The sequence below is a fragment of the Sciurus carolinensis genome, chromosome 7 (genome assembly GCF_902686445.1).
Source record: "Sciurus carolinensis chromosome 7, mSciCar1.2, whole genome shotgun sequence".
In the NCBI taxonomy this organism is placed as follows: Eukaryota; Metazoa; Chordata; class Mammalia; order Rodentia; family Sciuridae; genus Sciurus; species Sciurus carolinensis.
Genome location: NC_062219.1, coordinates 34,895,104 through 36,048,536, shown reverse-complemented (window position 1 = coordinate 36,048,536; position 1,153,433 = coordinate 34,895,104). Strand labels below are relative to the sequence as shown.

The 1,153,433-nt window shown below is 35.9% G+C and overlaps 4 protein-coding genes, 3 long non-coding RNA genes, 2 other non-coding genes and 1 pseudogene across 22 annotated transcripts; 6 read left to right on the top strand and 4 right to left on the bottom strand.

Moving 5' to 3' along the window:
• Positions 1 to 15,464: 15,464 nt before the first annotated feature.
• On the top strand, positions 15,465 to 55,759 carry LOC124988120 (uncharacterized). 3 transcript variants are annotated; one of them, XR_007109361.1, is made up of 5 exons: positions 15,465 to 15,602; positions 15,753 to 15,892; positions 48,103 to 48,228; positions 49,682 to 49,763; positions 55,640 to 55,759. It is a non-coding gene; the product is annotated as an uncharacterized LOC124988120 (long non-coding RNA). The 3 variants fall into 3 exon arrangements; XR_007109360.1 differs by lacking the exon at positions 55,640 to 55,759 and having other exon boundaries at positions 49,682 to 49,842; XR_007109362.1 differs by lacking the exons at positions 15,753 to 15,892; positions 55,640 to 55,759 and having other exon boundaries at positions 15,483 to 15,602; positions 49,682 to 49,842.
• Positions 55,760 to 124,634: 68,875 nt separating this feature from the next.
• Positions 124,635 to 126,824, top strand: LOC124988964 (heat shock cognate 71 kDa protein). Its single transcript, XM_047558815.1, has one exon. The coding sequence runs from the start codon at positions 124,650 to 124,652 to the stop codon at positions 126,588 to 126,590; it is 1,941 nt and encodes a 646-aa protein (XP_047414771.1). The 5' UTR covers positions 124,635 to 124,649; the 3' UTR covers positions 126,591 to 126,824.
• Positions 126,825 to 204,090: 77,266 nt separating this feature from the next.
• Positions 204,091 to 786,288, top strand: Lama2 (laminin subunit alpha 2). Of its 7 annotated transcripts, none has more exons than XM_047557824.1 (67): positions 204,092 to 204,283; positions 346,496 to 346,666; positions 353,200 to 353,312; positions 382,953 to 383,195; positions 422,158 to 422,337; positions 425,252 to 425,341; positions 426,671 to 426,788; positions 431,773 to 431,951; positions 447,490 to 447,589; positions 451,789 to 451,949; positions 466,466 to 466,606; positions 468,254 to 468,427; positions 516,576 to 516,677; positions 518,019 to 518,230; positions 529,315 to 529,426; positions 535,209 to 535,262; positions 535,444 to 535,557; positions 539,667 to 539,794; positions 547,832 to 547,918; positions 554,947 to 555,158; positions 558,701 to 558,807; positions 559,567 to 559,830; positions 564,586 to 564,766; positions 567,528 to 567,664; positions 583,199 to 583,435; positions 584,683 to 584,826; positions 585,521 to 585,700; positions 585,806 to 585,994; positions 586,078 to 586,211; positions 589,981 to 590,098; positions 597,543 to 597,677; positions 610,070 to 610,194; positions 616,592 to 616,678; positions 620,582 to 620,637; positions 632,223 to 632,365; positions 636,327 to 636,425; positions 656,039 to 656,150; positions 661,647 to 661,809; positions 662,730 to 662,940; positions 670,332 to 670,448; positions 671,110 to 671,273; positions 672,599 to 672,737; positions 699,555 to 699,657; positions 713,735 to 713,851; positions 715,513 to 715,695; positions 717,273 to 717,278; positions 719,855 to 720,009; positions 725,666 to 725,809; positions 726,594 to 726,727; positions 728,599 to 728,758; positions 732,290 to 732,414; positions 737,441 to 737,603; positions 738,340 to 738,484; positions 747,089 to 747,227; positions 749,258 to 749,269; positions 752,149 to 752,269; positions 755,113 to 755,289; positions 759,808 to 759,956; positions 764,844 to 765,020; positions 765,234 to 765,402; positions 774,575 to 774,687; positions 775,005 to 775,194; positions 777,106 to 777,261; positions 778,881 to 779,034; positions 781,340 to 781,470; positions 783,521 to 783,743; positions 785,191 to 786,288. In XM_047557824.1, exons 1-67 carry the CDS (start codon positions 204,172 to 204,174, stop codon positions 785,346 to 785,348), a joined length of 9,549 nt encoding a protein of 3,182 aa, XP_047413780.1. In that variant the 5' UTR covers positions 204,092 to 204,171; the 3' UTR covers positions 785,349 to 786,288. The 7 variants fall into 7 exon arrangements, with proteins under 7 accessions (XP_047413778.1, XP_047413780.1, XP_047413777.1 ...); XM_047557821.1 differs by having other exon boundaries at positions 620,582 to 620,775; XM_047557822.1 differs by lacking the exon at positions 749,258 to 749,269 and having other exon boundaries at positions 204,091 to 204,283; positions 620,582 to 620,775.
• On the bottom strand, positions 274,593 to 274,665 carry Trnaa-cgc (transfer RNA alanine (anticodon CGC)). The gene has a single exon. It is a non-coding gene; the product is annotated as a tRNA-Ala (tRNA).
• LOC124988420 (40S ribosomal protein S14-like) lies at positions 387,557 to 387,994 on the bottom strand (annotated as a pseudogene).
• On the top strand, positions 613,069 to 613,141 carry Trnam-cau (transfer RNA methionine (anticodon CAU)). Its single transcript has one exon. It is a non-coding gene; the product is annotated as a tRNA-Met (tRNA).
• A 68,234-nt stretch (positions 786,289 to 854,522) lies between the features above and the next one.
• On the bottom strand, positions 854,523 to 1,028,724 carry Arhgap18 (Rho GTPase activating protein 18). 3 transcript variants are annotated; one of them, XM_047558357.1, is made up of 15 exons: positions 1,028,536 to 1,028,724; positions 912,506 to 912,705; positions 908,586 to 908,821; positions 904,797 to 904,860; positions 899,700 to 899,866; positions 890,580 to 890,745; positions 887,715 to 887,806; positions 883,358 to 883,435; positions 880,555 to 880,714; positions 878,905 to 878,987; positions 874,563 to 874,769; positions 872,727 to 872,867; positions 860,809 to 860,933; positions 857,300 to 857,361; positions 854,523 to 856,071 (listed from the first exon to the last, which is right to left on the bottom strand). In XM_047558357.1, exons 1-15 carry the CDS (start codon positions 1,028,577 to 1,028,579, stop codon positions 855,980 to 855,982), a joined length of 1,917 nt encoding a protein of 638 aa, XP_047414313.1. In that variant the 5' UTR covers positions 1,028,580 to 1,028,724; the 3' UTR covers positions 854,523 to 855,979. The 3 variants fall into 3 exon arrangements, with proteins under 3 accessions (XP_047414313.1, XP_047414312.1, XP_047414314.1); XM_047558356.1 differs by lacking the exon at positions 1,028,536 to 1,028,724 and adding an exon at positions 977,550 to 977,731; XM_047558358.1 differs by lacking the exon at positions 1,028,536 to 1,028,724 and adding an exon at positions 932,736 to 932,824.
• LOC124988677 (uncharacterized) lies at positions 977,843 to 1,021,990 on the top strand. The gene is made up of 4 exons (XR_007109471.1): positions 977,843 to 977,977; positions 984,545 to 984,696; positions 987,672 to 987,788; positions 1,021,648 to 1,021,990. It is a non-coding gene; the product is annotated as an uncharacterized LOC124988677 (long non-coding RNA).
• Positions 1,028,343 to 1,029,884, top strand: LOC124988676 (uncharacterized). Its single transcript, XR_007109470.1, has 2 exons — positions 1,028,343 to 1,029,140; positions 1,029,263 to 1,029,884. It is a non-coding gene; the product is annotated as an uncharacterized LOC124988676 (long non-coding RNA).
• A 63,319-nt stretch (positions 1,029,885 to 1,093,203) lies between these two features.
• Tmem244 (transmembrane protein 244) lies at positions 1,093,204 to 1,129,482 on the bottom strand. 4 transcript variants are annotated; one of them, XM_047557159.1, is made up of 6 exons: positions 1,129,349 to 1,129,482; positions 1,111,390 to 1,111,475; positions 1,107,161 to 1,107,234; positions 1,103,200 to 1,103,325; positions 1,101,625 to 1,101,669; positions 1,094,548 to 1,094,761 (listed from the first exon to the last, which is right to left on the bottom strand). In XM_047557159.1, the coding sequence occupies exons 1-6, from the start codon at positions 1,129,379 to 1,129,381 to the stop codon at positions 1,094,667 to 1,094,669; spliced, it is 459 nt and encodes a 152-aa protein (XP_047413115.1). In that variant the 5' UTR covers positions 1,129,382 to 1,129,482; the 3' UTR covers positions 1,094,548 to 1,094,666. The 4 variants fall into 4 exon arrangements, with proteins under 4 accessions (XP_047413119.1, XP_047413115.1, XP_047413117.1 ...); XM_047557163.1 differs by lacking the exons at positions 1,094,548 to 1,094,761; positions 1,101,625 to 1,101,669 and adding an exon at positions 1,093,204 to 1,093,274; XM_047557161.1 differs by lacking the exon at positions 1,101,625 to 1,101,669.
• Between the last annotated feature and the right edge of the window lie 23,951 nt (positions 1,129,483 to 1,153,433).

The following is a 1,153,433-nucleotide window of genomic DNA, read 5'->3' as shown; positions in this document are numbered from 1 at the left end:
GGCACAGCGCTTGGACTTGGAGCAACCACTGGGGCTCAGGGCGGCTGCCCAGAGGAGGAGCTGAGCAGCGAACTGTTTGGACTCAGAGCGACTGCTCCTGAACACCGGGGGCTGCCCGGAGGAGGAGGAGGAGGACCGCGGCGGGTCGCTTGGACTAGGAGTGATTGCATCAGAGCTCCAGGCGGCTGCTCAGAGGAGGACGCGAGTGGTGAGTTGTTTGGACTCAAAGTGACCGCTCCTGAACACCGGGGGGCTGCCCGGAGAAGGAGTGCGGTGGGTCGCTTGGACTCAGAGCGACCGGGCTGCCCGGAGGAGGAGGAGGAACGGGGCGGGTTACTTGCACTAGGAGTGACTGCCCAGGGATACGGGTGGTTGGCGGGAGGAGGCACACGGTGAGTTGCTTGGACTCCTAGTGACCGCACCGGAACACCAGGTGGCTGTCCAGAGGAAGAGGTGTGCGGCGGGTCGCTGGGACTCAGAGCGACTATACGGGGCTCCAAGTGGCTGCTCAGAGGAGGGGTCCCATAGCCAGGCGATTAGGTGCAGAGCAGGGACCCAGGACCTAGGAGGCTTCTTGGTGGAAGAGCCGCACAGAGACAAGATGAGGGGCGGAGTAAAGGTTCCAGGACTGCGGGCAGATTCTCTGAGGAGAGGCAGCCTAAGGAGACTCGTCTGCGAAGGGTGAGGCTCCCAGGCCCAGGAGGTAGGTCCGGGTTGCTGGGAATGTTGCAGAGGCAGGCAACCCAGCCCAGGTGGTAGTTGTAGATTGAGGGGAACCTCTAGGAGGGGAACTGACCAGACAGACCTCCTCACCAGGTGAGTCTTCCCTGCCGGGTGAGGTTTTCCTGCAAGGACGGTAAAACCAGAGACACAGGCACAAACAGGCCTTGCCTCAGCCCGCAGCCTAGTTCCCCTTTGGATGACCATTGGTCAACAAGTGGAGGCACCTCTGCCTACTAGCAGGGAATATACCACACCTGAAGGCAACCACCCCTAGAGAGGCAGCTTCTTTATGGAGCACCGCATTATCAACTTCTTCCAAGATTTCAGGCTACTGAAGGCTAAGAGGGGATATACTAGAAATCTTCAGGGACATTATAAGTCAATAGAGGGAATCTGCAATATCTTAGCGGTCCACTGATACCTGAACAGTATGAGAAAACAAGGGAAGAAAATGCCCCAAACAAATCTAGATGTTACATCAATAAAATCCAATAACAGCATGGCAGAAGAAATGACAGAAAGGGAGTTCAGAATGTACATAATTAAAATGATCAGAGAAGCAAATGATGAGATGAAAGAGCAAATGCAGGCATTGAATGATGAGATGAAAGAGCAAATGCAGGCATTGAATGATCGCACCAATAGACAGTTAAAAGAGCAAATACAGGAAGCAAAAGATCATTTCAATAAAGAGTTAGAGATATTGAAAAAAATACCAAACAGAAATCTTTGAAATGAAGGAAACAATAGATCAAATTAAGAACTCCATAGAAAGCACAACCAATAGGATAGAACACCTGGAAGACACAACCTCAGATATTGAAGACAAAATATTTAACCTGGAAAACAAAATTGAACAAACAGAGAAGATGGTAAGAAATCATGAACAGAATCTCCAAAAACTATGGGATATCATGAAAAGGTCAAATTTAAGAATTATTGGGATTGAGGAAGGCTTAGAGAAACAAACCAAAGGAATGAACAATCTATTCAATGAAATAATATCAGAAAATTTCCCAAATCTGAGGAATGAAATGGAAAATCAAGTTCAAGAGGTTTAGAGGACTCCAAATACACAAAATTACAACAGACCCACACCAAGGCACATTATAATGAAAATACCTAACATACAAAATAAAGACAGAATTTTAAAGGCTGTGAGAGAAAAGAACCAAATTACACTCAGGGGGAAACCAATATGGATATCAGCAGATTTTTCAATCCAGACCTTAAAAGCTAGAAGGGCCTGGAACAACGTTTTTCAAGCCCTGAAAGAAAATGGATGCCAACCAAGAATCTTATACCCAGCAAAACTTACCTTCAAATTTGACCATGAAATAAAATCCTTCCATGATAAAAAAAAAGCCAAAAGAATTTACAAAAAGAAAGCCAGCATTACAGAACATTCTCAGCAAAATATTTCATGAGGAAGAGATGAAAAACAAAGAAGCAAATCAGCAAAGGGAGGAACTATCCTAAAGAAATTGTCAAATAAAGGAGGAACCAAGTTGTGTCAAAAAAATAAATAAATAAATAAAATTTAAAAAAGGAACCAAATGACTGGGAATACAAATCATATCTCAATAATAACCCTGAATATTAATGACCTGAACTCATCAAGCAAAAGACATAGACTGGCAGATTGGATTAAAAAGAAAGATCTAACAATATGTTGCCTGCAAGAGACTCACCTCATAGAAAAAGATACCCATAGACTAAAGGTGAAAGGATGGGGAAAAACATACCATGCACTTGGACTCCGCAAAATGCTGGAGTATCCATCCTCATTTTAGATAATGTGGACTTCGAGCCAAAGTTAGTCAGAAGGGATAAAGAAGGACATTTCATACTGCTTAAGGGAAGCATAAATCAGCAAGACATAACAATCATAAACATCTATGCCCCAAACAGTGGCTCATCCATATATGTCAAACAAATCCTTCTCAATTTTAGAAACCAAATAGACCATAACACAATAATACTAGGTGATTTTAACACGCCTCTCTCACCACTGGACAGATCTTCCAAACAAAAATTGAACAAAGAAACCATAGATCTCAATAACACAATCAATAATTTAGACTTAACAGACATTTATAGAATATACCATCCAACCAAGAGCGAATACACTTTCTTCTCAGCAGCACATGGATCCTTCTCTAAAATAGACCATATATTATGCCACAAAGCCAATGTCAGCAAATACAAGAAGATAGAGACACTACCTTGTATTCTATCAGATCATAATGGATTGAAGTTAGAAATAAATGAAAGAGTAAAAAACAGAAAATACTCCAACACCTGGAGATTAAACAATATGCTATTATATGATGAATGGGTAACAGAAGATATTAGGAAGGAAATTAAAAAATTCTTAGAGGTAAACGAGAACAAAGAAACATCATATCAAAATCTCTGGCACATTATGAAAGCAGTGCTTAGAGGAAAATTTATTTCATGGAGCGCATTCAATAAAAGAAGTAAAACTCAAAAAATAAATGACCTAACACTACACCTCAAAGCCCTAGAAAAAGAAGAACAGAACAACACCAAAAAGTAGTAGAAGACAGGAAATAGTTAAACTCAGAACTGAAATCAATGAAATTGAAACAAAAGAAACAATACAAAAAAATGACAAAATAAATAGTTGGTTCTTCGAAAAAATAAACAAAATTGGTAAACCTTTAGCCACACTAACAAAGAGAAGACGAGAGAAAACCCAAATCACTAAAATTTGGAATGAACAAGGAAATATCACAACAGACACAATTGAAATACAAAACATAATTAGAAGCTATTTTGAAAATCTATACTTCAACAAAATAGAAAATTTCAAAGACATCAACAGGTTTTTAGAGACATATAAATTGCCTAAACTGAACGAGGAGAACATACACAATTTAAATAGACCAATTTCAAGTAATGAAATAGAAGAAGTCATCAAAAGCCTACCACCAAAGAAAAGTCCAGGACCTGATGGGTTCTCAGCCGAGTTCTACAAAACCTTTAAAGAAGAGCTCATTCCAATACTTCTCAAAGTATTCCATGAAATAGAAGAGGAGGGAAACCTCCCAAACTCATTCTATGAAGCCAATATCACCCTGATACCTAAACCAGACAGAGACACATCGAGGAAATAAAATTTCAGACCAATATCCTTAATGAACATCGACACAAAATTCTCAACAAAATTCTAGCAAATCGCATACAAAAACATATTAAAAAGATAGTGCACCATGATCAAGTGGGTTTTATCCCAGGGATGCAAGGTTGGTTCAACATCAGGAAATCAATAAATGTAATTCACCATATCAATAGACTTAAAGTCAAGAATCACATGATTATTTCAATTGATGTAGAAAAAACATTTGATAAAATACAGCACCCCTTCATGCTCAAAACACTAGAAAAAATAGGGATAGTGGGAACATTCCTTAACATTGTAAAGGCCATCTATGCTAAGCGCATGGCTAATATCATTCTAAATGGTGAAAAACTGAAAGCATTTCCCCTAAAAACTGGAACAAGGCAGGGATGCCCTCTTTCACCACTTCTATTCAATATCGTCCTTGAAACTCTAGCTAGAGCAATTACACAGACCAAAGGAATTAAAGGGATACAAGTAGGAAAAGAAGAACTCAACCTATCCCTATTTGCTGATGATATGATTATATACTTAGAGGAACCAGGAAATTCCACCAGAAAATTTTTAGAACTCATAAGTGAATTCAGTAAAGTAGCGGGATATAAGATCAATGCATATAAATCTAATGTATTTTTATACATAAGTGATGAATCTTTGGAAAGAATAATTAGGAGAACTACCCCCTTCACAGTAGCCTCAAAAAAAAAAAAATTCTTGGGAATCAATCTAACAAAAGAGGTGAAAGACCTCTACAATGAGAACTACAGAACACTAAAGAAAGAAATTAAAGAAAACCTTAGAGGATGGAAAGATCTTCCATGTTCTTGGATAGGAAGAATTAATATTGTCAAAATGGCCATACTACCAAAAGTGCTATACAGATTCAATGCAATTCCAATTAAAATCCCAATGACATACCTTACAGAAATAGAGCAAGCAATTATGAAATTCATCTGGAAAAATAAGAAACCCAGAATAGCTAAAGTAATCCTTAGCAGAAAGAGTGAAGCAAGGGGTATCGCAATACCAGATCTTCAACTCTACTACAAAGCAATAATAACAAAAACGGCATTGTATTGGTACCAAAATAGAAAGGTAGTTCAATGGTACAGAATAGAGGACATAGACACAAACCCAAATAAATACAATTTCCTCATACTAGACAAAGGTGCCAAAAATATGCAATGGAGAAAAGATAGCCTCTTCAACAAATGGTGCTGGGAGAATTGGAAATCCATATGCAACAGAATGAAACTAAACCCATATCGCTCACCATAAACTCAAAATGGATTAAGGATCTCGGAATCAGACCAGAGACCCTACAGATTTTCGAAGAAAAAGTAGGTCCAAATCTTGAACATGTTGGCTTAGGACCAGACTTCCTCAACAGGACTCCCAAGAAATAAAAGCAAGAATCAATAACTGGGATAGATTCAAACTAAAAAGCTTTCTCTCAGCAAAGGAAACTATCAGCAATGCGAAGAAAGAGCCTACAGAGTGGGAGAAAATCTTTGCCAATCATACTTCAGATAGAGCACTAATCTCCAGAATCTATAAAGAACTCAAAAAACTCTACACCAAGAATGCAAATAATCCAATCGACAAATGGGTGAAGGAAATGAATAGACACTTCACAGAAGAAGATCTACAAGCAATCAACAAACATATGGAAAAATGTTCAACATCTCTAGTAATAAGAGAAAGGCAAATCAGAACCACCCTAAGATTCCATCTCACCCCAATTAGAATGGCGATTATCAAGAATACAAGCAACAATAGGTGTTGGCGAGGGTGTGGAGAGAAAGGTACACTCATACATTCTTGGTGGGGCTGCAAATTAGTGCAGCCACTCTGGAAAGCAGTGTGGAGACTCCTTAGAAAACTTGGAATGGACCCACAATTTGACCCAGCTATCCCACTCCTTGGCCTATACCCAAAGTACTTAAAATCAGCATACTACAGAGATACAGCCACATCAATGTTCATAGCTGCTCAATTCACCATAGCCAGATTTTGGAACCAACCTAGATGTCCTTCAATTGATGAATGGATAAAGAAACTGTGGTATATATATACAATGGAATATTACTCAGCCATAAAGAATGATAAATTATGGCATTTACAGGCAAATGGATGAAATTGGAGAATATCATGCTAAGTGAAATAAGCCAATCTCATAAAACCAAAGGAGGAATGATATCACTAATAAGTGGATGATGACACATAATGGGGGGTGGGAGGGGTTAGTGTTAGGGTTAGAGTTAGGGTTAGGGAGGGGATCAAGAATGGAGGAAGGAAGGACTGTATAGAGGGAAAAGAGGGGTGGGAGGGGAAAAAAAAAAAAAAGAGGATAGTCAGTTAAGGAAAGACCTAGAAGTTGAAGTCTATAGGATTGGGAAAGTAAACAAGTAAGGGGCTAAAGCTTACCTAAGGTCAGCATAAGAAGAGTATCATTGCTATTATAAAAATTCATTCTGTAAGCATAAAGAGCTGGCCAATATTTTGAAGCAGAGGACTGGCAGGAATTAATGGGTTTTAATAATAGATTATAAAGTGTTACTATGGAGTTTGTACCAAATAGGAAAAGATGATAGCAGAACCAATTGTGCAGAAATGGTACTGGCCTAAGATATTTTTTCAGTAGAAAATGAAACCATTGGTTTTCTGGGAAGACTTAGAAGACCTTTCTTACTATGTCACTTCATAGCATTAGTTTTACTTTTAGATGCTATTTAAAGATTTTAAAATGCTCTATTTATCTAAATTTTGAAAATTTTACACTTAACAAAAAGCTTGTCATCCTCTGATGATTTTAGTACATCTTCATACTTTTTTTTCTTTTTCTTTTCTTTTCTTTTTTTTTTTTTTTGTGGTGTGGGAATTGAAATAGCCCTTGTACTTGTGAGCAAGCGCTCTACCAACTGAGCTATATCCCCAGTACCATCTTAATACTTTTTTAAGTCTTGTGGTTTTTTTGTGTCCAAGTTATTATCATATATGTTACTGAGATAATTCTATAAGGTTGGTGAATTAACTCTTATAATCCCAAAAATTGTTTTTAAAATTAAATATGTCTCTAACATTTTACAGCTATCTAAAAGCAAAAGTAATTTCTTTGTGTTTTGTTTCCTTTTCCTGACTCTTCCTCAAAAACAGACAAAATGTAAATTACTAGAACAATATCCAAATGGCAATTCGCTGAATGGAAAAAAAGAAGGTTCATAAACAAGGAAATAATAGAAGATATGTTAATTCTTACAAAATTTAAATCAGAAGATAAAATGTCATGAGCCTTGGAAAATAGAAAGCCTTGTTATGATAATTAGTATTACTGATATATACAGTATCTTTATTTTTTACTCTATTGTCTTATACTAGACAAAGTCCCTACTCTAATGAGTTATGAAACAGGGTATTCTCATGCATGGGATTATTTGTTCATGTCAAATATTATTTGATGGTTTTGACTTGATTTGACAGGTCAGGTCAATCAAAACAATCAAACAAGCCTCTATACCAATCTAGTCTAATTATACTGTCAAAACTTAGATGTTTTGTAATGATAAAGCATATCAATTGTTTGATGCAAAGAGTTTAGGATCCTTAGCTGCCCTCTAGCATTGAAAATGCTGTTCACTTTAGTGAATATGTAAAGGAATAGTTGGATTAAATTTTGAGCAAAGCAATTTATTTCCTTACTTAATGCAAGACTAGTACTAATGATTCTTGTAACAATTGTCATAAAGATGATTCATATTTTTCTATGTGGCTTTATAAATGCACCATCTAGCATAAGATAGAAGATTCTGGTTTAATTGCTACCATTTATCTTTTTGGGTCTCATTTTTCCCCTGGAGTAACATTTCTAGAAATGATAAAAAATAAATCATTACTTAAAAGATTGGGCTTTAAAAACAGAATTTGAGGTTATTACATAAATGTTTTATAGAGGGTAGTGCTAGAAGTATCCTGGCTTATGTAATAGTTTGTTTATTAGGGTCATAGATACAATTGAAAAGTTAATGGCTGTATCATCTTTTGGAGGTCAAAGCTTCAATTAAATCAGCACTTGTAATTTGTTGTGTTTTAAATGTAGGATGAGTATAAATTTGCTTTAATGTTATCCTTTTAGACAATACCTTATATGAGTAGCTTTCTTTGGTCATTCTTCTCTTGCCTTGTCTCCTCATCCATCCTCCATTACTTATTCCTTGATTCTTTTCCTTCCATTCATCTCCAGTAATAGAGATTTCAGAATGACTATTAAACATGCTAGCACAGTGGCAGATACATTCCTGTACAGTGATGACATCAAGGCAAAACCAGCTATTTAGGATCAAGTTCAAAAATCTAGTTAGATGGAGGGAGTCTTATAGGCAAGAGGTCATGTTCCAGCGAGCAGAGTGTGAGGTTCTACTAGATGATGACTCACGTAAGGAAATACTCAACAAATTACAGTTCTACATGATGTTTTAAGCATGATCTTACAAGGAAAAAATTTCCTGGTGCAGAAAAGAGTCATGGGAGGAGAAGGAAGAGGGAGGCATAACTGTGGTTTCAGCTGTCAGAGTAGGTGAACTTGGTAAGAAAAACCAAACCTCTTCAAATTCAACCATGGGCATTAGCTGGACCATAGTGTCCTGAACCAGAGTGGAACCTTGTCAAAAACATTAACTTAACGAGTCAGCAACCTCTTTGTATTTTGCTGAGTGCAAGAATATCATGGAATGAAAATGATCCTCCGCCCACAGGTTGAAGATTCAGGCCCACTTTTTGTTCTATTAGGTGTAGGGTCTCTGGTCTAATTCCTAGATCCTTGATCCATTTTGAGTTGAGTTTTGTGCAGGGTGAGAGATAGAGGTTTAATTTCATTTTACTGCAAATGGATTTCCAGTTTTCCTACCATCATTTGTTGAAGAGGCTATCTTTTCTTCATTGTACGTTTTTAGCACCTTTGTCTAGTATGAGGTAACTGTATTCATGTGAGTTTGTTTCTGTGTTTTCTGTTCTGTACCATTGATCTACCTGTCTATTTTGGTGCCATACCATGATGTTTTTGTTACTGTTGCTATGTGGTATATTTACACAATGGAATATTACTCAGTCTTAAAGAAGAATAAAATTATGGCATTTGCAGGTAAAGGGATGGAGTTAGAGAATATCATGCTAAGTGAAATAAGCCAATTCCATAAAACCAAAGGCTGAATGTTTTCTCTGATGGGTGAATGCTGATACATAGTGGTGGGGGGGGCATTAGTGAAGAATGGACGAATGTTGGATTGTGTAGAGGAAAGTGAGGGGAAGAAAGTGGGGGGAAGGAGAGATGGTGGAATGTGACAAATATGTAAGATTATATGAATGGTGTGACTCATATATATCCAAAGAAATTAAAAGCTGTGCCCCATTTGTGTACAATGAATCAAAATGTATCCTACCATCATGTATAACTAAATAGAACAATGAAAAGAAAAAGAAAAAAAAGAAAATGGTATCTAAGGAGGGTAATTTCAGAGAGCATCATAGTTAAAAAGATGCAGAATTTAAAATTCTAGTTTCACTGTTTACAAAGTATATGATTTGGCCAAATTGCTTTACCTCATTGTACCTCACTTTTATCTTTCAAATGGGAAAAATAATGATATACATATCATATGATTATTTTAAGAATTAACTAAAATAAAATATTTAAAGTACTTAAAATAACTTGACCAATAGTAAATGGTTGGTAACTATATAAAAAATAATTAAGGTCTGTATGCATGAATAGCTCTTGAAAGAAATGGTGAATATTTTTTTTAGGTGAAAAAAAAAATCCAATATGAAGTAGTTAAAGTTTGAACCAGAAATGTGGATTGTGGTATGTAAAAGAAGGAGTGGATGGAAAATTTATTTTCTCCGGTTTTACAAGGCCACTCCAGATCTTGCCCAAAAATGTCAGATTAGCCTAGATGTAACATTAGTGCAGTCAGATAAATAATGAAAAGAATCTTAAGAATTTGGATTCCTACTTAAAGGGGTAAAGGTGGCTGAGAACCCAAAATGCAAAATCAAATTAAATTTTTCTTTGCAGGAGTCTCAAGGATATTTGGAATGGGAAACCTTGGGACTTCTGTAAGCAACGCCACTCTAAATCACAAACTCTAGGCAAACATCCAAGCACAACAGTTGAAAGAACCTAGAGGTAGTTTAGAGGTGTTGCATTAGGTTGGACTCATTGATGATTATCCAGTCCTTGTAATTTGTGTAGTTTCTGAATAGCCCCTGGGACTTTTGAGCATTCGAACATCTCATTCAATCTGTGATGTATCCACATGGAGAATCTAAGGAATGTGATGATATTTTGCAGAAATTGGAGAATGTTGCAGGTTAAGAAATGATGAATTGTCGAGTTGAGAGGTTGGTTTCTAATCTCCATTATTCTAGGTGGAGAGTTCTATTGATGACAGAAATGTGAATTTCTCTCTGTGTCACTTTGTGTTCAGTCTGTGGGGAGTAGCAAAGAATTATTTTTTACAGTCTGTTTTCTAATGATTTGTCCAAACTAATTTTGTATTCGAGAGTCACATATCGCTCTTGGGTTTTTCTCCCCATATTTCCCCCCAGTGAATTATTTATACTTTTAATGAAATGATGAATGGTTCTTTGTATATCCTAAATGTGTTTATATCCTCTGGAGAATCTGAGTGAAACAAGTACATTCTTGCAGAAGAATCCTAATATGGTTACCTGTTCCTTTGAAATTGGCTTTATCTTTGATTCTGAGAATTCTCTACAAATTGAATGCTGTATATTAAAAAGCTACAATATTTCATATTTTTTAATAGGAGAGATAAAATTGTAGAAACAAGTTAAAATAGAGAAGGGATTTTGGTTTCTTCAAGAGAGGAGTATTTCATAACATAAAATAAATCCATTTAGGGATTTAAAAATGCTCTGTCTACATGTTACTATGAAACTTTTAAAGAATAAGTTATTTTTCTCTGAGATTCTTTCTCTCATTTCCTTCTCTACTGGCTTCTTCCTCTATTATTGGACTTTGGCTCTTAAACTTTTGACTATAATTTTGACTTAAAAATGTAAGTTAGTTTCTTTTAAGTTTTTGTTAGTGCTTTATAATTATATATAATGATGGGGTGCACTGTGACATATTCATGTGTGCACATAACATAATTTGCTCCATTTTATTCCCTAGTACTTTCCCTTTACCTCCTCTCCTCCCTTTGCTTGATCCCCCTCCTGTACTCTACTGGTATCACTGGTTTGTTTCTATACGGTAATATATAACATTTTATTTAACATTATGTATATATAAATAGTTGATTTTGGAGAAGAAGAAGTAAGGTGAAGTGCAGATACAGGGAAACTAAATCACAAAATTACCCACTGATTGCTTTTGATTTTTTTTTTTTTTGGTCTTCTTATATAGTCAAAGTATTATCAAAAATTATAGTTAAGTTTTAAAAAATTTCCTAAGTTGGAACAATTGCAAACATCCTTTGGAGATGTTTTTAAAATGTAGTTATGAATACAAGCATAATAATTATATAAAAGGTACTGTACATAGAAAATATATATAAGCTTAACTGTCATTGATCTTGATGAGAACTGCTTGTAAGACAGGCTTCAGTAAAGTACAGAATTTTAAGTTTTTAAAAACTTTAAGCTCTGATTAAGGTATTGTAGCATTCTCAGGGAATATAATATGTACATGGCATGGCATGGCCTCCAGGGATTTGCAATTCAGTTGAAGAGAAAAGAAGTAGATGCCATGAAGATATGAGTGGCACCAATTTCATGGTGGGTCAGGAGAAGAAAAGGTATTTTTGAGTCCTTGGGAGGATATTGGGAAGATGTGCATGCACATAGTTCTCTAAGAGAGGATCACATGTTCTATTGATTTCTCTCTAATCTCTGGAGGCACAGTTGCTCTCATTGTTTAGGGAGTTGTTGGAATAATCAAAGATGGTCTCTTGGAGAAAGTAAGATAAGCCTGGAAGAAAAATTTTGCATTAAAAAAAAAAAAGATGCTGGAGTGGAGACATCCAGAGACAAGGCGGAGCATTCTAGGAGGGGACAACAATGTGAATGGATGATAGAAGGCAGGAAAGTATTAAGTAATTTTTTCAGAAAATGTTGAGTAACTGCCAAGTTGAATTAGAGCTGCCAGTCAGGCCAAATTGCAGCAGACTTTGGCTTCCAGTTAAGCCTTTATCAGTATAACAAGATCTCTAAGCGTTTTTGAAAGTTGAAATTTGTGGTGTGTAAATTAGATTGGGAAATGGAAAAAGTTGAAGTTGATGCTATTTATAATTATTTTCATTTTTTACACAGCACATATAAAGTACATATAACATTTCATTAGCTGGAAGCAAAAGGAATAATAAGGATTAGAGAAAATAATAAGATTGAAGGCTTCCAACTACAGGTATAGTGACAGAAGGTATGAATTCTCTCATTCACTCCAGTGAAAAATGATTGAGTGTCTCTACTGTGAGCCAGGTGCACTTCTAGGGACTTGAAATACATTAGGGAACAAAGCAAAGCTACAGCTCCCGAGGTGTTTGCCTCCTCGAGGAATACTTCGTGAATGGGACAATTGTGGCAGCCCACGGGTTGATTGAGACAGGGAACCATTATGAAGTGGTGGAGCCATTTCTAGATGTGTGCATGAAATTCACTTGTTCAAGGTAGATATTGTCATAAATATCCCATTTGAACTAATAAGTAAAGCAACTCGAGAGTATTTATACTTGAAATTATTTCAAAATGATCATGCACTTCATCAATTTGAGTATTCTACAATGACCTGATAGGGAAAGAAAAGAAAAAGAAAAGGAGAGAGGAGATAGAAAAAGAAATGCAAAAACAAAAACAAAAACAAAAACAAAAAACAAAACCAAAACCAAAACAAAACAAAACAAAAAAAACAAAAACAAAAATCAAAATTGGAGGTGTTTTGGATAGTCAGGTAGCATATTGGATTGATTATGTAGTAAACATGATCTAAAACAAAAGAATTCAACATATTGAAGTTTTTAATGTGAGATTTAACTCTGAGAATATGCTTTCCTCTAAAATTTCTGTGCACTGAAGAAATTTAATCCTGAGAATGGATTACAAATAAAATACCACAATTGATCCAGGACACTAGTTCTCTAATATTAAAAATGCTCCCTACTTGTTGTATAGTTATGTGCAATTCAAAATTGTAATTAATGATTATTTATTGATTATTTTCTGTGTTAAAGTGACTATAAAAGGCAATGGAAACAAAGTTTTACAAGAATAAACAGAATCCATCTCCAAGAAATTTATCATCTAAGCAGGGAAACAAGCATGTTAAAAAAACAACCCAATCAATAAATAGGCTAAGGAACTGAGAGGACACTTCATAGAAGACATACAGTTGATCAATGAATATATGAAATACACGTTCAACATCTCTAGCAATTAAAGAAATGCAAATCAAAACCACTTTACTATTTCATCTCATCCAGTCAGAATGGCAATGATTAAGTATATAAGCAACAATAAATGTTGGTGAGGACTTGGGGAAAGAGGTACACTTATACATTGCTGGTGGAACTGCACATTGGTACAACCATTATGGAAAATAGTATGGAGAGTCCTCAGAAAACTTGGAATGGAATCACCATTTAACCCAGTTACCCACTCTTTGGTTTATACACAAAAGACTTAAAACCAGCATACTACAGTGACACAGCTACATCAATGTTTATAGCAGCTCACTCACAATAGCTAAACTATGGAACCAACCCAGGTATCCTTCAACAGATGCATGATTAAAGAAAATGTGATAGATATATATATGATGGAATATTACTCAGCTTTAAAGAAGAAAAATTATGGCATTTGCTGGTAAATGGATGGAGTTGGAGAATATCATGCTAAGTGAAATAAGCCAAACTCCAAAACCCAAAGACTGAATATTTTCTCTGATATGTGGATGCTAATTCACAATGGGAGTGTGGTGGCACTAGGGAAGAATAGAGTTACTTTATATTAGTAGAAGGGTATGAAGGGAGGAGAAAGGGTATGGGGATAGAAAGGATAGTAGAGTGAAACAGACATTATTACCTCATGTACATATAAGATTGCATGACCCATGTGAACCTACAATAGGTACAATCAGGAAATTTTGAAATTACACTCCATTTATGTATGATTTATCAAAATATATAAAAGCATTCTATTGTCATGTATAAATAATTGGAACAAATAAAAATAAAAAAACCCCAAAGCTATAATTAAATATGATTAAAAGAAACAAGGTGTCTAAACCTGCTTGGGGACTATCTAGAAAGCTTACCAAAAAATGACTCTAAAGATAATTTCAGAAGGTAGGTCAGGTCAGAAAGGGCATTGTATAGACAAATAAATGCACTAACGAGGCATAAGGGAGAGAAGGCTAAGCAAATTGCAAAAAAATTGAAGGAAGGGCTGCTGGTGGAGTTGTCAAAAGACATGACCCTGGAGTGTGGCCAAGAGCAGCTCATGAAGAGTCTTGCACACTAGCAGCCCATGTTAGAATATCCCGCAGTGGAATCTGTTGAGCTCTGAAATGTTAGAAGAAATAATGCTGTCATTATATTCCTCAAGCATAATATGTCAAATAATAACTCTGAATTGTTATATAAATAATCTCTGAAGTGTTTCAAAAATAGGACGATTCAATCTAACACAAAGCAGTGGTCATTTTTGCAGGAAGAATCCAGATTCCCTGGGGTAAAGGAGAGTAAAATCATAAATAGATACAGGCTTAATGAGTTTGCAAAAGGCAATACTCATTTATTCAGACCGTAGAGCCATGAAAAGAATAACACCAATTGATTAATTTATCCAATAAATATTAGCTGCCCATAATGTATCACTGTGAGAGATGAGTCTTGCTCCTAAGGAGTTTGTAAGGTACCACAAAACTCACAATCTTTGATTCAGAGGAACTAAAGCAATAGAATCAGCTGGACATGTTGTGGCTACTTCCTGCCTCCCAGGTATGTGAGTGAATTATATTGCTGATCTTCATAGAGTGGGAAGGTTAATGGACAATTATATTTCTTAATGTGCTTATAAGTGCTTCTTTTGTGCACTGAATGTTATTCTGTTTATAAGACATGCCACAAAGTGGTCTAGTGGGAACTCTTTAAACTGGTGCTACAAACTTGAGGTTGTGAAATATAAAACAAATAAGTCAGTACTTTCAGTATACTATAATGAGAATAGGAGAGAATAAGATGGATGAGCCCAACAAAGGGATAGCTTTACCAACTAAGGCATACAGTGTTGTATGGTGGCCTACAAGCATTCACTGATTTTGTCCATGTTTTGCCCAGGGACTTTGGGCATCAGGAGAGTTTGGCTTCCTCCCCAACTCCAGGGGTGAAGCTTGATTTGTCCAAGTCAATTATGGTAATTCTACACCCCTGCCAAGTGATTCAAGCTGGCATGGGCATTGACAGAATTTTGGCAAGATAGATATGAAGGGAAATCAGTTGGATAACTTCTGGGACATTTCTAGCCATGCTTATTTAGGGATACAAGGAGAAGAATATGCCCTCTCTGCATTCTGGCTTTTGGATATTGTTGTGGAAGGATGTGATATTTAAAGTTGCTGCAGCCATCTTGCTCTTAGTAAAGGACCAGCCTGAGGACATATGTCTACATTCTGATGATGGTAGTATGGAAGAGTTGGAAAGAGCCAAAGTTATTCAAGGTACAAGGGACTGATGAATTGATCTTAATCATTTAATTTAATTAATCAATTAATCATTCCTACCTTACCACAGCCCCAAACTCCTATACTGCATAGAAAATGTCCTTGCTAAATCCAGTTTCATTTTAATGACTTTTCTCTTTCTTGCAGCCAAAGGCATTGTTGGGGAGGAAATCATTTCCTGTACCCTTTTATATTCAGTATGTGGGATTCTACAAATTAAGCCAAAAAAAGATAGATTAATAGAAGAGAAGATAATGTTTCTTTTCTTTTCAAAAACACTTTTTGAGGTATGATTGATGTTCAAAAACTTACATATTTAATGTGTATAACTTGATGAGTTTGGAGATAAGTATATACTCAAGAAGTCATCATTATTATCTGTCATAAACCTGTCCAGAACCTATAAAATTTTCCTTTAACATCTATTTATTATTATTATTATTTGGTATGATGAGAACTCTTAACATAAGATCGACTTTCATAGTATAATTTTAAGTACACGATACCTCAGTTTTAACTACAGGCACTGTATTCTGCACTTGCATTGTAGGGCTTATTTATCTGGTAGAACCCAAACTTTGTGCTTTTTGATTAGTTCATCCCAATGTTCCCTATTCCCAGCCCCTCCAACCACCATTGTCCTCGCTACTTCTATGAGTTTGACTGTGTTAGCTTCATAATGTAAGTGGATTGATTTATCCTTCTGTACCTGGCTCACTTCACTAGGTTGTTCTCTAGGTTCATCCATGTTGTCACAAGTGGTCAGAGTTCCTTCCATCCTAAATCAAAACAATACTGCATTGTATGTATGTAGCACATTATCTTTTTCCACTTATCCTCTGTAAACATTCAATTACCTTCTGTGTCTTGGTCATTATGAACAACACGGCAATTAACATGTCCTAATTTCCATTTCTTTGATATATACCTAGAAGTAGGATTGCTACATCATAGGGTAGTTCTAGTTTTAATTTTTTTTGAGGAACTACCATACTGTTTTCCATAGTGGCAGCATCAGTTTAAATTTTTACAGTGTTCCTTTTTATCTGAATCCTTGTTAATACTTATTGTTTAATGAATACATACTAATCATTCCAACAGGTGAGTGGTAAATATCTTATTTTGCTTTTGATCTGCATTTCCCCGATGGGTAGTGACATTGAGTAACTTCTCATATATAAGTTGGCCATTTGTATGTCTTCACTGAAGAAATGACTTTTCAAATCTTTTGCTCCTTTTTAAAAATAGAGTTATTTGGTTTTTGCTATCAAATTGTAAGAGTTATTTATATATTTTAGATATTAACCCTTTGTAAGATACATAGTTTGCAAATGTTTTGCTCCATTCTGTAGATCGCCTTTTTATTTAGTTATTTCCTTTGCTGTGCAAAGTCATATTAATTTGAAATCATCCCATTTCTCTATTTTTGCTTTTATTGACAGTGTCTTTGGTGTTATACCCAAGAACTGTTGCCAAGATCAGTGTCAAGGAGCTTGTGTTTTCTTCTAGAAGTATCATGGTTTCAAGTCTTAAAGGGTTTGCATTTTAAATCAATTTTTTAATTTATCTTTTAATTTTTTACAGACTGCATTTCGATTCATTGTACACAAATGGGGTACATTATTTTATTTCTATTATTGTGCATGATGTAGATTCATAACATTCATGTAATCACACATGTACATAGGGTAATGATGTCTGTCTCATTCCACCATTTTTTATACCCCTCCCTCTCATTTCCTTCTACATAATCTAAAGTTCCCCCATTCTTCTCTCACTCCCCACCTCCTACCACCATTATATATCATTCTCCACTTATCAGGGAAAACATTTGGCCTTTGGTTTTTTTGGAATTGGCTTAATTTACTTAGCATGATATTCTCCAATTCCATCCATTTATTTGCAAATGCCATTATATTATTTTTCTTTATGGCTAAATAGTATTCCATTGTGTATATATACCAGAGTTTCTTTATCCATTCATCTATTGAAGGGCATCTAGGTTGGTTCTACAATCTAGTTATCGTGAACTGAGCTGCTATAAACATTGATGTGGCTGTGTTACTGTAGTTTGCTGATTTTAAGTCCTTTGGATTTTCATGTGTGACTTAAGTGCATATGGTAGTTTTCCCACCACCATTATTTGAAGATGCTGTCCTTTAAACATTGTATATTCTTGGCATCCTTGCCAAAGATCAGTTGACCATGTTAGTGTGAATTTATATGTTGTTTGTTCTGTTTGATTGGTCTGTATATCCATTTTTGGGGGGAGGGTACCAAAGATTAAAACTAGGGGTACTTTACCACTGAGTTACATCTCCAGCAATTTTTATTTTTTTATTTTGAGACAGGGTCTTTCTAAGTTGCTTGAAGCTTTGTTAAATTGGTAAAGTTAGCCTTGAACTTGAAGTCCTACTGCCTCAGCCACCTGAGTTGCTGGAATCACAGGCATATGCCATCAAACCCAGTTTATGTATCCACTTTTGTGAGAATACCACACTTGTTTTGATTGCTTACTTCATGATATATATTGAAATCAGAAGTGTGATGCCTCCAGCTTTGTTCTACTTTTTCTCAAAATTGCCTTGGCTATTTGGATTCTTTTGTGGCTCCATATGAATTTTAGATTTGTTATTTCTTTTTCTCTAAAATTAAATCCCTATCTCTCACCCTACACAAAACTGAACTCAAAGTGGATCAAAGACTTAGGCACAAAAACAGATACCCTGTGCCTAATAGAAGAAAAAGTATACCCAAATCTTCATCATGTCGACTTAGGACCTGACTTCCTTAATAAGACTTCTAAAGTGCAAGAAGTAAAATCAAAAATCAATAAATGAGATGGATTCAAACTAAAAAGCTTTTTCTCAGCAAAGGAAACAATAATGTGAAGAGAGAGCCTACAGAATGGGAGAAAATCTAGCACATACACCTCAGATAGAGCATTAATCTCCAGGATATATAAAGAACTCAAAAAATTTATCCCCCAAAATATAAATAACCCAATCAATAAATGGGCTAAGGAACTGAACAGACACTTCACAGAAGAAGATATACAATCAATCAACAAATATATGAAAAAATGTTCAATATCTTCAGCAAGTAGAGAAATGCAAATCAAAACTACTCTAAGATTTCATCTCACTCCAAGTAGAATGACAATTATTAAGAATATAAGCAACAATATATGTTGGTGAGGATGTGGGGAAAAAGGTACACTCATATGTTGCTGGTGGAACTGCAAATTGGTGCAACTATTATGGAAAGCAGTATGAAGATTCCTCAGAAAACTTGGAATGGATCCACCATTTGACCCAGCTATCCCACATCCCTAGTTTATATCTAAAGGACTTAAAATCAGCAGACTACAGTGATGCAGCCACATCAATGATTATAGCAGCTCAATTCACAATAGCCAAATACTGGAACCAACCTAGGTGCCCTTCAACAGATGAATGGATAAAGAAAATGTGCTATATATACACAATGGAATATTACTCATCCTTAAAGAAGAATAAAACTATGACATTTTCTGGTAAATGGATGGAGCTGGAAAATATCGTGTTAAACTAAATAAGCCAAACCCAAAAAACCAAAAGCTGAATGTACTTCCTGATATGTGGATGCTAATTCACAATAAGTGTGGGAGGTTAGGGAAAAATAGAGGTATTTTGCATTAGGCAGAGGGAAGTATAAGGAGAGGAGGGGGTATAGGGGTAAGAAGGATAGTAAATTGAATCAGACATTATTACCCTAAGTACATATATGATTACATGACTGGTGTGATTTTACATCATGTACAACCAGAAAAATGGGATGTTTTATGTTTGATCTATCAAATGTATAAATACACTCTACTGTCATGTACGACTAATTAGAACAAATAAAAAAAGAATGACATTGAATTTTTGATAAGGATTTCACTTACCTGTAAATCAGTTTGGGTTGTGTAGACATTTTAACAATATTAATAAGTTCTATGAACATGGGAATCAAACAATTTTCTAGTCTATTAATGTGAAATTTTTTTCCATTTATTTGTATCTACTTTAGTTCATCAGTTTTTTTTTAATAGTTTTAGTGAACATGTCTTTCACTTCTTTGGTTTAGTTATTTTATTAGATGCTATCATAGATGGAGTTATTTTTTTTTCTGTTTTTTTCCCTTCCCCCTACCCCTCCCACCCCTCTTATCCTTCTATACAGTCCCTCCTTCCTCTATTCTTGCCCCCCTCCCACCCCCGTTATGTGTCATCATCCGCTTAACAGCGAGATCATTCGTCCTTTGGTTTTTTTGAGATTGGCTTATCTCACTTAGCATAATAGTCTCCAATTTCATCCATTTGCCTGCAAATGCCATAGTTTTATTATTCTTTATGGCTGAGTAATATTCCATTGTATATATATACCACATTTTCTTTATCCATTCATCAATTGAAGGACATCTAGGTTGGTTCCAAAATCTGGCTATGGTGAATTGAGCAGCAATGAACATTGATATGACTGTATTTCTGTAGTATGCTGATTTTAAGTCCTTTGGGTATAGGCCGAGGAGTGGGATAGCTGGGTCAAATGGTGGTTCCATACCAAATTTTCTAAGGAGTCTCCACACTGCTTTCCAGAGTCGCTGCACTAATTTGCAACCCCACCAGCAATGTATGAGTGTACCTTTTTCGCCACATCCTCTCCAACACCTATTGTTGCTAGTATTCTTGATAATCACCACTCTAACCAGGAGTTCAAGTTATTTTTAAGTTATTTTTTTCATTTCCCTTTCAGATCATTTGTTTTTAGTGCATGGAAATCCATCTGATTTTTTAACACTGATTTTGTGTTTTCCAACTTTTTACATGCATTTATTTGTGTGTGTTTATGTGTGTGTGGTGTCTTTAGATTTTTCTCCATATAAGATCCTGTCATTCACAAACAGATAATTTCATTTTTCCTTTTCCAACTTGGTTACATTTTATTTCCTTTTCTTGTTTTATGTGGTGTACACAACTTCCAGAGCCATGTTGAATAGAAGTGGACAGAGAATCCTTGTCTTGTTCCATATCTTAAGTGAAAAGATGACCATGTTCATCATTGTGTTTTTAAGCTATGGGCTTTTCATATGGTGATCTTTATTATGTTGAGATAAGTTTATTCTATAATTTGTTGGGAATTTTCATCATGAAAGTGATTGAATTTTGACAGAATCCTTTTCTGCACCTGTTGGGATGGTCATGTGATTTTTATCCTTCTTATTAGTGTGTATCATGTTGATTGATTATTGTGTGTTGAATCATCCTTGCCTGCTCAGGATACATCCTGCTTAGTCATGTTCTATGCTCTTTCAATGTGCTGCTGAATTCAGTTTTCTAAAAATTTATGGAGTATTTTTGCATCTCTCTTCTTTGGGGATCTTGGCTTGTAGTTTTCCCTTTTTGTGTGCTCTTTTTCTGGCTTTGGTTCCATGGTGATGCTGTCCTCATAAAAAGAATTTGAAATGTTTCTTCTATTTTTTATTTAGAGAAGTTAATATTAATCCTTCTTAAAATGTTTGCAGTGGCTGTGAAGCCATTTGTTCCCAGGCTTTTCTTTGTTGGAAGGCCTTTGATTACTGATTCAATTTCCTTATTTATTATTGGTACACTTAGGCTTTCAATCTCTTCTTCATTCAGTCTCAGGTATGTGATTCTATGAATTTTCTTCTGGGCTGCTCCATTGTTGGTAAACAATGATTCATAAGAGTTCATTATGATCTTTTATAAATATGGCATCAATTTTAATGTCTGTTCTTTCATTTCTGATTTTATTTATTTGAATCGTATTTCTTTTTCTTTCTTTCTTTTTCTTTTTTTTTTTCTTTTGGTACCAGGAATTGAACCAAAGGGCACCTAACCACTGAGTAACATCCCCAGACCTTTGTATATTTTATTTAGAGACAGAGAAAGTTGCTGACACTGGCTTTGAACTTTTCATCTTCCTGCCTCTGCCTCCCAAGCCACTGGGATTACAAGTGTGTATCACCATGCCTGGTTTGAATCTTCTATTTCTTAATGTAGCAAAGTATTTATCTTTCAAAGAACTAGCTCTCAGTCTCACTGAATTTTTAAAATATTTCTATTTCATCCATTTATTTTTGCTATAATTGCCATTATTTCTTTCTTTTACTTACTTAGTTTGTTACAATTCTATTTCCTTGAGGTGTAATTGTAGTTAGTTCATAATCCTTTTGCTTTAATTTAGACAATTGATCACTATTATTTGTCACTATGAATTCCTCTGTGTTTTTGTTACATCCCATAAATTTTGATATATTGTGTTTTCATTTGAATTTGTTAGAAAACATTCTAATCTCCCTTTTGATTTCTTCTGTGACATAATGATTTTTAAGCATGTGTTTGTGTAATTTTTATGTATTTGTGAACTTTTCTATTTTCTTTTGTTATTGATTTCTAATTTCACCCCTTTCTGGTCAGAAAAAGACAATTGGAATGATTTCAGCCTCTTAATATTGTTTTATGACCTACCATGTGACCTATTTTGGACAATGGTCCATGTGTGCTTGAGAAAATTTCACATTCAACTGTGGGTTCAGTGTTCTACATATATCTGTTAAGTATTTCCATTTATAGTATTGTTTGCATCTGCTATTTCCTTGTTGATTTTCTATTTAGATGATCTGCTCATTATCCTAAGTGGTTTATTGAAATCACAATATTGTATTGTTACCTATTTCTCCTTTTTGATCTGTCAAGGTTTTCTTGATGTATTTAGTTCTCTGATGTTTGAGTATATAATACACATATATATTTTTATTGTTGAATCGATCCATTTATAATTATCTAATGAGCTTCTTTTATATTGTGAGAGTTTTTGAGTGAAAGTTTACTTTGCTTGATATAAGAATAGTAACCTATGCTCTGTTTTCATGGAATATTTTTTTCTATTCATTTACCTTCTGGATATGTTTGCCCTTATATATAAATTTGGTTTCATATCAATTGCATAAAGTTGTGTTCATTTGTTTCTAAATCCATCCAACCTATGTCTTTCAATTGTTAAATTTAATCCACTTATATTTGAAGTAAGTTTTTATAAGTCAGGAATTACCATTCCATTTTGTTGTTTTCTGTACGTTTTACAGTTCTTTTGTCCCCCACCCCTATGTTTTTCTTAATGTTTTGTTGTTTTTTGGGGGGTAACAATAGTGCTTTAGTTCTTTTCTCTTTTTATATTTTGTATCTGCTATAGACTTTTTCATTGTGCTTATCAGGAGGTTTGCATGGAACTTCCTATTTTGAGCCAATGATAACTAATGGTAACCACTAGTTCATTACTAGTGGTAATGAACTAAATTTTCGTTTGGGAAAGTCTTTACCTCTTTTTTAAGACAGATCCTGTCTGGTATTTTGTTTGGCAGATTTTGCCCTTCGTCACTGAATATATCATCTTTCTCTTTCATAACCTGCAAGATTTCTGCTGAAAAAATGTGATAGCTTCATGAGGTCCCTTCTATATTGTGATAAGTCTTATTTCTCTAGTTGCTCTCAAAATTCTGACTTTTGATGATTTAGTTATTGTAAATCATGAAATTATTTCAAACTGGCTCAAATTTGATATCAAATTTGATATCAAAATATCAAATTTAGTTATTATAAATCATCATATTATGTACCTCAGGGGAGACCTTTGAGGTTCCACCTACCTAAAGTTATGGTCTTCATGAATTCAGATGTTCATTTCCTTCTACAGATTTTGGAAATTTCCTCCATCCATTATTTCTTTAGCAAGTTCTTTATTACTTTCACTTTTTCTCCTATGTCTAGGATTCTCATCATGTGAATATTAGTTCATTTAATGGTACCCAAAAGTTCCCATAGTCTTTCTTCACTTTTTAATTTTTTTTAATTTTTTTTATTTAGAATTGTTTTGGTTCCTCTGGATAATTGCAAGTGATGTCTGTCTTTGACCTGATGGATTCATTCTTCTGCTTAATAAAGCACATTGTTGAAACACAGCTTTTTATTACAGTCATTGTTCAGATCCAAAATTTCTAGTTTGTTTGTTTTTTTTTTTTTTTTTTTCCCTTCATGACTTATATTGTGGAACTTCTGATTTAGTTCTTGCATTATTTCCTATTCTGCTCAGTTGTCTGTGTTTCTTTGCAGCATACTAGGCATATTTATTATTAAATCTTTAGCAGGCAGATTTCTATTTCCTTAGGGTCAGTTACTAGAACTATTTCGTGAGTGTCACTTTTCCCTGAATTTTGTGATCCTGTTGTCTTGTGTACATATTCACACTCTTGGAAGAAACCTCCCTTCTTTTAGTCATTACAGACTGGCTTTGTCAAGAAAAGGTATTCGATATTCAGACTAGTCTGGGTGTGCCGAAGGCCTGAAACTCGGGTTTCTAGGGGCATGTTACATGCTGATTTTTCACTGGGATGAGTCTGGTGCATGATCCATGATAAATTCAGATACCCACTCTACTCTCCCTTCTTCCAGAGGAGAATTTTTGGATCAATAGAATCTATTTGAGTGGCTCACTTAGTGTGTTTGGAGCAATGGATGTCTGTACAAAAGTACTGATTTTTCTACTTTATTATGTCTTTCCCGTTTTTGTGCTCTACTTGTGTGCTCTTGCTTCTGACCTGGATTTTAAATTTTTTTAAATTTAATTTTTACTTTCGTGGTGCTGGTAATCAAGCCCAAGCCCAGCACATGCTAGGCAAGTGCTCTACCATTGATGTTTGCCCAGAGGCCTCACCTGGATTTTGAAAATATCATAAAGGCATCAGTATTATTATTATTTTTTAATGGAAGATGGCCAGATCAGGGTTTCTGTAAAAGGATGGGGGCTATATATAGACCATATTGCTGATATTACATCCTCATATTATTTTATTGATGCTAATATGTTTATATGTATGGAGCTTCATAAATAAGAGACAATAATCTAAAGAGGTACTTAAACCAATGAGAATATACACCATTTTGTCAAGAGGCAATAAATTGTGAAGAAGTAATTAAACAATGGAAAAGGGGATTTGGACTCCTAGGGGCAGTAAGATATAGGAATATAACCAAAACATTTATAGTAGATAAAGGCTGTTTAGTATAGTTCGTTATACAGAGAAGAGGTATTTTTCTCTTCCTCATATAGGACAAGTAAACACCTTTGTAAATGCAGATTCATGTCACTCTTACAAGGCAAGTGCTCTACCATTGATGTATGCCCAGAGGCCTCACCTGGATTTTGAAAATACCATAAAGGCATCAGTATTGTTATTATTTTTTAATGGAAGATGGCCAAATCAGGGTTTCTGTAAAAGGATTGGGGCTATATTTAGACCATATTGCTGATATTACATCCTTGCTGATATTACATATTACACAAATTTCTTACAAGAAATTTATGCTCTGGCTTTAGGTGGAGAGAGGGACAGGAATGAAGTCTTTCTGCTGCTTTGTAGTGGTCTTCAGCTCAAAATAATCCTTATGTTAAAGTGTTTGGAGTGGCATGTGCTGATCCCCATCAGCATCCTGCCTGGTACAGTAGTTCTCCCACTCTCACATTCTCAGAGTTTGGGCTTGAGATTTTTGAACAGGATTGTGGGTGCATTTTATATAAATCTAAGGGACAAAGCAAATGGGGGGTTGTTTTCATGTTAGACTTATTTATAAATCGTAATTTAAATGTCTGTAGTAAAACCAACTCTTAAGCATTATTATAATAAAGCTGGAGGTGAGGGCTGGCAGTGTAGCTAATGGGTAGCATGCATATTTAGCATGTGCAAAACCCTGGGTTGAATCCTCAACACAAATAATGGTAATGGTGGCGGCAGTGGTGATGATGATGATGATGATGATGATGATGTAATAATAATAATAAATAATACAGCTGAAGTTGATAAATGAGCTTAGACTTTTTAAAAAGGAAGCATTTTTAAAATCCACATGCACTTTTTTAAACTGAGATATACTAGTTTCCAATTAAGGTACATTTTTTATTTTTATGACTTCTAAGAGTAAAAGTACAAAGAACTAAAGCAAGTGATCAAAAACTATCAAAACTATCAATGGATTGGGCAGACAGCTATTTTTTAGGTATAAAAATAAATGTGGTTTTGTCTGAAATTTAAAGGGAGTGAATGACCCTCAACTTTTCCTTAAAATAGACATTTAAGGGAGAAAAAGTTTAACCCTTAATAAATGAAGACTGGGAGTAAGAAAATTCATAAATTTGAATCATATGATCACAAAATTGTCTCTTTTTATATCACTGTTGCTATCATTTGTATAAGGATTTGAATGACATTTAAGAACCTCTTGGTTATATGAAATCTAATTTCAGTGAGACATGACTGTTATTTTGTAAAGTATCTGACTTAGCATTTTTTCTTTAGCAAGATATCATTTTAATTAGTGTATTTGAAGGTTGAGAAGATAGCTTTATCCTTTCTTAGTAGTGATTTTCTTCACTGACTAGTTCTATGTCATCTATTATTGACCTTTACAATATCTCTGAATTACTGTGATTTTCCCTTCTTTAATTGGGAGAGCTTTATTTGTGATTGAGAAGCAAGAACTGAAACTTGTCACTTCTCTTTTTGAGAAGTGGAGGAAATCTTTTGGAAGTGTTTGGACTTCTAGTTTCATGATATGCAACTTTATAGAATGTTAGGTCAAAATATTTACCAGGGGCGTTTCTCACTTTCAAGTGCCCAGCCTTGAAACCTATATAAATATATGCATCAGAACCCACCCCTACACACAAAAACTGCACTCGTTTCAGTGAATTCAGTACCAAGCTGAGTGCAGTTGCAGACAATATTAACATATTGACAACAAATATCAAGGTTCACTTGACCAGTCTGAGTGTTCACTTTTTCCTTTACTTGTTTTGTGATCCTAGGCTAAGAAATCTCTCTTTAGGAATGTTGTGATGTCATACAGATTGAAACATGAGACAGTTGTTCTCATCGTGTGTGTCATGGCTCCTGATTTACTCAGTTAAAAATATCTTAGATGTAGGATTTGATGTCCTGAAATTGGGTATGGGCTTACTGTGGGGGGGCAAATTGTCTTTATAAGTGACACTTCTAGAACTTTAAATATCATTATAATAGCGTCCTATGTTGTGTGGAGAAATTGTCACTTTCACAAATATTTAGTAGGTATACTATCACAGTACCTGAGCCTGTACTAGTAGGTTCTTGATGGTCATACATAGTTAAGAATCTACACTCTGGTATAAGGAAGGTCATGATATGGTGAGGTAGACTTAGCCGCTAGTGATACAGTTGAGGTACAATTATAATTGAATTATAAGGAACAAAGATTAGGTACATTTTGATGAAAAGAAAATCATCCGTCATTCATCTAACAACTATCCATCCAACATCAGGGGAGTTTTGATGATGAATAAAACAGACTTTTGGAGCTTATTCTTGGATGGTGATAAAGTAACTAGAATGTCTGTGTCACTAATATTTAATTATAAATCACATTAAGCATTGTGTTTGAAGTGTACAACTGGGTGGGAGTTGGGATATATACAGGTCAGAGTATTTAACTTTTATATTTTCTGAATGAACTGAGAACAAAGAAGTGTGTTCTATACTTAGATTTTGTTGTGTGATCATTTTGTGTTTCATTGTCTTCATCTTCCAAACCAGGAAGAGTCATATTTACCTTATTTCACAGAGAAAATTAACATAAATGAGGGAGGCTTGGACAATTAAAACATTATACAAATGGAAGTCAAATTTTGTTACAGGATGACAGTCAAAAGTACCGAAGCAATGACTACCTTTGTAGAACAGATTATTTGTCATCCAAATTAATTATGGTACATCCAGTAAATATAATTTTTCATTGCTACTATTTTGCAAAAACATTTTGCAGTAGGTTGTAGTTGACTTTTGAGGACAGTCAGTAGGATGCTAGATTGAGGAAACACGCTGTGGGGGTTTCAGGAGAAAATTGGTGGAAGGAGGAGACACAGGTGGGGCTAGAAGTGGAAATCTTCATTCAGTTGCTTTAGCAGAGACATACACTGGTGGTCAAAGCTTCTTTGTAAGTTCTGGTCAGTTTCTTTATGGAGAAGTTCTTTCCCCTTTATCTCCCCCACCATTTCCCCCCTACCCTTTTGGCTGGAATTATCACTTCTCTTTCGTGGGTAATTGTGACTTTTTTGTAAGGTAAACAGGTAAAAGATCCTCTAATGTTCTACACCTGGGTTCCTTATAGGTTTAGATTATAACTAAAGATGTCACTTATTATTCCTTTTGCAAACAGAGAACTCTATGTTGTTATCCATTCCTTTCCTTTTTTTAATAGTTCCTAATTTATATTGTCCACATGTTGTTCTTCTAAGAGTGAACATTTAAAGCTTAAATTGTGTAGTTTGTCAGATTTGATGGTGCATATTTTTAACTCCTCTGTATACTCATCAGAGGTATCCGATAGTAAACAAATAACCAATCAGAAGAATAGGTAGCCCATGACTTTTGTCATTTTCAAGTCACTTAAAGTTACAATCTATTTCAGGAAGGAAGAAACAAAAGTCCTGAAGCTCCCTATCATTCTTTATATCAGATGAGTACCTTCTCTGACATTGTAGCTTTTTAGGAACATATCAAATAGAATTGTTGCTTCTTTGGGTAGAATTTCCTGCTGTGATATTTATTTCACCGCTCCATATTTCTCTCAGTGTCAAAAATCATTGTATTGGGAACAACCACACAGGCTCTTTTATATATTTATTTTAACAGAATCACATCTCTTGTAAAACCACACTTTAATATATTCTGTGGACATAAGAATTATTTGGCATTGACATCTGTCAGTCCATTAACCACTAAGGAAGATTTGACTAAATTAGTTTCCTGGTTATTCTTTTTTACTGCTCTGCTTGTATCCTTTAGCAAGTTACAATCTTGGACAAATTCAAGATACCTTCCCAGGTAAGACTTTTCATCAAAGGTATGAAAATCAAGTACATAAGTGAAATAGTTAAGTCAGGTCTCTAAAATATAAAACAGCATCCTGCCTAAGATGAGCTTTATGGACACTTCTATAGAAGAACATTTCAAATTTATGAGCCTTTCTTCATACACTCAGGGACAGTTAGCTCTATGCCAGGCACTCTGTAAGGTGGGCTGGGTGTGGGGTGGTGGGGAGGTTAAGAATGTGAATGTGAACTTAGGTACAGACACACACGAAGAAGACATTTTTAGTCCTTTAATTTTGTAACATCCAAACATTAATAATTTAAAAAATCGGTGTATGGGGGGTAATCTTCTGCCAAATAAGGGAGGTCATTTTCTACTTTGTACTGGCAACAATTCATTCTGTAGCTCATATTATCCTTGTACTCCACGTGTTTCTTTCCTGTGAGCTTCCCCTCTGTGATAACCCTGGCTCTTTTCTGTTTTCATGACCATTTGTCTTTTCAGGGAAAATTGGAAGAAAGTAAAACAGGATAAGCCTGCATTACCTTGTGTTCTTTGTTATCTCTTATATTTTTTTTTCTGTCTCTTTTTTCCAATACTAAAAAAAAAAAAAAAAAAAACAATATCAAAGAAACCAAACTTCATTCATGCTTTTCTTCCGTTCTGCATACTTTTCATTTTTTCTCTTTTGTCTTTTCTTAGTTAACATTACAAGTTTTCTAAGGCAATTTTAAAAGAAGTTCCACCGTGTTTGTGTAAAGTTTCTCTTCCTTGCCTTTGCCATTTCATCTTTTATGTCTTTAATGTGTTCTGTGCCCAACAGATAGAATAAATATTGCCACTATTTCTGCACAGATTACACGGTAAGAACAGGACTCTCCTTGAACTTTCCATCTAAAATCTCTCCTTTGTATTTTGATTCAAGTTTAAGTGCCCACAAACTGACTTAGGACCCTGTCTCAGCCCTGGCACTTTATTTACACCAGTTCTTCTTTCTTTGAGTAGGGAACCCTTCCTGTGACTTCTGGCATACTGTGAATACCTTGGAACACTAATTATTCACATGTCTGTGGGAAAAAAAGAGATGACAAGTGTTGACATTTGGATTTCTGGAGAAGGCACTTTGTTTTATCAAAAGATGATGGTGCCAATTAGAATTTTGTACATGTTGCCTCATTTTCGCCAACCCAAAGTTCAAGGAAAGCTAAAAAAATAAAGGTGTTTGTGAAAATGATCAGATGATAAAACTTGGTACCTGTGGAAGAAGTGGGATAACCAAAATTTTTGAAAAAGAAAAAAAAAATAAGAAAAAGAAAGTTGAATTTAGTACAATAGTAGTACTCTTAGAAATTCTCACAGGGAATAGGGAAAATATAAAGAAGGGAAAATACCCTTAACCTACTCTAAATGGCCAATTTGAAAGTGCTGTATACTACATATTTACTAATCTCAATGAAAATCACAGTGCTGTGTTTACTTCAGCCCTATCAGTACTATCATCATTATTTTTCTTCATTAACATCATCAGTATTACCACTGAACACGCCCTCCATACAAAGTAACATGTCATGCATTTGTACTAGGAAAGAAATCGGACAATACCCCTGAGCAAAGGATTGCTGCAACTACAAGTCCAACATTCATAATAAGAAAATGCAAAGTGTGAAATGCTCCTGGGTCTGAAACTTTGAGCACTGATATGATGCCGCAATGGAAAATTCTTTGTCATGAAACTCTATTTAATGTACAAATTTAATTAAAATACTTTATAAATTGTCTTCAGGCTTTGTATGTAGGCGGCATGCATTAGCTTTTCATCACTATAACAAATACCTAAGATATTTGCTTAAAAAGAGAAAAGGTTTATTTTGGCTCATAGTTTTAGAAATTTCAGTCTATTTGTCCCATTGCTTTTGGTCTATAGTGATGCATCCTGGCAGGAATACACAGTAGAGCAAAACCATTTGCCTCATGGCCAGGAAGCAAAAGAGGAGGAAGAGGAAGGGACTAGGATCCCAGTATTCCCTTTAATAGCATGCCCCCAAAGACCCCAAAACTCCTACAAGACCCTATCTGTTAAAGGTTCCATGAACTCCCAGTAGTGAAACTCCAGAAAGCAAGCCTTCAGTGCATGGGCCTTTGAGGCATTTAAGATCTGTGCTATAGAGAGGCATGCACAAATTATGAATTATATTATTTATTTATAGTAAATAGTTCATTACTGACTATTAATTTCACATTTAGACTTGTCTTATTCCCAAGATTACTATGTCAGTATTCCAAAATCAGAAAAAAAAAAATTAAAACTGAAGTACTCTGTCTCAATTTCAGATAAGGAACACTCCCAGCTACACTAGTAGAGATAATAAACATACCTGTAGCAATGAAGGAATGTTTTTGTTTTTGTTTTCACTGTTTATTTATTTATTTATTTATTTATTTTATTGTCAACAAATGGGATACATGTTGTTTCTCTGTACATGGAGTCAAGGCATACCATCTGTGTAATCATAAATTTACATAGGGTAATGTTGTTTGATTCATTCTGTTATTTTTTCCCTCCCCTTCACCCCTCCCACCCCTCTTTTCCCTCTATATAGTCCTTCCTTGAAGGAATGTTTGATGGCATCTAGTTTGGGTATTATTACGCTGAAAGGATTCCTAGAACTTATTCTAAATGATTATGATTTTACATATGATTCTTCATACTTTGATTAACATTGGATTTTAATCTGAATTTGGTTCACGTAAAGAAAACTTGTCATTCCAAACATAATTTGTCCTCTTTGTAAAACTAATATGGTATGAGCAAATATTTGACTCTCTAGACAATATAGTATATCCTCAAATCATTCATGTCTGTTTTTATTAATCATGGTAACTGATACTATTGGAATAAGTAACACTAGAAAGCTCCTGGGCTTAACATGATGTCTTATATGGGTTTGGGTGGGGGCTTTCCTGGGTGACTCACCTCTAAGCAGTGATGAAGGTATTATGGTATGCTGGTTCAATTGTATGGCTGTATCATAATGGAATCTGTCACTTCCTGTCTTGGAGAGAGAAATAGTGAACTCTTGAGGGGGACTTTACATATCACTTCTATTATTGCTACACTGACCTGAATTTAGTCATGTAGTTTGACTTAAAAGCAAGGGTGACTGGGAAATGCACACTTCCTGTGTGCCCCCCCAGAAAAACAAAGTAAAAACAAACAAACAAAAAAAGCCCAACAACCAAATTTTTTTTTGTTTTGTTTTGTTTTTTTTAGTATACAGTATTCTCTCTATCATGGTGTAGAATATTCAAGTAGAGATAACCACATTTATTTGAAAATTCAGAAATTAGGAAAAAGGATTGAATGATAAATATTGATTTGGAAGACAAGGACAGTGATATAGGGTGGATTATTTAGATATTGGATAATAAAACCATCACTCAAAGAAAGAACACACCAAATGAATAAAAAGAGTACTTAAAAAATGGTTTTAAGAATGAGGGACAAGATGGAACTCTGGTGTGGTGTTGACTTTTAATTGCTCCTTAATACCCATTTTCCCTTCTTCCTTGTAATAAAACCCTGATCTTTGCCTCATTAAGAGACTATTTGAAACCTTCCTTACAGTTGAATGTAACCATGTGACTCATCTCTTTTCAATGATATACAAATGAGAATGTTAGGTGGGATCTATGCAAAATCTTTAAAAAGAGCGAGTGTGCTCTTTGTCTCTCTTTCCTCTCTTAGATTCATGAACTGACCTTCCATGGGAAGCACTGGAACAGTGACCCGGGTAGACAGAAGCCTGAGTCTCTGCCTGCCTTCCTCCAGAATTCTTTCTATGAGAGGAAATTACACTATTATTTGTTCAAGTCACCATTAATTTTTGTTTTCTGTCTCATGTAACTGATCCAGTTCCTAAATGGTATCAAACCTGGTTGTGATTCTTTATGTTTCTGGTTCTTTTCTGATAGACATCAGAATTTTGAGCTGGTGAAAGCACCAAAAATCAATAGAAGACATAACCTCTGATTTTTGGTTTTCCCTCAGCCACTCAAAAGTATAATATATTTCAGAAAGGAGAAACAACACAGAAAACCCCAAATACCTAGAGGTCCCTGTTATCTTCCTTTCTGTAAGATAAGAAATCCTTCTGACCTACTAGATTTTAAAGGAACCAATACCCTTAAAAATCACCATTCATTAAAACTTAGAAAAGGGATCTATTTTTAGGTCTTTATTGTTATTTGAAATAGAGACTATGGAAGGTGAAATAAAAAGGCTATGTGATCATAAAAATGTATACTTGGAAAATTTAGAGAGCTGTGGAATCTGAGAAATTAGCAACATAGTCTTATAGGAGAAATCTTGAAACTGATTCTATAGAGTTATAAAGTTTAAGAATAGGTGAAAGACAGTGTATGCAATATAAGATCCTAGGCTTTAATAAGCCATTCAAAGTAGCTGAGGAAATATGTGAACAATTAATTTGAATTGGCACTGTCACCGTAACTGAGAAGTGAGTGGCATTGAGTGAATTGGAAATTCTCTGATGGGCAATAAATACATGACAAGATTAATGGCATTTCTCTGAAATTTGGCAGAGCCATCCAGGTACAAGTCAGAACAATGAGGATCTTAGCTATCTCTCCTTTCTTCCTTCTCTCCTCTCTTCCTCTCTCTCCCTTGCTCCCTTCCTTCCCTTCCTATCTCTTTTTCATGCTTTCTTGGCATATTTTTATTAGTCTTCTGAAAAGATTGCATCACACACTATCCTAACCAGTTAATCAATACATCCATATTGGATGTTGGATTGTTTTGTTGACTGAGAATTTTGATTATGATTAACTTATTAGTCCATCACAAATTGGCTATTTTGTTTTAATTGAATGTTTTTTCTTTCATGAAGTTCCATTTCCTAGTTGTACTTGTTGCAAGGTTTTGTTGTTTTACACACTAGTAATCTATATTATCTTCCTTATTCTTAAAATCTTTTGGAGGTGGCATAATTTCTTCCTAAAATTTCTTTTCTTGCCGTTTTCTTCAGTGGACTCTTTTCACTGAACCATTGTTTCTTTCGTTCCAATGCTCTCATTAGTATAAATGGTTGTTGAGATTTAAAGATTATGAAGTAGAAAAAAGTAGGTTTGCTGAGTTAGATTTGGTTTATAATTATTAGTGAGTAATCATGGGTGGTTTAATACCACTGAGCATGATGTTTTAACTTATAAAACTGGCACACAAATATAGAGCTTATATCAGTCTAAGGAGTAAATGACAAAACACATACAAAAATAGTTAAAGGTGCATCTTTTTTTTTTTTTTTTTTTTTTTTAAAGGTGCATCTTAAAGGATAAATAGATGGTCATTAAAGTTTTTTTTCTTCATCTCTTCTTTCTTAAGTTCATTTATCTTTCCATTTCTCCTTTTTCATAATCCCTCTTAAACTGTATCCTGATATAAGATTTAACTTTTCTACTTCTCTTGAGTTGCATTTTGACAAATTTTTATTCTATCATTAGAAACTTGGATCACCTCTGTAAGAAATAAAATGGCAAACAGAATATTTCTGATGGCATTTTTATGTTGTTGCATTCAGTGTGAACATGGGGAAAATGTTAGTGTTGGCCATTTCCTGTATCATCTCAGGAGCATTTCCTCGGTTCACTCTCAGTTGCACTCGCCCACTCCATTCTGAAGAGGTCCTAGTGGTAGCAAGCATGTAGATTTCTGAAGGGATAGAGATAATAAGAGAGCAGCATTTGGAATTGACCATTTTTTGGGAGGTTAACCAAATCTCCCTCTGGCCAGATTTCATGACCTCAGTGACAGTTTCTAGTCAAGAGCAATTCCACTAGAGAGGAAATAACAACATTGAAAAGATTCTTCTCTGAATCTCCTTCTGCTTCCTCTTGTGCTGCGTCCTTTTCCCCAGCTTCCTTTCCACTGATTGGACGACTTTCATTGAAAACTTTGAGTAGTAACTCAGGTCCGAGCACCATCCACTCTCCGGTTCCTTCTTTTCTTCATAATACTCTGCTCTGCATGATGAGTTTATGTTCTTATGGATTGAAACTGGCATTGGTTGCCCTAGTGTGTAGAAATATATAGTGTTCAGTGGAAGGCAAGTTATGATTGTAGAAATTGCGTGTTCAGTGTGACGTTTCTGCTTTAAGTGACCACTTTGGAAGAGACACAAAAATGGTTGTTGTTCCCAAGAAGTCACAGATCTGTTCAGACTACATGTGCTGCTGCAGATGTCATTCTGAATATCCATATTATGAGTAAGGGGTGTAAATACAAAGACAAATCCATATTCTATGACAGTAAGGGGAAAGGAAATTTGTTTTCCTAAATCTGTGAACATACCCTATAATTCATCAGAAACAGCAAATTCACAAACACAAAATTGACAGAATATGCAAAATTTTGCCAACAGTTTACTTCTGAATACATTACAAAATATGACAGAACATAGTAAATTTCTTGTGATTTTATTTCCCAAGAGAAGTGCTAGGTTTGTAAATCCTAGAATACCATCAACTCTTTTGAACAGCTTTTTTTTTTTTCTGAGCTAGAATTTTAAAAGATTACATATATTCTACCAGAAAATGTTCATGCAGTTACTAATAATGATGCTGAAGGAATGAAAGTGTAATTCTAGAAATCATTTACCATTTTTTAAAGTTTTATAGTTTATGAACTGGAATACAGAAAATTGAAGTTTGATTTAATATTTGGTGGAAATAGGAGAGCTTATTATTTATAGTTCTGATATTAGAAATTACTTGAGGTTTCTGTTCCTTAACTTCATAAAATATATTTCATAAAAATGGTTCTTAAATCAGGTTATACAATGAAAAAAACAAACAGGTATGCTGAAGAGTATTAGATTTTAACATCATAGCTGACCTAAATAAATTGGAGAAAGTTCTTAAGCAATTTTGTTTAATTTTCCCATCAATAAATGGAGTGATAATAATACTTAATTATTTATTGCACAGGAGTCTTGCAATAATTAATTAATACTTTAAAACACTTTGAAGATGAAAACAGTTTTATAGGCCTCAGTATTAAAGGTAAATTTTTATGGTAAATATTAACCAGTTAAAATCATGCTTTTGGTCTCCTCAACTTATTTTTGAATGTTCTGTTTGGATGCCTGTGTTAATTGTGAATTTTAAGATAGTACTTCTGAAAAGAATGTGAAATCCTGCTTTAAATCTTGAAGATTTAGGCTGTGAAATCACCGGTAACTTATTTTTCAAATTTTAGTTGTTTCATGATTATAAACCTCTCTCATATCCCAGAAATTGAGAAAATAGTGATCTCAGTTCAGTATTACAAAAAGAGGCTCACTATGTTAGAAAGTCTTAAGATTTGTATTTTCTCTGAAGCCCTGTACTTAATAATTAGCAAAGAGAAAGAAGGAGTCACTATGATGGAAATTCGGAGCATGAAAACATAAGGTCCTTCATTTACTTAAACAAATATTTATTGAGCATATGCTATAGCCTATGAAAGATACATCACTGGGTACGTATGGGAATAGAATAATGTTCTCATTCTCATGAATTTTTTATCTAATGGAAGAATTCAAGCAATTAAATTCAAAAGTGCTATGTAGAACATTATTAGTATCACAAAGACAGAGCGAAAAGAGACAGTTCTGAGATGCTCACAATTTTTGCAAAGGTCACATGTTGATGTGCCTTTATATTTAACAGACAAAGAGGGAGGAGTGGTACTTTAGAATAGTAGTGCCCAACTGGAATCAATCATCCCCGTCGCTAAACTGGCACATTAGCATTGTCTAGAGATATTTTTGATTGTCATTCTTGGAAAGTGCTACTCACATCTAGAGAGACAGTACCGAGCATCCTCCAACACACAGGACTTCCTTCAAAGACCACAGGGTCAAGCCTATGAAATTCTGCTTTTGATGGTAACACAGGACTGACTATCAAGGCGCCATCTGGAGACAGTACTGCACATAAATTAAGAGTATTTTGGCAGGAGCAGGGAAACAGGGTAGGTAACATTGAGAATCTTTTTAGGAGAGCCTTGAGTATTATAATACAGATTGATTCATTTTTTTTCCTCACTCAATGACTCACTTATTCATTCAATAAACATTTATATCTCAGCTAATGGGGACAAAGGGATGAATGATATAGTACCTGCTCTCAAGTTTACAGTGAAGTTGGAGAGTCAGGTAAGTTAGTCACTGTATGTCTTAGGCATCTTTCACAAACATGATTTCTGTAAAACATCAATTCTTTAAAAAGATTTCTAATAAAAATAAAAAATGGTACATACTTTTGTTTTTTCTCCTACCTTGGAACTGTATGGGTACATGCATATAGTCACGGATACACACACACATACACACGAATAGACACACTCATGCACACACACACACACACACACACACACATGCTTGGCTGTCTTTCAGCCAGCATTTCTTTAGCCAAAATATGTTTCCTTTCTGTTCATGTAACAACTATGTACAACCCATGATCTGTTGAGTAGCTTTCATCATCGACCCTTCCAGATTCACTCTCCACCTGTCTCCATGCTGTTCCATGACCCAGGATGCTGATGTCATTCTTGAGTGTTTGGTTTCTGGCTGTGTTTGGTCCAATGAGACATTTTCAGGAAATGAGAGAATGAAAGAAGAAAGGGGTCAGGGCACTTATTTCCTTAGGTCCCTCTTTCAAGTAATCAGGCCACTCCAGATTTGCTGCATCTCTCAGCAGAACACCACAACCTCTTCTAGACGGCTGCCTCAGCTGCCTCTCTTACTACTGCTCCCTCTCCTTGCTCCTTCAGACCTAGACCTGACAATGCTCCTGTTGGGACCCTTATGCTGCTCTACTATCCCTCTTTACAAAGATGCTCACATATTTGTAAAATCCATTATTATGTGCTCCTCAGACTACTGATCCAGTAGTTTCTTTGTTGTAAATGGAGCAAATGACTTGGAAAATGCTCATATGGTAACTGCTTATGAACAGAGTTTTGCATAGGCAGAAGTCTAGAAAACTATAAATTTTATATTATGACCCATGAGAACCTATTAAATAATTTACCTGTTAGCTTATTTATTGGTATATTTATTTTTACTTGTAGCACACCTCAGGGGTTTAGCTGTTTCACAGACCCATTCTGATGTTCTCTATGTAATTCCACTTTTGGTATATTTGATTTCAGAGCACTTTATAGTTGGAAAAGTAAAGCAGCTTAAAAAGAACTGTGCTTTATTCTGGCAGAGGGAAGCAGGCAAGGAGGCAAGGAGACCCACTGAGATGAACATTCAATACTGAATAATTAATATTTTGTTCTACATGTTTTCCAATTCTAAAGAAATCAAGACAATGCTTTAAAGTCAAGATAATGACTTGTAAAGAGCTAGTATTGGCAGGAAAGCAAGAATGGAAAAGGGATATGTTAGTATGATTGACAGTGCTTGAAAGTTCATTGGAGGGCGGGAGTACAGAACAGAGAATGGTGATGTGAGATAAGAAGGGAAAGATGAAAATGAAAATGCAAAACACAATGCAGCCTCTTCCCCCCAGATTCCCTAACAGCTACCCATCATATCTATCTCACCTATGAATTTTAAATTTAGAGTTAATATTGAGGTTAGATTGGCATGTCAGGGGAGGGTTCACAATAAGTGGACAGAAGGTGATTTGAGGAAATGAATTGGAAAGGCAGACCCTAAATAGAATGAAGTAGGGACCACATTTCCCCTTTTTGACATCTAAAATATGGGTGTCATGAAGGACCTCTAGTGGTGGGCTCGTATTACACGGCAGTAGGACTGAGATTATGAAAAGAGACTTTGGGAAAATATCATCTTTGTTCTTTGAAGTACTGGGCTCCCATTTTGAATAAACTATGGCTATGCCCCAGAACAAAGGGAAAAATACATAAATACATATGTATATATGTCTTTTGTATATATAATAACATACACATATATATGTTAAAAACCAGTTTAGTATAATTAATGTTACTCTTTGTGGGGAGCTTTGTTGTTGCTGTTGAGCTAAGTTAATTTGTGCTTTCTAGGCATGATATTTCTAATCATTGTCCTCAATTCTGAAAATACATAAATGAATAAGGAATGGTCCTCGTGTTTCCTTTAATAACCTGTGAACTTTGCAACTGTGTCTCAACTGTGCAATGGGGAAAGAAGAAATAGATCATTTATCCAACTTGTGGTAATAGATAGAAATGCCATGGTTAGCATCGGGGTGGTAGCACTAATTGTGTAGGAAAATCTAGAATCCATGTGAACCTCAGAACCAGAGTGTTTTTTGATGTGATCCATCCATTTCTCCCCATCAGGAGATATGGGCCAAACTTGGAGAATCTCTCTTTTATTTGTTTTTTTTTTACCCATTAAGAAGAGTGGCATTTCCTTTTAATTAATGTTGAGATTTTCCTTGCCTGCCAAGGAATTATAACAATGGCCATATAGCAAAGTTAGTATCAGATCAGTGTCTTAATTGAAGAATTTCAAAAAAACATATCTTCAGTCTGAATTATACATTTTCAATATTAAAGTGTCTAATATTCAAATAATTTTTTGAAAAAATTAAAAGTAACAAAATTTTATAGTGTTTTATCCCATGCACCTGTTTTAATATTTGAGAAATTGGTATTATATAATACTTTAGTTTGGAAGATAGGCATTTGTAATCTCTAAGCACTTTTTCTTTTTTAACCCTCTTCCTTTCCATTCATCAGCCTCATTAAAATCCACCCCCATCCCTGTAACTTATGTATTCTATTTTAACAACTTTATTGAGATCTAATTTACATATAATTAAATTCCCCTTTTTAAGTGTATTATAGATGTAGCCTTTAATAAATTCATATAATTATGCACCCATCACCACAATTCAGTTTTATAACATTTCCAATACCAAAAAGGTTCTTTAGTGCACATTTGTTGTTAACTCCTGCTCCAGTCTGACAACAATCACCAATCTTTCTGGCTGTAATTTTTGAACTATTAAGTTGCATGTATACTACTTTGTTCCCATTGTCAGAGTAGTACTTCATATTTGATATGCCATATTTTATTTTATTTATCCATTTATCAGTTCATAGGGATTTGGATTATTTCCAGCTTTTACCTATTATGAATTTTTCTGAAGTGATTATAAATCATCATTATTTTGATGGAATTGCTTCTGTAATAGTTAAAAGTTACATGATGTGTACATGTATTAAATATCACGTGGTACCCCATAAATATGTATAAGTTTTATCTTTTTAGGTTACAATAAATTTAATTAAAAACAATTTGATGATGACATGGAAAATTTGAATATGGACTGATTTAGATGGTATAAAATTAATATTAATTTTTTCAGTTGTGATAGTATGATAGTAGTATTGTGCTTATGAAGAAGCATGTCCTTATTAGGATATACATGATGAAAGTTTATACTTTTAATTGCTGCTAAAGTCTTCCTGATGCAGAGTCAAAATCTTTTAAGTAATAATTATTGGTCCTCATTTTGCCATCTGGAGCTAAAAGCATGAGTTGATACTGTCACAAGAAAATTGTCTTTATTATAAACAAAATAATTAAAATAAAAAATATATATATGCAAGCAAGAAGATTACAAAAATTAAGTATTCTTATAAATTACTATATTAATTTTATGCCCCCATGGCAAATGCCTTTTAGAATGCATGATTTATTCTAATATAAATGTTTAGGCAGAAGTCAAGTATAAGTACGACTTCACTATTTTATTCCCTTCACTATTTTACACCCTTCTGTTTTATTAATAATGCTGATATTTTGCTATTTACCTCCTTGACACCTGCTTCTAGTCTCAAGTCTTTAGAACTTAATGAAAGAGAGAAGGTTTCACTTAGTACCTCCCCTCATCCCCTGACATTTAGCGATGCAGGAATATTATGTATTTTAAGCATGCTAATGGTTGTAGCCAAGAGGAACCCCAGAATAGTCCCATTTATTTGCATTAATTTTGACTACAGAATTGCTTGTTTTGGGTTGTTTTGTCCAATGCTGATTTAAATCACCTTCAAAAAAATATTGTTTCTTTCCTTTTATGATTTATCACCCCAAAATAGTAATACATGCCATTGCTTACTTTAGAGTCCATATTTTGTAGGTATAATTTTTGAGCAACTTGAAGGCTTAGGGGAAAGACTATGGAGGTCACAGAAGTAGTTGCATGGGGTATAGAGTTTGGTTTTAAATCCCAGCTTTACCTTGTATTAACTATGTGAACTATATAAAATTATTTAATCTCTCTGCACCTCATTTTCCTTATATGTAAAATAAGAATAACAATACCTATGCGTCATAGATTAAATGAGTTAAGACATTTACAGTGGTTACCACAGTGCCTGCCATATCTCAAAAATTAAGCTCTTATGCTTACATGGTTGATAAGTGAGCTAAGAATTAGGGGGACAAGCTGGCACTTCTTCTTTGCTAGAATTTGGTGAAAGATGATCCATTTGCAGGGATTGTGAAGAAAGATAAGAAGAGGCCTTTAACTGAAATAAGAGAGGCAATGACCAAGATCTATGTCCTAGAGAATCAAACATACATGAGAACTAGCTCCAGAGAAAGTAGATAAGGAAATCAAAGAGTCAAGAACAGAGTTCTGAGAGGGAAAGAAAGAGACAGAAAAATGATCAGTTTTGGGTGGGAGGAGAAACCTGAAGAGAAAAATGCCAAAAAAATTGACTAAAGAAATGTCGTCCGGTGAGGTGGCACAAGCCTGTAATCCCAGCGGCTCTGGAGGCTGAGACAGGAGGATCGTGGGTTCAAAACCAGAATCAGCAAAGGCAAGGCACTAAGCAACTCAGTGAGACCCTCTCTAAATAAAATACAAAATAGGGCTGGGGATGTGACTCATTGGTCCAGTGCCCCTCAGTTCAATCCCCAGTACCAAAAAAAAGAAATGTCAAAGTGATTACTATGAATAGATCTACTCATCAGCGGGCTAATCAAACAGGATCTGTAAGGTTGCAAGGTGGACTTAGGGACTCGTTCTGATCATTACCTGCACAGTAGATGCTTTCTCTACTTAATGTCAGCTACAAGAGGCAACAGGACTATATCATTCGTCAGCATGCCTAGTTCAATCATAGATTTGTCTGGAGAAAGCTTTATATACATAGCAATTAAATATTTTATCCTAGATACCAGACTGACAATGGATATAAGACACACATTGCGTTTTGGGGTTTGTAGTTTCCTATCTAATTTGTTTGGTTGGTATTTAGCAGCAGAGAAAAGGTGTGGTGAGAAAATCAGTAGCATTAACATATATTAAGATTCACCTGCTCTTTTATATGTAGAATGAATTCTGCTTTTGAATATATTCCTTTAGGTGTGATCTGTTTTTTCTGTTGTTTCATTAGCAGTATTTAAAAGTCTAAAGTCTAGTCTTGATGAATCATTTACACAAAAGAAAAGAACAATAAACACTGATTTCTAAGAAGCTAATAAGAAGTAGTTTACATAACAAATTATCTTCATTTTAGTTTAGAATTACCTAAAAATTTGGAAAGTTATATTTACTTATACATCACAATGTGTTTTTTTATTCAACATTTCTTGAATAACATGCTTATACTTAAAGGCTTACAGGATGCTACATACTTCATTCTGTTCAGTACACATAAAGGAATTGGTTTAATGTTGAAAGTTTTGACCATATCTTTTAGAATTCGGATTTTAACTTTTACTTTCCATTCCAAGACAACATTGAGATATGTGTGATAAATATAAGGTACCTGGTGAACTAGAATGCTTTGATGTGAAGGAAAATTTGATGAAAATATAATTGATTTGGAGATTTTTATTGAACAAATGAAACTATTTTTCCCCCCAACATCACACACTAATTGCATTTCATTCTGATTTCCTTGGAGACACATGTGGAATAAAGTGTAATAAATACTGTACTTGTGTGTTTACTTACCAGAATGTTCTCCTCAGAAAGAGTAATGATACCCTTTCATTGACATCATCCAAGTGATAATATACTTTTGTTTCTGTCATTGGAGTAATAATAACCTTTCAACCACATCACCGCACAGTGCTTCATTCTTTTATTGTACATAATGTATAAAAATAAAAAGACTATATTATTTCCTAAGAAATAAGATTGTTAAGTAAACTCACAGACATCAGAAAACTACAGTTCCTTGTTAAAGTGTACTAAAATTTCTATAGATACTTGTACCTTTGTGTAAAAATTTAATTTTAATAATCTTCCAGTTGTCACATTATATTTAACTACAAATCTCTGCTATTTCATATCTGAAAGATGTGACTTAAGCCAGTTACAGTTGCTTACACCACAATGCTAAGTAAGGCATTAATTTTTTTTTTTTGAAACATACTTCTCAGGCTAGGTTTCAAAATCTGGTTTATATAATATATACTAGTGGATCATTGTCAATAAAGGACAAACATTCAAGTATTTGTTCATGAGTGAATTTAATATAATTCAATAAAGGACTGACACTAGTCATAGTGAAAATTTAACCATTTTCTCTCAAAATATTTGAATAATATGGGTTAACTCACAACTTCAATGTAAAACATTAATATGTGTTTAATGTAAATCTTTCCTGAATTGCTTCCTATCATAATAAATAGAATACAATATAAATAACTTGTGACTTTTATTTTTTTACTTACTATCTAAGATATATTTGTTCTGTTTTTGTTCATTCATCATAAATTATAATAATATGATTTGAACTAGATTATGGAAAAATGTTATTCTAGTAAGAACAGTGAACCAGGTATTAAATACTCAAAGAACTCATCTTAAGCTAACCAGGTAGTTTCATCATATAGACATGAATTTCAGGAAAAAGACCTAGAGGAATTTTACAACAATTAATTACAAAATCTTACATAAGTTAAGTAAATGTTCATTAAATGTGTCTATTTCTGATCTTGTTTCATACTCCAAAGAGATTTATCTGAGCTGAATAATGTTGGTTTGAAGGTGGCCTTGCAGATGGAGGGCAGAAATGTTATCACCATTTCCAGGTTTCTACTATGGCAATAGTCTCTGAGTTAAAACCTGAGTTGCTGTTATTGGAAAAAGGGATGCCTAAATAAAAGCTTTTTCAATATATGTATATATATTTATTCAGTAGAATAAGAAAAATTAAACACTGAATTTTTAGTTACCGGGTGTTGAACTCAGGGGAACTCGACCACTGAGCTACATCTGGACCCTATTTTTTTAACTTTATTTACAGACAGAGTCTTACTGAGTTACTTAGCACCTCGCTTTTGCTAAGGCTGTCTTTTTGAACTGGTGATCCTCTTGCCTCAGCCTCCCAAGCCTCTGGGATTAGAGGTGTGCACCACGGCACGTGGTGAAATGCTAAATTTTATTCTTAATTCATCTTTTGGTTTTATTGTTGGAAAAAGAGGGATTTTTCACAAAATCACTGACAATGAGAGGTGAGATGACTTTGCTGTTTGGTTAGTGTCACTTAGACTGCCTGCCAGGCCCGTCTCTAGCAGTATTAAATGTAATGTGTTATTCCTAGTTAAGATTGTTCTAATAATTTTTTTTGGCAACAGACGTTTTTGAAATATAATTCATATTCCACACAATTCATTCATTTTAAGTATAAAATTTAGTCTTTTGTTTTAATACAGAAAGTCATGCAAGATTGCCTGAATCAGTTTTAGAACATTTTCACCACCCCAAGAAGAAATCCCATCTTCATTAGCAGTCACTCCTCATGTCCTAATAATGCCTAACCCTAACTCTCACCCACAGCCAACTACAGATGTACTTTCTGTCTTCATAGATTTGCCTGCATTTGGAAAGTTCATATAATAGGAATCATACAATTTGTGGTCTTCATTGACTAGCTTCTTTGACTTGGCATAATGTTTTCAAGGTCATCCATATCATAGCATTTGTCAGTATATCTTTGTTTTGTTGTTGGCAAATAGCATTCGATTGCATGAATATACCATTTACCACATTTTATTTAGTCACTTGTCAGTTGAAGGATATCGGATATTATACATAATGCTTTTGAAAACATTCTGCTACAGGGTTTTGAGTGGATGTGTTTCACTTCTCTTGGGTACCTGCCTAGGAATAGAATTTCTGGATCTTATGACAACTCTGTGATTAAGCATTTGGTTAATCACTGGACTGTTTTACAAAGAAATTGTGCCATTTTAGATTTCAACAGTGGCATTTGTGAATTCCGACTTCTAGTTATCCTTACCAACACTTGTTGTTATATATCTTTCTGATTGTATTCATTCAGCAGGTGTGAAGTGGTATGTCACTGTGGTTTTGATTTGTTGATGTTGACATCTTTCAGGTGCATTTTGGCCATTTATGTATCTTCTAGGAAAAATGTTCGTTCAGATTCTTTGCTCATTTAAGAGATAATGTTTTTATTATTGTCATGAGAACTCCTTATATATTGTTTTACCAGCGTTTCTTTGTGTAGTTTAGTAAGACAAAAATCTTAATTGTGTGTTACTAATAAATTTAATTATTAGCGAAAAATATCAATCAAACATAATTTTTGCTTGACTTGACATAGGGAAAACTAATTTGATTTAACTTTTCTTTCAATTGGTCTGGAATATGTTTGAATACCAAACCATGGATTTTAATGTTACCTAGTTCACAACTTTAAAGCACAATAGGATATATTTATTGATTGGAGATTACTGTAAGAAAAGCAATGTATTTTGTTATGTGCCATTAGAAATAGTACTCCTTTTGGAAAGATACAATATGAATGAAGAAATTAAAGGTAGGCTGGATTTTATTTTTTAGTAAGTTGTATTAATTGTGCATGTTAATGGAATCATTGCAATATTTCAACACATGAATACAGCATGAACTAATCAAATCCAGCCTATCTTCACCAACCCCACCAATCATTAGTAATTAATATTCTACATCCAAATTGATTGTTTCTTTTCTTTTTTAACTTCCATATGTGAGAGAGAGCATATGTGATACTTGTCTTTCTATGTTGGGCTTATTTCAGTCCATATGATATCTTCCAGTTCTATCCTTTTCGCAGTAAATTACAGAATTTCATTCTTTCTGGCTGAAATAATAGTTTATTGTACATATATACTACAGTTTCTCTTTTCATTCATCCATAGCTCAGCACCTAGGTTGATTCTATATCTTAGGTTCTGAGTGCTGCAATAATAACCATGGTCATGCAAATATCTCTGTATGTGATTTATTTCCTTTGGATAAGTACCCAGAAGTGGAATAGCTGGACCATATGGTAGATCTGTCTCTAGTTTCTTGAGGGACATCCATACTGTTCTGCTCAATGACTTTAATAAATCACATTCTCACCAACAATATATTAGTGTTCTTTTTTCTTCACATCCTTACTAGCATTTGCCATTTTTGTTGTTGTTGTTGTTGTTAACAGTCACTGTAACTAGGGTGAGAGGATATCTAATTGTAGTTCTGACTTATTTCCCTGATGGTTAATGATATTGAGCATTATTTTTTCCATGTATTTGTTGCCTATTTGTATTCTTTTGTGAAGTATCTATTCAGATCATTTGCCCATTTTACTTGTTTTTTTTATTAAGTTTTTATAGTTACTTATATCTTCTGGATGTGAATTTTTTTGTCAGATGAATTGTTGGCAAATGTTTTCTCCTATCCTTGTCTCTTGACTTTGTTGTTTCATTTGCTATGCAGAAGTCTTTCAGTTTGATGTAATCCCATTTGTGTGCTTTTACTTTTGTTTCCTGTGTCTTTGGGGTAATATCCAAAGACTTATTGCCTGTATCAATGGACTTACATTTTTTAAAGTGCCTGTAAATTTTTTAAGTTGGCATATAATAACTGTACATATTCGTAGTGTGATAACTCAGAACATGTATAGAATTTGTAATGTTCAAATTGGGGTGATTTGCATTTCCATCTCCTAAAACATTTATCATTTCTTTTTCTTAATTTTTTTAATTTAGCTTTTAATTTTTTACAGACTGCATTTTGATTCATTGTACACAAATGGGGTACATAATTTCATTTCTATGGTTGTACACAATGCAGATTCATACCATTCGTGTAATCATACATGTACATAGGGCAATGATGTCTGTCTCATTCCACCATTTTTCATACCCCCTCCCTCTCATTTTCTTCTACATATTCTAAAGTTTCCCCATTATTCTCTCATTCCCCACCGCCACCGCCATTATATATCATCCTCCACTTATCAGGGAAAACATTCGGCCTTTGGTTTTTTTGGGCTGGCTTATTTCACTTAGCATGATATTCTCCAATTCCATCCATTTATTTGCAAATGCCATAATATTATTCTTCTTTATGGCTGAATAGTATTCCATTGTGCATATATACCACAGTTTCTTTATCCATTCATCTATTGAAGGGCATCTAGGTTGGTTCTACAATCTTCTTTTTGTTAGAAGTTTTGCATTTAAAATTATTATTTTTTTTTTTTTCGCGGTGCTGGGGATTAAAATTATTTTTAAGGAAATATTTAAAATTTTAGAATTTGAGCATCCATCTTTCCTTCTTTTAAATTTTTCTCATACTCTTTTTCTTAAGCATATTAATTTTAGATTATAGATTAAACCTTAAATAACATAAGTGATTTTATATTTCAACAAAATTAATCATTTCTACTCCCCTGGTTAGCATGGAAGAGAAGAACAACCAAGTGTGTGGAGAGGAAATTAGTTGCCACTAAAATGTCAAAACGTTAAGTATTTCTGCACATTGGGCTAGAGGAAGTGGAGAAGACAGCAGAGTGTTCACAAAAAGGCACTTGGAAGAAACATGGCAGGTGGTGATGTCCCTTTTATTGGGGAGGAGTCTCTTTCCCTGGGTCAGGGACATAATAGGAAAGTTGTCAAAACACTGGCCAGAAAGAATATGCATATGCGCAGTTCAACACAAATACAACCTCCACTTTATGAAAGAAAAAGAAAAATCTTGGGAGGTATGACTAAAAATTATCATATCAATCTACAAATTCACTGAATAACATCTATTTATTAGAGGATTCCTAGTGTTTTTTGAATCATATAAAAAATCACCATGAAAACAAAAATAAATTGAATTAAAAAATGGAATAGGGTGGGATTAATTATAAATTTGAAAGTTGAACTACACATAGAACTAACTTTTAAAATATTATCCCTATTTAAGAACTCTTTGAAATAAAGCAAGTTATGAATTTATGGCATTGATTTAAAATAAAATAAGCTCATGTATATATAAAAGTACATATACAAATGTTTATAAATATAAATGTATACATATTTTTAAGTAGGTGTGATGCTTGTTCGTAAATCTCAGTGAAATCCTAAATATCAGCAAATTTCTACTGACAAGAATTTGTAAAATATATATCATGATCCAAACCGAGACATATAATAACTCTGGTGTCTGATTTGAGTAATAACTTCTTTCATTAGGTGTCCTCAGCATCATGCTCACTCTCATGCCTATTCTTTATTTTCACTCACAGACAAGCAATTGGAATTTTGTCATTTAAGAACCACGCTCTGTGGCAGGATAGTAAGTAAGACTTCATTAACATGAAAGTGGAAAAAAGCTTGTTACACCAGGATGGAAGAAAGTTTTTCACACAGAGGTAAGAAAGAAAACGAAAGTATGAGTGCAAGAAAGTGTAAGAGAAATAAAACCTTAAGGGTAGAATTTTCTACTTACTAATGTGCTTTCCTTTAGCACTCGTTTCTGCAAGTGGGTGACTGCATTTGGGGATCTAAATCATGGCTCCGTTGCCATGTTTTTAAAGCTATTAAATTAAGTTACCAACAGCCATTCCCAAAACTTATATGCATGGAAAGATGTAAAAATAACAAAAAACAATAAAGAAAATTTCCTATTTAAATTTTAATACTGATATGATTAAAAACATCTATCAACAGCACAAAGGCAATCAGACTTCCTAATCAAAGAGTAGACTTGTTACAATAAAAACGAGTTTTATTGTCATTTCTGGTATAGATTTAATTTTTTATTTTTTTAAGAGCTGAAAATGGTAGGAGGTGATTCATTTATTTAGATTGAAAACTACATCTGGTTCAGAGTTAATAGCCATCTCAAAGTGAAGTATCATTTAAGGAGATTTGGGGGTAGGCCGGAAGCTTTTTATTTTTACATCATTTGCTAATAAGAAAGTTATATGGAAGCTATTAAATTGGAATATTTGATTTTGCTGAGATTAAAAAGAAATATTAGACTCATAGTTAATATTTTGTGCAGAAAGCTTCTATTACATTCTCCAAACTTTTAAGAATCTAATGTAACAGCATGTTTTGTGTTTGGCTTTAGGAAATGTTTCTCTATTTGTTGTATATAAAATAAAATAAATATAAAAATTGAAATAAGATAATGTTCTGAGCTTCTATTTTACAAAGTTTCAAACTTTAGACTCATGCCTGGTTGAAAGAATTTCATGATTAATATGTATAGTGTGCTGTAGGAAATAACTGCTAAAAACCTGTATCTGAAGGATAATTAGCTATAGCAAATTTTTTTTCCTTTGACTCTAATGGGAGTATTGATATCGTACAGTCAAATGTGAGAATATTAGTGAAATATGCAGGAGTAAACTAAAATGGAGACTAAAATAATTAGAAGAAAATGTTATGACCTACATTGGACTTACCCATCAATGTATATTTGGCGAGTTTAAAAATTTTTTTACTGCATTTTTTTTCTTTTTCTGTGCCCTCTGATCCCGCAGTACTGGGGACACAACCCAGTAACACTCAACCACTAGCTAGTCTTTCTTGGTTTTGTTTGTTTGTTTTTATTTTTGAGTTTTTAAAAAAAAAAAAATTTTTTTTTTAAATTCTGACACCAGTTTTGCTAAGTTACCCAGGCTGACTTCCAACTTGTGATCCAACTGCCTCAGGTTCCCAAGTCTGGGATTACAGGTGTATGCCACAGAACCTGGCTAGACTGCAATTCTTCATATTTGACTTTTGCTTCATTTTTCCTCTTCCTATTTGTCCTTGCTTTTCTTTCTCACTCCTTTGTTTCTTTCTCATTCTTTTTTCTACCAAAATTATCTTTAGGTACAGACAACACATGGTTCTACTCTGAGGAGAATTTGAAAGAGAATGCTGACGTCTTTCTACTCAGGGAAGCAAGATCAAGGTGTGTATGTGTGTGTGTGTGTGTGTGTGTGTGTGTGTGTGTGTGTGTATAGTGTATCTACTATGGGAGAAGTTTTTATTCTGAGAAAATTAAAATATAGATATATTACCTTTCTTTCTGCCTAGCATTTTGTTAAAATTCTGCTTAGTTTTTAAAACAAATTGCAATTAACAGTTTCTATCCCCGCTATCACATTATTTTCTTAAACATTTTTACTAAAAATGTCTGTGTTGACTTGTTTTAACTGAAATAAAGTCACAGCATATCTTGACACATCATTTTCCCCTTGGTTTCAGCTAAGGAACTACAAATATGAAAACATCACAACTTATTTCTTCTACTACTTATTAAACAGACTTTAGTTACTGGTGAAGGGCAATTTCCTTGAAATGGGCAGTTATTAACTTATTGAAGGATGCTTTAAGATTTCACTGATACTTTTTGAAAATTTGGAAATAATTTCCCTATTGCAACAATATTAAAAGAATCCGACTTGATCCCAGAATGACCACAAAACTGACGTGTTTATTTCATAATAAAGGTAAAATGTAGAAATTTAGCATCTAATTTCAATACTTTGTTTCTAGCGGGGAGTAATGAATTGAAGCACTCTTATTTAGTTTTCTGATTTACTAGGGTTTTGAGTCTGACTCATCTCTGACTGCACAGTGCAACAGGGAGGGAAGTAGGAATTCTTGAGATCTGGTTCACCATAATGTCATGCTTATTGTAACTAAGTCCATACCAGAGCCCTTCTATTTTTATTTATCCCTTACTGGTTCTCAAACAAAAATAACCCAAAAAGTAGTTTCCATGGAAACTTTTTTACCTTTCCTCTTATCTGCCTGATTCTACAGTCCCTTGATCTTCAAGTTTCATCTTTATTTCTCATCAAATGATTAATCTTCCTATTTACTGAAATGATTTAGGTCACTTTCCCTCTTCCTCAGCTTGCCAATTTCTGATATATATATTTTTTAATTTTAGAAAAAGATTTGATTCTACTATAAAACCAGCCTCTTTGTCCTTGACCCAGCTCTTCCTGTTTCACAATGGATATTATTCTTGTGGATATTCTCTCCCTGTCTTCATACACACTCATATACCCTTCTAGCTCCTTTCCCCTTCTTTTTCTTTAAGGATAAGCATCTCATATGTCCCTTTCATCTCTGTTAGCCTGGAATTAAGTGCATTTAATTGTTTTCCTTTTCTTCTTTCCAATTAGAATTACCTTTTTAATATTGACATGTTATCAACTCAAATAGACACTTATTCACTTGAAATCTACTCAATTGTTTTTACACCTTAACATTTCTTTTCCCTTAAACTCTAGGATAGCACATTATATTCCCCCACAAGACTCAGATTCTTCTTTTCCTGCCTTCTAAATGCTCAATATTTTTCAAATATTCCTTTTTACTCCTTTGCTGTTTTCTGCGGGTCTGGGGATTCGAACCATGGTCCTCGTGCATGCTAGGTGAGTGCTCTCCAAGAGGAGCTATCTCTCGAGCTCTTCCTTTGCTGTTTTCTATACTAAATACTAAACTGCATCTCATCTCTCCCCAAATATTACATCCTTTCTGAGTGAAAAATTACAAAATAATCATTTTACATTTTCAAAGAAATGAAACCTGCAGGATTATATTTGATCTTCAATATGAATATGTGAGGTAGACATTTTTATCCTTATTTTACAGACTCCTAAATTCATATTTTCATTTTCCAACTATCTGTTCACTTTCCCAAATTCAGTTAAGTGTTTACTTATGTTTGCATCCAACATGACATAGTTGAGATTAAATTTATGAACCTTTTCTCTCTCATCCATTGTCTCTTAGCAATTTTCCTGTTGGGTTAACAATAGTCAAGCCTGTTAGTTCAAAATCTTGAATTAAGTTTGATTTCAAACACCTAAGATTTTCAAAGAGATTAATGTGGATGATCATCTCTTGATGGCCCCTTTCTATAACATGTCAACTCATTCTTTAATAGCTCACTCAAGTGAATAGTATGGACATTTGAACAACATCAATTCTTCCAATCCATGAACATGGGATATTTTCCCGTTTATTTGTGTTTCCTTTAATTTCTTTATCAAACTTCTTTAGTTTTCAGTGTACAGATAATTTTTTTACCTCCTTATTTAATTTTAACCCTAAATACTTTATTTTTATAGCTACTGTAAATGGGATTGTTCTTTTGATTTCTTTCCAACTAGTGTGTTGTTTGGTATAGAAATGTGTTTATTTTTGTGTATTGATTCTGTACCCTCAAATTAACTGTATTCATTTATTCTAACAGTTTTGAGTGGCATCTTTAGGGTTTTGTATAAATAATGTGTCATCAGTAGGTAGTGCTAATTCTACTTCTTTCTTTCTTATTTTGAATAGAAATGGTGAGAGTAGGTATCCTTGCATTGTTCTGATTTTTTTTTTTTTTTTTTTTGCGGTGCTGGGGACCGAACCCAGGGCCCTGTGCATGCAAGTCAAACACTCTACCGACTGAGCTATCTCCCCAGCCCCATTGTTCTGATTTTTAAATGCTAACTCCTTCACCAAGTTCACACTTGGTTCCAACACTCCTAGGAACCTTCTCAGAACTCATGTTTTTGTGAAACTTTTTTCCTCCAATCCCAATATTGCTAAATAATACACCATCAGAGTTCAGGTTTTGGATTAGACAGGTCTCGTACTCTATTATCTCTGCTGCCACTTATGAGCTAGATAACTAATTGCAAGTTATCTTTTTAAAGCTTTATATTTCCACATTGGAAAGCAGTGGTCATAGTAATAATGCCTAATTTGTGGGATGATTTAAAAAGATGAAGTAAGATGATAATACCTATAGATGGCTTATAATAAGTGCTCAAAAAATTGTTAATTATCACACCTCCTAATGTGAATGTATGCAGAACCTGGACTTTTAAAAATTCAGTTTTTAGTTTTGTGTTCCTTGTATTTACATTGATGTGATACCTAAACATAAGTACTTTTATCATCTCTATATGGTGTGATAAATTGCAGTTTAAATGAATATTTGTGGGAGGAGAAAATTTTTCTTTAAGAATGTTCATAAACTATAAGATTATGTAACTATGATTAAAATCAAGCACTTCAACAGAAGAATCAGATTTTGTATACCTTTGCATTTTGTATATTACATAAACTATCATTATATAGCTTATATGTATAAATTATGTGTTAATTGAATTTACTTTGATAGTGTATTAGTCAGCTTTCTGTCACTACAACAAAATGCTTGAGATAATTAACCTATAAATATATATGGTTTATTTTTGCTCATAGTTTTGGAGTGCTCAGTCCAAGATTGGGTGGATCTATTACTTTTAGACCTCTGGTTGGTGTGCCATCTGGTAATGCAGGGAGCACACGGCAGAGAAAACTGCTTATTCCATCATCCAGGAAATGAAACAGAAAGAGCCAGGGGCCAGAGTCCTACAAATACCTTTCAAAGGAACACTTCCAACAACCTAAGGAACTTCCACAAGGCTCCACCTGCCAAAGGTTCTACCACCTTCCAATAGCACCACCTTGAGAAATAAGTCTTAACGTGAGCTTTTGGAAAGCACTTAACATTCAAACTCTATCAATCCTTCATTCCATCAATCCATCAGGCCACAACCATTTTGAGCATGATTCTAAGTGACCCTATTTGGCCCTTTTGCCTCCAGGTTTTAACTCTACTAACTCATTTATGTCAATGATGTAGAATAATATTCCTTAAACTCACGTGATCATACCATTCTCTGTTCAAGAACTTTCAATGGTGGCTTGTTTTTCTCTAGCGCAAGAATGTTAAACTTCTTCCCTGAAATTTAAAATCTTCCATCTGTTTCTCCTCTTCCTATGTGATACTATTTTCTATTATTTCTTAACAAGCTTCCACTGCCCTACTGAGATAGGTATATTTCTTTTTGCTTCTAGTAAACTAGGGCCCAAAGATAAAAATTTGCATAAAATATTCAGTATCATGTTTCTTATTTCCCTCTCACCTTCTAAGCTTTTACACATACTGTTTAGCTTCCTGGAATGCCTTCATTTCTTCCATTACCTTACACAAATTTACCTAAACCCCTAACCCAAGAAATGTTTTTTTCACCACTATTCAACCTTTTTTTCCTGTTTTCATTAATTGTTCACCTTTCTTAGTATCATTACATGGCCTTCAAAGTAGTCTAAAATGGGCAATTTCCCATGAAATCAGATTCATTGGAACATATAAAGTCTTTGATTCTTAGCAACTCCCATATACCTCCTTCTTCCAGAAATGTTCTTTATAAAAACAGATGTTATTTATATTCTTCCCTCATTCCTCCCCCACCCTTTTAAATACAAATCATGGAAGGAGTGATGAAAGTGTCCCTAAAGAGTTCACATCTGAGCGGGAACCTGAATGAAATGATTGAGTATACCAGGTGAGAATCTGGGAAAAGAATTCTGGGCATTGCCAAGTCCTTTACATGGCAGCACTTTTTCCTCTAGGAAAAATAAGTTAGCCAGTGCTGTCTGCATGGGACAATGAGGGAGAAGGTTTGAATGGCCAAATCAAGGACAGGGATTTAAGCCATAGTACAGGGGTTTAGAATTGTTCTAAACTTGATGAAAATGTATTGTTCAAGTTTGAATAGAACATGCCATGAAATAATCATAATTTAAAATAACCATGTGGGTGCTCTGTTGAGATGTGACTGCAGGCAAGTATGATTGGTGAAGATGTTTAGGAGTCTTGGCAAAAGACAAAAATGTCCACAGGAAAGCTGTAGAAGCATTTTCCTAATTTGGTCTTGACACCTTGACATTACAAATCAACTGAAATGATAGATTACTTAGAATTGAAGACATTAAGATTACCGTTCATTAAAACCTACAGGATATAAGAGGAGTGGTACTGGGGAGAAATTCATAACAGTGGAAGTATCTATTTGACATATAGAAAGTAAACAAATTAACTTAAACTGGAAAAAATAGATGGTTTGACAAAGTAAGGTAAAATAACTTAGATGGAAGGATGAAGTCAGCTATACAGGGAAATTATATATAAGTAAAACCAAAAATTATAATTGGTAAGTTCGAACAAGAAAATAAGAGAGGACACATTACTAGATGTCATGGGTAACTTTTTCGAGGGTTCCCTGGTTAGAATTCTTTCTTTTCAAGAATGGGCCTCCATATAGAGACTGATGTTCAGTGATTCTGTGTCAGATGCGATCCTATTCCAAGAGTTATGACTGTTTGAGCATGGACCAGGAAAGTCACCCACACTGGACCAGTTATTTATTTTTTTTTCTAGAAATTCGACATTTAAAATGGTTAGGTAACATTGAGTGGTTAGAGAAACAGTGAGTGATTAGAGAACACATAAAGTGGTGTCACTGAGGGTGTTTGTGGATACTCCAAATGTTACTTGGATTCATAGTGAAATGGAAATGAAATCGGCCATGAGTAGCCATTCCTAAAGTCATCACTACAAGAACTGCAATAAAAAATATGCATTCCTCACCTTAATCTCACAGTAACCCTTTTCTCCTTTAAAAAGAAAGGCCCAGATCTGCCTCAGTCTTCTTCAGTATTCCAATGGCACATGGAATCAGTGAGGGACACCACTAGGGTGCCAAACAAAAGAAAACTGGGAATGTGGATGTTGGTGTGGAGGGAGCAAATGCCCAACGATCGGGTAACAAATTCTCTGGCAAATCAGGGGATTGCATTTTCATCGAATTAAGTAAAGCATAAAGAGAAACTAGTAGAAGTTCCTTTAATTAATCATTAAAAACAATAGTTGAACAAATTTCTGTCATACACTAATAATGAGTTTGAAGAATTGAGTAACATTTTCTGTTTTTAAACTCCTTCTAGGACCTCTTGTTAATCTATGTGAATAAGCTTCCTCAGCACCCAGTCTCTGAAAATGAAAATAGTGAAAACTGAATGTTACACACTGTCTCATTCAAGAATAATAGCATTTATTAATGAAAATATGAATAAAAATAACTGAGAAATCAGAAAAGCCTCATTCTTTTTTCTTTTTTTTTATCATTTTATTTGTTCTAATTAGTTGTACACAACAGTAGAATGCATTTATGCATTTTGATAAATCATACAAAAGTGGAATATGATCTCTCATTTTTCTGATTGTACATATTGTGGGATCACATGGGTCATGAAGTCATATATGTACATGAGGTAGTAATATCTGTTTCACTCTACTATCATTCCTACCCCCTATACCCCTTCCCCTCCCTTCACTCCCATCTATGTAATACAAAGTAACTCTATTCTTCCCTAGTGCCACCCCACTCCCATTGTGAATTAGCATCCACATATCAGAGAATACACTCAGCCTTTGGTTTTTTGGGTTTGGCTTAGTTCACTTAGTATGATATCAGCTTCATTAAGACATGCACTTTCCATTGAAGTTTACATTTCTAAGATTGAAAAATTTCAAACTTGTGAACTTTTTGTTTAAATTAACTGAGCACAACTAGATAATTATAATAATTTAATTCAGGAGAAAAAATAAATGAAAAGTTAGAACCTTATAGTCATAGGAACTTCAATATTAAATTTATATAGTTTTTTTATAGATATACATTAAAGAATAATCAATAAAAGATGCACAAACATAAAAATAAATATTAACTCATTATAAAGTTTTATGTGGTCAAGTGAAAGATAAATTAAAAAAACATAAAATTTTTATTTACAAAGAAAAGTTATAAAAAACCAGACTTTGCTTTCAAATTATTGTGGTATTCAGATTGAACTAGATACATTTTGAAATGACACAATAATTTTTAATTAATTAATTAATTTATTCATTTATTTATTTGTTTATTTTGGTACCAGGTATTGAACTCAGGAGCACTTAACCACTGAGTTACATCCCCAGCCCTTTTAAAAATATTTTATTTAGAGACATAGTCTTGCTAGGTTACTTAGGGCCTCACTAGGTTGCTGAGGCTGGCTTTGAACTTGAGATCCTTCTGCCTCATCCTCCTGAACCACTGCCATTACAGGGAATAATTTTATTTTTAAGGTGATATATTGACAAGAAACAAAAAGTTATCTTTTTGCAACAACTTAAATGAAAAATCTTATTATACACATTAAAACATAAAGCATAAAAACATAAACATAAAAACTCTTATGGAGATACATAAAAAAATGTTTGAAGACCTCTGTTCTAGAGAAAAGACCTACAGTGAAGCCTGTACAAGAGTCTCCTCAGGGATCTTCTTCCTTTGACAAGTAAGTTAGGATCATGTTAAGAATGGCCAGATATTTACATACATAGCCTACAGGTTGATAAAACAGGCTTTGAACATGAACCCTTGTTAGGCTATTTGCTCTTTGCATGATGTTGGACAGGAGAGGTTTTGATTCTTGCCTCAATTTCCTCATCTGAAAAATGGGGAAAAGGTGGCACTTACCTCATAAGAGTGCAAGAATTAAATTAATACAGTGCTCACAATAGAGCAGACACCTGAAATATTGGTACTGTTATTCTAAAAAATGAAATCTAATTAAAGATATGAAAAGCAGGGAAAATGTTAAAAATATTTTAAACAAGTGTTTGCTAAAATAATCGTGAAAATTCCATTAATTAAATTTATCTTTAAGAAAATATGAATTATGGATTTTAACTCATATAAAGAATAAAACCACCAAAAAGTGACATTACAGGTTGATGAAACTATTACCTAAAGAAAGGCCTGGGGATTAGATGACTTCATGGCCAAGTTCTTCTACCTTAAAGCAAGAAAAAATTTAGGACTGCTTCTTTAAAGAAGATAAGGTGGAGATCCTATTGCTACACTGATACTAGCTTGACACTAATAGGTAAAATTGTCACAGATAGGAATCATTTGCACACATATAGACACACACACAAACACACTCAGTAAACACCTCACTTGCACAATATTAAAAAGTCAAAATCTACTCCAGGAATACAACTATGTTTAAGTACTAGAAAAAATGTTATTATAATGGGATGAAAAACATTAACAGCAACAGCAACAACAACAACATACCACATCACATACATATTGCGAGTTACTGGCATAAGAAATGGAGATATCTAAGTTGTGCTTAGATGGGAAACATTAACATCCATGGTCATGTTATTAATCTATAAATTGAATGTTATCCAAATAAAATTTCAATAGAATATTGACTGATTTTCAGTCTGGTGCAGTGGCACATACCTGCAATTCCAGTAACTCAAGAGGCTGAGGCAGGAGGATCTTAAGTTCCGGTCAACCTCAGTAATTTAGTGAGACCTTGTAGGCTAGTTAGTTTTTCATCTCTGTGACCAAAATACCTGACAAGAACAACTCAAAAGAGTAAAAGTTTATTTTGTACTTATGTTTCCAGAGGTTTGGTTCCTGTGTTATCCCCACTGTCATGGGTCTGAGATAAGGCAGAACATCATGAAGGAATGGTTTGAAAGAGGATAACTGTTCAACTAATTGCAGCCAGGAAACAGGGAGCTGATAAGAAAGGATGAGATATAATACCCAGGACACATCCCAGTGACCTATTTCCTCCAGTTTTACCCCACCTGCCTGTAGTTACCACCCAGTACTCCTCTCAAATTATCAATCCACCAAATGAATTAGTCCTCTGATTAGGTTACAACTCTCAAAATCTGATCAATCTTTTTGCCTCTGAACACTCCTGCATTGCCATGTGAGCTTTTCTGGGGACATCTAATATCCAAACCGTAACATCCTGTCTCAAAGAAAAAAAGGGCTGGAGATGTAACTTAGTGGTATAGCACCCCTAAGTTCAATCCTTTGTACAAAGAACAGCAACAAAGATAACCAGATTGTTGATTTTTTCTGCTTGCCGCCGACCAGCGGGACAAACGACACGTACACTTCAGAGGTTCACAAAGCAGCTTCCTTTTTATTCAGATAACACCCTCAATATATAAGCAGTCTCATGCATATGCAACTGTAACCAGATATGTCCATCCAATCCTATTAAAGGTCAAGCGATCACGAGCTCCAGCATACATGTAAGATATATCTGTCCCCGCGCTAGGCGGCTGAACTAATTATCATACAGCCAATGGTAAACACTTCCTGTTTCTCTCAAGGCACATTCAGCACACCGTTTGGCTCTCTGCCAGTCACCATCTTTGGATGCATGTGGCGTAACCCTGGGCCCTGGGCCCCGCCCGCCACAATTTTCAATTTTATTTGAATTAATCATATTCATAAAGAAATGGACAGTCTCTGCCATGCTTTGTGGGAAAGTTTATTTGCTATAATATTTTGAGGGACTGACATGATATATATGTATATGAATAAAATACATATTCCTTGATTTAGTACTGAAGTACATACATATTTATCAGTGTATTAGTGAAGGAAGAAATTCAATTTAAAAATGTGAAATATAATATTATTTTGCTAAAAATTTAAATTTATGGCATTCAAATTATTAATCCAGAGGATTCAAAATGGCAGATTAGAGGAAGGCTGCATTTCCAGTTGCTCGGTGGCTCCAGATTCAAGCAGCAGGAATACTGCTTCTCAGTGAGGCAGATAAAACAGGGATTGCACTAAAATTCAATGCTGGATAGTTAGAGTATCTTAGGGACTCAGAAATTCAGGTACACAGAACTAAGAACAAGAAAGAATGCATGAGAGTCAAGCTGGTTTGGTCCATCACAGAGAGGAGGAATAGCACAGAAGCACAGTCAACAGATTTGACATGTAAAAACCTGCAGATCAGAAAAGCAACCTGAATTTAGCTGATTCAGAAGCTGCATTGTAAACTGGTGTTTGAAAATTGCTCTGTGTTTCTCAACTGGCCACGGGGAGCTGAGGTAGGAGCCATCTTGAGGTGGCCATGCTGCAGCTGCTGCTGTGGAGCCAGGAAATCAGAGCAAACACTGCCACACTGTCCCAACCAGTGCCTGCCATGTGGCCTGGGGTACTTATCAGAAGAGGAAACAGGCACAGAGAAGATTGTACTCAGGGGGATTCAAGTCAGAAAAGCAAAGGAGAGCCCAACTTGCCTATCCTTTGAGTCTGGCGACTCACCTGACCAGCTGGAGTGGGTCAGGAATATGCACAGTTGGATGTGAATATGCTCAGGGACTAAACCCAGAAAGGCTGTGTTTGCAGGTGGCAGAGTGTGTGAAGGATTGACTCCCTGCCCCAGGAATAGAATTCTGGGGAGGCTCCTGGAGATTCAGTCTTCTGGCAGATCAACATCTCCTGGATCCTCAGGATGTGTTTGACCTAATATCTCCAGAGCAGACACCACCCAGCAAAGCCCCTGAGGCCTGATTAGCCCTCAGCCCCACCTGAGGGAACTCATTCATAGAATTCTACAGCAGCCCCACCCTGGGAGTGTGATTGGGCCTGTGTGAACAAAACTTCAACTGATAGTACTTTCTGTTCCATACCTCATACTGGTGAGAAGGTAAGCTGAGAGCAATTTCAACAAGCTTTGGTCTTAGGCCACCCCAGAGGGGCAGCTCAGTGACCAACACAAAGAGGAAGGGGTTAAGAGTCCTCAGCACTTGCTCCCTTTCTCTCTCTCTCAGTACATAGCTCAAGAAGAAATGGAAAGAGGGATCATCATACTGCTTTCCATAGTGGTTGCACCAATTTACAGTCCCACCAGCAGTGTATGAGTGTACCTTTTCCCCGACATCCTCGACAACACTTATTGTTGCTTGTATTCTTGATAATTGCTATTCCGACTGGAGTGAGATGAAATCTTAGTTTTGATTTGCTAGAGATGATGAACATTTTTTCATATATTTGTTGATTGATTGTATTTCTTCTGTGATGTTTCTGTTCAGTTCCTTAGCCCATTTATTTATTGGGTTATTTTATTTTTGGTGTTAAGTTTTTTAAGTTCTTTATATATTCTGAAGATCAATGCTCTATCTGAGGTGCATGTGGTAAAGATTTTGTCCCATTCTGTAGGTTCTCTCTTTACATTATTGTTTCCTTTGCTGGGAAGCTTTTAGTCTGAATTCATCCCATTTATTGATTTTTTTTATTTTACTTCTTGTACTTAGGAGAAATGGCCATACTTCCTTCCTTGTTAAGGAAGTCAGATCCTAGGCTGACATAGTGAAGATTTGGGCCAACTTTTTCTTCTGTTAGGTGCAGGGTCTCTGTCCTAGTGCCTAAGTCTTTGATCTGTTTTGAGTTGAGAGATAGAGGTTCAATTTCATTTTATTACATATGGATTTCCAGTTTTCCCAGCACCATTTGTTGAATAGGCTATCTATTCTCCAGTGTATTTTTTGGCACCTTTGTCTAGTATGAGATAACTGTATTTATATGGGTTTGTCTCTGGTGTCTTCTATTTTGTAACATTGGTCTACATGTCTATCTTGGTACTAATACTATGCCATTTTTGTTATTATTGCTCTGTAGTATAGTTTAATGTCTGGTATTGTGATGCCCCCTGCTTCACTTTTCTTGCAAAGAATTGCTTAGGTTATTCTGGGTCTCTTGTTTTTCCAAATGGAATTTCATGATCGCTTTTTCCAGTTCTATGAAGAATGTCATTAGGATTTTAATAGGAATTGCATTAAATCTGTATAATGCTTTTGGTAGTATGACCATTTTGACAATATTAGTTCTGCCTATTCAAGAACATGGGAGATCTTTCCAACTTCTAAAGTTTTCTTCAATTTTTTTCTTTAGTATTCTGTAGTTTTTATTGCAGAGGTCATTCACCTCTTTTTTTTAGATCGATTCCCAAATATAGTACTTAAAATCAGTGTACTAGAATGACGCAGTCACATCAATGTTCATAGTAGCTCAATTCACAATAACTAAACTATGGAACCAACCTAGATGCCCTTCAACAGATGAATAGATAAAGAAAATGTGGCACATACACACAATGGAATATTAGTCAGCCTTAAAGAAGAATGAAATTATTGCATTTTCAGGTTGATGGATGGAACTAGAGAATATCACACTAAGTGAAATGAGTCTATCCCACAAAACCAAAGGTCAAATGTTTTCTGTGATAAGCAGATGCTGATCCACAGTGGTGGTGCGGGGGCATAGGGAAGAATGGAGGAACTTTGGATTGTGCAGAGAGGAGTAAGGGGAGGGGTGGGACAGAGGGGATAGGAAGGAGATAGTAGAATGAGACAGACATTATTACCCTATATACATGTACGATTACATTGCTGGTGTGACTCTGTACCACGTTCAGCCAGAGTAATGAGAAGTTGTGCTCCATTTTTGTACAAGGTGTCAAAATGCATTCTACTGTCATGGATAACTAATTAGAACAAGTTTTTAAAAGGGATTAGAATGAATCACAGTTTGATAAAAAAAATAGAAAAAAGAAATTGAAAGAGAGACAGTTGGGCATAGGTGACCATCCATTGTTGTAGACCTTTTTGACCATCTCAGTGGAGACAAATCTTTTATTTTTCATTAATTTTTTCTTCTTGCTGTACTTATTTGGCTTATGGATATATCCCCACATATGTATTTCTCTTTTTTTTTGTTTTAAATTTTTTTATTTTTTAATTATTTTCATTTTTACAGACTGCATTTTGATTCATTGTACACAAATGGTATACATCATTTTGTTTCCATGGTTGTACATGATGTAGATTTATACCATTCGTGTAATCATACATGTACATAGGGTAATGATGTCTGTCTCATTCCACCATTTTTCACACCCCCCCCATTTCCCTCTATGTAATCTAAAGTTCCTCCATTCTTCTCTCACCCCCATTCCATACCCCCATTATGTATCATCATTCACTTATCAGGGAAAACATTTGGCCTTTGGTGTTTTGGGATTGACTTATTTCACTTAGTATGATATTCTCCAATTCCATCTATTTATCTGCAAATGCCATGATATTATTCTTCTTTATGGCTGAATAATATAATTTTTAACATTTTTTACAATAGTTATTTCCCCTTACCTTACCTCTTCAGGCTAGGGTTTTTGGTTTGTTTATTTTGTTTTTGTTTGTTTCTATTTCCCTCCTATCTTCTCTTGCTAACAACCAAATTCTCTTGTTCTCTCTCTCCCTTTACTTTGCTGTTTTGCTCCTTCTTTATAACCATTACCTGCTACATATCTTCTGCATTCTCTCTGTTCACATTTTGAACTTTCTTTCTTCTGCCTTTAATCACATTTTCTTTTCTCTTAATGATCTGTATTTTTAACATCTTTAGAACTATGGGTTTATTTAACTTCTCCCCCCACCTTTCATGTTATTTGTAGTTATTAGTATTGTGGATGAAATTATTGATTCCTGCTTCATTTTAATGCTATTTATTTAATGCTAAATCTAGTTTATGGTTGGTTACTTATTGTTTTTGCTGCTGGCAACAGCTGATCCCACCATTCCTGTTTTTTTTCGATAATTAGTGTTGTAGATACCATAATAGGCACTGGTTATTTTAATGTCACATATTGTTTGCTTCAGTTGTTGCTATGATTGATTTCCCCCTTTTCTGTGAGCCACTGGGAATCTATAGGGACACTACAAGTTCACAGGGAGAGACTCTGCTTCTGAACTAAAAGACAAGAAATAGCACACCTTGCTACACACACACAAACACACTCAAACTTTCTCTATCCTTTAATACAAAGAAGAGACAAAAACCTAAACTAACCCCAGGGCCCCAAGTCAGAACAGCTAGGGTTAGGCCCTGGGTCCTGCTCACAGACATCCACTTCTACAGCAAAAACAGAGAATTAACACAAAGGCTGTGGGTATCACACCGATGAGGGGTTTTCAATGTAGATTACTTTAGCACTCTTTTGGCAAGAGAAGGCTGTGCCTTAAACAAAGCCCATACATATGAGTGGAAGAGAAATCCATCCAACAGATGCATAAAACCCAACACAGGAATATAAGAATTATAAAAAAGTAAGATAATACAACACCTCCTAATGTGCGTAATTCACCTGCAAATGACCCCAAAGATATTAAAGTGGATGAAATACCAGGTACAGAATTCAGAAGAATTATTATAAAAATGATCAATGAATTCCAAAACATTCAGGAAAACAACTGAATGAATTAAATAATTCAGTACAGGATATAAATGAGAAATTCAATAAGGAGCTAGAGATATTGAAAAAGAACCAAAAGACATTTTGGAAATGAAAGACACAATAAATCAAATAAATGTTGAGTTGAAAGTATTTCTAATAGAGTAGACGGTCCTGGAGACAGGATCTCAAGGCTAAAAGACAAAATGACCATCCTTGAACACTCAGCCATCATTCAAGAAAAGAATGTAAGTAACCAAGATGGGAATACACAGGAATGCTGGGATAGCATTAAGAGACAAAATTTAAGAATCATCGGAATTGAGGAGAATCGTGAGATGCAGGCCAATGAAGTGGATAATCTCTTCAGGGAAATTTCCAAAGAATGAGATGGACATTCAGACATAAGATGCATTCAGCATCTGAAATAGACAAGATTAGAAAGAGAACCTCTCTACAATAAATTATAATTAAAGTGCCTATTGTACAGAACAAGGATAGAATTTTAAATCTTCCAGAAAAAAATTTCAGGTCACATTTAGAGGTAAGACAATCAGAATTACTTCAATTTCTCAGCACAAACTCTAAAATTCCAAATTTAAGTATTTAGGTATATTTATACAAGAAACCAATCTTAAAACATGAACATTTGGATATTAACAGATGAGGCGTTTTTCCTATTTATTTACTATATAATGTTATTTTTTTTTAAATAACAAATTTTTATAATTAAAGTACAAGTCAAGTCTTAGGAAAAACCATAAAGTTGGCAGTAGCAATTGGAAAAATGTGTCTCTTAACCTAGAATTACAGTCTAAGAGACTTGCAGTTAAATGTTTAGACTTGCAATTTTTGGTCAACAAAAACAACACAGTTTCTTCTTAGTTTTATATCACCTGACATCTTTGTTATTGCTTAAACATGTTCATTGTATAGAATAAAAGGATATGAGTCTGAGTTTTTGTACCAAAAGTCCCCTTCTTTCAAGGATATAGATGTTGAATGAAAAATTGTGATTGTCTGCCATTTATCCCTGGGGTGTTCCCCGGTTCATCTCTTTCTTTTGGTTGCTCAGCCTTCCGGTCATGTCTTCCACTCTGAACCCACCCAGAAGCGCTGTTCCCACATTCTTCCTCAGTTTTCTCCTACTTTACTTTCCCTAAACAACCCTTAAATATAGTCCTTATCCTCCAACAAAGTGATCTCTCTCAATTTATCTATCTTTCTTTCATCTGTTTTTCTGTACATAGATGAGGTTTTCACATAGATATGGTAAATACACTTGCACTTTTATTTTGACAACTTTATATGTTACCCTTTCCAAAGGGTCTAAATACGAAAAGATAATTTGACCTCAAATGCTTCTATAGATTTATTCCTAATGGAGGAAAGACTTGAGAAAACTAGCATAAATCACTCCGGAAAACACTAAATGTCTATATTTAGTGTATATTCTAAATAGCTTTGAAGTTCTATGTTTTAACGCTATAAGCATTGTTGAGTTTTGCTTCACAATGTGTTTATTTAAATATAAACTTTTAAGTGTGAGATAAAACATATCATTTATTTCACAAATCTTTTATAAAAAAAATTGATTCTCCAAGATGTGTTCTCCCAAAGCATAGTATTTACTAGTTAACTTCCGTATACATTTGTGTTTAGGAATGTGTGCATGTGTGCATGTGCATGCATGTGTGTGTGTGTGTGTGTGTGTGTGTGTGTGTGTGTGTTTTGATAGGGCATTATTTGTCACCTTCCCTATGTTTCTTAGCCTGCTGTGCTTACTTGCAGGAATTATGTGAAAAAAAAATGATGTATTCAAAAGCTACTTCCTAGGATTTCTATGTACTTTGAAAGCTGAATTTCAAAGAGGCCATTTCGGTGTCTTAAGAAATTAGTCACTGGAAGGAATTGATGCAGCTTTTAAAAGAAATAGAAATTCCAAGAGAGTGCTAATGCTTTGCTAGAATGAGCATCAGTAGGCAGGTAAATCAGTCATAGAAAATGAAATTATGTATGCCACTATTAAAGATTACTTTCTTGCTAAACAAATGAAACATTTTATGATGGACATATTGCTTGTAATGGAAAGTCCTTGATTGCAAAGGGTATAATGACAGCAGGAACTCAATGCAACCTGTTTGAATAAATTCTTTTTATAAATATATTGAAAAGGCAGATTAGAAAAAAGGATTTTACTTTCTACCAAATGTTTGAATTCAGAATCATAAAAGAAGTAACATAAATGTTTAAGTGCTAAATAATCTTAAAGTGTGAAATCTTGTTTCTTGCTAGTATAAATGCAATTCTTTCAATGTATTTTTCAAAATGATTCAGCATGTGTGATTTAAGCAATTTACAATTACAAGTTAGATCACAGATGTTTGGTAGGAACCATTTATGTGAAACAGAAAAAGAATATTTTGCTTAATAAAAGTAAGGGTAAAATCAGAATGTAGAAGTTAAATTAAAAAAAAAAACAAAAAAACAAACAAAAAAAAACTCCATTTTGAACCAGATTTAGAGACTGGTAAGATTTTCAGGGTTTAAATGACTAACATTTTTTTTTTTTTTTTTGCTGTTATAACCAGCACTTAGAAAGTATGGGATGATGGGATGTGAACTTCCCAGGACTGTGAAGTTCTTACCAAGCAAAGGATTCTCTTTTTGCGGACGCATTAGAACAAAACAGAAAAAGGACTCCAGATCCTAAAGCTATGCGTGTTGTATGAGTGAGGGATGATGTGTCAGCAGTCACATCATTAAAACAGTCATTAATAACAGAAGTTCTGTTGTCCTTTAAGTTCTACCTACCTTATTAAACTGGTACTTTAATCACTATATTCAATTTCCTTCTCATTTTTAATTCCCCATCATTCCATACTTCTTCTTTTTATGCATATTTGGGTAAAAGGAAGTGCAGAGCTGTCCTCAGCACAAACTTTGCCTAAGCATCTCTTATGTCACTTTGGCACATGAAACTCAAAAGGAGAACACTAAATATCTAATTTTTGCTTAGCTCTGTGCTGGTACTAAGCCAGTTCCTGTCAAGATACTTAGTAAATAGTAGCTATAAAACTTAACAGGAAATAATACCAGAACATCTTACATGGTGCATTTTTTTTCTTCAGGAAGAATTTCCCTTTAAATATAAGGTTTCCTCAGCCCAGCATGTCCTCTTTTTGCCCGAGTCTGCTCTTGTTGAGTGACAATGAGTTCAAATGATGCAGTCAGTCACTTCTGACCTCTTGTTTCATTTCATTTTGTCACAAGTGACAGGTGTTTAAGCTGAACTATTTTCCTTTTCGGCAGGACTGGTGACCTTGAGCTTGTGAAGGTGAAGCATTTCAATGCAAAAACTAGTAAAGAAGTAAATGATTCTCTCAAGATTTTCTTGCTAATTATTACATGTAAGTCTACTGTTATGACTTAAGTGTAATTTCTTATCTTCAATGAAATGTGGAGTTAATTTTTTCCCTTGGCTAAGTTTTACTTTTGTTCATTCAAGCAAATTTTGTGCTTTTTCCTATTATTTTATCCTTTGTTGATTTGTACACTTGGTGGTTGAGTGAAAGAGTTTACGTGGGACGAACTGTTGTCATTTGAAAATTCTCTTAAAGCACTTTAATAATATCTTAAAATAGTTATTTATGTGTCTAAAGACAATTAAGGTAAATAAATTTGACATGTTGACTTCTTAGTAACATATGCTGAATTCTTCACTAATTCTTGGAACTTTGCATGAATTTGGTTTCTAAAGGCCAACACTAGGGGTCACCCTTCCTTATTTTAAAGTTTTAGTCATTGCCCAGATCCCACTGACAGTCCATTAATCTCAGAAAAAAGTAAGCAATTTTGTAAAGGGAAGCAAAAGACTTTTGGCTCTGACAGTGCTAGTAATTTTGGTTTTTGGCCTTGCCCTGTCGTAAAGCCCAAATTTGTAACAGAATGTTATGAATAAGGGAATGCTATTGAGTTTTTGGACAGAAAACTTTTCAGAAAAAAAAAAAAATTACTCAAGTTTGAAGCAGGGTTCTCAAGATAGTAAGCACTTAAGGGCATAATATATAGGGTAGTGCTTGTAATCATTAAATTTTAAAATGAGTTTTTCACTTAATAATTTGCTTTTAGACATTAATGTTGTCTTTTTCATTTTGATTTGTGAAATGGCACAAATATCTTCATAAAATAAAATGGGAGGAATGAGGTAATTAATGATTATGCATATTATTAACTATGTGTTTATAAAATCATCTTAGAATAAAACTTATATTAAAAAGTACATGCTCAGAACTGGGTTTGTAGCTCAGTGGTAGAGCACTTGCCTAGCATGTGTGAGGCACTGGGTTTGATCCTCAGCACCACATAAAAATAAATAAATGAAATAAAGATATTGTGTCCGTCTACAACTAAAAAAATTTTTTTAAAGTGCATGTGGAACCGTATAATGTTTGTCCAGTCTTCTTTTAAGAGTGTGTGCATATGTGTATGTGTGTTTCTAGTTGAAAGAATATTTCCATCCATAATAATGCAAAGAATCTGTAAAGTATCAATCACTATTCTTAGATTTGTCCTATAATTCAGTTTTTCAGTCTTAATAGTTTTATTAGAATGTTTATAACTCTGTCCCTATTTCTTCCCATTGTAATATTTCCAACATAATGTGGCTGTGTCTGTTAAATTGTCTTAAACTTTTTTTCTTTGAATAAATCTTACCTCTACTCTTTTCTCCTCTATAGTTTTTCCTTGTTTTGGATGTATTTCCATGAACTTTTCATGCATCCTAATGATAAAAGTACCAATCTCAGTATTAAGTGCTCATTATGTAACAAGTACTAAGTATTCACAACATTTTTCATTTTATAAAGGAAGACACTGAGGTACAGATAAGTAGAGTGCCAGAGGGCAGGTCTGATGCTCCAGTGGTGGAATCAAGTGCACATGTTCCTTTACTCCAGGCTAGACGGATTTACAAGTTGACCACAAAGTTGCCTATCAGTTCCACAGCGTACATGCCTGCATAAGCACCCCCAAAACATGTAGTTAAACATTAGGTCATAAATGTACAATTACCTGGAGCTTTCTGAAGACAGTGATGTAACTTCAAAAGAATCATTCTAATAGTGGAATTTTGGACACAGTAGTGGGATCATTAAAGCAGCAGAAGCCAGAGAGTATCAGAAAATGCCCTAAACCTTTCCCACCAAAGTGGCCCCACCAACTCCACTCCGGTACTTAGCAGAATCTGCAGCCTCCATTACAAACACTGGGTGAAGCACCATGCTCCTCAGTAACTGAGGATCCTGTGCATTGGGAAGACAGGAAGAGTCAAGTAGGAATTTAATATTTAACTGTTTATTGAATTTCCCCTGTCTTTAGGTTTTCTTAAACCCAAAAGAACAATGAATTTCTCCTTTGTCTGTGCTACTGTAGCAATTTGTATGTATATTATTACTGTAATCTCATTACCTCATAATTACATCTCTAGAACCTTGCACTGAATCTAAAAATTTGGTGAAGCTGAGACTATGTGTTATTCTTTTTTTATTTCTTTTTCCTTTTGTTTTTTTTGGTACAGGGGATTTATACCAGGGGTGTTTTACTACTGAGCTCCATCCAGCCCCCATCAACACCCCTTTCTTTTTTGAGATAGGATCCAACTAAGTTGCTTAGGGTCTCCCTAATTTGGTAAGACTGGTCTTAAATTTGCAATGCTCCGTCTCAACTTCCTGAGTCTTGAATTACAGACATGCACCACTGTGCCCAGGTAGGCTATGTGCTATTCTTTGTGGCATCCCCAATAATTATCACAGTGGCAAACATGAGAAATTGCAAAAGTAGTTATGAAGGAATACCTTTTCAATTTTAAGGGACTCTACCATATTTTTCCACAAGAGATTAATACATTGCTCAACACTAGTAAGGTGGGAATCAGGACTGGGTTGCATGGGGATGTTATGCTAGGCAGATGTAGCAGGCTGTGGGTGAGTAGGAGACAAAGGGACACAATGACAGCCCAAGGTGAATTTCCAGAAAGGGAAGGGAAGAAAAGGCAAGCGTCGAGGCTCACCCCATTCCTGGACCCAAGTGGTTGTCAGGTGGCAGCACTAGAAAGGTTAACATAAATTTCTGTCAAACTGAGTTTGGTATAGGCAATTAAATCTTCCCACTTTGTTTTCAGAGTTGACAGAAACTCAGTTTGGGGGCTGAAGAATCATCGTCTTGTGATGTGGATGGCTATTGAGGTGCCTGTCACTCCAATCCACACCTGCTGCTTCTGTTTATGCTCTATCAATGTAGTTATGAAATCTGCCAATTTCTGATGTTTGTCCACAACGTTTTCCCTCACACTGAATGTTTTTGGAGTTTAGAGATTCTCTTTGAGACTTTGAGTCCTGGAGAGCAGTCACATGCCCGCCTTTATGCTGGCTTCCCCCATCCTGGGGACTCCTCCTCTCTCTCTGCTCTTCTCAGAGTCTCTCCTCCTTGCCCCATGTAGCCCCGGAACAGCTGGTGAGGGAAAAAGAGAAAAGAGCAGGAAAGTTCTTACTTGACTGGTGCTTTTGTGCTAGCATTACACCCTTTAGAATTTGCTGTCACTTCAAGCTACCCTTTTCTCATAAGGTACTTTTATGGGTTCCTCACAGAACAACCCCCCCCCCCCCCCCCCCCCCACCCCCCCCCACACACACACACTTCCACCTCACATTGTGGATAGCCTCATACCTGCAGTTCTCTTGAGAGGAAAAATTTCTTCCCTGCTTGATATTTGGTCATACACTATTCTCTAAATGATTTCTTTTTAAAGTTATCTTTACTAGCACATATTGATTGTACAAAATACTGGGTTTCATTGTGAGAGTTTCATATATGCATGTATCATGTTTTCATCATAAATACCTTCCTACTCCTCCTGGTCTCCTTCCCTTCCCTTCTGACAGTTCTCCTATGAATTTCATGTTTTTTTTTCCCTAGCTTCCATTCCATGAGTGAAAACATGTGCTACTTATATTTTTTAATCTGACTTTTTTCATTTACTATAAGGATCTCCAGTTCCATCCATTTTCCTGCAAATGACATGGTTTCATTCTTTTTTATGGCTGAATAATCCTCCATGGTGTACATATACCACATGTTCTCTAAATGATTTCCTTGTTTGGTATTGAGATTAAAACAAAGAACCCCTAATTCTCTTTACTTTGGCAGGAGTATAGCATGTCATCTTTCAAAAATTTTTTCTACTAAATTTCTCCAATACTTTTATTCACTCAACATGAGTGAGGTATTTAGGACAACCAACACTAGTTTTCTCACCATTTTCTGCAACTTTCCTTGTTGGTCTTACACCTGAGTTTGATAGAAGTATTAGGATTTTAGCTAAAAATTGATTCAAGTTCTCTTAATCAAGTTACAACTTGTACCAATATGCTGAAAAAAGAACTAAACATCACATAGTTAAAATCTAGTATATGGTCGAATCTACTCTTCAAAAAAATTGTGATTATACACACATATACACACACACACACACATACACACACATACACACAAATACATAAAACATGAAAGTTACATTTTAACTCTTTCTAACTGTACAGTTCATTGGCATTAAGTCCTTTTACATTGTGCATTGCCTGCTTTAAACCAGTCTTGTTCCTCTAGGCCGTGTGTACATTGCTTGACTCCAGCAATTTTTATTCTGCTTTGTGATGCTAGATCGAGGTTTCATGAGAGGTATACCAGGTTCTTCAAATTCCCTCTACTTCTTTCTGTAATCCTTCTCTTAAACATAAGCAATGGGGTTTCTTCCATAAATATTTCGTTTTTAATTTCTGTATAAAACTTCCCTATTACATCATTCCTTAAGCTCCAGTTGCTGCATCCTACCCAGTTTTACCCATTCTGAGAATTTCCTTTTTCTCTTTCAACTCACAAATAGTAAAAAACAAACAAAACAAAGCCCCAAATTTTAAGCTATTTGTAAGAGTAAACGTAGGTAATATGAATTTACTAACTCTGATTCATAATTCCCCTCCTTTCTGAAAGTTTAACCATATCCTCGCCTCATAGTTAAGTAATTCAGGTAATAATTTAACACATAAAATTAATGATTTGGTATGATATTGTTCAGTAACTAATTTGTATAATGTTTGTAAGTACCTAAGTAAGAAATTAACCATAAAGAAAATGCATAACTTTACTATATACATTTGAAATACTGTTTCAAAAGACAGCATAATAAAGTTAACATCTCAATGACAAATGTAAAAAGTTTTTTCACTTAACTATGTCAGAACTGGTTAAAGCTTTTGACATTTGATGCTTTTCTTAATCCATTGTTATTTCCCCCTTTTTAGCAGGTCTCACATACCCTCTGCTTCTTTTTAAGAGTTACTCCTCCCCAAGTTTGATACTGAGTCCTTCTGGGTGCTTCCAGTCTCTGAACCCCTTGCCACACAGATGGACTTTTGACCCAGGCCTGACTGGACTAACACTCATTTCCTCCTGGCCACAAGGAGGGTAGTCATACAACCTGAGGCAGGGCCATCTGGGAGCCTCTGGAATCCTCCTCTATAGACGAGGGTGTGAGCTGGGTGTGGGGAAAGTGAAGCTGTGGAGCACAGTCTCACTCTGCTCTGAGATTGCTAATTCAGGATGATGTAATAATCTGAAATGTCCAGTGGGGACCTTTCTTTCCATCTCATCCTGTGAAGGAAACTCTTTGAAGTAAAATAGAATGCAAGCTGGGGTTATAGCTCAGTAGTAGAATACCTGCTTAGCACCCACAAGGCCTTGGGTTTGATCCTCAATGCTGCAGAAACACAAAACCAAAACCAAACCAAACCAAACAACACACAACAACAACAAAACAACAAAAGCCCAAGGACATTGATATGAAAGAACCTAACAACACAAGAAATATATTCAATGCTAGTGACATTGTTTGGATGCTAGAATTTAGTCATCATTGAAATAAATTTCTTCAGTGTCCTCAGAAGTTTTCCCCATTGTGAAACTTTCAGTTATCTCCCCCTTATTTATAAACTGAAGAGTCCTGACAAACAGTACTATTAACATGCAAGTATTTATTTTAATCAATAAGAAAAATGTAAGCAACCTAAAAGAAGTGGGCAAAAAATTATGAAATAGAAGAAATCAAACTGGTGAAAAAAACCTTAAAAGTGTAAGTTTCCTAGTTCATATTTGCCACCTAAAACTAAATATTGAGGTATACTAATGATTTAAATATGAGTAAGATGATCAAAACAAAAATGTAGAAGTATATATTTTTTAATCCTTGGTATTAATGACCTTTCTTATAATAAAAAAAATCATAGGAATCACAAGGAAAAAGTCAGACTTGATTTATATGCAAATTTAAATAAAACTAATGATAAGATGAGATGAATATTTGTATTATTTATATACTTATAAGTAAAATACTTTAAAACGAAATAATACAACAACATGAGAAAAAGTAGAATTTCTAGAATACTGCTAATTTCAGATGATAATTATAAAATCTAATCTTCGTAATAAGTTGATGTGAAGGAAATTGAGGTAGTCTCTTTTTTTATTCTTCAGACTTGTGATGACCTGATAACCTTGTATGACAAGTGTGAAACAAACAAGACTTCTTTTTATATTAGTGCTAAATTTCTGGAGGACAGAGTGAAATATTTTCTATACTCAATATTCATTGAATACTGTGTCAACTACTGTTGTAGGCACTATGGGTAAAGCAATGAATATAATAGACAAAAACATCTGACCTCAAGGAACTTCATTGTATTACTACTTGGTATGCACACCTTTTGACTCAATAATTGCACTTCTAGAAATTTCTCTTGCAGAAAAACTTGCAAAATTACAATGAGGTTTATATAAAATGATATTTGTTATACCACTGGTAGTTATATGAAAAATTAGAAACAAGCTAGAAGTTCCTCAGTATAGGACTGATTGGATAAATGATGGTATTCATTATGCAAAAAAAATTTCTTTGCAGCTATTAAAAGCAATGACATAGATTATATATATATGTTTAGGATTAAAATGGGTTTCTCTCTCTCTCTCTCTCTCTCTCTATATATATATATATATATATATATATATATTTGCATGGGAAAATTTGGCAACATGTACCAAAAATAAAATGTTTTCCTCTGAAGGTGAAATTATGAGGAACTTTGATTTCTTTGCGCATTTTTAAGTGGTTTAAAGGACTTTTTTCTCAGGGGCTTGTGTTGCTTGTTCAGTCAGAATTTTTTAAATGAAGTATATCAAGGGAACCTTCAAGATTAGAGGACTTTCCAGCAGGGATCTACAGAGTTGTTGGCATCTCCCTCTATTCCTCCAGCCCAGTATTTAAGGAGTAAAAAGGAGAGTAAGGCTGGAAAAACCTAAAGTCCCTCTTCATTTGTGTTATCATATTGCGTTTTCATTTGTCTTTACCAGCGGGGAGGCCAGTGACAGATCTGACCCTCACCCTAACTCCACTTCCAGAAATTCATCCTGAGAAAAAATACTTGGCAGAAACATAGATTTATGCATAAAAGTGAGTATTAAAGGTAGTAGAAATAATCTAAAGTCCAAATTAAGGGATTACTGAAATACATATATGACATCATGTAATTGGATACTTGGGAACTTTAAAAATAATCTTGAAAAATACTGCCAAGGATAAAGTTAAAATATTTCAAGTGAAAACATGAGGCTCTAAGCCATGCATACCCATTTTTGTTTGAAACAACAGATGTTTATTTTCTCATACTTCTAGAGAATGGAATTCCATGGTAGAGGTGCCAGCAAATTTAGCTTCTGGTGAGGGCTTGCTCTTGCTTATAGCAAGCCACCTTCTCACTGTGTCCTTATATGGCCTTTCCTTTGCTTGCATGTAGAGAGAACTTCAGCATCTCTTTCTCTTCTTATAAGAAGAAAAGCTTTATAGGATTTAGGCTTCATAGTTAATTAAGTCCTTAAGGAAATGACTAGGGACTTTTCACTCCTCTTCTACATTATTACTTGAGCTTGGCTTGGTGGTGCACAAGGTACTTAGGTACCCAGGAGGCTGAGGTAGTAGGGTCAAAAGTTCAAGGACAGCCCAGGGAAATTAGCAAGACCCTGTATCAAAATTAAAAATAAAAGGACTCAGTGGTGGAGAATTTGCCTAGCATAACTGAGGCCCTAGTTCAATCCTCAGTATTGCAAAAATAATTTAAAAACTTGACTTGTCATATATAGTTTCCCTTCACATTCCTATTGATTAGAAAGTCTCTATCCATATAAAGCTGCCAGGAGGGTGGGAGATGTAGTATTATAGCAGGCAATCATATACTGAGCTAAAACTATTAGCAGAAAGAGGGAAGAATGGGTATTGGACAGTGAGGTACTCTGTCGCAGAGAACACAGGAAATATTACATTGTGAGTGCCTAAAATCTTTCAAGATATTATTAAAAAAATGTTTTCTAAACTTATTATTTTTTGTTCTAATTAGTTATACATGACAGCAGAATGCATTTCAATTCATTGTACACGAATGGAGCATAACTTGTCATTTCTCTGGTTGTATATGACGTAGAGTTATACCATTTGTGCAATCATACATGTACCTTGGTAATGATGTCCATCTCATTCCACCATCTTTACCACCCCAGGCTTCCTTCCCTCCCCTCACTTCCCTCTGCAGAATCCAAAGTTCCTCTGTTCTTGCCCCTCACCCCATTATGGATCAGCATTCATATATCAGAGAAAAGATTTGACCTTTGACTTTTTGGGATTGGCTTATTTCGCTTAGCATGATATTCTCCAACTCCATCTGTTTACCTGAAAATGCCATAATTTTATTCGTCTTTAAGACTGAGTAATATTCCATTGTGTATATATATACCACAGTTTCTTTATCCATTTATCTATTGATGGGCACCTAGGTTGGTTCTACAGTTTAGCTATTGTGAATTAAGTTGCTATAAACACATTGATGTGACTGCATTATTGTAGTATGCTTATTTTAAGTCCTTTGGGTATAGGTCAAGGAGTGGGATAGCTGGGTCAAATGGCGGTTCCATTTCAAGTTTTCTGAGAAATGTCCATACTGTGCCAATTTGCAGTTCCACCAACAATGTATGAGTGTACATTTTTCTCTACATCCTCGCCAACATTTATTGTTACTTGTACTCTTGATAATTGCCCCTCTGACTAGAGTGAGATGAAATCTCACAGTAGTTTTAATTTGCATTTCCCTTATTGCTAGAGATGTTGAACATTTTTTTTATATATTTGTTGACTGATCATATTTCTTGTTCTATGAAGTGTCTGTTCAGTTCCTTTGCCCATTTATTTATTGGGTTGTTTTATTTATTTATTTATTTATTTATTTTTGGTGTTAAGTTTTTCTAGTTCTTTATATATCCTGGAGATTAGTGCTCTATCTGAGGTGCAGGTACAAAGATTTTTCTCCCATTCTGTAGATTCTCTCTTCACATTCTTGATTGTTTCCTTTGCTGTGAAGAAGCTTTTAAGTCTGATTCCATCCAATCTATTGATTCTTGATTTTACATCCCATGCTTTAGGAGTCTGGTTAAGGAAATCAGTTTCTAAGTCAACAAGATGGAGATTTGGGCCTACATTTTCTTCTATTGGTCACAAGGTCTCTGGTTCAATTCCTAGGTCCTTGATCCACTTTGAGTTTTGTGAAGGGTGAGAGATATGGATTTAATTTCATTTTGCTGCATAAGGATTTCCAGTTTTCTCAGCACTATTTGTTGTATAGGCAATCTTTTCTCCAATGTATGTTTTTGGCACATTTGTCTAGGATGAAATAATTGTATTTATGTGGGTTTGTCTCTGTGTCTAATATTTTGTACCATTGGTCTACCTATTTTGGTGCCAATACCATGCTGTTTTGGTTATTTTAGCTCTGAAGTATAGCTAACCTTATTGTTAACACAGTTTAATTGTACAAATTATGGGATTCACTGTGATATTCCCATACATATCTACATCATATATTGGTCATGTCCATCTTCCCTCCTTTTAACATATGAAAGAGAATATACAATACTTGTATTTCTGTGCCTTTTTAATTTTACCTAACATAATGTCCTATAGTCAACTCATTCTTCTTTATGGCAAGATAATATTCTGTTATGTATATATACTATATTGTTTTTATCCATTCATCCATCAAAAAGGAATCTAGTTCCATATTATACCCATTTTTTAGGAAATCTAAAAAGTATGTTTATAGTAATATGGTTAAAAAGATAGGTGTACCAATGTACTGGAACATTAACAGTGGTTATTTTGGATAGGAGTGATTTGTTTATGAGTGATATATTCCTCTTAAAACTTTTGTATGTTTCTAAATTTTTTAAATAATAAACATATATTGCCTTTAAGATTAGAAAATATTTAACCAAGAGAAGTATCTCTGCATAAATTATAGGTTTAATTAAAATTACCCTTCTTATGTAACTGTTCTCATAATAGTTTTTTATTGGCTTAATTTAAAAGTCAGTGAGTTTAACTAGGGCAAGTGCATACACCTGTAATCCCAGAGACTAGGGAGGCTGAAGTTCAAGGCCAGTCATGGCAACTTAGTGAGACCCTGTCTGTCTCAAAATGAAAAATTAGGAAAAGGACTGGGGATGCAACTCAGTGGTACAGCACTCCTGGTTTCAATATCCAGTTCCACAAATAAACAACTAAACTAAACAGAGTCAGTGAACTTACATTGCCTGACATGTATTTTTAAGATTGTCATCTTATTATTTAATAACAAATAGCATAATGATATAAAACATTTCATTTTTTAAACTAAAGAAAATGGTGTTTGTAGGCTAGAAATGTATCATCCTTTATAATGAAGGTAGAGATAATAACACTATGCCATAAGCTTCCTTTCTTCCTTTCTTTCTTCCTTCCTGTGCTGGAGAGGAAACCCAGGGCCTCATTCATGCCAGGCAAGCCCTCTACCACTAAGCTACATCCCCAGCCCTCTTTATCATTTTATTTTGATACAAGATCTCCCTAAGTTGACAAGGCTGGCTTTGAACTTTTGATCCTCCTGCCTTAGGCTCCCCATTAGCTGGGGATACAGGTGAGGGGCATACAGCCAGCTTCCCGTAAGCTCTCTGAAAAGGAAAAGAAATTGGTTCATGCAAAAAGTCTCATAAAGTGCCTAACTCACAGTAAATAGTGGGTATTTGTTACCTATTTTATCATCACTGGTAGCAGCAGTATATTGTTTCTTCCTTTGCTTTCACTGTTTAACTGGTCACATATGTTTGAGAGATGTGTCAGTTCAGTGTACCTCCAATTGGTTGGACAGATTCTGGAGAACAAACGACCCACTATTCAGCAGTTTTTATTCCCTATGTTTCTCAGAAAAAGTTCCTAAATCTTCAAGAACCAGCTTGATCTGATATGTGACCACAATCCATATGGCCACAACACTATTAAATTGTTTTGCCTTCATTTGTCTTCATTTTAATCAGCAGTAAAGGCAAGTGCCATCTTCTTGGGCAAACACTCTAAGGTCTGTTGATTTTTACTCTTTTATGAGCTTACTTCTTGCCATGATCAAACTGTACTCAAATTCATCAACGAAATAAACAAAGTGGAAAACAATTCTGTATTCTGCTCAGATCCACTCTGTACAGCATTGGTGAACAGATCAATTAAGGAAGTGATGGGCAAACACCAAAGGCAGAAACAACTACTTCATATTTATAGCAAACCTTTCCCACAAGCACACCCATATCCAGGAATTCAGAGGAAGGCTAGGATTTAACTGTAAACTATGTTACAATATTTCAACAAACAAGCACAATATTTTAAAATAGACATCTTGGAAAGATCCTTATCAATTCCTCAGTGACATCTTAGGTCACAGAATGGAGTTGAAAATAAAAAGAATCTTTATAGTCTTTCTTTTCTTTTGATGAATGAATTGAGATATATTATATTAGTTTGAAAAACAATTTTTTTGCTTTTGTATTTTGGTAATAATTTCAGATCAAATAAGACAATATGATTGTACAAATGTGCAAACTTAAATGAATTTATAAAAATTGAAAGCACATTCTTACATAACTATTAGCCTATTATACCATAGGTTAGAAACAATACATAATTTCTTTTCCTCTCTTGTTTTATTCCTAGTACTGGGAAATGAACTCAGGGTTATTTACTCTACCCCTGAGCTACACAGCCCTAAGTCTTTTTATTCTATTTTTTGATACAGGGCAGGTTTTTCAAACTGGTTTCTAACTTGAAATCCTTTTGCTTCAGTCTTCCAAATAGCTGGGATTGCAGGTATGTACCAATGTGCCTGGCCCATTTTGTCATTTTGACCAAGAATTTTGATTTCCCCACTTTAAAAAGACAAATTTATTATTTTAAAATGTAGTTAGAATTTACTAAGGGATTTTATCAAATTCAATGTTCATCATTTTTTCCTCCCATTTTCGTGTGTAATGATGAATTTTTTGCCTACTAGACTGGGTAAGAAGATGCCCAGAGAGCTAATCTGGATATGTCTGTGAGGGAGTTTCCAAAAGAGATTAGTCTTCAAATCAATGGAGGGAATCACTATCTGTCCTCACAGTGTGGGTGAACATCATCCAGTCTATTGAAGGTCCACTTTAAATGGGATGAAAATATAGAATGAGGAAGAATTCGAGTTCTCTCTTCTTGAGCTGGGACACCCACCTTCACTTTGTCATGTTGCTCCTGGTTCCCTTAGGACTCATTTGGGGTTTACAGGACAGGACAGTTTCCCCCTCCTCCCACCTCCATTGGTCTCAGACTGGGAGTTACACCATAAGTTTCACCTGTGCCCAGGTCTTTGGATTTGGACTGAATTAAACCACAGACTCTGGTTCTCCTGGCTCTTAAGCCTACAGATGGCATCTAATTCAATTGCTCAGTTTTTGTAATCATGTGAGAACATACCTATAATAAGTCTAAATCTGTGTGTGTGTGTGTGTGTGTGTGTGTGTGTGTGTAGAGAGATAGATATAATTCTCCTGTTGATTTTATTTCCCTGATAAACCCTAATACTTTGCTTACCTTCTTTTTCACTTTTCCTCTGATAACCTACATGGTCAAATTTTCTTTTAGAGACTGACTAGTGGGTAAATGATCTTAGATATTATATGTCTGAAAACATTTATATGTAGCTTTAACTCTTGAATAATAGTTAAGTATAAATGTTTTGTTGATAATTTTCTTTTTCCTTTTCCATTGGTCCTTAGATATTATTACTCCCAGAATTTAGAGTACATTACTGCAGATGGGAAGGACAGATACCTTCTGTCCTTTGCAAGTACTTATCTGTTTGCTCTGGTAGCTTTCATGTCTGTCATTTTATCTCTGATGCTGTAGAGTATCAGCATACTGTGTATATGTACGGGATTTACCAACACATCAAAGTATACTTTGACCTAATGGTTCAAGCTGGAGAATTCTGAGGCAGTTATTTCTTTAAACATTACATTTTTACTAGTCTCTCTTCTTAGATAATTTTTTTTTTTTTTATCTTTAGCTCCATCCTCTACATTTCTTAACTGCTTCTTTCCAGTATCTATTTTAACTTCTTTCTGGTATTTATTACAGCTTCTTTGAACTGTATTCTAGAAGAGTTTGTTCCTTATCTATCTTCCTGGTTATTCTGTATTAATTTCCATTTTTATGTTAATCACATAGATTGTATTTTATTTTAATGACATTTTTCACTTTTGGAATATGGAAGTGATTGTTTTATATTACCAATTTGTTTCTTAAGGTTTTCCAAGTTTTGTAACTGGCTAAATTTAAAGAGTGCTGTGCTTCCTTTATCTCCTGAACACTTTCAATGTATTTATTTAAAATCTCTTGCCCCTTCAGTACCCTAGATCTGCCCATACAAAACCCTATCCCAATTTCTATTTTAACAAACTGAAATTAATTAATGAATTTGCATTCCAATTGTTGATTTCTTGGCTGTGTTTTGGTACTGTATTTGTTAATGCTTTGCTTTCTTTCCTTTTCTCCAGCTCTCTCTCTGTCTCTTTCTGCTTCCTTCTCCTTCCCCTGTTCTGTCCACTGTCCCTCTTGCCTACTCAGCACTTGCATTTGCTTCTAACCAGCCCTCTGACTCTCCAACCCAGAACCAGGTCAGATAACCACCATCAGCAGTTACTGACTAATGGTGATTTGGGAACATCAAATCTATTCACAAAGCAAGCAGTTGGTTTGTTGCAGCCACTTGTCACACGATGCATATTGTCATGTTTGTTTTCTGGTCCTGAAGCATCTATGTCTTACAACATTTTTCATTTATAGTCCACTTCTGGTCACTGGAGTTTACTCTGAATTTGAGTCTGACTATATCATTTTGTTTTTCTATATTTTATTTGTCAGTGTTGTGAAACAGGGGAGTTTATCAAATATACTTTGTAATAATTTGACCTGCATATGTATTTCTTCACCTTGCTTTTTTTTAAAATAGGGTGCTGGGAATTGGATGCAGGGATGTTCTTCTACGGATATATGTCCCCAGCCCTTTATTTATTTATTTATTTAGAGCCAGGGTTATGCTAAATTGCCCAGCAGAACTTGAACTTGCCACCATCCTCCCATAGCCTACTAAAAAGCTGAGATTTTAGGTTCATGTCACTATCCCAGCTGTTTATTCATCTTAATGTTTACTTTTTTATCTTCCCGTGGGACCCATATTTTCTCCTTTTTGGTATTATGATAGTTTTGGGAAGTTGGCTTCATGTCTTTCGAGCCCCTTTTTAACTTGTTTAGTATCTGGCTATTGAATTCTAACCTTCGCCGCCCTTCCAAGAGTGGAATTATTATGATGGTCCTGTGACTGCACTACCCCTTGGGCCTCTGCACTTTATTCTATACCATAGTGTACTTTTCTATTAGGTTCTTCTGCAATGTTCTGCATTTTCTTACACGTGGATGTAGGGGAGAAAAACTAATATATTCTCACCCATTCCTAGGTTCATCATTGAGGCCCCAATAATGAAATGATTAACAAGAGGAAAGCATATATGTTTGCTTAATAGAGTTTTAATGTAACAGAGAGGGACCTTGAAAAATGATGACCCAGACAGACTTGGAAACCTACATGTCTACATGATTGGGTTTGCTGAAGAGTCAGCAGTTATGGGGAAGAATGAGGAAACAAAGTTTGGTCTAATGATAAGCTGGGCCACTTAGCAAGACCTGTTCAGATTCTTCTCTGGGACCCTGCATCTTCAGAAATAAGAATGTGCCTTTCCTCCAGGGATAGGGATGGCCTTTTTGGAACTGGGTCTAATGACCTATTTTAGAGGAAGGTCAGAGAATTCTTCCAATGTCTGCTTCAGGAGAGAAGGTCAGAGAGGTCTTTTTCTGCTCTTTCCATATCTTGGTGTAGCATGTGCTGCTCTGCTCCAGAGCCACTTTTCTTTTTCTATTGATCACAAGGATCGATCTTGTTTCAAGGACTCTCAATTTTGCCTTCCGACATACAGGGTCCTTGACTTTATAGGATGCATTCTTGCTAAGAATGACCAGATCTTATCTCAATTATTCTCTCTGGCTGTCTACGCCTTTGTGACCTCATTCATATCCTGTTGGCAGTCACTCTGAGGTTTATGTTTGCAAACACACATGACTCTCTCTCTCTGAGGGCGTTTTACAGGTGTACTAATTTGCTTGCCCCACTTGCCATACAAACCAAGTTCTGGAGTGTTAATGCCTCCAGAAATGATGGTTATAGTGTTTTGTGTTAGTATCACAAGTTCCACATCCCTCATTTGGAATAACTCCCAAGTGTATTTTACACCATTTCCCAGAGTTCTGTAGTGGAATTTGGTTCTATTTACTCACAGTTATAACTTACTCATAATGTGACTTTTATTGCCTTCCTTTCCTTCCTTTACTCTACTTTTTTTTTTTTTTTGGCGGTACTGGGGATCAGAACTCAGAGCCTTGTGCTTGTGAGGCAAGCACTCTACCAGCTGAGCTATCTTCCCAGCCCCATATCTCTACTTTTTTATAGGCATTTACCTGGATCACTTACCAAAATACCTGTATTCACAAACCTTTTCTCTGTGTTTGCTGCTGTTGGAATTCAAACTGCATTACAAACCATCTCATCTACCCACTTCGTTTTAAGTACAATTTGCCCATTCCTAATTGGTCTAATAATAATGGAATTTTCCCTGTCTCTTATGAATGTTTTAGTTTATTCTCTATACACATGGTAAAGTGAAATAAATTTGACCTAAATGGTCTCCATACTTGAGTGAGAAATTTTGACCCAAAGTAGACTCTATACATAGTGAACAGCACGCTCGTTGATGTTTAACGAATTATAACCTCCCTGATAGTATACCTCTGTAAGCAAGCAATTAAGTCTTAGACACTTACAGGCCTTAAATTGCAGCCAATCACAGCCTGCCAACTGATCACACCATGCTCATGAAAGCCAAAAGTCAATTATAGCTAATCAGGTGGTTTCTTTGTATCTCTCATTTTTTTATGTCTATAAATATAACCATATGTGTGATAGAGTGGAACATTCTGAACAGAATCATCTTTGTTCTGGAATACTGTTTGGTTCTAGAAACTTTTTCTTCCCTCAGTAAACTTTGGTTAAATTTATCTAGTCTCAGTTTTTCTTGAGGACACGTGTGCTTTTTTTTTTTTTTTTAATCTTTTTTATTTGTAGGACACATGTGCTTTTTGTATGTGCTGAGTTACATGCTCCTTACGAGAAGATTATTTCTGTAAATGGTGCTATTGTTGCAGAGCAAAACCAACCTGTGGAGCCAAAGAGACTATGGGTATTCTCAGTTGCAGGTGTTTTCTCAGTTACTGGTTTTTACAATCTCAAAAGGATTTTTAGGCAAGTTGCACATGGTAACAGGCAGAAGTTTATTAGAAGGGAAAGAGAGGGGAGAAAAGGACACTTCAAGGAAGAAAGGGTGATCGGGTCCTCTCAGAGAGGATGGGAACCCTCTAGTTTTATTGGGTATCCCAGGGAGGTTTCCAGATAGTCAGGCTCAGAACCAACTTCCAACTTTTGACTGACAGCAGAATTGCATCAGACTTCCAAGTCCATTACTCAGATGCCTAAGCAAAACCCATGGAATGGGTGCGTGGGCTTAAAGATTTTGGAGGGGAGTGGTTTACTAAGAATTGAACCCAGGAGGGTTTTATCACTGAGATATATCTGCAGTCCCTCCTTTATTTACATTTCAAGACAGGGGCTCACTAAGTTGTTCAGGATCTTGCCGAATTGCTGAGACTGGCTAGAACTTGAGATCCTTCTGTCTCAGCTTCCTGAGTTGCTGGAATTACAGGTGTGCGCCACAGTGATTGACATATAATAATGACATGTTAAAGATCCAAAGGCAGCTCTGGGTCACATTAGCCTCAAATTGTTCTTACAGATTTTATCCTGTCTTCCTGAGTTCTGGAATCTTTGGTCTGTATGCAAGTCAAAATTCCTCTCTGTACTCCTCTTACTGGCAGGAAAGAGTCTTAGGGCCTACGTTCCTCCCTTCCACAGACAATACGATGTGCACTGAGGAATATAGACTGTCCTGTTGATTTTGGCTAGGGAAGGACAAAGGTGGCTTCAGGTAAATTGCTTTTTTTGTAAAAAAAGCTTGTGAGTGTCAGCACAGTAGGCTCAATCTTTAGAATTATCCCCTTTACTTCATGTTCCCACTGCTCATGTCTGTCTGCTGTCAATACAATTCCAGGGATGCCATTTACATTCCCTTATCAACTCCTAGAGTCTGTTCTTTCACATTTTCTTGCATCTATTTTAAAGCATTATAAGTTGCTGAAAATAAAATTGCCAGATTTATAGTGTAGTCTTTGCCACTAGGCGTAGTTTGGAGCAGTCATAGGCAATTCTTTAACTTTCTCTTCCAACAATGAATACTGAGTTGGTTCATTTTGCATCAGTAAAGTTGTGATTATCCAGTATGTCTGCAAGGCTAGAACACTAACCCTGTTGGCTTGACATGAGGATTTAGGAGTAGAGTAGTAGAGTGCATACTTGAAAACTTAGTTTAAAGCCATCAATCAGATTCAGTGGTGTCTTATAGTACTGTTTTTCTTCCTCTTCCTCCTCTTTGTGCATAGTGGCAAAATATTCATTTAATGGGTGAAATGGTGAGTTCTTGTAAATATTTTCTGGACACACAACTTTTACAATCTACAACTTACCAACAGCTTTGTTGTTTCCTATTTGTCTCTGTTGTTTCCATTTTTTTCAGCAAGGAAACCACGTTAATTTCTGCTAAAAAAGGCTAAAAACTGCCGCAAACTGCTCTGTAACACAGTTTATTCTCAATGATCAACTAGCTGAATAGACATCATTCAGAGGCAAAGGCACCACCTTGCTAATTTAGGAGCGTTTAAACCCAACTTATTTTTAATCTCTCCCCAGTTGACAATAAGCAAATATTGATACTAAGTACTAAAATCAGTAAAGCAAAAGAGAATGATTTTCATGGCTATTGAAAAAAGCCACTGGAGTCACTTTGCCAGTTGTTGTTCCTTTTTATCTCTGAATTGGCTTATTGTTTCAGGTTTTGTCTCTTGCATTAGAGGCAATTTATACAGAAAAGGTTTTCATTTGCATATTCTGTGAAATTCAAAGCATGTTTCCTTGGAAACTTTGGTTGTCTGAAACAGTTATTTACATAAACAATGTTCTCATCAAAGCTAATGTTTCCAAAGGAGGGGGGATATTAATAGTTCATCTGAAATAAAACATGAATTAACACTAATATCCTGGATTCACTGGGATTAGTGAAACTTGATGATCTTCATAAAAAATGTGAAATAACTCAAAAAATAATTTTCATATTAATCTTTGCTTATATATTCTATATTCTAAAACAGTATCCCTCCTGCCTGATTCAAGACTGGTAGATGGAAAGGAGATAAAATGGTTATCTAAAGTGAGTTATCAGGAAGAAAAAGATAGATACAATTAAATAAAAATTGTTTCATGTCACTTGCTAAAGATAGTAAGGCACACTTTATACTCAAAGGGTCATGGAGATAGTCATAGGCACCCATGCAGTGGGGTCTTTTATGAGGTGGGATGTTGGATTCACCTTTGACTCCAACAAGGACAATGGGGATTATGACCAATGGATGGAAAAAGACTAAGAGGAAATGTAGCCACATGTCCAGTGTGGGTGAGAGAAAGGGTTTCTGTCAGAGGGATGAGCTGGCTGTAGATTAATCACTAAGAAACTTATTTCATAGAAGAACCACAGGAGACAATTATCTCTTTTGAATCCGAGGGGGTGTGATGGATTGAGTCATGCTAAAATCTGGCTCTAATGAGAAAATGGAGCCTGCCTTTCCTTTATTTATAGTTCTACAGGTAAAAGGGGGTCCAGGAGGAGCTGCTTCTATGAGAAACAGGATGGGGTAGAGTTCAGGAAGTCATTTTGCTCTAGCATGTGACACATCCAGGACACACAAACTTCAGTGTTGAACCTCTGCATGGTCCACACATTCTCTCAGGTGATTTGCAATGATCTCTTAATGATTGCCAATTCATGTGAGCCACATTTCTGAGTCTGATGGCTCCACCAGGCCTGACTATGCTAATCATAGATGGCTCCCCGCAAGGAAACATCAAGGATAGGAGTGTCTGAGTAAGTTGACTAGATTGGATAGTTATTGAAGACAGGAGAAACAATAAGGTAGTGAGGGTGGGCAGATACCAGAGGGGAGTCTTTGGTGAACTGACTTAATGGGAAATTTGTTCAAACTGGATTCTACATAGGCAGGGGAGCCCAATGCTGGGCCTACCCAAGCCAAGGACTCAAGATCTTGACTAAAGTTTTGGTCCAAGGAGAAAATTCAACATTTCATTTTAAGATGTATACTTATTTGCCAATCTTTGGATGGCGATCCAAAACTATTACTTTGATGTCTGCTGAGAACAGCTCTACAATTTTTCTTATATAAACACATCCATAATGTACTCTGTCATTTCCAGTTATAGTTTTCTTAAATTGAGTATGAGAGTTTGTGTACTTAAAAAAAAAAAGAGTATAAGTTCCTTATAATTTTTAAGTCCTCTGTCAATTTATTTAGTTTTATTTTTTATTCATTTCACACAACAGAGAATATATGTTAGTGACTCACATTTATGGAATCTTTCAAAGTATTTAACTTAGTTTACATAGCATTCCCATCATCAATTACATTTCATCGATTTGCATAACATTTAATTTAATTACATAATTGTAGTAAGAAGTACAACTGGCATAAACAGTTTAGGAAATTCAGCTGAATCTTGGTAAGCATACAACTCCCCTGGCAGGAACATAGTTACTAAAAAAGAAAAAAAAAATCTATTGAGTACTGAATTTTACCATTTTAAACTGAAACTGTGAAGAGCAATGAATCTCTGAAATACATGGTCAGCAGGTCTTGGGACAGGTTCCTGCCACTGCAGGTAACAAGGCTGTGTAGCATTTGGAAAATGTCTGTAGGACCAAGAGACTTTGTTTTTGTAAATTTTGAGGAAAGAGAACACTGTTACCTACATTGGCTATAAATAAGAGGGCAAAACGAAGCAGGCAAACTGGAGTTAAGAGGTCACACAGCTGGGCAACACATTATTAGCCTTTCACTAGCTTTGTTGTAGGTGTTACCACTGACTAGGGATTGTCATGCTAACAGGAACCTAGGTTACTCTTCACACCTGCTCTTCACCTGGGCCTACAGATGTCCCAGGGGTGACTAGAACAGGATGAATATGCTTTTCATCTCTGTTTTCATATTTTGTCTCCTTTGTTGCCTTAACTTTTGGGTCAGATTATACTCAGTACTGCACATAGACATGTTGGTCATTTGAGGAATTGTCCAAAACTACACTAAAGGATTAACCTGACCTAGACTTTCCTAGTTTCTCTCTCTCGTCACTTCAAGGCTGAAGTTACCTACCAGCCACCATGGCCAGAAACATCAATGAAAGGAGTGCAAAGAGGTGGCACTTGAATTCCTGAAACATCTCCAGTTTTTCCCAGAAAAGACATGTGTATTCCACCCCTTTATTAGCTTCACTTTCTCCCTCGTTATTCCTATCCTGTATCTGTAACCCCTGGATCCAGAGGAGTTGATAAGATTATTTGGAGTAAAGCTCCTCCTTCTACATTTTTTGGCTACTTAATAAAGTCTTTCTGTTTCCATAACACTGTCTCTTGGACAGTGCTTTTTATATGAGATGAGCTTCTAAATCTGGGTTCAGTAGCAGTATGTTAAATAATAATGGGCACTATGGGAAAGGAAACAGAGGAGAGTAGGAGTTTGAGAATCATAGGGGAATAGTGAGTTGGGGTAAGTACTGTTTGGAAAGTGGTATTTGGTCAAATGCCTAAAAGAAGAGAGTTAAGTTAGGTAGGAATAGTGAGGAGAGAAAATTGATTTAAGTTGTAATGAAGAAAAAAGTAAATTTACTTATACTCTTTTAATTTCTCTTCTGAGATCCCGGTAACAAAAGACAGATTAACAAGTGAAAAACAAATAAAAACTCATTAATAGGTATATTTTATATATATGAGAGAAAACTCAGGAAAGGTGTCATTCTCAAAGATGTGACTTAGAAGTCTATTTTAGCATCTTCAATAAAAACCAATACATTTTTAGAGAAATGATAAGACAAAGACAAAGTCTCTAAAGGTCTTTTCGTCCTTTTGGGTTGTTATAACAAAATACCATAAATTGGTATTTCCAAAAGCTTATGTATATAAAGATCAGCAGTTTGTTTCAAATGGTTTGGGATTCTGGGAAATTCAAGCTTATCATCTGTTTCAGTGTCTGGTGAGGCTCACTTTTTGGTACATAGATGATGTCTGCTAGCTGTGTCTTCATGGGGAAAGGAAAAACTCCAATCTCTTTAGAAATAGATAACGGAACCGGTGCTATTCACTAGAGCTCTATCCACATGATCCAATAATTTCCCAAATCCCAACCCTAAATACCATCAACCTGGGGATCAGCTTCCAACATTCCGGTTTCAAAAATTCACACTATAGAAAATCAGACTAAAGTCCTTGTTGGGTAACTAACTTTGGTCTTTCCTGGTACAGATATGTAAATTTACATCCTATTTTCAGGCAGATGGGGGGTGGCAGAGAGCTTTTTTCTGTAACGCTTCTTCTCAATTTCCTTCATCTTGAAATAGTCCTTATTTCAAAATAGCATATCTTGGGTGGCATATTCTGTTACCTGTCACAGTCTCTGAGGTAGAAGTATGCTGGGGGATATGGAGGATAGATAGCAAGGGGTCCAGGGGCAGGGACTTCAGAGCAAAAGAGAGGTGATCACAACATTCAATAAAGATTATTCTGGCCAAAAGAAGTAGAAAGGACAGTTGGGAAGCTATTGAAATAAACAGATTAGTATTGATAGAGTTACACAGAAATAAGGAATTAAAAGATTTAAAACAGGGATCTTGTGAAAATACAAGGGAGAACTGTGGACTAGAGGAAGTAGATCTGGGGGTGGGAGGAGGGTTGGGAAAGGAGAGAAAAGCAGAATGAAAATTACCAAACTCTGCTACATGAATGTATGTATACATCATGATGAATTCTACTTTTATGTAACTATAATGCACCAATTTTATGTAATTATAATGTAACTATAATGCGCCAATGGAAAAAAATTAATAGAAGGAAGGCCAATAGAGGAAAGGGATCATGGGGAGGAAGAAGTGGTGGAAAAGTAGGGATCGAAATGGAGCAAATTATGTTATATGCATTGATGAGTATGTCAGAATGAACTCCACAACTAGAATGCACTAATAAAAATTAAATTTAAAAAAATGAGGAATATATTTAAAAAAATAAAAAGCAATGATAGTGTTCCATACCCTGGATTTTACATAGTAGTATCATGGATATATTTTGAAGGCAGCATCTTTAAAATCTATATTATTGTACTTTTTAAAAATAGTAAAATAAAAAATAGTGTTTTGGCTCTGCGCACAGGATTGAAATAAAATATTGGAATCATATATTAGAAAGTTTCTATTACTGCTCTGCAATAATTCTAGATGCAATTTATTACTCCTCTTAGTGTTAGGAATTTTTGAAAATCTCTTTGGCTTATACTCATACACACACAAAATCACTATTTTAGAGAAGTGATAGATGCCTGGATGTAAGTTTCATGGGTAATGCTTGCATTAGTTTTAAGGTGATCTTAGTCTCTTGTGTACCTTAGTTTAGTCCCTTGAACATGAATGTCTACTAATTCTATAGATTCTTTACTTAATGCCCATTTTTAATTTTAAATTTATTTTTAAAGTAAACACTACAGTTAAGATTCAAAATATACAGCATATATTAATAAAGATGATATGCATATATATGTCTGGCACATATATTTCATTTTATAAAATGGATACTCCTAAATCAATAACTTTGCCTTTTCTTTTACTACCAAATTATTTCACACAAGGAAGATGACATCTGAAATCTTCTCAGATGTATCTTATAATTTCCCCCTTTTCTGTAAGTGCCAGTTCTGCTCAGAAATTGAAAAACAAATTAAGTCACCAACCTATTAAACCCTGTTGTCAAAATCATTCAGCTTCACATACAGCTGTTCTTTAGATCTTTGACTTCTAGTTATGACAAGGCAACTAGTGTATTGTTTTTCAGTCCTTTACCTTAATTTCTATTTGAGTAGCTTATTTTCTTTCCAAGAATTGAAAGTCATTCATAACTAATTTATTTTCTATCTACTGACATAAGTTATATTAAAATTTTTAGATTGTGAGAAGTGATGTGATAGTGAAAAAGACAGACTTGGAAAATTTTAAAGTGAGTAGAAGAATAGAGAGTAGATGTATCATAGCAGTAAAATTTAGTTATCTTCCCAAATGGAAATCTGAATATTCTGAACATCTTATGTCAGCCTGAAATTGGCAACTTAGATCTTACTGATGATTGCATAATATGTGTTGAAAGTTTCAAAATTTCTTCAGTTTGAGTATTGATAAGCTCACTTCTTCTGGAAAAAGTAATATTGACTTTATTAGAATTTAGGTAGTTATTGTAACTCCTCATGAATAAAAACCTCAAAACAATAATAAATGGATAGAAATGATCTTTCAATAAATATTGTTTGGTTCTAGCATTTTGGGGTTCTTCATATTCCATTTAGATCAGTTTCAGTTGTCAAATTAAAGACCATGCACAAATTTTACTCTCAAACCAGATCTGTTTGTGAATATTGGGCTCATCTATAAATCAGTGACTCAAAATTTAATTTCTAGTTTATTCCTTCTCACTACCCAAGCCTTCCCAAATATTGTGTAAGTCATCTCTATATTAGTAACACTTAATCTAAGTGCTATAGCCAAGAATTTGGTTCCATCCTTGATTCCTTTTCTTTTTTTTTAAAATCACATATCCAGTCATTAGTAAATACATTTTGCTGTATTTTCAAAGTATATGCAATATTCAGCCTTCTCTGTCTGAACCACCAGCTATAGACTAGATGATTGCAATAAGTTTCTCGATGGTCTTCCTCCCTTCTATGTTGCCTCTTTACAGTTTATTCACATTAAGGCAACCAAATGAACCATTTAATTTTCATATTATATCTCTGTTGAACACCATTATGAGGGCCCTATTTTAATTGGAAAAAAAAGAGAAGGTTTCATAATGGCCTACAAGACTGTATATGACCTGGGCTACTGTGATTTATTTTACAGAGGAATAGTTTTCAAGTAGAAATGATGTAAGCCAGAAATCAATAGAAAAGACTAGAGGAAGGAAAAACCTACATGAATTCTTTATCAATCAAAATAATGATAAATTAATGCCATTCTGAAATACAAAGTGACAAGTCCCCCTACCAGATCTAACTGAAATACTTCTAGCAGAAGTAAAATAAGTGAATAAAGAGATGGAAATCCAAACGATAAAGATAAATATGTGGGTAAACCCAAGCATATACTGTTCATTCAAAGCAACAATAATTGCAATGATTTGCAGTGTTCAAAATATGTGAAGAAGAAAAATACATGACAACACAAAACATGGGAGCGGATAATAACCAATGTACACTATTAACATTCTAAAATTTCCAAACTTCTTTCTCTAGAACTACAAGGTGGGTGACTTCCAGTGTAAGGATGTTGACAGTTTTAACTATTATTTTGCCATTGCACGATAAAGTCATTTATGTTTTCCATTTCCGATATCAGTTTCCTCATTGTCTGCTGCCTGGTCACTTAGCCGATGCAACATATGCAAGGTACTTCATAAAGGAAGTACTCTATTTCAAATTACCAAGAATTGCAAAAATATCAGATGCAATAAAATCAGCAAATCAAGCACAAACATAACAAAGTTTTGGTGGTTTATAAAACTGAAGATTATTTTTTGCTTAAGTTAAGTCCTATGCTGGTGCTATTGGCTGATGTGTATCCTCCATATCAGGTAGTTCGGGACCTCAAACTCCTTTCATTGTAAGTCTCCATCATCTTTTAGGGTCTTGAAGTCCTTTGCATTTAGTTGACAGATAGAAAAGAATGTGAACAAAACAGAGCTGTTTCTCAACCTGAGATGATGTAATCACTTTGACTCACATTATCTCACATTATGTTGATTTCTACCTATAGGCACAAAAATGTTGGAAATGCAGACTTTGGATAGACAGCTTCTTCCCAGCAGGAACTCTTATATTACTAAGACAAATCATGAATTTTTCTTGAACAGTTAGCCAAACTTTTTAAGTAGCTTATTTATTTAGCATTACAAATCAAAAAGAGGCTTAGAACAAGTGAAGATTTGAATAAATGTTAACTATTGTAGGACTTAATTTTTCTTTAAACAATTAAAAATTAAAACTTTAACAATATCAGCAGTAAACATAAGAAATTATCTTGATAAAACATCTTTGCTCTTTAAGCCACATCTTTGTAAACTGTTGGATCCTACTTATGCATTTTATTTATTTTTTATTTTAATTTTTTTACTTATGCTTATTAGTTATACATGACAGTAGAATTTATTTTGACATATTATACACATATAGTCTTCTGTGCATTTTTGTGATATGCAATAACATGTAAAATGCCTTAAAATATTAAATGTAAATTAAATACCTACTCTTGATTATCTATACTAACCATTTAAAATGGAACTTCTGGTTTTACATGATGTGGAATTACATTGTACAGATATGCACATAGGAAAGTAATGTCCAATTGATTCTACTATTTTTACTATTCCCAATCCCCCTCTTCCTTTCAGTCCCCTTTGTCTTCAGGGTGTTTTGAATGAAAAAAAAAATAACCAATAGTTTTAAGTTTGTAAGCAAATCTTTCTCCCATCACAATAACTTTATAACACTAATTTTGAACATTAAGTAGATTTGGTGAGGTAGCAAGGGTGTGGGAAGGAAATAATGTAATTTGGGACATTATGTAAAATGTAAAACCTTTTGGTTAAATCACTTATCTGGAAGTGCATAGTACAAAAATAACCAACACAAGTTGTAAAAAATCATATAATTACTCAATTATATGATATTTATGTTGAAAAGGGTATATTTTACTTGAGAGCAATGTTTACACTTTAACCTACCTATAACAGGTTTAACTTAATTATTTAAAGACATTAAAAATAATCAGAATGTTTTATTTTAGTGTTTCATAAATGTTGACTGAAGAGAGTTCTTTGAAAGGAGCTCTATTTACTGCTCTCTTTCCCCACACGTTTAGAGATTTACTATTTTATATAAATATATATTTATAAGTTCTTTGTATAAGTACTTTAATTTTGCTTTCAAGAGCAAGAGAATTATGAAGTTATACAAACTTTCAAGATTTAGTCTTTGAAAACTCACTGCTATTAAACATGGGAGGTGATTAAAAAATAAAAATGTGCATATTTAGAGGCATGTACTGAAATGTTTAATTTCTCAAAACTACTCATATTTCTACTCAGTGGAAGAAACAAAAGGTAATTATGGTCCTTTAATTTGTGATGTAAGCCCATATTTCCAGAGGATAGAGACAACTATTTTAACAATAGAAATTGAACTCATAGTTTATTTGGATATATTAGATACATGCTTCAGTATCTAACCCAATTTATTAGAGAATTTATTTTTGTGATATGCAATAACAACACATAAAATGTCTTATAATATTAAATGTAAATTAAATACCTACTCTTGATTATCTATACTAAGCATTTAAAATGGAAATGCTACTTTTAATGTTTTAATTTACAAATAACAACATTTAAAACAATTACATTCATCCATAGATGTATTTACTTGCAGTTCAGAATCAAATGAGATAGCTCTTTTGAAACTACTCAATTTGATGTACTGAGCTTATGCCTTCTATTAGTTTGTGCAACCCATTTAGTTTTAATGAAAACCTCTCAACAGTTATCTAATTTTTGATATCCTTATTAACTTAGTGGAGAAAAATTGTATCTGTTAAGCACTGGGTTCATTCTCTAGAGTTAAGTTACTATTAAAAGGCACCTTCCCATATGACACAATGAAGATGCCATTAAAAGTTTTAAAGATCTTAAATGCTAATTAGGTCTGGTTGAATATGTATATTAAATTTTTATTATAGTTAATTTTGTCCTTGACTTATTATTGAATACAGTGTTGCATTTTTAGTAGCAATTACTATTAGTAAATGAGATATTTTCAACTTTATAATAATCAGTAAAACTGAGAACAACCTGTTGATTTCCCTTTCGTTGACACAGAACGTACCTGAATTATACAATGAAAGTTTTTGGATACACAAAGTAGATAAAGACATAGATGGGCAATCTATCTTGCATTCATTGCCAACACTAAAAAATTGATATACTGTTCATTGCCAGAATCAAGTAAATTCTGATCATTTCAAAGATTGTAAATTACTTGGGGAAAGCAATTGTATCTTAGGTAATTTTTGTATCTAGACTTCAGCTACACACATTTCTCTTATGAAATTGTGCTAAATATTGTTGATTTTCCCCCTGTGTTTATAGAAATGAGGGTATATATCATTATGTTAATATGGTAGATTATATTGATGAAGTTTCAAATATTAAACAATCTTGCAAGCCCATTTTTAACCTAATGCAGTTAATACAGATTGTCTTTTACAATGTATTCCTGTATTATATTTGCTAGTAGTTTATTAAAATTTTTCACTTCTATATTCATGAATGGTTTTTCTGTAGTTTTCTTTGCTTTTAATACCCTTGTCAGATATGGCTCTGATTTTTGTCCTGATCTTACAAAATGAGTTAAAAATGTGTTCCTTTTCATCATTATTCTGAAGAAAAGTTTAAGTACATGCTGTGGTCTGAATATCCTCCTAAATTCATCTTTTCAAACATAATGTGGTTAGCATCAAGAGGACCTCTTGGCAAGTAATTGAGTCATGAAGGTTCTGCCCCCAATGAGAATGGATTAGTGCACTACAAAAGCACTGCATGGAGCTGGTGTAGACTTTGTTTTGTCCTTCCACTTTCTGCCATGTGAGGACATGACAAGAAAGTACTCTCCAGGACCCTATTGCTGATACCTTGATCTTGGACTTCTCAGCCTCTAGAACTGTGAGAAATAAATTTCCATGGTTTATAAATTACCCAGTCTGTGGTATTGTGTTATAGTAGCACAGATAGTCTAAATTGTTAAGAACTATTTTTTATTTAATTGTTGAATGGAATTCACCTTTGAAGCCACCTGAGCCTGAAATTTTCCTAGTGGGAAGAATAGTAATAAAATTTCCACACTTTAAATAAATTGAAAGTAATTAAGTTTTCCATTTATTGTGCCAATTTTGGCAAAATGAGTTTTCCAATAAATTTTTTGTTTCATCTGTAGTATGGAATTTAATAGCACAAAGTTTTTCATAATATTATTTACTAATAATATTATGAAATAATATTTTCATTTTGGATATTGGTAATAATGTTTTTCTCACTCTTTTGGGGAGTATTCTCACTAGAGAATTTTATTTTTTTCTGAACTTTTAGCTTTATGTATTAGACTTTCTTTTGTGTGACATAACACCCCAGGAAAATCAGCTCAAAGGAGGACATATTTATTTTTGTTCAGTTTTAGAGTTTTAGTTCATGTCTATTGGGCTTTTAACCTGTTCAGTCCATGATTCATTGCCTTTAAACCTGTGGGAAGGCAGAACATCATGGCCTCGAGGGCATGGCAGAGAAAAGCTACTCACCTCATGGCTATTAGGAAGCAAAGAGAAAGAGAGGCCCAGAGACAAAACATACCCTATGAGGACATGACTCCAGTGATCTACTTCCTCCAACTGGGCTTCACTTCCTAAAGTAACTGATTTCCAAACATTTAGACATTTTCTACTTGAAACATACCTTCTATGCTGTTGATCTTAATTTAATTTAGTTGAAGGTCAGAGAGCAAAATAATTACTATCATTTCAATTATTTGTAATTTTTCAAGACTCAAATGAGTCTGATGGCTCAGCTCATGGTCTATCTTGCTGAATTTTCCAGATGTACTTATTCAATATGTCCATTCTGCAGTTGTTGATGATAGTGTTTACAGATGTGTAGGATATCACGTTAGTTGCTACTGTTGTATTAATCTCCTTTAGTTTTACTAAATTTTTTGTCTATTTTTTTAAATTAACAAATGGGGAATGTTAAATTCTGCAATCATACCCCTGGATCTATTTCTTGCTTTAATACCATCAATTATTGCTTCACATATTTTTACATTGTGTTAAACACACACCTTCCTTATGAACTGATCTGTTTATCATTATGAAATACATTTTAAACATTTTATCAGTGTTTTTGTCTTAAAGTACACTCTATTTCATTTTGGTATTTCATTATGGCTTTATTATGATTATCTATTATATGGTATATATTTTTTAACCTGTACCAGCAATTTACCTGAATATTTTTCTCCCCATACACACACACACACACATACACACAATCTTTATAGTTACATATATGTGTGTATGCCTGTATACACACATACACACATAACTATCTTTTTTAAGAGCATACAGTTTAATTGTTTAAAAAATCCATTCTTATGATTTCTTCCTTTAACTGAAGTATTTAATCTATTTGTATTTCATGTAGTTATTAATGGAGTTGGATTTTAGACTGACCTCTTGCTTTTTTATTCAGTTTGTTCTTTGTCTCTATTTTCTTGCTCTCCTTTGGATTAATCTCCTTTATTAGATCTTTAATTATAATTCTTGATTTTATTTTTAGTTTTGGCAGTTTTCTAGAGAATATTCACCTCTAAATTTACTGTCTGTTTTATCATTTTTACTGCTTCATCACATGACAGATATATTTCCTATACTGAACCGTCCATTATGCTGTTCCTTTTATATAATATCTTTCTACACCTTGTAAAAAAGAGCACAATGCATCATTATTATTTTTGTATTAAATAATCAATTGAAATTTTAAAAAGTTTTATTTTTCTCACTTGTGTTTCACTTCTAATGAATTTTATTCTTTTCTGTATATACTCATTACTGTTTGATATTATTTCTCTGTAGGTGAATAAAATATTGCTTACAATTTCCTAAATTTCCGGTGTTGATAATAAATTCTTTAATCATTTTATTAAAAAACTTTTGATTATTTCATTTCTATTTTTGAAGGATATTTTCACTGGCCATAGCATTTTGGACTGACAACATTAAATATGTTATTCATCATCATTTTTATGATGAGAAGTCAGTAATTAATCTCATCAAAGACCTTTTATTATCTGGAGACTTTTAGGATTTTTCTTATTATCTTTGTTTTTCAGGTATTTTAGTACCTATGTGTGGTTAGCTTTATTTTTTTTACTACTTGTATACTAATTGTTGATATTCATACATCTACATGTGATGGTTTTTAGTTGAATTTGGCAAAAATTGTCCCATTAAACTTTACATTTGTTGTACCCTATTCTTTTATTTTGTTTGGGAAATCCAACATCACATATAATATCACTCCTTGATATTGTTCTAGAGGTCATAGTCTTTCAATATCCAATGTATTTTAGTTCAAAATAAATAATTTCTTAGATATTTTTTCGGTTTCATGGACTCTTCTGTGACTAATCTGCTTTTAAATTCATTGTGTTATGAACACATATATATTAAATTTCATGTATGTCATTTTTGATTTCTAAATTCTTATTTGTTTATTGTTTTGGGGTTTCCATTTCTTTCCTGAAATTATAATTATCTTCCATGTTATATTCATCTTTTCCTGCAAATCTTTTAAATGTTTACAATATTGGGTCAAGGCAATGTCTCCTGGTTAAAAAGTCTAAATCATCTGTGGACCTATGTCAATTGATTTTCATTCTTGAGCATCACATTTTTCTGTTTCTCAATATCTTTTTAACTTTACCTATTATGCTGCATCTCTGTTCAGGTCTAGTGGCTGGGTGTGAGGCTCCTCCTTCAAATTCCACTAGGGGTCACATTGAACTCTTTTGGGACAACTCCAAACAGTTTTGTTTTATTGTTGGATTAATTTACAGAGAGCTCTGGAAACCTTGCATCCCAAAAGGCATAAGACTGCATGAATTCTGTTTCATACTCTTCCATTGCTCTCAGGAAAATTTAGGAAGTTGTGGGAGAAACTGTCAGGCACATTGATTAATTTAGCATTTGGGGCTTTTCCAGATTTTAGTCCTCTCTGCCAGCCTACACTATTTTTAAAAGCTAGGCTGGTTTCTCCAAATTCCAGCAAAGTCTTTCTATAACAAACCACTCCCTGCCCACTTATATCCAGGCAAAGGATGTGCCTCTTGGCAGGGGAGCTGACTTGACTTTCTGCTCCTTGAGGCTGGAATGTAGCTCTTCAAGGCTTCCATGCATCCACCACCCTCAATAGTCCCTTAGGATACTAAGTCATGTTGCTATCGTAACATATGTCTTCCCCATCTCTACATCCTACTCAGTAGCAGAAATGTTTTCAATTGTCTTATATTGCATTTTCTTCTTGTGGATAAAAAGAATTATTTCTATTGTCTATATTTACTGACAAAACAGATTTTCTCCCACAAATCTCTAACTGATGGTACAGACTAAGGGCAGGTCCCAGCTGTTGCCTTTTGCTTTCCATCTGTGCCTTAAAATGTAAAACTCTCAGTCATTAATATCAATAAATACCTCATAAAGAGTCATGGATAGGTTTTAGCATACCAGGCAGATTGTCAGAAATTTCTTTTCTGTTTTTTTTTTTTTTTTTTTTTTTTTCCTTACTTGCTCTTTTAGCCACCATTAGGGAACTCTCTTATCCTCAAGTGAACATTTTATCCAGCACTCCAGGTGCTCTGTGGTGGGATTATATCTAAAGTGCCACAAAGACAAAAAACACAAGTCATTTCTTAAGCCTTCATGTAATTTTTAACCTGTAAACCACACGATCTGATAATATTGTTTTTCTTCCTTGGAAAACCTCCAGTACTTCAGTTCCTCATTAATGATGTTTTACATGTTCTTTACTATGTTATTGATAACTTGCCTGCTTGTCCTAGTTGTATTACATGAATGTAAGTTCAGAGCTGAGGGAGTAGCTTGATGAACAGTACATTTAGCACACGAGGCCCTGGTTCAATCCCCAGCACCGAGAAGAACAAAAAGAAAAAGAATGTTAAATTCAATAACCAATTGATTTTGAGTTACTTGTATTCTTTTTACAAAATTTTCTTTAATGATTCATAAAAACATAAAATTGTATGCATAGTCAGGTATCATATAACATTTTGATACATGTATACATTGCATAATGGTAAATAGATAAAACATTTATCTTCTGAAACATCTGTTATTTTTATAGTGAAATGTTCAAAATCCTTTCTTCTAAATTTTTGAAATGTACAATGCATTATTAAAAATGTTTGTAGTCACTCTGTTCTACAACAGCACACCAAAGCTTCTTGCTTTTAACTTCATCTTAGGACACAGTGATCAACCTTTTCCATCCCTCCTGCTCCCTACTTTCCCAAGTCTCTGGTAACCACTATTCTCCTCAATACTTTTATGAGATCAACATGTAAGATTTGACATAAAAATGAGATCGTGTGGTGCAGGACTTTCTGATTTGTTTCACTTAACCTAATGATCTTCAGTTCTTTACATACTGTTACAAATGACAGAATTTCATTCTTTTTTATAACCCCATAGTGTTCTTTTATGTATATGTACCACATTTTAAAATCTATCATCAGTTGACAGACACTGAGGTTGTTTCCATTTCTTGGTTATTGTGAATAGTACTGCAATGAATAAGGAGTGCAGCCATCTGTATGACATAATGATTTCATTTCCTTTAGATACTTACCCAGAAATGGAATTGCTGGATCATATGGAGTTTAATTTTGTTAAGGAAACTCCATGCTGGTTTTCATAATGGCTGTACTAATTCACATTTCCACCAACAGTCTGCAAGCATTCTCCTTCATCCACATCCTCACCAGCACTTGTTGTCTTTAGTCTTTTTGATGGTAGCCATCTTACTGGTGTGATGTGATATCTCATTATGATTTTGACTTCCATTTCCCTGATGATTAGTGATACAGTTTTTTGTTTCTGTTGGCCATTTGTATGTCATCTTTGGAGAAATGTCTATTTAGATCAGTTGCACTTTTTATTAAAAATCCTGTTATTTTTTTTTTTTTTTGGTTACTGAGTTTTTGGACTTCCTTATGCATTCTGGATATCTGTCCCTTGTCAGATATACAATTTACAAATATTTTATCCCTGTGTAACTACTATGAGAAAAAATTGAAAAAAATACTTTAATATATAGCTATAGGCAATAACTTTCTAAATGGGACTCCTATAGCTCAGGAAATAATATTCAAAATTGATCATTGTGATGGTATGAAATTAAAAAGCTTCTCAAGGAAAGGAAACAATTAATAAAGACAGCTTACAGAATGAGAGAGTATCTTCACCAGATATCTTTCCAACAGAGGATTGGTATACAGAATATATAAATTAAAAAAGAAAAACAAAACCAAAATAAACCAAATAACTCATTTAGTAAATGGGCAAATGAACCAAATAGATAATTCATAAAAGAAGTACAAATGGGCAACAGTTATATGAAAAAAAAATGTTCAACATCTTTAGCCATCAGGGAAATGCAATTTGAAACTTCCTTGAGATTCCATCTAATCCAGATAGAATGGAAATTGAGACTACAAATAATAATAAGTGCTGTGGGAATGTGATATGAGGATGTGGGGGAAAAGGGACTCTTATACACTATTCATGGGAATGAAAAGTGGTGCAGCTACTAGGGAAATAGTAGGGAGATTCCTCAAAAAAGTGAAAATAGAACTACCACTCCTTGGTATTTATAAAAAATAAATAGCCTACTTTAGAGATACATACATATCCATATTTATTGCAGTACAATTTATAGTTGTGAAGTTATGGGGTCATTCTAGGTGTTCATCATCAAATGACTAGACAAAAAACATGGCATGTGTACACAATGGAATTGTATTCAACCATAAAGAAGAATGAAATTATGTCATTGGCAGAAAAATGGATGGATCTGGAGGATATCAAGCTAAGTGAAATAGCCAGACTCAGAAAGACAAGTATTGAATGTTTTCTCTTGTATGTGAAAGCTAGGGGAAAACAAGAAAACAGAAGGAAGTCATGAAAGCAGAAGGGACACCATAGGGTAGAGAGAGAGAGAGAGAGGAAGCAGACCAGGGGAAGGGAAGGGTAAAGGGTGGTACTGGGAAGTGAGGCTGTTCAAATTATGCTTTATGCATGTACAACTATGTCATAATGAAACCCACTATTCTGGACAATTATTATGAACAAATAAAAATATTTTCTCACATTTTTTTAAGTTGCCTCTTTACTCTGTTACTTCCTTTGCTGTACAGAAGCTTTCTGTTTGATGTAATCCCTAATCCCTTTTTTGGTTTTATGCTTTTATGGTTTGCCCAAAAAATCCTTGTCCATTCTAATGTTCTGAAGAGCTTCCTTATGTTTCCTCCAGTCGTTTCATCGTTTCAGGTATTGCATTTAAGTATTTAATCAACTTTGAGTTGATTTCTGTTTCATGCGAGATAGAGTTCTCATTTCATTATTCTACATTTGGGTACCTATTTTCCAAGCACCATTTATTGAAGACTCTCCTTTCTCCAATGTACTTATTTAGCACCTTTGTAAAAAAATAAGTTGCTTTAAATATGTGGGTTGATTTCTAAATCTTTATTGTTTCATTGATCCATTTGTTTATTTTTATATAAGTACCATGCTGTTTTGATTATTAAAGCTTTGCAGTGTGTTTTGAAGTCTAGTAGTGCAATACTTCCTGTTATTCTTTCTGCTCAACATGGGTTTGACTACTAATATTTTCTTTGGAGTTTTATAAGAATTTTAGAGATTTTTTTTCTAGTTCAATGAGGAATGTAATTGGTATTTGATAAATATCACAGTGAACTTGCAACTCACTTTGGGTAAGTTTTACAATATTTAGTCTTCCAATCTATGAACATGGACAATACTATTTTTTAATGGCCTTTTCAATTTATTTCAACAATGTTTTATGGTTTTATTATAGAGCTCTTTCATTTATGAAATTTTAATTAAATTCATTTAATTTGATTAAATTTATTCCTGGGGATTTCTTTTCTTTTTCGGTAGTCATTGTAAATGGGATTGCTTTCTTCATCTTTTTTTCAGATAATTCACTATTGGCATTTACTGACACTACTGATTTTTCCATGCTGATTTTATACCCTGTGACTTTGCTTTATTCATTTATTTTACTATTTTTTTGATGGAGTCTTTGAATTTTTATATATAAGACTATGTCATCTGCAAACTGAAAAATTGATTTATTTTTTTCCAATTTGAATGTCTTCTATTTTTTTTCTGTTGTTTGATTAATTAGAGTAAGACATGTAGCATTAAGTTGAATAAAAGTAATGAATGTGGACATCCTTGTCTTATTCCAGATCTTAGAGAAAAAGTTTTCTGCTTTTCCTCACTCTGTGTATTGCTGTCTGGTGGATTACATAAATGCCTTTATTATGTTAAAGTACCTTCCTTTTATGCCTAATTTATTCAATGTTTTTATCGTGAAGGGATATTGAATTTTATCAAGTGAATTTTCTGCATCGAGATGATCATGTTTTTTAGCCTTTTTTCTTTTGATGTGGTGTTTCAGTTTATTTATTTGCATGTATTAAAACATTCTTGTATTCCTGGAATATATCCCACTTGATTATCATGAATATGTGCTATTAGATTTGGGGTTTTGTGTTTTATTGAGGACAGTTACATCTATGTTGATCAAGGATATTGGCTTGTACTTTCAATTTTTTTTGTTTTATCCTTAATTTCCTTATATTTCAATACTATCTTTAGTGCTTGGTGTAATACATTACTTATACCACACATTCCATGAAGGAATTGATGTATAAAGACTGTAATAATATCAGTGAATTTTTAAAAGGAAGTGAAAGCACTTCTGTGGCCAAGGTAAAATTTTAAAGTGTTTGATCTCTTTAGTTGTAGATGTAGAACATATTCCCAAAGACAAGAAATCAATGATAATTTTCTCACACTGCTTACCGTGAGGTTTTGTTGTCCTCACACTGAAGTTTCCATGCTACAGTTAGCAAATAATCAGAATAATGTAAAATACTGTCACATTTGAATTTCAGATAAATAATAATTTTTTACAATTTTTACAATGTAGACATGTAGGAGATTGCAGTTATTTATCTGAGGGATTCAAATTTAGCATGATGTCTTGCACTTTTTCTGTTAACCCTATTCAAATTATAATGACTATTCTCAGATCCCCACTACCAAAATGCTGAACTTTCGGGATCAGCTTTCTTGAACTGCACCTTATAACCAAGAACTTCTCTCTGAACTTCATTCCTTTCATGAGGATAATTTCTTTTTCTTCTCCTTCTAGTCTTCAATATGACAATTATCTAACTGGCATAACTAAACTGCATGGCATGTGGGAAAACCAGGGAATTTGTAACTGTTAAGTAAAATGTACACAATGTAATAGTCTTGGAGTCAATGGCATAATTTGAAGACATGATTCAGTGAATGAAATCTTGAATCAGAGACAAAGTGTCACTAAAAAACAAGAAAGAAACTTGTGATCTTTGAAACCAGTTTAGTAAGGTGTGTTCTGATGTCACCAGGTTTGAAGACGTACTCCCTGCCAGTTGGGATTCTTTTTCTAAAAAGTAGAATGCACTTTGATACATAATGCATAGAAGGAGTATAATTTCTCATTCATTTAGTTGTAAATGATGTGGAATCCCATTGATCATATAGTTATATATGGACATTGGATAATAATGTTCAATTCATTCCACTCTCCTTCCTACCCTCATGCTCCCTCCCCTCCCTTCACTCCCCTCTACCTAATATAAAGTAACTCTATTCTTCCTCAGTGCCCCCACTCATTGTGAATTAGCACCAGTGTATCAGGGAAAACATTCGACTTTTGGTTTTTTGGGATTGACTTATTTTGTTTAACATGACATTCTCCAGCTCCATTCATTTACCGGCAAAGGCCATATTTTCATTCTTTTTTAAGATTGAGTAATAGTCCATCAAATATATATACATAATTTTCTTGATCCATTCATCTGTTGAAGGGCATCTAGGTTGGTTCTACAATTTAGCTATTGTAAATTGAGCTGCTATAAACATTGATGTGGCTGCATCACTGTAATGTGCTGATTTTAAGTCCTTTGGGTATAAACCAAGGAGTGGGACAGCTGGGTCAAATGGTGGATCCATTCCAAGTTTTCTGAGGAATCTCGATACCACTTTCCAAAATGGTTGCACCTATTTGCAGTTCCACCAGCAATGTATGAGTATACCTTTTCCCCCACATCTTCACCAACATTTACTGTTGTTTATATTCTGGATAATTGCCATTCAGACTAGAGTGAGATGAAATCTTAGAGTAGTTTTGATTTGCATTTTTCTCATTGCTAGAGATGTTGAACATTTTTTCATATATTTGTTGATTGATTGTTTTTTCTTCTGAGAAATGTCTGTTCAGTTCCTTAGCTCATTTACTGATTGGGTTATTTGTCTTTTTGGTGTTACGTTTTTTAGTTCTTTATATATCCTGAAGATTAATGCTCTATCTGAGGTGCATGTGGTAAAGATTTTTCCCCACTCTGTAGGCTCTCTTTTCACATTATTGATTGTTTTCTTTGCTGAGAAGCAGTTTTTTAGTTTGACTCAATTCCATTTATTGATTCTTGATTTTACTTCTTGCACTTTAGGGGTCTTGTTAAGGAAGTCAGAGCCTATGCAAACAGAGTGAAGATTTGGGTCTACTTTTTCTTCTGTTAGGCACAGGATCTCTATCTTAGTGCTTAAGTGTTTGATCCACTTTGAGGGGTTGGAATTCTTAATATGGAGACTTGGTGATTATCAGCCATGTTGTCTTAACTTCAGTTGGAAAATATTTTTACATTATAGTATAAACATATTTTAAAGAATTTTTGTAGTATTTAAAAATTTTAACTGGCCATTTGCCACCTTAGATTCTAGAAAATCATAATAAATATCATACATCCAGTCATTAATAGTTTTTACAGACAAAATTATGTACTCCACCAATATTTCTTTTCAAATTAAATACAAGTTACTATACACTACCCTCCCACTATTAAGTAATCAGTAAATTAGGAAATCAAATTGAACATAATTTGAATTAAGAACACAAAAATTTGCTTTTGAAAGCATTCATTTAACTAACTTCTACTTCTTCATCTTCATCTTCCTTTTCTTTTTTTTTTTTTTTGCATTTTGGAACTAATGAGAATTCATTCATTAATTATTTTTTCTTGTTAATGGGTTTATTCATTGGAAAAAGAAGAAAAAATGTTGACAATGAGAATAACCAATTTGCAGGGAATTATAAAATTTTTTTCCTTCAATGTACAGAAAGTTTGAATTACAAACAATAATCTAAGTCAATCATTTCTAAACTCTGGAGAATCCATTCATTTATAAATTAAGATTTAATATTGGTTCTCTGAGAGAATATTATTATTAGGAAATGGGTTCATGAATTTTGAAATGTTTTAAAGTAAGAAGAATTTTAAGTATATATTTTACTTTATGGGACAATAGTGTTTTTAGATTATAGCAGAAACAATGGTTTTGTGGAATATAAGAGAGTACTTTTACCTAGCATGCATAACACAGGAAGGTAGCTGACTACTGTTGACGGTTTCCAGAGAACACTGAAAACTCTTGTGTGTTGTATTTCTTCTTGATAATTTTATATATTTTGAAGACTTCTTACATTTTATTTCTGTATGACAAACCAGTTTTGAGGCCTGACAAGGAATATTTTCCCTGTGTTCTCTAACTCACACTCAACACATTTGAGGGAATCTGCCAACTCCTATTGGTAACCAACCATCATAGTCATTCCCCAAAGGACAGAAGTTCAGAATCTTGATGGAGGACTGGGAGACTGGAGAGAGGCCTGAGTAGTTCTATAAAGTTCTCCAAATAATTCTGATATCCTTTTCCCCTCCTTAAGGAAACTGTATCTAATATAAACATTTTCTGTAAATGAAGCAATTGAGAGTCAGATTTGTCCCACATCATCCAGAAAATTGGGTAAGAAGATAGAATTGGTAACTGTCTCTCATTTACAAATGCAGTATTTTTTTTTCTGATGCATAATGTCTTACCATACTGCTCAAAAACTTGTATTTGTGTCAGCAATAATTTATCACTTCAGTTCATGAATGCACATGAATTCTTTGACCATTTTTTAAACTGATTTCCTTCTGTTGTGAAACAGAGGGTCTGTAGCAGAGAAATACTCAAATGTGAGTTGCTTGAGTTATTCTTAGTTAGATGCTTCCTGACAAACTCAGAGGAATCGATATAGTTTTACCAGTCTTTAAGCAGATTTTGTCTTCTCTTATTACTTTAACTTTGGGGACATATTGTTAGAATGTTTAGTAAAAGGATGAAAAATGTCAGCGCTCTTTTCCTAATGACTAATTCTGATTAAGTCATCCAACCTGTCCGGTTTATATTCCATTCTATGGTTAAACTAATTTTATAAGTTTGGACAGTAGGATAACTAGGAAGATAATCTTAGGGGACAGCAGTTAGTGATGGTGCACATTCTTCTCTGGTGCTAGGGACAAGTGTGTGAAAAGAAGTGTTGTTATGCAGCTGGAATCTGTCAGTGCTGTAGAGACTCATTCATTTATCAAAAATATATATTTATTGAATACCTGCTATAATACCCAGCCTGTCTTAGGTCATGACCCTTGAGCAGTGAATAAAACAAAGTCTTTACTTTTGTGGAATTTATAGTATGGTTGGAACTTAAAGCTTTATAGTCTGATTCATAAAGATTTTACATTTACCCATATATATCTAATCACATATATACATACATATATATCCATGCTTGCATAGATGTATACATATGTATATGTGTGTGTGTGTTTGATGGTAAGTTGTAATAAAAAACTAAGAGAGTAAAGGATAGAGAATTTTATAGGGTTCCTGAGGTAAGACATTCAATAGAGTCATAGGTCAAGTGAAGGAATGGACCAAGGACATAATGTAGGGAAGAACATTTGAGGCAAAGGGAGGGGCTTGCTTTGTGTTTTTGCAGAATTATGGAGAAGTAATGTGGGTGGAGCACCATAATAGAAGAGTGAGAGAAAGTGAGGTCTAGAAATTATCAGGAACCAGGTTAGGTTGGATTTTGTAGCCTATTAAGGAGTCTGGATTTTATTCTTTGTAAAATGGCCATACATTGGAAGAATTTGAGTTGAGGATGGGCATGATCTTGTTTGTGCTTTAAAAAAATACTACGTGTACAATGTAAGGCTCAGACTATAGCAGAACTAACATAGAGGAAGTCACACATTTGGGAAGCTAGGGCCAATAGTACAGGCAAGAAATGGTGATACTTGGTTTGATGTACTATCTTTTTTTTTTTTTTTTTTTTGTACTGGGGATTGAACCCAGGGGTGCTTTGTCACTGAGCTATATCCATGGTCTTTTGTATTTTTAAATTTTGAGACAGGGCATTGCTAAGTTACTTAGGGTCTCACTAAATTGCTGAACCTGACCTCTAACTTTCAATCCTCCTGTCTTATTCTCCTGAGTCACTGGGATTACATGAATGTAATCCCAGGCTGACACGCTGTCTTTAGAGGGGTCAGATTCTCAGTAAAATTTCAGAGATGGAGTTATTGGGATTTGCTGATGTTTTGGATATGTAACAAAGGGGAAAAAAGAGTTAAGATGACTTCCTGAATTTTGTCCTGAGAAATTGGAATAGAAGTTGTCCTTTGAGTGAGAAGGAGAAATAATATAAATCATGATTTCCAAAATCTTCTGTAGTAATGCAACAGTTCTCACTGGATATGAGTAAAAGCTCCTCCAAAAGATTGAACTGGTTCAGTACCTCTTTATTTTGCTTCTTGAACATTTTTCACACTTGTTAATGAAAGCTCAGGTTGGCAGCAGAGATAAAAATGATTGGTAGAGCTATTAGGGAAATACTCACAGAAGCTAACAACTATCTTGCTTGACAGGCAGGAACAATGACTACTTAAAAGGCTTTAGGGACTTGGAATGGCCCAAAAAAAACCCAGTTTAGGAGTGTCAGCCTTACCACAGCCACAGAGATTCCCTAACTTCACTATCTATTTGCCACTATATGAGTCCTAGGGGAGTTTTCCCCCTTTGGTTGACTTTTAAATCCACACTAAACACTTAAATGCTAAAAACTGAATTGGTTTAGTTTTCTCATTTTAATTAGTAAGATAAATCTGTTTTTTTTTTTTTTTTCTTCTGTACCAGGGAGTAGAAAGGAGAAATCTAGGACCATGTAGTATACTGATATTTTTCATACTGACAGAAAAATTATTACTAGACATAATAAAAATTATATACAAAGACAGGTAATAGAAATTCTTTAAAATAGTGAATAATTCTTAAAATTTGTATAACAGGGCCATTTTATCCTGGAAGCACACTTCTTTATTTTTATGTATAGATTTAATATAATCTAGGGTACTTCGTTGCTAGGTAAAATGGCATTTTTAAAAAGAGCACACTCAAGTTGCAATTTAGAAATTACAACAGTGTGCCTGCATTCAAACATTCTCAGCAATGACATGGTGTTTTATGTGCTATATTCATATCTTCTGTGCTGGTTCCTATAGCAATCTCCCTTTTTTCATCTAAAGAATGATGCTTTCATCTCGAATATTTCAAAGCAAATCCAATGGCTAAGATTTTTAAGTTTTTTTTAAATTTTAAATTAATTCCTGGAATATATCATTTTTTTTTTCTTGGATTGAGTATTTTCTCCAATCATTGCCTCTTATGAGGACACTGCTGGCGCTATCCCCCATGTTATCATCAGGTACTAGGATTGCTTTCTTGCATTTACAAAACATCACTCCTCTTACATCATGTAGAATAACTTGCCTTTTTAAAAATCTTGATCATGGCTCCAAGCTACCTTCTCATTTCTTCTAGGAACAGGTTTCTCTTTGTTTTCATTCCATTCATTAAAGACTTTATGACTCAGTTTTGCACTTCACACGTATTTCTGACATCCTTCTTGGTCACTGCAACAAAACATGGATGATTTTGGGGACATTCAGATTTTCAGTTTCCTGCACTCTTTTCTCTGTTGTTTTCATTCCCTCAGTCATGTCATCATGTTCTAGAAATTGTGACCTCTGAATGTTTGCTTCAACTTCCCAATTTCTGTCCACAATCCCTTCTTAGGCCAGCTGCTCACTTAGCTCCTCTCAGTTAGTCTTTTCTCTGTCCTAACTACAACTTCCAGCATTTGAAACCTCTGTTTCCTCATTCACCTGCCCCTGCCTTCTTATGCCTTATGTAGTGTAGAGATCCTGATTTACTTATTCACTCTCTTTCCAATATCTTATCTTCAATCTCACATCAAATTCTTCTGCTGGGAAAATAAGCCCATATCCATCAGGAATCCTCACTATAGATGTCAGAAGCTGCTTCAGCTTCATTGGAAAAGAAAGAAATTTATTAATAGACTACTGCTGTTTTAGTCAGCTTTCCCCCTGCTGTGACCAGAAGATCTGAAAAGAACAATTTTAAGAAGGAAAAGTTTATTTTGGAGATCAAGGTTTTAGAGGTCTCAGTTCATATATTGCCGACTCAGTTGCTCTGGGGCCAAAAGAGAGGCAGGGCATCATGATGGAAGGGTATGGCAGAGACAAGTAACTGGGGACATGGCACCTGGAAGCAGCAAAAGACTAAGCTCAGCTCACAAAATATATACTCCAAAGATGTGCCTCTGACTACCCATTTCCTCCAGCCACACCCTACATGCCTATAGTTACCACTGAGCTAATCCCTATCAGGGGATTAATGCACTGATTGGGTTGAGGCTCTCATAACTGAATTATTTAACCTCTAAACTTCTTGCATTGTCTCACACATGAGCTTTTGGGAGACACCGTATTTAGAAACCATGATAACTGACTGTTTCACAAAGTTGGTGAGTAGACAATAGAACCAAGCTCAGGAAATAGACTGCAAGGAAGGTTCTACACAGAGCCTGTGAGTATGTCAGGCCACAGGGACTTCTGGTTAGGATGCTGACCTTGAAGCCAGACACACTGACATGGCCCCTCTTTAGAGCACTACCGCAATATACCTGCTGCTGATACTGAGGATTATTAAGGCTGAACTGTTGGCACAAATAATTTCTAAGCTGTGCCTACATCTTTGCATTACTTTCTCAAGATTCAAAGTCTTAGGTAGGGGTGTGTGTTAGAGTGAGCCTGATTCAAATGTTAATCTTCTGGTTTTAAGGATGGAGTGTTCAGAAGTTCTCTCTCCTTTTTCCTTCTGTAGTTGCACGTAAGGCAGTGAATAAAGTCACCTCCACAAAATGAGATCTTTTTCCCAAATCAGAAAAGTGTTTGGGAACTAGTTGGCTAAAACATTGAGAAATGCCCAACATATCAAGACTATATTAATTCAGTTGACTTCCTCATTTATACATGGGCTGCTGAACACTGTTAGAGAAAATGATAAAGCTGTAAGTTTATGTTCTAGATAAAAATTATCCTAAACATCCCTTTTATTGGTAGCTGTTTCTCTCTGTGTTCTCCATAGCAATTATTTCCCATTTTTTACGCTTCCCTTATTTTTCTAAATCTTCCCTTTTTTCCCTTATTCTTTGTAGTTGCACTCATCACTTCTTTACAGAGAAAAATAGAACTTCCAAAAAGTCCTTCAATCTTGTGACACCATTCAGACTCATTTGACTACATTCATATTTTCTTCTAGCATTGTCTCAGTTATCAACTTTCCCATTTGTGCTCCATATCCTGCTTCTTTATACCCTTCTGGATTCTGTACTTGGTTGATTATTCCCCTTTATAACTTTGCAACTTTTCCCTTATGCCTATTTATATGTATTGGCATATAGACATTTAGAATTGCTAACAATTAGGTTTTCTTTGCCTATATTACTCAAGATACTATCCCATTACTATATTCAATAATGCTAGAAAGTTTTTATGATTTTCTTGAAAGAATGCCTTATTCATAGTAATAGCTATTTATGGAATAATTTTACTGAACATCAGAAAGAAAATTCCATTGATCAGTGTATTAATCAGTTTTCCATTATCATAACAAAATATCTGAAATAATCAACTTATAAAGAGGAAAGGTTTGTTTTGGCTCACAGCTTTGGACATTTCAGTCAATGACCAATTACCTCATTGCTTTGGGCCTGTGGGCACACAGTACATTATGACAGTAGCACATGACTAAGGATGCCTGTTCTCCTCATGGCACCCGGGTACAACAGAGAGAAAGAAATAGAGTCCCACAATTCATTTTTGGGGCACACTCATAATAACCGAAATCCCCTTACTGGGCTCCGCCTTGTAAAGGTTACCACCATCTTCCAGTAGTTAGTTTGAAGACCAATTCTTTAACACATAGGTCTTTGGGGGACATTCCAGATTCAAATGGAGCAAGCGATTTGTAATTGCAAGATATGAGAAATATATAGACTTTCCAAATCCCTGATTGGGAAAGAGTGTGACTTCAGACTTAGTTTACTTGAATGGAGATGAGATTGTTTTAGATGTTCCTTTGTCAACAAAAATTCTCTTGCTGGTTCAGAAGAGACTATGTTTCTCAATCTGGAGCCTCTTCTACTAGTCTCATCTAAGACAGTTGCTTGGTAATGGAATGCTTAATCTCTTCACCCCCTATTTATTTCCTCTTGCTCCCATAAAACACCACCTCAAATTTGTGGCTTAAAACAACACAAATATATTATCTTACCATTTTGCAGGTTAGAAGCTCAACTTTGGTCTCAATGGACTAACATTAGTGCCAGCAAGGCTGCATTCCCTTTAGGATACTCTAGGAGAGAATCCATTTCCTTGTCTTTTCCAGCTCATAGAGGCTGCTTGCCTTTCATTGAAGCTCAAGGTTCCCTTTCTTCAACTTCAAAACTAGTGAAGGGGGTCAAGTTCTTTTTCCATCATACTGCTTTGACTTTCCCTTCAACTTCCTGTTTCACTTTTAAGGATTACATTCAACTCACAGGAATAATCGAAAATAGCCATTTCAAGGTCCTTAACTGATCTATCAAGGTTTTTTTTTTTTTTTTTTTTGTGCCACTTAAGATACCTATTCATGGATTTGGGTAATGACATGATGGATATCCCTGGGGTGCCTACCAGGATTAGAAATCCTTTGTTGCCACTGGATCCATACCTACAGTCATTTTTTGCATGATCCAGAAAAGTCTGATCAGGAAGGAAATAGTTGACTTACAGAGAGAGTGGCAATATTTTTCTGAAGAATAGATACAGGAGTGTATTTAAAAGTAGTTAGGTCAAGGAGAGATTATGTACTGCACCAATTTTTTGAAATGATTACAATTACCAGATAGTTTAGAATTTATATGTTAACTTATGCAGATAGAAATAGTTTTAATAATTTATTTCGTCAGTGATTGAAACTTTGGTTGAAGGAAGTTGCTATTCTATAAATCCTTTAGCATAATGTGAAGGAAGAAGTCTAAAGAATTAAGGAAATGGGATGTTGGAAAATTTTTCATGTATGACTTGCACATTCCCCACCTATTGCATATCCCAAGGAGGCCTAGAGGATCCTCACAAAACTAACGTGTTAAGCTCCAGGACTTTCAAGAGCCCTGTACCATTGTCTCCTGTAAGTCAGTGATGACACTAGCTCATGCTGCCAGTGAAACAGGTTCTCTGATTTCAGTAGGGATAATGGGATCCAGGAGCAAGAGAAGCTAAGGGACTATTAAGACCAAAGAAGAGACTGGTACCTATACCATAAGAGGCAGTAGGAATGAGGTCGGAATCTAAATATATTAACTCACAGGAATCTATGGAGGAGACTACTGTGTTTAGAAAATACATGTGTACCAAAAGTGTATTTAACTCCTTAATGGTGGAGCAAACAGGGTGGTAAAAAAGATCTAAAAAACTCCATAGGAAAGAAATCTTTATAACCATGAAAAGAACAAATGCTTGATTAAGATTTCTAAATTTCATACAAAATATTTGAATGCCCCACAGGGGGATTTCATATTTCCATAGTATGAAAATTATTTGCATCTCTCCAGGATAAAATTAACACTGTCATAGAAACAGAATCACGTGCATGACTCTCAGTTTTCTATCATCTGTACTTACCGAGTTGTAAATTACTGTAATGAAGGGGACATCCTCCTAGTGTTGGATAATCCTTATTAGATCTTATTAGATCTGCCTCTTAGACAATATTCTAGGATGACATTAAGAGATATGCAATTCTCTGTTTTCCTGTCTGCAAGTTTTGGACATTTTTCTCCCTTAACAGTCTTTTCCTGGTACATGTAAGTAAATACTCTCTAACCTTGGCTACAGACAGCCACTGAAGTTTTATGTCACCATAAATTATGTTTATCATCTTAGAGATTCCAGAAATAGAAGCATGAAGAATGTACTTCTTTGAGCTTGAATATTCACTTAGGATAATATTGTTGGGCTGAATTATTTTGGTTTCTATCAGTAGCTCATTTTTTTGTTTGTTTTTGTGTATTTGTACTTTATTATATGGATATACCAAAGGTTTTTTCACTGATCAACTTTTTGGATCTTTTCAGTTTTTCATAACTTTCAAGTTTTTAGCTATTTTGAAGAAGCTAAGGATATACGTATGTATATATATTCATATAATGTGTGTTTACATAATATATATGTGTGTGTTCACATAATACTTGTTTTATATATATGAACATATATAGCTATATATATATATCTGTATATATACAGAGTATATAACAAGTATTATGTGAATACATGTTTTTTATTTCATCTGTGTAAGTAACTCAGAATGGAATTAATAATGGATATGAACATGTACCTTTATAGGAAATGGTGGATTCGTTTTTCCAATTGGTTACATTATCAACAATTTTTTCCCCCTTTGGAAGGGGGAGACCCCCAAAGTCAAATCATTTTCTGTTCTGTGTCTGTCAGAAAGCCAAAATCAAAGCCAAAACTGAGTGACAACAAGTGTCCAACAAGTGGAGAAGCAGGAACCTCACCCACAGACCAATTTCTCACTTTCGGTTGAGAGGTTGCAGAGATAGAGTCAGGGAATGAGAGAAGGCAATACGCTTACTGGGAAGAGGAATCTCTTCCTGATATTGGTGAGATTTCTTGGAACTCGAGGGCCACCTCTTTTTCGATCTAGCATTTCTGACCATGGCAGCTGGCAGGTGTGTCATGTAGCTTGGAAATTAGATTATAATGAAGTTAGAGGTGGTCGGGCAGTTACTCTGGCAGTCACCTTAGATCCAGCTAATTTTAACTAGCCTACCTAAAGAGAAACTTTGCTCTTCATACATCCTGTCCTCAAAGATAAATAAGATTAGGGTGGAGTAGAAGTTTAGCTGGGTCATGTAAGTACTATTCTTTCTTGATAATAGTTGTATCATTTTAGATTACAACTCTTCATCCTCACCAAGAGTTAACATTGCTAGTCTTCTTTATTTTAGCCACAATAATGAGTATGCAGTGATAGCTTACTGTGTTATTTTCATTTAATTGATTACTAATGACACTGAAAATTCGTTTATGTGTCCCTTCTTTTGTGAAACAAAGTCTTTTGCCTATTTTGGAGGGGATGAATTTCTTCTGAATATTTGTTTGTAAATATTCCTCATCTATTCTAGATGCATGTTGTTTTCCAAATATGTTGAGAACATTTCTGGCAGCCTGTAGATTACCATTCCATTTTCTTAATAGTGTCTTTTTTAAGGGCATGAATTTTAATTTGAAGGGATTCAGAACATGCCACCCCAAAATATGTTGCTTGGATATATTGTTTATTTTGAGCTGAATGTGCTGGCAAAATAGAGAATGCAGGAAAAGACTTCCTCTGAACACCCCAAGATGGATTCTCCAAACACAACTCGGTTGTCATAAAGCCTTTCCCCTGAAGTTTCACCAACCAGGGAAGACTGACTCTCATCATAGGAGAGGAGACTAGAAGTTAGCACTGCACCTAGACAAATTCTGTTACAAACAATAATATCTATCAGCTGTTCTATTAAGGCTCCATTCATCTTTCTTACAAGTAATTTACTCTCCCCTAAGTGGCCTGGGTTTTCACCTCTCTCCCCCATTAAAACTGTAAATATGCTTTGAAATCTCACAACTTTTCTAAGCATTCACTTTTTTTCTTGTGATGCTCTGTGCACATAATACTAAAAATTAATAAATTTGTATACCTTTTCTCATATTATTATATCTGGTGTCAGTTTATTTCACTGACTTATCTGTCAAACTTAAGAGTGTAGAGGCAAAGCCGTGCTCTGCAGAATTTTAATGAAGTTTCATTCACCCAGATATTTTTGTTTGGAGGAGGCTTTTTCTGTGGTATCTTTGCTTTGTCTAGTATCACAATGATTATGTCTGTTTTCTTGATATGTTGTATTTTTATATTTTATGTTCAGGTCTATAACATACTTTGAGCTAACTTTTTGTATGCTAAGGTAAAGGTAGAGATTACATTTCTCCATATTTATATCAAGTTCTAGTATCATTTGTTGAAAAATGACAACTTTCCTGTGAAATCACCTTAGTACCTCTGTGAAAGTAATTTAACTGCAAATGTATACATCTCCTCAGTCCCTTGTATTTTGTTTCTTTGATCCTTATTTCTTGATCTGTACATGAATGACAAATTATCTTCATTTCTTTAGCTTTATACCAAGTATTGAAATCAAATAATGCATGTTCTTTAACTTAGTTTTTCTTTTCAAAAATCATTTCTTGTCATTCTAGATCATTTCCTTATAGTTTTAGAATAAATTTAGTTTTCACAAAAAGACTGTGTTTTACTGGGAGCATGTTGAAAGTATAGATCAATTATGGAGAATTATCTTAATATGGAATCTATGAATTCATGATTATGGTATATTTCTCCATTTCTTTAGGTGTTTTAAAATATTCCCCAGTCATGTTTTGAAGTGCTTAATATTCAAATTTTCCATACACTGTAATACATTTATCCCTGTGTATTTCATGTTATTTGATGCTTTTGCATATTGTTGCATTTTCTTTTTTTTTTCTTCTATTTTAAAAAATATTTTTCTTAGTGAATTATAGTTCTATGTAATAGTGGGGTTTGTTTTGACATAATTATACATTTATGGATATAATTTTCTCCATGTCATTCCCCAGTACTTACTCTTTTCCTCTCCTTCCCTGTTTCTCGACTGCTGGTGTTCCTTCCATTTATTTTTTTTTAAATTGGTTCTTTACAGGTATACATAAAAGTGGACTTCACTGTGGTATATTCAGATATGTGCATAACATAATTTGGTTAATTTTATTCCAGATTCCTCCCTTTTGTTGTTACTCCTCCCTCTGCCTTAACCCCCTTATACTCCAGTGATCGCTCTTTAATTTTCATGAGATCCTCCCCTTCCTCACTCCCCGCCCCCCCTTTTTTTGCTCTAGTTTCTGCATTTGAGAGGAAACACTCAACCCTTGATTTTCTTAGACTGGCTGATTTCACTTAGCATATTTTCCAATTCTATTTATTTACCAGCAAATGCAATAATTTCATTCTTCTTTATGACTGAGCAAAACTCCTTTTTGTATATAGACCACATTTTCTTTATCCAGCCATCTGTTGACAGGCACTTGACTGGTTTCATTATCTGGTTATTGTGAATTTCACTGCTGTAAACATTGTTGTGGCTATAGCACTATGACACTTTGATTTTAGTACTTTTGAATAAATATCAAGGAGTAGGATACCTAGATCATATGGTGGTTGCATTCCTAGTCTTTTTGAAGAGTCTCTATACTACTTTCCAAAGTGTTTGTATTAGTGTGCAATCCCACACTAATGTAGGGGTATACCCTTTTTTGGATATCCTTGCCAGCATTTATTATTATTTGCATTCTTGATGATTGCCATTCTAACTGGAGTGAGATGAAATCTCAATATAGTTTGGATTTGCAATTTCCTGATTGCTAGGGTTGTTGAACTTTTTTTTTCATATATTTGCAGGCCATTTGTATTTCTTCTTTTGAAAAATGTCTGTTTGGTTTTTTTCTATTTATTGATGGGATTCTTTGTTTTGTTATTAAAATTCTTTGTTTTTGAGGTCTTTATATATTCTGAATATTAATAACCTGTAAGAGGAATTGCTAATAAGGATTTTATCCCATTCTATTCTTTTCCCTCTCTTAATCAGTTCCACTGCTATGCAGAAGCTTTTAAATTTGATGGCATACCACTTATTGGTTCTTAGTTTCATTTCTTAAACTTTCCCTAAAGCTCTTGTGAAGCTCTTATGAAGGAAGTTAGTGCCTATACCAAATTGTATGGACCCTATGTTTACTTCTACTAGTTTTAAAGTTTCTGGACTAATTCCACTTTGATCCATCTTGAGTTGAGTTTTATGCAGGGTGAGAGATAGGAATCTAGTTTCATTCTTCTACATATGAGTATCTAGTTTCCCCAGCACCATTTATTAAATTTTTTTTCCAGCATGTTTTGGCACCCTTATTGAGTATCACTTGTCTGTCTATATGGGTTTATCTTGTGTCATTTCTGCTTTCTCATGGTTCTATTTTCTTTGTATACATTGCTGGAATTGCTCTAACATCATTAACATATTCTGTTTTTCATCTATTTTCCAGAGGGCCATTAGCTTATAGTTTCTTCCCTCCTTGCTTCCTCTCTTCCTGCCTTCCTCCCTCACTTTAAATATCTTTAACTGTTTTTGTTTTTGTGGTAATTTGATGTCCTAAAATCATTTTGGCATTTTTCTTTCTAAAATATTTGATAGAATTCAATAATAAACTCTTTGATTCTGGACTTTTCCGTGTGGTAAAGTGAATTGAATATAAATTAGGTTTCTTCAGTAAGTTTAGGTCTTTTCCATTCTCTATTTCTTCTTGAGTAAACTTTGATTGCTTTTAGTTTGGGAGGAATTTTCCAATTTTATCAAAGTTGTCAAATTTATACCATAAAGTAGGTCATTACATGTTTTAGTGTCTCTTTAATGGGTGAATAATCTCCTATGATAACTTTTTATTTTTTTTCATTTTTAATATTCCCATATCAGCCATGAAAGTTGGGTCACACCATCAGTTAAGTCACTAAGATCTGCTGATAGCCTAGTTTGGAAAGAATTTAGAATGGACAATGGAGGGAGGAATGACTGAGTACCAATTGCAGTTCTGGCATCCACCAAATCATTGGGAGTCATTGTTCTCACTAACCTCCCGTTTCTAAATTTCTCCTTGGAATCTCACAAAATTCCTGGTGCTTGTGGTTTAAAATTCTGTATAGATCCAATTTTGTGGTGACATCTGCTTCTTCAAGGACCAAACTAATTTACTAAGGTAATTTTTCACCTCAGAACTTCTGGATAGTCTCTTTGTCTTTATATTCAGCCAAAGAATCAAGGGTATAACCATGCATGTTTCGGGAACTCTTTTCTTGTGTAAATCCCTCATTTCTAGAACTTTCCTTTGGAACTTCCAATTTCTTCAGTGTCCCTAAATCTCTGTCACTCAGTGAAACAATTGCATTCTCTTAGATCTTCTTCACAAGCAAAGGCCTAAACTGTGCACCAGACAGAAATCCAGGGCAATCAACATATGATTTCCTTGTTTGTTTCTTATCCTTCAGTTATTTCCTATTTTTCCCATCATGTTTGTGCTTATTTATGTGAAAGAGCTAGTTTGTATTGTTACTCCATCTTAGAAACAAAACTAAAAATTATTTTCATTATGGTATAAGTATTTAACTTCTTTTATTTCTCTATAGTAAATGAGTTGTAAAAGCACTGCTTAAAATCTTTATTCATTGACTTGAAATACCAAGTTTATCTTAAGAGGACTTAATTAAGTATTTCTGTACTTTATACATTTCCATTCATATGTTTGCTTATACCTGAGAAAGTTTTATTTTTTCTGAGAAAGTTTTTGATAGTTTAATTTGTCAAGGTCTTAAGCCCCCTTGCCCTTCTCGACCAGCAGCAAGGGAAGGGGACACTTCCCAACAAGGCCAGACCGGGATAGGTAGGGCTGACTGACCACCCTAATGCAGCCCTCCGGGCAGAGGACAATCAAACATGTCAGGGAGACCAGTCACAGCAGGAACTCGTTTATTGAGGAAATCACACAGCTTTTATGTAGAGTGGAGGCTAGGCGGGCATCAATCAGCTTAAAGGTCAACAAGGCATGGGAGGTTCACACAGGCGAGAGTTCCATAGGACTATATGGCAACCACAAGCTGATCACATTCACGGAACTGTTGTTAACCAATCCCTGGTGGTCAGATTTATCGTCATAACCTTTGAAACCGCCTTTGAGCCTTGATCTTGCTCACTCGCCAGGGAGTTAGTTTTTTAGAAGTTTTTCCAAGTAAACTATTTCTGTTAGTTTAATTTTCTGTATGTCATAGTGTAGAGGGATGGATGACATGATATCTGAGTTATTAGTGAGATTGGTATAAATTCAAAGTGCTATTAATAATTTTCAAGTCATAAATGTTAAATATAATCTGAAGTCCAAAAGTGAACAATTTACAGAAGCAATTGAGAATATGTTTTCATTTAATTTTGTAGCAACCAAAGTATGTTTTCAAAGATTAAGTAATGTATTAAGTATATTGAACTAAACAAAGTAAATAAAAAATTTCAATAGAAGTATGAATATTTGAAATTGAACATAATAATGCATTATACAAAGATATAACAAATTCATATATGGAAGTTATAGTTAAAACCAAATATATAGAAACAAATGAAAATATTAAAAGTCTTATGAAAAGCAGGAAGCAATATGAGAAAAGAAATTATCATTTGACTTTAGAAGTATTTTTTAACTTTGTTCATTCTTTAAATTATTCAATCTGCAAACATTTACTGAGATTAAAATCTATGGTATAGCATATTGCAATGCATTGATATATAGTTAAGTAACATTTCTTTAATTCAAAAAGATCAAAATTAATTTTGATGCAATGTTGAAAATGACAAGAAATGTGTAGTAGATATGCTGAATAAATAGGTAAGTTAATTCATTGTGAATTTTACAAAATCATACATTTTATAATGTTAATGATAACCATGCTTATATTATGAATTCTTTCCCTAACATTAACATTTACCATCTTTAAAAATAGTACTTTATTGTATTTGCATGTTTTATTTGCATAGAGCACAATTGAGCTCCTTGCTTTGAACAGCATCATTTACTGTTCTGGAGTCCTATAGCTTGTGACATTGGAGTTTTCATGATCACAAACAGCAAATTTTTTCCAAAAGTTTCTGTGGTCAGAGGTTATAAACTTGTGGGAGCCCGAATGCAGAGCTGAAAACATAGTGTAAATGTGGCATGATGAATTCAGCTGAGAGACTGGTTTCTAAGCATAACTGATACATTCCTGCATACTTCAGAAAAAATCTTGGTACATAAATGCAGGGAATCTTATTGCTTACTTAGGCATATAGGAAAGAGTGATGGCTCAAGATTAAATATTCCTCCATGTTTTGAACCACAAGCTTTAAGCCTTGTGAATACCAGAAATAATTATAATATATTCCTATCAACTAAGATAATATTATCAAGCCCCAAAGTTTCCTTCCAATCTAAAGAGGCTTATCTAATATAATTACATGGTACACTTCTTATAAGAAGTGAGTACAGACAACAGAATAGAGAGAATATTTTTGCCTACTACATTAATTTTGGGTTAGAAAAGATTGAAAGTGATGTTATGTTTATTTCTTGCCATTTCAAAACAGAAAAGTTTGCTATCAAAGAAAAACACAAAGAATCATGTATTAGAAATTTTACCATAGAAATTAATTCAATATAGTACAGAGAGGGCCCTTATATTCATTAGGCAATTTCTAACAATGGCAGCATCTGGTGCAGAATGCTCAATCCTTCCTCTAGGCTTTGAACATATAGTGAACAAGTATGATGACCACTTTCACCTTCTATTCTGAGTGGTAACAATTGATTAATTTTTCTCCTAATACTGAGTCATTTCCTCTTTTTTTGGATTTTTTTAAAAATTGGATGACAAACAATCTGATTTTTCTTGGTTCAGAGCAATATATTTTGCATTATTAGAAATATTCTTGAAATTTACTTATTTTTTTTGGTACAGGGGTTTGAACCCAGGTGTGATCTACCATTGAGCTACAGTCCCAATTCTTTTTAAATTTTGAAATAGGATCTCATTAAATTGCTCACGTTGGCCTCACATTTGTGATTTTCCTGTCTCAGCCTTCCAGGTAGTTGGGCTTGCATTCAACCTGACTTTTATTTTCAATGAACTTAAGTTACTTGACATTTTTGGGTCTTACTTTAATTTTGTTTATCAGTACAACAGCAGTATTTAATTTAGGCCTCATTTTATCTGCTGCTACTACTGGGCAAGACCTTTCTGAGTACTCTATATACATGAGATGAGTCTGAGATTTTCTAGTCCACAGACTGGTGGGAACACACACTATTTTATACTGGGTGAGTTGCAGACACTGGTCCCTCAAGTTGTTTTAAGTAGCTTTTTCTTTGGTTTTATGTAATTTCCTCATATTAGTACACCAAAGAATACTATTCTGCAGTCTACTGAGGAAAGTTCATAGTTCTCTGAGGTTCTCTCTTTGTGAAGTTTCTTCCCATTGGTAATGTTTTTATATGACTCTAGCCATCTTGGTTTTCCTAGGATTTCATGTCTGTTTTCTCCCATTTTCAAAAATGGAAAATTTCTGGAAATTCTTTCAAGTTTTGCTCTACAGGAGTCATAGGACTCCCTGTCTTTGTGTCCCATCTCTCAAGGATAATTCACCTCCATTTGATGAATTGAAAATTGTCATTTAATATATTTTGTCTATTTTTAAGCTTGTTTCAAGTAGAAGATTAAACTTGATTCCTGTATCTCCATTTAAGACTGATGTAAAAATCTTTCGCTATTCTGTTTTACCTGGACATTTTAAAAAATATTCCCTACATTTTCTTCCTCCTTCCATTTTCACTTCCTTCTAGTAAATTCGTTTTGTGGAAGTCAGAGTGGCTTGTCTAAGAGGAAAGTTGATCAAGAAGAACTCTGTATAAAAAATTTCGTGAATTTCTGTAGCATTAGCATTGAGAATAAAATCCAGTAAAGGCTTAGTATGATTTAGAAGCCTTACATCCAAATCTGATGTGAACTCTAATCCAAAACCTTCCAATTCATTTCTTTCATATCTTATTCTCCTGCCACACTGAACTTGGAGTTCTTTCAAAATAAAGCACTGTCTTGCATCTTTAGATATTCATATGTACTTTCCTTTTTTTCCTAGTTACTTCCAATTCATCTTTAATTATCTCCTATTTATCATCAAATAGTGGTCATTTAAACTATAATTTCCCCAAGCTTAACTCAGTACTAACCACACAGCAGGCAAATAATATATATTTTGCATGTTATTATTTGAGTATGAGGGGAGAAAATGGAGCTTAAGATTAAGAACTAATACTGAATATTTGTAAATTTTTGTTTTTAAAAATGAATGAGCTCTAAAACAATGATGCTGATATGCTTATCTTCTCAAGATTTTTTTTTTCGTATTTCAAACATAGTAGTTATGTTTGTTTTCAACAACTCAAAATTTCAGTAGTTTATCCACCTGCTCTCAGTTCTCATCGCTCCTACTGAGTCATCTGGATTTTCTCCAGGTCTATCCATTTAGTGCCAGTTTTCACCCAATTCAAGGTTGGCATAATTAGTCAAATTTAATCCAGGAAAGGCCCTTCTACTCTTTTCCCAGGCCAGCTGGCATCCTCTTGAAATCCTTTCCAACATTCACGGGCTGCCTTATGTTCCAGGTTCTTCTTGTCTTGGCTTTTTCTCATCACACCAGATTCTCTAATGAGGCAAAGGCTATCTGCCTGGACTATGGTGGGCAGACTTCCTAGTCCTATTACAAACCACCAAGCAGAAATTATTTAACTGATAAGACAGGATGTCACCTAAATCTTTTTAGAAAAATTAAGGCTAAAAAAAATGTCAAAATCTTATTTCTCCATATTAGACCAAGGTTCCCAATATTCTCACACAAAACTATGACATTTTTGATTATTAATATCCAACCATACTTCAGAATATGTTTCAAAAGAAATTTCATAAACTTGAAGTGATTTGAAAGTATAATAATATTTTTAAGTAATTATTTTTTCTGCCTTTAATTTTTGGAGATTTCTTGACTAGAGACTGTATATATAGGTATACACATATAAATATGACAAAAGTTCACTTTTCATAAAAGTGTTTGTCAAGTGTAGTGCTTGATTTGGGGGAACATCTATGGGTCAACAATGGGCATGCAATATCTGCCTCCCTGTACCTATAGATCACTAGAAGGCATGTTCTAGTTCCAAGAAAAGCTACAAAATTTCAGAGTCTTTCAACTGCCTCACCATATTATGTACTTATTATTTTCATGTACTTCGCAGAAAGTGACATATTAATTAAATGCATCTTCCTTTTTATTCTATTGTTGCTTTGTTGGTACCCAGCGGCAAAGAATTGGATTAATATTTTTCTTTGTTTTGTCATGTACTGTCATCAGTGGTTCTTTTGTACTTTGTTCATTAATGCATTTTTGCTTATAAGGGATAATGTAACAAATGCCAGTTAACCTGACACCTGGTTCAGAAACCAGAACATCAAATGATCTGGTTCCTTTTATTTCTGCTCCCTATGTTCTTTCTCACCACCTTCCTATGACTATTTTTTGGATCATATATGGACATTCTCTTGCCTTAAAAAATATGACACAGTCATATCTATTTATCCTTAAAATAGGTAGTTTTATTTTCATTATTTCAATTTTTATGAAAATATATTATGCAGTATTTTCAGTTTCCATGTAGGAGAGTTTTTTTAAAAAATGTTTTGGTCTTAATTTCAAAAGTGAACAAGATATTCTTTCTTCTAATTAAATAAAACTTCTTACCATGTCGTTTCTTACAGGCATATCAATTAACATGAGTACAATATTTATCTTTGCAGGGGACAGGCATTTCTCATGTTGAGCCAAAAAAAAAAAAAAAAAAAAGAATAGAAAAGAAAAAGAGGGTCTCATTGAACGCGGTGGCAGCTTTTTGAGGTTTGCGTGGTTTCTTCGCAAGTGGATTCCGGCCTACACATACGGAACCATGTCTAAGGGACCTGCAGTCGGCATTGATCTTGGCACCACCTATTCTTGTGTGGGTGTATTCCAACATGGAAAAGTGGAGATAATTGCCAATGATCAGGGGAACCGAACTACCCCAAGCTATGTCGCCTTCACCGACACCGAACGATTAATCGGTGATGCTGCAAAAAATCAGGTTGCAATGAACCCCACCAACACAGTTTTTGATGCCAAACGTCTGATAGGACGTAGATTTGATGATGCAGTTGTCCAGTCTGATATGAAGCACTGGCCCTTTATGGTGGTGAATGATGCAGGCAGGCCCAAAGTTCAAGTAGAATACAAGGGAGAGACAAAAAGTTTCTATCCAGAGGAGGTGTCTTCCATGGTTCTGACAAAAATGAAGGAAATTGCAGAGGCCTACCTTGGGAAGACTGTTACCAATGCTGTGGTCACGGTGCCAGCATATTTCAATGACTCTCAGCGTCAGGCAACCAAAGATGCCGGAACCATTGCTGGTCTCAATGTGCTTAGGATAATCAATGAGCCAACTGCCGCTGCTATTGCCTATGGTTTAGACAAAAAGGTTGGAGCTGAAAGAAATGTGCTGATTTTTGATTTAGGAGGTGGCACTTTCGATGTGTCAATCCTCACTATCGAGGATGGAATCTTTGAGGTCAAATCCACAGCTGGAGACACCCACTTGGGTGGAGAAGACTTTGACAACCGTATGGTCAATCATTTCATCGCTGAATTCAAGCGCAAGCATAAGAAGGACATCAGTGAGAACAAAAGAGCTGTCCGACGTCTCCGTACTGCATGTGAAAGAGCTAAGCGTACCCTCTCTTCCAGTACTCAGGCCAGTATTGAGATTGATTCTCTCTATGAAGGAATCGACTTCTATACCTCCATTACCCGGGCTCGATTTGAAGAGTTGAATGCTGACCTGTTCCGTGGCACCCTTGATCCTGTGGAAAAAGCTCTTAGAGATGCCAAACTAGACAAGTCACAGATTCATGATATTGTACTGGTGGGTGGTTCTACTCGTATCCCCAAGATTCAGAAGCTTCTGCAGGACTTCTTCAACGGAAAAGAACTGAATAAGAGCATCAACCCTGATGAGGCTGTTGCTTATGGTGCAGCTGTCCAGGCAGCCATTTTATCTGGAGATAAATCTGAAAATGTTCAAGATTTGCTGCTCTTGGATGTCACTCCTCTGTCCCTTGGTATTGAAACTGCTGGTGGAGTCATGACTGTACTCATCAAGCGTAATACCACCATTCCTACCAAGCAGACACAGACCTTCACAACCTACTCTGACAACCAGCCTGGTGTGCTCATTCAGGTATACGAAGGTGAGCGTGCCATGACCAAGGATAACAACCTGCTTGGCAAGTTTGAACTTACAGGCATACCTCCTGCACCCCGTGGTGTTCCTCAGATTGAAGTCACTTTTGATATTGATGCCAATGGCATCCTCAATGTCTCTGCTGTAGATAAGAGTACAGGAAAAGAGAACAAGATTACCATCACTAATGACAAAGGTCGTTTGAGCAAGGAAGACATTGAGCGCATGGTCCAGGAAGCTGAGAAGTACAAAGCTGAAGATGAAAAGCAGAGGGATAAGGTGTCATCTAAGAACTCACTTGAGTCCTATGCATTCAACATGAAAGCAACTGTTGAAGATGAGAAGCTGCAAGGCAAGATAAATGATGAGGACAAACAGAAGATTCTTGACAAATGTAATGAAATCATCAACTGGCTGGATAAGAATCAGACTGCAGAGAAAGAAGAATTTGAACATCAACAGAAAGAGCTGGAGAAAGTCTGCAACCCCATCATTACCAAGCTGTACCAGAGTGCAGGAGGCATGCCAGGAGGAATGCCTGGGGGCTTCCCTGGTGGGGGAGCTCCTCCCTCTGGTGGTGCTTCCTCTGGGCCCACCATTGAAGAGGTTGACTAAGCCAGCCCAATAATAGAAGTAGCATTGTTCCACAGTAAAATATGGAAGGGCCCAAATTTGTAGCAAATTCTGTGGCAGTTTTAAGGTTGCTGCTATAGTAAATTACTGGGCATTCTCAATACTTGAATATGGAACATGTACACAGGGAAAGGAAATAACATTGCACTTTATAAACACTGTATTGTAAGTGGAAAATGCAATGTCTTAAATAAAACTGTATTTAAAATTGAAAAAAAAAAAAAGAAAAAGAATAAAAAAGGAAAACAATAAGATGTAAACAGATTTGACATTGAGAGAAACTAGAAAGCATTGTCCAAATATCACTTTTCTCCTATGATGGAGCACAGAACTTACAATAAGGAATCTGGACAAAATTAATCTACTGATATCTGTTCAATATGTTCATATTATTCAACATTTCTTTCAATTGTCTCTTAACAACTTATTTTGAGATTGTCATTTTGTCTCAAATTCCCATTCATTTATGTTGTATCTCCATTTTTTGCAGAGCAAAACTCATACTGTTTTTCTGTGACCAGGCAAGGCAATGCTTGGTGCTTCCTGAAGGAATCAAACAGTGGACTCTTATTTGCTTCCCGTAGGCTGGCTTTATATGCTGATTTTTTTCCCCTTAAGGTTGCATTGTAATTTATTACTTTACCACAAGGGTGCACTAAGAAGCCCTCATAAACACAAAAAATCAGTTACTTAATTTGCTGTAACTCATTTATCCCGAGCAGTAAAATATTTTTATTGGATTCACTTGAAGGTGTTTATGCTCAAAGAACTTTCCTAGATTGTTAGAGACACTCTCCATAAGAGCACAAATATATGCTTCTCACAAATAAAAGACAAAAGAGTTTTTAAAAAATAAGTATTAAGTCTTAAAAAGTTGCAAAGATTGTCTTAGTCATGAAAATAAATTTAGTCAGGGATTTTTTTCTTTTACTTCTTTGGCACTTAAAAATAGTCTTTCTTTTGAAACAGTACTTTCAATTATTTGGAGGAATTAGTAATAGGATTTTAGCAGGTATTCTAATTATTAACTGTAAAACTTTACATATCGTTAGCATTATGTCAATTTTTTTTCATTCCTTTGATTGTTAAGTAAAATTGTGTATTGAGTTTTTTATGAACCTCATATAAATCAAGAGGCATTCCACATACTATGTATACCAATCTGGAATATTGGAGTCAGGAGATTACTTTTCACAAAACAAACAAGTAATCATAACAATATTATTGCCCCAAATGTAATTACATCTATATATTAGAAATGTATCACCTTTCTCATCTTATTTACAAAAAAAATCATTTTGCTTTTATATAAAGCTTTAGAATCCTTGACATGTAGAACTGCCTCATCTTGTATTCTCCACTGAGCACTTATTAATAGCCTACTGTATGTCAGGCACTGTGATAGATCCTGTAGAATCAAGGATTAATCACAACTGCAGTCTCTTTTCAGGTCTTCACTGTATACTGATAGCAGTAGAGATGGAATTGTCAAGAAAGGAGTTTGAAGGGTCAAAGTTTTCTTCAATATTCATTGGAGAGTTTGTATTTGATGACCGGACTTACTTGCATGGAACACTATCCCTTATTTTTTTAGGTTGGGTAGTGGAAAAAGTGCTAGGTCGGGAGGCCAAGTTTGGGGTTTTAATCTTAGCTCAGTTTTACTCTTACAAGAGTTAGAGTCAATGATCTTTTACTTTTCCTTGAACTTTAGCATGCTAGGATTCCACTATGTTAGTGCATAATTAAGAGATTTAGTCCACTAAAATGCAAAAGAAATTGGATTACAAACTGAACATATTTTAGGAACAGGACAATAAATATATTGTGGACTTTTGATTTTGAACATAAAGACATTATTCATTTTTACAGTTTAGTTCAGCAACAGGCCTCTTGCCAATACGATAGGCACAAAACGACCCCTTACATACAAAATAGTCCTTTGAATACCACAACATTCCAGTCCACAGCTATTCATGAATAAATTTCTTGATAGGGTAATTTACTTGATGATAGAAAAAAAAGTCCAAGACTATATTTAATATTAGAGATTAAATACTGTGGAATTTTACTGAGGAATTTCATATTTTCCTTCACACTTATCTTCACCTTTAGTTTGTATTTATTATATTTTAAAATTATGGAAAATATATAGCATATAAAAATGACAATGTATGTTATAATAAATCCTCATGGATTTATCATATAAATATCATTTGCCTTCCCTCCTCCCATGACCAGCAGTATGAGCTAAGGACTTGGCACTTGTTTAAGCATGATGTACAATATGGGATTCTGGGATGCCAGGTATCTTACTGATGTGCTTTAGTATGGTTTGGGCTTAATCATGAATACACCATTTCCATTTTATGATGGAATGATGCTGTATCTATCTGGTCTTGTGACTTAGTGGATGCTATAGAACATAATTCATGATAGGCAGTTCCAGATTCACGGTCAAATGTTATATTTTTACCAGGGTGCAGTAGTTCACAAGTTCTTTTTCAAAAGGCATGTAATTACCGAGTGCAGATGGCATGGTCTTGCTCCAGATTCCCAGATGCCTACATCGTGATTCGACTGTTAGGTGAAGTATCTTTGTCCATCACCAAGGCTTCCACTTGATCATGGGGTCTACTAACTTGGATAGCCTAAGCAGCAGGCTCCTTTCATCCTAGTCAGAACAAGTTTTGTATCCCCTATCTGCTCCAACTCTTGTCCAAGATAAAGCATTTCACGGCACCCGTGAACCAGAGCAGTATTACTGGTTAAGGAATGTGTTATCTTCAGACCTCTCAGGGACTTCAGTGACAGTGCATTTCCTATTTTGTAATTGGAGATACAAGAAACTGTAGTTTGTCTTTTAATTTGAAGGTGCCCTACCATGCCACTGGCCACTGTGTCTCCTGATATTTTGCTAATATGACAGTCCTCTGACTTGTTTACTTCATATAAATTCACTGGAACTCATGTGTCTCACCAGTGCTTCCAATGTGTTAACCTCCCTTTTGTTCCTCCTGCTTCATCAGCATGTATCTTTGAGGTAGTGGATCAATGTGATTTTCCGGAGGCCATACATATGATCTGGGTGTCTTTGAATTTCATCTTGATATGGAGCTCAAGATTGAGCCTCGACTTGAGGTAAATCTGTGATTATGTTTTGTTGGGTCTTCCATGTGAATGCAAACCCTTTATTTTCTTTATTCCTTACCGAGATAGAAACATACATGCATAGTCACACATATTATACTATGTATTTGAGACTTTATGAATGTGCTTGGGCAAAATCACCAAGTTTAGCAGGGAAATCGCAGTTGAACTTGTGGCAATTTACAGTCATTCCCTACAACACATCTGTTTTTTTAAGATTGATATATATGATAGGGACCATACCTCGCTGTCATTCACCATCCTCTACCCATCCTACTTCCAAAATTCCATTTTGTCTATGATTTTCTATCAGAGCTGGGCGGTGAGGGGGCTTGTGGACAGAATGTCAGGGACTTCCTTTTGGTTTTGCCCTCTATGATAGCTCTCATCCCACAGACCAATGCAAAGATTTTTCTATATGTCAAGAATATGTATCTGCATTGTCTATCCACTGAATTTCTATTCTCCCTTCCCCCATCACTGTGGGTTAGCTTCCATGTATCGGTGGAAACATTTGATCTTTGGTTTTTGGGGATTGGCTTTTTTCACTTAGCATGATACCATACGTTCAGGAACCAGGTAGATCTATTTATATTTAGTGAGACCATTCTAGAATGTAGCTAGAATTCCATTTATCTACAGACTCTCACCTCCCATTTGTCCCTTCTCTAAAAGGGAGTCCATGATGATTCTGTGGGTCTCTGGAGATCATTAAGAACCTGAATCCTTTTGGTATTCCTCCAAATATCTGATCATTCCTGTTGTATAGAGACACTAGACCTGAGAAAATGACCATAAATACTAACCCTCTCCTGGAGAAAGACTATGAAAGTCAATGCAGTACTTACTTGCCATGCTCCTGCAGAGTCTTCTCTCTGCTGAATTCATTAGGAATTGAATCTAGAAATTGAATTGCTGACTAAAATGATAAATGTATATGAAGATTGCCAATGTTTTCTATTGTCTCTCCATGAATGTTATATTACTTTCCTTCCACAGCAATGATTGTAAGCATCTATTTGTCTATAACTTCTTCAGAAATATGTGGCTGAATTTGAAATTTTTGATAATTTCATAGGTGAAAAATATCTTAGTATATTTTCGTTTGTATTTTTCTTATCACAAGTGACACTGAGTTTCTTTTTGTATGCTTAAGTGCAATTTGTATTTATTTTTCTGTAAATTCTACTTAATCCTAGGAAAGTTTTGTAGGAATTTTGTACTTTTTTTTCCTTCAGTTTTCAAGATATCTTATATATTTGTGATACCTGTTTTGTTTTTTTTTTAAACAGAGATTTGTCATTTTTCTCTCACTTCCCATTTGATTTTTAGTTGTCTTATGAGTTTTTTTTTTGTCCTGAGTGCTTCATAAAATAATAACTATCAATACTTTTCCTTTTTCTTTTTGGCATTTAGAATCTGAGTCCCAGAAGGCTATTCTCAGGTTATCCTGCAATATATCTATGGTTTGATTAACTTTTATTTATAAATTCATATTTTTAAATAAATCTTGACCCATTTAGAACTTAGTTGGGTTGGTCCATGAAACCTTTGATCTACTTAGACTTTATCATGGTAGATGATATGAAAAATGGGTCCTCTCTCTAGTTATGCCAATACCAATTAAAAAAAAAAAGTCTTTATCCATTCATCTGTTGAAGGGCATCTAGGTTGGTTCCACAATCTAGCTATTGTGAATTGATCTGCTATAAACATTGATATGGCTGCGTTACTGTAGTATGCTAATTTTAAGTCCATTAGATTCTGTAGAGGGAAATGAGAGGGAGGTGGGTATGAAAAATGGTGGAATGAGACAGACATCATTACCTTATGTACACGTATGATTACAGGAATGGTATGAATCTACATCATGCACAAACATAGAAACGAAATGATGTGCTGCATTTGTGTACAATGAATCAAAATGCAGTCTGTAAAAAAATTATTTATTTATTTATTTATTTATTTTATTATTGTATACAAATGGAATACATGTTGTTTCTCTATTTGTACATAGAGTCAAGGCATACCATTTGTGTAATCATACGTTTACATAGGGCAATGATGTTTGATTATTTTTTTCCCTTCCCCCCGCCCCTCCCACCCCTCTTTTCCCTCTATACAGTCCTTCTTTCCTTCATTCTTACCGCTCTTGTAAAAAATTAAAAAAATAAATTTTAAAAATCTTGATTTCTCTCTACTGATGTGATGTGCTAGTGCCTTTCTTGTACACTAAATTTACATAAGCAATTAAGATCTCACACACACATTTTAGCTCAGTGTTTTTGACCTGTATGCTTATTTGAGCAGGAACATTTTAATTATAGAGGCTTTATATTTTAATATATGGGAATGCTAGTCCTCTCAAACATTAATCTTTTCTTTCAGGGGTTTCCTGTCTATTCTTATTTGTTTTTTGAAGTGAACTTTATAATAATCTTACATAGCTCAAGAAAAATTCCTTAATGACATTTCTTTTTTTTATTTTTATTTTTTATTTTTTTATTGTAAACAAATGGGATATATGTTGTTTCTCTGTTTGTACATGGCGTAAAGGTAGTGTTAGGGTTAGAGTTAGGGTTAGGGAGGGGGGCAAGAATGGAGGAAGGAAGGACTGTATAGAGGGAAAAGAGGAGTGGGAGGGGTGGGGGAAGGGAAAAAATAACAGAATGTATCAAACAACATTACCCTTAATGACATTTCTATAGAGTTCACATTGAAGTTAGAAATTAAGTGAGAGAGTACCCATACTTTTATGGCATTGAATCTTTCTATTCAAATTTGCTTAAGTGTCTTAAGCAATTCCATTATGTAGATTTTGCATACTACTTGACTGGTTTACTTCTCACTATGTATAGGTATATTACTATATCTATGTATGTAATATTTATTTATAAATGTACATTTACCATCATAAGTGGGATTTTAACCATTTATTGTTTATATATGTCAAGGATTTTTTTAATTGATTTTAAAATATGTTCCTTCATCAAACTCTCTAATTGTAGTATACTATCTATTAATCCTTTGAAATTTCCAGATATACAATTATTTCATTTGTAAGTAAAACATGTTTACCTCCTCCTCTCCTAGTATTTGGCCTTAATTGAATTCTTTTGATTAGTTTATTTGGCTAATATCTCCAACAAGAATATTAAATACCAGTAGATTTAATGGAAAGTTTGTCTTGCCTCTAACTAAGGCAGGGATGCCTCTGATATTTTTTCATTATATAAGATATTGGGTTTTGAACTGAGGTGGATGCATTTTATTATTAAAGACATACCAGTGAATTGTGTTTACTCATTTATTTTTACAAGATAATGTGAGAATTTGTAAAGTGTTTTCTTGTGTATGAAAATGACCTTGTGATATATCTGCTGGGATTATCTGTAAGGATTTTCCTAATGTGCAACTTGAAATAGGCCTCACATGCTCATACTATATTATTTCTTAATGTGGTATTATAGTCTTTTTCCTATATTTTAGTTGGTTTTTGCTTCAATATTTATAGGATAGATTGAATTATTGTGCTTTTGTTTGTAACTTTTTTCATCAAATGAGTGTAGAAGATTTCTTTGTTTTTCTATCCTCTAGAATTCTTGCTTTGGAATAATCTGATCTTCTTAAAGGGCTGGGAAAATTACCTTGTGCCTTATGTGGTGATATTGTTTTAGTTTTGTTATTTCTTTTTTTGTTCTTTAATAATACAGATAAGTTAATTATTTTCTGTTTATTGGCAAATGACAAGCTTAAGCTTTCTATTTTGAAAGGTAGCCTTTTTGGAGGAGAAATATGCTTTTACTCTGGAAAAAAATTAGATAAAGTTGTTCAAAATAACGAATTACTTTTTAATACTCTGGTTTTCAAGAAATTCTCTCTTTTTCCCCCTTTGGTTATTGCAACTAATGTTGTTTCTATTTTGTTGACAAATTTAAGTCTGGGCTTTAGATGTATTAGATCTGTTTTTTTTTTTTTTTTGTCTTATTACTTATTTTTTTTTCTACAAAATCTGTATTCATTAATTCTTTTATTCTGCTTAATGTTGGTTTAATTTATGATTTTTCAACTACTTTATTTTTTGTTTATTTATTTCACTGATCATTTTTTACTAATAGAAAAGCATGATACCATTAATTGGTCTATGGTAACTGCTTTAACTACATCTTAGAGTATCCATATGTTTCACTACTTTTTTTTATGTTTTTCATTTATTTTTATTGTAAACAAATGGGATACATTTTGTTTCTCTGTTTGTACATGAAGTACAGGCATACCATTTGTGTAATCATACATTTACATAGGGTAATGGTGTTTGATTAATTCTGTTATTTTTTCCTTCCCCCCACCCCTCCCAACCCTCTTTTCCCTCTGTAGTCCCCTCCTTCCTCCATGCTTGCCTCCCTCCCACCCCCCACTATGTGTCATCATCTGCTTATCAGTGAGATCATTCCTCCTTTGGTTTTTGAGATTGGCTTATCTCACTTACATGATATTCTCCAACTGCATCCATTTGTCTGCAAATGCCATAATTTTATTAGTCTTTATGGCTGAGTAATATTCCATTGTATATATATTTATCACAGTTTCTTTATCCATTCATCAGTTGAAGGGCGTCTAGCTTGGTTCCACAATCTGGCTATTGTGAATTGAGCAGCTATGAACATTGATGTGGGTGCATCCCTGTAGTATGCTGATTTTAAGTCCTTTGGGTATAGGCCAAGGAATGGATAGCTGGGTCAAATGGTGGTTACATTTGTTGAAGAGGCTATCTTTTCTCCATTGCATATTTTTAGTCCCTTTGTCTAGTATGAGAAAATTGTATTTATTTGGGTTTGTGTCCATGTCCTCTATTCTGTACCATTGATCTACCTGTCTATTTTGGTACCAATACCATACCATTTTTGTACTATTGCTTTGTAGTAGAGTTGAAGGTCTGGTATTGTGATACCCCCTGCTTCACTCTTCCTGCTAAGGATTGCTTTAACTATTCTGGGTTTCTTATTCTTCCAGATGAATTTCTTGATTGCTTTCTCTATTTCTGTAAGGTACGTCATTGAGATTTAATTGGAATTTCATTGAATCTGTATAGCACTTTTGGTAGTATGGTCATTTTGACAATATTAATTCTTCCTATCCAAGAACATGGGAGATCTTTCCATCTTTTAAGGTTTTCTTTAATCTCTTTCTTTAGGGTTCTTTAGTTCTCTGTAGTTCTCATTTTCCTATTCATATCCCTTTAATTTCTTTGGTATGTTTAGTTGCTCTGACTAGAGTGTCAAGGACAATATTGAATAGAAGTGGTGAAATAGGACATCCCTGCCTTGTTCCAGTTTTTAAGGGGAATGCTTTCAGTTTTTCACCATTTAGAATAATATTGGCTATGGACTTAGCATAGATGGCCTTTACAATGTTAAGGAATGTTCCCACTATCCTTATTTTTTCTAGTGTTTTGAGCATGTATTTTATCAAATGCTTTCTCCACATCTATCGAAATAATCATGTGATTATTAACTTTAAGTATGTTGAAATGGTGAATTACATTTATTGATTTCCGGATGTTGAACCAACCTTGCATCCCTAGGATAAAACCCACTTGATTGTGGTGCACTATCTTTTTAATATATTTTTGTATGCGATTTGCTAAAATTTTGTTGAGAATTTTTGCATCAATGTTCATTAAGGATCTTGGTCTGAAATTTTCTTTCCTTGATGTGTCTCTGTCTGGTTTAGGTATCAGGGTGATATTGGCTTCATAGAATGAGTTTGGGAGGGTTCCCTCCTCTTCTATTTCATGAATACTTTGAGGAAGTATTGGAATGAGCCATTCTTTAAAGGTTTTGTAGAACTCAGCTGAGAACCCATCTGGTCCCGGACTTTTCTTTGTTGGTAGGTTTTTGATGACTTCTTCTATTTCATTACTTGAAATTGATCTATTTAAATTGTGTATGTCCTCCTCGTTCAGTTTAGGTAATTCATATGTCTCTAGAAACCTATTGATGTTTTCAAGATTTTCTATTTTGTTGGAGTATAGATTTTCAAAATAACTTCTAATTGTGTCTTATATTTCAATTGTGTCTGTCATGATATTTCCTTGTTCATTCCAAATTTTAGTAATTTGAGTTTTGTCTCTTCTCTTTTTAGTGTGGCTAAGGGTTTGTCAATTTTATTTATTTTTTCAAAGAACGAACTATTTATTTTGTGACTTTTTTTGATCATTTCTTTTGTTTCAATTTCATTGATTTCAGCTCTGATTTTAACTATTTCCTTTCTTCTACTACTTTTGGTGTTGCTCTGTTCTTCTTTTTCTAGGGCTTTGAGTTGTAGTGTTAGGTCGTTTATTTGTTGATTTTTTCTTCTTTTATTGAATGTGCTCCAAGAAATAAATTTTCCCTAAGAACTGCTTTCATAGTGTCCCAGAGATTTTGATATGATGTATCTTTGTTCTTGTTTACCTCTAAGAATTTTTTTATTCCCCCCCTGATGTCTTCTGTTATCCATTCATCATATAATAGCGTATTATTTAGTCTCCAGGTGTTGGAGTAGTTTCTGTTTTTTATTCTGTTATTTATTTCTAATTTCAATCCATTATGATCTGATAGAATACAAGGTAGTATCTCTATCTTCTTGTATTTGCTAACAGTAGCTTGTGGGATAATATATGGTCTATTTTAGAGAAGAATCCATGTGCTGTTGAGAAGAAAGTGTATTCACTCTTTGTTGGATGGTATATTCTATAAATGTCTGTTAAGTCTAAATTATTGATTGTGTTATTGAGATCTATAGTTTCTTTGTTCAGTTTTTGTTTGGAAGATCTGTCCAGTGGGAAAGAGAGGTGTGTTAAAGTCACCTAGTATTATTGTGTTGTGGTCTATTTGATTTCTGGAATTGAGAAGGATTTGTTTGACATACATGAATGAGCCACTGTTTGGGGCATAGATATTTATGATTGTTATGTCTTGCTGATTTATGCTTCCCTTAAGCATTAAATAATGTCCTTCTTTATCCCTTATGACTAACTTTGGCTTGAAGTTCACATTATCTGATATGAGGATGGATACTCTGGCTTTTTTGCTGGTATGTTTTTCCCCATCCCTTTCACCTTTAGTCTGTGGGTATCTCTTTCTATGAGATGAGTCTCTTGCAGGCTGCATATTGTTAGATCTTTCTTTTTAATCCAATCTCCCAGTCTATGTCTTTTGATTGATGAGTTCAGGCCATTAACATTCAGGGTTATTATTGAGATATGATTTGTATTCCCAGTCATTTGGCTCATTTTTGTTTTTTGACATGACTTGATTTCTCCTTTGAATGGATTTTCCTTTAAGGTAGTTCCTCCCTTTGCTGACCTACATTGTTGTTTTTCATCTCTTCCTCATGGAATATTTTGCCGAGAGTGTTCTGTAGTGCCGACTTTCTTTTTGTAAATTCTTTTAGCTTTTGTTTATCATGAAAGGATTTTATTTCGTCGTTAAATCTGAAGGTAAGTTTTTCTGGTATAAGATTCTTGGTTGGCATCCATTTTCTTTTAGAGCTTGAAAAATGTTGTTCTAGGCCCTTCTAGCTTTCAGGGTCTAGATTTAAAAATCTGCTGATATCCATATTGGTTTCCCCCTGAATATAATTTGATTCTTTTCTCTTGCAGACTTTAAAATTCTGTCTTTATTTTCACTACTATTTTCAAAAAATGTTTTTTATGTATTTGTCTTTGTTGAATGGTATGTATTTAATTTCTACTTAAGTAAAACTTCCAATTAAAAAATTAATATCTAGGCTACTTGCATTTTGATCAGAAAATAATTGTATTATTTCTATTTTATTGAATTAATTGAAAGTTTTTGTGGCCTATATAATTCTGTATACATAATTTTTATTTTGTCTTCTTGATTTAATAGGTAACTTTTAAAAATTCATACTCAGCTTTTTAAAATTTCTCTTAAATCTACTGTATTTTCTCTTAAGAAAGTTTTTCTTATGTAACTGTTTTCAGAAATATTTACTAAACTTACTTCATTATGAATTATAAATTTTAACTTTATAAATTGTCCTTGTAAATCTCCTTTACTGTATTTTTAGTTGGAATTCTTCCTTGTCAAACTAAAGATTGAGAAATTCCAAAAAAAAAAAAAAAACTTATGCTTCACCTCAAGCTGTTAGAATTGGAAGAACAAACTAGTTCCAAATCAGAACACAGGAAATAATAAAGATCAAAGCTGAAATTAGTGAAATTGAGAGCAACAACAACAACAAAATACACAGGATAAGTGCAACAAAGAATTCACTATTTGAAAAGATAAATAAGTTTGATAAACCCTTAGCCAAACTAACCAAAAGAGATAAGACCCAAATAAACATTTTAAAAGTAGGCACCCAATGCTATAAATTTCCCTCTTATTATTGCTTGAATACTGCCAGAGATTTTGATATGTGATGTCTCTGTTCTCATTTGTTTCATTTTTATTTCTTCTCTCATTTTTTCTATGACCCATTATTTAAAAGATTATCATTAAATATCCATATGTATAGGTAGAATCTATTATTTTTATTATTATTGAATTCTAGTTTTATTCCATTATGATCTGATAATACTCATAAGGTTAAATTTTATATTTATTTTTGTACTTAATACTTATTCTGTGTCCTAGAATAAGGTCTGTATTGGAAAAGGTTCCATGAGCTGTGCAATGAAGATAAATTCAGCTGTTTAGGGGTGAAATATTCTGTAGATGTCTATTCAGTTTCATTTTTAGTATTGTTTACATTGGTAATATATTTAATTTTATGTTTGAATGACCTATTTATTAGTGATAAGGGTGTGTTGAAGTCACCCAGTATTATTATATTGAGGTCCATCTAGGATTTCATGTCAAGAATGATTTTTTAATGTAATTGGGTTCACTGATATTTGAGACATATATATTTACTCTCATTACATTGTATTGGATTATTTTTCCTTTACCAGGAAATAGTAGCCTTATCTAGTTCTATTTTCTATGCATTCTAATCTATTGAAGATGCTTTCCAGTGCATTTTTAATTTGTTTCATTGTGTCTTTCATTTCTAGGAATTATGAATGGGTTCTTTTTAATATCTCTGGTTCATTCTTGAAATATCTCTCATCTCCTGTATTTGCATTCTTAGTTCATATCTTAGATCTGCTTTTAGTTCATTGGACATTTTAATAATCATTTTTTAATAATCTGGTATTTAATCTAATTCCATATATATGGGATCTTTTGTTGGGGGATTGCAAATTTTGGGGTGATATTTGTTTACCTATTTCCTCATGATTTCAGTGGTCTTGGACTTGCATATCAATTTAAATGGATTTCCCTTCCTCTGTTATGAATATTATTTTGTGCGTAGTTACTTTTATTTTTTAAATTTTTGTTCTGGGACTTCTCTGTTTTTGTTATATAAATAGAAGTCCAGGGATATGACCTGTGAGCTCCCTCTGGTTTTTCCCCCTTGGGGCCTGGTTGTTGGTCTGGAAGTTTTTTTCTTCTCAATTTTATGTGATAAAATGTGAAGAGCCATAACTTGAACCATGGTTTCTGATTGCCTCATGGCTGCATTTGCACTGGGAACTTCCTGTACAAAGTTACAGGTCAAGATAGCCAAGTTGCTAACAGTGGCCTGAGGAGACTCTATGCAAAACTACAGAGCTATGTAAGTCTGGACCTTGAGCCCATGTACCAACTCCCAGGGACAGAGAATTCTAAGCACAACAAGATAACTCTAATGTCTTGCCAGTCCTGTGTCCTTCAGGTTGCCTTCTTTGCTGAAACTTTCCCACAAATAATCTTTTCTGAAGCCTATATAATAAATGTGCTGTACTAGCTCTGAATCATTTACCCTCCATCAGGTGGTGATGATCCATTTGGCCCCAGCTTTTTCTCTCTCCCTGTGTGTCTGTTTGTCTTTTCTCAATCCCCCATTACCCCTTGCTGGTTTCTGCTGTGCTGGTCACAGCAATAAGGTAATGTTGAGGCTCAGGTGGAGCTAGATCTTTTGGGAGGTGAGATTTGCTGTTAGGTGACTGAATTATGGGAATTATTCTGCAATGGGATCTCCACTCTGTGAACTTGAAGTGTTCCAATCACTTTCCAGCCCCTCCTAGAGAAAAGGGGAGCCAGGAATAGCACCAATGTTTTCAATAGATGTACAACCATTGTAGATATTGTATTTCTCTTATAACCATCAATTAGGTTTATTTCTATAGGTAAATATCTACTGAAAGCTCATATTAGGCCTCACACTGATGATGGTTTATAGTTTTTCTTTCATTCTTTTTTTTTTTAGTTTATTGAAACTTGTTCTCCAATAGATTCTTTCAGACATCATCATGGAAGCAAAATTCTCTGTATTCTTATTTCTAATAGATTATTTTTATGTTTACATATAAAGTTTTTTGCATGTATGACATGCAGTCTGAATATAAAAATTATTGATTCACATTTTCTTTCCTTATGTTTTAAAAATTTATGTCTTCATTATCATCAGGCATAATGTGCTACTCTCACATAATGCAGTTCTTTCTTTTCTTTTAGAGTGCTTTGGTATATTTGCCTACATGCTCAAACTTCCCTCCCTTATTTTCTCTTACTTTTCTTAAAGTATAAGTTTTTATAAAATATGTCTGGATGTTTTCCCCTTTGGATTATCTGTCCCTGTGTATAGTGTACCTTATGATATAGAATTTCAAGTTATCTATTTTTGAAGAAAATTGTTTTGAATCGTATTTATACTATTTGTCCTGTTTCATGATCTTAGTTTTCATATGTTAGATCTGGTCTTTCAGTTAGATGAATCATATTCTATTGAATACCCTTTTTTCATAGTGTTCATCTTACTTTGACTAATAAACATTGGCTACTTTCCATATTTACTTTCTCTTAAGTCATTATTTGTGTGTTTGTGTGTCCCTCTAGTTCAGTATTAATTAAGAGATTTTTTTTCTTTTACTTATAACTTTCTAAATCTTGTCTTCTCTCTTTTTTTTTCTTCACTCAGTTATCTCATTTATTATAAGTTTGTATAATTCTTATTAAATCTGTTTTTAGATTTTAGCATTTCATTAATTGCTTTGTACTTATTTTTAATGATTAGTTAACTTTATTGTGTAAGTATTTTTCTATTGAATCTTCCTTGTCTATAGTGAGTGACATAAAATTTCTCCTGAATCTCAGTCTTATTTCAATAGCTTTATCTGTGATTTGATTGCGGTCCTTTTCTGTATTCTTCAGGAAAGAAAGGAGAATAAGATTTTATGCTGTAGGTTTATGATTCCAGAACTCCTTCTGTTAGTTTACTGAAGCATTGAAAAAATATGACCTTCTATTCTTTGAGAGCTTATGATATTTTCCCCCTCTTCCCTACATGAGATGATCTCTGTCTTTGCTCTAAAGCTCATATCTTGCTTAATTTGATTTTTCTTTGCAGCAGGTTTTAGAAGTAACTTTGCTTGACTTTATTTATTTATTTTTTGGTGTGTATTTTGTTTTTATGTTGGTTTGCTTAGTATCTTCTTTTTCTTACTGAGTTCAAAGTTCTTAAACTGTACCAACACCACATGACCTCACTGTTTTCCAAGATTGTACCCACAAATTGGAGTCTGTTTAGTTCTTACCAAATCAGTCACCATTTTTATGTTTCCTTTCCAGACTTTTCAGAGTATGGTGATTTGAGAGGTTTCTAGGTCTCATGACTCTTAAAGGTCTCTTGTGCATTTCCTCTGTTTCCTTCTGCACAGTCAGATCATTTAGTTCTTGTTCTTATAGTATTGATCCTCATAGTATTGATCCTTATAGTATTGATCCTATTAGCACTGTAAGGTTTTGTAAGGATAACTTGCCATCTAGAATTGATGCAGATTTTGTCCATGGTTGTGGATTTTGCTACTTTGAGTGTTTCATGCATTTTTTATGGGAATATTACAGAAGGTTAACAAGCTATATTAGTTTGCTAGGGTTGTCACAACAAAGTCCAAGAGAGTAGATGACTTAAACAACAAATTTGTTGTGAAACAGTTTTAGAGACTGGATGTTAAAATCAGGGTTGCAATGTGGTTGGTTCCTTCTGAGAGCAGTTTTAGGAATCTATCTTTGGCTTCTGTATGTTTATCTTCTCCTTTGGGGAGGACGCAATGCCTACTACGCGTCCAACCTTTATTTTCTTGTTAAAATTTCCTTATGAGCAATAAAATATCAATAAAGTCACCTTATTTAATGTATATTATGTGTTCATAATGTCTACAAAAGAAGATTTCTGACTTTAAGGAGTTTGCAAACAAATGAAAGGACAGTTATAAGACTAAAACACTGGAAACATTGAATAGTGCATATATACTTCAGGAGTTGAAACAAGAGAGCTCAGTGAAGGTTTATGAACTCAGGCAAGATTTTTTCTGAGCTTAGAGTTGACCATAATGTTGAAGAATTATGGTAAGAATCTGGGTAAATTGAAAAGAACATGTTTCAAAGTAATCAAAGACCAAAAATTGAGTGAATGTGCATGCCTGCCAATTGTCCAGGGAAGACTAAATTACCATGGTTCTCAGGAAGAATGGGTAAATGATTGGATAGGGATGGTATGAACAACTTTTTGTGACCTTGAATGTCAGACAGTGGAGTTAAATTGCTCAAGAAAAGAAACTCATCTGATCAGTATCAAGGCATATGGCTTGTTAAAGCTAGATTAGCCTATTAATAATGTTTTCCCTGGTAAGTGGATGATGATACATAATGAGGATGGGAGGGTGGGGAATGAGAGAATAATGGAGGACATTTAGATTATGTAGTAGGAAATGAGAAGGAGGAGGGGGCGGGGTAATGAAAGATGGTGGAATGAGACAGGCGACATTACCCTATGTTCATATATAATGACATGAATGGTATGAATCTACATCATGCATGACCATAGAAACAAATGTTGTACCCCATTTGTGTACAATGAATCAAAATGCAGTCTGTAAAAATAAAAAAAAATAATAAAAAATAAAAATATAATATGCTTGATGGATTCAAAGTAAATTTAAAATTAGAATATTATTTTTTCATTTATAAATCATGTTTACATCAATTTTCCCAATGCTGATGGAAGATATGAAATAAAGACTTATTTAGCTTTAATAATATTCTAGATTTGTACAATTGTTATTTACTCACCGCAAAATACCTTGATGTACATGTTAATGCTTCTCTTTATAGGTGATGAAATTAAACCCATAGAACTGAAGTAATTTCCTGAAAAAAGAAAAAATATATATGCATGCATTTAATACATGTTTCATTTAAAATCTGAATCCAGGTCTCTCTGGCTCTGAAGCTTACACTCTTTACACTATCCTCTACTGCCTCATAAAAGTTTACCAAGTTTTTGAGGTAGTACTAAATACTTTTAGAGATTTGGCAATGACACTAAGGAAGAAAGTCTCAGTATGAAAGATTTTTTGAAATGAGGATGAGTTAGTGAGTGATCATATATTTTTTGAGCCCAGAGATGATATCTAGCTCACTTTTGCATTTCTTTTTACTTATTTATTTATTTTTTTTGCAGTGCTGGGGATTGAACCCAGGGCTTTGAGCTTGCAAGGCAAGCACTCTACTGACTGAGCTATCTCCCTGGCCCTCTCTTTTGCATTTCTTACAACAAGCATATTGTGGAAACACATCAGTCTTTTTATAAATTTTGTTATAAAAATGCAGTGCTTAGCTTTATTCTCAGTAATATGCAAGTCAAATGGCATTCTGTAATTTTTTTCCTCCACTAGATAAAAATAGATGTAAAAAATTGTTAGTTGTCTAATAAATCATTTACAGATTTAATTGTCTAATATATTCAAGGTAACCTTTTTTCTTAAGCTAGTATTCAACTATCCTACTTATTGTGAATGTTATGGTCAGTTGTAGGTATTCACCGGGTTACTCAGATAGCTTTGCCAGCATTATTATCTGAGTACATTTGTGAGGGTGTGAAGTCTTTTCCAGAATAAATTGGCATTTAAATCCTAGATTGAGTAAGGAAGTTCAGTACTCACTCAATGGGGGAAGGCACCATCCAACCAATTGAGAGTCCAGATAGAACAAAAAGGCAGAGGAAAGATGAATTTGTTCTCTTTCTAGAGTTAGAACAATCATCGTATCCTGTCCTTGGACACCAGAAGTTCAGTTCTCTAGTCTTTGGACTCCAGGACTTACACCAGAGGCCCACAGATCCTCAGATCTTTGACCTCAGATGAAGAGTTACACCAGCAGCTCCTGCGGTTCTCAGGTCTTCAGAATTGGACTGAGCTACATCTCTGGTATCTCTGGTTGTAGATGACCCAACATGGAACCTCTTAGCCTTCATAGTCACTGGAGCCAATTCGCATAATAAATCCCCTCTCATATAACTTGTGGCTCTGTTTCTCTGGAGAATCTTGACTAAGATCATGGGTAATAGAGAAATCTAACAGTTGGAAGTACCTCAAAATTTTAAAAGGCAGGAAGAGCAAGAGGCCCTATAAAGCCTTTCTTTTGGGGGGACCTAATATTTAGCTTAGTTGCAAACCCATCATGTAGTTTGCCTCCTTCTTCCCCAAGTCCTTTCTGGTCCATTATGTTTCTATGTTCTGAATGAATTTTGGACCTCTATTAATAACATCAAGTTAGAGATAGTGTAAGGAGCTTATAGTGTGGGATAGACAAAATGAGGATAAGAAACAAGGAATACTAATTTAAAAGAAAACATGAACAGAGTGAGGAATTTCTTGCATTTAGTATTTTGAATTTTGTTTTCTATGACTTAAAATAAAGGAATGATGTTAAAACAGTATGTTAAAATATATTTTAAATCATGTTAAATTTAGAAAATTATTAAAAATTAAGAAATATAGATTTGGGCCTCATTAATACTTCTTGAATGCTGTTAAATGCTTTGGATTTATTATATTTTGACATTTAAAACTTTATAAAATTAAGCTTCAGTAATCAAATAATAATCTATGTATTAAATTTATCATCATAATAAATTAATACACAGGATCAGCAGGGAATGGCGTTATGAAACTTTTTCTCTCAAGCAGAAGAACATTGGTTAGAGTTATGATTCCAATAATTGTGAGTAACATTTTCTAAACTGACCCTCCTATTGATAACTATTATAACTTTGTATTTAAAAAAAAAACCAAAACCTTTAAAGAAAAGAAGTGCCCACTTGTATTTACTTAGATTTCTACCCGAGGCAATTTCCAGTTTCCTGAGGCATATAGGAAATAGAGCTCAAATAAAAATATGTGGTTTTACCAGCCTGAAAAGATAGAGCAGATGGAAATTGAGGAGAAAATTTCAGAAAGGAGAGAGCCATAGAGAAGGGATGTCCGTTTCCCAATTCTGCATACACAATTCTGCACATACATTTCTTTCAACTCCATCAGTGACTTCTGAAATATGCACATGAAAAACAAGACTTCAAAGAGCCAGGAGGAAAGCCGAAGCTGAGAGACCAAAGAAATGAGAACAGACTTCAATATCTTCCTCTTGCTCAGAAAAAAAAATGTCCTATTTAAATGATGCTAGGTTATAGTCCCCAGAATATGAGACAGTAAGTTTATACTGCTGGCACCAGCCAGGTTGTTAGTGTATTAAGGCAGCCCTTGAAAATCACACAATGGACAAATCACATGCAGCCACACGTAACAAACACAATAAATCATGACAAAGAGCTGTTTATTCTCTGAATGCAAGATTGATTTAGCATGTGAAATCAATCAATAGAACCTCAACACATTAATCAGGAAAAGGAGAAAAAATATGATCACCTCAACAGAGACAGAAAAATCATTTGATAATATTCAACACCGATTCGTGAATTAAAAAGAAAAAGTAGAAAGAAAGAAGAGAGAAAGGGAGAAAATCTAGCTAACTAAACATGTATATAAGGAAACACCTCTAACCTAATTGAAGATATTTGCAAAACATCTATCATTACTGAACTTATTCTCCCTCAAGTGGGAAATAAGAAACTTATTGCTCTCACCACTTTTCTTCAACTTGGAAATGAAAATTCTAGTCAGTAATTAAGCAAGAAGAAAAATAAGCAGGGGTTTTCAAATAAATGAGCAGAAAAATCATAGAAAATATTGAAAAAGATGCCCCTGAGAAAGAACTGTTATCTGAACCTGTATAGGTAGATGGATAGATGAATGAAGGGAGAGGTAGGGGCACAGGGTTCACATGACTGTGAGAGTGTGCAAGTCTATAGTTTGTAGGTCGGGCCTGGAAATTCTGGCAAGATGTTGTGGCTTTGAGTTTGGAAGCAATCTGGTGGCAGAATTTCTTCATGTTTGGGGGATCTTAGTCTTTCCACTTATGGTCTTATGGAAGGTGGTCTGCTTTACTTCAAGTCTACTGATTTAAATAATAATGACAACTCAAATAAAGTACCTTTACAATAACATCAAGTCTGGTGTTTGACAAAAGAACTGATCATCACAGGTTGGACCAGTAGACCCTTAAAATGAACCATAACAGAGGGAATGTCCTCAACTTGATAAAAAACATCTATGAAAACCTACAACTAACCTCATACTTGGTGGTGAAAGACTACTTACTGTCCCCCAAAGATGAAGAACAAAGCAAGGATACTGTGTTTCATCACTTCTCTGCCACAGTGTATTGCAACTTTTAAACAGTACAGGATGGCAAAGCAAAAAATAAAATAATAAAATAGAATAGAATAGAATAAAATAAAATAAAATAAAATAAAATAAAGGACTCCAGATTGGAAAGACAGTTTGCATTATTGCATATGAGATGAATTTAGGATATCCTATAGAAACTTCAATAAAGCCACTAAAACTACTGAGTGAGTATGGCACTGTTGCACGATACAAGATCAATATGTAAACATATATAATATTCCTACATACTAGCAATAAACAATAGGAAATGGAACAAAATAATACTGTTTATAATAGCATCAAAATATGAGATAGAGAGAAATCTGACTAAAAGGAGCAAGGTCTATATGCTCAAAACTATAAAATGCTGGTGAGTGGGGCATGGTGTCACATGCCTGTAATCCCAGCAGTTTGGGAGGGTAAGGCAGAAAGATTGCAAGTTCAAAGTCAGCCTCTTAGAAAGACCCTGTCTCTAAATAAAATTTTTAAAAGGTCTGGGGATATGGTTCCGTGTTATGCACCCTGGGCTCAAGCCCCAGTACCAAAAACAAAACAAAACAAAACCCAAACAAACAAAAAGCAGTGCTGAGAAAAATTAAAGAAGAACCAAATAAGTGAAGAGATAACAGTTTTCAAAGCATAGAAGACTACATATTGTTAAAATGTCATTTACACATTCAATGAATTGCATTCATTTATATACTGCACTGTCTACATTTGCTTTAGCACTGCTGAAGCCCTTTAGAGTAGTCACCCCAAGAGACTGTATAATCCTCAAACTATTTTTTTCCTGGCCCTTACAGAAAACCTTTGCTAACCCTGCACTATTTCACTATCCATTCTGGTCCTGGTTATTTTTCTGGCCGTTTCTCATGTCAACTCTTAACTCTTACACTCCACTTACATGTACTTCTAACAGATTAATATTCCATGCTATCTCTTGTGGTATCCTTCAAGCTTCAGTTTAAGACATTACTTTTTTTTAGAGAACTTTGCTGAGCCCTGAAATCTCAGAGAATCCACTGACCCTGTAGTCTTACGAAACTTCATAATCCATATTTTCTAGAGTAATAGTTAATGCACTATAAATAATTGTTTTTATTTTTTATAAAACATTGTAAACTTCGTGAAGAAGGAATGTGTCTCAATATTTTACCAGGAATGGCATATATTTTCTACTCAGTAAATAACTAATGAATGAATTAACATATAGACACAACCTGTGACCAAGATAGCTTTAGACCTAGACAGCATGATCAAAGAAATGCTTTTGTGAATATTATGCTTTTGTGAATATTATGCTGGCACTTACCAGTGTTTTCTTCTAGAAGAACTCAATGTTGTTTCACTTTCGTAGACTGTATTGTTACATCTGAGACACAGTTACATTTCTTTGACCCTAACATTTCATATATTATGAATCCACAATTTTTTTATGTTTGTGAAAATCTTTCCTCTGATATAGCATTGATGAATTTCTGCCTATGAAATTATCAAAATGAATTTTTTCAGTCCAATTTTATTTTATTATTATTTTTTTATTATTTTTTTAATTATTATTGTATACAAATGGGATACATGTTGTTTCTCTATTTGTACATGGAGTTAAGGCATACCATTTGTGTAATCATACGTTTACATAGGGCAATGATGTTTGATTCATTATTTTTTTCCCTTCCCTCCCACCCCTCCCACCCCTCTTTTCCCTCTATACAGTCCTTCTTTCCTTCATTCTTACCAAACTCCTTATCCCTAACCCTAAACCTAACCCTAAACCTAATGCTAACCCCTCCCACCCCCCAATATATGTCCTCATCCACTTATCAGCGGTATCATTCGTTCTTTAGTTTTTTGAGATTGGTTTATCTCACTTAGCATGATATTCTCCAATTTTATCCATTTGCCTGCAAATGCCATAATTTTATCATTCTTCATTGCGGAGTAATATTCCATTGTATATATATGCCACAGTTTCTTTATCCATTCATCAACTGATGGGCATCTAGGTTGGTTCCACAATCTGGCTATGGTGAATTGAGCAGCAATGAACATTGATGTGGCTGTATCTCTGTAGTATGCTGCTTTTAAGTCCTTTGGGTATAGGCCAAGGAGTGGGATAGCTGGGTCAAATGGTGTTTCCATTCCAGGCTTTCTGAGGAATCTCCATACTGCTTTCCAGAGTGGCTGCACTAATTTGCAACCCCACCAGCAATGTATGAGTGTTCCTTTTTCACCACATCCTCGCCAACACCTATTGTTGCTTGTGTTCTTGATAATCGCCATTCTAATTGGGGTGAGATGAAATCTTAGGGTAGTTTTGATTTGCATTTCCCTTATTACTAGAGATGGTGAACATTTTTTCATATATCTGTTGATTGCTTGTACATCTTCTTCTGTGAAGTGTCTGTTCATTTCCTTAGACCATTTGTTGATTGGATTATTTGTATTCTTGGTGTTGAGTTTTTTGAGTTTTTTATAGATTCTGGAAATTAGCGCTCTATCTGAAGTATGATTGGCAAAGATATTCTCCCACTCTGTAGGCTCTCTCTTCACATTACTGATAGTTTCCTTTGCTGAGAGAAAGCTTTTTAGTTTGAATCTATCCCAGTTGTTGATTGTTGCTTTTATTTCTTGTGCTATGGGAGTCCTGTTAAGGAAGTCTGATCCTAAGCCATCAAGTTGAAGATTTGGACCTACTTTTTCTTCTATAAGATGCAGGGTCTCTGGTCTGATTCCAAGGTCCTTGATCCATTTTGAGTTGAGTTTTGTGCAAGGTGAGAGATAGGGGTTTAATTTCATTCTGTTGCATATGGTTTTCCAGTTTTCCCAGCACCATTTGTTGAAGAGGCTATCTTTTCTCCATTGCATATTTTTGGCCCCTTTGTCTAGTATGAGAAAATTGTATTTATTTGGGTTTGTGTCCATGTCCTCTATTCTGTACCACTGATCTAACTGTCTATTTTGATCCCAATACCATGCTGTTTTTGTTACTATTGCTTTGTAGTAGAGTTGAAGATCTGGTATTGCAATACCCCTGCTTCATTTTTCCTGTGAAGGATTGCTTTAGCTATTCTAGGTTTTTTATTCTTCCAGATGAATTTCATAATTGCTTGCTCTATTTCTGCAAGGTACATCATTGGGATTTTAATTGGAATTGCATTGAATCTGTATAGCACTTTAGGTAGTATGGCCTTTTTGACAATATTAATTCTGCCTATCCAGGAACATGGGAGATCTTTCCATCTTCTAAGGTTTTCTTGAATTTCTTTCTTTAGTGTTCTGTAGTTCTCATTGTAGAGGTCTTTCACCTCTTTTGTGAGATTGATTCCCAAGTATTTTATTTTTTTCGATGCTATTGTGAATGGGGTAGTTTTCCTAACTTCTCTTTCTGAAGATTCATCACTTATGTACAAAAATGCATTGGATTTATGAGCATTGATCTTGTAACCTGCTACTTTACTGAATTCACTTATGAGTTCTAAAAGTTTTCTGGTGGAATTTCCAGGTTCCTCTAAATATATAATCATGTCGTCAGCAAACAGGGATAGTTTGAGTTCTTCTTTTCCAATTCCTATCCCTTTAATTTCTTTGGTTTGTCTAATTGCTCTGGCTAGAGTCTCAAGGACAATGTTGAATATAAGTGGTGAAAGAGGGCATCCCTGCCTTGTTCCAGTTTTTAGGGGGAATGCTTTCAGTTTTTCACCATTTAGAATGATATTGGCCATGGGCTTAGCGTAGATGGCCTTTATAATGTTAAGGAATGTTCCCACTACCCCAATTTTTTCTAGTGTTTTGAGCATGAAGGGGTGCTGTATTTTATTGAATGCTTTTTCTGCATCTATCTAAATAATCATGTGATTCTTGACTTTAAGTCTGTTGATATGGTGAATGACATTTATTGATTTCCGAATGTTGAACCAACCTCGCATCCCTGGGATAAAACCTACTTGATCGTGGTGCACTATCTTTTTAATATATATTTGTATGCGATTTGCTAAAATTTTGTTGAGAATTTTTGCGTCAATGTTCATTAAGGATATTGGTCTGAAATTTTCTTTCCTCGATGTGTCTCTGTCTGGTTTAGGTATCAGGGTGATATTGGCTTCATAGAATGAGTTTGGGAGGGTTCCCTCCTCTTCTATTTCATGAAATACTTTGAGGAGTATTGGAATGAGCTCTTCTTTAAAGGTTTTGTAGAACTCAGCTGAGAACCCATCTGGTCCCGGACTTTTCTTTGTTGGTAGGCTTTTGATGACCTCTTCTATTTCATTGCTTGAAATTGGTTTATTTAAGTTGTGTATGTCCTCCCTGTTCAGTTTAGGTAATTCATATGTCTCTAGAAATTTGTTGATGTCTTCGAGGTTTTCTGTTTTGTTGGAGTATAGATTTTCAAAATAGCTTCTAATTATGTTTTGTATTTCACTCGTGTCTGTTGTGATGTTTCCTTGTTCATTCCGAATTTTAGTAATTTGAGTTTTCTCCCTCTTTCTCTTTGTTAGTGTGGCTAAGGGTTTATCAATTTTGTTTATTTTTTCAAAGAACCAACTGTTTATTTTGTTAATTTTTCCAATTGTTTCTTTTGTTTCAATTTCGTTGATTTCGGCTCTGATTTTAACTATTTCCTGTCTTCTACTACTTTTGGTATTGGTCTGCTCTTCTTTTTCTAGGGCTTTGAGCTGTAGTGTTAAGACGTTTATTTGTTGATTTCTACTTCTTTTTTTGAATGCACCCCATGAAATAAATCTTCCTCTAAGTACTGCTTTCATAGTGTCCCAGAGATTTTGATATGATGTGTCTTTGTTCTCGTTTACTTCTAAGAATTTTTTTATTTCCCTCCTGATGTCTTCTGTTATCCATTCATCATATAATAGTGTATTATTTAATCTCCAGGTATTGGAGAAATTTCTGTTTTTTATTCTGTCATTTATTTCTAATTTCAATCCATTATGATCTGATAGAGTACAAGGTAGTATCTCTATCTTCTTGTATTTGCTAACAGTAGCTTTGTGGCATAAAATATGGTCTATTTTAGAGAAGGATCCATGTGCTGCTGAGAAGAAAGTGTATTCGTTCTTTGTTGGATGGTATATTCTATATATGTCTGTTAAGTCTAAATTGTTGATTGTGTTATTGAGATCTATGGTTTCTTTATTCAATTTTTGTTTGGACGATCTATCCAGTGGTGAGAGAGGTGTGTTAAAATCGCCTAGTATTATTGTGTTGTGGTCTATTTGATTTCTGGAATTGAGAAGGATTTGTTTGACGTACGTGGATGAGCCAATGTTCGGGGCATAGATATTTATGATTGTTATGTCTTGCTGATTTATGCTTCCCTTAAGCAGCATGTAATGCCCTTCTTTATCCCTTCTGACTAGTTTTGGCTTGAAGTCCACATTATCTGAAATGAGGATGGAAACTCCAGCTTTTTTGCTGTGTCCGTGTGCATGGTATGTTTTTCCCCATCCTTTCACCTTTAGTCTATGGGTATCTCTTTCTATGAGATGAGTCTCTTGCAGGCAGCATATTGTTGGATTTTTCTTTTTAATCCAATCTGCCAATCTATGTCTTTTGATTGATGAGTTCAGGCCATTAACATTCAGGGTTATTATTGTGATATGATTTGTATTCCCAGTCATTTGACTCATATTTGTTTTTTGACATGATTTGGTTTCTCCTTTATTTGGCTATTCCTTTAGGCTAGCGCCTCCTGTTGCTGATTTGCATCGTTGTTTTTCATCTCTTCCTCATGGAATATTTTGCTGAGAATGTTCTGTAATGCTGGCCTTTCTTTTGTAAATTCCTTTAGCTTTTGTTTATCATGGAAGGATCTTATTTCATCGTCAAATTTGAAGGTAAGTTTTGCTGGGTATAAGATTCTTGGTTGGCATCCATTTTCTTTCAGGGCTTGGTAAATGTTGTTCTAGGCCCTTCTAGCTTTTAGGGTCTGGATTGAAAAATCTGCTGATATTCTTATTGGTTTCCCTCTGAATGTAATTTGATTCTTTTCTCTCGCGGTCTTTAAAATTCTGTCTTTATTTTGTATGTTAGGTATCTTCATAATAATGTGCCTTGGTGTGGGTCTGTTGTAATTTTGTATATTTGGAGTTCTATAAGCCTCTTGTACTTGGCTTTCCATTTCATTCTTCAGATTTGGGAAATTTTCTGATATTATTTCATTGAATAGATTGTTCATTCCTTTGGTTTGTTTCTCTAAGCCTTCCTCAATCCCAATAATTCTCAAATTTGGCCTTTTCATGATATCCCATAATTCTTGTAGATTCTGTTCATGATTTCTTACCATCTTCTCTGTTTGGCCAACTTTGTTTTCAAGATTAAATATTTTGTCTTCAATGTCTGAGGTTCTGTCTTCCAAGTGTTCTACCCTATTGGTTATGCTTTCTATGGAGTTTTTAACTTGGTTTATTGTTTCCTTCATTTCAAGTATTTCAGTTTGTTTTTTTTTTCAGTATCTCTAACTCTTTATTGAAATGATCTCTTGCTTCCCGTATTTGGTCTTTTAACTGTTGATTGGTGCGATCATTTAATGCCTGCATTTGCTCTTTCATCTCCTCCTTCAATGCCTGCATTTGCTCTTTCATCTCCTCATTTTCTTCTCTGATTGTTTTAATTATGTACATTCTGAACTCCCTTTCAGACATTTCTTCTGTTGTGCTGTCATTGAGTTTTATTGATGTAGTATCTAGGTTTGTTTGGGACATTTTCTTCCCTTGTTTTCTCATAATGGTCAGATGTCAGTGGGAATCTGAGATATTGCAGATTTCCTCTATTGGCTTATAGTGTCCCGGTAGATTTCCAGTGTATCAACTCCCAGCCTTCAGTAGCCTGAAGTCTTGGAGGAACTTGATAATGCAGTGCTTCCGAAGAAAGCTGCCCCTAGCCCCTACTGGTTCCAGGGCTTGGAGCTGGCTCTGTGCGGAAAGGCTCTCACTGGGGGCCTGCACCGTGCAGCTGGCCGTCTTGGGGGAGCCCACCACCGGAGTGTGGAAGGCTACCTTGGGAAGACTCTAGCTGCCCTACCCTGCTATGATAAGCCACCCCTATCTGTGCCTGCCACCCAGGCCAAGTTTCGCCCAGTGGGGGAGACTCACCCCGTGACTCTATTTTTGTCCAAGTCTCTCAATGCCTCCCCTTCTTGAGTCCTGGGTTCTGGAGTGACTGGAGATGCAGTCACCCTCTAGGTCGCCATCTTGGATTGCTCCGTGGAAAGAGCCTGCAGCCGGAGTGGGCAGAGCCACCTGAAGAAGTCTCTGGCTGCCCTGCCCTGATCCCAGAGGCTGCTTGCGGATCGAAGCTCTCCGTTGGCTCGGGGACTTGTGGCTGTCTCTATGTAGAAAGGCTCTCACTGGGCGGTCTGTTCCGAGAAGCTAGCCTTGAAAGGTGCCTCCCACCGCAGGGTCCAGGCTGCTTGGGGAGGTCGCTGGTTGCCCTGTCCTGGTCCCTGAAGCCGCTTGCGGGCCCGAGTATGCCGCGCTGGCTCCGGGACTTGGAGCTTGTTCTGATCAGAAAGGCTCTCAGTAGGGGGCCTGCTCCAAGAACCTGGAGAAGCTGGCTGTGTGGGAGGGGCCCAGTGCCGGAGTGCGCAGGGCTGCCTGTGGAAGACTCTAGCTGCCCTGCCCTGCTCCGATAAGCCATCTCTATCTGGGCCTGCCACCCAGGCCAAGCTTTACCCAATGGGCAGACTCACCCGTGGCTCTATTTTGGTCCGAATCTCTCAATGCCTCCCCTTCTTAACTCCTGGGTTCTGGAGTGACTGGGGATGCAGTCCCCCTCTAATCCACCATCTTGTATCACCCCATGGAAAGAGCCTGCGGCCAGAGTGGGCAGAGCCGCCTGAAGAAGTCTCTGGCTGCCCTGCCCTGATCCCAGAGGCTGCTTGCAGATCGAAGCTCTCCGTTGGCTCGGGGACTTGTGGCTGGCTCTATGTAGAAAGGCTCTCACTGGGCAGTCTGTTCTGAGAAGCTAGCCTTGAATGGCACCTCCCACCGCAGGGGTCAGGCTGCTTGGGGAGGTCGCTGGCTGCCCTGTCCTGGTCCCTGAAGCCGCTTGCGGGCCCGAGTATGTCGCGCTGGCTCCAGGACTTGGAGCTTTCAGTCCAATTTTAAATGAAAATTTAAAAATTAACTATTGACTGATGCTAACACAGGAGACAAATTCCCTGGGTCCCTTTCCCAAACCTACTGTGGACTTATTGGTATGACAAGTGCACACTATTGTTAGTAACCCAACATCTTCCTATTTAAAGACAGGACACAATGGCTTTTCATATACTTGTTGAGAGGATCACCATTCCTGCAACATACTTAGAGTGAAACCTCAGGAAAGTCTCTGAATTTGACTTCAGGGTAGGAGGAAGAGTAAACACAGCTGCATTTGACTGGTAGAAAGGGTTGAGAGCATTTGGGTAAAGAAGAGGAGGGAAATAATTTACATTTTTCTAAATTTTGTGCCAAGAAAGACTATACTGATATACAAAATAAATAAATGGACTAATACGCTTTATGGTAAAAATAAAATTGGCAACTACTATGTGGTAGGGATCACATGTTATATTGACAAGTGAGATAGATTTGTGCAAGATTTAATAGTTCAAAGTTACAAATAGAATTTTGAATGCAAATTGTTGGTTCAAATAGCCAGTTACCTAGACTAACACAGTATGCAATGCAGTACAGCTACATTTTTGACTATAGAAGGTACAAGATGGTTGCTATACTAAATGTTTGCTAGTGTTGTGCTACACGTCACCCTAGGAAGTTGGAAGGTACTTGAGACATCTAAACAATGAAGGTGTGATATTTGAGAAGCAGTGCAGGTTCATTATTGAGATTTTTTTAAAGTTAAAAAAAATAAGACATAAGTGACTTTTTTAAGTTAAGATAAGTATTTATGTCATAATCATGTTTTAGGTTAAAAATTTTTTAAAAATTACAATATACAGATTCTTAGATAACTATAAAGAATACAAAGTGAGCAGTCATGTTGTCCTAGAAAAATAATGTCCTAAAATCTGTTTCTATTTTTTGGCATAGTGATTTTGGCCCCCACCTGTGTAGGAGGAAAGGTGCCAAGCAGAAGCTGCTATCATCTCTGTGGAACATCTTTAACTCAGTAGCTGAAAGTGACAGCTTAAGTTATAGAAAATTGGTGGAGGTACAATTGAATAAATAAAAGTCATTTTTTTTTCTTTTAGAAGTTAGAGCATATAAACTAAGAAATAGAAGTTTATAAAGTCAAAAGATTCAAACCTTAGAGAAGTAGGCATAAACTAGTCACAGAGACAAAAAAACAAAGAGAAAGTATGAATATATAATGGACTCACTGATGTTCTTTGTTCTCCCTGGGTCATTCCTAGTTTCAGAGACAAAGGAAGGATGTGTTTGAAACCAAACAAAATGATAGCAACAAATAAAAAACCAACAGCATTACCAGAGAACATCCTCTAAATGCAAATGAGTCATGTGCCGCAGGCTTCCTATGCATCAAGGATGACTGTACTTCAAAAGTGGTCACGTACAATTATAATGGTGCAGGTAAATTCCCATCACTTAGTAACATTGTAGCCATCACAATGTTGTAGAGCAACACACTAATCATGTGTTTGGGTGAAGTTTTTGTAAATAAATCAACAATGCTGCCAGTTGGATAAAAGTGGAGTGTGTATAATTATGTATAGTAAGTATAATCTTTGATTATGATAACAAATGCCTATGCTACCAGTTGATGTATCTAGTATACTGTACTTTTTATTGTTCTTTCAGAACATACTCCTTCTACTCATAGAAAAGAAAGTTTAGTGTAGAATAGTGTACCACATTATGTACATTCTCTTGATTGAACTGTTTTCTCTTGTGCTTCATTTAATCTGTGGTTGTTATGTTGTTCATGACCCTAAGAGCAAAAGACTGTAATTTATATATAGATTTTTATATGTAGGGATTGCCTCTGGCCATAGTGGGGCAGACTAGAAGACATGGTCCCCACTGAAGAACTCAAACTATTCAGTATGATAGTATAGTCCTTTATTGTTAGATAATTTTCTTCCATTATATACCATTTAGCCTAGGTGGGTAGCTGGCTATACTATCCAGGTGTGTGTATGTGTACTCCATGACATTCTCACAATGATGAACTTCCCAATGACTCATTTTTTAGATCATATCCTCAATGTTAAAGGATGCATGAGTGCATTTATGAAAAACAAGTACTTGAAGCACAGACTTGAAATCAATCAATTTATATGAACTAAGAAATAATTTATCAAAAGATTTATAGTTTTGTATTGAAGTTGTAAAGTATTCTCACAGGGAATATATCCTTAGAAGAAAAATAATAGACTCTTTAGACTTGGGTTTAAGTGGATGGTTTTTCATTCAAATTTAGAAAATAATAAGGAGCTATTCTTTAAAGAGGTATTATCATTAAGACAACAATAATAAAAACATTCAAAAGTCTGTTGATATAGGAAAAGTTCAATTTTATTAATGTAATTCCATCATCATTGACACATAATAGCATTATTGGTGGGTGTTCAATAGCAACTCAGAACTTAGCAATTGGCTGGATGCCAGAGACTTTCCAGTGATAGTCACAGTACCTGCTATTAAATTGCTAATATGAAACAGTTTGAACATCCCTAATCCCAATATCCAAATTCTGAAATGCTTCCAAATCCAAAACTTTTTAAGCATCAACATGGAACCGTCAGTGGCAAAAGTCATATATGACTTCATCTGACAGGTTGGAGTCAAAATGCAGGTGCATTAATGACCTTCAGACTATGTGTGTAAGGTGTATGTGAAACAAAGTAAATTTAAAGTGTAGGTTTAGGTCATATCCCAAAATATTTTATCATGTATTTGCACATATTCCAAACTTCAAAAAGATCTGATGTTTCACTTCTTTTTTTTATTTGTTTATTTTTTTATTGTAAACAAATGGGATACATGTTGTTTCTCTGTTTGTACATGGAGTAAAGGCATACCATTTGTATAATCATAAATTTACATAGGGTAATGTTGGTTGATTCATTCTGTTATTTTTTCCCTTCCCCCACCCCTCCCACCCCTCTTCCCTCTATACAGTCCTTCCTTCTTCCATTCTTGCCCCCCTCCCTAACCCTAACTCTAACCCTAAAACTAACTCCTCCCACGCCCCATTATGTGTCATCATCCACTTATCAGCGGGATCATTCTTCCTTTGGTTTTTTGAGATTGGCTTATCTCACTTAGCAAGATATTCCCCAATTTCATCCATTTGCCTGCAAATGCCATAATTTTATCATTCTTTATGGCTGAGTAATATTCCATTGTATATATTTACCTCAGTTTCTTTATCCATTCATCAATTGAAGGGCATCTAGGTTGGTTCCACACTCTGGCTATTGTGAATTGAGCAGCTATGAACATTGATGTGGCTGTATCTCTGTAGTATGCTGATTTTAAGTCCTTTGGGTATAGGCCAAGGAGTGGGATAGCTGGGTCAAATGGTGGTTCCATCTCCACACTGCTTTCCAGAGTAGCTGCACTAGTTTGCAGCCCCACCAGCAATGTATGAGTGTACCTTTTTCCCCACATCCTCGCCAACACCTGTTGTTGCTTGTATTCTTGATAATTGCCATTCTAATTGGGGTGAGATGGAATCTTAGGGTGGTTTTGATTTGCATTTCTCTTATTACTAGAGATGTTGAATATTTTTCCATATGTTTGTTGATTGCTTGTAGGTCTTCTTCTGTGAAGTGTCTTCATTTCCTTAGACCATATGTCGATTGGGTTATTTGTAATCTTGGTGTTGAGTTTTTCAAGTTCTTTATAGATTCTGGAGATTAGTGCTCTATCTGAAGTATGATTGGCAAAGATTTTCTCCCACTCTGTAGGCTCTTTCTTCACATTACTGAGAGTTTCCTTTGCTGAGAGAAAACTTTTTAGTTTGAATCTATCCCAGTTATTGATTCTAGCTTTTATTTCTTGTGCTATAGGAGTCCTGTTGAGGAAGTCTCGTCCTAAGCCGACATGTTGAAGCTCTGGACCTACTTTTTCTTCTATAATCTGCAGGGTCTCTGGTCTGATTTCGAGGTCCTTAATCCATTTTGAGTTTAGTTTCCTGCACAGTGAGAGATATGGGTTTAGTTTCATTCTGTTGCATATGGATTTCCAATTTTCCCAGCACCATTTGTTGAAGAGGCTATCTTTTCTCCATTGCATATTTTTGGAACCTTTGTCTAGTATGAGAAAATTATATTTATTTAGGTTTGTGTCCATGTCCTCTATTCTGTACCATTGATCTACCTGTCTACTTTGGTCCCAATACCATGCCGTTTTTGTTACTATTGCTTTGTAGTAGAGTTGAAGTTCTGGTATTGTGATACCCCCAGCTTCATTTTTCCTGCGAAGGATTGCTTTAGCTGTTCTGGGTTTTTTATTCTTCCAGATGAATTTCATAATTGCTTGTTCTATTTCTATAAGGAAAATCATTGGGATTTTAATTGGAATTGCATTGAATCTGTATAGCACTTTTGGTAGTATGGCCATTTTGACAATATTAATTCTGCCTATCCAAGAACATGGGAGATCGTTCCATCTTCTAAGGTTTTCTTTAATTTCTTTCTTTAGTGTTCTGTAGTTCTCATTGTAGAGGTCTTTCACCTCTTTTGTGAGATTGATTCCCAAGTATTTTATTTTTACTTTTTTCAAAGCTATTGTGAATGGGGTAGTTTTCCTAACTTCTCTTTCTGAAGATTCATCACTTATGTATAAAAATGCATTGGATTTATGAGCATTGATCTTGTAACCTGCTACTTTACTGAATTCACTTATGAGTTCTAAAAGTTTTCTGGTGGAATTTCCTGGTTCCTCTAAGTATATAATCATATCATCAGCAAATAGGGATAGTTTGAGTTCTTCTTTTCCAATTCCTATCCCTTTAATTTCTTTGGTCTGTCTAATTGCTCTGGCTAGAGTTTCAAGGATGATATTGAATAGAAGTGGTGAAAGAGGGCATCCCTGCCTTGTTCCAGTTTTTATGGGGAATGCTTTCAGTTTTTCACCATTTAGAATGATATTAGCCATAGGCTTAGCGTAGATGGCCTTTACAATGTTAAGGAATGTTCCCACTATCCCTATTTTTTCTAGTGTTTGAGCATGAAGGGGTGCTGTATTTTATCAAATGCTTTTTCTGCATCTATTGAAATAATCATGTGATTCTTGACTTTAAGTCTGTTGATATGGTGAATTACATTTATTCCCTTGTATTCTATCAGATCATAATGGATTGAAATTAGAAATAAATGAAAGAGTAAAAAACAGAAATTACTCCAACACCTGAAGATTAAACAATATGCTATTATGTGATGAATGGATAACAGAAGATATTAGGAAGGAAATTAAAAATTCTTAGAGGTAAATGAGGACAAAGAAACATCATATCAAAATCTCTGGGACACTATGAAAGTAGTACTTAGAGGAAAATTTATTTCATGGAGCGCATTCAACAAAAGAAGTAAAACTCAACAAATAAACGACCTAACACTATAGCTCAAAGCCCTAGAAAAAGAAGAACAGAACAACACCAAAAGTAGTAGAAGACGGGAAATAGTTAAACTCAGAGCTGAAATCAACGAAATTGAAACAAAAGAAACAATACAAAAAATTGACAAAATAAATAGTTGGTTCTTTGAAAAAATAAACAAAATTGATAAATCCTTGGCCACACTAACAAAGAGAAGACAAGAGAAAACCCAAATCACTAAAATTCGAAATGAACAAGGAAATATCACAACAGACACGATTGAAATACAAAACATAATTAGAAGCTATTTTGAAAATCTATACTCCAACAAAATAGAAAATTTCGAAGACATCAACAAGTTTCTAGAGACATATGAATTGCCTAAACTAAACGAGGAGGACATACACAATTTAAATAGACCAATTTCAAGTAATGAAATAGAAGAAGTCATCAAAAGCCTACCAACAAAGAAAAGTCCAGGACCAGATGGGTTCTCAGCCGAGTTCTACAAAACCTTTAAAGAAGAGCTCATTCCAATACTTCTCAAAGTATTCCATGAAATAGAAGAGGAGGGAACCCTCCCAAACTCATTCTATGAAGCCAATATCACCCTGATACCTAAACCAGACAGAGACACATCCAGGAAAGAAAATTTCAGACCAATATCCTTAATGAATATTGACGCAAAAATTCTCAACAAAATTTTAGCAAATCGCATACAAAAACATATTAAAATATAGTGCACCATGATCAAGTGGGTTTCATCCCAGGGATGCAAGTTTGGTTCAACATCAGGAAATCACTTCTTTTTCCAAGTATTTCAAATAAGGAGTACTCAGCCTTAGTAAGAAGGAGACATGAAAACATAGAAGTACACTCCCAAGTACTTTTGGAGAGGTTTGCATGATACACACATGACATATTGTTGAAAGAGCTCTTGTATTTCAAATTCTCAGAATGGATTGCCAATTTGCAGGAAAAAGAGTCATATTACTTGTTTTAGTCAATACTGTATTTCCAGTTCCTAGAATAATGACTGGCATAGAGGTGTACTAAGAATTTTTTAAAAGACTGAAAAACAATTAATCTTCCTTGGGGCATTAAGCTAAATTTCACAGTAGAGGTGATGCATAAACTGATTCTTCAGGAAAGACAGAAGCAGCACATCCATATACCCAATGGCACAGAAGGATAAAGCAGCTTGATTGTTGACAGGTCATAGGTCTGAGGGTTTGCCAGCCTTATCGGGAAAGCAGAGTACCTAGAGGCTGAAGATCCTGAAGAGGTGGGCAGGGGTCATACTTTAAAAAGTTCATAAGTGTGGAGGATATTGAAAATTCGATATGGAAGTTCACTGAGACAATGGGAGAAAAATTCCTTCATCTGAAATCTCCTTCCTAAAGGAAATGAATGTAAGCATCCTGATAAATCTGGTTTTAAACAGGAATTGAATGGACATCTCAGTTGGGGCAGATTAAGTTCTGACTGGAAATGTCAAGGGTATTTCTGATGCTGGAGTAGAGATTGCCTCTGGACATAGGGAGGTAGACCAGAAGACATGGTTCCTGTTGGAGAACTGGAACTCTCAGTAAGATAGTATAGTCATTTACTGTTAGATAATTTTCTTCCACTATCCCCTCATGGTGATGTTACCCAGTGGGAATCATGCTCAAAGTTATACAGCCTGGTCTTAATTGACTGTGAGATATGAAGATCATCCCTGGAGACGCTCTTGGTGATATCTACTTGGTGCCATGGAAGTTCTATGTAGTTGTCATTTGAATATGCCACTTAGCACATTGCTTGGGTGTAAGAAACACATATAAATATTAGTCGTCTTCATCTCTTTTGTCCTGTATCATGAACACACATCATCATGACTATTTATCTGTGTCTCACTAGTTCGGATCAGAAAGCATTTGATTTAGTGTCTGATTCATTTCACTTTCTTTGTAGACATCTTTTATCCCTCACCTTTCCATTCTAAAAATGCTTACCCATATCCTCTCCAATAAGCTGCGATAATCAATTTCATTACAATCTGAGGATTATCTCTATCAGTGTGCCTAACGTCAACTAATCCTATATGTTTATCTCTTATGCTAGAAACCACTTTTCCTTTTTCTCATCAAATTTTATCTAACCCTTACATCTTACCTCTCTCAGCTTTTGCCTAGTTCAAGAAAATACCTTCAGCTCTACTGAGTTTGTGTGGATTCAAATTAGATTAGTACCTCTCATTAGATCCTAATGATTTTTTGTGTTTGCAACGGTATTGCCAATAGATTGTAAGATCCTCCATCATCAGGTCCTCTGTGTATTTGTAGCCCTGACAGCACTAAATCCAAGGTTCAGCATGTGACAGATACTCATTAAATGTTTGCTGACTTAAAGAGAGTCCATGCATGCAAGGAAGAAGGATTCTTAAGTCTGCACAGTACCAGCAGTTGTATCTTTAATAACAGGGATATATTAGCTGATTAATCAGAATTTGGAGGTGTATCTTTCATTACCCTTCCCTGCCAGACATTATCATGACCTTTCTTTTGCTATTCCACTGTTTTCATTTGCCACTGGGCATTTGCTCAGCTGTGTATCTGTGGGGTCTTTATGAGTGTAATACAACATGAAGTAAGCATGGAAAGAATTTTTTGCATATCACTGAACAAGAAATGTTGCTTGTCCCAAGGTAACATGATATGGCAAGCCCCTAATCACTGAAATGTTCTGAGCATATTACTGAACACAACAAAAATGGAACAGTTACACACACAGTCATGCACATATGACTTTACAAATTTATTCTCAGAATTGGTGAAGTAGTGACCATAAATAGCTGCTTATTTTGCTGTGTTATATATAAACGCAACAACTAAGTATAATTCTATCTCCAGCGTCTGGATTAGTCAACTGGCTATCAGATATCTAAGGATATTTGTTGTTATAGAAATACAAAATGAAACAGTGCTTGGTTGATGTGCTATTTAATGCTCTATAAAGATAGAAACAATAAGCAAATATATTGGCACCCTTATGAACAAAATTAATGTGGCAAAAAAATTGGCATAGAAAGTTGTACTACTTATATAAAAAATTTTCCCTCTGAAAAATTCCATACCCTTATTTCAGAGCTTTTTGAATGTACAATTTTCTGTTACTCTAAATAGCAAAAGGAATCATGTACCCAATTAATTAGCAATCTAATTAGCTGAACTGCAGCAATGTTTATGTGATGGTAAGTTAAGTATTGGAAAAGGTAAGCTGATGTAACGTCTGCATTTGGTCTGCAGGCAGAGTTGTGTTGTTACTTCTACTGACCATAACAAAACTTTTCTCCCTGAGCTGTGACATAGAAGGGAAGACAGTCATTTTTCTCTAAGAATATCGGTGGTTGTTATTCCCAAGAGAAATGGCCTAAAGGACCTTGTCTCGAGTTATAAGCTTTTTCAAAGACAAAAAAAAATCTCTCAAAAGCTGTAGAGAACTGTGAGCAAACTAAACCTTTCCCTATGGGCTTTCCCACAGCACTTCAGGTCTAATGCTTCAGTTATACCCCTCAGTATCTTTCATTGGGTCCTGTTTTGAAATTGCATGGAGTTAGAAATCCTTAGTCTAGAAAGACTAGAAATACTTGATGAGATCACTTTAAGACAACTAGTGTGCAGTCATATGTTCTCTAATGCCATGTAAAGTTAAATATGATAAAGACGGACAGAACCCCAAAAGAAAAAAATATCTATACAACTATATACCTATAGTCTTGTTTTTCATTATTAGATTTTTACAGTGACAAATGACAATATGTGATAAGGTAAAAAAGTGCGGTTTATACGTACACTTTGTACATATGTGTTTACCTATGTTTTGTTACTTTTTAAAAAACAGTTAACTTCAACTAGTTACTGACCAATACTTTTCTTGGAATATAATCATATCAGCTTTCTAGTGACTGACCTCTTATTTATGCCTCTACTTGACAAAGTCAGAAAAAAAGTTGTTTTGAAATAAGGACAGTCTGTGAGAAACTTGCTGGTCCTGATAACTTATTGTTACTTCCTTTTCCTCTCTTTGTCTTTAGGCACTAGACATACCAGCCCTAAATACAAGTCAAGTATAGAGTTAGAGTTACAGAGGCTTTAGTTCCTCTGCCCCCATGAGGTCTGCTGCAGAAACCCCATACCACTCTACTAACTAATGGTTTTACCCATTCTCTGGGAGTCTAGGAAATTTTTTGCTGGGGCAGCTGCTTCTATTTCTATTGGGATGTTCCTATAGGACTGTTAGTGACCATCCATGGTGTCTACTTTTATGACAGTAAGATAAACTTGTTTTTCTTACCAGTCCTGACATTTTCCCTCATCTCCAAACATAGCTACATAATCTCATGAAGTACAAAGTAGGCAGAGACTTTGTTTTTAATCATTTCAGTATGAGTATCCAAAAATGTATAATTGTATTTCTCAACAATATTGCATTTTATCATCAGCTTTATACCTGAGGTTACAAATAAAAGAAGTAATAAAACAGAAGCATTTTCAAATCATCCCTGCTTAGGCAGTCATGGAGATGGGGTTTTTGAATCTCCCTTCCCAAAAGAACTTTCTAGTTAACTGCAATTCGTACATTAAGAGAGAGAGCCTGAGCACCTTCAGTATCTGTCCCAGTTTTTGATCCAAGTTCATGCTCTTCCCAAACAGCCTCTGGTCAGTGACTGAGTTTGGTATAGGTAGTAGTCCCTGCACCTCTGCCCAATACAGAGCTTTGCTGAAGGAAAATCCTTGCTGGAGAGTTCCCTGCTGGATTGTAAGCTTTTGTCAGATCTCTGTCACTGTTATAAGATCTCTCTGCCCCATCTGTTTTATAGTTCCTTTTTTCTTTCACACAAGTCAGATTTTTATAGTAATGTCAGGATTTTTTCTGGTAGATCCTAATTCTTCCAACTTTTATCTTGTACAGGCATTACCACTCAATAAAATTGTTGACCTCCTGTTTGTCTCAGAATCTGTTCCCCAGGGAACCCAACTAGTATTTTAACTGATTCGTTTGATGTTTTAAAATTTCACTGTGGGTCGTAATCTAATTTCCTTTTTAGTTCAGTAAGTTTCTCAAGAAGCAGAGCTCACAAGCACAAGGCCCTGGGTTCAATCCCCAGCACTGCAAAAAAAAAAAAAAAAAAAAAAAAGAAGCAGAGCTCAAGACTGGGGCTTAGGTCCATAAAGTTCATTTTGCTATGTCATACCAAGAGACAGGAGTGAACGCTGAACAGAGTCAATCATAAGCAGGGTTGATTGAGATGACCACTGTGTACCACTGGGCTAAGTTCCAGGAAACAGACCTTAAAGGGGTTGGTAAAATACCCTCAGATTGTCTGCTGAAAGAATGCAAAAGGAGAGTAATTTACATCAGCCTCCCATCACTTTTTGGCCAAGGGTTGCTGTTTACACCTTTTTATAGCTGGTTGCTATATTAATGGTTGGAATAAGAAGGAGAACCAAGAGGATGCCTGGTGTGCAGCAGCTTTAGAAGTTTCATTACCACTTATGATAACTTTGTCTGATTTTAAGAGCTTCTAGCAATTTTACATCTTCATGCACATACTCATTGAGGAAATTTTGAAATAAAATTATAAAAGTTGTAATATCCATTCCACTTTTAATAATTATTAATATTCTTCTATTTCTATTTCATTAATTGCTTCTGTATGTTGTTTCCTGAGGCATTTTTAAGCAAATCTAAGGTAAAATTATATTTTATCCACAAAAATTTCAGTTTATATCTATACTAAATAAGGATTTTTTTTTACCTAGTCACAATACCATCATTATTTTAGCAAATTTTAACAAAAGAAAAACCAAGTCTGTGTTCTTTGTTTTCCAGACTATACATACATACATGCATACATGCTCACACACACCTGTTTGTTGAAATAACTGGCTCATATGTGTCTTTTGGAATTTCCGTTTGAATGATAATTGCCTCATGGTATGGCATAAATATTCCTCCAAGCAGATTTCTGAATTTGGAGTGTTCCAGATCTACAACATTCAGATTTGGGGAGTTTGCTTACATAGATTGAAAAATGTAGGCATTTTTATGTTTACTAATCTAACAGAAATTTAGCGTTTCCTTCATGTTGAGCATAGCTAGAAAATTACAGAAGCATTAACATAACTACTATCTAGATTTTTTTCTATTTATAATAAATAGAAATGTTTATGTCCACATAACATTATAGCTGTAGATAACTTGAAAATGTCATTTAACTTCATCGTTATTTTGCTGATGATTTTACATCAAAAATTTACTGTGGCTGTTAGATACTCCACTATACTCCAAGTTATCACAGACTTCTTTTCCACAAACGTGGTTGGTCAACTAGGGATCAAACCTGGCCTAATATTTAGTGAAAACAGGGTGATTCATGCAGTCTCTTCAAAGATTCATGAGAATTCTTAACTCTTGGTTTATATTTCAAAAAGGCAACGATCTTTTGTATTATAAATGATTAAACAACAGCCACTCTGGAAAGCAGTATGGAGATTCCTCAGAAAACTTGGAATGGACCCACCATTTGACTACTTTATCCCACTCCTTGGCCTATACCCAAAGGACTTAAAATCAGCATCTGTAGTAATGCAGCACATCAATGTTCATAGCTGCTCAATTCACAATAGATAGATTGTGGAACCAACCTAGATGCCCTTCAATAGATGAATGGATAAAGAAACTGTGGTATATATACAAAGTGAAATATTATTCAACTATAAAGAAGAATAAAACTATGGCATTTTCAGGCAAATGGATGGAGTTGGAGAATGTCATGCTAAGTGAAATAAGCCAATCCCAAAAAACCAAAGGCTGAATGTTTTCTCTGATAAGTGAATGATGATGCATAATGGCAGTGGGGGTGGAGGTGGTAAGAGAAGAATGAAGAAACTTTGGATTGTGTAGAGGGAAATGAGGTGGGAGTGGGAGGGAGAAGGAAAGACAGTGGAATGAGACAGACATCATTACCCTATATATGTACATGTATGATTACATGAATGGCATGGATCTACATCATGTACAACCATAGAAATGAAAATTGTATTGTACCCCATTTGTGTACAATGAATCAAAATGCATTCTGTAAAAATAAAATAAAAAAAATAAAAAACTGCTCAGGCTGAGTGAGGACCAAACAAGTTCAAATGTATCTTATAATTGAGGTAAATAAAATATATGCTACCTAATGTAACAATAATTACCAAAAGCAAATTGTAAGCTTCCAGCTGCAAGTCTGTGAATAGAAGATACTCTTGTTTTTCTTTTTCTATTTTTTTTAGTATCCTTTGGATATTGACTGTATTTTAAAATAAAATATTCCCATACTGAAATATTGGCTGTGAAACTTGACTTCATGGAGCCTGTTCACATATATGGAAGCATTCTTAGAAGGTTATGTGTTGAAGTGGACTCTGTTATATTTCTTTAGACAGTTAAAACTCATTGCTCTCAGTCTTTGTCACCTAGAGAAGAAAATAATGACTTTTTTATTGAGAAAAATATTGTGTTTGTTGGAGATAATTTCTTTTTACTATTTTATTTGAAGATTTATAGAATTTTGAAAGTTGTTGAGAATCAGTGGAGTTACAGGCAGCAAGAAACCACCTGAGAATTGTGCTTAAGTCCTTCTTTCATTTAGTTACTAGTTTTTTTATTTTTATTTTTTATTTTTTCATGCAAGGTTTTGCTGTGTTGCCCAGACTAATCTTCCACTCCTGGACTCATACAGTCCTTCCACCTTAGCTTGTCCAATAGCTGTGACTGCAGGTGCACCCACCATTTTTCCCAGCCTGGGTTAAGTAATTATGAATGCACTAGCCCTTCTACCAATGTGTACAAGTGGCCTATTACCTAGTATACTCTTTGAAGACTACTTACTTTAAATGTTAATTGAAATTACAGTTCTAAGAAGTTATAATTTATTAATATATCATCATTATTTATATACTGTAATATTAATGAATTGCTATTTACAATAGGGTAAGATCCCAATGATAATTAATGATACAATTTCCAGTTTAATATTGACTGTTACTAAACCAATACCCAGAGGGAATCTTTCACTTTGTTTATGAGATAAGGGGCTCTTTCTCCCCACACTCTTTTTCAAAGTCATTCAATTAATGTTCTGATGCTTGGATTTGTAGTGGCTCTACAGCCATGTATGGCTCTCCAATTCTGTCCTGAATCGGCATCAGACAAGGGCAGTTAAACTCAGATTTCTGGGCCCAGAGTTTCTATTTCAGTAAATCTGGTGTTGTTTTTGAAAATAAGCCTTTTTAGGAAATATTTAGGTAATGTCAATATGGATGGTCCAGCAACCACAGTTTGAGGATTGCTACAGTAAAATATGAATTTATTTAGTCATCAACTCAAAACATTCTGTAAAAATATACAATGAGTACTTACTATGTGCTAAAACTGTGGAAAAATTGGGAAGTCCTGGTGTTTTTATTGGAAGTGATTATTTTGATGAAATATGTTTATATCTGAAAAAAATTGTCAGTGGTTCGCTTCTACCTGTAATTTCATGTTTCCACATAACTTTTATATTGCTTAAAATTTTTTCATGTTAAATGAACCATATTTTACTTATCAAATTAGACTTAAATGAAATGTGGAATATCCAATGTAAAGTCACCTCATGAAATCTGAAAAGGTAGGTCCGAGGACTTTGTTTATAAATAGTGATCTAGATATCATATCAGCTTTCTAGGGCTATCATAACAAAATGCAACACGCTGGGATCTTCCACAACACATAGTTAGTTTTTACAGTTTTGGAGGCAGAAAATGTAGGATGAAGGTGTGGGCAGAAGTGGGTTTTGGTAAGGCCACTATTCTTGGTTTGCAGCTGGCTGTCTTCCTGCTGTATCCTCATGTAGCCATTTCTCTGTGTCTGTGCATTCCTGGTGTATGTGTCTCTTCTACTAAAGGACATCAGTCATGTTGGATTGGGCACTCCCCTCCAGCTAACCTCATTTCAACTGAATCACTTCTTTGATAACCAAAAAGTAACAACAAGAAACAGTTCACTCTAGAAGCCAGGCACTAAGGGAGCTTGAGTGATATAGGACAACAGAATTAGCAGAGAAGGAAGGAAACTAGATGGGAGATCAGAGGACCAAGGAATAACAGAAGTTGCAGTTGGGCTTAGGTCTGTCAGAACAGCCACTCACACATTTTTTATGGGCAGAGCATTCCTATGTGAAGCATTGTTGTTTGTATTCTTTTGTCTCTGAAATCAAATCATGAAGAAGTCACACATGCAAAAAATCACAGAGTCAAAATGAATAGTAAATCACCAACTAACTCTGGCAGAGATACTAGAGGTCGTAAATTTATATTTAAGAAAAATAAGTTTGATCCTTTGACCAATTTATGTAATGATAGTTATTTTCCTGAGCTTATGGTCATTGTCGTGGTGAGTCCATGGCTGATAGAAGGCATTTTTCAAAGCCTATGGTAGATATGCCCTGCCGGAATCTATTTCTTTGAGAAGACTTTGACAGTAAAGTCTTGGCACTATTCCTGGGGTGACAAAGTTTTTCTATCTTGGGAAAGATTGTACAGTTTCAGAAACTGCTAAAGTATCTGGGTGGTGCTTGGATTCAATATAATTGGGTAGTATTTTCAGGACATTGTACAATCATGAACTATGTTTAATGCCAAGGTAAATGAGTCCTAGCACAACGTTAGGAAGTCAACAAATATTTATGTACAATAAACATCAAGAATTAAAATGAACTTTATAAAATATATTACGTGATTTATCAAAATAGTTGGAATAATTATAAATATGAAGAAATCCATCACTTGATTAATTTATTTCCATCACTGTATACCTTCTTGACCTTCTAAAATGCAACATATTGATTGGCAAGAAGATCTTTTTTGACAACTTCTAAAACTTTATGTTCTCTGACAAATATATTCAGGTCCAATCTACCTGAACACCAAAACTCTGTAATTCACTATCTCTTTACTGTAGAACTTACATAAATATATATCACTACTGGAGGTAATTAATTTGCTTACTTGCTAGATTTAATTCTATTTGTATAAATACTTTTTTGTCATATCTTCAAATATTTGTAGTAGTTATTTTATTTCAATTTTGTTTCACTAAATTTTAAATCAGAAAAAAAGACAGATTTGCCAGGAAGAATCGTGCAGTGATTTATCATGCAGGTTTGAAGTTGGATTCCATGGATATGAACCTTGACTTTCTCCTTTACCTTTTTTAGTTTTAAAGCTGTTTACTTTTAGAAAGTTAATGAGAGTCTACCGATTTCAATTTATTTGCCTTTAAAGTGAAAAATAATAACAGCATCTACCTGCAGAAATTCTTGTGAGGAATGGACAAATAGATATTCTTGTTTGGTCAGAGATTAAAATTTTAAATTATTATTACTATTGTTATTAATACATACAACTCACATACATGTCAAATAACTAATCAGTTATAATACTTATTATTTGTAATTGTCAAATTTCTTAATAGTAATATCATTAGATATTTTAAGTCATAAATAATACAATTGCAACAGTCTCTTCATAATATGAAGTGATAATTTAGTGGCTAATATTTTTGAGAATAACAGTAAATTAAAATTAAATACTTTAAAGACTTCTTATTTCTCTTCTGAAATTATTAATCTTTAAAAAGAATTTATTTTGACTTGTGAGAAATAAAGATTTTTAAAAATTTTTGTTCCAGAGATTGAACCCAGGGATGCTTAATCACTGAGCAACATTCCCGGTCCTTTTTAAAATATTTTAGTTAGCAACTGTGTCTCACTAAGTTGGTTAGAACCTCACTAAGTTTCTGAGGCTGGCTTTGGACTCACAATCCTCTTGCCTCATCCTCTTCGAGAAATAAGGTTTTAATATTCAATTGTTCACCTCTCAGAAAAAAAAAAACCCACATAATAGCCTAATAATTTATGTGAGATATTGGAGAAAAAAAATCCTTACGTGTTTGGAATTTTTTCTTGTCAAATTCTAAAGAATACTAAAATATTAACATTTCCATCTGTTCTTTCTATCATTAGTGAAACAGGTGGTATATACAATTTCCAATGAAGCAGAAATTATGTGGGCTTTCAAAAACTAATATAAGTTTATAAGAAATTATTACTATATCCATTTTGAGAAATATTTTAAGTGGAAGATAAATAATTACAGTGACAGATATTTTAATTTTCACTCATCACATAGCAGAAGATTAAAGTCATTTTTTTTGCCTAGTACCATATTTAAAAAGTAGAACACTCGGGGAAAGATTTTTAGAGCTCAGAAATTCATAAACACAGCTTATATACATTGGTTTTCCTACCACATTATACTGCATTTTTTAATGTTGCATATAAAAATCACTCAAGCAAAAGTACTTTAAACATTACAGAGGATTTCTAGGAGTTTATGAGTATATAAACATGAGGCCATGTTGAGTTCTGAGTTGGTTTTGATTTGGTAATTTAATGGTATCTTTCTGGGTTCAGATTTCTCCATGCTTTCATTCTTCCTTACATTGTCAACTTCGTCTCAGAGTTTTTCTCATGAGGCCAAAATATATGCAGCATTTCCAGGCTTTATAACCACTCTTCAGCCCCAAATAGGAGTGTTCTTTTCTCAGCACTTGGAGTAAGAGTTCTAAAATTCATTTTTAAAAATTCAACTTCTGGTTGGATCAGCCAATCATTATGCAAGGGAATGAAATATTCTGATTGACTTCAGTCTATCAGAAGCCTCACTCTTGAATTTAACTTCTTGTGGAACACATGTGCTGCAGAGTGGAACAGCAGGTAACTAAACCAAAATTCATAATGCTTTTAGGATGAAAAAAGGAACCAATTCATGCTGTCCACATAATCAAGAACAAATCCACACTGTACTTTTATCAAAGTCAGAAAAAATGAATTACAAAACACATGGAAAGTGATTTTAGAGATTTAAAAATATATGTATCTTAAACATATCCAGAAATAAAATCACATATACAGAACAGGTCTACAGATATGATAGTAATTAATTATTTTTTAACTTAAAATGAACCTATGTTCCCAAGGGTTATGAATTTTTACTGAAATATGGGAATCCAGAGATACAAATATTTTAAAAGGCTATGGGCAACTTGGTATTGGATGATATATTCCAATGGAGTATGTTACTTGTTATAGGAATTGTCTTCTGTTCAAAATATGTCTCTTTATAAATAAATACATAGATAAACCTCTTAAAGTATAGCTTCTAACAACATATGGAAGGCATTCCTCATGTGAATTCATCATACTCAGTTCAGGCAATCTTTCATCTAGAAACATGATAATATTGAATAGCTGGATCTGGTTGAATACTGGATTAAGAATTCTAGAGTATACTGTATATCAAAGTTGCAGATGATTGCGTGCCTTCCATTTTTCTGGTGCCAGCAGCAACTATACTTTCTATTTTAAATAGATCTCTAGGATGGACAGCAGTGTCTGAAGAAGGAAGAAGCTAATATTTGTCTCTGGCTGTTGGTTTTAGCACAGTTACTCTGGATGAACTGCAGCAGAACCTCAGTTAGAGTGAACTTCAGAATACTAAACCAGTACTCAATAGGTATTAGTCTAGATTCTTCAGATAAACAGAGACCATAGAATAGATAGATAGATAGATATAATTATAAGAAATTCCTTATGTGATCATGAAGGCCAAGTGCACAGAGATTTTACAACCTTACAAGTGGTAAGGTTCTCATCTTGTCCTAGGGTCTGAGAGCCAGCTGAGCCATGATATAGATAGTACAAAGGCTAGGAGGTCACCTGAGACTCAGGAAGAGGCAATACTTCAGTTTGAGTTGGAAGGCAAAAAAACAAAACAAAACAAACAAACAAAAAAAACACATCAGCTTGAAGGCATGAAATCAGACAGGTTCTCTCTTACTTAGGAGACAGTTTTTTTGTTCTCTTCAGGACTTCAACTGATTAGATGGGGCATATTCACATTAGGAAGGGCAATCTATTTTAATCAATCTTCCAATTCAAACATTAATCTCATTCAGACATTCTTTCACAGACACATGCAGAATGTTTGACCAACTCTGCCCAGACATGGACCATGGACCCAGTCAAGTTGACATAAAAAACTAGCTTTCACACAGTGCAAGTGCAGGATGATTTATCTTAAAAGTTGACAGATGACGAAAAAAAGGCAATTCTGTTTACAGTTCTCATGAACAAGATATAAAGTTTTCCTCCAAATCCTTTCAGGTTTTAGAGCCAAAATTCTTTAGATCCTTTCACATTTTATCCACATGTAATGGCCTCTACAGAACAAATAAACAAGGGTTTACATGTGACCACATTTGGAAGAAAGAATGAAAGGATTAAGAGTACAGGAAACATTATTTAGCCTAGAAGAGTTCCAGGAAGGATGCCTTGATGACATGTTCATCTTCAGATCAAATCGTAGTTAAAACTTTCCAGACAGATTATGGTACTGATCTTAAAATCCCCCCAAAGAGCAGGCTCAGACAACATTTTAATAGTCAGTGAATTGTATACTGAATGTAAAAGGTATGACTTCAGTCAGGCCATGCACTGGTTGGTCTGTGTGAAGGAGAAAGCGCTTGGAGGTGGTTTGTACTTGGCTGGGTAGGAGGGTGGAGAAGTGAGGAGAAAGACCTTAGGACCAAACCTGAGCCTCTGCATAGCCAGTAACTGAAACAGTCCTTTTTAGAAAGGACTCCAGAAAACAGGGGACACTTCAGCAATGTTGGTTCAGTGCTCCAGTTTGAAATGTGACAGAGAAAGAGGCACATTCCACTTGCTTATTTTCCTAAACAACACAGCATGATACAGACAAAGTGAAGAGTGAAGGAAATCCAGTGTCATTTCATTCCCTAGAGAGTTTGCAGCTTTGTAAGCAACACGAGAAGGCACCCTTATCTGGAAATAATAATGTTTTTATGGTGGACATAGCAGCAACGGAGTGAGGGCCACCCTCAGAGCCTTGATAGATAGAAAAACTTCAGTGAGATGCTAAGAATAGAGAATTGTTTGTAAAATTATATGACACAACAACAGAGGGTGGAAAACTGGGTGAGGGCACTGAGTATATAGACAGATGGATCATAATCCAGTGGTTTTGAATTGCTGCAGTTAATAAGATGATTTCATATTGGTAAGGGATGTAGACAGTAGCCCATTTCTTAGCTGTGATCATAAAATACTAAATAAATAAACTACTTCAAGAAGAGACAGTTAACTAATCTCAAGTCCTTGAATGGTTGATTACAATGCTATATTTCAATGAAAAGCTGTTTCTCTTTTACAATGTTTTCATAAGCTTTTTCACAGTTGTCACCAAAACACCTGAAAAGTACAATTTTAGAACAGGAAAAGTTCATTCTGTGGCTCATGGTTTCATAGGTCTCACTCCATGATTGGCTAACTGAGTTGCTCTGTACTGGAAGTGAGGCAGAGCATCAAGGTGTAAGAGTGTGGTGAAGAAAAGCAGCTCATGACATGGAACTAGGAAGTGGAGAGAGAGACAGCTCCATTCATCAGGGACAAAATATGAATCCCAAAGGCAAGTCCTCAGTGACTCACCTCCTCCAGCCATACCCTACCTGCCTACGGTTACCACCCAGTTAATCCCGATCAATGATTAGCTGATTAGGTTAAGGCTCTCATAAACCAATTATTTCACCTCTAAGCTTTCTCGCAGTGTCTTATATGTGAACTTTTAGGGGACACCTCATATCTAAATCACAACAGTTCGGGAGACTGAGAAGTCCAAAATCTGACAGCTTCATCTAGTAGGACCACATCCTACTTCAACTCATGGCAAAGGTGGAGGGGAGGTAAGTGAAGGTGGAAGAGGTAGAACAGGAGGAAAACTTGACTGCAGCAACCCACTTTCTTGGTAACTAATTCAGTCCAATGAGAGTGAGAACCAACTCACCAGGGAAAGGCATGAATCCATTTACCAGGACTCCCCGTCCCAAACCCAGACTCCTACCAGGCCCCACCCTCCAACACCACCACATTGAAGACCAAGCCTCAGTATAAGTTATGGTGGGTACAAACCATGTTCCAATCATAGAAGATGCAAATGTTTTCTTTCTTTCAAATTCCCTACTTCAATTAAACCATGGTATCCAAGTAAGAAAGTTTGGAATTGTCTTTAACTCTATGTTTTCCTATCCCATATTTAGTTGTTTATTAAGTTCTATTGTTTTCACTTCAAAGGTCTGTCTCATCTGTTTATCCCAACTCAAAATTCCTAGTCTAAGTATTCTACTTTTACTGATCATTTGATGTACCCTTTTATTGATTTCTATTGCTACTGAGTTTCCATTTATAATTTATCTTTCAAGTCACTTCCAAACAGCATGTGTGCAGTTAAACAGACTTGACTCTGCTATCAGATTACTTAGGTTCAAATTCTAGCTCTACTTTGGTAACCTGTTCTAGAGTGAGTTACTTAACTGTTTTGTGCTTCAGTTTCTAACTGAAGATAGTAGTACCTACTTGGTGGATTTGAGAAATAGGAGAGAAAATATATGTGAGTTACTTAGAAGAAAGAATTCCGTGGATGATGACTCTCATAAAATGTGTTTCTGATCTGGACGCAGTGGTGGTTCTCCTTTACCTAGTGAGTATCAACATTATGACATACAAAGCTTTTCCTACTGTGTCTCTATGCCCCATAAAACACCCTATATGTCTCAAATTGTATGTTATTTTGAAGATGCTTACTATATGTTGCAACTAGCATATCTTCTTATTTTCTCTCTGTGGAACGATCTTATGTTGTTTGTTGCTTGGAAAACACGTTTGTTTTTCAAACCACAGACAAAAACCTTTTGCTTGTACACTTTTCTGATATTTTCTAGATATCAATTGCTTCTTGCAGTGAACATGTTGTTGTTCTGCCCATATCTTTTTGATTCCTCTATCCTTTTCATGTATAGCATCCTGATTTTCAATGGCCATTTTCATCTAATGATAGTCCTTAGTCTGTTTAATCCAGTTTGTCATCTTGCTACTAAATCCATTTTACAAAATAAGAGTTGGGATAAAGAGATGAACAATAGGGTTTCACAGAAATTAACATCCACCTGGGAGCAGATCTTAATTTCTAGGTAGAATATTGAGTCAGGGGGGTGTTGCTCTTAGTGGAGAGCAAAATAATATCTTTTGCATCTGCTTTCCCATAGCTACTTGGTACATGCTCCCTTAGAAGATTTGGTTATAGAACTTTTATTGGTTTGCACCTGTTCTGGTCCCTCCTTGAGACTATGAAATGTTCCAGCAAAGCATTCATCTTTGCATTTCCATGATCTTGAGTTGAACTTAACCTATTATAATCCTTCAATAAACTGGCTACTGAAATGAACTACAATCATCTGGTATGTCACTTAAATCTCTCAATCACCCTTTTTAGTCTTTGGACTCCTCCAGGATAGTAGATGTTTGACATTTCCTTGACTTTAGGTATCTCCTTCAGGGACTAGACTCTTGTCCTTGAAATCCAAACTTGTGACTTTTACCTTCTAGTTGATGAGAGGTGCTTTTATGTTTTTTGTCTTCTACTTTTGCTTTCTTGGAAGATCTTTCCTGAAAAAAGGAGGGAATAAATAAAGAAAGAAGTGAAAGAAAAAAAAATGAAAGGGAGAAAGAGAGAGAAGGTAAAATTATACGGAAGGTCATGACACAGAAGAATGCTGACAGCACTTGTGAGGTGTTCTTTTTTTTTTTTTTCAGTAAAGTTGGAGAGGAAATCATTTGCTCAGAGAAATGGGCAAGATATGGATGGGCTTGAGTGGACTGGAAAAGGGTTGGGAGAACTGATAAGGTTAGTGTAGACAGATAACCAGTAAAGAGTCACAGAAAAGGTATTTCTTCAATCAGTAAACTATAACTGTGTATCATGTACTGTACTGAGCATGATTGAGTTCACTCGATAGGACAAATAATTCAAATCCACTAATTTCTCTTATTTGTTCCTTTTAGTTATACATGACAGTTGAATCTATTTAAATGTATTATACAAGCATGGAATATATCTTATATTAATTAGGACCCCAGTCTTGTGGATGTATATGGTGGTGCGATTCACTGTGGTGTGTTCATAATCTACATAGGAAAGTTGTGTCAGAGTCATTCCACTGTCTTTCGTATTCCTTTCCCCCATAACTTCCCTTCAAATTTCCTGGATATAAAAAGAACTCAAAAAGCTTAACACCAAAAAACCAACAAAAAATCCCAAATAACCAAATTGATCTCAATAGAAGAAACATGGTCAAGAAATACATGAAAAAAAATGTTTGACACTTCTAGCAATTAGAGAAATGCAAATTAAAACTGCCCTGAGATTTCACCTCACTCCAACCAGAGTGGCAATTATTAAGAATATGAGTGAGAGAGATTCCAAGATGGCGGACTAGAGGGCGGCTGCATTTCATGTTGCTCCAGGACTCAAGATTCAAAAGAGGAGATAGTGACTTGGGACCAACTCAAAGCCGCCGGGTGAGTTTCTCCCATAGGGGAGGCGTCCCGGATGGGGCAGTAGCCCCGGAACGCAGAGAACTTTGTGAAGTAGAGTTGCTCGGCGAGACGCCCCTCCCCCGCCGGAGTGGTAAACACGGACAGCGAAGCGGAGCGAAAAATGGCAGATTGAAGTTTCCAGGACTGCGGGCAGCTTCTCTAACCTAAGAAGACTCGTCTGCGAAGGGTGAGGCTCCCAAGCCCAGGAGGGAGGTCCTGGCCCCTGGGAACGTTGCCTGCGAAGGCTGCCCTGCCCAGGCGGCAAGACACACCTCCCCCACTGGAGCAGTGAATTCGGAAAGCGGGGAACTTTGCAAAGGAGGTTGCGCGACACACCACTTGGTTTTGAAGCGATCTGCCAGGGCTCCAGCTGCTGCCAGAGAAAGAGTGGGGCGGCGAGTTGTTTGGACCCAGCAACCGCCTGAGCAACGGGGAGGGGGCTGCCCAGAGGAGGTGGAGGTACGCAGTGAGTGGCTTGGTCTCCAAGCGCCCACACAGAGCACTGGGTGGCTGCCTGGAGGAAGAGACGAGCGACGGGTCACTGGGGCTTGGAGCATATGTATGAGGCTCCAAGTGACCGGTCAGAGGGTGGGTCGCATAGCCAGGCGATTAGGTGCATAGCACGGTCCGGTCCAGGGACCTAGGCACCTTTTCTTGAATGAACTACACAGAGACAAGCTGAGGGGCAAAGTGAAGGTTCCAAGACTGCGGGCAGCTTCTCTAAGAAGGGACAACCTAAGGAGACTCGTCTACGAAGGGTGAGGCTCCCAGGCCCAGGAGGTAGGTCTGGGTCCCTGGGAAGGCTGCCCTGCCCAGGCAGCAAGACACACCTCCCCCCGCTGGAACAGTGAGCTCGGAAAGTGGGGAACCTTGCAGAGGAGGCCGAGCAGCACACCGCTTGGTTTTTTGGTTTTTTGGAGCAATCTGCCAGGGCTCCGGGGGCTGCCAGAGAAAGAGTTGGGCGGCGAGCTATTTGGATTCAGCAACCGCCTGAACAATGGGGAGGGGGCTGTCCTGAGGAGGTGGAGGTGCGCAGTGAGTGGCACTGGGGCTTGGAGCATATGTACGAGGCTCCAAGTGACTGCTCAGAGGAGGGGCCGCATAGCCAGGCGATTAGGTGCAAAGCACGGTCCGAGCCGGGGATCTAAGCACTTTTTCTTGAAAGAGCTACAAAGAGACCAGCTGAGGGTTAGGGTTAGGGATGCAAGGTTGGTTCAACATCAGGAAATCAATAAATGTAATTCACCACATCAACAGACTTAAAGTCAAGAATCACATGATTATTTCAATAGATGCAGAAAAAGCATTTGATAAAATACAGCACCCCTTCATGCTCAAAACACTAGAAAAAATAGGGATAGTGGGAACGTTCCTTAACATTGTAAAGGCCATCTATGCTAAGCCCATGGCTAATATTATTCTTAATGGTGAAAAACTGAAAGCATTCCCCCTAAAATCTGGAACAAGGCAGGGATGCCCTCTCTCACCACTCCTATTCAATATCGTCCTTGAAACTCTAGCCAGAGCAATTAGACAGACCAAAGAAATTAAAGGGATACGAACTGGAAAAGAAGAACTCAAACTATCCCTATTTGCTGATGATATGATTATATACTTAGAGGAACCAGGAAATTCCACCAGAAAACTCTTAGAATTCATAAGTGAATTCAGTAAAGTAGCAGGATACAAGATCAATGCTCATAAATCCAATGCATTTTTATACATAAGTGATGAATCTTCAGAAAGAGAAGTTAGGAAAACTACTCCATTCACAATAGCCTCGAAAAAAATAAAATACTTGGGAATCAATCTCACAAAAGAGGTGAAAGACCTCTACAATGAGAACTACAGAACACTAAAGAAAGAAATTCAAGAAAACCTTAGAAGATGGAAAGATCTCCCATGTTCCTGGATAGGCAGAATTAATATTGTCAAAATGGCCATACTACCAAAAGTGCTATACAGATTCAATGCAATTCCAATTAAAATCCCAACGATGTACCTTACAGAAGTAGAACAAGCAATCATGAAATTCATCTGGAAGAATAAGAAACCCAGAATTGCTAAAGCAATCCTTCGCAGGAAAAATGAAGCAGGGGGTATTGCAATACCTGAACTTCAACTGTACTACAAAGCAATAGTAACAAAAACGGCATGGTATTGGTACCAAAATAGACAGGTAGATCAATGGTACAGAATAGAGGACATGGACACAAACCCAAATAAATATAATTTCCTCATACTAGACAAAGGGGCCAAAAATATGCAATGGAGAAAAGATAACCTCTTCAATAAATGGTGCTGGGAAAATTGGAAATCCATATGCAACAAAATGAAAATAAACCCATATCTCTCACCGTGCACAAAACTAAACTCAAAATGGATTAAGGACCTCGGAATCAGACCAGAGACCCTGCATCTTATAGAAGAAAAAGTAGGTCCAGATCTTCAACATGTCGGCTTAGGACCAGACTTTCTCAACAGGACTCCCATAGCACAAGAAATAAAAGCAAGAATCAACAACTGGGATAGATTCAAACTAAAAAGCTTTCTCTCAGCAAAGGAAACTATCAGCAATGTGAAGAAAGAGCCTACAGAGTGGGAGAAAATCTTTGCCAATCATACTTCAGATAGAGCACTAATCTCCAGAATCTATAAAGAACTCAAAAAACTCAACACCAAGACTACAAATAACCCAATCGACAAATGGTCTAAGGAAATGAACAGACACTTCACAGAAGAAGACCTACAAACAATCAACAAACATATGGAAAAATGTTCAACATCTCTAGTAATAAAAGAAATGCAAATCAAAACCACCCTAAGATTCCATCTCACCCCAATCAGTATGGCGATTATCAAGAACACAAGCAACAACAGGTGTTGGCGAGGATGTGGGGAAAAAGGTACACTCATATATTGCTGGTGGGGTTGCAAATTAGTGCAACCACTCTGGAAGGCAGTATGGAGATTCCTTAGAAAACTTGGAATGGAACTACCATTTGACCCATCTATCCCACTCCTTGGCCTATACCCAAAGGACTTAAAATCAGCATACTACAGAGATACAGCCACATCAATGTTCATTGCTGCTCAATTCACCATAGCCAGATTGTGGAACCAACCTAGATGCCCTTCAGTTGATGAATGGATAAAGAAACTGTGGCATATATATACAATGGAATATTACTCAGCCATAAAGAATGATAAAATTATGGCATTTGCAAGCAAATGGATGAAATTGGAGAATATCATGCTAAGTGAGATAAGCCAATCTCAAAAAACCAAAGGAAGAATGATCTTGCTGATAAGTGGATAATGATACATAATGGGGCGTGGGAGGGGTTAGTTTTAGGGTTAGAGTGAGGGTTAGGGAGGGGGCAAGAATGGGGGAAGGAAGGACTGTATAGAGGGAAAAGAGGGATGGGAGGGGTGGGGGGAAGGGGAAAAAATAACAGAATGAATCAACCAACATCACCCTATGTAAACGTATGATTACACAAATGGTATGCCTTTACTCTATGTACAGACAGAGAAAGAACATGTATCCCATTTGTTCACAATAAAAAAAAAAAAAGAATATAAGTAACAATAAATATTGGAGAGGATGTGGGGAAAAGGTTACACTCATGCATTGTTGGTGGAACTGCAAATTAGTACAAACACTCTGGAAAGCACTATGGAGATTCCTCAAAAAACTAGGAATGGAACCACCGTTTGGCCCAGTTATCCTACTCCTTAGTATATCCAAATGAGTTAAAATCAGTATACTAGAGTGATACAGCCCCATCAAAGTTTATAGCAGCACAATTCACAATTACTAAGCTAAGAAACCAACCTAGGTGCCTTTCAACAGATGAATGGATAAAGAAATTTTGGGATATATATACACAATGGAATAGTACTTAGTCATAAAGACGAATGACTTTATGACATTTGCCAATAAATGGATGCATCTGGAGACTATCATGCTAAGTGAAATAAGCCAATCCCCCAAATCCAAAGTTCAAATGTTTTCTCTGATATGTGAATGCTAACCCATAATAAAGGCAAGAGGTAAAGAACAGAAGTTCAGTGGATTAGACAAACCCACTACTTTCTAATAATATGTTTATTCATTATTTTTGATCAAGTTGTCTCAAAATACTTGTAAGTAACCTGAAATAAGAAAATGCTCATTAATAAAGCAAAAAAATCCATTAAATTTAAACTCTGAAAGTAAGCATTCCTCTATGACATATAATTTCAACCAATGTGAGAAACTATTATTTCAGTGTTTTGTTGTCAAGTAAAGAGAAAAGAACCTTTGGCAATACAACTTTCTTTATTACCTTTTTTTTTACCATTACCTGAAAAGCAGGATATTGAGTCATTTTCCCAGAGCAGAAAAGAAGTACCTGCTGAGGTCTGCTTAGTTTGTAATATATTCTAAGGTAATGTATAATTTTATAACTAGAATCTTTTGACCCAATTTTATAATTCTAAGAACTTTCAGGCCTATGGCAAAAGTCTTAATCTAATAATTCAGGTTTTAAACTCAATCATAGCATTCCATTCTTCCTTTTTCATATGACATTTCCTTAGCACTTATCAATTTTCCCCAAGGAACAAAGCAATTTTATATGTCAAAATTACTTATGCCCTTTGTTATGGTTTAGATGTGGTGTCCCCCAAAAGTTCACATGTGAGACAGTGCAAGAAGGTTTGGAGGAGACATGATTGGGCCATAGCCTTAATGTAATCAGTGAACTAATCCCTGGTGGATTAACTGGAGGCAGGTGGGGTGTACTATGGAGTATATATTTTGTGTCTGGAGAGTGGAATCTCTCTCTCTCTCTCTCTCTCTCTCTCTTCCTGCTCTCTGATCATCATGTGAGCATGTGAGCCTGTGAGCTGCCACACTCTTCAGCCATGATGTTCTGCCTCACCTCAGTCCCTGAGGAATGGAGCCAACTTCTATGGACTAAGACCTCTGAAACCCGAAGCCCTCAGACAAACTTTTCTTTCCTAAAATTGTTCTGATCAGATCTTTCAGTCACAGCAGCAAAACAGCTGACCAAAACACCCTTTGAATCTTGTGAATAGTAATTATGCAAATATGAACAAGGTAGGTAGTAGATAAGAGGGTGGAATTGTCATCTGGCAGATTTGAAAATCCTTTTCTTATCACTTATTAGTTGTGATCTCAGAGAAGCTATCTATCCTCATTATATTTTAGTTTCCACTCCAGAGTTGAAAAAATGGAGTAATGTAAGAAATAAATGAATAAATTGATAGAAAACTCATAAACCAGTGCCAGGCAATGGCAAGAACTTGATAAGTGATAATCACTTATATTGACCATTTACCTTTCTGTAAGTTCATTTTAAGGTATTCATTGTGTAGACCACTTTTCTATACATAGGGAATTCCTGACCAAAAAACTCTTGCTGAGAGGGAGAGTCGATTTTTTTATACGGAAGCTTAATTGCATGCAAGTGTTTATGATATTTACCTGTCTCACCTCCCTTGATTTAAGCATGTTTCCAAGTGCATGTAGCCTACACTTTGAATTATGAGATAATGCTGGAAGGAAACACATACAGAAACAGAAGTGAGTCTGGTTGACTACAAAGACACCTGTAATGGTGATAGCCACCTTCCAGGAGTCCAGCAGTGACTTTTTGAATTGCTGGTGTTACTTCCTGTGGTTCTGAACCTGTTTCAGCAGTGGCATGAAGAGTGGCAGGTTCACAGACTCTGATTTGGGCTGAGGCAGTGGGTCTTAGGAGACTAGTCCTCCGACTTCATTAGAATTTCTTTCAAAACATTCTTTTATCTTGAATCAGTCAGTGTCAGCCTTTGTGACTTTCAGTGAAGACTTCTGATTAATATAAAATTAGGACCAGAAATGTTTGCAAGCAATAAGCCTAAGGGGAAATTGAGGGTGAGTGGCACATGGAGGTGGAGAAGTCTGGGATTAGATAAGTGGCTTGAAGGGTGAAAAATTCCAGTGCTTATTAAAGGATAGAACGTTGATAGTTGATGGCATGTTGTATTTGAACGACTAATTAAATTATTCCCTGTGGCCATCTGCTATGAAATAACCATTCAAAGAAAGTCTGTGAGAGACCAGTGACTGGTATAGTGTAATATGAAAGGCAATTCAATAAGTATGAAAGGTTACTTTTCCCTAAATATATGGAGGATGGTATGCTCAAAGTCCAACATTTTTGGCCTAAGGCTAAAAATAAATAAGAGAATTTCTATGTCCATGTTAAAAAACAGAACAAACACCTCTCCTCTTTTGCTTCATAGAGCGTAGACACTAAAAACAAAATGTAGGTTTGAGTCTGTGGATTGCTGAATTATGTTGGGTGAATTCATTGCTTGCTGACTTTTTTCTTTACTTTTAAAATTGCTGTTGTTTCATGCCTTTATTAATGCATGAATTACAAATGCAAAACACCATTCAGATACAAAGGTAAATTATATAGGTTTTGCTTTTCAGTACAAAGAGACACAAATAACTTATACATAGTTGTTTAATCATCCGGATGCACCTACCTCTATTCATTAGGATTACATGAGTCTGTAAGTAACAAAATACAACCAGTGTGGTTTCAAAGGCAAGCACACTCATTGTGCTTGAACCAAGAAGTCTGGAGATGGTCAGTGGGTCCAACAGCTCTGCGTTGTCTGAGGCTACAGCTCTCTTTCTCTCTGCCATTCCCTCATGTCAAAGGAAGGACTCTGCTGTTCCTCTACATTCATGCTCAAGGCAGGGTTGAGTTATGGGAAAAGGCTAAAATCTTCACCCAGAGACAGACATGTACCAAGAAATGCCATTATTTTGTCAATTCTGCTAAAGTGCAATTGCTGGGACCAGCTCATGGGTTTGTTCGCTCTGACAAGATAGTAAAGAAAAAATCAGTGGAGGTTTGTCCTGGTGAATTCTCCTGGGCTGAACACATTGCTTCCTGAATTAAAGTGAGGACATTAGCAAGGATGAGGCTGGGAGCGAATGTTAGGTTGCCAACAAGTAAGGTCTTCCACATCGTCCCACACTTATTTTGCCAGTTCCTGAGTGTATGATTGGAATACATATATTTAGTAACAGGCATCACTTCCATTTACCCATACAAACCATGGAACAGAGGTTACCATGGGAGAGAGACACAGAGCTGTCCTTTCCTAATGAATTGAAACCAATATACTGTCCCTTGAAAAATTAAGACCGTCAACAAAGACATGAAGGAAATCAAGGAATCCCTTCAAGGACTGTGCTTCCCTTTTAGTGTTGAGAACTGTAAGATACACTAATTTGCCTTCTGCTTTGGAAGGGCAAGATCTACTGATATGACTCAGATCACTGACCTGATTCCCTCCAAATTTCACTCGTAATGTAGACCCTGGCATTTTCATAGAATAAATTTTCTATAAAGTTTGTTTGCCTCATCAAGACTTCCAATATTGCCATTCTTTTTTGCTTTATTCAGTCCATTTAGCTTGATATCATTGTTATACATAAGGGGACATTATTCTGTTTCATGGAGTGTCTAGTTGCTTCAGGTCCCTGCCATCGACACAATGAAAAGCATGAAAGAGAGAATTAACAGGGACAAGGGACAAGATTGTGTTTATGCCAAGAACAAGATGGGCTTCTATATCTGTTCCTTATGTTTGAGTGCATGATGAGCCACAGTCATGTGTGTGTCATGTATGTGTGTGTGCGCCCACGTGCATATGTGTGTTTGCAAGGACTATCCCAACATAGAAACTGATTTATTTCTTGTCGTCCTCGTAGTTGGTTATCTGGGCTTTGGCTTTTCATTCCTTAAGTTAAATATATCATATTTCTAATTAGGTTAGTTCCTAGACCAGTCCACATAGGCCAACTTAGTCCTATCAGACAATAAATTAGGTGTAGTATGATTGCACTAATGTGGATTTTGGGTCCCGTGGAAAGGAAGCCACGAAATAAAATACAAAGGGAGAAGAAAGAAGAGGCCTCTTTTTGTCATGACCTAAGGAAAAAGGAAAACAAATGAACCTTTCCCCGTTATTTGCTGTTTTCCCTTGCACATCCACTTCCTTGCCGTGTTCCTGAAGTGTGTCATGGACCCAACTTCATTGCAAGATCCCAAGAATCCATATTTCAAAATTGTAAATCCTTTTAAACTACTTTACACTAATAATTACACCACTCTTTGCATGTAAGTTTGGGAATGCTTTTATTGTGGGTTGGTTAGTTCTGCCTATAGTTCTGCTATCATGGTTGGTTCACCAAAGTTCTTCTCCTTTCTATAGCATATTCTTTCATTCATTTCTGAATCTGCAGATAATTTGAAAGATGTGAAGGCTCTTTGGGAGGAGGTTCCTTTGGTGGCACACAGATTGACTTGTGAGAATGGAGAAAGTTGGTAAAGATAAGTGGTTATATTTTAGGATTATCTGTAAATTGGGTTTTAGTGAAACAGAGACCTATTCAAATAAACAAAATCTTCTCATTGTTGATATTACTATAAAGAGTATCAGTTATTTTATTGAAGGATGCACCAGGTGTTCCCAGAGACAGTACTGGAACTACTGCATGAAAAAGAGGGTGAAGGGAGAGGGCTGCTTAGGGGCCAGGACTCCAGCTCCCTGTTCTCCTGAAACTCCTTCTCCATGCCTAGGTACATGTAGGCACTTTAACCTCACCTATTTTGAGAAATGGTTCCCTTTCTTAAAAACATTTGAGGAAGCACTAGATGAGATAATATTTAATATTCATTTAAATCTGAAACTAAATGGTTCAAAACAGACTTATCACTTATTAAATCTAACAAACATCTTAATATGTTACATATTTTATTTGTATAAAAATTTTGACGAATAAGAAATTAAATAAAATGTACTTTTATGTTTGACTATAAATAAAAATGTTAAAGTTCATAATAAAAGTGCATTAAATTTTAAGGCCTGCACAAAAAATTCTTTTTTTGACCCAAATGCTTGATATTTTAAAATAGCAATGAATCCCTATTCCACTATTTCCTAGCAATGTGAACTGGAAAATTGTCTTAAGCTTTTTATTCTTCAATTTTCTCATCTGTAAAATGGAGATAATAATAGCATGTATTTAGCAGTAATGAAAAAGTAGTAAGACATTAAAGCTTTAGGAAAATGACCAGAACCTAGTAAGTACTCAATATAAATGATAAGTTTTATTGTTACTTATTTTGAAATCATCAAATCTATATTACAAGTCTGACCACTGAAAATTTGAATAACTATTTTATGCAGTTGCAAACAAAGAAAAAAAAATAGGACATCTAGAATAGCTTGAAGTAGAAACTCAAAAAGGAAAACAGATGGGTAATATCCAGAAAGAAAATTTTGCTCAGGATTGCCCATCTGCTTCTTTCTGCCTGCCTGCTTTGCAGTAATATAAATTTTCAAACAGCCAAGTAATAGAATTCTCAATCTAGTTTAATTTGTGTTTGCACTTCATTGGCTACTGGCAAGGGAATGGTTAGACTCAGATTTTATGATAACGCCACACAGTCCTCATGTTTATCCCATGAGAGGCAAAGCTGTACAAAAGATTAAAATTAGTAGGAGGCAATTATTCTCTTTATTAATCAATTCTGGACACATTTGGCAGCTTTCTCTTGCAACAGAAGTACTATTCAAATCAAGGTGGTAGAGGGACTCTTTTCAAAAGCGTTATTTTAATTGAAAGCATCAAGTTCTCTTTAGTAGGCCATAACCTCCTTTGCCTAAGAATGTGTTAAGATTAGTGTTTTTCATTTGAAAATTACATAGTTTTCTAAAAGCACCATCATTATTCATTTTCTTATTAATTGAAAGCTTACTTATTCACAGTAAAAATAAATAGAAACTTATTTGATTCAGGAATTAAAGACTAATGCATTTTTCTCTTAATGGAAAAAAGTTAGCATTATTTTGATTTCTGTTAATAAATGGCCACTCATGTAGATCCAGATCAGAAATCAGATGATGGTTTTTTAATGGCAAGACTAAAAGCTTCTATATTTGGTAGGTGGTTTGGTTATTTTGCAGAATTATGATGGTTAGTGATTAAATCTATAAGTTACCTAGGTTAGATGGTCATTTTCCTGTGTTTAATAAGTCAATTCAATCAGGCCCTTAGCATTGAAAAATAAAAAAAAAGAGTACATTTTTATTTACTTTTCATCCAGAAGAGTAAAATTGACCAAAGACCTTGTGTTTTCTTTGTCCTGGATCATTCTTGATATCTGTAAGTCTCAGAATACTCTATTGCAATCAGTGATCTCAAACCCTTAATGTCTTATAATAGCAAATGTTTAAACCTCATTTACACTACAAATCAATTGGAATGGCTTGGGACCCAGGCCATGGTACTGCCTCCCTGGATCATTGTGAGCCCCGTGATGGAGTGGGAGGAAATTATGGTGAAGCGCATGGAAATGAAAAGTATCACATTTCTTCTTCATTGGCCAAAACTATAGCAAACTTGAGTTCAACATAGTGAAAAATTGAAATCTCCCACCCATAGGTAAGTGAATATCTTGCAACATTCATTACCAACACTTTCTAAACCCTCTGTAGAACTGTATCTGAAACATGCAAAGAGAGAAGAATTCTAGTGTGGGAAGAGAGAAAAAAGATCACATCAGCAGTAAAAAAATAAAAATTAAAAAAAAAAACAGTTAAAATTGATCTTTGCTCTGAGTATCATCTCTACCCATCCTCAAATCATTCTAAGAGTGTTATGAGACTATATGTCCTCACATGGACAGTGTACTTAATTTTTGTGAGGATAATTTTTTCACTGACTTAAAATTAAGAGAGTCTATCAAATTTTGTTCTTAATATCTCTTTTGATGTGTCTTTCAGTTGATTTCTATAGCACTATATGAGTTATGATGAATCTACAAGTGATTTGTAATTATTTCCATATTCCTTTTCATAATTTTTGCTTCCATGTAGATCATAGATACATTTTGATCCTGATGAAATTATGACATGATGTCAGGTAAAACAGACTGGTGAGATATTGGATTAATAGGAATATTATTTGATACTTAAAGTATAATTTCAACTCTAGTCTTCTTCAGAAAAGTACTAATTTAGGGAACTATGTTATATTCTTAAACCTCTAAGTCAAGGATAATGGATTCACTTTATATTTCACATAAGGATTTTCTGTTTATCTTCTGTAGAGTTATCGTAAAAAAAAATCTGAGAAGATCAAATTTCTTTAAAATGGTAGAAGCTGTTTTTCAGTATGTTTTATCAATTGTATTAATAACCATGAATTTATTCATCATTTTATGAAGTGTGCTCACTTCCTGATTGTAGATTTAAATGTCCACATTCTCTGCTAGTTCTCTCCTGCAGTGCACAGTCTCCTGACTGTCTTTCTCCATCAGGGGAGGAGTGAGTTATCTGGTTGATAAATTGGGCAGTCAGAATTAGGCATGTAAAGCTGTAGCTTGCTATTTTTGTTATTTGCTGCTTGCTCAGGTCCTCCATAAATAACTTTATTTGGGTGAGGCTCTAGGGAAGGGTGTGGCTGGTGCTTAGAGTTTCTTAGAATTGACTGCAAGTGTGAACGTAAGTGTCTAGCACTGAGATTTGGTACTGGCGATCTCTCCTGGCTTTTTCACAGTAAAGTCAAATTCTCCAACATTACTATAGTACAGACCAATCTAACTTTTTTTTTTCCTCTGCCTCACTTCACTTGTTTCTCAAGTCAGGAAAGGAAAAATTTCTTCTTCAAACCCTAATTATCCATTCCTTCTCTTACTAGCCCAAAACCTTGCTCATAGTTGCAGATTAACTGCTGAAGGGAACTGCTCTTCCATCCAGACTGAATGGAAATTGTTGGGTAGGGGCTTGGTATCTGTACTTTTAGAAAACTTCACATTTTTTTAAGTACTCCCAGATTAATGAAGATACTGACCTGTATCCGTTATATGTGTTACACATGTTTTTCAAGTTTGTGTTTACCTTTTCTTTTCATTTACAATTTTTAAATAATAAAGACTTAAAACTTGCTAACAAAAACTATTTGTCTTTATATTTTTTCATTTCTATCATCCTCTATTCTAAGAGCTGAATATTTTCTGGAAGATTTTAGAGCTTGAATTTAAAGTAAGTTATTTAAAAATCACTACATGAATACATGCATATTGTTTTTAAAAGTCTCAAATTGCATAGAAGTATGTTTATTAAAACATAAAAATTCCCCATTAGTTACACTTCCATCCTTTTATTATGTGACATCAGAAGCAATTTGCACATACAAATATAGTTACACAGTTCGGTTGTAATTTTGATATAAAATGCATGTTGTTTAGTAATTTTTACAAAATTTATATATCTTGGTAAAATTTCCATGCCTGGAGATCAACTTCTTTTTAGAATGGTATATCATTCTATAGAAAGGACAGATCATAAATTATTTAACCATTCCCAGTCGATGCACTCTTGGTTTCCAAATTCACCATCGCAAACACTCCTGCAACAATCATCCTTATGCTCTTATCTCTGTGCTCACTTTCGGAAGTACAGGCTCTTTCTTAGCTCCTGAGGAAAGAAAAAGTCTTATTTTTCAAAATAGGACAATTATGATAACAGGGCATTAATAGGCTTATAGAAGATCCCTGAACACCTGGACTACTTTGAAACTAGAGCACCAACAAAAACAGAAATTGGTACTTGAAGAGATTTAAAATGTGCACTGTCCATGCAAAAACCTCTGTGTTGGGAGGCTGTCACAGTGGATATTAGAAATATTTAAACTCACTACATGGAAATGCTGACAAAGAGTAGGACTGATAGTGCTGTAAGAGGGACAGTCTAAGTAGCACTGTGAGTCAGGCAGATGTCATTATGGTGGGCACAGGTATGGGTACAAGCTACAGTCAGACGAGAACTGCTAATGCTGAGGACAAGCCATCATGGGAGAAGCTGGATGCAGGCACTGATTCTTTTTTTAAAACTTTTTTTTTAGCTGTAGGTGGACATAATACCTTTGTTTTATATTTTTGGGGTGCTGAGAATGAAACCCAGGGCTTCATGCATGCCAGGCAAACGCTCTATCACTAAGCCACCCAGCCCAGGCACTGATTCTTATTGGTATCTTGATAATACTGCAGGAGCCCAGACTTGGGCTTTTTCTTTTACATGCTGAAGATTGTCTTTGTACTTTCACTTTTCTTGCTTTTCTTGCTTGGAGAAAGTCATGCATAAATCGACACAACTCTGTGATATTGGTGCTTATTCTGTGTATGAATCAAGTATGAGTTAGATACATATGAACTGAGGCAAAACTGACTGTGTTGAAGAAAAAAATGTTTCTACAAGTAAAGTAATGAAGTCAAAGGTGTTGCATGTTTAAAATTTGGCCTGAATGAGTTAAATTTGCATGTTGTCGATTCTGCCAAATTGTTCTCAAAAATGATGATGATCATTTACAACCAGAGGGTTTTAGAATGTCTGTTTATCTAGACGTTCATTAGCACTAGGTGGGGCTAACCTTTAAAAAATTTTTATTCCATGAACTTATTCTACCCCATAGAGTGAAAAGAAATACTTTAATATTGTTTTCATTTGCATTTCTGAGATAGTTGAACAATTTTTGTACCTTTTTTTTTCCAGGTGAATCTTTGCACTTGTGGATTATTTGTTGTTATTCTTTGCTTATTGTTATGTTTGTTTTTTTCTTTCTTCATAATGGTTGATTGAAACTTAAAAATAGTAAGTACATATAAATCATGTGTCCATTAATTATTGGAAGATTCCTAACAGTCTTTTGCCTGTAATTTAACTTTACATGTATTTTTTTTCCCCACAAGTAAATGTTAACATATTTATGTGGTCAGTTATGCTAATTTTCCCTTGGTGCTCACAACTTTGTGATTTGTTTAGAAACAGCTTTCTTGTCCCTCTATTACTAGTGCATTCTCTTATAGTTTTATTTGTACTCCTGTGGTGATACTATATTGACAAAATTTGAATTAAACTATTTTTAGGCTTCCGTGCAATAGCAATCTAATTTTATCTTTTCCTCAACTGATAGTCAAAAGTCATAACACTGCTAGGCAGTGGCATAGGCCAGTACCCCTAGTTAGTCAGAAATCTGAGGAAGGAGGCTCACAATTTTGAAGTCAGCCTGGGCAACTTAGACCCGCTCTCAAAATGACAAAAAGGCTGGGACGGAGCTCAGTAGTAGAGTGTTCCTGGGTTCACTTCCCAGTATAGCAAAAGAAAAAAATGTCACAGTGTCATCTTCTCTGTACTAATTTAAGAATGCTTATAAATCTAAATATATAGTATTCAGTTTATATTCAGACTGCTGAGGTGTTAATGTCTTCTCTAGTTGTTCTCTTTATTTTTTTAATCAAAATATTGTTTTGGTCACTTGTAAACACTTTCCCCGCTAAAAGAATATTTGAGGGACAGAGACTCTCTTTGACCTGACTTTGGTCATGTTCTTGTGAGTCTTCTTGATTGGGCTTAGACCAACCCTGGGTTTTCCTGGCTGTCTTTAAGGAGTCCAGTTTTAGTAAGATTCCTGCTAAGTCACTTTAAGAGAGAATCTCATCTTTATATCTGACCACTTTGTTCTGTCTTTAGCGAAAAGCCTGTCAAGTCTACCTAGTAATAATCCCATTTCCCTTGATGTTCCTTTTATTGTCTATCCACTGAACCCCCAACTTTGCCCCAAACTACTCTTGGCTATAAATCTCCACTTGTTCTTTTTGCATTCACAACTGACTCTGATTTCTCTTCCTTATTATAATTGACACAGAAAAGAAGCCCTGAATAAAATCTTCTTACCAATTTAACAGGTGCCAGAATGATTTTTTTTCTTTAGCGAGAGTCAGTTTGTCATATTTCATAAATAAATCTTGAATTTTAATCAGTATTGATTAATTTCGAGGATAACTGCACTACTTAATATTTGATCATACTTCAAGGAATGTGATCTGTATCTATTTTTATAGGCATTGAGGTCCTGTGTATTCTTTTCCTAATGCCTATTTGAAAGTTATTTTTATAGGTCTAGGATCAGTGCATATTAACACATAAGCATTTGAAGCTTTAATAACTTCATAAGTAGAAGTATTACAAACACACAAGGCACATAGTTTAACTATTTGCATTTCTTTACATTTATTTAGTTTTGAGAAATTGAATAATAAATTTTTAATTCTCTTTAGTCAATGTTGCCATCTTTAATCAGAAAGACTAAGGGAAAATTAAAAATTGATGATTTGTAAAGTCAAATATACATACAGGAATGTAAACAAACTTTCAAATGATTTTGGGGGTAGGTTTGTAGAATTTATAAATAAGGAAAACATTTCCGAGTAGAAAGGGGAAAACTATTCTTAAAGCCTTCCTCTTATTATTTCTTCATTTTCTCTTCCTTAATTGCTAACTGGATTAATTGCTAAGGGTCTGGCCTGTATCTTGTGTAGTTCCAAAATCTCTATCTTTGAATTTATGCACTGTTAGGGTTTTTCCATGACTTTCATCTTCATACTGTAATTGATTTGCTTTGTATTTTTATTATACTATTTAAAATAATTTCTAATAATCAATTGGAGACTGATTTAGTGTGCAGAGATAGATTTTTCACTTAAGTTTGAGAACTAATTTTAAAACTGGGTTTTGAAAATAGACAATTTTAGTGTTTTAATGACTCAAGGAAAACTCCTATTCTTCTCTAACCTAACAACTCTAGGGACTCAAAAAAAAAAAAAAAAACCTTTTACTCAAGTAATCATCATAACCTTTATCATGCAAATATCATTATTCTACATATTTTTAGTAAATTTTTTTTGTAAGTTGTGGGTTTTTCTGGTATATATGCTTCTTAGGTTTATTAATTTCTCTTTAGGTAGAAACAGAAGAGACTTCTAATTTTTCTGTTGCACAGTGATTTTTACAGATGTGAGACTATTTCTCTAGAATAGACATCAAGTGGACTTGCTAGGTTGAAATAATAGGTATTTTACATTTATGTTTATGTTATCAATTTGTGCACCTTGATGCATTAGCCAATTATGCACTTTCATATACACTAAATGAGCACCCCACATAATACTATGTCTAGTCCTTGAGTGTTTCAGTTCCCTATTTTTTTTTTTTTTTGCCAGCCTCAGGGAGGGAAACTGGCATTTAAATTGTTTTAATTTGTATTTTCCTCCTAAATGGCAAGGTTAAGGATCTTTTTTGTACATGTATTACTCTTTGCTTTTCCTTTTATGTTAATATCCTCAACATATTTTTTTGCTTATTTTTTTGTTATCTGCTTTTCTTTTATTCATTTATAAGAGTATTTTCATATAGTCATGGTACTCAACTTTTAACTTTTCTGTATGTTACACATATTTTCTACATGATGGTTGCTTATATGTCAATGTTATTCATTGTAATGTTGATATTATGGCTCTGAATTTTGGAATTTAAAGGATACTTCCTTATCTCTGATTATATTTTCTTCTAATGCTCTTATGATTTTATTTTTTAAGAGTGGATTAAAAGTTAGCTTCTTAATCCACTGGCATTCTTTTTTTGGTGTGGTACCAGGGATTGAACTCAGGGGCACTTGACCACTGAGCCACATCCCCAGCCCAATTTTGTATTTTATTTAGAGACAGGGTCTCACTGAGTTGCTTAGTACCTTGCCATTGCTGAGGCTGGCTTTGAACTCTCGATGGTCCTGCCTCAGCTTCCCAAGCCACTGGGATCACAAATGTGCACCATCACACTCGGCTCAGAAATTTGATTTTGTAAAAAGAGTGAAGCAAGGAAATCCTGTGGGCCCTACCTTGAATACATGTCTAGAATCTGCCATTTCCCCACCTGTACTCCTCCTCTCCTTCCAGCCACCAGTGCAATTTCTGGATTTCTGCAGCAGCCTAATAACTGGTCATATTGTGTCTGCACTTGTAACCTACAAGTTATTTCAACATGTAGCCAGACACATATCTTCAAAGTGTAAAATAGCAAAAGTTACCATTTTCCCCTAGAGTAAAACCAATGTCCCCAGAATGATTTACATAATCTGGTCCCTTACCTTTGGTCTCTTACCACTTTGTTCACTCCTTTCTCCATTCCTTATTGTCTCCATTAATACACTACTCCAGGTCTATGCACATGCCCTGCTTGGAGAGGCCCCAAGGATAGCTTACTTTGTTCCCACAGTCCTCCAGCCAGGGTGTCCCTATGACTGTTGGTACTGCTTTAGACTGATGGGCTTACCTACCTCTGTTCCTATTCCCTCTTGAATGTATCCATGAAACCTCTGCCTTGACTCCTGTTTTGGGATTGCTGTGTTGCCACTGAGTATTGAAACATATGCAGAATTTCTGCATTTTTGCAAAGAACCCAGGCAAGTGCAACTTATATTTTATAATAATTTACTGAATTATTGTGATGTTATTTTTTTCTGCCACATTTCCCCAGAATAAAGGCTTTAAGATTATATAGTGACAGAGACCTTTGTTTCTTCTGCTCACTGCTGTATTTCTCCAGCCTTGAGACCAATACCCTGCCTGTAGTAGGTTCTCAGTAAATACCAGTGGAATGAATTGAAAGAATGAGTTCTAGCACTAATGCTCCCAAGTGTCACCATGATTGCTACTGCAGTACTTTCCCTGCTTCTTGATATTGCAAATAGTATGTTAGAGGCTGCCTTGAGTAGGAACATCCAAGTGGCAATACTTAACCTCCTTACCTTCATTGGCTTATAAGAAATTTGTTCATCTTCCTCAATAGGCAACAAAGCCCTTCATCTTAGCAGTAATCACATTGCTGGATTCCCCAAATAAGGACAAGCCAAAAGAAGAAATTATTCCTTCAGGATTGCATTAGATATATAAATTAATTTCTAGAGACTTTATGATGTTGAATATTATCATCTAAGAATATAGAGTCACCCTCTGTTTAGGTTATATTTTATATTATTCAGATCTGAAGAACTACTGTAGTATATATTAGTATTATGGATTTGTTATGTTTATTTCTAGATAGCTTTTTTAACTTAGTATTTTTTAGTTAATCATTTCCTAATTGATTGTTTTTGGTGTATTCCACAAATATTATTTTTATGCATATAGTGAATATTCTCTTTCCTAAATTTATTTACTATTATTTTAAATGACTTGTGACTCATTACACTTAATCACTAAATTTATTTAGAATTTTATGTGATGATTAGTGAAGATAAAACTCAATTTTGTATTTTTCAGTTCTTCCAGCAATTGTCTAAGCCTCTACCATTGGTATTCCTTTTTTTTTATTCTCATTAATTTATGGTGCAAATGAGCATATACTAAATTGTTTTGTTTCTAGACTAGTTATGTTTTCTAGTTATTCCCTCCACACCTATTCCTCAACATCATGGAGAAATCTGTTCTCTTGACTGCGTTCTATTCATGAAATGACTATGAAATGCTTTCGTAAGAACTAAAAATAACCATCTAGATGTCTTCAATGGAAATTACCTTAATATATCTAGCTCACACAGGGCGGTCTTCCTGTATTTCCTCTGTTATTAACACTGCCAGCCAGCCAGTTGCTCCAGGCAGAAACTTTAGAATGATCTTTGAATCCCCATATCCGGTTGGTTAGCAAGTCTTGTGAATTCACTCTCTCAAACATTTCCAAAATATTCTGTCGTCTCTTCTGACACTGCATTCATTGGAATCCTGTCCTCTGTCAGATCTCAGCTTAAATGTCACCTACTTAGAGAGGGTTTCCTGACACACTATTTTAAGAAAACTTCACCTTATAGTTACTGATTAATCACCTTGTTTCTTTTGTAAACGGCATAACAATTGGTAATGACGCATTCACAACATTTTAATAATTTGTTGTTTGTGTTTTCACTAGATTGTAAATGCTGACAGCAGGGTCTTATTTATTTTGTTTTCAGTAGTAATCACAGTATCTAGTTTCTAGCTTATAGAAGGCATTCTACAATGTTATATGAATGGATGAATGAATAATATTTCGCCTTCTTGTTAGGTTTATTTGCTTTCATGGACTTCTTTTATTTTTAGATTTTAAAAAATTTAATTTGTTCTAATTTGTTGTACATGAGAGCAGAATGCATTTATAAATTTTGAGAGATCATACATAAATGGAGTATAATTTCTCATTTTTCTGATTATACATATTATAGGATCACAATAGTCATGCAGTCAAGGTATTTTTTGTATTACTCTTTTTCTACATTTTAGAACCTCAGTAATAAAACACTACCCTTTTGTGGTTAGATCTATAATGCTACTGAAAATATTTGCATTTTGTGATTAGCTTGTGGGGTTGTTTCTTTTATGCCTTTTACTATTCTGTAGGTCATAAACCTGAAGTATATGATAAACCTTTCCATGATAGGAGAATGTCCCTTGTTCACAAGTAGTTGGTGTTGCCATGAGTGGATTCTGAACACTTCAACAGTGGTTATCTGACTGAAGAACTAAATTATCATTTTTATTTCAGTTAAATTTGTTTAAATTTAAATGACCATGTGTGGCTAGATATTACTGCATTGGAGAATACAAGTCGAAACACTCCAATAAAAAAGGCAAAAATTATCAACCTGTTTGAAAAAGCAAGACTCAATCAAATGCTGACTATGAGAGACAAACCTTTATACATGAAAGGAGAGCATGGTAATGTAAGCAAGCTAATGTTAACTGTCAGAAATACAGGGTGAATATATGAATATCAGGCATATGGATTTTAGCAGATGAAAATTACCAGAGATGATGACATTTCATAATGATAAAAGAATCAATTTTGAAGATAACAAAAGCTACTAATGTGCATACACTGATAATAGAGCTTCGTCATTACTAAATATCTTGTGATGAGGAAATTGCAATCTAAGAATGAAGAAAAATCTTATAGGATTATGGTGGTTACAAAATATATCCACTTATTAACATACTTCTAATAAGTAGAATTTCATGGAAGCAATGGTGTGATTAGGTCATTTAATATATAGCATTACTTTTTCCTCTCATCATTTGCTCTAGGTAAGCAAGCTGCCAAGTCATAAAATTACTCAAGTAGTCCTATGGTGACACACGGTAAATTGCTAAAGTCTGTGCCAACAGCCGCCTTAGATAGGGATCCTGTAGCCCCTGTATAGCATTCAGATGGCTGTGACCCTGGCTCATGTCCTGACTGCAACCTCATGGGAACTCTTAAGTCAAAATGACCCAAGTAAATCCTTTTAGATTCCTGATCCACAGTAACTTTGAAATAATAAATACTTTGTATTTTAAGTTGTTAAGTTTTGGTGGCAATTTATTTTGAAGGACTAGGTAACTAATAAAAAGTCTGAAAGGTGAAATAGAAACAACCACAATTATAACTGGGATTTCAACATTTATCCTTAGCCATTGATAGGACAAGCAGCAAATGGATAGATATAAAGAAAATTATCCACCAATTTGACTTACTTAATTAACCTTTATACAATTTACCACCTAAGAATAGCAAAATACCATTGTTTCAAGTAAATATAGCTGGGAAAATAAGTTTCTGTAAGTTTAAAAGTATTAAAATCATACAGACTATGTTCTCTGACCATAGGGAATTATATTAGAAATTAATAATACTCTAGTGAAACCTCAAAAAATTTCATATTAAAATGTAATTTAAAAATAAAATATGTGTCAAAAAAGAAATAGAAAATAAAATTTTCTATTTTGAATTGAAAAAAATTGAAATTTCAAATTTAGAGGAAAATTAAGTGCTTTGCTATTTATTTAAGGGAAGAAGAAACATCTATAATCAATGATTAAGTTTCTACCATATGAAACTAAAAAGTAGAAGGAATTTTTTTTAATTTAACGAGAAATTGATAAAAATGAAAATGTACAAACAACAAAAGAAAAAATATCAACAAAGCCCAAAACTGATTCTTTGAAAAAAAAAAAAAAACAATAAAAATTATAAGCCTCTAATTGGACTTATATAAAAAAAGAGGAGACAAAAATTACCAATATCAGGAGAAGTATCATCATTATGGATCCTATAGACATCAAATAGATAACAAATGAATATTATGAATAACTTTTTGTCAACTTAAATTTGACAATTTAAACAAAATAGATGAATTCCTTAATACAAAACACCATAATTGGTATAAGAGGAATAAAAAATCTAAATCACTTCATATCTACTTAAAACATTAAATTTAAAAATTTTAATTAAATAAAAAGTTAAAAAGGAACCATGTAGGCCCATAGGTTTCTCTGGTGAGTTGTATCTATCATTGAGGTAAGAAATTATAAAAACCTACACGAACTATTTCAGGAATGTCCATACTCCAACTAACTTAATAAGGCAAATATCACTCTGAGACTAAATTCAGATGACAATTTATAGGAAAAATTACTATAAACTGATATCCTTCATTAATACAGGCACAAAAATGCTTAAACCTATAGTTAAATTGAGGTATAATTGATAGATAAACAACTCTACAAATTAAATATATACAACTTGATGAGTTTGTATGTATTGAAACCATTGCCTAAATCAAGGTAATAAACATGACATATCCCAGGCTGGGGATATAGCTCAGTTGGTAGAGTGCTTGCCTCGCATGCATAAGGCCCTGGGTTCAATCCCCAGCACCAAAAAAAAAAAAAAAAAAAAAAAAAAACCAAAAAACATGACATATCCATCACCTCCAAAGGTTTTCTTGTGTCCCTGTGTGTGTGTGTGTGTGTGTGTGTGTGTGTGTTCATAACAAGAGTTCTAAAATTCAGTGCATGTTACAGTAGTATTGACTATTGAACACAATATACTTATCAAAATAAAAGTAAATTTAAACCAGCAACATATAAAAGGATAATAAATCATGACCAGTTAGAATTTATTTGAGGGTTGAGAGTGTGATTTAATAACATTAAAAAATCAGGCAACATAGGCTTATCATGTTAATCAAACAAAGAAAACTAATTGTGTGTTTTTAAAATAGATGCAGAAAAAGCGTTTGCTAAATTTTAATACTCTTGTCACAAAAGTTCTTAGCAAAACTCTCAGCAAAAGAAGAAATTCCCTTAATTTCATATTGAGCACCTACTAAAAATCTATAGCCACTGGTGAATGTGAATGAATGACTGCTTTTCTTCTCTGATCAGAAATAAGGTAATAATGTCCACTCTCATTTCTTTTCATCTTTTTACTAGTGGTTATTGTAAGAGTCAAATGGCCAAAAAATAAACAAACAAAAAAAAAGTTAAAGGTAGACAGATTAAAAAGGCAGAAGTAAAATAATCTTTATTTGTATGTAGCTTGATCCAGCACATAAAAAGTTCTAAGGAGTTGTCATATAAACTACTTTAAGTGATTTTAATAACTTTTTAATGATCCATTGTGGATAGTTCAAAATTTCTATTAGAATAAAAATTAAAATTTAAAAGACTACAATAGCATTGAAAAACATGAAACATTTAGAGTTAAATTTTAGAAAATATGTTCAAGAAGTGACATATAAGCTTCCACAAGGGTTCATTGAGCACTACAAAGAACAACTTAGAATATTCAAGATGCAAATAGAATGGGACTTGCAATATTTGTAAAATGGAAAGTTCAATATTGCTATGATATTGATTCTCCCAAAATTAATCCATGGATTCAACCTAATTACAATCAAACTCCTTGTGACTATGACCATTTTTTTTCCTTTCAAAAATAGCAAAAGTTGACAAGCTGATTTTTCAAATTTTGTGTATTTAAAAACGTTTAGTTTAGATAATTTTCTTAACGTTATTCAGCAATTATGCCCCTGGCAATATATTTACCCAAAAGTGTTGAAAACATATCCATACAAATACCTGCTCAGAAATGTTCCTATCAGCTGTTTAAAAAAAGCAGCTCAATTCACAATAACTAAGTTATGGAACCAACCTAGATACCCTTCAATAGATGAATGGATCAATAAACTGTGGCATATATACATAATGGATATATTACTTAGCTTTAAAGGGGAATAAAATTATGGCATTTGCAGGTAAATGGATGGAATTGGAGAATATCATGCTAAGTGAAATAAGCCAATCCCAACAAAACAAAGGTCAAATGTTTTCTCTGATATGTGGATACTGATCCATAATGGGGGGTAGGGAGGGATGAATGGAGGAAATTTTGATTGGGCAGAGGGGAGTAAGGGGAAGGAAGGGGGCAGGGGAGTGGGAAAGATGGTGGAATGAGATTGACATCATTAACCTAGGTACTTGTATGATCACACAAATGGTATGGGCTCTATATCATGTACAACAAGAGAAATGAATAGTTGTGCTTCATTCATGTACAATGAGTTGAAATGCATTCTGCTGTCATCTATAACTAATTAGAACAAATAATAATTAAAATAAAAGAAATTGTCAAAATCCAGAAGTAACCAAGATGTCTGTCAGTAGTGAAGGGATAAATAAACTGGTACATCCAGAGAGCGGAATATTATCTAGGACTGTTATTCAGAAATGAGCTATCGGGCCATGAAAATATATAGAGGAAACTAAATATAATATGAAATGAAGGAAGTTAATCTGAAAAGGTTAAATACTACATGATTCCAAATGTATGAAGTTCTGAAAAAAGCATAAATCAGGAGGCAGTTAAAAAATCAGTGGCTACCAGAGGTTTTGGGGATTAGGGGTTGGGGATGGGGAGGAGAGTTGATTTGGTAGAGCACAGAGAAAACTCAGGGTGATTGATCTCTTCTGAATGATACTATTTGTCCAAATCCATAGAAGTAAAACGCCAAGACAGAACCTTAGTGTAAGCCATGGACGCTAGGTGGTGATGACCCGTCAGTAGGTTCACCACTGTAACAGCTGGACCTCTCTGAGAGGAGGCTGACAATGGGAGGGGCCGTATGCACTGGAAAGCTCTAGGGCTATATCCAAAACCTCCGTAACTTCTGCTCAGAGTTGTGTGAATCTAAAATGGTTCTAAATAAATAAATAAAATAGTTCTAGAATACAAAATCCATTAAAAAATTAAAATGTTTACTTTTATCAATAATGTCATTTTTATCTTAAAATTACATGGAAATACAGAAGACCTAGAAGAATTAAAAGAATTTTTTTAATATTTGAAAAATATGCAAAATGTACAAAGCGAGTACTTAAGATACTGACAATTCTTTTTCCTTTTTTTCCATTTTTTATTGGTTCTTCTTACTCACACATGATAGTAGAATCCATTATGATAAAGTTATATGAGCATGGAATCTATCTTATTCTAATTAGGACCCCATTCTTGTGGGTGGATATGATGGTGGGGTTCCCTTAGATATTTTCATATGTGTACATAGGAAATTTATGATAGATTAATTCTACTGTTTTTCCTATTTCTAATCCCTTTACTCCTCTCCATCTGCTCTACTGAACCTCTCCACCACCCCACTTATTGTGGTTTAGAATCTTTAGAGAGAATATATGACTTTTGGTTTTTGGGGATTGTCTTATTTCACTTAGCAAAATAGTCTCCAGATCCATCCATTTACTGGCAAACATCTTAAAATCATTCTTATTTATGGCTGAGTAATAGTCCATTGTGTATATATACAATACCACATTTTCTTTATCCATTTATCTGTTGATGGGTATCTAGGTTAGTTAATTGGATTTCACCAAAAGTTCTTAGTTAAGAGTTGTTTTTTCAAAGCAGATATCCATTGAAATGGTATTCAATACCATTTCAGAAAAACACATAAACAGTAATACTTCTGCTCATGGTATTTGAGTTCCCAGGATGAATCTATACCCATCAATTATACTGATGATTACATATGAATAGGACTCCTAAAATAGGATTTACATTACCTAACCTTGAGATTTACTATAAATCTATGATAATAAAGGCTGTGATAGTGGCATATCTTGATTAATGGCGAGTCAAAAAATATACCCATACATCATCAATTGATTTTTGAAAAAGAAACAAAGGTAATCAGATAAGGAAATATCTTTCTCAACAGCGTCAAAATCAATGATACATGCATGGAGAAAAAAAGAACCTTACCTTAGGCTTTCTTCACAGCCAACATAAAAATACACTTGGAATTTAGATTTGATTGTAGAAGCTAACAGTATAAAATCTCTAGGATGGATAATATTGAAGGATCCATCATGGTCAGTGATAAACCTATTAGGAACTCTATTTTCCTGAAATGGAATTCATAGATAATAGCATAACTTCAGTATGATATCTTTAAAAATCATTTATCTTAACTATGAAAATAAAAATGCCATTTATATAAAACATTTTAATATGGAAATGCTTAGGTAAATCTACCTTAGTACACTAAATAAAAGAGAAGGAAACACCTATTCCTATAGTCATTGTCAATTTAATTGAGGTGGCATTGATATCCTGGGAACTCAAATATGGTGAGCAGAGTTGTTAATGGTGATGTGATTTTCTGAAATGGTATACTGTTTCAATGGATATCTGCATGGTAAAATGAAAGCACTTATCTAAGAGCTTTTAGTGAAGTACAAAATGACAAAATACAATATTTCCTCGATTTATAGTATAGATGCATCCTGGAAAATAAAAACCACACAGCAAAGATTCATATGAAACAAATGTAAAATGGGTTTCAAATGTAACAAGTTTATTTTAATCTACATGAATATGCAGTGACTCATTGAGAAGTCCAAGAGGAATAATTTTTGGTGTAAGACTGTCCTGTCCATTGAGGGACAACTAGCTTCCTGACCCTACAGTATATTAATGCCAGTAGTGCCCACCCAATCCGCGAACAGAAAACAGAGATCCTGCAAGTTTCAGTAAACCCTTTAAGGGACTCTTATAAGAACCACTGATCTAGGCCATAGTAAACAAATAACAAAAAACTTGGAAGGAAAAATGCAGTTCTATTAAGGTAAAGGGTAGAAACTAGGATGGAAAGAGGTGAAACTTCCGGTCCAAAAGGAAATCTTTGCAAAACTTTTCTTTAAATAAATGTCTCCTGAATAAAGGGAAAGCTTTAATTTTAAGCATGATATTGATGAGAAGTTAGCAGAGCAAGGGGTCGTATTTTGCTTTGCCACCCCTCTGTTGCCTTGCCAGCGCTAGAGCATCCCCTGGCCCGATGTGCAGGGTTCCCAGGGGCCACTTGGGGAACTCTGGAAACTTGGGAGGGTCTTGGATTACCTGGATACACAACAGCTGCAGCTTTGCCAGGACTTTCTCAGGAGCCCAAGTCCCTAACTGTGCAGATTTGCCACAAATAATGTTTTCCATGTGTAGTGATTTCACAGATCCCAAAGTACTTTCGTGTCAACAACTTTCTTAATTTAAAAGAAGTTTAGGTAACGGATCGAGCTAAGGAATGATCCCATCTCAGAAGAAGGCACGCTGTGGGAGAGGTCTTTGCAAGAGGACCCTTTAAAGGCCTGTGCCTGGGCGTCTGTGGGGCCAAGCGCCTGGGAAGGGGGAGAGTGGAGGAGTGTCCTCTTTCTCCCCCCACCCTCAGGCGGCGGCTGAGCCAAAGCCAGGGAGGGCTGTCTCCTCCTCTTCCCCAGCAGCTGCTGCTCACTCAGCTATCAAGCCAGGGCCAGGGGACCAGGCAGAGCGACTCCTTCGGCTCCTGAGAAGTGGAATCGCTCCGGGCCACCACGATGCTGGGGGCCGCCGGGGTCCTCCTTCTCTTGCTGCTCACAGGGGGCCTCGGGAACGACCAGGCGCAGCGACTCCCACAACGGCGACAGCCACAGGCGCATCAGCAAAGAGGTACAGTCGAGGCAGGAGCTTTTGATCCGCATCCTCTCCAGGGGCGCGGCTCCTTAGGCGACCTCTCTTCTGAGAGTTGCTGGCTGGGACCGCTTTCTAGCTTTGCGCTCCGGGAGTGAGCTTTGGGTCAAGAGGGCCGAAGCGCGGAGCAAATTCACGTTCAACTCCCTGGGATTAGTGTAGGGGGAATTACCTCCTGCCAAAGCGACGGAGCGCTTTTCATTGTTCATTTGTTTCTGAGCGATCATGCTATCTCTATGCTTCATGTAAACTGATTTACAAACTTTTTCCAAGAGGCAAACTTTTCCAATTGGGGGGGAAAAAAAAGAAAAGAAAGTTTCCCCAAATCACATTCCATTCCTGCAGGGAAAGATTTACCCAAGACGTCGTAGTTCATCTTGGAACTTTATGTAGGGCAGCTGATGCTTTTCTTTAATTTTGAGGAACTTGTTTCCAATTATTTAAATGGGATTTGTAAAGTCATAAAGTGTGTGGATTTTTTTTTTCTTTCTTGGCAATATTTCCAGCCGCACCTTTTCCATTATCAAGTCCCCTCTCTGTAGCCTATTCTGTTGGTGAAGCTTCTTTTCTTGCTTAAATATAGAGGAACTTCTATGTGGTGTGTATTTTAAGACATAGCGACCAGATATGCACTTCAGGGGGTTTTAGAAAACAGTTATATTTAATGTAACTTAAATTATTCTTATCAGAGCGTCAATGTTTATATGCATATCTTTTCTGAAGCTCTTGGGAGTCTTTGAAGTGTTATTTTATCATGAATTTTAAAAGTAGCACATGTTTAGCATTTTAAAACAATTTGTAACATTATTTCAGAAAACATTTCTATCACTTGGAAACCTGAATCAAAGTAAAATATTATTTAAGAAATATATGTTTTGTTTTAAATATCAAAATATTTGCTGTGAGATGAGAAGCTTTGGAAAGTTTGGATGAGGCTGAATCTGCTGAAGTTTTGAAATATAGTCATCCCTTTTCTAAATAACTGGAATAAAGCCATGTCTAATAGTTTTGATAGTCGTTCTTGATATGATCTAGACATTTTAACAGTACTATTTTTTTAAAGATGTAAAAAGATACCCTAATCTCCTCACTTTAATAATTCACTGATTATATATTTTACAGAATAAAAATGACCTCGAGTTCACTATGTAACTTTTTTTTTCTTCTGTTTTTCTTCACTGAGAGGTTAAATGGGGTCATTGTGGCTCAAATAACAAAATTTTTGAGACAGGACTTTAAGAATATCTTTAAGGGCTGCTTTAAAAATACTATTTTATACTATTAACCTTTATTTAATTACATGATATGTTAATAATACACAGTATTTCAGTACTGGGAGAGAGGAGGGGCGAGTACACCAATCCTGTCCACTCAGAACAGGACAGAAACTCAAAGCGTGCAGAATGGTGGGCAAGTGAGTTCCTGAGAATTTCCCCCAGCACACACATGCACTCCTGCCTCTCCTCCCTCTTCCCCTTCACTCTCTTTCAGTAAAGGTAAAATTAACTGTGATTTCAGTAGTCCAGGGATAAGGGAGGTGAATGCAGAAGGGTTTGCAATGTCATTCTTTTGAGAGATCATTGAGATACTAGATAATGAGAAATCTTGGGGAAAATAACAATGATGTAGAGTCTACTGAAGACTGCAGTATTCTGTATTAGATCTATTATTATTATTATTATAGGCTATTTGCAGTATATTTAGATGTAGCTCCAGGATAAATGGTTGAAGTTCATTCATAATGAAATTTATGTATAAAATATATTTTGTGACACCTTAAATTTGTAGGACTTTATAATTTGAAATGTCTTGTATACATGATCTGTTTTCATCCTCAACTTATTCTACTAGGAATGATTTAAAACCTGAGGCTTTAAGTAGCTGTGATTTTTATATAACTGATAAGAATAACAATTTTCAATGACTAAAAGCACTTTCAGGTTTTTTTAATGCTAAAATTTCCCTTTTATGGTTTCAAGTTTTCTTTTTATCTTTCTCTCTCTCTCTCTCTCTCTCTCTCTCTCTCTCTCTCTCTCTTTTTTTTTTTTTGTCATGTTTCCTTTTCCTTTTCTGTGTTACGGTGTTTTATTTGGCTAAAGCAAGCTTTCAGTGAGGCTCTTTGGATATAAGTTGGACGAGTATATTCTCGACTATCATCAACTTTTTTCAATTACACATGCTAGCACTGACCTTCCTGACCAAACACTGTGTAGGAGTTCTGTCTTCCTTTATAGTGCCGTGCCAATTTCTTAAGGCTGTTGACAGGTAGCAACAATTTTTAGATGTTGTAATGGAGTTAGAAACTTCCACCAGGCTTTTTCTTTACTTTTTGTTCTTTTCTTTAAAATCTCATGTGGTTTCTATAAAATATGAATTAGAGAATGGATAACACTGATTTAGCAAGTGTGATAGTTCAAGGAAATTCTTTAACTAGATTTAAGATTAACAAAATATAAGCATGGAATGGCATTGTCAGTGTTTCTACCTTTCAGCACAGCAGTGGATAACTTCTTTTCTAATTTTCTTGTGAATAATACATGGAAATAGAAGCATAATGGTAGGTAAATTGAAAATGAGTGAAAAAGTTTCCAAAGAACATTGCAGGGTGGATCAGGGTCAATGTAGAGAGAAGTCTCAAGTAATGTGACAGAAATATTCTTATGTTCACTTGTCTTAGTAATGACTTGATGGCAAACATAAAATTCATGCTTATCATAACATCAACTTGTCCAAACACAATGCAAGTGGCAAGCTGGTGAATAGCAGGGTTAACCATTTTAGAGGTCTTCACAGCCTGGTCCATGAACTAAACTATATGGATCTGATTTTATTTTTCTCAACTGGAGTTAACTAATTCTATACATCCTCTTTAGAAAACTTATAGTGTCCTTTACATGTACAGAAGGATTACAAAGAGAGGATGAGAAAGTTCAGTCTGAGTTGTAGCAAATTTAATATGAATATATAGTGTGGCACAATAACAGAAAAGTTAACTCACTTTCATACAGAGCTCACCGATGCAGACAGATTTGGTCAATGCATTTAGGCACGTCATTCACAAATAGGAATAAATTCAGAGGAAGGCGAACAGAAGAGTCAAGGGTCTTAAAAGCTTTCCAGAGGAGGTATGCTCCAAGTAAAGCCTTTTGATCTGAAGAAGGATAGATTTAGGGGGAGAAATCCTCAGATTTTTAGAAGAATTGCTACATGACAGAAGGACTAAAATGTCCTTTCTGAAGGCTGAGCAGGGATCCATAGAAGAATGTGACAAAGAAGAAGATTTAAGTTCAATAAAATGAAATAAACTGCTTCCTCTTCCCCACCCTTCCAGTTTTCACCCTTCTCCACTTTGAACAACTTGCAATAACTGGGTCATCTTTGGGAACCTTGCCTCTGGAAATGTCCATACTCCAATCAGACGTGCGACTGGTCAGGAATGCTTTAGGAAGGAATACCTCTGCTGAGAAGTTGAGATGCATCAAGTCTAAGTCCTTTTTTGTATTCCAAGATTCTAGTATTGTAATCTATTGTTTTTGGATTGCATACTTGCATTTAAATTTCCAAATTGTTAAAAATGTCAAGCAAATGTTAAATGTATTAAAATGAGTGTTTAGATGCCTTCTAAATTTTAAAATAAAAAACATGTTTGAGACAAGTCCTCACACATTTTTGGCAAGAATGTTTAAACATTTAGGAAGAAATTTTCACATCACCACCAATTACATGATTCTAAAACATCCTGTGTTATGTGAGAACAGTGTATAAATTTCCCAAGAAATTTTCAAGGGGGTTGGTGGGGCCAAACCTAGAATTGTCATTTTTTATTCTTTCTTTTGCTACATAATAACTTGTTGACTTGTTTATTATATATTGACCTACTATTTTAGTAGAAATGATTCATAACAAATAACAAGTATGGCTGATAATAATATATTCAATATTGACTATTATAGATATGATAGCATCAATAAAATTCACATAAATTTTATATTGTATTTTATTTTACATATCAGTGGATACAGATTTCTATGATATTCTTAAGAATTTTCTATCATAGGATTTCATGCAAAGTAATGAACTGAATCTATCAAGAGTTGCTGGGTAATATGAAAAATATGCATACACTTTGCCAATTCTTCCTCAACTCACTTCAGTTACTCTAACCACTGAAATATGGGAAAATCATCACCTACTTATAATAAGTAAAGTTTTCACCTTCTGCAAATATAATCATTTAAAACTCTAAGTGGTATTTCAAGGGTTCTAGTTAGATATGACCATTATAAGAAAAAACTAATTCTGTATTTCATAGGAGATATTAAATAGGGAGAATAATTTCTGAATTAGTAGGATTTCGTGTACTTTTGTACATACTACAAAAATTATGACTCAGGAAAGTTTCCTTTTTTGTAAACTTCACATCTTAAAATTTCCTCAGTCCCCATTTATCTAAAGCAGAACATTATCACTATTGGTAAATTTATGCATTCACTCAATACTGATCATGCATTGACAATGACTAATGTACTAGACATTTCAACTTGGACCTCTGAGACTGAAGCAATGCTTCTTTCGGTCCACATAAATTTAGCAAGAACTATTAATGTTTAAACTTTATACTGGACTCAATCTTCTTTTGTAATATGTTGTAGGATTACAGAATCTGTTCACAATGACAAGTACGTGGAGGAAATGATACCTAATAAGATCTAGAATGGGGAAACTAACCTCAATTTAGCTTACATGTAGCAAAATTGGTTGGGGTGGCTACTGGTCTAAGTTAAAGCGTACAGAGGGTATGACAAATGTAAGCCTCATTCAAGTCAATATAGTTGTCCACCAGGATTCTACTTTGTGATTGGACCATGGCTGGAAGGATTTCCAAACAGAGGTTAAAAAAAATGGTGACTTCATGTTGCCTGTTCAGTCCAGTTTTCAGTATGTACTCTTTGAGTAGCTGGAAACTGTATAAAAATATCAGGAGGAAAGGATCAGTGGCCACACAGATTATTTAACTTCTAATTCAGAAGACTAGGGCTTAGGTTTTGTATGCTTTAAACTGGGTGAGTAAGCAGGCACTTAGGCCGAATTCCAGGTGCAGAGAATGAGAAAACAACATAGAGGTTAGAGAAAGACAAAGTGAACGGGCGTGTGGGTCTCAAGACCTGTGCCAAGCTTCGTATACATCAAATAGACTGAAAGAAGGCTAATTCTGGCCTTCACCTTTTGGAAACACTGAATTTAAAGATCAGGATTTGTGAATGAAATAGATGGGATTAGGTCTGTGTGCACTGGAATGTAGTTAATGAATGAATGTGTTCAGCAAGTAAAACACACATGCACACGCTTGCAGGGAGCTCTTGTGGAGCTTATATTTAGTTGTGATGATGATGGGGGAGTAGGTATATTGTGAACATATAATGAAGAAGTAATAATAAGTATATTATGTAGAATGAGTAAGTGATGAATGTTCTGGATAAACAAATACAGCAGAGTAAAAGGATCCAGGAGCTCTAGGAGAGGAGGGAGATTGCTTACTCTTTTAAATAGGCAGCTGAAGTTGGCCTCAGTGAGAAGTTCACACTTGAGCCAATGTTTGCCCAAGGGGTGAGAGTCATTCATACAGGCGTCAGGTGGAAGAGTAATCTCTGTGCAGAGAACAGATTTGTAAATTTAGAGTACAGTGAGGGGGGTCAGAGAAGTAATGGAGAGCTGGATTAAACAGCATGTTAAACATTGCAAAGATTTTGCCTTATAGTCCGAGTGAGATGGGAAGGTAATGGAAAATTTTGAGCAGGGTTAAATGAATGAATGAAATCATAGTTATGTACTTTCTCAAATCCACCTGAATCCCTTGGACTAGAGCAGTAGTTCAATGTAGGATTATGTTAGGTGCCTCTTGTCCCACATTTCCCATTCTTGGAGGATATTAAAGTGACTTCACATTTCAGAGTATTCTACTTAGGTATTTTCACTGTGAGGCTCAAATGTATCTTTGGATGCTTTTCTTCCTTTTGTCATCTAATAATACATCTCATGACACAAAGTGGGTCAATACCTCAGAAAGAGCATGGGTGTAAGCCCTTTTATTTTCCCCCAGTGTATCTAGAAACATGACATGGGTTTCTTAGAGTAATTTCAGCGAGTGTGTACTTTAAAACAGAAGTAAGTTACTTACAATCCCACATGGACCTATGTGTACCTTGAAGTTCCCTTTTTTATTATCCATTTCAATATCAAAGCTAAAGTTTAGACACTGCTGTTAAAAATGACACAGTGATGTATTGATCTGCTGACTTCTTTTATGAAATGAACTTTGAAATGTTACCCATTTTTACAATCAGAAGCTTATTCTATGCTCCATTTCGATTTTTGTAACTGCTTTAAGGATCACCGTAAGTCTTACAGCAACCTTTGGACTAAAGTAATGCAATTTTGGCATGATTTAATTCTGCCATTTAGAACAAAAGTTACATGAAGAAAATTGCTTGACTTTTCTGTTCTTTCCTTCCATCCTTCCTTCCTCCCTCTCTCCCTTACTTTTCCTTTAGTATCCCTCTTGCAAATAAAATATGGAAATTAAAAGAAATGAATTTAACAATTATAACTTTTAAGAAGATTTATATAGCAAAGCTTCACTTAAATCTTTCTTACTAAAGTCACCGAGACTTGCTCTCAAAAGATAGTTTTTAGACAATCCAAATTTACATGGTGAGTTAAACATAGAAAAAGACATTGTCAAAGATATACCAAAAGGATCAAAATTTTTTTTCTTCCTTACATCATCTTTAATGTAAATTTTAATATGGAAATCTTACATTATTTGGACACATGACATTTAGAGAAAGATCATGGAGTCTGTCAATTAGTGGTTTATTACTCCTAACCCCAGCCTTCTGTGACAAACTTCCTCTAGTTCAAATAGCAAGTTACTCTATGCAAATCTAATGATGAAAAACCGAGGAACTATTTAGTGTCTGGCTTTTAAGAAAGGCCCTTTCCTAGTCCTAGGATCTCAGTTGACCACTGAGCTGTGTACCTCCTCAAGTTTCCTCATTCAACTGATCTTGAGTACCAGATGTAGATTGGTATATTAATATTTGGTACATAGTGAGCAAGAATTAACACATTTACTTACATAACAGATTTTTAGTAGGTTGATATAATTAATCCTTTTATAGGAGTAAAATAAAGATATCTAGCAACTTGTCAAGGACAAATAAAATTTCCAATGCTAGTTTTAGATTTAGAAATTAAACAGCAATGAGGGAGGCTGAGGCAGGAGGATCACAAGTTTGAGGTCAGCCTCAGCTACTTGGTGTGGCCTTAAGCAATTTAGTGAGACCCTATCTCAAAATAAAATATTAAGGACGGAGAACGTAGCTCAGTTGTAAAGTACCCCTGGGTTCAAACTCTAAAACCAAAAGTAAAAAAATAAAAACCCAAATTATGTCCCTCCTCCTGATTTTATGGATCTTAAGCCTTCATCTTTTTAATAAAATACATTTAAAATAATATTTCCATCTCTGAGTTCAGTTAGTCTAATTTGAAATCAGAGATTCATTGAGTATTGTTGAAGAACAGGAAATATAATGAGGAATCTTCAGGGGATGCTTTTATTTAAACATACACTATTTAAAACTGTAGAAATATATGCACACATACATAATTATTTAAACATATTCATAAAGTAATCATCAAATTTTAGTCTTTAACTTCTTGGGACTTTGATTACTGGACTACAAGAAAGTATTAATTAGTTCTTTACTGGCTTTTCTGAAGTCACTTTATAGATGTTAATTCAGCAGGTTAGATACATGATGTTGTTTATTATGTGATGGCTTCTTTAAAAAGTAAACAATGTGTAAATGTCAGTGAAGAAAAAGATCAAGAATAAAACATATATTCCTAAGAACCAGAGTGGGGTTAATTTAAAAATTTCTTATCAAGACATCTAAAGCATTGACATTTTTAGAAAAAAGATTTAGACTTCCCTCTGAAGTGAACTCAGTTAAGAGAAAGTTTTGCAACCCTCTTAGATTCTGAGAGGGTGTGCATAAGGAGGTATGTAGAATATGTGAAGAGCACAGTGTGTGCATGCTATTTAAGACTTAGCACTCACAGTACCTGATTAGTATGTTTAGTGCATTGGTCATTAGCTTTCTATTTCCTGAAATCATTAGATTTTTCAATTGTACCAAAAAAAATAAATAGAAAATAAAGAAACCTAGGATAAGAGACTCTACGAATTATATTTCTGGGATTTCTAGTTGCCTTGGTCAATGATTATGGACCAAAGAATATATTCTAACTGGAATAATTCTTAGTCCAATAACTATGGTGTTAAAACGCTAAGATGCAGCTTGTATAATATAGAAGGTTCTATCCCAAGTGGATCTGGAGATAGTAGAGTTTTACACATCAGATATATGTTTCAAAAGCCTATGTAGCTGTCACAATTGTCTGACTTATTGCCTCTGTACATTTTCTAGTTACTGAAGCAGGCTGAAGGTGTGAAGGACAGCATGAATCTGTACAATTGTCATTTTGGGGCACTACCTTATCTCATTAATTTGTTGGGGGTTATGGAACATAGACTATAAAACACAACATTAATTAGGGTCTCAATAAATGTGGATTTTCAAGATGCCTACAAAAATGTAGTTTAAAAATTACTATAGTGTTGAGAAATTTTTTAGTTCAATGAAACACTTTTCTCCAAATATGTGACATATCAAATACAACTGGGGTTATTTATAAAAGAATTTGATTCTATTTTTAAAACAAAGATATATGAATTCATTTTTAATTAGAATTTCTATCATAGTGTTTATTCTGAACTTCATGGTATAACCTACAATCATTATACTTATTACCGTACACCTACTTATACTTTGAATTTCCACACTCATTTCTCTGTTTGGGAGGTAACTGAATACTAGAAAGTATGTGCATGGGAGATGGTAAGAAGTGGATTCACTGCCAAGTTACTACATAATGAAAAACATAGGTCTCAGTCAGTAGAGTTTATATTTCCTCTTAGTGAAATAGAATTAAGTTGGAAAATACATGTGAAAATACTTGGCAGCTAAACAGTACATATTACCTCTTTTCTTTCTCCCTTATTATTCAAACATAAAGCCCAACAATGATATTTGCAGTGCATATGACATACCCCTTTCCTTAAGATCAAAATATTCTAAAAGTTCTTTGGAGTACACCTTAAGAGATTATAAATGGCAAACTATCTCATTGTGGAGGGTTTGAAGAATTCTGCCAAGGTTAACCAAGTCAGTAACAGAGATAAGAAGAGACAGGTTCCTATATTTAGCTAATAGTTTTGTTAGTAGCTCATAGTGAGAAGTGATTTAAAACAGGTAACACAATGGAAATTTTAGCTATTCTTTGTGACTATTTATATTTCAACTGAGATCATTGGAATTTTTAGACTCATTAATAAGCATGCATTTATTAAGAGTGATAAACTCTAGTTTTAGAAGTACTTTAATGTACATAATGAGTTTTCCTTTAATATATGTAATCAATTTAGAAAAATATGTGGCACACAGTGTCCCATAGAGGTTAGTTATGAAGCACATGTCGTTATTGACAACGGCTTGGGTAGAGATGACAATTTAGCATATTTGACACACAATATTATTTTAGGATGATCTTCAATGGCAAGTCCAATTGGATTGTAGAAAAATTCTCAATGTAAAGAAATTATATCAGTATTCCTTAATTATTAAGATGAAAAAATGGTCTTGAAACTCATTAACTAATACCAACAATTTTTAGGGCATCAATCTGTGTATTGAATCTAATGAAAATTTCTGGGATATAAAAAGAAAAACTACCTCAGAAAATCATGCAATGCCTAACACATTTAGGGAAAATTTCTTTTGTAAATCAGGAATATTGAATTTTGAAAAATATTCAGATAAAACACTTTCTATAGGCCCTTTACCATCAAAAAAGTTTCATACATACTTAATATATAATATACAACTGTTCAATTTTTTAATGCTGATATATTAGAAAAATATCAATGGATTTGCAATTGGAACTTTAGAATACAGTTATTTATTTATTATAATAAATAACAGAGCTGACATTAGGCATTACTAAAGTGAGGTTTTGCTTCAATTTTCCTCCCCCCAGTAGTTTTTAATGTATTTAGTTCTATATTTTCAAGGGTATATGGCACATGGTTTTCAAACATGATGCAAATTATTTGTTTAGAAAACATAAATACCTTACTACAGAAAAAACAATACTGGTAACCAAAAAATGTGTATTAATTTTCTACAAATAAATATCAAATCTTAAATTTTTAGTGAAAATATAAAAATAGTAGTTCAGATATTCTCTTTTTGTGTCAAGGTTCCTTTATAGCTTTAAAAAATTTGAAACTAACTTTTATTTTATTGTGTTAGAAATTGGAGTTGGAAAATGAAAAAAATGTTCATTAATGAAGAATAACATTAATATAACAACTGCATGTTGACAAAAATAGCCTACCTTTATGAAAAATAATTTTAGATTTAAGAAAAATACCTGAATTAAAGTCTAGCTTAGTAGAAGAGAATTCAATTCTCATTTCTGCCTCTTCAAATTATTATATATTCATTTGGTTTAAGTATATAAAGAATTGTACAATTACATATCTAGGAATGATGCCAAAAATATCTAAAACTATATCAGTGATATTTGTGTACTCTGTTATATTAAAATTCACTGCTTTATCTTGCATTTAGAAATAATTTTATGCATGTATTGTAATATCTTTCACAGATTATTTGGAAAATATAGTTTCACTAACTTATGCAGATCACCTGGAAATTAACAAGTTTTATCTTAAAGTATTTTAAAATTACATTTGTTATATAATTACTGATCTCATCAGCAAAGTCTAAATATTAGAAAATATTTATCTCACAGTGGTAAGATTTTCAAGAGTTTTATTTTCATTGCAAGTTCAAATGTAATTATTGATCATTTAAAAAGTTCTTTTGAAATAGTTTGTTTATTTCCAAGTAAATATATACCAATTAATTAAGGATTAAAAAAATCATAATTTGTCAGACAATTTTTGGAGTAAAATAAATATTCCCTGAGAAAAGTAACTAGTTTCAATTGCAACTCAATTGTCCAAGTGAATTTCTTTTTTTTTCTTCCCTTTGCCCTTCCCCCTTTTCCTCCCATGCTCTCTCCCCTCTTTCAATCTCCTTTCTCTACTAGACTTCCTTTCACTCATCTGTTAATTTTTATTTGCTGTTTTATTTTTGTTTGTTTTGTGTTTTAGTTTGGTACTGGGGATTGAACCCAGGGACACTCAACCCCTGAGCCATATTCCCATCCCTTTTTGTATTTTATTTAGAGGCAGGGTCTTACTAAATTGCTTAGAGCTTTGCTAAATTGCTGAGGCTGACTTTGAACTCTCCTTCCTCCTGCCTCAGCCTCCCAAAATGCTGGGATTATGGGCATGTGCCACCAAGCCTGGCTTAATTGGTTCTTTATGTGATCTTATCCCTCCCTCCCTCTTACCTTTATTTTTCTCTAGCTTATGCATATGAAAGAAAATATTCAACCTTTGAGTTTCTCAGTTTGACTAGTTTCATTTAGCATGATAGTCTCCATTTCCATCCATTTTCCAGCAATTGCCATTATTTCATTCTTTTTAATGGCCAAGTAGAACTTCATTGTGTATGTGTATAATATATATATGTGTATATATATATATATATATATATATATATATATATATATATAACAATTTCTTAACCCATTCTATTGAAGGGCATCTGGGTGGATTCCAAAATTTAGCTATTGTGAATTATGCTGCTATAAACATCTATAAACATTGATGTGTCTGTGTCAATGTAGTGTGCCAATTTTAGATCTACTGGGAAGATACCCAGGAGTAGGATAGCAAGGTCACATGGTGGTTCCATCCCTAGTGTTTTGAGGAATCTCCATATGGTTCTCCAGATTGGTTGTCCTAGTCTGCACTCCCAACAACAATGTAAAGTGCATTTCTTTAAATAACCTTCATCCTTCAGTATACTATTCCAGTTAAAAAAGATGCACCCAAGGATAAAGATTTCATAAATTTATTCATTGTTCCTGCTTCTTCAGTGATATATCAGTATGCTCTGGGAAATGAGCTGAAATGAGCTGGATTTGCTGGTTTGTTTTGCCTCTGTGAGTGCCTAGTGATGGACAGCAAAATGATCACTAGTCAAGTTTGATATCTCTGCTTTGATTTGTACTAATGTGCCATTTACCCATCAATATTTTTGAACCGGTAGTGCTATGGTCAACATAATGAAAAGACATAAGTACTAAGTCATGTTATTAAAAGGACTTTGAACTTGTGTACCCACAGGTGAGTTCTTGAGGACTCACAGAGGTTCACAAACCATTCTTTGAGTTTTGTGAGGTTAGACTATATTTTTATTTGTTCTAATTATTCCTGACAGTAGAATGCATTTTGAACACATCGTATATAAATGGAGTATAACTTCTCATGCTTCTGGTTGTATAAGATGTAGTTACACTGGTCATGTAATCATATATACACAAAGTATAATAATGTCCAATTAATTCTGTCCTTCCTATCCCTACCCCCTCCCCCACTTACATTCTCTTTTTCCTAATCCAAAGTACCTCTATTCTTCTGTAGCCCTCCACCCTCCTTATGGTGAATTAGCATCCTCATATCAGAGAAAACATTCAGTCTTTGGTTCTTTGGGATTGGCTTATTTCACTTAGCATAATATTCTCCAGCTCCATCCATTAACCTGCAAATGCTATAATTTCATTCTTCTTTAGGGCTGAGTAATATTCCGTGTGTATTTATACCACATTTTCTTTATCCATTCATTTCTTGAAGGACAACTAGGTTAGTTGCATCATTTAGCTATTGTGAATTGCTAATAAACTGCTATAAACATTGCTATAAGCTGCTATAAATATTGATGTGGTTATACACTGTAATATGGATATAAACTGAGGAGCAATATAGCTGGGTCAAATGGTGGTTCCATTCCAAGTTTTCTGAGGAATCTCCATACTGCTTTCTATAATAGTTGCACCAGTTTGTAGTCCCACCAGCAACGTATGAGTGGACCTTTTTCCCTACATCTTCGCCAACATTTATTGTTGCTTGTATTCTTGATGATTGCCGTTCTGACTGGGGTGAGATGAGATCTTAGTGTAGTTTTGATTTGCAGTTCTCTAATTGCCTGAGATGATGAACATTTCTTCATATATTTGTTGACTGATTGTATTTCTTCTTCTGTGAAGTGTCTGTTTAGTTCCTTGAATTTTGTTCTTGAGTTCTTTATATATCCTGGAGATTAGTGCTGTATCTGAGGTGCAAGTGGCAAAGATTTTCTCCCATTATTTAGACTCTCTCTTCTCATTCTTGCTTTTTTCCTTTGCCATGAGGAAGCTTTTTAGTTTAAATCTATCCCATTTATTAATTCTTGATTTTACTTCTTGTGCTTTAGGAATCTTGTTAAGAAAGTAAGTTCCTAAACTGACATGGTGAAGATTTGGGCCTACTTTTTCTTCTATTAGGTGCAGGATTTCTGATCTAGTGTCTAAGTCCTTGATCCACTTTGAGATGATTTTTCCTCAGGGTGAGAGATAGGGATTTAATTTATTTTGCTACATATAGATTTCCAGTTTTCCTAGCATTATTTGTTGAAAAGGCTATCTTTTCTCCAATGTATGCTTTTGGCACCTTTGTCTAGTATGAGATAACTGCATTTATGTGAGTTTGTCTTTGTGTCTTCTCTTCTGTATCATTGGTGTAGGGATCTGTTTTGATGCCAATACCATGCCATTTTTGTTACTGTGGTTCTGCAGTATAATTTAAGGTCTGGTATTGTGATACCTCCTGCTTCACTTTTCTTGCTAAGAATTGCTTTGGCTATTCTGGGTCTCTTATCATTAGATTATTTTTAAGTTCTTTCCTGCTTACAGCTTTGCTAGTTCTTCAAGGGCTACAGACATAGTGAGGTAAAGTTTGGAATCAGAAAGAGCCAAAACCACTTTAGTTTCTACACCAGGTCTAGTTTAGACCAGAGACACCATTTCCTTCCAAGGTGACAGAAATTTAGAAAGAGCATGTCCTGTGGAAAAAGTAGGGAAAAGTTCAAACCACCCAGGCACACACATGGAGAGTCAAAATCTCTGCCATATCATCTGCCTTGCTTCCTTTCTTTTTACTTGCACAAACTAGAAATAGAAATAGTTCACTTGCCCGAACTTAGAAGTAGTACATTATCCCCAATGAATTTAAGGGTTTTTTTTTTAGTTTCAATTTTTTACAGTTCTGGAATCAAACCCCAAGTCTTAAACATGCTAGATGTGTGCATGACCACCGAGCTACATCCCCACCCCTGATGTGAGCAAATTTTAACATGAAGCATGGGAAGATTTGGGATCCTGAATATTAACAGAGGAGATATTTATTGAGTTCCCTTGTTGAGCTTCCGAATTCACATGAGAAAGGTTTCTCCTTGTTTTTCATGAAAAGAATCCCTGTTGAAAGTGCTTCATCTCCTGTTTCTAGGGAAACGGGTGTTCTTCATTTACTTCTAAATTTTGAAAGTTTTTCTGTTCTCAAAGCATTTGAAAGATTTTGTAATATTTGACCTAAAACATGACCCTTTCCTCAGTACCTGTCTCATCAAATACTACTGAGTGTGTGTCAAATGATGGATCTTGTTTCTTTCTTTTGATTTCTTATGAGATGATGCCCACAGACTCAAAGATCTATCCTTTGACCAAGTTTTTCACTGACCCTGAGCCTGACTCACTCTGATAGACCAGAAATTCAGATTTAAAGATCTAGCATATCAAACACTGATGAGTCTGGACATGAGTGATGGTAGACAAATCACCCACATGCCTTTCAGCATCAGAGTTTGAAATGACTAACTGTTGGGGAGTTCATGTGTTTCCAGTGTAATATACACATTTCTCTATCCCATAAATTTATGTCCTGCTAAACAGCATGTTCTTACCATCCTTCCATTCCATTTTATTGTGCTTTTTTTTTATTAATACATAGTCTAGAAACAGAAAAATTTCATTGGTGTAGAGGAAAATTTTTAAATTTTTAAATACCCCATCTTTATTGGTTTTGCAAATAGCCATAGATGTACTTTATATGTAGAAATATGTTTTAAAATTCTGCACAAACTATTTTTTATTGCCCATTCCTCTCTTCCTCAATCTTATATAAAATATTTTTCACTCAACTTTCAATGACTGATTTTATCTGATGGGTCCTGACATGGTGTTACCTGAGAGGTATTGAGGAGGTAATATTATTCCCAAGTATCTCACCTGAAATACTATCTTTACATATTAATTCCTTTGGAGAAAATATTACCTTCTCACTTATTCTTTCTAAAATATTTAATGTTATTTTTCATTTCAGTCTGTTGACCTGGCTTTCTAGCAGTCCAGGTCTGTTTTCAGTGATCAGATCTGCTAGGTGAGAAAAGTAAAGTGAAACAAAGCTAGTTAACATAAATGAATGTTTAACTATGGTCAAACAATGTTTAAAGCATTTCTCATACCTTAACTCATCAATGGTAGATAGTTTTAATCTCATTTAACAGAAGAGAAAATTGAAACACAAAATATTAAATAATTTATCAAAACTCTAGCTTCTCTAGTGAGGTAGTAGAGATTGACTCCACGGGTCATTCACTTAACCATGTCTGTGTATGACCTCAATACTGAAGCACAGCAGTGAGCAAAGGGGAGGAGGCCTTCCTGAGGAGGTGATTCTGCTTCTTTTTCTGTGTGGCTCCCTATGTAAAAATCACCCTGTAGTGAATAATCACTGTCTAGATTCAGGGCTATGTACTGATGTATCAGAAGGGTCTCTGAATGTTTTGTTTATTTTCAAGAATTATCAAGAAAGCAACTAATAACAAAAATTCTCAGCTGTGTCAGACCTGCCTTAAATGGGTAAGTCAGTAATAGTTTGTAGCACTTCTAGAATTCTTAACTTCATCTGTGTGTGCTTTCTTTCTCTTTATTCTTGTATGAAGTATTAAAGCAATAAAAATGATGGTCCAGGGATTTTTCTAGTCAATAAATGAATGTCTAATGATACCAAAAGGATAGCTGAAGTTATTAACTTAGTCAGCCATTACTTGGTCCAGGAGGGACCTAAGGCCAAAGTTGAAATGGAGCTACTACAGAAATGACTTTTATTTTTGTAACTTTCTTTACATAAAGAAATAAACAATCAAATATCTTTTTAAAATTTTGTTTTTGTTTTTTCATTGACATGTAATATTTGTACTTCTGAAAGCATTGAAATTCAGTTCATGTATACAATGTATAAAGATCAAATCAGTGTAATTAGCATTTCTAGCTCATTGAATATTGTTATTCCTATGTGTAGGAACCATCAAATTCTTATCATCTAGTTAATCTGAAATGTACAATTAATTTTTGTAGACTATAGTTTCTTTTTGCAACATATAACGTTAGAACCTCAACTGTGCTTTAGAACCCATTAGCTTTGATCTCTGACTACTCCCTTCTGTCTACGCCTCCTAGCATCCAGTGGCCTCTGTGACCAATGTGTTTTTGGCTTCTGGATAGTGTGTGTGCCTGGCTTACTGTACTTAATATAAAATGCTCCAATTCCATCCATGTTGCTGCAAATGTCAGGATCATACGTTAGTTCTATTTTCAGTTTTTGAGGAATGGTTATACTGTTTTCCATAATGGCTCTGCTAATTTGCATTCCCACCAACAGTATATGTGAGTTGCCTTTTCTCCACATCCTCTCCAAGATTATAATTTCCTTTTCTTTTTTGATAATAACCATTCTAACTAGAGTGAAATGATGTCACGTTGTGGTTTTGATTTGCATTTTCCAGATCATTAGTGATGAGCTTTTTTGATATACTTGTTGGCATTTGTATGACTTCTTTTGAGAAATGTCTGTTTAGGTCATCTGTCCATTTTATAATCAGATTATTTAATGTCTTGCTGTTGAGTTGTTTGACTTTCTTATATTTTCTGAATGTTAACCCTTTGTTGAATGACTAGTCAATAGTTTCTTCTATTCTGTAAATAGTCTTTTGTCTGTCAATTGTTTCCTTTGCTGTAAAGAAACTTCTTAATCAGATATAAATCCATGTATCTTGTCTTACTTTTGTTTCTGTGCTTTTGGGGTCTTATCAGAACATCTTCCCCTAACCCAATGTCTTGAAGCATTTTCCTTGTTTTTATTTAGTAGTTTCATAGTATCTGGTCTTGATACCTTAAAGTATCTTGCTCTTTTTTTAAAGATTTTTAATTTTAGTAGTAGATGTACACAGTACATTTATTTCATTTATTTATTTTTATGGTGTTGAGAATCAAGCCCAATGCCTCACACATGCCAGTTAAGCACTCTATCACTGAGCCACAATCCCAGCCCGTATCTTGCTTCTTGAGGTATGAATTTCTCTCTGTTCACTTTTGGTTTCCAGTTGCACAGAGGACCTTTTCCCAAACTAAAAGTGAAAACCTTTAGTCCATATACATCTTTGTTAGTGAAGACTCTTGTGGCAGTGCATTGGGTATTTGGGCAGTGCATTTTTTAGTCAGTTAATATCATTTGATTGGAGAATTTAATCCATTTATATTCAAAGTTATTACTGATAAGTAAGAATTTATCCCTACCATTTTGTTAATTGTTTTCTGATGTTTTGTTTATTATTTTTTTTACTTTTAAATTTGTTCTAATTAGTTATCCATGACAGTAGAATGCATTTTAACACATTGCATACAAATGGAGCACAACTTCTCATTCCTCTGGCTGTACATGGTGCAGAATCACACCGGTTGTGTAATCATGCATGTATATAGGGCAATAATGTCTGTCTCATTCCACCTCCCTTTGCATCCCCAAACCCCCTTCCTTCCCCTCACTCCCTTCTGGCCAATCCAAAGTTCCTTCATTCTTCTCTATCCCCCAACCCACCCCCAGTTATGAATCAGCATCTGCTTATCAGAGAAAACATTGTCTTTAGTTTTTGGGTTTGCCTTAATTCACTCAGCATAATTATCTCCATTTTCATCCTTTTACCTGCAAATGCCATAATTTCATTCTCCTTTAAGAATTGTGTATATATACCACTTTTTCTTTACCCATTCATCTGTTGAAGGTCACCTAAGTTAGTCCCATCATTTAGCTATTCTGAATTGAGCTGCTATAAATATTGAAGTGGTTGTATCACTTTAGTATACTGATTTTAACAAAATTCCTAAAGTGCAAGAAGTAAAATCAAGAATCAATAAATGGGATGGATTCGAACACAAAAACTTCTTCTCAGCAAAGGAAAAAAATAATAACCTGAAGAGAAAGTATACAAAATGGGAGAAAATCTTTACCACACACACCTCAGATAGAGCACTAATCTCCAGGATATATAAAGAATTCAAAAAACTTAACACCAAAAAAACAAATATCCCAGGCAGTAAATAGGCTAAGGAACTGAACAGATGCTTAACAGAAGAAGAAATACAATCGCTCAACAAACATGAAAATATGTTCATCATCTCTAGCAATTAGAGAAATATAAATCAAAATGGCACTGATATTTCATCTCACTCTAGTCAGAATATCAATTATAAAGAATACAAGCAATAATAATTGTTGGCGAGGATGTGGGGGAAAACGTACACTCATACATTGCTGGTGGGACTGCAAATTGGTGTTTTGTTTATTCTTATATGCATAGACATCTCTTACTATTTATTGTTGTGGTCTTATGGTTTATGTAGAGACAGTGTGACTTGTTCATTTTATGTCTTTACCATTGACTTTTACTTTTTGATGTGTTTTCATGATGTTGGTAGTTATTATCCTTTTGCTTTTATTGATAACTATTTATTTATTCTGACAGTGATAAATATTTAAAAAAATTTTTTTCATACATGTATATAGGATAATAATGTCTGTCTCATTTTACTATCCTTTCTATCCCTGTGGCTGCATCACTGTAGTATGCTGATTTTAAGTCCTTTGAGTATAAACTGAGGGGTGGGATAGCTGGGTCAAATGGTGGTTCCATTCTAAGTTTTCTTAGGGATCTCCATACTGCTTTCCAAAGTGGTTGCACCAATCTGCAATCCCACAAACAATCTGTGAGTGTACCTTTTTCCCCCACATCCTCTCCAACACTTATTATTGCTTGTATTCTTGATAATTGCCATTCTGACTAAAATGAGGTGAAATCTTAGATACTTTTGCTTTTAGATATAGAATACTCTTAAGAGGGCTGGTTTAGCAATAATGGATTTTCTGTGATTACTTGTCTTGAAAAGTATTCCTCCTTCATCTCTGAGGGATGACTATTTTTTAAATAATGTTCTTGGTTGACATAGTTGTTTTATTTTCACAGAACCTTTATAACTATATTATAGTGTATGCTTATAAATCTCAATTATAAGCATTTGAAGTACCATTCAGTTGGCCCCCTTTATGAGATTAATGGATCGCAATGGAAATCCTACTGGTTGGGTTGTTGGTTAGTAGATGCTAGAGTCCTAGTGTTGTGACTTTTTATCAGAAATACAGCTAAGTCCTAATCCCTTAGCTGACAAGGTTATTAGTGACTGAGCCCCATGAGAATTTCAGGGGGGAGGGCATTAAAGACATCCCTTTTGAAATTAGATTTCTGGGGTATGAGTCCTAGATTTACATCTTGCTGGCTGAATCACTCTGAATAATTTCTTTGAACATCATTATTTTTACATTATTACTATTATTATTATTATTATTATGCCTTTTTTAGACAATATAAGAGGAGTTAAGTGCTCAGTTTGTTTTCAGAGGAGAATCATCAAAGTTCAGTGGTGTTTTCAGCATGACAAGTCAGAACTTTGACGTAACCATCAAGAAACCAGCTTTGTTTGACCACAGTTTTAGAATGATTAGAGGCAGTCACAGTCTGGCCTATGTTGCCACTACCTGGTTTTGGAATAGTAATAGCACTGTCCATAATACTACTCCTCTCAAAGCTAACGCTTTGCAGCACTGAACACATGCACTTCATGTTCCTTCAGCTCTTCTCCCCTCAGCTCTCCCCAACTCGGAAAATGGTTCTGCCGTCTACCTACTGAATAAAATTAGACACCTGGACGTCAACGTTAACTGCTGGTTTTTCTTCACCTCCCACATCCAAATCACCAGCATGTTTGTCACGTATACCACCAAAGTTTATTCCACATATGTCCACATCTTTTGGGCTCCACTGCCTTTTAGACTAAGGCTCTGTCTTTTGTTGCCTATACAGCTACAACAGGCTCCCAGCTGCTCTTTCTGTTTTCCTTTTTCCCCATTTACAATCCATTTTCCATGCAACAACCAGAGTGAGCTCTGGAGAGAGTAATCATATTAGATCTGCCTCTCCTTAAAAGATTCATTGCATTCCAATTTCAAGAAGAATAGAGTCCAGATTCCTTAGCCTGTGAGGCTATTTGGGACTGAGCCCCATGTATTTTTCCCTTATTTCTCCGTTTTTCTATTATATTACAGGTACAGTGAGGACCTCTTTCCATTTCTGAAGCATGCCATGCTTATTTCCATTTCAGGGCTTTCTGTCCAGAATATTGTTTCCTCAGATCCCTGCATGGCCGTCTTCTCGGTATTACAACCATCTCCTAGAGAGACCTTTCCTGAATGTCAATTTAAAATAACTCCCATTGTATACTCATCTCCCTGCTGTGATTTTTTTTTAAATGAGTTAATGTTTATTTAGACTAATTTATTTATTTTTAACTTTGTTGTCTGTGTCTTTCACCATCAGAATATAAACTCTGTCATAGAAGGACTTTCATGTCCAGAGTATAGGGAACACTATGTGTCAATATTTCTTATTTTGAGTTAACACATGGCTGCATTCAGGTTCTTTCATATATAATTCCATGAGTTAGGTAAAAATTAGATTCATCTATGCAATGAATCTTTCTCATTTATGATTTTTAAGTTATGTAATGAGTTAGATGACCAATCCAATCATAATTTAGATTAAACTTCAGGAGTTATTACTCTTGCAGAAAGCTGGAAGGGTAGTAAATCAAATACTTCCTCTCTTAACAGCCTCAGTTCTTTAACAGAAATTAGTAAAGAAGTAAGTTTTATAAGGATATGATAGAATTTTTTGCCTTTATTTTTTCTATTGTTTTATCTCCAGCTTGTAGTCTGGTATATGTATGGTAAGCATACAAAAAAAAAAAACAACAAAACAAAGACACAAACAAAACCCAGATGCAGGAAGAAGACATTCTTTTTTGATAAACCAGAAAAGAGTTTCCTTTGAGAAAAATTTACATTTTTTCCCCTAATGAATGTCTTTATCTGGATGAGCTTCTTATAAAATACAAATTTCCACAAATACTGAAACACATTATAGATGTAGATATAGATACAGGGTATTGTTATCCATTCCACTTAGGTGATGAATAAACTATTTTAGAAAATGAGGCTTCCTTCAATTACCTTACTTTTTAAGATTTATTTTTTCCTTAGGACTTTCCAGTGAGGACTGAATAGCATTTAAGCTTTGGATAAGAAATGGATATTTTTTGGCTTATGTAGAACTTTTTTATATGTGAAGCCTTTTTTGTGGGAATTATGTTATATTAGATCAAAATGACCATTTAAGATGTATATTCTAGGGATAGAATATACATAATTCACATGACATTAATGGATTTGTTGATTGGCATCTGTTTTCATTTTTCTTTCATTTTTTTTTTCTATTTCAGATTTTTTTTTCCCCTTTAACTATTCACAGACCTCTGGAATCTGTCAAACAGCATGTACCATGTTCCTTTGATGTGGTCTCTTCCTTGGCATTAATAATAAAAATGTTGACAGAATTATTAAAAGAGATTTGTATTTTAAGAAACATGGCACCTATGTTTGTGTCCTTATTCAAAGAACACAGTTTTAATAAGAGGCAAGACAGAGATGGTCCTTCAGTAAATGAGAAATTTTTCTGATGGGTCAAGAGCTTTGTGAGCAGGACCAAGGTCCATTCTGCATCCTCTCTGCATTACACAGAGCCTGGCACCTAGGATAGTGACAAGAAGCACTGAGTGATAAAGTAGGGTGAAAGGAAGAGCTAACTTAAGAAGAAAAGTGTATTTCATACTTATAGGTATCAAAATAAACATAGTTAAGATTTATGATCACCTCTATTCAGTTTGGAAAAGAGAACCAAACAAAATTCCCCAGGACATGAAAGAAATCATGGACGGCTGGAACATGCTGTTCCCATTAAATATTTAAATTTAAGTAATGATACTGGAAGATTAACAGATACTTTAAACATCACAGAAACTTTTAGTCAAGACTGCCTGCAGGTTTCCTTACTAAGTCCTCCATATTTTCAATGGTCAGCCAGACTCAATTCCCTCTTTTTCCAAATAATCTTTTTCATCTACCTTTTTGCAAAAAATAAATTCCCCCATTTATGCCTTACTATTTAAACCATCAAAACAGTCTATTTTCTTTGTAACTCCTATAACACCCTACTTTTTCTTCTTCTACTTTTAAAATGGGGCTCAAAACTCATTTCCTTTAAGTTATTTTTAATTTAAAAAATTTTTTTAAAAATCTGTTCTAATTAGTTATACATGTCAATAGAATGCATTTATGCATTTTGATAAATCATACATAAATGGAATCTAATTTCTCATTTTTCTGATTTTACATATTGTAGGATTGCATTGGTCATGCAGTCATATATGTACATGAGGTAATTGATAAATCCACCTTTGTCTGATTACTTCTGTCCCTTTAGCTCAACCCATCACAATGCATAGTGTAAAATCTATCATTTTATGTATTTTAATTTTCTAATTTTTATTGCTTTATTAATTTGTTTCTGTATTAAAAGTATTATAGAGGTAGAATTTCTCTCAAAAGTATATGTGTTTTCTTCTTTTTTTAAAGTACTAATTGAAACACTTAGTGATTGAATTCTATATGAACTCTCTAGGCAAAGACAGCACTTTTGATTGGAAACATTTTAAAGGAATAGAGAAATGGTATTCTTCAGTAGCTTTTGTTCTCTTGAAACATATTCTTTATGAATAAAGAGCCAGTAAAGGAATTGAAATGGCAATATGAGTCAAATAATGAACAATTTCTGCAGCCAACATTAGGATTATTAACAGACTTGTAATTTTGTTTAAAATTAAATATTTTCCAAAGACTGAATTATTTTGTATAATTTTAAAATTTCTATTTCAGTTAGAGCCTGCTGCGTTTGGATGAACATCCTGAGAGGTCCTTGTGTAGGCCTTATTCCCCAGAGTGGTAGTACAGGGAAGGGTTGTGACCAGTAAGAGGTAGTACCTCATGGGAGGTCCTTAGGCTTTGGGAGTTTGCCTTCAGTGGGCATCGTTAGACCCTGGCTGGTCCTTTCTCCCTACTCTCTTTGCTTGAGATGTGAGCATTCACTCCAAAGCATGATTCCACCACAATGCGTCAACTTTACCAGGGGACCGTACCAATGGGTCAGCCTGTTCTGGGACTTGCACCTCCAGACAAAATAAACCTCTTACTTTATAAGTAGCTATGTAATGTATTCATTACAGGGACATAAAGCTGATTCATACAAGACCTATAAATTAAATGTCTAAATTTAGATAAGTTTATATAACATACCATGATTGCCATGGGGAGATAAAAGCAATCTATCTGATGATCTCAAATTCTCTCTTTACACCATGTTCCTATCATATTTACATTTGTGTTGCCTCTGTCATCAAGGGGTTTTATCTTTTCACCACCATTTCTATACCTCTTCACAAAACTTTCGAGTATTGTGTAGATAGCACTACACTACACCTTACAGGTGGAGTAAAGAGGGATCAATGCTAAAAATGAACTAGACTGATAAAAATAAGAAGGGATGGAATCCTGCATATCCCATATGCTGGTCATGCATTTGAGATCTCTATAATATTCTTCACTCCAATATGGAAAGTAGCAATTTTTTGAAAGAAGAAAGTCAATACAAAAATTGCAGCAGCGTAATATCATTTAAAAATGATAGGGTTAGGATTTTTGAGCATTGAATCTATAGATAACCTATAATTTTTTTAAAAAAACTTAGTTAAAAACTGCTGTTTTTTTCATGTTCTCAGAGAGACTATCTTTTCATCTTATTTAAGATAACCGTTACTCTTCATGTACTTATAACTGTTTGATTTTTACATTATGTTCATAAATATGAGTAGAAACTTATCTAAATTTAGAATACACACTATTATTTTATATTAACATATTTCTTACTTTCATGATAGATTTGAGTATTGTTTTATACACTAGAATATTGAATTTATTATAATTCACTTCATAAAATATTGATGTTAAAATCTGTGAGTTCTGTTTATTTGAAGGCTATGGGAGACTTACAGTGAAATCATCATCTTAAGATTTCTTTCAAATAATACATTCACTATTACTGGAATTGTATTTTGTGCATTACATTCCATTGACGTAATTTTAAACTTCTACTTCTCTATAAAAGGGACTTCATTATATCTGACACCACAATAAGTGGGTTCCAGAATTGTTGACATTTAGTAGAATTACATATCTTAGTGTCTTTGTATATTCTGCATTAAAATGCATTATGTGCACTTTCAATTCTGTTTTAAAGAAACTACCATTGATTTACATTGTTGTTATATAGAAGAGTTCTGCTTAACTCCATTGCTGGATTTAATGGTTGCTTTTCATTTATTTCTTTTTTCTTTCTGAAATCACTTAAAAAATATTTATTGGTGTATTTTCAGCTATTGGATAAAAATAAGATAAATTTATGGATTATAAATGTTTCTCTAAAGCCTTTATGAATCTTGAACCATCACTGTGGCAATCTCTTTCAACTCTTTCTTTTATTCTATACTTTTTAATAAAGGCTCTTGTAGAAAATTAAATATTTTACATAAAGCTTAGAATATTTTTCTCCTTTAATGAATAAAATTAAAATCCTTCTTTGTCTCAAAATAAAAGGAAAGAGGCTTAGTGATATTGGATCTTTTTCTAGATTACGTGTTTCTGGGATTTGCCATGGGGGTTGGGGAAGGAGGAATCTGGGCTAAAGGGGGAGACAAAGATGGTGGACTTTGATTCTAAGAGGCCTGATGCTGGGAACTTCTCATCCATCCCTAGAGGATCTCCCAAGTAGACATGCAGCACAGTGTTTTTCAGCTCAGAGTCCTGACACTCAGACCCAAGGGGATAGTTGCCCTGTAATCATGTAAAAGCCACCCAATTCTAGAATCACTATTTCCTCAGGGATCTGAGCCCCCAAGGACCAAAGCCTAAGACACATATATTCCTTCCACTTTTATGGGAGAAGAGCTTTAAATTCAGCCAGGTTAAGATCACCCACTTTCTCTGTCCTTAAACGTTGCTACATCTCTGCTTTCTCCCTCCTGTCTGGAGGGAAAAGGGTCACAGAGTTAGTAAACCATCTTGAAAGACAGTTTCCTGTTTCATCAGCATGCCCACCCACAGTCTTACATCGTCAGCTTGGTTTGAAGGCATCTTGTTCATAAGTTACAGCAACAAATTTGGCTGGAAATGCCCTTGACAACAGTTCTAATAAGGACTTCAATTTTACAATGAAGTGATACAGAGAATCACCATCCTCTGCCTTTGTCTCCCTAGGTAGGAGTATGAGGAGGTTGAATTTCCTGCCGAGTTGCTTAGTATGGTTGCTAGGTCAGAAACTAGCATATTAGCATGCAGCATGTTGTTCTGCATCTGGAAACCAGGATGTAATAAGCATTGTTAATTTAGTTAAAGAAAGACAGCTGTTTAAGATTAGTTTTCTTGTGTATGTGTGGGAGTTAAGAGAATAATGTCCCCTTTTCAAACTATTTATGGTTTTCTTTGGCTTGTATTCAAATTTTAATTGATTGGGATAAATAAACTAAATGAAATAATCGTCAATTTTGTGTACTTAGAAACTGGTTGATCAGTGCTCATATGAAGGATGGCATACAGTCCTATAAACAAGATAACTTCCAATTCTTTTCGTACTGTGTATTATATTTTGGATTACTTTCCAGTATATACTTTCCAGTATATAACTGCTAAGCCACGTAGAGCCACTGTGGTTTCAAAATCAACCTTTCTGGTAACTATTCTTTAGAGACCTGTCCTAATTACTAATTTGCAATAACCACTGTTGTTTTCCAATATGTACTTTGGTAATAATTTGAATAACCTGTATTTATGCAGATGAGTATAATGAGACTTCTTTGGAAAACACAGGTTAGTTGTTGAATTTAAACTTCTGCTCTCCTGGTAGCTTTCATAAACTTTATTTTTTTGTCCTGTCAGAGGGCAGTACTGATTATGTGTCCTGCATTTTATTTTCTTTGTTTCAACTCTTCTTGAGATCCCCTGAGAACTAAGACTACTGCAGTTATGATTCTATAACTGAGGAAAAGAGGTTTCCAGTATGACATAAAGGCAAAAACACTTTTTAAAAACAACCTCTTGATATATAATTTATATAAATAAAATGACACCTATACATACAGGTAGATAACTTTTGACAAATGCATGCACCCTGGTAACACTTTCCCAGACAATAACATCTTCCCTGTTCCAGAGAGCCTTGACGGCCCTTTGGTTCTCTTCCCACAACCCCCAAACCCTTACCCAGTCCGGTTCATCTGTCCTAGAATTTCCTTTACACAAACCAACAACTGTGTGCCTTTAGGGTCTGCCTTCTTTTATCTACTCAAATGTCTGTAGAATCATCCATATTTTTGCATTTATCAGTATTTATTCTTCTTAGTTGCCCAAAGTTTCCAATATATGAATGTCTCTCAGTGTTTGATTTGCCAGCCTGTTGGTGACATTTAAACTGTTTCTATTATGAATAAAGTTGACGTATGAAAATCATGTACAAGTCTTTTTTATGGACATATGTTTTTATTTCTCATGTTTATCTAAGACTGGAATTCATGGGTTTCATGGAAAATGTATATTTAATTTTATAAGAAATAGGCAAATTATTTTCTAAAACAAAGGTATGATTTTCGTCTAGTGTTTGCTTTTATCTGGCAACATGTATATTTGCTAAGCTAACTTTCTGGGTAATGGTTAATACCATAATTGATATTTTTACTTCCTCCCTCTGTTTTAGGTAATTAAAAAATAAATATAAAATGCTCACTCTGTATGAGATTTCTAGGAGACTGGCAAATTTAAAACTTCTGTAAAATTCTGCACAGGCATATAAAACAGAATAAATACAGTTTCATTTAATTTAAAGCAGGCAATTAATCACTTCTTCACTGTTTTACATATATTGTGCTCACGGGAAAGGCAATGAATGGTACGGAGGAAGAAAAGAAAAGTTCCATTTTGTTCATTAAACAAAATTCATTGAACATGTACTATAAGAAAAGATTTTCTGCACTATAGATACAAAGATGAGCGAGAAATATTTTTTTCCTGTGGAATTGTATGGGTAGAGAAAAAAGTAAATGTATTTATCTAGTAAGATTAATCACTATATGGAAAGGACTTTGTAAAGTTATTAAAATGTTTTTAGATTCTAAAGAAGTAAAAAATTTTCCATCTCATAGGAGTAGGAACAATGTAACAAAGAAGATGGAATTTGAGTCTAACAGAACAGAAGAATTTTGATGGGCAGGCCAGGGAAAAAGCAGATAAAAGGGAAAAATTTTTGTTTTGTGGGTTTGGTAATGAGAGAGGCAGGTGAGTTAAGACAGGATTGAAACGGGGAAGATGGAGAATTTAAAAACCCATATTTAAATTTAGTTTCATTATTAGTAAAGAAAAACATTAGCTTGTAATGAGAGAAGCTAAATATTAATTAATTTTATTTGATTTTTGATTGACATGTATTAATTGTATATATTATGGGATTCAGAATCATAGTTCAATGCATGCATGCTCTCAGACTCCCTGGCTCCACCCTCCTACTCCACCCCATTCTAACTTCTAGTAATCCCTGTTTCACATTTGAGGGTTTTTTGTTTGTTTGTTTTGTTTTGTTTTTTTAACATTAGTAGTACTTGTCTTTCTGGGTCTGGCCTATTTCACTGAACAGACTATGAAAGGTAAAGGTGGGGTCTACAATCATTGAAATGGAGTTCAGCGAGCGAGCAGTTACAGGCTTTAATGAAGTCTAGAAGCGTGGGAAAGGTTATCACTACTTTGGCAATTTTAGGTCATTGGAAACCTTTAAATTTTGAGTTCACATTTTCAGTAACTATTCAAATTCAATTAATGTAGCTAAAAAAGAGTTACCCTGTCATTGGTTATTATTATGATTATTGGACTAATGTGCTTTTTGTCTAAATGATGCATTTCTATGAAAAAAAGACCAGTTTCACTACCTAGGCCACTTGTTATGACTTATATCTGAGATAAACATCCATATGAATTTAAGCCATTTCTTTTCTCTACTGTTTAGATGACATGAATAATTTAATCTTACTTATTATCTAGAGATTCCTTCTTAAAAATTGTGTACTGTGGCTTATTGTAACACAGTAACTAAAGCTACTATATTTCTACTTCTAAAAATTTTTGATTTGTGTGCATTGTCTCCAGTATATTCACAACTACAGTAGTAAAGCAATCAGTATTAAGCTCTCAGAGCGAATTAGAGGGTCCTTATTAGCAATAAAATATAGTAAAAACATACCCAGCATAAACATATTTTTATATAATGGAATTATCTCAGAATGTAGTTAATCCAAATTAAATGAGTTTATAATTGAGGTCTATAGGCAAGGGAAAAGAAAATCCATATGCTATGTAGTGTGTATATATAAATGTATAATACATATATATATTTTTAATATCATGGCCAAAATCCTAGCTATCATTTTAAAGTACATGTGGGTGCCATTAAATGCAACTGTCTTACTTTGCTGTGGGTACAAGGATAAATGTAGGCAAAAATTAGGAAAAAAAAAGGGTGGGGATAAGGAAGTAAAAGATTACATGAGAAGACTAACTTCCTATTACTAACTTCCTATTTTCTTTCTACAAGCTTATTAGAAGAAATAATTCCCAACATAAATAGTTATGGAAAAGTAGAAAGATGTTTATTTTAAAAATAACTGTATATGTAAAGATTTTTTTGGGTGTTTTACTGTCACAACTTCCAAAAGTCACATGATTTAGGAATGTTCAATTAATTTGATACTTGAAACCTATGGATAAATGGTACTTAAACAGTATTTAGGTGCATTTGATTTTGCACTTCAGAAAATGTATGTCTGAATTAGAAAAGTGAATACTGAAATCAGCAAGCAAAATGTAAATGTAAAATGAGCAACAAAGAATACTACTTATGCTAAGTGCTGGCCTGTATAATTGAGGTCTGTAATCCTCTAAAATGTATGTATGTGATACTTGTTCAAGTTCAACGTAGCTCTGTGCCCACTAGTCTCAGTCCAGTTACAAGCATATTTAATTTTGAAATAGCTATGCTCTTTGCAAAGGAAAAAATTGCTGTGGTTTTATTTTATAGACTTTAGTTTTAAAGTTCTACCACTTAGGTCCGTCACAAAGGTAGCTTTCATGAGCATTTGTGTTTATAAGAGTCTTATGAGTAGTTTGAAAGAGAAATGACAAGTACCTGTACTAATCACATAATTCTTTTACTTAAACCTTAAGACAAAGATAGAAAATCCTTTAAAACAGACTGAAAATTGAACCTGAGTTAGCCATTCTTGAGTCCATTATTATTGAACCTACATAGGTTTTAGATTTGTAATGTCTGAATTGTGTTTTTACATCCAGGATATTCATATTCCTGGTACTTTTCAATTTTTTATTTTATTGTAACAAAAATCTTATTTCCCTCAGAAGTTTTTTTATACCTAATATACATTACTGTTTTTAAGCAAAAAGTCTAAACACTTAAAATAATTAGCTAGATCTGTTTCTGAATAGTTCTAATTAAAGCAGTTTGTACCTAGACCCTATTTGATGAAAAAGTTAAGGTTGAGATGGGAGAATAGCTAGCTGGCCTAATTAGAAATACTTTGGCTTCACATGGACCTTTGCTGAATGCCATTTGTGTGTATTCAATATTTGTCCAAGTGCTGAACATCAACATACATTTGCCTCTATCTAAACATTTTGCCTCAGTCTCTGTGTGTGTGGGGGGGTATGAGTGTGTGTGTGTGTGTGTGTGTGTGTGTGTGTGTGATTATATAATACACATAGTTCAAAATATCATGTTGTACATGATAAATACATGTTTTTTAATCTGTCAATTTTAAAAGAAAGGAAAAAACATTTTGTAAATATTTCACTCAGACACTTACATGAACAAAACAGAAAAGCTAAAGGAAAAAGATTACTTTTCTTAAAGTACACACTTATTTTCTTTTAATTGCTAACTGGATTTTTTGATTAGTCTGTGGTTGTTTTTGAAGAGTTTTGGGAGCACAGGGCAAGATCAAGGAAGGAATTTTACCCCAAGAATTCCTGATTCTTAGTGTTTTGTGGAACAGCGTGAGAGATGTCTTCCAATTGTGTAGGATAAGTGCGGCCCACTGAATAGTGCTTAACAGCAGTTTACCACAACCAGTTATAATGTCAAAAACATTGGAACCTTTTCTTTTCTTCTATATTTGAATAATGATAAATGCCTTCACGCTGGGTGAGAACTATTGAAGTGTGTTTCTCTGCAGGTAAACTTGGCAGAGTCTTATATAACTGCACTCAATGGGAGCAGTGCTTAAACAGTGTGAAACGCATTGTCTGACGAGAACTGTATCACAATTTGGAATGATGTTTATGCAAGTGGATAGTCTACCAGTTACTTTTTATCTTAAAAATGAACCTCTGAAGCCACAATATAAAAACCAAGTCTGAATTTGGATGTTTGTAGTGAAAACTATAATTGTTCCTTGTGGGAGAATAATAAATTCAGAAATTGAGACTGAGAATAAACTCTATCATTTGGCCCTAAGTCCATCAATTATGTATGATGAGAAATAATTTGCCACCTTTTAATTCTAAAATATGATATATAATATAATTAAGTAGTTGTTATTTTTTAAAAATCTAAGTATAATTTTTATTAAAATTCAGACATTTAATTGTACCTGCACCTGTTGCCTGATTGTTTACATGTTAGTTGATGTTGTCTTTTATCTAACTGCCGTATGGTGTTCATCACTACTAGATTGACTCCGCCTGTCCTTCATGGTGATAATCTTGCTTTTCATGGCAAATTTCAGTAGCGGTTTGTTGATCCAAAGAGGGCTGCATGGGAACCAGGTGACCCAAATGTCTATTTGGCTAGTTGGGATATTGGAATGAAGACCAGAAATTTTAGTCCTTGGTCAATTTTTGAAAAACTTCAAATATGTTCATTCATATTCCCATTCATTGGGTTTGTGGGCACTCCAAAATAAATGTAATAGAGAGAATGCTAAATGCAAATACCAGTTTTAGCAACTGAAACAATTGGTATTTGAATCACTGAGTTTCTGATATGTGACTATCTAAGTAATCATTGGTGACTTGTGAAATGAGATGTTCAGTGCTTTTATACTTGGGTATGTCATTTGAACACTCGATAAAATAAGTGACATTTTCAAATCTTCCCTCTCTTATAATTGTGTTGTCTTCATTCAATTATTGCATTTTATATTAGAATCTAATTGTGTAGAGCTCAAAGGTTCTATCCTGTAGGGTGGTGTTTCTCAAATAGTGTAGTCACAGAGAATCCAGGAGGCATACACAGCTTGAGAAGCTGTCAGGGCAGCATTAGCTGTGAAGTCAGACCAGGAATTTAGGGCCAGAGGTGAATCATAGTCTTCCTATTCAGCTTCTTTTACAGCTGAACATTCAGATAAAATTGGAAACCTGTTATCCTTCAGATCTGATCTTTGTTTTAATGGGAATGATTTGGGCAATGCAGATGGTAAGATTAGCTCTGATGGAGTACAGTGTGGGGAAATGGAAACATTTAAGCATTGGGTTTAAGAGAGGCAATAGTGCTGGCCTTTCTTCCCTGACATTGTCTTTATATCTGTGTTTACTTCCCTTTATCTACCTCAACACACCTGATTCTTATTTTTTTTTCTTTCATTTCCTATTAGTTTCTTTTTTTCCTCTCTCACATGGTATCTCATCACCTCTGTTTGTCCTTCCATCTTAGAAGACCCCTCTTTTAAAAAGTTAATGATAGAAGTAATAAGCATTTATTACTTATTATAGTTAGATAATATATATAAGCAAAAAAAGAAAAGCAAATGAGAAAAAGTTTCCATTAGCTCACACCTGAAATTGATCAAGTGTGTTGGAGTTTCATGGGATAGTTTAACTTATTTTCCTTAGCTATTTAAAAGTTTGACCTATGTTCTCAATTTAAAAAGTCACCTATCTTTTAATTTATTTTATTTTTAACTCCTTTTTTATCTCTCAGTCATGCGGAGTCTAATACAGGTCCAGGTCCATATGTGACTTGGGTCCCAGTTGTCCTCTTATGACACCATCAACACAGCAAAGGGCTCTCATGCTGGCTACAGCAGAAGAGAGGAGGCTGGAGCATCACTGTAGGTCTTCAGTGCTTTAGCTGGGAAGTCACTAGGATTTATAATTTAGAATGAGTCATGTGCCTCTGTTAACTGCAGGAGGGCTAAGGAGTGAAGGGCACACAGGGCACGGTTAGTGGGAACTACTATCTCCAATTACACATAATAGTGAAAGAAAATAGCCTTCCAAATCTATTAAAATTGCACTGTCTTCTCAAGTATATTGGGTACTTCATTAATTTGGTTTATTGCTATCCCAATAATTGTTTTCTCATAATATGTAAATAACTATTTTAGCTATTTCACAAGTCTTTTCATTAACATGATATTGTGTTTGTTATGGTTACGGACATGAAATTCTCCATCCAAAATCATGCCTATTTAAACATTTTCAATGTTAAATATTTTTTCTTTTTTTTGGCACTGGGGATTGAGCTCAGGAGTGCTTTACCACTTAGCTATATCCCCAGCCCTTTTTTATTTTGAGACAGAGTCTCCCTAAGTTGCTTAGGGCCTTGTTAGGGTGCTAAGGCTGGTTTTGACCTTGTGATCCTTTTGCCTCAGCCTCCCAAGTTGCTGGGATTACAAGCAAGCACCCTGTGCCTGACCTAATGTTCAGTTTTCAACAGAATTAAACTGCTTTTGCAAGAAGAGTTCTGGAGGTGGGTGGTGGTAGTGGTTGCACAGCATCTTCAAGGTATTTCTTCCTACTGAATTGCACACTTAAAACTGGTTAGGATGATAACTTTTATGTTATGCATATTTTGCCATAAATTAAAATGACTTAAAAATCGCATTCTTACTTAAAGTTCTATAATCAGAGAAAACTACTGGTTTTATTTCTTTATATTATCACATAGCAATGTATGGTTTATTCTCTGGTTAGTTTTGTTTTTCACATAGATGTGATGTTAACACACAGTTTGATCTGCATGACCAACAGCACGTAAGTCCTGGTATGAGAGATGTAACAGAGAAACTTCCTGGGCCCAAATAGAAATTGGCCTTTTGTTTCCTTTTCTGCCACATTCTTTCTGGTCTTATTCCCATTTGATGACTCCTCTCCACCAATGTGCCATTTTAGCAGAATTTTTCATGACCCCCAAGATCAAGGATTTCTATTCAGAACTTCTACCATTTTCATAATGTTTATCCTAAAGTTTCCTGATTCTCCTTGGAGATTGTGTGCATGTGTGTGCGCATGGGTGTTTGGCAATGTGTGGTCTCTATGGACATATGGACTGTGAAACTTCAAAGGTGCATTTTTCAGCTATTCACAACTCTTCAAGTTTTCTTAGCTTTCAGAGTGTTCTGAATTTTTTTAAAAAGCTCTTTGGTAGTGATGGGAATAGTAGTTCAAGTACAAATATTGACTCTCAGTCTTCTTTTCTGGATATGAGCAATTTACAGTTTCGAGGATCAGAACACACTGTGGCCCAAATTTATCATCCAAAGAGGTCACTTGGACATTTATTATTCTTCAATAATAATTTGATTTGTTCTCAATATCTAGGGTGAATCCAAGATGAAAAATTGGGAAGAAAATCTCAAGATTCTTTTTTTTTAAATTGGTTCTTTTTAGTTTTACATGACAGTAGAATCTATTTTGATATATTTATACAAGCATGGAATACATCTTATTAGGATTCTAGTTTTGTGGATGTACATAATGATGAGATTCATTATGATATATTCATATATGTACATAGGATAGTTATGTCAGATTCATTCTACTGTCTTTAAAGGTAGTGGAATCTCAAGACTCTTAAGACTAATAGGCTGCCAAACTACTGACAGCTTAACCTTTTTGTTTATTTATTCAACATAGAAAAATCCAAACTAACTGGTAAGATACTCAGCACCTACCCATTATTTATTAATAATTTTCTCTTGTTTAATAAATGATAGTTTAGGCCATATTTTGAACATTTATTGTACCTTCTTAATATTGATAATCATTTTGCTGTGATAAATTCAAGAAATTCAATCTTTCTCCTGAGTCCCTCTCTTCTTTTGAAATAAAGACCACTTTGTCAATTAGAAATATTTAGTGTAGTGTAAAACTCAGAGATGAAAAGGTGTTTTACTATTCATCAAATATAATATTGTAGTATTATCAGTAAGACTGCAAATCCCAGTGCACTTTAGTTTGGTTAACAAAGATGAAAGAGAGAATTAATAGATATATGATGAAACTGATTAAGGTTGACAATGAGTTTGAATACATTCATCCTCTAAGGTATAGTGTAAGGTATAAATCATCAGCCAAGTACAAAATGGTGAAATTGAGAACATCAGGACATGTATTAGTCAGCTTTATATAACTATAATGGAATATCTGACATAGGCTACTTATGAAGCAGAAGAGGTTTATTTTGGTTCATAGTTTTAGAGTCTAGAAGTTTGAACAGTAGTCCCAGAATCTAATGAGGGCCTGACTTTGCTACTTCACATTGAATAGGTAGGTCCTAATGACCTATTCTAATCTATTAACTTCCCTGAAGCCCCATCTTTAACACCACAGTGGAATGGAGTTTCTACCCTCTATTATTAACATAATGTTTTGGAGATTAAATTCTTGCATGAGTTTGTGAGCACAAAACTTATTTAAACCATAACAGGATACAATGGTCTGGTGGTGTTGCTCATGTGTGGCAATTGAAGTGCAGTGTAAAATGGGATCCATAAGTGGTATTTGTCTTTAATGAAATGGCTAAAGCATTCCCTGGTCAGCACACCAATTTCCATCCTCTAGCCTCCATTTTCTAGAACAGTGGCCTTCAAACTGTTTTTCAAACTCTTTTCTTTTTATAATTATGCATTTAAATTGTGACCATTTCTCTAACACACACAAACATAATGTGTCATGAATTATCTTGAAGAAATACTTGGAGTTATTATATTTAGTGTATTCCAATATTTCTATCCTACATTTTTTCTTAATACTTGTTTTGACCTACTAAATTGATTTTAAGATGTACTAACAGATGGTCATAACTTGGAAAATACTCCCCAGACTGTTTCATGTTATATATTTGACTTTATTATGAGAATAATTGAATGTGTGTTGAGTGAGTAATGAATCACTTCCAATTTACCTCTGTATATGGTGAAAATGTTTCTGTAAGTTGAAATCTTTCCTCAGGAAATTTGCTTGAAAATCTTCATAAAAGATTTTCCTCATTAGTTCTTTATTAAAAGTTCATGTTTGTACAAGCCAAGGCAAAGGAAAAGATAAGCTCTTAAAAAAATCACAGGGCTGTTATAACACCTTTCAGAGGATCATCATTAAGTATGTGCTTTCTAATTATCCCAGAGGAGATCAGCAATCTTCCCTTGTATTTACACGGTGACCTTCTGGGAGTAAAATATAAAAGTTGTAAGACTATATTAACAAAAGACCCCTGTAGTATTCAAAACCCACAGCTACCAACAATTTCAATCCTTAAAATTACAGTGTTCCTATTTCCTGAAAAACTTTCCAAATTCTTGCCTGCATTAGTTTATTTTTCTCCTGTTTTAGTCAACGTTTTCACTGATGCAACTGAAAGACCTGAACAGAACAATTGTAGAGGAGGAAAAGTTTATTTAGGGGCTCATGGTTTCATAGGTCTCAACCCATAGACAGCAGGCTCCATTCCGTGGGACTCGTAGTGAGGCAGGATATTATGGTGGAAGAGTATGGCAGAAGGAACCAGCTCACATATGATCAGGAAGCAGATAGAGATATCTCCACTTACCATATACCAAATATATTCCCCAAAGCCATGCCCTACCTCCTCCAGGCACACCCTACCACTTCAATTATCACTCATTTAATCTGTATCAGGGGATTAATTTCACTGATTGCGTTAAGGCTCTCACAACCCAATCATTTCCCTTTTTAACCTTCTTACATTGTTTCATGCATGAGCTTTTGGGAACACCTCACATCCAAACAGTAACATTTCCATAAACATGAAACAAGTAAAATAATATCAACTTTCTGTTGGCTCAAGAATGTGGTAAGATCCATCTAATGATAATAATTTTACATAGATTTAAGCATTAGTTCTGTCAATGATCCAAAATCCTTATTTCCATCATTGATCTCTTCTTGAGCTCCATCTCCTAATTTTCAATATAAAGTTACCAGCTGAACCTTCTTTTGGAAGTACCTCATTTTGTTCACAGATTCTGGCCCTGCATCAACTCTTTCTTCTCTTATTTCCAATTTTCTGCTAAGGGCACTGAAATAAGACAGAAGAGGCTAGACACCTGAGGAATTCTCAGGAAGCAAGTTTATTGGCTGCAGTTGGACAGTCCAGAGTGTGGCTCATGCCTGAAACATTCTCTGGGCAGAGATTTTGGAAATTCTTTGAACTTTTACTCAGTGTTGGGCAGGGGGGCCTTGGAGGTTCACATGAAAAGTACTCTCTGTTCTATCCCCTAGACCAGGCACAGGTTTCAAAAGTGTTTTTACTAAGAAAACAGATAATATCTTCTTGTCCAACAAGCTTGCAGACTCGACTCTGCCACAACTTTTGTGTGCAAACCTGGCTTTTACAAGGAAAAGGAAGTTTCAGACCACAATGCCTTCTACCAACATCCTGCCTGCTGATACTCTGTAAAAATCTTTCTGACAGGAGAAGCTTAATCATGGCTAGGGTCTTCTGGTGGGGGGATCTGTGGCCTGCTTCTTTTAGACATAAACCCTAGACACATCCCAGATCCTTTCCTTTTCCCCATATTATGTTGTGCAGGAAGACCTGAATTCTATTTTTGGAGTATTTCTCATACTTGCCTATTTCTTTCCTTTTCTACTGCTTATCCCCTTATTATCTTTAATCTGACCTATGACAATCACCTTTTAAGACAGTCGCTGGTGCAACTGGACATTTCCAGTTCTTTTGGGCACATAGCAAAATTGCATGTGCCCACTGGTTGTAGTCAGCCATAACCAATGAAATGTGAACAGGAATGATGTGTTATTCTTAGCCCTTTAAAAGCCAGTGCCAAGTCACCTTACTAAACAGAGAAATGATCTTCCAGATGCATGACTGAATAAAGAAGATATCAGTGCCCCCAACGTGGACACAAATGGCACATGGGGTAGGACCTTGAAATAAGGGTTAGTTATCTTTGTTATTTAATCTGAGACTTGAGAGTTTTCAGTCACATAGCATTCTTTCCTGTCCTGATTAATACAATCCCTTAATTGATTTCTCCAAAGTCTCTTACCCTTCCAACTATTCTGGATCACTATCATATTAGTGCTCCTAAAATATATAGTCTAATTATACAGATTTCTTTCTAAGATATTTTAATATTTCTCCTTTATATATTTACTGGCCTTCAAGGGAATCACGGTATGCATGTCAATTCCCTTTTCATATCTACACACACTGGACACTTTCTGCTTCTTTTGGTTTTCTGTCCCTATTATGATTCCAGAGGCCATTCTCTTCTAGTCGTTTCTGCTATTTGTTTTTAATGAACAACCCAAACGACACTGTCATGAGATTTTTTTCTGGACCCTTGTATGAAAGAGACAAGAGATATTTCTCTCATCTCCCCAAAGTCTTGGAATAATTGTTCTAGTTCTTTTCATACTTTGCAGTGGCCATTCTAAGTGGATTTTTACATATTTTCAAACAGAAAGTGGTTTTCTTTCACTTTCATATTGTTGTACATCCTCTTGCATAATGCAGAGTACATCTTAAAGTTGAATGAATGAATGAATGAATGAATGACATTAAGGCTACCTTTGATTATAAAACTGCAGCTTTGCTCTTTAGAAGTCATATGATTAGAGGTAGGTGCTGCCAATGCCATATTTAAGTTAAAAAATGTAAATGTCATAGTCATTTTCTTTCAAATGATCTTCTTTTAAATTATTTCATTAAATCCACTTTCAATTTTACTTTGGTCTCTGACATATTTTGACTTTGAAGAGTTTCTTAGTGACTTCAATTTTTAAACAATTTAAACAAATAATTATTACATTAGATAACTTACTTTCAAACTGTAACTTTCTACTTGGTCTGTTATTGCAAAATCTGATTCTATTTTCATTTTAGATGAATTTTGTTTAAAAACTGATTACTAATTACATTTTTCCACTAACTTCTTTAAATGCACCAGATATTCTTTTCTGGATAATACAAAAGTTTCAAATCAATGAATACTGTATTATCCTAACTTTGATAATTAAAAGGAAAGAAAAACTTAAAGCCTTTTTATTTTATAAAACCAATACTTAAACATGTCTTTGTCTTTTTAATTTATATTTGAACTGACACATGAAAACATAAAAATTGTACATATTAATGGGGTGCCATGAGATATTTTAATGCATACACATATCTATATTTCTTTCTTTTTTTTCTTTCTTTTCTTTTTGTGGTACTGATGATTGAATCCACGGCCTCATGCATACTAGGCAACCAAGCTATTACTTAGCTACATTCCCATCCCTTTTATTAGCAAAAATATATTTTGGGGACAGGGTCAGATTGACCTGGAACTTCTGATCCTCCTGCCTCACCCTGTCAAATAACTGGGCTTCCAGGTGTCTGCCACCACACCTGGCTATATTTCTTACTGTAAAATAATCTTAACAGCAGCTGACAAAAGAACAAGACTGGGTCATTCTCCATCACACATGTAACAGCTTTGCCTCTTTGGGGGTAGGCCTTGTATCGATATTCTCACAAGTGTTATTTATTTATTTTTTTTATTATTGTATACAAATGGGATACATGTTGTTTCTCTATTTGTGCATGGAGTCAAGGCATACCATTTGTGTAATCATACATTTACATAGGGCAATGATGTTTGATTCATTTTTTTTTCCCTTCTCCCCACCCCTCCCACACCTCTTTTCCCTCTATACAGTCCTTCTTTCCTTCATTCTTACCACACTTCTTATCCCTAACCCTAAACCTAACCCTAACCCTAATGCTAACACCTCCCACCCCCCATTATATGTCCTCATCCACTTATCAGCGAGATCATTCGTCCTTTAGTTTTTTGAGATTGGCTTATCTCACTTAGCATGATATTCTCCAATTTCATCCATTTTCCTGCAAATGCCATAATTTTATCATTCTTCATTGCAGAGTAATATTCCATTGTATATATATGCCACAGTTTCTTTATCCATTCATCAACTGAAGGGCATCTAGATTGGTTCCACAATCTGGCTATGGTGAATTGAGCAGCAATGAACATGGATGTGGCTGTATCTCTGTAGTATGCTGATTTTAAGTCCTTTGTGTATAGGCCAAGGAGTGGGATAGCTGGGTCAAAAAGAAGAGCAGACCAACACCAAAAGTAGTAGAAGACAGGAAATAGTTAAAATCAGAGCTGAAATCAACGAAATTGAAACAAAAGAAACAATTGGAAAAATTAACAAAATAAATAGTTGGTTCTTTGAAAAAATAAACAAAATTGATAAACCCTTAGCCACACTAACAAAGAGAAAGAGGGAGAAAACTCAAATTACTAAAATGCAGAATGAACAAGGAAATATCACAACAGACACGAGTGAAATACAAAACATAATTAGAAGCTATTTTGAAAATCTATACTCCAACAAAACAGAAAACCTGGAAGACATCAACAAATTTCTAGAGACATATGAATTACCTAAACTGAACAAGGGGGACATACACAACTTAAATAAATCAATTTCAAGCAATGAAATAGAAGAGGTCATCAGAAGCCTACCAACAAAGGAAAGTCTGGGACTTTTGCTTTTGTTGTCTGTTCTTTCAATGTCATATCAAAAAAAATCATTGCCAAGGTCAGTGTCAAGAAGCTTTTCTTTTATATTTTATGTAAGAAGTTCTGTGTCTTCAGGTTTTCCATGTAAGTTTTTAGTTAATTTATTTTTTGTATAAGGAGTAAAGATCCAGTTTCATTTTTTTGCCTGTGAATATCCAGTTTTTTCAGAGCAATTTATTGAGCAAATTGTTCCTCATTGTTTTCTTGGCAACTTTGTCAATAGTTAATTGATCATCTATACATATGTTTTTTTTTTCCTAGCTCTTTACTCTGTTCGCTTGATCTATGTATCTTTTTTTTTTTAAATGCCAGTATCATGGGAGAAAGTGCTAGCACAACATGAATATCATACTATTTTGATTACTCTGGCTTCAAAATATAGTTTGAAATCAGCAAGAGCTATGTCTGTCAAGTTCATCTTTCTCAAGATTATTTTGACTTTTCAAAGTCTTTTTTTGTAGTTCTATTCAAATTTTAGAATTATTTTTCCTATATCTGTGAAAAATGCCATTGACATTTTTATAATGCTGGCATTGAATCTGTAGGTAACTTTTGGTAGAATGTTCATCTAAGAATACTGATTCTTCTGAGTCTTGAACACATTTTTTTAAGATTTTTTTAATTTGTTCTAATTAGTTGTACATGACAGTAGAATGCATTTATATATTTTGATAAATTATACATAAATGAACTGTAATTTCTCTTTTTTCTAATTGTACATATATCTTTTTATTTATTTGTATTCTCTTCAATTTCTCCCATCAGTATTTTACAGGTTTCAGTGTACAGATCTTTCATTTCCTTGGATAAATATTCCTAAGTATTTTATTCTTTTGTTGCTATTATAAATGGTATTGTCTTCTTAATTATTTTTTGGATCATTTATTGCTATCTATAGGAGTACAATTGGCTTTCTTATGTTGATTTTTTTATCTTGAAACTTTACTGAAGTCACTCAATTTGTCAGAGTATTGTTCGTAGCAGTTTTTCAAAATTCTTTGAATGTTTTGTCAAATATCCCCTTTCGTTTACAACTTATTTAAAAGTTTGTCAATTTTGTTTCTTTCCAAAAAGAAATTCTTTGTCCCATTGATATTTTCTATTATCTGTTTTATTGTATTGCATTGATTTATGCTCTAATCTTTATTAGTTGTTTTCTTTTGCTCACTTTGAGCTTTGTTCTTCTTTTTCTGGTACCTTGAGATATAAAGTTAGGTTTTTGTTGGAGTTTTTTATTGTTTTCTTATTGAGGGTTTCATTCACTATAAACTTCCCTCATAGAACTGCTTTTCCTGCATACATATTTTAGTATGCTGTGTTTTATTTTTGTCAGTGTTTGATTTCCCTCAATTTCTTCTTTGACCCATTGATTGTTTGGGACTGTGCTATTTAATTTCCACATATTTGTGCTGATGTTAAGATTTCTGACTGTATGTCCAGTCTGTGATCATTATAAGTATGTCACTTGCAAGATATATGGCTTTAGGTAATTCACTTAAACTCTCAGTGCCTGTTCCCTTATCTTTACATCAGGGAATCTAGTGGTAATATTAGTAAGAGAACCTACTTTGTTGTCTGGTTGTGAGAGCTGACTGAAGCAGTAGTGGGAAGTAATTAGAGTAATTCATAGTATATGATAAGCGTGTATTATCATTTAGAGCTCATCTTTTATTAGACCTTGACACTGCTAGGCACTGTCTGCCTGGGTATTTTCATTTGACTTTCACCACAGTCTTACAAGTAAAATTTTATCATCCTGTGTTTTAGATGAAGATACTCTTTGTGGGGTTAACTGGAGCTGATTTCAGTCACCAGTTAGAATATAGAGAATCTGGTTTGCAAACAGAAGTTTCTCAAAAAACCGAGCACTTGAACACTCATCTGCTCCTCCAGAAAAGCAGGACTTCTATGCCTGGATACCATGGAAATGGGGAATGGTGAGAACATTAGACTTCAAAGTGTCCAACTCAAACTCTTCAGAGGATGACCTTCTCAGAAGTATTCTTCCTCCCACTTGTTTTTTTTTGTTTTGTTTTGTTTTGGTTGGTTTACACAGTTTGTAGACATCGGTTTGTGATTTCTTGTGTACCATGAAGAAGGAAGGGAAGTCTCGGGAGTACCAATTTAAGGATGAGCAAAAAAAGAGAAGCTAACACAAAGGAAAGAACTCTATCATCTTGATTCCCAAGCCCACTGCAGGTCTTCATCTCAAATAAGAACCACTGGAATTTGACCCCCAAAGCCCCAATAACCTCACTCATTTCTCTCCACTGCATAGCTCATTACCTCTTCGAAGTCTAGACCTCAATATTGTCCATGTGAACTTTTGCTATCTTCTTTTAATTTATCTTCTTGCTGTTACCCTCATATTTTGAGTAATTCTCTACCCTGTCCTAAGTCCAGAATTATTTTCCAACCAGAGGTTGTGAAACTATTATTTTTTTTTTTCCTAAATTCTCAGTCAAATTCTTCACCTAGTCTAGAAAGACCCCCCCAAATTCTTCTTGGTAAGGTCCCTTTAATTTGTTACCACTAAATGAACATATTGATTTTTACATGAAAATAGGTAATCTTTCAACCTCTTGATATTAATAGATTTTGTTCTTATCTCTGTAATAGTCCTTTCACAATGTATTCCTATTTGCCTCATCCAAATAAAGATAAAAAGCACAAGAAGACCATTTTTTTTAAAAAATTCCTGTATCCCTGTGCTTCCTACATGGTAGTCATTCAATGTGTATTTATTGAATATACATGAATCTCTCATATCTTTATCTTCACTCAGTTTTGAATTTTATAAAGGTTGCAAATTTTCCGATTAATCTACTTCTTTTGCATTTAGCAGAGTATCTGATAAAATGGTATAAAATTTTAAAAATGAGTACATAAAAGATTAAATTGATAGATATTTTAGAAAGAGGCAGAAAGGAAGATTTTGGTGTTCAGGAAGCTCCCCGAAAGATGGGAGACAGATGGGTAGCTAGAAGCAGAGGCCAAACTGTAAGGCAGAGAGGAATAGGAAGATCAGTAAGACAGAAATTATTAAAGGGACTAAGCAGAGACTGGAGTACCTATCCCTTCACAAGATCCCTTCTCATCTCCTCTGAGAAACACGTTATCTTCTGAGCAGATGAGTTGCCTTTCATGGTTCTCTTTCATGGTGGGACCCTGAGCAGGCCCATTCATTGCCTTCTAGAAAAATATCCCTTTTCCATTCTTTTCCACTCCAATCCTTTCTCTTTGCTGCATTAAGAAATGTTTATCACTCCTCTGTTTTAAAGTTGAAAAGGTCCTTATCTCTGAGCCTTCCTGCTGTCTTAAAAGATCACCGCTATCTAGCATGTTCAGATTTCAGACTTAAGTTCAAACGTCCCTCCTTAGGGAGGTCTCCTCAGACTGTCCATCCCACCCCAATTAGATCACCTCCTTATGAGGGGCTTCGTTGTTTTCTATGCTGAACTCTTTTAGCACTCATCATTGCTTGTAACTATTAACTTATTGAACGAGTCGATTATTGTCCCTGCCTTCTCTATTATAAGTTTTAAGGATTCAAGGACTCTTGTTTTCCTTACTATCTTTCTCACTTTAGTGCTGATAATGTCTGGCACATTGTAGAATACTAATAAATATTTGTTGAAAGGAATGAGTCTTGAGTGAGGAAATAAATGCATTTATGAGTGAGTAAATAATATATCACATTTTTGTGGTGAATAGATTGCTTACCTCCATGGCTAAACTAAAAGAACATCCTAACGTGAAATATACCTGGAAGCCATGGAATGAAAAATTCCATGTGCAGAATATTATTTTTAAATATGAATGAAGTATGCATAGTTTTTACAGAGGTACAGAACCATATAGTCCATAAAGGAAGAAATCAAGAGCAATGACCTGGAATAAGCTTTTAGGATAACTTACTTGAGCCGAAGGTTTTCTTTGAGCAGTAGTGGAAAATATAGCTTGATGGAGCAAGTGAGTGGAAAGCCTTTGGAGTCGGGAAGAGTAATTTAGACAAAATTAATTTATTTCCAACTGTCAACAAACATTGAATGTCTGCTAGTTACCAGCCACGTGGTATTAGGTGCTACAAAATTGGAGGGACCTAGAATGAGGTATAATCACTGAGACCTTTGGAAAGTCAAGTACATATTCAATATCTATGTTACAAAGAATCAGAGTACATGTGAAAGATGGTTCTGAGATAGGAAGTCTTTTGAATGAATGAGTGAATCAATCAAATTTAATTAATTAAACTGCTTTTAATGAATACTCTGAACATTCTCCATTTAATTTTGTTTTCCTTGTCTGTGAGATTTGACTTTAATGAATTATTTGGTTCTCTTCCACTGAGTTAAAGAAGTATTTAAAATACCATTTTAAAGTTTCAGAAACAAAAAAATAAATGATGTACTCTAAAAAAGGATGAGCTTAGATCTAAAAAGAAAAATGACAGAGATGGTAAATATGTAAGTGAGAAACACGATAATGAGTTTCATTAACAGGATGAGCTGTTAAATACGACCACATTCTCGTGCAGTAGATGGTAGTTTATTCTCTGTGCCCAGTGTGTTGTTACCTACCAACAGTGATTTTTCGGATGTGCTTTGTGGTTAGGGTCATCACATCAGCCGTGTACACCTCCATCACTGAGAAGTTCAGATGTAGAGGATGAAGGGAACAGCGTTGGCCTCCATTAATCTTTGCTTGAGCAGAGCATCTCTGGAGAACACAGTCTAAATTTAGCTATGTTCAAAATGCTCCACCTAAAAAGAACAGCAGAAAACAATCTCATTAAAACTAGCTTGGAAAACAATTCCATGATATATGATTAAAAGCAGACCAAACAATGGAAGCACAAATAGCGTGACCTTCTCTTGACTTCCGTTTTTATTACTGCACTTATTCAAGTTCTGTTTTGGACATTAAGCTTTGTTCATAGCCATAACTTCTGTGGCTATTCACCCATCTCATCTATTATTTTTCCCCTTCTAATTTTTATTGAGTTCTTGTAGGAGAAGGCTGAAAGAAAATCTTTATAAATAAAAGTTTTCACTCAAATGCTTTTAAAATAATTGTATACGTATAATAATTACTTAACAGTGTCTGTTCTATTGTCATTTAAGTTACTGTTCATTGAACTTTCACTGAACCTAGGGAAAACTTTTTCTTTCAGTTCAGCTTAAAGATAAAAGCCAAAAAGATGGGCAGTAGTCAGAAATGTTGACTAAATTAATATTCTTTTTATTTAATTTTTAAAACTCTGAATTAACTCATTTAAATGGGTTCCAAAATTTTTGTGTGTATGTCTGAATACCATTGTCATGGAGGAAAAAAAAGTTTTTTTTAGTTGTTCATACTGGGGATGGAAGATTTCTTCAATTAATGTTTCTGTAAAATAAAAAAAAAGTTTAGCTCAGAATTCAGGATTTAATGGAATTATTCATATGTAGTTTTAATTTGGATGATATGTTAAAATCACTCATATTTTTTACTTATATATTATGAAGCATAAGAACAATTACAATTCTGTTGGTAACTGCCTTGGTTAGAACTAAGCCTAAACACTTACCAAAGGAAACTCATTTGGGGTGATAAGGTGCACGGTAAGTTGTGGGAGATGAGGGGTTGTTGGAGAGATTGGGCTCTATGCTTTTTTATTTGTGCTCACAATCAGTACATTCCCCACGTGTACACTATAGAGTGCTCATTGTTATTCTGTTCAATATTCTCTAATATCATTTTTTTCTTTTTAACACAAACTATTTTTAAAGGCATATATGTTTTATTTCTCAGTAATCATAAACCTATGCTGAGAAATTTCTGCTGTTTTGGAACTAATTGTTGATTTTCTTTGTAGTCCTAGAGATCATGTATTTTTTCAAATGACCAAGAAACTGTGACTTTCTTAAGATTTTTTTCCTACTTTTTAGTTTATCAGAAGGAATTAGTGGAAATAATATTAAAAAGATATCACCCAATGCTACTCGTGGATAATGTAGAGGAAAACACAGTACATTTGTTCAGCATAGAAAAAGAAGTATCTCTTTTGTGTGCCTACCATTGTAGGTCAAACATGAGGCCCTTGTGAAGAAAGAACCACTGGCATTAATAAGATTTATAAAGAACATTTACCAAATGTATTTATGGCAGCAAACTATGTAGGTACATATATGTATGTAGGTACATTTATGGCAGCAAACTATGTAGGTACATATATGTATGACAAAATCAAGATTTTAACTGATCTTCAAAGATTACAGTAATAAAACTGTCATGATACAGTTAATACTGATATATCAAAGTTGTTATGATTTGTTTTCCAAAACTTAAGAGTCAAATAGTTCATAGAAACTCATATAAATAATCTTAGGGAGTCTAGTGGACAGGAAGTTCATTAGATATCAGTACTCTGATAAGATTAGAAAAAGCAACTGAGGTCTTAATAACTTTAATAGACACAATTTCTCATATAATGGCCAATCTTTCATCTGAGTACCAGCCCAGGTGTATTGAAAGTGAAAAATTAAGAAACCCTATCTAGATTAAATGAATTACTTAGAGTCTTTGGATTTGGGTCCTGTGATTTCTATTTCCCTCAACTTCTTATGTGTATACCAGAGTTTGCAAACTGCTCACCTAAAATATGAAAGGTGATCTCCTTGATCCATTTCTGTTTGCTAAGCAAAAATATGGAAAAATAAAAAAGCAAACCTTAGGTGTCACACTTCAGAGGGACCTAGGAAAGTAGGCTACTTTCAGAAGCAAGGGTGGATGGGACAATGACGGTTCGTAATAACATCATGTCATTTGTGATGGAAAATATCTATTCTTCATAAAAGCAGGAGCTGAAACAATATGCCAGTTTTCAAATATCTGAGGGAATATCAATACAAAGTTTATTTGTAGCTAAACCTCACTTGTCTGGGAGTTTTGATTAAAAATGCATTTTTGTAGATGTAATTACGCCTTGTTTCTCTGGTGACCATCTGTTAGAATTCTGAAAACCTACACCTATGAAAAAATTTGTGTCACTAAGATACATTTGTTATACCAAGTGTCTCAGTTGTGGACTTTTTAATCAGTGTAGTTGCCATCAGACTGACCAACCAGCTTGCCTGCTAATCCATCTGATCCCTGTCACACTAATACCGCAGGGAGAGGTGCACAGCTGCTGCTTTTATTTCATTCTCCTTCTGTCTGTCATGACATCCAGGTGCCAATAACTGGGGATAGACATTTTACCAAGAGCATTTGTTTATAGTAGCTTAAACTAAAATCTCAACTCATTTCCCACAAAATAAGAAAAAATGTTAATGTAAATTTCAACAGTGGATTAAATAGTTAGGCTCAACGACTGTTTAGTTTTGGTTGTGAAAAGGATTGGTCTGGCTGTTGGAAGACTTCCTGTATATACAGGTAATACCCCCGGGGTATTTAGTGTGGTAGGAAGAGTCTGAAGGGGCTCCCAGGATTCCCACCCCCTGGATTACATGTCCTGTATAATCACCTCTCAGTGAGTGTGTGTGGGACCTGTCAAGATGATGGGCTGTCATTCCCTTGATAGGTTACATTGTATAACAAAGTAGAAGATATATATTAGGTATAATTTTGATTCTGAATTAGCTTTCTTTGAGTGAATGAGATGGGAGATTGCTGCTGGTGGGTCTGATCTGGTCATGTGAGTTCTCAACAGAGAACCCAGAGGGCATCTACTGCTGACCTTGAAGCAGCAAGCAGCCCTGGGAGAGCTTGGAGCAAGAGCAGTGTGGGCTCTGAGTGGAGAGCAGCCCAGGTGATCATCAGGAAGGCAACTGAGCCGAGGCTGAGACCACAGCTCACTGCCACCTTGTGGGCGCTGAGTAGAGCCCCATCTAATCTGGTCCACAGAAACTGTGTGGTAATAAATACGTGTTTTAAGGCACTACGTTTATGGGGATTTCGTTATACAGCAATAGAAACCAAATATATCTAAAAACAACCCCTGGTTACTCAAACATTGAACTTTTTCTTTCCTTACTGATTTGAAAAATAAATTTATGATAACAAATTTGAAAAGTTTTACAATAATTCTAATTCTTCTTTTTTTTTCCCTTTGTTTTTTTTTAACCAACAAATCAGCATCCAGGTTTGAACATTGCCTAATTTTAGTTCTATGGTTGTAAATTGCTCAAAGTTGAGACTTTCTGGATAACACTTGTTTGTGTTTCACTGATTACTACAAATAAACTAAGAAGGTCCAGACATACACTCTTTATCAAGGCAGAAAAAAGATAAACAGGGTGATGATTTTTATTTTACCTGATTCATGGATGTTAAATATTAATGTAATAGTTTACATTTATGGTTTGTTAAATTGTTTGACATCTAGCTGGGAAGTAAAATGTCATATCACAGATAGCTTGTCCAATGTTTCCTGTTTAAAACAAAGTTCAAGGGTCAATTATTTTTCATGAAAGATAATTGCTCTTCTTTATGTCTCCCTTTATAAGAAAAGAGTTAAAAAAAATGGAATGTAATGGCATTGAAAATTGCTTTCGTGTCATGTTGTGCAGGAAAAGCCATATTGTTAATCTGTATATTCAGTGTGATCCCCATTTTATAATTTTACTCTCACTCCATATATCTAAATATAGCATATTAAAAAGGTGGAAGTACTTTGGGATTTAACAGTTTTTATCTCTGATGAGATTATGCATGATTTTTTTAAAAAAATCGTATTTATTCTATATAATAAGCATGTACTACTTTTATAAGCAGAAAGATAAATATTATTTTAAAAGAAGAGAGTGAATTGAAAGTGTCTAAGTGAAAGTGATTTGTGTGTGTGTGTGTGTGTGACTTGATCTTGAAGGGAAAGGGGGAGACAGGATTAAGGAAGGTTAGAATATTGTGGAGTGAGCCACTTTGATGTTACTATAATCTGAGCAGGAGGAAGCAGTTGCAGAGAGCAAGAGGGTGAAATGCAAGGGAGAAAATAAATAGCTCAGTTATATTTTTAGGGAAGCAGGAATGACTCAGATTTGAAATGTAGGTGCCTGGATTAGCCTTTAGGAGGATAAAGAAAACCTCTTCTAAGACTGTAGGTGAGAGCCAAGATAGCTATAAGAAATACAGAGAAGAGAGGGTAGAAAGTTCAAGGAATCCATGCATGCAGCCTAAATTCTGGCTTTGAATTAAGCCAGATCGTTAGCTGAAATTGGGAAAACTGGGGTGAGGGTAGTCCTGAGCTAGTCTCTCCTGGAAGAATCCAAGCAAAGCAGACAAGACAGGCACTTGATTCCAGACTGGTGCAGACATAAGAGGTTGGATTTGATAGCCACCGTGAGGCTACTGTACCTAAATATGTGTTAGGAACTCTGTAGGAAAGAATTCCTCTCTTCATGTGCAAAGATTTGGTTCTGATCCTGAATAGAGAATTAATGACTGCCCAGTTTATATACTTTATAGAAGATCTTCCTAAAGCATGTATTTCTTCAGTTTATTCCTTAACCTGATCCCAATCCACCTACTCTCATTCCAAGACATGCACTACCACTTCTAAGTGACTCCCTGCCACATACAGCACACACTGTGCTTGAGTCCCTCCAAATGACATGCCTTCCCCCAAGCATGGGTGTGAAACTAGGAAATTAGGGAAATGTGATATTTGGTATTTCCAAGTCTGTTAATGCCTATCCCCGCATCTGGGATCAATTTAGTATGAATATTTTAATGGTTTAAAGAGTTAATAATTAATCTCATTTTATCCTCAGAACAAACCAACGGGAATATATTTTATTTTAATACCACTAAAAAAGAGGAAGAAGTCAAGGCCAAGAGAGGGCTATTAACTTTTCAGGTCACGCCATCCCTGGTGTGAGAGCTGGATGTTCAGGCATGGCTTCCTCAGATGGACTTTGTGTTCCCACTGTGATATTAGCTGCAGATCATTCTTTTCTCTTCCCAGGGGACAAAGATTCTTTGAAGTGTGTCCACCTTTTTCCCCTTCTCTTAGGGAAGACCAGTTGCTCCTCATATCACTACTTACAGTATGCTGGAGGGAAGATTGACTGATTATCCTGTAGGTGTTAGGATCATGCCAGATAATCCATGGGTGGGGGTATACAAGTATCAACAACTAGAAAAAAACTTTTTTTTTTTTTTTTTTTTTTTTAAGAAAAAGGGAGGCAGGGAGAAGGGGCAAACAGAGAGAAAGGGAGAAAAGGAAGAAAGATGGGAAGGAAGAGAAATGTTTGATGAGCTTATGAAAGATATTTCTTTGCAACTGAATTGTGTGACTTTAGGTGCATTGACTTGAAAGGAAACAAGAAAATAACCCAACCAGTACATATATTCAGTACTTAAAACAGGGCAATTATTTCTGTCTTTATTTCATATGTCTTTGTCTCTCATACCTTCTTAGAGTTTTAAAAATGTTGAAGACAAATTAGAAATAGTCAATTTTCACTAAAAGTCATATTTTTACCCTTTGGAGCTTATACTTTATGTGACAACCTAAAATTTACCACCTAGTGTTAAATTTGAACTAGTTTTAATTTTAACCAGAAAATTGAAGGCTTTTTTGATGTCTTTAAAGATTTTAGACTACTAAAAGAAAACAAAATATGATCCTTTATTGTTTTGATTTTTACTAAAATATCTTGATCCCAAAGAAATATGTATAAATACTATGAGGAGAGTTTAGAAAATTAAAAGACTTAAGTAAAGTATTGTTTATGTACTTAGAATATACCAGGTATTATATAGATGCTAAAAGTAGCAAGACATAATATTGCTGACCTCAAGGGGCATAGTTTTTAGATAGAAGAGGAAACAAATTAAAATATAACATGATGTGTTTTTGTTCCACTTGTGAGTATGGAGTACTCTAAGAAAGGGGTGCTTGGGACAGTGGCAAGAGGGGGAAGCTCTGGGACTGGAGTTCTAGGAAACATACCTTCAAGGTAAGAGGAGAAAGGGCCCTGAGTATTCAGGGAAAGCGAACACTCTGGCAAGGATCACCATTTCTGAAGCAACTCATCAAAGAGGAGTCAGCAAAGAAGAAACAATATTTTGGTAGGGAGGATGACTGAGGAGCCAGGCAGAGCCAGGGGGTAGAAGGTGCTTATTAAAGTCAAGTGTTTCTCCATCTCATCTCTAGTAGTACTAGGAGTTGTACAGATGTTTTGTTTACTTTTTTTTTTAGCAGAAACCTCTTTGGTTTCCAAATACTGTCCATCTTAGTGACATGTGAAGAGCCACTGTCCAGAAATGGCTTAGGAGGTGCCAGAGCCACATAGCCTGGAGTTGAACCTCTACCTCTCAATTTTTAGTTGTGTGACATTAGTCAAGTTACATAACCCCTCGTGTCTCTTTTTTCTTGTCTACAAACTGGGGATAATAATAGTACCTACCTTTAGGATCATAGTGAGAGATATTTATTATATTATATTATATTATATTATTATATTATATTATATTATATTATATATACATGTAAGGTTCTTAGCAGAGTCCCTGGTACCACATAAACATTGAGTAAACATTAGATGTTATTATTTAGTTTGCCTGAAACAGTCAAATGGCACAATATGAAGGACATACAGAAATGACCTGTACCTCCACTATTGAAATTTTATCAGATTTTTTAATATCTAGAATACAGAATGAGAGGAAGTCTCTAATAGCCTAAAGTTTGAAATTAAGAGCAAATTGTTTCAATGATGATGTGATTGGATTTTTTTATGTTTTGGTCTGTGTGAGGTTTTCCTGATGGTCATTGTCATAGAGCCAATAAGCTCATCTGTTTTGGAATTAAGACAGATAAGAATTTGAATTGTAGTTTTTCCTTTTCCTAGGTGGTTGACCTGGTGCAAATGCCTTTAACTCTTTTTTTGTCTATCAAATCAGGATTTGTGTTCCTTGCAGGATGTGGTAAGAGAATTAAATGTGATAACAGTGACTGGTAGAGAGTCTGGCACACTAAGTGATCAGTAAGTGGTGGCTATTGTGGAAAGGAGGACCCTAGAGGAGAACAGGCCCCACTTCTGAATAACAATCCTCAGTTTTGTACTGGGAGTCACTTCCTTAGGGGAAATTTCCTCCCAGCACAGAGTCCAAACTTAAAACTTTCATATATTATGCATACTAAAAAAAGTTATTTTAAACTGGGTTGCTGATGAATCAAGCAAACCCACTGAGCTGGGGCTTGGAGTCTGAGTTACAAAGTTATCTGTGGTGATTCTGAGCAGAGATGCAGTCCCCAATGCAATGATCATAAGTGGCAGTGTGTGTTCAATCCAGGGTCATCCACATTAGTTTTCCTTTACAAAGAGAAAGTGGCTTGTTGTCCCAAAGCTATTGAAACTCAGTTTAACTCAGCATGACATGTAATTTCTATTTATCCTTTTGACTTTGCCATTTTAAAAATTCTTCATTCTTTTAATCTGCTTTTTAAAAATTATAGATATATAATATATAACATATTATATAATATATATTATATTATACACACACACACACACGCACACACACACACACACACATATATACCTACATATATCCTCCTGCCTCAGCCTCCTGAGCCACTGGGATTAGAGGCCTGTGCCACTGGACCTGGTTAAAATTATATTTTATAAAAAACACCTATCATCAAAACTAAAAACCACTTCAAAACCTAATACCTTCCTTTTTTGAATCAAAATAAAATGCTTTCTTCAAGTATATGGAAAGCATTTATCTTTTAAAAGACCTTGAATATTCAGTGAAATAGTTTAGTGCTTCTGGTAGTGTCAATGTTAGCCAACAGGAATGGAAATTAATACATACATTATCAACCACAAATAATTTTTGAGCCTCTACTATAAATAAGGCATAGCTTTAGAGATTGGATATCTAAAAGGGATGAGATATAATTTCATCTCTTAAGGATCTCGAATTTATTGAGAACAACAGACACTATTACAAATATATATTATTTAATTTAACATAATTAAATTTTGATTTATTCACAAGGCATCTGTGTCTCTGTTCACAGGTGTTGAATTTTACAATGCAAAATCTGGACACCTTTTTCACAAGAGAGTGAAATCTTTGCACAAGATTATTAATATTTATATTAATAGAAATAATTGCTAACATTGCTGAATGTCTTCAATGTACTGTCCTAGATACTTTATTTGATCCTAAAATGATATAATTTTTCTTTCTTTTTTTGGTTTAACCACTGAGCCACATCCCCCGCCATTTTTTTATATTTTATTTTGAGGCAGGGTCTTGCTAAGTTGTTTAGGGCCTCTGTAAGTTGCTGAGGCTCGCTTTGATCTCTGTCCTTCTAACTCAGCCTCCAGAATCACTGGGATTACAGGAATGTGCCACTATGCCCAGCTAAGATTGTTTTTCTTGTTAGTCTTCAGTTGCAAGTGATAGAAGTGCGAGTTTAGCTTCCCTTGACTCCTCCATTAATCTGTTCAGGGAAGATCTAGGGAGACCTGATTTAGTTGTCCATTGCCCAGGGATTGAATCACATCATCAGTACTCTTCCCCATCTCCTCTCATTTTTCCTTTTTCATTGTCTTTATTTTTATTAGACTTTTCTTTACAGGTGCCATTAGTAGACAGCCATCAGTAGCTACAAGATTACATGGTCCTTAGTACTTTAAATCTCATGAGGAGAAAAATCTCCTATTTCTGAAGTCCCCATTAATCTCTGATGGTTTTGTATTGTTATGTGCCCACAAGGGACAGGGTACCTTGTCCAGCCTGGGTTACATTTCCTGAATTTTAGAGGGGTGGCTTAGCATGATGTCTACTCCACAGCTAGGCAATGATATCTGGGGTTGGATCCATGCCTCTCCAGATGAGCCCCCTGCCTCCATTTGAAGTACTTTTCAGTTGAAACTGCTTCCTGGCTTGTTGTTTTAATTTTGTGTGAAAAATCAATTTTAAGTAAAAACAATAAAGAAGGCTCTCTAATACTTCTTGTAAAGAAACAGACTTTACCTATAGGAGATTTCATTAGTAGTATCTTTAAGGAATAAAATTACAGTTTGTGTAAAATAGTAGGATATCCTTTATTTTTTAATGTCTCCTGGATTCTAACATAATTGACAGCCTGTGTAATCCACTTGCCATCCTCCATATATGCACACTGTTAAAATACAAAATGAAAACCTGTATCTGGAGTCTTTGTGTGTGTGTGTGTGTGTGTGTGTGTGTGTGTGTGTTAGTGTATGCCTATGCATGCATGGTGTTTGATGCAAGGGAAGGAGAAGAAAAAATGAATTTGATATTACTTACCAATATACTATGGTAATTTTGTTGAATAGTATCTTTTGTTTCTTTCAAATTGACTGAAGTACAATATCGCTTGTGCTATATGAAGTAGATGGATGGTTTTCCTTATATTAACAGAAATTTTAAAAGGAGCTCATTTCTCAGATCGATGTAGTCAAAATGACAAACTTACAAAGTATAGTTGTATTATTCTAGATATATTTACTGGCAGTATTCTTTAAATGTTGAATCCCAGCTGATTTTTCTTTATCTTCAAAAAGTTCAATGAACAAATTATATCCTGCAGATTTTGTTGTTGTTGTGTTAAGGTTCATTTCATCTCTTTTGCTTCAATTCTACAGGGATGTTGGATCCAGATTGTTTGAAGGTAGACTTGAGTCCCAAAGTCTGTCTCCTTAACCAGTGGGTTATTTATCAATTTAAAAGAATGTAGCATGCATATTAAAGAAGATGTTTACTTTAAGAATCAGTGTGTTGTCATTATTAGGAGCAGAGCGCATCTTTCAAAGAAAGAAAATGTGAAGTCCATAATGATGCCTTCTAATATTCCTCTTGAAGATGGCTATCATTTTAGCTGTTATAAAACAGGAGGAAGCATCATGGAGCATTAAAATATAATACCTACAGTCACAGTAGCATGCTATTAAATAAAGTGAAGGCATGAATATTTAAATTAGAATTTGTTTTTCATACTCTATTAATGTCAGGGAGAAATTGCAAGCTCTGGAAATCCTTTGCATCTTATTGAAAGAAGATTTGGCTTTTTATGCATCTTTTAAAGAAATATCTGTATCAGCAGAAGATTGCTAACAGTCATCATATTTGATTTTATTTAACATTTTTTAAACACATAGTTGTTTGTATGCATGTATGGCATGTGGGCACTTTTATATTACTGACTCCTTGATTTAAATTTTATTCTTGCTGCTGACCTGCCATATGGAATAAATCTATACCACAGGAAAGCTCTGTTATGCTGAGTATGTAGCCAGATATAATACATTTGAGTGAAAACATTACAAAATCATAGAAGGAAATCTACTTAAGATTTTTTAAAATAATTCTTTGACGTTCTTCAGTTTGTCAGGACAAGACCATGATAAACGAAACCAAAGAGAAGACTGTGATAAACAAAAAAACAAAGAGAAGACCATGATAAACAAAAAATAAGACAAAAGTGAAGGCAAGGAAAATATTAAGAATAAGAGGTATTTTTCACAAGTAAATACTAAATAATAAAATTATTAATGTAAACTTCACACTTTTTTTCTGTCTTTAGAAAGACTTCAATCCAATAATTCTTGGAATCATTCTTCTAAACATCATAATGAGCCTTGGGTTTCTATGATTTAATTTAAGATCTGTGGGATAATGAAAACAAAGGCTTATATGATATTTATTGTGATTCAATAAATGTTTGGACTCTTTCTATATAATTCATTATCTTTCTCAAACTCTATGTGATAGGTACTATTACTATACCTATTTTATAGACAGTGACACAGATAAAAGAAGTTAAGTAACTTTCCCAAGGAGACACAACCAGCAAGTGGTAGAACCAGAACTTGGGCAGCTGTGGAAAGGTCCTAGGATGGTGTCTTTAGTCACTAATCCATATGGCACCAGCAAGTGTGTCTATAAAAACACAACAAATGTGAATTTTTTTTTTTTTTTTTTTTTTTGCAGTGCTGGGGATTTGAACACAGGGCCTTATACTTGCAAGGCAAGCACTTTACCAACTGAGCTATATCCCCAGCCCTGAATATTTTAAAATAGAACAAAGTTAATAGAAAAAGCACATTTAAGAGTTCCAACCTTACTACTCCAGTTATGGGCATTTAGATGTGATTTGGGATTCTAAAGTTGGTTTTATGAAAATGTCTTTTTTCTATTTGTTGTATATATTTTGGTTTGACAGTTTTTGAAGAACAAAAATAGAGTTGCTCATTCTAAGACCGAATATTTAAAAGTTTTAGCATTAAATGGAAGCATTGAGTAATCATTATGGGAACATTTTAAATGCCTTTGTCTGTTGATTTACAGCTACAAAGTGAGGCAGGACGACTGATCAGTGTGTTTAAAGAGAATACCAAGTGTAAAGAAATTCAGCAAAACATCTTTTGAGCAAAAAGAAAAGAACAGATTCAGTTGAACCAAACACATGTATTCATATGAGTCAATAATTCTTGTAATATTATAAATTTCTCACCATTTTTGTAGGAAAAATTCATACAATTCTCAGTGTGGGAAATAATTACCATCAAAGATACATAGTGATATGCATAGAGTGTATAAAACCACACATGAATATGGCAGACTTTCTTACACCATCAATTTTACTCAAGGGCAATTTTAAACAATGTCGTAATCTTAGAAATAAAACTTATTGTGCAAAAGAATAAGACATATTTGAATTTTTAAAATATCCACTCTGACTCTTCAAAGAAATTTCAGTTGTGGCAAAAAAGTTGTATCTATGCCACTAGACCCCAAGATATATCTATTTATTCTTTTTTGCCTTAGGGAAATTAAAAAAGAAAAGTTTGAGAATTTCTGAGGTAATTCAGCTTTCCATATTTATTCTACTTATAGATTGGTAGTAAGTTTTTGGCACATGTTATGAATCCAGGAGTGAAGTGGAAACTATTGTATATTTTATAAGCCTTACTGTGTGTCACTCTGTTAATCAAATTGGATAGATAGATCAATAATCATCATATTAGTTAAAGAAAATAAAGACTACTAGTATGTAATAAACACAAAATAAAGTTAATGATATATAACACAGCGTTAGACTAAAAATATGTACATCTGGAAATCTTTTCACCTTGGTGATTGTTGCTTTCTTTATAGGTTTTTACTATAGTTCTCTGTCTATAATGACACACTGCTGCCTGTGCTAATCATTATTATCTACTGCTTCTGTTTTGTCATGTTATATAAATTCATGTTCAGTTCTCAAGTAATACTGTTGCAGGAGGTCACAAAGAAGGTAAATTTTTTTTTTTTTAAAGATTACTGAAATTGAGTGAAGGCATGGATGGATTTTATGTGTGACTGAGCTTGTGTGAAGAGAAATTCACAATAAAATGCTCTGTGAGACACACTGTATAGAAATCCCAAGCAATAAAATTCTTCTATAAATTAAAGTTTATTCTCACATTCTATTTTGGTTCATTAAGAACATGATGATATTTTGAGAACCCCAATTCCTCAGACTTTTGATTTTGGCACAAAAAGGTCTACCAGGGAAATAAATGATTTAACTTCCTAGAGTCAATATTTTCAAGTTAGGAATATTTTTCCAAAATATTGACTGCTTTTATGAATGTTTGTTATGTGCAAGGAACCTGGTTAATTGCTGATTGAATATAAAGATATTTGAATTCTAGTACTGTTCTTTAGGTTATTTTTATTTACTTTTAGTCTCTGTCAGTTTATAAACCATTAAATATTGTGGTTTTAATATTTGAAATTCCTTTTTGTATTACTATTACTTACTGAATGCTTTATGGGATTATTTTATGTAGTCAGGGTTTGATATACTTTTAATATCTTCAATATTTGCATTATTCTATAGGTTTCAAAGGCATGGTTCCCTATTTTTTCCTTACAATTTTCTAGGCTAAAATATCATTGCTTGCTCCTTCCCCCTGCATCAATGTATTTAGCATCAACAGATGTTTGCAGAACAAAAATATTTGAAAGGGCCTGGGGTAGTGGCTCAGTGTTAGAGTGCTTGCCTAGAGCACACATGGCAGTGGGGTCAATCCTCAGCATCACATAAAAAGTAAATAAACAAATAAAGGTATTGTGTAGAGATCTTTCACCTCTTTGGTTAGATTGATTCCCAAGTATTTTATTTTTTTGAAGCTATGGTGAATGGAGTTGTTTTCCTCATTTCCTTTTCAGATGATTCATCACTTATGAATAAAAAGACTTTAGATTTATGCATGTTGATTTTATATCCTGCTGTTTTGCTGAATGCATTTATTAGGTCTAGAAGTTTTCTGGTGGAGTTTTTTGAATGCTCTAAATAGAGAATCATGTCATCGACACACAGTGACAGCTTGAGTTCTTCTTTTCCTTTTTGTACCACTTTAATTTCTTTGGTCTGTCTAATTGCTCTGGCTAGTATTTCAAGGACGATGTGGATTAGAAGTGATGAAAGAGAGCATCCCTGTCTTGTTCCAGTTTTTAAAGGAAATGCTTTTAGTTTTTCTCCATTAAGAATGATGTTGGCTGTGGGTTTAGCATAAATAGCCTTTACAATGTTGAAGTATGTTCCTACTATTCCTATTTTTTCTAGTGTTTTGAGCTTGAAGAGTTGTTGTATTTTGTCAAATGCTTTCTCTGCATCTATTGAAATAATCATATGATTCTTAATCTTAAATCTATTGTGTTCACCTACACCTAAAAAATATGTATTTAAAAAATTTGAAAAACAAACCTACATGTGTACTGAACATGTATATTTTTTCTATCATAATACCATAAACAATACAGTATAACAGCTATTTGCACAGCATTTATATTGTATTAGGTGTTATAAGTAATCTAGAGGTGATTTAAAGTATATGGGACAATGTGCATAGAGGTTATAGCCAAATATTTATGCCATTTTATATAAGGGACTTGAGCATCTACAGACTTGGGTACCCTATGAAGTGGGCGAGGCATGGTGTACTGGAGTTAATCTCATTGGTGAGACTGAGATGCAACCATATTTGCATTTGAAAAATCTATTCTCTGCCAACTGCTGACTGTATAGTTGCCTTCACCTTCCTTTGGACTGCCATCAGATTTTCTCAAAGATGTATTCACTAAAGATGTGTAAGGGGTACTTTTTTAAAATTTGGAAACAATGTAGAATCATAGTTTTAAACTATAAACAGTATACAATAATTTTTTTAATACCCTTCTGGATGGTGTCCAGCATTTCACACCTGTCCCTGGTTGTCTCAGTGACTCAGACCATTTGCGTTTAAGGAGCAGTTTACACTCAATAATGACTAGTCCTTGAAGTCTCTTAGTTTGTCATCAATAAGTATAATTTGGAGGATTTTCCCAACATGAAATAATCCATGCCCATTTTCTGCCTCTTGTTTTTAGAATTGTCCCTGAACTATTTTTCTCTCCATGTATTTGACTATCAAGAAGAGTTTCATCATCTGCCAGTTAGAGGTTTCACTTAAAAATCCTCTTAGCCCATCAGGAAATAATTCATCTCAGTAGGTTCTTTATATCCTATCCCTGTTTTCTAATCTCTGTATAACTTCAAAAAATTATCATATATTCATTTTCCTGGTTGAAAAATACTACATATTAATATCAAATTCTGGAAAATTCATACAGGCAGAAATAAGTAATTTTACCAGACAAAAGCAGTGTCTGTGAAAATTTAGCATACAATATAAATTTTAGCAAATAGACATTTTTACAAAACTTGGTTTCAACATTTATATGCCATTTTACCTATGCATGTATTTCTTTGTGCTTTTCAATTTCCTAGCTCCCTTTTTTTATTATGTGAATCTGATTTTATTCCAATATACCAAATGATCTGATAAAATCAGGTACGTTTTAAAACATCTTTGGAATACTTAATTTATCACTGTATCTTGGTTATAGTTTACATGTGGTGTCCTCCAAAAGCTCACATGTGAGACAATGCAAGGTTTTAAAGAAGAAATGATTGGGTTATAACTTTAACCTAATCAGAGGATTAATCCCTGATGGGATTAACTGAGTGGTAACTAGAGACAGGAGGGTTGTGGCTAGAGGAAGTGAATCATTGGGGGCATTGCTATTGGGTATATATTTTGTATCTGGAGAGTGGAGTCTCTCTCTCTGCTTTCTGATTATCATGTGAACTGCTTCCCTCTGCCTTACCCTCCAGCTGTGATGGAGCCAGCTGCATATGGACTGAGACCTCTGAAACCATAAACCCTTAAATAAACTTTTCCTCCTCTACAGTTGTACTCGTTGGTTCCTCTGTTTACAGTAGAGAAAAAACTGTCTAAAACAATCTTCTTCCAAAATTTACTGTAATTTTTTCTCATTACATAATTATTAGTAGGATTCAGAAATATGCTTTGGGGGATTTTTGTCTTGGTTATTTTCTTATTATTTTAAATAAGGAATTCAACTTGTTTCATGGCATATTTTTAAAGTGATTTATTTGTTATTAAAAAGTATGATTATCAAAGCAATGCTTTTTAATCATTACAATTATTCATGTATTTGAAATTAATGTTTCAGCAATTGATGTTCTTACTCTGTGGCATATTTTTCTTTGATTTCCAAATGATGTTACTAAAGTCTCAGGGCTTCTTAAAGCAAAATTCTTGAAACTGTCATATATATTTTAATATATTTTTGTCTTTTTGTACATTCATTTTAAATGCAGAAGAACAATATAACAGGCTCCTGGGTACCCATGGTGTTTAATATATTATTAAGAAATAAAATATTACATGTGCAGTCAAAGCCTTACAAGTACATCCCTCCTCTTCCCTTCAGAGGGATCTGGTTATGATTGGTAATTTGTGGTTGTGATGATTTGAACTAATTGTTATGGTATTTGTCTTTATTCTGCACTTTCACCCTCATCATTATCCTTGTAATAGACTTTATATTTTGAAAATAACAGATAATATTGATGTTTTCTGGATTTAATCATCACCTGCCTCTTTCCCTGGTAAGTTCTAAGATTTATTTTAAAGCAGTTTGTTTTAGTCAGCTTTTTCATCTCTGTGACCAAAGACCTGATGAGAACGATCTTAAAGAAGGAAAAGTTTATTTGGGGCTCACAGTTGCAGAGGTCTCAGTCCATAGATAGGTGGCTCCATTCTTTGGGACCCAAGGTAAGGAAAAACATCATGGCAGAGAGTTTGGTAGAGGAAAGTGGGTCAGGACATGGCCACCAAGAAGCAGAGAGAGACCAACCTCAGCTTACAAAATACATATGCAAAGGCATACCTCCAATAAAACTTCCTCTAGCCACACCCTACCTTCCTATAGTCACCACAGTGTTAATCCCTATCAGAGAATTCATTCACTGATTAGGCTAAGGCTCTCATAGCCCAGACATTTGACCTCTAAACCTTTTGCATTGTCTCATACATGAGCTTCTAAGGATACCTAATATCTAAACCATAACAGACATTATATGTGTTTTCATGAAACTAAATTGTATCTGAATAACACCAGTCAGAGTCAGGGAATACTGGAAAAGTCAAACCAAAAAGTGCAATTCCTGATTCCTCTTACACTCCAAGAGACATAACTGATCTATTTAATTGTTTCTTCTAGCATTTACCTCCAGATTTTTAAATAATGTATTTATATAGCTATTACTTGATTTTAAATTTTAGATATTATTACTTTCCTAGTATGGAAGCAAAGATTGAGTTCTCTTATCCAATTCTCATACACATTTTACAATTCATCCCTCAATATATTTCTATTTAAAATAAATATTTTATGAAAGATATCATAAATATCCTTATGATAAATATTTTATAATAAATATTTTATAAAGATATCACAGCTGAGCTCTGTGGTGTACTGCACATACCTTTTCTTTCTTGCTAGCACTAATAATTCCATTGTTTTTAAAAAGTATTCCTTGTTTGCATACATTTCTCTAGTTCTAACCATATCCCTAATTACATGTCACTAACTCTAAACTAGCGTCTTTGACAGAATTGTTCAGATCCCCCATATGTTCATCACAATTGGAACTCTATTAGTTTAAGTTTCGTTGTTATTGTTGTTGCTGTTTTTTGTTTTTAGTTGTGTGTTTGTTTTCAAGAACACTCCTGCAGAGTTCTTCATAGCCAAATTTCTGTAGTTCTCCTATGAAGATTGAGGGGTAAATGAAATTTCTAAATGTGTCTTAATTTTTTTCTCTTTTGAATGTCAACAGGTTATAATTTTAGTCTGAGAGCATTGTTTCTCATTATTTTGAAAGCCTTGCTTTCTGGGATTCTCCTCTTCATCCACAGAACTCCAGCAACCCTGCATCTTCACTTCTCTTGACTATGTGTAACATTCTGGGTTCAGGTGCTTTTGCACTGGCTGGTCTACTGCCTGGAATTCTTCCATACAAGATGTCTTCATGGCTTGTTCCCTGCTCTTTGTAGGAAACTATAAGAACGGACCATGTGCAGTGAATCTCCTTTCATTCCTTTCAGATTGATTTTTGCAAACTGACCTTGCCCCTGACATTTCTTTATCTTCCTAAACAAGTCCTAGTATTTCCTCTCTTCTCCTTTGTCTTTAGATGTGCTGTAGAGCACACTTACAAATGAGGTAAGCTTTTATTGCTTCTCTCTGTACCACCCACTCTGCTCCCTACTCCCTGAGAAAACATGGACTCCATGAGGACTTGGGTTTGGTCTGACTTTAGGTTTTCTTTTAAATATCCAAAGCAGGTGTATCCCTCAGCACTTAGAAAAGTGCCTGGAACATGTTAGGAATGTAAAAATATTTGTTAATGAAGGGTTTTCTGATTTTCCAAATGAAGTTGAAGAGTATTACCAATCTTCCTCATCCTATATATGTGAATAGATTTTTACCTCAATAATCTTTAGGGTCTTATTTTGACCTCTAGTATTCTACAGTTTGATTATGATAGGCCTTGTATAATGGATTTTTGACCCTGAAACTCATGGATTTAGTTTTTATTATTATTTAACAATGTATTATACATCATGGAAATCTTCTTAGTAGGATTTGAATTTCATGGTTTCATATTTTTGTCTTTTCTCAGATATCTTGGTATCTTTTTTCTTTTTATTCTATTGTTTTCCTGGAAGTCTTCTGTGTTAGTCAGCTTTTTCACTGCTGTGACTAAAAGACCTGCCAATAACAAGTTCAGAGTAGAGAAAGTTTATTTGGGGGCTCGCTGTTTTAGAGGTCTCAGTCCATAGATAGCTGACTCCATTCCTCAGGACTCAAGGTGAGGCAGAACATCATGGTGTAAGAATGTGACCAAGGGAAGCAGCTCACATGATTATCAGAAAACAGAGAGAGACTCCACTTGCTAAATACAAAATAGATACCCAAAAGTCATGCCCCCAATGACCCACTTCCTCCAGCCACACCCCTCCTGCCTTCAGTTACCACTCAGCTAATTTCATCTGGGGATTCATTCATTTGTTGGATTAAGGCTTTCATAACCCAAACATTTCTCCTCCAAACCTTGCATTGTTTCACACATGAGCTTTTGGGGAATACCTCACACCCAAACTGTAACATCTTCCTCATCTGATCTTAAAATAATTTGTTGTTATTATAATTTTATGTTTAAAACTCTCTCTTGTGCCTTGAATACTCTTTTAAAATTTAATATATCAGCTGGATATGGTAGCTCACATCTGTAAACCCAGTGACTCAGGAAGCTGAGGGAGGAGAATCTCAAGTCCCAGACCAACCTCAGCAAATTAGGCCCTAAGCAACTCAATAAGATCCTGTCTTAAAATGAAAAATTAAAAAGAAAAAGAAAAGGCTGGGGATGTTGCTCACTGTTAAGTACCTCTTGGTTTAATCCCTTGTAACATATACACACACAAATTACTTTATCATCCTATTCTTGCTTCATGCATATCATATATTTTGCTTGTTTTCTGAGTATTGATTAATTTTTAAAGTTTTATCTTTGTTTCTTCTGAGTGCCTTCTATTTCTCTGTTTTATTTTCTCCCTTTCATGGTAAATATAAAATTTATCAGGAAATTTGTCTGATTATATTTAGCTGAAACACTAAATTTGTTGAATCAATGGGTGTCAGAAATGTACATTGAGTGTGATCAAGCTATCATTTCACTGGGAGACTCCCAAACACTGTATCTGTAGACTATGGACAGGTACTTTCAAATCTTTTCTCTGCTAGCATTTTGTTTGGCATATTAAATAAGGGCTGGGGATTAAAATGATCACATTATTCAGTATGTGAATTATCTCTTTTTCTGTCTTTAATACAGAAGGCAAAATTATTACCATCTTCTGCTGCATGAACACTGGTTCAATTTCCCTGGAGAATAAAACCCCATTTCCTTCCTTATATGTTATTTGGCACCTCAAATTTCAGAGACTCTATGAGACTCTGCAGCTCAAACTAACCTTCTTGCTGTGGTTTGTTCCGATCCCCCTCCCCTTGCAGACACATGTTCCCCAGCTTTCTGGCTTTGGGCTGGTACCACTTGCTCTATCCATTTTCTTTCCATCCTCTATGAATTTGTTGACATTTTTATTGCTGTCTTCTTCCATCTAGTTACCTAGAGTCTGTATATATTTTTATTACCCAAATCTTACTTTAGAAGCTTTTAAATTAGGATTTAATGTGTTGTTCATGGCCATCTTTAACTGAAGTCCTAGGTAGGAATACTTTAATGTGAAGCACAAATAGAATATAATTTCATCTTCATCGCTCCACTTTTGAGGTTTAGTGATTCTGAGACATAGTTAAGCTATGCTTACATTACAGCCAATGGTATGGAACTTTGATTTTATGTGTATTACATTAATAAAGAGAATTATAGGGTGACTTAGAGTACTTCTTTTAGAGTTCATGATTATTGTGAGAAGGTTGCTTTTGAATTATTTTTCATTTTCCTAGGGACAAGAACAATAAAAATTGTTAATTTATTGTAAATACATTAAAAGTTTTGTTAGACATTAGGTAGCGTGTTTAATAATTAAACCATAAAGTAATACTATTTCTCTTCAATCATGTGTCTATAAAGACAGAGTCCTGAGTGATTTAGTCCAAGTTTTTGCCATCCATGTGATTAGGACCTCTGGGTGCTAAAGAGATTGGTAAATTCCAAATAGAGAAGGAATTAATTTTCTTAAAAATCGTATATACTTATTTAGCTAATGACAGGGTTAAAAATTAATTGAAAGTAACTTCAAATTAATGGCTTCATTTCTTTTTATTGGAAAACAGTAACTTCTGAAAAGACAAAGTAAAATCTTGCCATCTACATCACATGTTAATGAGATACCCATATTTCTCCTCCTTCTAAAAAAAAAAAACTACCTATGAGTGATTTTATGTATCTTTGCTGTCTTTTAAATATAACATTTTTGAGCAACTGCAGCAACAACAAAACCATGGTAGTGTTGGGAGAAGAATATTGACCTGAGTCCTAGATGGTCTGTTCTAGTGCATTCTTTCATTAACTGGTGGTTTTAATCTCTTAAATGTGATCATAGGTCACTCATCACAGGACTAGGTCCTCACCCTCTTTCCATGTTTTGCCTCTCCTTTTTGATGCTAAGACATGATTCTTGTTTTCAACTGGCTCACATTCTATGAGCGAAAGTGATGGTGCAAATTAGAGATAAACATACATGTATATACCAGGTCATCTTATGACTTCAGAGAAAATATATGTAGAGAATGCTGAGGCCATTTGGGCTATTTTCTAAGAAATCTCATTTCTTACCTAGTACAGAGTTAACACTTCCGATCATGGAAGCGTACTTGAAGTAGAGTCTCATACAACTGACTGAATTCTCTCCCATCTGGTTATCCTCAGGTCCTGTGTCATGTAAAACTCACTGGGTATTTTCCTCTGTGTGCTTTGTTTACTGTTATAAAATCTTAAATCAAAATGTTACATCAAAGGAGAATTTTCATCAAAAGAACCTCAGCAAAACCTCAAAATGACCACATATTCTACTCATCTATTTAAATCATTAGCAAAGGCAGCCCTGTTGTTGTCCCAGCTTCTGAGCTGACTAGACTCATCATTTTGTCCCTCTCTTGGATGCTTTTCCCATGGCTAAAATGCCTGTAAATTACTAATAAACACTGGCAAGGAGAGAGGTTAAAAACAGGCAAGTCATTGCCTTTTAGCTGACAAAACATTCATTGAAATGCTATCTGTGTGAAGCACTCAGAAATTCATCATCTGAATAGTCTAAATTATAGTACAGGAAGAATGCAGCCCACTTGGGGGACCACCTTCAGCATTCTTCTAGGTTAATTTAAACCAACATGCAGATGTTTTATATGCTTCCTGTGTGGTATCCCTGAAGGTTATATTTTTCCTTTTGAGCTTTGAATATGCCGATCGCTTTGTATAAACAGTAGCATTTCAATGCACTTGGAAAAAAAATAATCTTTATCTTTAGAGGTAAGTGGTGGGAAAGAGAAATCATTAGAGACTGGAGTGATTGTTGTTGATTGAAAGAGTATCAAGTGAGTTGAATGCCCTGTATTTTTTAAAAGTAGGAGTGATCTCTATTATTACTTTTAAAAAGTCTGCTTTTTATATGATACCTGACATGGGAAAGGGATGCTTAATGAGAAGCTAGTGATGTTGAACTTGCTGTATTTTCCAACTGACTTGTTTTTCTCATGAAGGCAGCATTTTAGTGAAATTGTGTTTGTTTTTCTTTCTGATAGGTTCTAATTGAAGTTTGAAGGTTCATTACACAGTGCCTGGGAATATGTTGTCAAATACAATTCACCTCTCCCATAGTGAATGTTGGCATAATTTTATAGGACAGGAGACTCTAGAGTGCTCAGCTGTCATAATATTTGGATCCAATTTTATTCATCATGGACAGAATATTTACAATGTTTTGAATTTCTATGTTCAAATATCAGTACACTGAAGTAAGTCATAAAGAATAGGTTTGAATGTAAGTAGACAAGCTTTGGCGTTCAAACAACATGTTACAGACCAAATCTTATGTCTCCTTCAATTATATTGAAATAATGCAACCTTACATGTATCACAGATGTATCATCTGAAACCCAAAAGCAAACTACTTCATCAAAGTCATCTTTATTTAAGTTTAATAAGAGAAAATAAAAATCTAAAGTGTTTTATTATATATATGCTTCTCATGTAGCAGGACATTTTTTATTTTATTTGGGAAATTGAATGTATGTCGGGTAAGTTTGGGTTCGCAGTAAATGAGTCTGCTTCAGTGTGAGGACAATTTTTATTAACAGATTTTATAAACTGACTTGGTAGTTTCAAGTTCTGTGGCAAGAACAATCTATCATCATAAACCTGTAACATAAATGTATAGTATACATTCTTGTTTCTAGAGTCTATAAGAAGAGTCCCCTCATGAACAATTTATATGAGAGGATCATAAAATGAAGTTCAGAGATAGCACAAGCAACTGCAGAGAGAATGGTGTGTGTTTAAGGTTCTTTAAATCATGAAAAAATATATATTTTCAAGAATTTATTAATCTTGCTCCAAATATATGGTAAATTGCAATTGGATGGAAGAGTTTATACTTTTTAGAAGTACTGTGCTGACCAGTATTTTAGAAAAGTACATAAAACAGGGCCATAATCTCTGTTCCAAGTGGAATATTTTTCTCTGACATCTGAGTACAATGGTAGCAGTACAGTGTCATTTTATTTTTCTTTTGTACAAGTTTGATTAAAATTTTAAAATATTAATATGTGTTTAAGAAACACAATCTGTATTATATTACAGTAGGAAGAAATTGATCTGAAGATGTGACTCAGTTTGGATAATATGGTCATCAAATTATTCTATTTATTTAATTACCCTAAAGATAAGTTGGTCATAAGTTTAAAAATGTTATGACTGAATTTATCTTCCATGTTCATGTAAATTTAGAGATTAAGCTCTTGTTCAAGAGCCTCGACTATTTGAGGTAAATCATTTTTAGTAAATACAAGTCTCTTCTATAATTTCTACCTCCTGTGAACAGCTCCTTGAGGTCTATCTATTGCTCTTGGTTAATGCACAGGTCCTTTAACTAAAGAGAGTAGAAAATAAAACAATACATGTGAATAAAGACCAGAAACCAAAAGAAAAATAATTTGAACTCAAGGGATTTTCCTGGGCAAGGTCTCAAAGCATTCCTGTTCTTAAGAAAGGTCCTTGTACAGTTAGCTAAATAGATTGAAAAATCCTTATTATTTTGATCAATGATTCAATTGTTTTCTCAATGCTAAATATTCATAAAAAGTATCTATTCATTCACATAATCCTTTTTAAAATGAGGTAAGTTAAGGAAAAAGTAGGTCAATGTGATGAGAAATGAGCTTTTTCTTTACCAAAAGGTTAATTTTATAATCTTTAAAAGAGCAAAGATCAGCTCAGCAAATAAGGGACTTGTAATAATGAAAGTCCTACACACAGAAAAACTGTTCTTTTGTTTTTAATCTATAATTGATTAATTAAATTTCATTGTATGTGTATGGCATAAAACACCTTTCAGAGGTGCAATTCTTCCTCATTATGCCACCAGCAAAGGTTTAAATTTCAATGAGGAACTCAAGCATAGGTGGGAAAAAGTGCCTGCAAACTTCATGCAGATGGTTATAAAACCTCATGAAAGATCATCACAAATAGGGAGCAGAAATGTGCCCAGGCTCTATTCATTACTGCTTCTGTGAAACTTTCAGGCCTAGACTTATGCTCTGAAAAAGAAAACAGCAACAGGGAAATTTCAGTTCCCACAAATATCCAGTTTGTCCAAAAGTTGCTGGACACAGGTAAATTCAAACTCTCTACCATTCCCAAAGACATAAAAAATCGAACATCAGTTTAAAAGAGAAATATGAATGAAGTAAATTTTTAAAAAAATTTTTAGGTTGCCATTTTTTAAATTCTAATAAGTTATACTTGAATGCACTTTGACACATCATAATATATGGAGTATAACTTCTCATTCTTCTGGTTGTATATGATGTAGAATCACTCTGGTCATTTAGTCATATATGCACATGGGGCAATAAATTTTAAAAGGAAGAGAAAACAAATTTTTTTCAGGTCCTAAAAAATACAAAGAATAGTTAATCTTGATTATTTAATTATATGTTCATTGAATAAAATAGTCATGGGCCAGGCATTTTTAGATTAGCCTCATGTGCTTTGCATGAGAACCCTGACACACTCCTGACCACTTGTCATGCTAGAAAGGATTTCTGTCTGATGTCATGCCTAAGGGGTGACCAGAATCTGTATTGACCAATACTTGATGAGTATATTTGCCAAACATTTTAAAATTATTCCTTCTACAAAGAAAGGGATCCCTGCTAATCAGGAGCATAAGGCTTGCATGGACTCCAGGGGAAAGGAGCCGAGCGAGAGCAATTTACCTATCAAGCACCCTAAGGACTCCATTCTCTCCCCAGGGGAGTACAGATTTTACTATTCAGTGTGTGGTGAAAAGCTGAGTCTGAGTGGTATATCTTGGTTTATTTCTGAGTTACTCCATCTCTAAGGAGCATGAGATTCCCAGCACAAGTTTCATCATTGCTCAAGGATAAGATCCTACTCCTTGTCCCTGCATATGTCCCTCCAGTCCAAACTGTGAGGCTAATTTTGCTCTTTAAGGGTTTATATTGAAAAGCAATTAATCTAAATTCTTTCTATAGAAGAAAATGTGTTTATTCAGTTAACCAAGAGGGTATGTATGTGAGGCAAAAATTAAGGAAGGGTTTTTCCTCCATTTGGTGAGCAGTAACTGTACTGGCTATATTCTGAGAGGACTTCACAATGACCAGATTGAAAGTTTAACAGTACTGATGGCCTGGACGTAGCTATGTTCTGGGTAACTTGGCTTCATGATCACAATGAAGTCTAAATCATATTCAATTTTTTCATTCATTTTTTTTGGGGGGGTACTGGGGATTGAACCCAGGGCCTTGTGCTTGCGAGGCAAGCACTCTACCAACTGAGCTACATCCCCAACCCCCAATTCATTTGTTTATTCATTGATTTATTCAGTAAAAACTTCTGAGCACCTTTTCCATAGCAGGCACTATTCTAAGCAATGGAAAAACAAGAGTCTCTGTACAAGTCTCTGTACTCATGATGCCTTTATTATGAAGGGTATGGTAACCAGGAGGGAAAGTAAATAAATAAGGAAAGAAATCAACAAAATAGTTTCATATTATAATAAGAGGTGGGAAGAAAACAATGGATGTTGTGATAGGTCATGACATTGAAGTCCTTTGGGTGCTTAGGAAAGACCATGCTAAAGAAGTGATTTGTTAGTTGAAGTCAGTTGAAGGGCTTCCCAGCTAGGGAGATGGACAGAAAAATGGAGAGGTCCTAAGATGGGAATGAAAGTCTCATGTGGGGATGAACTTCTCATATTTGAGGAACGGTGACAAAGCCATTAAGGATACTGTTGTGAGATGGGTTAAGGGTAGGATGAGGTAAAATTAGAAGACAAGGAGGGGCCTTGGTTATTCAGGACTTGGTTAACAATGCTGCTTTATTTGAATTTCATTCTAAATGTGTGGAAACCATTAGGTGATTTTGAAAGATAATACTTGCTTAATACTGTGTCACTCTGCTGACTATACGGAAAACATCACAGGTAGATAAAACTTGGAAGCAGGCATTGCTCCTGGTCAAAGAATCCACAGGACAATTGCCAAACCCAGTTGCTATAGTCCTTAGTCTCTGGAAGGGACCCCCAGGGCTTCTTCCACAGTTGTTCTTATTTGTGGTGGGCCCAAACACCTAAGATAAAATGTGTAACCAATTACACTGCTAATTCTGGCTGAAACCTAAGACATTGGAAAGAGTTAATATTACTGGAGAGAAGATGACAGAGGGAAAGCCATTTATTCACTTCTTTTTTGGTCTCCACAGGATGACAATAGCACTTTATAATAATCACATTTATGCAATTTCCCAGAAAATTTGAAATCTTAGATTACCACTGACATTCCAATTTCTAAAGCAGCTCACATGAATTCCCACAGCTCTGTAAGAATAGATTTTAGCTATTATATTACAACTTCCTGTGTAGTTTTTAAAACTTGGGTTGATATTTCCTTTGACTTTAAAGCAAATTAATTATGTATGCAGAAGCAATAATAACAACAATTGTTATCTGCACCAAACAAGGAAAATTAAAAGTACTCTACAAATGGAAGATATAACTTGCTTTACAAGTAACTGGCATCTACATGCTGGTAGACTCAGATCTAATGACGAATGAAGATTGACCCAGAGTACAATTATGGCTGGCATAGTTATTTTGAAGTCTTAAAAGAGATAATATATAAACATCTATAGTATAAAACAATCTGGTTAGAAATCAGAGAAAAAAACTTATTTCAGAATTAAATAGATTAAGTGAAATGAAGAATCTGATTTGTAGGGGAATAAACTTTTTCTTTAAATTTTATTAAAATTTATGTTATAAACTGCATAAATAGCTAATCTATTATGTTTATAAACAATAACATTATGTCTCTTTTTTATAAAAATAGAAATAATTTGCAGACCCTTAATCATATTTTAGACAAAGGACTTTTTATTTTGTTTATAATTTTTGAAAGAATACAAACTTATGGTGACTTTTATTATGCTACATGGTATTTTTCAAATTTTTGCTTGAATAAAAGATTATAGAGTCAAAATTAAAACATGAAAGTGGAATTAAAGTGTGAAGATCCTGCAAATGTTCTATCACTTTCAATAGTTTTTTTTTATTTCTATATTACATGATCTACCCATGTTCGCAGCCAGTGAGAATTTTTTCAGCTGCATTTGATTTTACTAATGTCCTATGGGCACAGTTAAGAAGGTGACTTATTCACAGTTTCATAACTGAAATTGGACAAGTTCAAAGGTTCATTACATATAAACATACTTTAATTAAAAATAAATGTATTTTTAAAACTCTCAAACATCATTCTTAAATTTTTTTCCTGAATAGCAACAAATGAAATTGCATTGCAAAATAGAAAATTCAGTTGTTGGGAATTGTATTTAATCCTATTCTAATAATTAATTTCTCTTGACTTGTTAGGAACCTCATCCTTAAATTGTATTCTATGATTTATGACAGAATGACCATCACTAAGTCCATCATTGCCCATTGTTTTGTCTAGATTAGCTGTGTTCTAAGGAAATGAATTCTAATTTAGAATAGGTATAGCTTACAACCATGAACACCGATGCTAAATATATGGATAGTGAGAGTTGGTAGCCTTCTTTTGCATGTCTCTTGAAGTATGGTTTATTTAAGGGAGGGCTGGTTTTTTTGTGACCATATGTAAAGGGAGGAAAAGCAGCCTAAGCTATTCTTTTTTGCAGTTGACAGTTATATCCTTTTTCCTGCACTATGACACTCTTCCATTTGACTCAGGAGTTTTTGTGAGCCCTCAGCTTTGAAAATCAAGAAGACCCTATCTCCTTCCTCCCCTGTGCCTGGCACTGAAAAGCATAGTGAAAAATGAAAGAAAAATATTCAATCTGTTAATGTGTTGAAAGCATTTCAAAGGATTTTATTATAATAGCTATAATTTAATGTGACACCTATATTGATCATTTAAAATTCACCATATTATCTGTAAATTAGTATTTGAAAATTAGTATTTTCTCAGAAAAAAGTAAAATATCCACATAGAGAAAATAGTCAAAGAGGTGATGTGGAAACATGGAGGAGAATGAGAATCATTGCCAGGTGAGTAATCTAAAAGAAGGGCATTTTCCAAAAGGTAGTATCTGTGCTGGGCTTCTGCTGGGATTAAATAAAGGAGAAATTTGGGAGAAGACAGATCTTTTATGAAAGAGTCTAGAAGTTGGGCCCACAGCAGGGATTTTAGTAGATGTAATTTATAAAGAGAATCTTCTCAGGAGACACCCATGAGAAGCAGAAGCACTAAAGGATAGGGAAAGAAACTGGAAAAAGATGCGATTTCAGGAGAAGCCACATCTCCATATGAGGCACACAGGGTGTCTCCTGGAGAAAGCATCGCACCACGGAAGGTGTTTCCCCCATAAGGAGTAGGACTCCAGGGCTTTGCATCACACATCAGTCACTTAGTGGCCCTAGGCTTAAGGACAAGTGATGTGACTCAAAAGGTGTTGCAGGGTGAGGTGGTTCTCAGACACTGTGTCTAGAGTGGTGCAGCTGCAAGCCATCAGCAGCCAGCCCTGCCACAGTTGAGAGGATGCTCAGGCCTGGGAGAGGATTCTGGGTAGCTTCCAGCAGAATTTCCTAGGGAAATACATGATAGGTACATAGAAGTTTAGGTGTGAGAGAGAACAGCCTGATGGGAAATATTTATTAACTTAGATTTATTAAGACTTTTAATTGGTAATACTTCATTAGCAATTAAATATTGACCCTTTGTTCATTTTGGAGCAATGACTCTGTTTTGAAAATCTTCTCTTGTTAAGGATCCATTCCATTTCCTTCCTTACAGTTAGGATCGTTTATTAATTAAGAGCACTGATTTTTAAATTTTTTTGGGGGGGCGTACCCGGGATTGAACTCAGGGGCACTTGAACACTGAGCCACATCCCCAGCCCTATTTTTTATTTTAATTAGAGACAGGGTCTCACTGAGTTGCTTAGCACCTTGCTATTGCTGAGGCTGGCTTTGAACTTGGGATACTCCTGCCTCAGCCTCCTGAGCTGCTAGGATATAGGCATGCACCATTGCAACTGACAAATATTTCTTTTAATATATATTTTACTAACTATATGATGTAAGATTTGGTTTAACTCTCCTTACACAATATTGCTTATTTGAGTTTGCTGTTTTTCTCATGGGAATTTGAAAGTAAAGCAGGAGGAAAGGGGAGGTAGATGAAGGACAAATATAAATCCTGTTTTGTTTTGTTTTTTAATCTCCCAAAGGGGCTGAAAACTGCCAGAAGAGTAGAAAGTTAGTGTCACAGAGACCAGGGGCCACTTGGTATAGGGTTAGCCCCCTTACTCTCCTGTCCCTGTGAATCAATAACCAAGGCTATTCACTACACAGAGTTGACCGCCGCGGGAGTGGGTGGGGTTCTTGTTTTTTCACCACTACTGCAGGACCTTGATGCCCACTTCTATAGGGAATCCTGGGAATCGCTTTCTAACACAAATGCAGACTTGCATTTCAAATAAATGCCTTTCCACCATTGCTTTCTAAGCTTTGCACATTAACACTGACCTTTTGCACCACTTAAAAGTCCTACATATATCACACAGTGGCTAGCCTATTCAAGGTAAGTAGCCAGAGGCCAGCATGCTCTGCACAGCAGGCCATATGGCCCTTTGTGTAGTTCAGGGTACTCCATTTATGCCCAGTTAACCAGGTGAACCACGAGTTGCTTTATCAAATACAGCCTAGGCTGTCAATGAGGTCACAATGGGGACAAAAAGCATCTCTGTATCCTACAAAAGAGTTGCTTGAAATCACAGAATACTTACTATTATTTTCCAACATTTCATTTCCACCTCTATGACTTGTGAGAAGAATTCTTAAGTTGGTAAGAATTAAAACTCAATACTCATAATTATTAGGGTGTCTAGGAGCATGCTAGGAGATAGTAAAACTACAAGATAAATATGATACCATTTTGTGGAATACAACATAATGGTTTAAGTGGGATGTGGATAAAAGCACTATTTTGCATTAAAATATATTCAGTCATATCGTAGGATGGAACCAAAAGTTTATACAGTTTTTAGATACACTCCCCCCCCCGAATTTTTATATTTCCTGGAGCGCTAATTCAAAAATTTCCACCAAAATATCAATCCTTTGGAAAAGTTTAAGAAGCGCTGATGTACACTTGAATGAATCTTTGGAGAAATATTGCAAAATAAATAAATCAGAAAAACTAGTGGATATGAGTGGATATGAGCCTGTGCAGTCCCTAATTTGTTCATTCATACAATGTATTTAAAGTCACTTTTATGCACCAGTTTTCTTTTCTTCTTTTTTTTTTTTTTCAAATAGGTATTGTGTCCGTCTTGGAACACAATCACAATCTAATGAAAATACATTTTAAATTAAAAACTAATAATATATGGTGAACCAAGCACAATGAATAATGATGTGATGACAACATATAATAGAAAATAACTGAATATTAGAAAAGTTAGGGAAGACTTCCTGAGGAAGCAAAACTACCCTGAAATTTTTAGGGGAAAGCAGTAGAAGTTCAGGCAAATAGAATTTGGAGTGGAGTTAGGAGACAGGTGGATGGAGTATGGAATTTTAGGCAAATAATGTAGTATTTCATCTAATGCTAATCCTAGGGGGGAGACTGTATATGACCTATTCCAAGAACTTAAATGAAATTTTTAATGCTTGGAATATAAAGTGTGGGGAGAAGGATGAAAGAGAAGGTGAAGCAAGAATCATAGGGAAAGAGCAAGAAAGGTGAGGTCAAATATTAATCAAGAACCAGATCATGAACCACTTTGTAAGCCCAATTAAACCATATCAGGGAAATGGTCTAAGGGCAGCACGGAAAGTGAATTGGTCAATAAAGGAAAATGCAGTAAGAATCCATCCACGTGACCCAAGAGATTTTTGAGGTCTGAGAGGGTTGTGCTGGGAATGGCAGCAGAGCCGGACTGATAGGACTTGTTAGTATTTTGACCGGATAGAACGGAGTAACTGAGTCGAGGCACAGTGTGAGGTGGGCCAGAGGGGAAGGCATGACACTCAGATTTCTAACTGGGTTAAAAGAAAAGCAGAAGGACAGGTTTGGAGAGGAAATAAGAATTCCCATTTGGGTTTGTTTTTTCTTCTCTAGCACTTGATAGACATCCACCTGCAGGTGTCTACGAGGCAATTAAAGGTTTACAGTGAGAGCTGAGGGGGAAGTCAGGCAGACGATAATGATTTGGGAAATCCCAGCCTGTAAATACTGGTTGGCACTCAGGGGACTGGCTAATATCACTCAGGACAGGTTTGTGGAGTAAAGAGACATTGCACAAGGAATTCTGGGAAAGACATCGGCCTGCCAAAGGAGATGCTTTGCTTGAGGGTATACCATGCTAAGTTTTCTCTTTGAGAGAAGCATCAGAACAACAGAAGAAACTCTCGATTTCATCCATGTGTCAGACTTTTTTTAGAGGGGTATCTCATTAATAAAGAGTACACGATGTGAATATTGTTGACATTCATGAAGAAAGTGTCTGGCGACCTTCAAATCTGTAACTATCATTTTAGTTCAAATGAATCCCAAGAAATTCTGTGAGGCTTAGGTACATGTTCTGTATTTCAAGGTATTTCAGAAATACGGCAGGATCAGAGCCCTGATGAAATTGGTATATACATAGCTTTGTGACCCAATGCCAAAATATGCGCCCAGATTCCTCTTCTTGTCCTTCAAAGTGGGATTCCCTGTGAAATAAAGCAAGACTACCATGTGCAACGAAATAGAGGGGGAAATTCACATTGGACTATCTTTTGCTCCTTAGATATGTTTGTAGATAACACTGTATTCTGCTGATGTTTATCTGTGGTCAGAAATCTGACTGTCTTGCCTTTTCTGGCCTTTCTCTTTAGGAGTACCTGTGGTTAGAAAGAGCCTCCCATGGCTGCCTGATCAATTTCAGCCTCTCCTCTTAAGGCTCTTCCTTCTTTCTTCCTATTTCTTTTTTAAAGAAAGAGATATTCTTAAACTATAAGAACTAAATTTTGTTTATGATAAATACTGGTTCATTAGCTTCAATATAGCGTTCAGCCTCTGTTGCTTCAGAGAAATGATTTTATATACTTTACATTTCACCTGAATTGGATTTTTGTTGAGACAAGTATTTTCTGAATATGTCCTCACTTCACAAAATTAATTTATTTTCATCTTGTCTCCAGTTTTACCACTGTTTTGAGAAATAGTCTTATAGAGACAGACTTGGTGAAACAATTTCATAGCCTTTTTATCTTGTTTGCCTCAGACAGTATGGTTGATTCATTCCCTCCCTATGTTGCAGTCATTGTGAAATCAACATTTTACTTTTAAATGAATCCAAAATGCATAAATTCTAGCTTAGTACCCTTGGAACTCTGAGTTGCCTTTCTTTTAAAGAGAAATATTTTTTTTAAAAAAGAAACCATTAAAAATGTCATTTTGTGATTTACCCTATATGATAAAATGATACAGAGTAGCAAACTTGAAATAAAATTAGTATCCTGGGTGTCACTGACCAATTTAACTGCTTCCATCTTACACACTAACCAAATAATTCTGATTCAAAGCAGGGCCTGAGGAGGATTAGCAATGAATATTTGTAACAAATCTTCGGGACTGCTTGTGAATAATTGAATATTAGGTCTGTGTGTGCCACAAATCCAATTATTCTTTCAACTTTTTTTTTTTTTTACCACCTCTCTGAGCCTTAAGCACAGGTATTGAACCAAAGCAGATCTGCCTGTTCTTTAAAGTCCATTGCAGTCTATAAGGGAGACAGACTGTAACCATATCATTGAGATAACATAAACATGATTTGATGCGAAAGAAGGGAAGGAATGGGACTCTTGACAGTGTATAATTAAAGAATATGATCTACAAGTCATATGGTAGAGAACTGCTTCCCTGAGGAAGTGACTCTGGGAAGAATTAGTAGGAGTTAGGTGGGCAAACTGGGCTGGGGAGGAGGATTGAGGGTGTTTAGAGGGAAAATTCCACAGGAATATAGTCCCTCTCCCAGTGTATTCTACAGACAACATGGAGCCTTAGAGAGCAAAAAATATCATTATGGCTGGAATACCAAGATGAAGGGCAAAGGCTTTCAACTGAGGAAGAGGCTCAACATGCATGACTTTAAAGATCATTTTAAGGAATAAAGATTATACTAATTAAATGAGACTGACTGACTAGAACAAGCTCAATAAACTTATTCTGTAAAGAGCCAGCTAGTAAATATCTTCAATACAGTAGGTGATATGGTCTCCCTTATAACTAAAAAGCTTTGTATTGCAAGGGAGAAGCGGTCATAAATAAGACGTATGGGAGTAAATGTGACTGGGTTTTGATAAAACTTTATTTACAAAACAAGTCATGAGCAGTATTTTGTACACTTCCTGATTAAGTCAAACCTAAATTTACTTCCTTCTTTCCAATGTCTCCATTTGAAATGGCTCAGGGATATTTAGAGGACTAGCAGTGCATAGTCAGCAAGAATCAATGTACTTCATACACTGAAAATTAGGTTAAGAAAAAAAGTTGGAATCCTTTGATTCTTTTTGAAATAATGTCACAAGAAGAAAGCAGCAGTTTAGTTCATCTGCCAAGAGGAAGAGCATAAAATGAAATGCCAGAAACTGCATATTAGAGGGAATGAGTGCTAAGAAAATGTTAAAAAGGTTTCTTGAAAAGCAAAGATCACTTGGGAGGTGAACTTGTTCAAAGCATGCATTTACTACCTCTTGCAAGAACAAACTCTATTATGAGACTGTGCTCCAGCTTGTCTCATATACAGCTCCTTTGGTCTCTGCAGACAACAGACTTTATACTGAAAAGCACTGAGTTTAGTGCTCAAGCTGTAGAGAATGATGTACTGTCATAAAAGTATTCAGATGAAATCTGGAAAAGATAAAAAAGACTTTATGGTGGGTTTTGCTCCCTATTTTAATCACAGTACAAACTGAGTAATTTCATAAAACAATTCTTTTCAAAATCACAGAGTATCTTTACCAATATTTTGGAATTATAACACTGGACACAAGTGGAAGATAGTATGTATCACCCAGTATGTGCTAGACTGCTACAGATATGAACAACCCTAAATCGTAGTTGCTATCAACAATAAAACACTTTGCCTCTCAAAATACATGTTCACCATGGTGTACTCTATTAATCACAGGGCTCTATTAATCATAGTCACTGATATAACTAATTTAATGGAGCAATCAGCTTTTCAGTGTTTAAAATGGAGATAGGTGAGAGAGCTCTTGAGTGATTTAATACTCGACTTGAAAATAACACATATTAAATTTTCTTATAATGCATGGGACAGAACTAGTCAAATGACCCACTTACACATATTGAACCAGGATATTCAGCCTCAACTTCCATGTACCCAGAAGCTGGAAAGTTGGGAATATGGCAAACAGTACTAGAGACTACCATGGAAAGTTTTATATTTGTGTGTATCTAATTATTTTATTGATAGCTATTTATTCAGTTTAGAGAAGAGTAACATAAAATCATGGACTGTGATTAATTTTGTTCACAATATCCTCTACCCAGCAAACCAAACAGTGCCTGCCCCAACAAGGGGCTCAAAAAAATTTGTTAAGTAGAAGAAACTGTCTATCTAGTCTAGCCCTTTGATGTAAGATCATGCAAGACAATGTGCCACTTTCTTTCTTTACGATCTTAAGAATGTGACTTACACATAATGTTATCATTGAAGTAGCTGTAAAATCAGTCAAAAACAATAGTCCCCCAAATTCTATCTTTAAAACTTTTGTACCATTTGGAAGAAGCTAAAGATATGTTTTTTAGTGGTCACCTTTTCCCCACCATAAGAGGAGAGACTTTTGAATTGCAAACATTTGACATTGGGGTTTATTCTCTTGGTTTATATTATTCAAGATTATTCCATGATCATAATGATCCCTAATATCTTGGTTGGCTAATACAACAGAGTTTGCCTTTTCTCATATTGTCCAACTGGGTTTATCAGGGAGAAGGAAATAGGAGGTCTGCTCATATATCCATTAACTGAAGCTAATGGATGCTTTGCAGTCCGGAAAATTAGTGGTCACTTTGAGGTCAAGAAAGCTGGAGCATATCACTCATCTCTTCCATACTTTGACCAGTAAAGTGATAAACACCACTTCTACCTATAGCTTATTTTCTAGAATCAGTTGCATGTCCTCACCTGATACAAGGGATCAGAGTGATGGAAGAAAACAGATGGGATGTTTGATGAGAACTACTTTTTGCCACATAATCTATATCAAATAATTCAAAGGTCAAAATGTTATACATAGATCTGTAACTGTATGGATTTTATTCTGAATAAAATTTTATTCACTAAAAAGAAAAAAAATGTTGAGAAAACATAACCAAGTCATGAATTACAGAAACTATCAATGTAACTGACTTAATGATTAAGTAATAGAAAAATATCAGAGGAGAGATTTGGATTTGTAGAGTCATGTCTGAGCCAAGTTGCAATCACAGTACAAAACAAAAAAGGATTTCTTAACCTACTGCTAGGAGAAATAGCTTATAAATTGATATCAATGATCATTTCTGTATTAAATATTAGCCAGTGAAGGATAAAAATGCTTGTTTTAATTTTCTTTATCAGTATCCCACACAATAACATTTTGTTTGTGTTTTGAAATATTTTTCTAGTTGCCCTATAAATACAACATTCGGTACTATGTACCTCTTGAAAGGAGAATTACTCCACAATATGAACCATCTGCTATAGTAACCCCCCAAACTGTAGATATTCACATTGAATGCTATTAACAGAATAAGTAGATTGAAACTTTTATGGTACACATGTTAACATTCACAGAAGGAGTTATTCTTTTTGAGATTTAATTTTCTGTGTGAAAAGAAATCCATTCTTTTTTTTGAGGAATATTTCTCATGGACTATTGGGTCATATTAGGTTAAGCTTGGGAAACTGATGTTTACTGAGCTGTCTACATATCTGCTAAAGAATCTATAAATAAATAAACTTATTTTTCCATGGTGCCAGAGAGATAATAAGACTTTTATATAAAAATATTTCAACCAGCTGAAATATCATGATTGTTATTCTGTTATTTCTGCCACAAATACTTAGTGATCTGTGTGTCTATTTTAGAAATTTGCAGTGGGTATTTTAATTTTTCTTGCTTCGTGAGCACTAGTTTCAACCACAGCAAAAATAGAGTTTATATTAATATGCACATCTTAAGATATCTTTTTAAATGCAAATTATTTATCTATTTGTTTGTTTTTGCAGTACTGGGGATTGAACCTAGGTCTCATGCCTGTTAGAAAAGCTATCACTAAGCTATATCCCCAGTCTCAATAAGTTGGACTAGCCTAAGATTTTTGCTTTAATTTATACTAAAATCACTTTAAGATAATATTTAGAAAGTCTTATTGTTTCTTTTCCCAGTTGCAATTGTGATTGTCACCTGCCCCAAACCAAGGGAACTGCTGCCTCTTTCCCATATGTCCTAACTTGGTGAAAGAAATCTTTATTGTCCAGATACCTATCTCAGAAACCCAGGAGGTGTCTTCTCCTACTTTCCGACCCACATAGTCACACGTGAATTGTTCTGTCGTTTGAGTTCCCTACATCCTTGCTAATTCCCTCCCTTTTGTCCTATTGCTTCTCTGCTAATTTAATAGTTACTTCTCAGCTAAGCTATTATAAGAGCAAACTTTTTAGCCTCCCAGCCATGATCTTTCTAGAATCTATACCTGATACTATCTTGCCAGGTAAAATTATGAAAAAATTATAATTATGAAAAATTAAATGGTCTTGGTTGATTCCCCTTCACCTGGGAGAGCTCAAACCCCTGAGGTTGGTTGCATTTATTTCAACCTCTCACTTGTCCAGCCTCAACTCTCACTCTTCTCCTGCACACCTTTGAACCTGTGACATTAAAAAGGAGTTCCAGTTCCTCCTAAGTATCATGTTTTCCCTTACTGGTTTTTGCTTGTGAAGGCCATTCTGACTGCCTTTCCCACAGAAACTCAGTGTCAGTGCTCTCAGCTCATCAACTCCTACTCACCTCTTTTTTTTTTTTCCTTTCCAACTTTTTCTCTCTATATAAACTATATATTATTTTTTATATGTGTAAATATTATAAAGGTTGTTATGGATATCAAATAAGATATTTAAATTATAGTCAAATTACTATGAAAATTAAGCTATGATTTATTGATATGTTATTATTAATTACAATAAGGTTTCAGACCACAGTGATATATACAGGTTACAAATTTTCTTATTGTCATAGTTAGATTACTCAAGTCTATTCCCTGACATGTATCTTCTCCATCTTTATGAGCCTGTGTCCTCAACACTAACCTGAATTTAATGATGGTTCTATTACCAACAATCTACTAGTCATCAGTTCCCTGTTCCACTCTACTACCTCATTACTTAGGTCACCACCATAAAGTCGTGGAATTTTAGGAGAGGAAATAAAATTCCCTAGTCCAACACAGTCATTACTTATGTTTTTTTTTTTCCTTGCATTTCTTTTTTTTTAAATTTTTATTGTAAACAAATGGGATACATGTTGTTTCTCTATTTGTACATGGAGTCAAGGCATACCATTTGTGTAATCATAAATTTACATAGGGTAATGTTGTTTGATTCATTCTGTTATTTTTTTCCCTTCCCTCCCACCTCTCCCACCCCTCTTTTCCCTCTATACAGTCCTTCCTTTCTCCATTCTTACCACCCTCCTTAACCCTAACCCTAAACCTAACCCAAACCCTAATGCTAATCCCTCCCACCCCCCATTATATGTCCTCATCCACTTATCAGCGAGATCATTCGTCCTTTAGTTTTTTGAGATTGGCTTATCTCACTTAGCATGATATTCTCCAATTTCGACCATTTGCCTGCAAATGCCATAATTTTATCATTCTTCATTGTGGAGTAATATTCCATTGTATATATGCCACAGTTTCTTTATCCATTCATCAACTGAAGGGCATCTAGGTTGGTTCCACAATCTGGCTATGGTGAATTGAGCAGCAATGAACATTGATGTGGCTGTATCTCTGTAATATGCTGATTTTAAGTCCTTTGTGTATAGGCCAAGGAGTGGGATAGCTGGGTCAAATGGTGGTTCCATTCCAAGCTTTCTGAGGAATCTCCATATTGCTTTCCAGAGTGGTTGCACTAATTTGCAACCCCACCAGCAATGTATGAGTGTACCTTTTTCCCCACATCCTCGCCAACACCTGTTGTTGCTTGTGTTCTTGATATTAGCCATTCTAATTGGGGTGAGATGGAATCTTAGGGTAGTTTTGATTTGCATTTCTCTTATTACTAGAGATGTTGAACATTTTTTCATATATCTGTTGATCGCTTGTACATCTTCTGTGAAGTGTCTGTTCATTTCCTTAGACCATTTGTTGATTGGATTATTTGTATTCTTGGTGTAGAGTTTTTTGAGTTCTTTATATATTCTGGAAATTAGCGCTCTATCTGAAGAAGTGGCAAAGATATTCTCCCACTCTGTAGGCTCTCTCTTCACATTACTGAGAGTTTCCTTTGCTGAGAGAAAGCTTTTTAGTTTGAATCTATCCCAGTTATTGATTCTAGCTTTTATTTCTTGTGCTATGGGAGTCCTGTTAAGGAAGTTTGATCCTAAGCCAACAAGTTGAAGATTTGGACCTACTTTTTCTTCTATAAGATGCAGGGTCTCTGGTCTGATTCCGAGGTCCTTGATCCATCTTGAGTTGAGTTTTGTGCAGGGTGAAAGATAGGGGTTTAATTTCATTCTGTTGCATATGGTTTTCCAGTTTTCCCAGCACCATTTGTTGAAGAGGCTATCTTTTCTCCATTGCATATTTTTGGCCCCTTTGTCTAGTATGAGAAAATCATATTTATTTGGGTTTGTGTCCATGTCCTCTATTATGTACCATTGATCTACCTGTCTATTTTGGTACCAATGCCATACTGTTTTTGTTACTATTGCTTTGTAATAGAGTTGAAGATCTGGTATTGCGATACCCTCTGCTTCGCTCTTTCTACTTAATTGCTATCCGAGTGGGACCCTGTCCTCCAGTTCCTCACCAGCCAGATACCCATCTTTTCTGTTGTCTTGGGCTCTTAGCACAGAGCCTGTTTCCTCAACATAGCATTAGTCCCTCACTCTTTACTGCATCTTTACTGCACTGCTCCTTACCTGTGGAAACAGTGTCATTTTTTAGTAGCTTTGTCAGCCTGAGAAAATTTAAAAAGCACAGGAAAAATAAAAAGGTATGATAAAATTTATCTTCATATTCTAACCTCTTCTAGCAACTTGACATTTTGTCATGTTTTCTTTTTCTTGCTAAACAAGTTAAACAAAATGCAACTAACTTTTACTTCTATCCTAACTTCCTTTCCTCCTTCCTTCCTTTCCTCCTTATCCTAACACTATCATAGTTTGTTTTTTTCCTTTCCATTTGAAAACTTTCAAACACACATTATGTATCTATAGCCAAAACATTGTGTGTTTATGTGTTTCTTTTCCCCAATTTTAGAAATGTTTTCATACCTTCCTTAACCTAGTATTCTGGAAAATTTATTTCAAAATTGTGCCAGTGTGCATAGATCTCAAGAATATAATTTTGAGAAAATGTGCCAAGAGATAGAATGTTACATGAAGTTTAATTTTTGTCAGTTATGTGTGAGAGTAGTATATCTCTGTTGATTTTATTTTCATTTTTGATTAATAATGAAATTGAACTTTTTCCCACTGATCATTTAGATATTCCGGACTGAATTTTTAGTAAATTCACAGTTTTCTACAGAAGAAAAGAGTGAATGTCCCATAGACTTGAGGAAATGGGAGCATTCTACTTGCATGGGTACGCTGTGTGGTATCTGCTTTATGGAGAGGCAGATAAAATGGGAAATGGGAAACATGAACCTAGGAGCTTGGATTTTATCTTCCAGTGGTGGAAATTTATTGATGAACTTTAAATGAGGTTGAAGTACATCGGGGTTTTGTTTTAAAGATCAGCCTCTGAACAATGCTTTGTAAGTCAAAACATCTGAAGAAGATCTGAAATAGAAAAATAATTTAGAAAAATATTGCAGTAGATTAGACAGAAAATTGTAATGATATGAAGTGAATAGAGGGAGTAGAAATGAAGCAAGTGGCTGTTTTGCAATTTATTTGATAAATTGAATTTTAGGAATTTGGATAGGATCAAGGTAAATGAGGCACATAATCTAAATTTTAATGATGAGGGTTATTTAATGTGTACTACTGATATTGTTTTTTCTTTACTCAACTTAAAATTAAGACAGTCAGAGTCTATTAACTATTTCCCTGTGTTTCCCATTGTATCCCCATTGCTAGCACATAAAAAGTATATAATGCTTAAACAGAATGGACATCTAAATACCACTATATCTATTTTGTTGATTTAGATTTTTCTTGCAAATACCACTCTTTCCCTTCCTATTTTTCAGTCACTCTCTTTCCCTATGCTCTTGATATAATTAAACCGCATCTTTTATTTCCTAATGTGATGCTAGGGCAACTTAGAATTACCAGCAAATTCTCATCTTTGGTCTAATGTGGTCTTTTCCTTCTCCTTAGCTGCTTATGTTCTTGCTGTGCTGAAGTTACTGTGTATAGCTCATTTGACTACAGTATCACACATGTTTGAAAACTTACCTCTCTCCATAATGACCCACTCATATACACTTAACCAAGAAGGTCAATAGAGATACTTACCTAGGTGTGAGTTTCCTCAGCTATGCTTCTTTTCCCTAAACTTCTCATTTTCCATGTTTAAAACACTGCCATTTTTCAATTTTCTCTAAAAAAAAAAATGTGTTATAAATTCTACAGGATCGAATGACAAGTTTCTCATACAAAAAGGAGGTTTTTTTTTTTCTATGAAAAAACAAAGCTTCCTCAGAAAGAACAGAAATTAAGTCCATGTTTTGCAATAGAAGGGAGAGATTTCCTCCTAATTTCACTGGTTTCCATCTTACTTTATGGCTTCATCTTGATAGTCCCTTGGATAGCAACAAACATGGTTTTGTTAAATTTCACTCCCTGCCTGGTTTTCCTGGGGGAGTACCTGCCATTGTGCTTGCATTATACAATATAAATTACATGTATACACTTGGGAGACACTTGACTACATTGAACTAGGATGGAAAATAAAGATTCATGATTATTTCACACTATGTAGAAACCATCACTTTCTGGCTCTTCTGTACAAATCTATAAATTAATTAGTAGGTTAAGATATATGATTTTTATTATTCATTCAAAGTCTATATTCCATCCTATTCCTTTGACATTGTATCTTGCAGATACAGCTTTTTAAGAACTCTATAGGCTGACTCATTCTTTTCAGACTCATGTCCATGACATGCATGGCCCTGAATGTGGAATGGGTCTCTGTGAAGAAAAGTGGGTCAGATGGCTGCTTGTGCAGATTGGGAAGAAATCTATAGCTTTCAGGGCTCTTTTGAAGGGCGCTATTTTAAAATACAGATTAGTCAAGGTTTACAGCACTCTTCCCAGCCTGAACACTTCAAACCACCATGCAATTTAAAACTATTCAGTGCTCATGGCAAAATTCTAGGTCTTTTGATGTTGGGGCAGGAGTAGATATTTTATTGGATGACAGTGAGGCAAAAGTAGAGATAAAAACACTGGAAGGTTTTTTAGGTAAAGTGGATTGACTTTAATAAGAAATGTTCACACCTTTAAGATCTAGAAATGCCAACAGAATGAGAAATAAAAACACAGCAAGACCACAGAAAAATTCAGTCTAGATCTACTTGTCTGATGTTCATCTTTCAATATTTAACAAAAACTTAGCATGAAAAATTCTAAACATGAAAAATGGAGACTACAATATAAGGAACCCTTCATTTGCTAATTATTCTAATAATTATCACTCATCTTTTAACTCTGCTGTCTTCCCTCTTTCCCCACTGGAATCTTTTGAATCAAATTCAAGATAACATAATCTGAAATATAATCTGTAATCTTCAAATATTTAGGCACGTATCTCTAAAAGACAAGGATACTTTTTAAGAACATAACTTCAATATAATTTCACACTATAAACTGACCAATTTTTACTTCATATCATTAGATAGTTACTGGCAATCTATCACTTTTTATATATTTGTTGGAATATTCATATAAATAAAAGTTGTGGATCATTATTCATTTGTTTACCTCCAGGTAGATGTTACCTCAGGAAAACAGATCAAATACTTGAGATCTTTCCCTTTATTTGCCAGTTTGGGGAAAAAAATGAGTTGGATCACTGGGTATCTACTAATTGTGACCAATTTGCTTTGTTTATCTTTGTGAACTCATAGATTTTTGCTGTATTTAATGTATTTCAATTCATTATTCTTTTCAAAGCTCAAATTGTCCCATCTTTAGCTGAGGGGGGGTATCTTCACCTTGGCTCCCTAGTCTTTTAACTCATATGGCTTGATCATGCCCATGCTTCCTGGTATATTAAATTTTTTTAGGATTGCCTTGTGCATTTCCTCCCTCAGTCATGGAAACTGTCATTTAACTAAGGAACACTGGTTCCTTATAGGAAGAAAAGGTACTTAGAGACCACAATTTAGGTCTATAGGGCTGTTAATTGGTATATATTGGTATATATCTTTTAAGGGAACCACTGAAGAAATAAGTATTTTCAATACATACATCACAGTTCACTTTGACATATCCATGTAGAATTATAGGGTTTATATTTAACTTCTTTAGTTTTATATTTCTATCACTTTTTTCATTCACTGAAAGTTTTGATTCCTCATACCTTATTTACTCTATTTTATGCTGTCTTAATATGTAGCTTCAGAATAATAATACTAATATTATCATACACAACATAGTTACTAAAGTGACTTGCCTAGCCCTAGCCATTATTTTGTATTTGTAATATATCCCACTAGGCATGTATAATCAAATGACCCTTTTTAAAAATTTACTTGAAAAATTTTTTTCCCTTTTGGTTAAGCTTCCAACTGTAATCATAGCTACATTTGTTTCATGTGAGTTTTTATTTTAAGGGATTTTTAATTTTTTGTAAAACCTTCATATAGTTCTATAGTCAGATCTATAAAATAAGGTATATACAAAGACTAGACTGTATCTTTGTTCCCATACTGTTTTCTCACTCCCCAATTTGTACCCATTTTCTTTAGTTTTAGATTAACTTTTTTGTGGGGGATATATATAGTGCAATTAGATATTCACTTAAAGTTTTTGTTATTTGCCTCTACAAATAATCTTGTAATCAATTGTAGTGTGTGTGTGACCTTTTTACATTTTATTTTTTTGGTCAGTGTATACTTAGAATAGATTCCTAAGTATATATATCCTCAGTCAAAGGATAAAAGTAGATGTACTTTTAACAGATATTTTCACATTCATCTTTTTGGGGTTGTGCCATTTTCCAGTTCTTAGGTCAATGTGCGACAATATTTCACCACATAGTCTTCAACAAATTATGTTGCTAAACTTTATGTTCCAGCCTTTGGTGGTGGTGGTGGTGGGATGTCTGTTGGTTGGGGAAGAGAAGGAAGGGGGGAAACTCAGCTTAAAGAAATAAAAAGAATTTGAAAACGCAGATTTAGTTCTCGAGCTCTCAGTGATACTTGTTGGACCTTAGGCAAGTTAGCCAGCATTTTTTTTGTTTTTTTTTGTTTTTTGTTTTTTGTTTTTGTGGTGCTGGAGATCAAACCCAGGGCCTTGTGCTTGCAAGGCAAGCACTCTACCAACTGAGCTATCTCCCCAGCCCATTAGCCAGCATTTCTGATCTGTTCCATGGGATTGTGATGAAGATTAAATGAAACAAGATCTGTAAAATATGACAGGATATCTTGCCATAGTAGTTACTAAGTATCTGTTTTTTAAAAGGTAAAGTGATAGACACTGGTAAAGAATTTGTAAATCCCCACTAGTCCTTTGATGAGCACACATGAGAGGATACAATCACTGTAGGTCCCGTGATGACCTCTAGTGCCATCTCCAAAGACCAAAAACCTGCAGGTGAAAAATAATTATAGTAATAGCCTGTAGGTCCTGCATTCAAAATGGCATGCTGAGTACTTTAACTGCATTATTACTCAGATAATTATATATTTCACAGGACACTGTAGTATAGGGGCTATTATGCTTATTTGATAAGTAAATAAACTAGGTTAAGAAAGGCTAGTGAGTTCCAAGGTCAAGGTCATACAGCTATGGTTGTGTCGATATTGGAATGTATGTATGTGGCATATATAACCATGAATATATCCATATTCTATGAGTGTGTGTGTGTGTGTGTGTGTATATGCATGCACGCACACTCACCAAATGTCTGGGCTTGAGGGCCTAACCACGACCAGTTCGGTGTCATTTTAAATGGTGTGACTAAATACCCTCATTTGCTCAGGACAGTGACAGTTTATACTTTATATCATCTATAATTGCTACTAGCACCAACCCTCATTCTCAGAAGTTGTCCTACTTTTGAACAAAAAGAGTCAATAAGCCTGTAGGCAATGTCTGAAGTGCTTTAATGTTATAGTTTCTCAAAGCGCTTTGTGGGAGATCCTTCCTCCCTAAATTAAAAGCAATTGAAAACACCACAATCCTTGTGTGTGGCCTGCGATCTTCTTTATAGTAGCTAAGGATTGCCTCAACCCGCAGCTGTGCCTAAACGTCCATGTAGATCTTGAGTCCCTGGTGGGGCTCAGCCTGAGGTTGTATAGAAGACAAAAAGCAGGCTGCTCTCCAGGCTGTCCTCCTATCCTGGGTTTAGCAGCCCAGTCAGTATGTTCCCAGGCCCTATATCAGGTCCTGCAACAAACTGAGCACTCGGTGGTGTCTTTGGTAAATATATGACTTTAACTGGTATGCTGCTTCTGTTAAAAAGCCAGCTTACTCAGGCTACAGAGTTGACCTGCATGTTTACATCCATATTATTTGATCTTGTTTTGGGGAAAAATCTTATCAACTTGAATGGAGACCACCTTTTCAAACTAGATCACTATGTATGTCTTTTTAAAGAAAAATCAGGGACCTAAGATAAATTGTGCATAGGCCTATGTTATAGCTTGGTTTTAATTTGTTTATTAATTTCAGAACTTTTTATTTGGGAGAGTGCTGCTGTGCATTTGATCTTACGATTGGCACCCAAAGTCTTAGTCTATTCAGAGAGAATACCGCAGAAGCACAAGGGAAGGGATTTTAAGAGTGGGCATGACTTGAGTGCAAATTTGATAGAAAAAGTGTTAACAAAATAGCCTTGCACCAGGTGTGGTGGCTCACGCCTGTAATCCCAGTGACTCAGGAGACTGAAGCAGGAGGATCACAAATTCAAAACCAGCCTCAGCAACTCAGTGAGACCCTGTCTCTGAATAAAATATAAAAAAGGACTAGGGATGTGACTCGGTGGTAAAGCACCCCTGGTTTAAATCCCTGATACAAAAAAAAAAAAGTCTTACAATTGCCAAACCAACATCCAGACTAAGACTACATAATTCTGAACAAATAATATTTTAATTTCTCTACCTAATGTGCTTCCAGATAAAGAACAAAATCAACAAGGTAAAAAAATATTTGCACGAGCTAATGTGTCACTATGGGGATTTTAGTTACTGTCTATTGAACAAAACCAGCTGGGCCAGGACAAGATTAAGACACTGGAACAATGGCAGCCTGGATGCCACTGTGGCCTGGAACGGGCTTGAGGGGAGGGAGCCCAGTCCTGCATTACCATTACCTGGAGAATTAAATGGTCAATTATTGAAACTGTCACTGGTTGCTAGAATTTAGACTAAATTAGCAATCTTTTCTACTTTAAGTCTTAGAAATCATATGATTGGGAGAAATTTAGTTCTTTACTTTTATTTTCTATGCTTGATGGAGATTAAATTTCATCAGAGTTTAGCCCAATATATTAAAATTGAAGCATTTAATTTAGAAAACTCAGAAATTTCTTCAGGCTAAAATTGTTAATTTAAACAAGTCTATTAGATTCACTTAAGATTAATAGGATACTGAATAAAAATGAGATTATCCATTCCTGGATAATTAAATGAAAAACGGGACAAAATCATTATTTTATAAGTAATATGCTTTGAGTTTATAGAATAGCAAAGGATTATTTGTCTTCAAGAAAACATTTTCTATATAACAGTAATGGTCATATGTGGATATAGGGAGCTTAAAATAATGATTAGGAATGTCATAATTATGTTTGAATCTAGCCTCTCTAATTCTATGATGTTTAAATGAACACACTTGTTAGTACTTTTAATGTTAACAATATTTTTAAAGTGGCTCCAAATGGAATTCCATTCTTAAAGATTCTAACAATAGTATTTATAGTAAAGAATACAACTGTAAACATTTGTTCTTAAGCATATCAAAATCTAATCTAACGTGAAGATAGAGTAATGCAGAGAAGATAAGTAGATGATTCTGAACCAAGTGAGTTTTACTTCCTTTGGAATAAGTGAAATCATGCATGATTCTCATATTTGTTCAATTTATAAAATATCAAGTTACAAAGTAGCATTTGAGTAACCTGCACACGCTTTACAAGCACTGAACCTTGAGTCTGCATTGAGGTTCTTGGTATACATTTTGTAGCTTAGTTGGTAGAAAGCACAATAGCTTCCCTCAGTGTCTCAGGTGTTCCACGTGTTAGATGAAGATCATATCTACTTTGCACAGTTGTCCCAAGGACAAGAGGTAATACATTCAAAGATACCAGCACATGGTAGGTGCTCACAAATTGTAACATTATTTTTCACTTCACTTGTCTTTATTGATATTTATAAAAGCCACTTTAGTAGATTATTGCTAATAGGATAGAGTAGTTATAAATATTGCCTTAGTCCATTCAGTTTACTATAACAAAATAATCATGAGCAGGGCAGTTTATAAACAGCAGAAATTTATTTCAAATAGTTCTGGAGACTGGCTGTCAAGATATAGCTGATGTCAGGTTCAGGTCTGGTGGAGGTCTGCTTTCTCCTTCACAGATGACATCTTTTTGCTGTAACCTCATACGGAGAGGGGAACAGGTGCCCTTTCACGCTCCTTATATAACAACGTTAATCCACTAATATGGGTGCTGCCCTCCTGTCCTAATGACCTTCCAAAAGGGGACTTGGGGATTAGGTTTCAACATGTGAGTTTGGGTGCGGGTGAGCATTAACATTCAGAATATTACAAATACACATATTATTTTAAAATGCTTTAGGATTCCTTATTGTGGCCACTGTTAAAAATCAAACACAAAACTGTAGTAGCAGCCAGGATATTTTACGTAGCTTTATTTCAAGGGACTGTTTCAGGCTTCCGCAGCTTAGAATATGCTGTTAGCTTTTTCTGTTTTTCAGGTCCTCTGCCTGTGCTACTTCAGAAAAAAATATTATTCTCTTCTGTATATCCTATTGGTTTCCTGAAAGAAGCAATTATTTTAATTATTGATTATTTATGGTTTAATGGGGAATCATTTTATTCTAACTCATAGGAATAAAACAACAGCAAATGGGATTGCATTTGAAACATCTCATAAATGCATATCCAGCAAAGAAAATATGCATCTTCAGATATGAATATGCATTTAGAGCTTGGCTTGCTGCCAAGCTACTAACAAGTTGTTCTGTGCTTCAACTTCCTGTTATCATGGATTCTGCAAATGGATGCTCTTGGTCCACAGCTAGGGGTAATAGCACCCTACAGAGTATTGTGTCTGGAAAAAAGTGGACTGTTTTGTGGTTAGGTAATTAAATATTTAGCACTTTGCCTTAAACCAAGTACACGGTAAAAGACTAGTTTGTATTTTTTGTTGTATTTTCAGGTGGACTACTTTTATTCTTATTTATCTTGCCTTAATCAGAGAGTTCATTGTTTATTAAAAAGATATAATCTGAAATACTTTCAATGTATTATGCATGTGTTACCTAAAACAAATGAGCTATCAATGTTTTTGAGCTTTAAGCAATGACTTGTTGGTACATAAATCCATAATATATTTCATGATATGCATAAAGAAGATATTTAATCAGTATGTGTTTTTGTATTTAAAAGTTAAAAGAAACCCTCTACAGAGCTTAGAATGCTTGTATTTGATTTTTTAAAAAAAGTAATAATTCCATTGTTATTTCTTTAGTGTCCTACAGAAGATTGTTATTCAATCGCAATCAATGATAAACACAGAGATGATTGGTTATTTAAGTTGGGTTTTGATTAAGTTGGAATTTGGGGTATTGCACAACCTGTTCCAAGCTGAAGGAAAAATCACTTGTGATTTTTGCTTACTTTTATCTTTTTTTCCCTAAGAATTACATCCTGTTGCAAAAACTTATTTTATTCTCCTGGATTTCCTTCCTTTTTTCCCCCTACTTGAGCATGGGGACTGCTTTACAAATAGAAATTTATATCAACAGACACAGTCCTTCCTTCTACTGTTGGTCTCAAAATGTTCTGTAGTCCTGAAATATGAAACACTATTGATATTTTTTGGTTCAGCTAATGCTCTCCAAAATGTAAATGGATGAAAGTGCTCCAATCTATTACAGAAGCAGAAACATCTTCATATCTGCTTTACAAATTTTTCCAAGTAAAATATAGTCAGGTTTGTAACATTGCATACAAACTCATTTTAGAATTCTTTGCAATAAATTGAAGAAGATAGAGCAATCTGCTTCTCATATTAAACAGTGAAGTAGAAAGCACAATTTTAAAGAACTCTTTCTGTTTTGTTAGTGTACAAAAGTCTGTGCTTATTGCTGACTTTTTAAAGAAACCCTATAGGTAGAACTTATGGTTGGCAAGAAATCTATTACAGGACAAAGTAAAATAAGATTGGAACTATATGTCTAATTAAATGATAAGGTATGTAGGCAAACTAGTCATTTAATTCGCATAAATACTTTCTATGCCATTTGACATCTGTACAAGTGTTTAATTTTCAATCAACTCAAAGCCCTGAAACTACTCATTTGAATATTAAGTTGGAAAATGCATTCATAGTTTAGCAATTTCTTTTTATATCCACATAATTCAGAATCAGAGCATAGATTTACCATTGTGATTTATAGTCAGAACATGTTTATTTGTGAATACCTTAACCCTAGAAATAATATAGAATATGGTATAAGACAAATGATATGATCAATTGTTAAACATTCTGATGTAATGATAAAGTCTTGGCATGCACAGATTTAGCAGTCACCATTACAGTTCTTGCAGTTTCAGATGTTTATGAGAAATCTCAAAGGTAGGTGATATGGTTTGAAATTTGTGAGCACAGTAATTTGTTTTCTGATTCCAGCCTTTGGTAACCAGCAAGCAAGCCCATCTTACATCCAGAACTAGCACTGCCATATGGTTGTCTATTCATGAGTGCCTTATATTGACTTGTATGTCATGATAACTACCTTATTTCAGAGCATGAACTATGCTAATTATGATTTCATCTCTGGGTTCTTTAGGTTTCTTATGTGTTAAATATTTTGAGATATATACCTCAAGAATGTCATGGTTTACTGAAGTTAAAGACACTTGTTATTCAGTAGTAAGATTATTTTAGTATTTCATATATAGTCTCACATTGAATGAATAATGTTCAAATTGGAAATGGTTTACAAATGGAAGATATTCAAATTACTGTCATTTGTGCCAAAATTTTCTTTTGAAATTTGTGGTAACTGGTACAGGTGCATTTAAAGAAAACTCCTATGCAGACATGTGCCATACTGTTGCACTTAAATGCAAATAAATTACCTATAATCTATAGTATCCAATGACTTTCATTGTGCAGTGGGGAAAATGAGGAGTTGAATTCCTGATTAACTGGGTCAGAGTAAAAAGACACCCGCTGTGCTCTTTATTTTGTGTGATGACATTTCATTTTTCCCACATGGTTTTGTCTTTTCTGACTTCAGTTTTTATTGATAGATTTGTTGTAGGTACTTCACATGCATTATCTCATTGCATAACTGATATGAAAAGAATGCTATAACTAAAGTAGGGAAAATGTTAAAGTCAAGTTCAATTTCTTAGTTATGTACAAGGGTATTCAAAAGAAAACATGGGGATTTCACTTAAAATAGCTGAATCTTCTAAGCAAAAATATTTTGGGTTATCATATGCCAAAAAGATCACTGGTGCTATTTAATTTCTCCGTCAGTAAGAACCATCTCTGAGAAGCACTGCAAAAACTTTCTATGAATGAAATCACTGAACTACAGCAACACCAGAGTTTATTTATGTTCAATTACCACAAACATAGTTCTATGTGTGTATGCCAAAATATTCTGACTGAAAAGCTCAAAAAATAATAAAACACTTTGGATAAATGAAGATATTACTGGCCAGCAGAAACTGGAAATACATCCACCAAGAATTTATATATAATATAGATAAATCCTAACTGAACAATGAGTGAACAGTAACTTCTAACAAATTTCAGTAACATTGTCTTGACAGTGGTTCATGGTGCCTCTGTGTTGCTAGGCAACCCAAGAGGGGATGGAGGATTCAAACTCAAATTTATTTATATATATTAGATTTTATGCATATTATATTGAGAGTGTATTACACATGTCATTACAGGCAGTTGTACATGTCTATTTTGTATTCTAAGCTTCCTCTCTCTATATATATGTTTATTTTTATGTACACATACATACATATGTATATGTATAGACACATATATATATGTATAGACACACACTGCCTGCATCATTACTCCCCATTTTAAAAAATTAGCATACTCCTAAAGTAAATGCATTGTTATGATTGATTATTTTGGCTACAAGAGAGAAAATATGTAGGCTTTATTGATGCAGAAAGAATATTTTTTTAAAAAATACAAGCTGTACAATGTGTGCCTTTGTGTATAAAAGAGAGACAGAGAGGCAGTGTTTTTGAAATAAGATCTCTATGAAAAAAAGGAATAGTCTCTTAGTTCCACCTGGTTCTTCTCATTTAATTACTATAATTAATAGATGTAGGAGAAAAAATTAACAGGATTCTTAAATCCAGGGAGATATTAAATGTCAGAAATGGAGATATTTGGATTAAAGAAGATTCAACTTGAACAATATACAATGATGTTTAAGATTCTGGTAGCACATTAATTTCAAGTGAGAGTCATATATTTGATAACTGGAGTAATTTTGTGAACCCAACTTTAAGAGTTAAATGTTATGTCAATGTCAAAGACCAGAGAATTAGCTATTAATAACAAAAGAGCTTTATGGAATAATGCATAATACATCATGAAGGTGAAAACTTCTGAAAATTGATGGTCTAAATCAAAAGAATGAATTAAAAATCTTCGTGGAATGATTACACACCTGCAGTTTCGTGAGGACAGGTGAGAAGAGCAAAGAATATCAGGGGCTTTATTTTAGGGACTCATCATTGTATTAGTTTAGTCAGTTTACAGTTAGTTAAATGGTCCACATTTATGAATGAGGATGTTTTTATTGTATCACACCAAGATCAAGGCACAATATATTGCTAGACAAATAGGTGGAGCTTAAAAATCTCCATGGTATTACTTAGAAATCCATGCAAAACGGTACATTTCAATTCTGATACACTTTGAACTTCTTATGGTATTTTGAATCAATATCTAGTTGTGTGCTTTTTATATGTTTATATTATTCCCATTAGGTTGAAATTGTATATATTTTCATTTGAAATTGAAGATTGAGCTGAATATAATCTTTACTATTTTATTGAGATTATTTTAGAAGAGAATTTATTATAAGAAACCTGACCATGTATCTAATACACTATTTCTACACTGCAGAAATTTAGAGATAATTAAAAATTATACTCATAGGTTTGGTTTTCTGGGCAGAGACTATTAGAATCAGTAAATATGTATCACATATCGTTGATAAAATTATTTTGTGGGTGCAAATTCTTCTAGATACTGTATGTCAAATAGCATAGCTATTAAACAATAAATATATCAAGCTTAGCATAATGCCAGATATACTTGGGTGATTCAAGGTTTCTGTAGGATGAAGTTGAGAAGTATTGATAAGTACCAGATATTTCATAAAAATAATCCCATGATTCTTTGGATTTGTGATTCTTCAGTGAAATGTTTAATTACCCAATGTTCTGTGAATCTGAATTCATTACAAATATTATGGTTTAGATTTCCTTATTTAATCATTTAATCCTGATTTTCCTACAGATGAATTATGGGACTAATGTTTTCCAGGCTACTTTAATTTTTTAAATTGAATTCAAATACATGTTGCTTATTTTATACTAATAATCATCCATTTTGACCAATTTGCTTTCTTTTAGTAAATTTTCATATCATTAAAAACATTTTTATGTAGATGATCATTTATATGACTTCGCTTCTTTTATTTAAGTAAAACTAAACAGGAGTATAATTAGTAAATAAAATCATACTGATATTTTTGGTATGGATTGCTAAATAATTAACCTTGTTTCTGTTTTGTAGATCATTGAGAGATTTGTCGTTAAACCTTGTTCTCATGTTACTTCCTATCTATTAATGTCTGCATGAATTCATTCCTCACTGATAACATAAAAGTGAACAAAATATATAAATAAGGACTTCGTCCTTTATAAATCAAATGCCATGACTGACTGAGGGAACTAAATGATGTAACTCTACCGTATGTCTGTAACTGATGTAAAGGGAGTTTAAAAAGCAATACAGTAGAAAGTGGTTGTGTTGGGTAGGGGTAGAGGAGATGGTCCGAGGAGGTTCTGCATGGGCTGGCACTGCCACTGAGGACACCGAGGAAGAGCTGGACAGTTCAGTTGAGGACATAAGCACGTCCAGCTGAGTGGGGGAAATGGGGAAGGCACATGGTGGAAGGGGTTTGGTGACCTGGAGAGGTAGATTGGCCAGTGTGATTGGGGTGCAGTGATGGAGGGGAGGAATAATGTCAGTCAAAGCTGGAACTGAAACCACAAGCTGACTATTGGAGGATTGTACCTATAAGAAGTTCAGATTTTCTGGTGTGTTTTAAATAAATGAGTGAAGCTGTTTTCTTCAGTGCAAAAAAGGACTCCAGGTTGTTATAGTGTGATTTTAATGATGGATCATGGAATCACTAGTAAGCCAGGTCAGAAAGACTGAAGGAAGGGAGACGAGTGATCATGGGGAGGAAGAACCCTGAGCTGGAGAGGAGTCTGGGAGACTTTGGCGAGGGTGGTGAGTGTCAGGTCTGCTGAGGAGCCAGGGCAGCTGGGACCTGAGGGAGGTGGAGAAGATCAAAGGCCTGAGCACTGGGTGAGACAAATGCACAGACTTTTCAGTTGTAAAGGAGGGGTGGGAAGTAAGATGAACCAGAAACCATCTTGAATAAATGACTACAAGGTGGTTTTTGTGGGATGTATTAGATGGTACAGCCCAATGATACAAGTTCCAAATAAGCTGAGATTTTTGGAGGGCAAAGGATAATTAATTTAGAAGTAGCAGTAGCAAAGAGAAACAAGGGTGACATACAACCTATCTCTAGGTTTTGAAGAGCTGTTTAAAAATTAGTTTCACAAGTTCTGTGTATGGTGAAGGTGGTCATTTCATTTAGAATTAAATCATGTCCCGTCTGTGTGCATTTCTGGGCAATTTAACAAGGATGCATTTCCATGAAGGCAGAGATAGTTTTTGTTTTGTGGATTGTTAAATCATCAGACCCTTTTCAGTAAATACATGTTGACTTAAATTAGTTACACTCAATTTCTTGTTTGGCTTAAATTAGTTACACACTCAATTTCTTGTTTTTCTTAACTTGATTTTAATTTGCAAATTAAGAAAAATGTACTTTTATTTTCTGTCTTTATTTCTAATTCTTCTTGCTATGTGCATTATGTTATAGCATGTATTTTGACACTTTCTAATTATTGCCAAATTACAAATAGTATTAATTAGTATCTTATTGACACCTCGTAATATTCTATTAACTGTCATTTAACACCTTTCCCACTAAACATATTTCAGGATATATTTATAGTTATTGCTTCTTGGTTCTATTTTATCCTCATTTCAGTTATGTCAACTAAATTTTCATGTAAAACCACATGGAATTATCAGATTCTTTAATAGCATTCAAAATTTATATGAAATATCTGCAGAGTTTCAGACACTTATTTTTGAAAAAAAATTACTTTGGAAAGAAAGAATTTACTTATTTAACATGTTTTATTTTGAATAAAGATGTCCATAGGTTATGAATTTACCATCCTTTTCTTGGAAAGAGGGGTGTTAAAGTTTCTTTCTCAAAATTTGTTGCTAGTTTTTAAACTGGTCAGTGAGGTGAGATTTGTATACGGTAGTGATTTAAATCCCCTTTCTTCATCCTCTTCCTCCCTTCTTTCCCTTCATTACTTCCTTCCTTTAATTTTAAATATACTTATCTTTTTTCCAAGAGGAATGTTTAATAATTGCTGCGTGTATGAACCACTCATATTTTGCCCTTGGAATGTTAAAAATGGTTGAGATTATCTATCTTATTTTATTATAGAGTAATCAAATAAAAACCATTTTTAACATTTTAATACTAGATTTTACCAAATTGATGCATACTGATAACTTGTGATTTCTCATTACTTTTAATTTTCATAAATTTAATAGTAATTTTACAATTTTATTTGAACTCTAGATCTATGCTGAATACACATAAACTAATGAATTGATGCTTAGGAAATAAGTTGCAATATTTTTATACTGGAAACATTTTCCAGTTATTATAAAGGACTGTAGATTACCCAAAGCTATCAAGGAAAAAAGTATGTGTGTGTGTGTGTGTGTGTGTGTGAGAGAGAGAGAGAGAAAGTATGTGTGTGTGTGTGTGTGTGTGAGAGAGAGAGAGAGAAAGTATGTGTGTGTGTGTGTGTGTGTGTGAGAGAGAGAGAGAGAGAGAGAGAGAGAAAGTATGTGTGTGTGTGTGTGTGTGTGTGTGTGAGTGTGAGAATATGTGTGTGTGAGTGTGAGAATATGTGTGTGTGTGTGTGTGTATACATACATGTGTATTTCTTAGTATATTTGCCTTATCATGGAAGGACAAGGTACTAAGCAATGATGTGGCACCACTCTTCCTCTTCTTCCTTCAACTGGACAGTGACTGTCTCTTTTGTGTTAACCAGGATTAAGGGAGAGCTGAGACAGTAGTCCTTTGGCCACCGAGGCTGCGAAGCTGGGTTGAACCTGGATACCACAACCCATTGAGACCAGTGGCAAGACCAAGGCCCATGCAGCTATGGTCTTCTAATGGAAAAGGTATACTTATGGCCTAATGGTATACTTATGGTATACTGAAGCCATCCAGAGATGATACTGGCAGCAATTTAAGTCTATCTCACTGGAGCTCCAGGTTGGGTATCTGGAAATGTGATAGACCCAGAACTTTGTCTGCCAGCACTAACCTGGGATAAGTGCTGTGGAAGCCTTCCTGGTGTTGAGTTTTTAAGGCATAGCACTGAGTTCCAAGGTGAAGTTCTGTGCATATTTCCCTGCCCTACTCCCCAGTGAATGGAATCTCTTTGCCTTATGGTGCCTGGGATTGGGGCGAGGGATGCTGGAAACACTCCCTTGGCTTCCAGCTTACTCCAGGTCCAGAAACTCTGGCTGTGAGCACTGACCCAAAGGCAGGGACTGTGTGGCTTTGCCCAGCACTATTTCATTGTGTCAGGCCTGGTACTGGGTTCCAAGTGTAAAACCCAGACTAATTTCCTCTCCCTCAGAAGTCGGAGGTAACTCCGGGTTTCTCTGCTTGGAGTTGGGAGATGGGTAACAAGGGCAAGTTTCCTTCCTGACTTCTTCAATGCATCTTTTCTTATTGTTGTACTAAAACAATGGATTATGACCACAGACCTCATTTCCTTAGTTTATATGAAGGTAATTTCATGCATGGATAACTGTTTAGGTAGATGTCTCTACGGGGAGAGGATCATTGGAAGGTATTACTCCTCTGCCACTTGTTCCAACTTTAGAAAAGAGTAAGTTTGACAGAATCGACCTTTTGGGGTTAAACAATAGCAATAAACCCCCAAATTAAAAAGTGTTCATCAGTCACTGTAAGTTTATTGAAAATGTTAATTTGGGTTCAATAAATTTACAATTGAATAATATGAGCAATAAATTTTACAGATTAAATAAGAACCAACTTGATAAGTCTTTGAAATGTAAACCTCTATAATTGGGACCAAGCAAAATTTGGTGTCTATTACCACATATATGAAGTGGTATCATTGTCTCCACAACAAGTTTTTAAATTTTTAATGTGAATCTTAAAGTGTTTGTTATATATTTAACTTGTGCCAATAGATTATATTTTTAGTAAGAAATAGGTGATATTCTTAATTTTAGTTGACCCAACTGATACATAACTAGCATGATTTTAGAGGTTGAGGACTAGGTAACAGGTAGCTGTCCCATCTCATCTCTTCCCCTATTTTCCTGATCTTAGTGAATCATGCCATCTATGGACACCACAGGCTATGCCTCTGACATCCTAAAATCCATCTGCTTTCCAATTTTCCAGTCAGTGCCTTCAACCAGAATCTCCTTGCCTTGATTCCTAAACTGCTTTTCACATTAGTCATCTGCAAACCTCTCCTAATTACTCTCATTCTCATATCACTCCTGCCTAATGCTCTCCTGGGGATTCCCACAGTCTCAAAGATAAAATTAGATTAAAACTTGTAATAAGATGTTCTTTAGTCAGCTTTGCATTGCTGTGACCAAAATACCAGACAAGAACAATGTAGAGAACAGAAGTTTTGTTTGGGCTTACAGTTTCAGAATTTCAGTCCATGGTTGACCAACTCCACATATCAGGGCCTGTGGTGAAGTAGAACATCATGGCAGAAGGGTGTGGCAGAGTGAAACAGCTCAGAACATGTCAACCAGGAAGCAGAGAGCTCTGCTCACCAGGAACAGAATATAAAAACCAAGGGCACAAGCCTAGTGACCTATTTCCTTTAGTCACACCTTCTTGCCTACAGTTACCACCCAGTTAATCCATGTCAGCAGATTATTTTCACTGATTAAGTCATAACTCTCATAAACTAATCATTTCACTTCCGAACATTCTTGCATTGTCTTACACATGAGCTATTGGACGCACCTCATATCTAAACCATAGTAAGGTGCATATTCTTTAAATAATCAGTCCTGCTGATCAGGTAGTCCTGTCAGGCTGGAGTGTGTGTGTATGCTATCTTGCAATTTGTCCCTTCTGCCTGTCTTGTCCTACATCTCACCTGTCATGTCCTCACTTTTTAAGTATTTGCTGAAACTTTCATGACATCTTGATATCTGAATAACCAACCCTTTGTGTTCATGGAAGTCTTTGTACTTATATAGTTTATCACACAATATTATTACTGGAGGTTTAATGTCTGTCTCCCATCAACCTCCTGAGTAGCTGTGCATAGGGGCAAGCAATCCAGTGGAAGGGGGCCAAAGAAACTTGTCTTTTAGCTACATTGGCAGAGCAATGTTTTACTTAGAGTATCCTTAATTGAGATAGATTTAGGTAGGTTTAGGGAGACTACTGGATAAAAGGGGTATATGAAAGACCCTAAGCATCTCTTGGCACCGCTGCTGCTGGTTCTTCCACTGTGGATTGAGCTCTTAGAAACCAGGGACTATGTCATCTGAATGTCCACTAAGCACCACATAGTGTTTGGCAAATAGATTGTATGACTGGCACTTAGTAGACTCTTAATAAATATTAAGTGAATGGGGGATTCTGGATGCTATTCATGTACTCATACTAAAATGCTTTCAAAACTAATTCCTTTGTAGCATTGAAATATACTTAAAATGTACTATTTTTTAAAAGTAGAATATCTGGTCAATGTGATTTGATTTAAATGCATGGGATCAAATGGGATTAAATCAAACCATTGTCACATATATGTAAATACTGCATGAGTCTAACATTCTAGTCACTGATGGAGATTTTGTAGAAGAAACCTCTTTGGCCAGAATTTTCTGATGGAGGAGTAAGTCAGAAATATTAAAAGCATACCTCCTCACTTTCAGGTTGACATTTTTTTTTTCTTAAGAGCTGTTATACATCAGGCATACCTAAATTGCCTTTCTGAAATACAGGGACACAGTGTATTGTCAGTAAAATGGTCTGTGTTGATTAGTTTTTCTTTGGGGTGTAGTTGATTCATCAGATGATGGAGATCCTGCTGGCATTTCATGCAACCTGCTATGGTATGTGGGCTTTATTGGCTTCCCAGCAGCAACACTGACACAAATTGTCAGATTTTATGGGCAGTTTTAAACCTAATGAAATACATCCTTGAGAAACTTCCTTCACCATTTTAGTAACTGTACAATTTGAAAGAAAAGAATCAATGCACACCACACAGGGTAGTTCAGGACTGATATCATGGAAGACAGTGACAACATGCTTATTTTGCTCTTGCACATGGTGTCATTAACTGCACTATGGGATACTGATGCCGCCTCAGGGGCTGGTATTAATCTTTGTGCCAATGCTTGCAGAAGCCCTGGGTGCACTCGCTGATGTAAGTGTTGCTGTCCATCTTTTTGATCCTAAGATTACTCCTTTGGGGTGAAGGTAATATAAGGCTGATGAACTTTAAAAAAAAAAAAAAATCCATTAGTGATGTTCATTTTCTTCCAGTACTGAGAAGTAAGAGTACAAAGTCACATTATTACATAAAAGAAAGTAGTCCTATCACTGCTAGGTAATTTATACAATTATCTAATTTAATCATAAACCAGAGACAGTGGAAATATTATCTCTCCTTTGCCACTGCGATACTAAGTGATTTGCTGGCATTTGATCTTAGTTCTTCATGAAATCAAAGATATATTCTTAATTAACTGTCTAAAGAGTTTGCAGTCAAAGCAGTTATTTTACTATTTTTTTCTTTTAAACTTAGTGATTCATCATCATCATAATAGTAACAATGATATTTTTATGAGTAAAAGAAAGTTGACAAAAATTTATGTTCAAGAGTATCTAATTTTTTTATATTCCCCCTACATTTGTATATATTCCTGAAATGGTGTTACAGTCAGGATCTGTATATTGCCAGGAACTTTGGCAAGAGGAGGGACTACTTTTCGGATAGAATCATTTGCAGGGATTTTCCAAATGATTCACAGAAAATCAGCTTAATCTTCTGGAAAACATTTTAGGGACCACGAATACATTCTGCACCCAGGGCACATGTAGTGTGGTCTATGATTTTTCTCTTACATATATGCAAAATCCAAATGCCTATGTAGAAATATCTGATTTTAGCAGGTCTAGCCGTAAAAAAAAAAACTACCCTACAGAAGGTCTGCATCCTTATTAAACATACCCAGCATCTTTAATAATAATAACTAATTGAGAAGGACATCCTGCCATTTGATCCTCATTTGCTAGTCATGGGGGAAATGGTCCTCTTCTCTGGGAATACTTTATAGATGTTAACATAGCCAAATTAAGGGTCATCAGATATAAAAAAGGTATATAAAATGCTGAACTACCTTGTAGAAATAAGTTAGCTGCCTTCCCAGCCAGATCAGAATCTCTTACATGAGTATTATAAATTCTCTTTTTTTGTTTCTAAGCACTTTGGAATTGTGGCTTAGATCCTTTAAAAACCTGAGTGTTATGATTGGTTTTTCAAAAATCTCAAAATTTTGACAAATGTTTTCCATTTTCTTCTAATTAGGATAATTATTTAAAAAGCTACGACATGCTTAATCCAAAAATCTAGGCTGAAAACAGAAATTAAAATGGGTCTGTAGAAAAGTGAAGACATCCTTTTTTGAAAAAGTTTGGAATCGTTAATTAAATATTTGACCTTTTGTGACTTTTCAAATGTCCATTTGCAGCAAGAGAGAAGCAGTTAGAAGGAAAAGACTATAAATGTAGATTCAGGGCCAGAGGACAAAAACAGTTTAAATTGCCTTGATATAGATTCATAGATTGCAAATGAGCACTTTTTAAAATTTAAACCCTCAAATATGATAGAATATGATATCTCAGGAAGAGAGTGAGTTTCATATATATATAAAACGTGATTCTTACTGCCTACCAGCTGTGTTCCGATTTCAGAAGATGACCTTCCCTATAAGTTTTATATCTAACCCATAAAATGTGCAGCTCTGGAGAACAATTATCATGACAGGGATTATACATTCCTGATGATACAGTGGGGTCTTGTTTCCCACCTCTGTTTTTGAAGAATAGTAAAGGTAAGATTAAAAATACTCTAGTTGTTCTTGCCTAATTATAACAGTGAAGGAGACAAAATTGATTCTATCTTGTGGCTTGGTGTTTCAATGTTTTTCTGTGGCACCTGTTGGCCAGCAGCTGTTGGGGATTATTGCAGGTTTCTTTGTCAGTAATGGTGTAGCAACTATAATAAATCAATCTTAAACTGGATACTGAAGGGGTTTGTTTAAAAGATTTAAAATTCGCTTTATAGACCAAGATGTTAATTCTAAGTACCAAACAAGAAGGAACCTGCTTATATCTTGAGATTGACTTGTATTTTCTGAATCTGGATAATGATCATCTATTCATTGAAGCAGGGACACTTTTCTCCCAGAAATATTCAACATCAAAAGATTCCTTACCAAACATGCATGAAAAGATAGCAAGTGTACAATATTTCTTTAATTGTTCCTCCTCTTTAATTCAAGGGAAATGTAGGAGACAGCTCTGATAACTAAAAATCATATGGCAAACACATACACAATGGATGTGAGGAAATAAATTTTCTCAAATCTAGAAATTTCTCAAGAGAAAAGAGCTTTAGGGACTTTTATGATATGTTTAAGTTCAACCTATCTTTCTCCTACTTTGAATTGGGAAAAATTCTCTCTAGGGTCAAAATATGAAATTGACTTTTCCCTTCTGTGTTAGTTAGCTTTTCATACCTGTGAGCAAAATACCCAACAAGAACAGCTTAGAGGAGGAAAGTTTATTGGAGCTTACTTTCAGAAGTATCAGCCCATAGATAGCCCACTCCATAGCTCTGGGCCCAAGTTGAGCACATCATGGTGGAAGGGTATGGTGAAGAACACTGCTTCTTTCATGGCAGCCAGGAAGCAGAGGTGGGGGAAGGGACCCACAGGAAAGATGCACCCCCTCCATCAATGCTTTCCCACAGTTATCATCTAGTTATAGTTAGTTTGTTCAAACTAGGATGAACTGCATTAACACAGGAGCTTTGAGAGATACTTCATATTCAAACCATACATCCTAATATATAATGATATTTCATAGTAAGTTAAATTAAGCAGGAACATTCACAGTGAATGGGGAGGACAGAAATGTTGTTTATGACTTTATTATGCCAATATATACCATATACAGTCCATCATTCCAGGTTGTCTAAATTTATGTTTTCTCTGAGATAAAATCTCAAAAACTTCAGCTATATTTGGGAATATTTGAGGGAGGTGAACGATCTAGAGTCAAAGCAAATGTCATGTGACATTTCATATATTTATTCCCCATATTTATATCTTTGCCTATGTTACAAATACTTGCATATCCACATGAATTTAAGGATTCATTTTTCATATTCAAATTTTATTCATGAGAAGAGCAGATTTATTCTTAATCCCATTTATCTATGTGGAGAATGGCTCACCTCGCTCATTTTACTTTGCAAACCCACTCACTCTTCTTCTCACCTCTCTCCATCTCTTTCTTTTTATCCTGTCACTAATAGAGCCTTCACTAATGGAGCCTTCAGCTACAAAGGCACACAGGACCGCTTTCGGAAGAGTAACTGAAATTAACCACATACATCATTTTAGTGGCAAACCCCACAGCCACCAGTCATTTATAGTGCCAAGTCTCAGCTCTTTGGGTAACAGTGGGAAGAAATCCTACACATGCTCCACACATGGAGGAGCTATCGCTGATTGTCCTCCTGTGTGGAACCGTGTGCCACACCCATCCCCTTTGCATATTTAGAAATTACTGTGATTCTCCTTTATGTTGTTTCAAACATTCATATAATTAGGTTAGGCTCTACCTAATGGAAGGGAATTGCTCCTATTCTGTGCACAGGTGACTCATCCATCACCAAGTCTTTTCAAGCATTGATGGCAGGGGCAGTGTGCTCAGCATCAAGGTTGTGCAAAGAAAAGAACTTCCCAGAGATTACTCTTAAAATCTTCCATTTTGAGAACACCTGTTTCTCCTACTGCTGTTTACTCTGGGACTTTCAGGGTCAGTAGGAAAGCATTTCAACAAATTTGGTTTCTTTTTGAAACTATTTTTGGCAGTTTTGTTACATGTGCCTGGTAATTCGTTTTAAGTGGTAAAGAGATGGAGATAAATGGTAGGTAGAATTCTAAGCATCTGAAGGCTTTTTTTTAGTCAACCTAAATTTTTTTCGCATGAATTTCATCTGTCAACATGCAAGAACAAAAAATTATAAAAGCAAGAACCAGTTTAATGTTGTTGAATATAGAACATTTACTAAGGGGACAGAGATGGCACTCAGCTCTTCTATTCTTTTTATTATTATTCTTCTTTTGCTCCTTCCTAATCAGTACCCAGTTGAAAACACTCAGGATTAATTTTTGTCATTTCAGGTCAATCTGTACTGTACCTTGTCTTTCTGCAAAGCAAAGATTATTGTATTTCAAAACTCAGCTGTCCACCATTCTTGAGGAATATGTTTTTATTATTTTCTCAGAAACATTTAAAATTTCTATAACTGCATTTTTCATTTACATGCATTCTTAAATATAATATAGATAATAAATTTACTTATTTTTGTGACTCTTTCATCATTATTATAGTTCTGATTTAAATATAGTTATACCACTATGCCCTATTAAATTATTTAGAACCATTTATTTCAATGGCAAATGACCCTAAACTTCTATATCATCTTTACCTTTAGTTTGTTTCTTTAAAACTGTTATAATTTTGAATAAAAATTACTAAAATGTTTTATGATTATTTCTAAAATAACAATTCTCTTATCAATTAAGTATACATTTACTTTGTCTATTTATAAGACTTTTGTTTGTTTGGGGCATACTTATTTTTCCTTAATTATTTATGGTAAATAACCAGTCACAATTTTTACATTAACCTTTTGAATTCATTGCAATTTTACTAGGAAAAATGTTTTTCCCCCCTAAATGAAATATGCTATGTAATAATGTTTGCTCACTGAAGGACAAGAATATACATTTTCCCCCCACTTTGGTTCATCAAGATGATGGTTCATAGAGAATAAATAAATGTTCCATTGACAAAGTTACTTATGTTTTGTGATACCCCCTGCTTCACTCTTCCTGCTAAGGATTTCTTTAGTTATTCTGGGTCTCTTATTCTCCCAAATGAATTTCATGATTGCTTGCTCTATTTCTATGAGGTACATCATTGGGATTTTAATAGGAATTGCATTGAATTTGTATAGCACTACCAGACCTTCAACTATACTACAGAGCAAGAGTAACAAAACCAGCATGGTATTGGCTCCAAAATAGACAGGTAGATCAACGGTACAGAATAGAGGACATGAACACAAACCCAATAAATACAGTTTTCTCATACTAGACAAAGGTGCCAAAAACATACAATGGAGAAAAGATAGCTTCTTCAACGAATGGTGCTGGGAAAACTGGAAATCCATATGCAGCAAAATGAAACTAAACCCCTATCTCACCCTGCACAAAACTCAACTCAAAATGGATCAAGGACCTCAGAATCAGACCAGAGATCCTGCACCTTATAGAAGAAAAAGTAGGTCCAAATCTTCATCATGTTGGCTTAGGATCAGACTTCCTTAACATAACTCCCGAAGCACAAGAAATAAAAACAAGAATCAATAACTGGGATAGATTCAAACTAAAAAGATTTTCTCAGCAAATGAAACTATCAACAATGTGAAGAGAGAGCCCACAGAGTAGGAGAAAATCTTTGCCACACACACTTTAGATAGAGCACAAATTTCTAGAATCTCTAAAGAACTCAAAAAACTTTACACCAAAAATACAAATAACCCAGTCATTAAATGGGCTTAGGAAATGAGCAGACACTTTACAGAAGAAGATCTACAAGCAATCAGGAGATATAGGAAAAAATGTTCAACATCTCTAATAAGAAGAGAAATGCAAATCAAAACTACCCTAAGATTCCATCTCGCCCCAATTAGAATGGCTAATATCAAGAACACAAGCAACAATAGGTGTTGGTGAGGATGTGGGGAAAAAGGTACACTCATACATTGCTGGTGGGGCTGCAAATTAGTACAGCCACTCTGAAAAGTAGTGTGGAGATTCCTCAGAAATCTTGGAATGGAACCACCATTTGATCCAGCTATCCCACTCCTTGGCCTATACTCAAAGGACTTAAAATCAGTATACTACAGTGATGCAGCCACATCAATGTTCATAGCTGCTCAATTCACAATAGCTAGATTGTGGAAACAACCTAGATGCCCTTCAATTGATGAATGGATAAAGAAACTGTGGTATATATACACACAATGAAATATTACTCAGACATAAAGAAGAATAAAATTATGGTATTTGCAGGTAAATGGATGGATGGAGAATATCATGCTAAGTGAGATAAGCCAATCCCAAAACAACCAAAGGCTGAATGATTTCTCTGATAAGCAGATGATGATATGTAATGGGGGATGGGAGGGAGGCAAGAATGGAGGAAGGATGGATTGTATAGAGGAAACAGAGGACTGGGGAGGGGGTGGGGGAAGGAAAAATAACAGAATGAGACAAACATCATTACCGTATGTACATGTATGATTACACAAATGGTGAGACTGTACTTTGTGTACTACTAGAGAAACAACAGTTGTACCCCATTTGTGTACAATGGATCCAAATAAGTAAATAAATAAATAAATAAATAAATAGATAGTATCTTTTCCCACAAAAAAGTTATTTATGTGTTTTAGTTTATTAAGTAAAAGAAAATGAAGACAAAATGATTTTCAAACATGCTATGGATGGCTCACACTAGCGTTTTGCCTATTGGATGTAAATTTTAGAGACCATGTTTATAATCAGTGATACATATTTCATTTTACATAATAAAATATAAAATGTCTCCCTTAAACAGAAAATGCTAAAAGTCCTCTTCCTCCTCTCAACACAATCATATTACTCCCATTCCTTAAAAAGCAGTTGAGTTCCCATCTCTTTTTTTGAAGTACTACCTGTGGACATCAGTCTGTTGTATGAAAACCATGGTTAAAACATATATAGAAAATGTCATTAATTATTGTGTCTAGGTGACAAGTATACAGGTGTTATTTGAACTAGTCTTTCAACTTTTCTTTATGATTGATATTTTCATAAAAATTTCTTGAGTAAATAGAATAATGAGATAGAAAATGACTAAGTAGATTTTAAGGTGGTCAAGAAAATCTAATAAAAGATACCAAGATAGCATGTTATAGGAACTGAAAGAATGCTGATGTGAAGCATAGAAGGTGTGGATATGAAGAACTGATTGTCTCTATTCTAAGAAGAAATGTCAGAAAGGTGGGCAGGGGCCAGAATATGTAGGGCTTTGTAAGCCAGGAGAGACATTTGCATTTTACTCAAGTAGATTTTAAGTAAAGACGTGGCTTGCTTCTGACATATATTTTAGGAGAAGTCTTTGGTTACCATATGGAAAATTTATTGTTGGGGTATAAGAGCTAAAGTAGGGAGCTACAATAGGAAGCTATAGGAACCCAGGTGCATAAAATAGTAGCTTAGATAGAGTGGATTTTACAGAAATGGGGGAAATCAGACATGTATGGGATATTTATGACAGGTAGAATCAATAGTAATGATTGATTGTAGGTAGGTAGTAAGGGAAAGAGAAAAACTTTAAGTAAGGCCATGAGGAAAGTAAAATCAAGGTTAGATCCTATGATTTAGCTGCCCATTATATGCATGTGATGTCATTGTTTGTGATGGAATTGATTTGGAGGGGAGCACAATTTTTCAAGAAAAGAAAGTCATGGAATAAAGAATTCTGCTTTAGCCATATTGAATTTGAGACACCTTTTAAACATGTAAGTAGAGCTAGTGTCTTGCTATTTGGATACATCTTATTTTCTAGGAAGAGAATTATCCAGTAGACATAAATATGGGAGTCTTTGGCATATAAATGGTATCTAAAACCATTTTAGATACCATTTAGATGGAGAAATGATATCACCAGGGAAGATTGAGCAGATGGAAAAAAGGAGAGTTCCCTTGCCAAGCTGTGGGCATTTCTACATTTAATTGCTAGTAAAGAAACAGGAAACAATAAATGAGGTGACGAAGGTGTAGCTATTTAGGTATAATTCCTGGAAGACAAGGAAAGAAATTTTATCAGCACCTAGTTAGTATTGTCAGATGTTCTTAAGAATTCAAATTAAACAGGAACTATGAAATGCCCATTGTGTTTGGGGAAAATGAAAGTCATTGATGCCTGGGAAGAATATTTTCTTTTGGGTTGGAAGGACTGGATGAGTTTAAGAGGGGAATGGGAGAGGAGGACAGTAGACAGTTTTAATAAGGTTTTCTCTGAAGGGTAAAAGAAAAATAGGGCAATAGGCAGGGAAGAGAGAAACTAAGGAAATTGTGTATTTATTTTTCTATTTTGATATTTATGATCGTATCTTATAAACATACAATGATCAAATGAATGATCAGAGAAAATAATGATTCAGGAAACAAAGGGAATAAGTGTAGGAGCAAAGTCCTTGAGGAAGATGAAGAGCTCTTAATTCAGACTTACCAAGCTACATGTGGAGAATTTGGTCTTTGAGAGGAATGGTCCCATTTCATCTCCAGCTAGAGGAGGGAGAACAAAGCCTGTGACACAGATACTGGTGGCCTGGTGGCATTATGAACACGATGGGATTTCTGTCTTATTGCTTCTAATTCCTCAAAAGGGTATGAGATGAGGTCAGCAGTGCAAAATAAGACAGGGAGAGGGGAATCTAGTACATTTAAAGAGCAAGGAGAAGGTTTGGTTGTCTCATCTATATACCTCCCTTCAGATTATCTTCCATTTGTATTCAAATCTCAGCTTTCCCACTAGCTAGATATTTAGCCATGGTGGAATCACTTAACTTGCATTCCTCAAAACAAAGAATTTAAACTCTAATAGTGCTGACATCATGATTATGATAAAATAGGGATATGCAGATTTGAAATATTAATAGTTCGATATCATTAGAATCTAATCTAGCATGAATATATCAGGTACTATATTCTAGCAGAGAAAATTATCTAGCCTTAGTGTCTTGAAATATAACTCATAAATTCATTCAAATAATAAATTAAAATAAGAATTTACTCCAAAATAACCAATTAATACTTTTCCAAAGTAATTGAGGATGCTTTGTCTGAAATGAAACTTAATGGAGCTCATTTATCAGTAAAAACATAAGCATATTACTTAAAGGATACAAACTTAAATGTTAAAAATGAGATGATTTTACTTGGAGGCATGAATCAAGGATGCATGTTCTGGTTAAGAAGTCATGGTTAATCATATGGAATCATATGGAATCTCCACCCACCCTACTCCCTTGAAAGCATTACAGTACAAGTTTGGGATGATTAGGATCATCAATGCTTTGCTCTGAGATGATCAAAGTCATGTGTCACTCTAAGAAGCATTGGTAGTGACAAATAAGAGTGTGGAAAGAAGGCCATCAAGAGCAGCCCCACTTAGAACCCCAAGGGATTATAGCCACTCTCCAGTCCTTGCTTCCCCTACAGTTTATCTGCATAACTGTTTCATCAGGAGGAGCGTTCAGCATTTTAATCATTTAAGATGAAATGCACTAGCACTGATGATTACCTTTATTCACCATCTTCTTGATAACTAAATTTTCTTCAGGAAACTTAATTCCCTAACACTCTAGAGTACTACATTTGTCCTTTTTCTGTTTGGGGTATGAAGGTCAAAAGGAGGTATTATTTTTAAGAATTAGAGTTAACTTCACTGTTCCTAATCAAAGAATTTCTTTTAATGTAGTCCTATACCAGAACTTGGCAAGGATGCACATAAACGATAACTTTTTAACCTGTAACATCGTTTTGCATTTTCATTTCACTTATGTGTGCACATTTAAAATTGCCATTTGTATTTTGAGCTCTTCTGACTTTTGCTATAGTGGAAATTTGGATTGCAGACAATGGGAACTGTGATGTACAATATATAAACTTGCATCCAACTGAGAAAAACCACCACTTCTGTCTGAGTTTCAGTCAGCAGGGGTTTCTCTTTTAGTTTGTTTAGAAGAACTGGAGTCTGTCATCTGCATGGCAAACCGTAGTTGACAGTGAAATTTTCTTTTGCCCTTTGTATCCTAACTAATGAATGCCACAGAAATTCCTGTCTAGCTGAAGAACCGTTTGAGGTAACGTCAACAATGTTAAGAATAAAACCCAATAATATTTTAGATTGTTATGTATAATAGGCCAAGGACCATTATCCAAATACCAAATGGAGCCAAAAATTCCTTTATGATTCAGATTACACATAGAAACATCTTAAAAAACAAGTATGTGGCATAAATCACTTTGGAAACTGTTTGACATTATCTGCACAGTCCATGATACTGCAGTTCAACTGGCAAGCAAAGACCAAAGAGAAATATGTTCACCAAGATGCAGACTCCAGAATTCACCTAGCAGCAATACTAGTAACAACCAAAGTCAGACATAAACAAATGGCATTGCTAATGAATGAATAGTGATTTTTATAGTACATTCATATAAGAAATACTATAATGTAGGAACAGTGAGAAAACAACTTCCACACCTCAAAGTGGGGATGAACCCTTCAACATACTTTCTTTTCAAAATTAGATGTAAAAGAATATGTACTGCCTGATTCCATTTACATGGCATTAAACAATAGACACACATCAACTTTCATGTTTAATGGATAGACAGTAAGATGGTATTTGTCTTTGAGAATAGTGGAGATAGTTATCAAGAAAGAGGATTCTTAATTCACAATAGCCAGATTGTGGAACCAACCTGGATGCCCTTCAATTGATGAATGGATAAAGAAACTGTGGAAGGATTGTATAGAGAGAAAAGAGGGGTGGGGTTGGGGGGGAAGGGGAAAAATAACAGAATGAATCAAACAACATTACCCTATGTAAATTTATGATTACACAAATGGTATGCCTTTACTCCATGTACGAACAGAGAAACAACATGTATCCCATTTGTTTACAATAAAAAATAAATAAATAAATAAATAAATAAAAAAGAGGATTCTTGACGTGGGTTAATATTCTCTCAGTCTGGATGATGGTTTTATAGGTTTATATTTGTGATAATACATTGATTTTAATATGATAATTAATTGGGATCTTTATGATGAAGCATTGGGACTATACGAAAATAATACATTTATACATTTTCTGTATGTATATGTTAGATATATTCAGCATAATATATATTAGTACTTATATGACTTTTAAAATGCTTTCACAGGAAGAAAAAAATCTCAGAAAATAAAATTTATCCCATTTCCCCTTCACTAGAGATAAATAAGTCTATCTACCTCTATGTAGGTAGTATATTATGGGTATATCAAAATAAGTGAGCAGGCAATTCAGCAGCTCCATCTGGTCTTTCTTATGAATCACAAAGCAGAATTAGGTTTAAATGTATTATATTGGCCACTTAAAGAATAAAATAAAGCATTGTTTCTGACTAAAATTCAAGTACATTAATCGTAAGTACATTTAATATGAGTCAATTATATTAAAGGTTTTTTGAAGCTCAGTTTGGATGTATCTTTGTTTTCATTGAGTTCAACAATTTACTTCAATTTTAAGTTAAAACATTGTTTTTGGCTTCTACTGTTTGCATTATAAATGTTCCAGATATAGCCTCCCAAAAATTTTGGTGATGAACGTACTATTGATTTTAGCAAGTGGAGACATGTAAATCCATAGATTATTTACCTACTGCAGGACTAGTATATCATGAAAGATAAAAGACTTTTGGGTACATCTTTGGCATCTGACAGATGAACTTTAATAATATAAAGGCTAGCAAAATCTTATTACTCAAAATTTTATTGTCAGATGCATATTACTTATTAATTTTTCCCATAATCCTTTGGGACACATTATCTAAGAGAATGACAAAGGTGATAATAAGAGCTGTCATTTTCTAGGCGTATGCCACTTGCCAAATGTAGTTCCATGACTGATGATGAATATGATTCCTGTGTTTCTGGAGAGCTAATTTAAACAAAGCAGTTTTTTCTACCTTAAAATTATGAAGCGTTTTCCTAAAACCATTACTTCATTTATCCTGTTATGGAGAAAATTAGCCATTTTAGAAGGAGAACACCATCCTTTGATGGCCATCACTCAAGATAGTTAAATGTTCTTTTAAAAAGTTACCATCAAGGGGAAATAAAAGTAAATGTAGTAATTTTACATTAGATCTTGTAGAGCTGTATACTGCACAGAAATGCCTAATGTCTCAAAACTAGCAGCTTTGGATCTGATGGAACCTCTTTCCATTATGTGGATTGATACTTTTAAGGGATATTTCTACTTTGCAAGAAAAAAATAGATTAAGAATATTTCTTTGTCAAATCTAGTCTTGAAATATTAATAAGAGAGAGAATATGTGTTGGGCATTATAAAATGTTTTACAATTTCAAGTTACAGTTGATTGTGAAATAATAGTTTCATACTGAATAAAAGACTTGTTTTTAAGAAACAAAAGTGAAGTATTTTAGAAGAAGCCATCAATATAGAGGACATGATGATCTTATATTTTGTTTTAAGAAGTACATGCAATAACTCTAAAGGGGTTGAAATGTCAGAAGATCGATCTGAAGGGGACCTGCATAAATGAGAAGAATGAGGAATGATTACTAGAGTCTTAAGTAAAAGGAAGAACTAATAGGGTATGGTAAAAGTGATATCAAAGTTAAGGGAAAACATTGGTATTTATTATGAAAATTTTATGTATTTTAATCAGAAACAAATTAAATAGTACTAAGAAACTTGAGATAAAACAAAATGCTTAACCCAACCCCCCCAACTTCCAAGTCATATTCCTCCTAGTTAACTAATGTTAATACTTCTTGAGGATTCCTTTTGATATGTCTAAATGATAGGACTTTACGCATATTTCTCAATTTATTGATTTTTTTTTTTTTTTGCTTATTTGGTATCCTCTTTTTTTTATTAGCTATTGTTACTTTATTGTTTTTATTTTTTTATTGTAAACAAATGGGATACATGTTGTTTCTCTGTACATGGCGTAAAGGCATACCATTTGTGTAATCATAAATTTACATAGGGTAATGTTGTTTGATTCATTCTGTTATTTTTTCCCTTCTCCCCACCCCTCCCACCCCTCTTTTCCCTCTATACAGTCCTTCCTTCCTCCATTCTTGCCCCCCTCCCTAAACCTAACTGTAACCCTAACACTAACCTCTCCCACCCCCCATTATGTGTCATCATCCACTTATTAGCGATATCATCCGTCCTTTGGTTTTTTGAGATTGGCTTATCTCACTTAGCATGATATTCTCCAATTTCATCCATTTGCCTGCAAATGCCATAATTTTATCATTCTTTATGGCTGAGTAATATTCCATTTTATATTATCAATTGACATTATCTTTTACAATTCTCCATTTGGCTTTTCTACACCCCATGTTCAGTGCTAGCACTTCCAACGTAATTAATATTTTACTTAACTAGTATATATGTTTTATGATGTAAGTGTTGACCAATATTAAAATACCTATTATTCCATGTTTATATGTCCTATTTTGAGTGGTTTTGTTTATTGGTTTATTTGTTTTTCTTGAGTTTCTAGTCCTTCTGGTACTATTTGCCATTATTGTCATCATCCTTCTCTCATAAGTATTTCAACTTATTATTCTAAAAAATAACCTTTAGAGCTTTTTTCTTGAAGCCTTCTATGTTATGCTTGAACTTCTCTGGGACTCCATACTTTTCTCTTTTCTGGTTTACTTTCTCATATTTCTGGAGCACATTTTCAAATAGTTTCTTAAGAAAGTTTGCATGTGCAATACATTTTTTGTCTTCATTTTATTCATGGTGTTTTTCAAAATGATAGTCCCTGCTACTATATACTTATTTCTTCAAGTTTAAGTAATTTTTCTTTTATTATTACTTAACTATAACTTAATTTATCTAGTGTCTTCATTCTACATTCATAAAGCTCCTACTAGTCAAATTTGGTATTTCTGTATTGATGATTGAGACCATTTTCCCCTCACACTTTAAATCTGTTTTCTTTTTCTTCTCTTTTGTGAGACAAATCCTCAACTTCTTCTTCCAAAATTTTTAATTAAACTTTATTTTGGAAATATTTGTAATTTCTTTTTTTTTTTCTTATTACCCTATATATATTTTTTTTCTCTTCTGGAATCTCTTCAACAATATTAGGGGTTTCTTCATTTTTTAAAAATAGATTGGTCAGTTCTTCGCATAACTTTTTGCCTTCCAGGTTTTTCTCTTATTTAATCTTAGTTCTCCTTTTCCTTGAGAGATACTTGACTCAAAAATCTGCATATTTTTCCTTCCCTCACTTAATCTTGAGATTCTGAAGTGACCTGATTTGAGTTGTTAGTTGATTTGATTGAGAGCCCTGTTCACTAGAGCAGTGCAGCATGTGGTTAGGTAAAGAGTGAGTTATTTTCTGGGGCAGAATCCCATGCAAGAATGCAAAGGGTTTGTTCTACCCTCTGGGATCATGTTGTTTCTCCAGAGAGGTAAGCTCCATGCTTAACTTTAAGGGGCAGGTAGTAATCAGTGTTCTGGGCCTCAGCTGTTCTTGGCTAATAGGGAAAGAAACATTCCCATGAACTTAAAAATTTCCACTTCTTATGTTAAATTTCATATAATCACATCTTTTAATATAGTCACATCTCATGAATAAGTTCTTATTTCATGTAACTGATTTGTTGAACCAAAGCAAACAAAAGAAACTTTACAATTTACATTCCCCAGTCACTCTTTGAAATTTCTCCTGTTCGGATTTTCATTTCAATATATCATGGACTTAAATGTCAGTGTTTGAGAAGGACCCAGTTTTCAGATCACAGTCCAACTCTTTATGGTTGAGTCTTGATGACTCAGTTGCAGTATCATACGTGCTAGGTATAATGTTGACTGCTTTAGCACGTTATATCACTTATTTATTCCAAAATATTTTATCTATGAATTGCTACTCCTCCATGTAGACATTTCCTTTTAGAAAAGTTAAAATAATTTTGAAAACACAGTTAATTGTGAATCTAAAATTAGATTTTCTTGATTTCAAACAAATTGTAGGTAGAATTAACCATATACTATATGTAATAAAGATTATTTCTTAAAATTATGCAGAAAGTGCATGTAATTCTGGAAATAAAAATGTTGAAGAGTTAAGAAGCTCTCTCCTGTTATTTGTTTTCCATTTGCTACAAACATAGTATAGTGCAGTTACTTTTCTAGCTACAAGAATTAGCAACAGCTTTGGAGAGAAAAAGTAGGAGAAAGAATGCCCTGAGCATCCCTTTGAATAGCTCAGCCAAGAACAGGTGTTATTATCCCAGGAGGAAACTGTAAGTGACTTTTGTGTAATTGGAAGTGTGTCCTGCCCTGATAAGAACTCATGGGTAAGGAAACAAGAGACTAGTAAATAGCCGAAGGGAAGAAAGCCAGAAAAGCATGCTGTGTTCCTCCACTTAAATATATGTCATTTCTTTAGGGTCTGCAGGTTTTACAAAGAAATGAGGACTAATTTGGAATGCTACTTACCTCTGTTTCCAAAAGAAAGACTTCTCTAAAATGTGGTTTTAAGTAGGCCGTGGACCAAAAATAGGCCATAAGGCATACCAGGCAGTTTTATGAACTTAAAGGTTCTAAGAAATTTCATCCATTGGTGAAATCCCCTGTGTTTTAAACAGTATGAGAGAGGAAACCCACAGTAAAAATCAGCTTTGGTAGTAACACTGTCTCCAACAAAGAGGTATTAATGGTAGAGCCTTAGGAGTGCTGCCGTTGTTGTTTTGGTTGGATGGTTAAAACCTTCTGTATATTGTTTGCTTCTTTGCTTGTTGATTTTTAGCATATAAATAAAACTCTTAAGGCCAATGACAAACAAAATCCAGTAATATTTCAGGAGGTTTTAAGATACCATCATCTGTTTTCAAGTTTTTTTTGAGGTTCTCTTTTGCTTGTTACAATGCTGCACAATTTTGTTATTCTACATTTTTGCTTACTCGTGAAACTCAGAAGACACTCTGTCCATTGACAGGCTCTCATTGTGCATTCATCACAACACCAAGCTCTCATTTACTCTAAAATTACGTGTTCAATGATATGCATATTATAAACTCATTCTCGGTTGCAAAATTTTCTTGGTGCTTAAGAAATTGTTCTTTAATCACATTTAGCCAAAAAGTTTAGCAAAAATAGTACTTTGACAAGCAACATCAGCTTTTTCCTAGATTTTGATAAATGTGGACAAAATCAATAGATAAATGCATGAGAAGTGCCCAAATAAAATCAACATACATCAAAAGAATTTCCTAACATAACTCACAGCTGTAGATTTTTCCTCTCAATAATAAGAGAAAACAGTTTTCATAACTAGAAATCACCTACCCAACTTTCTATTCAAAGAGGATTTCTTTGCAGAAGGCAGAATAGTAACTGAACAAAATAGAATGTGAAATTTCAATATACTGTTGTACGCAAAAATCATGTGAATCTAGAAATTATTTAGTATTTCCAGCTTTGGGTATTCGAGAACAGTATTTGCATCTCAATATAGACTGACTTTCCTCTTTCTTCACCTCATTCTCAGGATCCCACTCTGTCTCTTGTCTTTTAATTCTTTTAATCTTGTTTATAGTTTTATATTCCACCATTTTATTTTAGTTCTTTTGGTATTTCATGTTTCAGTCTTTTCCTTTTTAAAGATGAAACAAATGAAAATATCTGCACTACCCTATGTAACCACTTCCATACCTGTTACCATATTCTTTTACTCCTCAGTTGGTGACTGACTGCTTCTTTGTTTCTCTTTATATGTAACACTGTTCTCATTAAATCCTTCTGTAAAATATTATAAACCAATGTTCTAAATTCTATATTGTTCCTTGCTCCTTTCTTTTTTTTTTTTTTCTTATAAGAGACCCTACCTGTGGCTTGGTGAAAGTTTCCATGGTGTCTACTGAAAGTGTATATTGGGGACTCCAGGTTTAGACTTTCCCATTCAATCTGTTGCTGGTACCTGAATGTTGGCAAAGAAACCCAGAGATCACCCTTGAATCCTTTTTCTCCTGAGTTGCCAATATCATCAATTTTAACTTAATGTCTCTTACATTGTCTCCCCTTTCTCTGGACCTAGTGTCAGTACCCTTTACCTATGGTTATATTTTGCTTGCATTGATAGTATAGTACACAATTGGCTATCATGTCACTGCTCTGGCTTAGCCCAACCCTCTGATCTCTTTTCTTTCTTATATTTATCATATCACTTATCACTTTGTATCACATATTTTATTTATTCATTCACAATCACATTCTTTGTTAGCTCATTAGGTACCCATTCCTTATAAATATTATTTTTTATTTTGTTATTCCATTCATAGCACTTGTCATAAATGTTTAAATACATCCATATATGTGGCAGACAGATGAACAAGTGCAGATGGACTGGTTGTGGGTAAAATGAGTACTGGGGCATGGATGGGAATGGTCCCTGAAATTGAAAGGGTGTTTTAGCAGCTTTCTACCAATAGTCTGGAAGAAGTTCACTGTCTTCCTTACATTCATGGAACTTGATCTACATTAAAATAGGTTTGTTTGAAAAATTTTATAGAGAACTGAAATACAACCTCTGTGTTGGATCTACTTAAGTAATATGCTGCATATATATAAGATACATAAATCAAATATTATGAGGGAAAATGTAGAAAGCATGATAAAATTGTTTGTTGATTTCTAAACAGAGCTGTATATCTTCCTACGTGAATTCATACTGTGTTATGATAATAATGGTATGCCTAAATGACTTTCCGTTTTTGTTCAGACAGAAGTGTGCTTAAAAATCATAAATGGGGGAGCTGGGGATGTAGCTCAATTGGTAGTGCTTGCCTTGCATGTACAAGGCCCTGAGTTCAATTCCCAGCATCACACACACACACACACACTCACACACACACAAATCATAAATGGTCAAAGACCTTAATAAGTACTTTGTTTTCTCCTCAGAAAGCTTAAAAATTAATCTAGAGCTAAGTAGGTTTAGAATTCATATTGTGCATACATAAACTTTGCAACAGCAAAATTCCCCATAATACATAGAAAGTACATATACCAAATGAATTTGTTATGTCTAATTTAATTTGAATAATTGAGAAAAGAGACAGTTGTAATGTGAAATATTACATGAAATGTGTTCTTCTGCTGTTTTTATATAATGGGACATTTTACTTCTAATCCCCCCAAAAAGGGTGTTTTTATTCTCAATCCTGGGTTGCTTGTTATCTGTAATAAGTAAATTTATTTTTAAAAGTGCAAGTATTTATATACCTTATCTTATATTTTAAAGGAAAGAGTATGTGTTTGGACACATGCTACTATTTTAAAAAATAAAAACAAATCATGCTTTTTATTTGTTTTATAGATTTTTAAAAAATAGTTATTGTTTAATAAGGGTGGAGATACCACATTTTGCTTTAATACAGTTGTGGGCATCATTTTCATCAATAGCTTTGTTAGTAGGTCAAGGAGAAATCATACCTAAATAGAAGGATCCATGGAGAAAAGAGACCAACCATATCAGAATTAAAATGAAATTGAAAAAATTTAAATCAAGAAAACCATTTTTGCTTCTTTTAGTATGCTGTGCAAATTCATGCATTTTAAATGGGAAATGGGAAATTTCCTAGCCACTGAACAGCAGTGATGTGAGCTTTGTGGTCACAATCTACCCGTGGTTGCTTTTGCTCACTTAAGGAAATTACATTTGAAACATTCGGAATACATTATGGAGCCACAAGAAAATTCACAGAGATTTCTTTTTAGTGGAACAAAGTACTTGCTTTTTCTCAGCTCAAAATCATTTCCCAATCTTTCTGCACTTAAGAGGCAGCACACACCTGCCTACACACTCACACATGCAAAGTTTTATTGGCCATCCCTGTATTTCTTCATGTACTTCAAACGGCCATCAACTGGAATTTGTGTTTTACTTTGGATAGTAATTTACCTCATCAGAAAAATGCCCTTCACTTACTTTATATGCATGTAGACTGTTTTCCATAACACCTGTTGGCAATTTCATATTTAATCACTAAATATGGCCTAAATTGAAATTTTGCCTTATTAACATGATACAATTATCTTCCTATCATATAGAATGAAATAGATATTTTAAAAAGATAAAAAGGTATCTGTGGTAAAACATATATTCATAATATATCTACTAAATTTGTAGAATATTGATTTCTCTATTAAATTATGTATCATTTTAGTTAAATCAAATATATTGTCAATTTGTAAGTACAGTGGTAAGACTATTTTGCATGAAGGCAGTTGTATAAATGTGCACTAAAATTCAAGTCTAACTGCAAAGATGAATTCAGTAGCTACACATTTAGAAATCAGTGCTAAGAATAAATCTGTTTACAAGCAATTAGTATATATGTGCTTTGTTAGATGAAAGAGAATTTATTGTGAGATACATTAACTCTTTCAGACATAAGGATTCTAGCTCCCAAATAAACTCCATTCATGCAAGCAATACGCTTTTTTGTGAGAGTCAGATTTCAGCTTCCAGCTGTTTTCTAATGCTGAAAAGTGAATGCAAGGAGTTTGAAATGGTTCTGGGGACAGTCTTTCCTGTCAGAGATTTTAGCAGATGCAGATATAATTTAATATCCATAGAAGACAGGGCAAATATAGAATAGCATCAAATTGATTTTGCAGAATTTTCAAACCAGATGTCCCTTGGCATTTACATGGAAGAAATCTACTGTGTACCAAGTTGCATATTTTTGTGTGCAAGTTCTCAGCCATGGTATGTAGTCATTGGTGTTTTGACAGCCATCTGCTCAGACCTCACTTTCTCTATTCAGCCATAACTAAAATTGAACATCTTTCAAACTGGAAAATTCCAGGTAGTTTTAATTTTAAGACAGCAGAAAACCAAGACTGAGTATCAGAGCAAAAAAGCAATATCTATCTTTTGCTCAGACATAACTCTGGAATGGAAAGGGAATATCTTATAAATAGCTGTGAAAATAAGTAAACTCTTGGAGAATTGAAACCTCAATTGAATTGGTGTTAATCACGAGCAAGGTTGTCAACTAGGTGCTGAGGAAGTTACAGAATTGAGTAACTCCACTGTGTCTAATGTTGAACTGGTCCTGGACCTGACCAGCACCTCATAAATATTTGCTGAATAATACATAAATGAAGGAAAGTTAGGACCCACATATAATAATTTGCATGTATGTATTTTCACCCAGCACACACACACACACACACACACACACACACACATACACACACACACCTCTCTGTGTATATGTGTAAGACACTCATGTTTCTATATTGTAAGTGAAGCAATGTGTGTTTGATAAGAGCTCAACTGTGTACTTATTGATATGTTACACATTTTGGAGATTCAAAGTATATAACAATGTTTCTAATGTTGGGAGTATATCCACTTAAAGATGATCAAATAAAGCATATTAAATTATAAGTTATATAATATAGATTAATTGATAGCAGGAAAGGGTAGGGATTATTTTTTAAATTGAAGAGTCAAGTAAGAATTATTTGAGGTTCTGGATGGAGGTGAGAACATGGAAGAAGTGAACTTTTGAAGACCTTATTTAATAATGCACAGGAATCTAATAAATTATGATACTCTGTTTTTAATTAAGATAGGGACTTAGGCTGCATCAGTAATGATGGCAAATAATGTGAATTTATTTTGAAAAACAAGGATAAGGCCTCATGATTAGAAGACAAGAGAGAAAGATGTATGTCAATTCCAAATGAATGTGATTCTCTCTCTCTCTTTCTCTCTCTATTTTAAATTATAAATCATTTTTATTGTTCTCTACAGTATTTTTCTAATTAATATAGGAAACCAACCTTCCATGTTATGCTCATACATTAATTAATTTGAGCCCTTTCTTAGGTCGGTATTATATTAAACACATATATTATTTAAAAGATTTCAATTTGGTTCAGAGAAAGAGAGATGATAGATAAATATTATCATGAGTGTCTAGAAATCATAAGACTCCAAATCCATCTATGAGTTTCATAAGCATGATTTTCAAGCTTGACAAGGTAGCAAAATTTAGAGCTATGAAAAATAACACTTTACAGGGCATGTTTGTTGTTGCCAAGCAAATATATAGTATTCTGAAAATATTGCTTATATCTCTTGTTTCAACATGCTTGGGACAAGTTAATGTTTACAGTTTTGTGAGTGAATAAATCCATACACTGAAAACATGTTATTCAATAAGTTGACCTTGGGGTTTGAATAAAGTTTGGAGCCTGAGGGAATATGGTCCATAAGTTTAATCTTCCAGGTGTGTCTAAATTTAAGCTCTTAGATATAATTATCAATTTTTATTATTATTTTACTAATTTATTAAATTAATTAACTTTTAGAATATTTTAATCTGACCAGTTACTTCTGACCATCATTCATTCTAGTGTGAACCATGAAATTCCAATATTAATAAGGAAAAAAATGACCAAATTCTGATTGTCTTGACATCACCAAATTCACCAAGTGTATTTCCCTACCAAAATAACCTCAGAATATAACATGATGACACAGTTTTAGATTGATGCAGCAGATTGTTAAATTAGCCACTTAGTAAAAAAAAAATAGATAAAACATTACTAAAGGTATAAGGAGAAAGCATTAAGTGAGGGAAATAGGCAGAAAAATTCAGTTTCATGTAGAAAAGTGAACAGCAATTTACTCTGGAAGCAAAAATCTTATGACATTAAAACAAGATGATGAAGAAATTACTCTGTGCAAGTGTGGAGAAAAAATAGCTTGTGATACCAGAGTGATGTGAGAGTTCATTATCTATCAGCAATGAAGAGCTCTAACTACCATGCAATTAAAATACTGGAGAGTCTAAATAAGAGTGTAGCATGCATGACATATGTAAAACCTCAGAACTGGTGGAATTGAAATAGAGTGATGCTTTTGGAAAAGCAAACTGACTAGGGATATTTAATTAGTGAACAGTTGCATGGATACCTTCTATAACATCTTTCAAGTAACAACATCTCATTCGGGGTGTCTTACTTAGAGTAAGATTGATGCTCTGAAGACTCATCATTTCTGGACACTTACAGAGATGTTTTCTGTATCTCCAGTAGCATATTCCAGACTCCCACTTCCCTCTGTCAACTTGAGTGGCAAGCAGGATAGGGAAGGAAATAAGTTTCAATGTGGACAGCTCCTAGGTGTAAGAGTCATTTTCTTCCCCAAGTTGTAATATTTGTATCTTCTCTGTTTATATGCAATCTCATTGACACCCATGAAAATAAGCACTTTGGGGAGATCTGGAAATACTTAGTATAGTTTTTTATTTAGAGGAATTGGAAGAAAATCGAAAAATTTACATTTAAACTTATATTAAAATTTTATTTAACTACCGAAGTTAAGAGAGAACTGATGATGACTTTGTTCCTTAATGCCTGAAGATAATTGGAGAAAAAAGATGCTCCCAAATATATGAGCTGTGCAAAAAACTGAAGAAAATGCCCTCAAAAATCAGAGGGTCTGTGGAAGAGGTTTTAACTAACAGTGGTAAGTGAATTTGTATTGTATTTTGAAAGCAGTTTTCAAAAATTTTCTAATTTTGAAAACTATGTAGATTTTCAGGAATGTATGACCACTTCTTCCTCAGACTTCAGGGAAACCAGTAGTAGAAACTTATCAACCCACTCATAGTCTAAGATCTACTTCCATATTAAAGGCTACCTGTTATGGTTTATCTGTGAGGCATTCCTCCAAAGTCATGTTTGAGACAAGGCAAAAAAGTCTACGGGTAAAATAATTGGGTTATGAGAGTCTGAACCTAGTCAGTGCATTAATCCTGCTAGGGACTAACTGGTGACTATAGGCAGGTAGGTTGTGACAGGAAGTCTTGGATTGATGGGAGGGGTGTGTCCTTGGGGTTTATATTTTGTCCTTGAGCGGAACTTTCTCTGCTTCCTGGTGCCATGTCTCCAGCTGCTTTCCTCCACCACACACTTCTGCCATGATGCTCTGCCTCCCCTCAGGCCCTAAGGAGTGAAGTTGGCCATCTATGGTCTAAGACCTCTGAAACTCTGAGACTCCAAATAAACTTTTCCCCCTCTAAAACTGTACTTGTCAGGTCTTACGGTCACTGCAGCAGAAAAAACAAATAAAACAAACAAAAGCTGATTAAAACACTACCTCTGGCTCCCAGCTGGAATACAATGTTCCTACCTTCTGAAGCAGTGGACTCAGATTTAGATCCTTGCTTTAAGGTCCTTATCATTAATTTCTTCATCTCCACCCTAGGTTCCTAGGCTTTGCCTAGAATTTACAGTTAATATTAGCTGAATCTGTCTTCTCTGAACTCACGTCTACCCTTACCTTAGCTCACCCTCTGGGCTTGAGCGCTAGGCCATATTCACGCTAAGAATCCTTGAGATTCTCTCCTTACTGCCAGCCTCTACTTCTGGTTATTCATTTTCTTTTTCCAACATGGAAGTGTGCTTAATAAAATTTACAGAAAACTTCTACCATGTAATTTTTTTTTACAGTGGTTTGAAGCTTTTTGAAGACAAGGGGACTTGTCTGTGTTGTTTGTGATTGTGTAATTGCAGGTTAGTTGGGTATTTGGACAGCAGAAAAAATTCAGAGAAGATGAGTTGCATAAAGTTTATGAAGAACTGGGACTGGAAATAAAAACACATGTCCTGCATTTAAGAAACCATCTGTCATTTTTGATCTCCCATTATTTCATCCATAAAATTGAGCTAATGCCTACTCCATTTATGTTACGGATTTTTTGTTTTTGTTTTTGTTTTCTTGGGGGGGTGATGAGAATCAAGAGATAAGTGAAAATACAAAGTCTAGAGCTGTATGCTTATTATGGTAAATAAATTTCATAAACCAAACAAATGTTAACAGTTTATATCATGTGATGGAGAAAAGCTCATGGTTCAGGGACTTGCTTTTGCTCATTTTTTTTTAGAAGATCAGATAAACTAGAACAAATATACTTAATACAGATTTTTTTGAAAAGGTTAGAACTGATGTGATTAAATTGATTCACAGAATATGAGGCCATTCTTTAATTTTATAAATATTTACCGAGCATCTATTTGATGTCAATACTATAGTTGTCCCTGAGAATAAAAATATTAATAAGTCATGGCCTCTGCCTTCAAGAGACTTAGAGTTTAGTGGTCAGAGTATTGGCAAAAAGGCAAAAATAAAATTCTGATGAAAAACTAATTATGTCTGTGAGTTTGTATGTGCTTGGTAAATTAAAAGCATGATTAGCAACCCTTTGCTAATTGACTGTACAAGGCTTTTTCTTATTTCAAGTATTTATAAGAGGAAACTGAATATTTGTGAGTTTTCCTGCATATTTATGTGTGTGTTCAAACAGCTGCTGGAGAACAAAGTGTTTTGCTATAAACACTGTCAAATCTCACTTTGAAAAAAAATTTGTCTATAAAACAAATTATTTCCATAGATATACTGAAGCTGCATCGAATTTGCTTTTATAGCATAAAACAATTAGATGCTTGAGTCAGCTCTGAAGTGCTGTTTTCATACAGCCCTTTCTCTGTCTTCATCTTGTTCATTAAAGTCTGGTACAATTTGAAGGTGATCATGCCATATAATGTTCCATAAGGAATCTAGCAGTTAGTGTAATTTAACATTGTTTTATTAGATTAGAATGAGCACATTTATGCCTACCAATGTTTTTGAGGGAGGTGGGTCATAGACTGAGACTTTGGGAAATGTATCAATTAACAACCAAATTCCTGATTTATTATTCAAACCAACCTAATCCCAGAGAAAATTCAAAGTAACTCACAAAAACTCCACAAAATATGAGAAATTTTATTTATTCTCCAGCACAGAAGATGGAAATCTACCTAGAGGGTGGGGGTATGGGTTTACGATGACAACACAATAAATTGTAAGGAAATACTGGTTTTAGCCTTTGATACTATCATATCTATGCTGTCAAATAATAGAACAACAGCAACAAAATTGTGTCTTTTTTAAGTGTTATGTTTGTTGAGTTTTGTTTTAGTTCTTGCTTTATTCTTTTTATTTTTCAACAAAATTCTTCAGAATATGCATACAATTTATGTAATAAATTCTGATGTAATTTTCTCATTGGAGAAATATTTTATGCATCTTTATGTGTATAGCTCTGTGCTAGGCTCTGAGAATACAATGAAAAAGTGAAGAAGATACATGTGGTTTCTTCCATCATGAAGCTTGTGTTCCAACAAAGGAGATAGATGTGGGCTAAATAATCACTGTTTAAAATTACACATTGTCCTAAGTGCTACACCAGAAAAATAAGGCACAATTAGGGACTAAAGTGGAAGACCTGTTAATAGAAAGGTTAGAAAAGACCTCATAGTAGACATAAGACAAAAAACACCTTGGAAAAGCAGGAAGATAGGAGAATAGAGGAGAGTAAAGAAGCAAGTATTTCTAGATATAGTCCTGAGGAAGAAAAAACATAGCTTGTTGAGTAACCAATTCTAGATAGCATTCTTTGAAGGAGATGAAACCTTGTAATCCAGGATAATAATTTTGAATTTTAACCTAACTTCAGTTAGAATCTCTTGAAAGGGTTTATTTAAGAAGAGTGATGTGATTAGCTTATATCTTAATAAAATTTATTTTGCATATAAAGAGCAGAAGAAAGGCAAGAAATATTCAGAAATACACTTAAGAGGCTCTTGCAGAAATATCAGTGTTACAATGTACATAACTTGACCCCATGGTAGCCCATGATGCTGGAGAGAAGCAGATGGATTTGAAATTTATTTTGGAGTTAGAATAGTTATGTAGTGATAGAAGACATCAATGTTGACTCCCAGTTTTCTGTATGAGACACCAGATGGGTAAAGTGAAATGTGCCGAGCTAGAAAGAACTCAGGAGTAGCTAATTCATTGTGTGTTGGGGAGACGGTTGGAGCATTGGTAATCATAAGTTCTGCTTTGGGTAGATTAAATTTGGGATGTTTGTGAGACATCTAAGTGGAAGTTTCAGTCAGGCATTAAGATAAATAGGTCTAAAGCTTTAGAACGCTATCTGGCCTGCAGATATAACTTGGGTGTCAGCAATGCTACAAATCGCCTGCAAATGGCTTAGAAGTGGATGAAATTATCCAGGAAGAAGAATTTAGATAAGAAAAGAATCCAGGATCAGCCCCTGAAGAACTCTAATACTTACTGACAAAAACAAATGAAAAAGAGTGAAGTAAATGATTGCGACTTCCTTTCTATTCATCTAAGTCTTTTAAGCCAGGGTAAACATGACTGGGAACTGTGTTTTCATGTGTGTTTCATCACTAGAGATAAGAAATGGTGAGCAGTTCTTATAGAGCATGGGAACCACTTTTTCTCAGAGGCTGTGGTATTCATCAAAGCTTGCACAAATCCCTTCTGAGTTTTTTTGTTTGAGGGATATAAATATAAGCTTATGCTGCTAGCATAGAAACTAGTTTAGAGATCTGTCATATTTCACTTTTAATTTTTTGGTTAACAGCAGACATATTCACAAAGTTTTTGATCTGTCTCCTACGTTATAAACACCTTTGTTGTGGGGTAATTGCCAATTTAAGGTTCTAAATTTCATTTTTAGTGACTTAAAAGTGTTTTGTAGTTTTTCATCCTTTCCTTTTTTACTTCTTATTTTGAGTTTGCACACAGACCTGCCAAAGAGACATCAAGTTAATAGGCTTGGTTTTGGAAGACAGGCAGAAGAGGGTAGATACTGAACATATGTTTTGCTGATATTGATGAAGTGAGGTTGGAAAGAGTTTGGAAGTAGTGTATTTCTCCCCAGATGCCACCCCCTCAGTATATATTTTGAGTATCCTTATGCTAGAACATTCCAAATAATAATTTTGAAAACCACTGGGATGATTCAGGATTGTCCTACAAATGAAACATAATAAAAACAAACCAATTGGTGAATGCTAATTTAAAATGCTAGTAAATAAGATTTCTAAACCAGTTCCAAGGACTGGAAATGTGACCAGCATCTGCCAGATGGTGGAGTCTTTTTTTGTTGTTGTTAAGTTTTTCATTTTAGTTATACATGACAGTAGAATGTAGTTTGACATATATACATGGAATACAACTTCACATTCTTCTGGTTGTACAGGATGTGGAATTACATTGGTTGCGTATTCATATATGGTGGGTTCCGGATGAGTGGTGGAAGCAATGTGTGGTGGGGACCTGCTTTTTGGAACCTAGTTACAGTCTCTTCTTTCTAGTTCTGCAATGATGTCTTGCTAAATCTGATTTTTTTCTTTTCATTTCAGGAAGTATATTGATCACAGGCAGTGTGGTTATCTCCTATTTACCAATCATAGGGTGTTTAGAATTGGTTTCCAAATGCATTTACAGGAATTTGGGCAAGTTTAAAGTACGGATGCCTTATCCAAAGGTTGCAGTGTAATAGTCTTCCTGGTGTGTTAGATTCCTACAAAAAAATCTGGATTGTAACAGTGGTTATTTTCTTACATATGTCTATAATTCAGGTCATGGCAAATTCATGAGATAATCCTCTTAATTAGATGAATGATGTCCTTTGTGATGACTTAAATAAGCTCATGTATTAGCTAGGTCAAGCAACTAAGATGTTTGAATTCACACAGACTCTTAAATTAACTTAGGGTCTGCCACATAGAGTAAGCACTGATGTTGTGTAAGCCATCTTTAGGATAATGGTTATCTCTGGCTTATTTCATTCCTGATCATACTAAAATTACTTACATTTTTATCTTAATCTGTTTATTAAAAAGAAAGAGTAAACAATTTAAAAAGTTAATTCCAGAGAGGAACAGGAACAACTTTTCCTGCTTATAAAAAGAGGAAACAAGACCAAACCAATTCAGCAGGCTTTAAAATTATCCTTCCATTTGGGAGGCCGAAAAGGGCAGAATTAAGTCACAGTCCGAGATAAATGTTAGTGTCCTGGAAACAACTAGAATACGTGCTTTCCTTGGTTTTGTTTCTTTCTGGCCAATTGAATTCAGCCTTATTTTCTTCCTAGCTTGCAAGCATTGTATCTGGACAGCTATTAGTTCGAAATGGACTGATTTTGCAGTTCTATGAAACTCCTCATCTGCATTGTGGATCAAGCACATTAAGTTACTTCCTGTGGTGCACAGCTGGAAGGCATTCTCTTCAACATTTTGTTTTGTTCTGTTTTTGTTTTATACCAGTGTATCCTACACACCCACATAGTTCACGATTTCAACAGACAAGTATCTCTTTTACTTCCTTGACACGTCTGAGAACATTTGAAATTGGCATGTTCTCTTTTGTCTTTTAAATAGCGAGTCGCTGGCAAACAATTCTGTTTACTTGCATGAATATTTTTTAAAATGCTCTACAGACCTAGAAACTGAAATGGAAAGTTAGAAACATTCAAACCATTTCCTTTTATTCTCTTCAGAGGTGATAGTGCTTGGCATAAACTAGCAGAAGAAATACTGTATGCCAAAATAGATGACAGGAAAAGAGGGGAAGAGAGACAGAGAATTTGCCATGTGTTGTTGTCATCATATATGATTAATGTTCACAGTTATTAAGATGAACATACTGAAAACAATTGTTTTATTGATTTTCCCATGGAAAGTCTCCTACTACCATTGGTCATCGATTATATTAGTGGTGGTCTTTATAAGCTGGAGTGTAAATGTTAGCAGGAAGCATTATTTGAGAAATTAAAAAGATACATGTGTATCAATAGGTAAATGTGTATTAGTATTTCTGAATGTTGATTTAAAAATATAATAATATGCTAGGCACAAACAATGAAGACAAATAATCCATAGTATCTAATTAGCTTAATATTTATGCTGTTGGAACAACAACAATAATAGAAAACATGTTTGGATATATTCATTCTGGACACTATTAGAAAGATTTTCTTTACAGATGTATATTAGATAGTAGTCATTTTAAAATGATGATTTATCAAACTTTACACAAAGGTAGTGAAAATAAAGCTAGAAGAACTGGAAAGCTCTATAAAGAAAATAGAGTTACCTACTAACTGCAGACCTGAGCATATCTTGGAGAAATTTAGGCTTTTCCTAATCTTGTGCATTGTTTGGCTCAGTTCCTCTGTTTGAAGGAAATTGAAAAGACAGTTTCCCTTTGTAGCACCCAACAATCTTTTCCACATTTGAGTTAAGAAATGTCTATTGAAATTCTTAATGGTACTGATATTAAAATTTATGAAAGTCAATGAATAAGATAACTCTCATGTATGCATTATATTTCTATAGTATTTTCCACCAAAATTACGTGATGAAAATTTTGCTTCACGAAGAAAAGTTAAGAATGGTATAGTGAGCAGTTTTATAGTGAGCACAAGCTGGATTGTAAAACTAACATTTTCCTGTATTTGCTTTGTCACATATCTATTAATCTGTGTTATCTATCCATGAATTCATCTTATTGTGGGTGCCTTACAAACTTCATTCTTATATACATTATCATAAATAGCATTAACTGGAGTCAAAATTGGTATGTCTTTTTAAGGAAATATTTAAATCATCACTGAGTATAACATTCACTTGTTGAGGGTAACATTTGACAAGTTTGAACAAATGCATATACCTGTAGAATGCAAACTACTGTCAAGAATATTAACACCCCACAACTTTTCTTTATGCCTCCTCTCAGTCAGCCTTTGCCAAACCCTCAATATTTTTTCCTGTTTTATCAAAAGAATAGGTTTGCCTGTCCAAAAGGTCATATGAATGAATAATAAAATACATACTCTTTGTGTAAAGTTTATTTATCATAATGATTCTTAGCGTCATCTGTGTGGTTGAGTGTATTAATAATTTATTCCATTTTAATGTGAAATGGCATTCCATTATATAAATACATCACAGTTACTGTATCAGTTCTCTGACTGATGGAACCCAAGTTATTTCCAATTTGGGCTATTATGATAAAATCTTCTGTGAATGTTCTTTACAAATTTTTTGTACTGTCTTTTTCTCTTGATTATTTAGCTATGTGAGCAAATGTGGTATAAATGTGGTAGGTATAAGTTGAAATTTATTAAAAACTGCCTAACTGTTTTATACAGCTTTTATAGTAATTTACAGCCACAACAGCAATATAATAGAGTTCAAGTTGAGCTGCGAACTTTAACCTGTGCTGTTATTGATCTTTGTAATTTCATACCTCTTAACACAAAGCATATAGATTCCCTTACCATGATTCCACCATTCTCCAACCTTCGTTATGGGAGTCATATGTGTTATATCTATATTGTATCCTGCCCCAAGGCAACATTATAATGTTTGTGCTAAGTATTTATATCCATTTTAAAGACTTCAAGAGGAAAATACAGTTTATTGCTCGGTCTTCAGGTTTCTTACACTTTCTTCTGTCAGCTTCAATTTTCTATTATTCATATGTGGTGAATTAGTTAATTCCAGATAGTTCATATTTCAGTTTTAGAATCTATACTTCATGTGTGTACATTTCTCTGAAGAAATTTATCATTTCTCTTTCATTATAAGCAGTGTGTGTGTGTGTGTGTGTGTGTGTGTGTGTATGTGTGTGTGTGAGAGAGAGAGAAAGAGAAGCATAATTTAAAAACTCCTTTAACATTTTTGTTTGCCTCTTCCAATATCTGGTTGATCTCAATTCTCAGTTCTGGTCTCTATTGATCACTTCTTCTCTTAAGTATGGATTGTATTTCTTTTTCTCTTTTCTTTCTTTCTTTTTTAGTACTTTGTTTTTTATCTCTTCCTCATGAAATATTTTGCTGAGAATGTTCTGTAATGCTGGCTTTCTTTTTGTAAATTCTTTTAGCTTTTGTTTATCATGGAATGATCTTATTTCATTGTCAAATTTGAAGGTAAGTTTTGCTGGGTATAAGATTCTTGGTTGGCATCCATTTTCTTTCAGAGCTTGAAAAATGTTGTTCCAGGCCCTTCTAGCTTTTAGGGTCTGGATTGAAAAATCTGCTGATATCCGTATTGGTTTCCCCCTGAATGTAATTTGGTTCTTTTCTCTCACAGCCTTTAAAATTCTGTCTTTATTTTGTATGTTAGGTATTTTCATTATAATGTGCCTTGGTGTGGGTCTGTTGTAATTTTGTGTATTTGGAGTCCTATAAGCCTCTTGGACTTGATTTTCCATTTCATTCTTCAGATTTGGGAAATTTTCTGATATTATTTCTTCAAATAGATTGTTCATTCCTTTGGTTTGTTTCTCTAAACCTTCCTCAATCCCAATAATTCTCAAATTTGGCCTTTTCATGATATCTCATAGTTCTTGCAGATTCTGTTCATTATTTCTTACCATCTTCTCTGTTTGTTCAACTTTGTTTTCGAGGTTAAATATTTTGTCTTCAATATCTGAAGTTCTGTCTTCCAGGTGTTCTATCCTATTGGTTGTGCTTTCTATGGAGTTCTTAATTTGATTTATTGTTTCCTTCATTTCAAGGATTTCTGTTTGGTCTTTTCTCAATATCTCTAACTCTTTATTGAAATGGTCTTTTGCTTCCTGAATTTGCTCTGTTAACTGTCGATTGGTGCGATCATTCAATGCCTGCATTTGCTCTTTCATCTCATTGTTTGCTTCCCTAATCATTTTAATTATGTACATTCTGAACTCCCTTTCTGTCATTTCTTCTGCCATGCTGTCGTTGGATTTTATTGATGTAACATCTAGATTTGTTTGGGGCATTTTCTTCCCTTGTTTTCTCATATTGTTCAGGAATCAGTGGGTCATTAAGATATTGCAGATTTCCTCTATCAACTTATAATGTCCCTGAAGATTGCTAGTATATCCCCTCTTATCCTTCAGTAGCCTGAAGTCTTGGAGGAAGTTGATAATGAGGAGCTCCACGAAGAAGCTGTCTCTCTAGGGTGGTGACCCTCAGGTGGCGTATATTCCCTGCTAGTGGGCAGAGGTGCCTCCACTTGTTGACCAATGGTCATCCAACGGGGAACTAGGCTGCGGGCTGAGGCAAGGCCTGTTTGTGCCTGTGTCTCTGGTTTTACTGTCCCTGTGGGAAAACCTCTCCCTGTAGGGAAGACTCACCCGGTGGGGATGTCTTGCTCATCAGTTCCCCTCCTAGAGGTTCCCCTCAATCTACAACTACCGCATGGGCTGGGCTGTCTTCCTCTGCAACGTTCCCAGGGGCCTGGACCTACCTCCTGGGCCTGGGAGCCTCACCCTTCGCAGGCGAGTCTCCTTAGGCTGCCTCTCCCAGAGAATCTGCCCGCAGCCCTGGAAACTTCGCTCCACCCCTAGGCGTGTCTCTGTGCGGCTCTTCCAGTAAGAAGCCACCTAGCTCCTGGGACCCTGCTCTGCACCTAATCGCCTGGCTATGCGGCCCCTCCTCTGAGCCGCCACCTGGAGCCCCGTACAATAGCTCCGATACCCAGAGACCTGCCACACACCTCCTCCTCCGGACAGCGGCCGGGTTTCCGACGCAGTCACTAGGAGTCCAAGCAACTCACTTCGTGTCTCCTCCTCCCGCCAACCGCCTGTAGCCCTAGGCAGTCACTCTGAGTCCAAGTGACCCGCCCTGTTCCTCCTCCTCCTCCTTGGGGTAGCCCCCCGGGTGTTCAGGGGCGGTGGCTCCGAGACCAAGGGACCCACCGCGCTCCTCCTCCAGGCAGGCCACTGGTGTTCAGGAGCGGTCGCTTTTAGTCCAATCAACTCACCACTCGCCTCCTCCTCTGGCAACCACCTGTGGCTCTGATGCAGTCACTCCTAGACCAAGCAACCCGCCGCGCTTCTCCTCTTCCTCCGGGCAGCCCCCCGGTGTTCAGGAGCAGTCGTTCTGGGTCTAAACAGCTTGCCACGCAGCTCCTCCTCAGGCAGCTGCCGGGAGCCCCAGTGGTTGCTCCGAGTCCAAGCGCTATGCTGAGCCGCCTCCTCTACGATGATCCCAGTTGTCTGTGTTTACCGCTCCTGTGGGGGGCAGGGGGCGTCTCACCGAGCAACTCTGCTTCACAAAGTTCCCTGCATTCCGGGGCTACCGCCCCATCCGGGATGCCTCCCCAATGGGAGAGACTCATCCAGCGACTTTGAGTTGGTCCCAAGCCTCTCACTATCTCCTCTTTTGAATCCTGCATCCTGGAGCAACGTGAAATGCAGCCGCCCTCTAGTCTGCCATCTTGAAAACCCAATTTCTTTTTCTTTTAAAAAATTCTTTCTTGAATTTGTTTTATCCTCTACCCCCAAATTCTGGGGTCCAGAAGGGTTTGGGCCATCTCAGGGTCAGTGCGGCACCCTTTCTCAATTTTTTGTTTTTTGTTACTAAGACAGTGGGTCAACTTGCTGCACTCAAACTTCAAACTTGCTTTTTCTGTGGTCTTCAGTAGAGTTATTCTCTACTCAATAATTTTAGTCTCACTTGGAATCTGCCCAGGACTTACAAAGGTCTGGCATCCATGAGCAATTTGGGTATAGTTTGTATACCGATTTTCAGGCTCCCTTTCTGTGCCCCCGTCTGCTCCAGAACTTGACCCTTCATTTTTCAGGGGCTGTGAGTTGTGTCTGTTCTTGGTTTTGTTCTCTGGTTCTTTTAGCCAGTAAAACTGTGTTTTTCAGTTTGAGTTTTAGCCAACCCACATTGCACAGTTGAGCCTTATCCCGTGAGTTGGTCTCTTTTTCTTCTTCTATGCCTACACATTTCTCCTTACTTACTGTTTATGGTTGCTCTGATTCAGTAAAAGCTTAGATATCAACTGACTCTAGATATGGTGGGCTATCTATCAATAGATAGATAAATGGATAGATAGAGGAGAGGAGAACAGAGAGAGAAAGAGGCTGAGAGAGCCTGGAAGGAAAGAGGAAAGGACTTCAGAATTTGTAGTTTTTATCTCTGAGAACTTTGATCAAATAGGAGGTGCTTCACAATTTTTAAAAATAGAAATTCCATGGATAGATTTTAAAATGCTTCTACTGTTTGAAACTAAAATGTGGTATTTGAACAGTGCAGATGATCAAAGTCATGCCAACATGTATGAACATACTATGTTATTTGAACAAGCAAATGGAATATAAATATATTCAAGCAAAATCAGTAAAAATTTAGTGAATTTTCTAAATATTCACTATGTTGTAGCATAATTTCTGTTTTTCCCCAATTTGGACTTAGCCTTTTCCTAAATTTTCTATTTACCATATGTGCATATATATACTATATATATATACATATATATATATATAGAGTATATATATATTGGAGATATAGTGGACATATTCTGAGCTCTATATGTGGACATATTCTGAGCTCTATATGTAGCAGAAAGAATAAATGTTAATTTTTTCAGATATCGTTCTTCATAACCATAAATCAACTAAATTTATTTAGTTTAGATTCTATTCCAAAAAAATATTAATCATAGTTGTATGGGTAATGATCACTAGATTTCATGTCATTAACATTACAGAACCTCAAACTCATTGCAATGCATCAATACTCTATAAAGGTTAATCAGTTATCTATAGTTCATTTATACTCCTAATGTTTACATAATATTAACAAGTAACCCCTATTGAATATGGCAATAAATATTGGTCTGATGCTTTTGAATGGTAATAAATAGGTACAGCCAAATAGATTTCATATATAATGAAAATGGTTGCAATCTATAATATGACATGCTGAAGCTTCAATAAAAGTTGAGATATTGACTGACTCTTTAAATTGATCATTTTCAACTAATTGGGGACCTTCCCTGACCAATATACTTTATTGATTTTTAAAAACATAAACAGGAAAATAGTGATAAAATTTCATAAAGGAATTGTTCTCTGACCACAAAGTGAGGCAATTAAATTGTGAAAAGGTTAATTTTGAGCAAGTGATCAATAAGTATAATGGAAAAAAAAATCAATAGAAAGCAGTGAAAGCTACCAAATGTAAATTTTATTAATAACTTTAGTTTTATGGGTATAAATCTCAATGGAACAACAATGGAGTGGTGACTGGGTAATTTATTGTACTAAACATATACATTACTAAGCTTTGTAGAAGACCAGGTTTTGACTCATCATTGTGTCTAGAAAAATGTTTTCTGAACTTTTTAAAGAGTTGAGTTCAATTCATATTCTCAATCTGAATTTTATCCACATTATTTATCTTTTCTGGGCTACACTTTCTATAAAGTAGAATTAATAAGATTTACACAGTGGGATGATTGGTATATTAAATAATATGAGGAACATAAAGTAGCTTCTGAATCAATGTTATTTCAATATCTGTAATCCCTTTATAGTTGAATCATTTTGCTCTCATATTATTCATTTATTCTTGTGGGAAAATTGAGATGTAATCCAATTCTATATTTTCTGAACATACAATGCAAGTAAAATACTTTCTGCCAGTTATCTTCCATTTGGCTTGTTCTCATGACTGGTTAGATCTGGGAAAGCACACGTCTGGCTTGAGGTCCTAAAATTCAGGTCCTAAAGGACTGCACCAGAGCAGGTTATGGGGAATCTTATCCATTCCTGCATAAAAGGACCCAAGTTCATGGTAAAGGTCAGGATTTTCAGTGGTAAAGGAGGAGATCACAGAGTCAAACTGACCATGTCCTGGGGAAGTTGTAAAGATGTCCACAACTGCTGGAGATGGCTTTTGTGTGGGTAAGCTGGCTTTCTTTGAAGGTTCTAGACAGGGTTTGACTCCTTGAGCTCATTCTACTGGTCAGCAAGACAAGAGAAAGAGTTTTGTTCTCTTGAGAACAGAAGGCTCAACATCTCTTCCTTCCTTCTACCAATTTTTTCTATACTATAAATTAAATGTTTAAGGCACTGGAAAAAAATGGTGACTAAAAGAAATTGGTAATTTGACATATAAGCAGCAATTTGTATTGATATATGTGTGAACCATAGTTGTATTCTATGTGTAATCTATGTTTCTATATAGATAGTTATATAATCTTATATGTTAGAACAATTGCAAATTTAAGTACTCAGTATCCACACAAGATTTTAATGTAAACCCTTATACAAGGGCACATTTGTTTTCTCCCTTCTTTTTTTTTTTTTTTTTTTTTTAACCAGAATAAGCTTCTTTATCTTCGTCAAGATTTAACTCAACATCACCTCCCACAATAAGCCCATCTTAACAATTCCAAATCTCTCACTCTCTGGCATAATATGTTCTCAAATATAGTTGATGAAAGGATAATTATATAGTTAAATATAAAATGGTGATGAATGACAGAAGAGAGAGGTATATAGACAAATCTTATTTGTTTGATCATATATTATTTACTAACCTAGAGAAGAAAGTATATACAATAGAGAAATAATGTCCTGGAGACTATCTAATTATAAAAATGAGTTTAAATTTACAACCTGTCAAAATTCACAAAATTGTTAGAAAATTTTTCAGTAAGTCTTGTCTACATAGAAAAGGTAAAAATAAAATGGCTAATAAATAACTTTTGTGTAGTACTGTTAGTCAACTTTTAATCACTGTGACAAATACATGAGGAAATCAACTTAAAGAACAAAAGATTTATTTTGACTTAGTTTCTGACATTTCAGTCCATGGTTGACCTAACAGCTTTGAGGCCTGTGGTTGGGCAGAATATCATGGCAGCAGGAACATACTGTGGAGGAGACTGCTTACTTCATGGTAGCCAGGAAGCAAAAATAAGAGAAAGTACTGAGGTCCAAATATCCCCCTGACAGGCACATGCCCAATGACCTTACTCCCTTCCAGTAGGCCTCACCTCCTAAAGCTGCTGTCACCTTCCAATAGTGCCACAGGCTGGAGACCAGGCCTTAGCACATGGGTCTTTGGGTGACGTTTAAGATCCAAGCAGTTTACCTTTTATATAGCACTCTACATTTTATTATGAAACAAAAAAAAAAATGTTTTATGAATGGCTCTCATTTCTCTGACCAATGATCATATTAGTGAACCTCATGTAACATTGTAGTATGTCTCACTGTGTGGAGGTCAGAGAGCACAGAAATTGTGGGGAGGGATAAATTCATTAGGAAGAATGAATGAGACAGATACTGAGATCAAGTTAAAATATAAGTGCTGAATTCCTGGCAAACCAGGAAGAATTGGAAACCTCAAATAATTATTAGCTGGAGAAAAGCACAAAGCAGGAAGTCTAAGGAGGGTGATTGCTATCTTGGAGGGGAAAATCAGAGGGATTTTAGATCCTGGAAAGTATAGAGAGGGAGGGAAAATTTCTTGGGCATAGATGTTGGGAGGTCCTGAGGTGACTGAGAAGAGAACTAGGTGCCCCATGGTCTCGTGAATTCACTTATCTCTTAGACATTTTTTTAATGATTGTAATAAAGATTCAAGTTATTTAAAATTATTTTTTAAAATTTCTGCTACCATTGCTTTTGCTCTTCTGGTTGAAAGGAAGCTTTATTGATCAAATAAAAATACATCTACATCTAGTTGAATTTTATTAACACTGATTTCTTTTTTTAACTTTTCTTGTTTCTTTCAGTGCAATTCTAAGATCAATCAAGATCACCAGTTTTAATAAGCCCTAGATTTATGTAGGTTTCAGAGTATATTGAAGATACCATTCAGTGTAACGATTAGAGGACAGGCTCTAGAGCCAGACAGCTTAGCTTCAAATCACAACTCTGCTAGTAGTAATCCTGAGCAATTTACTTAATACCCTGTGCTTCCTTAATAAAATAGAAGTAAAAGTAAAATATAGTATAATATATTGCTCATATACTTATTATAAATAAGTATCATTAAGCATCATGATAGTCATCATAAGTCATTTATTCATTTCTTTTACAAATGCATTCAGTGCCAAGTCCTGGGGATAAGGCAGAAAACACTTAGAAACTTAAAACTTTAAGGGTGTCAGTAAAACATCAGGCCGTAGATTTAGTCAAGGACACTATTTGAATTGAACCGAGTAGACCTACTTGGCACGTGCATAGAACTTAGACAACCTAAGTGATCATTATGTTACTTACACAAACTGAGTCAAATTATCTTAATCCCCAATTGATTTTCTCCAAAAAGAGTTTTTCAGTTAAAGAGTGGCTTTTGATGAGTCACTTTACTGTGCTTTCATGAAAAAGAGGTCTATAAAATGCAAATACTAGACATGTGCAAAGCAGAATGACATTAAGGTATAGGAATTGAAGAACTTGAACTGGGTTCTCAGATAGAATAAAGGATCTCTCCAGCCCTATACTGAGTTGGCCCCTTGAGATCGTATTTATGTAAGACAAACACTTTTATTATATCTAAAAATATTTTCTGGTATATGATCAGTTATTACTATGACAACTTGTTTTTGGAAAGGTATTGTGTCACACAGAAATCAGCATAGGGACAGTTTTTCAATTATCTTTCATCATTGTCCATTTTTTCTAGTGTTGATAAAAAGAAGTTGTAACAACCATTTATACCAAATGATAATTGGAACATAAAGTGAGCAAGAGAACCACAGATGCATTATTGTGTTGAAGCTACATGTGATTGTGGTTTAATACTGGATATAAAATAACTGAAATCAAGGATGGAAGATTCAGATTTAATAAGATAGTTTATCAATCACATGAAAAGTATTTCTTAAAAGTGTCTGTGGCAAGACCTTCTTTATAATTAAATATTAGAGATTAAAAATTAAAAAGACAGCCTCAGAAAGGAAAAACTGTTCCTTTGACAGCATGTAGCATTTATTGTCAGGTATTTAATTATCACTAAATATTTCATCTTAGATTAATTTAATGCTCTGAAAAATACCCCATCTTAATTAAGCATTTTAAAATACAGCAAAGTCAAAACTGGCTCACACACTTTAACTTGTCCATCTTTTTCAGGTTTATTCCCTGCCGTCCTGAATCTTGCTTCTAATGCCCTCATCACAACCAATGCAACATGTGGAGAAAGAGGACCTGAAATGTATTGCAAATTGGTAGAGCATGTCCCGGGGCAGCCTGTGAGGAACCCCCAGTGTCGGTTCTGCAATCAAAACAGCAGCAACCCATACCGTATGTATTTCACGTGTATTTGTATTACACTTACACTCAGTAAGATATATTTTTGAGAGATTTTAAGACCAAGTTCCATGAAATTAAAAGGACTTATGATTCTAAGATTTCTTAAAATCTGTCTTTCAAATGTCAGCCTGTGTTCGGTCCCTTTCTGTCATTCGACAAACATTAAAGTTTTGGGGTCCTTTATAAATACCAAGCAAAGAGGCTGGAGAGAATTTTCTACCTACAGCAGTCATTGGGTTTCCTGGTTCCAGAATGGCATCAGAGGATGTGGTTTTTCAGGAAGGCTTTAGTCATTCATTGGTTGCTGGTGTGTCAGGTACTGTGCTTAAGTTCCAAGAGGAATAAGGTAGAGTCTTGGCTTCAACTAGCAAGACAGCGGGCAAGACAATGGCTACTGCTGTGCAGTGCAATAAGTACAAAGGAAAGAAGGAGCACGGAGCCCTGAGGAAGAGAGAAGAGGCTCACAAATCCAGTGCTGGTACAGGTGAAGGCTTGCCAGAGAGGATAACCACACTGGCAAAGAAGAGAAATGTGATCTGAGTAGATGAAGATGGAGAGAAGGGAAGAAAAAAAGTGATATTAGGAAAAGAAATCAGAATAAGACAAAAGAACTTTCTCGCTCAAGGAGCTGCCAGTAGTTAAGAATGACTGGAACTGAGAGTGTCAAAGGGCAGAGAGTAGAGATGAGTCTAGTATAAAAGAAGACACAGCTTACCAAGGATCTCACAAACAGGAGTGTTTTAAGGAGAGGTGCCATGCAAAGCCCACTTGCTCACCTCTATGAACTACACTGACACCTCAGATCATTTTGTGTTATTGTTCAACAAGCTTTTAAACACTACTTCTACCTATGTCTTATATAGGAGCATAATGCTCAATCATCTGTAGTCCTTGGTTTAGGTAACTTGGAGGGGAAACAGGAAAGGGAAATATAAATTGGGAAAATGTAAGTTATATGTAGATGCCAAGGTCATCGAAGGATTCCCAGGAGAGAGTGACCTGAGAAGGTACAAAGGTAGTAAGACTGAGAAAAAAGCATTAGAAAAGGAAAAGCATACAGAAATCTTGAAGGTATAAAACAGCAAGAAGTATTCAGAGAACTATAAATAATCTGTCTTAACAAGTAAAGAATTTAAAGGGAATAATAGTATGAGATAATTTTAGAGATGAAGGCTGATTAACAGATATGCATTAGAAAATCATATATATCATTTAACTATCTATATCAATTTATCCAGAAAGGGGGAAAACTAATAAACTAAATATTTATTACCAATTGATGAGTTATGATAAAACTTGGGATAAAGTTTCATGATTATATTATTTTTGAATTTGTTTAATGTTCTTTTTTACTTTCTTTCTTTTATAACCTTTATTTTTAGAACAGATTTAGATTTGTAGAAAAATTCCCATATTCCCCCTACCCTAATACATGCATGGTCTTCTCCATTATAAATATCCACCTCCAGAGTAATTTTTTATTTATGACATTGACATATCATTATCCCCCAGAGTTCAGAGTTTACATCAGGGCTCACTCTTATTGGTATACATTCTATGGGTTTGGGCAAATGTGTAATGAAATGTATTTATCATTATTATTCTAGTATCACACAGAGTAGTTCCATTGCCCTTTAAAAAGAAAACTTATCAAATGACTAAAGATTTCTCTCACAATTTGCATTTTTTCAATCTCAGAAAGGAAATTGGAAGGCATTGTGCCTTTTCAACACAGTTAAAGAGAAGAATGCATAATTCTCTCTGTTATAGTTAATTTAGAGATACAGAAATCATTAAATAATTTGAGACAATATTTATTAATATATTGATACGTTTATGATTAAAACTGGTGGTCTTATATACCATGAAATTTTTTAAAAAATATGACACCAAAGAGGGCAACTGCCAGAAATCTTTCTAGAAATTAACTTTGGTTAATTTCTAGGGTGTGTGTTATTATGGCATGGGGTCAGACTGCTGAGTGACAACACACTTCCCATGTTTTGGTATATTTCTTGTGTGGAATGATGAGAGCAAAAGACCTGTCAGAGCCCTGGGGAAACATGAAAGACTTGAGGAAATTGTAAAGTAGAATCCAGGAAGCGGGTGAAGATAAATAGAGTTCAAGGAAGGAAATCTGGAGAATAAGGCTTTGTGTATACTAGGAAGGAATTTTCAGGAAGAGTCATCTATAGTGCTAACTGCTTTCAAGATACTGAGCAAGGAAAAGTGTAGCAGGTTTGCCTAGGGTTTGACAACATGGGCAAACACTGTCATCTTGTTAAAGGAGCCAGTGGACTGATGGTGGCAAGAAGAACAAAAGGGGAGTGTAGGAATATTCTTTGAAGTATTCTTGATATAAAGAGAATAGAGGACTTGACAGAGGAGGTTATGGTGCTGCAAAGGTTTTCAAAGACCGGAAACAGGTGAGCAAGTTTTAAAGGTGACAGAGAAAGGCCAGGGAAGTTGTGGACAAAGTGGTGTAGAAGGTGATGTCTCTCAAGAATGAAAACAGATGATCATTAAGCATGGTAGAAAAGCTTAAATGGGGAAATATATATCGTTTTGACTCACCAAATCAGAAGGAAGGATTGATGGGTAGTGGTGGATAGAAGAGAATGTTTAGGAGAAAATTCTTACTAGATGATCTTGATTTCCTTATTAAAATGTGAGTCTGGGTGATCTGCTCAGGAATTATAAAGGTAAAGTATATTAAAATCACATGTGTATACATACATATGTATATAAATTTACCTTATAAATATATGTATTTAACTTATATATATGTAAATATATATATGTATTTCTACAAAGAAGGAGAGAAAGAAGGTAATACATACTCTCGGGATAAAGATGCAAAGATTGGACTGGTAAGTAAATGAGTGGAGACGCTTGGAAAACTAGATGAGATTCATTTGCCAAAATGAGTTTAAAACCTACTGTGTCACTTTTTCCTTCAAAGTTCAGTATTCAGTCTCTTGTGTCTCAGTGGAATATACCTGTATTTAGGCATTTTCACCCATGTTTTCAAATTAAAGCCAAAAGTGAATCAATGTTTTAGTAAAGCATAATTCACACCAGGTTTGCTTTATACCTTCCCAATTTTACTTATTTGTGATTTTTTATAACCAGTCACAGCCTGTATTTACATCATGTTATTTGTTTATAAATTACCACATTTACTACATTTCAAAATCATGTGTTAGTACTGGAAGTTGAGAAAGAATAAACCCCACAAGAATAAAAGTCTTGTAATAAACCACATGAGCATATTTTAGTAAAGCTGGAGCTAATAAAGGACAAAATTTCACAAAGTCAGTGAACTTCTAGAATAAATTTGGAAGGCCTGTACTTAATACCATATGAAAAAATGTGAAACTTAAACTCCTAACTATTACTAGCTCATGCTTCCCAATTAAAAATTAGCAGTCTGAGCAGTCTGTCTCATTGGATCCCCCAGTCAGTTTATAGATGCAGTTGACCTTTAGGTTGACTTGTATAGTTTTTTCCTATTGAGGATATTACACGTTTCTATCCCCTTATAAGGGAACTCTGCCAGCAATTAATCAGTATTTGCAAATTAATTATGATTAAATTTTTATAATAGGGATTATGGTTAATTGTTGATTCATCTCCCTGACTTCCTTTTCATGACTAATTCTCATATCAATTTGACCTGAGGTGGCAGATATCAAAATTTCCAATTAGACAACTTCTCTCGAAATTACCTATGAGTCACAAATTCTATTTGGTGCTGTGGTTGTGTGTATGTTTTTCTATGATGTATTAAGCCCACAATCTATAAAAGTGATTCAGAATGATGTTTGGGGAATGTTTGCTGTGATATTTGTTTTTCTTCACAGGCAATGCCAGCAATATTTCATTTGGGGTTCCGATTCCTGTGTGCCAACTTCAGCACCCACTCATACCACCAGGGGCATTTGTTTGATATTTAGTTATGCTTCTGGTATTTGCTTGTTGTTATTAAGATGGCACCTTCCTTAGATCAACAGAATTTAACTAGCACCAGTTATTAAATATACTCAGCAATTTTACTTTTCCTTAATGAGACAGGATGCCTCATCTCAGTGGATTGTTAATGACATAAGACCTGGTACAAAATAAAGTTCATCCAGTTGCTTAGTTGAATTAAATTTTTATGAATAAAACTGGAATGTTCTAATCCTGTCCTATAATCTCATATCAATATTTGGAATATGGATATCTATGTTTGAAAGGGGAATAGCATACCAAAGTAAGTCAAAGTCATAGCCTTTGAGTATTCAACTGATGATTATACCAGACTACTTAAATAAAATTAATGTATAATACAAATTTTCACAAATTTGAAAATGGCAAATTTAATGTGTTCAATTTTTAATAAATTTTTAAAAGATATTTTACTTTACTGTCAGATTTATACTGCATGGAGGACTTAGTTCTGCTTGATTTCTATTATTTTTAAATTTTTTATTAATTGCAATTTATCTCTTAGTTTCAGTAAAGTGTCCATTTTGAACAGATTCACAATTTGTTTTATTTATAGACACAATAATTATTAGATTATTGATAGTTGTAGAGTTCATTAGCAGCCCTATAGGTAAAGGATTTTGATCCAAAATGTTTTCACTGGTCAGTGGCATATAAAATAAATGAGTGTAGCACTCCATGTGTTTCATGATAACACAAAGAATTGTCCTTTATTTTGTAATTATCGTTTTTGAAAACTATTATTAGATTCTAAATGTCCTTTATTTTGTGAAATAAAAGCGATGGTATATTAAATGATAATAAAGTAGATCAGTCTTTATTAATGCTTGAAAAACTAAATTTGAACTCCTATATCAATGCTACAGATCTTGCACACATTTTTTTTTTTAATTTTACTTTTTGTCTGAAAGTTAAAAATCATGAAACCACTGCTGTGAGTGAAGTTTTGTTATCTCCCTATTTCAGCGATGACACACAGATTTAAGTACTAAATGGCAGTGCCAAGAGGAATAGCTAGTTTTTCATATGACAACTTTTCAAACACCAAATTTTGTACTCTTTCATCATTAGACTATATCATTATCATTAGAATATATGGCTGGATAACTTCATTATGTAGACAAATTGAGAGTCCATGATTGCTCCTTTCAGTGGTATAATTTGTTCATTATTTGAGGTAGTCTTTCAATTTAAAAAGGATTGTGTTTTAATCTGAAGGATTATTCATAGACCATTCATTTGAAACATTTCCCTCCAAAATTAGTTTTATACAAGTTCTCAAGAGTGACACCCCCAAGCATACTTAAACCATAATGAACAGAAGAAAACCAGGGAAGCTCACCTCTAGTTGGTTTCCATTTCTGAGGACGAATGTGCTGACTTCCACGTGAGGTGTGAGGAATGTAGATACCTTTACTAGAGTCCTAAAATAGAAATAGGAACATCAACACTCTCTACTCCTGCCATTCTCACCCATGTGTAGATTGGGCCCATTTAGATAAGGAAAAAAGAAACATAGCTTGTATTATTTGGAAAATGAGAAACAAAGATTTCAGACTGCGATCCAAAGGGTAATGAGGACTATGGAGCCCAGGGGTAGCTCTGCTGTGAAATATGTGAAGCTAATTTGGAAGAGATGAGCATCTCTGAGGTCCAAGGCTTGTAAGAACCAAGAGAGCCTTATCAAAGGACAGTAGGATTGGCCATGATTGTCCACATCTCATCTTCTATCTCCAGTCTCCCTTTTGATTCTCGCAACTGGTTGTCTTCTCCTCTGTGTAAATAAGGGTGAAGAAAGACCCATGTTTTATTGGTTGGATGAGGTTTCATACACATTATCTCTTTGTTTGCCATTATTGTCTAGATTCCTCTACTAGAGTTAGTGATTTATGGGACCAGGAAAATACTGGATGGGAGGCATGGGTATCTTCAATTTTATGTTTCAATGATGGTAGCAAAATGGCAATCTAAAGACTTATAAAAATTTTTATAGGATGAATATGATAGCAGTTTATATTAAAACCAGATAAATATTGAATTTATCCAATATTGGATTGTCCCAGTCCTGGTAGTAAAGAATTTGTCAGAAGAGCAAATGTTCAAGTACCTTTCAATTATAATTCAGGATTTTGTGTTTTTGTTAATCAAGTTGATGGTACACTAGAGTCGGCTCAAGCAGTACAGATTGTGCTTTTTTGAATGACTGACACATCAATTTAATTTCAATATTATTTCCTCATACGTAATTTCTGTAGTTATTGTCAAAGTTGTCCATTGCAGTTGATGACTGGGGTGTTGAGCTGCTGCTTCTTGTGTAGCCTGAGTTTTGGCCATTTCCTACTACATCGTACATAACTATGGAAAAGGTGTCACTGGATAAATTCTGTAGAAGATGTGGATTACTCTGTTTTTAATGTTTGATCTTTACAGGATTGTTTTACCTTAGTTTTACTTTTTTTCTTAAAAGAAACAGCTGCAGATTCATTACATGATTTTTTTTCTCCTTTTCTCACATGTTGCTGCTGACTCAATAGAGAGACACCCTATTACAAATGCTATTGACGGAAAGAACACTTGGTGGCAAAGTCCCAGTATTAAGAATGGAATCGAATACCATTATGTGACAATTACACTGGATTTACAGCAGGTATAGTGCCATTTTCTTATCATTTTCCACATTTGAAATTGCACCTTGCTTTGGCTGTTTGTGTAGTTGGTATTTTTTAGATGAAAGGATACACTTTCTTATCACCTGCCATTATTTTCTTGATACAATGGGCAAAGGGTTCTGTTCATTTGTTATATAGTCATTTACAAATATTTGGTACTAATTTCTAAAGCACAACTAAAATGGATCCATGTAAATGCTTTATTAATGAAAGGTGCTAAATCTGTGTTAACTAGGTAGAGTTGATGAAAACATGGATCAACAAAATTTTACATGAAGAAAGTATAATAGTGCCATTTTTAACTTTTAAAATAATACAGTTCTTCCACTCTGCTGATGTTGTATGTGCTCTTAAAGGCTCTTGGATAACAAGGCTCTTGAGTAAATTGCCTCTCATTACTGAGAGTTGTGCAAGCTGTGACAGTGATTCTCAAATTAAACTTGGGCCACTAAACGAGGTAACAAGCCTTGTAGTTATATAAAATTGATGTTGGAAGTCGTTACAGTGTGTGTTGCATAGGTCTGGGTGCCTTCTACGCTTAATTTCCTTCTTGTTTCTGTTCATGACATTCAGTTCATGATGAAGTTATGAATTAAAAATCACTATCACCAAAATTATTTAGGCTAGCAAATGGATTTAGGATGGAACTTGAGAAAAACATTCCCATATTTTGTTGTTATTCCAAATACAAAGTTTAATTTAATTGGTCCTAGACTGAAACCAGAAATGTTGAACTTAGATGACCTCTTCAATTTGGCCTATTTCTCTTTCACCCTCTGGCGTTAGCATAGGAAAAACACTCATTTGTTCTTTTCTGGGTCAGTGTTGGGATGGAGCAGCAAGAGATTTGAGGGCTGGTCCTGGGGGAATGGCCAAGATACTTAATGATAGATCAATACACTGTAGAGGTCATGGTTTTCAGAGTTTGCTAATGTATCGGGAAAACCATCCAGTGGACTTGATTGGCACCACACATAAAAGTTCAACGTCTGTTCTCCAGGATCTAGGCCCATTTTGGTGAGACATGCATACAATCAAGAGTTACAGTTAGCTGGATGGGGAGTGAGCAAGCTGGCAGGTCACATAGCAGATCCCCTTTCCTCTTATCTGGGGTTCCTCTGGACCTGAGCAACAGAGTGGCAGCAGGACTCATTGCTGCACCTAAATTGCCAACTTGCATGGATTTATTTCTACTTCTATTAGTGTATAGCAGCTGAATGTCAGGCCTGAGTTAGTGATATTTCCCAGGAAGTCTCTGTGCATTGTCTGGGAGTGGCCAGGCAATCTACCACACTGATCAATCTTGCTTTAGGTCAATTAATCCTGTGCATGAATTCCCTGGGGATCCTAGCCTCAAATTGGACTTTATCTTCTTCTGGATAAAGACAGCTTGGTCCTTTATTGATCACAGCAATTCTTCCCTTACGTGTGATCACTGAAACTCTGCCTTCCCAATCAAGAGTATGTCTGCTGTCCATTGACTCGGGTCATCTCCTGGGATAGGAAATCAATAAATAGTGATGGTTTATTGCTCTGGTTTACTCTCCACTTATTCTTTTAGATTGCACACAGAGCAAGAGAGTCAATTATTAATATAATTTGCACAAATCACTTAAACTACCCTTTGAGCTGTACCACAACATTATTTATCTGTTATCAAATATAGCAGCATTTTTCTTTCTAATTTACAGCTGGATGGTGGAATTACCAGTTTTTACTAAATAATTTCTGTCCAACTTGCTTGTCATTTATTTCATAAGCCAAAGAGTTCGCCCCAAAGCCCATTTTTTCATTGAAGGTAGTTATATTTCCCTAAATTTGCTTTGCATCACCAGTCATCCATTCCCACACATTAGCTGAGGAATCACGTAGTTTTGAACCAGGCCTGAAATGCTAACTACTCAGTAGGCTGAGGTAGGAGGATCACATGTTTGGGGACATACTGGGAAACTTAGTAGGACCCTGTCTCTAAAATAAAATAAAATAAAATAGGACTGGAGATGCAGCTCAATGACTAAGCACCTCTGTGTTCAATTCCAAGTACTAAAAAAAAAAGGAATTATGCAGATTTGTTTTTCTGTTTTTTCTTCTTCCCACATGGTATAAAGCCTAAAGGTAAGTGAATACTCAAGACATCTTTTAGAATTCAGTCATCCTAACAATCTTAACAAGTGGCAAAATTCTGTTTATAATCTAGGGCTACCAACTCCAAAGCCTGTATGTTACAAAGTAGAATTGGAATATATAGGCTTTCTACTCAAATGGTCTGATATTCCAGGATGGTGCCCACCCAAATCCTTTTATTTATGTCAGCCTTCTCTAACTTAGTGAAAATCAACCTACTATGTTTTTAAGAGGAGAACGTATGTAATCTATAAAATGAAATAAATGTTCCTTTAGTCAATTATTTAATGATGTGCATCAAGGAGGTTTTGTAAGCAGGCTTTATGTAATTCCATAGGCAAGAAGGGGCCTCATACTTCTCATTTGGCCTTATTATTTGGAATAACAAACTATGGCACATATTTATAATACTTACTTACCTAGGAAGCAAAACCATAGAAAGGCATATTTGAGTGCTTTGGTAACGGAGAAAATAAGGACATCTTTTATTATATTACTTACTCCTCCCAATAATCCCATAAGGCAACTAGCATTATTATCTCTATTTAATAATTGAAGAACACTGAGTCAGAAAAGTTAATTAACTTGGTCTTCTTTACAAAGCTTAACATAGAGAGTCTGGATTTTGACCGCAATTCTGACTCTGGAACCCAAACTATGCTAGTATTTCCTAACAGGGGTCTGAGGACCTCACGCTAGGAAGTGCTTGAGAATTTTTAGGATATATTTTCACGGGGTTCACATATACTCTAGGAACAAGGAATGCTGTATTCTGTTCTCCTGGCTTGTATATGAACAGAGAGACATCTGTTTTATCATAAGACATGGAACTAGATCTCTTATTTCTGGTGTGCCCTAATGTGCCTCTAAAATGGTGTAACAGCTGTCTTTTCCACTTAGAGGATGAAGGAATAATCGGTTACTCAGCATAATATAAGCTATTATCCAACTGGGAGTCAAGTGCGGTGATATTGTTAGGAGAGGTAAACATCAGAAAATGTGTGTTTTTCATTTATTTGGTAAGAAGTTTGATCACTTACTGGTTTTCCTTTTTGTTTTGAGATATATGAATTTTGGTAAGTACCAGTATTTTGTTGATATGTTCTTGACTCCTCTGTGAAATACTTTGAAAAAATTACTATGTTAAATACGAAAGGCAATCATTAGATTTTCTTGATTAAATCATTAACGACTATACTGGAAAATTTCCTTCACATTTCAATATTCAAGATAAGCACGAGAAAAATATAAAATTTATTGACAAGAAAGTAACTACCTATTTTATAAGCAGACTGTTTTTACATTTATTACTAAAGAATTATTAGCTTTTTCCAATTCTGTTTACTCACAGCATATCTTAAGCTAATGATTTAATCATGCTGTGCCTCAATGTCTAGATTAGCAGAATACATATTACAATAGGATAGCAAGACTTTTAAAATAATGATAATAGCATGTAGAAACTAAATTCCATCTGAAAATTATGTCAATTATTAGGACTTTGAATCAGCATAAACTTTAATAAAAGATGAAACATTCCAGTAATGTGTATACAAAAAACCAATATGAAAAACAAAAATATACAGCAACTTAAAAGACAATAAAGAGACATGAATGTTATATAGTTTTCAAACATTTAGATTCTGACAAGGTGTCATGAGAATGTGTCATGATATGTGATCTCATTTTATGACTTTTCAAATATGGTCATTTTCTTCCGTCCTATCCTTTGATTTCTTCAGAGAGAAGGGAGATTGGTGGTATAAAACACAGAAGAGCAGCAGATATAGATTATGTTAGCATATATTGAAATCATACTCATGTCTAGTAATCCAGGAGAGCAGGGAATTAGTTTTGCTAGTGTGTAGGAGTTCCCTTCAGCTTAATAAACAGTTCACTTCTATTTCATGTCTATTCCTTAGACTTAAAAAGGCATTTATAAATAAGATGATCTTAAAGTTACAGAGATCACACTACACATATTTTTAAACTAAATATCTTATTCATTGACTTCATAAAGACATGTTTAGTGGGACAGGCTAACAATATTAAATAGGAGTTATAATTTAGAAGGAATTAGAAATAATATTTCTATGTACCTATAACTATACTTTTAGAATCTATTTGAGTAGCACAGAAGAAACTTTTCTTAAAACCAGAACTATTATTGTAATGATTAAATCCTTATATGATAATAAAGCATGGAATACATTGAAATACATCATCTGTTTTAGTTTTTTTCATTTAAACATATGCATCATGATTGAATGTCTTGAAAGAAGGTCATTATTCTTTCACGTCAAATTATTATGCATATTCTTCTTACTGATTCCTATTTAAAAGGATCTGCTTTTCAAGGATGAATTTTTGAAAGTCTACATATACACAAAAATTTCACAGAATACGCCTGAGCAATGAATGGGTCAAAGAAGTTAAAAATGGGACAAATAAAAATTTACAGACATACTACTAAAATTGTACAGCATACTACAACCTAAAGATGCAGCAAAAGCAATTCCAAGAGGAAATCTAATAGTATCAAACACTGTATCAAAAAGAAATATCTCAAAGAAGCAACCTAATATTATTCCTCAAGGAAATACAAAATGAAACAAACTGATCCTTGGGTTAGTAGAAGGAAGGAATGAAGTAAGAAAGATCAGAGCAGAAATAATGAAATAAATGCTACAGAAACAATAAAGAAGTTAAAACTGAGGGTATATTTTGAAGATAAACAAAAACAGCAAACTGTTAGCTAGACTACCATCAATAAAACAAAAGACATAAAATAATAAATGTTTTAGTAAGTTTTTGCATCACTATGACCAATATACCTAGCAAGAGCAATAAAAAGGAAGCAGAGTTGATTTTGGCACTTGGTTTCAGAGGTCTCAGTCCATAGATAGTAGTTCTGGGTCCACGGTGAGTCAGAACATCATGGAGGAAGGGCATGTTGGAGGAAGACAAATCAGAATATGGCAACAGGGAAGCAGAGAGAGCCCTACTCACAAGGAACAAAATGTGTACCCCAAAGGCATGCCCCCAGTGACCTACTTTCCCTAACCACACTCTATCAGTCTACAGTTACCACCCAGTTAATTCACATTAGTGGATTAATCCACTGATTAGGTAATAACTCTCATAGTCTAATTTTTCTACTAATGAATTTTCTTGCATTGTCTCACAAGTGAGTTTTTAAGGGATACCACATTTCTGAACCATATCAATAAATTAAAAAAAGAAGACAAGATTATTGATATCCCAGAAATAATAAAGGATCAGAGAGTACTATGAACAATTTTATGCCAAGAAATTATATACCCTAGAAAAAAAGAAATATATTCCTGTACACATACTATATACTAAGTGAATTATGAAGAAATAGAAAACCTGAAACAGACCAGGAAAGACTAAGGGGACTGACTCATTTTTCTTTTCTCAAAAGAAAGCCCAGGACCTGATGGCTCTACTGCTGAATTATATCAAATATTTAAAGAATAATGAATTACAATTCTCTTTCAACTCTTCCAAAATGATTGAAGAGATGAGAATACTTTCAAATGCATTTTATGAGAAGAGCTTTATCTTGGTACCAAAGCCAGGCAAGACTGATAAGAAAAGAAAACTAAAGCCTGGTATCCTTGATGAACATCAATAAAACATTATCAAACTGAATTTAACAGCAAATTAAAAGGACCATTGCTTATTATCGAATGGGATTTATCTCTGGGATGCAAGGATGGTTCAGTATATGCAAATATATAAATGTGATATACCACATTAACAGAATGAAAGAAGAAATAATAGGATTAATTCAATAGATACTGAAAATCATTTCATACAATACATCATTTTATGTATATAGGGAGTATATCTCTATATAATAAAACCATGTATGACAAACCCACCACTAACATACTCAGTGGTAATAAGTTGAAAGTTTTTCCTTCTAACGTCAGGAACAAATGAAGATGCCCAGTACTACCACTCCTATTTAATATAGTAATAGAAATTCTAGTCAGAGTAATTAAGCAAGAAAAATAAATAAAATATGTCCAAATTAGAGAGGAGAAAGTAAATTTTCTAAGTTTGCAGATGACATTATATATAAAAAAACCTAAAGATGCCAACAAAAACTGTTATAAATAATTAGCAAATTTAGTAAAAATGCAGGTTGCAAAATCAGCATGCAAAATCAGCATACAAAAGCCAGTAGCATTTTTATATAATATCAATGAAATTTTGAAAAGAAGAAATCAAAAGAACAATACTATTCACAATCAGATCAAAAACAAAACAAAATAAAATGTTTGGGAAAAAATTTAAGTAAAAACATGAATGACTCTATGCACTAAAAATTATAAAATGTGGATGAAAGAAATTTAAGAAGACACTTATAAATGAATATCCTGTGATCATGGATTGGAAGAATTAATATTATTAAAATATTCATACTATCCCAAGTGATATAAATTAATGCAATTTCTCTTAAAATTTCAATGATACTTTTCACAGAAAGAAAATTCCTTCAGTTTCTATGGGAACACAAAAGATTAAATAGCCAAAGCAATTCTGAGCATAAGAACAAAGCATTATATTACCTGCCTTCAAAATATGACTACAGAGTATACTAGTCAGAAAAGTATGATAGTAGCATAAAAACAGACAAATAGACCAATGCAAAAGCCTAGAGAGTCAACACATCTACAGTCAATTGATTTTCAACAAAACTGCCATGAATATACGATGGGAAAGGATAGCTTCTTCAATATAGGTTATTGGGAAAACTGGATGTCCACATTCAGAAGAATGAAAGTAGACCCTATCTTGCAACATATACAAAAATCCACTCAAATAAATTGAAGACTTGAACCTAAAATGACAAGAAGAAACCACAGGGGAAAAACTTCCAGACACTGTTCTTGGTATTAATGTTTTATATAACCCCCAAAACACAGGTCACAAAATTGAAAAGTCACAAATGAGATTATATCAAACCAAAGCATGTTGGCTCAGTGAAGGAAACAATGAAATGAACAAGGCTTCTTTTGAAATCTCCGAATTTATTTTCTTGGTAGTATTTGAATCATTGCTAAATTGGGAATTCAAATCTAACTATAGAGATGATATGACCAGAACATCCTACATAGATATACCTTGTTTGGTGTAGCAGCAGGGTCTGTGGTTAATAGAAAATATGTTCTCCTCTAAATGAATTTGTATTGACTTTTTAGTCATTTATACAGGCCACAGCCAACTTCAGTGTCTATGTTATACAGAATATTCGTCTTGACAGGTTTCCACTCCTTTCCTCTTCAGTCTTCTCTCAATACAGCAGTCTCAGTAATCTTGGCACAAAAATCAGATCACATCACTCCCACTAAAACTCTCCAAGAACTTTCCATCACACTCGCTTTGAAAAACACGAAGACCCCTAAGTCCCTATGGACTGATTCTTCACCCCCTTTCACTTCTACGCTCATGTACTGATCTCCCCGTTTCAGCTGCCCCACTTGTTGCCTCTCTGTATCTTGAACACTGACATTTTGCACCCTCCTGCCTCAGGGCCCTCATATCTGCTGTTTCTTCTGCCTGTAATTATTTCCCCTATTTTCTACTCACCTTGTGTTCTCACCTCTTTGGGGTTTATATTTGGTGTTACCTTCTCAGCAAGAATCTCCCTGACAACTCTATTTAAAATGGCAATCATTTCCTAAACCACTTCCTTGCTTTATTTTTCTCTATATAATATGTGACTAACTTTTCATGTATGGATATTTTACTATTTATGGTGAATGCTATTTTTTTTTCACTTCTAGAAGCTAATTTCATGATGTTGGAAAATATTTTTTTTAATTTTTTGAATATAAATTAAGCATATTTTAACTGTTACATAAAATATGAAAATTTGCATATTAATGGTGTACCATGTGATATTTCAATTTTTTTAAAAAATTACTACATTATTAAGTGCTTAGAGCACTTAGAACAGTGTCCAGCACGTAAGGAGGATTCAATGTATTTTTATTAAGTGAATAAATGATTGAATGAATTAATAAGAAGAAACATCAACTCATAATTTAACAATCTTATTATGAGTATTAAATAAGAGATTAAGTCATTGGTTTCTTCGAATAAAATGTTGTTTGCGTTTTTCTAATTTGTGAAATTTCTATCAATTCTTAGGTTGAATAGTATGATCTTAGTCTGTTTGGGTTGCTATAACAGAATGCCATAGATTAGGTGGTTCATACACAGCATAAATTTATTTCTTGGGAATTCTGGAGGTTGGGAAGTCCAGAGTTAAGGCACTGGCAGATGGTGTGTCAGCTGAGGGCTTGCTTCCTGGTTCATAGATGGCCATGTTCTTGCTGTGCTTCAAATGGCAGAAGAAACAAATGAGCTCTTTGGAGCCTCTTTTATAAGGGCATTGATACCTTTCATAAGGGTCTATTTTCACAAACAAGTCACCACCCAAAGACCCCACCTGTTAATAGCATCACACAGGGGGTTAGGATTTCAACATAGGAATTTGGAGAGAAACATAGCATTTAGCATTTACAAAACATGGAATAAATTTTCTCACTAATTTTCCTTCTAAACATGTATTAAACTTCAGTGACTTGCCATTCCCTGTGTAGCTTCATCGCATTTATAGTTTTATTTGAGAAAGAAGGTTTTACTGTGATAGAGGAACAGGTTTTACATACTGGGTGGTAATAAAAGGCTCCATTTTAGCTGACATTTGAAATATCCATTAATCATTAACATTGAAATATTAAAGAGAATTGGATTTATCAAACTGAAGTTGAGGGGAGAGAATAGAAGTCATGATGTGAGTTGGATAACACTGGCAAGAGATTCTCATTAACAACTAAGCCCTTGTTTAAGACCACCCAGAAAGAAAGTAGAGAGTTAAAAGTAGTGCCTAAAATTGAATCCAAATTCAGAGGTGTAGATAAAATATATCAAAAACGGGGAAAGGTGACTGGGTATGGCAGCCCACACCTGTAATCCCAGCAGTTCAGGAGGCTGAGGCAGGAAGATCACAGTTCAAAGCCAGCCGCAGCAACTTAGGCCCTAAGCAAACTAGCGAGACCCTCTGAAAATAAAAAAAATAAAAAGGACTGGGGGTGTGGCTTAGTGGTTAAGTGCCCCTGGGTTCAAACCCTGGTACCAAAAAAATAAAATAAATAGGGTTTGTGGGAAGGAATGCTCAACTGTGTCAATGCAGATGCTGAGAAGGATGAGTCAAATCTCTCAGATCTTAGAAACACCAATATAAAAAAAAAAAAACTGAAATCAATGAGTAACATTTTTTTAAAACTTAGAGAATCTTTAATAAAATTCAAATGGCTTCAAAAAATAAGATTTGATCTGGAAGCATCCATCACACCACCTACCCGTATTTGTTTATTTAATTATACATATTTACTCTGCAAACTTTCAATTAAGGGAATAGCCAATAAAATTTTACAACAAAAAAAATAGAAATAGTGGATGATCACATCTTTTGCTTATTAGCCAGGATGTAGGCAAGTATTAAAAGTAATCTATTTCTGGCTGGGCCCAGTGGTGCACACTTATAATCCCAGTAACTCAGGAGGTTGAGGCAGGTGTGTTCCATGTTCAAGTCCAGCCTTGTAGACTCTGTCTCACAATAAAAAATAAAGACTGACAATGTAGCTCGGTGGTAGACACACCTGAGTTTAATTCCCAGTACCAGGTTAAAAAAAAAAAAAAAAAAAAAAAAGGAAAAGGAATATATCCTTTAGTCAAAATATCTCACTTTTGTTTGTTTGTAAAAATATTCAAATGCAGCCTTTCTGCCTAACTGGCTGTAGGAAGCTCATTTTAGATTAATCTCAAATTAACTGAAACAATGGACACAACTACAGGAAAGACAGCATATCCGAGGAAATCCGTCCCAAACACTAATGAGCCTTTGCCTTTCAGCATTGAGTCATTATCATTATACTGATGCAATAAGTCAGGTTCAGGTTAGGAAGCAAAAAGGAATAATCTTCAGGATACAGGGTAACAAGTTAATTAAACCATCTGCCTTCATAGGATTTTCTGTTTCCATACTAAAATCTTGTAGCAGTGGGATGAAATACAAGATTTTCTTAGTAATAATATGCGATAGAATGTCCATTTTTGCTCTATCATCATCCTCGTCAGCTTTCTTGATTTATTTCAGATGATAAGCTCTTACATTGATCAGCATGAAAAATAATCTATTTACTTAATGATTATGAAAATGTTGGAAGTTTTACAAAATGAAATACAGAATTTAAGAAATGAACTGAGAAAGTGAAAAAGGTTTTTCTCCACCTGTTTTAGGATATATTCAAGAAAACTATAAAACTATGAATAGAATAGAAATTAATCTATTGACGAGCTAGATTTAAATTATAAAGTAATTTATTAGTTATACAACTCACATAACAGGTTTTGTGAAAAGAAGATTATGAATGCCTCCCATCTCACTATTATTATTATGTACCCCAATCAGCATCTTGTTTTTTTTTTTTTTTTTTTTTTTTGGCGGTACTAGGGATTGAACTCAGGGCCTTGTGCTTGACGAGGCAAGCACTCTACCGGTTGAGCTATCTCCCCAGCCCGTATGTCTTGCATTTCAAGTGGTCTGGTACCATTTTACCTGGTACCATCTAGACAAATGAGTATGTTCTGAGACATAGCATAGAAGATGTGGAGGCACCTATATTCCATTTAACTTTGTGACATGGAAAGCTGTAAGCAATATATGGACCTTGTTTATCTTTTTCTTACAAAGGAAACTTCTAGGACTTCTGACTCCATCACTGAAACATTCCCTACCTCTTGAGATGTCAGATTCTTTTGGGGGAAGCTATTATTTTTCAGGCAGATCATTGTACAAATTTACAATCAATGACAAATTGTTTTCTTTTTGTTAAATAAATCAGGGTCTAGGAAGTGGAAGGGTAAAAAGCAGAGCACAGGTTTTTCTAGGGCAATGAAAATGCTCTGTGTGAAATTTGAAAGAAGGATATATGTTATTAGACATTTATCCTGATGCACTGATAGCACATCTAGGGTGAACCCTAGTTACACTGCAGACTTTGGGTATTATGATGTATCAATACAGTTTTGTCAATTGTAGGAAATATGTCACTCTGGAGGTGAGTGTTGATAATGGGAGAAGCTGTGTATGCATGGGGTCAGGGGGCGTATGAAAATCTGTATCATCTGTGAACCTAAAACCCCCCTTATCCTGCAAATAACAGCTTCAATAAGGAAAAAGAAAACCTAACTAACATTCTGCTGAAGATTATCTTTTTCTTCTTAATTCACTCTGTTTAATTCTTTAGACCACATTTTCTCTTATGGTCAACCTCTCATGATGTGCTACATCTTTTTTTTATTGGGATAATGCACAAGAACACACACAACATAAAAGTTACCCCCCCAAGTGTTTTGAGAACACAGTTTCATGGCATCAAATACATTCATATTGTTGTGTAGTCATCACCACCATCCAGCTTTAGAACCCTTTTCTTCTTTTAAAACATGACACATCAAGCCCATTAAACAATAACTCCCCATTTCACCCTCCCCTCATCCCCCAGCAACCATTTTTGTTCTTTTTTTCTCTGAATTTGACTACTTTAGATACCTGATATTAGTGGCATTTGTGACTGGCTTCTTTCACTTAGCACAATATTTTCAAGGTTCTCCCATATGGTAGCATATGTCAGAATTTTCTTCTTTTTAATTATGAGTAATAGCCGCTATATGTATATACCACATGTTGTTTCTCCATTCATCCATCAATGGATATTTAGGTTACTTCCACATTTGTACTGTTGTGCATAATGCTGCTGTGCACATGGGTATACAACTATCTGTTCAAATCTCTAGTTTCTTTTTTCCCAATTTTTTTTTTTTGTTCAAATACCTAGAAATTTTGCTGATCAATAATAATAATAATAATAATAATAATAATAATAATATAATGCCATTTTTAACATTTTGAGGAACCCCCATACCATTGTTCCACAATGGCTCTGCCATTTTAACATTCCCACCACCAGTACACAACTGTACAATTTCTCCACACCTTCTCCAACATTTGTTATTTTGTTTTTCTTTCTTTTTCTTTTTTGATGGTTTTCCTAGTGAGTTTGAGGTAGTAATAGTTCATATTTTCAGCCACATTTCTCTGGTCCTTCTTGATGTGATATTGGCACATTTTTAGAGAAATAAGTTTTGAACTATGTATGTTGGGAAGAATAGCAATGCCGAGTGCCTCTAATCTGGAAACATGATAGATAGAACACTGAGTTAGAGGAAGTTAAATCCTGGCCAGTTTTGCTCAGTTTGCTGAAATGGGTCATCAGTGAATGACTCATGCTGAGATCCAGGTAGTATGTGAGCTTTTTTATTATTTGCATAAACTATGGCTTTATTATATAAGAATAAAACACAGGTGCCCATGCTTAGAATTACAACAGAGGCATTTTTGTCACTAGGGAGTTACACAGGCACTCTTTGAATGCCTATTTTGCCCTACACTGGATAAAATATTCTACATGAATTGTCTAAGGGAATTTTTTTCAACTCTGTAAGAAAGGTGCTATTACAGAGGGAAATATTTTTCACCAGAGATTCAACATCTTGCTGATCATTTCACAATGGGAAAGCCATAGAGCCAGATCCCAGTTTTCTGATTTCAGAGCTTGCTTTCATTTCTCAAGATTTTAAATATTATAATTTAAGGATTCAGTTTCAACAAAACAGCACTTATTTCTCTATTGATTGTATAACATGGGAATTCTGCCTAGGAAGTGTAATTAAAGTAGATGATATTCTAACCAGTAACAAAATTAGACCAATTTATTTACAGTGTATTCTAAATTTGGTTGTATTATAAATTTCCTGAGAAAAATCTTATCTTGATACTGACATTTATGCAACTTACTAAGAATTAAGAGAATCAGGGTTTTAATGCCATATACAAAAGTTTATTTACTATTTATCATGATAATGTCACTAAAACCAAAAATAAATGAATACAAAAGTATAGTAACATTTTAAAATCCACTTCCAAGTGAAACTTGATATTTACCAAAAGTGCAAACATGTATGTTTGCACATATATGTATAGAAGTAACTTGACATTGTGAATTTAATGTTTAAATACCTGCATATGTTCTTGATTCTCTCAGAATGATTTGGAGAGACTCGTTGCATTATTAAATGCCAGTCATTGGTCAATTTAAAGACTCTTCTAAAAAGTCATGCAGAATTTGTGGGTCTTTGACAAAAATGCTTTGGGCAATTTAACTGCAATAGACTAAACACTGTGCAAGATTTGAGAAATGTCATTATTGATCCAATTTGGTCTAAAATATTTTCAGAAGTTTAAATTCTTATTTTATCATTTTTAGTGTGATTCATTGATTTTTCTCAGGAAGAGCATTTACTTTCTCTCCAGAAATCATAATAAAAACTTTCCTGAATGTTTACATATCAGCATAACCTTTAAAGTCTTTATTACCTATGGAAATTAAATAGAATTCTTATAAAAGAAGAATTTCTGATACATTGAAAATAAGAATAACTTATAAACAGTAAATTATGTTCTTTTTATATCATTATCAAATAGTTTAGTATGCTAAAACAGCTTCCTAGAAAAAAAAACTGGTTTAGTATATACTCATTTATCTTGTATATGTCAATATAGATTAATTGGGTTTTAAAATAATATAAAAACAGAATATTTCTAAAAATACATTGAGAACTTTAACAGAACATTTTTTTTTACATGAAAGGAAATTAGGGGACTCCTAATTAGGAATTAGGAGTTGTGGCTCAGTGGTAGAGTGCTTGTTACTGGGTGAAATTCTCAGCACCACATAAAAATAAATAAAATAAAGGTACATCAACAACTATATATATATATATATATATATATATTTAAAAGCCTGAAAAGAGAAAGGAAATTAGTACTAGATGTTTGGCTTAAAAGCTAGCACAAATTGTTCAATATGCTTCTAAACTGTAAAAAACAATGTGAGTTCTTGGTTATCTTTTTCCATAGTTTCACTACACTTCCCATCATCTATCTAAACACTGGTACCTAGCATGTAATGGTGCTCAGTAAATACTATTGCATTACTGTGCTGCTTTGCTGAATCTTTCCATTTCTGAGCTCTTCTGTTACTGATATTACTGTCTTATTTATATTCTTTCCCTCTTCTGTAAGAGATTATATAAATTATTCCCTGTTCATGAATAGTGTAAATTACTACTTTTCAATGTCTTACATATAACTTTCTCATGATTGAAATAGTTCATTACTTACTTATTTAATTGTTTTGTGGTGCTAGGGATCAAACCCAGGGCCTTATGTTTCCTGGGTAAGTTCTCTAATGCTGAGCCACACTCCAAACTCTATCTAAATATTTTAAACATTCAGTAAACCAAGGCTGTTATGAGCTTCTTTTGAAGTAAAAACGTACAATTTCAGCAAACAACTCTTATTTCCCTCTTGATTTAATGTGGAAACTCTGTTCTGGAAATGCATATGCCATAGATGGTATTATAAACAGTAACAAAGTAACACCAATGTATTTACTATCTTTTACAAATTTGGCCATATTGTAAATTTCCTGAGAAAAAGTTTATCTTTATAGCCTATCTGTATACTGTCTATATTGATTAGCTTTAATTTTCTTGATTTTTTTTGTGGAAACATAATTTTAAATGCATTAGTGAACTGCATGCCTGCATAAAAGTATATTTTACCAAATATACTTTTATTTATCTCTAAAATTATTATATGTTACCATTTCCAGTATGGTTGAAAATTAATAGTTTTAATTTTATTCCTTAAATATTTTGTTTTCCTATTAGTACTTTCCTGTTGATTATTTTTCCCATATACATCTTGAAATTTTTATCTGTGTTTCAGAACCACAAAGCAATGTTTATGGATTTGTCTCACAAATTGCCTTTTCAATATAGATTCTGTTTTTTTGTATTACGAAAACTAGTTAATAGCATTAACATGTAGGATTATTTCTGTTCTGTTCTCTTGCATTCGCATACACATCCACACATTTATACACACAAACACACACACATTTTACATTGTTAGCATACTGCAGATAAAGTCCATATCCTGTTTTGTTAGCTGGATATTGCAGTATGAGCATCTTCCCTCATATAACCACATAGTCTTTGAAAGTTAGTTGTATGAAAGTAGAATTACAGGCATAGATCATATAGACATTTTCCCATATCTTTGGGGTTGTGGACTTCCTGAAATACAAGGATAATATAAGTGAGTCAGCACAGCTAGCCAGACCTCAGGAAACACCATTAACTTCGTGATGCCTGCCAATACCATGGGAACCAGCAATATGACCTCTTCACCAAGTGATACGTTTCTATCAATAATTACATAAATTTTAAAATGTATTCTACCATTTTGTTTATAATCTCCCCTTCTTAATCTCTAGTCATTTCAATAATACAAACAAATAAGCCAACAAAAACTAATTCCAAAACAAATGACTGCTGGCAGGTGAATTATAAGGATAGATGGGAGAGAAATCCAGGTAGATTTTTCCCCATTTAGGAAATATTTATCCATGTACTTATTTCTCTCTTTGTCTCTTTCAGTTAAAAGTTTCAAAATACTGTGAATGTATATTTTCTTTCCAACTGATGTATTATTATTTTTCCCTTTAACCTTAAATATAAAGTATGTTAAGCTCCTGTGTATCAATTGGGAAACGGGTGAAAGCATCACCACTTACTACAATAACTAATATTTAATGGGGCTTAATATAAGCCCAATACTGCCAAATACATTTAACTTGTGTTACATTTTGTAATCATTCCAATTGTATAAACAAACATATTATTATTTCCATTGTCCAGTTGGGGAAAAAAATGAGGCACAGGAAAGTTCAGAAACTTGCCCAAGTGCCAAGCCCACTTAACACTGCATTGCATCCTATCTCTCAACCAGCAGCTCCACTTGGACGTCTAATGGAGCATCAATCTATAGCTCTGAGCAAAAATCTTGATTTCCTTCCTCAAAATACGTCTCTCAAGAAATGGCACCCTTCTTATCCAGTTGTTCAGGGAAATACACACAAACAAACAAAAAACATGGGGATAATCTGTGATGCTTCTTATTCAGGTCCTGCAAACTCCACCTACAAAATATATCCTGAATCTGTCTTGTGTCATCTGTACCACTGTCACCCTCTGATGTGAGTCACTGTCATCTTTGACCAGAACTGTTATATAGTCTCTGTATCAACATCCGCTTTCCAAAGGCCACTTATTGAAAAGTAACAAAAAGTATGTACGCTCCTCCGTACCAGCTCCGTGTGCTTCTCCAACATCACTGCTGACCAGTCTGTTGCTCCTGATTCTGGCCACATTGGTGTTCTTGGAAGGAACCATGTTTATATGTGCATCAAGCCCTTTATGCTTGCTGTTTCCTTTTTCCTAAACACTGTTCCCCAAGATGCTGACTGGCTTCATCCCTCACATGACTAAGGTCTCTGCCCAGACACCCCTGTCTCAGATAATCCTTCATAATCAACACCTAACATAGAAATCTCTACCTAAAATTACTTATTCATTTACCTCGTTTGTCATGAAAGTGGTATCCTGGCAAGCGTTTAGCAACTGACTCTTCAGGGGACACAAGAGCCCTGCTTTGTTAGCCAGTTTCCATGAGGGAAATACTCCCATTATGAGTGACTTCAAGTTACTAGTGCGATGTCATTGAATAATGTGCTGAGAAAAGATGCCCATGATTGGCTTCTGAAAGCCAGCGTTGACTGGCTCCATCACATTACTGGCATGTTGCTCATTTTTTCTAGAAAAGCACTCCTTGAGAGAGCAGCTTTCACCTCACTACTGTATTCCAATGCTTAGGTTAAACGCTATCATAGAAAACAATGTGTTGTTCAGCAATATTTGTAAAATAGATGAATGAGCTAATTAATATATCATTCTGTGGGTCTTTAAAATGCATGTGTAAGTGCAGAATGTTAGAATTCCTGTCATTGGAATCTTGGAAAACAAAGGTAAGGATAATACTAACCATGTGGATTTGACTTCAAGTACCAATGTCCTTCCTGTCCTTCTGAATTTTGGAGTCACTTCAATGCCTGTTTGAATGTTCTCTTGTAAATCTCTCTAAAATGATTACTGAGTATGTAGACATCTTAATGTATTCTTTTCCTATTTAAATAATTTCATTTTATGTTTAGACTGCAAAACTTTATTGAAAGTTATCCCCATTTATTGTATATTGTAGGCATTTGATGTATTTTGAAAATGTTCATGTCAAGAATATCTACAATTCAAATCTTGACCTTCTTTTGGTTTGTATTCTAATGTACTATTCCTGACCTAGACACAGAAAGGATTAAGTCAAGAATTTTAATAGTCATGCTGTTATTCTTCATTGCTATCCATGATGATACTTGAAAGCATAAAGTGCTGAACAGACCCACGAAGGAGGAGGCTCCCCCACACAGAATGTATGTGAGTTCTGCTTTCACACCTACTGTTGGTGGTCACTTTTCACAGTCCTCTTCTTCCACTCATTGCAGACAGGAAGCCTGGGCTAAGGGAAAGTTAAGTCTCCAGCCTTCACACTTCTTATGAGGCTTTGCTGACAGCTGCAGGTATTCTGCAACCATGCACCCTGTATTTATTTTTCTTGACTTTGTAATAGGAAATGTGGTATTAGACTTTCTGTGGTGTCTCTATTCTCCACATGACTCTCCACATGTGCTTTTTAAAACAATTTATTTTTGTTCTAATTAGTTGTACATGACAGTAGAATGCATTTATGCATTTTGATAGATCATAGATAAATGGAGTATAATTTCTCTTTTCTCTGATTGAACATATTGTAGGATCACATCAGTCATGCAGTCATATAGGTTCATGAGGTAATAATGTCTGTTTCACTCTACAATCCTTCCTGCCCCCAAACCCCTTTCCCTCCCTTCACTCCCCTTTACCTAATCTAAAGTAACGCTATACTTCCCTATCCCCCTCCCATTATTGTGAATTAGCATCCACATATCAGAAAAAACATTCGCCTATGGTTTTTGGTGTTTGGCTTATTTCACTTAGCATGATATTCTCCAGCTCCATCCATTTACCTGCAAATGCCATAATTTTATTCTTCTTTAAGGCTGAGTAATATTCCATCACATGTATATATACCACATTTTCTTTATCCATTCATCTGTTTTTTTCTTTATATGTGTTCTTCCTCTCGCTTGTCTGTTTCCCTGGATTCCCTTTCTTCCTTTTCTTCACCTCACAGCCAATCCGTGTTAGTTCCTCCTCCACTCTTCCTGTGGATTTTTGCTTCTGGCTTCCACATGTGCTTTTGGAAGAATTGCACAGTCATGCTGCTGTTGTGCTTTCTTTGCTCTGCCGGTATTCTCAGTTCTAGGTGTCAGGTGCCCCTGTAGCTGATCCTGCAGCTTTCCCATTTGATGAGAAGCAATTGTAGTCAGACTGCTCAAGAAGTCCCACAGTTATGTTTTACACGATGGGTTTCACAATGAGCAATACAATGATTTCATATTGGTGAACTACTACTTCCATTTCCCAAAGATACATCATTCTTTTAGATTTTTCTTTTTCTGGACTTTGGGACTAACTGTTTTACTGAAGAGTCATTTCAAAAATCAGAAATCAGAGGCAGCATTTTGCCCTACTTTAAAAGGAAATGTTTGTAGAATTATTCTAAAGAAAGCTTTTCCATAAATGAATACTATAAAGGGATGATTGAATGTTCATAACAAGCACTTGGAACCACAGAAAGTTTCCAAAGTTATTTGTTCATTTTTGGGACAATTATAACTATAACTGTAACTTGTGACACTGTCGAGTGGGAAAGATTTTAATATTAGAAAGTTGTTCTCACATCACTTTTAGGGATTTCTTTCACCCCTCCTGAATCATGAGTTCTAGTTTGATTAAATAAGGTACTCTTTAATTTTAACACAGAAAACAAAATAGCAAAAAATAGAGTATACTATGGTATAAACCAGTTAGGCCTACATGGACAACTTTGGAAAACACAAGCAAGAGAACTTTCTAACAGCCAAACTTCCTTATGAAGACGATGGATGTTCAGATGTTCTCCTGAATGTTGTGTGTGCTAGGGTTTACTCTGAGTTTCAGAAAACCAGCTCACAGCATAAATCATGTTTGACTTGACATCACCAAAGTTATGTTATAATTTGGAGAATTTTAGACTCAAGAAAAACCTTGAGATATCTAGGCAGAATACAGGGTGAAGAATTTGCAGAGTAATTCCTATAAGAAATTTGTCATATATCTTCTTACGATGGTACATTAAAAGAATTATTTTGTAAGCTTTTTGGCACACAGTCTTGAGAAAATATCCGTATAGTTCTGTGAGTCTCTTTTCCTATCCTTGTTTTTAAATCGCAGGCAGAATGACATAAGGCTCCGCAGCTTTCTCATTTTTCATTTCATTTATATTCTTCACACTTCATTGGCCAGTGAGGTCACCTCTTTAAAATTTGGGGTAAAGGCCAGCGGGACAGTGTTAGAATGCTCTCTTCTGCAATTTTTTCCCCTGAGGGAGAATATATGATTTAGAAATAGACCGTCATCTTGGTAGAGTGTGCCCTCCATCGATGAGAGGTATGTAATTTGTACTTACTAATTTTTGTGGTGGTTACATAAGTTCACCCTTTAGATACTTGTAGACAATCAAGGATTACCATCTCACTAGAGATTTTAATTAAATCATATCTTCAAAGTCCTTTTGTCAATTAAGGTTACATATTCATAGGTTCCAAAGATTAAGATATGGACAATTTGAGGGACCCTGATTCTGTTATGTAGGTTCACCCTTCAGATACTCATAGAAATCACCTCAGAGGTCCCTTGAATTATCTCAGAGGTGCATTCCATTTTTTAAATCATTTATTCAATGAAATTTTAAAACTAATTGACCATGATGAGTAATGCATTAATAGACATTTATAGGATAGGTGATAATATCTATTGCTAGTAACTTGCAATTCAGTTTTGGTGGCTAAAAATGGCGAAACTGCTTCACCACAAAACTAAATTATGTATCATAAGAGAAGTTATGTTCCTAGTTTGAAATATAAAATGGGTCTTGCAGGTATGGATAGGCTGTAAATTGAAATGTGTAAAATATCTCTATAATGGCATTAGTAAAATACTCATACACATGAAATATACTGTTATACAAAAAGATCTTGCTTTATAAGTTAATAGTAATGTGAAATAGAATTAATTAATGTCTTAGTTTTCTGTTGTTGCCATAACATATTACTAATAAACTTGGTGACTTAAAACAACATGAATTTTTTATCTTACAGTTTAGTACGTTAGAAGTCTGACAGGAATCTTACTGGCCTAAAATTAAGGTGTGGGTAGGTTTGCATTCTCTCCAGAAGTTCTAGTCAAGAAGCAACTTCTTGGTTCCAGCTTCCATAGGCCACCTGCATTCCTTGTCTTGTGATCCTATCCTTCCTTCTCTTCAAAGCTAGCAACAGGTTGAGTCCTGCTCATGTAGTTGTCATTCTGACCTCTGTGTGTGTGTGTGTGTGTGTGTGTGTGTGGTCTTGGAGATTGGACCCAAACTGGATCTCACTGAGTTGCTGAGGCTGGCCTTGAACTTGAAATTCTCCTGCCTCAGCTTCCTAAGTCATTGGGATTACAGGTATGTGCAACTTCACCTGCTGTGACCTCTTCTTTTGCCTCCCTTTTTTTTTACTTTCAAGGACCTTGTACACATTTGGCTTGCTTGGATAATCCACGGTAATCTTCATACCTTGACGTTTTTAATTAAATCATATCTTCAATGTCCTTTTGTCAAATAAGGTTACATATTCATATGTTCCAAAGATTAGTTATAGACAATTTGAGGGGCTCTGATTCTGTCTAATGTACCTATCCTTTCCTGTTTCAATTTTCTTATCTCTATGTCATAGAGGAAACTCAAAAAGAATCAGAACTAGCCATCAAGAGCTTAGAGGGAAATTCAGGCGAGTGCTGTCTTCACCCCTTCCTCTTGTGTTGTTTACTTTACATTTCAGGCAAATAATAAATATTAGGAAGATAAGTTTTTCTTTTAAAAAAGTCCATAAATTTTAAATAAATAATACTTTTCCAAAGAGAGAGGAAGTTTCAGAAAGCAAGAGAACAGCATTGTCAATAGCTGCAGATACTTCAAAGATGAAGAAGGGCAAAAGAATATGAATTTTCCAATAGGTCAGTGGTAACAGGGGATTCTAATAGGGTGAAAAGGTGATACGGGCTGCAGGGAATTAAAAAGAAAAAGGGTAGTAAATTAATAAACAACAGAAGGTACAATTATTCGTAAGGAAGTCCCTGGAGAAGGGCAAGAAATTGGAGCTATATATAAGCATGAAACTAACTAATGCTGTTTCATTTGTAATAGCCAAAATTGGATAAGTGTTAAGTGACTCTGATCTGTTTCTGATTCATGAACCAAGATCAGAAAGTTTCATTCTGTCTTTGATTTGTTATTCTACACTGTTAACATGATATTTCGAACTCTTCTCATCACTGTGAATCTCTATTATTCCCCAAAGACTTTGAACTAGAGTGATTCATTCTTGTCTGTAATGTCCTAAATTGGAGAATGCATAGGTTCTTCTTAACCTGTTAACTACAGAAGCATGAAAACAAAGGTAATGCTGGGTATTTCTCCAGGGCGAATAATTTGTTAGAAGGCAAGCTTTAAACTGTCACATTTTTGATTATCTGTGATTCACACCAATATTGTGCTCTGTGATGGTTTCATTGGAAGAACTGTCATGTTCTATGGGGTACTCAGCCTAGCTGCTCTTTTACCAGTAGCTGGTGTAAAAGCCATGCTGAGCCAATGACTTATTCACGGGAAGCAGGTCAATCTTTTGAAACCATAGATTGTTTCAAATGAGAGAGAAACGTGTGAAGAGAGAAGAGATGTCAAGGGCAGTGCTAAAGACAAGGAAAATGCTTGCCTGGGTTTTCCCTGCAGCTAACATTGTAAAAAACGATAGCGACTTAATGAAGCATGGAGAACTAAATGCATTAATAGACTGAGGGAGGGTCTTATTCATTCCAATTTGGACTCCATTCACTGATGTCACCAGTTTCCTTTAAAACTGGACTAGAATTTGAGATCTTGTGGGCCAACAAAGCCTTTTAGATTTGATAATTATTCATACATATTTCTTGATCTCAGAATGCAGTATAATCACAACAAGGAACAGAACTAACCATTCATCAAGATAATTAAGAAAATACATTAATTGCACTTTAAGAGCAAGCACTACATTATTGCTAGTGGATATATTGGTATGTGAAAGAGAATTATTTATTAAAATGAGATGTATTAGTAAGCTATTTTTTTTTAAATTGTGAAAATCTCCAAGCAAATACAAAAGTATAAAGAAGAATACCATGGGTTCAGATGTACCCAAACCCACCCAGATTTAGTTATTATTTAATTAGCTCATGGTTCCCTTTGCATCAGTCTAAACTTATCCACATCCCACTGCCACCTAGATTATGTGGAAGCAAACTTGACACATCAATTTCTATATGAATATTTCACTATATATCCATAAAGGATAAGGCTCAAATAAATAAAAACCTTTGTTGCAACTAAAAATTACCACTACTGCTTTTTAATATTAACAAATATTCAGTCAGTATTCAAATTCATTGTGCTTGCTTCCAATTTTTTAATGATTGGTTGATTGAAACAGGGTGCTCATGAAAACATATTGCATTTGTTTGGTTATATCTCTTAAATCTCTCTTAATCTATAACCATTATTTTTTTACTTCCTCACAATTTGCTTTTCTGAATAAACTATGTTGTTTGTCCAATAGAAGCTCCCAGATTTTGCAGTTTTCTAATTGTTCTCCTGTAGTGATATTTACATGCTCTTCTGCTGTTGCATTTTGTGAAAATTGATAGCTCAATTGGGACCAGCTTTGATTTAACTTCTCTCTTATTGGCATGGTCACTTTATACATGGTGCTGTGTGCCTCCAATACACTCCTGACAATGTCTGGCTATCTCTTCTGAGGATGTTAGTAGGCACAGATCCTTTTTTTTTTTTCAGTAGGGACCCCTTCACAGTGGTCAGAAGAAAGCTGACTACTCAATGTTGCTTTTCTTATTTAACAATGTTTACCTCCATTCATTGTTCTCAGGGCTTTTTGGTAGTTCTTGATTGTTCAAATTATTCCAAATGAGCTTCATCATCAACGTATCCAGTTCTAGAGGGGAATATCACCTAATATGTTTCATGAAAAAAATAGAATTGCATTATATTTATGTATTAGTATAGGGAGAGCTGGAAAAGTAACTCATTTTTCAGAGATAGACTTATGATTAACGTTCTTGCAGAATGAGGTAGAAAATTCTTTCAAATACTGTCTCTTGAAAAGTTAGACAAGGATTCAAACCCTTTAAAAATAATTTCAAAAAATAATTGCAGATTGTCTCTTCAAAGGACTATCATCCAGTTAGATTATTGTTTCTTAAGAAACAATAGGGTGATATATTAATTCATTTTCAACTGTATTAACTTCCTATGTCTTTAATGTGTGCATAAAAATTTTTGTTTTAATTAGAAGCAAAGTCTTTCTGTTTCTTTTATGACCTGGAAGGCACTTACCCTGAGGTAAAGTGGCACGTTTGCTTACCTGTAACTTCAGTAAGTTCATGCTCAGCAATTGTAATACATATTTGGTGGAGGAGGGTTAGATAAGTGGACTGCACATTATAATTGAGTGACAATTGCAAATCACTTTAGTATGTGAAATTATTCTAAATGTGTTTGTCTGAAGATAGAGAGAATGGGGGGAGCAGTCTCCTCCTGAGCTCCTTACCACAATCTTCTAGGTTTATTGAAGTAAGTGAATTTATAAGGGGACAAAGAACTTGCCTAGAAGCTAATAATTGGACACATTTTGAGATTAATATTTTTAAAGTTTAAAGCATCATTTTACGAAGTTCTGTATTGAACTTGATGTAAACTTAGTCTAGTAATAATATTATCAGAATTTATATAATTATCTCTTCAAAGAATTTTAAGATAATAGTGAGCAACTAATTTTCTGAGATTGCTCAGAAATTGTCACTGGACAGTAAGAGCCTGGTCACATGCAGCTTAAGTAGGAGTGGGGACTTGAGTTAGCCCTCTGTGGTACACAGACTCTCAATAAATTCGCTCTCTTTAGCCCACTTCACAGCAACACCTGCTTCTAACAGTCCTGCCTTGATATGGTCCACATGGTCCGGGGCTTTCACCTGGCTATAGTCACTGAGTTCTGTGGGCTCTGACCTCTGCTTTTCTTCATCACAACTCATACAAATCTTCCAGAAAAATGCTGAACTATCTTCATTCATTTCTCATTGCTGTTATTGGTCCCTATTTTGTTTTTTATTTTCTCTTTAGTGGACACAAGAGTAACAGCTGATAATCACATGCTATATCCATCAACTGAGATGAGGAGACATCAAAAGCACCCTACAAAGCTTTCCAGATTATTTCAATGGGGACTAAGCTTGACAATTCACCTTTTCTATCATCCATTCTGACTCTTACATTGTATAACTCTCGTCACTTTTTGTATATACAGATAAGAGAATTGACAAATATACTATTAAAGTAAGAATACAGATAAGCTTTCAAAATATATTAGAGATGACCTCACAACATAAGAAAAAATCCATAGCATGGGCAGGTAATACAATATTGTAGAACCTCCTTCAAAATTAAGCAATTTTATTTTGTGGACAACCATTTACGCTAAAGTTCACAGTCATTTGATGGTAGTGTGGGAGTGGTGTGGAGCTCAACATTGAGTAGAAATTAAATAGCCACACGCTGCTCTCCTGAGATTAGGAAAGGTGACACAGAAGAAAGCAAATCAGGTCCTATGAGAAGGCAGAAGTGCAGTCTTCCATAGACAGTGACTTTCATTAACATCTTCATGACTTTCATGGGGACAATCCCATAGGAAGAAGACCTATGCCTGGTTACATCATTAATGAGTTGGACCTTATCCTGGCTCTTTTAACTGTGTGCCAATGACACTCAAAAGTTGCAGTAAATGTCCTAAACACAATACTCTTTGGTAGTATTTTTCTAGCTCTGTGATTCATTGAAGGGAACGGGCTTGGGCCTGAGTCTTAGCAGAGAATGTTATTTTTAAAAAATGCATACCCAGTAATGTGTGTGCTAGAAATTGGTTCTGAATATTGGACTTATCTCCATGGATTATAGATGAGCTAAGGTATTCAACCCCAGGGCAGCATCCAGAGTGCTGAGAGCTTCCAGGTTACTTATTTCAGGCAGTGAGGGCTCCCTAATGCTGTGCAAATATAATTTTATCTTAGGAGTGATGTGAAAATTTTTGGAAACCATCAGTCTATGGATGGTTGTTGTTTGTTACTTTTACTTTGGGACTGAAATATTCTTTCAAAAGGCCTTATTCTCCAATTTCATATTCAACAAAATCAAATTCTTAATACTCAACATCTAATTCCATGCTACATCAGATGAAGTAATCACATGACAATTTGGTAGTGGCATGCAAATGATCAACAAATGGAATAGGAAATGGTGAGTATTCTTTGTTGCAATAAAATTTCAGATATCTAGTGTTAATTTTAGAGTTATTATGGATTTTTTTCAGGCACAAAGTTTATAAAAATGCCTTCTAACAAAAACATTTGTGTGTCACATTTGATAAGATAGGTTCATTGAAGCCTAGGAGAATTAGTATATCTTTTTTTTAAGCATTCTTTTTTTAACCTTTATTTTATTTACTTATTTATTTTTACATGCTGCTGAGGATCGAACCCAGTACCTCAAATGTACTAGGCAAGCACTCCACCACTGAGCTACAGCCCCAGCCCCTTAGTACACCTTTAATGGGGGTGTTTACTTTCCGTTTTATACACCAAATAGATTAAGGCTATATTCATTTGAAAATAAGGTATTAAAACTACTGATTTTGAAGAGTTTTATACTGAAAACACAAGAGATAGTTAATAAAAGTAGCATAGATAATATTAAAGAGCTATTCTATTTAGGATCATTGAAATTTTGGAGTACTTAGAAAACTGCTGTTAAAATTTTCACAGTCATTCTCTGAAGCCTTTAAAGAATACTTCTATTCATTGTGTTTTTCAATAATGCTATTTATGACACTTTAAAAAGTTTATTCATAATACTACTTGCCAACAAATTTAATTAATTTTGCATGGAATATGAAAGAATCCATTGAAAATAAATGAAAGAAGGACATTGTTTTGAAATAGGACTCCTTTAATATTTTCTAAGGCAGTGACTGCTTTTCCATGTCACTTAATGCTGGCTGCTATATTGAATTATGGAAGGCATCTGTGGGATTTCTTCTAGAACTTTTTTCATGGATTATTTTGCATCTATTATTCCAGAGCCAACGCAGAAATTCCAAAATTATAAATCCATATTGTAGCTCCAAAGAATTGTCATGGCCTTTCCCTATATTTGCTTGCTGAGCTGCTTTCTAAATCAAGTTCTTTATCTATAACCTCAGTGTATCCTTATTTTTCTTATTGAGTACCTGTGGTCTCCAATATGCTTTGTAATCTCTGTTGTTTTTCATCTTTTAAAAACATCTGTGTGAAGTTGTTTTTCTTCTAGAAGGAAAGATGCTAACTTAAAATATTTACCCAGATTCTGTTGTCCAAAGAACATGTAGTACATATCTCTTCTGTGGTTTGACACTAGAGGAGAGATACTAGGAAATAAAGAGTAAAAGAATTTAAGTAATTTTCGCAACTCATAGGCATATCATAAGATGAACACCAAAGAGAGGTACACCTTAGCTCCTGCAATTCACAAAATGTAACAGTGTTGACTGAGACATCAGTTCTGACAGAAATGGCCGGTCTAAGCTCGTAGCAGCAACATGGAAGTATGTTACCCTGATTTTAGTTATTCAGTGAAATCTAATTAATAGTGAGTTCCCAGCATTTCAAAAGAACTTTAATAAGGTTTGTACCACCTTAAAAAATGAAAATCTATGGCTCCTTATCTCTAAGCACTCAAAATTTAGTATTCATCTAATTTATTGTTTTAAAACCCTAATTTTGGATTACCAAAAATTAGGACCAGACTTTCATATTTTATACTAGAGGAAACCCTGTCAGTGCATTTGTAGGGTGAATCAGTTGGTATGCTCCTCAGTGAACTTCCTTTCAAGGAAGTTCCATGAGATGAGTTGTTTAATAAGAACTATCTAAAAGAAATCATTTCTCATGAACAATACCTTGAAAGTTTAAAAATAGTAAACAATTTGTTAATAGTTGATGGAGTATGTTCCATTTTATTCCTACTTTTGTCCTTTTTCTGATATTTTGTATTGCGATTTTTCTTTATTTTAAAATTACTCTTATTAAAAGACATTCGTGTTAATAAAAATAATGTAGCAGGTTATTGGGATAAAGTAAAATCCATCCACCACCTTTCCTTGACTCCTCCTTATGAATCTCCAGAAGTAGCAGCTTTAGTATGCTCATGTGTATCCTTGCCACAATATCTAAGTATTTTCAAGTATTTATATGTGCATATATAGCTATGTTTATTATGATATAAATATACATATATCTGCAATTATACTAATCTATGTAATATAAAAAGGTCAGTATTCACTGCCTGCCATGATAGTCAGTAATGTTCAAACTCCATACCAATGAGAATGGATATCTTGACTATTTCTTGCTCTTCTGGGAATAATCAGATGGTCTCAGGGAAGAGGAGGCATTTAGAAGATTGTACAGTGGTGATTTACCAACAAACACAGAAACATCTAGTTTTACCATAACTATACCTAAAAGTTAAATACCAGTTCTGCGTTCCATCATTTGAGGCTTGTGATTTTTCCCCTCACTTACACACAGTTTGTCCGCATTTACTAAAGATCTCAAGACTAGTATCAGAGCCAGCTGAACTGCCCCTTCTGTATCAACTTTCCTATTTTTAAATTCAATCTCTCTGAATATCCTAAATGTACTATATATGAATTTGTGAAGGCCTCATATCAAAACAATGAAGCAGATAGAGTTTTATTTCTAGAACATTCTTTTGAGAGTCTCTCTGAGGCACAGCAGGACATTTAACCACTTTATAGTGGGTTCGTCCTCTTAAGTACCCACCAGTGGCCCCAACTACCCAGAGCTTAGATATGTCAAGCTTCCCACATCTTACAGCCTTTACTAATCAAGAACATATCATATTGCTTTATTATTATTGAACTTTCCATGTCGTTATTACCTCATGTTTTCAACATATTTTTAAAATAGTTTGTATATTTCCTATCTTGAACATTGCATAAAATATCATTCAATAGTGTTTATATATTATACTTTTGGAATTACTGACTACATTCGTAAAGACACATGGATGTAATATCCTAAAACACCCAGAATATTTATTTTCAGATCTATTTTGCATCTTCTATGTGAATTTGAAAGTAGAGGATTACCATATTCCCTTCAATGATCACTCTGTTGACTTATAGTAATGTTGTTATTTCCTTTATTTCTCCATTTCTAACATTTTTTACCTTGTAAAGAGAAGGTATCAATATGTTTCATTTAATATATTTCAATTTCAATCATTTTGTCTGCATGTCACTAAAATTTCTTCTGAATTTTTTTCTCTTTGGGAATATAGAGGAATTGACATTGGTGGAGTATGACTGCTAAGTTCTTTGCCAGATACTTTACATACATTATCTCATTTAATCCAAACTGTCTCTCCATGATGTGCTTATTCTAGACTTTAATTCACAGAAAAGGAAGCTAAGAGTTGGAAATCTTCCCAGGTTCACATAATTGAAGGGACTGCAATTTGAGCACATAAGGATGTCTCCAAAGCTTGGTGTGGTTTTTTCTGTATCATCTAAGTCCATCTAAATGGTACTTTTTAAAGCGCTGAGTGGTATAAGCATGTTTCCTAAACTATCTACTACTAGTCACATACGGGATTTCTCACACATATTTTGTTGTGTCTAATATGTAGGGTGAGTAAATTGGTATGCCATACAAATTTTCATTGATAATGGTTGTTATGGAACTTTAAAGGTTAGGTGAAATGATGCCAATGAATTGTTAGACAACTAAAAATCTGATCTTAACCCATTGCTTTTAAAGTCATGGCCATCAAAAGGAAACATTTCTTCTTAGCAAACAGTTATTAAATATGAGCATGCAATAGTAAAATGAGTTCACAGAACATAATAGGGTTATAGAATAAAGTAAAATAAAATCTCCCATGGCATTCAGATGCATATTTGAGATTTAAAAAATAAAAGGGTGAAAAGACTTTGTGATTGAAAAGTTATCATGCTGTCACTCTTCCCCAGGTGTTCCAGATTGCTTATGTGATTGTGAAAGCAGCTAACTCCCCTCGGCCTGGGAACTGGATTTTGGAACGTTCACTCGATGACATTGAATACAAACCCTGGCAGTATCACGCTGTGACAGACGCAGAGTGCCTGACCCTCTACAATATTTACCCCCGCACTGGACCCCCATCCTATGCCAAAGACGACGAGGTCATCTGCACTTCATTTTATTCCAAGATACACCCTTTAGAAAATGGAGAGGTAAGATGAGAACACTCACCATTGAAGTACACTTTATGTGGCAAAATAAGCCTGTCAGAAAGACTTGAATATATCAGTAATTAATGTCAGAGAGATTTTAAATGGGATTTAGCAGAAGTACATTTAAATGAGTTATTAAATTAAAAAAAAGAAAAAAACCCAAGGTGATTAGAATGTTAACTACCTTCATGTGTCTCCTATCTCCAATAAAGATCAGAGAAGAGGAAATGGGTTTAAGCTGGAAAGTCAGTGATTAATTTTATATATAAAGAAACTTTCCTGACAGTGAGGATTGATAATGATTAGAGAAGGGCTGGAGATCTTAAAGAAAGCCTTACATTTGTGCATGCTCTGGTCTGAAGCTGGAGACAAAAGAGGAGAATTTGTGAATAAATGGAATCTACATGAAGGGCCCAAATAAAAGAAACCCCGAGTCGTGGATGTGTTTCTGCTATCACCACAGAGGGCTATGGTGGGGTTTCTTTCCTTTGGTTGGGTCACCCTGAATACTGATGTGCAGGGTTCTGAGATTCTCAATTACATGCAAGTAGGCTGATGCTTAATTCAAAAGCATTCTGCTAACCTGTAGTGTGTTTCATCCTGCAGCTAAGATTTCAGATTTATTCATTAATTTTAAACTATAGATTCAAACCATGACTTCCTTGTTATTAGCTTTGTGTTCTCCATCCAGCTGTTTAAATTATCTGTGCCTCAGTTTCATCTTCCATAAATTGGGAACAATAACAATAGCTATCATCATGCTATTGCCAATATGATTAAATGGATTATTACATAGAAATGGTACTGACATGTATACCCAGTGCGATAAGCATTAACTATTTAGTGCTATAAGCATTAACTATCTTTGTTGTTGCTGCTGCTGTTTTAATAATAATAATAGCAGTAGCTACCGTATTTATTAGTAGTAGTCTCTTCTCAAATATTCAAACCTTGATTTGGTGATTCTTGAATTCTCTAGTGCCTCTTTATTATTATGTTTTCCTGAACTGTCTCCCTTTAGTATGTATGGTTTACCTCCTCAACTAACCATAGGGTTGACATCCTGATAACCCATAAGTTGAAAATGTAACCCATAAGTAAAAAATGTACCTTATACATCTGATATCTGAACACCACAGCTTAGCTCACCTACCCTAAACATGCTCAGAACACTTACATTAGTCAACCATTGGGCAAAATTACCTAATACAAGGCCTATTTTATAATTCTGTGTTGAATTATCTCATGCAATTCATAGAATACTGCACGGAAACTGAAGAACAGAGTGGTAATTTGGGTACAGGAGACACTGATGAACATTGTGTAGACATAATGAGATGTGAAAACACAATGTCCAAAAGTGCTGACAACACAGCAGATTGTAAAGTATTGACTGTTCTCCCCTGTGATCCTGAGAGCTATAGCTCCTGATGCTGCCCAGCATCATGAGACAAGATGGTACCCCATATCGCTAGCCTGGGAAAAGATCCAAATTCCAAATTCAAAATTCAAATTACATTTCTACTAAATGAATGTCATTCTTTCACCATCCAAAAGTAAAAAAAAAAAAAAAAAAAAAATCATAAGTGAAAAATCCTAAGTCAGGGACCGTGTGTACTTGTGTCTGATATTCTCTCCTCCTAGGCCAACCTCAGAAGGCAATATCCACTACTACATTCACATACTTCAGAAAACCCACATTCATATTGTATCATGGCTACCCAGGCCAATCTAGGGTATCCCTAAATGCTTCTGGGGGACAGTTAGGTATCTGACATTTATCTATCAGATTCCCATGTGTCAATTTTATTCTAAAATGAGTATAAACTCTATTTCAAATTCCATGTTCAAAAATACCAGTTTTGGGGGAAAACATTCCAAATGGTGCTCTCAGCAGAGATCTCAATCTGCCAAATGACAAGGAGTCAAATGCAGTGAGTCAAACATCTGTTCAACCTGCTCCCTGCCCAGGGGCCGCCAAGTCCCAGCCAGTTTAGCCTGCAGACATGGCAGTAAGGAGTATAGAGAGAATACATGTGTGTGAACTGAATTTTTATTATTTTTCTCCTGGATCCAGGTTTTACCCAAGACTAATAATTATCTAATATTTTAAGCTACTTTTTTAAAAAATGACCCAATTCAGAAATTGGTTAAGTAAGATCAAAGAATATAAAATATATCGATGTGGCATGTAATTCACAAATCACAAGTATCCCTCACCCTATTCTCCCTACATTAGAGGTGGTCCTCCATTTAGACCACATCATCCTGCCAACATGGAACAAACTGACATGTCTGTTTCCTTCTTTATTTCTTTAATTGACTATATTCAAGTCTTAGAACAACATTCACTAAAAAATGCTCAGTGATGGGGACTATTAAGGGGTTGAAGTAAGGAATAGAAAAAAAATTTAGCATATTTGAAGTAGAATGGTAGGTTTTAATAACATGAATTACATTCAGACTTCTCCCAGATTTTCTACTCATTTTTGAAGAGTTTATTTTGTGGAATGTTTCTTTAAACAGACTCAGAGAAGGCAGGTGATATTAACCAACACATGTAGTTCCAGTAGTAGCAGAGCTGAAATAAGAATCCAGGTCTCCTGATAGAGAAGAAAAGGAAAAGGAAGATGGGGGCTGGATTGCATGAAAAGCAAAGGGAGGGTAGAGTAGAGGAAAGTGACTAGGGAAGCGACCAAATTATATGATTATACTGTGTGCATGTACTAATAAGTAACAACAAATCTCCCCATTAGGTACTACTATAATGGAACAATATAATATGTGGAAGGAAAAAAATAAAGAATCCAGATCTCCTACTCCCTGGTAAATGTTTCTAGCAAAAACTAGAAGTTGATTTAAAAATAAAAAAGTTGATAGTTCTTAAACTCAAAAATGATTTAGAGGAGTTGTACATACTGTTGCTGAAACCATGTACTTATGAAGAGTCATTTTTCTGAGATAACCTGGTATAGAAAAATATACATGGGAGTATAAGACCTAGGTTCTTATCTTGGTTCTGCTTCTTTATATCATGACTACTTTGTTTAAGAGAAATTGTACTTGAAAAAGTATATAAGTACGTGTAGAAATAATCGAGGGAGGAAGATATTATCTTCATCTTGTGAGGTTGTCCTGATCCTTCTGCTTTCCTGTGGCAATCTGGATCCTCTTAACGCAATTTAGAGATTCAAGTATCTGAGACACTCAGATGACTCCAAGCTGTGCTATAACCCAGTGACAGCTGCTTTAATTCCAGTTATCCTCATTCCTGGAATGCCTGTCTTTGGAGTCCAAGCCAACATGTGTGGGATTTATCAACCACCCTTCTTACTAGTCACAGAATCTAACTTTTGTCCTCCTAATACAACAGGACTGTCAGAAGCATGGCTTAGTCTCTCAGCCATGTCCTTTGGATAGGAAAATGCCAATGAGACCAAAGTCACAATAAAGTAATCATCTAACTAGACATCTTTCTTCTCCTCACTATTAATATTACTCTTCATCCACTAAATAGTTCTCAGGTGGCTTTAAGCAGATGTCTTTGTATATTTTATCCAATTTGTCTAGTTGCTATCATTGGGAATGTGGCCCTAGTCATATAACCTGATATAAACAGAAGCAAAGTCACATATGAATTTAAAAAACAACAAATCCTGATGAATTGACATAAACATAAGAATAATACAGGAAATCCTCATATCTCTTCACCCAGCTACCCCTAAGGATAATATCTTACACAATGCATATTTCCAAATGATGCTAACACTGATATATTACTGTTCACTAAACCACAGACTTTGCTAAGCTTTCATTAGTTTTACCATCACTGCTCTTTTTTCTCTTATAGTATCCAATTCAGGATACTCCATTGCATCTAGTGACTGTGTGTCCTTTGTTGCTTCTGATCTGTAATCATTTTAAGAGATATTTCAATAATTATTTGAGAGATATTTTGTAAACTATTGGTCAGTGTGGGCTTGTCTGATGTTTTCTTATAATTATATTGAGCTTATAGGTATGGGGTAATAGTATCATGGAGGAAAGACTTATTTACTTTTATATGCATAGCTCTTTTGTATATTTCTTTTGTATTGATGGATAAACATTATTATGCTTATATATAAATTTTTATTTTGGTGAAAGTATCTAAATATACACCATGATTTGTAGTGTGTGTGTGTGTGTGTGTGTGTGTGTGTATGTGTGTGTATCTTTTGGAACCAGGAATTGAGCCTAAGGGTACTGAGCCACCCCACTGAGGCAAATCATCAGCCCTTTTTACTTTTTGCATTTTTATTTTTATTTTTTAAATCGCTTACAAGACATTTATTGACAGAACATAATCTGAGGAGCCCTGTTCACAGCTGGCAGCCCCCCTTCCTGTGGGTGCTGTTGGAGGGGATAGGGATGACATTCTCAATCCGCCCAATCTTCATACAGCAAGGACTCTGAGAGCTGATTGGGTCCCAGATCCAAGGGTCTTGGTCCTGTTTCCTCCCGTGGCCCCGAGTTTGAGATGTAGGCAGTGATGCCTAACTCCTTGCACCTCTGGGTTACATGCTGGGCAGCCAACATGGCAGCATACAGAGAGGACTCATCTCTGTCAGCCTTCACCTTCATCCCACCATCACACAACAGATAGTTTCCTTGCCAGAAAGATCAGTGATGTGGACAAAGGCGTCACTGAAGGATGCAAAGGTGTGGCAGACACCAAATACAATCTCTCCTTCAGCCACCTGCGGCCCAAGGCTGATGACCTATTCTTCCTTCTTTTCCTTTCCCTTGCAAGGTGCCATTTGTGGTCTCCAGACTCCACCGCCAGAGAGTTTTACTTTTTATTTTGAGATTGGGTCTTACTAGGTTGCTTAGGGCTTTGTTAAGTTGCTGAGGCTGGCTTGAACTTCTGATCCTCCTGCCTCGGCCTCCTAAACCACTTGGATTACAGGCATGCGCCACCACACTTGGCTTGTAACATACATTTCTGACTACATGGACTCTTTCTTCCAGACCTCTACAATATCCTTTAAATACACATTTTGATCAGAAATAAGAAAAATTAAGACTTTTAAGGGCTACCCATAAAACAATATATTATGAAATTAGAGTGTCTTAATTATAACATGCTAAACAACAATGTTTATGTTTTAAGGATACACATTAATAGGAAATAGTGTTCAAATGAGAAATGCCAAACCTACTGGGTCTTTTACATTGTCACTTGTTTGGAGACTTTTGAGAAAATGTACTAAAACTTTTAGAACATTCTTCGATATTATATTCCAGGTGAAAAGATACTTCATGCCAGAGCCAAAAGATGCTTTAAGTAATTTTTTTTTTTTTTTTTTTTTTTTTTTTTTTGGTGAGGGGCAGTACTGGGGATGGAACTCAGGAGCCCTCAGTCACTGAGTCACATTCCCAGCCTTATATTGTATTCTATTTAGAGATAGGGTCTCACTAAGTTGCTTACTGCTTCACTTTTGCTGAGGCTGATTTTGAACTCAAGATCCTCCTGTCTTAGCCTCCCGAGCCGCTGGGATTATAAGTGTGCGCCACCACACCTGGCAAGGTAAATTCTTTATTGATCTAATAAAGGACATCCTGGCGTGGCTTCACCCTTGCATCTGAAGTTCAGTACTGCCTCTGCCCATACCATCACTGCAGGGCCCTGGCCCTTCCTCTGGCCTCCTTATTCTTAGCTGCACCAGCTCTGTTTATTTCCTGGACTTTGTTGCTCCTGTCACACCCACTCACTACTTTCCCTGTTTTTCCTCAGCTTCCTGCCTGCCCTCCAACTCTCATGGCTTTCTGGAGATCAACAATGTTAATCATGGAGATTTACCGGAAGGGTACTTTAGGCCATATACCCAGCTCCCAAGATAACAAGGTTCAACTACTTCCAAGAAACCGATTACCATACAGTCTAGCATTCTGGGTTTGCCCCCAAAAGGAGAAGTTCACCCTTAACTTTGAGATAATCATAGGATTTCAAATCTCAAGACTTGGTAGAGGAGGGATAATGGAGGACAGTGGAGGGATAAGCCTGTATATTCTTATTTAGACTGCGAACTGAGGGAAGCTTTGAGCAAAAACCTTACTAGAGTCTCATTTTAGAAGGGCAATTTTGTATCATCAATGCCAAGAGAAGGCTCAGCAGGGACCCACTTTTCCCTGTTTTGAGAGAGTGATATTGAACTCGCTAATAGGCATTGCAGGGTATAAAACAACAGACCCCAGGGGGCCCCCATTATTTTATGAGGCCAGCCACAGGGAAAGCTCTGGTGGGCACAGCTACATAGACCTGCCTCTCCAGCAGTGCCACAGGGAGCCTACACCATCAGAAGCCAGTATCACGGCCCATGTTAAACCAGTTGTTTCCAGTGCTACCAGGAACTCTGAACAAGAACACCACTTGGAGGCACGACTGAGAAGCTGGCTTCTACTAGAAATCACCTAGGAGCATTTGAAAGATAACTGTTTCTGGGACCAGTGCTTTTAACTCAGTAAATTTTGGGAAGGACCCAGGAAGCCTTCTGTATATTTTCAAAAGGTGCTCCTGGGGATTCTGATGTCTCAACTCTTGGCTTACCGTTCAGACATCTCCAACTTTGTCTAACTCTGGAGGAGAGCAGGGTACCATTTATTTAAGGAGAGAGGACTGGTCATAATAACTACTTACAACTGAGGAAAGAAACTAATATTTTTCTCTAAGGAAACTTCAGGGGTTTTGTGAACTGAAACTCTGGCTGGTTTTCAGTTGAGTGAATGAGCTTGGAGTTATAACAAGGTTACTGATGGTGGGAGAGGAGGCTGAGAGAGGAATTACATTAATGATAGTGAGGATGATGGGCAATGCTTTAGGTATCCTAGAATTAAAATTATAATCCATGTTTATCTGTTATATGAGTTTTTTCCCCTTTCTGTAACTGGGATTATTACTTTTAATTTACTTGAATTGTCACTAGAATCATAACTAAATATTCATGGTTACCATGGTGATGTTGACTCAATTTCCTCATACAGAGACCTTTAGGTTATTTGAATATGATTTTCTTTCCTTCTTACCATACCCTTCACTCTCTCCTGCACTAAACTCAATGGAACTTAGATTCACTTTGAGTTTGCTTTTGAAACATGGTAGTCTTGTACAAAAATCCCTGGAGAAGCCATCATTAATTCTTGAAGACAATTTTTTTTTTGGTAACTGTATGTAGAGCTTTGATATTATTTTGATTTCCTATGTGACAGAATTTTATATAAAGAGACAGAATATTTTTCTCTCTCTTTTCATCATCTGACATTATGGTGATCCTTAGAATTGCAAATACTGGAGAGAGAAGAAACAAAACCAACACTGTTTTAAAAAATGTTTCCAAGATTCTCCTTTGATATAATATTGTTAAGAGTATAGCAAGATTTCATGTGTGAGCTCTTGTGGAAAGGAGGGAATGGAAATGAGGAACTAGTCCTTCTCAATTACCCTTAAAATCTCTCCATTAGTGAGAAGCAGCAGGGTATTACTAATTAGTTTCTGTTATGAACAGAGATTTAGGTAAATAATTATTTGAGGTTTCAAATTTCCTTTCTATAAAAAAAATAATGCTTGTGTTGACCAACATTGGGTCAGTCAATACCCCATGAGCAAGAGTGTGACAGTGTCTCATTGCCATGAAGATTCTATGGAGTCCTCCAAGAAATGATAGGCTTCACCTCTGCTGGAATACACAGAGCACTTGAGATCTTGTTACAAAGCATTCCACATCCATAAAACCCATATTTCATTTAAAACATTTTCTTTTTCTTTTTAATATACAAATTATATTTAAAAATATAACTTTGTAATAAAAATACAAAATTAAGATTATATTTCTCTTTTCTTGGTATGGATTAATTTGTAGATTTTCCCCATGCACATGCAAAATATTGGATCTAGAAAGTGTCAACCAATCCATTAATATGGTATTGCTGATAAGCAAAGATGATGAGAGAAACAGTATGAGAATAGACTCTAGATGAGATAGCATCAATGTTTAAGAGACCCAGTTATCTCAGTATTATAGAATTAGATATACCAGGATCTACTAAAATAGAATAGCTCTTGTTAAACTAGGGTAGGAAGTCCATGGTTTGGGTAGAAGACACAAAAGAACTGTATGTTGTCTTTGGGAGCATTCACTAGATTTGGCTTTCAGATAATTCTGCCAATGATTAACAATGGGACTGGCACCATTTGTTGAAGAAGACAAGTAAACTATTATGTGGCCAGGCCAGTTCACAGAGCTATAGTGCAGATGAAATTAGATTATTTATGACAATGCCCTGTACAACCTATGTACTGTGATAGCAAGTTCCCTCAGTTCCTAGCTAACATCGACTTAAACCCACTCCTCACTATGGAAGGACTGAGCTGGCTTAGTCTGGATTGACAGCAGGGAGCATCATTGGAACAGAACCTTGTATACTGATGGGTGGAGTCATTCCTAGTTCAGACAGGGGCTCCTAAGCAAGACTGAATACATGAATGAGGCAAAGAACTGTAGCTTGCTGAAGTATAAATGACCAGGAAGAACAGGGAGGGCCTCAGGTACTGAAATGGGTTTAGTATAGAGCCAGGAAGACAATAACAAGAGTTAACAGTTATTACACATTAATTTTATGACAGGTATTATTGTAAGAGTTTTATCAGTATAAAGTCACATTAGTAATCCCTCTTTATCAGCAAGAGGGTGGGTCATTTCAAGATCCTCAGTGAATTCCTGAAACCGCAAAGTACTGAACCTCCATATATACTTTTTCCTATTAAACATGCCTACAATAAAGTTTAACAAAAATTAGGCATAATAGGAGATTTAACAACCATAGCTAATTATAAAATAGAGTAATTATATATGTATAATATAATATAATATATATATATATAATATACTATAATAAAATTGTCAGCATGCTATTTTTGTACTTTGGGGTCATTAAGTAAAAAAAGGATTTCCTTGAACACAAGCACTGGGAAACTACCACGGTCACTCTGATGACTGAGATAGTTATGAAGTAACAAATGGGCAGGTATACATTGAGGATACACCATACAAAGAATGATTCATGTCCCTCGTGGGATGCAGCAGGATGGAGCAGGATGGGGGAGTATCCATCGTGCTATATAAAACAGTACAAAATTTAAAGCTTATGAATTATTGCTGGAACTTTTGAGGTAATATTCTCATGCCATTTTTTCAGCTAGTTATGAAAAGCCAAACCCTGGGTAAAGAAGGACTTCTGTATTCTAATAATTGTTTCTCTTTACAGTTGAGGTTAAGGTGGTATAAACAGGTGACATGATTTTCCCAAGGTTGCATAGTTGGTCATTTTTCCAGCTGTATTTTAACTCAGTGTGTCCTCAGAACATCAGGAAAGTATAGGGTTAAATGTTTTCCTTTCCGTCTGGGGTTTTCTGGAAAAATAGCCTGGGTGCTGAATTGAAAGCCTAAGGGTCCCCACCTTTTATCAGGCCTTGCTTTCTTTGTGTGTGAAATTGCTTGTGCCCAGGTTTGAGTCACTACCTATTTTTACTTCTGCATTTTCACTCGTTTGGCAACATTTAAAATCAAGTCTAAATTCCTAAGCAAACGTGCCATGAAGGAATGGTATGTCATGCAGGATTGGATGAGTCTTATCAGTTTTATTCCATATTACCAAAGTAGTATCTAAGCCTTTTCAGTTAAAATGTGAACCCCAAGGAGGATTAGTAACTATTGGTTTTGTTACCAATAATATTGGCAGTAAGCTTTTAGTCTATGATTCTTTATGAGTCACAAAATACTTTGTCATATACTCTTTCATCTGATTCTCATGAAAGAAGACATTTGAAACCAAATTTTTTATTATTCTCACTTTATAGAAGGAAGCTTGTTTGAGATCATGCACAGCTAAATTTCACCATTAATATCTGGTCTAGATTTTGTGATTGGCAAATCTCGTAATCGCTCCACTTTATAAACTGAACCCTCAGGTGCAATCAGCCCTCTTCTAAATGGGACTTTTCCATCGGTCACAAGGACTTGCATGACACTGTGTGGATAACTAAGTGCCATCCACTGTCTCTACTGGGAAAACCTGAAGGTGTGTCTGTGCCAGTAAATCAGTTTCACAAAGGAAAGATAAGGTACTATTATCTTTATTACAGAAGTACACTTGAAAATACAACAAAGGATCTTGAAGCTATTAAAATAAGCTTCTGATCCTTAGGGAAACTATTTCAACACTCAAGCTATCATCAAAAGTCCTTGAGACAAGTAACCCAGGATTGGAAGGGTTTTGATTACACTTTACAAGCAAACTTAGAAAGATACCAGGAGATACTTTACCAGGTCCACTGTGAAGAAGAGAAAACTAGAGGAAAATCCAATGCAAGGAATACTAATCTGAGGATATGTACTATTGTACAACATGGAAGACTGACTTCTACCAAATATTGTCATTGAAAATATATAAATGAATAACTTGGCTGAAGTCTACTACCTGGGAAATACAGAAGACATACAATTTAAATTCCAATCATGGGTAGCAAAAATCCTATGATACTCATTTTACAAAGGAAAATGGCAACCCTGGCCAGATTACAAGTTAGAAAATTATATTTTTCTTGTGTAAATTTGCTCTTAAGCTTCATTCAGTAATAAGCATTATTTATTTTCCTATTCACTGATAAGTGTCTTCTAAAACCAAAGGTACTATTAGGTTGAGTCATATGAAATTGCCAATATTTGACTATTTTGAGTCAATAAAATGCATTTCCATATGTATGAAACTAATAAATGCCAAAGTAGGAATAGAAATACTTGCAGAAATTTAAGTTGTACTAAATGTAACCTTAGCTACACACAATATTTCAGCAAAAACATCAAACCCTTTCACTGAAACAATAAATTATAAGTATAGTAATTTATACTAGTTGTCTTATGGATGTCCTTATTCCTGAATTAATAATAAGGTCAATATCAAGCTAAAATGAGTCATGCTGTATTTGTTTCTGAATTTGGGGGAGAAAGAAGAGGGCAGCAAATAGTATTTTCATCTGAATATTTAGGCATTGTGTCAGGTTCCACATGGAAACTTAAGGGACATTGGTTACTGGTAATAAGTTTGGGAACAGTGTGGTTTGGGTTCACAGAAAATAAAGTGTGTTTGTATATATCTGTGTGCCCACAGAAATACATTTCCAGTTCCCTGATACTTAAGAACAGGAATGTTCCTCTATTCGATCACATGTATAAATGTTGGTTTTATCAGGAGTGACAGATGATACCTTTTTAGAGGCATTTCACATATTTTTAAACCTGACATCCACTTATAGCAGTTATCTACTACTCTTTTCAGGGTGAATTACCTTATTATAAGATTATTGGTGAAAACTCTTAAAGATGATGTCAAGGGATAAAAGAAACCATCTATTGCTTTTGAAGGGAAAAAAAATCGTAGAAATGATTTAATTTTGCCTTCTTCCTTATCTCCATGTTATTTTGGTACATGAAAAACATTTTGCTCTTCTTCTTACAATTTGTTATGTTGAATCCATTTATCTTAAGATAAACTTTTGTGTTAAATTAGCTACAGTAGAACCGCTGACACATTTATCACTACTAAGCAAAAGATAGGGTACCAAAAATATGGCTAGGATACAGTTTCAGTTCAACCAACAAATGACTTGATATTAAGAATAAATTTAATGAGTTTATGTAGTCAATGAATAGGGTTCAACAATTAACTTTTTTACCCATTAACAAATATGGAGAACCATCTGTGTGCCCAGCAGTGTCTCAGGGTGCAGGGAATAAAGTAAATTTAAGGCATTAGATACGACATGAAATAAGTCAGGAAAAACAGAATCTGGGAGAAAGTGGTAAAGACATTCTTAGCCCAGAAAAGGCATGGTTACAGAGAGGGACAGACAGAGGAAATGCCAGGGACCTACCTAGGGAACTGCCTTGTTGCCACATAGGGAATGTGGAAAGGATTAAATGGAGACAGGCTGTGTTCATAGCAACTGCTTTGACTCACCATGATTATTTCAGCTTCTGAATAACTGAATAAATTGAGTAGACAGTTTGTGTGTTCTGAGCTGTAAAACAGTTTCAGAATGAGAAAATTCCATTTTAAACTTAGGAAAAAAACACCTACCTTGCAGAAACATGTCGCAGAAGCAGATTTTAGGAGAGCAGAATTCTTTCCCTATTCAATAATTATGGTAAAGTCTTGTTAAAATAAAAATAAGTATGTTTAACAACATAAGAAATGAAAACATTTGGAGTTTTGCTTTAGTTTATGAAATGTATCTTGTTTTGCCAGTCTTTTTTGGTGGGCAGGGAAGTGTACTGGGGGTTGAACTCAGGGACACCTCAGCCACTGAGCACATCCACAGCCCTATTTTGTATTTTATTTAGAGATGGGGCCTCACTGAGTTGCTTAGCACCTCACTGTTGCTGAGGCTGGTTTTGAACCCATGATTCTCCTACCTCAGCCTCCCAAGCCTCTGGGATTCAAGGCGTGCGCCAGCGAGCCTGGTCTCTTCTGCCATTCTTTTCCCACAGTGCTTGCACAATGTGGGGCTCACTTGTTGGCCTGAGGGATGGTCCCTAAAGGGACAATGTTTTAACTTCCTATTTTCCACCAGTGTTTTGTTAAGTCTTTCCTTTTAATAATTCTCCATTTAATAATTCCCCAAACAATCCCAGGTAATATTTGACTTCTAAGTCAGTCCATTTGACTGAAGATGGGTATATTCTTTTTGCCAGGGTTCTGTGCTAAGAAAAGCATATATATTTATCTTGAAACAATGGCTAGTGCAAAGCAACAGAGAAAAGATGGAACAAAAATGCAGAGAGAAAAGCCCAAAGCAAAGCACCTGGCGTCTTCAGCATTACACTGAATTGTGTGTTGTGACCAAATCTCTACTAGTTTATCCCATTAACCACCTGATAGTAACAAGGTGGAGCTCCTTACCAGAGCCATTTAATTACAGTCATTTACTGAATGATGTTGTTTCAGTCAAGGACAGGCAGCATAAGCAATTGTGGGCCTATAATGCAGTGGAGCTGGGAGATTCCCATTGCCCAGTGACATTATAGTGATGATTTCATTCTCATATAGCACATTACTTAATGTGTGATTATGCTGGTGTAAACAAGCATCCTATGCTTCCAGTTGTAGGAGAGTAAAAAAGCTATGTAGAATGTATAATATTTGATAATGATAATAAGCAACTCTGGTTTATGTGTTTACTATATTTTTGATCATCATTTTAGGGAATATTTCTATTTATTTAAAAAATGTTAACTGAAACAGTATGACACGGTGCACTAGCAGCAGACTCACAGAACTCCTGTTTACCATGTTTCTTGATTGCATTATTTTCTCTTGTGCTTGATTTAATCTTGTGCTTTGTTCATGATGGCCCTAGAAGCAATAGGCTATACTGTACATGCACATGTGTGCTCACGTGTACACACACACACACACACCGTATAGCCTAGATGTGTAGAATCCTATACTATTTGGGTTTTGTGGAAGCACACTCTATGATGTTCACCCACAATGAAATCATGTCACAACACATTTTTGAGAACATGTTCCGTGTGAAGTATAGGCCAAACAACAAAACAACAAACAAAAACCCTCTCTGTGACTACACAAATGGCATCTGAACATGGACAGAGAACTGCAAATGGTGGTCTCAGGAAGATAAACCATTAAGACAGTAGCAAAATGAGGGGAAGTGGTGTCCTGGGCAGCACAAAGTGTTTTTGCATTTTTTCTTACACACAGAGCCACACTGATAAAATTTGCTAAGGCCTACTAGTGTCCTTGAGGCATCCCATAGAGAGAAGTCCAGAAATATCAGTCATTCTCAATTCTGCCTGGCTAAGGTCTTGCATAAGGGCTAAGAGGATAGATAGTTCAGGACATTTTATCCCTATCACTGGAAAAATAGCACAGCTGGTGCCTAACTTCCTTTCCTGAAAAATTGGCACAGGTAATTTTTTAGCCAAATAAGGTCTTTATTAAAAGAGGAAACAAAGGCAAAATAGGAAGAGGAGCAAATGTCAGTGCTTCCAATGATGCTAAGCTTGTTTAAACGTAATAAAAGAAACAGCATTTCCAGAGCCTTTAAAATTCCAAAATCAGAAGTAGACCAAATAACGACAAATAGAATATTCACATATTTAAAAAAAAATAAAATAAAAGGACTTGAATTGCAGAAGATCAATGTAAATTAGAATTGAAAAGATTTAAAATAATCAGTTCAAGAGTAATCAGTGAAATATATCCTGAACCAAATAATACTTTGATATTCTGGCCTGGAAAGAGAATTTGGGATTATTTTGAAAAATAACATCTCTATGACTCCATCCAGAACTCACAGCTGCAGAAACAGAAGTAAACAAGTCCTCCTGTTAGAGGACTACAAGGTTGAGGAACAGCTAGAGACTCAAAACTAAATGAATTCTTGTTAGTTCTCATTGATATGATTATAATTTATACAGTTCCCTAAAGGAAAACTACAAACGGATGTTTGTTGAGATAGGAATACAAATAGCTTTGGCTTGTTTGTTTTGTTTTAAATCAGATAATAAGAATGAATGTTTTCTGTATTTGCTTTTAAAAAAATATTTATTTCTATGCAGTCATTTAAGCTAAGATCTTCCCCAGTGTCTTTTCATGGATGATGAGGTTGAAAGTTGCTACTGTTTATTAGGTATTGCTGAAAGCAACTGAGTTCCATGAGGGAGTGGGACATGGCTTAATCCTTCTTGCTTTTCCCCACAGCTAGGTTTGCATGACAAGAACATATATGTAAGACCTTCCATGCAGACCTCCAAATCCAATAAATCTTGCCTTGAAGTAGAAAGTGGGACCTGACTTATTTAGCTTGACTATCATGATTGATAAACCAGTTAGCCTTCAAATATCTATTAAATCTGTGACAGGACAGCATATGTCATTTGTTTATGTGCTAAAGCTACACTCAAATCCCAGGAGAATCAAAAACAAAATGGTAAACTATGATCCTGAATTTAAATTTAAGCACAAAGTATGTGACTATAATTTTAATTTTGTGTATATTTCATTTCTTGGGTACTGAAGAGAACTTTACTTCCCTGCTCAATCTAAAACAACACATAAGCAAGATGTTATAGGGACCCCAGAGTGTTGTCATGAAAATGGCATTAATTACTCTAGCCAGGAAACAATGTCACAAACTTATTGTATCATTAAAGAGAGATTGTTCTATATGAGCACACTAAAAATGCAGAGAAATAATTCATCTTCTGTAACTTAGCAAAAAAACAAACTGGTATCTCCACTTTGATTTCTTTTTGGCAATCATTTTACATTTTTTTTCTTTTTTTTTTTTTGCTTCTGGTATTATGGATGATCAGTTTGTAGCATCTGGGTAATTTTACACTAACATCTGGAAATGGGATTTTTTTTATTTGTGTGATGCATATAGACTACTTCTTTAAGAAATGTATTTTTTCCAGCTGATGTTTATTCATTTCAAAAGGACATGGTTAAGTGAATATACAGCTTCTAAAAATCCTTAGGAGAACACAAACCATGTTCAGTCCTAAGTCGTCAGTTTATGTTCTACCCCATCATATTTTCCCATGGAAGAAATGGCTAAGATCTATACAGCAGGAAGAGGTTAGAATTGTAATGTGTGGTATCATTGAGTGTGCGATTCTTTGAAATCAAGACTGGTTTGGAGTCTGGTCTGGCTGTTAATGGCTGTATAACCTTGGGCAACTCTTCGAAGTTCAGTTTCCTTATCTCAACATGGAGAGTATAAATACATACCTTTCAACACTGATCATATTAAATGAGATGATTTGTACAAAATATCTGGTTCACTGTGTACATTTAATAATGCTAGGTTTTATTATCGTTTATTTCAGTGTATTATAGAATGCAACTCAGAATTTCTTCTTTTCTTCATCTCCTAGGATTTTATGCATGCAATTAGCAGTCAGGGATTTGCACAAGTTTTTGAGAGCTGCAACTGCATCTTATCTTCCAAAAGCTTGCTCACTGAGAGGGGAGGAGGAAGGAATTAAGCTGGCTAAAGACATGACAGAGGGAGCCAGAGAAGACTTGTTTTTCTAGCTTATATAGCACAGGCTATGAAGTGTGCTAGCAAAGGAACTTTTTTTGAGGCAATGCTTCAGAATTCATAGTAACATAAAGAGTCCTATACCCATTATAATGAATGTAATATTGTTCAAAATAATTTTGAAACTCTGCTTGGAGTTGGTTCAATCTTCTTGTCTAAAAATGACTTCTTTTATTTCCTCCCCCAAATTATTTTCCTTCAAACATGAAATTTTGTAACTTTGAGATAGGCAAAGGAATGTTCCAAAGGTTCTGAACATAGCTCTGAATAGTTCAGAAATCTTAGAGCAGTGTTGAATGTGTAGGACAAGGCGATCAGTCTAAGGCGGTTTTCATTCACTTAGTTGTATGACTTTTTATATTCTTGTTTAAAAATTAACTGCTTCATTTTATATTCACAGACTAAAAGAGAGTTTTAAGAGGAACATGAGTTAACAGGGTTTCAGAGAAATGATATTAATAACATGAATTTCACTTATTCTGAAAACTCAGTAATAATTCTCTTCAATATATTCTTTCCAATGCTTTTATGAGCATTTCCAGATAGTTTAGTTTTTCACTCTTATATTTAGCAGGGTTGGTGCTCAGTAATACTGGATGAACAAACTAATGAAGAGATGACAAAATTATACATTAAAGAGGAGTCCCTTTTTTACCTCTACTTGTTTCTAAGGAAAGCATCAAAGTGGCATACATAACAAAAGCAAAATTTAAAGGGAAAACAAAAATGAAAATTTAACTAAAAAAATTAAGAGGAAATAACCATTGACTGCTCATCTGGGAAATGTTAGTTATTTCAGTTCAACTCTTAATTTAATTCAGAATTTTCAGACAATTAAGGCAAAAAAGGAAAATGTTAAATTATATAATTCCTTGTCTGCCAAAGAAAAGAGTACTTCCAAATTTTCAAGACAAACATTTTTCTGGCAATGAATTCTCAGAGCAAGTTTTAGTGCGGTCCTTTTGTTAAGACTTCAGAGAGCAAAAAGTACAAGGTTTTCAAGGACAAATGGCACAAAGGAAAATATCATTTGCTTAATTCTACCACATGTGAAAGCTAAGGATATAAACTTAAAATTTCTCATTCAATAATGATATATGTGTGTCTGAGGAACTTGATAATATGATTCAATTGCATAATTTTCTGACAGTCTAACTTAACCCTCAGAGGAGCCTTAGGGATGGGTGGTTAGTATGCCATTTTGTTGTCAATCTGAAATGTCAAGTGTGCAGTTAAGTGCTCTGGGTCAGATTACTTGACAGGGATTTAAGCATCAATATTCTTCATTGCTGGGTGACTTTCTGTGTGATTAATATATAGAATGCACTCCTCCTATGCACTGCCAGATCACTGCCACAGAGAAATGCTTCTGTCTGAACAATGTATTTCCCCAATATACCCTCTGAACAATAATACTTAACATTTACTGATTGCTTGCCATGTACTAGGTACCATCCTAAGTGTTTTACAATTCTTATCTCATCAACCCTTCACAATACTTCCATATAGTGGACACTATTATTATTCTAATTTATGAATAAGTAAACTGATGGACAATATCACAGTGCCTAAGTATAAATTAGTAAATGGCAGAGCCAGGATTTGAACTCAGAGTGATGCCACTGCCTGTGTTTTTAATCAAATTGCCTATGAATTTGCATAGGCACACGCACTACAGGATGGATACTTTAGACTCTTTCAATATAGAAAGAATAATGAGGGAACATGACATGAACAAAATAATAAGAGAAGAGTAACTAAAATTTGCTTGCTTTAATCATGAAAGAACACCATGTGACTGTCTCTCACAATGAAGAGAACTGCCACATGATTAGCAGACAAAGATGAAGAAAATAAAAAAAAAATGTACCATAATAGCTGAATGGATGAATTAACATACTCCTTAGCATCAGGCTGGAAAAGAATGCTAGTCTTATAAAGGTGATCATGGACAAATGGAAAATGCACTAAATTTGAAGTAAAATTCATCAGGATTTAATTCCCAATTGTACCACTCAATTTCTGCAACCTCCAGTCCCTAGTTTCTCTGGCACCTTAGGGGTGCATTCATGAGTTAAATTTTTCCTATAAGATGGTTTAAGATTCCTTCTCCCTCTACCCTCCAGATTTGCTGTGTAGCAAATAACATACTGTATGTGCGTCTCCTTGCAGATTCTAAAGAAGTTAGGAAGTGCACAGTTTTCAAACATACTGATATAGGTGAAAGATAGGAACCCTATTAATGTACATGTGTACCAAGTTATTTTAGTTTCTTTGAAAAGACAAGTGACTCATAGGCCCATTCCTTTACATTTAGACTTGGAATTTCATCTGCTACAAATTTATCACTAATTGCTATGATCCTGTCCTTGAGGAAACTTAACTAAATTGGAATATATGCCAAGTAGAGAATCATTATCTCTGAGAAGCAAAGCAGATGAGAAACCTCTGAAAGCAAGAAAAGCGCTTGAATGTTTTTAACATCTTCCCTGAAGAATTGAAGAGCGAAGCTGGACCATGGAGATGCTGATGGACTGTCATTGGTCCTGACTGGTGATGTGTAAGAATGAGGAACCCAGCCTGAGAATGAAAAGTAGTACAGGGTACTTAAAGTTTTGTTTTGATATTTTTAATTTGTCAATTAAAAATAAATAGAACAAAATTACATAAAGCAATTTTGTATGGAGTACCATGTCACGATCCGCAGATAAAGATGAAGAAAGTCCTGTCTTCTTCCGGTCCTTTTTACTGCTAACAGCAGTTAGCTGTTTGGCATGGATTCTTCTGGATTGTATTTTCCATGCTTATATGATCACATAGGTATAACAACACATTATGTATTCCTTTCTTACACAAATGCAATTGTCCTTTACATGGTGTTAGGATTTGCTTTTTTCACTTATGATGTTGCACACACTTGTTTCCCCTTTCATTCTTGGTGGCTTTACTTTGTTTTTATCTCAAGGCAATGCTCCATTGAAATGGAGGGATCCTACAACTTATCTTATCACATCCCCACTGATGGTCTTTCAGGTTCTTTCCAATTTTTCATAATTATAAGCAATATGTGCAAATATGTTTATGTTCTTCCATGAATATTTCTGATATAAGCTTGATAATTTATTTGGTAATTTAAATTTGGAATTGTTTGGTAAAACTATGTAAGTATACACACACATGAACATAATACACACATATATTTTGTATATGTACTGACACAATTAAGTAAATAGCAACCAATAAATATGTTTAGGAGATATGGAAAGTTTTATTGTTTTAGTACAAAATGATCACTTGTATAAGTTGTAGTTAGATCTTGGTAATAGAACCAATTCAAGAAGCTTCAAATATAATTTCTAATATCTCTACACCAAAGTTAAAAAGAAAAATTCTATTTATAAACAGAACTTGTCAGATCTATAAAAGAAATTTATCAGGAACATTTTTAAAGTTGCTATAGCATAATTTAAGATGTATTCCAATCTAAGACCCTCAGATACATATTTTGGTACAGCAAAAATCTTCTAAAAAGTAAATAGAAATTATTTAAATATCCAAAATCTCATTTGCTATATATGAAAACACAGTAAGTTGGAAAATTGAGTTTTAAATATTTGGAATTTTCTGGAAGCATTTAGTGAAGAATCCCTAATATAAACATTTGCAGTTTTTAAATTTTGTAATTTAAATAAAAAAGGAAAAGTAAGAATGAAATAAGGTAAACTTTGTTCCATGGGATACCTTTGTCACTAATAAAAATGGACATGGTTGAACTCTAATAAAATTTTTGGACTTAACAGGGACTTATGAGTATCAGACTGGGCAAAATGTTTAATTATTTTGTAAATAAAAGTGTTTGGGGGATTTTAGATTTAAAAATCAAGTAATGTGAAATAATTTTATGGTTATAATATCATAAATATCTGGATTTTAGATGTCATTTCTATGATCATCTTAGAAGTCAGACCTTTCCCTTTTGATGATATCACTTTTTTCTCTGGAGATATTTTGTTTAAAGACATATTTATCCTCTGTCAAGTGATCTTTCTATGTCTGTTCACATTGAATTGAGAAATCTTCAAGGAAATTAGTAGCCTCTGGTCTCCACAGTCTTTTGCTCTTGCTTTTGCTGTGATTTAGAACACAGGCAAAAGTTATAGGAATATGTAGAAGTTAGCACTGTAGAAGAATCCAAATGGGTCTAATGTCTTCTCCTGCTACTTCCTTATTGCTTTTAGTAAAAAATAGCCTGTGAATTGCAAGGATGTTTTTAACCCACATGAATCAGTATGCCCCTTCAGTTCGACTTTTCAAGGAGACTTTTTTGAATGCTGAAATGATTAACAATATCTGGAGCTGGATTGCAGAATCATTTGCTGTGGTAGTAGTGGGTGGGAATACTTATTAGCCTACGGGCCCCTACAGAGCCCTAGACAAAGACGGCCAGCTCCCCAGTGTCTTTCACTGATGGTGGGCTGGGGATGTATTTTCAGAAATAATTATTTGCAGAGAACTTATAAAAACAAATGAATCACCCTCATCACTGTACTTTTTCCATTTTGAGATGTTTGTGTACAAAATTTTCTAAATTGGGAGTTCTAAAATTTTAATAAGAAAAACAGTTTTTATTTCTTTGAGGACCTCAGAGTCTTCTACAAAGACACTTTCCTTTTTTTTTTTTTTACAGACCCTTTTGATGCTGTTGCTTACCATTGCATTTTTATTTAATTTGAATATTTTTATTTAACATCAATCATTCCTGTGGGTTTACAACTTTCTATCCTAGCATATCTAGTCATATTATCTGTTTGTAATGACATGTCTTCTACTCTAAAGAGCTCCCTGAATTTAAGGCTTTAGAATTGACACAACTTTATGACCTGGAGTAAAACTAGAAACTCTGGAAATTGTGTTTAGAAAAATGAAATCATCCTAATAAAATTCTAGATTATACCTTCTAATATTATTACAATTGAGTTTAAAGAAGTTAATTATGATGAACTCTAAAAACTCTGGAAAAGGCTATGACAGTGAAATTATAAGGGATTTGCAAATTGCAAATAACATATTTTGAAATTATTATTAAAATTAACTAGAGTCAGTTTTATGAGGCATTGAGCTATTAAAGATTTATAAATTGCCTAAAATCAAATTTTTCAGAATGTAATCGCTTCAGTTGAGATAAAGGAAAGATATTATTTGCTACCTCACTGCTTGAACCAGCATGAAAAAATAATATTTGCAATTATTACTCATCATTATGAAGTCTATTGCTAAAATTATAGCTAACATTTAAAATTGCATGAAATCTCTAAACATTGTTTTTAGTCCTGCCTTAAAACCCATAAGCAAAACTTGGAAGTTTCCTGAACTGATTAATTTCTACTTCTGTATGTAGTTTAAAGTCCTGTGAAAACTTTAGGTTTAACTCTGTGTAAGTCTTCCATCATACAAGCTGCTAATTCATACATCTTTCACAAACTATTGATGGAAATGATTTTTTCCTAATCACATTTACACAGTTAACATGTATAATTCAGTTCTTGAAAAAATCTTAACCAATCGGAATTTCTTCCTTATACGCCACATGACCTTTTGTGGGTAGCAGTGGCATAGATTTTTATGTTCCCTACTGGACTGGATTTCATTCAAGGGAGCCCTAGGAGTATAAATGTGCTCAAGCAGTCCTAATAATACTTGTGATCCAAAGTAAATTTCAGAGAAATGTGACCCAGAAAGCCTCCTTGCTACTCTTTGCTTCATGACTTTGAAAATCTATTGGAGAAGATGTCTCACTAGACACACTAGGAAGGAAGCAAGATCATATGTGAAGATTGTCACATGATTCCTCTCTGATGGTGTTTATGCAAAGGTTTGTGACATATGCTTTTGTGGGGAGCAAGCAATCTCCAGGTTTGCTGGACAAAGGTTGTGGAGTGGTTACCTCTAACTGCTATCCTTCTCTCTTGGCATGCTCCACCGCACCCACACATCCCTACCACATGCAGTTACTACTGGATTTGAATCCCAGCTCTCAAACTTCCTAGCTGGTGTTCTTGGGAACCTCTCTGAGCTTGTTTCTTCATCCAAAAAAATAAGGAACACAGTAATACCTTCCTGATACTTAGAGTTAAATAAGATAAATTTAATGTATAAAACTAACCTAGAAGGAAAATAAATTGGTGTGACTAGTAATTAAAAGAATATTGAGTTTCTGCAAAATAATTAAGAGTAGAATAACCATATGATCTAGTCATCTTCCTTCTAGATATATATCTAAAGGAATTAAAATCAGGTTTTCAAAGAGATATCTACACTCTTACGTTCTTTATAGCATTACTCATAGTAACTAAGATATAGAAGCAACCTAAATATCCACTGATGGATAACTGGATAAAATGTGGTATATTCATACCTATGATGCAGTAGGATTCAGCCTTATAAAGAAGGAAATCCTGTCATTGGGAACAACATGGATGAACATGAAGAACATTATGTAATTGAAATAAGCCAGACACAGTGCAAATACTATATGACTTCGCTTACATGAGGAATCTAAAATAGTCAAAGCTCATAGAAACACAGGCTATCATGGTGATTACCAGGGTCTGAGAGAAGGGGACAATGGAAGGACCCATCAAAGGATACAAGTTCTAGAGATTTACAATTCAGCATAGTGCCTAGCATTAACGATACTGTATTTTGTACCACATTTTTTCTAACACCTTATATTTTACAGTGTGTGTTTCTACCACATAAGTATAATAATAAATAAAGAGAGTGAGAAGAAACTTTTGATAGTTACAGATATACTGATAGCATAGATCCTGGTGAGGGTTTTATTGATATACCCTTATCTGCAAACTCATCAAGTTGGATATATTGAATATGTACTACAATTTTTTGTATGTCAATTATATCCCTATAAAGTGTTTTTCTTAAAGAACCATATAAAAGCTTATTTTAAAAATTACTACCACTTAAAACCACTTAATTCTTGTGATATGTTCTCCAAATAATACATCTTGACTAAAACTGAAATCTAAAAGCTTAGGCCTACATTCAGACAGAAACCTTGGCAAATTGGCTATAACTTTGGAAACTGGGGAAGAGCGTTTTTGTGGCAGACTATCTTTTCAAGGATGTTTATGTAGCGTCTCTGTGAAGCAAAGGTCAGGTTTGTTTATAGCTGGGGTAGATATGGATGCTGTTTCCACCCAGATCAAGGGGCAAATATGCTCACCACCCAGAAGAGACAGCTAGAGCTCTTAAATCAGGATTCCTCCTCAGTTACATACGGGCTGTGAGTGCAGGCCCCAGTCCATCTTCTTTCTGTCTTTTACAAGCAGAACTTGGGGACTGGTATCAAATATGGTGATGTTCATGTGGCTTCCTGGACTTTGAGTAATAAAAGTCTTCTTCCCTGTTTAAAGTCCCATATGTTCTTCCAGCATCCATGAAACTGTATAGCCTGACTTGTCATCTTGCAAACATGATAAAAACTCAGACATTTGACAGTCCTCTTTTTTCTCCTCAAAGAGTCTTTGAAGATATATTTTATATACAACATAATTTACCAATTTAAAGCATGTGGTCCAGGAGTATTTAGTATGGTCACAGACTTGGGCAACCTGCACCTCAGTCCAATCTTAGATCATGTTCAACACTCCAAAAAGAACCCTTGATGGCATGATGTTCCCCTCCCCACGCCCCCTCACTCCCCTCACTCCAGCTGCTCTGGGTGAGTTTTAGAGGAGGGAAGGGGAAGCAGGAGAGCAGTGAAGAGACTTTTGCAGCACTTCAGAGGCTAAATTACAGTGACTTTTGAGTGTTAAAGCAGCAGCAAAGGTGTAAGGAGTTGCTGAATAGAAGTTATATTTTAAGTATAGAGTCAACAGGATTTCCTGACCAATTGGAACCTTCCAGAGGATGTGCCAATGATCTTACATGAGGTGGGAGTGAGTGAGATGAGGACAAGTCCATCGTTTTGCTTAAGCATCTAGAGGACTGAGTTACCATTAGGTGAATTGGGGAAGACTGTCGGTGTAGCAGATTTGACAGGGAGACACAGGACTTCAATTTTGTATATATTAAAAGGTCTATTGGACATTGTGGTGGTGTTGAATAGACAGGATGCAGTATTCCGGTGTTCAGATGAGAAATGCTGCTTAAAAATATAAATTTGGGGCTGGGTTGCAGCCCAGTGGTGGAGCACGTGCAAGGCCTGGATTCAATCCCCAGTACTGCAGGAAAAAATAAAAGTTGGGGGGATTTAAAACCATGTGAATTCATGAGATCACCAAGGAAGTCTGTGACCAACATGTTCTAGAAGTGAGTCCTGAAGAATGTTGACCTTTAGAGGTCAGAGAAGTGAGTAGAAACTGTAAGATCAAAGAGTGGACACACATAGTTTTGGACAGGGAGATTTCTCCCAAGAATGTTGCAAGTATTTCACATTCTTAGTTACAGGATGCGAAAATAATCTTTTGAGAAATGTTCACATTAAACTTGGTGTGATTTACAAGATAAACAATGAACAATTTGCTAATTCCATTTTATTCCCAAGAAAATGAAAATGTTATTAAATAAACAGTGTCCAGGGAAAGGGGGTCCAGACCCATATAGAAAAACTTGACCAGGCTTTTCCAGATTTGGTATATATTAAAGAAAAGTAAACCAACTAGTGTGTCTGTTTAATGCTCCTCAGGATCCACATTTTAAATTGTTAACTATTATATATTCAAGAATATGTCGTAATGGTACATTCTTGAAATAACATCTAAAGGATAAACTTGGAATTTAGGAACTTTTAAAACAATTTTATAAGATAAATCATATGCTCAGTGTCAGATATTCAAATTTAACACTGGATAGTCACAATTAGGTTTCATTTCTGGTTTTGGTTGGATTTGTAAAACATTGAAAGATACTTATGTTTATCTTGTTATTTATTTATTTGTTTATTCATTTTTACTTTTTACAGTTCTGCAGATTGAACCCAGGGCCTCACACATATAAGACAAGGGCTTTAACACTGAGCTACATCCCAGCCAAAGAAATTTATTTTTAAGTAAAATTTTATTTGTGATATTTACGAAGTCTTGTCAGTGGAATTGTATATATTGAGAAAAAAGTAAGGCATTGATCACTTTATTCATTTTGGTTTCTTCTCTGTTATTTTGAGTCCAACTCATGTTTTTTTTTTTTTGGTTTTTGTTTTTGACGTAAAACTAAGGTGGTGTCTTATGTGATGCCAAACATCTGGGTGGAACTAAAAAATATAGTTAGTCATCAATGTTTATTACTATCTGGATATTTGATGTCATGGCCATGATAAATCATAATTAGCATTTCAATTTGTCAAACAGATGTTCATTGGAAAACAAATGAGCTATCCTCCAAGCTGGAAGGACATGTCAGATAACCCACCTAAGCATAAAGGTTCTTTTTGTCTCAAAACTAAAAAAAATCCTGAATTCATCAAAATAATTCATTCAGTGATATGGAAAAATATGGTTTATTTATAAATATGAGAGTCTACATTAAAATAATCATGTGTTAAAATTTGATTTAACCTATTGTGTTTTAATGATCTTAAGGACTGAAAACAGAAGCTGGCAAAAGTATAATTTTAAATGAAATTTATAGCATATAATTTCAATATAATTTACAATACAGGTTTAAATGTAGGATTAAGCATATTACATAATTTTGCAACATGTACTTTCATTTTTAACTCTAAAACCTTTTTTAGTAAGTGATACTGATATAGTAATATCCTTTCCATGGTGAATAATAGTCTTAAATGGACTACAGTAATTTGATTTTATGATACAATAGTCTCCCTTAGCTGCTCAGATACATCCTAAATGTTGGAACCCAAGAACAGCTACAAACCCTATATAGACCATGTTGTTTTTTTTTTTTTTTATCCAGTACATACACACCTTTGATAAAGTTTAATCTATAAACTAGGTACAGGAAGAGATTAACAACAATAACTAACAAAATAGAACAATTATAACAACATACCATAAAAGTTATGCCAATGTGCTCTCTCTCTCTATCTTGAAAGAGTCAAGACAAATCTTAGTATTTCCGGACTGCGGTTGACCATCAGTTTCTGAGGCTGTGCAGAGCAAAACCACAGATAAGGGAAAACTATTGGAAGGGCAAAGATTTTTTTAAGTAAACTATCTTTGGTCACCAATTCTTTCCTGAAATCTTTAAAATTTCCCAGCAGGTCCTGGTGGTTGTTTCTTAAGGAGTACTGAAGCAGAAAAGAGCCCCGGAGCTCTGGGTGCTGAAGGGAATAGGTGGAAGACTCTGTTATCTGTACCTTCCTCCATTTTCAGCTTGAATTTTCTATTTCTATTCTGACTTTTAATTTTTGTGACATATATTCTTTTCCCCCAATATCCTTTGTTCTTGAAATACTTTTCCTCCTACCCCTTCAAAAAAAAATCGGAATAAAGAAAAATGCAGTAGTATTAAAATACTGGAAACAACTCAAGTCTTTTATGAATAGAGCACCCCAAAATAATTATTTTAAAAGGGCAACACTCATTGGATGCATAACTCTGGAATGCTATTTTTAAATTGTTCATGAGTTTCTTGACCTTACATTTTTACATAAGAAAGAAACAGGATTGTTGGTATTGTCTGTGTACTTCTCTACAAGCTATATAATTGATAACAATATTTGTGTCCTAAAAGAGTGTTTTCCTCTTTTATTGTCAAACCAGCAAAACTGTTTCTCACATATACTTCTGCTTGGGAAACAGGGATAGATACATACGAGAGAAGAAATCTAAGTCAAACACAAATGGGGCATGCCCTTAGAACTAAGAATAAGTTCTGTTTTAATTTTTTTTTTAAATGGCATAACTTCATAGACTCAGTAAAGGAGATTTAAAGAAGTAGGTGTGTAGACACAGCAGTTAGGAGGAAGGATTACTTCAGCTAAAGTAAATTATTAGAAGATCATGAGATATTTCAGTGAAAAGGCTTAATTATGATGAAGAAGAAAGGATTAGAAACAGAAAAGAAAGTCAATTATCAGAAATGAAGTCAAAGAAGGGATGGAATATTGATCAGATTTTCAGAAAAACGTATATACAAACCCCAGCCACTTCTAATACCAGTCTGAGACTTGAAATTTTTAAAAACCAGTCTCCCAGGGGTGCACTTAGGGTCACTGTGGATAAGAAAGGTCATGGAGAAAGACCACTGGGGTCTCTGGCCCTGTGCTGTGGAGTGTAATGATTGAGACGAGGAAGACGAGGCATCCTGTCTCCACAGAAGTAATAGAGCCCTTTGGGCTGCCTAGGAACAGGATTTCAGAGACTCTTCTTTCTATTTCTCAAAATATTGCCATGGCTAGTCAGCTAATAAGGAATGGCATCTGCTGGTAAGGAGTCTGTCCTCATTTGTGCCTTGTGACCAAGATTCTGGAAATGGCAGAGATGCTTTAGTAATGGGCCATGAGAGCCCAAGAGGAGAGCTACTGAGAAGCCTGAGAAAAGGTAATTGTTAGAAATTGGTTAGAAGTGTTGGTTCCTGGCATTGAATATTCACCAGACTTACAGTATATCTCTTTTTCAAGGAATGAATTTCACAGTCATTACAACACAAGAGAGAATCACAGCATATGCTTCTTTTAACTGCATATAGGTGTCCTTGTTATTAACTCTCTCAATAAGGAGTTTAAGGTTAACTTGTTTTGGAAGTAAGATAGTGAGAGTGGGGAATAAATGAAGGAATCTTATTGCCATTTCTCATTGAAGCCAGTTTAGAATAAAAACAAACACAAACAGGCCTCCAGCCCAACAGCAGCATTCATAACTATTTTCCTAATTTAACTCCTTTTCTTTTTTGCTAAGGAGAAACAGTTGTATTTTTGTCATTAATAGAAAAGGGAACAGTGCCTAAACAACCTATTATAAATTCTTCTGGGAAAGCATATTACAAATAATTGAAAACAAACCTGATTCCATGAACTTGGCAGCAAATGTATAACAGAAAGCAATTCAGCCTTGGCCCCTGGATGATTGATTAAATGTTTTATTCCCTTTACCTTTCATTCACGCTGTGTTTGTCAAGAGGAGAGAGAAAAGAAATGTTGTGAAACAAAGTCCACTTAAGACAAATAACTTACAGTAATGATCGATGACCTCTAATCAGATATTTATTCATTGTTCTCAAGTTTTAATGTTTCTAAATATTAGCTATTCTGCATGCGTTCCTGTAGGAAATGAGGGCCTGAGTTTCAGCATGTCCCAACCCCCGCCAGCTAACCAACAACACGAGCTGTTTCTGAGCCTCTTTGAGGGCATGGCCCCACAGCTTCCTGTGGTCAGTTATTAGTTGGAGTCCAGCAAAAGAACAAGAACACTGTGTACTTGGTAAATCTGCAGAAAACTTCATCTTCTGGCTGCGTGGGAGGAGAGGATCCTTTGTGCAGTCTGTTTCTTTGAAGGGACTAGAAATCTGCTGGTGCTGTGCAGATGCTGAGGTGCACAAAGACAGCATCCTGCAAACCTAGTAAATAAATGATTATGATTCACCTCCATACAGAATAAAAGGAGGATCCTAAACTTGTGTATCACAATTGTTGTTCTGCAGAGCATGTGAAATGAAGACTGAGCATCCTCAATGAAGCACTTTCTTAGAACCTTTGTCCTCTTTAATATTTAGCTATCTGTGCTCATTGCAGTATGAGATAGAAATGTGATGGCTCCAGCAAAATCTTAAGTATGAAGTCAGATTTACAGAGGATCCCTTTTTACATCAGATTCTTTTCCTTTGCATCTTTCTCCTCTTACAAACTACCACCTAGCTGGTGGTAATTCTAGTCTCTTCTTCCTGCAGGCTCTGTAATGGTATTACTCACTTCCTCTGATCTCAGCCTCCAAAGCATCATGTCAGGGGATGAGAATATAGGCCATCCCCAGGGCAAATGCCTCAGCATAGAAGTAGAGGAGGTTTGAGCCAAGAAGTCTTCTAATCTTTCATTTTCTTCATTGCTTGTGTGAAAAATGGACATGGATAAGAAGACAAAACACAAGAAGTTGTCTTTTTCTCCTTGACATGTGTTCTCCTATTGATATTCAAACACGTTAGCATTTTAGAATGGTCTCTCCATTGTGGGTGGGAAATCCGTTACTCCATCCTTGTTCTCTGAGGCTGACCAGGTTGGTAATGAGTAGCTACCCTAAAGAGTGGAACCCATCCTGCTTAGTGGAAAAAAGTAACTTGCACTATTTTTATTCTCACCAGAATAACACATAGCACTTAGATTTTCCTGTGTGATAGACATTATTCTAATCATTTAAAGTGGATTATTTCTTTTAATCCACCAAACAGCAGTGAGATAGCAATTATTGCTATTGTTTGCCATTTGCAGAAGAAACTGAGGCACAGAATGATTAAGTAAATTGCCTAATATACCTACATAGTAAGTAGCAGAGCCACAGTTTGAACATGGGCAAACTGTCTCCAATATGTGTGACAGCATGATTATCTCTTTGAACACACAAGTATACGTGTGCAGTTATACAAAATATCAAGCACACAGGAAAAACCAGTGTTAGAAAAGAATACAAACACCTTAAACTGTTACACACAGATCAATAAGCTTACTGAAAGGAAAAGCTCATCACTTATATAAATATAAAATCTTCTTTTGCAAAAAAAAATTTGATTTGCTTTTAATTTTTTATGCAATGAAAAATATCACAAAATTGGAGAGATAATGCCTGTGGTTTCCTTTTACAAAGCTGGGCTGGGTCCATATATTGAGTAATAGAACACATGATTTCATTGGTAAGCATAGAATTTGACCAGCCATGGATCTACAGCTTTGCTAATAATAATAAAAAAATTATCAGAGCAAAAGGAAAGAAGTAAGAGATGAATAGAGAATAAGTAAAGATATGGATGGAACTACCAAAAATTAATACTGTGTAAACAAAAGTAAAAGATGAAGAAAAGATGACAAAAGAGGGAAGTGTTTCAAGAACAAGGCTTTCCCTATTTTGAGGAAAGCAGACAGCTGGCATCAGGGAAGTGTCAGAGGTGGGGACAATGTGGGCAACCACTGGGGACTCTAGTTTGCAAATACATATTAGCCATGTTAGAAATATGACTAGCCTAGGGAAAATCATAGGTCTTAGGAAGCCTGTGTCTACATTCAAACTCTGTTCCGAGTATTAGCATGACTCTATAATTTAAAGGAGATCTTGAGATTACATCTTGAGATTAAGCCTTTTGGAACAGTAGATCTGTTGAGATGGCCAATGGCCATCGCAAGACGGCACAACTATACAAATGGGGAAAATCAAATTAATATATTTATACAACTTTTCACTTACATACAGATAAGAGACATATGCGCACACACACACACACACACACACACATACACACACACATAATTTCTCTCTGAGGATCCTCTGAATCAGAGAACAAGAATGAAAGAGTCTGAATTTCCCTTTCAAGTGCATGTCTAGGTTTTGTTCCAATTTGTGACACAGGATCTGGCAGTGTATTGAGACCTCCTGCTCCAAGATTTTATTTTAATTTTAAACAAGTGTTTCCACATGGGGACAAAAAACAAAACAGGAAAATGTTGCCTAAGTTTTCCTTTGTGCTGTTATTTATCTTTCAAGTGTTCTGATTGTTTTGTCTCACCAATGTAGGTCATTGTATTCTCACTTGCTTTTTTCTTGTTGAGAACTTTCTGATAGGTCTACCTTAAGGAAGACCATGTTAGTTTCACAGATATTTATTTTGAGTGTTAACATATTATCATTTTCTTCTTCCTCTAATTTGAGGCTTTTTATATACATCTACCATATATAATTTACATAAAGTAAAATTTTTGGCACACCAGGATGATTTCCACTTTAATAAAACACTTAGGTACTTAAACTGTCATAACCAATTTAATTTATTGTGATAGTAAGATTTTAGGAGTTGTTGGAACTTTTCTGGATAATAATGATTCTGCCTTCAACTCTTAGACATACGTGTTCTGTTCTGGTTTTGATCAGCATAGAAATTTGTTTCCATTTGCCAGGAGAATTTCTCTTGACGTGGAGCAGTGCTGGGAAGTATTATTGGTGCTGAACTATCCTTTGCTTAGTGATCTCTTATGCTTTTCTCTGCCTCACATGTGTTCCTTCACAGGAGACCTGGGCATCTCTAATCCAATGGTAGGTCCTGAGTAGTGACTAGGGCATGGTAAGCAGTCTACACCAGGAAGTCTAGAATAGATAGAATTAGGACAAATACTACACAAATTAATGAAGAAAATCAGGAGCTGGGGAAGTCAAGCAATAAAGATAATTCCAGAGAAACAAAAGCAGAACGTCAAAGAAGAAATAAAGTTAAAATAATAGGGTCTATCACAGCTGGAATCAGAAAGAAAGCTGGTCAGAGAAAGAATGGGCAGAGGGTGTATGGAATAGGCTCTCTTATTGTGGTGAGTCTCTGTTGCTACAATCCTTCAAATAGTGTCTACATGACCAGCGTTGTTATTCATCCAACAAATGCCTGGTGAGTCCCTGCTCTGTAAGGTAGTGCAGTGATATGATAAGATGCATATCTAATGAAGTCAGACTAGAACTGGAACATATCCTAACTATATTTGGTCATGCTTGTTAAAATTTTAATGTCTATTTTGTTTTTTTTAAAAAAAATAAAAAAGCCAATGATAGTACTTACCTCCTGAGGTTGGTTGTTGGGATCATTAAATGTGTCAATAGTACATACAGAGCACATATAAGTTTCTGGTATCCAGTAAATACACAATAATAACCACTATTGCTTCTCTATTCAAGGTCCTATGTATTGTAAAAAAATTTCTGATATAGTGAGGGAGGTGAAACAGCTGAGTACTATTCTGCTGATACTATTCTCTTAGGCTCTCTCTGGTTGGGGTACAACCAAAACAAAATTTAGAGCAGTGCAAATGTTTGAGGAAAGCAAGAAAACTTCATTTTGGAATTTTCCCTCATGACTTGTCCTCTTAGATTCTTTCCTGACTGTGAATTTCAGATGATGACTATATCCCTATATAGTCTTAGCTTGACAGCACAAGGATTTAGCAATGACATTTGCATTTGATAAAATGTAAATCAGAAAGTCCCAGAAGAGACTGAGAAAATCTATTTTGACTACTCTTCTTTTATCCATGCAAATATTATATAACAGGAGAAAGAAAAAAACAATGATAAATAAAATATTTTCAACTGGAAGTATTTTTTCAAAGCATTTTAGAATATATGTGAAATAAAGTCTTATATGTCAAAATCCTTTCAGAAAAAAAGTGGGAAAAAAGGAAGGAGTGAGATTTGCATTTAGAATATTTCCTCCTTTTGAAAATTTCAGAAACTTAGTGGTCAGTATTCTTCTTAAAAATCATGACCAGAGGGAATGATATGAAGATCTTCCATTTAATTATGATGGATTGCAGGTCACCTAACTCTGCATTTTTCAGCTGAAACTAACCTTAGCTCATCTTGAACAAGGGACTTACAAATAAATGCTCTCCTGAATTGCTTGCAGAAACCAAAAACATCACCAAAAGTTTTTTGAGAGGAAGATCTATACCAGTTTTGAGACTTTTGAGAAAATTATGATTCCTAAAGCAGCTCAGACTTGCTTCTGTTTTTGATTTTTTCTAAAAATTTAGATCTTCTGAGTATTCAGCAGTTCCATAGGAATTAGACGTCACTGTCACATGAAATCTGCTATTGGTACAGGAAGTTAAAAAAAAAAAAAAAGTTTGCAAGATTTGCAACAACTGATGCGAAATGGCGGTGGTGAATTGATTACTTTCTTATTTATTTATTTTTTTTGACCAGCAGAGCAGCTATGCAAACCTTTGGAGCATAATATTTTAAGCAGTTTTACTAGGAAAGAAGAAAAATAAAAACATAAGATGACAAATACACTGAAGAGACCTAATTTTCTTATTACGTTGCAATATATTAATGGCTATTGCTTTGACAGTGAAGAATCTCTTTAAATACTTCATGGAAGGCAAAGCTTTTATCCAGGAATGACAAATTCAAGAATTATAATTCTGAAGAACAAAGAAAAGCCATTTAAGTTTCAGGGCAATTAGGACCATGTAGGTATCTAACACAAAATGCCTTTTTATGGAAGTGTTAAGACTAAACTTAAGAGTAGAGTTGTCAACAATACAGTCATATTTGTTAAACAGTTCATTAAGCTGACATTTCCCTGTGTTCTTGGAATAGGTTAGTTAGTTAAAGTCATGCACAGTCTTTGACATTTTATTATTAGAGCATTACTTTTCAAGCAGCTTACTAGTCATCCACCATCAGAGAGCAGTTGTTTTAGTTGGGCCTGTGAACTTTAAATGTTTGTGGCATATTTAATAAAGATCTTCCATCTAATTTAGTGCACTATCAGCTGCATATAAAGAAGCCTTTCCAGTTCTGGTTACTGGCATACTGATGCACCTGAGGAATATAGTCATTTATCTGTATAGATCATTATTTTTCTCTTCAGAAATGATTTTACTTTAGTCTTTAATAATTTCTCATTAATTTGCCCTAACGTTGGGGCTAACCAGTGGATAAGATCTGTGCTCTGAATAGGCTGAATAGTTCTTAATTTCAAATACAATGTCTCATGCTTCAAAAAATACATTAATGTGTTATTGTCAGCTAAAAAATAGCCTATCAAAATGAAACTTTGTAATGCAGAATAAAGTTAACTAATATTTAACTAATGTTTAACTATATTAACTAATAAACTAAGATATAAAAACAATCATGGGCCAATACAACTAACTTTAACTTAAAATGCTCGAATAGAAAATTAAATAAAGGGTTAACAAGTTTTTAATTTTGTGGAAAGAGCATACTCAAAGATTTAGTTATATTAATAGTAGAAAAAATCTGATTACTCCATGAAATTGTTTTTTAAATATAAAGTTATTTTAATTTGTTAAATATTTAGTAATTACTAAATAATAGGAATTTTTATTCAATAATTTTTTAGCACTTAATTTTTACCAGATGTTATCCAGTGTCTGCTAGGAATCATATCGGTTAATAAAACAGAAACATCTAAGCTCTTGGGCTCATGTTCCAGTGGATAGAGAAACAAGCAACATTAGTGCCCCAGATGGAAGATGAGGAAAGCTTGAACTGAGATGGTTTTAGTGGAGGTGGTAAGAAGTGATTGGATGCTGGACATATTTTGAAAGTAGAACCAACAAGATTTGCAAATAAATTTGATATAGGGATAAGAAAACAAAGGAAGTCATAAATCTAAAGCCTTGGTCAGAAGTAGGTAAAAGGATGGGATGCTCTAGTAATGTTGGGAAAACCAGATGGTGTATATAAAGCAGGAACTCTTTTGGAATGAGCATAGGAGAGCCTAATAACTTCAGCAAGTGGGCAGTTGGTTGCTGCATTCTAAATTTCAAAGAGAGCAGGCCTGGAGATTTCTGTGTGAGACACACCAGGGGAGATGGTAATTGGAAGTCAGGTGCTTAGATGGGATGACTGAGTAAGTGTGGTCAGAGCTGAAGAAAAGGACTGTGTACTATGGTGCTTTTATATTAGAAAGTTAGGGAAGAGCTAAGGTACAGGTTGAGCATCCTTATTTCAAACATCCAAAAAATGAAATGCTCTAAAGTTTGAGCTGAACAGTACCATATGACCTCTGAACTAGAAAATTCTATTCCTTACCTCTCCTGATTGGTTTCAGTCAAAATACAAATGCATTAAAAGTATTATGTGAATTGCTTTTAGGCTATGTGTACAAGGTATATATGAAACATAAATGAATTTTGTGTTTGAAATTAGGTCCCATTCTGAAGATATCTCATTATAGATATCTAAATATTTCAAAATATAAAGATTCTAAAATACTTCAGGTCCAAAGCATTTTAGTTAAGGGGAAATCATCCTGTAGTAGTGACAGAGATTAAGAAGGGATAGCCAGGGAGGGAGGAGCTGAACGAGAACTGTGTGTCCTAGAAATCAGTGGAGTAATCAATCAGTTATTTCCCTTGCTGACTATGGTAAGAACTGATAATTGGTTATTTCACATAGTAAAAATGTGAAGAACATTGGTGACTTTCCCAAGAGCAGGGACAATAAAATGGAGGAAGCTCCAGAATACCAGGAGCACAGGAGAGGGTAGTCTAGAAAGCTCCCTATTTTCCAACTAGAGCAGAACCAGAGCCTTTGCCTTGTGCTGAGAACACAGTGACAAATTGTTGTACTTTCCCCCTTTTCTAAGTACTCTGTAGCTCACTTCCCTTCTTCAAACCCATTTGGTTTTTCACCGTCTTAAATAAAAGTGTTGAGACTCATTTTTAAAAGTTATCTTTATAATCTTACTCTCCTCCCTGAAATAACACAATGTTAAGAACGATTGGATTTAGGAAGTTCCCAGGTGTCTCAGCCACTCATTTTGTATGCAAATTCTTTGGCCACAAATATAAATAGCTAATCTCACCCAACATGTATGAACTCATTGTTTAAACTTCTGGGGTCTGTTTACTTTCAACTTGTTGTACCTATCTCATTGGCGCACTCAGCGATTGATAATAAAAAAGGATTTGGAAAAATGTACTTTTTTTTTATTATTGTAAACAAATGGGATACATGTTGTTTCTCTGTTTGTACATGGAGTCAAGGCATACCATTTGTGTAATCATAAATTTACATAGGGCAATGTTGTTTGATTCATTCTGTTATTTTTTTTCTCTTCCCCCCCACCTCTCCCACCCCTCCCACCCCTCTTTTCCCTCTATACAGTCCTTCCTTCCTCCATTCTTACCACCCTCCTTATCCCTAACCCTAAACCTAACCCTAACCCTAACGCTAACCCCTCCTACCCTCCATTATATGTCCTCATCCACTTATCAGCGAGATCATTCGTCCTTTAGTTTTTTGAGATTGGCTTATCTAAGAAAGCATATCACATTTCAGCTTCATCCACTTCCACTACTTATTTCAAGATTTCTGATACTTGCTAATGCTCTTTTAGCGATCTCCATTCCCTCAACAAACTTGTATCATTTGGGAAGGGTAAGGGGACCATAGCACTTCCAGCAATCTAAATCAGATACAGTCATATAATAAGGGGCAATTTTCCATACTATAAATTTCATTATTTAATATGTAAAATATTTTAAATGATATTCTAAAGCAAAAATGTCATAGAGACACAGAAGTCTTATCCATCTTTAATGGAAAGGTGATATGCAGTATGCTTAACTTTGTACAACCAGAATTATTTGGGTGAATAGTGTAATATTGATATAGTCATTTAGTAATAAAAAAAGGTATTCGGATGTGTTTTTCCCTTTAATTTTCTGAAAGCTTGTTTCAGGAACAAACAAGCAATTTTAAAAGCTAACAAGCCCAGTTGATAATCATAGTCGGATATTTTCAGTTGGAAAGAATTCCTGTGACAGCATGAACGTACACCCACCAACATGCCTGTAATAGAAATAATTTCAGAAGACACTAGACTGCCATGGATTTCCCAGGGCCTCACAGCAAGACAACTGTGGTCTTGGGGTCTGATACTTTCATCTTTCTTGAAGATAGACACTTTCCAGTTGTCACCCCATAGAGAATCAGGAAGTATGCTGAACTTGAAATTACACAACATTGTGCCAATGGAAATATCTTATCCAATATTATGATTTATTTTGAAGGAGAGTGGGGGAAAAAGGGATGAGGAAAAAAAAAAAAAAACGGTGTAAGGAAGCTGCACACACATGGCCAAACAGCTGGCTGGTTTTATATCCCAGAAACAGCTTGGGATGAGCCATATTCACAAGATCTCTTGGCAGAGTAGCTTGAGGAAAATACCAAAGCTGTGAGGAGAAGTGTTCTTTTGATGAATATTTCATGGAACTCTTATATGGGTTAGTAACCTAAATAAGAACATACACACCTAGTTTTTTTTTTTTTTTTTAAAGTCTTTGTATGTTTACGTGAGAAGTTTCTGACTCTTTAAGTAACACAAATGTGGTTCACTATATCATTAACACCAAAAATACCTTAATAACTTTTGAAAACTGTAATCTTAAACAAATATTGATTTTTTTTTTGTTTTGTTTTGTTTCAAATAGCATTTTAAGGAGAAATCCAGGGAGAACTTGAAAGAAATTTAAGCATGAATTCAAGGGCACTGGTGACTTTTTTAAATGCAAAAATTAACCTTTAAGAGAAACTAATTTTAATGACTGCATGCATTTGTTTGTTCATTCTTTTAACATTTAATTGATGTCTCTTTAAGTAGTGGAGAAAACCTAATTTCAAACATTTGTTGGCTCACCTGCTAGATTCCAGAATTGTGACATATACAAGATCTGCTTTACTCTTAGAATTTGCTCTGTTAGATGGTATTCAGTGGTTTAAGATTCAGTGTTTTAGGAGAACTTACATTTTATCATGCTCCAATTTTTTGATTATATGAATTTATTCTTCACTAAGTATTCAAGTTAAATTCAATTAGCTAGAACATCTCACATTCTGATCATGAGGCATTTTGAGTCTTCTTTGTGACATCAGAATTGGTTTCTCCTCTCAGAGTTTGCTATATTTCTCTAGTTACTCAAGTAGTTTATTGGCAAGTCAGTTTATAAAATGCTTACTGGGATTATATAAATGCAGAATGTTAGGAATAGAAATACACATCATTGCCTCTCCTGTCAAATAATATAATTAACACATGATATATGGTAGATGAAAATTCCATGGGGTGACCTCAAGTTACTGGTCCCCAAAGTGCACATAGATTGCCCTATACCAGAACATCTCCTACCCTGGCACAAATCTCCCAATTCTAGTGTTCCTGTCTCTTTAACCCTATGTCAATATATGCATTTTCAGTTCAAAACCTACCACTCAATTTCAAATTCCTTAAAAATTTTGATTAGATTAAATTTATTGCACAGGTAGGAATCCATTTATAGAGTGCAAAAAAGTGCAAGTATTCCTTTCTATCAGTATATTATGGATTCTTTATATCTTTTTTATTATTGCACATAATCCAGCATAACTTTGTTTAACTGGTCAAACATTAATAGATATCTGGTTGTTTCTAGTCTTTAGATATGACCCCGAAAATGCCAATTATTAAAATGTAAATAAATCACAATAACAAAGAAAAAAAACCAATCTATTGAAATCTGTAACCATGAGCATAAGTTTGTCTAGTTTTCATCATAATCTATCAATTTTTGCTCTCTATATTTTATGTATTATATATGTACACACACACACACACACACACACACACATACACAGAGAGATGGTTTCAAGTTCAGAATTAAGTTTCTGATGGGTTCCTGATTTTGTCAGATATTTTGTAACTCCCTTTCCTTTTTTCTTTTTTTTTTTTTTTGACTAAGTTTGATGTTTTCCCACTATATCATATTCTTAAATGACTTAGGGTACAATAGTTTTCAGAAAACGCTGATTTGAGAATTTATGGAAATCCTAGGAAGGGATGATGTTGCAATGCCCTGGAATAAAGTAATACAGGTAGTTGTAGTATAGTATAGAGAACATTTAAGATATAAGCAAATTAATTGTGTGCTTGCATATTAGAAAAACTATAAAGTACATTAATTACCTCACTGTGGTCTAGTGAGTAAACACGAGCCTGCATTTGCCTATGTGGGAGAACAGGGCCATAACTTTATTTTTCTAGGAAAAAAGAAACAAACAAAAACAGATGTCTAATTTTGATAAACTTGATTGCTCGATTATTCCCCATGTTACGCAGATTCACATTTCTCTGATCAATGGGAGACCAAGTGCTGATGATCCTTCTCCTGAACTGCTGGAATTCACCTCTGCTCGCTACATCCGCCTGAGATTCCAGAGAATCCGTACCTTGAATGCTGACTTGATGATGTTTGCTCACAAAGACCCGAGAGAGATTGACCCCATTGTTACAAGAAGAGTAAGTTATAATGACTCATATCAGAGCCTGTGAGTGACATTACACCCATCTTTTTAATTGTCTGCTAAGGAATTTTAACAGAAATCTTTCAGTGATTTGTACAAGCAGTTATCAAAGGTTTTAAAATTTGATAGACTTTCCTTTGTTCAAATTGAAGTCCGCAACTTATTAGGTGTGTAAAATTTATCAAAACTTTTTAACATTCTTAACCTTTAATTTCTACTTTTCTTAAATTAGTATCATAATGTCAAGTTCATAACCTTGTTTTTTAAGCTTGAGGACAGAATAGTTTTTGTCGCTTTAGGTAACCGGCACTATTATTATAATTGACTTTGCTGAGTTATTATTGAAAGTACAGGGACTTTGAAACACTTTTTGCCACAACCCACACTAAGAAATACACTTTTTATCATGACCTAGTATATGCACACAGAGATTAAAAGAGTGTAATTTATCTTAAACTTTAATGTGCACAGAATTAGCTGGTGTTCTTGTGGAAATGCAGATTTGGATTCAATAGGTCTGGGACAGGGCTGAGATTATGAAATTCTAGCAGTTCCCAGGTGATATCAATGATGCTAGCCTGTAGACTATTTTGTCTCACTAAAAGTTTATGTTTTATGCTTTAATAATGAATCATGAGCCATGGTTAAAAAACACTACTATGGGAGAAAATGGATACTACGTAGTGTCTGATTTTCTTTATGAAAAGAATATTACGAAAGAAAACAAAAAGTTAAAGCTTCTCTTCCACAACTCTTTGACCACAAGGCTGATAAGAAGTGCTGCTTTTCAATGTTAAACTACAATATGTTGGATTATGACGTAGATGACCATCTCAGATTGCTATGGGTGATAATTGTACTTCTGCCGGCCTACTTTGTGCCCCATTCACTGGTTTATGTCACTTCCCTTATAGACTACCACACAATCAAGACTTTATTATCAGGAAATTCAATTCAGGCATTAAGTCCATAAGGCAAATCCAGGCTACCAAGGAATCCACCATAAGACTAGAGGTATAGTAAGAAATAGGACAGTAGAGAGAAATTAACATTGTGGGAAAGCAATTAATTCTAGAAGTCTACCAAGATCAACCCTCTAACACCAGTCACCAAATTGCTTAACCACTAAGCTAAATACAACAGTTCCTGAACACTCCTCACATGTTTTCTCTCTTCATTACTTGATTTCCTCATGCCTACCCTTTCCATCATCACAAAATAACTTTAAAAGTTATAATAGCCCCACATAAGCTATTTCAGATGTTTTAGTGCCCTGTATTTTCTAAAACTGAAACCACTTTACCTCATATTATATTTCAACATATTGTCAATTGTGTTATGCAGAAGTAATCATTATCTTATAGCAATGTTTAGATTCTTTGCATGTTTCAAAAAATCACTTTTAATTCCCATTTTGGCATGACTTAAAATTATGCACCAAGAAAGACTGAATAATATTGAAATGAAATTTATTCTTTCTTGACAGTATATCTATCAGGGAAAAAAAATCAATGAAAATAAATTAGTGTTCCTTTTATCATCTTTTGCAGGAGTCAGAGTAGGAGTTGGGGTGCACATCCATTATTTATGACTGTGTTGTACATAAGCATTTAATATAGTGCAGTACAAGTCAACATATAAATGTTTTTTGAAAGTACTGAAGTTTAATAAACACAACATGCCAAATTAAATATATAAAAATAGGATATTGAATTGCAGCTTTTCATGATTCAAAAGCAAAGTATTATGCATTTACATTTAAAATCAATTTCCCAATTTTAAAAGCATCTCCAAATCCTACTGTACCAGCTTTTTGAGCAAATATCTCCATTCATATCAATATTATTAAGTAATAAAGTGAAAAGGAGATATTTATGTTATCCAAATTTCCTAGCAAGTTCCATTAGTTCAAGGTCTATCAAGCAAGATAACGTAATAAAATATTTTAAAAGACAGTATATGTAAATAACAGAAACAAAAGGAAGAAGAACGAGGGGACCATCAGGGAAGAGGAGGAAAAGAAGAGGAGGAGAAGGAGGAAAGTAAATGGATAAAAGGGATTTCAAGTCAGGGAATTCAAATTTGTGTCCACATATTTATTTTTACTAAATCTGGGATTTTTTAGGTATATATTTGAATAATAATGCTATCCTGCATTAAGAGTAATACTTGGATTCCATATGATAATATAAAGGGCTCTGACAATAATGAAATGTTATATGCATGTTAATTAAATTTTTAATATTAATCTAACCTTGCAATTATGAATAATCTTTTTAAAAATAGCTGGTAGATTAAAATAATTAGGATCATACCCCGGTATTAACTTCAAATAGAAAGGTAATTATATGGACATTTTAACATAATAATAAAAGATGTAAGTGTTCTGCACACCAAACTTTCAGTTCCTTTTTATATCCTTCAACGTTTGGGTAAGAAATACATTATTATCAGCACAACTTTCCCTAAATTTATTGTTTGTGTTCAAATCCACCGAGCAAAATAGCCTGCATGTGATTTGTGAATACAGTTTCCTATAATCACAATTAAAGAACTTTTCTTTCAATAAACCATGTAAAACTTTTATGAAGAATTACCATACTCAGTCCCAGATAAAAACTGCTTTTAGTGATGGGTACTTTAGCATGGTCTTTTTATTGTCTATGGGGAAAAAAATTCTAAAATGCCCACCTAACATAAATGAGAGGCCTTCTTTGTTTGGGCTATGATTACAAATCTAGAAGTTACTTCATCTGTTTTGTGAGCCCTCACTTGTCTTCAGTAAACAGAAGCATGCTTCAAACTAAGGATAAAAGCAAAAAATAAAGTTTCAAACTGAATGTTCCCTTTTGTTGCTTTCACCCTGCAGTCATCTTAACAGGATTTCTCTCTGGATTGCTTTTTTGCAGTATTACTACTCAGTCAAGGATATTTCGGTTGGAGGGATGTGCATCTGCTATGGTCATGCCAGGGCTTGTCCACTTGATCCAGCGACAAATGTATGTATATTTATAGGATGCTTAGGCAAAATGAAGTGCTGAACTGTAAAATGCTTCATGAGCCGCTTTGCAGGCAGGGAGCACTGTGAATGGGTGTCAGGTCCCCACTTAGATGGTGTAACAGAAAGCCATGCCAGGGTGAAATAGAGCTGGCAGTTAAGATGATAGACTTTGAAGTCAGCCATCACATTATCAGAAAACAGATTAGTTTTTTTTTTCAAAAATGTTCTAAACTGGTATCTATTTTGAAGCCTCTCTAGCTATGACAGCTTGCTGCATGATTTAGCTTTAGAGAATGCCTGCCATCAATCAACCTGTCCTTTTCTTTTAAAATGTTTAATCAAAAAAATTAATGCAAACAAATGAAAAATGTGCATGGGGGTAAATATATAAATGACCATGGAACAGACTGAGATAGGGCAAGGACAATAAGAAGTAAGGTCGGAGAGAGTATTCAAGAGAGTGTTGATATCACGAGGTCAGAAAATGCTGGAATGTTTTTGGGTGAAATTTTTCATTAATGACAATGTATTAGGTGAACATAACATAAAGACAAAGATGAGTGAGCATCTGTTTTTTTTCTTCTGTCATAAACGAACTGGTGAAATTCATAATTAACTACTATAAGGAAGAAATATATTGAGTAGTAAGATCAGTGAATATTGGTAGGGTTGTAGTTTCAACAAAAACTGTATGATAATTGACATTACACTCATATCTAGTTTTCTGATTAATGAAACATATAATGCTATCTCCTAGGAAGATTAAAAACCGTGGCTTGATTTTCTGGAAAAGGGTTAGTGTAGTTGGAAAGGTGCTCTCTGTCAGAGGTGTTTCCCAAGCTATGAGAGCCTTTGAAGGGCAGTGGCATGTGGCAAATGAGTCTACTCAGAGCACACACAGATAGGAGATCTAGATAGGGACACTAGACTATTGTTCCTCCAATGTCCCTAGATAAATAGTTGGGGGAAACAGCTCCCTTCTTTTGCCACATCCAAAAAATTTAAGGATGCTTTGAGTGAAGATTTGTACTAGACACATCTGACTCAGAAAATCTGTAGATATTAGAGAACTCAGTCTTCAAGATCATTCCCTATTGGAGCTCACTGCTTTCTTTCAAACCTAAGCCCTGTGATTTCAGAAGCAGCCTGGACCACCCTCAGCTGGTATTGATCAGATGTACCCACTGCTTCTGGCCCAGGCTGACCCAGTTTTACATTTTAGTACATAGCCTAGAAGTTTTCTCTCTTCTTCATATTACCTTTTAGAAGGAGTCTAAATAATGCTCAAAGTGTGTCCGTGTCCTCCCCCCCTCACCTTCGTGGCTAGAAATCCCGCTGCGAGTGTGAGCACAACACATGTGGTGAGAGCTGCGACCGGTGCTGCCCAGGATTCCATCAGAAACCTTGGAGAGCTGGGACCTTTCTGACGAAAACCGAGTGTGAAGGTACGTTCCTGAGAAGTCTGCAAGGTGTGCTCTTCTTCCTGTCCTGGGACTCAGGTAGCATAGACATGGGGTGATTTTAGGTACTGGGCTTATAGGTCCAATTTATACATTTTACCCAAGGCAAGAGCTGGTGAACTCTTTACCTTTCCATCTTAGTTCCTTAGTTGGTCAGGGTATTTGATTTGATTTGGGTTTTTTAATTTGACTTTTATGAATTTACCATTTTGGGAAGATGATGAGAAATATGAACAAGCATACTATACACATATCATCATAAGGATGAATCTGATTCTTTAATAATATTATATATATATTATAATGTTTTATATATATGTGGAAATGCAGATAAACATTAATTAAAACCTGGACTGCATAGAGGCTAGCCTTCCAAACATATACACTTAGGAAATTGTTCTGAACATGTATTAACCCCAGTCTTTCTAGTTGTTTCCTTGGCAGCCCCATGCTCTACCCCCACTTTCCTAGTCAATAGTTCTTAAATACTTATCAGTTGGTGAAGGGTGGAGAATCAAAGGTGAGAGATTATCCTCACATGTTAGAACCAGGTTATTATCAGAAAAAAATTCATTTATTAGAATTTGTTAATTATACTTACTAGAGGTACTGTTTGGGGCAGAATCCAGGAAGGGTACAAGGGTAAAAGGTGACAAAGAAGGCAGGAGATGAAATTTATGGGAAATGAATATTTTTTTTAATTGACACATAAAAATTTGTAGGGTACCTTGTGATCTTTCAATCCATGTGCACAATGTATAAAGTTCAAATATGGGTAGGCATATCTATATCGTCAAAAATTTATCATTTCTTTGTGGTGTAAATATTCAAAATCCCCTCTTCCAACTTCTTTGAAATATATAGTACATTATCATTTTCCATAGTTACTCTACTTTACAATAAAACAACAGAACTTATTTCTTTTGTCTAACTATAACTTAGTATTTGTGTTATTTAGCTTTCTGTTGTTGTGACAAAAATACCTGAGAAAAACAACTCAAAGGAGGAAAGATTTATTTTGGCTCACAGTTCCAGAAGTTTCCATCCATGGTTTTGGATCTGTGGTCAGGCAGAAACATGATGATAGAAGGGAGTGGTGGAAGAACACTGCTCACTTCACAGCAGCCAAGTTGGGGAGAGAGAGAGAAACAGAGAGAGAGAGAGAGAGAGAGAGAGAGAGAGAGAAAGAGAGAGAGAGAGAGAAGAAAGAAGGGATCTGGGACAGGGTATCCTTTCAGGTTACACCCCCAGTGACCTATTTTCTTCAATCTGACCCCAGTCAGTTCCCGATACCTCCCAATTGTTCATTCACTTTGGACCTGTTAATAGATTAATCCATTGGTGAGATCAGAATTCTCATGATCCAATCAGATCCCCAAAGCTTCATCTCTGAACATTGCTGCATTGGAAACCAAGCTTTCAACACATGAACCTGAGGAGAATGATCCAGATCCAAACTGTTACTGTATCCATTGACCAACCTTTCCCATCTATCCCTACTCCCTACTCTTCCCACCTCTGGGACCACCATTCCACGCTCAACTTTCATGAGAGCAACTTTTTTGATTTGACACATGAGATTGTACATTATTTGCCTTTCAGTGCCTGGCATATTTCACTTAACATAATGCCTTCTTGTGCCATCTTCTTGTGATCACAAAGGGAAGACACCATTCTTTCTATGGCTTGATGATTTTAAGTAAACGTTTTTTTCTACTTATGGAATATCAGCAATCACAAGTGGAAAGAGCATTTGAGGGTAGCAATTCTTCCTGATGCCTTTGACATTGTATCACACAGTTATAATTATGTAATGTTAAGCAGTTCTGCAAAATCCTTTACCACTCTTCACATGCGCACACACACTCACACACACATACACATACAACAAAAAGACTAGTTCAACTTGCCAGCAACAGAAATAGACTATAAAGCAAAGCAGATTTCCACTTGCTATTATATATATATGTATATTTGTATAGCTAAATAGATAGAGATATGAATTTAAAACCCAAAGATTATGCAACAATTTTTCTTTCTCTGTAGGGCAGAGAGCAGGTTATATTTTCAAAGTGAAGAATAAACATTTTAAACACCCAGAAATTAAAGATGGGCTTCTTAACCATAAAATCTTTTATGTAAACAACAGTCTTTGGGCAAATGTACACATTCCTAAAAGTTTATATTAAAAAACAAATTTCCAAGTTGAATTGCATTCCAATTGACTTAATATTTAGAAATTTCTTCTGTGACATGATAAATCCCTCTATTTAATGGATAATCGCCTTCTAAATCATTTAAGTTTAATTTGGATTTTCATCAGTCTAGCTTACTTAAGGCAAGATATATCTCTAAAGAGCAAATAATATTCATTACATTGCTAACCCTTTACTTACAGAATAGTTTTATAGCACATGTCTTAGACATTCTGGTAAACATCAAGCTGCTTATGACAGTAGAAAATGACTCTTTGTTAACAGGTGCTGTCTATATCTTTGGAGACTATGGACATGAAACTGGGCAGGGTGTTGATAGACAGCAACCAGGACTATAGGTTAAGTGTCCTGACGGCAGGGACTCTGAGAAGAACTATCCAGCCATCCATGTTACACCTGCAATAGCTCTTGGTTATAAATACACTCAGCAACACAAATTCTTATTAGCATAAGTTTGCATCACTCTTTATTTCCATCTATTTATACTAGCATCAGAAATCTTCACTATCTTTTGCAACATATGATAAAAGGGGGTACTTTAAGTATTCTTGTGTATTGTCCTAAAGACATAAAACTGTTTATAATGCATAGAGACTTGTATTATTACTATATGTTCACTAGAATGAAGTCTGAAATTTCATTACTGTAGCAAAAATAACTATATGTTAAATCTAAGGTCAACAAATTGGGGAAGGTATTTGAAAGAAACATGGAGGAGAAATCTTACATATCAATAAGAAAAAATTCAGTAAACCTGCTAAAAATGAGCAAAGGTCAAACAAGTATTTCTCTGAAAAAGCATCCTTTAAATTTCAAACAAAAGATGATCACATTTATGATGAAGTGCCAATTCAAACAATAAAGTATACATTTAACTTATTAAGAAACTCAACCATTCTTGAATACTTCCTGTGTCCCGAAATAGTTTCAAAAGGGTTGATATGACACAAAATTGGTAAGGTATTGGGTAACGATTTCATCATATCTATTGAGGGGAGAGAAATCTACCCTAGCATTTCTAGATGGAAAATTTTCAAGTTATTAAAATTTAAATTTTATGTACCTTTTGACTAGAAATTATGCATCTAAGAATTTAACCTACAGATGTTCTCATAGAGATTTACAGGGCATATTATCATGATCCTTATCATTATTATTCAAGTGCTACAACTACTGCTGCTAACTTTCATGAAATGAGTAGTTAGTAGTCTGGCATTCTTCTAAGTATTTTGCATTTGCAAAACAACTGTTTGAATACCAAAATGACACTAAGATTTGAATTTTCTCCTTAAAGTCACTTCACTGACAAAGGAAGCAAATTTACAATTACGGACCATACCCTGGTAACTCCCAATATGTATGTAATGTTATTTAATGGAGAAACCTGGGAACAGTGTAACTGTCCGTTAATAGGGACCTGAGGTATGCCTCCATTCAGGAAGCAACCAGGACTGTAGGTAGTGTCCTGACTGCAGAGATGTGTATGTTAGAAGATGTATATGTTAATAGGGGAAAAACAAGACACTTCACTGTTAGTAAAATTTAACAGTTCAGAACACTGTATAAATGACCCTGCATTCTTATATAAAAAGAAAATTGAGCTGTATACCTTTGTGCACACCTGTATACACACACACACACACACACACATACCAAGTTAAGGACAGATAAAAAAAACTCAACATCTGAGGTAGGAAGAAAGGAAGAATATTGTACAAATTATCTTTCTCCAGTTACCATCCTGATAGAAATTCCACATGATTTTTGAAGACTTAGTCCTTTCTGGGGAAAGTGATTTTTCACTCCTTTGATTTCCTATAATGTAACATGAGAAATACTAGGAGGACGAAGAGCAGGACAAATCAATTGAGAACTTATTTATAAGGCATTATGCTAATGATTTTACATGCATTATCTCACTCAATGCTTTTAAATATCCGTATCTGGTAATTACTATCGACCACCCCATTTTTATATGGAAACTGAGTCTTAGTGAAATTAAGAAGTTCCCCACGTCACATGACTAATAATTAGAGGAGAGGACACACAGATCTAGCACTGCTTGGTTCTCTCATTTTGTCCTGATTACTTGGCACCTACCTTGTATCTTATATCATTTGCCTGGTAGAATGTGAAGGGCTTATGGCCCTGGTGAGCAGTGTAGATTCTGGAACCTAACTTCAGAATTTGATTTCCAATACCACTTAAGTTAACTCTTATAGGTTACTATACTTATCTGTGACTTGGGTTCCTAATATATGAAAAGATTTATTTTGATTAAAATCCACTGTAATAAACATAAAACAATTAGAAAAGAATCTAGCATATTTAAAAGTAAGTTTTAGTTGTTACTAGTAGTAAAGGAAAGGAATGTTCTTTTTTACTCATAGGGTCTAACACTGAGATTCATATATGGTAATTATTCATTACAGATGACCTGGTTGTTAATCATTCAATGCTATCATTCAATAATTTATAATTTGTTATAATAGGAAATTGTAGGCTGAATTATATGAACCTGTTTCACTTTTGTAAATCAAGAGTCAGTAAAATATTAGAAGTTTCATATGATTCAGCTTATATTTTGATCATTTCATATTTCATTAAAACATGAACTTATTAATATATCCACTAAATCCAAACACTTTCTAAATATGTTTGTGTATGTATGATAAATGTACAACATAAAATACTTTTTAAATATGTCTGAAACCTGAAATTAATGTTTTCTAATTTATTGTTTTCTAATGTAGCATGCAATTGTCACGGAAAAGCTGAAGAGTGCTATTATGACGAAAATGTTGCCAGAAGAAATCTGAGTTTAAATATACATGGAAAATACATCGGAGGGGGTGTGTGCATTAATTGCACACAAAACACTGCTGGTATAAACTGTGAGACGTGTATTGATGGCTTCTTCAGACCCAAAGGGGTAAAGTATGCTTTTATGTCATAGAGTTTATATTTGCTTTTTCATATTAAGACATGTTATGCAGAAAAATAATTTTGATAGAATCTCAAAAAGATTGGACTTCAAATTTTAAAAGGTGAATCAAAACTTTTCATCATTGAAACTGATATAAATCTTTAATCACTCTAGAAAATTCCACTGTGCCTCATTCCAGTCAATACTTACCCACAGAAAACTCTATTCAAATTTTCATTTTTTAAGTAGTTTTCTTTTTTAATTAGTGTCTTGTGGATGTACATAATGGTGAGATTCGCTATGGTATATTCATGTACGTAAATGGAAAGTTAGTCAGTCATGCCACTGACTTCCCCTATCCCATCCCTTCTCCCTTCCTTTCATTCCCCTTTGTCTACTCCTCTGATCTTGTTTCTATTCCTTTTTAACTCCCCCTTATTTTGGATTAGCTTCTGTATATCAGAGTAAACTTTCAACCTTTGATTTTTGGGGGGCTGGCTTATTTCACTTCGGATGATAGTCTCCAATTTCATCCATTTACCAACAAATGCCATAAAAACATTATTCTATATATCTGGGTAATACTCCATTGTGTGTGCACATTTTAATATATATATCACATTTTATTTTTCCGTTCATCTGTTTGGGGAACTAAGTTGATTCCATAGCTTAGCTATTGTGAATTGTGCTGCTATAAACATTGATGTGGCTTCATCATTGTAGTATGCAGATTTGAAATTCTTTGGATATGTACTGAGGAAGATAACTGGGTCATATGATGGTTCCATTCCAAGTTTTCTGAGGAATCTCCTTATTGCTTTTCATAGAGGTTGCACCAATCTGCAGTATCATTTTCCCCACATCCTCACCAACATTTTTTGTTATTTGTATTCTTGAAAATTGACATTCTGACTGGAGCGACATGAAATTTCAGTGTAGTTTTAATATGCATTTCTCTAACTGCTAGAGCTGTTGAGCATTTTGTCATACAGTTGTTGACCCTTTGTATTTCTTCTTTTGAGATCTGTCTATTTAGTTCCTTTGCCCATTTGTTGATTGGGTTATTTTTTTTTCCTGCTAAGTTTTTTGAGCTTTTTGTATATCCTGGCTATTAATGGTCTATCTGAGGAGCAGGTGCTAAAGATTTTCTCCCATTCTGTAGGCTCTCTCTTCATGCTCTTGATTTTTTCCTTCGCTCTGAGGGAACTTTTTGATGCCATCCCATTTATTGATTTTCGATTTTACTTCTTGTGCTTTAGGAAGCTTGTTAAAAAAAGTCAGTTCCTGAGCTGACATGTTGGAGAGTTGGGCCTACATTTTCTTCTGGCATGTGCAGGGTTTCTGGTCTAATTCCCAGGCCTTTGATTCACTTTGAATTGAGTTTTGTGCAGGGTTAGTGATATGGGTTAGATATCATTCTACTTCATTTCTATTCATTCTATTCATTCTACTTTATTCTATTTCATTCTTATGACTCTCCAGTTTTCCCAGCACCATTTATTAAAAAGGTTAGGTTTTCTCCAATATATATTTTTGGTATGATGTTTCTTTGTTCTCATTTACCTCTAAGAATTTTTTAATTTCCTTCCTAATATCTTCTGTTATCCATTCATCATATAATAGCATATTGTTTAATCTCCAGGTGTTGGAGTAGTTTCTGTTTTTTACTCTGTCATTTATTTCTAACTTCAATCCATTATGATCTGATAGAATGCAAGGTAGTGTCTCTATCTTCTTGTGTTTGCTAACATTAGCTTTGTGGCTTAAGATATGGTCTATTTTAGAAAAGGATCCATGTGCTGCTGAGAAGAAAGTGTATTTGCTCTTGGTTGGATGGTATATTCTATAAATGTCTGTTAAGTCTAAATTATTGATTGTGTTATTGAGATCTATGGTTTCTTTGTTCAATTTTTGTTTGGAAGATCTGTCCAGTGGTGAGAGAGGTGTATTAAAATCACCTAGTATTATTTTGTTATGGTCTATTTGGTTTCTGAAATTGAGAAGGATTTGTTTGACATACATGGATGAGCCATTGTTTGGGGCATAGATGTTTATGATTGTTATGACTTGCTGATTTATGCTTCCCTTAAGCAGCATGTAATGTCCTTCTTTAACCCTTCTGACTAACTTTGGCTTGAAGTCCACATTATCTGAAATGAGGATGGATACTCCAGCTTTTTTGCTGAGTCCATGTGCATGGTATGTTTTTTCCCATCCTTTCACCTTTAGTCTATGGGTATCTTTTTCTATGAGGTGAGTCTCTTGCAGGCAACATACTGTTGAATCTTTCTTTTTAATCCAATCTGCCAGTCTATGTCTTTTGATTGATGAATTCAAGCCATTAACATTCAGGGTTATTACTGAGATATGATTTGTATTCCCGGTCATTTGGTTCATTTTTTAAATTTTATTTATTTATTTATTTATTTGACACGACTTGGTTCCTCCTTTATTTGACAATTCCTTTATGATAATTCCTCCTTTTGCTGATTTGCTTCTTTGTTTTTCATCTCTTCCTCATGGAATATTTTGCTGAGAATGTTCTGTAATGCTGGCTTTGTTTTTGTAAATTCTTTTAGCTTTTGTTTATCATGGAAGGATTTTATTTCATCGTCAAATTTGAGGGTAAGTTTTGCTGGGTATAAGATTCTTGGTTGGCATCCATTTTCTTTCAGGGCTTGAAAAATGTTTTTGAGTATGAGAGAACTGTATTTATGTGGGTTTTTCTCTGTGTGTTCTATTCTATTCCATTGGTCTTCATGCCTGTTTTTTGGTGCCAGTACCATGCTGTTTTTGTTTTAGCTCTGTAGTATAATTTGAGGTCTGGTATAAAATATTGGCAAACTGCATACAAAAACACATCAAAAAGATCGTGTACTATGATCAAGTGAAATTCATCCCAGGGACTCAAGTTTGGTTCAACATAAGGAAATCAATAAATGTAATGTACCACATAAATAGACTTAAAGACAAGAATCACATGATTATTTCAATAGATTCAAAGAAAGCATTTGACAAAGTACAACACCCATTCATGTTTAAACCACTAAAAACTAGGGATAGAAGGAACATACCTCACACTGTAAAGGAAATATATGACAAACCTAAGACTAATATTATTCTGAATGGAGAAAAACTAAAAGCATTTCCTGGGGGAAAAAAAAAAAAGGAAAAAGTCATGAATGCTCACTTTTACCACTTCTCTTCACATAGTCCTTGAAACTTTAGCCAGAACATAAGGCAAAAGAATGAAATTAAAGGATATGAATAGGAAAAGAAAAGTTCAAATTATCTGTTTTGCAAATACTTCATCCTATATTTAAAAGACCAAAAAAACTCCACCAGAAGACTTCTAGAGAGCTGGAGTTGTGGCTCAATGGTGCAGCACTTGCCTAGCACATGTGAGGCACTGGGTTCCATCCTCCACACCACATAAAAATAAACAAACAAAATTAAAAAATTAAAAAGAAATTTAAAAAACAACTTCTAGAGCTCATAAATGAATTTAGCAAGGTAACAGGATACTACAAAAGCAACACTCAAAAATCAATCATATTCCTATACTCTAACGATGAATCTGCTGAAAAAGAAATTAGGAAAATTATATAACTTTATTACAGAGTTTTTGTTTTGTAATAAAGAGTTATTGGATTTTATCAAATGCTTTTCTGTATCTATTGAAATAAATCTAATTTTTTTCTTCTTCTATGTGAATGTGGTCAATTTGCATTGATTTCTAAAATATTGAGCCAACTTTGTATTTGTAGGTTGAATCCCACCTGGTTATGAAATATAGTTTTTATATATGAGATGATTTTACTTAATTAGGAATTTTTGTATTTTTGTACAAGGCATATTGGCCTATAATTTTATGTTTTTTTAAAGCCTTTATCAGCTTTTTGAATTCTCACAAAATGTATTGGGAAATGCTTCCTCTTTCTATGATTTTGAAAATGACTTGTATAAGATTGAAATTAATTGTTTTAAAATGTTCCATATATTTTTAGAACAGAATTCCCTAGCAAAACTAAGCTGCTTGTTTTCTTTGTAGAAAAAAGTTTTGTGATGAAATTAATTTTTATTGGTGTAAAGCTACATAGATTTTGTATTTTTTCCATGGGTCAGTTTTTGATACATTGAATTTTTCCAAGTATTTATTAATTTTATATAAATAGTCAACTTTTGCCATAAAGTATTTTTTATTTCATATTCCCTTGTCCTTCTTAAATTCTAGAGTATGTATAGTGATACCACATTCTTAATTTCTAAAATTTTGAATTTTTAATTTTTCTCCTTTTGTACTGATGACTTATAGTAGGGGTTTATCAGTTTTCTTAATGTTTTCAAAAAAACATTTTACCTTTCTCTATATTTATTGATTTTTATTTTTACATTAATCATATTATACCTCTAACCTGTTTTAGATTTAAATATTTTATTATTTTACTACCTATCAATGAGAAAACTTAGATTATTTTTGAGCCTTTTTTTCATTATAATATACATATTTAGATATTAATTTCTTTCTATTAAGTACTTTAAGCTTCTTCCCATAATTTCAAAAATGCTTTATATTCATTATTATTTATTTAAAATAATTTCTAATTCTTTTTATGATTTCTTTTTAATTTAATTTCCAAACTAGTTGTTTGATTTCCAAATATTTAATCTTTCTGAGGTATCATATATTTATTGAGCTCTATACTGAATATCTTATTGTCTGAGAATGTAGTCACTAAGATGTCAAACTTTAGAAGTTTATTGACTCTTATTTGTAGTTCAATACATGGTTTCTTGTATTGCACCTGAGAAGGTTTGTTCTGACATTTTTTGACTGCCGCACATATAGATTTATCCAATTTATGCTTATGGAGTCCTGCCTTTCATCTTGTTACTATTTCTACATGTACTTTGAAGTACTGTTATTAGGTATATTCACATTCAAATTTTTTATATCTTTATATTTTATATCTTATAAGTAGACATTTTAATAATTACGAAAATTTCCAATTATTCAGGTAAAACTTTTGGTCATAAAATCAACTTTGTCTCCAATTACTGAAGCTACAACAGCTTTCTTATGCTTACTCTCTATTTATATGTTTTTGACTTTTTTACTTTCAACCTATTGGTATCTTTATTTAAAAGTAGATTGCTGTATAACTAAAAAGAACCAATAAAAAATGTGTTTCTGCTTACAAAAACAAAAGTAGCTTGCTTATAAATAATTATATAGGTGTGTATTTTTATCATGACAATTGCACTTTTTAAATTGTTTAGTCCATGTGTATAACATAATTAATATTATGGTTGGGTTTTGCTATGTGGTTTTTGTCTCACAAACTTCTTAACCCACCTTTTTCCTGTCTTCTTTTGTGTTAAACAACTATTTTTCGGTATTCTACTTTATTTCTTCTATCATCTTTTTTTTTCATGCTATAGTATTGCAATACATATACTCTTAAATTATCACTATCTGTTCAGAGTAACTAATATGATACTTCACATACAATTAGGAAACCTCTGCAATAGTATAGTACAATCTGTACCTCTCTTTGGGGCTCTTGTTTTCCTATATTGCTTGTAAACCCCAGTACGATGTTATAATTTTGGTTTCAGTTCACTTTTTAGAAAAGAAATGAAGAAAAAATAATTTTACAAATACACACACACACACACACTCACATGTACATATACATGTGCTATTTATAGTAACCTTCGATTCTACTCTGTCAATTTGCCCTTTGCCCCAGTAACTTCCTCTCTAGAACTACTTTTTTTTTTATTTATTTATTTTTTATTTTTTTACATTTACATAGGGTAATGATGTTTATTTTATTTTTCCCCTCCCACCCCTCTTTTCCCTCTACACAGTCCTTCTTTCCTTCATTCTTGCCGCTCTCCTTAGCCTAACTATCTAAACCTAACCCTAAACCTAATGCTAGCCCCTCCCACCCCCCATTATATGTCCTCATCCGCTTATCAGCGAGATCATTCGTCCTTTAGTTTTTTGAGATTGGCTTATCTCACTTAGCATGATATTCTCCAATTTCGACCATTTGCCTACAAATGCCATAATTTTATCATTCTTCATTGCGGAGTAATATTCCATTGTATAAATATGCCACAGTTTCTTTATCCATTCATCAACTGAAGGGCATCTAGGTTGGTTCCACACTCTGGCTATGGTGAATTGAGCAGCAATGAACATTGATGTGGCTGTATCTCTGTAGTATGCTGATTTTAAGTCCTTTGGGTATAGACCAAGGAGTGGGATAGCTGGGTCAAATGGTGTTTCCATTCCAGGCTTTCTGAGGAATCTCCATACTGCTTTCCAGAGTGGCTGCACTAATTTGCAACCCCACCAGCAATGTATGAGTGTTCCTTTTTCACCACATCCTCGCCAACACCTATTGTTGCTTGTATTCTTGATAATCGCCATTCTAATTGGGGTGAGATGAAATCTTAGGGTAGTTTTGATTTGCATTTCCCTTATTACTAGGGATGTTGAACATTTTTTCATATATCTGTTGATTACTTGTACATCTTCTTCTGTGAAGTGTCTGTTCATTTCCTTAGCCCATTTGTTGATTGGATTATTTGTATTCTTCGTGTAGAGTTTTTTGAGTTCTTTATAGATTCTGGAAATTAGCGCTCTATCTGAGGTATGGTTGGCAAAGATATTCTCCCACTCTGTAGGCTCTCTCTTCACGTTTCTGATAGTTTCCTTTGCTGAGAGAAAGCTTTTTAGTTTGAATCTATCCCAGTTGTTGATTGTTGCTTTTATTTCTTGTGCTATGGGAGTCCTGTTAAGGAAATCTGATCCTAAGCCAACAAGTTGAAGATTTGGACCTACTTTTTCTTCTATAAGATGCAGGGTCTCTGGTCTGATTCCAAGGTCCTTGATCCATTTTGAGTTGAGTTTCGTGCAGGGTGAGAGATAGGGGTTTAATTTCATTCTGTTGCATATGGTTTTCCAGTTTTCCCAGCACCATTTGTTGAAGAGGCTATCTTTTCTCCATTGCATATTTTTGGACCCTTTGTCTAGTATGAGAAAATTGTATTTATTTGGGTTCGTGTCCATGTCCTCTATTCTGTACCATTGATCTACCTGTCTATTTTGGTACCAATACCATGCCGTTTTTGTTACTATTGCTTTGTAGTAGAGTTGAAGATCTGGTATTGCAATACCCCCTGCTTCGCTCTTGCTACTGAGGATTGCTTTAGCTATTCTAGGTTTTTTATTCTTCCAGATGAATTTCATAATTGCTTGCTCTATTTCTGCAAGGTACATCATTGGGATTTTAATTGGAATTGCATTGAATCTGTTTAGCACTTTAGGTAGTATAGCCATTTTGACGATATTAATTCTGCCTATCCAGGAACATGGGAGATCTTTCCATCTTCTAAGGTTTTCTTGAATTTCTTTCTTTAGTGTTCTGTAGTTCTCATTGTAGAGGTCTTTCACCTCTTTTGTGAGATTGATTCCCAAGTATTTTATTTTTTTCGATGCTATTGTGAATGGGGTAGTTTTCCTAATTTCTCTTTCTGAAGATTCATCACTTATGTATAAAAATGCATTGGATTTATGAGCATTGATCTTGTAACCTGCTACTTTACTGAATTCACTTATGAGTTCTAAAAGTTTTCTGGTGGAATTTCCAGGTTCCTCTAAATATATAATCATGTCATCAGCGAACAGGGATAGTTTGAGTTCTTCTTTTCCTATTCGTATCCCTTTAATTTCTTTGGTTTGTCTGATTGCTCTGGCTAGAGTCTCAAGGACGATGTTGAATAGAAGCGGTGAAAGAGGGCATCCCTGCCTTGTTCCAGTTTTTAGGGGAAACGCTTTCAGTTTTTCACCATTTAGAATGATATTAGCCATGGGCTTAGCATAGATTGCCTTTATAATGTTTAGGAATGTTCCCACTACCCCAATTTTTTCTAGTGTTTTGAGCATGAAGCGATGCTGTATTTTATCAAATGCTTTTTCTGCATCTATTGAAATAATCATGTGATTCTTAACTTTAAGTCTGTTGATATGGTGAATGACATTTATTGATTTCCGAATGTTGAACCAACCTTGCATCCCTGGGATAAAACCCACTTGATCGTGGTGCACTATCTTTTTAATATATATTTGTATGCGATTTGCTAAAATTTTGTTGAGAATTTTTGCATCAATATTCATTAAGGATATTGGTCTGAAATTTTCTTTCCTCGATGTGTCTCTGTCTGGTTTAGGTATCAGGGTGATATTGGCTTCATAGAACGAGTTTGGTAGGGTTCCCTCCTCTTCTATTTCATGGAATAGTTTGAGAAGTATTGGAATGAGCTCTTCTTTAAAGGTTTTGTAGAACTCGGCTGAGAACCCATCTGGTCCTGGACTTTTCTTTGTTGGTAGGCTTTTGATGACCTCTTCTATTTCATTGCTTGAAATTGGTTTATTTAAGTTGTGTATGTCCTCCTCGTTCAGTTTAGGTAGTTCATATGTCTCTAGAAATTTGTTGATGTCTTCGAGGTTTTCTGTTTTGTTGGAGTATAGATTTTCAAAATAGCTTCTAATTATGTTTTGTATTTCACTCGTGTCTGTTGTGATGTTTCCTTGTTCATTCCGAATTTTAGTAATTTGAGTTTTCTCCCTCTTTCTCTTTGTTATTGTGGCTAAGGGTTTATCAATTTTATTTATTTTTTCAAAGAACCAACTATTTATTTTGTTAATTTTTCCAATTGTTTCTTTTGTTTCGATTTCGTTGATTTCGGCTCTGATTTTAACTATTTCCTGTCTTCTACTACTTTTGGTATTGGTCTGCTCTTCTTTTTCTAATGCTTTGAGCTGTAGTGTTAAGTCGTTTATTTGTTGATTTCTACTTCTTTTTTTGAATGCGCCCCATGAAATAAATCTTCCTCTAAGTACTGCTTTCATAGTGTCCCAGAGATTTTGATATGATGTGTCTTTGTTCTCGTTTACTTCTAAGAATTTTTTTATTTCCCTCCTGATGTCTTCTGTTATCCATTCATCATATAATAGTGTATTATTTAGTCTCCAGGTATTGGAGAAGTTTCTGTTTTTTATTCTGTCATTTATTTCTAATTTCAATCCATTATGATCTGATAGAGTACAAGGTAGTATCTCTATCTTCTTGTATTTGCTAACAGTAGCTTTGTGGCATAAAATATGGTCTATTTTAGAGAAGGATCCATGTGCTGCTGAGAAGAAAGTGTATTCGTTCTTTGTTGGATGGTATATTCTATATATGTCCGTTAAGTCTAAATTGCTGATTGTGTTGTTGAGATCTATAGTTTCTTTATTCAATTTTTGTTTGGACGATCTATCCAGTGGTGAGAGAGGTGTGTTAAAATCGCCTAGTATTATTGTGTTTGGTCTATATGAATTCTGGAATTGAGAAGGATTTGTTTGACGTACGTGGATGAGCCAATGTTCGGGGCATGGATATTTATGATTGTTATGTCTTGCTGATTTATGCTTCCCTTAAGCAGCATGTAATGTCCTTCTTTATCCCTTCTGACTAGTTTTGGTTTGAAGTCCACATTATCTGAGATGAGGATGGATACTCCAGCTTTTTTGCTGTGTCCGTGTGCATGGTATGTTTTTCCCCATCCTTTCACCTTTAGTCTATGGGTGTCTCTTTCTATGAGATGAGTCTCTTGCAGGCAGCATATTGTTGGATTTTTCTTTTTAATCCAATCTGCCAGTCTGTGTCTTTTGATTGATGAATTCAGGCCATTGAATTCAGGGTTATTATTGTGATATGATTTGTATTCCCAGTCAATTGACTCATATTTGTTTTTGACATGATTTGGTTTCTCCTTTATTTAGCTATTCCTTTAGGCTAGCGCCCCTGTTGCTGATTTGCATCGTTGTTTTTCATCTCTTCCTCATGGAATATTTTGCTGAGAATGTTCTGTAATGCTGGCTTTCTTTTTGTAAATTCCTTTAGCTTTTGTTTATCATGGAAGGATCTTATTTCATCGTCAAATTTGAAGGTAAGTTTTGCTGGGTATAAGATTCTTGGTTGGCATCCGTTTTCTTTCAGGGCTTGGTATATGTTGTTCCAGGCCCTTCTAGCTTTTAGGGTCTGGATTGAAAAATCTGCTGATATTCTTATTGGTTTCCCTCTGAATGTAATTTGATTCTTTTCTCTCACGGCCTTTAAAATTCTGTCTTTATTTTGTATGTTAGGTATTTTCATAATAATGTGCCTTGGTGTGGGTCTGTTGTAATTTTGTATGTTTGGAGTTCTATAAGCCTCTTGTACTTGGTTTTCCATTTCATTCTTCAGATTTGGGAAATTTTCTGTTATTATTTCATTGAATAGATTGTTCATTCCTTTGGTTTTCTCTAAGTCTTCCTCAATCCCAATAATTCTTAAATTTGGCCTTTTCATGATATCCCATAATTCTTGTAGATTCTGTTCATGATTTCTTACCATCTTTTCTGTTTGACCAACTTTGCTTTCAAGATTAAATAATTTGTCTTCAATGTCTGAGGTTCTGTCTTCCAGGTGTTCTATCCTATTGGTTATGCTTTCTATGGAGTTTTTAACTTGGTTTATTGTTTCCTTCATTTCAAGGATTTCAGTTTGGTTTTTTTTCAGTATCTCTAACTCTTTATTGAAATGATCTCTTGCTTCCCGTATTTGGTCTTTTAACTGTTGATTGGTGCGATCATTTAATGCCTGCATTTTGCTCTTTCATCTCCTCCTTCAATGCCTGCATTTGCTCTTTCATCTCCTCATTAGCTTCCCTGATCGTTTTAATTACGTACATTCTGAACTCCCTTTCTGACATTTCTTCTGCTGTGCTGTCATTGGGTTTTATTGATGTAGTATCTAGGTTTGTTTGGGACATTTTCTTCCCTTGTTTTCTCATATTGGTCAGTTGTCAGTGGAACCCTGAGATATTGCAGTTTTCCGCTACTGGTTTATAGTGTCCCGGTAGATTTCCAGTGTATCACCTCCCAGCCTTCAGTAGCCTGATGTCTTGGAGGAATCTGATAAAGCAGCTCATCCGAAGAAAACTGCCCCTAGCCCCCTACTGGTTCCACGGTTTGGAACTGGCTCTGTGCGGAAATGCTCTCACTGTGGGCCTGCGCCGTGCAGCTGGCCGTGTGGGAGGAGCCCACTGCCGGAGTGTGGAAGGCTACCTTGGGAAGACTCTAGCTGCCCTGCCCGGCTCCAATAAGCCCCCTTTATCTGGGCCTGCCACCCGGGCCGAGCTTTACCCAGTGGGCAGACTCACCTGTGGCTCTATTTCAGTTCGAGTCTCTCAATGCCTCCCCTTCTTAACTCCAGGGTTCTGGAGCGACTGGGGGTGCAGTCTCCCTCTAGGCCGCCATCTTGGATCGCCCCGTGAAGAGAGCCTGCAGCCGGAGTGGGCAGAGCCGCCTGAAGAGGTCTCTGGCTGCCCTGCCCTAATCCCAGAGGCTGCTTGCTGATCGCGGCTCTCTGCTGGTTCGTTGCCGGAGTACACTGCGCTGCAGGGGCTCCGGGACTCGGAGCTTGTTCTGGTCAGAAAGGCTCTCACTAGCGGGCCAGTTCCGTTCCAAGAACCTGGAGAAGCTGGCTGTGTGGGCGGGGCCCACCGCCGGAGTGCGCAGGGCTGCCTGTGAATGACTCTAGCTGCCCTGCCCAGCTCTGATAAGCCACCTCTATCTGGGCCTGCCACCCGGGCCGAGCTTTGCCCAGTGGACAGACTCACCCGTGGCTCTATTTCAGTCCGAGTCTCTCAATGCCTCCCCTTCTTAACTCCAGGGTTCTGGAGCGACTGGGGGTGCAGTCTCCCTCTAGGCCGCCATCTTGGATCGCCCCGTGAAGAGAGCCTACAGCCGGAGTGGGCAGAGCCGCCTGAAGAGGTCTCTGGCTGCCCTGCCCTCCTCTCTAGAACTACTAGTCATAAATTCTCTTTTTATTTTAAATCTGAAAATATCTTTACTTTCATCATCAGTATAGAAATGTTTTGTTTTTCAGAACTTTAATGGTAGTACCACTAATTTCTGGGTTTCACTGGGGTTTTTTTGATAATGCAGTCATCCTTTGTATCTTCGTTCTTCTACATATAATAATTCTTTAATGCACTAGCTGATTTCAAGATGTTCTTTTTTATATTTCTCTTTCAACAGTTTTGCCATGTATTTAAAAAACCTTGGCCTATAGACTAAATCTGGCCCATGGCCTATTTGTGTATGACCTGCAAGCAAATAATTGTTTTAAATTTATAAACGTTTGTTAGTAGAAAAGGAGGGGTCAGGAAAAAGATGAAGGCAAGGAAGAGGAGAAAGAAAGAACTTAAGTGGCTTATAAAACCTACATTTTGATGTCTGTCTCCTTGCAGCAAAAATTTTTCAACCTCACACTGTGATGTGCTCATGTTCAGATTTCTTTGTGCTTATGGCTTGGTTTATTGTGCTTATTGGAACTATAAAAATGAGATTTTTATTCCACATTTAGGATATTTTAGGTCATTAGTTCTTTAAAAAATAGACTTATTCTTTCTCTTTTACTTCTAGGACTCCATCTGCATACATTTGGGTTGCTTAATTGTATCCTATAGGTCACTGATGCCAATTTCTTAAAAAATTTATCTTTCCCTGTTCTTCAGATTTGATAGTTTGATATGTATGATGTTATGCCACTAGATTGTCCACTTTTCCTCCTGTCATTTCTAATTGTCATTAAGTATATCCAGTAAATTTTAAAATTGAGATATATACTTTTCAGCCATCTGGAATTTTTATTTTTCTTATAGTTTCTGTTTCTCTGCTAAAATATTCCGTGTATTCACTCATTGTAAACGTCATTTCTTTTATGTTGGATATATTTTCAGTACCTGTGTTGACTTCTTGCATGTTAATTTCAATACCTGGGTCATCTCAAGGTTCACTTTTACTAACTTTTTTTTCTTAAATAGTGATCATATTTTTGTTACTTTTCAGACTTAATAATTTATAGCACATTTTGGATCATACCATGTAAAGACCCTAGGCATTGTTATCTTCCTCTGAAGATTTTCAGTTGAATCCTAGTTGGTAGTCAATGCATCAAATGACACCTGGAAGTTGTGAGGCTTATTTTTACACTTTGGTGAGATTAATGGAATGCTCAAGGTGTTCATCTAACTGTGTTGATTTAAACTCCAGTTTCTGATTATTTTATGCTGTGCAGTACCTGAAAACTGGTCAGGTGATTCGGCTTTCCAGTCATTGCTTTCTACTAAATTTCTTGGCATTTCTTGCATCATCCTCAATGATGGATTAGTTTAAGCATTTGTGGGGTCTTGATATACAGATTTTAGTTCTGTCCCTCTGTTAACATGGGAGTTCAGCAGTTTTTTTTTTTTTTTCCTTTAAAACATCACACCTTCTAGTTTCTGCCTGTTTTTAATTATTCTCACAGATCGGCAAGATTCAAAACTGTCCTCTGATTGTGTGTTGTCCCATGTAAGACCCTGCCATAATTGGAACTAGAAGGTTGATCAAGCTTTTATTATAAATCAAGTGATGACTCTACCCCTAGAGTTTGGTACTTTGGTACCTATAAAAGTACTTACACTAAACTGAATTTTTGGAAGCATTTACTATTTGGGTAGAAACCTGTGAAGCTATGGAAAGAAAAGTTGGTGTATTGAAACTTACCAGTAATTTATCTCTGTGATCATCTTAAAATTGTCTTAAATTTGATTTTAGATTTATCTACTAAAATATATACATTTTATTTGTATTTCATATATTTTGCATATGAAATACAAATAAGAGTGTTAACTTAAAAGGCCAATTAGTAATCAGAATTATTACTTTAATAAAATTAAAAATCTGGGTAAAGTAGATATGTTTATAGATTCTCATAGGTTATATGATTTCCTGGACAATCTGATTCATGTATGTTTTCCAAATTTTCATAAGACATGATAATGAATTAGAAGGACTTAGTTTACTAAAGCTCATCATTGAGATCATAAATCATACTTATGAGTCTAAATTTTATCCAATAGAAATTTTTTGTAATAATACAATATAAAGGTGTGCTTTGTTTTGTTTCATTTTACTGTCCTGACAGTTCCTCTGGATAGAAAGCACTATCTCAAATTATTTACTCATGTACTCTTGTTCCAGCTCCAGTTTGAATGTCCCTTTTTTTTGGAAAACATTACTTGACTTTATTGTGTTATGTTACTATCTTCCTCTTTTCTCAATAAGGTTCTGTTTGTGAATCTTTTTTATCACTTAGTGTATTTTCTTTAGCCAGTGTCTTTCAGATCTGTAACTCCTGTAAGGTCCTTCCAGGCAGAGACCATGACTCTTGTCTGTGCTATGCAGTTCTTACTTCATAATGGGGGAATGAATGAATGAGTCTAGAGCAAACAATGATTTTGAAATTACTCTGTAATCTTAGCTGATTCATATTCAATCACATTAGTAAACAACTCTGATTTTAACATGCTGATTTATATTAGCAAATGAGTTTCCACTAATAAATTAAGCTTAGTTATAAATGTATAGGAAAGATATATTTTATTGGAGGAAAATATTTACATAGATGTATATATATTTAGTAGCATTTCCATATTTTCTTGACAACTAATTTAGGTATTTTTATTCTTTTCCTATTCCATCTGGAAAACAAATGTTTCTCATATTGTATATGAATGTGGTCTCGGTTTGTTTAATTAAAATATTCTAACAGGAAAAGCTAGTGGTTATATTAATCATTTAATGCATGCCAGATTCTTATGAGATGTTTTATATATTATTCCTTTTAATTTTGATTTATATAACATCACTGTAGTTGTTTTTATTACCCTCCTATTACAAGAAAGTAAATAAATTTCACAAGGTTTCACAGTCAGTAAGTGGTCACACTGGGATATAAGCTCAAGTTTTCCTAATTAAACAGTCTACATTGTTTCCTCTCAGGTTATGCAGTCTTCCAGAATTCCAAATTTTAAATTTAAATATTTAATACTGTCTTTTTTTAACACCAAATATAAATTTGGATTTAATTAATAATGCCATGATCATCATCAAAAAAAGTTCTTGAGATACAAGTTGTGGAAAAACCTTTACATTGCCAAATTTGAACTGTTGCAATTAAAAACAAAACAATCAAGAAGCCCTCATTATGGAATATATATTACAGTATACCCCATAAATGTCATTGTTATTTTTCTTTGTCATGATGATGATACTGTGGTGATAAAAGAGATGAATCCTTAAATGTCTAGCTTTTAAAGATTCTTTCTGGGATTTTTCTCTACAAAATTCAGTAAAGGATAAAAAGATGACATTTTATGGTAAAATGTTCATAACTGCTGAGTATAAGTAACAAATAAGTGTATTATATCTTCTTTACGGAAAGAGTTAGAAGAACTTAACTTTAGAAATGGCAAGTATACTAATTTCTTGTAATTTTTCTCAAAATAATTTATTCTGTATTATTGAAACTAATTTGTCCTTTAAAGTTGTTGAAATGAAAATTATTGGTATTTTTATTACACATGATGAAAAACATTTTAATTTTTTTGTTAGGTATCGCCAAATTATCCAAGACCATGCCAACCTTGTCATTGTGATCCTGTTGGTTCCCTGACGGAAGTTTGTGTCAAGGATGAAAAATACGCTCGCCGAGGTGAGAGCTGCAGAGAGCCACTGTTCTCAGGAAGGCACAGGAAAGGCCAGCCTCAATCATTTTCAGAATGGCTTGCAGTAAATTCAACTCACATGATGCACATTTTTCAATTTATCAATGAATCAGTTTTCCCTCCAGGGACCAGTTTTTTATCATCTCAAAAATTAGTTTTAATGTGTAATTATAATCCTTTAAAAGCAAGATGAGTTTAATCATTTATTTAAATATATATTTATATATGGACAAATATATTTATGTATATGTATGCACATATATTTGTGAATACACACACATGCAGAGTTATGTGTCCCTTAACAATGGGCATAAATTCTGAGAAACTTGGCATTAGGTGATTTTGTTGTTGTATAAAAGTCATAGAACTTACTTATACAAACTAAAACTTTATCAGACAATATAATATTATGGAACCACTAAATCAATAGTATGTGGTCTATCCTTGGCCAAAATGACATGCAGTGCATGACTCTGTGTGAGTGTGTGTTTGTGTGTGTGTGTGTGTGTGTGCTTCAATGTGAAGAAAATAAAGGATATCATATAGTGAAATGTAAGCAATAATACAGAACACAAGAAGTGTACATAAAGAGCTATAAAAGGTAGTAGTCATGAGTCAAAGGAAAGAGGCTGATACTCATTTAAGCCAAATACGTAGGGCAATAAAATTCACAATGAACTCCAAACATCAAGAAATCAAATGCCAACCTAACTCCTTAATATAAAATGTTTGGGAGCTACTTCTAGGGCAGTCATTTGCCAAGTTTAAGTGGCAAATTCATAAAATGTATCTGGAGACTGTTTCTTTATATCTCAAAGAGTGAATTCTTATCTTCTTTGGAGAGACTGAAATAAATCATGGATACAATGCAGGTTTTTTCCTCTAATGACTTTAGGGTAAAGAGACTTGCAGTGTTTCTCTGGTACAGTTTAGCCTACCTGCTTTCTTTATACAACTGCAAGTTTATCTAGTCAAGCATTATATAGGCAGTCTTAAATCTTCAAGGATTAAAAACTGATATGTTTTAATATTTAGATAACATTTATGAAGTTGGCAACAACTAAATCACAACATTATATTCAGCAATATCATTTAGAACCCCTTATCTTTTTATAAGTGTATCATTGTCATAAAATTATTTTTAAAAGTAGGAAAATAACAATACAATTGGTAATTCAGCAGAAATACTGGTATTAACATTGGGCATTGCTTTATCATAATGAATAGAGATTTTTTATAATGCTTCTTTTTACTTTACATGAGTTTTTTTTTTTCCCCCAATCACTAAAGCCTTCTCTGAAATCTGGTTTGAACACCTAAATAATGTATTAGAACATGGTTGTACCATAATTACTTACACACTCAACTTCATATAGACATTTTTTCCAATTAGTTTGTGTTATACTCAATGATTTAATGAATACCATTGTATATAACTAATTTGAAATCATTTAAGGACAATTTATGGTATAATAAGTGATTTAAAAGGAAAGGAATAAAATAACTGGCAATAGTGTCCTCATTGATCTCCTTACCTCCAATCTTCTTTCCAAATTTAACCATATTGAGTTTTTTCTCCTATTCAGTTCCTGTAAGTTAATTCCAGCATCTAAACAATATTCTTACAAGTACTTTTGTCAATATACCATATTCCATATTGATTCCATATGAAAATGCAATGAAATGTTTGTTATACCACCTCCCTCCTATCCACTATCCATATTTGTGTGTGTGTGTGTGCATGTGTGTGTGTTGCTGGGGATTGAACCCAGGGTCTTGTGCTTGCAAGGCAAGCACTCTACCAATTGAGCTATCTTCCCAGCGCCCCCTGCTATATATATTTATAACACATTTCTTCAAAGTAGCTCCATTATTTTAAATAGAAAGCTTAAATATGTCATAATCGGTTAAATTTTGACTCTTACCTTGAGGTCCTACAATGACAGATCAGAAAAGTACTATCCTTACACGCTGCCTGGCAAGGTCTGTCAGTTACATATTTATCCTTTCAAAGATTTTACCAAGTTGTATTTGACTTTAGACCAGTAATTAATTCTTTTTAAAATGTAAGTATAATCAAGATTGGTATTATTATCATCAGATGCGTATTATTCAATACAGACCTAAGTTGTAAAATTGGTCACATACTTGTAATATACTTCACCTTGGTCTGATTTCTTGATCTCTTTAGGAACAAGTCCAAGATGGACTCTAATGGTTTGAACTACTTTATCAAATTATGTTACCAGGCAGTAAAAGAAAATATATTACACTGTCTTATTGGCATTAACTTGACTACTAATAAAATACAAACGTTTCTTTTGTGAATTATCCCTTTCCTTTATTTTCTGTTAGTGTAAGGTAGTTTTTAAGATTTTTAAGAGTTCTTTAAATATTAAAAATAATATATCCTGTTATAAACAATTTCTGTATCTCATATTGTTAAGAATTTCTAACATAGAGTACTTAAATAATTTTTATATACACAGTTCTCAAAATTCAGATAATCTTCTTAGCTATAATAATGACACTGTGAGATTATGTTTTGGATGTTTTTCTATTGGATTTCTAACTAGTCTTTATAATTTTAAAGCTATTGTATTCCCACATTAGATGGATGTATTTATTTTCTTCATTTATCTGGTTTAATTTTCTAATACCTAATTTATTAATCTATCTGGAAATGATTCGGTAAATTTTATAAGAAAAGTTTCCATTCATATTGTTTTTGAATAATCTCTTTTATTTTCCTGATATTAATATTATCTCTCTAAACATATTCACTATCTTTACATTCTGTATATATGAGTAGTGCTCATTCTGCAGTTTGTTTTTTCTACTCACTCTTAATCATAGGAGTTTCATTTTCTAACACATTTCATAAGTACATGTGTGTTAGTGTTGTGACCTGTGTATGTGCATGCATGTGTATGTTTCCTAGTTTGCCCTCTCAGAAGCCTTGAATTTATGAGATTCTCTGATAAGCTGGGATTTTTTTTTTGTTATTGTTATTATTGCTTTTTTCCTCTCCTCCTTTTCTTTTTTTTTTGGCATGGACTATATTGTATTAATTTGCTCTTAACTTTTGTGAATTTTGAAGGTCTATTACTTGTACATATTTGTTTTGCATTTTTCTATTTTTCTAATCAAAGATGTGAACAGCAGGCAACATCACTGATGGTATTACTGAAGAAGTTTCTAAGGGCATTCATGGGGATAAAAATTATCTTTTCTTTTTCTCTGTATAAAAAAGGAATTTTATTTTATTTTTTTTTATTTTTTTTATTTTTTATTTATTTTTTTTATTTTTTTACGTTTACATAGGGTAATGATGTTTATTTTATATTTCCCCTCCCCCCACCCCTCCCACCCCTCCCACCCCTCTTTTCCCTCTACACAGTCCTTCTTTCCTTCATTCTTACCGCTCTCCTTAGCCTAACTCTAAACCTAACCCTAAACCTAATGCTAGCCCCTCCCACCCCCCATTATATGTCCTCATCCGCTTATCAGCGAGATCATTCGTCCTTTAGTTTTTTGAGATTGGCTTATCTCACTTAGCATGATATTCTCCAATTTCGACCATTTGCCTACAAATGCCATAATTTTATCATTCTTCATTGCGGAGTAATATTCCATTTATACTTATGTCCAAAATATCCATTTCCATGAATACTTCCATTCTTTTTTTCAATAATATGACCATGGTATTGTCCTTAGACCATCACTCTTAAATTGTTGTCTTAAGTACCATATTTTCATTGCCAAGGACTTTGCCCATCTTGTGTTTGTGTGACGGGGCAGGTTTTATGATACATCAGGATGCACAAGTTAGTGCTTGTCCTTCCCAATGTAGTTTCATTAGCTTTAGAATTTGTGGAAATTACTCCCTGATCATTGTTATAATTTTTCTGAAGCCTTGATAGATGGTTTATGTAGTAAATAGTTTGAGAGTTCATCTGTTTCTCATTCTTAATCTCTTGAAAGTTATCTAGAAGTTGCATATTATCATAAACATAGCAAACTTCCATTTAAACTCTGTACCCTTTAGCTATAACTTTATTGATGTACAGCAAGAATCTAATGTTTGTGTCAAAATCAGCTTCTAAAGATTACTATCAGTAAAACTTTGAGAATGAAATTATGCATTTGTTTTAAAAATATTGATATGTGGTGCCTCTTCCCTTAGGTCTGGCACCTGGATCCTGTCATTGCAAAACTGGCTTTGGAGGAGTGAGCTGTGATCGGTGTGCCAGGGGCTACATGGGCTACCCCAACTGCAAACCCTGTAACTGCAGTAGCTCAGGGAGCACAAATGAGGATCCTTGTTTTGGTCCCTGCAATTGCAAGGTACATAGATTATTCCAGTAATGTTCCACGGTCAAGACAGAGGTGATTTTCCTTGGCTTCTCTGTTACGTCTGCTGGCATTAAGCGATTGTAACAACTTCTCCTGTAAACATCCTACATCTATTCTATATGTGGTACTTCTGTAAGGTCCAAAATATCCATTTCCAGGTTTACTGCAGCAAGATATTTATAAGTCACCTGTCATTTGTCTGAAAACTAGAAATATACGTAGGATAAATCACCTTAACAGTCTGTGTCATTTTATAACAAAAGGCTTCCCCCATTACCCTTCTCTCTGATAATTTTAAAATACTCTACACAGCACTAGAAATAGCAGTCCTTTAAAACTACAATACACTCATATCTATATTTTTGCCTATAATTCTGAAACTATTTCTATCAAGGGTTTCATTCTGGATTTTTAAATAATCCTCTGAATTTTGAACCCAGATAGGTCTTTATATTCTCACCATATTCAGTTGTTCTGTTTAATTACCAAAAGTATAAGAAGACCTAGTGGAATTGATTAAAGACTCAATATTTTCTCTCAAGAGTACTTTTAGAAATGCAATTTTATTTGTTGTACATGCTCAGCTAATAGCTCATCATGTACACTCCAAGGGATACATTACACCTGCAGCTTATACCCATAGAAGAAACAGAGGGGCATGGTCAAATCTGAAATAAGACAGATTTACATTATCTATAATAATCAGCTTCATAATGTTCTGATCAGGGTATAGCTATGTTAGCTCAGAGAGTGAGCAATTCTTTTAAAAAGTTACCTTGACATAATGATACAAGAATGAAAATTATTTCTTTTTTCATTGTTTTCAATCATAGATGGAACCTTACTAAAAATCCATCTTTTACTAGTTTATTGGTCTTTTCTAGAAAACTGTAAAATATCACATGGTAATAGCTGGTAGATGTATATCCATGTATTTTATATATAAACATTAAGCCATAAAATACTAGAAGTACTAGACAGTGAGTGGTTGAAATATTAATTTTAATATTAATATTAGTAGCAAATATTCATTTTAATACTAGTATATATGTTTTGAAAAGCATATCTAAAATATAAAGCTAAAAATTATAATGGTTGTATAGAAAGTATCTATTTTATCTGGGGCAATTTAGGTGTCTATCTTGGGCTATTGAACTTAAGACCACTTGGATGATTTGCTGTCCACCCAAGTAAGCAGAAGTCCATGAGGCCATGGTAAAGAGTTGTCATGTACTGGAATATAGTAAATTTTCTAGATTTAGTACATTTCACTACAATGTTATCTGAAATGAAAAATTGCTCTCATAGACCAAGGTTGGATAGCAGCCTGTGAGTGATTGCTTGCTTAAGGACACTTCCCCTGTCCATCCTGAATGTTTTTGGGGGCCATCCTCCAGGCTTTTAGTGCCTCTTCACTGATACGTACCAAAACAAATTTTGTGTGTGCTTTATTTTATTTTTCCAAAACTTCACAGAAATCTCTAACCTTTACCACTTGCTCAAATAAATGACAGGTAAAGCTAAGCTTAAAATCGAAGAGAAATTTCGTAAATCTGTAGCATACAGGAAATTAAACAGGAAAAAGAAAATGGAAGCATTTTATACACCTGCAATTTACAGACTGATGGTCTGGGGTGCTCAAGGAAAGAGTCACAAAAGTGAGGGAGGCAGGCTGCATTTTGTTCATTTTCAATGAGAAATCCATCAGGCAGGCTGGAATAAGAGAGCTGCAGTGTTAGAGAGCTCCCAGGGAAAGCTCCTTGAACTGCATGTGCCAGCTCTCTGCCCGACTTAATGTTGTACTGAGAAGTGATTACCATCCTAATAAGAAAAATGCCTCCCACGAAGACACTTGAAGCTCTGTGCAGACAATTAAAATGCACAATAAATAGCAATTAAGAAATCATAAAAGAGATTGAAAAATTAAGTAAATGGCATCATTAAAAGAAATGTCTTTCAACCATATGATATTTTAAATAGGAGACTCTCAGTTCTTAAAAACAATTTTGGGGGCTAAAATCTTGTAGAAATCAAATTTTATAAAATATCTACATAATTATGTAGATCACAGACTATATGTTCTAGCAAATGAATTAGATCACAAAAATATAACAATTATACCACAATATATTATAATGAACTCTATCACAATGTACATGCAACATACTATAATTAAGGCCCTATAGCCCCTTCTTTACAGGAATAATAAAAAGCTAAGTATTTCAGCAAACTACACATACAATTTGAATACTGAAAGGAACTTATTAATGTAGAAAGGAAAATGATATTTCCTTCTGTTTCTTGAAAACATGATTTGTCACAGTGTGTCAACTGATCATTAAAACAGCATGGACCAAGAAGCTATTTAAGAAGCAAAATATTATTGGAGACATAAATTCAAATAAATTATAGATTTTTAACTGAATAAGAAGACTATATGTGTGTGTATTCATATGAATACACTATTGATATCAAAGTTAGTAATGTTGAATAAGTATTTATAAATAGAATAAAACTTACTTGTAAAATAATGTCTCCAAAAGTATCATCTCCAATGTGAATATTAACATTAAGAATATTAATATTAAGAAACATTTACACACTTATTTCCCTATACTATAATATAATGAGAATTTTTCATAATTTTCATTAGAAAGAAATATCTCACTAAAGTATGAAGATATTTTATGAAAATGCTTCTTTATGAAGTCTTGAGAATAAATGTTTTTTCTACTGTGAATTTTAATTAACTGACACTTTAAATGCCAGACTGAGTTTGCGTGAATGCCGCCCTTCCCATTTCTGCTATTTTAAACACATAGATATGCTCCATAAACGTAGCAAATAAATTTTAAAACATTTAGATTCATTAAAGAAAGGGACATTTCTAGGCATCAGACCAAGGAAGGAAATCGAAATTGAGCATAAGTTCAAGCAAAACTTAGCAATGAATGAGTGGGAGGTATGAGGTTAGTCTCGATAGTAAGATGGTAACTAAAGTTTGGGGGTTTAAAGCCCTCAATAGGACTTGACAGTAAGATTTGGACCCATAGATGGAAAATGGAACTGAATAAACATAAACAGGAACTCTGGCAATGCTCTCTGACACCGAAAAGGGGACCAGAAAACTCTGCCTGCAAACCCGGAGAGGCAGCTTTCTTTAGGATTCTGGGTGGTGAAAAATTAGTGCCTATCTCCAGACCTGAGTGCCACATGGGAATGGAGTCAATCTTATTCTCCCTTATACGACTGAATTCTCCAATAAATCAAGCAAGTGGTTTTCCCACAGGAAAAAGAAAACAGCTTCAACTAAAAATGAGTTCACCATAAAGCAGCACAGTGCACAAGAGGAAAATAACTACAAAGGGAAATTGGTAGCCACGAATAGCAGAATATTTGTACACTAAAATCTAGAAAGCATAGTATGAAAGAAATCATATAATCATAAAACATGTAACCCCATTTTGTCATGTAAATCATAAAACTAAAAATATGTTAAAATGTACCATCATGAAGATGTGATTTTAAGATTAAAGAATAAACAAATAAGGACTAGAAAAAAATAATATATAATAGGATCCTATCTTAAAATACAAGAATAAACTGGTTTAGAAAAAAATTTTAAAACTTATATACTCATTGAAAATGAAAATTCAGTCAATAGGTATTTTAATCAGCCTTTCTTTGCTGTGACTAAAATACCCAGTAAGAAAAACTTAGAGCAGGAAATATTTATTTTGGCTCAAACCTTATTTGGGTATCAGAGGTTCAGTCAATGGTCGGTAAAGTCTATGCGGGCCCAAGATGAGGCAGAACATCATGGCAGATAGGTGTGATGCAGGAATGCTGGGATGCTCATGGCAGCTGCCAGGAAGCAGAGGGAGAGAGAGCAGAGTGGGGAACAGGCTACAGTGGAGGTGAACCCTTCCAGGGCAGGCCCCAGTGACCTACCCCTTCCAGCCACACCCCACCTGCCTACAAAGTACCACCCAGTCAAAGTAGGTTAAACTGATCCAATCATTTTACCTCTGAGCATTCCTACATTAACACAGGAGTTTTTGGGTGGTACCCCATATCCAAACCATAGCAATAGTTTACGTAAAATATTAGGTACTACTAGATAGAGAGTAGGACATGTAGTCTGGAGGAAGTTGCCTACAAAGTAGTATAGAGAGGTAAAGAAATGATTGAAATGAAAGAAAAGATTGACAGGATGACAGAGTTCAACCTAATTTTAGCAGGGATTGCCAGAGAAAAGAGCAGATGATATTGAGTAGAAACAATATTCAAGAAATGATATTCAAGAAGCAATATTCAAGAAATAGCAAAGGAGAAAAGAGTAGTCAACAAAGAAAACCATACATCCTAAATTTGAAGAAATTAAACAAGAAACCCACCAGCAAGGCTCATAGAGAAAACCCAACAACCAGCAGGACAAAGAGGAAAATACTAAAATTAGACATGAATATATTGATTTGTGAATATTTACCACTAATATGCTTTCACTGAAAGAAATGCTAAATGAAATATGTACTTCAGTAAAAAGAATGTTAAACCCAGAAGGGTTCTATTAGATTGCAGGATACAGGTATCAACCTATAAAAAACTGTAGCATTTTCTTCACTGTAGTAACAAAAATATTTATAATAGCAATACAAGCTTTGTGATACCTAGAGATGTTTTAAAAATAGAGATAATTTTTAAAGTTCATTGAAGAATGTAAAATAAAATGTTAAATGTTAGAGATAGTTGATAGTACCAAATACCAGTGAAAATCTGGGGAAATAGAAATGTTTACCATTGCTAATGTTAAGGTGGATTATTACCACAATTTAGGAAAACAATGTGGCATTATCTAGGATCTTTGAGATGACAAAACCCTGTCATCCAGGACACCGCATTGAAACATTTACCCTTAACAAACCTCTTAAATATATGTTCAAATAAGTTTATAAAAGATGTTCAGTATAAACCTATTTGCTATAATAAAGAGAACAAAAATATCCAAATATCCAGATATAGCGAAAATAAGTTGTATAGATGACCCTTTGTATCCATGGGTTCCACATCCCCAGATTCAAACAACTGCATATTAAAAATATTTGAAAAATATTGTACTGAACATGTATAGATGTTTACTTGTAATTATCCCTAAACAATATAATTACTTCTATTGCATTACATTGTATTAGGATTTATAAGTAATTCAGAGGTTTATTATATATAGAAGATTGTGCATAGATTATATGCAAATGCTTCATGAGTTTATATAAGGTGTTTGAACATCACTAGATTGTGGTATCTTGTAATCAATCCCCTACAGATAAGAATGAACAATGAGTATTCATTTAATCTGATAAAAGAAACAGTTAAAGTGAATGAAATAAGTCTACATGTAAAAACATTGATGAATTTTAGAAACCTCAGATAAAGAAAACAAATGCCATGAAGTTATTATTTATGTAAAGTTGTAAAACAAAATAATTATACATTTTTGTGGACCCTAGAGAAAGAAAACATAACAGGACTTAGATGAGGTTCAACCTTCTACTTAAAAATATATCTGAAACATGCATGTAAAAAATGTAAACCTTGATTACCTTTAGGTTGTGGGTCATGGATATTATTTTACATGTAATTTTATAATACTTTAAAATAATTGATAATTTAAAATTTCTATAATTAAAGGTAAAAAGAATTCTAGATTTAAAAGGAGGTGAATGAAATTCTTAATACAACTAATATCAACCACACTATTATTTTAACACATAGGATTTCTTTTGTATCCTTGTTTGGACAATAATATGAAAGAACATTATCCTCATTTTATTTTCAAATATGAAAACAACAATAACTCAAGACAAAAATAATCTGTAAAGTTTTATACATTATTATAAACTTTGAAATTTCTGTCTCTTCTGAATTATAAGCCCATCTCAGACAGCTGAATCTACTGAATAGAAATGCTCTCTCACTCCGGTGTGTGTTTATTTTAAGTACCACCTGCTAGAAATTGGCTCTGTTTTAGTTTGGTGCTATATTATTCATTCAAAGTCAGTTGGGTCGCAGAATGTGATAAATAATACAAGCAGACCTTGATCTGTGTGGGAACATTGACTTTTATTTTTATTAAAGACTTAGTAACAGACTAGAAGTCAAAGCGTTATTTTCATCTTGTTTTGCTTTGTTTTTTGATAGTTCTTTTCATTTAGTCCCTCCTACCCCACAAGACTGTGTGATCTGGCCTTGACTGACTTCTCTAGGATGTTCTTGAGCCTCAAACATCATCTTCCAGTCTTGCTCAAATTCCTTGGGTCACCAAGTCTTTTGTAACTCTGCAATCTTACAGGCAGACTGCTTCCAGCAATCTCAGCTCTCCTCTTCCTTCACTTAGCCATGTGCAAGGCTTAGTTTTACCTTCACTTTCTCAGCAAAGCTCTCCCAAGTACATCAATAGAAATTAGTCTGCTGCCCAATCGCTTTCTCACTGTCCCCCTTTATGATCTTTTCACAATTTTCAATCCTATCTTATGTCTTTCTTACCTCTGGGGATGACAGGGGCCCTATATAATTTCTCCATCGTTACATAACAAGAAGGTAACATAGTGATTACACATGAGAAAAAAAGAAATCTTTAAAAAATTGTGCAGTTCGACAGTTCCATTTTAGTCTACTAAATGGTGTTACTGAATCTTTCCTAACTCTCCACAGATGTAACTATAACATTGAAGTTCTGTACAAACATAAATTATAACCATAAATACCTGCTGGATTACTTTTTGGTTGTTCATATCCCTTTTCTCAAGTACAGATAAGTTTTAATTATCCTTCCTTAGTAGGATTTTTATGGTGTGTTAACATCGTTTTTGGTTTGGAATTTTCCTCCTCTTTTTCATTTGTGTACAGGAATGGTCACATCATTTAACATGTTAGATTTAAACCCTAGGCATCTTTACCAAATACCTTAAATGTATGTATTTGATCCTGAATTTCAAATTGCGAACATAAAATTTTTAACATAAAGACTGCATTCAAGAATTTGTCTTGCAGCGGCTACAGTTCAAATATTAAAGTTATTTTGTTTTACATTGACAAAACTATCCTTGACCAAAATTAGGCCCCTCTGGGCCCTCTTATTAGACCTTATCTTTGGGCCTTGTTCTCAAGCCTAGCCCACTTTTAGCAAGAATCCTGCTAGTTTAGTGCATGGAGAATTTCCACTCTTAATATCTGAACACACTGATCTGTCTTCAACAAGAATTATGTTAGATTGATTTAACAAAAATGGTACCTACCTTTGATGTTTCCTCTCAGTAATTTTCTACCCACTAACCTTTCCTGCTTCTTGACTATAAATCCCCACTTATCTTTGCTGTATCAGGCATGAAGTTCAGTTCTATATTTAGCTCTCTCTTCCCCTATTGCAATAGTTTCTGAATAAAATGTGTTTTTATTATGTTAGATACTATATGGCTATGGGTCTTTTGGGTAACATTGAAAGCTCAGCTTGTGAAAAGTAAAAACTAATTTTCATTTATTTTCTTCTTTCCCTAACCCACCAACTATTTATTATCTAGCCTGGGAACACTGTGTTTAGAGTAAGCACTCAACAAATACTGCTAATTAACTAATTATCCTTCCATTTGTTAACTTCTTTTAATACTAGGAAGCATTAGAATGAAGGCCATAATGGAAGAAAACGTGTAATTGACTATACACCCCCAAAAAACCAAGTGGGGCTACAAAATTCCTGAAGCAATTATCATACACACAAAAATAAATCCTTAAATGTCACTGCAGATATTCCTGGTGACTTTGTCAATAGAATTCCCAGTTGATTAACGATCACAGATAAGAATGCATTGCAGAAGTTGGACTTCATTTATAACGAGGCAGCTTCCTGATAGAGAATACAGGAAACTACTGTGACTCTATTTCTCCAGAGAGAAACTGTACTGGGGAAACTATGGCAAAAAGAAATTGATGTTAGCTCAACAGAATTTGACTCTAAGAAATCAAAAATAAAAGAACTTAGTAAGTTTTTTCTAATGTAGTTTTCTTTTCAGGGGAAAGAATACCAAGGAAAGGAAAGCACTATAAATGTTTTGGTAGAATAGGCCATAACATATTTAATTAGACCCTCTGCTAAATATGTTCAATGCAAATATGTGTCTGCAGCACCCATTTCCCCCTAAGGGAATGAAAATTGGTTTTGGAGTGACGAAATATATTTGTTTTATGTAGAAGGCAAACATATTCACAAAATACATCTGTACATACAGTGTATCTATAGTATTAAAATTTCATGGGCAATTATTATAAAAATGAATAAACGGGCTTCTTAGGGACATGATAATGAAAAATTTGTTGAATAAACTGAGAATACTGGTCTCAATTAAAATGGTATTTTATTATCAAAATATATAGGAATAAAAATATTTATTATTTGGATTATTTACAATGAAAAAATGTATTATTATTGACTTATATTTAATTTTTAATGTAATCAATTAGAGTAATGCTCTAGAAACAGAACAAGTAGAATATTGGGAATATCAATCTCTATATTAGAATTCTGGAGCACTTGGAAATTGCCCTATTTTATAGGCTTCAGTGTGAGAACTGTCATTGAATCTGTACATCAGAAAGAGTAGTGAATTTGAAATAGGTACGATATTAAAATAAAATGACTAGAGCTACCCAGTGGAAATGTTAGTTTGAGTAGAGCCCACTTTGTTTAGATAAAGGGTTAAAATATGTTTTTAAAAATGTATTAAATTATGTTAATAACTCTTTTGAAAGTTGACCAGTACAAAGAAGTGACGGAATAGTTGTCAAAAGGAAGGATAAGTCTCATAATGATTAAAATAGCATCCAGACTGGAAGTTTTTAAGTCTCATTCTCCTTATCAGATAGATCAGTTATACTCCCACTTGAACTTCTGGGACTGAATGATGGACTCTGCCAACCTTTTAACATAAAAGGGTAAACAAATAACAAAAGTAGTGGTTTTACTGTTTTTGCATTTGTTTATTTATTCATTTCATAGCGGACTTTGGTAGGTACTCATGCTGGGAACGTTCTAGTGGATGAAGTTGCAGTAGCTCATTTTCACCTTGCCATGAAAACCTTGGGATACATGTTTGCTCAACTGGGTGGTTTTTCTGCCTTACTTTTCCTTCAGGGGCATAGAGGACTCTGGTGGCAGTCCAGAGCACATTCTCTGAACCCCTCTCAGAGCAGCGGGTTCACATCTGTGCACTGCTCTTAATTCCTCTGTTCTATTCCTCTTGAAGGAAATTTTGTTTTCCCTCTGATATCACCTACCAGATCACATAGAGTAGCTGTAATTTGATGAATGAATGAGTCATACAAAGAATAAACCAAGAAGAGAAATAATGTGTGGGTTGTTTATTAACAAATTGATATTGAAAGCAAACAAAATTCAATTGCCTAAAGAGCTCACCCATAAAGCAAATGGTTCACTCTCAAGCTAAGAATCAAAGCATCAGTCCTGAGTCATTCGTATCAAGAGGAATCTTCCAGGAAGGAATTAGGAATGCAATCAGGGCCTGAGTCACAGATGACAATGTTGATAAATCAGAGAAGTTTTGAAAAAGCAGTGGTACCCCTGGAGACCTATAGAAAGAATTGGAATCAGAATGCCAAGATCACATTGATAGCATAAAGGTGCTAATTACATACATAATTGTGAAAGACATTATAGAGGGGGTAAGAAACTTGTACCTCTATGAAGGTAAGCACAAATGGCTTGAAACACTATACTCCTGCCTTTTAATTGTGCTATTCTCTATTATATAAAAGTACAGTGAATATCACGCTGTAATGTTCTCTAGAAATCACCATTTAAGGAAAAAATACCTTATTTTTAAAAGAAAAATCCTGAAGCACAATCCTCTAAGTAAAAAATTATTTAGATATGCAACCAGATAGACAGTCTTTTGGGGGAGTTTGTTAAAGAAAGTAGAACTTGATAAGAATAGTTTTCTACATATGTATGTTGATATGTGTTTAGAAAGAAGACTTTCAGTGATTTCAAAGATTTTCTCCCTGATTCTCCATCTTCCTACAAACCTCAAATGGCCCTTTAAGTAGACCATGAGGAATGATATAAAAGCAGGTCTTATATACATCATATTTATTATTTAGTTGTAGTTCAGTATTTGCAGTAAAGTCTGAGAAAAATCAAAGTCTACCAGTTTTGGATAGTGAATCTACCTAAATCTTATTAGGAACATTAAAAAAAAATCTCTTGACAAAATAAATTTACTTAGTTTCTTTAAGCAAGAGTGGCACAGGAATCAGGCAATACTCAAAATCAGAAGAGATTCAGAGAACTCTGCACCCTGATGTGGTCAATAAATATTAGAGAGACAGAGAGAAAGAAGTATACAGAAACAACTTGATTGCTTATTTCTAGGCATTTGCCTTATTTGAACACTGTCTAAAGAGTTGGCAGCCTGTGATTGGCTTAAGCTCACCTGTTTGTGATTGGCTGAAACCCATTTGTTACAATGAATATACTCCTAAATCAGGTTTTCCACTTGTCAAAACATTAAGTTGCATTTTATTATGCAGGGACTCAAGGTACAGAGACAGCCCCAGACAAAATTTAATTTAGCAGAAACTATTACTCACTATAAAGAAAATATAAGGTATAGACTCAGGAATAAAAAGTGGGAGTATAGATTCTTAAAATTGTGGCATTAAATAATATGCAGTACAATCTTATGTAAGATTCTTGCAAATGCTGTAAAAGATGACAATCATTTGTAGAGGGGATTGAATTGAACTGGGTATGGAGAGAGCAGGATTAGCTTGAAGATTTGTACCAGGATTTAAAATATATCGTCCAAAGATTTTTCAAAATAAACAAGGTGACAAATAACCACTTGGCGACATGCTTTTATAGATGCAGATATCCTACCTACCATCACTAGCATGGTGTGTCAGGGACCCCAAGACCACCCTCAGTTTGAATGATTTGTCAGGGGAATTCACAGGCTCAGAAAGCTTTTATATTCGTATTATAGTTTACTACATGAAAGGTTACAGATTAAAATTGCCAATGACGAAAGATGCATAGGGAAGAGTCCAGGAGAGACCAAGCAGTTATCTTCTCCCAGTGGAGGCACACCAAGGGCTAAGTTCTTTGTGCAACAGTATCTAACAACACAAAAGAGTATTGCTAATTAGAGAAGTTCAACTAAGTCTTGGTGTCCTGGACTTTTACCAAGGGCTCAGTTATGTAATATATAACCACCCATATGACCAACCTGAAACTACCTAGTCTTCAGTACCTAGAGTTCAAAATGTACAGCACGACCTCAGGGCCTCCGAATGACCAAAGCCAGGCATTCTCCATAGTGTTCGCATAAAGTATTTGCTGTGACTCTAGAACCCAGGCATACAAAGGTTTATTGGTTATCTTTCCATGACATAACAATCATTATAATCTGCAGGGGTTGCATACCCTAGACCTGAGGTAACCCACTACTGCACCATATAGAGTGAAAGGTTTTGTTGTTCTAATGATTCACATTTCTTAGATATTTTACTCACTACTATTGACCTAAGTCCCACAAGTCTACTGCTATTGATTTATGTCCTGCTGAAAAGTCACAGATGACTTACCAAGGGGAAAGGTCATGTCCATGTACCTTAGGATTGCCTTTAGGATCCATTATCTAAGGGTAGAGACCCTGGATTGCAAGTACCAATAAAGCTTCTAGCATATCGGAAGTATTCAATGTATTTGTTTTGAAAGAATAAATAATGAATGAACCTTCTACCTTTTATACTAATTCTTGTTTCCAATCTTTGCTAACATGAGTCTCTTGTTCTATCTCTGCCAACAAGTTGAATTCTTTAACCAGACTTCAAGTTTAGGTGAAATTTCATGCAGCTTTAAAACCTCCTGAAGTCCTTGCAGCAGAAATTAGTGCTTTCTCATGTTATATCCATAATTTAGTTCACTTCTGAGATGCAGTGACCATATTCCACCTTGCATTAGAGTTGATTGCGAGTCTATTTTGGAAGTAAATGCTGGCTCTTTAAAAATGGAGGCCTTGACTCACTCATCTTTCCGGTACCTAGAATTTATCCCCTAATGTGTTGCTTCAGGTTATCAAATTAAACTGAATATGCAATTATTTAATCATATTTTCAAGGTCAGGCTACTAGGCTAAAATGAAGCTAAAGAAAATGCAACTAATGTCTAAAATTTTCTAATTGTTGAACTCACTCTGAATCTCAGAAAAGTGGTATTATTTTCTTTCAAATGAGAGTAAATGAAAAGTAGATTAGAGCAAGCACGGAAGAACACGGTGTTCAGAACAGCTGTCCTGTATCCTCAGCAGGAGAAGCAGAATTATAATTATAGCTATGTTTCATCCTTCTGCCTGCATACTCTTTTGAAGATGCCCTCAGCTTCCGTGCTTTGGGGACTTATTTGTCCCTTTAGGTCTGAAATTAGTTTAGTTACTTTTTCTGATATCACCTCAAAATATCTGAAACCTACCTTAAAAAATTAAAACTTGTAAGAATGTTAATGCATCACTTCATTTGGTGTGCATATCAGATTGTACAGTTTAACAGGAGGAGAGACACCCCCTTGCTGAGGTTTCCAGTGATGCAGAAATGGTTGATGTAAATGGACTCTAAATTCTGAGTCAGAAAGTTAATTTTAAACAGTTCTGTATATAAGAAAAAGCTCTTCCGAATTTTTCCTTATTTTTATGTGGTTTTTCCTCTTCTATTTCCCTTATAAATTCTCAGATTTTAGCATCTTCTTCCCAATCTTATCATATTAAAAATATTTTATTTTTCATTTACTGTGTTCAAATCACTTTTCTGTACATAGAAATCAATACCACTTGACAAAAAAATTTATGAAGCCTGCCCTGAATGTTGTACTAAGATCTCTTATTTTCTGGGATTGAAATGTAGTGGGAAATAAGGATCAGGACACCAGGATCTGGAAGCAGCACTTTATTAGTGATGCCACAGCCCAGAGGGATAATTCCCAAAGTCTGAGCCCTGAACACAGTGGGGCTTTTACTCTTATACATAAGGAAGTTTGGGGTACATCAAGACAAGGGAATTGGTGGAATTCTATTAAAGGATGCATTCTGTATTTCGTATATGGGTACAAACTTGTCAACAACTGAGGGACTCTTAGCTCATACACTTTAGGGACTTTTATTGCACTAAGCATAAAGGGGACAGTTAAAGGGAATTGTGTCCCCATTGCTTTGTTTCCTGCTTCTGCTACTGTGGTTATCTTTTATAGGGACCTGATGGTCACTACAGGCTCCATAGTTAAATGTCAGTAAGCAGAGCTGCTGTGTGTCAGCATGCAAAACCATAGCCAGTCAAATCTTAAACCGCTAAAGTTCCCATTTTGCTCTACCAAAATAAAGACAAGTAAGTAGGGTTTCTACCTCTGAATAGATTAAGGAACACATCCAGAGAAGCTAGACTTTTATTGTGGTTATCTAAAGGCAATGTATAAAAGGCTATCTGAACACAGTTGAGGGAGAAGTGAGTTTTCCAAGGAAAAGGAAAATTTCAAAAGGGAATTCAAGAAAGGAGAAATGTGGAGTAAATGCACCTTTAAGTAATATTGAAAGTCTGTTTTCTGGAAAGCAGAGAACCTTCATTTAGAAGAATTAGTCAAGATTAACCATCTCTTAAATGGAGATATCACACCTTTTCCAGTTTTTCATTATACAGTCAGCTTTCACTGGCCTGAGACTACATTTGAGGCTCACCTATCAACAAATAACTTTCAGTGCACTAGGAGCAGAATTAATGATACCAATCTGGAGTGCAGTCAGCAACAAGAATGAATTTTTCCCATAATATCACTATATCACTAACTGGCTGGACCAATGTGTTAAAGCGAACAATATAAAAAATTAACCAGGGAAAATTTTCTTCCTTTTCCACTTAGGTTGATCAGAAAAACAGACTATTTGGCCTAGTTCCTCTGTCTGTCAAGTTAGTGTGCTTGCCTCAAAGGCGTGCAGTTTTCATCTGCTGTATGAAAAGTATTTTACAATTAGTATACCATCAATGTTCCATTATGCATTCAGGTGAATGCATAATGTGAATGTTTGATTTTATCATATGTCATGTGCAAAGTTGTTCAGTAAAACAGGAAGTTGCTCAATAGAATAGAACCATGAACCCAAATGGCCCCATTTTAGTCAGGCTAACATATTCTTTTATTTTATCATAACATTTACTCAATACACTTAGGTTAAAAGGGAATTAGCATCCAATAATCTCTGACCCTCCATGTGGTTTGAATGGATATAAATTCACAAGCAGCATATGAGCAGATGTTTAAAAATGTTATTATAGTTTAAATGTTTGGAAGTGAAATAAATATGCAGTTAATATTTTCCTGACACAAATATAGGTATAACTCCCAGTTTTGAGGGGTACCTCTGTCTATTGCTAACACACCTCTCTATTTGCAGGAGAATGTTGAAGGAGGAGACTGCAGTCGCTGCAAATCTGGCTTCTTCAATTTGCAAGAGGATAACAGGAGGGGGTGTGATGAGTGTTTCTGTTCAGGGGTTTCAAACAGATGTCAGAGTTCCTACTGGACCTATGGCAATGTAAGAACTGCTGTTTAATTCTTTGTTCCATTCCAGGGTCTTTGTTGCTGCTGCTGCTGTGTGTGTGTGTGTGTGTGTGTGTGTGTGTACATATATACACATATACTTAATAAACGTCAGCCTTTAATTGCTATTTGTTGCTTCCTGGGTTCTTTCATTATTAAAAAGTACACTAAACTTGGACATAATCTTCATTTTTAGTTGATTTGAAAATTTTTGAATTATTACCTGTTTAATCATAACTGGGATTCTCTTCCTCTAACATAAATATGTTTACCTTTCTAACTCTACTGCCCAGAATACTTCATATTGATTTCCTATACAGAGATCAATTTTTCCCCCTATAGAAGAGTTGAGGAAAATAGGACCTTCGGAGAATTTCACAGAGCCTCATGTCTAAATTTGAGTCTATGTAGACATGATCATATGTATTGCTTTTGAAGCTGATTTCAAAGAATCAATATAAAATGGGCATTCAGTCTAACTTTCTCATTTGCTTATAGAGTCCCATCCCACTCTCCTAATGTCTCCACTGATTATCAAAACTTCATTGCTAGCCAACGGGCACATCTGGTGACACTCTAACTTTGGGGTCTTCAGAACCAAGACCCACTGAATCCCACTCAACTCCCATGGAAAGGGAAAAGGAGGAAGGAATTTATTACCTACTGTCTAGCTAGCCAATGAGTTTTTACCTTGTCTTTGTTTTCCTTTTGACCACAGAAGTCCCAAATCAAATAATCTGTACATGAAGAAATAACAAAATATTTTAGCAACACATTGTCACCATTACCATTCTGCAGTCCACCCTTCTCAATGCCAAGGAGGTCAAACAAGTCTCATAGGTCCCTGGTAATCAGTAGTCTGAAAACTCTGTTACAACTTCATCCTAACTAGGTAGGATGGTTAAAATTCAAAGTGTGGCTGCATGTCTGACCCTGGCTGGAATACAGCAATGAACAAACTGATCATCATGAACCCCTTTATTCTTCCTGCAAATCTCCTTCCTTTTCTGGGACAGGGATCTAAGATGTGGGTCTCCAGAGCACTTATGACCCTGTGGGAAAGAATACATACAGTATTATGAGATATTGTCATAGCAACAAGCTGGGGAATTCATATGCCCTTAAGTCTAAAAGGAAAAATTTTTAAATGTGGGAGGGGAAGAAATACTCAATGAAAAGTCACCTTTCAGGTACTTGCACATTTTATTTCTTTTCTCCCTCTGCTTTACAAATACATATGTAATTCTTTTGAAATATTTTGTTTCCTTAAGCAACAAGAAATTATTAATGGAATGAAAAATATGAAATTCAAACTCTAATTATTTTAACCATCATGCAACTCTGAATGAATCTCTATTTTCACAAATGCAGTACTTGGAACTTTTTTAAAATATAAGATCAATAAATACTGATTATCATATATTATCATCAAAACTCCTAGTAACATCAAGGAAAAATAAGTAATGGGCACTTATATGGGTGCATTAGTTTAGGGACATTAACTAATCTCATGTTCTTCTAAGTGTTAGTAGTTTATTTATTTTTTAATTTCCAAACATGTATACTACAAGGAATATGAAATAGAAAAGAAACTGATGGATATTTGTTTCTAATTATCAATGATTGTTTGTTTTCTCTTAAGATACAAGATATGAATGGCTGGTATCTGACTGACATCTCTGGCCACATTCAAGTGGCGCCCCAGCAGGACAACCTGGTCTCACCTCAGCAGATCAGCATCAGTAATGTGGAGGCCCTGCGAGTCCTGCCAGACAGCTACTACTGGCGTGCACCAGCTCCATATTTGGGAAACAAAGTAAGTCCATATGTTTGCATGCTTCTTGCTGCTCTGCTTTAACTGGCCAATAATGAGAGTAGGCTTTATTTAGCATTTTTTAAAGAAAGAAGAAATCAGATGCACAGTAAATTGTATTACCAGAACTGGTTAATCAGGTCAAGTTGGGCATTTCTCCTGTGCTGCATGAATAAAGTTTGTATAGAAGACTTCAAGGGGCCATGACATTCCTCGTTCTTAATATATAAATGGACTTCATTGTAAACTTCTTGAAGGAATGAATAAATTAATGAAAACTCTAGGACATTTTTATTACACATTATAGATATTTGAACAGTGTTATTTTTATTTGAAAATGGGTATTTTTTAGAGTGTTCCATGGTGGGATACTTAGTGAATTTTTCTTCATCTGTTTATATTTCATTTTCAAAACTGGTATATAAGAAAGCTACTTTTTCTTCTACCTGGTATGAATGCTAATTGAGAAAGAAATTTATGACATAACTAATTTAATGCTTGCTACGAGGCTTATGTAAACAGCATTTTTCCTGGAGTTCAGATAGAGAATTACCCCAAGTGTGCCAGACTGAAAGAACGTGTTTCTTTTAAGGTCTACTTACATGTATATCAAAACACACACTGATAAACATAGTCTTAAAATGCAAACTTATTTTTCCCTGTTGTTGATAAACTCTCTCCAGGTAAGTGTCATGGTGTTTAGAACTTATTTTATTTTTCCTAATAATGTGTTGGAAGCTTACTTTTGTGAATGCTACTTATTCTGTGAAAATCGATACCTTGTCAGTTGATAGTAAAATTTATTTATTAACCCAGAAGTGATGATGGAAAAACAAATCCCTTAGTGAATTGATACTATTTAAACCTAGTTCTCACCCATAAGAACATACTGTTACTTTTGAAGAAATCTTCATTAGATTCAACAAATAAAAGAGTATTTATAGATACTGGTTCTCTTGTATGGCATGTGAGTATAGAAATAGAAAAAAACTTAGTAGCTCATATGCTGCTCAGTGAATGGGAACTGGTAGTTTCAGCTGATTGAAAAATTTTAACTCACAACCAGGTTCTTATTTTTAACAGGCTTCTAAATGCTATTACAAAAATGTGTAAATGAATAAACAGGTTTTCAATGAACATGTATTTTAAAAGAGACAGCATATGTTGCATAAAATTCAATAGCTATAATAAAAATCTAATTAAACTTTTATTTGCAGAGCCCCTTACAATAAGAAGTCATTTTATCCTATTCTATTTAGGAACCTCCTGTATTCCCAACAAGGATAAAATAACACAAGATTTGAATTTCCACTGCTTAAAATTGCCAAAAAAAAAATACAAAAATAAACTCATTTTTTTTTTCTTTTCAATGTCTTATAGGACATCCAAGAAGAGATTTGGGTCAAAATTAGAAGAGTTTTGGAGGTTTATTTTTTATATGATGGCAAAATTTACTTAGAGATAGCTGATAATAGAAATTACCATATTTTCCATCATTTCTTCTTTGGTCATATGCCTTTTCTTTCTGTTGGCTGAAAATCAAACTGACAGAAGGAAAGCAAGCAAGTGGGATATTAAATAGCATCAGAGCAAAGAATTTGGACATCCTGTTCATAGTTGTTGGTTCCCAAAGATAACTTCCCTTATCCTGGCTGAACTGTTTCTTTTAACCACCCACAATGAAGCACTTCATTTTCCCCTGAAGATCATTTCCACATCAAAAAGCTGTGCTTGCCTGTGCTCTAGTTTCCATTCAGTGAACAAAATAATGGTAACCGGGTGTGCAAATTGTTTGAATATGGAAGACATTTTTTAATGTAATGTGGAAGCCCTCGGTGGTTTACTGTCAGACATCTCAGTATGAATGAAACAATTTGCCTTAATAACTGAACCATATAAATTTTTGATACTACAATAATACTGCAAGCTCTCAGAAATTACCACAGTACATCTTAGCTGTCATGTCACATCATGTAAATTATAGTCATGATGACATGCTTAGCTTGGTTGATTTAATATCTTGCTAAGGAAATGGAAAATTGCAGGGCCTTGTTTGTAAATTCAATAAAGCCACTTTCCTAAATAGTTGAGGCTAAATTCTTTAGCAGTAATTGCTATTTGAATCACAACCATTGCCAGAATCTGACAGAAAAAGTATACCAAGATATTTGTGCATCTGCTTAGATACTGAATTTCATTGACATCCATGACCAGAGGCTGTGGGTGCATAATCCCTCCTCTGCTTTTTTGTGTTAATTCCTAAAACCAAAAATATGTATGTATATATTTATGAGAACTATTAGCTCTTCCTAAATATTTATATGACTGCTTTTCAAACATTTTCCAAGTCACTTGGTCAGAAGGCCACTTACAACAGAAGGGAGAGATGCTGTGCTTATTCTCCTGGAATGGAGTTGCCACATGTCCTTCCTTTCTGAGAAACCTAACCCAACATAATAAAAGTGCTCCCACATGAGACACACTTTACTCACACAGAAGTCTGCACATTGTAATAAAACTCAAAAATGTGAGCCAATTTAGTATATACCTGTTATCCTCTGAAGCATGTTCATGTTTTTGCTCTCTATAATAAGAAGGTATGAGTGCATGATTATGAGTATGTATGGAAAGTGGATGAGAAACAGAAGAACCTCACACATTTTGTTCTGCCCATTGAAAATATTCCCATGATCTCAACTATGAATTAACTCCTTAATTGTAATCATGATTTTTTTTTCATATCTGGGTAAATATTTGGCACAATGGGCAACTCATTTTTATATAATTTTCCCATCTCATTCTACATAGTCAAAGAGAATTAAGTCATGCATGCACAGGGTTATCCTAGATAGCATTTTATTTTCAACATGCTTAGCAAATGTTAATGCCTAATGTTTTAAAGCATTTGTGTAAGCATGGAACCAGGCTAGAGGACAAAGAATCCTGCTGGTTTGCTATAGGCTACACCTATTCAGAAACACTTTGGGAATTTCAGAACTGGATAATTTACTGCTCTAATAAACTAAACACTACTGAAACACTGTAATAGTCATTTACTTAAGGTTACCCTAGTGGTCTGAAATAGTTAGTGCAACTTCCAAAAGCTATTCCCTGCATCTGCATAGTTCTCAGAGAATCTGGCTAGCCTGTCTGTTTCTCTTTCCACATTACCATTAAAGTGTGAAATTCTGTCTCTAAACATTATTGAATTAATCTTTTGTGATTTGTTCTTTACAAATTTATTTCTACTTACTACCATATTATGCTGCCTTTCTTATGCTAGCTTAGAAAAAAAATTAAATTGTGTCCTGTAGATGCCAATAATACCTGTAGCCTACCTTAAGATGTGCATTATGAGGGCCTTCCAACATAAGAGCCTCTGGCTTTCAAAAGTTGTATCTGATGAATTCCTTTTTTGCACTTGCTTGACTTTCAGTTCTACTTCGTAGAACCCAAATTACAGCTACTGTGGATTTGAAGAAAAGATTGATGTTCAAGATTCACAGGACAGGGTAGCCCTTATCACATAAAAGGAGCTCAACAAATACTCTGTGATCGATGCTTCCTGGTTAACATGAAGAACAAAATCCAAAGTATTGTTTTTATTAGGTTGCTCAGAAATGACCTTTGAGTTGAGATTTGTGTGTGAGTTGAACGATGATTTCAGTTTTGTTTCTAAGAAATTTAAAATCCTCTAAGAAGTATGATCCACTTTTTTTTAGTGTTATAATTTGCATTTGTGACTCCTTTGCTCCACATTCCTCAAGATTATTCAAAAGGGGAGTTCAAAACCCTCTCCTCCTCCATAAATTTCCTCTAATTTAAACCTTGAATTACAGGGGTTAATTAGGAAGATCATTTTGTGTGTGGAGAAGGGCATGGACATGAAAGCAAGTGAATAAATCAGCTGCAATTGACATTTTTATTCCATAAATCAAATCCTATCAGGAATTATTTGAAAATGAAGTAGGGTCATACGGAAGGTTTTCTTCCTAGAATAAGTCAAATGAATTGTTAGGGGTAGATGAGAAAATAATTATTAAAATGCAAAAGAAAAAAGAAAGGAATTATTTATTGTCTGTTACTATAGAATATACTTTCCAAAATTAGCCCGTGTATGATATATATATATATACCTATATATTATGTATGATATATATATATATTATATGTATATTATATATATTATGGGAATTTGTCCTATAAAAGGAGATTATGGGTATCAAAAAGGTAATTTTTTTCCACTGTTGCTTCCTAGTACAAGACCTCCATCCAGTTATCTCTTTAGCCCCTGGGCCAAATACAATGATTATTGAATAAATGATTGAACACAAACTTGAACTAGAACTTGAGTACTCCTTGCATAAAATTTTCTGTCTGAAGTTGAAAAAAAGGAAGCCTACACTATAACAAGAGCATTAATAAAGGTTTCCTTGACCATTTACCACTTGTTATCTGAAAACCGAAGAAAGCAAACCCAGCACCAATTTGAAAGTGTTTCCATCAATCTTTAAAGTAAGCTACATTTTTTCCTGTATCCTTTTCAGTAAGTTTTTAACACTCGTGTTCCATGAGCGGCTCAATGGAGAACTTTGGGGAACCAGTGGAGCGTTGCCCAAATCCGGAGGGGACAGTCCCTCAATATGCTACCCTCTTCTCCTTAGAATAGAATTGTTGTAAATTAGTGTGACAGTATTATGCCATTTCTAAATCTATCATGGCAAGTGTTATTTACATACTTATTTTTTTAATTGTTCTTTAAGTGTCGGTAGTAGAAGAAGAGCAATGTAGTAGGGAAGATTGACAGGTAGAGAGGGAAGATAATGTGAGGACATAGGGAGATGCCAATAATCAATAGGCCAAGGAGAGACACCTGAAACACATCCATTCCTCACAGGCCTCAGAAGGGACCCCCATGCTGACAGCTTGAGCTCAGGCTAGAGCTTCTTTCTCTTCGTTTTCATGAGAATTAACTGAAATCTAATATTCGTGTAAGAAAGTCATTTGGTTTTGTTCTATTTGTGGTTCCATTTGATTAGTGTTTGTGTTTGTGTGTGTCTCCCTGTGTGTGCATGCTAGGGATGGAAACCAGGGCATGTGCTAGGCAAGCACTCTGCCACTGAGCTACCCTCACAGACAATATTTTCTTTTTTATGGTTTTCACAGACCTGATCTAAATGCTACATCTCTTTTATTAACTTCATTACTTGTGCACATTCTTTCAGTCAGTTGAACTAGATATTCATTATCTGAAAAATGAGGATTCTAGTGCCCTGCAGAATCCTACAAAACCCTCAAAAGTGTCATTGGCACATAGAAGCTGTTCAATGAATGCACATTGTTTTGTGGATTTCTGTAGTTGTAAGCTATGGTAATTTATATTGGAAGTAATCTTCATAGTCTTAAAGAATTTCTTAAAGAACATGTTGTTCCCTGTCTACTCATTCCCTGACATAGCATCTGGTGGTAAGGGTTTCCTTACAAATAAAAATGGACAAGGAGTTTGTTTGAGTAAGGAGGGAGATGATATGACTTAAATGGCAGCTTCACAGAAAAGGAAATAATAAATAGACAACTGTTTGAAATACCTGGAGGACATTTTTTACTATATTTTGAAGGTTCCAAAATTGAGCTAACATGTATCACTTTATAGCTTCCTGAGCAAATGATCAGGGCCCACTCTCCCTGCTTCACTGAAAACCTGGCAGTGAACAGGATGTGTGTTTTCTGACCATCAGTAGCTGACTAAAGAAATAAATTTCACATCTGTAGTCAATGTCCTATGGCAATAATTTAGCAAGTGAGAATGAAATCATTAATATGCACCCAAGCCCAATACAACTGGGGTTCTTATGGAAAGGGGAAACTTGGAGACACACCCACAAAGAAAGAACATCTCGCAAATGTGAAGATGACCATTGCCAAGGCAAGGAAAGAGGCCTAGAACACATCCTCGCCTTGTAGCCATCTCAGCAACTGACCCTGCCAACACCTCAGTTTCAGACTTGTAGCCTCCAGAACTATGTAGCAATAAATTTTTGTTGTTTAAGTCACCCAGTCTGTGGTATTTTAGGATAGCAGCCCTAGGAAACCAATGCACATAGTAAAATGTTAATTCTTTTTAAGTCCTATAACTTCCCTTCTTGTTATATAGTGAAAAGAAAGCATACAAATTTGATAAGAGCAAAGTCAATAGTCCAACAGACATATGGACAACAGGGTAAATGAGCAGTACATAGAAAAGGAAATAAAATTGGGGAGGGGAGAAGGCAGGGGAAGGAAAGATAATGAACCGAGACAGACATCATTACCCTATGTACACATATGATTTCACAAGTGATGTTTATCTACATGGTGCACAACCATAGAAATGAAAAGTACCCCATTTGTGTACAATGAAACAAAATGCAGTCTGTAAAAATAAAAATAAATAATTTTTTTAAAAAGATTTTTATAATATAGTATGGGCTATGATAAAAAAGAAAAGGAAATAAAATTGAGTCTTAATTATATGAAACAATGTTCAACCTCTTTTGTAATATGATAATAACTATGCTGAGAAATCATTGTAATAAGTTATTAGGAAAGACAACAAAATGGATAACATACTCTATTTTTTCCTGAGGGTTTAAAGAGACAAAGATCTTCATAAATCCCTCCTTGGTATATACATCAATACAATCCAAGAAAACCAACCAGAAATCCTCACCAAAGTTACAAATGCATGTATTTACATACCTCTATTCTGGGAATTTGGTCTATGTGTGTGTGTGTGTGTGTGTGTGTGTGTACACATGTGCAAAATTATTCATTCCAGAAATGTGATAGCCACAAAAATGTCCATTAGTGAGAAACTGATTGAATGAATTTTGGTGTATCCATGCCATCAGACACTATAAAACTGTAAATAAATTAGAAAAAGAAGTTATTTATGTAATAATATGGAATGATCCAGGATATATTTTTAAATGATTAAAAATAGAAGTGGAATTGTGTGTATGTATGACTACCATTTGTCTTCTGAGGTGGAAAAGAAGAATATGTATTTGGAATTATAAAGTGACTTTGCTCTTTAGAGCAACATCAACCATTTGGATTGAGATGAGTTTGTCTCAAAGACTATGTTCTACTGCCTCACTCAAGAAGAGAATATTGTCAAATTTGTAAGATAAGGTCTTTGAACTAAAACATTCTTTATTTTTCTTTCTAATTTCATCTTTCACACTATTGCTTCTCTATTTTTTACTTCACTGTAACAATTGATGTTTTCATGTGATCCCTTAATAAGTATTAAGTGCTCAATCCCATCTGCTAAAGAGTGGTTGGCATGCTTAATTAATCATAAGGATTCCAATAGCGCTCTTATCTTTCCAGACTTCTTCAGGAAATTCTCTTATTGTCAGCAAGGTCTATTGGGGAAGGATAAAGCTGGCATTTGTATTCCTGATGTCTTCTCATCACTTCCAGCAGTAGCAGCTGAGTAAAAGCAGGTGCTCTCCTGCCTTACTTTTTCCAAATCTCTCCATTACCTGGGTCTGAAATTTCATACAGTTAAAAACCTAATGTTTGCCACATTGAAAAGGGAGCTACATGATAGGACCCCCTATCTGAAATGTGATGAATTATTAAACAGGTAGTTTGTTGGGTGATTGAAAATTACCTGCAAAAAAAGTGCTTATCTCCTTGAGGCACATCGAAAGCTGACGGAATTGAGCCAATTAGACTGACTGTCTCTTCAATGAGTTGTGACCTATCAATGGTAATAGCTTATTATGATGATAAATGAACCCATCTCTCAAACTGAAGCCTGAGTACACACTTCAGCAGTTTCTTTGAATCATGAGGCCATTACCTCTCAGCTTCAGATCGACAGCAGTGACATCCATGGGAGCAGAGAGCATGCATGACTAGACACAGATGATTGTTTTACTCAGATGAATATATTTACAGCTATTTCCAAAGAAACAGGTTTTCTTTGTGCCTGTGTGTTGATACCTGAAATATTTACCATATAATTCTTCTTTCATTAAGAAGAAATCCCCTCTCTGGCTATAACATTCTCAGATAGCAAGATTTGGGGATTTTAAAAACATTTCTGCTTGGTTTGCTGTTTATAGTGTTTGAATATCTCATTCTTAGTGGTCTTTTGGTTAAGTAAAATTCCAGAATAAAATAATTTTCTTACACTGAAGATACAAGTAATATAGGAATAAGTATATTTTTGAAAAACAAAATTTCACCCAGTTCATTTTTGATGTGAGTTGGAGAGACTACTCAGAGACTCCTTTTTCTGCTTTTTCAGAGAATTTTTATAAAGATCAATACTTTAAAAATCACACAAATATAAGAAAATTCAGTATGGGGGGTTTTATTTTAAAGAAATGTCAAAAGTTCTTGAAATAATTATAGATGTTTGATAATTTCCATGTGCTATTACAGCAATCTCTGGTTTTAGGAGAATTAGAAATGACTAATAACAAAATATAGTCTTCTGATTCTTATCAAGTATTCGACAGATGTCAGTTGCCAACTTTTTAAAAATATCCCTGAAAAATAAAATGTCAAGCAAAACTAAGTTCATGAGATTACTACAGGATGGGAGAACAGCACTTCCACATGGCTATAGTGGCAGCTCAGAAAGGGATGAGGGGTGATATTTATGGGTTTTAGGGAAAATAGGTCACTTCAAGGCAGCTCTTTCTTTGTGGGAAGCTCTGGGATTGGGTGGAATTTATGGTACAATAGCTTTGTATTTGTCAGTGGGGTAGGCAAGGGTCTTGAATCAAGTATTAAAGAATCTGTCATTTGTCTACAAGTAAGCTTGTTTAGATGGATCATAATCCAGGAACAAAGTTGCCTTAGAACTTATTCACAGTATTATTTTTACAATTGGAGTTGGAAGTTATGTTACACCTGGCCTTGTTTGATACAGTAACAAAGATTGGAGCTGACTTTAGCTTATATAACTAACAGCCATGTGATTGTACTATAGATTACTTGGTGTTTCTGTGCCACCTTTCCTTGTGCATAAAATGGAAATAATATTAATATCTACTTCGTAGAGTTTTTGTAAGGATTAAATGAACAAATGGATATCCAACCTTTGAGATGATACTTGAAAAGTAATAAGCTATTATTATTATTAACTCCAACTGGAACTTACTTGAGATCAGATTTTATTCCATTGAGATGTGAGAAAAGCTTACTTCACTGGGTTGGTGGTACAGGCCTGTGATCCAGGGACTCTTGACTCTGGAGGCTGAGTAGAATTGGAAGGTCCAGACCCAGGCTGAACAACTTATGAGACCCTGTTTCAAAACAAAAAATGGAAAGGGCTGGAGATGCAGCTCAGTGGTAAAGAGCCCTTGGCTTCAATCCCCAGTACCAAAAAATAAAAGAAAAAGAAAAACTCCTGCCCTTCCCACCTGCCACATATACACAATGAAAGTGAGGGGCTGGGGAGAGGGAAGGAGGGAGGGAGGGAAATAAAAAAGGAAAGGAAGGGAAGGGAAGGAGCAGGAGAGAGGGAAAGAGTGGAAAGGAGGAAGGGAAGAAAGGGAAAGAATGAAGAAACAAGAGCAGGAAAAGGAACAGGACAGGAAGAATCTGATGATATATAATTTGGGAGGGTATTTTGACTTACAAAGTAACTATCAGGGTCTCTCAAAGCCCAAATATATTAAGAAATGGTCTGGTTTGAGAGTAAATTACTTTTCTCTACAATTTCCATCTGGATCTGGATTCGAAGTGATCATCAGCCTCAGAGTTCCAGAAAATTCCTCTATAATGAAATGAACTGGAAATAACTCACAGGCATAAAGTTTCGCAGGCAATTGAAGGTCCTCTAGGTCATTTACTGCTTTACGCTTGTTTTTGCTCCTATCACAGGGGATGGAAATGAATAGGGTGTTTTTCTTCTAATATCAAATAATTTTGAATCAAGATGTGCTGGTTTTATTTAAAAATCAAAAATGCTCTATTTTGCTTTTTCCTTTAAAACAGGTATACATTTAAAATTTCTTGAAACTTCACCCAGAAAACAAAAGAGCAATTTAATGCATCTCTCTGTCAAACAGGTATTTGGAGGATGATGGGGAATGAATGAGTGTTTGAAATAAGTTGTACCAAGCTCTCAAACTTTCTGTCTGGTGAAAGACATTTAGGTGAATGAAATGGTAACTGTGCTGGAAATGAAACCCATAACGGCTTGATTCCATAAGCTCAGAGAACATATTTGATTCCATGTCCCTGACTCATGCAATACAGTATCTTTACTTAATGATGCCGATACTGATGAAGGGATTGAGCAAAGCCCTTGAGTTAATGCCTTCTTTTAACATCTAATTGTAGCTACAACAGCCTCTTGAGGGTAGTGCTCTTTCTGCTCTGCACCAGTCATCTGGAGTCCAATAAATATGGAGACCGTTGACCCTTATTTTGGATTCACTCAGAAGACCTGGGCAGATACAGGCAAATCTACATTTTTAACAACATCCCCAACTGTTGCTTCACCTATAAAATTTTGACAGCTACTCTTTATGATTACTTTGTAAAATGACTGATGATTAATTATCTGTAGATGGTTCTGGAAACCTAGGCTTTCCAAAGTTTAAAAAAAAAATGCCGTGACGTGCTCTAATCTGAATTCAGAGGTTGACTTTCTTATCTAATAGCTTAGCCTGTACAATGGAATCCTAAAATAACCCCTCCTGAACCACCTCCAAAGACTATGTAAATCCAAATCTATCATCAATCTCATTACAAAGAGAAGCTCGAGCTTGTGTGTGGGTGTGCACACACACACACACACACATGCACACACACACACACACACTCACACTCACATAGTAAGACATTTAGGCTTAGAAAACAGCTGTTTTGTAATAGGAAGTCTAAAATGCATTGCAGTTAATATTTGGAATGAGGAAAAAAAGGAAATTTGGCAGGACCAGAACATTATGTCTGGACTGGGAACAATTCCAGATCCTAGAAGAGTTTCCAGCTCTTCCTGAACATATTAATGGTTTTGCTGTTGGAATTCTTCTAATAGTCAAGTATCCGTGAAGTTAAGGGCAAGACCCTTAACTTCAGAGGGCCTAAATTCCTTAGAAATTGAGAGGTTATAATTTTTAGCAACAGAAACTGTTTCTCAAACAAACTTTTAATTAGAATACCCAAAGCCAGAAAAAAACTGTATGAAGTAGATATCAGGACCAGTGCTGATTATGGCAAAAGATACAGATGGTTCTGATTACATGGGAGATGGGATGGTGCTGGCGACTCGGGAGGAAGGGCTGGTGCTGTTTACAGCAAGCCACAGGCAGTGGCTGGTTATAGTATCTGAGAGTTATTTTGGTTCACGTGGGAGATAGTGTTGGTGGCTGTTATGGTGGTTGGAAGGACTGGTTTTAGTTATTGTGAGTGACAGAGATAGGAGCTCTACCTCCATTTATTTCCCCGTGGTTTCATCTGATGTTCCTACAAGAAACTTCAATTTTAGAGAAACGTCGTTTTAAAATATACAGATCAGGTGAATTGATAGGTCTTCTAAAGATTCAAAATTCTGTGATTCTAACACCAAATAGAATCATATACTCAGTTGACTACTAACAAGGAAATAATAACTCTGCAAAGTATGGTAAAGGGACTACGTGACAACAATTGAAAAGAAAAATATTTTACCCAGCTGAGCAGTTGTCCATATCCAGATGTGCTGATGAAACATAAGCCCAGCCGTAGAAAATGTGGGATGTGTCAGGGCAAAGCAACTAAAATGATTCAAGACACTGAGGCCACATCATTTCTTAGCTAGATTACAGCAAAAAGTCATTGAACTTTCTCTGCAACTCCAAACTCCCAACTCCTAAATATTATTCACATACCCAATGGAGGGAATCTTATCAAAGCTCAAATTTCATTATCTCTGTCCTCTTTTTAAAAATCTCACTGTTGAAAGCATGCAACAAAAGCTGAGAGCTCACTTCAGAGTTGTAGTTCCCTTGGAGGTCAAGAAGGAAACTGGGGATCAACCATTAAAATGCCTACGAACATCCAGTGACCACAGGCTTTCCTATGTCACAAATGCTTCTTTTTGTCTGGAATTCCCATCTACCATTTTCCTAATTGATTAACCTTTATGCAGTTCAAATATTAACTTGTCTAGTAAACTTTTCTGACTACATCTCCAAGCTCTGGGGGTGTTCAGCCTTTCCTGGAACCTCAGTATGAAGAAATATTCCTTTTTGACTCTTTTAATAAACTGTAAGTTCCTGGAGGGTTACAAATGAATTCTATTCACTGTCTCTCTAGATTCCATGATCCTCATTAAGTGAATAAATGGATGCACCATGTGACCAGCCCCCATTTGTTTCCATAGAAGATGAGCAAGAGAACATATAGGTAGAATACTTTTAAATTAAAAAAAAATTGAAAATGTAGTTAAACTACTTAATTGGAATTTCTTCAGAAATTCCTATCTAGGCTTTCTAATAATTAAAAAAAAATTCTGGGATCATTTAAGGCCATGTCTGTTCAGAACCAACCTAAATAGTCTGCCAAATTCTTTTCCAGCCTTCAAATTTTATGAGCCTGTGCAGCACTGTGGATGAAGAGGAAGTTAAGATGTTTTGTGTATTTACATACAAAGAATTTCAAGACTGGAAAGAACTTGAGCAGTACTCTTTAAATGGTTTTCATTTCACACTGTATTCTGTGTGAAATGATTTTCACATTGTGTTCTTTGTGGTCCTATGGTAGGAGGTAGGATGGAGCAGGTAGGAATTCCCCTTCCTTCTAAAGCCACAGTGTTTTTATCTGTTTTGCATATTAACAATACATGTCATGGAATGTGGAAACTGAGACCCCAAGAGATATGTCACTTGAACAAAATATATAGCATCTCCAGAAGCCAGGCAGAACATTAGATTTATGATTTCCTGTCATCTACTGCAGATCCCTTTCCATTTTTCTATGCAAAACGTAAAGGCTATTTACTTTGTGGATAAGGTAGGTTAAAAATCAAGACACTTGTTTTCAAACATTAATTTAGAGTTCATGCCATCAAATTTAAGGATTGGTTAGTAGAGTTTAATTTTCTTTTACTTAGGAAGCAGCTGCATTTCAAGATAATAAAATAAACAGATAAAATAATATTTGGTCAGCTGTGGCTTTTAATTTAAACTTTTGATTTAGTGTTGTTTAGTCTGCTGGATTCCAAAATTCTCTATGCAAGAGAAGAGTATGCATTTCAAATGTTTATTTTGATGTCCTAGATCTGGCTGCTGTTATTCTTCTGCATCCCCTGAGAAGACATGGCACTATTTTGGCAGCAAATATTTTCTAGTACCCATCTAATCTAATCTAAACACATATAACCATAATCTAAAATTTTTTGGAAGAAGTGACAAAATGTGATCAAGCACTGTCTTCCTTACTGTCTCCATAGTCATTTGGAATCATCAGGATATAACCTTTTCAGATTGGCAGTACCTTATCACTTGGATGCATTTAAGTGTCTCCAAGTCTTTTCATGGCTTGACAACTCCTTTATTTTTAGTTCTGAATAATATTTCATGGTTTGAATGCACCACAGTTTACTTGTCCATTCACTTACTGAAGGACATTGGTTTGCTTCCAAGTTTGGTAAGCATGAATAAAACTGCTATAAACACTTGTATGCTGGTTGGTGTGAGTGTAACTTTTCAACTTGCTTGGTTAAATTCTAAGGAGTATGCTTTATAAATTATGTGATAAGAATGTGTTCAGTTTTGTAAGAAACTGCCAAGTTGTCTTCCATTTGCTATACCACTTTGCATCCTCACCAGCAATGAGAGTCCCTGCTGCTGCACATCCTGATCAGCATTAGGTGCTGTTACTATTTTATACTTTGGGTCTTCTAACAAGTGTGTAGTGGTATCTTGATCTCATGCAATCCCCCAGTAACTGATGGTGTTGAATGTCTTTTAATGTGGTTATTCACCATCTGTGTATAATCTTTGGTGAGGTATCTTCATGATTTTGTCCATTTTTAATTGGGTTGTTAATTGTTTTATTGAGATTTAAGAGTTCATTTTATATTTTGGTAAAAGTTCTTTATCATCATCTTCGGGCACACATTTCCTCTTAGTTTGTGGAGTGCCTTCCCATTATCTTAGCAGTCTTTCACAGAATATGTGTCTTTTTTTAAATTTTTCTAATTTATTATACATGACAATAGAATGCATTTATACATTTTGATAGATAATACATAAATGGAGTGTAGTCTCTTGTTTTTCTGATTATACATATTGTAGAATCACATCAGTCATGGAGTCATATATGTAAATGAGATAATAATGTCTGTTTCACTCTACTATTCTTCCTACCCCCATACTCCTTCCCCTCCCTTCACTCCCCTCTAGATAATATAAAATAACTCTATTCTTCCCTATTTCCCTTCCACTTATTGTGAATTAGCATCCGTGTATCAGAGAAAACATTCAGTCTTTGGATTTGGGGGGTTTGGCTTATTTCACTTAGCATGATATTCTCCAAATCCATCCATTTACTAGCAAATGCCATAATTTCATTCTTCTTTAAAGCTGAATAATAGTCCATCATATATATATATATTAGGTATAATATATTAGGTATATATTTATAATATATATATTAGATATATATGTATATAATATATATATTAGGTATATATGTGTGTGTATATGTATATACACACACATAAATGTATATAAATGTATATACCACATTTTCTTTATGCATTCATGTGTTGAAGGGCATCTAGATTGGTTCCATATTTTAGCTATGGTGAATTGAGCTGCTATAAACATTGATATGGCTACGTCACAGTAGTATGTTGATTTTAAGTCCTTTGTGTATAAACTGAGGAGTGGGATAACTGGGTCAAAATGGTAGTTCTATTCTAAGTTTTCTGAGGAATCTCTATATTGCCTTCCATAATGCTTGCACCATTTTGCAGTTCCACCATCAATGCAGGAGTGTACCTATGCCCCCACATCCTTGCCAACATTTATTGTTGCTTGTATTCTTGATAATTGCCATTCTGACTGTAGTGAGATGAAATCTTAGGGTAGTTTTGATTTGCATTTCTTTAACTGCTAGAAATATTGAACATTTTTTCATGTATATATTGATTGATTGTTTATCTTCTGTGAAGTGTCTGTTCAGTTCCTTAGTCCATTTATTGATTGGGTTATTTGGGGTTTTTGGTGTTAAGTTTTTTGAGTTCTTTATGTATTCTAGAGATTAATGCTTTATCTGAGGTGCATGTGGCAAAGATTTTCTCCTAATCTGTAGGCTCTCTCTTCATATTATCGATTGTTTCTTTTGCTGAAGAGTTCATCCCGTTTATTGATTATTGATTTAACTTCTTGTGCTTTAGGGGTCTTGTTAAGGAAGTCAAATCCTGGGCCGACATGGTAAAGATTTGGGCCTACTTTTTCTTCTAGTAATCACAGGGTCTCTGTTCTAGTGCCTAAGTCTTTGATCCACTGTGAGTTGAGTTTGTGCAGGGTGAGAGATAAAGGTTTAATTTCATTTTGTTACATGTGGCTTTTCCCAGCACCATTTGTTGAAAAGGCTATCTTTTCTCCAATATGTTTTTGATACCTTTGTTTAGTATGAGATACCTGTATTTATGTCAGTTTGTCTCTGTGTCTTCTAGTCTGTACCATTGGTCTATGTGTCTGTTTTGGTGCCAATACCATGATGTTTTTATTACTATAGCTCTGTTGTATAGTTTGAGGTCTGGTATTGTAATGCCTCTTGCTTCACTTTTCTTGCTAAGAATTACTTTGGCTATTCTGGGTCTCTTATTTTTCCAAATAAATTTCATGATTTCTTTTTCTAGTTCTATGAAGAATGTCATTGGAATTTTAATAGGAATTTCATTAAATCTGTATAACACTTTTGGTAGTATTGCCATTTTGACAGTATTAATTCTACCTATCCAGGAGCATGGGAGGTCTTTCTATCTTCTAAGCGTCTTCTTCAATTTCTGTTTTTAGTGTTCTGTAGTTTTCATCGTAGAGGTCTTTCACCTCTTTTGTTTGATCGATTCCTAAGTATTTTATTTTTTTGGAGATGATTGTGAATGGTGTCGTGTTCTTTATTTCTCTTTCAGTGGATTCATCACTGATGTATAGAAATGTGTTTGATTTATAGGTATTGACTTTATATCCTGCTACTTTGCTGAATTCATTTATTAGCTCTAAAAGATTTTTGGTAGAATTTTTTTGATCTTCTAAATATAGAATCATATCATCAGCAAATAGTGATAGTTTGAGTTCTTCTTTACCTATTTGTATACCTTTATTTTCTTTCTTCTGTCTTAATTGCTCTAGCTAAACTTTCAAGGACAATGTTGAATAAAAGTGATGAAAGAGGGCATCCTTGTCTTGTTCCAGTTTTTAGAGGGAATGATTTCAATTTTTCTTCATTTAGAATTATGTTGGCCCTGGGTTTAGAAATAGAAAAGGAGGGAACCCTTCCAAACTCATTCTAATAAGGCTACTATCATCCTGATACCAAAACCAAACAAAGACACATCAAGGAAAAAAACTTCTGATTGATATCCCTCATGAACATCAATGCAAAAATTCTCAATAAAATTCTGGCAACTCCCTTACAAAAACATATTAAAAAGATAGTGTACCATGATCAAGTGGGGTTCATCCCAGGGATGCAGGGTTGGTTCAACATACAGAAATCAATAAATGTAATTCATAATATCAGTAGACTTAAAAACAAGAATCATATGATCATCTCAATAGATGCAGAAAAAGCATTTGACAAAAACAGTACCCCTTCATGTTCAAAATACTAGAAAAACTAGGGATAGTAGGAACACACCTCAACAATGTAAAAGTCATATATGCTAAACCCAAGATCAACATAATTCTAAATATATGTCTTTTGATTTTGACAGAATTCAACTTATCAATTTTTCTTCTATAGATCTTGACCCAAGGTCATTTAGATTTTCTTTTATGTTATCATTCAAGAGGTATTTGTAATTTTGAATTTTATATGATTCATTTTGGTTTTATGATCCATTTTATGTTCATTTTTTATGAGGAATATAATGACTGTGTCTAGCTTTATTATTTATTTTTGCACATTCATTTGTTCTAACAACATGTGTTGAAAAGATTTCCTTTTCTCTAGTGAATTACCTTTGATTCTTTGTTAAAGATCAAATAAGTATATTTGTGTGTGTCTATTTTCTGGGCTCTCGATTCTATTCTATGATCTTTTTCTCTTTTTTCACCATTACTACACTGTCTTGACAATGATAACTTTATAACAATTCTTAAAATTAGATAGTGTCAGTTCTCTAACTTTGTTCAATATCGTTCAATGTGGTTGTAGGTATTCTTGGTATTCACTGCTCCATAAAAACTTCAGAACCAGTGTGTTGATATCCACAAAATAATTTGTTTGAATTTTGATTGATATTACATGATTGATATTACACTGAGTTTATGTTTCAAGTTGGGAAGAACTGACATCTTAGCAATATTGAGTCTTCCTATCCATGAATATGGAATATTTCTTCACTTTCTTGATTTTTCTTTGAATTTCTTTCACCTGAGCTGTGTAGTTTTCCTTATACAAGTCTAATATGTATTTTGTTAGATTTATATTTAACTATTTTGGGGGGATAATGCTAACATAAATTATATTGTTTTTAATGTTTTTGCTCATATAAAAGAAACCAATTGACTTTGTACCATTTCTTTCATTTTAGATAAACAGAATCAGGTAACTTAGAAATTGATGGTTTTTCTCTAATTATGATGAATATCTTGAAAATTCTCAACTTCTTTCTGATGACTATGATCTTTACATCTCAGTGTTGTGGATGACATATTACCTCAAAAATCCATGTAAGGTATACGTTCTAAAAACCTAAGACCTCAAGAGATTTTTCAAAATCAGAAATTTTGGTTTCCAGCGGATTCATGAACAGTATGTGCAGTATGTTAGCAGCAACTCTGGTCCACTCTCAAAGCTTCTGAGTTGTAGCAGTTGCGCATATACAGGGTGGTTTTTTTCCCAAGCAAGAAGTAGCTTTCCCGTTCCAGACCCTAATAGTTCATTTTCTGGAGCATACCACAGAGGGATATATATTTCTTAAACTCAGTCAAAGAATGATGGGATCAGCAAGACATAATTTTGTTTATTAGTACTTAGTGAAATTCCTTCCACTAGTATCCTTTGTCACCTTATCTGTAAGATGGATAATGTATTACTTCATAGAGTTATCATGATGTTTTAATGTTATAACACAAGCACTTAGTATATAATAGGAAATGAAAATTATTAACCTTTTTGCTTCTGTTTGAGATTTTCAGAAAAATAAAACCTTGATTTGGAGTTCAAAATTCTCTGCCAGATCCCAGTGGAGTAGGTGAATCTTGGGGAAGAGATATTTGTCACATTTGCCTTCTTTGGTTATTATGGGTATAGTTTGGTTCTTGAACAGCTATTCAACCTTATATGTGGGGGGAGATGATTGCCAGAGGATCATATTTAGACTCTACCTTGCTTGGTATCCTCCTTCTTTGTTTTTTTAAAAGTACTGTAGTAGTGACTATACTACTATTACTGTCTACCAATTCATTATGGATAGAGACAATAATGGTTAACTATGCCTTACCATGTAAGGCAAAAGTGAGCTTAATATGTGATGTAAATCATGAATCAGAAAGTAAAATTTGCTTTACAAATGATCAATAACTACAAAGTAACTAGAAAACACAAAGTCTGATTATACAACTACAGTAACCTGCAGCTACATTCTAAAAAATAAACACCATTGTAGAGACAGAAACTTTATCATTTATATTTTATGAATACTATTCTTCTTTGTTTTCACGTCATTTAGAGGGTAGAGGAATATCCTTGAGGGCAAAATATGCTTTTCATACATTAGGGCTGCCCAGAGGATATTCTGGCACATTATATAAATACTAAGTAATCTTTATAATTAAAATGATGTTATTTGGAATGAAGATGGAGACACATGGTTATACGAATAGCCTTGAGCTAGTTTTTCAATAAGTAGATTTTTACTTTTCTAGAATATGTAATGAATCATGCTATGTTACAAGTAAATATTAATTAATAGTGAAAATACAAAGGACATTTTCTTGGGGATATGGATAATCTACTTTACAACAAAAGGTATTTGTCATAATAAATGCTAGTCAGTGGAGGCTATATCAGATACATTTTTATTTGTAAAGAAAATTGTTATTTATTTTTAATACAGCAAATGCTTACTTAAATAATAAAAGAATACTAGTATAATATTAAATTCTTAGTATTGCATATATAATGCATGATTTTTGTTGCACAATTAGAAAATACTTTTAAGTTATCAAGATATACTCAGAAGGGGTTGTAATTATCAGACATACATATTATACCCAAAGATGTATTAAGGTCTTTGAAAATTAGGTTTCATAACAAGAAAGTAGTCTGTTTAATTATGTTCTTAAAAATATAGGTAAATATAAGGAGTGTGTTTTAAACACAAAATATATATTTTTAGAATCTCAAGTTCATATTTTAGTTTTTTCACACAGAAATCCCAATATCTGGTTTTTATACAGTCCATGTATATAAGATTTATAATTATATTACTTATGTAAATGCACATGATTTAAATTGTTTTGTCAATCTTTCATTTTTTTTTAGCAATTACCTGCTCACTTTGTGTTGAATTTCCTTTAAATCAGAGAAATGAATGTCAACAGAGTACCTTCAGTACAATTACCAAAGATCCATGTATAACACTATCCAAAGGACATTTCTCCTGTAAACATTACCATGATGTTTTCCATGGAAATCATCTCTTACAAACTGTATCTTTTCCTTGATTGAAATACTCTGTTCATTTTAAATAAGAAACACTTCCTTCTTTGAAATAAGATCACTAGAAAATCTGGATGAGACCCTTTTGAATATTTTTAACAGAATATAATGAAAAAAATTCAGTATCAGAGTTTCTGGGAAACCCTAGTATATAATCTATTCTAGAATGTCATTCATGGACAGAGCTTCATACTTAAAAACTTGGAACAGTTTAGCCTCTATGACTTCAAGATACAATTCTGAAGTTTAGGTACAAATGGACTTTAAAGTTGCACAAATTTTCTTTCAAATTTGCTTGAGAAAAATAAGTCTGGGCCAATAGCCAATAGTTTGGATTTTCGTCTCCTGCTGTGAACCTGGTAAAGACTCTCTCCCTTGTTCCTTCAGGGTGCACAAAGGAGGAGACAGTGACCCCCTGTAGTACAACATACATCATCCTAAAGTCAAAAACTTTTTTCTTGCCTCACCTGAATTCTCTAGAATTCATTCATCTGTTTTCTCAAATACAGAAACATCAACTTTTCATTACCACTGCAGTTATCACATATTTTAATGCAAGTACAGAAGTGTGAGTAATGAATCAAAACTTGAAGCACTGACATTTAAAATATAAACTAGATTAAGACAGATAATACACCCAAATTCATTATTCCAGATGATGCTAAGAACAGTTATGCTACTACAACAGGCAACATCCCAATTAACTCAATATATCAAAAAATAGTGGACTAGAGTTGTGACTCAGTGACAGAGCTCTTGTCTGGCATGTGCGAGGCCCTGGGTTTGAGACTCAGCACCACATAAAAAAATAAAATAAAAAGATCCATTGGCGACTAAAAAAAAAATTAAAAACATAAACACATATATATTTTCAGTAATATACTAATGATATTCCAATTGAAATATTTTATTGTGAAAAAGATTGATTCGTTCAATGTTTTTAATCCTCTGGGTTTTAAAGTTCTTGATGGAAGGAATGATGTTTTGTTCACCTTTTGCTGACCTTCCTTCCCTCTGCATGCTTCCTTTAGACATAAGGGTATTCAATACTGTTTACTATAGTAAATAGAATTTTGTACATCTTGGTTTATAAAGTTTGATATGCATTCAGTAGAATCATGCAAAATATAAGGCCTTTCTGAAAACTGTCTAAATTATATTTAGTTGTTAAAATTCTGGGGAAATTGTATAAATTAGAGGTAAACTACTTCCCCAATATAAAAGAGCTATTGGCTCTAAGTTAAAATAATGGTTTTCCTCATTCTTCAATAACATTCATTAAACTTCTAATGTAATTCTGTACTTTCTGAAAATTATTATAATGAAGAGATCTCAGCTATTATAAAATTGTCATTTAGTCATAGGTAAAACAAATGAGAGAATTACAGTGAAAGCATTTTTATTAGAGGAAAGATGAAACTATTCTTTAAAAACATTTCAGTGTTGTTCATTTTCCATATTTTATGTCGAATCAAGTAATATGGACAGATAATGTTTACATTGGCAGATGTTTAAATATAGATAAATTTTAATACTTAGTTATTATATAGTACCTATCATTCATTATTAAATTTGTTAAATGATAAGTTGATATTATTAAATATTTGTATGTAAGACCTCAAACTTACATATCTCACACTTTAAGGGTATTATAGTGATAACAGTGCTTACTTAGCCATGATTTCCCAGTTTTATATCAGTTTTATATTACATCAGGAATTCCTGATATTTTACTGGTTTCCATAAGATTGGGTTAAAACACCATAAGAATGCCCTAAATGTTTGGCAAAATATATGTGTAAAAAAGACACTCTAAATCAACCATCTCCAAAGTCCAGAAAGTATGTTTGCCATATGAATACATGTAAAGGAATATTAGCTCTTTCACATGCTTACTTTATTCAATCCGAAAATGAGAAAAACACGAACTTCCACGATGCTTAATGTATATGTTAACGCTGGCCTACTAACTTGGTGGGGTCCCATGTTCAAGATACTCTGAGAGGAAAATTAGCATTGACTAAGTGGAGTGCTTATAGCAGCAACCTTTCTCATTCATTACTTTTGACATATGAGAGGTTATACTTCATTTTTGCCTGACTAATTTGGTTTATGACTTATACATCTAGACTTTTAAACAAGTGAAGTCTCACCAGAAATCACATAGGTTAATATACCCCTTCAAGGAACACACAGTACAGCACAGTGAACATATGAGCAAAGAACAAGATAAACATCACAATACATGGTAAGAGCTTTTCCCAGTAACAACATGAAGCAAAAATAATTACAACATGGGACCTGACAAAAGTTGATCAGTTAATGAGAAATAAACTGGCTCAAATTAATGTTGGTCTGCCAACCACAAATATTCTTTTGCATATTGGAACTAGAAAGTATGACTAACTTATTTTTAAAGTCTTCTGAACACATTTCAGTGAGCTTTGATCCTTTTGTTAAATATGTCAAAAGTCACACTTTGAAAATGATGTTCAAGTATTATCAATCCATACTAGGAGATGTATTAGCCAGATTTCAACCAAAACCTAAAGTAATTGGTGGAGAGAATTTTAAAATGAATATATTATTTTGGAAGCTCAGTCATTGTTATCACTCTTATAAAAGGACTTTTGTATTTCTTGTCTGTATGGTATCTTTTTTCATTTATAAAACACATTAATTATGAGTATTAAAACAAACTGAACTTGGATATAGACCTTCAAATGTCAATACTTTCTAATATTTCTAAACAATAAACCAAAATTTTCAAAAGTAGAAAAGCATATTTGATTTCAATAGTTACTCAAAATGATAGTGATATATTGAGAGTAAAAAAAAGAGTTTTACATCAATAATTAAATTAGACATGTAAAAGGACTAATTATTTCATTTCTCATACTTTTCAGTATTTATTTTCTTTTAATAAATCCATAGTATAGCAACATTAAAGCACATGTACTTAAGATATGTTTGCATATACATATCTATTCATATACATAGAGTATATATAACATATATTTATAGATAAACTCTGAAAGAATTCTTACTGATAATATGGTAAAACTGAAGTCTAGAGATCCAATTGTAGACAATTGAGTAACATAGTAAATCTAGCCACAAGAAAAATCTGTGAAATAGATATCATTTGTTTTAACGAACAATAACATCTTTCTTCACCTTGGCTCTTGGTCTCCTGGTGGTCATCTAGGATTCACTATTATTCCCAAGTAATCCATTATATGGTTTTAAGCGCTCAATATAAAAAAAGAAGGGAATAACTATTGCAAAAGTAATTTAAGAAGAATATTTGGTTGACTGATTTATGTATTCATTTATCCCAAATATGATGATTTGGTTGGTGGTTTGATCCTGGATATATTAATTTGCCGGGAACTTTCTAGTTTCTGAGCAGCAAACACAACAGACAAAAACACCAACTTCATGGAACATACATTCTAGTTAAAGGTGATAAAACTGATTAGCTAGGTACATCAAATATATATGCTAATATATATTTATAATATATATTTTGGTGCTAATAAATGCTAACAAAAAAATTAAGAACATGGAGGGGATAGGATGGTAATCTGATTTAAACCATTTGGCCAAAGAACTGAAAATGGCATAGGAACAAAATCACGTGGGCATCTGGGAGCAAGAGGATCTTAGTGCAAGAGGAAAGCCTGTTGTACAGGCCCTGAAAGATGAATGTGCATGGCCTATTCACAGAATAAGGGGTACAGGAAGAGAAGGATAGAAGGAAATTGGGACAGAACATATGTTTTAGGACTTTGGGCCATGTAATTAATATCTTTACATTTTTCTCACAGAGTGCTTTGAGCATGGAAGTATATGATCTGACTTGTGTCTTAACAGTGAAATGATTAGTCAACTGAGAATAGACTGAAAGGGGACAAGGGTAGAGAGGGAGATAAGTTAAGAGACTGTGTAATCAGCCAGTCCTTAGATATGGTAGCTTGAACCAGAGTTATGGCAGGGGAGGTGATGAAGAGTGTTTTTATTTTGGATGTATTTCAAGGGTAAAGTCAAAAGGAAGTACTGACAATTTGGCTGTGAAACGTGAAAGAATCAAAGATGATTTCAAGATTATGGGCCTGCACCACTGAAAGAATAGAGCCAATGACTTTGATGGGGAAGATTTTAGAAGAGCATATTATGGAAAAAAAAAAAAAAAGATCAGAGGCTCAGTTTGGCTAGTTATTTGAAGTTAGAAATGTCTACTAAACATGTAGTGGAGATGTTAAAATGATAGCATACAACTCTGAAATTCAGTGAGGAGGAGCTGAATTGAAAATTTTAAAATGTTATCATTAATACAGATGTCAGTGAAGTCAGAAAAATATATGAGATAACCAAAAAAGAAAAAAAAAAAAGTATGAATAAACACTGACAAGAGAAGAGATCTGAGGATTGAGCCAGTGGCAATCTACTATTTGAGAAAAAGGGGTTGAGAAGGAATCAGAAATGAGACTAAGAAGGAATGCTCAGAAAGGTAAAATGAAAACGAAGATACTGATGTTCTGAAAGTCAAAAGAGTTAATCGATAGTGGTCAACTCAGTCAAATACTATTGAGGGACCAAATAAGATGAGGAATGTGACATTGAGAAGTACACTTTCAGTCTGGTGGTGGGGGCAAATGCTTGACTGGAATGGACTGGTGAGAGAATAAGGAGAAAGGATATGGAGCCAGCAAGTATTGTTTCAAGAAAACAAACAACACAGCTGATTTTAAGTGGATTAAAGTAGTACTGGGATATGTGAAATGTTCTCTTCTGTTGATCTTTATATTTCTAGAAAAAAATAGAAAGTGAGCATGAAGATATGGGAGGAAGATTTTGAAGCTGCAAAAAGAAAGGGGAAGGAGTAAAGGAGTATCCAAGAACATAGGAGAGAAAATGAACTGTACAGGACTAAGGATCCATGTCAGTTTAGTAATCTTGGATGGAATATGAGGTCCAGTAGAAGGTAGTACATGTTTCATTAGATATTTCCAACTCAACAATTCCACGTGCAGAGAAGGTAGACTACTGAATTTAATTAAGATTGTGGATTACCCAAGAAGTACAGTAAAACTAAAGAAGGCCTGGGTGGTTGAGATCGATGCATTGGAGAGATCAGAATGATTGACCTAGGAATTCAATATGGTGGTGAAAAAGCCTCAGGCCATACCAATTTCCATATTCCCACCTTCCAAATGCTACTCGAATTTTAGACAAGACAAATCTTTGTTTTATGGGACTGTAAAAAGCATTAGAAAGTGTTTAGTATCCTGGCTCACTTCACCACAGATTAAAGGAACAATATGTAATCTTTGACAGCTTTTAAGTCCATTATGCTTTTTCTTCATTGAAATGAATTTTTCTATATGCCCCCAAAGCAAGAGTAGTCAATCTATATTAAAAGGCCTTGCAAACACAAAAATTAATCCAATTATCTACTTATTATATCTGGTATGAGGTAGGCCAATAAGGAAAAGTTAGGTTAACATTCTGAAATTATAATTTACTGGACACACAAGAATTTCTGTCACTGATCTAAATAAGTTCTGTTTGTTAGGTTAAGCTAATAATAGAAATAACTGAAATATATTGAGCATTTACATGTGTATCAGGAATATATTAAGTGTTCATTTGTATAACTGGCATAATGCTAATTGTCTTATATTATCTAGTTTGAACTTTTCAGTGTTCTGAAATATGCATTTTCATTATTTCCATTATATAGTAAACAGTTCAAAAATGAGCTTAGCACCTGCAGAAAGAACTGTGTGGTGTGGTTGCTCACTTTCATCCAGATGTGTTGACACTGGATGGTTCAGGCTGCTAAGGCAGCACTGTTGGGATCCACCTTTTTCTTAGACATAAAAACAATTTATTTTATTCTTTTGTGCTTTAGTTCCTCAAATCGTTTGCACACTTTCTTCTTCCTTTTTCTTTCTGAATCAATTACTAAAATTGAAAGCTTAGATTTTTTGAATATAAAACAAGCCAGGGGAACATATGCCCTCCAAAATGTTGTTTGGTGTTTATTATACATCAAATGACTTAAAAGCTTGAAAAAATTTTTCAACTTCTGAAATGGCATGTCGTTAGATATTGGCAACATTTGTTAATAAGTGAAGAGATGTATTTTGCCTCTATATAGTTACCAATAGTATATCCGTTGAATATATAAGTAGTGCTAAATACATTGTAAAAGTGATATTAATATACTAGTGGTCACTTATGTCCCCTTAATCAAAACTATATTATAAAATGTTATTTTCCTTCAGCTCAATAACCTAAAAATATAGCCCTTTAAAAAGACATTTTTCTCGTTTGGCAGAATAGCATCATCATATACTATGTGTATAATATGGTTCTAATTTGTGTGTATATGTGCTAAGCTTAGAAAAGTCACTTTAAGTCTTACTGAATTTATTTTGGAGTTTAACTCTTACTTCTGACATGATTTATATTCTAAGGAGATCTCAGTTTCTCCCTGCCTGAAACTCAGCAAATGACATTAGATAGAGAAAGGTATACGCTCTTATTATAGCAATGTCTGCTAGGGCTGCAGTGCTATTGCTAGAAACCTGTCAGAATTTTCAATGTGAACTTTCCTTCTCTAGGTGTTATGATTTAATCTGCTAACTTCTATGACTCCCCCAAAGCTGTGCAGCCATTCCATATCTCACAACAAATCAATATATGCACGTTCCTGTTTCCTTCTCTATATAGACCCCCTCCCAATTATAATTGTATTACTTCAAGATTGTCATCCCAGCAACTGATTCCAAACCAGAGTTCTGGGTCTATTTGCAGAACTGGTGGCTAGTGAACTCCTCATGTGAATTTATTTATATTAATTGATAGTTATATTGAATATATTGTTACTGACTGATGTACATGATAGGGTAAAAGATGTGCCCTAGGGAAAAAAAAATGCCCACATCCTAGTCCCTCAAACCTTTAAGTGTGTCATCTCATGTAGCAAAAGGGGCTTTGTGAATGTGATGAAGTTTGAAGACTTTGAGATAGAAAGATTCTCTTCGATTATCCAGGTGGATCAGTCTAATCACAGGAGGTGATCAAAGTGGAAAAGAAAGGCAAAAGTGTCTCAGAGTGATACGATATAGGAAAACAAGGAGATATTTTTCCTTTTTTAAAATTGATGCACTGTAATTATACATAAGAGTGGAAATTGTAGTTGCATATGCATACATGCATACAATAGAACATACAATAGAAAAACATAACTTGGTCACCTTAATTCCCCCATACCTTTTTTTATCTCTTCCCTTCTCCCTTCCCCCTAGTCCCCTTCTTTTACTCTATGGGTCTAGAAGTGGGTATTTAAAGCATGAAAGGGACTTGATCTGCCATTGCTGGTCTTAAAGATGGAGGAACCTATGGGCCAAGGAATACAGGCTACCTGTAGAGCTGGCAAGGAGCCAGAAAGGATATGATAACCTCAGGTCTGCAACCACAAGAACTTAAATCTGCCAACAACCTGAATGAGCAAGGGAATGGAGTTTCCCTAGAAGCTCCAGAAAGGAATGTATTCCTTCTGATACTGCGATTTTAGTAATTTTAACCAGAAATACCCATGTTCAAATTCTCATCTGTGGAACTGAAAAATAATATATTGGTGTTGCTTTCAGCTTCTAAGGTTGTTAAGCAGCAATAGAAAACTTTACATGGATAATTTATTAATACTATATGGATTCTAATACCATATGGATGCTTTCTTCTTTGAACAAAGGACGTGGGATGTGTGTTTCATGCACACAACTGGGAATCAAAACACCACAGAGATTTCATGGTTATCTGTCCCTTTTTTCTCTTTCCCCTTCACTGAGGGCTTTAAAAAACTGCTTTGAAACCTTACTCCAGGAGAGAAAAAGCAGAGAATTGGAAATGAAGAAGAGATATTTGGGGAGAAAATACCAGAAGACAAAGAGTAATACAGGGTGGAGAAAGGCCAGTTTTCTCCCACCTGTGATCAGGATGAGATTTGATACCCTGAAGGTGAAGGACAGCTTTGCCTGAAATGGTATTCTCACTGAAGACACCAGCAGCTGAGTAGTGGAGAGGTGTCTTGATGAGGGGCCAGAACAGATTTGTTTTGGGATTGAAGGGACCAAAGAACTGCCTTTATTGGACACCAGTGTTAGTGAGACTACATGTCTCTATAGAATTGTGAACTGTGAATATATGCATGTTATGTAAAAAGACAACATTTTTAATTTGAAAAGGCACAAATAATTAATGTCCAAATATTCTATTTAAATGATATCTACACAATGCTATGCATGCATATATAGTTGAAACTCAAAAAGTGAATCATTCATTGTAATAATTTCCCAAGTCTAGTTTGTGTGTTGTGTTGAAACCCATCAGAGGGCATTTCATTGTGTTAATTTGTGAGTTTTCCTTTTGGTTTTTGTTTGTTTGCTTGTTTTGTTTTTGGTATCAGGGATTGAATCCAGGAGCACATCCCTAGTGCTTTTAACAAAATTTTAATTTAGAGATAGGGTCTCACTAAAATGCTAAAGGGCCTCACTAAGTTGCTGAGTCTGGCTTTGAACTGAAGATTCTCCTGCCTCAGTCTCCCAAGCCCTTGGGATTACAGACACATGCCACCCTATCTGTGAGTTTTTTACTTTTATCACAGAGTTTAGATGATCAAAATATCACAGTAAAAATAGGAAATAAGTTTAAAAAGAATAATAATGGTATTTCTTCTCCCATAAGCCATATTGAGGCTCTTTTTTTGAATAAGGACTCCATTAACCTGGATTTAGTTTAGATTTCATAGATACATTTTTATTAAAACACAAAATGTGTATCTGAATGGGTATATTTTATGAATAGTTGCAAAATCAAAACTGCATTTTAAAAATAAGTCATGTCAATGAAGAATTGTCAAAGTTAATATGTTCATTGTTAATTGGGCAGGTTATTTTGTGCTATTTAGAAAATTCAGTTATAGAGAATGTGTTTCATTCAGTAGATTAACCACCATGTAATATACTAAGAGGCATAAAACTGATCATTGGCTCTATCTTTACGAAAATACATAAAGGAAAATCTGTCAATTACTTAGCTGAATTCATATCAATAACCTACTGTAAATTCAGGTTTGTGAGTTTGAGTGAATGAGAAGCAATAAATTGGGTTAATCTGATTTGATTCTATTTTAGGCATAGATGCATGATGCAATAGAGGTTGAAGTAAAATCTTGAACATATTTCTGAAATGTTTAAAAGATAATTACATATTTCAAACCCTTACAAAAACTTAGTTGAGTCATCTGTGTCTGTTTTGCATTCACTATTGTATGGCCATGTGAATATCAAGCAAGAAACTTCCAGAGACAAAGAAGCCTAGAACCAATTGAACTGGACTAAAATAAATAAATATTAGTAATTTCAGTGCTTAGAGTTTGTGGAGTAAAATAGGTTCTTACCAGTTATTATGCTGCTAGTTTAGTTTTGTCATGCTTTGCTTTCACCAACCTCAGTGAGGAGTAAATGAGTTCTAACAAGATGACTCAGACTTTTCAGGCTCTTGCTCTTTCTTCTGACTGTCCACAGTCAGCCCTCTCCAAAAGGTGCTACTTCACCCCACATTTGTCATTCATTGGCAGAGCTACCAGACTACTGTAATATAAAAAAAAGACATATTTTTGTGAATTGCACCAAAATAGAAACATGTCATTTCTTTTTGCTATCTCCATAGATTTATACTTACTCTGCACAAGACCAACCTTAAAGCCAAGCCATATATAAAAATATGCTTATTGAATTACCTAATAATAACTCAAATTATGAGAGAATTTTATTTGATCCAGAAAAATGATTGAATTTTCTTGAATGTCAGATATATAAAATAAGATATTAGAGTAGTTAATAATATGATATATGTTCTTGCCTAATGATTATGACATACATTAACATTTCTTCAGTTCTCATTAGCTAAATATAATGTAAGTTTTAAAATGTCTTTTATGGCATTAGTTTGCTGAAAATTTATTATTAACTTACCTTGCATAAATAATACTTTGCCTAGATGTTCTCTATCTCATTTTTAAACTTTTATTAAATGAATTTAAAATATATTGCCAAATTTTTTTCACTTTTTTAAAAAGAATGAAGTTCCTTATCTGTCTTCTGTTATTTATTTGCTTTGTAATATATTATTTTAAATAAATAAATTACATGATTATATAGAGAGGACTTTCTTTTAAAGAAATTTGACCACCAAAAATGTAATAGCACAAATACACTCTATTCTGTGCTCATAAAAATAATAAAAGAAAAAGTAAGAAAAATGATATGTTCTGTTGGGTGTGGTGGTTCCTATAATCTCAGTGGCTTGGGAAGCTGAAGTTTGAGGATCTGAAATTAGAGGCCAGCCTCAGCAACTTAGCAGGGCCCTGAACAATTTAGTGAAAGCCTGTCTCAAAATACAAAATAAAAAAGGGTTGGGGATGTGGCTCAGTGGCTAAGCACCCCTGGATTCAATCCCTGGTACAATGAATAGATGATAGATAGATAGATAGATAGATAGATAGATAGATAGAGTTCCAACAAATAAAGATAAAGAAAGCAAAGGTTAAGACAGCATCAATTTTACTCTTGGTAGCTAAACTTGTCAATCAAAATAGCGTACCCATTATCAATGGGTGAAAACTAGGAACTAGACTATTTCAGTCATCTATTGCTAACTGGAGTACCAAATCACTGCTAATCTGGCAGTTTAAAACAACTACTTAATATGCTCACAAATATTACTGCTAAGAATTTGGGCAAAACATTGCAAAGACGGCATGTCTTTGCTCCATGATATCTTGGTATCACTTGGGCAGACTCAATAGGTATGGGTGAGTGGAGGGTCTGGAGGGCCCCTTCACTCACATGTCTGGTACTTGGACTAAAATGACAAGGGTTGGTCTCTGCTGGGGTCGACAACCAGGTAGCCTGCACATAACTTAAATATGTGGTTTGGGCTTCCCCAAAACATGATGGCCTCAGATAAGTATACTTCCTTCATAGCATCCCATGACCCTAAAACAATATGTACACATAAAACAAGACAAAAGCTCAATGAACTTTATAACCATAATTCAGAAATTACAGAGCATCATTTCTGCAATATTCCTTTTGTTGAAGCAGTCACACACCCATCCCAACTCAAGACAAGGGGCAGAGACTCCAAGGAAAGTCTGGTGTGAGAAAGAATTTTTTAACATTTTAAAAACATTGTAAAAATAAAATAGAAAAGAAAACAACTTTTCCTAAACTATGAATAAATGTAGAGAAATAGGACTGAAAGCCAAGACCCAGGTTCTCTTTGACTTGGCACTTTATATATCTTCCCTAGGACCATTTTTTTTCTCAATGATAATGAGGGTTGAAACGGTATCTAAAATGTTTTGACAGATGAGGAAATAAAAATAATCCATAATATTTTCAGTCAACCTCTTAACGATTGAATATTGTCAGAAATAAAATTACTTTCAAAATGAAAGAGAAAGAGCTGCTCTTGTTCTCAAATATTGCTCACTTATTGAATACATGACTACCAAGGATTAGATGGAATATGTAAGTTCCTCTTAATCACTTTTAGTGAATTTCTAAGAAATTCCTGATTTTTTAAATTTATAACTCTCTCTTCTAAGAATTGTGTGAGTGGCTTAGATTAATTTGAGTTAGGAAAAAGATCAAGGTCAATATTTTTTTGCCTTCACAGTTTGGGTGGGGATTAGCTCAAAAAGGGGTTTTCTTTCTTCTTCCTTGGTAGAAGTTGCTGTTAAATGAACCAGTATACTCATTGAGCTTTGAATTAGAGAAATTTTTGCTATTGTCATTTCCAACCAACTATATGAGGTACTATGCACTTAATTAGAAATGTTTTATGTTAGTCAGTAGTGCCAAAGATAGCCTTCTGTTTTAACTGATAACATAAGTCCCATGCATTTGTACAAACCATGATATAAATAGGAGCTCACTGGGAAAAACTGATGAGGAGCCTGAAAACTAATGAGACATAAAAGCTTTTGACCATGACCTTGAGATGTGATTTGGTATTTATAATGTTAAATTACTTGTCTTCTTTAAACAGAGAAACATCTGTTCTATGTGGGAGGATGTTCAGTAATGATTGAGAAGAGAAAGAGAAACAAGAGAAAAATTAAATCCTTAGAAATTCTATATAAAATCGAGACATACTAATAATTCTAATGCAATAAGTTAAAGTTCATAGAATGTTCAAAGCTTGTCCCCCACCATGGTGTGAAAGTACATGAAGAAAATAAGTATCCAAAGCTGCATAAATATTTGTACCCCCATGAGAGTGTGAGAAAGTGTGTGTTTCATGTTATGATTGATAGGATGGCTTTCAAGACCCACTTTGAACTCTTAGCAGGAACTTTGGAGTGTCCTGAGGGTCTGTCTGCCTTTGTGTGCCAAGAACTCTGTTTTCTTAGAAAATAGTAAAGAACACTGTTTGTACTCCCTTTGTTCAAAAAGGGTATGTACACTTTATGGGAATTAAGGAACTTAGAAAAATTACAAACTTTCTTATATACTTATAGGAAATATTTGGCTTTATGTTGAAACATTGACCATTGTTTTTCTTTCCTTCTCGTTCTTGTTCTTCTTGTTCCCTTCCTCTACATCTCTCCTCATTCTCCATACCTCCTCCTCCTTCTCCTCTCCAGTCTGGGAAGGCTATAGTTTGACCTATTTATAATATATATATGATGATATATGCAGATTCTAGCAAGGCTATTTTATTCTAATGACAGGGTTTGTTTTTTGTTTTGTTTTGTTTTGTTTTTACAGAAAATAAGAAGGAATGAAGGCAAATCTAAAATACAGTATAATGTATTTGCCCCAAAAAATCAATAATTCTGGAGAATTTCCTTATTAAACAAGAAATCTTGATTATTCCACTCAAGTTGTATGATCTGAGAAGCATTACATTTCTGTTTAAGAAATTTTAAATTTTCCATAGCAGTCAGAAAATTTTAAGGTATCAGAAAATAAAGTATACCTACATGTAGTCTATGAGTTAAACCTTATACCATGTGAATCTCAAAATAGCTGTAAAATAAACAGGAACTTTTGTTGAAATCTGCAGTGGAGATGATGATCTTAAAGCTGTCTGAGTTAAGGAATTTTTCAAATCCATATTTCTGTGAAATACTCAAACTGAAGCATTGTTTTACCTTGTTTCACTTTTATGTTCCATATGTTGGTTTTGGTTTTGTTCTTAAGAAACAAGTGTTGTTAAATCAACATGTCTTACTAAGAAGCACTAACACTGAGGATTTCCTTTCACTATGATTTCTCAATGTCACTCTTCTAGAAATTCCTCTGAATATATTTTAAAGGCACTCTTCATAAAACATACTTCGTGTTTAGATACTGGTGACATTTCCAAGAGTTGAAATCAAATATTACACTTGCAATTCCAGGTAGCAATGCTGATTTTTTTCTTAACAGAGAGAAACTTCATCTGATAAAATTAACTGGAGAATAAATAATATTGAAATAGCTACTGTGCATTTGGCGGTTAACTCTTCTCTACTTCTGCACTTCTGTGTCTTAATAGATATACATACTCTCATGAATGTACGTGCACACATTTATACACTCACATACATAGAGGAGTATGCATAACTTTCCCCGTCATTTTACATAAATGCTAGCGTGCCATATCCATTATATAAGTACAGTATAATTTGCTTTTATTTCATATAATTTAAAACTAATTTTGTGTTAATACATAATTTCCCCATCAGTGAATATATAATTTGGGGGGGAGGGTAGTTTTATTCTGTTTCTTCAGTGCTCTAAGTAGAGGTTAAACATTGACCGTAGTGCTAGACTGTGAGGAATCAAATCCTGGTTTCACCAACAAGTGCCTTTGTAACCTTGAATGAGCTATGTTCATTTAATACTTCACTTTTCTAGCCTTTAAAATGAATGTAGCAATAATAATAATATGTCTGTCTCACAAAGTTCTGTATTAAACATTAAATGAATTAATACACACAAATATGAATATATGTTCAGAGAGGGTGGCACTTAGAACAACATGAGTGAGCTATCATGTCCTTCAATATCATTATTAAATATCTATTAGCTGTTGCTATTGATGAACATAAGGATGTTCTCAGTATTTTTCTACTACAAACATTGTTTCAATGAATCATCATGAACCCACTTATTATTCATCTATATGTGTCAGTATAAATGTTGAATAAATTACTATAAGTGGAATTTCTATATTGAAATATGTATTCATTTATAATTTTAACATGTATTGCCAAATTGATCCCATACATTTTATTTATCAGTATTCGTTTCCCTAAACCCCTCATTAGTAGAGTATGTTATCAAACTTTTAGGTCTTTGTCAATCCAGTGGGTGAAAAATAGCATAGTAGCAACATTTCACTTGAATAATTAAAGAAAATGGCATATTTTAATGTTAAGAGATAGTATATCTTTTTCTACATAGCACAAATTTACAAAGTCTATTTGGAACTTATTGAATTCTCAGAACAATTAGAAGAGAAAAAGAGGTCTATTTTAAACAATTCTGTATGCCTGGTATAAAACATGGAGAATAGGTTTATGTATGTTCCTCTCATGCATTGTTACTAAAATTTTTTTCAACGGGCATTTTCGTTCCCTCTTAGACATAAAATAATTTTTACTTCAGAGATACATTAATTTGCCCAAAGTCAAACAATAAATAAATAGACCAAGTTTAGAGAGTGGGTAGGTCTTTTTCTTTTGCACATATGTTTGCATGATTAATACATCATGTCCATCAAGAGTGTTAGAGTGTATTTGAGGGGTGTATACGTGTATGTTTGTGTTTGTGTGTGTGTGTGTGTGTGTGTGTGTGTGAGAGAGAGAGAGAGAGAGAGAGAGAGAGAGAGAGAGAGAGAAAGAGAGAGAGAGAAAGGCAGAGACAGTCTTGAGGGAGGTGTTTAAAAAGGTGAACATAAATCAAGGATACATTTCAAGATCACTAAAGTAACACTGTGACCTTGAACAATTTAACCTCTTAGAGCTTCAATTTCCACATCCAGTTGAATAATAATAAACCTATGCTACATTTGGAAATTAAATGAAATAATTGTGAAGTGTGCTTCAGAAATTCTGAAGTTGCACGCAAACGTTAGCTTTGATTATATATGGATCAATCATTTGATCTCATTTTTTTCCCCTAGTACTGAGGATTGAATGTGGGGGTTATAGGGAGGGTGCTCTGCCACTGAGTTACATGCCCAGCCCTTTTTGTTTCCCAACCTGGCTTGTCCTCACTAAATTGCCCAAGTTGGCCTTAAACTTGAGATCCTCCACCCTCAGCCTCCAAGGAGCTAGGATTACAAGTGCCACCATCCCTGCCTGGGTCTCCTTACTTATTGAGACCTACCTGTACTTTATATTATCTGTTTCTTGCTAAAATAAAACAGTAATTTTTTCATACTTTTTCAAATTTTCTTTTAAATTTAAAAACTCTGGCTCATACTGATTTGTTACAATGATGTATGTAGTTATCAGAGAACCTTTGTAGATGTATGTGATTGTCAGAATACCTTGCTTTGGAAAGTTACAAAATTATGTAGACATTTTCTACAGGCTAACAAGAACAAGAACAATGGTAACAGCTCACCTTTACTAAATGTTTGCAACACAGCAAGCACTATTCTAGACTATTCATTTGAATCCTTATAACAATCCTATGTGGTAGTTATCATTGTATCATCCCCATTTTCTTCTAGAAAAAGAGAGACCAAATAATTTGCTCAGGTCGCACACAGCTAACAAGGGGCACAGCTGATGTTTCACTGCAGGCAACCTAGCTCAAGAGCGGTGCTTTTTCTATTGGGCTTCCCTCTTTCTGGTGCTATCTGCACAAATAATTTTCTCTTAATGAAATGTGTTGCTCTGTCCTGTATATGGTTTCGTTCTAAAATCACAGAACCAGCAGCAGGGGTACACAAAGCTAATTACTATTCTGGTGTTCTAAAATAAAACTTGCAGAGGATTAACTCTAGTGTTTAAGTAACCTACTGTTAATAAATTAACTGTAAAACAACACGGTGGAATTACAAGTTGTGCAGAGGTCAGATCTAATCCAACCTCTTGGCAGATGTGGGAATTCCTTTCCCATCCTCCCAGACTGATGGATCTCTATTCATCTACCTTCAGGGATATGGATGCCCTACACAGGGTCTCTCTTCATTTTCAACAGCTCCAAATGTTATAAGTTAATTTTTATATTGGATAAAAATATGTGCCCTTCCATGACATTTTCTTCCATAGATTCTATTTCCACAGTACTTCCTATTATGCTTGATAAACCCTCAAACAGTTCAGGAAAAAAAAAAAATCCCGCTCTCGTTAAGTCTTCTCTTTTTGAGGTTAAATACTCACATTACCTTTCTAAACCTCGTGTTCAGCTCTTGGTGCCATCAGCATCCTAGTCACACCTCTTTGGATGAACTCTAATTTGTCAACTACTCTCTTAAATGGTGGTGTCAAGAATTGATCACAGCACCCTGGATGTGCTCTGCCTAGCTATGACTGCAGCTGGACCACTGCTTCTTCAAATCTGCACACTAGATTGCTTCTTTATACAGAGTATGTTCTTTGCCCATATATCACAACATCAAAAATGTATTTATGACTTATAAAATATATATTGGGTGCTGGAATTTACATTATTATCCTAGCATATAGAAGCTGGCAAAAAGGAATGCCATATAGTTGATTTATGTGTGTAAATGTCTAAATGACTTAGATATTGATTTTTCCCCCTTCAACTGCAGATCAAACTTTCCAAATGCTAAGTTCCTTATTTTAAAACAAATGCATTTGTGTTTTGCCGGACAGCAGAACAGAAAGCTCAAATCACCAAAATGCTTAAATAGATACATCAACTTGGGTGTGTTTGGGGGACTAATAAAGATAAGAATAGAGAAACTAATAAAGACATATTTTAATAATCACTGCCAGGTATCTCATGAGGTAATTCAAATTTATCCCAGTTTTTTTATGCTCTCTCTGTCTCTCTGAAATGGCATATGGTGATGAACCTGTTTAAAATTTAGCAGATATTTATGCAGGATCTACTATCTGTGAAATGCTTATGAAAAGTACCATAAGGGAGCGTTCAGACATGAATGAGATCTGAGTGCTGCCGTCACCATGCTCTCTCCCAGAAATCTTCAGGTTTTTAATGTGCATTTAGAATCATGAAATAAATATCATTGACATTAGTGTGAAATATTAGTGGTATATTAATTTTGAAAACTATACTTATTAAAACAGTATGACTGGCAACATTTATTCAGTACCTTCCATGTGCTAGGTGCCAGGTGAGGAACTTTATGTGTATTTTCTCATGTCATCCTCAAAACAGACTTCTGAGGTAGGTGTAATTCAGTTCATTTTAGTGAAAATTAACTGAGTCTCTGAAAGCATAAAAGGCTTTCCCAAGGACCAGAGAGCACTGAAAGGCAGAATCAGGATCAAAACCAGGACTTTAAAATCTCCAAGAATGAGCTTCATCTTTTCTGTGATTTATATATAACTCGTGTATTAATAGGCATGTCAGATAATAGCACAACTCCATCTGTGTATTCTGGAAGACACTGGGATATATTTGCTAGCCTGTTGATTCTACTCCAGAGTGTTACTTCTTCGTATCCACTGCACCTTTGGGAATCTTATCTTCTAAAATTCACAACCTGCTTCTGCTGTAATAAAGAACCACCTGCAGTTCATGAATGAGGAGGGAGAGAAAAGGAAATAGTGGTAGATCAATAACATTTAGCAGCAAATGCAAATAGTATTTCAAGTCTGATGTTCTGGCTTCTGCTTTTGTGGGAAATAAGTTAACTGTTCTTTCAAAGTGCCCTCCACCTGAACAATGGAAACTGAAATTAATTGAACTCATTTGAACCTACAGCACATCTGGCCATTTTCAGGGTTGTCAACAGTCTTAGCATTGAGAACTGTCTACAGGCAAGATGAGCACTGTTTCTGCAATCTTGTTTTTCCCTTTTCAATAAAGCGGGAAAGAGCTGTACAGTAGCCATATACCAAACAAGGTAATAAAATGTCCTTAAATGACAAAATTCTCAAGCTGTGAGAGAAAGGTTAACTAAAATTTACATTCCAAAAGAAAATAGCAATTCTAATCCCCCCCTCTTTTTTTTTTTTTTTTTTTTACAGCATTCCCATATGTTTTTCACAGGGATTATACATTTCGTGTTTACCCATTTGTCATTTATGTAAGAATAATAAGTCTGTTTCTCTTTACCCTAATGGAACTTGGGTTAAAATGTATTCTGCTATTTTAATCAGCATCAATATAGTATATCATGAGCATGCAGTTTTCCATTTTCTTGGCAGAGACCTTGAAAAAATTTTAAGCCTTAGTCAATAAGGAACCTGTGTGTAAGAAACCATAATTTATGGTTTATTTAATTAGATCAATGTTTAATTATGTATTACATGAATTTTTGGTACAGAATATTTACACATAAATTAATCTATCCCATAGCGAGAGTACCAATGGAATGTTCTATCCAAACATAAGTGAGTAAATGGAAAATAAACAGCTGTTGCAAAGACCCTGTTTTTGAGTCTGGGCCTGAGAACACAAAACAGTTTTGAGAATTTGGCTGCTACCCTTACTCAACATCTGTTGAGATTATACTGTTTCCACTCGAGATTTTATCAGGGCATGTCACAAATTAACAAGTAATTCTCTAAGTCAGGAAACTTAAAGAAAACATTAAATGTTATTTTATTGTAGGGGATGTTGGCATTTTAAGTACCGCATCATTTTTGTGTAATGTTTAGCAAATCTAATCACAGAGTCCTTACATTGTTAAAAGCCTCTAAACAGATCTGTTTGTAAAAGATAAGAGGGGAAAAAATAATATCCATTTGCTGTATTTTAAAAATTGGTTTGTCTATCAAATTTTGTTGGATTTCTTATTTTAGGAGAACCGCTCGTCTGGTTTTTCAATTGCAACCAAAAGTATTCTGATCTGATGAAATCCTCAAAATTCTATTTGCTTTGAGTTATAACTGAGTACATGGAAAGTATAACTTGGTCTTACTTTGTTACACAGGTGGTAGAAAATTTATGCTGAGGACAGTTCTGTCTTATTCAAGTGAAGAAACATTTTAATGAAAATTCACATGAGAAACACAATGGTCCCTCAGTTTCTCTACATACCTCTCTCACAATTACTCCATCCCTCAAGCCAATCAAAACATTATAGTGAATATCTCTTATCACTATCAACAAGAAACACTGCATGTTAATATTGACTAGCATGTAGTCAATATGAATTTGCAAAGTTAGGATGAATTGTGAGCAATGTGGTAAAAGTAAATATTACAGGTAATTCTATTGGCAACTGAAGGATGGAGCTATAAGGACACCATTCAGTCCATCTGTGCTGGTTATGCTGAGGGCGTGTCTCCACACATCTCTCCCAGAACTCTGTTCTTGGCCCTGTCATGCTTATAATTTTAATCACCACTTCCTACTTATGAAATTTAGATGATACCAAATACAGAGGAATGCACAATTATCAGGTTGGACTGATGATAGTGGTCAAGTCAAAGAATAGTTGCAAACTCAGAACCCCCACCCCAATCAATTCTAAGTATTGCACACGTAGGGAAACACACACACACACACACACACACGCACACACACACACACACCCTATAAAGCTGTGTAGTGGTTACCCTAAAAGAGAAGAAAGAAAAGGGGGAGGAAATGGGTAAAAGGAAGGAAAGAAGTCAGGAAAAGCAGACCAGCAGGAAGAAATGGAGGCAGGAAGGACTGTCCCCCAAGGGTTTCCTCTTTGTCCCCCCTAGACTCCATGACCTGATCTCTTGCCTTCTAAAGCAACTTTTCTGGAATGTACTGTCTCTGCATGACACCCACAACTTATAGTCCATTTTGTATGGACTAAAATGATGCAACTTTAAGACCTCTATATTAATTCTTTCCTTTCTGTAATTCTACTTCTTCTTGCCTTTGTTCTATTCTAAACATTATCAAGCTTTGAATGAAAAAAAAAATGCTCCTGTTTAAATGTTATGATTTTACACGATAAAACCTTGGAGCAGAATACTTTTTTCTGTTAAAAGAAATCTCCATGAATGTATGCATTAATATAGACTTTTATGGGAGGGATACCTTAAGACTCTGAGGCTTGCGAATCTAGAGAGAGGATTCACTTGCCCTGTTTGGGATACTAAGTGGAAACCAGCAGATATGTTTAATTTATCCTACTCAGTATTACAAAGCCTTTTCCTCATCTGACTTTAGTATAGGCCTCTTGAAATATTTGTTCTGGTAAGCAAAAGCAAATATTAGGTTTTAAACTCCATTTAGTGGGATAACAGTGATGATAATCTGACATCAGAGAACTGAATATCCCAGGCTTATTTTATGAAAAGAATTTCCTCTCCAGATACATTGTCCTCAGTAGGTTATCCCATCCTTCACCCCACAATTCATATTTCTGGAGACTGGGAGGAGGAAAAGAAGGTCGAACACAAGCAGCCTCATACAAAATACTTTGGTAAAGTTTAGGTTTATGAATTACCTTTAGCTCTTTCCACTCATGAGGGAAAACTTCCCTGCCTCATTAAATCTTTAATGCAGTGTGTGCCAGGCTCGCTCTATTGTTATGTGTGACATTAGGTTATATAGTGCATAGTAACTACAATGTTACTTGCAAACAAGCTGTTTCTTTCCCCTGAAGGTAAAATTAAAACAGGTACTCATGGGAAACAGCTATTTGTATTGTTCTTTTCTTAATGAGGTGAAGCTGAGGATCAGGAAAATGAAGGGTTTAACTCTGAATCATCTCCAGGAACACACGGGTGCTGCTCCTCTCCTTACAGTGGAAAATTCCTTCTCAATTTGATATCTGAATCTCTCTGAGGAGAATATCCCTTAGTACATATGGAGAAAGTGGTAAAAGGCTAAGTCTTGGCGAGTCCTTATGGAATGAATTATTCTCACTAAATTCACTTTCTCTTTGAAAAGGATACCTCCTTTCATCTCTGGTGAATATACTCCATTTCACTCGTAAACATAATAATTGCATTGAAGTAAACAAAACTGTACTTATTTCTACCTGTGGAAAATTGTGTTTCTCTAGCCAATAGAAAAATAACAGGTCAGTTTCTAAATAGCAAGAGGAAATGAAATGTTCTATAGTCTGCATGAACAATACTGAAAAATTACAGAAATCGATATTTTCCCCAAATTAACTAATTTGAAAGTCTCAAAATTTATAAACTGAGTCTACCAAGCCCCAAATTATGGAAAATTAGAGTTATGCAGTATCCACATGATTTACCAATCATGTTCTATTTTGCTAGAATTCCTCAGTGAACACTAATGAGGAGTGTGTGTATGTAGCGCTCTACCCATTCTAGAATCCTTTAGCCCCAGTGCTTGTAATTGCCAATTTCTTATCAGACTTTGAAAATATCACTTAAGAACCTTTCCCCTTCAGTCTTCTAACTAGTGAGACACCAACTGGCCAAACAGTTACAGGGATGAGAATTACAGCAGGAAAATTAGTCTAAGCAAACTTGAATGGATTGCCATAAAAAGAGACTAGATCAAACGTTCTGAAAGTTTCACAGTTTGTAATACTGTTAGTGTCTATAATTTTTTTTGTGATGCTTTTCTGGCCAATAGAAATATGATACAGTTCTTTTCTTTTTCAAGTAACTGGGGATAGAGAACTTGATAAATATTAATTTTTTTAAAAACTTAGTAATCATTTTTTAAAATAATGTATATAAATCCAAACACAATATTATAATTTATTTCCTTTGTAACTAACCACAGTTAAGCTACTAATAAAGTATTATATCTGTTATACAGTATAGCCATTCCTCTCTGTCCACTAGGGATTGATTTCAGGATCCTCAAGGATACTAAAATCCATGGAAACTCAAGTCTCATATAGAAAATGGTATAATATCTGTTTATATCCTACCCAATCCTCCTATATACTTTATATCATCTCTAGATTATATACACTGGCTAATACAGGGTAAATGCTATGTGAATAGTTATTAAATTTTTGTACTACAATTGTTTAGGAAATAGTGACAAGAAAAGAATCTGTACATGCTCAGTAGAGATGCAATTTTCTCTTTAATATTTTAAATTCAGAGTCAGTTGGATCAAGGAGATAAAGTCAGCATATTACAGTGACATGGCCACATCAATGTGTATAGCAGCTCAATTCTCAATAGCTAAGCTATAGAACCAACCTAGATGTTCTTCAACAGATGGATGGATAAACAAAATGTGGTATATATACATATTGGAATATTACTTAGCCATAAAAAAAGAATGAAATTATGGCATTTGTCGGTGAATGGATGGAACTGGAGACTATTGTGAAATAAGCCAATACCCACCCCCCAAAAAGCCAAATGTTCTCTCTGATATGCATATAGTAACACACAATAAGGAGTGGAGGAGGGAAGAATAGAAATTCATTAGATTAGACAAAGGGGAATGAAGGGAAGGGTGGGGGAATGGGAATAAGAAAGACAGTAGAATGAACTGGACATAACTTTCCTATGTTCATGTATGAATACACAATCAGTGTAACTTCACATCATGTTCAACAACAAACATGGGATCCTAATTACAATAAGTCATACTCCATGTATGATAATACACCAAAATACATTCTACTGTCATGTATATCTAAAAATAACAAAGAATTTGTTGAATCTGCAGATGCAGAACCTGAAAATACAGAGAGTCAATTGTATATAAATTCCCAAATCTAAGTATCAGATCATACAATGTTACACTTAGCTTCTAATCCCCATTGGTTTTGTGCAGTATTTGCTTTTGTATGTATGTTACTGGGGATTAAACCCAGGACTGCTCTGAGCTACATGCCTAACCCTTTTTATGTATTTTGAAGCAGGGTCTCACTTAGTTGCTGAGGCTGACTTCAAACTTGCAATTCTCCAGCCTCAACCTCCTAAGTCACCGGGAGGACGGGCATGCACCACCTGACGTGGCATCAGCTGAAAACCTTGCTTAGCAAGTATATGACATAATTTGTTCTCTGAACTCTCCAGCACTTTATGAAAACAAATTTCTGTTATTTAAGCTACTCAGTCTCTGATACTTTATTATAGTGACTTGAGCAAATTAACACAGAGGCAAAGCATAGGCCAAAAGATGCAGATTGAAGAACTAGGTTAGCTGGAGTTCAATCCATGAGAGGGGAGTTCACATGAAATGACAACCTAAGGAAAGTGAAAGAATCTTAGAGGTGCTTACTCACTGAGTACAGAATAATAATTTTAAAAATGTATCTAAGGCAGAGCTATGAGCAGCACAATGGAAATAAGATGAGGAAGTTCAGTGTAATGGAAGACAAAGGAGTAAAAAGAAAATCCTAAGAATTATTAAATGTCACAAAAATATTAAGAATAAAATTAAACAAAAGGATTATTACCTCGAAATATAGTATGCAACTGGAGTAACCAAAACAGCATGATACTGACATAAATATAGATCAATGTAACAGAATGGAAAAGACAGAGATAGGTTTACACTTACTGAAGATCAACCAAATGATTTTTGAATGGAGAGAGAAATGATAATGTCTTCAACAGCTGGTGCTAGGAAAACCAGATAGCCATGTGCGAAAGAATGAAATTAGGCCCCTCTGTCCTACCACACACAAAGAGCAACTCAAAATATATTAAATGATTAACTGGAAGACAAGAAATGGTAAAACCACTAGAAGAAAACTTAGGGAAAATGTTCTCTGTCATTGGTCAGGCAAGGATGTGTTTGGATAAGACCTCAAAGGTATAAACAACAAAAGCAAAAATTGACAAAGGAAATCAAACCCTGAAGTTCGTGTACAGGAAATGAAGCAATCAAGAGACAGCCTACAAAATGGCAGGAAACATTTGCAACTATGCATCTGCCAAAAGTGTATAAGAAACTCAAACAACTAATAGCATAAAACAAAACAAAAAGCCAACAAACAAAAACCCCAAATAATCCAGTTAAAATGGGCAAACGACCTGAGTAGATATTTCCTAAAAGAAGACATATGGACAAGTATGTGAAAAAATGTTCAACATCATTAATTGGCAGGGAAATACAAATGAAAAATCACAACTAGAATTGCTACTGTCATAAAAGACAAAAAAACAGCAAATACTGTAATGGATGCGAAATAAGAAAAACTCCCATGCACTGTTAGGGGAAATGTAAATTAGTGGAGATATTATGGAAAATAGTAAGAAGATTCTGCAAAGTCATTTAATATAAAACTACCATATGATGCAGCAATCCCAACATTGGGTATATAGCTAAAGGGAATGAAATCACACTGTTGAAAAGGTATCTGCACTCCTATGTTTACTGTAGCACTATCTACAATAGCCAAGATGTGGAATCAACCTTAGTGCCCATCAAAGATGAATGGGTAAAGAAAATGTGATGTATATACCCAATGGAATATAATTCAGTCTTTTATAAATATGAAATCCCACCATTTTCAGCCACATAGATGAACCTGAGGACATTTATGTTAAGTAAAATAAACCAGGCACAGAAAGATAAATAGCACATGATAGCATTTGTGGGGAATTTAAAGAATCTGATGTCATAGAATTAGAAAGTAGACTAGTACTTACCGGAGTCTGGGAGGAGTAGGAGGAAGAGAGAAACAGGGTGAAATTGACCAATGGGTATAAAGTCATCCATTGGAGTAAGCTCTTGTGTTCTGTTGCACAACAGACTGACTATAGTTAACAATACTCTTCTGATCATTTAAAAATAGCTAGGAGAGATAATTTGAATGTTCTTACCACAAAGAAATGATTGATGTATGAGGTAATGAATATGCTACATACCAGATTTGATTATTGCCTGACATGTACATGTATCCAAGCATCACACTGTATCCCACAAATATGCACAAGTATGATGTATCAATTACAAACAAAATTTTAAAAGAGATCATTAATGGTTGCTATATAGCTTATAAGTGGCATATCAAGAAACTTTCAATGGGGTGTTACTCCATTGAAATGGACAGCTGGATTTAGCAGATGAAATAAGAAAGAATGGATAGATAGAAATAAAGAAAATGAATACATATTCTGTGCCTCAAAGTTTGACAATGAAGTAATAAAAAAATATGGATAATAGCTAGGAGAGAAAATGAAGTTAATTGATGATTGGCAGTCTTGTGTACATTAGATTTGATGAAGAGAGTGAGGATTAGGATACAGGAAGGTTTATGGGAGATTGTGGAAGCTAGGGATAGGTGCATTCTAGCAAAGGTGACTTGGAATATGGAGGAATGGATCAGTGGAGAAAAGTCTTCATTCAAAGTTATAGGAAATGTTCTCAGAGCTTTCCCACCAAAACCAATGTTCTTCAGAAGAGAAGATGTTTTCTTAAAATTGGTTCTTTATAGTATGTGCTCTTTGAAGAGGGCAGATTCAGTAGAAACAACATTCGGAAATGCTTGAAGTCATATTTGTAAGAGTTTGCTTTATAGAGTTGTAGGAAAACTTGAAACAAAACAGTTTGAGAATAAATTGTTCCTAAGGGCACAATCCCTAAATTGCAGGACAATATCTTAAGCCATCCTTCCCCAAAATTACTGAAATTAGAACTTGGCCAAGTAGTTATGCAGATGTGATTATAAATATGCACCTTTAGAGTTAATGTAAAGGACAGTGAATCAAATACTCTACAAATTGATACTTTTGCCAGGGGGAGGAATATCTGGTAATATTATCATACTCAAGTTTAAAACAATCTGTTTTTCACACAATTCAGGAGGAAGTAAACTGAATTCACTTGTGAAAAAATGTTCTAATAATTTCAAAATAAGGGTATCAAAAGTGCCTGGAAGAATTTGGAAAACACTGGTTTATAAAGTATGAGTGAAAACACAATTTTTAATTATTATTAGAGTGAATAGAGTTTATATTTCTCAATTTGTATTTTACATTATCACTGACCTTTATAAGACACTTCTTTGTCTATCTATTTGGTTCTTTTCCCCATTTCTACCTCCCTTTCCTCTCTCATATTATATTATATGTTATGTGACTTTATAAGTATTACAAATAGGTATAGAAAGCACATTAAAAATCAAATAGCGTAAGTGAATATTTTTTCATTTTATATATAGTCTTAAAACCTTGAACGTTAAAATTATACACACTTTGGCTCTTTACTGGCAAAATAGAATATTACCTTTAAGTCAAAATTCTTTCTCTTTGGTTATCTGTGGTAGTGTCTTAGTTAATATGTTAATTTATTAATTTTAGATAAGCATATTCAATAAAAATAATGTTTGATAAGTGGTTGATACATAACGGGGGTGTGGGGAGTAAGAGAAGAATGGAGGAATTTTGGATTGTGCAGAGGGAAATGCAGTGGGGAGGGGGTGGGGGAAAGAAAGATAGTGGAATGAATCAAACATTACCCTATGTGCACGTATGATTACACAAATGGTGTGAATCAACATCATGTACAACCATAGAAATGAAAAGTTGTACTCCATTTGTGCACAGTGAGTCAAAATGCTGTCTGTAAAAAATTTAAAAAATAAGTGTAATACAAACTTTAAATAACTGAAATATGTTTGGAAACTTAAAAAAGTTTTGAAATGTTACAGATGTACATCCCAATGTTCTTCCCAAACAACGTCTACCTCTGACTGAAAAATTTCATTAATTTAGAAAATTCTAAGTAGTTCAGTTCTCTTTGAAAAATACAAAATGTTTTCTTTTTCTGCTGCCTTTTTAGAGTCCTCTTATTGAGAAAATGTCTAGCTGATTTGAACAAGCGTGCTATGTGAAATTTTGGATGCTTTCTTAATAGAACCCAAAACGTTTTGTATAGATTCACCCCTCATTACTCACAATAATGCCAAGTGCTATAGTCCTGGCAGATATTTATTATTTTATATGTGAAAAGACATTAGAGTAGGACCATTTCTCAGTGGAACAGGGGAATAAAAGTTCTCAGAATTTCTGTTTCTTCTAGAATACCATGTAATGAGCTCTTAGAAGACGCTGCAGAGCTACGATTTAAAATCCTGTTTAATCAGCCATAGCCAGCTATGTGCAGTCCCAATGGAATAACTCTGCAAGGACTCAGGGCTCCTCCTCCTCCATCCAGTGCATGGTCAGGAATTGCTTTTTGGTCAGAGTCTGCCATGAAAGGCCACAGAGAGCCGACGGCTGCAAAGCTGGGTCTCTGCATGTCAGCAAAGAGTGAACAGCAGAATACAAATCATCAACTTTGTTTTATGAATGTCTTTATTTACAAGACTAGAGTGGAATTTTTGAAATAAGAAGTGCAGCATTAGCATTGAATCTGTCACTCACAGCTCCAATTTTGATTCCTGTCCTATAAATGATATTGCATTCCCTTTTCTTTTTTTAAGTTTTTGCAAGGTTACTCTCAATGTCAGAAAATATAAACCTCCAGCATATATTGTAGGGGGCTTGGCATGCATGATAGAAGGAAGCAAATACGTTTAATGAAAAGGGGATAATAACTTCCTTTCAAACTAAGCTTATTTGTTTGCACAGGGATAAGTATACCTTCTTGGGCAGTTTTGATTGGATTTTAATATAAATTTTGGTGCTAATCTTTTATTTTCCTTTGACCAACAACATTTCCTTGCTTGGCTTTTGGTCTTTCTAAAACCCTTCAAATGGAGAGATATGCTTATTGGATGCATCAGACCCAAAGAAAGTGGATAGAAAATGGATAGAAATTTTCTAATTTTGACGATGATCCTTATTTGTTTGGGAATTGTAAAACTCATACTCCAGACTAAGAAGATGACTGGAAGAACTGTGTTTGGTTTCATGGAACTTAACCTGTTTCAGCAAGCCTGCCACACTGGGGGAAGTAGTACATGAATTTATATTTATGTCAAGCTTACAATTGATGGGTAAGGTTTGTTTAAAGGTTACTCCTAAAGAAATGTCTGTCAACCCCACTCTGTTCTCTGGTGATTTCTGCTTCTTCCAAATATTGCCCTCTAGAACAGTATAAGGATTTAAAAATAATAAGTAAAATATGATTTAATAGCCTATCTCCTGTGCTGTAATGATTGCGCATCTCCTTTCTTATAGCTCCCAGCCGTAGGAGGACAGTTGACATTTACCATCTCCTATGACCTTGAGGAAGAGGAGGAAGACACAGAATATGTTCTCCAGCTGATGGTCCTCTTAGAGGTAGTGTACTTAGCACATTGCTTTTTAACCCTAGGACACCATGTGTTATTTCAGGTTGCCCATGCTCTTTTTACCTGGTTGGTTTGACATTAATTTACTTCCTACTAAAGAAAAATGTATCTTAGGAATTTTTTTGGGGGTGCAATTCCTATGTTTCACTCCGAAGACATATCTAGAAAACTAAATATATTCACTGCATGCTAATAATAAAGAAAACCTTTAGAACAGATTTAAAAAATTAAATTTAAAGCATGATGATCATGTTTCCATGATTATAAGTATGAATGACAACATTTAGGTGAAAGCTGATTTATATAATTATATATAAATTTTCCACATAGATTGTACTATTTCCTTGTTTATATTAGTCATAAGTAAATGGAAAAAATGAACCCAGTTCATGTAGCCATAGGCTATAGTTAAATCTTAATTTTGAAATCCTGATTTAGGTAAGAAACATAGGAGAAAATGCTTTAAGGGTTTGGAGGATCATAGTGAATTCCCAAAGACTGGAAGCCTAAAGTTATCCTAGAAGTGCTTCCCTCTCCTTTCCTACATCCTTCCTTTTCAATTATGTCTACACACATAATGTGTAGTCCCACACACTCAAAGGTATACACATGCAAGCCCATTCATGATTCCAAGTGGGTAGGAGTCAGGTCAGCCCGTTAGTAAGCAACCTCTGTTATTCTTTCTCTTGCACATTTCACACATGGGAATCAATGACAGAATGATAGAATTCTTTCCTCAAAATGAATATTTTTTCAGAATTGGATGAAGTGGTCTGAATTTTAGATAGATATTAAGATAGATATCAAGAAGTTATGTATCATGGTATGAAGGAGCTAATACAAGGACAACCTAAATGTCCAAAGTCAATCTATATTTCTTATTATGATGCCAGTATCCTACTATAAACATTATATGCAGATCTTTTTCTTGTTTTTCCTCCATACATAGAAGTCCTTTAAAATAATCGCTTAATTATGTAAAGCTTCTTTTCCTATTGTCCTCACCATAAACTAGTATTTTTGAAATATTTAATGTTCGTGTTCTTGTGTAAAATCAGGGTGTCTCTAATCACATATATGCTTAGGCCTTGCCAGTGATCTGTTATTTTAGCTCATGGGGGAAGTGGGAAGTGGGACCAAGAAACTTACACTTTGCAGTGCATCTGGTGAAAGCTAATATTTAAATTCATGTATTCTGAAAATGTGTTGAACGTCAGGCAAAGCCAACCTGAAATTCAAAACCTACTGAGGATAATCAGATACAGATATGTCTTACCTTTTCGTGCCTAGTTTTCAGTTTTATCCTGATAATACTTTTCCCCTCCTTTAGGGAAATAACTTGAGAATCAGCACTGCCCAAGAAGAGGTGTATCTTCAACCATCTGAAGACCACGTCAGCGTGCTACCACTTAAAGAGGAGTCATTCACCATACATGGTACAAATTTCCCAGTCAGCAGAAAGGATTTCATGATGGTGCTTGTCAATTTGAAGAGCCTCCTCATACAAATCACATACAACTTTGGGATGGATGCCATCTTCAGGTAAAATTGGGAACTGCACCTTCCAAGTCCACACATTTACCTTGGGGTAAACATGAACATGCTAGAAAAGTGGATTTTAAAAACTCTAGGTTTGGCCTGCTGCTGTGGTGCATGCTTATAACCCCAGCGGCTTTGGAGGCTGAGCAGGAGGGTGGTAAGTTCAAAGCCTGCCTCGGCAACTTAGCAAGGCCCTAAGCAACTCAGTGAGACCTTGTCTCTAAATAAAATACAAAAATAAATAAATAAGGGCTGGAGTGTGACTCAGTGGTTAAGTGCCCCTTGGTTTGATCCTCAGTGGCAGGAAAAAAAAATCTCTAGTCTTGTTCTTTCACATAGAAGATAAGAATAAGCATTGTTTGTCTGAAAGGTGTTCCTATGAACCCTTTGAAATTGTAAATATCACAAATAATTTGTCTCAGCTCTTATGATCATTGATGTTTCCTTCATGATTCTGCCAGCGCATGTAATAAATAATGATTCCAGGGTTGAAATATGTTGTACTAGAAAATAAAGTCACCTTTATGATGGCCCAGAGAGTAGGAATTCAAAAAGATACAAGTCCAGGGTGCTCGTATTTAGAAAGTAGTCTGTAAAATGTTTTCTTCTATTCGTTAGTTAACTAGTTTCTGACTTAGTAGTATGTTGTTTGTAATAAGAAAGGAAAGCCTCTTTATTTAAATAACCACACATCCCTGTACAAACCAGCATAAGATTATAATGGGTAAAAGGAAAGAGTTTGGATTTTAGAGCCAAAGTGAGTAGCTTTTTTCAGCAAGCTCTATTGCTTGTCGTGCATATGAACTATGACAAGAGATTGGGGTTTGTAGAATCTCGATTTTAATTGTAGTGTGCAGATAATAATGCCTGTTTCCAGGGTTGCTGTGACAATAATACGTGATCATTATATAAAGTACACATTACCTAGAACATTTTCATATGTTAGCTCTTCTTGATAATTTTTTTCTTTAAAATGAAAACACCCTGACTGACTATAGGGTGCTGTATTTTCCCTTTCTAAAGTCATGACATTTTGTTAGACAGAATTTTAACTTCAACTATATGTGAATGAGTTCTTCCCCTTCTCCTTTTCTATGCAGATAATAAATAAAATAAGCTATCATGGCATCTTACTTTTGAATCAGATTCAGTTAGATGATCGAGTTCGACCCCACACTGACAACTGATATACCCTTAATCAAAGAAATGTCTCCAATATTAGGTATTTTATTGCAGATACCACCTCTCGCTATTTGCTTGTGCGGCCTAGTTTGTCTTTCACTTGTAACATTTCAACAAAGTATTATCATCATTACCATTTCCCAAAGGAGGGAACTGCAGATTCATAAACAAAACCATTGCCAAACAATGTACCTCTTTTGCATAGGCAATTCTGCTAGAAGCAGGGTTAAAGTGCCATAAAGATGAGAAGCTGCACTTAGGAATTAATTATGTTTTTCCCATTTAGTAAATAGAGATTGTCATGATGTTTAAACAGTACAAAGAGACGAGTCTTCTAACTTTCAAAATGAATGACAACCAAATTGACAAAAAGTGGCTAGGGGGCTTATTTATTTTTGTCAGCATTGTTTCTCAGGCTAGTTAATCCAAAGACACTTCTCCCTGATTTATGTCAAACAATTTCAGCATCTACCCTCCTCAAAATCATTGGTTTTATTTGAAGTTTTCTGAGGTCTCCCCATATACGCAGGATACGTTCACAGACGTGACTACGTGAATGGACATAGGAACAAATCCAAATAGGTGATGGCTTACCTCCACCTTTATGACTAAAGCATTGTGGTTCAAGAAGTAAAAGCCAATTTAGGTTTGAAATTCCTTTCCACTTCAGGTGAGCTGAAAGTCAGCATGAATCCTGAGTCAGTAAGCTTGTTATATTTTATTTATCTCTGATCTGCTAGTAGATTGAGTCATATTTGTAAAACATCACCTGAATTGATTTCAACTTGTCTTGCACAGTAGGCTTCTGCCGTGGTACACTGTTTGTGTGCAAGCATGAGTAAATTGAAGCTGTCACAACAAAAACTCATGTTTAGGCTTATGTAAGGAAGATTTACTTCCATGGTAGTTCTCTCAGCAAATGGGCTTAGGTCAGTCCAATTCTATAGTTGGGTAGAATTGTATAGTAGAAGTAAACCTGGGCTACAGGATTTTGACATTTTTTCAACTCAGTTATATAATAATTGTAAACATAAGAATGGCTTTGACCTCTTTGTACTTAACTTGCCTCCTTTTTTTTGTAACCAGGGATTGAAGCTAGGGGTACTCAACCACTGAGCCACACCCCAAGCCCTTTTAATTTTTTTTATTTTGAGACAGGGTTTAACTAAGTCACTGAGGCTTTTCTCAAACTTGTGATCCTCCTACCTCAGCCTCCCAAGTCACTGGGATTACAGGCATGCACCCCACACCCGGTTTAAATTGTTTTATTTCTGAAAGAAGGAGGAGGACAATTGCACTGTCAACTTCAACGCGTCACTTTGAAAAAGGAATTAGAGAGCTGCTGAAGTGGTTTGATAGTGGAAGATCAGCACACAGATATGAAGTATGTCTACCTGACCCACCTCATTCCAAGGGACAGCATTTTCTCCAAATACCATTAAGACTTGGAGACATACAGAATAAGATACACAATTATTTTAGTTCTTACTGTCATTCTTTTCCAGAATGCTGAAACCATCCAAAAAAATTGATTCCCTTATCACTGTCTTTCCTAGTAAGACAAAGAGAAAATTAGAAAAATTTCCATTTTTGTTTTAAGAGCATGAGAAAAATAAGACAAATCTAGTTTACACATCTTTCCCCTTTAAATTCTCCAAACCTTGGATTTAGTAGCCCCCTTGTTTTAGTCAGCTATTCTGCTGCTCTGACTATATAACCCAACCACACAACTATACAGGAGGAAGAGTTTATCTGAGGTTTACAGTTTCCAAGTTCTTAGTCCATAGAAGGCTGGCTCCATTCCTCTGGGGTAGAGGCAGGACTGAACATCATGGTGGGAGAGTGTGGCAGAGGGAAGCAGCTCACATGGTGATCAGAAAACAGAAAGAGAGACTCCACTGGCCAGATACAAATATATACCCCAAGCCACACCCCAATTCCCACCTCCCCCAGCCACACCCTACCACTTCAGTAGCCACTCAGTCCCTATCGGGGAATTAATTCGCTGATTGAGTTAATACTCTTACAATCCAATCATTTCTCCTCTGAACCTTCTTGCATTGTCTTACACATGAGATTTTGGGGGACACCACAACTAAACCATAACACCCCCTTATCTTTAACTCAAGAAAGGCTTTTCTTAAGCACCTATTAGTTATAGAACCCTGCACAACATGTGTTTCCCTTTCATCCTAAAGTACACATTGATACAGTTTACCATATTTACATTTTTAATCTTCTCCTATGGAGATACTGAGTTTCTGTAACCTTGAGGGTAGATATGTCCATTTGACTTGGTTTGCCCAATAGAATCTGAGCAAAAGTGATTATATAGATATACAGACATATATATATATACACACATATATATGTATATATATATATATATTTTTTTTTTTTTTCTAGAGGGAAAACATTGACTTGCCAGTGTAGGACTCTCTGGAGCTTATTCAGCAACCAGAAGATCAAACAACCTGAAATACTGATAGCACATGGAGGTCAGCAGCCCTGGTTGTTTTGATCTTATGGTTGCATAAGAATTTGTAGTTGTTACCACAGTGTAACGGATTCCATCATGACTTTATCATGATATGTCTCATGTGTCTTTATTGTTTAAAAATAAATACAGAATCTTTCAAAGGCAACATTTATTCACATAACTTTTAGAGTAAGTTTGGGGTCTTGTACTGAGAATGACTTGACAAAATTTAAATCATAAATATCTAGAACAATTCTTGTAAACCAAGACATCTTATTTATCGAAAAAGAATTGATAGATGCATAGTATGCTTCTACCTTTGAAAATAATAATCCAGGTAATCACGTTTTAAAGAAAGAATACTGATAAAGACTCTAGAACTTAAAAATATTTATGAGACTCACTTGGTATCGGGCAGTGGGTAAGAGGTGCAGCCAGGATTTGAACTCCTCTGTTTTCTCCTGTTATCATTGTTATCTCCCAATGCTACACTGTATTGGATTCAGTCGGTCTGCAAACATTTTTACAGAGCACTATGTATATTGACTTAAATCTCAGTTCTCACTTCAGTAAAATGGTAGAAATAATATCTAACTTTCAATATTGAAGATGAAGTGAGAACATAATGTGTGTAAAACACCTGACATACTTCTCAATCTGTGTTGGGAAACAAGGTAGGGCAACAAGGAGGCCCCTAGTTTTGGAGTCTCATTCAGGTTTGGATCTGGGCTGCACTGTTTATTGACTGTACATGTTGTAGAAGGTGCTTTACTCCTCTGAGCTTGTTTCTTCATTTGTAAATTTGGGAAAAAATGTGACTTTTACATTGAGTTTATTGATACTTAGCTGAAATGTCTTTCGAGCACCCATTATATCACACTGAAAATAGTGGACACACAGTTAAGTAATAATTATTAATATGTGCTTGTTCTAGACTAAGCTACAAGGATACAAAGATGAATAAATGATCATTGAGTTCAAAGAAGGTGTAGTCTAATAGGGAAGGCACAATGCACATTTATGATAATATAATAAATTGCAATAGAAGTGAATATAGTGCAGACTGAGGACTAAGGAGGAAGATATGAATTCATATATTAGCATTAATATATACTTGGTAGGTGGCTAGTAGTATCAGCTTTTATCATTTACTTCCCCTACTTGATATAGGATTGAAAATATTTGGAGAGCATATATGTCCATTTTACAGATGGCCAAATCAAACATTGACTGGAACATTGAATGATTCTGTTGCCTCTTTAGAAAGGCAAGAAAATTACTAAGCTCCTCTAATTGAGCAATACCTTGTGCAATTTCCATAACACAAAGACTAAAATAAATTCTGAATCAACATCTTAGGTTTTGATAAAACAAAACAGAACAACACTTTAATAACAATAAAATACTTAAGATGGTTACCCCAATGTAACACTGTTTTAAGTGGGATAAAATAGACGCCTTCAATGTAAAAAGGAAAATGGGAAGAAAAAAAAAAAGAATTATAAAACCAAAGGTCTTTCTGTTGTTTCAAAATATGATGTTTTCTGGTGGTGCTAGTTGTTTTAGCATAGTAAAGCATATCTAATTCTGGTGGGAAATGTAGTAAATCAAAAATATACTAAGGTGGGGGCCAGGACAACATTTCTGATATGATTTCATATTTTCCACAGCAGCTTATATAATTATGTCTTTTCTCTTCATCCATTGTCTTATCTGCATTTTCAAGTCCTAATAATAAGGAAAGATAGCTAAAGCATTTGACTTAGTTGACAAATCTTTGACAGCTCATGCATCTCCAAAATTTAGTACTTTATTACTGCCAACATTTCGTATTTAAATGAATGCAGCCTGGTAACAAGAAAATAAAATGACCATATTGAAGGGGAAAAAAATAAACTGCAGCCTTCTTCATGAGTAACACTTAAAACTGTTAAACGCATTAAAATCCCATTTAACAAATAGCAGAACCTAATGAACGCTGGGACTACTCAGTGAATACTAATGTGGAATATTACTGGAAAAGATGTTTGAGTGTTGAAATTTCTCATAGCTCAAAATGGCTATACAAATTAAAGAGAGGAACATCTGTTGTTCAAAAGACAAATGAAATTTGGCAGTTTGCAGAAAATATTTTTGTTTTTGTATCTTTATTTTTAAAAAATGTTCCTTAAAGTGGTCAATTGCTCATTCTTCTACTTTGAAACTTCCAGTGCCCTACCTTTAAGTTTCACATATCAATTTTATGTGGGAAATCCTGAGGTTTTATCTATATGCAGTAGATCAACCTGCCAATTAGTAAACTCTAACAATCTTTTGCTCGAAAACCAATTCCTATATTAACCTGCTCATGAATACTCATAGTAGCCAAAAAGTAGAAACAACAGAAATATCCACCAACAGACAAATGGACAAACAAAATATAGTACATACATGACAGGAATGTGAAAAAGGAAGAACTGAAACATGCTAAGATGGATTTAAAAACAGGCTGTGAAAGAAATCAGACATCAAGGTCACATATTGTTTAATTCTATTAATAGGAAATACCTAGAATTAGTAAATTCACAGTGACAGAAGCAGATTAGTAGCTGACAAAGGCTGGAGGAAGAGGGAAGAGACAGTGACTGCTTAATTTGTGTGAGGTTTACTTTGAGGCTGATGAAAATGTTTTGGATGTAGACAGAGGTGGTTGTTGCACAGCATTGTGAATGTACTAAATGATGCAGAGTTGTACACTTAAAAGAGTTCATTTGTGTGAATTTCACCTCAGATAATGATAGGAGGAAGAAATGCCTGTGACAATGCATACTATCATGCACAAGGCTGCTTGGTGAGGGGAAGATCATTTAGTGATTTTCAAATGACCCATGTAACATGAAAACTGTATGATGGTGATTTTTAATGCCTACCTGTCTCGGACCTTCTATCAGATGTCTAAGCTGTGCACCTAGAAAAGGTAGCATTCAAGAAATAATTCTGGATGAGTCTATCTGCAGTTAAAGATAATGTCCTGGTCTTTAGAAGGTGCTCGCTGTCACTCAGCATGGAGATTTCATCCAACTGCTGGTTTTCTAAGATTTCAGTTCACTTTCCTTTTCTACTTCTTGATCATAATGAACTCATACAAATTCCAAAGTTATATCCAGTGTCTAGGATTAGTAAAGTGGAACTAAAGCCATTTTAGAAACTTGTTGAAAAGTCTATAATGTTGTTAAAGATTGTCACTTTTGAAAATAACATTTAAACCTTGTAATGAGCCCTTTCTTAACTTTGCTCTCTGGATTGGCTACAGCATACATTCCCAAATCCAGCAAACTCTTTGTTTTACCTATAAATCCCTGATTAATAAAAATATCTTGAGTAAGAAATTCAGAATGCCCTAGCAAGAGCAGCTGAAATTTTCTTATGGATAAAGGATGTCATATTATGCCTTATGAAGATCTGTCAACCATTTTTAAAAACAAAATTTATTATGGTGAGTCAACACAGGTCATTTAGGGTTTTTCTGTTCATTTGGTTGAGTTTTTGTTTGTAAACATAGAAGTTTATTTGTCAGTGTTCTAGAAGTCTGAGATAAGGATGACAGCAGAGTTGGGCTCTCCTGAGAGCCCTCTTCCAGGTACCAAAATACCCTCTTTTTATTATGTCTTTACATGTTGAAAATGGGTCAAGGAATCCTGTTGGGGTCTCTTATAAAGGCACTAATGCCATTCATGTGGGCTCCGACCTCATGACTGAATTACCTCCCAAAAGTCCCACATGTTAATATCATTCTATTGGGGGTTAGGATTTCTTTTTTCACTGTTAATTTTTTAAATTTTTGTCTAACTTGTACTAATTATTTATATTGTGAGTTTCAGTGTGATATTTCAACATAAGCATACAGCATACCATGATGAAATACAGCCTCCTCTTATCCACCCCCTACCCTTACCTCTAATAATCACTATTCTACATTCAGGTCAATTTTTTTTTTAGCTTCCACATATGAGAGCGAATATGTGGTACCTGAATTTCTGTGTTCAGTTCATGTCACTTAATATAGTGTCCTTCCAATCTACCCATTTTACTAAAAATGAACGCTTTCACTTCTCTTTTGGCTAAATGATCTACCATTGTGTACATATACCACATTTTTAAAATTTGTTGATCCATACATGGACACCTAAATTGATTTCATATTTTAACCATTGTGAATAATGCCATACTAAACGTGGGGGTGCAGTATCTCTTTGGTATGCTGACTTCATTTCCTTTGTAATCAGAAATATGATCCAGAATAGAATAGTTGGATCATATGGTAGATTTATTTTTAGTCTTTTGAGGAACTTCCAAACTGTTCCCCATAATGTCTCTACTAATTTACATTCCTATGAATGGTATATGAGAGCTTTTTTCCTCCATATTCTTGCCATAACTCTTTTTTTTTTTTTTATAATAGCTATTCTGACTAGGACCATATGATATCTCATTGTAGTTTTAATTTGCATTTTCCTAATAGCTAATGACATGGAATATTTTGACCATATATTTGTTGGCCATTTGTGTTCATTCTTTTGAGAAATGTGTCTTAGATTACTTGCCCAGTTTAACTGGATTTCTTGTTTATTTATCATTAAGTTTTTGGGTTCCTTATATATTTTAGATACTAACCAGATGTACAGCTAGCAAATATTTTAGCCATTTTTGTAGGTTGTCTCTTCACTCAGTTGTTTCCTTTGCCGAGCAGGAATTTAGTTTGATGTGATTCTATTTGTCTACTTTTGCTTTAGTTTCCTTTGTGTTTGTGGTCATATATGAAAAAGTCATTGTAGATTCCACTATCTGTAACTATTTCCCCTGTTTTCTTCTAGTATTTTAATAGTTTCAGGACTTACACTTATATCTTTGATCTACTTGAGTTAATTTTTGTACAGGATGAGAAATAAGGCTCAAGTTTCAATCTTCTGCATGTGGATATCCAGTTTTCCCAGGACCACTTATTGAAGATGCTGTCCTTCCTTCAGTGGTCATTTTTATTTTAGGACCTTGGTCAACAGTCTGTTGGCTGGAGTGCATGCGTTTACTTCTGGAATCTCTTTGCTCTTCCACTGGTCTGTGTGTCTATTTTTATGCTAATAGTTTGGTTATTACAACTCTAGTATGTCTTGAAATCAGGTATTGTGATGCCTCCAGTTTTCTTCTTTTTGTTTAAAATTGCTTTTACTATTCACGGTGTTTGTACTTTCATTTGAATTTTAGGATTGTTTTTTCTCATTCCATGAAAAATGTTTTTGGTATTTTGATGGAAACTACATTGAATCTGTAAATTGCTTTGGGTGGAGTGTACGATGACAATATTAATTCTTCTAGTCAATGAATATTGGAGGTCTTTCCATTTTTTTGTGTCTTCTTCAGTTTTTTTCAATATCTTAAAATTTTCATTGCGAGATCTTTAACTTCCTTAGTTATGTGTATTCTTAGGGATTTTTTGAAGCTATCGTGAATGGGATTTCTTTCTCAACAATCTCATAATGATATATGAAAATGATACTGATTTTATGTTGATCTTCTATACTGAATTTATCATTTCTAATATAATATAGGTTTTTGGTGGAGTCTTTAGGTTTTTTATGCATAATATATTACCTGTAAACAGGGGTAATTAGACATCCACTCTTCCTATTTTTATGCATTCCGTTTCATTCTCTTGCCTAATTGCTCTAAGTAGTCATTAGTTTTGGACTCTTAGAGTTAATTTAAAATTTGCTAAGTGATTTGATTTTACAAATAGTTCAGGTAGTATTCCCAGTATTACTTATATAGTCATTTTTACCCTGTTTCAACAATCAATGAAAATATGTTTATAGCATGTCTAGTGTTTCATAATTACTTACTATAATACCAAGAACTTTGTACTTATTATTTCATTTAATCATTTAATCATGCTTATGGTGCATGGACTATTACATTATCCCCATTATATAGATGAGAATATTGAGGGCCTCAAGAGAAAAATTTTTCCTAGACCTCAAGGCTGTTCAATTTTAACAGGACATGAATCCTGGTTTGTTAGACTTCTGAGACTGTCTTTAATGATGAAGGCTTTTAATATTAATTTATTTAAAAAAATGTGGAAAAGCCAGTAAGAAACCAATAACATTTATTTCAATTGTGAATGCATATTAAAGAAGGAAATACATACTTTATTTGTATCACTTACGTAACTTTTTTTTTCAATTTTCGATTTGGACATTCCATTTTTTCTCTCAAATAATAAGTGATGCCAAGTCACTTGGCTAAGATCACCAAATAGTATAGAAGTGTCAGTAAAATAAAATCCATACATACAGAGAACAGTGGTTTAATTTGGACCAAAAATACTTTAAGCAAATTAATAGTGCTAACTACCTCTATTGAGAATTTGAGAAAGTTTCACTTATACCTAATACCGCATGGGTTTATCTCTGGGGAAAAAGAAACCAAAATTTCTTCTACATTTTTTTTTCCATTTAAAAGCTGAAATTTAAGGTTAATACTGTCTCCTGTCTTTCTACTTTTAATGTTAAATTAAGTCAAACAGTCATGGGAATGAATATTTTCTGTTTTAAAAATCCTTTCAGCTGTATGATTTTAAACTCTCTGTTATTTATCTCCACTAAAAGAAAATCAAAACATATGGCAGCCAGGCTATTACCCCAGTGTCTCAGGAAGCTGAGGCAAGAAGACTGTGAGTTCAAAACCAGCCTCAGTAAATTAGGCCCTGAGTAACTGAGTGAGACCTTGTCTCTAAATCAAAAGGAGCTGGGTTAAGTGCCACTGGGTCTAATTCTTGGTACCATTGGTACCACCCCCAGCAAAAAAAAAAAAAAAAAAAAAAAACACATAACTAAGAACCAATAAATGAGGAAGAACATTCTCGTATGTGTTCAGTATTTGATAGTTGTGATGATTGTCAGCATTTGTAGCTGAGCAGATCTTACCTAATAAAGCTGTTCCTCAGTATCCTCAGGTGATGGATTATACCAAAATCCCCATTTGCTCAGTCCCCATCCATATCAAATGGTGCAGTGTTTGCCTATGATCTCTCTTTATACACCTTAAATCATCACTTGATTATATATAATGCCTCATACAATGTAATTGCTATATGAATAGTTTTCTACTATATTGTTTAGGGATGACAAGGACAAAAGTCTGTACATGTTCAGTACAGATTCAGTTTTCCCAAATTTTTTTTAATCCACAGCTGGTTGAGCTCCACAGATGTGGAGCTCCTGGGTGGGGAAGGCCAACTATATAATGAATAATTGCTTCAAGTTATTGACATTCATTTGCTTTCTTGCCGTGGATAATTTGCTCATCTTTGGATCATAGTTGCTGTTCTTCTGGCTACATCATGCCTAAGAGCTTGTATATTTCCTTACCATCCCTTTCCTCTTCCCAGGTTGAGTTCTGTGAACCTTGAATCTGCTGTCCCCTATCCTACTGATGGAAGCATCGCGACTGCTGTGGAAGTCTGCCAGTGTCCACCAGGGTATAGTGGCTCCTCCTGTGAAGTAAGTTTGAGGAATATATCCTCTGTGCAATATAAGCTCCTTGAAATATGACCGTCGTTAAACTATTCTAAATTCAGGTGTTCTTTGCCAATTATTGCACAAATGCTTGTGTATTACTTAATGAAGAAACAAATGACTACCAAAAAGTCATGACTTTCCAATAGAGTACTAACCATATAATGTCATCATGAAATTGTTTCCTTTTGAGATATTTTTCTTTACTATAACTGAAAAAGCTGATGTTTCCATAAGTCTTTCCTGTTTAATCAGTTGCATGCTGGATGACAGCAGAGTAATATTTCTAAGTGTTTTCCTTTCATTTTTATTTCAGCAGTTATCCAGAACTTAGTACTCATTTCTTTTTATTTTTCCCATTTTTTAATCCTCTGTTTCCCCTTTACCTTCCTTTGTTCCTGGGAATACAACCAAGTCAAAACCATCTGAAGCATGCACCCTTCAGAATGTCAAGCACATAATTTATGAAACGAATACCTTGCTCTAGAATATTCCTTACCATTCTTTGATTTGTTTAGTATCTAAGTTTGAGATATTTCTTGTTATCTCAATATTCCAGATTTAAAGTAAGATTAATGTTTCTTACTTAATACCACAGTATGTCTTTTTAGGATAGCATTTACATTTACCTCTATGTATTTTTCTTAGGTAGTTTGAAAATTGATTTTACTTGAAACCTGGTCAAAAAATGTAAACATGACTTCCCTGCCAGAGGGAATGTCTTGAAGATAAATAAGAGCTTAAATTCTTTAAAATGGTACCTTTAAGGAATCATTCAGTGTACCAGGATGTTCCAGTTCAGAACACTACCCTATTATGCCATTTATAGAAATACTGTAGGCACTTCTTTGTTACTTCCCTTGTACTTGAAAATAATGTGTGCTTCCAGAGAGTGCTCAGACCTCAGAGTCATATTCATGACAAATGAGTTTTCTTTAACTGGGTAGATTTACCTATCTAGAAATAAAACTAAATGTAATTCATTGAAGTACTTGTTTTTCCAAAATTTTTAAAGAAAAGAAAAAAAAAAGTCATGGATATGAACTAGCTATGTCCAGTCAAATTTAGTTTTAGATATAAAATATAGGTTGTATTTGAAGAAACATTCTTTTATAATAAGTCTTTCAGCTTTTATTTCCAACCAGACAACTCCCTCTGAAAATTTAAGTTCCTCTTTCAATTATAATAATAAGTACCTTAATTCTCTTCTTGCTTTAATATGTACCCACATCATTCTAAGTTTACTTTATCATCTTCTATGCAAGTACCACATGCCCTTAGAATAAAAAATTGTCTGAATATTATAATGGTTTAATCAGCTATGTTTTATGTTACTTTTGTCCCTTTGAAAACATTCTGACAAACTGCACACATTTGATAAATTATGTATATTTTTCTGTAAAAAAAAATGTCAATAAGCATACAGCATAACCTCTGTTCTTAAAGAGCTAACAATCTGTCTGGGGAGGCAGAACAAATACCTATGAAAAATTTGATCATAGCACTAAGGGACCAATAAGAGGGAATCCTTCAAAGCGTGAGCTACTCCAATGAAAAGAAATGTCTTGGAAAGTATCCTGGAGATGCTAAATATTGATAACACATGGATTGGAAGAGAGAAGCATTCAAGCGTGGAAAAGAGAACAAAGCAGCAGAGAAAGGAAAATAAAGGTTCCCTGAACCTCTCACACAATAATTGATAAATAAAGTTACTTTGAGACACATAAAAGAACTTAGTTGAATCAAGGGACAATGAGTTTTGGAACTCTGAAGTTCCTCTCTGATTTTATGTCTTTTACTCTCTAAGAATCTCTTCAGTTCTTTATAAAAACTTCCTGTCCCTAGACTTGATATTACCCAGTCCTGTCCTTTCCTGAGGTTGTTTGCTTTTTTCATTGAGCTTAGTTCATAAGGTCAGTCATTCTAGGTTTGATATTACTAATATCCTGGGATCCCTTAAAAGCAGAGTAAACTACAAAGACCATCATACCTTAATTATAGCTTACTAAGAATCTCTAGCCAAAAACTTATTTGGGACTGCATTTGGGACTACATTGTTGATTCAGAAGTTTTTTCTTTCTTCTCATTTCTATTGACATCTTATGAATTGCTCTACAGTTAAATTTTCAAATATTTTCTTATTTTCCTAGTACCATCATCATTCATTTTACTCAATAGGCAAGGAAGTGAAAGCAAAGTAGGATACTAAAAAATAAAGTTTTAGAGCCGAATTTGTTTCCTCTTAATTTGATGGAATTAGTATGAACCCCTTTATACAAGCGTTTGTACTCTCATTTAACTACCAGTATTTCCTAAAGCATATATTTCAGGCAGTCAAGACCCTAGATATGTAGGATAAAGTGATAAGAGTGCAGATATGCTCTCTGAAAAACTAGGTAAAGTAACAGGAGGTCATGACAAAGATCTGGTGGAGAGAGAATAAAATTAGATAGGAAGAGAGAGGGTGCATGAAGATGGAGAGATGACTTTAATTTGCCATGAAAGGCTTTCTGAGGTGGTGACATGTTAAAGAATGAGAAGTAAAAAGAACCGATGAGGGCGTGGCATAGAACTGGGGGCGTGGCATAGAACTGGGGGGCGTGGCATAGAGCTGGGAGTCTGCAGGAACCTGAAAGACCGCAAGTTTGGCTGCAGTTTAGTAAGCAAGAGGGTGAGTGGCCCAAAATGTGAATGGGGGAGCCAGGCCATTCAGGGGTATTCATGCGTGGTAAGAGTTGAGATTTTATTCTGAGTGGCATGCAAAATCACTAGAGGTCCGTTGGGGTTTCAGCCACGTCCTTCATGGATCAGAAAAAGGTTAACTGCCAGAGGACGATGCTGGCTACAAATCAATCAATTACCCATAAACTTATCTAATCAATAAACACACAAGAACCAATACTCTTCAAATGAGAGGGGGCATGATGGATCAGGCCATACCAGATCTGGCCTCTAACAACATGGAGTAGCCCAAGTCTCTTTTATTTTGTAGCCACACAGGTAAAGGGGCCCGGACCAGGAGGGATTCTGTGATAGACAGGATAGGGTGGAGTTAGGGGAGCCATTTGCTCAGGGAAACTATCATATAACCAAACAATAAACCACTCTCACACAGGGCCACCTACTCCCTGGTGATCTGGAACATTCCGACATCACTGCCAGTTCCTGGGAGTCAGGCCTCAGTGTCCCATGGCTCAACCACGTCTGATTCTGCTAGATATGGGTCTTTAAGCAGGGCAGGGCCATGACTTGACTTATGTTTTTTTGAAAAAGTCATTATGAGGAGAGCATAACTGGTAGAAAGAAGAGCAGTTAATATGCTATTGCAGTGGAATACCGAAATTATAATTGTTTGTGTTTGTTTAATGGCATGGGATATAAAAATACAGGACATATCATATACATGTTTTGGTAGTATAATCAATAGGACTTACTGATGGAGATGAAAGAAATAGTTTAGATTACCAGCTTAAAAACTGTACAACTGGATGTGATGCCATTGATTGAGCTGGGAATGGCTACCCTGGAGGAATAATTGGGTTGGAGTGAAGAGAGAATCAACAGTCCATTTTAGAAATATTTGGTTTGGAAACCCTGTGAAGTATAGATGTCAATGTGTAGATAGAACATGAGGGTATTAGACTTAGCCTATCTGCCTGGTTGGAAGGCATTAAACTATGGAACTAAATAAATTACCCACAAAGAGAATCTGATTAAAAAGAGAGAAGCTACCCTAGGCTCTGAGGGGCTCCTGATCATGAGAAGTAGGGTCAAAGCAGAGAAGAATGCAAAGAGAAAGGAGAGAAATTGGAGGAACTTAATGTTGCAAAGGTTGGGAGAAGACGTTCAAGGGAGAAAGGAGTCAGCCAGGCCAAACAATGATGAAAGCCCAGATCAATTGCAGTTGCAGAGTTGTGCACTGTGTTTGGTCACCTGGAACTTGGTGGCAGGGAGAAGAACAGTTTTCACTGAGTGAGTATAAGACAGATGAGAATGGGATGAAGTGAGCAAGGAGACTAAGGAAGAAAAGATTTTGTAGAATAGTTTTACTGAAAAGAAAAAGAGGTGACAGGAAGTATTGTGTAAGGTTAAAGAGTGGTTTTGCCATTTTGTTTTTCTGTTAGTTAATTTTTGATGAGGCAGTGGGTGATATTTCTGAGATGATGGTAGTGATTCAGTAACAAAGACAGCTTTTCCTGACTCAGCAATGAGAGGGCATATTGAAAGGACAAAAGATCTTGGAATCAAGAAAACAACTGGAATAACATTTCCTTCAGAAGGGGAAGGATCCTCCCTCTGTTCTTGCAGAAGGGAAATTGGCAAAAATGTGTGAAGGCAAAGGCTCATTTTTTTTTTTTTATTGTTCGATTTATTTGTAAACAAATGGGGTCATTCTTGTTGGTTTAGGAATAGAAAGAGATTCTGATGGCTTTCATTTTTTCTGTGATTAATGGCGTAAATTCACTAAGAAAGAGGTGTAAGAAGTTGGGGCATTTAAAGAATGAAGTTGTTATACAAGTACTACATTTTGAAATATTAAAAATATAGATTAAGGAAATCTCATAAACATAAACATCTGCTCTAAAAACATCAAATCAATTCTGTCCTCTTCTCTATGTCCATAAGCTTTACCTCCTTCTGCAGAAGTAGCTTCACCAGTTTATAAACATATATATTATAAAAGAGCATCACTTCCATAATCAATTTATAGAGGCAAAAATTTTAACAGGAAGAAACTATTGGAAAGGACCCAAAAATCAACACTTTCTCTTTTATACTGCTCAAATGAAGAGGAAAGTAGATTTTATTTTCTTTTCAGATATGAAATATCTGCAGATCCTTTTTTTCACGTGTCTATTATTGATGTTCAAATCGAAGAGTCCTCATATCCTAAGGCAGAAGAACATTTCCAACAATGCACAACACAATTCTATATACTTTATTACTTCAGTGGTTTCTTTCATTTCTATTTTCAACTGGAAATAAAGATCTTTTGTGATATATGGTGTTGTATTTAACCATCCAGAAATACAGTATATAACCCACGAAAAGCAATTACAACATGGAGTCATAAGCTCCTAGAAGTCATCAATATTTACCTTACAGTGAATTTAGATCCCTTCCAGTTTGTAGAAATCCCCAGAGAATGAAAATTTAATTAAGAGCAACAGTGGATTTAGAACAGGTACTGATAAACAGGAAATCCAAGACCCAAATGTCCTGTTATAATCGGAATTTTGTTTTTATATCATAAAGTGTTTCACATTTTAAAAATCTACAATGAATATAAGCAAAATTATGGGAGAATAATGTCATAAAATAAACCAACAAGGGAATATATGGTAAATAAACCATAAGCTACTTTGGGTAAATCTGAAAAAGCATGATAAAATGAAACTTAGAATGAATCTGAAAAGCATAAGATGGAGGGAATTTAGAATGAAACATATAAATTACATATGTATTAAAACCAGATGTTCATGTTTTCAAATGGAAGAGGCAACTGCTATCTGTCTTGCAGATAATTTCAGTCTTTCTGAATGTGAAGGGGTTGAGGGTGGTGCATTTGTGGGAAAGGGAGCTATTCCCAAGTCAAATTGCTGGGGATGACGTTGGGTGCCCTCTTATGCTAAGATTCTCTGAGTTTTTTATTTTTGCTGCTTTTTTTTTTTCCAGTATTTTTCCTTCTGTTTTCCTGTCTGTGCTTTTTACTTCGAGACTGTCATGCTTCAATTCTTTATATCTGTGCTTTATTTTACCATTTCAGAAGAGACACCAAGTTAACGCTTCCTCTAATCTCATACCTGCCAATAACAGTAAGGTCAGTACAAAACCCCAATGTCAGGAATAATAGTGCTACAGCAATGTTTCAATAATGGCTGCCTTTGACAAACACATTTAGTGAGTGTGCTACCTAAGTTATCTTCTGTTATCAGAAAAAAAAAAAAAAATTTTTTTTTTTTTAAATACCAAGACTAATGGAAAATTTATCTTTCTTTCAGTCTTGTTGGCCTAGGCACAGAAGAGTTAATGGCACCATATTTGGTGGCATCTGTGAACCATGCCGATGCTTTGGTCATGCAGAATCCTGTGACGACATCACAGGAGAATGTCTGGTAAGTGCTCTCTCCACTGGGGATACTGATTGACAAGGCTGAAAACGACAGCAAACCTTGCAGTTCAGTTATTGCCTTTGGAACCTTAGGCACTTGAGTTAAGAAGTGATTTGACAAAGGTCTTTATATTGAACTGAGTTAGAAGCTGAGAATGCTCTTTCACATGTGATCTCTCTAATAAGCATTAGGAAGTGTTTATTCATGTTAGTCTAAAAATTGAATTGGGACTATGTCTTTATAGAGCATAACTAATAACTGGATACATATTGTACCATGAATATATATGATTTTGGTCCCTTCCAGAAATCTACCAAAATAGACTGTTCTAAAACAGGAAATTACTTATATCCCCATCATATGAAAAGTATAAAATATAACCTTTATAATACACATAATTCAGGGTTTTCTATAATTTGTCTTTTTCACATTGAAAATGAGGACGTGCATATTTTTATCTAAAAATTTCAGCATTTAACTATATGCAAATGTCATGCATATATTAAAAAATAATAAATATATGGAGTACATATTCACCAGAGTTGTTTCTCCTTCTACAATTAAGACTATACTTTTAACCAGAAAATAAGCTCTGCAAAGTGCAGAGCACTTTCTATCCTGCTAAGAAGCCTTAGGACTGGAGAATTACTCTGAATAGGCCGTTCTGATTAACTCAAGGGCATGTTAGTTTTATATTGTCTGACATGGCATGAAGCTTGAAACAACACTTCTCATTTCATTAGTCTTGCAGAAACACAATTTGAAACAGTGCCAATTTAGGAGGATATCATACTCTCATTTCCCTGCAGAATGTAAGACAGACTCTGTTATCAGTAATTCTTAAATGTTTTCTTTCTCTTGCTCATTTTCCCCCTTTTCTCTTCTACTTAAAAGCTTCTGGGAAAAATCCGAAATGAAAAATCAGGGCTTTTGTTTCAATGTAATTTGGCATTTAGGTTTATTGATGTACTTTCTGTTTTCTCTATATAAGATTTTGTTTAATTGCATTGCAGTATAAAGCATGATAGCCTTAATTTGTGGATCAGTAGATTTTCAAATGGCATTTTTACAAATAGAAAGACTAAGTGATTTTCATTTTAATTATACCACAGCCTTTTAAAATGTACCTTGGGAAAAGTATTGAATTACCTTTAAACACTTTATTAACATGCAGTAGGAAATATACAGCTCAAAAATAATGTGGATTTGCTTTACTTACCAGAAAAAGGCAAAAATAAATATGTCACAATACCAGACTCATAATGTTCCCTAAGGTAATATCCCAAGTCAAATTCATTACAATAAAATTGAATCATGCTCTTGGTCAATTTGGTGATATGATATTTTAAAGAATGAAAACCTTTTGTTTTAGAATAAAATAGTTTCTTTCAGCATAATTTTGAGAGAAATCAGGGAGGGAGCAGTGATAACTGAGACCTTCTAAGAAACCTAGTTTATTGACTATTCAATGGACAAAGAGATAGAAACCCATCTTCAAATAATAGTAGGATCTTGGAGATAGAATCTCCTGTTCCTAGGTAGGTAGCAAGTAAGTGATCATGTAGGATATATTCTGGAGACATTCAAGTGTCCTTTCTATGAAATGATATTGAAATCTAAGTGCCAATATCTTAATTTGAGTATATATCATCTACAAGGAGTAAGAATATTACTAGGATATTCTTACCTTTTATTGTTCAGTTGATCCTGTATTTCAGTTTCTTTTTTATTGTTCATGGGGAATTGTTTCTAGCATTAAAAGATAATTTATGAAATTTATACACTGATTTTAGTTTAACTTGTCTGATTATAAATTAACTGAAATACATTTTTGACATCAGAACCAAAATCCAGACATCTTATGTAATGTGAACATAGATATAAAAAGTCATTTTAGCTCTGAGTTTGAAGTGATCCAGGAAGCATTCAAAGCCACATGGGAAGATGGTATGCTTCTCATTGTTCTCGTGATATGTGATGGGAGCAACCATTTGAGAGGCGGCACTTTTATAAGACACAACTGAATAAAAACCAGCTTATCAGGGTGAAACTTTCATCTTTTTCAGTTTTGATTTATATTATATTGGTTGTATAGTGCTATTTTTAGTTTTAATTGCAAAAAATACTGTTTGAAGATTATCTTATTTCTATTTACTGAAACATAACATTACAAAGTATAAGAAACTCACTATATTTATTTTCCATTAAGTCAGTAGTTGAAGAAAAGCAGGGTCTCTGAGTTATGCAAGATTTTAAGTTGAATTGTACAATTATATTTTTCTATCTGGTTAAATCACAACTAAATTTATGATTAAATTTTTAAGTCTTTAAGTTTTTGATAGAATTTTCATTGTGTCAATGTGACAACATGCAAAGAATTTTTCAAAACAAAACAAAACAAAACAATTATTTGGTAATACCTAAGTTAAGATAAACTTGAAAAGTGAAGGAAATGATATGAAGAGTCAATCAAAAGTTTTCTTTTAACTGGTCCACGTTTTGCTTTTAACATCCTAATCTGTTAGACGACTCTAAAAAGCAAAGTTAATTAACAGTTACACTATCTTTTAAAAAGTTAAATACATTTGAGAAAATTTAAAATAGCTCAAAAGAAAACCTCTCTTCACTTATCACCAGTTACTGTAGAAATATATGTCACTTGTAGTTGACAGCAATGACATGGGGTTTCAGAGCTTGAAAACTTTCAGTTATCAACTTCTTTATTTCATCAAATGTAAATGGGAGGTTCAGAGTTAAAAAACTGGATTATAATTTTGATGATTTCACTTAATAAACAATACGATGTCCCCAAGGAACTATAATAAGCAATGTTCAAAGATGTATCTCACTAATTTGGTTGGTTTTTTGTTGTTGTTGTTGTTGTTGTTAAGTCTATTTGCTAACAAAATTGACATTCATCTTATTTCTAAACATATTGGAATGAAAAAACTTCGGAATTTTCATTAACTTAATATGACTATTCCAACAGTCATATAAATATATAAACTTTTACTCTATGCTCAAGATTAATTTGTATTTTTGCTATTTCCTTCACAAATTTGGGTACTGGTAATAAAAATAAAGGCTGCACATCCTTGAGTTCTGTTGAACTCTTGTCGACATGGGAAAAATTGTAACTATATATGCTTATTAAATTTAAAATAAACTTCAGTACTAATGAATCCATGCTTTATGTTTTGTGATAGGAATTTGATGACATTATGGTATCTTTGGAGACAAGACCTATGTCTACATGATACAATAAATATTTATCAAACTGTGCTATTGAAAAATTTAGAGACAATTCCACTGCTTGATTAGCTGAATTATTCACCTTTATGTCTTGATGAATTTTATGAACACAGCCTGAGATTAAGAATATATTTTAATTAGTATGAAGAAATTGAGAAATAAATTATTTTGATTTTGATTCTTGAAAGGGATGACTCTAAAAATAATAATTGATTGAAAGATGTAGTTTCAATTTGATTTTTAATATATCTGTGGAAAATTGCTATGTGCTTTGCAATTTCATCATATATTTATATTTAAGTTTTTTCAATTTTCTTAATGTTCAATTATGAATCAAACAAGCTCCTCACAGAAATAAGAAAGCGTTATGCAAACATCAGAGTCCACTAAGTTCAAAATTAATGCCTGAGCTAAGAGGGCATAGTCTTGAGGGATTTGTATGATTAGACACAGTTCTCATTAAATCAGCAGTTTTAAGCTACAATTGATTTTTACCTAGAATCAGCTACAATTTCCATTAGATTTATGTCATTAGGGCTCTCCAACTACATACACATAAACACACTATCACATACATTTTCTTAAGAAAAAAAAGAGGAAATAAAATTTGCATAATGAAAATAATTTATAAAGAATTTCAGTTATCATTTTGTAATTATGCATTATGTTAAACATAGTATGTCATTTATGAGCTAGATATTAACTTCCAATATTATTTCCCTTCTGTAAAATTGACCATTTAATGTGGAAAAATTTCTCTTTCTGGTTGGGAACAGACTAATGATTTTGTAGACCTATTTTCAACAACATGTTACTGCTTGAGACCAAAATATAAACTCTGATATGCTTTACTTCCTCAGAACTGTAAGGATCACACAGGTGGCCCTTATTGCAATGTATGTCTTCCTGGTTTCTATGGTGATCCTACTCAAGGAACTGCTGAAGACTGCAAGCCCTGTGCTTGTCCACTTAATATTCCATCCAATAAGTGAGTAACAAACTTTCCTTACTAATGAGTTTGGTTTCCAGTTCTTTAAGTGCATTTTTCATATCAAATGTATACTTTCTCTTCTTGTATGTACATAAATAATATGTACATGAATTTTTGGGGAAGGTGATATGAGTTTTAATGTAAAATATTTAAAATAATAACCATTTATTTCTAAAGCTTTTTAATATTTGGCCCTAGATTTTGGTGATTTAATAATTAAGAGATAAAACTCAAGTAGAATTTCTAAACTAGTTCCAAAGAACATAATTTATACAAACACATACATGTATATGTGTAGACACATATGTATACAAACATATCAGTGATAATAAATGCTGCTAATTTAAATCCTAGCTTAACTATTTGGTGTGTGTGTTTGGGAAAGTAGGTTTGGGCAAGTCACAAACTTCTCAAAAGTTAAAGTGAAGGAATTGATCCAGCTGATCTTCAAGTACCCATATTATCCCTGAATTTTCAAATAGCTTATCTAATACACATTATATACAGATAGCTAAATGTTTATTTATACATAGATATCCATCTTATTAAAATTGTTTTAATAGTACACATTATATCATGAATTTATGACTATTAAACTATGGGTGATAAATACTACATTATCTATCATAAACAATGTAGGTCTTAAAAGTTTAATGCAAATTTCATATAATTCATATCCAGCTTTTTTCCAGTTATTCACCTAGAATAATAATCTATTGGAAAATATTTTAGGAAAGAAGAAAGGAAGGAAGGAAGGAAGGAAGGAAGGAAGGAAGGAAGGAAGGAAGGAAGGAAGGAAGGAAGGAAGGGGAAAGAAAAGAAAGAAAAAAATTCACTTTGCTCTTCCCCTTACTGTTTAAGAGAATGCTCTATACCAGCTATAAAAATTTATAGTTACTACACTGTGTGACTGTGTTAGTCAACTTTTCGCCACTGTGACAAAATACCTGAGATAAACTAAGAAAAAATTATTTTTGCTCACAGTTTCAGGGTTTTCTGTTCATGGTCAGCTGACTCCATTGTTTTTAGAACTGTGGTGAGGGGGGAATGTCATGGTGGAAGGGTGTGGCTCAAGAAAGCTAATCACTTCATGGCAGCCAGAAAGGAAAAGAGAAAGAGAGAGGAAGGGGCCAGTGACAACACATAATTTCCAAAATCATCGTCTCAAGAACAGACTTCCTTTAACATGGTCCCACTTCCTATAGTTTCCAGCACTTCCCAATAGTCCATTCAAATTATGAGTCATTCAATTGATTAACCCATTGATGAGGTTAAAGCCCTCATGGTTCAACAATTTCCTAAAAGCCTCACCTCCGAACTTTCCTACATTGGGGGTAAAGCCTTCAATCCATGAGCCTTTGGGATAGCTGAGATCTAATCCATAATAGTGGCCATATCTGAATAAGTAGTCCTGAAGTCAAAATATTTTTTGACTGTGCATGCTATACTGAATAAAGACAAATGGTTCTTACTAGTAAATAATTGCAAACAACTATAATATTACTTATTTTATTATTTTGGTGCTGAGAATTAGACCCAGGGCCTTAAAATCTGCCACTGAGCTTCACCATCAGCCCGAACTACAATTTTAAATGAAAGGAATATTTTTGAGAACTCTTAAGGATAATCTTAGTGCCTAGGAAAGTTCTTATCATTTTATGTACTTTCCAGTTATTTCTATAAGCAGTGATAACACTTGTAGGGCAGAAATTTTAAATAATTTTTGAGTGAAATCTGTCAGCTCTGATCTTTTAATGTAAAGATTTGATCAAGGAGGTCATACCCCAAGGAGGTCATTCTCTTAGGTCTTACCCAAGATGTTCTTAACTGAGATGGTCTATTGTTAGTAGATTCAATGAATAATACAAGCTAAAGACTGAAAATAATTCTGTTGTGTAGATTGAAGTCTTCCTGAGAATGGTACTTTCTTGTATTCAGTTCACATGGAATCCTTATCCTCCTCTCCAACTCTGCTTCTCTTCAAATTTTCTACCTTACTCATTGTTTGGAAAAGAGCTAATATTTAATGAAAGCATCCTCCTATATTCTAGGCATAAATTTATGCACTGCATATGGTTATTTCACCTTCAAAAATAATCCAGTTTGGTACATAGACTAATAAGTGAAGGTTCTAAGTGGAAAAAGCATTATAATGTCAACTTTGGAGTAAAAATTCCTTAATTTAAATGGTGGATCCATTCTTTCCACGGGTACCACTTTGGGCAAGCTTCTTAAGCTACCTTAGTTCATTCAACATTAGTTGTGATAACTGAACCCTCTCATAGGGTTGTAAGAATTACATGATGAAAATATGTTAAGTACATAAAATAGTGAGTAGAAATGGTAAACTGTGGATTGATTGTTAAGAAACTCGCTTAGAGTCATAAAGCATCAGTATCAGAAAACAATTTTAACCTTAATATTCTTGTACTGGGGCTGGGATTGTGGCTCAGTAGGAGAGCACTTGCTGATCCTCAACTCCACATAAAAATAAATTAATAAATAAAATAAAGGTTTAAAAAACAAGTCTGCTTTTAAAAAAACAACCATTACAAAATACATCCTTGTACTTTCCAATGCTTATAGTCTATGTTGAGGACTCCTTTAAAAATAAGTAAATAAATATTGCAGGTTAACATAAAACCAAAAACAATCTATCCACCAGGCAAGTTAAGTTCCCTAGTAAGATCCTGAAAAAATGAGAAATTGATTTATCCCATATTAGGGATCAGAACTTTTCCAGAGCTTAGGGAATGAGCCTGGAAGTACATAAAACTGAAGAATCTTTGCCCACCAAAGGCATCAGAGAAGAGGAGGAAAACATACTGGAGAATAAGAATATAAGGGAATATAAATAAAGTCCTTCATAACTAATGGCTACCGCTCTCTACCTTGTACATAATGTGACACAAAATTTGCTATGTGTCGTACACATGAAGAATTAGATTACACAGTGCCTCACCGCCTCATTTTCTGGGGCTAAATGGCATTCTCCAGTTCATCATATACCATAAAACTTGCTGTTCAACATTGACCTTTGCTGAGGAAGGGAGAGAGTGCATCTGGAGATGCCCTCGCAACTCTCAACCAAAACACTTGTTATTAACATAGCTATCAACCTGGCTAAGCTGTCCATTCGTGAACCTTGTGAATCCTAGTCTGATACATTTTTAGGTTATGTAATTGATTGTCCATGGAGACCTTATTGATTTCCCCTCAAGTCTGACCAACATTGCTATAAATAAAGAGAAGTCATTAGGGAAGGAATTTTGCTTGGGTAAGTGTAGGCTTCCATGGCCAATTCTTGTCTCTATATTTGCTGTTTCTAGCTTGATAATGGACTCTAAATGTGTTGTTCCTCAACAAAAAAAAGCTCAACAAAAATTAAAGCACCATCTACCTGTACTAAAGGTTTTGGGTTTCCAGAGTCCAATGATGATATTTCCTAAAACATGTGTTTTGCAACTTGGTTTACTTTGTTGATATGGATTTTGTTCAAAAATCACATCATCATCATAATAATAATAATAATAATAATAATAATATCAGTAACATCAAATATTTAGAGATTATTCAATTTTAAGATGATTTTACTTATTGAAAATAATTATTAAATTATTTTTTAAATTTATTTTTAGTAGTATAATTCAGATTAAAATAGTAATTTATTTTAATTCTAGGTTTAATTGTAGTATTTTGATAAGCAGAAAAAGGAAAAAAGAACTTAGTTTTTAAATCTTAGCAGTTTTGTGGTAAAAGGTAAACAGCCTTTTAAATTTAAAATAATCTAGTAATTATCATAGTTTAGCTACATAATTATGATGGGAGAAATCCATTTTAATCTAATAACCTAAAATATTTCTTGAAAAATCACTGAACAATGAGGGCACTTAAAGAAATAGGGAAACCTCCCTTTAAAAAAAGATTTTTGTAAATTACTATTGTAATCTAATTTAGGAACTCTGGAGTATAAATTGAGGAGTTGCATATAATCCAGAAGATGGGATTTGAATTTTCATAGTTACATAGGAAAAAAAAAAAAAAGAAAAGTTAAAGGTTGCTGCAACCTTCCTCTGAAGTGTGGGGCTTAGTGATAGTTTTAACTTAGTGATTTATCTATTTAATCCCTGGTCATAAATCTTATAGATCACAAGCATTTTGGCTCCAAATTTCTTAGGTAATATTGCTAAATAAATCAAATGTGTTAGAAGATAGAGATAGATTGGTATAATTATTATGATATATGAATACAGACAAGCATATAATATTTAAATCATACATATACATCAACTTCATAACTATTTACAGTGTCCACTGTGTGTTTGGCCTTTTCACCTTGTTATGTTTATATTCTAGCTATAGATAAAACTAGCTAGTGAAATTTACCTCCAGAAAAGCAAATGAAAGTGTAAAATTTAAAATGTTTTGTATTCATTAATTTCCAATACCACATAGATTAAATATGAACATTTGCCATTGAATATTTAGTATGCATTTGAATAGGTAAACTTATATAAGTCAATATAGATTTTCATCAATTATGCTATAAAATTAGAGATATTCTTGACACAAGCCTGGACACAAAATAGCCCCTCAACAAACTCCATCTACTACTGCTGCTTTGTGTTCCTCAGGAATGCTTAAATTTACATTTGTAAAGGAATGGAACACTTGGGGAGCTGACTTTGGGGATCATTCAAAAGGACATATTGAGTTATTGCTGTTTAATTTAGTACTTATAATTGGGAAATACATTCCAAGACAAGAGATAATTTAAATTTCTTTTTGGAATAAAGCTAACTATTATCTGTATGTGTACAGTTCACATGCGTAGACACACATATATTTACATACATACTGGTATATAAACATATATGCATGTATGCACATATATACATGCTAATAAATGGATCATTATGAAATATGAAAATCTGCTTGCCATCAAGAGATCCATGTGTGAATCCAATTTATTCCAAGAGTAGCTTCTCTTCATCCCTATTTGTGGAAGCTGTGCCTGCTGCTCTTGGCTCTCCCGTGTCTTTAGTGCCATGGGCTGGTTAATCCAGGAAGCGGAACATTCTCTGCTGGTGTGCAGTTAGCCAACTAGAGTTAAGTGACATAATCTTGGAATCACTTTAAGTCAATGATGATCCCACAGTTCCCTCTTTGTGTCATGGAACAATTAGCTTCATGTTTTGGCCCAAATCACTGTCAAGTTGCTACCCTTGCCAATCCAAATTCTGGAGACATTTTTGGTTGTGCATGTTTATTTCTCATTCTAAATTTAATGTTGTTATTGAATGCCATCTTCTGCTGTTGCTGTAACTGCAATTACAGCAGTAAGGGTGTAACTCCTCAGTTTATGTTGCTGATAGAATTTCAAAGTACAAGTATATATTAAGAGGAGATTTTATTTGTATGCATCATGTCAAGTATTCATATTACTAAAACCTTAAACTCACTTAATTCTCACCAGCAGGTTGAATGACAGTTTATTATAGGGAGAAGAGAATATCAAATTAAGACTCTGAAATCCTGGATCCCATGCTCAGTTCTTCTGGAAATTAGAGTATGACCTTGGGAAAGAAAAAAATCATGCCTGCCCCAAACAGCTCATAGGATTCTGTGAAAAATGTGATAAAATTATTTGTAAAAGGACTCTGAACTCTAAGAACGAGTCAAAACTAATATATTGCTATCTCTTAATTTTTTTTTCCTGAGAAAGTATTGATTTTTGTCAGTGAGTACATTTTACTTTACTTCTGTTGGTTTTAACTGACATGTGAGTATTTTAAGAATTTGAAATCTATTTTATAAATAGTTTTAAAGTGTCAGAAGAGTTGTCAGCCACCTTTGACATGTCTTACAGTAAACTGATTTTAGGATTTTAAAAAATAATTGGTACAGTTTTTCTTTCCATCACTGTAGTCCCACAAGATTGGCAAACTCAGGGCTTGTAGTAAGAGTCCCTTACTCCACAGATGATATGATAATTAAAGAATCCCAGTTTTCAAAGAAGAATATATGCACTACAGAGATCTTTGAAACTCCAGTTCATTTTTAATTTTTATATCTACAAACAATAACAAATCACTGGGTAAGGATGGGGAAAATCCCGTCTGATTCTTTGACATGTGCCTTTTCTCTTCAGTATAAACACATTCCTGCTAAGATCATGCAGGATGAGGCCTTTGAGGGTAACTGTGGCAAGGTGTAGGCCCCACTTTAAAAGTAGATCCCTTCTCACAGAGAACAGGCTGGCTGCCCATGGTAGCCACAAGAACCCCTTAAATATGGAATATTTTTCCTGTACAATGTTCATAAACTCATGTTCCCCTAAATCAGGCTTTTTTCCACTTGACCCAGTAGATTCATTTGGACTTTCCATAGAGTGGAAAGGTCAAACATGGTGGATCTACTTGATTCTAGTAGCTTGGTACTACAAAAAAAAAATAAGAATTATTTCACCTTTACAGGAACACTATGAGTTAAACCAGAGTCATACTGCTTAAAAAACAGTACCCATGATCATCTACACCTCAAAGTTAAGAAAGTATTCCAAAGTCATGCAAGTGTCAAGAGCCGAATGAGATCAGGACTTGCGGTGTTTAATTGTTCTCATTTTAGTTCATTTAGCCATCAGGCAAGCCTCTACTGAATTGCCCTGCCATAGACAATAGAAAACAAACCTATTTAGGGAAAACATAATGGAAGAAAGATTAATTGAGGGCATTTCTCTTTGAAATAGTAGAATAGTATGAAATCTAAAGAACTGGATCATAGCGAGGTTGAGGGTGAAATGGTAGTTACCAGAGGCTGGACGAGTAGTGGGGAAGGTATGAGTTACAGCGAGATAGGAGCAAGAAGTTCTGGTGCCTAGTGTACCATAGGGTGACTCTGGATAACAACAGTGTATTGCACATTCCAAAAAGCTAGGAGAAAGGACTTTGAAAGTCTTTACCATGAAGAAATGATGTTTGAGGAGATGCATATGATTCATCTGATTTAAACATTGCACAATGTGACCATGTGTAATGAAATGTTACATACTACCCCATTAGTATGTACAGTTTCCATGTATCAGTTCAGTAATGATTTTTAAATGGTAGAGCAGCAGAACTCATGAAATGCAAAACGATCAAGGGCTCTTTTGAGAGCAGCAGATAGCTACACGACAATGTCCATGTTGGGGTAAGTGTGAATTCAAGAGAGATGTCTCTTTCCAGGGGGAAAAAAAATTTAAGCTGAACTGAACATGTTTTTTTTTTTTTTTTTGGAGGGGGTTATTTTTGTTTGTTTGTTTGTTTTTGAAAGCTATTGCTAGCATGTGATTGCTGTGCTGGTTCTTGACACAGTGTCCAACTCTGTTACTTCAGATCAAAGTTATAAATATGTTCAAAGGGAGAGAAATTTTGGAACATGCCAAAGGTGTAAAATGGCAAGGTTGTTGTAGTTTGTTTTGTTTTATGGTAAGTTGAAGTAGAATGCACTCAATTGCTTCTGGAAGCTTTCCTGAGTATGCCATCCATGTGACAGCGTGTCTGTGAGCATACATGTACAGCAGCTGGCACATACACCCCAGGCAGAAGCCCTGCAGGTAGAAACCCCTGCTGCCACCTCTACTGTATGCTGAGTTCCAAAATCCCTAAGATTTCTCAGTGGTGCTTCAGATTCCGAGGGACTTGGCTGGAGAGAAAGTGAGGCCATGTGTTGCTAGACATAGGGAATCCCTAAAAGCAGCTGTACATTGCCTCTTGTCACTGGTGATCACAGATCCAGAGCAGTCAAAAGTCAGTTAATAACGTGTCACAGGGATACTTCTCTCCACTGGGCTATAGTCATATCTGCACAAATAGCAATGTCATTTCATCCTCAATTGGCCAGACCCTGAGTTCTATCTGTGAGACAGGAATGACCAGCCTGTAGCCTTTTGTCACAGCAGTAGTGGAGAAAGAGAAATGAAAATATGCTACTAATGATTTCATGTGTGTGCTTCTTCCTTGTCCCTGTTGTTCCCCAACAACATCAACACAGCTTTAGCCCGACATGCCATTTAGACCAGAGTCTCGGCCTGATCTGTGATGAATGCCCTGTCGGGTATACAGGACCACGCTGTGAGAGGTAAGCACATACCACCCTGTATTGCAGAATGATTGCTACCTTGAGAGTTACAAAGCAATAGGCATTATCATCCTTCGCTCTACCCCAGAAAAGCTGCCACACTTGATGAGGTGGAATAAAGTTTCTTATCACACTTGTCAAACAAATGTATTATGTCTTTATAGTTTATTTATTCTCTAGAAATCGCTCTACCAATCTCCATTCACTCAGAAAGTATCTGATTAATGTTTTAATCTTAAAGGTTAAGCATCAACCTGCAATCTTTCTAAAAAAGTGTTGCTCAAGTGGAGAGTCATGCACTTTAAGATTTATCTTACTGTCTGCCATCAGCACCCTTTGTTTTTCATAATTAGCTTTTTGTCCTTAAAATGTGGCTTAACTTCATAGTTCATAGTTCAGTAAGTGGTCCATAATTTACTTTAACAATATTTGAAAATACAAACAAAATATAATTTATCATCATGATTTATACATTCTTTATAATCAGTCCTATACCCCTATTGTAATTCCTATTGACTTTGTTGGGTTGCTTTGCAGTGGAACTATGGGTATTATTTTATATAATCTGTACAATTATATTTCCTCCCAAAATAATTTTGAAGCAACGGTTCTTCTATATGTCAAGTTGCAGTATAAAAATGGCACAAACTTCTTACTTGATATTATTGCCAAACAGAACAACTTCCGCTGGTCTTAGCCCTGAAAACAGCTCCAATGCTACCATCACTAGGCCATGGGGACTGGGGGGAGGGATCATAATGGAAGTGACCTGCTTTCATCTTTGTCACCAATGCTAATTCCAAAGAAGGCCATTTTAGCCTGTCCTCTCCTGCCTTCCTGGCAGTCATCAGTCCTATTCCAACCAGGTTACATAAAGTTATTGAAGCAGGAGCCAGTCACCCAGAGAGAATGTAGCTAGCAACTAGCAATCTGTAGACAAAGTGCCAATGACAGTTTCCAGCAGCAATAAATACTATTTGTAAGAATGGCAGCATCTGTAAATTAGTTATGGAAGAAAAGAACTGAAATAAGGAGGATATATTTGTAATCGAGAAACTGGAGGTCTTTAATTGTGTTTTCTTTTAAAGGAAGCTATGTGTATATTACTTATTATAATAGGAGAGCATATCATTGCCAAGACAGATCTACATCAAATGCCTAACCACCTGCTGCCTCCCCCACAGCTCACTGCAGGCAACCTTTTTTAGCAACTAGAAAGTGGCAGCTGCTCTGTCATACAAGGCCATTAAGTTTGCTTACCTAGGTGAGCATAATCTCTGATGTATTTATATTGCTTTGCTTCATGCACTGTCCCTTCTATATATGTTAGATCATAGTTTCTGAACCATCTACAATTTAAACACTACATTTTATTTTACATATATCTGCTTAGTGGCTGCCATGTACTAAGCACAGGGCTGGACGTCAGATGGAAACAGATGCATTATGCCATCCTTGCCCTCAAGCAGTTCACAATTTTTTTAATGCATATGAGAATGGTCACATGTATTCTGGAGAGAAGCCTAATTGAATAATGAAATTCACCAAGGAAAGAAATAACTGACAGAAAGCATAATTTCCTACCTAAAATATATATTAATCTGATTCAAAAGAAGATTGTGAGATGCATATGCAGTGTAGCAAATGGTGTAGCTCATCTCCAATTACAGTTTTTTAACCAAAAATAATCTTCAACTATTTTTATACAGATGATGAGATATTAGCTTTTTCTAGGCGGAATTTGAATTAGAATTTTCCAGAAATATTAAGCGTATGCCATTCCAGTATATGTATGTGAGCTGAAAGCCCATTAGATGTATCAAAACTATAAGAAGAAAAATTTTGCAAGTGTATATGTTGAGTTGCAAGGGAGGAAAAAAGAAAGTTCAGAGAAAAGAGGAATCACTGGTTGCATTGAAAATGGTGTAATCAAAGCCATTCCGTAAGTGATGTGTGTGATCCCTGTATGCACATCAGCTACATAAAAATCAGCATTTGAAGTTAAAACAGTGTTTCCCAAACTGTAGCTTCTCCTAGAATAAAGAATGCTGTGATCACAAAGGTTTGGGAATCATCCATTAGCATGTTAAAATTTCTGCCCTGCCCTGAGGTGGAAAGTAGAAAAATCTGATGACTTAGTTTAGCTCAGCCTTTCCAAAATCTTCTGTTTTTATTATATAGCACGAATGTGTCTCAGTCTATAACTCTGGTGGACAAGAATCATCAATTGATATTCTTTATTTCAATTCGGTTTCTATTTTGAGACCTCATCCTATATATGTGAGAGCTGTGAGAGCTTAGAAAAGTGACCTCACATGATCTCAGCAAAGCTTGGATCAGATCTAACATGTTGACCTAGTTCCAAGGGGCTGTTTTGCATGAGTGGCGAGTAGGTTAGTGGGTGTGGGCATGCCTGTGCTGGGTAAAGGGACATGCCATGGGTTCATCCTGTCCTAATTCATCCCTGTGTGCCTCTGTCGACCTTTTCCTTTCCTGTCCTCCTAATATCCTTTCCTCTCAGGTCTTCAATTCTCTCCACTATTTCCCATTCCTGGGGAAACAAAAATCATTCAGCTTCTTTCCTTCCACACTGGGACCCACCACCGTCTCTACTAACATCACTTCTTCATCTATCTTTCCATCTCCATCCCCTTTGGGGGAAGGTGTACAGGTACCACATTTATAGAAATTCCAAAGTCTAGGAGTTCCCTATGTTTCTGCTTTCTTCCCTTTCAAAGACCATCATTCAGATGTGTTGTTCACCATGGTTTTGCTTCTTGAATTGAGGGAGTGAAGAGAAACTGTGAACAAGAAGATGATGAAAGTAGATGCAACACAATGCTGACTGATTCTTTCTCATGGAGAACATTAATCACTGCTTGGAAGCATGAAACGCTTGCTTGGGGCCAAGGCGCCTATCCCTTTGAGGTGTTACTATTTTACTGGGGAATATTTTAACAAAAGAAAAAGAAGAGAGTCAGGGAGTTAGGGGAGAAGGTATTCATTATGATAGTTGGCTAGGATTCTAGGCTTTTTATCATCTGGACAATAGGAAGACAAAAGCTCTAGAAAAACAGAGACGGCATCTAAAAGGGCAAAAAGGAATTAAGTTAGCTTTGGCGCATCAAGAGAAATTTTTTAAAAAAACGTAAAGCAAAAGGTGAGTTATATGCAGATGGCACTTGACCTACCAGATATCAGGGCGCTTTCAGAATAAGTCTGTAGCCCTAGCAATTTAGAATATGTCATAGAGAAGGACATTTCCAAGATTGTGGCAGGTTCACTCAACAGATTCTGTGGGACCACCTGGAAGTTAATGGGATACTTGACCCCTGCCTCCTCCCCAGGGGTAAATTCCTAGCAACTCCTCCCTAGGTGAGGAAAGAGGCCCAAAATCAAGACTGCTTTCACAGTTGCCTCTGAGAATGTAGAAGGCATTAGATTCTAGTTGCCTAACATTTTGAAAATTCACCTGTAATCTTCTCCATATGATTCATATTAGATATCAAATTTCCATTTTATTATTTAGTTCTAACTCCAAAATCCCAGTTAGGTATTCTCTACTTGAGAAATGTCTGGATCTGAATCAAGTCCCTCATATCATGATGCTGATAAGATTTTCTACTTGTGTCTGAATCTCTTCAAGTGTTGGGTCCTGACTACCAAAGGTGACATTAAATAGAAACAACAGAAGAGAGAAGTTTATTCCTTCTTGGTAGTACCGTAAACAAAATCGTGAAGTCAGCTGAGGTTTCAAGAGGTGGCTCTTGAAATGGAGCAGTTTGTGCACTGCATGAAAGCACTAAGGGAAGGGGCAAATGGGAGCTTGCAGCCAGCATGGGGGCTTGAGGGCAAAAAGAGCTTCTTCCCAATACAACTTCCGTGCTGGACTCAGCTGCACAAGTGGGTCTGCTCTCTCTACACTTCTAATTCGGAGAAAGGCACTGTATATATATGCAGGCAAAATTCCTGTCTAGTTGACTGGCAGATACCAGGTAGTAAGAACACAGTGTGGCAGCATAGCCGCACACTTTATATTCCAGCCACCTTCTTCTGCGCCTTCCTCCATCTGTCTTTCCTTCCTGGAACACTGCAACCCTTCCACTGCTCTCCCGGAGACTAACCTTGATGAACTCTTAATATTCTGCTTTGTCATTCTGAACAGGCCTTTGATTAATCCTAACCTGAGTAGGTGTCCCTTTTCTATGCTTTGTGGATAGCACTTCTATTACTCTGGTTGTTCTGTTGTCAAATCATGGAATGCATATTTGTTTTCCGTGCACTACAGGATTAAGACTGTACGTTATTTGTATGCATTGTGTGAAAGTACTCAGTGCAATTTATTTCTTTGAGGAAGGACGGAAGGATCAAGACATGGTGTGACTGTAGGCCTCAGATTTTAGTCCAAAGTTGCTGGAAAAAAATGAGGGAACAGAATGAGATTTAAAAAGTATCCTCTGTCCTGTTGCTTGCTTTTTCTCATTACTGTTTCTCTCCTTTCCTGTCATTCTTTTTCTCTTCCTCTCCCCTGACTCTGTCCTCTCTCTAATATTGTTCCTAAGTTATCAATAACAGCAACTCTCTTACATAACTGCGTGTGTTCTCTGGAATCTTATTTGCATTTAAGGGGGATCTTTTCTAAATACTGCAGTTTGATTTGAAAAAGTGAACAAATGTGGAATGGAGCAGGGACTTCATGTCAAGGTGCTCATCTTGAACAAGGAGTAGAATAAACTATCTTCTTTAAAAATGCCCTCATTCTGCCTCATCTGTGAAAGAAAGAGTGCTTAAGATTACAAATTACAATTAATTTTATTAGTGATAATTTAAGAAGATGAAAATGGTCAAAGGACTGTGATTTTTGTCTAATTTTAATTAGATAAATCTAAATATATCAGATTATAAAGTGGTAATATTAATAGCAAAAGTATATGATTAGTAGCATTGTATTTTTTGATCCTAGAATTATTTTTTAATTCCTGATGGAACATTTTATATGTCTCTTTGAAGACCATTCTATATATAAAAATGAAAATGCACATATACCAGTAATAAAGTGCAAATGTACTGCAGAAAATGGTCCTACTTTCAATAAAGTGGCATATGAATTTTCCTATACGTATATTCACAAATTTTTCTTACATGTCCTGCAATGAAAAAGACAGATGCTTCTTTGGTTATTCTATTTAATCACATTTTTTTTTCTCTATGGACTGAGTTTCTTTTAGGACTGAGTTTCTTTTATTATAGGAGAATTTTGTACTTATTAATTGGTATCTGTGTTAAGAGAAATTCCCAGATCTTGTTATATAATGCCATCTCTCCTGAGGGCAGTAAGTTATTTTGAGAAAAGTGAACTGAAAATAATAGGTCTTTGTTGGCTGTGATAATGATCACTGTACTTCTTTATTCTAAGTGGAGCAAAGTCACTCTCTTAGCAGTAAACAAAATGAGATGTGAATATATGTAGATGTGATCATAAGCTCTGAATATCAACTAAGGCAAGAATACCCCTGAAGGGATTGTGGGGGAATTTTATGCACTAAAATGTTATCTCATATTTCGTAATAGAGAATTAATAAATGTATTTTTGGGCAACAGTAACCTTATAAGCTGTTTATGCAACATTCATAATCATATTAACAATTTTGTAAAAATAATTAAAACTATTAATCTCATTTTTTAAAGTTCTGATAAAATATTAAATCCATAAGATTTTTATGGTACCCATAAATTTTCTGGAAAACTTAGAATAATTATTGATCAATGTATCTGTACTGAATTAATGACCGTGTCCCATAATTGCATTGTTATTAATGTGTCCTCAATATGATATACTGTATTTAAACCATTTCTAATCCAAATGACAGAGAACCTTGCTCTAAACAATGGCTTTCCCATCTGGGAGTAGAAGAGCATAACATAATATACTACGGAGGTGAAAACATTATATTTTTTTGTCCATTTTCAATTTTGACCCTTGCTACAAAAGACTACTTTGATAAGATGGCACAGGTAACTTAGTTGGCCTGTGCATAGACTGTGGATGCCCTGTTTCATTTCTCCTTTGTCAAGTGTGGCTTAATATGAAGCGTGAGAAAAGGTAATGACAGAGGAGAAGGTAAATAGGCATTGTTTTTTTTTTTTTTCTATTTTAGGCATTGTTTATAAAGATGCATCTGTGTGTCTATAAGGTGATTCTACATAAGACAATATTTAGATCAAGGAAATTTTGATGCTATATTTTTAAAATCTGTGATGCTTTATAAATAATGGGAAGTAACACGTAAAATAGTTTTTTGTTGATTAAAATAAAATGCCTGGGATTTGGTAATTTGAGTTGTGGGCATGGTTCATCACCACCTTACGGCTTATTGCCATGATTGGCAAGGATACCTATTTAGACTTTCCCTTGGTAAAGACTCTTTATTTAAAAACTACCTCTGAAACCATATTCAGATACATACACACCCATTATTAATTCAGAGCTACACCCCACCCAAATAAAAATCTTATGAGTTACAATTCTATTTAAGAAATTCTGAACTCTCACTACTAAAATTTCCTATAAACTGTTTCCTCCTAACAAGCTCTTGCTGCAAGAACAACAACAACAACAAAATGTGAACCTTACATATTTGTACAAAAAGCAACCAATTGGTGTAGAGATACATAATATGTTCTATTACAAAAGCTTTGCAACATGGACCTGGATTCTTTCAGAGTGCCAGCAGCAGATTTCTTATGCTTTGGTTTCATCTTCAGTGCCAGTGACAAGATTTTGTTTTGTTTTGTTTTTGTCTGGCTGAAATATAATTACTAGTGGGTCTGGCAGGATTCCGTCTTGTATCTAAGCTATGGTTATAGAAAAATATTTTTTAATCACCTTGCATTTGAAACAAGGAACACTGAAAAGGAAAAGCCATCATCCTGAGAGAGCAATAGTATGAAAAAATATGTAAACATTGCCCCAAGATGTGTTTCATGAGTTTCCCCCAAATACTTATGGATGCAATTTTTCACCTTAGGTGTGCGGAAGGCTATTTTGGACAACCTTCTGTACCTGGAGGATCATGTCAGCCATGTCAATGCAATGACAACCTTGACTTCTCCGTCCCTGGCAGCTGTGACAGCTTGTCTGGCTCCTGTCTGATATGTAAGCCAGGTACAACAGGCCGGTACTGTGAGCTCTGTGCTGATGGATATTTTGGAGACGCAGTTGATGCAAAGAACTGTCAGCGTAAGTCCTGAACTATTGATGCCCCTGACAGAATTGATGTATTATACCTCAAAGTAGCTGATGAGTTCTTGAGTGGGGATTGGAGACTAGGAAATTATCTATAATACATGGATGATAGATGCACAGCATAGACAGAGTCTGCATATTCCAGAATCTTTCTTTGTACTAACTAATAGCAAGAATACTTTGAAAATTGCTGCATTGCTGGAGTGGGGTTCTTTTTTTTCAAATGATACACATATTTCCTGTTTTAAAATGACCTCATATCCATAGTAAGAAAGAAGAATTTGAAAATTTAGTAGAACTTTTTTTTCATTGTATTGTGTTTTATTGTTTTGTTTATCTCAAGTCTAATCATTCATTTGTTGAAATAAAGTTATTGGCTCATACCACTCCATTAGTACCTGCCAGTAGGTGTTATTTAGTTAAAGTGTGAACTTTACAGTCTTGTATTTCTTTATAGGTGTAAAATTCTGCCAATATCTGTGTGCGCTGGCATTGTAATTATTGAGTGATTAACTTTCATCTTAGGACTCTTCATAGGATGCTACTTCTGTGTTTTCCTTCACAGAATTAGCTACTCTAGGGTTTCATCCATTTAGTGCAGTACATCCCCCTCGCCATCCTCGCCTTCTTCCCTGTACTATTCAGTGTTGCACAAAATTTACAAATGCTTTATAATAGTGGTAATATGATATGCAAAGGGAATCTGCCAGAAAAAGGCAAATGGGGTATGAGTCCACATTAGCACCCGAGTACTTTATGCAACCATTGTCAGCTTCATCTGCTGTCAAAATCTTTAGGAGGATCAGGACATTAAGAGCAGCCCAACAGTTTCTTAGAGCCAAGTGACTCCTGCAATCATTCAGAGGGGTCCCAGGACCTGCAGAATTACAGAAACCTCAGGAAATGAAGTCTGTGATCATCTCTGCTTTAAGCACTGAAAGACCCCCAAGGGTTCCCCATTTCACTAGAAAATGTGTCTCCTCATAAGTTGAGAAGATGAGTGTGAGCTTTGTGTCATACACATATGATAATGTGTTCAATCAAAAATCAATCACTCTGGACTAACCACTGTCTCTTAATATCACCTATAAAATGATTTTTCAGCAAAATTTTCAACAGGTTCAGAGTTAAACACCATAGATTTTTAGGCATTTGTGTAAAATTATCAGGAACTGAAGAAATTTCTGTTCAAAAAATCATCTGGGACCCATACTTTCTAGCTCTGTGAACCTGGGGCAGATATTTGACCTCAATAAGACCTAGTTTCATCATCTACAATAAGTTTGCTGTGGGGATTAAAGGACATAGTACATAGAGTATCCAGTGAGTCCTTGGGACCCAGATTTGCCCACACATGTTCTCTTGTTTGATAGTAGTGCCAGTAGTAGTCATGAATATCAGAGGTTCACTAATGCTAGGTTAATTTAATCTTTTAATGGCCTCCTTTTCTGCCTTCTAATAACCCCTTTATAAAGATGAAAATATTGTTCCAATCATTTATTCTGGCAAACTAATGATCTGTGGCATAAAGTCTTAAGAACAGAGAAGAATGTGGGAATAAAAACATTTGAACCATCTCCAATTTTTATACCACTTGCCATGAGATATAGATATATGATTATGATTTTTAATGCCCTCCAGGATGTAATTATGATTAAAAATGTAAAAACCCATTTATTATCTATTTTTACAATTTTTGGTACAATAGATCCTCTACACGTGATGTTAAACCCTCAAAATAGAAAGTTCATAAGAAAGCATCATTTAAGTTGCTTCTGGATTTGTTCATTAAAGGTTCACCACTACCAAAAAATATGTTTTACTTTTTGAATATATTTATTTAGTCTATGTCATACTTTTCCATTAAAATGCCCCTTTCACAAAATTCCATATTGTTTTTGTTATTTTTAAGATGACATTAATTAATCACCAGCATATTTATAGAAATTTAATTTTGTAGTCCTTACTTAAAAAAAAGGATTTCTGGATTCTAAGTAATTTAAGATTTTTAAAATTTACACTTAAGAAATTTACATAAAGAAATTAACTGTATGCACCACAGTTCTAGTATCCAAATGAAAGTGGGTATTCAAAAAGAACATTAGTTTTCAGTCCTTTTTTACACTCCCACCTACAGACTCTCCCCTTAGGCTATTGCCTGAGGAAAATGATTGGTTACTCGTTGGGCCAGTTTCCCAAAGGCCACCATACTAAAATCAGGTTAGCAGACACTGAAGACCAAACTTTGCTGGGAAAAAAAAAAAATCAAGCAATTTTTTAGAAAAGCAGTAAAAGGAAGTAGAATCTGGAGCCAAGCAAAAAGAATAATAATAGCATAGGGTGATAGAGTAGCCATTATAACATGTTCATAGGTTGTGTTTAATGTATTCGGAGATATTGTACCAAATTTACCAAAGCCATCTATGGAAGAATCTGAATTCCCATGTCATCTGCCCTCTCACAATTTCATTCTGGTATCAATGCCATTATATGCACCATGACAATTGCTTTTGTGGAATATAGAAGGGAGCCCTTAATTACTATTGTTTTTGTGAAGACCACTTAGGTTTTAGACTGATTTACTATGTTTCAGAATAACATCAGACAACTTCATAACATAAAAATGACAATAGGTTACTGAAACCAAATATGTTTTCTATCTTTGCAGATTATGTATAAATTGTAAGATTAAAAGGTGATTTTCAAAAGTTACGATGCTCTATTTCTAATAGACTTGAATCAATGTTTTCATCTTATATACTTTTATAATCTTAAAGTGGCATATATTTCTTTCACCTCAAACTCAATTTTTGAACTTAAAACAAAAACTGACACATAATAGATAATCATTATCTTGAAAAAATTAAGTGTTGCTTGATTAATAATGACATTAGTATTATGACATGCATGCAATCAATTTTAGTAATTTCTTAGAATTATTTTGGCCTTAGAGTCAGTATGTATTACAATGGAATTATAATATTTAAATGTTACCTAATATATCCATAATGAAATAACTCAGCACTGAACCTGGAATCAGGGGACTGCAAGTCTCACATGTGTTCTGGACCCAGCAGTATCTAACTGCCCTTGAATATCTCATGGCTTCTTTGGATTTGTATCTTCATTCTCAAGATTGGAATAACAATGATAACATTAATGCTTGTATAGCATGTGATGTCTCAAGAATTGTGCCAAAACCTTATATAAAGTCTCTATACAACTGATAGAGTTATTGTAGGGATGAAATGATAGAATTCTCGAGAGCATTTAACAAGTCAGAAAATATTCTATTACTGAATTTAGGTGTCAGTGTTATTACCTGGCCTATATTTTTATTTAAAAAACACATTAATACTAGAAGCATTTTGGATTTCAGATTTGCAGATTAGGGATGTTTAATAAAGTCTATGCAAATATTCTCAAATTCAGAAAACTCCAAAATCTGAAACATTTCTGGTCCGACACTTCAGATAAAGCATACTCAACCTGTATTAGGATTTTTCTTCCAACCACTGATGTCTTTCTCTCTTCAGCCTGTCGTTGTAATGTCAATGGCTCCTTCTCAGAGATTTGCCACTCTCGAACAGGACAGTGTGATTGCAGACCCAACGTGCAGGGTCGCCGGTGTGATGAATGTAAGGTAAGGAGAGCTCACCAGGGAATTACTTTCTTGAAAATTTCCACTGGCTTTCAATAATGTGTTTTAGACTCCTTAGTATATTGAAAAAAAATGGTTCAGGATTATCTAACCCCACAGAAAGAATGACTATGATCAGGAAAATATGTGCTCAAATACAGTAAAATTTGTTGTGTGTTGGAGTTGACCTGCAACCTACTTTTCTTTGGCAGCTAATTTGCATAATATTTCTTGTAATTCAAATGTTTCTGAAATAGCCATTGTAAATATAATCCTGGTCTTTTGGAGAGTAAAATACTCTTTACATTTTTGACAGAAAAATGTATGACTCCTTTTGCTTAGCAAGCACCTTCTTCTAGTTCTGTCATTTGAAAGCTAGCTCCAGTGAACACTCTACTTAACAAAAGTTTTAAGTAGGTAAGTTAATCATTATAATTTTTAGAGATATCATTTTGCTAAGATGAAACATTCAATTGCAATATGTTGTTCTCAGTCCCCGAACATACCAATTGCCTGCCTTCAACTAGGTGAGTGCCTTGAGAATCCTCCATGAGACTAGAAGGGTTTGCACTACCTCTTTCACGGAAATACATTCTATTGGTGATGAAGACTGTTAAGCAGAAGTCAAAAATTCTCAGATGTCCAAGTGACCTTTCAGTAGGAAGTTTGAAAATATCATCTGCTTCTGTCTCTTGAATAATGCCATATGCTTTTTTTTGTTCTTGTTTTGTTTTCATTTTATTTTTCTGTTGGCTCTTAAAGCCCAGTATGTGGTGGGATCCAGAGAAGCGATTCTGTGTGTCCTGTGACTGCGATCCCATGGGCTCTATGTCGCCGCAATGTGATATGACAGGAAGATGTATCTGTAAATCAGGCTTTATAGGGAAACAGTGCAACCTCGGCAGGCAGGTGCACCGACCGGAGGAGCAGCCACGGAGAGCGCAACGTGTGCTGGGGTCTCCCAGGAGGTGGGGTTCCAGCAGTTCCAGCGGGTGTCCTCGGGGAGCCTATCGGGCCCCAGCTCCGGTAATCCCAGAGACGCTGCATGGCTCCTGCCCCAGCATGTTGTGTTCCGTGTGCCGCAGCTGCAGTTCCCTGGTGGCATTTTACCAAATAACTGTTGCTAAGTGTGCGAATTGCAAACGCCAACATTATCCAATTCCTGATTGGAGCCTTGCCTGTTAAAAAATAACTATCCTTATGTTTTTAAAAATATATTCAAGTTTACAAGTTCAATAAAGTGTCAATTGGCCATGGTTGGGCAGAAATCAAATAAAAAATTATTTGTAGGAACCTCAGGTATGATTTGGAGAAAATTCACTTTATGAGTGAACACATGAGGACTATAACAAAGAAAGTGACTTGTCCAAGAAAATTCAGAGCTTCGATGTAACATTTGTCTGATATCTTATCATAATGAAGGGTTTTGCTAATTTTCACATCATAATTTTGCTCTCGTGTGCATCCAACACAAGAACACTATAAAAGCACGACATACACAAAATAAGGCAAGTTGTTTTCAGTTACAATTTGTTCCCCATCTCACTAGGCAAACAAAACAAATGCTACATAATAAGGGAGAGATGTAGGGAGGGAGGGCAGGAGGGAAAACTGCTTCTCACAGACTTGTTGCCGAGTAATAAGAGGCAAGATTTGCCATTCTTGATTCAGGGCCTGTGGGGAGTTGAGGGTAGGGGTTAGAAGGAGAGGGCAAAATAAATAGTAAAGGGGAAGAAAAAAATTATGATTTTACTCTTGGTTCAGTATTGTACATTTTAACAAAAGGTGTTCTCATATCAGACTATCTGCCCCAGATCAATCCCAGCCTCTTTGCTTCATGGCTGTTAAGTCCCGTGATTTATCTGTAATTTAACTACCTCATGTGTTTGTTATAAGACCCACTTCCTAAAGTTTGCATCTTCTTAGATCCTCAAAAGAGAAGATGCCCAAAGATGTTAGGGGAAAAAAACCTCTGAAGGACTAAAGGGAAAGAGCAGAGCATGCTGGGAGACTTCTGCTACACTGTCACTCTGACTCCTGGGATAAGAGAAAAGGAAAGATAGTTTAGGAAAGGCTTCATTCAGTGCATTCTTCCAAAATCCAAAATTTGACCAGATTGATAGGAAGTGTCCATTAGGGCAAAGAAAAATTTGTCCTCCAGTGGAATTCTGAATTTGGCAGGAAGGTTCTGGTGCCTATAATTAGTCACTGACTAGAAGAAGCCTCAAAAAGCATGGACTGAGTTTGACTTAGTTCATTCAGAAGGCTATATCAGAATGGTTTTAGAATGGGCAACTTATAAACAACAGAAATTAATTCCTTGGAGTTTTGGAGAAGATTCAGATCAAGGTGCCTAGCATATTTCCTGTCTGGTGATAGCCCACTTCCGCTAGATAACCATCTTCTCGGAATAACCTCACTTGGTAAAGAGATTTCCTTGTGGTCTCTTTTATAAGGGTACTGGCTCCACCCTCATAATCTAATCAACCCCCAAACCCCAACTTAACCATCACTGTTAAGATTAGGATTTCAACATGTGAAATTGGGGTTGGGGACATCAGCTTTCAGTCCATCATTGAGCTCTTCTGGTGGATCCAAAAGACTAGAAGCTGGAGGTTATCAGCCATCAACATTCCACACTGCAGATGCTCTTGCAGGGAGAGGCTGTTTGAAGGCAGTCATAAGAACAGCACATAAGGTACTAACATGGAGTAGCCAGATGGTCTGGTGCCTTACTAGTATACTGTTGCTACTCAATGAAGAAATCTTTAAAATAATTTTTTCAAAAACCAAAGGCTGAATGTTTTCCCTGATAAGTGGATGTTGATATAATGGGAGTGGGTGGACGGTGAGAGAAGAATAGAGGAACTTCAGATTACGTGAAGGGAAATGAGAGGAAGGAATTGGCGGGGGCATGAAAGATGGTGGAATGAGACAGACATCATTAACCTGTCTACATGTATGATTACACGAATGGTATGAATCTACATCATGCACAACCATAGAAATGAAAAGATGTATCCCATTTGTGTACAATGAATCAAAATACAGTCTGTAAAAATAAAAAAAGAATTTTAAAAAAATGAATCCATTTAAAATAAAAGACAGTGTAGTAAAGGATGAAAATGTCTCTAAAATAAAAATTCAGTAGAAAATCAACTCTCAGTCATGCACTTTCCTATATACCTCACAGTACTGACTTGTCTTGAGACTACTGTTCCTAAGGAAATATGTATGAGAATTAAGAACACAGACTCCAAAGCCAGGCTTCAGAGAAATTCCTTTGGTAGCTAATTTGGAACCCCAACTCCACAGTTGTCTAACAGGTGACCTTAGGCAATTTACTTAAACTTTCCAGGTCTTGGTTTTACTACTTTGTAAAAAAGTAATGATAGTGAGATTTGCCCTGTGGAGTAAACTAATTCATATTTGTAAAAGGTTTTAGAACAGTGCTTGGCACATAGAAAATAATGTGTAAGTGTTAGCTTTTATTATTTCCCCCAGTAAGAAGAATGTAGAGGAGCCCATCCAACTTGCTGCTGGGACTGGACAAACACTCTTTTCCATATTTTTTACTTTATTAAACTCAGTGATTGACTTGGAGTGTTTACTCCTTTAATCTCTTTACTGGAGAGGTTTGACTTAGCCTTTTGAAATCAATTTTTTAATCCCAAATTTATTAAAACTTTATTAGTGAAATGCCATAGTTTTATTTTGGTGTAAATTTGACTTAAAACAATATTGTTTAAATATTTTTAAAGTATTTTATATTTCTTCCTGTGTATTTACATTTCTTCCTGTATCTTTCCTTGAATAATCAACCTTAAAATTTTTAATAGTATGATTTAATAAATTCATTCAATATTTGATCAACTTACCCATTAAAAAGTATGGTCATATATATGCATAGGTACATACATATGTATGTCTAGGCTAAATGAAGAAAATTTAGGAAATAATGATGAATACACAATATCATCTTCAGTAAAGAAAATGTAAAGTGGAAGGAATTCTATAATTCAGTTATTTTATAGGACTGTTTTAATGTATTAGTTCTAGTCTCATTTTTTATGTATATATGTTTCTACGTGTGTTTCAGGTATATGTCATTATACGTATGTGATTGAAATCTTAAAGTCTGTATAATTCTGTATGCTGCATTTTAGAAATTTTCCTTAATGCTATCTAACAAGCATACTCATATCATTAAAACTGTTTCAAAACCAATTTTAATTATTGCATAGTATTTCATAACATGAATGTGTCATAATTTATTCAGCTTTTTCTCTAACATAGAACATTTAAGTGTCTCTGCAGTTACAAACCATGATAAAAAATATAGTAATAGACATGCTTGCATTTTAATCATTGTTCTAATATCTGATAATTTCTTTAGGTCAAGTATCTAGAATCTTACATTTAATTATTGCTTTTATGAATAAAAATATTACGTTTTAGTTTTTTTATATGGGTGAATTTCATTTTTAATATTGGGTCATTTGTTGGAATTGTTACTTACTTCCTTCTTTAATATAATGAAATCTAAATTATAACTATAAATAAAAGTAAAGCCAGCATCCTTATATTATAAAGATTAAAATTATTTTCAAACTCAGTCAACCCATTTCACATTTAAAGAATAAAACTATTCTTAGCTAGCCATTTTAAAAGTCTAATCATCGGTATGAATTTGTTCTCTAGAACTTAGTTTTAATACTGCTAATAATAGAAAAACATATAATGAAACATTCATTTCTTTTTGGGTGATTCACATTAAGTGGCAGAATTTATTTTTTACCAAGAAGTAATTATTAAGTCTAATTTTCCAAAATAGGAATTATTTTACAAAGAAGTAATTACTGACACTAATTTTCCAGATTCAAATATCATAATAATATGACATAGTTTATATTTAAAAAGACAACTGTGGCATACTTTAAGTAGGATATATGCTTTTCTTTTTTCTAGTAGGAGTGATTTTTCAGTCCATCAACATTTTCCCATGCAGACATTCTAGGCCTGATAACATGCATATCAAGAAAGTAGCCTGAAGGAAGTGCAGCCACAGATGAGTGATGAACATCTAACTCCTTACAGAATGAAGAGTTCCCTTGACTTTTTTAATATAGTACTTTAATATGTGTTCTCACACATCATTTTTAATTATTAGAATAAAACCCAAGCAACTAGATGTTTGTCAAACTGATTATTTGGTCAGTGTAGGTGTAACCTGTAAATTACATTTATAATGTGCATACTGTACTGATGGCTGGAAGTATTTATGGATGTATGACCAAAAAGTAGATCAAATACTGGTTGATACATACTATTTTAACTTTAAACTTCTGGTCAATAACGTTTAAAGCATTTTTATCAGGCAGAAGAAGTACATAAGATCTGAAAGTAATCAATTCAGAATATTAGGCATAAAGTGACTAACATTTTAAATTAAAACTAGAAATATAACCCACAGCTTACTTCACACTGCTACTAAAACCTTGAGAAGTATAAGGCAAGGCTGATGAAAATATGACAGGCAGAAGATAGTACCTCATTCAGCCATTAATTTTGAAGGTCCTTCAAAGTAACTGAACTTTCCCTTTGGATATCATTGAAAGCACCCACTCCATTAAATGACAACCCAGTCGTCACAACATCAGTGAGGAACCCTAGTAACCTAAAGGTTCTCTTTTCTTGCCTGATCCCTTGTTATTGTGTATACTGTTCTATTGTGAGTCAATTGAATGAAATTTCATTTTTCTCTTTCCTCCTTTATGGCAGCCTGAAACATTTGGCCTACAATCAGCCAGGGGGTGTGTTCCCTGCAACTGCAATTCTTTTGGGTCTAAGTCATTTGACTGTGAAGAGAGTGGACAGTGTTGGTGCCAGCCTGGTGTTGCAGGGAAGAAATGTGATCGTTGTGCCCAGGGTTATTTCAACTTCCAAGAAGGCGGCTGCACAGGTCTGTAGATAAGGCTGGAGTCCTGTGTTTTGGTGACTGGGCTTCTGTAACACTTTGTTCTTTAAAAGGAAATGCCTGTTGACAAAATTTGTGATACACAATTTTTATCCTAATGATAGTGTATTTTAAATTAGTTAATGAGTGAAATGCATTGCCATTTGAAATACTGTCCTATAAATAACTGTACTTGCAAACTGTTCAATAAAAATCCATCAGCAGATTCCAAATCTGGTATGTCCATCCCTGTCTGTGACCCTCATTTGGTCAGTTACTTGATGACCACAGCTGCTTGAAGTCAATTGTTCAACTTTTCTAGCGTCAAATGTTATTTTTCACCTTTCCCTTTTCCTATTGTAAGACTGATACAAGGATCAAGGAAGTGAATATTTTTTTTCTTGTACAAAAAATGTTTTTATCTACTTTTAGCAACTTGAAAACTTTGATGTTCTGGGAGAGAAACAGGTTAGCTCTAGATGTTTAGTTTATGGGGAAAAGGTGTCAAGTTTCTAACCATAATTCTCTGGAGTAGTGTTTTCCTATATCCAGTCAAAGTTTTCACACAAATCATGCACTAAGAAAATACCAATTAGCACACCAAAGATGAAAGAAAAGATTGAATATTAGCTTTTATTCTTGGGCCACTAATTTAGAATAGACCCTATTCCAACAATCATGAAGTGGAATCTTAGCTTTGCTTATGAAGTTCATTGATTGAACACTGATTGATATTACCATACTGTACTCTCAACACCATGGTAAGATTTGAAAACATTAAGGTTCTCATCACAAACTTATGTGAGAATCTGCAGGAATAATATTTAAAATTGTTTAAAGAACCAAATCTTTCAGACATTCTTCAGCACTTGAGATGCATGAGTTTTATCATAAACCAAGCTTATTATAAGTTATTTGGAATGTTATCATTGAAGATCTCAGAGTATGTGTGTATCTTTAGGCCAATATTTGCACATACTAAAAAATTATAAAGCTACATTTTAAAATATGCTCTGTTATTTAAATCCAATTTTCACTAACATTTTGACTTAATGGAAATTAATATGCTGATACTGTACATTCAAATATATCTAATAAGAGAAGATATAAGTGAAACCAAGAATAGTTTTTAATATTACAAAATGGTTATAGTATTTCAGGAATGCAGACCTAGTAACATTTTAAGTCAGAGAAATAGAATAGAAAAAAAAAAAAAGACACCAAACAGGCAGGATAACATTATGATTGAGAGCATGACTTGCACTGAACAGCCTGGATTTATCTCATGGTTCTATCAGTAACTAGTTTTGTGACCTTGACTATATTGTTTGGCTTTGCTTTCCCTCTGTAAAATTCATCCATTATATTAAGATTATAATAATATCTATATCATAGGGTTTGAGTGGGAATTAGTTGATTTAAGGCTATAAAATATTTATAGTAATGTCTGCCCTATAGATGCCATGTGTTTATCATCGTTATTATGATCTTTGTCAATATTATTAGTTAGGGTAAATATAGTGCTTTAAGCAGAAGAAAACTAGCTCATGGTCCAGATCTGCTTCCTACTCAGTGCTATGATTCCACTGAAGATCTACTTAGAAAATTTTTATTTGCAAGTAGTGATTTAAACTGTCCCAAAATGTTTTCAGCACATATATCTGAACAGAATATTGTTTTTCCTCTTAATGAAAGGCACATATAAAATAAATCCTTTGATTTAAAATTATCTCTAATAATAATAATAAAAATAATAAGGACTGATATTTATTTAGTGTTTATGTCAAATGTCGTGGTAAACTTTTTTCCCAGCTGGTTTGAAATGCTGTGAGCAATGACAGTGGGACTCCTTAAAAAGTGAACTTAATCAGATATCCTAAATGTATTCAGTTAAATGATTTAATCATCGTGTGACAAATTAAAGGGTTTTGCAACACATTATTCTCCCATTTGAATTCAAGTATTTTGTGTTTCTTTGAAATTAAGTGCTACACTGAAATATATTCTTAGCAGTTGGGTCAACTATAGATAATGAGTGGCACACCTTCTTTGTCTTACATGGCTTTGAAGATGGCCTCAACTTGTTTATTTGCATTCTTTCAAAAAGTACAACAGGTAGGATATTTACACTCTTTGTGTATCATCCATAGTGAAGAAAATGAAGAAATCTATTGAAAAGAAATAAAGAGGGTTGCAAATCAAAGTTGAAAGTATCTTTATATCTAGTCAGTGTTCATAATTTAACTGCCTTTAAATATTTGTGAAACTGAAATATTCTAATGTTTGCCATGTATAACCATATGCATGATGTATTGAATTTAAAAATCCTGGTTTTTATTGAAAATCAGAGTCATCAGCCAAAAGGAAAAATGAATCTTTCCAGCATAGAAAAAAATTATCAATAAATCTAAAATAAATATACCAACAAAATTTTAAACTCTATACGATCTGTAAATGACATTCTAGTTAATAGGGATTCAAAACACCAGTTCTTTCCTTTCTCAAACTGAACAGGAAATTCAAAAATGCTTTAACTTTTGAAATTATTAAATGAAATACAACATATATTGATTGAACAACTCCTCTGTGAAATACGCTATACTGTGATATTCAAGATGAATGAGGTAAATTTTTATTTCCAAGGATCCTTAAACAGTACAGAAAGTGGAAAATGCACAAATCAATACAACAAAAACTTGAATATTTTATATCAAATTTTTCCCTTTTTCTAAAACTCTTTTTTATTTCTCCTCTTTCCCCTGTGCAGCTTGTGACTGTTCCCATCTGGGTAATAATTGTGACCCAAAAACTGGTCAATGCATTTGCCCTCCTAATACCATTGGAGAAAAATGTTCCAAGTGTGCACCAAATACCTGGGGTCACAGTATTATCACTGGTTGTCAGGTGAGTAGATCAGTTTTTTCATCAGATAATTTTGTAGAGATTTTTGTTTTAGTATTGCACTATAATTGGACACTTCAAAATCCAATATGATGTCACAAAATAATACAGAAGTATCATAGAGCATATTGCAAATATTGGTCAGTATCTTCAGCTTTATTGGTAGGAAAGATTATGAAGTAAATACACATTTATGAAGTTGATTCCATGATATCTACAGAAATAGGGAAATGAGAAGGACAAAAGAAACCAAGAAATAGCTATAACATTTATAGGTAGATGTTGAAATATATCTGCAAGGTACATTTATAATAAAACCAAAAAATAGCTATAACATTCTAGCTAGAAGCTGAAATATATCTGCAAGGAACAAGGAAATTAAAAATTAGAAATTTGCCAAAAATCTATAGGGATTGCCCCCAAATTGACAAGATTTTTCTGTAAAGAAGTAGTAGAAAGCATTCGAAAAGTGTTATTAACAGTCTTTAGCTTGGAAAAAAATCTTCATTTTTAATTCTTGTGGGTTAATGATAGAAAATACCATGACCAGGCTCCTGTTTAGAGAAATCTATCTAGCATCAGGACACAGTAAGAATTTACAAGACCATGAAAGAAATATTAATAGAAGATGCCAAAAGCCTGAACCTAGTTAACAAGCCTCCACAAGGATTCAGGAGTGACGTGTCTTAAGCTGATATGAACTGATTGATTTGACAGAAGAGAAAGACGAGACTTAACGATAACTCCCACGTCTTCCTTTAGAACAAAATAGAGGATGTTATGTACCATTTATTACTAAAGGAATAAGAGGAGGATGAGCAAGTTCACAAAGATGACGAATACAGTGTTCTTATTAGCATATTATATTAAAGAAAATGTAATTCACCCATTTAAGGTCATGAACTTTGACCAACAATTAGACGCACGTAACCATCCCTTCTGTCTTTGGCAATCAACTCCAGCATTATCCTCTGTGCAACCACTGTTTGCTTCTAGCACTGTCTTTTGCCATTTCTACAATTTCATACACTTAGAATCATACTCTATATTGTTCTTTTGTTGATGCTGTTGCTTTGGTGAAGCAGGACTTGGTTTGGCTCACTTGGTGTAATGCTTTGGCAGTTCATCCATATTGTTGAGTCTATACGTAGTTTATTCCTTTCAAATGCTTTACAATATTCCCATAGTGTAGTCTTCTATAACTTGTCTATTTCCCATTTGCTAGGCATTTGAGTGCCTTCCAGTTTGGGGCTATTAGGAACAATTTTGCTAGGAACATTAGTGCACAAGTCAAAAGCCTATTTCTAGACCTTTGTTTTCATTTCTCTTCTTATGAAAACTCTGCATCTTTGCCAACACTTGAAATTCTGACCATTTTTAACTTTAAGCAGTCTTTTGGGAATCTTTTGCATTCTTTAATGACCAATGACATACGGAGCTTTTTTTTTTTTTTTTTTTGCCATTCATATGTTTCCTGTGAAGTTTTTACAAATATTTTGCTCATTTTTTTTTGAGTTTTTAAACAATGAATTTTAAGAACTCTTTATAAATTCAGGATATAAGTTCTTTAACATATATGTTTTGTAACTGTATTTCTCCTATAATATAGCTTTCTTTTCACTAAGAATATTTATTTCATTTTTATAAATGCTGGTTTATTATCTTTTCCTTTTACGGCTCATGCTTTTCATGTTCTAGGAAATATCTTTTCCCAAGTTAAAATCCAAAGACTTCTCTCCTGTATTTTCTTAATTTTTACATTTTTACCTCCTAAATTTAGGTTCATGTTCTATTTTGCATAGTAACATTTATATGGTATGAAGTAATGGTCAAAACCCACTTTTTTAGTGGATATCCAATTTTTTCAGTACCATTTGTTGAAAAGACTATCCTTTTTCTCATTGAATTACCTTGGTCTCTTTATCAAATCAGTTGATATATCTAAGTTCATGCATTTCTAAACTGGTTGGTCTGCCTATTTATTCTTATTTCTTGATTACTGTAGCTTTCCAGCAAGGAATGAAATCAGGTATTGTAAACTCTCCAACTTTGTTCTTCATTTCCAATATGTTTTGGGTACTTTAGATATTTTGCATTTCCATGTAAATTTTCAATTCCGCTTCCTAATTTCTTGACCAAAAAGCCTGCTAGAATTTCATTGGTGTTACATTGAATGTGTACATTAATTTGAAAAAAAAATAGACTTTTTAAGAACATTAGATCTTCCTGTGTATGAACATGGCATAGCTTTGCATTTATTTCAGTCTTTACAATTTTCCTCAGCAATATTTTATAGATTTTTGGTATACAAACCTTGCAAATACATTGTTAAATTTATTATTTTTTCATATTTTATACAAAGGTAAATGCTACTCTTTGTTCCACTTCAGTTTCTAATTATTTGTTGCTAGAATAGAAAAATAATTATTTTAATATATTCTCCTTCTGTTCTGTAATCTTCCAAAAGTATAATTCCAGGTAATTTTTGCTAGATTTATTGAGGTTTTTTATGTAGCTAATCATGTCATCTGCAAGTAAAATTTTACTTTTTCCTTTGCAGTCTCTTTTATTTCATTTTCTTTTTGTCAATAACTTTTGCATCTATGTTCATAAGCATATCAATAGAGTTTTTTAATAGTGTTATCTGATATTGGTACTGGAGTACTGCTAGCTTTATGAAATAGTTTGGAAAGTATTACTTTCTCACAATTTTTGAGTTTGTACTATCAGTGAAATAGACAATAGGACTACTTTAGAAGAAACCAAACACAGGTTCTTTATAAAGATCAATAAAGTAGGCATATTCTAGCAAAATGAATCAAAAAAAAGAAGGAATAAAATATGAAATAATCAATCACAAATGAAAAAGGGAACATCACTAAATATCCTATAAACATGAAAATAATAATATGGTAATAACATACACAATTTTACAAATAAATTCAGCAACTTGCATGAAATAAAATTTGCTTAATTTGAATTTAATTTTTTTAAGTTTTCCTAATTATGATAACATGCATTAAAATTATGTGTACTCTGGAATTCTTGGAAGAAATATTTTATTGAGGCAAATTATCCTTAATAATTTTCATTTCTACATGTTCCCCCAATTACCAAGAGTGTTGAACTGTTTTTCTGATTTAACTATTGCTTATTTCAGTTATCTCAGGTTTTGATTATGTATTTTATTTAGAGCAGTGACACATTTAGGATTCTTGTATTCTTCTGAGAAGGTGCACCCTTATGATAAAATGTCCTTTTTCAGTCCTGATGATATTTCTTCTTCTGAAATATTCTTTTTTCTGGTATTTATATAGCCAGTCCATCTTTGTTTTGCTTGGTATTTGCATGGTGTTCGATGTATATTTTTCCGCAAAATTGTCTATCTCATCTCTAATATTTCAATGTGTTTCATTTAGATAGTGTATATTTAAATCTTTGCTATTCATTCAGTCTTAATACTTTGGCCTTTTAATTAGTGTGTTTAAATCATTTCCATTTAATGTAATTGTTGGTGTGATTGGATTATGTATTCCCACCTCCTCCATACTGGGGGTTAAACTCAGAGACACCACTGAGCCACTGAGCCACATCCCTAACCCTTTTTATTTTTTTCTTATGAGATGGTCTCACTAAGTTGCTTAGGGTCTTGCTAAATTTCTGAGGCTAGCTTTCAATTTGTAATCCTCCTGCCTCAGTCTCCTAAACTGTGGGAATTACGAGTGGGCTACACCACACCAAGATATGTCTGCTTTTTCTGTTCACTTTTCGCTTACCTTACCTTGTCTTTTTTTCTTCTTTTCCCACCTTCTTTTGGATTATAAAACTTTTATAATGACAGTTTTTTTTTCACTTTTGAATTATTAGGTAACCCTGTTTGTTTTATGATTAGGTATTTTTTGAGAGGTATACATTTTAAACTTTTCAAAATGTACCTTATATGAACCACATTGCATGTAGCATACCAATCTTTATAGTGATAAATCTCCGTTTCCCTTTCCTAGCCTTTGTGCTATTATATTTTATGTCTTTATAGTATATATTATACAATATAATCAATGATTTTGATTTAAGTAGTCAATTATATTTTTCCAAGAAGAAAAATACATTTTTCTGTATTCCCTATATTCTATTTTCTATATATATATACACATATATATATATATTCTATATGGGTATATATATATATATATATATATATATATATGTTAATTCCAGTGATCTTAATTCCTTTGTACATATCCAGATTTTCATTTCATGCCAATTTTCTTCTTTCATTTACTACCATCCTAATTTTTATTTTTTTTTAATTTTACTTATTTTTTAGTATTTTGGTCTGCTAAAATTAGGATAATTTACTAATTCACTTATATAATTTTTCCTTGCCAATTACATTGAATATGTATTGATAATTTTTTGTTAAAAAATTATTTTTTCTTCATTTTTTTCAAAGATATATTTGGAGACTATATATATAGATGCTGATTTTCAGCTATTTAGTTTTACTGATTTTACATAACTTTATGTTTTTTCTCCATGGACTAGTTGAATCTGCTGATTCTGTAAGATGACCTTTTTTTTTTTTTCTCAAAATTGGAATATTTTTGAGCCATTACTTCTTTAAATAGTTCTCTCTTCTTTACCCCTAGTAACTCTTTCTTAGACTCATTAAAGTGTAAATTGGGCCACATGTTCATTATTCTTATTTTTTTCCACATCTCACTGAAGATTTTTTTAAAATTAATTTTTATTATAAACAAAGGGGATACATCTTCTGTCTCTGTTTGTACATGAAGTAGAGGCATACCATTTGTGTAATCATACATTTACCTAGGGTAATAGTTCTTGATTTATTCCGTTATTTTTTTCTCCCCCCACCCCTCCCATCCCTCTATAGAGTCCCTCCTTCCTCCACTCTTGCCCACTTCCCACCCCCTATATGTGTCATCATCCGCTTCTCAGTGAGATCATTCCTCCTTTGGTTTTTTGAGATTGGCTTTTCTCACTTAACATGATATTCTCCAATTTCATCCATTTGCCTGCAAATGCCATAATTTTATTATTCTTTGTGGTTGAGTAATATTCCATGGTACATATATACCACAGTTTCTTTATCCATTCATGAATTCAGGGGCATCTAGGTTGGTTCCACAATCTGGCTATTGTGAATTGAGCAGCTATGAACATTGATGTGGCTGGATCTCTGTAGTATGCTGATTTTAAGTCCTTTGGATATAGGTCGAAGAGTGGGATAGCTGGGTCAAATGGTGGTTCCATTCCAAGTTTTCTAAGGAATCTCCACATGCTTTCCAGAGTGGCTGCACTAATTTGCAACCCTACCAGCAATGTATGAGTGTACCTTTTTCCCCACATCCTCAACAACACCTATTGTTGCTTGTGTTCTTGATAATCGCCATTCTAATTGGGGCAAGATGGGTAGTTTTGATTTGCATTTCTCTTATTACTAAAGATGTTGAACATTTTTTCACATATCTGTTGATTGCTTGTAGATCTTCTTCTGTGAAGTGTCTGTTCATATCCTTAGCCCATTTGTTGATTGGGTTATTTGTATTCTTTGTGTAGACTTTTTTTGAGTTCTTTATAGATTCTGGAAATTAGTGCTCTATCTGAAGTATGAGTGGCAAAGATTTTCTCCCACTTTGTAGGCTCTCTCTTCACATTACTGATAGTTTCCTTTGCTGAGAGAAAGCTATTTAGTTTGAATCTATCCCAGTTGTTGATTCTTGCTTTTATTTCTTGTGCTATGGGAATACTGTTAAGGAAGTTTGATCCTAAGCCAACAAGTTGAAGATTTGGACCTACTTTTTCTTCTATAAGATGCAGGGTCTCTGTTCTGATTTCAAGGTCCTTGATCCATTTTGAGTTGAGTTTGTGCAGGGTGAGAGATAGGGGTTTAGTTTCATTCTGTTCCATATGGATTTCCAGTTTTCACAGCATCAATATTTGAAGAGGCTATCTTTTCTCCATTGCATATTTTTGGCATCTTTGTCTAGTATGACAAAATTGTATTTATTTGGGTTTGTGTCTGTGTCCTCTATTCTGTACCATTGATCTACCTCTCTATTTTGGTACCAATACCATGTCGTTTTTGTTACTATTGCTTTGTAGTAGAGTTGAAGGTCTGGTATTGCGATACCCCTTGCTTCACTCTTCCTGCTAAGGATTGCTTTAGCTATTCTGGGTTTCTTATTCTTCCAGATGAATTTCATGATTGCTTGCTCTATTTCTGTAAGGTACATCATTGGGATTTTAATTGGAATTGCATTGAATCTGTATAGCACTATTGGTAGAATGGTCATTTTGACAATATTAGTTCTGCCTGTCCAAGAACATGGGAGATCTTTCCATCTTCTAAGGTTTTCTTTAATTTCTTTCTTTAGTGTTCTGTAGTTCTCATTGTAGAGGTCTTTCACCTCTTTTGTTAGATCGATTCCCAAGTATTTTATTTTTTTCAAAGCTATTGTGAATGGGGTAGTTTTCCTAACTTCTCTTTCTGAAGATTAATCACTTATGTATAAAAATGCATTGGATTTATGAGCATTAATCTTATATCCTGCTACTTTACTGAATTCACTTATGAGTTCTAAATGTTTTCTGGTGGAATTTTCTGGTTCCTCTAAATATATAATCATGTCATCAGCAAATAGGGATAGTTTGAGTTCTTCTTTTCCTATTCGCATCTCTTTAATTTCCTTGGTCTGTCTAATTGCTCTGGCTAGAGTTTCGAGGACAGTGTTGAATAGAAGTGGTGAAAGAGGACATCCCTGCCTTGTTCCAGTTTTTAGGGGGAATGTTTTCAGTTTTTCACCATTTAGAATGATATTGGCCATGGACTTAGCGTAGATAGCCTTTACAATGTTAAGGAATGTTCCCACTATCCCTATTTTTTTCAGTGTTTTGAGCATGAAGGGTGCTGTATTTTATCAAATGCTTTTTCTGCATCTATCAAAATAATCATGTGATTCCTGACTTTAAGTCTATTGATATGGTGAGTTATATTTATTGATTTCTGGATGTTGAACCAACCTTGCATCCCTGGGATGAAACCCACTTGATTGAGGTGCACTATCTTTTTAATATATTTTTGTATGCAATTTGCTAAGATTTTGTTGAGAATTTTTGCATCGATGTTCATTAAGGATATTGGTCTGAAATTTTCTTTCCTCGATGTGTCTCTGTCTGGTTTAGGTATCAGGGTGATATTGGCTTCATAGAATGAGTTTGGGAGAGTTCCCTCCTCTTCTATTTCTTGGAATACTTTGAGGAGTATTGGAATGAGCTCTTCTTTAAAGGTTTTGTAGAACTCGGCTGAGAACCCATCTGGTCCCAGACTTTTCTTTGTTGGTAGGCTTTTGATGACTTCTTGTATTTCATTATTTGAAATTGATCTATTTAAATTGTGTATGTCCTCCTCGTTCAGTTTAGGTAATTCATATGTCTCTAGAAACCTGTTGATGTCTTCGAGATTTTTCTTTTTTGTTGGAGTATAGATTTTCAAAATAGCTTCTAATTATATTTTGTATTTCAGTCGTATCTGTTATGATATTTCCTTGTTCATTCCAAATTTTAGTAATTTGGGTTTTCTCTCTTCTTTTTGTTAGTGTGGCTAAGTGTTTATCAATTTTGTTTAATTTTTCAAAGAACCAACTATTTATTTTGTCAATTTTTTTTCATTGTTTTTTTTGTTTCAATTTCATTGATTTCAGCTGTGATTTTAACTATTTCCTGTCTTCTTCTACTTTTGGTGTTGCTCTGGTCTTCTTTTTCTAGGGCTTTGAGCCATAGTGTTAGGTGGTTTATTTGTTGGTTTTTTCTTCTTTTATTGAATGTGCTCCATTAAATAAATTGTCCTCTAAGAACTGCTTTCATAGTGTCCCAGAGATTTTAATATGTTGTTTCTTTGTTCTCATTTACCTATAAGAATTTTTAAATTTCCTTCCTGATATGTTCTATTATCCATTCATCATACAATAGCATATTATTTAATCTTCAGGTGTTGGAGTAGTTTCTGTTTTTTACTCTGTCATTTATTTCTAATTTCAATCCATTATGATCTGATTGAATACAAGGTTTACCTCTATCTTCTTGTATTTGCTAACAGTAGCTTTGTGGCATAAAATATGGTCTATTTTAGAGAAGGATCCATGTGCTGCTGAGAAGAAAGCGTATTTGCTCTTTGTTGGATGGTATATTCTATAAATGTCTGTTAAGTCTAAGTTATTGATTGTGTTTTTGAGATCTATGGTTTCTTTGTTCAATTTTTGTTTGGAGGATCTGTCCAGTGGTAAGAGAGGTGTGTTAAAATCACCTAGTATTATTGTGTTGTGGTCTATTTGATTTCTGGCATTGAGAAGAATTTGTTAACAATTAATTGTTAATGTATATGGATAAGCCACTGTTTGGGGCATAGATGTTTATGATTGTTATATCTTGCTGATTTATGCTTCCCTTCAGCAGTATGAAATGTCCTTCTTTATCCCTTCTGACTAACTTTGGCTTGAAGTCCGCATTATCTGATATGAGGATAGATACTTCATCTTTTTTGCTGCGTCTGTGTGCATGGTATATTTTTTCTCATCCTTTCACCTTTAGTCTGTGGATATCTCTTTCTATGAGATGAGTCTCTTGCAGGTAGCAAATTGTTGGATCTTTCTTTTTAATCCAATCTGCCAGTCTATGTCTTTTGATTGATGAGTTCAGGCCATTAACATTCAGGGTTATTTTGAGATATGATTTGTATTCCAGGTCATTTGGCTCATTTTTTTTTTTTTTTTTTTTTGACACGACTTGATTTCTCCTTTAATTGGTCATTCCTTTAGGGTAGTTCCTTCCTTTGCTGATTTACATCGTTGTTTTCCATCTCTTCCTCATGGACTATTTTGCTGAGAATATTCTGTAATGCCAGCTTTCTTTTTGTAAATTCTTTTAGCTTTTGTTTATCATGGAAGGATTTTATTTCATCGTCAATTCTGAAGGTAAGTTTTGCTGGGTATAAGATTCTTGGTTGGCATCCATTTTCTTTCAGAGCTTGAAAAATGTTGTTCCAGGCCCTTCTAGCTTTTAGGGTCTGGATTGAAAAAATCTGCTGATATTCTTATTGGTTTCCCCCTGAATGTATTTTGATTCTTTTCTCTTGCAGGCTTTAAAATTCTGTCTTTATTTTGTATGTTAGGTATTTTCATTATATTGTGCCTTGGTGTGGGTCTATTTTAATTTTGTGTATTTGGAGTCCTATAAGCCTCTTGTACTTGATTTTCCATTTCATTCTTCAGATTTGGGAAATTTTCTGATATTATTTCATTGAATAGATTGTTCATTCCTTTGGTTTGTTTCTCTAAGCCTTCCTCAATCCCAATAATTCTTAAATTTGGCCTTTTCATGATATCCCATAGTTCCTGTAGATTCTGTTCATGATTTCTTACCATCTTCTCTGTTTGTTCAACTTTGTTTTCAAGATTAAATATTTTTTCTTCAATATCTGAGGTTCTGTCTTCCGGGTGTTCTATTCTATTGGTTATGCTTTCTGTGGAGTTTCTAATTTGGTTTTTTGTTTCCTTCATTTCAAGGATTTCTGTTTGTTTATTTTTTTCAATATCTCTAACTCTTTATTGAAATGATCTTTTGCTTCCTGTATTTGCTCTTTAACTGTCAATTGGTGCGATCATTCAATGCCTGCATTTGCCCTTTCATCTCATCCTTCAATGCCTGCATTTGCTCTTTCATCTACTCATTTGCTTCCCTGATCATTTTGATTTTGTACATTCTGAACTCACTTTCTGACATTTCTTCTGCCATGCTGTCATTGGATTTTATTGCTATACCATCTAGGTTTGTTTGGGACATTTTCTTCCCTTGTTTTCTCATATTGTTCAGGTATCTACCCCTCTAGTAGTGAAACTCTGGGATATTGCAGATTTCCTCTATTGAGTAATATTGTCTCTCTAGATTTCCAATAACTCACCTCTTAGCCTTCAGTAGCCCGAAGTCTTGGAGGAACTTGATAATGCAGTGCTCCACTAGGAAGCTGGCTTTCTAAGGGTGGTGGCCTTCAGGTGGGGTATATTCCCTGGTGACTCTGAGTTGGTCCCGAGTCTCTCAATACCTCCTCTTCTTGGCTCCTGGGTCTTGTCAAAGGTCCTCTAGCCTCCTGTAGGTGTCTCAGGAAGGGAGTTGCCCTTCCAATGATGGTGACCACACTCTCAGGAGTAATTCAAAATGCCTGCACCATCCTATAAAGAAGCCTGGCTACCTCCGTGATGGCGACAAACCTCGTGGTGGTGGGGCGGGGTTGTTCAGTGATGGCGTCTGTCTTTGGCCTGGTGGTTGGGCAGGTTGGCTACCCGCCGCCCAACTCCGCAAGGCAGGTGGATTGGGTGCCTGCCTGCTATCCCTGCAAGCAGCCTGTCTCGCCCTCCACCTCACTCCTCAACTGCGACCAACCAGTGATGGCACCAACCTAGGTCTCACTGAAGCTTTGTCTATTTGAATTACCATTTCCCTACAGTTTTCATTTTTGAAAGTTTTTGTTAATTACACAAATTCACGGATTATTTTTCTGTGTTCTCTGTTGTCAATCCAGTTGAGTATGTTTTTTAAAAAAATGAAATATTATATCTTTCATCATTAAAAATATCTTTGGATCTTTTTATACTTTTTATTCCCCTATTTATTCACATTTTTTATTTATCTTTGAAAATATTTATAAATATTAGTAATTTTGAGATGATTGTTATTTCCATCATTTCTTTCAGAACTTTCCTATTGGTTTATTTGGTTGTGAGTTGTATTTTCTTGATTCTTTACATGCTTGATCATTTTTATTTGAGAGCTAAATATTGTACATTTTTCACTGTGGTAAATCAGATTTTTGTTGTATCCCCTTAAAGAGTGTTGGAATTTTATCTGGCAAACAATTTACTTACTAATCACTAGAATCTTTTTGATGCTTGCTTTTAAGTTCTGTTAGGGAAGACACAGCAAAATCTTAAATCCAGGGACCACTTAACTCAATTACTAAGGTGTGACCCTTCTGAGAACATTACCCAAAGCATTATACTGTGGATCTCCTGTCTTGCTGTTGCGAATGTAGATTACTCCAAGATCTCTGTGAGGTCTAGGGATTTTCTCAGCCCAGGTTTTTCAATGTTTTATTTCCCCCAAACAATAGAATTTGTTCTATATGTACATATCAGCTTTCAACCAGACTCCATGGGACCCTTGTGCAAATCTCTGGAATTCACTCTCATTTAAATGTCTTCCCTTTGAACATATATTATACTTGCTCTCATAAATTTTTGTTGCTTTGGCTTCTCTTAACTCCACCCTTTGTCCCTTAACTCAGCTATAGCGTGGGGTTTTATCTGACTTCCCTTCTCCATGTATTGCAGCCTAGAGACTGCACTCCACTCTCCATAGTCTCATTTGTTTTTATCTTGTTAAAATTACAGTTTTGTGATTTCTGTTATCCAATGTCTGATACAATTGTTTCTTGATTTTTATTTATTTATTGGCTTCTTAGTTTAACAGTCGAAACAGAGAGGAGGCAAACCCTCTATATGCCGTAAAAACTTAGAGTCTGTTCAAAAAGAAGTGCCAAATTTAACACTATGCCCAAGTAAGATTACAGATGAACCATGTCCATTAAATGTGAGAGCAATAAGTAAAGACATTTGTATGTTAGTGAGAGTTGTTCCAATCAATCAGATTGAGTTAAGAAATATTGAAATGTGATAAATGTGATAACCACATGTGGTTTTCTCTTTGGCCCCATGTTAGATCCCTCTCGAGAGGGAGACTAATTTTTTCACCCAGTTAGCCCTCATGCAATAGTAGACCCTAGCCATCAGTTTGTATGTGATAAAACAATGAACACCAGCCTAGAACACACTCAAGTAGGAGAGAATGGGGTACTGGTGATTGTTTGAGGAACTTGAGATACCTGACTTCAATTAAACATATGATCAGAGAAAATAAAAAATAGACAGGACACTAATTTTTCTATTGGCCATAACATTATTAGGTTTGAAGTTTTCTAGACCAGCATTCTGAGAAACAAAACTAAAATTTCTCAAGAATGTCAGAGATTTTATGAGTATAAATAATGCTTTAAATTTCTATGATTGACTTTTTGCATTTCCAAACTTCAAATCCAAGCATCTAAGGATTCCCTTCTATCCACAAAATCCTATGATATAGACAAACTCTAATGAAACTCTTAGAATTACAGTGACTAGTTAGTGTTCAGCATGTATATCAGAATAGAATACAATTTAAATCTCTACAAAAACATAGTTATTTTTAGGTACTATCACTTTTACTGGTCATTGGATAAACATTATGCTGATTGAAATTGATTTAAATTTTTTTATTACTTTGAACCATTGTTAAAAATCTAAACTTCAAAATTGCGAAGTTGTGAAGAATTGTAAAATAATTCATGCAGCCCTCACAAATAATTTATTTGCAAGCATACGTTCTAGTACTTAAAAAACTTGGATGAGTTTAATTTAAATGAGCAGTGACTTGAGGATTTAGCTTCTCTTCGTGTCATGGATAATTTCTCCGTACTGAGGCATGAGCACACACATCATTTGAGCTGCTATTGAAGTAGACTACAAAGCTTCCATTTTTTACTAGCAGGGGAATAGTGAATAAACCCTCAATTGCTAAACAAACATTACATCTAATTATGATTTAAGTTTGATGTTGGTGATCATGCTGTCTAAACATACGGTTAATGGCTTCATTTATTCCCCACTCTTAACTTCCCAAATAAACTTCCTGATTTGGACAGGTCGCTGTGTCTACTTTTACTATCAACTCTTCCTCAAGTATTGGTGCTATGGTTTTGTGCAATAAATTGGGTAGCAGACATTTCATATTTTTTTATTTAAAAAGATAAGGATGTCTCACAGGACTTTTAAAAATGTATCCCATAATCGTAGTTTTCCATACCACATTATTTTTTTGCTTCTAGTCATGGCCCATCTTGTTTAAGTGAATCAATACATATTCAATGTAATTGGCAAGGAAAAAATTATTTGAGTGAATTAGTAAGTCATCCTAATTTTAAAATTTCACTCTATATCTGATGTTCTATAAAGATGAGTTCCTCTGGGGTTATTACAGTGGATTAGGATCTATGCCCATGTTTGCAATATAACAAATAATTACATTTTGAATCTTTTGGCTTAAAACAACTTTAGTAGTAGTCCTTATTGCAGTCTTTTTCCTGGGTAGCAGTGAAGACATAGAAAAGTACTGTAAAACAATCAAAGTAAGGCCTGATTGTTTCAATATCAGAGTCTGGGAAGATTTTCACCAAACATTTGGGCAGGAAGAGGCCAACACAAGAGAAACTGATGATTGTATATCACATCCTACAAAGAATAGTCTTCTAAGTAAACTATTATTAGGAGGAACAGAAGCAGAGTTGTCTCCAGTGGCAATGCATATAAGAATTAAGCTGAGCAATGAAGTGGGAGCCAGACTTGGTTGTGATAAGAGACCTCAGAGCTGTAGATCTGAGAAGGATAATAGGAGAATACCAGGAAGAGTAAGGTCACAAAGCGTAAACACCATATGGCGCTAAAGTCAGACAGAGAGAGTGGTAAGTCTCACTTGAGTACCAAGCCAGGTCCCATTTGGGATAAAGAAACCACACAGTTTATGTAAACAGGGTAAATTGTATATGAAAAATAGCTAACTGTAAAAGGGTAGTTACTTATTTAAAAAGAATAAAAGCTATTCTTAACATAGCATGCAGAAAAGAGCAGCTCCCACCTGTCATCCAAGAGAGTGAACAACAAGGAACTGAGAGCTAGAAGAGGGGGCATGCCCCTCCCACTTGGGTCAGGCTGACATTCAGATGTCTTTGAGGAGGTTGTGGAAACCACAGGTACTAACAGCCTGCTTATCATAAAGCAGAAACAAAAGCAAATCACCAGAGTTAGAGGCAAGTGCTGGTATAGAAGCACTTCATTTCAGAGATGTATGAGGAGGACAAAAGCTTTTGAGAAAGGTGCCTATGGGGGAGAGTGACCTGAAGGCACAGCTGGGACACCTTCAGGGTCTCTGGGATCCTGTACTAAATAGTAAAATAATAATGATAACAATATTAATAATGAAACACAAGCAGACTGGAAATTTCTTGGACCTTTTTGGATCTTTTCAGGACCTTCTATTAAGAAAGCCTGACATTCTGCCACCCGGCCATAGAGACATTTCTAGACATTTCTACAGAGTCTCACTACAGTAAAGCAGGGTGGATTTGGAGCTGGAGCCTCTGGATTGATAACTGCCACAAATGGCCTCTGAAAATGATTTACTCCAAGATTCTAAATGACTTGTTAGGAATCCACTGGCACTTTCACTAAATGTCAAGAGATATGAGCTCTAAATCAAGAGCAGAAACCCTTCAAAGAAGAATGTATGACAAAAAGACAACTGGAAGCTCAAAAATTGAAAATGAGTGAAATGAAAGGAAATTATTCAGAAGAACTTAAAACTGCAGTAGCATAGTTAAAATATGCATTGATGCTGTAGACATACAGTAAAGTTCTCATTATATAAAATCAGAGCTGATAAATGGAAAACAAATATGAGATGTAAATACAGCAAAAAAGGTAAAGCAAGGAAGAGGATTAGAGAAGACATTAGGAGATTTAGATTTGACAGACAGATAAGAGTAATGTCCTGAAGAACAAAATTGATAAAATAGAATAGATACAAATATCAAACATAAATCAAAAGAAAAAAGATTCAAATCTGAATCAAAAACAACTATGCTCTCAAACTGAAGGAACTCACCATGTTCTAGTAAATTAATAAAAACACTCAAATTTTAAAAATTCTGAGCAAAACTTTGCATTACACAAACAAAGAGAAAATAATGTGTACAACTAATGTGAAGAACAAAGGTCACCAGCAAATCCCCTCAAATTTGGGTTTTGAAGCTAAACTTCAAAACCAATAAAGATATTTCTTCTCCAAGTTCTCCCTGGCTTCTCTGCATTTGGATTGCTTCTCCTCTTATGTTCTCATAGCATTTTCTACTGCACAGTGCTTATTTCATAGTGTTATATTTACATATTTTTTGTTCTCCCTCCACTGGACATAGATATACTCCCTAAGAACTTTATACTACAGTCTTGAACTAATGTGCAGTAAATATGAAATGAAATTACCTTTGATGAAGTATACTCTTTGAAACAAAAAGTATTTGAAGAAAACCCATATCTAACCCTTCCCCATCATGAAAAGACATAAATAAAACCATTTTTTCTCATTCATATAGCATTATGATTTCTAGACAGTCATATATTTTTTTCTAAATGGAAGGATCAATTTTAATGTTTAGGTTCACGATGTTTCCCAAAGAACTAAAGCAAATAGTACAAAGCATGTGACAGATACATGACTATTGTGTGCTTGATGGAAGCCTAGAAGCATTAAGATGAAAGTTGAAGGTTATTTCCTGTGAAACTGTATTAACAATCGCTGTCTTTCTCTGCATAGGCTTGTAACTGCAGCATGGTGGGCTCCTTGGATTTCCAGTGCAATGTGAACACAGGCCAATGTAACTGCCACCCAAAATTCACTGGTGCAAAATGTACAGAGTGTAATCGAGGCCACTGGAACTACCCTCAGTGCAATCTCTGTGACTGCTTCCTGCCAGGAACAGATGCTTCTACCTGTGACCCAGAGACTAGAAAATGCTCCTGTAGCGATCGAACTGGGCAGTGCACTTGTAAGGTAATATGCTGCTGAGATGCTCCAAGGGAAATCCTGGATTCTGATACCATCCTTCAGTTTTAATTTCATGAGGTGTTTGTTAATCCTGCTTCATTAATCTGTACCGATAAAAGAAAGAAAGAAAGAAAGAAAGAAAGAAAGAAAGAAAGAAAGAAAGAAAGAAAGAAAGAAAGAAAGAAAAGCTTATTGCCAAACGGAATTTCACTAATAGGTGTTCTGTAGCACTGATAAGTTATGCTTTTCAAGAACTTACTTTCAACCCAAGCACAACTTTTATTCTAGTTGGTAGAGATGATATATTTTCAATAGTAAAGTCGAATTAGTTTTCTTTATATAGTTCCATTGATTAAACCAGAATAATCTGTGGGGTGGGACAGAGAATACTTTCAAGCACCAGAGAAAAATCACAGCTAAACACTAAGACTTAAAAAAAACCATTTCTCCCAAAGTTAATATTTAATCACTGTATATTGGAAAATGTATTTACTGCTGAGGAAGTTCAGTAAAATTTCATCACTTATAAACACTGACATTACAAAGAATGACTGTGCAAATTTCAGCTCTCATTAATATTGTTAAATGATGTAGAAAAACAGACAATTATAAAGGATGAAGGATTTTTTTCCCCTTAAATATTTTTGAAAAATCAATCCAGGATTTATGCAGCTAAAACTGTGTCAGGGGGATCTTTTCAAGATAAAATCTGTGGAAACAGGGCCAGAGAAAACAGAAAGAGGAAATCTTGGGGTGGTTGTCAGTATAATCTTAAGAATTTAGGAAAATGATAACTTGTACCAACAAAGGAAGCAGTCAAAACTGAGTACAAGGTTGCATTATTACATATTACAGTTATGTTTATATATTGTATATAATATATGTTATATTATTTATATAGACATTATTTTCTAACTTGGAAATGTACATTTTTAACCTCTGCCTGTTTTTTACAACTTGGTATGGCACTGCTGTTTAAGAACCACTGCTTTAATTTTGCCTTTGAAATTCTCATGGGTGTTTCATATTGCTAACAGCAGAATTGTCGGAAATGTGCCACTTAAGTTTAAGTATATATATAACAAATTCCTAACAGTGAGTTAACTACATATGCCTTTATGATGTAAGTCTAATATTCAGTATTCTTTTGTTTTGTTTAATGAAAAACAAATATGTTCCTATTATTCACTGTTCAGTTGGTTTGCCCCTAACTTTGCTGTTAGGAACTCTGATTGCCTCTGTTCTTTCTTCAGGTGAATGTGGAAGGCGTCCACTGTGACAGGTGCCAGCCAGGGAAATTTGGACTTGATGCCAAGAACCCACTTGGCTGCAGCAGCTGCTATTGCTTCGGTGTTACTAGTAGGTGCTCTGAAGCAAAAGGACTGATCCGAACGTGGGTGAGTATGGAGCTGCTGAGCCGTGTAATGGCATAATGTTAGCTCCTGCTGGCTTCTTTTAGTGGGGGTAGCAGGAAATGGCAAAACATTTAAGTAATCTTTTCCCCTGTGCATGTTCAGGAACAATAAAGGGGCTATGTGCCATTAGGTAGTTGGAGTAAATGACTTTTAAAAAAATTCTTCCTTAAAGGTAGTTCATTTATTCTTGATAAGGAAATAGACATGAAGTGTAAAGAGTAAGCCTTGTCAGGTGGGCATTACACTCTCACATGGGAAGAAGCTCTGTCCTGAGGAATGAGAGCCCCAGAGCATGAATTTTGATATGTAGTAACGTGGCAATGAAAACCACCAGAACTTGTGGCATTTATTCTAGCCATCCTTAGGAAATTGTCAGTTTTTAATGTGAAAGCATGCTCATTTTACCTTAATTGTATTTTAACTCTACTTTTTAATTCTATTTTCATTAGTGTAAAATATTCCAGTTTTCAGATATTGTCGTTTTCACTATGCACAGTAGGTAAAAGGACTTATCCCCTGTCATGCTTACCCCTATGTGCTAGTCCTGTTCCTTGTGAGATCCCCTTATCAGAATGGGAATAGGCACTGCAGATAGATGCGTGGTCCATAACTTAGTTTTAAAGGGATGCCCCAAAGACTTCAGCTCAGCTTCCTGTTGTGTTTTGACCCGACTCAGGTAACTCTGAAGACTGAACAGACCATTCTGCCTTTGGTAGACGAGGCTCTGCAGCACACGACCACCAAAGGTATTGCTTTTCAACATCCTGAGATTGTAGCAGACATGGATCTGGTGAGACAAGACCTCCACTTGGAACCTTTTTATTGGAAACTCCCAGAACAATTTGAAGGAAAGAAGGTAAAAAGAACTCTGAGGTCACATAAGAACAAAGTAAAAAGTGTTTTTGGAATCACTCCATTTAGAATATTCCCTACATCATCTCTCTTCATTTTCTTTTGTCAGTTGATGGCCTACGGAGGCAAACTCAAGTACACGATCTATTTTGAGGCTCGGGAAGAGACAGGCTTCTCCACTTACAAACCTCAAGTTATCATTCGAGGTGGAACTCCTACTCATGCTAGGATTATCATCAGGCATGTGGCTGCACCTCTCATTGGCCAACTGACAAGGCATGAAATTGAAATGACAGAGGTAAAGCTATTGGTTGATTAGTACCCAACTATCAATGTCTTGGCATTCAGTGTTGTCAACGTGGTTTCTTTTCTTGCTAACAGAAAGAATGGAAATACTATGGTGATGATCCTCGAGTCAGTAGATCTGTGACCCGCGAAGACTTCTTGGATACACTATATGACATTCATTATATTCTTATCAAGGCTACTTATGGAAACATCATGCGACAAAGCAGGTAAACTGTGAAAGAAAATGTTCAAATTAAGGTCTGATTGTAGACTCTGCAGGACAGGTCGGTAAGACATCAGATAAGATTTAGAAGTGGTTGCTTTTGGAATGTGAAGATAAAAAACAACCCAAGGGTGGTATCACCAGATAAAAGTTACTACCAAAAAAAAGGAAAATAGCACAAAAAGCTAGGTAAATGAGGAAAAATATTGAATTCACCTTAGATGGGGTGAGTTAAAATGCCAGCCCCAAATTCAGGAAAATGTGTAATGGAGGTCACATATAATTAGTTGCTGTGCTGTAAATGTGTAATAAGATTACTGAGAAAGTGCACCCCTTCTTCTCTCAGGGGAACCAGGTAGGGTCCAATTAATCTGGTCTCTTCCAACCCCAAGCTTCCTCATCTTTTCACCCCAGTGAACCGTGTATTTACCCTATGCACCATTTACCTATGTATCGTGATGTGAAACAATTGGGTGTCAGATTGAAAAAACAAAACAAAACACAGAAGAACAGCATGAATGTGGTCATGGAAGTCAAGCCATGGGAATACTTCCAGGAAGTATTCAAAGTTAAAATGAGGCTTATTGGGACTGACACTTAAGACCCCACAGGTGATATTCTTAACATCAGCTTCACTGGAGTCCTGGATCTGAAAAATCTCAAAATTTTAAAGAATGAAGGGCACACATTGAACTGAACATTGTGAGCATGCACCACTATTTTCATGAACACAATTACCAAAGAGAAGAACAGCAGTGTCAAAAGTCAAGGGATGAATGTTTAATTTGAGACTAAAGTAATCATGTTAGTGACTATTGGGAAAGGATTAGTAGCAAGGAAAGGTTAAAAATAAGGATAAAGAGAGAATAATGGAGAAGCCAGGAGACTTTGATAACACAAGAGCACCTAATATTTTTCTTTAGTAGAGGAAACAATTTACTCAATAGATACAATGAGAAATCACTCAGATGTAGATAAGTCTCATACTATAGAGGCAGAAAGTTGAAATGAGTTCATATGATAGTCTCAATTTCTCTTTCATGTATTTTTCTCTTATGTTCTATAAGAATATGGAAGAAATATATGTTAGTAAAAGTAATCTTACATGATAAATTAGTAGACCAGGCCAGGAAAACAATACAAAATTATGAAGCCTCTCATTGTGAAATTAATGCATCTAAAAATCCCATATTTCAAATATTTATACTGTAATAAGTACATAATATAGCAAAATAACTTTTTTATTTCATGACCATCCATATTGCTTTTTTTGATGGATATAGGAACTTTGGGTAAAAAAGTAAATCAAAGACCAAAATTCACTTCCTAATCTGTATTCCTTTGGTTTCTTTGGCACATTCCTCTCTGTAACAGTTCATTTTATATGGAATAATAAAAACCATGTACTGAAAAAGTGCTGTCAGCTATATTGTTAATTATTTTAGACTATCAAATCTACATTAGGTGGTAGAAGCCAAAGCAGGTTTGCATGACATAGATATGCAAATCCATTATTTAACAAATTGTTCCAAGCTGCACCAAGAGTTGGGTAGGTCACAGAAAATTTTTTTTGTGGAACTGATGGAAACAATGTCGTCACTCATTTTTCAATATACTTCCTTTACCTTTCTCACCAATTTAGCCTTTCTGCAACGTGACACTGTGTCTTTTCCCCACAATATGCCTCTTTCTCTTATCATATTCTTTCACTTTAACAAATGAAATCCTTTGGTTTAAGTGACGATTTTATGAAACCTTAGAAAAGATTTTCCCTTTCTCTAAGCCCCATTAAAAATTAGCATCACAGTCTAGCAATGATAAGAACAAGGCAGATCATCAGCACCTGATCTTCTTAAGGCAGTGGAATCATGACAAATGTTGAAACACAGTTTAAATATTTCCCCCAAAATACTTAAGACACAACTCCACATCCTTATTATTACATAAATTTTAACAATCTCAAAGCAGAGAGTTTGAGTGATACATGTGGTTGGAGATTCAGACTTTACATATTTTTGTCAAGTTAGCATTTTCATTTTTCTTTGTTTTGGCCTTCTCTTACCTTTGTTTGAAGTAAACAACTTTAAAAAAAAACTTCCCATATTTTTATTGGTGCATTATAGTTGTACACAATAGCAGAATTCATTGTTACATATTCATTTATTCACATAATGTAACAATATGGTTTGGTCAATATCATTCCCCAGTAATTCCCCTTTCCCTCCCCTCTGTCCCTCCCCCCCTCCCTTTCCTGTACTCTACAGGAAATAACTTTTGCCATTCAGCATTCATTGAAATAGAAGCCATATCTCTGATGCAGATAAAACCATTGTTTTTCTCTCTCTCCCTCATATCCACTCTTCCACCTCCCTGGAACCCCCTTGAATCCCCGTAGAAAAAAATATTTGTATTGCAGAAGTATCTGTTGCTGCCACCATCCATGCATGCTTCATTTGATTTTTAAACGTTCGCCGGTCTGTCATGTGCCTCCATGTGCAAGGCAGAGAAGGTGAGAAGATAGATGCTAATAGTGTCTGTGGCTTTAAAATACTATGGAGCTGCCAGAGAGAGAGGGCTTCTCTACAAACTCCAAGTTACTTTCTTGCTCCCACAAAGAGCCTGGGCGGAATAGAAGGGTAGAATTTTCCTTACCAGAGGGGCGTGGTTTCTTGATAGCTCACTACCACTGTGTATGCTCTAAGGAGGGGAGAATGAAATCTGAATTTTAGCTGAACATATGTATCATAAAGACTGGTTCTCTTCAGAGTACAGATTACAATGCTAGTGAAGCCAGAATGTGCATTCATAACTCAATAAAACTTACCTATGCTCATTATAAAATTTATGATTCAAACTCCTTAGACTATTGGAGGTGACTTTTATTGAAGCAAAACTATTCATTGTCTCATTTGAAAGTTTATTTGCAGAACATTTTCATGTTACCAGTTAGTCAGTCATGAAATAGTCTAAGTTTATGGACTGTGTATATTTTTAATGTATAATTTCAAATTAATGAAAAGTGTATCAATATTTTCAAGGTGATTTTTCTTATCAATTATAAGGATTTCTTCACCAACAGGGTGAGTTAAGTCACTTGAAGGATTTATTTTAATAAAGTTAATAAAATATTAATTTGAAATGTTTTTTTCTTTATCCTCAGGAATTTATCAATATTACATCATACTAGATTGTTTTCTGGGTGGTTTTCTAAAGTTCTTGGAAGGACATTCAGAGACTCGAGAGGAAGAAATTTAAAAGCAATTTCACCAGTAACTATAGGAGATATTCTAAGAGAGAATGACCTTGGGTTGTCTGTTTTAAAAAATATAAATGTCTAATTAAATGTCCATGTCTACCTGAAGCAACTCACATTTTTAAAAGTAGGGGGAGGAATCTTTATTTTAACTTCTCAACAGGATATCAGATATCTAATTTACTAAATTTAGGATTTATATGGATTTTTTAGCTAATGTGAAATCTCAATCTTTGAGGAAGCAAAAAATGTAGAAGGAAAATGTGACACACGAGCCCTGGGAATTTTAGCAGCTTCAAAAGATTATATTTATTAGCTTAATCGACTCTTTCCACAATATGTACATATACCAAAATGTCACCTTTTCTTGATAAACATATACAAGTATCTGTTGATTGAAAAACAACAAAACACACTTGAGGTTGACAAATCTGAGAAGGGTTTTCTTGCAGGGTTGAGTATTTTGAGGTGACCTGAGCCGGCTGATGGGATCATCTAAGTATGTATTTGCTCTTTCCAGAATTTCAGAAATTGCCATGGAGGTAGCTGAACCAGGACGCATAACTGCAGAGACTCCTCTGGCTCACTTGATAGAAAAATGTGATTGTCCTGTGGGCTATTCTGGATTTTCCTGTGAGGTAACTGGCTGCTAGTGACCCCCTTAACCTCATCTCACTTCAGGAGCCAAGTGGAATACTCCTGCACTCCCTTAGCAGCAATCAGCTGGGCTTTCACACCCAGTCTTCACCTGTTTTATATGATCTTTCCCTCTCAGTGTGAGAAGCAGAGGCAAGATCATGGTGTTATTGTGACCAAGGAGTACGAATCACAGCCAAAGAGAAAGTTTGATGAAGAATTAAAAAATCTGTAAAAATCTGGAACATTTGGAAGAAAACAATGTTTTCAAAAAGCTTGTCTATTATAACTGATCTATTTTCTTGGCACTGTTTCTGAACAGTTAGAGGCATTTAAACTGCAGTCATTATGAGATATGATTGTTACCAGGTTTTGAAAGTGTGTTTATAGAGAGCATAACAAAATCTAAGCACAAAACAGCACGCTGTTCCCTTCAATGTGGCTTCTCAGAATGATATATATCATTTCAATTGTGCTGCTATCATTCAGTCACTGCATCTTCTTTTTTTATTTTCCTGTTTTTTTTTAATTTTATTTTTTTTTACTTTTAGTTACTGCATTTTCAAAACTATCTTTTTAAAAAAATTTTCTTAAACTTTCTGGGATCTTCTTTTGACTACCTTTAGAATTGGCAAATTTTGTAGGTCTTTATCTTCTGGAAGTCAATTCAATTTCTACAGATATCAAGCAATAGAGGCAATACTGGGGAAGTGGAATGCATGAGAAATTGGCCTGAGTTAGAACCTCAGCTTTGTCACGTACTAGGGCTGAGACCTTGCAACAGGTTACAAAAGCTCTTCCAGGGGAAGATGGTGCATACCCAAATCTCTGAATAACTGCCACCACATTTGGCCTTTCCTGTTGGTCCTAGTCCAATACCTGGCCTGAGAGGGGCCACTGGAACCTGCCTGGCAGTCAAGATTCTTTCTCATTAGTCACAAAGGTTGGTGCCCATGGCAGAGCAGTCAAATATTATTAATAACTCCATTTCCTACAGTCTATGAATCTTATGATGACAAAATAAGCTATGAACTTTAAGCCCTTGTTACCATCCCTGGCATGTAGTCAATACTAGTTATTGAGGTTAATATTATTATTAATGTCATAACTATATATCCATGTGTTGATTAAATAATTATTGATTATATAAATAATTTTATCTACCTTATTTTGTAAATAGATCTGGGAAGTTTTGTTAAGTATAGCACACAAGTCAGACGATGAAACCAGATCAAAACTAAAGTACAATTTAAAAATATTGAATATTCCTGAGAGGTGGCATGGCATAATGAAGAGAAAAAGGCGTTTGGTTTTGGTGAATCCTACCTAGGCTGGCTCCTGTGCCGAATGGGGCACCTGCTCTTGCTTGTTGCTGACCCTGGGGGAGTTTGCCTATGGAATTTTGATAAGGATTAACTTAAGTGAAAACATGTGGGAAAGCCCCATTGTAAATTGATGTTATCATCATATATATTTATACTGTGCAGAGAAATTTCATAGCACAACTCAGAAATCTTGTGAAGCATCCTCGAAATAATTCTATAGCCTTTTTTGTTACTGCTCTGAGGGCAATATACATTTGAATGTGTCTAGTTTGATTTAATAAATAATCAAATAATCTATCTCATTATTAAATCATAACTCCTACATACATCAATTTATACACTTGTATACCTATGAGTAAGTATATATACTGTATCCATCCATACATACAACTCATCCAAATATCACATTCATACACAGTATATAAGTTGTGAGTGAAAAATGAGACAGTGTACTCATATAAAACATGCTAACTCCCCAATGACAGACTAAAAGCTAGAGGACAGAAACAACTTGAGATTTTTCCAGACAAGAGATGAAATTTTATTTATTCCAGGAAGTGTGTGACTGTGCTGCTGACTCACTGTGTGACTTTGGTCAATTCCCTTAATTGTTATAGGCATTAGTTATATAGTTATCCAATCTATAAAATGATAGGTTGGGTTTTGAAGTTCTAAAATTCTCTGATTCTGCAATATTATTGTGCTATAGAATATATTCAGTAAGTACTCAAGGTTGACCTTTAGATATCTTGAAAGAAAGTTGTTACAACTCTATTTTCTCTGAATTTATTTAAAATAATACTGTTCACTTACCAACAAAACTGTTGATAGAATGAAAATTATTTTAATGCAGTTTACCTCCCATTACCAATTTCAATTGTCAAAATTCCTTCTTATCATGATCAATAGGGTTTCCAAATAATATTTTCTAAAACATGATTTCCTGTTAATTTTAGTAATTTTACATTGTATGAAGATATAAATTAGTACAAAGAAAGAAAATGATAAATAAAAGAAATCAAAAATAACTGGGAATATGTACAAACATTGCACTGGTGGCTTTGCCTATGTCCTGTGAATTCCATCTAAGCTTCTATTTACAGACAATAATTACAATAATATCTTAGTGGAGAGATTATGAAGATAAAGGCTTATCTCTCATAATAAGGTACCGGAGGTGTTTGCCACAACCCATTGCCTCTAATCCATTATACATCTTATTTATAATTCATCTTGATTCCAAAGTGTAATTACCAGGCATAAAATCTAATCATCAAAGCAAGAGCTAAGGACAGTTTTGAAACAGTACATCCCATTCCAGTAACATATGCTTTGGGTCATGAATACACAAAGCAATTCCTTCATGGTATTTTCACCAAATGTGTGATATTCTGGAGACATCTACATTTAAGGCTCTTGATTTCATGTTTTTTTTTTAACCTAAAATATGACTGCAGATAGACAAAAAACCAAGTATTGATTGCTACTCAAAATAAATCCAGTTTTAAAGATATTTACACTTTTCCTGTCACCTGTAGTGTTATAACTTGCATCTGTTTATTAACAATGTTAGTGCTAGAAGTGCCCCATTTTTAAAATTTATTATTACCTTTAGAAGTCAAATATAGGGCACTATTTCATTACTAGATTTGTTTTTGTTGGAGTCTTAGAGTTTACTTGTTCTTCAGGTTAGTTTAGGCTTAGGGTGTTGCCTAAACTGAAGCCAGTTTCGTATGTATGTAGTTATTCTTCATATTTGTGAAATTTTTTCTTAAAAATGGAAAATACTCTGAATATTGTTCTTTACAATTATATCATGGACATCAAAAATTCACTATTGATTTCTGGTCATGTTTTAATAGTTTCAGCCTCTTCCCCCCCACCTCCTATATGACTGCTGCCCATTGGTTCACCACTCATAATTGGTCACCGGTGGCAAACTGATTTTTTAAATCCACATTTTATAACTATAATAAAATCAAACAAAAGGCAGAATATGGAAGTAGACTTGTCCCCTACATATACCATATCTCACGGTCTCCTTTAGCACTTCAGTTGCACATAGGAGACCCCAAAACTCAGTTTTAAACTGTTTGATCATGTGCTGCTTAACAACAGGGACATGTTCTAAGAACTGTGTCATTAGCCTATTTCATCATTGTATGAACATCATAAAGTGTACTCACATAAACTAAGCCAGCTACAATGTCAATAGGCAATATAATTTTATGGGACCCCCACTGTATATTTAGTCTGTGGTTGACTGAAACCTCAAGTGGCTGTGCATGCAAATATTGAGAACATGGTATGAATAATGGAATACATTATAATTTTCCTTCCCAGTGCAGCTTAGAACAATCATAATTGCCTTTATCATCAGCATCTACATCGAAAATATACACAGGTTGGGACCTCTGTGTTGATTTATATTGTGTCAAGTTTTATGCCATTTAATCTTTAAAACAATGCTGTGCAAAAGCAAAACTTATTTATTGAATGCTTACTATTTCCTGAACAAGTTCAATCACCTTTCCTAATATACATATACCCATCATCAAGTATGATTTACTATCTCCATATAATGAATGAGGAAATTGAGGCTTAGGCAGGTTGAGGAACTTGTCCATGATGATCCCACAGCTAAGCAGAAGCAAAGATGCCATTTGAACCCCCATAAGTCTATTTATAAAATGTAGATAAACTTATAATCAGCTATTGTGTTGTATAAGATTGTTATATTCCAAGTGAGGAAACTGAAGTCTGCACTATATGAAATCTGCACAAAAATCACATGTAACAAGTGGTAGAACAAGAACTCAAGTTAACATTGCCTGATTGCAAAACCCATGTAGAGATATAAGACAGAATATTTTTATTGACTCCTGCACAAATATCTATTTTTATTTTTTAACTGTAAGGAAAGAAGGTGTTGCTGAACTCATGTTCATTTCTCACTACTTGAAATAGCTAAAGCTTTCCAATTTTTTTTGTAGGATCTCCTCCATTACAAAGGGAGGGTTTGGCACAGCTCAGAGCCTGGGACTTGCTGGCTTCACTCTCCTGTTTAATTCTCTTCTTTCTAGTTTTCCACATTTTGATACAAATTGAATTCTAATACTTTTAAGATACATTATATTATACAAGTAAAGATGGAAGGAAAGCAGAATAAGATAGAGCTATACATAATTTCAGTATGTGAGAAGAAAACTTTGGACAAGTTTGAGTTCATGAAAAACGATATAAAGTGAACTCAGTAAAGTTTCTATTTATTTGCTTTTCTTTAATTCTCCATTGTGTTCCAGAAAGAATTTTAGATGAGACTTTTTAAAGCAGGTTTTTTTTTCTATTTTTTTTTTTTTTTTTTGTGATGCTGAGAGTTGAACCCAGGGCCTTGTGCTTGTGAGGATAGCATTATACCAACTGAGCTATACCCCAGCCCCAAAGCAGGTGTTTTTAATCCCAATTCAAATGTGATTATTCTCACAAATAATCCTAGTTCACTTAGAGTCCTAGGAGGCATCAGATATTGAAAAACACCCCTAAAAAATTTAAATGTAAAGAATAAATACAAAAGGATACAGAAAAAGGAAGAAAATTAAAAGGATAAAAAAGGTCACATTGTTTCTTTAAAATTGTTTTAAGTTTCTAAGTTTTTGCATTGTGGAAGAGGTTTTTTCTTTGCTACTCATTATTAATCTATCAGGGCACACTAATAATCTAAAATGTTGGAAAAATTAGAAATCATCTGAGTTAACAGACCTACTTGCTTGTGGGATGAGGAAACTGCATATCAGAGCTAATTAATTTGCTTACATCCTGCAGAAAAAACTAACTTTACAACCATGGTTTCCACCAAATTCATTAGACCATAGTACCAAGGAGTGTTCATGCCCTTCTGAAAGCCAATAGGAGGGATTGGGTAGCATACTGGTCACTTGCAAACCCTACATGCTTATCATACTCTCCCAGGAGTCTTAAAACCAACCTTGGGATCTCTAGGGGTGGAGCCAAGTATCAGTATGTTTTAAAGTTCCCCTGATAACTGTGAGAACCACAGGGGAAAGTCTAGAAGGTTCTACATAGAACTCAACTTGTAGCTCAGGTTGCCGACACTCACTTCAGGTACTTTTCTACTGCACCACGCTAGCTCCAGGAAAGGGCCACAGGAAATGTGTTGTGCATTAATAGATTATTTAGAGGGAAATGAGAGGGAGAGGGGTATGAAAAAGGGTGGACTGAGACAGACATCATTACGCTATGTATGTGTATGCTTACACGAATGGTATGAATCTACATCATGCACAACACAAACGAAATGATGTGCCCCATTTGTGTACAGTGAATCAAAATGCAGCCTGTAAAAAGTAAATAAATAAATAATTTAAAATAAATAAATAAATAAAGATAAAAAAAATATTGCCTGAGTGCTCCTCTGCACGTCTGTAATACTGAGCCTCATATGGTTCCTCAATGAAGAACGTTTTTTTCTTAACTTGTTCTGCTAAGACTCGTTTTAAGCTTTTGATTGGATATGTGAAGCTAGGATCTCCTCTTAATTTGTGTCATTTTTACAGAGAGAGAGACAGATAGACCAAGACCAAGTACATATGCCAATAAAATAGCAATATAATAAAATAATAATAATATCTTAGGAAGATATTCAGGGATGAAATCCATGTAAATAAAATTCATCTTTATTCAATAGTTTGCACACTAACAAATTGGAACAACCTACACTGTGAACCACTTTTAAAAACACCTCAGATTGTTTCTTTGATTATTCTTAAATTAATTCCTCAAGTGTAATTTCCAGTTCTTATTCTATGGCAATGATGAAAATTGCTATAAAGTTATATTCCTAAAAAATTATAGGAATAACTGCTATAAAATAAATAATAGGGATAAACTTTATCAATATATATGATTATGCCCACTGTGATACAAACGAAATGCAGAATCTTTTGAATGCTCTTTTCAATTTTCTCTATCAGTTTTGCTTAAAGTGGAGGCATTATTAAATCTCATTAAAATTTATTATTGACTGATAAAAGCAGAGAGACTCTTAATTAAGTGCTTAATTGAGGTACACATTATCCAAATCAAAATAAACAGGAGGAAGGTGCTTAGTATTGATCTTTTTTTCTCTTTCTGAGCAACTCATGTGTATTCTAGTCTGGACTACTTAATGCCAGAGCCAAAGGGATGTGAGACATTAGGAAGTTCTTAATCCAATATTTTTTCCCTTGTGGGGAGCAAAATTTTTAAGTGAAAAAAAAAAATCTTACTTAGCCAAGGTGGTAAAACAGCCCCTTTATAATCAGTAGAATCTGAAAAACTGATCCCTACCTCTTAACCAGAAATGAAGCTATGTCTAATAAATGTGAGGGATCTGAGCCTGGAACTCAGACTGTCCTCTAGAGCCGGGACCTACCTTCCAGAAAGTCAGAGATGTTTTTAATATATTTATATGATAACTGAATAAAGATGAAAGTTTTGATTTTGTCAACTTCACTAGCAATTTTCTTTTGATTTGACTTTCAGATTTTCATTGTGAAATTTAAAAAAAAAAACATCAGGGAAAGATAATTTTTATTTACTGCCTAATAGTTTCAAGAGATAGATCGCTTTTATTATTTTGCATTTCTTCCTTTTATATTCTTTATATTGTATCAATATAAATAATGCATTCTTGACTTTATTCAATTTTTTGCTGAATTTCTTTGGACATTTGCTATTCATTAAGCATAGTAGAAAACAGATTTTAGGTTGTTAAGGATGTTGGAATTCTCTCGTTAGCCCATATGACAATGTTAATTAAAAATAAACCTTTTTATCAAGTGGGGGAAAAAGACCATTTAAAACTTTTTCAGACAAAGAGCTATAGATGAAAATGGAAGCTCTTTTTCTCACTGATATCTGTTTACATGAATGCACCTATGTCTGAGAGCAGAGGAGGGACCCAACGGAAATTTATATTAGGCATATCAACACTGGCACTTGAGTTTGTAAGTGGTGTTGCCCTACCACACATTGGGGGAAGAAGTCCATTTCATAACCAGAACTTGTATTTCTGAAGCAAGATTTCTACTTGACTGTCCTGATTGACTTTCTTTTCTTCCAGACATGCTCAGCAGGATTTTATCGACTGCGTTCTGAACCAGGTGTTCGCACCCCTGGTCCCACCCTGGGCACCTGTGTTCCATGTCAGTGCAATGGACACAGCAGCCTGTGTGACCCTGAAACATCCATATGCCAGGTAGGTACCTGATCCTTTCTCATACAAGGTCCATTGAGATACTTACTTTATGCAGAGACCAGCTGGTCTGCAGAGAGCATGATTGTGTGTGTGTGAATTAAAACATGTAGGGAAAAATGATATTCACCATATTCTACATTTTCAAAAGTAATGAAAAACGATAACAGGAAAAACCACTGTTTGTGTCAAGAAATAGAGAATGACAGCAGCTTAAAAGTCCGTTCTACCTTGGGACAATTAGAACTGTGTGTTTCATCCTTTGTATTTCACTTGAGAAATTCAGGTTTTCTATGTCCCTTCGTCCCCTAAACTAACTGCCACACAACTCTGTCTCTGCTGACCCCATCTCCAACCTCTTATCCTCTGGAGCCCTTCCACTGAGTCTTGCAGAACTCATGGTTAGATGTCAGCAAAATCCCCTACATAATTCCCCTCTTCCCATCATGTTCTCTTAGTCCTGCTTTCCTCGAAATGGCTTCCCCTTGCTGGCTGCTGTCCCCCAGCCCTCTTGAGTAGAAGCCCTTGTTTCCTGTCACTCTCTTCATTCCCCTGAGTCTGAAGGCAAGGCAGGGGTCTGGGTCCCTCACTGCCGCTCTCATATCCGGCTCCTTTTCTCTTCCACATGGCCCCCCCTGCTCTGAATCCCATGCCCCCATTTCTAGCCAACTACACTTGCTTGTTAAAGCTGCCTTCTAACCCCCAGATCACCTACGCTGTTCCTGAAGATTTCTCCTCTGTATCATTTTCATTGTCTTTAGCACTATCCTATCATAATCCTTGGTGATTTTTTCTTCCATACCCTTTCCTTGTGCCTCTGAAGTCTCCACTTTAAGTATCTTACTCTTTCCCAGCCATCAGTTCACTTCTTCTTACAGCAACATTTTAAAGCTCACCATCGACCCTCATATCCCATCTCTTGGGCTCCCACATTTTTAAGCAGCATAACCTTAGCATTGCTGCTTCACAGCGTTCACTTCTTGCTGCTCTTGCACTTGTATTCAGATCACCCCAATGCTGGTTGAATCCTACTCCCTACGCCAAATGTGGCTCCTACAACATATCTGCCCTTTAGTTTCAGCTTAAGTTCATGATCACGCTCTTCAAATGGACCTCTGTGCTACTCTGGTGGACATTCCAGGAAGACAATTTCATAGCTTCTCTTCCCTATTCAAGTCCAAATCTCTTCTCCCACCTCTTCCCAGCTTAATTCTTAGTTATCAGTGCTGCTTCTTATTTCAGAAATTAGAAGTAATCAGAATGGAGCGAACAGGTGCTCCTACCACCTCAGGCAGCCACCTCTCTGCATCCATGCATAGTTTGGATCAATTGTTCTTTCAAAGAAAAACAAAAACAAGCCTTGCACATACATTCAGTATATCACCTCTCTCCCACTCAAGGACATCAGTCCTGCCCATCTCCTCTCCAGCTTACATTGTCACCTAAAAACAAAATGCAAAACAAACTCTTTCGACTCTGCTTTCCTTCTAGCTACCACTTCCTTCTTCCCTTCCATCTCTGAAGAGTTGTCTCTGTCTACAATTTTTATCTGTCCATTCTCAATTACTAAAATCAGTCATTTTTCTTTACCACCATACCACTGTGGGGGACTAACACTCAACCACGGTGATCTTCATCTACTTGATCTGTTAGCAGTGTTTACCACTTGCAATCACCCCTTCTTCAAATTCTCTGGTTAGCTTCCGTGGCCATGACGTTCTGAGGGCTGTCAAATTCCAGAAGGCTCCTTCTTAGCCCTCTGTGCTTTTTCTCTCTGTGATTTCCTGAAATGAATCTACCTACCAAGATTCCAGGGACTCGGAATTGAGCAATTAGGCCTCTGTTACACACATTCTCGGGGTGATCTCATCCAGTGCTATGGCATCAATATGCACCTAGGAGCCTGTACTGTTTACCGTGATTTCTACAATTTGATACAGTACATTTACTATACATGATTCACTGTTTTACCCTTCTAAAACTTATTGTGGTGTAAGGAAGCACTCTCCAAGTATGCATTAGTTAGATCTTCCTTCTCTCCTTAATATCTCCTGGGATCTGGGTATATACACAAATTTAATTCATAATAAAATATATTTAAGAATTATCAAATCTGTTGTACTGTGTTTTATATATATAATGTTCTGCTTCACAACATCTCAGAGTTAAGTTATAATATACAGGAAATCAAGGCCCTTTTTTCGAATTGAGTTATGAGGCCCTTGTGAAGGATACCTCACTTCATCATTGAACGCCCTTCACCAGTCGTGAGTCTGTTCCAAGTTCTGGCTAAGGAGGCATCTGCCTAGCCCCTCAAAACCCTTTATCATTCTCTTTTTTTCTACTTTTATTAAATAATAATCATATATTTTTTCAACTACATTTTTCTTCACTGTTTCAATCCATGCTCTAAAAAAAGTTACTAGAATTTGATTGTAATTGCATTAAACCTATCCGTAAAGAATTGCTACATTTATATTGTTTAGTTATTCTCCCTCAACCCAGTAATATGATACTGTTCAAACATTTTATGTCTTACAGCGAACTTTAATATTGTCTATATAGATTTTACATTTTATATATTAAAGTTATTTGTATATGTCATACATTTTCTTTTCAATATTAACATTATATTTTTTGTTTCAATGTAGTACATTTACTAACTGGTCATTGTTGATACAATTTTTTTAACTTATGTTTGATATTCACCCACTTTTATTTTAGTTCTATAATCTTTTAATTGGTTACTTCAGTTATTTTTATAGTTATGATTATATTATGTTCCAATAATTATAATTATTATTTCTTACCAGAAACTGTATCAGTTATAATTTTATATTTTTAATGGACACATTCTTCTAGAAAATGTTAAATAGAAAAATAACCAACTTCTTATTTTATTCCTTATCTTAATGTGAATGACCTACATCTTGTACCATAAGGTATGATGCTGGTGATTCATTTAAGAAAAAATTCCTTGTCATGTAGAAAAGTATCTTCCTAACATGGTTTCTTTAAAATTTATTCTCTCAATCAGGGTAGGATATTGAAATTTAACACTTGCTTACTTGGGGAGGATGGGAAAGAAATGAAGATAAAGAGGTGATCCTCTGTAGTCTTTTCACTTTCAGCAAATGATTGACTAACTGAATAACTAATATTAGCTATCCTTGAATTCCTGAAATAATTACTATTTGGTTTTGGTATAATATTTTTCCCTATCTATCTGTCTATAAGATTCAGTAGACAATATGGGGGAAATGGGTTAACTTACACATTCATAAGGAATAATTAAATGCATAATTATCATGTAATTTTTGACCCTTTTACCTTAGAAACATTCACAAAGGATATAGCTTAATTTTATTTCTGCTAGAATAAAAGTTGCCATCTTTATACAGTCCTCTTTTGGCCACTTGGCTAACATTGCTATATTTGTTCCTTAGGAATCCTCAGTGCAGTTCTATTTTCTGAGGAATCCCTAGGTGAAGTACAAAATAAATAAATACTTCCATCAAACATACACAGCTAGTATAAATTGTTCTGCTCTGAATTTTTGTATTTTCCTTCAGGGAACTTACAACTTTTGAATTTAGATAACTTTATTTATCTTTGAAACAGGCCCATGAGGCAAATAGGAAATAGCTATTATAACTCCCACGCTGTAACTGAGGATACTGAAGCATGCTGATTTCTCTTTTGTGTGGAATATGGATTGCAGTTTAGTGTCATGTCCATTATATAATGCACCCTCTGCTTTGGCAGAGTGGCAAGCATGGACTCTGCAGTCAAACTGTCTTGACTTGAATCCTAGCTCCACCCCTTAAAGTCCAGTTGAGCCTAAAGTCAATTTCTTTAACTTAAGTGGGGTCTGAATTTTCCAATTTATAAAACAAAATAATAGCACTTATTCACAGAGTCTTTGTAAAGACTATGAAATACTTAATAAAATGCTTAGAATATTACTCAGCACATGGTAAACTCTGTAAAAATAGTGATGATGATGTCAGAAGCAACCTGTTGATAATCAAATAGAATGAAAAGCATTTTTTTATAATTTCTTTTTTTAAAGCATTTTTGTATCTAGCAGTATACTGGATTTTTTCTCACTGACTTAGATGTATCGGCTAACAAAATAGCATAAGCTGGGTATATATATATATTTATTTTTCACAGTTCTAGAGGCTAGGAAGTTCAAGATTGAGGTACTGGAAAATTTGATGTCTTCTAAAGGCCCATTTCTTGGTCACATGTGATGCTGACTTTCTTTGTTTTCAACATGGTGGAAGGAGCTAGCTCACTCTCTGGGGTCCCTTTGTAAGAGCACTAATCCCAACATGAGGGTTCTACCCCAAAGACCTAATCGCCTCTCAAGGTCCCACTTTCTGGTATTACCACATTTGGGGTTAGGATTACAGTGTAGGAATTTGGAAAGGTCACAAAAACATTCAGATACTATCAAGCACCAGTCTTCATATGATGATTTAGAGATGGGGCACTCACTATATTTATGTTTTTTTCCTTTATACCCTTCTTCAAAAACAGAGTGGAAAAGAACTATAACTATTGACAATTATATAGGTTAAATATTTCCCTGTGTAACTATGTTCTTCATAATGCCTGGTGACACTTGCAAGAAGTATGGTTACTCTCCCTAGACTTTAAAAAATTCTATACCTTCTACATTATTGTGTATTACTAATACCACAGTGACTGCTGCCCCAGGAGATTTTAAAAAATGGAATAGTAAAACCTGTGTGATGTTGAACCCCAAACAAGGGGAAGGGAAGAGGAAGAGGCAAGTGAGTTAACCCTAATCAGTACACGCACACACACACACAGACATGTGTATACCAGACAACTCAGAGTCACATGGATGGATGGATGGATATTCTCATTTAGTCATTACTACACCCCAGGGTCATGATTACTTCTGTTTTTCACATGGGAGTATTGATGCTTCAGCTAGCTCAAATAACATTTTTAAAGGTATAATTGCTTGTGAAAAATCTTATTTTCACTCTACATAATTCTTTTTTTGAAAAGAAAAGAAAAAATTTCCATCATTGATCTGTTCCATTGCCTGAAACATCATCGATATCTGTGGTTAAAATATTAGCCCTCTAATTAATTGGAACCTACTATGTTTAAGTCATATTGCAAACCTTTTACCATCTGCATAACAACTTTGTCAAAATAGATATTATTAGTGTCTTGTTTCAGCTCTGAAAATTAAGGCTCAGGAAATTTAAGCGACCTATAAGCCTTGGCCAAAAAGTATTGGAATCGGGTGTCAAATCTACTACAAAATACCATCTCCAAACTGAGAAGGAGAAAATGTACACTTAGTTAATTAAATGAGTTTGATTTCAAATGCCCAGGTGAATTATATCTTAGACTATGCAAAAGTCTAAGTCATATATGATTTAGGACCATATATGAAAAAATTTGAGAAATCATGAGTAAATGAAATTTATCACAAGATAAAACAATGATATCTCTTTTCCTTTATTGTATAAAGGAAAGGAAAATGTAGGAAACAGATTTACTTTGATCTCCAATGAAACAACTAAATAAGTGGTTTATTTATCAATTATTTAAAAATGAGCAAACTAAACAGAAATCAGAATAAATTCATTAAAAATAACATACTTCAACCTAATTTCTAGGGTTATAATATATATAAAATATCTGAGACTCTGGTCTCCTGAATCTCAGTACAATATCAGATTTCTCTGACAACGTGACTCATCACTTCTTAGATTCAGCAAAGCATTAATAGCTATACTACGTGTCCAACCCATGTATGTACCAGGACTAGGTATGATTGCTACCACAAATTTTCTCATTTATTCTTATAATATGGACAGGAACATTTCTTACTTCGTAGTTTATGAATTGGTGAGAGAATTTAAATAATTTGCTTAAGTCAAAAATAGTTAGGGCTACATCCACACTAGTTTTTAACCTTTGATGGAATGTTTCATGGTATCCTCATAAACAAGGCTGAAAGCATGGACTGGATGTCAACCAGTTAATGGGTTTATGGGCATGTAAGTTGCTAAAAAATGTGACCCAAAGTAAGCTCTAGAGATGTCCAACAATAAGGCATGGAATTTGCATTTAACTCTGTTGTGTTTAAATTGGATAAGAGCTATGAAATATTTAAATGACATAAAGCTAGAAGAGTTATCCAATGCATTGGATGTAGAAAAAGATCCTGACAGGTGGAACTATGACCCATAACTAACAACATGAAATTAATAGAAAAGGTTTTGAACTTAACTCATTTGTCCATTCATTCTTATGGCCTGTGTTCATACGTATTTCCAGCATACCTACCTTATGGTAGGTGCTGAAATATAAAAATATGAACTGTATAAGCCTTGCCTTCCAGTAGTGTATTTTCTAGGGTTTCAAAAACCAACCAAGGAAATAGCATATATTATCAATGCATGTGATATAGGAATTCTTATTAGATTGTGACTCTCTCAGAGTATTACTATTTGTACAGGATCCAAATCAAGGAAGGAAGCACACTCAATGTGTTTGCAAATCACAGCTAGAGACTTATAATCTACTATCTTTTAAAAGAAACTCTGAGTAGCTAGGATTGTTAAATGTTTAACTTAAAAAAAAAATAGATTTAAGAAGTAATAGTATTCTTAGATATTTGAGTACCTTTCCTGGGAAATGGGAATTAGATGTAATCTACATAGCTATAGAAGGCAGAATTTGGATCACTGACTGAAAATTAGAGTGAAACAAATTTCAGACAGCATAAAGTAAAACTTCATAGCTTACAATTTTGTAAGATAAAAGGGACTGCCTTATAAGAATTCATGCATTTAATAATATCTCAAGGAAAGTGTAGAATGTATTCCTTTAAGAAAAAAGATTAGATTAAGTGACTTCTTACCCTAGGTCTAAAATACTATATTAATGTTATATTCATTTGAAGTAGTAGAAGAAATATATACCACCAGATTTCCATGATGCAAAAATCTTACAAATCTTATATATTCTGATCTATCATTGAAAAGATTCTAACATATATCACTCTTGAGAATATAAGTAAATTTCTCATTAGATGTCCACAGTATAGAAATGTTTTCTAAAAGACTAATTTCTATATAAAAGAAAATATTGCAAACTCTATTTCAAAGCATATAGGAAAGTAATTTGAAAAGACTATGTCAAAAAGTTGCAAAAATAGTATCATGATTTATGAACTGTGTTGGTGGATCTAACCGGGACATTTGATTCACTTAACCAGGTATAGTATGTCAGCAATCCTGTGCAAGATTGACTGTCCAGAGGTTAAAATACTGGCTTTCTCTATAAATAAATTATATAAAGTTGCAATTATAAGTAAAATAATGATAGATTTTTGAATCTCTACATTTTTTAGTAGTGATCATTGTTTTTTAAGTATTTTAACCCAGTTATTAATGTTAGGTTACATAAAATAATTCATTATGAAACAATTTTATTACAAATATAAAATACTGAAAATTATTGTTAGAGATTTCATGTATTTGGGGCACACATTAATTCTTATAACTATAAAATGTGTTCTTAAATCACTCATTCATCTTCTGTCACCTTGCTCTGGATGATTTCAGACTGAAATTCATATAATTATTGTATCTAAGAGCCATTATCTCTCACAATGCTACTGTTAAATATAAAATGACTATTTTATCCTTAAAATATGGTGGTTCCTTTGGATGGTTGAAAAAGGATTATGGACTAAAATGAATATCAAAATATAGCAAATCATTTCATCATTCATTCATTTTTTTCTGTAGATATTAAAGTTAAAACCTGGTTTTTTCGATAAGTCTGACCAGTTTCCTGTATACTAACTAGAACATGGATTGAGTAATTCAGAAACTCAGAATAACCATTGAATGTCCATGCTGTTTCATTCACTGTGTTAAACCAGAAGGAGCAGTTAAGTCAGATGTATGACATCAGAGAATGTTTATCAGAGAAAAATGATGTTTATAGTGAGAGCTGGAATGAATAAATACTAGACTGGTGAGCAGAGAAAAAAACATTCCACAGTAAGGGATTTGCAAATCAGACATCTTATAAGTGAAAGAGAGCAGTGCATAATTTGAGAATTTCAGTTGGTCTCATACAGATAGTATAGTGGGCAAAGGGAACAGTAGCAAGAGGTAGGACTGGACAGCAAAGAGGACCAGATTATGAAGGTCTTCCTTGCAGTGTTTACAATTCATCCTGACAACAGTGAGGACCTTGCATAGGCTTTCAAGCATGAGATCGGCATGGTTTGAAATGTCATGTGGAAAAATCACTCTGCTTGCAGTATGGAAAAAAATCACCGGATGAGAACATTTAGAAACAGAATCTCTAGCAAAGCGTTTATTCTAATAATCCAGGTAAAAGACGACAGTAGCCAGATAAAAACAGTAACAGCAGGGAGATTGAGAAACAGGAAAATTAAATTATGAAACAGTAAACAAATAAGTATCTGAGAAAAGAGAAGACTCAAAGTTGTGGACCTGGGCAAATGAGAGGAGGACAGTGACCTCAACTGAAATATGAATCACAAGTTCACTGCAGGTGGAAAGAGAGAGAAACTTAATTACTGATGTTTCAAATTCCAGGTGCTTTTGTGTTGTGCAATGAGATTTATCCAAGAATCAATTAAAAAATATAAGTCGAGGGCAGGGGTGGAAGCTCAGTGGTAGAGCACTTGCCTAGCACGTGTGAGGCACTGGGTTCAATCCTTAGCACCATATATAAATAAGTAAAATAAAGGTCCATAGACAACTAAAGAATATTTTAAAAATATATATATAAGTTCAGCACTCATTGGAGATATCCATGATGAATACATGAAATATAGTTTTGGACATATAGATAACTGAAGTCATGATAATGGGTGAAATCACTAAGGTTGAATATATAGAAATAAAACAGATGAGAGCCAAAGTTAGAGTCAAAGAAATCAGTCTCACACAATAGAAAAGGAAGAATTCATGAAGGAGAATAATAAAGAATAGCCATAGAAGTAGGATAAAAAAACAACACTGTACTGTTTAAAGAGACCATGGAAGAGAAACTTTCCAAGGCAGAATGGCCAGAAATGTCAGCTGCTATAGAATTCATCTACCAGCAGTAATTATTGTCAGTAAATTTCAGTTTTGCAACAAAGATCTTAGGTAAGCCTGAAATTGTTTCAGTGGTAAGATGAGAAAGCTATTTTAGGGGTACCTGGGAGCACAATGAAGAAGTACGAATGAGGAGTGTAAACAATGTGTTTTTAAAAGCTTATCAAAGACAGAATGGAAGTTATCAAGGGATCTGGGAACCCACAGATCTTCTTTGTTTTAAGTTAGGAAAGTCATGACCAACTTCAAATGGGAATGGGAAAAAGCCAACTAAGGAGAAAACAAGGAAGCTGGAGAAAATGGGTGGAGGCAGGGCAAGGAAACCAGTTTCAGAGGAAAATAGCTTTAAGCAAACAACAGAACTCCACTTCCCTGCAGACAGAATCAATGTCAAAGAAATGGAAAACAGGCAGGCAAAACAGTGAACACTTTGGAAGGACACTGAGGGAGCACCAAATTGAACACTTTCTTTTCTCTGAAAATAGGAGGCTATCATCTCCTAAGGGTAAAGTGGAAACAGAACTGAGATTTCTTCCTGTCATATTGCACAACTGGGTCTGTTTTACATTAAGTTGTAAAATATATCTTCAAGTGACACAATATATTTTCAGCTATTACACTAGAAATGTAAAAGGCCAGTAGTGGTCTAAAATTAATGGTGGTAATGTCATGGTTTCACTGCAAAGAATAACAGAACATCTCAAAATGAGTATTAAAAGCTAAAATAATAATAATAATAAAATTCCATAGCAGTGCTTTTGGTGGAAATGACTTCAGTTATGATTTGTCATGAAAGACTACACATCATGTACCAAACATTGTTTGTCCTTAGAAGACTGATGAAAAATAAATACATTCTTCATGATTGATTGAAACAAAGAGCCCAGCAGACGGATGTCATCCAAGTTCAATATACAGCCTGCAGACAGCTCCGTGGCTCCAGCTGAGTTGATCAGGAGACCATGGACATCTATTTGGTTGCTGACTTTGTCGCTTCTCAACTTTTCTTTTTATAATGTTTATAAGAAATAAATCATTTCCAATCACTCCAAATCCTCTTACAAAATCAAGCTGAAATCCAACTCCAAATTCCCTTTCTTATTTTTTCTCAACTTCCAAAATCGAGTATCTTATTTTCACTCAACAACATACTGTATTACATTTTTGTTTCCATGTTTATTGTTTGCCCTGGTTTTTAAGCTCTTTTCCTAAAGTGAGTAGTATGTTCTTTTCTCTTTTTTTCCCTCACTTGATTCTCTTGATGCCTATTTCAGTGCCTTGAAAATAGCTTTTCCTGAGTACTTATTGTAGGAATGATTGTTCTGTGTTAAATGTACTTCTATTTTGGGAAGATTTTAATTTCAAAGCTATTTACACACTACTCTGAAACTTTTCTCATTTCCTTATAGAGGTGTCTTAAAGCATATCACCCCAATATCCCTTATTATGCAAGCATAAAAAGGAAAATATTGACCTAAGGTTATTGCTTTCAAATTGAATCCTTGAATCCTTTCTATTTATAAAGAACCACCAATGTTTGCTGAGTAATAGACAAATATTTTTTTTTTCTTTTACATTGGAGATTAATCCAGGGGCACTTTATCTCTGAACTACATCTCCAGCCCTTTTTTTTTTTTTAATTTTTTTTTATTTTGAGGCAGGGTCACACCTCAAAATATTTTGAGCCTGGCTAAGTTGCTGTATGTTGCTGAGGCTAGTCTTGGACTTACAATCCTCCTGCCTCAGCCTCCCAAGTCACGGGAACTACAGGCATGTGCTACTGCACCCAGTGACAGCATTGCTTTTTATCTTAGGTTGTTTTTTTTTTTTTTTTTTTTTTGGTTATTTTATTCTCGTGGTTGTACATGATGTGGAGTTTCACTGGTCATATTCCTTTATGAATGTGGGAAAGTTATGTTTGATTTATTCTACTGTCTTTCCTATTCCCATTTACCCCCTTCCAATCATTCTCCTTTATCTAATTCAATGAACTTCTATTCTCTCCTCCCAATTCCTCATTTTGGGTTAGCATCTGCATATCAAAGAGAACATTAGTCCTTTGGTTTTTTGGGATTGGCTTATTTCACCAAGCATGATAGTCTCCAGTTCCATCCATTTATCAGCAAATGCCATAATTCCATTCTTCTTTAAGTCTGAGTAATATTCCATTTCATATATATACCACACTTTTTTATCCATTCATCTTTTGAAGGGCATCAGGGTTGGTTCCATAGCTTAGCTATTGTGAATTGAGCTACTATAAACATTGATATGGCTGCGTCACTGTAGTATAGTATGCTGTTTTTAAGTTTTTTGGGTATAACTGAGGAGTGGGATAACTGGGTCAAATGGTGGTTCCATTCCAAGTATTCTGAGGAATCTCCATACTACTTTCCAGAGTGATTGTACCAATTTGCAGTCCCACCAGCAATGTATGAATGTACCTTTTCCCCCACATTCTTGCCAACATTTATTATTGCTTGTATTTTTGATAATTGCCATTCTGACTGGAAGGAGAATCTTAGAGTAGTTTTGATTTGCATTTCTCTAGTTGCTAGAGAGGTTGAACCTTTTTTCATATATTTGTTGATTGATGGACACTTCTGTGAAGTGTCTGTTCGGTTCCTTAGCCCATTTATTGACTGGGTTATTAGTGGTTTTGGTGTTAACTTTTTTGAGTTCTTTATATATCCTGGAGATTAATGCTCTGACTAAGTTACATGTGGTAAAGATTTTGTCCCAGTGACAACATTCTTAAATGCAGTTACAAAGCTGTTCTGTTTTTTCTTTTTCCTTGTTGTCTCTTGAAACATTTAGGCTTTCTACCATATTTTGGCTTCAAAATGCCCAATGATAGAATGTACCAAGGTCCCACTATTTTTAGTAAAATCTCCAGTACCTTGTAGAGCTAAAACCTAAGAAACTTAAATAACTAGGTGATAAAATAAATTTTAGAGATTTTTGAAGTTCCATATCCCAATTAAAAGTGAAAGAAAAATGTACACAAAAATTGATGTAGGAAAAAGAGAAATACTTATTGTCAGTTTAGCTATAATAACACAGTATTAGTTTCTCAACTTAAAGTTTCTTTAAAATATATCAATAACTGAATTTTCTAGTAATGATGGAATCTGTGTGTGTGTGTGTTAGTGTGTATGTTCACAGACACACACTCTTAGGAGTGGAACTGTAGGATAAATTACATTCTACTCTCATTAAATTAAAAAGAAATGTTTTCTCCCTTTATTACAGGATTGTCAGCATCACACTACTGGTGATTTCTGTGAACGATGTGCTCTTGGCTACTATGGCATTGTGAAGGGATCGCCAAATGACTGTCAGCCGTGTGCTTGCCCTCTGATTTCTCCCAGCAACAAGTAAGATTGAGAAATACAGCCATATTTCCCAATCCGTAACGCCATCTGTCTAGCACATGGGCTGTCTAAGATTTGACTATTTTTTCCATGTAGATAAAAATCTCAATTTAAGACAAAGGTTCTTAATCATATAAAATCATGAAAAAGGTTGGTATACGTACTCTATGGTTCGTTTGTCCTTTAAAACCCTGTTCCAAGTGTATAATGATTAATTAAAATGTAAGTACCCATATTAATATAAATTCTGCTTATAAAATAAATGGCATATATACAAATATGCATAGTTTTATAAATATACAGGTCTAGTGTTTGCCTATAGTTCTGCCATAAATTCGGCCATGAAGGATAGCGTGGCTGCATACTATATCAATTTTGTGGCTGTTTCCATTATTTGTATGTGTTAAATTTAAGATTGGGAAATAATTATCCAGGAAACAATTGAAAAATAGCACAATGAAAGCAGGGTGACTTATTGTTATGCTCCCAAAAAAGTCCGTATCTGCCAGAATCACAGCACCCCTTCTGTTAAGATGGTCTGAGCTTGGTACCATGGAAACACAGCTAAGGGGAAAGAAATGCTGGAATATCTTATTCCAATGCTGTCTGAACATGCTGCTCTGGTTTATATATTGATGAAAACCCTGGGTGTTTTCATTTACCTTTTTTGCTAAGCCAGTCTATACTGTTAAGTGATTTATAGACTTCAATATCTACTTCATAGTTTTTTTAAAAATAAAAAAAAAAAGTATAGCAGTTTGTTCAGAATTAGAATTCTGGACACTTGACCTTGAACATAAAAGAGCCAGAGTGATTCAGTGGTCATTCCACCTGTGCCTACTTCAGCTTTATGCACAATCTGAAAGCGTTTTTGTATAAATTGTCTCCATTTCCTCTGAAAACTTCTCTTCTTTGTTGGCCACAATTTCAAGCCTTTTTTTAATGAGGTTAAGTATAAACTTTTAGATCATTGGCTACTAATGATAATGCACATGATCTTATTTTCATGCAAGTACCAACAGGTAGATATATGAAACATAATATTCTTCTTCTCTCCCTTTTCCTAATCCCCTTCTGATTCTCATATTTAAACAAGAGAATGCTATTTGTTTCCTTGTTTATTAAAATGTGAACCATTCGGATTAGGAAAAAAATCAATAGTTAATTAATTTTCCCTGTTTGAATACACTGTAAGAAAAGCTACAGGAAACATAAAGGAGAAGCTACCATCTGTTGGGGAAGCTCCCTATACAACATGTGTCTTAAGAGACATCAACTTAAATGTTAAGAGAATTCAAAAGCATAAAACACTGTACTTATTTTGGGAAGTTTCAAGAACATATTAAAAGAAGTAGTCATTGTGTAAGAGATCGTCAATAGTAGATTGAAGGGTTTTTACTGTTGGGAATAGTAAGAAATTATATGAGCAGAAGCCTAGGAAACACAATAGGCAGGCATGTTTAAAAGCTAGCAAATAATAGAGTTTGAAGCATGAAATTTGGATAGAATTTCATAATTACAGATGAAAATGAATGAGAAAATGGAGACCATAATATAGAAATTCTCAAATACCAATGTAGAAATTGCTTTTAATTTTCTGTATCATAAAAATGTGCAAATTTTTATTTTTAAGAAAAGGTTAATATGGTCAGAGCCACATTTGAGGAAGACTATTATGATAGAATTGAGAATAATAAATTGAAACAGGCAAAAAAGAAAAACAGAGAGACCAATTAAAGGGCTAGTGCACTAACCTAGACAAGAGATCATTAGAATAGTAACAAGAGTGGAGACAAGGGATGAATATGAGAAAATTGTTAAACACAGCTCTGCAAAATTGTGAGGGATGAAGGTCTAGGAAAGAGTTGAAGGCTGAGGATTTTAGCCAGGTTGACCCCAAAATGGTGGAACTATGAATTGAAATAGGGAAATCAGGAGAGAGGTGCTACAGAAGAAAGGCAATTTATAGTTTAAATAGGTTTAAATTGATGTTAAGGGTCTGTCTGAATGGAAATATGCAAATAGCTACAGAAAATGGAAATCTGAAAATTGCAGAAGCAGATGAAGGAAGAAATATGTTAATAAATGAGTTAGTCAGATAAAATTGCCCTGCCTAATGTTATCCCTGGGGAACACATGGGAGGAAGCAAAGACAGGACTTCCTTTGTGGGGATCATGGAAAAAAACGAAGAGGCAAGGCAAGAACAGGTAGGCAGATGAGAACCCAGGCAGCTGTCACGGACAGCAAGGAGAAAGAAGTATCAGTCGACCACACCTAGTACTGCTCCTTCACGGGAGACAGTGGGGTATGGTGGCAGATAACTAGCAAGGGCACTGATAAAGTTCGTCAAATAAGAGTGGAAGCAGGCATTAAGGCACAAGGGCTTGGGTTTGAAGTTTAAGAAATTTCAAGTCATAATGAAAAAGAATATTACTTTGGTTGGTTAGCACAATCAATTAAATGGCACATTTTTGTTTCTCTTTCATTTTTGGTTTATAGGATTTATATAAGTTAAGTATATAGTCTTTATGCAAAGGACCCTGAGAGAATCATAAGACCAAGTGGAAGTGGCTTATTCAGTGCCTTTGAAACTTTATCAAATCACTGTGAGAAATACTTTTTGTATATATCATACCTAGTAAACAAAGACATGTGTGCAGATACCCAAAAAGATATGTTGTATGCCCAACTATTTATTATATTTTATTATCTCACCTTTTGGGAAAAAGTCACTCCACTGATTTCACGACCCATTAATACCACCACCTAAAGCCTGGGACATGTTAGTCGGATTTAAATATCTACATGTGATGAGAAAAGAAGGCTTAAAAGGCAAAAGACAGAAGTCAGCCAGGGCTATATCAGCTATATCAGCTGGGGATATAGCTCAGTTGGTAGAGTGCTTGCCTCATAAGCATAAGGTCCTGGGTTCAATCCCCAGCACTGCCAAAAAAGAAGGAAAGAAAGAAATCAGCCAGGGCAAAGAAGAGAGGCACTTCTTCCTCATATAGAGAAACCGATTCTAGGTACACATGGAGTAGGCTGAGATTTCTCACTTGAGTGCCTTCCATTCGTAGAGCTGTGTGAAACAAAGAGTAGGAAGGCGTGGAAAGTGGCCACTGACTCACCTTTCCAGGCTCAATGCCCTCTGCTCCCTTCCTCGTGATGCCAAGTCTGGAGTTTTCTGCTCCTTTCCAAACATGCTCAACAGTCCTTGTCCTTGTTGATCCCTGGGAAATCCAATCCATTATTAAAGACCCAGTTCAAGTGCCACCTCCACCACAGAACAGCAGGGCATGGCCTTTGTACTTTTGCTGACGACTAATGCATTTTACTAATATCTTTGCTTCCATCAAAAGTTCTTCCAGAAATTGAACACTAAGTAGTAAGTACTCCATCCTGACATCCTGAATAAGACAGAAACACATGTGTCCTATGGCGTATTTATATTTATTTGTCTCACATACATTTGTAACTTTCCTGAAGGTAAAGATACTATTGTATTTATACCTTTATTCCACAAATATTTGATGATGGTCCAACTCAATGTTAGGCATGGTTGGGAATTGATGGGTGAGCAGAATAGTCCAAGTTTCCTGCTCTCCCTGAACTTACAATATTCCTGAGAAAATAAAACAATAAATAAATAGATATATAATGTAATGTCAGGTGGTGACAAGCACTACCATGAAAAATAAAGCAGCCTCAGTGAATACAGAGTGGCCAAGTACAATTTTACATAGGTGGTCAATGACCTCCACAAAAAAGATAAGGCTTGTGCAGAGGCTCCAATGAAGCAATGAAGCAAGCCATTTGAAAATCTGCAGAAAGAGCATTCAGCCAGAGGGAAAGCAAATGCCCTGGCCCAGAGACAGATCCCTATGTGGCCTATGCATGGCGGACAGCAGAGGTCAGCAGAGCAGGAGTAGAGAAAATGAGACAGGGTGGTAATGATGAGGTCAGCAAGCTCCAATGGGGTAACTAAAGGTACTGAAGGCTAAAAAATCTTCCAATGACAAGGTCCAGGAAAATGCAGTGATGTTCTTGATTGTAGCATCAGTGACATTTACAGGTAAAATATATGTGGACAGTGAGAGAAATAAGAAGAAAAATTAGCTCCATGGTTTTTGGCCTAGCAAATAGAAGCACAGAATGACATTGACTAAGATGGAGGTAATTATAGAAAGATCAGGATATTTTTTGGAGGAGGAGAGACTCAGTTTTAAATCTGTCAATGTAAATACAATATTTAAAGGCCTTTAGAATATGTAGAAGAAAATGAGAGGGAGTGGGGTATGAAAAATGGTGGAATGAGACAAGCATCGTTACCCTGTACACATGTACGATTACACAAATGGTATGAATCTACATTGTGTACAATCATAGAAATGAAATCATGTACCCCATTTGTGTACAATGAATCAAAATGCAGTCTGTAAAAAATTAAAAGCTAAATAAAATAATAATAATTTTAAAAAGAATGGAAGAAATTATTTAGAGGAGAAAAGAGAGAGGAGAAGAAATCCTAAAACAGAACTTGGAAGCACATTAGGAGATCAAGGACGTGATGTAGATCCAACAAAGGAAATGAAAAGAAAAAACCAGTGAACTGGGATAAAAACTGTAAGGACATGATTTCTAGAGATCCAGTTCCTCTCTGTAGAGTCCACATAGAAAGACGCAGGGAGAAGACTCTGTAAATGTCAAAAATTCTGTTGAGGGGAGTTTGGAATTTGATACCACAGGGCAAGGTAAAGGGTGGTCTCCAAGAGAAAAACTCAAGGCTTACTAAGTGATCCTGTAGACAAAATGAGTATTGAGAGAAGACAAGGGAGGGTTGTGCAAAAAGAATCAAGTCTAACCTCAGGCAAGTTGTGATTCTTCCTTCTTCAGAAGTCCTTTCTGTGATATAAGGAAAAAGTACAATTCATCAGAGTACTATAATTCCAAAATTGTATTGACTCTTCAAGGAGATTTACTACACTCCTTTGTGGTACTTCATTCATTCCTACATAGTACATTAGTTATTTACTTTTTGAGTACTTTATTTTTGACACTATTATATTACTGTAAATGGATATAATTTAATCATGCTGGCTATCTAGAGTTGCACTTAAAATATCCAAAATCTGTTTCCTAAGGCCTATATATGTATATGAGTTTATATGTATGTGAGGACACAGATGCATTTGGCATCAAGTTTTAAAGAACTAAAAACTTGACAGACTGTGTCAATTATGAGTTTGTGGTTCTATTTTTTGTAAAGGCAAAAAAAATGTTTTTGAATAATGAGGTTGAGAGTAATGAATTCATTTGTTCACGTAGTTTTCAGAAGTTAGAGTTTATCATTCATTCTTATACTATTGATTTAATGTGTGAAAAGATAGTTGCAATAGGGTCCTAATGGCACCCAAAAATTGTGGCCTTTGTCTCTGTAATTCACTGCCTTTTCAGCATTAAGTGATTTTGTAGATCAATCAAAATGAAAAATGGTGCTTCCAGCTTTGTCACTTTGCAACAAACAAATTTTCTCTTCCTGAGTTTCCAATGAATCATACAGTTTTATCCAATGGGAATGTAGCACTTTCCTATTTGAAAAGTGTATAACAACTCAAAGCTACATCATAATATGGTTTTGCTTTCAAGTCTCATCAAGTCTTTCTATTATAGGGTAAGATAATCAGAAATCCTAGAGCAAAACAGACTGACTGTAGCCTTCCAGCAAAGTCATCAAAATAGGGCAAGTTGTAGAAGACCTAATTATTAAAAAATACTGTAAAATGATGAGTAAATATTTTTCATTTTCTTATGGAAAGTTTTCTTTTCTTCTTTGTTCATACTGATTAGCTTACTTAGTGTTTAATGTAAAATGCAGTTTGAAATCTGGATGTAAATTAGAAAAAGCACACGTACTGTAGATGAAATGTTTATTCACACTTTGTGTGTTGAAGTACCAGTGGTAATTTAGACTGAGTTTTCAGAAAAAAAATATAACTTGTATGCCCTCTTCTTTCCTTTAACCTAAAAGATATTCAGAAATACCTATTCGATCAGACAGATGTTCATAAATTCTAATCCAACTTATCTTTTGATTAGTGAGCGATGGAACTTATTTGCTAGGTGCTTAACATTTTCATGGCTGTTATATAATTATTAAAATTCCAAAGTATGGACATGCTCAGTGTAATTCTTCAAACTCCAACTAAGATTTATTTACTATTATTAGTAGCTTTTGTGACATCCTACCCTTAAAATAAGAACTTTACCAATCATTAAAATATGACCTTTATCACTACCTTAGAAATATATACCATCCACCTCCATAACAAATAAACACTTAATTTATAAAATGAATGAGTGAAAATATTTTTGTAATTTTTTTTTGTTTTTCTGATTCAGTTTCAGTCCTTCTTGTGTTATGCAAGGCGTTGACGATTACCGCTGCACCGCCTGTCCACGAGGATACGAAGGCCAGTACTGTGAAAGGTACTAGCAGTCACGATACGTGGAGGTTACATAGCTAAGGGTTACCACGGAGAAGTCCATATTTCAATAATGTTATTATTCTCATGTTCTCTAGTTGTTTAAATTGAATGCTTTCAAAACTCTTTTTATGTCTTTAGGCATTTTCTGAAGAAAGTTTACTTCTATCTACCTTTAGATTTTCTTAAAGATCCAAATCATTTCACAATAATCTAGTTTAAGTATTAATAAATATGTAGATAGATAAATGCATAAGTAGGCACAAATTTTTATAAGAGCAAATAAATCAATTTTCAAAAGCTTATCAGTAGTTACCAATAATAAAAAGCTGGCTGCATATTTCTCATTTTAGTTTATTGGAAACTACTTTCTAGCGATAACTACACATGTGTCATTGTTCTTAGCACTGTGACCCTACACTGGCAAGTGTATGGGTAACTCAGAATGTAAGCGGTATCAGCATTTTTAATTAGTACTACTACGCAAACAATGAAATGCTGTTCATTTCCCCTTTTCAACAGGCAATGTTATTTAAATACTACTTCTTACAGTTAGAATTTATAAGAATCTACTAAGGCAAGTGGGTAGCTATTAAATTAATTTCTAACTATAATACAAATGTTAAACTAAGAAATACAATTCTAAACTATCAAGTAAGATTATAATTAACATCTTCCAGATACATATGTTCTATAAGATTGTAATTAACATCTTCCAGATACATATGTTCTGTCCTATCTCTTCAAACTTGTCACCACCATTTTTAACATTTTTAACATAACAGAAAGTAATAAAATCGACCACTAAACTCATAATGATTGTAGCAGAATTGACAGCCTATAAGTTTTCTAGAGCTCTGTGAACTTAGCTTAGTTCCAACAACCTAGTTGGATTCCATTTTCCTCCTTTGTCATAGAAGAATAGCTGATGCTCTACTGTTACTGCCAATGTGACAGTGGTGTGTGTGACAGACATTGCTGGCACCTTGCCTAGGCATCCAGTTGGAAAACTCCTTTCCAGCAGAGGCACAAAAAGGCCAGAAAATTTATTCTGCCTTCACCTGGGAGCTCCAAAGTCAGTGACTAGCTAGTGAAGTAGTACAAGAGTCCTTTTCCTTTGTCTCAAAGCAGAATGGATTTTGAGATGTTATTTATAATCCAGAACTCTCTATGTAATCACTCTGACACAGGGACATCACTAAAATCACACCCTAGTTTGGATTTTTTCTTTTCCGTCTCCTGCTTTACCCACTCCTTAGATGGTTTCTCCTAGGAGCTCCTGAAATCAAGATTTTGAAAAGATAAGCTAGTATTAAAAAATATTTATCATCACTCACTTAAGAATCTTATTTTATATAACCAAAAATGGTTGTATTAATAATGACAACAGGAAAGAAATTAAACAATTAGACTTAAATTTTGTAAATTCCAATGCAGTTCGTATAAGCTCATAAGAAGAGTTCCAAAAAGAAATCTCTATGTGGTCACTCTAAGAACAGTATCCCATACTTGGCATATGTATAACAGTACATTGACAATTTCCATGCCAACAGAAATTAGCAACAATTAAATAACTTGTGGTATAGAATCCGAAAATATTTTTATTTATTTTGAAGATGCATACGTCATTTGTATGTAGACTATAGATGATAAAGGTATATATTTTCTCTGTTCGCCTGTGTGCTTTAGTATCGATGCTTAGGCTATTAGTTCATACCTTGTAAACACCAGCAGGATGGTGACTAAAAGTATCCCTGGACACCAACAGGACTATCTGCAGTAATTTATGAAAAAAATGTTATACAGCATAGCTACATGTATAAATTGGAATCACTACTATCTACAAAAGCATGTGTATAGAAAAGACTGGAAAGGTATACCATGATGACAAGTACTGCTTAAAGCAGAGTGATTACAGAAATCCATTTCTAATATCCATTAATATTTAATCAATAAGAGTTGACAGTTCATACAGCATATAGATGAGCAGGATCATACACTATCAAATGTGAATGGTTTGAATTGTTTTTGCAATTCTTGAATGTTGTTATAGCTTTGCATTTATCATCTCTAACATATAAATGATCAGTTATATTTCCCTGAAAAATTGCTTCTACTCAGCTAAATTAAACCAAAGGTCTTGGTTAAATTTTTATTGTAACCTTCCAAGTAAACTCATTCTACTTCTGAGAGCATCTTAAATCATTTAAATCACCTTACGGCCTGCTCAAACTCAGCTTAGCTCTAAAAGTGACTAAATTTCTTGAGTGTCCCTGTAATGTAGAAACTCCTCCCAAACTTTATCTTCATTACTCTTATCATTAATTCTATAAGATTTACTCAGTCTGAATCTGCTTAGAATACTATTATTTTACCTGCAAATGTTAGGAAATAATTTAAGTGGGCTTATTTAAGTAATATTTTTACTAAGCATTTGTAATCTTATATTGGAAAGAAAATAACAATCAAAAATATAAGTATCTAAAAGCCTATTGTTACAGTTTATGCTTCACCTTCTCTAACTAGCACAGGATGAATGAACTTTCAGAATCAGCCATTTAAATTTCCATAGACCCAAGCTGCTAAAGATGTCTAGAATTATCTAATCAGTCTTCAAAACTTTGGCTCCAACCCCCTATTATCTCTGAGCTTCTCATGCTTACATGTTGAACAAAAATTCTGACTTTTGAGTGAGACTCTCTCAAAATAAAATATAAAAAGGTCTGAGAATGTTGCTTAGGGGTTAGGTGCCCCTGGGTTCAGTATCTAGTACAAAAAAAAAAAAAGAAAAAGAAAAAAATTCTTACTGTTGATTATATTTACACTGATCATATATATAATTTATTGTCCCATCAGGGACACTCTAAAGAGGAACAGGAAATGTTTTTAATAATTTAGCCAGGACAAGAGGTAATCTGAGATTGTCCTGGGCAAAGCAGAAACTATGACCTTGCTAGCATCTTGTAAAGCTACAGTTTCACAGTGCATGGTGGTATATACTCCGGTGAATGGATGCTTCGATTGGGGGAAGAGCTGATGAATGGATGGCATTTGGGGTTTACCCTATCTGATTTCCTTTTTAATTTCTCATGTCAGTGCTATATGTTTTATTTACATAATATGAACCCACTTTCCCAGATACATAATAAATAATTCATCCTGAAAAAGGTGTGGTTAAAAAAAGAAACACCAATAGTATTAAATATAAAATCCAAGTTGTTTATTGCCTTTCAACTTGCCTCTTTTTCCTCATTAGTAAAATTAATGGATTGTATTGTTTGGTCATTTTGATATTTAAGATGCAGAAGAATGGTTAAGCCTTGAGTCAATACATAATTTTATTAATCTCTAATTTTAAAAAGAGACCTTTAAGAAAAGTTTATGAACTAGAGCTGTGGTAGGCAAAATACAGCCCTTGCCTGGTTCTGTATGACATTTAATCCAAGAACCATTGCCAGAGGTAAACATTTACAATCATCTAGTGATATAAAAGCACTAAATCCAAACTCCATTTAAGTAAAATTTAATACCTCAAAAACTTCTATTAATAATTATCTTCTCTTTAGTATATTGGTATTACAAAATAATTTCTACTCAATTATTATGGTTATTATCATGTTTTGAATTCTATCAACAATGACAAGAAACTTTAAAATTTTCTTTCTCATTTCATAAATTTGACTTCACCTCTTGGCTTATAGAGCATAAAATGTTCTATTGGCTCTCTATAGACTCTGATCTACAGACTCTTGATACCAATTTTACTCAATTTAAAAACAAAGCACATAGACAGACACACATACACACATACACTCACACACACACACACACACACACACACAACACATAAAGCAATTTAGAGATGTGACTTCCCATTAACCTTTGCTTTGTCACTGTTTAAATCCAGGTGTGCCCCTGGCTACACTGGCAGTCCAAGAAGCCCGGGAGGTTCCTGCCAAGAATGTGAGTGTGACCCCTATGGCTCACTGCCTGTCCCCTGTGACCCAGTCACAGGACTCTGCACATGTCGCCCTGGAGCCACGGGAAGGAAGTGTGACGGCTGCAAGCACTGGCATGCACGCGAGGGCACGGAGTGTGTTTGTACGTACACTAACTAAGTGTTTAGCAACGGGAGTCTGGCTTTCCCTTCTGTCTCATTTCCAATGAGAAAGACGGACTATTTTCCTGGTTTGCAATAGCAAGTGCTCCTCTCCATTCCTTCTGACACTGTCTATCCACCTTCTGCTTTGGGCCTGCTGGTTTTGTCTCCATCCTGCTGAGCCAAGAACAGCTGAGAAAATCCCTAGCATGCTTCATTCCTTTCATTGAAGACCCACAACACAGCTCCTGGAGGCAAATTTTGTTTATTTATTTATTTTTATTCATCTCGGGGTTTACAGTTTTTCCTAAAGTTGGCATTACCTTTGTGACAGATTAAAGATTTGAGTATATTAAATTTTTTAGAATCCTCCTGAATTTGTAATTGGTTAGGTATTTTAAGCCTTGAATTATAACTGATTTTTCTTTTCCCAGCTTTTACAGAAATCTGTAGGCATATTGCTTTGTAAGTTTGTCTTGAGCTACAAAACCTGGAAGCATGAACTCACGTATTTAAATATTTTTACTCATATATACAATAAATGGAGAGCAGTTTGCTTGCACGCTCTCTCTCTGTCTTTCTTCCCCTCTCTTTCTCCCACCTCCCCTTTCCTTCCTTAAACTGATTCTGGATTTAGTGGTGCCATATTGAAATACATTGAAATGAGCGGTTAAATATAGTTTCTTGGATTCTCTAAAAATTCAAATCTAAAATACATTATTTTAAAAATTTTAGAGGGGAACATTGTACTGTGATATACCTTTCCTTAAGGAAATTTGTTCCTACACATTTTATTTCAATATTTGCCTTTTTAAATTCATTTATGCATGCCAATATTTCTTGTTTTAACATCTTACATGTGTCTTTGTATTAATAACATTTTAATTAGAAAAATTTTTGTTTGTGTTCTGGTTTTATAAGAGTTACCTCAAAAGCTAAGGCTGGATTTAAAAATAAGCCAAAAATTTAAGACTAGTTGTGTTTAGGAAGATAAGCTTTTAAATATTTTCTTTGTATTTCAACTACTTTTAATGAAAATGCGTTACATTTCAAGTAAAAATTAATGTGAAAGTGGACAGGAGGGAAGAGATTAAATGTAGTATAATCATATGCATTAATATTATCATATCCAATTATTGGTATATACATATTCACTCTTTCCAAGTATAATGACATAGTCTAATTATAATTAAAAAGTGTACTACTAAATATTCTTTATTGTTTTCAGGTTGAATTATTAGTATGAATATAATTAACTAAATAATATGTAAGTACTCCTAAGATAAATATCACATTAAAATCTAGGAAAGATAAAATAATGGAATTATTTTTCTGAACATGTATTTGAAAGAGAATTGGCATTCTGCCTATCAACAATGACTTCAAGTTTTTTCTATTAATGATAGACACCTTATTTGCATTTTTAGTAAATTAATCCTAAAAAAACTTATTCCTATCACATGTGAATTTTCTAGTCTCCAGATGTCCCATTGGATATTAACAAAAGTGCCAATCTTCCAGTTACAAAGTTACACAGCCTTACAATGTTCGCCTGTGTTATTCTTATCCTACAGGGAAATCCATTTGCACCTGCTATACATGGTATGCACTTTAGTTGCCGTACCCTGGAAATTTTAATATTCTTCTGGAATATTAATTCTTCTTGATTAATTCATGATTTTTCTTCTACAAAAATGTTAAATTACAGGGTTGATTTTACATCAAACCCTTATCAACATTTATAATTATGCTATGTGGATGTTTCTTACACTACCGTCCTTAAGCTTTGGTGATTTCCACTGATTTGTAGAATGTTTCCTCTTCACTCATTAGGTGAACGCTAAGAGTTGAGTAACAGGATATCTTTAGACTGTTCTTCCCCATCTTTTAGAATTCTCCAGTTTTAGAAAAATGTACCATTGTTCTATTACCTTAGTCTTTCCCAGGACTCAGTTTCTACACTTACTTTTGAAATGACTTAACAAAACTAGGTACAAGTGAGGACAAAACTCTGACTTATTCTCAATTCTCTTTGTAAGATATTTTTACATCCTCAAGCTAAATTAGATCAAGGGACCAAAACACAGATTCTGCTGGCTTGTCGGATCTGCAGGGCCTATTTTATCACATGTGATCATCTTGGGATTATATGAGGCTCAGGGGTGTGAGCTGTGGGAGGGAGCCTGGTGAGGGCAACAGCAGAGATGTGTAGCAAGAGAAGTGATTGTGGGACTGGTTCTTAATGTTGAGCTGACCGTGGAAAATGAAATGCCTCTCCTAGTACAAAAACAAGCACTCACATAAGATGGTGTAGCATGTATTGTAGAAGACTTGAATTTGTTCTCTTTAGTTAATCCTCTAGGAAACACACTTTAAATTGACCCATACTAAGGTTCTGTGTGTTTTTTTAGGTGCACAATAAATGACCTAGGCATGTTCATTGCATTATGCATTATACATTATGACATTATTGCAGTATGCAAGCTGCATATTGGTGGAAAGAATCTGCATACTCACCATAAAGTTAGATTAAACTCTTATATAACAAAAGATATAAAATTCTGCTGAAGAGACTGAACAACACTGAACAAATACAAAAGTAATAGAAGAGCTTCCTTTGACCACCCGGCTTTCCCAGAGAGACTGATTACCACCAAGGCCAACTGGTCGTGAGCAAGCTAGGATTTTGCCAGATCCAACATGGAATTTCCTATGGGACATAAGCCTTTTTTGTGTGAGGTTTCCATTACTGTGATGAATTTACACAAATAGTCTCTGTCCATCTTGGAAAGTACTTAGACCTCAGTGTCTCACAGGTAGTGAGTCAAATCCAGTCATACCAAGGTGATCAGCTCCACCAAGCAGAGCAGCCCCTTGCCTTAACTAAATAATATCTACCTGCAGGTTCCAGGTATTCTCCAAAGAATCCCCTTTACCACACATAGGATCATCATAATCACAATTTTTTAAAGGCTCACTTTGACAGCTGACGTTTTGCCAGATGCCATATGAATCATGTCACATGCAGCTCTTTTAATTCTTGCAATATCTCTAGACCTTATTATCACCATTGTGGGATAAGAAAATTGAATTTAAGTTTGAGTTTAAGCCAGGTTATGGTTTTGGATAAGTGTTCCCCAAAGGTCAATGTGTTGAAGGATTGGTCCCCAGGGTGGCTCTGTTGAGAAGTAGTGGAACCTTAAGGAGACTGGGAACTTGCCCTCAAAGGAGGCTGTGGAACCCTAGCAAATTGCAAATCTTATTTTCTTTAACCACTCTGCTGGTTCCTGATGCAAAATTCAAAAAGTGAACATGGTTTACCCAATATAGTCAGCATTAATGAAGTCATTCTTTTATTCATTTATTTCTTCTCATCTTAGAACCCATTTTAGCTGAATAGAAAATAAAAATAAATCGGACTACAGATACATAATGAAAAATTCTAAATTTATCAAAGGCCAAGAATGTCATTTTTTTTTCTGTTAACCATTGGAAGTCTTTCCACTAAGTTATAAAAGACTACAAATTTATAGTAGATGCTTATTCATCAAAGGTTGTCAAGTAGACTCCTCATTGTAAGAGAAAAGGCACACTAGCCAGGTACCCAGACTAACTTCAGAGCCTTTTTTTTTTTAAGTAGGAATTACTTGGGGACAGTTCTACAAGGAGTTCTTCATGTACATATGTTAGTGAAATCTGAGTAGGTACTTGATTGGATTTCCCAAAATTGGATTTCTCCTTAGTAAATTAAGTTATAAAAATCCATCCTCCTCTTTTCAACCCTCATTCATAACTGACACATCATCTTCTAAGGTGAGAATAACTACCTGCCCTTCTGAAATTTGAGAATGAGCAAGAACGTCATTATTTATTCAGTAGTAAAGTTTTTGTCTTGGGAAACTTAAACTTGGACTTGTTCATGTCCTATTTTCTTCAGATGCATAGTTAACAGAATAACTCATGTGATTCTTAAAATAGATTATGAGTGGCATAGTAAAATAGATAAATCTCCCAGAAAACCAAAAATAAAATTAGTAGCTACTGGCAAGATGTTATTCCACAAAAAGTGCCCAAAATAGCATTTAATAAATATCAAATGGATACTTACTATTTTTAATCACTGCATATAAAGTATTTGGAATATATCAGATTTTATTATTTATACTCACAGTTTACTTAAAATATAGCATACAATAATGCTTTGCTTGCTAATCTAAAATCCATCATGAAGTGTCCTTGATACTGATCCTCAGAGACACTTATCAAGATTATCATTTTTAATAGCCAGTTGCCACCAAGGATATTATCATAATAATGCAGAAGCCCTTATTATCACTGAAGCATTGTTGATCCAATATAATCAAACATGATTAATATTGACAGTTATTGTTTTCTATGCAGAGAAGTAGGATCAAAAGAGTAGAATATTGTTACCATTGTAAAGAAAACAGGATTTTTTTTTTGTTTTAAAAGATGTGAAGAAAATCAATTGATCTCCAAAGGCAATTTATCAATTATGACTTTGCATGTGATTGCCCTCCTTATAGCTCTCTAAAGATCATCCCATCTCTACCCCACGTTAGTGCCCAAGTTCCTGTTCAAAGGTCAATGTTTCTACTAGAGCTTTTTAGAACTCTGAACCATGGCATGCTGTTCAAATTCAGATGTTGGTAATCTATTAAAATCATTTCTGTTTCCCTTTTTTTGTACGTTCTACTCATGTGTTTCATTAGTAAAAAATACTTGAATTTCTTGTCATCAACCTTCTTAGCACAGGTCCCAGGTACCAATGTGTGGAACAGTAACTGTCATTCTGATTCTGGATAAGAATCTAGTCATCAAGAGAAAGTCTCAGTGGTTTATATACCACACTGAGCAAACTGTTCTGTTACCAGATTAAGGAGTTGCATGTTGAATTGACATATAGAGAAGCATGATCACTATTGCTTTTTTTTTTTTTTTTTTTTTCAGTTAAGCTTTTAAGAATAAAGTGAATTCTTTATTGATTTCCATTCTGGCTAGGCCCAAAAGCTTTATTGACCTCAAAGAATATTACAATCACATGATTTTAAAGTTAGATATATTATAAGATAGTCTAATCTTCCTCTCTTCTGTGGCACACCCCCACCAACAAACAGACAATTCTCTATTGCAAGGAACTTTGCTGTTATAAAATGGCATAGAAATTTTGACTTCTCGCACATCCCATAAAAGATGTGTGACATCAAATTAGCTAACTGTTCTAAACCTCAATTTAACATCTGTAAAAAGAAATAGAATACTACATACAGGCCTATGAAATGTCTAAGCATCATAGATGTTTTATAAATCCATTGTTGTTATTTTGCGGCCATTTTTTGCAAAGACATGATGTTTTGTGTAGCTCATCTACTTCTGATCAATATTCTCCTTCATTTAGGCTGAATTCTGGTTTAATGTAATCATCTCTAATTCTGGGTTATTCAAGTCACAGAAAATCACTTTTTCTTACATTTCTCTTTTCTTTAAATTCTGTTCATGCATTATTTATAGATTCATTAAACACCCTAATTGTGACTACTTTTCTCATCTATAAAACAAGGATATTAATAGTACTTACTTCATAGAACTGCTATGAACATTAGATGAGATGGATAGCAAAACATGATACATTGCCTGTCATGTAGTAAATATTGTGTAGATAAAAGCTATTATCTCAATATTATTTATGGTACTTTCAAATTTCAAAATTTTCACTTGGTTTTTGAAAAGTTATACTATCCCTCGACTATGTTTGATTCATTTTTCATACTTTTATATAGAGAATTTGATTTAGGTTATATATTATATATATATATATATTTTACAATTTGGTATACAAACAGATTTATCTGTCTCAGCTAAAACCTACAGATTGCCTTTTTCTCTAGTCAAAGAACTAACAGATAAAAAATCTTCTTAATGAGTCTAAACCAAATTTTTATACATTTACTTATAAATAATATAAAATAACTGGATCCATTTTAATATACCCTAAATATATGTTGATCTAAAATTTTAGTCTTGAAGCAGTCAAGGAAAAGAGAGAAATACAGAATCCAAACCCAGGGAACTATCAATGTAATTCTAGGAGGATTAATTTAAAATATGCAAACTAACACACAAATTTTATCTTTTATCAAAAATGTATATTTACTCCATTATTCTTAGTTGACTAGAACAGATAATTTATACATCTTTATCTAAAATTGGTTAAGAGGTTTAGCCTTTTGTAGAATGCTCAATGTATTCATTTCAGCCTCAGCTTCTTTGGCATGAATGCATTTGTGAATTTTTTGTGACAGTAAGACAGTCATTATTATGCATGGGGGACTCTGGTAGAAATGCTATATTTTGTACTAATTGCTAACAGAAAGATCTGTAATATTGGCTGCATGATTTGCCCCTTACATGTGCCCAGCTATAACGATCTGAATTTAGTACTGCATTTGTTAATATTAGACACAAATTTATTCTGACACTTTTATAGGCAAAGCCTGGGAAACATTTAGTCATGTAAAATATAATCATAGTCTTGAAATATTTGCTTTTGCTCTCATGCATTTTAGGCAGGATCTCACTTTATAACCTTTCCATATTGCTGAATTAAGAACATTGTTTGTTGAGGTTATTTGGGGTCTTGATTATGGGACAGGTGTTAATTTACACTGTCCCCTTATCAAAGAGCAATTGTTTACAGAATGTGAATATTCCTCATCTCTGTACACTCTTCAGATCTTCCTATCATAGTGAGTTAAATTCATTTTTAAATTGCATCCCATTTCCAGTGTCTGTTGCCAGACACTTCAGACTTTTGAGGGCAAAGAAAAGTAACTCGTGGTATATGTGAAATATTTTGTGTCAGGATAAAACAGCAAACCATTATGCAAAGGGCATAATTCCTGGTGTGTTTATCTTATAACTGAATAAGCTAGACTTGTACAGAAGCCTTGAAAAAATCCCCATGGCTATCATTTTCATAATCTTTCTGCCCATTGAGATAGATGTTAGTATATTACTTGGAGCATACTATAAAATTTACCTTTCACTTATGAAAATGTGCTTGTACTTTGTTCCCCCAAAAGCAAACACAAAGACCATAGGACATGGGGATAATAATAGACCTTTGCACACAGAGACATGAAATGGAATGTATGAGTCCTTGAAAGAGCAATTAAATACATTTTCATTTCAGCAACTGAAGATGAGGAACAAAAACAGATGGGCAGGGGGTAGAATAAATGAGAGCAAAATCAGTATTCATCATGCCTCTTGGCATTCTAGCTCAGCCATTTACTCTATAGTATATCACAGTAAATCAGATCTAGTTTTCCATTCCAGTCCCTGGTTTATTCTTATATGAAATAAAAACTGAGAAAATTGTGGGTACTTTCCCTGGAAATTTCTAGAATCATCCAGTAAGGAGCCTGTAGCCATATCTTCATCAACAAGCCAACTCAATTCCTTCTTGGAAATAGATAAGTTATACATCATAAATAAATCAGAGACAGGACTACCACAGGATTCCTGAAGAACATTCCACCCTAAAAAGCATGGTGAGATATCATGTTATCAAATATCTTTCAGAATCTTGAAACTGAAAAGAGCAAATTACTTGCTTATATTCTGGGATTATCTTCCAAAACCACAGCCTCGTTAGTAATAAATAGAACTTGTTTGGGATCCATGGAAAGGAAAAATTCATATTCTTAATTATTCTTAATAATATGAAGCATTGTTACAAATGCTTGTTTTTAACTTGTGAATTGCAACTTAAAAGTCTCTCAGTTGGAATCCATGCTCTGAATCATAGTGGCAAAACTTAGGGGTGTGTATTGATATTGGAAATGTAATATTTCAACTATATACAGTATAGCCTCATGATTCTGTAGGTTGACAATTTGGGTTGGGGTCAGTAAGACAGGGCTGTTGTTGCCATGTCTGGTGGTGTCTGGATGGCCCTAATCACAGGGAGGGGACTCCGCTGGTGGCAAGTTGGGCATGCCCCTCTCTGTTTCCTTTTATCCTTACGGTTGCCTGGGGTTTTCCTCGAGGTAACAAGTTTCCAAGAGTATGAAAGCAAAAACCACTAACACCTTGAGACTAAGTCTCAAAAGTCAAAAACTATTCCTGTGTCTCATTCTGTTGATCAGAGTGTATTACAAAGCCAATGTAGATTTGAGGGAAGAGAAGTAAACTTACGTCTTCACAGGTGCAGCAGAAAGGATGTAATCATTTTTAACCTACTACAGAAATCAACATCCCCTTGATCCGGTCAGTGACCTAGCGGTGCTCTTTCTTTCCTGGTGGTGTTTTGGACCTATTTTTTCTTCTCTGTCCCTACATGCAGTATCTATTTCCTGGGTCATCACTGAATGATAATGCCCCAGTGCAGCCACCACAATAGTCACCCCTGATTTCAGGTGGTCTCTGGTCCTTAAATCACAACAGTTTTCTTTCTATGATGATTGTTTGAATATTGTTTCTCTGTCCCTTGCAATCGGCATGGTTTCCCATTTCCTATCAAACATGTCACTCTCACATTCAGAAGCCTCCTGTTCGACCAATAGCATTCCCCTCTCTGACTTGAACATTCTGCCCCTAATCTCACACTCTCATGAACTTGTGTACATGCCATCCTCAGCCATTCTTAGTTCCAAATATTTTCTTGCTCTTTATTCACAAAGATATTAATACACAAGTCTTTATTGAATGTTTACTGTGTTCAAGACACTTTCTTGGTACAGTGAACAAAGTGTTTAAGGTCCCTCGTAAGTGAGGGAGAAACAATATATAATATGCAAACAACAAAACTAAGATAACCAGTGCAAACATGAGGGCTAAAATAATAAAACAGGGAATTCAGAGGTGACTGGGGAGTAATTCAAGTAAAGGTAACTTCAAAGTCATCAGGACCTTCCCCCTGAGCAAGTAACACTTGAACATTTGACCTGTATACCCAAAAAACAAGTGGATGAGGTTGAAGTGCCCTAGGTAGAGGACACCACAAGAAAATGACCTTGTCCACATCCTTACCTACTTTAGCATTGAGCATCCCTACCATTTACCATCTGGCAGGCAGGGGAAGGACCCAGGATCTGTGTTTTTATAAATCCCCATGTGATTCTAATGTGCAGCCAAATCTGAGAACCACTGATCTCCAGCAGAGCTTTTCAGACTTTTTTTCACATGGAGTCTTTCTCAAATGCAGTCTGAGGTTTACAAGATCTGGGGTAGAGCCCAAGACTATGCATTTCTAAGGAGCTCCCAGGCAGTGCCAAGACTACTAGTCTGGTAGCTCCTCACAGCATGGTGCACAGACCAGCAGTATGTATTCTTGCCAGTTTGGGGCATGATCCAGAGCTGTTCCAGATCTCAGTATTTTTCATGTTAGGTATTTTCCTCTCCTCTAATGTGTATAGTTTTGGTATCTTCATCTGCAGAATCCATCACAGCATGGTGCACAGACCAGCAGTATAGATGTTCAGGAACTTGTTAGGAAAGCACAAGCTCAGTCCAAGAATCAGACACCAGGAAATACAGTCACCTCCTGAATCAGAAACCTGGGGCATTCCAAGTCCCATGGAATTTCAGAAAATCCTTTGGGTAACTCTAAGGCCTACTGAAGTTGGAGAACCAGACTGTGAATCTAGATGTTTAGGCATGGTCAGTTTGGCACTTCAGTGTCCTGTGTTGTGTTTCTATAATCATTTCATGATTAAGCTGTTGAAGCTTGCACTGAAGCCACAATGTTCTCTTCCTTTTGTTTAGCTTCCATAATGCGCAAATTCTTCCATTCTAGTTAGGGGGATGAGAGAGACACAGGTACTAGGAATGAAATTGATCAAATTATGTTGTTATACTGTGTGCATGTATACAAATATGTAGCATTGAATCCCACTATTATGTGTGCTTATAGTTGACCTATTAAAAAAAATTAGAAGAGACACAGCTCCATTTCCAGCCTTCTGTCCCCGTCCCCAAAGCCTTTGTTCACTCCACTTGTCAAGGATTGGGAGCTTGCAGAGCCCCTGCAGATGACACTCCATGGTTGCCGTGTCACCTGCAAGGAGCTGATTTATCAAAAGTCATGCTGGGGCAGTTTAATCCCTGTGAAAAGATATTGTAACTCACCTCTAACTGCTGTCCTATCAAAAAATCACCCTCTATACTACTTCTCTTTGTTTACAAGATTCTGCTAATGGTTTTCTCTCCATTAAGCCACTCAGGGGAGTGCTATTTAGAGAACTAATTGAATTCTTGCCAGTTTGGGGCATGATCCAGCACTGCTCCAGATCTCGGTATTTTCCACGTTAGGTATTTTCCTCTCCTCTAATGTGTTTAGTCTTGGTATCTCCATCTGCAGAATGGAAGTTAGAGATTGTAACTGTATACATGAATTTATCTATTTCATCAGCATGGTAATACATGTTTCTTTGCATGAAGAGATACCTCATTACTCTGCAAAGTAAAACTATAAAGTGGCAAGTGAAATATATATAATTGAAAATCCTCCCAAAATATCAATACATGTTAATTTTAGAAATTGTACTATATGTAATATTAATTTGATAATGAAGAGATTTAAAAATCCATTTTTCTCTCTACCCACTCTACCTCCAAATTTGAAGAGTTCCTCTTTCTGATCACTGAAAAGATTGTAAGTACAACATTAGCACTCTTGGCTACTTAAAAGATAACACTTTCCTGACCCTTAGCCATTATTTATCTACAAGACTGGATAAGGTTAATCATCAAGGTGAGGATTTATGGGTGTATCTAACCATGGATGAAAAAGTGTTGAGGTTAGCCACAGAGGAAGAGTTGGCAAACAAATAAGTAAATAAATAACTATCAAGACAAGGTAAAAACATTATAAAAAGAAGATTTCTTTTGACTTTAAAAATAATTCTGTTTAATATGTAATCAAATAATTTCCATAATTTTCAATATGTAATACATGAAGCACATGCAGTACAATTTGCCTGAGTGTAGCACTGCACATTTTTATACATAGAACAATTTGGATACACTGCAGTATGTTTTATTCACTAGCTACAGATTTCCTCTAGATTGTTCCTATGGGGTCTTTGGAGTGTTTTATAATTTTATATTCGGTGTTTCACCTTTTCTTTACTACTTTTGCAATATGTTTCTTTTCCCTAAAAGTCTATTCGGTCCTCCTTTTGGTCCCTATATGTAGTTCATCCTCTATATTTCTCGTTCTGGGTGGCAGGTGTATCTACTCCATTGTTATTATTCTCATCTTTTCTCAAAGGCCATTCATTCAATAGCACTAATTATCTGAGATAAGTACTACTTTTTTTCACAGAATTATGCTTGGACCATAAATTATTTCATTGCTGAAATCTTTGAACATCTGGTTGGCACGTTTAGCAGAAGTAAATATTCTTTGTTGTTTCCTTTTCAGTTTGTGGAGATGAATGCACAGGCCTGCTTCTCGGTGACCTGGCTCGCCTAGAGCAGATGGCCATGAGCATCAACCTTACGGGCCCACTGCCTGCTCCCTATAGAATTCTCTATGGCATTGAAAATACAACTCAGGAACTAAAGGTAGGTTGGTGCAGTAAAGCAAGAACCAGGGCCAAGGTGACAGAAGCATCCCAAGTGACATTGACCATAATTGGTAAATGCTCTTTCCACTGCCCCAAATCAAGGAGAGCAGCTGTTAGGGAAGCTTACATTTTTCTAAACCAGTCTTTTTCAAAATGGAAAACTGTAATATGCAGAGTGCCATTAAAGGAAAAAGAGTCTCATCTATACCCCCCCACTGTTTTTCCTAAATCAGTTTTATTATGTGACTTAAATATGTGTGAACATAAAATCAGGTATGTACTCCTTATACTTATAGCTCCATAAAATCAAAACAAATTAATTCTTACAGAAGTCTACAAAACCAATAAAATTCAAATTAAAAACATTAATCTAAAGTAATATAATTTTGGCTAAAAGTAAATTGCTACTTGGAACAAGACTATGATTCTGACTACCTCCACGTGGGTTTTTCCATCAGCAGGTGGTACGTGGTAGCTCAGTTGTCTTACCCTTCCACAGCTGAACTTCAGAGCCTTGCAAGGGGTCCTGTGTGACTTTTGGCATCACTTGACAAGTGCCTGTGACTTGTAGGCTCAAATTTGCCAAACATGTAAGATGTAGTCTCTGATATCAGGAGTTAGTGTACATCTTGGGTGCCTACTCTGGGATCCAGAGGAGCTTACATTAATAATTAAGGTTGGTGTTAAAATGAAAATCCAAGATTAATTTTTTGTTCTAAAGAACTAGTCGACCTTTGAACATACTTCTGCAAGTCCCAGTTTGAGAAACACTATTCTAAAACATTGTTAAAGCTTTTGGTCATTGATGGATAGGAAGAAATGTTAAGGAATCTGAGGTCATTTTAAAAAGATGAAAAGTATACAATTATATGCTATCAGTCAGTTACCAATTATTTATGAGAAACTATAGAATGCTCAGGGTTGCACTTGGTACTCTGGAGTATTTTTTGACTTCTGTAATATTGTCAATACCCTCGGGAATCTTAGATTCTATGTAACTTTAAAAAATCATTGAGTGATAATTCAATGATTAGCAAAAGTCATACTATGTGCTTTATCAAGATTGGAAGTACAATAGAGTACAAAGATTAGAAAAAAGCAGTAAGCTTCTGGATAACTGGATAATACACTCTTAATGAGAGTATAATTTGTGTTCAAAGTTAAAGGTAGATACCATTTTAACAAGCAGAGAAGTATTGGTGAGGGCGAGGAAGAAATTCAAAATTGACTTACTCAACCATGACATGTTCCCATCTGAGGAATATATTTTTAAACCTGACCATAGCCTTATTATTATGCCTACTTTACTGAAAATGTTACTAATGATGATAGCAAGAATAACTAAAATGTATTGGAAAACTAAGCAATTAACTGAAATCTTACATGAATAACCCATACATAACTCATATAGAAATTCCAAGAACTAAGAAAAGTGTTTTCGTGGATTGAATGCTTATGTTCCCCACAGAGTTCATATGTTGAAGGCTGTCTTAGTCTGTTTAGGCAGCTATAACAAAATGCTATAAACTGGGTAGCTTGTGAAGCACAGGAACTTATTCTTCACCACTCTAGAGATTGGAAAGTCCAAAATAAAGGCAGATTGTGTATCTGATGAAGGTCCCTTCCTCATAGATGGTACTTCTTGCTGTGTCCCCACATGGTAGAAGAGAATAGCTAGCTTTGTCAGATCTCTTTCCTAAGGGCACTAATCCCAATCATGAAGTCTGCACCTTTATGTCCTTATCACATTCCAAAAGCACTACTTCCTAATACATCACCTTAGAGACTAAAATTTTATAGGGAGACAAACATTCCATAACAATAATAAGCCCCAACCCGGTAATGTCATGGTGCCTGGAGAAAGGATCTCAGGAAGATAAATAGTTAGATTAGGGCATGAGGGTAAACACCTTAGGATGGAATTAGTGGCCTCATATGAAGAAGTGGTGGAATCTTCTTTCCCCACATCCCTTTCCTTCTCCCTCTCCCTACTGTTTGAGAATATAAGGAAAAACCAGCCATCTATCTGTATGTCTTTAGGCCCTCACCAGGAAACAAATTGTCTGGCACCTTGATCTTAAGGACTTCCTAACTTCCAGAACTGTGTTTTGCACAAACCACCAGTCTGTAATATTTCCTTTTATAAAAGTCTGGTCTTAGACAGATGCACTGTATTATCTTTGTTTTTCAAGTAGGGAAACTGAGGCACAAGAAGTTTTGTATAAGGCACCAAGTTTCAAAGCGATGGAGTGAAACTAGGATTTAAATAGAGGTAGTATAACTTTAAGGCTTATCAGAATGACTGTCTTTATAAAACTCAGCGAGATAAAGTAACATGCCAGGGAGGAGCCAGGGAGCCGGTGGTGCCATCTCCCTGACCCATAGCCCCTGCTTGCTCTTGCCATTGAGTCTTGCCAGATGAGCAGAGGGAGCGGTATGAAGGAGGCCTGTCTAGAGACATTACAAGTCAGGCCTGCTAGTGATTGATAAAGCGGGGGACTGAGTAGGCCAGGCTGATATGAGGGACAACCTTGAAAGCAGGCAGAGGAATCTGAGTTTACTTCATAGTCCTAATATTCAGGGATATGAAGTTTCCACAAAGAGGATGCTGACCAGTTATTTTCCAAGTGCATCGAGGGAATACAAAGAAAAGAAATTAAATTAGAAAAGCAAACATTCCAGTTGGATGTAAGTATTTTTAAAAAGTAATACTTAAGCGATGGACGATGAAGTGCTGAAGGGCCCTGTGGAAGAGGTCCCAATCGTCACCAGGCTAAGGACTTCAGTTGCCCACTCCCTTACGTCTGGGTGTTAATGAAAACGAGCTTGCTGTCCTTAAATTCCAAATTCTCTTTGTGTATTCTTATTACATAATTCATTAAGAAGTGGGATACTTAACATCCCATTTTGATATTTTAAAATCTTAAGCAAGTTATTTAACCTCTTTCCTCAGTTTCTTTCACTGTGGCAATGCTCCGTAGGTCCCAACCAAAGACCACAAGACCACACACATGATAGAGTGAAGTTGGGTTTATTAGCTCACTCAAGCTATGGACATGGAACGCCAGGGAGAAGAGTGGGCATCTCAATAAGAGGGTTTTAGGAAGAACATAGAGTATGTTGGGTGCTCGGTGGTTTGAGGGCAGATTCCAGAAAGCAGGGATTGATACTGAATTAGGTGTTATTAGGAAGTGGGGATAATTACACATTTGAATAGTCTAATGACATATCTAGGAAGAACAGAGGGAAACAAACTATGAGCGAGGGAACTGTGGTCCTTCATATTAGCCAGCAAATAGGATTTTTTGGTATTATCTAAGCACAGAGAAATACTATTGTCTGTGCTTAGATAAGATTATAGAATGGTCTCATTTTTTCTTTTATTCACCACTATCACAGAGTGACCCTATCTAATCTTGTGAAATTGTATATTCAATAGGAGAAGAAAGTGGCCTGGCGTTCACAGCTCTACCTATATCGAGTCCAGGTCAGTTAGTGCAAGGGTGTCTATGCCAAGTGCCACGCTTCTCTTTCTTCCCTGTAAACTCTGTTTCTGGTGATTGGAACCAGGAGTACTGTAGAGGTTCATCTTAATTCTACTTGATATTAGATTTTTAACTCTCTTTAAGCCACAGTTTTGCTCATCCACAAAATAGAATGGCATTTGCCAGGTAGGGCGCCTATAAGTGAAATAATAAATACAAACAAACAAACAAACAAACAAAACAAAAGCATATAGGAATTTCTCAATAAATTGCTGCAATTTTTGCTATTTGCTAGAGTATTTAGCATAATGCTCAGTATATAAGTGCCCACTTGAAACAGCGTTGTTTTTTTTTTTTTCTTTTTAAGGTGAAAAATCAAGTTCTTTGTATATATAGGAAAACTGTGTTCTGTTCAACCCTATGATTACTGCAAAACCACTTACTGAAGTGTGTATGGGATGAAATGTTTTTCAGCACCTGCTCTCACCCCAGCGGGCCCCTGAGAGGCTTATTCAGTTGGCAGAAGGCAATCTGAATACACTCGTGATGGAAATGAATGAGCTTCTGACCAGGGTAAGTTGGCAAAATTGTGACTCTTCTTAAAATAGATGGATACAAGAAATTAATTTCCATAGGAACTAAACTATGTCAAAGTTCAGAGACCCTAATCTTGTTCTTCCCAATTTGATGCTCATCTTGACTTGCTACTTCTGTTTGAAGTCAAATCTTAAAAGCCAGTAGTGGGTCCTCCCCACTCCAACAAAAAAAGATTGTGGTACTTGGGAATTAAGAACAAAGACCAAAAATATGAGAATGGCAATGTATTTTCAGAACTGTATTCAGTAGCCTTTATGCTAAAGTTTTTATCAATTCTAAATTTCAAAAGCACTGTCCTTGATTTGTGGGAAAAAAAAAAACAACAAGTGAAAATACTTGTAATCTCTTTGATCTCATGGGATTTTTCATTTGTATAGAAACACAGACTCAGTCAGTATTCTTACACACAAAAAGGGAAATCTTCTTTATTGTGAAAATCCCAAGCATTTAAGGCAACTTTTAGAGTCAGAATACAAAATCCATGTTGCATTTATCAGACTCTTTCAGGAATTGGTAATTTTAAATTTCCAAAATGCACTAGGGTTAAGTTTCTTTTTTGCTGGGAGAGAAGGAAGAAAACAACATAAAGCCCGCCATCTTGTGGCCAGAAAAATGCATGAACAAGAATCCAGCCTGCTCTGTGGGAATTCAGTTGATTATTCAAGTTTAAGCTTTAAATGACAAAGAATACTAGAGCTAGAAGGTTTTAGAGATGATCTACTCCATTTTGTATTTAAAGAAGAACTGCCTCAGGCTGTGATAGCGAAATGAATCAACAATGGCCATCAATTCACTACTCAAGGACCTAACCAGGAACAAACTCCAGATTCCCATTGGCCCAGGACATTTTCCACATAAACTACTGCTGGATTAGGAAAATTTCCACAGGGAAATCAAATGGCTTCTGAGCACATAATGCTAAACAATGGCTGTGATGTTACAAGTAGCATACTAAACACTTTTTCAGAATCTCAAACCAGCAATATAGAACATACATAGTTGCTTGCCAAATGTATTTAGACCCTGAATTAAATTCAGGAGTATATGAATCTCATATTAATTTGATATTTAATAATTTATCTATTACATGACTATTACTAAATAAGAGATTTTAAGTGAATCGTGGCAGAGTGAACTCAATTCAATTCAATTTATATGTTCACCCCATACACAGCCCAAGTGTTATCAGATGAAAAACATTAATGAGGCTTAATCTGTCTTCAGGCACCTTTCTGTAGTGTGTGTGTGTGTGTGTGTGTGTGTGTGTGTGTGTTTATGCATATGTGTATGTGCAATCATGTACGTGTGTGTGACATTTACATATATGAAGAATAGTATTAGTCAACTACATACAAATATATGTATACATATCTTGATATATATATATCTGTATGTAGTTTACTAATTTTCGATGGCCCTCCCATACCCACAGCCACCCTTACTATTCACCCCCCACACCAGAGTGGTTCTTGTGTTAGGATCAGTGAACCGATAGTGCTGTATTATTATCAACCAACATTAAAGTTTACCTTAGTGATTACTCTTGGAGTTATATATTCAATAGAAACACATCTTGGTGTTTATCCCTCATTATAGTGTCCTACAGAAAAGTACCACTACCCTAGAAATCTTTTGTGCTCCACCTCCTCATTATCCCTCCTCCCTAACCCATAGCAACTGCTAGTTTTCCCTGTCTCCATAGTTTGGTCTTTGTTGGAATGTCCTGTAATTGGAATCACATAGGTTGTAGCTTTTACAGATGAGCTTCTTTCCCTTCTTTATGCATCTAAAATTTATATCTTTTCATGGTTTAATAGCTTGTTTCTTTATAATGCTGAATAATATTATGTTGTCTGGATATATCAGTTTATACACTCGCTTACTGAAGGATATTGGTTGCTTCCAAGTTTGGCAATATGAATAAAGTGACTGAATATCTATATTCAAATTTTTGTGAGAACCTATTTTTGAGTCACTTGGGTACAAACCAAGCCAGTCTTGATTGCTGGAGTTTTTGTTTACTTTTATAAGAAATTGAGAAAATGTCTTCCCCTTTGTACCATTTTGTATTCCAACAGTAATAAATGAGAGTTGCTATGGCTCCACATCCTCACCAGATTTGGTGGTGTTAGTGATCTGGATTTGGGTCATTCTAGACGGTGTTCATGGTATCCCATTTGTTTCACTTGCAATCCTCTAATGATACATGATGTTGGGTGTTCTTCATCTATTTATTTGCCATCTATATATCTTCCTTGAGAAGGAATCTTTATCCCATTTTTAATTGGATTGTTTTCTTACTGTCAAATTTTAAGTGATTTTTTTGTGGATTTCATATAACAGTTCTGTATCACATATGTCGTTTGCAGATATCTCTCCCAACTCCTGCTTGCCATCTCATTCTTGTAAGAGTATATTTCACAGAGCGGAACTTTTTAATTTTAATGATATCCAGCTTATCAATTTTCTTTCATGTTTGTACCTTTGGTTTTGTAATTCAAAAATCACTGCCAATAAATCAATGTTGACATTCTTTTTTTATGCCTGAGGTGCAGTCCATAGGGTTGTCAAAATCTGTCCGCAGATGATTCTGATGTCACAGAATTGAAAACTACTATGATCCTAATCATCGACCTAATGGCTAAGACTCCCCTTCTATGGAAAGTGCTTTTGACTGGTCCTGACAATTTAATGATGCTCTTTCCCCACCCATCCCTGCTTTGACTAGCCATGTATTGCCACTTTAATTCTTTTGGATAAATAGCAAGGAGTAGTATAACTAGTGATTCCAGTCATAGTGTTTTCAGGAACCACCGTACAGATTTCCATAATATCTCTACTAATGTACAATCTCACCCAACAGTTGGTATTTTCTTTTTTCCCTCATCCTCAATAACATTTATTGCTATTTTCTCTCTTAACGACTGCTATTCTTACTGGAGTAAAATGAAATCTCATACTTCTGATTTGCATTTCCCTGATAGTGAAAGATTTTTTTAAAATATATATAATTGCTGCCTATTAGTACTTCTTTTGAGAAGTATCTGTTTAGTTCATTTGTCCATTTATTGATTGGGTTATTTGGTTTTTCTTTTCTTTCTTTTTCTGGTGTTAAGCATTTTAAGTTCTTTTTTTTTTCTTTTATTTATTTTTTTATTGCAAACAAATGAGGTACAACTTGTTTCTCTGTTTGTACATGAAGTAGAGGCATACCATTTGTGTAACCATACATTTACATAGGGTAATGGTGTTTGATTCATTCTGTTATTTTTGCCTTCTCCACCACCCCTCCCAACCCTCTTTTGCCTCTTTACAGTCCCTCCTTCCTCCATTCTTCCCTCCCTCCCATCCCGCATTTACGTATCATCATCCACTTATCAGGGAGAACATTCATCCTTTGGTTTTTTTGAGATTGGCTTATCTCACTTAACATGATATTCTCCAATTTCATCCATTTGCCTGCAAATGCCATAATTTTGTTATTCTTTATGACTAATATTCCATGGTATATATATACCACAGTTTCTTTATCCATTCATCAATTGAGGGGCATCCAGGTTGGTTCCACAATCTGGCTATTGTGAATTGAGCAGCTGTGAACGTTGACGTGGCTGCATCTCTGTAGTATGCTGATTTTAAGTCCTTTGGATATAGGTCGAAGAGTGGGATAGCTGGGTCAAATGGTGGTTCCATTCCAAGTTTTCTAAGGAATCTCCACACTGCTTTCCAGAGTGGCTGCACTAATTTGCAGCCCCACCAGCAATGTATGAGTGTACCTTTTTCCCCACATCCTCGCCAACACCTGTTGTTGCTTGTATTCTTGATAATCGCCATTCTAATTGGGGTGAGATGGAATCTTAGGGTGGTTTTGATTTGCATTTCTCTTATTACTAGAGATGTTGAACATTTTTTCACATATCTGTTGATTGCTTGTACATCTTCTTCTGTGAAGTGTCTGTTCATTTCCTTAGCCCATTTGTTGATTGGGTTATTTGTATTTTTCGTTTAGAGATTTTTGAGTTCTTTATATATTCTGGAAATTAGTGCTCTATCTGAAGTATGAGTGGCAAAGATTTTCTCCCACTCTGTAGGCTTTCTCTTCACATTGCTGATAGTATCCTTTGCTGAGAGAAAGCTTTTTAGTTTGAATCTGTCCCAGTTATTGATTCTTGCTTTTATTTCTTGTGCTATGGGAGTCCTGTTAAGGAAGTCTGATCCTAAGCTGACATGTTGAAGATTTGGACCTACTTTTTCTTCTATAAGATGCAGGATCTCTGGTCTGATTCCAAGGTCCTTGATCCATTTTGAGTTGAGTTTTGCGTAGGGTGAGAGATAGAGGTTTAGTTTAAATCTGCATATGGATTTCCAGTTTTCCCAGCACCATTTGTTGAAGAGGCTATCTTTTCTCCATTGTATGTTTTTGGCACCTTTTTCTAGTATGAGAAAACTGTATTTATTTGGGTTTGTGTCTGTGTCCTCTATTCTGTACCATCGATCTACCCATCTATTTTGGTGCCAATACCATGCTGTTTTTGTTACTATTGCTTTGTAGTATAGTTGAAGTTCTGGTATTGTGATACAGGTTATCTATGCTAAGCCATGGCTAATATCATTCTAAATGGTGAAAAACTGAAAGAATTCCCCCTAAAAACTGGAACAAGGCAGGGATGCCTTCTTTCACCACTTCTATTCAACATTGTCCTTGAAACTATAGCCTGAGCAATTAGACAGACCAAAGAAATTAAAGAGATACAAATAGGAAAAGAAGAACTTAAACTATCCCTATTTGCTGATGACATGATTATATATTTAGAGGAAGCAGGAAATTCCACCAGAAAACTTTTAGAACTCATAAGTGAATTCAGTGAAGTAGCAGGATATAAGATCAATACTCATAAATCCAAATGCATTTTTATACATAAGTGATGAATCCTCAGAAAGAGAAGTTAGGAAAACTGCCCCATTCACAATAGCCTCAAAAAAAAAAAAATACTTGGGACTCAATCTAACAAAAGAAGTAAAAGACCTCTACAATGAGAACTACAGAACATTAAAGAAAGAAATTAAAGAAAACCTTAGAAGATGGAAAGATCTCCCATGTTCTTGGATAGGCAGAATTAATATTGTCAAAATGACCATACTACCTAAAGTGCTATACAGATTCAATGCAATTCCAATTAAAATCCCAATGACGTATCTCACAGAAATAGAGCAAGCAATCATGAAATTCATCTGGAAGAATAAGAAACCCAGAATAGCTAAAGCAATCCTTAGCAGGAAGAGTGAAGCATTATAAGTTCTTACATGTTCTGGATATTAATCTTCTGTCAGAAGAGCAGCTGGCAAAGATTTTCTAAAATTTTATAGATTTTCTTTTTATGCTATTGTTTCCTTGCTACATGGAAGATTTTTAGTTTGATGGGCTCTCATTTATTGATAGTTGGTATTATTTCCTGAGGTATAGGGGTCCCATAGAAATTCACTGGAATTCTAGAGTGAATTTCTATGCCTGAAATTCAGTGAATTTCTATGCCTACATGCTAACGTGTTTCCCCTACATTTCTTTTCTAGAAGTAATAAAGTTACTGGTCTTATTCCTAGATAACTAATCTTTTTTTTTTTTTTTTTAACCTTCGTACCATGCATTGAACTCAGGGATACTGAACCACTGAACCACATCCCAACCCTATTTTGTATTTTATTTAGAGGCAGGTTCTCACTGAGTTTCTTAATGCCTTACTTTTGCTGAGGCTGGCTTTGAACTCACAACCCACTTGACCCAGCTGATCCCTTTTGAGTTGACTGAAGAATGAGACATGTGGGTCTAGTTTCAATCTTTTACATAATGGGTATTCAGTTTTCACAGTATTATTTGTTAAAAAGTTTGTTTTTTCTCTAATGAACATATTTGGTAACTCTGTTAAGAGTCAAATTACTATCTGTGTGAGTGTGTCTCTTTTCCGTTCTGTTCCATTGGTTCATGTGTTTATTTTGTACTAGTACCATGCTGTTTTTGTTACTGTAGCTCTGTAGTATAATTTTAAGTCAGTTGTGGTGATGCCTCCAACTTTACTCTTTTGTGCTCCACCTCCTCATTATCTCTCTATTTTAACTCTGTTTTCTGAGAATAGTTTTAGCTATTCTGAATCTTTTATTCTTCCATGTGAAATTTAGAATTGTTTTTCTAGTTCTGGGGAAAAATATCATAGGCATTATGATGGTGATTGCATTGAACCTGTATCACATTTGGAAGTATGACTACTTTAATAATCTTAATTCTGACTATCCATGAACATGAGATCTTTCCATCTTCTGGTGTCTTCTTCAATTTCTTGTTCAGTGTTCTGTGATTTTTATTGAATAGGTCTTTCATCTTTTTATTTAAATTTAATACTAAGCACTTTATTTATTTATTTTGAAGCTATGGTGAATAAAATTGCTTCTCTCTTTTTCAGTAGATTCATTATTTAATGTGTAGAAAAGTTATTGATTTTAGCATGTTGATTTTGTATCCTACGACTTTGCTGAATTTGTTATCATCTCCAGAAGTACTTGTAGACTTTTTAGCATCTTCTAAGTATAGGATCACATCATCTGCAAACAGTGATAATTTTACATCTTCCTTTCCTATTTGTATCCCCTTTTTTCCTTCTCTTGCCTAATTGGGTTAAAATTTCAAGTCCTATATTGAATGGGAGTGGTTAGAGCAAATGTCCTCATCTTTTTCTTGATTTAAAAGAAATGATTTCAGTTTTCCCCCTTCAGGATTATCTTGGCTTTGAATTTGTCATATATGATTATATGTCCTTTGTGAGGTTCAGGTAAGTTCCTTCTATCCCTAATTTCTTCAGGATTTTAATCATGAATAGCTGCTGAATTTTGTCAAAGACTTTGATAATCATGAATTTTTTTCTTGATTCTATTAGTGTAGTGTATTACATTTATTGAACCATCCTTGCATTCCTGGAATGAAACCAATTGATAATGGTGTAAAACATTTTAATGTGTTGTTGAATTCAATTTGCTAATATTTTATCAAGAATTTTTGCACCTATATTCATTAAAAATAATGGTCTGTATTTTTTTTTTTTTTTTTTGACATGCCCTTGTCGGATTTTGGTATCAGGGTGATACTGGCTTCATAGGAAGAGCTTAGAAATGTTCCCTCTCTATTTCATGACATAAGTTAAGGAGCATTGGTATTCCTTTTTCTTTAAAGTCTGAGAGAATTCAGCTGTGAATCCATCTGGTGCTTGGCTTTTCTTTGTAGAAGGCTTTTTATTACTGCTTTCATCTCATTTTTTATTACTGGTCTGTTTCAGTTTTCTGTATTCTCTTGGTTCAGTTTTGGTGGGTTGTGAATATCTAAAATTTATTTATTTCTAAAACTTATTTATTTCTTCTAGATTTTAAATTAATTGGAATTTAAGTTTTCAAAATAACCCCTAATGATCCTCTGAATTTCAGTGATGTCTATGATGATCATCCCCTTTTTCATTTTAAATTTTATTAATTTGGGTTTTCTCACTTTCTTTTGGTAAGTTTTTCTAAGGTCTAGCAATCTTGTTTATATTTAAAGAACCACATCCTGATTTTATTGATTCTTTGTATTGTTCTTTTATTCTATATTATTATTTCAGCTCTGATCATGTTAATTCCTTCCTTCTGCCAATTTTTAAAGTGGCTCATTATTTTTATTCTAATATTTGATGTATGTGTATGTATATCATTAGGTTATTTATTTGGGATCTTTTTCGTATTTTTAATGTTAGTGTTCATAATCTTTCCTTTTAGAACTACCTTTACTGTGTACCCGAGATTCTGGTGTGTTGTCTCTCTATTCTCATTTGATTCAAAGAATTTTTTAAATTCCTCCCCTGATTTCTACTATGACTCACTTAATCATTCAAAAGGGTGTTACAGTTCAATCTCCATGAATTTATATTTTCTGTAGTTCTTCTTGCCATTGTTGATTTTTAATTTGATTTTATTATAATCTGATAAGATGCAAGAAATTATTTCAACTTCTTTTGTATTTTTCAGGACTTATCTTCTGGCTTAAAATGTGATTTTTTTTTCTAGAGAAAGTTTCATGAGCAGATGAGAAGAGAGTGTATTCAACTGTTATTAGAGGAAATACTCTGTTTATGTCTGATAAGTCTGTTCAATCTATCGTACATTTTAACTCTGTAGTGACTTTGCTGATTTCATGTCTGATAACCTATTTACTAGTAATAGTGGGGTTTCAAAATTACCCAGTATAATTGTATTGGGTTCCATCTGAGCCTTTATGTTGAAACCACTCTTGGACATCAGTAATCGGTCCTCATTTCCCCAGTGTTGAAGATTAAACATCCGAGAAATGCCAAGGCAAGTGTAGAAAGCACGTTTTATTTAAGAAAGGGATAAGAAACAGACTTCTCCAGAGAGAATTAGGGCCCCGAGCTGGGTGCCCACAGAAGTGGGTGTGTCTTGCTCTTTTATAGATCCCAGAAGCCCCCACCTTCTCTTTCTTCTCCACCTAAGGGCAGGAAAGAGCAGGAACATTGGATAATCACTTGTATTGTGATCCCCAGAAGTGTTAGCCACCCATTGAGCTGGGTAGTGTGATCTCTGAGGTTAGCTGTTAGTAACCCAATGATAACCAACCATCATCCTCTCTGGACACCCATCATTCATCATCTACATTGACTGTCAGATCATCTACCCACTGCCTCAGTTTGTTGAGGAATGTAACATTTCCTTTCCCCTCAGGCCAGGTGGGGATGCAGGCAGATTGCTTTTTGTCAAAGAAAGTATGTAGGAAGTCAGTGCAGTGGGCTCATTAATAGAATTATTCTCTTAAACTTGTGTTCCTACCATCCTCATCTTTGTCCCCTTACAATGTTGAGTAATGTTTGTTTTATGTAATCAGGTGCACCAATGTTTGAGGCATAACTATTGACAATTGTTATATCTTCTTGTTGCATTGTTCTCTTTACTAATATGTAATGACCTTCTTTGTCTCTTCTGACTAATTTTGTCTTGAAGTCTCCTTTGTCTGGTATGAAAGTAGCTGCTCCTGCTTGCTTTCAGTTTCCATTGGTATGAAATATCATTTTACATTCTTTCACTTTCAGCCTGTGGATATCTTTGCTTAGAAAGGTGCTTCATGAAGGTAACATATAATTGGGTCTTGTTTTTTTAATCCAATCTGTCAGTCTTTGTCTTTTAATTGAAGAATTGAAACCATTTATAGTAATCAGTGTTACTATAGAGTTATATATTACTTATTGTCATTTTGTTTTGTTTCAAATGTTTTATTTGATCCTAATTCTCATTTTCTCATCTATTCTTTTAATGAAATTTGTTTTTCCTGAGCTTTCTTTGATGTTTTATCTTTTTCTCTGTGTAAGGTTGCTGTAAATATCTTCTTCAATGCAGGCTTAGGAGGCATGAAACTTTAATTTATGCTGATCTTGGAAGGTTTTTCTATGATTCTGAAGAATAGCTTTGATGGATATAGCAATTTTGGTTGGTAGTTATTTTCTTTCAGTACTTGAAATATGTCATTCCAAGTCCTCCTGGACTTTATGGCTTCCAATGAGATGTCTGCTCTTATTCTGACTGATTTTCTTCTATAGGTGACCTGGTGTTTCTCTCTTGCAGCTTTAAAAATTCTTTCTTTGTTCTGAATTTTGGGCATTTTATTTATAAGATGTTATGCAGAGATTCTTTTCTGGTCTCGATTATTTGGGTTCTAATGCATCCAGTAACTGAATGTCCATCTCATTTCCAAGGTTTGGAAATTTTTCTGTCATTTCAATGAGTAGGTTATCAGTGCAATAATAACCTGAATCTCTGCTCCTTCTTCAATATCAGTGAGTCTTAAATTAGGTTTCTTAATGTTGTTCCCAAGTTCTTCAATATTCTGGCCATACTTTCTTTATTTTATTTTCTTTAATGTTGTCTGAATGTTTTTTTGTGTACACCTTATCTTCAAGCTCTAAAATTGAAAGTGTCTTCATCTTGATCTAACCTATTAAAAAGATTTTCAACCAAGTTTTTGTTTTGTTTGTTTGTGTGTGTGTTTGTGTGTGTGTGTGTGTGTGTGTGTGTGTGCGCGCGCGCGCATTTCTGTGTCTTTCATTTCTAAGATTTCTATTTGGTTCATTTTCTTTATTTTAGTGCTTTTTCATATCCTGTATTTTATTTCCTAGTTCATTGCTTAGATCTTTTTATCCATTAATTATTTTAATAATCAACTTTTTTTAATTCTTTGTGTGATGTTCACCCATTTTGATTTCTGTGGATTCACTTATTGGGGATTATAAACTTTTGTAAATATCTTGTTAGCTTGTTTTGTCATGTTTTCTGAGGTCCTTTGTTGTTTATACATTTGTTATGTTGACTTCCTCTTCCTTTATTATGTAAAAGATTTTTAATGAGCAGTTATCTCCTTACAATAAGCCCTAGGCTATGGATATATCTTAGCAACAATACATCCAATCAGTGTATCAAAATGCTAAGTTTAAGCACCAGCCCTGCTTTGAAAGCAAAGAGCAATTGCCATTAACAGTGATAATTTAAGAGCAAACCATTTATCAACATACATTTAAAAACTTACTGTAATGATCTCTACAGCTAAACTAACCAATGAGTACATTGGGTGAGAAATAATGCAGAATAGGGTGGAATTTAAGCATTAATGATAGTATACTGAATACTAAATTATATTTCAAGAAGGAGAACAAACCAAAGAAGAAATAGGAGGGTAGGAAAAGGAGACAAAAGAAAATTGAGGGGAGAAAAAAGAAAGAAAAGGGTTGGAGATGATAAAGAGGAACCAGGTATTAAGAAAAAATCCAGTTAGAATAAAATTATTATAGTCATGAAAAAAACAAATAATGAGAAAATATACTACAAAATACTTATACTATACAAAAAACAGTTAATCTGACTACAGTCATAAAAAGTTTCCATTTTGGCCTTGCTGAAATATTTAAGAAGTAGATACCTCTTTTGTGCACTCTTGGACTTATAAAAACAGCTATGAGCTTATCTTTGTAGTTTTTGGTTTGTGGAGAATGGCAGCACAGAACAGAGGCATGAATTGGTCAGGTTGCTGAGGAGCAAGGTTGTGGGTGGCAGCTAAGGTGCAGAGGGGCAGCCAGGGTTTTTGTGAGAATGTGGTGGTGGCTGGTAGCAGAGGTGTGAGCTGCTTCCTAGGTACCACTTCCTAGCAGAAGCCTGTGATGAAGGTTCATTTCAGAGATGTGCTTGCTGCACCTCAGTACTACAGTGCATGACAATATCATGCACTCTTCTCTGCTCCACCCCACTCCTATTGCAATGCTAGAGGGAAGAGGGGCAGTTCAGCAGCCTTTCAGCTCAAACAGTGTAACTGCATAGATTATACTACTACCCCATTTCAAAGGTATTTTCCATGATACTATTAGCTGGTATCTCTAGGGGTGATCAATCTGTAAAGATTGAATTGTTTCCTGAACTATAAGCTTAGATGTGATCTCCATAAAATGACTGCCCATCACAGTTCTCTACAAAAAGTACTTATTCACTGGTGACTTCTCAGCTCCCATCCCAACTTACTCTGAATGTTTCTTTGCTGTTTCTGATGTAAGCTTGTCAGCTTTTCCTCTCCTTCATTCTCTCTTGTGACTCCTCCTTCCAGACCTGCCCAGATGCTGCAAGTGTTGATTCTGGGTTAATGAGTTCTTTCCTACTATCTATTCCAGTAACCAGAATTTCCAAGTCCTTCAAGTCTCTGATCTTCCAATATTGATAATCAGTGCATTCCTCTGCCACCTACCTCTTCAATCAGCTGTTCTCTCACTGCTGTGAATGGGTTGAGATAGGCAGCCTACCTTCCCTACACCATCTCGGATTCCTCTTCAGATGTTTTATATGACAACTGTATATTTATCTAGAGTTGCTAATGTTAGTTTTATCCTGCTTTAAGAGGCAATTTTTTAAAGAAAATTTTAGATATGTAGCTGCATTTATTTCTCACTCCTCTGCCATTTGAATTTCTACTAGAAGTTCACCATTGTTATAAGATAACCAATGACAAGGTGGTTGCCAAATCCAATGGTTACTTTACTAATTTACTTGAACTCCCTGTAGCAATTGCCAATTTTGATCTTTCTTTCCTTCTCAACATATTCTTCTCTTTGTTTTTCTCTTAATTCTCTGGTCTTACATTTGGAACCTGTTCCTCTGCCTATCCTTTAAATTTGTTGTTTTATATACTGTAGGTCTCAGTCCAGATTTCTTCTCTCTATAAACTCTTTCTGTGGGCTTCATTTACAAAGTATAAGCTGATGATACATCAATCTACATTTTCAAGAGAACTTCATTCTCATGCTTCAGTCCTATGTACCTAACTGCCAGATGGACACCTCAAACTGTTTGTCAGCTTTTTGTCACTATAACCAAAATACCTGACATGAATAACTTAAAAGATAAAAGATTTATTTTTGGCTCATGGTTTCAGAGATATAATTCCATTGTCTTCTAGCTCCATTTATTTGGTCCCGGTGGAGGAAAAATTGCTCATGACATCTGAATCAGAGTGGGGATGGGGGAGTGGAAAGATAAGAAATACCCTTCCAAGGCATGTCCCCAGGGACATCCTCTTTCAACTCTGCCCTTCCTCCTACAATACTACAGTACACTCCCAATAGTCCATTCACCTGTTGATAGATGAATCCCCTGATGATGCAAAAGCCCTTGTTAACTTCTCAAAAGTCCCACCTGTGGACATTACTATATCAGGGATACAGCCTTCAACATAAAACTGTTGGGAGGCATTCCAGATCCAAATCACAAAGTAAACTAAACTCATAATTTCCCTTTAAATTATACAGTGGCTTTTCACTTTGTACAGGACAACATACAATGTTCTCCCAGCATAATTTCACCTCCCCAGTTTAATCCCTTCCCTTCATTCACAGTGTGCATGTCTGGACCTCTAGGTATTGCGTGTATAAGCCAGAAACCTAGAATCCTCCTTGATTCCTCTTTTCTACTTTATGGTCCTCTTATTACCTCACTCATTTCCAAACCTCTACTTCTGTGTATATCTGCTATCTTCACTACCCCACCTCCTCTAATCTCATAATTCTAGTTTGAGATTCCCTTGTCAGCTTTCTACATGGTCTCTCTGTTTTTACTTATGCTCTTTCCTCATTCTGCTCTCTACAATGTAGTCTGAATGATCATTTGCTTTTCCAAATGTGAACACATCACTGCAATGCTTATCTCCCCCGGCTCATGTTTGGTCTTAGCATAAGGGCCAAAATTCCACCTCTGCCACTTCTCCCACCACCTGGGCCACTGCAGTGCTTTGCACACTCCAGCCATTTTCTTCCTGTCACTTTGCCACGCATTTTTTTTTCTGCTGCCTTGATGGTAAACTTCCCCCCTACTGCAAACATCTTGTTAATTTCTCTTAACTCTAGAAAATCACTTTTAAAATCTCAGCTCATGAAAGTCCTCCGAGACAGTCCACATGTGCTGAAATTCCGCCCATGGTTTTCATATACCACTATGCTTTTCTTCAGTTTGTTTTTGTAAATGTTTGGCATGATTATTTGACAAATAACTCTACCCTATCAGACTATAAGTTCCAAAAAGGACAAGAAATCCATTGTTTGGTGTGTGTGTGTGTGTGTGTGTGTGTGTATGTGTGTTCCCTACAGTATCTCCAACATAATATATACTAAATATATATGTATATATTTAGTGGGTATTGAGCCAATATTTATTTAATGAATTAATTGTGAATAATTTAATAATAGCATTTGAACAACAACATAAAAGCTAGACAAAACCAAAGGAAGCACTAATTTTGAGTTTCTCTAAAGTGCATTCAAATCAGACATATATTTGTAGTTATCTTAAAATTTGTATCTTCTTTGATAAATAACTCTTTAATTTTTATATTCTATGAGAATATGCTACATAATAGCTTATATTACATAAAATATTAGAGTTTAGTTTTATTTACATTTTTACTATCTATTGGAAATTAAATTTAATTAAGATGAAGAACTTCTAAAATTATGAAACTGGTTTTTGAATGCTTTAAGTGCCAACAATATTATATGTATACAATACCTTATTTGTATTTTTGAAGGTAAAATTTTGAACAATATCCTTTATTTCTGCTTGTGTTTTTTAAAAGAGAGATAGGGTGTAGTGATAAGTCATATCATTTGGATTGGATCTTTCAAATTTGACACCTGAGATATTTAGGTAGATACTCCACTTGAAACTGGCACCTTATCCCACAGGGTCAAATGACTGCTTCCAATCTCTCCTTGGATATTGTTGGTCTAGCCTTTGCCTGAGGATTGCTTCACTGCTGCTTAGATATACAGAACTGGTAGTGTTTGAAGATGACCCTTGAGAATATCATATAAATGATTAGATCTGAAATCTAATTTTAGCAGGAAACCATATGAATCTATAAATGCAAAGGTGGATGACATTTAAGCATTGTTGTCTATTGAGTAGTTAGATTTGCTCCATTAGCTGCTAGTTTTAACATAAAGAATCTAAAAAATAAAACACTAGTAATATCCAACCAAGAAAATGATGTGCAGATTTCAAGGGACACAGTGAGAACTGCTTGAACTAAAGCAAGAAAGTAGCAGCTCTATTGTTCAGGGTAAATTAATGTACACCTAACGGAGAAGCATGCTGCCCAGATACAAATACCTTAAAAACAAAAGCCAGAAAATAAAAGGAAGAGAAAAAAAAAAAAAAAAAAAGGCTTGAGTGAACTTGAATGTTAAAAAAATAAAGGTAATCCAAGGTAGAAAAGATACATGTAATACTGTGGAAGTCAGCGTTACAGAGGAACACTGGAAGGATGGGAGTACAGAGGCAAGGGGTATGACAATAAGAAAATCTAAGATAGAGAATGAAAGGAAACATGTACACCATATTAGGATAAATGAGATAATTGTCAAATACTCACAGAACAAGAAAACAGTGAATGAGAGAAGGAGGACTAAGGGATGGGGATGGTAATTTAATAAAACACAGGAAGAGTCAAGCTGAGTCCAACAGACAGCCCCTGCCGTGGATTAGTTAGCATTCATATGTGGCATTACTATAGCCTGTCCTAGGGAAACCTGAGTTCTGTGAATTTTGCTTTCACAATGATACACTAGCAATCGCTCCTATCTATAGGTAATAGAACATTGGTCATAGTCCTCCTTTTATGGTGTCTGTCATGGTTTGTTTTGACTAGAGTAACTCTTTACTTTCACTACTGTATAATGAGGTATGTTTTTGAAAATATATAGAGAGATGTTGTTCTATTATGGACTTTGTATTAATTGACTAAAGGCCAAAACTTCTGCATACAAATAATGTACTATATAAGCTATAGCGATTTTCTCCTCCCTCAGAATGCTCAGCTTTTTCATACTTGTTCCTAGTCCTTCTGGGTGTTAGTCAAATATAAATTAGTATTTGGTACAGTCAAATATACAAATATTGTACAAATCTGTCTTTTGTCCCCTGTTCCTGATGTATGAATTTAGGTAACCACTAAATCTTTCTGTTCCTTCACTTTCACCTGTGTGAAATTAAGGATCATGCTCTATGTATCTCTAAAGCCAGCAGGGGTGAATGAGACCTGCCAGAGTGATGTATAAACCCTTTGAAACATGCATATCAATCCGGGCTCGACTGAGTCTAACTAGGTAAACCATCTTGCCAGAGTGCTAATCCACATAAGTCAATGCTTTTGGTGCCAGGAAACGTACATCGCCGCTTCTCCTGGATTGTAGACAAGAAGGGCAGTTCTAGTATATGCAGAAAAAGGTTTTTTTGTTTTTTTTTAGTAAGCCCTATGGTGGTTCTGAAAACTTCTGCCCAACCCTCCCTCTACCCTGCCTTCACCAGCATGGAGCTTAGTGCATAATCACAGGCTCGGTTTTGAATTACTGTGAGGACAGTGGCTGGAATACAGTGTGGTTACAACTGGAGGTCCTCATGTCTGGCTCTGTTCCCAAGCCCTCAGCTGCAGCCCTTGAGCAACAGTTTCTGATGAGCTCTGAGAAATTCCCAGAAAACTGCTCAGACATCCACATTTGCTGGCAAGCATAGCACCAGGCATATGGTCAGTTTGAATGGCATTGGGAATCCTCCAACAAGCTTCAGAACTTGAAAGGGCTAGGTGGTTTGATTATCATTATATCAGCTAGTCACTCAACATTTTTGACCCCCTACAATTTACCAGGCATCATGCCTGACACTCTAAGGAATAAAAAGACGTAAGACTGAGTCCTAGCCTCCACAGATGGAGGTTAGCTATGACAAAGCACCTAGCAAAGTACCCATCACAGTCATGAACGGTGTTAATGATGGTTGAAAATCCAAGGAGAACATGTGCTGTAATAGGGAGGGATGCTCTTTCAGAGAATATGGGAATGGAACTGAACAATAAAGTTTGGATTTATTTTGGGTAAGTGGGGAGAAGTTAAGAATCAATAATATAAAAAAAAAAGAAGTTAGGGATTTTTTTTAATTAAAATCTTTTTTATTTTTATAAAAAAAATCAATAATATAAACAAAATCTTTTTTCCAAGAAAGAAAGATAAGTAAGAATATTAATGTGGCAATGAGGGTGACAAGATTCATTAGAAAAATTGTTTTTCAGTCATCTATTTAAGCACACTCAGAGAATATTAACTGTAAATTAGGCATCATACTAGAAGATGGATATAAAGTGATGAGCAAAATAGACCAAGTACTTGCCCTCTTAGAGCTTACCTTTTAGTTGGGAGGTAGTCAGTAAATAGTAAGTCAGTCAGTAATAGTAAATCAATTTCTTACTTATTAAAATGAAATAAGTAATTCTAAAATGCCTGATGCTAGGAAAGAAGCATCCTGCTGCAGGAGAAATGTACAGACCTGGCTAGGCACCTGGGAATGGCTAAGAAGAGTTGTTTAAATTGAAAACTGAGGGATGATAGAAGTCCCATCACTGAAAGAGTTAAAAAGAAGCATATTGCAGGCAAAGAAAAAAGGATACAAAAGTCCCTACCAAGGGGAAAGCTTGGCATAGTTAATATACTAAAAGGCAGCCAGGGAGGTTGATTGCATAGAGCCTTAGTGATCCCTGTTTTAACATGTTTTTATCCCAAGGCGTGTAGGATTCTTGACAGCTCAATGTTGCAGTACTCACACAATTGGTACTAAGAGTACAGTGCTTGTTAACGATGACTTTTCACATTACTACCTACTGCAACAGGCCAGCAGGAGAAGTGAAGACATGAATGTGATCTTGATCATGCAGAATGTAAGAAGCAGTGTGTTGATAGACATTGTTTTTTTAAAAATTAAATACTTTGAGTTATTCATAAGAATTGGTTAGCTTGATGGTGTGAATACTTAGATAAATTATGATCACTTAGTAATGTAATAAAGACACTGATAAAGCAAAAAATAAATTGTGGTAGTCCATTAATTCTTAAGATAATATATTGGATCATGACCATATTGCAGATTGAGTCCTTATTGTGGTTTTCCATTCATGTGAAAATGGAAGTGGTATCAGAGTACAGACAGGTTTAGACTAGAGAACTCTAGTTTCAGTGATATTAGCTGTTTTAAGCCTTTCTCAAATATCATCTACTACTCTTGATATTAAACTCATTAAATAAAAGAAAACAAGCCACGAGAGAAAAAGATGAATTTCTTTAGTATGTTTATTTTTAAATTTTTTTATTTATTCTTTTTATTTATATATGACAGTAGAATGCATTTTAACATATCATATATATAAGGAGTATAACTTTCCATTAGACATGATATAGAGTTACTCTGATCCTGTATTCATTCGTATATGAACATAGGAAAGTTATGTCTGATTCATTCTACTGTCTTTTCTATTCCCATCCTCCCTTCCCTTGATTCCCTTTTGTCTAATCCGGAGACATCTTAAGCAGTTGATTTTAGTGATTCAAAAGTAATACTTAAATAACTACGTATAAAGTGTGTGCGTATTTGTGTGTAAAAAGTGATTTGACCATCTGATCCCTGAGCAAACATATGCAAGGAAACCAAATTGAAAGAAATTACCAGGACATACTTGTAACACCTACCACAATAACAGGAACTTGAATAATTTAGGGATTTCATGCACAGTTTAGTTCCAAAAGGAATTTTTTTTAAATCCAAAAGTGAAAGTAATCCCATTATTAATACTTTAGAAGACTGAACCTAGAACATTAAATATATTAACATTCTAAAAATCTGTGTACATGTACAGCAAACTACAAAGAGAAGATTTTACATTTTTCCCATGAAGTGTTCACTCTTCATCATTTTGCGATGTTAATACTCACAAGCAAATTGAGAAATTGGATGATAATAGTTGGATTTTATATTCTATCTTTTATGCAAAACCTTGAAACCTTTCATAAATTAAACTTCTTGCTGCCCCTGGGAAATCACAAAATGTAGAGCAATTCTTGGAGCACTCTTGCCATGTTCTGTACAGGCCAGACATTTAGTTCTATTTAAAATCCATTTATGTGTAGAAAAAAATTAATCCTCTGGCCATGCTTAGAATGCAAGCATCGTGGTACAAGACTGTAGAGCATTAACACTCTGCCAACTTGGACCTCATTCACAATGATATTGAGGCAGTTTGTGATTCTGAGTCATTATCTGTTGTTAGATTACATCCTTTTAGTAAAACAGAAGTTCTTTTCATTCACATATGCATACACATAGAAAAATGCAGAGTAAACCTATGTCAAGGTGCTCTAAACCTTGTAATGCCTCTTAAAGAAATGTTTAGCATTATACAGACCTTTTGTATTAGGCTATACTCTGTCTTAACTATGAACACATCCATTGGATCAAATGGCATCTTCAGTCTGAATAGAGGTGAATATGTATGATATCCTTTTGGGGAGGTAGAGTTACTTAAGGGTTCTGTTTTGTTTTGTGTATAGTGTATGGTTCTGTGCCATATTTCTGACAATGTCACTTGGGAAAGTTAGTATTTATTCCCCCTTGATGTTTTACTGGCTTCTTTGAAGTGTTATAAAACAAGCGTTTACTACTGGATAACTAAGCACTTCCCCCCTTTGTTTCTTTAATTAACATATTGATCTAAACTGAATCTATAGGATCAAGCTCATTGAGACAGACTGACTATTCTTCCCTCAAGAGATCGTTGCTGGTCTCCACATGTTTTCAAATAAAAGGCGGACAAAACTGCAACATGTGGAGCCCAAAGATTCCATTAAAGACTTTGGCAAGAGCACCTTAAAGATATTTCGAAAATAATTGTGCTTTATCACTTCTTCTGTGTCATCACATATAATGAGCATGTTTAAAAGACTAAATCCAGCTCTCTGATTTTCATTTAATGGAAGAAGTAATAAAGTTTAATTGTATACTTGAACACAGGGCGTCATTTCCAGTCCTTCTGATCAATAATTCATCGATTGCTTTTGGCTCAAAGTAAAATTAGAAAGAAAATGTAGCCAGGGGGAGCTTATCTCACTGTAGCTTCATCATCTCTATTAATTATGTTTTTACCAAATTTGGATCATTAGGCTACCAAAGTGACAGCAGATGGCGAGCAAACGGGACAGGATGCTGAGAGGACCAACACAAGAGCAAAGTCCCTAGGAGAATTCATAGAAGAGCTTGCCCGGGATGCAGAAGGTATTCAAGAAACCACATTTTAATCATTATTTGTCCCAACAGAAAAGAGAGAAATAAATTACAAAATTCTCTTGTCAAGGTGATATTTCTAAATTCAAGGGTCATGCTTTAAAAAGTATTTTGTTAAAATATTCAAGAGCATTATCTACTGAGAACCCATGACCTACAGTGCTAAATACATGAAAGCAGCCAGTGAATTAATGATTGTAAGTGCAGAACAGTGGTAAATTCTTGAGGAATGAGTATTATGATTAAATTACTCATGGAAAACCTATGCTTTCCAATTTTTTTGTGTGTTCAAAACTATTTAAAATATTTTTTAATTTTTAAAAAGGCTCGTTTGATGATTCTATTTAGTACATGAAAGCAGCACTTTAATTTCTCAAAATGTCCTTTCAAATACTTGGTACAGATTTTTAATGAACATCTATTGCTTGGGATTTGGATGTGCTACTTCACCAGAAGCTCCCCTACATTTTGTCCACATTTCCCTAGGAGTTAGTTGTTGGCATCTGCCAGTATGATTGAGAGTTAAAGTGGAAACCATCTTTGGGCAAAAGCTCAGACTGCAACCTTATTGGTGAAAACAGATAATGCCCCCACCACACTAAAATAAAACTAGCTCTTAACTATCTACTAATGTGTGATAAGTATGCATGCATGCTAAGAAAGTTTTTTAAAAGTAGGGTTTTTTTCCCTCTAAAAATAAAACATTTTTATTGCTCCATAATATTATGCATATTAGATCATTTGCTTTGTAATACAGTTCAATAAATCAGGACAAGATCTAAACTTCAAGGCAGATTCTAACTGGTAATTCTTATATATCACAGACAGGAAGATTCCCCATACCAATAAGCAACAGTTTTAAACATGTCAGGATCTGAAACATAAGTTACTTCCACCAGAACAATCTCAGTGAACTAATGCAATTTATCCTGTGCTAGATGAGATTGTCATGCTTCCCCTGGGATTGTTTTCCATTAATGCTACTTGAAAATCCTCTTCCCCAAATAGCAACCACAAAAACAACAAATCCCAGGGCAGGAGTAGCAGTTTTCCTCCAGGTGGCTCCCCAAAGCTGCCAGTTGATGCTCCAGTATCTCTCCTTCCTTCTGTCTGAAATTTCAAACACTCAGCACCCAGCTGCTCATCCCAGAGACTCATTTTAAAAATTACTTCAATGAAATATTGGTACATCAGAATATGTGTTAACACATGCACTGATGGACAGCAGTGTCCTTACTGCTCACTTCCTCTTCCACATTGAGCCCTTCACCTGCCACCACACAGGAACACATATTTGTGGATTATTTTTACCACTTGCCTTAAGACCATTGTACAGTTTGTGCCCCATACCAAGGCACCAGTGGAGACAAACCAGAGATGATATTTAACATGGGCTTTGCTCAACGACCATAATCTCTGACTTATTACATTGGAGGAAAGGTCTATCACCAAAGGTGTCTTGTTTCCTAAATTGTGCATTGGTCAGGTGATCTATTGCGTCTCTCTACATGGGATGTCTTTTTCTAATTCATGTGAAGTGATGTGTGGGATTTCTGTTCCTGAGGAAAACAGGGACACTACTCACTTCTGCCAGCAGGCACTATTTGGCAGAATTGATGCAGCTGTTAAAATTGAATGAAAGCAAACATGAATATTCCAGAGCTTGACTAAATTTTTGCTGAGATGTAAATCGATTATGTAACATACTCATGCTCCCTGCACAAAGCTACAAGAATGGGGAGAATCATGAGTCATTTTGCATTTTATTAGTGGCAATATATTGCTATGGGAAAAGTGAATACTTCAGTCTGGCATTTGTCCATTTTGGTTTTATGTCTGGGTGGATGGAGTGAGCACTCACCCTCTCCTCGTAAGTCATGGCCTCTTTACAGATGATCAGCTTCTGTTCATGCAAGCTTTCCACCTTGTTCTAATTTTATAATATATTCTCTGCTATGACTCTTGATTAGACTGCAAATATTTTACTCCATGCATTATTAGAGTGAATGAGTGGACACAGGTGAACCCCATTAGTGTGGACATCCTGACTTATAATAGGATCTGAGACTAGACACCCTTCTATGCTGTTTCTCAGGTCAGAGTAGCAGATTTCATTCTTGATTACTTTACCTATCACAGGATTTTTTTTTTCAGGTTTATGTGCAAAAAAAACATCTTGGCATATCCTGAGGAACTGGCTTATTCTTATTTTAGGAATACTGTATACCTTTTAATAATTCTCTTCGTTTTCTCAACTTGGAAATAGATTTAGGATCCATTGTTTTGAACATTGTGGCACACCTTTTTGTCTAGTAAGACTTTTCCTGATTCACATTAATCTTTTCCCTTTACTCCTATGAGTAATGAGTCACCTTGTTTTAAAGATATTTTAATTCCTTTGAATTCCCCTTTGAGATAAGGTACAAATAAATGAGTAAATTCAAAAGATATATTTCTCTTACAAATATTTCTAATAACTGTGTAAAAGAAAATATATTGTAGTGACAGTGTATACCTTTGAGTAAGAGATTAAATAACACATTTCATTTTTAGTTTTAAAATGCTCAGAGAAGTTTTAACCTCACATATATATAAGCAGTAAAGCAAGCAAACCTCTTCTGTTAAAAGGCTTTCTTTCTTAACACAGCATTATTTTGCTAAAGTTATTTTTTGTGTACCCTATTAATTTCTTTAGTTCTTTACATAATATTTTAATTTAAAAGAAATGATATGCATTCCAAAAGATACAGCCATTTTTAACTTTTCTCTCTCTGATGTCATTCTTTCCCACCAAATTCTTTTCTGCATATGTTTATCTTTGAGAATAAACCACAAGAGAAACAGTGAAATTATATCCCACATTCTTCTTTCTGTAGTATGGCTTGGGCCCAGACCTGAATTGGATCAAAATTCAAAGAAATATCTTTTATCATTTATATACTCATTTAATAAAGGAAAAGCATGACTTTCACAGATCAAGAAATGGGATTTATCACTGTCATTTTTTAAAGAGTGAATACAAATGATTTCTGTGTCACTTACATGCCACAGTTGGTTTAAATCAAGTCTACCACCAGGCGTGTTCTCAGACTAAAGGATGCAGCTTGTCCCATAGGTATAGCCATATCTATGACAGAGAGTCCTGTTTTGAAATTTTAGAAGCAGAAAATGTCTCCCATTTAATCATTGGCACTATTATGGCAAGCTTCCTATATAGTCTACTGAACTAGAGAGCTTCCAATTAATCAGCCCATGGTCACTGTGACCCCTGGGTGGTATCTTACTACCATGTAATAGAATCTTGGGAGTGTTCTTTGACGTATTTCAGGATATGACAATTAGAAATGCCCACCCTCTCCAGGTGCTGTAATCCCAGTGGTTCAGGAGGCTGAGGCAAGAGGATCATGAGTTCAAAGCCAGCCTCAGCAAAAGGGAGGTGCTAAGTAACTCATTGAGAACCTGTCTCTAAATAAAATACAAAATAGGGCTAAGGATGTGGCTCAGTGGTCCAGTGCCCCTGAGTTCAATCCTCAGTACTCACCCCCTAAAACAGAAATGCCTACCCTCACTAACTTCTAGGAATACAGTTCCTAAGCAACAATTTCTACCACAGAGTTAGGGGTGGTTCCTATGAGTATTCTTTAAAACATATAATTCAAAATTTTCTGCAAATTAATTTATTGCTGTCTAAGTATGTTTGGACCATAAGAACAAAAATATCACAGGCTTATTGCCTTATAAGCAAAAGAAATCTGTTTCTCATCTTTTCAGGAAGTTGAGACATCCGAGATTAAGGCACTGGTGTAGCTCTGGCCTGGGAAGGAGCCCCTTCCTCGTTCACAGAGGGCAGTTTCTTATTGCACCTTACGTGGTGGAAGGGCCAAGGGAATCCTCTGCATCCCTCATATGAGGACACAACCTATTTCCTGCCCTCATGATCTAATCAATGCTCAAAGGTCACAACCTCTACCTACTGGGTTTAAACCTAACTATTTGAGAGGAACATAAACCTTATGTCATAGCAATGGCTATAGGAATAAGCTGTTGACTGCACAATTTTCTCACCAAAGACATTTATATGAAAAGAAAATTACAAAGATGCATTTTGGAAAGGGTAGATTAGAGAGATCGAAACTCCATTCCTTCTATTAACACAGCAAGTATTCTTCTATTCATGTTCCAGCAAGGTCAGAAGCTCCTTCAGGGCTTGTTAAAAACAGCAGATTATTGGTCCCCTACTCCCAGAATTTCTGTTTCAGTAGGTCTGTGGAGGCCTAAGAATCTGCATGTCTAATAAGTTCCAAAGCGAGGCTGCTGCTATTTAAAGGGGAGACCACATTTCAGAACCACTGTACTAACTACTGCACCATTTCACAACCCACACTGGCTGGTACACACTGTCCCTGGCTATGTGCATCTGCTCCAGGAGCTTTGACCAGTTTAAATCAGAAAAAAAAAAAAAAATCTCTCCAGAAATGAATGCTCAGGATTTATTATGTGTAAAGAGGTCTTCAGATACCCTTTTGGAAAAAAAAATATATATATATGTTAGCCAACCCAGACCCCCTCCCATTCTATGGCTTATCATATTAAAATATTATAGAAATAACCATTCAGCAGATAAAGAGTTTAGAAAATATCTCCCTTCAACTCACCAAATTAATGTTCAATAGAACATTTCAAGAAACTTTTAGTCTAAAACTAATGGTTAGAACTGTATAAATGTTTCAATTCACCAATTCTTTAAACTTTTATTTGACAAAGAATTCTTTTTCCAAATGAAATTTTGCCCAGAACACCAACTTATAAAACAGATTCCTGGCAGAGTAGACATCATTTGTAGCATACCTGAAGCACCTGGAGAATCCTAATATTCCAACAAGTGCAGCTTGAAGCCCCATTTAATGCATAATAAACACGGACTGCTAGGATGGATGTTCCTGCTGGAAGGCACCTTCAAGGTCTAATCTGTAACCCTTGTCCCAGGACCAGTACTTCTTCCCTCGCTCCTTGGTAACAATGAATACAAGAAAACTTGTGGAAATGCAAGAGCAAGTTCGTGTTCAGAGATCTCATTGCTGATAGTATTTCCATATTCAGTATTTTAAAATGGACTGCATATGACAGTCTTATCAGCACTGTGGAGGATCTCTTGTTTTCGCTTCCAAGTGCTATTCTGCACATCTCACGTTACATTTTTTACTGGAAGAGAATGTGACCCACTGCTTTAATTGTATTCCTTCCTTTTGAGTTTTGAAACCATGTCTTAATTCCTGGGTCCCCTAAAAGAAATCTAATGTGCAGAACTCTGTCACATTTCCCTCTTTGTTAGTGATTGTTACCAAACTGCCTCCCTATTTCCCAGCAGGAAGACCCCTGGCAAATTACATTCCACTCGGAGGTGGTGTGAAGAGCAGATGTTGAATGCCACTTTTGCTTGTGACATTTTTGTTTACTAATTTGCAAAATTTGTTTTACCTCCTGCAGCTGTAAATGAAAAAGCTATAAAACTCAATGAAACTCTAGGAACTCAAGACAAGGCCCCTGAGAGAAATTTACAAGAGCTTCAGAAAGAGATAGATCAGATGATGAAAGAACTGAGGAGGAAAAATCTGGATACACAAAAGGAAGTTGCCGAAGATGAGTTGGTGTGAGTAGATGTTCTGTTTCTTCATTTGATGAACTGAGCTTTCAAAATCATCTACAGTTTCTAAATTGCTATCTCACATGTAAGCAGAAGATAATTTTTATTCTGACCTGGAAATATTTGCTATTTATTTGTTTTTCATTTAGTTACTTAGGTTATACCTTACTTCACTCTAAAATGAATTAAAAGCATGTGTTTGCTTTTTATAAATAATCAAGTAAATGATATTTTTCTGGTGTTGTCCTTTCTATAATTAAGTTAATGGACTTGCTTTATTAATTGCTTATATTAGGGGCTTTTAAACTATCAATAAGTTTTTGTTCTAATAAGAATACTTTGGGATAAATGAAGTTGTGACTTGCCAGACCATCCAATATATTATTAGTTTAGGAAATACAGGTAAGTGAAACCCAAACAATTCCCAGATCACTTAGTTAATAGAAAAAGAAATGTAGGTTGAAATCATAACATTACATTGACATTGCAAAAATATAGAGTTCGGTTCACAGTTTCTAATCTTGAAAATCTAATATTGAAAATATATCAATATTCATTCAGTACATTCAGTTATGGAGAAAATGTCCCATTTTGGTGACATGGGTGTGTTTTTTGTTGTTGTTAGGTGAAGTAAATCATAGAACTCATTTCATCAGTCATGTTCTGTGAATTACATAAGACCCCTTTCAATGAAAATGATATCTTACTAATAAATTTTAAAGTTGGGATTTTTCTTTTTGTTTTAAATTATAAAGTATGTACTACTTTCAGGAACCAGATTTCAAATGGATTTGGTGCTTATGAAATCTGTTTCACGTGCTTATGTTTTTCGCTTTTCATATTAGCATCTCTTGGTAACACAATTTAATATCAATATGTCCTGAGGTAGTGACATTATTGTCTGTGCTTGGGCTGGGTGGTTGCAGAGCTGCAGAAGGCCTTTTGAAGAAAGTGAACAAGCTATTTGCAGAGTCCAGGGGCAAAAATGAACAAATGGAGAAAGAGCTCCGGGAGAAACTGGCTGACTACAAGAACAAAGTTGATGATGCTTGGGACCTGCTGAGAGAAGCCACAAATAAAACCAGAGAAGCAAATCGCTTATCTGCTGCCAATCAAAAAAACATGACTGCTTTAGAGGTGAGTGTTAGGCACTTTCAACAGACTCTCAGGGATGGCGTGTGTTGGAACATGGTGGAACAGTCAATTTGATACGTGTTTACAACAGTCAAGAATGACAACTCTGAACAGAGACTACTAGGGAGAATAGAGAATGATTGTGTGTGTGTGTGTGTGTGTGTGTGTGTGTGTGTGTGTGTGTGTTAGGGAGAGAGTCCTTAATGACCATTTCCCACTGAATCAAATAAAATTCGTATAACATAGGCTATGGAATACTTTTAAAGACAGTATTGTACAGTGAAGAAGATCTTTCCTGGGAATCAGGGAACTTCAATCTCAATAATAATTGTGCCACTAATTGTAGATACGGATTGTACCAGTCAGTGCATCAGTTCTCTGACTCTCCAGCGAGTGCATTATACTATAGCATATCTAGAGTATTTTCAAATCCTAATATTATATGGAACCCACAAATTTGATTCAGAGATCTGGCTGCCAAAAATTATAGAAGTTCCCACATTTTTTTATGAAATCTATGCACATGAGAAATAATGCATTGAGAAACCAGAACTGGGGAGAATCCTGGATTCCCTTTTTCTTTGCACTGCATTCCATATGAATGATGCTCTTCAAGGAATTGACGTGAATGGATCAAGGTTATTCCCCTACCTTTCTCTCAAAAAGATCAAGAAATTCTGGGCAGCCCCTTTGCAGAGGCTTTCTCCAGAATGCTTCTTGGTCTAGAACTAAAACAGAATCTTCCATTGTTCTCTTTCTTTTTTATTCTTTTCAATTTCTTCCTTCATCTTAACATGAATAATCACTTTCCCTACAACTAAATTCAACACATAGGATGGCACAAACCTGTGTTTGGTAAATAACTTTCGTCACAAAGACAAACCAACTTTTGCTGTTTTCTAAGTATTCAGCCCCCACAGATCTGAACTGCAGCAGCTCTCCCACCTCTTCTGCCATGGTATTCCACCTTCAAAGGTAAACCAACATTGGCGTAGCATGTGCTCTCAAAAAGTGCTTGTTGAATGCCAATGATGATTAAATTTAATGAGCCTGGATTTTTAGAAAATCTACTAATTTTCCTTTGTATTGAGAAGCAAAAGGATGATCTGAATTTTTCAAAAAGCAATTTCTGGGTCCCTCTTCTGGGATTTAGCCTTGTCATTCTGGTAGAAGACTGAGGAGGCTCACTTTTGTCATAGCTGATGTGTCTAATCTTAACCAATTTGGAGTCTACTGACAAGCTAGCAATATTCAAGAAAAAAACACCGACTGAAGAGGCTGGAGCCCAGGCCACCGTCCTGTCACGGACTCCAGCATGACTCATCCCGCTTAGTGAGGCCCAGCTTACCGGGAGGTGCACCTCTCCATTTTATGGCAAACAGTGGAAGAAATTAAAATTACCTGTGTGGAAAGCATAATAAGCATTTGAGAAGTATTTCAAGAAGAGTTATAGTGGCACAGTAAATGGTGCTTTCAGCTATTCCTCCCTTTTAGAGATGTTTAAAACTAAGAGCCATCATTCTTGGGTACCCCTAGAGACTCCCACAGAGTATGTAGTCAGCACTCAAGTTCTATGTCACCCTTTCTGTCTTTCGTTTTATATGCCACACTTAACTAAAGGCTTGTTTAAATATTATCAGATAAAATAGGTAAGTTAACTAAATTAACATGAATAATGTACAGATTATTTAAGAGTGCTTTATGTCTACCAAGGGGTATGCCAGGCAACCTAAATTCATCACCTGGAAAGTTTGTGAAACACAGAGAGTCCATAGGCTCCAATACAGAATCTGGTTAGGCTGTTCTCCTGTGTAGCCCAGTATCCATATCCTAAAATCCTCTGGGTTTGTTTGATGCCCATCCAGGTTTGAGAACATTGCATGCATTAGAATGAATAATGAGCCCTTTTAAAAATAAACCTCCATTGTATTAGTGTATTCAATGAAGATGACCTAATTAAAACTCAGCTTAATGGCTTTTGTTTATTTTAAGGTAGTAGGCATGCAGGTTTTATTATTAAAAATCTTTATCAATGGAAATTTGTACATGTATAAATGTACTACAATGAAACCTACCATTCTGTATAATTATTATGCACCAATTAAAAAAAAGTTTTATCAAGCCCCTTACTATATTTCGGAAGTGTGCTGAGCACAAAATTCATTGTATCAAGGTCCTGGTCATCCTGATGTGGTCCTCAGAGCAGCAGCATCAACATCAGCTAGAAACTGTTCAAATATGTGACTCCTCAGGCCCCTCCCCATGCTGTCAACTCAGAAATCGTGAGGAGGCGGGGCGATCAGCAAACTGTTTTAAAAAATCCTTCCAGTGAGTCAGATGCAGTCTTAAGTTTGAGAACCACTGATAGAAGGAATAAAGCACCATCTCTGATAACTTTAAGTAACTTGAGTCTAGTGGGACATATGCACAAGCAAACCACTTACACAACACAACAGTGATCATGGAGGTGAGCAAAGAGGGCCTCACGTCTCCCCTGGGTTCATGATGGGCTTCAGAGAGGCTCTGATACTTGTGCTAGAGCCTAGAGGAGAAGCACTAGTTAGTAGAAATAGAAAGGGGAAAACAGCATTCCAGAAATAGGGAAAAGCATGAGCAAAGGCATTAAGAAATAAAGGTCGGACATTTGAGAGGAAATTTGGTGGTTTGATGGAATTGGAATGAAGCCCGCCTGTGAGTGAGTGTGGAGACCCCTGCAAAAATAGGCAGCTGCCAGAGCTGGAGAGGCAGGAGTGTTGCATCATGAAACTAAGCCAAAGGGATGTGATTTTTATTCTGAAAACTGAAATATGGAGTCATGGATTAAAATTACACTTGGGAAAATTTGTGACAGCCTCGTGTAAACTGGAGAATTGGCTTTGTATTGGAATGGTGTGGCTTTAGCCTAGGAAAAGTAGGCTAGGTAGTACTGAAATGTCTGCCACGTAGAGCTGCCGTTGGTAACCAGGGTACTTGAGTACTTGAGTACAGGTTACTTGAGGTTGAATAGGAATGATTCCTGGCCTCATAGAACTTAGAAGCTCCTGAAATATCATACATTTTATTCTCTCACTATGCATAATATTGTGATTAATACTGACTGGGAGAGTCAGCAAAAGATCTACAAAAATTATGGCACCCTACAAGAAATTGAAAGAAAAGAGAGAATAGCATGAGTACAAGCTTGGAGCTCTGAAAATGTGAGGTGATCTTAGAAGTGTCAAGTGCAGCTCTCCAACTCATTCATAAGCCACATAAAAGTCTGCAGCAGAAGATGGGTCTGGAAATGGCATTTGGAACCTGAACATAGAAAACTTCGAATGCAGACTACTTGGGGGGGGGGGCGGGGAATAGGGTTAGAAGGGCCTTTCTGGTGATGGAAAGAAAACTGGGGGCCTGAGGGACAGAAGAGATGAGATGAGCAGTTCAGTGAAGCAAAGGAGTACTTATTGAACCATCTGTCATAACCTTGCTGAAGAAGAGATTGAAAAGAAAGAAAAGGGCAAGTTGTTGCCTAAAAGGTAAGACAGGAAGTTTTCAGAAACCATTTGTTGGTTCCTGAAAAATATACCCGCTACAACAACAGAAGAGAAAGAAGGGTGTTCAACTTGTAAAACTCTGGAAGGAATTAAGGTCGAACTAATAAGAAGTTAAAAGTAAGAATATAATCAACCTTGATATCCAAACAATGATTTAATAATCATGTTCACAGCATACTTCCGAAGAAAAATTCTCTCAGTTACATGGGACTTCTCTTTTGTTCCTTAAATACTCTGCTTCCTATCTTAAGTATTTTATATCCTACATCAATCTCTATCCATTTCTTCTTTTTGTTTATTTTTATGGCATCCATTTTATCATTACTTAAAAGGATCCATTAATTCACTCATTCATTTTCTCCTTCCTGTGTTAGTTAGCTTTCTACTGCTATGACAAAATACCTATAAGTTTTTCTTGGTTCAAAGTTTCAAAGCTTCAGTCCCAGGTTGGTGGGCTCTGTTGTTTTTAGGCTTATGATGAGGCAGAACATTACAACAGAGTGGATGATAGAAGAAGTCTATTCTTCATGGCAACCAGGAAGCGGAAAGACAGACAGAGACTGGGTCCCAATATCCGGGTCCAGAGCATACTTGCAGTGACCTCACTTCCTTCCTCTAGGCCCCACCTCCACAGTTTCTGGTCTCCCATTGGCTGGCACACAAGCCTTCAACACATAGTCTTTGGGAGTATTTAGGTTCCAAACTATAGCACTCCTCCAGATAAACCCAAGGAACATGTTTTCTTCCTGACTGTATCGCTGGAATCTAAAGCAGCTGCTGGCACTAAAACAAAACAGCCTTTTTTCCCAATGAGTAAAGAGTCATAAAGCAAAGAAAAATAAATGTTAATCTCTATTAACAATAGAGATTTAAGAGCTTCAAATCTTTCTTTGTTTCAAAGCTAGATTCTATCAGTGTCTAATTTAAAAATTAACCACCTCTAAAATCTCTTTAACCTCTAGAGGATCATTTCTGCCTTAGTAGGATAAAGAACATATTTGGATCTTCATGTGACAATTGGCTCTTGAAAGTCACTCAATGAGAGCTTTATAAAAGAAACTCACAATTTACTAAAGCCAAGATGAGTGCAGCTCTTCAACACACATATGGAAATATTCTCCTCCCTTCCACGACTCATTAATATAAACAAGCAATGTTGGAAAAAAAGATTCTTGACTTTCTGCAAATGATGGAACTTCACATCAGTTAAAAACTGAAAACTAAACTGACAGTTATGTAGCAAATGTCAGACCTTTAGAAGAAAAGATGAAGGGAAATCAGGGGTGTGAGGACTGCCCCCACATTTGTTGTCTGTGAAGAGGGAATGACAAATCAAAACTTACCCCGAATTCACCAGAGATGAGAGTAGTTAAACAAGCCAGTGTCGCTGGCACAAGTTTCAGGTCTCATTTTCATTTATTCAACTGAAACCATTTATGGAGGAAGTTCATCCAGGTAATAGAGATAGTGATGCATAAGATTTTGATAATGGGATTTTTGTTATAGTGAGGGAGATAGTCATTAAACCAATAAACAAACACATAATATGGCCGTAGAGTTGTGAAGTGTGGGATAACATGTAGTTCATGGTTTATGGATATATAACACATGAGTGATACTGCATGACACTTCCAACGTGTCATCCTTCATCCGCAACGTAGTCAGCAGGCTGTGCCTTCCCAAGAGTCCCTGCATTATCCGTGATACATTTCTATCTCTGACATCCATTAAATAACCTGTGCTTTTAGAAACCCCAGAAGAAGTCATCAAACTGGCTTATTCAGTATAAAAATAAGACAATCATCTATGGTTCTATAGTTTATGGTCACCCTATTATATATGGTTCAGCATAGTGAGCGCTAGGAAGAAGAACGAAATAAAGTAATTACTATAATAGTTAGCAGTTACATAGTGTCACCGTGTGAGGCACTACTTTAAGCCAGGTCTTCTCAGATTTTACCAGGTATGTCAGTCACTCAGGTTCTTATTAAAATGCAGGTTCTGAGTCAGTAGTTCCCCAGAAGGTATTGAGATTATGCATTTCTAACAAGCTTCCTGGTGATGCCCGGGTTAAGAGTAACCATACTTTGTGTAGCAGAGGACTACGTATTTTACCTGAGGCTTAAGATTTCATAGTGATAAGAACTAGGATTCCATTCTAGCAGGCTGTCACCTGAATTCATCTTTTAATCACTGTGCCTTAGTCTGTGTGGAATTATTTAAGGGAGATGCATGCTATTTTAGATAGGTGTTTGTGAAGTGATCATGAGCAGAACATGGAGGGAAGAAGTGTGCCAGAGAACTGGAAAACAGTACACAATAGAGGGAAGTGCAAGGCAAAGGCTCAGAGGCAACAAGATGTATGTACTGGGTGCCATATTGAAGTGTTGGGAAGATGCTAGGAAAAGAGGGTGTGAAATCAGCACTAACCCAGTGCAAATAAGAAATGTGGTTTCTGTCATAGGAGAGAGAGTTCTTTTAATGGCCATGACCCAGGATCCATCATTCAGTAGATCAGTATTCAAATTAGTTACACTATACTAACTGCATGACCCTGAGGTAAATCACTTAATGTCTTAGTCCACTTGGGATGCTATAACAAAACACCAAAACACAAGTGGTTTATAAACAAAAGAAATTTATTCTTTATAGTTCTGGAGGCTGGAAATCCAACACTGAGGTGCTGACAGATAAGTGTCGGTGAGGGCTTACTTTCTAGTTCAAAAACTGTCTTTTCATTGTGCTTTCACAGATGGAAGGGCAAACACACTCCCTTGGGTCTCTTCTATAAGGGCTTTGATGGCATTTTGGAGGTTTTTGCCTTAAGACCTAATCTCCCAAAAGCACCACCTCCTGATACTAACACCTTGGACATTAAGATTTTCACCTATGGATTTGGGGGCAACACAAATATTCAGACAATAGCACCTAACTTGTTCAATTTCCTACTCACTTAAAAGGTAAGTACAGGACCCACACAGTTGAAATTTAATGGGAAAGACTTGTAAACTGTCTGACACACACTGAGATCTCAGCACATATCAACTACTACTACTATTTATAGAAAAGCATAAATGGCCAAAGCTTACCATTTTAATTGATGCAGTTAAACCTAAAAGTAAAATGATAATTGGAAGAAAACAAATAGGTCAGAAGTATTTTTAAAAAATGAGAAGCAAAGGTATACTCCAGCTGGAGAAATGGCGGTATTTTTCTCTCATTGATTTTCCTCCTCTAAACCAGGAATGAGTTTCATGTAGTTCTGAGACAAGCTATAAGTTCCAAAGAAAAGTTGGAATCTGCTCTCTTCTTATGAAACAGTTCATTAGTTTTATCCTTCCAGGTGGTAGTTTCTCTTCTTGAAAAACATTGCCCCTAAGTTCCCTTAAAACGCTCCCTTCTTTGAATTTTACGGAATTCCATAGAATAAATCTGCTTATGCTTATGCTCACAAAGGACTCATGTGTACGAAGCTCTGGAATTCAGTGTCATTCCACTGTGATTTGGTGTACTGTCACATGTTCAGTAGTTCATATTCAGCACTTACAACATTGTTAAATATGGACATTCCATCTTGCTTTTAACATAATTTTAATTCCTCAGCTACTCTCACATTACCTTTCTTCGCTTGGATGCCTTTCTCAAATGGAAAGAAGAAATTACCTGTGGGGTCTAAATAGAGAGACTTTCAGAGGACTGGCTAGGTAGCTTGTATCATTCTCATCGGGGCACATTGTCAACGTGATGTGCCTTGTTCGTGAGGCTTTTGTTCAGACAACTCAGGAGAGACAGAGATGCAGAACTGGATGGGATTTTAGCCAAATGGTATTTTGATGTCTTGTTCTTCCCATACTATAGGAAAAGAAGGAGGCTGTTCAAAGTGGCAAACGGCAAATTGAGAACACTTTAAAAGAAGGCAATGACATACTCGATGAGGCCAGACGACTTGCAGGAGAAATCGGCTCAGTCATAGAAGTGAGTATTTGATAAAACCCAAAGTGAGAAGAGAGGTGATTATGGTGCGAGTGGAAAACAAGGAGATATCTCAATACTATAAGCAGATACTAGCATTTATTTTCTCAAGGAGGTAAAATTATTTTTGCATGGTTCTATTATGACCACACCACCTATTGATAACAATTAGAGCTTTATACTGTTCTAATAGATAAGGATGCTGATGCTATCACACAGTCTGTTTTCTATTTTTTCACAGTGATGTGGGGCATTCCTTGTTCCTAGGGCAGCACTTATAATCTGCTTCAGTATTATATAGCACTAGTGAAAAGAGAAAAGTAAATCTACAAACAGACTTTAACATACTGTCTAATGCATTACACAGTGATCTGTAATAATGAAAATGCAAATGGTCTAAAAAATCCTAATAACTGTCATTTATGCATTTGTTCCAATGAAATAACATATTTTAAAAGAGGTATTCTTCTTGGTATAAATGGGCAGTATAAAGGTTCTAATATTTTTATTAAATAGTAGTTTTTATTCTCTTTTGACTATGTTAGTAAATTTTAAAGTTTCTTAAAAAACAAAGTGTCTATAATTATGTTTCTGGGAAAACAGTAAATTTAAGGAGGCTTGGATTCATGTGATTAAAGTGCCTTCTCTTCTCTCTTCATGTCAGTATGTTGAAGACATTCAGACTAAATTGCCACCAATGTCTGAGGAACTTAAAGATAAAATTGACGATCTCTCCCAAGAAATAAAGGACAGGCAGCTTGCTGAGAAGGTATCCCAGGCGGAGAGCCATGCAGCTCAGTTGAATGACTCCTCTGCTGTCCTTGATGGGTATGTCATTTGTTGTTAGAAATGTCAATGTATCCTGACACTTATCCAAAAGTTTTGACAAGCAGAAATGATAGAGAATCATTTTCAAATCTTGATTTCTACAATTATAAACAAAAGAGCTACATGGCCTTTTCCAAGGAACATCCTAATTAGAAGAGTATAGGCAAAGTTCTACTGGAAAAGCATCAAAAGTCCAAGTTAAAAGTGGATTCATGCCTGGCTTATTAGGAAGTGAACATAGCCTTGGGCTACTCTTAGAATATTGTTTTTTGTTCTTTATTAGAAAGCACAGCAGTTGCTCTATTGGCATTTTAAATGATCATATATTAACACTTCCTGCTTCAAATTTTAGTTTTGTATTCATAAGGGAATCAAAACAATTTATTGTTAAAAGGTGCCTTTTGATAATGTGATCCTATACATAGCCTCTTTCTCACTCTTACAAATTCCAAGAAGATCCTACATATTACCCTGTGAAATAACAGCTTGCTATAAGGAGGACTGTTGCATGAATCAGGGAGAGAAGGGCAGGAGAAAAGAATGTGTTTAACTTGCAGACAACCTTCCAGGTGTAACTGACATGCTTCACCAACACTCTGATTGACACAATAAATAGAGGAGCTATTAGCTGCAAAAGTACTTTTCCCAAATAAATCTATATTTAATGTACACCATACTCAAGGGTATGTTTTCATACTTAGAACTTATTGATACAAAGGAAAATACTATTGTTGAAAACCCTGGGTATTACAATTTTATAAAAACTTTTTGCAAATTTTATAAAAATTTTTTGCCAATTTAGGGTAAAGGCTGGTAGATGGAATAGTGAACCAGGAGTCAGTTGACCCAAGTTCCAAGTCAATGTTCCTCATTAGGGATAAGTCTGTCATGTGACCTGAAGCAAGCCATTTGACCTTCTGAGATTCCTTTATCCTCCCCTGGAAATGTGTCTTCTCCAGAAAGATTTTTTGAAGTTCATTCCAGTGTTGGGGTGTAAGTGCTCTGAAACCTGTAGTTCAGTTCACAAATAACATGAAGGGTTGTCTCACTGCACACCTGCCTGGTGCACATGGTTGCAGAGGCTTTTGGAGGTCACTGCAGATGTTTGAGAATATTGGTTGTATTTCCTAGCTGAATTGTTTAGGAATATGAATATAAATTGAAAATTACACCACCATACTTTTTAAGTCGATATCTCACTATGATTCAGAATTATCATTATTACATTGGCCATGATCATTTAGATGCCATGGTTATTATAACCAGGATGTTCCTTGTTTGCATACTCACTGCTCTGATGTCATTTTTTGGGGTCATTCCAACAGAATCCTTGACGAGGCTAAAAACATCTCCTTCAATGCCACTGCAGCCTTCAATGCTTACAGTAATATTAAAAACTATATTGATGAAGCTGAGAAAGTTGCCAAAGAAGCCAAAGGTCTTGCACAAGAAGCTACAAGACTGGTAAGAAACAATCAAGACCATCATCCTTTTTGAATAAGTTATTTATTTTTTTCAAATTTAAGTGATCTCTAAAAGCCCTAGTAAATTTGATTCCTGTCTTGAATTATTTTTAAAGACTCCTTTTAAGTTTTCTTCAAAATAAATTCTCAGTGTGCAGAGATCTTTTCTCAGTCACCCACTACTTATCACTGTCAGGCCCTTGAAATTATTGCAAATGCCAAACAGATTTGTGCCACCAGTTCACAAAACAAAAACAAGCTAATAGAACACTCTAGACAGAGAAATCTATCTATTCCAAATTTTATCACTAAAAAAAGTGCCTTGAAAATTAATATCATTGTTTATAATAACATACAATACAGTTGCATGTGAAGTCTGAACACCAAGTATACTTTTTATAAAACACATTGGATCATATCCTTTTAACCTGTTTATAATGTTTTTATAAACCAAAAAGTCTTTAAGCTTTGGCTGTAGTCATTGTTCACAATACATTTACAACTAATATTTTAGAGTTCTGAGGTTCCAAATTATATCACATTGAGTATATTCAATAGGAACAAATCGTCATCCTTTATATGTAGAACCACATTTTCTAAATAAGTTATGAAATAAGCCTTGGTAATGCTATTTTAAATTAAAAAAAAAGACATTACTTAGGAAGCATGCAGTCAGCTAAAATTGTTCAGAACTATCATTCATACAAAATCTCCACATGTATCAGAAATGTGCTGGAGAGAGCCTGAGTGAATATTTGATTATGAATGAAATATGGTGTTATGAAATATCCTGGTGTTAAAAGAAATGGATCAACATTTAATATGGAACGAAAATATTTTCTCAAGTCTCAGAGATATTAGAGATAATTACCACAATCTTAGAGATGTTATTTTATGATCATAATGAAAACATACCACCATTTTTGTTTTCTCTGGAATAAACTCAACTAACGCCATATGTCCTATTTATTTCTTATTCATAATAGTGACACGCCTGTCAACTGATGATTTCCTCTTTCTTTGTTCCTTCTTTTTTGGGGGGTGGAGTAGCTGGGGGTTGAATCCATGGGTACTTTATCACTGAGTTACCTCCCCAGCCCTTTTTTATTTTTATTTTGAGGCAGAGTCTCACTAAGTTGCTTAGAGCCTTGCTAAGTTGCTGAGGCTGGACTTGACCTGTGGTCCTCCTGCCTTAGGATCCAGAGTCGCTGGAATTATAGACATGCACCAGCACGACTGGCTCCTTCTTCACCTCATGGCCACTATCATTGTCTGAAACTTCCTGTCTCTGTCTCTGTCTATTTCCATATGTCTTTCTCACACACACCCATCCATGGTGTTTCTTAATATCCTCTAGTCCTGAATTCCATTTTTCAACTCATCTCAGTGTTTAGCTAGATCTTTCCTGGGAACAAGTACAAGAAACTAAGAATTTATACTACCTGTGTTAGAGTCCTTCAGAGAACCATACCTGGTAAGAGATGATGATGATGATAGATAGACTGACAGATAGATAGATAGATAGATAGATAGATAGATAGATAGAGCAATTAGCTCGCATGATTCTGGACACTGAGAAGTCCCACACTTGGCCAGCTGGAGAGCCAGCAAAGTCAGGAGTATAATTCAGTTCTAATTCAAAGTCTTGAGAATCAAAGGAGCCAATGGTGTAAATCCCAGTCTGGGGGTTAGAGAAGATGAAGTGAGATGTTACAGTTCAGTCTACAATACAGGAAAGAAGGAACTGGATTCCTCCTTTCTCCAGGTTTTGTCCCATTGAAGGCTTCAGTGACTAGATGATATACAGTCACATCAGAAAGGGCCATTTGTTTTACTCTCATCCAGAAAGATCTTCATAGGCACACTCAGTACTGGAGTTTGATCTGTACACCACTGCAATTAACCACTACATGACTTCAAGCCTGGTGCAGAATGTGATCTTCCTATGTATTCCCCAAATTAAGATTTTCTCTCTTGTCACAATAACCCATATTTCTTGGGAGGCATGATTCTAAAAAAAAACAAAAACTTTGGGTAGGGTCTTTCCCAGGCATTTTGAAGAAGAAGAATATAAAACACCAAAGAAAAGGAGGGCAATTTGAAATAATATGTTTTGTCTTAGGCACAGTAATAGATAATACAGTGCAGCGTAAGCAAGATGTAAGCTTTAGATGAAGAGAGGAGAAGAAAACCTAGAAAAAAATATTATACAGAAAGAATACACCTAAAAGTTAAGTAAGTTTAAAGTGTTGACACTTGCATCCTCATAAATGTATGAACTGGTCGTAGGAAACTTCCCAGTGTTCATTTTCTAATATGAGTAAAACTCCATAGAAAACACAAAAGGGGTTTTTACATTTGTTTATTTTTCACTTCAGGATCAAGCGTCTAAGGAATAAAATGGATTTTTAAAAATTTACTCTTATGTGGCAGATCAGTGAGGGGAATGATAGGAAGTATTTAACTCCCACTAAATAAACTACCTTCACTGACCTGCCACAAAACACATTTCATTCACTGAACTACTACAAAATATACTGCAAAGGAAATGTCAACAAAACCAAAGAACATGGGGATTAAAGAGGAAAATGTGAACAAAAAATAGTACATGTATAAAAATTTAGGTCAGCATTGTTAAGATCATGGTGATAATTACTAATACATAAAATTAAAAAACAAAACAATTAAATTCAAAAGACTAATTACTTGGAAAATGAGGCAGGTGGCCAGTTAAAAGAGTTTAAGTTCATTCAGTTTGGGGGAGGAGAGTAAAAAGTTTGTGTTTATCAAATTATGTGTACTAGATGTTGAGGATTATTCTAGAAGAATGAAAATAATAAATAGTATTAGAGTTCCTTAGAAACAGAACTGGTGCCCACAGGCACGCATCTCTTAGCATTCTGAAAAGTGTGGTATTATGTAATTCCCTTGATTTGCAAGCATCATGGAGTATACTCATGTGGGCAAAGATGGCTATGACATTACTGCTGATGTAACCGTATGGGACAACCATTGTATATGCACTCTCCCCTTGACCAAAGTGTTGCTATGTGGCACATGGCTGGATATATACAAAGAAATGTACATTGAAAAGAATTGGCTCATGTAATTGTAGTTCCTAACAAAACTCCTCAGGCCAGGCTACCAGGCTAGAGACCTAGGAAAGAGTTAATGTTACAATTTCGAGGCCAAAGGCAGTCTGCAGACAGAATTTCTTTTTCCTCAGTGTTTTTTCTCAAGACCACCCTCACTGTGGAGAGTAAATCACTTATTTAAAACCTACTGACTTAAGTGTTCAACCCATTTTGTCCCATTGTCCCAGATACAGAGCATCTGTAAAAACTTATAGTATATGATATATAATATAATTATATAATACATGAAACTTGTAAGAAGAAAGCTGGTATAATTATATAATATATGAAATTATATAATAAAAAGTATATTATAATACAATATGTGTAATATGTATAAGCTCTAGATTATAATTTCCAACCTATTTAATACACCTGTGTCAATTTTATTGAAATATTTGCAGTATTGAAAACTTGGATTAATCACTTCTGAAAAATGCCTTCCTGGCAGCATCTAGCTTAGTAATGTTTGACCACAAACTGGGTATAATAGTCTAGACAAGAAGACACCTATAATTAATTTCATATAAGCAGAAAGAAGAACAATGTGTAAAGAGAAGGAACATTTTCAATCAATTCCATACAAGGCAAAAAATAGAAAAACAAACACATCATTATAAATATAAAATATGATAGAATTAAATCCAAATATAGAAGTCAAGATAATTCTCACTCATTACCACAAGAAATAACTCCTGAAATTTCAGAGGCTGGACACAATTTAAGTTTGTGTCTCACGTAACAACCCAAAGTGTGTCATACAACTCTTGTCTATCTTGTAGTCAGTTACAACACACTGCATAGCCTCCAAGATTGTCCTGGCAGAGAAAGGGAAAGAAGGAAGAGACATGCTGGCTATTAACATGTTGGCTTGTATGGCCTGGCCCACATCTGATCCCAGGCCATTGACCAGAGAAGCCATGTGCCCCCACATAACTGGAAGGGAGGCTGGGAGTGCTAGAAGGCACAGAGGATATTTGATGAGCTCCAACTGTCTCTGTTTCTGTTTGTCTTCCTGATAAAACACAAATAGACTAAAATTGCCAATTGGGTAGCCACAATTTTCATATTGGGTCATAAAATTTGACAAAGGTTATATATGACTTATACGAAATACCGCTGAGCTGTGACAGTACAGAAGGGTGGAAATTGAAGGGATGAGAAAAGATACACATCAGGGAAACTCATAAGAAGAAAGCTGGTATACCTCTATAAATAACAGTCAAGTGGGCTTTATATCTTTAAAAAGGAGATATTAGAAATAAAGAGAGTCATCATGACATAATAGAAAGAACTAGATATCAGGAAGATTTTAAAGTTGTAAAACTTCAAAGTCATAATAACAAGCCATAATAATAAACAAGACAAACACATCAGAATGAGAAAATGGATATATCTACAGTGAGAGATTTTCCTATATCTCTTACAAATTGATAGCACATAAAAAGATATAGATTTGAAGAATACCAAAAACCAGATGATTTCATGGCCTTACAGAATTCTATAACAATTAGATAACTAATTCTACATGCCCCAAAAGATAAACTTCTCCTCACATAAAAAACATAATAAAAAATACCAAAGGACCAGGAACTGGAACAGAAGGATCAGCAAAGGCTAAGGATCCAATGGCTCCGAGTCTATATTCTGTGATCACAACACAGTGGAATTAAAAACTCATGTAAAATAATGGCCAAAAATGAATTTTAAAATAAAAAACACTTAAAAGTGATTCAGGAGTAAATTTTAAAATGTTTAAATTACAGAATGAAAATATAATTTAATAAATGTATGGGTGGCAAATAAGGTGGCACCTCCAGGAAAATGTATAGTTTCAAATACAGATATTAGGAAAGGATAAGAACTGAAATTAGTTATGAAGGTTTCTGTTTCAGAAGTTTTAAACCAGGCATGGGGGTGCATTCCTGTAATCCCAGCAAGTTGGGAGGCTGAGGCAGGAGGATCACAAGTTTGAGGCCAATCTCCATAACAAAGTAAGACTCTGAACAACTTGGTGAGACCCTGACTCAAAATGAAAACTGAGAAGAGATGGGGATGTAGCTCAGTGGTAAAGTGTCTCTGGGTTCAGTTGCCCAGTACCAAAAAGAAAAAAAAAAGTGTAGAAGGAAGAAGAAAAGAAGGAGGAGGGGGAGGAAGTAGAGGAAGAGGACAAGAGAAGGAAGTTATTTTTAAAAAGTAAAGTTAAAAAGTATGACAGAAGAAATAAAATCAAAAATTAGTAGTGTAGAAAAAAGCATTAGAATTGACAAAACAGAAAGCTGATTTGTAGAATAAACAGGCAAATAAACAGAGAAGGCAAGAACAATAAAGCAAAGAGAGCTCACACATACAAACAGCACTAGGAATGAAAAAGGGACCACACCTGTAGGTACAGTGCAGATTTTTTAAAAATATGAATATGCTAGAGTATAGGAGCAACTTTATTCAAATGAATTTGCATAGTTAGATGCAGTGGACAATAAGTCTAGATTAAAATGGACTCAAAAAAAAAAATAGTAAGCCTAAGTAGAACTGCAATCATCAAATGAATCAAATCAGTAGTTAATAATTTGCCTACCAAAAATAAATCACAAAACCTACCAAAATGCCAAGGACTCATTATGCAAAACATTCCAAAGAACAGAAAACAAGGAAACAGTCCCCAGCTTGTTTTATGAGGCTAGTATATGATCTTGATGGTAAAATTCCATAGGGAATTGTATTGAAAAGAAAAACTGTGGACCAATCATTTAAATAACAATGCAGGATGGTAAGATACTATCAAATTAAATCCAAACATGCACATTTTTAAGGTCTAGACAAATACAGCAGAAAGTTGCTATTTATCAGATATGGAGGATGACAGTACAGGTGTCTGCAGTAATGTCTGTTCTTATGGGTATGCTTAACTTGTTTCCATGATAAACGTTTTGATTTAAATGAAAATAAGAAGAGATAGGAAATTAATTCTGCAAGATCAACCCAACCCTAAGGCAAAAAAAAAAAAAAAAAAAAATGAGGAAACTAGGTCTACAATGAGTCTGGAAAGGAAACAAGATCTTCATCCTCTATACCAATGAGTCCCTAAATTTCTTTCATTTTTAAATTCATGGTGCATGCGTGTTTTAGTTACTTACATATTTTAAAAAGAGACTGATGATTTCAATCAACAATCTCCTGAACTAACTTTTTTGCTTCTAAGGTCACGCACCCGAGAGCAACCATTTTGAAATCTTTCAAATATTTCTTTTCTTTCTCTCTTAGTAATATCATTATCATGCGTCATGGATTCGTTAATGTGGAGGGCTGTCTTTGCTATGGTGAATGAAAGGTTCACTTAGAGCTTGTCATATCACTCTGTTCTCCCAGCCATGTCCCAATAGATGGGCATCACCATCCTTCATGTTTCTTCTGAACTGATGTAAATACACTTGGAGTTTTATCTCTTGTTCCATAAATATGGATTTCACATATACAAGATGAAGTTACTTGTGTCCTCTTCTTTCCCTCTCACTCCCTTTCTTTCTTCCTCCCCTCAACTTCTACCCCTTTTATTTTCAGATTGTCCTAGTCAGTAATATTTACATTCCATCTGTAACTGTAATTGTCCCAAGGAACAATGAAGTCTTTTCTTAAACCATTCAATTTGCTAAAAAAAAGGTTTCCCATTTTTGTGTGTGTTTGTGTTTCAGCAGGGGAAGTTGATGTTTGGTTTTCTGTACCTCTGGGCAAGAAGAAGAGGATATTCTGTTCATAAAATAAATATCTATATTGGATTATGTGCTTTTCTTCTCTTGACTGATTCATCCTCAACCTTACCAGCTGTTTCTGAGGCCTGGCCTGCTCCAGAGTCTTTGTACCTCCTTCCTGCCTTCTACCCTACCATGCCACGTGTAGGCACAGTAACTGCAGTAGATTGAGGAGCAGTAAATATCTAAAGAGCCACATAGGTGTGATGAGGGAAGGGTGTCCACCTACAAAGGAAAGATTCCTCTATGGAGGTTGGACACTTCCTTTGATCTACTTCTTTTTATTGTGTAATAGTTGTCACTGGCTCCTTGTGGTGCCAAATCCACGGGTATTGAGGAAGAAAGGCTTTTCTTAGAGAGAGAGAGATAGAGAGAGAGAGAGAGAGAGACTTTGCATAAGAGAGAAAGAGAGACTTTGCTTAAGAGAGACTACACTTTCAGAGATCTATATCTTCTTAGTTCTGCGCTTCTTAAAGGTGCGTCCTGCATCCTGTGAACTAAGGGTGTGTCTGAGGTGCTTCTTAGTGATGCGTCCCACGTACTGCGATCTACCTATCTGTGATCTAGAGGTGTGTTCTCAATTCTCCACTCTGTGATCTGCTTTCCCCCGCTGCCTGCTGCTTCTGTCTGCAAGCTGCTTCTATCTGCTTGCTGCCTTTTCTTCTTCCTTTCTGCTAGTGGCTTCTCTTCGCTTCTTTCTGCTAGCTGCTGCTCTTATTGCTGCTCCTTACTGTGGCGCCCCCACCCACCACCCGCTTATATTCCCTCCAGGAGGCGGAGGGCGGGGCCACACCAATTGCGATCAGGCGAGGAGCCAACTGCCCTATCATGGCAAGAGTCAAAACGAGCAGGTCCAAGCAGGCCCGCTGGGGAACACCTGTGCAGCGTTGTGCTTGTGGACTTAACTGAATACGGCCAGTGATAAATCACCTAAGTGTGCTTATGTCAATCAACCTCCCCACCGCCGACGTGATCAGGTGTCGTTCTGGCTGGCACAGCCCCCAACAAACAGTTGTATTCCCCACTGATCTCTCCTGCAAAGTCACTACGCATTACCAAGTCTTTTGGTACTATCTGCTGAAAATGATGAGACCTTTGTTTAGAATTCATATTGTAGATTAAATAATCTTTATTTTCAAGGAACTCCTTGTTCTCTTAGTGTATAATTTACCTCCTCTGTGGGAAAAGTACGTTTGGGGGCTCTGATAGTCCATGCAATCATTGGGTGAGTTAGAAGAGGCATCTCTGTTTGGTAGCAGGTACCAGGCCACACAGCCTGGTGAGCAGCACCCTTAGCTCTATTTGCACTGCCTCGTGGCTGTGATGTTCCGTTAAGTTATTCTTCCCTTTTCCCAGAAGTGAATGTATCCAGAATTAAAATCTGAACTGACAATAGATTCTCCAGTCAAAAGAAGCATGAATAACCAAAAATGATCCTGAGTATTTCACTCATTCACTATTGTGCACATGGTGTTGGGTGATTTTCATATCACCTGGAATTCAATAAGTGATCACTAAATGCACAATGTACCCTCCTATCTCCAAACACTAATGCTAAACCTCTAGAATGGCTGATAATCCAAACTAACACAATTGATAAAATATTTACATCACCACAAGATAGAGAGAAGTTGAACAGTGAAGAAAATTTCAAAGAGAAAATAAAATTCCTGCCTTTCCTTATCTAATTTGAGATGGTGTCCGAACATCTGTTTCAAAGTAGATGTCATGTAGGATTTTTTAAAAATTAATCAGAATTAGGTTCAAGTAGTATGCTTGAATCTCCTCATCGAGTTGAGAGAAGCAGTTAACCAGTCAGAATTTAGGAATTAGGAGATCTGTCACCAAATTGAGCACATTTAAACAGGTAGTGAGCTGTCGGCTAACAGAGTACCTTCTCAAGGGACACTGTGCAGACTGTGCTGGTTCCTCCAGTGGCATAATTCCTATAGTAAATGCAGTTCTTAGAGTCTGGAACTTAATTTTAATTTATTCTTAATTGACAAAATTGTATATATTTATGGTATATAATGCATAGCATGTCTTTTGGATAACAGCAGTTCTAACAGGTGTGAGGTGGTATCACATGGTTTTGGTTTGCATTTCCTGATGATTAGTGATGTTGAGCATTTTTTCATGTCGCTGCTGGATATGAATATGCCCTCTTTTAAGAAATGTTTATTCAGGTCCTTTGCCCATTTTTCAAAATTTCTTATATATTTTGGATATTAACACTGCCCGTATTAGATGTATAGTTTGCAAGTATTTTCTGCCTCTTCATTGTGTTGATTGTTTCCTTTGCTCTACAGAAGTAAATGCCCAAGACTGAGTCATGTATAAAGAAAAGAGGTTTATTTAGCTCACAACTTTGGAGGCTGACGTCCAAGTTTGAGTTGTGTCATTGATTGTATTTCTGATCCTCATCAGACTGGCTTGGCTCCATCACATCAGGCTGACGGTGTCTTGGTAGGAGCACGTGTGAGAGGGAATTATCACACAGTGAAACAGGAAGCCAGAGGGGCTGATGAGGGACCAGCCTTATTCTTTTATGACAACGTTCTTGTAATACTTTACCAAGATCCCGTAAGAAATACATGAATTGCTTCTTCAGGTAGCATTATCAGTGATGTCATTACTTCCTAATAAGTCCCACCTCTTGAAGGTCCAGTCAACTCTTAACATCACTACGCTGAAGACCAAGCTTCTAAGACATGAACCTTTGGAGGACAAACTGCATCTGAGCCATAGCAAATCTATTTTGAATTGATTTTTATATGATGTGAGATAAAGCCTAATTTCACTGTTTTGCATATAGCTATTGAGTATGTCAACATCATTTACAAAAGAGTCTGTCCTTCCCTCATGGTGTGTTCTTGGCCCCTTTGTCAAAAATCCATTGACTGTAAGTTTTCCATTTTATTCCATTAGTCTGCATATCTGATTTTATGTCAGTGCCTTGCTTTATGATTACTACAGCTTCATAGTATACTTTGAGACCATGAAGTATAATGCACTGCTTTGTTGAGGATTTCTTTGGTCATTTGAGGTATTTTGTATTTCCATATGGATTTTAGAATTGTCTTTCCTACTTCTGTGAAAAGTGTCTTTGGAGTCTTGATAGGGAGTGCTTTGAATCAGTGAATTACTTTGTATGATATGGACATTTTTACAATATTAATTCTCCCAACCCATGAAGTCAGGATATCTTTCCATTTATTTGTGTTTTTCTTGATTTCTGTTATCAATGTTTTATATTTTTCAGCATTAGGTCTTTCCTTTATTAATTAAACTTATTGCTAAGTAGTTCTCATTCCTTTTGTCCCTAATATAAATTGGATTTATATTGATTTCTTTTTTATACATTTTGAGTTTGTTGTTAGTGTAGAGAAACACCAGTTTAAAAAATTTAATTGACAGATAACATACTGTTTTTATCACTACATAATTTCTTTTTTTATTTATTTTTATTATAAACAAATGGGATACATCTTGTTTCTCTGTACACAAAGTAGAGGCATACCATTTGTGTAATCATACATTTACATAGGGTAATACTGTTTGATTCATTCTGATATTTTTTCCTTCCCCCCCACCCCTCCCACCCCTCTTTTCCCTCTATACAGTCCCTCCTTCCTCCATTCTTGCCCCCTCCCACCCCCCATTATGTGTCATCATCCACTTATCAGCGAGATCATTTGTCCTTTGGTTGTTTGAGATTGGCTTATCTCACTTAGCATGATATTCTCCAATTTCATCCATTTGCCTGCAAATGCCATAATTTTATCATTCTTCATGGCAGAATAATATTCCATTGTATATATATACCACAGTTTCTTTATCCATTCATCTATTGAAGGGCATCTAGGTTGGTTCCACAATCTGGCTATTGTGAATTGAGCAGCTATGAACATTGACCTGGTTGCATCTTTGTAGTATGCTGATTTTAAGTCCTTTGAATATAGGCCAAGGAGTGGGATATCTGGGTCAAATGGTGGTTCCATTCCAAGTTTTCTAAGGAATCTCCACACTGTTTTCCAGAGCGGCTGCACTAATTTGCAACCCCACCAGCAATGTATGAGTGTACCTTTCTCCCCACATCCTCTCCAACACCTATTGTTGCTTGTGTTCTTGATAATCGCCATTCTAATTGGGGTGAGATGGAATCTTAGGGTAGTTTTGATTTGCATTTCTCTTATTACTAGAGATGTTGAACATTTTTTCCTGTATCTGTTGATTGCTTGTAGATCTTCTGTGAAGCGTCTGTTCATATCCTTAGTCCATTTGTTGATTGGGTTTTTTGTATTCTTCGTGTAGAGTTTTTTGAGTTCTTTATATATTCTGGGAATTAGTGCTCTATCTGAAGTATGAGTGGCAAAAATTTTCTCCCACTCTGTAGGCTCTCTCTTCACATTGCTGATAGTTTCCTTTGCTGAGAGAAAGCTTTTTAGTCTGAATCTATCCCAGTTATTGATTCTTGCTTTTATTTCTTGTGCTATGGGAGTACTGTTAAGGAAGTCTGATCCTAAGCCGACCTGTTGAAGATTTGGACCTACTTTTTCTTCTATAAGATGCAGGGTCTCTGGTCTGATTTCTTGAGGTATACATACAATGTGTAATGGTTAAATCTAGTTAAGTAATAGATGCATTACTTCACAGAGTTATCATTTTTGTGGTACAAGCACATAGCATCCACTCTCCACATTTTTTTCAAGAATACAGTGTATCCTCCTAAACTTCAGACACCTTGCTGTATCATGGATGGATTTATTCCCCATATATAACTGTAATTATAGGTCCTTGACCAACATCTCTCCAACCAACCCTCACCACCAACAGTGACTACCTTCACCTCTGGTAACCACCAGTCTACTCTCTACTTCTATGAGATCAACTCTTTAGATTGCACATACTGGGGAGATCATGCAGTATTTGTCTTTCTGTGTCTGACCTAACATAATATCCTTTGTGTTCATCCATGTTGTCATATATGGCAGGATTTCCTTATTTTTAATGGCTGGCTGGTATTCCATTGGAAAGAAACACTACTGGTTTCTGTATCCTGATTTTGTATCTTGCAACTTTAGAATTTAATTTTTATGTGACTTAACATTCAATCTCCAATTACATAATTTCTTACCTTTCATCAATGGAGTTTATGGTATATAATAGGTGCTTAAGAATTGCTTATTAATATGAGGTGTTAAACATGATCACATTTGCAATTTTCTCTTTAACTTTGTATCCATTATAATTAATGTGTCAATAGCATTATGAAATATACAGGGTAATGAGAGTTGGATAGAATTCTTTCCTATCCTCAGACTAGTAATAATCATTTATGTTTTTATTACTTGTCTTGATAATAAAAAGCAATGCTTTTCCTACTTTTATCTTTTATTTTGCATTATTTTCCCTTCCTATTTTTACTTTTTCCTTCATTATTTCCTTTAATATTATTCTTTTTCCTAATAATTTCTTCTTCTACTTTATTATTACTTTTTGAATATTTAGCAAGATTCTTTTGATGCCACTACTGTTGGTCAGTAAATCCTAAAGTAAAACACTGAATCTTATAATAGTACGACTGTACATTAAGGCATTTATAAAGAGCATTTGATTAAAAATATAGTCACATATTCTCTTCCATATATCTTATTTAAATTTGATTTTTATAAAAGTACTAGTAAAATTTGAGGGTTTTTTAATACAAAATACAGTGGAAATATTAGAAGGATACCTATTGCATTCAGAGTTCCCATAAACTATGGTGTCTGCCAATTTCTCTTACTCACATATACCTTGCATTTTATTCTGTCAACTATTACATAGCAGTTACTCACACAGTGATTTTAACTTCTAATTAATATCTGTAATTATTGGAATTAACATTGTACATCAGTGTGATGCTAATGGGAAAATGATATAAAGCCATAAGTGATATGACAGTCAAATCTGTCATCAAAACCGGTGAGCATTTTTCCTTCTTCATCAGCAAGTCATCTTTCTGAGAACTAAATGATTCCCATAATAGTAAATACAAAAAAATCAATCAGGATCTAACTTGTGCAGAAAAATAATGAATCAGTATGAAAATAGTACTCATTAAGCTTTCTGGACTTAAGTAATTTTCTTTGTACCTGCTGGACTCATTTAAGTCGATAATTAAATAACAATCTATTGAAAGTAGAGAACAAATTTTATTTTATGACCCAACATTAGATGTTAAACTTTAACATCAGATTAAACATTAGATTTAAACTTTCAGGGTTTAAAATGTTTAAAATCAAAAGGTTTTGTCATCAGTCAAAAACAATGGGATGATGCTTTAAAGCAACATTAAGTTTGAACTGATTTTCTTCAGAGCAGCAATGTTCTTGGTACTATTCTAACTACTAGTTAGGATTTCGCCAATAGATGGAATGATCAGGAGGTGAGATTGCTCATTCAGTTTGATACCGGGGAGAAAACTCTACTAACCTTCCTCGTGGTCCTTTTGCAAAATCAAGGCCCCTGGAGTATCCGGCCACCCATCTTCTAGTGTCCATTCGCCAGCCCAGTCCCTGTCTCCTTGCAACAGGTTAGTGGCCCCAAAGGTGCTGGTGTAGTTATAACTATTATACTGTAATTGGGAAAAACCATACATATTTTTAGATCTTACTTTGAATATTTTTCTTAGTTTTTACATCAAACCAAAAATTCAGTCACAAATTCACAAATTCCGAATTCTCATGAGTAGTTTCAGGGATTTCTTATTTTGTCTCTGAGTTTTCTTTGTGTGCTCAGTTGCTTTCAGTCTTCCACAGACTCATCTAATCCTTCTACAGGCCTAGGATGTACTATTTAATACCAGAATTCTATAGTGTTTCAAGAGATTTCTGGCCAAGGCCATCTCTTTGGGTGGTTTCTTGACTCCCTATTCTAGTTTAGTAACCCATAGAACTTAAATATATTTAGATTTTCTTAAAAAGCCATCAAAATTGATACAGTAATTTCCTAATTTTAAAACTCTATATGATCTTTACAATTATTTTACCAAAGAAGTTCGTGTCCATTACCTAAAAACAAGAAACACCGACAAGAGGAAGGAAATGTAAAATTGGGTGTAATCCCACAGATAATTACCATATCCCACATAGTCCCTCAAAATTATTTTTATAATATTATTGTTTTTCTGCATATTGTCCTATGCAAATAACTTTTGTACAAATGGGTAATTTTTGCATAACTATTTTGAAAAACTGAGTATATCAATTAGCATCACAAATACATTTTTAAAATATTGTCAAAAATTATCTTTTAAAATGCATATAGTACTAGACTTCACCCTGCCTTTGAGAATTTATTATAGTAAGAACATTCTTATGATTTTTAATAGTAGTCTATACACTAAAATGTAAATTTCCTCTAATACATACTTTACACAAACACATTGCAGCTAATCACCAACCTTACATATTTTGAAGTTCTCTTTATTGCAAAATCTAAATTTAAAGTCATTTAGTTAACATTATCTTGGTACATTAACCCACTCTGGAAATGTGTGGAAACTTGTCTTCTGAAATAAGTTATTTTATAAAGAGAGAATAACGGAATATGTAATAACCATGCCGATGAATTATCTGTTACTACTTTCCTTAAAAACAAAACATAAACGAATATTTTACATCTCTTCTTAAAGCTAACTCTTACAATGAACTTAGATAATTTATCTCTAATAAAGAAGTTATACAAGGAACATTATAAAAGTAGAAAGCAGTATAAACAACATTTAAACTTGCTTGTTTAGAAAGTAAGTCACTGGATGCAGGTATATCAGCCCACTAAACTGTAACTTACTTTCAATCCTCCACTGCACATCCCCATCTCATAATAGAATCTCTGAACAGCCAAACACTTTGAAATTTCTCTGCTCTCATACTGGTAATGGTCATTTTTCTTTGAAAATGACTTTTCCACTGGAGTTTCCACGCCACTCCAGTTCTCTCAGCGAAAGAATAGTCTTTCATTTTGAATACTCAAGAGTTTACTGTGGTGGTTGAAACATCTAAAAATTTCCATTGGGTAAATTAATAAATTTATTCATCAATTAATCAGTGATGTTATGCGTTAATAAGAGCCACTGTGAATATTGAACAAATAGTAGGAAGAAGAAAATTTACACATATCAAAATGCAATTGACAAACCCTCCATTAAATCTTTAGAGATTTTGTCATTTCATTTTTCCTCTTTTCCACTGTCTTAAATTATTTCACATTTTCCTACATAAGTATGAGCTAATGATACATACAGAAACTTACATACTATAATAATAAATTCTATTTTGCTTGACATAATAGATGTAAAATTTATATGTATACATATTTATGCATATATATACACACAGAGTACTAAAGACTTATTTATGAAACTATAACCTCTAAAAAACAAAAAAAAATATCTTGCAACTCTAAGAATCTCATTTATATTTCGCATATGCTGTAGACACAGCTCAGAAATTCAGATGTGATGTTTATGAATATGTATGAAGTATAATTAGTTTGGAAAATGCTGCTTCATCACCTGTCTTGATTCTGTTGATGTGCTTCAGTGACTTACTAAGCAATGTTGGAGGAAGGTCTCTCCAAATTCCAATGAGTCGAAACAGTTCTGTTCATCCATGAGATGTTAGTGTTTCCATCCCCTTATCCTATGAAAAGCCTGTCTTTTAAACCTGGATTATTGGCAGATTGCTTATAACTGACAGTTGTGTGCCATCAACAATTTATTTTAATATTTTGGAGTGTGCCTGGAAACATTAAGGACTGTCTCTCAAATCCAAACTTTTCAATTCCCCAGGTCTTGTCTGAGTTTATTGCTCTTGTCTTTCTGGCCTATGCTATTATAATAGCCAAATGAAGCCTCCTTCTTTCCCAGACACTTGCCCAATTCATCTTCTGGACTGGAACTTTGATTGTATTCTCCTACTCTGAAATTTTTAAGAGCTCTGAATTGTTCATTGCCCAGATTCCTTAGTCTGACATTCAAACCTTCTAGAAACTAGACCCACCTAATATCTTTATTTCTCCAAACTGTCCTCCCCATAAACTATAGCCCATCTACACATCAAAAAGTTCTGCCTCTTTGTCTTTTCTTAGAGTGTTTCTCCTCTATTACCTTTACTCCTAAATATGTCATCTGTTTCCTTGTATTTTAGCCAGGAATGGTTGACCCAAAGATACAGGAAAAAAATCACTGGCTTCCTAAAACGCAGGAAAGAGAAACTGCCTGGAAGCAAAAAGTAAGAAATATTCCAAAATTGAAAATAGTAGTGGGGATGTTTCTCAGTAAATAATCTTCAGTCAGGGATCAGTCTTGTCACCAGATGAAGAGGCAAGGGTGCAATGGAGGATCAATAAGTTGATAATTATCCAGACAGATTGATATCAGAAAACTCAGAACAGTTACCAAAGAGGAATCTCACAAAAGAAAGAGGTGAAATTATTAAAACCTCTGTAGCTAATAAAATATATTAAGAAAATATTGTACATAATTTTATGCCAATAATTCAACAATTTGAATAAAATGAACAAATTCTTTAAAAATCACAAACTACCAAACTCATCCACAAATAATCTAAATAGATATATATCTTTAGAGAATAAAATTTGTAGTTAAAAACTTTCTCTTTCCCTCTCTCCCTCTCTCTCTCTCTCTCTCTCTCTCTCTCTCTCTCACACACACACACACACACACACACACATGCACAATCAGTCCCAAACTACTTCATTTGAGAATTCCATGAAACATTCATCAAAGAAATACTAAATTCTTCCAGAAAATTAAAGAGGATAAAAAATGTTCTGCCCCATTCTATGATACCAATGCCAGGTAAGGCTATTACAAGAAAATTATAGACTAATAGCCTTCCTATGTAAAAATTTCTGCTAAAGTTATAACAAATCCAAAACATTTTTAAAGGACTTTACAGTATCTCTGGGACTAATCCCAGGAATGTAAGATGTGAATTTGCAAATCAATCTATATGATTTACCACATTAACAAAATAAAGAAGGAAATCATACAGTCACCTTAATAAATGCAGGGAAAATGACAAACTCCAACATCTCTGCATACTAAAATTTAAATTTAAAAGGAAACTTTTCTACCTGTTATCTGTGAAGTCAATTATTTAAAAAAATGACAATGAACATCATACCAATGATGAAAGGAAAAGGCAAGGATATCTGCTCTCATCATTTTCATTTAACATTGTACTGGAAATGCCAGCCAATTGCGATAGGCAAGAAAAAGGAAATAAAGGGCTTCCAGATTGAAAGCAAAGTACAACTGTTGTTATTCACAAGAGCTATGGCAATCAAAGCATAATAGCCAATGGTATCTATAAAATGTTACTAGAACTGAGAAGCAAGTTTACCAATATTATAGGCTATGAAATTTGATTATTTGCATAGGCTGTCAAAGAGAAACTTGAAGTTGAAAATTAATAGACTTTATAATAGCATAAAGAATATGAAATAGGAATAAATTTGATAAAAAATTACAAAGTACACCAAGAATATTACTGCAATAAAATGAAAAAGATCTAAATAAATCAAGAAATACATCATGTTCATGGATCAGAAGATTCAATATTATAATGTTAATTTTAAATAAATTGATATATACATTCAATATAACCTGAATGCAAATCCTAGAAACCTATGTAAAGAAATTTATAATTAATATGGAATAGAAAAGGAAAAAAATTGGAAAAGTTTTATTATCACGGTTTAATACTTTCTATAAGGCTGTGATAATTAAACAGTGTGGTGGCCACACAGCCAGCTTCTCCAGGTTCTCGGAACGGAACTGGCCCGCTAGTGAGAGCCTGTCTGAACAGAGCAGGCTCCGAGTCCCAGAGCCGCTGCAGTGCAGTGTACTCCTGCAAAGAACCAGCGGAGAGCCTCGATCTGCAATCAGCCTCAGGGATAAGGGCAGGGCAGCCGGAGACCTCTTCAGGCGGCTCTGCCCACTCCAGCTGCGGGCTCTCTTCAAGGGGCGATCCAAGATGGCGGCCTAGAGGAAGACTGCACCTCCAGTCGCTCCACAACCCAGGAGTTAAGAAGGGGAGGCATTGAGAGGCTCGGACTGAAGTGGAGCCACGGGTGAGTCTGCCCACTGGGTAAAGCTCGGCCCGGGTGGCAGGCCCAGATAGAGGTGGCTTAGCAGAGCCAGGCAGGGCAGCTTGAGTCTTCCCAAGGTAGTCTTCCACACTCCGGCAGTGGGCTCTTCCCATACGGCCAGCTGCACGGTGCAGGCCCACAGTGAGAGCATTTCCGCACAGAGCCAGTTCCAAAACGTGGAACCAGTAGGGGGCTAGGGGCAGTATTCTTCAAATGAGCTGCTTTATCAGATTCCTCCAAGACATCAGGCTACTGAAGGCTGGGAGGTGATACACTGGAAATCTACTGGGACACTATAAGCCAATAGTGGAAAACTGCAATATCTCAGGGTCCCACTGACAACTGACCATTATGAGAAAACAAGGGAAGAAAATGTCCCAAACAAACCTAGATACTACATCAATAAAACCCAATGACAGCACAGCAGAAGAAATGTCAGAAAGGGAGTTCAGAATGTACGTAATTAAAACGATCAGGGAAGCTAATGAGGAGATGAAAGAGCAAATGCAGGCGTTGAAGGAGGAGATGAAAGAGCAAATGCAGGCATTAAATGATCGCACCAATCAACAGTTAAAAGACCAAATACGGGAAGCAAGAGATCATTTCAATAAAGAGTTAGAGATACTGAAAAAAAACCAAACTGAAATCCTTGAAATGAAGGAAACAATAAACCAAGTTAAAAACTCCATAGAAAGCATAACCAATAGGATAGAACACCTGGAAGACAGAACCTCAGACATTGAAGACAAAATATTTAACCTTGAAAACAAAGTTGAACAAACAGAGAAGATGGTAAGAAATCATGAACAGAATCTCCAAGAACTATGGGATATCATGAAAAGGCCAAATTTGAGAATTATTGGGATTGAGGAAGGCTTAGAGAAACAAACCAAAGGAATGAACAATCTATTCAATGAAATAATAACAGAAAATTTCCCAAATCTGAAGAACGAAATGGAAAACCAAGTACAAGAGGCTTATAGAACTCCAAACATACAAAATTACAACAGACCCACACCAAGGCACATTATTATGAAAATACCTAACATACAAAATAAAGACAGAATTTTAAAGGCCGCGAGAGAAAAGAATCAAATTACATTCAGAGGGAAACCAATAAGAATATCAGCAGATTTTTCAATCCAGACCCTAAAAGCTAGAAGGGCCTGGAACAACATATACCAAGCCCTGAAAGAAAACGGATGCCAACCAAGAATCTTATACCCAGCAAAACTTACCTTCAAATTTGACGATGAAATAAGATCCTTCCATGATAAACAAAAGCTAAAGGAATTTACAAAAAGAAAGCCAGCATTACAGAACATTCTCAGCAAAATATTCCATGAGGAAGAGATGAAAAACAACGATGCAAATCAGCAACAGGAGGCGCTAGCCTAAAGGAATAGCCAAATAAAGGAGAAACCAAATCATGTCAAAAACAAATATGAGTCAATTGACTGGGAATACAAATCATATCACAATAATAACCCTGAATGTTAATGGCCTGAATTCATCAATCAAAAGACACAGACTGGCAGATTGGATTAAAAAGAAAAATCCAACAATATGCTGCCTGCAAGAGACTCATCTCATAGAAAGAGACACCCATAGACTAAAGGTGAAAGGATGGGGACAAACATACCATGCACACGGACACAGCAAAAAAGCTGGAGTATCCATCCTCATCTCAGATAATGTGGACTTCAAACCAAAACTAGTCAGAAGGGATAAAGAAGGACATTACATGCTGCTTAAGGGAAGCATAAATCAGCAAGACATAACAATCATAAATATCTATGCCCCGAACATTGGCTCATCCACGTACGTCAAACAAATCCTTCTCAATTCCAGAAATCAAATAGACCACAACACAATAATACTAGGCGATTTTAACACACCTCTCTCACCACTGGATAGATCGTCCAAACAAAAATTGAATAAAGAAACTATAGATCTCAACAACACAATCAGCAATTTAGACTTAACGGACATATATAGAATATACCATCCAACAAAGAATGAATACACTTTCTTCTCAGCAGCACATGGATCCTTCTCTAAAATAGACCATATTTTATGCCACAAAGCTACTGTTAGTAAATACAAGAAGATAGAGATACTACCTTGTACTCTATCAGATCATAATGGATTGAAACTAGAAATAAATGACAGAATAAAAAACAGAAACTTCTCCAATACCTGGAGACTAAATAATACACTATAATATGATGAATGGATAACAGAAGACATCAGGAGGGAAATAAAAAAATTCTTAGAAGTAAACGAGAACAAAGACACATCATATCAAAATCTCTGGGACACTATGAAAGCAGTACTTAGAGGAAGATTTATTTCATGGGGTGCATTCAAAAAAAGAAGTAGAAATCAACAAATAAACGAGTTAACACTACAGCTCAAAGCACTAGAAAAAGAAGAGCAGACCAATACCAAAAGTAGTAGAAGACAGGAAATAGTTAAAATCAGAGCCGAAATCAACGAAATCGAAACAAAAGAAACAATCGGAAAAATTAATAAAATAAATAGTTGGTTCTTTGAAAAAATAAATAAAATTGATAAACCCTTAGCCACACTAACAAAGAGAAAGAGGGAGAAAACTCAAATTACTAAAATTCGGAGTGAACAAGGAAACATCACAACAGACACGAGTGAAATACAAAACATAATTAGAAGCTATTTCGAAAATCTATACTCCAACAAAACAGAAAACCTCGAAGACATCAACAAATTTCTAGAGACATATGAACTACCTAAACTGAACGAGGAGGACATACACAACTTAAATAAACCAATTTCAAGCAATGAAATAGAAGAGGTCATCAAAAGCCTACCAACAAAGAAAAGTCCAGGACCAGATGGGTTCTCAGCCGAGTTCTACAAAACCTTTAAAGAAGAGCTCATTCCAATACTCCTCAAACTATTCCATGAAATAGAAGAGGAGGGAACCCTACCAAACTCGTTCTATGAAGCCAATATCACCCTGATACCTAAACCAGACAGAGACACATCGAGGAAAGAAAATTTCAGACCAATATCCTTAATGAACATCGATGCAAAAATTCTCAACAAAATTTTAGCAAATCGCATACAAATATATATTAAAAAGATAGTGCACCACGATCAAGTGGGTTTTATCCCAGGGATGCAAGGTTGGTTCAACATTCGGAAATCAATAAATGTCATTCACCATATCAACAGACTTAAAGTTCAGAATCACATGATTATTTCAATAGATGCAGAAAAAGCATTTGATAAAATACAGCATCCCTTCATGCTCAAAACACTAGAAAAAATTGGGGTAATGGGAACATTCCTAAACATTATAAAGGCCATCTACGCTAAGCCCATGGCTAATATCATTCTAAATGGTGAAAAACTGAAAGCGTTCCCCCTAAAAACTGGAACAAGGCAGGGATGCCCTCTTTCACCGCTTCTATTCAACATCGTCCTTGAGACTCTAGCCAGAGCAATCAGACAAACCAAAGAAATTAAAGGGATACGAATAGGAAAAGAAGAACTCAAACTATCCCTGTTCGCTGATGACATGATTATATATTTAGAGGAACCTGGAAATTCCACCAGAAAACTTTTAGAACTCATAAGTGAATTCAGTAAAGTAGCAGGTTACAAGATCAATGCTCATAAATCCAATGCATTTTTATACATAAGTGATGAATCTTCAGAAAGAGAAATTAGGAAAACTACCCCATTCACAATAGCATCGAAAAAAATAAAATACTTGGGAATCAATCTCACAAAAGAGGTGAAAGACCTCTACAATGAGAACTACAGAACACTAAAGAAAGAAATTCAAGAAAACCTTAGAAGATGGAAAGATCTCCCATGTTCCTGGATAGGCAGAATTAATATCGTCAAAATGGCTATACTACCTAAAGTTCTATACAGATTCAATGCAATTCCAATTAAAATCCCAATGATGTACCTCGCAGAAATAGAGCAAGCAATTATGAAATTCATCTGGAAGAATAAAAAACCTAGAATAGCTAAAGCAATCCTCAGTAGCAAGAGCGAAGCAGGGGGTATTGCAATACCAGATCTTCAACTCTACTACAAAGCAATAGTAACAAAAACGGCATGGTATTGGTACCAAAATAGACAGGTAGATCAATGGTACAGAATAGAGGACATGGACACAAACCCAAATAAATACAATTTTCTCATACTAGACAAAGGTTCCAACAATATGCAATGGAGAAAAGATAGCCTCTTCAACAAATGGTGCTGGGAAAACTGGAAAACTATATGCAATAGAATGAAATTAAACCCCTATCTCTCACCCTACACAAAACTCAACTCAAAATGGATCAAGGACCTCGGAATCAGACCAGAGACCCTGCATCTTATAGAAGAAAAAGTAGGTCCAAATCTTCAACTTGTTGGCTCAGGATCAGATTTCCTTAACAGGACTCCCATAGCACAAGAAATAAAAGCAAGAATAAACAACTGGGATAGATTCAAACTAAAAAGCTTTCTCTCAGCAAAGGAAACTATCAGAAATGCGAAGAGAGAGCCTACAGAGTGGGAGAATATCTTTGCCAACCATACCTCAGATAGAGCGCTAATTTCCAGAATCTATAAAGAACTCAAAAAACTCTACACGAAGAATACAAATAATCCAATCAACAAATGGGCTAAGGAAATGAACAGACACTTCACAGAAGAAGATGTACAAGTAATCACCAGATATATGAAAAAATGTTCAACATCCCTAGTAATAAGGGAAATGCAAATCAAAACTACCCTAAGATTTCATCTCACCCCAATTAGAATGGCGATTATCAAGAATACAAGCAACAATAGGTGTTGGCGAGGATGTGGTGAAAAAGGAACACTCATACATTGCTGGTGGGGTTGCAAATTAGTGCAACCACTCTGGAAAGCAGTGTGGAGATTCCTCAGAAAGCTTGGAATGGAAACACCATTTGACCCAGCTATCCCACTCCTTGGCCTATACCCAAAGGACTTAAAATCAGCATACTACAGAGATACAGCCACATCAATGTTCATTGCTGCTCAATTCACCATAGCCAGATTGTGGAACCAACCTAGATGCCCTTCAGTTGATGAATGGATAAAGAAACTGTGGCATATTTATACAATGGAATATTACTCCGCAATGAAGAATGATAAAATTATGGCATTTGTAGGCAAATGGTCGAAATTGGAGAATATCATGCTAAGTGAGATAAGCCAATCTCAAAAAACTAAAGGACGAATGATCTCGCTGATAAGCGGATGAGGACATATAATGGGGGGTGGGACGGGCTAGCATTAGGTTTAGGGTTAGGTTTAGAGTTAGGCTAAGGAGAGCAGTAAGAATGAAGGAAAGAAGGACTGTGTAGAGGGAAAAGAGGGGTGGGAGGGGTGGGAGGGGTGGGGGGGAGGGGAAAAATATAATAAACATCATTACCCTATGTAAACGTAAAAAAAAATAAATAAATAAAAAAAAAAAAAAAAAAACAGTGTGGTGTTGGTAGCAATGTTAAGTAATAATAGGTCATTAGAACAAAATAGAGTCTAGAAATAAATCCAGACATATACATCAAATGATTCCTGACAAAGATAAAAAAAACAATTCAATGTCTATTAACAAATGCTACTAGAGGAATTAGATAAACATGTGCAAAAACATGAACTATAATCCATATCTTATACCATTTTCCAAAACTAACTCTAAATAGATCATAGATCTAAATATAAAGCATAAAAATATAATATATCTAAAAGAAAATATAAAAAAAAATTGCCATCTTGGGCAAAGATTATTAGATATAACATAAAAGACTAAGCCTCAACTGGAAAAAAAATTGGTAAATTAGTCTTCATTAAAATTGAGTATTTCTGCCCTTCAAATCTACTTTTAAGAAAATAAAGACAAACTCCAAATTAGGAGATTATATTTTTGAATTAGATATCTGATAAAGGGCTTGTACTAATAATTAAAAAACAAGAATTGAACAGAAGATATTTTAACAGATACTTCACCAAAGAAAATAGCAAATGAGCACATGAAGAATGCTCAACATTATTAGTCAACAGAAAAGTGCAAATTAGAACCAAAATGAAAGTCAAATTTTAATCAATTTTCAAATTTTAAAAGATTGAGTGTGTTGAGTCTTGGTACAGATGAGGGCAAATGAAACTTCTGTACACTATGGAGGGGAATTTTAAATATTACAAACAATTTGGAAATCAGGTAGAAGTGTCTTAAAAATGTAAATATATATCAGCCATATGATACAGTCATTCTACTTCTCAATAGTCACTCCTAGAGAATGAAAGTCCATGTTCATACAAAGATTTGCACAAAAATGATTAGAAGTCCTATTTAGAATGGCCAAAGCTAAAGCAACACAAATGTCCATTAAGGAGTAAATGCATAAATGGATTGGGACACATCCATATGATGAAATGCACTTAAAAATACAAAAGGGATCAAATATTGACGTACGCACAACATGGATAAATGCTAAAACTATATAGAATGAAAGAAGCCAGACCAAAAAAACAGTACATTCCATAACATTCTATACACAAACTTACAGTGTTGAAATTAAGACTAGTGTTTGTTTAGGAATGTGGGGATAAGGAGGGATAGAAAGAAGGGATTAAAAGAAATGATATTGTGTCCTCTACTTTGTAGTAATGGTTTCATGGATGTATACATGTCAAAAAATTAAATTGTAAATTCTAAGTATGTGCAATTTATTTATCCAGTTATAACTTAATAAACTGCTGAAAAGTAGAAAAATTCATATTGGTCATGACTGATTATAGTTCATCAACAATTTCCACAGCTCGATTTAAGCCTGTCTTAGTGGTGATTGGCCCTTCTCCCTCTCTCTCTCTCTTTCTCTCTCTCTCTATCCACTCTCTCTCTCTCTCTCCCTCATCTGTTGCCTCTAATTTTCTTTTTCATAGCAAATCAACTCTGTTTCCCTTCGTTAATGCCATGCCTCATTTTGCACATCCAAGATTAGCTTTAAAATTATGGTTTTTAAATGCTTGCCAGATGATGTTCTTATAAAAAGGCATTCACACTCCAAGAATGTTAGAAAAGATGGTATTTTTTTCTGTTCTTTTTTTTTTTGTAAGTTTCATCTAACATTATAAATGACCCATATTATCTTGATTATTCAGGAACATTGTCAACATTCATTCTTTTATTACAATAATATTGTCATCTACTGAGAACTACTTACCATATACCCTTGACCCCTTTCCAAGTCAATTTGGATGCCTCCTAAGCTTTGATAATTTTCCTCTCTACTTTTTAGAGTTTTTTCTCTTTCTTCACTGTCAAACAGATTGTCAGCTGTCACTTCTGCTGTTTTTACTGCGCCTATTTAGAGAATCTTCACTCCTTTGTAATTTCCTATCTTTGATCTGTTTTGATTCAGAAAACTTATAACCCAAGGAGTAAAACTGATGTGTAAATTGGAGCATATATAGAACATGAGAGGGTAATCTGAAGCTTACTTTTTTGAGTAAAGTACATTGAATTTGTGCCATTAACTTTTACACTTTATTTTTTTCCCAGGAAAATGATACTTTGTGACATTACTGTGTCTAATCCCCAAGATAAGATTTGGAACTAAGAATTCCCATGTACTCAATGGGAGATACTGTCAATTTTACAAAGAATAATCTTCCAAGTTTATATTTTTCAAGTACTATGCACAGTGTCCCTTTTTATTTATGCAGATGTTTCTAATATGCCCTTTTGTAGATATCAAGTCTATCTTATGAGCAATATTTAAATGAAATCTGTTGGAATGACACACCAAAATAAAATTGACCATAGCAGAAACTGGTCTATTATCTTTTCCTCTTTTAATTCTCAAGTTACAGACTGATAAAAATGTTACTAAGGTACTGCAGATATCTTTGAAGAGCATTATGCCTGGGAGAACCTAAGTTCATAATTATAAATTTGACAGTAAACATTTAGTATTCTCCAGCCTTCTTGTATTCTGAAATAGTTTTCCAATTTAAAATTTACACATAGGACCCTATTTGATTTATCTCTTGGAATACACGTATTATGTAATGATTACAGAGGCGCAAACACTATTACAATGGATAACTAGACAGTCAAGTTAAATGATCCTTTTCCTGTTCTATTATCTCTGTGTCACCTCTATTAATCTAACCCTCAACAAATATATCTTTGCTGGATGATGGTGATTCTGAGATTGTCACTTTGAAGCCTGTATCCTGACGTGTACACTGAAATTTGTTTAAAAAGGAAGCAGTATTCCTTCCCATTTCAACACCTAGGGAATAAAGGAAATGTTTCCCACTCACCGCACATCTGGAGTGAAATGTGCTTAGGGATAAAGTGAATGGATGTTTTTAGTTCTTAATCTACTTGACTTCTGCAGCACTTGATATCGACCTTTTCTGTCCTTGTAACTCTGTCAGTCATCATGTGTCAGGGCACTTCCGTCTGTCTTATTTCCGTAATATTGCACTCCCTGAATTTCTCCTTTTCCTCTCGGAAACACCAGCCCCACTTCTCTACCTGCCACTTGAACATTTTAGTTCTGAAGATTTCCTTCTAGACCTTCCAATCTCCCAACAAGTAGTTCTCTAGTCAACCACATGTGCTGATAATTCACAGTTCTAAGTCTTCTTCCCAGTAGGTAAACTCTGTATACCAACCATCTTCTAGACATCTTGACATCATCATGCTAAGTTTTAGATATTCTAAACCTCTTTTTCTGTCCACAGGCAACAGGTCCTCAAGGTTCATTGAAGGAAGATGCCAAAGGCTCTCTTCAAAAGAGCTTCAGGATTCTTAATGAAGCCAAGAAATTAGCAAATGATGTCAAAGGTTAGTGTGCCCAATGTTGCTATTATATTCGAGTTAATTGCATTATCGTCAGTAGGATATTCTATCACCCTGTAGAATGAAATTGTTTCAGCATGATTTCATGAGTATTTTACAACCTGGATATAAAGCAAGTAAACTTTCTCATCAATCTTACATTTTCTTGTCCTAACATCTAATTTTTCACTGAATAATATTTCATAATTTTTAAAACTAATTTCTATAGAATTGCTTCAACTATATCTGAAGTGTAGTAACTTTTAACATAATTAATTTTTAAGGATGCCAAACTCCACTTGGTTATGGCTTCAAAAAGAAAGTTACAATGGAATAGGTTGGGCAGATGTGATGTAAATGTTTGTGAAACTTCCAGTTTTATTAGTGGGATCTGAAAATTTTTCAAATCATTGAAAAGTATTTTCATGTGTTTTATTCTTAATATGTAAATAAAAATGAAAAAATATCTACCCTGATATATTTTATATTTTGGGTTAAGAATATATTGTTCAACATGGCTATTGTCTATATAAGTTTTTACGCTTATTATTTTATTCAAGTACCACCTGTTTCTCAGTTGAATGCCCTCCTGTTTCTCTCACCAGTCTCATCCCTTACAATTTTCTGGCTTTCATCCATCTTCTAAACCTTCCTAAAGATTCAAAGTCCCTCCAAATCGTGCTACCATTTTGAGACTTCATGTTACAATATTCCTTCTCCTTGAAAGAATGCCTCAACCCCATCCCTCCTTATCTAACCACTTTCTCTCAGATCTTTAGGATTTAGTCCAGCCATCTTTCTCCAGGAAACCTAGCACCCTATCCATTCACCCCCTTCTGTGAATACTCTTCCTCCTAGACTAGCCAAACTACTACAGTTACGGACTTTATTCCGCCTTCTTCAGAAAAGGCATGCATGTTTTTAAAGATATTTTTTAATTTGTTCTAATTAGTTATACATGACAGTAGAATGCATTTTGACACATTGTACACAAATGGAGCACAACTTCTCCTTCCTTTGACTGAACATGGGGCAGAGTCACACTGGTACAATCAGACATGTATATAGGTTAATAATGTCCATCTCATTCTACTGTCCTTCCCATCCCCACACCCTGTCCTCTCACTCCCCTCTGCACAATCCAAATTTCCTTCATTCTTCCCTACCCACCTCCATTACAGATCAGCATCCACTTATCAGAGAAAACATTTGGCCTTTGGTTTTTAGGGTTTGGCTTATTTTACTAAGCTTGATATTTTCCAGCTCCATCCATTTACTGGCAAATATCATAATTTCATTCTTTAAGGTTGGGTAATATTCCATTGTGTATATAGACCACAGTTTCTTTATCCATTCATCTATTGAAGGGTTTCTAGGTTGGTTCCATAGTTGATCAAGCTACTGTGAAACCTTGATCTGGCTGTGTCACTGTAGTATGCTGATTTTAAGTCCTTTGGGTATAAAATGAGGAGTGGGATAACTGGGTCAAATAGTGGTTCTGGCATACAAATTTTAAACTTTGAATTTCTAGTGTATGTCTTACTGAAGAGTTCAAATTGGGAAGTAATTAAATATTTTAAATAAAGGACTGGTGTTGGTCTTTACTTACCCTAGAAAAAGAAGAAGTTTAATTTATATTTGGCATGCTTTCAACCAATAAAACTTGGTCTCATATAGTAGCTGATACAGAATTACAAGATCTATCTCCCTTAAAGATGACACTATGGTGCTAAAATGCTTTGGACTGTGTATTACAGGTAAAATAAAGCTCCCTATTTAAATAATTTAATATTTATTATTTAAATAATAATAGTGCAGGTGATAGCTATTATTGCAATGGGTGATTATAAAGAGCCATAGTCTATTTTCTTATTGGATAAATGGAGTCAGACCATTACTTTGTGTTCACTTCTTATCTTGTACTTTTTCCCGGACAAGTACAGGCGAGTGAGATAAGTCATGCAAGCACAGGACAGAGCCTTTCTTTATTCAAGATTTTAATATTTTGTTCATTGTGGATTCTTTCACATTCATTTTATTTGTTATATATTATATTATAATATTTCTGTCTTGACTATTGAGTTTTGGGGTGCTGCTTTAAATTTCATACCTGAGTTGAGTGCTGTTGTAGGGTCCAGTTGTTGACGCATAATGAGACCACCAGAAACTAAAGTAGGAAAAGAAGTTTATTTTGGGAAAAGAGAAAAAAAAGAAAAAGAAAACAGAATGACATGTCAGGACCGCTACTCCAAGTGGGGCAGTATAGTAGTGAGTGACTTCAGCATGCTCATTTTTAAAGTGAAAACCATTAAAAAAATCCTAGCAGGCTGACAATAAAGGGCCTTTTTCCTTTTTTTCCAAGGAGTGCAAGCAGCCAGCTCCAGCTTATCTTTCAGGCTGCACCTGGCGGGTTAGCAGGGCAAGCTAGCATGGGCAGCCAGACTACCCAGATCTGAAACTGGTAGCTTCTGGGGTCTCTGAAGGGATGGGTTGCTTCACAGAAATGGTTACAATGTCCTTAACTCATGGCCACATTATTTTATCTCAGGTACTGTCCTTGTATTTACCACAGTCAGCACAACGCAATGATTTTATTTGCACCCATTTTGGTTTGGTCAATCTTAACTAGATATATTTGTTTTATATCAGAGGGTGTCTAACTTTTTCTTTTTTGAAGGGGGTCTCTACTCTCTCACAGTGCCTTATACAACTGACCGTTCTCCCTGTCCTGCCCTGCCTTGATTTCCCCACAAACATTGGTGTTATAAAAATGTAGAAAGAATTCCATTTTTGGTGTTTCAAGAAGAAATCTAAGGATGGGGTAGAAGAAAGGATTTGGAGACAGAAATGTTCATTAGTTTAAATGTCGTTTTTTGTACTTCAGGTAGTACATTATTTAAAGTAATGAAAACCCACAAACTACTCAAGTAATAATTCCTCCAGAAAACCAAGCCAAGGCTATGACGGAGATGGGAATGTTTTCTTGCTACGTTATGACATTCCCCTGATTTGTGGCCAATTACACAGGTTATAAAATGGCCGTTAATCAGGGAAATGCCATATATTACCACTAGGAACTGCTGAAATAGGCCCTACAGAGCAAAACTCCTGACAGCAGCTATTAAAACAGAGATTTAGTCATTTCTCTCTCTATGGTGCCTGGAGTTAGAAGGAATAAAAATGGTGGGGCCAGTCTTCCCTCCGTATTTCTAATTTTTGCTTGGTTCAATTCAGTACAATTCGGTTATTTCCTGAGGTTTAGTCATGAATGACTTACTGCTGCTCCCTGCCATTTTTATGCTGTCCTTGCCTGGAGGGAGTCTGAACTTGCCAGGAGCAATTTGTTTTGCTTTTTTAATGTTTGAATATACATCTGTTAAAAGGAAATTTGCCCTTGTGTGTGTTTGAGCTTTGACGCCAGTCTACACTGCACTGATTGAATGTCTGCGGAGACAAAAACCATTTTGTTGATGGATATGAGGCTCGGTACAAACCGATGATTGAAAGAGAGGATGAGGGGCTGGGGTTGTGGCTCAGTGGTGGTAGAGCGCTTGCCTAGCATGTGTGAGGCACTGGGTTCGATCCTCAGCACCACATATAAATAAATGAAAGAGAGGATGAATTAATACCACCAGGTGAACCGATACTACTTTACTAATAAGCAAGAAGTATTGACAATAAAGTAGTTAGTTGAGGTTCTCATGGAATATGCACAGGTCAAGGAGTACCAGAAGGTGTATTAGGAATCTGAGAATACTACAATTTTAAGATTATGTACTTTGTCTTACACAGAGTAAATTTCACATTTTATTTACTTCCTAATTTTTGTCTTTGCCCGAGATAAATGAAATTATATAACTACTTGGGTAAAAAATAAATATTTATATAAAGTGAATAATACTCACATAAAATAAAATAAAAGGTCTATTCCCAAGCCCAGGAATAATGAAGCCATGAACTGTTTGTCCTGGGCTGCTGTCCAGCAGTTCCATGCGGCCCGCCAGTCATGAATGTTCGGCAAACCATCAACACTTTCCTTCTCACCATGGTCCTCGGCCACTCGGCCTTCCATCCAGCTATGTGCATCAGAAGATTCTGCAATCATGGATGCAACGCCCTTAAAATTATTTACTTATTGAGATTCTTTGTTATTTCATATTAGAAAAAGAATAAAAATCAATACCACAGGGTTCTTAAACCAAAGTACAGTATTGAAGTTAAATTTGGGGAAGGGAAAAAACAACAGAATGAATCAAACAACATTACCCTATGTAAATTTATGATTACACAGATGTATGCCTTTACTCCAGGTACAAACAGAGAAACAACATGTATCCCATTTGTTTACAATAAAAAAAAAGAAAAAAAATGTCATTCTTTCTGAATCCTCATGCTACCATTTGCCTGAGTCAGCCTTTCCATAGGTGGACATGTGAAAGAAACAAATCATTTGCCCCACAAATGACAATTTTACATGAAAAGGATGGCATCAAGCCTTGATCTCCTGGCATAACATACTTCATCCTTTCTCATTGAAATGACAGATCCCTTATGTATAATTTTGACTCCTTCTTTGGACTTCTCAGCAAAAGTCAAGAAAATTAAACCAGGATGGATTCAGGTTAGGAGGAAAAAATCAGAAAGTGGCAAAACAGGGATAAACATAGAGGAGCAGGAACAACTAGAAAGACCTTCTCTAAGGGTGAGACTTGGCTTTGTATCCCACCCCTGCCCCTGTGAGTGGAGTACCAGAAGCAAACCTTCAGAACCATCCTCTGTATCAACTGAGCAAGAGACAGACCAAGGCCTGTACGGTGAAAATCAGGGTCAGAGCTAAAACTCTCACCTGGGCTTTGTTGTGTATTCAGAATCAGAATCTGGACTTTTGGGGGAGCGGAGTTGTAAGCAAATTTGTCTGAACCCAGGGTAAAACAAATGCCTTCAAGGGCCTGACAGATAACAGGAGAAGTGCTTGGGCCTGTGTTAGACCAGAAAGTACTTTTTTTATTTAAAGACATTCAAATTCAAGTTTCTGACTCACCAAAACAAAACAAAAACCTGCAGGGCCACAATCAGGAGGCAAATGTACGTTACTGTGTCTGGTGGTTTAGTTTCTCATTCCATGGACTGCAGAGGGAATTCATTCCCTCTGCCCCTGCGTCCTAAATCTTTGGAGAGCATGCCACCAGAAAAGTACCCCTTCCCTCCATTCCTGAGGAGTCTGCCATATTCCTCTAATGGTAGGAAGAGCAGAGGCAGTCAGTCAGAGCTGCCAGTTTTAAGGACCTGTCAAGCATTGTGCTCATCTCAAACAAGACTTAATTCATACTCTCTGCTTCAATGAGCACCACGTAAATAACTTTAAAATATACAAATAGTAACATGTATTTATATACATGAATATATGGTAAGGTATATATGTATATTAATATTATTTAAGAGACCAAGATTTTATAAGAAACAAAAATAAATCCTTCAGGAAAAAAAAGCAAAAAACTGCATTAAGAGCCTGATAAGAAATTCATTTGACATTTTCTTCTTGGTTCAAGAAGCAAACTATCTTGTAAGAATGCTTAAGGAAGCAAAAGTTTCAATCTAATTCTCTTATAGAGATGCCATTAGAAGTCTTGCAACTGACTTCTCTAGCCAGGAGAACTGATTGGAAACTTAGCAAATATAAATTTTGAAAGTCCCATATATCTAAAAAATTATAGTCATATAATATATATAAAATTATATAATCATGTAATATATTCCTTTTTAATTTGCAAATTAATGTATTTTATATAGTATATTTTTATATATTTTGTGTTGGTATAAAGGGCTTGATCAGTATCAATGCTAGACAAACTCCTCAGTTGGCTAAGATCAATATGGTTCATGTCATTCTCTCTACTAAAATTACCTTCTAAGAAGCTAGATGAAAGAAAAGTTTTAAAACTTTAAATATGGGTTAGTTCATTAAGTAAAAGTATGGCTAACCTATGCAGACCATGTTGAAACTTTAGAGGAAGAACAGAATATTAAGGATTTTGTATTACCTTCCCTGGCCGCATTTCAATTTGGGATTTTAGATCATTGATAATTGTGTTTTTAAAAACCCTCAAAGAACAAAATTAAAAAGATACAACCAAATTTAATTATAGCACTCCCCTTAACTTGACAATGGACAATGTTTTTGTTACAATGACTTGAATAGTGACCGAAGGGCTGGGGTTCTGGCTCAGTGGTGGAGTGCTTGCCTAGCATACACAAGGCCCAGGGTTCAATCGCCAGCACTGCTAGAATAAACAAAAACCATTGAACAAGTGCAGGGTAGGATAGTTACATTCTCACCAAGTATAATATGAAGAGGTCAGTTATGTATTTAAACTTTCAATAAATTAAAATATCAACATATTTTATATAATTAAGATATATTCCAGCAGGAATAGCTACAAGGATTTAAGATGAATGCCTTTGAGGAGAGGGAGGTCTTAAAGACACTGAGATGCCAAATGACCACTTTTATTGGAAGGTCTTTGGTAAAATTTAGCTTTGAAACTTTATTAGTTGTTTCATAAACATTGCTTACTATTGAAACATGTAAATAAATAAAAGCAAAATACTCTCAGAGTTGGAAATTTTTGTTGCCTCTGATGCTTCAGTTACTCAAAAGTAGTCACTGAGGCAACTGAGGAGACAAATCTGGATTATGTAGATTTTTGCATAGAAAGGGTCCCCTAAATCTTTCCCCTAACAGCAAGACAAGAACCCTAAATAATTTCTGTGTGATAGCATATTTTTTCCTTCACAACTTCCATGATGCCTGTCACTCTCTGCCCCTCAGAAATGAAAAGAATGAGACAGAGTGGTTAAACAAACTGCCCTAAGTCCATGGGGGGGAGCATATTGTGGAAGCAGCATGTAGCACAAGGTTTCATGGCTCCAAAGCTGATGCTTTTAACCATTACTGTACCAAAACTCTGGACTTCTATCATGGTCTAGAAGATAGCCTGTTAACATGCATGGCCCTAACAGATGTTTAATGAATGAATGAGTGGGAGAATGCTTTGGAGCAGGAAGATTCACTCATTATCAGGAAGGGTTAAATCAAGGCCTTCTAGGTGACCTAATACAGAGCCCAGGCCTATCCTGAACTTTCTGCTTCAGAACTACAGGCAGAAACACTGCAGAGATTAAAAACCTATTCTCTAATTCAGTCAGGGCTTCTAGAACAAAAGATGAAGCACATTAAAAAAAAAAAAAAAAAAGAGGTTGTATGGATTAAGTTTCTTCTGCAAAGAAATCTTCAAGAGAGAATATTCTTTCATCTTCAGAAAAAAAGTGCTAATGAGTTTGCACAAATATTGTGGAAGGGAAAAAGCTCATTGTAAATGTCACCTAGTTGGCAATTGGGCAATGGACTCCATTTAGCCAGACTAATCAAAATTAATAGTGGTCTATGAATTTTATTCTTATGATTGGGCAATATCTCAGGATATTTATTTGTGCCCTGTACATATGAGTAGAAAATTAAAATTGTGTTTGAGGAACTTAACTAGATGGAGTTTAAATAGGCAAATTGAACAATTCCCCTAAAATACATGAAAATCAGTTGAAAAGAGACAGTGCATATTCTTAGGAAATGTAAACAAGTTCTGGATCAAGCAGTTTAAATAAAGAAAAAGTAAGCCATAAATCACATTACTAAAAGTTGACCAAACACACCAGACTTTTATCAAAATAATATGAATGCCTTGTCTTTCACTAACTACCTGGAATAAATCTAATACTTTCTCATGCACCCTTCAACTAATTCCTTATGTCAGTCATTGAGAGGGAAGCATTAACTTCATGCTGTACAGATAAAAAGGCACAGAGATGACATTTGAACCTACATCTTCCAAATCCAGTCCTATAATGTTTTCATTGCATCATACTACTTCTTAAATGATTGGCATCTAATAGAAGAAATCGTTAATGATCAAAGAAGTAATGTGTAACATTTTTTTAGATCTTTTTTAAAAATTTGTTCTGATTAGTTATAAATGACAATAGAATGCATTTTGAAACATCATTCATAAATGGAGTATAACTTCTTATTCCATGGTTGTACACGATGTAGACTTTCACTGTTCATGTAATCATATATGTACATAGGGTAATGTCTGGTTCATTTTACTATCGTTCCTACCCTCAAACCCTCTCCCCTCCTTTTACTCCCCTCTGTCTAATCCAAAGTACCTCTATTTTTCCCTAGCCACCTTGCCCCCGCCCCCTCTGCAGCATCTTACTGTGAATTAGCATTCACATATCAGAGAAAACATTGGGCCTTTGGTTCTTTAGGGTTGACTTACTTCACTTAGCATAATATTCTCCAATTCCATCCATTTACCAGCAAATGCCATAATGTCATTCTTCTTTAGGGCTGAGTAATATTCCATTGTGTATATGTACCACATTTTCTTTATCCATTCATCTGTGGAAGGGCATCTAGGTTGGTTCCATAGCTTAGCTATTGTGAATTGAGCTGCTGTAAACCTTGATGTGGCTGCATCACTGTAGTATGTTGATTTTAAGGAGTGAGATAGCTGGGTCAAATGGTGGGTCCATTCCAAGTTTTCTGAGTAATCTCCATACTCCTTTCCATAGTGGTTGCATCAATTTAACTTCCCACCAGCAGTGTCTGAGTGTGCCTTTTCCGGACATCCTTGCCAACTTTTACTGTTGCTTGTATTCTTGATCATTGCCATTCTGACTAGAGAGAAATGAAATCTTAGAGTAGTTTTGATTTTCATTTCTTTAATTGCTAGAGATGTTGAACATTTTTTCATGTTTCTTGATTGATTGTATTTCTTCTTCTGTGAAGTGTCTGTTCAGTTCCTTAGCCCAGTTATTGATTGGGTTATTTGTTTGTTTGGAGATCTAATATAGCATAGATCATTGTCACCAGTTCTAATTTAACTGCACTGTGATTCATATTACCACCATGCCAGGAACATGCGTATGGTCAGTGAAGGCAACTTTCAACTCTAATGATTTTCAGTAGGGACATGACTGCCTGATTGTACTCATGGGCATTGTGTGAGAGGGAAATCATGTCGTCAGACACGTTCACAGTCAATCCTGGCTGCTCTGCCTCATCCCCTCCCTTGCCTTATGAGCCGTTTCTTTGTCCTGCTCAACCTTTGTCTTCTACAGTGTGCTGAGAGGACCAGCACAGGACAGCGGGAACTAAAAAAGTATGTGTGTGTAGCCTTTGAGGTTTGGGGGATATTTGGGGATCTTTAGAGAGAAGATGGAATGGCAGAGTGACTACTATTGTTGTTTCAGCAAAATGTAGAGAGAGGAAATCCTACAAAATATAGCTGAGGATTGTAAATTGGATTCTTTTCTTGTTCTCCAAAAATTGAAAGCAAAAAAATTAGATTTTCTTTTAACTCTCAATAATTGTGTTGCTTCAGTCATGTTAAAATTCAAACCAACCACGAGCATTCTTCCTTACATTTTTGAGTTACGAATGTACTCTATCTTATGTCTTTTTACTTGAAACCAACATTGGAAGACTTCTTATTCCAGTTTTCTTTTTCTTTTGCTATAGTTTTATAAGTTTTCCATTTCAAAATCTGCAGTTCTTTTCTGTATACAACTTCTACTTACTCGCCAGTGCTATTGCCAAAGCTCAAAATGTTTAGACTTGGTTTGAGAAATTTTAGAAACTACTTAAGAAATAAATGATCAGTGTAAGAAAAGATAAATTAAGAAGGAACTGGAGGCAAAGAGCTAAAACACAGAAATCAGAATAGGGTCAGGACAAACTCATTTTAATTTTCCAGCACAGAAAGAAGATCAAAATTATTGCTTTGAAATTTGAAAGACAGCAGTAAAAATATTCTTCAGGTCATTCTCTCTTCTCAATAATTGTCCTGATTGTTCCACCAGCATTTGCTCTCTGAATGCAAAAAATAGTATAAACCTGGTGATGCCCTTTAAATTAATGATTTTTCCCCTGTACGTGAATATCTTGCTTGCCAGAGCATTTGAATACTTCATTATTTAAAAAATCAAATCCAATCAAGAAGCTGGGAATTGAAATTTCTACAGTTCTATGTCTGTAATTGATGAAGACTTCCAATTTAATATTAAAAGAGCAGCCTTGTATTCTCAAGGAATTTGTGTAGAAATCATAAGTCATAATCAGACTGCTTTATTTCCAAAAGTGTACTTTTGGTAATCTATCCAAAGATTTTATTTTAGTACAAGCAGGGAAAATAACAGAAGTCTTAAAAGAGAGATGAATTGTGATTGACAGAGGAGAAAATTAAATCACTTGGAAAACATATTTAGAGGGACTAGAATTGGAAATAATAATACATCTGTGACTGAAACAGGCATATTGATGTTTTAGAACCATATTTTGCCCTATTTTATGCTCTGTTTTTCCGCAATATCAGGTCTTTTGCTTGGAATCTAAAGGCAGGCATCTTAAACAACATTATGTACTTATATTAGTGTAATCTATAATATAATCATGGTTTTATGTGTGGTATGACAGTCGTTTAATCAGGCTGCCTCTAAAACCCTTTGTGTGAAGTGGGATGCATCTCTAATTAACAAGTTTCCTACTCTTTCACATTAAGAACAGCGATCGTTCAGAATCCTCTGTCTTCCTCTCCCTTTGCTATTCCTCCTAGAAGGTCAGTAAAGGCCAGGATTATTACCCAGCTGCAAGCGGCCTGCCTGCACAGCATCTCCGACGAACCAGATGCACTACTTCTGGAAGGGGTAGGCGCACAATCACATCAAGACAGTCCAGTGCTATTCTGGGGAACACATCCTTTCCTGGTCTGGTCACTCTGGGCGCCAGGAAAGTGATAAAAATAACAGTCCTGGCATTGGCAGTTATACCAAGAAGACAAATGGCATTCTTCCTCAGTTCAGGTCGCTTAAGTGTTTTTTTCTAAATAAAGCAAGAGAAATATATGCACAGAAAAAACCATTTGACTAATACCGCCAGTTATAAAATGGGTGTTGTAGAACACTATTACTCCCTCCACCTTTAAGTGTCTCTTTCCTTCATGGTTCCTGCACACTAAGTATAGTCAATGGTTTGGGGTACATTCGTCCCAACCCATCTCCCCGCAACCACCACCCTGCCCAATTTTTGTCTGTCAGTATAAGTATGGTGCACCTTGCTTATTTTCATGGAAAGGTGTTAAAGATCATTTTATAACCACACTTATTCCTCCAATTCTTGTTAAAGACTGCTTCATATATACCATTGTAGGATACTATACTAATATAGACAATATTCTAACACTGGGTATTTTTGTTACTTTATGTTGTTGCTATGACAAATAAAGATCTAATATACATCCCAGCAGATAAATGTTGATATGCCTTTACAATTATATCATAGGGTAAATTCCTGGCAGTGGAATTGCCATACCAAATACGTGTCTACTTAAAATTCTAATATATTTACTAAATTGCTCTTGAAAAAATGGCATCAATTCTCATTTCTCCCAACACTTATGAACACCCGATAATATCAGAAATTTAACTTTTCCCTATCTGGAGGATGATTAATGATATCTTGTTATTCATTTGCTTTACCATTCTTTAGCTATGATAATGTTGTGCTTTGTTTTATTTTGATAATTGCTTCTTTTTATGTGATTGTGAACTACCTATTCCTATATTTTACCCATTTTCCTCAAAAATTATGCAACTGCCTCTGTTGCCTATAACCTTTGCACATGGGCAATGCCTATGTGATTCTCCTGTGACTTCTCTGTGACCAATGTTTTCAGACAACAAAAAAGAAATGAGAGGGAGGGGAGAAGAGAAGAAAAAAGGTTGGGGGCATGAGTGGAGGTGGAAGGAGCATCATCCACTGATGTACTTGTTCAGCTAGTCTCTGGTTTTTGTTAAGTTATTAGTGTAAGGATGAAGTAAAACAATCCACAAAAACACACAAGCACACCATCTGGTCCATGACACTAGTAACTGCTGGCCATTACTATTACTAAATATTGGCGAGTCCTGTGCTGGAGAGACAGGCATAGCTTCTTGTCTTGTTTTTGTTTGTTTGTTTGTTTGTTTGTTCTTCAATGTCTCTCTTTACTTGGAGACTCTTATTTACATTTTTTTGCATTCTGTGGTGCTAATTTAAATAATTAGCATACATCACCCCAGGAAACAAATATTATGACATAATAAGTTACTAAAAATACCTTCAAGAAATGGTCTGCTTTATCCAGTCAGTGGAAGTAAATAATATTGTGAGAAGCATAATATTTTACACATTTTGTTTTCAATTCCATGGTTCACTAATAAGAGGAGGAGACAGATGATTCACTCCATTTCAGTCTTAAGATATCCTGACAGTCTGATGCATACCTAAGTAAGATTTCTAAACTTACATTTTATATGAACAAATTGAATCTATTTTTTCTTTCCCCCAAATGGTTTCATAGTTTTTAGTTTTTCTGTTTTTAACACTGAAATTCTAAACTGCTTTGTTACTATTACAATATAAACTAACTGTAAGTTCAGAAAATGTTAAAAACTAGCAGAAAGAAGCTGGAAGATTTATACTCATAATATTAAATTATCATTTATATATCATATTTTCAGTGCTAAAGCATACTAAAGTAGAAAACCTATATAAAGTCTATTTGAGGCAATCTTTTAAAATATAGCTTTCTCTATGAAAAATGACAGTCATATCAGGTATGTGTTGTTTTTCCCTTCCTTTGATTTTTATTTCTGTTTCAAATAAATACTAATAGTAATATTGACTGAAATAGGAGATTCTGTTTAACAATCATATATAACAGTTTGAAAAGCAAATCCATGATCCATTTGGGTAATAAAATTGTTTGAATAAGTGAAATTAAGAGGAATGATATCAAGAGGGTATCAGTACAAGTGCAACAAAAGACAGATTCTTAGAGGCTTCTATCTATAGGACCACATCAAATTAAATTAGATGGAGGTTGGGTATCAAGAAGAAAATATAATTGTTAAATATGCTAAAACATCAAGTGATCATAAATGCATGTATTTTATATTTGATTGGAAACATATTCATGGATAGATTGCCGGGTCCAGCCCTAGCAGGGGTCGTGGTGGTCACAGGTGAGGGAGTAGGCATCAGCGCAGTGGAGAACAAAGCAACACAAACTCAAGGAATGGATGCTATGTTCTAAATTTTATTTTTCCCAGCCAGCTTTTTAAACATTAAAAGGTAGGCAGTTACACATGCTTTTTTCAGAACAGAAAAGGTCACAAGGAGAAAAACAAAAATATTTTGTATGATCATAACTAGACTAGACAATGAAGTATTCTAATTATTCTAGTAATTGTTTACTTGTGATACCCTATAACTAAACAATAAGACATTAATATTTAACTAATCATAAAGTTTAAAGCAAGTTCAGCAGGGTTAAATAAACGTCACTCGTGTGACTATTGCTGTAGTTAATAAATGCTAGACATTTTAAGCTAGCAAATATGCCATATCATCTTATACTGTGTGAACTTAACATTGAGGAACCCTTTATTTCTTCTGTTCCTGTTATTCCTTCCTGAGGGGTTGGAATTATTTGCCTATGTGTTTCAGGTCATCTGAGAGTAGTCAACAGGGAATCGGCAGCTAGAATCTATTTTTGTATTTTCTCATAGCAATCTTGGTTATTCGGAGTTTCATACCAAATGAGTAAATCTGAAATCACTGTTCCATAAGAAGTCTGGTTTTTATGTTCTAACCCTGGTTCTGTTAAGACCCCTGTTTTCAGGGAAAACACATAAAATATTAATAGTAAACCTACGCATATTAAGCAAGCAAGGAAGGAAAGCCCACAACCCAAATTCCCAATGAGATGAGACTTTGCAAACATCTTTATTACTCAGTGGGATCCTTGTCAAGCACTAAAGGGAATTGCAGGTGGTGCAACAATAGATGACAATAAACTAATTACACCAAGGTTTTTCTTTTTATTTATTTTGTATTGAATAGCCTAAAATTGTACATCCAAGCATAAGTTCATAAGCAATTAAAATTGTTTTTTCCCTTTTTGTTTTTTCCTGTTCACAGCAAATAATGACCATCTAAATGATTTGACAACCAGGTTACAAAATGCTGAAGGCAGAAATGGTGATCTCCTGAGAGCTTTGAATGACACTTTGGGAAAGTTAGCCGCCATTCCAAATGGTATGCATTCAGGACGCTGCACAAGTGTCAGTTGACCTGAACTTTTGAAGAACATTGTTCATTTTCACCATTTTTCTAACATTTTGCTTGTACTAACGTCAGGAAATTAGATGCTGTCGTTCTTACCCTACAAATTGTTCCTTTTAAGAATAAGAAACAAAATCACATTTAACATTATGATGTTACTTATTCTTTATTGCCTTTATCTGGCATTAGAGGAATGTTACAAAAAGGAAGATATAGACACATTATTATTAAATTGTCTTCCATGTTTCAGCCCAAGACATCTTGTATTAGCGGGAAAGAATAAAATCATGCAGATACTGTTCTCTACTCTTGATGCACTATAACAAAGTCTCAGTTTATTACAGTACCTACCATCATAGGTAAGAATCTGTTGCCCTTCCATATATATCTGTGCTGGCAAAATTCAATTCCCTAGCTGTTCTGGCTTTCAAAAGCATTGGTGGTCAAACCATGCCCATATTATCTCTCTACTTTCAGAACCACTTGAAATTATTGCTAGGTATTATGAAGGCACATATTCTTTTAAGGATATTATATTTATGTTTTGAATCACATGATACCTTAATAATAAAGGTTATAAACATTTATTGAGTGTTTACTCAATATGCTTACATTAAGTGTATCTAATCCTTCATACTAATTCTACAATGTGAATAGCATTTATTATCGCACTCTTCAGCTGAGAAATTGAGACAAGGGATACTGAAGAACATTATTTAAGTAGCATGTATGATACTTGATCCTTGCTGTTCTTCTTCAGATCCTGTGGCCTTGAATGCTAACCTCCACTATATACATCTATGTGTTCAATATGTTTCATGGAACAAATTATGATCAGAAAATAAATACACTGTTATACAACACAGGAAATGTTAAAGTTTAAATGGTTTTTAATTTAACATAAAATACTATAGAGTAGCTTTTCAAAATTTCAGGTTGCCTCTGCAGTAGTAAGTACCTAGAAAACTTCCAGTGCTCAGAACAAGGCACAATGGCCTGTAATGACAGCAACGTGGGAGGTTGAAGCAGAAGGATTGTAAGTTTGAGGCCAGCCGGGGCAACTCAGCAGGACCCTGTCTCAAAAAAATAAAAAGGACTAGGGATTCAACTCAGGTAGCAAAGCACCTTTGGGTCAATCCTTAATTCACCAAAAAAAAAAAAAAAAAAAAAAATGTTTTTAATGCTGAAAACATAAAAACATACACAAATGCATGATTTTACATCCTGAAAAAGTCTCTCTACCCTAAAATTGAAACACATTCATTTTCCCCCTCTGGAAATACAGATTAAATCTTACACCTGGTTTTGATGAAGCTATATGACTCACGTGGATGAATTTCTCTTTTTAATATGTTCAGCAGCAAATCACAATATGCCCTTATACAATGAACACTTAGAATAATCACTTTACTATATTAAAGCTAATCAGGTATTCATAGCAAAGGTCCCTGAGAAAATTTAATTTAGCTAAAAAATTTGCTTCATTTGCTACAACCAAATGAGACAAAGTTCATCCTCTCCTCTTTATAAATGTGTCCCTGAGGTCAGTCAGCCGCAACCTCGCTTTGACAAGCATGGATTAAGCCACCAGCTCCAGACCCATTGTTTTACCTCATACCTTCTTCTGCTGACAGACACAGCCGCTAAACTGCAAGCTGTTAAGGACAAAGCCAGACAAGCCAATGACACCGCCAAAGATGTACTGGCACAGATTAAAGAACTCCACCAGAACCTTGATGGCCTGAAGCAAAATTACAATAAACTAGCAGACAGCGTGGCCAAAACAAATGCAGTAGTCAAAGATCCTTCCAAGAACAGTAAGCTCTCCTTTCTCACTGTGATAATGTTCTCTCTTTCTTCACACTATAAAAGTATCCTCAACTCAAATGGTAGAGATGGGAAAACTCTCAGGGTGCTACAGTCTGCCCTCTCCTTCTTAGTGCGGGCACAGGAAGTGGAGTGCCCTGCCATTCAAGAACCAGAATCCAACTCTCCCAACTCTGCCCTGATGCATTTTCATCTAGATTTTGTCCAATCAAGAGGAGATTAGTGCCTCTCAAGCACAAGGCGCTGGGTTCAATCCCCAGTACCGCCAAAAAAAAAAAAAAAAAAAAAGAGGAGATTAGGACTTCCCAAAGTCTGTGTGATATTTGATGTAGAGATGCCAAATACTTTTTAATCTGTCAGCATAATTGAAAATACAATTGTACTCAGGAAATTATCTGCTCAGAACTAGCCAAGTGTCATGGAACATAGAGTGTAAGGAACACACTCATTTCTTGGGCCTGCTAGAACAAAGAAGGAAAATGGTGTCAGCTTGAATTGTGTGGACATTTGAAAATTTTAATATTTTATTATTTAGATTCAATTATTGAGCATTTCCAGGAATGAAGAATGTATCCAGTTTCAATTATATTGTTAGTTAAATGCAGTCTGTAAACACTGGCACTGTCATGGATTTTTTTCCTTCCTATCAAGTGATCAGACAAAATCTTGGAGTACGTTTTTTACCAGGAGAGTTACTTAAACTTTTATGCTTTTCACTTCCAAAAGACTGGCCCCCTTGATGTACTAACATTTTCACAGAGTAGCAAGGCATTTGTGGAGTACAATGGCAAAGACACTTTGATTGACATTGTGTACCATAAAATCCAGATGCTGTTTGGATCAGGTGGGGGGCTGATTTCAGCACCTTCAGCTCAACTCAAATGCTAAGAATACCAAAATGTGCCTGTACTGTGAATGGGGGTCACAAGGAGACTCAGGACTCCATGATGAGCAAGGAGGAACACAGACACATGGTACAAGTCCCCATTCCTTGCTAGTCCTTCAAAGAAAAAAACAAAAAAAAAAAAAAAAAGGAGGATGGGGGGAATAGAAATGTTTTCAATTTTTTAAATGTAAATCCAAAGATAGCCTCTCCTATAGTTCAAAGATTCCATCTAAATAACTTCTGATGCATTCTACATAGCAATTCCCTCAAATGCATTTTAAGTAAATACTGCTATGTACTTATTGTATAATTTAAGATATTCACTTAATTTTAAATTGATTCTCAACTGATAGTGGCTTTTGATAATACATCTAACTTACTTTTACATTATCCACTAAGAGAAATAATAATCTGCAAATATTAGTTAAATTTTGTTTTCTATCTTATTAACACATTACGGGAACATTTCTTTTAATATGAACAAGTCTGCTAAGTGACATATTGTATACTATTATTTCATAATACTTGTTTAATATAAAATGGGGTGCATTTGTAATTAGTACCTGTTTTGGAAAACAACATTGTTTGTGATAGTCACTACTTTGTAATATCTATACAAAATATTTTCTCATGAATTTTCTAATTTCTTCTTGTTTTACTTCCATATGAAATTACCTGCAGAAATCAGTATGTATATGTTTACTTGTATCCCTTTTAGCAACTTTTATGCTTCACTGCCTATTGCAAAAAGCTTCAGCTTTGCATGTGACCATGTTTTGTGCTGTTTTGAACATTATATAACTATTCTTTCTAATTTCACTATATTAATGCTAGATAAACACACACACACACACACACACACACGAAATCTTCCTCTATATAAGGGTACTATGTATGTGTATTTGATTTAAAATGTTTTTAACAGCATTATAAAAAATGAGTGACATATCTATATGATATCTACACAAAATGGAAAATTGAATTTCTTCACAGATTGAACTCAGTTGCATTTCTAATAACACAAATTCAGCCACAGGAGCTCAAATGACTTACTTGCAGCAGATTAAAATACATTAAGTCTCTATTTTCGGTATCAAATATACCCTTGCCCCTGCCTTATGAGTAATTCTCAACTTCTAAAGAATTGTATTTGAAGAAACACACAGTAAAATTAGGTCTTAATAAATGAGCAACTACTAGGATATAAACATTCTCCTGTATATGAGATCATATTTTAAAGTCAAAAGTAAAACTGCAGAATACTAGAAAAATAATAGTAACAAAATAATAGTAACAAAATCCATTGTATCAAAATCTGAAGATTATGATCAAAACTGTCCTCAGTGCAAAATAAGAGCAATTGAAACAAGCATTGAAATGAACAATTTTAAGCAACCAACTCAATGGGTTAGAAAAAGCTAAAATTGACATAAAGAAAAGGTAAAAAAGATTAATGAATTAAATGACAGAAAATAATAGAACTGATACATCAAAGATAGATTTAAGAAGATAAAGTTTAAAAATTAAATGATAGATTTTCAAGAAAAGAAAATTACAAATAGGCAAAATTTTAACAGAGGTATAACAAGACCAGGGAGGAAATTTAATACATAAGAATAGTTGGCAAAACTCTAGGCTAATACAGTATAACCTAGATAGAACCTTCTAGAAAAACATCAACCTATCAAAATTTGTCTTCAGAAGTTAAAGTACATTTTCAAACACTACTATGCAAGAAAAAATCAGACTCAATATCATAGATGATTTATTTTTCAGACCTTCAGGAAGGTAGTTTTCCATATGACTTAAACTACTTTACGAGATAGAGGAGAATGGGGTAAAAGGAACCTCCAGATCCCATTTTGAAGCAGTTGATGTGAGCTTCTGGGAACTTCAGAAGAAAAGGATCTATTTTTTTTTAACCTCTGCTTAAGTAATCTCTGCTTAACAGATTCGTTCTGTTTCTTGTGAATCCAAATTTATATCACTTTTCCTCAATTCTAGAGTAACTTATAAAATCAGCGTAACATTGGAGAATTAAAAGAAGAGAAACAAATAATTTGTTAAAGTGCACAAAAACAAGGGGTAGCGAGGATATGTTGTCTACATAATTATCCCTCTTAAACCTGCAGTTCAGAAAGAAAATACTCAAGGCTTGATCTAGCAACTCTTGGAGTTGAAGCTAAGGGGAGACTTAAATGTTTTTAAACTCAATAACAATGTAACTCACATTTTTGAGCATGCGTCCAAAATACCTACTTCTAAACCTCGTTCAAAAATAATAATTTACTTCTATTTGACCACATTTGATTCAGTGCTGAGGGTTGGGTCTCAGTGGTCCAGTGTCAACCAGAGAGCAGATCATTCAGTCTACCAGACAGCCTTGGATCGTAATCAGTTTCGCTTTTTCAACAGGGTCACAATGGCAGAAAGTAGAACAATACATGCTCAATCAGATAATAACTGACATAGTTTGAATAAGACTGCCAGCATCCTAGAGATAGAATAATTCATTTTCCATTTGTTATATGCCCTCTATGAAAAGCACATACTCGAAGTCTATGGATCAGTGATAACCTTCAACTATTTTAGGATTCAAACTTTTGAAATTGCCAATATTCGATCTTTTTCTTTAACCTACAAAAACAGCAGTTTAATATGGTTCAACCTAATATATAGTGCAGGATAATCAACTATTCTTCAAAATGAAATCGAACCACAGCTTGAAAGATTTAATTAAAGTGTAACATAGCCCTCCAGTCTCAGCGTTGTTCAACATCAAAATGTTCTTCAAGCTACATTTATAGCTTCTCTGTTCAAGATGTGCAAAGAAAGACAGAGAGAAAAAGAAAAAAAAAAACCAATTTTGTGTGAGAAACCTGATTAAAAAGCATTTGGGTCTTGGACAGACTAGGTGACATTTTCAAGACACTTTAATTTTCCTTCTTCGATGACTGAAGTTCCATTCTTATAAAGGTTAGCTTTCTGGCTGAAGCTAAAAAATTAAGTATTGAAGTAAATTCATCATATTTCTATCTTCAATGCTAATTTTCAGCTTCATTTCAAAGCCAAAGACTTTAATACCTCCTCTGGCCTGCTTGAGCCTCAGCTAAAATATCCACGTTTGCCATCACACACTTTGCTGCCATTGCCTTGCTTTATCACATGGATAAATAAGATGAAACTGCTTAGTTAAACACACCGCCATGCTAACTTCTGTGTGTTTGTTTGTGTGCATGCACACACTAACTCATGCCGTACAGTTGCAGATGCAGATGCCACTGTGAAAAATCTAGAACAAGAAGCTGATCGGCTGATAGATAAACTCAAACCCATCAAGGAACTTGAGGATAACCTGAAGAAAAACATCTCTGAGATAAAGGAACTGATAAATCAAGCCCGGAAACAAGCCAATTCTGTAAGCTCTTTTTATTTTCAGAATCAGTAACTCACTGTGATTGTTATTATTATTCCCAAAGGGGACGTCTTCTCCCAATTTACCCTGCTGAATGATCTCTGATTCTTCCTCTAACTTGAAGCTAAAGAGAATGGAAAATGAAAGTTAGATGCTTTTCCATAAATGTCCAAAAGACATATCATGAGAATGATAATTTCTTACTATTTGAGAATTAGAGATTCTGGCATATTTTATTACTGTTTTAATAGATCAAACAAATAGCAACAATGAAGATCTTATTATTGACTACTAAGGAGACATTGATGAGATTGCCTTGCTCTTGATAAGCAAAAAAGTCAACCTGTGAGAATGTGCCCTGAATGAAGGAACAAGGTTATGTCTAGAAATAGCAGAGAGGAACCATGGTTTTATATACAGTGTATTATTTCATTAATGAATACCAGCAACAATAGTTATTTTTGTTAAAATATCCGTATTTTTTATTTCAAAGAAAGAATAGAAAATGTCTGATTTGTTTTAAAGTTTTGCTCTATATTTATCCAATGTGAAGACCATTAGGATAAAAGCACAACTTTCTAGAAAGTCTCATGCTAACAAATCAGGATATTAAGTGCCAATGTGAAACCTCACATAGCTGATGACTTAAGAAATAATTTTTAAACAGACAGATTTTATGTTATCAGGCTTCAACCTTTTAGATTCATAAGTCTTTCATCTCAAAAACCATTTTTTGAACAACTTCAGATCTAGGAGGATCAGAAAGAACTTTCTTAATCCATCAATTTATATAATTTTTAGTAGTGTCCAAAATATGATATCCGAGTGACAGTATATCCTTTTTCCTCATCATACATATCTAATCATTCTAAACAAGGCCACAGCAATAAGTTCAAGGTGAACCTTGAAAAGGAACTCATGACTGACTAAAGAAAAACTGAGAAAATGACAAAATGATTAATGAAGATGTTCCATAAGATGAGAATAAAGAAGGCAGAGATAGGATCTGAGAAGTCATCTATTCAACTGAAATAAGAAAACTAGTGTGGTTGGCAGGTGATCATTTTATATGTAAACCATGAAGTTACGAGATACTAGATTTTGCAGAGTTTAGTCTAATATTTAGCCAAAGCAGAAAGAGCATCTCTTACATTCAGTGCTACTTGTTGTGAGATATACCAAGATGAGTGGGGCAGTTCTTGCACTCACAAAGTTTATAGTGTAGAAGAAGAAATATGATGTGAATGCAAACAAGTCTTAAGACGATTCAAAATGTTGGGCCACATACATGAGCCATGGGAGAAGCTTTAACGGTTCTAAGGGAAAGGTCACTTCTGGGAGAAGAGTTCCCAAAGGGAAAGCCTTCAGCCTGGCCCCGAGGTGGGATAGTGCTAGGTGGGGGGGGGGGGGGGGGGGGCAGAGACGCAAGGGAGACTAGGGAATAGCTTCAGCCAAGACAGAGAGAGAAGCAAGCTTCAAGATCACTTTATGAAAGAGCATTCTACTTGGTCAAGAGGTATTGCATAATTGGCAAAGTGAACATTAAATTGGAAAAATCAGTGGAAACCAGGTCTTATGAGTCTTTAAATGATCAATAAGGCAGTATCTATAATTTGGCAACAGGTACATTTGGAATTACTCTCACTGGATAAACTGAATGTTTTTGAGAATGAAACAGTATTATCAGAACTATGCTTCTTGAATATGAATAAAGAAATAGTTTATGAGGGAGGTGAGAGAAACTAGAAAGAAGGACCCTCATATAGTAAGAGCAATAGGAGGAGTTTGATGGATCACTTCTATATGTCTTTTGCAATGTTATCTTGAAGAAAAAACTAATAGTAAATATTCTCTTACAAATTACACATTTACCCATTTTCTTAGTCACCAAGTAAAGAAATCTGAATATTTTTGTTATTTCTTCATTTTAAGAAACTTAAAAATATGCCCATATGTTTATCAGTTGTGAATGATTTGCCCTTTCCCCCCAAAAAAGTCAAAATTCTTGCACGTGAGTATATAAACTATGCCAAAGTCCAAAGTGAAAGAAAGGTACAAAGCAATGCTAGAAAAAGTAACATTATCCATGCCTTGTAAGAAAGTTTTTATTCACATTTGCAAGTTAAAGTTACAACAAAATGCCTTACTTTTTGTGAGATATTAGAAAAATGCAGACATCAAATATATTTCAAATGGGTTGTGTATGAACTGAAGATTATATTTTCTGATTTGTAAATAGATTTACAACTTGGCATGGATGTATGAATTTGACCCTAACCCATATTTGATCTTAAAATTAAGACAGACATTTCTTAATTAAGAAATTAAAGACATTATTTTAAAGCAGCTCTCTTTTCATTTGTCGAATTTGAGATAGAGCAGATGATACTCTTTTTAAATGAATGCCCTAGTTTCTAGATGAAAAATGCAATGAAAATCCAATAGATATAATAATGGGATAGTCAATAATGTTTAATTGAGTTCATAATGATTAACTGGTAAAGAATGTTATATCAAAAATGCCTTTGAAAGAGCTGATACTTAGTGATTTTTTTCAGAAGTGTTACTAAGGAAACACATTAGAAATATAATAGTTCATGGAGCCAAACATCCTAACACAATTATCATATTTCAGAAATTTCTCCCCTTTTCTATGAGATTCCTTCTAAAGAAATATATAGATATTGTAGTTTAATTTACTTGTTTGAAGTTAGTTAAAAGACATCCCTATAATTGATAATCAAAACACAAAGTATTTGCAAGGAGAAATTAGTAGTTATGGACAGGTTGCCAACAGTCTTCACTGCCTACATTTTTCAGTTACTGAGGTATATTCAAAACCAGAAACCAAAACAGAAAATTCAGAGGGTTTTCTATACGAATGTTTTATGTTATTAATGTTGAACCATAGGTCAGTTTACAAGATTAATTACTGGCCTATTGGGTATGGCAATGCAATTTTGTTCAGAGAACTACACTTTTAGATATGTAAAGTTTGCCACACGGTAGATTAATTTAAAATCCTAAAGACATTAAATATCTTTTGTTTTAAAATGACTGTGCTCTTGACTTGAACTCTCAGATGGAGTTTCAGAAATTGGGTTAGGTTTCAGTGTTAGTGTTCTGTCTTCTATCCTTTGGAACCCTCTTTACAATGTACCAAACATGTAATCTCATATTATTTCTACCAGGTATAAATAAGCAAGGCCTGAAACGCATCCTGTGATCACAGGAGTCACACATTCCACACATATTCAGTCTTTTCTTCCTTAAACAGTAACTGAGGAGTATCATTCAATTACGTTCTTCAAACCAGAATGACTTATGATTTCACTAGTCATAAGATGGCCCTATAGCCAAGCCTATAAAGCATTTATGAAGAAAAGGAAAAAAAAAAAAAAAACTACACGCAGTTACTTTTTGCTAATCTGTCCCTGCTGTGAATTTAGATATGATTTCCTGCCAGGCATAACTGTTTCTTTTCACTTCTACTCATGAATGGAAGTCAGATCTTGGTTTTCTTGTTCTCCTTAATCCTCTTATGGTATCACTGGCACTTAGAGCCTGCCTCAGACATTAAATTTGCTCAATGCCTAGGTCTTCTCTTACGATGGTTTTGGTTCATTTACTACAAATTCCTAAAAACTTGCTACATCCTACACCCTTTCCCGAACATCAAAAAATATCTGAGGACTGCATTTTCCCTACCAGCTCTCTACTACATGGTCTTTCTCTTGTGTTGCTCTATCCTTCTGATCTCTAACTCTGCATAGCTGCTCTCCTATCATATAATGTGTTCCGCCAATTTCCATTGCACATCTGCTTTACAGTACTGGCATCCAGAGTAAAAATTGTATATTTCCTGGTTAGGGTTTTCTGTTATTCATTTTGATTCACCTACTCAACTCTATACATAGAAGGGAAATTCCCTTGTGAAGCAAAGAACTAACTTCCGCACTGAAAACCACACTAACAAGAAACGATTTCTCCTGGGCACAGAGCAAACACCAGAAAGATCCCCTAGTCCTGAACTCCTCCACTGACAGGCTGACCCACACCCTGAGGGGAAGATGAGGACAGGACAGCAGTTGAAGTAGGCTTCCTAGATCTGTCCTGTTCCAACTATGGGCCATCACACGCAGGACTCCAGGAGTGAATTTCTTCCTAGTAGGAGAGGAAACAGCACCTGTTTTCTTTCATGACACAGTTTCCTCTATGTGCAATTTATTTAGCAGATCAGCTGAAGCAACAATATCATGCAATGACAGGTGGCTCATTCAGTGTCTACGGGAAAAGCAACACATCTGCTGTACTCTTACCCAGATGTTCTTGAATGTGTATGAATTTACCAGTTTGTCAAAACCAAAAATCCCTCCTCAGTGTTCCCTTTGAAATCTAGCCAGCTCAGCCCTGGTGTAGTCTTTCCTACCCTTTGAGGGAGGCCCCAGGGCTCTCTACCTTCATACCTTAATCAAACTCTTGTAGACGGTCATGCATCACCATAATGTGGAGACTGGCTTGGTGGCCTAGGCTATTTTGTTTATAGTCTGCACCAGCCTTCCATGAGGGTGACCACAGTGCTAGTCATTTTCTTCCAAGTATGCAAACTAAATGTGTAGCACAAAATGTCAGAAGAAAAGAGAAAACAGAAATTCACTACCAAGGAGGCCCAGAGGCTCCGAGACTGGGCATTTGAACCAATGGCAAAGAGGGTGTCTCCTTGCCCTCTCTCTGCCTCCTGCTGTGAGCACCATCAGTCAGCAAAGCTGCAGCTTCTCAGTCCAAGCAACTACATCGCTGTCCTAAAAGCACCCCTTCCATGGTGATTTTTGTACCTGACCCAAAGGAAATGAAACTGAATAATCAAGTACTGTTGTTTGTGATTGAAGGAAGGCTCTCTGAATGTAGATAAAAATTGGTACAAACAGTGTCATTCTGTTCTCATAGGATTTCCTTTCTTAGCAATTCATAGTAATTTTTAAAGTACTTTTCAAAAGAAAAAGGAGCTGTTAAATACATTAGTACTGATAGCCATTAGAAATTATTTCCATCTCATTTCCTGGCGACTTACTAAAAAAAAAAAAAGTATAATTTATTCTGAAATGTATGTTCTGAGGGGAATGATTAATATCCTTCTTATTGTTATAACATCTAGAACAAAATCTACTTGGCCTTTTTCAACTGTAAGAGCATGGGAGGGTTGGTAATTTCCTCCTGAAAACTAAGAAAAAAAACGGCTTTCTACTTTAATTGATGCCAAAATTGCTGAAACTCGAATTGCAAAATTTCATTAAGCAAACTTAATGAAGATTGTTCCCATTAGCTCCTTGTAAAACCCCCTTTTGAAAATGTCTTATATTCATAAAGGAGACAGGTATGAAGGGAAGAATTTGTTAGTTGCATGCTTCAAAAACTAGAAGCATGCTAACAAGCCAGGGGACTGTGAACAGCTCATTGTCAAAGTGTAAGTGGGGGGCTGCTCTTCTGTGCCCTCACTAGTGAGCCTAATCGTGTCTGCATAGAGCATTTAATGACACTATCTGATGATTGAAAAATAACTTCAAAGAAAAAGTGGTGATGGCTTTGTGGTTGTTTGGGAGCTACTTTAAACTTTCTGAGAGATGTAGTCTAAGGTCTTTGTACCTTGTTTTTCTTGAAGATCAAAGTATCTGTGTCTTCGGGAGGTGACTGCATTCGAACATACAAGCCAGAAATCAAGAAAGGAAGCTACAATAATATTATTATCAATGTCAAGACAGCTGTTGCTGACAATCTCCTTTTTTATCTTGGAAGTGCCAAATTTGTAAGTCTAATATTCAGCTTTTTTTAAGACTACTGTGTACAAGTAGAGTCAGAGAGTAATCCTGGTGCTGGGGGAAATGCACAGAGTTTATAACATGGTCCCCAAATTGTCTAAGATAGCCTTTCAGATTTGAAAACCTCAGAATCTCACCACACAAAGTTCTGAAGTGTCACCTGAAGTTAAGAAGGTAAATAAGCAGAGAATTCTTTACCGTATTTCAGCATTTTTGCTTTCATTTGTCAGTATGCCAGCATTAACTTTGAATTTGTTTTCAGATCTAACTATTTAAATAGAAAAGCTAGTAAGTTTAAAGCTATTTTTTTACTCTCTTCAAAATGACAAATTACAAGGAAAGTTCATATTAATAAAAGGAAAATAGAAATTTCTTACCAGTGAAAATCTCCTAACCCATGTTGACTTTATGACTCAAACTGAAGTGGCATAAGTTGAATCTACAAGAACTTACACATAGGGTTCTAATTCTTTCCATTTGAACCATTCGAGTTTGCATGTGTGGGATTTTCTAAAATGAATAAGACTACCAGACCAATTTTGAAATAAGTTAATATTTGCCCTTCAGATGAAGAGCTCTGGATCACTTTGGGTAAAAAAAAAAAAAATCATAGCTGCACCTCAGAAATGTTAGTGTCTTGGTGAAAATAATAAATTCTGAATTCAATTATTTCACATGTCTGTAAATAGCACCTGTAAAAAATACTCTTGAGGACCTCCTCTTAAGGGCTTTACATCTAATATCTGCTATTTTCATATTTCTCTGAACCAGATTGACTTTCTGGCTATAGAAATGCGTAAAGGCAAAGTAAGTTTCCTCTGGGATGTTGGATCTGGAGTTGGGCGTGTAGAGTATCCAGATTTGACTATTGATGACTCACATTGGTACCGTATTGAAGCATCAAGGTAAATAATAAAGATTAAGATGACTAAGTAACAGAATTTTGAAGTAGTTTTCCAGTTTCTGAGAAAATTCCTATTTCTATCTTAATAAGATCCTGTGTGACTGTATACATGTTATAAATTTACATATTACTAGTATGTGCATAAAGCTGAGTATACATATATTGGTATACCTGTTAAAAATGCGGCACCTTCAAGGTATTGACCAGACTGATCAATCTACTTTTGACCTCTTCATCTGTTATCTGGTAGGAATTTGGGAGGTTAGTCATTTTAAGGCATTCTATTTTGTTTGAGGGGGGAAAAAATCACTGACATTCTTATTAAACAAAGGCCAGAGCCTAAGAACTGCTGTTATTGCTCATCGTTTGTGTACTCAACTCCTCTTCTCGCCTAGGTAGAAACTGTCTTCGGGCAGATGCAAAAAAAAAAAAAAAAAAAGGCAGCATCCATATGTATTATGTCAATCCTTTCTGCTGAGAATGGGAAGTAATAGGAAATTGAATCAGCAATTCTATCTCCAAAGCTTTAATCCAATTATCAACATTGAGCAGCATGTGGATTTATACAACCATTCCTGTCCCAGGAACTTCCCCCTTATTTTCTCCTCTTTTCCCAATTCTTAATTCCCTATTAAACTCAAAGCATCTAACAGTTGAGTGGTGTGGCTAAGGGCTGGAGCTATAGATGAAGTTCATCAAGTGCAGAAGACTTGAACTAGCACACTCATTGAATACAGATAAGGGGTACACAGAGTTTCATTCTGTTTATACATATTTAATTTTTTCTAAAATAAAAAGTTTAAAAGAAAATTTGGTGGAAAGCAATTGTTTTAGTTCAGCAAAGGTGTGTGTGTTTGTGTGTGTGTGTGAGAGAAAGGGAGAGAGGGATAAGAAAAAAACAGAATATGCTAAATTATGTGGTGGTAGTGGGGGGATTAAATATTTTACCAAGTTTCACAACATTTATTCTCACACAGTATGGGTCTATCAGAAGAGATGCATTCAGTTAAAGAAGAACCTTAACTGATAAATTCACTCTTATTGCCGTGTATTTCACTTAAAGCTGGCCCTTAAAGATAAAAAGATTGCCAAAATGAGACAGCACGGAGAGAAGAACGACACTGAAGTTTTGTTATGACTGCTTGTCTCAGAAAAGAGACCAGATTTTCATATTTAACAATGCATGGAAATCAAGCACTTGAAAAAGAAAATGAGATAAAATGCTAATAGCTTTCAAAATTCTGTTAATTGAATTTAAGAGAACTCCCATACAATTTGTATACACAACTCTGAAGACTAGATATTCTACTCTACACATTAAGATGGTGCACCAAACAATAAAAGACAATTTCAGGAAGACAACTTCAGCAAATTTGTACTCAAGATATCATAAGGAATTTTAGGAAAAAATTGTGTATCTTATATTGCAGAAGGGTGGCTCATTTGGGGTTCACTTGCCAAATTAAATTAGACAAAATGCTAAATGAATGAATGAAAACTTTTTGAATGTGTCAGAAAACACTAAATTATTATGCAAAACAATAGAAAAAAGTTTCCACTTGACTCAATAATTTCATAAGCTACTTAATGCTGTGTCATTTCCTATCAGTGGACACTCACAGAATCCAGATAGGTTGCTCTCTAGTCCTGGTTCAATCTGACTGTAAATATCCATCAAAGATCAGACTCTGGGTGTTAATTTGAGATTTAATGAGTTTGGAATATTTGAAGCTAGCTACCTATTTTAATATGAAAATTTTCCACAAGAGCACTCTATATTTTATGTCATTTAAATCTGAAGTTGACAGAGATCTGTTATGTATTTCATTTTCTTTATTTTCTTCCCATTTATTTTAAAATGTACCCTTGAAGAACGGGGAGAAATGGATCTATTTCTGTGAGAGCCCTGGATGGACCCAAAGCCAGCATTGTGCCTAGCACCTACCACTCGGTGTCCCCTCCAGGGTATACCATCCTAGATGTGGATGCAAATGCAATGCTGTTTGTTGGTGGCTTGACTGGAAAATTAAAGGTAATGTGCTCTTCCCCACCCTCTTTATTTCATCTTTATAGACAACTCCTTGCCTGATTCCTTTGGAAGAAAGCATGATGAAGCTCTGCAAAAACTTGGCCACTTTTTACCTGATGTATGTTTATAAAACCATGAATTTATTTTGAGTAAGAAGTTTTTTCTTTGAGTGGTGAAAACTCAATCTGAAAACCCTGTTTTTATAACCTATGTGTATTTAACTAAATAGTTGTTCTTTTGCCCTTATCAGTGGCATTAGTTTTATTTTCTTGTTTTAGTTGCCTCAAGAGCAAAGTGTTTTTAAAACATACATCATTTTCTGAACCAATTTGTGATTTATAGATATGAAGTGCTATAAAGTTCATATTCACATCTAATTAAAAGTTTATGAATACCTTGGGAAATATCAAAGGGGCTATAAGCTTTCAAATCATGATCTGGTTTTAAAAGTTTTCGAGTTGCTCTTCTCATTCTTAGAGTAATGCACTTAATATTCATAATTGCTTCATGACAGGTCCTCGTGCATTTCAAATTGCAAAGTGCTTGCATTTTAAAGAAGCTTATGTTGATTAAATGGAATTAGGTGTTGAAAAACAACCTGTGGGTGAGATGCAAGCGTACAACCAAATATAATGTATAATCCTGGACTTGTCATAATCACCCTGGGATGAGATTAGTCAGAAAATGTGAAAAGTCAGGGTGACCCCAAATTTATGAGAATTCAACCTGCATAGAGATCAAGGATGCTTATTTGCTTTGTGTACGAGTTGCGACTCTAAAATGTGGGAATTGATTCCACAAATACAGACTAAAATCATCCTCATTTCCTAGAATTACATATAAATATATATGGTACATAATAACATGTAGTCATATTGCCAAGTCTCTCTGCTTCCTAGAAAGATAAATATAGGGGTAGCACACAGTAGTACAAAAGCCATGAATTTTGAAATCAAATCCAGGTTGGAATCCCTCCTCTACCACTTACTAAAATATGACCTTAGGCAAGTCACTTAACCCCTTGAGCTTCAATTTTCTCAACTAGAAAAGGGTGATAAAAATATCTACCTTGTTTTTTTTCTTATTGTAGAAACAATAATCTCCTTTTATAACGTTTCTAAATACTATGCACTAAGTACTATTCTAAGTAATTTACATGAATTAATTCATTTAATTTTCATAAAAATTCCAAAAGGTAGGTCTTAGTCTATGTGGGCTGCTATAACAAAATTACCATAAAATTGGGTAGCAGAAAATGACTGAAGTCTAAGATCAAGATGCCAGCAGATTTGATGTCTAATGAGTGCCCATTACACATGGAAGGAAACTTCTTGCCATGTCCGCATAGTAAAAGGCAGGTTGGGTATTTTCCCTTATGCCTGTTTCATATGGACACTAATCCCATTCATGAAGGCACTACTCTTGTGATCTCATCACCTGCAAAGGCCCTGCCTCCTAATGCCATTGCCTTGGGAGTCAGGATTTCAACACAAGAACTGGGCAATGAGGTAGGGAGGACATAGATGTTAAGCAGATATTGAGCAGGTAGATATTAATATCCTCCTTATTTCATAGTTAAGGAGTCTAAGAGAGAAGTGAATGTCCTCAAGGTCACAGTACTTCATGGCAGAGCTGGCATCTGAATACAGATGAACAGGCCCACTAATAATCACCATGCTCCTAATAATAATCACCATGCTCCACCGTCGCGATGAGTAGAGAGAGCATGTATACCAAACATGTGACCAACACAAGGTAGTCGCACCTTAAACTGCACCTTAAATAAGTCTTACTATGCAGTTGTAACTGGCACAAAGCAACTTTATGTCAGTCTCCGGAAAAAAGGAAACGTAGACAAATGAAATCTATAGCAAATCTTAAGAAACTATTTTGGCCAAGAGTTTGAAGGTTCCTGTCACATGAGAATATGAGTCAAAGCTACAAAAAAAAAAGTAACTAAATGAATTTGCTGATGAAAATTCAAATGAGCAGGAAAATTTCTCCAGTTTAGCTTTTTAGGATGCAATGAGACACAAAAAGCAAGTAGAATCCACAAGTAGGATAATCAACCTCTGCGAATGTTCCGGTAGAACATTCCAAGGACCACTCCGACTTGTAATATCAGTGGCTCTGATCAATATTATTTTCATACTGGGCACATTGATAGGAATTCATGAGATGGGTTTAAATTAAATAGTTATAACTAAAAAAATTTAACCGTTCATTGACCATCTTTTTACATTCATTCTAAAACTCAAACATCAATCTACCCTTCTTTCCAGACAATTCAAGTAAATGTGGATTAGCTTTCGCAGAGTTCCTAAAGTTATAGGCACCAGAATCTAGAATTTGTCTGTAATACATCAAGTCTTAAACAAATGTTAAGTTGTTTAAACTGCATCATTTCTCTAAAGTGACCCGGGTCATTTCCTCCTTTGCATAGTGGTGTGTGTGAAGCATACAACTTTCCCTGTGAAAGCATCAGGATTAGCATTCAGCAGATATTTATTCAGCCCCTATTAGACCCCAGGGCCTGTGCTGGAGACACCAGCAAGCAATACACACATGGCCCTTTTTTACAAATTTACCTTCTTTTTCTTCATTGTCTTAAACTGGAGACCTACTACCTGGTTATGAATAGAAATGAAAAGTGAAAGGCATCCCTACCGTAAGATAACAAGAATATATGCATTTTTTCTTTCCCTTCTCCCTGTGTTATCACCCTTTCTTAGGCTCTCAAGAGAGAAATCTTCTTAGTGTATTTGAGTCCAGATTTGCCCAAAGAAAATCATGTAGGTGCACTAATGCTTATTAAACACCTGTTCTGTACCAGGCACTGAGCTTGGTACCATAAAGAAATTATCTAATTGAATTCTCACAATAAGCCCATGTTGTAGACAAAAGAATAAAAATGTAGAGAACTTCAGCAGAAACAGAAAAGTGTTTATAAGTCTACCCTCAGTGTCCATGGGGTTCCCCATCCTAAGATTCAACCAACCAAGGATTAATAATATTTGAAAACATAAAGTTGCATCTGTACTAAACATGTCCAGATTCAGATTTTTGTTATTATTGTTCTCTAAACTATGCAGTATAACAACTATTTCCACAGTATTTATGTTATATTTGGCTTTATAAGTAATCTAGAAATGATTTGAAGTATATGGGAGGATGTGCCCAGTTTATATGTAAATACTACTCTGTTTTGTACAAGGGACTTGAGTCTCTAAGGACTGTGGTATCCATGGTGGTCTTAGAACCAATCTTGGTGAATACCAAGGGACAATTGCATTAATTAATGAGGATAAAGTGGTATAACAAAAAGTAGTCAGCATCCATTGATGAAATATTTGAGCTTTCCTCATCCCTTTATTTTTGACTCATCTTGAGGCAAGAAGAGTCGATGCAAAATCAAGAATATCAGAAAGAATGGGTAATAACTAGTCTAGCTTCTATTGTTAGTAACTCTTGAAGATACTGCAAGATCATTTGTGAAATTCTTAATTCTAACAAGGACCATAACTTTCTCTGCAGAAGGCTGATGCTGTCCGTGTGATCACATTCACTGGCTGTATGGGAGAAACACACTTTGATGGCAAACCTATAGGTTTATGGAATTTCCGAGAAAAAGAAGGGGACTGCAAAGGATGTACTGTCAGGTTAGTTGAGACGAGAACTCTCCTAAGAATGGTTCTGTGTGTCACAAAAGTTTTTATTTTATTGTGCAAAATTCTATTATCACATAATAGAATAATATGGAGCTGTTTTGAAAAGATTATGCACAGAGGTGGATTTACCACAAAGCTAATGCAACTTCTAGTTCTTGCTCCCAACTTGTGCAGATATTTTTAAGGTCCTGGGAGGTGCCCTAGCAGTACTTTTACATGATCTTATATTTTTATAAAATTTGCAAAGGTAAGATATTTCCACCAAAGTCAATTAAGACTACTGTCTTTTCTACCTCAGTGTCCCTTCATGTTCATAGAGTTTTGCTTATCTGAGGTTTTTCTATAGTCAGAATTATTATTTCATAAAAATAGTCCTCCCCAAACTGATTAAGCATAAATTTAGAAGCCTAGCCCAGGTTTTATATCCTATAGGACTTTTCAAATTGACACATCAGTTCCTACAAGTGCTTTCAGTGGAAAACACAGGATTTCAAAATTCTGTTTATAGGAGAAGAATATGGGGTCTAGACAGGCCAGAAGAAGTACCACCATGCAAATCATCCACTATAAGGAAGAGGCTGGAATGAATAGGAATTTGAAAATATTATGCATACAAAGAATGTATAGAGAATAATTTTTTTTTTGAACTGGTTATTGAACTCAGAGATACTTTACCACTGAGCCACATTCCTAATCCTTTTTATTTTTTATTTTGAGACAGGGTTTCCCTCACTTGATGAAGGTGTCACTAAATTGCTGAGTCTGGTTTTGAACTTGCAATCTTCCTTCTTCAGCCTCCCAATTCACTGGGATTGCAGATGGTGTTCCACCTCTGTTCCTGGCAAGAATAAATATTTTTACATAAACTGGAAGACAGGATGTAAAATAATTAGCTAGAAGAAGAGAATTTCTCAGCATAAAAAATTAGAGCCCCCTAGTTACCCAAGACTAAAATATTTTCATTATAATAAGTTAAAGCTATAAAATACGAATTAATTATCTGGAAGCTTAATGTGATATACATAGCAATTCAAAAGTGCTAAGGAGTTTGTGTTTTTTACTTCTAATTTAAAGGGCACATGCATACTTCCAAAACCCAAGTCACCCATTAAAATGGCAGAATACACTCCACATTTTCTTCTCAACATTGTTAGAGTTGCATAGAAGATAGCTCCAAAGTAGTTCCTTATGAAAGTTAAACTTTCAACTTTCTTTCTTTTTGGTATCTTGAACTTATCAACATAGCATGAGGATATTTTGAAAGCCTGACTTTAAAATAATATTTGTTCAATAATCTTCAATAAAATGTAATATGGAAGGTTATCTATAAAATTCTTTAACTACAACAGTGATCAGATCTGCATTAAAGTTCTATTACTCACAACTTACAAAGATACGCCAACTTTTTTCTACATTTATCTTTGGTAAATTTCTAAGTAGAATTTTCAAAAGTCTTTTACCAACAAAATATCTAAACTATTTAATATGTATTCAGGAGTGTATATCAGGTAAGAATATAACACCACTAATTATTAATTCTGCAAAGATCTTGCACTTCCAGCCTATAATGTATTATTTTAATTGTTATAATAATAATAGAATTCCTATATATCCATAGGGGATTTGCAGGTTACAAAGATTCATGCATACAACTACCTAGTACTAAGATGAGGCCAATCTTGTCCCAGGCATCAAGACATTTATCACTAGGAAGGAAGAAAAGACAAATATTAAAATATAAGATATACTAAAAAATCCCTTTAAAAAAGTGCCAAGTACCCCAAGATTGTTCACATCAGGTTGAAGGCATCAAGATCTGTTTAGTGGAGGAGGCAACATTTGGGGTAGACCTCGGCATGGGGTAAAAGTCCAACAAGAGGAGATAGCAGGTGGAATGTGGAATATGGAGAACATTCTGGTCCCAGTGATCAGAGAGAGCAAGTGTGGGGAGTCTGGAAAGCCAGTCTACAGTTTGTAGAAAAGTTGAACAAGTATGAACTTGCTCCACAGGATTGGTTAGTGGGAGAAAAATACAGGTAACATACAGAGGTCACATGGGTTTGTACCCAGTTCTTCCCAGCACATTAATGTTTTTGCACGTCAAGTAAGGGTAGCTGAATACAAAGACCCAACAAACTGCACACACCACGCTCAGGGTACACAGCCCACAATGCAGCCTGCACACAAAGCTATTTCAGTCGCACACTTGACCTCAGCTGGCTTTGGCCAAGCACTCCAGCTTAGAAATGTTCTCCTCTATCACAGTCCATTTTGAGCACATCTGTGTCACCTGGCAGGGTCAACCCTTCCTTACACTCCATATTGTCAAACTATCTTCACCTTTTCCTTTTGAGGTGAAATTCTGTTTTTGAAATAATTTTGTATTTTTAGATTTTTTTCATGTATCTTTTCCAACTGTGCAAATATTTTGATTAGGACTGTCATTGTTTTTTGTGAGTGCTCTTATTATGTAGTCGCATAAATTTTGAGTGATCTGCTCCAAACTATTTTCTCATAAATATTGGTATGCTTTGTCAGAGTAATTTTTATAAAACTCCAGGTATTGTTTTTGTTGTTTTCTTTTCAGGAAAACTTGGATCACATTTTAACGTAATGACCAATCATTCCAGTTAAAGGCAAAAGTGAATTTATAGAAAAGATGTAAAACATTAAGCTGAAAGAAGAAGATTGAAAAATTTTGTAGAAGACCTAGAATGTCAGCTTTAGAAATTTGCATTTATTCAGTAGTCAATAGAAGAGTTATAATTATTGTTATACTTTGGAAAGATTACTCTGTCAGGGGTGTATTAAAAAATATATCTCATTTTTCTTAAACTGCCAAAAATCATATTAAGATTAAAACACAGAAAAACTGCTGAAAGTAAAGTATATTTAACTAAACATTAAAATAATGATGAAATTTTAAATACTAAAACCCAACATACGTAACAGCTTTTTAACTACAATATAAAATGGCTGTTTCAAAATAACATAGTTAATCCTTAGTAACTTGACCAGACATCCAGGTTCTACAGAGAAAAATAAGGGAAGTTAAGATGCTTTGCAGTTATTAGTAGATTAGTTACTTTTCCTGGTAAATGTGCTCAAAATGAATAGGAAAAAAATCTACTGTAATGTTAGATGTTGAATTATTACAGAGTATACCTGGAAGAACTCATTTTTCCCTCATCCCAAAGTCACCAGACTAGACTTCTTTTTTGGCTAGTATCAGCCAATGAATTAAGTACATCTGTATGTATGCCACTCATTATAACACAAAACTTTTTTCCTTAGTTTGTCTTTTGCTTGAATAGGAGAATCTCCTCAGTGTTAGAGTTGAAGGACCTTAGAAGTCCTAAGTGATCTAACCTTTGATACTTAGGCATGAAGCATTGTAGCAAGGTCTTCATAGAGATTCCATAGTAGACTCTAGGGTAACTGCCATCTAATCCATTATTTTTTTTCTATTATGTATTGAGCAAGTTTGTAGATTAGAGACATAAGGATACCAGGGTACAAGTGTTCAAAGTTTTTATATATGAAAAATAAAATGCGATATTTTTGTTTTGACTCTACAACCTATGCTCACACTGTATAGTAAAATTTCCATGTTTTTGATTTGGATATTTTTTAAACTTATAAGTAACACTGTATTGGGCCAACACATCAAGAAAACAGTCAATAGGGACTCTCACAACACTTTCCTGGGTTTCATTGGTACCCTAGCAGTAAATAATGAAAAATTCTAGTAATTGAGAACTTCAGGGAACTTCTGGGTAGACTTTCGACAACATTTTCCCATCACTAATGCATTGCTCCAGAAAGTAATGTATTCATTATCATCATGAAGGAAGGCCACATAATAGCCAATTTATTCACTATCAGTTATACTCGTAAGAGGCTGATTTGGTTACTCAGTCTTCCAGTTAGCATTTCTCATGAGTATTGAAAAAGCATCTTTTACTTTGTCTTTAGTGCTTTTTTTCTCTCTAGTCAGGAACAAATTGCCAACTTGTCCAAATAATGTAACAGCTCTTCCTACACAAGCCTATTAACTTTTGTTATATATTTTCTCATTAACCATGATTTCATAAAAATGGTATTTTAGATTCCTGTTATTTTATGACAATACCATAACATTTCTCAATCTCTCCTCTAATCCTCAAGCTAATACAACACTCTAATTTCAGAGATTAAGTATATCCTAACATGCAGAAACTGTAAGTTTAAAACAATATCCCCACAATATCAGATAAATAGTGATTGAATAGATAATACAGGTAGATATATAACATCATATTTTTATAAATTTAATTGTATCACAAGACTTAGGTATAATTGTTCAACCAATTCTGATTAATCATGTATACTCTATGAAGCACTTATCTATACTAAAATCTCCTTTGTCCCAGAAATGGATACTGGGCTCTATGAGCCAAATTCTACCTAGATGCTGAGTGTGTGCCTCACGTGGAGACAGGCCTGTAAATTCTAGATGCTTTCAGAGAGCTTCACTAGAAGTGAAGGGGACAGATAAAAAAAAAAAATACATAGTGAAATACAGGCATCCTTCATTGTTGAAATCTAATCTGTTCTAAGAAAACCTACAGGATGGTGAGTAGTAAGAGATTAGGGGTCCATTAGTCCATTATGTTATGCATAGGGGAAGTGCAGCAAAATACTCCCAACCTATCCCCAAACTCCACCAACTTTCACAAATAGCAATAAGACAAGTTTAGACACCAATATAACTATTTACCAATTGCATCTTCTAAATATAAAATATTTGAAATACCTATTACCTAGTTTTGAGCACCTAATGAAGTCCAGGTGAAAGATGGTTAGTTTTTGGTATGAAATGATAGTAGTGGAGGTGGTGAGAAGCAGAAGAATAGAAGATGTATTGAGCATGGTTCCTGCCCTACAACAGCTTACAATCTAGTCCCAGAGGGTAGTTTCATACATTGAATAATGATGGGCCAAGTAGGTCTAATTCATGTGCGCTGTCTCCTTTCAGTCCTCAGGTGGAAGACAGTGAGGGGACTATTCAATTTGATGGAGAAGGTTATGCCTTGGTCAGCCGCCCCATTCGCTGGTACCCCAACATCTCCACTGTCATGTTCAAGTTCCGGACATTTTCGTCAAGTGCTCTCCTCATGTACCTTGCCACAAGAGACCTGGTAAAGATAACATGCACAACAGAGCTTCCATGATTGATAATGCGTTTGCTTCTTTTTTGTAGAATTCCAGTACGGTTATCATTTATTTGTAAAAATTGTCAGTTATTGCTCAGAGTCTGGAATGACTATATGGTAGCCAAAAGTGGGTGCTGCAGATGATGCTTAGGTATTTTCATTGATAACTTCAATCATGGATACAATTCAATTGTCACTTATTTTCAATATAAATGCTTATATAATAATCCTTAAATATATAATCCTTAACATATAATAATACTTATATATAATCCTTTAAGAGAAGCAGGCAGTAAAAATTTTCCCAGTTTAAAATTATACAGGAGAAAAACTATTATTTTTTTTCCAGAGAACTAAGTTGAAAGATGATTCTAAATATTTTTTTGCCCTTATTTTTTTTAGATCAGTATTTCTTAGCAAACTTTTTCAGGGAACATATCTTTTGGTTTGCTTTACATGTTTTCAAAAGAACCCACTTTGTAATACTATAAATGATAGAATATGTCCTAGCAATTTGTTTGGGATCATTTGCACCATAACATCACATCCATGAAAATTCACAAAATACTAACAGGAATTCTATTTCCAAGGGGTATTTCTGTTACCAAGCAACACATTGGGCAGTTTAGCACAAGGCCCTATTATAAACCCCATAAAAACGTGAATACTCATATGTTTCTCTGTGTATCTAATCATTGGTGTATTTTTATTCTATTAATAGAAAGATTTCATGAGCGTAGAGCTCAGTGATGGGCACATCAAAGTCAGCTATGATCTGGGGTCAGGAATAGCTTCCGTTGTCAGCAATCAAAACCATAATGACGGGAGATGGAAATCATTCACCCTGTCAAGAATTCAAAAACAAGGTGAGTTTTTACAGTAATAACGTAGTATGGGCCTTAATCATGCCATCCAAAGCACCCATGAACCTAATCAGGAGAAAGACCCTGGGAGTAATTTCAGCTACTCAAATTCTGAGAAAAATTGATACAGTCATTTCTTGGCTTCGTTATGGGTAGTTCGGATTAGACAAGACTGATTGAAGAGCCAAATGGTTCTCTGTCATTTTCTTTCGAAACTGAGAGCTTAATTTGAAAGCATAAAACCGTCTTACCACTTGTAAAATTATATCCCATAATAGGTTTGAAAAATGTTGTGTGCTTTTCTTTTATTTCTATTTTTCCAAGATGCTTCCTTTAAAGAATCCTACAGTGAAACAGGTAGGGGTGGAAGAGCATAGCTACCAGTTCTTTGCTTTTTAAAAATATCAAAAAATCTGTATGTGTTCCAGTTAATGATTGATTAACAATAAAATGATATTTTTATGGTTCTGGAACTTTTATAAACACTTCCACAAACATTATTTCATTTGATAACATAGAGATGTATTTTGTTCTATTGTTGGAGGGAAATACACAAACAATATGTGGTTGCAGACCTGTGTATATAAGATCCCACAACCAAGAGAGGAAGCCAGGTCGATTCATTCTTAACATGGTGCTATTGTTATTTAGGTTTAATTCCCTTAATTCTGTGTACTATGGTGTTATCAATAACTGCAAATGAAGCATTGATTGTTTGCTAATATAGACTTTATTAATGTTGATGATGCCAATGGTGACATTGCACAAAAATTTAGATTTAACTTTGTATTATTGTTAATTCTTGCAATTACAAATTTCTGCTAATCACCAACTATATACAAAAGCATATACAACCAACTATATACAAAAGGCAAAGCATGACTTTGCCTTCGAGGAGCTTGTAATCTACTGGGTGAGTTAATAAGCCTCAGAGGTCAGAGGCTGATTGCTGATAGAGATGCATATAGCAAGCGAGTAGTCACAAGAAGATGTGGATGTTTAAGGGAAGGGAAGACATTGGTGTTTAAGGGAAAATAGAGGTCAGCTCCTGGTAGTGGCCCTAAAACGCAAGCAGCAGCTGAAGAGTTAACTGGTTGAAAGGTACGTGGGGTCATTTCAGAGTGATCAGAAAGTCATAGGAAGGCCTGCAACCATCAGAGAGCAGAATAGATCATTTCCCAGCTACATTTCCTTGCAGCATGAAACCCTTGAAAAACTCCTCAATTAAGACAAAGAAACTAATTTTGAGCTTCTTTTGGAGTTCTGACAAATACATTGCTCCTGTGTGTGATTGATGCATGATAGACGTGTGTGTTCCAGTCTTGGCTTAGTTGTTCAGTAAGAATGTTTAACTCATCTTATCAAGTTTTTCCCAAACTCATTTAACCACAGAAATACTTCCATTCCTGCACTGCTAGCATTTTGTGAAACACTTTGGCAAACAAATTGGTAACTGTAAGTGAATCCTTAGGCTCAGTGGATGAATGTTGGCAGAAAATTATCAGATAAGGCTGGGGTAACAGAGTTAGTATGTAAAGGGTCTCGTAAGCTAAGTGAATGAGTTTGCTGTCCAGAACTACAGGGGTCTTAGGGTTTGACATCATCAGATTTGCATTTTAGTGACAGTTTAGGATGCTCCTGCAGTATGCAGTAAACCAGGTAAAAAGTGAGAAGAAAAATAAGTCAATATCCATGAGAATGGAGAAGAAAAAATGGAGTTGAACGATATGAAGCATCTTAAAATTGAGGAATTTTTGTGACGGACTCCATGTGGAGGCTAAATTTTAAAAAAAGGAGGTATAGAATGATTTCTTTTTTGTTTTTTGTTGGTTTTTTTTTAGATAATGTGATTATGTCGGTGCTATTCAAGCAGCTTTTAAATACAGGGAAAATAACAGGTTTTCTGGGAAAGATGCTGAGTTCTATTTTGTACATGTTGTATGCAAGGTACTTTTAGTAACTATGTATCTGAGGATCACGGAGTTCTATGAGAGAGAGAGAAAAAACTAGGAATCATCATTAAATTCTCAATAGTTGCATGTAATAGTGATGAGAAAATTCAAATAGCTATATCTAGAATAAGATAATCCAAAACTCTGGAGAACACAAATATTGAAAAGATTTTCATCATCACTGGAGGCTTTGGAAAGAATGGTGGAGTAGTCACTGTGAAGTCAAGAGCAGAGTATTATGTCATAAAGTACCATGGGAAAGCAGACCCAGTGAGTGCAGACTGATTCTGATACCCAGAAGAAGGGTAGTAGCAAAGAAAGGGGATATGGAATTTGAGGGCAAGGGGTCACAAAGTGAGAAACGTGTTGGTTTTCTCCATCAGTTCCTAGTACATAGTAATACTCAATAAATGTTTGATGAGTGGATGAATGGATGATTCTCGATCATGTCTGTAGGCTCTGGAGGATATAATTGGAGAAAGAGGCAGCAATTAGAGGAGGAAGAAGCAATTGGAAATACAAATGAAAGGAATAATAATGGATACAGCATGGGCCTTTAGAAAGCCTGAGAGCACGGCACCCATATGGTGCCATTCTGAGACAGAAAGAAACCCTTGCTCCGCAAGACAAGACAAAAGGAGAAGTGAAGTGAGAGATAAGTTTCTAGCTGTGGGATGGGATTTTCAGATAATTCTCTCTAGATGCCCTAATTTTTAATTGGAGATAAAAGTAGAAAATAAATGGAGACTAGAAAAAGATAAGAGGTAGTAGAATAATAGGTTTGAAGAAAGAAGGAAAAGATCAATATACATTGTGGGAAAGGTAAAGGAAAGAAAATCACAGGAGTACTAGGATGAAGGGCTTAGTGCTATAAACTCTAAAGATAATAATGTGTTAAAATAAATCTGCAGTGCGAAAAATGAGGATCGAATGATTTGACTCCCTAGCAGAATAATTTCTGTAAATTATCACCTTGGAAATATTGGTTTCCACAATCAGTCAAGTATATAGACCCTTCTGTCCAATAAAAGGAGTAATCAAAAGACCTGTAGTCTTAAATAATGTTAGTCAAAGGTCAAATTACAGTACCGTACAAACTTGGAAGAAGTTAAATATGTTTCCCGTTAATTGTAACTGAAGCATTCCGTCAATGTCAAAAGTTTTTTCCACCATTGGTGCAGCTTTTCCAGATTTTATTAGACCTACATTTTTTCTGCTCTCTGGTCCAAAAATCTGAAGAACTTTGCCTTTTCTTTTCCAAATAGTATCTTCTGCTTCAGCCTGTTCTCTAGCTTGATCCCTTTTGCCGGAACTGATTGACACCTTCTCTTTCAAATATCTCCATCCTGTTCTTCACATTAACTCTAGATTGACAATTGCTGTATGCATTCTTGAATATGATCAAGCACACCAAGAAATCATTCTCATTCTCTAAGACCCATTCTTCATTTTGAGTCTTAATGACATGAGTTATCCTACAACCTTTTCTTGTATGTCTCTGTAGTATCACCATTAGAAAATACCACATTAAATCCTACAAGGTTTTATTGTTTATAACTTGAATTGTCAAATTAGGTTGGGAACTTCTGGTTTCTCCTGTTTTGGGTTGTTCCTCATTTTGATAATGCTTTTAAAGCATTTTATTATTCTAGCAGCTCAGTTAACATAATTTTTTTTTATTAAACATAGAAGCCTTAAGGTCAAAACAGAAAAAGAAGCAAAAGTTATAAGGAAATAGTTCACAAAACAAAAACCAAGACTAGGTGTAGTTGGGAATTGCGATCTCAATAAAATATAAGAATGTAATTATTTCCTTCAATATCAATAGTCACGATCCCACTTAAAGCAGTGATATAAGAGTTGCAGTAGATCAGCAATGCGAAGAAAGAGCCTACAGAATGGGAGAAAATCTTTGCCAATCCTACTTCAGATAGAGCACTAATCTCCAGAATCTATAAAGAACTCAAAAAACTCTACACCAAGAATGCAAATAACCCAATCGACAAATGGGCTAAGGAAATGAACAGACACTCCACAGAAGAAGATCTACAAGCAATCAACAAACATATGGAAAAATGTTCAACATCTCTAGTAATAAGAGAAATGCAAATCAAAACTACCCTAAGATTCCATCTCACCCCAATTAGAATGGCAATTATCAAGAATACAAGCAACAACAGGTGTTGGCAAGGATGTGGGGAGAAAGGTACACCCATACATTGCTGGTGGGGCTGCAAATTAGTGCAGCCACCCTGGAAAGCAGTGTGGAGATTCCTTAGAAAACTTGGACTGGAACAACCATTTGACCTAGCTATCCCACTCCTTGGCCTATACCCAAAGGACTTAAAATCAGCATACTACAGAGATACAGCCACATCAATGTTCATTGCTGCTCAATTCACAATAGCCAGATTGTGGAACCAACCTGGATGCCCTTCAATTGATGAATGGATAAAGAAACTGTGGTTTATATATATAAGGGAATATTACTCAGTCATAAAGAATGATAAAATTATGGCATTTGCAGGCAAATGGATGAAATTGGAGAATATCATGCTAAGTGAGATAAGCCAATCTCAAAAAACCAAATGTCGAATGATCTCTCTGATAAGTGAATGATGACACATAATGGGGGGTGGGAGGGGTTAGTGTAAGGGTTAGAGTTAGAGTTAGGGAGGGAGGCAAAAATGGAGGAAAGAAGGACTGTATAGAGGGAAAAGAGGGGTTGGAGGGGTGGGGGGAAGGGAAAAAATAACAGAATGAAACAAACAACATTATCCTATGTAAATTTATGATTACACAAATGGTATGCCTTTACTCCATGTACAAACAGAGAAACAACATGTATCCCATTTGTTTACAATAAAAAAAAAGAGTTGCAGTAGGATTCAAATGCAGAATGCAAATAGGGAAAATGCAAAATAAATCCAAAATGTGATATCACTACACAGTTATTAAAATGTCTAAAATTTAAAAGACAGATCATAAGTAGTGCTGGCAAAGATGTGGATTAACTAAAGCTCTCCTACACTGCTGATGAACATATAAAATGGCACAGTAATATTGGCAAGCAGGTTGGCATGTTCACCTACCCTACGAAATAGCCTTTCTACACCCAGGGATTCACCTAAGACACCTGAAACCATATATCCATACAAAGACTTATAGCATGATATTCACATCACCTTTATTTGTTATGGCCAATGACTGAAAAGAAACCAAATAACCATCAACAGGTAAATGGAAATACATGGATTTTTATATACCATGCAATGGAATGCTACTTGTTCATAAAAATATGAATGTACATACAAAATGGTTGAATATAAAAATAATTATTGAGTGAAATTAGGCAAGCAAAAACCACATTTATATAAAATTATATGGACAGTGAAAACTGACCTACAGTCACAGAAAGCAAATAGAGGCTACCTGTGGACAGGGCACGCAGGGAGGGATGGGCAGGAGGGTTACAACACGACAAAAATGTTTGGGTTTGTGGACATGTTCACTTTCTTGATTGTGGTGATAGGGTCCATAGGTACAAAGAATTTTAAAACTTGTTAGCTTGTGTACTTTAAACATAGGCAAAGTATAAGGTGCCAATTATACGTCAGTAAAAATGTTTCTCAAAATAGTACAAATGTCCATTTAGAAGGAGAAATCAGTAAGGATGTTGATGGATGAGATGTGAATGGTGAGGAAGATGACTTTCCAGTTTAGGAAACTGAAGGCGAGTCATATTGCCACCAAGTAAAATAGGTAATAGGTATTTTGGAGTAAAAATAGCTTCATTTTGACTTAGAATATGTTTAGTACTGAAGGAAAACACAAACAATACTACTTCACCTGTTGAAAGTGGATTTAAAGGAAAAAAAGCAGGTAATATTCTTGAATTATCAACATATTGTAAGTAGATAAATTTGAGTTTACACAGATGGCTAAAACTGAGAAGTGGGCAAAGGAAGAGGCATTAGGGAGTATCAACATTTCAGAAATGTTCAAATAAATAGGGAAGGAGATGGAGAAATGAAAAGCCAGAGAGTGTAACATGCTGGGAGACCAAAGAGGTTTCTAAAAGGAAGGGAATGCTAGTAGCATCAAATATTGGATAAAGATTGTGATGAGAACCAAAAGTACACCACTGGGTCTAGAAAAGGGGGTGCGGGGTGTCAGGAAATGGGCTGGTCTCAAGGATTTTAGCAAGATCAGAGTCTCCAGCATAGTAGGATAGATAGGACTGAAATAAGGCCTCAGCAAAATGGATTATTGCTTCTTTTCAGTGACCAGATTAGTTGTTTTATATTAATTATTCTCAACTAATTTACAAAACTATCGCCCCTTGGAAGTCAAATACACTCCGTTAGGGGGCATTCCCCATCTTCCTGAGAGTGAGTCAGTAGAACCACAGTGGCCAGTAAGTGTGGCATATCCCCCGTGTGCATTGATAGAGAAGCAAAGCTCAAAACAATTTTATTTAGGTTTCCAAAAGATTAAGAGAAAGAAGAAAAGAATTACCAAAGTAAAATTAATTAGTTTATAATAACTCAGCACTGATCATATAATTACTTGTGAAGCCCCTAGTCTGTATCTGTAATTTAATAAAAAAAAAAACTTATTTCTCTACTTCCCTATAAAAATGATGACTGAACTCATCAACTCTGAAATTTGGTGTTAGTAGCTTACTTTTCTATCCTGTAAGGGAAAGAAATAGGACGAGAAGTAAAAGCCAGTGTTAGTATTTCCTGGCTGAATCCACTTTGGTCGCTATCACTTGTGAAGGATGGGGTAAAAAGTCCTCCCCTAAGTTAGCAAAAATACGCCTTCCTGCACCTCTCTGTCAGAGTGACCGCCTGGGCCAGTGAGTTTCAATTGAATTGTGTTGCTGCTCTTTAATCAATTTTCCTTAGAATGATTTCTAAAAATGCATATATTCACTCAAGGATAAGGAAGAAAACCACCTCCAGTCTCTGGCTTGCCAGCGATAGAGGCAGAATCTCATTTCACGGACACCATTAAAATATCCACCAAGTCTGCAGAAAGAGACGATTTTCATGTTCCAGTCAATAGCACCACATAAAAACTTCTTTGTGATCTAGATAAAAAGGAATATGTATGAAGAAATCTAGGAAACAGTTTTATAAATCTATTTTCTTTTACCCACTAGTCTAATAAAAGAGGTGTACGCATGAAAAGCTAATTATATGTATTAAAGTAATTAAATGGGTACAAAATTAAAGTTTATGAAAGTAATTTAATTGTAAAATCTTAACTTGCTAAACATTTTTAACAGGATAATTGTTCTTTTTAGTGGTTTTTGTTTGTCTTTATAAAAGTCTGCTTTGAGGATTTGAGGCACTAATAAGTCTGAGAATTTGATTCGGGTCATTTTTTTATGTGGCAATTGTTCTTGATTTCACTGAAGATACATCTCTTTGGAATAGTAGCATTATCAGGTACAATAGAATTTAGAATTTAATATTTTTCTGTTTACAAAGATACAAATTCTAGAAGATGATAAGTGGAGAGAAAAGAAGATCCAAATACTTCTTGGTCTGTGTACCTCTTCTGAAGTATTGCATTGCACAATAGTATGCTGAAATAGCTGTAAAGTTAAGATACATGTTTAACTTTGTTTAATCCAGTATTATCTGATTTATTTGAACCAGGAACATCCAAGAAACTACAATCCAAAGGATTAAAATTCAGAAATTCCATTATAACCAGTTGGTTAAAATGCCCATGTTCAACCTTGGGGAAATTTCGATTCTGCATCAGGCATAGATAGACAAGTGGAATCTGTCATGTTAAGGAACTGATATCTCAGTGTACATCAAGGATCCAGACTAGGTGAAGTGGTTGAAGTAAATGGTGGGGTGAGAAAGCACATAATTCAGAAAGAGCCTAGCTTGACTCTTACAAATGAGGAAGGAAAATCAATGACAAAGAATTTCCATCTGCTGAACAATGCAGTATAAGCAGAGGAGTGATTCTTCTTCCGTTTTTCTTATTTCTGAATTCTTGTCCTTATCACATGAGAAATACCTTGAGAGACCTAAGAGAAAGGCGGTAAGACCTGAGAGCTAGTCCTCACTCACCACACTCAGTTTCCAAGTCTAAAACGAGATTTACCATGGACGTGAGTCTCACTGTCTTGCAGGATCAAAGATCCCCATCTCAACACTGCCATGTACAACCATTTCATATGAGAGCATAAGGCTTTGCAGATGATTCTAAATCTCAGTAGTTTTTAGAACACTGAAATTCACAGAAAGAGCCACAGATTCAAGCATATTCAATTATCCAATTCCCAATTAGACATTCATCTTAGCATTTAACTGTCTTAATTTATTATCTGACTACTGACCTACACTGTGGAAAACTATATTAAGTGGTTCTTTGTTGTCCATCCAAACTTCTTTCCTTTGTCTTCACTGGTTTGCCTTCCTACTGTTCAAAGTCATTATGTGTGGGTAGTTCAGTGATTTTTGTATTGGTGTTATTATTGTGTCTTCAATTATTAATTGGTTAAATATAGTACAAGTGATTGATAATGTCAATGTTAATTTGAGAAGTAAACTAAATTTACCTTGAAGTATCAGTGATGATATGGATGTGATTGATTTGCTTATTAAACTTCCTATCTCCTTTACAGCCAACATATCAATCGTAGACATAGATACTAACCAGGAGGAGAACATAGCAACTTCGTCTTCTGGAAACAACTTTGGTCTTGACCTGAAAGCAGATGACAAAATATATTTTGGTGGCCTGCCAACCCTGAGAAACTTGAGGTAACTTAGCGTATATTTAAAATGAAGGATTAAGTTTTAATTAAATGGTCATTATGTTCACTAGAGTTCTGAAGTTTAATTACAATAGGAATTGCCATATAACCTTCAGCAGCAGAAAAGGCCTAATTAAAAAAAAAAAAAAAAATCATGTTGCATGTTAGAACACCACCAGGGTTTAGAAATCAAAGGATTAGTTTGACATCTTTGTTGAGGAGATGGATTAGAATCACTATTTCCTGTCTATGCACCTGCTGAAAAGAATTATGAAAGTAATTAAAGGTAGAAGCCAGAGTGGAATGTGGATCTTGTAATTGCTGTTCTTCTTGCACATTCACTGGAGGTAATGGCACTCTGACATTGCTCAGTGTTCTGCAAATGAGTCAGTGTTCCAGGAGACTGTGAGTGTAACCTGTTTTATTGCTGAGCACTAGCATCATAATGGCTTATTGGAGCTTTCCCATATGCCTAATGCTAGACTGCATTAGTTTTTCTCATGCCCAGGCCAACACTTTCATCACGTTTTACACATGCTTTTTAGTGGACAGAATGAGGAAACATCTGTAGCTCACAGTTTAGTTCAAAAAATGTCAGAAATCTGTGCCATATTATCAATGCAGTGCTTATTATAAAACATGAGAAATATAAAGTGTTTGGCCCTTCATAAATGTGAAATGAATTAGATTAGAATGGAACGAGTTCATTCGGTTAAATCATTAGAGTTTACTACATACAGAGTACTTAGTTTGATAGTTTTTAATGGGTGTATAATATTTCTATCTAGGTGCTTCTCATTCACAAAGACAGATTACATTTAGAGAAATCGCATAAAACTATCATGGAAAAGTGTGGTGTCAGTTATCTTCTTATTTCCTAATAGAGCAGTGGTACCTGGGTCTCATTTTTTTATATCAGCAGCATGCAAGCTGAAAGGTTCCTTCTCTCCCCTGAATCTAAACTCATAGACGAGGACATTATCTAATTATCAGTCTTTCAAGGGTTTGAGTTGATAAACTTCTTGGTGCAAATCAACTAGTTTTTCATCCATCTACATTATAAAGTACTTCTTTGTGTTGGTAATATAGATTTAAAGCCTCAAGTTAGAAAAATCAATGTAAATCAAATGCATTTAAATAGAGACACAGTTATACTTGGACATCCAATTTGGAATCAAGCATGCAACACATGTTAGTTGAGCATCTACTACGTGATAGCCACCTTACTAAATACCAAGGATTCAACAGTTGTTCAAATCTAAGATTTACTTTGCAAATTCATTAGCCATATTCTCCTGAATGTATTCAAAATAAGGCTATCTAAATCTAGCTTCATTTATTCTAGTGGTGATTTTAATTATCATAAAGTGATTTTTAGGAATTACCTACAAACATGGACATGTAATTTCATTGAGAAGGGTTTATGTCTTAGTGGTTTTGGAGACTACATGTCCAGGGAATCTGCATTGCTGAGGTTTTTTTTAGCTCTCTCATTATAGCATTCACAATTACAATATTGCTGTAGTATGGTACATTATCTCAAAATAATATTTAGATGCATATTTGTGATTGATAAAGGAACCAAGCATTCATAGTTACCAGTTCTTTTGTACACAGATAGATCTCAACATGATAAAGTGCAGACTATATGGTTGACATACATTATTTTTACATGTATTGTTAAGCTGAAGCTTATTGAGAGCTCTATTTATAAGCTTCTCAGAAACCTACGTTTGTACATTTTCTCATTTATTATATTGATAAAATAAGTACTTTAAATTTCATATTCCAAAATAAAAATTATTCAAGAGAAAAGTGTGGAAAATGGTCATCTCTGAATTCTAATTTTACTTCAATCAAGGGCACATGTCTGTTTTCTGTTCGGTCAGTATTTAAATTCCTTCTCCACGAGATGATTTTTTTTTAAAAGAAGATTTATGGTTAAAGTTTATTGTTTTTCTAAATGAAAATGCAATTATAAGTAAATTGGTTTTTTTTTCTCTCTCTCTCTCTCTCTCTCTCTTCCCTTTGACTTAGTATGAAAGCCAGGTAAAATTTAAATTTATGCATGCCTCCTTCAAGTGCATGGGTTGGGTAAATATGGCTTCTTAGATAAAGCAGTGGTGCAGAAGCAGAGTGACACCTGCGCAGCTTTATTCATAGTACATTTCATGAGCAAATAATGCATTCCGAGAGAGTTCTCACGCTGCCCTTCGCTTACAAAGATGCTGCTGCTTACCCACCATCATTGAGCTGCAATTTGAGTTATTTCACCAGCGGTGACAGATTTGCTCTGCTTACTTGTTCAACCAACTGTGCATAGTGCTCCGCTCCTGACCAGTAGCACATGCTCCAAGCACAGCTGCTCAAGTGTATGGGCACAATCTAGTTCTGGGGGACAGAGCAAAGAGGTCTCTTGACTCTCCAGACTCTGGCCTCCCTGGTACCAGGCTGTCTGCTGAACAGTCTATCTGTGTTCTCAGATGCTTATCACTGCCTCGTTGCTTTTTATGGGCCTGCAATATGCAAATATTCACGGGGCCTTTGCACCTCTTATCAAAGCTGCTTATATAGTTGCAGTGGGTTTTTTTAGAATTATTGTGGAGCCAGATGAAAGGAATCTGTGGAAATACTGTTTAAAACAACTGCTTGAATTACCAGTGAAGAAGTTTGCAAATGGTCCCCCTACCTTCTCAAGAGCATTAATTCTTACTTGCAGACAGGCATTAGCAGGAATTAGCAGCCTTTGTAGATGGCCAATCAACCCCAGAGATGAGCAGGGCTGGCACACTCTGGCTAGAACTCATGCGTGGTGTTTCAGCATTTAAGAGCCTAACTATGCCAGATTTCTGGATAGGAGATAATGAAGTCGAACTGATCCAAGAAATATTTAAAGCAAAGACCAGACTTATCAGAAAGTGGGGAAAAATAAAACAAGTTGTTTTATCATGATACTGTTATGAGACTAGTCATTCTATGTTTGCTGAGACATCTAAAAGGCAAAGTCTGACTTTCAATTGAAATATATGTTAATAAAACTCTGGGATGGCACTGTGCAGCGTTGTAATTTGACCTTGAGTGGTGACCCTGAGGAAACAGAGGTCTGTGGTTATCATTAAGAATCTGATCTCCATGTGTCATCACTAGCCCCTTGTGATTTTCCAAACATTGAGCTTGCTAAATCATTGTATTTGGAAATGGTTCTTTGTATTTCCACGAAACAATGAACTTGTAGGAGCAATGTACTTTATTGACAAGACTTCTGAGAAATCAGAATCTTTCTTCCCCTAAAGGAAAATTTGGAAGCAAATGAACACTGCAAATGAAATTCACACATCCCCCTGCTTCTTACAAGAATCTAAGCACGATCCCCACCCTCCAGTTGGGCATGTTCTTCACAATTACTAACTGAAAGAACAGGAGGAAAAGACCTTGAGAGGAAGGGGAAATGATCAAAGAAAAAGTTCCAGAGAGAGAAGGCTGGGGGTGGGGAACAGCATAAAGACCTGACATGAAGTAAATCACCTAATACACACTGCCAGGGTCTAATTTGCTTTCCCACCTGTTTTTCCTGGTGCCATGTGTGTTTTATTAAGATGAAAAAGAAAAACTTGGCATCAGGGGACAGGAAGGAGAAAATTAATCATTACCCTATCAAGTGCAATATTGGTATGGACTGGACAATTTTCCAGATACTTATTAACACTACATAAGGAAAAAGTGCATGTTTACCGCTATATACCTTCCCTGTTCAACAGAACTGTCACTAGCCATAATAGCTATTTAACTTTCATTCAAAAGCAAATAACAATCAATATTCAGTTCCTCATTCGCACAGCTACCTTCCAAGTCCCAGTAGCCACAGGTAGCTAGTAACTCTTGACTTAGTGCAGAACAAAATGCGTCCATCATCACAGAAAGTTCTGTTGGACAGCACTGTTATAGACTCAAGAGGAGCCATCACCATGGACATACGCTGACTTATGTTTATTGATGTATCCAGACCTCACAATGTGATAATGTAGATAGTGCCATTATCATTGTCATGCCCACTTTATATCTAAGTGCACTCAGTCCTAGAGAAGTCAGATCACTTATATACCATTACGTAGTAAATCAGAGCAACATGCTAGACTCAAAGGCAAAGTGTTCATTTTCCATTTTGCTGGAGGGTTTGTTTTGTTTTAAGAAGCAATAAGCAAAAAGTAAACATTCAAGTCTAGTTTGAGTATAGAAGCCACTTCTCAACCTATTGGAAAAATTAACATACATTTTTTACATTTAGTTGCTTTTTTTGGTTATTGTTCCAATATAGAATATAAACCTTGAGGTCAATGTCTAAACCTAATTTTTAGATATCGTTTTTTTTAGGTTACATAACCCAGAAGAATGTTTCTTGGTTTTGTTTTACATAAAAGCTTCTTTTAAATGCACATTGTTCTTTAACTGACTTCTTCCACAAGTCTCAATAAGAAAAGTTTTTTTTTTTTTCAAAATAAATATTTCCAGATATTTTCCCTAAATTTGAAGTACATTTTTAAAAATGTTTTTGTATGTAGTTTGATTATTCTGCCCACAAAATTTTCGGCTCCTCCACGGAAAAAAGAAACACTTACTTCATTATGCACATGAAGGTAGTCAATCAGTAAATTTCTGTACTTTGCACTGAATACTATGAGAAATTATTTTAAAGAGAATAAGAACTATACCAAAACTTCTTCTGCAGGGTGGTGTTAACATCCACTTAATCCAACCAGCAGATGCCAGAAAGCATGGTGAGCTGGGTCCATGCGTGTGCATGTGCAGTTTGATAGACACGATCTGAGCCATGTGCCAGTTTGCTCCATAGGACCTCCTTCCCATTGTCAGAGACTTCACTGCCCTACCCTAATGCCTTTGCTTTTGTTTTCCATTTGACTATTCAATAGGCCAGAAGTAAATGTGAGGAAATATTCCGGCTGCCTGAAAGATATTGAAATTTCAAGAACTCCATACAACATACTCAGTAGTCCTGATTATGTGGGCGTTACCAAAGGATGTTCGCTGGAGGTTAGTCTGCATTTTAAAGCCTCCGTAAACATTTTTCATTTACTTAGTTTGGGTGCTTTTGTGAATATATTTCTACAGATCCTGGTCTTAGCCATATATAAGTGGAAAAGCACGATTGAAGCATTCTATAAATTACTATAATGGAAATGGTGTTATAAAGACTCATAATTGTGCTCCATTTTCCCAAATATAGAGTATTCCATAGCTGTATCTTTAATATTAATATCTCTCTGGTTTTCCCTTCCTTTTCAACACTACTTTTCCTCATTTTCTGTCATCTATTTTTAATTTGTTTTATCTCTCTGCATTATATGGAACTCTATTAGCAACATTAATTTTTTTTTCTAGAATGTATTGGGAGATTAAACAAATAAAAAGTAGTAATTTTACCCATTCAGGCATAGCCCCTTGTTCGCAGCCCTTGTCTTTGAAGAAACATAGATGGGGACTTGTGACATCCTACGTTGCAAAGACTTCCAAACATTATGGAAAGGTCTTTTGTCAGCCAAAATCTTCAGAATCTGTTTTGTTTTGTTTTGTTGTTTTTTCTTTTTTTTTTTTTTTTTTTTTTTTTTTTTTGTAAGACAGCTAGAGGCCCCTGATCCCTCTTGACTATTCTGCAGACTCTTCAATTGGGATTGATTCACATGTGAGAAAGATCCAGGACACAGTTCTGCTCTCTTGAAATATAAGCAAGAACCAATTGTCAATAGCAAATATTAATAATAATTTTATGGGCATTCAATAGTGATTAGCTTTTATAAAAAAGAAAATGTTAACTAGATCACACAAAATTTTAATTTCCCTGATATGATACAACTGTTCATTTTGACTGCTTCTTTTGATTGAAATCCCTTTAAAGCACTCCAGTAGAGTTCAAGGAAATGAAGAGAAGACAGGGAAAAAGAAAAAGTAAATCTGCCTTCTGAGCAATGAGGTTTAAAGACTGGAACAGAACTGTCAGGTCCGCATTGTTCATAGCCTCGGGCTCCAATTTAGAATTGGTCATAGACATCCACCCTGAGCTTAGGAAAAGGGAAATGGAAATATATAAAGAATTAAAACTCTAAGGATCCGTACTTGCTTCTTAAAGAAAATGTTACTGAGAGTTTTAATCTTCAAAGCCTAACTCTCATCCACATTCAAAAGATATATACATGAAGATGGAAAAACTGTCCAGAAAATGAGTAGTCTGTATGCATGGAAATGATGATTCTGTGAAGGCACTTGCAGTAACCAGGAATTATTTTACAACAAAAATATGAGGTAGAAATTTGATTTGGATAAATATTGAAATATCTGCACAGTAGTTTTATCTGAACTATCTAAAACTCCATGATTTGAAAATTGAAATAGAAAGTAGATTACACATTTTACCCGCTCTTGTATCATTTAACTGGGCTTGAAACACTGTGGAGGGAAAAGACAGCCCACATGAAAGGATTCCTTGCTTTTACTCCAGCAAAATTGGGAACTTCAAAAATGAATATTTTAAGCATTTTAAATGCCCAATGACATACACTTGCTTAAATAAATGCAAGCACATTGATAGTAGGGAAAAGTCCCCTAGCAATTAAAAGTGATGGCGGTCTGTATTTACTGACAGAGAGACATCCCCAACAAACTTCAGAGAAAAAAAGGCTAAAAATAAATATGCCCAGCATGATTCAGTTTAAATATAGGGAGGATGAGAGAGAAAAGGGTCAAGGTTGTGAAAGGTAAAATGAATGAATGGATAAATTATACAAAGACTCAGTTTCCATACAGTTTTGGGATTAGGAGATAATTTTCTCCCTTTTGCACTTGATTACTGTCTAAAACATATCTTATTAGCTTTATTTTATATTTTATTTTTTGGTGCCAAGGATTGAACCCGGGGGCACTTAACCACTGAGCTACAATCCCTAACCCTTTTTTTTTTTTTTTTTTACTTTTTTATTTTGAGGCAGGGTCTTACTAAGTTGTTTAGGACCTCACTAAGTGGCTAAGGCTGGCTTTGAACTTGTGATCCTTCTGCCTCAGCCTCCCAAGCCACTGGAACTACAGGCATGAACCACCACATCAGATTTAATTTTATAATCAGGAAGAACAATGGTATAATTTTCATTTTGAGAAAAAAGTATTTTTAAAGCTTTGGTTTTAGGGTTCTGATTTTTAAAGAATTTTTCTAGAAAATACTTACATATTTGATAGCAATGAACATCTTTCTTGTGGACTCATCGTGAAGAAGAATGAGATATAGACCACGCTCTACTCATCTTTAAAACAAAAAAATAATTGATAGAGTATACTCAAGGGATTGACTCTAGTATTTTCAGGGAGATTTTACATGGTAGTCAGGTGTTTGGGGTTTTTTTTGTTGTTTTGGGTTTTTTTTTTTTTTTGGTTTTTTTTTTTGGTTTTTTTTTTTTTCTGGAGACAGGTTTCTCAATGTTGCGCAGGCTGGTCTCCAACTCCTATGCTTGAGTGATTCTCCCACCTGGGCCTCCCAAGTAGCTAAAATTGTAGGTGCAAGCTGCCACACCTGTCTAGCAAGGTAGATTTAAAATGAAAGAAAATGTTATCTATCAATAGTGAGTTATCTCTGGTTTTAACCAGAAGTATTTGCCTGAAAGTGGAGGCCATCATTTTGATTTTAACCCAAAATTCTCAGAATATTCAAAGTTCTAACTGGAAATAATATTTCTTCAACAGCATTTAAGCTTTCCACATCACGGTGGGTGTTCATGCTTTCTAAACCACAGTGTATTTCATAACCCCGTGGCATGGGTTGAGAGAGGCAACTGGGATGGAGAAATTAAAATTTTATTTCTAATGATTTCTTCTCCTCTTCTTGTACCCAGAATGTTTACACAGTTAGCTTCCCCAAGCCTGGTTTCGTGGAGCTTGTTCCTGTGTCTATTGATGTAGGAACAGAAATCAATCTGTCCTTCAGCACCAGGAATGAGTCTGGGATCATCCTCTTGGGAAGCGGAGGAATAACACCACCACCTCGGAGGAAACGGAGGCAGATTGGACAGGTACGCTCACACCTGTCCACAGTGCGTTCTCCCTCGTGCTTAAATTGCTTTTATATTTTTATATATGCATCATTGATTTCAACTCCCCTTTTAGCTAACTATTTCATTTATCTTATTCTCCTATTTCTCTCACATCATCTTCTTAGGGCAATTGACTTCTCTAGATTTTCACATGGTCAATTCCAGGTGCTGAGTCATACCTATATTTGTACCAAAATTTCACATGGTCCTTACCATATTCACATGTAAAGTGATAAGCTTACAATATATTCAAATGATATTAATTTTCTTTAAGGCTAACACTTTATCAGATCTATGGAGATTCAACTAGGGTTTCTTCAATTTCAATTTCAATTTCTTTTAGAAGCAGCTTCCCCGTTGTACTAGCTGAGGCAATGCAGTCTGTTAGAGCTTGACCAGTCCAGTCTCTCTGAACACAGAGAAGGACCTGGTGTAGGAGAGGCAAATTGCACCCAATCAACAGAGGCACGGCTACCGTAGCCCAATCTCACTCAAGGATGTTAAAAGAAAGCCTAAAGATGGTCTACTTAGTAAGGTTGCAAACTTGAGTATTTATATCCCCTAATCATTTGATTCTTTTAAAAGTAATTCATCAACTACCCAGATTTAGTCATCAGAACTCTTATTTCTTTTGGTACTCCTTAATACTGTCCAGTGTAATTTTTAATTATATATTTTCCATTTAATCTATTTTTCTCAATGAAAGGGTTCATAGAAATTACCTAGCCTGCCATTATCAGAAGAGTGGAATGCTTTACAAATGTGCCCTTGAATGTACACACACCTTTTTAAATCATATGTGATTTTTTAGAATTTTTTGTGTATTTTTAAATTAATCTTAGAATTTAACAGTCAATAATATTATGTGATAAAATCTTAACTTATTTCTTGCCCTAAAAAAATAATAAAGCCTACACAAAACATTAGCAAATAGAATTAAAAAAATATGTAAGCCATGAGTAATTTGGGTTATCTCAAGAATGCAGGGATCATTTAATATTAGAAAATCTAAATATCATATAACCATCTCAGTACATACAAAAAAATACATTAGGTGAAACTCAATACCCATTCATGATTTTTAAAAAAAAATTATTACTGCACTGATCTTAACCACTACAATAAAAAAGTACAAGTAAACACAGTACAAGAATAAGTATATAATTTAAGAATAAATATAACAAATTAGACCTAGATGGAGAAAATTATAAAAGTGTATCGAAAGGCATTAAAGCAGTCCTCAATAAATCTATGTATTCAACATATTAATGAAAAGACTGAATATTAAAAATATGTCAATTCTCCCCAATATGATTCAATTTCAATTAAAAAAAATACCACCTTATCTTTTTGTCAGTCATGACAAGCTATTTCTTAAATTTATAACAAAAAAAAAAGGGGAGACCTATAGAGGAAAGGAAGGGGAACTGAAGTAAAGAGGAGGGAAAAAGGGAGGTACTGGGGATTTAAATTGACCAAATTATATATATATATATATATATATATATATATATATATATATATATTTGTACATGCAAACAATATATAATGTATAATATATACATATTAAATATAATTATAATGCATCAATAAAAATTTCCATCAAAGACCAAAACCTCTCTAACTCCTGAAATTGAAGAATAAGATGGTATGCCTAGACTATCAGATATCAGTGCATTCAAAGGTAGAGTTTTGGATTGTAGTGCTGTGATACTCATTCATGGAAAATTCTGTCCTGGTGAAACAGAAGAGAGAATGCTGAATTTCCCAAGTATAGATGGAAATGACATTTGACACTAAGTGGCATTGCAAATCATCAAGAAAATAGTGAACCCATTCAGTGAATGATTTCAGGGCAGTTGGTGATCTATATGAATAAAATGAAACTGAATTTCTACTTCAGACCAAACCAAAAAATAAACTGCAAGTGAATTAAAGGTCTTAAATGTGGAAAGAAAAATTCCATGTTTGGAATTAAATATGGAAGGATAACTTTTGATTTTAAGGAAGTGAAGCATTTATTGAACAAAAAAGATTAGAAGCAAAAAAAATCATTAATATTAGAATTCTTTGGACACACACACACACACACACACACACACACACACATCCCATTCTGAAAAGTTACTAAATATATAACCTTCAAAAATCTGGTAACCAGCATATAAAAGTAACTCTTACAAACCAAGAAGGAAAAGAAACAGACAACAATGAAGATTTGAGTAGACATTCAGAGAAGAGAATACATGATTGATTCAAAAACATATTTTCAAATGTTCAACCTTAGCGTAATGGGGCAAGAACATCTGCAGGTCACACTAGATTTTTAGACCCCTAGAATGGGAAAACATTGGGGAATATGATCATATCAAGTACTGGAAAGACCTTGGTCAAAGGGAACTTTCAATGATAGCTGGAAGAAAAGAGGAAATGGCTACAGTCTCTTTGGAAAGTGATTTTGCACTATCTTATAAAGTTGAATTTTCCACTCCCAAGTGTACACCCAAACTCTTTCACAGCTGCATAATGAGACATGTACAAGAATGTTCACAGAAACACTTCTTATCATAGCAGACAAAGTAGAAACCACCCCATGTTCATCAGCCAGAGAACAAATAAACAAACCAGCATTTTTGCATAATAGGATATTAAGCAGTAGCCACAAAGGATAAATTATAACTAAAGAAGACAACATGGATGAATAGAAACTATATGGAAATGAAAAATGACACCACTTTATAGACTTTTAATACAAGAAGCAGTAAATAACTTCATTTACAGATATATATGTATCTATGAATTTTTAAAAATAACCTTTTAAAAACATGGAAATAATGAAGGTATAATCTGCATTAGTGGTTACCTCTGACATGCGGTTACCTCTGGAAGGAGGGAGATGGGAATCAAGAAACTCATAGGAGATATAACAATAGTTTCTTAAATTAAGTGGTAGATTTACAGGCAGATTTTACTGCACAGTGTGAACACAGCTTCATCATTTATATGTATATCGCACTATGAGGAATGTATCAAACAGTCATAATAAAACATGTTTTGAAGAGTAGAGGGAGAAAAGCATTATTTCATTTCTCACTGCACATAATAATTGCTGAATAAATATAAAACACAAAAGCTCCCTTAAATCCTTTATCCTTTAATCCTGAAAAATAAAATTATTTTCTCACTATTACAAATGATAAACTAGTTATACTAGGAGGACCAGACCAAACATTCTGAAATACATTTCCACTACCCAATATTTGTTTCCTTGGTCATCACAGAATAATGATGTATTACCTACTGGCTCCGAATTGCTCTTCATCAGGACTAATTAAATGGGCTGAGTCACCAGTTTTCAGGATAGTTCTTTAAATAGAGCATGTTCCTATTAAAACAATTAAAATAAGAAAACATTAAGTACTATAATACAATGTAAACTAGAAATGAAATTTTAATGTCCCAGAATTTTAATGATAATGACTAAGATCTAGTTTTTAAAATCATATATTAATTGCTATCTGAAGGAGGAAATGAGGTTAGTTTCAGTCTGTTGTAGAATCAATGCTGATTAAGTTGACATAGTTTAGATTTCAAAGATAACAGTTTTGATATGCAGAGGGTTGTTTGTGATTGTGTTCTGCTAAATGGGTTTTCGATACCAAACAGCTGAGAAATGTTCGAGTGAGTAGTTTGCGGCTGTCCCTTTGGAGAATGGTGAGTGCTAATCTAGATCCTCAGAACATTTTGTGCTGGACGTGGACCTGCAAGGTTCAGTACCTTTTGAAGACGTGAGGACTTTGATGGAAACCGTCATCTCCACCGCCATAGGTTACTCTCGAGGACCCAGTGATTATGTGCAGCAGGTACCCAGTGCTGCACAAGACAGGAAGTGTATTTGGCATCTGCTTTGGGGACGAGGACTGCATTCAAGCTCCCTGGGGTTCACAATCAGATATCAAAACAATACTGGTTGCTATGGTAACCATAGCAAGAAGAAAGCAGACGTGTTTGTGGATGAAAAATTGTCTCCTTCTTTCTAAATGTGGGAGACAAGTTACATGTTTGTGATAGCAATCTATTGCACCAGATCGAGAGCAGTCTAAACATTCAAAATGCCACGAGGTTGAGAGGGAGACCTGATTTCCAGAGGTCAGCCTTGTGCTCCTGAATACAAGGGATGCAGATTTTGTTGACACCCTTTGTGTTCTGATGGCTTTTGTAAGTTAGAGGACCAATTCAAACACAGCTGTTACATTCACCATCACAAACCTGCTTGGCAGAGAACTGCTATCTGCACTTTCCACATCATCTAACAAGCAAAAATGGTAAATGGTTAAAAAGATATTGCCAGATATTTTAACAGCTCAGTTTAAGAAAATAATGAGTTATCTTCAGTAAGATCTCAGGCCAGATGAATCTATGGCTCTGTCGGAATATCTTATAGCTAAGCCATAGATGAGACTCCTTTTAATCTTCAATAACCATTTCTCATTGCAGGCCTATTATGCCATATTCCTCAACAAGGGGCGTCTGGAAGTGCATCTCTCCACAGGGACACGAACAATGAGGAAAATTGTTGTCAAACCAGAGCCAAGTCTGTTTCATGATGGGAGAGAACATTCTGTTCACGTGGAGAGAACTAGAGGGTAACTATAGTACTAGAATACTTACTGTGTAACATCAACTTCCTTTCTGGCCTTGGTCTCTGCCTGAACTTCTGTGTGTATGGATATACTAGGCATTACAAAATGAGAAAGTACTTTAATTTCCTCTTCCTTACACTTTGCACTTTGGGAACCTCATTTAGCCAGGCCCTTAAGAGTTCGGTTTTTAACAGCTTTATCCTGTACAGGTTTCCTTTCCACCTTTGGAATAACCAAATCTGTCTTCTGAAGCTAGACATAAGAAAAATACCTCCCTCTCCACCTCTCAGTATTCTCTTCTCAAATAAGGCACGCACATAGTGAAGCACACAAAATAGCTCAGTCAGAGCCAGCAACTGTTGGCAGCTCTGATTTCATTCAGGTTCCAAAGCAGTTATGGCAGATGCTTAGAGACCTGTCACAGATACAGTAGCGCGCTGAGACAGCAGCTGCATGACCTCCAGAGCCTCTTGTGTGCATGCTTCATCCCTGTCTCCTCCCCAGCATGTGCAGAGTTCCTGCAGTACCTTCATGAGGGAAGGGGAATGGCCACTACCCTGCAATCATTCCATGGAGGCCTCCTCTCCACAGATCCACAAGAGCATCTGCTCCCCCTGCCCTGAGCCAGGGAATTGGCCTTAACAGTGCACATGAAAACAGACCGCCTTCATGTTTCTTCAGCTGTTACCATACTTTATATTTTCTTTATTGGAAAGTCATCAGTATTTTTCATCAAAATACTGTACAACAGCTCAGAAAGCTAATTAGTTTTGAAGAACATTTAGAGAAAAAGAAAACAGAAGCCCAGAGACTGCAGGGTCTCAGACCTGCAAATCAGCAATCCATTTATTAGACTGAAGCATAGAAAAGAGCTAGAAATCAAATATGATGAAACCTTCAAACACAGAGAATACTTTTAAATGAAACAAGAGTATGAATGTGTAGCAATAGTTCAAACAAGCAGTTGCTATTCTGTAGCTAAAGATCTATATTTTCTAATTATCCTCTTGTATGGATAACATTTTAGACGAGTAATAAGGATTTCTTATCATCTAAGTAAATAATAAAGCTTTCCTTGGCTCGCTTTGTTATTATTACATAGAGCATTAGGCTGTGGGCTGAATTGATGCTAAGCATTCCTGCAGAGTCTACTAACCGAGATGTTTAGAAACCATGATTAAGACAAATGAGCAATCAATAGTTGGACAAACTCAGAACTTTTACTGATCTAACAGCCAGATACTGTAGTCATGGTTTCTGAGAAGAACAACAGACTGGATTTTTGCATTCAAACCTTAAGGAATGCTTTAGAATATGATTTTACATGTCTTCAAGACTAGATTTTATGCCCTTTGCCAAAATTTAATACTTCTTATTGTGGGAAGAACTTGTTAAAAGTCTGTAAACTTTAAAGAATTTCAATTAACAAATGCAGATTTGAGAAATATAGTGACCCCAAATCACCCAAAATGTATTATTTTCTAGAGAAACCATTTTGAAATCCCCAAATGCAATACGAGGTTATACTAAGGTGTCCTTTTAACAGGTGTCTCTTCAAGAAGAGAATTTTATCACGCCAGCTTCACAGCTGTTGACTATCAATCCAGCCTTCATTTGATTAAGCTCAGTGTATAGTGTATCCCTGAAACTGGTCATTCTGCTAATTGGTCATATAAACAAACGGTCTTGCCATTCACTGTTAATTACAGGATAATGTATTGGACATATTAGTGTGTTGTCACTGAACTCTGTGCCAAAACAGGAACACATTTGCTTCCATAATGTCTTATTCAGTGCTCTAAGGTCTAAACAGCATCACCAACTACTTTATAAGAAGGTACTACATAAAACTGATTAACCAGAGATGGCTAATGTCCTCATGAACTTCACTCTGAAACATTTTAATGCTTCATATACCAATTCTATGATATTCTCTGTCAAATATTACACAGACATTGCCATTTAATCATTCTAAATGTACTTGAGAAGTGTATCGATGTTCTTTCATCACAGATGAGAAAGTAGCAACTAAATTGCCCAAAATCATGTACCAGAAACAAGAGACAGGTTTTTGACCCAGCATATTTGTCTTAAATACCTCCATCAACACCTGACCAACTTACCCTTACTTATGACATTAAAGGTTTCTATTACTTCAAGTTGATTATAATGTACTATTACTGATTTAGGAATAATTGCTTTCTTTCAACACTTTTCAGACTATAAATGTTAATCTTTAAGTTTTCCTAAAACCCTGGATAAGATAGTGACTTTAATACCACCTCATAAAACCATTGGTTTTTTACCAGATTATAGTACAAACTTCCCAAGATCGACCTTCTGTGTACTTCTCTGCCTCTTTTCACTCCTCTTTCTTCATTTTCTCTTCTTTTCTATCCCTTTCTCTGGAAAAAAATTCTCATTTCATTCACTTTGTTATCTGATTCTTGATACTCTAGTGACCTCTGCTTTTCATGACTGCTTTGACCTCTGATCCTTCTCCCAACATCTACCTCAGCAGTTCTAACTGGATGAAAATATTAAAACCCCAAGGCCCTGAAATGGCTGGGTAGGCAACTAAGATAAGCAACTGAATTGGGCTTGTCCTCTGAAAACATTCTGTACACGTAGGTACAGAATTAGGTTAAAGACCATGAAGTTGGGTCAGATATTTCAAGCATAGTTGGGGTTTCCAAAATGAGAGCAGGATTTGGATCCTACCACCCAAATATTTTCTTCCTTGTCATTGAGATTTAATTTTTCATGTAAATTACAAATGTCAAGATACTTACTATGTAATTCAATTGGTGGTGACTTGAAGAAACAAAAGTCTTGGACCAATATTTTGAACAAAAAAGGAAAAGAATGTAAGTAATAAAATATTTAATTATGAAACTCTAAGAATCAACCACTAAAATTATAAAAGAGAATAATGACAATACAGCGGACATGTCATAATACTAAAGGGTAATGCATTGTTTATTGTGGTGTTTTGCACAAAAAAGTAACTCAGCAAAAAATAAATAAATAAAAAAAAAAAAAACAAAGCACACCAGATTATAATGGACATGTTGGTAATGTCCTTCTCTACATAAGCACTACATAAATCATTTAGATTTGATGCACTTAAAATGTAAAATATGAACTGAATTCAGCTATTGTCTTCTAGCAATGCCCTTATTAAGTAAAACAGCCTCGGGGGAAACCCTTAATTAATGTTTTCCAGTGTTTGAAATAGGTATTTTTATCTCCATTTTATAAATGAATGAAATGAAATTGAGCATGATTAAATAACTTGCCCAAGGTCACAGCACTAGTAGGCTTCCACACTAGTACTTAATTCCAGTCTGTTCCTTCTGAAAGCCCTCATTCATTCCACATCACTACCCTAGGATCTAGTAGAAAAGAACTGATATCATGATCCTTTAGATTTGATGCACTTAAAATGTAAAATATGAGCTGGGGCAGAAGCTACTATAGAGAGAGTCTACCCCAGAAAGAGGAGGGTCCCTGCCTCCTTAAAACTCTAATCAAGAGCAGAGATTTGCCGTCCTTAGAAATCTTTAGTAGTGACTTACATCCTCATTAAAGCCCTAGGAACACCACTTCATCATGTTAGCAAGAGGTTGCTTTTAAGCGAAGGGAGAAAAGTGGCCGGGCAGGGGGCTTCTCAGTGAGTCACACATACCCAGAAGTGAGAGGCTTCCTAAAAGTCTCCTAAATCTCCAACACTCTTAGCAATGAAGTTGATATTTGCCTACATGTTCTCCTAGAATCTGATTTCTTAAAAACATCATTTTTCCTAATTTACCTTTGAAACTAAATCTGACCTGTTCCCTCTACACCCCCTTGAAAAGTGGTATCTTGAGCCATAGCAAAATCCATCTTGTGTTTTTTCTCTTTTGAAGTATATCAAAGTGGATTCATACTCAGTGCCAATTTGTTGCCTTAATTTATTTTTTCCACTTCCACATGAGGTTTTTTTCTTATAAAATCAAGTGAGATAGAATTTTAGGACTTCATTTTCCAACAGAGTACTTTGGTTTTGTCTTCAAATAGGAAGTAAGTTTTCAGTAATCCATTCATGATCTTGGGACTAGTGACTAATATTTATGACTAATGGTCCCCAGATGACTGTTGGGACCAAGCTCAAAACCTGCTTCTACAGCAAAAGAGAAAATGCCTTTGGTCATTGGAACTTTGTCTCCTGATTCTCTGCCTCAGGATCCACAGATTGTTGTGAATAAGTAGCATGAGGTTTTCAATTAGTCGTGTGCCAGTTATCTCTCATAAGCAAATTAGGGAAATTAATGAAACAGCCACTAAGGCAAATTGTTGCAAGGAACAATGAGCGTGGTGTTCTTGCCTGCCTCTTCTATGCAAAAGCCAGCAGCTACAATCTTATAAAACAACATACTGTAAGTGTTTGCTGTTGATTCCTGCAGTCTAAGCTCTCAGGAGTACAGTTTGTCCCCTAGCAAGAAGATAATAGCCAGTACAAACCAAAAAATAGAGTCCAGCAAAATCTGACCCCATGCTGTGCCTAACCAAGTGATCCTTACGGGATTAGACATCACTGCTCAGCACAGGAGCCGCCGCGTTCACAGGCTCGTGTTTTGGGCTGCAGACCACAGCTGTCACCTCCACCAGAGGCTCATGTTGCTTCTGCACAATGCCTGGTCTCAGTAAGCTTTCAGAGACAGTTAAGGCAGACAAGGGACAAAATCCTGGGGAAAAAAAATAACACTGGTTAATGTAGAGTTCCTAATGATTCAATCTGGGCTCATCTCAACATTATGGGAACAATGGGTAAGAGGTGGCAGAAATGAGATTTCCAACTGTCTTGAATAATATGTGATTTGTGTTTGTTTATTTTAAATGTTTTATCAGCATCTTTACTGTTCAAGTCGATGAAGATAAAAGACACATGCAAAATCTCACAGTAGAACAGCCTATTGAAGTCAAAAAGCTTTTCATTGGGGGTGCTCCACCTGAATTCCTACCTTCCCCGCTCAGAAACATTCCTCCTTTTGAAGGCTGTGTGTGGAATCTTGTTATTAACTCCGTGTAAGTAACTCTCCTTTCTGCTACGTTTTTAAATCTGAGGACCACTATTGCTTCTACATTATCCAAATCCCTGGGGAAAAGAATCCATGAAGATCTTAATTTAGAATTGTTAGACTGCACTGCGGGGAGGTCTTAAAAGGGAGGGTAGGAGGTTCTGACTTAATTGTAAAGGAACGAAAACTAAGAAATAAATATTTGGTTCCATTCAATTAGCCCCATGGACTTCGCTCAGCCTGTGTCCTTCAAAAATGCAGACATTGGTCGCTGTACCCATCAAAAACCCTGGGAAGATGAAGATGGGGGAGTTCCAGCTGAAATCATTATCCAGCCTGAGCCAGTTCCCACCCCAGCCTTCCTTACACCCAGCCCCGCCGTGGTACATGTGAGTGTTTATGATCCATTGCTTTTGAATCTTCAGTCTGCGTTTTGAGTCATCTTCAGAAGGGAAGAGGTTCAGGGAATTGAATATATGCTGTTGCCACTGTTGAAAGAAGGTAACCTGCATCTGAAAACCTACTCCTCTCACATATACCGTGGGTTACTTTTATTTATGGATCTGTTTCCCTATAATTTTTATGTTTATAAAATTTTGCAGTTTTCAGTTGAAAAGTTGGAAAGCGCAGAAATATCCAGAATTAGCAATAGAAGCTACCCAGAATACCAAGCCAGAGAGGCAATCATATCACTTTTCAATCGCTTTTATTTGCCTTTTACATACAGATCTCACCAGGGCCCGTGAAATTTGGTCATCTCATTTTAAGAAACTCATAATACACAATTAATACTAATAATAGTATTATTAGTAAGTAATAATTACTGTTTCTAAACATCACGTAAATGTGTGAGTCTGCTATGATTTTTTTATTATGATACACACACATATAAAGACACTCAAAAATGTGTCACAGTGCAGGAGGTAGTAGTCAGACTGCCTGGAGTCAAATCCCAGTTCAATCAATCCTAGTCCAACCAACCCTCTATATGAATTTGGGAAAGCTAAGGGGAATAAAGAGAAAGGAGGGAGGATGGGATCAGAAAAGACAGAATGAATCAGACATAACTTTCCTATGTTCATATGTGAATACACAACTACTATAACTCCATATCATGTACAACCACAAGAATGGGATCCTAATTAGAATATAAGCTATACTCCATGTATGTACAATATGTCATGATTCTACTATCATGTATATCTAAAAAGAACAACAACAACAACAAAAAGAATTTGGAAAAGCTGTTTGGTCAAACAATTCCTCAGTTTCCTCATCTGTGAAGTGAGGACATTGACAGCACATATGTTATTATTGGGATATTAAAATAAAATGTTTGCCATATGTCTGTCATATACTAAGTATTTCATATATATCATGATTATTAAATGGTAATGATTATAATTACTGTCTTCAAAGACTTACTATGTTTTAGCTGCTATCTAAACAATTTCCATTCCATGTTATGTGTAATTGTTGTAACTGCTCTGTAAAATACAAATCGTCATTCCAATTTGAGTGGATTTGATAAGAATTAGCTAACTTAAGTAACTCACCCCCTCGCCCAGCTAGTTAGTGTCAGGATAGGAAATTAAAACCCATGGATCTTTCTCCAAAGTCTGGCTCACTATCACTGCAGCACTCTGCCTTTACAATTTATTCTTCTTTGAGTAGTCATTGTGGGCTCTGTAGAGTATTTGTAGTTTTTCACTATTAGAACCTAAACTCTGATAATCGCTTCTGTGAATCATACATTTTCATCATTTCCAATTTTTTTCTTAGAATAGATGCATAGATGGGGAATTATGAGACCAAAATATGAATATGTCTGAGGTTCTCAACACACGTATCTGAATTGCCTTTTCCAGAGGTTACGCCCGTTTACATTCCTATCACCATAGTGTCAGAGGGGGTCAATTTCACTAGCATCAACAGCATCTGATCATATCTGTAATCCATCGCCAGTAGTGGGTGGAACGTGTTGTTTCGAGTGCAGAAGACTCTTGACCATCCCATTCTCTTTGATTTCCATGATGGAATGGGTTGTTCTATAAAGCCATGAGCTCGTTATCACTAGAAAATGTATTAAATGACAGGGCAAGTAATCATCATTCAGTAAAACTGGTCATTTATTCATAGCACCAATTTAGCCTCTGTAAAATGTGGACCTTAGCACCTACCTTGCCTATTGCATGGAGTTACTGTGATGACCAAGTGGGATCATGCATGTGGAAGTTCTTTAAGGATTAGAAGAAACACATCATCACATTGATACACTGAGGGATCCCTGCCTTCAGTGAGTGATTAGGATGTGTCCAGTATTCTGTGGGCATTTTATCTTATTTTATTTGAACCCTACAAGCTATTAATTATTTTATTTACAATTATTGGAAATATTTTTAATGTTCTCTCACCAAAGAAAATACCTAGGATCACACAATGAGCAAACAAAAGGCCATCAGTCATGTGGGGTGATTTCCCCCTGAGGTATCACAGAGATCTGCTACATGGATTTCAGAATATTCCCTCAGCAATTTTATACTGTGGCTTCAGCCTAGATCTTTTCCCAGCAAAAGGAAGGTTAATGATCCTCCTCCTTTCTTCCTTATATTTCTTAAAAGCCAAGTGTTCCCTAGGCTCAAGAATATATTTTCAATTGAAGAATTAAAAACAGTAGTTGGATAGACTTTTTTGACCTTAAATCCTAGCATGCCCTTATAAAATGATTTCTAAGAAAATAGACCCTAATTTCTCAACGACAAACTTAGAATTATAAACTTTATTTGTCAAGAGCCCTAGAGATCATCAGGTCCCATCACCTTCCTAGACTCCCATGTGAACTCCTTCTGTAGAATACTTGATGTGGACTTGGAGCCTTTGCTTGAACACTTCATTGACAAGGTTTTCCAGGGCCATGATAAACAGGTTCTCATTGTTAGAAACCCATTGGTTATATTGAAGTCAAACTGTATCCCTATAACTTCCATGTAATGGTGGCGTTTCTATAACCAAACACATTAGCATCCCTATTAATAACCCTTTCAGGATTCAAAAATAGTTAAGTCTTATTCCCCCCAGACTAAATATCCCATTTGATCAGGTATTCTTTGTATGACCAAATTTATAATCTTCATATCCCCAGAAATCAATACTCTTGAGTTTGAAATATCCCTTTTAAAATATGGCACATAGGACAGACCATTCTACTCAAAAAAAGGAGTGGCCAGATCAAGGGACAGCACTTTGTCCCTGAGTCTGTTATCACTTTTTCTATTAATGTACCTGGATTGTTAATGTTTTCAATGGGTTCACTTATGCTGTTGACTCCTAAACAGATACAATATTTTGTGAAGGAAACTTCACCCTATGGGTCTTCTTATCACTAGAATTTCCAGTCAGGTCTCTCATCTTGTACCTGATGGTTTGGTTTGGATTTTTGGAGAAGACCCCTACTGGCCTCCAATAATCCCCTTATTTTCCTAAGTGCCCACCCAAATGTTGTTTTATAGGTCATCTCAAGCACATTCCTCTGTGATTTCTAAAAACCCTATTTTTAGAAATGGGAACGGAGGTTTCTACTCTCTTGAGTTTTCTTGGAACTTTCTGTTCTAATTCTGATTTCCCTTTTCTCTTAAGCAGTATATGGTTTAAGTTTTCCAAAAATATAGCATTACACTTAGTAGACAAGAACATGGCCAAAAATCGTGGAACGGCCCAACTGGTTGTTCTGGAAAGAACAGTAGAGAAGTTACTCTTCATATCACAGCTAGAGAAGACCTTAGCAATTCGAACATGGTCCAAGGTTACATGAGTGAGAATTGGCACAAAAGTCACAAAAGCATCTAAACTCTATCTGCTATCACCCCTCTCTTGTACATTGTAATTCTTTATGACTGTGTGGTCAGAATTATAACTTTAGAACTTTCTTTATGAAATTGTATTATAGAAATTCAGATTGTGGAGCCACATACATCTCCTCTCTTAGTTTGATTTCTTCCTTATTTTCTATCTTTCTGTGTGTGGGGGAAGAAGAGTCTTCTCTTTAAAGGTCACTAAAACTTAAAGTTTTAAAAATATATTTTTAAACCAGTATTAATTATCTAATAAATGTAGAGATGAAGATGATAGCATCATTGCTAGTCAGGGTGGGTAGCAAGAGTGATAGCACAAGAGTAAGTAATCACTAGCTTTCCAGCCCAGCCCGCTTTTGTTCAGTGAACTCTGGCAGGTGATTGGTCCTCTCAAATATAAGGTAACCCATTGAAAGATAAGATAATAATATCTACCTTTGAGAATTATCACCGGAGAATAAGTTACACATTGCATGCAGAGCCCCTGGTCATGGTAAGGCCCATGGCTCTGTCAGTCCTTCTGTGTGAACTATTTAGTTTAACCTCTCATACTTAAAGGGTGGAGGAAAGCACTAGGGAGAATGGGTTGCAGGAGGGTATTCTATTTTTAAGCAATTTCAAACTCCAACATGTGATGATTAGAACCCAAGTTTCTCATCATTTACAAATCCCACTGTTTTATTTTTATCGAAGTTTAGATTTTTAAAAATTGTTACTTAATAGTTAAGACAAGTTAATTTTGGGGGGTTGCGTGAGTGTACCAGGGATTAAACTCAGGGATACCCAACCACTGAGCTACATTCATAGCTCTCTTTTGTATTTTATTTAGAGACAGGATGTCACTGAGTTGCTTAGCACCTCACTTTTGCTGAGGCTGGCTTTGAACTCTATCCTCCCGTCTCAGCCTCCCAAGTCACCGGTATTATAGGTGTAGTCACCACGCCAGACTAAGTTAATTTTTGATGTGGAAGCTTCTTGTATATAAGCCCCATATTTGTTCTAGTGCAATTGACAAAAAGGATCTCCTCTTCTTCCTTCTTTTTCTTCTTTCCACCCAACCCTGTAAGCAGCTAACAGCAAGAAGATAGCAATTGAAGAGCCTCCTGAGAAAGCCCTGCCCTGGGAAATGAATTTCCTCAATCCCGTGTGGTTAATACATGATAGAACCTAAGCGATTGGAGGGCATTTCATGCATGTTATCTCATCTGATGGCATAGAAGCTTATCATTCCTTTGTTTTTCCCTCTTATTCCTCAGCCCATTTAGATCTGGAAAAAGCATTTCTGCATATTATTTGCAGATCTTTCTCATCTAGAATGACAGGGAACAGGGGAGGTAAGAGTCTTCCAGTATTACAGAAAGGCGTTGATGTGTCAAAACATGGCAAGTCCCCTGAGAGTCCGTGTCCCGTTTACACCATGTTCCCATAATGAGAGTGGCTGTGTGGTTTGTACACAATGCCTGCTGCTTATTTTTTCACTTGCATCTTATAGGAAAGTTGAACTGTGAACCTCAAAGTTTAAAGTGTGAAAATCATGAAGAGCAATATAAGGAGCCATGAAGAGGGCTGTGTTGATAAGGGCTCTTTGGGAATTGAGGGGATAAAGTAGGCAGAGAAGGAAAGGATAGAGAAAAAGAAAGTGATTTCTCCAGCAGATTTAATACTACGACTTTAAAAGTTAAGTACAGTCAAGGCCAAAGGATAAATCGATTGGGTACTGATATGTATTTAAAGGAAAAACACACATTCTCTACACACTTCAAGGAATCTCTCTTCAGGCATCTGTGTGTAAATATCACTGAAAATGCCCAGTACCCACCAATAGAGCTCGTGTGCAGGGAGTTAATATAATTCAGTTTCTCAATAAACAGCTTGAATAGGAATGTTACATTTCAGGACATTAAAGACAGTTAAAAAAAAAAACCCTAGTATCTTCCACCGAGTATTCATCCATAAAGAAAATCACAAGTAATCATCAGATATGATTTTAGCCTACACTTGTTATGGGGATTATTGACTCATAAAAGAAAAAAATCATGCAGTTTTTTTCTGATGATTGGTCTTTGGTGCTTTCAAGAACAAAGATGTCAATTTTCATAAATGCAATTTAAATCTCTGCTCTGCACCTATCTGAATGTGAGGGATGCTTATCAGGGAATCATGTACTATCTTGAATCCAATAATTTATTTCCAAATGTCATCCACCAATCAGAAGTTGAATATGACCCCTCTATTTTACTCTGACTTAGAATTAAATAGGGTGAAAAGGTTTTCACCTCATTACTAACCAGCATATTCTCCACTTCCCTAAACATGGCTGTGGGAAGTCTGACTTCCTTCAGAATCCTCTCCAACCATATCATTGCTCATATCAACAGAAACACTGTGACATTAGACTCCCCCTCCAAGTCCAAGTCAGTCTGCCTACAACTTGTCACCAGTCAAGCAGAGACAAATTAAAAAGCACATCCCAGTCCTCTCCATATATCATATCCCCCATAATGTACTTGCAGTATTTTAAAGAGTCCCCACAAGGTGGCAGAATTGTAACACGTTGAGATTGATGAGCCTCTACAGAGACTGATTTTTTTTTTTTTTTTAATTGTTTAGCACATTTCAGAGATCAGTGTTTCCAAAACAGCACAGGAACAGCATCACAGTAAAGACTCCCCTCAAGCTCTTGTAGGTGAGAGGAGGAAAATTCATCTTGCAATGAGCCATCTTTAAAGGTTTCTTGGAATTACCTAATGAGATCTTTCCTCCTACTCCTCTGGCTTAGCTTAGATTTCTATGGGAAGCAGGGTTGAAAACGTCCTTACTGACAAGATCATTTCATTCTTGTGCATAGCACAAGCATTTTCTGATGCATCTCACATGTTCCCCTTTAAAATGTTAGAAGGGCGAGAGAAGCCAGAGCTGCAGAGGGAGCAGCTCCACCCTCTGGGGGACTGAGGGAGGGGGAAGGGAAGCCGCAGTAACAGCAAGCAAACCTCTAGAACAGCGCTGCCCTGCACCCATCCTAATTTCAGACTCAGATTCAGTTCACCCAGAGATGGTGATGGAAAGCAGACATGATTCAGATTCAGTCCAGGCTCTCTTTAACTGAGCAAGGGGAGAGATCTAGATTGTACCAAAATATTGCTAAACTAGAGGTCAGAGGATTTTCTTTTCCTGAAATCCTAAATCAGATACATGTAAAAACCCCCTTACACTAGCACTTCTCCGCACTTTTCCTACTTCCAATTTTATAGAGGAAGGTGATAGACATTTTATTAAAGCAATATCTGTAATATACAATCTGATTGCAAATTGATGTTAGTGTCAGTTTTTGATGTCCTCAAAGAAGGCTGAATTTACCAGCCTGGCTTTCTACTTTGAGGTTACCCATTAATCAGTTTGTTCCCACTATCTTCTTCAGCTTAGGCCAGTTGGAGTACACCGTTATATTAACCACTGCTTCTGCCCGCTTGTTCAGATCCACCCTTTTCAAAAGTAAAGTGGGAATTTTGAGGAATGTTCTTCATTTTAAGTGGGGTGTTCATGGTTCTTAGAAGGACCTTGACAAAGTCCCTGTTCTTTTCTGGTCAAGGTTTTTTCCTCAAAGGACTTAAGTAGGACCACTTCCATCTAGAAAATCTGATAGTATGTGACAAAGAACTGTTGTTCAGTTCAGAACCTATTTTGGAAACACCTGTCTAGCTGACAAAGTTATCATGGTGTTTGGGCCTCCACGTAACAGATAAATACAAGCTCTCCATAGTATACAGGTGCCACCAGTAACATACCCAATCTTTACAACTGCCACTGAGATCAGTATAAAGATCACAAAAGAACATGGTTTTATTTTATTCAAATTCAAATCTGATTTTTTTCTATTAACATCTACATTCAGCCTCTCATGCTGGAGACCCGGGTTCGAGTCCCTGGCACTCTGGGATTGTGGAAATAACAAAGAAACATCTACATTCAGTAACCAAACAAGTAGCTGTCGATAGTAACAATAATAGGAGCGAAACACACTGTGGTTTCCTTTCAGGAGACATTATTGCTCCTTAATTCCTCAGCATCCATTGACCTTTCCAGTTGCTCCATTTTCAAAGATGAAGGTTTAAAGATGTGTTAGTGAAATTCTGCCCCCGTGGACTCACAGCAGATAGGATTCTCTTAGAGGTTTCTAAGAATTGTCGGCTACATGTGTTTTTGAGAAGGTCCTGTGTACAGGAAATACTGCAAAAGATTGATAAATGATCCCAGTTCTATTAATAGCCTCACTGAGGACGGCGACATTAAGCCACCAGAGCCTTTCCATTTATGCTCTCACTGTGGGCAGTGGAAATAAGGTGCCGTGAGTAGCATTTTCCTGTCCTTCCTACTGGGTTTTTGCATTGCTATATGAATTTTAGCCACAGTCTGCTCTTTATAACTGACCATCTCCTGGGAAGCAAGAAGAGAAATACTTCCATGAAGACCAATTTTACAGCATTTTGAAACACTTTAAGCCCTTTGCCTGCTGTGCCAGAATGTTGCATTTGACTAAGCTCAAGAGAAAAGAGAACAAGGCTATTCCTCAAGTAAAGATTTCCTGTGTGCTGATGAGTCATCTCAGAGGTACACTGGAACACTCTGCATCCAAAGCAAGCCCTGGGCTGTTTGGAAACCTCGGCTGAGTCAGCACTCATTGGGCAGTGGCCCATCCAGAGCTATTAAGCTCAGATCTTAAAAAGAGATGTACCAGGCAGAGTGCGCAGGTTATTGATTTTCCCATGTACTGTGAGTTCTAAAAGACTTCTTAAGCTGCCTGTACATGGAGCTGTCTTGTGAAAATAAAGAACAGGGAAAGAAGTTTGCCGATTTGGTTATTTGCAGAACCTTGATTACTGGGTTGTTTGTTACAGCAACCAAATATGGTCCACATAGCCAGGATCAATGGTATAATTTGCAAAGCTCAATGCAAAATGAAAATGTAGAGCCCCCTGATCAAAAGTTGTTAAGAATTTCAAGATGGTGAAGGCAGAGCATTAAATCAAGTGACAGCACAGCCCTGTACCTAGCTGTCCCTCTTAAGCACCCTAGGAAGCTCATCTTTGAACAGGAGAAGTGGAAATGGTGTATGGTAGTTTACATTAAAAAAATGTGCTGGGTTGCCTAGCAACCGACTAAGGACCTGAATGGGCTGACTTGCAGGTTTAGATACACCATCTTGAAAGTCTAAATTCATGGCAACCTTCTAGTAGACTGATAATTTTCAAGGAAAAGTAATATAATGGGAGATGGAAATGGGAGGGCAAGAAGGAACACTTTTTCCTACCCTTTTAATGCAGGTGGCTAGCTTGTCATTTTCCTTGTTCAATCTTCCAAGAATAAAATTCTTCATAAGTGAAATAAATGTGAAAAAGAAATTACTGTTTCCTCTGAAATATAAACAATATTTTTCCTTAGGGGATAATGAAAATAAGAATTGATGAATTTTTGAGCATATTGTTTAGCAATTCAAGGGTGTGATATAAGAAAACTGATTCACATTCACCAAGCATTTAACACTGTAATCTACTACACTGTAGATTACAGAGGTGAACAATAGTTTTTATTTTTAAGGATTTTAAGATTATACCAGGACACTAAGGTAATAGGTAAGAAGCAAACAGCTGTGTTGCCTATTTAAAAAACGGAGCTCATAATCTCCTCTCTCTCCCTCCTCGGTGTTTTACAGGGACCTTGTGCTGCAGAATCAGAACCAGCTCTTTTGATGGGGAGCAAGCAGTTCGGGCTTTCAAAAAACAGTCACATTGCCATTGCCTTTGATGACACTAAAGTTAAAAACCGGTGTGTATTATTCTGAGATATTGTATAAGAACTGGTAAGTGAAATACTGAATAGTCACATTTAATCAAATTTTATCAACTACATTTACTAATTAATGAAGTTAGTTTTTTTATTTACTTTTGCTGAGTACAGTAGAGATAAAATTATATTTGTCTGGGCCTGAGGAGCTCCATTTAGGAAATCAGTAGCCCAGGCAAGCTCTGTCAGAGAAGATTTTACCTATGTTATGAAAATGAACCCAGAAGTTGACACCACTCCATCTCAGCATAAGAATTCTCTTATTTTTCTGTTTCCCTTCACATGCTTTAATTTCACAGCCTCACAATTGAGTTGGAAGTACGAACCGAAGCGGAATCAGGCTTGCTTTTTTACATGGCTCGGATCAATCACGCTGATTTTGCTACAGTTCAGCTGAGAAATGGATTGCCGTACTTCAGTTACGACTTGGGGAGTGGGGACACCAACACCATGATCCCTACCAAAATCAATGATGGCCAGTGGCACAAGGTAACGGTGCCCAGGATGGTGGCAGCTCTCCGGGTGGCAGCCAAGGACCTTCCCCTGGTGCCAGCACTATTTTGCCAGGGCAGGCACTAACTCTCATGCTCCTGGAATGGGGCAGAGGTTAAAAATAAAGCCAGTGCTGTATACAACTTGCACAACCTTGGAATATGTGATCATATCCTGGGTAGGTTGACCTTTGACCACTTACAAACCCAATCATGGTGCTCCAGGGTTTTGCCATTGTTACAAGACTGCAGCTCCCGAACATCTGTCTGCAAACTGGGCCAAGGGGTTGAAGACATTCCCACCAGTCTAAGTAAGAATTATAGGATACAGTGTGTATTAATCATAAAGCTCTGGGTAGTTAATGTAGAGGAATAATATTTATTTTGAGATTACATGTGCCTATTTCGAAGGTACTATAAGACCTCTCTTTCAAGAAATACTATAAGTCGGTCACACTCAGATGGGGGCCTAAGACTTAGGGGTGTCTGAAAACCAAGAGTCTGGGGATCTCTGCAGTGTCGGGTTTAAAGGACCCTAAGGTACCATTCCCACTGATAGTCATTTGGAACAACTTTAAAAGGTTGGCCTTCCACCCAGAAACTGTGCTATTATGGGCACAGAAGGCTCATTTGCCAGCTTACAATCGTCTTTGGCATGACCGCAAGTAGATAATATACTGCCTGATTAAAACAAAAACTCAAAATTTGTCTCTGCACCTGTGATAGCCTATTAAGTACAGTTTCCCTAGGTAGACCAATAAAATGTTTAATTTTCAGAGTAGGATATTATTAGATGTTAGATTTGATGTGTTAATCTACTTTGACTTGTCAAATCATATAGAAAGCCAAAGAACCTAAAAAAAAATATATATATATATACATATATACACACACATAATACAAACTCTACATCATCCAATTTATCTCAGAAATAAGAAATGCAGTCTTTATACGTGATTGAAAACTTACAATTAGCAAATAGAAATCTCAATGGAGTTCTCCTCCCATTAATATTTATTCTGATCTCTGGGTAATGGGATAATAAATATGACACTTGAGAAAAAGACATATTCGAGGCCATAATAAAGTTAGGATTAAGAGACCTAAATAAGATAATTACCCAAATCAAAGGCAGATTTTATTTTTGAAGATTTTAAAATTACCTCCCACACTAAAATAGATACCTATAAAGTAATGTGTTAGATTACTCTAATTCTAACCCAGACTCATTTTAAAACCATCCTTGGGTTCCAGCATTCCACAGGCTCACATAATCCCTTTACTAAATTTAGACTCTAAGGTTCTATACTCAAGCCAGTCTTCACACCCCTTTTTATTCTGTCCTGGAAGATGCTCCCTTTACTGCCATAATTTCAGCATCAGTAGGGTTTCGATCTTCCTCCCTGACTTTGGACTAATCAGCTGCTGCAGAAATGACCGTACCTCCCCTACCCATGCTCTTCTTCTAATTCTGCACAAGAAGGGCCTGTTAGATAGAGAGATGTAGCAGGTATCAAATGGCATGAGAAGTCCAGGTTTTGCTCAAACTAAAACACTCTTAAAACTAGACATGAATCTTGCAGCCCACTTAATTCATGGCAGTGCTATCAGTCTGTAAGTTTTCATATAACTCACCTGTCTTTTGACACATATGCACACCTGAAAGCCTCTAGAAGCAACTTCAACCTAAAACTAACCCAGGAAAAGCTTGTAACTTTTTAGTGGTGATAGTCATGGAAAAGACAAAGTTTGAAATATTATGTTGAATAGGTGTACACACCTTTACATTATGGCTTAGCCCATAAATTATTTCCCCTTCCTTGTGAATACCGCACAAGTTCTTATGTCTTGTACTATGCATGTTTGAAATCATTCAAGATTGACATTAATGACTTTTTCATTTTTGTAGATTAAGATTATGAGAATTAAGCAAGAAGGAATTCTTTATGTAGATGACGCCTCCAACAGAACTATCAGTCCCAAGAAAGCAGATATCCTGGATGTTGTGGGAATGCTGTATGTTGGTGGATTACCCATCAACTACACCACCCGAAGAATTGGTCCAGTAAGTGTCTAATTCCTTCCTTGTTGCCTAAATATCTGAGTCACTTATTTATGTATGTATTTTTAAATTGTTAGATCACATGGGCTCATGGCAGGTGGATAGGAAATCATCTTTTCTGAGACATGATAAAATGTTTTCTAGACAGATTAAATTGTGTGAGGTAATGTCACAGAACACTGAGAGTGGACCCTGGAGCCCAACTCCCTTGGTTTAAATATCTGCCTAACTATTGACAAGATGTGTGACCTTGAACAAATGCTTCATCTTTCTTTAACAAAGTCCCCTCTTTTGCAAAGTAGGGTAATGAAAGTACCAGAGTCACTGTAAAGATGAAATGAGGTAGTATATTTTAAGTATTTGAAAGAGAACCAGGCATGTAGAAAATACTGGACAAGGAAGATAAAGATGATGGTATTCATGATACCATTTCAGGACTAGAGACTTAGTGACTACGGAGAAATGTGGTAGTCAAAGAATACTTATTCAATTTCAGATTCAGAACTTAAAGTTCTCACAATTTTGTAAATCAATAGTCACAAAATAATTTTTTGTCAGACCATATATCCTGGTTTCCTTTGAAAAGTGTTATTCTGAGCAGCACAGAGGATTAGTGTTTTTAGAGAATTCACTAGATACAATGTGATACATTTCTATATTCAAATTAGAGCACATGATAGTTTTATTCATTTATCAAAGGCAATTTCTCGGCATTTGACATTTCTTGTGAATGACTTGCTCTTTTTTCATGGCTATCAGATATGCTACCTAGGTCCATCAAAATAAGAGTCTCTGAGGTGATAGTGGCAAAAGTGACTAACTTGAATTCCTAAAACCAGATGAAATATAGTGGTGCATCTGGGTGCGGTGGTGCACCTCTGTAATCCCAGCAGCTCAGGAGGCTGAGGCAGGAGGATTGTGAGTTCAAAGCCAGCCTCAGCAAAAGCAAGGTGCTAAGCAACTCAGTGATACCTGGTCTCTAAATAAAATACAAAAAAGGGCTGGAGATGTGGCTCAGTGGTTGAGTGCCCCTGAGTTTAATCCTAGGTACAATATGTGTGTGTGTGTGTGTAGAATATGATTGAGTAATTTCCAAATTCAAGGCCCAAAAGTTTCATGCAAACTCCTGAGTGTGTGTTTTTTCTTAGTGGATGACCCACTGATTTCATTATTTTCAAAAGGAACAAGCACTGAACCAAACCTAATTGCTTTTTCAGACAGAATTTGAATATAGATTACAACAAAATATATATATATATAGTGAGATTAATACATTATTAATAAGAACATGAAATCGGCAACATTAGAAACACATCAAAAGCTACCATACCTGTGCAGAGCCCATAGTTCTATCAAACCAAAGGTCACATAATGCAACATAGTGTGCAGTCTTTAGAATATCAGACAGTTGTGTTGGTTACGACCTAGAAGAGAAGCACAACACAAGATTCTCAGCACCCACATACTCGTGGCGTGATACAGACCCAGGCATCCCTGAGGGATGGTCCAAGACAACAGACCCATGACTCCATGCACCAAGCATCCCACAAATGATTATATTGCACAAAAAGGCAACATTCTGCTAAAACTGGACATTTGTGTTTTCTGCCCTGAATGTTTAGGTGACCTACAGCATTGATGGCTGCATTAGGAATCTTCACATGGAAGAAGCCCCTGTTGATCTTGAACAGCCAACCTCCAGCTTCCATGTCGGGACTTGCTTTGCTAATGCTCAAAGGGGAACCTATTTTGATGGGACAGGTTTTGCCAAAGCAGGTGAGGCTCCTCCTTTTCCTTCCTTTCGCATATTACCTATGTATGAATTCTAACTTCTTACCCATACCAAAAACTAAAAGTCCCAGAATCCCAAGCTCATCCTCTTTATTTAAATGTAACATGAGCTTCTAGAAGTAATAAAAAAAAAGTGCCTCTTAAAAATTCACATACCTAATTCTGATAAGAACTAATAGAAAAAATAAAGTGAAAACTTAGTTTATTTTATCTCCTTCATTAAAGACCAATGACAGCAAAATAAGTGTAATTCTTGCAGAAAAGCTCTGCGTGTTTATACTGTGATTTCTCTACCTTCCAGTTTTCCCTATCTACCTTTCTGAATATATGATACCATTTTTCTTTCTTCCTCTTCAATTCTTTGCCAGACTCCATCTCATGATATACACACACACATTCACACACTGCACACATACTTGTGCTTATTTCTTACTGACAGTGGGAAAAAAAAAAAAAAAACTGAACTAACCTCTCTTTAATAACCAAAAAAAAAATCTGACATTAACATACTTTTAGAATATTAATACTATGGTTTGCGTAGACATGTGTATTTGTTCACTAAAAAATTATAAGTTCCTAACATGGAAATTATTATGGGAAACAGAGAAGTAAATAAGATGTAGTTCCTTCCTTTAATAATATATGATCAATAGGTAAGATATAATTTGCTCAAAAATCACAAGAAAGACAAGTAAAAAACATTGCAAAACTATAAAAGAAGCAAAGTTCTGTAGATATTTAGAAGAAAGATTAATTTAGGTTGAAAAATCAGGAAAGTTTCAAGGAAGAATTTATATTTGAGTAAAGATTTAGAAGATGAGTTGGACATTCCCTACAAAAGCTGTGAGAGGTGGAAGATTAGGACCCTGTCCCAAAGCCTAAGTGGGAAACACCACCTATGCAGAAGCAGAAATCAGAAAAACACATGTTAAACACTGAAACATTGGAGGTTATGTTAAACCCCAAATTTGACGTGCCGTGGAAGTCCAAATGCTTTCCCAAGACTTCCACAAATTCATTCTCTTCTTCAGAATGGATGGCAGACTTCAACTTCAGCGTCTGTAGCTAGTGGATTGACTTACCATCCAGCAGAACTCTTGGTTCTGGTTCCAACTGGATTGGAAAATTAATCACTTCCCTAATTTTCAACAACTCCTCATCCTCTCCACAGAGCACACTATAGCATACATAAGACTGGGGTGGTCAGAGGAGGTTACTTCACTGGAAAACACAACTTGGCCTTCTTTGTCCTTCAAAGCATGCCAGTCAGCCAATCACTCGAGTTTTTATTGGCCTCTACGCTCCCTCTGTCCTCAGCTGAACGGGACCATGTCATCCTTTGCTTCTTACTTTTCCCTTTATTTTTTACTGTACAAAACAATTCAACTTCTTCTACCCTTTACTTTTCAAAACTGCTATAAATCCACCTTTGCCTATCCAGAACCATCAAGGTTCTCAGAAGAACGGTCTTTACATAACAGGTCCCACCCTTCACTAGCAATGGTTGTGGTTACGCACTGCATTTATTTCCTGTCTAATAAATATAAGACATGCAGAAATTTTCCATGAGTCCTCTCCTAATATGCCATTCAGTTCAAGTGGTCTAGAATAATCACTTTGTTTCTATGAGAAATATCTTAAATACATGTTAAAAGATTAAATAAATCAATAAACCAAATATGTAAAATTATAGAGAAAAGAATTAACTGGGTGAATTAGAAAAGTCTGTGTATATTCCAGAATCTTCTCATTAAAAATTGTATTTGCAGTTTCTATCTTTATTAATAAAATATTTGGTAACTTTTACTCTTTCAGATCTTTGTGCTACCATTTAGAGTGCCTCAATAAAATTTTACTCAATAGTCTTTGAAATTCTTTACTTAGTCCATCAGACAGACTTCTAAAAAAATCATACCTAGCTTTGAGGTTCTTTGATTCCATCTCAGTGTGTGTTCATTCATTCATTTATTCAACAAATATCTATTAAACTTCCAATATATGCTAGATACTTTGATATACACAGGAACAAAATGTTGAGCAATATAGACAGTCTATACCCTCACAGAATTTCCATTTCTGGAGAAAAGGCAGCCAAGAAAATAAGCTAAAATCATAAAATATGTACTGACACAATGGTAGAGGTATAGGCTATATGGATGTCTGGAACCTCAGCCTCATTTGGGTAGCGTGAATTGAAATCTAGTAAAACCAATACACTGTGCAGATTTAAATTATCAATGTCTACACTCTAATTCCCATTAAAAAAAAAAAAAAACACTTTATTTTACAGTTGGTGGATTCAAAGTGGGATTGGACCTTCTTGTAGAATTTGAGTTCCGTACAACTAGAACAACTGGAGTTCTTCTGGGAATCAGTAGTCAAAAAATGGATGGGATGGGAATTGAAATGATTGATGAAAAGGTGAGTGTCGGCAATCCAAACACCAGTTTCTTGATGACATCATTATTCATACGTAGAGAACTCCATTTTGAAGTCTTGATATTTTCTTTGTCCTCAGAAAGCTACAGTGTCTCTTTTCTTTCTTCCAGATTATGTTAATTTGTATGTGTTTTCAGCATAATTATTCTCTGGGCCAGTTTAAACTTTAAATGTGTTAAGCCTACAGCAAGGCAATTGGGTTGACCAATAATGGACCGAGTCATTTTTGAACTCAAACTCTTACTATGTTGTGCTAAGTACTCTGTTATGCTCTTCTGTGAACACAGTCTATGCAACTATTGTTTCCAGTGGAACAAGGTTTGGACCATCTAAAATCAGTCTGCCTCCTTTAATAGGGTAGGCATCTCTTAGAAAACAGGATGGCCAACTAACAGCAGTTTCTCAATTTTTATTTAAAAGCATCCAGATACCATTTCAAAAAAAGAGCAAACTTACAGAAGTGTTTTGTCAGTTTGCTGACAATGGATAATCTAATTCTCAACACCTCTTTAGTCCCTGCCTGCCTATGACCAGCAACTTGCAGTGAGATGACCTGTTTATATACCCTTTGTACTATAGGGAGCTAGTAAAACAAGGAGGCAAAGCAAGGCATCTCACAGGTTTTCTATTTGGATATTAGCTTCAACTCTGCACATATCCTGCACACTTCCATGGCCCGCTGCTTAAGATGCTGTTGCCTTCAAGAATCAAAATTACATAGTGACTTAAAATACATGTGCATTGGGGTTGGGGATATAGCTCAGTTGGTAGAGTGCTTGCCTTGCATGCACAAGGCCCTGGGTTCAATCCCCAGCATCGCAACAAAACAACAGAAAATACATGTGCCTTGCCTCCTCTCTCTCTCTCTCTCTCTCTCTCTCTCTCTCTCTCTCTCCACAGTCTTCAAACCACCCACAAAGGCAACATAACAACAACCAAAAAAAAAAAAAAAAAAAAAAAAAGATCCAGGAACTTCTAGGCAAAAAGGATGAACAAATAAGCAACACTTAATAGTTTTGTCAAATTTGAAAACATACCTTTTCTATACCTTTTCAAGTTTTACCACCTGCTCATAACCTAGATACTGTTGATGTGTCCATGTATCATGTGATTTCTCACCAGGTTCCTTGTATATGCAAAATCTGTGATTACAAATTCTCCGTATACTAAACTCCTTGCCAACATTTACATCATTGTACATTTTACAAACTTTCCTACTATTTACTTACACTTTTAATCTTTTTACAAAACTGTATTTCTTTTCTTTCACCTTGTCAAATGTGTTGCCAAATTGACTGTTTTTAATATTTCAATATGTTTCTTTTCTTCATCAGCTTCAAAAGAATTCTGACATCTCAAATTTCAGGGTCCTTGCCATATTACTAAAAACAGATTTTTCTCATTTAAACAAGAACTTCTAATCTAAGTTCTTCATTGTTAGGAATTTAACTGGCCTTCTGGCTCAGGTCTTTGGCACCTGTGACATGAAACGTGCCTCCAAAAGTAATTTATGTAACTTAGTCCCATATATAAAATAGAATCCATGAAGGAAAAGAAATACAATTAAAACATCAAGCGTTTAAATTTTTTAAAGTCCTTTAAAGTGAATTTGTAAACCAAATTAATGGATCACTTTAAACAACATCTTTTAAGAAAGTTTTATAAGGTTCACCAAGAACTCTCACACTCTAAAATGATGTGTGGTGATTTTTCTGTGTATACTACATCCTTTTTTTTTTTTTTTGATGTTTGACTTCAGACTTGTCTGAAAACAGCCAGCTTCATATACCTTGTCTATTAATACTAATGATGTCCAAAAGCAAAGAACATAATTTGCTACTCTGGGTGATCAGATTTGTATTTTAATTCCTGCCCATTTTTGAAATAATTTTTAATATGAACCAGTTGGGTTCACTTCAGATGCTTCCAGGTGACATCTTTTCTAGAGACCTGATCATTTTTGCTCTGTGAACCATCACGATTTCCCTCTAATGAAACCATCTGGGATTGTTCGCTTTCCTACTCTCTCCAGCTTATGTTTCATGTGGACAATGGCGCCGGCCGATTCACTGCTCTCTACGATGCTGGGATCCCAGGACATTTGTGTGATGGACAGTGGCACAGAGTCACAGCCAACAAGATCAAACACCGCATTGAGCTCACAGTAGATGGGAACCGGGTGGAAGCCCAAAGCCCAAACCCAGCATCTACATCAGCTGATACAAATGACCCTGTGTTTGTTGGAGGTTTCCCAGGTAAGAATTGGTAACTCCAGCCAGAATTTCTTTGCACTATTATGTTTGTGATTTTGAAACATGTATAATTATATAAACACGTCCAAAAATGTGTACCTAAGTATACTTGCTTCCTAGCATTAAGAATCTCCTCACAAATATAGCACTTTACCTCAAATTTCCAGTCTATAAAATGAGCATATTACTTATGTAGACCACATGGGACTGAATTTTTCATGATAGCCCCCAAAGTTTCATCCAAGAAGAAGTGAAGCCTAGAGGAAATGAATTTGGCTTATAAAAGATATGAGGCATTTACTAGCAATTGAGGCCAGAGTTGGTGTTCTTTCTAATTTTTTTAAATTAATATACCAGAGGGATCATAAAATGTTGTGGAACTTATTTCCTCAAGTTCTGGAAATCATTGGGTTAAATGCAACTAATTTCCCCCTTAGGTTATTATAGAGTTTATCTTACAAAGAAACCCAAGCAATAAATCTGCATTTGAAATCCTTCCCTACCACATTAAATATAGCCTGTGAACCATAGAGAGTTGCCTAAAGTGCCCATAAGTAAGAGTGGTCCATTTGCTAAGAAATAAGCCCAGTGCCCCTTAATAAGTACTATAATAACACAGACCCCTGGAATGGACCTTCATCATTTTAGCAAAAGGAACTTTTGTCCTCATTTATATGAAGCTTCTCTGCTTTACACAACATGCACAATGTATAGTATTCACTAGTAGTGAAGCAAAAGATAAAGAAGTAAACAAGGACCAATTGAGAGCTCCCCTTTCCAAGTTAGCTCTGGGTTTTAAAAAGACCTACTTCTACAACCAGGATAAACCCTCTTCTCCATTCAGTCCATGAAATGAAGTCCCAGTTAGCACCAGGTCTGCCTGTTGACAGATGGTTCTTCTTAATAAAGGGAAGAAAATTTTATGTGTGCTTCCAACCAACTTAACGTTTTGAGATTTATTTTTCCAATGTAAGAAAGTGATAAAGTCACCTTTTAAAACCAACCCATATCCTGATTCAATATTTGAAATATTGGATGTTACTTTGTTTCATAAAATACAACTTTATAGTTTTCAGTCACTGCTGTAAATTTTTTCATTCCAAACCACAGCATTTGTTTGATGTCTTCAAATGCATAATTCCAGATGTTTCCATGTTTCAAAATATATAACTATAGAAAAGTTGGTATTTCTCTACAAATCTATTAGTTAAGCAAAAAACAAAATGCCTAACTTTATGCAAGACAGCATTCCAATTTAATCTTTAACTATTGGCTTTGAAAGAAGTTCTTAGCATTTAATGCAGCAAATTTTCAAAACTGAAGATGTAGCTCAGTGGAACAGTGGAAGATCTTGCCAGCATGTGGGAAGCCCTGGGTTCCATCCCCCAGGATTGCCAAAAACAAAAACAACAAAACAAAAACCCAAAGCTCTCTTATTTTGTCTTTTCAGCTGGCCTCAACCAGTTTGGCCTGACAACCAGCATCAGATTCCGAGGTTGCATTCGATCCCTGAGGCTCACCAAAGGCACCGGGAAGCCACTGGAGGTTAATTTTGCCAAGGCCCTAGAACTAAGGGGTGTGCAACCTGTTTCATGCCCAACCAACTAATAAAAATAAGCTTAAATCCCAGAAGGGTCCATAAAAACAACTATATCAAACAAACCTGTTTTACCTATATATATATAGGTAATATATATATATATTAATAAAACTAATTTGTTCACATATATCAAATTCATTCTATATATAGATGGTGCTAATTCAGATCCCAGATTGAATTGCAAGTTATTTCTCACGTTTTTGAATATTAAACCTATTTCATTCTAAATAACTGTTTTGTATGATTTTAAGAATTAAAGGCAACTGACCATAAATTATTGTATTTGCAACATGTCAGTCATCTCAGAAAAAGAGATCAGATATAATTTATGAAGGAAACTTTTTTTTTTTTAACTTACTCCTATTAATACTTTTATCTTCCATTTCCAAGCTTTGGCTTTCTGTCCAAGCCATTGAAAACAAGTAGATTTGGCACGTGTGATTGGGAGGAAATCAGCTTTCCTACTCCCTGTGTTTGTAAAAGCATTAGCAAATCATTTCTCTGATCCAAGTTCATTATTAGAGCGTTTAACTAACCATCTGAGTGAATACCTTTTTATGCTGAAGGATGATAGTATAGATCAGAGTCAGGCCAGAGAGCTTGTTTACTTGATTTTCTTGTTTGATAATGATTTGTAGGCTTTGGGGACATACCAGAACCAAGCTGCGGAATGACAATTAAGCACACTTGTGATGCTACAGTATTGAGGTTTTGAGCTCTTATAGGTTACAGTGGATGTCGCAATCCACACTGCAGTGGAGAGGACTCATGCAGAGATGCATCTTCACTTACCAGCAAGCAATCAACCAGAAATTTAAAAGGCATACTTCACTGAGTCTTTTTGATTTGTCATTTGACCTAACAAATTTATAGCCTAAAAAAAAAAAAAAAATTATATATTTTGTTCTTCTTTTACTTACCATTTCAATCATCTTAAAAGGGGCCTGTGAACAGACTGGCCTAGATATTATTCATCAGCTTAAAAAGGAAATGTTTCATTTGCTGTCTTCAGGAAAAAAATGGTTGTAGGCTAGTAATTCAGAACATTTAAACTAACAGGAAGACTTCCCTCACTATGGAAATTTTAGCTGAAGGAGAATAATGTTCTCCCACAATGTTATATGATGTTATCCACAGGGAGATGGAAGGTGCTATTTGTAACCTGCTCTTAGCTTTCTGCCATTGGTTTATTGCTCAATACAGTTTGTTCACAAACATTTCATTCTAGAACAAGAAATTCTCATCCTTGGCTCAGATTTTCAGAATATAGCTTTGGAATTAAAAACAAAAGCAAAAAACTGGTGCCTCATGCAGCAATTCTTATTTGATCTAGCATACACCCTGGACATGAGGACTTTCAGAAACCTTCCCAGGCAATTCTAATGTGCTGTCAAGAATAAAAATCATTGTTCTAAAGTGAAAAGTGATCCACCTGCCAACAGTTTTATAGTCACTAGAGAGCAATACTGTTAGTTCTATCTTTGCTATTTCTATACACATAAAAAATATATTCTATTGGATCTAGTTAGCCTTTTAATCAGCCTTTAAGCAATAAACTGAAAAACCAATGTGTTTCAGAAGGGAAATCATTGCTTGTACACTAAACACTGACATTACATGTAGGACTTATTCTGGATATTGAGTAGGATAAACAAGAATAAAGATTCTAAATTCCTTAAATTAAAAGCTAATGCCCTTCTTTCTCAAGTACTGCACAGAAAAATACATAATTATGAAAACAAAGATATTTTATGGGTATGCTTATCAGGGCCCAGTCCTGCTGGAGTCAATCTGAAGACAAATGACTTAGAATGGTAGAATTTGAAGCGACTTCTGTTATCAATGAATACAGTGACTCTCAATTCTGGCTAGACAGTACAAGTGACTTAGTGCTTAAAAAACAAACAAAATAAAACCTCTTTCTATCTGAGTGTCACCCCAGACCAATCAAACCATAATTTCTGAGTAGAGCCATGGCACTGGCATTTTCTAATGATCCCTAGTTGACACTAATATGTGACTGAGACCCCTGGACTTCTGCCACTTCCACGTTAGGAGGAGGAAGTAGAGGGAACCAGGGGGATTTGATGATGTGCTCAAAGTCCCATTTTAATAGTTTCCCCATTTGATCCCAAGAAAGTTGAACCTGGACCCAAGCAGAATTTACTGAACTAAGTTTCGGCCAGATCTGTCCATATTCCATATTTGTCCATGAATTTCTATTGACAAATATTGTCCTTGTTTAAGATCAGAAATAATAAAATTTTATGAAAGGGAAGTTTCTCTAGCATATTTAAATTAATTTCCTACCTCAAAAAACAAATTAATTTTTATTCCCAAACAATGTAAGATGTTTCTTTACTCAACTCTTATTTTCTCAATAATTTCCTCACCCCTTCCCACCCACACCAATCATGAAGAAAGCAGAATATTTTTCATTTATTTTCCAAACACCCACTCCTACCAGGTTGTCAGCCTTCTTTAAAAAGGTGCTTGGCACTTTAGAAGAAAACATTCGTGAGGGGACTTTTATTGAAGTTACCATGGTGAACACCGCTGACAAAGGAAAATAAAGAAGAGAGCAGATTTCAGCCCCAAATCACCAGAACACTGACAGACACTTAATGCTTCAATTAGTAGTTTTAAATTTTTCTGCATTGATTTAGCCTATTGTCCCCAACTACAAAACACTACTGGATTTTTTACTTAACAAAGGAAAAGACTACTTTGACAAATTGAAAATATCTTGATTTTATGTGAATTGCTTAATAAATTATTTTGTGTTGAAAAGTGGTAAATATGATCAACGTGAAAACAAAATACAACAGTCAATCAAGGAAAAAGTGTAGTCTTTTTTGCTACCACTTGGCTGATGTGACTTCCTTTGCTCTTGTTTTAATGTCTTTGCATCTCTGTTTCATCAAGAAAGAGATGGGAGCATAGGTACTTTGCTCATTGGCTTGATGGAGATTACTAGCACACACCTCAGTCCTAAAGGACATCTGGAGGGACATGTGCCCCGGGCCCTGAATTCCAACAGTATTCTGGACTCTTGGCATGTACGGCGCTGGCTCAATCTCATCCTTCAGTATTTGTGCCATTTACCTAACTAAGCATGACATGTGCACCCATTACTGATGTGAGAATATTATGGGATGGATTGTGTCCCCACAAAATTCACATGTTGAAGTCCTAACTTCCAGTACTTCAGAATGTGTTGTCTTTTAAAAAGGTCATTAAGACAAAACTAAGTCAGATGGGTGGGTCCTTCTCTGATGTGACCAGCATCCATATCAAAACAAGATGAGGACACAGGCATAAAGAGAAAACCACGTAAAAACAGAGAGAAGATGGCTATCTACGTGCGAAGGAGAGCAGCCAGCAGATTTCAGCTCCACTGACACCTTGATCTTATTCTAGCATCCAGAATTCTGAGAACAAAACTTCTGTTGTTACTTCACCCAGTCTGATATTTGTGACAGCAGTCCTGGCAAGCTAATCCACAGTGCTTCTTCACTAAAACATAAACAGTACTTTAAAACAAAATTTTTAAACCTAAAGCATTAGCAGCGTATTTCAGGCTCCCTGAAGAGCAACATGTACATCAGAGGAATCAGTTATTTTGAAAGTGACTATTTTCACTTATGTAGAAAAAGTTCGAGAATTTAAAAAGTAAAAGAATATTCATAGCATATTTAAAACAAGAAAATTTTTATATGTTCTCAAAGATATTAGAAGTAGCTGCATAGATAAATCGATTAAAGAAGTAATATTCTACTCAATAACACCATTCTTGAACTTTCTGGTAGAATGGATTCTCTTGAGAGCTGGTTTATACAGGTACTCAGGTTGGAACTAGTAGTTCATTCTGCTTTATTTGTCAAAGTTGTCTTCCCTCGAGCTCAGAACTTCTGCAGGAACACATCTGCAGAATGTAATGTAAGAGTTGTAAGAGTTGTGATTGTAAGAGTTGGTAACAATAGAGGTTGTGAGATGTTAAATCCTAATATGTTTTGAAGGTGAATTAGTATTTCCTAACAAATCACCTATGGAGTGTGTGAGAAAATAAGGGACTGATAACTTCTGCTTGCCTGACGAGAGAGTAGCTGTCATGGGGTCTGGCAGAGTAGGTGGCGTCAGTGTTCCCAGAAGAAAAAACTTAGAATTTAGTTTCGGTCATGTTAAATTTAAACTGTACCTTAGGGAGTTAAGTGCATTGTACTGTGGGCAGTCGGAGGTCTCAGTATGGAGTTCAGGAAAGAGATCTAAACTATCAATATAATATGGGAGTCATCAGAATATTGATATTATTTATATTACAAACTGAGTGATAAAACCGAGGGAGTGAATGAATATAGAGCAAGGACTGAACACATTTCAACATCAAGGGAACAGGCATCGGAAGATTATTCAGAATCTGAAAACAGGTACAAGAATCTTCTGGGTGTTCTTTCAGTGTAGTACTAGGCTTGACTTTCTATTGATTGGACTATTGTATAACTCCTTGGGGCAAAGGTTAACTCACAGGTTTCTGTCTAATAGAGATGTAAATAAGTTATGTCTGGTGGAACAGATAATCTCAAAGGGAACAGTTTTATCTGAATGAAAAAATTATCCTAATGTTTCTTTATAGTTAAAGGTGGGACTATGTAGGCATAGCTTCTCAAATTTTCAGATCCATTTTAACATCTTATTGTTCCCCTCATTAGTTAATGAATTAAGTAAAATCTTTGACATATGATCACATTATATTGTCTGAGAGTCATAAACTTTTAACCTTTGAAAGCTGTACTTTCAACAGAGAAGAAAGGAGTAACCAGCTGAATTTGCCCAGGTTAATTCAAAACTGAAAACCAGTTCACACAATTTACTTACTTATGATTTGAATTTTCTGAATCCCCCAATCCTGTGTTTCCATTGTTGCATTTCTTGTGAATTAAATATTGCTTTAGAAAATTCTTTTAATGTTGCAGGGGCGCTTAAGAATTAGGGCTTCACTTTTTCTGACAACCTCTTCTGTTCGTTCAATTTTAGCTTTCACACACGTGGCGAGATCTAATCTCACCTGTTTAGTAGTTGAAGTAAGGAACAGATTATGTGTAGCCACATACACTATTGACATATATTTCTTTACAGAAGTGTACTTCAACTTTTGACACTCAACCTCTTAAATAGTGACAGCCAATCACAAGAACATGGACAGAATTTTTGAGACATTTTGCTACTTTTCAATTATCTAAGACAAAACAATGATCTTCAGTTTAAAACATTAGATAAGTATATTAAGATCAATTTATTTAATCCATTTATATGTTTTCTAATAACGTCCATAATTTTAAATATAACTGAAATAAAATGATTGACTGTTAAAAATCACAGAAGAAATATGTAAATAGTCTCACACCAAATTTGGGGAGCAGGTTTTAAATTGACTGACTGAAAATGCAGCATTCTTTGTGGCATTAACAGAAGTTATCTGGAGTGCCCTAATGGGCACCTGAGAGAGATGGGCAATCATTCCTGAAACTAAAGTATTAACATTAGAAACTGTTGATTGCTTTTGGAGAAAGACATTCCACATACACACTAAGACACAGTGAACAGGAAAAAAATCCCATCAGCTATGGGCTTGAAATCAAAACTCATCAGAGGCTACAAACTGTAGGCACAGGTGTCATTGAACGATATTTTGCACTGGCAGTTCTATAGGGTATGTTCTAGGGTTAGAACCATCAGGATTTGTTTAAATTTTAAAAATGGTTCATATGTCTTCCAAAAGGTACAGCATAGGCTACTCAACTTCTTTGTAAATAAACACAGTGAGGTGGAAGAAGGGAGGGAAGGAGGAAGGAAAAGAGGGAGGGCAGAGAGAAAGGTGATATCCACTTTAAATATGCAAATAAAGGTATTTTCATTGACAAAATTCTATTGTTTGGTGTCCATATGCTAAGTGTACATGAATATTTTGACTGAAATTTTAATAATGTATCCTACAATCAAAAATGGACTAAAACTAACATTATGATCTAATGTTTGCACTTCTTATTTTTTTTACTTTAAAATATCAATTGGACTGGGCATGGTGGCACATACCTGTAATCCCAGCAACTCAGGAGGCGAAGCAGGAGTATCACAATTTGGGGCCAGCCTCAGCAACTTAGCAAGACCATCTCAAAATAAAAACTAAAAAGGACTGGGGATTTAGCTCAGGGTTAACGTGCCCCTGTGTTCAATCCCTAGTACCCACCTCCCTGCAAAAATCAACTGATTTATGTTGATGGTGTTTATTTTTTGTTTCTCTATGACAATTAAAAGGAATCTTTACACTACTACATATCAGCACTTCTCAAAAATAATACATTGTAGCTGTGAATAGTTTAATCCCAGTAAATAAAAAGTAAACTAGACAAAATATAAAATTTTGTTTTCTCTTCTGAATTACTCTTTTTAATTAGAGATAATCATGGTGCATCATATAAAATATTTTATCAAATACACAAATCATGGATCTGATGAGACAAATTGAAAAAATTATTCATAACAATCAAAACAATAATGGTGTCCAGCCTCTCAGGTAGTTAGTAAACAAACTGAGGAAATCATCATAGTATTTACCTGGTTCTCATTAATTGATATGCATGCTCATGTGATGTGTTCCAGTGGGCTGTCCACTGTGCAATTATTAAAGGGAATATTTAATAATTATTTTATTTTGTATAATGCCTTTTAAAATGGAAGCAGAAATATTTGCCATTTTGGCCTTTAGAACTTTCTTGAACGCAATCACAAAATCTTAGGGGTACATAATCACTAGTGAGGCAGAATGGCCTTAGTAATAATTTTCAAATTGTGTTGTTGAGACACATCAGTGGATCATAGGATCAAATTACAGGATTATAAAAGAGCAATTTATGTAATAAAGTGGAATGGAAGGAAATAGAACAGAATAACATCAAAGTATATTGCACAGACTTGAAGATTGTTCCATGAAATCCATTTTATATATGTGTGTGTGCGTTAGTGTATATGCCAGGCATAATGTCAAGTATGTGTAAAATGTTGTATTTCTGTGGACAGCATTTTGAAAATTGAAGTAGAAATGAGCTGAAATGTGGGAACATAAAATGAGAAAAAAAGGGGTCAATAAGGAAATTAGTTCATTTTTACTTATTGGCATAATTGGAAATAATAATAGAATAATAATTTCTTTTGATTGGAATAATAAATTTGTAAGATTTAGTTAGCCAAAATAAGATTGTTTTTACCAGTGAAGTATACCATTAAGCCAAATTCCAAAACTACACAATATTACATTTAAAAGTGTGACTTAATTAGTAGCTCCCAGCTCTCGATTGCTGAGTCTACCAGCTACCAAAGGCTTCAATTGTGTCCAGAAGCTTATCTCTAGAAAGCACAGAAAGGAGGTGGCAACAATGAAGAAGAGTGCAGGGAGAACAAAGCTCTTGAAGGAATAATTGAGCAGCTATCTAACAGGAACTGAAGATATCCAGATCCAGGACAATAACATTCAGAGTTCTTTTTTTGAATTAAAACATTGCCAAAATCTCATTTCCTTAACACACTCTGAACAGTGGAGTCCCATAAAAGAAAAAAGGCAAATAAAAGAGGAAGAAAAATTTATTCCAATCAAATTTGAATTAAGAATAAAATACGGGTCTAGGGTTGTGGCTCAGTGGTAGAGTGCTTGCCTAGCATGTGTGAGGCACTGGATTTGATTCTTAGCACCACATGTAAATAAATGAATAAAACAAAGGTCTAAAAAATTAAATAAAATATTTCTCAGGTATCATTTCTAAAAATCACATTGAGACTCAGACTAATGTAAGTTTATGCAATAATTGTAGTAGCCCATACATCATAATGTTTGGGGGAAAATAATATATTCCATTTTGTATGGGATTTTTGAAAAATCCTTTCTAAGATCAAAGAAAGGTATACTTCTCGCCTTTATTGAACTGTAGGAGACTTTTGCCTCAAATGTATTGTCCTCACTTCCGGGGCAAAGATCCTACATTTCCTTTGGAGACCTATCCCTTCCACTAGTTCTCCTCCAGAAACAGGTGCTGATAATTCAACAAGTGAAGGTCGTCCCATCCTTCTGTCTACAAGCCTGGGATGATAAGGAATCCATTCAGGACTCATGAGTTTCCAGTGAGGGCTATTTGAAGCAGTGCACTCTGCACGCTCACACACTAAGTTAAAGCACAATGTGCTTTAAGAACATGATCACTAGAATTGTGCTGCCAAGCGAGGACAATCCAGACCTCAGGAAGTCAAGCGCAAAACTGAGGAGGAAGATATCACTGTCAACAGCAGAGTGGAGGAGTCACATCTTTGGATAAAACCCCATCCCAAGGCTGCCATAATTCTGGCCTTTCCAACTACGTTTATAAGAGCAGTTCTTTACTAAGACTAGTATTAGAGTTTCCTCTCACCTTCAACATTCAGTTCTAACTGATGGACATGTGAACTACCTGCTAGGCACTGTAAGCAGAATTTCCTGTTAATCCTGACAGTCTTTTGTGACACCACTCTGGTTCCCATTTATGATATGAAAAAACATAGACTTAAAACAAGTACTTTGTCTAAAGTCCCCAAGCCAGGAAGTCTCTGAACCATGGAATTTGGATTGACAATATTCTCATTAGGTTTGATACTCTCCAAAAAGTGGAACCCTAGATTATTTTTCTTAAACTTTAAATACTTTTCTTAAAAAAAAAAAAAAAACGAATTTGAAGGATTACAGTTAAGTAGTGAATGGGACTTCCAGTGTAGTACTCATTAAGAAGAGACATAAAAATCATCCTTCCTGGCCTTTGTTTTCACAAATATTCATTTAAATTAAAAAAATATACAGGCAGTGTGGAGATAAAAACGTATAATCTTACCCACAGTTCTTTCTAGTTTGTAAGTAAAACTTCCAAACCAGCCAAAGCAACACAAGGGGGGTTATGTTCAGAATATCAGAGTTTTTCATGGAACCCAGAGAACAGAAGCTTGAGCTCATAAGGACAAGTAATCAACAACTGAAAACTATCAGGTTCTGCAGAAGCTGTTCTGCCTCCATCGTTGCTTCCCACTGTGTTGTCGCTTCAGTCTTCCCTGTCTCCAGATGGGATCCCCTGCTTTCACTGATGTAAACAGACAACCTCTGATTATTCCATTTATTTTTCAAGGGGGGGAGGTGGGGGCAGGGAGAAGTACCAGCTGCTCTCAATCTCAATTTTAAATTCCCTAAAAGGAAAGCATGATTGGCTGGTCATGAATCAAGTGCTGACCTCATGTGAGCCAATCAGAATCACCATTGGAAGCATCAGGTGGTACAAATAGAAGTGCATATAACTGACACTCCCCAGTGGCCAAGTGGTGGGGTTGATCCTAGACTGGAGGGAGTTTGCTGTAAGGAAACTTGAAACGTTCCAGTGTGGCACAGCAGTGAGACCAGTAAGATAAGGTAAGTGCCAAATTCAGGGTGCGTACACGGTCAGGAGAGGCTTTGAGTCCCTGGTGGGACTTGAACTTAGTGATAAGAAATTTGGGAAGTGGAAGGGAAGGTAATCCAGAAAGGGAAACCAGAAACCTGGACTCCCACGGAAAGTGATTTGATGAATGAAACCATGATGTGTCCAATAAAGTATGCAACAAGAGAAATGGTTAAATAAGGAATGGACATGTTGAAAGGAGAGCTTTTTTGATATCCCTGAAGAGGTTGTAAGAATTGTGGTCGCTGAATCCTTCCAAAAAGACAGATGATAAACAAATTTCTCAACTAAGTTGTGGTTTTAAAATGAAAGCTTTATCACCACAATGGAAAAATATTTAGTCATTGATTAAATGATAATGAGTTTTTAAAAATCTTTCTTCTTTCTCCTTGTTTCTAAACAACCTCATCTGCCTGTTAAATCAATCTAAATTGCTCCATAATTTAAGATCTGGTGTGTATTCAAAATGTTTGGTTTGCGTGTTTATTACAGTCCACGCAGTGCAAATATGAAAAAAAACCCTAATTTTCTTAATGGAAGATCTATAATTGACTCAACCTAATATATTTCTGATGATTAATAAAGCTCCTTTTCCTCATGGTGGTAAAACAGACATTAAAAAAAATTCTCTCAAGCAAATAGTAATCCCAGTGACCTCCTGCAAACACTTTATAAACACTTTTAAGTAGAGTATGGCTATTGGGTCCATGGTCATCTCTACTGAACTAGACTTTTCACACTCAAATGGAATAAATAGTGTAAATATAAAAATTAGCCTTTATCTTTCTAAATCAAACAATGGAATTCTCAGAAGTGATTCTTCTATCTAAACTGAGGTACTAATGTTCATAACTTTGATAAATTACAAATGCCTCACCCTTTTCTCTTACTGTAGTCTCCATTGTTCTCTGCGTTTCTGCTATGTCACTGTCATTTAAAAAAAAAAATGAAAAAAAGCCCTAATCTTGATAAATGCCGGATTGAGATGAACAGATAATAGCTCTTAGAAATAAAAAAGCTGATCCTATAATCCCAGCTACTCAGAAGGATTACATGAATGAGGTCAGATTGGGCCGCTTAGTGAGACCCTGTTTGAAAATAAAATGGGCGGGGGATGTAATTCAGTGGTCAGTGGTAGGTTTACCTAGCAGGAACCAGGCTCTGTGTTCAATCTCCAGAATCAAAAAAAGCTATCACTTGTCTTTCATCCAGAAGTCAAAATGCCACCTATACGACTGCCCTGGCTAGGTGCTGGACACACAGTATTAAATGAGACAATCCTTTGTTTCCTTCTCTGGAATAGGTATGTAGAGCAGTAAACATAACTTTGTGATAAGTGCTATAAAGGAAACAAGGAACCAAAAGAGGAGGAAGCAATTTCAGAATGGGTGCTCAGGGAAGGCTTTTCCGTACAGGTGACCCTCATGCTGACACTCGAACAAAAAAAATGTCAATCATATGAAAAGGGCAGGGCAGCCTCCATTGGGAGGAAGTGCACACAGAAGGACAAAGGTGCACAGACTGTGACTGGACAGAGCAGATGTCTTCAGGAACGGAAGTAGATCAGTGTGGACAAACAGCCAGTAGAGGGTGGCCTGAACTGAACTGGACAGTGACAGGGCCACCTCATGCAAGGTGTTAGAGCCCGGGGGGATGAGTTTGGTTATTGATTTTGGGAGCAATGAGAAGCCACTGAAAGTCTTTCAGCGAGGGTCTATTCAATTTCTCTTGCTGCTCTCAGAGGGGACTGGAGGGACACAGGAGTAGAAGCAGGGAAACCCCTCAGTAACTCTGGCAAAATGATAATAGTAGCCCCGTGTTTGTAGAAGCAAAAGGGAATATATTATTGGCAATGAGGTTGATCAAATTATGGGCATATATGAAGAAGGCATAGTGATCATTCTATGTATAATTACACATCAATAAGACCCCTTTAAAAAATAAAGTATATCTTGAAGGAGTTGAATTTAAGATGGGTGGGGTGCAGGGACAGGTGCCTGAGGGAACAGGAAGGGAGGAAGATTCCAAGGACAACTTATAAATTTCTGATTTGAGTGACGATGTGGGTGGTGATATCATTTATTAGATGAAGGAACACTGAGGATAGGGTTGAAGCTAACAACGAGGATGCTTTGGGATAACACAGTCCAGGCTAAATTTGTTGTGAACCTATAGAAACATGTTATCTTACTTACTCAAGAAACATATACGAGTGCAGAATCCTGGTGCTGGACTTCAGGGCTCTGAGTCCACTTCCCTCTGGGCCTGCCCGCTTCCATGTGTTCTATCCGGAAACGCATGTCGCAGTTCCAGGCATTTACACCTCTGTAGATGAGAGTGGGACCCTCGACCTCCATCCCTGTTCTAGGAGTCATAGACTTTCTAGCAGTTTTTCAGAAGCCCCTTCCTAGTCGGGTCTTAACAGCAGAATATGACTATCCCACCAACTGCATGAAAGAAGAAAGGGATCTCCATATTTTCTCATATCAACTGGAATATTTTCCTAAACCCAAAGACAGAATCCTCTCAACAAAAATGTCAGAAAATTGCAAATGATAAATAAATTAAGACTGAAGTATTTACCCAAATGTATTGAAAATGTGTGCTACCCACAAATCTACACATTTAGAGCAGCTTCATTCTTGATTTCAAAACTTCAAAGCAACCAAGATTTCCTTCAATAGAGAATGGATAAACAAATTGTATTATATTCATACGATGAAATATTATTCAGTGGAAAAAATTTTCAAGTCCTGAAAAGACATGGAGGAAACCTAAATGCACATTTCTAAGTGAAAGAAACCATTCTGAAAAGACTACATGTGGCATGATTCCAACAACATGATTTTACAGAAGATAAAACCAAGTAGACAAGAAAAGGATTAGTGGTGGTCAGAGAGTCAGCTGGGAAAAGCAGGAAGGGTAAAGCCCAGGAGATTTTTAGGGCAGGGAAGTTATTCTAGAAGAAAGTGTAATGGTGGGTACGTGACATTATACATTAATCCGAGTCCTCCCTGCACAACAGAGTGAATCCTAATGTAAACTGTGCACTTTAGCTAATAATACTTTGCTAATTTTGGACCAATTTTTTTACAAATATACTAATGAAAGATGTTATAATAGTGAGAAAGAGTATAGGAGAATTCTACTTTCTATTCAATTTGTCTATAATGTACAAGTGCTCTAAAAACAGTCTATTACAATAAAATCAGGATTGTGGCAGCAAAAAATATAGAATATACAGAGTTGCATAGTTAGCCAATACTGTCTATGATGGGTGAGGGAAAGCACTAGCATTTCTTTTCAAACATGTTAAGTTTGCGATGTGAAGCATCACGTGCATGTGTCAGGCAGACAGCTGGATGTGTAACTCTGACAAAGATCCAGGTAAGATGTGAACTTCAGAGGCAAGGACTCAAGAATCCATGGAAATTAATAAGATCTCCTAGGGAAAGGAAAGACGATTCCTGGACCAGGACCGAAGAACCATATTCAGAGGCCAGACTTGAAAAAGGTGTTGCCAATCAAGGGGAATAAAAGTGAGCAGCAGACAGATTTTAGAAAAAATGTGATGGAAGGATAGGCAAGGGAGTTTTAATGTTCCAGCACACAAAAAAGATGCTAATTAGCTTGGTTGAATCTTCCTACAATATACGCATAATCAAAACATCAGATTGTACCCCATAAATATACTCAATTTTTTGTCAAATAAGTATGAAAGTTTAAAATAATGAATTAAAGATGAGAATGTTTCAAGATTCATGGAGTGCTACGGTGTTTTTAAAGATGAAGGAAGGGGACTGAAGGGGAGGGAAGAGGGACAGGAAAAGGGAGGAATGCAGAATGAAATTGACCATATTATGCTATCTATGTACGTATGTAAATATCCCTCAGTGAAAAGAAGAGTATATGTATAAAGTACCAATTAAGAAAAAGCTACATAGAGGGAAGATCAGTAGAGGAAGGGAAGGAGCAGTGTGGGGAGGGGAGGGAAAGAGGAAGCGCTGGGACTGAAACAGAGCAAATTATATTCCATGCATGTGTGATTATGTCAAAATGAGCCCAATATTATGTATAACTAATACACTAACAAAAGCATTTTTTAAAAGATGAAGGCAGAAGCTGATTTTTTTGTAGACAACATGATAACATTCACAAGGACTCCTCGTAGAGTAGTATGGGAAGAGGGGCTTGAACAGTGAACAGAAGACAAGGAATTAAAGGAAACATTTACAGATGGTGAAATGTTTCCTATTTTCCTGTAAAGGGACTACTTTGTGTCTGGCCAATACCTTGCATATAAATTTGTCTGCCTTGCCAAATGAATAAAATAAAAGCATTAAATCTCTTGAACACATGTTTGCCCACATGATTCTGATAAAAGACGCTGGCCCATTATAGTGCTCCTTAAGGGATTGCTGCTCAGAAATGTGTAGCTCCAGGAACTGAGAAACCATAAACTCAGCAGGTCACATACACCTTCTTACCCAGGAGCCCTTAGCCAAACTGCAACTTAGAATTGAAGGCAGACTATTTCTAGGGCTTAAATTATTCAGTTAAATCATTTTCAATCCCTCAATAGGTAATAAAGTCTAATCTGCTTAATAGAGTAGAATGAAAACAAGATAAAACATCAAAATAAGATTCAGATAACCTAATAGAGTACAGTAACCAGAAAGAAAATGTAAGGCTTTGTGGTGCTAACCACAGCCTTCTCTGTTGTCCTCCCTTCAGTCCCTACATCACACACATGTTAGAAGGTCCTTGAAGATGGGGTGGCTACAGATGGTGACTGGGTATGAATACTACTCAGCAACTTGAGTTCCTAACAGAAAGGGCATTGAGGATCTGGAGGTAGGGCTCCATTCTGAGGAAACGCCAACGTGACCAAAAAAATCTAGCAAAATCTCTGGGTAGCCTTAAACTACCATGTATGTAATATAAGCAAAGGCATTACTTGACATCATTCAAATTCTTTGTTGTTTTTCTTCAAATACAAGGTGTTGCACTAAGACCAGGCTATGAGAGTGGTTGTAATTATCGGGGCAGGTATGGGGACAGTTGACAAAGTTCTCTTGTCTTGTGCAGCATTCAGAAAGCCAGGTTCAACACAATGAGTCTGCGATTGGATGATTGAAGAGAAATATCTGGATGGTAGCAGTACCGATGAGGGCTATTTTAGAAATACCCCAAAAAAAAAAAAAAAATGTGTTAGTAGTACAATTTAAGAGAGGGTTCCTGGTAAAAGTGAAGGGGACATTATGATTTAATGAGATAGAAAAGTACCAACAAGGTGAAAGTCCCAAATTCAGTTTCTCCTTCTGATTGTATAGATGAATCACTTAAACTTTTCGAACCTCATTTGCAAATAAAAATAATACGCTATGCCCTTTCTGACACAGAGCATTCAATTTCAAGCCCTTTCCCCCCACCTTATGTTGAATAAAGGATTCTCCCCTTTTTTTCTCTACTGGTTTTATGCTTTAATTTCTATTAATTTTCTTAATTTAAGATTAATTCTTCACTTTTTCAAGATATACACCTCTAAGTCTAATTTAGATTTGAAAAAAAATGCAAAGGTCTGAAAGAACTTGGAATGCTTTATATTCCTCCTTTCCATTCTGTATGTTACTTCTGCCTACTGTTAGTACCATTAAACTTTCAGAAATTGGTGGTGGGTTTATTTGAACAGTATTTTTGTTTTAACAACTCCTTTTTTTTTTTTCTTGCTTACCATTATTTCTTGGGTTCCACCTCTTTACTTCTGAATTCTTCGTTTTTCTTGCTGAAAAAATATTAAGTAGTACCTCTCAGTTTTGTAATGTCTGGGAATGTTTTTGTTGGTCTTAATATCGACTATATTGGGGCACTGCCTCCTAAGTGAACATTTTCTTAGTGTTTGAAGATATGATCCCAATGTCTCTCTGTGTTAATTATATAATGAGAAATCCATTTTATTCTGATTTGTATCGTTTTAGGTTTTCTTTCTTTTCTCTTTGGTAGGTCTTAGAATTTTTTTTTTTCTTTGTCCATGATAGCGTCTAGTTTCACTACAATATATTTAGATGAAGGTTTGGCTTTATCTTTGCTATTCAGAGCTCAGTGTAATTTTTTCAGTTTAAGTCTTGAATCTTCTTGCAATTCAGGGAAATTCTCTAACACATTTTTTTTAATATTGTCTCCTTCCAAATGCGTATTCTCTTTATTCGAATCTTACTTAAATTGGAGTTTTTCATGTTTTTTTTTTTTCCCATGTGACAACTTGTCTTTCATGTTTCCAGGGACAGTGCAAGGTTTTTTGAGACTTGCAATTTATATAATTGGGGAGTCTTTTTAAAGAAAACACAAGAGTAAGAATAGATAATTAAATATGAAATAAATATTTTAGAAAGATAAAAGTAAATGACACAAATTAAAAATTGAAACAAAATAAATACTTTAAACATAATTCCAGAAAAAATATCATAGTATGTATAGTAACTGCTAGAATACCTCCCTAATGCTGTTTCTTTCTTCCTTCATATTTAGGTGCATACTCTTCTATGACAATAATGAACTATCTTTTTAAATTAAAGAATAGAAATGCATCTGTGTCTCCTCTAACTTTCTTATTAATTATGTTTTTAAAAGGTTCTTTTAGTGCTACATTTCATCATTGATTTTGTAAGTTTTTAGGGTTGTTATTAAATATAGGGAAAATCTTTCCCAGGTTTCTTTTATACATAAAATTTAATTCCATATATGTCCAGCCTATTTACTCTCCATTCTCCTTATGGTCTCAGTGCCAGGTGCTATAGGACATTCTCCTATCATGAAATGACCTCTGGCCTTGCCTTTCAAAATGCCGGGTATTTTGGCAGAGTGGTGGTATAAGTTTCTACAGGAGGAGGCCTACAGTGACAACTATACAAGGTACTACCAACTACACAATTATTACCCCTCCAATACAGGCCAAAATATCCTCAATTCAACTCTTCAAAAAAATGTACATGGCCACTTCAATGCTACCTACCATGAGAAGAGAGTGACAGAAGTCAAGTAGAATGGAAAGATTTTGCAGTCTTAACAATTGCAGCTATTTGTTTTGCAAATTGTAGAAACAGAACATGAACATGCAGTTTAGCATACTGCTGGATAGGGTCCTTACAAGTGAGGGACTTAGCACTGAAGCATCATTATTTCTTTTTTTTTTTTTTTAATTTTTTACAGACTGCATTTTGATTCATTGTACACAAATGGGGTACATCTTTTCATTTCTATGGTTGTGAATGATGTAGATTCATACCATTTGTGTAATCATACAAGTACATAGGGTAATGATGTCTGTCTCATAACACCATTTTTCATAACCCCCCCCTCTCATTTCCCTCTACATAAAGTTCCTCCATTCTTCTCTCACCCCCGCCCCCATTATGTATCATCATCCACTCATCAGGGAAAACATTCGGCCTTTGGTTTTGGGGGACTGGCTTATTTCACTTAGCATGATATTCTCCAATTCCATTCTTTATAAATCTAGTAAATCTATTTTCCATTATCTCTTTCTATTGTATTTCAACTTCTTCTAGTTTGCATTTTTTAATTCTCCTTTCAGTGAAGTTAGTCACCATTTATGCCATGTATGACTTTTCATGTTAATAGTTATACTTTTATTTCTGAAATTTCTATTTCTTTCACACCTTCCTATAATGTTAAAAAGTTAACATCTTCTCTTCTTATTATTCAATCTCTTCTGGATCATTGAGCATTTTAAATATACTCATGCTAATTTATTCTAAGTTGCTGTATTATCTAAAATTCCTTGAATGAGAATGTGCCCGATGTTGTGTCTGCTAACAGACACAAGGATGTTGTGTGTTTTATAATTTTTAACAGTGTACTTGTCGTCATGAAGTCTTATGTGTACCCTGGCTTATGGAGGATCCACTGTGGACTTCCGTGGTTTACCTTCATGAATATAGCACATATCTAGCCCTCCACCACATGGTCCCTATAGTCCCTTATAACTGATATTAAAACCCCATTCCCTGTGTCAGACAGATGTCAGGTAATCTGGTCATTCAGCAAACAGCAGATTGAGGGGGAAATATTATGATACCAGTCACAAACACATGGTACAACACATATATAACCTCAGTAACAGATGGTATACCACAAAGAAAGCGAGTCATGAACCAAATTCTGCTTCCATTCCCCTACAAAAGAAACTAAACATTATTAACAAGAAAGAACAAAGATAGCTACATGTTTGTGGTCTTCATCTTATTCTATGCATTAAAAACTTACTCTAATACAGAAACAGTATTCTTATGGCAGAACTACCCAGTCTTGTGGTCAGATTAGGTGACCTTCAACCTAGGGTCAACGGTGCTGTACCTCTCAGGCACTTTACAACTGTGGATGTCTTCCGATTTACCTAGATTTTATACTTTATGCCCAGACAATATACCTAACCAAGTTAAATATGACATATTTTAACAAAAAATATAGCATCCCTTAACTTAATTAACAAAGCTCTGTGATGAATATTTTCATAATGTTTGAAGTGCTCAACACCTGTCTATAAAGATATGGATTCCTTATGAGGATACTTCAAATACTGAACAACTATATCTCTCCATATTTGTCAGTTTTAGTCTCGAATATTGTGGAGATTTATCTCCATATAACTGAAAAGATGGTCAGCAGCATTTCCCAGTATCATAGCCCAGCAGATTCACTGCCAAGGTAGAAAAGGAACTTCTATCTTCTTCGAGTCTGTTTTAACATTCCAATGTTCAATGCCTTCCTTAAATGCAGTGTTTAGAACTAAATGGCCTGATGTAAGGCAAACATCATCAAGGAAAACATGAGGCCATTGAAACAGACATTGTAATTACTTATGTGATCACAGAATATTTTTAGCAGTTATTGGCCAATGACTTTTTAATCACCTGTTATGTTTCATGCATGCGTGTAAGCACTCAATGTAGAGGTTCCCCATTCTGTAATTGCATGATTAATGTCCTACACATAAATTTAGGCACTATATGTATCCCTGGTACATTTCCTCTTACAACTTTCCCTATGTAATGTCCAAGTCTTTTTTAGACTATTTATTCTGCCATCTGGGTGAACAGATGGATGGATGGATAAAACATCGAACATTACTCCACTCAGTAGACCATATTTCACAGCAGTGCTGTCCTAAAATTATTTCAAGCTCTCAATTCTGCTTCTATTATTTCTCTACCATTGCCCCACTTTTTCACTCTTTTGGATATCACAAGCAGCCAACACTAGCAGTCAGGGAAATTGAAACTGAGGAGAAAAGCTTATCATGAAGAAATACAGTAATTTATAAAGTGGTGCCCCTGTGGTCTGGATTATTAGAGACTCCCAATGAGCCTGACTCCCTTTGGGGAAGCACTCTGTGCAGTAGGAGAAGCTGATTCAACACATTGCTAATTCTCGATTCTTTCCTGGTACTGGGTATGCTATAACCAACTCTGCTAAGTGATCAAGTTTCATGGCACATGTAATGATAGCACAGCGGGATGTCAGTAAACAACAAAATCCAAGGTAGCTAGAGATAGCAAACAATTATGGAAGAGGAAAATTAAGGATGGGGAAGAGGTAGCTTGTAAGGCAGAAAATCCTTCCTCTTTCAGCCTCAAGTCTAGGGAAATATTAAAACAATTGTGTATTGTACAACTATCTAATAATAATCAACTTTAGCCATCAGCAGCCTGAATGTTTGTACCAGGCAATCTTCAAAGTAATTTGGTCAACTATTAGTCCCTAAAGCCACTCTTGTCATTCTATGCTAAGTAAAATGGTAGTAAAAACTAATAATTTTGAAAGTCTTGCAAACAATGAGCTTTTAACAACTCAACATCATGCTAATTCCTAGAAAATTAAGATGTGTTATAATGGATATGCATATTATCTCCCAAAAGCTCTTGGGTTTCAGTGTTATCCCACTGGATATCTGTGATTTTGTTAAATGAATTATCTCTCCAGAGTAAAATGTAACATGTACAAAAGACTAGATCCTCTTATTCAATCATTTTTTTACTCAAAACTTTAAGGTCCCCTGTGATTCTACTTAGACCCCAGAATTGGTAGTATTTTCATTTTTATAATTGCCCTAAAGGAAAAAAATGCCTATAAAGCTTACCAGAGTTCTTGTCTTTTACTCTTGTTAATGTCTTTCCCATGTCTCCAAAGCCTCCCTCCCCTATTCCAAACTTTGTTTTTATATTATCTTTATATTCATTTATTCATATAAGGAAAAATGTTTTTTGGTTTTCTGGTAGTGTTTAATCTGTATTTCTTTTAATATATGAATCATAATGAGAAAAAAATTATTAGAAATCATTGTATTACAATGTGTATATATATGTATATATATTAAAATTTACCCTAGTTCTGGGTGCTGAGGACCACTATTTGTGGTTTGCTATGTGCCAATTTCTTTGAACAGCTCCTTGAGTCCTATTTCACATTTGAAAGATGCTGGCCAAAATCTATCCCAAGAAAAGAGGAAATGCTTATTTTGTCTTCACTCTGTATTATCTTCTTCATTCTCTTCAAGAATAAAGAAAGAAATGCAGAATAAATCAATCACTAAATGCAGATCAGAGAATCCAATTCATATGTAGTTGTGGGCTCCCGCTGGGACAGTCACCTCCATATCTTTCCTCGGGGTGTGTCTGAGCCATGGGACCTCCCTCTAAGGCATATGTCTGCATGTGCAGGTTTCCTGTCAGGGTACTGGTATGTATAGTATGTGATTATGTTGGAGTGAGGTGCTGGCAAGATGAACCTTTAGCTCAGAAAATATAACAAGCAAATCTACCAAAGAAAGTCTCTTCCCCAGATTAGTGATGAAGTGTAGGTTCTGGTTTGATATCAAATGACTAGGATCCTATTAAAAAGAAAAGATTTCAGTTTTTCTGTGTGAAAACTAAGTTCCTTTTCTTTTACATTGTTTATTAAGAAATACATGCAAGGGCTGGGGAGATAGCTCACTCGGCAGAGTGCTTGCCTTGTAAGCACAAGGCCCTGGGTGGCCCTGGGTTCGATCCCCAGCACCCAAGAATAAAAGAAATACATGCAGAAAATAAATACATACAAAAACTATGTTGACCTAAATAACTATTTACCTTGTCTTCTACAGATGTAATTTTAAAGAACTGATAAAGAAACTAGGATTCCTTAGAGGCCTCCATGTAATTACAAAGGAAACACTCCAGAAAACTAAAATGGAAAATATATTTAAGGTAATTCCCTGTGAATAGACTTCAGTCGCCACCATCCATTTTACTATTGCTTTTCCAAATTGCTTTCTAGCCGTTCTCTACCAGAGCCTCAGATCAATCTTTAGGTGTTGTTGCAAGGGCTTGTCCAATGTAATGATACCTGGCACAGAGTTGTAATTGTTTTATATGCAGGGCTTGGTGTGCTGTGTGCTAAGTGTTTCTCTTCATTAAGAGACTTTGAATCTCACAGTAGACTTTAAGCACAAAAGTGGGCACCTTGCAGAAAATGTTTCAGTTTAAAAAGGATTTCTCCAGAAAGCAAGGAGCACAAGGTCACTTGCATTCAGGGAATGAAAGGTGATGGGGAAACATCTAGAGCACAGTGAGTTTTTGATGTATTGGTTTTCAGTTCCCCAGTATACCCTTCCTTCTATCCTCTCCAATCCTGGTCATGAATTCTGCAAATCTCTCTCCATTGCCAACAGGACCAGTGTTTTACTGACTAAGTCCTTAGAGGGACTCAGTAGAATTTTTTTCTCCTCAGTTGACTATGTTCACCTCATTTGGCTTCTGTAGTGTGAACCATTTTTGCACTAATGCCTGGGGACTAGTAGCAGCTTTCACAGTGGCATGCTGATGGTGTGCCTCACTGTGCCCAGCTTCTCAACCCAGTTTCCTCCTGGAAAGCTTCCTGGGAAAGGCCACTCCCCATAGTTTCCCTGAATCCTTCCCTAGAGAATCTTCAAGGGCAGAATGTCAGTGGGTATGGTTTTGCCCCTTAATGGCTTCCCCCAGCTTCCTGCAGCCTGGAGGGTTCTAAGGCTCCACACTTTCTGAGACAGCCATCCCCCTGAACTTCACAGGAAAGTTTCCAGAGAACTTCACAGACCCAGTGAGCCATGACTGTGCCTCTCTGAGGTCTAGGGCAGCCTTTCCCTTGGGTGTTTTCTCTTGGCCCCAGGGGTGATGGCAACTCCCCACATCCACTATTTGAGTTTGTTAGTGTTCTCTGGGCTTGCATTAGCCAATTCCTTATCACCTAAATCCCCTCCCTATTAGTTCTTCATGTTAAACTTGCCCTGTTTAGTTTTTATTGTTGTTTGTTTTTGTTTTTCTGACTCCTGTTGGACCATAACCACAGAATCCTTGGTGAAGAGGAGAAAAGAGGGGTTCTCAGAGTTTCTCAAAAAGCAGCATTGATTTGTTCCTGATAATTTCTGCTGCAATTGCCCGTCTTCCAGACAATACCCTTGTCTGCTCTCTGCACATGGTCATCCTGGCTTACATCCAATGATCACTAACCCCATAAAGGTTCTCGCCTCTGAAACTCCCAGAGTGTCCTCAAGCCCTTGTCTATCTTAGACTCATCTTTGGGAGAGGGAGTAAATAAGAAGAATCACTTAATTTCTCTATAAAATATACTGAGATAAAATCTGTACCTTGACCTTTAAAAAAAAAATCCCAACTTAATATTTTGTAATGGAGACTTGAATAGGACTCTGACTTAATCAATATTGCAAATTGCCAAGTTAGTGAAAGTCCCTAAAAAAAAATCATGCTGAGAAACAGCAGGAATTTGTTCATAATGTGAAGGTCAGACAGGAATTTCTGAATTGCAACGGACAGTATCAGAGCCACTACGAAGTGGTTTGACACTATAATCCATCTTAACAGAGGCACACAGAAAATCAGTGCTCATTATATAACCTGTAGTCCATGACCAGAGTAGTGACAAATTGACTTCCTGTGATGACTATAAATAGAAGGAATGCACTGTAAAACTTGGCTATGCTGTGTTCCAGTATAGAACCCCATAGTTAGAGAATTTTAAATGTTCACCACAATTATTTCTTTGATGTAATTCCTCTACTGGCCTTTGTCCTCTTGTTCCAAATAGAAATGCACTCTGGTTATTCCTTTAGATGTAAGAATTTTAATTTCAGTTTTTAAAAAAAGTGATCCATCAGAAAAATGAAAAATTAAAACCCATGTATAAAATACAGATAAAAATACTGGACTTTTGTTCAATAGCAAAAATAGATGACCAGGTTCTAGTTCACAAGCAGGCTTTAAAATATAGAGTTGTTTTGTATTTTGAATTCATTCACTTACAAGTATGTTGTAAAACCCAGTTCTTAAAGTCTGAAAAAATATCATACTGAGCCAATTCTAAAAAAACCAAAGGCTGAATGTTTTCTCTAATAAGAGGTTGATGTTACATAATGGGGGTGGGGGATGGAGGTAAGAGAAGAACGGAGGAACTTTGGATTACATAGAGGGAAATGAGGGGGGGAGGATCGGGGATATGAAAGATGGTGGAATGACACAGACATCATTACCCTATGTACATGTATGATTACATGAATGGTGTGAATCTATATCATGTACCACCAGAGAAATGAAAAGTTATACCCCATTTGTGTACAATGAATCAAAATACAGTCTGTAAACATAAAAAATAAAAATAAATAAAAAATAAAAGTAAAAATATATATATTGTACTGAGACCCAGCTAGGCAGAGTTCAGGAATGCAAGCTTAATTTTGATAACCATTGTGTTCTTCTTGTCTCCCTTCATTAGCCTGAGGGGTCAAACACATACGCATTTGCTCTTGAAACCCTGGGCCTCATAAGGGATGATTCAAGGGTTTGGGGAGTAGAAAAGAGTGAGAGATGAGACCCAAATAGGGGATTTGCAGGGCCCTGAGTGGGTTAGATTTCTAGAGAATAGAATGACCTTGGAGTCTGAGACCTCTTGAGTCAATCAGCATACATAGAGATAAAGGATACCATGAGATTAATCCTGGTGAACACTATACAGATGGTGGGGACAAGACTTTGGGTATTGAGCAGAGAAGTAGAAATGGAAAATGCTAGAAATAGAACTAGACTAAGACAACCATGGAGAGTAGAATTGATGGGGCAGAGGACAGCTATTTTTAAAACGAGCCATTGATGTTTTAAAAAAGTAAGATAATTTAGAAGGTATTATTTTGACAAATTTAATTTTTAAAATGTGTAACACATTAACGGGGTCCTGTGTGGCATTTTCACTTATGTACACGGCATGTGCTGATTAGATCCAACTTCTCTTCACCTTCACTCCAAAATCCCTCCCAACCTCTAGAATCATGTGTTCTACATTCAGGTTGGCTTTACCGAGTTTCCATAAATGAGAGAGACCATGTCTTTCTGTGTCTGGTTTATTTCACTTAGCATAAGGTCCTTCGGTTCCACCCTTGTTGCTACAAATGACAGGATTTTGTTCTTTGTGGCTGAATACTCCTTCTTTGTGCATAAATACCACATTTTATTTATCCATTCATCAGTTGATGGGTACCTAGAAGGATTCCATACCTTAGCAATGGTGGATAGTGCTACATAAACATAGGTGTGCAGATACCTCTTTGATATGCTGATTTTATTTCCTTTAGATACATACCCAGAAGTGGGAGAGCTGGATAATGTTTGTAGATCTATTGTTAGTTTTTTGAGGAGCTTCTAAACTGCTAACTTATATTCCCCACCAATAGTATATGAGTTCCTTTCTCTTTCACATTCTCACCAGCATGTTAGTATATGTGTCTGTGTGTGTGTGTGTGTGTGTGTGTGTGTATATACACAGCTATTCTAACCAGAGTGAGATGCTATCTCCTTGTTGTTTTGATTTGCTTTCCCTGATGACTAATGATATTGAGCATATTTACATGTATTTGTTGGCCGTTTGTAATTTTTGAGCAGTGTCTATTCAGTTCTCTTGCCATTTTTAATTGGATTATTTGGATTTTTTTTTTTTTTTTTTTTGTGGTGCTGGGGATCGAACCCAGGGCCTTGTGCTTGTGAGGCAGGCACTCTACCGACTGAGCTATATCCCCAGTCCGATTATTTGGATTTTTGTGAGTTTTTTTTTAAATTCTTTACATATTCTGCATATTGAATCTCTGTCAGATGAATAGCTGGTGAATATTTCCTCCCATTCTGTTAAGTTGTTGCTTCATTCTGTTGTTTCATGTGCTGTGCAGAAGCTTTTTATTTGGATATAATCCAACTTGTCAATTCTTGCTTTTGTTTTCTGGGCTTTGACGATCCTATCCAGAAAAAACACTGCCTGTACCATCTCTTGAAGTATTTTGCCTGTTTTCATCTTGTAATTTGAGAAGTTAAGGTCTTATATTTAGATCTATGAATCCATCGCAAGTTGGTTTGTGTAGGACAAAAGGAGACAAGTTCCAGTCTTCTATGTGTGGATGTCCTGTTTTCCTAGCACCATTTGTTGAAGAGACTGTCCCTTCTCTAATGTATATTTTTGATACTGTTATGGCTTGAAAGTTCATGTGTGAGAAGGTTTAAAGGAGAAATAATTGAGTTATGAGAGCCTTTACCAAATCAGTGAATTAATCCCCCTGGTGGAATTAACTGTGTGGTAACTGAAGGTGGGTAGGGTGTGGCTGGAGGAGATAGGTAATTGGGGGTATGCCTTTGGGGTTTATTTTTGGCAAGCTGAGCTTAGTCTCTCTCTGTTATCTGATCATCATGTGAGCTGCTTCCCCCCGCCACACTCCTCCGCCATGATGTTCTGCCTCATTTGGAGTCTGAGGAATGGAGCCTGATGTCTATGGATTGATAGCTCTGAAAACATGAGCCCTCAAATAAACTTTTCCTTCCCTAAAATTGTTCTGGTTGGGTCTTTTAGTCACAGCAGTGAATTGTTCTGGTTGGGTCTTTTAGTGACAGCAGTGAGCTGTGACTAAACAGACACCTTGGTCAATCGGTTGGCTATAGATGCATGGCCTTATTTGGGGGAATCTCTATTCGGTTCCATGGGTTTATATCTCTGTTTTTAATTCTGATACCGTGATTTTTTGTTCATTTTTATGACAATACCATGTTATGGCTCTGTAGTATGTCTTGAAACCAAATGTTGTGATACCTCCATCTTTGTTCTTTTTGCCCCAAAAGATTGGCAGATTACTTTGTTCTGAGTCTTTTGTGCTTCCATATAAATTTTAGGACTTCTTTCTAGTTTGGTGAAGAATGTCAAATGTCATTGGTATTTTTATGGGGATTGCATGAAATCTGTAGGTCACTTTGGGAAGTATGGACAATTTAGCATTATTATTTCTTCTAATTCATGATCATGGGTGGTCTTCCCATCTTCTTGTGTCTTTTTAAATCTCTTTCATGAGTATTTTGTAATATTTCTCATAGCTATCTTTCACTTCCTTGGTTATTTTGTTTTATTTTTATAACTACTGTAAATGAGATTGTTTTAATGATTTCTTAGCAAATTCATTATTGGTTGATAGAAAAGCTACTCATTTTTGTATGCTGCTGGTTAACTAAATTTATCAGTTCAATTAGTTTTTTGGTGGAATCTTCAGGTTTTTCTATGACTGGAATCATATTTCTGCAAACAGGAATTTGATTTCCTACATTCCTATTTGTATGCCCATTATTTCTTTCACTTGCCTAATTTCCCTGACTAAAACTTCCAGCACTATATTGAATAAGAGCAGTAGAGTGGATGCCTTTGTCTCTTTTCCCATCTCAGAAGAAATGCTTTCAGCTTTTCTTTAGTCTATACAAGGTTGACTGTGGGTTTGTTGTATACAGCCTTTTTTATGTTAAGCCATGATCCTTCTATACCAAGTTTTTCAGAGGATCTATCATGAAGGGATGAATATTTAATCTAATCAAAATTTTTCTGCATTTGTTGAGATGATCATATCATTTTTATCTTTAAATCTGCTGACACAATGTATTTATTGATTTGCCTATGTTGAATCATCCTTGCATTCTTGGGATGAAACCAACTTGATCATGGTGAATAATGTTTTTGATGTGCTGTTGAGTTATATTTGATAGTATTTTGTTCAGAGATTTCCATCTATGTTCATCAGGAATATTGGTCTGTAGTTCTTTCTTGTTGTATCTTTGTATGGTTTTGGTAATAGGGTAATACTGACCTCATAGAAAGAGTTTGCAAGCGTATCCTCCCTCTCAATTCCTTGGACTAATTTAAGAATTACCTTTAGTTCTTAGTAGAGTGGTAAAATTCAGCAATGAAGCCACCTGATCCTGGGCTTCTCTTTATTGGGAGATTTTTTTATTACTGATTCAATCTCATTACTTGTCATTAGTCTATGAAGGTTTTTTAATGTACTATGGTTCAGTGTTAGTAGGTTTTGTCTGTTTCTTCTGGTTTTCACAATGTTAGCATACGGTTTTTCCTAATCCCTAATGGTCCTTTGTATTTCTAGTATTGGGTATAGCATCTCCTTTTTCATCTCTAGTTTTAGTTAGATCTCTATTTTTTCTTGGTTAGTCTAGCTCAAGGATTGTGGATTTTATTTAACCTTTGAAAAACAGCCAGTCACAGTGGCACATACCCATAATCCCAGGGACTCAGGAGGCTAAGGCAGGAGGATCAAAAGCTTGAGGCCAGATGAAGCAAATTAGCAAGATTCTATTTCAAAATAAAATAAGTCTGGTACATATATGACTGCATAACCGATGTGATCCTACAATATGTACAATCAGAAAAATGGGAAATTTTATTCCATTTATGTATGAGCTATCAAATATATAAATGAATTCTACTGTCATGTACAACTAATTAGAATAAACAAAAAAATAATTTTAAAATATTAGAAAATAAAATTTTTAAAAAGTTTTGGATTATAGCTCAGTGGTAAAGTACTCCTGAGTTCAATGCCCAGCACCAAAACCAAAACAAAACAAAAGACATCTTTGTTTCATTCATCTTTTATATTGCTTTTTACTCTATTTTTGTTTACTTCTGCTCTGATCTTTCATTCTTCTTACTATTTTTGGGTTTGGTTTGCTCTTAGTTTTCTAAATCCTTGATGTGTCATCAGGTATTTTATTTGAAATCTAGTTTTTTTAATGTAGGCACTTTTTGCTATAAATGTCCCTGTTAGTACTGCTTTTGTTGTATCCCATTGTTTGGGTATATTGTGTTTCCATTTTCATTTGTTACAAGACATTTTTTAGTTGTCCTTTTGATTTATTTGATGGTTGTTTGTTTAAATGTGTGCTGTACAATCTCCATGTATTAGTATAATTTCTAAAATTTCTTACTTTGTTGACAACTAGTTTCATTCTTTTATGATCAGAAGACACAACATATGATTTTTATTTTATTTTTTTAATTCAAGACTTGTTTTATGGCCTAATGTATGGTTTATTCTAGAGAAAGTTCCATGCTCTCATGAAAAGAATGTGTAGTTTCTGCAGATGTTGGAAGAAATGTCCTGTAAGATGTCTGAAGTCCATTTGATTTGTGGTATAATTCAACTTTATTTCTGTGATTTGTTGGGGTGATCTGTCCATTGATGAAAGTGGAGCACTGTAGTCTCCCAACCACTATTTTACTGGAGTCTATCACTCCCTTTAGGTCAAATGGTGTTAACTTTATAAAATTGGTTGCTCCAATATTAGATGCATAGAGATTTGGAATCATTATATCTTCTTATTGAATTGATCCCTTTTCATTATATAGAGATTGTCTTTGTCACTTCTTACAATTTTGTCTTAAATCTTTTTTGTCATATGTAAGTATAGCTACTCCTGCTCACTTTAAGTTACATTTGCTTGAATATCATTTTCTATCCTTTATTTTCAGTCAGTATGTGTTTCTACTGGTGAAATGATTTTCCAATATGCAGTATTTTGTTGGGTCTTGTGTTTTTATCTATTCAGTCAGTCTGTATCTTTTATTGGAGAATTTAGTAAATTTGTGCTCAAGGATATTATTAATAAGTAAGGATGTACTTCTGTCATTTTGTTGTTGTTTTTTTTTCTTCTAGTTGTTTTGAATACGATTTGTTCTTTTCATCCTCTCATTTATCTTTGTGGTTTGAAGGTTTAGGGTATTGGTAATGTTACTTTTCTCTTTCTCTTTTATGTATCTGCTCACCAGTGGGAGTTATACCTTCACATGCTTTTGTTATGATAGTTTTTTTTTTTTCCATTAGTTTCTGTATGTAAAACTCCTTTAAGCATCTTTTATAAGGCTGGTCTGGTGGTTATGAATTCCTTCAGTTTTTTTTTTTTTTTTTTTCACTTTGGAAGCTTTCTATATCTTATTCATTTGTGAAGAATAGTCTTGTTGGACATAATATTCTTGGTTGGCAGTTACTTTTTTCAAAACTTGGAACATATCATTCTATTTTTTCCTATCCTGTAAGATTTCTGCTGAGAAATCTGTTAGTGAAATAGCAATACTCTCCAAATGTGATTTGACACTTTGCTCTTCCATAATTTAGAAATATTTGCTTTCTCTTATATTTTTGAGTTTGGCTATCATGGTGTCATGGTGAAGGTCTTTCTGGGTTCCTTCTGTATGTGATGTCTAAGACTAGGGATGTTCTCTGCTATTACTTCATTGAATACATTTTCTATGCCCTTTTTAATCTCCTTTGAGCACTGCAAAAATATTTCAATGATCTCCAAGTTTCAATATTCTTTCTTCCACCTGATCAAGTCTATTGTTGAGGCTTTAAAACATATTTTTTATTTGACTTATTGAGCTTTTCATTTCCAAAATTCATTTAGTTCATTTTCAAAATATCTTTGCTGAATTTCTCATTAATATCCTTCATTTTTTTCCTAGTTTCATTGTACTGTCTTTATTCTCTTGGATCTTATTGAGCTTTTTTATAATCATTCCTAAATTTTTTATCAAATTTCTTTGGAATCAGTTACTAGTTATTATGATTTGGTGATGTCATTTTTTTTTCATATTTCTTTTGCTACTATATTGAGAATTTCACATCTGATTGATCAGTTATCTCTTCTACTTTTATAGAGTGACCTTCTTAGTAAGCTGCTTTCTCTTGAAGATGTGTCTTTGGTGGTTGGTTTGTTATCTGATGTTGGCTTTGTTTCCAACTGAGCATTGCAATATTGCCTCCTTATTACTTCTTGGGCCATAACTAATGGCTCTGGATACAGTGCATACCCTGATGGAGTCAGAGACACCTGCTGTTTCTGTAGGCGCTTCAAGAATGGGAACATGGTGTACAGACAGCAGTGGGTATGGAGTACACACTACATGGCTACTCCTACAATGTGAGAGGTAGCCCTGATCATGTAAAGAGGTTTCCTCAGCCACTATGAATGTTAGCTCTGATACATTTGGGGCCTCTGTTACTGGCAGACCCAGCAATGGTGAGGGGCCTGAAGCACTTATCTTCCAAACAGGAATTGGTACAGGCTCATACTCTGCACAGGGAGAGGCAATGGTGGGAAACACATACTTGCTCCGTGGTTCTCACACTAGCCCTGGCAGCAACTCACAGTCAAACACAATGCAGATGGATGATAGCAGGAGGAACTGCAGGGTTCCCTTCTGCCCCAGTGTGGCAGTGCATACCTAGAAGTGTAGCAGGTGCTGGAGATGCAGCTTTTCTCCCTAACCCTTCATCACCAGTGTGAGCACAAGAGCTGGGTGGAATACAGTCACAGCAAAACTTCTCACAGCCCTTGGTTGTACGCCTTGGACTCCCAACAGATCTGTCAGTCTTCTAATAGCAATTCTAACAGGCAGGAGGTGATATCTCCTTGTGATTTCCATTTGCATTTCCCTGATAGTTGGAGCTGGTAGGCATTTTGTTTTATATGCCTATTAGTGATTTGTAAGTCTTTTGAGAGACGACTGCTGATAGAGTTCAAGGATACACTAATGCTAAATATTTTACCATGGTATTTGAGAACAGCAGAAGCAGGAAGTTTTCTCTCATCTTCTCCCGTTCTTCTTCATTGTCATTGTTCAGGTCTACTATTTTAACATATAAACTTATATATCATTTAATAATCTTGGTATTAATTTTTTACTTCTTTTTAGATACACATAACAGTATATTTTTACTTATATACATGGAGTATAACATTCTAATTAGGATCCCATTCTTGCAGTTGTACATGATGTGGAGTTTCACTGGTTGTGTATTTAGTTATGAACATAGGAAAGTTATGTCTACTTTATTTTACTGCCTTTCCTATACCCATCTCCCATCTCTTCTCTTCATTCTGCTTTATCTATCTGTTCTTCCCACACCCCTTATTTTGTGTTAGCATCTGCATGTCAGAGAGAACATTCGACCTTTGAATTTTGGGGATTTTCACTAAGTATTATAGTCTCCAGTTCCATCCATTTACCAGAAAATGCCATAATTTCATTCTTTTTTTTGGCTGAGTAATATTCCCTTGCATATATACATTTTTTTATCCATTCATCTGTTGAAGGATACCTAGGTTAGATCCATAACTTAGCTATTGTGAATTGAGCTGCTCTAAACATTGATGTGGCCACATCACTGTAGTATGCTGACTTAAGTCCTTTGTGTATATGCTGAGGAGAGGGATAAATGGGTCAAATGGTGGTTCTGTTCCAAGATTTCTGAGGAATCTCCATATTGCTTTCTGTAATGGTTGCACAAACTTGCAGTCCCACCAGCAATATTTGAGTGTACCTTTTCCCCCCCACATCCTCGCCAACATTTATTGCTACTTGTATTCCTGATAATTGTCATTCTTACTGGAGCAAGATGGCATCTCAGAGTAGTTTCAATCTGCATTTCTCTAATTGCTAGGGATGTTGAACATTTTTTCATATATTTGTTGATTATTTGTATTTCTTCTGTGATGTGCCTATTCAGTTCCTTTGCCCATTTATTGATTGAGTTATTTGTTGTTTTGGTGGTTATTATTTTTGAGTTCTTTACATATCCTGGAGATTAATGCTCTATCTGAGGTGCAGGTGGCAAAGATTTTCTCCGATTCTGTAGGCTCTCTCTCCACATTATTGATTGATTTCTTTGCTGAGATAAGCTTTTTAGTTTGATATTATCCCATTTATTGAGTTTTCTCTTTTTTCATTAGCCTAAGAGTTTATCAATTTTATTTTTCCAAAGAACTAACTTTTTGTTTCATTGATTTAAAAAAAAATAGTTTCAATATTATTCATTTCAGCTCTGAGTTTAATTATTTACTGTCTTCTGCTTTTCTGGTATTGATTTGTTCTTTTTCTAGGGCTTTAAGAGATAATGTTAGGTTATTTATTTGGTTAGGTTATTTCTTTTAATGAATGAGCTCAATGCAATGAACTTTCCTCTTGGAACTGCCTTGATATGTCCCAGAGATTTTGATATGTTGTGTTTGTGTCGCTATTCTCATTTCGTTCTGAGTGGTTTTTTGTTTGTTTGTTTGTTCTTTGTTTTTTGTTTTTTGTTTTTTTTTCATCCCTGATTTCTTCTGCTAGCCATTGGTCATTCAATAGCATATTATTTAGTCTCCAGGTGCTAGAGTAGCTTCTATTTTTTATTTTATCATTGATTACTAATTTTATTCCATTATGATCTAATTGAAAGCAAGGGATTATCTCTATTCTTTTGTATTTGTAAGAGTTGTTTTGTGGCTTAAGATATGGTCTATTTTAGATATGGATCCCTGTGCTGCTGAGAAGAGTATATTCAGTCATTGATGAATGAATAGTCCATGTATGTCTGTTAAGTCTAAATTATCAATTGTATTTTTTAGTTCTATAGTTTATTTAGTTTTTGTTTGGAGTATCTATCCAGTGGTGAGATAGATGTGTTAAAGTCACCCAGTATTATTGTGTTGTGGTCTATTTGATTCTTGAAGTTGAGAACAGTTTGTTTGATGTACTAGGTGCCCCATTGTTTGGGGCATAAATATTACAATTGTTATGTCCTCTTGATGTATGATTCCCTTAAGCAGTATGAAATGTCCTTCTTTGTCACTTCTGATTAACTTTGGTTTGAAGTCCACTTTATCTGATATGAGGATAGAAACCCCTGCTTGTTTACTCAGTTCATGTGAGTGATGTTTTTCCCAGTCTTTCACCTTTAGTCTGTGGATGTCTTTACCTAAGAGGTGAGTCTCTTGGAGACAGCATATGGTGGGTCTTGTTTTTTAATTCTTGTTTTTTTATCAGTCTATCTTTTGACTGATAAATTTAGACCATTTACATTCAAGGTTATTATTGAGACATGTTTTGTATTCCCAGTCATTTTGTTTTATTTCTGGGTTTTAATTTGAATTAGTTTCTCCTTTGATTGACTTTCCTTTAGTATAGTTCCTCCCTTTGTTAGTATTCACCTTTTTCCCCCCAATTTCATCTTCATAGAATATCTTGCTGAGAATGTTCTGTAGTGCAGGCTTTCTAGTTGTGAATTCTTTTAACTTTTATTTATTATGGAAGGCTTTTATTTCATTTTCAAATCCAAATCTTAATTTTGCTGGGTATAGTATTCTTGGTTGGCATCTGTTTTTCTTTCAGAGCTTGGTATATATTATTCCAGGACCTCCTAGCTTTGAGACTCTGGGTTGAGACATCAGCTCAAATCTGAATTGATTTCCCCCAAAACATAATCTGACATTTTTGTCTGGCCTTTAAAATTCTATCCTTGTTTGTATGTTAGGCCTGTTGTAATTTTGTATACTTGGGGTCCTGTAAGCCTCCTGTATTTGATTTTTCCATTTCATTCTTTAGTTTGGGAAATTTTCTGATATTATTTCATTGAAAAGATTGTGCATTCCTTTTGGTTTATATATCTATGCCTTCATCTGTCTCAATAAATTTTATATTTGATCTTTGCACGTTCCTATATTCCTTGGAAGTTCTATTCATGGTCTGTTAACATCTTCTTTCCATGGTCAACTTTATTTTCAAAATTACGTATTTTGTCTTAATTGCCTACTCTGTTGGTGATGCTTTCCATTGAATTTTTAATTTGGTTTGTTGATTCATTCATTTCAAAGATTTCTGCTTGATTTCTCTTCAGAATCTCCATCATTTTATTGAGGTGATTTTTCACCTTCTGAAATTTATCTCTGATTTTACTCCTTACATCAACCTTTACCTCACATATCAGTTTAGCAATGTGCATTCTAAATTCCTTCTTTGATATTTCTTCCACTGTGGAGTCAATGGATTCTGTTATTGGAGCACTTTGCTTGTTTGGGGTGATTTGTTCCCTTGTGCTTACCTGTTGTTTGTGTGTCTACTTATCTAGCAGTGTGGATATCAGGCAGTACAGTTTCTACCCTGTAGATTTATAGTGTTGCTGAATATTTCAGTTACCTTGCCTTCAAGGGGGGGGACAAATAACAGCCACCAATGCAAACAGCCTTAAACCAAATAGCTCCTACTAAGACACTATAGTTTTTGTTGAAATAAACAGAAATGATGTCTTCAGTTATAGTCTACAAAAGAGCAGTAAGTTTGAAAAAGCGTTTACAATTTCAAATAGTGGACAAAAAGAGAACAGAAGTGGTATAGGGTGTATAGGAAAGAGGAGAGAAGATACAAGTAAAAAATTACAAGAAAAGTGAAAGAGGGAATAACATATTTGCTGTTAGCAGGAAAAAAGAGAATAAAGGGAAACAAAGAGAAGAAAAATATATATATATAAAGTAAAAATTAATTAAAAATAGAAAAAAATAAAAATAAAAGAATGCAAGACAAAACTGAAATATGCTATTCAGAAATCCCAGTCCTCATTAAACTGATGCATGAAAAATAGTTGGTTTCAAAAATGGCAGATATGTGAGAGAGAAAAAGGAAAAAGAAAAAAGATATTTATGAAAAATCGAACAATTGCTTCCATTGGAGTTCAAACGTTTCTCAGCTTCTCTTCTCAGCAGTTAGGTGGTTGTCTTGAGTATGATGCTTGCTCCACCCTCACGGTGGGGTTGCTAGGGTGAGAGGGTTAATCCTGGAGGCAGAACTCCTAGAGGTGGGGTGGGCTTAGGCATACTCCAGTCTCTTCATTGAGTGCCAGTTGGTCTGGAGATTTTCAGTCAGCATACTTACAGGGCTCAGCAATTGCCCATCCATGCAAGAAGACTGCATCCCAGAAATTTCCATTGGGTTTCATTCATGTGGTGTAGGAGCTTGTTCTTAGCCCATTATGTTGCCTGCAAACCCCACGATTCCTGGTCTCCAGTTCAGTCTCCAAACTCAATCTCTCCTGCCCCCACCCTTTTGGATTCCTGACCAGGTGCTTCTTTCCCACAGTTAGTCCTGCAAGCAGTCAGATTGGAAGAGGAGAGGGAAGAGGAGAGGGAAGAGGTGGGTTTCCACAAATAGTATTTCCTCTATTAACATTAATTATTAAATGTCTTAAAATATTTGTTGTAGCCAGGTGTAGTGGTACACACCTATAATCCCTATAATCCCAGACTGGGGAGGTCAGTCTGGGAAACTTAGTAAGACCTATCTCCAAATAAAAAATAAATAGGACTGGGGATATAGTTCAGTGGAAATTGACTCTGGGTTCAATCTCTAGTACCAAAAAGTTTTTAAATAAAATATCTGTTGTAGGGTTTATGATTTAAGTATTTAAGATATCCTGGCCTACCTTCTGAAGCAGGTCAAAAATCTCTGATTTTAAAAATACCCTGTCTATACTCAGAGGAATGAAATATGGGTATCCCTAAGGACAGAGTCACAGAAAAGATATGAACAAATTGGCTCTGATAAGTACATTCTAGTTTACTATTAGATATTTTCTTGTAGCCAAAAGCTTGGTCCTTGTCCATGACACCAATCCAATAATGAGGACATGGTTTTGAGGAAAAAGTAGAAATTTTATTGCTTTGCTAGCAAAGGAGAAAGACAGAGGACTCCTGTTACAGGGGTGATTCAAATGCTACATTCCAGGTGTTCTCTGTTCAGAGTTGTAATTCACTTGTTAATCTGGGAGATAGTCATTTCTGAGAGCTGATGCCATCCCCAAGTCTGAATTACTTTGTTTCTGTGGTGGGCGTGTGCTCAAGGACAGATAACTCTGCCTAGGATGGGGAAGAAGTAATCCTGTTTCCCCTGAGATTAGGGAGGGGTAGAGGTTAGGGAGATGGAGGGAGAGAGGACAGGAGATAATTATGTTTTAAAAAATAAGTTGCAGTGGCAGAGCAGCAAGGGCTCTATTGAAAGCAGAAAGTGGACCCCTGTTGTGCTTCTGATCAATGATACTTCTCCAAAACTACACTTCATCAAACTTAGCATAAAATGTTTCTCTGTTTCTTTGATCTTTTCAGTTTTTACCAAGACACAATATTCATACATAGTTATGGAGTACATAATTAATTATGGAGTAATTCAATATATATATAATGTATAATGATCAAATCAGAATAATAAACTTTTCATCTCATTTATTAATCATTAATCATTTCTGTATGTTGGGAAATTTCATAGACTTTTTTTTCCTAGTTGTTTTGAAATAGACTATTGTAGATAGTAGTTACCTACTATGCTACAGAAAACCAGAACTAATTATTCCTCTCTACCTGTTTTTCAGTGCCCTTGTCTAATTTTTCATTCCCCACCCCTCACTAGAGTGGTCTACTCTCTAGTGGTCACTTTTCCAGTCTTCCATATAGTTGACATTTTAGTTCCCACAAATCATTGAGAACATGTGGCATTTCTCTATGTCTGATTTCTTACTTTTAACGTAATGACTTCTAGTTCCATTCATGTTGCTGCAAATTACAGAAACTCATTCTTTTATAGTGCTGAATGATATTCCAATGTGTATATATACCTCATACATTCTTTGTTCATTCATCCATCAATGGTCATCTTGGTTGATTCTAGATCTTAGTTATTATGAATATTGCTTCAATAAACATGGAAATGCAGGTATTTTTGAAGTACTGATTTCATTTCTTTTTGGATGTATACCTAGTAGTGGGATTGCTAGATCATGTGGTAGTTCTATTTTTAAAAAATTTTTTATTTGTTCTAATTAGGTGTACATGATAGTAGAATGCATTTATATATTTTGATAGATCATACATAAATGGAGTGTAATCTCTCATTTTTCTGATTATATATATTATAGGATCACATCAGTCAAGCAGTCATATATGTACATGAGGAGATAATGTTTGTTTCACTCTACTATCATTCCTACCCCCATACCCCTTCCCCTCTTTTCACTCCCCTCTATCTAATCTAAAGTAACTCTATTCTTCCATATCTCCTACTTATTGTGAATTAGCATCCACATATCAGAGAAAACATTTGACCTTTGGTGTTTTGGGTTTGGTTTATTTTGCTTAACATGATATTCTCTAATTCCATCCATTTACCAGCAAATGCCATAATTTCATTCTTCTTTATGACTGAGTAATATTCCATCATTCATACACACACACACACACACACACCACATTTTTTTATCCATTCATCTGTTGAAGGACATCTAGGTTGGTTCTATATTTTAGGTATGGTGCGTTGAGCTGCTATAAACATTGGTGTGACTGCATCACTGAGATATGCTGATTTTAGGTCCTTTGGGTATAAACCAAGGAGTGGGATAACTGGGTCAAATGGTGGTTCCATTTCAAGTTTTCTGAGGAATCTCCATTCTGCTTTCTATAATGGTTGCGCCATTTTGCATTCACAACAGCAATGTATAAGTGTATCTTTTTTCCCATATCCTCACCAACATTTATTATTGCTTAGATTCTTGATAATTGCCATTCTGATTGGAATGAGATGAAATCTTAGAGTGGTTTTGATTCCTTAAATGCTAGAGATGTTGAACATTTTTTTCATATATTTGTTGATTGATTGTATATCTTCTGTGAAGTGTCTTCAGTTTCTTAGCCCATATTGGTTGAGTTAATTTTCTGAAGAAGCTACATATTGTTTTCCATGATAGCTATGCTAACTTACATCCCCCAACCCTGCAATAGTGTACAAGACTTCCCCTTTCTCTGCATCCTCACTAGTCCCCCCCCCCCCTTGGTCTTTTGGTTAATAGCCATTGTAACCTGGTACAGTGAGGAGATGTCTTGTGGGTTTGATTTGCATTTACCTGGTAATTAGTGATATAAAGTATTTTCTCATATATTTGTTGTTTGTACTTCTTATTTGGAGATTTTTTTTATTGGTACTTTGTAATTAGGCATAATCGTAATTTTGATAATATTTTGCCTATATGTGAACATGGGAGGTCTTTCTGTCTTCTAAGATCTTCAATTTCTTTCTTTAGTGTTCTATAATTTTCATTGCAAAGGTCTTTCACCTCCTTCATTAAATTTATTTCTAGGTATTTTAATTTTTTTGATTCTCTTGTGATTGGGTTAGTTTTCCTGATTTCTTAGTAGGTTCGTTGTTGATATATAGGAAAGATTTTTTTTTTTTGCATATTGATTTTGTAAACTGCTACTCTTCTGAATTTATTAGCTCTAGCAGTCTTTTGTTAGAACTTTTTGGATTTTCTAAATATCATCTCATCAGCAAACAGTGAAAATTTGACTTCTTCCTTTCCTATTTTTATCCTTTTTATTTCATTCTCTTTCCTAAATGCTCTGGCTAGTGTTTCTAGTACTATGTTAAATAGGAATGGTGAGAGTGGACATTCTTGTTTTTCTCTAGACTTTAAAGGAAATGCTTTATGATATTGACTTTGGGTTTTTCATATGTAGCCTTTATGATTTCGAGATGGGTTCCTTATATTCCTAGTTTCTTCAGAGTTTTCCTCATGAATGGATGTTGAATTTTGTCAAAGGCTTTCTCTGCATCTATTGAGATGACTAAGTAGTTTTTGTCATTTTATTCCTTTTATATGATGAATTATCTGTTGATTTGCATATGTTAAGCTGTCTTTCCATCTCGGAATAAAACCAAGTTGGTCATGATGTAAAATCTCCTTAACATGTTGTTGAGTACAGTTTGCTAATATTTTAGGATTTTTGTATCAAAATTCATCAGGGATTTTGGTCTGTAGTTTTCTGTCCTTGATGTGCCTTACCTGGTTTTGGTGATACTGTCTTCAGATCATTTTTAAGTTATATTATTTAGGGCTTCTCTTGTTGACCTTTAAATTTCCTTATATATTCTGGGTATTAATCCCTTGTCCAGAAAAATCATTTGAAAATATTTTCTTCTATTATGTAGGTTGTCTCTTAGCTCTTTTTCTTTTGCTGTCCAGAAGTTTCTTAATTTGATATAATATAATACAATATAATATAATATAGTATAATATAATATATTTTTACTTTTGTTGTGTTTTTTGAGGTCCTATACAAAAATCAAAACCAAAAAATTTGCCTGCACTAATGTCTTTAATTGTTTCCCCTATGATTTCTTGTACAAAATTTATGGCATCAGGTCTTACATTGAAGTCTCCAACTTTGTATATGGTAAGAGAAAAGAATCTGGTTTTATTCTTCCATGTGTATATATCAAGTTTCACAAACAACATTTTTTGAAGAGATTGTCCTTCTGTGCCTTCAACAAAAATCAGTTGGCTGTATGTGCATTGATTAATTTCTGGATTTTCTATTTTGTTTTATTACTCTATGTATCAATATTTATGCCAATACCATGCTTTTTTGGTTATTATAGCTTTGGTAATATGTTTTGAGATCAGGTATTTTGATTCCTCCAGTTTACTACAAAGCTTAGGATCTCTTTGATTATTCTGGGTTTTTTGTGGTTCCATTTAAATTTTAGGATTAGTTCTACAAATGACAAAGAATGTCATTTATAGTCAATATAGATTGCACTGAATTCATAGATCATTTTGAAGCCAGAATTAAGGACAGGTAGTTAGTGTAGAAATAGGGAATCGGGTCAATTCGAGGAAATGGAGGCCATGAAGCCATCTGCCTTTGGAATTTGGAGACTGCCCCTGGAAGAATGGAATGTCAAGGATCTCCGGAGCCCATTGATGACCAAATTTACCTGCCTTTATCAAGGACTGCAAGCAAGGAGATGCTAATTAATGCTCCCTGGGCCCTTATCTGCCTGAATCACCTTGGCCCTCCCCCTGCCCTTGGCTTCTCACTTATGCAAAACCGGGCCTAGTCAGGTAGGCAGGAAGGAGAGAGAGATAAGGGGGGGAGAAAACTGGAGAACAAAAGAGACTTTAACCTATAAAAGATGTAGGGTGCACTCACTTCTGGGGACTTTTAGAACATCAACCATGGCCCCCTTCTCCCTGCCGGGAGAAGTCTGTATTATTCCCTTTAAATAAACCTGCTTAATATGCTTGCCTTGGCGTGCTTCTCTAGTGTTCACTCTTCAACATTAGAAGGAGCAGAACTCGTCACCGGTAAACGGCGGTATCAATTTCAGGTGATAAGATCATTTTAACAACATTAATTCTTCCATTCCAGGAACATAAAACATCTTTCCATGTGTATTTACTATGCAATTTCTTTCACCAGTGTTTTACAATTTTATTATAAAAATATTTTACTTTCTGGATTAAATTTACCTCTAAATGTTTAAGGCATTTTGAGGGGAATTGCTTTCTTGTCATTCTGGAATGTTATTGGTGTTTAAAATGCTATAATTTTTTTCTTTAAATATTGGTTTTGTATCCTACAACTTTACTGGATTTTCAAAAGGGGTCTCACAGCTTTTTGGTGAAGTATTTTTTTGTGGTTGTTTAAAATCATGTCATCTCAAACATGGATAAATAATCTTCCTTTTCAATTTGGATTCCTTTATTTCTTTCTCTTGCTTAATTCTCTTTGATAGACTTCCGATATTATTTTTACTAAATGGTCAATGTGAACATCCTTGTCTTAACCTATACCTTATAGGAAATGCTTTCAACTTTTCCCCATTTGGTATGATATTGACTGAGGGTTTGTCATGTACAGTCAAGGTTTGGGTATCAGGGTAATATTGGCCTTATACAAAGTTGCAGAGTTCTTTTTTTTTTTTTTTTTTTTTTTTCCCCCTTTGGAATTGTTTGAGGTGAATTAGAATTAGTGAAATATTTTGTAAAACTGGGTTGTAAAGTCATTAGGTCCTGGACTTATCTTTGATGGAAGAGTCTTCATTATTAATTTAATCATGTACTCTAATCACCAACTGGATCAATTTTGTAGGTCATATGTATCCAAGAATTTATCCATTTCTTCTAGCTTTCCAATTTGTTAGGATACGATTGTTTGTAATAGTTTATTATCCTTTGTATTTCTGTATTATCAATGGCAATGTCTGCTCCCACCCCTCCTTTATTTCCATCTCTGGCCTTTCTTATCTGGGTCTTCTCTTGTTTTTTTTTTTTGTTGTTGTTGTTAGTCTAACTGAAGGTTTTTCAAATTTATCTTTTAAAAACAACTGTTTCGTTGATCTTTTGTATTTTTCTGTAGATATTTCATTTATTTGGGTTCCCATTTTTTTCTTCTACTAATTTTGAATTTGATTTGCTCTTATTTTCTAAGTCCATGAACTATATCATTAAGTTATTTACTCAATCTATTTTATATGTGCATTTATTGCTATATCAACTTCTCTCTTAGTACTGCTTTTGCTTTATCTCAGTTTGTGTTGTGTTTTCATTTTCTTCAAAAAAAATTGTCTATTGACTGTTTAGGAGCATGTTATTTAATATACTTTTGTATTTTCCATTCTGGTTGATTTTGAGTTTTATTCCATCATGTTCTGAAAATATGTATGATATGATTTTCATTTTTTAAAATGTATTGAGACTTGATTTGTAGCCTAACATGATCTATTCTAAAGAACGTTGCATGTGCTGACAAAAAGATTTGTATTCTGCTTTTAGGTAAAAAAGTTCTGTAAATATTTATTGGGTACATTTATTCTATAGTGTGGTCCAACTCTGATGCATCTTTGTTGGTTTTCTATCTGGATGTCTTCTCCCTTGATGAAAATGGGCAATGGAATTCCCAGTTTTTATTGTATTGGAGTCAGGATTATCTCTCCCTTTAGCTCTATTGCTTTATGTATTTGGATGGTCTTGTATTGGTTGCATATGTATTTATAATTACATTCTGGTTGAATTAATCCTTTTACCAATGTGTAATGGTATTCTTGGCTTACAGTTTTTGATTTAAAGAGTGCTTCATCTTCTCATGAGTATAGCTCCTTCTACTTACTTTTGGTTTCATTTGCATGGCATAATTTTCAACTCTTCACTTTCAGTCCACATGTATCTTTTGCCAGTGAAGCGAATTTTATGTAGGCAGTGTCAAGTTTTTTCACCCAGTCTTTTGATTGGTAAATTTAATCCATTTATTTTGTTATTGATAGTATGAACTTCCTCTTGTGATATTTTTCTTATTTTTGTGTATTCTGTGTTCCTTTCCACTTCTTGTGTTACTTATTGTTTAGTAGAGTCACGTGTTCTCATGATGGTAGTTATCATCCTTTTGCTTCCAATGTAGGAGTCCCTTAAGCATTTCTTGTGGGATGGTCTGGAGTTTGTGCTTATCTGGAAAAGACTTTATTTCTTCTTCCTACCTGAAGGATAGCTTTTCTGGATATAGAGTTCTTAGTTGGCAGCTCTGTTTTCTTTCTTTCCTTCAGAATTTCTCATTTATCATCCCATCCTCTTGTTGTTGTTATTGGGCCAGGGTGGGCCAGGAAACTGAGGCAGCATGAGAGGAGAGGCTACAGCCTGCCTCTCCTGCCCTGCAGTTGTACTGGGGTACCAAGGGAAGTTTCCAGATAGTCCTACCCGAAGCCCACTTCGTGACTTTTTTTTTTTTTTTTTTTTTTGATAACAGGGATATTTTTAATTTTTTGATAACAGGGATTGAACTCAGGGATGCTTAACCACTGGCCATATCTCAGATATTTTTTTAATCATTTTTTTTATTGTAAACAAATGGGATACATGTTTCTCTGTTTGTACATGGCGTAAAGGCATACCATTTGTGTAATCATAAACTTACATAGGGTAATGTTGTTTGATTCATTCTGTTATTTTTTCCCCTCCCTCCCACGTCTCCCACCCCTCTTTTCCCTCTATACAGTCCTTCCTTCCTCCATTCTTGCCCCCCTCCCTAACCCTAATTCTAACGCTAACACTAACCCCTCCCACCCCCCATTATGTGTCATCATCCACTTATCAGCGAGATCATTTGTCCTTTGGTTTTTTGAGATTGGCTTATCTCACTTAGCATGATATTCTCCAATTTCATCCATTTGCCTGCAAATGCCATGATTTTATCATTCTATATGGCTGAGTAATATTCCATTGTGTGTGTGTGTGTATATATATATATATATATATATATATATATATATACACACACACACACACACAATATATATATATATATATATACCATAGTTTCTTTATCCATTCATCAATTGAAGGGCATCTGGGTTAGTTCCACAATCTGGCTATTGTGAACTGAGCAGCTATGAACATTGATGTGGCTGTATCTCTGTAATATGCTGATTTTAAGTCCTCTGGGTATACGCCAAGGAGTGGGATAGCTGGGTCAAATGGTTGTTCCAGTCCAAGTTTTCTAAGGAGTCTCCACACTGCTTTCCAGAGGGGCTGCACTAATTTGCAGCCCCACCAGCAATGTATGAGTGTACCTTTCTCCTCACATCCTCGCCAACACCTGTTGTTGCTTGTATTCTTGATAATCGCCATTCTAATTGGGGTGAGATGGAATCTTAGGGTGGTTTTGATTTGCATTTCTCTTATTACTAGAGATGTTGAACTTTTTTCCATATGTTTGTTGATTGCTTGTAGATCTTCTTCTGTGAAGTGTCTGTTCATTTCCTTAGCCCATTTGTCAATTGGGTTATTTGCATTCTTGGTGTAGAGTTTTTTGAGTTCTTTATAGATTCTGGAGATTAGTGCTCTATCTGAAGTATGATTGGCAAAGATGTTCTCCCACTCTGTAGGCTCTTTCTTCGCATTGCTGATGGTTTCCTTTGCTGAGAGAAAGCTTTTTAGTTTGAATCTATCCCAGTTGTTGATTCTTACTTTTATTTCTTGTGCTATGGGAGTCCTGTTGAGGAAGTCTGGTCCTAAGCCGACATATTGAAGCTCTGGACCTACTTTTTCTTCTATAAGATGCAAGGTCTCTGGTCTGATTCTGAGGTCCTTAATCCATTTTGAGTTTAGTTTCGTGCATGGTGAGAGATATGGGTTTAGTTTCATTCTGTTGCATATGGATTTCCAATTCTCCCAGCACCATTTGTTGAAGAGGCTATCTTTTCTCCATTGCATATTTTTGGAACCTTTGTCTAGTATGAGAAAATTGTATTTATTTGGGTTTGTGTCCATGTCCTCTATTCTGTACCATTGATCCACCTTTCTATTTTGGTACCAATACCATGCCGTTTTTGTTACTATTGCTTTGTAGTAGAGTTGAAGATCTGGTATTGCGATACCCCCTGCTTCACTCTTTCTGCCAAGGATTGCTTTAGCTATTCTGGGTTTTTTATTCTTCCAGATGAATTTCATGATTGCTTGCTCTATTTCTGTAAGGTACATCATTGGGATTTTAATTGGAATTGCATTGAATCTGTATAGCACTATTGGTAGAATGGTCATTTTGACAATATTAGTTCTGCCTGTCCAAGAACATGGGAGATCTTTCCATCTTCTAAGGTTTTCTTTAATTTCTTTCTTTAGTGTTCTGTAGTTCTCATTGTAGAGGTCTTTCACCTCTTTTGTTAGATCGATTCCCAAGTATTTTATTTTTTTCAACTTGCTCTGAGTCCAAACAGCTCACCATGCGGCTCCTCCTCAGGCAGCTGCCCGGAGCCCCAGTGGTTGCTCCAAGTCCAAGCGCTGTGCTGAGGCGCCTCTTCTACGATGATCCCAGTTGTCCGTGTTTACCGCTCCAGTGGGGGGAGGGGTGTCTCGCCGAGCAACTCTACTTCACAAAGTTCCCTGCGTTCCGGGGCTACCGCCCCATCCGGGATGCCTCCCCAATGGGAGAGACTCACCTGGCGGCTTTGAGTTGGTCCCAAGTCTCTCACTATCTCCTCTTTTGAATCCTGTGTCCTGGAGCAACGTGAAATGCAGCCGCCCTCTAGTCCGCCATCTTCACTTTTTGACTTTTTTGACTGATAGCAGGATGAGATCAGACTTTCAAGTCCTCATTAGCATGACAATTCTAGGTCACTTCAGCCCTTGCAGACTGGGTCTACTTGGAAACTGTTCTTGCAGTTTTTGTGGTTGCGGGAATTATCTTTATCTCTCTGAGTTCGGGTCTGTGTAAGGGTCACAGAAGTCTCCCCTTCATGGCAACTTGTATTCTTATTGGTATTTCAGGCCTACTTTTCCCCTGCAGGTAAGTTTGCTGAGGAATGTAATATATCCTGTTGACTTAAGCTAGGCAGGGCTGCAGATAAATTGTTTCTTAGGAAAAAAAAAAAAAAAACATGCAGGGGTCAGCACAGTGGGCCCATTTTACAGAAATATTCCCTTAACCTCATGTTCCCACTGCTCAAGTCTCTCTGTTCCTTATCATTCTGACCTATAATTTCTGCTGAGAAATCTGTTCTATATGTAACGGAGATTCCCTTGTAGGTGATTTGACACTTGTCTTGCTGTTTTTAGAATCATCTCTTTGTCTTGTACTTTTGACAATTTTACTATAATGTACCTTGGACATATGGCGGGGAGTGAGGTGGTGTGAGTTTCTTCTTTGTAGCACAGTGGTTGCTCAGACCCCAGACAGCTCCACTAACTGTACGGAAAGTTGGGGAGGACTGTGGACCTCTCCTGCAGTTAGGACTGCAGCTTCTGCTATGACGAGGGTTGCTGGTACCACCCCACTTCCCCCTGATGATGTGGCTGTCCTCCCCTGTGCCAGCCAGAGTTCAGCTAGTGTGTCTGTCCTGCTCTCCACGTTGCCTTTTCAACTTTCCATGTCGTGCTAGTGTTTTAGTCAGCTATTTCTCTGCTGTGACTAAAGGATCTGACCAGCACAATTATAGAGGAGGAAAAGTTTATTCGAGGGCTGAAAGGAGCAGACTTGGATGTCTAACGAATAAATGATAAGCCCCTAGTGGACGGCAAGCCAAAAAGACATGTGTCACGAGAGGGCTGCATCGAGGAGGTAAGACACCATCTGGACCAAAATTGGAAACATGCCAAGAAAAAGGGTATAGAAACACCCCTCTCAGACAGCTCCTTGGCTCAGCCCAGATCTCCTGACGAATCCACATCAGCCAGGTTCACGAGCCCCACCGATCATCCATCGGTCAAGACCGCTGAGACTCCCTGCTCTGATGGCTTTACAACCCGCGGAGCCCGCCGTCCTCGATTCCCAGACCATGGGCTGGAGGGAGTTCCGAGACCAGCTCTCGGACTAAGATAATGTCGCATTCCGGGTCATTGGAACCAACAAGGCAGAGAGGACTTTGGACTATTTGATTGAGGTGTGTTTATTTGCCATTCGATTTGATTGATGTGTGATTTTAGAAAAATTAAGGTTTGTGTTATCCCGAGTGTATCAAATAAAGCCAATTTGTTTGGAACCAAATTCTAGTCACTCGCCTCTCTGCCCCTCGAGACAAGGGCTCACAGTTTTAGAGGTCTCAGTCCATAGAAGGTCAGTTCCATTCCTTGGGGTTGGAGGTGAGGCAGAACATCATGGTGGAGACTGTAGCAGAAGGGAAGCAGCTCACATCATCAGGAAGGAGAGAGAGAGAGAGAAACACTCTCCAGGTACAAAACATGTACCCATAGCCAACCTCCAATGAACCACTCCTTCCAGCCACACCCCACCTGCCTCCACTTACCACTCAGTTAATCCCATCAGGGGTTAATTCAATGATTAAGTTGAGACTCTCACAACCCAATCATCTCTCCTCTGAGCCTTCTTGCATTGTCTCACGTGAGCTTTTGGAGACACCTCACATTTCAACCACAGCAGCCGGATTCCCATTACTTCCTGGCTGATTTCCAGAGATCTCCTGCAGTCACTCTCCTCAAAATGCAGCCTATCCTTTGTTGCCCTCTTTCTTCTCTGTGGTAGAGAACACAGGTCAACTCTCTTCAGTCATCTTGGATCTCTATCTCTGGGTCTGCATTTCTGAAGGCTTCTGTGCATCCTAAAGTTTATACTCAGTAAATTTGAATGCTTTTATCTTGTAAAGGTGTCTTTTGTTATAGACAAACCCTGAACCTTGCAACGCGTAAGGAAAAGATATTTATTTTTCCTCACATTCTTCAGTTTCTTTGCCTACTTCTTAATCCATTTATTTGAGGAGTTGTTTGATTTTTAGTATTCAGTTGAGTTCCTCATTTTTTTGTGTCTGTATTTATCAGACAAATGGTTTTCAAGCATTTTCTCGCATTCCGTAGGTGTCTCTCAGTCTGAATCCTTTATTCAGAAGCATTTTAATTTGATATAATCCCATTTGTCTGCTTCTACTGGCTGTGTTTTGGGGTCATTAGATCTGTACTCCTTCTTTTGATGATCACACCCAGTCTCCTGCCTCTAAAGATGCCAACGACGCTTAAATTTACATCTCTAACCCAACCCCTCTCCTCAATGTTATATTCTCATACCTTAATTGCCTAATTAGCAACTCCACTTGGAAGTCAAATATACATCTCAAATATAATATATCCAAAAACCAAAACACATAATCTCTACCACCCTATCCCCAGTTTTTCCTCCCTAGAGGTTTCCCCATCTCAAATAATGGCAATAATTATTAAATATATAATTATTAAGTAATTATATAAAATAATTCAGTTCCTCGATCCAAAATCTCTGTAATCATCCTAGTCTTACATTTCCTTCACACTTCATATCTAAGGTATCAGAAAATCCTGCTCAGTCCACCTTCAAAATATACCCAGCATTGCAAATGACATTTTGCTTGTGAATTTCTGTCACTCAGTTAAGGCTGGCTGTGACACTTTCCAAGCAGTTTTTCTCCTTCAGCTTGGGTAATTTCAAACTACTAGTAAAAGAGAATGCTAATAAATAAAAGGGTAGGATGTGGGTGTGATACTCTAATTGCTTCTAAGAATTTCTTTGTCTTCAAGGAAGTTATGCTTAGAAACACATACACAGAGCAGAAAGAAAAAACAGAAGCAAAGTAAAACTATAGTTCTCATACAATGGTTATGTTTTGTACAGGATCTATCACATTCAGTGCTTAATGAATGCTCATTGACGTAAATAATACTATCTTACATTTATATTGTGGCTTGCCACTTGTATAGCATTGTTATCTGTACCTCAGTCAAGTCGTTAACTCATTACAATAATCCTACCAGACTTGATGTCCTTGCAGTCAGAGACTTCTTTGAACACCAAGGATAGCCCAGGGCTTGGCACACAGTGCTAGCTCAGGAAATGTTTGCTAAAAAATGGATTGACTCACTGACACAAGCTTTTCATCCTCATTTTACAGATGATAAAAATAGATGAAAAAGTAGAATAATTTGCTCCATATCACCAAACTAATAACTGCAGGTAAGCAATCTTCTAATCCCTCCTGATTCCTGGTGTTCTCTGTATTAATCACGTGTGACTCCCTCACTGAGTCATGACACCTCTCAAAAGTGAAATTTAACATATTAGATGAACAATCAAGTATGTTATAATTACTAATGTTAAACAATTAGGTGCAGGTCAACACTACCAAAGCAAAACTAAATGTTGGGACAATATTTTGGAAGAGATCTCATTTTTTCAGCAGAGTCCCACACAATGAGCAAATGCTATAGTGCCTTTAGAAAGATGGTCATTTCACCTCTCTGAACACTTCCACAACACAACCCATTCAATGTTGGAATTCTTCATTGCCAGAAAGATATTCTTTTTTTAATACAACAAATATTTATTGTGTCCATTTTGGGGAATTTTCTACTCGATGACCTGAAATCTATTCTTTGGAATGCTCCAGAATATATCTAATTTTTGTTCCCCCACTTACACATACATCATTAAATATTTGAAGACTGTTATCATGCCTATTCTAAGAAACCCCATTTCTTCTGGGTTATTTTCAACCATGTAAAATCACGTCCACATTTCTCATTATCCTGCTCCTCATTCTGTGAATACAAATTATATTGTCACAGACCTCTTAAAATATACTTAGCACAATTTAATGTAATTCCCTCATGATGACTGGAAAACCCAGAATTTGGATGCCATGTCCTAACTTTACTTGACAGAGTTTCAGGTCACTTTCCCCACCTGGCCCCAAGATATATCACAGAGTATATCAAATGTGTGGTTAACTAAAGAACAAGTTAATTCATGGAAAGTTTTTCCCAGAGAGCTGTACCACACATGTGTACCACACATACAATTAATTTTCTTAAATTCAACAAATTTAAATTTTTCTCTAAGTTCACCTTCACGGTTTCCGGATAGCTCATTAGCATTTAAAACTGAAGACTTTGGTCTCAAGGCTAAACACACTCAGTTCATGGGGCAATTTTACCAGACTGGGCGATAATCTAAGAGTCCCCTTCCAGCCAGGCGTGGTGGCACATGCCTGTAATCCCAGCAGCTCAGGGGGCTGAGGCAGGAGGATCTCAAGTTCAAAGTCAGTGTTGGTAGGCTCTAAGCAACTTAGAGAGACCCTGTCTCAAAATGAAAAATAAAGAGGGCTGGGGATGTGGTCTGGTGTTTATGCACCCATGAGTTCAATCCCTGGTACAATAAATAACAGCAACAAAATTTCCCTCCTTCCCTTCTGGAAGTTGACAAGGGATGCAAGTTTCAGTTTGCATCCCCACATCCTCATGATGTTCAGGGCCCTGGTCCTGAACCACTGTTCATCCATCTTGAACTGTGCTTGATGACCTATCAGCTCCTAATCTCAAGATTTCTCTTCAGTGGTGCCACTTCAGTTCTTGTGTCTGACACATCTTATCTTTTATTTTCTTCTTCAGTTCTGAGTAAGGTCTTGGGTTACTCTACACTTAGCACCTCTTGATAAACACTACACTGTTCAGTCCACTCTTGAAATCTCATGTCCCAGGGGGTTTGCCCTAGTCCCATAGGGAAGGCCCACTGGACACTTGGTGTAGAAGCTTTTTGCTACCCCACCTCCCTGAGTTTAACACATATACAACCAACCTTCATTTTCTAATTGACAGCTACCTCTCTGCAAGGTTTTGGCCAGATTTCCCTTACACTTAGCTATTGGTCAGGGTCATGTTCTAACTAGGCAGTATACTGAGCATCTTAATTCATTCTGCGAGTCACCTCCATATAAAAATGTTGACGACCACCATTTGAAATGCCATAGATATTGGTAGCATCTCAGTCAAGCCCAGGTTCACAGTATCCTTTTGACAAGGCATCTGGACTGAAGGTCTCATTTTTCTGAGAGTAAGCTTGCAAAGCTTGCAACTGAATCAGTTTCCTGAGTCTATCTTAATCTGTCTGCATCTATAGTCCCAGCTGGCTCAGCCCAAGCCTGTTAAAATTCCTACAATAATCTTTCATTTGACTGTGTGATCAATAAGTAGTTGTCTATACTCTATTTGTTGATTTGATCAGCATGACTTTTTCTTCTCTCAAATTGCAAACAACCAAAAAATAATATTGAATAGAACTGTCAGCCTGCTTGGAACTTTCTTTGAGATTTTAAAACTGATCACCAGTTAAAACCAAGTAAGTTTATTTAAGCATACTATAATTAAATTCACATTTTATAATTTTCTATTGGAACACAAAAAAGGTAGAGTCCAATATTTGCTAATTTGATGCTATGACAATCCCTTTTAATCCACCAATTATAGTTTTAAAAGAAAGAAGTACATGGGATTCATTTGGCATGCATTGTTCCTAGTGAACCCAGGTTAGTTCCACATACTTAAGTTTGCTGACTTATAGTTACCGCAGCTCCATTCAGGTTGGGACAGCCTTGGATTAAACAATGATAGGGATCATGCCTACAGTAACTGTTCCAACTTGAAAGAGAATCACAGCATCTTTATTCTCTGACTTTGAAATATGCTTCCTGAAGTAGTCAAATAAGTAAACATGGAGAACAAAGTAAAAAAAAATTAGGAGAACTTTATATCTTCCCTTAGAATGAAAAGGAAGATAAATTTTGGAGTTTTTCACCTACAATTTACCAATTACCTGACTTGAACTTGTTTAATTTTCAATTTCCTTGTGTACCAATGAGAGCATAATATCAATATTATTATTTGGTGGAAAGGACTAAACTAACATGTAAAGCAGCCAGTATTTACACATATCCTAAAGGTAAATTCCCTTTCTCTTCATCCTCTTCTCCCAAATAGTATTCTAAAATTTTTTACTTTTCTTCTTCAGGTTTGGCTTCCTATTGTGAACAATAGACACCTTTTTAAATAGAACATCACTTGCCCACCACTATCTTCTTTTAGTATCTTCCAACTTCCCAATTATTTCAGCCAAAAGCAAACCTGAGCATAATAGAAAAATAGGTATATACTCCCTGGTTCTGTAAGTGCCATGGAGTGCTATACTAATGCTTTTGGGAATATCCTATTTTCTTTAGGTATATCAATTATACAAATCAACAATATTCTCCCTAAATACACTACCTGGCATATAACTTTTCACATTTGGGGTTGGGAGGTGGGCCATAAATGGCCTGGCCTCCACTAGCCTATTTCTTCCAAATTGTTATGTTTAGGAATTAATACTGAGCCACAGGCTTCTGGAATCTTCTAGTTAAAATTGCTACTCTGTTGTCAGCTACCTATATTGCTTCATCTCCATCTATATATGTACTTTATTTTAAAACATTGTTTTCATTTTCTAACCACCTTCTGGAGTTATCCTTTGATTTCTTTCAATTATTTAGGACTCAACAATCAGGACTAACTTGATTTTTCCTATTTTGTGCCCTAAAATCTTGCCCTTTTTTGAATACTTCAACATGATGCCAAACTTTATCCTCACAAATCCAAAATCTCACTCATGGTAACAAATAACAAAGCTAGAAACCTACCCCATGCCAACCTGTTTGTAATAATAATAGTATCCCCACCCCCATTATGTTCTCTTTTTTCAGCAATACTCAGAAAAGGTATCCAAGAATGCTGAGAGTTTCTCTTTTTATTTCCAAGTTATTTTACAAAACATAAAAGTGACAGAAATTTAAGGAAAAAAATGTTGGGGGTAATCAGGGCTGTTAGCAAGCCCCATTTCAGCGAGCAGGACACACAGCTAGTCATTTTCAATGACTATCATACAACTCTCCTATTTCAACCAGTCTCAAAGTATCTTTGGAACAACCAAGGAAAAATGATACTCTAGGTGCCAACTAATCTGTGTAAGAGACAAACATACACAATCTCAGACTACTGTTTGCAATGGGGAATTTTCTTATTATATTTTACACAACTGTACAGAGCTTCTTAATGTCTGGTGTCCAACAAACCTAGAAATGTTCTCTACCTCCTTTTTTACCTTGAGCTGAAATTTTTTAAAAGATAAGTTTAAAGACACTTGTGTATCTTAATGAAGTAGGAACAGAACAGAGAGCCACAAGTGAGACTTAAGTCAAATCCAAAATTCACTTAACTACCTTGGATAAATTGCTTTACCTCTTTGAGTCTGATTTTCTCATCTATAAATGAGCAGAACATATCTGCTTCCTAAGACTAGTAGGAGAGATAAGTGAAAGTTTATATAAAATTATTGCATAAAATATATAATGTAGGCACTATCATCTAATTCAAGTAAAATAGCAGAATAGTACTAGGTGAAGGGAAAGCTTCAGAATGCACACTTTGGGCTGGGGATGTAGCTCAATGGTAGAGAGCTTGCCTAGCATGTGTAAAGCCCTGGGTTCAATCCCCAGCACCACAAAAGAATGCACTTTAAGTGTGTGAATTCCATTTCCCTAACCACAAAAATATTGTCTTTGCTTCAAGTCATCATTCTGATCCCTCATTTTTTATGGAACAGATATTGTTAATGACAACCTGTAGAGATTGATGGATCTCTAGAAAATGGTAGTATCCCTGAGAGCATAAGAAAATAAATGTGAACACTGATTCTAAAATGGACTCATTATTTTTCATTTTGCTGGTGTTGGCTAGTGAAAGAACCAAAAGATGTAATGTGTTTTAATTTCTCAGAGAATTAACATCTCCCTCTACATATTTTTTAAGGCAAACTATATTTTTCTTACCCATTTTGCAATTATTTTTGATATCTGATCACTCTTCTTCTGTACTCTAGTCCCCAGTGGAACACCTCTGCATATGCCCTCTCCTGTCTCCATCTCTTGTGCCTCTTATTTTCTTCATCATATGAAATGTGATCGACATGCGGCCAGCTCCCAAATACATATCTCCAGCCCAGACTTCTTTCTCGATAGACTTCAATATCCAACTGCCACACAGTGCCCCATTTGGATGTCCAGTGTCTCAAATTTAACGTGGCCAGAACTGAACTCCTGATCTTTGCCCTCAAGCTCACTATCTTCCCATAGTTTCCCCCATCTTAGTTAATGGCTACTCCTGTTTTTTTTTTTTTTTTTGGCTGGTTAGACCTCTGATATGGAGCTACATGTCCACATCAGTTCTATCAGGAAATCTTGTTGACCCTACCCTTCAAAATCAATTCAAACCTGACCACTTCTCACTGATCCTATGGCTACCATTTTAGTCTGAATCACCTTCTCTTGCCAAATTTACACAATGGCCATCCTGTCCTTCGTCCTTGTTTTCATTCTTCCTCCCTCCCTCTCCCCCAATTCTGAGTGTCCTCTCAAAATAGGAACACAGCAATTCTTTTAAAACTATCCAGGTATTGCTGGGCTGTTCTCAAAAACCCTGACAGTAACCCATTTTACTCAAAGGGAAGCCTTTTCCAAGGTGATTCCACTGTTAACCTCTATGACCTCGTTATTCTACTCTTATCCCAGGTCCCCTGCCTCAGAAACACTGGCCTTTTTACTCTCCCATTATGGGAGATATTATTTTCTGTCTCATTCTATTAAACTATAAGGACCACAAGAGTCATATTCCAGGCAGAGTACCTGGAAATCCATAGAAATTTGTTGAATAAATCACTCCAGTCTCTACGTTTTCTAGAGTACTAAAAATTGGGTAATGTAATGTTTTCATTTCCTATTGCTACTCTAACAAATTACCATAAATTTAGTGTCATAAGACACCATAAGTTTATTGTCCTATAGTTATGAAAATTGGAAGTCTAAAATAAAGGTGACAGTAGGGCTGGGTTTCTTCTTCCGTCTTTGGAGATCGCCTGCATCCCTTGGCTCATAACCCCTTCCTCTCTCATCACTCTGGCATCTTATCTCTGTGGTCACCTCTCCTAATCTTGCTCCAGCCTCCCACATCTCTTATAAAGACTCCTGCGACTGAATCAGGCACACACAGGTAATCCAGGATAATGTCCCCATCTTAAGATCCTTAATTTTTTCAGACCTACAAAATTCCTTTTCATTATAGGGTAATGCTCACAAGTCCCAGAGAGGAGGACATGGACATCTTTGTGGTGGTTGAAGGAAGGACAATGCTCAACCTACCTCATGTGGAAAACAGGTTTGTGGATTGAGGGACATGTGGCAATTCTCCCTAGCCACATTAAGGATTTGGGACCAGGTTCTAAGAAACATTGGAAACCACTGAAGGGACTTACATAGGGAAAGTGGACTCATCAGGTTTTCATTTGAAAATATATTACACATTGTAATGATGAGAAAAAAGAATGGAAGAGCAATAGGTCATGAACACATCAGCTGGGAGAATGATGTAATGGTCCAGGTGAGAGGGGCTTGCCGTGCATTGAGTCTTGGTTTCCTCTCTCACCCTCACTCAGTCATTCCAGTGATTCACTGAGGGTACACTGGGTTGGGTGCATAGGTTGTGCTGGCTATGGGTGGTGGTAACTGTTATTTGTTCCTAACAAAATTCTAGAGCTACTGCTTGAAAGGAGATGAAGTATCGATTCCATCTAACCCAAGGTATTTAAAAACTAATAAAACACTGACATGAGCACAGTGGGAAAAGGAGCTGACCTCTGCAAAGTCCAATTCGGTTGAGAAGACTGTCTGTAAATGCCTTCTGCTAACAAAGGCAAGGGAAGGCCATGAGTTCAGAGAGAATGTTCAGATCACAGATTTCAGTAACAGTGAAACAAAGAGAAAATCACCACTGAGATGTTTGATTGCCAAAGACTGAATACTATGAAAATGAAAGATAATGAGAGTTCTTAGAGGAGATTTACTTTGTGTCACCAGGCAAGGAGGTAGAATAGTACCAGGTATAGAAGCACAGACCTGAGCATGAGTGGATTCAAGTCCTGACTTTGTCACTTACTATTTTTACCATTGGGAAAGTTACACGAATTTTATGGACCTCAGTCACCCCTTCTGAAAATCAAGATAATAAATATGTCACTCATGGGTCTTGATTAGCCAATGCTCTGCAAACACAAAGTATGACCAGCCTATGTACCCATAAAGAATTGTTATATTATTTGGGCTGTAACCTCTTTTCCCCCTATGTTTATTCATCCAATGCCATTCAAGGAATTCTAAAACAACATCTGGAAGTTAAGGGAGGCAGGAAAGAGACCAGCAAGAAATCAGCAGAAGGAATGGCAGTGTAGGTACCAAGTCATCTTGCCAAACACAAGACCCAAGTAATTATGATTCAAGTAAGGCTGGGGACTTGGGTTGCAGTTGAAGTGTATTACCAAGAGCAGGCTAAGAACCAGCAAGAGAAGATGTAGGCAAGAAGATGATGGTATCAATGTGCCAAGACATGGTCATCTCCTGGAGTACCCGGCTCATTATCACCAAGAATCCGACAGCATATGAGGCGGAGGACAAGCAAGAACACTGGAGGACACTGGTTGAACTCTTGGCTGCAATTACCCTCTCTACGGAAACCACCCACATTAGCCTTCCTTAGATGAAAGGCTGAAGAAGCTGTTCGCAGACTGCTTTGGAGGGCATTAAGTGCCTATTTCAGTACCAAAAAGAACTACATCAACACAAAACTGACGTCAACAGACATGATGAAAAAGACATTCTCATTAGATATCATCACACCTAAGACAGCCTAGTAGAGTTTTCCAGCAAATTTAAAGAGGCAAGGCTTATAAGTTGCACGTGGTTGGGGAGAAAAAAAAAAAAAAAAATCTAACTTTCCAAAAGCCAAGGGAGTAGGTGTAGGTATGAGTAAAGATTATAAACAAAAAGGAAAGTCCACATGACTCATTGACTGAGCCCCCTCAAGAAAGAGGGGAACAGGACAGTTGCTGGTCTTCCCCTTTTCAGCCTCCTGAGCTTAGCTTGAGAGGAGCACATTTAACTCCATGAGAAGAAAGAACTTTGGTATTATCTCAGCCAAGTACTCAGAGCAGGCACTTAGAGGATGGCTGACATAAGTATAGGAGACTTTGAAACTAGGAAGTGGGGGCTGGGGCTGTAGCTCAGTGGCAGACCACTTGCCTAGCGAGGCACTGGGTTTGATCCTTAGAACCAAATAAAAATAAAGTCATGATGTCCAACTATAAAAATTGTTTAAAAAGATATATGACTTTGGTAGACTACAATCAATTACATACTATACAAAGACAGATGCCAATGGTGACCCGTTACCTACCAATCGCAAGCTCCTTATCCTGATTTAGAAAAAATCTTCTTTTGTTCTACTTAGTCCTCATTCTAGGATAAGGAAAGTAACGTGTCCCAAATGCTATTCTGCATGTGGAGACTCATGAGAGGAGGTTCAGTCTAAAGTCCCAGGAAGAAACTCCCTACAAATCCACCCTTGGTCCAATAACACATAGCAATTCACCACAAAATTGCTACCAGAGCCCTACAAGTGTGCACCAGGGCAGGGGAGTTCTGTAATTTGGTAGAGATCCAAGTGTGTGCAGACTACCTTTCCCTCTATCGCTTGCCATCTCTCTTCAGACACAATTGACATGTTGGAAAAGAAAATAGACACAGCCTTCAAAGATGAGCTTTGGGAATTGGTCAGAATATGTATGCAAGCTCAGAGATCTTATATTTTCCTGTTCTACATTGAAAGGACATGGCTTTAGTGAAGATGAAAGATGATGTTGGGAGCACATCATCTTTCACAGAGAGTGGGATTTTTCTGGTGTGTGCTGGTTCCTTACTAGGAAATGTGTGGGAATACATGTCATGGAAACCTGATACGAGGGGTATTTTTAATGTGTTTTAATCTCAGCCATATTACTTTGAAATATCATTATTGCCTCAAAAAGATCAACCCTGCCATATTGTTGAATTAGTTCCGGTCGATATATTGACAAAGCCTCATGCATAGAGTCACATAATGGCAGTTAGACCTTGGGGATGAGTGATCACCATCTGCAGAGTCACCAAGACTCAGTGTCACCTCACAAGGAAACCTCTTCCTTACCTTTCCAACTGACATGACAGCTCCTCCCTCTTTCCCATTCCCAGAGCATTTTGGTTTTACTTTGTAGACGAAGTCACAAACAGCACCAGTTCGTTTTCAGTCTGAATATTGGCACAGTCACTTAGCAGTGGTACCTCTGTGAAAATCCCTCACTGGTAAAACAGGAGATAAAAATCTCACCTTTTAGGTATGCTGTGAAATTTGAAGGGCAATGTATATAAAGCACATATCACATTGCCTGGTACAAAGTGCTCAATGCAAGCTAATAACACCACAATTTGTTCTTGAGACAATAGTATCTTACTGCTATTTGAAAGTAATACCACTACCTTAGTACAAAAAAAATAATATATAAAAATGGGCAGTTCAAGACAATGTTTCCAGCCAAATGCCTAATGGGATTTTATGGTGTTTGGCAGGACACTGGGCAAATCTTCCCGGTGACTTTAAACACAACAAAGATACCAGCTGCTTTTAGCTAAGTATAGCTCTGTTGTGGCTAAGTTTGCCTGTCTCCTTAGAATTCTTTTAGGATCCTGCCTACACTGTGTGTATAAGTTCTAGGTATTCATTAGTCACAAGCATTCTCTAAGCACCTACTGTGTGCCAGTTACTGGAGAGGTCAGAGGAGAAAAGACCTCATCTCAGGTGCTGACAAGTGTTTCCTAATGGCATCGATCATCTTTAAAACTTAGTTTAATGATCACATCGCCAATCCACAACTCGCACAGCTTAATGGCCTGCGATGATCCACCTGTCAGTTTTCACATTTTCAAGCCAAGGCAGCATCATAATCCTTTCTAGGTGACCACATTCCTCATGCCACTGCTAGCCTTGCTCTGGTTCCAACAGCATCAACTCTGCTTCCATAACAAACATTCAAAAATGACGAGTGTGATACACAGTGCATAGATGTAAATGTTCCTTTGCTGTATCCAGGTTTCTGTGTGGGTTGGCTCCTTGTAGCTCCATGTGGTGCAATCTTTGCTGGCTTTTCACGTCTCCTTTCATAAGCCAGATGCTCAGCATGCTTCACAGCTGGTCTTTGGGTTCTTGTCTTCATGGAACAACCTACAGGCTATCTAACAAGCTTCTAGGTTCAGACACAGGGAAATACATTCCATGTTTTCAATTTGAATTAGTGATTCCCCCAACTCTATGTCCTTATAATTACCATCCTTAAAATTCATCTGCTACCTTTACACCCATTCACATTTGAATATTCATCTAGTCTTTGAGCATCTTCATACTAGGATGATCTTATGTTGCCCTGGGGTTGAAGGCTTTTTAATTTATTATTGTATTACTAATCTTTGTTCACTAGTCATTCCATTTCTTCTACTAGAAGATTCATTTTCCTTATTACTTTCATAGGTACTGCCCCAACCAAATGACTTACAATTGCACTTAGATATATTGCTATAAAAGTCTCAAAATCACTTTTAAATCTCAAATATATATACCACTTTTCTGCCATCTAAATGCCTCTTCACTCACTCAGGATGATGCAAAACCAGCTCTGCAGTGAAATACCATGACCGCTACCTGGTAGGGGAGTGGCCAGGTCACATCAATGATTAAAATTTGAATACGAGCCCCATGTCCACAAGTTTATTTGTATATATTTTCATACAAGATAGAGAAGTTTTAAATACCATCTAACTTCTGAGGGGAAAAAGTTGTAAGGAAATTTCAATTTGAAAGGAAATTCCATTTCTCTGGCATTTCCTACTTTTTGGTACCAGGAATTGAACACAGGGGTGCTTAACCACTGAGCCACATCCACAGCCCTTCTTATTTTGAGACAGGGTATCACTAAATTGCTGAGGCTGGTTTTGAACTTGTGATCCTTCTGCCTCAGCCTTCTGAACCAGTAGTTACATGCATGCACCACCATGCAGGGCAATTCCTACACTTGAATCAACAAGTTCCAGAAAAGAGTGAGGATCAATGTTATCCTAAATACCAACTTTCTAAAGAAAGAGCATAATTTCTAAGGAAGTCTTCTGATTTAGTCAGCTCAGATTGCCATAATAGTGAGTGGATAAAACAACAGATGTCTGTTTCTCACAGAGTGGAGACTAGGAAGTCCCAAATCTAGGGGATGGATCACTGGTTCTTGGTTTAGACTCTTTCGCTGACTTGCAGACAATTGCCTTCCTACTGTGTCTTCTCATGGCTTTTCTTTGGTGAATGCTCAGGGGGAAAGAGATCTCAGTGTCAAAAGACTGCTTATCCAATAATAAGAAACCTGCCCTCGTGACCGCATCTGACATTGTCCCCCAAAGGCACCATTTCCAGTTGTCATCATATGGGTAGTTACATCTTCAACAAATGAACCTCAGGGGAACATGTTCAGGCCCTAACACCTTTATTGAATAATGACCTCTCAATTCAAAAGGACTCTGAAATACCAAGGTAAAAGAAATGCTTTATATAAAATGAAATCAATAATTAAAATCAAATTAGAGTAAATACTTCCCACGAGTACCAAGGAGGCTGCTAATATTGACTTAAATTACTCTGGGTCAGATCCTGTTCTATAATATTTATATTCCCAGTTATCCATTTATACTCATTCAATGTACAAATGATAAATCTAAGTATACTAAACAGTTTATATTAGTAATTAAAGGCTGTAAAGAGATACTTCTTTTCTGAATTCACTAATAAACATTATGATTAGCCTCATTAGTTATCCATGAAATGCCAATTAAAGCAGCAAAATGTCATTTCTTCACCCATGAAATTAATGAATATTAAAAAAATGATGTTAAGACATTGAGAATATCACTCAACCACCACTGACAGAAATATGAATTAGTACAACTTTCCTAAAAATCTGTTTGACAATATGCTCAACAAGACCTTTAAGTATTTTTCTACTGAATCAGTAGCCATTTTCTCAAAAGTTGAAAAATGAGTGATCATAACAGTCGGGTAACAAACACTTGTATAAATCAGATTGGTTCAAATTAGTTGTCAAAAAACGTTACCTATTACCTCGTAGGCCATTACAAATAATCCTGATGATATATTTGTAACTTTTGGCACATAATGAACTTTAAAGGAGTTCAAAAGACCTGAGTAACTGCTGCTATAAGTAAAATTATTTATTCCAATTTACGTTCATGTGTGAAAATTTTTCTTGGTGTCTTTGCAAATATATGTAATGAAAAGTAATCTTGAGAGTAAGACTATGAATCCACTGAGGTGGTGGAACAAATCTTATCCTCATTAAAAACCCCATTTTAAAAATTCCCCCTTTACCTTTAGATTTGTTGTTACATATTCATAGGTACACACAATAGAACAACAACTTGGTCAATTTCATTCCCTAGTATCTCCCTTTTCCCTCCCTTCCCTCTCCCTCTGGTCCCCATCCTCCACTCCATTGGCCTCCTTTCTGTTTTCAGGAGGACCCCCATTTTTTTCCCTAACTTCCGCATGTGAGAGAAAGATATGGCCTTTAACTTTCTAAGTTTGGCTTATTTTGCTTAACATAATGCTTTCAAATTCCTGCAAAAAATTTCATTTTTCTTTATGTCCAAACAAAACTCCATTGTGTATATATACTACATTTTAGCAGTTCATCTGTTAACACTAGGCTGGTTCCACATTTTTGGTTGTGAATTGTGCTACTGTAAACCGTGGGTATGCAGACATCACTATAGTATGTTGACTTTAGATAAATACTGAGTGGTATAACTGGATCATATGGTGGTTCCATGCCTAGACTTTTGAGAAACCTCCATACTGATTTCCACAGTGGTTGTATTAATTTACAATCCACCAACAGTGTAAAAGTGTTCCTTTTTCATCGCATCTCCAGCATTGTTTGTATTTTTTCCATTTATCTTTTAATTTTTTATAGACTGCATTTTGATTCATTGTACACAAATGGGGTATATCATTTCATTCCTATGGTTGTACAGGATATAGATTCATAGCATTCGTGTAATCATACATGTACATAGGGTAATGATGTCTGTCTCATTTCACCATTTTTTATACCCCCTCCCTCTCATTTCCTTCTACATGATCTAAAGTTCCGGCATTCTTCTCTCCCTCCCCACTCCCCCACCCCCATTACATATCATTCTCCACTTATCAGGGAAAACATTCAGTCTTTGGTTTTTTGACTTGGCTTATTTCACTTAGCATGATATTCTCCAATTCCATCCATTTATTTGCAAATGCCATAATATTATTCTTCTTTATGGCTGAATAATATTCCATTGTATATATATACACCAAGTTTCTTTATCCATTCATCTGTTGAAGGGCATCTAGGTTGATTTGCATTTCCCTAATTGCTAATGATATTCAAGATACTTTTATTTGTTGGCCATGTATATGTCTTTGAGAAGTGTCTGTTTAGTTGTTTTGCTGAGTTCTTTATATAGTCCTCTGTTGAAAGAGTAAAGGTTTTCTTCCATTATGTAGGATCTCTCTTCATACTCCTGTTTCCTTTCCTGGGAAGAAGATTTTGTCATCCCATTTATTATTAGTTTTATTTCCTGAGATTTAGGAGTCCTGTTGAGAAAGTGGTTGTCTCTGCCTATATGTTGGAGTGTTGACCCTACCTTTTCTTCTAGCAGTTTCAAAGTTTCTGGTCTAATTCCTAAGTCTTTGATTTATTTTGAGTTGACTTTTGTGCAGGTTGACAGAAAGGTATCAGTTTTTTCCTTCTATGTATGAATATCCAGTTATTCTAGCACCATTTGTTAAAAATGCTGCCTTCTCTCAAACATGTTTTCGGCACCTTTGTCAAGAACCAGATGACTTTATCCGTCTTCTAATATCTGTTTTTATGCCAGTGCATGTAGTTTTGTTACTCTACTTCTGTAGTACAATTTGAAGTCAAATATTGTGATTCCTACTGCTGTTTTTGCTTAGAATTACTCTGGCTTTTATTCTTCCATAAAAATTTAGAACTTTTTTCCTAGTTCTTTAAAGAATTGGTATTTTGTTGAGTATTACATTAACTCTGCATTTTGCTTTTGGTAATATGGCCACTTTAACAATATTATTTCTGCCTATCCATGAACATGGAAAGTCTTTTCATATTCTAGTGTCTTCAGTGGAAAGTCAAGTTCAAGGAAAGTATAAAAGTTATTGCCATTAACAGGCTTCCATACATTTTTAAAAACATTCCACTTGAAATCTTTTAACGAATTAGAATATCTTTGGCAATTAAGCTCATGAAGAATTTTAGATTTTAATAGAAAAAATATGCAAAGTGATGCATTGTTTGTAATAATCATTTTCAGGGGTAAGTGAAAACAATTTGAAGAACAGAATTATAGTGCATTCAGTGCATTGTTTACCTTTCAATAGTGTTTAGAAACAAAGACTTTCTATAACCCTTGTCTGAATCACATTTTACACGGGACCATAGTTTACAATGTATCTAGCATGAGGTCCTCAGGTTTTGCTGCATGGATTATAGCGAGCAAAGGAATTATCCTCAAAGGTGGCCACACAGAAGAGCAGCAAGAGTCAGGGGGACACTTCCCAACCAACATATTCTCCAAAGTGCTGCTAACCTGGAACGCATTTTAGTGTTTCAGGGTTACCAGTCCCTTGTAAACACCAGCTTCCAAACAAGCTGGTTTAAAAACCATTTGACTCAAACTTGGGGGAAGTGCTTAAAAATCAAAAACTAGTGATCTCTCTTAAGGTCTGGCAAAATCCTTAGAGGAGTTTTTACCTTAGCAGAGCCAATTTTAGTCAAAAGTTAACCATTTTGAGTACTACCATAGAAAAGGGGAACTCTCCTTAAGAAGTTCCTGCACTAACAAAAATTAGAAATTGATAAATGTTTGAAATATGTGCAAAACTATGATCAAGTTCCCCCTCTGCAAAATATCAGAGGAAGAAAAAAGGCTTTGCTAACCCTTATTCCTTGTGCCCCTCCCTGCAACAATCCCAACTGAGTTCACAGCTTCCGGTTCCTATTTACATCTTGGCCTACAGCAAATGCATCTGTTCCCGTCACTCCCAACACTCTAAACTCAATGTCTAGGAAGTCTGCCCTGAATTTCCACTCCAGGGGCTTCTATTTAGCATTTTATCAGGTTCATTCCTCTCAGTTATTTGACATAACTTATTTCCTTTCTTAAATCTGTCTCTGACATGTGATTTTTATCTGACATGACTGTGGCTTGAACTGTACTTTCCTTCCTCCCCTAAGTAGAGGGAGGCATATCTCAAAGTGAGATAGCCTCTCATCTGCTTTGCACCTGCGGCTTTAATTATCTCTTGCAAGCATTTTCTAAATATATACTTTTCATAGAAATCTACCTAAAAAGTTTCATTCCAAACTATTCAGTCCCTTCACACACCTGAATCTCAACACATCCTTATTCTCTCTCCTTTTCTCTCCAGTAATACTCTCCTCTTCTTGCTCCAATCCCTTTATCCAAAACCAAGTACTTCCCTCTATTCTGGGATCCACTGAAAAGAAACTACCAAAACAAGCAAGCAAAAAAATAAACCACCATTGATTCTTAGGGTCTTTAACTCTTCTGCATCCTGTTAAATCATCAAGTCCTCTTGACTCCAATATCGGGCTAGCCCAGTCTTTCATTGCCATAGGCCAAATTCTGAATCTTAACTTTTGGACTGGGTCTACTTGTTTTATATTCTAACTGGTTTCCAGCTTAAATACCACTACTCCTCACTGCCTCTGAGGCTGCCCAATGAACAGTACCCTTTCTCGATATTCCTATAGTTTATCCTACAGTTAGTTGTATCTGTGTCTTCCTCCATCAAATCAGAGTCCATTTGATAAAAATCCATCCAATATCACTAGCTTGACATCAATCCTATCCACAAATGTAAATCTAATCTCCCTGTGGAAATGCATCATACAATCAATCGATATGTCACATTGTATAAACTGGCACAGCACATAGCAAGCACTTGGAAAGAGATACAAGTAGAGGGCCATATTTCTTTCTGAGCCCTTAAAGTATTCCTTATCATAATAATGTCTAACAAACTCACAGAATACTTTAAAACAGTATCTAACTAATAATTTCTTAAGAATAAAGATTTTGTTGCTAGGGATGTAACATTACGTGGCATAGAATTTGCACAGCATGCACTAGGACCCAGTTTCAACACTTAGCACCAAAAAAATTTCTTCCCCTTTAACATAAAGTCAAGCATAAGGATGCATGTACTAGAACATATTTCAAGAATCTTGGAGGAACGGAGAAGCATAATCCCCCAACAGTTAATGCCCTATATTCTCAGCAGAATTCTTCCTTGCCAAATCAAACTGATACAAGCACCCAAAACCAAGATGCCCAAGATTTCCTCCACTAAAATGAGAGATGTAAAGGCACAAGTAAAGACTAAATTACTCTTTTTGTGCTTGCAATAAAGCTACAGTTAAGTGCAAAAAAGAAAATTTTAACTGATGGTCAGCTCAGCATTTGGGTCACTGATTCATCAACTTACGAATTTCCCTCCAGGGGAAATGTCTTGTTCTCTTTGGTCCTGGCTGGAGGGGAAGGTGACCCAAAGCAGAGATTACATGAAAGCTGTCATTTTGTAAAGGTTACAGGAGAAGCAACAGGACACAGAACTGAGCTGCCAAGGTGCAGGAAGAGGTGAACATGAAAAGAAGGGTAAAGTCGGTGTGAGTAGAGCGGCTTCCCCTGAAGTTTATCTGAACTCCTTTGGTTGAAAAGTCAAGACTTGAAACCTCAAGATGAAAAAAAAAAAAAAAAAAAAAAGTTAACTGTGAGAAAGCCAGCACAACTCATCTTCAGGTGCACATGCTAAAGTTGTAAGTTTCCCTTACACAGTACGCAGTAACATTAAAAAACTACTCTCGAACCCCGTCAAAGAAACTGTGAGGAGTTTAAGGAATGGTTATACAGAGCAAGGGGGTTCTCATGTTTCCTATGAAACCCTTTTGACCAGAGCCAATGACCCTCTACAACACTTTGACTCATGTGAAAAGAGAAACTGATGCCAAGTCCATATTCCAAGATGTGAAGCCAACAGAAGTGGGAGCAAGCCAGGGATGCTGGCACACACCTCTTATCCAGTGACTTGTGGGGGATTGAGGCAGGAGGATCACAAGTTCAAGACCAGCCTGGGCAACTTTGTAAAATTATTTTTACTTTTGAGATAGGGTTTTACTAAGGTTGAGGATGTAGTTCAGTGGAGAATGCCCGTAGGCTGAATCCCCAGTACTGGAGTGGGTGGGTAGTGTAGGTAATTGCTATTTAATCTTATGAAACATGAAATTTAAAAAACAGTGAAGTGGGACCTCTGTCAGCAGGAGCAGCTAACACCAGGTGCCCAGGATCATCCCAGAAGTGATGAAGAATGGAAGATGAACTAAGTAAGGCTTTGTTTTCTTCTTGGGGCTCCTTGTCTGAGATGCAGGGAGAGAACTCTGTCCTTTCTGCCAATCTTTACTTTAAATGAAACAAGTGTTGTTTAGAGTGCTAATTTTCTGGAGTTATTCCTTTCCTGGTTATGGTACCTCAGATCCTCCAAGAAAGAGGTGCTGCCCCTGGTTTCCAGGTAAAATAGGTGGCATTGGAACCAATGAGCAAAAAAGATAAAGGACATCCTCAAATATCCCAGCAATGATTTGCCACTTGGAGGAAGGAATGTTTATAGGAGATGCTAGCAGAATCACCCGAGGGGGGAAATGGCTTGTTATTCTAAACACAGTTGTACCCCTCTCACTGAATCTCACTGAATATGCTAAAATAACATTTTGAGATAAAGTACAGCAGATAATATTGATCATAATAAACACTCATAAAAATACTCAGTATGCTGCCGAGCCCTTTAGATGGATTATTTAATTCTAGTAAGCTGGTAAGAATAGTCCTAATATTACTTCATACAAATTAGAAAATGAAGGACGAGTCAACCTGGTCCAAGGTCACACAAATTAGTCTGGTTCCAGTATCTATGTCAGCTCTTCTCAAAATATTACATAAATGTATACATTCCAGAAACTCGGGCAGAAACACCTACTTCTGCTAGTGCTTCATTTATTAGTTCCCCTGTGTAGCAACAGAACTTCTAAGAAATGTTCACAGCCTTTAGTTCCCCCATTCTCTTGACTAGGGTCTGAAACATTAGTTTTATAATTAGACTCTTGACTATAACCATCCCCATAATTTCACCCAACTGTTCAGCAAGGTCAATAATATTAGTGGTCAATTCCCAGGCTTCATCTCATTAGAGTTATAAGTAACATTTGACATAAACACTCCCTGCTCCTCAATGCCCTTCCTCATTTGCCTAGGGCAAACCACAATCTTAATGACCTCCAAGGTCACTTCTTTTCTATTTCTTTGCTGGTCCCCTTTCCTCCCAGCCTCTGATGTTGAGCAGCTCCAGCACCCAGTTCTTGGTGATCTTCTCTCCTACATCACACTCCTTTGGTGATCTTGAAGCCAGAATTAAGAAGGACAGGTAGTTAGTGTAGAAATAGGGGATTGGGTCAATTCGAGGAAATGAAGCCATGAAGCCATCTGCCTCTGGAAGTTGGAGACTGCCCCTGGAAGAATGGAATGTCAAGGCTCTCCGGAGCCCATTGATTACCAAATTTGCCTGCCTTTATCAAGGACTGCAAGCAAGGAGCTGCTAATTAATGCTCCCTGGGCCCTTATCTGCCTGAATCACCTTGGCCCTCCCCCTGCCCATGGCTTCTCACTTAATGCAAAACCAGGCCTAGTCACGTAGTCAGGAAGGAGAGATAATGGGGGAGAGAACTGGAGAACAAAAGAGACTTTAACCTATAAAAGATGTAGGGTGCACTCACTTCTTGGGACTTTAGAACATCAGCCATGGCCCTTCTCCCTGCCAGGAGAAGTCTGTATTACCTTTAAATAAAACCTGCTTAATATGCTTGCCTTGGCGTGCTTCTCTAGTGTTCAATCTTCAACATTAGAAGGAGCAGAACTCGTCACCGGTGAATGACGGTATCAATCTCATACAAGGTCACGATTTAAGTTAAAGTTCACGTGCATGGCGATGAATTGACCCAGACTTGTCTCTGGAACTTCTCATGTAACTCCCACAAAACACTGACACTTGGATGTCCTACAGGTATATTCCTGCCTCCCTAAATTCCTGAATCCCTTGGAATATCTGATGAACTTTTTCCTTCCCTATGAGTTGGAAATTCCATCCTTCCAATTGCTCAGGTCAAAACCCACGGCAAACCTTAAAAATGCATTCTCCTTCTGTGAGAATGGAAACTCTATAGCTCCATCTTCGCCATGGGGAGTGACGACCACTTTTCATCACTAGCAACTCCTGCCCCCACCCCCCAGTACTGCCCTTTACTCTGAGAGGGCCTTATTTGAACATTGTTACCATCATCCTGATTAAGGCTCTCATGATCTCAGCCCCTACCCTAACCTCCCCACTCTGATCTCCTCCTCTGCTCTCACTGGCCCTGTGTCCACTCCAGCCACACTGGGATCCTTGCCACCTGCTTTGGAACTTGGTTCTACATGTTCCCTTTTCCTAAAATGCTCTTCTGCCAGATAACAACATAGCAACTCCCTCATTTCCTCTGAGTCTTAACTGCCTATTAAATGAGACCCCCTGTTCAGGACTGTAATGTACCTACCTGTCCCTCCACCTGGTCCCACCCACCATGCTCAATTTTGTCTCCATTGCACTTTCCACCTTTCAACATACTCCATGATTTTATTTACTTAATTTATTGTGTCCACCCTCTAAAGCGTAAACTCAATGGATCAGGGCTTTTTAATACTTTGTTCACTGATGCCTCTATCAAGGTACTCAGCACATTCATAGGTGTCTAATAAACATCTGAATGAAGAACTATGTGTAGTAAACATGTCATCAAAGCTTTCCTTAGACACCCTTCCCCTTAACTCTCCTGGTTTTCAGCCTTGCCTCTTGTCATAATCCTTCTGTGCTTGAAACAAACATTTGAGGAAAGCCTCAAATTACTAATTCTGGGTAAGATAACACCCCCTACCCCAAACACAAACACAATGGGTGAAGGATAAAAGCAGTAAACTGAACATAGAAACTGACAATTACTACTTACAATTTCAGAATGGGTAATCAACACAAGAGAGCCAATATTGTTGCCAGACTGCCTTGCAAATGCCTAGCAGAGTCTCAGTCACTTACCTATGAACTCAAGTTCCTTTCTTTGAATTTCCAGTATTTCAGATTCAAAGGAATCCCTGACCAATACTGCCACCTACTGACAAGTAGGTGAGAAATCAGGACAATCAAAGTGCAAAACAGTTTAAAAACTGGGAATACACAATAGTGAAATATCCCGTGAAGTCAGTAAAATAAACTACTTTTCCTAAAGTCAATCAGCAACAGTGAATTTTTAGCAACATTAAACAAAGACATACATTGAAGTGTAAGTGCAAAGAATTACAATGACCTAAGACATCTTCAGATAAAAAGGTATCACCAAAATCTTTGCAGAGCACCAATCTTCCATATGCTTGCCTTTTTTTTTTTTTTAAAGAATGCATTTTGATTCACTGTACACAAATGGGGTGCAACTTTTCATTTCTATCATTGTACATGCTAGATTCACACCATTCGTGTAATCACATGTACATAGGGTATTGATATGTCTCATTCCAATCTCTTTCCTATACATGGATGGCTCTTCTACTTTGCACCAGCAACTTCTGTAAGAGTTGAAATGTTTAGACTCAAAGCCAATAATTTGTTATTTTCCCTCACACATACAAATCTATGGTGATATCTACAATTTACTAGGGAAAAAAAAAAATCAAAGTAAAAGCATATGGAATGACCAGTTTACATTTGAGGCTTCATGTTATCAAATTTCTCATCTTTAGGTAGATTTGTGTGAGATTTTAATGCCAAGAAACTTAGTGGGCTCATGAATTCTAGGGAGGGCAAATTAAAATGGCATCTTTATTTCTTTACTAAAATCTGCTTTTTCATGACCAAAAACTCCCTGTGCTATCCTCCCTACCCTCTGGTTAGGTAGTAAATGGGAGGAAAATCACTTTGCATATGCTGTAGATCACCATTTACTCATTTTACTCGCTCCTGAAGTGGACACTTAAATGTGTTAAGCACCTCTTGTTTACTACTTTCAAGCTATTAAAACACTTTGCTGAGAAATTTAAAGGGTCAAAAAACAGAAGAAACAGTATTTTGAAGTAAAACAATTTGCATAAGTAAAATCCAAGGAAGGAAACAAGTTTATATCCCACACCTTACAAATTTAAAAATTACACAGGAGCAATGAGTAGATGTGACTTTTTAATAACAAAAATAGTTCATTTGTCAGTTAAAAATGTTAAAGAAGTGAAAGTAGACACAGGAACATAGGATTAAAAGCAATAATTCCAAGAGAAGATAACTTAGAAAAATGCATTTAATTATAAAAATTTCTTTAAATAAAAAAGGAATGGCACAAATCACCACAAAGTTACTTAAGTGATCATATCCACAGGCTGCTCTTGCAATATGCTACAAATTTATGCCTGTTCTCATTAACAATTTTCCCTCCTAATTAGTGACATCAAGAGCTTCTGAAAATGTGTAATTTGTCCTAAAGTACTACTAAAAGTATCATAAACACAGTTGGTGAAGCATTTACATCAACTTTTATTTACTACACTCTAACCTCATAAAATATTTAACATTTCTCTCTTCCTTCATTTTTCTTATTTACAGTATGGAGGCTCATTTCTTGTCACAGTGTGGTTTGTGCATTAAAATCCCTGGGAACTTTCCCCATTTTAATAAATTTACTGATTATTTAAAGTAAGTACACAAACAAAAACTCATTCATGAGAGTGTCAGAGCCAGAAGAATAACTCTTCCACTAAACTTCTTCAGGAGAAAAAAATGCCACTTTAAGAATACATTCTCCAGCCACTACCGGATTATACTATCATGCATATTTATAATGCTAATACAACAAAAGGTAAAGCCAGCTATGACTTCTTGAGTTTCAGTTGGAAGGGTACAGCAAACATGAAGTGATTTGGCTTTTACTCTCTGGTTATCGGTAATTCAATTATTCCACATGGGTATGTTTTATTTATTCTTAAAAGTATTTAATGGTTTGGTAATAATTGGCAGTTTCTGACAGTTCTATTTTCTTGATCGTGGATAGTTTTGCACACATCAGAAAAAAAAAAAACAACAAATCATTGTGTGCAATGCAGCAGAAAGAAGCAGCATGGTATTGTTTGGGCAAATGATTCAAAGACATGAATACTAATGTTCTACAGTGCCACGAACACTGTTGAATAAGGTCTGTTTCAACATGTGCTGTCTTTGCAACTTGCCATACCTGCTATTTATCTTTTTTGTTTAAAAAATTTTTTTCATTGAGAGAAGGCAGATGCAAGGAGCTACAAAAGGTGAGAAAGCATATATTACAGAATATATGATTTGAAGAGAAAAAAAGGGGTGGTAGAGACTTTCATACTAAAAACAGTCACATCTGGACACATATCGGAGCATTCGGAAATAGCCCGGAAGCTAAGTAAGCCCCTCTTTTCCAGCAGTATTTGTTTCTAATAACAATTAGTATCACTGTGGCAGCAGCACAAATCTAACTCTTTAAGGCTTGAGGGTGTCACATCTTAATAGGCGGTACAGTTGACTGGTAAGAGTCCTGCCATTTTACTTGTTTATACTCTTGACCCAGCAAGAATGATTGCAGAGGTAGTGGATCCACAGCGTAAGTCTTCTACAATGGCTTTGGCTTGATGACCCACTCAGCATTTGGGTTGAGATGATACAAGTCCTTCATGTAAGTGTCGTCATCTAGGCAGCGTTCCCCTGGTAAAGAGATGTGGTACCCGTTTAGCACGGGGGGCAGATGGGTGCAGTTTTACAGTGAAACCCGAAGGTTCTGAAGTCTTAGATGTCAAAATACTTCTCACCAGGTACCCAAAGAGTTAGGCAAAATACTGGAAAAGTCAATTTGGCAGTCTTTCCCTAAATAAGTAGGCTTTTAATTAAATTAGGAAGCTGAAAAATCCTTCATAGGATAGGCTTTCAAATGGTTCCTTAAATTCGTATTCACCTTTATTAATAACAATTTCAAATTCATCTAATAGTAATATCAAATATATTAATACTTAAACTTTACTAGTAAATTTAACATTTCCGGTTCTCTAGTGGAGCTGTAGTTTATTTAAATTTTAAGAATGAGCCCTCGGCCTCACATTTCCAGTAATCAACTAACATTTTAAGTTCAAGAAAAAAAAAAATCTAAAACTTCAAATTATTTTCAATTAAACATTTCATTTCTTAATGTCATCCTTATTGTCTTACAGAGTCAAAGAAAAGTTTGTTTTAAAGAAGAAATGAGAGCCGGGTGATGCCTGTAATCCCAGGGGCTCAGGAGGCTGAGGCAGGAGGATCACAAGTTCAAAGCCAGTCTCAGCAACTTACTGAGGCCCTAAGCAACTCAGTGAGAGCCTGTCTCTAAATAAAAGATAAATAGGGCTGGGGATGTGACTCAGTGGTTAAGTGCCTCTGGGTTCAATCCCTGGTACGAAAAAAAAAAATAAGACCCACTGATATTTACAAAAGAGAAAGATGAAATTAAATCATTTATCCTATTTGCTAGTGAGTATATAAAATTTAGTAGGAAACCAACGTGGACAAAAATAACTTTTACTGAAAAATGAAAAATATAGTACTATTCCATAATAAAACTACTATCTTGGTTTAAATAACTTGGAATCCTTCCTTTATTATGAAGGTATAAAAATGAAAGCAGTTTGGAAAAACTTGCATCACTGACCATTCTAGAAGATTTTCCTATTCTAAGGAACACTGCTTTGCCGAGGTTGAATGTAAGGGCATTTGAACAGAAGCTCAACTAGAGCCTGGAGAGAAAGCCCAGACCATTAAATAAATCCATAATACTCAGCAACTATCTTAAAGTGTGCTATATTTTACTTACAACTTCCTTTTTTTTTTTTTCTTCAAAGATATAAATAACCACTGGCAATGTCAGATCAGCATATGGAATGCAAAGAGAAAAAAATGTGCTTACCAATATTTCCTCCAATTTCATACAAAAAAACTTCCCCTTTCTTGAGAGTCTGGGCAACCCCACTATTTAGGGACAAAACAAACTGATTAGTTGTATCATCAAACAGCTTGCAAGTAAATCACTTTAACATGCTTGGGGAATTCTGGCTGGTATGGAAAATTCATAACTCAGACACACCGTAATTATCTACACATTTGTATTTTCCCATCTGTTAAATGTGCCGAATAGGTAATAAAAATGTCACACCTGTAAATTAAAATAAACAAATGGAATCATATAGCTGAAGACAAAATAATAAATCAGTATCTAAATTTATAAAGTTAAAAGGAAAATTAATGTAACATTTTAGCTGCCAATCAAATTAATATGATTATGTATCTTGCATAGGATCCAAGTTGCCATCTCGTTATCCAGAAGTATTTGTCACGAGGCTGCTGTGCTGACAACTCTAGTTGTGTAAGAATGATTCATAGTCCTCTCTCTAGTGGCCTTTCCAATGTGGGAGGTACACATACTCCCAAGGCATAGAAGCATACCAGCCATTAGGAAGGCGTAACTTTTTCAGGAAAGCTACATTAGCAGATTTGTGCTCTTCAAAGAGCAAACCCTTCGCCATAAAGTAGTAGTCAATATTTAGGGAGAGAGATCTGTTTACCCTGATTTGGATATTACATGTGTTAAAGCAAGATATGGCCCCCAGTTAATAAGTACAATTGATATTTTTTGTACAGTTTGAAAATACAAATCATTAGGCTCAGACATAATTGGTAAAATTCAATGATTTTTTTCAAAGCTTTCTGTAAAAATTACTTGAGAAACATGCAAAAAAACTCAGATTCAAAGCTCTAGAAACTCTTAGGATGAACTTCAATAATCTGCTTTTTAAATGCTCTAGAGTTCACTGTGATGCATGAACATGTTTGTGAACTGTGGATATAAGATCCTGATGAGGGAGACTCTGGAAATGAGAAGAGAAAGCCATTAGGAGGAATGGGGCACAGCAGCAGCTTTCCTAACCAGCCATTTAACGGTTCATCTGGCTACCTAGTCTTCTCTACCCATCTGCCACACCGAATCCTAACCCACAGTCAGAGTTTCCAACCAAGGGTATGTTTATTTTTTTTTAAGTTAAATATTTGTACTATGTAACCCCATCAAATGTCCCTTCCGCTATGAAAAAACAACATTAGGGGAAAAAATTTTTAAAAGACTAGTCGGATATTGCTCCAATTGATTTCCATGTATCTATATTTTTGCTCCACTTGATAGAAATGTGAAATGGATCTTTTAGTCTATGAAAGTTTTCACATAATACTCATCAACAAATTCATCATTAGCAAGAAGGCATAAATCCTGACTGGTAAATGTGCAATTTATTGATTTTTTGTTGTTGTTGTTTGTTCCTGTGTTTGTTGGCTGCAGCAGAGAAAGTAGGAAAGAATAAGGATGAAAGGAAGTCAGGTTCCAACGGCCCGAACACATGTAGAATAAAACGAGAAGTATAGGCATGAGGTAGGAGAAAATAGAGAACTTCAATTACTATGTGGCCCAGACAAACAGTTGATCATTAAGAGACTAACATAGGTCCTGTTGTGTCCACTCTTAAAAAATGAGGAGGTGAGATTTAAAATTATAAAAACTAGCCTACAGTGAAGCAGAAATAGTGAGCGTTTGAATCCAGATTGATGATTCACATTGAATCCACATCCCCAAGCATAAGGAAAGGGCTGAAGGATTAAGGGGAAAGAGGAATCATTGGAAAGAGAAGCTTACCAGAGAGTTAGAAGCAGGGACCCGACTCTACAGAATAGAAAATGCTTATTTAATAAAAGCACCACAAGCAGAAAATTCAAATATGCAGAGAAGGCAATTATCACAAAGCCAGTGCTTTGTATACAATATACTGACTAATGGTTCATGCTATGCCCTAAAAATTAAAGTCACAGATGAGTATGTTGTAGAATTCGTATCCTATATTATTAGCAAGTAGAAGGAAACACTGAATAAATTGGTCACTTTTGTCCAGAAAGTAAATGCTGTGTGAACGACTGTCCAGCCTGAAAGAGCCACTCGTGCCTGAAGTCAGACACAGCTGCAGGAACACATTCTAGGAACAGAGATGCTCCAACCCTTGAGGGAAGAAGGGTAAAAGTTGGTATCCACAAAGTCAGGGGAGTGGTACAGAGGAAGCTCCCTTTAGGTAGCAAAGATCTGAGAATTTCACCTGTTTCCCACACTTGATTTTAAGAAATTCTACTACCCTAGGACTTATCCTACAAAATTCCATCTACTCCCAGGCCCTCCAACCAGTGTGGAAAGGGATCAAGGGACTGACTGCCTTTGAGGATAGAAACCACAGGTTCAGAGGGCCAACCCCATTACCCATGGGAAATACATGACCTACGATCTGATGGTTGAGCAATAAAACAGAAGGAATGACAGCACTTACTTCATGGAGTTACTTGGAGAGAAGTTCATGCTGGTTTACTAAAACCTGAGATAATCCCAATAAACCTTTTTCCTGTTTCACTGCCATCTGTTAGCTGTTGAGACTCATCCCTTACATCAATTTATAGACTCCCAGGGAAGGTACTTTAAAATGAGTTTATATCCCTTCTAACACCTAGCAAAGGACCTTAAATAGAGTAGAAGCATATTAAATACTTGAGATATTGTACTAAAATTGGAGACGCTTTTGGCAGAAAACCTGACCAAAGCCCCCCCAGTTAGAATGAGGTGATTAAGTTACACGAAAGATCAAAATGAGTATTCGTCATCTGAGATGCCAATGCCCTGGATTTCCTTTCTTTTTAAACATTTAAAGTTAGTTTTTCTCAAAAAGTAGAAATGGGAGGTTAAAACATTATTCTCGATAAGAATTTAAAGGCTAAAAACTGAAAACCCAATACAGTTATTATGACCTCTAAAATTCAAGAAAAGGTGAATGAGAAAGCAACTCCGCTATTAGAGTAAGAGGGAGACCAATGGCTTCCAAAGGACTCTAAGCCCCAAAACCTAAGTGAAGGGCTCGGCTGCCCCTAATGAGAGTTCATTCTCCCCTGTGTCTACAGAGCTCAAGGGACTGGTTCACTGCTCTCAATTCTTTATGCTGTTTTTAAATTGGAACTTTCTTTTGTATTCATTATATTTTGTAAAAAAAAAAAAAGTTGCATCTTTTATTTTAAAACCACTGTATCCTAATTAATTTTCTTAACTGCCTAGGAACAGTAATTAACCTCCCATCAGCATATTTGAGAAAGACTACTGAGTGAGTCTCTTGCCAGGCACAGTGAAGGAATGGTCAGGTATCTTGCTTCAAAGAGGCTCAACTTGAACTAAACTCATTCCAACAGTCTAATTGTCAGGTCTGTTCTCTTCTGCTGGGAAGACAAAAATTTTAAGCACTGCACACTACTCCATGGTTTAAAAAAAAAAAAAAAAAAAAAAAAAGAGGCAGGGTTGGGGAGACAGGTGAGTTATCCCATAAAATAATTAAAACAGGCCTCTACCTTTCTTGGCTGAGAAACCTGGCAAGTACATCACTGGCTTTTAGCTCTTCAGTTAGCTGTATTGCCATGGAAACTTTCGAAAGACGGGGAGCTTGCACTCGAATCACTCCCTGAGGAACGTCAGCCTGCAAAGCAATAATGACACTGGAACAAAGCTGGCGGCAGCTGGAACATGTAACTCTGTACAATGCATTATATGGTAAGTGTGCTTAACTACTACGCATTTTACTTCACTGCATAAAAACCTTAACTACTGTATAATGTAATTTGCTAAATTACATCAAACCTCAAATATCCTCTTAATGGTGATAGGGGAACTTTATAATGCCTGTGCAGTAATGCTTAATTATTTTTAAAGATGTAAAGAATGACAGCAATAACCATTACTGCCATATTAAGTGCTGATTTCTGAGTATTATCTACTAGAGGGTGCTTCTTCATGTAGCAATTTATGAAATTGAATAAGAAAGAAGTCACCCTGTGCTATAGCTACGTGTGCATTTGAAAAATCTTCCCACACATTCAGAAATTTTCCCCCAAATTTGTCTCCGAGTGTCAAAAAAATACTTTTTAATATATTGTATCATACCTGCTCCCCAGGTTATACTTTTGACTCTACACTTTGAACTTAAGATGACCAATTCTGAGGTCTTTGCTCATGGATGTAAAAACCATTTTATGATTTGGAGATATCAATGATGAGTTTTATAATATCAAAATGTCAGTTATGGGACTTGAAATATTAGACTTAATTAATTCCTAAGTGTTTCTGCTAAAATACTAATTTATTATTTATAACCATATGTCTTAAACAGACTTTAGAACAGCATGCACAAATTATGTTTAAAGATAATTCTTTAAATACTACAAATACCCCATTTAATTCAACCAAAATTTTTACTAAGCATCCCAGACCCGACGAATAGTGTGCTAGGTCCTTACCTAAGCAGATAAGGAAGACACTGGTCTTTCATTACACAAACATCACCTTTTTAAAACATTCATAGTCTTGAAATGCTTTTGCTTTTTAAACAAAGCACAAATGCCATTAATTTCTACATTCAACAGTCATATGCCTTTAGAATCGGGCAGCACAAAAGCAGAGGTGTCCTCAAAAGACTTAAAATTGCTTCTCAGAAACATGAGTGACTTCATATGAGAATAACAAAGAAAAGAAGTGACCCTGCAGAGGACTGACTGCCCAGGGAGCATGGCTCTCCCTGACCCTGACAATTCCTAATCATGTCCAAACTCCTCAAACCCAGCCTGGACCCTCGGTTTGGTTTTGTGACTCCTTTCTAGGTCATGCAATTTGATCTGATTACCTTAATCTACTCTCTGACCTTGACCTCAACCTTGCCTCTAGGATAGAAGTCTAACTTACCTTTTCCTTGACTGTGACAAACCACTAATCAATTGCAACATACTGGAAAATGAGCTGAACAACTCCTTACCATGCCTGGGTCATCTCCTCTGGTACTGTTATCTTTTTCTTTGCAGAGCAGTTAAGTCAATGCTGTGACACAGCTCAGGGACAATCTGAACCTCTCCCTTAGGGACAACCTCTAGTTTATTTCCTTCTGTGGCTGTTCTACCTGCTAGCCTGTCCTCAACTATGTTTCCTTCAAGAGGCAATGGAAAACAAGAAACCGGTACTGAGATCTTCAATGTCAGATTGAAAACTGTAATAGCAAAACGTGAAGCACTGAGACTGTATTTCCAAAACCCCCAACCCCCTTGTCCACTCAGTAAGGACAACAAACACTGGCATTTTCAATTATCTTAGTCTATTATCATCTCGTAATGGGCCCTGAATGGCAGGCTAGAGCTTCAGATAGCCACATACTTTATAGTGACATTAAAAGTTAAGATAATCCTGGTTAAGTCATATTGCAAAATATTCTTCCATACTAGTTTTGTTGGAAGAAAGTAATAGTAGCAAACGTCCCTCTTAACCAGTCCTAGAATAGCAAAAAAACAAATTATGCTAATATTTAAGATGAATAAAATGTTTTTATATATAGAAGGTCCACAGAAATGTATTACAAAGCTAAAATGAACCACAAAAATATATTAGAGAATTTGGGGATATGGCAACCTTACTCCCTGACTTTCCCCCTCACAATTGTTGGTGTATATTCCACCGTTTAGTGAGCAAAAATTCACTACAAACACCCCATGCTATCCTATCTGTGCATGCTCTGTTCTACTTCTGGACATTTTCTGCTATCTGTATTTCAAGGTCCAGCTCAAACTCCATGGACCCTTCCCTTTCATGATCCACCGGATCAAAAGTGGTATCTTCCATGGAACCCCATTTATGATGGGCATTCTAATATATGCCACATATCTGTAGCTACCTATCAATGTTAACTGATTAAATGAATCACTCAATATTTTTCACTAAAAATGGTAGTGAATGGTATTCTCTAGAATAAAAGCAAACCAATATGCATTTCTTTATTGGCAAAAAAAAAAATTCTAGACACATCATCTAAAAGAAGTTAAACTATCACATAAAAGTATTCCTTCCTCTATCAAGAAAAGGAGGGAAAAAGTGAAAGAAAGGAATTGAATATGCTATATGAAATAATTTAGTCATTTACTTCTGCAGGGAGTCGAGGAGAAAAGCCAAGGTTCCCAACACTAGCATGCACCTGCTTGAGGGTGTAGCCCCACTTTCCCTCTGAGACTCTCAAGAAGAGCTGAAGGCCTACACTAATAACCATAGGCCTACGCTCTCTCAGTGAGTTCAGGGATTGTGGCCTTGGGGAGTGTGGCCATGCTTCCTCATAAAAATGCAACACCGAATTCAGTGTGATGTCAGAATTTCAAAGACATCTGACACACTAATCCAGAGAATTAGGCAGGTCCTGTAAGGTTCAGTGGCAGAGCACAGGCTTAGCATGCTCAAGGCATGGGGTCCAATAACCACTACCACCACCAAACGACCTCAAGTTTTTGTGATAGGAGTTTAAAAAAGGAAGAGTTCAGGCAGTGTCTTCTGAAGGCACTTGGGAGTGGTTGTGTATGTGTATAATGTTAGCAAATTGCCATCTAATAGTGTGCAGGGCCAAATTTTGCCAATGAGGCAAATGCCTGGGCATTCTCCAATCGGTCCCTTATGGCTGGGAGTAAAACACTTCCCACACCCTTTCAGTGAGCAGGGGATGAGGCCAGGCCAGTTGGGGCTCAGCATTAACCCTTCCCAAACTACTGATTCTAAAAAGGTGAACTCATTTCACACAGAGTGGGCACATCAATGCTTTCCACTTGAGCCAACAATGGCACACAGCAATTTCCCAGGTTGACTGTCCACATTCCCTGGCTGGAGAACTTGCAGTCAAACTAGGTATGAGTGTGCGTGCTGTGTGTGTTCCTCATAGAGAGGGGAACACGTCTCAGTTGGTTTAATTCATTCCACCCCAACTCTTGCAACAATGCTGAGATGAAGAGCGACTCCATGAATCGACCATGCCCTTTACTGTTGGAGAGGAGTTTAAAGATGGAGAGCTTAAAAGTTGTTTCTGGAAAGTTTTTCTGAGTATAGTGATAGGGGAGGCCAAAATGATATTTACATGAAGATGATAAACAATAAACGATGCCAAAGCTCTCGTTTAAATGGTGTATGACAACGACTATTAAGCTCCAGCATCATGCTGCATCAAACTCGAATCCTATTAGTATACTAATTACATTGAGCTGCCAAGCTTTGAAAAGACACAACATGCCTGATCATTAAGCCAAACAGTCTGTTCTTAACTTAAGCCATAATAATAGCTGAATCTGTGCACACAGTATAATCTTTGTGACCTTCCTATTTCATGTTCTCTGGTATAACAGCTGTGACACTATCCCCTATTTTTTGATGGGGAGGGATGCTTGTGAACTGAAGTTATGTGATGTGCAGTAGGACTGGAGAACCATTTGACTAAAATACCATTAAGGCTTAGTTACCAAGGATTTTCCAACTTAGTATTAATTTCTTTTGCATGCAAAGACGGTTATAATACAGAAAATGATCTCATATGGTCCTCTCCCCCGGCCTTTTCTTTTTACATATTGAACTAAGATATGTAAAGATAAGATATTTAAAGATGTTTAAAATCTGATTTTTTCTTGCCTAAATGATTTTAGTATTTCATAGGGTATGGCTTTGTTCATATTTTTGCTCTTTAGAAATTTAACATCAGATCATCAGAAGAGATCATTTCTTTCTCATTAAAACCTTATTTAAATGTAAAGCTGGTATTTTTAATGCTACAGAAAATGCTTTTTATCTTCAAAAGGGCAAACTGGAAATACAGCTTTCTAAAAAATGCCAGATACATATTTTAGAAAATTAAACAAAGACATTTTAGCAAGGTATCTTAAACAAAAATGGCATATTCATCCCCTAGTCAGAACCGACAATACTGGTGCTGACGTTGATGAGATTCTCTACTACCCTGAACTTTGTTCTGATTATAATTGGGCCTTCATTATCCAAATGCCTTAAACTTTTTATCCAACTCACAGGTTCAGAGAAGTTTAAAGGGCCTTTAATAACTTCCATAATTAATAAGCATTTAATTTCCAGTAAAATAAGTCCTGATATTTTTATCTTTTAATGTGGTTGTTTTTATGACACTCTTTGATTTTTTAATAGTGCATAAAAATAAACAAGATTTTGTGCTTGATATTGTAATTTGATTTTCCACATGGGTTCCAAGTACAACCAGAGACTGTTTCCAGACCTAAAGCAGATGCTGGAAACAATACCTGCAATAATGCTCTGGGTTGAGAGTTACTAAATGAAACCAGAGATGGAATTCTGAATAGAGGTGTGATTACAGGCACACAAACCCAGGCCATGAATGACCCAGGGTCCACGAGTCTTCTGGTGGCAGCAACAGATTTTGTTTTTGCCCAAAGCCCTAAACCTTAAAATGCTACAAGATCATTCTGGAACTTTTGGCAGGTCATATAACTTCTCTACAACTTGAGTTCCTCTGCTATAAGTGAAGCATGTGTTACTAGGCTATCCTGAGTTAACCCTGCAGTTAACCATACAATGAGAATATTTGTTTCCTTGACCATTGAGGTCAGATGTGAGCAGTACAGTATGTTTCACATATCTGAGTCCCTTGCTCTCCTAAAGGTATAGCTTTCCTGTGGGAAGTGAGCCTGAATAGCAGAAGATCCACAACAGATCTCTAAGCCTGGAAGATTTAACAGTTCACAATTAAATGCTCATCTAACTACCCCTTATGAGTCAGAGATGCTACCTGAGGTAATTATGCAGAAATGATGGGATAGCTGACTTTCTTAATGGAATAAAAAGGGGGGAACAGCATGGAACTAGATTAGAAAAATGTATTTGTTGGTGATGTTGGGGTTCATACAGTTTCTACTTCTGTGCATGTAAGAAAAAAATCTATGGGCAATTAAAATATATTTATGTGCATACACATAACAAATGAGGGAGTTCCCTTATGGTTTTAATATAATTCACATGCTCAAGTCCCACGCTGGAAGATTCTGACTCAGTGGGTCAAAGGAGTATCCTAAAAATGGATTTTATTTCTATACACTACTGATGCTTCCATGGCAAATTCTGGCTAAACACCATTAATCTCACCTTACCTTATGAGATAAAATAACTCACACTCAATAATGGCAGTGATAGAGCTATATCCTCAAACTAGATAACTTCTGGTAAGTGTGTGAGGGATAGCAAGCCCAATAAATCAAAGGTTATCAGAAAATGGCTATTTTTAATGGTTCACAATTTTGTTATTTTCTTCAATTGTTTCTTCCTGCTATAAATGATAGATAAGACTTATTAGTATTTAATATGCTGTACTCATTAAAAGCATTTGTCTTATTAGGTAAATTGAGTGTGTCTTACAACCTGGCTCAAACTATTAATTTATCTAGTCAAGCATATCTTAATAACATGAATGCCCAATTATGTATAGTTAGCTTTAATAGCATGCAAAATTTTAAAAATATTACCTTGATGAATTTTCATGATCTATAATCTCTTTTACTCTCCAATCCCTGGCAATCTGGCTTCTTCCATCAATACTCACTGACAATGCTTTGGAGAAGTCATAACTGACCTTCAAATGCAAAAGCCTGTGGACTTTTATTCAATGTAAACCTTCTCCTCCCTGCCGTATTGGTACTACTAACCCAGTTCTTTTACTTATTTAGCTCTTTCCGCCTGTGCTTCTAAGACAGTACACATTCTTCAACTTTTTTTGGATACCAGGGTTTGAACCCAAGGGTGCTTAGCCACTGAGCTACATTCCCCATCCCTTTTTATTGTAAGACAGTGTCTTGCTAAATTGCTGAGGCTGGCTTTGAACTTCTGATCCTCCTGCCTCAGCAACCCAAATTGCTAGGATGAAAGTATGTACCAGCTCAACTTAATTTTACTTCCTATTTGTTATAGTTCAGATATTAGGTATTCCCCCAAAGCTCATGTGAGATAATGCAAGAAAGTTTAGAGGTGAAATAATTGGGTTATAAGAGTCTTAACCTAGTCAGTGCATTAATTCCCTGATAGAGATTGATTAGCTAGGTGTTAACTTTAGGCCAATAGGATGTGGCTGGAGGAGGTGGGTAATTGGGGTGTGCTTTTGGGTATATATTTTGTCCTTGTGGAGGATGGATCTCTCCTCTCTCTCCGCCCCCTCTCTCCCCCTCTTCTCTCTCCCCACACCCCCCACTTCCTGCCTCTGCCTTGGTGGCCATGTCCTGATCTGCTTTCTTCTACCACATACTTTTTCCAAATGTTCTGCCTCACCTCAAATCCTGAGGAATGAAGCCAGTTATCTATGGACTGAGACCTCTGAAACCATGAGTCCACAAATAAAACTTTTCCTCCTTTAATTGTTCTTCTCATGCCTTTGATCACAGTAGAAAAAAAAAAAAAACTGACTAAAACACTACTTCATAGCCTCTTACCAGCTCTTTTGCCCTCTTCACTGGCCTACTACTTAAATATTAGTGTCCCCAAAGATCTGTCAATGCTTTTATTATTTCTTATTCTACCTACCCAGCTTGTGCAATAGGAAATACTGTATGGCTTCCACTACAGTCTCTGGGCACCTCTGCCCCTGGGTGCCTCATGAACTTTTCACCCATGTTGTCAACTCACAGTCATATCAACCCAAGAGGTGAAAAACTGATTTCAAGCCTGTTCCTTTTGCTTGATGTATTATCTTGCTGATAAAAACCATCCAAGCAAAATTAGGTAAGTCATTCTATATCCCTTTTTCCACCTTCCTCACATCCAACCAGTATCCACATCCTGTCGGTCCTGCTGGCTCACATTCTAAACTTCTTTCCATTCCCAACTGGGCCTTGGATCAATGCCAGAACTTTTAAGTTATGTATAAAACTTTGAATAGCAGCAATCCATGTTCATTCCCAACCATACACTCAGGGTTTTGGTATATTTCCTTCTTAGAGTTCTGTGGTCCTTGGAGAAGTAGAGGATAATGGTGGTCCATGGATTGAAAGTCATCCAGATTGGTTTCAAATTCCAGCTCCATCACTTTTTGTCTAGATAACCTTAAGATTGCTGATCCTCACTTTCCTTATCTGAGAAAGTCAAGGCAATGAACTCCAACTAGACTACCATCTAGATGTTCATAAAATGTTTAGCAGCGTGCCTGACCTCTGGTAAGCATTCACCAAAAAATAAATAAATAAATGCATTGTCCTTAACAAATACTGCAGTGTAACTTTTTTTCAGTACTTGTATACTTTCATAGTATTTCACCCTATAAATATGCCATGACTAGCCACCTCTATTCTTTTGGATTATTTCTAATTTGGGCTGGTATATAGAAAATGGCAATGGAAGCCCAATAAGTTTTCAGGCCTTTGCCACTGTCAACAAGTGTTCTCCAAAGGGAATAGATCAATTACCCAGCATTTCCTACCAAACCTTCCATCTTGCATGCCTCCAGTTATCCCTTCTCCTGCCAACATTGTGTCTGTTCTAAAATGCAAATATAATCACGGAACTCCTGGGGCTCCATCTTCCAGCAGTTACATGTCATACAATGAGAAGGCTGAGACACCCATTGAACCCAGTTCCTGCTTTCCCTCTGGTCCTGCCTCTCTGTGCCTCTAATTGTTCCTCAATTACTAGTCAGTATGACCCGATTTTCCCTCCAAACATCTTTAAATATCTCCAAGTAGATCAGCAATAGACGTCTCACTGTCAACAGGTCCCCAAATGAAATTATGATCTTCCCCATATCAATTCTATCCTTCTAATTTCTCAGGCTACAACCTTTGAATCATTTTTCACTTCTTTTTCTTACAACTCAAGTCATTTCTAGCAAGAAATCCCAAGGTTCCTAACTTCAAAAAATATCCAGAATCCAATCACATCTTTACTTTCAATATTGATACCCTGGCCCAGACCATTGTTGTCTCTGACTTTGATTGTAAGAACTACCCATAGAGTTTCCCTGTTTTGAGCTTTATGCCCCTACTGTGTGTTCTTTTTTATTTTTTCTAATTCAATGAAATGGAAATTATTATTGGTACTTTTGCTATTGTCATTTTTTAAAATTTGTTCTAATTAGTTATACATGACAGAATGCATTTTGACAAATTGTTCACAAATAGAGCACAATTTCACATTCCTCTGGCTATACACGGTGTAGAGCCACACTGGTCATGTAATCATACATGTACATAGGGTAATATTGTCTGTCTCAGTCTACCATCCTTCCCACCCCCTCCCCTCCCTCTCCTCTGCCCAATCCAAAGTTCCTCTGCGCTTCCCTACCCCCCACCCCATTATGGATCAGCATCTGCTTGTCAGAGAAAACATTCGATTTTTGGTTTTGGGGGGTTTAACTTATTTCTCTTAGCATATTCTCCAGCTCCATCCATTTACCTGCAAATATCATAATTACACAACTCAAGTTACTGTTTCAAAACAAATTTTCATGTCTTTACTCCAAACCTTGAAATGAAATATATTTCACTATAGGTAAATCCAAATTCCTTATGATGATCTTCAAGGCTATGTACTCTGGTTCCATTTTCCTTCTGACCTCATTTATACTGCCATCCAGTTGACCAACTGGGCACATTCACTCCTTGCTAGTCTTTAAAAACCCCATGCGAGTTCCTGCCTTAAGGCTTTAGCAAAACTCTTCCCTCTGCCTGGAATGAGTTTCCGAGGACAGACCTTCAGTTGGACTCCCTGAGCTTCTCCATGGCTTTGTGCAAATGGATAACACCCAGACTAACATAATATTGCAAAAGGCTCCTCTCCAAGTTCCCCTCTTTCTGCTCCACTTTAATTATTTTTAGAGCGCTGACCAGAGACAAACACACTAAAGAACTTAAGCTTGGGCCTGAGCTCAGTGGTAGGGTATTTGCTTAGCATGCACAAGGCCCAGGGTTCAATGCCCACCACTGCAAAAAAAATTTAAGCTCTCCAAGAGTCATCTGTTTTGTTCAATAATGTAGGCTGAACGCCTAAGAACAAATGACTAAAACATTGTAGGCAGTGTTGTGCCCATAGTTTCACATGACATATTCAAATGATTTCAGATGGTCAAGAAAGCAGAACAAGAAGACAGAATGAAGGGGGATGACCCATGCCCCATCCAAAAGAATCTGCTCCAATTCAGATCTAGGCAGTCACTACCACAGAGGAAAGCAGGACCCTCCTCTGGGGACGTGGGCTACCCCTACATCCAATTTCCCATTAAGATGGCAGTTCAAACTTTCACATTACGTCTTTTAATTTTGAAACTCTGGCCAACTGATTGAAGCTTATGCAAAATTCTGTGACTACTTCCTGACCCACCATATATCCACAGTATTTGAATTTGCCTAGTATTTTATTTGTTCAGTAATTATTTTTTGTGCATATTTACTCTCCCTAATAAAATGACAGCAACTTGAAAAATAAATTCTGGAAATTGATTAAAGATTCTCAACCACAATGACAGATCAAACAGATCTCCATCATGGGTGGTGATGCTGGGAAGCTCCCACTATGGGTTAGATCAGGTCTCTGGCTTCTGGTGATGCCTGAGTAACACCTCACTTTCCACATCTCGGTTTGACTCATCATGTGAAGGCTCTCTGATGTCCACTGACTGCTTCTTGGCCTGACCATGCTCCAATCACTCACCTCCAGTACCTTGAGCTACATCCCTCTCCTGGCTCCCTGGGGGCAATCCCCCACCCCAGCTGCCTCTAAATGCCTAACCTGGGAGTGGAAACTTGACATCAAGGAAGCAATAACAACTTGTTAAGTGAATAACGAAATATTGTAACAGCAAGGAAAACCAAAGCACAGGGAAAAACAAAAACGATTGAAGCTACAGTTAATATATGAAAAAGCAGATTCAAATTCCAGGCCTTAACATGACAATACAGCTTTTCAATGGTGTAGAGATAATTTTCTGTCCAGCTGACATGCATTAGCTCAGGGTGCAAACAGATGAAATACAAGTTAATGTTGTCTTTCTGTAAATGACAAAATTAAACATTTCCTCTATAAAAAGTAACCTTTTCATTTTTTGTTAAGGATTTATCATTAAAAAGGTATATCCCAAATAGCTACTTAAGGCTCAATATACCTTATAAAGAGAGACTAGACCATGAAGTCAATATGAATAATTAGGGTTACAAAACAAGATATGATATTCCCATTTTATAATGGTGTTAAAGGTAATAAGCATTCTAATGTTAAAAATGATACGTCAAAAATTCTTCCAAGCCTTATGATAATATGAAGTCCAATCTTAAAAAGAAATAAAGATTACTTGTTATTTCCCTGTATCATATTTTAGGTGCTTTTAAAAACACTTAAAATTTACTTAAAATTTTCTCAATGCCAAGAAAGCTATAAATCCATTCAGGAAAAAATTTTTTGCATGTAATTACTGGATCCCTAAGCAGACCAATGTAGAAAAAAAAAAAAAAAAAAAAAAAAAAAAAACAGACAAAAGGCCAATTACTGCATTTTCAAAAGGTTCCACAAGATGTCAGCATGTAACTGGACAACTTCCACCATGGTGCCGAGGGGTGTACTCACACTCCAACAGAACAATAGAAACCCTTCGTTCCATGATCCTACACTGGAGCTTTGGTAACTCAATTCACAAACATCTTCATGTATGTTTTATTGCAAACTCAGGGGTTAATACATTCTTACAGCCATTTCTAAATACTGATAGTGAGAGATTTCTTTTCAAAATGTCTTAATTTCTTTAGACTATATCTCAAAATTCTTCTGATCAGATTGAGAACCTTTGAATATTTAAGTCCAGGAACACTCCTAAGCCCCACAGCAACATTAGCCAACTTATTTAAATTGTTTTTCCACATTTTACAGATGAAAAAAGATTAGTCGCCAGGTGCGATGGCATACATCTGCAATCCCAGTGGCTTAGGAGGCTAAGGCAGGAGGATCGCAAATTCTAAGACAGCCTCAGCAACTTAGGATCTCACTAAGTTGCTTAGGACATCGTTGTCTCAAAATAAAATAAAAGGGTTAGGAATGTAGCTCAGTGATTAGGGCCCCTAGGTTCAATCCCACAGTGCCAAATTAAAAAAAAAAAAAAAAAATGGTTCATGAAGATTTTTCATTTGCTATACGTTATACAGTCAGATGCCACAGTCTCTATGGGAGTCCCGAGTGTGTGTGTGCGAGTGTGTGTGCAGCTCAATCTTGTTATATTCCTTTGCTCCCCATTAACGGGTCACATGCTGAGTCACCAAACCTGGCCAGCTGTCAACACTTTTCACTGGGAGTAGCAGAGGATAGCTATTGTTATCAATACCTTTAACTTATGTGTAGTACTAAGGCTTAGAAAGTGGTAGAAAGTCTCACTATAGAAACAATACAAAAGAATAAATACAGAGCTTTACGATTTTCTTACATCATTTATACTCTTGTCTTGCTTTTCATATTTTTCTCGGTCATAAGCCATTTTCTTCAGTAATTTCTTCATGGCTTTTCTGTCCTTTTTATGACTTTCAGTATTTTGCTTCCTCACTTGATTTACAATAAACTTGGGAATCTACAGGAAAAAAGAAATTTAGTTTGGGGAAGAAAAAGACATGGTACCATTTTAGAACTACAGACATACCTTTATTAAATCTTGTGAGGAATTCAAGTTCTACTTTATAAGACTCTGCCATTTTGCATTTTACTACTCATTAAATCTATGGAAAGAAAATGTACACGTCCTAAATGAATAATGTGATAAAGAGTATCCACAGGATATAATTAACCACCCATTGTGTGAGGTTCCAAAGAGGCTTTGTGAAGTTCAAGGACATAGTGACTTCTTCCATGCCATGGATATCAAGACCGAGCTCCTCTAGGGGACCAGCAGTACAGGTCACCACTTCAAATTGTCCCTTTTGCTGTCACCTTTCTGCAGCCCCTGTAGTTAACATACAGTCCTCCTCTAATAAGAGGCCTCTTTTGTCAGAGGAAAAAGAAAAGTGTGCCAATAAACAAGAGCCAACAGGAAGTTAGCAATAATCCAGGAAAAACTGATCCTTAGAATCATATTAATGACAATGAAGTATTTTTAGTTACCAAACTGCAATCATGAAATAATGTTAGCATTTTAAAAATTAATATTTAATTAACTAGATGACTTTTATAAACCATTTTGACATCACCTGTATCAGTTGCCTTTGTATAGAATATAAAAATAAAGAGCTTAGAATCTAGATAACATTGCTTTGCATTTTTAAGAAAATAGCTGGGCTTTCCTTAAAGGAGAGATTAAAATTTTCAATACTACAATTTTGCTTAGAATTTTAGTTCGTTGTTCTAAATGCCTCTCACACAAATCATAAGTTTCACTGGAAAATGAGATCTTAATCAACTAAACCTGTCATCTATCACTATGTCCTGACTATCTGTCAAAACTCAAACTCAAGGGTGAAACAGGAAACCATTTTCAAGATAGTCTTGGCAATTAGGGTACAAAATGTACCTGTCCCTTCAAATAACAAGTCTATGAAAAATAGTCAATAATCTGAAATAAAGATCAGCTCTTTAAAAGACAAGTCTGCCAGACACGGTGGCATAAGCCTGTAATCCAATGACTCAGGAGGCTGAGGCAGGAAGATCACAAGTTTGAGGGCAGCTGTAGCAATTTAGCACACACGCGCACACACACAAACAATAAGCCTGCCTGGCAAGGTGGTGTACACCTGTAATTCCAGTTACTCCAGAGGCTAAGACAGAGGATCACAAATTTGAGGTCAACCTGGGCAACCAAGACCTGACTCGGAATTTAAAAATAAGGCTGGGGGCGTGGCTTGGTAGTAGAATCCTTGCCTACCAAGCACAAGGCCCCGGGTTGAATCTCAGAGATGAAGGAAAATTGTAAGTGGGGAACCACAGGGGTGGTGAAAAGACCTGTCACAATAAATTCAAAGGGCTGGGATTGTGGCTTAGTGGAAGAGCACCCCTGGGTGCAATCCCCAGTACCAAAAATAAAATAAAATAGAAATTCACAAGGTTCTTCTTACCTGTGTGTAAAAAAAAAAAAAATCTTTAATTTCTGCACTCACAAATTTAAAATGCAATTTTATAAAGCTGGTAACAAAAATATAATGTGTTTTTTAAACCATTAAGAAAAAAAAATATTACATTTTTATATCTGCTTTATAAAAGCATGTTCAAAATTGTTATAAATGATTATGGCAAGAAATTCTACGGTCTTTAGTAAAGTTTAAAAATACATACTTACTGTCCATAGAAGTTTCTGATACTTAATCAATAAGTGCATGATATTTGCTGTTCCAGCTGCCATTACAAACTCTCGCTGTTCATTGGACTTCAAACCCAATGCATGACACATAAAGAGATTCGGGGCCATGACCATTGCTACATTCATGACTGTCATTTTATTTTTCTCTTTATTATCTATGACTCTTTGGAGAAATTCCAGCAGGGCCTGAAAGAGAAATGACTCTGAGGTTTGTTTTGTATATGGCGATAAGAGATTAGAGCATTGCAGCAGACAGGATTTTGTCATTTAAAAATTAAGTTGTGCATAACCACAGTCAGTCATTCACATCCCACAGGCTGTGTCCTAGAAGCTTCTTCCTTTGGCTGACCCACCCTGAGACAGTACTTGGCTTCTGTGAAGGACCATAGCTTATGTGATCTGCAGGAGGCAGAGAGCACACCATCTGAACTAGGAACCTTCTAAGCCTCCAAGAGCTATGGAGCATTGAAAAGTAGCTTAGATCCCCAGCACCGCAACAAAAAAAAAAAAAAAAAAAAAAAAAAAAAAAAAAAAAAAGAAAGAAAAGTAGCTTAAACATCATACGAACATTCTCTTGTTTTACAACATGCTGTAGTTTTATCTGTAGGGATTATAAGAAAGAAAAAAAGTTCAACCCATTTTGTCTCATCATCCCAGATGTAGAACACCTACAAAAACAAATTGAGCAATAAGTATACTATGGTAAATGGAATATTTGAATATTTATTACATTTGCAAAATTAAAACTTGGGACTTAAAGGTTAAAAAGCCCATTTACCCTGAGTTTCATCTGCCTTCACTGAAGGCAATCAATTATTGCCTGGGACCTCAAAAGAATGAAGAGTGACATGAGGAATGAGGGGAAAGAGAAAAGATGAAGATAATTCTTAATGAATGACTCAAAGAGAATTTTTCAATCGAACAGGCTAGATTATGCTCAGCTCAGATGTTACCCATTTCTACCTCTTCTGCAGATGCTCAGACTCCTCTGCACCTGCCCTCCCCAGAAGTCACCAGCAACTCAGGTCAGCCTGCTCTGACACGACTTCAAGTTCTCCTTTTGCCTTCTTCATTCGTGCACAGGTATTTGAAGTTCTCTATGCGCATGGCAGTTCATTAAAGAACAGTACGAGATCAGCTCGATCCTTACGGGAGAAAGATGTTTTACTTATCCCACCTTACAGGTGAGAAAATTATGTTTTCGAGAATATTAAATAACTTGCTAGAGGTTACACACTAGCAAATGTGGAGAAGGAATTTAAGATCTATTTGGCCTTTGTTTCTGAACTCAACGACTAAAACAATCATGTTTGCACAGTTAGCCCAAAATTCCTACCTGAAAAAGTATACTATACCAACTATATTATACCAGAATGGTAACGCAAAGCAAATCACAAAACTGTCTTTCACGAGATTTCAGGGCAAAAAACAAACAACAAAAAGTTTCTCGAAGGGCTAACATGTTGATCTTGCATTAAGTTCAGGTGCCCTTTAGACCTTGGAAATTTGAAACAAAGATAGATCCTTAATATCTAACAAGATTTGTATATCTAATATCTGATACAGTAATCAAAGTCAAATTGTAATCCACGCATAGTGTTACAATAGAAAAAAGTTCTCAAGAGAACTCTTGTTCCACAGAGACTAGAACAATTGTTTAGGGACCCATGTGTCTCTTTCTTTATGAGCATAAATTATAGAAAATAGGTAATTATTTGAACTGTGGTATGCACATGCAATAATATTCAAAATATTAACATCAGGATGCTAGATAGAGAGGAGGAACAGAGTAGGAAAGAGGAGGGAAGAAAGTAGAAAATCAATAAAATGTTAGCCTAGCCTTGCTGGAAAAAAAAGCAGTAGTTTTTTTTTTTTGTTTTTTTTGTTTTATTCATCTAAACTATGAGAACTGCCCTTTTTAAAAAAAAATCTTTCCTTTGTGATGAGTCATTATAGGTCCCATTCCCTGAAAACACATGTTTGAATCCCACCACAGTTACTTCTTAGCTATGTGTGGTCTTAAGGCAAATTCTTTTATATCTCTGTGCTTTAAATTTTTTTCATTTTTAAAATGGATATATCAGTCTCCTAGCTTTCAAGGATTCAGACAATGTATATAATAAAACTATAAAAAGGATACATGTGGATAATTATATTAACATGGATCCTCTCTTGATATTTTAAAATCAGTCTTCTCCAAGTCAAAGGTAGGTATGTTCAAGAGTCCAAATGTACAATTCAAGACAACAAATAATTTTGATTAAACAGCTTGCCCACAGACACTTGTCACTTTATAGGTAAGCCTGGATGGATGATTCAACCTGGTGCCTCCTGAGACTGGCTATGGAAATACTCTATACAAGTCACATACATTATCCTCTTCCTCATGACAACTGAGGAGCAGTGCAAGCACTGGATACACTGCAGGGACTCTGCATTAAGTTTCCTGAAATTACACTTCTTTTTCTTTTTGTAGAAGTAAATTTAAAGTTTATTAATTTACAGTTTATGGTATACTGTTACAAAGCTTCTGTTAGAATTCTTGTTTGAAACCATCAATGTTGGCTATTTGAGTCACTAAAGTTTAAGTAAACAATAAAATTACTTGTTTGTATCCCCCACTTTGTGATCAAAACAATCCTTCTTAATTATAAAATTATCTTCTAGTAAACTCATGTGCAAAATGGAAATCAACCCTAAAACTTTAAAAATCCATTTTAAACACAATTATTTAAAGAAAGTCTATCAGACTTGGAAGGCAAAGTCCAAAGATTTCTAGAACAGTCCAACAGCAACCATACTGGAATCAGTGACTCTTTCTACAACTCGGTGTACTCATTTGAATATACCTATATTTTAAGGAATTGTATGTCTTTCACTTTCCACTGCTTATTCACCGGGCTGTCCTGCCAACAGGCACCTTTATGTGAATAAGAAAAAGATGTTCCCCACTCTTCCTGCATGGTGGAAACTGTGTCAAGAGCTTGGCCGGCAAGCAGAGGAGAGGCAGGAAATCAGCCACGCTCTGTCCTGGGCTCATTTCAGCAACAATCTACACAGCCTTACACAGCAGCCCTGCTAGGCAATATCTGAATATAACCAGTCCTAGAACTGGCCTCTGCCACAAAAACCAAACCTACCCTAACACTGCCTTCTGAGTCATGCATTTGACAATCCGTGGAATAGAAGATTTGTTTCTGACTTTAGGAAAGGGAGAAAACTCTTTGGAAGTTCTCCGGTAGGGGAGGCAGTGCATAGCGACACCCTCCCCACCCCAAGCCCCTGACCCCCTGTCATCCTCAAGAAGTGCTTCACCCTGAAAAGTTGAAGTCACCTTCATTCCAAGTGCACAAGAGAACCGCTGCCAGGAACTTATAGCTCAAAGAGTTTTTATAAGTTTCAGGAAAAAATTCTCAAGATTGACCAAATGATGGTTTTGTTTACTTTACATGAAATTTCTTGACACGAAATATAACTTTAAATAGGAAAAGTGCAGGGAATAAAAAGGCAAGGGTCCCACTCTACCTACATAAAACCATTTTTATGGTAATGGCAAAACTTAAAGTAAATATTCTCTCAAAATTATATATTTAAATTCCCTTTTTCTTTTATCAAAGTATATAATTAAACCTTTTACAACTACTCTATAAACTTTGGCCATTAAGGAAAATAACTCAGTGTGGAACAATTCATACTGATTATAAGAGCCTCTGATAACACTTATAATAAGTGGCGTTAAAACATATGAATATTAGAACAAATCATTTCAAAATGATATAAACCAGAAAAAACTCAAGCCCTTAGAGAAGTAACTAGAATTGAGTTGGTCTACCTCTAGGCTAAAAAATATTTTAAATCACCATTAATGACTTATTTCAAACTCTACCCTTTGGAACTGTAATAGACTAACATCCTTAGGCAATACTGAGATATATTAGCCTCAGGATTTTCATTTTAAATATTTATTATTCACCTTATTAACACCCACTCATTAAATAAAATTTGGAAAATGTAGAAAAATAGGAAACAAACAAAAAAAAAACCCATGTTTTCATTAATCAATGAACCTTAATCATCTGTTTTAGTAGAAGAAATGTTATAGGGAAACCTAAAACACAAAACCTAGTAATATTAACAACAACCAACCTAATAAATTCATAAAGAATTAAAGACTTTCCCTCCTCATCAGTCCTTAAAAGTCTTTTCATTTTAGACTTCTAGTAATATTTCCAAGGTAAACATCACATTGTTGTACTATAAATAATGAAAAATTACTGTGCTAAGTCCTAAGGGGTATTTAATGTAAATTAAACCAGCTGACCTTCAGTGTGTCTCTGTTTGCATCAGGCAGGAGGATCACAAGGAGGTTCAAAGCCTGCAGTTGTTGCTTCTTGGTTGGAAGATCTGCAGATAGATTAGGTAGATCTGAGCTCTTTTCTTTATTGAATATTTTTCTTCACTTTCTCTTTTCAAGAAAGAAAGTTATTTGGCATAAACATTACAGTAAAATATAAGACACAACGACTGAGCAGCAAGCCTGGTAGAAAGAGTTTGTGGGAGATCAGTGGAGCATCTGCCAAGAGCTTCCTCTCCCTCAGAATGCTCACTTCCAACTGTGATCATATGACGAGCGGCCTTATGTTTGCAGACACACAACAGTGCTTTGGAAATAATTTTAACTTCTGTGTGATAATTATTCCCCAGTGGAAAAAAAAAAAAAAAACAGAAGATTGGACCTTCTATGATATGGTATCAGGGTGCATCTTGTAATGGTGAGCGAACAAATGCATGGGAAGTATTCACTAATTTCAACAGGAAGAAGTAAAACAGGGTCTGAAACACAGTTGGTGTTTAATATGTGTTTGTGCAATGAATTAGAAACCAAGCAGCAATTAAAGAGTCTAAGAGCTACATTATTAACATTGATACTATGGTCTTCAGTAGTCTTCACCCCACTTAAGAAATACTCATGTGCATTTAGAACCATGCTAAAGTATATCAGCAATAAATGTCCTTTAATCCATATTCAGGAGATGTATGCAAAACACCACAACTGAACCATTAAAAATATTTTGAACATAAGATGGTTTCTTCTGTTGAAAGGTGAAATCTATTAAAAAATACTTCTAAACATATTTCATGTTTCCCTTACAAATTTTGAAGAAATGTTACAATACAAAATGACTCAGGAATTCATCTCAATATTGTATGCTTTAAGAATAACCTGGAAAAGTCATGATTGACACTGTAGCTCACCATAATTATTAACAGTGCCCCTCTTTCACTCAAAGTGTCCCAGTTTGGAAGCTAAAGATATGGTTGCTTAAACATGGTGACAGCGTTCTTTCTTTTTTGATGGACTCTCAGAGTAAAAGGGATAATTATGCCAGTACATAAACCTTATAAGATCTCTGTGTTCCCTGAAAAAGGAATCAAGAACCATTACAGACATTAACTTGGAGCTTGACCAAGACCACAAAATTGCAACATACAATAAGTCAGTGGCCTTCCACCATTGAGGGAGCAAAATGCTGTCTTCCTGACAACGATTTCCAAATTTAATTTTTCAGGAAAAGGCTCACAGTCTCTACCACATCTCCTTGAGTTTTTATGACAACTGTTAATCCACAGCTTCTCCAAGTACGTGTTGCTTTTAACACTTGGCAAGAAAAACGTATCAGAGATCTTCTGCAACTCCTATTAGAGAAGTACCAAGTTTCCGGGTTTTAACTCTAAATTGTATTGTTTAAATGTCAAGCAGTTAACCTGCACCTGAAGAGAACATTCTGTGACTTATTTATACAGACATGTATATTTGTAAAAGAAAAGGGAAACAACACAAGGTACTTGAGCATCTACAGTCATCCATGAGTCAAAATGTGTCTAACCAGGTACACCTGGTTAGCTGCCTGGCCCTGCCAAATGCCATTAAAACAACACAAGGACTGCTTGGAAGAGGAACAGCACTTACTCTGCACAGCCTGAAAGGCTCTGAGATACTCCACACTGAGCAGTGGCTGGGGCAGCTCCCGGATGAAGAGCTTCAGGAGGCTGGCTGCGTCGTGCTGTTTGACACTTTCCCAATTAAAAGTCCCTTCATAAAACTTCGCTTCTAGTTCTTGGCAAAGATTCTGAAAGACAGGAGGGGGGGCGGTGGCTATCAGTAAGTGCATTTGTCCCCTGCTGAGAATGTGATATGTTTTCTGCTTTACAAGAATTCCATTCTGAAAAAACATATGGAAGTACCAAAAGTCAATACTCCCGTTATTCTGAAAAATACTACCCGGCCCCACCCCTGGTTTTGCTTTACTGAGAAGAAATTGTACCTAAGGCCGAGATGTTTTTTTAAAATGTACTCAAACTTTCAGTAGTAATGGTTGAATACAAAGATGAGTTCAACGTTAAAATAGTCCTTCCGTGGGGGGGGGGGGGGCTTCACCTAGATACAGTTCTTCATGATATTAAAACAAGTCATCAAAAAAAAAAAAAAAAAAAAGAATTTTAAATTATTTAGAAGTATATTATATAAAAAAATACAAAATCTCTGGGCCTAAAGCAGATCACCTCTGATTAGTCACTGCTGGGGAAATGGAAAACCAAATCCCATAGCAAATGAGGCATGAAAATACATCAGTATACCTGTCTTCAAGTGCAGCCATTCTGTGGCCAGCCCAAGGAAGTGCTCCGAGTCCACGCAGAATTGGAAACACCTACTCATTTACCTCATGAACTCTGAGATTTGCCAGCCCAAATGATTACTAATATATCAATTTAGTTTAATAATCACTACTTTCTGTGTGCTTTTATTTTTTTTTTAACACCATGGCAGAGATCCTATCATGTCAGAAATCTTTTCAAAGTTCATTACTTCTTTCCATTTGAAACCAGCCTCCTGCAAGATGGTGGTTGTTTTCCTAGTAAGGTGACTTTATCACATTTTCTCTTCCCAACACAACCCCATCCTCTACCCTAATTATTTTTAGAATTGGCGAAAAGCATGGAAGTAAACCTAGAAATTGGTGGGGGCAGAGGGAGAGAAGGAAACAAAGAAAAAGAGAAGAGGAGGAGGAAGGGAGGGAAAGCAGAGGGAAAACCAGTGCAGCAGAGGAGAAAAGAGAAAAGCAAAAAAATTATTTGTGATGGACCAGCTGCTGCATAATCTGGTGTATGACAAGAGGCTGGGTTAACCCAGCTGAATCCACTTAATTGGCTGCCATAGAAATTACATTTATTTGTCCTTCTGCCAGCCCTCCCATCACAGAGTAAAATCCTCACACATTCACTATTCTGTACTATAGTCAACCTGTCTTGGATCCTGTGGGGTTGGCATCATGCTGTGCTCATGAGGGTTCGAAGGCTTTGAACTGTCAACTGAGAAGCACTACTTGTGCTGACATAAGTAATATGAAGTCACCCCGTTACCTGTTTCCATTCCTTTGTAAGAGAACCCATTTCTCAACAGAGCTGATCCCAGAATCACACGCAATGCCATGATTGACTGGTGAACTCACCATAGATGTTAGTAGATGCAGGAAGACATCAGCAAGTCATCAAACTTACAAATAGGCCAAAGCACTTCCAGGGACCTCTCTGCACCAGACCTCAAACCCAGGGGACACCAGCTGAAATTTGTCAGCAGGGTGTATCACGTTACTGGAATCCTATTAAAATGAGATCACTGTGTGGGAAGAGCCAAGTTGGCTGAATCTTGTGTCTTGGAATAAAGAAACTTATCACTGGGTGATGCAAACTGTAGAATACATGAATAGTAATTCCAATCCTGGTAGTGCCACAGCCCAGCAGTGACAGGCAAGGGCAATGTGCACACCACCGAGCATCATCTCATCCTGATCGGCTCTGAAACTTTCAAATAGAATAACAAGTCTTAAGGAAATGAACAGAGAAGATCTCTTCCCTTGATCTTATTTTTCCTTGGAGTTTCAAATTCAGGCAGACAATGTCTAGCATGTGAACAGTTTCTTTGTGCTATGTCAGTTTAGAGCCAAAGTTGAATTTGAAAGACAGGGAGATAGTAAACGACTGCTAACCAAACATTTCTACAAGATGAATTTTCTAGATGGAGTTGTAGTTTCAAAGGAACTCCCTTTAAAAATGCACGTCTGGTGGGAGACCTACGCAGTACACGCTGCCCGCAGGGGCGTTCCATATTTTTGTCATGCCATCTCTGGAAGTTTTATCCCCCAGAGCAGAAATTGGAGCACAGGGTTGGAAGCAGGAGGATGCACAGGACCCCTGGGAGAAAAGAAAAGGTGAGGGCAAAGGGGGACCCAAACTGGGAAGTCTGGAAATCCCCTCACCTCTTTTACCAGCCAGATTTGCGTCAGCCTGGCCACAGTAAAACAAGGACCTGTGACAATCAGGAAAATGGTTGGGACACTAGTTCCACCTGCTTGCCAAGATCAAGTGTATGGGGACTATTGTCAAGGCCCTACTCTGCCGGGAGTCTTAGGTCCCTGCCTCTGTAAAAATAAAAACTCAATTGCTATTACTCATCCTGGCTAACCCACCACAACCCCCTACTAATATTTTGGGTCATCATGTTCTTTTTATCCTAGTGTTATTATAAGAAATAACAACTAAAAAAGGAGAAGGGATTGTAGAAAATCTAAATATAAACCGAATGTGTTAGGATATTTTATCGTTTTATCCACTTTGTTAACAATAAGGGGTGGGGAGGATAAGTCCGGTTTAAAATGTGAAAGTATAATTAAACAATAAAATTGTACGTCAGCAGAGCCAAAAGGTTACATTACCTTGATTCTAATGGCAGCTCCAGGTATTCGTAAGAGGCCTTCCGTTTCCAAACCTCCCTCTTCGATTCGAGAAATCAGCTGTGTATAAACAGAAAAACGTGCTGATTTTGATATCTGTAACAGGTACAATTTAACATCTGTTTCATATATAAGTAAATGAAAGCTGATTGCAATGACATATACACTGGATTTTATGAGGTTTTGAATGCTAATGCACCACCACCCTTCAAAACAATAAGTCCAAGAACTTTAGTTATAATTTTTAAAGAAGTTGGCTCTGTTTCTACTTTGCAACAGAAGTGTAAAATTTCACACAACAGCTGTGGTTCTCCAAACAAACAGAGAAGGAAGATATTCTTTGTTTAAAAGCAACCAAGAACATCCATTTCTTATGTTTTTCCAGCAACATATTCTGCAATCAAATAAATTCTAAGAAATTCTAGTATTTGCACAATGACATCACATTTTTAGTTTGTTCCATGAAAGATTTATTTATAATACAAAGAAAAAAATCTGTTTGCTAATAGTCATTTTTAAACCTTTGATGATAAACTTAAATGTAATTAAATAGGACTTCTAAATCAAACCTATGGCCAATGACTACACATAGCTCTCTGGAATCCCAAAATAAAATCTTTTTGTTTTAGTACTAGGGATTGAAGCCAGGTCCTCCCACATGCTAGGTAAGTGCTCCACCCCTGAGTTATATCCCTGGTCCTTTTTAAGACAGGGTCTCACTAACTTGCCCATGCTGGTCTCAAACTTGCAATCTGCTATCTCAGATTCCAAGTGCTCCCAGCCTTCGCTTTTCAAACTATAAATCAAAAACTCACAAAAATAAGGCCAATGGGGGAAGTTATGGTAACAAACTGTTGAAAGCTATAAAGAAGGTAAGCGTGGTCAGTTTCCTGATAGGGTGATCTTCCACTTGGAAAACTGACCTGCCCTTCCTGGGAAGCACACAAAGAGTTGATGGAGGTATTCTGTTCTTTCTAAGGAAATCAATTTCCGTGTCCTCAGTTTAAATACAAGGCATTTATTAGCATCATATAGGTTTTCCTTCCTACAACCTACCCACTTTCCCCCAATAGCCTTCTCTTCCTTCATCAGACAGACCTAGTCTCCCTCATGTGCAATCTCAGTATAACATTCTCAGCATATCCTAAGACATAAAATCTCCCAGATACAAAAGAATCTGTTTTTCAGGGAAGACTCCTTTAATCATTAACCAAGGTGCCATAAACCACAGAGCCTTCACTGTTTTTCTCTTGTATATAAAAAGTGCCTGTTAGGAACCAAACTAGCTGTCATAAAGGAGTGCCTCTGACCTTTGTCTAGATGGTCTGAAATTAGATCTACTGGAGTATGTGAACCCTGGGAGGAGGCACTGTTTCCTTAAGGACTTTACCTCTTCTATCCTTGGATTAGGTTATGGCCAAAGGATGCTCTGATTTTGAGGGAGTTGGGTTAAGAATTAAGCAAAGAATAGTTGCAAAATTCTAAGAATTTGTTGACACATCTTTGACCAGACGAAGTAGTATGTGATTTTTAAAAATTTTAACTAGATGATTTTCTAAGACCACATTTTTCAATGGATAGAAACTCCAAAAAAAATTTACTCAATAAAGTATTTAAAACCAGATTTATAAATATTCAATGTACAATGTCCATTTTATTTCACATTATAAAGTGCTCAAAATGTTTTCATATCCTATTAAAAAAAAATCATGTTAGATGCTGAGTAAATTAGTTTAATAGTATATGCTTTACTTTCATTAAATACACAAGAAAACTGATTGTGACTTCTAAATAACTAAATGAGAACATCTGAATTTTTTATATTCTAGTCCTTTTTATTATTCTCTAAAGCTGAATACCAGCATCTGATAGTTATATATGTGTGTGTATATACATATATATAATGTGAAAGAATGTCATGTTTTTTTCATATTTTTTGCTTTGAAAATAACAATTTTCACCACCAAACAGTACATTATTAAAATGTAAGAAATATTTTTGCTTTCCTTTTAATATTCGAGACTTAAAATAGAGATAGAAAATTATTATATTGATCTATATCGTGAATATGCTGTTTTTAATAATTTATCTGTTTCTATAATGTATCAGTAATTCACAGCATTTCTCAAAATATACATTATAGACTTATGTTAACTGAAAAATGAAATGAACTCAGTTTTTTTGACACAAAGTATTACTAATGTGACCTATTAGTTTGACAGTAAGAACACAGGATCTACTAATTAAATTATGAAGTGGACTTTTTCATAAATTAAAATCCACAACATTTTTCTTTTTCCAACCCCCTCTGAGAGGATGGTTTAAACAATGTGCCTCTGAGCAAAAAATAAATAAATACCAGATAACGACTCATTGGTAGTGAATCAGCTCTGTTAGTGGTCTTTTCAGGTATATTTCCTCAACAATTGGAGTATAATCATCTGAGGACTGGCAATGAATCTCTTTGTAGATCAGTGGTTTCTATTTCTTTCCTTTTACAAAACAGAGGGAAGATCCAACTGGGTTGTCAGCTGATGAATCCAAAGATACTTCTCAGGACAGACCACTGTGGTTCACTGCTTATGATTCAGAGGGAACACGAGTGGATGAGTGTTCCCCACAAGGAAATTCTTCACACATCCCTTTGTTCATGTGAACACAAAGCTTGGAGCTATACCAATACTGCCTAGCCAGCTATCAGAGTCCAGAGAATGTAGAGGAGAAAATAATTAAAAATAACTAAATAAACTTCACAACAAACCCATGTCAAGAGCAATGACAAAGGGAGATTTGTCTCAAGGGATTGGACACCATGCTCCTGGTAAGAAAGCCTTGTTGAACCTTATGAAAAACTAAGCTCACTGAACTTCTCTGGTGTGATGATGTATTTGTGTATCAACTGGCTACAGTATCCATTTATTCAGTCAAACACTAGTCAAGATGTTGCAGTGACAGAATTTTTTTGAATACTATTAACATTTAAATCATAGTCTGAGTAAAGCAAATAACCCTCCAGAAGGTGGAGGGCCTCACCCAATCAGTCGAAGGCCTAAAAGCAAAACCTGAGATATTCCAAAAAAGCAGTCCTTCCTCAAGATTGCAGCATCAACTCTCACCTCAGTGTCCAGCCTGCTTGCTCCACATATATGAGGCTTGCTAGGGCCCGTAACTGGGTGAGCAAATTCTTCAAAGTAAATAACTCCATATCTTTCTGCATATATTCCGTGGGTTCTATTTCTCTGCAGAACCTTGGCTAACATAACCTAAAAGCATGGTACCAAGAATCTTGTTTTGTGAAGCCATTTGTGCCTAACAACTCACTTCTTTTCTTGAGAGTAAAGGGACTTGTAAGTAACCTATATTTGTTAGCCTCTTTCTGTTAATCATAGGAAGTGTTGACAACTATTCAGACAGATACAGGTTCTGCAGGCAGTGGCTGTCAGAGGCTGATGAGTTGGATAAACTGCAGAATGAAGTTCATCAGAGATACTCAGGCTTGGATGTATGGCAGACAAGAGGAATAAAGGCAACAACAGCTCATCGGTAAGACAGGGAAATGACTGATTTGGCATAGAGGAACAATAAGTGCCAAGAAGATTAAGTCTTAGGTTTGGTTGAGTTTCTTGCCCTAGTCAACTGTGAAGCATATTCTACTGTCCCCAGAAATTTCAGAAACAATAATATGCCTAGATATGTTACAAAGTATCCAAAACTTGGGTAGTCCACAGCTGACCTGACCTGACTTCCTCCGTGTGTACTCCCTGGCTCTTATCAAATGTAATCTGTGCTTCGGAACAAGGATGGCTCAGAGGTTGGGCTGAAATTTTTTATTGCTATAGATAATCCCCTTATGAATAATTGAGTGTTGACTACACAAGTGATTTGATAGTTTAGCAATCATTTTCTAATTCTACTTTATGGTTTCTTTGCCTACTTTGGACGTAGGCACTGGTAAATTAAATTGGACAGCCTCACTGTAAATAGGAAAGCTTGGGAAATACATACAGGCATGAAATATTCATGAGGATTCAATTCCCTAGAAATTTATAAGCAGTTCTTACTCCTATGTATTAGAGAATTGAAATCTCAATTATACAAAGCCAGCTAATATAAGACAGGACAATGATGCCAGGTGATCACAGTTACAGTAATAGCACAGAAAGCATCACCATGAAATAAAAATCATGAGCCCTTGAAACAAATTTGCTTCCTGAATAGAAAATCAAAGTACCACAAAGTAAAACAATATCAATTGAAACTATATTATAATAGTATGAGTACAAAAAACCACTATTAGCTCAAGTATGTCCTCTACAGTAACCAGTTAAGGCCTACTTACTTTCTGAAAGACCAAGGGTATTCGAGTTCCCGGCACTTTTCTCTGATCTTGTTCTAACAATGTGGTCAGTGGAACACCAAAAAGACCAGAATCTGCAACAAGAAAACAAAATGTCTTCATTTCCATTCATCGACAAATTGTTAATACAAAAAATGTTAAGGCATGATTTCTGAGACTGTCATTCAATCAGATAACTATACTTACTAGGAGTACTTACTAGGAAAATGACAACTTTGGGCCATTAGGTATAAATAGGCCAATAGGAAAACTGACCAGGCTTTATGGAGAAATGTAGCAGGGAACGACAACTGGACAAATGATGTTAGTCAGCTTGTTGTCACTGTGACAAATACCTGAGACAAACAACTTAAAGAAGGAAAGATTTATTTTGGCTCACAGTTTCAAAACTTCATGACCATGGGCTCAGCTAGCATCGTTGCTATGGGCCTGTACATGGAGATCATGGCACAAGGGCAAGTTGGAACGCAGCTCTCACCTTATGATGGCCAGAAAACAAAGAGTGGGATAGGGGACAAGATATAGTCCCCAAGGGCAGACCCCCAAGGCATACCTCACTCCCTTCAACTATGTCCCACCTCCTAAATTTCTATCACCCCTCACTAGGCCTTTAAATGATGAATCCATCAATGGATTAATCCATAAAGTCAGAGACCTTATGATCTATTTATTGCCCCAAAGCCCAGCTCTGAACATTGTAGTATTGGGAAACAAGTCTTGAGTTAACACATAAGCCCTCAGATATGGTTTCCAGATCCAAACCATAACACTATGATTGCAAATAATCACTGAAATAATTAGAAAAGGGAGAACTGCTACAGAAGAAAAACAGACTACTGTGAGAACATATAAATATTCAGTTCACTTAAGTTCAATTAAATTAAAAGTTATGGCTCAAAACCAAGTATTACTCATCTCTTCAATTCTAAAATGACATTTGACATTCTACAATACAGCTAAGTATAAATACATACTTTTTTGAGAAATCCACCAACTTTATGATCCCAGTCTAAAAATGTTTCTATTTAGAAAACACAGTAGACACCTTGGTATTCTTAAATTTAAATCTGTAGGGTTTTTAAATACATGTACACACATATATATATACACACAAACATATATATACACACACATATATTTGGTAATAGTTCCAGAAGAAATTATAGGTAATATCATTTATAATTTTTCTAAATTACTATCATATGCCTTGAGCATAGTTCCTACCCAAAACCTCCTCCTCATCCCCATCACCACGTGGAGAATTACCACAGAGGTGGTAGCATTTCTTTTATGACACATATCATCAGAGGAAATAAAAATCATCTGTGAACATGGAGAAAGGAATGACCTTGTAGTCTGAGGACAGACACTGGACACTAAGATGCCATTCATGGGAATACTAGTAATACAGGAAGTAGCTTTTTAGTTTGGGGAATTAAGAAAAAAATGTAACTGAAGAATGCCAAGTATCTAGTATGTAATGTAAACAGCTTAGACAAGAGAAAGATATTTTTTAGCTGGGTGTGGTAGCATACGAAACTTAAGAGGCTGAGGTAGGAAAATCACAAGTTTGAGGCCAGCTGCATCACTTAAATAAAGAGGGCTGGGGATACTGCTCATGGTTTAGTGCCTCTGGGTTTAAAAAAAAAAAAAAATTTTTTTTAAACTGGAATTTCTACTCTTCCATTTTATCTGTGATAGCTTTAATAAGAACAATATTTCTCTGCTAGAATGGCATTCTTAAAACACATACACAAAAAGTCATGAGAACTTGGTTATGGTTATTTAAATTACATTTCTATCTTTTCATTGGAAGTTTTATGATGAGCTTCTAGAAAAGATGTGAAGTCTTCTTTCTTCACAAGGGACTCAAGTAAAAACAGAAGCACATTTTAACTCAAATTCACCATTCCAGGCCTCAAGTTAGAATATTCCAAGGAACTGAACACAGAATGAGGTCCACCGTGGGTCCACCATGACAGGGGACCTAAGGGAAAGGACACTTCAGTCCTACAGAGAAACGGCCTCTAACATTTAAACCAGGTGACTACTTGCCTTAGCTAATGTTACCATAGCAACTCAATGGTCCTCATTCATGGTGTCTCTTTAGGAGGCACCTTTCAGGTTAAACAAGAGGACAAAGAGTCCTGCACAGTAAAGCTCTGCAGTAGAGAATTATCTGGATTTCCAGACTAATAAAACTGCAAAGGAACAAAAACCGGAGAGGGGTTCATTCTTTATCATGCTACAAATAATAAATTCTATTTCCGTAATAGGTAAAGCAAGCTGCTTACAAAAGAAAAACTACACATATATAGGATTAGTATAATCTAGTGGTACCGTACGTTACAATGGCATTTTCTTAATAGGATAAGAAATATTTTTGCAAAATAGTGAGAAGTCACATGTGAGTGAACAAAGGGACAAAATACTAACTACCCAAATATTTTCTAACCAGTGAATAAGCAAAAGTCATCATTTAAAACCAACCAGCTCAAAGTTATTTTTCCAAGATGTGAATTTGGGAAAAAAAAAATATGTATACCAAATGTGTCTTTTTAAATAAACAGCTTTCAAAGGAGAGAGCATAAAGCTATGACTCTTTGATTTGATTTCCTTCTGTGGGAATAATTTGCCTTTATTTTAATATGCTTTTATTTTCTATAGTTGAGGACACAGTATATTTTTATCAAGTTACCCAATTTTTGAAGGCAGTGTTTTAGAATCTGAACTCCAGGTGAATTTGTACTTGCTTTGGTACCTACCCCCAAGAATACTGCTAAAACGCCAAGTCCGTTTTTTTGCAGCTTTAGAAGTCAATCTAACTATTTTTCATTTTAAGATTACCTCTCATTTTGATCTTTGCAGCTTTTTGTTGTTTCAGTTCGACACCCAATACATCATAAAGAGCAGTCAGCTCAATTAGGGCTAAATGGCAAACTTTCTTCATGTCCTGGGGTGCAAGGTCACCAATCCTTGTGGTGCCCGTTTTATCTTTTGGCAATCTGAAATTCTGAAATAAATACCATTAATAGAGGGAAAGTTTACAGTGTCTAATCTCTTTGGTAATACAGGAAGAAAAAAAATTTTAACTCTATAAAGAAGATACATTCAGATTAAGTGACATGGAAATCCGTGATAGAATTTCTCCAGTGAGAACGCAGAGTGGTCCTATCATGAAAGCCGTGGAAGTTCCAGAACCTGACAGTGAACCAGATCACTGGAGGGCTCATATCAATACTGCAGGACAAAAGAGTAAACCCAGAAGAGAAAATGCCTACCAGTCAGTAGGTCTTCAAGAACCAAAGATTAGCCAGGCGTGGTGGTAATATGCCTGTAATCCCAACAACTCAGGAGACTGAGGCAGGAGATGGAATGTTTGAGGCCAGACTTGGTCACTTAGAGAGACCCCCTGACTCAAAAAGGGCTGGTGGTAAAACACCCCTGAGTTCAATCCCCAGTATAACCCAAAACAAAATAAAATTAGAAGTTGGGGATGAACAATGAGGGGGTGGGGAAGAGGAGTTAGATGACATGACAACAATAAATAGGAAGAGGAAGAAGAGTAGCCATGACTATACCCTCCACAAGGTCAGGTTGGTAAAGGCCACGGGGCATGGGATGGCAGCTGGCATGAACTTTAAAGACTGCCAGTCACCCAGCTGCTTATCAGCTGTGTTTTTCCACAACTACTTAATTTTTCTTTCTGCAAAATGGGAGGAGAGGGAAGAGAAAAAGAAGAGAAAGAGAAGGAGGCCACCTAATTTAGAGTGCTGCTGTGAGGTTTAAACATCACCACTTTCCAATGGCTTTTATGTGGTTGCCATTATTAGTCATTGTTCCTTTCACAGCTGAATACACCAAAATGTAGAGATGCTGTCCAGGACCACAAGCAAGTCTGTGATATTAGCTGTTTTATGCATCTCTCAAATATCTTCTACTACTCTTAATATTTTTTTTGCCAGATTATTTATTTTTAATTTTTTTACAGACTACATTTTGATTCACTGTACACAAATGGGGTATATCATTTCGTTTTCATGGTTGTATACACAATGTAGATTCATACCATTCGTGTAATCATACATAGGGTAATGATGTCTGTCTCCTTCCACCATTTTTCATACTCTCCTCCCTCTCGTTTCCTTCTACATAATCCAAAGTTCCTCCATTCCAGAAAGTCTTTGCCACACGTACTTCAGATAGAGCATTTATCTCCAAAATTTATGAAGAACTTACAAAACTTTACACCAAAAATACAAAGAACCCAATCAATAAATGGGCCAAGGAACTGAACATACACTTTGCAGAAGAAGACATACAGGTGATTAATAAATATATGAAAAAGTGTTCAACATCTCTAGTAATTAGAGAAACGCAAATTAAAACAACGCTAAGATTTCATCTTACTCCAATTAGAATGGCTATTATAAAGAACACAAACAATAATAGATGTTGGCATGGATGTGGGGGAAAAGGCACACTTCTGCCTGTGGAGTTGCAAATTGGAGCAGCCACTCTGGAAAGCAGTGTGGAGAATCCTCAGAAAACTTGGAATGAACCCATCTTTTGACCCAGTTATCCCACTCCTTGGTTTATACCCAAAGAACTTAAAATCGGCACACTACAGTAACGCAGCCACATCAATGTTCATAGCTGCTCAGTTTACTCTTAATATTAAACTCATTAAATATAAGAAAACAAACCACAAGAGGAAAAGATGAATTTCTTTAGCATATTTAATACAAACTGCAGTCTGCTGTGTTTGCCAACTAAACCAAGGATCATTCTCTAGCAGTCTGATAAAAAAATCTTGTCACCAGATGACATGGGTGAGGTTTACCCTTACCTTCTTCATTTAATTGTCGAGAATGTTCAGCTAATTCCCTTTTACTCCCTTTGCTTTGCTGATTTTTGTCATTAACACCTCATAGCCTAAACATTAATATAAGAGGGGTGTGAAAGCACAGTCTCTTCAAGGTCCCCAATACTCTTGCAAGAGGTTTAGAGGTCAAACTTGTTAATTCAAAATTGTTAATTTTAATAATTAATACTAAGACATTCTTTTGCCTTTTCTGCTCTCATCCTCTCCTGAGCATGCAGAGAAGTTTTCCCATGGTAAATGATCTGGACCATTGCAACAGATTAATCCAGAAGGAGCTGTGAGAATACAGCTGACCTACTAAGGCCAGATATTAGAGAATGCTAAAATTAAAACCATGCCACACTTCTCAAATTTTAGTTCTACAAAACATGGCTATTTTCCATTTTTAAAAGGGCTTTTATGTTGATGGTAGCAGTTACTTTAAACAGACTGTGTGTGGTGCTAGGGATTAAACCCAAGGCTGCTTTATCACTGAACTACATCCCAGACCTTTTATTTTTTGAGACAGGATCTTGCTAAAGTTGCCAAGACTGGTCTTGAACTTCAACTCAGCCTCCTGAGTCACTGGGATTCCAGGTGTGTGCATGCTACCATTCCCAGCTGGATTATTATTATTTTATTTTTATTATTATGCCAAGGATTGAACCTAGGCCTCAAGCATGCTAAACCCATAATTTACCACTGAGTCACACCCCTAGCTCCTCAATATTAATATTAATTTCTGATATGAGCATCCATAGGTATAACCCACATAAACAAAAGCTCTTTGAGGGCCTCAATTTTTAACAGTATAATGGAGTTGAGACCACAATATTTGAGGGTTCCATTGTCCCATAAAATCTATAGCTAATTCCTTTCAAGCAAACTCACATCTGAGTGCCTTTTTAAAAATCCACTAAAAGAGAAAAGATCTCTCTCTCAGCTTTGGGTCATCTATTTTTGTCCTATGAAAATATTAAACAGTATAAGAATGGACCTCATGGAAGATGGAGCCTAACTGAATTTCCAGCATTGATGTGGACGGCCTGCCTGGTGTAGAGCACAGGGCGTAAGGATGTGGAGCGGGGCTGCAGGTGGCAAACCAGTCTCCATCGCTTACTAGCTATGTGACCTTGGGCAAACACCACCACCTTCTGCGCCTCAGCCTCTTAGCCTGTGAGATGGAATAGCACCAGGTCCCACCTTATAAAGCTGTGGTGAGGCCCTAATGGCACAAAGCAAGCTCTCAAAAAGGGTTAAGAATTACTCCTGTATTTCTTCAAAGAACTTTTAAAATAATGTCCACATTTCATGGTTTTCCATTTCTGCTAAGTATTATAGCAAGTTAAGAAAAAAACGAGAAGGATAATATTCATATTTACTTCTTATATTCTGCCAAAGTCTCAAAAGGGTAAGAATGACTATGGCAATATTGTAGGTATGGAAAATGAGGCTTAGTAGAAAGGGTTAAATGCGGCCACATGGCCAGTGACAAAATACAGATGCAAATTCAGATCTCGATCCCAAATTCAGTAACCATACTCTTCTACTCCAATCCCTTCCCTCCCCCAACAATCCACCTGGCAGACAGAGGACAGAAAGCAGCAGGCAGAAGGAAATCTAGGTTGATAGGTATTGACGTAGGGCTGGGAGCCCCCAAGGACAGGAGCTACATCTTAATCACCTCTATAACCCTGTGTGTCATATGCCTGGCACATTTCAGGAGCTCAACCACCTATCTATAGGATGGCGACACCCTCGCTACAGAGAGAAGCATGTACTCAAACACCCCCCCAATGTTCTTGATATTCGGATTTTGTGATTTTTGACTAAGCTTTCCTTTTTAAATCACACAAAACTTGTCACATTTTTCTCACGCATGGCCCTATATTTATGCTAATGACTTTGTTTTCTGATGGGCTGAGCCAACCATATTTACCAACCATTTACACATACTTAAAAAGTCCTAAATGTTTCATTAAAATCAGTTGTTTTTGGTCTAATAAGCCAAACACAGGTAATATAATTATTGAAGAACTACCCAAGGTAAATGTTTAGAGAAACCTGAAATATTATTAGTTCAAACATTTGATTTACCTAGCAATATATGTCATGAGCTTATTTATTTATTTAAACACTGTACTTAATGAAGGAGTTAGTTCTTTACCCCAATGTTTAATTCATGGCAGCTGCTTTAAATATTTATGAAGTTTCCTGTCGTTTTTGTTTAGTTAATAGACTGGATGGCTCAGTTCCTTGGTTAAGAGAAGACCATGGAATTTTGGCAAGAGAAAAGTTCTTTACCTTTTGAAAAATGCGCTTAAAGCAAAAAATGAAATAAAATTTTTCAAAAAATATAAGGTTACTGGTTCCCCATGTTTGATAAATTTGTTAGGGAGCGCTCCCTGACTATACCCCTCCTTTGTAGGCCTTGCCGTACAAGGTAGCCCACGGGCATTTCATCAGTAATGATGAACTTGACTTTTCTGCTCATCACTCCAGCTTCAGCTTGGAAAGGAAAGCAAGAGAAAGCGTCCAAAGCTTAGTCACCAAAGTCAAGCCTTAGCATGCCATGTAACCTAACTGGTTTACTCATGTGGAAAATAGGGACACTACCTACCTCACAAAGATCTTTTGATAAAGGAACAAAATAAGTGCAGAGCATAATTTCTGAGATATACTGCATAGTAGCTAAATTTTCAAACTGAAGCATCTAAAAGGTTATAAAACCTGATCTTCAAATTTAAGAGCAAAAACCTGAATCTACGGAGAGATCATAAAGAATTAAAACAAAGCCTGCTCAGTACTTTAAGAAACAGGAAGCGCATATGAAATGCAGTCAACAGGATAGCATATTACATAAAGCCTATTGCTTATTTACAGAGTCAGGGAAGCACAGAGTGGAAATGGAACTTAAGGTTTGTTTCTGCTTAGATACCTGCTTCTGAGGGGTGGTTATAAACATTCACTTCATCAGCCACATTAAGGACTTGTAGAAACTTTACAATACGCCCATGCCTTCTGCAAGGCATGCATAATTTTAAAATATGGTTGAGAAATGAATAGATGCATGTATGTAAAAACAGACATTATTACCTCATGTACATATGACTGATCCTACAATATGTACAATAAGAAAAATGAGAAATTACACTCCATTTATGTATGATCGATCAAAATGTATAAACGCATTCTACTGTCATGTACAACAAATTAGAATTTTAAAAAATTTAGAAAACAGACAAATTAGTCATCATTAAACACATACTAATGACAGCTTATCAGCTGATTTCAAGTGATTTATGTAACGTAAGGTCACAGTCAGGAAAGACTTAACAAGAAGCATAGGTATAGAGGTAGGGTCTAAGGTTTGCTTGACAAATATAGAACAACAGAGAAATAGAAAAAGAAATGTCATTCTTAAACCTGGGGCATGACATGAACAAAATCAATATGGTAAGTGAACACAAATTAGTTTGTGCAACAAAATAAAATGGCAGAAGAAGTCTTGTTTTGAGACAAGTGGAGATTATATTTTATTCCATTGTTGTAGTCAACAATGTCTCTATTCTGTTTAGCTAGATTATGTTAACCTTTGATTTCAAGCCTTTCCATATTTTGTGATGAAGACTCTCACCCTGAAACTTTAATGAAGGATGATCTGGGAGCATGGAACTTTATTTCAGATCAACTTTTGCAAACACCTTTACTTTCCCCACTAGAATTAAAAATAGATTCTTCAAAATATGAGAAAGCCTAGAAATAACCAGATATCCATCATTAGGGGACTGGTTGAATAAATTGCAATACGGCCTCACAGCAGAGAAGGGTGTCCATAAAAAGGAATGAGAGCCAGGGGTGGTGGTGCACTCCTATAATTCCAGTGGCTTAGAAGGCTGAGGCAGGAGGATCACAAATTTAAGGCCAGCTTCAGCAACTTAGTGAGCCTTTGTCTCAAAATAAAATAATAAAAAAGGGTTGGGGATGTGGCTCCGGGTTCCATCCCTGGTAACTGCCCCCCCCCAAAAAGGAATGAGAAATATTTCTCTACACTGCTATGAGACAATCTTCTAGATATACATCAGATAAATAAATAAAATCGAGGTGGAGAAAATGTGTTCTCAGATAAGTGTGTTTAACTAAGAACAGAAGAATGAACCATATTTTTTAAAAAAAGGGGGATGCTTGCATCTAAGAATAGGGACTGAACAGAGTGGTAGCTCAAGAATAAAAGCTAGACTTTTAATACACGTTTTTATATTTGACTTTTGGACCATTGCAAATATTTTACACAATTATAAGACAAAATTACATTTAAAAAAAAAAAAAGCAATCTCTAAAAACTAAAAATAAAATCAAGTAAATGAAACCCAAACAAGTATGCAGTCGGGTGTTTAACCACACAGAGAATAACTATCCTAAAGCATAATAATTTTACCGTATGAAATCCCTTTTGGAATATGTTCAACACAGAAAAACTGAGGAAAAGCAAGGTTAAGCCATCTCCTTGTGTTCTTAATGATGGCAATCTCTATTAGCAATCACTATTCTTTGCATTAATGTAGTATATTCTTTGCATTAATGTAGAATAAAGCAAATGAGTCTTTGTGACATTCTAAATATGTCCCCTGCCATTTCCCAAGAACCACAATTGTGAGCATGGAAGAAAGATATAGATGTTCTCCTGTCCTCTTAAAAGTTATGAAAATGAGGACCAACCCAGAGACTGAACACACCTTGTGTCCTGCTCATAGGCAGGAAAATGTGTTTCTACTAAATGAAACCGGGGGTTCTCACCAAAACAGACAATTTTAGGACTGCAGTAGAAAAATACACCAGATAAACCTGTGAAACGTTGTCTAGCATCACATCAAATATGTATGAATCCATGTGTTAAGATGCTATTCTTATAAAACCCACACAAACAGTAATTGATTGCTGGTAAAAAAAATGCCAAGGAATCAAAAAGTTTTGAAAACGAGTAAATACATGGAGAAAGTAACCATTTCAAGGAAGTGTTTCTTAAAGAAAATATCCAAAGTAATAAATGAAAGAAGAAAATATTTAGAACATCAGCATTTTCTAACCAGGAATAAACTGTATTGATTGGCAGCAGCTGTTATTTTCACCAAAACAAGACAACCAGACACTGCAAGTCTCCTGATAGAGAACAGGTAACCACCTATCAGAAGGAGTCTTGACAGAGAAGTTGAACCTCAGACTGATACATCTGAAGTCGATTTATTAAAAACAGAAGATGTTGAATTGTATCGTAAGGGAAAGGATTAGTCACAGGGAGTTCTCTACAACTTAATACCAAGGTTTCTTCAACAAATCCATTTCGAGGGACGGGGACAGACAGGAGGATGGATGGAAGGACAGACAGGGAGAAAGAGGAAGAAGAATGAAAGAAGGCAGAGAATGGTGAGGAAGAAAGGGGGGGAGGGAAAACAGGAGGAAGAAGGCAGAGGCAGGGACAGAGGGATTCGAGGAATAGAGGGACAGAGGAAGAAAGAGGAATATGGACAAGGAAGAGAGGGCCCTCAAACTACAAAATGATCCAATTTCAAATTGTATCAAAAATTTCATGAACATTGTCTAGAGATTTGAAAATGATAATTGTCAGTTTTTTTTAAGGTATAGTAATGGCAACATGAACATGAAAAGTTTAAAATGTTTAAACTTTTTAGCAACACAAATATTTACTGATAATATAATTCAGATGTGGTTTACCAAATAACACAGAAGAGAGAACTAGATAGCAATAGGGCTAACTCAGGTCTGACCCTGCACTAATGATTGCTGGATGTTGAATGTTTAATTGCATGTATAAAATGTGAATAGCTAGTTTTGTGTGTGTGTGTGTGTGTGTGTGTGTGTACACACACAAAATGTATATAGATGTATATGTGTGTGTGTGTATTCGGTAGCAATAAGAACACTCCAGAGGACTTGGATTCTAAATGTAATTTACCACTAAAAGGAACCAGAGCTTCATGAAGACATGACTGCTTCCAAGTCTAAGGGGAGACAATTACAAGGTGAGCCTGGAACATCTTGTCCAGAAAGTTGAGAAAACTTAAAATGAGGACAATGTTAAAATGACTTAGGAACCAGACCGGAGGAGCTCCCCCTGGACAAATCTGGGTAAATTTGAACATCAAGGAAAATAATAATGATTTATGAAACACTGAATGAAAAAAATCCATAGTGATATTCAAAAATAATAAAAATATAAGGAAACCAATGATGACAGAAGATGACCAGCCAATAAGTACAGAAGGAATAATAGAAAATCATCATTTTTTTAACAATAGCTTAATTATTGTTTCAGGCAAGGATAATGGGTTATTACTGTCAAATAGAACAGTCGCACAATCTCAAGGACCACCAAGTTGTATTGACTGCCCACAAGAAAAGTTCGTTATAATAAGATCTAGTGAATATCTCCTTATGCAAGTTAGTGATCAAATGTCTATCCCAACAGGATTGACACCATGCCCCTCCTCTGATAAGATCAGAGGTTGAAACATCGCCCATAGTCCATTAGCCAGAAATGTTAAACTTGAATCCAGTCAGCAGGAAACAGTCAGACAAAACCAGAAAGCTGCTCTGGACGCCTCAAAAATATTAAAGGAAAAGAAGGGGAGATAGCTCAATTCAAGGAAACCAGAAAGATAAAACTACAAACAAAATGAATGTCCCTTGTTCAAATCCAAACCTGTCTAATGAAGGGAGGAGCCAATCTTGTACCAACTGGAGAAATATTAATGACTCTCTATTCAATATAGCTATCTTTTTAGTGGTCAGTTTCTTAAGTATGGTAGCTGTTTTGTATGCCCTTGATGATCTCAAGGCATACATAGAAAGAGAGGAAAGGCTATATTAATAAGTGCTACTCTACTTCATGTACAACCAGAGAAACAATAGTTGTACCCCATTTGTGTACAATGAATCAAAAAAAAAAAAGTGCTGAATGAATCTATGAAGGTCAGGGTGCTTGCTGTATCAGGTTTTCAACTTGGCCCTGGGTTCTAGATTTTCATAATAAGAATCTGATAAAAAATGATTCTATTAGTACCATCTGGACACATGCTACATACGGGTAATGAGGCATCGTTGCTTTCGCTCTTCTGTGTTTTACCCTCTTTCTGGTTGACTGCTTGCTCAGCAAATGACACTTCCAGGTTGATGTCTGTTTCAGAGGCAGGTGTGTCCTCAGGCAGTGGAAGCATCAGCTCCTTATCACCAAGGAGGCTAGAAGCCTGGTCTGGGGAGAAAAGACCCAATCACATGCTTGCTTTATTTTTTAAAAAACTTCTAGTGCATTGACTATATAAAAACCTTTGAGAACAGTACTACTTTCTCAAGATAATAATTAACTATTATTTTCATGGTAAAAAATATGCTCAAGAAATCCTATCCATGGGGCCAAAGGGGACAGAAGATAGGGATAACCGGAAACCCATGGTCCAATTGTGGAATATTGGAGATCACAGTTCTTAGATGGGGTCCAAATAAAAAACATGGTTGGGAAATATCAAACTCTTGATGGAAAATCTTACAAAATTTCATAGTGGCAATGTAATTTTATTCAACACTGGGGAATTAAAATCAAAAGAAAAAAGGAGAGGTCAGAAGTGTTGTAATCTCTCTCAGAATTAGCATTTAATTTCCTCACATTGCAACAGATTCCTGGAATAAACCTGTTTCACGCCCTGCTTTTCCTTTCTGGAATGTTACCTACCTGTCATAGTAGAAATTCCAAAATAAGAGCTAATGCCAAAAACTCACCACTGTGGCAGGCAGTTATCTGGAGGTAACTGGTACAGGAACCAACAGGTTTTGCACCTGATTTTATCAAAGAGCATAAAAGTTCCTACAACTATCAACCCTAGCTAAGTAAGTTTAATCTCTTATATCAACATTTCAAGGATTTAAATGTAGCACATTTAATTTTGTTTTGTGTTTTTAATTTTTTGTTTGCTGTTAATCCTCCTGGAAAGAATTCACATTCAAAACATCTTTGATGAAAAACACAAGCTCTTGTTTTTAGATATACATGACAGTAGAGTATATTTTGACATATTATCATACATGGAGTATAACTGATTCTAATTAGATACCATTCTGTGGTTGCACATGATGTGGAGTTTCACTGGTCCTGTATTCGTACATGAACATAGGAAAGCTGTGTCTGAGTCATTTTACTGTCTTTCCTATCCCCATCTCCCCCGTTTCCCTTCATTCCTTTTTGTCTAAACCAATGAACTTCTATTTTTCCCTCCTGCTTAAAACAGAAGCTTAAAGCTTTGAAGACAATACTTCTACATTTGACCATTTGGTACATTTTTAGTTTTAACACACCTCACATTAGAAAAACCCTGGCACCCATGAGGAATTGTTGACATTGCTTTGAAGAGGTTTGATTCATGGTAAGAAGCCCTGAATTAAAAAATAACTTACATAGTTCATTTGCATGCTTACATGCTCATAGAGTGATAGCACAAAGTGATGGAAGGTAAATTTTGAAATATGATAAATGCATACCATATACATATTGATATTAAAAGTCTGCTGTTAATAAAATATTGCACTTATAGTCATTTAAAAAAAACCTGTTTTAATCAAAATAAAATTAAGGAATAAATATAAATCTATAAGTCTTATTCACTCCCATTAAATAAGCAGGGTGGGTTTCATGAGTATGTGACCTGTGCAGTCATGAGGGGCTCCCATCTCAGAGGGGTCCACCCATGGCTTAACACTCTATTGTCACCATCTTGAAATCTGATTAAGAAGCCTCTGTTTTCAGTTTGCATTGGCCCAACCAGCCTGGAGGTATCTCGCAGTTAAGAAAATAAGCATTTACCTATGTTGATTCCAAAAGTAATAAATTTAAAGCTACTTGATATTAATTGGTGTCATTTGCTACCATCTTTGTTTTTCCAACAGCCTGCCTGCCATAACTTTAAAATATTTGTAAGTTTTTATTGTTTTTAAAAACAGTAACAAATGCCAAAGCCCAACTCTATTTTCCCATTGGTTTATACAGCTTTATGTTTTCCTGTGAATATGTATATTGATTTCCTAGGAAACCATTCTAAGAGGAAAAAAAAAAATTAGCCATTTTCTTAAAATAGAAGCTACCTTTCAGCAGCTGAATGTTTGTGGTCAGTGTTTTAACAATTACCCTGCCACCTGACACAAAACGACTAGGCTAAACTCAAAAGGAGATAATTCTAATTAAATTAGAATGCATTTAAAATATATGAATCTCCTCCAGAAACAAGGCAAATATAAAGTGTATAAAAGACTCAGTTCAAATGGTAAATTGAGTTAAGGGAGACATTCGGGAAAATAATTATGGGGACAACAACGTCACCATAATATCAATAATTATAGGGACATTGTTATAGGAAATAGATGGTTAACTGCATAAGAAAAGTGATAAATCTATTCTTAAAAGACAAAATCTTTTTTCTTTTTTTGCAGTACTGGGGATCGAACTCAGGACCTTGTGCTTGCGAGGCAAGCACTCTACCAGCTGAGCTATCTCCCCACCCCTCAAAAGACAAAATCTAAAAGAGGATGTTGAAGTAAACCTTTTGGTTCTTTGAAATCCTCAAATGTAAAAAGTATAAGTTCTTTAATCTATTTTCCCTTGGTTTTGAAAAGGATAATAGCACTAGGTTACAAATACTTTACAAATCTCCTAAAAGTTTTCTAACTGTTCAAAAATATTCAGAAATATCTTACTTTAAAAAGACACTTCTTCCAAAGAAATTCTAAAAAGAAAAAAGTATACATTAAAAAGATACTTCTTCCAAGGAAATTCTAGAAAGAAGAAAGTATACATAACAATATGAAATTTTTTAAAAAATTATTTGGAAATTACTTATATGTCCAAACAATCACTGCGTCTTTCATAGAGTTGTAGGTTTGATGAAAAGTTTAGGTGAATACTTAGTGGTGGATTGATTTGAAATGTGACAACCCTTGCCACCTTCCTATCTTATACCTTTTTAATTGGGAATGAGTATCATGGATTGAACATATCTGAAAACTCAAGGGTAGGGAAAGCATTTAAAATCGACGATGTCACCCATGCCTACCGATCTTGAAAACGGCTCTACTTTGGAACCCTGGTCACCATTTCCATGCATGTCATTCTGAACCTTCCACTGTTTGCACAGTACCCCTGGCTCCCCGGCTAGTGCCCAGAACAGGTGTGGCCGTTACTGCTTGGTGCCATGGATGGAGATGCACAGGGTCTGCTGTTCTTACTGGACGCTCAATGCCCGCTGCTTAGCAAAAGCACATGTCAATCAGGCAGTATGACTGTCACATCGCCTTGCCGGCTGCAATCTAGGCTGGAAAGTGCTCATATACCAAACTTGTCTTCCAGAACTTTTGTTGCTATAGCCTACATTACAATCTCCGACAACAGAGGGAAACATGAAGGACAATATTGTCCCCAGCGTCTGTTAAAGAGCTGCCAGTCACTCCTCCCCAAGGCCCGAAGCACACTGACACTGGCACAAAACGTCCGCCCGTCTCCCAGAGGACTCTGCTCTCTTGCAGGTCAGAGATGTCGATGCCAGCTGGCTTGCCATTTTGGAGTTTGCTGGCACACAGACTTGAGGAAACACCCAGGAATTTCATTCTGAAATAATACATAACACTACCATAAAAAAAAAAAAAAAAAAAAAATCACAGAATAGAGAGAAAAAGCAAGTGCGCCCCTCCCCCACTACAGGGGAATGAACTCAGCAATGCTTTACCACTGAGCTATATCCCCAGCCCCTTTTTAAATTTTATTCTGAAACATGGTCTCCCTAAATTGCCAATACTGGCTTGGAACTTCCATCTCAGCCTCCCCTGTAGCTGAAACTTCAGGCATGTGCCACACCTGGCTGAGTATGGGCTTTTATAGATATAATTACACGTGTGTGCGTACACACTGGCACATGTATGCATTTTTTTTTAAAGTAGGGGCACAGGAGAAAAGTTTTGAGAAAAAATATGGAAGAAATTGATGCTGGATGCTCTAAAACTGTAAAATGTCTCATACAATCTAAGCCTAATGCATAATCTTTGAGACCAGGTCTAACTCGCTGAGGCTGGCCTCAAAATTGCGATCCTCCTGCCTCAGCCTCCTGAATAGCTGTGATGACAGCGTGTGTCACCATGTCTGGTCTAATGCAGGATTTTCATGGGACAATTAGGAACACTTTCCAGTACTTAGTTTACCTGATACCCCGTCCCCATCTCCAAACCAAATGCAACACTATTAATGGTGTGAACGTCCCAGATGCTGAGATTTCAGAAAATAAAATTCACCTTTGTGATAACAATTAAAAACTGTATTTTTAAGCTTAAACCTAAGACCTTAATTTAGAACACATTTCTTTTATAAACAAATGAAATAACTAAGTTTTTTTCTTGGTAAATATGAACAGAACCTTAATATTTACTTTCTTCCATGCCTTGAACTTTCAACTCCTCTCTGAAATAATATTCAAGGAGAAAAAGTATAAAAAGGAGAATTATAATCAATTACTCAAACAATCTTAACTAATATTTTTACATTTCTACTTTCTACCTGTGCGGTCTTGAGAAAGTGAATTCACATCTCTAAAGCTCAGTTCTCTCAACTGAAAAATGGGTTAAAAGCAATGCCTACCATCAAGTTTTTGCTCTCTTGTTTTTCTTTCTTTTGTTTTTCAAAGGTAGTAGGAACTGAACTGTGGGTCATTCTACCACTGAGTTATATCTGTAGGTCCTTTTGTAATTTTATTTTGACAAGGAGTCTGACTAATTTGTGGAGTCTGGCCTCAAACTTGCAATCCTCCTGCCTTGGCCTCCAGAGTAATTGGAATTACAGACATGCACCAAGGCCCTTGTCCACAGAGTTCTTGAGTATATTAAATGAGGTAAACATCTCTGTACATGATAAGGGTTCAGGAAAGTAAATATGTGGATTTTGGATCAGACTGGGATATACATTTAAAAAAAGGACAACAGCCAACTATATGCTCAACTTCATATAATTATCAACTTGGGACCTAATGTTAGTATTTTAATACAATTTGCTTACTAGAATTCAAGGCAAATGTTTTAAAAGGTTGTAACTATTTATTATACTAGTTAAAGGAAGGGAAGAAAAAAAAAACCACAAGAGAACAGGTCCAACATACCGTCTTTTCCTTGGTATTTGTTTTCATTTGTTCTGACTGACTGCAATTCCGTGCCATCTGGAGCCTAAACATAGAAAACAAGCCATTTAGTCATCTCCAACTCACGACCAGAGAAAATGGGATTGTAAATAATTCCGCTACTAACCTTTAGAATGCAAGAAATGTGCTCAGACTTGTAACAGTCTCAGTGGGGGAAAGGCACTATGGTTATGATCAGTAGGCGACTGTCCAATAACTACATGATTTCCCACAACCGTAGGCTGCAACAGTAAGTGCTCTGGGGAATACGGAAAATGTCGAGGATCCCCGCCCCTCGAAACATCACTATCCAGTTGAGGGGAGAAGACAAACATGCTAGTAATATCCATCAAGTAATGAGTGGAGAAGAAAATGTGGTCTATACATACAAGTGATTATTATTTGGCCATAAAGAGAATGAAGTATCAATGTTCAATTCAACATGGATGAAGCTTGAAAACCTCCCTCTAAGTGAAAGGAACCAGTCACGAAAGACCATACATTTTACGATTCCATTTGTGTGCAACGTCCAGAATGCGCAAATCAGAGCTGGAAAGTAGCTAAGTATTTGCCTAAGATAGAGAAGGGGACGTGAAGAATAAGTGCTAATGGGCCTGAGTTCTCTTTTGGAGATGATGAAAATGTGCTACAGTGGATTGTGGAGATGGTAAAAAAAAAACCTATGAACAGACCAAAAATCATTGAATTGTACACTTTCACTGGGTAAATTTTATGATATGTGAAATATATCTAATAATGCAAAAACCAAAATGGAAGTAAAATTGAAATTCTTACGGGAAAAAAAAGATAAGTAACAAACGTGAGATAAATTAAAACCAAATCACCAAGTTGGCAATAAAAGCTAAAAGGAATCTCTTTCTGTCCAGGGGTTGGTGTTGTGACCACCCCCCAATAGTGGAACTCTCCAAAGTTGATGGACAAGGTCAAGCACGGCTGGATCCACTTGCCAGTCAAGGTGGTAAGACAGCACTTCTTCCTTTCCAGCTAAGCTTAGAAGGATCTTGATGATGAGGAAGGGAAATCTGGATCAACTACCAAAGGGTCTATTTGAATGACTTATTTTTAAGATAATCATCCCATTGGATTCCATCTCTATAGTAGCCTTAGCAGTCCCTTACCACAATGTCACCTCACGGTATTAGTCACAGAGGACTCCCCTCCACGTGTCTAAAAAAAAAAAATACTAGGGCAGGTATATATATGCCATTGGTATACTACTAAGAGATACTAGGGCAGGTATATATATATGCCATTGATATACTACTAAGAGATACTAGGGCAGGTATATATATGCCATTGGTATACTACTAAGAGACATGTACTCCCAGGACAGAGACGGTGACTCCCACATCACGGGGGCACATGACACCACATTAGTTGGCTGCAGGCCAGGGCAATAACCTTCTCCTTCCCTCTGTCCGTGAGCCAGCAGAGGGCAGGCCCTCCATGACAGTGAACATCACAAGTGATTCTAATCTTGCACGTGAACGCATATTTTGGACTATGTGGTTGGAATTGTTTTCCTTAGCAATTGAAGATGGCAGTACAGATGGAATTCATTTCTATATTATATTTCCTAGTGTCAGCAAGGGCTTCATAGGAAAGCATTTAAAATGGAAGAGCTGAATACGCACTGACTGGAGGACAGAAGATTTGCAAGTGGAGACAGCTGGTGCATGTTTGCTGGAGGGATGCAGAGCACATTTCTAATGGGTTGTGGTGTTCAATTAAAGGGATGCCGTGGAAGTGGGTATATATTATTTTAATTTGCTTGTAATATTTCTCTCTTAATGAGTCCATCCGATGATACAATCCACCAATTACCTTGGACTCGAAACCATGTGGTTTAGACATTACCAGGAATTTGCTGAAAAAGGCTGCTTCTAAAACCAAGTAGCAACATCCTCTTGGAGATTGGCAGGAATCCCACAGTATGTATTTTGCTAGGTTCAGCTCTTGGCTCCCTCTCCCTTTTCACTTCCTCTTAGCTCCCTTAGGAGGGTCCTTTAATTGGGAAGGAAATGTCATGATACTATATTCCTCTGCCATTCATTATTCTATAGCTGGAAACCTAGTCCAGTCCTCTAATACTAGTAGATGTCCCAAATCACCACTGGCTGATAAGAGGTGCTTAACGTATACCAATGCGTGGAGCAATCTAGTGATCCTAGAATTCCTATAAATGACTGGTTTTGACCCACAATTGGCCATGCAAATCGAGTAGCAATCTGTAACTAGAAAGAATTTCTTGGAAGAATGAAATGTCTACAAAACAAGAAAATTTATATGTCAGAAAGACATCTTAAACATAAACCCTTCCATTCCATTTTTTTATGAAAAAAAAATTAGAAAATTTTGCCAGGCATGGTGGTGCACACCTGTAATCCCAGTGGGTAGGGAGGCTGAGGTAGGAGGATCACAAGTTCAAAGCCAGTCTCAGCAATTCAGCGAGGTCCTAAGTAACTCAGCAAGACCTTGTCTCAAATAAACTATAAAACCAGCTAGGGATGTGGCTCAATGGTTAAGCACCCTGGGTTCAATCCCCAGTACAAAAAAAAAAAAAAAAAATTTTTATTGTCCCTCCTTTATAGTGTAAATAGAATCTCAGATTCAGAATGCTTAATATCAGAATCATGTATGGAAATGAAAATTTAGCAGGACAGAGAATGGTTAAAAGCATGTACTTCAGAGTCAGGCAAATTTGGGTATAGTACATACGGGACATTGAGCAAGTCACTTAAAGTCTATGAGCCTCAGCCATAGAATGGAAATGATAACACCTCACTTATAGACAGTTGTAGGATTAAATGAGATAAAGTAGGTAGAGCAGTTAGCAGCAAGTGTTATTGTTACTATTACCATTACCATCCTTGCCCCAGAATCCTTTCATTTCCCCTATCAACCACCTCACTGTGTCTCCTAGGCTATTGGGGTCAGAATGTAAATCTACCATGACCCAGAAACACCATTTAGTTCAGAAGACATTTTTTTTGGTAGTAGGACTTCCCTGATAAAAGAATGAATAGTAATTTACATTCTGTGCTAGCTCTTCGCTTCCTCCTGGATAAATAATAAGTAACCTGCCAGCTGGCTACTTTGTTGGCATTGTTCTGGGTCACACAGGTCTGGTCCTTTTACCATACATTCCTTCTCTCATATTTCTTTATTCATCACCTCCCCAGCCTCTACCAGACTTCAACATCTTCCATTAATAAATCAATCACCTGGACAAGTATTTACTCAAATCTCCCATGTGCTGGGTACAGTGCTAAGTAGCAGCTACAAAGGCAGTGTTGTTCTGCATCTTGGGTCTCTACTTTGTAATTCAGTTGCCACTAGATCCCCCATACCTCACCTCTGTTCATCCTTAAGCGAGTCCGAAAACACCAGTTCTCCTGCAGGTACTAACAGATAAGGAAGACTCCTCTACCTCCTACTTCTCTATTGGTCCAGTTGCCTAGGTAGCTTCTCCAGGTACCCCATGTGGCACTGTAGGTACATCTAATGTTTCGAGGATACCATCCTCCCCTAGAGGATTATCACGCTGAATTTTGGTTTGCTTAGCTTTTTGCCACATCAGCGTAACTTCAAGAAGGCAGGGATCAATGCTTTTGCTCACTGCAAGGATGGAGCCTTGGTGTCTGTTATGTAAGTGCTCATTAAATCTGCAAGGCTTTGAATTAAACTGGACTGATCCACGTGAGACCAGGCATGTCATCTGTTCACTCAAATTACAAAAAGAAAACTTACTTTTTCTTTGGACTCTCTCTGTTGAGCGAATATGTCTCTGACGTCAGGAATGTGGTGCTGTTTGTTTTTCTTCCTCAAGGTTTGGGAGACCGTCTCTACGCGTTTTTGAACAGCTGCTGCCTGGGTCCGGGTCAGTGTGGATAAAAACACCATGCTGTCTTGGGGGTCCTCGGCAGAGTCTCCAAACAGATTGGACAGACCAGCCTCTTTGAGCCACTCTTCTTCCAATTCTCCCTCTAAGACAGTGGGGGAAACTGGGTTTTAAATCACAAACTATAAGAACTTTCATATTTTTTAAGCTGCTAAAAATTCCTGCTGAAACTCTTCTATTGTAACCCAACCGCAGTGCTAAGAATCATTATCAGAAACTTGGACAACTGCCATCCACTCTGGCCATAGCGATATCAAATTTTAGGTCGATTTCCTATCTACTCAATTAAAAATTTTTTAATGACTTCACATGTAATTAACCTCTACATCTTCCCTGCAGATTTAGAGAGAATGATAGTGTTCCCCTTCTAGAGATGGGCAAGCAAGGCAAAGATAACTTACTTCCATCAAATTACAGAGAGAAGTTGGTGCTGGGGATATACATTCAAGCCTGGTTTCTTGGCTTAGATTCAGCATATCATGGACAGCAAGGCTAATTTATGTAATGACTTGCTTTTTTTCTCTTCACTGTAGCTGACGAATGTGGCAAAATAGAACAGAGCATCTGGACATTGGGAACTATTCAATTTCAAATTAATGTTTCTAATCCCAAGTCAGCACATCAGATTAGGTGGCTTTTTACATTTTTTTTTTAAAGATCCTATTTTCAACAAAAAAGAATTTATATAAAGAAACTAATAACTGAATCAATTCAAAACACCAAAAGCAGGAAGTAAACTAAATTCTATCAGTCCTCCACATCTGCAGACACTGGATCTGATGATTCAACCCACCTCATGATGACAATATTTTTTAAATATTCCACCTGTACTGAACATGTACACACTCTTTTCTTGTCATTATTCCCTAAACAATAGAGTATTAATGATTATTTATATAGCATTTACATTGTATTATATATTATAAGTAGTCTAGAAATGATTTAAAGTATATAAGAGGATGATATAAGCCAATGCTTATATCATTGATATAATCATCTGATATAAAGGTTTGGCATTTATGGAGTTTGGTATCCATAGATCCCACATCTGCAAATAATCCCCCAAGGATATCAAAGGCTGACTATATTGTTAATGATATAATGAAAAGTATACATAAATAGGATTTCATGGTGGCACACACCTGAAATGCCAGCTCTGCAGGAAACTGAGGCAGGAGGATTGCAAGTTCTAGCCAGCCTCAGCAACTTTTCTTATCTGCAAAATAAATTTCAGCCATCCCAGCTACCTCATAACCAGTCGAGGAACGTTGCATGTGAAGAGCTTTGCAAAGCACTATTATAGACTGTGTCACCTGATAGCACTGACTAGCACTGTCTATTCTTCTACACTGCATACATTCTGTGAAGGCAGAAATCAATGAAGTGCAAGGCACTGTATGTACACTACATTAAAAACTACTAGGGGGCTGGAGGTGTAGCTCAGTGGCAGAGTGCACACTTAGCATGCCTGAAGCCCTTGGTTCAATCCTCAGCACTGCAAGAAAAAATGAAAAACTACTTAATTGACATAAAATCAACCATTATTACTAATTCTGTTCGGGTAAAACTTGTCAGAGATGTATAAAACCAAATTACTAGAATTTAAAAAAAAGACATTGCCTTTACATGGAAAACATTATTACTATAGAGTATATTTTATTTCATTAAGAAACAGAGGTAGACAGGGGACAGTGGCATATGCCTGTAATTCTAGCAACTCAAGAGACTGAGGCAGGATGATCACAAGTTCAAGGCCAACGTTGGCAACTTAACAAGACCCTGTCCCAAAATAAAAAGGGGCTCAGGGTGGTGGGTGTAGCTCAGTGGTAAAGTGCCCTTGCATTCAATCCCAGTACATTAAAAAAAAAAAGTAAAACTCAAAGTCTAAAAAAAAGTGTGGACATGTAGAACCATCCCCAATCTTCCATTATTGTTTTGGTAGTGGGGATTGAACACTTGAACCCAGGATGCTTTACTACTGAGCTATATCCCCAATCATTTAATTCTGATAGAGTCTTGCTATGTGGTGGAGGGTCTCACTAAATTGCTGAGGCTGGCCTCTTACGCTTCTCCTGCTTCAGCCTCCCGAGTTGCTGGGATCACAGACATGTGCCAATCTTCTTGACCATCAAATTGACAAGATCACGTATGAATCTAATTTAACTCTGGGGAACTAAGAAACAACTGATGTCACCTGTGGATCTGGCTTCAGTGCTGTTTTCTCTAGCATATGTCCTCATTCAACAAACCACCTGTGTGCTGCTTCCATCTTGAATTATTGAGACAGAAAGGTTGAGAAACAATATTATCACAAATAAGTCTGGACTGGTAAGGTATTTGGGGAAGAATGAGAGAAAAATGAATGAGAAACCAAGGAATGAGTTGCTTATAATTTTATTTTATAAATTAATAAATCTTGGGTTAGAGTTGTGGCTCGGTGAAAGAGTGCTTGCCTGGCATGTGTGAAGCCCTGGGTTGGATCCTCAGCACCACATAATAAACAAATTAAAAAAAGGCATTCTGCCCATACACAACTACAATAAAGAAATAAATAAATAAATATATTGTTAATTTTTAAAAAAGAAATATTAAATTTAAAAAAATCCCCAATTAAAAAAAGTCGTGAAATTTTTCTAAGCAATGTTGTAACAAGGAAGAAAAATCTTATATTGATTTTTCTGTATAACCCAATCAAAAGTCATTTAGTTAAGTAGCCACTCCATTGAGAAGGAAGTCGCTTATTAGTGAATGAAGAGGCACTCATTAGCTTTTACCTTTTTGGCATTTTTATATCAACAGACACACCAAAACATATTACAAATTTATGGATTGCATAAAAGGAAAGCTAATACAACAGAAGCCAAAATTGGGTATCAAAAACTTGGTGACTGCTTAAATTTAAGAGATTAAAGAAATGGTGTGAAATTAAAGGAAAAAATAAGTATTACATGTTTCTTCCAGAATTATCAAGTTCATTAGTGAAGCACGTGGAAAAATCTGGCTGGGAAGAGACTTGAGAAAAATTAAGGGCCAACAGAAGAAAAAAGCAACTACGGACGATAACAATGGTAAAGCCATCTTCCACTGTCTAAATCTGTGTCCTTAGATCAGCTGGCTAAACCTGTGGCACTGCCTCCTATCTGGCATGCTATACTTTGATAAAATGATCAAAATTACAATAGGTCTGAAAACCACACACAAGAGTTCTTCATGTAAAATTTCCTTACAGAAGCAACTTGGCTGAAAACAAGATAAGTATCCTCAAACATGTGAAAGGCTACCAGGCGCAAATAGAAGGAATGTGTCCTGTTCTTCCCAAAGGCAGAAAAAATGATAGCAGCACAAGTTAGAAAAAAAGCAAACTATAAAACAATAAAATAAAGATCAAAACAAATCATGCAGACTAACCACTGGAAAAACAGTAACACTGCAAAGCCACAAGCTTTCCATCACCATCTACACTTCCTAGAGACCCAATAACCAGGCAGCTGTCATCTTACAGAAGGATCTCAGTTTCAAAAATCAAACCTATCCCCAGAAGTCTATGATACAGTTCACTCAGTCAACAAGAACCTAGCCATATCTACAACTAAGGGAATTTGCTCATGCCACTTGTATCTGGCAGCTGCACCCATAAGCCTGCTACAAACAATTAATTATCAAGTTAAAAGGCAACTATCAATTTCATTTTCTGGTTGTTCTACTCTTCCTTTCCATGCATTGACTTTCTATGAATAAGCAATAAGAATTTTATTTATTTAATTGTTACCATCAGGCTCTTTGACAACAACCACCTCTTGGTTGTCTTGTCTGTTTTCACGAGATCTCTTGATGTTTTCCAGTTCTGTCCAATAGTCCTCCATAGATAGCTCATCCAAGGAATCCTGGGAACTTGATCGATCAAATGGAGGCTTCTCCGTAACTTTAGTGGTGCTGTCCTGGTTTATGGTATACTGGCCATGTCTCTGGCTATAAATTCAAAAGAAAACATGGTTCATTTTAGTACATAAGGAAGTATTACGATTTTCAAAACATAGTACTGAGTTGGAGAATTTGGAAACTTCTTAAGTTTTCCTTTAATAAAACAAAGGAGACACATATTTTGAAACTGTTGATTTTGGGGTGCTTTTGATTATATAATATGCTCCCAGAATGAACAGTTTCACACTCTCCAAAACAGTACAGTGAGGGACAAGAGCAGCAGGGTGAATTACCTGCCCATTTACATTATACTTAAATTATTTTAAGACTCATTAAAATTTGGAACTTTGTTTTTAAAAAAACAGCAGCATGAATCTTGATTGCAGGCTATAAATAAATAAAATTGGAAATTTTATGTGCTATTTATCACTTACATTTATAAAACAGCTCTTACATGGCAAATATATGCAACCAATGAATAAAGTACTACTTAAATTTCCACTTTATTTTTGGAACTGAAATATAAATAGGATGATGTATTAGTTTGCTGTTATACTCTACTACAGAAAGCAACTTTAAATCTTTGCTTGTAAATGTACCCATGACATACCCATATTAATAATTTTAAAATGTGGTTAAAAACTCTTTTATTAGCAATTCTGAGTAGTTTGGAATTACCCTAAGCATTGATTTTAGATACTATCCAGGAAAAAAAGGATAAAATGAATGAGAGCATTTTCATGACTTCAATGTACTCTTCCTTTATAATTCAATCATAGAAATAGATGAGAGGTGAATTAAAGAACCTTATCATAAACCATATGTGATAGAAATCTGAAATTTTTGATTATTTAAATATAGAGAAAATAGCACCTAATTACCTAAAAGAAGAAAATTTTCAGCTATGGTGTCTTTCCTTTATAGTCAATATATTTCTTTAAATAGTACAATTTGAATGAGGACAAGTGGTGAAAAGTATTTTTTTAAGATTCTAATTTCAAATTGCTCTTTTATTTCCCAAGGACTTTTGGGAAGTAACACTTTGTTAGGTTGGTTTTACTTCCGGTACATACTGAAAGTCAAGATAAATAATATAAAATTATTTAATAATGTGTGAATAGTCTTACATTTCAACTGGCCTTTCTAATAATTATTTAAAAGAGTAGGATTTTAACACTACATGAGGTAGAGGGTCACTAAACTCTGGGTTAATCCATCTAGCAGTTTAATTCCAACTGGTTTGCTAGAAAAAAAAAAAAAAAATCAAAGAACTTAATTGCCTATTGCTGCAAATAAATGTAGCACAACTGGGTAGCTGGTTGTACCATGCTACAGGTCAGTTTTATTTATTCCCTTAAACATGATTCCTTATGCCTTAAGTACTTTATTAATGCAGCTTTCATGAATGAATAAACACTATAATCACTCCCTGGTAGCAATCTCCGGTGATGGGTGGACTTCAGGACCAAGGCCAAGAAGAGTAAATCTGGACAAGTTTGTGAATCTCTTTCCTCAGTCCTCTATTGTCCATTGTTTGCCTCTTCCATCCCTTAATTCAAGGGGTACTTCCTTCCTCCCTGGCCCCCAGCTTCCTGTTTACATCAGTGTATTCCACCCTGGTCCCCATGAATGGACCAACGGTTACTGTATAACTTTCTTTTTTTAATGGTGGTACTGGGGAGTGAATCCAGGGGCACTCAACCACTGAGCCACATCCCCGGCCTTTGTATTTTATTTAGAGACAGGGCCTCACTAGTTGCTGAGACTGGCTTTGAACTCCTGATCCTCCTGCCGTAGCCTCTGGAGCTGCTGGGATTACAGGCATGCACCACCATGCCCAGCATAACTAATATTTTTATTGCAGGGTGTTCGATCCTGAATCAAATTAACATGTGAATAAGAAAGTTACCCTCTCTTAAAAATGACTTGTTTTTCCCCAGGATCAGCAGCTCAATTTATCTGTGGTTCATAGTTCTTAATCCTGCCTTACCAGGATAACTAAAGCTAATTTGCAGAATGCCTGTCAAATTCAATTTTTTTTCTGTTGTGTCAAATATGCATGCCTTATCCTTGTTTTTATTTTATCTCACATTATAATGCAAGACTGGCTACCTTATTCCTATTCCCTACTCGTACCCACTACGGCTCCCATGAGAGATCACAATAAGTATTGGGAACTATGTGAAATATAATGCCAAATAATTTGGTTTATCTGCTCACAGGAAAGAGGTGCAGTTGAACTAGAAGTACATTAAGGCTTCATTGCTGAAGGAATGTGTTTATTCTGGCAAGAAATTTCCAGTAAATTTCCATTAAGATAGCATATGCAGAAAAATGCAGGAACACCAAGTAACAGCATTGTTACGTAAATATACCTTCTCTATGGACCCTGCGTTCAAACTATGCATAAAGCAAAAGCCTTACAGCTTAGTACTGATGAACGGACTCAGTATTTTGACTTTAGATTCAGAAGCCAAATAGGTGTATGATAACCTGAAAATACTGAGTCATAGATTTTTTTCTTCTTCCCATCTCCCCCTTTTGGATCCCTGGTAAATACTGCAAGGACATATTTTCAATTTTATATACTAGGAGATGAAAAATGGGGAGGAGAAAAACATTCAGGAACAGATTACTCTCCTTGCTCAACCTAACATGTATTTTTAAATTTCTCTCAAAATGCAAGTGAATATTCTTTCAATTTACATCAATTAACATGCAGAATCACTTTATTTTTCTTCTTAGAATATACTTTTGGTACTACAGCAATGGCTAAAAGTCTGGAACCTTCTTACTGTCCTGGTAAGTGGCCAATTAACCGATTTCCTCTTTTCTGTTTAAGAGTATGCTATTTGATACCGTGCTCGTTCTGAAAATTCGGTTCAAAAACATAAAGCAACATCTGCTAGATGTAATGAAGTGCAAAGCAGAAATATTTTATATTTCCAAAAGATCCCAGCCAACACATGGTTCTGAAATCAGAGACGCACAGTTTATACCACAGGCAACTACAAATTACCCCACCTGACTGACTGGCAAGCAACTGTTCCAAGGTCCTCCCCCTCCTGCTCCCTCCACAATCCTGTGCACTGGTTGTCCCATGCCACGCTTCAAGAACCTGCGCATTTCCTGCCTTCTACAACTATCATGATGGAACTGGATGTGTCCTCTGAAAAAGGCTGCCATGTTGCTCTACTAAGATCTGCTTCCAGGTTGCCTGTGCGAGTTACACTCTTCCCAACACAGCATCACGCTGTCATTTTGCTTTTTTTGTGGGCACGAACATCACCATCTTCCCGGAATTTTTTTCTTTTTTCCAGCATGCCAGCATGTGCTTCATGCCATGTTTCTTCTTCAAAATTAAGGCTCTGTTTTGTTGTGGTCTTATTTTTCAGTTTGCATTACTGGGGATGGAACCCCGGGGTGCTCTACCACTGAGCCACATCCCCAGCCCTTTTTAATTTTGAGACAGGGTCTTGCTAAGTTGCTGAGGCTGGCCTCAAACTTGCATCCTCTAGCCTCTGCCTCTTCAGTCACTGGGGTTACAGGTGTGCACCACCCTACCCAGCTTGTTTTGTTATATTTTCCCCAGGTATAGTTATATCATTTTCCTAAGATAATTTTTCTAGCCGGTCAAGAATTTCAAAGTTATTGATATCAGAGGGTTTATTTGGTCAGAATATGAAACTAATCTGAGATCATGTGTCCTCCACAAGGAGGTGAGGTAGCTACCTCTTACAACATGGTACACTGGAAGATCACAATCTGACTGATGATTCTTTCTGATTGATATAGTCAGTAAAGAAATGAGAAAAAATATGAAACCAGGAGACCTAAGAACCAAATGATTCCTGCTCTGTTTGACCATCTCTGTAATCTGATAGTTCACAACTTCTCTACTCCTCAATTTTCTATCTATGAAATGGGAAGATTAACAATAGCCTTGAGGGCTGGGGGCCTAGCAGGAGGTTCTGGGTTCAATTCCTAGCACACACACATACAAAAAGAATCTATATATCCTTAATTCCTACTGACCTGCCAAGAGGTCACATATAGTAGTATCCCTGCCAACCCTAGTGCTGTTAATTATATATAACTGTCTATCCCACAGTTTTGTTGTTTTGGTTTTGGATTTTTTTTTTTTTGGGGGGGTGTGCATACCAGGCCTTGAACCCAGGGCCCAATACATACTAAGCACACACTCAGTCACTGAGCTACAGCCACAGCCTCCTGTAACCCCACCAACACCAGTGTATTGAGGTCACCTTTGCCTTCTAAGGTTCAGAGAGATCTCTTCCCCTACAGGGCCATTCTTGAATTTTTTTTATCTCAAAACCCCTTTGTACACTCAAAAATTTTCAAGAACCTCCCAAAAGCTTTTGTTTTGTAGGCTATGTCTGTGGATATTTACAGTGTTAGATAATAAAACTGAAAATACTGTTTGATAATAAACATCTTAACATGAATAACTTTTTTCAAAAAACAAACTATGTTATGATTTAGATGTGGTATCACCCAAAAGCTCATGTGAGAGACAATGCAAGAAGGTTCAGGGGAGAAATGGTTGGGTTTTAAGAGTCTTAACCCAATCAGTGAATTAATCCTCTGATAGGGATTTTAACTGAGTGGTAACTAAAGTGGCAGGGCATGGCTGGAGGAGGTGGTAACTGGGTGTGGCTTTGGGGTATATATTTGTATCTGGAGAGTGGAGTCTCCCCCCCCGCCCGCCCCCCCCCCACTTTCTGATCATCATGACATGAGCTGCTTCCCTCTGCCATACACTTCTACCATGATGTCCCACCTCACCTCAAGCGCCAAAAGAATAGAGTCTGCTTTCTATGGATTGAGACCTCTGAAACATCAGCCCCTAAATAAACTTTTCCTCCTCTATAGTTTTTCTGGTTGGGCCCTTTTAATCGCAGCAGCAAAAAAGCTGAGTAAAACCCTCTGCATTTTCTAAACAAAAAATAGATGAGTAGCATTGCTTTTGAGACTGTCTTTAAGGTCCGGGTTAATAGAAGGCATCTGGATTCTCACATCTCACATCTGCTGCTGCATTCATCACTTATAATACTGCACATCACAAAGCCTCTCTATATTCTCAGGAGAGAACAGTGAAAGTGGCAAATAATCAACAATTTTGAACTCCCAGACCACTGAAAAGGTTCTGAGACCCCCAGATGTCCTGTACCATACTTTGAAAAGTGCTCTATAAGATTTTTCAAGAATATTAACTAATGGATATGAGAAGGCACTTTTTAATTCTGTGCTGAGTACACCAGAAACCCTACTGAAAGAAACAGGCATGCTTTCCTGGTGACTCTTGACCTAGTTCTTTGTTTATTTTAGTTTAGTTTTTCAGGCTTTCATAAAAACTGGGACTCATTCCAATGATATGTCCATGCTGCCTTTATACTACAATGACAAAAAATAAAAACATTATTTCGAAAGGCCTGCCTGGCCAATGTTTTTAATCATTTGCTTGTGTTCACCAGGCATAAAGGGGGAGCAGTTTCCCACTTTGGCCACTGTGCTTCAAGATGGGTATTCCCTTAATGCTCCCTTGACATCCATGCCCTCTGCCTAATACCACCTTCAGGCAGATTTATTTGTAACTAGGATGTGTCTTTGAATTCATATTTAACTATCAGGTCCAATTTCCACTTGGCGTACCCAACCCTTCTGGTGTTCAGAAACAATACCCTAAAGTATGGTTTCTTCAGCATGCTAAGCACTTTTGAATTAAAGGAAATTGAAAGGCTTTAGAAGCTGCCTCTAGAGTAAGGAATTTTTAGCCTCGTGTTTTTCCTTCAAAGCAGAGGGACTCTCTGAAGTTCCTCTAACTTAAGTTTCCTTATCTGACTTCTTTCAAAAGATGGGCAACTACGTTAAGCCCCCTTCTTAGGAATCTAATCAAATTACCAGGGAAGAGTAAGGACTAGAAAGGATTAAAAGCCCTTCCTATCCTCTACAGAAGGGCAGCTCAGAGAGCTTACCTGGGAGACTTTACCTGTATGACAGCTTTATTCACAGTGAAGTTCTGCCCTCTACCAGATTTGTGCACCTCCCCCCAGCTGAGAGGACTTTGTCCCAGACCATGGTCCACTCTTTACAGTTCATTTACTCATTTATAAAAAAACAAAACAAAACAAAAAAAAAAAACTACACCCTCTAAAAGTGCCTATAGTCTCCTCCAAGACCCACTGTGACACTTAACATCCAGTCTCCTTATTCCACCCCTTCCAGAGATATTTTTGCAGTCCAAGTCTGTTTTCATTTGACGTACTCTGATGTGAGGCCTGAGTTTTGTCCTTTGTTTTCTTAGAAGATCAGCTTTAAAAAAAAAAAAAAGAAGCAGCTACACTTTCTATCATATTTTTTATCCTATCTTTATTTCCCTAAAGGAAAAGAAGTAATTGGATTGGGCGATTTAAGACAAAATAAGGTTTATTTTTGTTTTCGTATAATTTGAGGATGGGGGCAATTCTTACTCATATTACTTATCAGCTTTACTGACTAAGCATATTTTAGATAAAGTCATATTTATTAAAACTTAAACTTTTTAGAATTGTATCAGATCTTAGAAACATAAACCTATCCTATCATATGGTGTAATAAGGTCCCCAAAACTGACCAGCAAAGGGATGCTAGAATCAAGACTAGCAGTCTTTTTTATCGTCAGTGGTTACTTTATTATACCAGACAGAAGGATATAATTTGCTTTGTTCTCATTATATGCATCCATCTTTCTGAGTTTATATTGCACATAGCTGGGCCAAATGTGTTCCTGTTGACAGTCTATAATTAGCATTTTTAAGTGACATTATGCTTACCAAGAGAAAATACATTGAAGAAATGCATTTAAAAATTAAACCATTCCTTTTGAGCAGGCATGAAAACCCTTTTGCAAGGCACTAAAACACGGTTGGTGTCATGCTGGGACATGACTTCAAATATAACCGGTTTAAAAAAATAAAACCAAAATCTTTGTTTTGCAAAAGTTTAAAAATTGTATAATGTTTTAAAATTTCCTCTTCATCTACATGATTTCTATGTGTAAAAAAATAGCTTTTCAGATATAGTTTTCCCTTTCATTGCAATAGTGATATTAAAGAGGTAATCACTACATGGTGCTTGGTAAAGCTATTAATACTGTGTAATGGCCCTGTCCATCAGAATACACTCAATTTAAATGACTGTGAAGAGTTGCAGCCTATGAATGACCCAAGTCATTCCCCCCCCCCCCCGGAAGTGAATGTCTACTATTGTTTAGCTGAAAGCAATAATTTTTATAAGTGGCTCTGACATTCATGAAGAAAGAACACCGAGGGTGCCTGAAGGCAGTGAGAAGTTGATTAGAAAGCAATGCCACATTGCCCCCTCCCTGTATCCAAGGGCCATCAGAACTCAGGGAAAGGATTCCTTATCTCTTGTATCTGACCCTCTAGCCATAGTTTTAAGGACCTACTAAGTTAATTTTCAAATTTCATTTAAACTAATTACATTACGTTTTGTAAATCTTACCCTTTCCATTTGAGGGAAAACCCAAAATTGACTCATTTCTTTCAGCTTTCTTTTTCTTAAACAAAAGTGACTCAACATCTTGTACAGGACTTCGTAGTTTTTCAGCGAGTCCACCCACTTTTGACAAGAGTAGAACAATGAGCAAATGAATTGGTTTTTGTCTATTTACACAATATTCCCCAAGTAAAAGTGAAAAAAAAAAAAAAAAAAAAGTCCATTGGTAACATACTGTTGAGAGCTAGCTTTGAAAACCTGCTTTCTCACTTTATGGAAAAATAGAGCAAAACCAATGCCTGTGATTTTCATTGGTGTGTTCTCTATAATTCAATATCCCTAAAAGAACAGACAGACAGCAACCTCCAGGAGGGAAGGCAGAGACAAAGGATGTGGGAAAGGCAGCAGGAAAAGCTGCAAACATTCCCATCCTCTTTAGGTACCAAGCAGGGAACACAGAAGGGCAGAGTGTCACTGGCCACCCTACATAGGTCTTTATTGTTTTAAAGCGCTGGTTCAGGGTGAAGGGGATCTTCTCTGTGTCTCATCTCCCCTAAATTCTCTCAGGAGGTAGTTCTTCCTCCTCAAAAGGAGGCACAACTCAGAACCAGCCAAGTGGGACTCAGAACTCCCATGGGTTCTTAATGTCAACGTCATCTTCCAAGACAAGCACAATGGAATCTACAGTGGGATTTTGACATAAGGGTTAGGATCTGGAGACACTGGTTCAAAGCACATTCACTTCACTCATCTGTCACTATGATTTGTTTCCACCTGACAATCTGAACCTGCTGTCCTTTCTCCAGGACTCCTTCTTCCTCTTGTACTGGCCAGCTGTATAGCCAGCTGGAAAGTAAATATCAGTAGCTACTTTGAATTCTCGCATACTCAATTGCTTATCATGGTACTTTTCTCTGTGGTGGTTGGAATAAACTCATTGCTACAGACTTCCCATATCCCGCACTACGATGATCTGCTCACAACAATTTCTACCACTAAACTACATGTTCCTTGGATCAGGAATCCGTTGTTGTTTTTCATCTAGGTATTCCTAGATTCCAGCAAACTGCCTGCACAGCAGATGACTATGAAATATTCAATTTTTAATTACTGAATTGTTGCTGCTTCTGAAACACCTTTCAATTTTTTTTTTTTTTTTTTTTTTAGTTAACTGTACAAAACCACAAAGAAATAGATATATTAAAAGTAGCCAGCAAAGAAATCAGCAATCAAGAAACCCTAACACTGGGCTGGGGTTGTGGCTCAGTGATAGAATACTTGCCTAGCACACACGAGGCACTGGGTTTGATCCTCAGCACTGCATTAAATAAATAAATAAAAATAAAGTTATTGTGTCCATCTACAACTAAAAAATAATAAAAAAGAAACCCCAATATTAATAAGGAAACTGTTCTATTATCTGACTCTAGGATGTTTAGTCTGAAAGTAGGCTCCTTAAAGGGAGCAGATAAAGGGTTGGTTTCATACCAGAATGTAACTAAGTCACAAACAAGCTTTCTGCATTAAGCACATGTTCCAATGCCCTATTCTGTCACCCAAATCTCTAGAAGAAACCTTTATTGAATACCTTGCTCTACACTGGGCACCTTATCAGGACCTCTATTCAACCAAGTTCTTCAAACCTCCACTATGAGGTAGATGATACAGGACACCACACCAGATACAGGTGGAATTTCCAGCTCCTCCCTGAACTAGCAGCCTGAAAACTCTCCATCATAGGCTTCCCAGTAGTGACCCCTGCTTTACCTCAGTCCTAACATTCCTGGGCCCCCACTGTGGCTCACCACTCCTTCCCCGCTAAGAATTTCACCATTTGAGGTCACTCCATAGCCCCTTGCTATGGTCTGAATGTTTTCACATGTTGAAATTTTCACCTTTAAGGTAATGGCACTAGGTGCTGGGGACTTTTTGGAAAAGGGGTGGTAGTAGGTAGCTGGGGTCTTTTAGGGTCCTCAAATGAGGCATCAGACAGCTGCCTGGCCTATTCTACCATGTGAGGACCAGAAAGAAGGCACAATCTATTAGAAAGTCCTCACCGGACACGGAATCTGCCAGTGTCTAGATCTTGGACTTTTTAGCATTCAGAACAAGAAATAATTTTGTTGTTTACAAGCAACCCAGTTTATGGCAGTTTGTTTTAAAGGTACAAATGTACTAAAAGATTTTTCCTAGGCTCCTCCCCTCTCCCCTCACTGTCCCTCCCCAGTCCCCTGCGTTTGCCTGAAGCCTATCACTGCTGTTATAAAAACTGTCCTTTCTTGAGATGAAGCCAGGCTTCCTCAAAATTCCAGGATTTGGCTCTTGTTTCCCAATAGTCATGTGGCTTTAAAAGTAGTTATCAGCATCCAAATTCTCGTCAAACTTTTATTCATTTATTTTTATTGTGCTTGGGGAAAAAAAAAATTTTTTTTAACTTTTCAGTTCAAAGCTTATCTCCTCTTTTCTTTCTAAGAAATCTACCAAGTACTCAATATATCTTCAGAAGGGAAATGAGGAAGGAATTCATATTGAAGACCAAAGATCTTTCCACCTACCAACTTTCTCAAACTCAATCTGAAGTCCCCTATCATTACTTCTGTTAACTTGTAATTTCATCATTATAGTTTGTCCAGAGGACTTAAAAATAGATTAACAGATAAATTCACACCAATTTATCTTGGCAAATTTATTTACCAAGGTGTAAATTCCCTCAAGACTAGTAATATATATACTTCAAGATCTGGGGTCCAGCAACTCATGAAGCTAAGGCAGGAGGATCCCAAGTTCAAGGGTAGGCTGGGCAATTTAGCAAGACCTTGTAGCTTGGAGGTCAAGCACCTGCCCAGCATGAAGGAGCTCTGAGTTCCATCCCAAGCAAGCCTCCCCCCACCCTAAAAAAAAAATCTGGGACACAGGAAATGTATTTATATGTGAGCCAGGAATTTTCATTCTGGATGGTAACTACAGAGATACATAAAAATGTGTGTACATAGGTTTTTGGTGTTTTTGTGGTGCTAGATTTGACACAGGCCCTCACATATACTAGCAAGCACTCTACCACTAAGTCCTTAAATCATGATATTCTAATACCACCTCTCCAGGTCATAAAGGCTCATATAGACTCGAAATGCTTGCTCTAAGTACTGACAAAATATTCGTTGATATAACAAAATTATGAAGAATATTTTAAAATGTAATGTTAAAATTGTACTAAACATATTATTGGTTTTACTTATTTCCTATGGGCAAATCTCTTGTCCTTCCTAAGTCCTTTTACACACATATTAACATCAACTTTATATGCTGATAAAAAAAGAGACATGAGGCAAAGGTAGATTTAAAGAAAAAGAAAAGCTTTCACTAAAGGTAAATAGATGTGTATACTGTCAAAGAGACTAGGGTCTTATTTACCTTTTCTTCATTCTTCATGATGGGCTCTTACAAGAGAGTGGAGAAATCACCTTATTTCTCAGCAAGGATACAAGGGTATAAAGCCAATGTTAAATGGCTAACAAGAAAATGTTAGAAGTGAAAGGGTATCAGTGTATTTATGTTAGATGATAAAAGGGAAGAGACTACATGTCAATACCGGTGAAAGGTAAAACTAGAACCATTAAAAATGCCACCAATAGCGCAGCACATATCTAGATAGGAAAAAAGAAAGCTGCTTTCAATAAGCTGCAGTGAGTGAGCGTGAGTGTGTGTATGTGTGTGTGAGTGTGTGTTTGTCTGGGGTTTTTGTATGCCAAGTGCTAAAAGTTAGCTCTACTATGGAGATGAAAGAGGTAAAAGAAAACTTTCAGCTAATCTAAAATTCTAGCCAACCTTAGAGATAATTCAGCCTTAATGTTTCCCACTAAATGTCTTCAGCAGTCAGTCACAAAGTAGATTATGTAAATATTACAAGATAATTGTCCCTTTTTACACGAGATTAATAGGAGAAAAAAATTGAGATGTCCTAAATTTAATTACAAGGGCCAGAGGATGGAGAGGAGGAGAGATGGGGAAGATCATCAATTAATAGCTTCAGCTGGAAACAACAGACCACTTCACCTTCTGAATCTAGGTTAAAACCTTAACTCAAATCCACCACCACCTGCCAGGCATATGACACCCTACTTGCAGCCCCAGCCACCAGAAGTAACAATCACCTCCTATCTGGAAGCTTTCCCTCCTCCTGTTAGCCCACCCCTCTTGTCTAAGGCCAATGTAAGTTCAATGGGAACAACTTGTGCTTTCCTTCTCCAAATTTTCCTTACAAAAATCCTCATAGCTTTAGGTCCAGCAGACATTTTCTCAACTGCTACTGTAGTATTGCTGCTGGAAATTGCAGGATCTTATTCCAGGGCCTGGTCCTTTTTCTGGCTTACATTCTCAATGGCTCCATAAAACCTTTATTTCAGCGATCCCTCAGTCTCAAGAATTTGGGGTTTAAAAAGATTATTTAAGACACCTTTTCCTTAGTATAGTTTAAATTCTGACCTGGTCCAACACAAATAGATGTGAATAGAAATAGCAGCCAGGTGAAGTGGTACACACCTGTAATCCCAGCAGCTCAAGAGGCTGAGGCAGGAGGATCACAAGTTCAAAGTCAGTCTCAGCAACTTAGCAAGGCCCCAAGCAACTCAGTGAGACCCTGTCTCTAAATAAAATATAAAAAATTTTTAAAAGGGGATGGGGTTGTGGCTCAGTAATTAAGTGCCCCTGGGTTCAATCCCTGGTATAAAAACAAACAAATAAACGAAATCCACAAATAGCATAAAAGATCCACGAAATGTATAATAACATGGGAAGGAAAAGGCAATTTCCAACTTAAAATATGGTTTGCAGGTGGAGGAGGGCCTTTAGTATTTCCAAGACAAATATATTTAAAACTCCCAGAAAAAACAAACACAAACATTTTCAATAAAAACCATTGATCTTTGTCCAGGGCAGGAACAGGTTTCACAGGGTAGTGAAACCTAGTCCTATAAAAAGGGGAAGAAATGAGGAAGGTAAAGGGAAAAAAATGATATAAAATCATAATTTATGCTATTTCTGGTCATTATCACATCCACACAATCACTGGCACACTGAGCTCTGGGAAATGCCACCCAGAGACACAAATTCTAAGGAGTAAATACTTGTCCAGGTTGAACGTTTACAAACCTGTCCTAGCTTAATTCCTATCCTGGCCCTTTTAAGAATGAACACCCCAGACTCCTACCCTCCCCAGTCTCAGACTCTCCGCCAGGCATATGCCAGCCTATGGCTCAACTGCTCTTCTTCACACCAGGCAGCAAAATTTCCACTTAACCTAAAACAACGTGGCATCTGGTTCCCAAATGCCATTCCAAGTAGAAATTTGAAACAGGTTAAGAGGTTCAAAAGTAGTCGATACCCCTAAGAGTGACCTCCCTGACCACAGCCAAGACTGGGCAAGATACAGAGAGCTCACGCTAAATCAGCGTCCAGCTCCAGGTTTCACCTCCAGGGCTCCCTTCTGGCCCTTTGTTCTCTCCTTTCCTTCTTGTTCCATACCCGGATTCTCTTCTCCGTTCATGCACCCTCAAGATACAATCCGAGTTGATTATCTCTGGATCTTCCCCCAACACTGCATGCTACGTCAGTCATCCTGAGCTCTCGGCATTGGCCAAGGTTTCTGGGACCTCACTTATCAGGAAGGTCCCGTACCCATATCCCCTGCTCAACAAGGAGGAAAGATAGAAAAGAGAACTTGTCTCAGAAAGTCATCACTTCACAAAAGGGAAATCAATAGAAGCTACTGAATAGAGTGGAGAGCCACTGGAGGACAGCAGCCTTAAGTTCTGAGGGGAAAAGATGAAAGGATGAAAAGCATGGAATGCCCTCTAGGGCACTTGTTGGCATTAGTGCAGTGAGTGCCACAGGTCGGGAAGCCAGCCTAGCTGATGGCATCAGGACCTGCCTTTGCTGTCTTGCCAGGATGCATCTACAAAAAGAGGCAGGCAAGCAGTCGGATACTGCAAGACACAGAACTTTTTCCTACTTTGTTACTTTTTAATTTGGTGTTGAAGGGTCAGCTGTTAAGAGTTCCCACCTCATAAATGACTTTATTTGCTGAAGTAGGATCTATAAAATACACAGCTTTTGTAAGACAAATATGGTGAACTTTAAGCATACTTTCATATGCCAACCAGTCTAATATAGGATGGTTAATTTCTTAAGGCAATTACTTTACAGGTAGAAAATGTCACTGAAAACTACCTACATTCATTCATTGGTCTTCCTTCTTTAAGTATGTTAATCCGGAATTCTGCATTTGGGGTTGGGGGCAGTTTATTTGGTGTTGGGGATCAAATCCAGGACCCCTCACATGCTAGCAATTGAGTTACACCCCCAGTCCTAGGTTTTATTTTTTTTTAAATCATTATAATTATGCTTCAACGTAAAACCAATCCACAGAATGTATATTTTTCTTTCTGTTTTGGTGCTAGAAATTGAACCAAGGAGCCTATGCCCATGTGAAGCATGCACTCTACCACTGAGCTTCACCCCAGCCCCTGTATTTTCAAGTAATGAAAGGGACACTTAAAAAGGACAGTAGAATCAGATTAAGCTCAACACGTCTATGTTTCAGTGGAGTGACGCTACAGAATTTGGGCGCTTGCTTGTTCAGATATTCATTCAATAAATACTGGCCTCCCCATTAACAGCAAGGTAGTGTTTACCCTTGATGTCCCAAGTCCAAGGAAGCACTGGGTTTCACCTCTGACCTCCAAGTCTGCATTCTAAAAGAGGGAAGCATGGGGGAAACAATACAGAGTAGCACTGGCTTTACACCCAAGGAGGGGGACAGACACCTGGTGTAGCAAGGCTCACTCCTGCTGAAACACAGGCACAGACAAGATGCCAGAAGTGTTTAAAAAAAAAAAAAAAAAAAAATTGCAGCACAATGAGACAAGGTAAGGAGGGAAATTCCAGTTTCTTGCTATACCTTGTTCTAATTCTATAAACCTCTCCTCAGAGCCAACAATGTCTTCCTGTTGTTTGATTCAACTTTACTTCCCTCTAATTTAAGCCCATTTCCTCTGAGCGTATAAAGAATTAATCAGTGTCCTCTTTGTAGGAACCCCTTTGTTGGGAAAAGTTTTAGTTGTCTTTCACTACACTTTGAGTTGGGCAATGAATATCACTCCTTTATTTTTTTCCTCGTATATTTTAAAAAGCAGCATCTCAGAAACATAACCTATAGTGCCTGTTCTTATTGTCTTCTAAATCAGAACTACCTACGGGTAATAGCATATCATCTTTGTTCTGAAATTTTTCCTTTGAGTCTCTTTCAGAATGGGTCTTGCTCTGCAAGGGGAAAAGCTCTAAGCTGACACGGATTTTAGGTGCCTGTTTAGGCCCAGGTGGGAGGTCCTTGGCACCGATAACAAAGTTAGAAGTCTAATCATAAAATGTTTTTTCTTCGTACTGAGGAAATGAGCACTGCTATTAACTGCTTTCCAGGGTTTCTGCTTTCTTTTTCAAAAAGCCTTTGCTGATCATTTGCATTAATATTATGCTAATAAAAGTAAGGGGATGCTAACTAATTCTATCTCTTCCGTAGTAACTAAGGATCAGAGAGAGAGATAATTTGCATGTTTTCTTGATTGGAGTGAATTGGCATTTAAACACTCATTGTCCTCATTTTTTTTTTTTTTAATAATAATAATACATGTTGGGCCAGGCTGACAGAAGTAATTTCTCCAGAGGAACCATCTAAAACCCAAGTATTTCAAGAGACATTTTGCTTCTAAGTATGCATCTCAAATGACAAGGATGCGCATTCAAACGCAGGGCAGCCATCTGCATCACAAATACATTTCGGTTCTTCTCTGCAGAAGGAATTCATTTACTGTTGAAGGCCATTCACTTCCACTTTGGAGTGCTTATTCCTCAAAAAGCTTCCAAGTATTGTGAGAACAATGATTAAAAGAGGATCTTTCCATCTGTGCTGCATTAGTCTGCAAGACAGCCCCTCCTGCGGAAACATTTTTTTTTGCATAATTCATTGTGCCATTTTTAACCCTAATCAGTAGAGTGCAATAAGCAATTGATGGAGTGCGCCTGAGAAGAGACATTTATTAGCGGCCTCCTTCGCATTCACCTAATCCTCACTTGAGGCTACTCTCCTTGAATCACAGCATATGCACCCACATCTTACTTCCTGTAGGTTCGACTCACACCTTACTCATATCTTTCTTAGCCCATACTAAAGTCCCAAGACAGTCATTCATTCATTCATTTATGCATGAGGGCTGGAGATGGAACCCAGGGCCTTGTGTATGTCAAGCAACTGCTCTACCACTAGCTCCACCCTCCAGCCCCACACTAGAAAGAATATTTCCTATGTTATGATCAGCACAGTTAGGGAAAGAAGATACTACTGGGAGACAAAAGAATTTGGCCTATCTCCAGTTCAGTTTTTCATGTGTGAGCATGACGGAAACATTCATCCTCCAAAAGAAAGGACAATAGCTCAAGTCTCTTCCTGGTCTAAAAATTATATAACTTAAAACTGTTAACACTGACTTTTCACCTTCAAAGCCTCAATTCAGCAGCCACTTTGCCCGAGAGCTGTGCTTCTCAAAGGACAAGCCAAGGTGGCAGAGAAGGGCCTCTCTGAGTTTCCATCAACCCCTCAACAGCTTTGTTTTGATCTGTTTGGTGTTATTTAAAGATCCACTTAAGAATGCACTGGAAAAGGAATCCATGATTACAGAAAATTGAAAACACTGCCTCAGGCATAAATTTTAAAAAAACTTTAAAGTGATAGACTCCTTAAACTTTAAACACTGAAAAGCCAGGTAAGCGGAGACATGAAGGATGACATGCAACATATATGATCAGCAAAACTTTCTCAATCAGCAAAACTAATGAGAAACTAGGTGGGCAGCAGGGTGGAAGATGTGGATTGCAAGTCTTATCCTAATATGTAGCACTTTCCACTTATTTTTCCTCAGGTCATAATAAAAATGTTTTGCGAGTTTTATATCTATAGGTAATACCAACATTTGACATATGGTAATCGAAAAAAAAAATCATCTCAAAGACAAGTTGAAGACCTAAACTCACTGGTAGTATCTTCACATAAATTTACTTTTAAATCAATAACACCTAAGAATGAAAACATAACTAAACAGTATATACTTGGCAGTCTTAGCACAATTAAAGGATAGTGGGAAACCTTTCTGAGAGTCAAATGCAAGGAATAAACTGTTATTTTAGAAGAGTGCCAGTCAATAGAAGTAAAAGGAGAATACAAAAGTAATTTGAAGTTTTCTAGTCATCACATTAAAAAAGTAAAAACGGGTAAAAATTAATGCCAATAATATACTTTAACCCAAAATAGCCAAAATACCATCATTGCAACATGTAATGAATATAAAAAATAATAAAATCCTTGATAGCATTCTAAGTTCTTAAAACTCCTCATATATTTAAACTTCCTTCAAAACTTAGTCTAGAACAACTCACTTCCAGTGCCCAACTGCCACAGGCATCTTGGCTGGGGCTACTGCAGGGACAGAGCAGCTGCAGACAGGACAAGGCTATGGAAAGTTCTCCTCAGAAGACAACTGACATACACTTTGATATGTGCAACTGATATCATTTCCTTCACCTGTGAACATATGAAAGTTAATGCTGTTTGTCTATAGAATATTTGGGTCTTTTTTACTTGAGTAAACAAATATTGAGTGAAAACCAACTTGACCCCACAAGATGCTAAACATTAAAATACAGATATGTTTCAGATGAGGTCAGCCTACAATTTAGAAGGCAACAAAGATGTACAACTGCAACGCAATATTCTAAATGGTTGATGAATTGGAAGCACAGATCTGGGAGGTGACAAGCTCTGGCCAGGTGACTTTGCCCCAGGCAGGAACCTGAAGGCTGGTTAAGAGTCTGCTAGGTAGAATGTGATGGCATTCCTGGCAATGGCGACCACAGAAGCACAGACAGTGCGAGTCCAGAGAACTGTGAGCAGGGTGAGGCAGGCACACTGTTCTCTCAGTTCCAGGGGGGTACTGTCCTTGTGGGGCGGGGCAGGGAGGCACTTGGAAAAAACTCTAGAGTCAAAATCTGCAGGACCTTGTTAGTCATATGGAAAAACTCGGAACACAGGCAACATAACAGTGGAAAGGTTTCAAACAAGCAAATGTCACAATCAAATTAGCATTTAGGAAAGAACTCTAATAAGCAGACATATGGATTCTGAGACCAGAATGCCCTGGACCCAATCCCTGAGAGATGAAAAAGATCTGAATTTATAGGGCACTGGTAGATTAGAAGTGGAACAATTCAAGAAGCTTTTCCCAAGCACACTCAAAATGCCTTAGTGACTATTACGGTTTGAATTTGGAATGTCCCCCAAAAGCTCATGTGTTGCAGGCTTGGCTCCCAATGCAGCAATGGTCAGAGGTGGGATTCTTGGGAAGCAATTCAATAGTGAGGGCTCTGACCTCATCAATGGATTGAGCCACTACTGGATTAATAATCTGACGGAATTACTGGGAGGTGTTGGAAACTGTAGAAGCTGGGGCCTGGTTGAGGAAGCAGGTCACTGGAGTGTGCTCTGGAAGGGTATTTCTTGTCCCTGGGCTCTCAATTTCTCTCTCTTTCACCTTCCTGGCCTCCATGAGATGAGCAGCTCTAGCTCCACCCTGTCTCACCAGAGGTACACAGGAAAATCCAGCCGACCATGGAAATCTCAAACTATGAGCCAAAACTAAATCTTTCCCCTTTTATCTTGTTTTTCTCAGGTATCTGTCGCAACAATGAAAAGCTGACTAACACAGTTGACCAGTTAGATAAAGTAGAGGAAGGAAACAAGAAACAAAGATAATTCTACCATTTGTTCCTAGATAGGAGGTTTAGATGCAGTCACCATCTAGGAATGGAAGAAAGGAGGGAAGAACAGGTTGACAGCATGTCAGTTTGGAACGATTGAATTTGAGACCTGAGAGACCTTTGCTATCCATAGTGTTTTCGAAGAACCTCTTGAGACCCAGAAAACAATACCCTAAAGTATGGGAATTTGGCTTGCTGAATGCCTTGAAATAAAGGAGAATCAAGGTCCCTATGACCTTGCCTTACCTCCATTATCTTTCACCCTTCTTTTTCTCTGAAGCAGGAAAGGGCTTTTCCTAAAGTTTCCTTATCCACCTGAATGCTGGATCCTCTAGAAGATTCCCGAGATTAACTCGCAGCAAAGACAAGAGTTGACACTACATCCAGATCCCAGGTGAACTCTGTCTTAAGCTATTGTCTGTTCTTCAGGTCCATCCATCTCCCCTAAAACTTGTTTACTCCCCTTCTAAGAGGCCTACAGCCCTCACTTCCCTCTCCCTTATGAGGAGGGTCTGGAAGCTTCTAAATGTCACTGGACTCTTGGGTCTCACTTCCTGTGATGCCCCAGTGTGTCTGTATGTCTGCATGGTTTTTCTCCTGTTAATCTATCTACTCTTGGGAAATTTCCTCCTCCCTACAGACCAAGAGCATCAGGCATCAAGGGCAGAATCTCAGCCCCCACCTCAGACTTGCTTAAACTGCATTTAAACAATATTCTCAGGTGACTCCTGAGCACATTCAAGTCAGAGAAGAACTGTCCCAAGCATTTGAAAATCAATTTCAAGAACTCATGAAAGAGTTACTGGCTGGAAGATAAATTTTGCATTAGCATATACATGAGAGTTAAAAGGATAGGAGTGAAAAAGCTCAAAGAGAACAAGTTTACACAGGATAGAGGAATCTGCATGGTGTGGAGGAGGTCACCTGTGTGGAACTGAAATGAGAATCATCATAAAGATAAACAGTGGCTCTCTGAGTAAGTATGTTACATAAAAACTAAACCAAGAAGAAAAGGCACAAGAGAAAAAGATATGAAACCTTTAAAACTAATGAAAAGAATCAGAAGGATGTATCCCCATGAAAGCTATAAAGAGCTTCCACTTGTGATTAAAACAAACTCATATTTCTCAATATCCAAGGATGCTGGACAATGAAAAAAAATTAGATGTGAGCAGAGGCAGAAATTAATGAAAACTTGAAGAAGTGGGATACAAAATGTCAATGTTTAGCTTGCCAATTTGTAAAATATATTAAAATAAGTAAACAAAATATTTATAGTTGTTTTGATAAGATAATATATAATTTTTCTTATTCTTTCTCTTATATTGCTTCTTTTTTCAGATTATTAGTCAAAATGTACCACTATTTTCTTTAAGTGAGAAGCCAAAAAGGACACTTCTTTTTGGTGCAGAGCTAACCAAAGCTGGAAAAGAAGGCCCAGGCTCTAGGCTGGTGTTCCAGAGCCACCTGGCCTCAGGCAAGACATCTCACACCTCTGCACACCACGGTCTCTGCAGCTGGAATGAACAAGATGTTCTCTTCTAACAGGATTCCCAGCTGTTACTCCATGATCCAAGCTGGTAGCAAGGTGAGGTTCATTCATCCCTCCAAACTGCTCCCTTGACAATAATGTAAAGACTGCACAGCTTTCATTCCCACGCTCCACCCAGCCCACCCCCACCTCCATCCCACCAGCTCACCCAGAAAATGGACTTTCCAGAAGCTTTGTTCAGAATCCCACTACTGCTTAGAGCTACTTTCAAGTCCACAAAGCAGCAGTCTGCGTCCTGTTTCCCAGGTGACGCTGTCATAGCTGCCCTGGGTTGCCACCACACACACCCACCCCCGGAACCCAATGCCCTTGCAACCAAGAGCCCCTCCCAGCACCCATGCGCGCTGCTGCTCCCTGAGGCATGAGACCCTCTGCATGCTTCTTGCTTGATGCTAAATGATTAAAAACCACTGTGCATAATTACTAGTCCATGTAAAAGCCTTAAAATATATTTTTAAATGGCTTTACTGCAGGTCACAGAAGCAAAGGCAGCAAGAGCAAGCTGTGCTCTTTTATGTGGGGGCTAGTGCACATGAATACAAATATGGCAAAAGATCAAAGTGAGAGAAAAGGACAGGCTGCTCTTTCAGTGGCGCTGGCAGCCCAGTGTGAAGGGCCCATCGGGGCAGATGCCCGTTTCTCTGTTTCTCAGAACACTCAGCGCATACACACGCTCTCCTTCTGAAGTGGGTGCAATTAGTCTATTGTCATCTTCTTGCCTTAAGTCATGCACCAATATGGATCTGGAGAGGTGTTTTGTTCTTCCCATGCAGAGGTCCTTAGCATTAGCTGGTGAAAGCTACCACAGCATCGAGTCATAAATGCTTCCCTCTACAGCAAAGCTGCTGTCAGATGGCCTCCTTCAGTGATCCCAAATCCCACGTGCAAGTCTTCTTTCTGTAGTACTGCACAGAAGCCACGCGCACATCTGTGCAGTCACACACACAAAGTCAGCTATTTAGTTAACACCAGGATATCCACGAGATTCACTGGTCTCTGCACCTTAATCAACTTGCACTGTTCAAATACAGAGACACACACTAGACTAAATCAAAGGTATGAATGAGGAACAGTACTGATTAACCCTGCCAACTTTTAATTCCAACATACCTCAATTGCTAATATGAGGTTTGAAAGGCTAAAATCTTCTGGGAAACGAGGAAAGTTCTCATACTACATGTCAAATACAAAATTTAAGTTTTTATTATTTATACTACCTAGTTACTCTGTTATAAAAAAAAAAAAAGAGCATTTGAAAATTCATCAAGAACTATGATAACAACTAGACTAGGGGGTAGTTACCATTATTACCCCCATTTTACAGATGGCATTTTCCCCATCTGTAGAATGGGGAAACTGAGGCAGAAAAATGAATCAATGCAGCCTGGACAGCCGGGATGCAACCCAGGCCAAGTGGACTGAAACCCATACCCCTTATTTTGTGTAATATAAAGTTCATAAATCTGTTATCCTTTCTGAGAACTCAAGTTATGATGAAATTTGGAGTCAAAATGCCCCCTGAGATCACTACACGATGGGCTCACCAGAGGAAGCACAGCAACCACGTCGTGTTTACCAGTGTGCTCAAAAACATCAGTGATAGATACAAGCAGTCTAATCCTTTTCTCTGACAACACAGGCTTTGTTCAGAGAGATAAGGAACCAGGTTCAAGTCCTGCATGAAATCCTCTGTGCCTTTTCTTGCCCATGCCTCAAAGCCCAGCTGGTAATTATTCAAATGTGAATATGGCAGAATAGAAAAATTGACTAATTTTCTTAGTCACATCCAGGTAGTTAATACTCACACCAAACCTCTAAGAAGGTCTCTGGACTTGCATTCAGGAAACAGCCTAACCAAGTGCCCTCCATTAGGACAGATGGTATTAGGACAGAGAAAACACATAACTCTTCAGTGTTATCACTAGGGTCATAAAGAAAGGCAATAAATATCCTTTTATAGATCATTATTTTCCCTTTGTGAACTTTGACAGCCGAACCCACTGATCCTTGGGCTAGTCCAAAGAACAACTATCCACAGAGGTACCACTTCACGTGTCCTCTAATATATTTGCATGTATTAAAATTAATTACTCCTTTGGAAAAAAATTGAGGGGGTGCAGTACTGGGGATGGAACCCAGAACCTTCTGCGTCCTAGGCAAATACTCTACCACTGAGCTGTACCCACCAGCCCTTTGTTTTATACTTTATTGAGGCAGAGTCTCATTAAGTTGCTGAAGCTGACCTCCAACTTATGATCCTCCTGCCTCAGCAACAGAGTAGCTGGGATTACAGGTAAGGGCTGCCACACCCAGTGAAAAGGGTGGTTAATACATACCAAGCTCAACAGTCACAAAGTAGGAATCTGCTAGAGAGATCTGGCACTCTGAAGTGTTTTGTTTGGCCAGCAGCTTGTTTTTAGCATTTTTTCCGTGGGTTTACCACATTTTTCTCTTGTAACGTGTTTCTCTGAGCAGGTAGCAGGGGGTGGGCAGGGACGTGAGTGGCTCTAACCCCCTCTGAATAAGGGAGATATGTCCCAGTTTGCACCTGCCTGCCTAGATTTTGGACTATCCCTGAGTATCTGAGTCATGGTCTCTGCTCTACTGTATTCATTTTCTGGCATTAAAATATCATGACTTACCATTTGAAACCTATCACAATGATTGACAAGTGAATTCTTCCATAAAATACATCTTACTTTTTCAGGAAGAAAGGAAACACAACAGAGCATAGGGAGACAGGCCTGGACTGGGAAGCTGGTAGTTGATTCATCCATTCTCCCTTCAATAAACGGCAGTATTACTTTGATCCGATTGTCTACTCTTAACAGATCTGGGTTGTTTCCTTACTGGTGGAAATAGAAAAGTTGGATTGGCTACTAAATTTGTTTTTCTTTTTTTAATCCCCCTCAACTGAAGAGTCCTGAAAGATCCTTCTTACCCAAATCATGTAAAAATATGGAAATTTTCTCAGGCAGAGGGACATCAGTGAAGAGGGGAACACAAGAGGTTGGGGTTGCATAGATTATGAAACCTGGTATCATTTCCATAAGATCTTATGGCCAGTTATCAAAGCTCTGAACCCCAGTTTTCTCACATTCATTCATTTCCTCAAAATGATTTATTGGATATTTACTACATGCCCAGCACATTCTAAATGCTAGGAATTCAGAAGTGAACAAAACAGTCACTGCTCTCATGAAGCTTAGAGTGGCAAAGACATGGAAAATAAAAAGATTCGTAACTTGTCAGGAGGTGAGGAGTGCTATCAGAGTAAATCAGGTGGGTTAAGAGAAGGGATGGAGTTACAGATGGGAAGAGTCCACCTCTCTGACAAGATGGCACTTGAGTAGACTTGACTGAAGGTGGGGAAAGAGGAATAAATTCAACCATGCAGATTTTGGGGTATAGACTATTCCCAGCAAATATCCAGTCATTGTGAAAATTTAATGTGACAAGCAGAACCCCTGGCAGCCCTGTGCACTTCTTAGGAGTGGTGGCAAGCGCCTTTCCTCCGAACTCCTCATTCCCCGCTCCATCTTCTAAACACCTGCTTTGCTTTGATTGGTATTGAGATCCACTCTCTACCAAATACACCAAAGTAAAGCTGACCGAGGATCAGTAATGCTTGACCTTGAATTCCACATTCTAACCCATAACAACCTACACCTGTCAAATCCTATCTGATAAGAGCCCAAATCTTACATTAACTCCTTTCAGAAAAATCCTTACAAATAATCCTCCAAAATATACACAGAAGTTAATATTTATGATCTGCTGTCCTTGGAGGCGAGGAGAACTTAAGTGGTTAAGATCACAGTCGGTCAGAAAAGCCTAGATCACATCCCAACCCTGTGTGTTGACTGCAGGACACTGACTAACCTACTTTGCCTCTGAGTCTCAGCTTTTTCATCTGTGAGCTGAGGACCTAAAAACATTACCTCCTTTCAGCATGAGACTTGAGTGAGACTATGTACAAAACACATACGACATTCTTGGCCCAGAGGAAAGTACTCAAGGATATGCGTCCATTTGTATCAGGGTTTTTAATTACAAATTCCAAAAATTCACTCTGACTAGGCAGAAGAGAATTTTATTAAAAGCTTACTAAGTGGCTCCAGAATGTGCCACAAACCACATCCTGGAATGGACCGGAGCCTCACAGAGCAGTAGATGCTGCTGCTCACACCAACGCCTACAGCAATGACCACTGGCCTCTTTTCAGTGTGTGTGTGTGGGGGGGGGGGGGTTTGCCTCCCAGCAAAACTAGGGAAGTAGATCATTCCCAGCACCAGAAATAGGTGCTTAGATGGGGATGGCCAAAAGAACATGTGTCCAAGCACACCACTATGACAACACCCAGAATCCTCTGGAGCATCTACTACTTTTCTGTGACCTCCATCACTAAGAATTCTCCAGTGCTTTCTATGCAGCTGAGCCCCATCCTGGCAGCCCTCCTTCTGAAAAGCCTTCCAACAGGCACCCAGGGCCACCTCCCTTCTCCAGTTAATGTTCCTACAAGGCACTTAATTATAAGTGAGTAACATCCCAACTGCACATACCCATATGCACACAAATTCTTTTAAGAATAAGGATAGAAATGAAAAACAAATGCATGGTGATAAATGACACTGCTGCATTGGCTAATCATGTCATGTGTGTAGATCTCTTTCTGCAAATGAGGTTGTAGGGCCCTGTTGACGGGAACACCATTCACTCCTGTTCCTATCAGAAGCCTATTTCTTGCTCTTTCTTATTCATTCCCTCCTCTTTTAAATCCAGGATGAAGTATAGTTTTATATTGAGGGTCAGATATTTAATTCATTTATAAATATTCCTTTGTTAAGGAAAATAAATTCAAACCCTCGTGCAGAATGGAGAAACTGATCAGTGTTGATTAACTTCATGACGCTGAAGTGCTTACAAATTATATCAAATTATTTTAAAACTCATTTTTACTCATTTTCAGATTTTAAAAAATAAATTTTCTTCCTACTCTAGAAAATGGGGAATCCTACCCTGCCCCAAGGGGGAAAAATGTTTTGTTTCCTTTTTTTAAACACCCAGGAAAGAACATTCCCATCTTGTGAGTAATGTTCTTCAATGTTTTCAAAAATCATGGTAACATTTTCAGAACAGTGATAACTCAATACTCGCCAGGGATAGACAGAATTGAACAACAATCCCTATGGTTCATAAGCCTGAAGTTCTCTTTGCCTTTAACAAAGGCTTTCTGCACAAAACACTTAAACATCTGAAATAGTTGAAAACCTAAAATATTGGGGTTCAGCATCGGCCAGGTCTATGTGAGAAGATATATAGATATTCACATATCAAAATACATGATAAACCAAAAACACAAGAAATGTGTCAATATATCAAAATATTTTAAAAAGTATATATAAATATGATTCAAATATATATAACATATAAATATTTTTATTCACAGGTACCCAAGGTGGAATTCCTCTCACACATGGGTTCTCTTCCCCATGAGTAATGAACTCATTCCGGAAATATTTATTGGATCCAGTGTCTATTAGGGCATCATCTATTCTCCTCGGGTCAGGATCTGCCAAGCAGAAGGCAATAGATACATGAACAGCAAAGAGAAACTGACAAGAACCTCAGTGGTTCCCAGCAGGCTCCTGGCCAAGGGCGGGAGGCTGATAATGTCTGCCTGGGCTCCTGGCCAAGGGGAGGAAGGTTACTGGGCATTCAGAGAGATGCATGGACAAAGAGTTGAAAAACACAAAGGGAGAGGAGGGTGAGGAGGCAACGGGAAAGCAAGGAGAGGAAGCATCTCTGGGATCTTTTTCACCTTTCAGAGAGGGAAAGGAAGGACCTGAGCATCTATCAAGAGAATTAAAAATGGAGCAAGGCAAGAGGCTGACAAGGTTCCATCTCTTTCCCTCTGTACTTCAGAGGCCCTTGGAGATGCAAGGAGTCTGCCACTTAGAGATATAACTGATATTTAAAGTTCCCTAGGTATAGCCTGCCCTCCTTTTTAAATTATTATGAAAAAGCTTATCTAGTCTTGTTTGTATGCATCTCTTACTGAAATAGTTCTTCTCTGCAGAGAGAATGCTCTTTCTCAAGCCAGGACATGATGCAAACCCACTGTCTCTAGCCATACTTTATTTCAAAATGACCTTTCTTTATTGAAGACAGTTATCACTGCCTAGGAAAAAACACGTGTAGTGTAAATGCAGCATCTTCAATTATTAGTCCCCAAACCATTCGTTTATCGAAATAGTCATCAAAAAATATGTAAAAACATGCTATGGACTCAGCACCTCTCATCATCTCCAAATTTTCCTTCAAATGTCAATGCAAACGATTAAGAGCAGTGAGTATAGGAGCAGCCTGGTCCCTTCAGTCCCTGGGTTCTACAGTCTGAGGTTCTAGACTCCATGAGCCTTGCACAGCGTTCCTCCTCCTTCTCTGGCTCAGGCTCCACTCCCATTTCTCTTTTGAGCTCCTCCCTCTGATCTAATGGTACTAAGTTACCCAGACACTTCTCCTACCTCAAGAGCCTGGTCTCTACAGGTTTCACATTAACTAATGCGCTCCCTGCTTTCCTTCACCCTATACCACAGCGAACAGACCTTCCATGTGACCTCTAAACTCCTTCTGCATTGTGCACCAATCTGACTCACGTACTGAATGTCCCTTTCTTGACAGAGTGTGCTACTGCAGGGAGAACTGCAGATTTTTTGTTTTGTTTTGTTTTGTTGCGGTGCTAGGGATTGAATCCAGGGCCTTGTGCTTGCGGGGCAAGTACTCTACCAACTGAGCTATATCCCTAGCCCAAACTGCAGGTTTTGAAACTCTGCAGTCAACTGGACGTAGAATTTTGGACAAACTAACCTCTTTGTATATCCATTTATTTGTTAAATGAATAATAATACCTACCTTGCATGGTTAAGAAAATGGGAAATTATTTATATAAATGGATCAAATACAAGTTGAGCATTCCTAATCCAAAACTCTGAAATCTGAAACACATTAGTGCTCAAAAAATTTCAAATTTGAGGGCATTTCAGATTTTCAGTTTTGGAATTGGAGATGCCCAAGTTGTAACAGCTATGCAAATATTCTAAAATGCAAAAAAGTCCAAGAGCTGAAACAATTCTAGTCCAAAGCATTTCAGATAAGGAACACTCAACCTGGGCTACATGGCAGATGACACAATAAATAAGGATCACAATTCAAAAAAACAAAACAAAACAATGTGACTACCTCAAGTTTGGTGAAGAGATTACACTCTGTGCCATGTGATCCTTGAGATCAGATCCATTCCTTTCTCTCCTCTATGTACTTAGTATTCCAACTGCTAAACTCAGCATCTAACAAGTACTTTTTCAAGATCAATAGAAAAAGACTTAAAATAACATGCACCAATATGTTAACAAAACTGTCTTCAAGCAGTGGTTCTGTGGGCAATTTATTGTTTACTTGCACTTTTCAGAATTAAAGTTTTAGAGTGGGCAAACATAATATTTAGGCTAGATATTCACTATGGAATTGTCACTTGGACTCCCAATTCCTGTTATACGTTGCAAGTAGAAACAATTTTTTCCTTCCCATTTGACTTTATGTCCATTTGTCCTTTCATACTTTGCCTAATTTTTCTTCTCATTTATGCTTGCATATAGCAACCCTTTTTTAGACTGAAACAGGGGCATTTTTTTATTGAAACTCCAACTTAAATGTGACCCAATATCCCAATAATTTTACTCGTGACCACAGTGAGCATTAAAGTTGGATCTGATCTAAAAATCAACCTTAAAAAATAAACCTAAGACATTCTGCATTAGAGCCTACTGGAAGTCTCATTACCTTAACATTCCTGCTTTCTCATGGCAAATGGCTATGGTTACTTTCATTTTAAACATTTTAAATATTCTTTAAGATAACATGCAAGCTTAAAATGGAAGATAGAGAAATTCTCTAGCTCAAAACTGATCCCATATCATGGCAAGTTTTTTCCTGAGTTTCGGCAGAGAACATTCACACTAATGATGGATGATGTTGCCATCTTATAATGTAAAAGCAAAATAAACTGTCAGAAGAAAGGGATACATTTGTGGGTAGCTCAATTATTTGAAAAATCTTTTATACCGCCTACTTCGCATCAAAAGAATCATCCAGATTCAGCTCAAAAAAAAAAAAAAAAAAAGAGCATAAAGTCATAATGCCCTTTTTTTTAAACTGCCCTCCCCACCACTGAGCCCTCTGCTAGCTGCTCCTCTCCTCTGTGGACTTTAACCAGAGCACCCCATGGCCCTGCACTGGCAGGAACACAGCTCTCCTCAAGGACCCAATATGCCCCTCCCCTCCAGATCAATTTCTTCAGTCTTTCCTGGATTCACAAGTGGCTGGTTTCTACCCACTTCCCAAGCTGATACTGTCAGTCTAAAACACTTCCCAACATAGAAAACCTACCTCTTCACATCATGACATCCACAGAGCTGCAGCACTTTAGAGATGTCAGGTGTTCAAAACCCTGGAGACCATCTGGTGATGTGCTTCTCAACCTTAACAGACTCATGTGCCCTTACCATATCTCCCTTCACCTTTCTGAAGTTCAGCTACTTTATCTACACATAATTACAGGTGAATGTTCGCATGCCCTTTGTCATAATATTAAGGGGAAATTAAGGACAATGTAAAATAAAATTTCAATGAGTGATTGCACTCTAGAAGACATACAGTGAGGTGGTCAACTGTTTATCTGCTGATAATGAGCAAATTTACACTGGGAAAAGATAAAATCAGAAAAATTACTCATAAGGAATGCAGATAACAGGCCTTCAAATTCTAGATTTGACTAGCTACATAATCTTAAATAAATTTCTAATGTTAAAATTTTTTTTTTTAAAGTGGGAGAAGACAGGTGGCATGTGAATAAAAACCTGAGTTAGAACACGAGAGATGAGATCTGTATATGACATCCCTTCAGAATGCCACCTGAGTCATCCCAGAGTCACGCAGGACACCAGATAATTCTGTTTGGCAGAGTTGTCTTGAAACTGTAGGACAACTAACACAATGGGACAGTAAAAAACACCCCCCCTGAATTTCCAAAATGCCCTTTAGAGGGCAATATTGACCCCACTGAGAAGTACTGATCTAGTTCAACTCTCCCTATTCACCCCATTTTGCCTTTGAGAATAAAGAAGCCCTGAGAAGTTAACTAATTACAGTCACAGCAGGTTACAGAGCTGACACAGCTGGTTTCAGAATCTCTCTCTCCCAGGCCCCTTTTCCTCCTCCAGGCTCAGATTTTTCACCTTGCCTTCTACAATCATGAGCCTCTCGATTTGAACATCTGTGTCCCTTGAGATCCCACCCCAGGTGCACCCTTCCCTGACTGCACGGGCCAACCTGACTCTGTTACACATCAAGCCTCACTAACATGCTTACAGACCGAGCCTCATTAACTCAGATCACAAAGACCTCTAATTCAGCATTTTGCTGTTGAACCACAACCAAACTGCCTGTGTCTTTGGGACCATCCAGTCTAACCAGCCCACTGTCCTCCCTTCCCACATCCAACTCTCTAAGCACCAGGAAAACGAATTCAACACGAACCTTCCAACACTGCCTATTAGGGCATCCTGAGTTTTGGTTAACGTTTCCACTGTCAGCTTTTCCCTAGTCCTTACTGCACAGAAGTGTGAAGCATGTTAAATTCCACGTCTAAGCCGACCTGCAGTGCTTCATATTCATTAGCTACAGTGCATTTTGATTCAGTGTAGTTCTAGCTGCTTGACATTATCTTTCAATGGCTGTCCCAAATCTGCTGAGCCAATTCCCAATTCAATCCACCTAAAGTAAACAACTTTGCTTTTATAATAATGAGGCAATTGATTATGAGGATGCTCCTCGCAGTACTTCCTTTGTCAATGCTCAATGTCCAAGTACAAATATACTACAATAGTCCTCCTATACACACACACACACATATATTTTATAATGCACTAAAATAACAACAGAAGGGAGATCAGTAGAGTAAGTGGAGGAGGGGGAGAGGAGAGAAATAGAAGGTACTCTGGAATGAAACTGATCAATTATGTGCATGTGCAAATATGGCAAAAGGAATCCACTGTTATGTATAATTATAAGGCTCCAATAAAAAAAGAGAATTCCCTTTTTCTGAAGAACCAAGTTTTGTATTTCCTTAAAAATTTGGTTCCTGTTAATACCCTCCATAAAGCTTTCGGGCTCTTGGTCCATAATTTTCCCTGCTTTCTCAGATTATTAATAATGACAGATTTGCCGAGGTGAAAGAAGTCCACAGGTCACCTGGTCAAGTGATTTTGTTTTACGGATCAGGGAAGGCACTGGGACTTGGCAGTGAGTAGTCTTTGGTGATGTCACTGGTTATCAGCACAGGAGGCTGCAACTCCAGTCTTCCCACTTCCTGTCCAGTTTCTTCCAAAGGCACAGGTGAGTCACTTTTTCACGTTTACATACTTTGGAAATATCAGAAAGTTTTCTTTAAAACATGTTTTTGCATACATTTTAGAAAGATAAATACTACTATGCCTCCTATTGCCAATGAGTACATAAAAATGGAAATGGTTTTCCTTGCTACATATTTTCATACTACATGAAAATGTAATGCAAACATTCCACTCCTATTTCCCTTAATTTTGATTCCCCCAATCCCAAGTTAAAAAACATTTCCGGCCAGGCATGGTAGCACATGCCTATAATCCCAGTGACTCAGCAGGCTGATGCAGGAGGATCACAAGTTTGAGGTTAGCCTGAGCAACTCAGCAAGACCCTGCCTCAAAATAAAAAATAAAAAGGTTGGGGATGTGGCTCAGCAGTAAAGTACACCTGGGTTCACTCCCCAGTACCCAAAAACAAACAAAAACACCTCCAGCTTGCCTATCGGGACAAACTATCCATGTCAAATTAATGTCCCAAATAAAGTCTTTTAAGTTTTATATCATTCTGACTTCAAACCAGGTTTATTTTACATTTTCTTTCCTCTTCATTGTAAACTCCACAGGGAGTTCAAATAAAGATAATCACCTTATTTAATCTGAAATCATTTCTTAAATTTCTTGCATGCCTAACAATTGCTAACTAGTCAACAATGATTCATATTCTTTAAGCTCACAATATCTGTTTCCCTCCAACTGCTTAGCTTTCAACTACTTAGGGGGTAAGTGTATTAGATTATTTACAAGCTTTTCATGCAATAATTTTTATTCTTTCCTTCTTTTAAATTAATATGTCACCAATTTTTTTTTTTTTTTTTTTTTTTTTTTTTTTAGTACCAGGGATTATTGAACCCAGGGGCACTTCACCACTGAGCCATATCCCTAGCCCTTATTTATTATTTTGAGACAGGGCCATGCTAAGTTGCTGACACTGGCTTTGAACTTGTGATCTTCATGCCTCAGCCTCTTCTGTTGCTGGGATTACTGGTATACACCACCATGCCTGGCAGTTAACTCATTTTAATGAGCTCTGTAGAGAAGACCATCATCAAAAATCCAGAATACCAACATGCTTCCTCCCTGCAGGTGCATATTACTCAGCAGAATGGACCTTGCCAGTCTTGGAAATGTGTTTCTATCCTTATTAGTTATTTTGTACTCTATTTTAAATACAATCGAAATGTAGAAAGGGAAAATGAATGTGTGAACAAAATTCGACTCAACTGAAGGATTAAATAGGAAAAAACTTCAGAGACGCTGTCTTAAATTTTGTTTTCTTAACCTCTAGATCCACAGAATCTCAATCTCTCTCCCTCCTTCCCTCCCTCTCTCTCTTTCTCTCTCTCTCTCTCTTTCTCTCTCATGCATCTTTCTCTTTGAATAAGGTGCTAATTGCTGATCTGTTTTATACTTCTCCCCAATTTGGCCTCAAGTTTTTAATCCCTCGGTAGTTAGTAAAATATACTTTACAAAAGTATATATACTTTATATATATACTTTATAATCTGTACAAATTTTTTAATTAAATACTTTATTTTGAATTAAATACTTTTTAGCCACATGAAAAGTGTTCAATGAAATTCTCATAATTATAACCCCTGGCAACTGAAGCAAACTGGAGTGACAGCTGAGGCTAGGCAGCAGACACACGTCAAGATCTGCAATACAAGTCTATGACTTCAAGGAAAGAGATCATGGCTGCCTGCCTGGCTCTATCATTAATTGCTTCATCTTGGAAAAGTCACATATGCTCTCTGGGTTACTTCTTTCTTTATAAATTAAACCAGTAGAGAATGTGAACATAGTACATGTTTAAGCTTCAAAATTCCGTGGTTTTAAGAAATGACACAAAAACTATTATTTTTCTATAATAAGACTAAATAAAATCCCTTGTCAGAGAAATTTCCTAAATTAAACTGTGAGTCTCTGCTGTTCATAAGGCCAGATCATTATGGTATATTAAATGTGGGCAACTGAGTAACTAATTCACAAATTTTATTTTCATAAGGTGTCACCACTACTCTTCATCTAAAAACTTGGGACAAAACTGCCAATAAGACTGCAAAATAGCCATGAGAACAAAATAACTATAAAATAGTATCAGCAGCTCACATGAGTTCTCACTACCTGCCAGGAATTCTTTTAAACATTTGCACAGGTATGTTTTGCATTAACTTCTCACAACAAACTCACTATCTCAATCTGTCAGTAGAGAAACAGGGACAAGAGGTAAAGGTCACCGTATGTGGAGAGCTAGACTTGCATTTCAGGCAGTGCACTCTTGGCTCATGCAGGTGGCTCAGTCCTTCTCTCACAGTCCCCAGGTAAGAGGCTGAGTGGGGATAGAAGGTTAGTTCAGTTTGACACTCACCAGGATACAGTCCTGGAACTGATTTTCCACAAGTACAAAAGGAAGGGGTTGTGGTAATAGCTCTAACTCTCCATTGTCTGGTGTTTTAATATGGAAAGCTCAAACAACTATTTGCCAGAGACTTCTGAAAAAGACTGGCATTTCTCTCCAGAGCATCTTCTGGAGCACAGCCATCTGCCCTTTCTCTGTTCCGTATAGATGGATCTATTACTGAGGAAGGCGCCTGGGTTCCCAGCCCTAAGAGATTATAAGAGGATCTCAAATGGAATAAGAAGCAGACTAATTGGCTTTCCTCACTCCTCAGTCCCCTGGTTGACCCACGTGATCACCACCCCTAAGTCCCCATGCCTATCTGTGATACCCATCAAACAGCTGTCAATTCCAGACCAACTCCCGCTCAGTTTATTCAATAGCCACCTCACTCCACCCAACTATACCCACCCCACCCTGCTCCCTGTTTGCCCACAATTGAAAAAGCAACTGACTCACACATAAGGACTGACAAGGGGACCCAGGGCCATCTTAAATGGCAAGCATTGATTTCTGATGAAAGTATAAAATAGATCCACCCAAGAAGCCTGGTTGGTATCACTGGGGTCAGCCACTTGATCTATCATATCATGTCACACTGATTCTCTCCTGGCTACATCTCAGAAAAGGCTATCAAATGGTCAGAAAAGTGGAGGAGAACGGAGAGAGCCCACAACTGGCCACGCTTGCTTACCTCTTACACAGTTGGTTTCTGAAGCGGATGGAAAATTAATAAGAAAAGCAAAAGCTCTCTTACAAGTGAAAGTGGTGAGGGCATTACCATTTGCTGTGACCCCGTAGGTGGTTTCTGAGTCTTCACACCCAGAGCATCTCCATGATCAGAGCTCCTGGAGGAGACATCTCTTTTCCATCCCTGGGAGGATGGAATGAAAAGACTGGGCTCATTCATAGTGCCTACAACTTTATTTTTCAGAACCCTCCATTTTGGATTATTTAACAATATTCTCAAAAATGCCTAGAAAGTAAACTACATGCAGCTGCCACATCACTGAGCATGTGCGCTGGGCACTCTAGGTGCTGCTCTTTCCATCGCCAGCTGGATGCGAGCTACTCTGAGCGGTCATTTTACCACTCTGGGCCTCTGTTTCATCATGTATAAAATGAAAGAGATCAAATGACACTCAAGTCCCTTAAACACAAAAGTTTATGATAACAAGGCAAAAGTAATATCCTTGAATGATCTAAAAATCGGTGATTTATCTGAAAATTGATGAATTGCTTATGCAATTTTTTAAAAGGAAGGAAATTAGTATGTTCAGGAATAACAACATTGATTTTTTTATGTTGTCAAACTAGATAAAATAAAGGTCAGATCTTAAACTATAAATTAAGAAACTGTTAAGAGTCCTGCACCAAAGCTCAAGTTTAAAGAAAAAGTTTCTTTTGTTAACTTGTAATCTTCACTACCTTTTGTTTTAGTTCATAAAAATCATACTTGCTTATTCTGGGTAACTAGTTTCAGGTAATTTAATGAACTCTTATTTCTGTGAAGTATGCTGCAGTCAATTTTCTGCTGCTATGACAAAATACCTGAGAAAAATAAACTTAGAAGAGGAAAAGTTTATTTTCACTCAGTTTTAGAGGTTTAGTCCATCACTGGATGACTCCATAGCTCTGGGTCCCAGGTCAGGCAAAACATCATGGCAGAGGGAAGCAGCTAAGGATATGGCAACCAGGAAGCAGAGAGCATGTTTAACTCACCAAGGACAAAATATAAATCCCCAAAGCACATCCCCAGTGACCTGCTTTCTCCAGTCATCCCCTCCCTATCTATAGTTACCAACCAGTTAATTCATATCAGTGGATTAATCCATGGATGGCTGGATCCATTGTTTCGAGGCCTGTGTTGAAGTGGAATGTCATGGTGGGGAGGGTGTGGTACAGCAAAATTGCTCACCTCAAGGCAGCCTGGAACCAAAGAGCAAGGAAGGGGGCAGGGAGAAAATATACCATCCAGGGCATGACCTCAGTGACCTACTTCCTCCAAGTAAGAGGAACTAGCTTTTACCACCTCCCAATAATGCCATCAAATCATGAATCCACCCATGGATTCATTCACTGATGAGGCTGGAGCCCTCATGAGCCCATCACTTCCTAAAGTCCCACCTCTGAACACTGCTGCATTGGGAACCAAGCCTTGAACACGTGAGCTTTTGGACGACATTCCACATCCAAACCTCAACACGTGCCAAGTTAAAAACTTTGTCTCTAAAGGAATAAGGCACTGCTTTAAAGCATTTAGATTCTATCTCTTGGTTAGATTTATGTGTGCTATTTGACAAACTCCTGGCAATACCCTAAAATTGAAGATTGATGCCTACAAAATATGCAACCACACAAAATAACAATGAGTAGACCATTCCTCAGAATGTTGTCACCTTTAAGATTACCTTGAAAGGTTCACTGGCTTGCTCCCTGGACACACATCCCCCGTCCTCCGGCCTTCCTGCAATGCCATTCGCAAGACACTTCTTCCCATCATTGTTTATCCTTGTCCTTGCAGAAACCTTTGCTCCCAAACTTGGACATTCCCACCATCAATCAGCGTCAAGTTTCCCATACAGAAAACATACTGCTAAAGCTACAAGTAATTTTAATGTGTAAAAAGAAAAGGGAATGCAAGAGCACTATCAGAAAGGTAAAAAATAAAACTTGTATATGAGTATCGCCCATGTTTTCTTTATCAATTATGCCTCACATTCCTACCAAAGTAGCATTAAACCGGTTGTTGCAAGATCAGAGAAAGATGACTATGGGGCTACACATATGCAAGCTCACCCGGGGGGAGCAACCTTCAAGCTGGGGCTGAACCCTAGGGATCCATATGGATGGGCCCATCTGAGTCTTTGAGTGATGTTTACACCAAACATGAAATAGGATTCCACCTTACATCTCTGCACACATATTTGAACTTAAATGCATTATTGATTACAGAGTTGCGGTTTTCCATTGATCTCTTTTCTAACTTCACAGCAATAGATGGTGCTCAAGAAAGGCTGCACAGCTTTTCCTGCTCACGTTTTACACAGCTGGTCAGCGTAAGACACTGCTGAGACAAGATAACCCACTTGACAGATGCCCAGAAAAATGTAAAAGGCTTTAAGTTCATGCAATCTACAATATTTATCTGACACTCTGAATGAGTCTCTCATGGAGGTACTGAGAATACAGCAGTGAATAAAGCAAAGTCCAATCTTCATGGAGATTAGTAACCAAAAATATCAGTTTGTAACAAAAACTAGCTATAAAAGGTACCCGGAGGAAAACTTTTGAAATTTTAATATGAATTCCATAGTAGACCATAATTACCTTTGCCATAATAACTGTATACTTCTGTTGTTCTCTAACTCGTCTGCATTGGAACCACCTGGGAGCTCACCAAAAGAAACAAAAACTTATGTCTGATTCATCCAAGGGCTAAGATTCATTTGTCTAGAGTGTGGTTTTAAATTTGGAATTTTTAATTTTTCTAAAATTTTTCGGTACTATTTTTTTTTTTAACCCAGGCCCTCACTTGTGCCAGTCAAGACTCTACCAGTTTGATATATCCCTAGCCCTTTTTATTTCTTGAGACAGGGTCTCACTAAATTGCTGAGGCTGGCCTCCAATTTGCATCCTCCTTCCTCAGCCTCTCAAGACTCTGGGATTATAGGTGTGAACCACCATGCTTGGTGGACTTTTCTCAATTTAGAATTTTTTAAAAAGAGTTTTTTTTTTTTTTTTAATTTTTATTGTACACAAATGGGATACATACTGTTTCTGTTTGTACATGAAGTAAAGGCATACCATTTGTGTAGTCATACTTTTACATAGGATAATAGTGTTTGATTCATTCTGTTATTTTTTCCTTCCCCCTCACCCCTCCCACCCCTCTTTTCCCTCTATACAGTCCCTTCTTCCTCCATTCTTACCTCCCTACCCCCCCCACTATGTGTCATCATCCACTGATCAGGGAGATCATTCATCCTTTAATTGGACACCAGGTATAAGATTTATATGTATTTATTAAACCATTGGAGAAACATTTCTAAATGCTTGAATTTTATCCAAAAGTCTGGGAAGTAGTATGAGCCATCTTGTTCACTTGATGGCCCTGGACAAGATACTGTCCCAAGTTAAAAAATTAAGTATCTCATAGTAGAAAATGACTTTCAGATGAGGAGAAATGCTTAAGCATTCACCATGTAGCCTAATTTCAATTTACTAAAATATTTTTACTATAAACTCTTCATTTTAATACTTTGAAATGATTTTTTAAAAGTTGGAGTCCAGGGCCTCATTGACATTATTCTGAATTACAGGCATAGAACATATTAGGTTTTATCTATACTGACCCTAAAAAAAAAAAAACTTTAAAGAACATTTTTTTAAATTCCTTAATATACATTTGATTTGCCTAGTTTGTCCCTTTTTCCTAAGAAATGTAACAAAAAGTTCCAATTAATATTTATTCTACAATCAGTCTATTCTAGTACCATCTGTCATCTGGACACTTATTATTCATAAGGGAAATTGTAGTTATTATTCATTATTTATGCCTCACCAACTTGATTTTTTTCCCCTGGCAAGAACATAAAAAGAAGAGTGAGAAAAAGAGCTGGAATAGCAGATTGGAGCCCTGATTAGGAAAATACTCAGACTTAGGCATGTAGTCATTTGGAAAATATTTACTAAGAACCTACTGTGTGCCAAGTAATGTGGATGCAATTATAAACAGGCCAAATAAGACCTCAAATTTATAGTCATATTGGGAATACAAACATGTAGGATACAATTAGAGGGTTGCTTTTGGAAAATTAATCTGATAATCAGAATTACACTAAAACAGGTTTGTATTAATTGTATACAATACAGAAGTACATAAAAGGGAATTCTTTCTTAAAAATTAAATTTGTTGATAGAAAACAACTTGGTCAGGAGGAGTCTTTTTCATGTTTTTCCCCTTCCTTCCTGTTTTAGGTTTCACATGGCTGCTACAACAAATGACCACAAACTTGATGGTTAAAAAGAGAAATTTAACCCTGGTACAGTGGACCATGCCTGTCACCCCAGCTACTTGAAAGACTGAGGCAGGAGGTTCATAAATTCAAAGTCAGTCTAGGCAACTGAGTGAGTACCCATCTCAAAATTTAAAAAATTAACAAAAACAGAAATTCAAAAATAAGACTTTTTAAAATTCAAAAACAAATCAGAAATTTGTAGGTTCATAGTTTAGAGGCTAAATGTCCAAAATCCAGATCTCTTGGTTGAAATCAAGGAATATGCAAGGATTATTCCCTCTCCAGAGCCTCTGAGGATCGTGACTTGCTTCTTCTAGTATCTGGTAGTATTGGCATTCTTTTCTGGCCAGTTGTCCCCAGCCTCTGCCCCTGTCTTCACATGTTTCCTCCTGGGTGGGTTTCAGATTTCCCTCTGTCTCCCTTGCAGACGTATGTAATTGCACTTAGGGCACAACTGGGATAATCCAGAATCATCTGCCATCTCAAATTACTTAATCCCATCTTCGAAGACTACCCCCTAACCCGGCATTTCAAATAACTTAACATTTTAGCATTCACAGGTTCCAGGGATTAGAGCTTAAAAACAAAAAGTCATTATCTAACTACCATACCTAAATAGAAAGCCTAAGAGTTAGAAAGGATAATGGGGAGGGAGGAATCCAACTCAACTATATGAGAGCATTTATAGTTCTGTTGCTAACACAACACAACAGCTCAGCCAATCCTAAACAGATCCAAATGTTACTCTGCTGGTTATTCCATGTGTTTCTGGAGAAAATGTAATCAAGACACTGGACAGCACTATAAATATTAAAATGAACTTTCCCCTTTTTTCTTCCCTCTTTTACCTCCTCAGTCATAATATCAAACTTCCTTGAAAACCGCAGCTGCAACTTCCACTTACCTATTTGAACACTGACTTAATATTTCACCATATGAAATACCAAGAGAAAGACTCCAACAAGTTCATCAGGGAAGCCCAGCCTTGGACCTGTTCTCACGCTTCCTTAGGATCAGAGGAGAACTGGAACAGGACTAGAGCCTCGTCTGACAAAACCCTGAAGCTAGATCCTTTCCAGCCTCTGGCACTGAAAGAGTGACTTGGTATTCACCCAGGGATATTCTCGTTAGTCACTTTTCCCTAAGTGCAAAAGCCAGTCTTGGCTAGAAATGCTAAGAAGCCCTAGTCCAAAATAATAAGGATGAGAAGAGTAGCATGGAGAAATTCAGAATTCTAGTCGAAACCCAAGGAGCTACTATGCCTCTTACACTTCCCACAGTTATGATAGCGGAATGTGGACCAAATCATCACTTTCCTGACCAAACCATTTGAGCAGAATCATAATGCCGGCCACCCTCATTGACTTGCCTCCTCCTGCAATTGCCTAGATATAGAGAACTGCTATCACTATAGAATCCATTACCCAGTGACTCTTGGCTAAAATTTTTATTCAGAAGTATTTCTTAATATCATTTATACTTAAAGGTATTCTTCATAACAGAAAAACGTTCTAATGGAGAAAATCTAATATGAATTGACATTTCAATAAATGCTTGTATATAAGCCCTGTCTACTTTCTTCTCTATCCAGATCTGTACTAGTATATAAATTCAATCCTTAGCCTCTCAAGCAAGACTAAAATTACCACCTCTTATCCTATGACGCCAGTGCAAACATATTTCCATTTCATCAGGGCTATTGAAATGTATTTACTTTTTTTAAACAAAATGAATAAAATAATTCATTTTTGCATTGGTTTAAAATAAAGTGACATGAAAACAACAACAACAAAAATAAACCAAATTCCATGGGATATTAGTTAAGGGTTTCTAATGTAGGGCAAGCACCATGAGGCAGTACAAGGATATAAAACACTGAATTTTACCTTGGTTCCAAAAAGCATAGTGAGCAAGCTCACACATTAAGCAATTCATTATCTCCTCTTCCTCATTTATCAGCTAACCTTCATGAAGCAGAAGTTCCAGGCAGCTACATAAAAAGTCTATTGTTTCCTCTCCACTATCTCATCACCCAGTAGCCTTCCATTCCAGTGAAAAGCTCATATTCTCTTACCAAGCTCATTTTAACTTATTAAATTCACAATTTAACAACTGTGCCAATAGAACACACTATAATTACAGAATCGTAGGATTTTTCAAAGGACGGGCCATCGGAGATCCAGTACACGAACACAGGCATTTGCTTCAATCCCTATCATGCTTTCTACACAAAAGACCCTCTGCTTATCCCCTCACCCTCTACTTTTGGCTGAACCAAGAGAAGGACGACATTGGTATCTGCAAGTATAAAGGCATGTCAGGGTCACAGAAGAGGTAATTCTAGCTTTGGATTATAAAACAATTCATGTTATTTCTCTCTGCCAAGCCAGAATCCTGACATGACCACTGAAACATGCTGGCCTCATCTCCTTGTGGCCTAAGGTTTGCTTCCCTTTCTGGCAGATCCCAGAACAAACCATGAGGTCACAGAGCCAAGTAACAGGACAGATCCAAGAGGAATCAAAACATAGTTGTCACCCACACAGGCTGCAACTGGCATCTCCTTATGGACAACTGGATACCAATACCCATGCATAGAGACATGGATTGCTGACGCAGGTGTTAGGAATATTCTTAAGTTTTATTTAGTAAAATAAAAACTCTAAAAATACAAAGAAAGATTATTTTCTCAAAGCATCATCGCATAATCAGCAAACATTTATTGACCGTTCACAGCATGGCTGATATTAAGTAGATGTTGAGATTCAGGGATAAAGAAAATATGTTCAGTGCTTTTATGAGTTTATAATCTAAGACAGAAACAGGCACTGGATGTATATAGCTGAGAACAAGAGAATGAATAAAACAAAGAAGTTTTTTAGTTGCACACAATGTATTTTTATCAAATAAAAGCACACCCAAAAAATGCATTTTTATCAAAGGACACAGCCTGCTAACATTACTATCTTGTGTTGACTGATTTGTTTCTTTCTCTCTCCTCTTCCTGCCTCTCCTTCCTTTCTTTATGCTACAGTTTCAAAGAGTTTTTTTTCAGACTTAGGTAATTTTGGGGGGAAACATTTAAAATTTAGAGTAGAATGAATTAACTCAGGGTTTCAAGCTCTTTAATTTGCCAAATAGGTGTGTTACTTTAAGAAATACAAAACGATACTGCTTGCATACACTTCATTTCGTTAAAATATTTTGTCACTAAAAGAATTCATAAAACAACTGATGAGATCCTTTCAAATTTGTTTAGAAGTGTGAATCAGAGAGCAAGTACGATACTAAATAACAAGTAGAAAAGACCTTATGGGTCACAATGTAACAGAGGACCAGCTTGGGAACAGCAAGGACTTTCCTTATTTAACAAATTTTCTCAGGAGCAAGCTCAATTTATCTTGAACAATTCCACAACAAAGAACCAAGGTGTATCTTTGCCTTATGTGCAGTGGATGAAATGAATGGGATCATCATTAAGAGGCATAAAATGTGACTGGGGTGTAGGTCAGTGGTAGAGCACTTGCCCAGTTTGGTGAGACTCCGGGTTCCATCCCCAGAACAGCAAAGACATGGGCATAACTGGAAAGTAATGCAAAGGGGTTATCATGGTGGAGATCTACTAAGAAAAGGATGCTGAGAAACCCTCCAGAGAAATTTTTGTTTTGTTTTGTTTTGCTGTTGTTACTAGCACTGGGGATGGAACCCAGGGCCCTGCATGCTAAGCACGTGATCTACCACCGAGCCACACCCCTTTGTGCCAGAAAATTCATTTTTTTAAGTTTGGATTGAAACCAAGAAGAACCTAGAGGCCAAGAAACAGACCTTGACAGCATGAGATGATTGAAGTACAGATTAGGGTTGAGCTTTGGCAGTTTAAAAATAAAGTACACATCTGAGAAATTTTAGAGAGAGGAAAAAAACAACAAAGCTCAATAACAGCTCCTGGAGACTGAGAGAGAAGTCAGTGATGACTCAGATGTCACAAGTGGAGAGCCAGCAGCAGGACTGCCAGGGACACAGAGGAAGTAGGAGAGGAAATGATGCATGCAATGGCTAGGCAGTACTATAAATGGTTACATATCTGTGGTTTCCCCCAGCAAAAAATGTATGTGTGAAATGTTCTGTATTCTGTACCTTGGTTAAAATTTAACTGTGAGTATAACGAGGTGTTTGCTACACAAACTATTGCTTTAAGATAGCATGTCTAGGAATGTGGTGCAAAAGAAAAATAGGGGAAGTAAAATTCAGTAGTGATCAGCTTTGCAGTAGGATTCTAAGTGACCTTGATTTCCTCTTTGTACTTTATTTTTCAAATTTTTCTTTAATGAGAATACAATTTTGTTGGCAGAATTTTTGACTTATCATAGCTGAGTTATGTCAGAAGGCTGTGTTAGACATACAGAGAACATGTCCGCCACCTTTAAGTACTATGGAGCTTTCAGTCCACTGGAGGTATGCCCCACCATGACTGCTGCCTTCACAGAAGTTAGGGTGCACCTTCATGGTCTGCCACCTGGTAACTTTCATGTATGTAACATATCAGATGGGCACTGACTGGGCTTACTGCAGCCAAATCACAAAAGCCAAGAAATTTTAGCCCAATAAATGTTATTAAACCTAAACCCTGACACTACCACGTGGAGTCTTTCCCCAAGATCTGTGAAGAGCCATCCAAAACTAGAGAAGATATCAGCACCAAGACTTTCTAATATTAAATACTGCACTTCATGTCATAAAGAAGAGGAATGGGTATTTTCACAGTAAACCGGGAAGATTCAGTTGTGAATCATTGAAAGAGAACAGAATGACTCCTCCCTTAAGCTCAGGCTGTGATCAGGGGACACAGTATGGTAATTAACAGAACAAACTCTGGAACCAGACTGGCAGGGTTTGAAATCCAGTTCCTCTACTTTCCTAGCCTGTTGCCTTTCTTAATCTCTGTGCCTCAGTTTCCCAAATCCTAAAACATAATTATACCTATCCTCGTGGTATTGTGATGTACATATGAATCAATATTCGAGTATAGGACATTGTGAAGTACACACACAGTACCAGGCAAATAGAAAGCCCAATGTAAATGCTAGTTATTATATATTTTTCATGAAAAAATGAGGTGCGGAATAAGCCCAGCTGGTCAAAAAATTCTAGTTTTAATGCAACCAGAAATGGTGCTAATCATGTTGGAGATTGTTTAGTTTTTTCATATTCAAAAATATAAAGGTTCCTTTGTTCCCCCCTCCTTCCTACATCCCCCCCCCACCTACATACAAAGATTAATAGAGTTGATACTAGAGTTCCTCAAAATTAACAGCATCCCAAGAGTGAGCCACCTAGAAGGTTCTTCCTCCACTGTGGCACACTCTTCCCTCCCCTAGGAAATTGAAGACACTTTTAGCACAACCCAGTATGCTGGCAACAATCTTTAAAGTCAAAAGCAAGTTGACCCCATTGTGAATGAAAAAGGCTGCACTTGGGAAAATGAGATAAATTTATATTTTATGGAAACCTGTAATAACTAGCTCTCCCATGATGCCACACAGGCTACCTAAGCCTGACCATGTCCTCAGGTCACCTCTCTGCATAGAGTCTTGTCCCAGCAGGGTCATCCACCGTGTGCTAAGCACCTACACTACATGAAATACTAACTCTCCCTAGCACTAAATCCTCTACGGTGTTTGGCTCAGTCTTCCTTGGTCACTCTCTCGTTGGCACTGTCCTCTGCAGGCTGGGCTGCTCATCTCAGATTGCTTTTCTTCTGAGCCATGACCCACGGCTCCCTGTGCAATCTACCTATGATGATCAGAGACTGCAAAACTCAACTTTGTCCAAGGAGAGTAGCAGACCACCAATAAGATACCAGGCTTCATGTTCTTATGTCGTCAAGCTGGCAAAGAAGCTTACCCAGCATCCCCTTGGCTCCTTGAATGGGTCAATTGCTTCAAAGCTCAGCCTCTTCCCTGAGACACCGAGAAAGTCAACCACCTAAATATTCTGGAGAATTATGGGCTGAGATCTTCCAGAATTTTAAGGTTTACATACAACTATGGAGTTTCTGCAGACTTCCAGCTTTCTACAGATGCACATTTCTCTCAGGAGTTAGGGAAGTCACCTCATCAACTTTCACTTAAAAAAAAAAATCTTAATAAGTACACAGTTCAGGACAACAATTGGCTGCAGATGCTGAGCATGTATTCAGCTTATTCACTAGGCACCAGCTCCCACACACCACACCCTCAGGACTCCCAACACTGGGTTCAAAGGTTTCAGAGATACTGTAAACTACCATAGTGTCCAACTTTCCAAGTTACTGCAAATGGTAGAAACTGCAAATATTAATTCTAGGAATGCCAAGGGTCTGAACACCCATTGACAGAGCATGTGGCTGAAAACCTCACCCTGAGAGCATTCAGAAAGTCTTCCTGCCTGCCTGAGGCTGACAACCTTTCCTCTCCTCCAGAACCAAGTAGGACTCCTCAGATTACCTGAACTCAGGTTCAAAGCTCTGCTTTCACTCTTTTCCCAAAACAACAGAAGCAAGAGGTAAGCATCTTTGTTCTAGAAAGGTTGGCTTCACTTCAGGAAATGCCATCTTTTAATCTCATACTAAAGCCATCCTTTCTGATAACTTACATCTTTGCCTGTGTGGACCATCTCCCTGTCTCATCGCATGATCTCTGAATTCATCCACAGACTTACTGAAAACTACCTTAGCAACAGGGAAGAGGAGGAGACTTTCAGATGACATAAGAAGTTCAGTAGGGACCAAGAGATTTTTAGTTACTTGCAATGGGCCTGTGCACTTATTTACATTTTACCTCAATTATCACACCATCACTGAGGAACAGGGAGGGTTACTAACTTACCCAAAGTCAGATAACTAGTGAGTGATAGATCTAAGATATAAAATCATGCCATCACAGGTCCAGAGCCCTCTTTTCACTACAATTTTATTCCATTACAATGGTCCCTGTTCCTTAGATCCAAGAATCCATGATCGAACATTTGGGATATTCTGAAACTCAGGCTGTTGCAGACACTGATCAAAAGACATCCCAATTCTTCAAGCTAGATAGAACTTTAAGACCCTCAATAAATTGGCCTCATCCTCCCAGTCCTTCCTTATTTCTCAAGTATCCTGCCTCTAGCCTAATTAGCATCCTCAGAGTATTAACCACCATCCAAACCTCTTCTCAAAACACATTTACCTTCTTCCCCCCAAAGCTCAATCCTACCCAGCCACTCCAGAAAGATGAAACATGAAACTCTCAGATCCTCTTAGCTGGATGTAGAATGACATACCTCTGTGAACATGCAGGGAAGGATTGTTTTCAACCTCTTCTGCAATGATTGTAACTTCCCATCCTGTCTCACGGATATGTGACAGAGCTCATCGACCTTAGCAGAAACTGTAAAACTCCTCACAGGAGGTTTACCTCCATATAGTTCAGTGCTCCTAGCATGGGACAGTGCACAAGGTACCTACTACACAAATTCCAAGGTGTTACCATAGCAGTGTTTTAAAAATATGCCCCATCATGGATAGCTGCTGCACTAGGAAACTGACTAAAGCTGCTACCAGTGGCAATAATTCCACCTTTTGGAGCTTCACTAGACTAAAGGTAAGAGCACTCCATATAACCATTATCTAAGAGAAATGTATGTATTTTCCCTTTGTCCCCTTGAGAATCTCAGTGTCACAAGGCCAAGAAGAGGCAAATTTGAAGTAATTCTTTAACATCCAACATGCAGTTACTCTTCTTTAGAATCTATCAAAAAACAGAATAGTACAAATCTTAAATTTCTAGAGTAATAAATGGGGGTCACCATTAATAATCATCCCCCAGCCTCATTGTGACTTAGGAAACAAACTTATAAGGCTCTAGCCTGAGAGACAACGAGGAGAAACATGGCGGCTGAGAGGCAATGATGTCCTTCTCAATTGAAGATGGAGGTTTCCCTCAAGAAAAAGATGTGGGCACAATATTGTATTTGCCTTTGAAAACTTCACCAGAATATCTCCTTCAAGGATGTAAGTATGAAAATCCACTCATGCATTCTAATTCTGCATTAAAACATTCTTTTGGCTTCATCTCAGCAATCCTTGCTAGTGGGAAGGCACACTTATGGACACCTGGCTGTTTCCCTATTTTATTCCTCAGAAAAATTATACATTTGCTTTTCACAAGAACCTTGAGAAACACCATCCCTGGAAAAATAATTCTTTCTATATCCCCTACTGCCAGCATCCAACCCTTCAAATTTTAGAACTACAAAAGGTTGACCATTTAATTCAACTTGTCATCTAATTTTTAAAAAGAAGGCTGGTTCACTTCTGTCTTAAGTAATGACATAAATTCAAATTGAGTCTAATGTCAATAATGAGTAGACACATGTTTTGGTTAATTGCCCATTTATAACAGTTTATTCGTTACAAAAAATCAACATAAATATCTTGCCAAAGAAAATAGAAATATTTGTGTATGAGGATTTGTATGGAAATTAAATAAAAATACACCAATGATTTATTCACAACACAAATATAATCTTTACATGAATGCAGTGCCTAAAGTGGTACAATCCATGAAAATGAATAAAACTACTGCTAAGCTAAACATATGCTTATCAGATAGATTCCTACAAATACTACTGCAATGATTGTAACTTCCCACCCTGCATCACAGATACGTGACAGAGCTCATCAACTCTGACAGAAATTGCAAAACTCCTTATAGGAGGTTTATCTCCATATAGTTCAGTGCTCCTAGCATGGAACAGTGCACAAGGTACCTATTACACAAATTCCAAGGTGTTAATCATAGCACAGTGTTTAAAAAAAAAAAAATTTAATTTTTTTTACTTTGAAAAATTCACCAGAGTACTTCCCTTCAGGATGCAAGGATAAAAATCCATTTACATTATAATTCTATTAAAACATTCTTTTGGCCTCATCTCAGCAATTATTTAAATCATTGCAGACATGAACATTTAAATATCTGATGTGGCTTAAACAGAGTGGTAATTATTTTTATCTCAAGTCATCTATCATTATGTACAACATATAAGTTCTCCAAATGCAATATCATTCATGTTCTAAGTATAATAAAACATGATGTCAATTCAGATAGTAAAGAAGTAATTGACTATTCACATTACTCATAATTTTAGAATCTATAGATAAGGTTCACTTTCAAATAATTAAGTTTTCCATGTTTACTTTTTTCCATGATGTAATACAAATATTCTATGATATAAATATTTGCTTTGAAAATATTCATGCATAAAGGATACATATTAATACAGTTTTATGAAAATTTGTAGCATTTCACATTACTCCCACAAAGAAAAATTTTTCATGCTATGATTTCATGAGCTTAACATATGTCACAATATAGAAGATTTGTGAGAAACTTAATTTTATAGACTTGCACAATATTAGGAAGTTTTCTGTAAATCTGAAATTGTAAATTTACCTCAATGCTCTCATCATTTATTCAACACAAACTAATTTTAAATGCTGCTTATGTACAAAAACACCAGATGAAAACTGTTTTGCATCTTCACCATTGATATACTGGCTAAATTTAAGTTCTGACTTTGATGAGTAGTACAATGCAGACATATTATTGTGCAAAATCATCCCAATTTACTCGGTTATTCAATTAATTTAGTCTACTGAGATGAAGATAATTCGTGCAAGGGGGAGAGAAGTGAATAACCCAAAATACTTATCTTCAATGTACACACACTAACACTTTCCCTAACCTCAATCCTTGATAAAAGACAAACCAGACTTTGGACCCATGTATTATCAGCATGAGGCCTTTAGTGACTCGGGGATTTCTGCTTACAGATTAAGGAAACAGGAACTAAGGATGGAAGACACTGAATCATGCAGATGAGTGCTTCAGCCATCTCCATGGAAAGATCCAGCTCATCCTTAAAGGAATTCTGTGCACTCTAATATTTTGTTAAGTTAGCTGCTTTTTCTTTTCTTTCAAAGTGCTTGGTTCAAAGGTACTTTGAACCCAGTGCCTTGGTGCACGCAAGGCAAGCACTCTACCACTGAGCTACGTCTCCAACTCTTGTTTTTTCTTAATGAAATTCACTCTTCTAGTCATTTTTTCAAGATGTTTAAATTATCACAATTTCAAGTGGAAACCTGAAAAGCAGCTCTCTCCAAGCACTACTTAAAGGCCAAAGGATCATAGAGCACTATTGTATAAGAGAACTTTTTATTTCATTACTACTAAAAAAATATGAGAAGGTAAGTCAGACAGGGCTCCATATCCAGGAAGCGCATGGAAGGAGTAAAAACCACTCCATGATGCAACGAACAAAAGGTCTCTGGCTGGCACCTCACCCATAACTGCAGTTTTTAGGTCCTCCAAAGACTGCTAAGGGGCTATGGAGGGAGGACATACTTCCTTTGGCAGCCATGCATTCATCCCATCCGCCTGAAGTGACTCTTCTCCAGCCCATGGCTGTTCTTGCATGCCACCTCTATTGCTGTGGGTGCATCTCTTTTGGTGGCCACCTGAGCCTGGACAGGGCCTTCCTTAGTACCGACACAGCCAGCACCCCTAGAAAGTGACAGGATGAATTCTCCTTACCTTGAAAATCGTTCTCCTCTTTCAGGCCCTTTCCCATTTTTCTGTTCTTGACCCTGAAGTCCAGAGATCTTTCCTTAGATGGAGACCTCCAGCCAACTGGCCCTAGATGAAGGCTGGGCAGGCGAGGCATTTCTATCAATTTTATTTTTGCATCGTGAATGTTTTACTCTTCAAAAAAATGCATGCTTCTTAGCCAGGTAGAGTGGCGCATGCCTGTAACCCAGTGGCTCAGAAAGTTGAGGCAGGAGAATCAAAAGTTCAAAGCTACCCTCAGCAACAGAGTGAGGTGCTAAGCAACTCAGTGAGGGTCTTTCTCTAAATAAAATACAAAATAGGGCTGGGCATGTGGCTCAGTAGCCCAGTGCCCCCGAGTTCAATCGCTGGTATTAAAAAGAGAGAGAGAGAGATGCTTCTTTCCTTCCTTCCTTCTCCCCAGAGAGGGACAGGCTGCCCAGGGTGTGCTGCTTGTCTGCAAAGGCCCCTTTTGCAAGATGGCTCCATTGTGCCTGGGTTTCCCAGTAGCACATGGCTCCCATCTTCCTTTACCCTCCCTGTCCTGCCAGCACTTCGTCTGCAGACTTGGCACCTTGGGATAATCCCCCCACGTAAACTAGTTGCCTAAGGGAATTGGTTAATGTCTGAGCTTAAGGCAGCACAGAACTTTAGGGACAAATTAGAAAGCATGCAGAGCTCACACAGGGAACCTCACCTGATGGAGGCAGCACTGGCTGTGGTCCTAGGAAAGCAGGAGCAGTTTGAGTGGACACAGAACTCTATTTTTGCTAAGATTTGCAATTTGTGGCACCAGGACGTTTATAGAAACATGTCATGCAGGGACACCTTGGCCTGGAAATCAACTATTTATAAAACAGGTCTAGGTTTAGGACCAAGAATAAGCCAGTCCCCATATCTTCAGTTTTTGGATAAATTTTAAATTACTTTGCCTAAAAATGGAGATGCTCCTAAAAGAGCTGTAAAGTGAGTCACCTGGTTAGAACTTATAAGCTTAGAAATTCCAAATGCTAAGATTTTGAAAGGTCCAGAGCTAAAAGATAGTTAAATGTACAGGTTCTCTAGCCAGCCAGCCATCACTCACCACCTTCTTAAATATTTCATTAATTTAATCAAAAGTGCTTTTGAAACACCAAATGGGCCATTTTATTTTGAGACCTTTGGGTCTGCGGTAGGCCACAACTTTAATGCACTGGCCACCCCCTGAAGCATTCCAATGACTTCGCCAAGAGGAAAGAGACCATTCATTAGCCACTGTGAGAATTCCAGTTTCACAGCCAAAGAGAATGGCCCATTTGGATATCAGAGGCAACTTCAAGCACAACAGAAAGGGTACTGAAACCACCTGGACTGTGGGGAGAAGGCCGGAAGTTAACACAGACTCAGCCAGCTTATTGTCCTATTTCTGACTAAGAAATGTCTGATCAGTCAGTCTTTAAAGAAAAAATATAATCATCAATGGCAGTGAGGATGGTGGAGGTGCCACCAGTCTTTGAAAGACTTATCTTGTTACCATGTCACACTGGTTCCAGGAGATATTTTCCAATGCTTTGGAAGGGAATTTCCAGTTCACAAATGTTCACTCTGGAGAGAAAGGCAATGGTCCAGGGTTGACTCCTCTGCTGTATGAACAGGAACCCCAACTTCCCCCATCTGCTCCTGTGGCTCCCACCACAGCCATCACACACCCAGACTGCTGGAAGATCCAGGTCTTGCCTGCAATAGATGAACTCCCTGTGAACCGAGGTTCCACTGCCATTTAGATTAAAAAAAAAAAAAAAAAGTAGCACTTACTTCAGTCTCTCAGTAGAATGAAACTAACAAGTCAGGGCTCAAGTCAGAATTGATCTATGCACAAGCTGTGTGACCTGGGACCAGTCACTCCACGTACCTGAGGGTCATCTTCCTCAAAATGAGGATAACAGTCTAGTCTTATGAGGATTAAACAAATTCTCCTTTAAAGTACTTGGAACACAAAGAGTGCTTGATCAATATTTATTTTACTCTTCCTCTGCACTACAGTGTGCCCCAGTTACACGAACAAGTGACCGCATGTCAGGGAACACCTTAAGGCTACATAAACTTACATACTAAATGGCAGGATTTTGTAAAACTACTGTTCCACTGTAGTAGGTAGTATCTTGGCACCTGAGAGGAGTCGAGTTGATCTCTCAGTGTCTCTTTTAGTGCCAGTAAATGCCCAGAATCCAGATTGGCATAATCTTCTCTAAATACTAAAGAGAACAGAGCTTTTACTATAAAAATGGACACAAACTACTAGACAGTCCAACATTTTGTTGTTCTTTAACTTGCTCTGTGGATACTTCCAAAAATCAGAGTTTACAAAAATTAGAAACAAAATTATTTCTATGAATGGCATGTGGTAAAGACCCAGATGGTCAATGGCCCAGGTTCAAAATCAGACCTAACACTTACTAGCAGGATGACCTCAAGATAAATTAACTTCACATCCCTATCATATTGACTTTGGGGGTATAAATGCAAATTTTCCTTATTAAAAAATTAGGGGAGCCAGGCACAGTGGTATATGCCTGTAATCCCAGCAGCTGGGGAGGCCAAGGCAGGAAAATCACAAATTCAAAGCCAGTCTCAGCAACTTAGAGAGATTGTTTCAAAATTTAAAAGGGCTAGGGATGTGACTCAGTGGTTAAGCACCCCTGGGTTCAATCCCTGATACAAAAAAAAAATTTAGGGGAGAGATGTTTTATTGAAAGAGTTGTGTTCTATGAAACTTATGTATTAAGACACAGGAAACATTCATGATGTGGAAATAAGATACAAGAATATAAAAGGAAACACTGTAGGGTCTTGGCTGTATCTGGAAATGTGTGGTGGCTGGCAGAAAACAGGAGATTTAATTTAAGTTACTATTGCTATTACTATCAAGGAGTCCAAAATGTTAACAATTGTATATTTTGGAATTAAGAAATTATTTCACTAGGCTTGCTGGTGCACACCTGTAATCCCAGTGTCTCCAGAGGCTGAGGCAGGAAGATTATGAAGTCAAAGCCAGACTCAGCAATTTAGCGAGGCCCTAAGCAACTCAGTGAAACCCTGTCTCTAAATAAAATATAAAAAAGGGTTGGGGATGTGGCTCAGTGGTTAAGCGCCCCTGGGCTTAATCCCCAGTACAAAAAAATGAAGACATTTTTCTACATAGAAAGAGACAGCTATATTTTGGGATTTCAAAGGTTGTGTTCTACTGAACACTGGTTATTAGCATTTTGCAAAACTAAGGATCCCCTTAAATAAATCTGGAATAAATTTTGCTTTGAACAAAGTTAACCTGTATCTTTTAGTGACTCAAAATACTTACTAGGATAATATATGCCACAAGAAGGCCCACAGGACTGTTTACACTCCAATATTTGACCACGAAGCCCTTTTTAAAATGGAATACTTATTAACAGTGTTCCACATACTATTTGTGAAATAAGAACCCAACACTAATTCATGGAAGAAATTTTGCTTTAAGCAGATTAACAAAGTATTAATCTCTCCTGAGATGTGCAAACAACTATTAGAATGGACTTTTTAAGAGCCCCAAGCCTAGACTTTACCCTCTAGCTTCAGGCTTCAAACTAAATTCAAAAAGGGATTTGTTTCCTTTGCCTGCAAAATGGGAATGACATGATTTCCAATCTATGGGGTAGAGGATAGGAAAATTTGTGACAATTTATTTCTCTAAGTGACAAAAATCTAGGAATTACATGATCTGACAAAGTATACTGCCATTTCCATAGACAAGTAATTTAAATTTATGCATTAACTTCTCACAATAACAGTGCAGTCCAGGACTGGGGCTATAGCTCAGTTGGTAGAGTGAGGCCCTGGGTTCAATCCCCAGCACTGCCAAAAAAAGAAAAAAGAAAAAAAAACAGTGGCAGTCCAAAGCTGAAGATACAAAGCTTTTTCTTGTTGTTATTGTTATTGGTTTTTCCTGTGTATACGCCCCAAGGGATTGAACCTGGGGACACTCTACTATCTTATTGAGCTATTCCCTGGCCCTTTTATTTTATTTATTTATTTATTTGTTTGTTTGTTTATTTTATTTTTGAGACAGGGTATCAATAAATTGCTGAGGCTGGCCTCAAATTTTCAATCCTCCTACTCAGCCTCCTGAGTATCTGGGATTACAGGCATGGGTCACTATGCCTAGTGATACAGGGTGTTTTTAAAGAAACATAAACATCTTATTTTAAAGTACTATTTACAAAATATTTCCTAATTTTAGAGAAAAACTCTTTCCCACTCCCCCAGAGTTCTGAGGGTTTCCAAGTCAGTGATGTTTTTCCTTTCTTTGAAACAAGCATGTCAAGAAGCAAATAGAGTTCAGTAAACAGACACAGTAAAGCAAAACCTTCTAAACGAGAAAGAAAGGAATTCCTACAGTGATGCTATTTAGGTACGCAAGCCTCGTGAGGGTGAATGATTGATAAATGTATTGTACCAGGGTAGGAACATCAAGTAACTCCAACATTGGCAACTAACTTTTATATTGCCTCTGGGATGTTTCCCAAATGTAACATGTGATCTCAAAAATATTATGTACTACATTTGTGTCCAATAGACCCTCGGAGTAAATATCACTGGATGTAAAAACAACAAGGGCCTTTAGCAACTGGGATGCCAGTCATGGAGGGAACTGCTTAATTTATTATTCCATGAAGAATAGTTAGCTAACATTTTACAAGAACTTTCTCTATGTGCTAGACCCTGTCAACATTCTTTGAAAGGAATACTTCATTTCCCAGAACTCTTATTTTCCTCCCAATTCAAATTGGTACTTGTGCCTAAAGTCAATTTTTAAATTTAAATTGGGTGGGTAGAGAAACATTTGAGAGTCTGGCATAAATTTTTTTGTTGAAAGAAAAGAAGACTGCACAGTATAAACTGCCCTGCAAACAATAAAACCCCAATCCTTCAAAAGTATCAAATATCAACCGAATCACAAACATAGTTGAGTCCTATTATACACAGGGCATTGAATCCATCTAATGATTAGGAGAAAGAAAAATGAATGCCAGGTCCTAACTTAAGGCATTTATGTTCTTGATGAATAGAAATATGCTCCAATATAAAGTTACCAAACCAAGCAAGTCAGAAGGATAAATGCATATGGACATGTATGTACTGATAGAGAATTTTAAAGTCAAGCTCTATGGGACAGAGTGTTCTGCGTAAGAACAGTTGTTAATAAGACTAGGAAAGGCAGGGAGGGCCAGATGCAGAGAGATTGTAATGAAAACCAAGTAGCTTGTCACCAGTGATGACTGTCATCAATTCCTTACTCTCCCTCTGTGTGCAAGTCATTCTCCCATCGAGGAGAGAATTAAATTCCTCCATGATTTTGAATCCAAGTTGGCTACATTGGTTAGCCAACAGAGCAAGTCAAGTACCACTGATAACTTCTGAAGCTGGGCCCTAAGAAGTCTAGCAGAAGGTTCCACCCACACTTCTCCATGTGCTCACTCTGAGGTAAGTCAGCAAAAGTGCAAGAAGTCTGGCTACCCTGAACTGCCATGCTCTGAGGAAGCCCAAAGTAACCTGTGGAGAAGCTACACAAGGAGGAAGAGACACCCAACTAGCCTAGATGCCAAATGTGTACAAGAAATCTCTGATGACCCCACCTCGGTCCATCTGCATCAAGGCCCCAAGAAAGAACTTGACTGTGATCCTCCAGAGTCATGACAGAACACTGCTATCTTCAGCCACTAAGTTTGGGGATGATATGTTACACACCAGTGGATAATCAAAACCTCTAGCTGGTCTTTCAGGACACAGGTTGCAAGCTGCTGGGTCATATCCAATTTACAGACAAGTTTTTCATTTTGTTTACTTAGTATTTTGAAAATTCTAATTAATATTTTCTATCAAAACCCAATTTTTTTCTAAGCCTGCACTTTCTAGTCATCCACTTCACTCATTTAATATATCAACTTCAGGCCTCTGTCGATTCTTAAGTATCTAATTTTGTCCTAAAACACACTCTCACACACACACACAAAAGACAGCAAGGGATTACAAGGGATTAATACATTTATATAATTACCTAAGCATGTCCAATGTGATGACACTATGACTATACTATCATACAGAATAATTAAAATGCTATAATACAAAAAAAAAGTTTAATCTGGAAATACTAAAGTATATATTTCCATTGTCAAGAAAAATTATCAGTGACTTTTTTCTTTTTAAAGACACACTTCTACCTTCACCCAAATAACCTGTATCAGATGACAGACCATAGCTTTGACTGTGTTATTTGGGCCAATAGAAATGGACAGGCACGCACTGAGTAACTCTAGTAAAAACATTAATTATAGAATAAGTTAATCAAGTTACATGTTTCTAGACCACCTATAAATACCTAAGTTCCTTTCAATTTCCAGTAGCCAATTTTTCTTAGCCAAACCCAATCTCAATTATTCAACAAATTCTTTTAAAATTCTGTAGCTCAAGAGGAAACCATACACCAAGGCTTCCTAAACATGATACTGAAAAGGCTTTTTAAGAATTCATTTCAATTTTAATTTCAATTCTCAGAGCAAGAATTCATTTATTTGTGTATTCCTATATAAAATACATATAGACATATATGTATACATTCATACACAATTTTTTATGTTTATTTGTATCCAGCAAGGACCTTCAAAGCTGTTTAGTTAAAATACATTAAAATTTTTAAAAATAATTTAAAATTTAAGATATTCATATTTACATATCCTGAAAGCATCTGAGTTATCCAAGTCTTTTTCCCAGACAGAATTTTAATTTTATGCTGCTCATCAAAGATATATACCTATAGTTTTCCTAAAATATATAGATAGTATCTGAGAGTCGCCAGCATTCAAAGATACACCAAATCTCTAACACCAAGCCATGCAAATTTCAAAATTCTTGTTAGTGTGAATCCCAAGATTTTTCTACACAGTTCTAGTTTTATAGCAGCACGGTATTAAAGCATTTCACACTTTACTAAATTAATTACGCTATATCACTTCTAGTCTTATTTTAACTAAGACCACAAGACCACATCAACTACTACCTTTCTTAATCTTCCACAGGAATGACAAATGTAGACAAGTACAGAATCCTAATGGAAGACAGGCACATGTTGAGAAAATGTGGAAAGATATCATTTAGTGGGGTCCACGAAGTTCCCATGCACCTTGGGAAGGACACTGTACACTTTTGTGAGACAAAACTAGAGGCAGCAAAAAAGTACTTCTCACTTCCCAAAGGTCCTGAAAGGCAACAGAATATTGCAGAATTAGAGAATTTATACCTCCGTGCAATTTAAATATCACTTATGCTCTTGTTTACCCTTTGGAAAATGACTCTTGCATTTCAAAGAGGCATATATTCCCACGATCCCTCCAGGTCTCCCTTCCCCTAGTTACTTCCACTTTCACGGAAAGGTCCCCAGACTCTTGGAGGTGGAAGCAAAGCAGATTGCTCTTCAGAGTCATTTGTAAGCAGGAGTGACCAGGTTTACAGGAACTTGAACCTATAGTCTAGTGCATAATAGACATTTGAAGTAAAGGTATTATGGATGCTATAGATGACGTGAATTAACAGCAAACTAAGTGGAAAACGACTTGGCACAGGCTCAAGAGGAATTGGTTGCAGGGAATCTGTCCCTCAGATCTCCACCATGAACAAAATACTCTCAGCTTAGTTTCACTCCATGAAATTGTCCTGTCTTGTTTATGAGATCAACTAATTCATAAGGTACAGAAATGTATTTTAAGGGTAAAAACCTGTAAGATTATCCTTTTCTCAAACACTTCAGCTACAGTGATTTACTGTTACTTTTAAATGCAAGTACTCAGACAACCTGAAGCCAATTTGCTTTTTAAGGAGCAAGAACCAATAATTTTTCCTTGCTCTATACCAGATGCTTTTCTAATTTATTAAAAAGTAACATGACTTATAAATTTACATGTCCCCAAATAAAAACAAAAAATCTATTTAAAACAGTTACCTAGGCCTACCAAGAGTTCAATATCTTTATTTCTAAGATGCTTTGTGTAATGTAATATATAAAGCTGCTCCCCCGCCCTTTCCGTTGCAGCCATTTCCCCGCCTCCCAACTACTGTCAATCTGTGAAGATCCTAGCTAGCTATTGGTTCATCAGTCAGCTTGCAAGTATCCTTCTCCGTTACTGGTCCCCTGTTAGCCAATGGAATTCAACTGATGAAGGGTAGCTACCTCCCCATCTTTTCTCTTGCTTTTCTATCCCCCTGACTCACTTTCTTTCTCCTCCTCACCTTTCACACTCTCTCTTGCGAGTGCCCTTTCTCTTTTCCTCTCATTTTCTCTCATTACCCTGCAGGGAGACACTGTTTGCTTAATAAACCCCCTTATGTGATTTTTCCCATGTCCGGCGTGGTTTTTGTGGGTTTTCTTACGCTTTGGGGGGGCATTATTTATATTAAAATAAATAATAAGTTGAGATGTAAAACTTATTTAACAGTTATTTTTAAAATAAAGAAGTCATACCATATATGTATTAGAGGAAGTATTCATTTTCCAAACCACTTGCAAATAAATCTCAAAAATGGTTTTCAACATTATTTCCAAATTAATTTACCTATAGGTTACAGTCTTTGACTACACTTCATCATCATAGAAAATATGCTTTCTGTCAAGCACTCTTTCTGGTAAGTTACATTTATCAATTCACTCAATTCTCATCATAATTAGTTAGTATTATCTCCAGGTCACAGAAAGGGGGGGGAAAATGAGGCCCTAAGACAATAAATAACGTGTCCAAGGTCACACAGCTATTAAATGACAGAAGCACAACTCCAATCCAGGCATTCTGCCACCAACTCCCTCTCACACACCTTCATTCAGATTTTTAACTTGAATGGAACAAGTACTTTGCTAAGGCTTTAGGTGTAAACCTATGCAGTCCTCCTCCTCCTCAAAAACAAACAAAAAAAACCCACAGGCAAGATCCCCACCCATGATGAACTTATATCTGTATATCTATAGTAAAAAAGAAAATGCAAGTTAAACAAGAAAGTTCAGTATGACAATCTGACTCTGGTTAAGTGAAATGCCTAGGGAAGATTTAAGATGCACTGAAAAGGGTTTAGTAATAATGGTCCTCATCTGTATGTATATTTTTTATTTTCATAATTAACCTGGTGAAGCAAACAAGAGCATTATTATGCTGACTTCATAGATAAGGAAACAGATGAAAGTACTGCATCCTAAACATCTCAGCACAGATGCCACATCCTTCCTGCAGGAATCTGCCATACCCACAGACCCTGCTTCTCTAAAAAGACCAAAAATGGCCAAATTCCACAGTGCCTGGGGATCTACTATGGCCTGTTCCAAAAGATGAGATGGGCAAATCTGATCCCCTTTTCAAAATGTGAAATAAAGAAATGGGTCAGGTAGCCAAGTTGAAAGAAGATAGAGGGACACTCAAGAAAAGCCACCACACTCAAGCTGAAATGATATTATAAAGCCAGTGGGTAAAAACCAAGAGTCTCAAAGAGAGAAAGCAGGCATGCCACAAGAGACACCACATGACCAGTCCCTGAGGGCAGGAGATGCCTCTTTTCCTCTGAGCCAGATCCCTGTGATAAGTCCCACTTCTGCTAAAGATATTCAAGTGTCCTATGCAGCCAAAAAGGAACTACACCTGTGAGTGCAAAACAATCGAGGTTTTACCCTCTCCTTCAACACAGAAATTCAGATATTGGTAGACTTTGCCTGAAAAACACTCTACATGTGCTGACTGGCCATGCAGGTCTCCATGGCTTCTGTTTACTTCTTGCAAAGAAGAAAAAAAAAAAAAAAGCCAATGTGGCTAGCCCAATGATAAACACAGAAGTCAAAAGAAATGTGTCTTCAGAAGGACCCAGACATCAACTTCTAAGCCCCCTGACCTTGGCTCATCCCCACTCTCCTCAAATCATGAGGCTTCTTATTCTCTATCTCTTTTTATCCAAAGAAAAGAAAAAACCCACTACATATCTTACTGAATAACAAGCCATTACATTGCAAAGTATTTGTATGAAATGCAAAATTTGGAGGGCACTAAACTAGGGAGGAGAGCTCAGGTGAGGGCTGTCATCACACCTGTCCTAGCACACCTTTTTTCCCCAAAAAGCAAGTGATCATGATGCTAGTGACCACCCCTGCCACCATGAGAAAAACTCTTAAATGCTCACATTCCTCCTCTTGCTCCTAGTGAGGACTTCTGTGACCTGGTTTGTCTGAGGGCTGTGAATTTCTGCAGTTCTGAGCTTGCACAAGGATGGCTGGGAGAGAATCTTTGCAGGACCCCCGAGTAGAGCCCAATCCAGGGAGGTAGGAGAGAGAAGGCAGCAGAAGGGAGAGAGACCTCGTACTCATGAGCAAGGAGCACAGGGAATTTCTGCCCCCACCAGGGACAGCCTTGGCCTCTAGGGTGCTAGGTTCTTCCTCTGAAGTATGAGGGAATTTAAAGAGAAACAACATCATATGTTCTGGGGATCCATTCCAACCATTAAAATGACTTTTAAGCCAGTCATACGGCAGTCAGCAGCAATCGCATGCACATTAAACTCATGGATTCTCATAAGTCCATTCTGCTTCAACACTCTTGGAAGTACAAGAAATACTAATAAAACTAACACCCAGAAAGAACAATGATCAACCTTTAAATGAGAGCGAGTCCCGCTCAGAAGAGATAAGGTGCACAGTGAGGTTGTGCAGTTGAAGGAAGAAGTGTGCCATGGAAATAGAGGTAAACTTCCAGCAGGTTCTTCTCAGGGTGGGGGTGGGGAATATGATTTCTAAGTCCTTGTATTGGAAAGGCATAAATCTAATAGGCTTCATGAAGATAACTTTAAACAGGTCCACAAAAATCACAGGCCTTCCAGAGGAGGACAATTAAAATGCCAAGTATCATGTTCCCCCAAGCGAAGGGGGTGCTACTCAGCGACAAAGAGTCATTCCTAACAATTCAGGAGAAACTGATGCATGGGGCTTCTGAACTATACAGTGAAGAAAACGAGTCCTTAAAAAGCACCTTTAGATCATGAATTTGAGAACTAGATTAGCCTAGAAAATGGTCATCCATATGGACAGGCTGAAAAAATGCATTTCATCATTAAATACTATAAAAATGAGGAAATATGCCTTAAGAGCAGTAGAAAAACTCATTTAAAAAATGCCCCTTCTTTCACCAAAATAATAATGATTTCAGATAATACACAAATTCAGAAGGAAAGAACTCCATCAAGGGTGTAGCCCATAGGTTTTAAAGTGCTTTGGGGATGCACAGAAAAGTCCTGACCTCGTCAACAGGGTCACGTCCTTCTCTTAATGCTTCTCTCCAAAAGATGTTTCTAACTTGGATGCCCCAAACTGAGCTTCACATCTTACCCAGGCCACACTCCTAATACATTCCAAGATATCTTTCTTCAATTAATGACAACTCTGTTATGGTTTGGATATGAGGTATCCCCCGAAAGAGTATGTGTGAGACAATGCAAGAAAGTTCATAGGTGAACTGATTGGGTTATGAGCATATTAATATAATCAGTGAATTAATCCCCTGATAGGGATTAACTGGGTAGCGATTAAAGGTAGGATGTGTCTGAAGGAGGTGGGTAATCAAGGATGTACCTTTGGGGGTATATATTTTGTCCCCAATGAGGGGAGTCTCTGTCTCCTGATGCCATGTTCCTAGCTGCATTCCTCAACCACACACTTCTGCCATTATATCCTGCCTCACTTCAGGCTCCAACGAATGGAGTCTGAGTCTATGGACTGAGACCTCTGAAACTGTGAGCTCCAAAATAAACTTTTCCCCTCTCATAGTTCTTGTCAGGTCTTTTTGGTCACAGCAGTGAAAAAGCAACTAAAACAATGCCCTTCCAAGTTTCTTAGTCCCAAACCCCTGCAACCATCTTTATTCCCACTTACTCATGCATCACGACCATCAGGAAATTCTATAGACTCGACCTTCAAAAGACCCCACTGCTCACTCCCCATAATACCACAGTGACCTAGACCTTGACCCAAACCACCATCACCTTTGCCCCCTGAGAGCTGTTGTTGCTTCTACAGTCTATGATCAACACTATACCAGAGTAACCTTTAAAAGTGAAATCTGTTCTGTCCTCAAAACCCTCCCCCTCAAAGTCTTCTCATTTTAATTTAAACATAAACCAAAGGCCTCAAAAGCTCCACAAAAGGCCATCGGCTCTCCCTTTGTTTTCTTTTCCAGCCACATAGGGTTCTTTGCTCCTCTGGGTACTTGCTCTACTTAGCCTAGGTTTATGGCTCCTATACTTCCTACCCTTTGCCATGAAATTTCTTGCTCACAGATATCTGCAGGGCTTGACTGCCTCACCTGCTCAGGTCTTTATTTTCTACTCCAGGAACCAATCAGGTATTATGTTCCCCACTTTAACCCCAGCTCTTGGGCAACTGCCCGACACTGAGCAAGAACTTGGGGATTCTATGTGGAATGACTAAGCAACTGGTTGTGCTTTCAGAACCAAGGAACGGTGAGACTTGGAAAAAGTCCAGAACTGAGATGAGCATCTGAAGATGACAGCCCTCTTCCATTAGGCACACTGGGCCATAGTTCTTAAAGGTGAAAGAGGGAAACACGGAAAGCAGGAGGGAGTCCAGCTGCCAAAAAAGTCTCCACCCACATTCCACCTTTCCCACCCATGCCCGGAGGCAGGCCTTCACTAGGAGCTATTCCTAGTTCCAGTTCCAACCATTAAAGTTCCTAGGGATCAAAAGAACCTTTCCCAAAGAAATGTTACCCTTCAAAGGTCTAAACTTTTACATTACGGTTTATTTTTAAATATGTCAGATAAGCACATAGATCTTGCCCATGCTGCTTAATATTGATATAAATCCTTCTGAAAAAAGGAAGAATATTCTATATGCTGTAAAGCCCAATCATTTTTCTTTTTCTTTATCTAGTGTTAAAGATAGCAGCAGCTAGTTATGTATCAGACACAGGACACGGGCCTTTGTGTAGACCATCCCACTTAAACTTCAGTACTATTATTAAGTTTGATTTACAGGTAGAAAGTTAAGTAACTCTTCCAAGGACATGATGATAATGAGTGAGAAGGTCAGGATGTAAACCAGGTAGGTTAGTTTCAGAGTTTACAACATTAGGGTTTAAGTCACCAAAGGGCACCTCTTGGTTCTACCCACTCAATACCTATGGCAAATAGAATCAATAAGATTCTATACAATGACAGCCTTATATTGTTTTTAAAAAGACATAGAAACATCTCATTCTTCATCCTATTTAGATAAAGAGTTAAATGGTTCAATAAAGGAAAAACTTGACATTAACATTAAAATATTAACAAAAATGCTACAAAACAATCAGAATAGTTTTCTCTTAAAAGAACGGTAAAGTTGAAAGAACAGTGTAGACAAAATACGGTATTCTTTAAAAAAAAAAAAAAAAAAAAAAAAGTGCTTTTCAAAAGTAAACACTTGAAGAATCCTGCTTGAAAAACAAGTAAATAAAGTTTTATAAATATAGCTACTCATAAAAAGTGGTTTCCTTTGGAAACATTTGACTGTGTAAAGTTAGCTAGAACAGCTAATGTTGATGTATTTCTCCCAATCCAGAAACATTAAAAAAAGGGAAAAGAAAAAAAAAAAAACACACACACACACACACACAACAACCCAGGATTCTACAAATATTTTCAAGGCCCTAAACAGGAGTGGGAGAAATTCTTTAATCTGGCATCCAATGAATGTGTTCTGATAAAGAGGGATAATGGAGTGGAGGGAATTTTAGACTAATAAATTACTTAGAAAAATAGTAATTCCCTACTATGCCTGTTTTTTTTTTTTTTTGTTTTTTTTTTTTGTTTTTTTTTGTGGTGCTGGGGATTGAACCCAGGGCCTTGTGCTTGCAAGGCAAGCACTATATCAAGTGAGCTATATCCCCAGCCCTATCCCTGTTTCTTAAAACTAGAAATAAAAAGACTTGTTCAGGCAAAGCTTTAAAAAAATAAAATAAAATAAAAAAATTTTTTTATAAACATGCTAAGTCATATACGTAAAAGCTCCTTACACTTCTTGATTAAATAGTTCAAAGTACATATTATTAAAAAGAAAAGAAAATCTTGTAACAAATGAAGTCAGAATTTGTGGTACCTCCAATAACCCTCCAATAACATAAATAGGAGGAAAGGCAGAGACTAATTCAGCCTCTTTTGAAGAGTTTTGTTTTGATTTCACTTCTCGGAGAATTCTATAAAACAGGTATCAACCATCAATCTTGCACTTTGGAGTAGCTGGCCAGACATAACCAAAGTCTCATTTGCCCCCCAAAATCATCATATGCTTAGATTACTAGTGATCCCAGTTCACCCTCAAATCCCTCTTCCTTCTATGCATTTCCAACCCCCATGCCAATTCCAGTATCTTAACTCTTCCAGGCTACAGAGGGTGCATCTCAAAGTTACACTATGTTCATCTGGAAAATTATTCCATGCTTAAGGGTAAAAGCTAATAGGACTGTCTCTCCTCCCTGCCTTTCTTCCCAGCCCTCAAACCAGGTTTCCATGTTCTCTAACCAATGTAATGTAAATTAACTGTGCCTAGACTCTAATTCAGTGAGGGTGGGAGGGGGGCGCCCTATGGGCAAGTAATATGGTAGTCAGCAGGCAAAGCCTTTGAGAGCAGACCTGGAGCTGCAGCCCAGCTCTGAGCACTTGCTGCAGGAGCACTGGCCCAACCTGCAGCCTCAGCGCTTCTTGGTTCTGTTTCAACAACAGTTGAGAATGATCCCTGCCTCTGTTGTTTGCTCAACCTGCTGGAGTACAGGCTACCCATGACAAGCTGCAAAACTGAGACACAGCAAAAATTGTCTTGGGAACTAGATTTGCAGTCCCAGGCAGATCCTAGAACTAGAAACCTTGTACCTACCCAAGGAATCCCCGAGTTTGAGTCCTTGAAGTAAAAACAAAAGTTTGAACACAAGTCCCTATGGTTCTATTCACTCTGACAATCCAGATCCAAGATTCAGCTCAGATCCTCAGGCCACTCCAGTCTGAAATCACTAAAGAACGTGCTGAGTTTGCACAATTCTGGCAATTTTGACTGCAATGTGAAAGCTAAATTATGGTTGGCATGGGATTGGTGTTGCAGGCTTATTGCTGAAAGATTACCACATACACACATGTATATCCATGTGTAATACATATACATGTATCTACCTATTCTATGCAAAAAACTGGATGAGAACAGTTAATGATTTCACCAAAAAATACTTAAAAGGACAGAAAATGGTAACAGCTACAGCACAAGCAGTAATTCCCTTTTATCTTTGGAAATGAATTCATTCAATGGAATACATACTGTGGGTGCCATGTGAGAAAAAAGTTCTGATCAGCCCAGAGTATTACAGCCATTCCTTTGATTCTCTCACCTCCCCCATATTTGGGGATTTTAAAACAAATGAAAGAAGGCATTATTTCAGTTTAAGGCACATAAGGCAGCATAAGTCACTTAAGAACAAAGAAGGTTTTATATCACATTAAGCATCAAGGAGGAAATGCACTTTCTGATAACTAATTAAGCACTCTAGGCTAGTACGTTACCATTGGCTTTCTGCAATCTTCCAGGCCAATATTTACTATTTCTATCTAAGAAGGTAAAATGTTCAGCAAGTAAGAAGGTCACTAAGGGGAGAAGGGGGACAAAAATCCCTTGAAAAACAGAACAAAGTACACAGATAGGGAGGAAGGTCCTCTTTGCACCTCAGTGGTCTATAGTACATTTGCCCTCTCTGCCTATAGAGTGATTTAACATTAACCACATTTCATTCCAGAGGTAGAGCACTATCTCCTGACAAATTCTTTTTTGGAAACCCCAGAGCAGGGAAAAAAAATCCACATACACAAAAGAATGTGAAACATACTGCCACAGGCCAGTGTCTTGGGCATTTTGCCTAAGAGGTTTGCTTTCAGTGAGGAGGAGGGGGGGAACACACTGTAACAACAACAGCTTGTACAGTGAACAGCCTCCCTGCCTTTTGGCAGACTTTCCCAGCTAACAGTTCCAGTGGCTGTGTCTTGAGCCCATTCAAGAATTCCATCTCATAGGAAGTGTTTCAAATATAGTCATTTGATCTTTCAGCATTTGCAAATGCACCTGCTGAGCAACTACTCTGACAGCCATACGGCCATATCCCCATTTCCTTCTGCTTCTCCTTCACCAGTAATCAGATGGGCTATTCCAGACCTGGACAGGAGATGAAAAGTACCTAAAAGCCATGCCAAACACTTCTGCAGCTGCGTGAGGTCAGGCTCCAGGTGCACAGGTAACTCCCTTCTCCCCACACCGGCTTCCCTGTCACTTTTTTCCTGGAGCAGGGAAGGGGTTTTCCTTTTGTTTGCTGGCTTTCAAGCACCAGGGCTTACCTCGAGGTGGCCTCCTCACCTCCCCGTGCGTGGTTCTCCCCCACGGCCTGGTCCTTGCCGCTGGGGTGATAGGCAGTTAGCACAACTCCCTGGGAACTGGAGAGCCAGCTCATGGTGAGAGAAGGGGCATAATTTCTGCGATCCTGCCACAGAGGGGAATGAAGTTCCTGTCTCGCCTGGCAACTTGCTCATTAGCATCGGCCAGCTCCTCCCCGTGGGGCCGGCGATTCACACGGGAGGGGCGGGGCCTCCCTCTGAAGGGCTTCCTGGATCTCCAATTAGAAGCCCGGACTCGGGCTGTTCAGCAGCGGGGCCACTCCGGGCTGAGCGGCTTTAGTAAGCGCCCCTCCCCAGCCCAGGCGGACAGGTTGCCCCTAACCCGGAATGATTCGGATCTGCTTCAACTGCCAGACTCTACTCAACTCAACGTAAGTACTAGCCCCGCGGGCTAGGAAACAAGGAGTCACTGCTGTTTCCCCCTCCCAATTCCTGTTTCCATCTGATAAGTTCTGCTGCTTCATGGAATATGAGTAAGGGGGTTTCTTAACCCCCTCGTGCACTGCATTAGCCGCAGCAAAACCCAACAAACCTACCGCTGTGCCACACTGCCAATAAGAAGGGTTCTACTTCTTATGTTTGGTTGTAAATGCCCTCATTAAAAAAAAAAAAAAAAGATGACTGTGTGCCCTGGAATAATGTCGTCTCCTTTCATATAAAGAGCCCATGCCAAGTATATCATTTGCTTTATTAAAACACTCCTCAGGACCAAAAAGACATCAACCTATGCTCTGATAAATTAATGCAGAGCACCCACCATCTGTTGAGCAGGTGCATGCATGCAGGTTCACACACACACACCCCAAAATAGGAAATCAGTAATAGTAATGAGGAAGGCTAAGGAACAGGTGAGGTGCCTTGACTAAAATAGTTCAGTGACTAAGTGCCAGAAGCTGGATTTGAACAGAATCGTAGCCTAATTCCATTCTTTTTCATCAAAATGCTGTTTAGTTGATGAAGAAAAAAACTCAAAAGTTATGAAAAATACAGGAGACATCTGTGTTTTCTCCTGTCCCCCGCCAAAAAAAAGAAAAATCCCCAAAACAAAAAAACCTACTCTCATCAATATCTAGTAATCCAGATATTTGTTCTTTAGGCTCTATTGGTCTATGTATCTAAAATTCCTCATGAACAAGTTTTTGATTTCATTACTCCAAAACACTGTTGATACTTTATTTAAAACTATGAGAAATAATTTATTCATACAAAAAATATATATTTTTTAAAAACCTTTGTCATATCTGTAGTGAACTCATTTATAAAGTCTTCCTTCACAGCTGGTTGCTCAGTCTTTCCATCAGCCACCTCCTAGGGCCCTCCCTGCTGTCGGCTTTCTGTCCCCACTGCCTCAACCATACTGGGTCCTATAATTAGGTGTTGGTTCCTTTTAGCCCTTTTCCTTGTCACCTCCTCTAACTTATGTGTCACCTCATTATTCCACCCCAGCACCACCCCAATGTCCTTTCTCCTTGCTTGAAAACCTTCACTGGCTCCCCATTGCCAATCTTTGAGATGACTACCAGCTGTTCTCCTACCTTACACACACATACATGCCTTTCCATCTCATCTGCCAGTCACCAGTCCCTCAGGTCACACTGTCATGCCTTTCCCTTCACATACTGGGACTAAAGCAAATGTTGAATGTAGGAAGAATTAAAACTCTACTAAACTTTTATATCAAAATTAGTATTAGACCAGTGGCTCCCATGCAGATACAAGGGCTGACTCATCATGTTTACTAGTCCAGACAAAATAAAAAATTAACACAGAGGGTCAGACAGTAAGTAGACTAGAGTGTATGCATTTTGTCTCTTTACTGTCCTAAAGTGGGAAAAAAATGGTTAATAGTCCCCACATTTACCTCTTTTTAAAAAAATGTTGCTGCTCTGAAATACAAAAAAAAAAAAAAAGAAAGAAAAAAGGGGGGAATCACTATCTTATAGGATTATAGATAGTAATCCCAATACTCTGTTTTTGTGGACCCTTTCCTTCCCAGTTTTTCTCTCTGCCCCACCCTTTCCTTTACTTCCCTGGGCCTCCTGTTAACCTTCTTCCTCTTTCTCCTCACTCTTCTCTCCTTTCTTTGCTGTATCTTCAGTCTCTGTCATGTCTGGAACACTGCTCAGGTATTCAATTTGTGATAAAGATATTTTGTCCATTTGTAACCAAAACAATAATTAAGTTATATCTTTGCCTAATCTTTGTTCATTTAATAAATTAATCGTAATGTACGAATTGAATGTAACTTTTACAAGTTGAAAATTATATCTGGGTTCATAGTAACCACCTTCTTTTTAATTTCTGGGAGGCAGGAAATGTGATACAAATTGATTTCCATAGTTTAGTATATAAAATTTGAATCCTGCTAATTTGACTTTCAAGCACAGGGAAATTCTCCATGCCCCTTCTCCATTCTTCCCACTAAGCTCTGTTGTTAACCATTCTGAGAGTATTGCTTGCCGACAGACGGCTGGCAGGATTGTGCCCTGGAGTACATGGGCTCTGATATGAGCTCGAGGTTGGGGGAAAAAAATGTCTTCAAAGTCATTTCCCTATGTCATCAGAGAAGCAAACTTAACTATCCATATGGTCTCTTGAAAGGCTGTTCTTATTTCACACCCTAAATCATACCAAGAGTTAGCCACGATCCATCCCCATCCCTTATGCCATATTAACCTTACATAAAGGCCCATTTTATAAAAAAATAAACACTCTTACTCCCTTCCTCAGTCATTTTAAACAAACACTGAGAACCTCAGGTCCTTGAAGATGTTAGTATTCCAAACTTCTAAATGCACACCAAATACTTTCCTGTTATGGAACATCTTAGAAAGTAATTAACAACATCAAGACAGTTCAAACATGCATTTCATTCATTCTCTTTAAGTGGGGTGTACTAGATGTCATGGGAAGGGAAAAGGAAGCTGCAATTTATGTACTCAGGTCGTTAAAAATAGAACGGAGATAGTACCATGGTCTGACAATTTGACAGAAATGTTCAAAAATAACAGAAAAAGTTTCTTCAATTCAGTACTAGTAGTGTCAAAGAGTTTATTAACTGGTTTTCACATTTTGATGCAAGAGCCTATTTAGTAAATTATATTTGAAAAGAATCAAAATCACTATGGAATAAACGTATTATTAAAAATTTCTCTACTAGTCAATTTTATTTTTTAAAGGAACTAACTAGGAAGAATGTGCACACTCTAATCTCTATAAGGTGATATAAAACCTAGGTAGGGACACAAAGCCATGTGAAAAGGATCTTTCAATTGGTGAAGTGCAACTCAATTTATAATACGGTATGAGAAGAACTTGAATAAATTAATCAGAAACTGAGAAGTTAAGGTTTACATAAGTGATAAAACCTAAGTTTGTAAAGTAGCATTGACTAACGAAGAGGGAGTGTTCTAACCTCCTGTTCCTGATGTTTAATCAGGCCTTTGTAGGAGTAATTCTTGAAAGCTTGAGGGCTAGCCAATTTTGTGCTGAGGAACTGACAGAAAAATATTTTACACACAGAATCTAAACCTACTTCCTTGAAAATTGCACATTACTAATTCTATCTGAAGCAACAAGGAATGAGGCTTTTCCCTTCCTCTGGACAACTCTAAAAATTTCTACATTCTTATCAAAGTTATTTTCTTAACTGTTCTTCCAGGGAAAAAAATATGAGCCACGCCTGGAATAATGTGCAAGCTATTGCCAGGGGCTAATGTAGGTTTCTTGGCAAATGTTTAGAAAATAAATTATTCTTACAGTTGAAGAGTTCATTACCAGTAAGTAATAATTGCTAATATTTGAGTGCTTGCTCTTTGCTAGACATGATCCACGTGGTTTCTCATTTAATCATCACAACAGCCTTAAGATAGATATTAGAATTATGTCTACTTTAAAAATGAGGAATTCGAGGTCACCCGCTAGCAGGTGGCAGAACCAAGACAGATAAGCCTAGGTTTATGCAACCACTGAGGTTAGGCACTCAAACATTAAGGGTGCACCTATCCTGAAACTGACACTATTTCATTTATGAAAAGATTCATATGAATAACAAACAAGATAAATAACATACAGCAAATCGAAGCTGTCCACAGCCAAATAGAATACTGTTATACATACCATGTGTGAGGGGGTGATTTACATTCAGACTGGAACAAATGCATCAGTTTCTTTTCTGGCACTTTGAAACTTGTTTTTAATGTCAAGTAACTGCAGTAGTTATGGCACACTATATAGCCCACTCTAAAAGGTCATTATCATTATGCTATCATATCTTTTTTTGGAGCAGCGGAATTGAACCCAGCAGTGTTTTAAAACTAAGCTACATTCCCAGCCCTTTTTATTTTGAGACAGTTGCTGAGGGTAGCCTGGAACTTGGACCTTCCTGCCTTAGTCTCTCAAGTAACTGGGATTATACACATGCCCACCCCCATACTGGCCATGTAAAATAGTTTCTGCTGACAGAAATGATATAAAAGTACTCTGGCCATTATATTTATGAACATTCTTTTTAATTCTTTAATACCAAACAGATTAGGTTTGTGGACCTGGAAAAACACAGAATTTGTTAGCCACGAGGCCTTCCAAAGAGCCTATAGGAGAGTGGAATTGTGAAGGGTCATTTTCACTTAATTTCATGGTGAATGACCTATTGTATTAAGACTAGACGTTATCCAAGAAAAGAAAGGACAATGACCCTTAGTTTCCTTTAATTTTCTCCTGCTTACTGAAGGAGACCCATGTTGCAAACATTTGCAACTGGAAGCATAAAGTCAAAAACGAAATTATATCCTAGAAGATGGAACATTCTGGAAAGGTAGAATTTTGCTGATGCATAAAAGCTCAATTTGAAAAATACAGAACTGTATGAATATTTAGATGTGCCCAAATACAAACGCCTCATCCGGAAATAGATTAAAAAGACATCTCATCATGTGAGAGAAACCCCAGTGACTCGGGAAATCTTGGTGAAGCTGCATATCTAGGAAAGGAGATGAGCCGATTTTTGACTTGGAGAAAAAGGAGAATAGAAACCATGTTTCTGTTTTTTAACAAAGGTGGCTACCCACTCCAAAATGAAGGCAGTTTCAATGTTTTAGTATAGTTCCTAAAGTAGTTATCCCATTTTTCTTGAACAAAATACTTAATAAAACTGCATAGATGTTACCAAAAGGAATTTGTTTCATTAGCCCGTTGCAATTTTTATTTTTATTTTGGAGGGAGGGGTACCAGGAGTTGAACGTAGACACATCTTGTCTGAGACAAATTGTTCAGGGCCTTGCTAAATTGCTGAGGCTGGCCTTTGGGAAATTTCTAATGCTAGAAATATCTTCAAAAATGCAGAAGCAAAATTCTTCTGGAATAAAAAAATTCATACTCTGTTTACAGATATGGAACGCCTCAAATATTCAACAGCACACCCAGTATTGTGTCTCTAGATAAGAAATTAGATGCATACGTCATCGTGGATCAACACTTTCTACAAGTGCACACATTTGGTGGCAAAAATATTTTAGGGTCATCTCAATTGTCAGAAATCATATTTGAGGGCTGGGGAGATAGCTCAGCTGGTAGAGTGCTTGCCTCGCAAGCACAAGGCCCTGAGTTTGATCCCCAGTACCGCAAAAAAAAAAAAAAAAAAAAAAAAAAAAAATCATATTTGGGCCTTAATCACACACTTCTCAAAATTAGGCATCACGAAATAATTGGAAAATATTAGTATCCTTTTTAATGACACAGAACCTCACTTGTTTTTTAGAATATTTTAAATATGATTGTTCTTCATGGAGAAGTTTCAGTTTTTAAAGCCCATTCTTAAAATAATTTCAAAGATAAATGTATTGGGTGTGGCACTTGGCTTATTTAATAGTAATTCTGGTCAGCTGAATGAGTAAATTTTTGCATTTTTAAGATACAGAATAGAATATTTATATACAGTAAGCAGAGCTGTTTTGCACAATCAGCCTTGTCAACCAAGGTGAAAAATTGAAATACTAGATAAATTTTTGAATTCCACAATTTGAATGACACAATTGTATGGTGGATTATGGAGGAACTCCCCCTCCTCAATGTCTCTGCGAGCAAAAACCTCAGAACCCTTTTGCAAGTTTGCTTACTCTTAGCCAAATGGGAGGGTAACAGTTCTCAACCCCCTGAGTTAAACTCAGGATCCTGGAGGATCGATGTCCAGTCTTGACGTGCCACTGTGTCTAGCACAGCAAGTTATGCAGTCTCTAATTTCCTCTACCAATATAGAACTCTAAAGATCAGGGTCTTCTAGCAATTGTTGTCATGAACTATACATATAAAATAGAAGGCAGTCTTATTAAAATTTTGGAGACTCTCTCTTCTTTGGCTGTTTGTTTATTAGAAATCAGTTTTTAAAATTAACTGGGGAAAAAAATTATACCATATTCCCTCAATTCTAAAAAACAGATTTTAGTACTTCTGTCATTAGTACATACCTGAAATACTTCAGACGAATTGATATGGTGGCAAGACTTATTTGCAAATAATCTATTAAGTTTTATTATCTTACAATTAATAGCAACTTAAAAAAAATCAAGGAAATAAAGTACTCTTTCTACAAAATTTTTGCAAAATTTACTTACTTTGTTGAGCAAACATATTTATGTCATTGGTTTTATACTCTTTCTGTGAAAGAATTTCCAGTCTGGTGCTATGATGCACACCTGTAATCCCAACTACTCAGAAGGCTGAGGCAGGAGGATCAGAAGTTTGGAGCTAGCTTGGGCGATTTAACAAAACTCTGTCTCAAATAAAAAGGGTTGGGAAAGCAACTAAGTGATAGTGCTTTCCAGGTGTCAATCCCCAGTCCTAGGGAGCAGAAGGAGGGGAGGAGTACATTTCCAGTAAGATTAGTAAATTACACCCAAAATTTGGAGTACAGTGTTAATGCTGATTTATTTTTGTACCAGGATCCACCAAGTTTCCACATATTCTTACTGTACCTCCAGGAAGGATGAAGAATCACTGTACTAGACGTTACTGTGAAGATTTTCATTCAAACTCCCCACAGTTCACTCGAGTTGAAGAGGAGCTCCTTAAGTAACATCCTACCACCAAAATGGTTTGTGCTCCCAAAATATGCTCTTGAAACATTTAGAAAAGCTATTCTCCTTCCTTCTATTTAATAATTTGGCTAGCTGGTATGTGTCAAAGGCTCAGAGAGCACAGCTATAATCATGAAGACCTTAGCAGCCTGAAAATTTAGAGACTAGAAATTATAGGGTGGAGGCTATCCAAAAAGGTATCTATATCTAGTCCAAACTACTTTTATAGAAGCAGCTGCTAAAGAAAGGAAGGGTAGGCACTAGCTGGTCAAATGATTACAGAGCCAAGATTGTGAGATTTGATGAAAACTCTACATCCTGGCACCAAAATACTTTCTTGCAGTGTAAATTGTTCAAGTTCAGAACAACTTACATTCAACCCACAGTCCCTGGCTCAGTCAAAACATCTATTATAAGAACTTAAGTGCTTACAAATCACTTCTAAATAATGTCTTTAAACTTCTATTCCACCCCCAACTCCTGCCAAAAAAAAGTTATCTACAGTTTAGTAAAAAAAAATTTAATTCCACTACAGACAGCAAAAAATATATTCCCATCAACATCTCTTCCCAGTAACTATATATTCATCTCCATTTTTCTTTAAAAGATACTTTTCCTTTCTCAATAATGAAATCACATGTTTAATATCCGCTATGTCACAATCCTGCAGTTGAGGATTAATGATTAACAACATAAAATTCTACCTAGTCATCATCCTTCCAAGCACGTCACATTTTACACATAGAATACCCACAAATGCTGTAGATTAGATATATTCATAAAGAATGGCTTTTATCACAAATTGGCATGAGAGAGGAAAAGCAGCAAACCTTGGTGTGACAGAGGTAGATTATTCTTTGAGTTTTCACACAAACTATAACATATTGCCACTTCCGCTTACACAGAAGTAGTTTTAAAATTTTTCCAGAAGGTGAATATAACCTTCCAAGTCTTTGAGTTTAAATCTCACTATGATATTCTGGGAAATTTATATCACTATAAGTTATCAAGGATTCAAATCAAGGCAGTAGAGCAACGTTTTTAGTCACAAAAAATGAGACATACATCAGAATTCTCCCTATTGTAAGCCTGCCCAGCTCAAAAGTAATATTGGTGGCAACCTTGCAGAGATCATCAAAATACAACTGTGGTGAGTGAATGGATACATCACTTGAAGAAAACAAAGTGAAATGGGCAGAGCTCTCTTGGATTTCAGTTCTTTCAAGAGAGACTGCCTTTACATTATTCTATGCAGTCTATTGGGAACATTCATATATTAGAGGAATATAAAAAATTCAGTAGAATCACCATCAAACATTTTTTTAAAGACTTTTTCAAAGGTCTCAGTCTAGAGTAAAAATTCTACCACCCCAATGTGAACGAGAGGTATAAAATGAGCCCATCTGAGACTCATCCACGAATCTAAGAGCAGGTACTAGGACCAGCAATGGCCTCCACAGGATGCTTTGATGATGACTAGTAGGCTTGTCTCAAACATAATTATCAGCCCATGGCTCCATTAGAGTCATATGTGGGGTCATACTGCACAGTCACAGACTCACTTCTATCAAATACCTGGGATGGGTCAGATTCAACCCAGGTCTTATTTTCCATCAGGATGGACAAATGTGCATCTATTCACAATACCAATCATTGGATCATAAATGCAAAGATCAAACATAAACGTATACTCCAACGCTAAGGGAACAGCTGGAAAAGAGAAATATTTCCAAGGTTTACAAGGAAGAAAACCCAATTAAGCAGAGTGCAACTTTCCCCCAAGCTTTCTATATGAACCATTTATTATTTTGTAACTAGAGAAAACGTGAGTGAACATACATCAAGACATACCACCACGTCAGCTCCTGAATCAGGGTGGGTAGAGAGGGGTTTTCTACAGGAGGATGAACAAACACTAAGACAGATTCTGGCTGACTGCTCATGAAAGTCAGGGTGTGTTCACAAAGTGCTATGAAGTTATACAAGAAGAGCACAGGCTTCTGTTCGACAGTACAATAGGCGACTACAATTCACAACGATCTATTGTAAATCTAATAAAGAACTGCAAGAGAGGAGTTTGAAGTGTCCCAACACAAAAGAAATGATAACCAATTAGGCACAGTGGCACACGCCTGTAATCCCAGTAGCTCGAAGGCTGAGGCAGGAGGATGGTAGGTCTGAAGCTAGCCTCAGCAACTTAGCAAGACCCTGACTCAAAATAAAAAAGGGCTGGGGATGTAGCTCAGTGGTTAAGTACACTTGAGTTCAATCCCTGATACCAATGGGGGCGGGGCGGAGAAAGAAATGATAACCATTTAAGGAGATAGGCAGGAAAATTGCACCAATTTGATCATTACACATTATATATCAAATTATCACACTATAACCCATAAAATATGTAGAGTTATTATATGTCAATTAAGCAAAAAACACTTTAAAAAGTAATATGTACCAGGCATGGTGGCATAGTCTTGTAAATTCCAGCAACTCAGGAAGCCTGAGGCAGGAAAATCACAAATTTGAGGCCAATCTCAGCAACTTAGCAACCTTCAGCAGCTTAGCAAGACCCTGTCTAAAATATTCTTTTTTTAAAAAGGCGGTGGCAGGCTGAGAATGTAACTCAGTGGTAGAACTCCCCCATGTTCAAATCCCCAATACCACTAAACACAAGATGGAGAAGAGAGGTAAGATTAGAAACTCCCACAAAAATACATAAATTTATACTAAATGTTTAGGGACTCGTAGTGCCAAGCAAGTATTTAGTCTATATTCCGCCAGTAGTGCAAACAATCCAAGGTGAGTGAGCAAGAGATAGTAGTAATATAATCAGATCTATGCAAAGAAAGAACCCTCTGCTTGGCTAAGAATACCATGGTGGGAGGAAAAGGTGGGAGATCAGTTAGCAGGCCATTATGGTAGAGCATGTGGTATGGCAGGGTGCTGTGACATGAGAGCTGTGACAGATCTGTCTGTGCGTCATCTTCTCCCCCAGTTCATGCTACACATGACAATGCAAAGAAACATGCTGGCAATGGAATCCTTAGGACCTGGCAGAATGCGGAAACCCAAACGGAAGGAATCTGAAATTACACCACAGTTTCTAACCTAGGTGAGTGAAGATGTCTAACAAATGGTGAGAAGACAGGCCCTGATGTGACCCATAGCAGGAAGGCCTCAGGCAACCTGTGGTCATGAAGTACTTGGATGATAGGTTAAAAAAAAAAAATGTAAACATTCTTTTGCTATCTGAAGTCTTGGTCTCTAGCCCAAAGAGTACTTCTCCTGCATCTGCCTTACTGATGAGAGCTGCGTTGACCCATTTATCAAGGATGCTTACTTTCCACACTGGAAGTCCCCATAGATCCATTCATTTTGGAAACTTATTCAGTTTTAATTAAGGATAAAGGGTTAAGGAGAGTAGAAAGAAAGGTAGATTTATTGAGCATCTATGAAATTTCAGGCACTTGCTAAGCAGGCCCTTTAAGACAATCCTTTGTGGGAGGGGGTGATACTAGAAATTGATGATCCCAAGACTCTACCACTGAGCTACATCCCAGCCGCCCCCCCCCCCCTTTTTTTTTTTTTTGAGACAGGGTCTTGCCAAGTTTCCCAGGGTGGCCTTGAACACATGATCCTCCTGAGTAAGTGGATTTACAGGCATGCACAAGTGCTCCAGGCTTATTTTGTCTTATTCTTCATTTGACAGACAGGGCTGCAAAAACTCTAGGATGGATCAGTTAATTAATTGTCCAACATCAGCCAGCCCTGGCAGAGTCTGGAAACAGGCTAACCCAACTCAGAAATCTAACTGCAACTCCTCATAACAGGCACCCATATCTTCTCCATTTAGATTTGTTGATCATTGATTAGTCAAGTCTGATCCTTTTCACCCTACTTAAAAATGGGAATACAGATCTGTACCACCATGCCCAGTCATAATCACAAGGACTCAGGAGGTTGAGGCACAAGGATCACAAGTCTGAGGTCAGCCTGCAACTCAGCAAGATCTTATCTCAAAGTAAAAACCAGAAAGGGCTGAAGATGTAGATCAATGGTAGAATAACCCTTCATTCATCCCCAGTCCCACACATACACACACACAATTATTAAATAGAAAGCAAAGACTAAGGATAAAATAAATTTCATAATTGAAGAATTTCAGCTAGACTCAAAATTATAAAGTTTTCCAGAGCACCTATCCATGATTCCACCCCAGATGTTTAAGGTTGCCAGGCTTAATATCCACCATCTAATGGCTCCATTACAATATAATACTAATAACATGTTTTTGTGTTTGTGCCAAGTTCTGAGGTTTCAGTACTGATCTCTAATTTCCAATCATCCTCATAGTTTTGTTCTATCCTCACCAAAGAATAGTATGATTTATGGATCGTGGTATTTTTGAACGTTTGGTTTATACCATCTTGAATTCATTTTCTGTGAACAATGAGATGAGGAAAACATCTGCTTCCAAAAGTGCTAGGCCAGGTGATATAACATCCTTTTCCCTCTTCCTTTTCCTCTTCTTTAAATAGAGGTCCATCCTTGTTTACAGGATGAGGGCAAGAGGTAAAATTCTTTCCAAAAAAGGATACAGCGTGTTATGTTGCTCTTAAGATATCGTGTAAAACTGTTACACAGGCGCCTGAGGAGGTTTATCAACAAAGAGTAGCTAAGCTCTCACCTGCGTCAATAGTTACCTGGAAGAAGCCCAGCGGAGCCCTGGAGGATCCTCTAAAATCAAGGGCTCCAGGGACACCTCTCTCAACTTCTGCCACTAAGCCTGCTTCTGAACCTGTGGAAGAGGCTTGTTTCCACCTAACAGGGCTGTTCTAAAGTACAAATAAGCTGGCGAGGGACAGAGGGAGACAAAAGAGCAGACATTCATTGGATTTTGTTCACTGAATATCTACACGGTACACAACTCTAATATCAATGTTTTGTTCCCAGACAGGGACACTGCAACTCAAAGATGAACAGTTAGGAAAACTATGCTCAGATGTAAAAAGGAAAAAAATCAGAATAAAATTTCTTTAATCCCAAAATCCATGCTTTTCCCCTCCTATTGTCCTGCATATAATGCACTAGAGACATTATTAAGGTGAATTTAGTCTCATTACTGGAGCTTGCCACATCTAACAGACGTGTCTCTTTTTAGACCCACCATTCATCACCTTGCAAAGCACTGGTAAGGAAAGAACACTGCTGACCATGTTTATGCCACCAGTAGGTTGCACCCGTTTCAGAGATGTTCTCATGTGAATGAAACAAATACACATCTCAGAATCAACAAAACACAGAAAGAGTAAAAACAATTGATTTTGCCAAAAAGTTACAAACTTAGTTCTTTTAAGATTTACCAAGACTTTTAAAACTTTCATAAATACTATTGATAGCCAAGGCCTGTGGCATATGCCCTTAATCTCAGTGACTCAGAGTGACTGAGGCAGGAGGATTGCAAACTCAAGTCTACACTGTCTCAAAAATAAAAAAGGGTCTGGGGATAGCTCAATGGTAGATCATCCCTGGGTTAAATCCCCAGTACTGCAAAAAATATATAATATTGACAGTCATCGACTCAGTCCATCATTTATCCATTTGTTTAATTTATACACACTCTGTCCTGACCCTCAAGAATAAGAAGCATGTTACCAATAAATAGCAATCAAGTGCTCTGGTTATGGAGAGAGAAAACAGCAAAGGCAAGAATGAGCATGAAGCATGAAGTAGGTAATTTTTTCAGGAATGGAACAAGTTGTCAACCTTCCTATGATGAACACAAAGTTCAGGTTAGCTATGTTTATTTACCTCCTTTCTTTGGGTACAAAAATAATTGACTTCAAATACAAAGCACTCATTTTAATATAAAACCCCCACTCCAGAGTTTTCTTTCGATAGAACTGGATATTAAACTGAGGGGTGCTCTACCACTGAGCTACAACCCTTTTTTGCTTTGAGACAGGGTCTCGCTCAGTTGCCGCAGTTGGCCTCAAACTTGAAATCCTCCTATCTCTGCCTCCAGAGTGGCTGGGATTACAGGCCAGAGCCACAACACCCAGCTCCTTCATCTTCAAGCCTCGTTGCCTTTCCAAGTAACACAGGAGTTTTTGCAGTGGTTCTTGCTTTCATCAGTACAGGCTCAGACCTGGAGTCCTCCTAACTCTGTATATTACCACCTTCTCCAGTCACGTTCCCTGACGTGGTGGTAGGACTCCTGGACATCTGGGATTTGGGTTGCATTTTCTGAGCCAGTTCTGCTAGGACAAATTCATGGGCTTTTGTTTATTTATTTATTTTGGTTTGTTTTGGTTTCTGTTGTTGTTGTATTTTAAAGGCATATGGTTGAATCACTAAGGGAGTCCTAGAGACCCACTGATATGTCCTGAATCATGTAAGGGCTCATTTATTCTCAGATTTGTTTTACACCTACCAATGAACTTATTGTAGCTGACAGACTTTTCAGTTAGAAATAACCATTCATTTATGCATTTTTGTGTTTGTTTATTTATTGTTACTGGGAGTCAGCTTTGGTGCACGCTAAGCAAGAACCTTCCAACTGAGCTATTCTCCCACTCCATAGTCATTCATTTCTGAATATCAAAGCCACTTCTTGTCCCACTGATTGATGAAGAAAATCACAGCAGGTGGCACACACCTATAATCCCAGTGTATGGGGAGGCTGGGGCAGGAGGATCTCAAATTTGAGGCCATTCACTACAACTTAGTAAGACCCGGTCTCAAAAGATAACGGACTGGGAATGTACCTCACTGGTAAAAGGAGGAAAAACCTCCAGCACCAGAAAAAAAGAAAATCCTTAAATGCCTTTTGATGGTTTTAGAACTTTCTCTTCACTCTTTACGTCCTGAATGTGAGGTCACCAAATTGGCCCTAAATATCATCCCTGGCATAAGTATCGATTGATTTGTTTATTGTTCTGTGAGGCTGTGTTCCTTGGCCACTCGTCAATTTATTCACTGGGCAAATACTTCTGACACACCACTACTAGTGTGAGGCACTTGATGTACTTTACTGATGAATAAGATGAAATACACTTCACACACACACAAACCAAATTCTTACATCCCTCAGTTAAAATAAATGGACTCATTAAAATGTCAATTATATGCTACTCCGTACTAGTTTTCATTTGTTACCTCAATACATCCTCACCTCTGCTTCCATTTAACAATTGGGGAAATGAAAAGTTTCATCAGAAATATGCAGCAATTTATAGGTATTTGAACCCAAGTCTTCTGACTCTACCTCAGGTCTACGGCCTATTTATCAAACCACACTGTTCATGATGTCTATCCAGAGGGGTGTTATGGTCTGTTAGAAGTTCTAGTCTCTAGGTTTGTGTTGTGTAGGTTTGAGCATTGTGGTGTCGTTAATGAAACTACAGAGCACAGTTTAAAAGCAACTGCCGTATTCCAAACTCTGTTCAGTCCTTCAATTAAATAGACAAGATTCCCAATGCTTCTTTACATTTGACAAAGGAAGTGCTGTGGATTCATATTTTAACCCATGAGTGATCCATTCATTCTCCCTGTAATTAGCTAGGCTTACCCTCGTAAGGGAAGCTTTAAGCCATATTCCTCAGACATCATATGTGCTGAAGTTCCACTGTTGTCACTGGAACCTCATTAACAATGAATTCCAGATCCATAACACAGGGTTCTTCCAAAGGTGACTCCCTTTTACATTGAGATAACACTTGGTCCCGATAACTCCATCTTGGGTCTGAGTCAACTATGTAGCAAAGCATTTGCCTACTGGCTTACTATCCTCCTGCTATGATTTAGATATGAGGCAACCCCCAAAAGTTCATGTGTGATACAACACAAGAAAGTTTGAAGGTGAAAGGATTGGGTTATGAGAGTCTTAACATAATCAGTGCATTAATTCCCTAATATGGATTAACTGGGTGGTAAGTGTAGGCAGGTAGGGTATGGCTGGAGGAAGTGGGTCCCTAGGGTCCTGCCTTTGGGGTTTATATTTTGTCTGTGGTGAGGGAAGTCTGTTTCCTGGTGCAATGTCCTGAGCTACTTTCGTCCACCACATTCTTCTGCCATGATGTTCTGTCTCACCTCGGGCCCCAAAGAATGAAGTTGACCGTGTGTAGACTAAGACCTCTGAAGCCATGAGCCCCAAAGTAAAATTTTCCTCCTCTAATCATTCTTGTTAGGTCTTTCGGTCAAAAGAGGCAAAAGAGCTAACTAAAACACCTCCTCTGTCTCCCTATAAGAGGATTTTAAGGCTGTTCTTTGAGGCATTTTGAGTACATGTGGTTTCAGGAATTGAACCCAGGGCCTTGCACGTGCCAGGCAAGTGCTCCAACCCTTAACTCCATCCCTGAACTCCATCCCTAGCACTTTTTATTTTGGAATAGGTTCTCACTAACTTACCCAGCTTGGCCTCTGCCTCCTCCTGCCTCTGCCTCTCAAGTATCTTCCAGGTATTTTAGATGAGTGTTGCAAAATTATGTATGTATCCTAGCATTTTAAAAAGCAAAAGCCTTTATTTTTCACAGGAAAAAAAAATATTAACTTAGATCTCCCTTAGACATCCTCTAGAAAGGACCAGTTACTGAGTATGCACACACTTCAACATACTATCACTGCATCTGTAAACATGATCTCTGGGAATAAGTCCAGTACGCTCTTAGACCAATGCCATGCTACACTGCAGTTATTTACATTCCTTACCACCCCTCTGTTCTCCACACACTCAGACTCTATAGGATTGCCCATTCCTTGAGGGGAGAAGGTTCTGACAGGTTCCCTATTCAATGTAACTCCTAGTACATAGTCATTCAATTATATTTGTCGCCAAAGCAAATGCCATTGATGTAACCAGAGACAAGAGGACTTCAAGAGTCCTGCTTCTGCACTAAGGCAGTGGATGGGTTGCTATAAACCCTGACAACAACAGAACAAAAATGAAGTAGTTTTGGATCCATGCTAGAAAATTGTTTGACTGCTAAGATGAACGCTGGAAGTCTGTGGTAAGAATAAGCTGCTATTCTGAATCAGACATTGTTCATATGACCCTACATCACCTGTGAAGGCAAAGTAATGTCAACTACACCTTCTGAAATAGGAAGGAAAATGATCACATGCATTCGATTCTTCTATCTCCCCTCTCCTAAAGAAACAATCACTATCACATTAGAATTGATTAATTTGTCAATAGTCACAACCTATCTTTATCTTACTGAGCCACAGAATTCATGATAAAAATGCATCAAGAACAGAGTCCAAAATACTCTACAGCACAGCACTGAATTACCACTTGCATCTCTAATCAACAACTATAATTAAGCCTAATTATAAATTACAAGTATCTAATTTTAGGAGACCTTTGCATTATAAATCCTAGATGTTAGAGACGTTATCAATTTAGCTACTTGAAATTCCTCCAGGACCAAGAACTTCCTTTATGAATCCTTGCTTCTTGAGTTTGTCCTAAAAGCTTTTTTTTTTTTTTTTTCTTTTAAAGTGGTACTGGGATGGAACCCAGGGTGAGTTGCCACTGAGCTACCTATCGAGCCCTTTTGAGACAGGGTCATACTGAGGCTGGAGAAACAATTTTGACCTAGAACATATACAAGTGCATAGAAGAGAACATAATCCCCTGGTTTGTAGCTTTGAACCACCATCAATTATGTTTCTGTTGGGCCTGGAACATTTTCAACTAGAATTGTGATGCTTATCTTTGCTTGAAGTAACGGCATAAAAAAGCAAGGAGAAACTCTTGTATTCATTTGCAAGGTGATGGCCCAATGTTATCCTGCCAGGTTTTCTAATTTGTGAAATGAGGGGTCAACACTGCACACAGGAACCCCTGTACTCTTCCTGTCTCCAACATGGTGGGTGTATGATATAATTATGACAGATTTCACTGATGGGATGGTGGCCCACACTTCGCACGTCAGCAACTCACACAGAAATGATGATGACAGCCGTCGCCTGATTAAAGGAACAGTGTCCAAACATCCCTGATCTCTGGAGATACTGGACAGCCAAGAATGACAAGCAACTAGATAGGGGGAAAATGTTCCCTTTTCTGGCCTCCAACTCCTTGAAAGGTCTTTGATAGGAAACTGCAATCACTAAGGAGCTGCAGGATAACAACCTTAGTGAGTTAGTATGACCACCTCCTGGAACAGAAGCAGGGGTAGCATTATTGGTCATTCCTGAAACTCATAAGGCACCAAACATACTTCAAGTACAAGGGCCTACGTGCATGGTTATCCTATTGAGAGGAAGGTGCCCTAGCACAGACTTGCTTGGAGGAGACAGCTAATATCAGGGGTGATCTTTTTGTTTAGGGTGATTTTATCTCAGGGTTATCAGCAGCTTGTGTCATATGACAGTGAGTTAGTCACCACACTTTGAGTGTAGTCATCTCTGTGCCTGCCATGCTGACCATCCTGCCCACAGGCCCTGGAAGCAAGGTAGTTGACTAGTCCTCAACAGCCAACACTATACCATCAACCTCCAGCCAGAGCTAATGCTGATGCCAGGGACATTGGGGTGAAGAAAACTGCTGGGCTCAGGAGTTCTGCTTCAGTATTGCTGTTCCAGAAAACCCATCAAGTCTGTAGCTCTCTGCAAGTTCACTGTCTGGGCCTCAAGTCCCTCAGAAAGTAGCAAAAGGGTTAGATCACACAGACTCTCTGGTCACCTCCACCTTGGCTAACTGTCACCACCATCATATCCATCATCTGTCATGAGGGCACCACTCATTAGGCTTGCTTACTGCATGCCTGGCACCCAGAGCACCTTTCAATCATCATCTATTTTAATTCTTAGAATAGGCAATGATACTGTCCCATTTAATAGATTAAAAAACTAGGACTCGAAAATAGTTTACAAAGGATGCTACCTCTGCCTAGACCTTCTGAAGTCTTTAAATCAAAGACTGTATTTTGTTTTTTAAGTCACAAACTCAGATAGCAAACATACACATACACACACACCAAAAAATATATATTGAAAATAAAATGAAATAAAGTATTTTTATAACCATTCCATCTTAAGTGATGACTTCACTTTTTACTCTGCCTTTTAAACTGCCAAATCAAGCAAATAGATTCATTATGTTAAACACAATGTTGCATAAATCTAGATGATTCCTCTGACAGGCCTCTAAGAAGGTGTGTGACATTGATATGCAGGTACTGAAATCAAAAGCAGCCTCAGGAAAACCAACCTTCTGTATAGGGACCCGGTGTTCAAAAACATCTCTGTCAGGGTGACTCCACTTCAGTGCCAAATGTTTTTCATTCACCTGTCATTTTCATCAAGCATTAATATGCAAAAAAGCGATGTTTCTTCCAGTTTCCATAATGAGGTGAACTTTTAGCTTTAATTTGGTTGCCACCTGCTGGCTAAAAAACAAAAATCTTCCCTGTGAAGAAAAAAATTGCTTGGTGACTCAGAAGGACAAATGTAAACAAATGAAATCCACATCAGATGATGTGGGAGAACTCAGGTCATCTTACAGAAGGAAAAGGGACTGGTATTTAACCTGTCTATGGAGAGCCAGGCACTGCGCTGGGTGTGAAGCACCCAGTTACATTTCATCAGCTCCAACCCCTGGGACAAGCAGCCATTTTGAAGAGGAGAACACAAGCCACTGGCTTCAGATGACAGCACCACGAAGTGACAATGAATTCAAAACCAGGTCTTGCTCAACCATCAGCTTCTCCTCGTCTTGCCATTACCCTGGAGTACCCCAGGGTTCTCGGACCTTACAGGAAATACTGAGCAGCTGAGGGTCAGCAGCAGAGGTGCAGCTCAGTGCGGAGTCAGGAAGACTGCATGACATTTCACAGTGAAGCAGACAGGCCACATAAGCACTGCACAACTTTGGCCACAAGTTTGATCAATGATTCATTAAAATAAACTAGATGAGAATATTGTGAGAGTTATTCATGGATGCAATTTCAGAAGGTCAGAAAAAAATACTTTTAAATGGTAATTGCAATTATTAGTCCCTTTAGCAAAAAAAAAAAAAAAAAAAAAAAAAAAAAAGGATTGGACATTTTTCTTTGGCCACTTTAGGAAACACACACAGTGCTTATCTTTCTCCTCATGGCCACCAGTACTGGGGACTACCTAGTACCATCACCCGACCTTCAAGAGCTCACATCTGGTTGACAGGCACAAACATGAAAGAGGTTTCCATACTTGGGGCCCTTTCTCACCTCCCTTTTGTCTAAAAGGCCTTACATTACCAACAATAACGATGGCTAGTGTTTGAGCAATAACTGTATGTTAGACATTGGTCTAAGCACTTTAAACATATTAACTGTCTTCATACAATGGCAAGAGATAACTGGTATCTTTACTTTCTATTAAAGATGGGAGAGTGAGCAATTTGTCTGATACCACACAGATCTCTCAAATGATGGCACTAGTATTCAAACCAGGCACTCTGCTCCACAATTCACGGCTTTAAAGATGAGGTGGTGTGGCCTTGTTGAGGTTTACAATTGTTGAGGTTTCACAGACGTATAGGAACAGAAAGGACGGGAGACTTTGCAACTGTCACACAGTAAGAACCAGTAGAGCCAGAAATAGGACTACTTCTCTAACCATTAATCAATTCAGTTCTCTACTATCACCATCATGTTGCTTCTGAATCTAAAACTGCTCATGCAGGAATGCTCATACATGTCACCTAAGGGAGTTCAAGGTCAAACTGTTGAGAAAAGACCTATAGTAGCAGTAGCAGTGAGTGGGTTTATTCCAGGCAGCCTGCTTGGAGTCCGAGAGTTATTTCCAGAGCCAGCCCACCACACCAGGAATTCCTCCTCATCTTGGAAGCTGGCTCCCTCCATAGATAGGCCTGGCACCTAGAAACAATTCTGTGGTGAGAAGTGATTAATTAGGCATCACAGAGAGCCCCCGAACTTTGAAGAAGCATGCAAACTACCATTTACAGGGTTTATCCAATTAGAATAGTCACCGACTTTTGGGGCAAATTCAAATGTCAGCTTAATATTCTAGAATTGACTGGAAAGATGCAAGAATTACAATCCAATCCAAACACCTCTGTGAAAGTAACACCTATGCAAAAATCATTATCTTCCAACAAAATTTTACTTGGAAGTTTTAGAAGGCATAACGATTATTTTTTCATAACCATTTCTCATATTCATCTGAAAGTGCTACAATTGAAGGAGGTAGTTTTAACTAGTATTTATCACTAATCAAACAAAATAATGACACCAAAGGCAGTAAATAATGAGAAACAAAACCAGAAAATTAACTTGTCCAGAATTAAAAAGACAAAAATCATAAGCCAATGATCACTAGTGACATAAAGGAATTTGACAAATGTTTCTTCTTTATTTTAATTTCTCAGGGCATTATTGTTTAGAAGGCTCCATCTCCCACCACCATAGAAATTTTGTTGTTTTGGGGGTTTTTTTAATGAGGGATAGGGGATGAAAGAAGGAAAATTAAAAGGGAAAGGAAAAAGCACAATGGTAAATGTGATTCCACAGAAAATTTTTATAAGCAATTTTCCTTGTTCTAAAATACTTGATAATCATTGCCAGTACCTTGAAGATAGAGCCATTGTGCTCTGTCCCTAAGCTAAATATACTGCGTCTGTTAAGTTCTAACATAACATTTCAAGAAATGTACATCTAGAGAGGATGATCAGTATGGTATGAAATTCCCAAAATACATCAGATGAGGGAAAGTGGAAGGAAACAGGGATGCCTATAGTTGAGAAGGAAAAAAAAAAAAATACAGAAATGTAACAGCCAACATTTACAGAATGTGCATAACGTACCAGACAGAGTGATATGTGGTCTGCATGTATCATCTCATTTAATCCTTACAACACATCATATGGGCCATTATTACAATTTGCAGATGAAGAAATCAAGGATTAGAAATATCGCTCATCCAGGATCACAGGCTGGCAAGTGGGGAAGGGTAGACCTTTTGACAGTTCTGCCTTTCCTGACAACCTAACACCTCCTGCAGCCTGCTTTAGTGACTGCAATGTAAGAGACAAGTGCCCATTCTGGTGTCAGAGACAGTGTTAATAGACACAGCGCCCTGGTACCACTGCTGCCAGTGCCTGAGAATGTGAGTTCAGGGAAAGTCATCTCAATGCATCGGGGTTCCGTCATTTCTAAAACAAGAGTTTATATGATCACAAAAATTTTTAAAAGCTCAAATTCTCTCATTCCAAGTTTTAAAAGTATATCGAATAAGGAATGCATTATTTTTTTTTCCTTAATCAAGATGTTAAAATTGGAATAGGCCTGGTGCCATGGTGCATGCCTGTAATCCCAGAGGTTCAGGAGTCTGAAGCAGGAGGATAGCACGTTCAAAGCCAGCCTCAGCAAAAGCGAGGCACTAAGCAACTCAGTGAGACCCTGCCTCTAAATAAAATACAAAATAGGGCTGGGGATGTGGTTCAGTGGTTGAGAAGTTCAACTCTGGTACAAACAAAACAAAACAAAACAAAAAACAAAAAACAATTAGAAGGAACAGAATATAAGGATCAGAGACATTGATTAAAATGGAACAGAGATGTAAAGAACAAATGAAATTATAGGTCTCAATCTCATTCGATGTTGAATACATTTAATCAGTATTTTGATATATTTCCTAAAAATGGTATAGTAGAACCAAAAGTCACCCCAGAACTCAGCTTTTCCAAGGTGAAATTCTAAAATTATATTCTTTGTATCCTCTAATTATTTTTCTATCTTTGAGGCAGTGTCTTTCAAAAGTATTAATCAAATTCAAAATCCCTTACATGCTAAAATGACTTCAGTAATTTGAAACAGTTTAGATATAATTTGACAGTACTAATATAAAATGTTTTAAACATCCATACCCAACCAAAAAAAAAAAAAAATTCATGTTGATGGTATTTATGGAACAATCCATTCTCAAATACAAATTTTTACATAAATTATTTTTCTATCAAAATGTTATGATAAAAAAAGACATTGATAGAAAATCCATGTTGTATAGCCATCTACTCTAAAAAATTAAATTGTTCTACGGTAATGAGATAGTGGTCTTGTTTTCTATTCTTAATTTCTTTACATATTAATGCCAGTGCGTACACTTTTGTATACCAGGTGGCTATCTCCATCGGGTACCCTGTCAACATCTCAACTCTCTTTGCTCATCTTGTCAGTCTGTGAAAACTACAGAAAGTTGTCCCCAAAGAACTTTAAAATATGACAGCAATGAGCAGCCCTCAGTCTCTGATCCAAAGTAACCTCAAGGGTAGATCAACTATCAGGACAGCAGGACCAACTCAATGGGACTAGTTTATAATCCATTGAGTTAACATATCTTAAACAGATTATGGATATCAAAGGGGAGGAAGGAGAGGCCTTAGGGAGGTAGGAGCAGACAGATAAAAAAATGGCAGTGTCTATCCAAATGATGTCCATAGGTTAACAAGAGCCTTCCCATGTAGACATGGAAGTAAACAAGGCCACATCACTGAGGGTAAAATCTCTCAATGGTCTACCTGGAAGTATATGCAGTGCTCTTGGATGTACACATAGGATTTTCACATTTCTGTGTCACTGATCAACCATAATGTATAAATAAAATAGCTTCACTTTTACATGACTAAATATGAATCGACCACACCTAAACACTCCTGTCCTTGTAACAAGTCAAACATAACACATGAAGAAATATGCATAAAACAGAATTCTATAGCTCCATGATTCATCACAATGAGAACATTCAAGTAATCGCAATCATGATTAAAAAATAGTACATTGCCAGGACCCTGAAACTTGTACCCCTATCCCTTCCTTAGCAATACCCCCCTACTCTCTGAACTTAAATGATTGTTTTTTAATCTTTGAAGAGTTGTACACATTCCTAAAACTGTGCTTCAGATTTCCAAACTTTCTGTAAATGCAAATATACAATATAAGGGGGAAAATGCAGCAAAGAATATATAATTATTTGAACAATGTAGATGGATATTGTGGTGATATTGTAAGTGTAGTTTATTTCATAGTGCTTCATTATGGACAGAATGTGATTTATTCACTCTATTGTGAATAGAAATTGGAGCCAATTCCAATTTTTAATCCATACAAATGTGCTATGAATATTCTTCTATGTTTCTTAGTACTTTTGTGAACACATTTCAACTGAGTGAACACATACCAAAGAGTGGAGCTTCTGGGTTGCAGGGTATGCATACTTCAACTTTAGCAGATAATGTCAGACAGTTCTGCAAAAGGGTTGACCCAATGCAATCTTTCAGCAGTGTGTGCAACTTCTTAGTTCTAGACCACCATCAATACTTGGTATTGTTACCCTTCTGAATTTTAGCCTATTGGGTGAAAAAAATTTGAAATCACAAATACAGCTGAATTGTATCAAACATCACATGTATCTAGTTAGACAATAGTTTTTGCTAATGTGATAAATTATGATATTTAAGTGTTAAACCCATGTTACGTCTCTGGAGTCAGCCCAACTTGATTGTTACATGGTTTTTTTGTTTTTTGTCATTTTCCTGCTGGGGTTAGAAACCAGGGTTTCAAGCATGCTAAGTAAGCATTCTCCCACTGAGTCATATCCCTAGTCTCATATTATCTTTTTCATATGACTCCAGAGTTGGTTTCTCAGTCATATTGTTAATGACTTTTCCATGTAGTTCAATAAAATAGGAATATATACGATAGTAGGCAAATCAATGCCCTTCCCTGCAAAATGTCCATATCCCAATCCCTAGAACCTATGAATATATTATACAGCAAAGGAAAATTAAGGTTGCCAAATAGTTGATTATAAAACAGAAGAATGTTCTAGATCATACAGACAGACCAGAAAAATTTAAGAGTTTTTAAATGCAAAGGCTGAGGCAAGAGAGGAGGTCAGAATGATGGAAATGATAAGGACTAGAGTGCAGGAACTTTTAAGGAGTTAAGGAATGCAGACAGCCCCAGGAAACTGGAAAGGGTGAGGAATCTCCTCTAGAGCTTCCAGGAAGGAATGCAGCCCTACCAACATGTAGATGTTAGCCCAGTGAGATCTGTGTTGGATTTCTGACATAAGCAACTGTGAGATAATAGACTCACAGTGTTCTCAGGCTCTAGATTTGTTGTAATTGGTTTATAGTGCATTAGAAAAGTATGGCACATGCTTAGGTAGCCATTATACAAAGGAAAGCAAGGAACTATCAAATCAATTTCTTGCAATCAGTTTCACAGTGTCGGACATCCAGGTTATGCTGGTCTCACTTAAATGTGTTGCATGCTCCCTCCTCTTTTCCTGACTCAGTTTGAAAAACACTTATTACTTTAAGCATTTTGAGGAACTCATCATGAGGCCATCTGGGCTAAGGGTGTTCCTGTGGAAAGGTTTTAATTACAAATTCAATTTCACAATTATAGGACGAGTCTAGTATAGACTGTCAGTTTTGATAGGTTACACTTACTAGGAACTTGTAAATTTCAAGTAAATTTTCAAATATTCTGGTGTAAAGCTGTTCATGATATTTAAGATCTTTCTGATGGCTTTTTTTTTTTTTTTTTTTTTTTTCAAGGGTGGGTAACCAGAGATTGAACCCAGGAGCACTTAACCACTGAGCCACATCCCCAGTCCTTCTTTTATTTATTTGTTTTTAATTTTGAGACAGGGTCTCACTAAGTTGCTTAGAGCCTTGCTTAGTTGCTGAGGCTATCTTCAAACTTGAGATCCTCCTGCCTCAGCCTCCCCAACTGCTGGAATTCAGGCATGCTCCACCACACCCCGCTCCAGCCCTAATGTCTTCAGGAGTTACAGCATCAGTATATTTCCTTGTTACTGGTATTTGTACTTCTTTCTTAATCTTCATTTCACCAAAATGTTATCCATTTTATTTGTCCTTTCAACAAATCTGCTTTGGGATATGTAACTCTTTTGTGTGTGTGTATGTGTGTGTTTCCTGTCATTAATTTGTTATCTTTATTTTTTCCATCTATGTTCTTGGATTAAATTTGCTGGTATTTTTCTAATTTCTCCCACTGAATGCTTATCTTTTTAATATTTAGACTTTATTCTAACACAGATATGCATTTCCTTCCAAAAAGGCGTAGTTTTATTGCATCTCACAAGTAGTAATATCCAGTATGTCAAAATCATATGCAGAAAACCTCAAACTATTTTCTATTTAGACTAAATAGGAGTTCCTTAGTACCAGTTCTTTTAAAAAAAATAATAAAATAGGATTTTTCTAGATGTCCTTTTGTTAATTCCTGGCTTATTCAAATTGTGATCACAAAGCATTCTATAGGATTTTACTCCTCTGAAATTAGTTGAAACTTGTCTTTGGCCCAGTAAATATTCAATATTAATAAACATTTACATAAGCTGAAAAGGAGCATGCTGGAGCTGTTGGGTTTCCTATATGTTCACCAAGTCAGGTTTTGCTAAATGAGCTGTTTAAATTTCCCAAACATTTGCTAGGACTTTTCTTCCCAAAGGTTCTAGGAGTTACTCAGAGTAGTATATTAAAATACCTCTCTATGGCCAATGCTGTGGTTGGTGCATGCATGTAATAATCCCAGCTTCTCCAGAGGCAAAGGGATCACAAATTTGAGGTCAGCCTGAGCAACTTGATGAGACCCTGTTGCAAAATACAGAGGACTGGGGGTTTAAGCTCAGTAGTAAAGTGCTTGCCAGGCCCTCAATCCCCAATATGGGTTTGGGAATGATCACTAGCTATGGAAAAAAAAGAAATCTTCACTGTGGCTATAGATTTCCTCATTTCTCTTTATAGTTCTATAAACTTTACGTGGCAGTTATTTCTTATTACAAATTAATGAACTGGCATTCTTGTCTTTACTCCAGGCTTCCATGAGTGTTATTTAGATATAGGGACTCAGGATCAAATGGGACAATGGTCTCTGGACATGCGTAGCATTTCTGGGTCAGGGTTTCTCCAATGTTATGCTATAAACATCCTTATATCCTTGTCAGTCTGGTGATATCTGTAGACACTAAGTTTTCAAATGACTGAAATAAATAGGATAATTATAAATTAAGTCAAGTCCTCTAAATGTAGTTATCAAAATGGTAACTATAATTGTTATTGTAACACAGGGTTTCATTGCCAGTATGCTCACAAACAAGATCTACTAGAAGTTCTGTGATATCTAGTGATCAGCACAAACAGCTTATTCGCAATAATTGCATCATATTTGCAATAATTGTTATGTGATGTGAAACTATCTGATCTCAATTGGAGACAAAGTCACAGATTCTGCTAATACTACAATGATTTATTTTCTACATAAAAGAAATGTCCAATTTCAGGGAGACATTAGTGAAAATAAATGTTTTTTTTTTCTGTTCATGTTCACAAACACCTTGAATTCCATCTATTATGTGGTTCATGTTCACAGACCACATGCTAAGAACTGTTGCTTCAGACTGTCAAATCAGAGGTCAACCTTATAGAAAGTAATGATATTCTCACCTACAGCTTGCAGGACCTGTTTGTTCAAAGCCTATTATACATTTTTCTCCCCCTTTCTCATTACTTTTCATTCTTTGTTTTACAAAAAAGAAAAAAAATAACACCACAATCTCCAACTTTCTACCAGATTTGCTATTTTAGCTAGTGACAGAAATCATTCTATTCAGGAATATGATCATTTCCTTCTCTAAATACCTATAGCAGTATTTTATTGAATGAAATACAATGTTACATATTACAAATATATGCTTTGCAGTTCTGGGGATCAAACCCAGGGTCTACGACATGCTAGGCAAATGCTCTACCACTAGTCCATAGATATTTATATAACAGCTTTATTAACATTACCAGATGGTAAGTTTGTTTGGAGTTTTACTCATCTTTGTATTTCTTACAGTGTGAATACAAAAGATGTTCAACAAATATTTGTTAAAATGATATAATAAACTTTGTATCTAAATTTTAACCAAAATTTTATTCTATATAGAGATCAATTGAGTGAATGATAAATATTTGACTGATTTTTATAGTCCTATTTCTTTCTTGAAAAATCTAAATCTAGATGAGATACCAATTTATTACTATTGGTCTAAACTTGAATTCCCCTGCCATGGTTTGGATGAGTGTCCCCTAAAAGGTCCAGGTGTTCGAGGCATGGTCCCATTGTGGCACCATTGGAAGGTGGTGGAATCTTTAGGAGAGGGGGCCTCGGGAGAGGTACTCAGGTCATTGAGTGCCACATGGTCACAAAAGTATTGTGGGACCCAATTTCTTCTTCACCTCATGAGCCAGAAAGCAAAATAAAGGAAGAGTTTACTGACGCATTTGCTCCCCAGTATGCCAGAGGTCTGCCCAATTTTAGACAGAACCTCAAAATCCTTAAGTCAACTACCTTTTCTCTTCGTAAGTTATCTTGGCTATTTCATTATAGTAAAACAACAAATTAACACACCACTCAAATGCCCATGGACATGAAAATGGACAAACTCATTTTCATATAAGCAGCAATAAAAAGCCAATTAGCTTTTGATACAACACAGGTTAATCTTGAAAACTTCATAAGAGAAAAAGATACCCAAAAACAGACACAAAATCACACATACTTTTAGATGAGATTTTTAAGACAATAATATATGGCAACAGTAATCAAATGGTGGATGTTTAGGGACCAGATTTGACTAACAAGGAGCACAGGAGAACTGTCTATGAGGATTTAGATGTGCTTAATCTTGACCTAGGTCTATGACTAGTCTAAAGTACATTTGCATACATTCACGAAGTTGTGCACTTAACAGACCTGCATTTTGCCACACACAATTATGCCTCAAAGTTAAAACATTAAAGGAAAAAAGATTGCTACCTTCAGAAGAAAGCCATTGCTAGGCATAATTCTAAATACTGAATATTAGTCAACAAACCACCGTGATATGAAAGTGAAAAAGTGAATAATATATTGTGATTATAAACATCTTCTGACCAAAGTAAAGCATATGGTAGAAACAACTTGAATAACAACCTTTCAGAAGCACTCTTCTTTCTTGGCTTCCTATTTTTATTACACCTTAATGTCTATATTAATACATTCTCTTAATACACTAGCCATAAGGGTTCACAGTAAAAAACAATTATAGAAAAATCCAAATAAGCATAAAGAAAATTAACTATCCATAGTCCTACCACAGAGGATATTTCCTTTTTGTATTGGCTAATTATTTGTTCTACTATTGGAATATATCCAAGTTAACAAGGAGTTTTTAAACCATAAATTCCAGGATCCTTTCAACATTGAAGATATTCCATTCTAATTGATTCATTTCTCATTAAAAAAACCAAAACAGATAAAATGAGAGACAACTAGGATGTTTTGTTTTATTTTTTCACAATAAATAAAGGGAACATGGATCTTTGTGACATTTACAAAATTAGTTTCACATTAAAGACTATACTAAGTCTAATGAGACATGTTTGGGCTCGAAATTCCAAACACCAGTATCAGGGACCTTGGAGACTCATTTCTTAAAGAATTCAAAACCTTAGGATGGGGTAAAGCAGACTCAGTCTTAAGGATGAAGTGGCTGGGGGGTTCCCAAGACCTGCAGCAGCACTTCCCCATGAGGGGTCAAGGAGTAGCCAAGAGTTCTGTGGTCAGTGCATTTAGCAAACTGTTCATATCTTTTCTCACACTGAGAAAATGAGAATTCACATATAAAAGTCCTACAATTGAGAAACCTTATTTTGACTGAATAGTCCCTAAACTTCTTTGGCTTCCTAAACTGTTGTTCCTCTCCCAACTTAAGTGACAACTAAGAACATCAAGATGAGGACATACTTTGGAAACATCACACATCTGCCTTCTGTCCTCATCACTACAATCTTCCTCAGACACCCCAGTGAGCCCCCACAGCAAGCCCATCACTACTCCTCACAGACGCCTTGGTGGCTCCGATGCCCACACTTGGTACATTCTTCAGCATGAACGCTACTCTCACTTTTCCTTGGGTCTGCCTACCTGGTGAATGCCCTCTCATGCTTCAGGGTCAAAAGACCCTGCTCTGCCCTGCCAGGAAGGCTTAAGCAAACCTTCGTCATAACTTCATTATACATGCCAATTTTCTTCATTCTAGACTTTTCTGCAATATGTTATAATAAACTGTTTTCTTGTATAACTCCACATGTGCAAGTCTAAAAGTAAGCTTCCTAAGTGGTTGAACTTTTGCCTTTTTATCTTTTAAGAAAGCAGACTAACAGGAGAGTTTATTTTTTTCATAGTACTCCTTAGGGACATTCTACCACTAAGCTACATTTCCAGCCCTTTTTATTGTTGAGGTAGAGTCTCTAAATTATGGGCTGGCTTTAAACTTGCAATTCTCCTGCCTCAGTCTCCCAAATTATAGGCATGTGCCACCAAACCTGAATTAGGAGAGTCTTAGATATTGGTTAAATAAATAATTATAGTACAAACTTTGTTCAGGGAGAAGAATTAAAAATAGCAGGGGTTGTGGGTATAACTCAATGGTAGAGCACTTGCCTACCATACGTGAGGCCCTGGGTTCAATCCCCAACCCTGCAAAACAAAGAATAGCAGATTAAGGTGTCCATGTTATTATTTGAACAACTAACATATGACGTTTGAGGCTTTCTAAAAGTATCTCTCCCCATTTTTCACACAAGACAAACTAAATGTCACTGAATTCTACATTTAAAAACAATTAAAATGATAAATTTTGTTATTTCTATATTTCATCACAATAAAAAAGCGAATGGGAAGAAGAAATATTTATCTAATTGTCAAGGGAGAGAGAAACACCTAGAAAAGTACTGCCAGTATCTACAATTTAAATCAATTTCTTTGAATAAACCAAAATCTTTAAATGTATTGAGATGAAATTGAAACAAAACAAAACTGAGGGGGAAAAAAAAACCCACAAAGTGAGAAGAAACAGCAATAAAAGTAAAGATTCATGATTTTATTATGAAATTAAAACACAAAGAGCCCCTTAATTACAGAGAATAGAGAAAACATTACTGAAAATGACATCCCCATTAGTACCACTTAAATTGCAAGGGACAGCTTACAGCTCATGTGCAACTATAAAGTAAGCTAACTGGTTTTACAATAAAATACATTTTAATACTGTGTAAGAGCTGTCTATGAGAGAGATTTTAAGCCTATTCCACAGATCCCCAGCAGGGAGGTTGCTTCAACACTTTGATATCTGACAGACAGTTGTTAATAACAGATTCCTAAGTCATTTACTTCTCATCAATTTTCTTCAAAGGGGACAACACTTCTAGTTTCAGACTAATCTGTAGTGACTTTATAGGCAAACTGCTTCTTTATTCTACAACTTTAATCAAAATCTCTAGTGTTTAAAATATATGCAGAAAAAGCAACTAAAACGTGATCCTTCATTCAGGTGACTTATATAGATCAAACACATTCTGCTTCTTTCATTTTTGCCATTCTTAAAAATTAAACACTCCTTCAAATCTGTTCGACTATGGGTTTAATCCCAATATCACCACCACCACACACACACACACAAAATTGGTTTAACTAAGATTTTCCAAGTTTTCCCTTATAAGTTAGATAATATGCAACTCAGATGAAAAATGAATAAAGACAGCTCATCACATAAAATGTGTCAACAAAAAAGACACTTTGTTAGAAACAGTACAGCAAGTCAACAGCAGTAATAATTTTTTAAAACCAAGAAAAAATTTTGGAATTTCCTTGGTTCACCTCTTGTAGCTATTACTTTTATCAAATGTGAAAAAAAAAAAAAAGTGTAAATGTCTTTATCTGTTTACTTCTATGATTTGGTAAGAGATAAGTTCAGCATTTATTGTCACCTTTTATTGAGATTGAAGCCAGGAATCATAACATTTCCCCAGGTGCTATGGTTTGACTATGTCCCTTAAAAACTCCTGGGTTGGAACTGTAGTCCCCAAAATTCAAATGTTAATGGTATGTGAGAGACTTGAAAGATAATTAGGATTAGGTGAGGTCATGAGGATGGAGACCCCATGCTGGCATTAGTGAAGTGAATTCTTATGAGGAAGAGACCAGAGCTGGCCTAACTGCTCTATCTCAACCTGCCATGACCTCCACCAAATTACAAAGCAACATGAGGCCTGCACCAGATATTAAGCACATGTTGATGCCAAACTCTTGGACTTCCCAGCTCCAGAACTGTGGGCTAATTACACTTCTATTCCTTGTAAATTCCCAATCTCAATGATTTTATTATAGCAACAGAAAATAAACTAAGATACCACAATCCGCCATAGGCTATACCAAGTTAACAGATTTATTTTCCACTACTTTTTGGAGACAAAGAGCTCAGGATCATAAATTAGAAGAAACCAGTTCATACAGAATAAGTCTAGCCAAGTAAGCATCAACTACTTCTTCCACAACACTGAGCATTTACTGAACAGTCAACTCGCCCAGTCACTGACTGAACACCAGGAACACTCCTCATGTCTGTTTCTGACCCCTTCAGAGATTTGGACCAAGTAAGTAAATTTTGTAGGCACCTAAGTACCTAATAATGAAAAAAGTACAGAATTGAAGCCATTTACCAATTCTGCGTGACATGTCACAACCTTTCATGATGGGGACATAACTTCTCCCAAATGACTCCAGAACCAAATGCCATTATTTTGCTTCTGGATCTTTTAAGGCCGAGTGTTTAGATCTCAACATTGTGGATGCATGAAACAGATCTTCCAAACTCTGCCTATACCCTCTGCCTATCCTACGACACTCTCTCCACGTGAGTCTATACTTGAGTTTCTGATTCTTCCTCTGTTTTCTTGGAATTAACACTACCTGCCTAGACTGTGGTCCCAGTCTATCCCTCACAACTTCGCCAACTTCCCCCCAAATCCATTTCTGACATGCCAGATTTAAGACACCAACTAGCCTACCTTCTAGCTAGCTAAATTCCAGACCTCAGCATTCCTTGGCCGTCACACGTTCATTGCAATTTTTAGACGACGCGATCTACACAATAAAGGGGATGAAGTTATCTCGCTGTAAAGTCCAAGTTATTTTGAGAGGTAAGCGAAGAGACACATGTGCATAACCAAAGAGGAAGACCTGATAATAAGGACTCCAAGTCAAGACGAGACACACATGTACCAAGTGAAAGATCACATCTTGTAGGAGAATGGGAAATAGGCAAGAGATTCCGTGAAACTATGTGATACATCAGATAAGGCTTATCACAACCGAAGCAAGGCAAAACTAGAAACTGCATCAGAGCAACCTTTAAAAACATAATATATGTGAACATAGTCAATGGAGAGCAAGTCTGGTTGTTTTCACCGAATCCTTTGTTTTCTCTAAATAACCACTGATTTAAAAGAATCTCTGGATAATATCGTGGGGATGGCTGTTGGGGAGAAACAGAATAGCACACATCATCTCTAACACTGGGGGAAAAAATAACAAAACAAATGCATATGATAAACATGCTCTAAACCCTCTTTAAAACCCACCAGTAGCCAGAACGTTTGGAACTGCATTGTGGAGCTCTTCTCTCGTGATTTAAGTTACATACGTCTACCAAGAACTAGTAAGCTATTCGAGCTAGTTAGGTCCACTATTTTAACTGAGGAAACTACACAATATTGGTCAAACTGATGAAATACGAGTTCAAAAATTCTTTCTACAAAAACCAAGTTGAATGCAATGGGACTCCTCGGGTGCCAAGAAAAGTTGCTGTCACACTAGGTGAGTGCTAGACAACTACAAACAATTAAAGGGAAACTGATAAAAGTCTAGAATTCTACACCCATGTCAGAAGAGATTGAAGTGCTAGCATAAGATTCTTATTTATGAAATGAGACATCCCAAGATACATTCAGATCCACATTTCTGTCATATGGAAAGTGCCTGTCGGGTAGGAGAGATGGATTTCCCATTTCTGTATCATTTTGCTTTGAAAGCGATTATGAAGGCAAGGTGATAGCCAAAGACTATATGTGAAAAAAGTTCCACAATAACTATCATAGAGTCACGAAAGGGTGATCGTTAAAATATTATGGTCATTATCATCAAGTGATTTTAACTACCTACATTATCATTTGAATATGTTACAATGAGCATCTTGCATATTATAGGAAAATGAAGCTATTTTTCATTTTCATTTTGTGGTTACTATAAAAAGAGAAGACAGACCATGGTACTTAAATTAAGGAGAAAAATTAAATCACTGTTTAGACATTGCAGGAAAATTATTTGTGATCCTTGCTGACAAAGGACCCACTCTGATGCAAGAGGAAAAAGACTTCAGTGACCCACCTCTGCCATCCAATTTCCAGAATCTAAAGCTCCATTCCTCAGGGGACTGGGGGATTGGCCGTTTTCAACCTCTTGCACTCTTGGTATCTAGTGCCATTCTTTTGTGTATCTTTACTTGTATTTTAATAGAAAATTAACTTTGCCTGTTTATAGCTATAGCCCATAGAACTATTTATAACTCCAGGTCAGCTTGCCTTCTGGTGAATTTTCAACATTTAACTATAGCCTAGTGTCACCAGTTATTAATACAAATGTAATAACAATGTCTTATTATTTGGCTTCCTAGCAGGGAGTGTCAGATTGGAAGATGCTTTACTTGATGCTAATCACAAAGGATAGAGGCCTTTGACATTAAGTCCATTAAGACATTCCCAGGTATAAAAGGGGGTTATAGTCTAAGGAACTCTCGATTTTTTTTTTAAGAATGTGCATTAGGTACTTTACCTAAAGTTAAATTACATGTAGGAAGAATTAAGGCTTGCAAAGGTTACCTAACCTGTGTATGTTTCCATACTGATAAGAAGTGGTAAAACAGGAATTCAGATATACCTAAACCCTCTGAATTACCGATTAGACAGGTTCAATGTGTTCAAGGTCCTACACATGACAGAGTCATGAAATGTCTGGTCCCTGTTTTTGCTATTAACTCAATTAGATAAAATCTTAGATGTAGATTTCATAAAATTAGGTTTACTTTTTTTAAAAAAAGATAAATTGATCTATACTTGGTCAGGAAATACAAAGCAAAAAAGTAAAGTGCAGAAAAACAGACACACATTTTTTAAAATCTAAAAGAAAATCAGGCTTACTTTTCAGGCATCATTTTACCTTGGATGTGATCTAGAGCTGTTTGTCTCTACATTTCTCCAGGACCATTCAAAAAAAGAATATTCTAGAACTACTACAGATTGGCAGCAATTTGCCAGTGGGTCTGCTACAAAAACATATCTATTCACTTTGAGTTAAAGGAATAGGACTGAGAAGAAGCATTTCCAATGTGTCATTTACATGCATACCAGGTTATTCTGGAAACTGTTTCATGCAAAGAAAGGCTCCTGGCTAGAAACTGAACACACCTCAGTGCAGCTGCCTTGGCTTATGCAAGAGTCCTGACAGACATCATGCTGGCCTGTTTCACTTCATGGGTCCTCTCATCCCATCTTAATTCATTTGGTTTTGCTTTCAGTTACACACACACACATACATACACACACACACACACACACACACACTACTAGGAATTGTTATTACTGTATTTAATATTAATATCAAGAACATGTGTTCTGAGTCCATCAATATGCATTTATCTTTCTCTGAGAAAAAGATATGGTTAATTCTATACATCTCCTCTCCTGAAGTGATGGATCACTCACATGTTATGTACTCTATAATGTACATAGCCAGACCTTCAAATCATGTCAAATGCAGACATCAAACACAAAATAAATCAACCCACAAGATTTGTAGAATGGCATGGTTTGCAAATGATCAGCTTTCCATTTTTCTCTATGTATCCAATTACTACAAAAACAAGTAACAGAAGAACGCTGAACTTGGCTGCCAGGAGTTGTGCCTTCTAGTCCTAACTCTGCTACTTACCTGTGGTATAATCGTGGACAAGTGCCTTAACTCTCTAGTCTTAGTTTCACAATTTATGAAAAGATGAACAAAGGGCTTCTCAGAGCCTTTTCTGTCTAATCCCCACTTTGAAGATTATGAGCCAGCCTATCACACTTCTCTGCTTTGAACTTCCAATTGGACCAAGTGTGAACATTTACACTATCTGGCATTCCCATTAAGGAAAGACTACTCTGTTACATGACTGACCAACCATCTGCTCTAACCCTAAAAAAAAAAAAAAATTCTATATATATATAATATAAATATATAAATATATAAATATATTTATATAGAGAATGAGGAAGAAGAAACCTATGAAATGAAATTTGTGGTTGACAGTATTGAGACAGAATGTTATTAGATTATCCAAAATTGCAAATGGAGTTTGGAGGTACTATTAGATGTTAAGTAGGTTCCAATTCATAATTAACAGGCGTAGAAAATAGTGTATACTAAGTAACAAAAATTTCTTTCAGTTTTTTTCTGTTTGTTTACTTTTTTTTTTTTTTTAAAGGCATGCCAGGAAGAAGTTGACTCACTTTTTTCCTTACTTATCCTATTCCTAAGTCACTTATCCAAATCCCGTGCTCCGGATGGGGGAGGTGAGCAGGAGTAGGGCATGAGTCATTAGCAATTAATTACTGAGTTTTCTAAGCCATGATCATCTTTCCTTTTGAGCTTCCCTCTAAGTATCTCTAAGAACTTTTAAGTATTAATTATAACACCATCTTGAAATAATTTTGGCTTTGATTAAAAATTACGTGTTCTACTTATGGTTACCATCTTCAGGTGTGGAGCCTGAAGAATCCTAGAAGGCTAGAGTCTGGAAGGATGCTGAAGTACACCAAGCCCCTCCCTCACATCTTACAGATGAGGTTTTTAAGAGCATGTGGTCAGAGGACTTGCCGGATTTCACCTGCTAGACAAGAAGCAGGTTTTGCATAGAATGCGCCACATCCTGTTCTCTGAGGCCTCCCTTGAGGTTGTGCCAAAATGACATTTCATAATAATCTTTCATCCACTTACCTCCTAAGTTACTTGAGGCAATTTATGAATAACTTTCTTAGACACAAAGCTAGCCTGCGGGTGGGAACATAATCTAGGGGGACTTAAACAAGACCTATTTACCTCCATGAAATTTTTAGTATTTGGGTTACACACTGAAAAAAAAAAAAAAAAATCAAAAATCAAGATAGATGGATGATTTGCATACTGTTTTGGAGATGAATGAGATGAACTGTGTTCAAGCCTAAGAGAGCAGTCCCTAAACATTAAAAAACCTCCTTGATCTGTATAGTAACATTAGACATTGGGTTCAAGCATTATCTGTAAGAGATTACAGGTGAAATAGCTTCTTTATTTTTTCAATTGACCTATAATGCCCAAGTTTCTCTGGGGCCACTGAATGGAGAACAGAAGGCTAAAGGAGTATAGGTGTGAGTGAAAAACAGACCACCAAGAGGTAGCTAAAGAAAGTTTCAGTTAATTCACAGCATGGCACACATCTGGCCTTCAAATGCCACTTATCTCAAGGGAAGGTCATACTGATGTGGCTCAAAGTTGGGCCTTTAGAATCAGCTGGAGCAGGCCATCCTCCAACTGGCAGTCATGAGACCCTTGACTTTTATTTATTTATTTATTTATTTATTTTGGTGTTAGGGATTAAACCCAGGACCTTATGCTTGCAAGGCAAGCACTCTACCAACTGAGCTATCTCCCCAGCCCCTGGACTTATTTCTTGACCTCCTAAAACCTGTTTCCTTATCCATAAAGGAAGACAAATTCCTTTCCCTCACAGAACTAGTGAGAAATTAAATAATACACATCAGAAGCAAATGGCAGCTATATGTGAGTACTCAATTAACTCTAAAACTTGCTTAAACCAAAAGCATCTTCTTCTTGAGATAGCCCACATTCTCCTTTAAATGTCTCTGGAAAAAAAATAAAAATTGTTTTGAAATAATTGGTCCATCCTTACTCTGTTTGACCTTCATGGTTGATATAGTTGTGAAGAGCAAAGGCATCCTTGGGACATTCCCTGGAGGATGCCATTTTACTTCTGTCCTGGAAATGTATTTCTAATAAGACTTTCATTCCTTTGAAGGAACAGGGATTAAATTAATTCTGCTGGTCACTTATTTTTATGTTGTAGAGACATTCGGAAATTATACTGACCTGGATCTCATTAAAACATCTAATCTGAATACTTCATTCTTTGTCTCCACCCTTGCAATATCCTTCCTGGATTTCTACCTTTTGTTTGCTGATCTGACTCAGACTGTATGCTTCAAAGGAAGTGCAAATGATAAAACGTGGGGAAAAAAAAAAAAACAGTTGAAATACAAATAGTGTTAATAGAGTACAAAATCTGGACGTTTCATGACCCAAGAATGACTTTCAGAGAACAAAGGTATATGCTTTTTGGTTATGTTTTTTGTGTCTTGTTCTTAAACCTGCATTCCTAAAGATAAACATTTTAATCCAAATAAAGCATAAGCAATTCACTTTTTAGAATTTCTAAGAATATTCCTTGACTATCATCTTTTTCATGTAATCGGTTTACTTTAATTTTTTTCTACCTTTAGGGCCAGAGTTATTTAATAGAAATGATGCCAAGAGATCTATATGGCTAATGTTCTGCCAAAAATAAAGAATTAGCTTTCTGCTTAGATTTATCAAAGTTCTACTCCAAATTAGAGGTAACTCAGTTTTATATTGGCAAAATATAAGGTCAGGTGTTCCTTACATTAGTTATCAGTAGCCTGAAATCAATGATTCACTTCAGAAAATATATTCTATCACAATTTTAAATGAGGGCTGTGTGTATCCTCCAAACGTCTCTCATCTCTTTTGTTCTCATGCGCCATCTAGTGGCACTTAAGGGAATATTTAGCTAAATTCCCGGGCCCAATCCTGGCTGTAAAAATAAAAGCCTCAGTCTAGGAACAATGTCTAGTCCAATACCCAGCTTCCATTTTCCACGTGAAACCAAGTCATTGCTTTCCAGAGGTGAAACAGATGATTACAGAGAGACCGGGGATTAGATTTTATTCTGGGGTGCTGAGGACCAGCCTCAATTTTCCCTAGACTTTATTTACCATTTGTCATTATCACCAACACTTCATAATTTCAGCACAACACAGAACAGATAAATAAAATGTTCATTAAGTTAAAAAGTGGTTTAAACTCAAATTCAAAAGTCTAATGTTTTCCATCATATGTGGAAGCCAAAGTAAAATAAAGGGGGCCGGAAGGATAAGATTACATGAAGAACCAATCAAATACAAATTGGTAGATGAGCAAAAGGAAGTCGAGTAGAAGAAAGAGAAGGGGAAGGGGAGGGAGGAGGGGAGGAAAAGGGGGATCAAGAACTGAAATCATTTTTCGTGCATGTATGAGTTTTTCGGGATGATCCCACTACTAAGTATAACCATAGAGCTCTAATAAAAATAAAGTGGCTTCAGAGACAACTATGATTTGGGGCAAGAAATATACTTCATTCAGATGCAGTTCCACCATCTGTGAAATGGGTACCATACCTACCACATATTATCTATCCCAGAGTGTCATGAGGAAATAAAAGAAAAAGAACAAGCAAAGTGCCTAGCACAGTTAGTGACAGGGACAGTTTTTTAATGCTGAATAAGTATTTTTAATAGTGAGGTTCTCAGTCAATCCTCCACTGAATCAGCACTCACAGGGACAAATCCCATTCGCTTTTGTTCAGTAACCAGAGTGCTCTTTCTACCAAGAGTCGTTCTCCCGTGATGTACTCAGTACAGTCATTGCTCTCACCTATGACACTGTAGTGGTGACAGATGGGGGTCTAACCTGTTCCCCACTTTTTAAGCCAAGTAACCTCAGACTTTCAACTTGACAGTATTCCAGAGACATTTCAACACCTGTCAAATTGGAATGATAACACCTATCTCATTGTTTTTTCTTTGGGAGGATTAAATGTGCTGATACTTGTACCTGGCACTTAATGTATAAGTGCTAACTGGTAGCTATAATCTAAAGCAAAACAAGTCATTTACCTAGTATGTGTGCTAACACTGTTGCAGAAATACTAATATTTAATGAAACCTAAATTTTCAATAAAAAGTCTGCTTTAGCATAGAAGTTGATATCCTTAATCAGAAATAACTAAGAAAACTCCTGTACTTTTAGGCACTTCTAACTTTTTAATATATCTTCCTGAAAGATCTTTCTGATAGAGGAATTCGTTTTGGTTTTTAACAAACATTCCCTACAATTAAACACATTCCCCCTACTGTGCTGTGTTCATGGTTATGACTTGTCTCTTAGTCCCCACCCTGACTCTGAAGTAGGGGTATTTTCCAGACTCTGTAGATGAAGAACTGAAGCCTTAGAGAAATAAATCAGAGCTAGCAAAAGAAACAAAAACCAAGAGGATTCAAATCAGGAATGAGGCCCGAGTTGTAGTTCAGCTTGCCTAGTATGCTCAGGGGCCTGGATTTGATCCCCAGTCCTGCGGGGGATAGGAGATCCAGGAATGTTTATAGTCACTCTATAAAGGGCCAGCAAATTGTTTACCTTCACTAAATCTGTTTTCCTTAGACATAAAATGATAAAAAGTATATGAGATGGTGCAAGATGCTGAAAACTCAACTTTTAAAAGCAAATATTACTCCATAAATCTGAATGGTGAATCTAGGTATTTAGTTATTTAAAATTTAACAATAAGTTTATGAAGATTTTTTTAAATCACTTTGGGCTACTATAACAAAAATATAAACTGGGTAGAAAATGAACGACAAATTTCTCAGTTCTGGAGGCTGATTAGTCTAAGATCAAGGTAGAATGTGTCTCTGGTGAGGGCCTACTTTCTACCTCAGACAGCTTCTTCTTGCTAGAACTTCACACCATTAAAAAGCTAGTTGGCTCTCTGGACACTCTGTACAATACTGGGGATTTAACCCACGGGTACACTACAGCATTTTTAATTTTTATCTTGAGATAGGGTCTTGCTAAGTTGCCCAGGCTGGCCTCAAACTCGTGATCTTCCTGCTTTGCCCTCCTGAGTCATTGGAATTACAGGCATGTGCCACTGTGTCTGGCTTCTCTGAGCACTCTTATAAGAACATTAATGCCACTTTGGACATTTCCACCCTTACCTCCCAAAGGCACTACCTCCTAATGCCATTACCATGGGAGTCGGAGTTTCAACATATGAATTTTGGGAGGACCCAAACATTTAGTGGTGGTAGTATTTTTCTGTTGGATTTTCTTATTGCATTCTAAAAATTATAATCTCAGTGCATGAATTGATATCTAATTCAGAACTCGTATACCAGGTATGCTTATGCACACACCTGTAATCCCAGCTACTTGGGAGGCTGAAGCAGGAGGATGGCAAGTTTGAAGCAAGTCTAAGCAACTCGACAGGACCCTATCTTTAAATAAAAAATAAAAAGGGCTGGGGTTGTAGCTCAGTGGTAGAGAGCCCCTGCATTCAATCCCTAGTATAGCAAAAAATAAAAATCTTTAAAAAAATGAAAGAAGAGATCTATTCTTATGTAAAAAAATAAGAAAATACATAACTACATCTCTTAAGAATATGCATTATCAACTTGCTTGCCGATTCCACATATTGTACATGAAAAAAAAATCTCTTTAATTACTCATTAGCTAATCCCAATTTATTTTAGGGAATCTAAAACAAGGGAGAAAAATGTCACCGATAAAACTAAATATTAGCAGCAATAAACACTGCTATTGGCATTTGTTTTTATTTTCCTTGTCAAAGACATTTATAAGAAATATAAAGATAGTATAATTAATCTTACACTCTTACCATTCAATCAACAAACAATTGGAAACAGGCTACTTGCTGAGATAGTACTGACATGATAACAAACAGTACTGGCCTCAGTCCAAGCCTATATGAATCACCTGGCCAGGAGTGTGAATTTAGTAGCGGTTTTTGAGATAAGAGAACTGAGCTCTTGAGAAATTAGCACATTAGTATGGTGACTAGGTTTGTCCTACAAGAGGAGGAGGTCATTCACTGTCATGTCCATAATCTATCTTTCCATAATACCATTTATATTCTCTTCACAGCCCCCTCATAACTCTGGTGTGTTTTTTCTAATTTTCAATTGACAGTAAATTGTTTATTTATCATTTACATCTTTTAAAACACATATACCTTGTTAAATAGCCAAGAGTTAATTAACACATATATTACCTCATGTACTTATATAGTACAAACACTTAAAATCTACTCAGCAACTTTTAAGAATGCAATACATTGTTATTAACTATAGTCACCATGTTGTACAATAGATCTTACACTTATTCCTCCCAACTGAAATTTTGTTCTGACAATGACGTCATCAATCTACCCTCCTTCCCAACCTCAGATCCCTAGTAACCAGCATTCTACTCTCCGCTTGAGTTTGACTTTTTAAAATTCCACATAAGTGAAATCACATGGCATTTATCTTTGTGTCTTATTTCACCTAATGTCCTTTAGTTTCTTTCATGTCATTGCAAATGCAGGATCTTTAAGGCCAAATAGTGTTACATTGTATTTATACATTTTCTTTATCCATTCATCCATTGTTGGACACTTGGGTTTCTTCCATATCTTAGCTATCATGTATAATGCCACAATGAACATGGAAATACAGATATCCTTCTGACATACCAATTTCATTTTCTTGGATATATTCCCAGTGGTGGGATTGCTGGACCATATGGCAGCTCTATTTTTAGCATTTTCAGGAACCTCCAATACTTTTTTCCATAATGGCTGTGCTAATTTATACTCCCATCAAGATATGTTTATTAATATTGTCTTTCCCCATCAAAATTCAGGTTCCAGGAAATCAGGAATTAATCTCTCTCCTAACCCTTATATTCCTAGTGCTTAGGATAGTAGCAGCTAACAAATAGATGCTCAGAATATATTTACTGAGCAATGAATGAGATAGCACAAGTGACTAAAAAATAACTTTCTCTTCCTGAGTAATTTGTATTCTTCACCCTTCGCTCGTAGTTATTGTCCTTTCCTCCTCTCCACCCACTATGACCAATCTCCTAGAGCCTCAGTAAATAAAAAAAAAAAAGTGTCTTGGTCTGAAAACTTCATAGACAATGACTGTTTGGTAGTAAGCTGTTGGCAACCTGCCCTTGAGCACTAAGGGTATTTGCCCTCGAAGCACACAACCTTCCCTCTGTTCAAGAGGCCTTTCAGACTGGTTGTACCCATCTTTGAGACTTTTTCTTATGTGTCTTCTCAGACTAGATGCTCTCATTCAGCAACATGAACTTTGCACATCTCCATCACGTCTAGGGTTACAGGCTCCTGATGCAGGTAGTATGCACTTCTGAATCCTAGTTTGTTTTGCCATGCTAGGAATTGAACCCAGGGTTTCATGCATGCTAGGTGAGCACTTTACCACTAAACCACATTCCTAGCCCTGAATCCTTGCTTTCTGAATTAAAACCTGGACATCACTTAGTACTGAGAGACAGAAAAGCTCATATCCACAACTTCCTTCAGAAACCACCCCCCAACCTATAGTTGCTCTAGGAAGACCACACCCAAAGTACACAGGAAGGCAGTAGGATGACCTTGGGGCCTTTCTAAAGTACAATCCTCCTATCCTGTGGAAAGGACAGTGGGTAGCAGCAGACTGGTGCTCCAGGCTGAGGAATGGTTTATAAGGCTAACCTTCACCTCCTGCTTTAGGAGTCTGTAAGCAGAATACCACACCCTCCTGATGGAGCACAAGAAATTAGACAAAATGGTAGTCCTGTTGGTATCATATGGCACCATCCTAGACTTGGGAGTACTCTACTTATCCTTAGCCTGGTTATCCTCACATTGTATCCTGAATTTCACCTGACTGTTAAAATAAGCCTTTTTCTTGGCCACTTTTAAATTATATCTTTTTGGGGGGGGGGCGGTGGTTACTAGAAATTGAACTCAGGTGGTTACTGGAAATTGACCACATGCCTATTTTGTATTTTATTGAGAGACAGGGTCTGAGTTGCTGGGCACTTCACTTTTGCTGAGGCTGGCTTTGAACTCGAGATCCTTCTGCCAAACCGCTGGAATTACAGATGTGTGCCACTGGGGTTGGCAACAAACTGCATCTTGTCTATCCAAAGCCCACATCCACGGCTGAGCACAGAGACCTACAGAACCCCATGGGGCAAAAAGCAGAGACCCCTGCCCAGCAGGAGGTTCAGGGAATGAATATATGTTGAAAGTTTGTTTACTACTACCACTCTACCCAACCACCCTCAACCATCTAGATTATGTCTGAAGTTTGTTCATACCAGGAATCCAACACCTATGAGCAATGCAAAAAGCAGCAGTAAGTGCTTCATTTTGCTCTCATAAGGGAAGGATTCATTTGTTAATTTGCGGATCAGACACCCTACTAAAACTCTATAGGTAAATAAAAATAAAATACATGTTGTGCGGGCAGGACCAACATAAATTATGGGTTTCACTGCAAAATAAATATGTGGTGGGACTTGTTCAGAAGTAGTAAGAACTTTCAGAAAGCATCAGCAGAGCCGTCAAGCAAGCACTGGGTACATGTGAGCCTGGGTAAAGCATTTTATTTTGAGAATCCACTGATCTGAACTACCCCACACTCCTATGAGTAATGCAAAAAACAAAATCAAGTATTTCATTTTGTTCTCAGAACCATGAGAGACCACAGATCTACACCCTGGCCTGTAGGGAGTCTAGAACATTCCTGAGAAATGAAATTTAACAGACAAAAGGTGATGAGTTAATCAAAAATATATTTCTGACCCTACGTGCAACTCTACATCGTGTACAACAAAAGAAATGAAAAGTTGTATTCCATTTGTGTGCAATGAATCAAAATGCAGTCTGCTGTCATATATAAATATATTTTTCTTTGTTCTACTTAGTTATACATTTCTGATCACTAAGAAACATTTCAATTTTTCCTGTTAAATAATTAGACTTTGTACTTCTAAGTAAATATGCTAAGACAGTAACAATGAATTAACATTCTCTATTACTCTGGGATGTTTTTGCAGTACTAAGGCCTTCTAGAAGATATCAGAATAAGCCAGATGTGGTCCCAGCTATTTGGGAGGCTGAGGCCAGAGGATCCCTTGAGCCCAGGTTTGGAACCAACCTGGGCAACACAGCAGGACCCTGAGACCCTGTGGAATTAACATCCCTTTTGTAAAGCTGAAGATATATATACAAGTGATATTCATGGAAAAGGAAAGAACAAGCCTTCATTTCTACTTAACTTACAATAGCATCTAAATATCCTTTCTTCTTAATAAAATACAAAAAAATAAAAATAAAAACTTTCACTGAAAACATCCAGGTCAAAATTTGACTGAATCTAAATGCACTTAATAAATGAGCTCTTCCATACTACAGAACATTATTCTTGTTAAGCCATTTGTCAAACTCACGTTCCAACAATTTACATTAGTAATCATGATTTTTTAATAATACAGAATTATGTACTTTAAGAAGTTGATGGTTATTTTACTATATGGATTTAGGGATCTATAAACCCAAGTCTTGGTAATTATTCCCAACCTTTAATTTTTTTTTCTTTTTTAAGTATGAAAGTCAAAAGCATGGCAGAAATACTTGCCCTTCATAAGCAGGGTGCTCAAGAGCTCTTTGTATGGACCATGACTCTCATGGTTGCTATACTGGTTGCCAAAGTGCCAAGGATTTGGTATTTCCACACTTATTATTTCATTGTTGTTTTGTCTTATTTGTATTCCCACATAACACTCATCTTCAGAATGTTATATATAGCAATAAAAAATTAAAATGAACAATCAGTCATACAACATGCTGAAATTGTGATAAAGGGAAAACTAGTTCTCTAAACAAAAACACAGTTGGAGTGCCAGGAGCTTAATGTTACTTAAAAACAGCTTGCCTTGTTAAGGGCTACAAATGGACAGGGAAGACCTCCCTAGTGCCTTACAAATTTTCAGTAGACACTTGTTACTGTGACACCAAGAAAGGGGTAGCAAATGTGAGCCATGCACCCCCTTCAAAATAAACTCTCACTTTCAAAAAAGTAGGGAACGTTTAAGCCACAGAATCACAATCTATATTATATAGTGGAAGCACACATTTACCAACTAATAGTTATCAAGTTGACTAAGAAAATGGAAAAGAATTTTGCTGAATTAAACAGTGTACTTTTGAACTATAGTTTTATTGCAGTCCACTGAAATTTAATGTGCATAAAAAATTCCAATTTTTCTTAAAATTGAGGATGTAACAGAAGCTAAATCTAATTGTCACTTCAAACCCACAGTTAAAACATCCCATACATTCCTTAACCAGCAAAATCTGTAAGAATAGTTATAAAAGCTTGAGAAATAAGTATACTTCAGAAGTATTCTCTTTTTTGTGGGGGCAGCGGGTATCAGGGATTGAACTCAGGGGTACTCAACCACTGAACTACATCCCCAGCCCTATTTTGTGTTTTATATAGAGACAGGGTCTCACTGAGTTGCCTAGCGCCTCACTTTGGCTGAGGCTGGCTTTGAACTTGCAATCCTCCTGCCTCAGCCTCCCGAGCTACTGGGATTACAGGTGTGTGCCACTGCACTGGCCAGAATCATTCTTTTTAGAAGACAGAATATCCCTGGGGATTCTGAGTTGGAAAGTCTGGGTTGAGGTTCAAGCACATTTCTGCTGTGCTGGGGAATGAACACAATGCTTGCAAGGCAAACACTCTACCAACTGAGCTATATCCCCAGCCCCTCAAGCACATTTAAAAAGATTTTTTTTTTTTTTAAAACTCCTAGGAGTTCTGAAAGACAGGTTAGGATTCAGAACCACTATTCTAAACTAATGGTTCTCACGAGGTGGCCCCCAGACCAGCAACATTACCTTCATCTGGGAACTTGTTTCAAATGCAGTATCTGGAAATCACTTAGATCTGGTGAATTAGAAATAGAAGGGGCAGAGAGGGGTTCACAAGCCCTCCAGGTGATGTGGTTCATGTTAGAGAACCACTCTTTAATGCAGACACAAGTTAGGTCAAAATCATCTTACACTTATGAAAACGAAACTATCAGAACTTTCACCAGATTTTCTTTATTATATCTATGCTCAGCACAGGAAAAAACAAAAAAAAAAAAAAACAAAACAAAAAAAAAAAAAAAAAACACGAGTCTTAGAAATCTATTAATCCATACAAGAATCAACCGCAGCTACTTTAAAAAATGTTCCCACATGTGATCACTTCTGTCACCTTGACCTTAGTGTCCCACTCCTTCCCTGAGTCAGAGCAAAGCTCAGCAAACTTCTGCTGTAAAGGGCTAGAGAGTCAATGTTCTCACTTCTTGTAGGCCGTGTGGTCTCTACTACAAACATTCAACTCATATGCAGTACCTAAGTGAATGTGTGTCTGTGTTCCAATAAAACTTTATTTACAAAAACAGGTGTCAATTCAGATTTAACCCAGGGCTATAGCTCACCAACTCCTGTGTTTAAGGCATGATGACCAAAAAAAATGTGGGGAAGAAAAACCAAAACAGAACAAAACACATCATTCTACACCCATGAAACGAGCATACTGTCAAGAGTGCAATCCAATCCAGAATCTGCTTTAGGGTGAAGAAAAAGACTGTTCAAGGAAAAAGGGTTGCATTTCATTTATTCACTTATCAAGCAGTAAACATTAAGTTGCATACACGCACCCAAAACCAAACATCAAACCCCTACCTACACAGACCCAAGTCTATCAAGGAAAATATTTTAAATAACTAGGAAAAAAAACAAACAAACAATGTTTTGATGACATTGCTGAGAGTATAAAGTGTGAGTGTCACAAAGCTCTGAAGAAGGCACAAACATGTGACATTAGGCTTGAATCTCCAGCAATCAACAAGATCATGCTACTTGGTGAAAAACTACACCAAGTAAAGGAAATAGCACAGCAAGTGCATAGGCTTAAAGCTCAAGGTCAATACATTCCAAGAGAGCAGCACTGCTGGACCATGGGCTCAGCCTTCTCCCCTGACCCTTCAGTGCACCCTCCATGTAGCAGCTACAGTGCTTTCAAAGACGAAATCCTCCAATGGATTTCCACTGTGCTTTAAAACTTCATTCTCACTTGCCTGTGATTTCGGTTACTTTGGAGGTTAAGGTAGGAGGATCACGAATTGGAGATCAGCCTGGGCAACTTAGTGAGACCCTGTCTCAAAATTAAAAAAAAATTTTTTTAAAGATGTTGTTCAAAGGTAGACCAACACTGGGTTAAATACCCAGTTATCCCACCCACCAAAAAAAAAATAAAAAAAATAAAAAAAAAAAATACTCTAGAGCCCTTGTCTCTTTCTGAACTTCTCCCCCATCTCCCACCCCCCAATACTCTGGTCCACTGGTCCACACCTCCTGCCTCTCTCATCCCCTCCACAAAAACTCATACTCCATTCTTGCCACACTTTAATATTCATCTTTAGAACAAACCAAGAAACCAGGAATGTGTCCCCAGACTTCAACTCAGTTCCAAGTTAGGATCACACATCTCTTCAGAGGGCTTTCCAAGTACCCTATCTAAAGTCACACTTTATGACATTTCTCAGTCAGCTCTTCACAGCACCAAGAAATGCAAATATTCAGATTCCAACTAGACTTGCATACTTGAAAAGATACCAGCTATGGCCTACCCTTGTGTTCTGTTCCTGAACTATTTGGTCTAAACAACATCACAGAGAAACAATACCAGGTTTTTCCCAAACCTGTCTGTCTGTATTCCTAAATTATATTGCTAGTAGTGACAATCTGAAAGTTGCCGACTAAAAGCCAATGATGCCCTTAAAGATGAAACCGAATCCTCAACAAATGTGAGGCATTAATGTACCAATCCTAGAACTAATTTGGTATTTCTGGCTTCTTGTCCAGCTTCCAGTTAATGTTTGAGTATTTCTAGTTTTATTCAAATGCAATTATCCTTTCATTAAATTGCTAAAACCAAAGCTAGGATTCATCTAATGGAAAACTCACTCCTCGAGTCAAATCAATTGGTGACTAGGACAAAAAACTTGCGTCCAATAAAAAAATAGCCAATTAACTCTTTTTAGACCAATGAAAAATCTGATGTAAAATAGAGAAAGTTACATATTTCATTAAGATAATTTTGATCTTGTAATCTTTTATTGAAAGTACTTGTGATGTATCCTGGTCCATGTTATGAGAATGAACTGAAGCTGAACTACAGCTGAACTTTGCTCATTTTAATCCCAAAGATTAATTGAGCCCATCTCAGAAATAAATAGGCACTCATAAGTTCTTATTTACTGAAGGAAAAAGAATATATTAGTACACATAGTAGGACTAAAGTTCTGGTCCTACTGGACTGTTGAAAGTGAAATTCATTATATTTCCTTCACAGATTAATAACTTAAGAATACACTCATTTTCCATGATATAAAAGATACCATACATGGGTAGTGAGGCTAGGTAGGATATGGTAGTGGCGGAAAATAACATGTCTCCTACTCTCACCCCTTAAAACAGGAAAAACAAAGATTTCTACTGGAATAGTTTTACTCCTTGGTGTGTATCATTATTGAGGGAGAAGAACAGGAGAGGAAGGAACAGAATAGTCTGCCTTTCCTCAATATTCAAATGTGGAAATAAATTTTTTCCATCTGATAGAGATAATCCAGGCAATTGTGGTAACTAACATTTGAACACATGTTACATCTAACAAGACTGCAAATGGTCACTGCTCATAAGGGACTTACAAAGACTTGCAAAGGTTGGTTTTGAATATTACTGATTGTTCTCCTTCGACTGTAAGAGAAATGACAATCATCTAGAAATGGCTATCAATTATCTGTTTACTTATAACACATGAAGTTCCTTTCTCTAGAATATGATGGAAACATTTCACAGGAAGAGACCAAGAACAGCTGAAGCAAGAGCCTAGGAGACAACTTTTCCTCAGTAAAATCCTGGGTCTTTGGGAGCTTCTGAAAGGGTGCTTCTTATGTAAATTCCACAGAGGGACACCAGAATATGGAGGCCTTACACGGTGTGAACAGGTAAAGAATAAAAGATTGATCTATTAACTGAGTCCCCAGGCAGCTTTCATCTGGCCCTAGGTGAGCTGAGAGCTCAGAAGTTGGGATGCTGCTAATAAGAGAGCCTGGATATTTACAAGCAAAAGAGGGAGGTAGGAAAGGATTTCTCCAAGCTTCCTGGTAAGTTATCAAACTTTACAAACTTTATCCCTTTTGTAGAACCAAACTTATTGGCTGAATGTAAGTGGATCCCAGTCCCTATAAACAAACTACAAATAGGAATTTTTAGCTCTGTATTAATTTGATCCTTCACCCTATCTTGCAAGGAGCAGTGCTTTAAAATTGGTACCTTTTGTCCCTTTTATCTAGTTCTGTTAGACTTTGTTGACTGGTTACAATCATTATCTTTAAGTGGTCCTGTTCAGAGCTGGGACACGCCTCCCTTGCTTTGCCCACCTATCTTAATGTCACATATCAGGTATATGTTCCTGACATCACAGATCTGCCACAGAAAACTGCAAATGCTACAGTGAGTGAATTCAGTAATAGATTTTGAGCTTATATTACATTTAGCCTAAAATGATATTGTCACTTGTTCGTGGTTAAATGGGCCCACAAGAGAGAGTGTCATAAATGCCAAATTATGATTTTAAAAAGACTTTAAAAGTACTCATCTGTCCAGAAATTCCAACTTTTTCCTCAAATATTTACCACTCAAAATCAAATATATCCTTGTCTTTTCTTCCTCTTTATCACTGCATGGTTTATATTTTTAGTTTTGATAAGGAAAACATTTTTACCATCTCAGACAAATAATATTTACTATTTTATACAAGTTAGTAATAAGTTCTTTTTTAAGAATAAAAAAAGCCTAATATGAAACTCTAGGAAAAACACTTTTCTGTCCCATTGATCATAATTGTTGAAGGTTAGGCAATACTCATAAACCTACTATTACCTTATTTCTTTGAAAAGGTACTCCTTTCTTTTAATGCCTTCAATTGATAGCAATGGAAACTGTACTTATTACTATAGGACAATTTGGGTAGTTTTTCTTTGGTAGTCCATAATTAAATAAGTTCACTCAAATTTTCTTGATTTAAGTTCTTTATACTGCCTCTCCTGATTTTTTCCCCCTTTTATATGAAGGACCAGCTAGAGATTTGATTCCATGATTTCCACCAAAAATACAAATAAAACTATAGTTTGAAAATGTTTTCTTTTGAACAGTTGCCTCTATGGAGATGCTGACCTGCTTAACACTCAAAGAATAAGTGCTAGTTCTTTTATTTTGTTTTAAATATATGGGCTCCTATTATTTCTCAAGAGTAAACCTTGAAACTTTTTGCTTAACTTGTTTTTAACAAATAAGTTAACTAGAGGAAATGTTCACATTAGTTATCTGCTTAAGTTCAATGTGGATCAAGGTTAATGTTGGATCTTAGTATAATGTTGCAGCTTTTTCGGCAGCAAGTGAAATGGTAATTGTCTGGAAACAGACTATGATATCAGTTCACCTATACTGCATGAAGTTCCTTTCCCTTAAATATGGCAGGAATCTTTCTCAAAAAAAAAAAAAAAATTTTTTTTTTTCTTAAGTTACCTTAACCTCATCTTGCAAATGAGAAACTTAAATGGAAGATTCACGGCAAAATTCTACCAAGTAGGTAAATTTCAGAGTTTAGAATGACGGTGACTTAAAGAACATTACTGCTTGTCTTTAAGGTCCACCAGAAAGGATTTTTTTAAAGTCACATTAAAAAGTCCATTTTCCCAGTCTTCATTAAGAATAAACTAGTCGTGTGAGAATAAAGGCCGTAGTTGACTTTGCCCAGTTGTAGGTTTCAAAGCTAATCAATGCGTTGAAAATAGAAAAGCGTGGAAAGATGCTCTTCTTACCTCCGGTGAAAGCAGTTTCCCAGCTTTGTTAGTACTGTAACCATCTTTCCCAGAGCAAGAGCAGCGAACGCCAGAGTCACAAGAAGTAGGGGAAAGGTAATCGGAGCTCTGTCGCGACACACCTCCTCTCTGTGGCTCTCGCGCGCCCTTCACGGTTAACCACGATCCCGATCCTGTCATTTCTGCTCAATCATCCAGCAGCTGCTTATAAAGACCAGGCTGAAGCCTGGGCACGAGGAGCAGGAGCGGGTGGAGGAGGAGTACCGGCACGAGCGCCGAGCCTGCAGACGGACTTCAGCTGGAAGACTCCCAGGGACCCCGCTGCTGCGCGGCTGCAGCTGAAAACCCGAAAGCCGCACGTTATTGAGCAGAGATCAGCTTTCCAGGAACAAGCTGGAGCGGCGGCCCAAGCCCCGCTGCTTCCTCGAGGCTCTTGCTAGCAGATGTGTGTGAACCAAAGCTGGCTGTGTGCTCAGAGAGCGACCCCTGCTACTACTGAGCATGCTCGACTTTCCAGCTGTCTCACCAGGGCCTTTCAACTGTTGACTTCTCTAGATGTGAAAAAGGGACAATGGAGAAGTGGGCAGAGGGGAGATTCAATGGAGGTAATTTTAAACATGGAGATGACCTCCTCCCTTCCCCTCCCCTGCAAAATGGGGGTGGGGGTGCGAGTGGATGGATGCATCCTTCTGCACTCAACAATGTTTTTGTTTTTGTTTTTTGACAGGTTGACAGAGATGTTCTGGAAGCGATCAATAGCTTTTAGTCTTTAACTCTCTCCGTGCACAATGAAGTTGCCTCTGGGGTCAAGTATGTGTTGTACCCAGTGAAAGGATTTAATGCTAACAAATCACTGTCAATCAAAGATTAGGTATGGAATTGCCTAAATTTGGAGGTTTAGGCAATGTGCCACAGATTAATTATTCTCAATCCGAGTGTAATATCCACCTAGGCCACTTTCTTAAAACGTATTTTATAAAAGTGTGCAATTTTTGAAATTTAAATGTTAGCTATGTTATAATACATACGTTTTAAAAACTTAAATCTTCCACACGGCAGCTCAATTTAAGCTGAGACTATCTGGCTAATTTATGATTTCCAAATCTTTTCTCTGGATTTAGTAAATGGCAAGTAATCCGTTAATGTTTGTGTGAGAATGAATTGTGGGTTTGCTAGGTAATCTGTAAATGGCACTTAACAGGAAAGCTGAGGTTCTTGAATTTGATATGCATCCATATTCAGACTCTTGACCTTCTCGGCTTTCTATTTTGGGCTGCTCCAGTGCTTAAAAATAGGAATACACTGTTTTTGCTGTACATGCAATACATAAGCAAATTGAATTTTCAATACTATTTGGAGCTTAATGTTTTTATTGTGGCTCTTTTCCTCCTCTTTCTCAATCCCCCTCACTTGATACTCACCAAATTGGATCTAATTCAGAGCTACTAACAAAACCAACAACACTGACTCTCCACAATTTGCACACGACATTTCATTTTTAAAAAACATCTAGCCAACCATCTCTGCCAAAACTATGCATGGTGACTCTAAGAGGCTTTCATAGCTGAAAGGGATCCTGAAACAGCTTGAAAACTGACTGTGAAAATCCACTGGGAAGATGTGAGTGAGTTAGGTATGTCTTACTTTCTTACCAGGTGTCTCTTTGACCCACTGATTCAGTCCCTTGGGGCAGTAAATAGTCCCCCACCCTTTTTCTGGATCCTTATGCCCTCCCATTAAGATTTAGGTGCCACCTGCATACCTCCTGAGTTCAGGGCCCTTCCAGATTCCCCAGCCCCAAGGCCTATCTAGGGCCTGCTTCTTTCACTACACTTTCTGCATTGACTTCTGAATTATGCCCTGCCTACCAGCAGCTGTGAATACCTAAATGGTGGAAACAACGCAGACTGTTTGCTTTTATACAAGTGTGTACATCAGCCCAATTTCCAGTTTTCACATGCTTTCCGATTAGATGAAGGCAGCACGGAAGGGAAAGAAGCCTCTTGGGGTAACCACTTGGAAAATTGGTGGAGTTAATCTAGAGACATTTCCCAGAGGAAGTGACTCTACAAGGAAAAAGAACCTTTTCTGTATCACCACAGTCAAAGATTTTATAGGTGGAAAGGAGACTATAGGTAGAGAAGTAGCGACACAACTAACTGCTCCTGCCCTGTGCCCTAACTCTCACTCATTTAGTTTCATAGCATTAGTTTCTCACTCAACCTCATTCATCTCCCAGAATTTTTTTTTCCTGTTCTTTTTATCCTGGGAATCTGGTGCTCAAAGTGCCCATGGTGTCCTCATTACCAAAGGCAAGAATTTCCCAGTTTTGATGACCAAATCATAGCTATCACTTATTTGCACCTTCTCTGCCTGGCACAGCTAGATTCTTTACAAACATCATATTTAATTAGCATGAGAAGCATCTTATAGTGGTGTTTATCGCAGTTTTACATTTTTAATTTACAGTATTTAATGTTTGCTAATGTCAGAACAAAACAGGCACACAGACAATAATCAGTAATGGATAGATAAGGAGAGAATATTATTATCTGATGCTACAGCCGGAGCTTGGAGAGCCCAAGGGGATACCACTAACAGGAGGAGCAGTGGATTGTGTGTTGTTTGGTGCTGGAGTTCATCAGTGCTTAGTCTAGACTACAGAGTCAGTCCTCATGAGTGCCTTTCCTGAAGCTATACAACTAGTTAAAACTGAAGGTAGGGGCCAATTCGAACTTGATGCCAAAGTCTAGGCTAAAACTCTCTGCCACATAGTCCCTCACCTCCTCTATAAAATTCTTTCTTCTTTTGAATTCCCTGACATCACTCTTCTGATTCTGTTCCCCTCCCCCACTCATTTTTTTTTTAATAATTGAAGTTTCTTTCATTTGTGCCATTGTCACTACTTGGTCACTTCTTATGACCGCGGCTTAGCTGTTCAACTGGTCATCCTGTTTTTTGTTTTTGACACCCCGTTTTTGTCTCTTACTCAGCAATCCATTTCTCCTAACAACTCCCCAAAGTATCTTCCTAAAAATTCTTTTACCAATGCAGTGAATACTCTTGATTGCCCTTTACAGAGCTCTTCCAATTTCCCTTACAGATCCCCAGTTATGAGTCTTTATCTTCCATGTCCCCCAAATAGTCCATTTGCTCAAGGACAAGTTGCCTGGTGTGATGGGTCTCCCGGCAACACCATGCTCTTGCCAGTCATTGGTTAAGGAATGGTCATGTGACTTAACTTTAATTGATGAAGAGGCCAGGCAAGTTCACAGCAGGCTTCAGGAACCTTCTTTTTGCTTGAGAATCACTAAATGTCTAACATTTAAATAAGGAAGTTATCACCCTTAACTACTTTGAACCATATTAACACCCTGAAAAGATCAACCTTACGTCAGCACTGTACAAAGTAAAGAACAAAGATGAAAGGCTGGAGGTTTGGTGGTATCACCGAATTGATCTGCCCACCCAGATGCCTACCTTACCACTTGGTTTCTTAGAATATGAGTCAGTAAATCTGTTTAAAGCCACAAAACTTAGGTTTTCTGCTTGCAGCCAAAAAGTCTTCCTTGTTTGAGATAAGAATTTTGTTTTTTTTTTTTTTTCCGTTTCCTTTCAAAATGCTTAAATAAGAGTTGGGGATGCGGCTTAATGGTAGAGCTTTTGCCTAGCATGTGCAAGGCCCCAGGCTGAATCCCCAGTACTGCAAAAAAACAAAACAAAAAACTGAAGAATAAGCTCAATTTCTTAAGAGCAAAGCATTTGAGAACCTTCTCTGCCCCTTCTGTCTTTGTACTTTTGCTCTACTATATCATTTTGGATTTTCTACCAAATCCAATTTTCCCTCCAAGATCTGGATTAAAAGACATTTTCTCTAAGATAGATTTTCAAAATTAATATTTCTTCTTTTTTGTTGTGCCGAGGATCATACCCAGGGCTTCACATATGTCAGGCAATCACTCTACCACTTAGCTACATCCTCGGCTCCAATATTTCTTATCTTCATACATGTTGTGGCTTGTACCTGTGTGTGTAAGTCTGGGTTCTCCAAGAATCAGAGTAGCCAAGATGGGATTAAACTACAACAAATTTTTACTAGAAATGTCTGTAAGAGGAAATGGAACGGAAGAGCCTGGGGGAGCCATCAGATTATGCACATATAACTTCAAGGGAAGGAGAGAAAATGGGAGGGAGGTTGGAAGGAAGGAACAAACTTAGCTGGGTACAGTCCAGTTCTCAGGAATGTTCAGGAAGGCTGGTGGTGAATCCTTAAGACAGTCTTTTCAGAGGAGTCTGGCTCCTTCTAGAAATGGGCTACCTTAGTTTCGTTGCCGTTCTCTGTTAGGATTTGGATGTGAGGTGTCCCCCAAAAGCTCACATGTGAAACAATACAAGAAGGTTCAGAGAAATGATTGGGTTGTAAGAGTCTTAACCCAATCTGTGACTTAATCCCCAGATGGGATTAACTGAAGTGGTAGGGTGTGGCTGGAGGAGGTGGGAATTGGGGTGTGGCTATGGGGTATATATTTGTAACTGGCGAGTGGAGTCTCTCTACTTCCTGATCTCGATGTGGCTTCCCTCTGCCACACTCTCCCGCCATGATGTTCAGCCTCAAGGAATGGAGCCAGCCTTCTTTGGACTAAGACTTCTGAAACCGTGAGCCCTCAAATAAACTCTTCCTCCTCTATAATTGTTCTGATCAGATCCTTTAGTCACAGTAGTGAAAAAGTTGACTAAAATACTTTTCTTGGTGGGGAGCAGCAGGTGGGAAGTGTGGCCCAGCAAAGAAGCTGCGCTGGCTGTCCACACAGCAGGGGGCCTTGATGTATCATTCATTCACTGCGCCCTAAATATATACTCATATTCATTCCACAGTGGATTATAAACTACTGAAGGGCAAGACCTGGGTTCATTTTTTTGTCCTACTTACATGTTTCCCATAGTACCATCTCAGTAGAGTATTGCCACATTTCTGAACTCTGGAATAATTCGACTCAGACCTCTATTTGCAATTCCTTAGGAAAGGAATAGGGATAATAGCCCCTTAAAGTCCGTGACTACTTGCTCCCAGAAGTTGTAAGATACTATTCCATGATCAGTATTGTTTTAAAAAAAATTTAGTCACATTTACCTGGCTATTAAACTCCTGCAGGCCAATGTGCCTCCACATGAAAGTTCAGCTTTGAAATTTCTGTGTCAGTGAAGTGGTGAAGCATCTGCAGAATCATACCCCATTTTTCACAAACTTGCTCCCCAAGATGCATGGATTATTGAACTTTGGGATAATATTTATAATGCACTTTGGTTCTTAACTGGGAAAATAATTTTCTCCAGTATAATATACTCTATTATTAAACATTCGTCTTTAGGTAATATGAGAATGGGTCTTTCAAATACATTTTTTTAGATAAAAGGAAGATTATTAATAGTTTCTATGGGGGGAAGATTAGAAAAAACTGTGATTAGTTGAGGTATAATATGCATTATTAAGTAAGGCAGAAAAAACGTAAATATAGGCTTTTGGGGATGCCATACTACATATAAATAGTACTCTATGTATCATTAATTTAAGATAATATCTAGAGTTAAGATAATATCTATTAAGATAATCAGTCAGGATCCAATAAGGAGACAGAAACTCCATAATAATTTAGAAAGAGAGGGCTTGGTGTAAATAATTAACTATTTATAGCAAAACAAATAAGGCATAAAAGAGAACTCTGAAGAATTTCTGAAGGCTGAAGGAAGTTGCTCATTGAAGGAGGCCCTCGCTATGACAAGGACTCGGAGCTCTTGGAGTGGTAACCGCCCACTGGTTGGTGGAAAAGTTCACAGGTTGCCCAGGCCAGAGCTGGTCTGCAATCAGTGGGCCGAGACGGGCAGCACGAACTCTGGGCTGAGACTGACAAGCTGGAAGCCTCCTGCAGAGGTGCCAGTGCGCTGAGGATGCTGCCAGGTAGGGTGCTGCTGAGATTTTGTGGGAAGTGCCTGCAGGGGCTGCTGTTGAACTGACTGGGAAGCTGGCTGGATACCGGCTGGACTCACCAGAAAACCACCAGGAAGTCACCTGTGCTAGAGGTTTCATTTAACTCTCTGGACACCCACAGAGCTCCCCAGAATCTACCCTGGGAATATGCCACTGAATTTGAAGATGCAAAGGCAGCTAGGAAGACTGCAGAGGTCATTCAGAAGCTGCTACTGGAGGAACGAAATGCCCCTGGACTCCACTCTGGAGGGCCAGTTTAGAGGACAGCAGAACCCACAGGAAATGGTCTCGAGAAGAGTTGTTGCACTCACTCCTGGAAAGCCACCTGGGGCACTTTTGGATCTCACCTCAAGGTGAGCAATGCTTCTGAAATTCCCTGGGGTGAGTACCTCTGGGTAACCTGCTGGCCAGCCCAGCATTGCAGGAGCAAGTATGCTGGAAGGCACACTGGAACCAGGAAGAGAAATAGCCCTTCCCCCGTGTGTCCCTCCAGCGCCCTCTACTGACAGCGCCTAACACCCTGCCAGTTGGCAAACAACAAATGTTTCATTATCGCAAGCAAACAACGAAGGATAGATTTGGAAGAGAGGTAATAAATTAACTGTGCTTCTGTCAAAGTCACTACCTTCTGCTGAAATGATCTCTTCACTCATTCATGGCTTCCCCTGGTAGATCACATGTGTTTCAAAAGTAGAATGTTTTTTATATTTTGTGTGTAGTACAGTTCCTGGCATGTATGATGTGTTTGCCAAACCTTTGTCCAAATGTTGTACTGAATATATAAATATTGCCTCTTGTGCTAAAGGACTCTCTTGGTTAGACAAGCACTACGTATCCCCAAATTTAGTTTGAACAAAGAGAGGCCTTCATGCTCATTGTTTGCATATGAAAGGAAATGACAAGTGGTGATTAACACATTGCACATCTGTAGGGTCACTTTTCTAAATGGATTTGTGGGGAGGATAGTAGGGATGAAACACAGGGCTGCTCCACCACTGAACTCCACCCTTAGCCCATTTTGTTTTTATTTTTATTTATTTTTTAATTTATTGTGGGGGCGGGGTACTAGGGATTGAACTCAGGGGCACTTGACAACTGAGCCATATCCCCAGCCCTATTTTGTATTTTTAAATTTAGAGACGGGGTCTTACTGAGTGGCTTAGGGCCCCGCTTTTGCTGAGGCTGGCTTTGAGCTCAAGATCCTCCTGCCTAAGCCTCCCGAGCTGCTGGGATTACAGGTGTGTGGCACTACACCTGGTTCTAAATAAACTTTTTGAAATTTCAGTTGATGTCCACTGACTGGAAATTCTCCAAAAACTTACTAGAAGGGGAGGAAAAAATCCTCTCTTTTGAGAAGCAGATTATTTTACTCAGAAATTTACTGGGAAAATGAAAAAAAAAAAAAAAAAAAAAAAGCCAGCATACTAGTAAACTGGTATATAACCAATTCACAAAGACTTTATTAATATGGGAAGACAAGGTTAAAATAACTGTTCCACATGTTCATTGTTTTTAACTATGTACCAATGACATTAGGACTTTGACATTAGGACTGAAATTCATCTTATGTTGAAAGTATCTGTACTGAATGAGTCTAGGAATTGAAGAATAGAGAAGGGAATCTATTTAATAAATATCAATTTAGTATCAAATAAATGCCTTTACATAGAATAAGAACCAGAGATTTATTTTAAGAAATTTTCTCACAATAGTAGGGACTGACAGCCTGAATTTGCAGGGCAGGCCAGTAGACTCCCTTCTTGGAGAAGAGTTGTTATCTCCGTCTGGAGGCAGAATTTCATCTTTAGAGAAGTCAGTCTTTTTCTCTTAAGACCTTCAACTGATTGAATAAGGCCCACCCACTTTATGAAAGATAATCTCATTTACTCAAAGTCTACTACTGACTTAAAGATTAATCATATCTATATATAAAGTACCATCTGGGTTGGTATTGGATCAAATGCACAGGCACCATATCCTAGTCAAGTTGACACATAAAATTGACCATTATAGCATCTGACTTCATTTATGAAATCAATATAGCAATGATAACACTAAAAGTTGACAAACATAACTGGTGTGGGGGATGAGATAGAAGGAAGGGAGAGAAAAAGAGAAAGTGTTACTGCAGAATTCATAAAGGAAATTTTCCCAGACTGGCACAACACAGCATTGCAAAGTTTTGCAGCTGACCCAAAAGTGCAACCATAGCCTGATGGAACGTTCAGTGTGTGTGTGTGTTGACTGATTGCTGTCTACAGGATTTTAACAGGACCCAGAATCTCTCCACACAATATTCCACATGCCTGTAAGAAAATGCAAATGTATAGAAAGTACCAGAAAAATCTGACAAGTTTTTAAAGGAAAAGATAATCTACAGATGCCAACTCTAAGAAGACTGGATGTTCAACTAATCATACAAAGACAATTACTCAGGAATAAAAAAAAATTGAAATATTAATGTACACAACAATGTGGCTTAATTTGCTCATGTTAAGTAACATAAACTATGTTCAGAAGTGTACATTCTATTTGGTTGCATTAATATGTCAGTCTGGAAAAGACAATAGAGAGGGTGAACAGATCAGTGGTTGCCAGTGTTAAGAATTGGGGGAAGGACTGGCTACAACAAAAAAGGAAACAATGAAATATTTTGGATAATGCAAATTCCTGTGTCTTGATGCTAATGCAATTACATGCACTTGTTAAAGCTTAGAACTAGGGCTGGGGAGATAGCTTGGCTGGTAGAGTGCTCCTCTAACAAGCATGAGGCCCTGGGTTCAATCCCCAGCACCTCAAAAAAAAGAAGGAAAAAAAAAAAAAACAAAAAAAAACTCAGAACTATACAGCAAATAGAGTGAATTTACTTCAGGTAAACCAAAAAGAAAAAAAAAATAAGTGTTTTTAAAAATTACTGGTTTTTCTTCATTTAAGCAAATTTAAGTTTGTTTATTTAGTTATAAATGATTTAACTGTTGATCTACTGCCCATCTTATGTACTGATATTGTCCTATACTTTCATATTACCTTCTTTGTATAGCTACAAATTAGTCATATTTATTATTGTTTTATATATTTAGTCCCTTGTTTTTAAGGTTTAGCAATACATAAAAAGTTATCTATTTGGCATCTCATTTCCTTCTAAAATTAATGTTATCCTCCATGAAGAACTTCCCTTAATAATCATTCAGCAACCCTTGTCAAATTCCTCAAATTTTATTCTTAATAGCCCTTAACTTTGATCTCACAGTTGAATGATAGTTCATATGAGTATAAAAACCTAGCTTCCAAGCTATTTTTTCTGACCATTCTAGATATGTTATTCCACTTCTTCTCATTACTATCAATGCTGTTTTGTTTGTTGTATCTCACTGCTTAACATCTTTTCTGTTTCTGTTATTTAGTAGTATAAGTGTGTACTTTTGTTATTTTGATAATTACTTGTTTTGACTTAGTGAATCTCGAATTCTTCTTTAAATTCCAGAAACCTTTATGCTATATCAATTAGAAAATTTTCTCCTATACTATTCTCTCTAATATCCTTGTGTGAAATATTAGTTATACACATGTTGAACTTTCTCATCCTATCCACCATGTCTGTTCATTTTTCTTTCATTTTTTTTTCATTGTGTTGGTTTCAGGATAGCTTCCTCAGTACAATCTACCAATTCACTAATTCTCCTTCTTTCTTTACATAATCTTACGTTTAATCTGTTTAATAATTTTAAAATTTTAAGAGGCTGGGGCCATAGCTTAATGGTGGATCCAATATTTAGCAGGCATAAAGTTCTAGGTTCAATGCCTAGTACTGCAAAAGAACAAAACAACAAAAACAAAGAGAGGGAAAAATATATAAAATAAAATTATAAAATTACAATAACCATCTATTTATTTTCTAAAAATTCATTTAAAAAATTTGTCTGGTAATTGTCATAGGAACTTACACCATTCTTTTATTCTTTTGTGTTTAGTTTTTACAACTTTAACCATTTCAGTGTACTTATTTTATAGTCTGTACCTAATAATGCTATTCTTGGATATAGGGTCTAATCATATCTTTTTTTCCCTGTCGAATTGTTTTTGGTGAAATTTTCTATTTAACAGTTTTAGATGGTGAGCGCATCTTTCCGGAACTTGGTGAAGGGAATCTTATATGATCGAATTTGGGATACACGAGGATTATAACTAATCTAGTACCAATATCTATGTTAATTTTTCGGTATGTAGTTCCTAGATTATGGAGATGATGAAAGTTCAATCCTAAAACTTGTATGATAAAGCTCATGATTATGAATTTATAAGAGATTTTTGTTTTTGTTTTTGTTTTTCAATCCCAACTACAGTCCTGACTGTGACTAAAAGTTTTCCTTATTGCCTATCTCTGCTGAGAACAGGTAATTTTAGTCTATCATTCTTCATATTTATATAAAATTTGATTTCTTTTTGTAAGCCCAGTTCCTTACACACTATTTCAGCATGGACTTATGCTTGTGTTTTAGTCAGCTTTTTCGCTGCTGTGACTAAATGCTCTGACCGGCACAATTATAGAGGAGGAAAGGTTTATTTGAGGTCTCTTGGTTTCAGAGGTCTTAGTCCATAGACGGCCAGCTCCGTTCCTCAGGGCTGGAGGTGAGGCAGAACATCATGGCGGGAGAGTGTGGTGGAGGGAAGCGGTTCACATCATCAAGAAGCAGAGTCTCTACTCTCCAGACACACAATATATACCCCAAAGCCACGCCCCAATTCCAGTTCTCCTTCAGCCACACCCTACCACTTCAATTAATCCCATCAGGGATGAATGCACTGATTGGGTTAAGATTCTTACAACCCAATCATTTCTCCTTTGAACCTTCCTGCATTGTCTCACATGTGAACTTTTGGAGGACACCTCACATCCAAACCATAACAGCTCACTTGCCAAGTCTCTAGTTTATCAAAGACTTCTCTTAGCTGAAAAATTGAATCGTACTTGTTGTTTTCAGTTTCCTTTACATTTTTTGTCCTATTTTCTTTCACCTTCTTGTGAGCATAACTATATATTTTAAAATGATATTTGCTATCTTTATCCATTACTTTTTCTATTCTTTATATGACATATTTTCAGTTTATTCAGACTGCCCTGTTTTCAGAAAACTTTAACTTTTTACCTGATATTAAAACACATTAATTTGTCTACATCTTTATAAACTCATCAAAATATCTCAATGTTAATTTTGAAGGCATTTTAATAGCTTCAAATAGGGACAAAATTATATAGCAGGACCATTAAAAATGGTTCATGTTTATAAAAGCTAAAAGGCTAATTGTAAGTTAATAGATAATGTATTAACCTAGAATTTTCACAACTGATTAAAGACAATAGTGAATACAGAAATGGACAGGTTGAGATAATTGTGTAAGCTACTTTTCTTCTTAGGCCATATTTTTTGTTTAGGGATCCTAATTCTAGGAAGAATTTTGGCATAGTATAAAAATTAATGGTTCTGAATATTTGATCTTCGTCAGTTCTTTGAGACATAAAAATGATTTAGCACAATGTCGGTAGTCCTGCATGGAAATGAGCAAATGCATTTGAAGCTGAGGGTAATAGAAATTGGTGCCATTTTTTCTAAAGAGCAACAAGATGGTATGTATTAAGATCTTAAATTATTTATTTATATAATTTGACAAAAAGGAATTCTACAGACATATTTTTTATTTGCCTTTTACTCTTTTTTTCCTTTGTTCATTGGCCAACAGTGTTTAAAGAGCCAATTATGTGCCAAACATTATTATTATTCTGTGAATAAAAAGGTAATTTTAGGACAGCATGGAGGAAAAAAAAAAAAAAAAAAAGATAATTTAGACATGATTCCCTTGAAAATCACAGTCCTGTCTAACACATTTCTCCTACCTTCACACTCCCACCTCGATTTCCAAAGAGATACATTAGCTACAAAAATATTTAAAACTTGATAATTTGTCACAGTAAAACTTTTCTATTTATACTTCTCCAACATCAACACAAAAGGATTTGATAATAAAATGAAAAATAAACATGTGGAATTATATTATAAAGTCCACAACTTCTAGCCCTAAGTGTCTTAATAATTTAAAATTATAGAGGAAAATTATTTTTAAATGACAAAATAAAAATTTTGTATTTGTCATGTACAACATGACATTTCAAAATATGCACTCATGTGAAAGGGCTAGATCAAGCTAATTAACATGTATTACCTCACATTTTTCATTTTTTATTGTGAGAACTGTACTTTTTTAGACATGTTTAAGAGTATAATATATTGTTATTAACTATAGACTATAGTCATCATGTTGACAATGGGGGGAAAACAATTCTTCCACCTTGGAGTATAGGCTGCCCAGGATGGTGAAATTCTAAAGTAGAAAATTCACATTAAATCTACCATCATGTACCCTTGCTTCCCAGAGGCAATTCTTTATGGTGTAGGCAGGAGAAGCTAAATAAAGTCTGGCAATGATCTCAAGTTGAAGAGATCAAAGTTAAAGTACAGGAGATTCTGCTAAAACTCATGGGGAAGATTACCCGAAAGAGTGGAGGTGCACAGAGAAAATTTCCAGAAATCTAAGCAGGGCACCCTTGGTTTTAACCTGAATAACAAATTATGATCGCCCACCGCCTGTGGGGACAATCACAACGCGTACGCTCTTCTTGAGCACAGGAACCAAAAGAGCCGCTTTATTCCACAAGTCTCAGACTTATATTGAGAACATCAGCCTATCAGAGAGTAGACTACCAGGAAAGTCAGCCTATCAAGGAACAGTCTCCAGGCAGATACCAGGATCGCCTCGTGTACAACAGCCAACCAGAGTTACTTCCTAAAACTTGTTTACGAGTGCAGCTATGTTTGGCAAGCTGCCAGGTGCCATCTTAGAGATCAGGCCACGGTGTGGCTCTGGGGCCCTCAGAGTCCACCCCTGACATCTCCCCCTTATTCTTTAAATAAAGAAAAGATGACTTGGGACCATGCCTGTCTTAGGTTGTCCATGGCAAATTACATCCTTACCCGTCATTGGAATTCTGACCTCCAGGCGTCAGAACCCTGTCTTAGGTTGGTATGCATTTCCACGGATCTTACCCATCTTTGACTACTGGTCCAGCATGCTTAGCCTGTCTCAATGGCTGTCAAAGTCTGCACTATAGCCCGTTGATGACATCGGGCATCTTGGCGAGCTCTGATTTGGCTGCATATAACATAGGCTATCCCTAAGCAGATAATAATCAGAACAGCTACTGTTCCAGTCCACTGTTTTGTCAATCCCAGGGCTTTAGATAACAAAGAGAACATCTCGGATACCGATGCAACTTGAACCCTGGTGGCATTGACTCTGAGTATTTCAGCTCGTAGCTGACTGGTTAAATTATCAAACATAGATGACCAATTGCCAGTAAGGTAGACAGAGAGATTTTTAGATAACATAGCCGCAGAGCTAAGGTTATTATAAGCAATAAGGGTGACACACACTGCTCTTGAAGGATAAAGACATCCCAGTCCCAAAAGTTTTTGCAAGATATCCACTTGTTCTTGTAGTAAGTCCGCTCTTTGATTTATAAGGAGTATGCCTGCTGTTAGATGTTGGTTTAGGGTCTCTTTAGTCTGTAAGGCTGCAGCTGTATTTTTGGCCAAGTGATTGTTGTTGCTGTCTGTATGGTTGTGTCAATGCTGCTGCTGCAGAGGCTGCAATGGCAGTGATCACAGCTGCTGTGATGCCAAAATCTCTTCTGTTTCTTGATAATAGCACTGGCAGTTCTGTATCTGTAACAGAGACTGGGACTGGTAGGAAGGTAGGAACACACATTAAGACTGCCAGCGGGAACCTAGAAGCATTCCAACATTGAGAGAGATAGCATAAATCTGAAGTACAATTGAGAGAAGCGGTTGTTTCGTTAGTTCAGAAACATAAAAGGGGGAAACACACAAACTGGGGTAGGTGGAAAGGTACATAATTGAACTGTTCCTCCTAAGAGACTGAAAAGAGGTTGTAAGTTAGTTCAAGGGGGGAAAGGCTACGAGCATCATGGTCATCAGGAGTATGTTCAGCATCTTCATTTTGTTGGTCTGAGTTACTTGTTGGTAGCATTGGCACTGGTTGAGTTAGTCACTCAGGAACCCAGATAGGCGATGTTTTGTCCTGTGGAAACACACAAACTGAGCCACGGCTCCAGTAAAGCACCGGGTCCGGGCCGTTCCATTGTCCTGTAAGAACAACCTTCCATTTTATCCTTAACTCTATCATGTTGTTTATGATTGCCATGTCTCTCAGCGGCAGAGCGACCCTCATTATCCAGACTTAAAAAATTTAAATTAAAGAGGCAAAGAGAAAGTTTATCTTTAGGGGAACTGAAGGTCTCCCCTATTCCCCCTTTTTGTTTATAAATAGTCCTTGTGGGTTATAAGGTATACCTATGGTTAGAGTTATTTCAAATTTAGTGAGAAATCGGTTCTTACCAAATTTAGTTTTTAAAGAAAAACTTAGACTCTATAACATAGCACAATACTCCAACAGCTGCCCAACCACAATTGTACAAACCTCTATTTTTAAGACTAATTGTTCTAAAGAACAAAACTCAATAGACACAAAGTTAAGAGTAAATTAGCGTTTCTAAGAAATCCTTGTTATTTTACCATGTCGTTTTACCATATAGATCAAACCTTGGTTTATATTAGAACATTAGTATTTCACCTTAGGAAAAACCTTAAACAGTTTTAAATGTTTCACATACATACAACCAACTTAGTTACATGCAAACTTGTTGAAACTTGCCCTTTACTTACACAGACTTTCTTAGCACTTACTTAGACCCTCATTTATTTCATCACACAAGCACTTTCTTACCCAGAAACACTTCCTCTTCCCTTTTATTAAATATATTTCCATACCCAGAACCTTTTATTTTCTCTTTCCTATTTGTTGACCCCCTTTTGTTCACATCCCGAAACAACTCTTATGAAATTTCCGAAATTAGATAAATTACTCTATTTTAACAAGATTAAATATTTTGTTATTTATAGTACTCTAATTGAAACACAGTTGAAACTTTTAGAACCCTTTGTGTATAGAATTGTACCTGTTAGGACATATCTCTTAGTAACCTTGTTTTTAGTTTAGTGATGACACAAAACAATTTTCTGTACAAACACATTTGAGTAATCCCATGCATGTCAATTCTAATTCACTTATTTTCTTAAAAAAAACCCAAGATATTAGACAAGTGTCCTGAACAGTATTTGCCAGCTTTTTCTTGTTGGAGGAAAGTCCTAGAAAAATTGATGTTAGACATTTTATAAACATCAACATTATATTAGTTTGACCACCTAGAGACTTGCAAGTTATTTTCAAGACATTTTACTTCTATTAGTTTACCCAATTTAAATCGAACCTTTTTAAATCACGTGAATTAAAAATATTTGGATCCATTTTTAAATTTTAATTTTAGGAGCGCTCAGTTTTGATACAGACAAAACATGACATCAGACAGCACAACATACACATAACACAAAATCAAAGGCCTTGAAACTTTATAGGTGAATCTCCATTGCAATGTAAGAGATGTTCAAAAGCTCTAGTTGAGTAAAAAAAATAGAACTGATCAAAAAGTCATGAGCTCAAAAAAAATGTAGAATTCAAAAAAAACAAGAGTCCTGGAAAAATGAAGCGGCCGTTAAGTACTTTAGTAAAGCACCATAAAATTTACTTTTGCTGGAGTTCAGATAAGACTTTTTGCTCCTTTTTTTTTTTTTTTTTTGGGTTTGAGACAGGTCTCCTACTGAGCCTTCAGGCTTTCTCTATTTACATTTCAATGTAAGCCTTGACTGAGATTTGGATCTGAAAGGGGATGAAATGTTCCAGCAGAAACTTGATGCCTAGGGCATTTTAACCCTTAATCCTGGTTAGTAATCAATTCAGGTTTGGACGCAGAAAATTGTGAAACAATTATCTCCCAATATTTGTGGGGACTGGGGCTACTATATCATACTCCTTACTAGGACATGCCACTGATGGTTGGGCTGGTTTGTTTACTATGTGGCAAGTTTCTGGAAGGAGATGCAATGGGAGGAGCCGGCGGTTCTTTAGGTGGCGGCTCTTTGGGGAGAAACTTGGAGCCCCCTTTGGGAAGGTCCTGGAGAGAAGCAGGCCATAAGGGCGGATAACGTAGGGCAGACTCCCAATGGGGGACCCTCTCCTAAACTGATTTCCCTCTTCCTAACAAGTTGTTCCTCACATCCAGTTTCATTTTCCTTGTCTGTCTCTGATCTTATTGACGCCCTTTCTGATGCTTTAGACCTTTCCTCTTTTATTTCCTCCAAAACCTCTTCCCCTTGTTTTATGGCCTCTCTGCATTTGGTTCGGGCTGTTTTAGTTTCAAGAGGAATTCCATTGGCCCAGAGCAAATCCTTTAAGGGACCTTCCATGCGCATTCGTGACATTTCAGTGCCCATATTTCTCTATTAAACTAGCAATGCAAAGCACTTTAACTAGCAAAACAAAAGCGAAAGCACATACAAACACTCAATGTCCGTCGCTTATCCCGCGAACTTTAACTCCGTCACTTTTCCCATGAACTTTAACTCATCGCTTTTCCCGCAAACTTTAACTTGTTGCTTTTCCCGTAAGGGTTGTTGCATACGAACTTTTGATATTTCAGACCCCATCTTGTACAATGTAAGCCGCATTCCGTGTGCTTATCAAGTCCTTGAACCGCCTTTCGCTTAGTTCACTGTTTTTGGACCACTTTCCGCTTAATCCACTGTTTTACTTTCCTTTTTGGACCGCTTTCCACTTAGTCCGGATAGTCGCATACCCCGAACGTTAAGGCTGTCTTTCACTTGTTTATTTTTGACCTTTTTATAACCAGTTTAACTTGTTAAAATTTTAGAATATCTTACCTTGTTTTCTTACTTATCCTTGTAAAATTTTTATTCCCGGGTTTCGGCACCACTTATGATCGCCCACCGCCCGCGGGGACAATCACAACGCATACACTCTTCTTGAGCACAGGAACCAAAAGAGCCGCTTTATTCCACAAGTCTCAGACTTATATTGAGAACATCAGCCTATCAGAGAGTAGACTACCAGGAAAGTCAGCCTATCAAGGAACAGTCTCCAGGCAGATACCAGGATCGCCTCGTGTACAACAGCCAACCAGAGTTACTTCCTAAAACTTGTTTACGAGTGCAGCTATGTTTGGCAAGCTGCCAGGTGCCATCTTAGAGATCAGGCCACGGTGCGGCTCTGGGGCCCTCAGAGCCCGCCCCTGACACCAAAGTGTTTGTACCTGAGGTGATGTTTCATAAGGCCAGACAAAAACAACTTTCAAGGCAAGAATAATTACTGAGGACTTGTAAAACAAACAGTCCTTGGAGTTCAGAGAGGCATAAATTGTTCTAGAATTCTTATTCCAGAGTACAAAGATCTCATTTAGAAAAGAGGATTGAAGGGCTTTCCCTTAGAAGTGGAGAAAAACTGGTCCTAGAATAAAACTAGCCTAGACCCAATTTAAAAGAGTTTAAAAACAAATCTCAAAAACAATAAGCCAATTCAAAAGAAACCTTACTACCTTCCAGAAAATAACCACAGTATTTTAAAATGCAATGAAATCTAACAACAGCATAAAATTCACAACACTTAGCATTCCATCATAACTTACTAGATAAGAAGAAGAAAAGTGTAACCTATAATCATGAGAAGAACCAGTCACTCGAAACAGCTGATGGAATTCACAGAAAATGATATTAAAATATCCATAATGAAAATGGTACTTAGGCTCAAATATGTAAAATGAAATAGGATGAGGACCAGGAGCAGATTGAAAGTGTAAAAACATGAATATAACTTAGAGTTGGAAAACAAAATACCTGAAATAAAAAATACAGTAGAGAGAATGAACAACCTACCCATCCCAATAAAAAAGTTGGTGAACTTGAAGACCTAACAACAGACACTATTCAAAATGAAATACAAAGAGAGAAATAAGAAAATAGTAAAAGAAAAAAAAGACACAGAGACACATGGAATAGTATCTCTAGTCTAACATATGTCTAACATACACATAATTAGGGTTTCAGAAGGTAGGAGGCAAGACAAAAAAAAAAATTTCCAAATTGGATGTAAATTATGAATCCACAAATCCAAGTTCAACAAACTCCTAATAGAATTTAAAAAACTTAAAATTTCAGCATGGTTTGTTGTAATCAATTTTTTTTTAAGTGATAATTATAAGAATTTGAAAAGATCCAAGGAACAAAAGACGTATTGCATACGTGGATTGATAGAGTGTTTGCATGTGTCTTGTTTAAAACAATATAGAACAGAAGAAAAGAAAGGGACTTTTTTCAAAATGTAGGAAAAAATGATGTGCTCACTTTAGAATTTTTAACTTTCAAAAATGAAGACAAAATAATGTCTTTTTTAAACAAAATCAACTTATTTGACAGCAGGCCTGCACTGCAAAAAAATGTTGAAGAAAGTTCTTTAGCTAAAAGAAGCATAATAACAGACAAAAATTTGAATCTATACAAAGGAGTGAAGAATGCCAGAATTTGTAAAAATGTAAATAAATGTGAAATGTACTTTTCCACTTGAAAATATGTAAAAGATAATTGATCTAATGCAAAACAATAAGACATTGAGTGGATAATACTACCTTTTGTAGAAGTAAAATACATGACAACAGCAAGACAAAGGCTGAAGGGGAAACAGAAGTCCATAATGGTAAGGTGTCATTTGAAGGCAGATTGGGACAGCTTAAATACTTAAATCATAAACCCTACAACAGGGCTGGGGAGATAGCTCAGTTGGTAGAGTGCTTGCCTTGTAAGCATAAGGCCCTAGGTTCAATCTCCAGCACTACAAATAAATAAATAAATAAATAAATAATAATAATAATAATTAAAATAAACTGTACAACAAATATTTTATTTAAATTTTTTTGGAGATTGAACCCAGGGTCACTTTACCACTGAACTACATTCCCCCATCCCTTTTTCATTTTTTATTTGGGGATGGGTCTTCTTAAGTTGCTCAGGCTGTCTTCCCAAATCTCTGGGATTATAGGTGTGCACCACTACACTCCACCACAAAAAATATCTTAAAATATTTTTTAGTTAATAAGTCAATAGAGGAGATAAGATGGAATCTTGAAAATTATTAAATTAATTCAAGAAGGCAGATAAAAAGGTTAAAAAGGGACGAAGATCAGATAAGACAAATGCAAACAAATGGCAACATGGTAGATTTAAACCAACCTATTGATAATTTCATTAAACGTGAATAACCTAACACTCCATTAAAGAGCAGAGATTATTTTAATTAAAAAAAAGATTCTATCTACAAGAAAAATATGCTTAAAATACAAACACAAAAGACACTGTAGGTGAAAAAATGATGGAAAAAATACCAGGATAACATTATTCAAAAGAAAGATATTTTTTATTAGGCAAAGTAGATTTCAAAGCACAGAATACAACCAGAGAAAAAACAACCATCTCCTGATGAAAACAATAAACATTTGTATCTGCCTCAAGACAATACAAAATGTATATGATACATTCATCTAAACACAGAGCTTCAAAATCCATGAAGAAAAAAACTGACAAAACTACAACTCTACTCCTCTCTCAACATTGATAAAACACATGTTGCCAAGGGGGATACAGAGTATTTGAACAATACTGTTAGCCAACCTCCCCTACTAGTCAACAGAACACTTCACCCAACAAATAGGAGAACACAAATCCTTTTCAAGGGTACATGGGACACTCACCAAGATAACCCAAATTCTGAGTCACTGTTTTAGCTTTTTCACTGCTGTGACTTAAAGACCCAACCAGCACAATTGCAGAGGAAGAAGAGTTTATTTGAGAGCTCATGGTTTCAGAGCTCATGGTCCACAGAAGGCTAAGTTCATTCCCCAGAGTTTAAGTGAGGTGAACATCATGGTGGGAGAGTGTGGCAGAGAGAACCAACTTACATGATGATGAGGAAGCTGAGCAAGAAAGAGACTCCACACTCCAGATACAAAATATATATCCCATAGCCCCACCCTCAATGAACCACTTCCTCCAGCCGCACCCCACCAGCTTCTAGTTATCACTCAGTTAATCCCGTCAGGGATTAATTTGATGGTTAGGCTAAGGCTATAACCCAACCATTTCTTCTCCAAACCTTCATGCATTGCCTCACCTGTGTGCTTTTGGGGGGCACCCCACATCCAAACTATAACATTCACATAGCAAGTTTCAATAAATCCAAAAAGATAAAAAATGTAGACTGTCAATGGTGTCTGACCACCCAGGCATTACTGAAGGAATAAATAAACAAAAGACATCAGGAAATGTTAAAATGTACTTTTAAAATACTAATAATCATTAAGCAATAAATAAATAACAAGGAAAACTAGAAAATATTTTGGACAATGAAAATTAAAGTCAACTTATCAAAATGTATGGCATTCAGTTAAAGTACTGCTTAGAGGAAAATACATAACATTATTAGTTTGAAAAAGAAGCAAGTTTCCAATAATTTTCTGAACTTCCACCTTAAAAACTAGAAAAAGAAGAGCAAATTAAACCAGGACATAATCAAGATAAAAACAAATCAATGAAATAAAATAAGAAAAACAATAAAGTCAATGATACCAACAGTTGATTTTTTAAAAATGAATGATAAAATTGATGTACTTCTAGAAATATTGGTTAGAAAAAAAGAAAACCCCCAAATCACCAATATTAAGAATGGAAGGGAAATACCATTCAAAAAGTAAGGGAATGTTAAGGAAAACATAATGTCAATAAAGCTGATAAGTAAGATGAAATTAACATGACGTGGATCCTGGGTTAATGTATCCTATCTATATTGTTGCTTGTATAATTCAATTAATATTTTACTTTTTCTTTTTGATATTTGGTAAAACAAAACTTAAATAAATCCTAATACCTAGCATAGAAAAGATCAAATTAACTTGTTTCTTGAAAGAAACATGCTAACATAATTTATTCAAGGGTCAAGAGATTATATGAAAAGTCCTATATGTGAAGAAATAAAATTAATAGTTTCATACTTAAAAAATAAAATTAATAATTTCTTACATGCAGAAATAATAGCTGAAGATATCCAATGAAAACACTTCAGGCCCAGAAAAATTTGCTGGTCATTGAGTCTGGTCTCAAAATGTCTGCACAACGTGGTTAGTGTAGCTTTGGGGACAGCAGCCATAAGAAAGTCTAAGGGCACATTTAAGGTTAAGTCAGAGGGTAGGCCCAGAATCCCAGCTGTCTCCCCAGGACCATATAGCAAGAAAGACTCCTGTAATGATCCTCATCTTCACAAACTCTATGAAAGGATACATAGGCACAGGGGCACTTCTGTCATTTGTGATGTCTGGGTGACAGCAGAAAACCCATAATCCTAAATGTCTTGTCTTGGGAGTAGCACTTTCCACTCTTTAAGAGAAACACTGCACATCTTCTTTCCTATGTCCTCTAAACAACTGCTGACTACCATTGAGTGGTGTCAAGGTTTGTGTGTGTTCAACAGACTCTGCTTCTGAGGGCAGGGAGGATTTGCACTTAGTAAACGGAAAAGACAAATTAATCAACTTGTTAAATCTTACTTCTCAGAAAAGATTCTTCCATAACAAAGAGTTGTATCAAGCATTCATATTCTCGCTTTCCTGTTTTTTCATATTTATGATTGCACAGGGCCCCTAGAGAACATTTGCAATATATAATTTATATTATATACGTTGATGTATCTATATACACTTAAGTCTAAATAAAACATGAACAAAACATAATCTAGTTGTTAAAATGATAAATAGATACTGAGAACTGGACTTGCAAATCATTTTATTTTGATGAAAGTATTTAATGATATTTAATTGATTTTACCCAAAATAATTTCAGATTCCTTTAGATAATTTTATACTAAAAGTTCTATTAATCATTTTATACTAAAAGTTCTATTAATCATTACAATTTTAAAAGCACTTCAGCTTTTATGTATCCTTTTGAATATTTTGGAACATGACTTTTCTGAAAACAAAATTTTAATTTACATGTGTAATGAACACATAATCAAAATAAGTTCTCTTGGAATGCAATTGCATTTTAGTTCTTACTCATTCAGTTTTATGAGAAGGAGTTCAAATTAAAAACAAATGCAAAGGTAGGATTCAAGGGGAAAAAAGTTGAAAGTGTATGGAAATAGAAAATGTTCAGAGTGCATATATGAATATGTAACAATGGATTCCACCATTATGTACAATGGTAATGCCCCAATAAAAGCCATGGAAAGGAGAAAAAGAGAAATGTTCAGGGGCAGCCTGATAAGTTTTTAAAAACTGGAAACAATAAAAGTGAGATTTACATTGAGTATGACTCACATAAAATTTGTGAACAAGGTATCATAAAAATTTTTATTAGATGTAGATTTAATTACTGGCCAAAAAAAAATGACAATGAGAAAAATTATATTTGTTAACTACATCACTTGAACAAGTGAAATTAAATCCCTGAAATTTTATGTAAGGGAAGATATTATTATAAGAGTGAAAATGGCTACATAAATAATACATAATCTTCATAGAGTGAAAATGAAATACATCCTAAAATTTTCTATAGTTACGTTTAAACATGGTAACATTTTGTTTCAATCCCAAATATGCTTTTTCTTTCATTTTCTTTTTTTAAATTTTGGTGCTGGTGGTTGAACCCAGGGCCTCAAGAATGCTAAGCACATGTTCTACCACTGAGGTATATTCCCAGCACTTCAAATATACATCTTATGAATTTTATTAACATTTTTATTTTCTATTTCTCAGTTCAGCAGTCTCTTTGAGTGTAAGTTAATTAGAAAGAGACTAAGCACTACAATGATACAGTTTGAATGTAGTATTAATAAAACATAAACTATGAGAAAATCCTGATTTTATCAATATCAAGTAGTGATTTTCCCCTGAAATAAATGTAAGAAAAATCAACTGTATGGAATAATTATATAATAATTTATGAATTACAAAATGTCTTCCTGTTATTGCTCACCCAAACATCACCAGCCCAATCAACAAAGCAAGCACCCAAACTTGGAGGTCAATAATAGAATTTCATCTTCTTGAAGTATTATTCTTTTAGTCATGGAAAAGTCATGTTTCACATGTCTTTAAATTTTTATTAAGATATTTTTGTCAAGATAGGAGGATATAGTTTATTGATGGTTTAATAGCTTAATTTTGATGTTCTGATGTTTAGTTGTCTTTGGTCCTCCCTTACCCTCTCATAGACAATTCAGTAGTTAATAATGGACTACAGTACCATTCGCCAAAGCACAAATGGGTTCATTAAAATAACCAGGGGATTCTGTAAGACCCATCCAAACCTCACTGGGGCAGGACCCATAAATCCAGCAACTCCAGAGACTGAGGCAGGAGGATCAAAAGATCGAGGCCAGCCTCAGCATCTTAGCCAGGACTTAAGTAACTTAGCAAGACCCCATCGCAAAAAAAAAAAAAAAAAAAAAAAAAAAAAAAAACAGAAGAGCTGAGGGTGTAGTTCAGTGGGTTCAATCCCTAGCACCAAAAAAGAAAAAGAAAAAGAAAAACAAACTTCACTGGGTTCCTTTGGAAAGCAACAACACAAGAAAATTAACCCTAGGGAATTCATCCAGGGTAAAAGAAATCAGAAAAGAAGGATACAAGGAAGTAAGATGATCTCTAATCACCAGCTTGCATCGTAATCCCTTTCATTAAACATTGAATAGAGTGGACACTAGTTAAATTTTTCACCTGGGATAGGTCTAGCCAAATTACTTTTAGATTCTATGCAAATCTAGAGTGATAATGAGTTGATCATTCACTTTTATTGTTATTTTTCCTGAAACGAGTTCTGGTGGTTTGGCAGCAATTGCAGCAAAGCTAGATATGACATAGTGGTATCCTCATCTTATTGAAAAATACCCCAACCTCATCCTATTTGTAGTAGAATAGAATAGAATATTTCTTTAGTACCTGTATCGGGAAAAAAATTGCAGTTTTCATTAACCATAGCCAAGAGTCACCAGTGTTAGCACAACATCGTCAATTTTCTTCTCCTTTGTTATTTTCTCCTTGTTTCTCCCCTTCTCTTTATTTCTTTTGGTGTGTTCCTTATAGGTGTTTACACATGCTGTCACTTTGAGTAATGCATCTCATTAAAAAATTTTAAAATAGTTTTTACATTTTTGAATATATTAGGCATCAAAAAATGTGTGCCTTCTGTGATACAATAATTCCTGTTTAGACTTATGATATTTTAGGATAGAAGACACTTTTGGTTTTGACATTTGAGAAAGTTTTTACTGGTAGACAATTAAAACATGTGTAATCATATTCATTAGGATTTTTATTTTAACATAAAAAAAAATATATCAGCACGGAAATGCAAATAGAAGCAACCGTTAAGAGAACTGGCTTGGGTCAAACAGACCTCAGTGCTGTCTGAGGCTCCTTTCACCAGCTGTGTGACACAGACACCCTGCTTAACCATCCTAAGTATGGATTTCTTCATCTTCAAGGTGGTGGTAACTGTGGTTGCTTTCCATAGAGATGCCAGAATTAAACAAAATACAAAGTCCATATAAAGGACTTGGTGCTGGGTGGGACACACACAGAAGCTTATCAACATTGTTTTTAATCCCATTGTGTTATTACTATTTTTTAATTTTAACTGACTGTGCCCTTCTTTTATCAAAAAAAGTAATAAAACCTGACAATAGAAAGGTAGATTGTAGAGTGCACACAAAATAAACACTTCTGATACCGCTGATTATCAGTGACAAGTTCTGCTTCCTCAAATGTTGAAATTTGAACATTAGAGAAGCACATGAGGCAAGCAGAGAAAGCAGATTTTATCTAAAAAATAGCAACACAGACTTCTCCCAGGAGGGAGAAGGGAGCCATAGCTGGTGTTCTGGTATCCTAAGTGAGAGTGCCCTGCCCCCTTTATACATTTTAGTTTTTCTTTGTTCTCCTGTCTCTTCCCTCTCATCTCTCTCCTTCCTCCATATGTGACCTGACTAGTGACCAAAAGGTGAGCAAAGGGCAGGAATAAAGCTGCCCAGGGGTCCAGGCAGGAAGGAAGCCCCCAGGAGGCACTCATTAATAGCCCCTTGTTAGGAGGAACAAATCCCTGGAAGCAAGTCACCTTGACAACAGGTTGTAGCAGGAGGAAGGGCCCTGGAGATATTGTCATTTCAATACCCCAGAGGCAGTTGACTTTGGCCATGAGTAAGGGGGATGTGTCCTGAAGATATTAACATTCCATTCCCTTTGAATCAGCTTTCATTTTCCCACCCTGAACTGGTTCACCTATCTACCTTAACTCTGGGTCTTTAATTCTTGCTTCACTTCTTTCTTTGAGTCTACTGTCTTCCTCCTCTCCATTAATATGTATCTTACCCCAAATTATTTTGGAAATATATATTTACACACACATTCATATGTATGTGTGTGCATATTACACATGTATATATAAGTATATATGTGTGTTTAAATGTTTGAGTGGATTGAGTATATGTATACATGTTTATATATTGAATCTATATACATACATGTATTTCAGAAACTTTAAACAGATCAGACCTTATCCCTGCCTTATGCTTTTGTCACTTAGCAATTCATCTCAAATATCTTTATTGACACATTATATTATTTTCATTCTTTATTGTAAAGACAATATTGTAATGTAACATATTTCACTGTACTAATATAATTTATATAATACTTTTGCAGTTTTATTTTTGTAATCATGACTATAAGGAAAATTATGTATAAATTTAATATATCAAATTTACATATAAATTTCTACATATACATATATAGATAATTGAAATACATATGTGTGTGTGTGTATATATATACACACACAGTGTGAGGGATCCCACGGAAACCACGCCGGACACGGGAAATCACATAAGGGAGTTTATTAAGCAAACAGAGTGTCTCCCTGCAGGGTAAGAGAGAAAATGAGAGGAAAAGAAAGGGAAAGAGAAAGGACACGCTCAAGAAAGAGTGTGAAAAGCGAGGAGGAGAAAGAAAGTGAGTCAGGGGGAGAGAAAAGCAAGAGAGAAAAGATGGCAGTTGAATTCCACAGGGCTAAGAGGGACCAATAATGGAGAAGGATACTTGCAAGCTGACTGATGAACCAATAGCTAGCTAGGATGTTCACAGACTGACAAGTGGTTGGGAGGCGGGGAAATGGCTGCACCGGAAAGGTCAGGGGGAGCAGCTTTGTACATTACATTCCCCCGTTTCTGTTTTTATAAGAAAATCTTTTGTTCTCCAGTTCTTTCTGAAGCCTTCTCTCTCCTTCCTGCCTAAGTGACTGGGGCTGGTTTTGCAGGTGAGATGTAAAAAGTCCATTTTCCTTCCAGACTTCCAAAGGCAGATGGTTTTCATGGACTTCATTTCCTCGATTTGACTGATCCCCGATCTCTACACTAACTGCCTGACCCAATTCTGACTTCATTCACCCCTCTAATATTAGGAACTCCTTTGCTGTAGGGAAAGGGGGTCGATGACCACTCTGGTTTCTTCGAGCTGAAAGGGGGCAGCATGGGGCAAGCAGTTTGGAGTTCCCTTTTAAGAAATTGGGTCAATTGAGGGGTCCAAGGTAGAAGTTCGGTTGGGGAAGAGCAGGTTGTAAAGGCATCTGGGGATGGGTGCTTCTATGAGAGAAGAACAAAAAGACCTGAGTACTGAAATGAGATTGATACAATATAAATGTTGCAGAATCTGGAACATGCCAATGCATATCATAAAGATGACAGAAGTCAATAATTCCTCACCAGGGGGTGGAATAACTGAGAAGATGTTCCCATAAGGCCTAGCAAAGACTGGAGAGGATAAGGCCTTTATTTGGGAACTTTAACATTGTCCAGGTTATCAGGAATATAAACACAACATTCAGTAGAGATCTCTATACTTCTGTTACTAGCAAACATAGATTAAGCCTACCTGTGTCTGTAGGCCTTAAACTGACTAAAACTTCTGACTCTGGCAGTTTCTCTTGATAGTTATCAGGCACATTTGCCTAAGAATCTCTCTTTTGTAGCTTTTAGTCTTTATTCTAGTGGGCTAACACAAATGTACATCTTAAGTTACATTTAAGTATTATTTCTTTTAAATGCCCAAGAATGGCTATATTTTGGTTTTAACTGTTTTGCTAGGTGTTTAAGATCAAGTTGGTCAAAGTGAGTGTTCCTGTCTGTTAAAGAGTCAGTTGAATTCCCACAGGGGTCACTCGTAGAGAACTTAAGAGCAGCTTCTTAGCTCCATTAGTGCTATTGGTTAGGCAGGGTCTCCTCGATGAGGTGGCTTCCCTTGAAAGCACCAGGGATGTCTCTCTTTTTCCTTGACCCTCCCCTGCAGCAAGTGCACTGAGTGGCTTTTCCTCTAGTGGCCTCATCAATCTCCTTGATCAGGAGGTTGTGTGACCCAGAGTTGCAAACCTCCTTAAAGAAGTCCTCTTGTTCCCTGGGTTCAGGCTGACTTTGAGGGCAATATTCAAATATGGAATTTTCTTGATCTCTGTATTTAATGTCAATCTCTAAGTTTGATCTTAACGATCAAGCAAGCCAGTCTCACCAGTCATAAAGCAAGAGTACTGGACTTTAACTTCAATATATATAACTATAGTTATTTACCCCCTTTTATCTAATTGGGGCCTACATTATCTGTCCTATAGGTGATGGCTTACTATTTATTTCAAGTTAATCTATGGTGTACTTCTGCAAAATATTATTCAGGCAACAGTTAGGGTTTACAAGGAAAATGCAAAATGGAATCATCAACAGTAAAACATTCAGTTTATGTAATAACTATCTTGAATTTTGCCTGAGTTATTCATTATATCCCCTGTTTGAGATCACAGTAATCTTTACAACAAACATCAAACTTTTGAACACAACTTTAAATGAGTTAAAGTCTGGCTTACTTTGGAGCCATTCTAACGTGCAGCAGGGTTGTGAGGCAAAGCCTTATCTCAGGTAAGGCGGGGCTTTTCACAAATCTTAGGTAAAATGTTCTAATCCTAAAGCTAATTTTTCCTCTTTTGCCATGACCAGCATGACCAAATTCTCAAGTTCAGTCTGGGGCAAAGGAGTACTACAAAATAAAGGTTTATAAACACAGATTTTGAAGATTAAGCTGAGATCAGAGGAGCTCTGTTCTCTGATGGAAATGCAGATCTAAAGAGTTATGTTAGCAATCTTTATATATGTGCAATGTTAGGTTCCAAAGTTACTGTAAGGTGGGCAGGAACCAGAGAAGGGAGCTGATGAAACACTGGTTATCTAGCAAAAGAATTCCTTCCTGCCCAAGAGCTGTGTGCATGAGATCAATGTACTGCCACAGCAGTTAGACATCTTGTGCCCCTGCACAGGAGCACTCCCAGGCACCAGGCATGCCACAGTCATGAGGTCATCAGAGACCCCAATCTCAGTCACTGTTGTCCCATTTTTTGCTACTGCGCATTACACTCTTTCTTAAATGTTATTTTAAGAAGTTTACATATATTGACTCCTGAGTCTATATGAACATTAGTTAACACAATTTAACATTATATCTAAAACATGAATTAAAGAAAGGCTGAGAGAGCTTTTAAGTTTCCTTTTGTGTGGCAAAGTGGCAAAATGCTTTCATGTTTAACCTTTAAATAAATCAGGCTTTCAATAATTTTTAGAAATACATTTAACAAATTTTACATATACCCTATTGATGACAGGTCCTGTAATAGAATATTAAATGATAGGTTTACCATTACAGACAAGTTTAATTTGGAGAATAGCAGCTTGATATTTTCTGCTTTAAAGGCTTGTATACCTAGAAAATATGAACACATTTAATATACAAAGAATAATGTTTTTAAGTATGTTACTCCATGGAATAACTTTGTAAACTAATCAGATGTCTCTGACAAACACATTTGAGTAATCCCAAACATGTTGACTCTAATTCACTCATCTTATTGTAAAAAAACCAAGATATCAGACAAGTGTAAAAGAACCAAGATATCAGACAAGTGTACCAAAAGTATTTGCCGTCTCTTTCCTGTTGAAGAAAAGTCCTAGAAAAATTGATGTTAGACATTTTATAAACATCAACATTTAATGAGTTTGACCATATAGAGACTTGTGAGTTAATTTTAAAGTCATTTTGCTTCTATTAGTTTACCCAATTTAAATTGAACCTTTTAAATCATGAGAATTAAAAGTATTTGGATCCATTTTTTTAATTTTAATTTTTATACAAGGCCTTACAAGTAAAGGCCTTGTAATGTTTATCTCCATTGCAATGTAGCAGATGTTCAAAAATAATTCTAGAGTTAGATAAAAAGAACTGATCAAAAATCATTAACCTAGGTATGTAGGATCAAAATTGTGAGCTCAAAAATATAGTATTCAAGAAAATGAAAGTCCTAGAAGAAAAATGATAATGGCCATTAATTATAGCATGAGAAAATGGGAAAGAGAAGAGCAGAGCGAAGAGGAAAAGGGAGAGATAAAGTGTTGTGTTGTGGCCCAGGAGAAAGTTTTTTTCCTTGGGTTTGAGACTGGTCTTCCACTGAGCATTCTGGCTTCCTCCATTTACATTTCAATGTAAACCTTGACTGAGATGTGGATCTGAAAGGGGCTAAAATGTTCTAATAAAAACTTGATGCTTATGGCATTTGAACCCTTTTTCCTGGTTAGTAATTAATTTAGGTTTGGATGCAGAAAATTGTCAAACAATTATCTCCCACTACTTGTGGGGAAGGGGGCTGTTTATATTACATGGGGGAGCAGGGGAAGATGGAGAAGCGGGGTCTGGAGGCACTTGAGCCTGCAGGAAGAGCCAAGAAGCAAGAAAGAAGAGACCTGACGATAAGGAATCCCTTTCCATCTGCCCGCTCGCTCACGGAAGCTGTGTGCCATTACACAAACGGATTTTGATGGCTTTAAGTACTGGGAGTCAGGCGAAGGGTTCCCAGGGTGGAATCTGCCAGATTGGAGGACCCAGATTCCATGCTGGGGACTTATACAGCAGAGTCTGTGCCCCGGTGTCCCGAGGCCACCGAGTAGTCGACTGGAGATGAGAAGGCGGCACATAGATGGTGTCCTCACACAAACATCCATGTGGGGCCAGGCAAAAGCCGAGAAGGGTTGAGGACCTGATATCAGGGTTTTCGATTGTGAATGCGAGTACCAGATGAGCCTGAACCCCGAGAGAGAATCTCCACCATAAAACCAGGAATCCACCTGGCAGATAAGACCGACTAAGGGGGCCAGACGTGGCTGGGGGTGAATCGGCCTAGGGGAATCCGCCTGGGGGACTCACCAATCTGAAGTCCGGTGAGAGATGCAGAGCAGAGCATCCGGGCAGAATGGAAGGTGAGGCTGTGTCCAGGGGGGGACTGGGGCTCAGATGGGGTTCCAATCGCTTAAGAGACAGTGGAAGAACCCATTCGAGTCATGGCATCAATGTAAGGGATCCCACGGAAACCACGTGGGACATAGGAAATCACATAAGGGAGTTTATTAAGCAAACAGAGTGTCTCCCTGCAGGGTAAGAGAGGAAATGAGAGGGAAAGAGAAAGGAAAGAGAAAGGGCATGCGCTAGAGAGAGTGTGAAAGCCAGGAGGATAGAGAAAGTGAGGAGGAGAGACAGAAGGATGAGAAAAGATGGCGGGGTAGCTACAGTAAAGCAATTGAATCCTGCCGGGCTAACAGGGGACCAATATTGGAGAAGGATACTCGCAAGCTGACTGATGAACCAATAGCTAGCTAGGATGTTCACAGACTGACAAGTGGTTGGGAGGCGGGGAAAATGGCTGCACAGGAAAGGTCAGGGAGAGCAGCTTTGTACATTACACATAGTATTTGTGTATATGTATATATAGTGTATATATAGTAAATATAGATGTATATATACACACGTGTGTATATACTATATATATGTATTATACACACATGCGTGTGTGTATATACTATATATATGTGTGTACACACACACACATATACACACACACACACAGAGCACTTGTGTTGTTCAAAGTCACAAAGTTCATTTGTGGTAATTTGTTGAAACAACAATTAGGAAACTAAAGTGCCATCCCTGTATCCCAGGTAAGGATCCAGCTATGCCCTCTATCTGAATGTGTGAGAGAATAGATTTAAAAAAACAAAACTTCCTTAGTGCCCAAGGCAGTTAAAAGTTGAGCTGGCCATGTTAACAACAGGGATGAACCTTGGGGAAGCTAAGGGAATAAGCCAGGCTTAGGAAGACCAGTGGTAAACAGAATCTAAGAGAGTGAAACTAGAAACAAAGTGTAGAATGGTTGCTGCCAGGGACCGAGAGGGAGGGCTGAGAGGGGAAGTCTTTTTCAGAGAGTATAACTCAAGGGACAATGGGTTAACAAGATTGTGGCCATTTCTCCCCTGCCATTTTGATGCCACCATTATTCTGCCCCGCTGCGCCCCCCCCACACCATTTTACAACCTAGTTTGTGACCTGTGAACTTCCTCCTCCTCAGTCAGTGGTCAGATTGTTAGCCCATAAAATTCCACATGTATCCCATTTGTCTACAATAAATAAATAAATAAATAAATAAAACAGCTCCCCCCCCCCCGCAATTTCCTCTCTCTCTCACCCTTCAGGGAGGACACTCTGCTGGTCTGCTTAATAAAATCTTCTGAGTGCTTTCAATAACATTTCAGTTTGCAAGATAAATAAGTTCTGGAAATCAACATAGGGTCTGTGATCAACAATATTGTATTAGATTCTTAAAAGTTTGCTAGGAGGGTAGATCTTATGTTAAGTGTTCTTATTGGAAAAGGAACAATAAACAAAAGACCAAAGGAAGTAGACGCGCTTTTAAAGACAATAAGTATTTTTCACTGATTGTGATGATGGTTTTGAAGCCAGAATTAAGGACAGGTAGTTAGTGTAGAAATAGGGGGTCGGGTCAATTCGATGAAATGAAGCCATGAAGCCATCTGCCTATGGAAGTTGGAGACTGCCCCTGGAAGAATGGAATGTCAAGGAGCTCCGGAGGGGCGATCCAAGATGGCGGACTAGAGGGTGATTGCATCTCCAGTCGCTCCAGAACCCAGGATTCAAGAAGGGGAGGCATTGAGAGACTCAGACTAAAATACAGCCACGGGGTGAGTCTCCCCCACCGGGTGAAGCTCGGCCTCAGCGGCAGGCATGGATAGAGGCAGCTTATCAGAACAGGGCAGGGCAGCTAGAGTCTTCCCCAGGTAGCCCTGCACACTCTGGCAGTGGGCTCCTCCCACACGGCCAGCTTCTCAGAGCAGGTCCCCCAGTGAGAGCCTTTCTGCACAGAGCCATCTCCAAGCCCTGGAACCAGTCGCGGTATAGGGACAACTTTCTTTGGAAGCACTGCATTATCAAGTTCCTCCAAGACTTCAGGCTACTGAAGGCTGGGAGGTGATACACTGGAAATCTAAAGGGACACTATAAGCCAATAGAGGAAATATGCAATATCTCAGAGTCCCACTGACATCTGACCAATATGAGAAAACAAGGGAAGAAAATGTCCCAAACAAACCTAGATACTATATCAATAAAACCCAATGACAGCACAGCAAAAAAATGTCAGAAAGGGAGTTCAGAATGTACATAATTAAAACAATCAGGGAAGCAAACGAGGAGATGAAAGAGCAAATGCAGGCATTGAAGGAGGAGATGAAAGAGCAAATGCAGGCATTAAATGATCGCACCAATCAACAGTTAAAAGAGCAAATACGGGAAGCAAGAGATCATTTCAATAAAGAGTTAGAGATACTAAAAAAAAAAAAAACAAACTGAAATCCTTGAAATGAAGGAAACAATAAACCAAGTTAAAAACTCCATAGAAAGCATAACCAATAGGATAGAACACCTGGAAGACAGAACCTCAGATATTGAAGACAAAATATTTAATCTTGAAAACAAAGTTGGCCAAACAGAGAAGATGGTAAGAAATCATGAACAGAATCTACAAGAATTATGGGATATCATGAAAAGGCCAAATTTAAGAATTATTGGGATTGAGGAAGGCTTAGAGAAACAAACCAGAGGAATGAACAATCTATTCAATGAAATAATATCAGAAAATTTCCCAAATCTGAAGAATGAAATGGAAAACCAAGTACAAGAGGCTTATAGGACTCCAATACACAAAATTACAACAGACCCACACCAAGGCACATTATTATGAAAATACCTAACATACAAAATAAAGACAGAATTTTAAAGGCCATGAGAGAAAAGAATCAAATTACATTCAGGGGGAAAACAATAAGAATATCAGCAGATTTTTCAATCCAGACCCTAAAAGCTAGAAGGGCCTGGAACAACATTTACCAAGCTCTGAAAGAAAACGGATGCCAACCAAGAATCTTATACCCAGCAAAACTTACTTTCAGATTTGACAACAAAATAAGATCCTTCTATGATAAACAAAAGCTAAAGGAATTTACAAAAAGAAAGCCAGCATTACAGAACATTCTCAGCAAAATATTCCATGAGAAAGAGATGAAAAACAATGATGCAAATCAGCAACGGGAGGAACTAGCCTAAAGGAATAGCCAAATAAAGGAGAAACCAAATCATGTCAAAAACAAAAATGAGTCAAATGACTGGGAATACAAATCATATCACAATAATAACCCTGAATGTTAATGGCCTGAACTCATCAAACAAAAGACATAGACTGGCAGATTGGATTAAAAAGAAAAATCCAACAATATGCTGCCTGCAAGAGACTCATCTCATAGAAAGAGACACCCATAGACTAAAGGTGAAAGAATGGGAAAAAACATACCATGCACACGGACACAGCAAAAAAGCTGGAGTATCCATCCTCATTTCAGATAAGGTGGACTTCAAGCCAAAACTAGTCAGAAGGGATAAAGAAGGACATTACATGCTGCTTAAGGGAAGCATAAATCTGCAAGACATAACAATCATAAATATCTATGCCCCGAACATTGGCTCATCCACGTACGTCAAACAAATCCTTCTTAATTCCAGAAATCAAATAGACCACAACACAATAATACTAGGCGATTTTAACACACCTCTCTCACCACTGGATAGATCTTCCAAACAAAAATTGAATAAAGAAATCATAGATCTCAATAACACAATCAACAATTTAGACTTAACCAACATATATAGAATATACCATCCAACAAAGAACGAATACACTTTCTTCTCAGCAGCACATGGATCCTTCTCTAAAATAGACCATATTTTATTCCACAAAGCTACTGTTAGCAAATACAAGAAGATAGAGATACTACCTTCTACTCTATCAGATCATAATGGATTGAAATTAGAAATAAATGACAGAATAAAAAACAGAAACTTCTCCAATATCTGGAGATTAAATAATACACTATTATATGATGAATGGATAACAGAAGACATCAGGAGGGAAATAAAAAAATTCTTAGAAGTAAACGAGAACAAAGACACATCATATCAAAATCTCTGGGACACTATGAAAGCAGTATTCAGAGGAAGATTTATTTCATGGGGCGCATTCAACAAAAGAAGTAGAAATCAACAAATAAACGACTTAACACTGCAGCTCAAAACCCTAGAAAAAGAAGAGCAGACCAATACCAAAAGTAGTAGAAGACAGGAAATAGTTAAAATCAGAGCTGAAATCAATGAAATTGAAACAAAAGAAAACAATTGGAAAAATTAACAAAATAAATAGTTGGTTCTTGAAAAAATAAACAAAATTGATAAACCCTTAGCCACAATAACAAGGAGAAAGAGGGAGAAAACTCAAATTACTAAAATTCAGAATGAACAAGGAAATATCACAACAGACATGAGTGAAATACAAAACATAATTAGAAGCTATTTTGAAAATCTATACTCCAACAAAACAGAAAACCTCGAAGACATCAACAAGTTTCTAGAGATATATGAATTACCTAAACTTAACGAGGAGGACATACACAACTTAAATAAATCAATTTCAAGCAATGAAATATAAGAGGTCATCAAAAGCCTACCAAAAAAGAAAAGTCCGGGACCAGATGGGTTCTCAGCTGAGTTCTACAAAACCTTTAAAGAAGAGCTCATTCCAATTTCCTCAAAGTATTCCATGAAATAGAAGAGGAGGGAACCCTCCCAAACTCATTCTATGAAGTCAATATCACCCTGATACCTAAAGCAGACAGAGACACATCGAGGAAAGAAAATTTCAGACCAATGTCCTTAATGAACATCGACGCAAAAATTCTCAACAAAATTTTAGCAAATTGCATACAAAAATACATTAAAAGATAGTGCACCACGATTAAGTGGGTTTTATCCCAGGGATGCAAGGTTGGTTCAACATCTGGAAATCAATAAATGTCATTCACCATATCAACAGACTTAAAGTTAAGAATCACATGATTACTTCAATAGATGCAGAAAAAGCATTCGATAAAATACAGCATCCCTTCATGCTCAAAACACTAGAAAAAATTGGGGTAGTGGGAACATTCCTTAACATTATAAAGGCCATCTACGCTAACCCATGGCCAATATCATTCTAAATGGTGAAAAACTGAAAGCGTTCCCCCTAAAAACTGGAACAAGGCAGGGATGCCCTCTTTCACCACTTCTGTTCAACATTGTCCTTGAGACTCTAGCCAGAGCAATTAGACAAACCAAAGAAATTAAAGGGATACGAATTGGAAAAGAAGAACTCAAACTATCCCTGTTCGCTGATGACATGATATATATTTAGAGGAACCTGGAAATTCCACCAGAAAACTTTTAGAACTCATAAGTGAATTCAGTAAAGTAGCAGGTTACAAGATCAATGCTCATAAATCCAATGCATTTTTATACATAAGTGATGAATCTTCAGAAAGAGAAATTAGGAAAACTACCCCATTCACAATAGCATTGAAAAAAATAAAATACTTGGGAATCAATCTCACAAAAGAGGTGAAAGACCTCTACAATGAGAACTACAGAACACTAAAGAAAGAAATTAAAGAAAACCTTAGAAGATGGAAAGATCTCCCATGTTCTTGGATAGGCAGAATTAATATTGTCAAAATGGCCATACTACCTAAAGTGCTATACAGATTCAATGCAATTCCAATTAAAATCCCAATGATGTACCTTACAGATATAGAGCAAGCAATTATGAAATTCATCTGGAAGAATAAAAACCCAGAATAGCTAAAGCAATCCTCAGTAGAAAGAGCGAAGCAGGGGGTGTCACAATACCAGATCTTCAACTCTACTACAAAGCAATAGTAACAAAAACGGCATGGTATTGGTACCAAAATAGACAGGTAGATCAATGGTACAGAATAGAGGACATGGACACAAACCCAAATAAATACAATTTTCTCATACTAGACAAAGGGACCAAAAATATGCAATGTAGAAGAGATTGCCTCTTCAACAAATGGTGCTGGGAAAACTGGAAAACCATATGCAACAGAATGAAATTAAACCCCTATCTCTCACCCTGCACAAAACTCAACTCAAAATGGATCAAGGACCTCGGAATCAGACCAGAGACCCTGCATCTTATAGAAGAAAAAGTAGGTCCAAACCTTCAACATGTCAGCTTAGGATCAGATTTCCTTAACAGGACTCCCATAGCACAAGAAATAAAAGCAAGAATCAACAACTGGGATAGAGTCAAACTAAAAAGCTTTCTCTCAGCAAAGGAAACTCTCAGTAATGTAAAGAGAGAGCCTACAGAGTTGGGAGAATATCTTTGCCAACCATACTTCAGATAGAGCGCTAATTTCCAGAATCTATAAAGAACTCAAAAAACTCAACACCAAGAATACAAATAATCCAATCAACAAATGGGCTAAGGAAATGAACAGACATTTCACAGAAGAAGATGTACAAGAAATCAACAGATATATGAAAATATGTTCAACATGTCTAGTAATAAGAGGAATGCAAATCAAAACTACCCTAAGATTTCATCTCACCCCAATTAGAATGCGATTATCAAGAACACAAACAACAATAGGTGTTGGCGAGTATGTGGTGAAAAAGGTACACTCATACATTGCTGGTGGGGTTGCAAATTAGTGCAGCCACTCTGGAAAGCAGTATGGAGACTCCTTAGAAAACTTGGAATGGAACCACCATTTGACCCAGCTATCCCACTCCTTGGCCTATACCCAAAGGACTTAAAATCAGCATATTACAGAGATACAGCCACATCAATGTTCATAGCTGCTCAGTTCACAATAGCCAGATTGTGGAACCAACCTAGATGTCCTTTAATTGATGAATGGATAAAGAAACTGTGGCATATATACACAATGGAATATTACTCCGCCATGAAGAATGATAAAATTATAGCATTTGCAGGCAAATGGATGAAATTGGAGAATATCATGCTAAATGAGATAAGCCAATCTCAAAAAACTAAAGGACGAATGATCTCGCTGATAAGCGGATGAGGACATGTAATGGGGGGTGGGAGGGGTTAGCGTTAGGGTTAGGGTTAGGGTTAGGTTTAGGGTTAGGGATAAGGAGGGTGGTAAGAATGGAGGAAGGAAGGACTGTATAGAGGGAAAAGAGGAGTGGGAGGGGTGGGGGGGAAGGGAAAAAAATAACAGAATGAATCAAACAACATTGCCCTATGTAAATTTATGATTACACAAATAAAAAAAAAAAAAAAAAGGAGCTCTGGAGCCCATTGATTACCAAATTTACCTGCCTTTATCAAGGACTGTAACCATGGAGCCGCTAATTAATGCCCCCTGGGCCCTTGCCTGGCTGAATCACCTTGGCCCTCCCCCTGCCCATGTCTTTTCACTTTATTCAAAACCAGGCCTAGTCACGTAGGCAGGAAGGAGAGATAATGGGGGAGAGAACTGGAGAACAAAAGAGACTTTAACCTATAAAAGATGTAGGGTGCGCTCACTTCTTGGGATTTTAGAACATCAGCCATGGCCCCCTTCTCCCTCCCGGAAGAAGTCTGTATTATTAATTTTAAATAAAACCTGCTTAATATGCTTGCCTTGGCGTGCCTCTCTAGTGTTCAATCTTCAACATTAGAGGGAGCAGAACTCGTCACCGGTAAACGACGGTATCAGTTTCATGGGTATATCCTTATTTCTAAACATGTCAAATTGTATGCATTAGACATCTACAGTGTTTTATATACAAAGAGTTGTTTGTTGTTGCTTTTTTAAGTTGAGTTATGTCTTCTGTGTTCCTAGTACAGAGGTCCCTGAGTATTCTTATGGAACCCCATAGTATCCTAAGAAGTAGATTGAAAACTAATCCTTTAGTTAATTAAATAAGCTTTCCCCTGCTATTTGAGCACATAAATGTATTGTTATTTTTTAAAATGCATTTTCATTTAATAAGTTGTATTAGCTTTTCATCACTCTAACCAAACACCTGAGAAAACCATTACTTTGGACCTGAGGGAAGGCAAAACACCATGGTAGAAGAGTATATAACAGCTAAGCTGCTCACCTCATGTTGGTAAGGAAGCAGAGAGAGGCAGGAGGGGGCCAAGGCCAGGGAGAAGTTATAGTCTGCAAGGGCACAGCCCCAAGGACCCACCCTCTTCAACCAAGTCCTTCCTGCCTTCTACAGTTGCTACCCACTCCCAATAGTCCATTCAAATTATCTCTCATGGTCCGATCACTTCCCACATCCCCATCTCTGAACCTTGCTGCATTGGGTACCAAGCCTTTAACACATGTCTTTGGGGAACACTTTACACCCAAGCCATAACATAAATACTTAGGGACACCTATTTGGGGGAAGCCACTATCTGACACAGGAGACACAGGGATGAACAAGAGACTTCTTACTGCCTCTTACATTTTAAATGTGAGGTGTCCCCCCAAAGCTCACACGTGAGACAATGCAAGAAGGTTCAGAGGAGAAATGATTAGGAAATAAAAGTCTTAACCCAATCAGTGAATCGATCCCCTGATAGAATTAACTGAGTGGTACCTAAAGTAGTAGGGTGTGGCTGGAGGAGGTGGAAATTGGGGTGTGGCTGGGGGTATATATTTGTGTCTGGTCAGTAGAGTCTCTCTGTTTCCTGATCATCATGTATGGGGCTTCCCTCTGCCACACTCTTCCACCATGATGTTCTGCCTCATCTCAAGTCCCTAGGAATGCAGTGGGCCTTCGATGGACTAAGACCTCTGAAATTGTGAGCCCCTAAATAAATCCTCCTCCACGGGTGTGTTGGTCAGGTCGTTTAGTCACAGCATCAAAAAAGCTGACTAAGACACTGTTCTTATGTTCTAGTGTAGTAAGGAATACAGTCAATTCCAGCATAATGTGACAAATGCTTTGAGATAGAAACACTCAGGAGCTGCAAAGATGCACAAAGAAGGGTACTGTCCATGGTCCGACATAAGGAGGAGAATGTAGAGATCTTCCTGAGGAAGGAAGGAAGGAAGAAAGGGAGGTAGGGAAGGAGGTGTAGGAAAAGGAAAGGGAAAGTAGAGGAAGGGAAGGGAAAGGAAAGGAAAGGAAGGACATTCCAGCTGAGAACAAGTGGAGGTACCCAGGTCAAGGATGAACCAAGGAAGGTAGGGGAAGTGATGAGGTAAGAGAGTGATACCGCTGATGATGAGGATCAATCAGGGCCAGGTTCTGTTTTCCCAGATGTGAAGATTGAAAACGGGAGAAACACTGAGGCAAGCATAGAAAGCAAGTTTTATTTAAAGGATAGAACAGAGATAGACCTCTCTTGGTGTTTTTTGGAACACCTTCAGTATTGTTGTTCCCATCTAGGGGTGCTGGATTTGTTTTCTCCATTCAACAAAAAACTGAAGAACAGGACACAGAGAGAGCAAGCAAGCAGCAGGTTTATTGCAAAAGTGACAGAGAGAGACTTCTCCAAAGAGAAGGGGCCCCGAGCTGGGAATCCAACCCGGGGAGTTTTGGCCTGTTCTTTTTATGGTCTCTGGCCTCTCCTCCTTTTCTTCTCACCTCCCCTGTCCACATGCTCCTCACTATTATTGATCGGTACCCCTTCTGTCCACGTGTCTGTTTTAGTTTTTCTATTGGAGCCCCCACTTAGGAGCATGGGTACAAAAGCGTCTGTCCGATTGGGTCCCTGCTTGGGTCACGAGCACTTTAGTCAAGCAGGAAGTTGACCTGATCAGAAGACCCTCCCAATGCTCCTTTGTCCTGGCCCTGCCCCTGACCTCCTCGCTTGCCCTGGCTGCCTGGACCTTTCTATATCTCTCCTATAATAATGGGGGCTGAAGGTTGAAATGGAGTGGGAAAAGAGAATGGCAAAAAGTCATGTGATTCAGAGCACAGGGGAAGTCAGATGAGAGAGAGGAAAGTTGCTCCTCTGTAGGACAAGGAAAGGGAAAGGATGATGCTTTTATATCTTCATAAAGAGAATGATCTTCTGATATCTAAATTATGAGAATGGGCAGTTTGGATTTTTGAGTTGTCTCAATAAAAGCAGGACCAATGGGAACCTGCAGGAAGACTAATTTGGCTCTATCTATCTCAGGAGGAACTTGTTAATGATCATAGATACTCACAATAAAATGCATGTGTTAGTGAATAACAAGTCCCCTGTCGATGAGATGATTGAAACAGAGGCAACAGTTACTGCAAGAAAGAGTAAAGAACAAAATGGGGGATAGGGAACAGAAGATTAACCTCGTCCTCTATTTCCCCACACGTACTTGACATTCCACTCTGCAAACTACAGCAAGTGTATTATGTGTTGAGCCCCACTGCCTGACTGCTGGTGGTAAAAATTTCAGCCTGCAGACTCAGCCTCCAGATCAGAAGCAGACCCAAATAATTTAGCAGACCCAGGAACTGCATCACCTGCAGAGTGGGGACTGGAATTAGTCTTCTGATCTGTGCTAGTTTTGAGGGTGTCTGAGTTGAGCCAACAGGTCCCTGAGTGCCCACAGCACTGCAGTTTTTCTCCTAATTACAAGTACCCACCGTGTTTAGATTGACCTGGGCATCTTCTCATTCATTACCAAACACGTGCTACGTTCCAGGTACTGTGCTAGGTGATGACTAGAGGAGGATGAAAGGCCATTCCCCAAGGATACAGATTCAGGACTGAAAACAGCTCACTAGTGCATTTCCTGCACCTAATACAGTGCCTGGCACAATGCGGGTCTCAATAAATATTTGTTCAGTGACTGACACAGATTCTGCATTCAAGTTGCTTGACTCTGGTGTACAAGACAATCCTATAGACTGACAATTTCTGTATGATGTGGCAGGGACATTTGTGGGAAATCACACAGGAAGCATGCAAGAGGGACATCTTCCTTAACCTGGGGTTTGGGTTTGTATTTTGGTTCCCAGCTCACATTAAAGTCCAGGCTGAACCTGCATCTTACCTACCTGGCCATCTTTGCATTTGTCTCTGCCCGAGGGCCGGATGGGACCCTTTAGCAATCAAGGTTCTGCTACTGTCATGACCGTGAGTGAAAACTGTTTCTGACCAGAGGTGGCACTTCCTCCTACCAGGACAGAGTTCTTAGAGAGGCAAAGGTCAGACCAAATGCACCTTATTAGTCACTGCATCTTGGACTGCTGGACAAACTCCTAGAGGGCAAGGCACATGGCCAAGGCAGTGCCTGTAGCACTAGCCACACTGCTGCCCTGCACTGGCTGCCAAGTCACAAGCCCAGCTCAGTCCCTTCTCCAAGATGCATTTCCACAATATAGAAATGTCCTCACACAGAGATGGGGACATGGTGAAAAGAGGAGTCTCTGTCTCTTTTGTATGACTTTGGGCAAGTCCATTAAATTCTCTGACTCTCTGTCTCTCCTTTTCTTTTCTTTTCTTTCTTTCTTTCTTTTCTTTTCTTTTTTTTTTTTTTTTTTTTTTTTTTTTTGGTAAAACTTTTCCCTATTTTGACATATCAGACTTACAGAAATATTGTAAGAATAGTACAAAAATTTCCCAAATACCATTCATACAGATTCCCAAAATGTTAAGTTTTTACAGTCATTTTATCCTTTTCTCAATATTCCTCTGTGTCACACACACACACACACACACACACACCATCTATATATATCTAGATGGTGTGTGTGTGTGTGTGTAAATATGTATGTATATTTTTATACTGGAAATTGAACCAAGGTTGCGTACCACCAAGTTGCATCCCCAGCCCTTTTATTTTTTATTTGGAAACAGGGTCTCACTAAGTTGCTTAGAATCTCACTAAATTGCTGAGGCTGACCTAGAACTTGTGATCTTCCTGCCTTAGCCTCCCAAGTCACTGGGATTACAGCATACACCACCATGGCTAGCTTATATCAATTTTTCTTAAGAACCATGTAAGGATGGTGCAGACACATCCTCTTTTTCTCTAAATATATCAATGTGTATTTTCTAAAAATAATTCTTTAACTACTACAGTATAATTTTCAAAATCAGGAAATTGTCATTGAAACAATACTATAATCTACAGGCTTTACTGAGATTTTGTCATTTGCTCTAAAAATGTCTTTTCTAGTGAAAGAAAATCCCCAATCTTACATTTCATTCATCATTTTTTTTTTTTTAAGTCTCTAGTCTGGAATAAAAAATCTGAGTTTTGAATTTTATGATCTTGGTATTTTTATAAAATATAGCACAGTTGTTTTATAGTGTCCCTAAACTGGGTTTGTCTGATGGACTCTCAGATGGTTCACTTGGGGCAAGAATCACAGGGGTGATGCTGAATTCTCAGGGCATCATATCGGAGGTACATCGTGCCAATTAGTCCTTTTCCAGGCAATGTTAACTCTGACTTTGTCTATGATGGTATTTTCCAGTTTTCTCCACTATAATAATACTTTACCATTGTATTTAAAAGTAGGTTTTGTGGGGATTTCCATTACTATTTAAACTAGATCAATTATCATAATGGTTAGCAAATGTTTTTAAAATTCCAGAATTTTTTTCTGAACTTGTGGATTGGCATTCTCCTGAAAGGAGGAATTTACCTTTTCCCTTGATTTGTTTTACTGTGGACTAATGATATTTTATTAAAAGTACATAATCCTATCCAGGCATTGTGGCACTGTGGAGGCTGAGGCAGGAGGACCGAAAGTTTTAGGACAGCTTGGGCAACTTAGAAAGATGCTGTGCAAAAAGGAAAAAAGGTAGGAGCCTAAGGCTGCAGGGTGGAGGTGTGGCTCAGTGGTAGAGCTCTTGCTTACCATGCATGTGGCTCTAGATTCGATTCCCAGTATCATACATCCACTCACTCCCCACACACACATGAATGCACAAATTTATAATCCTTAATTGTGCTCTCTTTATTTTGATAAATTGTTCTGGGTTTTGCCAGTGCAGCCCCTTCAAACTGGTTCCTGTGTCTTTGTATTACGTCCCACTGTCCTTCTATTGTGTATGTACTTTCAGATGCCACAAAATGTACCTGGTTCATCTTGTTCTTTTCCTAACCCAGCATTGATCAGCCCTTTCTCCCTTAAGGGAAGAGGTGTATTTAGAAAACATGATCTGGAGCCAAGTGTGCCAGTGCTACTGGGGCTTCATTGCTTCTAGGTCTTCTCAGAAGACAGAACTGGGGGTAGGGGTGGAGAAAGAATTACACAACCGTCATATATACATACATGTGCAGTTATATGCACACATACACAGAGACTCACACACACCTAGGTCTATTTATGGCTACTTGTCTATTTCCCCATTAGTTCCTACCAATATTTCCAATTTGTATTTCCTTTACATATTTATTACTATTTATTACATATTTATTACTGTCTTCACCAACTATCTATTACCAACAAAACATGTATTGATTTGTTCAATCCTGGAATATGTAAAAGGTAGTTTCAGAATTCTTAATCTATGTTCCTGGGGGAGAAAAACACAAAATGGCTACTAATTAAAGTTCAGTATTTGTTTAGAGATATTTTTGACCTTTCACATGAAGGAAAATGATACAGATATCATGTTAGAAAGTTGATGAAGTTAATTTTTGTACCAACCCAGAGTGTGATTATGGTGGGGGGCGATAAAAACTACAAAAAAAAAAAAAGAAGTATTTATCAATTCCTATTTTCTTGAGTGTTATTATCAGAAAGGGTATTGATTTTCTGAAGAGCTTTCATTCAGCATCCATGAAGATAATCTCATTGAAAATTCTAACATGGCATCTTATATTAATAAATGTTCCATTTCTTAAATAACCTGGCATTCCTGAGGTAAATTCTACTTGGTCATGCTATATATATATATATATATATTTTTTAATGTGGAGATTATTTCTTTTTCTAATATTTAGAATTTTTCATTAATATTCATAAGTTCTAGGACTGTGTAAGTCCTAGAATAGGTAAAAAGTAGTTTCAGAATTATTAACCAATTTGTTTTTTTTCTTGTACTGTCAGGGTTAAGTGTTCATGTTATACTTGCTTTATTGTTTCTCTTCATTTATGATGCTCTGTGACATGTAGCATTGTGACTATCTGATCTCTGAAGGTTTGATAGTGGTTTTCAGTGTCTGTAGTATAAAATGAGAACAATTATAGTATTTCCCTTTAGGGAGTTGTTGGATCAATTGAGTTGATGGACTTGGAAGTGCTTTTATGAACAGCACATCACTAGTCACATGTTAAAAATTATTATAGAGTTAAGAAAAAAGTATAGTGCAGAATGAAAAATGAAATATACCTCAGTTGGGAAAGAGATCGATACCTGGGAAGATTTCACAGACATTTTTAGTTCCATTTTGAATGAGGAGTAGGATTTTACTTAACTAAGAAGTAAATATCCAAGTAATGCAAAGAACATAAATAAGGATATTAAAGCTTTAGATTGCAAAATTTACCATATTCACATAAAGATGCATAGTTTATACTTTTGTCATTTATTAATTCCTTTGATTCTTTGAGGAAGGTAGAGTAGGTGTTATTCCCATCTTGAGATCAGAGAAGGCAAGGACTTCACAGGAAATTGAGAGCCTAGTTGAGTCCTGGCAGAGTAGGTGCTTGATAAACACACACAATAGAATCTGTTTCTCTGGTCCTTCCACTGTCCCTCCACTACTTTTGTGCATTAGGTAACTTCAATTTCTCAACTTAAAGTTATTAAACTTATTATTACCAATGTATGGTGTTTCTTATAATGCTGTATTGCCTGCTCATTATTTTATTTATGTTTCTCTTATTTTCCCAACCAGACTGCAGCTCCTTTTGATAGGTGGAGTAGACATTTGCCACTAAAATTGAGTCTCTGGACTTGTTATTATAGAAACCCAGTTTTCATTCTTGTATTCTGCTTCCTTCTGGCAGTTCACAGGTTTAGTGGGAAGCTCACACTCTTCTGCCCTGCCACTCTGCAGGCAGGGGTGAGTATTAAGAGCTGCCATAAGCCAATTAGCACTTCTCACTGCCCTGGCCACAGTGATTGGCTCAGGATCCAGTGTGAGCCAAGTAAAACCAGAACCTTCTGGAAAAGAATCATCCTTATTCTTTCTCATTGGTTCTAAAAAGATATATGAGCAACCAAATAGAAAATGAAAGAAGCGAAACTTCCCAAAATGGAACCCCTCCAAGGAAGTCAATTGGAAAATAAACAAAAATAAACTAAATCTCGAGCCACCATTTTAAGCCTTACCTAAAACAAACTTTCTTCTGGGTTTTTAAATAAATAAGTCTATAAATGCCTTTATTCTTAAAATCAGCTTCTGCCATTTTCAACCAAAGGTCCTAACTGATAAAATGTAGACAATGCTGCTTAATCTGAGTAGCTATTGATAGTAAGAAAGCAGGTAAAAATCATTTATTGAGTTTTTATGGGTAACTTAAACATAGTATTTATTCATTCAGAGAGCATCCACAATATCATTGGCACATAGTTTTTACACATAAACATTTTACAATTGATTTATCATGATACTGAGTTTAGATTTATTTTCCTACTAGATTTTTGCAAATGATCATTTATTCATTCATTAATTCAATTCAACAAGTATTTTCGAATACTACTGAGGCCAGAATTGGGGACAGGCAGTTAGTGTAAAAATGGAGGGTCGGGTCAGACTGAGGAAATGAAGGCCAAGAAAGCCATCTGACTCTGGAAGTTAGAGACTACCCCTGGGAGAATGGAATGTCAAGGATCTCCAGAGCTCATTTATTACCAAATATACCTGCCATTGCCTGGGACTACAGGCAAGGAGCTGCTAATTAATGCCCCCTGGGCCCTTACCTAGCTGAATCACTTTGGCCCTCCCCCTGCCCATCTGCTTCTCACTTTTTGCATCTCACCTGAAAAACCAGGCCTAGTCACTAGGCAGGAAGGAGAGGTAAGTGGGGAGAGAACTGGAGAACAAGAGACCTTAACCTATAAAAGCTGTAGGGTGTGCTCACTTCTTGGGACTCTAGAACATCGGCCCCCTTCCACCTCCTGGGAGAAGTACGTATTATTACCTTTAAATAAAACCTGTTTAATATGCTTGCCTTGGCGTGCTTCTCTGATGTTATACTTCAACATCTGAAGAAGCAGAACTCGTCAGCGGTAAACAGTAGTATCACTACCACATGTTGGTATTATATTTCTCAGTCTATTTCCCTCATGACCAGCAGAAAACATTAGTAAATTACAATGAAAGTGAACTCTCATTGCCAGTCTGAATGATAAAGCCAAAACTGCACCACTTGCCCAATCCTTTTTACTATAAAGTAGAACCTCAAAAAAAGAAAAATGAACATATTAAATTTTCATGTAATTTTTGAGGGGTAGTAGGGGTTAAAATCAGGGGTGCCTTTACCACTGAGTCACATCCCAGTCCTTTTTTTTTTAATTTTTAAACAGAATCTTGCTAAGTTGCTGAGGCTGGTCTCTAACTTGCAGTTCTCCTGCCTCAAACTCCCAAATCACTGGCATTACAAGTGTGCACCTGACACCGTCATTTACCGGTGACAGTCCTGCTTCCTCAGGTGTTGAAGTAAAATGCCAGAGAAGCACGCTGAGGCAAGTGTAGAGTAGAAAGTAAGCTGTATTAAAGAAAAGTGAAAGCAGACTTCTCCCAGGTGGAACCCAAAGGCGGAATTCATGTATGAGCAAATCTTGTCCTTTTTTTAGGTTTTATGCTCCTTCTTTCCCTCTTATCTCTCCTTCCTGCCTAGGTGACTAGGCCTGGTTTTGCAGGTGAGATGCATAAAGTGAGAAGCAATGGGCAGGGGGAGGGCCAAGGTGGTTCAGCAGGTAAGGGCCCCAGGGGGCATTAATTAGCTAGCAGCTCCTTGCCTGCAGTCCCAGACAAGGGCAGATAAATTTGGTCATTAACGGGCTCTGCAGGTCCTTGACATTCCATTCTCCCAGGGCAGTCTCCAACTTCCAGAGTCAGATGGCTTTCATGCCCCCATTTCCATGATCTGACCTGATCCCCTATTTCTACACCAACTGTCTGTCCCCAATTCTGGCTTCAACCAATGTGCCTGGCTAAATTTTCATATAATTATGATACCGCCGTTTACCGGTGATGAATTCTGCTCCCTCTAATGTTGAAGTTTGAACACTAGAGAAGCACGCCAAGGGAAGCATACTAAGCAGGTTTTATTTAAAATTAATAATACAGACTTCTCCCGGGAGGGAGAAGGGGGCCATGGCTAATGTTCTAAAATCCCAAGAAGTGAGCGCACCCTACATCTTTTATAGGTTAAATTCTCTTTTGTTCTCCAGTTCTCTCCCCCTTATTTCTCCTTCCTGCCTACGTGACTAGGCCTGGTTTTGCATTAAGTGAAAAGCCATGGGCAGGGGGAGGGCCAAGGTGATTCAGCCAGGCAAGGGCCCAGGGGGCACTAATTAGCAGCTCCATGCTTGCGGTCCTTGGTAAAGGCAGGTAAATTTGGTAATCAATGGGCTCTGGAGCTCCTTGACATTCCATTCTTCCAGGGGCAGTCTCCAACTTCCAGAGGCAGATGGCTTCATGACTTCATTTCCTAAATTTGACCCGATCCCTATTTCTACACTAACTACCTGTCCTTAATTCTGGCTTCAATTATCATATGAAATCATATAATTTCATATAATTATCAACTCAGAGTGTTCGAACTTTAAGTGATAAGAAACACAGCTTTGTATTTAAGCATTCTAATTCCTGATCATACAAATATGTCCTGTATAAAGTTTAAACCTGACTTTAAAAGTCCAAGTACATAAGTCAACACAATGTTTGTCTTCATGGCACAAAAGAATCATTCGATGATAATGAACTGCAGAAAATTAAATTCACCTATGTTCATTTTTAAAATTTTAAAATTCTTTTTAGATCTACATGACAGTAGGGTGTCTTTGACATATTATATACATGGAGTAACTTCCCAGTCTTCTGGTTGCACATGATATGGAGTTATACTGGTCACGTATTCATATATGAACATAGAAAAGTTATGTCCGATTCATTCTACTGTCTTTACTATTCTCATTCCCCCTCCCTTCCCTTCGTTCCTCTTTGATCAATCCAGTGAATTCTCTTCCCCGCCTTTATTGTGTGTTCGCATCTGCGTATCAGAGAAAACATTCAGCCTTTGGTGTTTTTCACCTATGTTCATTTTAAACTGTACGATATGTGATCCATTATATTTGCAGCACAATATTTTGAAGCTACATTTGGAACTGAAATTCCTGAGGATTGGAAATTTAAGTTCATTTATGACTTTAGTAACCCTTCAAATAATGATAACTACCTGCATATTGTCTTATTATCGTAATAGTTTCATCAATCAGTCATTAATTTTAGGTATGATGCATTTTAGAGCTGGTCATGCCTATAATCTCAGCTACTCAGGAAGTTGAGGCAGGAGGATGACAAGTGGAAGCCCAGTTTGGGTAACTTAGTGAAACCCTGTTTCAAAATAAAAGATAAAAAGATCTGAGGTTGTAACTTTGAGATAAAGCACCCCTGGTTCAATCCCCAGTACTGTCCCCAACCCCCCAAAAATGGTCTTTACAACAGGCTTCCTGAGACCTTGTTTCATCTGCTCAATTGCCAAATAGATATTTCCATTTGAAAATTCTATTATCAGTTCAAAGTCAACATCTCCAATATGTAATTAATCTTTCTTTCTCTGTTGCATTCCCAGCCTCTCGGTGCAACTTGTATCTAGAAAAATGCAAAACTATACATTGATTTTATCAAGTCTTTATTTTATCCAAACTCATTTAGTAAAAAGTAATATTTTATAACCATTTTGAATTAAATTTTCTTTATTTCTAAAATGTAGTTGGACATTTTTTCACAGGTTTATTGGCCTTCTGCTTTATAGTTAGAATCTGAAATGTCCTCTGAAAGCTTATGTGATAAGGCTTGGTCCCCATTGCAGCAGTGCTCAGAAGTAGGGCCTTGGGAGAATCACAGTCTCTGGGGCAGGTCTGTGTTTCTCCTTTGCTAGCAAAGCAATAAAATAACTTTTTCCTTTTTCTCAAAACTGGATCCTCATTATTGGATTGGCCTAAGGGCCAAGGACCAAGTTTTCAGTAACAAAATTGGTACCCCAGATGGAACCTGAGAGCACCCCTACTCCAGTTTTCTTTGGCAGAGGCTCTCCAAGGAACCCCACTTCTATGCTGAGAATTCAAGGTGCTGGTGAACTTGTTGAGAGTCAACTATACGAGAGTTAGGAGACAGGTGAGTTGGCCTCGGATTGAACAGAAGGAGCTTTTCCTTTGAGTAAAGGGAGGGACTGAGGGACCATGCCAGTAGCTGCTGATGTTCCTTTTGCTTTGGGGAATGCTCACCTTCTCTTCCTGAATGGTACAGGTTGCTCCATCATGGTCCATTTTGAGAGAAAGGAAACTGAACTCAGGAAATTTACAACACCCTTGGCCATCTAATAAGTTCCCTGATGTGCACACCAAGAACCTTGATTCCACACATCTAGTTCCTCTTCATGGGAACACCTGATCCCTCTTTGTGGTGATATCTATGGCACCATTGGTGTAGGAGTCGTGGTTAAGCAGGATTCGAGAACCTAGGGATATTTACTCCCTTCTGGTCTATTCTAGGTTCTCATCTGTTTGTTGGTCTTGGGCTTGGGAATTCCCTCTGGTTGTCTATGTTCTGTGTGTGTGTGTGTGTGTGTGTGTGTGTGTGTATCTGTTACTCTTTAAGACACGAGTCATGCTGCATTGACCTATTGATCTTACTGGTAGTCTTTGTTTTTTTTTTTTTTTTTTTTTTTTTTTTGATACTAGGGATGCTTAATCATTGAGCCATATTCCCAATCTATGGGTAGTCTCTTGAGCGAAAGATCTGGACTGAATGGGCTACCTATCCTTATAAACCTGTCTAAGAGAAAGACAGTTTACTATAACACAATATGGCTTTAAATGGTTTTCTGGATTAGCATACATCTTGAAGTTGAAGTTGTTCTCTCGGGGTTTAAAACATATGAGAGAGATTCTATATGTACAGACATTTGTGCAGTTGCACGATAAGGGTCTAAACAGTCAGGAACTAAGTTGAAGGTGCCAAAAGGCAGTGCCTTTGGTGTGCAAAGATATCAGCACACCAGAAAAAAAGGGTTAAAAAAGATTTAAATCTTTTAAATCCAGTGGGGCACTCCCACCACTGTTTCTCAGCCTGGCCCCAGACAGCTGCAGATCATCTCACTCAAGGGCAATAGCCCTAAGCTGGGGTGGAGGGATCCTAGAAAATCTGCCTGGGCTGTAGAAAAATGGCCAAAGAGAACCTGGCCTCTGTCCTGCCTTCCAGCCCCTTCTGCCCATGGCTTATGGAGGCTGCTGGACACAAAGGATGTGGCAGTAGATTCCAGCACAGTCACTTTATGACCTAAAGACAGGACTAGTCTCCCCTTTTAAGATCTGACAGGACACCCCATTTGGCCAGGGGATATTCTTCACTGGGGCAAAGCAAATTTTTTCCTATAACAGTATCCCATCAAACTAAATGCAAGGGGAGAATGGCAGAATAAATAACTGCACTCATAAAAGGAAAAGACAGAAACTAAGGCCAAATGATATTTTGTAGGCAGCCTCTGCAAAGGGATCATCAAGGAAGCCTAAAGAAAAGGATGGTAAGGGCCTCCTCCATTGAATATCAATATGCCTAGTGTGGGGGAAAGGTTCAAAAGGAGGCTCTGGGTACAATCGACAGTAGGGAGCTCATTTAAAGTTGATGGCATTGTGATAATGATAAGGGAGACAGGTCAGGCTCAGAATATCCTGTGCTCCAACCCCTTGAAAAAAGATTAAGGCACGGTTTTTGTATATGCTGGTTTGTCCAACCCTATCCTGGGATGAAATTTGTTGTGTAAATTAAATGCACAGATAACATTCATAAAGATTGTTTCGGAATATAAATTTAAGAAAGGGTCTGAAACTAGAAAAGATAAAAGAAAGTTATAGGTATGGAAATGCATTTTAGTATTAAAAATTAGAAAGTAAAAAAATACTTCTGGATAAGAAAGTATTTTGTCTGGTAAAATAATATTATTGTGTAAAGTCCAAGATGAAAGCGAAGACAAAAATGAGGATGTAATCAAGTTGTGAATGTCTGAGTCACAGAAGGTTTAAGGAAGGTAAATCTCAAAAAGTTTGTGTTTGTGATTAAATTGGCTATAATTGGCACAATCAGTCAGTTATTTGAACTTTAATGTCTTGATATGAAACAAAGTCTGAAACATTAATCTGCTCTTATCTCTCAAGATTATTTTCTTTTATCTCTTAGGTTTTATTACTTAGGGAAACAGTTTTAAAGGCATTAGGATTTGTACCTGTTTTAGTCTTAAATGATTACTTTGTAACTGGTTAAACAACTATTAATTTAGGTTATAACAAAATAGTTGACACCCTAAATAAATGTGAGTAGATATAAGTATATATATGAGAACTATAGCTATCTGAGCCTTGTCTAAGTGTCATGTAAAAATTTATAAAATGAAAGTTTATCCAGGTTTACTGGCAAGGTAATCAATAAGTGCTCTCCTTTATACATGTGTCTGACATAGAAGAGCCATACTGTCATTTAAAAGCCTGTCTTGTATCTGTTTGCTAAATTTATTTCTGATCATTAACACTGTTTCCTAAATATATAAGAGATTTAAGGCTATTCTTTGATTTTTTTGCTAGTACTGCTAACTCATGCAGACAAGTGATAATTGTTACCATCCACTATGGGTTCTATATTATACTTTAAAAGCTAAACTTAGTTAAATGTAAAACTTAGAAGAGCATGTGACCAAGTTGGTGTTCTCCAAACTAAAATTATTTGCATCCATAGTCTCCTTCAGATTTATATAGAAATAACAAATTTAGTTAGTATTTATTCATGTTATTTGATGTTTTATAGCTGGATAAAGTAACATCTTCTCAATAACTTCTATATACAATTTTGTTTTACTCTTCACACTGGAATAGGAATTTAAATGTATTTTTGAAAGGTAATAAGGAAAGCTTGATCTCTCTAAAGATGACACTGTAAAACCTGGAAGAAATTTACTACTTTTTCCACAAAAAGAAGTTAAAAGCTCTCTTGCTTTTGTTTGAGTCACGTTTCAGATCTAATATTGTATTGGGTTATTTGTCAAGAGCACTGCCTTACCTGAGATAAGGCTCTGCCTCTCACCTTACTCCATGTTAGAATGGTTCCAAAATAGGCTGGACTTCACCTCATGTAGAGTTGGGTTCTAAAGATTGGTTTTTGTTATAAAGATTACTATGATCTCAAAATAAACAGGGGATATAATGTATAACAAAGTAAAAGTTTAAGATTATAAAAATCATTTTTCTTGTTTCATAGCTGTTACATAAATTGAGTTTTTTTTTTTTTTTTGCTCTGTTAATTTTATTTTGTATTTTCCTTTGTAAACTTTATAACTGTTGCCTGCTAGTGTTTTGCAGAGGCACTGCATCTAATAAAACATATTGAGTTAATTAGAGATAATAGACCATCACCCATTGTGATGGGCTGACAGAGCTGACTCCATGAGAATATTATAGGCCAGACTATAAGGGAAGTGACTAAACAGACTCCATTTTGCTCTGAGACTCCTTGATATGTAGGAAATAAGCTTCTCCCATAGGAACATCTGGCCTCTGTACCCATCATCAGTTACTTGGTGTGACAAGTTTAACAATACAGAATGATAATTCCTATGTAAAGAAAAATTGCTCTCTTTTGATTCCTATTGCTCCTAAACAATGTACCATGTAAACAGTGATTGTGTGGATGTTAGTAACCATTCTTTAGTTTGTACCTAGGTAAGGGTCATTTTGACCCACTTCCCCCTCTGTTGATGATCTCATGATGTTAGTTTGTAATTTCAAATCATAGCAACAGACACTTATGATTGATGTGATTTTTGGTATAAAAACCCCTACAACCCTGTGGTCAGGGCTGTTCTCCCAATAGCCATTTTTTGGGGCATGGTGTGAGATAGTCAGCTGGCCAGCTTAATAAAGACTCTCAAGTTTGGACTTCTCAGTGGTGATTGGTCTGTTCTTAAGTTGCGCCCCATAACACCGTAGGACAGATAATATACAAGGCTGAGTTTCAGTACTAATACTAACCCCAATTCAATGAAGAAGGTAACTGTGAAGTTATAGACTTTGAATTTATAACCTGTTATTCCCACTTTACTGGTGAAACTGGCTTGCAGGGTGTTTAAAACCCAAAACTTGGAGACCAAAGTCAAGGAAGTAAAAGGATCAAGGAAAAAGCAGCCAACATTTTTGCCCTTGCTTTCTAAGGTGAGCCAGGACCCAGAGAATGATGGGACCCCTCTCTGGGCCCTGTTATTCTGGTGAGTCACCTGATCTGCTGATCAGGGAGATTGAGAGAACCCTAAAGATTGGAAGCCAACCAGTGCATATTCAGCAAAGAGGAGGGTCATTGGAGAGGAAAATGTCCCTGATACTTCCAAGAAAAGTCATGTATGGTAAGCAAGACCCTGAGCCATCCTGGCAGATGGCATCACTGGTAAAGAAAAGCTAAAGGAGCCAAGAGGTTTTGCACACATCCCCAAGAGTGATCTCTGAGGAATCTCAGCTGACTCTTAAGAGTAGATAGGAGGCTGGAGATATACCTTAGTGGTAGATCACTTGCATAACATGTGCAAAGTCCTGGGTTCAATCCCTGGCACTACAAAAGAAAAAAAAAAAAAAAAAAAAAAAGAGAGAGAGAGAGATAAGTACAAGGTTGATTAACCGACTTGGTCTTAAACACCTGGCAGGAAAGTATAGCCTAAGCACAGTCCTACATGGACATTTAAAAGGAAAAAAATAAATGTTTTTTTTTTTTTAATGTAACTTAAGATATACCCTGTGTCAGCCCTACCAAAATTAAGTAAAGCTAGAGGTTATAAAGGAAGGGTTCTTGTGTGGGAGTGCCTAATAATAATGATCACAAAGGACTCTAGTCACAAGTTTGTCCTGAGTTAGTTTGATCTCATAGACCTACAGATCTTCCTAACCTCTTACACTGATAAACTTGATCTGTTTTTCACTGAGATGACTATGAGTCACTGTCTTTATGGTTTTCAGAGACTGGTTGAAATACTAATTGTTTTTATACCGATTGTTTACAAAAGAGTAATGCTTTGCTATCTTGTTTATTATTATATTAGCATGATCCCTGCCCTACCTATGCCTTGTCCAGTCACCTGCCATCTGTTATCTGTGGGCCTCTGGACTGCTTTAATGCTGAATGCCCTTAACTGTCCATGCCCCACCTGATAGAGAACAAGGACTTTGGGTTACTTCTCTCAACTTTGCCCTCTTTCAGCAGAAAGCAGCTTGGAGATGTTGTCACCCATTTTCCCATAGAAATGGAATGTAGAAATTGACAGTGGTAAAATGTAACAGTAGTCCACTTGATGGTTTGAATTTATCCCTTATTGCTCTGCCACTACCATTTAATTTTAAAATGACATGTTTCTTTATCTTCTTCTCTTTCTACTCCTCCCTAATATCTCCCCTCCATAATCTCAAGGGGGAACAGGATAACTTTCTTCCCCATTTTAGGCAGATTTGTCTGTCCTTGAGCACATACCCACTATAGGAACAAAGTAATCCAAACACTGGGGATGATACCAAAAGATCTTAGAAATAATTATCTCACAAATTAACAAGTGAATTACAACACCAACAGAGAATACATGGAATGCAGCCTTTGAATCACCTCTTTAAAAGCCCTTATTCCTGCTGATGGGTAGACGCACAACCTCGGGGACAGCAGTACTCTGTGTTTCTCCTTTGCTAGCAAAGCAATAAAACTTCCTTTACCTTTTTCTAAAAGAAAAAAAAAAAAAAAAAGTAGGGCCTTGGGTAAGTGGTTTGATGATGGGTTCTCTGACCTCATTGGTGAATTAATCCATTGATGGATTCATAACTTAAAGGACTATTGAGAGGTGTGGATGGAAACTTCAGGAGGCACAACCTAGTAGGAGGAAGTAGGTCACTGGAGGCATGCCATTGAAGGGTATATTTTTTGCCCCCTTCATCACTTTCTCTCTCTCTCTCTCTCTCTCTCTCTCTCTCTCTCTCTCTCTCTCTCTCTCTCTCTATGCTTCCTGGTTGGCATGAGTTGAACAGCTTTGTACCACCATCCACTCCCTAATATGATGTTTTGCCTCATCATAGCCCAGAAAAAACAGAGCCAGCCAACCATGGACTGAACCCTCTGAAACCTTGAGCCAAAATAAATCTTTCCTTCTTTAAGTTGACTTTCTTAGGTATTTTGTCACAACAATAAAAGGTTAACACACTCTGTATGCATCCTTTTTTTCTTTTCTTTTTCTCTTTTGCAATACAGGAGATTAAACCAAGGGTCTTGAACATGCTAGGCAAGCCCTTTACCACTGAGTTATAACCCATATATTAACTTTGTTTTCTTTCTTTTTATTTTTTCCTGGTTCATAGTATTTGTTCATTTGCCTTTTGGATTGTTTATATTTTCCTACTTATATGTAACAGTATATATAATAGGTTACTATTCCTTTGTATGTTATATAGATTGCAAAAAAATTCACTTTGTATAGATGTCTTTTAATTTTGGTCATGTCTTTTTTCTTTTTGGCTTCATACTTCCTTCTTGTTATAAAACATTGTTCTTTTTTAAATTTATATTTTTATCCAATCTGTAATTTTGTATGATATAAAGAAAAATCCTAATTTTTTTTCCCATGTGAAAATTATTTATTGAATTATATGTATTTCTCTACCAATTTATGTTGCCTCTGTCTTACACTGTTTCCAAATCTAGTTGGGATTGTGCATACTTTATTCTCTCCAATTGATCTATTTGTTTCAAAACCATTATCACATTGTTTTAATTCTATAGTTTAACACTAATTTTGATATTAAGCACAGCAATTCCTTTTACTTCCTTTCAAAATTATCTGGGCTATTCTGGGAATTCTATTCTTTTATATGCATTCTGGTATCAGTTTAGTGGAATTTGTTGAAATTCCATTGGGAGTATTTTTTGAATAAAAATTGATTTTAGAAATCAATATTGGAAAAAATTGACTTTCTTTTTAACAACATTATATCTCTCCATCCATGGATAGCTATTTAATCACCCAGTGTCTATTTAATGTATTTCATTATAGTTTTACAAGCTTTACACATAAAATTGCTTAGTTTTATTCATTGTAACTTAAGATTTTGATGCTATTTTAAGTAAAATCTTTGTTTAATTGGGATATTTTTCTAATTGACTGTTGAAGAGGGATGCTATCAATTTTTGTACATTATTTTTCCCCACAACCTTGCTATACTCTCTTATTGATTCTAATTACAATCAATCAGTTCTTCATGTTATACCTCATGCCATCTGCCAATAAAAACCTATTAACTTTTTATTTGTTATTTATTTCTTAATTAACTAAAATTATCAGTAGAATATTAAATCATAGGAGAGGGATAGTAGATATTCTTGTCTTGTTATTGATGTTATTACTTGCAAAGTAAATGTTTTTTGTTTTGTTTTGTTTTGTCAATTTTTCCAATATTGAATTTTTTTTTTTTTTTTTTTTTTTTTTTCAGGACTGGGTAGACCCAGAGTCATTTTACCATTGAGTTTACCTGGCTCTGGTTTCCACATAGAGGGAGAACATTCTACCCTTGATTTTCTGAGTCTAGCTTATTTCACTTAGCATGATGTTCTCCATTTCCATCCATTTGCCAGCAAATGTCATAATTTCATTCTTCTATGACTGAGTAAAACTCCATTGTCTATATACCACGGCTTGTTAATTCATTCATCTATTGACAAGCATCTGGACTAGATCTATAATTTGTCCATCATGAATTGTGCTGCTATAAATTTGATGTGTCCATATCATTATAGTATGCTGATTTTAGTTCTTTGGGATAAATATTGATGAGTGGAATAGCTAAGTCACGTGTTGGTTCCATTCCAAATATTTGGAAGAATCTTCATATCTTTCCCAGAGTGGTTGTACACACCAACAATGTACCAGTGAAACTTTTTTCTTTTGAGAAATGTCTGTTTGGTTCTTTTGCCCATTTATTGATTTGGGCTATTTGTTTTTCTGGTGTTTTTAAGTTATCATATATTCTGGATATTAACTCCCTGTCAGACAAGCAGCTGGCAAATGCTTTCTCTCATTCTGTAGGCTCTCTCTTCATGCTTCGTATTGTTTCCTTTGGTGTGCAGAAGCTCTATAATTTGATGTCTCTCATGTTAAGTGAAACAAACCAGACTCAGACAATCAAGAGTCAAATATTTTCTCTCAAATGTGGAAGCTAGAGCAAAATAAGGAAAAAGGCAGTGGGAGGGGGAGGATCAGATATCATAAATATATAGGGAAGATCAGTGGAGTAGAAGAAGAATGAGAAGGAGGGAGGGAGGATGCAAAAGGAAAGGAAATATGAATGAACTTAATAAATTCATGTCATATGTATATGTCAATGCACCAAAGAGAATTTCACCTTTATGTATATATGTATAAAGTATCAATCAAAAGTAAACAAATGAGCAAAAGGATAACCAGTAGAGGAAAGAGAACAGGGGGAGGGAAGTGGGGAGGGAAAAGGGGTAAATGGGGTTCAAAATAAAATTATTTGCATTTATAATTTTGTCAGAATAAACCCAACTACTATGTATAATTACAATGCTCTAATAAAAAATTATAATTTCATGTTTCTTAATGTTATGGTTTTGATGTGAATTGTCTTCCAAAAGCTCACGTGTGAGACAATGCAAAAATGTCCAGAGAAGAAATGTTTGGATTTCTAGAGCCTTAACCCAAACAATGATTTAATCACCTGATGGGATTAAGTGCACTGAAGGGAGGTAGAGTCACTCTCTCTGCCCTCTGATCATCACGTGAGCTGCTTCCTTCTGCCACACTTTCCCACCATGATGTTTAGCCTGACCTGGAGCCCCTGGGGAATGGAGCTGGCTGTATATGGACCGAGACCTCTGAAACCGTAAGCCCTCAAATAAATTTTTTCTCCTCTACAATTGTTCTGGTTTGGTCTTTAAATTCACAGCAGCAAAAACACTGTCTAAAACAATTTCTATTAAGAAAATCAGTTTTTCCTTTAATCTGATATACGGTAATTCACATTGATAGAGTGTCAAGTGCTTAAATTTTTTTTTTTTTTTTTTTTTTTTGTACTGAGGATTGAACTCAGGGCACTTTGCACTGAGCTATATTCCCATTCATCCTTTTAAAAAATTGTTTTTTTTAATTTTGAGACAAAGTCTCATTAAATTGCTGATGGCCTATGTCACTGAGCCTGGCCTTGAACCTACTGCCTCCTGCCTCAGCTTCTTGAGTCACTGGGATTACAGGTGTGCACCACCACTCCTGGCTCAAGTGCTAAATCTCTGTATTCATCCCTTTTTGCTGCTATCTACAGAATAACTGATGTTAGGTACTTTATATAGAAAAGAGATTGATTTAGCTCATAGTTCCAGGATTCAAGAGCCCAGTGCAGTCATCTACTTGGTTTTGGTGAGTTTCATTCATGGTAGATGGCATCACAATGAGGTGTGTGTGTGTGAGAGAGAGAGAGAGAAAGAGAGAAATAAAGGGGCAAGTGGCACCAATTAAGAAAAAGAATTCAGAGGAGGTATCAACTCCTTACAACAACCCATTCTCTCAGAAACTCATCAAATTCTCAAGATTGGCATTAATCCTTTCCAAGGGTGGTGCCCCATGACCTAACCACCTTCCACTGGGCCCACTTCTGAAAGGGTTCATCACCTCAGCATGGCAAAGCTGGGGACCAGGATTCTTGCACGTGAACCTTTTGAGGGACATATACAAACCATATCCAAACCACAGTAACTCTCCTTGCATTCTTGGAATAAACTTATGGAGATGAGTTAATATCTTTAAAAGTGTATAATTGGGATTAGTTTGATAATATTTATTTTGATATTCAAATATATTTTCATAAATGAGATCAATCTGCTCTTTTTCTCTTTAATTGTGCAGTTTTGGTATCAATTTTAAGCCAAATTTGAAAACTAATTGAATTCTTTTTTCCTTTTTCTATTTTCTAATGTAATTGATCTATGAAAGGGATTATCTGAACTTTGACAGTTTGATATAATTTACAATCCAGACTGATATACTTTTTTCCTTCTTTAATTATTATTATTTTTTAGTTCTACACGACAGCAGAATCCATTCTGATATAATTAATTATACAAGCATGGAATATATCTTATCTAGTTAGCGTTCCATTCTTTTGTTTTCATATATGTACATGGGAAAATTATGTCAGATCCATTTCACTGTCTTTCCTTTGCAGGCTAATATACTTTTAGAAAAAGGATTTTTTAAAATTTTTACTACCAAATTAAGTTTCTTTAATAATTACTGATTTCTTTAGGTTTATTTATTTATCTTCTAATTTATTTATTAAATTATTCATTTTATCAAGTTCTCAATTTTAATTATGTGATTTCTAAAATCCTCCATTCTGTCTGAATTATTTCTCTTTTTTTATTCATAATATTTTTATTTGTGCCTTCTCTGTTGATCGGCAGTACCTTGTACACAAAGTGGATGTTTCTCAAATCTGGAGAGATCAATTTCTTCCAAAATCAATTCCCCTTTTATATTTAGGGATTGCAGTGTCATTCAAAATAAATTTACACTAACAACCTATTTTCTTCCTTTAAGGGAATCTTAGTATGTACCAGGATTTGTTTATGAACAATCTTTACCTGACCATGGAGAAGTTGGGGTACAGATGGCTGGGAGAAGGCAGAGTCAGTACCAGATCTGCCTGGAAAATCTCCCTCCTCAAGTTGGCCAGCATTCTGGAAAGTCTACTTTACTCTACTGGATAAACTATTTCTTATCTTGGGTTATTTCTAAGAATTTAATATTTATTACTATTGCTTTTCAATTTCTGTATGCTTTGTCTAGGTCTAGGTTATGTCATTGATCTGGTTTGTCATTGGCTAAGGCCTTTTAATCTGGAAACATTTAAGTCTCTGCAGTTCCACAAACTCTTCAGCCTTTGTATCCACATATTTTCTCTTCCTCATTCTTTCTTGTAGACTCTAATTAAATGGGTGTTAGGGCTTCTCAATCTATCTTTCATTTCTCCACATATCTTTCATATTTTCCACCTTTTTTCCCACAGTGAATTTTGAGTGAATTTCTCAGTTATTTCTTCATGTCATTAATCTGTCTCTTCAGTTGTATTTAGACCACTGATTATTTTCTCCACTTAGTTTTTTATAGCAATGACTATATTTTCACTTCTATGATTTCTAAATACACACACACATATATATATAAGCTGCTTTTGTATGATTACCAACTGTTCTCATTGCAGAGATGGTATTTCACTAATTGAAGGAGAATATGAAGTATTTATATATTTGTCTTTAAGTCGTTGCCTTATTCTAATCCGTGAGACTGAAATTCTTCCATATCGTGAATAGTCTGTCTTCCACAGAGGAATATTTTCTCAATTGATGTGTCTGTTTTGAAAGGTATGTGTTGTGTAGGAATGTTTCCATGTGTGCTATGCTCTGATTGGTGGGATTGTTTTCGTCTAACTGTTTTGCATAGCCTGATTGAGTCTCCAGTAGAGTTAGGAAGGATCCTCTATGTGGGGAGGGGTGGGGCTGGTGATGGAGCAGAGGGAGTCAAGGAGATGCCCCTTAGAGATGTCTTTCACAGAGGACACTGTCTGGTATCTCACTACTTCCTGTAGACTCTGTATTTCCTTCCAAGCTGTGGGGTTCCTGGAAAATGAAAAGTCCTTCACTCACTTCAGGTTTTCAAGGAGATCTGAAATATTCCCCCAAAGTGGGGCCAGGAGTGATGGGAATAGTTATATTATCTCTTCCAGAGGATGGAGCAAGAAGGCAGGTCAAGTCCATCAGGAGGCATTGCCTACAACAGTACCCAGGAAGAGACCACCTTCTAGGTAAAGTGAGACTGTTGAAATGGGAGGCAACTGCATTGGTCTGAAATCTTATCATGTCCTTCACCAACCTGGACTGTCTGAGGGCAGCTTGTTTAATGGTATGCTCTTTTGTAGTGGAAACTTCCATGGTCGCTGAGATCTTGTGCTGGCTTTGGCAAAAAGCTTCCTGGCATTTGGCAGGAATTAAACTATTTTCAAAGGAATGATCTTGCCCAAAGACCTGGCACAAAGGAATGGAGGAACTCAGTAGTAGTCAAATAAATATAAATTCATAGTGGAAGCATGTTAATAGTTGTACCTGTCTAGAAACAAATACCTGTGTCTCAGTGCACTTATAGAATAGCATGTTATTATGCAGTGCTTAACATATTACACCATACCATAGTTAACAGAAAAATCTTGGAGTTTTTTAGAGGGCACCAAATTTTTCTGCCTAACACCAGAAAAAAATTTTATTAGCATCCTAGGCATCTTATGATAGCAGTTTTCTAGAAGGAGATGCTTATAATTCACAACCCAGTACCACTGATACACTCATTAGAGGACTTGCTGACTACTTGGATTTTGCTAGAAAACAAACTGCAAGTCCAACTGGATAACTCCTATATAAATCTTTATTACTAAAATTATATTTAGTGTCAAATAAAAGACTGAAACCTGAAATTTTCTGAGAATAAAAGAATGGCAAACTAAGGAAAAAACCATAAAATATTTTAGGAGAAAGCAAAGGAGGTAGCTATTAGAATAGGAGTAAATATATTTGTCATTGTCTTCTGGAAGTGATCAAATAAAGCCCAATCCAGGGATAGGGGTGTAGCTCAGTGGAGTGTACCTAGCAGGCACGAGACCCTGGCTTCCATTTCTAGCACCACAAAATAAATAAATAAGTAAATAAATAAAATGTAATTTATTCTCAGAGTTACTGAGACTCAGAAGTTATCCTTAGGTTCTCAAAACATTCAAGGCATAGAATGATACTCCATGGTGAAAGCCATCATGACCATTAAAATTGTCATATAGTATAGTAGACACCTCATTAAATTCCTGTGGTTTGGAATACTCTGCCATTTAGTAGTCCTCCTAGACTGCAAATTTGGTGTTAGTTATCCAGGGGAAGACTAAGAGGCCTATAAAGGAAAGGGAAAGAGGAAGTAGATTTCTTTAAGATTACAAATCTCCATGATTATTTATTGGGTATTTTTTTTTTCTCTTTTTAAAGCAGGACAAGCTCATTTTCACATTTAAGACCCATCAATACAAGATATTCATGAAAGAAAAAACAATCAAGTTGCAGTTACAGCTCCAAGGTATATGTTACATTTTTCATATAAAAGAAAAGAAAGATACCAGCACATTGTGCATTGCTGGACAATGTCCACATAGTCTGTATGCACTGTGGCCTGCATGAGAGTCTCTGGGTTTTCTTTGGAGAAAGAAGAAGGTCAGACAGTAACTAACTGTTTTTTAAGATATATTGGGTCCTGTCATTACTGAACTACCAGGAAATTTTATTAAGAAGAAAAGAAAATTGAAAAGAAATTGCTAAATTAAAAAATAGTGAATGAAAAAATTTTAATGTTATTGTTTTGTATTAAAATTGTGCAATATTCTCAAAATTTTACCATCTTCTATGAGGCCCTTTTTTCTACAGTAGAAATTTTATTTAGAAGAATGAAATTATATGAACCAAACTGCATTTCCTTCCTTTTTTGATAATATTCAGCACAGCCACGTCTTTGGATTCTTTTGTTATGTTTATATTTTCCTTTCAATTCATTTTCCTAAAGTTTATAGAGCAACAGCTTTTGAAAGTGGCTTTTTTTTCCTTGGGATGTTTGCCATAAACAAAACTCTCTATCTCATAGTATATAAGTTCTCACTTTTATAGAATAATTTCTGTAGGTTTAGTAATTCTAATACGTTTTAGAACGTATTAGTTCAGTTATGAAGGTAAATTGGTTGAATAAAATCCACAATATTTTTGATAGGATTCTAATCTTCAGACAGCAAATAAGTAAATAGTGTTGATGTGTATTTTGGAATCATTGTCAGCAAAATTCTTTTAAACATCATTCTTTTAAGTAAAGCACTATTAGAGAATGTAAATGGATTTAAACCATAAAATAGCACAAAGGCATAATAACTTCAAAGTGTATTTATGAAAAGTTATATATAATATAAAAGTATTATCTTTTTTAAAAGTATGAAAATATTAGTCCTAAAAAATATGCAAAATCCTGGATAGGATTCTACCAATTTGTGATTCCTTATGGGACACTGGAAAAATAAATGGGCATAATACTTGGCCTTTGAGAAAGTTATATATAGTTTAGGGCAAGTGGATTATTAGTTGATATGTTTAATGTATAATTTTTTGTGCTAAAATTTGCACTCATTGTATTTTTAATTATTGTGTGTCAAGAAGTACCATCAAGTAGATAATGGTAATCATTTTAATGAGGGAAAGAAGAAAACCATAGATTATTCTTGTGCTCAGGAGAAAAAATAAAGAGTAGGATTAACACAATAGTAATTACCTGAGCAGATGGATTTCTAATCCTAGAAATAAACATGCTAATTAAGCTGCACTACAGAATGACAAGATATTAAGATCCTCTGAGTCTGGAAATATTGTTATTCTAATTTACTAGTGAAATTCAATTCTCATTATATTAAAAAATACTTAATCAACCAAATCTTTTTTAATTAACAAATTTATTTAGGCAGTTTTAACATTTCTGTAAATTTCTTCCATGGGTGTGAGTTGTACAGAGCACATTCCCTTATCAGTGGATTCATGGTTTATTTGGTCTTTGCACTTCTAGAACAGGACTGAGTTCTATCGAATCTCTAACAAGATGCTTTCTTGTGTGCTGTCAGTGGGATTTTAACTGGGGACTCAAAGATCATCATTAGAGGGTTTTCATAACTACCTATGTTGCCTTCCTTTAAGGATGAAAAAATCTTATTAATAATTGAAATTCAGAGTTTCTTGATTGATCCAGATGAGTTACAGATTTTTTTTTTTTTTTTTTTTCTGGTGCTGGGGATTGAACCCAGGGCCTTGTGCTTGCAAGGTAAGCACTCTACCAACTGAGCTATATGAGCTATATCCCCAGCCTGAGTTACAGATTTTGATACCTCCATGACCAAACATTTTGGAATAATTAACAGGAAGAACAGGAATAATAGATGGGACACAAATGGTCACGTGAGTGAATAATGGGAGAAAGAAGCAGAAGAGACAGTATCATTATTTTTGTACTTACAGTTTCCCAATAAGTTCAAATTTTCTAACCCAGTTTCTGATCAATACAACATAGCTTTTGGAAGGTCATCTGAAATATATAAAATTGCACAGCACTTCTTTGTAGGAGAATGGATGTCTTTATGAAAGAAATGGATTTTTAGGGTAAAAAGCTTCATCAGGGAGAAAATTCTAAAAGATGGTCTAGTTTAGTTGCTAATTGTTTCCTCAAATGTCTAAGTATGAATGTGTGGGACTGTCCCTTTTTGTATGTTCATATTTTAGTATTATATCACCAGATAAGTTTAACTATATTGAAAGTGGTAAATATTTACCACAATTATATAAATTAACTTACCTCAGTTTAAATTCAAACTAATAAGTACTTACTGCATGATAATAATTTAAGAACTATCAAATAGAACTATACATACTCAAAAAAATATAATTCAAACCATTTAGATCCTTGCTACTCAAAGTGTGGTCCATAGACCTATAGTGCTAGCATTTCCTGGAAACTGTTTTAGAAGTACATGATCTTGAACTCCATCCTTTTCTGAACCAAAATCTGCACTGTAACAAGATCCCCAGACAAATCAAATGCACATTAAATTTTGAGAAGCACTTTGTTAGAAGACCACAGTCTGAAGAAAGAAATAGATACAGATGTTAAAAAAAAAAAATCAGTAATTTCATAAGAAATGCTCTAACCCAGAATAAATAATGTGGGACAATAATCGAATCTAATTCTGGCTGCAAAGATTGGCAGCAGTTTTGAATCTTCCCTTTTCTGTGTTATACTTTCCATACTATCTACCAGCATTTTCTAAAATGTGTCACTGTTCAAATACATTGGAGAAACAGTACATAATGTGTATTATACTCAAATGTTTCTAAATCAGTAATTGATCAAAACAACAAAGACCAGGTTGTGGCTCAGTGCACTTGCCTAGCATGTGTGAGGCACTGGGTTCAATTTTCAGCACCACATTAAAAAAATAAAGATGTTGTGTCCATCTTCAGTTAAAATATTAAATAAAAGACATAGTTTTTGGAAGGGTACAAGGAATACATAATATTAGCATGATATTTGGTAGAGGTTGAATGAATGTCTTTGTCAAAGAAATGAATGACTTGTCAAAGATTCCTGAAATGTGCTGAAATAAATAAGTTTTGTTCTACTTAAACCCAGGATTCACAAATGTACTAAAACATGAAACTTTCTCCCCTTGTACAGCATTATTAATGTTCTTCATAACCAGTGTTCTAAGGAACACACTTTAGGAAACACTGCATTTTATAAGTTTGCAACACTTTGCTCTTAAATTGTTTATTAGAATTGTTCTGCTCTCCATTTAGTTCTCTTTTATTGTTATAAAGTATACAAAGCAAATTCAACCTTGAATATAAACAAAAAGTAAAATTTAGCCCTGATATATGTTACAGTATAGAAATTCTGAAGCAAATTAATCCATCTGTATTCTTAAAAATTATCCAGATCTGGATATATAAAGTTGTCTTTGAATAAACAGTATGCTAAAGTCTGGCCTCCACATATCATTGAAATTAAGCCAGATCCTGCAAGTAAACAAAACGAAAGTTTTGGTTAACTACCAGTAATGAATAATTCATAGGTAGGATTATGAATAAGAACAATTGCCATGACTTAAATAATGTTCTTGTAACTGACATCGCATTTGAAATAGAGTAGTTTATAGATTCAGCTAAGAGAGGGGAGGTATATATTCCAAAGCTGATAAAACTGTTAAAATTCAGAACTTCCTTTGGAGAGTATGTGCAGATCAATAGTAAGGAACTCAAACTCAGATGTTCAAAGACAATGAAGTCAAAGCACATGCCAAGGAATTCACAATTCCCAATTCTTTCTGAGCGTCAATGTGTGGTTAATTTGTATTGTTTCTGTGTGTGTGTGTGTGTGTATACAAATTAAGGCATTTTCCCTCTAATTATAAGAGAAAGCATGCTTGCTAACTTTTAAGTATAGAAAAGATTTTCAAAACCAGGATTCTACCTCTCTGAGCTACTTAGTTTTATGAAAATGCCTTTAGTTCTGGTTTCATTGGCCCAGTGATTCTTGTTTGTTTTAAAATATTGATCCAACCAATATTGATCCAATTACAGAGCTTTCATAAATCTGTTGTTCCTTGTGTGGCAGTAGCAGCATAATGCCCTTGAAAGGGAGAGCTCCCTGAGGTAAGAATGCTGACAGGATTGCTAACTTCCTCTCGGAAAGACCCATGTCCAGTGGAAGACCATGAGACAGTATTTTGAAGATGGCTAACCATTGGTCTCTTACATCTAATTTTTTTTTTTTGCTCAAAGAACAACAAGGCTATGTCAGATGTCATGTGGTGCCTGTACTACGAGTAATTCAACCCCAGTTACTGAAACTAAAACAGTCACCCCATCTAATCTTCTCGGCCATTCCATCATGTCTATGATGACTCTCCTTGCCATCCAGGTGGCCTTTGTCATGTGACTGCTTCAGCGAGGGCATGGTAAATTGTCTTGTATTGCCTATATAATCCAGAGACAGGTTCTTATTTTTTAGAGAGAAAAGATAACTTCTTACAGTTCTGGTAGTATTTCTTTTAGAACCTTTTCCTAATATATTAAAAGTTTACATTTTTGAAGGGTTCACACCAAAGAAAACATCAGTACTTTCTACATGTGTTTTCTGGGTGTACTGAACAAGACTGGAGAAAAGTTCACATCCAAGACTTATGGGATGTGGAGAATTAAATACTCTGTGAAGGGACTTATGGTAATAGAAATTACACTGGAAGCAATAACTCAGTATTGTGCTTAATACCTGACTGAAGCTAAACAAGAAGCTTTTACTTGGTTATTTTTTGTACTAGAAATATGATCGATGGATTCATTTCAATCTGTGAGAAGAAAAAAATAACTGAACTATTTTCACTTTTTCTTGTACTACTCTAAAGACAGTGGTACCAGCCATGAAGAAAAGAGAATGTGTCACAATTATATGTCCAGTGTTTTACTCCCTGTAATTTTAGAATGATAGTCTTTGAGTAGTCTTCTGGTTTAACTACCCGGTCCACACAAAAATATATTTTTATACCACCATTTTATATGTGTATGCTTATATTTACATTATATAAATATTTTATATAATATAAATAATATGGTACAATAACATTATACTATATAGTATTTGCATAAATATAAAATGACATACAACAAGTAGTGCGTTTGTTTGTTTTGGGTTCTTTTGGATTTATTTTAATTTTTTTAATTTTTTATTTTCTGTTTCATTTTTTAACCCTCTCAGGGTAAAGATTAAACAGACTCTCTTGGTAGTCCACTGGAGTGTGTTCTCTGTCAGGAGCCCAAATATACTTATGCCAGGAAAACCTCTGCTACTTCATTTCATCCCATTTAATTCTCTGCATGCCGACATAACAAATGCTTACTGACACTCTACTACCGGCTACTAGTATTGAGTGGGGACTGAATTTTTATTATGAACATGGTAGCTTTTTAAATTTTATTTTAAATATTGAAAAATGAAATATAGCCATTCTATAATTTACTTTTCCAAAAGATAAGCAACAGCCTCGTGCTATTTCCAACTGAGTTTAGACAGAAATACTTTGACCTTTTGTATGCGTGTTCTATGTTACGTCTTACACGTTCACTTTGTTTGATGTGAAAACATAGTCATAGAACTAGAAAGCAACTGCAAAGTCCTTTCAGAATTTGTGATTATACTTGATTTGTCTATATTCTCTTCAGTTTCCTTTTACCCTTTCCATTGCCTAAATGGTGGCTATTTCCCAAAATTTTTTAAGTTTTGCTATTTACCTGGTGTATTTTCTAACTGAGTGCATCTACTTATCCCAGAGGCAGCAACCATCACACCCCTCCAGGTGTGAGAGCTCCAGGATTAATACTTAGGAGTATCTCTGGGTAGCAATCTAAGTCAGAAGAATATGCTAGTTACAGGACCCGCCTTAGTGACTGCAGGAACTCTACTAAATCATCCAATTCAATAAACTTTGGTTTCCACATTTGCAGAATTAGAATATAATAGTTATCTCACAGAATTGTAAAAAAAGTTAGTGAGATAAAAACAATGTGTCTGACTCATATTAACTGATCAATAAATATAAGTATTATTAATATTGTGGGAGTCATTAAAATTGAGTGGCAAAGCCAGGCATGGTGTTGAAGGCCTATAATCACCACTATTCAGAAGGCTGAAGCAGAAGGATGGCAAGTAAGAGATCAATCTTGGCAATTTAGTGAGATCTCATCTCAAAAAAGGGCCAGAGGTATAGCTCAGTGAGTGGTAAAGCAACCATGAGTAGTTCGATTCCCAGCACCACAGGGGTGGGGGGAACCACTTGAGAGGCATTACTAGAACGTGCTTGGGTTTGTTTTCAAAACAGATTGAAGATATTAGACAAGACTAGTATTGCCAAACCAAGAAGAACAAAAAATTTAAATATTATATAATCTTTATATTTGGAAACCAAATGCAACAGATTTATAAATAAATAGTTTCCCTACTTGGCAAATATTGAAATCTGTTTAGAAGCATCCGGCCTTTCTTTATTAGCACAAATAAATAGTAATGCTGGAATGCTGCTTTTGCTTCCTAAATTTCTAATTATTACATAATATGATTAAGAAAGAATATAAATAAAATGGTATTGTAACAATCTCATTTCCTTTATCTTTGCTGTTTCTCATCTTGATTTCCTATTTCATAAAAGAGTAATCTAAGGAAAACAACATTTAGATTGGATATTTATAACTAAGAATGAGCAAAATGTGGATGACTGTTTTACTTCTAGGAAAAGGATGTATCAGGACACAATAAGGGAGATTAGATGTAGATGCCTTGAAGAACTTCTCAATTTTAAGAACTGAAGTCATAAAATATATTGACTTTGCTTCAAATTAGATATTATGTAAGAATTTTAAAAGTTCAGAATGTTCTCTGTATCACTGCTACTTAAAGTATGTTCCTGAACCAGCAATGTCCTGCATTACCTGCGCCCTACCAGGTAGGTCCTCATGATGGGCACACATGAGAAATTCTATGCTAGGTTATGATTCTAGGCCATTTGTATTAATAGGAAGCAAAAAGGGACAGAAGCTAATTTGCTTTTGTATATTTTTATGTTCTTTTTTCTTTATATATAAGCTATTTTCACACTTCACTACTTTCAATACATAGTCATTTTTAAATTCTCACTCTCTTCAATGTAATTTTGTCTTTAGATAGAACATATCTTGGGTCTTTTGTTTATCATGGAAGGATTTTATTTCATCATCAAATCTGAAGGTAGGTTTTGCTGGGTATAAGATTCTTGGTTGGCATCCTTTTCTTTCAGGGCTTGAAAAATGTTGTTCCAGGCCCTTCTAGCTTTTAGGGTCTGGATTGAAAAATCTGCTGATATCTGTATTGGTTTCTCCCTGAATGTAATTTGGTTCTTTTCTCTCACAGCCTTTAAAATTCTGTCTTTATTTTGTATGCTAGGTATTTTCATTATAATGTGCCTTGGTGTGGGTCTGTTGTAATTTTGTGTATTTGGAGTCCTATAAGCCTCTTGTACTTGATTTTCCATTTCATTCTTCATGTTTGGGAAATTTTCTGATATTATTTCATTGAATAGATTGTTCATTCCTTTGGTTTGTTTCTCTGTCCTTCCTCGATCCCAATAATGCTTAAATTTGGCCTTTTCATTATATCCCATAATTCTTGTAGATTCTGTTCATGATTTCTTACCATCTTCTCTGTTTGGTCAACTTTGTTTTCAAGATTAAATATTTTGTCTTCAATATCGGAGGTTCTGTCTTCCAGGTGTTCTATCCTATTGGTTATGCTCTCTATGGAGTTTTTAATTTGGTTTATTGTTTCCTTCATTTCAAGGATTTCTGTTTGGTTTTTTCTCAATATCTCTAACTCTTTATTGAAATGATCTTTTGCTTCCTGTATTTGCTCTTTTAACTGTCAATTGGTGTGATCATTCAATGCCTGCATTTGCTCTTTCATCTCATCATTCAATGCCTGTATTTGCTCTTTCATCTCCTCGTTTGCTTCCCTGATCATTTTAATTATGTACATTCTGAACTCCCTTTCTGACATTTCTTCTGCTGTGCTGTCATTGAGTTTTAGTGATATAGTATCTAGGTTTGTTTGGGACATTTTCTTCCCTTGTTTTCTCATATTGGTCAGATGTCAGTGGGACTCTGAGATATTGCATATTTCCTCTATTGGCTTATAGTGTCCCTGTAGATTTCCAGTGTATCACCTCCCAGCCTTCAGTAGCCTGAAGTCTTGGAGGAACTTGATAATGCAGTGCTCCACAAGGAAGCTGCCTCTCTAGGGGTAGTGGCCTTCAGGTGGGGTATATTCCCTGATAGTGGGCAGAGGCACCTCCACTTGTTGACCAATGGTCATCCAAAGGGGAACTAGGCTACAGGCTGAGGCAAGGCCTGTTTGGGCCTGTGTCTCTGGTTTTACTGTCTTTGTGGGAAAGCCTCACCTGGCAGGGAAGACTCACCTGGTGAGCAGGTCTTGCTGGTCAGCTCCCCTCCTAGAAGTTCCCCTCAACCCACAAGTACCACCTGGGCTGGGCAGCCTTCCTCTGCAACGTTCCCAGGGCCCTGGACCTACCTCCTGGGCCTGGGAGCCTTGCCCTGCATGGAAGAGTCTCTTTAGGCTGCTCCTCCTCAGAGAAGCTGCCCGTAGTCCTGGAACCTTCGCTCTGCCCCTAAGCGTCTCTCTGTGTGGCTCCTCCACCAAGAAGCCACCTAGGGTCCTGGGACAGTGCTCTGCACCTAATCATCGAACTGTGCGGCCCCTCCTCCAAGCAGCTGCCTGGAGCCCTGGTGCCATTGCTCTGAGTCCAAGCAATTTGCTGAGCACCTCCTCCTTTGAGCAGTCGCCTGGAGTCCGGGCAGTTGCTGAGAGTCCCAGCGTTGCAATGCTCCCAGTTGTCAGAGTTCACCGCTCCAGCGGGGGGGAAGGGTGGCTCTTTGGGCAACTCTACTTCACAAAGTTCCCTGTGATCCGGTACTACCGTCCCATCTGGGATGCCTCCCCAACAGGAGAGACTCACCCGGCAGCTTTGAGTTGGTTCCAAGTTTCTCAAAACCTCGTCTTCTTGAATCCTGAGTCCTGGAGCAACGTGAAATGCAGCCACCCTTTAGTCCGCCATCTTGAAAACCCCTCTTGGGTCTTGACTATTTTGCTTGAATCATCCCATAGAAGGCAGGTCTCTCCGATGATGTATACATCAGTTTTGAGCCTCTTTGTCCCACTAAAAGTTCGACCTTTCGAGGATTTATGAATGTTGAAAGAGGATTTATTTTAATAAGTTGTGTCCAATAAGGAGTTAAAGGGAGCTGTGTCTCAGGTGTAAGAATAAACGAAGAATGGTTCCATGATGGAACATGAAGATCTGCACGAAGTGTCGAGTTCTGAGAACAGACTCCATGTCAGAGAAGGAAAAAGGCAGAACTGCATAGTTTGGCCTCAGGCCTTGCGTGCACTGGGGTCTACTTCTGGGTCTACCAGCTGGCTCACTTGTACAGTCGAAGAGTTGAGGCACCTGTGTATGTGTGTGTATGTGTGTGTGTGTGTGTGATCAAGAGTCTGTGGATTCCAATAAAAGGGCAAAATATGTCCTTGCAATGCTTTTTCAGAGTAAGTAGATTGATTCTGGTTTCCCTACTTACAGTGGCTCAGTACTTACTACCTGCTGCGAGGGGAAAATAATGGGGAAAGAAAGGGAGAGAAAAATAGCGTAAGTCAGACTTGGAGGCAAGCTAAGGAAATCTACAGCTTAATGAAAATTTTGCCAGAGGTCTTTTGGGCTTTCATGTCCTTCCACTTTATATATTGCTCAATATATAAAGTAAAATTCATGTCATTCCTTCATAAATTCAAATTTTATCTCAAGGAGAAGCTGAGTATAAGAAATTTCTTTTTCTTTTTCTTTTTTTTCTTTTCTTTTTTTGTGACAGGGACTTGCTAAGTTGCTGAGGCTGACTCTGAACATGCCATCCTCTACCTCAGCATCCTGAGCTGTGAGGATTACAGGTGTGCACCACCGTGCCTGTCTAGGAAATTTTGTTTTATGTCTATATACTGATCTACTTTTGGTCTCAAACACATACTAAGATGGCAGCACCTCTGCTGTGGATGGTTTTAGGGTTGCCCCAAAAGTATATTTGGGCCAAAGAGACAACCAGTAGAGTCCATCTTCAGTAAAACTGAGAGGTTTTTATTGACTTAAACATCATCATCATCATCATCATCATCATCTTAGGAAGAGAATAATATAATGAACTCTATGTCTAAATAATAAAATCTATTTTCTAAATTTATTCCAGTTAACATTGTACATTAGAGAATCTAAACTACAACAATTCCAATATACCTAAAGCAGCCCACCAATGTGATGTCAAGGGGAATTCCAACATGACTGCAATAGAAAAAAAAAATAATAATAAATAAATAAATAAAAAGCTGTTGCTTATTTTCAAATTATGCCTTATTTTTTCAAAGAGAAAGTAATATTTATTTCTGTTTAGTCAAATCATACCCATATAACAAAGAAAAATTTTACCCACATTCGTGAAATCAGGTAGTCCTGAATTTGTTTTGAAGTCATGGTCTAAAAAGTTATTTGTTAGGAATGCTTCTAAAAATGGTGCTCTGAATTGTCAAAGTCTCAGGTCAGCTCACAAAGTTGATTTGAAGTAGCCTGCAGCTGTCTCATTCTTGTTTAGGCATCAAATCCTCAATGCCTGGCTCTCTCTGGAATTATGAATCACTTTACTCTGAACTCAGTTCTATCAAGCAATTATTTGTTAAGTATTCTCTGCATGCCATGTGTTAGACTATTAACTAATAACTTCTGCATCCAAAACCTATGGTTTATTTCAACCTTGAGGGTTGGACTACTTTATGCCTCCAAACAAATATCCTGTGGCTATTTGCAGGAAAACTTGAGCCCTAAAGTAAAACAGAGAATCTGAAGTGGGGGGAGGGGATCAGTGATTCTCTGAGTTACTGGGGGGGCGGGGTTTGTGTCTGAGGAAATTGATGCTAAAGGATCAATATCCTGGCATTCTCTAATAGCAGTGAAGCTGGGAAGTAGCAATTCATTTGGAAATTGTATGCTTCTAAGGGCACTAAAAATATGAGTGATTTAAATTGGTAATAGCAATAATAAATACTGAATTCTAACTTGAGCTTAATATCACTCACACTTTGACTAGTATACTTTTTCAAAAATAAATAAATAAATAATGTTGGATAGTAAGAAAGAAAAAGTTAGACTGGAAGAATAAATTTTGAATGATCAGATAAATGGATGGATAAACCTATCCTTTACTGAGTTACTGCTATACCCTAGATCCCATTTCATACAATTTCATGACTTCATTGAAACTGTACCAGGTTTCCCACTTTTGTAGTGAAAAGAACTGATCTAAGAGATGTGACTTGTTGAAGACTACACTCCTAGCAAAAGGTAAAACTGAAATTAGAATGCATTTTCTTCTGACTCTAAAGATCACAGGTATAGAGTAAAAACTTCTTAGAACTTGTATTTTTGTTAAAATAACCATTGTTGGCAAGCTCCCAGGCTTACAACAGTCTAGGTTTCCTTGTGTCCTACGTCCCAGTCTTTGGTCAATTTTTACCTGAATGAGGAATTAGGACAAAAACTATTCCTTACAGAGGGCAAACAGACCCTTTAATAGAGGATGGCAAGTTGAATGTGAAAAGAGAATTGGAAACGTTTCAGTAGGGTTCCAAATCAGAAGATGGAGTTGTCAAAGCTCTCTAAGAAAGGTGGTAGGGGAACTGGGTGGGGAGAAGGAGGAGCAGAGGGAGGAACCTTCATCATCATAGGAGTTTATGTGCATAGCAAAGTTCTACTCTTAGAAGTGATTTAGAGACAACATCAGATTTAGTACATTTTCTGTTTCCACTCTATTTTGCTTACCAGTTGAAGTGATGGCAACATGAAGAATAGTTACTGAAATAGCGTAATCCCAAACCCACTCTTCCACAACTAGAACAAAAAGCAATCCACAAACAAAGTAGGTGACCTCTGTTGAGAATAAAAGAACTGCAAATAAAAGGAAGAATATCACTACTTGGAATTAGAGTGATTAACAGTTCTGAACTACAGCTAAGAATGAGAACATGAAAATGTATTCTGTTTTTGGTAAGGACTTTTGCGATATTCCTTCTCTTACCCAATCCTCAAATAGGGCTAACATATTCTATCTGTTAATCAAATTTAGACTTACAGAAAAATAGCTAAGAATATACAATTTGCTTCATATTCTTTGTACTTGGCATTTTAGAAGGTAAAATACAATAAAGAAAAGTTACGATATATGCTATACATGCTGATCTATTATTGTATTGCAAATCTCATTTCAAGAGACACTAAAAATTAATGAAATTAATGAAAAAAATTTGTTCTGAATTATTAGAAATAAATTCTATATAGGAGTTTATTGAATTGTAACCTTTCTTTGGTACCACGCTGTGCCAAACTTAGAAACAAGCTCCTTTGTGTTTTTGTAATAATTTGATTTGTTCAGATAGTCATATCTGGGAAACATAATTGATTACCATGGATGAAAGAAAACCTCATAAATGACAGGTGTGGGTGGAAACACTTCTAAATTCACCGGTTGTCACAGAGTGGTAGTTATTTACAGATCAGGACCACAAATCTCTAAGAGCCCCGAACACGAGAAGGGTCAGACTTTTGCCTCTTGTCTTTTATATTGCTCTTTAAAACTACATAGTTTCAAAGGAGAAATTCATCAAACTTTAAAGTGACAAATATATGTGATATACCACCAAAGTCCCTTTGTAAATAATTCCACTTTCCATAAAAGTTACTTTTCTTTCCTTTTAAAAGAGCAAATGATTGGTATGTTCATATAATTCAGGAACCAATAAATCTAGGCAGGAAAACTATATTTTTCAAAGCAGAAAATAAAATTATCACCTTATTTCCTATTGCGCAGAAGTAATTTATTAACCAGCAAACCAGAGATTGCCTAGTGGTTAAGCAAGACATCAAGCAAGCAAGTTCCAGGCACCATCTTTTTAAAGGCATCACGCTTGTTCCTCTTCAGCTGTATTAACAGGTTTCAAAAGTGGAATGGAGAATTCATACTAATTCCTTTACTATTGCATGGACATTCTTTTGACCAATACTGATCAGTTCAGCATGTTATGCTCCCTAAAATCAAGGAAGGAGCTCTCTTACAGTATCACAGTGACATCATCTCACCTGTCACCCTCTACTCCTTCCTCTAAACATGGTTCACAAGCCTCCACATTACTATAAGAAAATAGATACCCTTTCTGTCAGCATTTAGGAATTTTTTAGGTTAACTAACAGCTCCTTGGAGATAGTAATTTTAGTCTTGCACAAGTTGTATTTGCATATATTGATAGAGAATATGCACGTAAACTTTGTTTATAATATGGAAGAAAGCATGGTTTAAAGGACACAGTACAAAATTTGAGGTAAGGATACCAGTAATCTGGTCTCATGTTTACGATTTAACAGTTCTAAGCAAGGTTTTAACCTCTGGATCAATCTGTTTCCTTCCCCATAAATTGGAAATGGATCAGTACCTTATCTACCTCAAAAAATTGTTGGAAGGTTTTTAGTTTAAAATGAAAGAACTTGATAAGCTATTCTCTGCCATGCAAAGGAAAGAATTAGAAATCAAAATAGTGTAACTGGGCAGTTCTAGTGTCCTTGCTCAAAGTGCTCTCCTGAGTGACAAAATTATCAAGACAAAGAAACCTGAACCTAAATTCGAGCCTGAGGCTCAGAGATTCCTCTTATATTTTATCCCTAAGATTAAACAAGTAGTCTAGATTCTCACAGCAACAACCCTCAAGAGTCAGGGCACTTATCACCTGAAGCCCCAAATTAAAGATGTAATAGGCTAAGGTCTTATTGATATCTTTGTACAAATGTCCATGTTTCATAACAGAAAAAGCAATGTAAACTGAGCCAGACATCCTGAGGATCTTCACTAATCTCTGCTATGTATAAACATAGCCTTCCCAAAAAGTTGGGACGTTCTGTCCTCATGGGCTGCCTCAAAGGCAAAGATTAAAGAAATAAAAGGAGTTTTAAATCTCTCCCTCTATCCAACACACACACATGGTCCACACTTGACTCTACTATAACTATTTCCTTATCATTTGAGGAGAGTCTTGATTTTAAAAAATGTTAATTAAGTCTTCAGTAGTGAAAAGCATGAAGAGAGGGTTAAGATAAAATGTTAGACCCTTTGTCTCTCCTCCCAATAAGCATCTCTTGTTCTCACATATTTATTTGATATTCAAAATTGAATCAATAATGGCACCAAACAAGGCTATTCATTTGAGGAGGATGTTTTAAAGTTTTTTGTCTGAATTCAGTGACTTTTAACTGACCAAGTTTCCTATGCAAATCATATTTAAAATCTTGTTTCTTCAGGGAATAAAACAGGGTATTTTTCCTGATGACAGAGACTTGTTTATCATTTAATCCCTAATCTTAATTAGCAAAGTTCATAATACATTGATATTCAATAAATATATGCTGAATTAATTTATAGAAATAATGGAATGGGGGAAGCAAGAAGTAGGGAAACAAATCAAAAAGCAATTATAATAACAGGCAGAAAATGTGGGGCTTATAATGATCACCTAAACTTACCACTATTTCTAAAAAATAAAATAAAATAATATAATAAAAATAAAATCTGAGTTCTTTGGCCTCGGGTAATCTTGAATATTTGCATATTTTCCCCAAGAAAAGATTATCCCATGGTTTTCTAATGAATTTTAATGTTTAAAGAATTGACAGTTCATCTTTTAAAAAGAGTAGGGAGAAATTTAACAGATTATTGAGAATATACATAGAAAGTAAGTTTGTGATTTACTTTTTCTTCCTTCTACTTATATTTTCTAAGCTATCATTAATGCGTATTGTTTTATAATGGAAAATGACATTAAAATTTTACTTTAAAAATGGGACAAATTCACCATGAATACCCCCCAAATAAGTATGACATATATTCAATACAAATAGGTGTTTTCATTAACATACACATGGCTTATGAACATATGAGGTTTTAGCTAATTATAAATTCAGCAAAAACTAAATTTAAAAGATAAGTTTTATCTTACTTGGCATATTCTTTCTTACTGTTTTTCCTGTGCAGTGAATTATTTATATACTCTTATTTGTTAATTGACACATAGTAACTGCACATATTTATGGGGCACAGTGTAATATTTTAATACATGTATAGAATGTGTAATGGTCAGTTCAGGGTAACTGGTGCATCTAGCACCTGAGACATTATGATTTCTTTGTATGGGAACATTCCAAATCCTCTGTACTAGCTATTTTTCAATATTCAATTAGTTGTCAACCTTAGCTGTCTTCCTGTGCTCTCAAACATCTCCTTTGCAACAAATTCTATACTATTTTGGGAAGTAAAGTAAAACAAAACAGAAACGTGCAAGTAGAAAAATGAAAGTCCTCTGTCATCCCAGATGGGAGGTAACAGTCTGTTGTATAATTTTCCAGACTGGTACCATGCATTTTACCCTACTCTTCACAAATAAAATTACACTGTACAAACTCCTTTGTAGTCTTTATTTTCTATTCATATCTCAGGAACAAATTTTCCTACATCAGTACATTGTCATTCTTTTTTTCTTTAAAATATTTGTTGCACACAACTTTACCCATAATACCAGGAAATAAAAATTCATAAAAGAATTCTAATTCCTTTTCTTCACTTATGTCATCCTACCCAGGAATAGCCATTTAAACATTTTCTGATGGTACTTTTCCTAATTAATTTTTGAAGTCAGAAATAATATACAGATGATGGATAAGGATTAGCATTTAAAATAATTACCTTTATAATTTGTGTCGAGCCATGAAGGATTTGTTTTGAAATCAAATGGTGCCAGGACATCCAGTTCATACACCCTGAGATGTTACAAAGGAAAATGTTTACTCTGGAGACAGTTCATAACTGCACATCACAGCTTTGCACACCACTATTCACATACGAGTATATGTCATTATATTTACTGAGGTTGAGCACATTTAGAAACTTGTCAATTTGGATGGCCACCCACAAAATAATATTTTGTTCATGTTGTCTTCCTTGTCTAATTAAGTTCATTTAATCCACCAAGTGGACTTAATTACCTTTGAAGACTCAGCTGTAATCTCAGTGGTCCCTTCCACTGCATATTTGAGGGGAGGGAACTCACACCCGGGAAGAGCAGGGTTCAGAAGCCATGAGACCTAGGTTCTAAACCTGGTGGTGTTTTTACTGTGAACTTGGACAAATCACTTAACCTCTCAGGGCTTCAGTTTTTTAACTGTAAATTGAAGAGATAAATCTCTAAGATCCCTTCCTGTCTAAAACATGAGTCTATAAAATACATACTTGGACTTTCTACTGTGCCCAAGTTTGTAATTATGTGCAGTTGGTCAACCAGTTAGCTGCCACCTGGAGCTTTAAGGTCCAGTTATTTCAAATTTCTCACCACTGACTCACGTTAACTACAAACTTTGAAATCTCATGCTCAGAGAGCCCTGAAGAGTCTTTCCTCTTCCCTGCTCCAGGCATTGTCTCATCATCTCCAGTGTCAGGCAACAGGTGAGACTGCGTGGAAGCCCTAGAAGCTTCCTCATTGAGTTCGCCTGCAAGCATGCTGAATGACATTCTTTCTCTTGCACAATTCAGAATACTTATTTGGTGGTATTAATTTACATATTAAAATGGAGATTCCTTGTTTGCACAATGAAATTGTTTGCACAATTATATGAACACTCAATTTGTAGGAAATGATTGACAAGTATCCACAATCTATTTCAAGGCAATGAATGTGTTGGCAACCTAAATTTGTAAAGAAAAATTTCAGTCATCACGACAAAAAAAATTACTGAAAAATACCTCATACTTACATAGAAATGATATCATTAAAAACATGTATTATCTCATTTTGTACAAATGATAATCCCTTTTTTGGATTATTATTTCCATTTAACAAAAGAAGACACTGAAATAAGAGAAACTCTATCGTTCAGTCAAAATGATTCAGGAAATTAGTAAGAACCTGTGCCAGAACACAATCTCTGACTTACAGTCCAAAGCTACTTTCTGTATATCTGGGAAAATATTTACGTTGAATGTAGGTTTTCTCTAGGCTCATTCTAGTCCAAACCTGTTCTGATTCCATACATTCTATTTCCATGTATAACCAATTAAAACAAATATAAATAATTTTTTAAAAAACTTCATTTTCTTTCCATGACTCTCCTTAAAGGGATAAGAACCATCCTGCCTGATTCTATCTACTACATTTCACAATGGTGATAATTTTCAAGATGGAACATTTATTTTTTAAAGAAAAAAGTGAAAAAATACCATTAAGAAATCTTCAGAATCATATGATTATCTCAATAGATGCAGGAAAAGTATTTGACAAAATATATCACCCTTTCATGCTCAAAACACTAGAAAAACTAGGAATTATAGGAACATGCCTCAACATTATAAAAGCTACATGTGCTAAATCCAAGGCCAACATCATTCTAAATGGGAAAAATTGAAAGCATTCCCTCTAAGAACTGGAATAAGACAAAGATGCCCTCTTTTACCACTTTTATTCAACATCATGCTTGAAACTCTAGCCAGAACAATTAGAAAAAAGAAATTAAAGGGATATAAATAGGAAAAGAAGAACTCAAGCATCATTATTTGCCAATGACATGATTCTATATTTAGAAGATCCAAAAAATTCCACCAGAAAACTTCTAGAACTAATAAACTCAGCAAAGTAGCAGAATATAAAATTAACACCCATAAATCAATTGCATTCCTATACATCAGTGATGAATCCACTGAAAGAGAAATTAGAAAAACTACCCCATTCACAATAGCCTAAAAAATAAATAAAATATTTGGGAATCAATCTAACAAAAGAGGTAAAAGACCTCTATAATGAAAAGTACAGAACACTAAAGAAAGAAATTGAGGAAGACCTTAGAAGATGGAAAGATCTCCCAAGGCCCTGGATAGGCATAATTAACATTGTCAAAATGGCCATACTACCAAAAGTGTTATACAGATTTAAAGCAATTCCTATTAAAATCCCAATGACATTCTTCATAGAAATAGAAAAATCAGTCATGAAATTCATCTGAAAAAATTAGAGACCCAAAATAGCCAAAGCAAACCTTAGCAAGAAGAGTGAAGCAGGAGGCATCACAATACCAGACCTTAAACTATACTACAGAGCCATAGTAATAAAAGTGGCATAGCATTGACACCAAAACAGACATGTAGATCAATGGTACAGAATAGAAGAAGATAGAGACAAACCCACATAAATACAGTTTTCTTATATTAGACAAAGGTGCCAAAAACATACATTGGAGAAAAGATAGCCTTTTCAACAAATTGTACTGGGGAAACTGGCAATCCATATGTAATAAAATGAAATTAAACCCCTATCTCTCACCCTGCACAAAAATCAACTCAAAGTGGATCAGAGATTTAGGCACTACAATAGAGGACCTGTGCCTAAGAGAAGAAAAAGTAGGCCCAAATCTCCACTATGTCAACTTAGGAACTGACTTCCTTAACAAGACCCCTAAAAAACAAGTAAAATCAAGAGTCAATAAATGGGATGGAATCAAACTTAAAAGCTTCTTCTCAGCAAAAGAAACAATCAAGAATGTGAAGAGAGAGCCTACAGAATGGGTGAATATCTTTACCACATGCACCTCAGATAGAACACTAATCTTCAGGATATAAAAATAACTCAAAAAACTTAACATTAAAAAAAAAAAACTCCAATCAATAAATGCTCTAAGGAACTGAACAGACAGTTCACAGAAGAAGAAATACAATTGATCAACAAATACATGAAAAAAATGTTCAACATCTCTATCAATTAGAGAAATGCAAATTAAAACTACACAGATTCCATTTCACTCCAGTGAGAATAGCAATTGTCAAGAACACAATCAACAATAAATGTTGGTGAGGATGTGGGGGAAAAGGTACACTCATACATTGCTGGTGCGGCTGCAAATTGGTGCAACCACTCTGGAAAGCAGTATGGAGATTCCTCAGAAAACTTGGAATGGAACCATTATTATCACACTCCTCCGTTTATATTCAAAGGACTTAAAATCAGCAGACAACAGTGAAACAACCACATCAATGTTATAGCAGTTCAATTCACAATAGCTGTGAAATAACTATGGAACCAACCTAAGTGTCCTTCATCAGATGAATGGATAAAGAAAATATGGTATATATTCCCAATAGAATATTACTCAGTCTTAAAGAAGAACAAAATCATGGATCTGGAGAATATCATGCTAAGTGAAACACACCAATCTCAAAGAACCGATGGCTGAATATTTTCTCTGAAATGTGGACACTAATTCACAATGGCAGTAGGGCTAGGGAAGAATAGAGGTACTTTGGATTAGATAAAGGGGAGTGAAAAAAGAGGAGGGGGTATGGGGTTAAGAAGGACAGCAGAATGAATCACATATATGATTATAAGACTGGAGTAATTCTATATCATGTACAACAAGATGAATGAAAAGTTATACTCCATTTATGTGTGATGTGTCAAAATGCATTCTACTGTCATGTATAACTAATTAGAACAAATAAAAAGGATTTTAAAAAATGGACCAAACTATAGTAGGGCCTATCTCCTCAAACAGGAATACTGTTTCTCCCCTTCCTTCCTTCCTTCCTTCCTTCCTTCCTTCCTTCCTTCCTTCCTTCCTTCCTTCCTTCCTTCCTTCCTTTCTTTCTTTCTTTCTTTCTCTTTTCTCTCTTTCTTTCTCCTTCCTTCCTTCCTTCCTTCCTTCCTTCCTTTCTTTCTTTCTTTTGCATATTCTCAACAAGTAAACAAGTTTACTTGTTGTAAACAAGTTTCTGACATTTAAAAACCATGTTCCAATTACAACCATTTTAATAAATTGTTAAGCTAAAAAAAAAAAACCCTCATTTTCTCATCCATAGAGATGTGTCAAATATTAAATACCAACTCCTTTCATATTCGATGTTAACTCTTTAATTACAGAGAACATGCTACTTACTGTAGTGTCAGGCAGCACATGCTCAGAGACACATAGTACACAGTGTAGAACAGGATGAGGCACGTGAGAAGGTTCTGTAGAACAACCTGTGGAGAAGACAAGCATGTGGTCCCAGAGCCTGGGCTGTCTCATGTGGTTGTCATTAGTGACTCTGACAAACAAAATATCATGAATAAATTCTACACAGGGCTGACCAGCCTTGTGTTGGAGGGGACCCATGAGGTGGGAAGGACTTCAAGGTGCACAATGAAAGTATCGCTGACCAAACATGCTGGTATATTATACGTGCATTTGCACCAAGGATTAATGCAATACACAAATCCATGTCATTACCCTCCATCCACTAGAACAAACTCCCTAAATGCCAATATTTATATCTTCATTTGATAAAATTAGTCCAAATGTCAGCTACAATAATAATAAAAATAGGAGAACTGGTGGGAAATTTTGAAACGCAAACAAAAAAATCCACAGAATAATACAACAATTAGGTCTTCATGCAAGAATTTCCAGAGCAATTGGCTGAAACACAATAGATGATCCTGAAATGGACTCTTCCTCATCTGAGACTTAAGCACTGCAGATTAATGAGGCCAGATGGATTCTTCAACAAAGGTGGTGTGAAAATTGTCTGATTTCTAAATGGAAAAAAATTCCATTAGATTTCGGTCTTGTGCCAGATACCACGATCAATTTTAAATGGATTAAATACTTAATGCCAAGGAAGAGGTTGGGAGAAAATATTTGCAACATATATATCATAGGCAAAGGTTGATATCTATAATATATAAACTCACACAAATAAAAAAGGTAAACAAACCAAGAGAAAAGTGAGCAAGTTATATAAATATATCAGTATTTCATGTGAAGAAACACTTAAAAAGTCAATAGATAATCAAGAGCATATTGAACTTCACTATTAATCTTGTAAAATATATTCTTATGAAGATAACAAAATGTCTGTATTTTGCATGGGAATTACTCAATTTATTTTGATCATTTTTGAACCTTTTTAAAAGTTGTTTTTGTTTAACCAACACTCTTAACACTTTAGGATGATTCGCTGACTCTGAATGACCAATTCACCAAATTCACAAGTCCTTGCATGGCTTGGGGTGCAGAAGCTGCTCTCCACTAGAAGCAAGACAAGGTCATTAGCACAGAGCACCCCACATCCAGGTGCCTGAATAAAACACATCACAGATTTACCAAGAATTTACTTCTTTCGACTACTTAAAAATGGGTGAACTTGTGCTGAAGGTGTGACTCAGTGGTAGAATGCTTGCCTAGCACACCACCAGGGTGTTTTCCATCCCTACAAAGAAAAAAAGAACAAGAAAAGGGTGAACTGTCAGAGCCAAGAGGATGATGGGAAACAAGGACTGTCGGATGCCGGCATCTTCGTAATCTTCCCCCACCCCACCCACCAGCATCCTCAGCTCCTCCCAGCCTCTGTCGTATAATCGCTCCCCCACCAAGCCCTGTTCTCTTCTTTCCCCTTTCTCTCAGTACCTCCTTGCCTTATCTTCTGATCTCCCTTCCCTTGGAGTCCTCAACTTCTCTTCCCTCATCTCTTCATTTTCTTTTATCCTCTTTATCTCCCTACGACCTGAATAGCCTTGAGGCTTCATCATGGCTGACACTAAACATTCTAAAAGAAGATGTAAAAGAATGGGGGCCTGGGCTGTAGCTCAGCTTGCCTGGCATGTGTGAATCACTGGGTTTGATTCTTAGCACCATGTGAAAATAAATAAAATAAAGGCATTCAATCCACCTACAAGTGCAAAAAATAAAAATAGAAAAGAATGAGTGCAAGAGGCTCTTTCTTTTATTAGAAAATAAAAAATCCTTCCTAGAAGTCCCTATCAGGCTTCTCATTATACCTTATTGACCTTCCCCGTGCCAGGTGACCATGTACTAAACAATCACAGGCAAAGAGGCAGGGGGTCTGCCAGGATGGGTTTGCAGTACTGTGACTTCTTTGCTCCTGGGGATGGACAGCTACTGCCTCAATTAAAAAAAAAAAAAAAAAAAAAAAAAAATGAAGTTCTATTAGCAAGGCAAAAGAAATGGGCACTGCAACCAGCAGTGTCTTCCAGATGAAGGAATCAAAGTGGAAAGAGCTAAAAGCCCTCATTTTGTAGAGATTATTCAGAGCTCAGGAGAAAATGGGAAAGCTTTACTTGAGTTGAAGGTTCAAACATGCCCACAAATAAACTTACTCAATTTCTCCCCAACTCTTGGGAAGAGAATCTGCTGATGACAGATGGGTATGTGATATGGAAAAGCTTCTTCAGCCTTATAATTTTCTAAAGAGTCATGGATCTTTGGGTTTCCTTTACCCTTTATGCTATGTATTAATATCAGTTAGTTTTTCTATTAATTTGAGCATTAGTATCATCTAAGTTGAAATATTTCTAGATGATTGGTTTATTTCAATTCAAAATAAGATGAGTAACATAGTCTCTATACTAATATATATTTTTAAACAAACAGAACTATTTTTATTTCTATATTAATATTGAACTTTAAATGTTATTTTAAGTCTTAATACATATAATTTCCGTAAAATTTTATTTTTTAAATCCAAGGAATTGTGCTACATACTTAGAAAACTCAGAAATACTAGATCTGTTCAAGATTTTAGAACTATTTTTGAAAATGAAGTCATAATTTGTAAGAATATATTTACTGATGGATTTCACATGTATACCTACTTTTTGCAACAAGTTCATAAAACACTCCACATAATTATGATGTTAAAATAATATATTTAAGTTAAGTTTATAAGGAATATTATTAAAAGGAAGGCATACTTTTTATAAAATTACTTTTTTCTACCTGAAGTGTAAATCAAGATTTTCAAATGATGTTTGGTCTGTTGTTCCTATGATCACACTTTGAGAACCACTGAGCCAGAGGCAAGAATGGTGAGTAAGCAGATGACTACAACACAGAGAGAGGAGTTTTGATTGAGGAGTGTTCAGAATGCCGTGGAGCCCAAGGGAGAAACCAGGGGAGGATGCACAGGGCGCATGTGCTGTGGGGAAGGGTAAGGAACTTTTTTCCAGGAAACACTGAGCAATAACATTTATCACAGGTTTAGGACGCATCAGGAACCACATGTGCCTTACCTCCTTTGTTCCTTATAACAAGTGAGTGGCAGGTTCTATCAGTAGTCCTTTTTCAGGGAGAATAAAAATGAAGCTCAGAGATGTTCAGCGACTTTTTCAGTTTGAGAATAAATTGCAGAGCTAGGACTGGAATCTTGCTTTCTGACTTGACCACCATGCTATTTGTGATGAACCAGGGCAAGGGTGAGGGCTTGCTACAGGCAGGAGAAGCACTTGTGAAGACTTGACAGAAGCTAAGCTGGAGGGGAAGTAAGAGTATTTAAAAAGTGGAGGTCAATTGTGAAGGGAATTTTATGCCTTGATGAAGAATTCTGAATGTCTGTAAAGGCCACGGGGAGTCTGAACGATTGAAGGAGCAGTGTGGATCGGAGGGGCCATTAGGTAAGGAAATCATTTAAATGGGATTTTAATAACCTGGGCAAGCAGGGGAGCTGGAAAAGAGGACAGATGCATGAGCGAATAAGGAAACTGCTGACAAGTGGCCCGTGTTAAGGGACGGGGGGCCATTGATTATATCTCCCAACCTGCTTGACTAGATGAACAGTAGGAAAAAGAGTAAGATCAGTTTTGAATGGTAGAAATGGCAATTGTTGATCTAACCCAGGGCTCTCTGAAGGAAATATAATGCAAGCCATATATATAATTTTAAATTTTCTAGTGACCACATTCCTAAATGAAATGGATACTTATTTAACCCAATATATACAGAATATAATAATTTCAACATGTACTAAAAACTAACAATTGTTAATGAGATGTTTTCCGACTTTTGTCAGACTGTGTCTTAGTGCATTTTACTATAACACAGCTCAGTTTCGATGAGCCATATTTCAAGAGTTCAGTTGCCCCGTGTGGCTAGTGAAGAACATATTGGATAACAGATCTAAGCTCTGCTGACCACTCATCTTCTGCTTCCAACAGTCCACAGTCTAATTATATTGACTGTTTATTGAGGGATTACTATTTAACAATCCTTGGACTCACATTTTCTCAATCTATTCAGGCTTCTCTATACCCTACCATTATGTACATACACTTAAAAAAAAACAAAACAAAACAAAAAAACTTTGGTTCTTTTCTAGGTTTGGTTGACTATTGTCTGCATTTCATAGATTCAGAAACCAAGGTAGAGAGAAGTTAACAAACTTATTCCAGTTCATGTGACCTGGATGTCAGCCCTCTTCTTAACCTTGTGCTGGCTTGCCTCCCACTCGGAAAGTTCCAAAACTTTAAAAGTATGTAAAACAATCAATTCTATTACAACACATTCTTTTTAATAGGATTTCAGAAACTACAACTTAGGTTGAGTTAATGGTCCAATGGTATACTTTTATTTAGTGGCAGAATTGAGATTAGAGAAAAAATTGTATCAGTTACCAAAGGGAAGACATTTAGTAATGCTGTCCAAATGACTGAACACATGACTTCATTATGATATAAATATCATTATGGCACTCTAAGAAAATCCAAATATATGTGAATCAGAATTCATAGCAATCTAGATATTCATGTACTGCCAAAATTTTTATTGTTCTTTCAGATAGATATTTGGATCCTGGACCAAACAAACTATAAAAAAATTATGACATTTATGAGACATTTGGCTATTTAAACTTGACTGGATATTTAATGATACTAAAGAATTATCGCTAAGTTTTTAAGGTGTGATAATTGTGGTGTGTGTGTGTGGTTTTAAAGTCCTTCAACTCTGGATTAGCTTCAAAATAAAAAGCTGGAATAAAGGTGGAAATAATGAAATAAAATTGAACATTAATTAATAATTGTGAGGGTAGGAGACAGTTAATAGGAATTCATTATGTTGTTTTATTTTAATTGTGCACGTTTTACTTTTTTCATTTTTAAAATACTCTTAATTTCTTTAAACACTGACTGTCGTTTTGATCTTCTTCTCCCTCCTCCTCCTCCTCCTCCTCCTCCTCCTCTTCTTCTTCTTCTTCTTCTTCTTCTTCTTCTTCATGGGTCTCACTAAGGATTACAGGATTATATGCATGTGCCATTGTTGTTGTTGTTGTTGTTTTACAAACTTTTAAATGTGGCTTTATTAGTGGGAAATAGGATAAGGGGTAACTTGTTTAATGCCTATGCACACAAGTTGCCAAGTTCTCCACTTTGTAAACCTTGTCCCCTTTCATCCTCACGACAATGCTGCCAGATAGGAATTGTGATCCCTATTTGTAATAAGAAAATATGCCAGTGCTTCTGTGCCCAGGGCACATGATTTCAGGGCATTGCAAGTGTTCTGGGCCATTGAAACGAGGTGGGAGGTGAGGGAAGAGGATAACTGGGCAGTTCCAAGTTTTTGGTAAAGTGTCAGGGACCAGAGGGCATGTTGTTCTATTGGACCATACAAGGGCAACGAGGAGACCCTTGGCTACGCCTACCAGGCAACAGGAACCTGCCTTCCATGGCCACATAGCACAACAATGGAGATCTGTGAAGGATTCGTCTCCATCCTGGAACTCGCCTTCCTTTTGGTCCTCTGGAGCCAGTGATAGAGTTCTGGGTGGTCTTTCTCTATGGACTTTGCTCTTCTCTGTGCATCCCACCCTTGCAACTCCATCTCACACTTTCCCCCCTGCTACCACCTCATCGTCTCCCTCTTCTCTCCTTCCAGATCTGCTGCCCCTCAGCTAGAGTCCTGTGGAGGGGAGCCAAACTCTCTCTGGTCTCTGCTTGTCAGTCTACTGCTGGAACACACTTTGGAAGCCAAAAAAGCAAATACCCCCAACTCCGAACGTTCCTTTTCATTGCCTTCTTTCTGCAGCAAACCTAATCTTCCAAGACAATGTCACCTCTAACAGAAGAACTGGTGGAAAAGAGAGACACAAAAACATTTCACAGTAGTATCTGTATGCAGATGAAGGTCATCCCTGGGTTCTGCTGCTTGCTTCGTGTTTGCCCTCCTTTTTGGCATGCCAGTCATGCTTAAGTACTTTCTATTCCTGGGAAAGGTCATTGCCACTCCTCCTGTCTGGAACTAATGCTCCTTTCTTTGGAAGGCTAACTCCCACTCATCATTATAGGTCTCAGCTGACACCTCGCTAACTTCAGAAGTTTTCCTTACTTCTAATTCTCTATTGGGAACTCTCTAATTCTCTTTTCTTCCTAATATAGTCCTCATTAGTCTGGCTATGGGGAGTAATTAATGGTAACCAAAGATTTATTATATTCTCATAAAGATCATTATAAATGCAATTTCTTTTTAAAAAAGCTTCCACTCACTCTTGTTTGTGCACAGTTACAAAACTATCCTGAAAGTGGAATAAACATGCACAAGTCTGCAATTTATGCGTATTTAAGATATGACAAATGCTTTACAAGTTGCTTTCCCAAAATTGTCAGCTACAACTGGTCTTTACATTGTCATCTCTTTTGATCAAAAATATTTTGATGCCAGCCTTCCTTCTACTGCCCTAAACAATAAAGAATTTTTAATGAGGTTACTGTACTTATGTGGGTATGTCTCCGTGTCTTCTATCCTGTACCATTGATCTACCTGTCTATTTTCGTGCCAGTACCATGCTGTTTTTGTTACTTTTGCTCTATAGTAGAGTTTAAGTTCTGATATAGTGATACCTCCTGCATCTCTCTTCCTACCCAGGATTGCTTTGGTTATTCTGGGTCTTTTGTTCTTCCAGATGAATTTCATGATTGCTTTTTCTGCTTCTGTGAGAAATGTTACAGGGATTTTAATTGGAATTGTTTTAAATCTGGATAGCACCTTTGAATGTATGACCATTTTGATAATATTAATTCTGCCTATCCAAGAACATGGGAAATCTTTCCATCTTCTAAGTTCTTCCTCAATTTCTTTCTTCAGTGTTTTGTAGTTTTCATTGTAGAGATTTTTCACCTCTTTGGTTAGATTGATTCCCAAGTATTTTATTTTTTTTGAGGCTATTGCGAATGGAGTTGTTTTCCTCATTTCCTTTTCAGATGTTTCATCGCTTATGTATAAAAATGCTTTAGATTTATGTGTGTTGATTTTATATACTGCTATTTTGCTGAATTCATTTATGAGGTCTAGAAGTTTTCTGGTGGAGTTTTTTGGATCCTCTAAATATAGAATCATGTCATCAGCAAATAGTGACAGCTTGAGTTCCTCTTTTCCTATTTGTATCCCTTTAATTTCTTTAGTCTGTCTAGTTGCTCTGGCTAGTATTTCCAGGACAATGTTGAATAGAAGTGGTGAAAGAGGGCATCCCTGTCTTGTTCCAGTTTTTAAAGGGAATGGTTTCAGTTTTTCTCCATTAAGAATGATGTTGGCCGTGGGCTTGAAATTAAGGAAAACCAAATCTACACAAAATAGAGGAAAGTTGATTAGTTTATAGTTTCAGAACCTCCCCAAACCAAGAACAGTATCTTTGTAAGGGCTAGGCTGGGACCCAGAATGAGTAGGAGTATGGGCAGGTGACATCCCTGAGGATTCAGAGCTTCAGAGGACCTGGAATACTTCAGTTGGCATGATTCACTCAACTGTCTTTTCAGTTTCTATGCTGACTTGATTGGGAATAATTCAAAAAGGAAAGGTTTATATTCGTTCCATTCCTCTGGAGATCTCTTCATTTATCACTCTTGTAGCATTTAATAATGTAAATTGGGATGTCTTGCACATATTGTTTTATGGTTCTTCAAATAATGGCTACAAATACAGAGTCTAATTGTATCTTAGAAGGGATTGGGAGGGAAGAGGTATATGCCTTCGACTCACTGATACCGGTGTAGTGTCTTGTGTAGTTCCTGGAGATATTCAGTAAAAATAAGTTGAATGACTCAGCATAGTTCAAGAACTGAAAGAAGCATGACCTTCCAGGACATTCTAGCTCTTTTAGCAGTAGCTTTTATGATTGGTCAGAGCCCCAGCCACACCTAATACCACCCCATATAAAAGCAATCTCAGCGATACAGGAGACAGTACTAATCACCACAAAATTAGCAAATATTAACATTCTTCTCAAAACTGTTTCAGTCTTTTTTAGGATACAAAGGAAGAAGTAAATTAAGATTAAAAAAAAATCACATGGTAAATAATTAGAAAAGGCAAGTATATCCTATATTTATATGAACATTTAAAGTATACTGGTGTAGATTAGATCACCCTTCAAAACAAATTCGCAGACTAAGATTATAATGCCCTCTTTTTTTTTTTTTTTTTTTTTTTTTTTTTTTTTTGCGGTACTGGGGATTGAACTCAGGGCCTTGTGATTGCAAGGCAAGCACTCTACCAGCTGAGCTATCTCCCCAGCCCTATAATGCCCTCTTTGTTAATGTAGAAACAGAGGCTTAGAGAAATTAAGTCATTTTCACAAAGCCAATCATTAAAAGTTTTGCAATATTATATCGGGTTTATTGACTCTCAATAGAAAGTAAACTTTGTGATTCTGATTATAAGGGCAAATGACCTCATCAAGAAGAGATAACTTGACTTCATAAAGATTTAGGCTCTTGCAAAATTCATAATAGTTCATACACTTCATATTTAGGATCAGTCTAAATGTCATTTGAGAGATTCTCAAACTTTATTACTCTTAACCCTGGTATCCACATTTTAACAAATCTCTCATTGACTACAATACAAAGACCTACTGAGGACATAGGAACTAGTCTGGGTGATAAACAGGAACAGGCTTCTCTAGAGTTACTCTCTGAGGCAGAATTTCTGTATAGGATTTGGATGGATGGTTGGGATATTGGAGTTCTAAACTAAAAAGGAAAGTCACAAATTTCCTGTTGAAATGAACAAATATAATATTTTATTTTACTACAAATAAAGAAATGCATGTTAAAACAAAAATGGGACTCCCTTGCTCTCCTATCAAATTAGACAAGATACTTTTCCTTTCAGAAATTGAATAACTTGTTCTGAAAAATGAAGTAAGACATGGTTGTAGACTGCTGGTATTAGTAGAATTTGATACAAGTCTGTGAGAAACCAATATATTAGCAATATATTAATCTGCATTTTAAAACTGTGGTTCTGAATCTAAAAATATATATTTCTGGTAGGAAATAGAAAAATCTTAATGGTCTTTACGGGGTGAAATCATGCTTTCAAATTTGTAGTGAAAGAAAGAGAGAAACCGACTCCTTAGTAGTTAAAGCTTGCATGACTTTGGGCAAGATTTTCTGAGTAATGTTTTTATCTGGTGTTTTTAACCCTTTCTTGCTCATTTTCTTTTTGCATATTAAATGTAAAATGTGGAATGGGTAGAAAAATGCATATACTCACAAATACACAGAACTGTGTGCAATTTCAGTGTTTTCAGAGAAACTGTAAGGCCCATCCATGGATCCCAGATTAAGAATCTCAAATCTTACAGGATAATTCCAACTCTAATTACATGGGTTCCATGTAGAGCACATTTAAAATTCTGTAGGGAAAGATTATCCCCATTCTCATGTCCATGCATGACCAATGTGATCTTGCAATATGTATAATCAGAAAAATGAGAGATTACACTCTCAGATTTATGTATGACCTATCAAAACGTAGGAAAGCATTCTACTGTTATGTACAATTAATTAGAACAAATAAAATACTACAATTTTTTTAAAAAATTAAAGAAAGCATTAACCTAGTCATCCTATCGACAACTATGGCATGTGCTGAAAGTTGTATAAATATTTTTCGTAGGGCTAGTATTTTAAATTATCTTTCAAATTTCAATGTGTTCATTAGACTCTTTTAAGTTGTAGGGAATACAAAATTCACTCTACCTCAATGGAGATAATAGAAAAAATTTCAGAATCCATTAAGAGAACTTGTCTCAGCATCCACTCAGCTTCACTCTGCCGCCATTCAAGATTCACAATAACTCAATGGTTAGGTGCATAGTGGTACTGGTGACCTGGCCGCCATTGCAATAATCTTTCATGCTAGGACTGAATTTTTCCAGTCTCAGATTTTCTGTTTGTTTTTCCTTCCAACTCTGCTACAGATTGACCAACTCTTTCTCTTATGCAAATGCACAAGAAGAGAGAATCTCATTGAATAAACCAATCACTATCTGTTATTTGATATCATGTTAGATGGAGTTCTATTAACAGGTGCTGGTGGGCAGTTGACAGGACCATGGATGACTACCTTTGAGTCAAACGTACTTCTGTAAAGCAAACAGGTGGGTCTCCATATCAGAGTTCATCAGATACAAGACATGGTGACCAAAGCAAAAGATACTCCTTTGAAAGTGCTAAGGTAAGGAACAGTACTCAGAAAATCTCAGAAAGAGCAAGAATAACAGACCAGATTTTGTTATATTTGATGCTGTTAAACTATGAATAAGACAAACATCAGAAAAACAAGTTCAGATATTTGGTTCATTAAAACTAATATGATTGCATTGGTCATGAAGGTTGCAGTAGCTCTGGGAAGTGAGGGGGAAGGTGAAATAAATATTCCTGTTTTCAGCTACTGGTTAGTCATTTCCAGTCAATTCAGGACTTTGAAATTTCTTCCCCAACCTGTAAAGTTCAAAAAAGTCTAAAATACCTTAGAGAACTAATTGCCTTTTTGATTTTCTAAAGTCTCAAAATAATATAAGTTCATTAATTCAATTCTCAAAGCATTCAATAAAAGTTAAGAATGTAAAAAGTATAAAACATGAAATAAAACAATAAAAATAATTCATAACCTCAATACTCACTACTAGTCTCATTATTAAAATAAACCCAAGTTAAACTACTATTAATTATCAGATTCTTCTGTTCAACATATTTAGCTTTCAAAAACCAGAATCAAATGGGAACTTTACCTTCCTCCCCTTACTTTGGTATCTAAAAAGATGTGTCTTAATGGTGTTTGTTTTTAAAGGTTGAAATTATGGCTATGCCTTTCCCTCTTTTATGTATTTTGTAAGTTTTAATCCAAGAAAGAGAAACACTAGGTATTTTATTTTATGTTATAATAATAGCAAGTCCTACTTAAAACTGTACCAAATGCAAATTATTAGCAAACAGACAAAAATATTTGTACAAACTGCTCTTAAAAACTTAGTGATATCCCCGTTTCTGACCTGTACCACTTTGACAACTATCTTGAGTTTGTCAGGTTTACTCTGACGCATCACAATGACACCCTAAAGTCAGCATCAAACATTCTGGCGAGATGACTGACACATTTTTTCCATAAAGTTGAGGAATAGCCCAAGAGCATGGAGTTTGAGATCTTGGAATCTTCTCTAATGGTATTTAAGTTACTGGACTTTCCAAATTCTTGTATTTTGTTCATATAAGAGACCTGATCAATTTTTCATGTTTGAAACAAAATTAATTTCTTCAGTGAAAAATATAACTTGTTTCTGATGTTCATTAACAAAGTCTTTAGTATACTTTTCAATAATATTTTTTGAACTGCCTGAGAACCTATTCAAGTATGAATTCCTAATAAGGGTACTTTAGATGTTAATCAACAGCTCCTGGGGTATAGATTAACATTAATTTATGTACACATATTTTACACTATATTATGCTAAAGTATTTTGTACTTCACACAAAAATGTATTTCCAAAATAGATCGGATTTTTATATTAATATTCACTTGTTTCCCTTTTAAAAGATATATAATTTAATAAAAGTCTTTGCAAGAATATGACTAGGTATAATATGTAAAGTTAATGTGAAATCGTAACACATTTGTTTTTTAGTGGCAGAAATGAAGATGAAACTTTCGTTTTCCCCAAAGTCTCACAAAAGCAAGTTCAACTTCCTAGACAACCACCACAGGAAATTTTATATGGATATGAAATATAACTGCTACAGAGTCCATATTCAAATTTCCTCAGTTATCTTCAAAATCTGAGAATCCTGGAATCAAATTTTCCTGTGTTGCATTCTGCTGTCATATCTGTACTGTGTAACTCGAAATTTTTCTGATAGTTTCCTCATAATTAGATTCTTTGGGGAAGAATTCTACAAAGGTAAAATTGTGTATCTCCCATTGCATCTTATAAGGAGATTCATAATATGACTTCGTTTTGTTATTAGTGATGGTCAGTTTGATCCTTTGATAAAAGTGATGTCTATCAGATCTTTGTATTTTGTACTAATAATTACTGAGGTAGTACTTGAGACTAAGTGAATGTCCTGTTCCCCCGAAACATTTTGCCCAATGCTTTTAGCATCCATTAACACATCTTGTCTGAATCAATTATTTACATTGATGATGCGGAGTGATGACTTCATCATTTCACTTTTTCTACTTTCCAGTAGCCATTCTTCCATAAAAAGATTTCCTCTTTTACTCTTGATTTAGGTGTTAATTTATACATTTGTTATTTATTCATTTATTTTTGATAACCTATCCTTTTATTTTTTTGTGTATCATAATCCATTAGTATCATGACCTTTGGGTCTGGGTGTGTAGCTCATTGGTAGAACACTTGCTTAGCATGCATGAGGCCCTGGGTTCAATCCCCAACACTGAAAAACACAAAGTAAACCAAAAAAAATCATGATTCTTATTGATGAGAAAATGGTTCCAAATTTGACTAGTTGGAAAACCTTCAAGACACCACCTGTGTTCCTTTGACATGGCCTCATCAATGGCTTGCTTTCTGTGGCATCCTGACATTCCCAGGGAGCTGTATCTTTTTTTTTTTATATTTCTTTATGCATTTTTGTCTGTTCCTATTCTCTATTTTCTCCTGTTCTCTTTCTATGACTCATGAATCTATACCACACTGTGTTAGTTGTAGAAGCTTTATACTATGTTTTTTATTCTTTCGTTTATTTTTGGTACCAGGGATTGAATCCAGGGGAGCTCAATAGTGGAGCCATATCCCTAGCCCTTTTTTTGGTGTATTTTTTATTTTGAGACAGGGTCTTGCTGAGTTAAGGCCTCGCTAAGTTGCTGAGGCTGACTTTGAACACACCATTCTTCTGCCTCCTTCTGCCTCAGACTCCTGAGCTGCTGAGCTTGTGCCTCTGCAGCTGGCTTATAGTATGTTTTAATACCTGATAAGGCATGTGTTAAGAGGTTGAGCTCAGGTTAAGTATTCTTACCACTCATGCGCAAACTGACAAAGAGGCCCAAGGACAACCTAGGGGATGATGAATATGTCTAATACCTTGATTATGATGATGGTTTCACAAGAGTTTGCATCTGTCCATATTCATCAAATTGTACACATTAAACTTGTTCCATGTTTTAAATTTATACCTCAACAGAGGTATTTTTAAATAATTGAAAATGCTAGTCCCCTCTCATCTCTTTGTTTTAGGGTTCTCACAAGTATATGTGAACTTCAAAATCTACTGCAATGACTTCATAAAACAATTCTGGTTTTTTTTTTGTGATTATGCTAAATTCACTACTAAGATAGGAATAAGTGACAGCTTTATAATGTTTACTCATACAATATAAAACCAAGAAAAATCTCCAACTCTATTTAAGTCTACTTTTGTATCAATCGGGCATTCTTTAATCTTTTCTCATACAGCTTTCATATACTTCCTGTTCAGTTTATTATTAAATAAATTATCTTCTTGGTACTAAGTTTTACCTTTCCTAACATCATCTAACTAGCTACCATTTGTGTCTAGAAAGGCAACTGAATTTTGTATTTTAAGTTCATATCTAATTAACATATTGAAATGTTTTATTGTTTGTGTTAGCATTTTCATTGATTTTCTTTTTTTTCCAAAATAGTTATCTTTATTTAAGATTTATTTTATGTTACACCAAATTTAGCTGCTGCCAAATCACAGGATTACTTTTTTTTAAAACTCAATATGTATTTTACAAAAATTTTAAATGTATCTTCACAGTAGTAAATTTTTTGAGCATACACCCCAATAAATATGTACTAGTTAATTTATAAATGATGCATGTAAATGTGATATGAATATATTATCATAGTAACATGGGATCACATTATAAAATACACACAAAAATAAAATTTTAAAAGAATGAGATACACTCCTCATGATTCGGGGACTGGGACTGGGGACTGAACCCAGGGGTGCTTTACCACTGAACCACACCCCTAGCTCTTTTTATTTTTTGTTTTGAGACAGGGTCTCCCTAGGTTGCTCTTGCTAGCCTCAAACTTGTGATCCTTCTGCCTCACACTCCCAAGTCACTGGGATTATAGGTGTGTGCCACTGTACCCAGCCAAAAATCAGAATTTTTTTGTTTGTTCTTTTTAGTTATACATGACAGTAAAGTATATTTTGACATATTTATACAAACATGGAGTACATCTTATTCTAATTAGGATCCCAATCTCGTGTATATGATGTGAAAATTCACTGTGTTATATTTATACATGTACATAGGAAAGTTAAGTCAGATTCATTCCATTGTCTTTCCTATTCCTGTTCCCCTTCCCTTACCTTCATTCCCCTTTGTCTAATCTACTAAGCCCCTGTTCTTCCCTAACCCACCTTGTTATGTGTTAGCATTCACTTATCAAAAAGAACATTCAAACTTTGGTTTTAGGGGATTGGCTTTTTTGGCTTAATTTTACATATATCTATAAAAAAGAGTTTCATTTCTGTTCCAATTCTTGTGGCTGTTTTGTTTATTATGGTCTAATTGGATTGACTGGTACCTCCAGTATATTTTTAAATAATAGTGGATTTAATTTATATCCTTGCCCATTTCTTTGCCTTTCTGAGACTGTTCCTGGTTTTCTCCACTGAGTAATATACCCACTTTAGGACTCTGTGTGTGTGTGTGTGTGTGTGTGTGTGTGTGTGTGTGTGTTTACCAATCTTCTTTAATACTAAAGAAAAAACCAGTTCCTACTTTATTGAGTATTGTAACAAGGAATGACTGTCAATTTTAGTCAAAGATCATTTAAGCGTCTATGAAGATGACCATATGATTTTCTACTTAAATTTTACATATATGGTTAATTATGCTAGTAGATTACCTAATACTAAACCATCCTTACATTTTTAGAATAAATATAATTTGGCCATGATGCTTTATTTGTATGATGTCTTCTTAGATTCTGTTTGCTTATATGTTTATTTAGATTTTTACCTTTACACTCATGAGTGAGATCAATCTTTATTTTTTGTGCGCTTTAATTTCTGTTCTGTTAAAATGTCTTGTTGTTTTTCTTCTTTTTCGATACTCAGAAACACTTTAAGTAGCATTGGGAGTGTGTGAACTTTGAAAGTTTAGGGGAATTCCCCTGTGAAATCTGAGCCTGTTCCTTTTATAACAACCTTCTCCATTTATCCTACAGAAACTGGAGGCCCCTATGTGATTTTGCAGAGCAGAATGCCCCTGTTGCCTACAATAGCTTTACTCTTAGAGCAAATAGTTGTATGTTCTCAAGGTCTGGTTCATATGCCATCTTCCCACTCCATCCCCCACTCCAGCACAGAATCAGTCTTTCCCTTTTTTTCCTTTTTCTCTCTCCCTTTCTCACTCACTCCTTCTCTCCCCCTCCCTCCTTCTTTCCTCCTTCCTCCTCTACTTTCTCTTTCCTTCCTCCTTCTTTTTCCTTCCCTCCTTCCTTCTTTCCTTTTCTCCTTCTTCTCTCCCTCCCAACTTTCCTTCTTTCCTTCCATTACATTATGCATATGCCTTACAGATCTGACCACATTTGTGCAGTAACACACTTATTTATGGAGGTGCTCATATCTTCAGCCTCTCTGAGACGTGAATCTAGTCATGTTTAATTCCTCTACTCCCCAAATAACTGTTTAGCTCTTGGTAGATATTCCATAACTACATTTCGAATACTAATGAAGAAAGGAAGAAAAAAAAAAAAATGAAAGCCCAGCCCAGTGGGAACCATAGTCCATTAGTGAAAAACATGGACTCTAATGTCAGATATACTGGAGTTTCTCTCCTAGGTCCTCCCCAGCAGGTGCGGGCCATCAGTCAGTTACTTTCTGAGTTTTTCTTCTACTTATCTGTAAAACATAGGAAAGCTTTCACAGGGGTTCTGTGTTCAGAACATATGTAAACTTCCTAGTATCCAGGGCTGTATGGGATCAACAGACAATCCTTGCCCTGTCACTTTTCTCCATGGAAAGCCTGCCTTTGAGTTCTTACAGCAATTCCTAGAGAAACCATCAGATGTGGCTCTCTCTGCTGTTGGTCCATAACTCAGGATCCAGCCTCCTGAAAGTAGTTCCCGTGGAAAGGGCTTCTTCCAAGGACAAAATTCCCTGGTCCAAGGAAATTCCCAACTGAGTTGTGCCTCTGAAATCTTTCCATCCATTCATTTTACAGAGGAAAATTTACATTAGTTTAATGTAGGTATGAAAAGTGCATTTTGAACATCAAAACACTGTATTCTGAACAACAAATCAGCAGTCCTCATACCTGGGCTTTCTTCCCAGTTTTTTTTTTTTTTTTTTTTTTGTGCTATTTTCCCAGACAGCAAATTAATTAAATGGGCTTTGGCTACAACTCTTTCCCTTATGTCAGCTTTTCTCTCTTTTAAAGCAAAGAGATGGGGGATGTCATTAGCCCAATACCTGGCACACTGTGTGAACTCAATATGTTTGTTGAGTCTTGGACTTATCTTCAGATGAAGGTCACTTTTGCTATTACTATTAATTTATGAGCATATAAGCAATTCTTGTGATGATAATACTGATGGATAAGCAAAGACTGAAGAAAAGTTAACTCATAACCCACAGAGATGTGCCCTGAGAATTCAGATTGTCATCAACTTACCTGTATTGAACATATTCACTAGGTGTAATGTTCTAAGACTGTGATTCTACACATAAATTCTGGTATTCTAAAAGACTGAAGATCCGTACCAACTATCTACATATTTCTGCTGCAAGGAATACGTGTGTATTTGTGTGTGTGTGTGTGTGTCTGTGTGTGTGTCTGTGTGTGTAAAGCCAGACTAAATATAGAGTCCCTGTTCTTTGTGTAAGCTACTTAAGACAAAGGTTATTATCTCTTAATTTTTTTTATCTCTCCAGCAAGTTATTATTGCTAGTTGTATCCCAAAACTATGTATAAATTATGAACCATTTTTAAATCCTCTTAAAAACAAGTTTCTTAAAAAATATTTTCCTTGAAATAATGTTTTCACTGACCTAGAAAATTTTTCTTAGCTGTTGCCATATTCAACATTTCTCACTGATGATGTATGCGGTGATGATGGCATTGAGCAGAAAAAACTTGAGGAAATACACATGGTGTTGATATTTTATTAAAATGAATGTAGCACTAACTTGTAATCATAAATTAATTTTTAAGTAAATATCTGATTTTCCAGTGTCATTCCCTTAATCTGCTCCTTTATAGTCCCAAAGTCTACATGAATTTACACAGCTGCTTTGAAGCCGTGCATATTTCCTTGTTTTAGGTTCTTTGATTTTTTTAAAAGGGGTATTTTTATACTGAAATAAAAACTATTAACACTAGCCTCAGGGGAAAAAAGAAACTAACAACCCTACAGTTTATAATGCTTCAATGCTGTCCCTTTAAAATCTTGCACGTCCTTTAGAAGTTACAAAAATAAAAGCTACCCTCTGCAAAAAAGAAAGGAAAAAAAAAAAGATTGAGGACAAACTGTCAAGATTTCAGAAAATGATAGTGGAAGTACAGGTGTTAATTCTGGAGAGATTGCTTCTGTGTAAAATGATGCTCCTAAACAGCCACTGTTTAAATGTTTTAGAATCCTGTCTTGGGCACAGGCGCCTCAGTATTGCCACCATTACCACAAGATGCAAGCAGTATAGCAGAATGTTTTCTGCATGGTACCCAGCCAAAAGTGAAACAAGTTGCCTACTGACAGAGAAGCCATTTATAGAACATACTCATTTACAGGAGTGCGAGGCAGCAGCAAAAGCAATGCAAAAAAGTAACGTCTCTTTACCTTGCTTGGAGCAACTCTGACCTGGAGAGCCATGCGCACATCCTACTTCAAGGAGGTGATGAGAGCGGTGCTCCTTATACTGATGACATCTGGAAGAAGAGACAATTGTCACCGTGAGCTTTTCAATTACTCCTGGAGACTAAGTGTGAGACGCAGTAGTGCAGGATGATTGGATTACACAAAATGAGACAGAAGCCATCTGTGAGCCATGCGTAAGCCTCTGCGTGCCAAAATGAACATCCTTATTAGACGACTGAGTTCTCATACCATTTGTAGTTTGGTCAAATTTGAAGGATGAGTTGATTGTTTTTAAACAGTGCTGCAAATAGGCAGGGATGTGGAATTGTCCCTGGCTGCATGAGCAATTACTGCCTCATATTCAAACTAGAAACATGGGTTTTTTCAGTTAGGAGGTCTTGAGATTGTCCCCAAAGATTGCTGCTGTCATTCATGAGAAAGTATGGCTGGTACTTTGACTTGCAAGGGCCACAGACTTCTGGAGAAAGGAATCACTGCTTCTTTTCACACTCTGGCAACAACAACAACAAACTTTGGTCGTCTGTTAGGATGCAGGACTGAGCTCTATGTACCTCAAGGCTCCAGAACCAATCCTTCATTTACCACTGTCATTCCCAGGCTTTTGACTGATGCTGACATAAGACAGGAATTTGCCTGTGTTTTGTCATTCTTTTCCCATCACAACACCATTTTAACCTCCATAAAGAACACATTCTGAAAACCAAAGGCCGAATGTGTTCTCTGATATGCGGATGCTAATTCACATATGGGGTGGGGGGTAAGGAAGTATAGAGTTACTTTATTTTAGGTAGAGGGGAATGAAGGGAGGGGAAGGAGTATAGGGGTGGGAAGGATAGTAGAGTGAAACAGACATTATTACCTCATGTACATATATGACTTCATGACTAATGTGATCCTACAATATGTATAATCAGAAAAATGAGAAATTACACTCCATTTATGTATGATCTATCAAAATGTATAAATGCATTCCACTGTCATGTACAACTAATTAGAACAAATAAAAAATAAAAAAGAACACATCCTCACTACTTACCCTTATACATAAAAGCATGAATCTGATAAAAACGAACAGTGTCTTTTGTAAGCCCAAAGCATGATATTTTTCATCTGGATATGTTATTAAATTTGACATCCATAATGCATATTAATAACACTATCAATGTACTTTTGTTAATATACTTTAGACAATTCCTTCAAAATGTGGTTGTGCTGTTCTCTGCTTATATTGCAAGCTCTTACAAAGAAAAACTTTTGCCTGCCAATAACTTTATAACAGCTCCTATTGTCTGCTTCAAATTTTGACAGGCCCTCAGTGAATAATGATTGACAGTCAGAATCCTATGCCTTGTCCTACTTGAAATAGCAATGGTCCACCCTTTTTCCTTCAGGTAGAGCTTCCCATAAGTACTTGATCTGCTTCCAACACAGACAGAGCAATTTATATAAGCTCAGATTCCATTTGAATTATTCAGTTAAATAGTAATAACCCCAAATCTATCCTCTTAGGAGGTTGATACTACACCTTTGGAACCAACACTAATTCTATTCCAACTACTCACTAGATAAACTATTGAAAAGTACTAATTGTGTGTGTGTGTGTGTGTGTGCATGCATATACACATTCATTTACATTCACAACAATAAACATCCTTTCTTTGAGATACTACTATTGTGATAGTAGATACTATTATTGTGATAGTAGGCATGAACACACACATTCAACAACTCCAGTTCTGCTTTTCAAATTTGCTGCTAAATTTATGAAATATATACCTGTGTATATCTTACAGGTACATATTTGTGTATATACATTTTTTTCTCTTATATTCATTCAGAGCACCCACATGGTAGTTAAGGAATAAGATGTACAAAATCCTCTGTAAAGAAAATTGTGACCCTTGTCATTTCACCATGTTTTAAAGTATTTCCAGTCCTCTTGTGTGATCTGTATCCAGATTTCTTCTTTATTTAAACCTAATGTCACTGTTTCCTTCATGGTAGAAATATTCATAAAATGATACCTTTGATTCAAGGTATCAAAGAAGCATTTGCAAGAGAGTACATAATTTAGAATTTCTTTCTGATAAAAGCAGAGGGAAAAATAAGTTCAGATTCACAATTACTAGTACTAAATCTTTAGGACCAGACATGATTACAATTTCAGAAAACTTTGAATTTTATATAGATAACAGTTTTCATATATTATATTACATGCCTGCAAGGTCTGAAGCTTTACTCTGTATTCAGAAACATTGGGTGAACCCCAAAATATACAAATATCCACAGGGGGGATAAACATAAACTGTAAAACAATTTTATATCAATTTATTTTTTATTAAATTAATTTAGATCAAGTAATATTCTGCCACTGAAGAGTTATAAAAGCATTTTTCACAGGTTTTTAGATTTTGGATTCTTAGATAAGGAATCGTGAACAACTATAGATTTAATAAGAATCTGAAAACCTGATGATAGAACAATTGTTAAATTTAATTAAATTTGACCCGAAGCTGCTTCTCTATCCAACTGCAATCTAACTTAGTATAAAAACAACTGCAACCTGACAGAGAATATCTTGTAACAAGGAGTAGAGCCTCAGCCAATCACAGCAGCTAAGTTTTGGTCAATCACAGATTGAGGACTGATGAGATCATGTCTATTTAAGGCAAATGCCACATCATGCCTTTCCCACATAAGGCAATGTCAACTGTAGCCAATCAAGCTCTTTCTGTATTTCATTTCCTTTTTCTGTCTACAAATACTGCCTGCCCATATTGCTGGGTGGAGCTCCTGAGAACCTCTTCTGGTTCTGAGAGCTGCCCAATTCATAAATCTTTCTTTGCTAAATTTAATTTGTCTAAAGTTTTTCTTCTTACATTCCAAATATAATTTTAAATAATTGATGCAGATAAAAATGCCACTTCAAGAAAGTCAAATTATCAATAAGAAACAAGTGCAATTCCTGCGTCCCCAGTGTAGGGCTGAACGAAACAGACTCCTACTGATGCTTCCAGATCCCTCTATTAGAGCTGGCTTTGCTTGGAAGTCTGACAGTGTATTTTCAGTTTTACTGATTCTCTCTAACCCATTTCTCCTTTTCAGGGCCTTCTACCACATTTGCTGTTCACTGCCTTTTTGAAATTAAAATAAAGAACTCTATACAATATCACTAAATCATAAAAAATATTAAGAACAAACAGAACAAATTTTATTTCAGGGAGCCATGGAAATAACAAAGTCGGGGTAATTTTTTCCTGTTTATAGCTTTAATGGAATTTCCTTTAGATTTAGGCCCATGTTAAAGAAAAGATTCATGTACACACACACAAGTACACATTCATTTCACTGTTTCAAATTTCTTGAGCAACAAATTGTGTCCTGAAAGACAAAGTCACAAAATGGGACAGGGCATCAAAAAACAATTGGCATGGATGCCTGTTTATGAATATCTAAATCCTATTTAGATAGTAGTTTTCCTATCTCCCTACCATAAAGCTAAGCCAGAGTGAGCAATAACTGCAGATTTGGATAGTTGAATTTCAGTGTCTCATTTAATCTACTTCTAAGTGAGTCAACTATGTTCTGAGTCTTAGCCTATGCATTATAAAACAGAAGAACATTAATAGGATAAAGAAAAGGGCTGAGAAGTATATACATTGTGTCCACTTGAAATACTGTTGGGAAAGAAAACATAAATCAGAGTAAATTCAAGAAAGTGATCACAGAGCAAAAATAAATATTGAATGATAAAGTTAGAGCCCTGTTTCAAAAAATGTGAACTGGATTTTCAGTAGGAGGAGAATATAGAACGAGGGAAGGAGAAGAAAGGCATTTCAGCTGAGTCAGACTTCAAAGTGCCAAGACCAGGCCCATGAGATTGAGAATGAGGAATGAGACTAATGAGGAAGTGCAACGGTGACTTTGGAGGCCTAAGAGAACAAACAGGAACATTGTGTTTTGGTTCAAAATAAAATAGAACTGTTCTTGAAGAGCTCTGTGAAAGATTAAATTAGCATATGATGAATATTATTTTAACAGTAATAAAGAATAAAAGACTATAGAAATGATATCTACCGGCTTGTTGGAGAAAGTTTGGGATTAGATTTTCAATAGCACTTTTTTTTTTTTCCTTCTACTGGGGATTGAACCCAGGGGTGCTTTAGCACTGAGTTACATCCCTAGCCCTATTATTTTATATTGAGACAGAGTCTCACTAAGTTGCCTAGACTGGCTTCAAACTTAAGATCCTCCTGCCTCAGCCTCTGGAATGGCTGGGATTATAGGTGTATGCCACCCCACCTGCCCTGACAGCAAAATAGGCACTCTGGTTGAGCACTTGCCTTGCATGCACAAGGCCCTGGGTTCTGTCCCTAGCACCACAAAACAAACACAAAACAAAACCAATTCTGAAAACAGAGAATGAGTGTCTAAAAGATCAGCGCATAGCTTTCGAAGGAGGCAACAGAAAGAGATTCAGGAGGGAATTGCAATTAGGCATTATGTGAGCGTAGGAAAAGGGACCCCTAGGTACTTGACAATCTATTCCAGAAATTTCCTCTCACTCTCCATGAAGAAGCAAAAAGGTGGAAAGTTAAAAGGAAAAGTTAATAAGTCTACTTTGTATTTTAATTATTGTCAAGTACCCAGGTGCTTAAGTGAAGAGTCTCATGTACATATAAATTACTTCTGTGCCCTAGCATATTTGTAGAAATCTAAATGAGATGTTGTTCCATTTAAAATTTAAATAATTCCCTTGAGAAAATGCCAACCAGATTGCTTCAACTAGAAGCCAATGCATAAACATGTATTTGTTATTTATGAGTTAATGTGTTCAGTATCTCAAAGATTTTTTTTGTATGAAACCTAAAGTCCTTTGTAATATGATTTGACTGACCCCAAAATGATGTTTAAATAAGTAAACAAACAATATTAAATTTTGCAGCAGATGCAGAGTACACAATTTATAGAAAGGACTTTTTCAAACCCTTTCAGAAGTAATGGTTACAAAATGTGGTACTCCATTGTTCCCAGGGTTCAGACGTGCCTCAGCTCCCACTTTTACAAAATGGCAGGTTCCCATCCACGAAGGCAAATTTTTTTAAATGGTGACTCAGTGGAGGGAAACTTGCCTGACACTCTAGAATGCTGAGGACAATGAAGGGGCCAATTTGGCTTTGTTCTGCAGGCTCATACTGATTGAGTCAGCCTCGGCTCTGGCGAGGCAGCTGCTGGCAGAAATGTATAGTCATTTCAGAGTCTATATTCTGAGAGGAGCTTAACTCACAAGCATAATCTGAAGATGAAATGAGAGTGAGGGGTTTCAGGTGATCTTTAATACTTGAAAATGTACAACTTCTATGCTCCAGCTGAGGGAAAATTTGACTAAAATTGGATTTTACACACACGCACAGTACACACACACACACACACGTATATATATATATATATATATATATATTTATTTATTTATTTATTTATAAATGACCCCAGAGTGTTTTGGACATAAATTTTTTTTTAATAACAACAATATGAGGAGTTAAGAGTGAATGAATCAGAAACATACGGATTAAATTTTCCCTGAAATTTGCATGGATTTGGAAGTCATGCAGAGAAGGGCACTTGGCAAGATGTTTTGGTATTTTACTGAACCAAAAATGTTTGAAAAATCATCTGAGGTACTTTGGTAGACACAAAACTCTACCACATTATTTCGTTTTTATGAACAGCACTAAATTTTTTTTTAAAAAGGGGGGGATTAAAAGTCACCTAATTGAAATTTAAGGAAGACATGGAATCCTGCTTGTACAGCAACTAGCAAACTTCACAGATAAGCACCAGTTTTCCAAGGGATTGGGTTAAGGGCATTGAAGAGGAAATTGGAACCAGAGACAAGACTACAGACCGTGTGAATGTGCAGTGCCCACAGATACAGCAAGGGTACAACCTGGTACTGTCAGAAGGGTGTTTTATTTCAGGACCATTTTTCTCCATTAACCTAAATAGAATTAAAATAAACAATAACAACAACTAAAACATTGCTTCAAGGAAAACACATAGTGCTTATCTGTATGCCATCTCAGGTTTTGTTTTGTGTCAGCATGAAGCATGTCAATAAGATGATCGCTGGGCTAAGAGTGCTGAAGCAAGGGCTTCTGGAACTTCTAGTAGCAAGTAAGACAGAGACAGGTTTATGTTAACTTTGGTGCTTTAACAGGTCAAATAAACTTCAAGTTGCTTTATAAGCATTTATTAGGTCATTAATGAAATGATAAATGGGGAAAATTCATATATACTTTTTAAACCTCTGCTGCTTCTTTTATTGTGCTAATTTTCATTCAGCCTCAGCAAAGAACTTAGTGTAACACTTCTCTCCCATTCCTTTTTCTGGTAGGTTGAAAACCACCAGCCTCTTATTCATACAAGGTTTGTGTAGGGATCTCTTCAGTCACCATATGGACGTAGGAGCATAGAACATTGCAAAAGCCAGACATTTCCTAGAAGGTCACAGGTTAGTGTTTGGTTGAAAAGAGAGGTAAAGAAAAGAAATAGAAAAGCGAGAGCTTTTATAGGGAGGGAGAACACAAAGTATGATAATCTTCATAGTGTTTAGTTCATGAACTTAAAACTTAGATTAATGCCATGAGCGTAAGCAAGAATATCAGAAACCTCCAGTTACCCTATGTTTGCTCATGACTCTGGTAAATGAATTTGCTCTTTCTTTACTTGGCAGATTGGTTCCAGCTCTTTAAAAATAAGGGTCATGTAAGCATAAGACCTACCATAAGCACTTCACTCTATGGCTAATACAGTAATAAGGATAGTTTTTAAGTGTAATCCGAGATGAGCAGGGGAATCATTTGTAAAGCAGATCCTGCCAGGAGTGTGCATTATTTCTTGGGCAAACTAAATGAACTATATACATAACATTTGAAATATTCGAATATCGGTCCCTCTGACTTCTTAACTCTGGTAATATCATACATATGCAGAAAAAGGGAATTTGGAAAGAACAGACAGCAGTGGAACAGGAGGTAGATTTACTCAGAAGGTGGTAAAAATACCCAACATACAAATGCCAAATTTTGATGACTTTTTCTTTAAAGAAAATATTGTACCCATCCAGGAGGGTTGGCCTTCATGTTAGCAGAGAAGTCTGAGACCTTTGTGAATGCCCATATTTGTGAATTTCAGCATCATTCCCTATCTCTCTACAAAGCAAAAGCAAAACCACAAGTGAGCATCCATGTACCTCTTTAGACACGTAATGATTTATCTCTCTCCATTAAAAAGTATGTGCTACTGGCTCTGGAACATGCTAAATGGGTTACACAATCTGCTTTTTCTTGTTTCTACATAGAATAGACCGTGGAGAATTGCCTTATAGAGCAGGGCCATTGTAAACACCAAATTACCACTTTTCAGTAGCAGAGATTTCTATTTTTCTAGCTAAAAACTTTACTTTCTTATACCAGTTTACTTCCATGTTGGCCTTAGTAATTGTCTTTTTATACTCGTTTACCTTCTCTTTGCTTCCATATGTGGACATACGATCGTTTTTCTTTCTACACCTGTTTATAAAAACAAACACAATTTTTATTTCTTTACCAAATTTATTGCATGTGTCATGTTGGAGAGGGGAAAGATGCTGCATGGAGGTGTGGCCACTGAATGAATTAATGTCTGGGTTCCCACCTTAGCAAGGTGACCAGTTCTCATGGCACTGTATGAGCTCCATGAACATACAACTCAAACTTGGGCCTCAGCCTGGGTCTTACTCATTCTGGGAGGCTTTCTCATTCTCCTTCCCACAACACCTCACCACCTTCTTTCTACTTGTGTGTTCCTGAGGCATCCTGAACGTTGCCTATCACATCTGTTGTCACTTTCTGCTGTGATTGCCCGTTTAATTTTATTTACAACCACTAGGTTAACAGCCCTAGGAGATCAAATTCAGTATTTCACCCAGGTTGTTCATTTTCATAACCCAAGCACATAGAAAGTTTCCAGGACATAGTAATAACCCAACAAATATTTTTAAATACATGAATGATTCTTAGGTGACATGTGAATATGCTTGATCCTTTAGTAGAATGTGGTTATCTACCAAAGGATCAAACACATTTGAAAATATAAAAGTAGTATCAAAAATGTCCAAATATCAAACAATAAAGTATAATAAAATTTCTAGATCAAAGTGTTTAAAGTTTTTTAAATGTAACTTTTTAATACTTACTTGTTTATTTTTGGTACTGGAGATTGAATTTGGGGATACTTTACCGCTAAGCTACATCCCCAGTCCTTTCATTTTTTATTTTGGGACAGAGTCTTGCTAAGTTGCTGAACTTGTGATCCTCCTGCCTCATCCCAGAATTTTGAGATTCTGTGAGTTGCATGTCACACCTGACTTTTACCTCTTCTTTTTTTTTTAATATCATTTTCATTTTATTTATTTTTATTTTTTTATTTTGATTCATTGTACACAAATAGGGTACATCTATCATTTCACTGGTTGTACACGTAGTAGAGTCATACCATCTGCATAATCATACATGTACATAGGGTAACGATGTTTGTCTCATTCTATTATCTTTCCTTCCCCTGCCCCCTCCCCATCCCTCATTTCCCTCTACACAATCCATCCTTTCTCCATTCTTCCCTTACCTCCTCCCCCACCTCCCGTTATGTATCGTCATCCACTTATCATAGAAATCATTCAGTCTTTGGTTTTTGGGGATTGGCTTTTTTCACTTAGCATGATATTCTCCAACTCCATTCATTTACCTGCATTTTTTTTTTTTTTTTTTTTTGTGGTGTTGGGGATTGAACCCAGGGCCTTGTGCATGTGAGGCAAGCACTCTACCAACTGAGCTATATCCCCAGCCCCCATTTACCTGCAAATGCCTTAATTTTATTCTTCCTTATGGCTGAATAATATTCTATTGTGTAGATATACCACAGTTTTTTTTAAATCCATTCTTCTGTTGAAGGACATCTAGGTTGGTTCCACAATCTAGCTATTGTGAATTGAGCTGCTATAAACATTGATGTGGCTGTTACTGTAGTGTGCTGATTTTAAGTCCTTTGGGTATAGGCCAAGGAGTGGGATATCTGGGTCAAATGGTGGTTCCATTCCAAGTTTTCTAAGGAATGTCCATACTGTTTCTTTTAAGAATAAGTTTTAAAAATACATTCACACAATTGACCCACGATCTTTCATTTTCTCCTATCCTTCAACACTGAATACACTGAGTTTATTTGTTTAACATTTTATTTATTTTGTGTGTGTGTGTGTGTGTGTGTGTGTGTGTGCGTGTGTGGTTTTTGAAGATTGAACCCAGGGCTATGTGCATGCTAGGCAAGCACTCTAACACTGAGCTACATCCCCAGCCCTGTGCTGTTAACTGCTTTGGGTTTAATTGAGAAACCAATTGAGGTTAAAATCTGTGGCTTTCAGCATGCCTAATGATATCATTCTTTTGTCAAAAAATCACATTTACAAGACTCATGTTTTTATCATTAATACCAACAGTTTCATTTTTCCAATTTCTATTGTTTTACAAAATAATAAGGGAAAGGGAAATGAAGACTTAAATGATTTAATAAACAGTGCAATGCAGGCCAGCAAGGTGACAGTGCCAAAAGAGCCGAGGTTTGGCAGGAAGCTCCCCACATGCAATCCATCAGGATCCTCAGGGTCCTCCTCCAGCGTTCCTCGCTCATATCAGCTTCTCTCCTTCTTATCACCCCTCCCTATACCACTGCACGAGCCTCCTAACAACTCCCTGCTTTTATTTTTTGGCCCCATATAATACCCCGCTTACTACAGAGAAGCCAGAAGATTATTTTTAAAATATAAGTCAAATCACTGCTTACAAATCCTCATTGGCTTCTCATTGCTCCTAAAGAAAAGACTCCAATTTCTTATTTCATTGTACAAAGGCCTCTCTGGCTGGCTGGTCTACCTGCTTGACCTGGTCTAGCCCCACCATCTGTACTCTTCTTCTGGCCTTTGTTTTACCCCAGTTAGGCCTCACTCCTTCCTACCTTGTGGCCTTGACATGCTGCTGCTTCTCTGCCTCTGACACTCTTCCTTTCATCTTCCTCCTGTTTTGCAGGTCTCAGCTCTCTGTCTGCTAAAGCAGCCATCCCACAACTCTGTCCCATTATCCTGTTTTATATCTATTTTGCAAAGACCTTATTGCTTTTTAGTAATTTTCTTTTCTTTTTTTAATTGCCCATTTGCACAGAAAAATGTAACTTTTGGGGAGCGTGGGCTTTATGTCTCTGGGGAAAGTTGAAGCTCCCGGTTAATGGGTGGTTCTTGGATTTTCTTTACACAAACCAAAAGCTGATTATATTTGTAACAAGACAATCGTGTCAGAAAGATGGTAAATGCTAACAACCCTCTTGTAGTCTATTGGATTCCCCGCCCCCTGCCCAATACACAGGCTAATTAGGAAGATCAAATGCATGTGAAGTACTATTAAAAACTCTGTATATACACAAGGTATAACAGGAGTGGAAACACATAGCTTAACATGTGAAAACACTTAACACGTTACCTAACACATGGTAGGTGCCAAAGTTCATTCATTGGTTCAAATGTTTATCATTCATTGTTCACTGATTCTTTTGTTCATACACTCACTAGATGTAGTTCACCAAACCCAGGAGTACGCATAGGTATTGATCATAAATGGGACATGTCTTTAGAGAGGAAGCATCAAATCCACCAAAAATCCATCAAAGCAGTTAAAGGCCAGAAAAGCTGGTCCTGGAACAGCCTGCTTTGCAGCCTTCCAGTGCTAAATAGCGGCAAAGCCAACAAGGAACTTAAGTGGCCCCAGAATTGAACACACGCAACATAGGAAATTTTCTAAGAAAACTTGGAGAGAATCTTGTTGGAGGATTAAGCATGTGCTTGATTTTAGAATCACTATTGACTATCAAACACGAAAAGTGAAGTTGCTAAAGACAAATGTATTTAAACATTAATCTAATTTCTATGTGTTACAATTTGGAATATGACCCTGAAGATTCACGTGTCCAAGGCTTGGTCCCCAGTGCTGCAATGTTCAGGGGTGGGGATCTGGGGAAGTGATTGGATTGAGGGCTCTGGCCCTATTGGTAGATTAATAATTATAAGGCATTATTGGGAACTATAGGAGGTAGGAGCTGGTTGAAGGTAGTATGTCACTGGGAGCAGACCCTTGTACCTGGCTCTGCCCATCCCCCTGCTTCCCAGCTACTATGAGATGAGTGCTATACCCTCTGCCATGATTTTTAGCCTCACCTCAGGCCTAAAGCAATGGACCCAACTGACCATGGGCTGAAACCTCTGAGTCAAAATACATCTTTCCTCTTTCATGTGTTCATGTTAACTCTATGGTTACATCAATGAGAAGCTGACTGGCACACGTGACTGTGTAACAAATCACCCCAAACTTAATCTCACCAACTAATGACTTACTATGCACACAAGTTCTAAGTCAGGAATCTAAGAATTATGCTGGTTATTCTCACTTAGGCTTCTCTTGTAGTTGCAGTCAGATTTTGACTGGGGTGTCCATCATCTGAAGGCTTGGCTGGGGCTTGATTATCCACGTCCAAGGTGGAGCTCCCTGATGGGTATGGGGAAGTGATGAGGTGCCTCAGTTCCTCTGCCTTTGGGTCTCTCCAAGAGGCTACTCTAGTGCCCTTCTGGTGGTAGTTTCCCCAGAGTGAGCAATCCAAGAGATCAGGGTGTGAATACAATACCTTCGACAACCTTGAGAGTCATACAGGGTACTTCTCTACTCTTGATCACATCACCCAGCCCTGACTCACTGTGGGAGGAGACTATATAGGGGTAAGGATCTTCGGAGGTCATTTTGGAAGCTAACTAGTACACATGTTATTAAACATTAACATTTGGTTATATAATGTGATTAGAGGATGGCTAAGGATCAAAAAGTGATTTTTTCCATGACTGAATTTTAAAAAATGAATTGATTGTACCAATTGGTAATATAACTGTGTATTTGTAAATAAAGTGCAAACTTGTAGCATGTTCATAAGAGAATACAAAATTATTTTAGTCAAAGAAAATTTCAGATATCTTTGCAAACAGGAACATTTCATTAAACTGCATTAAATAACTGCAGTATACATAGCCTCATTAAGGCATCTGTGATTTTTTTGTTGTTGTTATTATCCTCTTTGCAAATATAACTTAGGCCAGTCAAGGTATTGATGCTTTGATCAAGAAATTACAGAAAGGAACAACTCTCTGCATAGATTGCAGCCTTAAAAAAAGAATTCCAAAAAAAAAAAAAAAAGTTTTGGAACATTTGGACCATTTCCTGATAGTTTTCCACTGTTCCTTCCAGTACAAACCCACAGTCAATACCGGGGCCACAGGGTAGGAGTCTTAAAACTTGACTTGAATAATCACGGAGTTTAACACAATTTGTTTTTTATTTAAAGACACGTACAACAAGTCCACACACATGCACGCACATCCCACATACATATGCACAATTCTGTAAAGTACTGTTAGGAAAAAGTCATGTAGTCAAATTTTGATCTTCAGGTCCTTCTCTGAAAATCAACTCCAGATGATTCTAAAACAAGCTGATGGTAAGAAAGAGAAAACAGGTTGTACCAAATTTATACCCACTCAAAGCCTCATGAAACCGTAAGTTTAGAATAAACTAAAATTTCCAAAACTCACCGCATATTGCTTTGCCTACCACTAGGAAGTGCATCATCCCGGTAATTTGAAAGGAGGAAGAAATGAAAGAATAGCAGCAGTTTGTGAAATAACTTCTACAACCTCTAGAAAATAGAGGGTAAGTAAAACAACACCAGGACGGCTGGATTGTTAACTCTGCACAAATCCCTAGGGTTCTGTTGCTCTGTAGGGCATAACTAGTTCCAAGTGGGTGGGGGTAGGGGAATGTTTGGTTCTTTTTAGTTTTACCAAACCTGAAGTATTTGAAACCTATCTGGAAGTAAACTGCTATCAAACTTAGATTAGATACTGTTACAGAATTGAACATATTCAAAACTTATGAAAAGCATCTTTCAATACCATTGCAGACAGCCATCATGCAAACGGGTACTCCATGAATACGTCCTTAAACTCAATATTTGACCTCCCAAGCCTGGTGGTCTTGTGAAATTTAATCATAATGACTCTCAAGTCCAGCAACTCAGCTGAGTGCAGATGAATATGTACAAACTTATATAGAAAGTTTGGTTCCAACACAGGGTATTTGTGCTTGCACACAGCAATGGTATTCTAGGACAATTTTAGGTTTTGTATTCAAACTCCATGTGAGATAAGGTCGGATATATTAATTAAATTAGGCTGGTTTGAATGAATTGCTATAATATAAACTGACATGGTTTCTTCATCCTGGGTTAGAAAAATAATGATGTATTACAGGAAGTGAAACCTAATTGCATGAAACTGAACCCACGCAAAACTGAAGTTACTCAGATAAACAAAATTTCCTCCAAGAAAACTGTGCCCTGCACTTTCCTAAGACATTGAGTGTTTAGTACTGTAGGTGAGATTTAAAGTTACCAGTCAGAAAATCTAAGATGAAGAATACTCATTTTATAAGAAACTTTGTGTTCCTTCTCTTTTCAATTGCAAGGTCACATATTTTTTTTCCTTTGAGCTTCTTAGTTTGGGGAATACATTCATTATGTAAGAAGAAGACTTGAAGAATGTCTTGTTTTTATACACAGGCTTCCCTATGTCAGGGTTTATGTAAATGTCCACGCACAAGCCTCGTTGTTTCCAGGGCGCTGCCTACCCTGACGTAGTATTAGCAAAATTAACTTGAGAAAGATTCCTCCCATTGTCAATTATTTCAGAGTTGAACTTTGAATAAATTAATCACTTACAGTGATGAGTAAGATGTTCAAGGATTACTGAAAGGAAAGGAAAATTTCTATCTCTCCCCTTGACCTCACCAACAGAAGCTGCTGAGACAAAGGCAAACGCAAATAGAACAGGACAGAAGCAGCCAACTGATGTCAGGAAGGAGCTGAAACAGCACCTGGCCAACAGGGACATCCACCCAAGAAAGAGAGAAGACCAGGAATCGTATCCTTTTCTTTCAGGAAAATCAGGGGAATGTGGAAATTCACAAAGAAAACAAAATCTACCGTTAGTTCCATCTCTCAGGTGGAACTTGTTAAATTTCAGAATATTCACATACACATGTTGTTATTCTTATTAAATGGAAATCACACTGGCTGTGGTAACACACACCTGTAATCCTAGTGACTCCAGAGGCTGAGGCAGGAGGATCATAAGTCCGAGGCCTGCATCAGCAACAGAGCAAGGCCCTACACAATTTAGAGAGACCCTGTCTCAAAAATAAAAAATAAAAAGGGTTGGGGATGTGGCTCACTAGTAAAGTGCTCTTGGGTTAAACCCCTGGTACCAAATAGAGAGAAAGAAAGAGAGACCATATTTTATAAATTTTTTATTCACATTTCTATGTGCCCATCACTATTCTATATTTTGAAGGGCTGCAGAACACTGCTCAGTACAGACAGTATTTTTTTGAACAAATTCCTTACTGCCAGGATTTTACCATAGGCAGGTTTGCTTGTAATTGTTGCTATTGTTTTTATTTTAATAATGTTGTGATATGAATTATTTTATGACTCTGAATAAATCTTGGAGTAAGGCAAAGACTAGAAGTGCAATTACAAGGGCATTAAAATATGTCCCTGCAGAAAGGATTGACAACCAGCAGTGTGGGCAAGTAAGATTCTTTTCAAGGCTTCAGGCCCAGCCCTTCTGATCATGCCTCCTTTAAGTCTTAAAGGCACAGTGCCACTGCCCCCAGGCCTAGAATTTGGGAGACCAGAAGAAGAAGCCCAGCTAAATATGTGTACAACGGTGTTTCTTCAGCTTTACCTGCTAATTCCATATATCTTATAACATTACACAAAGGAGATTTGTTGGGAACTGCTAAGTGGTAGAAAGCAGGATGAAATCAAGCTTCCTAATTTTTATCTCCAGACTGGGAGAGATTTATTGACTTTTTGAAGGTTATATAAGCAACTAAAGACATGCCCTAAGAATAAAACACAGGCTAGTGACTATTCAGATAATTGCCAAACCAATATCTCTTCATAATAAAAGTAACTCAGTTTAATTTCTAGGTTAATTTAAAATTAATAAAAGATGTCAGATGAATAGCTCAGAAGGCTCCTACCTTCTTAATCTATGATCCAAACAATGGTGCGCTTTGAATAACATCATTCACAAATGAGCTGAAACTGTGTCATCTCCATGGCTATAACTCAGAACTATGGCAGAGTTATATGTATCTAAGAAATTTAGTCCGATCAATTGCTTGGAGCGTCAGATAATGCCCTGAGGAACAGAAAACCAGGGGCCGAAGGGAAGAGCCCAGGCAGATGATATAAATTAGAATGAGTAAAACACTTTGGTCATATTTAATTATTCTGGGGCCATTTTACCACAGCTTATCATTCTAAATTTACTTTCTGGCTTTCTTAACATATTAACTTTCCTAAAACTTTAATTGGGAAGCATTGTAGTTTTGAGGAGCGCATCAGAGTGGGGGAACCAGGATTCTTGACTTTGCTACTACTTCCCCTGACTAACCAAATGACTTGGGACAACTCCCTTAACCTTTCTGCTCTGCAGTTATTTGTCTTGCAATAACTTATATTTTGTAACAGGCAAATATCTATGAACTATAAAAAGGAAACTCACCAGGCTCTAGGATGGTCAAGATGGTTGAAAACAGAGCCTGATTGCCTGTTGAAACCCCACTGCATACTAACCATATATCTTTGGGAAGTGTCAGTCTCCTCATCTGTAAAATATGAATAGTAATAGCAACTACCACTGAGAATTCATGTGAGAATAACATATTTCTTGTTTGGCATATAGTACATATCCACTAAATGTTAGCTGTCAATAGTCCATGATCATCAGAGTACAGTGGAACTTTAAATGAGTCTTTAATTCATGTTTTTTAGTAATATTTGGACGAACGTTTTATTACATCTGTTTGAATACTCTTTACTGTAGTTCTGGGTGTTCACTATCAGAAATGACTTGTTTTTATGTCTCATGGTTGAATCAGCCTCATTTTCTAAATAACATTTTCTATTTGGAGAGAACTTCATTTCATCCTTATTTTCTTATTTCAGAAAAACACTGAGTTGCTTATATTAGTGGTAGGCTTATATTCAATTTGCTCTTAAAATATGCTTTAAATTTCACAAAAGCCTAAAGTTTATACCTTAACTTTTAAAGATTATTTTGGATTACATCAGTCAGTTCATTAAATAAAAATGTGGGCTACACAATCTATCACAGTGTTGAAATTTGGCATTGTGTAGCTCTAACTTGGTCCACCTCCAAGAGTGGTTAGTTATCAGAGAGGCAGAAAGCCCTCAGTACAATAGGCCTCACCCTACAGAGGCCCTGCAGCTGTTCCCAGAGGGCAGTTGGGCTAACAAGGAAGGATTTAGTATGAAAAGAATTTTTATTAGTATGAAAAGAATTTTTATTAGTATCCCAAATTTAATACCACATCTTAAATTACTTCAGTTCCCATGTGATAAAAGTAAAATTAAATAAGCTATCAACATAAATGCAGATGTGGCCCTACAAAGGTTATAATAATTTGAGAGCAGAAAAAATCTTCAAGAGGAAATAGGTTAAAACAATACAAGGCATAAAAAGACTCCATCGTTTGAGTCAGTGAAAGAGTGTCAAGTAATAAAGTAAATGCAAAAGAAATCTGGATAATTATATAAGAGATAAAAGGATAAATCTGTCAATAACTCAAATTGTGATCTATTAGGAAGTTGTAGTTTTTCCTGGACTTTTATTAACAAGATAAAGAAACAAAATCACTCTTGGAAAACTTAATCCTGTTGGCCGTCTTTGTTGGGGAAGAATAGATTTTTCTTTAAAATATTATAATGCTCATTTTTGAGATGAGTTACTAAAGTGGTTTTAATTCACAATTATTATACAACCCTAATGTAAAAAGAGGGTGACCATGTATTTTTAACTCCCTTATTAACCATATCTAAATAAACAGGATTTATTTACATTTCATATTTCAAACAGACAATGTAGGGAAATCAGAGCAATAACTAAATTTTGACATCAAACATTCTGATGAAGATAGCACCTCATCACTTTCAAGTGTTTACTAAATATGCAAAGTGATTGGAAGACATAAGTTAAAGGAGTATTTTGACCCCAATTTTTGACAGTAAAGCATTTCTGAATTTCATGCAATAACAGGATCTTAACTTTAATGTTTTCTCATAATGTCTTATATAATTCAAACCATCAAACTAATTTAGTCCAAACCAAATTTAAAAATAAATTGCATTTGAAATTCATATATTGACAACTAAAGATGAAAAGGAATATGTATGTGGCACTGGATCAAACCGGTTAGTGAGACATAAATTGGCAAATGCATGATGTGTGGGTATAGCCAAACAAAAATAGAAAATATGTTATTTGTTCTCAAGATAATCCATCCATCCATAAAAGTTATGATTTAAGCCAACATTTCCTAAGAGTAAATAGATTCAAGCAGTATCATGAGGGAGTTGCAAAATGGGAATGGAATGGGTTTCTTTCAAGGACAAGCGCTGCCTACATTTCGTTTTATATTTGGATCCTAATCATATCCAGTCATCTAACAGCCATGTACTTGGGCCATGTTGTTTCACTGGCCCACAAAATTCTTAACCAGGTTTTATTATTACCTTGCTTTTCATTGACAGAAATTCTAAGAAATGCGCATACGAACTTCCATTTCTGAAAAGTCTGCTATTATATCTCCAATTGCTTCTTCAATTGGCAAAAGTTCTCTTCCCCAAGGAAGTTTGGGGTGTTTTCTTTTTCCACTAAAGAAAATTAGATCTTTTTTTTTTTTTTTTTGCTTTATCTTTCCAGAAGCTCAGAATCAAAGTTGTTCTCAAAAGCATAATAGCTGATTGACTCTTAGAATACATGTACACATATCTACATAACATGTTCTTTTCTTTCTCCCCCTGAACCTGTTTTCTCTCTGTATTTTCTGTATTGAAATTCTTTGTAGCAAAAGGTCTTGGATGGATAGCTAGCTAGGTTTGATTGACAGATCTGAGGAACACAGGTGGAATTAGAGTTGGTTTGCAGTTAATAAACAAAACCTTTTGAGAGGGAATAGGTTATTAAAATTATTATTTTGTGTGCATAATAAAATATACATTCATTAATGAAAGTGCACCAAGTTTAAAAAAATCACTGACCCTGATAGAGTTCATATACACTGTTACATCATCCTCAGATAGACCCTAAGGGGTAAGATGCTATCCACCCCTAACCCAGACCAGATAATACTAAAGCTATGGTTTGAGTCCAAGCAGACTGACCTGAGAGTGTGCCTCACCACTCCTCTGTGCTGCCGTGCTAACATTCATTAGAAACCTTGCTAAATCAGTGTACTGAACTTCCAAATACTGATTAGGTGGAAACTCAGTCTTTTCCTGAGATGATCTTCATGACATGGGCTCTCTAGGAACTTCTGGGAAGATTGAACAAGATGCAATGATGTATGTATTCAGAACCTGCCTGCAGGTTTGTACTTCTGTCCTCTGGGGATACTTCCTCATGCATTACAGCCCTTGTTGTAAATAGCCCAGTTGCTGAAAGTTTCACTGTTTCTACAATGTTCATTAGGTGGGCATTGACTTCCTCCAACCTAGAAAAATACATGTGCTCTACATATAACAGACAAAGGCTAATATCCTTTTAAAAAAAGAATATTTGGTAATCAATTTAAAAAAAAACTTACTAGGGAAATTGTCAAAGAAAACAAGCCAAAAAGACTACTCTTAGGAGAAAAATATAATTGCTCTATAAACAATTAAAAGGATTCCCTACCTCTCTCTTAATTTAAAAAATGCAAATAGAAATAGTGAGAAACCAATCCTAGCTTCTTTCTTCCTCTGCTGATAAAGTAAGCAAACAGTATTTGGATGTGAGGGAAATAACATAGTCACAGATTGTTAATAAGGGAGAAATCAGTACAAACTTTTGTGAAATAATTTGACATTATTTATCAAATGTTCAAAGAATTTATCTTTTGATTTTGCATCTTCACTGCAAAGCATTTATCCTGAAGTTCTACTGAACATTTACACAGAGAGAGATGATAAATGCAATTTTTGTAATTATTTTTATAATAATTAAAACCCCAAACAACCTGAGGACTAATAAATAAGACATTAGATGAATAGATTGTGATCATTTATACAAGGGTATAAGAAAAATGATGGCTATCTGTCCTCCAAGATTTATACACATTAGGTATGCCAGTCAGCTGCTCAGTTAAGAGATTAGGAATAGATTCAGGCTCTGGACCCATAACTGAATTTGTCCACCACTTATAACTGGGGTTATCTATGGCAAGTATCATAATCTCTGCATTCCCTCACTTTGCTTGTCTGTAAAATGGACATAAGAACAGTCCCCATTCATAAGTTGTTATAAAGCTTAAATAATCTAACATTTGAGGGATGTTTAGATGAAGGTTTGGCATATAACATGTTTTGTGAAATACAATAAATACTGATATTAAAAATTGTTTAAAGCACATGAAATATAAAGTACAATGAGACAAGGTAGTGTAATGATAGGTAGGGGCAGGATAAGTATTTGCATAAGAATAAAAACCTTCTGGAAGCCACTACAGAAAATATTGAGTTTACCTCCAAGATATGGAAAGAAATTATCACAGATGATCTTATTTTCACCCTTCTGTATGGTTTGAAGTTCTTTTAATTTTATTCCATCAGGAAATAGAAGGAGACACCACAGCAGCAACCACAGTTCCTGGAAGATTTTTATAAAGGTGAGAGACCAGTTTGCCCTGAGCTCATTGGGGACCCCTGCAGGGTGGGAGGTTTAATACCACAGGCCAGGCTCACATCTTGGCTCTGACTCCACCAAAATAACTCATTCTCATTCTCTCTCTCTCTCTCTCTCTCTCTCTCTCTCTCTCACACACACACACACACACACAGGTACACATATACATTCACATGCACATGTGTTTTATAAAATTAGAATCATATGGCATGAATGATTTTGGGTCCTATTCTTTTTAGTTAGTGATATATGGAGTATTTTCCCATTTTATTAAATGTTCTTCAAAATTATGATTTTAGTATCTGCATAATGTTCTACCAGTACATGTACCACATGCTTTCCTGAATAGAACTGTGAACCAAGTGGAATGGGAATCAAATCACAGAACCCTGTGGGCACCTCCACAGGTACCCATAGCCTGCCTTCTTCATTTTTCACTGCTCTGTGTTACTCCCTCCTCCTCTTTATAAAATGAGGGGAAAGAATCTGGCAAGCTTATTCACTTTTATGAACAAATTACTGACATGGGGAAAAACTGATACAAAGTACTGATATGAGGGAAAAAAAAAAAAACCTAGCAACTCTATTTTAACAAGGAACAAACATTCATCCAAAGATTTAAATTCCTAGTGGTAGATTTTCCCTAATCAGCAAGAAGAATAAGGGAAGCCTTAAATAGGATGGAAGAGACATTTAGACCTAGTATTTTCAGTCTGGGCTGAGTAAATGTTGGTTGAATTGAAATGTTAGGAGGACTACTGGTACAATCGGCCTTCAATAGATCTTCTCTTTATTGTTGCAAATCTCTGTGGCACACAAACCGTAGGAAGTCAAGCAAGTCAACAAAAACAGGAAGCCACAGAAACTTCTAGAACATAAAATACCAGTTTTCCAATTTTGCCCACTCCTTGTATCTGACTTTGTTCCTGCCCTGGGAAAGTTTACTTTACTTCTCCATGCCTCACTCTGCATGTGTGTTGGGGCAAGCGGGGGATTGCTGGGGATGAATCTAAGGGTACTCTACCACTGACCTACATCTCCTTCCCTTTCTATATTTTATTTTAAGACAGAGTCTTTCTAAATTGTCCAGACTGGTCTCCAATTTAACAATCCTCTTGCCTCCGCCTCCCAGTTGCTGGGATTAGAGGCGTGTGTCACCACACCTAATCACGCCTCACTTCATCACACAAATGATCTACTCCAGAAAGATAGGGGGAGAAGTCATTTGCTTAAAATACACAGTTTTGTATTTCACATTTTCATCCTTCCCTTGCCTCTCCTCACAGGGAAGTTTGAATGTCAGAGAAGATGACACCTAATACCTTGGAAACATGAATTCAAGTCTTGCCTTGAACATATACCACTAAGGTGGATCACTAAGTTTCACCCTGCTGATTGATATTAAGAGTATCAATGTAAAATTTTAAAAAAGCATATTTTTTTAACTTAGTCCAATGCTGATGCCTGTTGTGCTTATTTGTCTGACATTATTGTTGTCATTTAGAGGCAAAGCAGAAGGATCAAAATGTGTGTGACATTTTTTAGAATATAATGAGTTTGGTTCTTTGGTTGATTACCTCCTTTAATCTTCAAAATAGCTGCTTCATGCAGAGACTATACATCGATTAAAGTTTAGATCTCACCCAAATGCACACAATTCAGAAGTAGTATAGTTGAAATTTAGATTCCAAAGCCCCTTTTTGCAGCCGCACACTGTGTGATCTTTAGAGCTCTGTTGAGGCCCAGACACATTAAGCATTACTATTATCATATTACTAAAAGGGTTACGAAACCAAAGCAGCATGAGTCACCAAAATGGAGGTGACTCACCAGCATCTCTCTTGTGAGGACTTTTTGTTCTGTAAATCTTCCCTCAATGTAGAAAGAACTAATTAATGATGAAGAGTTTCATAAAATAAAACCATAATATGTCAATATCTATAAGTGATTATGGCAATAACTGATGTTTAGGCACATGTGACTGAGCTTCTTAGAGGCATGTGAAGTATATTATATATAATTTACATAAATAGAATATACATACATGTACATATATACACCTGTATACACATGTATGTATGCATGTCACATATCCACATATTGTGTATGGTTGGGCTTTTTTTTTTTTTTTTTTTTGGTACTGGGGATTGAACCTAGGGGCACTTACCTACTGAGCCACACCCCTATCCCTTTAAAAATTTTAAATTTTGAGACAGGGTCTCACTAAGTTGCCTAGGGTTTCCCTAAGTTGCTGAGGTTGGCCTTGAACTTGTGATCCTCCTGCCTCAGCCTCCAGAGTTGCTGGGATTTCAGACATGCACTACCCTACTTGGCTGGTTGGACTCTTTATACCTGAACTATTGATAGCAAAACATTTGAAATACAGACAATTTTAATTCCTTTACTTTCACTTTGTCAGGTGAGCTACATACCTTCCAGCTCCTTTCCTGGTGAATCATTAGCATTATGTCCTTCACATTATTTTGGCTTTCCCATTGTGTTATTCCCTTGTAAATTAAAGAAGTGAATCTTAGACACCCGTTCTCCCCTTTTCCTTGAATTAGACCAAATGTCTTGCCCTTCATTCAACAAATATTTCTGAACTCCTCTTCTCCTGCCCTTGCTGTGCCAGGGAAAGCACCAGAGGCCCGGCACACAGACAGCCTGTCCACATTTCTGCTCCTCAGGAACCCGCAGTTGAACATGCTGAGCCTAGGTTGGGCAGGGTGGTGACAGTGAGCAGTATGGCTGGCAGGAGGCTGAAGAAAGGACTGTCCTCTTCCCAAGGTGGAGTTGGGGGCGGGGCCAATGATGGGTTTTGAAAGAGTGTGAGAAAACTGGTCAGGAGAAGTGAGAGTCAGCTATGTAAAGCCACATGACTTTGACATTTTTCAGCTGGTTTTAGAAGAAAAGGGACAGAAAACAACCTTTGCATTCAGGAAAACAGCAGGTCAGCGTTTTTCCCACCTTGTCATGGACACCTCCCCTACCTCCTGGGCTCCTGAAAGTCAGTCAGCTAGTGTAGTCAGTGGCCTGCACCGAGTCGTGTGGTCAGGCCAGGCCTGAAGTCAGTCACAATCCCCACAGTGCCTCCCACCAGGATGTGCACCTGGCCCTGGGCTGTGCAGTGAGAAGTGAGGCCTGACTGTTCCGGTCAGACAGACAACCTGCCCTTCGCCAGCCTGGAGACCTCACTGGTTTACTTGAATGTCACTGGTTACTTGAATAGTTTGCTCAAGTATAATGGAGATAATAACACCTATCTCACAGGACTTTTTATTTTTTTTTTTTTTGCGGTGGGGGGTATGTGTAATGATTATAGAAAAACATACAGTGTATATAAAATAGCTTAGCTTAGTGCTGGGCATATGGTAAATGTTCAAAATTTATACTATATACATATATATATATATATATATATATATATTTTTTTTTTTTTTTTTTTTTTTTTTTTTTTTTTAACTCCACACACATGCCATTTCCCCAGACCTGTTCCTAATCTCCATGATTTCCTTTTGTCTCTTTTTTCCCACTTTACTGTCATCTCTTGTGTTCACAACTGATCCCTGACTCCTTCACGATGCCCCAGGGTCTGAAGATATCCTCTCCTGGGGCCCGACCTTAAAGGGTTGTCTGAGTGGGTAGTTTGCCCTGCTCCCAAAGCCTTGTGTCCACCCTTATTCTGGAATATTCTGTGGCTGGCAAAAAAAAGCACAAGGTACATAATGTGAATACACTGACAAGGAAGGAAGTCTAAGATATGTTAATAAGAAAGGAGAAGTGTCATTCAAGATCTGTGGTGTGGTTTCATTTTTGAAACAAAATCTTTTGTCTTAAAAGCTCTATTTTGATTTAAAGTTTTTCAAGAAGCATATACTACTTGGGATGGTTATTTTTATATGTTACCTTTGTGGGACTAAGGCATACCCAGATAACTGATCAAACCTTACTTCTGGGTGTTTCTGGAAGAGAATATTATTTGAATGGGTTGTCTGAGTGAAGAAGATCCCCTCACCAACATGGGTGAGCATCACCCAAACCATGCAGGGCCCCAGTGGAACAGAAGGGCAGAGCAAGGGCAGATTGGTATCTCCATCCATCTTCTCCTACCCT

What these genes read in the sequence shown, in the direction of transcription:
- LOC124988964 (XM_047558815.1), top strand. Translation starts at nt 124,650, where the DNA reads ATGTCTAAGGGACCTGCAGTCGGCATTGATCTTGGCACCACCTATTCT.
- Lama2 (XM_047557821.1), top strand. Translation starts at nt 204,172, where the DNA reads ATGCTGGGGGCCGCCGGGGTCCTCCTTCTCTTGCTGCTCACAGGGGGC. An exon ending in CCTACTGGACCTATGGCAAT is followed by an intron (nt 466,607 to 468,253) that starts GTAAGAACTGCT and finishes TTTTCTCTTAAG; the next exon opens with ATACAAGATATGAATGGCTG. An exon ending in GAAGGCCAGTACTGTGAAAG is followed by an intron (nt 616,679 to 620,581) that starts GTACTAGCAGTC and finishes GTTTAAATCCAG; the next exon opens with GTGTGCCCCTGGCTACACTG.
- Arhgap18 (XM_047558356.1), bottom strand. Translation starts at nt 977,662, where the DNA reads ATGAGCTGGCTCTCCAGTTCCCAGGGAGTTGTGCTAACTGCCTATCAC. An exon ending in AGAGAGAGTCCAAAGAAAAA is followed by an intron (nt 904,861 to 908,585) that starts GTAAGTTTTCTT and finishes TTCTATGTTTAG; the next exon opens with GCTCCAGATGGCACGGAATT. An exon ending in CAAACAGAGACACACTGAAG is followed by an intron (nt 874,770 to 878,904) that starts GTCAGCTGGTTT and finishes TTTCTCTTTCAG; the next exon opens with GCCCTGCTGGAATTTCTCCA.
- Tmem244 (XM_047557159.1), bottom strand. Translation starts at nt 1,129,381, where the DNA reads ATGGCTCTCCAGGTCAGAGTTGCTCCAAGCAAG. An exon ending in TGTTGCCATCACTTCAACTG is followed by an intron (nt 1,101,670 to 1,103,199) that starts GTAAGCAAAATA and finishes TTTCTATTGCAG; the next exon opens with TCATGTTGGAATTCCCCTTG. An exon ending in ACATTGGTGGGCTGCTTTAG is followed by an intron (nt 1,094,762 to 1,101,624) that starts GTATATTGGAAT and finishes GTTTACTTGCAG; the next exon opens with GATCTGGCTTAATTTCAATG.